The sequence below is a fragment of the Hypanus sabinus genome, chromosome 12, assembly GCF_030144855.1.
Source record: "Hypanus sabinus isolate sHypSab1 chromosome 12, sHypSab1.hap1, whole genome shotgun sequence".
NCBI lineage: Eukaryota > Metazoa > Chordata > Chondrichthyes > Myliobatiformes > Dasyatidae > Hypanus > Hypanus sabinus.
Window position 1 is genome coordinate 91,575,057 of NC_082717.1, and position 1,153,433 is coordinate 92,728,489.

The 1,153,433-nt window shown below is 41.1% G+C and overlaps 4 protein-coding genes, 1 long non-coding RNA gene and 3 other non-coding genes across 17 annotated transcripts in view; 2 read left to right on the plus strand and 6 right to left on the minus strand.

Annotated features, from left to right (window-relative positions):
• Positions 1–2,872: 2,872 nt before the first annotated feature.
• On the minus strand, positions 2,873–31,357 carry LOC132402527 (uncharacterized). The gene is made up of 3 exons (XM_059985381.1): positions 29,115–31,357; positions 11,454–11,513; positions 2,873–3,188 (listed from the first exon to the last, which is right to left on the minus strand). Exon 1 carries the CDS (start codon positions 31,269–31,271, stop codon positions 29,439–29,441), a length of 1,833 nt encoding a protein of 610 aa, XP_059841364.1. The 5' UTR covers positions 31,272–31,357; the 3' UTR covers positions 2,873–3,188; positions 11,454–11,513; positions 29,115–29,438.
• An 84,326-nt stretch (positions 31,358–115,683) lies between these two features.
• LOC132403148 (KH domain-containing RNA-binding protein QKI) lies at positions 115,684–644,733 on the minus strand. Of its 5 annotated transcripts, none has more exons than XM_059986471.1 (8): positions 644,339–644,618; positions 475,412–475,554; positions 380,570–380,686; positions 263,663–263,806; positions 149,636–149,723; positions 147,336–147,608; positions 127,697–127,771; positions 115,684–116,167 (listed from the first exon to the last, which is right to left on the minus strand). In XM_059986471.1, the coding sequence occupies exons 1-8, from the start codon at positions 644,478–644,480 to the stop codon at positions 116,016–116,018; spliced, it is 1,134 nt and encodes a 377-aa protein (XP_059842454.1). In that variant the 5' UTR covers positions 644,481–644,618; the 3' UTR covers positions 115,684–116,015. The 5 variants fall into 5 exon arrangements, with proteins under 5 accessions (XP_059842454.1, XP_059842459.1, XP_059842455.1 ...); XM_059986476.1 differs by having other exon boundaries at positions 115,694–116,167; positions 147,336–147,632; positions 644,339–644,733; XM_059986473.1 differs by lacking the exon at positions 115,684–116,167 and adding an exon at positions 121,656–123,769 and having other exon boundaries at positions 147,336–147,632.
• LOC132403351 (U1 spliceosomal RNA) lies at positions 216,597–216,760 on the minus strand. The gene has a single exon (XR_009515256.1). It is a non-coding gene; the product is annotated as a U1 spliceosomal RNA (small nuclear RNA).
• On the plus strand, positions 468,147–486,052 carry LOC132403150 (uncharacterized). Its single transcript, XR_009515190.1, has 3 exons — positions 468,147–468,254; positions 476,801–476,843; positions 485,437–486,052. It is a non-coding gene; the product is annotated as an uncharacterized LOC132403150 (long non-coding RNA).
• A 27,163-nt stretch (positions 644,734–671,896) lies between the features above and the next one.
• LOC132403149 (parkin coregulated gene protein homolog) lies at positions 671,897–943,853 on the minus strand. 3 transcript variants are annotated; one of them, XM_059986479.1, is made up of 6 exons: positions 943,766–943,853; positions 942,748–942,978; positions 891,000–891,134; positions 794,578–794,749; positions 788,869–789,018; positions 671,897–672,244 (listed from the first exon to the last, which is right to left on the minus strand). In XM_059986479.1, exons 2-6 carry the CDS (start codon positions 942,862–942,864, stop codon positions 672,084–672,086), a joined length of 735 nt encoding a protein of 244 aa, XP_059842462.1. In that variant the 5' UTR covers positions 942,865–942,978; positions 943,766–943,853; the 3' UTR covers positions 671,897–672,083. The 3 variants fall into 3 exon arrangements, with proteins under 3 accessions (XP_059842462.1, XP_059842460.1, XP_059842461.1); XM_059986477.1 differs by having other exon boundaries at positions 943,694–943,833; XM_059986478.1 differs by having other exon boundaries at positions 943,690–943,829.
• The window catches only part of prkn (parkin RBR E3 ubiquitin protein ligase), a 1,175,275-nt gene continuing 965,553 nt past the window's right edge, over positions 943,712–1,153,433 (plus strand). For 2 of the 4 annotated variants that reach the window (XM_059986467.1, XM_059986469.1), the window contains exons 1-2: positions 943,712–944,048; positions 1,110,790–1,110,953. In XM_059986467.1, coding sequence (XP_059842450.1) covers positions 943,712–944,048; positions 1,110,790–1,110,953 — 501 coding nt within the window. Of the gene's footprint in view, positions 944,049–1,004,001; positions 1,004,174–1,105,853; positions 1,106,096–1,110,789; positions 1,110,954–1,153,433 lie in introns of those variants that run through there. The other 2 variants (XM_059986470.1, XM_059986468.1) reach the window with 2 other exon arrangements.
• On the minus strand, positions 944,277–944,348 carry trnad-guc (transfer RNA aspartic acid (anticodon GUC)). Its single transcript has one exon. It is a non-coding gene; the product is annotated as a tRNA-Asp (tRNA).
• On the minus strand, positions 969,025–969,132 carry LOC132403347 (U6 spliceosomal RNA). Its single transcript, XR_009515253.1, has one exon. It is a non-coding gene; the product is annotated as a U6 spliceosomal RNA (small nuclear RNA).

Sequence of the window (1,153,433 nt, forward strand, 5' to 3'; positions counted from 1 at the left end):
GGAATGTGATGCAAAGGCAGAGGGTATTAATCTACTTCCAGTTCCAGGTTGATGGTGACCTTAAGATCACCACAGGTCCTGATGGACTCATTCTTCTTGGCCACTGGGATCATTGGCATTGCCCATGGGCTGCACTCAACCTTGGAAAGAATTCCTTCAGCCTCCATGTAATCTTTTGTAGCTTTTTGTCACAGATAGTATAAGGAACTAAAACTTGGGTGTGGCATTTTCATTTAGTACTATTTTACCCTTGATATGTTCGAGTTTCCCAATGCCATCCTTGAACTCTGCTGTGGCATCATCCAGTACCTTTCTTAATTCACTTTCAGAGAGCTTCATTGCAGGGGGTGTGACATGCAAATAGTGGATGGATCACCAATTAAGTCTCAGGCAATAATGACCCCACAATGCTAGCCCTCTTGTTTTTACCATGTACAAGTCCAATGCAGCTTGTGGTTGTTGTTTTTCACTGTTGCAAATGTCATTCCCACAGAAATTTTAAGTTCTTAGTTGGACATCTACAAGCTATCTTTGAAATGTCACTTAAGCTTATTCTTTTGGAATGACTGGGGCAGTCAAGCCAGTATCTAATTCCATTTTAATCAATTTGCCCTTCACTTTTGATGTAAGCCATATTGAATTGAATTAAATTGATTTGACTTTATTTCTTCCATCTTTCATATACATGAAGAGTAAAAATCTTTATATTACGTCTCCGTCTAAATGTGCAATGTGCAATTTATAATAAATAGTATATACAACAGAACAGTCAATGTAACATAGAAATACAACTGTATCAGTATAAATTAAGCAGTCTGATAGCCTGGTGCAAGAAGCTGTCCCAAAGCCCGATGGTCCTGGCTTTTATGCTGCAGTACTGTTTCCCGGATGACTGGAACAATTTGTGGTTGGGGTGACTCGGGTCCCCAATGATCCGGGACCCGTCTTTGTAAATGTCCCAAATGTGAGGAGTTCACACCTACAGATGCACTGAGCTGTCCACACCACACTCCACACCAGGCACTGATGCAGCCAGTCAGGATGCTCTGAATTGTGCCCTGTAGAAAGTTCTCAGGTTTTGGGGGCCCACACCAAACTTCTTCAATTGTCTGAAGTGAAAGAGATGCGGTTGTGCTTTTTCACCACACAGCTGTATGTACAGACCACATGAGATCCTCGGTGATGTTTATGCTGAGGAACTTAAAGCTGTTCACCCTCTCAACCCCAAATTCATTAATATCAATAGGGTTAGCCTGTCTCCTTTCCTCCTGTCGTCCACAACCAGCTCCTTAGTTTTTGCGACATTGAGGGAGAGGTTGTTTTCTTGACACCACCATGTCAGGGTGATGACTTCTTGTAGGCTGCCTCGTTATTATTTGAGATTAGGCCAATCAGTGTAGTGTTGTCAGCAAACTGATTGGAGCAGATTGGAGCTATGGGTGGTGACACAGTCATGGGTATACAGAGAGCAAAGGAGGGGGCTTAGGACACAGGCCTGAGGGTCAGAGGGGCAGTAGTGAGGGAACCAACTCTTACCACCAGCTGGCAATCTAACAGGAAGTCCAGATCCAGCTACACAAGGTGAGGTGCAGGCCGAGGTCTCTGAGCTTCTTGTCAAGCCTGGAGGGAATTATGGTGTTGAACGCTGAATTCTAGTCCAAGAACTGCATTCTCACATGAGCATCCTTCTTTTCCAGATATGTAAGGATGCAGTGAAGAGCTGTGTTTATCGCATCATCTGTCGATCAGTTGTATTGGTAAGTGAATTATAGGGGGTCCAATATGGGTGGTAGCAAGCTGCAGATGTAATCCTTGACCAGCCTCTCAAAGCATTTGTTTATTATTGAGGTGAGTGCAACAAGACACCAGTCATTCAGACATGTTATCATGGTCTTTTTAGGTACGGGAACAATGGTGCAGGAGGGCACAGTAGACTGGGAGAGGGTGAGATTAAAAATGTCTGTAAACATACCTGACAATTGTGCCGTGCACATCCTGGGTACCTGCCCTGGGATGCCGTCTGGGTCTGGAGCTGTGTGACTGTCCACTCGTTGGAATCACCTGCGTACCATGGCCTCAGAGATGACCAAGCTGTAGGTCGCCTCAGCAGCTCTCCTCAGGGGTTCAGTGTTGGCGACATCAAATCGAGCGTTAAAAAGGTTTCGCAGTGATGTTGGCAGCACCACTGCATTTAGCTTTGAAGTCTGCGATGGTGTGCAGACATTGCCATAAGCTGCGTGTGTTGTTGGTGAGGTGTTGTTTCTGGATCTTGTCCCTGTATTGTCGTTTTGCTGCCTTGGCAACTTTGTACAGATTATAGCTGCATTTATTACTTGTCTATTGTTAGATTTCATATTGTAAATCTTAAGGCTACCTAGTCCTATGTCATTCTCAACACTATCAGATTTTTCATCAGGAACATGCAGATTAGTGCTCTTTTTGAAACTGCAATTTGATGCTTTATCTTTTTCTCTTTCCTGTGCAGTCTATTCATTTTTGTCTGCCCAATGTGCCCTTTGTATGTGAAGCCCTTTTTTACTGGGCATCTCCGAAACAGGGCTGATTAGCCCCTCGTTAACAAGCTAATGGATTCAGCAGTGCAAAAATCACATTTCTCAAATTTCATACATTTAGAGATAGAATTACATCTTTAGAAAGAGGTGGCATAGGGTCAGAAAATGTTGAATCTTTGTGGGTGGAGTTAAGAAATTGCAAGGGTAAAAAAAAATCATTATGGGAATCAAATATAAGCCTTGAAAGAGCAGCCAAGAAGTCAAGTCAAGTCAAATCACTTTTTATTGTCACTTTGACCATAACTGCCGGTATAGTACACGATAAAAATGAGACAACGTTTTTCAGGATCATGGTGCTATATTCAAGATTCAAGATTCAAAAACTTTATTGTCATTCTAACCATACATCAGCTCTGCAGGGCAGAATGAGACAGTGTTTCCCAGGAGCAGTGCAATCGTAACATAATAAACACAACACTAAATAATAAACGTAACAATAAATAGTAAAACACAACAGCCACATGTCAGTTAAAAACAAGTTATAAGTGTCCAGTGCAAGTTAAAAGTGTCCAAAGCAGAGTCAGGTAGAGCAGCTATTTAGCAGTCTGACTGCCTGTGGGAGGAAGCTGTTTAGTAGCCTTGTGGATTTAGTTTTGATGCTCCTGTAACGTTTACCTGATGGCAGAAGAACAAACAGTTCATGGAGAGGGTGTGAGAAACAATATGAAGCAATACAAAAACTACACTAGACTACAGACCTACCCAGGACTACATAAAGTGCACAAAACAGTGCAGGCATTGCAATAAATAATAAACAAGACAATAGGCACAATAGAGGGCAGTTAGTTGGTGTCAGTCCAGACTCTAGGTATTGAGGAGTCTGATAGCTTGGGGTAAGAAACTGTTATACAGTCTGGTTGTGAGAGCCCAAATGCTTCAGTGCCTTTTCCCAGATGACAAGAGGGAGAAGAGTTTGTATGAGTCCTTCATAACGCTGGTTGCTTTGCAGATGCAGCATGTGGTGTAAATGTCCGTGATGGTGGGAAGAAAGACCCTGATGATCTTCTCAGCTGACCTCACAATCCGCTGCAAGGTCTTGCGATCCGAGATGGTGCAATTTCCAAACCAGGCAGTGATGCAGCTGCTCAGGATGCTCTCAATACAACCCCTGTAGAATGTGATGAGGATGGGGTGGGGGGGGGTGGGAGATGGACTTTCCTCAGCCTTCACAGAAAGTAGAGACCTGCTGGGCTTTCTTTGCTATGGAACTGGTGTTGAGGGACCAGGTGAGATTCTCCACCAGGAGAATGCCAAGAAATTTGGTGCTCTTAACGATCTCAACCGAGGAGCCGTCGATGTTCAGCGGGGAGTGGTCGCTCCGTGCCCTCCTGAAGTCAACAACCATCTCTTTTGTTTTGTTCACATTCAGAGACAGGTTGTTGGCTCTGCACCAGTCTGTTAGCCACTGCACCTCCTCTCTGTAAGCTGACTCATCGTTCTTGCTGATGAGACCCACCACGGTCGTGTCATCGGCGAACTTGATGATGTGGTTCGAGCTGTGTGTTGCAGCACAGTTGTGGGTCAGCAGAGTGAACAGCAGTGGACTAAGCACACAGCCCTGGAGGGCCCTCATGCTCAATGTGATGGTGTTGGAGATGCTGCTCCCGATCCAGACTGACTGAGGTCTCCCAGTCAGGAAGTCTAAGATCCAGTTGCAGAGGGAGGTGTTCAGGCCCAGTAGGCTCAGCTTTCCAATCAGTTTCTGAGGGATCATTGTGTTGAATGCTGAACTGAAGTCTATGAACAGCATCTGAACGTACGTGTCTTTTTTGTCCAGGTGGGTTAGGCCAAGTGGAGGGTGATGGCAATGGCTTTGTCTGTTGAGCGGTTGGGCCGGTACGCAAACTGCAGGGGGTCCAGCGAGGGGGACAGCAGAGTCTTGACGTGCCTCATGATGAGCCTCTCGAAACACTTCATGATGATGGATGCGAGTGGAATGGGATGGTAGTCATTGAGGCAGGACACTGAAGACTTCTTCAGCACGGGGACGATGGTGGTGGCCTTGAAGCACGCTGGGATGATGGCACTGTTCAGGGAGATGTTGAAGATGTCAGTGAGAACATCTGCTAGCTGGTCTGCATGCCTTCTAAGCACTCTACCAGGAATATTGTCTGATCCAGCAGCCTTCTTGACCCTGCACAGGGTTCTCCTCACATTGACCACGGTGAGACACAGCACCTGGTCATTTGGAGGAGGGGTGGACTTCCTCGCCGCCATGTCATTTTCCATCTCAAAATGAACGTAGAAGTTGTTCAGCGCATCTGGGAGGGAGGCATCACCCGCACGTCAGGTGATGTTGTCCTGTAGTTGGTGATGTCCTGAATGCCCTTCCACATGTGACGTGTGTCGCCGCTGTCCTGGAAGTGGGGTTGAGATAGCAAAGGGAACTGGAAAAGGCACATAATAAGAGATTTCTAAGTGCAAGGAATTGGGAAAATTAGGTTGTTGGATCACGAGAGGAGTATCATAAACAAGGCAGATGAACTTACAGCATGGATCAATATGTTGAATAATGACATTGTGGCCACTACAGAGATTTGGATGTCTTAGGGGCAAGAATGGCTGTTGAGTGTGCCAGGCTTTAGGTATTTCAAAAAGGGCAAGGAGGGAGCAAAAAAGGTGGGGGTGTGGCATTGCTGATCAGGGATAGTGCCACAGCCACAGAAAAGGAGGAAGTCATGGAGGGATTGTCTACTGAGTCAGTGTGGGTGGAAGTCAGAAACAGGAAAGGGGCAATAACTCTGTTTTTGTTCAGTCATTAAGTTGAGTCCAACTTTTCGTGACCTTGTGGACTCCTGCACACCAAGCCTTCTTGTTGGAAACTGTCTGTCTAAGGTCACACGCACTGTCTGAGTAATATTATCTATCCATCGTAACCTCTGTCGTCCTCTCCTTCTTTTACCTTCTGCTTTACCTAACTTGAGTGTCTTCTCCAAGGAATCCTGTCATCTCATGATATGGCCAAAATATTTGAGATTTTATCTCATAATCAAGCCTCCTAGTGAGTAGTCTGGCTGTATTTCTTCATACATCACGACTGGAAATGCCATAGATTTGACTTTCTGAATCTTTGTAGACAATGTTATGTCTCTGCTTTTATCTAAATTTTATTTTATTTTATTTAGTATTTTATCTAAATTTCCCATTGCTGCCCTCCCCAGAAGTAAGCACTGTTTAATTTTGTGGCTGTAGTTACCATCTATAGAAATCTTTGAACCGAGGAAGACAAAATCTGTCACTGCTTCCACTTCCTTTCCATTTGTTACCATAGAGTTAATAGGGCTGGTCGACATAATCTTAATTTTCTTAACATTGAACAACAAGCCAATTTTTGCACTTTCTTCTTTCACTTTGATTAGAAGCTTCCTCAGATCCTTCTCACTTTCATCCTGTACTTTTAGCACTATCATCTGCATATCTGAGGTTGTTATTATTTCATCTGGCAATTTTGATTCCAACATTTGAGTCCTCTAGACCAGCATTCCTCATGATGTGTTCAGCATATAGATTAAATAAGCAGTAACTTTTCTGGGTGAAAAGACCACCCAATAGTAACAGGGACATTGAGGAGCAGATAGAGAGGCAGATTCTGGAATGATGCAATAATACTAGGGTTGTTGTGATAGGATATTTAACTTACCTAATATTGACTGGCATCTCCTTAGAGCAAGGGGTTTAGATACTGTGGAGTTTGTAAATGTGCTCAGGAAGGTTTCCTGATGCAATATGCAGATAAGCCAACTAGAGGAGAGGCTGCTATTGGGAAATGAAATGAACCTGGTCAGGTGTCAGGTCTCTCGGTGGGAGATTATTTTGGAGGTAGTGATCACAACTCTATCTCCATTACCATAGCATTGCAGAGGGATAGGAGCAGATGATTTGGGAACACATTTAATTGGGGTAGTGAGAAAGATGATGGTAGTGGGCAGGAACTTGGGAGCAGATGTTCTCAGGGAAATGCATGGCAGAAATGCGGCAAATGTTCAGGGAACATTCTGCATAGGTAAGTTCCATTGATGCAGGTAAAGCATGGTAGGATAAAAGAATCATGGTGTACAAAGGATGTAGAAAATCTAGTTAAGAAGAAAAGAAAAGCTTACAAAAGGTTTAAGAAACTAGGTACTGATAGAGTTCTAGAAAATTACAAGGAGCTTAAGAATGAAATTAGGAGAGCTTGAAGGAGCCATGAGAAGGCCTTGGTGAGCAGGATTAAGGAAAACCCTGAGGCATTCTACAAGTATGTGAAGAGCAAGAGGATGAACTATGTGAGAAAAGGACCAATCAGGTACGATAGTGGAAATGTGTGCATGGAATCAGAGGAGGTAGCGGAGGTACTTAATGAATACTTTGCTTCAGTACTCACCAGGGAAAAGGACCTTGGCAATTGTGGGGGTGACTTACAGCAGACTGAAGTGCTTGAGCATATAGACATTAAGAAAGAGGACGTGCTGGAGCTTTTGCAAAGCATATAAATAAGCCACCGTGACCAGGTGAGATATGCTCTAGGCTACTGTGGAAAGCAAGGGAGGAGATTGCTGAGTTTCTGGTGGCGGGAGAAGTACCAGAGGATTGGAGGGTTGCAAACATTGTTCTCTTGTTCAAGAAAGGGAGTAGAGCTAACCCAGGAAATTATAGACGAATGAGTCTTACTTCAGTGGTGGGCAAGTTGTTGGAGAAGATCCTGAGAGGCAGGATTTATAAGCATTTGGAGAGACATAATCTGATTAGGGATAGTCAGCATGGCTTTGTCAAGGGCAGGTCATACTTTACGAGCCTGACTGAATTCTTTGAGGATGTAACAAAACAGTGATGAAGGTAGAGCAGTGGATGTAGTGTATATGGATTTCAGTAAGGTATGTGATAGGTCTCCCCATGCAAGGCTCATTCAGAAAGTAAGGAGGAGGCATGGGATCCAAGGAGACCTTGCTTTATGGATCCAGAATTGGCTTCCCTCAGAAGCAAAGGATAGTTGGAGATGGGTTGTGTTCTGCATGGAGGCCGGTGACCAGTGGTGTGTCTCAGGGATCTGTTCTGGGATCCCTCCTCTTTGTGATTTTTATAAATGACCTGGATGAAGATGTAGAAGGTTGGGTTAGTAAGTTTGCTGATGACACAAAGGTTGGGGGTGTTGTGGATAGTCTGGAGGGGTTACAGTGGGACATCAATAAGATGCAGAACTGGGCTGAGAAGTGGCAGATGGAGTTGAACCCAGATAAGTGTGAGGTGGTTCATTTTGGTAGGTCAACTTTGAAGTAAGAATATGTTATTAATAGTAAGACTCTTGGCAGTGTGGAGGATCAGAGAGACCCTGGAGTCTATGTCCATAGGACACTCAAAGCTGCTGCGCAGGTTGGAAGTGTGTTAAGAAGGTGTATGGTGTGTTGGCATTCATTAACCATAGGATTGAGTTCAAGAGCTGTGAGGTAATGTCACAGCTATATAAGACCTTGAGCAGACTCATTTGGAGTACTGTGTTCAGTTCTGGTCACCTCACTACAGGAAGGATGTGGCTACTGTAGAAAGGGTACAGAGGAGATTTACAAGGATGTTGCTGGATTGAGGAGCATGCCTTATGAGAATAGGTTGAGTGAGCTTGGCCTTTTCTCCTTAGAGCAACAGAGGATGAGAGGTGACCTGATAGAGGTGTATAAGATGATGAGAAGCATTGATCATGTGGATAGACAGAGGCTTTTTCCCAGGGCTGAAATGGCTAACACGAGGTGGCATAGTTTTAAGGTGCTTGGAAGTAGGTACAGAGGGAATGTCAGGGGTAAGTTTCTCACACAGAGAGTGGTGGAATGCACTGCCAGCGATGGTGGAGGAGATGGATACAAAAGGGTCTTTTAAGAGAACCTTAGATGGGTACATGAAGCTTAGTTGTTCCCGTCCTGCCCCTAGTACTTCAGTGCCTGTGTCCTGCACTTGGGTCTAGCCTCCTGTCCCCTTATGACAAAGATAGCAACAGTGAGTCAGATGTTGGATGATTGGGAAACTTCTAAAATTCAACAAAAGGCAACTAAAAGAGCTATAAGAAGGGAAAAGAAGATATATGAGGGCAAACTAGCCAATAATATAAAGCAGGATACCAAAAGTTTTTTCAGTAATATAGAGTAAAAAGGAGGTGAGAGTTGATATTGGACTACTAGGAAATGATGCTGATGGGGTAGTAATGGGAGACAAAGAAATGGTAGATGAACTTAATAGGTACCTTGCATCTGTCTTCACTGTGGAAGACATTTGCATTGTGTCAGAGGTCTGTGAGTGTCAGGGAGCAGGAGTAAGTACCATTGCTATTAAAAAGAAAGCAGTGCTAGGCAGACTCAAAGGTCTTAAGGTGGAGAAGCCACTTGGACCAGATGGACTACATCCCAGAGTCCTGAGAGAGTTTGCTGATGATCTTTCAAGAATCACTTGATTCTGGCATGGTCCTGGAGGACTGGAAGATTGCAAATGTCACTCCACTCTTTAAGAGGGGAGGAAGGCAAAGTAGAAGAAACTATAGGCCAGTTGGCCTAACCTCAGTGGTTGGGAAAGTGTTGGAGTCTATTATTAAGCATGAGATTTCGGGATACTTGGAGACTAATGATAAAATAAGTTGAAGTCAACATGGTTTCTGAAAAGAAAAATCTTGCCTGGCGAATCTGATAGGATTCTTTGAGGAAGTAACAAGCAGGGTAGACAAAGGAGCGGTAGTGGATGTCATTTACTTGGATTTTCAGAAGGCATTTGATAAGGTGCTGCACATGAGGCTGCTTAACAAGATAAAATCCTATGGTGTTACAGGAAATATTGTTTGGCTGCCGGTGACTAGTGGTGTTTCTCAAGGGTCAGTATTGGAACTGCTACTTTTCACATAGCTGTCAATGATCTGGATAATGGTATTGATGGCTTTGTGGCAAAGTTTGTGGATGATATGAAGATAGGTGGAGGGGTAGGTAGTGTTGAGGAAACAATGCGATTGCAGCAGGATTTAGACAAATTGGATGAATGGGCAAAAAAGTGGCAGATGGAATACAGTGTTGGGAAATGTATGATAATGTATTTTGGTAAAAGGAAAAATAGTGTGAACTTTTATCTAACTGGGGAGAAGGTTCAAACTTCAGAGGTGCAGAGGGACTTGGGAGTTCTTGTGCAAGACTGCCACAATGTGAATTCACAGGTTGAGTCTGTGGTAAACAAAGCAGATGCAATGTTGGCATTTATTTCAAGGGAAATAGAACAAGGAGATAATACTGAGCCTTTATAAAATACTAGTCAGGCTGCACTTGGAGTATTGTTAACAGTTTTGGGCCTCATTTCTCAGAAAGGATGTGTTGTCATTGGAGAGAGTCCAGAGGAGGTTCACAAGGATGATTTTGGGAATGAAGGGGTTAACATATGAGGAGCATTTGGCAGCTTGGAATTTAGAAGAATGTGTGGCGATCTCATTGAAACCTACTGAATATTGAAAGGATTAGATAGGGTGGATGTGGCGAGGAAGTTTCCTGTGGTGGGGTATCCAGAACTAGAGGGCACAGCCTCAAAACTGAGGGGTGACCTTTTCAAACAGAGGTAAGGAGAATTTTTTTGCCATAGTAGTGAATCTGTGGAAATCTCTGCCACAGACTGTGGGGGAGGCCAGGTGTGTGGGTATATTTAAGGCGGAAGTTGTTAATTTCCTGATCAGTCAGGGCATCAAAGGATACAGGCAGAAGGCAGGTGTTTGGGGTAGAGTGGAATCTGGATCAGCCATGATGGAATGTCAGAGCAGATGATGGGCTGAATGGCCTAATTCTGTCCCTATGCCTTTTGGTCATATGGCCTTATTATATGACTTGGGTCCTACCAGATCGAGAGAGCCGGGATGTTTTGAGCATCCGCATCCTAATCTGAGTGAATACTGTGTAAATGTTGCCCACTTGCCCATCGGCAAGAATTAACAGATTGAACACTGCATACAATTACAGGTAGTCCCCGAGTTATGAACTTCTGGCTTACGGACAACTTGTACTTACGAACTGAGGAAAGAGAACACCACCCGCCATTTTAAGTTGGATCATGACGCCATCCGCCATTTTAAGTCCTTGCCGTTGACACTGTGTTGAGTGTGTGACTTTGTATTTGGCTTAAATTTTTCTTAGCAAGATTCACCCTGACCCCGCCCCCAGCCCCCCCCCGTTCTAGTCGGCTAATGGTGCAGTGAGATCAGCACCGGGCTGGAGAACGGAGGTTCCCAAGTTCGATCCAGTGACAGACGCTCCCATGCCGGATTGATGTCAATCCAGTGACTCCCATACCATCCATGCCGGGTTAATGTCGAGCTCGCAACTTGATATCGTAAAAAAAACACTGCCACATCCAATTTAAATTCCCACGCAGAATATTGTGGAGGATCAAATACCCAAACACAGCACAGCCCCCACTTGTCCCATTTAATCTGTCTCAGTGCGGTGAAGTTTAGGACCCGGGGAATTCAGTAAGGTGGTCCTTAGGACCCAGCGGACCTTGGGAGCTAGTGGAGGTTGGGACCCGCCGCCTGTAGTGTTTCTGTTCCATTGACGGGAAGCAATCACAATTGAAAATGAAGTGGAAATAATAAAGCGATCAGAGAGAGTTGAAACGCTATCGGTCATTAGAAAAGCATTAAGCTACAGTCGGTCAACGATTGGAACAATTTTAAAGAATAAAGGATAAAGTGAGAATATGTAATGGAGCATGTGAAAGGCCCTGCCCCAATGAAAGCTACAATTATTACTAAGCAACGCAGTGGTTTAATTATTGGAATACATATGTTTCTTAAGTGTTTTATATGCATAGAAAGGTAAAATATATACTTTATACTAAGACAAATGTTTGACTAATTGACAGTAAATAATACCGGATGTATTTGTTCCGACTTACGTACAAATCCAACTTAAAGACGGACTCTGGAATGGAACTCGTTCGTAGCCCGGGGACTGCCTGTATAAAGAACGTATATTTACAAATTTACAGTTAGTAGGAAAAGAAAAAAAGTAAATAAAAAGGATCCATTGCACTTGTACTGGTCCAAGCGTGCACATAAGTTCAGCTCATCTTGAAGTTGTCTGTAACTCACACGCTGGACCCTCGGTCAGCATTAAAATACACATCACCTTCCAAATGTCGCTCCGAATCCATCTCGAACAAACGGGCCCCACCACAGGAGTATTGGTCCTTCCTCCGTGAAACCATTCATCTGCTCAACGCACCTTGTGCAACAAGCACAGCATCCTCAGACATCTTCCCTCCTGTCTTCTCCCAGCTCCCACCAAACAAACCTCCATCCACACCAGTGTCCGTCACAAAAGCCTCTCTTCCCAGCAGCCTCTAGAACCTTATCCTAATTGCACCATCGTGACTGGCTGTCACAACGTTCCTAAGTTGAACCACATAGCCTCTTATCTTCAGCTCAAACCCAAACAGGCTGAAAGCAGTACAGACTGATCTTACAGAGCTGCTAAATGAAATACCTACAGCATAGCAGTAAACATCTTAACCAGGGCATTACATATATATCCTACTTTGTGGCATTTTCTCCAAGTTTTGCCTTTAAACTTGCTTTGGTCTGGTGTATCTGAACCTCTGCCACAATGGTAACTTAATTTGTTTGGTCAGACAGGTTTCTGTTTAGACTAGGGGTTCCCAATTTTTTTTATGCCATGGACACCTGCCATTAACTGAGGAGTCCATGGACCCCAGGTTGGGAACCCCTGGTTTAGATGCTGCAATTTTTCATGCACATTTTTATTCGTGACTGCATTCAATTACATCTCTGTTTTGTTGTTTCCATTGATCCAGTGATTTCAACTACTTTTAAACGTGAGTTGTGCTTCAGTTAGGAAGCATTTTTGAATACTTACTTGTAAGATTTCACAAACTTAACATTTCTCTCAGTGCATCATTAAGCCCATTATGGGAACTGGGGATGTTCAGACAGTCTCTTCAGTTCAGCCACGTACACTAAATGGACTCCCCTTCCTTTTGATTCCACTTATGAAACCTAAAGTGTTTTGCAATCAACAATGATTCGGTTTCTAAATGTTCCTGCATTACTTTCATGATATCAGCAAAGCTCATTTCAGCTGGTTTGGTCAGAGCAGTCAAACTTCTAAGCAAACTGTATGTCTTTCCAGCTGCTGTACTCAGCAAAACTGGCAATCACTTCTCATTGCCCATTTCATTTCCACTGAAGTACTGCTCAATTCGCATGGTATACAATATCTTGCTGTGTATTCTGCAATCAAATGCAATTTTCTTTTCAATGTAGCTAGCCATTTCTGCTTTTCCTTTCTTAATCCAATTTTATTATTATCACCTGGTGTACACTGCTAATGGACAAGCGAATTTCGTCTGTTTTCAACCTTTTTTGAACTAGAACATCTCACTGACCTTCTGAAGAAAAATATTTGCTGCACTCTTTCTTTTTAAACTCAAATGTCTTTCTGTGCTTCAACAGATAAGTAGTCATCGCAGGTACATTTAAAACTCCCTAGTCACCACTGTTATGTTTTGTAATGTCATAAACTAACTGAAGGAAAAACACGGGCAACCAGTGTAAATGTGCGCCCTTTGTTTTTACTTACATGATGACTTATGCCATTCTCATGCTTTTACATATAATCTGAAATGAATTATGTATACAGACAAAAGATGTTTAACCAAACAATATATTTAGAATAGTATTCAAATATTACTAAAATGCGAAACCCAAAACGATATCCTGCTCCAGCATTTGAATGTCCCTTTGCACCTCATTTCTGAATATGCTCCCCATTTAGAAAACAATCTGCGCCTTTATTCCTTCTACCAAAATGCATGACCATAAACTTGTATCCTGTCTCTTTAAATCTGTTAACGTTCTACCTCAAGGCACTGTGTAATGATTGGATCTGTATGCACAGGAGTTCCGAGATTTGGTCCCAGCGACAATAGTGGCACTCCTACATGCCATTGTCCTGCAAATTCACCCCTGTCGATGGGTGGATAATAATTTGAACTGGTGGGAGGAAGGGCCAGATCTCCATGTTCTCCTCGACGACGGAACCCTGTTCCCAGGAAGGCAATCTTTTGGCAGGACCTAACGCAAGGAACAAACTGGGCACCATGCCGGTTGTCGCTCTCAGTGCAGCTGTGGATCAAGGACCCACAAATCCGGTGCATCAGACCGAGTTCTCCTGCCCATGTGGTCCAGGGAATATCACCACCTTTCCGGTTCATGCCTCGGGTAAGGTGGTCCTCAGGTGGTGGAAGGCAGCTTTGAAAAGATGTACTGCTGCAGAAGGGAGAGAGAGAGGTCACAGAGGAATCAGTGTGGCGGTTCCCTGGGGCCTTAATCCCTAGCACTGTGCAGTCTGCTTCAGCGCAAATAGAATGCACGATCTCAAAGAAAGCATTAAGCCTGCAGGATGCTTCACTGCTGATCACTCACTGCTTAGACTGAGTGACCCTTTCCCCCAGTAGGACGTGCATCATGTGCGTCCTGGGATAAACTATCGGGAACAATACAGAAGGGAAATAATGCATTTGGTTTGAGCTAATTATTTTTCATTCTGTTTAATGCAGTCAGAGTCTTATTTCAGTCATGGCCCAAGTTTTTCAATGAGGACTCTATGGTTAACCACGAGCAGGCTGGTTCTCTCGGTCCTGCTTTTGTTTCTTGTTGTTTACTGCTGGGAGGATAAGGGAACATGTGAGGGCCAGTTGCACAGCAGACACAGGTACTGGCACGCCACCAATAAAGGCTAGAAGGTGAAAGCATTCTTGTCTCCATTGTGTGGCCTTTAACAGCACGGCATTCTCATCAGCTGAGCTGAGGGAGGAAGAGAGGTCTGCCCAGTCTCGCCAGGGCACAGCTCTGCCTCAGCTCAGCGGTCCTCAGAACATAGGCCTTTATTGTGGAGAGAAAGGATCAGCATTCACTTAACGTCTTTCATAAACACCAGAATGCTCTGGAATGTTCCGGAGACCATTAAATGTTTCGCAACTGGAGCCTTGCTGTCGTTTCGGAAAAGCTGGGTAAATGGGGAAGTGAGAGTTACCAGCAGCTGATCTCATCATGAGAAGGCACCGAAGAGGAATTCAGCCCACGGGCCTTGAAGAGTAATCCGTCAGTCTCATATCCCCCTCTCCTTTTGTCCTGGTAGCCTGGCAACCTCCACCCAGGAGTTGCTTTATTCGGTAGAGCTGCTTGTCAATGCAAATATCTATCCAGCCAATCACGTGGCAGCAACTCAGTGCAGTCATGGTCCAGGAGGTTCAATTGTTGTTCAGACCAAATATCGGAATGGTGAATAAGATCGAAGTGACTTTGACCGTGGAATGATTGTTGGTGCCAGACAGCATGGTTTGAGTATCTCAGAAACTGCTGATCTCCTAGGATTTTCACACACAACTGTCTTTAGAGTTTACAGAGAATGGTGTGAAAAACAAAAAAAAATCCAATGATCAGCAGTTCTATGGTCAAAAACACCTTATTAATAAGAAAGATCGGAGGCAAATGGCCAGACTGGTTCAAGCTGAGCGGAAAATGACAGTAACACAAATGATCACACGTTACAACAGTGCTGTGCAGAAGAGTCTCTGAACACAGAACATGTTGAACCTTGAAGTGGATGGACTGCAACAGCAGAAGACCACGAACATAGTGGCCACTTCATTAGGTACAGGAGGTATCGAATAAAGTGGCCACTGAGTGTATGACCTTCACACAAGCCCGTGAACTGCGCTTGGGTATACTATCCCACTAACCTACACTGAGTAACCCACACACAGCCTTACAGCCACTCCATGAGTCTTTGGGAGGTGGCAGGAGCTGTACTCAGAGGACACAGAGAAAACGCGCAAACCCCACACCGACAGCACAGGGGGTTGGGATCGATCCTGAGTCACGGGAGCTGTAAGGCGGCAGCACTACCCGCTGCACTATCCTGCTGCCCGAACTTGCTTAAGTCGTCAAGCTTTGTCTGATGCCTTCTTCTAGCTCATTCAATGCCAGAGAGAGGGATTTGGAAGTGAGGAGGAGAGACATATGTGAGAAAGATTTCGGATTTAGCTCTGTAGATAACATCACAAGCAGGGACATCTTCTACCTAGAAGGCCGAATAGTGATGGTCGCTGAAGGAACTGTTGACGTTTGTCAGAGAGGCCCAGCCAATCATACTGGCCTGCTGCCCTGAACTGGAGAACAATCTAGTCCAACGTTTTTCCCATCTTGATGGGATTCTGTGGAATCTGAAGTGTCAATTTAAAATATGAACACAAGGGATCCTGCGGAAGCTAGAAATCCAGGGTAACACACACAAAATGCTGGAGGAATTCGGCATGTCAGGCAGCATTCATGGAGAAGAAGAAGTAGTTGGCCCAAAACGTTGACTATTGGTCCCTCTCCGTTGATGCTACCTGGCTTGCTGAGTTATTGCAGCATTTTGTGTATGTTACTGCCAATTTAAATTTCGGTTAGCACTTAATTCCCATTCTGCGTACCTGCCAGTGTTGTAATTTGATTAACCACTGAACAACACAATATTTCAGATTCAGTTATTTACTACATGTACATCAGACATACAGTGAAATGTGTTGCTTGTGTTAACAGCCTACACAACCTCAGGCTGTGCTAGGGGCAGCCTGTAAGTGTGGCTACACAGTCTGGCGCCAAAATGCCCATCATGTTCAGCAGAAAAACAAGCAACAACAGCAAAACAAGCCACTTTCCTCCCTCTCACACACAGGCAGTCCTCAATCCTCAGGGCAAACAGCCTTTGGGCCTCTGACCTCCCCGGTGGACTCGCAAACTGCTCTTTGTCTATAGTGTTTTGCGGCCTGGCATCCATTCCCTGATGTACACAATGGTGGCCTTTGAACGTGGAGTGTTGAACAGAGGCCTAGATTTTGGCTTGACTCCCAAATCTCCCACATCCCTGGCCCTAAACCCTAAGATGACCCCTAACTCCCCTTTCTGTCACCAAACCCAACCCTACAAACCTCAAAACATAACTAGATTTGAGCCACAGCTGCAATGGAGACCACAGTTCGGCGCCATCTTTCAAGAGGGTGAACCTTCCCAAAGTGTCAGGGCCTGATAGTGTGCTTGACAGGGCACAGAAAACCTTTACCAACAACTGGCTGTAGTGTTCAAGAACATTTTCAATCTCTAACTGCTGCAGTCAAAGGTACCCACCTGCTTCAAAAGGTTATCAGTCTTACCAGTGCCCAAAAGAGCATCTGCCTCAACGACTATTGCATGGTAGCACTCTTATCTAAAATTAATTCCTACCTAAGCAAGATCTGGAGCTGCTACAATTTGCTTACCTCCACAACACGTCTGTAGCAGTTGCAATGTCACTGGCTCTCCACTCAGCCTTAGACAACAACAAGCTCAGTACTAATCAAAAATACCAAAACCTGGGCCTCTGTACCTCCCTTTGCAACTGGATCCTTGATGTTCTCATTGGGACACCACAGACAGTGCAGATCGAAAATAGCATCTCCTCCTCACTGACACAGGTGCATCTCGAGGATGTGTGCTTAGCTCACTGCTCTTCTCTCTGTACAGTCATGACTGTATGGCTAGGCACAGCTCAAGTGCCATCTATAAATTCGTAATTGACACCACTGTTGTTGGCAGAATCTCAGATGGTGATGAGGAGGTGTACAGGAGTGAGATAGATCAGCTTGTTGAGTGGTGTTGCAGGAATAACCTTGCACTCAACATCAGTGAAATCAAGGAATTGATTGTGGACTTCAGGAAGGGGAAGGTGAGAGAACACACACTAGTCTTCATCGAAGGGTCAGCTGTGGAAAGGGTGAGCAGTTTTAAGTTCCTGGGCATCAACATCTCAGAGGCTCTATCCTGGGCCCAACATATTAATGCACTTACAAAGACGGCACAGCAGTGGCTATACTTCACTAGGAGTTTGAGGAAATTCAGTACGTCACCAAAGACTCTAGCATGTACCATGGAGAGCATTCTGACTGGTTGCACCTCAACCAGGTACGGAAGCTCCAATGCACAGGATCAAAAAAGGCCATGGAGGACTTCAGACTCAATGAACGCCATCAAAGGCATTCCCTTCTCATAATGGAGAACATCTTCAGAAACTGGTGCCTCCAGAGGGACCCTCACCACCCCGGACATGCCCTTTCTCATTACCACCATCAGAGAGGAGGTACAGGAGCCTGAGGACACATACTCAATGTCTTAGGAACAGCTTCTTCTGCTTGACAGTCAGGTTTCGGTATGGTCCATCAAAACTACCTCACTATTTTGCTCTCTTTTTGCACTTTTTTTTAATATACCTGAGTTTCTTACGTAATTTGTTTATGTCTTGCACTGTCCTGCTGTCGCAAAACAACAAATTTCATGGCATAAGTCAGTGATAATTAACTTTACCTTGATTCTGTTGGAAGAGGAGAGAAGGGAGAATGACCGGAGGGGGAAAGGGCACTTGATTAAACTGCTTTCCTGAAGCATCAGGAAGTCTTGGTGGAATCAACGGAGTGGGTGCTGGCTTAGGTGACAAATTGGGCTGAGCAGAAGAAGGAGCTGAAGCAATAGGGGAGTCTTTTCACGGATTCAGTCTCTGTCCGTCTGTATGTTATAGAGTGCGCTTCACATGAGTCTCGTCCCACCCAATACCATCAGCTTAACCCCCACTCCCTTCTTTCCAATACCTCTGCCAAAGCCACCTCTTAGATGCATCACAGATATGACTTCGCTCAATTTCACTCACCCCATCATTGAACTGTTCACTTTGGACTCACTTTCTAGGACTCTTCATCTCATTTTCTCAATATTTATTATTATTTCTTTCTTTTTTGCATGTGTACAATGTGTCATCTTTTGCATTCTGGTTGAGCGCCCAAGTTAATGTATGTAGTTTTTCATTGATTCTATTATGATTATTATTCTACTATGAACTTACTGAGTATGCCCACAAGAAAATTAATCTCAGAGCTGTATATGGTGACGCTGACAATAAATTTAGCCATATAACCATATAACAATTACAGCACTGAAACAGGCCATCTCGGCCCTTCCAGTCCATGCCAAACACTTACTCTCACCTAATCCCACTGATCCGCACTCAGCCCATAACCCTTCTTTCCTTTCCTGTCCATATATCTATCCAATTTTGCTTTAAATAACAATACCGAACCTGCCTCTACCACTTCTACTGGAAGCTCATTCCACACAGCTACCACTCTCTGAGTAAAGAAATTCCCCCTCATGTTACCCTTAAACTTTTGCCCCCTAACTCTCAACTCATGTCCTCTTGTTTGAATCTCCACTACTCTCAATGGAAAAAGCCTATCCACGTCAACTCTGTCTATCCCCCTCATAATTTTAAATACCTCTATCAAGTCCTCCCTCAACCTTCTACACTCCAAAGTATAAAGACCTAACTTGTTCAACCTTTCTCTGTAACTCAGGTGCTGAAACCCTGGTAAAATTCTAGTAAATCTTCTCTGTACTCTCTCTATTTTGTTGATATCTTTCCTGTAACTCGGTGACCAGAACTGTACACGATACTCCAAATCTGGCCTTACCAATGCCTTGTACAATTTTAACATTACATCCCAACTCCTATACTCAATGCTCTGATTTATAAAGGCCAGCATACCAAAAGCTTTCTTCACCACCCTATCCACATGAGATTCCACCTTCAGGGAACTATGCACCATTATTCCTAAGTCACTCTGTTCTACTGTATTCTTCAATGCCCTACCATTTACCATTTGGATTATTCCTACCAAAATGTAGCACCTCACACTTATCAGCATTAAGCTCCATCTGCCATCATTCAGCCCACTCTTCTAACTGGCCTAAATCTCTCTGCAAGCTTTGAAAACCTACTTCATTATCCACAACGCCACCTACCTTAGTATCATCTGCATACTTACTAATCCAATTTGCCACCCCATCATCCAGATCATTAATGTAATTGACAAACAACATTGGACCCAGTACAGATCCCTAAGGCACACCACTAGTCACCAGCCTCCAACCTGACAAACAGTTATCCACCACTACTCTCTGGCATCTCCCATCCAGCCACTGTTGAATCAATTTTACTACCTCAATATTAATACCTAACGATTGAACCTTCCTAACTAACCTTCCGTGCGGAACCTTGTCAAAGGCCTTACTGAAGTCCATATAGACAACATCCACTGCTTTACCCTCATCAACTTTCCTCGTAACCTTTTCAAAACAAACACAAAGAGATCTAGGAGTCCTTGAAGGTGAATGAGCAAGTGCAACAGGCAGTGGAGAAGTCTAATGGAATGTTGGCCTTTATTACAAAGGGAATTGAGTACAAGAGCAAGGAAATCCTCTTGCATTTGTACAGGGCCCTGGTGAGACCACACCAGGAGTATTGTGTACAGTTTTGGTCTCCAGGGTTAAGGAAGGACATCCTGGCTGTAGAGGAAGTGCAGCATAGATTCACAAGGTTAGTTCCTGGGATGTCAGGACTGTCTTACACAGAGGGGTTAGAGAGACTGGGCTTGTACATGCTGGAATTAAGGAGATTGAGAGGGGATCCGATTGCAACATATAAGATTATTAAGGGATTGGACAAGATAGAGGCAGGAAATATGTTCCAGATGCTGGGAGAGTCCAGTTACAGAGGGCATGGTTTGAGAATAAGGGGTAGGTCATTTAAAGCAGAGTTAAGGAAAAACTTCTTCTCCCAGAGAGTTGTGGAGGTCTGGAATGCACTGCCTCGGAAGGCAGTGGAGGCCAATTCTCTGGATGCTTTCAAGAAGGAGCTAGATAGGTATCTTATGGATAGGGGAATCAAGGGATTTGGGGACAAGGCAGGAACCGGGTATTGATAGTAGATGATCAGCCATGATCTCAGAATGGTGGTGCAGGCTTTTGAAGGGCCGAATGGTCTACTTCTGCACCTATTGTCTATTGTCTATTGTCTAAAAGATTCAATAAGATTTATCAAACATGACCTTCCACGCACAAATCCATGCTGACTATTCCTAATCAGACCCTGTCTATCCAGGTAATTATATATACCATCTCTAAGAATACTTTCCATTAACTTACCCACCTCTGACGTCAAACCGACAGGCCTATAATTGCTTGGTATACTCTTAGAACCCTTTTTAAACAATGGAACCACATGAGCAATTTACTCATTTACACAATTTACTTTGAACTTTGAGATGCATTCTTACAAGTACAGTGATCAATTTACCACAGGATGGCTCCAACAACAACAGTCAGGATTGGCATTAAAATCGCTGACATACTAATACCAGACAGTGATGCAACCAGTTAGAATGCCCTCCTGTTACATCTGTAGAAATCTGCTCGAGCTGTTGGTGACAGTTCTGCAGAAGTGCTGCAGGGAGGATTCCAATCGGTTGCAAGGCCACCTGGTATGGGGAGGCCACTGCACAGTATCAGAAAAGCCTGCAGAGGGTTATAAGCTCAGGCAGCTCCATGATGGGCACTAGCCTCCTCACCAGTGAGGACGATTTCAAAAGTCAATACCTCATCAAGGTGATATCCATCACTTTAGACCCCTATCACCCAGGGCATGCCTTTTCTCATTACTACCGTCAAAGTGGAGGTACAGGAGCCTGAAGATATGACTTCAATGTCTTATGAACAGCTTTTCCCCCTCACCATCAGATTTCTAAGTGGACAACGAATCAGTCCATTAACACTACCTCAGTAATTTTGCTCTCTTTCTGCACGACTTAGTTATTTTATATTTTTATTTCTTGTTGTAATTTATATGGTTTTTTAATGGATTGTACTGTACAACTGACGCAGACCAATAAATTTTACAACCTGCTTCTGATTCTGACAGACCAAATCTCAAACAATAAACTAACTAACAGATAATTTGCTTTAGTTATGCTACCCTGAACATCCAGGGAAGCCTCCCTGGTTTGCTTTGAAATAGTGCTGTTCTGGTGGTTATTGGCAAAGTTTGGCATATGCATAACTGGCATTGAAGTGCCTACTTATATACTGGTCTCTCCAGTGAGGGATGAGCCCACCGCATCCCGACTCACAGTTGCGATATTGCCCTTTGCAATATTTCTAGGATTCTTGAGCTCGAGAGCCATGAGGTAATGTTTCAGCTCTATAAAACTCTGATTAGACACACTTGGAATATTATTTTCATTTCTGGTTGCCTCATTGTTGGAAGTGGAAGCTTTAGAAAGGGTGCAGGCGAGATTTACCAGGATGCTGCCAGGATTAGAGAGCATGTCTTATGAGGAAAGATTGATTGATCCTATTATGTTTATTATTCCACTAAGGGTTTATTGAGTATGCCCGCAAGAAAATGAATCTCAGGGTTCTATATGGAGATGTATATGTACTTTGACAATAAATTTACTCTGAGCTTTGATCCTTGAGTAAAGAAGGATGAAAGGTGACTTGATAAACATAGTTCGAATGGGTAGCCAGAGACTTTCTGCCCCGGGTGGAAATGATTGGGAGAAAGTACAGAGGGGATGTCAGAGGCAAGTTTTTCAGAGAGTGGTGGGTGCATGGAATACCCTGCCAGAGAGTCTATGACTCTATGACTCCAAGGTTTGGGCAGATACACTAGGGGCATTTAAGAAACTCTTAGACAGGCACATGAATGATAGGAAAGTGGAGGGTTATGAAGGAGGGAAGGGCTAGATGGATCATGGAGTTGGCTAAAGGGTCAGCACAACATCATGGGCTGAAGAGCCCGTAGAAGAAAGAAGAAGGCCCTTAACTCTGAGTGGAGTCATTGGAATGAGTTGCTAGTTCAATGCTCAACCCAGCACGGATGGAAAGCATGCAAGGGAGCCGGCTGGATTCGAACTTGGGAGCCTTCGCTCCAAAGTCCGGCGCTGGTGCCACTACACCACCAGCCTGTACTGTGCTGTAACATTCTCTGTTCTCCTACCCTAAGTTGTAGAGTCCTTGAAATTGAGTCCTTACTTTCTGGAGTTGAGGTGAGTGAAGTTATCCAGGCTGGTTCAGGAGCCTGTTGGTTGTAGGGTAATAATTGTTCCTAAACCTGGTGGTGTGGGACTGAAGCCTCCTGTGCCTCCTTCCTGATGGCTGCAGTGAGAAGGGAGTACAGCCTGGATGGTGGGGGTCCTTGATGATGGATGCTGCTGTCTGCAGCATTTCCTTACAGACATCTCCAGGCTGGAAGACCAACGGGATCTGGTCCAGCTGGAAAAATGGGCTGAAAAATTGCAGGTGGAATTTAGTTCAGACAAGTGCGAGGGTTGGTCTTACACAGTGAACAGCTGGGCACTGGGGAGTGTGGTAGAACAAAGGGACCTGGGAATACAGGTCCAAAATTCATTGGAAGTGGTGTCACGGGTAGATAGGGGTTATAAAGAAAGCTTTTGGCACATTGGATCAAAATATTGAATACAGGAGTTGGAACACTATGTTAAAGATATAAAAAATGTTGGTAGTATTGTGAGTGGTTTTGGTCAGCTGCCTACAGGAAAGATGTGAATAAGATTGAAAGAGTACCACAAAAATTTACAAGGATGTTGTCGGGCCTGGAGGAGCTGAATTAAAAGGGAAAATTGAATAGGTTAGAACTTTATTCCCTAGAACATAAAAGACAGAGGAGATTTGATAGAGGTGTGAGGGGTATAGATACAGCAGGTGCAAGCAGGTTTTTCCCACTGAGAGCGGGTGAGGTCATGGGCTAAGGGTGAAAGCTGAAAAGTTTAAGGGGAACACGAGGGGGAATGTCTTCACTCAGAGGATGGTAAGAGTGTGGAACAAGCTGCCGGTGCAAGTGATGGATGCAATTTTGATTTCAACATTTAAGAGAAATTTGAATAGACACATGGATAGGAGGGGTATGGAGAGTTATGGTCTGGCTGCAGGACTATTGAAATAGGCAGTTTAAATGGTTTGACATGGACTAGATGGGCAGAAGGGCCAGCTCTGTGCTGTAGTTTTCTATGACTCTATGACTCCAAGTTTTGGGCAGACTAAATGGCTTCTGGCCCCGAGCCAGATCAGTGAGGACAGGTGAGTGTGGGAGGTGCTGCAGGATGTCTCTTGGGCCTGCAGGCTCTGTCTGGAGTTGAGTTTTCACCAGTGTTCTTCCGCAGTGTGTGCAGACCTAACTCATGAATGTGTGCCTGTCCCATCTGAGTGATTGATTTCTGTGGGAACTGGCAGTGATATCATCCCAAATGCATTTCCTCTTGTCTCCTTCCCCCCTCCAGCTCTCCATTGAAACCCCACCCTCTCCTCTTCGTTTCTCCTCCCTTCACTGGAGTCTTCCTGCTTCTGAAAGCACAGGCGGACACGCAACCCCTCACGGAGACCACACTGTACTGATCCTTCCATGCTTCTGCGTGCCAGTCAGGAAGGGGTGGTGCTGGCAGAGAAATCCCTGGGCACCGGGGGAGCCAACATTTACAATCCCTTCACGCCACCAGCCCTCAGTGAAGCCTCTGCATTGTGAGCGCCTTCTGAATAGGGGTGAGAAGGGGCGGTGTCTAGCAAACCACAAGGAACATTTAGCAATGCCATTAAAGAACCACTAAACAGCCAAATGAAGGACAAAGAGACAAAAGGAAGTGTCCTGCACTGAAAGACAAAGTGGGCTCAACTGAAGGAAATAAACCTGGTTCAAAGTCCGCACTGAGCAGCCGAAATTCAGACTCCATGCTCATCAGAAATTTCAACTCAAAGGTAATTGTCCATGGACACGTTCTCAGAAGAAGTCTATCCAATTTCCCTTCAATCCATTGACAGAAGGTTAGATCTTGAATTGGAACTTACTGGCTTGAAGCAACAGTGTCCCTTTCATTATCTGGAAACCCAGGAAAAAGCCCCTGGTTATGCTTTAACCCTGGACAGTGGCTTTAATAGAGAAAGAGCTGAAACATTAGTGAACTCACAGTTCATTCAAGTAGTCTCTCCATTCCCAAACCTCCCTCACAAATGGTTCACACTGCCATTCACCTCTCCCCAAACGGTTCCCATTCTTACATCCTTTGCTTATCCGAATCTAGCACTGGTAGTACTTTGTGTTCCTGTTTATCTCCTTCCGGCAGCAACCTCCTATCTTCATACTCCCCTCCCTCCACCTCGCACCAGCTGTCTCTCCAAATATTAGACCGTACGAGCAGAATTATGCAATTTGGCCCATCAAGTCATCCATTGTGGCAGATCCATTGTCCCTCTCAGCCCCATTCTCCTTCCTTCTTCCCATAGCCTTTGACATCCTTAATAATCAAGATCCTATCAACCTCTGGCTAAAAGAATTCCTTCTTATCACAGCTTTAAAGAGACATCCTTATATTCTGAGTTTGTGCCTTCTGGCGCCATGCTCTCTCACTATTGGAAACATCCTCTCCACATCCGTTCTACCAGTGAGATCCCCCTCATTCTTCTAAACTCCAGCAAGTACAGTGAGCACCATCAAACACGCATCTAATGTTAACCCTTTCATTCCCAGGATCATTCTTGTGAACTTCCTCTGGACTCTCTGGCCAGCATTTTTTTTTGTAGATAAGGGGCCCAAAACTGCTCACAATACTTCACGTACAGTCTGACTAATGTTCCATTAAAGCCTCAGCATTACATCATTGCTTTTGTATTCTAGTCCTCTGGAAATGAATGCTAACATTGAATTTTTCCCTCTCTCCCTTTGTCTGCTTCCATCTATCATGTACCTGCCGCTGGCTCCAAGCCCCACCTCCTCCCCTCCACAACCTGCCTGTCATCTTACACCCCCCCCACCCCGCCCCCATCCACCTATCGTCGCTCACCTCTCTGCTTTCCGTTCTGATACAGGGTTTCAACCTGAGGAAAATTTCCTTCCCCCCACCCCCACACATCCTTCAGTGGATTGTTTATTGCTTCAGATTCCCACATTTAATGGCTTTTACATTCTCGAAGTAAGTGGTTTTATGCGGGCGGGGGGTTGTCATTGGGTGTATTTAAGAGTACTGAGATTGATAGGTTCTGTGGGTTCACCCTCTGCATGCCTGACCCATTACAATGACTGTCAAGGGAACTGGAGACCATCAGGGTGGGCAGTGACATTCTCACTTCCTTCTCTTCAAAGTCTCTCAAGTTCATCGTGATGCTGGTTTTAGCTATAGCTACTGGCTGGACCTAGACTCGATTTTGGACTGGTACTGTCTCTTAGCATCTCTGACGGCTTTATGGAGGTCACACCTTGATTTTTTGTAAAGGCCAGGCTCATCTCATCTGAATGCTGCAGATCCAGACTTCAGAGGAGAGTGGATCTCCTGGTTCATCCACGGTTTCTGGTTTGGAAACTCTTTGGGCCAGAGTCCTCTACAGCTGATACGGTCTGGTTTGGTAGTGACATATTTATCTATGCTGGCAGCCAGCTCTTAAAACGTGGACCACTCTGCCAACACAAAGTAGCCGTGTAGAGTTTCATCTGCTTCCTCAGACTGTCACTGCCTCATGTTTTAACTTCTGATAGTCTGCGCGGAGCAGGAACTCAGCTTAGTGGCCATGTAATCAGGGCATGTCTCAGTAGGCACCTTTGATCGTTGTATAGCAATTGTCAAGAGTGATTGGGCCCCTGCAGGGACAGGATATGTTTTGGTATACTGTGGTAAACCCTTCTGTGAAGAAAACCAGCCATGATGAAAAGGGACTCTAGGTATCCCGTTTCAAGGCTGTTGATTACAGAGTAATGCAGTCCCCATGTCTGTCTGAGGTGAGATGTAGGCTGTTGTCCGGATAGCTGAAGTGACCCCCCTCCCCCGTACCAGGTAGTATGGGTGTCACTTCTCCAAGCTGAGTGAGCAGGATTATGCTTTCACAATCACCAGGCAGGCAGCTTCATAATTTCCAAAGGCAGACATTTTACCGACATACTTCTCAAACCCGACTAAGATTCACAGGAATGAGTGACAGTTTCCAGGAATAAGCTGCAGGTGGGAACAGCCTGATTGCTGATATTAGAATCACACTCGACCTGTAAAACCTTTTCGACATAACACAAATGAAATCTGAACAAGAATTTAATTTTATCCTCTTGAAGGGAAGTAGAAACATATTTACACAGCATCTTATCAGACCTTCAGGATGTTTCAGAATTGCTTTACACCCAATAAATCTCAACATGAACCCACAGGCAATAATAAGATTAACAGTCTAGAAATTGGCTCGGTAACACCTGTTAGCAGCTCCTCCGCCCCAGTTTTGGACTTTCCGAGTCACTCTCCAATACAAACTCATTTTAAACTTTCAGATGAATCCTGAAATCAGCCGAAGCTCTGTGTTTGAATCAAGCAAAGTCAAATCAATTTTAATGTCATGTGTACAAATATGGAGAGGTACAGGTACAATGGAAAGCTTGCTTGCAGCAACATCTCAGGCCAGCGGGTTTGGACAATCCACGGGGTATAAATTACATATAAATTATACCAGACAGTAAGGAAGAGGAAATTGCAAACTGTGTAAAATGAAACTTTAGTGCCAAAAGAAACACAATCAGAGACAAGCCCTTGGTAGTTCAATCGGTGGTCTGTAGATTTGCATTATTGAGGGAGGGTTAGGGTTGTACAGACAAGTTTAAGGAGCTGGTGGCTGTAGGAAAATAGCTGCTCCTGAACCTGGTGATGTGCGACTTGAGATTTCTGATGGGAACATTGAGAGGAGGGCATGACCCAGATGATGACAAATACCACCTTCACGGGGCAGTGCTTCCTGTTGACACTCTCAGTGGTGGGAATGGCTGTGCAGGCAGTGTGTGTAAGACAAAATCTATTAATCAGCAACATGGTGATGATTAGTTAACCTATCATAATGACTGGTTGATGGATAAATATTATTCAGGATATCAAAAAGAATGAGAAGACATACTTAACATGTAATAAAATCCAACGCACAGTATAAGGATAGAAACACAAAGTCATACAACACCACACCAGAGAAACAGGCCCTTTGACCTTTCTAGTCCATGCCTAGCTATTGATCTATCTAGTCCCATCGATCTGCACCTGGACTCTACCCTCCATACCCCTCCCATCCATGTACCAAACCAAATTTCTCTTAAATATTGAAATCAACCCTGCAGTTCATTTCACACTCTTACCACCCTCTGAGTCAAGAAGTTTCTCCTCGTGGTCCCCTTAAGCATTTCACCTTTCACCCTTAACCCATGACCTCTAGTTCCAGTCTCACCCAACCTCAGGGGAAAAATCCTGTTTGCATTTATGCTATCTATATGCCTCATAGATTTGTATACCTCCATAAAATCTTCCCTCTTTCTCCTGTGCTCTACGGAACAAAGTCCTAACCTATTCAACATTCTCTGTAACTCAGATCCTCAAATCCTGACAAAGTCCTTGTGAATTTCTCTGTACTCATTTATACCTTTCCTGTATGTAGGTGACCAGAACTGCATACAATACTCCAAATTAAGCCTCATTTCAGTCTTATGCAACTTCAACATAACATCCCAACTCCAGTACCCAATATTTTGGTTTACCAAGCCCAATGTGCAAAAAGCTCTCTTTATGACCCTATCTACCTGTGGCACCATTTTCAATGAATTATGGATCTGTATTCCCAGATCCCTCTGTTCTACCACACTCCTCAATGCCCTACTGCTCACAGTATAAGTCCTACCCTGGTTTGTCCTCCCCAAAGTGCAACACCTCACACTTGCCTGCATCAAATTCCATCAGCCATTTCTCAGCTTGTTTTTCCAGCTGTTCCAGATCGCTGCAAGCTTTGATAGACTTCCTCGCTGTCCACTGCACCCTCCAATCATAGTGTCATCCACCAATCCAGTTTACCACATTACCATCCAGAATGCTGATGTACAGTAGATGACAAACAACAAAGGACCCAGCACCGGTCCCTGCGACACTCCACTAGGCACGTATCTCCAGTCAGAGAGGCAACCATCTACTACCACTCTCTTGTTTCTCCCACAAAGCCAATGTCTAATTTACTACCTCATCCTGAATGCCCAGTGATCAATCTCCCACATGTAGGGTCTTGTCTAAAGTCTTGCTTAAGTTCATGTAAACTGAAATGTACAGACCTTTTTCTTTTTGCGCAATGACTCCTCTTAGCTCTAGTTATTGACTGATAACTTACGCATGCGCATTGATTATGTGCTCTCTCTGCAAAGTGAATATACACTGTAACGTTCTCCTTCGGGTGTAACGAAACGCCGAATTTAACGTCCGGATAAACCACAGTTATTAAGAACCAGATCGCAGTAAGATTAACCATTTACTGTTCACTCTTCACGTTAACATATGGTGAAAACTGTTGATAAAACAATACAAGATTGATACAGTATTTGTTCCTTCCTTAATATCACATTTCAAGTGTAAATACTTGCAAAGGTGACTATAACTACATTACACTAAGGTGCAGTATACAGGGAGAGTTTACCTGCTCCATTGACTACTTTAAATACACTTCCATGCAAACTATCCGCGACTCTTTAACTAACGAAAGCATAAACATTATCTACCGTCGTTACCTCTAACAGGATCAGCATTAATATCTTAGTTCAATATATCGATTATCTATTAACTTACAGCGTTGCTCTCACTGTGATTTCTCATGCCTGCAAAACTGCTTGTGCTCAGGTGAGCCTCGTGGAAAGCCCCCACCCTCGCGCTAATTTCAAACCGGTGTTTTCCCACAAGACGCGGCGAAACCGGATGTGACGTCATCGCATGCCGATATATTTTACATGCAATGAATATACTTTAAACACTTCTAATTCTAACTAGAAAATACTATTGAATGAATTACTAAGCGAAAATATTATAAACTAAATAACTGTCGTAAAGACAGCACACTCCCCGCTTGACCTTCGTAAGGTCACAATGAGCAGAGTACAAAACTTAGTCTCTTAATCAGTCATTGGGTAGAAGTAGAATAACTTCTGTAACTGGCCTTTGGTAAATTTTCACATCGCCTTGGTCGGTAGTCTTCAATTCGATCTTCCTGACATGTCCATCCTCGATAGGGAATGTAGCAGTGATTCTGGCCGTTGGCCAGCTGTTGCGGGTGGCTTGCTTGTCCCTGAGCAGGACTAAGTCTCCAACTTGAAGATTCCTGCGGGGTTCTGCCCACTTTCGTCTCTGTTGCAACGAGTGTAGATATTTCTGTCTCCAGCGGGACCAGAACTGATTTGCCAGAGCCTGGACTTGTCTCCATTGCTTTGTGTACAGATCCCTGTCTGAAAAGTCTCCTGGTGGAGGAGGTGCTCCTGCCTTCTGCGTAAGGAGCGTTGATGGCGAAAGTATAAAGGGGTTTTCTGGGTCAGAAGACACAGGTAGGAATGATTGTGCGTTTATAATGGCTGTGACCTCTGCCATTAGGGTGCACAGTACCTCGTGGGCCAATCGGGTGCGTTGCTGTATCTCAGGTTCCCTTTTCCGGGTTTTCCGTAAGGACGTGAACCGTTTGACTGCCTGCTCTTTGTTATCTGGTGAGCGCTGGCATGGTTCTCTGATTGGCAATGGGGCAACCCCATTATTTGCTTCATCTCTGAAGACCTTGGTGTCTTTGGTTTTTAAAGAAATGGTATCTTGAGCTGATTGTGCAAGTTTGTTGTCATACTTCGTTAGAGCGAAGACTGACTGGCCCAGCGACTCGTCGCTTGCCTCGCGCTTGTTAACGCCTTGTTGTGCTTCCTTGATGCACGGGACACTCGGGCAGGGTCGAAAGATTGAATGGCGGCCACTCTCTAGCACATTGGTCTTGAGTGTGTTAACCATCGGTTTGTGTACGTCACCGAGACACACTTCTCCTATCACCACCCAGCCCAGATCCAGACGTTGCGCGAAGGGGGCGTTGAGTGGTCCATTGATCTGCTGCCTAACCTTGTGTACCTGGATAACATCTCTTCCTAATAGCAGGAGTATTTCCGCTTTCGGATCCAGTTCTGGGATGTGTTTGGCGATGTGGTGGAGATGCGGCTGGTGTAGCACCGCACTTGGTGTCGGGATCCCAGCGCGGTTATTCATGATTTCATTGCACTCTAAGAGCGGAGGGAGACAGATGACGACTTTACCATCCAGGGACTCGATCTGGATGCCTTCTGCCTTCCTTCCTTGGGTTTTCATGTTGCCTGAGCAAGTTTTGAGGTAGTATGGGAACCGCTCACTCTCAATGTTGAACAATTTAAAGAACTCTGGACTGACTAGTGAACGATTGCTCTGATCGTCCAGAATCACATAGGCTTTGATGGCCTTGTCTTTGGCTCCTTTAGGGTACACCTTAGTGAGGCAGATCTCGGAACAAGAACGGCTTGACTGAGTTTGACCGCAAACTTCTGTACAGTTCGAGCTGACAATTGTTGTCCCGGAGTGAACCTCTCCCTCCCCGCCGTCCTGTTGTGGGGGTGAAGGAGCGTTGTCGGTTCTTTCATTCTTGACTTCATCACGGAGCCGTGAGGATAAATTTCCTTCCTCGTATGGATGTGATGCAATCGTGACTCTCTGAGGTTCCTCGTAGCTGGGGAAGTTATCGAATATGTATGGAGAGGGGAGACGAGCCTGCCTGTCTATTTGATATTGTACATAGTCGCTTGTGCGTTCCAGTCTGGTCCTTTCTAAAGTAGATCTTACTTCGGTCAGATCACGCGACCCTTCAGCTTGTTCTATGTACTTTGCTTCCGCCATGGCAGCTTCTTCTTCTCTTTCTAGCTGCAGCACTTGCAACTCTGTCGATATTTTTGCCATTTCCAACTGGGTTTCGGCTTCTCTGGCGGCCTCTTCTCTTTGTCTGGCAGCCTCTTCGGCTTCTCTGGCGGCCCTTTCTTTCTGGATTTCGGCTTCTCTGGCTGCCCTTTCTTTCTGGATTTCGGCTTCTCTGGCAGCCTCTTCTCTTTGTCTGGCGGCCCTTTCGGCTTCTTTGGTGGCCAGTTTCATTTTCAAAACTGCCTCTTGTTTGGCGTAATGCAGTCGCACCTTGGCGGCTTCTGCCTTGGCTCTTGCCTGTGCGGACTTACTTGATGTCGTTCTACTGCCCTTGTCGCTGGGCGCCATCGACTTGATCCCGGATCGAGCTGACATTGCAGCACTTGGAACACCTGATAACGCCCGGGTGGGCTTACTTGATGTCGGTTTACTGCCCTTGTCGCTGGGCGGCGTCGACTTGATGCTGGATTGAGCTGACATTGCAGCACTTGAAACACCTGATAATGCCGCTTTTTCACTGTAACGTTCTCCTTCGGGTGTAACGAAACGCCGAATTTAATGTCCGGATAAACCACAGTTAATAAGAACCAGATCGCAGTAAGATTAACCATTTACTGTTCACTCTTCACGTTAACATATGGTGAAAACTGTTGATAAAACAATACAAGATTGATACAGTATTTGTTCCTTCCTTAATATCACATTTCAAGTGTAAATACTTGCAAAGGTGACTATAACTACATTACACTAAGGTGCAGTATACAGGGAGAGTTTACCTGCTCCATTGACTACTTTAAATACACTTCCATGCAAACTATCCGCGACTCTTTAACTAACGAAAGCATAAACATTATCTACCGTCGTTACCTCTAACAGGATCAGCATTAATATCTTAGTTCAATATATCGATTATCTATTAACTTACAGCGTTGCTCTCACTGTGATTTCTCATGCCTGCAAAACTGCTTGTGCTCAGGTGAGCCTCGTGGAAAGCCCCCACCCTCGCGCTAATTTCAAACCGGTGTTTTCCCACAAGACGCGGCGAAACCGGATGTGACGTCATCGCATGCCGATATATTTTACATGCAATGAATATACTTTAAACACTTCTAATTCTAACTAGAAAATACTATTGAATGAATTACTAAGCGAAAATATTATAAACTAAATAACTGTCGTAAAGACAGCACATACACGTTAACTTCTCATCTGACTACGTACTTTCATCTATTTGATAAGTAGTTGTACAGCCACAGCAGTACAAACCAGAATGTCAGCGGAGATCACCAACTGCACTGACAGTTACTAGATTCCAGAATTCGGAGGAAGGGAGAAAGACAGTGAGAGGAAAGAGTGAACTGAACCAGTAGAGTGACGGAAAAGGCCGTCATGGGTGTGAGAAAAGGGCACGTGAATAACGGTGCATAGTAAAGAGTGAGAGCTGCACAATGGACACAGGGCCCTGGTGGAGGACTTCATCAAGTGGTGCAAGCTGAATCATCTACAGCTCAACGTCAGTGAGACAAAGGAGATGGGGATGGACTTTGGGAAGACTAAGCCTGCACTGCTCCCTGTTACTATTGATGCTGAGGACGTGGATGTGATGAGGACCTACAAGTTCCTGGGGGTGCATCTGGATGACAGACTTGAGTGGAGCACCAACACAGAGGCTGTGTACAAGAAGGGCCAGAGTTGCTTCTGCTTCCTGAGGAGACTGATATCCTTTAGAGTAAGCAGGCATCTCCTTCACATGTTCTACCAATCTGTTGTCACCAGTACAGCTGACTATGCATTGGGGAAATGGCATCAACGCAAGTGATGCCAACAGGCTCAATAACTGATTAGAAAGGCCGGCTCTATTATAGGAGTCAAACTGGACACTGGAGGCAGTGGTAGAACAAAGGACCCTATGGAAAATCCTGGCAATTCTGGACAAAGTTCCTCACCCTCTGCGTGCCACCTTGGCTGAACAGAGGAGCACTTTTAGTAATATACTAAGATAACTGCATCACTCCAAAGATCACTATGTGAGGTCATTCTTACCCTTGGTCATTAGACTCTATAACGAGTCAACCTACAGCTGGGGAAGTGACAACCCCCTCCTGTTTGAGGTAATAAAATATTTGTATATTGTGTATCTGTACATTTGTAATGCCACTGTGACACTATAACTTACTTTGGGATGAATGAAGTATCTATTTATCTATCTATCTATCTATCTATCTATCTATCTATCTATCTATCTATCTATCTATCTATCTATCTATCTATCTATCTATCCATCTATCTATCTATCTATCTAGCAAAGCTGAAGCAAACATAATGTGACGATGGCCTTAGTTGGGAAAGTTGATAATGAGGATTGGGAATCGTATACTGAGAGAGTTGAACTGTATTGTAATGTGCTGAGATCTGCACACTCCTTTGCTTAATGGGCATTAGAACTTACAGTCTCTTATGCAACTTAGTAACTCCTGAAGAGCCAGCAAGCAAGATGTTCGAAGAAATTGTGCAATTTTGCAAAATCACTTAAGCCTAAAACCACTCGTAATAGCTGCAAGATGTAGATTTGAGAAAATGAACCAGTCAAAGGATAAAAGGACTTCTGAATACACTGCAAAATTGTGCAAACTTTCCCAATACCGTGACTGTAGAGATGGACTTTCTGATGCATTAAGGGTCAGGCTTGTATGTGGCATGCATAGTCAAAGCACTCAAAAGAAGCTAGTTTCAGAAAGAGACATAACTTCAGAACATGCATTAACATTACAATATCATTAGAGACTGCTGCAAAGGATGCAGCAGAACTACAGAAAAAGAGTTTAGAATGTGAAACACACTAGATGTCCCTGAATGGCGCAAAAAGCCAAAAAAAGCTATTGATGTGGCAAATCTTCCCATGATGCAAATGATTGTTGGTTCAAAGAAGAAGTTTGCAGAAAGTGCCACATAGAGAGAACGTGCAAGTCAGACAAAAAGCACAACTAAGAGAAAAACCACAGAGAGGGAAAAATTTCAAACACAAAACTAAACAAATGAGTGTGAAACTGAATCAGACAACACAGAGTCTGACAAAGGTGAGCTGTTGTGCCTAGAACTACATAACATTACTGAAGTGGATCGCAAATTCATATGGATCACAACAGATGTTTCAGATGTAAAACTGAAAATGAAGTTGGATACAGGTTCAGCTTAGTCTATAATTTCGGTGGCTAACTACAACATACTGTTTTCTAAGCTACCTTTAGAAAAGACCTTGGTGATACTAAAGACCTACACAGGTGAATAAGTGCCTCCCAAAGACAAAATGAAAGTGAATGTGCTGTGTGGAGGCCAAACACAGTTGTTAGAGCTTTATGTATTGAAAAACGGAAGGCCAGTACTTCTCAGATGTGAATGGTTGAGAAAAACCTAAATAGACTGGCACACAATCAAAGCTCTCAATGTGACATCAAACAGTAACTGCAGCCCAAACAATAGCACTAAACAGAGACTGTCATGGCTGCTTAATGTTAATGAAAAGTCTTTGAGAAGGGATTGGTAAACTCAAAGGCATGAAGGCCAGAACTGAACTGAATGAAACAGCAACAACAAGATTCCATAAAGTGCGTCCACTGCCTTAAGCACTACGTTATAAAGTGGATGCTGAACTGCAGAACTTGGAGGCATCTGGAACTCTCTCCAAGGTTGAGTGGAGTGATTGGGCCACCAAGAAAGGGAAGTCCGGAGCTATTCGCATGTGTGGGGATTTCAAAGTGAGCGTCAACCCAGTGCTGCGTACTGTGCATTATCCCCCAGCCACTAATAGATGACATTTTTGCATCTTAGGCAGGCGGGAAGTTTACAAAGATTAATTTGTCATAAGCCTCTTTGCAAATGGAGATTGAGGAGTCAAGCAGGAAGTTCCTCACAATCTGTCACAAGGGACTGTTCCAGAATAATTGCGTCATCTTTGGCATCGCATCAGCTCCAGCAATTTGGCAAAGAGCAATGGACCAGTTGCTCCAAGATATCCCAGGAACACAATGTTACTTTGATGACATCATCATGACTGGCAAGAATGATGACAAGCACCTCCAAACCTTGGTAAAGTGCCTACCAGGCTGAGTGAGTATGGTCTGCATGTGAAGAGAGAGAAATATGAGTTTCAAGAATGAAATCTCATATTGTCATTGATGAGCCTGACTTACATAAACAAGAAGAGAAGACTGAAGCAGTGCTACAAGTACCCAAACCGTAAAATGTGTCACAACTCAGGCCATACTTGGGCCTTGTAAACTACTACCACTAGTTTCTCCCAAACATTGCTACAGTGCTGCATCCATTGAATTCAAATTGAGAATGGTCAGAAAGATGTGAAAGCATTCAAGGAAACAAAGAGACTAATTACATCTGATGAACTGCTCACCCATTATGACCCATCTCTGCCCATCAGACTGGCATGCAATGTGTCCCTTATGGCATTGGATCCACTTTGCCACAAGTCATGAAAGGTGGATCTGCACATCCGATCACTGATCACTGAGGAGCGCAGAATGCAACTATGCACAGATTGACTGAGAGGCCCTTAGTCCAGTATGGGGAGTAAAGAAGTTCCACCACTACCTCTACAGATTAAAGTTTACAGCCCCTTCAATCCCAGGAAGAGAGTCCCAGTGATGTCTGCTACCCAGTTGCAACACTGGGCATTTTTCTTACCCCACTCTTATGACACAGAACTCAAGGGTACCAAACAACACAGCATTGCTGATGCCTTGTCAAATCTTCCACTATTGGCAACTGAAGAAGAGAAGCTTTTATTCTGTGACCCAGCAGAGGTGTTCCACACAGCATTGGTGGACCAGTTACTGGTAACAAATTCTGAAATACTAAAGGAATAACGAATGACCCGATATTGTCGAAAGTCTATCACACCACTATGCAAGGATGGGCAGCTCAAGGTAGTCCAATGTTTCCAGAGTTCTCAGTGAGACGAGAACAACTGTCAAAGAGTGCTGATGTGTGGATCTCATGTTGTGGTCCCCTCTAATCTGTGTACCAGAGTGTTAAAGAATCTGCATGAAGGACCCCTGGGTACAGTCAAGATGAAAAGTCTCATCTGCAACTACAGGTGGCAGCCGGGAATAGGTAGACGGATTGAAGACTTGACCAAAAGTTGTTTGGGATACCACATAGTTCAAAATGTGCCTTCACGGGCTCTGTTACACCCATGGGAGTGGCCATTAGGCATTAATTTGTACCAAGATATTGGAGACACCGTATGTAAAAAGCATGCAGTCTTGTAAATAAACGTTCACCTATTTAGGCTACCTGTTGTACCTACAGCTTCATCAGATGTTGGTCGAGTATCGTCCAGCTCTGGACTCAGAAACATTACATCCAAGTATTATCTATGGCATTCCCTTTGGGGGAACATCTGAAACCACATGGTCTTCTTTGCCAATCTCCCATGCACTAAAGACTGTAATGGTTGACACATGGTCTGGTACGGCAGCTAAAATACAGAAGCAGCAGAGAGTAGTGAACAGCCCAAAACATCACGGGCACATCCCCCTCCAGCACTGCCAGTGTTTGTACGGGGCACTTCCTCAAGAAGGCAACATCCATCATCAAAGATCCCCAGAATCTGGGCCACACTACCTTCTCACAGTTACTATTGGGCAGGAGGTGCTGACATCAGAAGACCTACGCCACCAGGTTCAAGAACAGCTATTTCCTTTCAAACATTCAGCTCTTAAATCCAACTGGTACAACCCTAATCCCCAGAACAGTTTAGCAACACCATTCATCACTTTGCTGTCTGCTGTAATTACTGTAATTGGATACTTTCTTGTAAAAGCAGTGTATAACTGACAGTTATTTATGTTTTATTTTGCGATTGCTGTTTATCAATGCTATCGGTCAGTGAAACTCTGCAAGTATATTTTTCATTGTACCTGTGCATAAGTGTGAAGTCATAGAACATTACAGCACAGGAGTCCCTTCATCCCATCTAGTCCTAGCCCCCAATTTTTTTTGTGTGCCTAGCCTCATCAATCTGCACCTGAACCGTAGCCATTTTTTGCAAACTTCTCTTAAATGTTGAAATTGAACCTGCATCCATCACTTCTGCTGACAGTTCATTCCACACTCACACTACCCTCTGAGTGAAGATGTTCCCCTCAGGTTCCCCTTAAATATTTCACCTTTCACCCTTAACCATTGACCTCTAGTTGGGTGTTAAAACACCCAACACAATGTACTTGTGCGTATAACAATAAACTCAGCTTTAACTTTGACTTGGGATGCATATTTGCTCTCTCAAACTTGTCACTTTATTGATGACACTTACTGAACAATTCTCTGAGCAGTGAATGATTAACCCCCTGTGGTGCTGGATTTGAGAATGTAATCCTTTTTGCACAAAGATTGGTAAAGTCCCTGTAGTAACTCCGTCCCCCATCATCACTTAGAATGTCTTATGTGATGATTTTATCCCAGATGGAACCTTGGCGTAAGAGTAGGAACCCTAATGGTTGTTAATTATTGAGTGCTGTCACCTTCTTTACCTACATTAAATTAGGTAATTGCATGACAAATGTCTACCTTAGTGAAAATCTTTGATATTGTAGATCATGAAACATGAGGGAAAGCCATCGTTTGTTCTCCGTTTCTCCAGTGTGGATCAGTTCATAATCTCCATGGAGTTCAATAACTTCTCTGGCCTCTCTGGCCAGAGTGGCAATGGGCAGGGCCAATTCAAGCTTGGCATCCTTCTTCAAGTGTCTCCAGTTGCTCAAGCCTTTCACCTCTGGAAACACAATGGTTTTACCACAGCTGGACCTGTCAACGTGCATATGGACCTCATACACTTTAAGGACTTTCACCATCTAGGCCATGCTCTCTTCCTGCTGTTACACTACAGGAACCTTAGATCAGGAACAGTTATCACCTTCAAGTATCAGGCTCCTGAACAAGAGTGGATAAGTTCACTCACTTCAACTCTGAACTGATTCCACAACCAATGGCCTCACTTTCAAGGACTTGACAACTTATCTTCTCAATATTATTTAATATTTACTTATTTATTTTTATTTAGACATAAGGTGCGGATTAGGTCCTTCTGGCCCTTGAAGCCACACTGCTCAGTGACCCTTGACAGCCCCAATTTAACTCTAACCTAATCACAGTACAATTAACAATGCCCAATTAACCTACTAAGTGGTACGTCTTTGGACTGTGGGAGGAAACCGGAGCACTAGGAGAAGCCCCATGTATTCCACGGGGAGAATGTACAAACACCTGAACTCTGACATCCCAAGCTATAATAGCATCACGTTAACTGCTACACTACTGTAATTTATTTGTTTATTTTTTTTGTATTTGCAGTTTGTATTTTTTTGCACATTGATTGTTTTTCTTTGAGTCTATTGTATTTCTTTGATTCTACTGGGAATGCCCACAAAAAATAAACACAGGGGTGTATATGGTGACATGTTCGCACTTTGATAATAATTTATTTTGAACTTTTTGAGCACACCTGCATCATTCAGTGTATTGTGACACCATTACAGAAGCTCCTTGACACATGGTTGGGTTGTCAATGTTCCTCTTGGGAACGTAGAGCCAGACGTAATGACTAGTGACCTTGACATTTGTTCTCCATCTCACCTTGCATTTCTCCTACTATCTTCAATGCCTCACCAGAACACATAGTCACAAAGTGCATCTTGTTAATGGCATCTCATTGTACTTACCTCCTCTCCTGTTAAAACATCAAAGTTCGAACCATATCAACATCCTGACTACTAATCTTTCATTTTAAAAACACTGCTTTTCCTGCTGTCTCTACCAGCAGCTTAAAACTATTAAAATGTACCTTTCACATTGGGCATCTCCTTTGATGTTTGATGGCTGTTGCTTCTGTGATTTTCTTCTATTTTTTAAGGTGAATAAACAGGATGGAGCTTCTCGATAAACACCTTTCTAGTGGTGGCAAGTAACGTCTAACTAACTACAGTGACTGAGTCAACAATGTTTCACAAGTCATGATGCAAGGTCCAATGTTTTGCTGTATTTAGTGATACAGCACTTCCAGTCCAATGAGTCGTGCCCCCCCCCCCCCCCGATTTAACCCCAGTCTAATCTCAGGGCAATTTACCTAATAATCAGTACTGCTTTGGACTGTTTGCAGGAAACTGGAGTACCAGGATGAAATGCACACTGGGAGCACATATAGAGGGCACAGAAACTGAATTCTGAACTCTGACACTCCAAGGTACAATAGCATCACATTAACCGCTATCAATTTCATAAGTGACACGCACACCACACAGTTTTCCCCAACCAAAATAATAAACCCATGTCAACAGTAACTGTCTGCGTATATTAATTATTTTATGAATTAACTCTTTGCATAAAATTAAGAAACTAACTCATTATTTGCAAGTACATGCTCAATTGGGCAGCTTGGGCAGCATGGATGAGATGGGCCAAAGGGACTGTCTGCTGCTCTTGTGTGAATCTCCAACTTTGCTTTGAGATCTTTGTGAATTGCTGCATTCATTCTGGCAAGCAGGGAATATCCCATCACTCTCCTGAATTAGTCCCTGTCACGTTCATCGATACTCATGACCTTACACAGATGCACAGTTGAGGGCATCCTGATGTCACTGTATGGGACAGAAACTGTACTGCGGCAGACAGCAGAGTTCGACGACTGCCCAAAGCATCCCTGGCACCAGTCCACCTGCCGTAAAAGGCATACACACAGAAACGGCCAGCAGTATGATGAGGGATCTCACCTTACCAGCTCATGGACGGTCCCACTCCCATCAGGGAAGAGGCTACACAGCATCCAAGCCAGACTTAAAAACAGTTACTTCCCCCAAACCATCAGGCTGATCAACCCCCCCACCCACTAACCCACCTTACCACACCCCCAGCACCACTTCAGCGTTCCTTATCAGAATTACCTTACGTACCAATGCTCCTGCTCCTAGCATCTCTTTATTTACTTACAACCAGTCTATGTATATAAGCTAATCTTACATATTTATATTTATTGTGTTTTTATTATTTTCATTGCTTATTGTGATTTTTTAAAATGCTGCATCAGATCCAAAGTAATAATCATTTCATTCTGCTTTACACTTGTGTACTGATGAATTACAATCAACAATTTTCAATCTTGAATCTTAAATGGTGGAGAATTCAGCAGGTAAGTGCCTACAATATTTCGGAGATATTTGGACAGGTATGTGGAGAAAAAAAAAATGGTTTAGAGTGGCAGCTTTACCTTCAACCTGAGAATAAGTTGATAAAGCAGCGGTTACAGTGATGGACGTTGGGACAAAGGAGAGCTGTGTGCCACCGCCCACCACCCACCACGTTGCAGCTCGCTTCCCTAAACACAAACTGCTCAAGTTTCTCCTTAAACAGTTTAACACCCTCACAGCCTGATGAGGCATCTGAACTCAGCAGAGTTAGACTGACCACGACTGGAGGAACGAAGGACCATCAGTTCCCTTCAGAGTGTAAACATAATGTTCTGTCAGCATGAGACATTTATTTTGGATTTAAACTTTCGTCTGCAGGACTGCTGTCTGAACCCAAAATCAAGTTTTCATTATGTTCAGTGCACGAATGGGGTCTGATTGATTCAAGGTTCCCGTTCAGAAAACCCCAAGGTGGGGAAGGATTCGGCCTAGGATGTCCATTCCAACTCAATAAAGTTCTGTCCAATTAGTTCCAGTCCTCTGCACTTAGCTCTGAATACACCTGGCTCCAGCTCCCCCACCCTGCCCCAAAGCACCAGCAATGACAAAGAAATGTCAGTACAGAAGTACAGCAATTTTTTTTTGGAATGTGTGTCAGTGTGTGTGGTAAATAAACAAAAAAGGATGTGAAGGATTAGTCATTTTGGCATCAGGAAGAAGAATATGTTCCAGTTTGATTTGTGCTTGTGTTCTCTGGCAGGACAAGTTATACTCTGGTTGTTCTTTCAGGAAATTGTATTTTTTAAAGAAAGCTCCACCTCTTGAACCACAGCCCAATGGGTGACAGAATTGAATGGTAAAATAAGGGTTCTCTGTTGCATTACAATCCCTTGAGCATCCTGTATATCTCTGCAAAGTCTCTGATCCCAGCCAAGAGATTGGATCAGAGCATTCCAATGTTTCGAGGAAGGGTACAGCTGGATCAAAACTAATGTGAAGAGAGTTACGTTTGACTCATTTTAATGTAAGGATTTACTGGAGACCTGTGTTCTGAGGCACACAAGTAAGCAATAGGAGTAGGGAAATAAAACCATTTTCTTTTTTCAGTGTATGACACTGTAAAGCCTCTTTCTATCACTGACAGATCATTGGACGATGAGGCAGAGTTGTGGTCCACAGGCTATAAACCCAGAACCTTTACTACTCATAGCCGGGAAAGTCACTGCCTTCAGAGTCAAAGTCGTAGAGCATGACAACACAGAAAAAGGGCCTTCAGCCCATCTACTCCATACTTGACTATTATTCTGCTTAATCCCATTGGCCAGCACCTGTACCACAACCCTCCACACCCTTCCTATCCAGGTACTTATCCAAACTTCTCTTAAATATTGAAACTGGTTTTCTGAAATCATTACGGGTGGGCATGAAGTAGGAAGCAGGATGGAGAAAGCGTGTGGCTGTGGGAGCCAGTAGGCTTATGTTAGTTGGCATCAGTTGAGAGAGGGTTGCCACAGAATCCCACAGTATGGGAATATGCCCCTTAGCCCACCATGCTCATACTGTCCATCAAATTCCATCTACACCAGGGGTTCCCAACCTGGAGTTCATGGACCCTTTGCTTAATGGTATTAGCCCATGGCATAAACATGTTGGGAACCCCTGCCCTACACCAATCCCATTTACCAGCTCTTGGTCTGTAGCCTAAGCCTCGGCAGTTCAGACGGATATGTTTCAAAGGCAGTGAGAGTCCCTGCCTGCTTGAACTGTACAAGCACCCTCTAGGTGCTGCCTCAAGAGTTTCTCTCACCTTCTTACTCCTCAGCTTGGCCCCTGGTTTCAGCCATCTTCATTACATAAGAACATAAGAAATAGGAGCAGGAGCAGGCCATTCGGCCCATCGAACCTATGCCGCCATTCAATAAGATCATGGCTGATTTGTCCGTAAACTCAGCTCCATCTACCTGCCTTTCCCCCTACTATATAAAAATCTATCTAACTGTATCTTAAGTATACTTAGAGAAGAAGCCTCAACTGCTTCCCTGGGCAGGGATTCCACAGATTCACCACTCTTTGGGATAAACAGTTTCTCCTCATCTCCGTCCTAAATCTTCTCCCCTGAGTCTTGAGGCAATGTCCCCTAGTCCTAGTCTCACCTACCAATGAAAACAACTTTCTTACTTCTATCTTATCTATCCCTTTCAAAATTTTGTATGTTTCTATAAGATCCCCTCTCATTCTTCTGAATTCCCACTCGACTCAATCTCTCCTCATAGGTTAACCCCTTCATCTCTGGAATCAACCTGTTGAATCTCCTCTGCACCACCTCCAAAGCCAGTATATCCTTCCTCAAGTATGGAGACCAGAACTGCACACAGTACTCCAGGTGCGGCCTCACCAGTACCCTGTATAGTTGCAGCATGACCTCCCTGCTCTTAAATTCAATCCCTCTAGCAATGAAGGCCAACATTCTGTTTGCCTTCTTAATAACTTGTTGTACCTGCAAGTCAACATTTTTCTAATGGGGAGATATTTCCTCCTATCAATCCTATCCATCACTCTCATCACCCTGTACACCTCTGTCACTTTCCTCCAGTCTCTTCCATTCTGAAGAAGACAAACTCAGTCTGTCCAGTCTCCCATTATAACTGCAACACTCCATCCCAGGCAACACCACGGTGAACCTCCTCGGTACCCTCTCCAATGCAGTGACTGGAACTGTTCACAAAATTCGAGCGGCGTCCTAATCAATGTTTTCTTGAGCTGTATCATGTCTTAAACTTGCCTCAGTGGCCTCAGAATGCAGGAAGCTTAGTGACATCATTGTTTCCATATTGTCCATTTTCCTGAATCTCACCAGCCTACAGAAACATTCATTCTGGCCCTATGCCCTAAGGCAGATCCCTTGTCTAATCTCTCACCACCTCATGCATTCCTCCTCCCTTAGCCCTGTGTCCAATAATCTGTCCTCCAGCCTTTATGTTAGCTGACAACATTAACAGTTCTCCATCCACTGGTATCCTTTGCTCTGGCCCTGACTGCAAGAAACTGCAGAGAGTTGTGGACACAGCAAAGCACAGAAAAGCCTCCCCTCCATTGAACTCTGTCTACTTCTCGCTGTCTCAGCAAACAGACAATATTTCAATATGATCAAAGATCCCACCCATCCTGGGCATTCTCTCTTCTTCTCCCCTCTCACAAATCAGGCAGCCATCTGCCCCACACTTTCCCTCTTTCCCCACTCTCCCGTCAGGCAGAAGATGCAAAAGCCTGAAAAGCATGTACCACCAGGTCAAGGACAGCTTGTATCCTGCCTTTTTTGGACTATTAAATGGTATTCCTAATACACTAAAGTTGGCGCGTGGCCTAGTGGGCAAGGCATCAGACTAGTAACCTGAAGGTCACTGGTTCGAGCCTCAGCGTGTTTGTGTCCTTGAGCAAGGCACTTAACAACACATTGCTCTACGACGTCACCAGTGCCAAGCTGCGTGAGTCCTAGTGTCCTTTCCTTGGACAACATCGGTGACGTGGAGAGGGGAAAGCCTGCAGCTTGGGCAACTGCCGGTCTCCCATACAACCCTGCCCAGGCCTGCAGATCCATGGTCTCTCAAGAACTACGGATGCCACCATAATACAGTAAAAGAGACTCTTGAGCTCACGGTCTATCTTGTTCTGGCCTTGCACTTTATTGTCTATCTGCACTGTACTTTCTCTGCGCTTCATTATGGATTCTTTGTGCATACTTGATTGGTGTGGATGGCATATAAAGCAAAGTTTTACATTGTACCCCAGTGGTATGACTGCACTGGAAAGAGAACACTGCAGGTTCCATAAAACTTGAAGATATAGGAGCCGAATTAGGCCATTCAGCCCATTGACTTTGCTCTGGCATTCAATCACAGCTGAATGTTTATTCAACCCCATTCTCCTTGTCACCATTAACCCCATTATATGCCAAGAACCTATCAACCTCTGCCTTAAATACACCCAATGACTTGGCTTCCACAGCCATCTGTTCCACAGCAACGATTTCCACAGATTCACCACCCTCTGCTGAAGACATTCTTTCTCACCTTAGCTTTAAAGAGTCTATGTTCTTGGATCCTAGACACTCATTCTAATAGAAATATCCTCTCCACATCTACTCTGTCCAAGCCTTCTCTATCTGCCTCCTTGGCTTTCCTTTCACCCTACTTTGGGAGTCCCTCTCGATTCAGGACCTCTCCTTCCAAATGATGTCAAAGGTCAAAGTTCAAAGTAAATTTATTAGCAAAGTATATGTATGTCACCATATATCTCACACATTCAGATCTGTTTTATTGCAGAAATTTACAGGAAAATAAAGAAATAAAGCAGAATCTGTGAAAATCTATACATAACAAAGACTGATAAACATCCAATGTGCAAAAGTGAACAAATTGTGTCAATCATAAATTAGAAAAAAACTAAATAAATAATACTGAGAACGAGTTGTGGAGTCCTTGAAAATGAGTTGATAGGTTGTAGGCTCATTTTAAATTCAGCATCGAGGTGAGTGAAGTTATCCATGCTGGTTCAGGAGCCTGATGGTTGAAGGGTAATAACTGTCCCTGCACCCAGTGGTGTGGTACCTAAGGCTCCTGTTCTTCCTTCTTGATGCTAGAAGCAAGAAGAGAGCATGGCCTGAATGGTGAGGGTCCTTGATGATGAATATAGCTTTCTCATGTCAGGGCTGCTTGTTGATGTGCTCAATGATTGGAAGGCTTTGCCTGTGATGGACTGGGCTGTACCCATCATGCCAACACTGCTGACAGTGCTCCTACATGGAGCAGGCTAGCTTTAAGAGGCAGCAGCAAGGTCCCCCTGATGATAACATGAATGGTATTATTTAAACTTGTGCATACAAGCATCCCTATTGCGGTAAAACAATGAGATACCAGCATTTCAATGCATTGCATTGGTTAGTCAGGTTTAGCTACGTCTCAAGGATTATCCAATTCAAAGACCCAGGGTAGCTGGGGTATATCTAACACTGTGCTGGTCCCAGCATGCAAGTGTAATCTCACAGAAGATGCAGCAGCATCTTTCTTTTCTTAGAAGGTTAGGGAGAGTTACCAAACACTAACAAACTTCCACAGATGTACTGTTCTTACTTATTTTTTACTAGCCAGTTACACCCATGTGACCTTCAGCCAGATAACCCACTGAGCCATGCGCCTTTGGAATGAGGAAGCAAACCCACGCAGTCGCGGGGAGAACGTACGATGACAGTGACGAGAGCTGAACCTGGGTTGTTGGCACTGTGATAGTTCTATACCACCATGCTGAAAGGGACCTGACCAGTCACGCTCTGCTGCTGCAGTCTGAATGTAGAGGAACACAGGGAGCAGTGGAGTCTGATCAATATGTACACTATGGGCACATTGCTCCTCAGCATCAGTATTTCCGTACATGCAACACTCTCAAGAAGGCAGCACCTGTCATTGAAGACTCCACCCGTCCAAGCCAAGTCATCTTCTCACAGCTGCCATCAGACAGCAAGTACAGAAGCCCAAAGTCCCACCCCACCAGGGAATAGTTACTTCCCTTCAATCATTCAGTTCTTGAGCCAACTTACTTTGTACAAACCCTGATCACTATCTCAGTATATCGATACCACGACCACCTTGATCACTTTGCACTACAATGGTCTTGGTTCTAATTCTGTTCCTCTCAAAAAAAAATTGTGCATAATTGACCTTCTATTCACATCTTCCTTCTGAATGCTCCTTATCTTATTATGTGCCTGTGATTATGTGCTATGTGCCTGTGATGTTGCTCGTTGTACCTGGGCATACAGGTACTCATGCAGGTGACAGTACACATGACTCTGACCTCGACATTTGCCTTGATACTGCTCATGTGAAGATCAGGGTGTTTATAAGTTAGATGCCCTACAGAACTGCAAGTATTTGTTGTTCTAGAGTCATACAGTGTGGAACAGGCATTTCAGCTTATTCAAGAATATGCACCTATTTACACTAATCCAGTCTCTGCACATTGCAATTCATTACCCACAAATTCTATCTCTCAGCTATGAACTAGGGGCAATATACAGCAGCTAATCTACCAACCTGCGCATTAAAGACCATAAGACATAGGAGCAGAATTAGGCCATTCAGCCCATCAAGTCTGCTCATGGCTGATCTATTATCCCTCTCTACCTAATTCTCCTGCCTTCTCTCTGTAACCTTTGACACCCTGATTAATCGAGAAGCTATCAACCTCCATCTTAAATATACCCAATGACTTGGCCTGCACAGCCATCTGTGGCAAATGAATTCCACAGATTCACCACCCTCTGCCTAAAGAAATTTCTACTCATCGCCATTCTAAAGGGACATCCCTCAATTCTGAGGCTGTGCCCTCTGGTCCTAGATTCCCCCGATTATAGGAAGCATCCTCCCCACGTCAGGTGTTGCAAGCATGTAGATGGAAACCACATATTAATTATGTAAATATCTTTCATGTGAAATGTGGGATCCCAGAATAGGTAAGTGTAAATTTTTCCTGGGAGCAGTAAGAAGTGCTAAGAGCACTTGGGTTTGTCTTGAAGAGCAAGGCCGCAGATGAAAGGATGCAAATTATTTGAGCCGGGAGCTTTCATTCCCACAGGAACAAGTGAGCCTTTGTCCTCCTGAGCACTGGCTCCCCAAATACTGCTGGGAGTCTTGTGTTTGTGTGGCCAAGGTTACTGCCTGCAACAAGATGGTTGCTATGGCAGGGGAAAAGACTCCATCCGGCACTGTAGCTTAGTGAAATGGCAAAGAACCGGTGTCATCTGTGCAGGATCAATGAGCCCTTAAAAAAAAGTTCTTTCTCTCTCTTACTTCCCTGGAGTACTTTGAATCAAATCGGGTCACAGCTAGCTAAGCACAGGGAGAAAAGAGACCCCCCCTGAACTTAATAATTTAAAGTAACACAAAAGGTGGACGAGAGAGGATAAGGCCGAGGAGGGTAGGTTTGGAGGGGGGGGGGGTGGGGGGTGAGGTTTGATGTAGGAGAGGATCCTCTGAGCAGGGCTGAGAAGTTGGTCTTGCCTCTGATGAAGGGTGGATTTGGGCTATCAGGGCTGTGGTCTCCCTCAGGGCTTCCTGCATCAGGCCCTTACAACTTCTGGGCTCAAGGAGACGCAGTGGCCTATTGCACATCGCAATGTTTTACAACTCGCGATGAACTAGCACCATCCAGTTAATCCTTTTGTTAGCTGATTAAATATTTAGTCAGGATTCAAAGTACATTTATTATCAAAGTACAAGGGGTGATTGATAAGTTCGTGGCCTACAGTAGGAATCAATTTTAGAAAACCTAGCACATTTAGTTTTTCAACATAGTCCCATCCTATATTTACACACTTAGTCCAGCAGTCGTGGAGCATAGGGATCTTGGACCTCCAGAAAGTGTCTATAGATAGGTGATTGATACGTTCGTGGCCTAAGGTAGAAGGAGATAAGTTATACAGCTCGCGTTACATGCACATGCAGGGCAACTCTTTGAGTGATTATGCAGAAAGTTTGAAGTTAATAACTCATCTCCTTCTACCTTAGGCCACAAACTTACCAATCACCCCAATGAGTTATTAACTGATGAGTTTGAAGTTTCTGCATAATCACTCAAAGAGTTGAACTGCATATGCATGTAATGAGAGTTGTATAACTTATCTCCTTCTACCCTTCTACAAACTTATCAATCACCCCTGCTGTGGACACTTCCTGGAGGTCCAAGATCCACATGCTCCACGACCGCTGGACTAAGTATGTAAATGTAGGAGGGAACTATGCTGAAAAATAGATGAAAAATAAAATTGACTCCTTCTACCTTAGGCCACAAACTTAACAATCACCTCTCATATGTTTACTATGCACAACCTTGACATTTGTCTGCTTACAGGCAGCCATAAAACCTAGAGTCCATTAAAAAAAGACTGTCAAACACCCAATGTGAAGGGAAAACAAAACAAATCATGAAAACAATAAAAGTAATCAAATAATATTAAAAATTGAAGTTCATGAAAGTGAGTTCACAGCCAGTCATCACTGCAGCTGATTCAGGAGTCCATTAGCTGCAGGCCGCAGCCTCAGTTCAGCAAAGAAATGAGTAAACCTTGCGGACTGGTGAACTGAACTAGCCCATCCCTCGTTGCTAACCTGACACGCTCACCTTTTCAGTCTGGTCCGGCACTTAAATCGTCTGAACCTCAAATAGTCCCTCGCTCTCGGAACCAGGCCCTGCTGCTTCAATGTGCTCATGGGTCTAGGCCCTGCCGTCTCGATTGTCCATATGCAATCTTTTCAATTCGGCCTGGTGCTTAAATCAATCAAACCTCAGGTCTTTTTCCATCATTCTTGGACCTGGGCCTGGGCCCCATCAACTCGATTCAGCATTCCCCCACTGGCCTCGCCTCGGTTCTGCTTGGAGGCAAGAAATTGGCTCCAGCAAAGGCCCTACTGATGCACCATCAATAACTCTCGGAGACAGGAAGTGAACAATAGGCTTTTATTAGCAGCAAAAAGGGAGCACGACATCTCGGAGACTGAGGGAGGAGCAGTGCCCCAATCGCCTTCATACAGGGGTCTGTGGGAGGAGCCACAGGAGCAGTCAGCAGAGGGGCATGTCCAGACAGGTAGATGTAGTTTACCACACCTACATTGGCTAATTCCTCGCTCGGGCCCAGGACCCACCTCCTCATGCCACACAGCATCTGTCCTGCGCCTTCAGGACTTCAGTTCACACTGCAAGAGTGCCGGGTCATACAGGCAGTTCAACAGCTCAAACCCAAAAGGGAAGTTACAGGCTATTGATTACAGCAATTGTATCCAAGAAAAAGTATGATTAATATGGTAATTTTTTGCTTTGCTTGCTCCGAAAGTTGTCACTGTGCTTCACTGGTGCCATCTTCCTATTTGTTCCAGTGGATGCCAGGGGTCTTTCCTGTCCAACCGAGAAAGAACTACAGCTTGGTACTCCTTCAAAAATTTGGCAAACCACCCCATGCTGTGTGGCCATTAGCCAACGGCAACCTCCCATCCCACTGATGGAGGACCGTGAAGATGCCTCTGGGCTTCTGCCTGATAGAAGGAACAAGTCCCTGGTTCAGCCTGGGGCTGGATGGGGGGGGGGGGGGGGAGTTAGTGGAAGGGATGGGATAGGGGTCTGGAGGAATTTCAGTTGGTTGGGGAAGGGATGCAGTGCTGAGGTTTGGCCTCTCACGGTGGGGAGAATGTCGGAGCAGTTTGAAAGCAGGAATGATTGAGTGTTTAAAATCTCTCCTCCCTGCCAGGCCACGGTTGCCAGGGTGACGTTTCTCAGTGCTGAAGCTACGCTCCTGTTGAGAAAGGACAGAATACACAAAGTGCTGGAGGAAATCAGCAGGTCAGGCAGCAACTATGGAGGGAAATGGACTATTGACTTTTCCGCTGAGTTCCTGCATTTAGACTGTAAAGAAAGGTGGAGATAGTCGATATAAAATGTGAGGGAAAGGGATGGAGCAAGGGCTGGCAGGTGATAGGTGGATCCAGGTTGGGGATGGAGAGTGGGAATGATGTAAGAAACCGCGAGATGATAGGTGGAAGTGACAAAAACTGAAGAAGATGCAATTTGATTGGGGGGGACAGTGGATCGTGGAATAAAGGTAAAGAGGTAGAAAGACAAAATGGTGGGGTAGGCAAATGGAGAGGGTGGGAGAGGGAAGGTTTGTTCAGAGAAAGAAATAAAAGAGAAGAGGGACAGAGAGGGAGTGCTTACTGGACATTTGAGAATTTGATGTTGATGCCGCCAGGTTGGAGTCTGTTCAGGTGGACTCTCAAGTGTTGTTGGTCTCATTTCCATCTGGCCGTGGCAGGGCAGTGGAGAAGTCCCAGCTGTGTTTCTGGGCCAATTGAGTGATCTGGTACTTTGTTCTCTCTCTCCAAGGGGCTGTGAGTGAGCACAGAAAACCTGAAGACAGGGCGTGGGACCACAATCAACTCCATCTGTCCCCAAGCTCGCTGACGAGAGCGTCGAGGAAGATTGAAATTTTCAAGGCGGGTGCAGAGGGCGAGCAAGTGTCTAGCACCACCTACCAGCCTCTCGCCCACTGCTGCCAGAAGAAGGTGTCTCCCGTGTGCCAAACTCTCTATCCCACTCACCCATTGCTTCCAAGGGAAGGTCCTTGTGTTTGAATGATCTCTCTCTCTCTGTCCCTCGATGCTGTTGGAAGATGGTGCCCGGAGCATGGTTTAATTGATGCGATTTGTGGATTGGATTTGAATTCACGGAAGATGTGTTTCTAGCTTTTCTGTCCACTTTTCTGTTTTTGTTGCTAGGTTGGGTGATTTTGAATCAAGGTGGCCTGCAGATGAGAAACACAGAGCTGAACTGAAATATGCCTTTTGATTTTGTGTTTTATGTTCTGTGTTTTTCACTCTTTTTTGTTGCAGTTAGTGTGATTTGTTTTTTTGGTGCATGGTTGATGTTTTTTTTGAATGAATCTCAGGCTTGTATACTGAATACATACTTCAATAACAAACGTACTTTGAATCTCTTTGCACTTTCTCCAACACAATCACACCCTTTGCATAGTGTGGTAACCAGAACTGCACGCTATACTTGGTGTGGCCAAACCACGGATTCACAGTGTCACAGAAACAGGTTCTTCGGCCTCACTTCTCCATGTTGACCAAGATGCCTGTCTAAGCTCATCCAATTTGCTTGCATTTGGCCCCAATCCTGCTAAACCTTTCCTAGCCATGTATCTACAAGGCCTCTGGGGGGAGTTATCCACCCTTCTGCACTTCAAGGCCATCTTTTAATGTCAAACTGTATCTGAATAACACTGTTCTTTTCCATGAACTCACTAATACCCTTGTCATTCTTCACAGTAAATACCGATTAGAAGTATTAACTTAAGACTTGGTCTATCTTTCTTGCGTCCACACTGATCCTAAAAGGGATCTAATCTTGGTCCTTAGTTGCCTTTTTACCCTTAATATACATACCTATAGAATCTTATTAGATTCTCCTTTACTTTAGAGTCATGGAGTGCTACAGCACAGAGACAGGCCCTTTAGCCCATCTAGCCTGTGCCATACTGTTATACTGCCTAGTCCCACTGACCTGCACCTCCGTACTCTCTGTACAAGGAATATTTTGTATCCACTTTTTAAACGTGTTCCTGCATCCCATAAGGCCATAAGTTATAAGTGTCATGAGCCCTTTGGGCCTGTACAGCATTGGGCTTCAAGCTTTCCAGAGCACCTGAATTTGTTGTTGTCTTAATAAGAGTGGTTAAACCACGTTGCTTTCTGTTTAATCTTATTGAGTTGATTTTGTTAGACAAGGATGTTCTGCATTCGGTGACAAGTTAAAGTGGGCTCCTGATAAATGCTTATCACGGGGCCCTTGTTTTGAGAATGATTCATCTCGCAGTGTCGCTCAGCTGAGTCACCAATGTTCTGTTGTGATTCCCAAGGATAATCTCTTGTTTCTGTCTCTACGTGAGAGTCTGTCATTCCTTCACACCTGGGTTCGGTCGTTGCCAGTGTTCACTGTGACAATAGAAGCAGAATGAGGCTATTCAAACCATTGAGTCTGCTCAGCCATTCAGTCATGGCTAATATTTTTTCAACTCCACTTTCCTGCTTTCTACCCATAACCCTTAACCAATCAAGAACCTGCCAATCTTAAATACAACCAGTGACTTGGCCTCCGCAGCCATCTGTGACAATGAATTCCACAGATTCACCACCACCTGGATGAAGAAATTCCTCTGCATCTCAGTCTAAAGGGATATCTCCTTATTCAGAGGCTCTGCCAGTGGAATAAACTCTCCTACAAATAGAAACATACTCTCCACGTCCGCTGTTTCTGGAGCATTCAGTATGTGGTAGATCCAATGAGATCTCCCCCCTGCCTTCTGAACTCCATTGAGTACAGGCTCAGAGGCATCGTAGGTTAAGCCCCTCACTCCTGGGTTCATTCTTGTGAATCTCACACATCCTCGAGGTTCCTTGAGGGATGCATTTAATTCTAGCCACCAAAACCAGACACAAATCTACTCCTCCTTCTGACCAGAACCTCAATATTCCTTGTCAATCAGGGTTTCCTAACCCTGCCATCCATACCCTTCACTTAAAATCAGAATCAGATTTACTATCACCGGCCTATGTCGTGAAAACTATTAACTTTGTGACAGAAATACAATGCAATACATAATAATATAGAAAAAATATGTGAATTACAGTAAATATATATACATATATCTGAAACACCCTGGTTTCCTCAGCTGCGTAAGTCTAGGGAAGACAATCTCTGGCCCCACTAAACATGTGAGATTGATGTGTGAGCCCTTTCTAAACCCCCTGTTTGTGTGGATACTGTGTAATTCACTACTCTGTTACAAATTAGTGCCACAAAATAACAGACAGTACACCACATACAATTAAAAGTTTTATCTTTATAATTCTTCATTTGAGTAAAGGGTTAGTAAAGGAAAGAATAGAAAAGCAAAGGGCCCAGTTTAATGAAGCAGTCTAACGTGCACAAGCTGGAGATCATGGTTTCCCCAAGTCACCGATCCTCAATTGATCTCACCCCGGGGCTTCATGAATCACGGACCTACTCCGCGTCGAATCTTCTCTCCGGCGTCTTCTCTCTTCATCTCTCTCGAACCAAAAAAAAACCCAAGCCCAACTTTAGTGTCCCTCACCAGAGAATCCTCTCCTTCAATTTGACTATCCTAACTGGATGGCAGACATTTCTCCTCATCTCCTTATCTTCAACAATAACCCAAACATAAGCTGAAACAAGCAGCTTGCACAGAACAGCATAACAGTGAAATATATGAACCAGAGCATTACATATAGTTAAATTAAACAAGTAGTGCATGAAAAAATGAAAAATAAACAAAAAGTAGTGAGGTAGTGTTCATGCCATTTAGGAATTGGGTGGGAGAGGGGAATAAGCTGTTCCTGAATCGTTGAGTGTGTGCCTTCAGGTTTCTGTACCTCCTTCCTGATGCCAGCAATGAGAAGCGGGCATGGCCTGGGTGCTGAGGGTCTACAATGATGGACATGACAGAAACATGCATAACCAGTGTTTTGTAAAGTTGCAAAAGAGGTTGAGAGATGTTTAGACAGAGGTCTGGCTTAGGCAGGGTAGATAGAGGAGACTGCCACTTCGCTGACACAGATTTAAAACTTTGGGCAAAAAATTGCAGGCGGAAAATAAAGAAAAGCTTCTTAACTTGGGGAGGTGGGGTGGTTATGAGCCAAATCATGGCCAGGAAGGAAGGTGGGAATAAATTTCGGCAATGCCTTGGATTGTGTCCTTGGGAGGGAATAACTTGCAGGTGTGGGGGGGGGGGGATGGAGAGTATTGCCCTACCAGGACTCTGCACTCCCTCAACAAACCAAATTTCCATGATCTTATAATTCTGTGAATCCATTGATTATATCCTCATATTAAGTCGCACACAAACCACTGCACTACTTTCTACTTGCTTTATTGTTCCTCCTTTTTAATCAAACTACTTGCTAATTCCTGATCAAAAATATTGGCCAACCCTGCAGTGGTTTGAGGCAGAGTTCTTCATTCTTTTACATTAAATTCCCATTGAATTACTTCCCAGCTGAAACAAATGAGATTTGCAATTTAAATTCTGCAGATTCAGGGGTGCTTAATCACATTGGCATAAACTGAAGTACAATCTCTCATGTTAATTCAACTTCAGTGTTGTTCAGAGAGAGAGAGAGAGACAGAGACAGAGAAAGAGAAAGGTTTGGTTTATCCTGCAGGGTAATTAAATGATTTTATTAAAACACCGGCAAAGGCTTATTCTGCACAGTTTCAGTTTGATTTAACAAGCAAATTGAGCAACTTTGAATTAAGCCAAGGATGACTGCCAGCTGCATCCCAGGGTACTGAATCTTTCACCATGAGATTGTGTGTGATGTGTATTCCGAGGGAGGGCAAGAGATGGAGTCCACACAGTGAGGGAAGACCTGCTGGTTCCCAGTCAGGGTGAGGTCTGCTACCAGTTGTTCAGTTACCCCCATTTCTCTGCTGGCATTTAAACTCAGCCAGCTCCACTGCGGGCATTTGCCTCCCCAGCAACAAGGGCTTCTTCAATAGGTGATGTCTCGAAAAGGTGCACCATCGAGTTCTCACTGCTACCATCAGAGGGCAAGTAGGGGAGCCTGAGGACTTAACATTAACAGCTTCTTTCCTCCGCCATCAGATTTCTGAAAAGTCCCGAATCCATGAACACGACATCACTACTTTTGTTCTTTTTTAGCCTATTAGGTACAGCCTATAGCTAATAAAGTGGCCTCTGAATGTATGTTTGTGGTTTTCTGTTGCCTATTCACTTCAAGGGTTAATATACTGTGTGTTCAGAGATGTTCTTCTGCACAGCATGGTTGTAACGTGTGGTTATCTGAGCTACTGTCACCTTCCTGTCTTCTTGAACCAGTCTGGCCGTTCTCCTCTGACCTCTGTCATTAACAAGGTGTTCACCCACAGAACTGCCACTCACTGGATGTTGTTTGTTTTTTGCACCAGTCTAGAGACTGTTGTGCATAAAGATCCCAGGAGACCAGCAGTTTCTGAAATACTCAGACAGACTGTTCAGCTGTGAAGCCCACTGCGGTGGTTTCAGGTGTGGGAGGGGTATAGTCATGAGAGCAGGGTGGGGAGGCTGTGAGGAGGGGTAGGAGAGGAGAGTGGAGTACGTGTTGGTTGGGGGCCGACAACAGATGAATCATGTGGGGGGTGGGTAGGGGCCACAGTGTCAAATCTGTTGAAGAACAGGTTATGTTCGTTGGCCCTGTCCACACTGCCTTCAGCTCCTCTGTTGGTAGTTTGCCAGAACCCAGTGATGATCCTCATCCCACTCCAGACCTCTCTCATGTTGTTCTGCTGGAGTTTCCACTCAAGCTTCCTCCTATACCTGTCTTTAGCCTCTATGATCTTGGCTTTCAGGTCCCTCTGTATTGTCCTCAGCTCCTCCCTATTTCCATCTCTAAATGCCCTCTTTTTAGCGTTCAGGATATCCTTAATGTCCTTTGTTACCCATGGCTTGTTATTTGAATAACAAAGGACAGTTCTTGCCGGAACATTGCAGTCCACACAGAAGTTGATGTAACCAGTGATGCACTCAGTGAGTCCATCAATGTCCTCTCCATGTGGCTCACAGAATGCAAACCACCCCATCTGGCACCAGCAATCATTCCATGGTCACTTAAATCACATCTCTTCACCATTCTGATGGTTGCACTGAACAGCAATTGAACCTCTTGACCATGTCTGCATGCTTTTCTGCATCAAGTTGCTGTCATATGAGTGACTGATCAGCTATTTGCACTAACAAGCAGATGCAGCTTGTAATGGCCACTAAGTGCATATTCTGTATATTTTTTTCTTGTAAGTTATAGTATATTTTATGTATTGCATTGCTGCCACAGAATGATAAATGTCAGTGATTGTCAGAAACACACTGAGTCTCAGCAATTTGCAGAACGGTAAACTTTATTTTTCGAGTCTGCAGAGTCGGACCCAACCAGCTCCTGCTAGATTGAGTGCCGAATTACACTTTGCACAGTTTTTTATACCCTACTTGTTTACGATTTTGTGAGTTGCACCCATGTGAGGTGCAGACATTCTTCCTTAATCTCATTACAAAATTACAAATGTGACTACCCTTTGGCCCACTTATCAGCCTCAGCGCATTAACACCGTTATTGTTCAACCGTTAAGCATGTCTTCCCGTTACCTGTATCGCTTCTTTAATCAGCAAGCTATTGTTTCATCCTGATTTTGCAAATTGGTTTATACGTTGCCCTGCAAGTTGCTTTGCACGTTCTTTCTGTGTCAGCACATTCTAAATGGACTCCTTAAGAATCATTTCTCTCAATCCACCCTTTTTCTTTTTAGAATGTGCTATCAGTTGGGCTTTTGCCACGGGTTTACATAGGCTTCTTCCTCTAGCTCTATTTCCCTTTGTAGGAGTACCTGAACAGGATCAGCTGGGGCCCCTGGTTGCATGACTTGTCTTGCCACCCGAGCTACTAGCTCCCGCAAGCAGGGGATCAGACATGGTAGCAGAAGGAGGACCATCAATCCCCCTCCTATAACCCCTAAAGCGGTTCGCCACCAGCCTCCTTTCAACCATCCGTCCAGCCAGTCCCAATACCCCAGCGGCTTCCAGGTCTGTACCGGCACGTGGGCCAGTTTCCTTATTTTATCTGATATTTTTTTGAACCACCTTTCCGTTGTCATCTATCTTTAAGCAGCAGTTGGTTAGATTAAACTTTCCACATACTCCTCCTTTTTGTTGTAGTCATAACATTTCTCATTTACATGCGAGTGTGATACAAAGGACCCTGGAAAAACCGTCATGCCCACCCTTACCGTCGTCCTGCACTTATCACATCCCCCTTCAGCGCTTCTCAACAATAGTAGTATATACATTACAGTCCCAAAGTTCATTCTGTCCGTCTTTTGAGCTTTAGCACCATCAGGTCTTCTCCCTGGACGCAAGTCCATTCTGCACCTTCTTCGGGCTTTACGGGTCCCTTGATTCTCGCGGCGTGGGTCCACCCTTTTTCTTTTGTCCTTACTGCAGCTTCGGTGGTCAGTAGCACCTGGAATGGGCCTTCCCACTGCGGCTGTAACTTCTCTGGCTTCCAAGTCTTAATCAGGACCCAGTCACCGGGCTGAGTTCGGTGGAGTGCGAAGTCCAGAGGTGGGGTTTGTGCGAGTAACCCCTTCCTGCGCAATTCTGCAAAAGAACGAGACAGTGCCTGTAAATAGTCCCTTACAAAGACATCTCCCCCTTGCAGGGAAGGATAGCCCTCCACCTTGTTCCAATATGGAAGGCCAAACAACATTTCATAAGGGGATACTCCTATATCTTTTCGAGGAGCCGTGCGGATTCTTAGTAGGGCCAGGGGTAGACACTTGGTCCAGGGTAGCTTGGTTTCCATCATTAGTTTTGTCAATTGCGTCTTCAAAGTACTGTTCATCCTCTCAACTCTTCCTGAGCTCTGAGGGTGCCAGGGGGTGTGCAGCTTCCACTGGATTCCTAAGGCGTCACAGATTAGCTGGTGTGTTTTTGAGGCAAAGTGTGTTCCCCTATCTGAATCAATAGACCCCATTATTCCATATCTTGGGACTATATTTTCTAATAGGATCCGTGCCACTGTAGGGGCATCTGCTTTAGTGGTTGGGAATGCTTCCACCCACCTAGTGAAGTGATCCACAATTACTAACAGGTACTTCCATCTCTGAACTTGTGGTAGTTCCGTAAAGTCTATTTGGATCCGATGGAACGGTCGGACGGCTAGTGTTTGTCCCCCTTTATGGGTGGCACGCATCATTTTCTTGTTTACCTTTTGGCAGGTGTAACAGCCCCACACCTCCTGTTGAGCTAGTGTGAATATCCCTTTACAAACATAGTCCCTTAGGATAGTGTCGCACATAGCTTGCACTCCCCAATGGCTTTGTTGGTGTAGTTGTTGCAGTATATGACGAGTTACTTCCTTATTCAGTACTTGCCGTCCGTCGGGGGTCTTCCACTCGCCTTCTGATGTTTGTCGGGCTCCCAGCTGGCTCATAGCGTCTATTTCTACTTGGGTGAATACTGGTAGTTTGTTAAGCCCTTCCCTTATTGGTATCAGGGTTAGAAGTCGGACCGTTTTTTCCATTGCTGCCCGCTTGGCTTCTTCATCTGCGAGCCGGTTTCCTATTGCTTCCGGGGCTGTTCCTCGTTGATGTCCTGGAACGTGAACCACTGCAATTTCTTGTGGTAGTGTTAGAGCTTCCAGAGTCATGCTTATCATTTGTTCGTGAGCTAATTCCCTTCCCCTGGCTGTTATCAACCCCCGTTCTTTCCAAATCTTTCCGAAGGTGTGTACCACTCCATAGGCATACTTAGAATCGGTGTATATAGTGCCTATTTTGTTTCTTAACAGTTGCAGTCCCCTCTGCAAGGCATATAGTTCACAAGACTGGGCTGACCAATTACCTGGGAGCCGGCCGGACTCCACCGTCTCCCTAGTCCTCCCGTCTATAATAGCATATCCACTGTGTCGTACCCCATTGATGCATCTGGAGGAGCCGTCGATATATAGTTCCTCGCCTTCAATTAGGGGAACTTCTTGTAGATCTTCCCTACTTTTTGTCTGAAGGTCTGTTAGCTCCACGCAGTTATGCTCGGTTTCCTCCCCTGTTGATTCCCCGTATAAGAACTGTGCCGGGTTACAACTATTGTTCTTTTCAAAGCTTAAATCATCCCCGACCATCAGAATGGTTTCGTATTTCAGTATGCGAGAGTCCGTCAACCACCGCTGAGCTTTTTGGGCTAAGAGGGTGCTAACGGAGTGCGGGGTATACACCGTCATTCTTCCCCCAAAGGTTAATTTCCGTGCTTCTTCTACTAGTACGGCTGCTGCCGCTACGGCTTGTATGCACGTCGGCCATCCCCGGGATACCGGGTCTAACATTTTTGATAAAAAGGCCACAGGTTGCCGCTTTCCTCCTTTTTCTTGGGTTAGTACTCCTAACGCAGTTCCTTCATTGTTTGTTGCATACAGCTGAAAGGGCTTTTCCAGTGCTGGCAGTGTTAATACCGGGGCCCGAATTAGTTGCCCTTTTATTTTCCTGAACTTCTGTTCTTCTTCTTCGGTCCAGCTGATTATTCCCCGGTCTTCCTTTGCCAATTTGTCGTACATAAACTTCACCAGGGAGGTATAATTCTCTATCCAAATCCGGCAATAGCCCACTAAGCCCAGAAATTGTCTTATTTCCTTCTTTGTCCTGGGAAGCGGTATTTTAGTTATTCCCGCTATTCTTTCTGGGGTTATTTGGCGGTGCCCTTTACTGACTCTGTGTCCGAGATATGTTATTTCCTTCTCGACAAATTGCAGTTTCTTCTTGGACACCCGCAATCCTTTTTCTCCTAGGTAATTCAGGAGTCTTATAGTATCGTCTCGCACTACCTCCTCTGCTGGTCCCGATAGTAGTAGGTCATCGACATACTGTAATAGTTGGTTCTTTTCGGTACAATGGAATCCAGCCAATACTTGCTCCAGTACCTGTTCGAATAGGTTTGGGGACTCCGTGAACCCTTGGGGCAAGACGGTCCACCGGAGTTGCTTCTTCCGCCCAGTGAATGGATTTTCCCATTCAAATGCGAACATATCTCGGCTACCTTCCTCCAACGGGCAACTCCAAAAGGCATCTTTTAGATCTATCACACCGAACCATTCATGTTCAGGAGGTATTTTGCTCATTAATGTATAGGGGTTAGGCACTACCGGGTATCGTGTTTGGACTACCGCATTTAAGCCTCTCAGATCTTGAACCATTCGATACGTGCCGTCGGGCTTTCGGACCGGTAGGATGGGGGTATTAAAGGGTGACATACATTCTTCCAGGAGTCCATCTGATACTAATGTCTCAATTACAGGTTGTAATCCCCTCCTCCCTTCCATGGCAATGGGATATTGCCGTCTTCTCACCGGGCGGCTGTTTGGCAACAGGGTGATTTTCAGTGGGGTGATGTCCAGGCCGCCCCGATTACCTTCTTGATACCAGACATTGGCCTTTATTTCCTGATCATCCTTTTCAGTCATTACGAACAGTTTCACCTGAATTTCACCTTGATATGGCACCGTCCCGATCCCTAGCAGTGCCTGCAAATCTCTTCCCAATAAGTTGAATCCGGCTGACGGAAGTAATAACACATCCTGGATACCTTCCCGGTCGTCGCATTTTATCTGTACATCTTCTATTATTGGGACCTGCATAGTTTTTCCTCCTATTCCGGAAACCCCAATGGTTTTGGTCCCAATCTTGGTTCCCGGAGGGGCTTGGATTATACTAGTTCTTTCAGCTCCTGAGTCGACCATAAAGGTTACTTCTGACCCTTGAGGACCTAATTTTAAATTTACCAGGGGTTCCTGCTTGTATCTCGTCCCCAAGGGTTGGGACCCCTGATACCCCTATTCTTCTTCCATGAGGGCATAAGCTCGGACTTCTTTTCGATATCTAGGGCACTCCCTCTTAAAGTGGCCTTCCTCATTGCAGTAAAAACATCGTGCCGCCCTCCTCATCCTCCTTCCCTCAGTACAGCCGCTTCTCTCTGGCCTTGCTTCCCTTTTCTCTTTGTTCTCTGAGTTTACTTGGCGGATGGTTTGAACCATTACTTTCGCTGCCTTTTTCTGATTTTCCTCATCTCTCTGGACATAGACCTTTTGGGCCTGTCTCAGTAATTCACTCAGTGGTTTTTCGTTCCAATCTTCCTGTTTCTCAAGCTTCTTCCGGATGTCTTGCCATGCTTTTGATACAAATTCAATTCGTATGAATTGTTCCCCTACTGCCGAATTAGGGTCCACCCCCGCATACTGTTGCACATTTTTCCGCACCCTATCGAGGAAGTCGGTTGGGCTCTCATCTTTCCCTTGGTAGTTTCCAAACGCCTTGGCAAAGTTGTGACCTTTTGGCACAGCCTCCCTTATTCCCTTAATGATGTACTCTCGCCACTGTCGCATATTGCGTCTTCCCTCTTCTGCTTGTTTATCCCACTGTGGGTCGTTTGCTGGAAATTTCCGGTCCCCCGGTAACTCATTCGGCTGTTCCCTTCCCCAAATTGATATTGCAGCTTGTCGTATCATTTGCCTCTCTTGTGCAGAAAATAGCGTTCCCATAATCGCATGCATTTCTTCCCAAGTGTAAACATTAGGTCCTAAGAATTGATCCAACTGTTCTGCCAGTCCCATTGGATCTTCTAATAAAGTTTTCATATCTTTCTTAAATCCTCGTACTTCGGTACTTGTCAAAGGGACGTTTACAAATCCTGTTCCTCCCCGTTCTCCTCCCATTGGAACCTCTCGAAGGGGACACAGCTGTACCTCTTCCTTTTTTAATTCGTCTTTCTTTTTCTTATCTGCTCCTGTCACACTCCTTGTTTCGATCCTTGCTTTTGCTTTTTCCCTAACATCCCTCTCTTCCCTCTCCGGGTCTATTTCTTCTGTTTTTTCACTTTCTTCACGTCCTCCCTCTGCTCCCGCAAGGGGCGCAGAAGGCTGGACATAGGGAGGGGGTAAATGATCGAGTGGGTCCCACTTCCGCTCCCCTTTAATGCCCAATTTAAAACTCTTTGTTGTTACTCCTGGCCAGGGAGCCCAACAAAAAGCATAAGCAATTTCTTCCGGTTTTACATTTGGTTTTGAATTAACGTAAATGTTTAAGGCTTGTCGTACCCAATCCTCCTCAGACCCAAGCCGCGGCCACCAGACCGCAGGTTTTTCTATCGGCTGTTTCGACCAAATTAAACAGTACTGTATCATTTTTTTCTTTTGTTTCCCTTTCTTTTGTTTCCCACATCCCCAATTCTCAAACATTCTACCGAGGGGGCTATCAGGAGGAACCCCCGGGTATGGTCCCGGTCTCTCCGTTTCCTCTTTCTTTTTAGAGCCACCCCCTCCCATCTTATTCCGCTCTTACTTAATCAGGAGGACCCCCGGGTAGCGATCCCGGTCTTCTCCGTCCTTACTTATTCCCGCACCTTTCTACTATAATAGTAGGCACTTACCCGGTGCGTCCTGGGGACTTCCAGTACCAGGTACTGTCCCCTTCTCCCCGTTTACCGCTCTGCGCTGTCCGGATATCACTCGCTCAAGCCGCGTTGGAGCGACGAGCAAGGAGGCAGGGACCGCCAAACTCGGCGGGGTGCACCGTCTCCGATGTCCTTCCTTGTGTCCACCGCGGCCGGAGTGTGGATCCCGGACGAGCCCCCACGTTGTCAGAAACACACTGAGTCTCAGCAATTTGCAGAACGGTAAACTTTATTTTTCGAGTCTGCAGAGTCGGACCCAACCAGCTCCTGCTAGATTGAGTGCCGAATTACACTTTGCACAGTTTTTTATACCCTACTTGTTTACGATTTTGTGAGTTGCACCCATGTGAGGTGCAGACATTCTTCCTTAATCTCATTACAAAATTACAAATGTGACTACCCTTTGGCCCACTTATCAGCCTCAGCGCATTAACACCGTTATTGTTCAACCGTTAAGCATGTCTTCCCATTACCTGTATCGCTTCTTTAATCAGCAAGCTATTGTTTCATCCTGATTTTGCAAATTGGTTTATACGTTGCCCTGCAAGTTGCTTTGCACGTTCTTTCTGTGTCAGCACATTCTAAATGGACTCCTTAAGAATCATTTCTCTCAGTGATAATAAACCTGATCCTGAGAGCAACCAGAGGGAGGAGTAGGCCATTTAGCCCCTCGTACCTATTACAGATTCAAAGAGCATGGAAATAGGCCTTCAGCCAAGACACGTCCTGATGAAGGATCTCAGCCAGAAATGTTGGCTCTTGCTTCTTCTCTACTGATGTTGCCTGACGTGTTGAGTTCCTCTGGATGTCCAGCACCTGCGGAATATCTTGTGTTTATATTTCATGTAACACAGTTCAGATGTCAACAAAGGCCTCCCCAGGCTTCATTCCACACACCACTATAAGCCGTAACAGCACAGGGAGCTCTGACACTTAAGCAGTGTAACGTGAAACCAGCCTGAGACTTGTGCCTTTATCAGCACTCTCCATCAGAGTGGTCAGGTGATGTCCTGTAGAGTATGCCCAAGGAAGGAAGGACATCCTTTGTTCCAAGTTTGAGTTGATAGACGGCTCAAATATTGCCGGATAAATCTGGGCGTGCTGACTGCATTTCAAAAATTCCCATTGGGAACTCAGAAGGGTGAGTCAGGCAGAAGGAAAAATAGCAGATGTTTTTCACTGTATTTATCCTTACTCAGGATGTGATCATTACTGGCAAATGGCAGAACCGATTACCACGGGATTGAGGAGTCAACGATAGGGGCTGGGTGTGGAAACACAGAAGCACTCCAAGTAATTCCATGAATTGGCTTATTATTGTCACTTGGGTAAAATTTGCTTTGCACGCCATCCATAAAAATCATTTCATCACATTGGTACAAAGGAAAACAATAATGGAATGCAGAATAAAATATTACCGGCCACGGTTACGGATAAAGTGCAGTGCAGGCAGACAATAAGATGCAAGACAGTGACGAGTTGAATGAGAATTCAAGACTCTATCGTATTGCGTTAGGGAACTGTTTAGTAGTCTAATAACAAGAGGATGGAAGCAGCCCTTGAGCCTGGTGGTATATGCTTTCAGGCTTTTTCTGCCCAACAGGAGGGAGGAGAAGAGGGAATTCCAGGGCGGATGGAGTTTCTGATTACGTTGTCTGCTTTACTGACAACTGCAGTGAGAAGTGTTGACACAGTCTGTGGTGGAGAGACTAGTTTCCATGATGTGCTGAGCTGTGTCCACAACTCTCTGCAGTTTCTTACAGTCTCTGACAGAGCAGTTGCCAAGCCAAGCTGTGATACATCCAGATAGGATGCCTTTTATGGTGCCTTGATAAAAATCGGTGAGGGTCAAGGGAGGGGTGTCGAATGTTGCTAATTCAATGATATAGGTTTGATCCTGAGCCCAGGCTCTGTACATGTGGAGTTCATATGCTCTCGCTGACCGAGTTGGTTTCTTCACACACTCAAAGGCCATGCGGCTTGATTAATTGTAAACCACCCCAGTATATAGGTGGGCGGCAGAAGAATTGGGAGAACTGGTCAGAGATGATTAGTTTGAAGGAGGTAATGGGGTTGGAAGGATATTGATGGAAGTGGTCTGATGGAAATAAAAGTTTTTGCGCAGATTCAGCATGTCGTCGAGAACTTTGACAAACTTCTATAGATGCACAAGGGAGAATATCCTGGCTGGTCTGGCATGGAAACAGCAAAGGATGGAAAAGCCTACAAAAATGAATGGCTACAGCTCAGTCCGTCGCAGGAAAAGACGTCCCCACCACCGACCTCATTTACATGGAGTGCTGCCACACGAAAACAGCATCCGTCAACAAGGATCCCCAAACCGAGGCCACGCTCTCTTCTTTCTGCTCCATCGGGCAGGAGGGACAGGACCCTTGGGTCCCACACCACCAGGTCCAGAAAAGTTATTACCCCTCAATAACCAAGCTCCTGAACCAGCTTCATTCACCTCAACACTGAACTGATCTGACAGCCTATGGACTCACTTCCAAGGACTCTACAATTCATGTTCTCTACATTTATTTACTATTTGGGTTTTTTTCTGCATTTGCACAGTTTGCCTTCTTTTATGCATTGGTTGTTTGTCTTTGTGTGTAGTTTTTCATTAAATCTATTGTATTTCTTTGTTCTACTGGGAATGCCTGCAAGAAAATGAATCTCAGGGCAGTTAATGGTGGCAATAATGTACTCTGACAATAAATTTCAGTGCTAGCATAGACTCAGCGGTTCAAACAGTCTTCATCTTTGTCATTGGGAATTACATACGGTAAGAAAAACATATCGGAATAACAAATTCCTTTACCTGAATACACTTCAGTGAATCTGATGAGATGCTATTGGTTATCAGAGCCAGCATTTAACCATGTTAGCTTAAACTGTCCTGTTGTTATTGGGATTTGAACTCCAGGTCACATTGCCTGGTTACTAGTCCAGTGACCTTGTTGATGCACTGCCCTTACTGAACTTCCCAGGAAGTACAGCAGCCAGGCAAGTGAGTCTGACGTTGTTGCATCACTACTGAGATTGGAAGAAATATAGGTGGATTCAGATCACATTAAGGATTCTTGTTTGCTTTAATTTCCTGAAATGAGGGTTGAATTAAGGGAGAACAAGAATGAAATCAAACACAATGACATTGGTTTTTACTCCCCATTCCCATTCCAACATGTCAGTCCACGGCCTTCTCTAATGCCACGATGAGGCCAGTCTCAGATTAGATGAGCAACACCTCATGTTCTATCTAGGTCGGGGGTCCACGGACCCCTTGGTTAATCATAGAGGTTCATGGCATAAAAAAGGTTGGAAACCCCTGATCTAGGTAGACTCCAGCCTGATACAACGAACATCAATTTTCCTAATTTCTAGAAATTTCTCTCTCCCCTTCCTCATTCTGGTTCCTCTCTATTCCATTCTCATCACCTCCCTCGGGTGCTGTTCATCTCCCATGATCCACTCTCCTCTCCTATCAGAAATCCTTCTGCTTCAGCTCTTACCACCAGTCACCTCCCAGCCTCTCACCACCCACCCATTTTTCCCCTCACCTGGCTTCACCTGTCACCTGCCAGCCTGTACTCCTTCCCCTCCCCCCTAGCTTATTCTGGATCATCCCTCCAGTCCTGATGACGGGTGTCTGCTGCTTGTTCCTCTCCGGAGAAGAGGCCTGATCTGCTGAGTTGTGTGTTACACAGAGCTTGGGCTAACACTGACTCCACAGCAAAAGGGCTCCTTACTGAGTTCAGTCAAGAGAATGGGTGTAGTGTTTTGTCACGGGGGGGGGGGGGGGGACATCACTGAATGATGTGTTTGATTATTGTAAATGAGGGGAACATTGAATAAACCGGACCCATCTCCTGGAAACAGAGGCACAAGGGGCTGCCGCTCCTGGCCTCTGGATCAACCCGATCTACGGGATGAACTCAGTGGGTCCAGCAGCATCTGAGAAGGGAAATATAAAGCAGAAGTTGATCAGTTCTTAACTCCGCCGTGGACAGTCCCAAGCCCCGGTTGCTATAGGAGGGATGGCCATGGGGCTACACCATAAAAACCCAAGCTACAGAAACATCGGCAGATGTTCCGGAGACCTCATCTCTGGGAGAGGAAGGGTCTTCACTGAGAAAAAGATGGGCTACACCTGGAGACGTCTTAACAGGCTGGCCCAGGACAGAGGACTCTAGCTGCTGTCAGTGACTTTTGCCCCACTAGGGGTGATGGGCAAGTAAGTTGACTGGTTCTCAGTTAATAAGGGTCTCAGAGGTTACGGGAAGAAGGCAGGAGAATAGGGATGAGAGGCTGAACCGCCTAATTCAACTCCTATGTCTTATGGTTTTATGAACAGCTGATGTTTCTGGTCGAGACCCTTCATGAGTGCAAATGACACCAGTGTCCATTTCCCTTCACGGACGCTGACTGACCTGCTGAGCCCCTGCAGCAACCTGTGCATTGCTACATCTTCTGGAATTCCTTGCCTTCGGCATTGGATTCTCACACTTTGCACATAGCCAGGGGAACTCTGACAATCCAGAGCTTTGCCAGCACCAGATCAGCTGACATTTTGGAGCATTGGGGAGTCACTCCCCTTGACACCCAAACACACATTCAATTTCTGTGCCATTCGAGTACAGTTTAATCGATTTTCCAACAAACCCAGGGGAGTTTAAAGGGAATGGGGAATACGCAAACACTCTGGATTCTGGCTTTGACTACATATCTACCCACGTTCCAGATCCCTGGCATTCTATGCTCTAACTCCCCTCCTATTCCCACCACATAGTCTGAACCCTGACCCCAGATGCACTCTGACTCCTCAATCCGACCACAAACCCTTCGACTCCCCAGCTGACATTCCAGATGAATAAGTCTGCCTGAATCCATACAACCAGGATTTTCAAACAATTGGATGCTGGATTATTGGGATTTTACTCATCACAGATTATGAATTAACAGGTGCATGTACATAGCCACAGTACTGTAAATTGGTTTATTATTTCCCATACACTGAGGTACAGTGAAAAACTTTGTTTTGCGTGGTGTGCACAGAGACCATTTCATTACAATATTATGATGAAATACTACAAGGGAAAACAATAGGAGAAATGTTGCACTTTGGGAGGTTAAATGAAAAGAGACAGTGTGCAGATGAATCTTGGGATCCAAGTCTATAGTTTACTGAAAGTCACTAAAAGGTGTAAAGAACTTGTATGACATGTTGAGTCTAAGATTTAGAAAGACATGCTGCAGCTATATCAAACATCACTCAGATCACACTTGGAGTATTGTGTGAGGTTGTGGTCAGTTCATTATAGGAAGGATAGGGAGACTGTGGAAAGGAGGAAGAAGATGTTTCAGGATTGGAATCAGATCAGTTTAATATCACTTCTACATGTTGTGAAAACTGTTGTTTTGTGGCAGCAGGACTGTGTAATACATCATAAACGGATAAATTACAATAAGGAATTTGTTTATTTATGTATACAGTGGATTCCAGTTGGGACACATCAGGACCAGTACCTTTTGGCCCAGTTAAGTGGCTACCCCAATTACTGAAGTTTTATGGAAATAGTTAAAAAGGTATAAAAAGACAAACTACCATTTAACTGAATAACAAATTGTGTATTTAAATGAAATACAGAACAAATTGGAACAGTACCAATACCACTACAGTACTATAAAACTGTGTATTAGTTTCTAATGGTTATCAACAGAGGAATTCATTCAGTGTACACTAACATGTTCTTCTGATTGATCGTAAATGAACAAAGTCAGTCCAGAAACCAGACAGTGGACTACCAAACAGCACTTTAGATGATTGCATCCTCCAAATCTTCAGTTTCATTGTAACATTCAAGATGATTGTCGATACGTTCAAATTCTTCAAAGTCTTTAAATTGTTGAATTGTTGAATCATTTCATTTTCACTCCTGGACATGACAATTTCCTTTTGCCCCCTGGGGAAGTTGAGGGGCTGTAAGTTTTCTTGGCCATGGTATCCAGCTGGTGAGAAGATGCTTAAAAAGGATGAGGGAATTTGATCATGTTGAGATCAAGCAGCATTTTTACTGGCGGCATAGTAGTCAGCATAATGTTATTACAGTGCCAGTGACCTGCCGCTGTCTGTAAGGAGTTTGCACATTCTCCCCATGACCATGTGGATTTTATCCTCCGGGTGCTCCGGTTTCCTCCCACATTCCAAAGATGTACAGTTTAGTAGGTTAATTAGTGACATAGTTGTAACTGTGCGGTGCAGGTTTGTTGGGTGGGAGAGGCCTGTTACCGTGTGGCTCCTCTAAATAAAAATTTCCAGCCAGGGTGGAAAGAGTTAAAGAACGGTGTGAAATAGGAGCTGCTGCTTCTCTCAGACATTACCCTTGTAACACCGAGTGCCAGAAATGTCCAGATAATGTTTTTTTCTTGCAGATATGATATGAGCAGAAACCCATTACGCCCAGAGAAAGGAAAATCATACACAGAAGATTAAAACATGGAGCCGAGCAAAGGAAATTGTTTGCACACAGATTGCCTGCAGTAAAAGATATTTTTGGCAGGATGTGTTTCTCATTTTAATTTAATTCAAGTCTTCTTTCACTCCACTGATTTGTATGAATTAATTCTTACTTTAAAACAAAATGCATATCTAATATCTCTTGTGTGTACAAGGTTAGCAAAGCATGGAGGGGATTAGGAGCATGGGGGGGGGGGTTAAGACCCTGATGTCCAGGAACCCCTTGGGCTTCAGAGGAAATTTGGTCAGAAAGCTCTCTAATTTCCCCCCCATCATCTCCCAGAATGATATCATTAATCCAGTGACAGTGAGAATAAACCATCACTCAACTGGGACTGCAGGCATCAGAGAATTCTCCCCGGCTGTTCTCTGTTACAGGATTGTAGAAGGGATCTGAGCTACACTGCAAGGCCCAAGCACTTCGTTTGCACGTGACCTTCTGATAAAAATCTGCAGGCCCTGAATCGCTGTTTCTTGGCCAGTGAGCCATTGGGTTAAAGCATACATCTTTGCCAAAGAACTAGACTCTGAAAACTCACACTCGTTCCTCAATCAGACTTTGTTTGCTTCTGCACAAGAAGAACAGCCTGTCAACTCACTGTCCTGAAGTTTGAACAAAGAAATCCATCGCTTTACACGGAACTAGCTTGTGGATACGAATAGTAGCCAATTGGTAACCTTGTGTATGTTGAAATACTTTATTTGCATAATTGATCACCAATCACACTACAGTAATAAAGATGCTAACAGCCATTTGAATCTGCACATTAAAGACCAATAATATTTTTGAATTAGTCAAGTAACTGACCAATAGTAAGTGTCAATCTAGAATCCTTTAGCTGCATCCTTGCCTTGTCTTTGTATGCCAAAAGGCTATGCTCTTCAAAGACCTCATTTGCCTGGACTGACCACACACTCTCTGTAAACTATCCTTATCCAGATGTTATCTTAACCCTTGCCTTGCTGCAACCTCCACACATGCACTCCAGTATGGTGCATACTGTGGCATGTGCAGTAAACCTGACCTTGTTCTTGAGGCAGTGGTGTGGTCTTAAGACAACAATCTTTCCACCAATGTCAGCAAGACTGTCGACTGACCATGAACTTCAGGAATCAAGGTGGAATACACACCCATCTGCATCGGTCGTGCTGAGATGAAGATGGCTGAGAGCTTCAAGTTTCGAGGTGTATGCACCATCAGCGATTTGTCATGGTCCAACCACGTAAGTGCTATGGCTAAGGAAGAGCACCAATACCTCTACTCCCTCAGAAGGAATATGGAATGTCTCCGGTGACACTCATGGTTTTTACAGACGCAGTATAGAGAACATCCTATCTTGATATATCACAGTTTGGGATAGCTACTCAGCTCAAGACCACAAGACATCACAGAGAGTTGTGGACACAAATCGGCCCATTGCGGAAACAAGCCTGCCCTGCACTGACTCCAGCTACACTTCCCACTGCCTCAGTAAAACAACCAGCATCTTCAAGGATATAGTCCAACTGGTCATTCTCTCTTCTCCCACCTCCCACTGGGCAGAAGAAACAAAAAACTTGGGAACATGTAACGTCAGGCATCAGACTTTTGAACAGACAAACCTCTTGTACGATAAGCAGGGCCACCCCAAAGCCTTTCCACCAACTAGCCCAGGGTTTGATTGTATACTCTTCACTGCCCCAGATGAATGTAACTGGAACGCAAGAACCTCAATACGAGAGCAACACACAAAAATGGTTCAAGGAGATGGCTCACCACCTTCTTCCCAAATCCAGGGCATAGCTCCATGTTGAGAGTTATTCTTAATGCAGGTAGGGCCATCTACAGTGGTATGTGGTAGAGCTGTCTGAGTTGGACTGAGTAAATAATCCCAGCCACAGGTCAGTGATGTGCAGGAACAGGTATACTCAGCGGCCAGTTTATTAGGTACATCTGTACACCTGCTCATTAATGCAATTACCTCTTCAGCCAATTATGTGGCAGTAACCCAGTGCATAAAAGTATGCAGACATAGTCAAGAGGTTCAATTGATGTCCAGACCAAACATCAGAATAGGGAAGAAATGTGGTCTAAGTGACTTTGATATTGAAATGATTGTTGGTGCCAGATAGGGTGGTTTGAGTATTTCAGAAACTGCTGATCTCCTGGGACAGTCTCCAGAGTTTACAAAGAATGGTGCAAAAAACAAAAAAGCATTCAGTGAGCGGCAGTTCTGTGAGCAAAAATGTATTGGTAATGAGAGAGGTCAGAGGCGAACGGCCAGACTAGTTCAAGCTGTCAGGAAGGTGACGGTAACTCAAATAACCACGTGTTAAAACAGTGATGTGAGATGAGCATTTCTGAAAGTACAACATCAGCCTTTGAAGTGGATGGGCTATAGCAACAGAAGACAGTAAATATAAAATCAGTGCTCACTTTATGAGGTGCAGGAATTACCTAATAAAGTTACCACAGAGTGTATCTAAATAATTAGTTCATGACTCTCAGGATAAGCTTCTCCCAGTTAGAAAGAGGGATTCCGTGAGGAGGATGAAGTGTCAGCAGCCACAGGGTTAACATAGAAGGTCAGGGGAAATGTTAAATTAAATTCTAAGCATGTAAAGATGGCAAGAGCAGGTGAAATGGGAATGTTTCAGTATGCAGCAACAAAAGATTAAAAAGTTAATGAGGGAGAAAATTGATTATGTGAGAAAACAGACAATAATATAAAACAAACAACAAGGGCTCTGGTGACATATGGAAGGGAATAAAGAGCTTTGGTAAGAGTGGGATCCCCAGAGAGCAAAATTAGAGAATTAAAAATAGAACACAAGGATATGGCAGATAAGTTGAATCAATGCTTTACACCAGCCTTCATGCAATGTCTCAAAGCTATCTTTTGGGTGAATTTCAGACTGCATTAAATAACTTGTAATAATCACTAACATGAGCGACCATAGGTGATGAAAGATTTGCACCATGGAAGTGTCCTCTCCAGATGCATCCTGCCTTGGTATGGTAACCACTCTGCCGGAGACTATTGAGAAGTGTAGAGATAGTGGACACAGATCTGCTCGTCGTGGAAATCAAACCCTGCACACAATACCGTCCTTTGAGCACTCTTCTCCAGTGGAACTCAAAGCTTAACTACAGGGCAAGTTGGTAACATTCCCTGTAAATCTTCCCTCCATTGATTCAGCCTACACATCCCGGGAAAGTAGCCAACATAATTAAAGACCCTGCTGACCCTGGATAGTTTCTCTTCAGTCCCCTCCCATAGAATGTTATTGTAAGACTATTGAAGAGTCTCCTGTACAATAAAGATGCACCCTTGACCTCACAATCCACCTTACTACGCACAGGAGTTGACATGCAAGGCTGTGAAGCAACCAGCTATTGTGCTCTCCATGGTACATCTTTAGAAATTTGCATGACTCTTTGGTGACAAAACAAATCTCCTCAAAATCACAATGAAGCATAGTTCTGGATGTGCATTCTTCCTAATTGTGTCAAAGTGTTGGCCCCAGGACAGACCCTCAGAAACGTTGACACCTAGGCACTCGAAGCTGTATCACACTTTCCACTGCCGACCCATAAGGCCATTCTGATGGCAAATGGAGGCAGCCGTGGCCATTTAGCCCTTCATGAGGTCACAGAGCAAGGAAAAAGGCGCATCAGTCTAACATACCCACATTGACTATAACAGACATATCTTACTCCGGTTCCATACCAATTCCAGTTTACTCTTCCCACATTCCCATGAACTGCCCCCCAACCCCAGAAGAGACCATAGGAACATGAAACATATGAACAGAATTAGACATTCAGCACATCAACTCTGCTCTGCAATTCCATCATGGCTGAGTTATTCACCCTTGTAACCCCATTCGCCTGCCTTCTCCCTGTAACCCTTGACACCCTGAAAAATCAAGGACCTATTAACCTCTGCTTTACATATACCCAGTCATCTGTGGCAATAAATTAGACAGATTCTGGCTAAAGAAATTCTTCCTCATCCTTTCTTAGACCCCCCCCCCCCAATGAGGATTGGTTAGTGGTCTCCTGACTTCCCCTTCCTGAAATCCGCCATCAATTCCTTAGACCTGCTGTCGATGAGAGTAAGGTTGCTGTTGCAGCCAGCCAGTCTACCTCAGTCCTGTACGCCTCCTGAGATTCTGCCAACAACAGTCATGTCATTGGAGACTGGATAGATGTCATTTCAGCTGGGCTTGTTCACTAAGCATCAAGTGTTGAAAGCACACAGCAACGGCTAAGCACACATCGTTGCAAAACATGGTTGATTGCCGGCAAGGACTGTCTTCTCCTGGTGAGGAAGTCGATGGTTAAGTCCTACAACCTGACGATTGTAGGAAAGTGGCTGGGGGTGCAGGACTTCAGGCTTCTGCACTTCCTGCCTGTCAGTAGCAGCAAGGGGAGGGCATCAGCTGGGTGGTGGGTGTCCTTAATGACAGATGATGCCGACTGAAGGCAGAACATCCTATCAATGGTGTCAGTGGTAGGGACAACTTTGAGAATGGGACAAGCAGAGACAGCAGAGAACCTGTGATACTTTCAGAAGGCATTCGTTGAGGTGTCACATAAAAGGCAGGCGGGCGAGGTAATAGCAATGGATTGAAGGTTGTTTGTATACAGGACAGAGGGGATAGACAGGTCTTTGTCAAGCTGCAAGTACATGAGTCGTGGAGTGCGTCAAGGATCAGTTCTCAATTATTTATGATTTCTATTGCAGACCTGGAGGGGGGAGATGAGCACAAGGTATCCAGTTTGCCAATGACACTACAATGTAGGTGGGAGGACAAATTGCAGAAAGATACTTGGACCCTGCCACAGGATAAAGAGAGGTTGTGTGAGTGGGTGAAAACTTGGCAAATGGAGTTTACTGCAGGAAATAGTGAGGTCATGGACTTTGGTGAGAGAAATCTAGAGACAGAGCAGCATCTCACTGGAGGGAAATAGAAAATGACTCAGGAAGAGAAGGGCCCGGTTACTCAAGAGCATGAACCATAAAATATTAGCGTACATGTGAGGAGTTCGGAAGACAAATTGCAAATTTGGAAATAGGGTTATTTTTGTAACAATTGTACGTGGTATTGATGAGGCTGTTCAGTGCACAGATTGGTCCTATGATTTATACTAGCATTGGAGATAGTCCAAACACAGTTACACAGTCACATAGTGTGAAAATAGGCCTTTTGACCTGCCTAATCCTTATTGGCCATCAACGTCTAACCTCATCCCATTTAATTCACCCCACCTTCTCATTACTCCCCTCCCCCTCCCCGGAGGATCCAAATCAAATCCACACAGCCCCAGTGAGGATGTGCAGACTCCTCACACAAAGCCTCCAAGGTCAGGATTGAACCTACCACTCTACCACTCTGTCTAATTCACTTGGCTAGCTCCGGGAACGAGAGCCTTATCCTATCATGGGCAGCTAATGTGGAAGGACAAAAGGCGGATTTACTGACGCTGACGTTGGAATGTTTCCACTAGTAGGAGAACCTCAGACAAGAGGAGAGAGCTGCAAGATAAGGGGTGATCATTTAAAACTGAGGTGCTTTGAAACGTCTCCTCACACAGGTGTGAATATCTGGAACCCTCTATCCCAGAAGGCCAATCATTGAAGATATTTAAAGAGGTAGGGGATACATCTTAGTAAGGTCGAGGAATTGAGGGCTATGGGGAACCAGCAGAAGAGGAGTGGAGGCCAGCTTAGATCAGCCACGGACATACTAGAAGGGCCGAGTGGCCTACTCCTGTTCCTGTGACCATTTTATTCTTATTGTGAGTCATGCCCAGGCTGGAGGAACAAGGAACAGGAAAAAGCTGATCCCTTGATCAGATGCTAAGAATCAGTAGTTTCAAAGTTCCACTGATCTTAGCAAAGGACTTATTACTACTGAGGGTTACCTCACTCACAAATCCAACAAACCTCTAAAGTACTCCCAAGGTACAGTGAAAAAAAAGGCCCCATTGGACATCTTAAGGTTATGGAAGTATGATTATGTATGCAAGGCTTCACTGAAAGAAAAAGTCATAGAGAAATACAGCCTGCAAACAGGCCCTTCAGCCCAACTGATCCATGTGTACCACAACATCCTCACTACTAATCCCAGTTGCCTGTGTTTAGCTCACAACTCTCCAAGCCCCGCCCCTTCCCTCCCCTCCATGTACCCCTTAAATGTTGCAATTGTACCTGCCTTGACCACTTCCTCTGCCAGCTCACTCCAGGTATTCACTACCACCTTTGTAAAGAAATTACCTCACAGCTTTCTTTTAAATCTCTCCCCTCTTGCATCTGTGCCCTTAAGTTTTGGACTCCCCAACTCTGAGGAAAAGATTATGTCCGTCCACCTTATCCATACCCCTCATGATTTTATAAACTTCGATGAGGTCACCCCTCATTCTCCCAATCTTCAAGGATGGCTAACTTGTTCCAATAATCCAGGCAATATCCTTGTAAATCTCTTCTGCAGCCTCTATAACTTGACACTGCCTTTCTTACAACAGGGTGACCAAAACTGTTCACTATATTCCCACTGTGGCCTCACCAACAACATAATGTCCCCACTCCTAAACTTGATGCTCTGACTGATGAAGGCCAGTGTGCTAAGCACCACCTTCACCTACCTGTTTGCTTGCACAGTCACGTCCAGTGAACTGTGCACAATAGAGGGAACTGGGATTCACTGTATAGGTCCAACCCTGGTTTGGTTGCCGGAATACATCACCTCACATCCACTTGCCATTTCACCAAATCATTGTAAACTGCTTCACTGTCAACAAGCCCTCATAATATGGATTTGTAGAATCCTAGAGTGGATTTGTAGAATGTCTAAGGGATAGCTTTTTAGAACAGCTTGTTGTTGATCCACTAAGGGGTAGGCTCTGCTGGACTGGGTGTTGTGCAATGATCCGGAAGTGATACGAGAGCTTAAGGTTAAGGAACACCTGGGAAACAGTGATCACAATATGATCAAGTTCACTTTGAAATTTGAGAAGGAGAAACTAAAATCCAATGTGTTGGCATTTCAGTGGAATAAAGGAAATTACAATGGCATGAGAGGGGAACTGGCCAAGGTTGACTGGAAAGGGACACTAGCAGGTAGGACAGCAGAGCAGCAATGGCTGCTCTTTCTGCGAAAAATGAGGGAAGTGTAAGACAGATATATTCCAAATAAGAAGAAATTTTCAAAGGGAAGAAGGATACTACCATGGCTGACAAGTGAAGTCAGAGCCGTAGTAAAAGCAAAAGAGAGGGCATACTAGGAAGCCAAAACTAGTGGGAAGATAGAGGATTGGGAAGCTTTCAAAAACCTGCAGAAGGAAACTAAAAAGGTCATTAGGAAGGAAAAGATGAATTATGAAAGGAAGCTGGCGACTAATATCAAAGAAGATACTAAAAGCTTTTTTTAAGTAAAAGAGAGTTGAGGGTAGATATAGGACCAATACAAAATGATGCTGGAGTTATTGTAATGAGAGACACAGAGATGGCAGAGGAACCGAATGTGCGTACTTTGCATCATTCTTCACAGTGGAAGACATCTTCAGTATACCGGACATTCAAGAGTGTCAGGGAAGTGAAGTTCATGCAGTGAAAATTACGACTGAGAAGGTGCTCAGGAAGCTTAATGGGCTGAGGGTGGATAAATCTCCTGGACCTGATGGAATACACCCTCGGGTTCTGAAGGAAGTAGCTGGAGAGATTGCAAAGGCATTAACAATGATCTTTCAAGAATTGATAGATCTGGCATTGGACTGGACAACTGGAAAATTGCAAATGTTACTCTGCTATTTAACAAGGGTGGGAGGCAGCAGAAAGTAAACTATAAACCTGTTAGCCTGACATCAGTGGTTGGGAAGTTGTTGGAATGGATTATTAGGGATGAGATTACGAAGTACCTGGAGGCACATGACAAGATAGGCCAAAGTCAGCATGGTCTAATGAAAGGAAAATCATGCCTGACTAACCTACTGCAATTTTTTGAGGAAATTACAAGCAAGGTGGACAAAGGAGATGCAGTAGATGTGGTGTGCTTAGATTTTCAGAAGGCCTTTGACGAAGTGCCACACATGAGGCTGCTTAGCAAGATAAGAGCCCATGGAATTATGGAATTACAGAGGAATTATTGGCATGGGTGGAGTATTGGTTGATTGGCAGAAAACAGAGAGTGGAAATAAAGGGATCCTATTCTGGCTGGCTACTAGTTACACAGGGGTTGGTGTTGGGACCGCTGATTTTTATGATGTATGTCAATGATTTGGACTATGGGATTAATGGATTTATGGCTAAATTTGCTGACGATACAAAGATAGGTGGAGGAGTGGGTAGTGTTGAGGAAACAGAGAGACTTAGGTAGTTTAGGGGAATGGGCAAAGTGACAAATGAAATAAAATGTTGTAAAGTGTATGGTCATGCACTTTGGTGAAAGAAATAAATGGACACACTATTACTTAGATGGGGAGAGAATTCAAAATGCAGAGATACAAAGGGACTTGGGAGTCCTTGTGCAGGATACACTAAAGGTTAACCTCCAGGTTGAGTCGGTGGTGAAGAAGGCGAATACAATGTTGGCATTCATTTCTAGAGGTATAGAATATAAGGGCAGGGTTGTGATGTTGAGGCTCTATAAGGCACATGTGAGACCACACTTGGAGTATCGTGTGCAGTTTTGGGCTCCTTATTTTAGAAAGGATACACTGACATTGGAGAGGGTTCAGAGAAGATTCATGTGAATGATTCCAGGAATGAAATGGTTACTGTATGAGGAACATCTGGCAGCTCTTGGGCTGTATTCCCTGGAGATCAGGGGAATGGGGAGAGGGGGATCTCATAGAAACATTCTAAATATTAAAAGGCCCGAACAGATTTGATTTGGCAAAGTTATTTCCCATAGTAGGGGAGTCTAGGACAAGAGGGCATGACTTCAGGATTGAAGGATGTCCATTTAGAACAGAGATGCAGAGAAATTACTTTAGTCAGAGGGTGGAAATCTGACTAAATCTCTTGTTGCCACGAGAGGCTGTGGAGGCTAAGTCGTTGGGTGTATTTAAGGCAGAGATATATAGGTTCTTGATTAGCCAGGGCATCAAAGGGTATGGGGAGAAGTCAGGGGAGAGGGGATGACTGGAAGAATTGGATCAGCCCATGATTGAATGGTGGACCAGACTTGATGGGCCGAATGGCCTACTTCTGCTCCTACATCTTGTGGTCTTATAGTATCGTGGATAAACTTGCTAATCGTGCCCTGTATCCTCACATCCAAATCAAATGAATAAGTAATGAATAACACTGATCATAACACTGACTCCTGAGGCAGTCACAGTTTTCCAGTCAGGGAATCGACCTTTAACCTTTACACCCTGCCAATTATTGAGCCAATTCATAATCCAACTCACCAGCATCCCCCCTCCAAATTCCATATGACCCAACTGTACAGGTTAGTTGGTTATGCAGTACCTTGCCAAAAGCCTTACTGAAGTCCATATAGACAACAGTCACCGCCCTACCTTTATCCATCCCTATACAGTGGATTCCCATGTATTGGGACACATCGAGATCAGTACATTTTGGCCCAGTTAAGCCACTGCCCCAATATAGTTGGAAATAATTTAAAAGGTATAAAAAAAGACAAACTACTGTTTAGCTGAGTAACAAATCATGTATTTAAATGAAATACAGAACTAATTGTAACACTACCAGTACTATGAAGTACTATAAAACTGGGTTTAGGTTCCTAATAGTTATCAACAGAGGAATTCATCCAGAGTATGCTGTTGTGTTCTTTTGATTGGCTGTAAATGAATAAAATTAGCATAGACACCTAGTGCAGATAATCGACTGCCTTTATAGAATGCTTTTGACGATTGCATCTTCTAATCTTCATTTTCACTGCAACATTCAAGTTGATTGTCAATACCTTCAAGTTCTTTGTAGTTCCTAACTTATTGAAGAAGAGAAATTATTTCATTTTCACTCCCGGCTGTTTCTGACATCTCCAGGCCTGAATGCTTGATAGCATCAATGAGCAAAAACAGATCTGAATTGTCTTACTGATTATTTCTCGCCAACTATCAGCGACAGAAATTACTACTTTTTTAACACAACCACATGCAACTGATGCTATTTTGAAAGTGTTCACTCTAAGCATGGTGAAAGGTCTAATGGTTACACAAGAGCATGCGACCGACACTAGTTAGAAACAGTTCAGCAACAGTCACCTGTCCCAATTAAGAGGCTCAGTGTCCCAAATAAACCAAGAGAATCAAGATTATTTTCTTTTTAGGAGTTGCCCTAAATAAGTGGATGCCCTCATTAACCAGAATCGACCATAGATCTGAAAAAGATTTGTCAAACGTGATCTCCCATGCACAAAACCAAGTTGATTACTTTTGACAAGTGATGTTAGAGAAAGGAGATTAAAAAGAGAAGTTTCTAAAGATAGGGCAGTGGAGAGGGATCATTACTTGGCTTTCATAGTGGGTCAATACCAGGTGCAAAAGTCTAAATTTTCTCCATGGGAAGGAAAGCATCAGCACCCACTGTAGACATGGAGAAGGCTGTTCCCTGTGGTGCAGACACCACTCCAGGTGTTGGGGGAGTGAGTGAAGTGTTTGTAGGGGTGGAGTAGGTTATTGGGGATTTGAGGAAGGTGTTGGGGGTGAAAATGAGCTGGGATGCTTCCTGCCTCTAATATCTCCCCAGTAATTGCATTACCCCCACCAGCAATTTTGCCAGCCTTTCCCCTCCCCCCCCCCACCCCCGGTGAATTACGTTACAGCTTTAGGGTAAATGTTCATCAAAGCAGAGTCAAAACAGAGATGCTCCTTCTGCAGTCATCACCGCTGGCCAGTGATAATCTAATATGCCAAAATTCTGCTCATGTACAAAAAGAGATGATGAATATTTCATCCCAAATGAATTTTAGATTGATATGAAGTTGCTCTTGGGAGGAATCAGGTTCCCTGGTGAGCCCTGGCTCCAGGAATCAGTGGTGGGGAGCCAGCTCCAATGATTGGTCTGACAGGGCATAGCACCAGCTATGAGACTGACAAGACAAAAGCAATTTGCAGAATAATTATAATGTGCAGCACACACTGCCTTACCCTTGACTTCCACACAAGACGGCAGGGCTGTGGAAGTGCTAATTCCGACAAAAGTGGAGACACAATCATCCTGGTTTCTCTGAAAGAGAAAGGCTGACAGCATAACTGAGCAAAGTCTTTAAACTTACAAAAGGGGAGGCTTGGAGATGTTTTAAGCGGAAAGAAGTATGGCCAAGATCATGTCAACAGAACACTCCTTATCCGGGTGGGCGGGGGATCTGTAGGGTACAGAAAGGGTCTGTGATATGAAACCTTAACTCTTTTTCTCCTTCCACAGATGCTGCCTGACTGGAGTGGTCCATGCAATATAGATCTCCAGCACATGCAGTTTTGTTATTGACTTGTAAAGGGACCTCACAATCTACCTCGTTATGGCCTTGCCTGCACTGCACCTTCTCTGTAACTGTAACACTCTATTCTACACTCTGTTACTGCTTTTCCCTAGTATTACCTCAGTGCTGTTGTGGTGAAACAATTCTACAAGGGCAGCGTGCAAAGCAAAGTTTCTCAGTGCACCTCAGCACAGGTGATGAGACAATAAACCAATTTCATTTCCACATCCAAGAACGAGTGCATAAATTTGTAGATCAGAAGACGGAGGATTAGGGAGTGAGGTGGATGTTTCTTTACAGTGACCGTTACGTCTTCCTACAAAACACCACCCAGTTTCCGCAGCTTTCATTGTGGTAACACAAGCACGCTGGGGGTTCTTTATGTCAAGTTACAAGAGGCACAGATAGGGCAGATAGTCAGAGGCTTTCCCTCAGGGTGCAAGTGTCAGATGCTAGAGAGCACACATTTAAGGTGAGAGGGGAAAAGTTTAAAGGAGATTTACGAGGCAAGATCTTTTCACACAGAGTGTAGGAGCCTGGTAGATACTGGCGGGGCAGGTGGTGGAAGCCCCTATCATGGTAACATTCAGGAGGTATTTAGCCATGCACATTAATTGAGGGATATGTATTTCATGCAGGCAGATGTGGGGTCATGTGTCGACAAGTTGACTCACGGTAGGCTAATCCAGAAAAGTAAGGCACACAGGCTCGATGGAGATTTGAGGGATTGGATTTGAAACTGGCTTGGCCATAGAAGACAGATGGTGGAGGGAACAGAGGGACAGAGAGCACATGCAGAAAGGTGGGTTTAGTTTGGATTAGCACTGTGTTTGGCACAGGGATGGTGGGCCAAGGGATCTGCTCCAATGTACTGTTCTATATTCTATATTGTATGCTTAATATTCTAAGTATATGCTCTATATTCTCTATCCTATATTTTATGTTCTATGTGATATAGTCCCTGCTCTGTGCTCTGTGTTTAATGTAAAGGTAAAGTAAGTTTATTATTAAAGTACCAATATGTCACCATATCCAACCCGAGATTCATTTTCTTGCAGGCATGCACAATAAATCCATAATAGAATAATAAAACATAATGGAATCAATGAACGATGCCACTAACTTGGGCGTTCAACCAGTGTGCAAAAGACAACAGACTGTGCAAATATAAAAAGAAAGTAATAGTAATAAATAAATAAGCAAAGATAATTGAGAATATGAGATGAAAGAATCCTTGAAGGTGAGTCCACTGGTTGTGGGAACATTTCAGTGGTGGGGTAAGTGAAGTTGTGTGGAGTTATCCCCTTTGGTTCAGGAAGTTGGTGGTTGATGGATAATAACTGTTCCTGAACCTGATGGTGTGAGTCCCGAGGCTCCTGTAAGTTCTTACTGATGGCAGCAACAAGAGGAGAGTATGTCCTGTGTGGTGGGGGTCCCTGATGAGGATGCTGTGCTGACCAACGCTGACGCATGCAGTGATGTGGGGGCAAAGAGAAAGGAAAAGGCAGAGGCATTGGGTTAATGAACCGTTGAAGCAAAGGTTTTCGGGGGCTGAGAGAAACACCTGGAGATGACTGCGGAAGAGTCTCCGGCATGCAGACATGCAGTAAAGTAAATGTCAGCATTGTGCGGAGTGAAAGCATGGAGCAGGAGCCCCAGCAAAGGCAGCAGCCTCCAATTATGCAGCAGAAGCAGCGACACTTATCACTCCCAGTTATCAGCATGTTCATTTTTCTTATCGGTGCTGGGCCGGGCTGCAGCGGCAGGCCAAGATAACAGCTGATAGCCATCTGGCAAGCACTGATCACCATTGCTCCAAATGTCAGGCAGCGCTGGTTTGTCCCTGCTTCCTGTCCTCCCTCCCCGACATCCTCAGAGCCAGGTCTGTCGCACCGTGTGCAGTCTTCTTCGGAAAGGTAGAGGGTGACACAGCTCCTGATAATCTACACACTGATTCCCTTTCCAAAGCCTGAAACAGCTGGTTCATCTCCACTGCAATCCTTTGGCACCCTGCAGGAATTATTTGGGCAAATCTCTCCCCTGGTCTTTTCAAATACTGCACCTCCTTGTTAAAACTTGTCAACAAAAGAGTCCGGAAGAAGGGTCTCGGCCCAAAAGGTTGACTGCTTAATCATTTCAATAGATACTGCCTGACCTGCTGAGCAACTCCAGTGCTACCTGTCAATAAAGATTGGCTATATTTGTCACAGTTACATTGAGATATTGAAACATACAGTGAAATCCATCTAGACTAACACCATCTGAGATTGTGCTCGTGCTCTCTGCTTCTGGCACCAGCATAGATGCCCAGAACTCCCCAATCTCCACCTTTTGGAATGTGGGGGAACAGAAGCACCAGAGGAAACACACACAGGGACAATGTACACGTTCCTTCTTGCCCGATGTCACTTCCATATTTGGAAGAAGGGCAAAGAATACTTTGTCTCACCACCGTCCTGCACTGGTGAAGCATTCTCCATCACCCCAATGCATTCTTGTCTGCTGCAGTTATTTGACTAATCCAGTGCAGCTTACTACTATGGTTGCATTACTGCAGCCTCTGTTACTCGCTGCATCATTTTTTAATCTCGCCGCATCCTGCATTTGCAGGGAAGCGACTGCAGTCACCGCAAACTTGGATATTTTACTACATCATCCTAACTCTGTCCAGCAGCTTCGAGTCCCACAGCTGGCATTCTCCTCAATCCTCAACCAGCACTCCACAGATTCTGTCACTCCCCTCCATCCCCTCACTCCTTACCCTCCATCTCCACTCCCCTCCATCCCCTCACTCCTTACCCTCTATCACTCCCCTCCATCCCCTCACTCCTTACCCTGCATCTCCACTCCCCTCCATCCCCTCACTCCTTACCCTCCATCTCCACTCCTCTCCATCCCCTCACTCCTTACCCTCCATCTCCACTCCCCTCCATCCCCTCACCCTCTATCTCCACTCCCCTCCATCCCCTCACTCCTTACCCTCCATCTCCACTCCCCTCCATCCCTTCACCCTCTATCTCTGCTCCCCTCCATCTCCTCACTCCTTACCCTCCATCTCCACTCCTCTCCATCCCCTCACTCCTTATCCTCCATCTCCACTCCCCTCCATCCCCTCACCCTCTATCTCCACTCCCCTCCATCCCCTCACTCCCTACCCTGCATCTCCACTCCCCTCCATCCCCTCACTCCTTACCCTCCATCTCCACTCCCCTCCATCCCCTCACTCCTTACCCTCCATCTCCACTCCCCTCCATCCCCTCACCCTCTATCTCCACTCCCCTCCATCCCCTCACTCCTTACCCTCCATCTCCACTCCCCTCCATCCCCTCTATCTCTGCTCCCCTCCATCTCCTCACTCCTTACCCTCCATCTCCACTCCTCTCCATCCCCTCACTCCTTATCCTCCATCTCCACTCCCCTCCATCCCCTCACCCTCTATCTCCACTCCCCTCCATCCCCTCACTCCTTACCCTCCATCTCCACTCCCCTCCATCCCCCCTCTCACCATCCATTCCTCAATCACTCCCCACCCAACCCCCAGATCTCCTTCTCTGCCACCTGTCTCACACCTCTCCTACAGCACTCCACCCTCGCCATTCTCATCATCCTTTGCTCCCACCAGAATTACAAGCTCACTCTCTGCTCCATATTGACAAATACGGTACTGTGTAAAGGTCTTAGGCACCCTGGCAATATACACAAAAACGTGACTAAGACTTTTGCAGAGTACTGTATACATACATGTAATTCCAGTAATTATGGTATGGTTGCTGATCCATCTTTCTGGCTATCTCTCAGTTTTCAGTGGCCGGTGTCAGGCCACCTGCACCTGGCTCTTTTAAAGGTTAATGGTTGTCCCTGGAATTGTGTTGTCTCTGGTTTCAGTATGAAACCAACACAAACTTGTTTTCCTTCTTTATTTCCTTTACTCTCTCAGCTCCTTTATCCTTGTAACTCTTAATAAGGCAATCGTAAGCAACAAGTTTTATGCCTCATTCGTGACTTCCAGAGAGCCTTTGGATTGCAAAAGCATCAGGATTGACCAGCTCAGTGTGTGGATAATGGGTTTTATTTCTCCGTTTTGATGAAAGAAAGGAGTTCTCCCATCCAGGGACGTGGTCAGATATTCAATGCTGACAGTGTTACAGTGTCTATGGCTCTGGTTATAACTCTGCCGCACAGACAAAGAAAATACCTTCACACTTTCACTCGCTTGAGTTTGTCGGCACCCCAGGATTACAGTTTTGATCCCAAAGAAATTTACATATTGTTGCTAACAAGTTGCACACAACTTTCAGTTGCTATGGGAACGCATTATTACCAGTTCCTTTAATACAGAGGGATAAATAACTGAAGTTCCTTCCCTTAGATAGGTCTTGTCTCTCTTGTTTTCCAAAAGAAACTTGTTTAGTCACAGAATCAATGATTGGCAGATCTCCATCCATGTTCTGTCTCACCATCCATTCAATTCTCCTCACCCTCTGTGCCCTCTCCTCGCCAGTTCCAGCCTGCCCTTGCTGAATGCCTTTCTTAGAGTGCCAGAGAGCCTGGGTTCAATTCCCACTGCTGTCTGTGAGAAGTATGTACGTTCTCCCTGTGACCATGTGAGGTTTCCTCTGGGTGCTCTGGTTTCCTCCCACATTCCAAAGGCGCACCGATTAGGAAGTTGTGGGCGTGCTATGTTGCACCGGGCGCGTGGAGACATTTGCAGGTTGCCCCCAGCACAGCCTCAGAGTGTGTTGTGTTGGGTAGTGGCACTGACGATGCATTTCACTGTTGTATTGATCTACATATGACAAATAAAGCCAGTCGAATCGACTATGTAGGGAGCAGGACTCAGACAGTAAATATCAGGGCCCTGGGAGTGTTGTGACACAGAGATCTGGGGCCACAGGTACATTTACTACCAGAGAGCACCAACAAATTTAGACAGGGTGTTGAAGGAGGCGTTTGGCTCCTTCCTCAGTCAGAGCACCGAGCCTACTGGGACATCATATTACAACCGCGCAAAACGATGGTGACACCGTACTCAGTGTCGTGTGTGTACTGTTCTGGCTGCCCACCTACAGGAAGGATGCCATTAATCTGGAAAGAGCCCAGAGAGATGCACATGGATTGTCACACCTCTGATGAGTAGTGCAACTGAACGGTTTGACTGAGCCATGTTAGCAATGGTATGTGCCAGGCGACTTACAGCATGGGAGCCATGACCTGAGTCCACCCAGACAAAAAAAAGGACACGCACTCGTAGGCTCACACCCAACTGAGAGCGCCACCCTCAGGTAGGAGGCCCAAATCGACTCACTATGTGATCAAACAGTCACATTCTCCCAATTGATCCGTCATGGAGCAAGGATGTTAATAGGTGGCAAGGCTTGAGTTGTAAGAAGAGACTGGATAAGTTAGGTTTGCTTTCCCTGGAGGGGCGATGTTACAGAGCAGGATAGGCTCAAAGTTTAATATCAAAGGATGTACAGTATGTTACCTTCAGATTCATTTTCTTGCAGGCATTGACAGGGTAGAGAAGAAATGCAATGAATTTCACAAGAAACTATACAGAAATATAGAAAGACTGACAAGCAACCAACATACAAAAGGGACAAATAGTGCCAATAATTAATACTGAGTTGTCAGGAGACCCTGAAAGGTATTTTCCCCAGGGAAGGAGAATTGAAATGAAGAAGACCTAGGTTTAAGGTGAAAGGGGAACGATGTAAAGGGGACCTGGAGGAACAATTTCATAGAGAGGATGATCGGTAGGTGGTACAAGGTGCAGGAGTGGTTGGTGTGGGTACAATTACAGCACTCAAAATACATTTTGAAAGGTTTAGAGGGATATGTGACAAATGTGGGAAAATAGGAGAGAGAGAGATAGAGAGAGAGAGGCGAGGGGGGGACACAGAGAGAGAATGGGTTAAGAGTAGGAAGTGAAAACCAGCTGTGAAGCTCTTGATTCATAATTGATCAGCTGGAATCCAAGCTATTGAATTTGGAGATACAGGTTTATGGTTGAGTATGTAATGAAAGGATTAATAAGACTCTATTGTTATGCCATATTGATTTCCACTGATAATATAGTAATAGTAAACTTTAGCCTTTGACTGTTAAAAGGGAAGTTCCAAGTCAATATTAAGTACCAGTGGGCCATTGACCAGGGCTGTTCTTAAAACAATTGCCAAGTATCCCTTGTACGTACTGATTCAGATATTTTAGTCACCTTTACTCTGTTAGAGATGTAGAGAAAGTATAGTTAGTTTGTCAGAAGGAAAGGTCTCATTGTAACTCACCCCTTTTGGCACTTCTGCAGACTTATGAGCAGCTTTGGGCCCTTTGTCTAAGAAAGGATGTGCTGGCATTAAAGAGGGTCCAGGGTCACAAAAATGATCCCGGGAATGAAAGGGTTAACAAATGAGAAGCATTTGCTGACTCTGGGCCTGTACTCGCTGGAGCTTAGAAGAATGCAGGGAGATCTCATTGAAACCTATTGGACATGGAGTGGACGTGGAGAGGGTATTTTGTGTTGTGGGGGATTCTAGGACCAAAGGGGACAGCCTCAGAAGAGAAGAATATCTCTTTAGGACAGAGACGAGGAAGAATTTCTTTCACCAGAGGGCAGTGAATCTGTGGTACTCATTGCCACTGATGTCTGTGGAGGCCAAGACACAGGATATATTTAAAGCAGAGGTTGATAGTTTCTTGATTAGTAAGGGCATCAAAGAAGGCAGGAGAATGGGGTTGAGAGGGATAATAAATCAGCCATGATGGAATGGCAGAGCAGACTCGATGGGCTGAATGGCCTAATTCCACTCCTATGCCTTATACTGACTGCTGCGGATGGTATTGAAATAAAATAGTATAAAATTAACCTTGTGAGATAACCGTTATTTAGTTATTGACAAGAGACCGAAGTTGGGGTGGGGTGGTCTACCAGAATTTGACATTGCTCGGTGCTGTGTTCCCAAAGGAGCAGGTAAACAGTGTTCCTACTTCATCCCCCGATGAGAGATATGGAGGTCATTAAGGGGGATAAGGGCCCCTTCTGTCCTCTGCTGGATTCCTTGCATTCTGCTTTGGTTCCCATGCCCCATGCAGGAGGCTCTGCAAAAGGCACTGGAGGACTTTCAGTGGCAGTAGAGGTGGAGAGGTGGGTGGTGCCTTCATGCCCTACCCTCCCCACCCCCCAACCCCATTCTCCTGCCTTCTTTGTGTGTGTGTGTGTGTGTGTGTGTGTGTGTGTGTCTGCGTGTGACTTGTGTGTGTGTGTGTGTCTGCGTGTGCACGTGTGACTTGTGTGTGTTTGTGGGTGCAAAGTCTGTCATGTTTTTGTTAAATCTGTATCAGAAGGGTTTCTGAATTGATTCTATAATCAGTGGAAAAGGTGACCAATTGTAATATTTTTCTAGTGGGTGAAATGAATTTGCAGGAGCTCTTACCTTTTAAGAGGCTGTGTCTTTAAGCGGCTGTGTGAATGTGTCAGGGGCTCCCACGTAGCTGTCTTTGCTTTCCCTTTGTTCATTGGAAAATGTGTTAAAGTTTTCCACTGTGGAAATTATTGTTTGTTCTAAATTTTGCTGTTACTTGCAAAGGCTCTGAAGGAAGGAAAATACACGCATGGATTAAGTTTGTTTTTGGAGGGAGATGAGCCTGACATTCTGTGGGTGTTCACATCCCCTACTATCCACAGGAGGCAGGGCTGATTGAGCACATGAACAGGCTGTTGAAACAGCAGATTAAGTTATTGACCCTCTCCCACACCTTTCAGGGTGGCTGAGTGCATTGTAGCAGGCAGTGGACAAGCTGAGCTCTTGGCTGGTGGACCCAGAGGGTCGCCGACGTCCCAGCACTTGGCAGTGGTGCAAGAGGTGGACTTGGGAAAGGTTTGGGTGCAGCACCCACAGAGGCCATCAGAGCACAGGGAGACTGTGGCACGTGGACTGGGGTATACGCGATGAAAGGCATTAGCAGGGGAACAGGGGGTGGTCTGTCTAAATAACCCGAGACTGACCAGGCAGGAGTGAGCTTGTGTCTCCCTGCATGGTAATGTGACTGATGCTGACAATGATGATGGCGGTCAGTGTGAGATCCCACAACACACTCCTACAGACAGCATATCAGCATGCGAACCACACCCATCCTTCAGACTGGGTTTGTATGAAGGCACCGTCAAAGCTGCAGAAGGTGTGCCTCTGATAACAATCCCCTCTAACGACAAAGAACAGGACTGTTGCAGGACCTTGTTCAGCTTCTCGGGCCTTGGCCGAGTCTGGGAGGGAGTTATCCACCTCAGCCAACGTTGCCCCACTGCACGGGAACAGCCTTAAAGAACTCAGGCCTCCAGTGGAGTCAGTCTTTTAAGGGCTGCATACAATTTGTCTAATCCAATTGTTCAGTGAGTAATCCCTCTGCCAACAGGGAAGGGGAAGGTGTGTTGATCCCAACAGTACATTGAGCACAGGTCCAACCAGTCAGCAGGGGCGAGTGGGAGCAGTATCCTGGGACGACTGTGGAGCCATGGGTATTCCTTGGACACTAAGTGGCACGTACTGGGTATAGGGCAGCCAAGCCTACCCTATATCTGTGGAATGGTGGCTGGTATCCGGGGTACATGGTGCCATACATTAACCGGCTCAATAGCGTGACCAAGCATCCTGCCCGCGAAGGAGCTTGGCACGGTAAAGAGGCGTATCACACGACAGCCTTCCCCAAGCTGAGGTGACGGCAATTCGGACAGTGGCCTTGCAAAGTCTGATGGCCTCGGACCACCTACTCGCAGAGAAGGCCGGCACCCGTGCTGTGATTGGTCAGGAGCGCTGCACCTACATCTGTGACAAGTCTGGGAACATCACTCACCAGGCTGATCGTGTCCTGCAGTCAGTAAATAGGATCTAGAAAGTAGCTCCTCAACCACCATACCTCGGGTGGAAGCTGGTGTCTTTTAGGGCGTTGGGACGCTGGTGGACGATAGAAATACAGTGGGTAGAATCTGCTGGATTGATAATTCTGGGTACAATTGCATTATGTTTTGTGTGTAGTGTGGCAGGATGTCTGGGGGGGGTTAAACTAGCCTATATACAGCAACCCCTCCCACCAGCGGCCAGGTAGCAGATGATCTCACAGTGCCGGTAGGGTTCAATTCTCTCGTGCAATAACCCAAGGGTCACCATGGACCAGATAGGTAAGTGTACGGCAGAAGTGGTAGATGGTGGGGCTGTGTTGCTGTGCAGAAGGACATAGGCACACACTTCAGATCAGTATTTGCCGTTCTGTGTTTGTTTAGTGTCTGGTCTGCCCTGCCACTCGGCTTGGATAGGAATCTGTAACCGGGTTTACTGAATGCCCAGCGTCTGTTTCGTCTTGTGAATAAATTGCTAACTGATTTACTGTTAGCGAGTGTTTTCTGTATCCACCAACCTGATTTCCCACAGCACCGTATCTTGAACCCAGGGGGTCATCAGGCCATAATTAACATTATTTGCAGAGAAGATGCCAAACTCGATAATCAAGAAAATTAGCCAGCCATTTAGTAAGGCTTAATCCAATCTAACCAAGTCAAAAGCTACACACATGGTATGCTGGAGGAACTCAGCAGGTCAGGCAGCATCTATGGAAATGAATGAACAGTTGACATTTTGGGCCAAGACCCTTCTTCAGGACTGGAAAGGCAGGGGGAAGACGCCAGAATAAAAAGGTGGGAGGAGGGGAGGGAGGATAGATAGAAGATGATAGGTGAAGCCAGGTTGGTGGGAAAGGTAAAGGGCTGGAGAGGAAGGAATCTGACTGAAGAGGAGAGTGGACTGTAGGAGAAAGGGAAGGAGCAGGGGGACCAGAGGGAGGTGATAGGCTGGTGAGAAGCAGTAAGCGGCCTGCTGTCCATCTCAGGGAGATGAAGTCTCTCCTGCCTCTAATGGGAAGATCTTTTATTTTGTGACAGATCACAAATCCTGTTCCAGGTCCAAAATCAGTATTTCTGGCCGCAGTAGCTTCAAGAATACACATAGGGGTAAGGGCCTTCCCGTCCGATTAAGGTGGAATTAGAATGTCTAATCAAGCCTCCTGACCAAAGGTTCTGATCTGGGCCACTAGGACATAATTTCACAGCCAGTTTCTGCTGCAGAAACAGCTGAGAGAACACAGTGCGGCACTCTCTTTTGCAATTCTCAGCATTCCCAAAGGCTGAATCAAGTTACATACAAGTCCAGCTGTGCACACGCAACCATTTTATGGGAAAGGGTTTGAACCGTGCCTGGAGCGATTGGTTATCCACGAGCAGCTCTGAAAACAAATCAAAGATGGATCACATTTGGAAGAACTGGCTGGTGAATATAAGTTGTTAAATGGTTGGGTACTGACAGGAATCTGGAAGATTTAGTGTCAGCATGGACAGTCCATCAGGGATGAAGGCCAAGCTGACCGGAGGAGTCTCTCCATTCCTGGTGTCATCTTCTCTTGGGATCCTATATGTTTTGATAGGATCACCCCTCATTCTTCTAAACTCCAAATAATATAAATAAACAGTTTCAGAAGCTCATGATGGGACCTTCCTATCAACCCAAGGAAATGACTGAGTGAAACACTTCTGGACTGTCTCCAGTGCCATCGAATCTTTCTTCAATAAACGAAGTGGATCTGAGCACAGCATTCTACATGTGCTCTCACCATCACCCTGTGCAGTTGTAACAATCTGTCATTATTTTTCATCTCCAAAACTCAGAACCCCTAAAATTAAAAGTTGAAGTTTGTATAAAACATCAGTGAGGCTAACTTGGAGTAAGGTATGTAGTTCCAGTCACCTATCTATAGGAAAGAAATCAGTGTTTGAAGGAGTACAGAGAAGATTTACAAGGATGTTGCCAGTAGTTGAGGACCTGACCTAGTTTAGGACTTTATTTCCTGAGCATAGGAGAATGAAGGGAGAGGTGATAGCGGTATAGATAGGATAAGTACACGTAAGCTTTTTCCACTGAAGTTGGATGAGACCAGAACTGGAACTGGAGGTCATAGGTTAAAGGTGAAAGGTGAAATGCCTAAGGGGAACGTGAAGAAGAACGTCTTCACTCAGAGGGTGATGTGAGTGTGGTGGACGTGGGCTTGATTTTTACATTTAAGAGAAGTTTGGAAAAGTTCATGGATGTTAGGGTTGTGGAAGTCTATTGTCGAAGTGTAGGTTGATGGGACAGGAGGAATAATAGTTTCTGTTTCTGTGCTGAAATAAGAGCCTGTTTCTGCGCTGTCGTGCTCTTATAAAAGCCAACGCTCCATTTTCCCTTTCTAGTATCTGCTGCACTTGCTTGCTATATATGTTTTGTTTCATGGATAAAACCTTTTAGATCTCTCTGTACTTCAGTCATATGCAATCTTTTTCCACTTAGATAATGGTCGACCTTTTGATTCTTCTTGCTGAAGTGCATAACCTGTCATTTTCCTGCATTAAACTGCATTTGCCATGTATTTGGCCCTCTTTGCTGTTGCAGACTGCAAGTGATCTCATCACAACATGCCCTTTCACCTATTTTCTTGTCATGAGCAAATGTAGATGTGCCTCCTCCTCCAGATCGTTATCATGGAGGGTAAGAGGTGGAGGACCAAGAACTGTCCTTGGGACAGCCCACTAATTACATCCTTGCATTCCTGAAAAGTCCCATTTATTACGATTCCATGTAAGAGCCAGTCTTGAATCCGTACGAACACATCTCCCCCTGTGCCATGAGCTCTGTATTGCCTTTTATGTGGCACTTTGTGAAGTACATCTGGAAATCCAAATACAGGCTCCCCTCTATTGACCCTGTTTAGTACATCATGGGAAAATTCTTTAAAATTTGTGTAACATGGACTTTCTTTCATTCAACTATATTGACTTTGTTCAAACTCCAACCTGACAGCATGAATATCAATTTCTCCTTCTGGTAAAAAAAATTCCCTCCCCTTCCCTTCTTCCTCTATTTCCCACTCCAGCCTCTTACTGCTTCTCACCAGCCTATCACCTCCCTCTGGTCCCCCTGCTCCTTCCCTTTCTCCTACAGTCCACTCTCCTCTTCAGTCAGCATTTTAATCCATCTGCTTCTTCTCAATGTGTGATATTAAAATGCTCTTTGAACACCCCTTTGAGTTATCTTCCCTGAGACTCCATTCCTCTATGACTTGTCCTGCTGCTATTTCGTGAACACGACACTAATCAAGATTTACAATCCACTGGTTTGACCTCAAGCTTGCTGTAGACATGTGCTCCGTAATAACAAAGTCAGGCATGGACTCTAAATGCATCTCCAGAGTCCTTAGCCAGTTCCTGACCCATGATATCAGTCACTCTGCACAGTCAGTTAAGATTGCTGGCAGTTCTAATCACTGGCCATTTTAAGACACATTGCATTTTATTTGATCTCACTTCTGCTGTACTTCATCGGCACACATCTCAGAATAGTTGTAGATTAGGTCGAAGACAGATGCCTATAATCTCCCGCTGTCAGTCTCCCAGCCTGTGAAGATACAACCCACAGCTGACTTGTCCTCATCCCCATTGACTGCACGTGTATCTGGATCTGGAAATCTTGTTGCTTCCCATCATTCCCGTTCACGTGTAGCTCTATCTAAACCCACTGTCATTCCACCGGCAAAGCAAACACCCTCTCTTGGCAAATATCCCCTCTGAGAAGGGAGCTCTGGGTGGAGTTACTTTCCATTGTTATGTTGCCTTTCCTCTGGCACATAACACTGTATGAGATGTCTGGTGAACGGCTGCCATTGTATCTACAGCAAGGACTGACAAGGTATAGACTCACATACTGTGTTTCAGGAATGGAACTTCCGGCTACAGTTCAAAGTTGTAAATTTGTAAGCAAATATATGTCACCACATACTACTTTCTTGCACTTCCTTGCAGGCATTCACAGTAGAACAACGGAATACAATAATCAATGAAAATTTTCACAGAAGATGGACAAAAAATGTGCAAAGCAGGGCAAACTGTGCACGTTAATAAACTGATTAATTAATTAAACTGAGAACGTGAGTTGTGGAGTCCTTGAAAGTTTGTCCATTTGCTGCAGAATCAGCTTAGTGTTGGGGGTGAGTGAAGTTATCCACTTGATGGTTGAAGGGTAATAACTGTTCCTGTACCTGGTGGTGTGGGGCCTGAGGTTCCTGTACCTCCTGCCTGATAACAGCAGCAAGAAGAGAGCATGCCCTCAAAGCTGGAGGTCTTTGATGATGGATGCTGTCTTGTGTCAGCGCTCCTTGCAGCAACAACGGCAACAGTCCTCTCTGAGCTGGTGCACGTTCCATTCCTTGGCACTTCTTAACAGCATTCCCACCGAGCACACTATTTCACTAACCGGGTTCTGCTCAAGATTCTGACAGACCTGGGCAGAATTTGCTGATCACTTGACCCAAACAGATCTATCCCACAGAGCACAATTTAGCAACCTGCCAGTGCTGTAATGTCTTTAAGAATCCTTCAAGTCCGGATATGTGACTTTGTACTCCGGATTGAAATCATTCTCTGACTTCCCCACTACTTCAGTTGATGAAGTGTTTGTCTTTCTGTGATGAATCAAGTTTGGTAAGGGTGGGGGAGGGTGCGATAAATCTCAAAGCCAAGTTCCATCTGTCACCTTCTACTCTGTTGTTTCAGTGGCATCCTGAAAACTATTTCTTGTAGTAATAATTGTTTGTCCGTCCTTCTGTTCAGCTTTTCCTTGATTCTGTTGTATTCCTTTGTTCTACTGTGAATGCCTGCAAGAAAATTAATTTCAGGGTAGTATTTGGTGAGTTATCGGTACTTCGACAATAAATTTACATTGAACTTTGTGGTTTCTGCTGGCTGTTCACTGTGCTCTAGTCCCTTCCCAGTGAATCTGTGGTGGTGGTCATTGGCCCAGACAGTGAATGCTCCCATGGTCCTCGCTCCAAAGATGAAGCCTGGGATGTTCTTGGAGATGGCGTGTGTGCGTGTACCCGAATCCTTGGTCTCTTCATCTCACCAGTCCCCGCTAATCAGCACCATTTAGTTGTGTGGTGAGGGAACATTGTTACTCGTCAAATGCACAGATTCGTCGTCCCTTGGGTGTTATGTTGTACACCGTTGACACAGTCTTATTTCCCGGCTAGGGTCTGATCTGTGCAAATGTACAGATGTTCTCTTTTGAAATTATTTGTATCCATTATATCATTATATCCATTGTACCAGGCTGCTCAGGAAAAACAGATTTAAAATTGTGGCAGGTTACAGTTCATCTTTTGTGGTTCCATGGAGTCACAAGCTGAGCAGAGGCTGTCTGCAGATAATGGCTGTGCCATTTTCATTTCCTCTCCCAGAGAAAAAAGCAGCAGTGCGAATCATCTCATTTTCACAGATGAAAGTTTCTGAGGCTTCCATGGAGGCAGTGCTTCCTGTGGGACGCTCGGCATCAGTGTGCGTGTGCCCGCTGTGGCTTGCTGCAGGCCACTTTTATCCCTGAGTCAGACAGCTGTGGCCTCGAGTCTCACTGTAGCTCCGTGACCACAGAGGTCTGGCTGACACACCACTGCAGTCAGGAGTGTCGCAATGTCGGGCCTGCTGCCTTTCTGTGAGATTGTTCAACCAGACTAACTGGTGGATACAGCCCAGTCCATCACCAGCAAAGCCCCCCACCCCCCCCCCCCACTGTGCACATCAACACCCAACTTTGCCACAGAAAGCAGGGTTCACCAGAAAGGACCCCACCTCAAAATAACTCACATCTCTGCCAGAGAAAGCAGGATCTCCCAGTGGCCACACATTTTAATTCCATGTCCCATTCCCATTCTGATATGTCTATCCATGGCCTCCTCTACTGTCAAGATGAAGCCACACTCAGGTTGGAGGAACAACACCTTATATACCGGCTGGGTAGCCTCCAACCTGATGGCATGAACATTGATTTCTCTTACTTCCATTAATGCCCCTCCTCCCCTTCTTAACTCATCTCTTATTTATTTATTCCCCCCTCCTTTTTTTTCTCTCTCGACCCATCATTCTTTGCCTGTTCTCCATCTCCCTCTGGAGCTCCCCTTCCCCTTTCTTTCTCCCTAGGCCTCTCATCCCATGATCCTTTCCCTTCTCTAGCTCTGTATCCCTTTTGCTAATCACCTTTCCGGCTCTCAGCTTCATCCCACCCCCTCCAGTCTTCTCCTATCATTTTGTATTTCCCCCTCCCCTTCCTACTTTCAAATCTCTTAGTATCTTTCCTTTCAGTTAGTCCTGATGAAGGGTCTCGGCCCGAAACGTCGACAGTGCTTCTCCTTATAGATGCTGCCTGACCTGCTGCGTTCCACCAGCATTTTGTGTGTGTCCCTCCACAGACACTGCCTGATCCAGTGATTCCTCCATAGAATCTGCCTGACATGCTGAGTTTTTCAAACACTTTCTTTCTTTTACCTTACTCCAGATTCCACATCTGCAGTCTCTCCTGTCTCCAACAGGACAGATAATCCAGCTATTGCCTCATTACTGTTTAAAACAAAATTACTGAGAGGTATGGCACAGAGCAGGCCTTTCCAACCCAAAGAGCTGCGTTGTCTAGCAACACAACCATTTAACACTAGCCTAATCATGGGACACTTTACAATCACCAATTAACCTACTAACCGGTGTACATCTTTGCACTGTGGGAAGACCCCCCCACAGTCCTAGCCTCCCCAATTATAGGAAACACACTATCCAGGCCTTTCAATATTCAAAAAGTTTCAATGAATTTCCCCCCTCATTCTTCTAAACTCCAGCGAGTACAGACCCACAGCCAAACCCTCCTCATATGTTAACCTTTTTATTTCCGGGATTGTTCTGATAAACTTCCTCCTCCAGACCCACTCATTCTTCTAAACTCCAGTCAATGTCCCCACATCGCCTAAGCACAGCTTAGTGTGTCATACAACTCCTGCTTTAGTAGCTTTGATCTGTGGAACAGGGTGTTGGGTTTTAGATCCCATTCACTGTGGGAGACTAGTGCAGGGAGGGGAGGGGCTCTCTCAGGAGAGATTACTCTGAACAGGTAAGTGACAATCAAAGCAGAAAGTGATGCACATATATCATTGATTCAACTTTGCTCAATCAAAGTCAGTGTGACTTTTCAGGAAAGGGAGAAAATTGAATACATTTGGGGATAAAGAAGGTGGTACAGGATTGATGATGGTGGCCAGTTGTCCTTCAATGAACACAGGACATAGAAGCAGAATTAGCCCATTCAGCCCATCGACTGTGTTCTAGATGCTGTTTATATGAACAGTCTACTACCAACATATATTAAAGTTTGCTTACTGACTAGATGTCTGCGAAGCAAATGAATTTCAGGATGTATATTGTATACATTTCTTTGACATTAAATGTACCTATTGAAACTTATTGAGTCAGACTTTATTTTTATGTATTAAAGTGATATCCATGGTTTAACAGCCAGGAACATTAAGTCAGCACTCCTGAGAAGTCAGGTCAGAGGAACATTAGACGAACAGACACAGGAGCATCGATTTATGTCGTAATGGGCCATCTATGGCTTATTCTTGGGAAGAGAATTCAAGGTTCCACTGACTTCAAGTGAAGACTCACCACCAAACATTCCAGCGCTCACTGTAGGATTGTCCTCTTCTCATTCAAGGAAGCATCTTCTGGGCATCAAGCCTATTGAATAGACAGGACATGGAAAATTGTGGTCCAAGTTGAAAGGCCTAGATAGAGTGGAGATTGAGATGATATTTCCAATAGTGGGAAAGTCTAGGACCAGAGGGAACAGCCTCAGAATAGAAGGATGTTCCCTTAGGACAGCTATGAGGAAGAATTTCTTTAGCAAGAGGTTGGTGAATCTGTTGAATTTATTGCCATATATTTAAAGTGGAGAGTGATAGGTTCTTGATTAGTAAGCTCTCCTTGTAGTTATTACTTTTATTCATTTTGGGATAATTTAATTAGTTTAATGTCAATATCTGGATTTCCTACCTGCTCCAGGAGGCATGCCAACCCCTTCTTTGCTCGGTCGTTGTGGTTTCTTGTCGGATGAAACTCTGACCAAGTTCTTCTGTATATTGTCAGTGATTTCAGTTCCTCAAGATTCTGTACAGTTGCTGGTGTTCTTGTTAGTTGTGCTGGTTATTTCTGTCATAAATCTTCAGTTTTGTTTGAGTTGCCAAAGCCTCTGAGATTCCTGCACTTGAGTTCACCAGTGATCCTCACACAGCATATAAACCAGGCCCTTCAGCCCACTTAATCTGTACCAAACTATTACTCTACCTCGTCCCATGGCCTGAACCTGGACCATAGCCCTCCATACCCCTCCTAACCATGTACTTATCCAAATGTTGACATTCAGCCTGCACTCATCGCTTATTCTGGCAGCTTGTTCCATACTCACACCTCTCTCTGAGTGATGAAGAGTCCCCTCATGTTCCCCTTAAACATTTCACCTTTCACCCTTAAACCATAACCTCTAGTTCTAGTCTCAACTAACTATGCGAAAACCCAGCTTCCATTTATCCTATTCATACCCCTCATAATTTTGCATACCTCTATCAAATCTCACCTCATTCTCTTACACTCCAGGGAATGAAGTCATACTTTATTCATCCTTTCCTTGTTACTCAGGTCTTCAAGTCCTGGCAACATCCTTGTAATTTTTTTCTGTACTCGTTCAATTGTAACCCCCTGGGTCGCCTCAGGCTCACTCAGCTCGTTTCGTCTAGGGGGAGCAGCCTTCGGCCCCGCCAAACTGGGTAATCAGCTGGTGTGGATGCTGTGTGATGTCCCCGCCTCACCCAAAAACAGACAGTACACCATATGCGATTAAATGAGTACAATTTATAAAGGTTACTATAACTAAGTGATTAATAACGATACAGTATATATGAAGAGAAAATTAAAGAAAAGGCGCCAAACTTATCAAAGTCCAAACCACTTCGTGCACAACCGTTGGAGCTCAATTTCTGAAGTCTTCTGGCCACCATTCGATCCCCTCCGAACTCCTCGACTCGCAGCTCAGGACCCTCCAAACTCCTCGACTCTCCAAACAGCTCAGGACCCTCCGAGTGGTCAACCAAGCACATCTAGCTTTATCCACCCCCCTCCTCGGAGAATCTCCCGGCCTCGGACCCCCCTTTGGGGTCCGATCCTCGCCCAGCTTAGAGCATTGCGTCCTCTCTCTCAACCCCCTCGCGCCGATCTGCCCAAAAGCCCGTCAACAAAAGCTTACAGACTCAGAAGAAAGAACATTAATCCCCATTTGGTTTACAAAGGAATACTATTCTCGTTATCAGTAAATTAGCATTCCGGCTAGTTAACAAAAAAAGAAACCCTCTTTACACAATCTTATTGGTATCTTTCCTAGAGGTAGGTCATCAGAACTGCCCATATTATTCCAAATTAGGCTTTATCAACATCTTATGCAACTTCAACATGACATCCCAACTCCTGTACTCTGAAGTTTGATTTATGAAGGTCAATGTTCCAAAAGCTCTCTTTATGACCCTGTCTACCTGTGACACTTTATAACTAATGTTCTAGTTACTTAAGCCTATTTGAACCATGTTTGAACTTCTCTGAGTACTTCAGGTATAAGCAGTCAGCTCAGCTAATCTTTTGTGTCCAGGACAGATTATTGTTGGTGCCAACTACTTTGGGCTGTGGGAGGGGTCTTGGGGAACTGAGAACTGAGTCTTGTACCTGTATGACTGTTTGTATTCCTGAAGGAGGAGGAGTGGTTTCCCAACTCAGTCAATCACAACTTACTGTCATGGAAAACAAGTCTCCTGGTGGATTGTAGGAATTGTATTTACCTCCTTGACACTGTCGTGGAATGGACGGAATCAATCCCCATTGCACATTTTACACAGGCATTGCCATTTATGGAAATTTATCACAGGGAGCCTGATCATCCATGATAGGAGAGATCTCATTTAACACTGAGCAACTGACTGTCAAATGATCTTTTGAAACTCCAGTGTAATAGAGAAGTCAGGGAATATTTGCTGGTTACTGCAGGATAAAGTTCATACACTCAATGGCCACTTTATTAGGTACCTCAAAGTGGCCACTGTGTATATTTCTGTATGTCTGTGGTTTTCTGCTGCTGCAGCCCATCCACTTCAAGTTCAACAAGTTGTGCATTTGGAGACGCTGTTCTGCACACCACTGTTTTAATGTTGTCTTCCTGTCATCCTGAGCCAGTCTGCCCGTTCTCCTCTGACCTTTCACTAACAAGGCTTAGTTGCCCACAGAACTGCCGCTCATAAGATTTTTTTTTTGTCTGTACACTCAAGAGACTGTTGTGCAAGAAAGTACCAGGAAATCAGCAGTTTCTAAAATACTCAAACCACCCCATCTGGCACCAATAACCATTCCGTGGTCAAAGTCACGTAGATCACATTTCTTCCCCATTCTGATGTTTGGTCTGAACAACAACTGAACCTTTTGACCATGTCTGTGTGCTTTTATGCATTGAGTTGCTGCTACATATTGGCTGATTAGATATTTGCATTAATGAACAGTGTACCTAACAAAGTGGCCAGTGAGTGTACCTGCCTGACTACATGAATTTAATATTGGAGCTTCGTGGGTGCAAGGAAATTCTCACATAAAAGCAATAGGTTGACTGCAGCACTTTAATTGGATAAACACACACTGCTATTTTTACTTTTGCTCCAATACAGCTTGAATCCTCATTGATTTAACTTTTGGCAGATTTAATTTGTTTACATTGAGTTTGTTAGGCAACTCCCTGTGTATGAATTTATAGTCAATTCATATCATGCTAGTGTCAAATGTCGATCAGAGTAACACTCAGATGAAGCAGAAAGCTGCCAGATACATAGTTAATTATTGTTATTGGTGTGAACGAATTCACCAGAGTGGAACTAAAATAGACCGAGGAACTCATAACAATGTCTTATTGTTCAATCCCCTCAGGTATACAGTTTGACTTAAACTTTGGCCATTCCTGAATTCATTGCAACTGTTTAACTTCTGTTTTAAGATGACGCTACTGAAGAGGGGCAACAGCTTACTGGCAGCTTTCAAACCAAGAAATTCAACTAAATATTCTATTAAGAATACTTTATCTGTGGAAAATTGCGTAAGTGATCACCACAAACAACGAAGAAGCAAGCAAAGGCGAAGCTGATCTGAGGGTCGAGGCGTGTGTGCAGTGCACAGTCAGAGCGTGCCGTGTTCAAGGAGAAGTGGTCGAAGTGAGGTTGAGACATAAGACATTGGAGCAGAATTAGGCCATTTGGCCCATTGAGTCTGCTCCATGACTGATCCTTTCTTCCCTCTCCTCAGCCCCTCTCCCTGACCTTCTCCCCATTATCTTTGTTGCAGTGTCCAATCAAGAACCTATCAATCTCTGCCTTAAATACACCCAATGATCTGGCCTGCCTGTGGTAATAAATTCCACAAATTCACCAATATCTGACTGAAGAAATTTCTCCGCATCTCTGTTTTAAATGGACACCCTGTATCTTGAGGCTATGTCCTCTTGTCCTTGACTCCCCCACCATGGGAAACATCCTTTCCACATTTACCCTGTCTAGACCTTTCAACAGTTGAAAGGTTTCAATGTGATCCCCTTTCATCCTTCTGAATTCGAGCGAGTACAGACCCAGAGCCATCAAACGTTCCTAGTATGATCACCCTTTCGTTCCTGGAATCATCCTTGTGAACCTCATCTGGACCCTCTCCAATGCCACCACATCTTTTCTAAGATGAAGAGCCCAAAACTGTTCACAATACTCAAGGTGAGGCTTCACCGGTGCCTTATAAAGCCTCAGCATCACATCCCTGTTCTTGTATTCAAGCCCTTTTGAAATGAATATGAACATTGCATTCCTCACCACCAACTCAAACTGCAAGTTAACCTTTAGGGTGTTCTGCGCAAGGACTCCCAAGTCCCTTTGCATTTCAGATTTTTGGATTTTCTCCCCATTTAGAAAATAGTTTGCATATTTATTTCTACTAGCAAAGTGCATGACCAAGCATTTTCCAACATCGTATTTTATTTGCCACTCTCTTGCTCAATCTCCTAATCTGTCTAAGTGCTTCTGCATCCTACCTGTTTCCTCAACACTACCTGCCCCTCCACCAATCTTTGCATCACTTGCAAACTTGGCCACAAATCCATCTATTCCATTATCTAAATCATTGATAGGCAGCATAAATAGGAGCGACCCCAACACCGATCCCTGTGGAACACCACTAGTCACTGGCAGCCAACCATAGAAGGATCCCACTTGCTCCCTCCTACCAATCAGCCAATGCTTTAAGCAGCCTCATGTGTGATACCTTATCAAAGGTCTTCTGAAAGCCCAAATATACAACATCCACTGCATCCCCTTTATCTATCCTATGAGTAATTTCCCCAAAGAATTCCAACAGGTTCATCAGGCAAGATTTTTCCCTGAAGCAGACCATGCTGACTTTGACCTGTTCTGTTCACCAAGTAACTCCATCACCTCATCCTTAACAACTGACTCCAACATCTTCCCAACCGCTGAGGTCAGGCTAACTGGTCTATAATTTCCTTTCTGTTGCCTTCCTCCCTACTTAAAGAGTGGAGTAACATTTGCAATTTTCCAGTCCTCTGCAACCATGTTAGAGCCCAATGATTTTTGAAAGATCACAACTAATGCATTCATAATATTTACTGCTACCTCTTTCAGAACCCTATGGTACAGTTCATCTGGTCTGGGTGATTTATTTACCCTTAGGTCTTGCAGCTTTTAGAGCACCTTCTCCCTTGGTAATAGTAACTGAATTCACTTATCTTCCCTCACACCCTTCAACACCTGGAACACTGCTAGTGTCTTCCACAGTGAAGAATGATGCAAAATACTCATTTAGTTCATCTGCCATCTCCTTGTCCTTGTTATTATTTCTCTGGACTCATTTTCTAGTGGTCCTATATCCACTTTTATCTCTCTTTTATTTTTCACATACTTGAAAAAGCATTTACCATTGACTTTGATATTGTTTACTAGCTTGCTTTCATATTTCACTTTTTTCCCTCCTAATTATTTTAGTTGCTTTCTCTAGGTTTTAAAAGCTTCCCAGTCCTCTGTCTTCCCACTAATTTTTGCTTTGCTGTATGCCCTTTCTTTTGCTTTTACAATAGCTTTGACTTCCCTTGTCAGCCACAGTTGTACTATTTTGCCATTTGAGTATTTCTTCATTTTTGCAATACATCTACCCTGCACCTCACTCATTTTTCCCAGAAACTCACGCCAATGCTGCTCTGCTGTCATCCCTCAATAGCTGATCCCCTAGTAGGCTCAATGACAATCTGCACAAAAAAGCAATCTCATAGGTATTCAACGAACTCACTCTCTTGAGATCTATTTCCAACCCGATTTTCCCAATTTATCTGCATGTTGAAATCTCCCATGGCTCTTATAACATTGTCCTTTTGACACGCCTTTTCTATTTCTTGTTGTAATCTGTGGTCCACATCCCAGCCACTGTTAGGAGTCCTATATATAACAGTGTAATGCCCTGCGCAAGGTTTCACTGCTAATGTAATGGTTGTTTTGTAGCAGCAGTGTTTGGGTTATGACTAGAGATAACGGGGGCTTTGGAATGTGCGCCGTGCAATGAAGGGAGTGGGTTTTTTTCTTGTGTGCCTGAGAGCGAGTTGTTTAAGGTCTTTTTTTCAGCAGAAGATGGAGAGAGAAGATGCCGGAACGGAGAGGTCACAGATTGCAGGATGGATGGGACTTGGAATGGGGTCGGGAGTCGATGACACCCAGGGGAAATTGACGGAAAACCGTGAGCTCCAACGTGCACATTAGACTGTTGCATTAAAATTGGCCCTTTTCTTTACTAACCCTATAGTTAAATTATAAATGAAAAAGCTCAATTGTTTAATTGCATATGGTGTACTGCTTGTTATTTCATGGTGCTGACTTATAACAGGGTAACACATCACACAGCATCCACACAAATGAGATTTCACAAGTTTGGCGGGGCCAGAGACCATCTTCCCCTAAACTAACACTGCTGGCCAAACCTGAGGGTCACAATTGTGGGGGTATCATTCGGGATTGATTTTTTTGGATGCTGTGTGACTGCCCTGAGCATTGAACCAGTGGGTTGGGTGTTTAAGTCTGTGTTGGTATGGATGCTGCTGAGGTGGAGCGGTGGTATTCACCCACAGGGGTCACCAGTAACTAATGCATGTGTGTTAAATGGGGTAGATATTCATGCTCCAGATGAATTGTTAATTTGCCTGTTAAGTAATGTTAAAGTTACGATTGTGGGGCAGAGGTTTGATAAAATGCTGGGCACAGACCTTGTTTTACCGCAGACTAGTGCTGACGTAACAGCAGTGGGGCTGTCTGGTACTATCGGTTCCTCAGGTGAGGAGGAGGGTGTAGCGGAGCAGGGCTAATCATGTCGAGTTTCCCATAGCTGGGGGCAGAGACTTCAAGGACAGGATTCTATTGTTTCTGAGGACTGAGGGGAAGGAGCAGTCGGATTTGGAATGTCTAATTAGTCCCTGTCCCCAGAGAAGAGTGAGAATTCTGAGGTAGTATCCGCCCCTACCTCTTTGGCGAATAAGTGGAAAAATGCCCAGGTTCAAAGGTCCTGCTCCACTTATTCTCTGGAATAATGCCCACCTCCGAAAGGGAAGAGGAGTATGAGACTTGGGCAGAGCAGACCTCTCAGTTGTTAGATGAGTGGCAATGCTCTGATGACATAAAATGACAGAAAGTTTGAGTGGGTGGGCTGCTGATGTAAGAGCCGTGAAGTTCCGGTGCCCCCTCAGCAAGGCTGCTGATTACACAGAGCTACTGATGGGGTTTCAGAACATGCGGCAGGAGAAGGAGGAGAATCTTTCTGCCTGCATCTTTCGGCTAGAGAGGCAGCTGAATTGCTTGTGGTGTAGAGGGGCCATTCAGGCGGCTGAGGTGGATCAGTTAAGGATGGACCAGATAGCCAAGGGTGCCCAGTTCCAGGACCAGATTGCTTGGGGTCTCCGACAGTCTCATAAGACGCACTTTTGTTGAGCTGATCAGAGAGGTACGGGAGGAGAATGCGTCAGAGGTGTGGGAGGCCTCCATCAGCAGGGTACAGTCCTTGGTAGTGATCCCCTGTGGTGAGGTGACCACGGATAGCCCAACTGGGGAGTGGTAGAGGAGATTGTGGCAGAATTGAAAACTGAGATGTCCTGGCTATTATCAGTGGGTGTGAGCCCCCCCACCAACCACTGTATGATTGAGCTGATAGGGAGGTGGATCCTTTCTAGGGAGCAGACTATGCAGAGGGCTGCCAGCAGCTGGTGTCATGTGAGAAGGGGAGCGGCCAGTATGTCTGTTATAACTGTGGTGAAGAGGGACACTTCAGGCAGGAGTGTGAACAGTGAGTGAGCCCCTGGTACCTAAGCAGAGAGAGTCACTGGGGGAACTTAAAAGAGACCCAGTGAGGGGATGGCCTGGTGTATCTGGTGGGGGTGGGGGGAACACATCCCCAGTAATGTATCAAGGAATATCCTAAAGCAAAGAACCATATTCCTGAAGGCTTAGTGGGGTCAAGCTCCAGTGCATCACTACAGATAGAGGGTATTTATGCGAGAGTTATAGTTGACACAGGGTCACAGGTCACTTTGCTGTACCATTCATTTTACAACCAGTATTTGACGCATTTACCATTGATACCATTCAGTGACCTGGGGTCTTAGTGTGGGTGATTATCCATATGATGGTTATTTGTCAGTGAAGCTGGAGTTTTGGAGGCTGATGTGGGAGTGGCTGAGGTTCTTGATACACTAGTGCTGGTTTATCCGGACCCTGTTGAGGAGGGCAGCATTTCAATTCTCTTGGGGATCAACACTCCTATTGTGAGGAGGCTTGTGGGACCCTGCAAGGAGAAAGCTGGAGAGAGCTTCCTGAGAACATTGTCCGTTCACCCAGTGTTTCGAGCTGCTTTTGAGGAAGTGTGTGGCTGCATTGGGCTGGATTACGAGTTTAGACGAGGGACTGTGTGGGCCACCCAGTCCAAGCCAATCGTGTTATGGCCTGGGGAAATAGCGAGAGTAATTTCCCGGAATGCCTGAGGAAAAAGCCCTCTTGGTGGATACTCCGGAAGACCACGAGGAGGAGTCGGGATTACCTGCTGGGGTACTGGTGAGGCCTGAACTGCAGAAACCCTCAGTTGTACAGGCAAGCAGGATGGCAGAGATTGTCAGGAACACTACGAAGATGGAGGTCACCTTCAAGTGGGGGATGCCTCTGGTGAATCTTTTTCTGGTGACAGTGATGTCTAGTACTCCTGTGAGACACGCCGGGGAGAAACCATTGGAAAAAGGGGGAAAGGTGACTGCTGAGTCATCCAACTTCGGGGACTCACCAGTCCCTGCGGCTTGGAGGAGTAGGTTGGTAGAGAAGAAGTTGAAACTGGAAGGTGTCTTTTCCACTGATGAGTTTGATGTGGGTTGTTCCAAGAGCACTCGTCACACTATCCGAGTGACTGAAGATACCCCATTTAGAGAGAGGTCGCAGAGACTGGTCCCTGCAGAGGTGGAGGACATTTGGCAGCACTGGTGTAAGTTGAAGGAAGCTGGGATCATCACCGAGTCCTGAAGCCCCTATGTTTCCCCATCTGAAAGAAGAATGGGAAGATACGGATGTGTGTGGACTACAGGACTCTGAACCAGCCTACCATCCCTGACCAGTATATGGTCCTGAGGATCAAAGACACACTGGCCAAGTCTGAGTGGTGTGAAGTGGTTTGGTGTGCTGGACTTGAGGAATGGATATTACCAGATCCCAATGAGTGAGGCTGACAAAGAGAAAACAGCATTTATATGTCCGCTGGGATTCTTCCAGTTCGAAAGGATGCCCCAGAGCATATCAGGAGCTCCTGCAATCTTCCAGCGGGTCATGGAAAAAACGGTGGGGGATATGAACTTGTTTCAGGTATTGGTATATCTGGATAACCTCACAAATTTTGGATCCACCTTGGAAGAGCATGAAGTGAGGCTACTGAAAGTACTGGGCTGCCTGAAAGCTGAAGGGTTAAAACTTTCCCTGGACAAGTGCCAGTTCTGCAAGATGTCTGTTAGCTATGTTGGGAACATAGTCTCATATGGTGGAGTGGCTACAGATCCGGCTGAGATAGAGGCAGTGACCACATGGCTAAGGCCCCAGACTGTGAGAACCTTGCACTCATTCCTTGGGTTCTGTGGTTATTATTAGAGGTTTGTGAAGGACTATGCGAAAGTGAGTCACCTTTTAAATCAGCTTCCGTGCGGTTACCTTCCCTTGGGGAAGAAATGGAAGAGGGCAAAAGGAGAGGAGGGTAAAGAGTATCTTAGTCCTTCGGAGCCCTTTGGACTGAGGTGGGATGCAAAATGTGAAGATGCCTTTCAGTCTCTGAAGGAGCTGCTGACCCAGGTGCCGGTGCTGGATTTTACAGACCCCCAAATGCTGTATGTACTGCATACAGATGCCAGCAGAGAGGGTTTATGGGGTGTCCTGCATCAGGATCAGGGCACCAAGTTGAGACCTATTGGTTTGTCAGCCAGAGTCTGACACCCTCCGTGAAAAACTATCCCATGCACAAGTTGGAGTTCCTGGCGTTGAAATGGGCGGTGGTGGATAAGTTGACTGACTACCTCTATGGGGCCAAGTTTGAGGTGAGGACGGACAACAATCCCCTCAGTTATATCCTGACCTCGGTAAAATTGGATGCCACAGGCCATTGGTGGTCGGCAGCGTTGTTTGACTATGGTTTCAACCTGAAGTACCGGCTGGAAAACAGGAACATTGATGCTGATGCTTTGACCCGACGTGCGCATGAGGGGCTGGACAGGGACGAGGAGTGGGACAGCATTCCCGCCCCAGGGGTGAAGGCCATGTGTCAGTTTGCCATCACCGTGCAGGCAAAGGGAAAGGAGGGGCAGGATCACGTGATGGATCAATTGGGGGCTTCCGATGATGCCATTCCCCAAGTTTACTGTAACCTGACTGCTTTGAAGACAAACCAGTTACCGGAATTGTGTTCTGGGGAAGTGGCAGCTGCTCAGCAAGATGACCCAGGCATCAGTATCATTTGGTCAGCAGTCGAAAAGAGGGACATGGCCCAAGCGGAGAAGATGAAACATGTTGCTGTGCTTCCATTACTGAAAGAATGGCCTCGGTTGGAGTTGAGGAACCAGATCTTTTACCGGGTCATGTCACCTCCAGACTGACCTCGGCGTTCCCAGCTGGTTCTGCCTGAGAAGTATTGGAGGGTTGTGTGAAATCATTTTATAATGATTCTGGACGTTTGGAGGTTGAAAAGACCTATGGATTGCTCAGAGATTGGTTTTACTGGCCCCAAATGAAGCCGAAGGTCGAAGAATACTACAAGTTGTGCATTTGATGCATACAGAGGAAGACACTGCCTATGCAGGCAGCTCCCTTGTCCCTGATGCCAGCAACACTGCGATTATCGTAGTCATCACTGATCACTACATCAGATATGCGCATGCTTTCCCTACCAAGGACTAGAGGGTGTCCATGGTGGCTATAGTGTTATGGAGAAGTATTTCATTTATTCTGGCCTCCCCAGGTGGATACATAGCGATGAGGGACACGATTTCGAGAGCAGGCTCATCCACGAGTTACTGAGCGTGTTTGGAGTCGAGAAGTCGAGGACTACGCTTTATTATCCACAGGGTGATCCCCAGCCCAAGAAGTTTAATCAGACCTTACTAGACATATTTGGAACCTTGGGAATCAGCAAGAAGAGCAGGTGGAGCCAACATATTGGACATTTGGTCCACTGCTACAACTGCACACGAAATGAAGCTACTGGGTACTCACTATATTATCTGATGTTTGGGCGCGAGGCGAGGTTGCCCATTGATCTTTGCTTTGGGACTGGTGAGGAAGATCCACCACCGAAGACTCATCTGAAGTATGTGTCTTATGTGAGAGGGAGGTGAAATAGGCTTTGAATTAGTTGGGGTTGCGGCTGCCAAGCAGAATCAATGAAATAAGAGGAGGAATGATCAGAAGGGGAGGTTCTCCCAACTCCTGCCAGGAGACCGAGTCCTCATTAGGAATTTGGGGCTACCTGGGAAGCATAAGTTGGCTAACCACTGGGCAGCTACACGCTATGTAGTGGAGAGTCAGATGTGAAATGTACCAGTTTTCCAGGTGAAACCAAAGAATGGGAATGGGTCTGTCAAGATTCTCCATCGGGACCACCTTCTGCCTTTGGGACAAGAGGTACAGGTTGACTCAAAGCCCGATCTGGAGCCTAAACCCAGTAAGCGGACTCTGCGGCGATGCGGGGCTACTGCAGGACCAACAGCAAGACTGGCCCCCACCCGAGTGGGATACTGATTCGGAGGAGGAGGAAATGGGGGTGTGGTATATGCTGCCATTTGCTACCTCCCCGATGATTCACTGATGAGATTCCCAACCCTTGTCCCATTGAGTCAGGTGAAATTGGGGTGGAGCTATCTGTGGACAGCCAGGGGTTCAACAGGACCCTTCAAGGGATGAAGTGAGGCTTGGCCAAGGGACAGAGGGGTCTGAGTTGCAGTAGGCCATGAGTGATAGACCGGGAAAGGTCTTACCAGTAGACCAGTAGTATCCTTGGCAGTGTCGGAACCCGCAGAATTAGGTGAAGGGGTACGGAGGTCTCAAAGAATCAGGAGACCACTGGATAGGCTAGCCTATGTAGCACCGAGGAAACAGAGTGTGGCCCTTACTGCTTTAGGGAGCTATGTCACTGCATTTTACACTTGGGTTGTGCTTTGAAGGAAGGGTTGGCAAATTATCTTAAAGTCATGAGGACATGACTAAATTTGGTGGGGGGAAAGTGTAATGCCCTTGGAAAGGTTTCACTGCTAATGTAATGGTTGTTTTGTAGCAGCAGCAAAGGGGGGCTTTGGAATGTGTGCTGTCCAACGAAGGGAGTGGGTTTTTTCTTGTTGTGTCCCTGAGAGCAAGTTGTTCGAGGTCTTTTGTTTGTTGGAAGATGGAGAGAGAAGATGCCAGACGGCATAGGTCATAGACGGCAGGACAGAGTGGACTTGGAATGGGGTTGGGAGCTAACAACACTCGGAAGAAATCGATGGAGAACTAATGGATGGGAAAACTGTGAACTCCAACGTGCATGTTAGACTGTTTCATTAAAATTGGCACTTTTTTCTTTTTGTTTTCTTTACTAATGCTATAGCTAAATTAAGAATTATAAAGCTCAATCGTTTAATTGCATATGGTGTACTGCTTGTTATTTCATGGTGCTGATTTATAACAGGGTAACACATCACACAGCATCCACGCAAACAAGATTTCACAAGTTTGGTGGGGCCAGTGACTGTCTTCCCCTAGATTAACACTGCTGGCCAAACCTGAGGGTTACAACTGTCATCAGGGTCCTTTTACCCTTGTAGTTTCTTAACTCAACCCATAATGATTCAACATCTTTCCTGTGTCACATCTTTCTACTGATTTGATGCCGTTCTTTACCAGTCTACACCACCCCCTCTGCCTACCTTCCTATCCCTCCGATATAACGTGTAACTTTGGACATTCAGCTCTCAACTACAACCATCCTTCAGCCACAATTCAGTGATGGCCACAACATCATAGCTGATAATCTGTAATAGTGCACCAAGATTGAATTGAATGATCTTTGTTGTCATTGTACATAGGTACAATGAAACTCTGTTTGGCTTCTTCTAAGGCCATCTACCTTAGATCATCCACTTTAGTTCTTGTACTCCGTGCATTGAGACATAACACTTTTAGTACATGTTTGAGATGAAGTTGGAGTCAGAGTCAGAGACAGAGTTAGAGGAATGGAGTGGAGAAAAGTTAAAGCAGAGTTGTTTTGGAGCCTGTCTACCTAAACTGGGAGTGAGGTTGGATGCATCTAAGTACCTGGAGCATTCTGGTCCAGGGCATATCTCTGCTGTGTGGTCAGGGTCCGAGTATGGGGGATGGCCCAGTATTTAAAATGCTAGGCCAGATAGACTGAAAAGGCAGAGTGCTGGGACTGGTGGTGAGGGTTGGGTCCAGTTGATGTTTACTTGAATCTCCTTGGCATTGAGACTGGCTTGGTTCCTGTGAGCTTCACAGCGATTTGCACCACTGTGTGATGAACTGAGACAAAGGCTATGGGTCTATTCCAGCAGCTCTGGGCTTTGGATTTATGGGCTCAGTTTCATTCTGAATGCTGTTGCTTGCTGTTATGGTTTGCTTGATTTGTTTTTTCTCTTCGCACATTGTGTGTTGGGTGTTGGTCTTTCTTTGTTAAATTGGGTTATTTGGGTTTCTTGTTTTGTGGCTGCCTGTAAGCAGACAAATCTCAAGGTTGGATAATTTATACATACTTTGATAATAAATGTACTTTGAATCTTTGAAACTTTTCGTCTGGGTCAGTCATCGTAGGCTTGTGGGTTCAGGTTTATTGTCTCTCAACCACACACATGTATATAGTAAAACAAAACATTATTCCGCTGGAGTCAAGGTACAAAATACAGTCTGTGTAATCACACATGGCACATACGGTCATGATCCACTGCAGAAATAAGTACCGAATTTGCATGGGTATTTCAGTGCAGCACCAAGAGAGTGCTACACAGATTTAGCTGCCAGCATTTGGCCAAGTTGTTGAACTAAAGCCCTGTCTGATCTCACAGGTAGATACACACATAAAGAACAAGTCAAGCAAGAACATCATCACTGATAGCATTCACACTTGGTGAGTAAAGTCTCCCTTCTGCATTTCAGGCCAAAGTTGTGAGGAATGAAGTGACTTGAGAGGCAGGTGTGGGCTCTGGTATGAAGAGAGGGTCCTCATCCTAATAGGATTTGGTGCAGACTAGGCCCACAGATTTAGTTGGGATGAAGGGCCATTTACCATACTAAATAACCCTAAGGAGGGGCAGTACCTGTAGAAAGCAGCTGCCTTCTATTCCCCTGATGGAACTGACTGTTCTCTATGTATGAAATCACACCAGTTTTCCAAATAGAGATGGTGAACATGGCTCTGCCCAATGTCCACAGCTGGTTTCCAAAGGGAAGCACAAGTCCCAGACCCACCACAAAATCAGAGGGTGGATGGGAGAGAATGGGCTGAAGGAGAAAAGGTGTGGAAGTTTGTAAGATAGAGGTGTGAAGTGTGGAGGCTTGGAAGATAGAGGAGGAAGGAGGATGTGCGGGTATTTTAAGAATTGAAGAGGGAAGAGAGAGATGCAGAGGTTTGGAGGATGGAGGAGGGCAATGTGGAGGTTTGAAGAATGGATGTTTAGAGCTTGGAGGAGGAAAATTTGGAGGTTTGGAGGAGGGAGAATTTTGGAGGAAGATGACATGAAAGTTTGGAGGATGGAGTAGGGAAATGTGGAGACTTGATGGTTGGAGGTTTGGAGCGTGGAGTAGCAAGATGTGGGGGATATAAAATTTTGTGGGATGGAGGAAGGTGGTTAGAGGTTTAGAGAATGAGGGAGGAGCTGTGGAGGTTTGCAGAATGGAGGACAGAGTATGGGAGTTTGGCAGATGGAGGAGAGAGATATGGATGTTTGAAGGAGGGAGGTGTGGAGGTTTGCAGGATGGAGGACGAGTATGGGACTTTGGCAGATGGAGAAGAGAGATATGGAAGTTTGAAGCAGTGAGGTATGGAGGTTTGCATCATGGAGGAGGGAGAGGTGAAGGTTTGGAGAATGGTGGATGGAGATGTGAAGATTTGGAGGATGAGGGAGCAGGTACTGACTGAGAACACATTTTCACTATCTACATGGTTCAAAGGTGGCACCCTATGGACAGAAGACAGGGGGAAGAGTGTGGCTCCATGCTCAGTGACAGGCTCCTGGTACCAGGTAGCCACCTCTCAGGGCAGCCAGAAGAACCTGCCAGTAGGAGAGAGGAGATACATAGGTATTACCCCAGGTAGTCTGCGTCAGAGAAAGCTGGGAATGGGCATTGAGATAGTGCCGTCCAACCTGCCTGACAAAGTGTACACAGTTCTGGACGGGAGAACCACAAAAGTATGATTTGAGGAGATACACCGGTTCCTCAGTGGGATCCACCAACACTCGTGTTCCTCGGTGTATGAGGCTGTTTCCATGGTGACCTCTTTGTGGAGACTCAGGCTGAATTCTATCTGTTATCTCTAAGGCAGGAGTCACAAGACAAAGATTATGCCACCCAGGAGCAGATCGTGGTCTCCAGAAAGGCAAAGGCATCATGCAAGGGCAGATTGATAAGGTGCTTGTAAGGTGTGTGAATACGTGAGAAGATATGTCTATTTGGTTTACCCAATGGGAAGGTAGTGGGAGCTCCTGTGTGATATGGGTCTCTCCCATTCCTCTCCTTTCGTAAACACAAGAAATTCTGCAGATGCAAACACAAAATTCTGGAGGAACTCAACAAATCAGGCAGCATCTATGGGAAGGAGTAAGCAGTCGAAGGTTTGGGCTGAGGCTCTTCAATGGGACTCCATCAGTTTGACAGTGTTCAGCCACCCCCACCTTTGCCCCACAGCCAGCCATCCCAGCAGCTAAGCATGGCAGAAGGTAATTGGAAGCCAGACCTTCACAGTAAGAACCACAAGTGGGAAGGCACTTTATCATAGCAGGCTTCAGCAAAGCCAAGCTGAACAGTGCCGACCGACAGAAGGAACAGATGTTGCGGATGTATCAGTCTGTTGTCTTTGCTCATTCAATAAGATTCAATAATACCCAGAGTATTAAGGGCCTGTATGTGGAGGAATTTGTGAAATATTTCCAGGAAACTTTCCAGAATCTATATAAAGAGGGCTGTATTGGGAGGGTGCAATGATAAGCCTTCTCTTAAGGAACAAGGCAGAGCTAATAAGTGGCAGCCAGGGAGCACTTTGGCTCTCATAACCGCAATTCAACTAGTTTTATGATAGTGATGGGAAAGGGTAGGACTGGTCCACTGGTTAGGGCCCTAAAATGGAGCAGGTGTTACTTGTGAGGGATTGAGCAGTTGTCCATAGGGTCAGCTTGTTTGAAAGGAAAGGAACAAAGGCAACTGGGAGGCTTTCACAAATGGGAGTGTCCAGGAGCAGCATGTCCCTGTTCGGCTGCAGGGCAAACTGGGCAAACTCAGCAGGCCAGGCAGTTTCTGTGGAAAAAAGTGCAGTCAACGCTTTGGACCAAGTTCCTTTGGCAGGAGAAAAAAGGATGAGTAGATTTAAAAGGTGGGGATAGTGGAGAGAGAAACATGGGGGGTGGGGAGAGTGCAGTAAAGATCTGGGAAGTTGATTGGTGAAAGATACAGGGATGGAGAAGTGGGAATCTGATAGGAGAGGACAGAAGGCCATGGAAGAAAGAAAAGGGGGAGAAGCATCAGAGGGTGGTGATAGGCAGGCAAGGAGATAAGATGGAAGAGGGAAAAGGAGATGGGGAATGGTGAGGGGAACATTACCGGAAGTTTGAGAAAACCTGATGGCATGAACATTGATTTCTCTTTTACTCTGAATATAGCCATAGAACCTTTTGGGATTTTCCATAACCTTACCTGCCAGATCCAGCTCATACCCTCTCTTTGCCCTCCTTATTTCCCACAAGAGTACACTTAACCTTACTGTAGTTATCAATTCATTCACTCAGTCCTGACCTCCTGAACCCAATGTTTGCTTGCTTGCTTTTTTTGACCAGAACCTCAATATCTCCCATCAGCCAGATGTAAGATGGGGGATTGATTCCTATCACTGTCTGTGAGGCATTTATATGTTCTCCCCATGACTTTTGGGTCTCCTCCCACATTCCAATGATGTATAGGTTAGGGATAATAAGTTGGCGCCAGGTGCAGGCTACCCCTGTACAATCCTCCCTTATCTGATTTGACACAGACAACACGCTTCACTGTATGTTGCAACATACAAAGTATATACATATCACCACATACAACCCTGACTCATCTCCCTGCAGGCATTCTCAATAAATCCATAATAGAATAATTATCAAAATAAAATCAATGAAAGATTGCACAAACTTGAGCATTCAACCAGTGTGCAAACCACAACAAAATGTGTAAATACAAAATAAACAAACAATAATAGTGAATAAACAAGCCATAAATAGCAAGAACATGTGATGAAAAGTCCTTAAAAGTGAGTCCTTAGGTTGTGGACCATTTCAGTGAGGGGGCAGTGAGAAATAAAGCTAATCTCATTAAAGCTCTTTTTTTTTTAACTTATTCTGTGACTGAGGGTCTATAACCCACCAGGACAGAAAATTCCAAGGATTTGCTACCCTCTGAACAATTCCTCCCCTCTCAATCCTGACCCCTTATTTTGATTCTACGACCCTTAATTCTGGATACACCTGCTAGGGCAACATTTGCTCCATATCTACCCTATGCAACATACAAGGATCTGTATGTTTCAATGTGTTTATCTCACTCTTCCAAATTCTGCTTAACTTCATTTTCCAGCAGGGACCCAATAGTGACGTGGCTTTCAGTGGATCTATCCTGGGCCAAACATATTGATGCAATTTCTACAGAGGTACTGTGGAAGCATCATAACTGGTTGCCTCAGAGTCTAATCTGGAGGAGCCAATGCACATAATTGGAAAAAAGCTGCAGAGTGCTATTTCCATTGTGGGTACTAGCCTCCCCACAATCAAGGACATCTTCAAAAAGCAATGCTTCAAGGTGACCATCTTTGGCCAGCATTCCAGCCATGCAGCCAAGCTTCAAGGACCCACATCACCTTTATTAGGCTCCTTTATCATTACCACCATCAGGGAGGAGGTACAAGAACCTGAAGACAGACACTCAAAGTTTTAAGGACAGCTTCTTCCCCCCACCATCAGATTTCTGAATGGACAATGAACCGTCACAATTATTTTGCTCTCTTTTTGCACTACTTAATTTTTTTAACGTATATATTTCTGATTACAATTTATAGCATAATCAGGTCATGCACTATACTGTGCTGCAAAACAACAATGTCAGTGATAATAAACCTGATTCTGATTCTGACTGTGTCTCCAGTGGCTGATGCATGGTTAACTGTCCCTAGACACAGTACTCCTCAGAGCGGTCTGGTACCAACATTATATGTGGATTTCCTAAGCATGAATTTTTCTGGAAACCTGGTATTGACCATGCGAGAAATATCTTTAAGACTGAGTAAAGTGTTCTGTGTTCTAGATGGGAATCCGAGACACTCGTTTGAATGCAGTCTGTCACTTCAGGAACTGGGCCTTCAGAAACCAGAGCTCACACGGCAACCAAAAGCAGGCTCACTGTTGAAAAGTAGTCGAGGAGATCACACAGCACAGAACCAGGCTCTTCAGCCCACTTGGTACCAACACTAAGTACCTATCTCCACTCATCCAAATTCCTAGCACCTGGCTGATAGACTTCTATGTTCTGGCCTTTCAAGTGCACATGTATATACTTAGAAGGGAAGTTGAGGGTGAGATTAAAGATTAGTTTTATTTATCTCATGTACTAAGAATGACATGGACCTCTGCTTGGCTGTATGGCTGGTATGCTGGACAAAGATGGTCATATAGGACTGACTTGACCATGAAGACATTGTTTCTCAAAATGATGGGGATAAGACTTTAGGTTGACCTACAGCGGCCAACCCCACCATCCTCCTTGGTATCTTCAGCCTTTCTTTTGTTGCCTCAGACTCAGAAGCTACAGCTAGGGATACCAGCGGTGACAGAACCACTGCAAGGACTTCCCAAGAGCTGAAATCTCAGCTGAGGACTCAGTAGAAGTTGGAGATGAACAGCAGATGTCAAACACACACACACAGTCTCCAGAGAGCTCTGTTGTCTGTGTCAGACAACAAAGGGTAGCACGTAATGTGAGTGACCCAGCAAATGGTAACTGTAATTGTAATCAAAGTAGCTTAGGAATAATATGACTCTAAAATAATATTGGATGAGGAATGATATAATTAGATGTGCATCTATTGCAGAGAACACATCATTGCTGCAACGTGAAATCCCAATGGATCAAATTTTCAGAGTGGCAAGATTCAAATGAAACACAACAATGTTATACCAGAGGAATAATTCAATTGCACATGTACAGCTACTTTTCAGATGTCAATTCTCAATCTTGCTAGAAGAGTTACTGAGAAAATCTGGCGTCACTTTTCCTAGTTGGCTACCCTCAGTCTGAGCCACAAAATGAGGACTAAAGTGGGCGATGACAACAGTTGAGGGCCATTCCATGTTAGTGTAAAGTCCAAGCTGATCTGAAAGAATGAAGGAATAATAAATACAGCACTAATTTTAGGGGAAAAATTGGGCCACCAAGCAATAAATAAAAATTGAATTGTACAATTAAAAAGTAACATATATTTTCAATTTTATTTGCACAAATAAATTTAAATATTGCAATAAAAATTATTTACCTTCATAACCTCTAATGACATGATTTGAGTCTTATCAAATTCAAATCCCTCTATGGGGTTGCCCTGATCTATCAAGTCCTTCCAATCCCATTTGTACACAGAAATTCCTACATGGTCTGATTCAAGATTTTTTTCCTTTTCCAATAGTGTGCTTTATTGATGAATGTATAAGATTTCTGTCAAGTAGCTTGGTTATACTTGCTGCTAACCTTCCAAAGAAATAATATTTTTCTCTGCATGGGATTAGGGAAAGGAATGGTGTACTTCAAAGCAGGAGATAAATAAATAGAGGGAGAGAGAGGTAGAGAATAGGCAAGGAAATAAGATGGGGAAGAACTGCAGAGTGGGAAAGAGAGAAAGAGAAAACAGTACAGAAGTGGGGGTGGATTTGGGGAGAGGGATGGAAAATGTGTTGAGAAAGGAAATGGGCAATAGTTTAGGGAGAAGGAAATGAGGAATGGGAGAGGGGAGATAATTTAGGAATGGGTAAATGAGAGGAAGATAGATATCAAATTGGTATATTATTCCCACATGTACCGAGGTACAGTGAATAACTTGCTTTGCATACTATCCATACAGATCAATTCATTACAGTGGTGCATTGAGGCAGTACAAACTAAAATGACAGAGTGTAGAATGAAGTGTTACAGTACAGAGAAAGGACAGTGCAGGTAGACAGTAAGGTGCAAGGTTAAATGAGGTAGATTGTGAGGCTGAGTTCTTATCATAGTAGAAAAACATTTAATAGTCTTACAACAATATTGCTGTTGGAAGCTGTCCTTGAACATGGTTTCAGGCTTTTGTACCTTCTGCCTGATGGGAGAGGGGAGAAGAAAGAGCGTGCAGAATGGTATTTCATTACGCTGGCTGCATTACTGAGGCAGCAAAAAGAGTAAACAGATTCCACGGAAGGGAGGCTGGCTTCCATAATGCACCAGCTCTTTTGCTTTGCTAACATTGAGGGAAAGGTTATCATATCAGGTTCTCTTTCTCCTTTCTGTATACCAACTCAGCACTATTTGAGATGCAGCTCACTATGGTGGTATCAACTGCAAGATTGTAGATGGCACTTATAGATGCCAGCTTATAAATGGAGATATGAATGTAGAGCAAGAGATAAACGGCATTACATTTCCATAAATTCCATTTTTTGGGGTTCTCTTCACATTTCTTCCCTCCCCTCCTTCTCTTTTCACTGACACCAGGAAGGAGTACCATGGTCTAGCAGCACATGGTACAGGTTGGTCCATGGTCCATTTCTGAGCATGGGGGCTCCATACTCTAACAGCACGGGAGGTCCACGATGCAGCAGAGTACTGGAGAATTTATGACCCATACTCTTGACATTCATACTCTCAAAATCAAAAACATGGCTGTGTGTCCATTTCACACCTTTGAACTCCACTTCAATAGCTTTACAGTTAGTGTATTAGATTGAAGTGCTAAACAATTAACATGTTTTGATTTACTTCTGTGTTAATGGCACAGCATTGACAACAGTAAAAATCTAGTTTGTTTTAATTTAATAGAGATAAGCTCATCAGGATACATTTTGATAGGGAGAATAAGGAGAAGCAAAGTAGATTTTATGACACAGCTCCATAAGCATAGGGTCATGGCATTTTTGTATTTAAACACTTGAAAGTGACACAATGTGGTTGAAATGTTTTAACAGTTTTACTTTATTTATTTAGTAATACAGTATGGTAACAAGCCAATTATAACCATGTGAAGAATTAACCTACTAACAAATCTACCTTTGGAATATGGGAAGAAACCAGAGGAAACCAACACAGTCATGGGGAGGATACACGGATGGGAATTGAACCTGGGTCTCTGGTACTGTACTAGTCAAGGGAACATGCACCAGTCCTCATCGAGGGGTCAGCAGTGGAAAAGGTATGCAGTTTCAAGTTCCTGGGTGTCAACGTCTTTGAAGATCTATTCTGGGTGCAACATATTGATACAATTACAAATAAGGTATGTCAGCAGCTATATTTGGTATATGAGGAGATTTTGTATGTTACAAAAATTCTAGTAAATTTCTATAGGTGTACTGTGGAGAGCATTCTGACAGGTTGCATCACAGTCCAGTATGAAGGGGCCACTGCACAAGATTGTTAAAAACTGCAGAGGATGGTAAACTTAGCCAGCTCCCTAGCATTAGTTTCATCAGCATTGAGGATATCTTCAAAAAGTGATGTCTCAAAAAGACGGCATCCATCATTGAGGAACCCCATCACCCAGGACATGCCCTCTTCTCATTGCTACCATCAGAGAGGTGACAGAGGAGCTTGAAGACACACACTCAACGTTTAAGGAACAGCTTCTTCCCCTCTGCCATAACTACCCACAAACACTACCTCACAAACACTACCTCACTATATTGCTCTCTTTTTGACTGACTTAATTTTATATATTCTGTATATATTTCTTATTGTAATTTATAGCATTTATGTATTGCACTGTAATACATGGTGCAAAGCAAATGTCATGATTTACGGTATGTCAGTTGTATTAAACCTGATTCTGCTTCTAATAGCATTATTCTAACTGCTACCATGCTGCTTCCCCCCTTTTACAGTTAATAAAACTTAAAGATTCTGAGTGCACAAGTGGTCACAAAAGTAGGGTTATGTGGAACCATAATAAAACACTGGCTGGGCTGACCACTGGAGTATTATATTTAATTGATTGCTAGTGTTTACGAGGAGATGAGAGTTCACAGGAAGTATGAATGAGATTTATTGCAATGGTTCCAGGAATGAGGGATTTCATTTGCATGGCTCGACTGAAGAATTGGGTTTTCCTCCTGAGTTGAAGAGATTTTATTGAAGTCAATAAGATGAAGTCTTGTTCAGGCAGGGGAAATACAGACACCATGTTTATGCTGCAGGATCATTCAAGGCTCAGGGAAAAAGCTACTGCTGTTAGAAAGGAAAATCTTTTTGATTTTAAATGTAGAGTATAGGGTGTCCAGAATGGTGGCAGGTATAGAGCCAACCAGAGAAAGGGAATTAGATTAACAGGACAAAAAATAATTTGCAGGATTGAGTGGAAAGAGCAGGGGGAAAGGCTGAACAGGTACAGTGACCACACATGGAAACATAGAACTGATCACTATTAGATTTTGCAGTAACATCTTTTACTACACACCAGACAATGATTCTTTACACTAGCTTATCATTATTGACTGCTGAAAGTTGTGAACATAACTCAGAACATTATGGAAATCAGCCTCTCCTCTATGGATCCTATTCTCACTGCCTTGGTAAAGCAGCCAGGAAAGTCAAAGACCCCACCTATTCAGTCTTCTCCCCCACCTCAACCCCCACTCATTGGGCAGAAGATATAAAAGCCTGAAAGCACAAACCACTAGTCTCGAGAACAGCTTGTACCCTGCTATTATCAGACTACTCAATGATTCCGGAGTTTAATAAAACAAGATTCTTAACCTCCGCAATCTACTTTATTATACTCTTGCATCTTATTATCTACCTGCCTTAGACTTTCTCTGCAGCTGTTGCACTTTACTCTGCATTCTGTTATTACTTTAGCTTGTACTATTTCAATGTACTGTGAAATAATTCGATCAGTATGCAAATCAAACTTTTTACTGTACCTCAGTACATATGAAAATAATACACCAATTCCAATATTTTTTAATTAAATGAGAAGAATCAAATTAACTGCTCATAACTAACTTCCTCCTTTACTCTTACTGTACTGTATATTCCTTTAATGCTTAATTACCTCAGGCTATGAAAGTTCTGACACATTATATTCAAATTTCTCAGCCCATTTCACCTCATGACATTTTTTTCCTAACAATGAACTCATAAAGCAAAATGTTTAAGGGAGGAAGAGATTCAAAACTCAATAAAAATTAAGTCACATCATCAATGGAAAGATGTCATAATTATCACTGGAGATGACATTGCAGGGACTTAAAAAATCATGTGTGAGGTAATTATAAAACAGCATAGCCTAAACCAGTTTTACATGCAGTGATTATTGTTAAGAAACTGCTACTCCTGGAGCCCTTTCATTTTTATTTGAAGGGTTTGGGTACCAAGAATTGTTAGAAAAGAAATTGCTGTAAAGGTAATGAAGTAGGAAAGCATGCAAGAAGACTGAGAAAGACATTTGTTCCCTTTGAAATGTTAGGGGGCTTGCTTCCCAAAACCCAGTGATTTCAATGCCATTACACAGAGGATGCTGAAGAACAGGTCAAGGATTAAGGAAGTTATACCATGTTACATGGTCATTCACCTTGGGGTTAGTCTGAAAAGCTACATAATGTAATCATAGTTATTCTTGTATTAGAAAATGACGCAAAAGCAGTTAAACAGACTTAGTCTAGAGTTAGTAGTTTGATATTATAACATTTATTAAAATAACACAGGGTTAATAGAAACTGCAAAGAATCAGTAAAATCAAAGGCAAGCATTCTTTTTTTTAAAAAAAGAACCTAATTGTCTAATTAAGCCATCAGGTTGCTAACATAAAGCCAGAGAAGGGGAATACTTCCAATAATAAACTACTACAAAAACCATTGGTATTTATCAGTTATCAAAATGGAGGGATTTTTATAATTTGTTTTCAATTTATCAGGAAAAAAATTTTGAATGCTATATATAACATACAAAAACAATGTTTAGAAAAATACATTATAAATTGTAACAACCGCTGTAAATACATTATCTTACAAGTCCTTAGGCAATTGTTAGTTATGGTACAGACACAACATGAATCTATTTCTTGCTCTGCAGATAACTGGCTCATACCTGTTAACTATATGACTACAAGCGACACTCCCATCACTCCGTAGAATTACATAACATTGCCAGGTAAGGGAAGCACACTGGTTTTTTTTAAACTACTTTTAAATATACAGGAAGATAAAATCCCCAAATTATGGTAATATTGAAGTTAAGGGTACACACAGATATTTGAAATTGTCAGACTTCTTTGGAAACTACATTCAATGATTTGCAGAGATGTTTTTGATATTTAACCTTTCCTTGCCCACTGGCATCACAACCCCACCGTCCAGAGTTCACAGGGAAAATAAAATTTCACACTAATTTTTGATACCTCAACTTCCGCGTGACTGTCACGATTGTCACTTGAGTGTCGCAAGTTCAGCTCAAACAAAAATGTTAAAAATGGCACCAGAATGAAAACTAGGTAAGTTTGAAGAAGCAAGGTATCAGGAAGACGAGAGGTGGCACAACATTTAAAGCTGGCTGGACAGTTTAATTCTTGTTGCATAGTAAATCATCATGTTCCCCCCCCTTCTCCCCATTTTATCCCACCCCTCCCAAAAATATGAAGTCAAGAATGAGTGATTTGACCATGCAAATGTTTATAGCAACCCTTACATGTTTCTCTCTTCAATTGATAAAAAGGCAGGATGTTCCTTTAGTTAAAGAGGATCTCTCAGTGGACATAAATGAGCCATCAATTTAATTATAGGACATATACGGTGGCAGAGAATTCCTCTGCTTATGAGTCTACTGGTCAGTTTGGTCACAGTAAGGTCAATGCTAATAGAATAATCTTAATGTTATGTCAAGAAGTGAGCATATTCTGCTGGATTAGGGGATTAATTATCTTTGGAGAAGTATGCACTTGGTGATGTCACCTAACTTAACTGAGAACTGTGTTACTGTTTTTTTGTTTAATATTACTTTAGTCAAATTGTCCCTATTGATTTGCAATGCATGGTATGAAGGTGATCAACAACTGGTCACCAATATTGATGACTTAAGTCACAGAGAACGAAGTTCTGAGTAAATGCACACCATTGAGTCACTACAACTTTTCATGAGCTTTTGAAAACTTAGGAGTTGCAGCAGTGACTGGAGCAATGATCAGGAAATGATTGAACATAAACTTTGGCTACAACTGTGAAGCCGGTTTTATTGTTTATCCTTTAGCTCCTTTCTTCCTTGAGTTATCTGATGGATGCCAACAAAAGACAAATTGCCTCTTGAAGTTGTGAAAATCTCAGGGAATGAGGGCTTTGGACAAAACACTATAAAGCCCAGGGAGTGTACAAATAACTGTCACAGTCACAGTTATTGTGAGCTGTGGATTCAGCGATGTGGCACTTATCAGACACACAACTGCCAGCTCATTTTTATTCACAAGTGGATCCTTTCATATAAGTACTGGGCAGCTAAGTTTGCATGCATTTGAGACTTTGCATTCAGCAAGATGATTAATTATGAGATGCCAGACAAAATGACCATGAATAAAATAAGGCACTTCTTTCTTTAGACATTTTCCAATCTTTACAATTTAACAAAAAAAGGAGGAAAAAGGCTGTTTGGTCTCCTGTTTTGCTTTGTTCACAACTACCAGGAAATCATTTAGTGAAATAAAGGGTTTCTTTGTTCAGCTTCTATTTAATACTTGAAAGTATAAAAGACTACACTGTCAAAAATATATTTCTTCTTACCAGCACCCTTGTATAGTAAAAGTGTCTACTTTTTGTTCTTTTTGTGGTCTGTTCAATGCATTATGCATATCTACAATTTCAATACAGTAATATAGTAAAGAGGCAAGCATGGCTTTACATCCTTGAGAAAACAAATCCATACAAGAAAGAAAATTAAGATTCAACAATTCGCCCAGTATTGTGACACATAATGCATGGACCTTTTGCCAAAAGGCTCCTAAGTGTCCAATAGGTATTCTTCTCATAAACCATTACTAATTCAGTCTTCTTTACAACACCCTTTGGTTCTTGTTCAATGCTCTTTCTATGGTTTAGGAAAATGCTGAACTGGCAGGTCAAGGTCATGAAAAGTTTCAAATTGGCATCTATGTCCTTGAGGAATATAAATGAATAGAACAAAAAATTGGCCAAATTTGGAACATTGAAGCTCATTCAAAAAATATCCTCACCAATGACATCATTAACCAAAGGTTCATGCATGATGCATCATCACAACAAATTACATTCAGGAAACTTGTGACTTCAGCATGAGAAAAAATGTTCCTCAAACTCCCACAGTTACTGCCTTTGTTAATAGCTATTCATAGATATCCATCTTCTGTCTCCTAGGCCTTCTTACCGTTCATTAGGGAGGGTCACAAAATGATGATCATTGATGAACAGTTAGGGATGAATTGGACTTTATTGCTTTAGTATTATTCAGTGCAGGTTCTAGGACCTCACAATTCACCCAACCAGAATAACTGAAAGGCTGAATGTGTGTGTGTGTGTGTGTGTGTGTGTGTGTGTGTGTGTGTGTGTTCGTTTGCTTTCATCGTTAGGCAGTAAGACGAACGGACAGTGCCTCAGCTCGCTGCAGTGAAGACAGGCAAGCAAAGGCCATCACCAGTTAATTGATCAGCAGGCAGGCATGGTCAGGTCATCATTGGGTGAAGAGCTCAGAGGTCAGAAGGTCATAGGTTAGTTGCCAGTGGCAGCTGGGTGGTTAGAAACAAAAAAAAAGAGAAAAGAAAAAAAGATAGAGAAGAGATTAGTGTTGGCTGATGAAAACTGGATGACAACATGAAAAGCTAACCACAACTAACAAACTAAGCACTGTAACTCTGATATACTGATCGGCAACTTTCAATAGAATGCATTCAGTCATGGTGACACTGGATCATGAATAAAAGCATGAGAAGGAGACCATTCCCACAATTTGTTAACTTGATAAGTAACTAATAACTAATGGTTAGTAGCAGTCAATGGAAGAGTTCAGGAAAATAGTGACCATAGAAGAGAGTCAAGGAAAGATGTCTGGATCTGCACAGAAACATTGGGTATCTCTCAGTCAGTACAGAGTTACCTGTACCTGACTGCTATTAAGCATTAGTGTCCTTCCAAATGCAAGCACAAAAGAAAGCAAATATTATTCATGAATGTGATTAACTGGTTATTGATAAAGAAGACATATTTAGAAATTGCACACAACAAATTTAACAAACTAAGGGGCAAAACCATGTAGTTCAATAAAATTTTATTGCCTTTCATTTTTTCTATTTACAACAATATGAAATTCTTGGCCTCAAAATACAAGCAATTCTAAATTATACGAATAGCAGTGTTGGCTACATCACAGGAACTTGGAAGAGGCCAATTAATTTACTTTTATCCAACGTATTCCAGTTGAGAGTACTATTGTACACTTATAGGACAGTCTTGTATAAAATGCATTTGCATGTAAACACAAAAGAAGTCCTGCCGTTTAAAAGTCTACGTTTATAAAGCCCTAAAATATATCCAAAAATAGATGAATTTCTACTCAACACTATAATGCACATTTTAAACTACAAACAGCCCTCATTTATGAATTTCAATGCTAATACTCTGCAAATACAATAAAATCTGACAATTTCATATACATTCCTGCTTTATATTTTTATAGTTTTTTAAAGAAGCCACCTGTAATACTATTTTCTTTGCAAAAAAAAATTAAAATGGAGATGATTACAGTAAAACAAAAGTTCTCAAGTGGAAAATGGTAAGTCAGAGCGTTCTGGAATCATTCTGTTTCTCTTTTACTTTCTCTTGTTCACCCATTTCCCTCCACCCAACTTGGTCCACTTCAATGTAAAATAAGACTTTTGTTCAACAGCTTAAAATGTATCAAAGTTCTGAGGTTCCGAAATATTGTACTGTTGGCTGCAAGACTTAAACAGAGGAAATGAAATAAATTATTCAGTGCAAAGTCAAATTTGTGCCATTTTAGCAAGGTAAATCTGGTGTAATGCTTAATAACAGCATCCCTTTTGATGGCCCATATACAAGGCTGTACTTATTCTCCATGTTACAGTCAAGATGACTCAAGTTTTAGACCTCATCTTCTACAGGATAAGAAGGAATAAATCACAGGATTGAAGAACAGCTCATTTGCCCATGTTAGTGGGTTTAAAAAAAAAGGAGTGCGTCACCCACCGAGAGCCAATGGAAGGCCAGGAGTTTGAACTGCGTGGAATCGAACACTGATTCTGCACAATATCTAAATATATTAGCAGCTGAGGTCATGGTGTAACAAAACATAATACTGTAATGACAGTTCTTTCAGTGTACCTGTTAAAATGAAGAAAGGACTGATGCCTGTATAAATATTTTACATTCAAAAGACACATGATTAGAAGTTTTTCTTCACAAAATTCTGGATAAAATCCATTGCATTAGTGATTTAATATGTGTTGCCAAATATTTGTACAAGGCCACAATATGGTCAGGAAAATTTAAACAGTATATATGTTTACTTGTCTTCTAGAGCACACAGCCTATAAGGACCAACAAAATGGTTGTAATCTCTAATCAACCAATACACCTGCTCAAATCCTCTGCTCAGTCCTAGGCTTTCAACAGTACACACAGGTTCAATAACCGTGCAACACAATGTGGAGTTTATTCCAATTACTTCAGTCAGTCTATCTTGTTATCTGTACCAAATACATTTCTGTAAAGTTAAACTGTAGAGTCATTTTCTTTGCAGTAAAGAATGATGCAGTGATAAACCCATCACCAAATCTAAATATTAGGTTAAAAGTAATAACATCTAAATCAACTGTGAAATATTTTTTGTTGCAAAACAAATACTTAAGAGGCACGTAATCCTATGCAAAGGAAGGGAACCATCTATTTTAGCAACCCATATATTATTTTGAGTACAGAAATCCCTTAGACCCAGTTGGTAGACACTGGCTTTAAAAAAATCATGAATAAATTAAAGTCCAAATTTAATAATAGAAAACAATGTGATAATTTAGGCTCTCAATACACCATACAGACCTGAATGAGAACTTAATGGTATGAATGACAATGGACTTGCCTAAGAACCCTCTAGAGTTTTGATCATTTACAGAATTTACCTGAGCTCTTGGTGTCTTGGAAAATAATCTCCAGATTAAGTGCAAGAAAAACCCTCCATTACATAAAATGGTGAATGTTACAGTATTATCCAAGCAATCTATCTAGATATCTTTTTTTTATGACACCAGGAGTTGTATCCTTACTCAGCTTTTGATTGCAACAATTACTACCCTGGGTCTTGTATAAAAGATGCTAATTATTCTCCATGCAGTCAAAACATCAGTACCACCTCTCTGTCTCCTAGCCATGAATATGCATGCCAGTTGGGATTTGTAGACCTAAAATATCTCAGAGCCAGCAGAATGCAAAGGAAGTTGATTTCTATCTTATTGTTTGTGGCCAGATCAAGTTCTACACTGCATCCATCATTCTATACCACTGTTCTTCCTTTCCCCTTTCTTCACAGTTTTTATATTCCCCACCCTCAACTCCAAATTAGACACAATCTCACTTAAAAACTTAAAGTGCGCCTAAAAGATTGTACACTTCCCAACATAAAACTAACTGCCAGGTCATGAAAACTATTTGGATCAGAGAAACAAAATGTACATTGGACATTCGTTTACAGGGAGCAATTTTGTTTGTTATTGCCAGAAAAAAAGTAGATGAGTAAATACTGATGTTTCACTTGTTTTGAATCTAACTTTTAATAAAAGTTCATCAAGACTTTTAATTCTTGCAAGTTTACATAGCTACTGGTTGAATGCAATAATGTCTTTGAAAATTCAGAAGTGAAAATTCGTGGATTCATGGTGTATGTGAGCCTAAAATATTTTAATAATTTAGATTTTTTTTAATTTACAGGTCTAAGGGCAATAATTACAGCAAGAGTTAGGCTGGGAAAATGAACATTGATTCCTGTTAAGACCTTCTGAATACATTATGGGGACATAATCCCAAAATAGCTACACAGATAAAATGTTGACCCAACTGTATTGGCATGAAGGGTCCAGTGCTGGTATAAAACGTGCATGCACGCCACAACAAGCATTGATAAGAATCAGGTACAACAGCGTATAAATTCATATTCATGTATTATATTCCTCTGAAGATTATAAAGGCACAATTCAAGAGTTTCTTCAAGGAAAAGGATTTGGTCCTTTCAAAAGCATTGTCTGAAAAGTCTTTTTGGATTTGGCTACTTTTAAAATAAGTGAATGCATTTCCCCCTCCCTCCCTCAATATTAAACATATTGGCAGTTTAGTTACAACATATTTCTCAAAAGTTCATCAGTTTTATCAGGCAGGAACAGGAACACTAATATTCTCTTTCTCCAGCCTTAAATTCCTTTCTGCATTCCCATTCGATGTGAGGAACTTAATTCAGAAGTTTTGGGAAAACTTTGCAACAAAAATCTGAAGAGTTGTTGGGCACAGTGATATTTTGCTGAATAAAAATGGACATAACTGGTCCTCAGAAATTAGACCTTCGGTCAACCCCAACTGATGTGATTTTGCAAAGCAGCACCCTTACAGTCAACAAGTTCAACAAAAAACAAAAACTCCAGAACTAAACTAACCTCGATCAGCGGTCACAATCCTTTGGTAAGGATGGACCCGCATATCGTGCCTTCGAACTTTAGTAGCCACTGCACCTAGTTAAATTACAACATTTCCAACACATGGTTAGAGGAATTTCCTAGGAAGTGATTGGTTAACATATCAATAGCATTTCAATGGCAGATCAAAGATGGATTTACATTAGAAATTACAGCAAGATAGCAGTTAAAAAGTAGGTTAAGGCACAGCACCTTCATAAATTGAACTTTCAAGCAGAAATTACTTAATTGAGTACAACTGTGCATGTTAATATTGCATTCCATTTCAAAAGACATAGTCTTAACCCATTGCTGCTATCCACTCACTAAAATTCCCACTATATGAAATGAGATTACTCAGTTAGATCCAAGCACAATTAAATTTTACTAGTCATATAATCAGTGGAGTGCACCTTGCAGAGAAAAAAGTTTTAATCCATAACACTGAATCAGTTATTTTCTTAAAAATAAAATCTCTACAAATCTTTAAAAATTTGCAGCAATTGCTTGACCTAAAAAATGCATGCTTAACTCAGAAATCACTAGCTAAAAATTGCAATGATGTATAAAGTAAGTACCCTATACCAAACAAGCAAAGAAATACACAGTGTGTGGTTCTTCTGGGATAGACGTGCCAAAAATGATAGGAAGAGCACTAGGCCACAATTATAACTAATTGACCCAACTGGTTTCCAAATGTCTATGTGCATGTGTGTGTGAGAGAGAGTGAGTGACATCACAACACTTACTCTTACTTGCTCTCCACCCCCCCCCCCCCCCCCACACACACGCACACGCAATGCTAGCATTTCAATGACAGTCAGGTTGGGTACATTTTGTCCATGGCTGCTGTGAAACTAAGCATTTGTTAAAGTTCAGATCTGATGAGGGTTCAGTGACATGCGTCCTTGAATTCTTAGCCTTTCGTTGGGAATGCCATACCTAAAGGTAAAGAACGGAATTAGAATTAGTCAATGGTCCATTCTATTGTTTAGTAAGAAAAATGACAGGCCACTGTCATAGTGACCCTTTGAGTAGCAGATGAACTTTGCAGCTGTCCTAACACTATAAAGTGATTTTATAATATCACTTAAGAATCAATTTCTGGAAATTGCACAAAAATTCATATATTAAAGGGAGCTTCAGACATTTCTGGACTGGTATAAAGCAAAATTTACTATTTAAGAGCAAGTAGTCTTTGTAATTGTGCTGCATTTCCAACCCATGGTTCAAATGAAAAGTCATTCCCTCACAACTGTTTTGTGACCTGCAGAGTACTTTTAGCATTTTCCTATTCTATTTATAATAGGCTCGGCACAACATTGTGGGCTGAAGGACCTGTGATGTGCTGTAGATTTTCTATGTTCTATGTTCTAATTTTGGATAAGCATGGTAACACATGGACATTCACCAGTTTGTGAATAAGCTTAGTGCATTTGAATCTTTACATGGCGGGCATTGCAGGGATTCGGTTCTATTTGCCGTGTTTTAATGCAGCACGTTGCATTAATGGATGTATGGCAATATATACAGTGCCTTGAAAAAGCAATCAGCCTGCAATCTTTTTTTACATAAATAAGAATTACAACCAGGAAACTTGATCAATTTAACTGACATTTTTTATTTGTGAATCACATGCTCTTTTTTTCACAATAAAGGAAAGGTATGTCGCATCTGGAATTGTTTTCCAGTTAGCGGATGATTTCCTTCCACGCTGCTCTGACATTTTGGGAAATCACGTATGAGGCAAGTTACAGCAGTGGTTTGCCATTGCCTTCTGCCTGGTGAGTTTTTTTTTTAATAGAGTCCAAAAAACTGGGAAATATGTAAAGCATAAAAAACTAAAAATTAAAAACTGAAATGTCAGCAGTTCAAAATACATTCATCTCTTTGCTTAGTACTTAGTTGAACCATCTCTTGCAGCTATTACAGCCAATAGCTTTGCACAACTTGATGGAGCAAGATTTGCCCATTCCTCCTTGCTAAATTGCTCAAGCTGTGCCAGGTTAGTTGGGGAGCGGTAGTGGACAGCAAACTTGCCAGAGATGTTCAATTGGGTTCATGACTCCGACTGGGCCACCCAATGACATCAATTTTGTTAATTTGAAGCCACTCTATGGTTCCTCTGGTATTATGCTTTGGGTCGTTGTCCCGCTGAAAGACAAACTTCCTCTCCAGTATAAGCTTTCTGGCAAAGGCTACCAGACTTCTATACAGGATTTCTCTGTATTTAGCAGCATTTGCCTTTCATCAATCCTGACCAGATTTCCATTCAACACTACTGAAAAGCATCTCCATAGCATGATGCTACCTCCATCATACTTTACAGTAGAAATGGTGTTATCTGGCTGATGCATAGTATTAGATTTACGGCACATGTTCCACTGAGTGTTGAGACCAAAAAGTTTCATTTTAGTCTCACCTGACCACAAGACCTTCTTCTACATCTTAATAGTATCTTTTCAGTGACACTTTGCAAAGTCTTTATGAGCAGCTCACCTGGAGTGACTGTTGGCATTACAGTAGCCTCTCTTACAAGTGCTGTTCTTCTCTGACAACTAAGTTCAGAGGGGCAGCCTGACCTAGGTAGCGTGGCTGTGGTTTCATATTTTTCCACTTTTTCACAATGGGCTGCAATGAGCTCTGAGGTATGTTCAGAGCCTCCGACATGGTCTTGCACCCTTCATCAGATTTGTGCTTCTCTATTGTCATTTCCCTGACTTGTCTTGAATGATTTTTGTTTTCATTTTGGTCTGTTGAAAATCTACCATACTGTTGGACCTTACAGAGAGAGGGAGAATTTAGTCTTATTAATTCACTGAAAACAGGTGACCCTCCAATGTTCTACATCAACAATCTGGGTGAGTAGGTAAGGTAATCGCACCTGAGGAAAGTTAGTGTTGCAATTACAAAGGCAATGAATACTTTATTAGCCTCACAATTTCGGTTTTTAATTTTTAAATTGTTGGTAGGTTTTGGAATTTTTCATTTGATTTGACATGATGCACAGTGTTTCGTAGATTAGCTCAAAAATCCTACAATATATTTTAATTTTAGAAAATGCGACAGTAAAATATGAAAATAGTTGTGGGAGCTGAATACTTTTTCAAGGCACTGTATGTTCTTCAAGGTGTAAAACATGCATATACCTACAGATTCTTTATGTACTACCAGGCTGTAATCCAATTAGGAATAAAACGGTTTCAAATTACTGGAAAACTGTTTCAAAGTCCCACCCCCTCCGGTCTTCTATCATTTCGCATTTCCCTCTCCCCCCCACTATTTTCAAATCTCTTACTATCTTTCCTTTCAGTTAGTCCTGATGAAAGGTCTTGGCCCGAAACGTCGACACTGCTTCTCCTTATAGATGCTGCCTGGCCTGCTGTGTTCCACCAGCATTTTGTGTGTGTTGTTTGAATTTCCAGCATCTGCAGATTTCCTCGTGTTTGTTCAAAGTACTGAACTGGAAACAGAATGACCTTTTTGGATAAGCTTTTACTGCACTGCATACAGGAATTGCTGATGGGAAATATTATTTAAAATGCTCATTTGATGCTTTCTAATTAAAGTATTTAATAGTCTTTTCCCCTTTTAAAAAGGGCTTTTAATTTGATTAGCCCTTGATCAAAGACCTTGGGGTATGAGATGGGGCAACTTTTGAAGATCACAGTAATAATCTGGATGGTAGGTTTTACCTCTATAAAATGCAATGTAAATGGAAAGTACTCTTATCTTATTGTGATCTTCATATCTTAAATCATTCCACATTCACTTACAGAGGTGAACAGAGGTTCAGAAGCCAAATATCACTTACATTTGTTCCACGTATATGTCCAATTGTCCATGTAAAGTATATAAGACATACAGTATACATGATACAAATATAAAATATATACTGTACACGGTGCAAATGGGGTTTTAGCAAATTTTCAAAAGCATCAATAACCTCCACCATTAAGTATATTTGTATGATTAAAGTTGGCTTGTTGGACTTGAGATATGGTAAACCATTGCTGCCTGTGCCAAAGTTCAGCTCAATAATGTGACACCAATCATTTTAAAAAGGGGTGCTGGCAAGTTCCCTAACAGTATCAGTATTGCCTTCCAGGATGCAAACAGAAGGTACTGGTCCACGCTTAAGCCCCATGTTCAATCACATCAAGGTAAAAAAAAAACTGGGTGCAATATTGTAGATACCGTTTAACCATCAACCTATACAGTGTGAAAATAGTGTCATTTGATTTATACAGTATGCTTATATGAAAACAACTTTTTCAACTTGCTCTGAGTTCTGTCACCAGTACTTCTCTTTGATGCCTGCTGTCATTCTGCCCTCAACGATTCTTGAACCTATCACTTCTGTCAAGTAAGTTTAACTCTCCCTTAAATCCTCAACCTTTTCACTCCAACTACATACTCTGATTTAACCATGCTCTAAATCTGGGAAAAACAATCAGCAGTATTTCTTTTACCCCACCCCAAAATATGCCCATATTTTTGATTGTTACAGCTTCTTCACTGAGAAGCTTTATTTTAAGATAATGAAGATGGATTTAGTCCTGATCTCTATGAAGGGCAGATCTCAAAAGCCAGTTATCAGTTAGATTATTAGGAGCAAATTACACTGTATGGGAGCAAGAAACAACCTCGACAAACTCAGCAGGTTGAGGGGGTGTGTGTGTGTGTGTGTGTGTGCGTGTGTGCGTGTGTGCATGCGTGCGTGCGTGTGTGTGAGAAGGGTTGGGGGGTAAGAGGAGCTGTTGATCTTTTGAATTGAAACCTTATATCAGGACTGTCCAGCAACTGCACTCTTGTCTTTCCACTATCGTTGATAATATTATTGCTGTTGATAAAGTGCTGTTCATAACTTGACGGGTCTTTCAAGACACTGAGAATTTTAAAAATAAATGATTTATTAAATTACAAGTTCAGCTGTAAAAGGAAACAGCTGATTTCATACCAAAAGGTGACTATAACTTACAGGGGGTGCGGGGGTCCTTTCTTTAATTTGATAGTCAAAACCTAAAATTATTGGTACATTTTGCAACAGAAAATAGTTTAGGCAATAATAATTGCAAGTTGCGTTGCAGAGGTGCAGTCTATATCTATGGTTCTATAAGAAAATACATGAATCTTTTCTGTAAAAAGAAACCATAGATTCAAAAGAATAAATGATAATAGGCCAGATCTTACTAATCTGGTGTAATGCCTCAGTTCATCACCTACAGTCATCCACATCAGGGCCAGATGTGGAAAACCTTTCTTGCTAGCTGAAGCAGCCCGGATTCTTGAGGTACATGTTCTGGCTGCTGGCAGGGTGCCATCCATCCTAGAAACTACCCTGAAAGCTTTGACCACCAGTAAAGCTGCGTGCTCTGTTTTGCTATAAAAATTGTGAGGGATTTTTAATAGGTTTTAGATATCTCAGACATTTAAAAACCTTTGAAATTGAAGTAAGTAAATAGGGATTTTTTTCCCCAAAATTCAAGGTCCAATTATCAGAACACCCCCAAAAACCCAAGTAATAAAACCTATTAAACACTAATAATTAAAAAAAAACTTCCCTTCCACTCTACCACATGCATAGAGGTCCCAGACTTGCTACAGGTAAAATGAATAAACCCTTGCAGTTCTGAGCATTGACCAACAAGATCCTTCTCAACATACACTATGTTCAAAAAGGGCATAAAATGTTGTTTAATATAACAGGCTAATTTTACTTTCAGTCTTACTAGACATTAATGATAGCTCCATTGGAAGTGTTCGTGACAGTATCCCTTCCTGCCTTTCAAGGCCCATACAACGTTGTCTGTGTATAGATACACAGACATAGTAAATGTAGTGCTACCAATCCAGAGTTTGCCAAAAATATTTCTCATTTTTTTATATTTTCATTGAATTATATTCCATGGAATTCAATTTATGAGTCTGAGCCTGCACATTTAAAGTTGTATTTCTGGACTTAGAAAAGACCAACAATTTTAGTTTTGTCCCCAATATAATAATCTCTAAAGCAAAAAATCTGAAGCCTATGCACTTTCTGTGACAGGTTCTTCTTAGTGTATGCATTGAAAATCTTCTCAGCTAAATGCAAGTATCAAGTTTAATTACATAGATGCTTTAAAAATTTCAAAGCAATTTTTTTCTGTCCTTTAATTCTGTCTCTGGTTCTTCTATCCCGGGTAATAAAGATTCATCTATAATTACAGTATATATTTAAAAGTATTACTTTATTTCCTTCTCTCAGAAGAATGCTGCTGCAATGGAAATAGTGTTTATCTACATTAATCACAGTCCATTCACACGGTCTGGTGAACATGTGAATGATCTCAGCTAAAATCCCTAACTTATGGAAATGGAAATTCTTCACATTTCTCTACAATTTTCTTAATACAGTATTCTGTTTCTGTGGCTTCTTCGGATGGATAAATTGTTGCACATTTTACATAAACATGAATGCATGAATGTTATACATTAGATTGTAGTTTGAGGTTCTAAATACTACTCTTGTAAGCTAGAGTGGGTAGATTTTTGAGTGATGTGGGTTATGATACAAAACCTTTATGTGGCAAAAAGAAGATTCAGAAAGTAGAACAACACTAATAATTTAAAAAGAAATTGGAGTAAATGTCCTCACTTTAAGTCACCTTTCCACAACAATGGTTGACATATTCTATTTACTGGAATATATTACACCAAAATACCTAGAATAAATTTTGCACAGCATCTGACTTAGGAAATTTTTTCAAGGAAGATATCCCTTTCATAAGTCAAAGAATGCTGTAGGTTTGGTAAAAAGTCATCTCATCTATGGAAAACTCAGACTGAAACAACCAAAAAAAATCTCTTTAATTGGATTAACCATAGCCTACTGTGGTATATGAGTTCTTTCTGTATTGCTCTAAATTAACTGGCGATTTTCAATATACTAGTTGTTGGCAATCAGTTCTATTTATTATGTTAGAAAGGACTTGAAGCAGGATTTCAAAGATTATTATTAGCCCAGATACCAGAGGATCTGAAATAATTTTCAAAGACAAGCACTCCAATAATAAGAAGCATGTTTGCAGTGCCTTATCCTTTAATACAGTTAATAGATTTTTCTTGACATCATAAAAAAAGATATTGGTAGAGAAGAGTGTTGAAGTTCCTCGTCTCCACAAACAGAATTAAAGCATTTGATTAAATCAATAAGCTATCTTTTACTGCTGAAAAATGAATGCCGATTGTCAAAGTCACCCAGACAGAGTTGTGTGTAAAAAAACAGTTAATGTCAGGAAAGCTGAAATCTCTACTGCTATAACATTATTCTTACACCTCTTTGTGATTTGTCTACATGTCTGCTGGGGTTGTGGGGTGGAGATAAGCTTGTTCCAAAGGAGGTTAAGGCACTCCTTCCCTCTGTTAGTCTGCAGTTCACCCTTGGGCAAGGTATAGCACCTGCTTAGGCCTCTGTTCAGGGTCACATGAAGCTATGGGAGCAGGTGGTGGATGGTCGTATGAGCAGCTGGTGCATATCACAAGTTCTGGCTATGTAACCACTCATGCCAGCCAGACAACCTCTTTAAGTATTGGTAATGGCTGGGGTCACCAGACATGTAAAGACACTGCCCAGAAAGTGGCAATAACAAACCACTTATGTAGAAAAATTGCCAAGAACAATCATGGTCAAGAAAAGACAATGATCATCCATGTCATATGATATGGCACATAACAAACAAACATATGTATCTGTTAGGAGATCTGAAGTAAACTCCGGTAAAGAGATCACACCCATTTTGTTCCTAAGTTACATATATATTGCCTACTTTGCAGAGCCTTTTAAGATATTCTCCCTTATTACTGCAGGAATAAACTGCTTGTTCAATACTGCTACACCACCTCTTTTTCTACTCTCCCAGTCACATCATGGAATGATGAGTTGTCATACTTGCCTTCCTTTAACTATGTCATTGTGATAACAACACTGCGTAAAGTGCTAGTGAGTAAATGAGTGGCGAGATCTGGTGGGAGTTGATGGGAACACAGAGAGAAAAGGTTATAGAAAACATTATGGAGAGAATGGGAATTGGTCAGCGAGCCAGCATGGATTTGACAAGCCAAAACTGCCACTTCATATGTTGTAAGGAAATATGTCAGAACACTTGATGCAAACATAATAAAAGCGTTCTTTGGATATGTGAATGGTGTCAAATTCTTTAAAGGTCTCATGGTCTTCACCTTCCATGAGAATGTACTCAAGGAAGGTGAAGACCAGGCTGAGATGTAAAATGAGTACTTCAAAGACTTTGCCAAGTAAGGAGATGCTGCTGAAGCCTGGGCAGAAGGAGACATGGTCAAGACACTGGATGCGTTACACACTGAAAAACAGCAAGTATACGAATTGTTGAGAAGCATGCAGTGTATACTTTGGTGGGACAAATGAGAAGAATAATATACACTAGAAGGCACAATGCAAGAACAGAATTATAAGTATATAAAATATGTTTAAAGTAGCAGGGCATGTAAAGAGAGTGGACAAAATTGAAAACAAGAACAAGAGACTCAAGAAGAATTATTATAATACACCGATTTGACAGAAATTGGAGTAGTGTCCAGCTGACTGCCATGTTTTAGGAAAGTTGCAAAGACTAGAGGGTGAAAGAAGATAAGCTACAGTGATTCCAGGAGTGAGGGATTTTATTTTATATCAATACACTGGAAAATGGAAATGATCTCTTCAGTGTCATAATCATTTTGAGATTCTGCAAAATGTTTATACTAAATGCGTGATCACTTGTTTTAAACATTCCTCACAAAACTTATAATATGATAAGTTGATAATCATAATATGCTAAGTTTTCATCTGCAATTTGAGAAGGATAAGGGCAGCTCAGAGGTGTCAGTGTTGCAGTTGAACAGGGGAAACTATGGAACCATGAGGGAGGAGCTGGTCAAAGTTGACTGGATGGATATCCTAGCAGAAAAGACAGTGGAACAGCAATGGCAGGTATTCTTGGGAATAATGCACAAGGTGTAAAATCAGTTCATCCCCCGGAGAAGGAAGGATTCAAAGGGGGGAAAGGGGCCACAGTGGTTGACAAAGGAAGTCAGAGATTGCATAGCATTAAAAAAAAAGGAAGTATGACAGAGCTAAGGTGAGTGGGAGGACAGATGATTGGGAAGTTTTTAAGGAACAACAGAACTTAACTAAAAAGGCAATACGGGGAGAAAAAATGAGGTACGAACACAAGCTAGCCAGGAATACAAAGGAGGATAGCAAAAGCTTTTTTAGGTATGTGAAGAAAAAGAAGATAGTTAAGAACAATGTTGGGCCCTTGAAGAATGAATTGGGTGAAATTGTTATGGGAAACAGAGAAATGGCAGAAGAATTTAATAAATACTTTAGATCTGTCTTCACTAAGGAAGACACAAGCAATCTCCCAGATGTATGGATGGGCCAAAGACATAGGGTAACAGAGGAAATGAAACAGATTGACATTAGGAAGGAAATGGTGATGAGTCGACTGATGGGACTGAAGGCTGACAAATCCCCAGGTCCAGATGGTCTGCATCCTAGGGTACTAAAGGAGGTGGCCCTGGAAATTGCAGATGCATTGGTAATCATTTTCCTATGTTCCTTAGATTCAGGATCAGTTCCTGAGGATTGGAGAATGGCAAATGTTATCCCACTTTTTAAGAAAGGAGGGAGGGAGAAAACAGAGAACTATTTACCTGTCCATTATTAAAGATGAAATAGTGACATATCTAGATAGCAGTGATAGGATTGGGCCGAACCAGCATGGATTTACCAAGGGTAAATCATGCTTGACTAATCTGTTGGGAGTTTTTCAAGGACGTAACCAGGAAGTTAGATGGGGGAGATCCAGTGGATGTAGTGTACCTCGATTTTCAGAAGGCATTTGATAAGGTCCCACATAGGAGATTGGTGGGTAAAATCAAAGCTCATGGCATTGGGGGGAAGACATTGACATGGATAGAAAACTGGTTGGCAGATAGAAAGCAAAGGGTAGTGGTGAATGGGTGTTTCTCGGAATGGCAGGTGGTGACTAGTGAGGTGCCACAGGGCTCAGTATTGGGACCACAGCTGTTTACGATTTATGTCAATGATTTAGATGAAGGCATTGAGAATAACATCAGCAAGTTTGCCAATGATACTATGCTGGGTGGCAGTGTGACATGTGATGAGGATGTTAGGAGAATTCAGGGTAACTTGGATAGGCTGGGTGAGTGGGCAGATACTTGGTAGATGATGTTTAATGTGAATAAGTGTGAGGTTATCCACTTTGGGAGTAAGAACAGGAAGGCAGATTATTACCTGGACGGTATAGAGTTAGGTAAGGGAGAAATACAAAGAGATCTAGGAGTCCTTGTTCATCAGTCACTGAAGGTGAATGAGCAAGTGCAGCAGGCAGTGAAGAAGGCTAATGGAATGTTGGCCTTTATTACAAAGGGAATTGAGTACAAGAGCAAGGAAATCCTCTTGCATTTGTACAGAGCCCTGGTGAGACCACACCTGGAGTATTGTGTACAGTTTTGGTCTCCAGGGTTAAGGAAGGACATCCTGGCTGTAGAGGAAGTGCAGCATAGATTCACGAGGTTAATTCCTGGAATGTCTGGACTGTCTTACGCAGAGAGGTTAGAGAGACTGGGCTTGTACACGTTGGAATTAAGGAGATTGAGACGGGATTTGATTGAAACATATAAGCTTATTAAGGGATTGGACAAGATAGAGGCAGGAAATATGTTCCAGATGCTGGGAGAGTCCAGTACCAGAGGGCATGGTTTGAGAATAAGGGGTAGGTCATTTAGGACAGAGTTAAGGAAAAACTTCTTCTCCCAGAGAGTTGTGGGGGTCTGGAATGCACTGCCTCGGAAGGTAGTGGAGGCCAATTCTCTGGATGCTTTCAAGAAGGAGCTAGATAGGTATCTTATGGATAGGGGAATCAAGGGATATGGGGACAAGGCAGGAACCGGGTATTGATAGTAGATGATCAGCCATGATCTCAGAATGGCGGTGCAGGCTCGAAGGGCCGTATGGTCTACTTCTGCACCTACTGTCTATTGAAAGGATCAGTATCTATCTCAATAAGCTCATCAGAATCCTATATTTCAACAGGTTCTAATTCTGAGATGGCATGATTGCTGGTCCACATCTTCTGGTTGTGTTGTAAATGCACCTTATGCTAAATGTCAATCTTCTGGAATTTATTTTATTATTTGTAATTTATCTGTGTTTATATCACTTTATGTGTTGTGTGGGAGGTACACGTATTGTGTGCACCTTGGGCTGGACGAGCATTGTTTCATTTGGCGGCACACATGAATATGGTTGAATAACTCGGAACTTGAACTTGACACAAATGCAATAACCTGTTGGAGCCACATGATGGCTGTCTCCAATAGTCACCTGTCACAAGAACAGATCTATCCTAAAATAATGTTTGAAGCAGCATTTCTCAAAACTAGGAGTTAGTGGTGAAATTTTAAGCTTCTTGTGGAACCTCAGGTTTGAAGGATTTTGTGCTGTTTATATTCACAGGGCCCAAGATTCTCACTTCAGCTTGCTGTGTTCATTAAATAACAACAGCACCTTTCTCCCTTCAGCTTCAATGATAGCTAATTCAATGCACATTTTTCACTGCAGAATTTCTAGCCCAACATTTTTATGCTTCCCTTTGCACTGAATGTTCATTGATATCTACCACATAGTGCATTCACCTTCCAAAGGCTATTATCAAGTGCCTAATGCAGGTACAAAATAAATCCATCAATAAATCTTTTAACTGCAGAATTAATGCAATATTTTGAAACAGCATATACATACCAATTTATATGACATAATTGGCAATATGGTAGACAACTGAAACTTAATAGTTTCTTCTAAATAGATCAAATATTATTTCATTTTAGAATGGATGCTACAAAACCATGTTTAGTTATCTTATAGGGGCAATATTACTTCTAATCATATTTAGAAGATTAGCAATAAAACAGAGTGGTATAAAGTTACTAGTGCTGCACTCTGGCTGGTATGCAAGTGCAGAATGAGAACTGACTGGTCTAGAGTCAAGCATTATGAATACAGTCAAAATGATACCACTGATGCAAGATAGAAATATGGTCTATAAACTTAAAAAAAAGCATTTTCATCAATAGGACAATGAATAGAAGTTCAATTTCATAAGTTTTATGTGGTGTTACAAATGAAAAAGATTTCTACTTCAGAGTGAAAATTGATAATTGTTATATCCTAGTCATTTCCTGTCATTCTGGAAATTAAATCAGGTACACCTGGGTGAGAGTCACTCTTGCATCCCTGACAATGTTTTCAAAGGAAAAACTGGACTTTGGTGTCCCAGGAACACTGATCAATAGGCAAAGCTGGATAATCTGCTTCACCCAGCATCGTGCCAGACTCTTTCGGATGAATTCCAGCTGCACCAATAACCTCAGCACCTTTTAACTTCCAACAGGGGCCACTCCACAATATCTGAAGTCCAAAGACCTAACAGCCCCACATACTACTTGCCTCATTCCTTTCCCCCATTCTATAAAACCTTCTGACATTTTGCCTGAATCCTGATTCTCCCCATCACCCCTGACCTTCTGATCATCCAGAACTCTCTGAATCCTAATCCAATTCCCACTTCTCATTCTGACCTAACTCTTAACTTTTAACTACACCCCCTCAATGAAACTCTCCCACTACTGAAGACATCTCAACAACTAACCTGCCAAGCCAGCTTATTTGATTGAATAAGGTTGCTGAAGGTGATATCTCCAGGAATTATAAAAAAATTAGGGAAGTTGGTATACGATCAACCTCTATGAGACACAAATTGAAAAAGGATGATGGGAAATATAGGAGATAGCTTAAAGGTCATATTATTCAGGTCCTGTTACAGTGTGCAACAGGGAGCACTTTGAGTGAGAGCTCAGAGATACACCACTGATTGAAAAAACTTACAACAATTTGTAGTATCCATGTTACAGTTGAAGTCATTAGGATAGGTATGTGTTTAGATTGCAAGGTATACCTAGATGGGGCAGAGATAATCAAATATAAGATATATCAGGCAAGTATATCATAAAATAAGTAGAGTCACGTCAGAAGGACAATAACATAAATTAGAGCACCCAGCTCATTTGCAGAAAGAGTGAGGGAAACGTTCTCTGGCAAAGGAAGACAAAGTCCCATCTGTCAGGCAATTAGAGACAGTCCCTGCAGAGATAAAGCTGAGATCATACACTTCAAAGAGAAGTGGGTTACCGATAAATAATTGTGAAATCCATAACTATTGAAACACAAGTACCATAAATTGCTGTTTTTTTTATGGGTCAGTGAAGTATCTTGGAGCTGGCACTCAAAGTGTTCCTGGATGTACACTATAATAGGGCCTGAATAAATTGACATGTTCAAGGGACTCGCCAGTGCTGTATCAGAGATTCTCATTGATATCATGATATCACATGAAGAGAGGCTACTTTCTATAATACTGGGGTTCTCAATACGTAACCAAAAGGAAAGCTATTTAATACTCCTGTCTGAATGTGGTTGTGAATGCTTCAGTTTTGTTTCACATGATGGGCCTTAACCATTATTGAGGATGAAGATATTCTCAGCCTAATCCTCCTGTTAGCTATTTCACTGTTCATGATTAGATATAATAGCGTGCAGGTAGCCTTATGTTTCAGGTTCATTTTTTACGTAGGCCTGGCCCTGCTCCCTGCAAGTTCTTATGCACTCTTCAGTAAACTAGGGTACAACTGATAGCAGTTGTAGAGAGAGAATGTGCTGGGACACCAGCCTATAAATTATGACGCTTAAATTTTTGCTGCTTTATTTTCTGGTGACAATACTTTGTAGAAGCCCAGTTTTGAGCTGCTAAGATTTCTTCAGGGATTATCCCATTTATGAAGTGGGCCTTTGTGTTTGATGGCCATAACAACCAATGCTATTTTGGTTAGTTTCACCTGGTACATATAGATTGGTGAGGATGAGGCCAAGTGAGTTTATCCTATCATAGACTGTCTGGCTGCCATATTTTGTCAGGAAGCAACCAGCTCAGCTTTTGGAGACTCCCACTGATGCTGCTCGACCCACTGAGCATTGCCAGTAGATTATGTATTGCTCTGCATCAGTTTGTGCTGCTTCTACCAAGCCCTCCTTGATGTACATTGACATATTCCATTCAGAATTCATTCTGTGCCCTTACTCAAAATGGAAAACTGAAAGAAGATGGGTAGGTGTTAGTCAGAAGAACTCATTGTCCATATTTGGTCTGATATCATAAGACTTGATGGGATATGGTGTGATCATGGATCAATGTTAAAGATGCCAAGGGTGACTCAATCCTAGCTGTAACCATTACACCTCCACCATAGGTGGGTCAGGTCATATTCAAGGATTATATTGGAGGGTCCTGGCACTATAATATATGGTTTTGCAAGTTCAAATTATTGTGTGACCAGTCTGTAGAACAAAATTCCCAATTTAGACATCAGTCCCTGTGCATTTGTGAGTAGGACCTTACAAGGTTGACCGGGCTGGGAATCACTTTTCTGGGTCAGGATTTGTTGCCTGGGCTGACTATATTTCTTTCTCTATATGAATGTTATGGTAATAATGCAATTAAGTGCCTTGCTGTGCCATTTCAGAGTGCACTAAAGAGTCAGCCACATGAAGGTGACCTGGGTCAAGATGGCCAATGTTTGACGCAGAAGTTAATTAGAGAATCAGATGGGCTCACTGTTCCGTAACTTTTGTGGGCATGTTTACCAAGACATGTTATTGTTTTTCTAAATACTAGATTATTAACTGAATTGAAGTTTCATTGAGATTAACTAAATTAATGAGAAGCAAACTCTGGGGGAAAGGCCAGCATTAACTTCCCATTCATCAATATCTTCAAGAAGGAAGAGGAGAGCTAATCTCTCAAGTTACTGCAGTGTTCGATAGTGAAGACGATGATATTTCGGTGGTGCTTTTGGACAGGATATTCCAGTATCAGGTTTAAGGTGGATATATTTTAGAATGGTAGATCATGTGTTCACTTCTGTTGTCCATATGGGTGATGCTGGTGGTCATAAGTTTGGGAAATAACATCAAAGTCATTCTGGTGAGCTGCTCCTGCTGCATTTTGTAGCTGTATTGTGTCAATGACAGAGTAAGTGGGAATTTAGGATAATGTCCTGGATACCAATAATTCCTTGAATATTGTTGAAGCTGCATTTACCCAGGAAGGACGTCACTGTATAATTTCCCAAGTGGTCAGGTCAGATTGATGTCATTGTTGTAACCACAAGTCATTATGACAAATTCATCTTCAACAAAGGGATTGGCAAGGATGAAATCAATCAGATCACCCCTGGTGCTGATTCCCTCACTGTCTAACGCACAATATCAGACTGGTGGTTATGCCCTTTGATATTCCCGCTGCTGCCTTTAAGGAGTTCGCATGTTCTCTATGTGACTGTGTGGGTTTCCTCCTGTGCTCCAGTTTCCTCTCACATTCCAAAGATGTACGGGTTGGTAGGTTAATTGGTCATTGTAAATTGTCCTGTGATGAGGCTAAGAGTAAATTGGGTGATTGCTGGGTGACGCAGCTTGGCCAGTTCTATTAGTGATGGTATTACTGTGCTGCATGAAAAAAGTCTCTCACCAGAGTACATTTTTCTACCAGAATAAGCAAGTGGTGTCCAAAATAGCTGGGGAAGGGTATTCAATGGTGAAGAGGAGCAAGTTCTCTCACCTGTACTTCACCTCATTGCAGAATCAATGCTAAAAACTCCCAGGTCTATGTGCCTTCAACTGTACACGACTGAGCTGGGAACTCTGCTCTAACTGTGATAAAAAAAAGTATGCAACTCTAGGTGAAAGGCATAAATCCGTTCATAAAACCACACCAGATTTTGCTAGTCTGAGGTGAATTGTTGTAATTAAGATATGTTCATAAGTATTTGTGTGGGGATCTTTGCTGGGGTGATTTGTTTGGGTGTGTCACTGTTAAATGCTGGGGCTGACCATCCATTTTCATTTCTGCATTTTAACAAAGTCAGTTATAATGGAGTGGCAGGTTGGCCAATTCAGAACATTGAACAGGCCCTTTGGCCTAACACATTTGTGTTGACCATGATGCCATCTCCCTGCACGTTGACTGCATTTCTCTATTCCCTGCTTGTTCATGTGTCTGTCTAAATGCCTATTAAATGCTGCTATCATATCTGCTTCTACCACCTCCCTGGCACCTTGTTTCAAGCACCTACCACTCTTTGCTTGTAGATTTTGCTTCATAACTCTTATTTAAGCTTTCCTCCTCTCCTCAAACCTATGCCCTCTAGTATTTGACATTTCCTAGGAAAAAGACTCTGAAATCCTACCGTCTCCATGCCTCTGAGTTTTATATACTCTGTCAGATTGAACCATTGCCTCTGATGCTCCAGAGAAAACAATCCAAGAAGGTCATTAAGAGTCAGTCATATTGTTTGAATTTTGGATACCAAGTAGGTTAGGTGGCTGATTTCGTTCATTAAAGGATATTAGGGAATCAAAACTTTTTAGTGATAAATTTAATTGCTCCATGTTGAAAGTTACTGGTACTAGTTTATTTTCTCTAGGTTATTTCATTTCAAAATTAGTTTCTTTAGTGAGGTAATGCCGCTGGATTAGCAGTCCAATAAATTAATTAACTCTGATACAGCTTCCTGTATTTAATAGAAGAAAACAAGATAGGGAACCCCAGATTCAAGTACGAAGTGACTATAAACTTACCTGATTGGTAGCTACCCTAGCACTCTATGCACCTTAAAGTTAACTAGGACCAGGACAATCTTTCAAAAAATCTTCTTTTGTGTCCTCAAAAACACTTTGAATTCATATGCATTGAATACTGGCAAAATGCAATCAGCATCACTACCGATGCAGACTAAGTAATCAATTTGTTCAGTTCTATGCAGCAGATCTATTTGCCAATTTTCTTGTTAAAAGCCTGTTGGCTTTATCCTGTAGCAGAAATGATCTTGTGTGTAGCTAAATGGATGTCTTTCTACAGAAAGGAAGGTATTATGTCAACTCCATCATGTTAAACAGACAATGCCTTTCTTTGACATTGCTACTGGGAAGACCTGACATTCAATGGATGTGCTTTTCAAATACTGTCAGGGAAAGATTACATCAGAAATTTAAATTGCACCATTTGTATATTTTTGGTTACCTATTAACAAAAAGAATCCTCAAAGTATCATTATGTGGATTGAAGCTCAATAACAACACATTACAAGTTTCATTACAGTGGTCAAAAGTTTTAAGAACAGGAGTTGGCTTTTCAGACCATTAAGATTGTTCACTATTCAATTATATCATGGCTGATTAACTACATCTACTCACTGTAATCCTTACTAGCTTTGCTGAATTAAAAAAATACCAAGCTCTGTTTCACAATTTTCAGTTGCCCCAGAGAACTGTTTTGGAGAATGAGTTCCAGATTTTCACTCTATGATTAATGAAACCATACCAAATTTGCAGATAAGATTCTTTGCTTTGGACTCATTCACCAAAGAACTTACAGAACTACTCATCCAGTTCTTGAGCCTGCTCCACCATTCACTTACTGATGTAAAAGTATAAAATTCTGAGTAAAGATATAGATCCTCCACAGCCCTGTAAAGTAGAGAATTCTGACCTCTCACCACACTTTGAGTGAAAAATTATCTTCTCAACTCAGTCCCAAAGAGCTGACCTCTTATTCCTAAAATGCATTTGTAGGCCCTAGATTCCTCCGTAGACATGAATACCTTTAAGAATTTTCTATACTTCGATCTGATCTCCTCATTCTCTGAGACTCTAGAGGCCCACCTATTCAGTTTTTTCTCATATAGCAAACTAGGCATCCCTGAAACCATTTGTTGAATCTTCACTAAGCATTTGTTTTGGAACGTCTATTCTTTAATCAGCAAAGGAGTCTAAAATGCAATACTCCAGGTACTGTCTCATCAAGGCCCCAAATGACTTCAGTAAGACTTTCTCAGTCTTCTATTCAAATTCCTTTGTTATCAAGACTATTTGCCTTCTTAACCTCATGTCACATCTGCAAGTTGGTCCTAATCATTCACCATTTAAAACCTTCTGAAATTCCAAATATGCCACATTCATTAGTCTCCCCGCATCTATCCTACTGGTCATATCTGCAAAGATCTCCAGCAGATAAGTCGACATGATTTTCCTTTCATAAATCCATGTTAATGCTGCTCAATCCTCTCTCTCTTTTTAAGGTATTCTGATATTGCATCCCTTGCTATAGATTTTCAGCATTTTTCCTACCACTGATGTTTGGGTAACAGGTCAGTGTTTCCCTTTTATCTCTCCTACTCCTTTGTAAAGTAATGACATCACATTTGCTACCCTCCAATCCATAAAACTAACCCCATTATTTATGGAACTCTGGGAGGTGATATCAGAGCATCAACAATGGACATGTCTATCTATCAAAACTCTGGTGTTTGAGATTCATCAGCTTCCAAGTTCACCAACTACTTTAACACTCTTTCTCAATTAATACTTAGTTCCTATTAGTTTCGCATTCTCATTAGACCTTTGATTCTCTACTATATCCAGCAGGTTTTGTGGTTGTTCTGTACAGACAGATACAAAGTAATTATTTAATTCCTCTGCCATTTCTTCATTCCCCATCTTTTAAATTTGACTTTTTTCCCCATATGCATATAAAAACTTCTAGAGTTTGATTTTATATTTCTTACCAGTTAACACTGATACTTCATCTTACATTTTCTGTTTTCCATTTCTTGGCCATCTTTTGCTGATTTCCAAAGCGGTTGCAATCCTTTGGCCTATTGATATATCTGGCAACTTTGTAAGCCTCTTCCTTGGATTTAACACTATCATCAATTCCTCTTGCCTTGACCTTCTCAGTATCTACTTAAAATATCAAAAACTGGAAAACTATTTTTATTCCAAAACACCACACAAAATGCTGGGGTAACACAGCAGGCCAGGCAGCATCTATAAGGGGAAGCACTGTCGACGTTTCAGGCCGAGACCCTTCGTCAGGACTAACTGAAAGGAAAGATAACTGAAAGGCCCGAAACATCAACAGTGCTTCTCCTTATAGATGCTGCCTGGCCTGCTGTGTTCCACCAGCATTTTGTGTGTGTTGTTTGAATTTCCAGCATCTGCGGATTTATTCCAAAACAGTTGCTTTGGGGGTTTTGGAAGGCCAAATCCACATGTACCTTTTTTTTTCATACATTACTCAGAACGAACAACTAATGACAGGAGAATAAAGACGATAGGACTGTAGTATCATGATGATTAAGAGCTTGCTAAGGAGAGCTTTGCATGCATTTGTGTGTCTGTACTACATAAATGATATGTTTTAATTATAGAGATACCTTAAGTACATAATGAAATTATAAATAGAATTATGAGATACACTTTGCAGTCCTCAGTGACCAATGTCATTTCAAAAGGTTAATTCAATTGGGTTTACAATCAACAAAAGTTTCAAGCTTCAGATAAATGAAATGAGCCTTAACTCACTCAAGTAATGAACTAAGATGTTAAACATGTTGTGGAACAGTCACGCTTGAAAAAGCTCCTTACCTAAAACTCCGCTAGGCTCAATGGGATACTCCAGGATGGAAGTAGCTGGTGCCAGTGTGTAAGGATAGTCGTAAGGAGTATAGATTAGACCGGCTTCAGGTGCAGGAGGCACTATTGCAGTTGGATGAGGGGATCCATTAGGCATGACTGTTGCTGTTTGAATTTGCCTAATTAGAGGCATAATAGTTGGACCAGCTGGCGTAGGGGCTCGCAAGGCAGCTGGTGGAAGAACTGACGTGGGCCCTGTAATGATCCGTGGAGCTTGGGCTGTTGCTGCAAGAGAAAAGGCAAGGGCAGCTATAGTAAGCGAAGAAAATTCACAAAGAAGGTGTGGAGAGAATAGTCCATGTGAGGAAAAGGAAAATGGGAAATGGGGGAAGCGAGATAAGCAGGAGGAATGAAAGAAAAATTAAGTAATCATTAGTACAAGTAGCAGCAAATTGAACTGCTAGAGCATACCTCTAAACTCAAACAAAACAAACACACTTCTAAATAACTCTAATCATATCAATTAAGTACACAAACTGAAAATCTCTAAAATAGCCAGCTTTGACTGGCTAATATATTTGGAGTCCTTGTGTTTTGCATATAAAGAAGCTCAGCTTTTATTACACATTCATTGGAAATACTTGGGAAGATCACCAGTTTACAACTTTCTTCCTGAATAAGGCCCTTCAGGTGTTGAAAGTTACTATGAGAGAGTCCAATTGTCAACTATTTTCAAAATGCCAAAGATCCAAACATTAAATTTATATTGAAAGATGATATTTTAATATCGTCATTAGCCAGAAAAGAAATAAATGTAATGGACATTATTAATTATGTATAGTAACATCTTTTCAAGTCTAGGCAACTTTTAAGTCTAGATATTCAGTGCACTTCAGTTTATTAAGTTCCAAAAATTCCTATATGCTATTTAACAATATTTTTAGAAGATAGTATGACAGAAAGGAATCAAGGAAAATTACAAGAGTTCTCATTTATGGTTCTTAAAAACTTAATAATGTAAGCGGACAAAATGAGCAGACAAGGTGGAATTAGGCTTTTTGGAAATGAAATACAAAGACAAACAAAACTCTTCTTAAAATGTATTTGTATTCTACAAAGAGAAATGAAAATTTTTATTCAAAATGGTTTGATGATTATATGTCAGTAATTCAGTCAAGATGATCAAATAGTCAATGAGCACAAATTGAAACTTCAGTAACAGAACTTTGCCAGAAAAGACTTCCTCTGACACTTCTACTCCCATGTAGGAAATCTTCTCAAATGGATTTGTAGAAAGATGAATATTAGGAAATAAGCACAAGGCTGTAATATTAAAGGGTTTGTATAATTTTAAAATGTGACAAAAAGTAATTCAAAATAAATGTGCTTCAGTAATTGAAATCCCTGGACTGCAACCATAAGTGTTTGTTTATAACGCATCACTGCAATGGTATATTAATATATAGTTCTGCATTTGGCTAGTCTGTGATCTGGTTGCAGTCCTTGAATGGATGATACTGATGTACTCTTATTCTGAATATTTAATGCCACCTAAAAATAATCTCAGATTGATAATCAGGATCTCCCACTGACAATCAAAGATTTTCTTTGCTCAGTAAATATTTATGCAATAATAAGTCTCCTCTTTCAATAATCAGGCCAAGACACAACAGTATGTCCTGCAGAAAATAACAAAAATTCACCTAAGCACATATGTTAAGAGTTTTTTAAGCAGAGCAAATATAGGATTTTGTTTGAATGATGGATGAGCAGGAAACACTAAATATGTACAGATACAGACAGTACAAGAAGATGTTATCTGTTGCACCATTCAGTCCAAAGGATAAATGCAATAATCTCTGCTTATTTGTTTCACAAGTCCACAATGCTCCATCAAACTGTCAAACAGTAACTATGCATTCCTCACTGTCAGCAGCTAGCTATTCCTTAGAATTCAATCTGCCAGTTAGTTACTTATTTCAAGAGCAAATGATTTATTGTGGACTGGTCAATCACAACTTCATTTTGTATCATGATTTCAGCAATTTTCTGGCCATCCTTGAGGAGTTTAACATTTTACATTCAAACTGAGAAATTTACTTAACTAGGGAAAACTTTCCTTTGGTTTACAATTGTGGGATTTAGCTTCCAGGTGACTGAAGCTATAACAATGTGTTTTAGTTCTCATCAAGTACCCCTCCCTCCAGGTTCTCAATATAAAATAATTTGACCAAAAGATTATCTGAAAAAAGAACATGTGTACAAGTTTTGCAATGCTCATACTAGGTTCTGCAAGTCCATCATATCCTTACGTGATTTGATGTTGGCATCTCTATAGGTGCCGTTCAGTATCGCTAATTCCATCAGTTGCATCTTCTTGAGGTTATCCTCTCCCTCTGCCTGAAAACATAATAGAAAAAAAGTCTCAGCAGTTATACCCAGTGATGGCTATACTGCCATTTTAAAAGCTTTGAGATCTACTGATTTCAGTTTTGTGTGCTGCTTACAAATCTGAGTGATGTACAGTCAATCTAAAAGATCATTGCATACTATTTTTCGGTCCTTATGGTAACATTTTAGCTGGAAAAAGTGCAAACTAAGGATCTGTACAACTTCAGTTAGACTTTCAAAAAGTGCAATGGATTATTTTTAAGAGTAGTTAAAGTCCTGAGGATATTTATTCTTTAACTACAATTTTAATATAACCAATAAATCATTTGATCTCATTAGTTTTAGTCTGGTCATTGCTTGCAGTAGGATCTTGCTGTGCTGAAACTCTGGTTCATTTCCCCCAAATATATCTTGGCAAAGATATACAATTCTATCCACCTTCTATTTGTATTCAAGCTCATAGAAGACTATTAGAAGTATGTTCCTTAGTGCCATAATGAGTTACATCAATAAACAGTCAAGGAGAGTCTCAGGTTTGATTTTCCCAAACCATGTAGGTTGAGGGGATCTCAGTTATAGTTCTGATTGGTACTCAGCACTTATCCTCCAAATGGGAGTGAGGTCGTTGTGATACAGAGCTCTGCATAGCTAGCCCTTGCTGTAATTGCAAGCTTGTGAGCCTGGGGAAGGAACAGGTTGTGATCAACTCAAAAGAAAATCAGATAATCAGATAACAAGAAAGGCAAATTGTTAATGATGATCAATGTCCACAAAACTGCATCTGAGAAAGGAATAAGTGGTTTGGTCTTGATGTTTGATACTCAGTGGTTTCCAGGGGATCAGCCAGCAATAATCCCAACCTTCAGAATTCTAAGTCTGCACACTGCAGTGTCAAGGTATGAGCTGTAATGATCAGCTGCTCATGAATCTGACTGACTGTTTCTAGGCAACAGCAGTTGAGGAGAGGAGGAATGATGCACTTAAGAAGATCCAAATGCACTTCACATCTGACCCTTTCATGCCAGGAAAAACTGGGATGAAAATTGTTACCCTGTACATTTGAATTTGTTGCTGTGCCTGTGGTGAAAGATAAAGTGCTTTCTTTATTTGACTTTATTTCAATCCTTACATGTTTTAAAATGCAAAATTAATCTTTCCCAATTTTATTCCATCTCAGAAGCAGGTGAAAACCTGGCCAGCAGGAGCCATCTCTGTTCTTCAAGACTGCTTTGAGCACACTGACTGGCACATGTTCAGGGAGGCTGCAACCGATGGCGACTCTACCAATTTAGAGGAGTACACAGCATCAGTGACCAGCTACATCAGCAAGTGCATTGATGATGTTACTCTGTCCAAGACCATCACTACATGCGCTAACCAGAAGCCATGGATGACCGCGGAGGTGCGTGCACTGCTGAGAACCTGCGACTCCGCCTTCAGAGCAGGCGAAAGGCAGCTCTAACAATGGCAAGGGCCAAACTGTCCCGAGCCATCAGAGGGGCAAAGTGTGCACGTGCCCAGCTAATCCACAGCCACTTCCAGGACAGTGGTGACACGCGGCGCATGTGGAAGGACATCCAGGACATCACAAATTACAGGATAGCATCACCTGACTGTGCAGGTGATGCCTCCCTCCCAGATGTGCTGAATAACTTCTACGCCCGGTTTGAGGCAGAAAATGATGTGGCGGCAAGGAAGTCCACCCCTCCTACAAATGACCAGGTGCTGTGTCTCACTGTGGCTGATGTGAGAAGAACCCTGTGCAGGGTCAACCCACGGAAAGCTGCTGGACCAGACAACAGCCCTGGTAGAGTGCTCAGAGGATATGCAGACCAGCTAGCAGATGTTCTCACTGACATCTTCAACATCTCCCTGAGCAGCGCCACCGTTCCAACGTACTTCAAGGCCGCCACCATCATCCCCGTGCCGAAGAAGTCTTCAGTGTCCTGCTTAAATGACTACCGTCCCGTTGCACTTACATCCATCATCATGAAGTGTTTAGAGAGGCTCAGCATGAGGCATATCAAGACCCTGCTGCCCCCCTCACTGGACCCCTTGCAGTTTGCGTACCGTCCCAAACACTCAACAGATAACGCCATTGCCACCACCCTCCACCTGGCCCTAACCCACCTGGACAAAAAAGACACATATGTTCAGATGCTGTTCATAGACTTCAGTTCAGCATTCAACACAATCATCCCTCAGAAACTGATTGGAAAGCTGAGCCTACTGGGCCTGAATACCTCCCTCTGCAACTGGATCCTAGACTTCCTGACTGGGAGACCTCAGTCAATCCGGATCAGGAGCAGTATCTCCAACACCATCACACTGAGCATGGGGGCTCCCCAGGGTTGCATGCTCAGTCCACTGCTGTTCACTCTGCTGACCCACGACTGTGCTGCAACACACAGCTTGAACCACATCATCAAGTTTGCTGATGACACAACTGTGGTGGGTCTCACCAGCAAGAACAACGAGTCAGCTTAAAGAGAGGAGGTGCAGCAGCTAACAGACTGGTGCAGTGCCAACAACCTGTCTCTGAATATGAACAAAAGAGATGGTTGTTAACTTCAGGGGGGCACTGAGCGACCACTCCCCACTGAACATCGACGGCTCCTCGGTAGAGATCGTAAAGAACACCAAATTTCTTGGTGTTCACCTGGCGAAGAATCTCACCTGGTCCCTCAACACCAGCTCCATAGCAAAGAAAGCCCAGCAGGTCTCTACTTTCTGTGAAGGCTGAGGAAAGTCCATCTCCCACCCCCCATCCTCATCACATTCTACAGGGGTTGTATTGAGAGTGTCCTGAGCAACTGCATCACTGCCTGGTTCAGAAATTTCACCATATCGGATCGCAAGACCCTGCAGCGGATAGTGAGGTCAGCTAAGAAGATCATCTCTCTTCCCGCCATCATGGATATTTACACTACATGCTACATCCGCAAAGGAAACAGCATTATGAAGGACCCCGTGCACCCCTCATACAAACTCTTCTCCCTCCTACCGTCTGGGAAAAGGCTCTGAAGCATTCGGGCTCTCACGACTAGAGTTTCTTCCCCCAAGCTATCAGACTCCTCAATACCTGAAGCCTGGGCTGACACCTTGCCCTATTTTCCTGTTTATTATTTATTGCAATGCTTGCACTGTTTTTGTGCACTTTACACAGTCCTGTGTAGGTCTGTAGTCTAGTGTAGCTTTCTCTGTGTTGTTTTTTTACATAGTTCAGTTTAGTTTTTGTACTGTGTCATGTAACACCATGGTCCTGAAAAACATTGTCTCATTTTTACTATGTACTGTACCAGCAGTTATGGTCGAAATGACAATAAAAGTGACTTGACTTGATATTTGGTTAAAATTATTTAAATCTTTTTGATTCAGGATGTGATGCTGAAAGCCTACTTGTAACTCCGAACCTGCTCTGTCTCGTTGGATACCTGGTGAACATAGTCAGCCCTCTGCATCCAGTTGAAGTGTGGGAGGGTGGGGACTGTTAGGCAGCGAGCCAGGGAGTGAGCTAGGATCAGAATGATCCAGCACAGGGCCCTTAGTAAAGAAGTAGAGGGCAGGCATGGACAAGGAAAATCCGAGAGTGTGGGAGAAACACAAAAGACTTTCAGAAGATGAATTGACAACATAGTTTAAGATCTGAAGTTTCATTTGAATTTTGAATGAATACCCAAAAAACTATAAAATTAAACTAACTAATGCATTGGCGAGTTATCCAGTGGCAAAGTACAAGTCAGAAGATACACATAGCTCCAGTCAAACAATGGCATCCTTTGTTTGAACTCTGCTCCATAGAGACAGTAAACAAAGAAGCAACTGGCAAAGAAAGATGATAATGCAAATGTACAGTGAAAGCACTTTTAACTGAGAAGGATATAACAACAAGAGCAAGTCATGTGGAATGAGGCCAAGCATTCATTTTTGTTTACGATATTGAAGGTAAAGCTGTCAGCTGGAAGTATGAAATGATCTTGTGAGATGTTTGGTTCTTTGCCATTTGCTGGCAGGAGGCTGACTGGCATGGCCAGCCCCTCAGGAGCAAGAGATGCACAAGAGGATATGACAATTGTCATTTGATTTCCCCTGTACAAGTTGGCTTTTAGCATTTCCTTCATTTCAACTGTTCATTAGCTCCAGCGTTTCAGCAGGCCTTCAAGTTGGTTGCATTTGAAACAAAATATTTTTATTTTATAAGTTAAAAATTCAGAACAGCATAAGTAAGATTAGGCTTTTTATTTTCATTTTAAAGCATTTCCCTCTTAAACTGCAAGATGCTCTCCCCTCAACTGAGACATACAAAGTTTGCAGTTTATCCTCTTGGTACACACCCACCCTGACATTGCTCATGTCAGCTCTTTCCGTGCTCAGTCAGTAAAAACATTACAAAGTGGTGTAATATTTTACTGCTAAACTTTCTGGTTTCAACACAGGATTTTTGGTTGGAGTTTAGAGATAGCTGCTGTAATACTATTGCGAAGTTCAGAGAAGTCTTAGAGTAGTTCCATTGGTAAAATCTGAGGGGAGTTAATGAAAACTTGAGGTGCGGAGAACAAAATATCTTAAGGGAGGATTAGTGTAAATACATAGTACAAAGTAAATTTATTATCAAAGGACATGTATGTCATTATATACTACCATGAGTTTCATTTTCTTGCTGGAATTCAAAGTAGAACATGGAAATATAGCAGAATGAATGACAAACTACACACAAAGACTGACAAACAACCAATGTACAAAAGAAGACAATCTGAGTACATACAAAAAATAAATAAGTGAACAAATAATATTGAACTGAATTGAATTGATTTTATTGCCTACATCCTTCATATATATGAGTAAAAATCTTTACATTACATCTCCGTCTAAGTGTGCAATGTGAAATTTATAGTAATTTATAATAAATTATTATTTCATTCTAGAGGCAATACCTGGACCTCTTGTACTTTCCTGGGTCACCTGTCCTCAAAGCCACCAATTTGGCGCTTAGCAGAGTGTGCATCTCTTAGTTCATACAGGGCTTCTGGTTGGGGAAGATTCTGAATGATTTGTCGGGACATGCTCATCGAGAGTCTCTTTATAATGTCTATGACAACAATGGCATATTCATTTAAGTCCTCTAATGCGTCCTCAAACATGGCCCAGTTCACTGACACAAAGCAATCTGCCACCTGTGACAACCTCTTTGCGTCCTTACCTTTGGTATTTTTCTTTAGTGTCTGCCTATATGAAAGTAGGAGGACAGCCAGATGATCAGATTTCTTGAAATGTGGTTTAGGGATGGAACAGTAGGCATTCTTAATGGTAGGGTAGCAGAGGTCAAGTGTGTCGCATCCTCTGGTGTTGCAGGTAACATGCTGATGGTAATTGGGCAGAGATTTCTTCCTGAAGGGTGGCAGGTTAGGCTGTTTTTCGTTTGTTCATCATTACACTTAGATGGGTACTTAATAGTTAGTGTGAACTCAGTGTACTAAAGGGCTTGTTTCTGTGTTGAATCACTTTGTGAGATTTCGTTTTCATGGTGAACTATGATGATCCACACCCAACCCCAGCCCAAATTACACCCGGACTCTGTTCTGGTCCGAGTCTCCAGTCACAGCTTCCATCATGAATAATATACAGACTGTTTCTAGGCTATACATTTTTGACTTAAGGATACCAATACATACAACAGAGTTCCCATAATATTAAATTCTGATATACATATTTAAGTTCAATAATGTGACTGGCAGAAATGGTTTCATCTTTCTCTTTCTACTTTTACTAATTGTTCTTTCTTATCACCCTTAGGTGTCTTTGATGCCACAAGGGAGCATGACGAGTCTTTTTGGCTCATTCTAGCTCCCCATACTGTACAACTTGATCATCTTTTATCCAGTGCACATGCTTGGGCAAGCAAAATCTTTGCTTGGGATGCAAGGAATGTTTCCTTCTGAGAAGACTAGCACATTGGAATCTTTTCCTTTCTGAGATGCCAAGAATGCCCGGCAGACACAAAAACAGAAATTGTTGATCTTTGCTGCCAACAACATGAACAATCCTTCAGCTGTAGCTCAGTGGGAGGAACTTTTGCCTCTCAGTTAGAAAGAAATGGGCTCAATGTACACTCCAGAAGCTTAAGTTCATGTCTAAACCGACAGTTCAGCATCACCAGTACTAAACTGTGTTGTACAGTTAGAAATGCTAATTTAATCTAACTTATGAAGAAAAACAGTAAGCCAGACTAACTACTGAAGCCATTCCTTTAAAATGTAGAAGATATCATTATTTTGTATTCACTAAATAAAATGGTGGCAAATAGTCTTCCAAGACATTACTAAATAACAGACATTCACCAATTAGGAAAAGTGGATAGAAAACATTTGCAAGGATAATATGAAACATTTTTCATGAGAAACTTGAAGTACTTTAAAAAAAACTTAACATAGTAGTTTGGATAACTGCGGGAAGGCTTCAATCTTCTGGTCCCCATGAATACAAAGCATCCACTACTTAAAGCATGAGGTGACTGCATGCCCTGGTTATTTGTAGCCAACTCAAAACCAACAGCATTCCTTTCGTTATCTCTTCCGACAAGTTAGATAAAGACAGTGCATTCTAGTAAATAGTTGCAACTCAAAATTAAAATTAAACACAAACTTAACAGGATTATGAGCAGGCATTCCAGGTAATCTGGCTTCCAAACAGCATTAGCAGGTGGACATATTACTCAATTTATCTATAGCTACTATACACCTGAAACAGTTACAGTCAGTCTTTCCAGGACAATGATTATACTTCTGTTTTCACTTAGCTTTTTGTTTGATTTAGAGATATATTACATAAATGGTTCGTCTGGTCCAATGAACTCAAGGGACCCAATTACACCCATGTGGCCAATTAACCTACTAATCTATCAGACCATAAAACATAGAAGCAGAATTAAGCCAGTTAGCCTATCGAGTCTGCTGCGCCATTCCATCATTGCTAATTCATTACCCCTCTTCACCCCTTTCTCCTGCCTTCTCCCCTAATTTTTGACTCCCTTACTAATCAAATACGTATCAACTTCCATTTTAAATAAATCCAATGACTTGACTTCCAGAGCCACCTGTGGCAACAAATTCCATAGATACATTGTGCTCTGACTAAAAGAAACTGGAGCACCTGAAGGAAACCCACTCAGTCATGGTGAGAATACACAAACTCCTTACAGACAGTGGTGGAATCGAACCTGGTTTGTGGCATTGTAATAGAGTTATGTTAACTGCTACTCTACCATGCAGTCTTTTTTATCAGAACTGATGAATCAATAAGGCATAATCTTGCTCAGTGTATATTTCATTTATTTTGAGATACAGCTGTTTTCTAGCCTAAATAATTTATCTTTAATTATTTAGAAGACATTAGATAAAGGGACTGTTGTTGGTACTGCATTAACCAATATAGCCAGGACTTGTAGTCACCTTCCACAGTTAAAGTGGAAAGTGCTTTGTTTCTGTGAAGTATTTATGAAAGACGTTTACTCTGTTTCTCAAATCATTTAAAATAAAAACTAGATTGCTAAGAAATATAGATTTGAAATAGGATTTCAGTAGGTTTCCATAGAAAAAATTGCTAAAATATCATATTCCAGTTCCTTCTTTATTTCACAAAGATTGGTGACAGACTAAACCACCTTCCTCTGACAAAGGGAAATTGAGGGGTTATCTGATAAAATTAAGGAAAGGTCTGATAAAAGAGCAACAAGGAAAATGTTTTCCTTTATGGACTATACCAAAACTATGGGACATAATCATAAAAGAGTCACTTACAAATTAGATATGCAATACAGTTTGATTTACATACAGTAGGTATGCCAGAGGCTCTACTTCATTTGGAGTTTGTTAAGTCATCAGTCTCTTGAAAATGTCTGTAAGGTGGAGAGCATTCTTACTGGTTGCATTACCACCTGATATGGAGGCTTCAAAGTTCAGGATGGAAAGAAGCTGCAGAGAGTGTAGACCCAGCTAACACTAACACAGACACAAGCCTCCCCATCATCAAAGACACCTTCAAGAGGTAGTGCTTTAACAAGGTAGCATCGCATCCATCATTATGAAACATCAATATCCAGGACATTTCCTCTTCTATTACTACCAGCAGGAAGGAGGTACAGCAGCATGAAGATCCACACTCAACAATTTAAGAACAGCTTCTTTCCCTCTGCCAGATTTCTGAACGGTCAATGAATACTACCTCATTATTTTCTTTTGCACTATTTATTTGTGAATTAGAGCAATTTTTACAACTTGCATGGCACTGCTGCCACAAAACAACAAATTTCATGACACACTTCAAAAATAAACTTGATTCTGAGGAGAAACCTCCTTATTCAAAAAGTGGTTAGAATGTGTACTTACCACCACAAGGTAAAGTTGAGGAGGATGCATTTAAGTGGATGTACATGAGGGATGAAGCAATAGAAATCACAGTGCTAAGTTAAATAAAGAGGAGTAAAGGAGGCCCAATTAAAAGTAAGCACCAGTTGGGCAGAATGGCCAAATTTTATGTAATTATTAGCAGAGCCTTCCAAAAATATATCAACACCTGCAGTAAAATTTAAATAAATCAGCAAGGATTAGAAACTTTTAAAAATAAACAAGCAAAATTGTTAATGCACCAATATAAAATTGCAGTACAAAAAGATCGATGAATACAAGGTTTAGAAGCACTGTGCAGAAGATTGCATTTTACTTTGTGTGTGTTATTCTGCTGCCAGGATTCTCAATTTTCACAGAACAAGATGCACTCGCGTTGATCAATTAGTAAATATGTGGAATCATACACCTTATAAGATAGGCCCATGGATCTTTGAAATTGTGTCAATTTTTCCCATATCCATCACAAGCTAGGTCTTTCCAAATACATATCTAATTGCCATTTGAATGTCCTTCTGTCTTGATTTCTCAATTTTTACAGAACATAAGACCCTTCAGTGGAATAATTTCCTTTCCAAATTTGTGACGATTATTTAACATTTATTATATCCAGTTACCAATTCATTAGCTGAAAGAACCATTTTTCCTCTTACTTGCTCTATCAAACCCATCACAATATTGAATCTATCATTTGTCTCATCTTAATCTCCCTGCTCTAAGACGAATAACATCAATAATCTCTTTCATTTCTGGTATCATTGGACATTGTAAAAAGTGAACAATAATCAATTTGGTCCCTCGAGACGATCAATGAATATTTTGCTCTAGTTCATCTTTTAGTGAATTAATTCATGTAATCCAGTCACCGAGAATCTGATCAGTTAAAAAAAAATCTTCAAAAATATCTTTTATTACCTATCACCCTCCCAGCTCTTACTCCACCCTTTCCCCTCCCTTTTTTCTCTACTAGCTACTTTTCCTCTTTCTTTCCAGTCATGATGAAGGGTCATGACCTGACATGTTAACTGTCCATTTCCCTCCATAGCTGTTACTTGCTTTCAACCATTTTGTTCTTGAACCAAGTGCCAAAACCTGAATTATTACAGCTGTGCAAAACTACGAACAATTTGACAACTTGCACTAAGATGGATTTTGTTTTCTTTTGTTCAAATGGTGTTTAGTATAAAAAGGTGTACTTTTTTCAAGTGAACACAATTTATTTTGCAATTTATACTTCTTCATGTGAGCGTTGCTTATATGACACTATGTGCCTGTGATACTGTCACATGTTTTTCATTGCACCTGTCCATACACACACACTTGTGAATATCACTATAAACTCAACCTTGAGTTTGACCTGCTAAGTTACTCCCGCTTTTTCTGAATTGTTCCAGATTTCCCGTATCAAATCACATTTGAGGGGACCTTTCTCTGCTCATGAGTATTGTTGTCAATCTGCAATTTATAGATTAACCACTATTGCTAAGAAATATCTAAGAAAGCAGCTGCCATCAATTAATGATATTTTCTTGAGATTATGAATCCAACGCACCTTAGTAGACATTAGTTGGCTTGATAATGTGGCTGTAATTCTAAATTAGACTGACTCAGTACAGACTAACAATATTTTTGTACTTAGAAACAGAATTTGGAATGTAGAAATCAGAGAAGCACTTTAAATCAAGAGACAAATGTAAATATATTAGATTAAATACTTGCATAAGAGGAAATAAAATTAAGATAAACTATGTACAGGATAAGGGATTAAAGACACTAGAATTGCTTAAAATGATCTTCTGGTAAGCCTAAATAATGGAATAGGATAATGAAGAGGATCAAAGGGATAAAAACAAAAAAAAAGATAGACTTTACACAAAATAATAGGTGAGATGGATTTTTTGTTTTAAAGTGAAGAAAAGTTAAAAGAAACGGGGACATACATATAGCATATGCTACAACTACAACATAATTGATATTAAAACTAAAGAAGAACTAGGAATTCAATGGTTAAAATATAATTACAGCAACAGAAAGAATTGATGTACTTAGGAAATAAATGACAGAATCTACTTGTTTAGAAACCACAAAGATATTATTATGCCACTGGATTTTAGTCTACCAAACAGCAACGAAGTTTCAGCCAAATTACCAAAAAGACAATGAAAAAGCAATGATACACAAGTGATTCTGATAACCTAAGGGAAACAAAGGAAGAAGGTTTGAAAGGCATGCAGGATAATTTCACCATCAATGCATTTCCAATCACAATTTTCCAACAGAATGTGTTACCACAATGCTTATACTAAAATTTAAATCAAATTTTATTTATTTATAAATAAATACATTTTAACAGGTAGATAAAAATAAAAAAAAACATGTTAGAAACCTGAAATAAATAGTGTTTTTCTCTCCCAGTTTTGGTGAAGTGTAAATGTTTACTCTCTCTTTTTAGGGATATTGCCACATCTGTTGAATAATAGACAATAGACAATAGATAATAGGTGCAGAAGTAGACCATTCGGCCCCTCGAGTCTGCACCGCCATTCTGAGATCATGGCTGATCATTCACTATCAATACCCAGTCCCTGCCTTGTCCCCATATCCCTTGATTCCCCTATCCATCAGATATCTATCCAGCTCCTTCTTGAAAGCATCCAGAGAATTGGCCTCCACCGTCTTCCGAGGCAGTGCATTCCACACCTCCACAACTCTCTGGGAGAAGAAGCTCTTCCTCAACTGTTTTAAATAACTGACCTCTTATTCTCAATCCATGCCCTCTGGTACTGGACTCTCCCAACATCTGGAACATATTTCCTGCCTCAATCCTATCAAATCCTTTAATTATCTTAAACGTTTCAATCAGATCCCCTCTCAATCTCCTCAATTCCAGCGTGTACAAGCCTAATCTCTCCAATCTCTCTGCGTAAGACAGCCCTGCCATCCCAGGAATCAACCTAGTGAATCTACGCTGCACTTCCTCAATTGCCAGAATGTCCTTCCTTAAACCTGGAGGCCAAAACTGTACACAATATTCCAGGTGTGGTCTCACCAGGGCCCTGTACAAGTGCAAAAGAACATCCTTGCTCTTGTATTCAATTCCCCTTGTAACAAAGGCCAACATTCCATTTGCCCTCTTCACTGCCTGTTGCACTTGCTCATTCACCTTCATTGACTGGTGAACTAGGACTCCTAGGTCTCTTTGCATTTCTCCCTTACCTAACTCGACACCGAGCCTGTTCTGTTCTGTTTTTAGCTTTTAATTTAAAATTTAATCCCCCATGAAAAAATGTTCGAGGTTCCTATCCTTTCTATCCTTTTGCATTCTCAGTAAAAAGTACAAAAAAAACTTCTGGGGCTGAATGAGCACTTAACTGGTAATTCGTTGATAGTTCAAGGCTAACTATACCTGCAGTGCAAGTATTTAAGGTTGCCAATTGATCGATAATCATTTCTACATCATACTTCAAGTTTTGAGGGATAAAATCCTGATCATTAAGACTTTCCATCATAATTAACTGAATAGTGTTATAGAAAAGTAGTGATATTTGCTACCTGGCCCAGGAGATGGCACTGTTTATTGTACCAAGCCTATAATCCATCCTAATCTCACCTTTACTATCATCACTATATCATTTGCTGCATAAAATCTGATGGCATATAGAATATCTTAACAAAGGTGCCTTTCAGCTGTCATCTTCAAAGGTACATCAAGAGTTCTCAGCATACCCACACAAGCTGTTCTATTGACTCATATGTTCACGGATGTCACAGGCCCCAATTTCTCATCATCTATTAGCTTGCAACAAGAGAAAACAAAACCATGAAGGAAGCCACAGCGTTTTCATTTTATGAGTTCTTTCCGCAAACACAACTGACAGCTGATCAAACTAAGTGAGCTAATGCAATTCATCTTCCCCCCCCAGGCAATCCTGCAGGCATCCTGTTACAACAGAGAAAGGTTGCATGAGGTGCTACACTGGGCTCAGTGCAGCACCTGTGCACTATGTGAAACTAAGCTCAGCTATTTGTATATTAGAAGTCTGTTTAAGTCAACATTTTTGGGTCAGTTCAGTTAAATTTACTTTTGTCATCCAGTTCCTTCCCAACTTTACTCAGTGCACAGTTATACTGCATCATGAAAATTAATTTCTGCTCTCAGTCCTCTGAGAGTCCTCAAACTCCTGCTGTAGAATATTTGGCTGAAGTAATGGCTGAATAAGTCCAACATTTGTGGACTTCAATTAAAAAATCTTTCATTGTTTCTGTCCTTAGATTCCCCACTCAACTTTGTTGAAATTAGCCACAATGGGAAAGAGGAGCTAACTGTGGTTTACAAGTACGGTGGATTCCATTTAATTGGGACACACTGGAATCAGTACATCTGAGCGCAATTAAGCCACTGCGTCTATTAGCTGAAGTTTCATGGAAATAGATAAAAATGTATAAAAAGGGCAAACTGAGTATAGAAATACAGAACAAGTTAGAATGCTACCAATAGTACTACTCTAGTAAAAAACACAGCATATTAGTTCCTAATAGTTATCGACAGAAGAATTCATCCAGTGTACACAATGAACAAATCAGCAAAGACCCCTAGTGCAGATAATGGACCTCCTTCATACAATGTTATTGATAATTGCATCTTCCAAATCTTCATTTTCATAAAACATTCAATATGATTGTTGATAGCTTCAAATTCTTTGTAGTTCCTACTTTGTTGAAGTATAATGGGTATTAGATGATGAGGGGCATTGATCATGTAGATAGCCAGACGCTTTTTCCTGTGGCTGCTTGGAAGCAGGTACAAGAGGGATGTTAGAAGTAAGTTTTTCACACAGAGAGTGGTGGGTGTGTGGAATGTGCTGCCAGTGAAGGTGGTAGAGGCAAATACAATAGGGAATTTTAAGAGACTCTTAGATAGGTACATGCTTAGAAAAATAGAGGGCTATGTGGTAGGGAAATTCTAGGCAGTTTCTAGAGTAGGTTACATGGTCAACACAACATTGTGGGCCATTGTGTTTCTGTCTACATTTCTTGTGAATTGTTGCATTTTCACCCCAGGCCATTTCTGGCATTCCAAGTCTGAATACTTGAAACAGCCATGAGTAAAACAGTTTGGAACTGTTATACCGCTTACTTCTTTCCAATTATCAGTGACAAAAATCACTGCTTTTTGAACACAAACACATGCAACTGGAGCTATTTAAAAACTGTTTGCTTTAAGCATCAGGTACCGTCTAATGACCACAAAGATGTGCACAACTAATGCTAATTAGAACCTGTTCACCAACAGTCTCCTGCCGAATGAAACAGCATAGTGTCCCAAATAAACAACGAGAATTTCAGCAATTTTCTTGATTAGTTTTTGTTCTTGAATAGTTGTTCTACATAAGTGTCTGCACTGATTAACTGATGCTATAATTAATCGAAATGCACTGTATTCCCATGTGTGGACTTAATCCAGTATCACAGACTATATCTCCTATCTTGAAATCTAGACAGTGGGAACTCATAGGTGATAGAATTATTTTTGCATTTATTCGTGGTTTATAATGAATAGCATTTCACAGAACTATCACTTCCCGAAAATTTGCATCAATTATTTTACCTGGAAAGGTTGGGAATGAATATTCCTAAGAACTTTTGCTTATATATAACTTAAAGATTTTACCAAATTACCTTTTAATAATTTAGTGATGTTCACTGAATAATCTTTAGTGAAAAATATCTCAACAGTAAGAAAATACAACAGAATTTTCTGAACAACTCTCATCTTAGTTTTAAAGAAAACCCTGGTAATATTTCACTCAAATTTCTATACTTATCTTTGTTATAATGTAATTTGATAATTATAATGATAATAATATCATCATTAATAACAATAATACCATCAGAAAAAAATATGCAATGCAAATGGAGGAGAGCTGCAGTTAGGTGAAGCTGAACATTTAACCTGGTAATTAAGGCCCTGGTGTTGCATATATCCCTGCTGATGTGGTAAAAATGAGGATTGTTATGAAGCAAAGAGCATCAATACACTATGCATGAGGAAAGAGGAGACTACAAGCCTCCTGTGCAAAATACAATTGTTCAAAGGAGAATATCTTAGGCTACGTCCACACTACACCGGATAAATCCATAACCAAAGCTTTTTCTCTTCGTTTTTACCCTTCATCCACACTAAAATGGCGTTTTGTCCCCCGAAACCAGAGCTTTTCAGAAACGCTGTCCAAAGTGTGTATCTTTGAAAATGCCGGATTGGTCAGTTCAGTGTGGACGGGGTAATCGGAGACTTCTGAAAATACTGTCAGATGGCAGTGCGCTATTTCATTGTTTTCTTCAACGCAACCTAACAATTTCAGAACAGACGGCAACGAAACTGACAGCAGAAGAGTTAGAAATGTACTCACCAAATACTTTGACCCATAACTTACTGAATAAATAAGTATACTCACTTTGCCGTTTTCTGTCCTTGCTCATATGAAGGCGGTTTACCTATTTATGCACGTACTTCTCTGAGAATAGATGTGTAACAGCCTAATTTCCATACAAGATAACACTGATGCAGACATGTTTTATACATTTAACAAGGTGCTTTATTAATGCAACAAAGTTGGTCAGTTTTTCAATGTTCGTCGTTAGCTCGGTCAATCTGTCCATGAACTCCCTGTTGGTTGTCTCCGTACGCTCCAGTGTTTGTTTGCTTTTACTATTAAGTTCTCTTGCGTGAAAGCCAACAGCTGTCCATCGTTTTAAGTTTTTCTAGTCTGTAACTACACAAACGCGCACTTTTACGGCGAGATTCAACACCAACCATGTCGTTTGTTTTCAGTAGATGTGTCCTGCGCATACATAGGAGGAGATTCGCCGAAATCTCTGTTTCAATATGGATAGAGATATTTTTAAAAATGTATAGTGTGGATGCCAATCGTTTTTACGCGAAACTGGTATTTTCAAAATTATCCGGTCTAGTGTGGATGTACCTTAGTTTGCTTTCACCCAGGTGGATGGCTCTCTATTAACATTAACAGAAGCTTAAAAAGAACACAATGAACTTCTAATGTATAGGTTAGCAGTAACAGACAGGTCAACAACACCATGTTCCTTGTATTTTGGTCACAATGCTCATCTCATCTATCTTACATATCCATAGTATTTCACACTGGCATCCTTCCTGTTAATATTTACCTTAATCTACTGTGGAGTATGATTTTCATTTATTACAAGGCAACTGAAACAATATAAATCAAGTGTAAGAAGTTGGTTTAGCATTTTTATGTTAAGCATATATGAAATCCCAGCTGGTTGATTCTCTGACCTCAGGCCAATTGCTTCTTTCACAAGTATGTTGGGGCTGCTATCACCAGTCCCAAAATGGTTGGTAAAATATAATGAACATTGATTCTAAAGTCATGTGACTCTGAAGAAAACCTTGATGTCACTAATTCATCTGAGTTTGGCAGCTATCTATTTGTATATGTGAAGAATACAAATTTTTCCTGTGCCAGAACCGCTATGCAGAAAAAATAGAGATGAAGGAACTAACTCCTTTAAGTAAGAATAACAAACATATAAAATAACAATTCATCAGAAATAAATAGTGTATTTTTATAACCCTCAAATGATCTTGTAACTTACTCCTCCAATTAGCTGATTGTCCAGCAGCCACAATTCGTCACTGAATTGCAGCATTTCAATCTGGCCCATGCAACACATAGAAACTTCTGTTTGATTTACAGCAGTAGCTTCAGCTGAAGGTTAGTTCCCACATGGGCCAGCTACTACTGCACTGTGCTGCTTAATTAATAGATGTTATTTCAAACCACTTTAGTGGATTGCATAGAGGTTTTGGCGCAGTAAGTTCAGTCTTGCCATTGAATTCAGTGACAGTCATGAAAAGTGACCCAGTGCCTTACAATACTTGTAGAAAATTATACAATACTATTTAGAAAGAATCAACAATTTAACTTCCAGAGATGTTGGTTGAGTTTTCAGGGGCTACAGTGAAAGAGGTGGGCAGACAGGTTTCTGTATTTATAATAACACCACATTTCTTCCTTCAGACTCATCCACAAGTGTATACTTTGTTGCCCCTATTATTCTATGAGGAAACCACAAGGAGAACAGTGAGCTATTCATCTGTCATTGTTGGTTGAGGAGAAACACTGCTAGGGACTAGCTTTCTCACACCTACATGCCTGATGTGCGCAGTGCCAATAACACACCATTCAATCTCAACACCAACCCACCCACCATCTCAAACATTCTTTCCTTCAACACTCACTTATCACACTTTCCGCACAAAGCATTGCAGCAAACTGCCAAGGTTTGTTCCACAGTACCCCCCCCCACCACCCCAGGACTTATGCACCCTAGAAGGAAAAGAGCATAGGCACATTTGAGCTACAATGCCCAAGCTTCCCTCCAAGGAATAGAGTTATTTAACGTTGAAGCAACATATTATTTGTAATTATTTTTATAAATTACTATTACTTGTAGTAGAAGTTACTATTTCTATATTTTCTCAAAACGTAGGAGCTCCTAACTAATGGAAATACCCTCATTACATGAACATCTTGAGATCAAAAAATTTTTTCCTACGAACTACTTGAGACAATCAAAATGTGTATTAAACATCAGCCTTACCAGTGATGCCCACCTCGCTCTAATAAATAAATAAAGCTGGATGCTTGCCTTCAAATTTTAATATGGAATGATTAATATCTACTAAATCAATGAGTTAAATTTTATATATACTTCCCTGAATAACTGAATGGATACACTTGAAACTGCTCTTAAGTATTTGCATGGATTAAGCCTTAAATCATGGTTTATTTCAGTTAGATCACAATAAACTTGACTTAACACCAAGAAGAAGGGCTACTCCTGGGGACAACTGGAAAGACTGGCCCAGGATAGTGGACTGCGGTCAGCAGCCCCAGTAGGAGGCAGGAAAAAGCCATTGAAACAGCCAAAGAAAACAAACAAAGAAATGGATGAGGATGATCTTGCTTTCAAACAGAAACAGAAGGAAGAGCAGAAGAAAATGGCAGAGATGAAAGCGAAAGCTGCAGGCAAAGGGCCACTTGGTTCTGGTGGCATTAAAAAATCTGGCAAGAAATAACTGATACATTGGAACATCCAAATTAAACTCGTTGAAGCTGCAGTATCTTAAGAGTGGAGGATTACATTTGCAAAGTATTGTTTTTAATTGGTTGAGCTTTCTACCTTCCCTTGTAAATTGTAAATTTGTTTAAAACTCCAATAAAAGTTTTTTTCTGATTTTGTTTTAAAAAATCATGGACCAAAAAATACAAGTATAACATTATCAATACATTAAGACAGGAATACTTAGGAAATTTATAGTTTCTAATGTGGTAAAAATTGGATATTAATCTAATCCCACTTTCCAGCTTTTATTTATTTATTTATTTAGAGATACAAAGCAGAGCAGCCTTTCGAGCCCCGTGAACAGTACCAACCAGCATCCCACCATTACATCTTTGGACTGTGGGAGGAAACTTGGGCATCAGAACAAGCCCATGCAGTCACATGCTGAGAATGTACAAATTTCTTACAGACGCTGCCAGAATTGAACTCTGAACTCTTATGCCCTGAGCTGCAATAGTGTCACTCTAACTACTACACTACCATGGCAACCCACTGCTGCAAGTTACACCTTACGGAGGATTTTTTTTGAATAGAGTAAGTGTTTCTGCTTTTATCATTCTTACCTGGTGAGCTTCAGATGTCTAGCATTATCTAAGTTAAAAAATTATTTTCTCAACTTTCTTCAAATCCTTCTACCAATTAACTTATTTACACCCCTTGATTATTGACCTCTCTGCTAAGGGAAATAGGTCATTGCTGTGTAACTAATGTGAGGCTTAGACAAGTTAACCAATCTTTTACAGAGAAAATTATCCTAGCTCCGAGTGTATTTTCTCATAGCTAAAAGATGTGAAATGAACCACATTTGTAAAAAGCAGAGCATGATTTGAAAGTGACAAGAGTGGGAAAGGTTGGTGGTCAAAGGGCCCTAGGTATCCTTGTACCTAATCAGACATCAGGCTATAACAAACAATTAGGAAGAAAAATGTTATACTGATATACTAGGTCTTTATTATGAATGGATGTAAATACATGAGTGGACATGTCTTAGTGAAGTTACAAAAGGCTTTGGTGAGAATGCAGATGAAATTTGGTTTATTTTGGACAAGAAATACTGTCCTTACCATGGATGTTCTTTCCTTGTATAACAAATCAGCTGGTTCCTGGGAACAGCTGATTTGTTATACAAGGAGAGATGGAATATTCTAGTCCTGTATTAGCTTAAGGACAACATATTGTGGTGAAAATGTAGAACTCATTGCAGCTGATGGCTTTGGAGGCCAAGTCATTGAGTATATTGGGTCTTGATTAGTAAGGTTGTCAAAGGTTATAGAGAGAAGGCAAAAGTAGTTCCTGGGTAGCAAGATCTCTGAGGATCTAACCCGGTCCCAGCATATTGATGTAGTCATAAAGAAGACAAGACAGCAGTTATACTTTATTAGGAGTTTGAAGCAACAAATATGCCCAAAAACTTCTATAGTTGCACCGTGGAGAGCATTCTGACAGGCTGCATCACTGTCTGGTATGGAGGGGCTATTACACAGGACTGAAAGAAGCCGCAGAAGGTTGTAAATCTAGTCAGCTCCATCTTGGGTACTAGCCTACAAAGTATTCAGGACATTTTTAGGAAGCGACGTCTCAGAAAGGCAGCGTCCATTATTAAAGACCTCCGGCACCCAGGGCATGCACTTTTCTCACTGTTACCATCAGGTAGGAGATACAGAAGCCTGAAGGCACACACTCAGAGATTCAGGAACAGCTTCTTCCCCTCTGCCAACCTATTCCTAAATGGACTTTGAAGCTTTGGACACTAACTCACTTTTTTTAAATATACGGTTCTTCTGATTCCGCACATTTTAAAAAATAATCTATTCAATATACATAATTGATTTACTTGTTTATTTATTATGTTTTATTTTATTCATTATTATTATTTTTTCTCTCTCTGCTATATTATGTATTGCATTGAACTGCTGGTGCTAAGTTAACAAATCTCACATCACATGCCGGTGATAATAAACCTGATTCTGATTCAGAATGGGTTGAGAAGGTAAATAAATCAACCATGATCAAATGGCGAAGTAAATTTGATAGGCCAAGCAGCCGATGTCTGCTCCAACTCCTATAGTCTATGGTCACTGTAATTAGACTTAGATCTTGCCCTTCAATTACTATTGATAAATTTACTGCCTGTGCACAATTAAGTAATTCTTTCCTTGTTTCAGGGAAAATTCCAGATGAATTTCTTAAATATTCTTTCAAGTTATAAAAAAACGAGACACACTTAAACTATTTCCAATATGTCCTTAGAATATTAGGGCTCGCTTTGATGCTCTCTCAAGTTCAGCAATACCAATCACTCCAGCAATGTCTTAAATACTCCTTATTTGTTAATTTATTTGTGGTAATATTACTTTTTGTGTTGTGCATGAATTATATATACTGTGTTGTGCACTTTGGTCTAGGGGATTGTTCATTTCATTTGGTGGTACATATGTGTACAGTTAAATGACAATAAAATTTAACATGTTTTTGAGAGAAGAAAAACTCTTAAACTTAGGTTGCATCTACTTTGTTTAATTTCCAAACACAAGGTTTCATAATCAAAAGAATGCAATAACTGGATAGGACCCACATGATATTAACTGGTAATTCATAATATAAGTAGGTGAAGTCAATCATTTGATGAGATCTGGCCAGTCTTAATGCTATCTCACAACTCCAGCATCCAGGGTTTAATCCTGACAAATACTGCATTGTATGCTCTCCTTGCAACTACATGGGTTTTCTCCTCATGGCCTAGTTATCTCCCACATCTCAAAGACATGAGGGTCATTACATTAATCAAGCGCAGTAAAATGCCCCAAGTGTGTAGGCAAATGGTGGAACCTAGGAGTTAATGAGAAGGAGAAGACATTGAAAGGATTAGCATAAATGGGTGTGTGATTATCGATGGTATAACTTGGTGATTACTTTTAAAACTAAATTCTCCTAGGGTAAGGAGTTTAGAACCAGGGTCCTTTGTGTCAGAATAAGGCATTTATGTTTAGAAAAGGAGAAACATCTTCACGCAGAAGACATACATTTGGATTTTTTTTATTATGTAAGGAACAGAAGTCCATTCAACACAGAAATTAAAAGAGCTATAAATAGTAAGGAAGCCAAGGGATAAGGGGATAATGCAGGAGGCTGGTGATGAGTTAGAAGATCAACCATAATCTTTATGAATGGTAGAACAGACTTAAAAGGACCAGATGACCCATTTCTTCTAGTTTTTATGTTATTATTTTATTATTTCTCACAGATTGGATCACACTTCTTCAGCTCCAGCAACACCCTTGTAAATCTTCTCTACATCTTCTCGGATTTATTATGCCATTCTGTCGTGACCAGAATTACATACAGTTTTCTAGTTGTGGCCCTATTAATGTTTTATATTTTTGAAGTATAATCTTTCCATTCTTGTAGTCTATGTAATGACAATGGTATCCTTAACTCCATTTCTTGCTGTCCTAATAATAGGCTTAATTACAAACATGAAGATCAAACATGTGCAGAGTAGGGTTAGTAAATTGTGGGCATGCTGTGTTGATGCCAGAAGTGTGGCAATACCTATGGGCTGTCCAGAACAATCCCCACTAATTTGATTTGACTCAAACAACTCATCTGTTTCGATGTACATGTGATAAATGAAGCTACTAAATAGGATCAAGTATGATAAAAGACTCATCTTTCTCTCTACTGAGAAATGGAGAATCAAGCTGGACTCTTTCTGCCAGGCATTTTCAAGAGATTGAAAATAAATTATGGCTAAGAGTTGAAGGAAAGGAAATATTAGGTCAAATTTTTAGAAACGAGTGGAAAAATAACTGCAGATAAAAGACTACAAGAGTATAACAAAAACATCTGAAGAAATAAGAGTTTAATAACAAAAGTGTCTCTAGTTTTAAAATATATTTGGGAAAAAATGGGTGAGTACTTAATACTTAATTGGACCAGATTAAGGATTTAAATTATACATGATCTTTTGATGGTGTTACATTGGTGAAAGATCTACAAGATCTGAAGGTGTAAACTAAGGGACGAATGACAAGGAAGGACAAAGAAACATTTTGTGCATCAGAAACTGGATCAAAGAATTGTAAGGGGAATTGGATGGGTGAAGTGATTCGTATCAGACTAATCATAACCTTTTATTGTAAACACATGCTTTGGAACTGCGATATAAATAAAATAATCTATTTTGCTGACTATTTAAAAGGGAGAGTGAGGAAGAGTAATATGGATTGTATATGAAGAGATCTCTATAGACTGAATCATTATACTGACAGGTAGCAAGTACCATCAATGTAGACAGATGTAGAATGATGAGACTGAAAAGGACAATAAACTGTAGGGAGGTAAGATACTGCAGGGCACAAGTAGGAAAGAAATACATGGAAGTCTTGTTGAAATCACCGTCACACTATAAAACAGTAATAAAGTAAACTGATAAGCCAATCTTGGGATATGCAAGTAAAGATGTAAAACTGCTGGAGATACCTTTGTGGCACAAGTTCAGTCTCATCTGGAATTTCCTGTACCACTGTGATCACTCTACAATGGTTGGGACATTCTGGTTATCAGAGACAGAGCAGGATCTATAGTGATGGAGGGATCAAATGGCTCTAAATGAGCAGAGTTACTAAGTTTCTGAAATATGAGACTGAGCAAATTGACGGCAACAGCATTTTGCACAGTGAATTCCTATATTGTAAAAACAAGCTCAGAAATGTCTACACCATAACTGTTTACACTTAAAACAAAATAACGTACTGCTTCAAGTCAAAGACCAAACAAAGAATCTATTTCTTAAAACCCTGACTCTGTTTGAGCTGTTCCAAAAGACCTTTCATTAATATAGTTCATATGATTTTAACAGTATATTTAAGTCTGGGGAATCAAGGGAATATGGATCTGGGACATTCTACAGGCTTCAGCGGGGCATTGATGGGATGCAGAGCTGGGCTGAGAAGAGGCTGTGGAATTCAATCCACTAAAGTGTGAATTGATTTCATTGTACTAGGCCTATCGGTGGCGTTAACAGAGTTCTACAAAGAGGTGTTTTCTCACAGGTTGGCAGCAGTTATTTATAAACAGCACTTCACAGGCGTTTGTCCATTGTACCAGGCCTATCAGCAGTACCAACAGAGCTCTACGAACTAAATAAAAGTACAGAAGGGATAAGCAGAACAGCCATTGTCAGGAGTAGGCCAGTGGCAAGAGTAGAAGCAACAGGCTTTGGCTCAAGAGACTTCGGCTCAAAAGAAGCGTTGGCTTTGTGTAAAGCATCTGTGAAGGTTTCCTTTTTTGTTCTTTTTCTCTCTTACTGTACCATTTAAATGGCTGTGGTGTGCTCTTCATGCTGGATGTTGGAGAACTCCCGGGGAACTACATCTGCCTGAAGTAAATCCGGCTGCAGCTCCTTGAAGACCGTGTTGGGGATCTGGAGCAGCAACTGGATGACCTTTGGCTTATACTGGAGAGTGAGAACATAATTGATCAAAGTCAGAGGGAAGAAGTCACCCCGAAATTGCAGCCTGGGTGACTGTCAGGAGAAGCGTTAGAGCAGAGCGCCCCTGTGGCCATTCCCCTCAAAAGCAAGTAAACTGCTTTGGATACTTTTGTGGAGGATAACCTCCCGGGAGAATGTCATGGCGACTGGGTTACCATGGGTCCGTAGTGCAGAAAGAAAAGACAGAGAAGAAGGGAGCAGTAGTGACAGGGGACTCAATAGTGAGGAGAACAGACAGGAGATTCTGTGGATGTGAACAGGACACCTGGATGGTATGTTGTCTCCCAGGTGCCAGGGTCAGGGATACCTCAGATCACGTCCATAACATTTTGGAGAGGGAGGGGGAGCATCTAGATTTCTTGGTACATATTGGTACCAATGACATACAAAGGAAAAGCAATGAAATCCTGAAAAGAGAATTGAGAGAGCTAGGTAGAAAGCTGAGAAGAAGGACCTCCTGGGTAGTAATTTCTGGATTGCTGCCCATGCCACGTGCCAGTGAGGGTAGAAACAGGATAACTTGGCAGATAAATGTGTGGCTGAGAAGCTGGTGCAGGGGGCAGTACTTCAGGTTCTTGGATAACTGGGATCTCTTCTGGGAGAGGTATGACCTGTTCAAAAGTGACAGGTTGCACCTGAACCCGAGGGGGACCAATATTTTCACAGGCAAGTTTGTTAGAGTTGTTGGGGAGGGTTTAAACTAATTTGGCAGGAGGGTGGGAACTGGAGTGAAGGGACTCAGGATGGTAAAAAAACAAAGATAGCTTGCAGTCGGACTATCAGGAAGGGCAGGCAGGTGATGGGACTTAGTTGAAGCCAACAGGCTGAGTATCAAATCATTAGGGATGCAAAATCAGAAAGGATAGCAAATACGGTACTCAAGGAGTTGTATCTAAATGTGTGTAGTATAAAAAAATAAGGTGGATGATCTTGTTGCAACATTACAGATTGCCAGGTATGACGTTATGGCCATCACTGAATCGTGGCAGAAGGATGGTTGTAGTTGGGAGCTGAATATCCAAGATTACACGTTACTGTATATCGGAGGGATATGAAGGTAGGCAGAGGGAGTGGTGTGGCTTTACTGGTAAAGACTGGCATCAAATCAGTAGAAAGGTGTGACGTAGGATTGGAAGATATTCCAGTGATCAAGTGACAATATGATTGAGTTCAACTTGAAATTTGATAGGGAGAAAGTGAAGTCTGATGTAGTAGTATTTCAGTGGAGTAAGGGAAATTATAATGTTATGAGAGAGGAATTGGCAAAAGTTTGGGCACCCCTGGTCAAACTTTCTGTTACTGTGAATAGTTAAGTGAGTAGAAGATGGAGTGATCTCCAAAAGTCATAAAGTTAAAGATGAAACATTCTTTTCAACATTTTAAACAAGATTAGTGTATTATTTTTGTTTTGTACAATTTTTGAGTGAGAAAAAGGAAAGGAGCACCATGCAAGAGTTTGGGCACCCCAAGAGTTTTGAGCTCTTAGATAACTTCTACCAAAGTCTCAGTCCTTAATCAGCTTCTTATGGCTATGACTGGTTCACAGTCATCATTAGGAAAGGCCAGATGATGCAAATTTCAAAGTATTATAAATACCCTGACTCCTCAAACCTTGTCCCAACAATCAGCAGCCATGGGCCCCTCTAAGCAGCTGCCTAGCACTCTGAAAATTAAAATAAATGACGCCCACAAAGCAGAAGAAGGCTATAAGATGATAGCAAAGCATTTTCAGGTAGCCATTTCCTCAGTTCATAACGCAATTAAGAAATGGCAATTAACAGGAATGGTGGAGATCAAGCTGAGGTCTGGAAGACCAAGAAAACTTTCTGAGAGAACTGCTATTAGGATTGTTAGAAAGGCAAATCAAAACCCCCGTTTGATCACAGAAGACCTTCAGGAAGGTTAGCAGACTCCAGAGTGGTGGTGCACTGTTCTACTGTGCAGTGACACCTGTACAAATATGACCTTCATGGAAGAGTCATTAGAAGAAAACCTTTCCTGCATCCTCACCACAAAATTCAGCGTCAGAAGTTTGCAAAGGAACATCTGAACGAGCCTGTTGCATTTTGGAAACAAGTCCTGTGGACTGATGAAGTTAAAATATAACTTTTTGGCTGTGATGAGCAAAGGTATGTTTGGAGAAAAAAGGGTTCAGAATTTCATGAAAAGAACACCCCTCCAACTGTTAAGCACGGGGGTGGATCGATCATGCTTTGAGCTTGTGTTGCAGCCAGTGGTACGGGGAACATTTCACTGGTAGAGAGAAGAATGAATTCAATTAAATATCAGCAAATTCTGGAAGCAAACATCACATCGTCTATAAAAGACCCAAGATGAAAAGAGGATAGTTTCTACAACAGGATCCTAAACACACCTCAAAATCCACAATGGACTACCTCAAGAGGCGCAAGCTGAAGGTTTTGCCATGGCCCTCACAGTTCCCCGCCTAAACATCATCGAAAATCTGTGGATAGACCTCAAAAGAGCAGTGCATGCAAGACGGCCCAAGAATCTCACAGAACTAGAAGCCTTTTGCAAGGAAGAATGGGTGAAAATCTCCCAAACAAGAATTGAGAGACTCTTAGCTGGCTACAGAAAACGTTTACAAGCTGTGATACTTGCCAAAGGGGGTGTTACTAAGTACTGCCCAAACTTTTGCTTCGGGACCTTTTCTTTTTTTTGTTATTTTGAAACTGTAAAAGATGGAAATAAAAAAGTAATCTTGCTTAAAATATTAAAGAATTGTGTCATCTTTAAATTTATGCCTTTTGGAAATCAGGTAATCTTTTACTCGCTTAGCTAATCACAGTAACAGAAATTTTGACCGGGGTGCCCAAACTTTTGAATGCCACTGTATATTGGAAGGAGCTGTTGGCAGGGATGTTAGCAGAGCAGCATTGGCGTGTGTTTCTGAGAAAAGCAAAGGAAAAGGCATACGATAAAGCAAAAATTAGTGGGAAGATGGAGGATTGGGAAGTTTTTAAAACCTACAGAGAGCAACTAAAAAAATCATTAGAGGGGAAAAGATGAAATATGAAGGCAAGCTAGCAAATAATATCAAAGAGGATAGTAAAAGTTAAAAGAGAAATGAGAGTGGAAATAGGACTGCTAGAAAATGAGGCAGGAGAAGTAATAATGGAGGACAAGAAGATGGTTGATGAACTAAATGAGTATTTTGCATCAGTCTTCACTGTGGAAGACACCAACAGTATGCCTGATATTGTAGTGTGTGAAAGGTACAGTAACTATTACAAGAGAGAAGGCGCTCAAAAAGCCGAAAGACCTAAAGCTGAATAAGTCACCCGGACCACATGAACTGCATCCTAGGATTCTGAAAGAGGTAGTGTTAGAGATTGTGGTGGCATTGGAAATGATCTTCCAAAATCATTGGACCCTGGCATGGTGCAAGAAGTTTGGAAAATTGCAAATGTCACTCCATTCTTTAAGTAAGGAGGAAGGCAGCAGAAAGGAAATTATAGACCAGTTAGCCTGACCTCAATGGTTGGGAAGATATTAGAGTCAAGTGTTATTAGTGTTAAATATTAGGTGAAGGAATACTTGGTGACACAGGACAAGATAGTACAAAGTCAGCATGATTTACTTCAGAAAAAAATCCTGCCTAACGAACCTGTTGGAATTCTTTGAGAAGATTACAAGTACGATAGATAAAGGGGATGCAATGGATGTTCTATATTTGGACTTCCAGAAGGCCTTTGACAAGGTGTCACACATGAGGCTGCTTACAAGTTAAGAGCTCAGGGTATTACAGGAACATTACTAACATACTTAGAGCATTGACTGATTGGTAGGAGGTAGTGAATAGGAATAAAAGGATCTTTTTCTGGTTGGCTGCCAGTGACTAATTGTGTTCCGCAGGGATCGGTGTTGGGATCACTTCATTTTATGCTGTAGCCTGTATAAATGATTTAGATAAAGGAATAGATGGCTTTGTTGCCAAGTTTGCACATGATACAACAATTTGTGGAGGGGCAAGTAGTGTTGAGGAAACAGGTAAGATGCAGAAGGACTTAGACAGATTAGGAGAAAGGGCAAGAAAGTGGAAGATGAAATACAATGCTGGAAAATGCATGGTCATGCACTTTGGTAGTAGAAATAAATGTGCAGACTATTCTCTAAACGAGGAGAAAATCTAGGATTCTGAGATGCAGAGGGACTTGGGAGTCCTTGTGCAGATTGGCCTGAAGCTTTAACTTGCAGGGTGAGTCAGTGTTGAGGAAGGCAAATACCATGTTAGCATTCATTTCAAGAGGTCTAGAATACAAGAGCATGGACGTGATGCTGAGGATTTATAAGGCACTGGTGACGCCTCACCTTGAGTATTGTCAACAGTTTTGGGTCCCTCATCTTAGAAAAGATGTGCTAGCATTGAAGAGGGTCAAGAGGGGGTTCACAAAGAGGATCCCAGGAATGAAAGGGTTATCATTTGAGGAACGTTTGATGGCTCTGGGTCTGTACTCGCCAAAATTCAGGAGGATGGGGTGGGGGGGGGGGTGCGGGATCTCATTGAATCCTTTTGAATGTTGAAAGGCCTAGACAGAGTAGATGTGGTAAGGATGTTTCCCATGGTGGGAGAGTCTAAGGCAAGAGGGCACAGCCTCAGGATAGAAGGGTGCCCTTTCAAAATAGAGTTGCGGAGAAATTTCTTTAGCCAAGGGGTGGTGAATTTGTGGAATTTGTTGCCACATGCAGCTGTGGAGGCCTGATCATTGGGAGTATTTAAGGCAGAGATTTATAGGTTCTTGACTGGACATGGCATCTAAGGTTATGAGGAGAACTGGGGATGAGGAGGAGAATAAAAAAGTATCAGCCACGATTGAATGGCGAAGCAGACTCGATGGGCCAGATGGCCTAATTCTGCTCCCATATCTTATGGTCTTATGGATTCAGTTTGCATGGTCAAACTTGACAGCAAAATACAAGGTTAATGGCAGGGTTTTTATCCATGTCTATGTTTCTCCTTCCATAGATGTTGTCTGACCTGCTGAGTGTTTTCAGTATTTTATGATTTTATTTTAAAAATTACATCATGAGATTGAACTAACCTAGCATTCAAAATTTAAAAAAGTGAGACCTTTGTGAAAGAAATATAAATAATACAATCGCTTTAGAGCATTATTTATTACGGCATTAAATTTATAGAGGAACCTTACAAAGATGTCAGTGCATGAGGTAATTTTAAATACAGTTTTTACATATCTGGTTGTAAACAACAATATTCAGGTAGTGTTTATTTATATTCATTTAGAAACCAGTTCATGTGTAATTCAACTGAGGCATCCATTTCGTTCAAGCAGCTAAAATGCCAACTGATGCATGGCATGGAGAAAAACCAAACTAGCCAAGGTACTTAAATTCGCTCAGATTTCAACAGTTTTAAAAATATATATATACTTCTAGTGTAATTCATTTCTAAATAAAGATAGTGCAGGCAGCCAAAAGGAAATATTGATTATCCATTTGTTGCTATCTTTACAAAGCTACAGATTAAAACTGCAGTCCCTTCTAAAAATGTTTCTTCCTGGCTTCTGTTGAATACATAAACCTGCTGTACCTGGAGTCTATGAACTCAGGGTTACTCAGTTCAGTGTTGGCAAGTATTTTGGAAATGACAAGTATTGTGAATTCTGATTAACTAGGGCATATCGGGACCAACACATTTTTGCTCAGTTAAGTGGCTGCCCTAATTAGTGTACATTTAATGGAAAAAGTTGAAAAGGTTTTAAAAAAACTATTATTTAAATGAATAAGAACTAAATAATTAATTGAACTACAGAACTACAACAGTACTGTCCTATAAAACTACATTAGCTCCTAATGGTTATTGACAGAGGAATTCATCTAGTGTATCTGTACATTTTCTTTTGATTGATTGTAAATGAACAAAATCAGCACCGCCACATCGTGCAGTTAATGGCTTTCACATAGTGCTATTGATGATTCCATCCTCCAAATCTTCATTTTCATTGTAACATTCAAGATGATTGTTGATACCTTCAAATTCTTCATAGTTCCTAATTTGTTTAACTAGTTATATCGTTTCATTTTCACTCCTGGCCATGTCTGGCTTCTCCAAAACTGAATGCTTGAAACTGTGGTGAGCATGCAATTCTGAATTGTCTTACTGTTTATTTCTCACAAACTGTCAGTGACAGAAATCACTGCTTTTTGAACACAAGCACATACAGAGCATAGTGTCTAGTGGCATGTAGCTGACACTAGTTAGAAATTGTTCAGCAATAGTCTCCTGTTCCAATTAAGTGGTATAGTATCCCAAATAAACAAAGCGAATTCTGGCTATTTTCTCATTTAGTTTTTGTTCTTTAAGAGTTGTCCCAAATAAGTGGCTGCCCCGATTAGCCACCAGAATCACTGTGATCTTACTCGATCTTTTCTAAACAATGTTGCTGGGGGTTCTGGTTGAGATGTGCACAAACATAACTACTGACAAATTCATTGCTTCTAGGTTCTATATCTTTCTACCCAAAGCTAACATTGTGTATTTGTAGGCTTACATTTAAATGGAACAACTGACTATAAAATCAGAAAGTTACAATACATAAGGTTACAAGTTTAAAAGGAGAGAAAACTATTCAGGTTAATTTTTCTTCCACGTTTTTGGTCCATAAACTTGTGTTACAGCACTTCATAAACACTTTAATAATGACAAGAATTTCTGTCTATGCTATTTTGCAGCCCAAGTTCCAAATCCTCACATGCTTTTGGTTGAAAAATAAAATTCTCAACTTCCCTTTCATCTTATCAGTTACTAGTTATTCACCTTCCAGCTAAGAAAAATATTTCCTTGCTGTGACTCTATTCAGACTCTTCAAAATTTTATTTATCTTTCTTAATCCTGCTCCATTCCAAAGAAACATTATGTTGACTTGATTTCGTCAGTGAGTGAGACAGGATCGTCTCATAAAGCCAAGATATTACTACTTTATATTATTAATACTAAATCATAATATTATTTTCATGAAGGCCTTCACAAAAGAACATAAGAAATAGCAGGAGTAAGCCATATAACCCTATGAACCATTGCATATAACCCTATGAGTCATTTTCCATTGCATTATCTTTATATTCCCTGATTTCTTTAACAGCTAGAAATCTATCACTCTGATTTGCACGAACATAATGACTGACCTTGCACACTGTAGAAAACCTCACGACCCTTTAAAATTTAAATGAAGTCACATTTCCTCATTTCAGTCCTAATTGGCTTCCCCTTTATTCCCAAACCATGCTTGTGGTCCTAGACCAGGGGTCGGCAACCCGCGGCTCCGGAGCCGCATGCGGCTCTTTCATCTCTGTGCTGCGGCTCCCCGTGGTTTGGTAGTTTTTGAAATGTAATTCGAAATTTGAAGATTATGGTGATCTTGTACAATCTAAAAACGTTGTGGAGACCCCATTTCCTGGCACATCCGAACCGGCTCACAATTAGCCACCGTTCCGGCTAAGGGAGATAGCCTACGGGGGTTTGTGAGTATGTGTCTTTTGGAGCATCCGCGCCCACGGGGATGGGTTGAGGGAGACTTTAAAGCAAGGCTGTTTAGTTCGAATAAAGCTACCTTTGACTGCAGTGTCTTTATTTTAGCGCTGCGTGTAGCACACCGCTACAACGTGTTTTTTATCGCTATTAATATACATCACCACTGCCAATGCCTGACACCCGCCAGTGCGCGCTTTCTTTTAATTCTTCGATCCAAGGTAGGCTAACTATGGAGTAACCTTCAACCCAACGTCTTTTTTTCGGAGTTCAAAATGTTTTTGTTGCATGCAGAAATGTAATTTCGTTTTCTCTGCAGGAGTTCATCAATTTCATAAATGCAACACATTATAGTTTGTTTATATATAGCATAAAGGCAAAAAAACCCGTTGTATGCAGTGTTATTTCATTTTAAATGTCAAACGGGTTTTGTGGCTCCCAGTGTTTTCTTTTCTGTGGGAAATGGGTCCATATTGGCTCTTTCAGTGGTAAACGTTGCCGACCCCTGTCCTAGACCCTTCAGCCAAGGGAAACATTCTTCCTGGATCTAGCATGTCAATCTTTTAACAATTTGGATTTCAATAAAATCACAATAAATCTGCTATTTCATGAACGACACCAGTGAAACTTCACTAAACTCCCTTGTTGAAATTACATCCTTTCTTAGCTGAGAAAACTAAACGTGAACACAACGCTCCAAATGTGGCCTTGCCAAGGCCCTACACAATTGTGATTAGATTTCCTGACTCCTCCTGATTCAAGTTTTCTAGTAATGAAGGCTAATATATTATTATCCTCTTAAATGCTTGCTGTACCAGCACATCTTGATTCCTTTGAACATTAGCACGCAACAATTGCACTGTTTTTCTGACTTCTGCACCAAAATGGATAAACCAGTTTTTCCATATGCAATGTACATGCTTATCTACATCTCCTAGAAAGCTTTCTACATCCACTGCTATACTTATAATCCTACTTAGTTTAGTATTGTCAGTAAATTTAGAAATAGGATATTTCAGCCTCCGGACACAGCTTGTTAACCTGAGATGAATCATTTTTTTTCCTGTTCTTTGATTTCTGTCCCATAATCAATTCTCAATCTATGTCAGTACATTAACTCTAATTCCACCTGCTCTGCTGTGTTAAACTTCCACCTGTACGTGACCTTTTGAAAATCAAAATACTCTGGCGACCCATTTCCTGGCACATCCGAACCGGCTCACAATTAGATAGCCTACGGGGGTTTGCGAGCACAGAGCTTTGGAGCCTCTGCGCCACGGGGGGCAGGTTGAGTGAGGCTTAAAAGTGAGGCTGAAGATTCCTAATAAAGTTTTTCCTTTGACTGCAGTTACCGACTCCGTGTCGTAATTTTAGCGCTGCATGTAGCATACCGCTACAATTAGTGACCCCGACGGTCCAAACGATTTTTGAACCAGAAATGACCGACGCCGCCTCTGTTCATGCGGTTTCGTTGAAACTGCCGGGTTTCTGGACACAGCGACCGAACCTATGGTTCCAGCAAGCCGAAGCCCAATTCCACGTTCGCCAGATCACCTCAGAAGACACCCGCTACTACTACGTGGTGAGCTCCCTCGACCAGGACACAACGGCCCAGGTCGCGGAGTTCGTACAGTCGCCCCTGGTAGACGGCAAGTACATGGAATTCAAAGCCCTGCTCCTCAGGACTTTCGGACTCTCACGGCGCGAGCGGGCTGCCCGTTTACTGCACCTGGATGGCTTGGGAGACAGACCTCCATCTGCTTTAATGAATGAGATGTTGTCTCTGGCCGGAGGACAGAACCCCTCCCTCATGTTTGAGCAGGCATTCCTGGAGCAGCTGCCCGATGCGGATTTCAGTGACCCCCGGAAGGTGGCAGCCCGGGCAGACTTGCTATGGAATGCCAAAAAGGTGAGCGGGGCGTCCATCGCACGGATCTCCCAGCCACGCTCCCAGCAGCAAACCAGTCCAGGCCCGGCCGCAGAGCCCGCCAACCCCCGGCCCAATGAACACTGGTGCTTCTACCACCAGCGGTGGGGCGCAGAAGCCCGCCGTTGTCGCCCACCCTGCAAGTTCCCGGGAAACGCCAGGGCCAGCTGATGGCTACGGCGGCTGGCCATTGGGATAGCCTCCTGTATGTGTGGGATAGCAGGTCGGGACGCCGGTTTTTGGTCGATACTGGTGCCGAGATCAGCGTTTTACCTCCGACGAGTTACGACACCCGCAGCAGGGCACCAGGTCCCCCCCTGAGGGCCGTGAACGGCAGCACAGTAAGGACCTATGGCATCCGTCAGGTGCAGCTACAGTTTGGCTCCAGCCAGTTCACGTGGGACTTTACACTGGCCGCCGTAGTCCAACCTCTTCTGGGTGCGGATTTTTTGCGGGCTCACAGCCTACTGGTCGACCTGCCCAGGAAGAGACTGGTACACGCCGAGACCTTTCAGACGTTCTCCCTGGGTGCAGCCCAGTTGCCAGCCCCTCACCTCAGCTCCATCACGCTGTCCGACAACGACTTCACCAGGGTCCTGGCGGATTTCCCATCGGTTCTGGCACCGCAGTTCACAGCGGCCATGCCCCGACACGGCGTACAGCACCACATCCCGACCCAGGGACCACCCCTCCACGCCCACGCTCGGCGACTTCCCCCGGACAAGCTCCGACTGGCGAAGGAGGAGTTACAGAGGATGGAGGAATTGGGGATCATCCGGCGGTCCGACAGCCCACGGGCCTCCCCCCTGCACATGGTGCCCAAAGCGACGGGAGGCTGGAGACCATGCGGCGACTACCACAGGCTGAACGAGGCTACCACACCGGACCGCTACCCTGTGCCGCACATTCAGGACTTTGCAGCAAACCTGCACGGCGCACGGATCTTCTCCAAGGTAGACCTCGTCCGAGGGTACCATCAAATCCCGATGCATCCTGACGATGTCCCCAAAACGGCTCTCATCACCCCGTTTGGCCTTTTTGAGTTCCTCTGCATGCCATGTGGCCTGAAGAATGCCGCACAGACGTTCCAGCGGCTAATGGACGCGGTGGGACGGGACCTGGACTTCGCGTTCATCTATTTGGACGACATCCTCATAGCCAGCAGCAGTCGTCAGGAGCATCTGTCCCACCTCCGTCAACTCTGCGCCCGGCTGAGTGAGTACGGTCTTACAATCAACCCCGCCAAATGCCAGTTCGGACTCGATACCATTGACTTCCTGGGCCACAGGATTACTAAAGACGGAGCAACCCCTCTGCCTGCTAAGGTAGATGCGGTCCGCCACTTCCCCCGACCCACCACGATCAAAGGCCTTCAGGAATTCGTAGGTATGGTCAATTTCTACCACCACTTCCTCCCTTCAGCTGCCCGGATCATGCGCCCCCTGTTCGCCCTGATGTCGGGTCCGAGCAAGGACATTACTTGGGACGAGGAGTCCGCCGCCGCTTTCGTTCAAACGAAGGAAGCTTTGGCGAGCGCCGCAATGCTAGTACATCCCAGAATGGACGCCCCTACCTCCCTCACAGTGGACACATCTAACACGGCAGTCGGTGGGGTGCTGGAGCAACTCATCGCAGGTCGCTGGCAACCCCTGGCATTTTTCAGCAAACACCTGCGGCCACCCGAGCTCAAGTACAGTGCTTTTGACCGGGAACTGTTGGCGCTCTACCTGGCAATCCGGCATTTCAGGTACTTCCTAGAAGGTCGGCACTTCACCGCGCTCACGGACCACAAACCGCTTACCTTTGCGTTTACAAAAGCAGTCGACCCCTGGTTGTCCCGCCAGCAACGCCACCTGTCCTACATCTCTGAATACACGACGGATGTCCAGCACGTTTCGGGTAAGGACAATGTCGTGGCTGATGCGCTCTCTCGCCCTACTGTTCATGCCCTTTCCCAAAGGGTAGACTTTGAGGCACTGGCAGAGGCACAGCAGGCAGATGAGGAGATTCTGAGTTACAGAACCGCAGTCTCCGGTTTGCAGCTCCAGGACCTCCCCGTGGGCCTGGGTGAGAGGACCCTACTCTGTGACGTCGCCACCGGCCAGCCCCGTCCCGTCGTCCCGACAGCCTAGCGGCGCCGTGTTTTCGACTCCATTCATAACTTGGCGCATCCCTCCATCCGGACAACTGTCCGGATGGTTTCCAGCAGGTTCGTTTGGCACGGACTCCGCAAACAGGTCAGTGAATGGGCCAAAACGTGCATGCACTGCCAGACGGCCAAGGTGCAGCGGCACACCAAAGCCCCACCACAGCAGTTCCATCCCGCCCACCGGCGTTTCGACCACATTCATGTGGATATCGTGGGCCCCCTGCCAGTGTCGCGCGGAGCATGGCACCTCCTGACTATTGTGGACTGGTTCACAAGATGGCCAGAGGCGGTCCCGCTCACCGACACCACTTCCGAATCTTGCGCCCGAGCCCTGATCACCACCTGGATATCTCGCTTTGGTGTACCGGCCCACATTACCTCCGACAGAGGCGCCCAGTTCACCTCCAGCCTGTGGTCAGCTATGGCCATCCTTTTAGGGACTCAGCTGCACCACACAACTGCCTACCACCCACAGTCGAACGGGCTAGTGGAGCGTTTCCACCGTCACCTGAAGTTGGCCATCATGGCCCACCTGTGAGGAGCCAACTGGGCGGACGAGCTTCCCTGGGTCCTACTCGGCATCCGCACAGCGCCCAAGGACGACCTGAACGCCTCGTCGGCCGAGTTGGTATACGGCGCGTCTCTGGTCGTCCCCGGGGAGTTCCTACCAGCCCCACGGGGGCAAGAGGAAGATCCCGCAGCAGTTCTGGGCAGACTACGCGAGAAGCTCGGTAACCTGGCCCCCATACCCACTTCACAGCACGGGCGGAACCCGACCTGCGTACCCAAAGACCTGCAGAACTGTAAGTTTGTGTTTGTACGAAGGGGCGGGCATCGGCCACCGCTGCAGCGGCCATACGAGGGGCCGTTTATGGTGCTCCGGAACAACGGGTCCACGTTCGTGCTGGACGTTGGGGGGAAAGAGCAGGTTTTCACGGTGGACCGCCTCAAACCGGCCCATGTGGACCTGGCGCAACCGGCCGAGTTTCCGGCACCTCGGCGCAGAGGCTGACCTCCCAAGCAGGTTCCGGCCCAGACTGTGGACATTGGTGGGGGGGGGGGGGGGGGGGTGTATCGCCGGTTCTGGGGAGGGGGGGGGGTTATGTGGCGATCCATTTCCTGGCACATCCGAACCGGCTCACAATTAGATAGCCTACGGGGGTTTGCGAGCACAGAGCTTTGGAGCCTCTGCGCCACGGGGGGCAGGTTGAGGGAGGCTTAAAAGTGAGGCTGAAGATTTCGAATAAAGTTTTTCCTTCGACTGCAGTTACCGACTCCGTGTCGTAATTTTAGCGCTGCATGTAGCATACCGCTACAATACACCACATTCACTGATTCTACTTATCTATTCTACTGGGTTGCTGAATTCTGCAAAGCATGTATCACATTTGCCTGTGATATAACCAGCAAAGATGCTCATATTTCAGTCAGTCTTAATACCTAGTTATTTGCAATTTCATCTGGTATCTCACAATTCACAAGTCAGTCTATTAGTTTCATGCAACCAATTAGAGACTTGTACGAATCAAAATCACAACAATAAATAAATCAGGAAAGGTAATGTTAATTAGCCCAATTCTTAAAAAATATATTGTTAATTTAAAGTGTTACATGAAGTAACAAAAATCAAAAATGTTGGAGTTAAAACTAGGTTTGACAACTGAAATAAAATACCACAGGTGCATCTCCAAACCACAGCACAGTATCAGACTGCATTTGCTTCTGAGTTCAGCTGAACCAGTCATCTTCCTCTTCTTGCAAAACACACACTCAGAATCCATTGGCAGATAAAGATAAATTAGCATCATTATTCCTTCTGGCCAACAAGGCCTGTTATTATATTCAAAGCAAGCCCTCAGCTCAAATGATATGCAAAGCCAATTCTGCTATGGCAGTTGACAAATTCACAGGTCAGAAGGCTAACCAGGCACAAAGGGAAAGGGATCTTCAATGGAGTTCTTTACATCCCTGATTTCCCCATCTGATTGTTTCCTCTCTTAATCAATAAGCTCTTTACTACTTCCAGATCATTTCTGAGTCTATTAAAGAGAAACTTTAAACTCAATGCAATTTCACAGCCAATACATGGTTTTTTAAACAATGTTAAGCTTAAGAATTTCAGCATCCACTGGATATTAAAGTCCAGCATCAGCATCAGCAAAAGATTCCCTAATAATGACAGTAGAATGGAGAATTATATTTCTAATTTTGACCACTTTAACAAATTCTAAAAACAATTCCAACACAGACTACTGAATGGGTGGCACTATATGGTGATTTTATTGAGTACTTCCATAGGAATTTAATTGAATCAAATTTACAAACCAAAAATCATTTCCTGATTGCTTATCTGTTGCAGGATTGGTGTACTAACGGGCACCAAATCTGGTTTGCAACATGTGACATACTGAATAGCAAAGCATACTAAATATATAATTCTCTTTTATTATAGTTACTATATTATTTTGAAAATGAAAAATGCATATTTCATATTTTTCTACTGTGTGATCATTACATTTTGTGTTTTTTAAATGACTGGGATCTGTATAGTGGTGTACAGGAGAGGAGTTCACTGTAAATACTATAAAAGATGATGGTGCTTTAATGATGGCCAATTCAAACCTACTACTGTCTTTCATATATTGGAGGGAGTGCTGATTTGCATCAGGGATCTCTTCAAAACAGACTAAATTCTTTCTAGAAAATACATTGTCTGTAACTGACTTTGCACTGTAATCACTGTTCTATTCCTATCACGAATAGACCACCCTCTTAATAAGTCCACAATTTTCAGCATAATTAAAGCAGAACTGCACCAGTAGCCTTTGCTGTTTCAATGATTATTCAGATGAACAATATCAAAAAGTGGGGTTCAGGGTTTGGGGTTGGAGGGGACAATGAGTTAGCCATGACTCAAACATTGATGAAGTAAAAGACCAATTCAACTGTTTACAGAATTTCATATATTAAAAAAGTTGAAGAATGATGCATTTCCCATTAACGAATCTTCAGGTGTTGCACTTTTTGGTTTCATTGCATGACTGTTGTACATGAATAAAATGCAATGTGAAACAGTATTTATGTATCATCTGGGGTATGTCATAGTGATGGTAGATGCTGATGATGAAATTCACTCGTGCCTTTAATGCACTTGCACAGCACTTGATCGATTGAGTAAAAAAGTATATGGAGATCAAGACTTCAGTCTGGCACAAAACTCATGGTCTACCAGGCAGCAGCAATCCCTGTCCTTCTACAATAAAACTGATAAATCACCATCACTCATTAGTCCACAGTGTGAGCCAGGGATGTAGAGAGCAAGCAGGGTACTCTCTGGAGCTGGAGCTGGGGCTGGGTTCCACACAAAGAGGCAAATCTGTGGTTGGGACTAGTAATGAGGTCTGGAATGTGATAGGTTGGGATGTGAGTAGATTTGAGGTCAGGAGATATTTCCTGCTCTCTGTAAACTCACTAGGTTTACTGGAAAATTTATTACACTACAGCAGGGGTGTCAAATTCATTTGAGGTCACGGGCCGGATTGGGCAAAATGCAGCTTCATGCGGGCCGGATCAGTCGGGTGCGTGCGACCGTTTTTTGCCTCCGTTTTTTCAGCCTGTTCTCATGTGTCTCAGTCTCTGCTATAACTACAAAGTGTTTCACTTCACAAATTCCGTTTCTTATGAAGAAAACTGCTGAGCAAGCATTATTTTTATGATTGGTATTAACTTACAATCATGGGCTTCATATCGCCGGGCCATTAATAATTAAAATAATAGATCCATCTAAAATGATCTCGCAGGCCGGATATAATTGTACGCCGGGCCGGATATGGCCCGTGGGCCTTGAGTTTGACACCTATGCACTGCAGTAAATCACAAAAAAATAAAAACAAACATGTTAATAAAAATCCAATAGTCCAGAAAATTAACTGATGTGAACCAAAATTAAACATCCCAACTACTGAGGTCCCAGTTAACTACATTGGACAAACCACATTGTTTGTATGCCCAACAACAGCGACTTTAAGCGCTATTTCGAGTTCTGTCATGGAAAGAAATTACCAAGCAGAGAACTAAAAATAGTCAGTGATGTGCTCAAAGCCTTCTTAAAGAAATGCAACATTGACTGACATCTAAGAATCCCTGGCTCATGGCTGCTCAAAGCATTAAAGAGTATTTAGAACATAGAACATAGAATAGTACAGCACATTACAGGCCCTTTGGCCCACAATGTTGTGCCGACCCTCAAACCCTGCCTCCCATATAACCCCCCACCTTAAATTCCTCCATATACCTGTCTAGTAGTCTCTTAAACTTCACTAGTGTATCTGCCTCCACCACTGACTCAGGCAGTGCATTCCACGCACCAACCACACTCTGAGTGAAAAACCTTCCTCTAATATCCCCCTTGAACTTCTCTCCCCTATTGAATCCCTCCCCTACTGACTACTGAATACCTCAAAACCATTCATCAGACTGCACAGAGGTTCTGCATAAGAGATGGAAGGAGAAGACAATGATGCAGTGGAAAAATCTGTGATTTCAGTTTGACTTCATTGACTACCTCTAACTCAACAAAACTGGCATTATCCAAACTTTGGGAACTGAAAAGGGTGAAATGGAAGGGATATTTTACATAAGAAATTCTACAGGTGCTAGAAATCCAGAGTAACACACACAAAATGCTGCAGGAACTCAGCAGGTCAGGCAGTATCTATGGAAACGAATAAAGAATCAATGTTTCACGCCAAGACGGACTAGGAGGGCCAAGATGGCCTGTTTCCGTGCTGTGATTGTTATATGGTTATATGGTTATATCAGGGCTAGCGAAGAAAAGGTTGGTGGGGGAGGTGGAGGAGGGGTATAAGCTAAAAGGTGATAGTTGAAGACAGGTTAGGGGGTGAATAAAGTGAGAAGTTGGAAGGTGAGAGGTGGAAAAGGTAAAGGGCCAAAGAAGGATTCTGATAGAAGACAGTGGACAATGGGAGAAAGGGAAGTAGAAGGGGCACCAGATGAGGAGAAGAAAAGTGGTAAGAGGGGAGCCAGAATGAGAAATAGAAGAGAGAAGGGGGAGGAGGAGAAATTACTGTAAGTTAGAGAAACTGATGTTTAGGCCATCGGGTTGGAGGCTACACAGATTATGAGGTTCTCCAAACTGAGAGTGGTGTCATCATGGCAGTAGAGGAGGTCATGGCCCAAAACGTTAGAATGGAAATGGGGATTGGAATTAAAATGGTTGGCCACTGGGAAATGCTGCCTGTTGTGGAAGAAGTGAAGGTGCTTAACTAAGTGGAATATTTTACCACAGTTTTATCCGTGAAACTCTTAGGCTTGAAACTAGTAAACAACATTTTTAGTGCAGTAAAATCGGAGAAGTTTCTTTCAATTGTTATAACTTTATTCTATGATTAGTTCTAAATAAACAGTTTTCAATTTGCTGGAAATATTATCAGGCTTCCTGCTTTGAAAAGTATTTAATAGTTCAAACCTTTCCACTCTAGATAACAATCTTCATAGGAGTAACAATCGAATAAAATACTGTAGGTGTGTCTGGACACTAGCATTTCAAATGTTTGTGTGATTTATAGTGTACAATTCCTATAAAAAATATTCACACCCCTTGGAAGTTTTCATGTCTTATTGTTTTACAACATTGAATTAATTTGGCTTTTTTCACTCTGATCAACAAAAACCTCTTTCTTGTAAAAGTGAAAACAGGTCTCTACAAAGTGATCTAAATTAATTAGAAATATAAAACACAAAATAATTGATTGCATAAGTATTCACACCCCCCCCCCCCCACCTTAATACAACACACACATCACTGGTGTAGCCAATTAGTTTTAGAAATCACAAAATTAGTTAATTTGAGATCTGTTTTTGGAGACATGTGTGCAGTCAAGGTGTTTCAATTGCAGTAAAAATATACCTATATCTGGAAGGTCCAACTGCTGCTGAGTCAGTAGCCTAGCAAAAGCTACACATTGAAGACAAAAGAACACTACAAGCAACTCCGTGAAAAGGTTATTGAAAAGTACAAGTCAGGAGGTGCATAAAAGAAAATTTCTAAGTCACTGAATATTCCTTAGAATACAGTAGAATTGATCATCAATAAATTGAAAGAATATGGCACAGCTGTAAATCTGCCTAGAGCAAACTGTCCTCAAATCTGAGTGACCGTGCAAGAAGGGGACTAGTGAGAGAGGCCAGCAAAAGACCTATGACAACTCTGTAAAAGTTACAAACTTCAGTGGCTGAGAAGGTAGAGACTGCGCAGAAAACTGTTGCCTAGGTGCTTCACCAGTCGCAGCTTTATGGGAGAGTGAAGAGAAAGTCACTGTTGAAAAAAACGCACATGAAATCTCAGCTATAGTTTGCCAGATGCATGTGGGAGACTCTGGAGTCAGCGGGAAGAAAGTTCTATGGTCTGATGAAACCAAAATTGAGCTCTTTGGCTATCAGATTAAACGCTATGCTTGGTATAAGCCAAACACCATACATCATCAAAAACACACCATCCCTACCATTGAAGCATGGTGGTGGCTGTATCATTCTGTGGGGATGCTTCACTGCAGCAGGTCCTGGAAGGCTTTTCAACGTAGAGGGTAAAATGAATGCAGCAAAATACAGGGAAATCCTGGAGAAAAACCTGATGCAGTCTGCAAGAGAACTGCAACTTGTGAGAAGATGTGTTTTCCATCAAGACAATGACCCCAAGCATAAAGCCAAAGCTGCACAGAAATGGCTTAAAAACAACAAAGTTAATGTCCTGGAGTGGCCAAGTCAGAGTCCAGGCCTCAATCCAAATGATAATTGTGGCTGGATTTGAAAAGGGCCGTTCGCTCACAATCCCCATGCAATCTAACAGAGCTTAAGCAGTTTTGTAAAGAAGAATGGGGGAAAATTGCCGTGTCCAGCTGAGACCTATCCACACTGACTCGAAACTGTAATTGTTACTAAAGCTGCATCTACTGACTACTGACTTGAAGGAGGTGAATACTTATGCAACAGGTTATTTTGTGTTTTTTATTTGTAATTTTATTCAGATCACTTTGTAGAGATCTGTTTTCATTTTGACACAAGAGTCCTTTTTCTATTGATCAGTGTCAAAAAAGCCAAATTAGATTCACTGTGATTCAATGTTGTAACACATGAAAACTTCCAACGGGGTGAATACTTTTTATAGGCACTGTATATAAATATACATATATACACACATATATTAACAAAGATCCAAGATGGCGGTGCAGCGCAGCTTGCAACGGCCACTCTGGAGCTGATCATCTGTTATTTGTGAAGCAGGGTGCCATGTGCAATCATAATCGGTTGAAAATGGACGTGGGAGCATGGAGGAACATCTGGAAATCTCCAGGAAGACCTTCTTCATTGCTGCTGCTGCTGTGAGGTCCAGGTCTCTGCTGGGAAGAACAGGCCCCCAGTCCTCGGGGTCGCACTGCTGATGGCTGTTGGTGGGGGTGTCTTAATATGCTCAGCAGAGGATAGTGCTCGGAGAAGCTGTGCTGGAGGGGATGGTCGGAGGTTCGACAGACTCAGAGTTTGCTGCAGTAAGGTTGCTTTCACTGTGTGCTGCGTCTGCGAGGCTGAGTTGGGCGGCGCCGTGGAAGTCCATAGTAGGGGTATTCCTTTCTGCCGCTGGCATGGGATGATGAGTCAATTGGGACCCTGAGGACTTGTGGAAACTGTGTGGTGGTTTCTTTCGAACTTATAGTCTTTTAACATCTTTGGACTATTTTTACTGTGCCCATGGTCTGTTTTTAAAAAATCAATTATGCTATTGTTTGCACTGTTGTAACTATGTGGTTTTGTGCAGGTCTTGTAGCTTCAGTTTTTGGTCTTGTTTTGTCTGGTGGATTTGGAGCTCCTTTCTGGGAAATGCGCTAAGATGGTAGTGCGATATTAATACGCAGCAGCCTCTCCGGACTCTGGATTGGGGATTGCCAAACGTTATGTGGATTTTCTGGTGTAGTCTGTTTTGTCACATGCTTTTGTGATATCATTCTGGAGGAACGTTGTCTCATTTTTTAACTGCATTGCGTTTGTGGTTTCTAAATGACAATAAACTGAATCTGAATTTGATATATAAATTGGATTTCCAAAGTGCATATATACTGTATACTACAGCCCAATAGTGTAGAGATATTATAGAGATAGAGGCAAACTCAAGCAAAAATTTGATCACATATCATGTTACTAGAAATTTATAAGGCAATGTGTCTTCGACTGGACCATTCAAAATTAAAGATAAAAATAGATTTTTCACAGCATTCAAATTATTGGTATTCTATTATTGTTTAGCAGTACAATTAAAACTTCAATTAATTTAATCTTTTTAATTGTATACTTTATTGCAATTAAAATGCTTTAATTTCTTGTGAGTAATATTTAAAATATAATATTTGGTGATTATTTTATGAACATTGTTAATATTCAATGACAACAAAAATTACCTAGAATTTGAATAAGATCCTCTATTTAGCAGCATTGTTTAGAAAGATTCTCCACACATTCACTCAGTCATAAACTGATGTAACATACCTATGCATTTATTCTGGCAGATACAGGATGAATTTATAGTCTGATTTAAAAGCTACTTACCTTTATTTTAGAGAATATATATGGTATATGCCAGACCCTGATATGTGCATGTATAGTCTCTAAAATAAAGACAATAAAAGCTGGACTTAACTCTGCTTTGTTTGAAAAGCTATTAGATTCATATTGCCATAGGAATTATTGCACTTACTTCTAAATAAGCATTTTTGTACACAAATGATACTGAGGCCAAGTAAAAAAATAAATGAATTTTAAACTACATGCCTGTCTAAGTATTGTGATTATGATTTAGTTGTCATTATAAAGAACAAAAATTATTGAAAGTTGATGTAGATGATTTAATAAATCAAAATTAATCTGATTTGCTAAATACTGATAAAAACGGGGAAAAAACAAATGCACAAACTGAATCAAATATATAAGAAAAGCTCCATGAATTCTGCATATTTTTCACTAAATTACTTTGCAACTATTAATATTTAACAAGATCTGTATTAGATACATAGTTAATCAGTGTTGCATCTTCACTGATAGCCCGCATTGCCCAGGTATCTGGGGAGATAGCACATGGTTGTAAACATGTTGGTTCCTGGATATTAAGTTTCTGACTTTACTGCAGCTCAAGATACAACACAATCAATTGGTTTTATTAATTTATTTTTAAAAGTAATTTTAAGGACTCAGGATCTCACATAGATAATAAACTATGTGTTGGACTTTTTGGACGATAGTAAAGGGATGGGGTGCAAGCCTTATCTCAAGGAAACTTGCTCCCAAAATTTAGTAGGGTGTTATGCATTTTCCATATTTCCTTACATTATCACTAAAAAAATGTGCAACAATAATGTCAATTAATTGCCAGAGCAGTCAGTCAAATAGAAGAATTCTGAAAGGACAGTAAGGACTAAGGTAGAAACCAAAATTTTAAAATATTATTCAGGAATTTTTGGAAAAATATTCTGTAGAAATTAGACTTTGCACATTGACCCAGAGGTTGTTTGTCAATAATTATAGCTTGGGGTGTAATGAAAAGCTAATTGATACCTTATTTAACAAAGGATATTTTCGATAGCTTACATTGTGAGAAATAAAGCTTGTGTGAAATTAGTGGTTCAGAGCTGCTCTCTTGGCAAAGACTACAACAAAGCAACATGTAGAAGAGTTACAGCAATTTCTGTATTTCCAAATCTTTCAGATGGGATGCTGGACGTTGCTGTTAGTTTCAAAGAACAATATGAATGAAAGCTGACATCTCCTCTGTCAGTTAAACCTTAACTCCTGATCCGACATTCTCAGCCTGTGGATTTTCTTTATTTGCATATAACTGTTGATTCAGTGAACCATGGGGTATGCAATGTTTAGACTTTGTGGCTAATCAGCCTTGGAATACTCAATCAGAATACAGATGATGTTCTTGTGCAATAAATCAAGCACTTGAGAATAGAGACCGATAATCAAAGAAGCTTATATTTCAGTGTTAGGAGGGTTTGCTATTGCAAAAGGAAAGTTTGGAAACAGACTGGGAAAGGCAGGCATCTTTGGCACAGTAAAACATATCCAGACTCATCATGTGGACAAGTATCTAGCCGGTAACTAGCCACCTAAATATATATTTGGTCAGATGGTGAAAGATTAGCCAAATGTTAGGCAGATTCCTTTCAAGGTTTTATCTGTCAAATTATTGATGTTCTGTTTAAGATTTTACTTTCTAATACCAATCACCTTTTAGGGTATGTTCTTTTGAATTACACATCTAGTTTTCATCACAACAAAGAGTGTACCACCGTCTGACCATTGCAACACAATGTACCAAAATACCCATGAAATCATTTTTGAAACAACTTGGACTTATGAAATTTAAAACAATAAAATGTTTTCAACATTTTCAAATATCGATGAATACCTACATCTGATCACATTCCCATGGGAAAGAAGAGGAGAAATCTTAGGAATATGAATAATGGAAGGAATGAGGTCAAGAATGATGGATGTGACAACAACCTCTGCTTCTAGACTATGTCTCTATTATAAACTTGTACTGTTTGTTCATAGGGTGATTAATGTCAAACATAGTATTGAATTTACCTGACAACAATCTTGTGAAGTGTCTTGAGATGGTAATGACTCCAAAAAGATGCATGTCATAGATTGGCACTACACTTTTGCCTTGACCTTGTGACAAGGACTTCATGTCAACTATACTACATCCAGAGATCACCTCTCTACTGTTATTTGCCGTAGGATTACTATTTCTTTTTCAGCTATTGTTGCTGCTGCTCTATGTTGGAAAAGGACTCCACCCTCAAGATAGCTAAATGATCAGTAGTCTCGATGTGAATATCATAAGGTCAGTCTCTACTAAGCTCCCGGTGTTCCTGTAGTTTTTCTTTCCAGGTGTTCTTCTTTCTACTCCACACGTGCATAATAGCGATACCACTTCCTCTTAAAGGCAAAGGCAACTATTTTAGCATTACTAGGGTGAACAGGTGAATAAATAAGTGCACTTCAATAATAAAAAATAATATTCAATGGTCACCTGGTTACACACATATTGCCCTCTTTTCCATGAATCTATTTTTTGATTTGGGATAAGTTCCTGCTGAATGTTACTGATCTTTTGAATGAAGATATTACAATGTTCACCACTGACTACCTCTTACCTTATTTTCCCAGAGGAAGCCACTTATATACCATTATTATTTGCCCATATTTAAGTATAAGTCAGTAGTTCTGGTCCTGTGGTTTTCACCCTCAAATTGCACCTGGACATCTATCACATAGAGGTCACTACCTCCTAGGAGATCTTTAAACACAAGATTTCTGATTAATTCTTCTTCATTACTTATGACAAAATCTAAAACAACCTGCTCCCAGGTAGGTTTTGTGATTTTGTTGCACTCCACAAATTCTTCTTTTATGACACCATTGCAGGGTTAGTTTGTCTAATCAATATATAGATTAAAATGGCAATTACTGTTCCCTCTAATCATGCTCTAGGTAGCTTCCCATTTATGCTCTGAGTGATCACATTTTGGTGGTCAAAAGACTACCCTCATCTGTGCACTCTGTTTTTCATGATTTCAACCTAAACTGATTATACCTTACTATCTACTGCCTGTACATTATAATTCAACAATACTCTTGCTATCTTTTTAACAATACTACCCCACCACCTTTTCTTTAGGAACACTGAATAATCTGGAATACTACGCACTCAGTCTTGGTCACCCTGCAACCACGACTTTATAATAGTTATTAGATCATACTCACATGGTGCTATCTGTACTGATAACGCATCTATATTTTTTTCCTAAATGCTATCATGTATTGGAATAAAGATAGATCAGCTTTGATTTAGGTTTACAATTTTTTACTAACTCTGGACTTGCCATGTGTTGCAAACTTTTGTTCACAAGTTCTACCCTAGCCTTTTCCCTTCACCATCTCATGACACTATTCTTTGATTTTCTTAATTTCAAAAAACAGAATCAGAATCAGTATCGGGTTTATCATCACTGATATATGTTGTGAAGTTCAGAGTTTTGTGGCAGCAATACAGTGCAATAAATGAAAATTAACTTTAAGTTACAAGAAGAAATATAACTAAAATAGTGCAAAATAATGTTCATGGATTTATGACCTTTCAGAAATCTGATGGTGGAGGGGAAGAAGCTGTTCCTAAAACATTGAGTGTGGGTCGTCTTGAACCTCACTCCAGATGGTAGTAACAAAAAGTGGGCATGTCCTGGATGGTGAGTGTCCTTAATGATTGATGCCACCTTTTTGAGGCACCACCTTTTGAAGATGTCCTCGATGGAAGGCAGTGTTGTGCCCATGATGGCATTGTCTGAGACTACAATCCTCTGCAACTTTTTTTCAATCATGTGCATTGGAGCCTCCATACAGTGATGCCACCAACCAGAACGCTCTCTATCGCACATCTAGAGTTGCTGATGACATACCAAATCTCTTCAAACTCCTAACAAAGTAAACCTGCTGGGATGTCTTCTTCATGACTGCAGCAATATGTTGGCTCCCAGATAGATTCTCTGAGATGTTGACACCCAGGATCTTGAAGCTGCTCACCCTTTCCACTGATGACCTCTCGATAAGAACTGGTGTGTCTTCTCCTGACTTCCTCTTCCCAAAGTTCACAATCAATTCCTCAGTCTTACTGACATTAAGTGCAAGATTGTTGTTGCAATACCATTCATCCAGCTGATCTGTAAGCCTTCTCATCATCATTGGAGAATCTGTCGACAGTACAATGGATGCCACAGTGGTTGGTGCAACATTATTACAGCTTGGGGAATTCCAAAGGACAGAGTTCAATTCCATAACTATCTATAAGGAGCTGTACGTTTTTCACTTGATTTATGTGGGTTTCCTCCAGATGCTCTAATTTTTCTCTCACAGTCCAAAGATGTACTGGTTAGTAGTTTAATCGGCCAATGTAAATTCTCCTGCGATTAGGTTACTATAAAATAGGCGGGTTGCTGGTCTGAAGGGACTGTCCATGCTGTATCTTTAAATAAAAATAAATAAATAACCAACAGTTGTGTCATCAGCAAATTTATAGATGGTATTTGTGCTGTGAATAGCCACACTGTTATGGGTGCAGAAAAAGTAAAGAACTGGGCTAAGCATGCATCCTTGAGGTACGCCTGTGCTGATTGTCAGTGAGAAGGAAATGTTATTTCTGATTGGCACTGACTGTGGTTTCCTGATGATGAAGTCTAGGATCCAGTAGCAGAGGGCAGTACAGAGGCCCAGGTTGTGAAGCTTGTTGATCAGTACTGAGGGCACAATGGTGTTGAACACTGAACTGCCATCAATAAACAGCAGCCTGACATGGGTATTGCTGTTGTCCAGTGTCTGAGACTAAATGGAGAGCCACTGAGATTGCATTTGCTATAGATCTGCTCTGGTGGATCCAAGTACTTATTCAGGCAGGAGTTAATCCCAGCCAAGACAAACCTCTCAAAGCACCTCATCATAACTGGGCAACAATCAATGAGGCAGCATACTCTACACTTCTTGGGCAATGGTATGACGGATGCTCTTATGAAGCAGGTGGAAACTTCTGACTGTAGTGGTGAGAGATATAAGATGTCCTTGAACACTCTACCAGTTGGTTGGCCAGCAACATAGACCGCAGATGTTGCCTGACATGCTGAGTTTCTCCAGCAATTTTGTGCATTTTGTTCAAGATTTCCAGCATATTATGAGTGCCTCTGTGGACAATAATAACCGCATCCTCCCCCTCCAACTCCATTCTTCACCAGAACAAAAGGGATGTCCAGTACCAGACAGACAGTACAGGGAATATTTGTTGTTTTCCTAAAAAAAAATTGCCCCAAACCCAATATTTAAATATTGCACTTCTTTTGAAATGGTCTCAGTGTTATATGGGCGAACTAATTTTATGGCAGAGCTGATCTTGCAAGTAGTTTGGGGTCACTATAAATAGACACAAGAGATTCTGTAGATGCTAGTTTAAACTTTCATTCCATGACCACAATTCCATAATGCCCTACACATGCAGCAACTGTGGCAGGGCCTACCATTCCAGGATCGGCCTTAATAGCCACAGTTGACGCTGCTCAACAAACCAGTGACTACTAGAGGCACAGTACCCACGATTGACCATGGCCGACAGAAGCCCCCCCCCCCCACACACACACACATAATAGCAAGTAAAAAAGTCAGCCAAAACTTAATGTTTCAACATCACTATAGTCAATAAAAATGATACATAATAAATACACTCTCCCTCATACCTTAACTGCACTGACTATGAAACTAGATATAGCACACACAATATTTAGGAATAGTATATTTTGAACAGTAGATTGCAAACCAGAATGTCTTTGAACAAACGGCTGGAGAAGAAGGGAGGGGAGAGTGGATCATGGAAGAAGGGCAAGGAGGAGGGAAACTAGTTCCAGTTTAAGACGGCGCTACTGAAGTCGGGCAACAGTTTACTGGTAGTTCAAAAGGCAAGAAATAAGTCTAAATACTTTATTAATACACTTTTTTTCTGTGGTAAACTATCACCCCAAACAATGAAGAAGCTGAAAGATGGCACAGCTGAATTGAGGGTCAAGCCATGTGTATGGGATGCAAAATCAAAGCATGGCATGGTCCAGAAGTGAGGTCAAGACAGTGTTGTAGTTGGAGATAGAGTTGGAGCAAGTGAATTGGACAGGAGTTGATGCTGAAGGGTTTCTGAGTGCTTCCACCTGCAAGTGATGTTGGATTAATCTAAGCATTGAGCTTATTTGGAAAGATTGAGAATGGCCTTGGGCTGAGTGGCAAAGTTCAGGTTCAGAGCGTATCACTGCGGAGGGGCCCAGGTCCTAGTGCACAGCATGATCCAGTGTTTGTATGATTTAAGTGTTGTGAATGTTGGCCCAGACAGACTGAAAAGGTATGGTTGGGACCGGAGCTGAAGTTCAGACCAATTCTGCTCACTCTTCCATAACGTTCACTCCTCTCTCAGTGGTGCTGAAGGTGTGAGACTGCTCTGGCTGCTATTACAAGACATAGGAGCAGAATTAGGACATTCAGCCCATCGAGTCTTCTCTGCCATTTTGCCATCAAAGATCCCAGTCAACCCCATACACCTGCCTTATTTCCATAACCTTTGATGCTACATGCTTCGTGCCTGAAACTTTGTGGCGATTTGTCCCACTGTGTGATAAACTGAGGCAGAGGCTATGGGCCTACACCGGCAGCTCTGGGCACTGGGTCCATGGACTTAATTTAGTTCGGAATGCTGTTGCTTGCTGTTATTGCTTGCATGGTTTGTGTTTTTTCTCTTTCTCTGCACATTAGGTGTGGATCTTTTTTAAATTGGGTTCTTTCAGGTTTCTTGCTTTGTGCCTGCCTGGAAACAGTAGAATCTCAAGATTGTATAATTTATAAACTCTTTGATAATAAATGTACTTTGAATCCTTTGAACTGGGAGAAGTGATAGGTAGGTGAAAAGAAGAGGTAAGAGGACAGAGGAGGAGGGGGTGGTAGGAGAAATTTATGTTCAAGCCATCAAGTTGGAGGCTACTGTTACATATCCGGTAACTGGATAACTTACCAGCAAAGATAGAGAGGTCCGTTGAAGTCTGATGTCACTATTTTCAAACGTTTTTATTTATAAAGGGGCACAAAAGTAAGGTTAATACAAACATTCAGATAATGCACGTCATCAATACTCAATCTAAAGCGCGGGTATAGTAATAATCATCATTAAGAAATGAGCTCTACTGTTGTCTAGGGGATAATATATTGTCCGTTGGAAATATAAAAGTCATTCAGAAGTCTGCAGGCTTCAGCCTTTTGGGAATTGCTGGGTTTCACGTGTTGCGACAGAGAGAGAGAGATTGGTGAGGAAAGGAAAAACTTGCCGGGTCTGTATGAAGCATCTGTTGAATCCGGGGAGCGGGCTCCCCCTCCCCGATGTTAGTTAAAAGCGGTTTTCCGCGATTCCAGCCACAGATTCCAATCCTGGAATCTAACGCACATGGCTTCCTTCAAAATGACTTCCTGCTACGGCGGGATCACTCTCGTGTCTTCTTGGTGCGACTGAAGGGGCTTTCCCCCCTCAGACCCTCCTTTATACTTCCTCACGGGGTCGCAGGTGTCAATCAGGTTGGGATGATGCAATCTCTCTCTCAACCAGCCTACTTTGTCCGAGGGCTTTACACGTGGTCTCCATGAGACAATAGTCAATGTCGCCTTATTTTGCATCCCGCTGGAACGCAGTACTCTGCACGTCTCTCTCTCTCCCACTTCCTGTGTCTATTCAGCACGTCTCTCTCTCTCTCCCACTTCCTGGGTCTACTGACCCCCCCTCAACTAGTGCTCTTGCGATTCTCACAAAGGAGGGGGCTGGGATCATAACACTGCTTAGATGGAATATGAGATGACTCTCCATCCTGAGAGTGGGCTCTTCATCGCAGAAAGGAGGCCATGGACCAACATGTCAAAACAGGAGAAGGGGTAGGAATTGAAATAGTTGGCCACTGAGAAATGCTGCTTTTTGCAGATGGAGCTGAGCTGCTAGACAAAGCGGTACCCTAACCTACACTGGGTCTTACCAATGCAGAGAGCACTGGGTACAGTAGGAGGAGCACCACACCAGGAGCACTGGGTAAAGTAGACTACCCCAGCAGATTCTCATATGAAGTGTTGCCTCTGCTGAAAGGACTGTTTGGGGTCCTGAATGAAGGTGAGGAATGAGGTAAATGGGCAGGTGTAGCACTTTTGCTACTTGCAGGTTTAAGTGCCAGGTAGGAGATTAGTGGGGAGGATTGAATTTGACAAGGGAATTATGGAGGGAGTGATCCTTGTGGAAAGCAGAAAGTAGGTGGGAGGTAAAGATGAGTTTGATGGTAGGGTCCCATCGAAGATGCAGAAGTTGCGGAGAATGATCGGTTTGATGTGGAGGCTCATGAGGTGACAGGTGAGGACAAGAAGAACTATCCCTGTTAAGGTGGCAGGAAGATGGGGTGAATGTGAATGTCTGGGAAATGGAGGAGATGTGGATAAGGGCAGCAGCAATGGTGGAAGAAAGAAAACCCTGTTCTTTGAAGAAGGTGGACATCTCTGATGTCCTGGAAAGGAAAGCCTCATCCTGGGAACATATGTGGCAGAGACAAAGGAATTAAGAAGGATTCACAGAGGTAAGAGTTATAGTCAAGATAGTCATGGGAACTGGTGGGTTTATTAAAGATATTGGTAGGCAGTCTGTCTCCTGTGATGGAGACAGAGATATCCAGAGATAGGAGAGAGAAGTCAGAAATGGACCAAGTGAATTTAAGGGCAGGGTGGCAGATGGAGGCAAAGTTCATGAAATTGATGAGCTCAGCATGGGTGCATAAAGCAGCATTCATACAGTCGTCAATCTAGTGTACAAAGAGTTGGAGAGCATTACCAGGGAAGGCTTAGCTGGGCCAATGGCTACACCTTGAGTTTGGAGAAAGGAACCTAAAAGAAATTGGTGAGGGTGATGACCAGTTCCACTAGATGGAGGATGGGTGGGGTTGGAGGAAAACTGATCAGATCTGTTGTTAAGAATTAGGCAGAGAGCTTTAAGACCAACTTGATGGGGATAGAATGCATAGGGACTGGACATCCATGGGAAAAATCAGGTGATCAGGTGATCAGATAAAATGCAGTCAAGCTATCCAGCTATGAGTTTAGTGGAACAGGAGCAGGCAGAAATAATGAGTCTCCCTGATAAGTTGGGTTTGTAGATCTTGGGCAGAAGGTAGAAATGAGCAGTGTTGGGCAAGGGAACTATGAGGTTGGTGGCTGTAGATGGGTGATCTCCAGAGATGAACATGTTGGTGCTGGTGTCGCAGACAATGTTTTGATGGTCCTGATTGGGGTCCTTTTCAATGGGTAGGTAAGAGGAGAAGTTTGAAATTTGTTGCACGGCCTCTGCTAGGTAGAGGTCAGTCTGCTGGACTACAACAGCACCATCTTTGTGGGTTTGATGGTGAGGTTGGGATTGGTGTGGAGAGAGTGGATGCAGTGCATTCAGAGCGGGTAAGGTTCAAAGAGGAGAGAGATTGATTAGAAGCTTGAGAAACTGCGATACATTATAACAAATTTTATCATAGTTCTACCTCATTTACCATAACATTGGAGAGGGATAGGAATAGACAGGTTAGGAAAACATTTAATTGAAGTAAGTGGAAATATGAGGCTATCAGGCAGGAACTTGTAAGCATAAATTGGAAACAAATGTTCTCAGGGAAATGTACGGAAGAAATATGGCAAATGTTCAGGGGATATTTGCGTGGGGTTCTGTGAAGATATGTTCCAATGAGACAGGGAAAGGATGGTAGGGTACAGGAACTGTGTACAAAGGCTGTTGTAAAGAAGAAAAGAAGAGCTTATGGAAGGTTCAAATAACTAGGTAATGATAGAGATCTAGAAGATTATAAGGTGAGCAGGAAGGAGCTTAAGAATGAAATTAGGAGAGCCAGAAGGGGCCATGAGAAGGCCTTGGCAGACAGGATTAAGGAAAACCCAAGGCATTCTACAAGTGTGTGAAGAGCAAGAGGATAAGCTGTCAGAGAATAGGACCAATCAAGTGTGATAGTGGAAAAGTGTGTATGGAACCAGAGGAGATGGCAGAGGAACTTAATGAATACTTTGCTTCAATATTCACTACGGAAAAGGATCTTGGTGATTGTAGGGATGATTTGCAGCAGACTGAAAAGCTTGAGCATGTAGATATTCAGGAAGAGGATGTGCTGGAGCTTTTGAAAAAGCATCAAGTTGGATAAGTCACTGGGACCAGACGGGATGTACTCCAGGCTACTGTGGGAAGCAAGGGAGGAGATTGCTGAGCCTCTGGCGATGACATTTGCATCATCAATGAGGACAGGAGAGGTTCCGTAGGACTGGAGGATTGCGGATGTTGTTCCCTTATTCAAGAAAGGGAGTAGGCGTAGCCCAGGAAATTATAGACCAGTGAGTCTTACTTCAGTAGTTGGTAAGTTGATGGAGAAGATCCTGAGAGGCAGGATTTATAAACATTTGGAGAGGCATACTGTGATTAGGAATAGTCAGCATGGCTTTGTCAAAGGTAGGTCATGCCCTATGAGCCTGATTGAATTTTTTGAGAATGTGACTAAACATATTGATGAAGGTAGATTTTAGGTAGATTTGATTAGGTAGATTTTAGGTAGATTGATGAAGGTAGATTTTAGGTAGATTGATGAAGGTAGATTTTAGCAAGGCATTTGATAAGGTACCACATGCAAAGCTTACTGAGAAAGTAAGCAGGCATGGGATCCAAGGGCACATTGCTTTGTGGATCCAGAACAGGCTTGCCCACAGAAGGCAAAGAGTGGTTGTAGATGGGTCATATTCTGCATGGCGGCCAGTGACCAATGGTGTGCCTCAGGGATCTGTTCTGGGACCCCTACTTCTTGTGATGTTTATAAATGACCCGGATGAGGAAGTGGAGGGACAGGTTAGTAAATTTGCTGATGACACAAAGGTTGGGGGTGTTGTGGATAGTGTGGAGGGCTGTCAGAGGTTACAGTAGGACATTGATAGGATGCAAAACTGGGCTGAGTAGTGGCAGATGGAGTTCAGCCCAGATAAGTGTGAGGTGGGTCACTTTGGTAGGTCAAATATGATGGCAAAATATAGCATTAATGGTAAGACTCTTGGCAGTGTGGAGGATCAGAGGGATCTTGGAGTCCGAGTTCATAGGACACTCAAAGCTGCTTCGCAGGTTGACTCAGGTTAAGAAGGCATTGGGTGTATTGGCCTTCATCAACTGTGGGATTGAACTTAAGAGCCGGGAGGTAATATTGCAGCAAAATAAGACCCTTGTCAGACCCCACTTAGAGCATTGTGTTCAATTCTGGTTGCCTCACTACAGGAAAGACGTGAGAACCACAGAAAGGGTGCAGAGGAAATTTACAAGGATTTTGCCTGGAATTGGGAGCATGCCTTATGAGAACAGGATGAGTGAACTTGGCCTTTTCTCCTTGGAGGGACAGAGGATGATAGGTGACCTGATAGAGGTGTACAAGATAAATGAGAGGCATCGATCGTGCAGATAGTCAGAGGCTTTTTCTCAGGGCTGAAATGGCTACCATGGGAGGGCATAGTTTTCAGGTGTTTGGAAGTAGGTACAGAGGAGATGTCAGGGTAAGTTTTTTTTTTTACGCAGAGTGGTGAGTGCGTGGAATAGGCTGCCAGTGGCGTTGGTGGAGGCAGAAACAATAGGGTCTTTTAAGAGACTCCTGAATGGATACATGGAGCTCAGAAAAATAGAGGGCTATGGGTAAGCCGAGGTATTCTAAGGTAAGGACATGTTCGGCACAGTTTTGTGGGCTGAAAGGCCTGTATTGTGCTGTAGGTTTTCTATGTTTCTACAAAGTAGCATAATGTTTTTGAGGGGAAACTGGTATATAGAGGCAAACTAAGGTCAATTAATTTTTGGCCTTGTTGCTCTGCAGTAAGCTGGGTTACTTTATGACTGAACTAAACAAAGTCAATGTAGAACTTCCTCTAAAATGTTTAATTAATCCAATGCTAATTTTCCACTGCCATTTGATGACAGCAGACATAGTAAATAAAATGTACTACTATTACACAGGAATATTCTGCTCTGGGGTAATAACTTAAACACTTGGGTGGAATATAGTAAAGAACTTTATAATATAGTTTTTAGCTAAGTTGTTTGATGCCAATTCTTTGAGAAATACTCCAATCTGCAGAGGCAATATCCTCAATATGGACAGTATAAAACTAAATAAATCTCAGTCTTGTGATCATTTTGAGAAAATATTTGAAAATTTATGACCACTCCAGTATGATGAAATGCTTTATCAAACACCAGAAGCTACATATTTAATTAGGTGTATTAGATATATATTTTTTTAAACTGCTGAAGTACTTTTACATTTTGGACATGATCAATGAGGACGGTCTGTTTCTCATTGAACTGATTCAATTTATAATTTGGAAATTCAGTTTAAGAATAAATTTCATTCATGTACAAAAAATTAAAATAACAAAGCAAATTTTATAATGGGACACACATGTTCTTCAGGCCTTTAAAATATTTTAAATGTTTTTTAAGTGACACTTGCTTTCAACTGTTGTATGTTAAGGCAACAAGTGTGAGGGGAGACAAAGACTTTTTTCCTTCTGTTCCTTTTCTTCCATTGAACTATTATTTTTTGAAGTCGATGATAAATGCAGGCTTAGAATTGTCAGTGAGTGACTATAAACAAAGACTCATTGATAAGAGCTCAGCTCTAAACAGTTGGATGACTATATGCTCTCTGCATGTGACCAGCCTAAGCACATTCTGTTGGTGCTAAATACAGCTCTGGGATGCTACACAGTTCTCAGCAAATGGGAACTGCGTAGGCAGCTGTCTCTGCTACTCCTTACATTAAAGGAAATCTCTTCCAGCTAATTTGGAAGACTGAATTCAAGTTCACACCATGATTACCAAATACCCTGCAGCTTGAATTATTACAATCCTGACCATTAACGGTTATCTCCTTTATTGAAAAGATCTTCATATTATATCAAGCAGAAACATTTAAAATATTTGTAAAGGCCTAGTTCTGTTGCCACTGAATCAAGACAAACTAATTTAAGTTAAATGAAAACCCCAGTTTTTGTTCAAACTTTAGTTCAAGCAACTAGCTTTTGTGTTTGTGGGAAAAGCCTTCAACATTACCATACACTAAACTTTCTCTTATTTCATAATCTCTGTCATAATTGAAAATGCTTTAAAACCACCAACCTGTTGAGTAATTGAGCTTCTCATGGTTATCATTATAAATGTACAATCCCTCCATAAAACATTTCAAACAAAATATCTTAAATGACCACAAAATAGATTTTAAAATGTTTGAAACATAATAGCCTAATAATAAACCTGCTCCAAAATTGGAGTGTTAAAAGAGCAACACTACGGTATGTTAGAAGAGCTAGTGAAGGTTTGGAAGTAAGTGAAAGGATGACAATTTCATTTCTGTATAACAGAAGAGGTGAGTGATTCGCCAAATGTTGCCTTAAAAGAGCAACTAGTGCACCCTTTTGAAAGCATTCAACAGAATCTTCCACATTTGCTGGAATTTAGCTATGCAACCGTGACCCTGGTGCTCTGGCCCTTAGAGGGACTGGAACAATACAAACACACCAGTGCTGCTGTTGTGTGTTAGAATGAGAGGGAGAGGGCAAAGGCAACTGAGAGGGAGAGGATGAAGGAGAGGGTAAGGGAGACAGCAGGGTAGAGTGACAGAAAAAAAGACAGACAGAGAGGAAGTTCCTGACAAAGCCAGCATGTTTGGAACCTCTCGGGTGTGTAATTAATTTAAGCACATTCAGCATCATTCATTCTCTTTTTGAAATTACTTCAGTGTTATAAATATGGGGTGAGCATTTTATTGAAATGTCTACAGATGATGGACATCATTGCCAAGGTTATTTAGAGTTTATCACTCAGCTCTGAACTGAGTGGATGTTAGTTATTAGCCTATCACATTGTTGTGGGTCGGGTGCCACAAATGGATCAGGACTGCAAATGGTTGACAGATTTCCTTTCCTGAAAGATGTTGAGGAATGCTGTGGGATATTTATCATGATTCATTAGTTTCACGGTTATCATTACAGACATGAGTATCTTTACTATATTGCACTTTGTATTTATTTGTCTGTCTACATCAACAAAGCTTAAGTTGGGAGGGCTGAGAGTTCCAAGGAGTGAACATTATCAATAGTCTGTCCTGGTCCAATAACATTGATGCCATGGCCAAGAAAACTCACTAACATCTCGACTTCCTCAGGAGGCTAAGTAAATTTGGCATCTTCCCATTGACTCATATCAATTTTTATCGATACATCACAGAAAGCATAATAACTTGATATGGCAACTGTTCTGCATAAGACTACAAGAAACTGCAAAGAGCTGTACACATAGTTTAGCATGTCACAAAAGCCAGCCTCCCCTTTATGGGCTATGTCAGTTCTTTTTTACCTATAGGAGCAGAATTAGGCAATTTGGCCCATTATCCTTCTCAATCCCATTTTTTAAATTCTCTCTGTAACCCTTGACACCCTGACTATTCAAGAACCTATCAACTTCCACCTTAAATATACTTAATGACTTGCCCTCCACAGCCATCCATTGCAATGAATTCCACAGATTCATTATCCTCTGGTGAAAGAAATACCTCATCTTTGCTCTAAGTAGATGTCCCTCTATTCTAAGGCTGCATCCTTTGGTCCTAGGCTCACCCATCAGATGAAACATTCTCTCTATATCCACTCTATTTAGGCCTTTCAATATTCAATAGGTTTCATTTGGATTTCCCCTCATTCTTCTAAAACCCAAGCAAGTACAGGCCAAGAGCCAGTAAACACTCCTCAGACAATAACCCTTTCACTCCCGGAATCATTTTCATGAACCTCTTCTGGACCCTCACCAATGCCAGCACCCCTTTAGATAAGAGGCCCAAAACTACTAAAAATACTCCGTGTGGTCTGACCAATGCCTTGTAAAGCCTCAACATTACATCCTTGCTGTTATTTTCTGGTCCTCTCAAAATGAAAGCAAACATTGCATTAGCCTTTCTTACTACCAACACAACCTGCAAGTTAACCTATAGGCAATCCTGAACAAGTACCCTCAAGTCCCTTTGCATCTCTACTTGTTGAATTTTCTCTCCAGTTAGAAAATAGCTTATACATTAATTCCTTCTACTGAAGAAATGACCATATACTTCCGAGCACTATATTCCACCTGCCACTTCTTTGCCCATTCTCCCAATCTGTAGACTCCCTGCTTCCTCAACACTACCTGCCCTTCCATCTATTTTCATATCATCCAATAACTTGGCCAAAAAAAACATCAATTTATCATCCAGATCAGACATTTAACTTGAAAAGACGTGGTCCCAATAGTGATCCCCTGTAGAACACCACTGGTCATCGGCAACCATCCAGAAAAGGCCCCCTTTATCCTCATTCCTTGCCCCCTGCCAGTAAGCTAATCTTCTATCCATGCTAGTATCTTTCCACTTATACCAAAATATGTAACCTCTTTCTGAGGATTTGGTTTCATTTTTTTTTACCAACACAGCCACCCGACTCCCTCTGCCTACCTGTCTGTCAATACAATGTGTATCCTTAGATCAGAAGTTCACAACCTTTTTTATGCCATGGATCCCTACCATTAACTGAAGGGTCAGTGTAGCCCAGGTTGGGAAGCCCCGTCTTAGATGTTAAGCTCTGAACTACGATCTTCTTTCAGCCACAAATCAGTGATGCCCATGACATCATACTTGCCAATCTCTAACTGTGCTGCAAGATCATCTACCTTATTCTGTATGAATTCAAATATAACACCTTCAGTCCTTTAATCATCATCACTCTTTGATTTTTTTCCCCATGTTACATTTCAACTTGACTCACTTCTCAGTGCCTCAGGAAAGCAGCCAGCATAATCAAAGACCTCACCCACCCCAAACATTCTCCCTTCTCCCCCTTCCCTCAATCCTGTAAGTATGTACCACTAGACTCAAGGACAGCTTCTACCCTGCTGTTAGAAGACTATTAAATGGCTCCCTAGTATGATCAGATGAACCCTTGACCTTACAATCTAATATAATCTTGCCCTTACTGTTTATCTGCACTGTACTTTCTCTGTAGCTGTTACACTTTATTGTGTATGCTGTTATTGTTTTACCTTGTTCTACCTCACTGCACTTTGTACAGATTTAATCTGTATGAACAGTGTTCAAAATAAGCTTTTCACTGTATCTTGATACATGTGACAATATCATGCACCTTACTGGAAAATGCATGGTCATGCACTTTGGTAGTAGAAATAAATGTGCAAACTATTTTCTAAACAGGAAGAAAATCCAGGAATCTGAGATGCAGAGGGACTTGGGAGTGCTTGTGCAGAACACCCTGAAGATTAGCGTGCAGGTTCAGTTGGTGGTGAGGAAGGCAAATGCCATGTTAGCATTCATTTCAAGAGGTCTAGAATACAAGAGTAAGGATGTGATGCTGAGGTTTTAAAAGGCAATGCTTAGGCCTCACTTTGAGTATTGTGAACAGCTTTGGACCCCTCATCTTAGAAAAGATGTGCTGGCATTGGAGAGGGTCCAGAGGTTCATAAGGATGATTCCAGGAATGAAAGAGTAACCATACGAGGAATGCTTGATGGCTCTGGGTCTGTACTCACTGGAATTCAGAAGGATGTGGGGGGATCTCAATGAAACCTTTGGAATGTTGAAAGGCCTAGACAGAACATAACAATCTAGACAGAGTAGATGTGGTAAGGATGTTTCCCATGGTGGGAGAGTCCAGAACAAGAGGGCATAGCCTCAGGATAGAGGGGTGCCCTTTCAAAACAGAGATGGGGAGAAATTTCTTTAGCCAAAGGGTGGTGAATTTTTGAAATTTGTTGCCACTTGCAGCTGTGAAGGCCAGATCATTGGGTGTTTTTAAGGTAGAGATTGATAGGTTTTTGATTGGACATGGCATCAAAGGTTATGGGGAGAAGGCTGGGAACTGGGGTTGAGGAGGAGATAGAAAAAGAGGATCAGCCAAGATTGAATGGCGGAGTAGACTCAATGGGCCAGATGGCCTAATTCTGCTCCTTTGTTTTACATTCTTATGGTCTTATAACAATAATAATATTTAATTACTTGAATATTTGTCATATATTTGCTATTTATTTAATTTACTTAATTTCCACAACTACCATGGAGTGATTCAAATCCATACCTCAATATCTCTGGATACCTACCCAGTAATTTAATTATCAAGACACAGTAACATCATTTCCACGAAGGGACCATACTAAGTATTGCCACACTTCTGCTTCTGTCCAGGGAGAGACCTCACTCAGGCTATGAACATGAAATTGAGATCCTACAGCTGACGTGGAATCAGTAAGATGCCTGTGCCATTGTGTTTATCCATCCCCATTAAGCACCAGGTCTGATATCACAATCATGATGGCAGCACGAAAAATCAAGCCTAAAGCTAATAATTTTTCAGCAAATTCAGATTCAGATTCAATTTATTGTCATTTAGAAACCACAAATGCAATGCAGTTAAAAAATGAGACAACGTTCCTCCAGAATGATATCACAAAAGCATATGACAAAACAGACTACACCAGAAAGTCCACATAACGTTTGGCAATCCCCAATTCAGAGTCCGGAGAGGCTGCTGCGTATTAATATCACGCTACCATCTTAGCGCATTTCCCAGAAAGGAGCCAGACAAAACAAGACCAAAAACTGAAGCTACAAGACCTGCACAAAACCACATAGTTACAACAGTGCAAACAATAACATAATTGATAAAAAACAGACCATGGGCACAGTAAAAATAGTCCAAAGATGTTAAAGGACTATAAGTTCAAAAGAAATCACCACCCAGTTTCCACAAGTCCCCAGGGTCCCGGCAGAAGGGAATACCCCCGCCCGTTCCATGGAACCGCCCAACTCAGCCTCGCAGACGCAGCACACACCGAAAGCGACCTGACCGCAGTGGACTCTGAGTCCGTCGAACCTCCAAGCCGACCACCATCCCCTCCGGCACAGCTTCTCTGAGCACCATCCTCTGCCAAGCGTATTAAGACGGCCCAGCCAACGGCCATCAGCAACGCGACCCCGAGGACTGGGGGCCTGTTCTTCCCAGCAGAGTCCCGGACCTCACAGCAGCAGTAGCAATGAAGAAGGTCTTCCTGGAGATTCCCCGATGTTCCTCCGTGCTCCCAAGTCCGTTTTCAATCAATTATGATTGCGCACGGCACCCCACTTCACAAATAACAGATAATCAGCTCCAGAGTGGCTGCTGCAAGCTGTGTCGCGCCACCATCTTGGAAAATGAGAGCTGTTTTACTGCAGCTATCTAGATTTATACAAGTTTTCAAGGAGGCATTCATCAAGTAGGCAGATCTACACAGCACTGTGATCCTGCAAGGGTCATGGATGGCACTGTTAAAGAACTTCTTTCACTCAAGGCTTTTCCTCCCACTAAGTCTCTCGACATCTTTGTCTGTGGGCCAGAACAGCTTTCCTGGACTGGTACAGTCCTGTTGGAACATAACAATCAGAAGCAGCCCTTCCAGGGTTGAAGTTCATCCTGACAAGCACAGACAAGTGCTTCCCTATTTCGGGAATAGGTAAGCTTCTCAGCAGCGAGGTGACAGCCAGAGAAGCCCCAGATGTAGTGGTCAAATTACTGTGCCTTCATGGAAATGCACAAGTACCAGGGTTCATAAGCTACATTAAAAACAGTGCAGCTAAGTTTTATTTATTTATACAGTATTTTTTTCTGTTTATGTTGTCCAAAATGAGAACTCCCATTTTCCAAGGGAACTTTGGAGCAAAACTATCTCTGTGGCTGCCTCTTGGCTATAAACACTCAAGAAAAAATGGCTAAAGGGAAAGCCAGTATGTCTCAGGATATTGCCTGTAACATGTATGACCATCTTTCAGATACTCTGCTATTGCAGTCAGCTGATGCGAGATTTGAATAATACTGTAAAGACTTTGAGATGAGGCCCAATCCCAAATAAATTACAGTTATTGCAGATGTTTGTGCCTGGGCTGCAAATTGGTATTCTGTATAAGCATCTGGAAGATTATGGATGATCCCGAACAGTGTGTTGAGACAAGGCCAACCTTGTACCAAGTAGACCATGTTTTAGCTTGCACAGTGTGTGTGCTGCTGCCTTTCTCCGCTCCTCCTCTCCCTACTGATTCACCTGCTTTCCTTGTTGCTCCTCTTCTTCCTGAAGTGCACAGCCCAGGGACTTTTCTGGCCTGTTTCCCAAGTTATGAAGTAAATTGGAGATTCCTGTGGAGTATTAGAAAATGCCACGAGAGTGGTGCGGAAGGCAAAATTCTATTTTGCAGAAGCCAGCAGTGTTCTCCATTGAGTCTGCTGTGCTATTGCAGCTTTCATCATAGTGCTACTCAGTTGCAATAGTTGTAAAACACGTACAAGTGAGAAACCATGTAAGGAGGAAATAGATCTTGCCAATTGGGGCTCCATAGAATGAAGACATCTTGCGAACTCCCAAGATACCTGGCATCAAGCATGTGGTAGCCTCTTTTATATTTGTAACACTGGGAGACTGGAAGTCCTTGTGACACATGAAGAAATGTAGCTTCGTAAGGGGATCTGAAATCATCACGCAGTGGAAATCATCACAGAGCCAGTAATTCTGGTAAAAGTCACTTTCTCTTATCTTATACAGGGCAGCAAAAGTGTCCTCATCAAAGCCGTGAAAAGTAGCAAAATAAGACAGGGAATAGCTAGAATGCCCTGTCCCTAGAAAGTTGAATTTAATCGTAACTTTGTTTTTGACAAAAAACATAGTCTGTAGTCAGGGCTACAAAGGATTACAAAGCTCTACAATAATTTCATGGTAAGCATTGGTCCAGATCCATTTCTTCAAATGACAACAGCAGTTACACTACACAAGTGCACACTGCATAGTTTGCAATGGTCATTGTGAGTCTCTGCAGTGACTGGCAATAGGTTTCAAAATAAGCAGTCACCCTCCAGAATGTTATACACCAAATTTCAAAATCAAACATGAGTGTGCACAGGTCCCTTTAAAATAACACAGATGCAGTTCAGGTATTGTTTAAATACTTGGTCAGTTAACAAGCGACAAACATCAGAGGATCTTTGTAAAATTACGAACAAATTTCATCCTGCAGTGCTGATGAATGCTGGTGTATAGGATCTATGTTGTTAGGCTCATGCCCAGCACTGAAAATGCATCACCAAAGAGGTGCAAATTACACAAGAAAGCCTTTGTAAAATACTCAAAATGACATGAAACAACCTGGTTGCTACATATGTTGTGGCCTGAGAAATCGATTTTTGAATGCATAATGCTGAAAAAAATGTCTCGATATACTTACGTAATCATATTTTAAAGCCACAAAACTCCCCAAAGTACAGTGACCACACTTGAAAGAAATGAGTGATAAAACCATTTCCACAAATACACTGAAAATATTTAAAATAAACAAGGAAATGGCAGCTGAACAAGGGAGTCAGGAATTATGGTAAGTGGATGTATATGCATATAACTCTGCTAGACAGCCTTTTTAAAGTTAAACAATATGCTCATACACAAACTTAACTCCAAGAATTTGGTATTGCATTAATAATCACATTGCTATGCTTGCCAATGATATGACAGTGTTGGGCTCATTCTGGAGAACTTGCAGCACCCACACACCCCTCTTTATATCAGTGGCACAGCAGTGTAATCTGCAAATAGTTTCTGGAAACTCCCAGAAATGCACATCTCACACCGCCTCTCATGGTGCCAGACACATTCACAACAATCAGGAAAGCCTTTACTTTCTAAGGAGGCTGAAGAAAGCTGGACTCTGCTCATCCAGACTCAAGCCAGATGCAAAGTAGAGAGCATCCTAACATGCTGCATCACTGCATGGTATGGAAACTGCATGTGATGGACTGTGGTGGTCAACCAATCTTTAAACGCCCAAGATCCCCTACCTCGGCCTCAGTGAAAGGCAAGATCGACTCCAAATCGATTAGTTACATGCATGCGCACTGGGGCTGAAAAGACCGGAAGTAAAACTTCGCAACCCGGAAGTACAAATAATGTATGAACACCAGGGGTCACCGCCCTTTTTTTGCACCGCCGACCGGTTTAACATTGACAATATTATTATGGCTTGTGGACCGGCCGCCGGTGGGGGGGGGATGTTAAATACGACCGGAATACAGCGATACTCAAAGTTGGTTCCTTATGTCCAGTCTATTCTGCAATTTAGTTTTCGTGGCTCTCAGCACTTAGCTGCTGTCTCGCTTGCTCACATTTTTTTCTGCTGGAGAAAACTCAATGGGTTTATCTTTAAGTGCAGGGTGCTTGGACTCAAGGTACTGAAGCAATTTTGAGTGCTTCATTGCCTCATTAGACAGCCTCCGGGCCTGAACTCCAGCCTCCCGCCTGCCTGCCACCAGACGCCTTGGCCTGGCGCAGCTGTTCCTGTACCGGGGCTATGGCGGTCGCAGTCCGGAGAGAGCGTCCATCTGCCCCCTTTGTAGGATCTATTGGCTGACAAAAGTTTGGCTTGAGGAATGACTTTCAGTAGATGACAGCGAGGTAGCTGCTCTGCTACTTACGAAACCCTGAGCCCAAATTAGGTTGTCTGCGAATATTTTAGGGTTCCCCATGAACATTCGGTGTGCTAAACAGGTTCAGAGGCAGTGCCCATCTGTCCGTGCTCCAGGCCAGTAGCAACGGCACTTCCTGCCAGCCGTGTGAGGTGGTCGGTTACCTGAGGCCAACCAGTGATCCCTGACGAGCTTGGGTAATGACCTCACGTGTATTCAAGTTCAATGGTGGGCATGATAGGGAATAAGGAAAGGTGCAGCTAACTCATATCGTTTCCTCACGAACCACTGAAGTACACTGTAGTGCGTGGCGGGGGAGCCCATTCTTTTGCGCACTGGGCAAAAAGAATGGAACTAAAACCCCGCAACCCAGAAACAATCTCTCAATAGTACTTGTGTATTTAGTTTTCTTTTTTTTTCTCGGGATCTACTGGGAAAGTCTCAAAGATCAACCAGTCGATCACGATCAATGGGTTGGTGACCACTACTCTACAACAAGTGGTCAAAACTGCCCAGTTTCACCAGCACCAACCTATCCTCCATCAAGAAGATATATACAAAAAGGTGCCAGAAAACACCAGCAACATCCTGTAACATCTGAACCACCCTGCTCATGGACTGTCTGACTCAATCCCATTAGGGAGGAGGCTACGTAGCATCCATGCCAGGAACATCACAGTCAAAAACAGTTAATTTCCCCAAGCAATAAGGCTGATCAACGCCTCCATCCACTAACTCACCCCTCCACATCCCCACCAATATTACTTTATTGTTTACTGGCGGGTGTCACCTTATATACAGACATTCTGTGACTAGAGTCACTTTACGGGCATACAATCAATCTATGCATCCAATCTATCTGATGTATATATATTTATTGTGGTCTTTTTATTATTGTGTTCTTTACCTTGTGTTTCTTTTTGTGCTGTATCTTATCCAGAGTAACAATTATTTTGTTTTCCTTTATTTGTGTACTGTAAATGACATTAAAAAATCTTGAATCTGAATAAAGAAGTGAAGAATTAATCTTGAATAACTTAACAAAGAACCCATTGCAATTTGCGTGTAGCCACAATATGTCTACGGCAGACACAACCTCAATGGCTCTTCACATGGCCTTAGATCACCTGGAGAATACACACACTTAGGTCAGTATGCTGTTCATTGACTATAGCTCAGCATTTAACACCAACATTCCCACAATCCTGATTGATAAGTTATAAAATCTGGGCCTCTGTACCTCTCTCTATAATTAGATCCTAACCAGAAGACCACAATCTGTGTGGAATAGTGATAAAATCTCCTCCTTGCTGATGATCAACATTGGTGCATTTCAGGAGTATGTACTCTACTCTCTCTATACCCATGACTGTAAGGCTAGGTACCGCTCAAATACCATCTATAAATTTGCTGATGATATAGCCATTGTTGGTAGAAGCTCAGAAGGAGATGAGAGGGCATACAAAAACAAGAATATCAGCTAGTTGAGGGGTGTCGCAGCAACAACTTTGCCAGTTAGACAGAAGAGCTGATTGTGGATTTCAGGAAAGGTAAGACAAGGAAACAAGAACCAATCCTCATAGAGGGACCAGAAGTGGAGAGAGTGAGCAATTTCAAGTTTCTGGGTGTCAAGATCTCTGAGGATCTAACCTGGACACAACATATTGATGCAGCTATAAAAAAGGCAAGACAACAGCTATATTTCATTAAGAGTTTGGATAGATTTGGTTTGTCAACTAAAACACTCAAAAACTTCTATAAATGTACAGTGGAAAGCATTCTGACAAGCTGCATCACTGTCTGGTATGGGAGCTCCCCTCTGCGATATGATTCCTAAATGGACACTGAATCCATGAACACTATCTCACTTTTTAAAGATACTTATTATTTGTTTTTGCACTATTTTTAATCTATAGGACCGTAAGACATAGGAGCAGAATTAGGACGTCTGGCCCATCGAGTCTTTTTTTTTAGGGGAGAGCGTGAACGCAGTCCCCCACTACCACGAATTTTGCAGTCGAGTATCCCACATTTGGGGACATCGCAGGCGTCAGCACACCTGGAGTGCAATGGGATAGCCTCATCCTGGAACATCGGCCCTCCTGATCACCGACAGTTCCCTGCCAGGTAAGTATGCCCATCGAGTCATCTCCGCATTCAATCATGGCTGATCCTTTTTTCCTATCTCCTCCTCAACCCCAGTTCCCGGCCTTCTCCCTGTAACCTTTGATGCCATGTCCAATCAAGAACCTATCAATCTCTGCCTTAAGTACACCCATGACCTGGCCTCCACAGCTGCACGTGACAACAAATTCCAAATATCCACCACCCTTTGGCTAAAGAAATTTCTTTGCATCGCTATGCTCTATCTTGTCCTGGACTCTCCCACCATGGGAAAATCCTTATCACATCTACTCTGTCTAGGCCTTTCACCATTTGAAAGGTTTCAATGAGATCCCTTCTCATCCTTCTGAATTCTAGCAATTATAGACTCAGAGCCATCAAACACCCCTTTTGCTAACTTTTTCATTCCTGGAATCATCCTTGTGGACCTCCTCTGGACCCTCTCCAATGCCAGCACATTTTTTTTTAAGATGAGGGGCCCAAAACTATTCACAATACTCAAGGTGAGGCCTCACCAGTGCCTTATAAAGCCTCAGCATTACATCCTTGCTCGTGTTCTAGACCTCTTGAAATGAAAGCTAACATGGCATTTGCCTTCCTCACCACCGACTTAACCTGCAAGTTAACCTTCAGGGTGTTCTCTACAAGAACTCACAAGTCCCTCTTCTTCTCAGATTCCTGGATTTTCTCCCCGTTCAGAAAACAGTCAGCACATTTATTTCGATTACCAAAGTGCATAACCATGCATTTTCCAACATTGAATTTCATTTGCCACTTTCTTGCCCATTCTCCTAATCTGTCTAAGTCCTTCTGCATCCTACCTGTTTCTTCACATTACCTGCCCCTCTATCAATCTTCATATCATCTGCAAACTTAGCAACAAAGCCACCTATTCCATCATCTAAATCATTTACATAATGTACAGCATAAAAAGAAGTGGCCCCAACACCGACTCCTGCGGAACACCACTAGTCACTGGCAGCCAACCAGAAAAGGATCATTTTATTCCCACTTGCTGCCTGCTACCAATCAGCCAATGCTGTAACCATGTCAGTAACTTTTCTGTAATATCATGGGCTCCTAACTTGGTAAGCAGCCTCACGTGTGTCACCTTGGGCTTCTGAAAGCCCAAATATGCAATATCCACTGTATCCCCATTATATATCCTACTTGTAATGTCCTCAAAGAATTCCAACAAGTTGGTCAGGTAGGATTTTCCCTGAAGGAAACCATGGTGACTTTGTACTATCTTATCCTGTATCACCAAGTACTCCATCACCTCATCCTGAACAATTGACTCTAACGTCTTCCCAACACTGAGGTCAGGCTAATTGGTCTATAATTTCCTTTCTGCTACCTTCCTTCTTTCTTAAAGAGGAGAGTAACATTTGCAATTTTCCAGTTCTCTGACAACATGCCAGAGTCCAATGGTTTTTGAAAGATCATTTCTAATGCCACCACAATCTCCTTCTAACAACAACACACACAGAATGCTGGTGGAACGCAGCAGGCCAGGCAGCATTTATAGGGAGAAGTGCTGTACACGTTTCGGGCTGAGACAATCTCCTTCTACCTCTTACAGAACCCAGGGGTGCAGTTCCTCTGGTCCAGGTGATTTATGTACCTTTAGGTCATTCAGCTTTTTGAGCACCTTCTCTCTTGTAACAGTAACTCCACCCACTTCTTTTCCTTCACACACTACAATGTCAGGCATACGACTAGTGTCTTCCACAGTGAAGACTGATGCAAATTACTCTTTTACTTTTTTACTTCATCAGCCATCTCTTTGTCCCCCGGTTATTATTTCTCTAGCATCATTTTCTAGTGGATCTATATCCATTTTCATTTCTCTTTCATTTTTAACATACTTGAAAAAACTTTTACACTCCTCTTTGATATTATTTGCTAGCTTTTCTTAAAGCTTCATCTTTTCCCTTCTAATGATTTTTTAAGTTGCTCTCTGTAGGTTTTTAAAAACTTCCCAATCCTCCATCTTCCCACTAATTTTTGCTTTGTTGTATGCCCTTTCTTTTGCTTTGACTTCCCTCGTCAGCCACGGTTGTGCTATTTTACCATTTGAGTATTTCTTCATTTTTGGAATACACATGTCCTGCACCTGCCTCATTTTTCCCAGAAAACATGCTGTTGCTGCTCTGCTGACATCCCTGCCAGCAGTTCCTTCCAATTTACTTTGGCCAACTCCTCTCTCATACCACTGTAATTTCCCTTACTCCACTGAAATACTGCTACATTACTTTCTCCCTGTTAAATTCCAAGTTGAACACAATCGCCTCCGATTCATTACCTAACTCCCAATCCAGTATAGCTGATCCCCTAGTAGGCTCAATGACAAACTGCTCTGAAAAGCTATCTCCTAGGCATTCAACAAACTCAGTCTCTTGAAATCCATGATTTTCCCAATCAACCTGCATGTTAAAATCTCCCACCACTACCATAACATTGACCCTTTGACCTGCCTTTTCTATTTCTTATTACAACCTTTGGTCCACCTCCCAGCCACTGTTGGGAGGCCTGTATATAACTGCCATCCATGTCCATTTATCCTTGCAATTTTTTAACTCAACCCACAAGGATTCAACATCTTCCAATCCTATGTCACATCTTTCTACTGATTTGATGCCATTCTTTACCAGCACAGCCACACCACCCCCTCTGCCTATCTTCCTATCCCTCCGATATAATGTGTAACCTTGGACATTCAGTTCCAACTATAACCATCCTTCAGCCACGATTCAGTAATGGCCACAGCTCACACTGCCTAATTCCATTTCTCTTGACAGTCATCCGGCTACTCGCCTTCTGCAACTGCGGGTTAACTACTTCCTGTATCTTTGATTAGTTATATCCTTGCTCTCCCTTACAAGCCAAAGCTCATCCAGTTGCTGCTCGAGGTCCCTAACACAGTCTTCAAGGGGCTGCAGCCAGATGCACTTCACGCAGATGTAGTTCCTGGTAGACTCTGGGTCTCTGAATTCTCCAACATCCGGTATGAAGAGCACAGCACAGCCATTTAAATGGTACAGAAAGAGAGAGAAAAAAAACAAAAAGGAAATCTTAACAGATGCTTCACACAGAGCCAATGCCTCTTCCGAGCCAAAGCCTCTTTTGAGCCAGACTATTGCTTCTACTTTTGCCACTGGCCTACACCTGACAATGGTCTCCCTGACAATGGCTGCTCCGCTTATCCCTTCTGTACTTTTATTTAGTTCATAGTGCTCTGTTAATGCCGCTCATAGGCCATGTACAATGGACAAACACTCTCAAAGCTCCCTTTTTAAATAACTGCTGCCGACCTGTGAGAAATCTCTCTTGATAGAGCTCTGTTGACGCCACTGATAGGCCACATACAATTCAATATCTATTCGATATACATATAGATACTTACTGTAATTTATTTATTTCTATATTATCATGCATTGCACTGGATTACTACTGCTAAGTTAAAAAATTTCACAATAAATGCCAGTGATAATAAACTTGAGTTTAATTCTAATGTTTGTCATGTAGTAAAACCTAAATGATCCAACATGTGTAATTTAAATATTATCTGCAAACAGCATGAGTCAAGATATTTTACATATTCAGCCAAAATATTAAAAATTTAGATTACAGTTTGAATCAAACAATTCATGCAAATTCTTAGCAAAAAATTGTTACTAGAACAGTGAATTCTTATATAGAACATTGCAAAAAGAACCCTGGGTCAGAGGTTGCTGAGAAACATGGATTGTGTCATGCCTAAATGCTAACATCAGGAACAATGCCAGCAAGTTCAGGATCCCAGAATAAATGCTACTTGCTAGCTGCACTGCATTGATTCTCCAGCTGTTTTCTAATGTATGACTTTGCAGGGAATAAACTGCCTGTAGTCGTTCTAATAGTTACTTTTTGACTGCCTGTACTGTTGAGACTACATTTTTCAAAAGGGAAATTGCAGCAAGTTTGCTCAATTTAAAGTCCCTTGCACCACATCATGCCTCAATTTATAGTCAATGTTTTTTAAAATCTTAACATCACATACTATACAGCACCAAAACAATGAAACATAGCACATTGTAAAAAATAATGAACTAAGCAATCAATTTATAAGCTATGCAAAGATCATATTGCAGACATCAAGATATTGTTCTTGACAACATGGCTACTGTTTCCCTTTCGTATTGTATCTTCCAAGCATAATAATTAATACTAAAAAGGACATTAATTAATTATTCTTCATGCCCAATTGACTATAGTTGCTAATCTAACACAAATATGTAATGCTGTACCACTTAATTTTCTAAGTATAGAATTAGCTCCAATATAGTGATAGGATACTCCAATATCAAGTTGCCCTGAATTGTATCCTGCAGTTCCAGATTTTTCCCTCCTTCTTCCCTGACCTCATTCTTCATTCTTCACCCTATCCTCGTTATATGTGGGGGATACATTCCTCACAGTTGACACATAATGTGAATAATTATTTAAATAGAGAAAAAGGGATGCATTCTGGAGGGCTTCCTAAATATGTTTTATCTATAATTTATTCACATTTTCATACCAATACAACACAAAAACAGTACCACAAGGCAACATTCATATTATATTTCATCAATTTAAGGGAATATTCACCATAATAAATCATAGAAAGTTAACATACTAGGATGTGCAGTACTCAAAACCCTTAAGAGCATGGAGGTTTAGTGAATGATAAGCTAAGAGAGGCTTCATCTTAGTCTCCTTCGGCATTAGAACACATAAGCAAAGTCAACCTATCCTTTGTTGCCTTGTAACCTGATGCAGTTTTTTCATCCTTACTTATGTAAGTGCGTTTCGGCATATGCTTCCAGAAAAGCCCAGTCTCATCTGCATTAAACACCTGCTTTGGTGTGATGCCTAACTCAGCTATCATAGCCTGGAACTGCACAGCGTAGCGTACAGCAGCTTCGTAGTCAGCACTAGCTTGCTCACCATGCACAGCTAAGTGGTGAAGCCTGGGATGATTAACAAACTTAGAAAACCATCCCCTACTTACATTAAAGCTAACAATATCACTTGACACTTCTCACTAGCCTCTGAACAAAGGCAGCCATAAATTTCCAAAGCTTTCACAAGAAGATGATCGGAACTAAGAGTTGATTTTTTCTTTGTTTCATGCTCAATGTACAAACTCAACATTTTCTCCATTTTTGTCATGATTTTTGTCACATTTTTGTAACGAAACCCAGTTCCCCCGGGATCAATAAAGTACGTCTGTCTGTCTGTAATCGGATTACACACTTTGGTAACCATCTTTGAAGACACTTGTTGTGAATCAATCACTGCACTTTTTATTTTCACAGCATTTTTCTTTATGTTTCTGATTGTGGACTCACCCAGGCCGAAGTGTTACCTGTGATACCTTCACCTGATGCAGCCCTGTTTATAATTTCCAACTATTTTTCAAGTGTTAAATGTCCTGCGGTAACCTCTAACAGCCCTCCACACTATCCACAACACCTCCAAACCTTGTGTCATCAGCAAACTTACTAACACATCCCTCCAATTCCTCATCCAGGTTATTTATAAAAATCATGAAGAGTAAGGGTCCCAGAACAGATACCCAAGGCACACCACTGGTCACCAACCTCCATGCAGAATATGATCTGCCTACAATGACTCTTTGCTTTCTGTGGGCAAGCCAGTTCTGGGTCCACAAAGCAATGTCCCCTTGGATCCCATGCCTCCTTACTTTCTCAATAAGCCTTGCATGGGGTACCTTATCAAATGCCTTGCTGAAATCTATATACACTACATCTACTGCTCTTCCTTCATCAATGTGTTTGAACACATCCTCAAAAAATTCAATCAGGGTCGTAAGGCACGACCTGCCCTTGACAAAACCATGCTGATCATATTATACCTCTCCAAATGTTCATAAATCCTGCCTCTCAGGATCTTCTCCATCAACTTGGTGGGTAAGTTAATGGAAAGTATTCTTAGAGATGGTATATATAATTTCTGGATAGACAGGGTCTGATTAGGAACAGTCAACATGGATTTGTGCGTGGAAGGTCATGTTTGACAAATCTTACTGAATGTTTTGAAGAGGTTACGAGGAAAGATGATGAGGGTAAAACAGTGGATGTTATCTATATGGACTTCAGTAAGGCCTTTGACAGAGTTCCACATGGAAAGTTAGTTAGGAAGGTTCAATTGTTAGGTATTAATATTGAAGTAGTAAAATGGATTCAACAGTGGCTGGATGGGAGATGCCAGAGAGTAGTGGTGGATAACTGTTTGCCAGATTGGAGGCCGGTGACTAGTGGTGTACCTCAGGGATCTGTACTTGATCCAATGTTGTTTGTCATATACATTAATGATTTGGATGATGGGGTGGTAAATTGGATTAGTAAGTATGCAGATGATACTAAGATAGGTGGTGTTGTGGATAATGAAGTAGGTTTTCAAAACTTGCAGAGAGATTTAGGCCAGTTAGAAGAGTGGGCTAAAAGATGGCAGATGGAGTTTAATGCTGATAAGTGTGAGGAGCTACATTTTGGTAGGACTAATCAAAATAGGACATACATGGTAAATGGTAGGGCACTGAAGAATGCAGTAGAACAGAGTGATCTAGGAATAATGGTGCATAGTTCCCTGAAGGTGGAATCTCATATGAATAGGGTGGTGAAGAAAGCTTTTGGTATGCTGGCCTTTATAAATCAGAGCATTGAGTATAGGAGTTGGGATGTAATGTTAAAATTGTACAAGGCATTGGTGAGGCCAAATTTGGAGTATTGTGTACAGTTCTGGTCACCAAATTATACAAAAGATGTGAACAAAATAGAGAGAGTACAGAGAAGATTTACTAGAATGTTGCCTGGGTTTCAGCACCTAAGTTACAAAGAAAGGTTGAACAAGTTAGTTGTTTACTCTTTGGAGTGTAGAAGGTTGAGGGGAGACTTGATAGAGGTATTTAAAATTATGAGGGGTATAGATAGAATTGACGTGGATAGGCTTTTTCCATTGACAGCAGGGGAGATTCAAACAAGAGGACACGAGTTGAGAGTTAAGGGGCAAAAGTTTAGGGGTAACACGAGGGGGAACTCCTTTACTCAGAGAGTGGTAGCTGTGTGGAATGAGCTTCCAGTAGAAGTGGTAGAGGCAGGTTTGATTTTGTCGCTTAAAAAAAATTGGATAGGTATATGGACAGGAAATGAATGGAGGGTTATGGGCTGAGAGCAGGTAGGTGGGACTAGGTGAGAGTAAGCATTCGGCACGGACTAGAAGGGCTGAGATGGCCTGTTTCGGTGTTGTAATTGTTATATGGCTATATGGTTATAACTTACCAACCACTGAAGTAAGACTCACTGGTCTATAATTTTCTGGGCTATCTCTGCTCCCTTTCTTGAACAAGGAAACAACATCCGCAACCCTCCAGTCCTCCGGAACCTCTCCCATCTTGTTTGATGATGCAAAGACCAACAATCTCCTCCCTTGCCTCCCACAGTAGCCTGGGGTACATCTCATCCTGTCCTGGCGACTTATCCAACTTGATGCTTTCCAAGATCTCCAGCACATCCTCTTACTTAATATCCACATGCTCAAGCTTTTCAGTCCGCTGCAAGTCATCACTATAATCACCAAGATCCTTTTTCATAATGAGTACTGAAGTATATAAAACGGAGGTTGATAGGTTCTCAATTAGTAAGGATATCAAAGGTTACCGGAAAAAGGCAGCCAAATGGGGTTGAGAACAGTAATAAATCGAACATGATAGAATCGACAGGCCAAATGGCCTAATTCTGCTACTATGTTTTATGGTCTCCCATTTTTGCAACTTATAACACAATAGATTTCTGATTTTTACTAGTTCTGATCAAAGGTCATCAACCTGAAATCTTAACCCTTTTCCCTCTCTCTTCAGACATTGTTTGACCTACTTCCAGAATTTTCTGTTTTGATAAGCAATTATTCTCTATATTTTATAATTATTGAACACGAATATAATGCATAACCTATAAGAAGCAAGCCAAAGTAAATTCATTTCCCTTTCCTATTGAAAGCTTCTTTACCCTATTTAGCCTTAATGAATTAACATTTAAGACATTTAATTATAAAAGAAAATCAACATTGTGTTTTGATAAACCGAAACCTTCCTTTCAGTCAATAGCTGCACAATATTTCTAAGCATCCTGTGTGAATGAAATAATCCTTTTGACCTGTTGGAAGCCAAATTATTCTATCTACACAATTATTTCCTGTAAAATCACAGATTATTTTTACTTCTTTCTTTCTTTTGTTTTGTTAAACCAGATAGCTCAGCACATAAAAAAGCTGTTTTCACAATGCTCAGCTTTACACTTTCCCGCAAATTAAGTCACTGAAGAATGCAATTCCTTTTTGCTAGTACAACAATTTTTCACAGTCAGATTCAAGGACGGTGATTTGCTTAGGTTACAGAAATACTATACTTCCTTGACGAACAAACCCTTATAAGGCACCAAAGGGGCTGTAGTAAACTTTGTTAATGAGCATTGTTGGTAAAAACATTTCTAAGCCTACAGCCATGCCACAAAAGTAGGAAATTGATTATGGATTCCCAAGAAAAATGACTGATTCTCAGTATGTTGCAGTAGTAGTTATTTATGGCAGTGGCTTAGGCCAAACCACTTACTGTTGTTTTATTAATGCACTCTCTCAATTGTATTAGAAGGAAAGATGTTTGTGATAACTGAAGGTTTCAGTCCCAATTTCACTTCCACAGATAATATAGCAACCTGTGCCAATCTACAGAAGTTCACAACAAAATGCAAGTTCAAAACATGATTACTAATGTTTAACTGGGCAATGGCCCTTTTCAAATAAGAGAATCTATCCAGTTCTCAATTATCTTGAACAGCATTACGATTACCACATCCCAAAATCAGTCCAGGGGGCCATGTAGTTATAAGAACTGGTCAGAGGATGAGCATTCTGCAATACATCAACATCAGAAGAAGTTCTGAGTGTCATCTGAATTTGGTTGTGAATAAATGTTTCAAATTATAAAAGAATGAATAACTGAAATAGCAGGTTTAAGGCAACTCAGATTCTTTATGTTGATAGAATCTTATTTTCATTTCAGAGCACTGGAAGATTGTCCATTTCTTAAGTCATCTTCTCAGGCAGTCCCCTTGGAATCAAGGATGACTTATTTTAAAACTGATTTTATGGGTTGTAAGACATCTGATGAGGACAATGTGGAATTGCAGACTCTTCCATGGATGGGTGTGAAGGTACCTGTTGGTGGATTGCTTGTGAGGGTGTGTGCTCCTTCTGTCACACAAAGCTTCAGGGGGCTTCCAATACACAGGCTTGAGATTCTAAATCCAATCCAATTTCCTTTTCTCATTTTGATTGGTCGGGCCAGGGATTTCCAAGAATCAGTGGAGTTATCACATTTTTTAAAGGAGATTTTGAGGGCATCATTGCATCTTATTGTCTGTGTTGTCTATTTAATATTTCAGTAATACCTGAGTAATATATCAGGAAAGGAATGGAGGGTTATGGGCTGAGTGCTGGTCGGTGGGACTAGGTGAGAGTAAGCGTTCGGCACAGACTAGAAGGGCCGAGATGGCCTGTTTCCGTGCTGTAATTGTTATATGGTTATATTGTAAATATACTGTTTGATTAAGCATTTTTGTTCATTTAAATAATTCATTACCTTTCCTTATCTCTCCCTTATATGCTTATCCAGCCTCCCCTTAAATCTACCCAACTATATCCTGTGGTGGCAATCTCCGCATTCTCACCACTCTTTGATAAAGTGGTTTCTTCCAGATTCCCTATTGGATTTCTTGGTGACTGTTGTGATGGTAGGTATTTGTAGTGTGTATTTCTCCACGTGGAAATATCCTTCATTCACTTTACTATCTGTATCAAATCAACTTTGAGACTCCTTTTCTCAGAAGACTTCATCCTTTCCTGACAATGTACACTGTTCTGTTCCTAATAACGCTTTTAACTCATTCTAGTTTCTTTATCCTTTCTATCATATGGTAACTTTATGCCACAACTTCATCTGATCTAACCAAAATACAAAACAGTTTTAGGATAACTTTTCTACATTTCGATTCACTCCAACTAAACTCTCATTTGATTTGCATATTTTCTGGTCTTGAGTCCTTTAGTGATACCAAGATCATATGTTTATCTATCCCAAATAGACTCCTATCTTTTGAGTAATAGGTGAACACGCTTACTTTACCAAGTTATACTTTTGTTCAGACTGCTTCCTCTGCTTTCAAGCAGTTCATTATTTCCCTTAACCTAGTTTCAACCATGACCTGCGGCCTGGTCACCAGAAACATTTCTCTTGTCACATTTCTTTATCCTGCTTTATTTATTTTCAAAAATTGAAACAATTTGTTTTTGTTTTAAATGTAATTGGGCAAAAATAGTTATTTGAAAAAAAGATTTTGTTTTGCCTCTGGATATTCTGTTAAATAATTTAAAATTCTAAGCAAAAGCAATATGAAGAAAAATTACACTCCCTTAATTAAGATAATGGAATGATACTTCTGAATAGAAAATTAGATGCACTACGTGTTCAGTTTGTCTGATTTGCTTTCTCGAGTCACAGAGTCTAAGAACACTATTGAACAGAAACAGGCCCGCTGGCTCATCTTGTCCTTACTGAACTGTTAATCTGCCTAGTACCATCGACCCGTGCCTGGACCATAGCCTTCCATACCCCTCCCATCCAATGACCTATCCGAATACGTCTTAAACATTGAAATCAAACCTGAATCCACCACTTCCGCTGGCAGTTTGATCCACGTTCTCACCACCATCTATGTGAAGGAGTTCACCCTCATGACATCTAATTTAACCTCAGTAGAAAAAGCCTGCTTGCATTTAATATACGTATCTATGCAGACATAATTTTGTGTACCTCAGTCAAATTTTCCCTCATTCTTCTGCACTCTAGGGAATAAAGTTCTAAACTATTGAACCTTTCCTTAAGTCCTGCCAACATCCTTGTAAAATTTCTCTGTACTCTTTCTGCCAAGGGGGCATCTGTAATCAAGATAATCAACTCCAAGCTGTGGGCAAGGCTGAGACTTTCAAATGAAATTTCTTAATGAAGATTTCAAGTAACACAAATTAATCCAATGCATAACTTTAACTTGATATTAATACATAATTCTGAAAAAGCTTAAATAGTTTACCTGAAACTTGTCTTTTACATAATAGAAATTTTAGTTATTAAAGAGAAGATTGGCTTAACTCTCTCCCCCTCCTCCCCACAGAGCATTCAGGACAATCTTGGAACAGCAAATGAAGCATTAAGTATTGATTTTACAGGAAACAGTAACAGAACAATAATAAGATTAAGATGGCAAGTCTCACAAGAAGTAAGCTATTAATTATCTACAGGAATTACAAAATAATGCCACAACTAAAGAACTGGAATTGGCTTATTATTGTCACATGGACCAAGACACAGTGAAAAGTTTGTCTCACATACTGTTCATACAAATCAAATCATTATACTGTGCATTGAGGTAGTACAAGTTAAAATAATAACAGAATGTATAAAAAATACAGCCATTACAGAGCAAGTGTGATGCAGGTAGATAATAAGGTACAAGAGCATAACGAGGTAGATTATGAGGTCAACTATTCATCCAACTGTAATAAGAAGCATTTAATAGTCTTGGAACAGTGGTGTGGAAGCTGTCCATGACAAGCATGAGAAAATCTTCAAATGCTGGAAATCCAAAGCAATACACACAAGATGCTGGAGGAACTCAGCAGACAGGCAGCATTTATGGAAAAGAACAAACAGTTGACATTTTGGGACGAGACCCTTCATCAGGACTAGAAATGAAAAGGAGGTCAGAGTAAGAAGGTGGGTGAAAGGTAATAGGTGAAACCGGGAGAGGGGGAAGGGGTGAAGTAAAGAGCTGGGAAGTTGATTGGCGAAAGAGATAAAGGGTGCTCTGCCCACCACAAAAAGTGGGATACCCCGGTAGCTACCCATTTCAATTTTACTTCCCATTCCCATTCAGTCCATGCCCTCCTCTACTGCTGCAAAGAGGCCACACTCAGATTGAGAGCAACACCTTGTGTTCTATCTGGATTGCCTCCAAGCACTCTTCTTCATCACTCCTGATTCCTGTTTCCCATTCTCCCCTTATCGCCTTCCCTGCCCGTCCTCCCTCTGGTGCTCCACTCCCTTCCCATTCTTCCATGGTCTTTTGTCCTCTTCTATCAGATTTCCCTCTTCTCCAGGTGTGTGTGTGTGTGCACATGCGCAAGTGTGTGTGCCTGTGTGTACTTACATACATTATATCATATAAAACCAAACAGTAAAATAAAACAAGAATGAATTCTTATGTACAGTATATAACAAAACAGACTTCTATTCAGAAATGTTATCAGACTTAGATAAGACAAACAATCTACTTAAATGAATACCTCTCGGTATGTATCCAAGATGATTAGATCATGATAACGCATGCTTCTATTGTCAAATTCAAATAATCCATAGATATTGAAAGGTTTCATACAAATTCATTGAAAGTAAACTACCAAATATCCTTCCATTATATTATTATTATATTATTCCAATATCCATTATGTTATCATTTATAACACTGTCCTTCTATAAAGAAAAATCAACCATAATATTTCAAAGTACACTTCCTAATTCCACCAATGGACTGAAATCATTCACCATCAATCAACAATTCTTCACTAGCCTTTAGTCAGTTAACCTGGCTCAACACAGTCAGCACAGGGTTTACACAATGTTCAATTCTGCTCCTTATTTTGTACAACGAATGAAAGGTATTTTAATTCAGGGACCTATTATTGGTGCATAATGGAGAATAAATTTACCTATGGTCCAGCACTTAAGAGAAATTTGCATGTCACAAGGACAGTGGTAGAATAAATAAATTACTAGAGTAGTAAACCAAAAGATTAGATTAACAATGTATATTTATAACTTCAAATTATTAAATAAGATGCAAGTTAAAACAAAACTGTCTCAGTAATGGTGAATGACCAGACTATCTCTCTAGTTCACCAAGGAAAAAAAACCTACTGCTCATATTCAGCCGGTCTACATGCAAGTCCACATGGACAACATTGCTGACTGTTAAATCTGGAGATGTCGAAGCCAACAATGCAAATTTTTCCTCTCAGTTTGAATAAAATGATGACTGATTTCTCTGTCCCACTGTCAAAATGAATCCATCAGAAGCAGCAACACAATGGTTCACAACCAGAAAGGTGTATTCAAGTTCTGTTGCAGGAGGTGTAGTCCAGCTTGTGTACACTTGGTTCTAAATCAGAAGATTTTGGGTTCATGACCACTCTTGGGTTTTGTGTAATAAGGTGTTGCCTGACACTCAAGTGCTGAAGTTAAGCTAAGAATGCATCTATACTTTTAGATGGGTGTTAAAGATTCTATATCATAGTTTTGAAGAACAGTGGAATTATCATCAATGTTCAGGCCAATATTTTGACTCAATTTATATTTCTGAAGTAGCTAATTTGTGGTAGCTTGCTGTGAGCAAACTGACTGCCATGTTTCCTGCATAATAAAAGCAGCTTAACTTCAAAAGTATTTTATTGCCCACCAAGGACTTTGGATATTTTGAATAGGACACAAGAGATGCTTTGTGAATCTCTCTTGGTCTTACATTACTATTGGAAGGATCTTAGTTTAATGTGTGTCTCTGCTTCCTACTTTACAACATCAACTGCATTTCATACCTATTAATTGGTTATGAATCCTTAAGGTGGCGAAATTAGCTGTATGATGTAAGCTCTTTTTCTTTATAAAAGTAAATTTACGTTCTTTTTAATTCAGATTGTTCTCGTGGAAGTAACTATTTGAATTATTGTAAAATAATTAGATGTTTAACAGCTTTATATTCTCAGTGGTACTTTTGTTAGGTACAGTATACCTGTACATTTGCTCGGTAATGCGAATATCTAATCAGCCAGTCATGGTCAAGAGGTTCAGTTGTTGTTCAGACCAAATATCTGGAGGAGAAAGAAATGCAATCTAAGTGTCTTTGACCATGGAATGATTGTTGGTGGTTTGAGTACCTCTGAAACTATTGATTCCTTGAGATTTCCATGCACAGTTGTCTCTAAGTTTATAGATAATGCCACAAAAAACAAAAATTCAGTTGGTGGCAGTTCTGTGGGCAAAAATGAGGGAGGTCAGAGGAGAATCGCTAGACTAGTTTAAGCTGACAGTAATTTAAATAACCACGTACTGCAACAGTGGTGTGCAGAAGAACATCTCATACCTTGAAGTACATAGGTTACAGCAGCAAAAGACCACAAATATACACTCAGTGGCTTCCGTTAGGTACAGCAGGTATCTAATTTTATATATGTTTTCATAATCAGGACTGAATCTGCTTTAAAGACAAAATAAACTGTTAATGCTGAAATGTGGAGCAGAAAGTTAAAAGCTAGAGGAACTAAGCAGGACTGGTAGCATCTGTGAAAGGAAGTGGACAGTCAACATTTCTGGTAAAGACCCAACATCATTTCAATTAAAGGGTCTCAATTGAAAATGTGGACTGTATGTTACCTACTGAGTTCCTCCAGCATTTTTCTTCTTGCTCTCGTATCTTCTTTCATATTTTTTAATAATTTCCACAAACTATCTCAAAGATTCAAAGTCTTTCTTTAAAAACGTTATCATTAGACAAGCTTACATAATAAACATGAGAAAATCTGCAGATATTAGTCCTAAAGGAGAGGTCTTCGCCCGAAATGTTGACTGTTTTCTCTTTTCCTTAAGTGCTGCCTGGCCTGCTGAGTTCCTCCAGCATTTTGTGTGAAGCTTAAGTAACAGAGTGGACATCTTGGCATAAATATATTGAGTAAGACATGTCCCTGTTGTAAGTTTGCAAAGCATAAGTATTAAGCAATTTTTAGCTATTCACAGAGCCAAAATACAAATAGATGGATCTTCCGCAAAAGCTCATGTTCATATAGGACACATCATCCACTTCAGTGATCAAAAGATGCTTTACAGAAATGCTGGCAAACAAAACTTGCACCAAAAAGAATTATTAGGATAGGCAATTAAATTATAATTAAAGAGGTAATTTTTTTGGTAAAGCATTTTATAGAAGGAGACAGAACTTAAGAGAGGCAATCAAGAGTTTAGATAGGTCATGACAGGGCCAGAAATGCAGCAGCTTTTCTGGCATCTTGTCTATATCTCCAATGAATGTTGTGTATTTTCATTCTTCCTAACTAGATGTTCAGGTTGTCACAAAGCTTATTAAGCTTTGATATTACAAAGTGAGGTGACTCATTTCCCAAAAATCTTCTGTCAATTTGTCAAAAACAAATCTCACCAAGGGAGCAAGACTACACTTTTCTCTTCGGCTTAGCTTTTTAAAAATTAAACTGATTATAAAATATTGTTAAGTACTCTTGGTTGAATTGGCAATATAAAATGAGAAAACATGAAATAAAGGGAATTGATTGTATCCTGACACCCATTACATAGAACAGATTAGATATTGAACTATTAAATACAAAAATGATGCAAACACACAGCAATTCAGGCAGCATATGAGGAAAGAAAACAGTTAATATTTTAAGTCAAAAATCCTTTAGTACTGTGGAAAAAAAACAAGTTAGTTTTAAGTAGCAGAGAAAGTGGCAAGAGGGATGAATGTGACATAAGAAATATCTTGACAGTGAGGATGTGCATAAGTTATCATGATCCTTAAGGTTATTAGAGGGTGGTAACACAAATAGCAGGGCAATGAAACATGCTCAACAAATCAGGCCATGCAAATAAAGTCATAGAGGCTTGCAGCATAGAAACAGGTCCTTCAGCACAAGGTGAACATTGAACCCAGGTCTCTACTTCTTGAAGCAATGGATTTACTTGCTATGCCCCTGTGTCACCTAGTTAGGAAACAGAACATTTAATTCATAACCTGTGTCACTAGCAAAGAAGCATAATAAGTTATAAATAGCAGGATTGTGGGATGTAGCCAGCAGGTCAGGATGTGTTAATGAAGAGAGAAAACTGAACCATTATCACAGATGGATGACTTTTGCAGAAATGCTGAAGTTTGATCAAAGTGAATTTGCATGGAGAACCTGTCCTCATTCCAGCTAGTATTTTTTTCTATTTACACTTCAGATTTTCTGCAGCTGCAGTTTTCTTTTAATATTCATCAACTAAGGAGTAACCGTGCTTCTCCTGAATCACCGGAGAACTTTTCGGCCTTTTCACCATTTCAGCTTCCAGGTTATAGTGAAAGCTAGAGGCTTAAATATACTTCCACGCATTGTTATTATAAATCCATGGTTAATCATTAAACTATTGATCACAAATAACAATGGCAAACATACACCAGTGTTCTAGAAGTGCATAGAAGTGATAAGTAATGGGTAATGCAGATTCATTCTGCCATGCATTTTGCAAAGTTAGCAACATTGCTTTTAATACAGTTTACTGCGTGGTCCAATTGTCACATTCTGAATATACTTTCACATAGTCAAAAATATGTGGCTTCAATCTTGCTAAATCATGTCTTCTCTTGCACCACAGGAAAGTATTGTTAATACAGATAAAGCTATTGGTAACCAATTTAGTATTGGTGCCAGCTTAGTTGCATAATAATGATAGGAAGTAGAAATTTGCATTTCAAATTTCTCTTGCACACTAGCATTATGTTTTTTTAAAGTTAGTTCTCTAAGCAGCTGACGAAGCCAAGGAATTAACTGGAATGTATTTCTTCCAAATGAAGCATCTTTACATAAATCCCTGTTCACAGTTCACAGCTACGATTTTATTCCAGTGACATTTCAGCTCACCAGATGTGGTTTTCTTTTTAGAGTTACTGATACATCAGTAACCTTGTTCACTAACCTTATGTTTTATTTTCTGAAACTCTAAAAACACTACATCTGTTGATTCTTCCTCATCTATTCTACAAGATTACCCTCAAAGAACTTTGGTAGATTATTCTGTTACGAACCCCATATCTGGGTATCTTACCAGCAAAGATAGGAGTATCCGTTGAAGTCTGATGATACTATTTTTAACAGTATTTATTAATAAAAATACACAAAAATAATATCAATGCAAATATACAGATAATATACGTCATCAACACTAAACCTAAAAGTGTGGGTATAATAATAATCAATAAGAAATAAGCTCTATCGTTGTCTAGGGGATAATGAATTATCCGATGGAAATATAAAGTTCAGTTCAGTTCATGCAGGCTGCGGTAGTTGTTGATTCCTGTGTTGCAATTGTTGGAGAGAGAGAGGGAGAGAGAGAGTAACAGCTATTGACTTGCCGACTTTCCTTTTACGATTTTGATCCGTCGATGCGTTACTGTTGTGGCCATTCACGTATGACCCCTCCGTCCTTGAGCTAGATCGTCCCATGGAGGACTTGTCACCCAGGCAGGGGTGGACACACACACAAGTCTCCACCGGTCTCGCAGCGTCTCTCCTGGTGTGTCTGAGGGGTGCTTCCCCAGACCCTACTTTTATCCCCACTCACGGGGTCTCAAGTGTCAATCAGGTTGGGAGGATGCAACACATCAACCAGACCACTCTGGTTGCCCCCTGAGGGGCTTCAATGAATAGAACAGTACTCAATACACAATTCCTCCTTCAAGAGACAATAGCAGTAATCTCTCTCTTTGTCAATAGGAGACATTCCACCTTTGTGTATCCCTGCGTTGTCTCTCTCTCATTACTGACATGAGCTGTTTATCTCTCTCATTTCATTGGTATCAGACCCGAAATAATAGTGATTTTGCGATTCTCAAAAAGGGAGACTTCGCACTCTTCTGCCCATCAGAGTTGCTCCTCATTCGTAACAATTCAAACAGGATTTCCCTTTCATAAATCCATGATGACTCTGCTGAAGCATATTACTGTTTCCTAAATATTCTGATTTCAGATCCTTTTGTCCAGATTCCAGTATTTTTCCAACCCATAATTTCAAGCTAACAGTTGGAATGTTCATTCTTTTCTTTGTTCTCACTCCCTTAAAATGTGGTGGGGTCACGATTTGGATCATAAGGCATTCTGGAATCTGTACAATTTTAGAAAGTGATAACCAGAGGTTCTGTTGTCTCTGTAGCCACTGCTTTCAAAACTTGGAGATGCAGATCATTGAGACTTTAGGATTTAACATATTTCAGGCTTGTTCATTTCTTCAGCTGTATTCCTAAATACTAATACTGTATCCTTGCTTACACTGAATCCTGGCTCTGCATTATGTTTGGGAGATTAATTTTGTCATATTCCATGAAGACGGGCAGAGCATTTAATTTCTCTATCATTTCCTTTTCACCCATTATAAATTCTGCTTTCTTTGTCTATTTGCCCTCACTGGTCTTTTCCTTTTTACATACTTCGAGAAGCTCATACTGCTCGTTTCTTGCTAGTCCACTCTTTTATTCTGAATTCTCTTTCATTATCAATTTCTTGTTCATATATTCTTGTTCACACATGAAGTTGAAAATTTCATCTTTAGTATCTGGTTGGACCTCATTTTTGTATTTTTTTCCTGTGCCTAAATGGAATATATATTGCAGATCATTGATTATTTATTTAATGTGAACCATTGCCTGCCTACTTTCATTCCCTTTAAAGTTGTTTCCCAGTCTAACATTGCCAACCCACCCTCAGTCATTCATAGTTTCTTTTATTTAGTTGGAAACCCCTGGTTTAAGATTACACTTAACAACAGTAAGTGTAAAGCTTCTTTAAGTCCAGCTAAGTAAGAGGTGATGTGACTTTTGAAAGTGTACATTTGAGGCTGTTAGCTTGCTTCTCTTTGTCCAAATAAGTTTCGAAGTAAGCCATGAGAAAAGTAGGCACTTTAACTTCCAAATTTCACAATTTTCTATTCCTGCCAAGAAGATAGGTAGGAAGCTTCCGTTGTAAATAAAGGTATTAGTGAATTACAGCCATATATCCAAAGAAGAGGCGCGATTTTAATGTTGCAGACAAGACAATCTGTCTGAGTCTGTCCAGGGACTACAAACACATAGTAATTAGTAGTCTCTTCTGGATGTCAGAGCAGAATTATGATTGTAATGTTTTAGCTGGAGGATAAAAGGATTGAATTGAATTCTCCCTGCCAAGCTAAATGAGTTTCCATGGGAATTTTTAACTTGTAATAAGGATTTACTTGAGGCATTTGGTGGGATTTTATAAACTCATAAATTTATGTTTAAAAGGGAGATCCCTAGTTTTTCTGTTGAAGCCTATCAGCAAGTAAAACTGTTAGAAGGGGGCTTAGTTTATAATGAGCATAAGCTGATCTGTGCTTTGGTGCCAGTATTCAGCTTATTAAGGCTAAATGGCTTCTGTCAAATGCTGCACAATGATCATATTTTAGAAGAATCAGTTTGTTCCACATCCTTGGAGTAAATGCTGAATCTGATTGATCCAAACAAAAATTGGATTTCCTCTTGTAGATTTGATCCATTTTCTATTAAAATGGTTCTTTGTGGTGTTCCAATAATCATTAACTTGTTATTGGTTTTCAGCTTTTCCTTAGTTTGTGTAATATTCATTTAAACACTTGTCAAATAGACTCTGAGTAGAGGAGAATGGTTTTAAATTAATTTACGGCATTTGGACTGTTTTCTTTCATGCTGTCAACAAATGTATATGAGTGCTAGTTTTTTTTTCCCTGAAAAAAATTACACTTTAGATGAAATCATTTTATTAAGTATATTCATCTATTTTAACCTTTGTATTGAAACAGATGTATAGGACTGTTTTATTTTGTTTCTCGATACTTCCCTTATCTTTATTCAAAATAATTTATATTGTGAATATGCAGTGTTTCTTAATTTTCAAGTATTTCTGTGTAAATTGCAAAAAACAAAGTAATTTCTCGAGATTCACAATGCTTGCAATTTGCACCAGTATATGTATGATGAAGAGTAGTTGGAGTGTAAGTGGATGATATCAGCAACTTTCATTTTGAGCATTGTAACTGAAATTGGAACACATTTTACAGTTTCAGAGTCATTTTTGAAAGTTTATGTAGAATTCAATTTTCATTGCATTCCATTCTATGCAATTTCATGAAAGATTAAAATCACTTTGAACACTCTGAAGATCTTGGGCTCAATCACTTCGGCAGGTAGTGGAAGATCATTATCATGTACCCCATGTGTTCATTGTATTCTAGGGGGAAGCATAGATCACTGTCGTATTTTCTTTGAACAAAGGCTGTCAGGCTGAGTAGGTAGGCAACTACTCAGTGTGTAAACAGGGCTGAGGGGTGGTTTTGGTGGAGGGAGAGAAGGGGCTTGTTTTGCTTTTGTTTTGTTGCTTGTGTTGCTCCACTCTGAATATTGCGGGCATAATATGTTGGCACTGGAATGTGTGGGACACTTGTGGGCTACCCTCTAGCACATCCCTCAGTTGTGTTGATTATTAAAGCAAATGATGCATTTGAGGATATGTATCGATGTACATGTATTAAATAAATGAATCTGATTCATTCATTCAATAATAATAGACTTTACACAGCTTCAGTGAGTGAAGGACAGATTGCACTCCTGTTCTTCAGGCTCTCCTTGACCACTACTTAACAGTGCAGACTCATCTCTGCTCTACCTTCAGGCAACTCGAAACACCTCTTTCCTCTCCATAACTATGAATTGTGAAACAATAAGTTCAGCTTCCTTCTTTCCCAATGGGCCATCCAATGTAACATTCATTAGAAGTACTGCAGCAGAATATGTTTCAGTAGTCATTTTAAAGGTTTTTTTGGAAGAGAGGAAGTGCGGCCGCGGCCATTTTCAAATTGTCCAATTGCTTCTCAGATCGGAGTTCTGAGAGGCGGGAGGTATGAGTGTGAGGGCAGCTTGTTGTTCTCGGTGTTGGATGTGGGAGATCCTGGAGTCTCCGAGCCTCCCAGACGTCCACATCTGCACCAGGTGCGCCGAACTGCAGCTCCTGAGGGACCGAGTTAGGGAACTGGAGCTGCAGCTCGATGACCTTCGCCTGGTCAGGGAGAGTGAGGAGGTGACAGAGAGGAGTTACAGGCAGGTGGTCACTCCGGGACCACGGGAGGCAGATAGGTGGGTTACAGTCAGGAAGGGGAAGAGGCAGGTACTAGAGAGTACCCCAGTGGCTGTACCCCTTGACAATAAGTACTCATGTTTGAGTACTGTTGGGGGGGAACAGCCTACCTGGTGGGAGTGACAGTGGCCGAGCCTCCGGCACAGAGGACGGCCCTGTAGCTCAGAAGGGTAGGGTTAGAAGAAAGAGGTCCATAGTAATAGGGGACTCAATAGTCAGGGGCTCAGACAGGCGTTTCTGTGGAGGTGACCGGGAGTCCCGGATGGTAATTTGCCTCCCTGGTGCCAGGGTTCGGGACGTTTCTGATCGCGTCCAAGATATCCTGAAGTGGGAGGGTGAAGAGCCAGAGGTCGTGGTACATGTAGGTACCAATGACATAGGAAGGAAAGGGGAAGAGGTCCTGAAACGAGAGTATAGGGAGTTAGGAAGGCAGTTAAGAAGAAGGACCGCAAAGGTAGTAATCTCGGGATTACTGCCTGTGCCACGCGACAGTGAGAGTAGGAATAGAATTAGGTGGAGGATGAATGCGTGGCTGTGGGATTGGAGCAGGGGGCAGGGATCCAAGTTTCTGGATCATTGGGATCTCTTCTGGGGTAGGAGTGACCTGTTCAAGAAGGACAGGTTACACTTGAATCGTGGGGGGACCAATATCCTAGCGGGGAGGTTTGCTAGGGCTACAGGGCGGACTTTAAACTAGTAAGATGGGGGGGGGCGGGAGACTATGGGAGAGGAGGTTAGTTCACCAGTGGAGCAAGTAAATAGACAGTGTGTGAGGGAGGAAAGGCAGGTGATGGAGAAGGGATGCGCTCAGCCCGAAGATGTAGGGGAGAAGAAAGAAAAGGATAATAAATTTGAATGCATTGTTAGGGATGGAAAGAGAGGAGGAGATGGAGAGTATCTTAAATGTATCTATTTTAATGCTAGGAGCATTGTAAGAAAGGTGGATGAGCTTAAAGCATGGATTGATACCTGGAATTATGATGTTGTAGCTATTAGTGAAACATGGTTGCAGGAAGGGTGTGTTTGGCAACTAAATATTCCTGGATTTAGTTGCTTCAGGTGTGATAGAGTAGGAGGGGCCAGAGGAGGAGGTGTTGCATTGCTTGTCCAAGAAAATCTTATGGCGGTGCTTTGGAAGGATAGATTAGAGAGCTCCTCTAGGGAGGCCATTTGGGTGGAATTGAAGAATGGGAAAGGTGCAGTAACACTGATAGGAGTGTATTATAGGCCACCTAATGGGGCGCGTGAGTTGGAAGAGCAAATGTGTAAGGAAATAGCAGATATTTGTAGTAAACACAAGGTGGTGATTGTGGGAGATTTTAATTTTCCACACGTAGACTGGGAAGCTCATTCTGTAAAAGGGCTGGATGGTTTAGAGTTTGTGAAATGTGTGCAGGATAGTTTTTTGCAACAATACATAGAAGTACCGACTAGAGATGGGGCAGTGTTGGATCTCCTGTTAGGGAATGCGATAGGTCAGCTGACAGATGAATGTGTTGGGGAGCACTTCGGGTCCAGTGATCACAATAGCATTAGCTTCAATATAATTATGGAGAAGGACAGGACTGGACCTAGAGTTGAGATTTTTGATTGGAGAAAGGCTAACTTTGAGGGGATGCGAAGGGATTTAGAGAGAGTGGATTGGGTCAAGTTGTTTTATGGGAAGGATGTAATAGAGAAATGGAGGTCATTTAAGGGTGAAATTATGAGGGTACAGAATCTTTATGTTCCTGTTAGGGTGAAAGGAAAGGTTAAAGGTTTGAGAGCACCATGGTTTTCAAGGGATATTAGAAATTTGGTTCAGAAAAAGAGGGATGTCTACAATAGATATAGGCAGCATGTAGTAAAGGAATTGCTTGAGGAATATAAAGAATGTAAAAGGAATCTTAAGAAAGAGATTAGAAAAGCTAAAAGAAGATACGAGGTTGGTTTGGCAAATAAGGTGAAAGTAAATCCGAAAGGTTTCTACAGTTATATTAAAAGCAAGAGGATAGTGAGGGATAAAATTGGCCCCTTAGAGAATCAGAGTGGTCAGCTATGTGTGGAACCGAAGGAGATGGGAGAGATTTTGAATGATTTCTTCTCTTCGGTATTCACTAAGGAGAAGGATATTGAATTGTCTAAGGTGTGGGAAACAAGTAAGGAAGTTATGGAACCTATGACAATTAAAGAGGTGGAGGTACTGGCGCTTTTAAGAAATTTAAAAGTGGATAAATCTCCGGGTCCTGACAGGATATTCCCCAGGACCTTGAGGGAAGTTTGTGTAGAAATAGCAGGAGCTCTGACGGAGATCTTTAATATGTCATTAGAAACGGGGATTGTGCCGGAGGATTGGCGTATTGCTCATGTGGTTCCATTGTTTAAAAAGGGTTCTAGAAGGAAGCCTAGCAATTATAGACCTGTCAGTTTGACATCAGTGGTGGGTAAATTAATGGAAAGTATTCTTAGAGATAGTATTTATAATTATCTGGATTGACGGGATCTGATTAGAAGTAGCCAGCATGGATTTGTGCGTGGAAGGTCATGTTTGACAAACCTTATTGAATTTTTTGAAGAAGTTACGAGGAATGTTGACGAGGGTAAGGCAGTGGATGTAGTCTATATGGACTTCAGCAAAGCCTTTGACAAAGTTCCACATGGAAGGTTAGTTAAGAAGGTTCAGTCGTTAGGTATTAATGCTGGAGTAATAAAATGGATTCAACAGTGGCTAGATGGGAGATGCCAGAGAGTAGTGGTGGATAATTGTTTATCGGGATGGAGGCCGGTGACTAGCGGGGTGCCTCAGGGATCTGTTTTGGGCCCAATGTTGTTTGTAATATACATAAATGATCTGGATGATGGGGTGGTAAATTGGATTAGTAAGTATGCCGATGATACTAAGGTAGGAGGTGTTGTGGATAATGAGGTGGATTTTCAAAGCTTGCAGGGAGATTTATGCCGGTTAGAAGAATGGGCTGAACGTTGGCAGATGGAGTTTAATGCTGAGAAGTGTGAGGTTCTACATTTTGGCAGGAATAATCCAAATAGAACATACAGAGTAAATGGTAGGGCATTGAGGAATGCAGAGGAACAGAGAGATCTAGGAATAACTGTGCATAGTTCCCTGAAAGTGGAGTCTCATGTAGATAGGGTGGTGAAGAGGGCTTTTGGAACGCTGGCCTTTATAAATCAAAGCATTGAGTACAGAAGTTGGGATGTAATGCTAAAGTTGTACAAGGCATTGGTAAGGCCAAATTTGGAATATTGTGTGCAGTTCTGGTCACCGAATTATAGGAAAGATATCAATAAATTAGAGAGAGTGCAGAGACGATTTACTAGGATGTTACCTGGGTTTCAGCAATTAAGTTACAGAGAAAGGTTGAACAAGTTAGGTCTCTATTCATTGGAGCGTAGAAGGTTGAGGGGGGATTTGATCGAGGTATTTAAAATTTTGAGAGGGATAGATAGAGTTGACGTGAATAGGCTGTTTCCATTGAGAGTAGGGGAGATTCAAACTAGAGGACATGATTTGAGAGTTAGGGGGCAGAAGTTTAAGGGAAACACGAGGGGGTATTTCTTTACTCAAAGAGTGATAGCTGTGTGGAATGAGCTTCCTGTAGAAGTAATAGAGGCCAGTTCAGTTGTGTCATTTAAGGTAAAATTGGATAGGTATATGGACAGGAAAGGAGTGGAGGGTTATGGGCTGAGTGCGGGTAGGTGGGACTAGGTGAGATTAAGGGTTCGGCACGGACTAGGAGGGCCAAGATGGCCTGTTTCCGTGCTGTGATTGTTATATGGTTATATGGTTATGGTTAACTTCAATTAACAAATGAATTGAGAATTGGACTACCCACCTGTGCTAACATTGCACTAAAAAGCTAAACAGTGGAATATGTGCATTAAATGCTCATATAATTTCACATGAGCACAACTGAAAACTGCACCAGAGATAAACTGACTTGAACTTCTTGCACTGTGCATTTAGCATTCTCATGTTCAAGAAGTATTTCTAATTCGACATAGGTTGGGGACTGCTTTGTCCAGCATCTTCGCTCTGCCCACAACAAGCAGGATTTCCCAGTGGCCAACCATTTTAAAACCAATCTCCATTCCCATTGCAACATATCAGGCCCTGGCCTCCTCTACTGCCCCAATGAGGCCACTCTCAGGTTGGAGGAGCCTCCCACCTGACGCTTTGAACATTGATTTCTCTAACCACACCCTCCTCCCCTTTTCACCATTCTCCACTCTGGTTCCTCCTTTACCTCTTCTTTGCTCCTTGCCTGCCTATCACCTCCCCTTGGTGCCCCTTTTCCTGTCCTTTCTCCCTTGGTCCACTCTCCTAACAGATTTCTTCTTCTTCAGCACTTTACCTTTTCTACCCAACTGCCAAGCAAAGTATAAAGTAAAATATTTGTTTACACAGCATGAGTACCTTAGCACTAATTGAAACAGGTGTGAGATTCGAAGGTGCCGTTGCTGTCCATTTAGTTCTGTATTACCTGGGATTAGCTGTTAGTCATTTGTAGAGAGAATATATTTTGGAGATTAAATACTGGTCTGAGCACCTGTTTTGGTGGATATTAAGATTCCATGGTACTACTACTCTCTGATGAAACTGGAGAAAAATAAAATATTTCTCTTTCATCTTATTTTATACAACATTCCTGGCATGTTTTCCCATAGTGATACCGACTGCAATCCATCAGCAGGTGATTCATTTTGAAATATTTCTTCTTGCTGGTAAGCATTGAATGCAAACCATAATGTTGAGTTTTCCTTTTATGTAGCTGAAAATTAATCTGTGAATTGATGGTGCTCGTCAATGGGGATACAGTAATCAAGGGGAACTTTAACCTGCACATAAACCGAACAAATCAAATTTTTATATTAATGTGAAAGATGAATCAATGGGACTGTTGGATCTGACTGTTTAATTCTTAAAGTAGACTGTTTAATTGATATTTTCTTTGCAGTTTAACAATTTATTGTCTGCTTGAATTTTAAGTAGTTCTTATGCGCACATAAATTTAATATACTTTCTAGTGGTTGAATGCTTTGAACCTTTAATCTTATCTTTTGTCTCTTCCTTCATTTAATAGATTTCTATTACTGTTTGTTTTAACTCTTCATTTTATTAATGCTTCATAAAATGATTGTGAAGCAACAAGTTCTATGCCTCTTTCCTGACTTTTGAAAGAACCTTGGATTAAAACATCAGAATCCAAAGGATGTATGTTAGATGTTGTTCAGGATGAATATTTTGACAAACCAAATAGAGAATAGGCTATTTTGGCTTTCATCTGTACAATGAGAAAGGGTTAATTGAAAAACTTCTTGTCAAGGACATTTCTGAAAGAGACACCAAAATGTGATAAAGTTTGACATTGAATGTGATAGTGATGTAGTTCAATATGAAATTAGGTTAGTTACTCCAAACAAAAATATGAAAGCTTAAGAATTGGCTGTGGCTGACTGGGAGAAATATATCAAAAGGTATGACAGTAGACAGGCATAACCATTTAAAGAAATAATGCATTAAGTTGTAAAAAAAAATCCTTTAAGACACAAACCCAATACAAAAAGTGATTCATCTACTGCTGACAAGAGAAAATGAAAAGTAGTGTGAAATTTAAGAGATTAAAAAATATCTAAAATAGTAGCAAGGCTGATGTTGGAGAGCATTTTAAAATTCAGAAAAGAGAACCAAAATGTTGATCAAGGAATGTATAAGTGAATATGAGAGTAGACTAGTAACAAACATAAAAATGAGTTACAAGAGCTTTTATTGGCACATGAAAAGGGAAAATAGTGCAGAAGCCCCCTTACAGGTGGAGCGCAGAGAATGAATAATGGTGAATAAGAATTGGCAGGAGAATTAAACAATTACTTTATGCCCGTCTCCAGAGACAATGACACACAATACCTGTCAAATATATCACAAAATCTAAGCTCCAGAGAGGATGAGGTTGAGAATGAGAATGAAGGAATTAAGTATTAGTCAAAAATGGTAATAAGGAAGTTGGAGAACTTGAAAGCTGAAAAATCCAGAGAATCCATTGAATTTTATCCCAGTGCTTTGGAAGAAGTGGTTTTAGAGACAGTGGGTGCAATGTTTACCATCTTCCCAAAATGTTCTTGATTCCAGAATTGATTCTGCGGATTGGAAAGTTGTAGATGTAATCTTAAGAACCATCTGTTAGCCAGGTTGTCCATGTCACAAACATTGAATTTCTATAGCTACCCATTTACATTGCACTACATACGCTTACTATAACTCATTCATTTCAATGAATAATCACCCTAACACTATCCATAGTTAAACTACTGGAATACACACTGTCCGTGAAACATTTTATTATTATTGTTACTATTACTGGCTTGAAAATGTGTTTTAAAATGTATGGGAGAATTTATGTAAAGCCTGATTTCCATGAGTCAGGTCATTCATAAACTGGGAAGTTCTAACACTCAGTTTAAGGCACGGCTTACCTGGCAGCTGAAGATTTCCAATTATTTCATGGACTGAGTTTGTTTTGGTCCACTCATAAAACTCCTTAGCATCACACAACAACTTGTTACTGTGCTGTGCTTCACTATTTACAATGGGGATAGCACTTACCAGCAAGTCTAAATCGGTGGCTCTACAAATGGTAAGTGTATATACTGTATTCTAATAGGTTCACTGTGAGCAAGGGAGGATTTCACTAGTAGTAAGACCTAAACTATGTTTTGGTGATAGGGTGGCCACAAAATGAAAACTGGTTGTGTTTAGTAAAAGCTATAAGATCCAAAAGCAAACATGAGGGAATCTGCAGATGCTGGAAATTCAAACAACACACACAGAATGCTGGTGGAACACAGCAGGCCAGGCAGCATCTATAAGGAGAAGCACTGTCGACGTTTTGGGCCGAGACCCTTCATCAGGACTAACCGAAAGGAAAGATAGTAAGAGATTTGAGAGTAGTGGGGGGAGGGGGAAATGCGAAATGACAGGAGAAGACTGGAGGGGGTGGCATGAAGCTAAGAGCTGGAAAGGTGATTGGTGAAAGTGATACCAAGCTGGAGTAGGGGAAGGATCATGGGACGGGAGGCCTCAGGATAAAGAAAGGTGGGGGGGGGGAGCACCAGAGGGAGTTGGAGAACAGGCAAACAACTAAATATGTCAGGGATGGGGTAAGAAGGGGAGGAGGGGCATTAATGGAAGTTAGAGAAATCAATGTTCATACCATCAGGTTGGAGGCTACCAGGCCGGTATATAAGGTGTTGTTCCTCCAACCTGAGTTTGGGTTCATTTTGACAGTAGAGGAGGCCATGGATAGACATATCAGAATGGGAATGGGACGTGGAATTAAAATGTGTGACCACTGGGAGATCCTACTTTCTCTGGCAGACCAAGCGTAGGTACTCAGCGAAACGGTCTCCTAGTCTGTGTCGGGTCTCACCAATATATAAAAGGCCACACCGGAAGCACCGGACACAGTATACCACACCAGCCGACTCACAGGTGAAGTGTCGCCTCACCTGGAAGGACTGTCTGGGGCCCTGAATGGTGGTGAGGGAGGAAGTGTAAGGGCAGGTGTAGCACTTGTTCCGCTGACAAGGATAAGTGCCAGGAGGGAGATCGGTGGGAAGGGATGGGGGGGACGAGTGGACAAGGGAGTCGCGTAGGGAGTGATCCCTGCAGAAAGCAGAAGGGGGGGGAGGGAAAGATGTGCTTGGTAGTGGGATCCCATTGGAGGTGGCAGAAGTTACGGAGAATTATATGTTGGACCTGGAGGCTGGTGGGGTGGTAGGTGAGGACAAGGGGAACCTTATCACGAGTGGGGTGGCGGGTGGATGGGGTGAGGGCAGATGTGCGGGAAATGGGGGAGATGCGTTTGAGAGCAGAGTTGATGGTGGAAGAAGGGAAGCCCCTTTGTTTAAAAAAGGAAGACATCTCCTTCGTCCTGGAATGAAAAGCCTCATCCTGAGAGCAGATGCGGTGGAGACGGAGGAATTGTGAGAATATCCAAAAATTCAATTATGTAGTGCCTGAAAGGGATTATGTGAAAGGAAATAGGAAAAAGCCAATGTTTAAAATTATTGCTTTGATTGGCAAGGTCATCAGATGCTCCCAGGATCATGAAGTGTAAGAATAAGGAAACATCTCAGATAATAATATATGTGGACAAGGGACAGGACAAGGGACGATGTTGCTTTATCTTAAAACAGGTGACCAGTTATGTAAAACTGGGGTAATAGATTAACGAAAGCAGTCATAAATCACACACTAGTGAGCTATTGTTTTTCTACTTCTGAAATATTCACATTGCATTAATTCATTTAACTCTATTTCGAAGGCATTCTGTTACAGATCATGCCTACAACATTAGTTATTTCTGAGAGTACATTCTTTCACTATGTACAATAAGTCACATTTATCATTTGGAAATGTTAGGACAAGCGCACAACTGCTTCTTTACTTTTTTTCCAAATTACCATCAAAATAAACTTTTGAGTAAAGAATGCTGTATCTGGGAAGAAGTAAGTACTTAAGTAAAAACAGGCTTCAACGTTATAATATAGCAAAGTGTTTAATTAAAAACTGCCTTCATTTAAAACAAAAAAAAACATATAGCTCTCATGGGATTTTACAAGAATTATCCATATCAATAAATTGTCAAGGTTAAATGTCTGGTCTACCAATCACAAATAATAATGAGTACAGGATATTGGACTTCAGTCTGTTCTGTCTACAGAGCAGTTATCACATGTCAAGTTTGGATTGCAGTTATTCTTTGGTCTGAAGTTGATGGATTAAAGAATTTTTTTTTGAAAAAAACAATTAAGTTACAGCACAGACACAGAAGTACTCACCTTCCATCTATTTGAAGCTTGTGTCAGATTTTGTCCCTTAATAAAATTGAAACTTATCAATGTATTTGTATATGCTGATTATGCACAAACCACGTATAAAGTAGTCCTACCCAGGGTATCACAGTAATGATCACATTTTGGTAAAATCATGCCCACTGGAAAATTCCAATGCATGATTCACCTCACACAGGTAGGCATTTACCAGGTCTTGCATTTACTAGCATTCCCAAAAGCTATTTTGCTTGTCTGGTATCTCCACTTCAGGACCAATGGAAAAAGAAAAAAATATATCAGATTTCAAATTATTTTACCGATCGCTTTGACATCTGGAGATCAATTCTAATCAACGTAGAGGCATTATTCAGTGTTACAAATATTTTATTGCATGGGTTAGTGTCTTTCTAGCGAGTTATTTCCAGAAATAAAAGCAAGTCAGTAGAGGATCCTAGTAAACAAGAGTCCAAAACAGTCAAAACAAATGAGTAAAATACTGTATGAACTTTCAGACTTTGTGATAAATTAACTTGTAATCAGGAGTGAAAATCATCAGAAGATTTCCTAGATCCTAAATCAGAATTTGAAGTGGATGCCAGCTTTGCCTGTAGGTCGTCTCATGCCATTGTTAAATCTCTGCAAGAACTTACAAATTCTATCCCAAAACTTATAATGTATCATCTCTTAGAATACTGCATTTTAATGCTTAAAACTCATGTTTATAAAAAAAATTGTTATGACATGTAAATAGAAAGAGACAGGTGGACCTGGAAGATGGCAACACTATTAATTCACATATTAATGAAAGGCTCTTGCATAAATCAAAGCTCATTATCTTCAGAGTTGAGAATGCAGCTTGTGCTTCTACATAATTTCCTGACTTGTGTTCTTCTATTAGGTGCAATAAAATGGATAAGCACTCATATTCATTGTGTTCACACACCAATATTATACCCCCCAGCAAATTCAGTAATATTATCTATGCAAAATAGCAGAAGCATTTCGAGAACTAAGGTCACTCATTAATCTCCAAATATTTACTGCTCACCACCTTTACAAATCTTTAGTTTACTGGATAATGAAAAAATTCTGTTTTTACAGACATCCATAAGTCAATTTTGTCCGTAAGTCAGAAAGTACACAAAATCACTCAATACGATAATCATACTTCCACGGTAATGTAATAAGAATTATTATGTAAAGAACAATTCAATTTCACAAAGTTCAGAGCTATCCATTTACTCACTGTGAACATTTCATCTCTTCAGAATATTAAGTAAACATTTCAAAATCATTATCACTGGAGTTTGAGAATATGATTATTACAAGTTCAAACTGAGCAGACTGGGTCAGTACAATTAAAATACACCCACAATACAGCCTCACAACTTTCACAAAAGAAGTTTTAAGTGAGAACGCAGACAGAGCTAAATGACGAGCAAACTATTTTTGATAGTACATTGAGCTATGGGATATGGTCTAGAAGTTTACATCATTTGACACCGTTATAAACAACCAAGTGGCAAATTGCTTTATTAACCTTTTAATAATATTTTTTTATAAAGTTATGCATTTCTTCTTTTGAAGAAGGAAAGAAAACCTAGAGGGAAGGAAGGTGGGGAAAAGAGATGAGCTCCAAGTTAAAAGGAATGAAACAGGCAATGAAGCAGATTGGGAGAGGGTTGCAAAAGGAGTGGGTGTGAAAGAAAGAGGAGCAAGACTATGGAGATGGTCAGGAGAAAATCAACACAGAAACATAGAAAATAGGTGCAGGAGTAGGCCATTCGGCCCTTTGAGCCTGCCCCGCCATTCAGTATGATCATGGCTGATCATCCAACTCAGAACCCTGTACCTGCTTTCTCTCCATACCCCTTTAGCCACAATGGCCATATCTAACTCCCTCTTAAATATAGCCAATGAACCGACCTCAACTGTTTCCTGTAAAAAGCGTCAAAGGGACTTTTGGGGAAGTGGATAGAGGGAGGGCACATGAGGAAGAGGTGAGGAGTGTGCAGGAAAAGGACCAGAGGAGAGAAGAAAGGGGGCAGGAGCAAGAGGGGAATGTGCTGTGGAGCAGCAAGATGGGTAGGGAAAGGGTAGGCAAAGGGTGCAGGACAGCTGAATGACATGTGAGAAGAGAGAATTGTATGAAAAAATGGGTGAGATTAGAACCAAATGGAGCAGCTTGGGCAGGGAAGGAATGTAGGGATAAGAAAGGAATTCAAGAATAAGGGAAGTGAATTGAGGGGCCAAGAAGAGTGTGAGGAGGAAGAGTAAGAAGGAAAATGTGGGGTATGTTAGTCAGAATGACTACAGGTGAGAGACAAAGGTATTTGCAGTTGAGAGTGAGTAAGGCAAACATTAAGAAGCAAGAAGTGCATGGGGAAAATTTTGAAGGGAAGGGCTGTAGTGTAAGAGAGGATAGCATGAAATGAGTGGATCTGGCAAAACAGAGAGGAAAGGAGTGCATAAAACTACGAGCAATTTAAGGAGAAGGAAGGAGTTTGCAAAGAGACAAGGTGTGGAAAGAGGGAGAGAAGAAAAAGACTAGTCACTCATTAGATATCCAAGAATTGCTCCCTGAGATTTGCTGTTTTAAAGTTTCTTCTGCAGTCGATAAAAGTTTATGGATCAGGGAGCTTCTATGTTTTCAAATATTTTCTGTTCTTATTTCAGATTTTCAGAATCTGTTCTAGGTGTCAATTATTTTAAAAAAACTATCACCTTTTTAATTTAACACATTTTCACACAGATGTTTAGGATGACCTACTGTTTGAATTTATCATTTATCAAATTAGTCTTAACTTCTCCCTCTGAAATGAAGATTAGTATTTTATTAAGGTTATAAACAAATTATAAACCATCATTAAAAGTTGGTGCATTCTTGGAAGCTGTAAGGTTATTTTATTTCTTTCTTGAACATTGATAAATTTTCTGGTGCTTCCCCAAATAAGTACAAATGGGATAACAATTCAAATTGTCGCTTCCTCACTGACAGATGATTAAGACTGTGTTAGTGGTGCACAATGGGCTCTAAATGATTCTCTGGGCTTGATTTATTGTGCACTCTCAGATGCACAAATGAATATCTGGAGCTTAAGTCTCAGGCAGTTGCAGTTTACACGTTCCCATTCTTAAAATATTTAGTTTTGGCCCTTGGGTTAAACTATATCATAATATGACATGAACTACTAAAAAGTCTCTTAACCATCATAATTTCCACACACAGAATCTTTATTACTATATAATTATAAGTAACAACTTTATGCATTATAACTTATAATTTTAAAATATTTTCACTTCTATGTATACATTTTCATTGTCAAACTAATTGAAATGAAGTAATAATGTAAAGTTTAAAATCAATCAACAGTAAACCACTGAACTACACTGGTCTGCTGAAGTACCCTTACAGAAGAGCCAGTTTTTATTAAAGGCTGAAAAATAACATGACTTAAAGGGCTGATCCCACAGAACCCATGTTGGTATCAATACTGCAGCATTTCACTGACCACACCCTGCACACTGCTCATTTAAGCTACACTGCTCCTTGCACTTTCCAAGCACACTTTTCCAAATGAAAATAATTTGCCTTGCCCATTTATCTGAACCCAACATTTATCTTTATGAATAACATGGGCAATCAGTACAGGGAAAATTATAGAATGCAATGCAAGAAGTAGATAAAAGGCACAATACCCTGTTACCTTGTCCACGTAAGATTTACAAGGACCCAAACTCTTACATATAGAGGAACAATGTTTTATAAGTAGTTCTCACTTCTGTCTGTTACCTGAACAAATCTCATTTGTTCAAAGCCTAAAGATGCAGGTATTTCTTACCATTCATGGAGTAATTTGCATTGACTGTGGCAGCTACTATTTTCAACTCTGAAACAGACCAGTAGCAGGAAGAAACTATATCGTCTCATTGCTTAGGTTGGCAACTCTCATGATTTATTTGCATTCCTAGTCAGTCACAGATGTCTTTCATCTTTAGTGACAGTCCAAAGGATAGTCTTTGGGGTCTGAGGGTGATATCCCCCATTTATCATGAAAGATTACTCTGTTCATGTTCCCAAAAATACCAGCTGAACAATGATATAACTATTGCTACTCCACCATCATGACTATGTAGATTTTACAATTCAACTGCTCAGAATGTGATTTCCCTGTCTGCAGTACTTGGATGGTTCCTATGAAATTCTACCATTAACTCTGCTGCATACGTCCAGGTCTGCTTTGCCTGAATAAGAAATTTTATCTAGTGACAATATTTATCTGATGGTGAGAATCCTTAATGATGGATGTCACCTTCTTGAAGCATTACCTTTTACAGTCGTTCTTGATGCTGGGGAGGCTTGTACCCGTGATGGAACTAGCTGAGTCTACAATCCTCTGCAGCCTCTTTTGATCCTGCACTTTGGAGCCTCCATACCAGGCTTATGATGCAACCAGTCAGAATGCTTTCCATGATACATCTCCAGAAATTTACTTGAGTCTTTTGTGACATATAAAATGTCCTCAAACTCCTAATGAAGAGTGACTACTGATGTGCATCAACGTGTTGGGTCTAGGATTGATCACCTGCGATATGAACACTCAAGAACTTGAAGCTCCACTGCTCAACCGTCAATGAGCACTTGGTGAGACGACAAAGAATCAAAAGAGTAACTTTTCACAGAGTAAAGGAAAGACTGAGAAAATGTACTCCGTGTCCTGTTAAGTCATATCTAATTTGAATAATAGATGCTATCTCAAGCAAATCAACCAACAGTATTGCTTGACTGAAGCAGAGACAGTGATACCAATATCATGTATACAGTTATTGCAGCTTGACAACAGGCTTCAAAACGGCAGCCAATTAGGACTAGATCTAGAAGGGTAGTCTATAAGACAATTTTTTGAGGATTTTATGTAAAGTGAAGCATGTGGGCCTTACATTTTTTGTCTTTTCTTATTTAAAGAAATGGATGAAACCAGTATGTTATATGCAATATTATATTTGTACCATTTAAGCTCTCACCATATTAAACATGGAACTTAATAATTGTTCTCTGTGTTAAATAGGGTTTAGTGTAGTGGAGACACTGCTGATGCCATTTGCTCTTTCATTAATCAAGGACTCTTGATGGGAGTTTAAATTATCAACCGTTCCTTGTACCTTTGAGTGAATAAACAGAATTTTAGTCAGATAGCTTGGCTAGAGAAATCACTTTAACTAGAGTGCTTCAGCAAAATAACTGAGATATTTTATGCGCTTGTGGTTTGTTCAAATATTTCTATATGGTCGTGTAGAATGAACTTAATTGCTCAGGACCCAGATTGACTTTTATTTCAGCACTTTTGGGTGGAAAATGTCATCAATTCCCCAGTCTTCTCTCTTGCGCTTAGTACTTTGCTTCAGCATGACAGGGGACTGAGTATTTCATGAAGTCTCCTGGTAATAGCTTAATTTTCCATTTACCAATACTTGTGAGGGGATATGGCAGGATTGTTGAACTTTGATTTAATCTATTGGTTGTAGGATCACTTAGCACTGTCCATAGATTACTGTGTGGTATTGGTTTGTAGCTTCACCAGACTGACATTTTATTTTATGTTGCAGCTACAGCTTTTGCTGTAATATTCTTCACCACTCATCACTAAATCAGGATTGGTCTCTTGGTTTGATAGCAATTGCACTGTGAATGACAAAAAGGCTATAAAGGTGATATAGAATAAAGATCAGATGATTCTGCTGGCCCATAGATATCCAGTTTTGCATTTCAGTGAAAAATGAAGTTATGGTTTTCTCTCCTTATTTTAGCACTTGCAGCACACAGTGCTGTGGAGGTGGGGACATAAAATCCCTACAATTTGTTTTTGTGGGTACCTTTAACCATTTGGGTATTGTTGAAAGCCTCCTATCACATAAAAAAGGAATGTCCTCTCCGTGCTTACTGTCAAGGCATGACAGCCAATAATGCAGCAATGAACATGGGACCAAATCTAGTGTCATTCTTCTCTTTTGTGTGAATACTACAGCTGTCAATACTACATGACGTCAAATCTCAAGCTTTCAAATGCTTTTTGAGTACGTGCAGTGAAACTGATGTGTGCCCTTCACCACTATGCTTGTTGTTTGCAAATACAGTAGTTAATAATACCTATGTATACATGATCTGGAGAATTAAATTTTTGCTCTTCCATATGCCCCCCACCTCCCCTATCAAGAATGCTGTGAGCGCCTCTACAGAATATAGAGGCAGCAGCATCCACCTTCAACACACCACTCCCCACTCCTTGCATCCAGAACATTCAGATGTTAAAATTCCTGAACTAGTCCATGATTAACTAATTAACATTTGAAACCATACTTGCTTCAGGCACTGTGGCGGTATTTGTTAATTTTTTAACAGCTCAAAATAGCTGAACAATGAATAGCTTTAGCATTCCAGCAGGAGCCGCAGGGCTCATGGAAGTGGCCAACATTTAATTAAATTGACTCATAAATAATCTAGATTGCATGCAATAAATATAGCATCATAAATCAATTTCAGTAATAAAGCTGCCTCAAGGCCCTTTCTAAAATGACCATGACTAGGCAAGAAGACCAACAGTTTCACCTTTAAATGAAGAGATGTGCCCCTTGACAAGGTTTTATGACTAAACTCTACTTTATTTTTAGCAAACAAATTGTATGTACCAGGCTTCAAAAAAGATGCTACAATTTCTTGGTATGATTAAATCAATAGATAATTAAAGTAGAAACATGAAGGTGTTGCATGGTTATACAGAGGATCAAAATTAAAGCCTGTGTTATTGGCTCATCAGAGGTTACCATTAAAGAATTGAGGCAATAGAATGTTGAATCTGACCTTCACAAATATCTACATTAAAACAAAACCTATTCGCTGCACATCTTTCACTTGTTATGCTCCTACTTTCTATAACAAGCACATCACGAAGAAAATTGAATTGAATTTACTTTATTTCTTACATCCTTCACATAAATGAAGAGTAAAAATCTTTATGTTATGTCACCATCTAAATGTGCAATCATAGTAATTTATAATAAATAGAACAGTCAGTATAATATACACTTAAATCAGTGTGAGTTAATCAGTCTGATGGCCTGGTGGAAGAAGCTGTCCTGGAGCCTGTTAGTCTTGGCTTTTATGCTGAGGTACTGTCTACCGGATGGTAGCAGCTGGAATAGATTGTGGTTGTGGTGACTTGGGTCCCCAATGATCCAATGGGCCCTTTTTACAGACCTGTCCTTGTAAATGTCCTGAATCATGGGAAGTTCACAACTACAGATATGCTGGGCTGTCTGCACTGTTCTCTAGAGTCCTGTCATTAAGGGAGGTACAGTTCCCATACCAGACAGTGATGCAGCCAGTCAGGATGCTCTCAATTGTGTCCCTGTAGAAAGTTCTTAGGATCTGGGGGCTCATTCCAAACTTCCTCGACCGTTTGAAGTGAAAAAGGCACTGTTGTGCCTCTTTCACTACACAGCTGGTGTGTACAGACCACGTGAGGTCCTCGGTGATGTGGATGCCAAGGAACTTAAAGCTGTTTACCATCTCAACTCCAGATCCATTGATGTCAATAGGGGTTAGCCCGTCTCCATTCCCCCTGCAAACCACAACCAGCTCCTCTGCTTTCGTGACATTAAGGAAGGCTATTTTCTTGACACCACTGTGTCAGAGAGATGACTTCTTCCCTGCAGGCCACCTCGTTATTGTTTGAGATAAGGCCAATCAATGTAGTGTCATTCGCAAACTTAATTAGCAGATTAGAGCTGTGGGTGGCGATACTGTCATGGGCATACAGGGAGTAAAGGAGGGGACTCAGTACGCTGCCCTGAGAGGCTCCTGCATTAAAAGTCAGAGGGTTGGAGGTGAGAGAGCCTGCTCTTATAACCTGCATGTGAAGATATTCTCCACATGAACTTTCGATGAATATCATCTCAATCTTATTTATAGTATTTGCAGGTATTAAACTGGTGGTAATATAGAGCTGCACTGCTGCATGGACCAGGAAAATACTTTGTGAATGTAATAGCTGGAATCTAGCCTGAAGGTTCATTTATATGCAAAGTGAAAATGTTGTTTGATAATTGATATAAGCCTGCAAAGACGGAAGGGATGTACACAAAATATGGACCTATTTTTAAAAATGTATATTAATGATCGTATTTAATTGAATATACATTCAAACCGTCAAGTTACTAAACATTAATGTGATTTGCATGCAAATCTTAAACTAGCAGTAATAAGCACTACAGAAAATCAAGTGATAGTACAGTGAAAATTATCTCCACTGGGAAGGGGAATTCTTCCATGTCTTAGCTGGTTATTGGCCTTGGAGGTAAACATGACAATTGTGGTGAATTCTTAGAGTACAAAGAATTAGATGGATAAATTAGATTGCACTTCCTGTTAATTTATAGCTGTCATCATCCCAAATTATCTGCAACATTTGTTAATCCAAATACATTTTCACCTCTGAAAATTTCCCAAAAATACGCCAAGAACTAGAAGCTGATGGTTTCTTCATTGGTCAGTGTATGAAAGGATATGGCAAGAAGGCAGGTATATGGTGTTGAATGGGATCAGGGGTCAACCATGATGGAATAATGGAGCAGTCTTGATGGGGTGAATGGGCTAATTTCTGCTCCTATGTCTTATGGTCTAAAGAAGATGTTTCCAATTTTGGGAGAGTCTAAGACTCGAGGAAACAGCCTCAGAATAGATGGGCATCCTTTTAAAACAGAGATGAGAAGGAATTTCTTCAGCCAGAGTGTGGTGAATCTGTGGAATTCTTTGCCACAGGCAGCTGTGGAGGCCAAGTCTTTATATATATATTTAAGGCAGAGGTCGACAGATTCTTGACTGGTCAGGGCATGAAGGGATACAGGGAGAAGGCAGGAGATTGGGGCTGAAAGAAAAATTTTATCAGTCATGATGTATTGGTGGAGCCGACTCAATGGGTCAAGTGGCCTAATTCTGCTCCTATATCTTATTCTGTCATGATCATAATAGAACACCACTAGTCACTGGCATGTCACACAAAATAAGCACTCTACTATCATCACCCCGTCTTCTACAGCCAAGCCAAAAGCCAAGGGCCATGAAGACTTTAAGAAAGAGCTCGTAACGGAGAAAACAGATTTTGATAAACATTTTGCATGAAATATTAAGTCAAACAGTAAGAGTTTCTATGAATATATAAATAGGAAGAAGGCACCTAAGGTAGGTGTGGGTCCTCCAGAGGATTTCCTTTGAATTAATAACAGGAAACAAAGAATTGACAGGTATCAGTCTTCACCATGAGGATGCTTCAAATAGTCCTAAGATGACTGATGGGTTAATTTCAAATATTGTGGAGAAACTTGTAAAAATCTCAAACAAAAGAGATAAAGAGTTAGAAAAGCTCATGAACCAAAGGTGGACAAATCGCCAGGAACTGATGGCCTGCACCAAAGTGCTTTAAAAGACATGGCCACAAAGATACTGGACACAATGGTTGAAATTTTAGAAAATTTGCTGTATTTCAGGAAGGTACTTGAAGGTTTGAAAACAGCTAATGTTCAGGAGAACACTAGGAGACTGGAAAACAGGCAACGTTTAAAAAGAAATACAAAAGATGGGAACCTATAGATTAATTCTATTGTCAGCAAGATGCAAGAGTCAACAATCAAAGAGGAAATGAATTAATCAGTAAGGAAGCTGAACATAATAAAACGTAGTTAACACTTTTTTATGAAAGGTGAATCATGTTTGAAGAATATAATGTTTGAATTCTTTGAGGATGTAACAGGGAGAAAAGATGGGGGATCCTGTTGATGCAGTATACTTAGTTCCATATTTGACAAGCTGCTCCATAAGAGGCGTCTGCATAAATTAAGAGCTCAAGGTATCACATGAATTGAGTTAGTATGGACTGAAAACTGGCTATCATATAGAAAACAAAGAGATGGAATAAATGGGCCCTTTTCAGGGTAAAAGGGATGAACAACAGGAGTCAGACCCCGGCTCTCAGCTATTTACTATTCACAATTATGACCTAGGAGGAAACAAAATGCAAGGTTTCCAAGTTTGCTGAAGATATAAATTTGGTAGGATGACATATGAGGACATTGTGATTCTGCAATGCGATATGGAAAGATTGAATGACTGCATGCAATCCTGACAAATAGGGAGACCAAACGTTCACTATGAAGAATTAAAAGGCGGATTATTATCTAAATAGAGACTTCAAATGAAGTTTAAAGGGACCTGGGTATTTTAGTACATGGATTACAAAAAGCACACAGATCCAATAAGTAGATAATCAAACCATATGGTTGTCTTTATGTTGAAGGGGTTGGAGGTTAAGAATAGGATGTTTTAGTTACAATGGACATAAATGAGACAGATGCTGATATCTGGAGGAACAAGCAATATGCTGGGGGACCTCAATGAGCCTAGTATCATCTGTGGCAAGTGAGATAGGAATCCAAAGATAATTCACCAGGCTAATTCCTGGGATGAGAGGTTTAGCCTAACAGTAGAGGTAAGGCAGTTGGATCTGCATTCCTTGGAGTAAGGCGTTAAGAATGATGGGTGAACTTTTTCAAATGTACAAGATTCTAAAGGAGCTTGACAGGGACTATTATCACTATTGGGAAAGTCATGAGCAATAGCAACATAATAAGGGGCATGTCATTGAAAACAGAGATACACGAAAGACATATCATTGGAAATATTTATGGTGGAGACAGATAAATGGTTGAAGGATTGAAAAACTGAGGGCTATGGGATACTGACACAGAAGAAAAGTCAGACCAGCATAGTTAATGTTCATAGAGTTACACAATTTATCTATGTTGACCAAGGTGCCAATCTACTCTAAATCCATTTGCCTATGCTTCACTCATATCTCCCATCCATGTGCTGTACAAATTTAACTATAATAATTGTACCTGCCTCTACTACCTCATCTGATAGCTCCAAGCTTTTTCATCACTGCCTACCTGTTTCGCCACCTTCAAGGTACCAGTATCCAAAGGTCTCACTGTTCAATGACAGTCCGCAGGGCCTTGCCATTGAATAATGGGGTAATCTTAAGGAACATGGTGGTCTATTCCTGCTGTTATTATTTTGTGAACTTGTGTTTCAGTTGCTGTCTAGTCCTTCCTCTTCTATTATAAGGTTGCTCTTCCAGATAATTATAAGCCCAAATGTTCAAGTATAAATTCTGAAAGTGTAAGATGCTTAATACTCTTGTCCAGGAAGAACCAATGCATTCTGGAAACTTCACTCCAAGTATTAACTGACATGAATTTTAACTGCACGACATTCCAAGGAAACAATCTTCTAAGCAAAACGAAAAAGGGAGCCGTGAATGAGATTTGCACAGGTATAAATAATGACTGAAAGCCAAAATGGTGAAAGGATGAATTGAAGAATGAATTGCTAGTATAGAGCTAGGATCTCAAGGAAGAAGGCAGTCAAAATGAATAACAATCTAATCAGAAACTATATAGGTTCACTGAACACAGGATAGAATAGCTTACAAAGATTAAAATGCAGTTGTAATGTTTTTAATGAGTGCATACTTTTGTAAAGTGGTTACAGCAGAAACAATATAAATGCCTGACCATTAGTAACTGGATGTCTTTATTGTTTTAAGTATTTTCATTATATTATTCTGGACTTTTCTGGACTTTATTAAGCAATATTTGTTTTTCTATTTTCAGAACCTATAAACAGGAAATACTGTGTAAATCTTCTTCAAGACTGCATTCCATTCTGGCAAGGTGTGATTGAAGGGCCCATTGAACACACATTCATATGGGAAAAAGGAATTAGGTTTAATTAGGTGAACTTTATTCACTTTCAAAATTTCCCATTCAGACAGCAAAGCTGAGTCTGCATCGCAACCTCTAAGTGGAAAACATTGTCTCAGAGAACTACTGACTACTGATATAATTTCAGGCAGACATCGCCGTTACCTGACTCGTAGCCAGTAAATGAAGTAAAACTAGAGCAATGCAATTCATTTATACCAATATGGGACATTTGATATAAATAAGATAGATCTTCATACGGAAACTTCATAGCTCCACGTACTTTAATTTGGATTTAAGTCCTGCATATTTTTGAATAATGTGTTAAGGTATTGCTGAATGATGATTATACATCACTCTTCAGTCAAGACAGTGAACAGTCACCTACATAATAATCACTACATTTACAAATAATTAGTAAATATGGATTATGATAGCATGGTGGATATAAAATGAATGATTAAATTACTGACCTGGATTAACAATTTTTCATCAGTTCAGATTTAAATTCAACTGGGGGAACAAAATTACTTCAAAATAATTTACCATCACAAAATGAACACAAAACTGGTGGTAAATATCCAATTAGATATGTTTCAAAAAACATACTATCTTTGGTCAACCCAGTCTGAGATCCCTGACAAGCCATATTATTGTATCTAGTCTCTGAGATGGTCTCTCAAACATCTACTAGATAGATAGATACTTTATTCATCCCCAAGGGGAAATTCCACATTTTTCCAGTGTCCCATACACTTATTGTAGCAAAACTAATTACATACAGTATTACTAGGAGGCATGATCCAACAAAGCAGCTATTTTCAAAGACAATGAGGGAGCAACGAAGAAAACTTAATCAGCATTGTTTACATCTAGAAAATATATCTTAGGAAACCAGTCCTTTCAGACACTGAAAGCATGATTAAAATGTAGGACAGCAAAATTCTTTGAAAGCAATTTCTACCTAATTTTACCTATTTGTTTTCTGTTTCATTATATACTTCATCAACTGAGCTGGTGTTTCCGTCCAGTCCTGATCTTACAATATAAAGCTGTTTTTATGCCAACAGAGTTGCATCTTGCCATCCAGAAAGGCTAAGCTTATGTAAATCCAGTTAAACAAACTGAATCATATAAAACTAAAAGGCCTAGAAATTTGTATGAGTGGCACTTCTTTCAGTGCTTTGTATAGGAAAACTGGTAACTTCTGAGACTGAACACAACTGTGATGATTTGCAATTTGAAGTATGCCACTAAAATAATTCAACCAGCCACTGGGAGTGCAAATCATGCAAGCAATGATAATGCAATAGTTGGTATCGTATGCAAATAGAATGAGTTGATTCGCTATGCGATGTTCCTTTAGAATACTGCTCATGAAATTAGGTCCTGTTGTCCTGAAGTGGTCTTGTTGCCAAGCATTCTCAGAACAATTCTGTTGTGTGAACTTATGACCAAATGATCACAGGCCAGCTACATAGCTATCAACAGCGTGGCAATACAGCTGTCCCCTTTTTTTCAAACGTTCACTTTACGGCACCTCACTGTTATGAAAGACCTACATTAGTTACCTGCTTTTGCTAACAGAAGGTGTTTTCACTGCTACGAAAAAAGGTAATGTGCGAAAAAAGCAGCGCGCGATAAAAGGCAGCATGCACCCCGAGCAGCCAAGTGCCTCCCCCAGAACTGCATTCTAGCCAGCATTGCTTAGACATGTGCCTGTGAGCATTTGTGCTTTATGTCGATTTATTTTGTACACCCGTTAGCAAGATGAGTTCTAAGGTATTGGAAAAGCCTAAAAGAGCTCGTAAGGGTGTACACTTAGCATAAAACTAGCCATAATTAAGCGTTTTGATCATGGTGAACGAAGTAAGGACAAAGTGGGTTTGGCTTGTGGAAGTTGCCGAAGATGACGTTGAAGAGATTTTGGCATCCCATGACCAAGAACTGATAGATAAAGAGCTGATGCAATTGGAAGACGAAAGGATAACAATTGAAAATGAACATAGTAGTGAACGGACCGAAAGTGAAGTCATCCAGGAACTGAATGTGAAGCAACTGCGTGAGATTTTTGCTGTGATTGACAATGCTACAATGATTGAAGAAAAGTACGGCTTTGATTTTGAAAGGGTACGCAGGTTTAGGGCATATTTGCAGGATGGTTTGAGTGCTTACAAAGAACTGTATGTTAGAAAAAATGCACGAGGCTAAGCAGTCACACATACTGTTGTTTTTCAAGCCTTGCACATCTGCCACAACAGACGACGAACCTCAACCTTTGACATTGAGTCAGGCAGACATAGAAGATGATGACCTGCCTGCCCTGATGGGAACAGACGACGATGAGATGACACCCCAGTCTCCTCTACCTCCCACCACCCCAACCTCCAACGACTCAGCCTAACACACCATCATCAGTGTGCTCGCTGTCTTCCCAATTCCGGTAAGTGATACTACACTGTACATACATTATTTCTATTTTATATATTTGTGTATTTTTATGTGTTATTTGGTTTGATTTGGCAGCTTCATAGCTTAAAGGTTACTGGAGAGAGTGCTTCTGCTGAGTGTTTCTGCCAAGAGCGCTTGCGCCGAGTGTTTCTGCTGAGAGTGCTTGTGTGAGATTTTCGTTACGGTGGACAGTGCTGCAATGATTGCAGAAAAGTATTTCTACTTTATATAGGCTGTGTATTTATCATATCATTCCTGCTTTTACTATATTATTGTTATTGTTATTTTAGGTTTCATGTGTTATTTGGCATGATTTGATGGGTTATTTTTTGGGTCTGCGAACACTCACAAATTTTTCCCATATAAATAAATGGTAATTGCTTCTTCACTTTACGCCATTCTAGCTTACAAACCATTTCACAGGAACGCTCTACCTTCGGATGGCGGGGGAAACCTGTATAACAAAGTTACAAAATCTGTGTTTAAGGTAACAGATGGGCTCCTGGTCAACCAACTTTGTCCTGGATAAGTTATGTTTTTTAAAATCTGAATTGGATGATTCATCTCATAAGCAAATTTCAGGCAGCATGATGGGTTACATCACAGAGCACCAGTTAGGATTTTAATGTAATCAAAAATTAGATGTTTCATTGCCACTTTGGAGGAACATTGTAAATAAAAGCAAATCTTCAATAAAGCGAGCCAGGATTCAGATAGAGGGGTAAGAGAGCAGCACAACTGGTAGAGCTGTTACCACACAGCTCCAGCAACCTGGGCTCAGTCCTGGCCTTTGGTGTTTTTCAGTTGGCACTGGCTCAGTGGGGTGAAGGACCTGTTTCCCTATACAACCATGAAACAATGTATCTTCAGAGTTCTGAAAATCAAAAGTCCTCAGGGCATATAACTGAACCAAGCTAGTTTCAACAATGTAGTTTCAAGACTACATTAAACACGCGATTAGAACAAAGAGGAAATCCATCACCCAAAGCTAGAACTAAGTCTTAAGTCCTCAATAAGAACTTTAAGGAGGGATACAGGTCAGTTTCAGTGATTAAACCGTAAATTATGGTTTACTTTTCATGCTAACAAATTCAGTAAACAAAAAAAAAATACTACAAGTAGAATAAAATTACAAACAAACTTTCTCCAAATTGCAGTTTCCACAAGAAGTAGAAGTTACATGAATGGAGTAAAAGTTACATTCATTAATAGGAAAACAAATGCAAATCTCTGATTTATATTACAAATATCTGTAGTAACATGTCTATGTTAGCAAATATCATCCGAATAGTTGGCACAAGCGGGCCGTACCACTGAAACTACAAAGATAGACAGATGGCAAATCAACAGCAATGATGTTATCATTCTTTTTTAACCTAGTGAACTATTCTTTATTTTTCTTTCATAATACACTAGCTGACACCAAGATGACAGCACCTAAATATCAATCACTGAAAAGAAGTTTTGCCCATTACTGACTGCAAAATGACTCAAAACTGAATCCATGTTTGATGCACGAAGAAGAAAAATTGCTGTTTGCATCAGCAAGATGATGCTGGTGAACTGGATGCTAGTGGTGGCCCTAAAGGCTGCTCACTGTCACAAATGGAGCTGTTGAATACTCAGGAGAATCTTAGGGGCTTGTGTGAGCCAGAGAGCAATCTAAACTGTCATCAGTTTACTGTTAATGGAAGCATGGTATGGATACTGCTGGAAAGACCAGTATGTATTGTCCACCCTTGATAAGAATCACATAAAGGCTAGTCTGAGAAAAGATGATCAATATTTTTCATATTGCAGATTTTGAAGTAAAATACCTTAGGTGATGCGTGAACTCATATCTCAGTTGATGATCCAGACCTCTGGATATTAGTCCAGTCATTTATTAATTACCCGACCCTACCCTTTTAAATTTGAATCAGCAGGAATATTCTTGTTTTTTCTATCTTCATGTTAAGTCTTCCTTTTTAGATGGGAGCTTCTAACAGCCTTTGAAGGACAATGGGTTTGACTCCTAACTGCTTGAAGCAATATAACATAATAGGCATTTGTCAGTCTTTTTGGAAAAGGGAATCTTCATTGGCCCTGAATTTATTCACAAAATCAGCACCTGACATCCCCCAGATGATCAAAAAAGCACTATAAGTCTTAGTTGCATTCATTTCGGTTTAAGAGATAGCCATTTTACATGTGAAATAAAATTAAAAGTCCTGAATATCATCTTGCCCTTTCTAGGAGGATTTCACATTTACATCAGTGCAACTGAATGTTTTTGGGGATTTTCCTCATAATTGTATGACTTCAAAATCAGGGTCACATATTTGTGATGCTTTATAGAAAAGTTATCTCTGTAATATAATACCATTCCAATACAATGCAACAAAACAAAATTTGCAACTGTAAGCAACTCATCTCATTAGTCTAGACGTCAAGGGTGGCGAGGATAACCACCTGTTATACAAACAATTTGCTAATATTCACTTTAAAGATTATTTAGTGATCAATGACTTAGGTAAAATTCTATAGCTATTGCATGAAAATATATTGTGACAAACAATCAACACATTCAGGAGAAAATGGAAGAAAATAACATCTAAGAGAAAAAAAGTGTTTGATAGCATGTTTGTTTACAATTTTTCATCAACTGGTACTGATTCAGTGTTTGACCTACCCAGACATTGGAGAAAGCAGAACCTATTGCTGAAGGTACTTACTGCTGGTACAAGTAATTTCTTGACTTCCTCCACTGCCCTCTTTAGCTTGATTTCTGCTCTGTTCTGTGCATCTTCCACAGTGATTAATACGTGCAAATCTTCATTCAGGTGTTCCCAGTTTGGTTTGCCTCTGTTTTGCTCCTCCTGCAACATAAACAGGACAAAAAAAAAGAAATGAAAGCACAGTTTTATTTTATTTGCATTGAATCTTCTTCTGTATTAAAGAAGCTTGTGTGCCTCTGCCTAAAATATTCTGCACTGACCACCCACATGGGCTCTCACAGGAGTTCCTTGAGGCAACAAAACCACTGCCTAGCACCACTCATTCCCATACAATCACATGCTGAGAAAACAAGACCAATACTTCAATGGCACAAGATTCTTGCACTAAAATGCTGTGCCACCCATGATCCAAATTTATGATGAATTACATATTTCATCACACATTTGGCACTTAATTCTTTAAACAATTACTGCATGCCATATAAAATAATCAATTTTACAATGTGCTTCCATACACTCACATCAGGATTCAGTGAAGTTCATTATATGCAGTCCTCTATTTATTTAAAATAATTTGATTTGATATTAGCTACTTGAATTTCTGAGTGAGCTGGTCAAATACTCTTCACCTATCAGAAGATTTGTGTGCACTCCAAATATACAAAAAATAAAAAGGCATCGGCTTTACCTCTGATTTACAGACCAGTATTTCCTGATTATATTCTCACCGCCCAGCTATAAGACTATGTTCCCTATCTCAGTTAAATACTGCTACAAAGGCACAAGAAGACCATTGCTGAGAGTGTGCAAAAGGCATTGTTTCTTGTTAATGGATTAGATTTTGTCTTAATCCTACAAGGAGTGAACTGTAATTGCAAAGTGGTGATCTAATAATTTTACTGAATTTGGATCAAAATTCTATATTCATTGTAGCTGAATATTAAGAGCAACTAAATTCATAAATTAAGTTCCACCATACAACTTTAAGAGGTGATGAGCCTCTGCAACATTCTACAGGATGAGGGTGACAAATGGCACAGTGGGCTGCAGGGAAGAGAGACTCCCTTGAGCCAGATTCATTTAGGCTATTAGGATTGATTAATGAAGTTGACAGCCAAAGAAGATGAATATGTATTTATGTATTTAATTAATTCTGCAACTACCACCATGACATCGTGATTTGTTTAAAATATTGATTTCTTAGATATGTTTCAACCCTGGGACTGTAAATTACATATTAATTAGTACTTTGTCAAATTACAATGATAATTTATGAAAATAAATACAATTAGGAGAAATCATTTTTAACTGCACTATGATTTCCTATAATGATGTATTATAGCTATCTCATCTTTAGATAAATGGTGAAGGAAAATATTGAACAGAAACAATAATTATTGTTATGCACTCCTTTCCTCTTATCAGCAAAATAATTGTTGATACTAGCTGGATATGGTCTGGAAGCTGAGAGTTCCAAGTTTTGGTTAGAATACTTTGTTCCAAGCATAACCATCAGAAGGTGATAAATTAAAGGATACTGTTTATCCTTGAGCATGAACACCACTAAGAACTATTAAGGCAATAATGAGTAAGATTGTTACGTACTTTGTAAATGCTGCCAACATGGTGGAAGGCTAGCTTATTCAAAGTCCTTTACTACGGCATAAAAATTATTGCATTATTTGAACAATTCTCTTTATTAGTATCAGTACCCTCATGATAATAATTTTGCTTGGAACCTGCTAATATTTTAGAACATATTTTAGTACAGTACAGGAACAGGCTCTTCAGCCTACAATGTTGTTCTGAACCAATTAAATTAGTAATCAAATGGCCAACTATACTAATCCAATCTGCCTACACAACGTCTATACCATTTCATTTTCTTCACATTCATGTGTCTATCTAAATTTCGTTTATAAGTCCCGAATGTATCTGCCTCTATCAACACCCCAGAAAGCATATTTCAGGCACTCTCCATGTAAAAAATAATTGCCCCTCACATTTCCCCAGAAACTTATACCTTCTCACCTTAAATACATGCCCTCTAGTTTTAGACATTTCAACCCTGGAAAATGATGTTGTCTGCCTACTCTATCTATGCCTCTTCTAATTTTATAAATCTCTATCAGATTCCAGCCACGTCCCCCCCCACCAAGCTCTGCTGCTCCAAAGAAAACAACCCAAGTTTGACCAGCTTCTTGTTATAGCTCATCTAGGCAGCATCATAGTAAAGCTCTTTTGCACTCTCTCCAAAGCTTTGACATCCTTCCTATAATGGGGCAACCAGAACTGTATGCAATACTCCAGATGCAGCCTAACTAATTTTATAAAATTACAACATAACTTCTTGACTTTATGAAGGGTTTTTGAAAAGTTTAATGGAATTCTTCCTACTTAGTACATTGTACTGGTGGAAATCCTGCTCCAGATCTGCCATCTCATACAATTAAGCTGTTAATAATCACCAATATAATTGTTTATGATAATTTTACATTCCTGAAAATGCAGCAAGATGCTTCCATCAAAGGGTTGCCCCTGCTGCACAATGACTGATAGGGTGTCAACTTGATCATTATCAACAATTTCTATTAAAAAAAATCTCAAAAGATAAGAGCAATACATAATCAAAACTTCACCATATGACTAAGGGTGATTTCTATCTCCCAATTTTTAAAGTTATGTGAAACTCCCTGTTTAGAAATTAGCTCATGCACAAAATCAGAAATATTTAAGAACAGTTCCAAAATAACAGAACAAGCTCACAGAACACAGGCCATTAATCAATTAGCTCCCAATATCAACTTTATAATCTGTCCAGAGTTTATTTTTCATCTTCTAATTGTATCTTTAAGTCTTTTCCAGCTGTAAGTTCATCAGCTATTAAATAATTAACTGAAGATGTGAAATGTGCTTATATGCAGTGAACATGACCAAACTGGAGAACTATTTGACAGGTCACAGGTTACCATTTCTGTAGATAAATCTGTTTGTTACATCACTTATAGATGAAACAGAAGTCTGATAGTAGACATAACAACACTGTCTTCTCTGGGGATAAATACAGCATCAAAACTGGATGGATTAAAACCATAACACACAAGAACAGAATTAGCCCATCAAATGTGCAGATTTATTATCCCTCTCAACAAGATTCTTCTGCTTTCTTTCTGTAACGTTCGATGCTTTTTACTAATCAAGAACCTATCAATCTCCACTTTACATATACCCAAGACTTGGCCTCCACAGCTGCCTATGGCAATGAAATCCACAGATTCACCACCCTCTGGCTAAAGAAATTCCTCCTCATCTCTGTTCTAGTGGAACGTCCTTGTATTTGGAGGCTGTTCCCTCTAGTCCCAGACTCCCCCACTATACAAGAAACATTTGCTCCACATTCACTTTGTCTTAGCCTTTCAATATTCAATAGTTTTCAATGAAATACCCCTCATTCTTCTGAACTCCAGTGAATACAGGCCCAGAATCATCAAACATTCCTCATACATTAACACTTTCATTCCTGGGATCATTCTTATGAACCTCCTCTGGACCATTTCCAACGCTAGCACATCCTTTCTTAGATAAAGGGGCCAAAACTGCTCACAATACTTTTAATGTGGTGTGACAAATGCTTTTTAAAGCCTCGTCATCCTCTTGAAATGAATTCTGACATTGCACTTGCCTTCCTTACCAGAACAATTTTGAAATGGAGAGAAACTACAGGATGATGTTATGCAGAGGGTGGTGATCATTCTTGTATACAAAAGGGAAAACTACTATGCAGAGGAGCAAGTAATTAAGGCAGCAAATGGAATATTAGTCTTTATTGCAAAGGGATGGAGCTTAAAAGTGGAAGTTTTATAACTGCACTAACTTTTAGTGAGACCACACCTGACCTGGAGTGCTGCATATAGTTTTGATCTCTTTAACTTAGGAGAGATGAATCTATAGGATCATAGAGCACTGCAGCACAGAAACAGGTTCTTCACCACATCTAGACCATGCTGAATTGCTATTCTACCTAGTCCATCAACCCACACCTGGACCATACCCCTCACATCCATGTACTTATCCAAATCTCTTTAATGTTGCAATCAAACTCACTCCCACAAGTGCACCACACTCTGTGACAAAGTTTCCCCTCAGGTTCCCCTTAAATATTCCACTTTTCATCCTTAATCTATGACTTCTAGTTCTAGTCTGATCCAACTTCAGTGCAAAAAGCCTGCTTACATTTACCCTATATATATTCCTCATAATTTTGTGAATGTCTATCAAATCTCAGGTCCTCAAATTCAGGTCCTCAAAAGAAACAACTGAGATGCATATGTTGGAGTTTAGAGAATTAGAGGGATTTTGTTGAAGTATATCAAGTTCAATTGTTATTCGACCATACATTAATATCCATGAATATCCATGAATAAAGCTAAACGAATCAGCGTTCCCCTGGAGTCAAGTCAAGTCACTTTTTATTGTAATTTTGACCATAACTGCTGGTACAGTACATAGTAAAAATGAGACAATATTTTTCAAGACTATGGTGTTACATGACACAGTATAAAAACTAGACTGAACTACTTAAAAGACAACACAGAAAAAAAAACGACACTAGACTACGGACCTACCCAGTACTGCATAAAGTGCACAAAAGTCAAGGTTCAAAATACAGTACCAACAGTCATACACAGCAGAAGGCATATATAACATATATAAAGTAACAATAAACATACAACCACACACAAAAAAAGTATAGCCCAAGTTCCAGAGTCCATGGATGTTGAGAACAAGCCTGCAGCAGTTGGCAGACAAATGCAATGCTGCTTGCCTTCCACCAAGTGAACACTGAAGAGCATCATCGACACCAGCATGGATGCTGCACCACACACCTGTATGTGGTCTAATCCATACTACAACTGAGGGCATGCAGCTCCCGCCAACACTGGGCCCGCCAATAAACCAGTGAACCAGACTTGCAGCATTTTATCTTACCAATGTCCACAGAGTCTTGCAATCACAAGAAAAATGGCTAAAACAATCACTTGTTGTTAGACTGCACACTGCTTTCGTGCACTGACTCCAAAGCCTCTCTGTAGAAAAGGACAACACAGTTTACTCCAAGTCCAGCTCCTCTGCCAACTTACAACTTGCTGATGTGGTAGAATTGCAGTAACTGAAGCTCTGATTCTGCAGTAGTGTCTTGCAATCATTAAAAAAAAGTTGTTTAAAAAAAGATAACACCATTGGTTGGCCCTGTAGAGGCTGCTGCATCTGAGCATAAAGCCATCTTAACAGAAATATAAGGCTTTGAGCATGCCTGAACAGAAACATACCAGTTTACAAAAATCAACAAGGTGATTCCTTCCATGAAGCAACTTTTCCACAATTGCTTTCATGCATACAGCATTATTAGGTGTCTAAAGTTTTCCCTGTTATACAGCACATTAAAAATCTTTAATCCTTTCAGCAGCACTCACAGTAGATTTAAGTTTTAGAATTTAGTAATAACTATTCTTTCACAACATTGTTTTGCTCTCTGAAAGGATGGGCTCAAATGATGATTTAACTATCTGCTTGAACAACAGCAATTTAAAAAAATAAAGCAGCATGGCACTGTTCATCCCAATTTCCCATACAAGTAAATGGGTTTAAATGCAATTTCTCATCAGCCAAGCACGTGTTTCTCACAAAGTGCATCTAAAAGTACAAAGTCATACAAAAACCATAATCATGGCTTAATGATCAAAATAGGAACAAGTTAAAGTATAAGTGCAGTAGGAGTGCAAGCTAAGATTTTTCTCATTGGGAGCTTTGATGTACATTTAAACACTTGAACAAAGTGTACACTCAATCAAGACAAGGGTTGACGCATGTTCAGATATTAAGTTAAACAAAGAGTATAGGGGTACTACAGGAAAATAATTTGCAATTGATTTATTATTGTCACATGCTCTGAGATATAAAGAAAAGTATTTGCGTGTATACCATTCTATCCATAAATACATAGAGGTAGTACAAAATGAAAGTGCACTGCAAGTAAACAAATTAGGTGCAAGGTAGCTAGGAAGATCAAGATTATCTTCATCATATAAGAGTTCCATTCAAGAGTCTTCTAACAGTGGGACTGAAGCTGTTGTTGAGCCTGGTGGTACATGTTCTCAAACTTTGATACCAAGGCAACTATGGTCTATTTGAATGAAGGAGCAGAATCCAGAGGTTAAATGGTCTTCTCCTGGTTCCAAACCTTCTGTCACTTACATCTCTTATACTTTTAGTCACTTTAAATAAATCAGTGACATCTAATCTAAGAACTGAATCAAGAGTTTTCATTCCAGAGGTACACAGGAATACCATTACAGAGCAAGCTACTTAATTCTATCGTTCAGTGTAATTAGTTCATCTTTTTCTTTTCAGACAGACTTTTGATTATTGGAAAGCAGTTAAGTGCTTGTTCAGCTGAGAATCTGCTTAAAATTATGACAACAATTAAAAATGACAACTAAACTATATAATTTTTTTATTTTCCCCAAAGAAAACCCTTACACTCACCTATTCCTTATTTAGTCTGAGCTAACTATTGTTTATATGTATTGTGGTGACTGTGTTAAGTGATCTCCACATCTCCTGGGAGATAAAACCAACATGGGTAAAGATTATATTTAGCTTCCACTTCAAGCAGAATAACTTGCAGGTGGGAAAACAGAATTATAAAAAGGTATTGATTTGGTACTATTGAACATGCACCCACAACCAAATTCCTTTACAAAAGTACAGTACAAATGAGTTATGATAGAAGCAACTTGATGAATTTGTTCACTTATTTTTATGTACCAACAACTCAATTTTTCATATATTTATTAACCAATTTGGAAAAGGAACTGAAATACATTCAGCCAATTCTGTTAAGTTAGACAAATAAACGACTGGTAGGTACTGTTAGGAAAAGGACTGTTCAGGCAGAAGAACAGTGCTATCATTGTAGTGACACACAGATCTACTTCTTGATAGGAAGATGTGAAAATATTTTGGCACAGGAGGTGCTACATTGGGAAAGCTTGAAAGATTATTCGACAGTAGCAAACCAGGCAGCAGAATTAGTTGATTAGTTCAAAATGGTTTCTAAATCACAATGAAAATATCATAATCAAAATAACTGACATACTTTGTCTTTAGATTTCAGCAATTAATGGGAAAGTGAAATTATTAAAAAAAGGCAATTACCTACTAATTTGGAAATGGCTCAGAGAATAGCCCAGAGAATTATGACTTCACACAGAAAAAAAATGACCAATTTAAAGCACTACCTGGGAAGATGATGCATTTCCTTTTCTCAAAAACTTACATCATTAAGGTATCAAAACAGAATTATCTTCTTCCATTGTAGAACAGAAAACATTTGTTTTAATTCATCAAACATCTGTACAGGGAAGCAAATATGTCAAATCAAGGAATGATGATGAAAAAGTTGACCTTGATCATTAACTTGAATCTCTGATATCCCCCATGGAATATCAATTTCCCACACACCAAATGAAGGCTTGCTCCAGGTTAAACATATTGATATTGGGAAATTATGATGTTTTTCATGTGCCAGTATAAAGCTACCATGAGAGGTAGGCCGATATAAAATATGCTGACATTGATATTTTCAGTTTTTATCAGGCTTCACTTCAATATTTTCAGTCACACTCTTTGGTCAAAAGAGTTAATCAGATTGAACAGATTGACCAGAATTATTAAGTTTTACTGATCTTTAATGATTGAAATCCACTCAGTAATATTAACAACTTCTGGACATGTATCAATAGGATTACAACTTTTAAGCAAGGCTAATCTGATTTGTGAATTCATCATGAGATTTTCCCAACACAGAGAAATAACTTATCTGTCATGTTTCATAATGTGCAACAATCGGTAAATCTCTGTTCAAACCTTGAACTGACAGATGGAGGTGTGAGCAGAAGAAACAAATTCAAAACTATTAAGTTAAAAGTGAATAAAAGCACAATGAAAAGAGCTATACAATACAGAATGTCCAAAAAGAATTTAGCAGACTATTGTCTTATTACTTTATTTTTAACATAAACCTTTGAGATATTTTTATTTGGGTTTGCAAATCAAAAGGGTAGAATATAGTATTATACTTTGATTGTTCTACTGTTTGTCTATGACATGTTGGACAGTAATATTTAGCAATCGATTGCACTTCATTCAATGTTATTATTAACCAATTTGAACGATCTGGGATTTTGCTTTCAGTTTTAATTCAAATCTGCAAGTAATTCAAAATAGTTTGAATTAAAATTGCACTGTTGTTTTATAGCTGGAGCACATTTCAAATAGAGCAATATTTTGTTTATTTGTTAGTACTAATATTTAAACAAACAGCTCTACCCTCTGGGGAGTGGATAATAGTGCAGAGAGTACAGAAGACCAGACAGTTAAATAAATTCATGAATCAAGAGTGGCAGAGGTTCATGTGGGTATCTGAATTCTGTAGATGTTGGGAAATGAGGGGGCAGAGATACCTGAAAATCATGATTTAAAATTTAATGCACTAGTGAACCAGACATGGGTTTACAAACGACAAAGTTATCGGTAATAGATAAGTATAACAGTTTATGGCCAGCAGAGTTTAAAATGGAATGGATTTCGTGGACAGTGATGTGCTGTTAAGCTAGAGAAATCATGCATCCATATACTGAAGGTATGTGTTATAACGTTTTAAAAATCAAATATAATATGTGCACTATTTAGTATTTAAAAAACTAGCATATACACAACACAAAATTATCTAAATGAATTGTTTACAATAAAGCTGAGTGCATGTTAACTCAACTGAATCGGATGTTAATGCATTGAACTGGTTCGGTGCACTGAAAAGACAGAGGAACACATTTTACCAAAGCCAAATCACGAAGCACAATTAAATCACTTCCCATTGTGTTAAATATGTGAAGGATGAGTTGTATGACATCAACTGAGCAAGGCTAATTTTAATTTTCCCAACAGTTGACAATATGCAAAGGCAGGAAAATCTTGTTTGTTCTTAACAACAAAAGGACATATAGACAACAAAACAAATAGTATGTAAAAATTTAAACATGGCTGAATTCAGCAGTGATACTACCAGATGCACAATTAAATACATTTGGCAGGGAACAGCAGTGTTAAAAGAAATTGTTATCAGTTTCAATGGCTACCATAAATCAATGGCTGAAGAGAAAGGAGAAGAAATATCAGGGAAAATGTGTATTTAAAAAGAAATATCCTTGATGCAGTAATCAATGACTACAGAAGTGAGTCATGTTCTTATTCAGATTCTTCCATGATGAGACATGGCACTGACTGAACTTAACGCCCTTCAACATGTAAAAGATCTCTTCTATGACAAAGGCATGAAGCTGGAATATGAACATAGCTAAACGTTAACAATGGTAAAAAACTCCACCTTAATAACTATTGGACTTCAAGTATTAAAATTACATGAATGATGCACAGTGGAACCAAAGCAACAACCAAAGATACAAAAGCAACGTATCTTAGGTACACTAAGGAAATTCAGCATGTCCCTATTCGCCCTTACAAATTTCTACAGATGCATCAAAGAAAACATCCTAGCTGATGCTTCACAGATTGGTGTGACAACTGCTCTGCCCCAGGCCGTAGGAAATTGCAGAGACTTGTGGACAAAGTTCAGTTCATCAAGGAGACTCTTCTTTATGGCCTCTGTCTACACTTCTTAGTGCCTTGGAAAAGCAGCCAGCAATAAGACAGCTCTTAACCCTGGAATTATCCATTGGGTAATAGATACAAAAATATGCACCAGGCTCAAGAACATCTCACTTGTCAAAAGTCTGAACAAACCTCTTGCATGATAAAGATGGACTTGAGCTCACTTGAGCATCCTGGGCCTTGCATTATGTACATCTGCACTGCATTTTTTCTGTAATTATAACACTTTATTCTGCAATATATTATTCCTTTTCACTTTGTACTATCTCTATTTATTTTTGTGTTGAAATGATCTTTACGGAGGATATGAAAAGCTATATTTTTCCACTGTATTATGGTATATGTGACAAGAGTAACCCAATTACCAGATACTAGCTCTCTGTTGAATTAAGGGAGCCAATGATTCACTCTATCCTGATAGACTGTTACATCATCATTTTAGCACAAGGAACTGGCAGCATTAATCTACCTGAACCACAAAGAAGTAAAATGTGTCAACCAGCTGGATGAACAAATCAGGTGAATTGATCATGGGGAACAAGGACATGGCAGACCAACTGAATAACTACTTTGGTTCTGTCTTCACTAAGGAGGACGTAAATAATCTCCCGGAAATAGTAGGGGACTGAAGGTCCAGTGAGATGGAGGAACTGAGGGAAATACATGTTAATAGGGAAGTGGTGTTAGGTAAATTGAAGGGGTTAAAGGCAGATAAATCCCCAGGGCCTTTGGTCTGCATTCCAGAGTACCTAAGGAATTAGCCCAAGAAATAGTGGATGCATTAGTGATAATTTTTCAAAACTCTTTAGATTCTGGATTAGTTCCTGAGGATTGGAGGGTGGCTAATGTAACCCCACTTTTTAAAAAAGGAGGGAGAGAGAAACCTGGGAATTATAGATCGGTTAGCCTGATATCGGTGGTGGGGAAAATGCTAGAGTCAGTTGTCAGAGATGTGATAACAGCACATTTGGAAAGCGGTGAAATCATCGGACAAAGTCAGCATGGATTTGTGAAAGGAAAAACATGTCTGACGAATCTTATACAATTTTTTGAGGATGTAACTAGTAGAGTGGATAGGGGAGAACCAGTGCATGTAGTATATTTGGATTTTCAAAAGGCTTTTGACAATAGAGAATAGGTGCAGAAGTAGACCATTCGGCCCCTCAAGTCTGCACCGCCATTCTGAGATCATGGCTGATCATTCACTATCAATACCCAGTCCCTGCCCTGTCCCCATATCCCTTGATTCCCCTATCCATCAGATATCTATCTAGCTCCTTCTTGAAAGCATCCAGAGAATTGGCCTCCACCGTCTTCCGAGGCAGTGCATTCCACACCTCCACAACTCTCTGGGAGAAGAAGTTCTTCCTCAACTCCGTTTTAAATAACTGACCTCTTATTCTCAATCCATGCCCTCTGGTACTGGACTCTCCCAACATCTGGAACATATTTCCTGCCTCAATCCTATCAAATCCTTTAATTATCTTAAACATTTCAATCAGATCCCCTCTCAATCTCCTCAATTCCAGTGTGTACAAGCCCAATCTCTCCAATCTCTCTGTGTAAGACAGCCCTGCCATCCCAGGAATCAACCTGGTGAATCTACACTGCACTTCCTCAATTGCCAGAATGTCCTTCCTTAAACCTGGAGACCAAAACTGTACACAATATTCCAGGTGTGGTCTCACCAGGGCCCTGTACAAATGTGAAAGGACATCCTTGCTCTTGTATTCAATTCCCCTTGTAATAAAGGCCAACATTCCATTTGCCCTCTTCACTGCCTGTTGCACTTGCTCATTCACCTTCATTGACTGATGAACTAGGACTCCTAGGTCTCTTTGCATCTCTCCCTTACCTAACTCTATACCGTTCAGACAATACTCTGCCCTCTTGTTCCTGCTTCCAAAGTGGATAACTTCACATTTATTCACATCGAATGACATCTGCCAAGTATCTGCCCACTCACCCAGCCTATCCAAGTCTCCCTGTATTCTCCTAACGTCCTCTTCGCATGTCACACTGTCACCCAGTTTAGTATCGTCAGCAAACTTGCAGATATAGTTTTCAATGCCCTCATCTAAATCGTTGACATAAATCGTAAAGAGCTGTGGTCCCAATAGAGCCTGTGGTACCCCACTAGTCACCTCCAGCCAGTCCGAGAAACACCCATTCACTGCTACCCTTTGCTTTCTATCTGCCAACCAGTTTTCTATCCATGTTGAAACCCTGTCCCCAATGCCATGAGCTCTGATTTTACTCACCAATCTCCTATGTGGCACCTTATCATATGCCTTCTGAAAATCTAGGTACACAACATCCACTGGCTTACCCTCATCTAACATCCTTGTTACACCCTCAAAAAACTCCAACAGATTAGTCAAGCATGATTTGCCCTTGGTAAATCCATGCTGGCTCGGCCTAATCCTATTACTGCCATCAAGATGTGCCACTATTTCGTCCTTAATAATGGACTCAAGCATCTTCCCCACGACTGACGTTAGGCTAACAGGGCGATAGTTCTCCGTTTTCTCCTTCCCTCCCTTCTTGAAAAGTGGGATAACATTAGCCACTCTCCAATCTTCAGGAACTGATCCTGAATCTAAGGAACATTGGAAAATGATTACCAATGCATCCGCAATTTCCTGAGCCACCTCTTTTAGAACCCTTGGATGCAGACCATCTGGACCCGGGGATTTATTAGCCTTCAGTCCTACCAGTCTACTCATCACAGTTTCTTTCCTAATGTCAATCTGTCTCAATTCCTCTGATATCTTATGACCCTGGCCCATCCATACATCTGGGAGATTGCTTGTGTCCTCCCTGGTGAAGACAGATCTAAAGTACGCGTTAAATTCTGTTGCCATTTCCCTGTTTCCCATAACAATTTCTCCCAATTCAGTCTTCAAGGGGCCAACATTGTTCTTAACTATCTTCTTTCTCTTCACATAGCTAAAAAAGCTTTTGCTATCCCCTTTTATATTCCTGGCTAGACTGAGCTCATACCTGATTTTTTCTCTCCATATTGCTTTTTTAGTTAAGATCTGCTGTTCCTTAAAACTTTCCCAATCATCTGTATTCCCACTCATCTTAGCCCTGTCATACTTCTTTTTCTTTAATGCTATACAATCTCTGACTTCCTTTGTCAACCACTGTGGCCCCTTTCCCCTCTTTGAATCCTTCCTTCTCATTGGAATGAACTGCTTTTGCATCTTCTATATCATCCCCAAGAATATCCCCAAGACAAGATCCCACACAGGAGATTAGTGTGCAAACTTAAAGCACATGGTATTAAGTAGATAGAGAATTGGTTGGCAGACAGGAAGCAAAGAGTGGGAATAAATGGGACCTTTTCAGAATGGCAGGCAGTGACTAGTGGGCTACTGCAAGGCTCAGTGCTGGGACCCCAGTTGTTTACAATATATATTAATGATTTAGAAAAGGGAATTAAATGCAGCATCTCAAGTTTGCAGATGACACGAAGCTGGGTGGCAGTGTTAGCTGTGAGGAGGATGCTAAGAGGATGCAGGGTGACTTGGATAGGTTAGGTGAGTGGGCAAATTCATGGCAATGCAATTTAATGTGGATAAATGTGAGGTTATCCACTTTGGTGGCAAGAACAGGAAAACAGATTGTTATCTGAATGGTGGCCGATTAGTAAAAGGGGAGGTGCAACGAGACCTGGGTGTCATTGTACACCAGTCATTGAAAGTGAGCATGCAGGTACAGCAGGCGGTGAAAAAGGCAAATGGTATGTTGGCATTCATAGCAAGAGGATTCGAGTACAGGAGCAGGGAGGTTCTACTGCAGTTGTACAATGCCTTGGTGAGACCACACCTGGAGTATTGTGTGCAGTTTTGGTCCCCTAATCTGAGGAAAGACATTCTTGCAATAGAGGGAGTACAAAGAAGGTTCACCAGGTTGATTCCTGGGATGGCAGGACTTTCATATGAAGAAAGACTGGATTGACTAGACTTATACTTGCCGGAATTTATAAGATTGAGGGGGGATTACTAATTATGTACTCTCAAACATTTTGTATTCATGTTTCATTTATATTTGTTTAAAACTAATAAAAAGATTTAAAAAGAAAGGATAAAGGGGAAGCCTTTTAGGACCGAGATGAGGAGAAACTTCTTCACACAGAGAGTGGTGAATCTGTGGAATTCTCTGCCACAGGAAACAGTTGAGGCCAGTTCATTGGCTATACTTAAGAGGGAGTTAGATATGGCCCTTGTGACTAAAGGGATCAGGGGGTATGGAGAGAAAGCAGGAACAGGGTTCTGAGTTGGATGATCAGCCATGATCATACCGAATGGCGGTGCAGGCTCGAAGGGCCAAATGGCCTAATCCTGCACCTATTTTCTATGTTTCTATCTGGAAGAAAGTCTAAATGTATGGAGTACCAACTCCTCCAATACTATTGTGAAGGTTGTTTAAAATGCCAAGAAATGATATTTTTGCATGCTTCTGGTGGAACAGGAGAAACTTTGTATCTACTTTTGGCAAATGTTCAAATAAAAACATGATTGCCCCGGTAGTGGCATCATCAGGCATAATTTCAACATTTTTCACATAAAAAAGTTTTAAGCTCCCTTTAAATGTGAATTTAATATAGACTCTCTACATCTAATATTCATTAGGGAACAGAAAAGAATAAGTTCAGGAACATTGTAACCGATATTATTTGGGATAAACATACATATAATAGCTTACAAATCAGCCATTGAAGCACTAGCTCAAATGTTGTAAGATCTTAGACAAAATAATTAATTAATGGAAGGTGTTGCTTTCATAGTAGCTAGCAATTTTTGTCAAAATCTACCAGTAATTTCACAAGAAATGGAAACAGATGAATTGAAAGCTTGTATTAAAGTACCATATATTTGGGAAAATGTTAAACAATTACACTTGGAAACCAACATTGATAGGTGATCAAGCAAGGGAATTTGCTTTGAATTTACTCAAATTACAAAATGGGAAAATTAACCACAAAAATTCAACAGGAATCATTTTGACAAAATGGACCTAGGCTGAATTGTTACATTACTTCATAATTTGACGCAAGATGTTTTCTAAATGTCACACAAAACCTTTAGAATTACCAATAATTTCGTGAAAGAGCAGATTTAGCACAGTGCAGGACATGAATAAAAAGGTTCTTTTGAAGCTAGCCTGAGAACTAGTGCAGTATAAATCTATTGACAGTGTGACTGATATTGATGAGGCTGTTAAATTTTTATATTCTCTGTCACCACTTTGTGTGCCATCGCATAGTCTTGAACTAAAAGGAGCTCCAATTATACAACTCAAACTTGGATCCATCAATACTAAATTATGTAAGTTATACTAAGATACACGCTCAGTACAGCACGTCAATATATTAAGATGTTTTATACAAAAACAACACAGGTAGAATGGAAGTCATCATAGGTCCTGTGGCTAGTCAGTAGCACTAGCCACAGGAAATTGTATGCAAAACATACATTATAGCTAAAAAAAACACTTTAGTAAGTCCAAACAATACAGAAAACTTCAAATAAAGCTGAACTAAACTATAGCAAACGAACTACCCAACTCAGTTGCTATCATGTAAAATGAACCAGGCACATCCCAGCCATTTTATAAATTATGATAAAGACTGCAGCTGAATATGAGCAAACAGGATTGGTTTCAGGACTGTGAAACTAGGAGTGTCTATTTCAAATGAACTTCTTATGGACCTGCAATGCATTCTAACCTAGTTCTCCACACCATTTTCTCAGCGAGGAACCTGCCACATGTATAATGATTTGTAATTTCGATCAACAGTTCTGAGAGAGATAGTCATGTTTAGGTTCAGTTTTATTTTTGGACTCTAGTTAATTAATAAACTTAAAAATATCAGGTCTTAAATATTTTTTAAAAGTTAAGATTTTAATTGCTTAATTAATTTAAAAGTATTTGATTAACTTGCATGTTTTGGAATTTCAGTAAAATTCACAGATATCCATAATGTTTGACAGCTGGTTCAGCCTGAGAATTCAGTTGTCGGGGTTCCACTGGGCTTTAATAATCTAGAGATCAAGTACCAGGCAGGCTAGAAAGTTGGAGTTAGTCTTTGACTTTCATGGAGGCTAGTGCCAACCTATGTCATATACATAAGGATTTGGCCATCCAGAAGGTGCTACATCTACACAGAAATGCACTAGATTTGGCCTGCAAAATGAGTCAATGACCCAATGAGTCCACAGTTACCACCACCACCCCCCCACCATCACATTTCCACCTGGATCAGTAACCACCTATTATGCTTCCGCTTTAAATTCAGTGAGGAAACCACTTTCCATGGATGTAATTGAATCCAAGAAAATGAATGAATGGTATAGAAGATCATTTGGCTGACAAGAATCTGAGAAGCCATCAGTGGGTTTTTTTCTGGTTGACAAAAATGACGTGCCACTGATATTAGGACTGGGGCTTCCACTTTAATGACCTTGATGAAGGCAGTGAAGGTATAGTTGCCAAATTTGCTGATGACACAAAAATAGGTAGGAAAGCAAGTTGTGAGGAGGCTACAAAGGAATACAAGTAGTTTTAAGTTAGTGGTAAAACTTCAAGTAAATGGAATATAACGTTGAAGAAAGTGAAACTGCCCATTTTGGCAGTAACAACAGAAAGAAGCATTAACAAAGTATAGAGTTCTGAGAGGTTGAGAAATCAGGTGTTTTGGTGAATGATTTGCAATGTGTGAATGGATAGATTAAGTGTAAAATTAGGAAAGCTATCAGAATGCTACCATGAATTCCAAGGGAAATTGAATATAAAAGTACGGTGATTAAGCTTCAGTTTTGTTGTTTATTTCTGAGAAAACTTCCAGTGTACTGTGTACTGCATGGGTCTTTTTTTTAAGAAAGGATATTAATATGATGGCAACTCCTTAGAGATAGGTTTCGAGACTAAAACTTGCAAGGGGCAAGGTATCTTAAGAAAAAGGTGGAATAAGCTCGACTATATCAGGAATGATCTTATGACATGTTTTGGAGATATGAAATACAACTTTTTTTCACAAAATAAGTATTACTTTCCCGATGCCTGATGATTAGTAATTCTTGATTATAAAACCTGAATATTCTACCATAATCCAGTTTTCCTCCACATAATTCATGTTAACTTGCTCTTAAGCTCACAAATGTAACTCTCAGTAGGGACCACTTGGCCCCTGGAATTTGCTCCAGCAATTAGTAAATTTGTGGCTGATTTGATTGTAACCTCACCTTCATGTTCTCCCTGTTCCTGGTAACCTTTCATTCCCTTGTTTATCAGGAATTTTATCTATGTCTACTTAAAAATATTTGGCCTACTTCAAATGTTCTTTGAACAAAAGTTCCAAAGCATTACATCTCCACAATAAAAAAGAATGCCACCACTTATTGTTGGTGGAGCTCAAGGATTCCATAGATTTGAGATTATTCCATAGGAAATATAGAGTCCAATGTACCCTGTTACGATACCTGAGAAATTTGCAAATATCCCAATTGTTTCAGATAAAATCAAAGTGGACAAGTATACTTGTGGAAATCTCTTACAACTGTGGGTTCATTTTCAATGTTTAACTAGTTATAAGAACTTTCAATGTTGGTCTCAGGAAAGAAAACTAGCCAACAGAATAGCAACACAGAAAATCAATCTCAAAAAATGGGTACCCAGTTTGCTTAATCAAAATTGAAAGAAAATATTCTTAATATTAAAATATTAGTTATAATATCATTATAATATTAGTTTAGCCGATATCAGTATCAAAATTGAATGCCTATTCAAAAGCAGATGACAAAGATCTAAAATAAATCTAAAGAATGATTGGAAGAACTAATTTTATTAATTTACTGAGTAGTATTTGGTGGTTGTATGGGGCAGGTTGAAAGATGAAGGGATGTCCCTTCAGCTTTACTGGCCAATTCAGAAAGGTCAAAGTCTGAGCAGTGGGAAATTAAAGACTAGAATCTGCTGAAACTGGTAACTCACCTTAACACAAGTGCCATTAAGTTTGTGATTCCCACACAAGTACTGAAGCCAAGAACTTGCTGACTGTTCGTTGGCAGGATTCTGTTGATTGTACTCCAAAATTGGAGTCCTCATGGATAGCAGCAATTGAGTGTAAACTTATTGCAATTCCCCTAGCACTTAGGTGGGACAATCTTGTCTGCTGAACCAATTCCAAGTGCAAATGCAGCAAATCTATTCAGTTCAAGAGACAAATAACCGTGACAAAGAAAAGCATTATTTCATTTTGTTTTGAACAATGTAGTCAAATGTTTTTAATAAACAATATTTTTAAAAATCTGTTAATAACTTACAATGTTTTAATTGATCTATTGATTAATAGTTTTTGAATGACTCTGAGCATTAGACAGGCCATGTCGGTGTTGAGGTGTTCAAGCTATTTTAAAGGATATTGCTACCCACTCTGTGTTGTGGCATTATGTAGCATATGATCCTCTCACTGCAATATTTTGCAACTTAGGACTGGAATTGCTTTGAGAAACATATTATATATACAAATCTGGAAAAGTTACATGAATTCTTACCATAGATGTTAGCAGCAGGTGCAGGCAACTTGGTGGCAAGTCCGAGTAAGCAGAAGCAAAAATTTGTGCTTTCAAGCACAAAGATGTTCCACAAAATCCACAAAGCAGTATGTAACCTCTGCTTGATCTTCCATTAGTAAGAATATACTACACCAAACTGAAAGTACTATAAGTAAATTGCTGCTTCAGCTTTATAATTTATGGGGCTCTGAACATCATAAAAATGGACAGCTGTTCATCCACTGTATTTGTGTTATTGAAAGGGGTGTGTGCAGGAGTAGAAGCGGTACTGGAGGGAATGGTTCCAAAAGAACATACAAATCAGGACTGGATAAACCAATTCCTCACATTAGTCCCACCATTTGGGGAAATTATGGCTGATCCAAACTTGTACTTGATGCCACTTCCCATTCTCCCTCCATGCCCTCTGACTCCCTTGTACTCAGTCTTGAATATATTCAAAGATATGGCTTGTATACTCCCTTGGTAGAGAATTCCAAAGATGCACATTCCTCTAAGAGAGGAAGTTTGTTCACCTTACTATTTGCAAAATGGGTAACTTCTTAATCTGAAACTACATTCTCTTTTGGATGCTGAAATGGGAAAATGTGTTTGATGATGGTAATATTTTAAGAGGTTCCAGAAATTATGAAGAATAATCACTAAGTATGGAGGTATGTGGATTGGAGAGATAAGATGAGGGATATGTCATCCAGCTTCTGAGAGAATAGGAAAGAGGTAAGAACAAGTGTTGGAATTGCAATTGTCCTGGCCAAGAGTGCAGTCAATTATGGTGATAGGGAATCTTCATTGAGGAAAAGCAAATATGCATTAATTGAATGGTAATAACACTAAAACTGGTGGAAATAGGGAATGTGGGGAAGTGGAAAGGAATCATCACTTGAAGTAGGGCAAAGGAAGAATAGTTAGGATTGCTGCAGGTATCTATGGGCTGTGATATCTGTCAATGTCATCACTTAGACTTAGTTGTATTTTTTTAGGTTCATAATGATGGCTTTGGGGATACAGGGTGTTAGGAATCAGGTTAGGGTTCAGGGACAGGGATGAGGGAGAGTTAGAGATCAGAGGTGGTAAATGCAGAGAAAGGGCAGGAATGGGTAATCGGAGACTGCAGTTGAAGGTCGGTGATCCCAGAGGTTGATTCAGCAGGTGCTGAGGAGGTCTGTAATCCCCATAGACATTCTCAGGTCTCGGATCAGAGGTCTGTACACGTGGGGGTTATGAGGGCAGGTGAACCCCCTATCCCACACCCCAGATCGCCTGAGTTGGAGTCCAGAGGTTGAGGCACAAAGATCAAACCTGTGATTCTCCAACTCCTGGAGTTAGTACTCAGGGGCTGGCAAAGTCTGAAAAGAAAAGACAAAGATTGAAGCTTACAACTTGATAAGTCCAGAGGTAGAAGCCTGAAAGCCGAAGACCAAAGTCAATGAAGCCGGAGGCAGAGGCCAAATGACTGCCGGTCAGGCATTGGAGGTTGGAGGCTCATTGCCTGCAAATCTGAGAGCCGGAGCCAAGGGCTAGAGTCTCAGAAACAGCCTGCCACGTGTGTAAATGGGTGGTTTAAGGGAGGGTGGGAAAAGGGCTTGTTTTGCTTTTGTTGTTGCTCTGCTGTACACTATGAGCATGCTATGTTGACACTGGAATGTGTGGCATCACTTGTGGGCTGCCTTCATACATCCGTGTGTGTGTTAGTTGTTAACGCAAACTACGCATTTCACTGTAGGTTTCAAAGTACATGTGAAAAATAAATTTGAATCTAATATTGGATAGTGACTGCTGACTGATTTCCTGCAGAGATCAGAAAAGAGTCCAAGATGGTTGATATGAAAGTGAAAGCGAGGAAGGAATTAGATAGAAAGTTGACTAGAGAAGTTGGATCTTTAAAGTCATCAATGGATCAGAAAGAGCAGTGTGGCGTTTCAACTAAAAACATGACATATATGCCAGAAAGAGTTTGGACCAATGGAGGTCTCCATATCAACTAGTAAATAAAAACCTGAAAAAATCTATAGATGCTGGAAATCCATAAATAAAAACAGAAAATGTTGGAAATACTCTGTAGGGCATCTGTATGAAGAGAAACAGTTAACATTTCAGGGTGAAGGCCATCAGAATCATAACTCTGTTTTTCTTCTCATAGATGTGGCCTGAACTGCTGTGTACTTTGAGCTTTTTTTTGGTCTGAATTTATCCTGTATCAAGAACTTTTTTAAGTAGTGGGTGAATTCAAAAGCTGCTTAGCATGTAAACAATGAACATTTACACAGCTGGAATGAGAGCAAGAATATTTAATTATTTAGAGATACAGAATGAAATAGGCCCTTCTGACCTTTAGGCCATACCGTCCAGCAACCCCCGATTTAACCCTAACCTAATCATGAGACAATTTACAATGACCAATTAACCTACATGTTTGGACTGTGAGAAGAAACTGGAGCACTCAACCACACATTCTACATGCAGGAGAACACACTCCTTACAGATGACCATTGGAAATGAACTCTGAAATCCAAAGTGCCGAGCTGGAATAGCATTGTGCTAACTGCTATGCTACCTTGGTGCCCATTGTATAGCAGCATAACTATTGAAAGACACTAGAGACTACAGATACTGGAATCTAGAGCAACAACCTGTTGGAGGAATTCAGTAGGTGGAACACTATCCCTGGGCGGAAAGAAATTGACAATGTTTCTGATTGAAATCATGCCTCAAAACTAAGAATAGAAAGGCAAGATGGCCAATATAAAGAGAAGGAATAACGTGGTAGAAGTGCCAGAGAACAATGTAAATCACATGTTGGGGGGGGGGAGGTGGGGGGACAGTGAGACAGGGCCTTACAGAATTTTTGTCAGAGAGTTTGAGGGAGTATTCTGGAGTTATGTAAATAGCAAGCAAAAATTGAAGTTAAAAGCATGCCTTTTTGTGGAGCACAGGCTGCCCACAGATTATGAGATATAGTTTGCAAAATGGTGAGAGGGTTTCATAGAATTCCAATTGGAAAGAGGAGGAAAGTCAGCATACCTCAGAGACTTTGCAGTGCAATGATGTCTCTGCATCTGGAGCTCAGGATAAGCCAGTGCAAATAATGGTGGTGTCAAATCTTCTACCTAATCTGCAAGGATGTTGGTAAGTTATTTACCCATGAGGCTCACCCTATATATATATATATATATATATATATATATATATATATATATAGAGACACCAACCATACATAACAATCCAGGATGTCCTAAAAACTTGCCTTGGACCTCACCATGAAACACAATCAGAATATTCTCCACCAACACATTGACCCTTGCAAACTCTACCACAAGGCTTGATAGTAGCCAAAAGAAATATGATAAACATGCCAGAATGCTGTCAAGGAAAAGTTTACTTCATCCAAATACTGCTGCTCAACTCCTGCCACCTGGCCATTCACTATGATTCCAGCATTTACCACGAGAAGAAAAAAACTAATGACGAATACCAATGTTGCCATTCACAAAGATTGGTTAAAACAACAAGTGTTTACAAATCAGATTGGTTATTCTAGGCAACATCAGCCAGTATAAACCCATTATCTAGCTGTTGGGAACTCTGGAACTTCAGGGAACAAGTATCTCACCAAAAAGTCTCACAGGTTTTTGACTATCCTTGAAAACAAAGGAATGTGCACAGGGCATGGGTGATGGCCACTTATGCTCCATAAATACAAGTTGCTCTGTGACCCAAGTACAACTGCAGCAAAGAACTAAGTGACATTAATTTAGAGCGCTTTGAGCAAATAAATGTTTTTACATGTTGATAGAATAGAAAACCTTTACGTTTTTCATAAAGCATCTGAGTCTGCTAAATGACATTATTCCAGCGCAGTTAAAAGGTAATTAGAAAGCGAAATTGTTAAAACTTTTAAAAGTTGATCATTTTTATATAACAGTTCACAAAATGAAGGTGAAGCTTCAAAGCAGAACCAAGAAACTACTGAAATTATCAATGAGAATGATGCTTATAAACATCTGATCCTAAATGCAAAATCAGAAGATGATTATTGTTTTCTGTTCAGAATGTATATTCATTTGCTGTGCATTTTGTTCTGTCATATTCAACCTCTTTTATTTTAGCTTGTACATAATAGGTTAACACATTTACCAATAAAGCAAATAGAAGTTTCCAGTTGTTCAACACACTTCAAGAATTACATTAATCAAAGTTTAAAATAAAATAAACTAAAAAATTACACAGTAAAAATTGAAGCAGATTTAAATGTTTAAAAATACTATTTACTTCATCCCCTATACAGTATTTTTTAAAAGGTAGTTGGAGTGGGAATGGTTTGCAGCTGTTTTCTATCAATAGCTATTGAAATACCTGCAGTTCCCCAGGCTGACCTTGACTCAGTAACCTCTATTCAAACTAAACTGGCCTGAGATGAGAAGCCATGATTAAAATCACATCACTCAAAAGCTTCAATATGATGATTTTCCTTCCTTGACAATAACTGGTTAATAATTGGTAAATCAGGAACATTCCAGCAAGCTATCAATTCCATTGTAAGTCTGTTCACATTACGTATACTGAAGAAAAACTAAGCTTTCACTATTCAGTAGCTTTTGTGGGGACACAAGAGGTTGCTAAGGCTCGGGGATGGATTAAACTAAAGTCCTACCTTAAAAATTCGAACAGTCAGGTTACTAATTATCCAGTGCTGTATGTTGCATTGTGTATTAATAGTGAAATGTTACATCGAGTCAATACATGCCAACAAATACACATTTTATTCTATTCTTGAGAGATTTGAGCTTCAGTGGCAGAGGCAAGATTTGTTGTCCATTCTCGATGCCCCTGAGGAACTGATAGTGAGCAATATTTTTGCACTGCTGCAATCTTTCCTATGAAGGTATTCCATTTTCCACTTGATATCTTACCAGAGGATGCTGCACTGGCACAATTTCTGTCATCATATTAAGGACAACTTTACTAACACCTCTGGAAGTAAATCTGCTTGGACAAAGCCTGTCATGACTTAGAGATCAAATGTTGCTGGAAAATCCCAAACAAGTTATGAGGATAGAGGACAGAAGTAATTTCACATTTCTTCATTTTGCTGATGTTTATGTGTAGACTAGATTGGATTTGTCCTGCTTTTCACAAATAGAGCAAACCCAAGCCTTTATCTGTATTGCATCAAGGTGCCAGGTTAGTTATTGAAACAGAATGACCTGTTTAATAGTTCTCATGTACATGTCTTCAAAACATTACTTGATTTGTTGTCTGGGCTCATTGCCTCTGCTGTATCCAGTATTTTAAGACATTTTTGATAATACATGGAGTGAACCAAATTGTCTGATGACTGGCTTCATTAATGGTTGGGAGCCATTGAGGAGGGAGTTCAGATAGATTATCCACTCAATGCTTCTGACTGAATATGGTTGTGAATCTCAAGCTGCACGTTTAGTGCTTGCATGTTGGGCCATCATGACTTTATCTCAGCTAGAAGAACTGCAGGTGTTATTCAAGGGTGAACCAGATAATAAGCACATTATGATCTAGATACTGCTGTTTTACACAGGAAACAAAATCAGAAAATACAAATCTTCGTGAACTAAAAGGAGGAATATTTCCCTCTGCTACTCCTTTGAACATCCACTCAAGCCATTTTAAAATAGATACAGAAGTCAAGAATCTGATCTAGTTGACTATATTTCATATATTTGACATATCTTTATATGAATAAAATAAAAAATTATTTTCTTCTAATCGTGCTTTAAAAGAGGGCATATTTTAAAGAATGGAGACATCATTTCCCCAATGTCTAATAGTTCTGCAGCTTGGCTTATTTTACCATCCTAATATTTTGAATTATAATGTTTAAATTGTCATTAAATTATTGAGTGCTTTGCTGGAGAAAACTGAGCTGTATTTCACAGAAAGTAGATGAAGAATCTCCAGACATCTGCTGTACTTTTGTTTTGAATGTAGTATTTTTGCTAACTGCTGCAAGCAGGTGGACAGTGGAAGCATAAGGTCCTACCAAAGGGTTTTGGCCTGAAACATCAACTGTACTTTTTTCCACAGAAGCTGCCTGGTCTGCTGAGTTCCTGCAGCATTTTGTGTGTGTTGCTCAGATTTCCAGCAAATGCAGATTTTCTCTTGTTTGGCATAAGGATATACTGTAGCGGTGTGCTACAAGCAGCGCTAAAATTACGACACGGAGTCGGTAACTGCAGTCGAAGGAAAAAACTTTATTCGAAAACTTCAGCCTCACTTTTAAGCCTCTGTCAACCGGCCCCCCATGGCGAAGAGGCTCCAAAGCTCTGTGCTCGCAAACCCCCGTAGGCTATCTAATTGTGAGTCGGTTCGGATACGCTAGGAAATGAGGCGCTACAATACCAGTTCAGCTTGTTGTACATTCAGAGATGCTCTTCTGCATACCACTGTTGTAATGAATGGTTAGTTGTGTTACTGTTGTATTCCTGTCAGCTTGAGCTAATCTGGACATTCTCCACTGATCTCTCTCATTAACAAGACATTTTTGCCCACAGAACTGCGGCTCACTGGATGGTTTTTGCACCATTCCCTGTTATGTCACGAGAGTGTTGTGTGTGAAAATCTCAGGAGATCAGCAGATTCTGAGACTCCCACACCATCCTGTCTGGCGCCAATTATTACACGGTCAAACTCATGTAGATCATTTTTCTTCTCCATTCTGATGTTTGGCCTGAATAACAGGCATTCATTTCATGATAGTCTTAACCTTCCAATGCACCTGCCAGCCATTTATCACTTTATATCTTGATTCCATACTGTAAAGGACATTGTTGGAATTACATTCATCTGTGCTCTCTGCCTTCAAAAGATGACTCTACTAATGAAGCAGAAAGAAACCTTTCTTTAAAAGTAACAGAAGAGGATCCAATCTATATCTTAGGCACTGGGTGACAGACTTGATATTACAGGAAATATAGCAGCATGAATAATCTGCCAACTTCCAGATGAAAGTCTTAGTTACAATAGTTAAGTAGACAAGTGATACATGTAACACACAAAAAATGCTGGAGGAACTCAGCAGGCCAGGCAGCATCTATGGAAGAGAGTACAGCTGATGTTTTGGGCTGAGACCCTTCAGTAAGACTGGAGAATTGTGATTGGGTTTCTACACTACGAAGTCTCTTCCAGGGATGCCTACCCTGAAAAAGTTTAAATCTTCCTTTCTCCAGTCCTGCCGAAGGGTCTCAGCCCAAAATGTTCACTGTGTTCTTTTCCATAGATGCTGCCTGGCCTGCTGAGCTCTTCTGCATTTTGTGTGTGTTGCTTGGATTTCCACCATCTGCAGATTTCCTGTTGGAGGTGATACATGTGCAAATATTTGGTGTATTGTTTGGTTGCAACATCATGAAAGAGTTAGAAGGAGCATTGGATAAGTCCAATATCTTACAAGAATTGAGGCAAAATAAGGGCATATCTTTTCCAATTTGGAAGTGGTGTGTAACTCGCTGTCATGGTTAGAAAGTAAAATTCTGCTTCCATAAAGACATAGCCTTCATATCTTAGTAGTACCTTAGGTCAATTGAATCAAGGTAAAATATTGCAGACATAAGAAATCTAAAATGAAACAAAACATTCTGGAAACCTCAGCAAGTCAGGCAGCATCAATGGAAGGAGAAACAGTCAACACTTCGAACAATAACCTCTGCTTGCTGTGTCTCAGACACTGAACACTTCTTCAAGAGAAGGAAAGAGACTACTATCAACTCATTTTGGCATCACGAAGCAGAATGCAACTATGCATGAATTACTCACACATCTCAAAATGATTCTGGAGACACATGCAGCTAAGTGATCTGGGTCACAATACAAACAATTTGATGCACCATCTCAGAACAGCACCTGTGGCACTGTGCAGTTTGCTTTCCTGCCTCAGGATTCCAGTGCTTCTTCTCCTATTACTGCTTCTCTGCCTTTCCATGCACCCTATAATTAGCTACTCCAAACAACTACTTCCCAGTCCTAAACAGCCATTTACCAGATGGCTCTACCAAGTCTAAGGTTGATTGTTACACTGTCCTACTTATCAGTACAACAAAAAGAAGATGGGCTGCCATCAGCCTGACTGCATTCACAGTGGGAAATGGGGAAAGAGCAGCCCAGTAGTAGATGCAACCAAACCAAGTTGGATGGTAATCACTGAAGGGGGAAAAAAAGGTGCTGATTATCATAATAGCACTATGCTTCTTTGACATGTTTTAAGTTTATGGCAATTTTTAAAATCAAAACATACATGTCTAATCCAGTGAAAGACTGCATTATAAGGGAGGCTTTTAAAAACAAACTTCATGAATCAGGTGTGTTTGGATGTGTAATATCCAGCTTTCACTTATTATTTTCTAGAAGCAGACATATGAGTTGGCTACCACTTCATTTTGAGTGTGCAAATGCCAGACATTTTTGCACATTTTGAGTGTGCAAATGGTCTTAACCTTCAATAACATTTTGGCAGATGTGAGTAATGTAATCAGGGTGAGGATACTTTCCCCATTAACTGATGTTCACATTGTCCTGTTTTCCTGAGTTGCTGGTTTTATTTGCCTGACCTTTATCATTATTTATAACCATATAGCCATATAACCATTACAGCATGGAAACAGGCCATCTCGGCCCTTCTAGTCTGTGCCGAATGCTTACTCTCACCTAGTCCCACTGACCCACACTCAGCCCATAATCCTCCATTCCTTTCCTGTCTATACACCTATCCAATTTTATTTTAAATGACAATACCGAACCTGTCTCTACCACTTCTACTGGAAGCTCATTCCACACAGCTACCACTCTCTGAGTAAAGAAGTTCCCCCTCATGTTACCCCTAAACTTTTGCCCCCTAACTCTCAACTCATGCCCTCTTGTTTGAATCTCCCCTACTCTCAAAGGAAAAAGCCTACCACGTCAACTTTATCTATCCCCCCATAATTTTAAATACCTCTATCAAATCCCCCCTCAACCTTCTATGCTCCAAAGAACTTGTTCAACCTTTCCCTGTAACTTAGGTGCTGAAACCCAGGTAACATTCTAGTAAATCTCCTCTGTACTCTCTCTATTTTGTTGACATCTTTCCTATAATTCAGTGACTAGAACTGTATACAATACTCCAAATTTGGCCTTACCAATGCCTTGTACAATTTTAACATTACATCCCAACTCCTATACTCAATGCTCTGATTTATAAAGGCCAACATACCAAAAACTTTCTTCACTACCCTATCCACATGAGAGTCCACCTTCAGGGAACAATGCACCATTATTCCGAGATCACTCTGTTCTACTGTATTCTTCAATGCCCTACCATTTACCATGTATGTCCTATTTGGATTATTCCTACCAAAATGCAACACCTCACACTTATCAGCACCGTTCAGCCCACTCTTCTAACTGGCCTAAATCTCTCTGCAAGCTTTGAAAACCTACTTCATTATCAACAACGCCACCTACCTACCAACATACTGACTAATCCAATTTACCACCCCATCATCCAGATCATTAATGTACATGACAAACAACATTGGACCCAGTCCAGATCCCTGAGGCACACCACTAGTCACCAACCTCCAACCTGACAAACAGTTATCCACCACTACTCTCTGGCATCTCCCATCCAGGCACTGTTGAATCCATTTTATTACTTCAGTACCTAACGACTGAACCTTCTTAACTAACCTTCCATGCAGAACCTATTAAACCTTCCTAACTAACCTTCCATGTGGAACCTTGAGTCCAATTTGAGTGAAATTTTTAGCACTCTTCAGAGAAGTGTGTATTGCCATATCTTTACTTGGGACCTACACTATTGATTGGGAGTATTGGAATGGATTTCTTGAAGGGAAGATTTACCAATATCTATCAAAGCAATTGTATGGATAGAGCTGTTTACTTGTTCAAATTATTTTGAATACACCTCCACCACATTAAGCTATCTCCTAAGGTGAAAATCACCTATTATTCTTAGATAGGAAGATGAAATCACTACAAGTAATAAGTCAATTAGAAATTAAAATGGTTACATCTTTGAGTCGTTATCATGTATTAGCAAGTATAAAGACACAGTCCAGACACTAAAGGTACCAGAGTGTATACAATAGCGTGCAAATTCTCAGTATCCTCATGTCTTGTCCCAACAAAAGTCAAGATTTTGACCATCTCTTTTTCCTCTGCAAGGCTCTGCAAGACTCCCCTGGGTTCAATGCTGCATTTCTACAACTGGACCAACAGTATGCCAAATAATTTTGGCAGTGCAATTGCTGATTTTATTGTTGTTTTGCTGATTCAGCCTGAGGCTTGGGGCCTTCCAGGCTTGACCAACATCAAGACATACATGCAAATGACAGTTGTTAACTTCACAAGTGTCAGATGTTGATGCTTGAATCAGAGCACTTCTGTTCAAGGATGCTCAAGGAAATGATAGACAATAGACAATAGGTGCAGAAGTAGACCATTCGGCCCCTCGAGTCTGCACCGCCATTCTGAGATCATGGCTGATCATTCACTATCAATAGCCAGTCCCTGCCTTGACCCCATATCCCTTGATTCCCCTATCCATCAGATATCTATGTAGCTCCTTCTTGAAAGCATCCAGAGAATTGGCCTCCACCGTCTTCCGAGGCAGTGCATTCCACACCTCCACAACTCTCTGGGAGAAGAAGCTCTTCCTCAACTCTGTTTTAAATAACTGACCTCTTATTCTCAATCCATGCCCTCTGGTACTGGACTCTCCCAACATCTGGAACATATTTCCTGCCTCAATTCTATCAAATCCTTTAATTATCTTAAACGTTTCAATCAGATCCCCTCTCAATCTCCTCAATTCCAGCGTGTACAAGCCCAATTTCTCCAATCTCTCTGCGTAAGACAGCCCTGCCATCCCAGGAATCAACCTAGTGAATCTACGCTGCACTTCCTCAATTGCCAGAATGTCCTTCCTTAAACCTGGAGTCCAAAACTGTACACAATATTCCAGGTGTGGTCTCACCAGGGCCCTGTGCAAATGCAAAAGGATATCCTTGCTCTTGTACTCAATTCCCCTTGTAACAAAGGCCAACATTCCATTTGCCCTTTTCACTGCCTGTTGCACTTGCTCATTCACCTTCATTGACTGGTGAACTAGGACTCCTAGGTCTCTTTGCATTTCTCCCTTACCTAACTCTACACCGTTCAGACAATACTCTGCCCTCTTGTTCCTGCTTCCAAAGTGGATAACTTCACATTTATTCACATTGAATGACATCTGCCAAGCATCTGCCCACTCACCCAGCCTATCCAAGTCTCCCTGTATTCTCCTAATGTCCTCTTCGCATGTCACACTGCCACCCAGTTTAGTATCGTCAGCAAACCTGCAGATATAGTTTTCAATGCCCTCATCTAAATCGTTGACATAAATCGTAAAGAGCTGTGATCCCAGTACAGAGCCCTGTGGTACCCCACTAGTCACCTCCAGCCAGTCCGAGAAACACCCATTCACTGCTACTCTTTGCTTTCTATCTGCCAACCAGCTTTCTATCCATGTTGAAACCCTGCCCCCAATGCCATAAGCTCTGATTTTACTCACCAATCTCCTATGTGACACCTTATCGAATGCCTTCTGAAAATCTAGGTACACAACATCCACTGGCTTACCCTCGTCTAACATCCTTGTTACACCCTCAAAAAACTCCAACAGATTAGTCAAGCATGATTTGCCCTTGGTTGCCCTTGCCCTTGCCCTTGCCCATGATCTGATTAGACTAAATAATTCCTATGAGTATACTAAGAAATCCTCTACCTTTGGTTAATGAAACTACTTTTCTAAGTGCCTTTCACAGGAACTGATGGTCACAGGTTCTATTATTTTTATATATTTACTGTACATTTACTGCTATCTTGTACTGTGTATGACTGTTGCTACTGCGTTTTGCACTTTGGCCATGGAGGACCACTATATCATCTGGCTGTTTTCATGGCTATTCATTATTGTTTAAATGATAATTAAATTTGAACTTAATCTATTTTGATGATTTAGATAATAATATGGCAAACTGGATCAGCAGATGACACCAAGTTTGGGGGCATAGTGGACAGCGAGGAAGGAAATCAAGTTTGCCAAGGAACCTGAATCAGCTGTGAAAATGGGCTCAAAATGGCAGGTGAAATTTAATTCAGATAAGTGTGTAGTGTGTCACAAATCAGCAACAATGAATATATAATTGAGGCAGGTTTTTTTTTTATAACAAATAAACATTTATTAAACACTGCTTAAAAAAACCCGAAAGTAAACAAACAACTAACTTAAACGGAAGTTAGCTGCAGTACAGCAGCTTGAACAGTTCTTAAAGCGAGAATGCGAAAACAGTTCTTAAAGCGGTAATGCAAAAACAGTTCTTGGAAGTAGTAATGTGAAAGTCCAAAGTTTTACCCAGTCGCTTAGGAGAGACTTCTTGAAACAATTTAAATTCTCTTTCACGTCGTGTTACTGCTGTTCCCAGCTGCAGTATGCTTTTCCTGGAGGATTTAGGATCGAAGGAAATAAACCGCTTAAAGGCACTGACCTTTCTTTGGCGAAACTTTACCCAACCCTCTATCCCTCTGGCAGAACAGGAGTTATCATGGGCATAGCTGACGAATTCCTTCTGAATGAGAATCAAACAAGGTTGAACCTGCTTTACCGTTGAAATCAACTTACCTCAATCTTTAACTTCCCGAACTTCAAATCTTCACTCTCCAATGACTGGACTGGCAGTATTATGACAAAACCGCTGGCAATAACCTTAGACTTAACGCAGAAAGTAAAACTTCACTTTTAAGTGAAACTGCATCATAACATCGGAATACGCAGTTACTACCAAATTCAACTACGGACTGCCAACGTCACAGAGTGGGGTCCTCCTTTTATACCCGGTTGGGAAAAAAACTATCACATGACTTCTCACTGGCGGGAAAATGACGTCACTCCCCCATCACAAGACCATTACCTCATCTCCAGTACAGCCTCAATTGCATCACGGTCACGTGACAGGTACAAGATACTCACGGGTACATAACAGGTGTTGCACTTGGAAAGACAAACCAGTATTTATATATAGTGCCTTATATAGTATGGCACTGAGATGTGCTGTAGAACAAAAAGAACTGGGAACACAGATCCATAGTTCCTTGAAAATAGCATCATAGATAGAAAGGGTTGTAAAGAGTGCTTCTGGAACATTGGCCTTCATAAATCAGAGAACTGAATACAAGAATTGGGAAGAAATGGTGTTATATAAGATGTTGGTGAGGCCAAATGTAGAGTATTTTCGTAATTCTAGTCCCTTACCTACAGGAAAGATATCAATAAGCTTAAAAGAATGAAGAGAAAATTTACTCGGATGTTGCCATGACTTGACAACCTGAATTACAGGGATAAATTGAATAGGTTAGGAATTTATTCCTAACATTCTGCATGTCCAATGTTGTATACATACAGTATAAGTGCATTCTGTGCCTGAAGTGGCAAGTCAAATTTTGCAAACTGCTCAATTGGAACAGAATTTGTGTTTTTTGCAGCTGAGGACAATAAATTATTGAAACTCAATTGTACAACATTAAAAAAATACCTTCTACAATCTGTTGTCCAACCTAATGGACTCAGCTACTTAAAATATAACTATTCTTTTCAATGAAATACTCCAACTTACTTTGCTTCCTCCCAACCCAGTGATCCCATGAGACAATGATGAAACTGACTAACTAAGGCAATGAATCTCATGTCCAGATCTGTTGTGAGCAGATAAGGTCAGCCAATCCTCAGTGATGGAAAGCTTTTGAAACAAGTTAACTGTTTTTCCAAAGCAAGGGACCCTTACCATGTCAAAATAACATAGAAAAGTTCAAAAACGTGCATCCTAGTAGGTTGCATTTGCTCACACACCAAACCCCAGTTTCTCCCTATAGAGACTTAACACAGTTAGTGGCTTTAAGCTCATACCATAGTCCATTTGAACCCAGTCCTTCCATAAATCAGCAGAAGTGATGTTGGATAAACGTTCTTATTTTGTAAAGATCTCAATTGTGTAGGTGCTGCAGAAATTTCCTATTTTATACAAATGATTGAGGAACATACTGACTTGGAAAGATGTCTTCTGAAGTCAAAACCTTGACCATTTGATAAGATTACATCCTAATTTAATGTAATAATGTATAATAATTATAATTTGCAGTTGTCTTATATCTTCTGGTGAGACCAACTTCAACCCACTTTACTAATATCCCCTTTACATGGAAAGTCCTTACACAGATCCACACGGAAGGGGAGTGTTTACTTAGCTACCACAGCACAGGTAACACCAACAAGGTTGCCTCAATATAATCTTGCTCTGAAAAACTCATATCTGAAATCTAGATATCTCATATGTATTACCTGATATCTAGATATTTCATCCTTGTACTTAGTGGAAATAAATCACATCAGATCACAGGACCTATTTCCTGCATGCAAAATTTACAACTCAGAAAATCAAATGAATTTAATTTCAAATTAGACGCAACAAATATTCACAGGAACAATGGGGCACCACAGTAGCATTATGGTTAATGCAATGCCAGTACAGCTTGGGATGTCGGAGTTTGGAGTTCAATTCTGTTGCCATCTGTAGGGAGCTTGTACTTTCTTCCTGTGATCATGTGGGTTTCCTCTGGGTGCTCCGATTCCCTCCCGCAATCTGAAGACGTTAATAGGTTTATTAGTCATTGTAAATTGTTGTGTGATCAGGCTTATGTTAAATAGGTGGGGTGCCGGAAGGGCCTATTCCGCACTTTATTTCTGAATAAATAAATACATTGGTAGGCAGTTTGCTAACCAGATTAAACATTTCCTAAAAATATCCCCAAGACAAGGAATTTCTAGAAAATACATATATTTTGTAAAATGATGATGGCCCAAAAGGACAGGTGTTTGGGGACATTGGGAAAATGAATGGAATTAAATCTTAATTCTGCTATTGGTCCTCTTGATTGATAATCCTTAAATATTCCTTTCCTTTCAAATGTGGAATTTGAAAATACAAAATTTCTGATGTATACAGTGGAATGATACCAATTACCCAAGATTTTCCAAATGCTGACAACATGGTTAAGTCACAAATGCAAATCTGCAATTGAAGTACAAAATTAAAGTACAGACATCCAACCACTCTGTGACCAAGTACAGAAAGCCAATAGCTTAAAATTGCTGTTAAATTGTACACTAAATTGTGGATTTCAGTTGGATAGAGAAACATAAACAATGGGCATAGATTTCAGGCAAGTTTCAAACGTAGTTCTTCCCTTTTAAACAGCAACAAACATAGATACCACAGTTTCACTAGATTCCATTGCTATTCTATATTCAAAGTTTCTTTCTTTTGGCTGCCTGCAGTTCTATTATTTCTTATAGTTTCAAATCAAAACATGGGTGAATTGTGTTATATAAATTCACCATATTTGCTGTCAATTTTGCCCTCTGATCTCCATTTACAGTCACATAACTTAAAATGCTTACCATTTTTCAGAAGAATGACATTTAAATATTAATCCTCTGTGTGTAACATTTAATGAAACTGTTCTGATAAAGACCATAAGACATAGGAGCAGAATTAGGCCATTTGGTCCATCAAGTATCTCTCCCATTCAATCATGCCTGATCCTTTTTTACCTCTCCTCAGCCCCTCTCCTCCAGTCTCCCTTTTGTGCATGGACTACAAGATTCTCGTCTGTGCAGCAACTGTCTTGTTTTGGTATTAAGACAGGTGATCCATCCCGACCAATCTTATACAGTCCCAAGCCACTCCATCCACATCAATGTCCATCTAGTATGGGACCTGATCCACCTGCTCCAGGAGACTGGGTCCCCGGCAGCATTTCTCTCTCTTGACCAGGAGAAGGCATTTGACTGTGCAGACCACACTTTCCTGGTGGGCACTCTGCAGACATTTGGGCTTGGACAACACTTTGTAGCCTGAGTTCGGCTCCTATACTCTGCCGCAGAGTGCCTTGTTAAGATCAACAGATCATTAACAGCGCCCATTCCCTTCAAGAGTATGTCATGGGTGCCCATGTCTGGCCAGTTGTATGTGGTCTGTGTTGAACCATTCCTGAGCCTTCTTCAGTGAAGGCTGACGGGTCTGGTTCTGCATGAACCGGACATGGAAGTGGTCCTCTTGGCTTACACAAACGTCGTACTCCTCATGGTGATAGATCCCAGTGACCTGTGGAGGATGCGTGAATGACAAGAGGTTTTCTCAGCAACGTCCTCCGCTAGGATCAACTGAGCGAAATGTACCAGACTCTTAGTGGGTCAGTGACAGGTGGACTCCCTGCCGGAGGAGATGAGAGCTTTTGGGTGGAGCACCAGGCATCTCCTCTATTTGGGTGTCTACCTGAGTCCTTCTAGGAAGACCTAGCTGGTGAACTGGCAGGATCTGGAGACAAAAGTCATGGGCCCGCTGGGGTGCTGGTCAGGCTTTCTCAGGGTGCTTTTCTATCAAGGCAGGGTGGTGGTCGTAAACCAGCTGGTGGCCTCCATGTTGTGGTACTGTATAGTCACCTTGGCACCACCTGCCCCCTTTGTTGCGAGAACGTAAAGGAAATTAGTGGACTTCTTCTAGGATAACAGGAAACACTGGGTTTCCGCAGCAGTCTTGAGCTTCCCAGTGGGAGAGGGTGGACAATCACTGGTGTGTGTACGTACATGACTGGTGGCTGGCTCTCTGCTTCAGGACCCTGCAGAGATTCCTGTACGCCGAGCACCCTCCCAGGTGGCATGTGTTGGTGACATTCTTTCTCTGCAGGGGCTGCTGTCTTCACGAAGAAATGCTGCTACCATCGGCGGGCATCAGCTGTGCTGCTTTGTGGAGTCTACCCGGCTTCTATCAGGACCTACTGAGATGCTGGAACATGGTTGCCTCAGGCCGGGAATCCCCTCCTCTGGCAGAGGGCAGTGCCCTGGCCAACCCTTGCCCTACTTCAATGGATATTGGTGCAGGTCAAGTGTGTGGAATGACTCAGGCTGAGCTGCTTGTCAGGGCCAGGCCCCACAATCTTATACAAGAGCCAAGTCCACACAACTTGAGCTGTCTCTCCTCAACACCCACAATCTCATTCAGGGATGCAAGTAGGAGGTAGCTGTATGGGCTGCTGCTTAACTTCCTCGACCTTATCCACCGTTCCAACAGGCCGTGGCAGACTATCTTTCCACATGGAGGTGAGGGAGGTCCCAACAGAAGTCCCTTTACGAGGGAGTTTTTCCCATGCACCTGGGGGATCTGGGGTGGAGGCTGCTCCATAGAGTGGTGCCCTGCAATAATTTCTTTAGTTTGTACACAGATCTCCCAGCCGCATGTCACTTCTGTGGGCTGGAGGAGACCGTGTACCACATGTACATGGAGTGTGTGAGGCTGCAGCCCCTTTTTGCGCATTTGCGTGGGCTGCTTCTCGCCTTCTGGTTACATTTTAGCCTCACCCTATTTATATTTATAATGAGGGGTCATGAAGGGATGAGGATGTCCTTGTCTACTTGCTCCCGGGGCTGGCAAAATCAGCCATCTGTGGGTCTTGGAAACGGGTGGTGGGAGGATCTGCCCAGGCAGAGAGCCTAGCAATTTTTAGGGGGTATGTTCGTGCCCGGGTAAATATTGAGAAGGAACACGCGCTGTCCATGGCGACCATAGAGGTGTTTTGGGACCATTGGGCTTCTCAGAGGGGGGGGGGCAGTTATTGCCAGCATTGACAGAGATGGAAACATTTTAGTTTAATGTGTATTGTCTATTTGTAGTGTGGTAATTATGTTAATTACTGGTTTGTATATATAGCACTGAATTTGCAATAAAAATATTTTGTAAATAAAAAAGCCTTCTCCCCGCAACCTTTGATACCTTGTCCAATCAGGAAACAATCAAGCTCCACCTTAAATATAGCCAATGACCTGGCCTCCACAGATGCCTGTGGTAATAAATTCCACAAATTCACCACCCTTGGGCTAAAGAAATTTCTCTGCATCTCTGTTTTAAATGGATGCCACTATCCTGAGGCTATGTCCTCTTGCCTAGACTCTCCCACCATGGGAAACATCCTTTCCACATTTCCTCTGTCCAGGTCTTTCAACATTTGAAAAGTTTCAATGAGATCCCCCCCCTCATCCTTCTAAATTGCAGTAAGTACAGACCCAGAGCTATCAAAAGTTCCTCCTATGATAACCCTTTCATTCCTGGAATCATCCTTGTAAACATCCTCTGAACCCTCTCCAACGCCAACACAACTTTTCTTAGTCCAAAACTGTTCACAATACTCAAGGCCTCACCAGTGACTTATAAAGCCTCACCATCACACCCCTGATCTAGTATTTTAGATCTCTTGAAATGAATGTGAACATTGCATTTGCCTTCCTCACCATCTACAATTTAACATTTATGGTGTTTTGCACAAGGACTCCCAGGTCCTTTTGTATCTCAGATATTTGGCTTTTCTCCCCATTTAGAAAATAGCATGCACATTTATTTCTACTACCAAAGTACATTTTCCAATATTGTATTTCATTTGCCACTTTCCTGCCCATTTTCCTAATCTGTATATGTCCTCCTTCAGCCTACCCGTTTCCACAACAATACCTGTCCCCAGACCAATCTTGGTATCATCTGCAAACTTGGCAATAAAACTATCTATTCCATCATCTAAATCATTGATATACAGCATAAAAAGAAGCGGTCCCAACACCTGCCCCTGCTGAACTGATAAAATATCATTTTTTTTAATTAAAGGAACAGGGATATTCACACAAGAATTTCCAAGCAGCAGATTTTCACTCCCTCTGGATTACAAATCAAATTTTCAGCATCTTGCATGAGTTGACAAAATCTTGTTAATGTTCTTCACCTCAAGTCTCCCTTGCAAGATAAACGAGGGCATTATCACTGTTTAATGTAAGTTTTAATTGAGTACTGTCACTGATGGGAAGAAAGTGTAGAACTGCTAGTTTTCACATCAAACAAAGCAGGTAATTAACAGCTATTCTGGCACTTACCCTCATCAGTGGAATACATAGCATTGCTAAATTCTCTCAATGCCAAAGCTGCGCTACAGTAAAGCAGAACTGACATTACAGGGTCACATTCATTCCTTTATTCTCCAGCCACAAATATATTGCTAACTCAAATGCCTATAATTAAGGCCAAAGTGTGCTTAACATTCAGTGCCATCCTTATCCTTGTATGAATATCTTCCTCTGCAAAGTTTAAAGCAACCCTGAATTCATTGGTTCGCAGTACAATTAGACATGTAAATACCAGACACTGTAAAAAAAAACACAAAAAAAAACAATCAACACACACAAAATGCTGGAGGATCTCAGCAGGCCTGGCATCATCTATGGAAAAGAGTACATTTGATGTTTCGGACCAAGACCCTTCATCACGACTGGAGCAAAAAAGGTAAGAGGTAGAATTAAAAGGGTGATGGGGGGAGGGAAGGGAGATAGGTGATAGGGAAACTGGGAGGGGGAGGGGTGAAGTAAATAGTTGGGAAATTAACTGGTGAAAGAGATACAGGGCTGGAGAAGGGGTAATCTAATAGGAGAGACAGAGACAATGGATGAAAGAAAAGGAGGAAGAGAACCCCAAGGAGGTAATGGGTAAGCAAGAAGATAAGGTGAGAGAAGGAAAGAGGATGGGGAATGGTAAGGGGGGGTGGTGGGCATTACCTGAAGTTCAAGAAGTTGATGTTCACGCCATTAGGTTGGAGGCTACCTAGACAGAATATAAGGTGTTGTTCCTCCAGTCTGAGTGTGGCCTCATCACGACAGTAGAGGAGGCAATGGATAGACATATCAGAATGGGCTTTCCTCGCAGACAGACATACTGAGGATCTGCAAGTCCTTCTATGCCAGTCTGTACGGAGAAAAGGCCACAGACTCCACAGCCTCCCGCAACTTCCTGTCATCTATCACGCAGGTCTTAGACAGTGGCAAGCGGGAGAGTCTGGAGCAGCCACTGACCCTGAACGAGCTGACTGGCTCCATCCATTCCCTTGAGTCGGGTAAGACTCCCGGAAGCAACAGCTTACCAGTCGAGTTGTATTTGGCTCTGTGGAACCGGATGGGCCCTGACCTGCTGGAAGTGTACAACGCTACGCTCCTGGCAGGCAGCATGACAGAAACCATGAGGAAGGGCACCAGCACTCTCATCTACAAGCAGAAGGGGGAGAGAGAAGACATTAGAAATTGGAGGCCCATCTCACTCCTGAATGTGGACGACAAGATCCTGTCCAAGGCTGTCGCCAACAGGGTCAAGTCTGCATTGGAGCAGGTGATCCACCCAGACCAAACCTGTGCTGTACCGGGCAGAAAAATCTCAGACAGCCTCACACTGCTAAGGGACACCATCACCTACATGCAGGACAGGGGGGTGGACGCTTGTCTGGTCAGCTTGGGCCAGGAGAAAACCTTCGACAGGATATCGCACACGTACATGGCGGATGTACTCTCCAAAATGGGATTTGGGGAGGTAATCCGGAATTGGATCAAACTGCTCTACACGGACATCTGCAGCGCAGTCCAGGTCAACGGGTGGGAAACAGACAGCTTCCCCATTAGGTCTGGAGTCAGGCAGGGCTGCCCTCTCTCCCGTCTTGTTTGTGTGCTGCATAGAATCCTTTGCCGAAGCCATCAGGAGGGATGAGGGCATAAGAGGGGTGACGCTGCCAGGCAGTGGAGGGACCCAAGTCAAAACCTCCCTGTACATGGACGACGTCACCGTCTTCTGCTCTGATCTGAGGTCAGTTCGCAGGCTGATCAGCATCTGCGAACAGTTCGAGCAGGCATCGGGGGCCAGGGTCAACCACACGAAGAGCGAAGCCATGCTCTTCGGCAACTGGCCCGACCAATCCAGCGTCCCCTTCACCATCAGGGCTGATCACGTGAAGGTGTTGGGGATCTGGTTCAGAGGGGCCGAGGCGTGCAAAAAGAACTGGCAAGAGCAGACTGCCGAGGTGAAACAGAAACTGGGGCTGTGGGGAGGGCGCTCCCTATCGATAGCGGGCAAGAACCTGGTCATCAGGTGTGAGGTCCTCTCAGGGCTGCTGTACTTGGCACAGGTGTGGCCAGTCCCCCGCTCCTTCAGCTCGGAAATCATCCCTCGGAAGTCTTCAGATTCGTCTGGGGATCCAAGATGGAGCAGGTCAGACAGACCACCATGCACAAGTCCCTGGACAACGGGGGCAAAAACGTCCCCAATGTCGCCCTCACCCTGATGGCCAGCTTCGTGTGTGGCTGTATCAGGTTGTGTGTGGATCCCAGGTACATGGGCACCAAGTACCACTATGTCACCCTGGCTACGAAGGATGGGTCTGGCCCCTTTCCCACGCAACACCCCTGTCAGCTGATCGTTGCCGCCATACCTGTCCTTCATAGAGAAGTTCTTTCAGGTCAACGCCTTTCACCACAGGGCCATCAGGCAGTGGTCAGCACATAAGGTCCTGCAGGCACTGCAGGAAAAGGACGTAATGGACACAGTGGGGTGGCACATTCTCAGCTGCAGGAGTACGTGCTGAGGGACGCACTCAAACTTGGTGCAGCCATCGCAAGGGCCCAGTGGGGAAGGACCACAGTTTAGGGTTCTTCTCCCGTGGGAGTTGAGGGGTATACCCCACTGAATGTATATATGAAAGAACAGAGTGCCACGTGGGTGGCAAAACCTTTCAACTTTGAAAATGTAAAGACAGTAATGGTACCAACTGTAAAGAATTGAAAGTCTTTGAATGGTTATTGTATAGAATTTTATTTTTGAATAAAGTATATTTTGTTTAATTTAAAAAATCAGAATGGGCTTTAGATTTCCAACATCTGCAAATTTGCTCTTGTTTGTGATTAAAAGAACCATGTTAGAATGTGGGTAATAAGCTGCATTCAGTCTATGTCGCATTTCATTAACACTCCAATAAATCCAGTGCCATTTCACAGGAAAAAGGAATTCTGGAAAATATTTTTTAATATTGTTAACATTGTTTCTTATCTGCTTCCATGCTCCCACTGAACTCAAACCAGGACTGCGAACTTCACATGGTGAAAATATGCAGGTTCATCAGTACTGGAAAAGGCTGACATTTTTATGCTACCACATTAGAGACATTTAATTGGAACCAAATCTAAAGCTCAACTTGAAAAGCAGCTAAATATATCCACTGCTAAATATCATGACAATTGAAGGTGTGACTGTGAAGCAGAAACTTAGCAAGTTATTCATTTGAGAGATTCCTGGTATTACCATAATTAAAATAGAAGTCATCTTTTAAACAGCTCATTCAGAATTAAATCAGTTTTGCTCTGTGTCCTCATGTACTGCAGGAAGTGTCTATAGGTTAAGTTTTCACAGAGAAAAAATAACTAATTCCACAGTAATTTCAGATAGATTAAGTGCAAGTCTTTAATAAATTTTAAATGAATGTTAGTGGGGGGAGTTAAACAGCCTGGAGTAGGTTAGAATGGGGACTGTGGTGCACTAGGAATGTTTTTTTTGTTAAAACATAGGTGTCTGAAATAAAATAAATTTGATTAATCATTATTCAGCTCAAGGCTAAAAGCTTAAGACAATATCACTTGAGCATTGCTTGATATTTGATTGAAATGTTCAGCAGCCATCTACATGGAAAATGGAAGAACATCAATGAACTGTTTCATGAAACACATCACTTGCAACAAATACGTAAAACTGTAAAATAAATATCCATATTCTTCAATTTAATACAAACTGTAGGACCATAAAACAGTAAGACATTGATGCAGAATGAAGCCATTCAGCTCTTTGAGTATGTTTTGCCATTCGATCAAGGCTGATTTATTTTCACCTCAACCTCACTCTCCTGCCTTCTCTCTGCAAACTTTGATGAGGTTACTAATCATAAATCCATGAACTTCCACATTAAATATACCCAGAGACCTGGCCTCCACAACTGTTTGTGTATCATGTTGTAATTTCTTCAGTAACTTTTGTGAAAATTATCTATATATGGTGGATTAAGAGCATTCAAGTGGCTAAAAAGTAAAAAGTAATCCAATGAATTACAGTATTTTATGACAAGAGAACTCAAATTAGACCAAAGTGGTCTTTGAACACGTGAAAGTTCAGTTCATTACAGATTGTGCCTACTGAGGCACAGTGGATTTAAACAATCTCTCTTGGGCTTAAATTATTTTCCAAGATTCTATTTTGCATCTAACTTGTATGGGAAAAATATGCCATGGAAAAATTGTATCAATGTATTGAATTCGTATCTTAATTTCCAATTAAAATTCATTTAATCCACTCTTCAATTTCTGGTTTCCCTCATGGTATAGAAAATAGAGCACCAACTGTACAAAAGTCAAACGAATCTAATCTACTTACAGGTTTCCCGTACCACAATTCAGTAACTGACATACTGAATATGTCAAACATTTAAGTGAGAAGAAATTTATTCTAAGCAAAAGACATGCATAGAGTAAGAATACAACAAAACAGAGCAAACAAATATAAAAAAGGTCATTGATCTGAAACTTTAACTACTCCTCTCTCCATACATTTCCTGACTTGCTGAGCAATTTTAACATTTCTGTTTTGCTTTCTGATCTTGGTTTGTGTTTTTGGGAAAAAATAATGCTCCCTTGCTGAGTTTGTCACAAGATACAAAGTACTCATATAGATAGGCATCTGCAGTGACTAGTCTGCAGTTGGTGCTAGCCATTTTGCTTATACCAGGCCTTACAGCTGATGTGTCAAGAGTCCCTGATGCCACTTGAAAAGAGATACATTAGCACAAAGGTTAAGGCAATGGCAATCTTGACACCTATCTTTAGCATACTTCAAGTCAATTATTGTGTTCACAGCTCAGGCTCCATCTCGATCAGATCCCTTGAAAATGTGAGTATCCCCACCAACTGTTCCTAAATCAGATAGGCAGCAGATACCATTAATTGTTTTGGCAGTACTTACAAGTTACACATCATTTAAGATCTGAAGCTGCAAATCATGAACTTTTTACGAATGGCAATATATTTTTTTCCTTTACCGCTCAGAGTTATAAAACATTTCATCTGAAATATAATCTTCACATTTAATACAGCACTACTGCAGTTAAGAATGCTGTAAAGTGAAAGTCAGTTTATTGTCACATACACAACTACTTTTATACACACACAATGAAAAACTGATTTGCAGCACTGGCTCAGTCTTAGCATGGACAAAGGAACTGAATTCCAGAAGCAAGGTCAGAGTTACAGCCCTGAACATCACAGCAACAAGTGACAGTGTGCTCCCATGGAAATTGAAAGTCAGCTAGCAAAGGGAATACACTCCAATGATAGCAGTCATATCTCACACTGAACGATGTGGTTGTGCTTAACAGAGGTCAATCACCTCAACCCCAGAACTTTACTACAGTGGTTCTTCAGAGCCCAACCATCTTCAGCAGCTTCTTCAAGTTCTTCAGTCCACCAAACCCATCCTGCAAGCAGCTGGACTTAGACAACATTCAGAACAAATTGAGAAATAATAAATAATATTCATGTGCAAAAGTGTCAGACAAAGACAAGGGTCTCCAACCACGTGTTCTTAACATTCAATAGCATTCCCAACAGAATCCCCACCATTAATATTCTGGGGCTATATTTGATCAGAAATTCAACTGGACCAACCACATAAAGACCGTGAGAGTACCTCCACCAAATGGTTTGCAACCATCTTCTCAAGGCCAATGAATGCTGACATTACAAACAATAACCAAATAATGAAAATTCATTTACAATTTCTCAAAAGTGTAAAGAGGACAGAACTCTCAAATTGCGTTCAAGAGAACCTTTCTTTAGCTGGTATATAGTGAGCCAAATAGAGAAAGGACTTTGTTTTAAGAAACGAAGCTGGGCATGTGATAGAATTATCAGTGAAACAGAATTTTTGTTATAGTAATACTAGCATAGTTGATTTAGTATCTGCAAAAGGACGGATATAAATGTGGAATAATGCTAAAGCAAAAGTAGAGTGGAAATAGCTATTTGAAGTTAAATCTCTGTCAGAACAATGGAGGTGGGGCAGGTGGGCGGGCTTAAGAAAAATATGCAAATAAAGAGTAATAGGGTTACTGAGGAAAGTTGCAGGGCTGTTAAGGACCATAAAGATAAACTACGTATGGATGCAGAGATTTTTTTATTTAAATTTTTTGCCATCTTCTTCAGAAAACTGATTGATGATGCCAGTGTCGTATTTAAGACAAACATAAACACGTGTGAAACTCTATGAGATAAGCAGAGTAAAGCTCTCATCAAGCAAATACAAGAAGAAAGGAAACTGTAGGGAGACTGACCACAATTTTACAATCATCCCTGGCTTCAGCATTGTGCAATATAATTGGAGGACATCTAATACTTGACCTTTATTTAAAGAAAGACAGAGATAGTAGTATAATTATAGGAAAGGTGGTTGAACTTTAATGGTGGGCATTGATTAGATCCATTCAAAAGACCAGTAAAACCTTCATTTAAGAAAGACAGAAATTAACAAAGGAAAGAATAGACATTAAGGGAAGGTGATGTGTAATTAACTTAATTAAATTCTTTGATATTAGGTTGAGTAGCCTCTTTCTTTCATAAATATTTTGATTTCTATGATTTTATGATCATTTTCACAAGGGACAGTGGGTTGCTGAAAATCTCTGGCAATGTGAGCACCCCGTTGCTCTGATGATCCACACCACTTGAATATTGAAGCATTGGAAAATTTTGTTATTGATTGTTATTGTTATTGATAAAAACTAAAACTTTTAGACAAACTTCTATAGGTGCGTGGTAAAAAATATATGGACTGGTTTTATCATGGCCTGATATAGAACCATCAATACCCTTGAAAGGAAAAACGAAATAAGTTGCAAATACAGCCCAGTCCATCATGGGTTAAGCCTATCCCACTATTGAGCATACCTACAAGGAGAACTGTTGTGGGAAAGTAGCATCCATCATCAAGGACCCCACCAACCAGATCATGCTCTTCCTTTGCTGTTGCCATCAGAAGGTACAGGAGCCTTGGGTCCCACACCACGAGATTCAGGAATAGTTATTCCCCTCAACCTTTAGACTCTTGAATCAGAGGGTATAACTTCACTCACCCCAAAAGTAAACTGGTTTCACAACATATGGACTCACTTTCAAGAACTCAGTAACTCACATTCTCAATATTTTTCTCTTAGTTGCTTATTATTTGTTTTTTTTTCTTTTTTTTTGCATTTGCACAGTTGGCTGTCTTTTGTACATTGGTTGTTTGTCCACCTTAGTTGTGTGTGGATTTTCACTGATTTTATAGTGTTTCTTCACAGTTACTGTGAATGCTCACAAGAAAATGAACCTTAGAGTATTAAAAGATGACATATATGTACTTTGATAATAAATTTACTTTGAACTTTGGGGACGAGTATCTTCCTTGCCTACTGCCTATCACTGAAACCAAAGTGAATGAAATAATTTTGCTGAGAGCCTGGGTGACCTCTCTGAGAGCAGAAAACTGACCAGGTAGAAAAATGTTGGGAAAAAATTCTGTGGTGAAGAATTTCAGAATCAACATGATCTTGCCTATTTTGGAAAGAGCAACCAGAGCACAAGAGCATGGCTGAAGGTCTTCCAATAACTTTTCACACATCTCAATGGTAATCAACTAGATGATATCTTGGAATTCCTGGGCATTTGAACACATTATTTAATAGAAAGGCCCAGGTAGGATGCGGTGACTGAAAATGTTGTGTGATTCAGCCTTACACTGATGGGTGTGTCTCTCTTCATCTCCAGGCTTCACATTTGCCCAGAGTAGGCAGTCATTACTATAATGACACCACCAGTAACAGACTGTTCTCAGTGGTGTTAGCATTGAGGCAGCTATTGAATAAATGGTACAACTCCCTTTGAGTTGCAGCATACTCTTATTGACTTTGAAAGGCACTTAAGCCATCAAAATGGGTTCCAAATCAGAACCAGGCTTTTTTTTATCTCTGACATATTTCATGAAATTTGTTGTTTTACAGCAGAGACAAAAACTTCTACAGGTTATAAAATAACAATGAATATCACAAAAGAATAATTACGAGGTAGGTTTCATGGACTGTTTAGAAATCTGATGGCAGAGGTGAAGGTGGTCTTCCTAAAATGTTGAGTATGTTTTCAGGTACCTTCATCCCTGAGGGGAGTAATGAGAAGAGGGCATGTCCTAGATTGTGAGGGTCCCTCATGGTGGATGGCGCCTTCTTGAGACGCCACCTCTTGAAGAAGTTCTCAATAGTAGCAAGGGTTATATCCATGATGAAATTGCCAAGTCTAAAACCTTCTGTAGCCTCTTTTAATCTTGTGCAATGGAGTCTCAGGATCAGAAGAGGCTACAGAGGGTTGTAAACTCAGCCAGCACGATGTAGGGTCGATACAACCAGTTAAAATACTCTCCACTGTACAATGATATAAATGGTAATATACTAAATCTCTCCAAACTTCTAATGAAGTTGAGCCACTGGTGAGCCTTCTTCATTTTTGTATCAATGTGTTGGGATCAAGATAGACAAGAACATAATGAGTTTCTCCAAACCAGAAGCAGTCTGCTGAGGGCTGGATCTGTGGTGTTCAAGACTGACAATCCAGAGCTCTGCAAGAACTCCAGGCATGACCTATGGAAAGCCATCCTATGAGTGAAAAGGCAATTCTATGTGGAGATTGATAACAGCTGTGGCAGGGTTTGCAGACCATTACTTCCTATATGGCGAAACCTAACAGCATAAATGGCAGTGATATTTCCGATGAGTTCAACAACTTCTATGCATTCTTTGAAAGCAAGAATAACACTATGAAACCCCAAAGCAACTGGCAACCCTGTGATCTCAGAAACTAATGTCAGAACATTCTTCAAGAAGGTACCTGGCTGGTACTGACCAGTTGAGTGGAGTGTTCAAGGACATCTTCAACTTCTTACGGCTGCAGTTGAAGGTCCTCATCTGTTTTAAAAGAGGTCAATCATACCAGTGCCCAAGAAGAACAGGGTGGCATCCCTCAACGATGAATGACCAGCAGCATTCAAAATGATGAAGTTCGTTGAGGGATTGGTCATGGCTAGAATTAATTCCTGCCTAAGCAAGGACTTGGACCCACTACAAATTGTCTATTGCACGAACAGGGTTATAGTAGACGCAATCTCATTGTCTCTCTATTCAGCTTCGGAGCACCTAGACACCAGCATAACATACATCAGGCTGCTGCTTATTGATCAGAGCTCAAACTTAAGGACCACCATCCTTTCTGTAATAATCAGCAAGCTTGAAAACTTGAGCCTCGGTATCTTTCTCTGCAACTGGATCCTTAACTTCCTAATTGGGATGCCACAGTCAGTGCAGATTGATGATAACATCTCCTTCTCACTGACAATCATCACAGATGGCACCTCAAGAATGCATGCTTAGTCTACTGGTCTGCAATTTTGGATTGAATATGCTTAAGTTTGGGTGTCAGTAGATGTCATTTGATTAAAAGGCAATAACAAAATTATGGTGGCAATACTCCTGGTAATAGGTGAAACCTCTGAGCTATAATTTATGCCAGTGAGAGAAAATGGCCACTGTGCAATTTGTGCCATCAGTGCATGACTAAAGCTAATAACAATGAGTGTGCAAACAGACAGCATATAGTGCATGGGTGTGCAAAGTTTGATTTCATAATGGCTAGGATTTCCCCAAGAAATGATCTGCACCAGACTTAGAATGATTTTTGCAGGAAAAAAAAGATGCAAATCGGGCCAGTATGTGTTTGTACAATTCCCAAGGGATCCCGTTACTTACTGTATTTTTCTCAATTTTGGTGTATTTATTTAGTCCTATTTAAAACTTGATTTATATATTTTAATATTTACCTACTCTGTTTCTCATAAGAATCAGTACATTTTAATGAGGCTGAGACTTCAAAGCTTTATGATATTACTGCTTTGGACTTTTTGATCACTCTATGTTTTGTCTATTCTCCTAACTTCTTCAGTTAATCATATGTTATTTCCTTTCCGCCTTATTTCCTTCTCGTCTCTCTGAATTTTAAATGCAGTCATACTTCGATGACATAGCTAGGGTCATTATCTCATCAAATTTTATACATATTGGATTCTTAAGGGAATTCAAGAAGTTAAGGAAATAGGAACAAGGATTAACCATCCAGACTTTTAGGCCTGTCTGCCTATTATTAAATTCACATGGGTGAAGCCTCAACCAGGGGCGTATCTACGGAAAATAGTGCCTATGGCAAGCACTGAAATTGCTCCCCTGAGCATGGTTGGATGCCATCATGTGGATGAATTTCTTCTGGACACCCAGTGAAAGATAAGACGTGGATCCAGGATGACTTTCCAAATGAATGAGGTGTTCTTTTATGACAGGGTCAAAGATGGCCAGTAGTTTCAGTAAGCCAAGGAAATTTCCCACATTGGAGTCACTGTTTAGCTGAAGTGACTCCCTGTGTCCTCACAAACCCAGGTTCTGAGTCGCAAGGAATTTTATGCAGTTAAGGATTCTTGTCAAGATATCACGCCACTTCTGCTTTTCCTTCTCAAGTCACTTTTATTGTTATTTCGACTATAACTGCTATGTACAGTACATAGTAAAAATGAGACAACGTTTTTCAGGACCATGGTGTTACATGACACAGTACAAAAACTAGACTGAACTACGTAAAAAACAGAGAAAAAAAAACACTCAATCTGTGACTGAAATACCACGTCAATAACTCCTCTGTTTCCAGCTAAATTTCTTTCCATTTCTTCCCACTGTGTGAAGCATTCCTGATGATTCCTGGCATTTCCATGAACACTCAGGTGCTTTCCACTGGTTGAATACACTTTCCTGCTCCAATGAGGATTGATGGTGACTGGGAATAAAGAAGACAACAGATACAAAATGCAGACTTTTTAGAAGGGGAACAGACCAGCCATAAGCGAGTCACTTCCTCACCACGACCATTTCCCAATTTCCTCTTGAACCAAGTTTTGTTCTTAAGCAGTTATTTGTTGGTAGGAAAGGCCCCTCACTATCCTGGAAATACTTCAAATCCAGCTTTATTATTTCTGTTCTCAACGCGTCAGGCAGAATTGCTTTTCCAGTATTCTTGTCGAACTTCAGAAGTCCAATGTCATGCTGTTCAATCACTTCTGGTATGACAGTTCGAGGCTCTTTGACACCATCCAGTTCACAAGATTCAGTGTCGTCAGGTTCAATCTCATCAATAAACTTAACATCACCACCATCATCTTCCCCTCCTGTCATGTCCACGTTCTCTGTGGTAGCCCCACTCTTAATCTCGTCATACTTGGATTTATCTGACTTGTCTTCCTCTTTGGCTTGTGATGCATTTGTACTTGATCCACCTTCGGATTCTAACAAACTTGTAGCAGGTGCAGGCAACTCCATGGAACGTGTCGAACTACTTGTTCCGGGCTTTTCAAAGAAAGGGATGAAGAACTTGCTCCACTTCTTGGCTTCCTCCACCTCCAACTTTCATCTCTTCCTTCCTTCAGCTCCACTTTCCTTCTTCGTGAAGAAACGTTTCATGGTCTTCTTACACAATGCTCTGAAATAAGGCCATCCTAGTGCTTCTCACCCATGATCATCAAAGACAGATCATACATCTGAAGAAAATTCTTTTTTCACTATCCGAGGATGGCTTGTCTGACTTTAATAGAAACTGCTCAGTGGTGCACCCCTTCAAGTGGTGCCCAGGGCACATGCCATACCTTAGATATGCCACTGGCCTCAACCGCACTTAGGTGCCAGTTTCCAATAACCCTGAATTACTCAACCTTTCAATAATCTACCCATTTCCTCTTGAATTATCTCCAAAGATCTGGACATCATAGCAGTCTGAAACAGAGAGCTGCACAGATTCACCACTTTCTGTGAGTAGTTCCTATAGAGTTTCATTGTATGTAAGCACATACTGTACGTATATACAGTACTGTGCAAAAGTCTTAGGTGTATATATAGCTAGAAGTCTAAGACTTTTGCCGTAGAGGGGAGAGTGAGTTTGTAAATCTGGTGGGAGCAAAGGATGCTGGGAATGGCAAGGGTGGAGTGGTGTGAGACAGGTTGCAGAGGAGTGCCAGGGCAGGGTCTGATGTGGGTGCAGACTCATGCAGCCCTGAGATGCCACCAGGCACAGTCATTTGATTCCAAACAATTGGTTTATTGACTATTACAGAATGTCCCTCTGGTGTTTCCTACTTCCTCTTCCTCCCCTCTCCCTTCCCCTCTTCCCAACCATGATCCCTCTCTCCATGTTCCCTTCCCAATCACAGTCCACAATAAAGACCCATATCAGAATCTGATTCATCATCACTCATACGTTTTTTGCGGCAGCCATACAGTGCAATATATAAAATCACCACAGTACTGTGCAAAAGTCTAAGGCACCCTACTCTGGGCTCAGATTCCCATATTCCCTTTCCACTCCCCGAGGTCTTGGTTCCCCACCTAGTCTTAAACTTACCCACCTCACTGGAAAATTTATTACAGTGTGGTGTACATTGAAATAATAAGTGTGTGGGGACATTAAAACCGTCAGTAAATTCCTAAGTGTGGCAGACTGTCAGAGTTCTACTATCTTAAAACTTCAAGTACATTTGACAAAGCATTGTGCAGTCAACTCCTTTTTATATACAATGCTGCCCATGTTTCTGTTAATGTAGAATTGTTATTTCTCCACCAATCCAGTGAGGATCATCATATGTTATTGCAAAATATTTGGCAGATGCTGTTTTGTTCAGTGGAGCATGGTTGGAAGACATGTTTCATCAGGCTTGTGACCCATACATAAAACAAAAGGATAAAGTTCAGCCTCTCTGTTTTGCTTAAATTTAAAAAAATGGTGATGAGGAAAAATGTTCCTAAAGTTAGCCGAATGTATATGTTAAGTTAGACAAAAGAGTAACTCTTTTTATTTGTTGCTACCAATAACAATTATGAAGAAAATAACACAAATCTACCTTGTTCGGTGGTGTGGGGGCTCTGCATATAGTGTAACAAGAAATCTGAGAACTCTGAGAAACAGTTATGTTTCAGAATTTTGTGAATTTGTTGCAAAATCAGCTTCTCTCAAACCCAAACAAGATCATGGTTTCATTCACAACTGAGTAAACTTTAAACGGTGGCTGAGTATATGAGCTCAGTTGAGGAAGTTGCCACAATACTGTAATTATGGTAACAAACTTGAACAGATGTCAAGTGACAACTTAATGTACCAGATCAATAATTTATTTGATATCTAAGGTGAACGCAACCTTTGAAAATGTACTGAATATTGTTCACATGGAACAGAACATAGAATATTATAGTACAACCTTTGGTTCATGATGTTGTGCTGACGTTTTAACCAATCGATCTAGCCCTACCCCCCCCCCCCCACACACACACACACACAGCCCTCCATTTTTCTATCATCCATGTGCCTAAGAGTTTCTTAAATACCACTGCCCCTGGCAGGGCATTTCGTGCACCCGCCACACTCTGTGTAAAAAAAAACTTACCTCTGACATCTTCCCCACCCCTCCATACTTTCCTCCAATCACCTTAAAGTTATGACCCTCATACTAGCCATTTCTACTCTGGGAAAAAGTCTCTTGATGATCTATTCACACTGTGCCTCTTAACATCTAGTACAACTCTATCTCTCACCTCTCGTGCTCCTTCGCGCTAAAGAAAAAAGCCCTAGCTCATTCAACCTATCCTTATATACCATCTCTAATCCAGTAGCATCCTGGTACATCTCCTCTGTGTGCTCGCTAAAGCTCCCCATCCTTCCTAAAATCAGAAGACCAGAACTGAAAACAATATTCCAAGTGTGGTCTAACCAGGGCTTAATAGAACTGCAAAATTACCATGCAGCTCTGGAACTCAGTCCTCCACCTTATAAAAGCCAACACACCAAACATATTCTTTATAATCCTATCAATTTATGTAACAACTTTGAAGGATCTATGGACTTGGACCTCAAGTTCCCACTGTTTGTCTACACTGCTAAGAATCCTTCCATTAACCCTGTACTCACTGCCTTCAAATTTGAACTTCCAAAGTGAGTCACTTCACACTTTATAGATTGGGAGACCACTTCTCTGAGCACTATGCTCCATCTGCCAGAAAAAGCGAGATCTTCCAGGAGCCACTCATTTTAATTCCACATCCCATTCCCATTCCAACATGTCAGGCCATGGCCTCCTCTACTGTTGCAATGAGGCCACACTCAGGTTGGAGGAGCAACACCTTATATTCCATCTGGCTAGCCTCCAACCTGATGGTATGAACATTGATTTCTCGAGCTTTCAGTAATGCCCTCCCCCTTACCATTCCCTACCCTTTTCCCTCTCTCACTTTATCTTTTTGCTTGCCTATCACCTCCCTCTGGTGCTTCTCCACTCCCTATCCTTTTTTCTCTTCCATGGTCTTCTGTCCTCTCCTATTAGATTCCCCCTTCTCCAGGCCTGTACCTCTTTTCACCAATCAATTTCCCAACTCGTTACTTCAACTCTCATCCCCCCTCCTGATTTCACCAATCACCTTGTGCTTATTCTCTCTCTTCTCAAGTTCTAACTCAGACTCCTCATCTTTTTCCTCCAGTCCTGATGAAGGGTCTCGGCCTGAGACATCAACTATACTCTTTTCCATAGATGCTGCCTGGCCTGCTGAGTTCCTCCAGCATTTGTGTTTGTTGATTGGATTTCCAGCATCTGCAGAATTTCTCTTGTTTGAGGTAGGGATTGGAAGAATATTTATTACATTAATATGGATGAAGCTAAGACACTACAAAGAAGTACTAGGGACATGAAGAGGTTTTCAAAAATGAACTGGCCCAACCTATCTATCCTGCTCCCAATGTCTTGTTATGGTACTTCAAGCCAAGGTCAGTTCTTGATAACTACTCAAAAGACAGAAAGTTAGCCTATCAAGTGTTACACCACCATATGGTGTTGGTGCTGTAGGGTAACGTAATTGGTGGATATGTACATAATTCACAACCACTAACATTTTATAGACTTTTGGAGCTAATGGACCACATGCTGTCCTTCCTGGAAAATCACCATCTTTGTTTTATTTTTTAAAGAACTCTTCATGCAGTAAATGCCTGATCAAGTTCACATAGCCCTCCCTATAGTCATTTGTGAAGGACTATAGGGAGCTTCCTACCTCCCATCACGGCATACAACACTCTTGAGTTCCTATTAACCTACATTCCGCCTCATTTGTTTTTCTCCGTCATGATGCACACCAACATCTTCTTAGGTCCCCTTACGATGGCCTGTTCCATGTTTTGGAACAGAGAGAAAAGACTTTTATCACAGATAAAGGGTAAATCTGAATGTGTTTCAGTAAATCACCTTAAACTAGCCCACCAAGCTTTGGAGGATTCCACTGCCAAGCCCCAGCCATCACGGAAAGACCATGAGCATGTCAACAAACTTCTGGATGAGTCAGAGGCATGTGCTGTTCCTCCTCCTATGGAATATTGGATCCAAGTTGGACAGCTCATCCAAGCTCTGAACAGGCTTACAATGCTGGTTTTAGTGGATTCTCGTAGTGGTGGGGGGGCGGGGGGGGGGGGTCTGACATGATGACAATTATATAAAGGGTTTTAGCACACTTTATTTTCAGGTTTGAATTCAATAAAATGTGTTACAGACTTTTCTTAAACAAAAAATGCCTCACTTCATTTTATTTGTGAAAATCTACAGTGCTGTGCAGTCTTGATCCAAACAGGAAGATGAATCTGAAAAGCTGATATGCCCATAGTGCTGACAGCAGCAAAGTAAAAATTGGGTAGAGAAGGTTGAGCTATCATGACTGACTGTATCAGTTCAAAGAGTACATTCATGCACATCATTTGCACACACAGCAAACTGCAATCTTTCCTGTTCCATGAAAAGGAGCAAATGCTTTGGAGACCCTTCACAGCTCAAAGATGTGATTTGACCTAAGCAGTAAATGAAGGAAAATACAAAGTAGGAAAATACCATGGAAACACAGACTTTTAAGGTGTCAGCTGGTGCTAAAAACAAATGCTAATAAATGAATATGTGACCAAATGCTGACAAGGGATTGGCTGGACACCTGTATGAATACTGCGCAGTTCAATGTACAGTAGATCTTCTACTACAAGTGGAGATTGAACCACTTGCAGTACAGGAAGACTCTACCAAAAAGAAAAGTGTAGTATATTTGAAGGATGTTTTTGAGAAATTGAAATCTTTTGTTTAAAAACTGCATTGCAGGATATTGATTGTTGAATGAAAGGAAGGGGTCAGAAGTTGTTAGTTCTCCTCCAAACCAATTGAGTCAATGTGCATTAGGGATAATCTAATCTTACTACATGATCTTTTGCACATGCCATTATATTTTGTTAGGATTATGGTTGGCCAACATGTTTTGGCTCAGCAGGCTATAAATACAATAACTAAAAAGTTTAAAGCAATTCTCCACTTGTTAAGATAATGCCCTTATGAAATTTCCTATGTCACTGCTAACATAATTACTGATAGTATTCCACGCACATTTAGCAGCTTGTTGAACTGTCAAATACTTTTGAGTGTTCTCTCAACAGATTCAATTGTACCTCAGCCCTTCTTCATTAAGTGGTTCTATTACTCACTTGAATAATTCTTTTCCTTTTTAAAATATATTATCATTAAAAATCCAATTTTTCTTTTTACAGTAATTTATTGGATTTCAAACAAATTTATTTAGAGTGGAATGATAGGAAGCAGTTTTGGAAAAGTGCTAAGTAAGCTACCAGCATCTAAGGAAGCAGACTTGGGGACAATGATGCAATCTGCAAAGGAAATGAGTTAACGGGCAGCTACAGGAAGCAATTGCAACCTGAACATAGCAAAAAGGGAAATGGGATATAGAGGAAGGGAACCAGCCACTCTGACTTTAAAAAATAGTCCAGATCTGCTCATATTAACTTGAAAATAAACAAAAAAAAAGCAAAATCTCAGCCCCTAACTCCACTGGTTTTCCAAGGATCAAAATACCCATTGATATTAGCCCTGAATATAATCAACAACTACTGTCACTCGGTTCCAAAGATTCATAACATTTTAAATTAAATAACCCCTGCTCATCTCAATTTGAGATGACCAACATCAAACTGACACTATGTCCTCTGGTTCTTGACAAAGAGGTTCCTATTCTGCTCCCAATCTCATGTTTGAATATTTCAACTTAAAACTGGAACAGAAACAAAGTGAGGGTGCCAGTATGGACACAGAATTTTCACAATGGCAGGCAGCTAAGGGCCATGATCAATGTGAAAACCACAACAAACTGAAAAGTATCCAGTGATCAGGCTCAGCTACAGATCTAGACAAGATTTATTTATTAACTTCAGATAAGAAGTGGTTATTAGACTGCAAATAATTAAAATTTTCTTAGCACTGAGGCTAATTGTAACCTTTAGGATAACAGACAGGGTGATGAAATAGACAGAAATGTGGTAGATATAGTGCATGAAAGAGTGAAGCAATGTGCATGTGGGAAATTATTCTAGAATGACAGTATAACCTAAGAAGTAGAAACAGGAAGACTAGGGCTTGAGGATGGTCTGCCATTCATTAAGATCATAGTTGACATTTCATTTTTTTATTTAGAAATTCTGCATAACAGGCCCTTTCAGCCCAAATCACCCAATTAGTCAAGTGACTTGTACATCTTTGGAATGTGGGAGGAAACCGGAGCACAGAGAGGAAACTCATATGGTCACAGGGAGAACATACAAACTTACAGACAGCGGCAGAATTGAACCTGGATTGTTGATATTGTAGTAGTGTTATGATAAGCACTATGCTACTATGCCCCCTCCCATTTATACAAAGGTAATTTTTTCTGTACTATATTTGTATTTCTTGATTCCCTGTGTATCTAGAAATCAATTATTCTCTCTTTTGAATGAAGTCAACGATGAAACTTCACAATGTTCCAGGATGTACCAACTTCTGGGAGAAGTAATATCTTGTCAGTTAAATTCTAACTGGCCTACCCCTTATTCTGAGACCATGACCCTGGATTCAGACTTCACATCTGGGGAAATATCGTTCCTACATCCAACCTACCAAAACCAAACCAAATTAATGCATGCACAATTGCAATGAAAAACTTACTTGCAGCAGCATCACAGAACACAGTATTATAGCCCTGTAACAATTTTGTAATCTTCATTATTTCCTCATTCTTCTTAACTTTAGAGAATCCCACTCTAGTCAATCTCTCCTCATATGGCAAACAAGTTTAGCAAGTCTTCAGTGAATTCACTTGATGAAAGTTTATTTTTTGTTAGGTATGCAAACCAAAACCATACACAATACTTGTATGTTCTCATTAAGCCCTTAATTAACTGTAATAAGACATTATATATGCAAATCCTTTCATAATAAAGGCCAACATACCATTCATCTTCCTAAGCACTGGCTGCACTTCCATATTAACCTTGAGGAAATAGTTCTCAGGTCTCATCAAATATCAACATTATCCAGTCTCCATGGAGAGAAATGGACAGTTGACATTTCATGTAGAGACCCTTCATCTAGACTGGAATCAATCCTGTTAAAGGGTCTTCATATGAAACATCAGCTGTCCATTTCTCTCCATAGATCTTGTCTGACCCATGGAGTTCATCCAGATTCCAATGTTTGCCATCTCAGTGTCTTCATTGCTTAGCCTTTCACCATTTAAAAAGTACACCACATTTATTTGTTTTATATGCATCTGTCATGTTCTTTCCTACTCACTTGGCATTCTCCTCCCCCTTGAAGGCATTGTACATCTTCCTTCCTACTCACCATTGCATCTATTTTACTATGATAAACTGCAGCTCAGTAGAGGCACATTGGGGTGGTGCTAAAATATAAAGTCTTAAAGGTTGTTCACTGAAAAATGTGTCTGGGTTTACAATCAGAGCCATAGCATACAAAATGGCGATAAGCTGGAATGTCACAAATCATGTTTATGAAATCATGCTAGTGTGAACAATTCTGAACACCGTATTTCAAGCAAGATGAAATATTTGGAAAAGATAGTGAGGGAAAACAGCAAGAAATTATGAGGGATGAGATCAGAAAAATTAGGATCACTCCATGCAGAACTGAAAAGTTGAAGTTGTGATTTAATTTGTTTAAAAGATGATGACGGGTTTCAATGAAGTAGTGCTGTCAAATAGCCCAATAGTTAATGCCATAAATTATAAAAAAGTTAGAGAGAGGACAAGACTGTCGAGGTCTGTGACACTAACTAGAAAGGTGAGTTTAAGTTGATTTCTTTAGTAAAAGGTAATTCAAATTCGTTCTCTTGCTTCAGTATTGATTAACTTCCTCTTTATTGTGGATTCTTTGTTGAAAGGTGCAAGGCTGATTAGAGTAGCTATTAATTCAATGACTCAAATATTGCTCCAATAGAGTAAAACTTGTGTCATTGAATGAATCACTATTTGATTAATGGTGACAAATAATACAGCAGATAAATAATGGCACAGCCCACCAATGATTTATTTTGGGTGATGCTCCAAAGCAAACAAATCCTAGTAAGTTTAGCATGTATCTAATTATGTTCAGCAATGGAATGACTAATTCACTCATTTACAGAGAGTCAGGACAGGTAGGTGAATGTTCTTGGTCATACATACCAGTGAAAAGCTTTGTTTTGCATGCCATCCATATAGATCATTTCATGATAGCAGTACACTGACGTTATACAAGGGAATAACAATGAAGAATATAGTGTTACAGTTACAGAAAGCAAGTTTATGACTTTACACCATCTATTACAATGTACTTAAAGCTGATAAGTTTCAACAACTGCAATAATATTTAATAATACCCAAATTAGCAGATGTACATTTTCATCTGTAAAAGATACCTAGGATATGATACAGCATACTCATGGTATTACTTTTCTACAATTTTACAGTCACTCTCTTATTGTTAGTCAGAAGTTCCCACCTGGTTTAAAAGGCCAATAATCATATTGTTACATACTCCATAACTGGGTGTCTGATCAGCAGAGAAAGAAGAATTCATTGGAATCTGGTGGTACCAAACTAAAGGTGTTTATTAGTAAACTACACAATACAATATCAAAAATGCAAATATACATATAAAACAAGTTAGCAGTAATAAACCTAAAAGTGTAGGAATAATAATAATCAATAATAAACAAGCTCTATCGAAGTCAAGGGGTAAATGAATTGTCATAGGAAAGTATAGAGTTCAGTTCATAAATGCTGAGGTGGCTATGGTTGTTGTACATCGTTAGAGAGAGAGAGAGAGAGAGAGAGAGCAAGCGAGCAAGATGTAACAGCAACAGTTGCGACAGGCAAATCTTTTTGTGGCTTTCTTAATCCATCGTACCGTTCTGGTCATTCAGTTATGACCCTTCTGTTCTTCAGCTAGACCATTCTTCTGTGGTGGACTCGTAACTCTGGCATAAGTGGACACACACACAAGTCCCCACCTTTCCTGCTGTAACACTGCGAGTTTTACAGACCGATCTCCTGGTTCGGTCTTCGAAGCCCCCACCTTTCTGTGGGTTCCCAACACTCAATCAGTGTCCACTGGTGTGACTGAAGGGTGTCTCTCCAGACCTGTCTTTTTATCCCCACTCACGGGGTCTCAGCTATCCATCAACTCTGAATGACTGTTTTTCATCAAATCAGGCCACTCCTGCTATCTCCTGAGGAATGTTAACGAGCCAAGTAAAGTCCTTGGAAGGTAAATAATCCAGGAAGAGTCATAATACAGTAAATCAACAGTCTCTCTCCCCCTCTTATCTGTAGCAAATGTTCTTGCCTGGGCTTTATCTCTCTCTTTCATGAGCAGCATAATAGCAGCAATAGTTTGTAGTTCTCAGGGGGGAGGGAATGGTTAACTCTGCACCCCATTGTCCATCAGATCTGTCCATCACTCATAACAATATCAGTACCTAAGAGAAGCAGGATGAGCTGCCTCAACAAATATTGTCCAGTAACACTGAAACCAAGGGTGATGAAGTGCATTGAGAGGTTGGTTATGGCTAGAATCAACGCCTGCCTCAGGAAGGACCTGGACCCACTGCAATTTGCTTATCACCAGAATAGGTCTATAGTGGATGCACTTTCACTGGCTCTCCACTTGGCCTTACATCTGCACAACAGCAATATCTACATCAGGCTGCTGTTACTGACTACAGTTCAGCACTCAACACAATCATTTCCACAGTTCTGATCAAACTGTTTTGATCAAAAAGCTCCAAAAATCTGGGCCTCTGTACCTTCCTCTGCAACTGGATCCTCTACTTCTTCACTGAAAGGCCACAGTCTGTGCAGATCAGAAGTAACATCTCCACTTTGCTAGTAATCAACACTGGCACACCTCAAGGATATGTGCTTAGCCCATGGTTCTATTCTTTCTACACCCTTGAATGTATGGCTAGGCACAGCTCTAATGCCATCTGTAAATTTGCCAACATCTCTGAGGATCTATCCCAGGCCCTACAAACAGATGCTGTTACAAAGAAGACACAACAGCGGCTATACTTCATCATGAGTTTGAGGAGATTTGGAACGTCAAAGTCACATACAAATTTCTACAGTTGTACTACGGAGAAGATTGTAACTGGCTACATCACTGTCTGTTAATGGGGGGTGGACACTACACAGGATCAAAGTAAGTTGCAGAAAATTGTAAACTCAGTCACCTGAGTTAAATATGTCCCTTGTGGCTAAAGGGATCAGGGGGTATGGAGAGAAGGCAGGAACAGGGTTCTGAGTTGGATGATCAGCCATGATCATACTGAATGGCGGTGCAGGTTCAAAGGGCCAAATGGCCTACTCCTGCATCTATTTTCTATGTTTCTATGTTTACCTCCATCATGGGCACTTGCCTCCCCAACATCCAGGATATCTTCAAGGAGCAATACCTCAAAAACACAGCATCCATCATTAAGGATCCTCATCACCTAAGTCATACCCCTCTTCTCAATGCTACCATTATTGAGAAGGTAAGGAGCTTGAAGGCACACACTCAATGATTCAGGAATAACTTCCTCTCCTTTGTCCTGATGAAGGATCTCAGCCCGAAATATTGACCATTTACTCTTTTCTATATGTGCTACCTGGCCTGCTGAGTTCCTCCTGCACTCAGTATGTTTTGCTTGCTTTAGTTAGTTTAAATGGATCAGCATTGTAAATTCACTAACATATAAACTAGGAACCCCAGAGCAGTCAAGGAAGAGGTTAAAACTTACACAAGTATTGAAAGATAAGTCCTTTGCTCAGCACTTTCAGTTCCATAACTTCATCACAATCTCAGCATTTCAAACAATTTCAGCTGGCTAAAATATAACACCCTATTTTATTTGATAATTATAGCTTTCTTCTTAAGCCAGCCACTGCTATTCCAATTTCACTGTCTACATGCTGGTAGCCTTAACAGGAAAACACACAAATGTTTTGGAAAACTGCCAATATTATTCCAAGCTGGATTGCTCTGCTGGCAAGGCAGATAACTGACCAGAACAGATCAGGCTGAACACATCAAGACTTCCTTGTCTTATAATCACACTTTTTAACAGCAGAATAACAAAAATCAATTTGCTGCACATTACGATACTGTGGCTTCATTGCACTGAGAAATACTAAAGTGAAAGATAGTTAAATATCATAGGGCAGGCAACCTATTCAAAAAACAATAGCCTTTGCCATTTTCAGTTTGTTTGTCAGCAAGCAAAATTGTAGTATAGGATGATGTCAAACTGCTACAGATACTATGATAATTTGATAGGACAACCAACAAACCTCAATGGAAAACCAAGCAGTCAGCATAGATAAAGGACACTATAAGGTTTTACCAAACAATGCAGCAATTCAGAACTTTACGATATTTTGTGATACTTCACAAAATTGTACAACTCTGGGAAGCTCTAAATTCTGTTTTAGAATGCGTGTAATTATCCCTAATTTATCATTGAATAGGTGATACCTATTGCTCAGACCCTGGTGTCTAGCAAGAAGAACCGGAATTCAGTTCAAGTGACAAATGAGAAGCAACAATTCATTTTTCATACTGGGATGCTGTGTGACTTTTAGCAGAGATGGTACCCATGCACCTTCTGCCTTTGGTATTTCAGGGTTCAAAACTACTCTACCTGGTTTCGAGGTGGAAAAACACAATGAATTTTCTAGCTCTCATACACTACAATCATAGTGCAATGGTGGTGGACATAATGAATGCTGAAAACAATGGTTAGGGTGCTAACTGAATGAGCTGCAAGGTCCAGTGTCAAATGCTTTTGGGGTGACATCCACTCAAGACAAGTGGAGAATATTCCACTACTTGTGCCTTGTATGTGATGGAAATGATTCGATGTGTCATGAGGTGAATCATTTCCCCAGAGCCTACCATTGTGATCACAGTATTGATATGGCTCGTTCGGTTCAGCTTCTCATAAAAGGCAAGCATTAGGCTTTAAACGATGGCAGATTTGGTGGTAATAATATTGAGGATAAGTTGTCAAGTTGGAGCTGTTCTTGTCCTGGAACATTTGTGCTACAAATGTTAATTCTAAACTCTCAGACTAACTTTAGTATTGTTTACTTCTTCCTGATGTAGACGTGTGCTGCTTTATTTGTGGAATTGTTGAATATGGGATTGGGCACAATGAAACTATTAGCAACAAATATCCCCAATTTCATTTTATGATAGAGGAGAGTTATTCATTAAGAAATAAAGAAAATCCCACTACAATATCTTACAGCTAGAAAAACTAATCAATTAACTTTTATTTTATTCATTAAAAGGTACACCATGGTAACAGGCCCCTCTGACCCAATGAACTCATGCCACCCAATTACAACTTCGTGATCAATTAGCCTACTAAGATGTACATCTTTGGAACGTGGGAAGAAACTGGAACAACTCAAGGAACCCCACACAGTCACAGGGTGAACGTACAAAAATTTTAGACAGTGGTGGAATTGAACCCAGCTCGCTGGCACTCTAAAAGTGCTACACTACCATATCACCCTACAACCAAACCTCTGTACTCGGTATTTTTTTTAATGACTTTTGTAGCAGGTATAGCTCCAGCCCTTGGAATATTTTCCCTTGCAACTCAATGATTTCACTTTTAACAGGTCTACTTGATACCACATGCAGTCAATTGTTGGCTTAATCGAGAAAACTGGAGCCATTTCTATCAATTTGATAATCATATCTCCAACATCATATAAACATTTTAATCGCTTTTAACAAAAATATGTAAATATACATATTCTTCATCATTGCTGTGATCCCTTGGTACAGAGATGATGCCTGCTGTACTATGGGGGAACAGATATATGATGACTGAGAAATCAACTCCATGGTCAAAAGTTTTTCCAAAGATTTAGGGTCATAGAACAAAAGAATGATACACCGCAAACATAGGCCCTTTGGCCCATCAAGTTCATGCTGACCATGGTGTCCATCCAGCAAGACCCAATTTCCTGCACTCGGTCCCTATCCCTTTACACCCCACTATTTTTTGATTACACATGGAATGACCCAAAATATCATAAGGCTGTCTTTTGAAGTGGTTTGGATATTGGAAGAAGTCAGGATGGCTTTCCACTTGGAAGTTCTGGCTGAACATAGCTACAAACATTATGTTCCAAGCCTACACCAGTATCTGTCCTCCTCTTTTCTTGTGTTATATCGACGACTGCATCGGTGCTGTTTCCTGCACACATGCTGAGCTCATCGACTTCATTAACTTCGCCTCCAACTTTCACCCTGCCCTCAAATTCACCTGGTCTATTTCTGACACTTCCCTCCCCTTTCTAGATCTTTCTGTTTCTATCTCTGGAGACAGCCTATCCACCGACCTCTACTACAAACCTACTAACTCCCACAGCTACCTAGACTATTCCTCCTCCCACCCTGTCTCCTGCAAAAATGCTATCCCTTTCTCTCAATTCTTCCGCCTCTGCCGCATCTGCTGTCAGGATGAGGCCTTTCATTCTAGGATAAAGGAGATGTCTTCATTTTTTAAAGGGGCTTCCCTTCGTCCACTATCAACTCTGCCCTCCATCGCGTCTCCCATATTTCACGCACCTCTGCCCTCACCCCATCCCCCTGCCAGCCCACCAGGGATAGAGTCCCCCTGGTCCTCACCTATCACCCTACCAGCCTACAGATCCAACGCATAATCCTCCATAACTTCCGCCATCTCCTACATGATCCCACCACCAACCACATCTTCCCCTCCCCTCCACTATCGGCTTTCCGCAGGGATCGCTCCCTACGCGACTCCCTTCTCCATTCATCCCCCCCAACCCTCCCCACGGACCTCCCTCTGGACACTCATCCCTGCAAATGGAAGAAGTGCTACACCAGCCCCTACACTTCTTCCCTCACCACCATCGCAAGCCCCATACAGTCCTTTCAGGTGAGGCACCACTTCACCTGCGAATCATCTGGGGTGATATACTGTATCCGATGCTCCCGATGTGGCCATTTATACATTGGGGAGACCCGCCGCAGACTGGGAGACCATTTCGCTGAACACCAGTGCTCGGTCCTCCAGCAGAGGTGGGATCTCCCTGTGGCCACACACTTCAATTCCACAATCTACTCCCACTCCGACATGTCTGTCCATGGCCTCCTCTACCGTCAAGATGAGGCCACACGCAGGTCGATGGAGCAATACCTTATCTCCCGCCTAGGTAGCCTCCTTCTTGCCGGCATGAACATCCAACTCACTCACCGCCATTGATACCCCTGCCCCCCACCCTTACCCCCATCCCTATCTATTATTTTAGTCTGGTTCTCTTTCTATCTCTTTTTACTCCCTATAATCTCCCCCCCGCCCCAGCCCTACCTTTCTTTCTCTTTTATTTCCCATAATTCTCCACCTTCCCCCAGCCCATTTCCCTCCAGCCTATCACTTTCCAGCTCTCTACTTTATCCCTCCCCCCACTTCTTATCCCTCCTCCACCATCCCATGTTACTTCACTCCTGATGAAGGGTTTCGGCCCGAAACGTCGTTGTTACCTCCTCCCATAGATTCTCCTTTTGGCACTCTCATGAATGTCATAGTTGAGAATAGGATGTTCTTGGAGCTTCCTCCTGTTAGCTGTTAGTTGTCCACGATCAAACATAATTAGATGCCAGAGGACTGTAGAGCTTTGAGCTGGGATATTGCCTGAGAGATCACTTAACTCTGTCCATCGCACGCTTGTTTTGTTATTTAGACTGGGATGTTTTCCTACTAAAAGTACATTCCACATAAGTTGTATGAATATATCTTCATACTTGTTGCATAACAATCATTCTTTGAAGTTTCCCTCATCTTTTCTAAATCCAGTGACTTAGAAAAGGCTCAATATATCTTTATTTCAAAACAACCAAGAAACCCTCTTTCTTATTTATATGGTATGGCTTCCTCCCTATATTACTGATGTTCAAGCAATCAATAAAAAAATCCTCCACTCAAAACCCTTGTGAAAAGATTTGCTGAATCAATCAACAGATCTATAGCAAAACAGTATGCAGTCACAACAGCAGTACTGTCTGCCAGACATGATCAGCAAATCACAAAATACAAAAAAATAATCCCTATGATGTGTTATACAGAACAGTACAGCACTGTACAGGCCCTTCAGCCCATGATGTTGTGTGACATTTTAATCTACTCCAAGATCAATATATCTCTCTCCAAGTTCAAAGCCTGTTCCTAATCTGTCAAATAAATGGAATTGCTTTCTGTGCATTATTCAGTTAAAATGATTTTTAAAAAATTTCCAAAGCAGAGTACTTTTTGCACAGTGGAACTGATGAAATTAATCTACATACTTATGGAAATGTGGGTAGAAAATAATAACAAAATTAAGCATATTAATTAGTTTCATTTTTATTATTTTAATGACTGTAATTTTTTCCTGTTTACTGATTTACTTTTAAGTAAATTGTTTTACTCTACTGGAAATTTTAGTAGTAAGTCCACCTTACAGTTACAATGACATGCTTGCACAGACTTCTCGTTATAGTACAAAGGCAAGGCTTGTCAAAGGCTATTCATTTGTCATTACTGCTGACCAATCTGAGTAAGTATGGAAAATGTCAAATAATCATTTATTGGTTAAAAAAATAGTGCAGAAACAAGCAAACTTTAATTCTTGTGTTCCTTAAATGATGGGGAACCAAAGGTAGATTAAATGCTCATGTCCAACAGATAAAGCAAGTTCTCTATGTATTAAAAAGACAATTCCTCTGGATTACACAACACAACTGTTACGTATCCCGTAACTGGATAACTTACCAGCAAAGACAGAGAGGTCCGTTGAAGTCTGATGTCACTATTTTCAAACGTTTTTATTTATAAAGGGACACAAAAGTAAGGTTAATACATACATTCAGATAGTGCACATCGTCAACACTCAATCTAAAGCGCGGGTATAGTAATAATCATCATTAAGAAGTGAGCTCTACGGTTGTCTAGGGGTTAATAGATTGTCCATTGGAAAATAAAAGTCACTCAGAAGGCTGCAGGCCTCAGCCCTTTGAAGATCGCTGGGTTTCACGTGGGGCGACCGAGAGAGAGAGAGAGAGAGAGAGAGATTGGGGAGAAGAGAAAGAACTTGCCGAGTCTTGATGAGGCTTCCGTGAAATGGGGGGGGGGGGGGGGAACCGTTGGTTTCCTCTCCCCGATGTTAGTTAAAAGTGGTTTTCTGTGATTCCAGCCACAAATTCCAATCTCGGAATCTAACGCACGTGGCTTCCTTCAGAATGGCTTCCCGCTGCTGCGGGATCACTCTCTCGTGTCTTCTTGGTGCGTCTGAGGGGGCTGTCCCTCTGAGACTCTCCTTTATACTTCCTCACGGAGCCGCAGGTGTCAATCAGGTTGGGATGATGCAATCTCTCTCTCAACCAGCCCACCTTGCCCGAGGGCTTTTCACGTGGTCTCCATGAGACAATAGTCGCTGTCGTCTTATTCTGTATCCCGGGTGGGACGTGCAATTTGGCACATTTCTCTCTCTCTCTCTCTCCTACTGGTTCTACTGACCCCCCCCCTTTCAACGGGTGCTCTTGCGATTCTCACAAAGGAGGGGGCTGGGATCATAACACCTCCCCTCTTAAAATGTTTTTACCAGCGGTTAAAACGGAGTGGTCCACAGTCTTACAGGAGTTTTGAATCTAACACAATACACAAGTTTTTCTTTTCACAGAATACTACCGTTATACATTCAAGTCAGTATCTAAATAGTTAACGATTACAGTGTCCCTTTCTTTAATATCTTAACATTGCGAACCGTACATCAGACTTCAATAACCACCTACTTATTTTTTTTCTATAAACAACAAAACTAAGGAGGTGTGACCTTAGCTTAGGTGCATTTACAAAAGTTTACACGAATACTAATTGCTTCAGTTGTTTAACTTAACCAGCAGGTCTCCAAAGGGCTGTCTTTATTATTCACAGGCTTTGGCGCAAACCCGTTCAACCTGCTTGGCTGTCTAACAATGGCATCCCCATTAACCGTCGCCTCTTTTTCGGCGAGCCCCCTCGTGGGGAACTTGAGTAGTTTTGCGTGGTGAACTCCCACCCGCCCCGTTCATCGGGGTTATTTTAGCAACACCATGCCCCAGACTTAGACCATCTCCACCCAATTCTTTGATTTCACCCAGGTGGCTGGCCCTTTTATCAGTCCCCTTCAGGCTATTGGTGTTTGATTCTAACTCTTCGCTCGAGTAGCATGTTGAAGGCGGCCTCTTCACACCCCATCCTGGCATAACAATAGAGTGGGGGGCCCCGCTATCCCCCTGCTCACTCTGTGAGCGATCTGCCAGGTTCAAGATTTCTTCCTTCGATTTGGAAACTACAGACTTTCCGTTTCCTTCAACAACAATCCGCATCCCCCCATTCTTAAATTCTGCGTTAACTTTGAACTCACCTTCGAGTACAAACACCGGGGAACTCACCCTTCCCCCGGTTACCAAGGTTAACCCTTTTCCCACTGAACCAAGTCTATCTGACCCACAAGGACGGATACCCCGTTCCCCTAAATCAGATACCTCAGACTTCTTCTGAGCTCCATTACCAGGTTCATCACCACGTGAATCCCCAAATCGGACACACTCAAACGGGACATTTGCCTCTTCCAGGCTTTCAACACCCGTACCTTTTTCAAATTTGAACTTCCCCCAATTCTCCCAGTTACTCTCTGGGCAGCTCCCACCCGGGGAAGGCGCAACCCTGCGAGCTGAAACAACCTCCTCGGCCCTTTCAGCAGACTCCTTTGAGGCAAGGGTACCCTTTCCATCTGGGACTGCCCTCACCTCATTATCGGGAACACCTTTAGAACTCTCAAGTTCTTCAAACAATTCTGCCAAACCAGACAGATCATCCATGTCCAACTCGGGACCTCTTAACAGCTTTATCTGTTCCTCATCTTTATTTCCTACCTTTAGGACCTTTCTCTTCACTAAGGGCAGATCTATCTCCTCTCCCTTATCCCCTTTCACTTTATTACTCTTCGTCTTACCACCCTCGAAACCCTCATCGCACAGGGTTATCAAAGACGTCTCGGCCAAATCAAAACCGGCCAGATTTAAACTGCTCTCGTTCACAGCTGTCTCTCTCGACATGCTGCGAGTGACTGCGCCAGCGAGATGGTCCTTGTGCGCTAGGGGCGGGGCCACCACACTCGCCGGTCACCAGCATGGCTGACCAAACCTTACCCCCTGCTAAGTCGTTCCCCAGCAGGATGTCCACGTCAGCTCTTGGGAATTCTGAGGGCACCCCTATTTCAACTGATCCATACACCAGCTCACAATCCAGAATGACCTTATATAAGGGCACCATTTCTATCCGTTTATTTATTCCTTCCACCTTTACCATGCCCGTTTCCTGACCAAATTCTAGTACCTTACGGCTAACCAGGGATAGTTCAGCGCCCGTATCCCTCCAGATTCATACGGGAACTGGTGTGTCTCCCTCCGTCACAGACACGGTTCCGTGTGACAGACAACTCCCAGAGCCTTCTCGTACTCTGTCTACCCTCGGCTCTCTGGTCGATTTGCTGATTACCACGGCACACCTGATAGAGACTGCGGCTTTCCCTCTTCCTATCTCCTTTCTCGGAGCAAAGCATCGAGATGAAATGTGCCCCTCCTTTCCACAATTAAAACAGGTCAAACCCGGAACCCTCTGGCCGTCTTGCCTTTCCCCCTCGACCTTACCGCTAGCTCCCGGTGGAACCTCTGCCTCACTCGTCGGACTTTCTCGATCGTTCCCACGGTCTCTCTGGGGACCTTTATTCAAGGAAGTCTTTGTCTTGTGGGTTAGGACATATTCGTCCGCAAACCTAGCAAATTCTGACATGGACTTATCCGGCTTCTCATTCAAATACATCCGGATCTCCTCCGGAACACAACTTTTAAATTCCTCGATCAAAAGTAACTCCCTGAGACGCCCATAATCCTCGTCCACCCTTTCCGCGGTCCAAGAGCACCCCTTTTTCATGGGCTAGCTTGGTATACGTTTGATTCCACCCTTTCCTTAAATTTCTAAACTTTTGTCTATAGGTCTCAGGTACCAATTCGTAAGTCCAGAGAATGGCCTTCTTTATCTCATCATAATTCTCTGCTCCTCCCTCCTCCAGGGATAACGCCACCCACTGCTCTTTTGGCCACCTCTGATTTACTGCCACCTTTTCAAAAAGCAAGAAATAACTATCGACATCTGTCTCCTCGAACGGGGGCACCAATCTCAACTCCCTACTAACATTAAACCGCTCTGCTTGGTCTAACCCTTGATCTCTTCGCTCGTTCTTCATCTTCTTAATTTCCCAGTCATGTTGCCTCTGTTTCTCTTTCTCGTTTGCTTCTAGCTCCTTTAGCTGAATTTCATGCTGTCTTTGCCTCTCCCTCTCTCTCTCTCAACCCTTTCTCTCTCTCTCTCAGCCGCTTCCAGCTCTTTTAACTTAATTTCACGTTCCAACTTTAATTTCTCCACCTCTAACTGAACCTTCCCACTTGATGGTACCTTTTCAGGGATATCTCCCAATACCTCAGCTTCAAACACCTTTTTCCCAATGTAATACTGGGTTATGGCCCTCCATACCTCCCGCTTTTTCATGGACGACCTCCCTTCTGTGACGTTCAACCCCTTCACTAAATTTAACAAGTCTGATTTGGTGGCCGCCTCTAGCGCCCCCACCGTCGGGTTTTCCATAAATTCACCCACGTAACCAGATTCAAGTTTTGGACTACAAGCCCGATTCACTGGCCTCCCAATTTGGTGTCAAATCCCGAGACGAGAAACCCCAAGTTGTACCGTATCCCGTAACTGGATAACTTACCAGCAAAGACAGAGAGATCCATTGAAGTCTGATGTTACTATTTTCAAACGTTTTTATTTATAAAGGGACACAAAAGTAAGGTTAATACATACATTCAGATAGTGCACATCGTCAACACTCAATCTAAAGCGCGGGTATAGTAATAATCATCATTAAGTGAGCTCTACAGTTGTCTAGGGGTTAATAGATTGTCCATTGGAAATATAAAAGTCACTCAGAAGGCTGCAGGCCTCAGCCCTTTGAAGATCGCTGGGTTTCACGTGGGGCGACCGAGAGAGAGAGAGAGAGAGAGAGAGATTGGGGAGAAGAGAAAGAACTTGCCGAGTCTTGATGAGGCTTCCGTGAAATGGGGGGGGGGGGGGGACCGTTGGTTTCCTCTCCCCGATGTTAGTTAAAAGCGGTTTTCTGTAATTCTAGCCACAAATTCCAATCTCGGAATCTAACGCACGTGGCTTCCTTCAGAATGGCTTCCCGCTGCTGCGGGATCACTCTCTCGTGTCTTCTTGGTGCGTCTGAGGGGGCTGTCCCTCTGAGACTCTCCTTTATACTTCCTCACGGAGTCGCAGGTGTCAATCAGGTTGGGATGATGCAATCTCTCTCTCAATCAGCCCACCTTGCCCGAGGTGGTCTCCATGAGACAATAGTCGCTGTCGTCTTATTCTGTATCCCGGGTGGGACGTGCAATTTGGCACATTTCTCTCTCTCTCTCTCTCCTACTGGGTCTACTGACCCCCCCCTTTCAATGGGTGCTCTTGCGATTCTCATAAAGGAGGGGGGGCTGGGATCATAACATGGCAAACAACATCCAATGAGAAGGAGGGATTGATACTTCAATATATCCATAATAAAACCATATGGTACATATGCATAGTTAGTTTTTGAAAGGTGCACAAGAAATACTTTCTTTAAATAAAAAGTTACAAAATTATGAATTGAAAGCTGTCTTTCACATAGAAAGCAATAAGCTGGAATAAATGGGTCTATATCAGGATGGAGGGATGTAACTGGTGGGGTATTCCACAGATTAATTCTTAGTCCTCAAATGTTTACAATTTACACTGATAACCTGGAGGAGAGAATGAAATGCACGGGTTCCAAGTTAGCTGATGATACAAAAATAAGTGTAAAGGCATGTTGATTTTGGGTGTAGATAAAGTGAAAAAAAGTCAAAAAGCCCATGGACTTTAATATGAAGAAGTGAGAGATCACACACTTTTGTAGCATGAATCAAAAGGCAGATTATTATCCGAATGGAAAAAGAGTAAGATCTAAACGTTCAAATCCATGATTCAGAAAAGGTTAGCAAGACTTGCAAGTAATGAAGGAACAACATATTGACTTTTATTGAGAAGGTATTAGAGTTTAAGTATAGAGAATGTTTATTATAGTTGTACAGGTTGCTGGTGAAGTCACACTTGGAATGCCAAGAACAGTTTTCACCCATTATCTAAAAAAAGGTTATCATAGCATTGGAGGCAGTCCAATGCACTAGGCTAATTGGGATGAGAGGATTGAACTATCAAGAGAGACTAACAGTTTTGGTCTGTATTCTTTGGAGTTCAGAAGAATGAGGGATGACCTTATTCAAACATATAAAATCCTAACATGGTTGACTCATGAAAGGTTCTCATCAATGGACAATTCATGAACAAAGGGCCATTAATACAAAATAAGGGTTGGGTCATTTGATTTGTATAGCAATTTCTTCTCTCAGAGTAGTGAATCCCTGGAATTTTCTGCCCGAGTATATTCGAATGACCTGGTCTCCACCTTAATGAATTTTCTCATTATGATGGAGGCCAAATCATTAGAATATAACATGTTTAAGCCATCATAGATCAGTTTTGATCATATTGAATGCTGGACTGGACTGCAATGACCAACTCTTGCTCTTATCTATATATGATACAAATAACTACCAACATATATTACATTATTTCTATTTATATAATTAACTTGCAAACATAGGTATACTCAGTCAACAACTATAAACTTAGTTAAATATTGTTTTTCTAGTGATCTGAATTGTAGCATACAGCAAAAGCAAGACTCAACATTTTAACAGTATATGCCCCTGATATCAATAACTATAATTTTTGACTTCTAAAATTCTGGTGGTGTTGTGAATAGTGTAGAAGGCTGGCATAGATTACAATGAGACATTGACAGGATGCAGAGCTGGGCTGAGAAGTAGCAGATGGAGTTCTGCTAGAGACGTATGAAGTCATTCAATTTGTAAAGTTGAACATAAAGGCAGGATACAGGGTTAATGGCACGATTCTTAACAGCATGGAGGAAAGCTAAACTTTATCCCAGGATATGAATGGCTAATATGAGAGAGCATATCTTTAAGATGTTTGAAGGAAAGTATAGGGGGATGTTAGAGATAGTTGGTTTTTTCTACGCAGTGAGTTGTAAGTACTTGGAACATGCTGCCAGAGATTGTGGTAGAAGCAGATATATTAAGAAACACTTAGGATAGGCACATGGATGAAAGAAACATGGAAGTCTATGTAGGAGGGAAGGGTTAGAATGATCTCAAAAGGCCTGCATTGTGTTGTGCAGTTCTATGTTCTGTGATCTATGTTCCAATATACTGTACTTCAAATAAGGAGGGACAGAACCGATGACTCATACTTTTATATTCTTATACATAAACATGAATAAATTGCACTGGAGCTAACATTGAGAAATGCATACAACTTTTAAAACTTGCACCTGATGAACAACTACAGTAGACAATCATACCTCATCTTCAAAATATTCAAATGTCTTATAAAAACAAGATCAATTTGTTTAACAATTTCCATCTTCTTGCCTCTATATCTGCTCTATTTCACAAGTTACACTGCAGCCCCTCAGACACAACTCTTCTTTTTCTTCTGTTCACCTCTTGACCTTCCCTCTGTGGATGACTTTCAGTCTCACAACCTCGCCACTACATTTCTCAGCCTCTTCTTCACCATGGCAACAGTCCAAGAAATACATCAGTAAACTTATCTTTAAATTTCCTCACAATACGCGCTTGTGGGATTCCAAACTGAGCCTTGTTCAGGCCATTCTTTGCTCTGTAAACAGAAGCTTTGTCAACACAGCACTTTTCACCAAAATCGGTGCAGTTGCTTCCACAAATGTAGAGGTACTGAAGATCACTGAATTGGCTTCATTACACCTCCCTGCATCAAACTTCTCATCTTCTAAGATTCAAATCAATGCCTGTAATGGAGTATTAGCCATCATTCTAACATACTGCTGAACTGGCTGTCCTATATCATTTAAACAACTCAGTAACAACTTCTATACTGGTCTCTACTGAAGATTATGAATATTCCACTGCTCAAGAGATACAATATCACTTTCTCCATCAGACTACAGATTCCTACTGCGCATCTAAGATTTTTCAATGTGCTAGGACATCTCACCCTAATCTGCAGTTCTGGATCTTTTGAAGGAACACCCACACTTAGGATGTTCCTTCACCTCGTCCAATCACTTAACTTCTACTCCCAGTCTACAGGCAGAGACTGAAGAGCACAACACCAGTGGTGAGGACCGTGAAGGTATGGCCAAGAGGAAGGGCACTTATAGGACAGCTTTGAATCAGTGGATTTGACCATATTTGGATCAGATTGAATATGCCACAATTGTCAAAAACTTCATCAAGATCTCCATGGAAGAGTGTGTGCCTTCGAGAACTTTCCGAATATACACAAACCAGAAGGTGTGGATGAATTAGGAGATCCACATTTTGCTGAGGGCCAAATCTATGGCTTTTATGACCAGCAATGCAGAACCCTTCAATAAGTTCAGGTATGACATATGGAAGGCCATTGTGAAAACAAACAGGCAATCCTATGTGAAGTTAGAGACACAATCTCTACTCAGTATGTCAGCTGTGGCAGGGTTTACATGCCATTACTTTCCATAACATGAAACCTAATAGCCCCAATGAGCTCAATGCCTTTTATGCGCCCTTTGAAAGGGAGAATAATACTACTCCTATGACAGTCCCCAATGTATTTGTAATCTGTATCTCAGAAGCTAACATGAGAACATCCATCAAGAGGTGAACATTCGCAAGGCACCAGGGTACTGAAAACTCTGCAAATCAATTGGCTGGACTGCTGAAGGACTTCTTCAATCTTTCACTGCACAGCTCAAAAGTTGTGAGTTCCATAGATTCATCACTCTCTGTCTGAAGAAACTTCTTCTCATCTCTGTTCTAATGGGATATCCCGTTATTCAGAGGCTTGTCCTCTGATCCCAAACTTCCCTGCTGTAGGAAACATCCTCTCATGTCTACTCTATCCAGGCATTTCAATTTCAGGAGATAACATTACCATCATTTAATTTTACCATCTTATCCTATTCCCTCAGTTACCTCACTAACTTCCTTCTCCATGCATCTATACTATTCGTCAGATTCTAAATGTATCTATATAATTCATCCACATCCACATCCACTCAACCACATCATGTGGGACAGAGTTTGACATTTTTACCAATCTAAGTAAATAAGTTTCTCATAAATTGTGTCTGACTAGTGACTTTCCTATATTTATAAAATGTGATTGGACTTTATTTAACAATATATGCTTATTGATCTAATTTTAAACATATGATTAGCTTTACAGTCAGCTTTCATTTGTAGCTGTAAGCAAGTAGTTAACAGTTAGCTGCCTGTCACCCACTAAATTAAGAACTGGGGTTACTAAGGTGACTCAGAATTTGCAGCATTTAAGATAATAAATCTGGATTCTACTAAAGTACAGTGTACAGAATCTACTGAGTGCAGACACAACAGAGCAAGGGACCTCAGTAAGAAAGGACAAGGTGTATTTTTTATTTAAATAGATTACAACAAGTGGGCTCACCCGAAAGGAAAAAAGTATGGCAGGACCTCTCAGATGCCTTCTGTCCAACGTGGAAACTCAAGGACATGTCCAGTCTACTGAGATGAATGGGAATGTCATGAGCAACATATTTAGTCAGACCACAGTCTAAGAAAGAAGAATCAGATGAAATAAGTCACTGACGGAAAAGTGAAAACAAGCTGGTAGGTAGTTCAGCAGACCCTAGAGCATCTTTCTCTCAAAAGTTTTGAATACTGATGGGCTAGGTCATGAGTAGAAACCATCAGGTAGTAAGTTCAGGAGACCCAAGGGCATCCTGTTCTCTAACCAGTATTTGGTTCTGAATACAGATGGTGAAGAGGGTTCTCTGCACAGTGCAGCTACAACCAACACTATAACATCAGGGCAACTCCACAGTGCAGGAATGAAGGAAAAAGGTCAAAACAGCAACAGTTCCAAGGGATTCTATATTTATTGCTGTAGACAGACATTTCTATGGTCACAGATGTAATTCCTGAATGGTATACTGCCTCCTTGATCTCAGCACCAAGGGTAACAGAGAGTGGCTGCAGAATATTCTGGAACTGGTGGGGGGGGGGGAGGGGGGTTAAATAGTCATGAGGTTAAGTTCATATCAGTACCAATAGCACAAGTGGGAAAAGGGCTGATGTTCTGCAGATACATTTTATGCAGTCAGGAAATAAGCAGGAGGATCTTAAAAGTAGAAATTCCAAATTACTTTTGAAGACACATGCCAGTGAGTAAAGAAATAAAGGTTTAGTGCCAATTAATGTGTGCTTGAAAATATGGTGTAGGAAAAGCAATTGTGATTCATGGATTAATGAGACTGTTCTGGGAGGGTGAAATTTATGCAGAACAGTTGGATTGCATGTGAACAGGACTGGAACAAATATCCTTGTGGGGAGGGTTCCCTGTTTGGCAGGGAGATATGAAGCTGAGCATAGATTCAGAGGGTGAAAAGCAAAACAAGAAATGGAAGGCAGAAAATAAATCAGAGTTTGAAAAGTAATGTAAACAAAAATTAGAAAATATAAAGAAAAGGCATCTTAATACAAATTAAGAAAAGGAGTCTCTGTTTAATGCAAGAGGAATTATGAGTATAGCAGATGAGTTTAGGGCACTGATGAACACAGCAAAGTATGGTGTAAAGTAGCTTAATGAAGAGCTGCAAGTGAAGCAGGTAGATGGGAATACAGGTAAAAGATAACGTCTTGATTGTGAGAAGTATGTTAGAAGAATCTGTAAGTGAGGTCCTATGGTTTGAACTCAGAAAATCAATAGATAATGCCTGTGTAATTTCAATTACTCTAATATTTACTTGGATACCAAGAGTATAAAGGAATAGAGGGCACAGAGTTCCCAAAGTGCATTCACGAGTACTATTTTAGCCAGTAATGTAGCAAACTTAACAAAGCAGGTTGGGGGGGTACTTTCATGGTGTTGATTACAATTCAGTTAAATTTAACACTGTTATGAAAAAAGAACTAAGATAAATTCAGAGTATAGATGTTAAATGTGCATCAATGGGAGGTTCTTGAAACAGTATGCCATACAGCCACAGAGTAATACAGCATGGATACAGGCCCTCCAGCCTAATTAATCCAGGCCAACCATGATGCCCACCCAGTTTATCCCAATTTCTTGTGTTCAACCTGTATCTCTTCAAGTCCCACCCCTCCCTGTAGCCATCTAAGTACTTCTTAAATGATACTATTGTTCTTGCCTCAATGGCAGCTCATTCCATATACTCATCAGCTTCTATGTGAAAAGCTTGCTCTTCTGATCCAGTATGGAATACAGTGTTGGAAAATGTATAGTAATGCATTTTGTTAAAAGGAACAATAGTGTGGACTATTATCTAAATGGGGAGAAAATTCAAACATCAGAGGTGCAAATATCTGCATCCAGGAGGAGGGTTTCCAGAGGGGAAAAAAAACATACTGGTCTTGCTTTTGGGAAATGATCCAGGCCAGGTGACAAACCTGATAGTGCGTAAACATTTTGGAAATAATGACCACAACTCATCATGTTTTATGACAGTTATGATTAAGAATAAAATCTGACCTTGCAGAAAGTTAGGGGAGGGAAAGTTATGCCAGGATAAGACAGGAATTAGAGAGCATTGATTGGGAAATCCACATCTGACATGTGGGAGTTGTTTAAAGAGTAGCTGATCAGAGTTGAGGATCAGCATGTTCCAATAAGGAGCAAGGATAAGGGTGATAAAGTTAGGGAAGCTTGGAATACCTGAGAAATCCTGAATTTAGTTGGAAGACAAAGGAAGCATATGTAAGGTTTAGGAAGTTAAACCAGACTGAGAATCCTTGTAGAATAAAAAGAAAGCAATGAAGTACTCAATCAGGCAACTATGTCGGCCAAAAGGGAATACAAAATGTCCTTGATGAGCAAGATGAAGGAGAATATTTTATAGTTCTAAGAGGATAACTAAGGGGAAGATAGGTCCCCTCAAGAGTAAAGGAGGGAATTTCTGCTCAGAGTCAAAACAAGTGGCTGAAATACTAGTGAGTACTTTGCATCAGTGTTTACCTAGAAGGATTTGGAAAATAGTGAAAACAGAGTAGGGCGAGCTAATGTGCTAGGATATTTTAATAAAGAGGAGGTAGTGCTGGGTCTTCTAAAAAAATATTAAGGTGGATAAGTCCCCAGAAGGTGATGGTATTTATCCCAGAATATTGAAAGAAGCAAGTGAGTAGTTGGGGCTTTGACAAAGATCTTTCTGCCCTCACTAGCAACAAGTGAGATTGCAAAGGACTGGAGAGTGGCAAATTTAAGTCTTTGTTAAAGAAAGGAAATAGGGATAATCCAGATAATTACATGCATAAACCAGTGAGCTTCACATCAATGGTAGGGAAACTATTTGATAGGGTTTATGTGTACTTGGTAAGGCCTGACTTCCTCAGGGACAGTCAGCATGGCTGTGTAGGGTAGCTCATGGCTTACAAACATGATGTTTTTTGAGGAGGGGACAAAGGGACTTGATGAGGGTAAAGAAGAGGACATTTTCTACATGTACATCAGTTGATAAGTAAGTTTGCAAATGACATCAAGTTTGATGAAGTTGTGAGCAGTGTAAAGGACCATCAAAGAAAACAGCAGGACATATACTCAGTGGTCACTTTACTAGGTATAGCAGGTTGAATAAAATGGCCACTGAGCATATTTCTGGATGTTTGTCGCCTTCTACTGCTGTAGCCCATCCATTTCAAGGTTCAACGTGTTGTGCATTGAGAGATGCTCTTTTCCACAGCACTGTTGTAACACATGGTTATTTGAGTTACTGTCAATTTCTTGTTAGCTTTAATCAGTCTGGCTATTCTCCTCTGACGTCTCTCATTAATTACAATTTTGCCCACAGAACTGGATTTTTTTTTTTGCTTTTCGCACCATTCTCTGTAAACTCTAGGAATTGTTGTGCATAAAAGTCCAAGAAAATCAGCAGTTTATGAGATACTCAAACCACCTCGTCCAGCACCAACAATCATTCCATGGTCAAAATCACTTAGATCAGATCTTTTCCCCATTCTACTGTTTGGTTTGAACAACAACTGAACCCTTTGACAATGTCAGCATGCTTTCATGCATTAGATTGCTGCCACATAATAGGCTGATTAGCTATTTGTATTAACGAGCAAGAAGCAGAGCTGGATTGGTCCTGGAAGAGTTCTTCTGTATTGGTGATTACAATCCAGTTATCATGGAAGTACAATTTTATTGTATTTAACACAATTGTGGAAAAGGACTAAGTTTAACTGAGAATAAAGAGTGTAAATGTGCATGCATGAAGGGTTCTTGAAACAGTATGCCTGCATCCAAGAAGGTTTCCTGAAATAGTATATGGAAAGTCCAACTACAGGAATAAACATACTGAACCGCTTTTAGGAAATGAGCCAGGCCAGAAACAAACCTGAGAGTGGGTGAACCTATTGGGAATGGTGACCACAACTCATGTTTTATGATAGTTACAATTAAGAATAAAAGTGACCTCATAGGAAGTTACAAAACTAGGGGAGTGCAAATTATGACAGGATAAGACAAGAGTTAGGGGCCATTGATTGAAAAATCCATGTCTGACATGTGGGAGTTGTTTAAAGACGAGCTAATCAAAAGTTCAGCGTAAAATACTTTAGGATTCTCCTTGATGCTGGCCATCAAAGACATTTCAAGGCCTCTCTTGTCCTACATAAGTGCCTGCTTGAGCACTTCACTGCTTCCTTTATATTCTACATGGGCTCAGTCTGATTTTAGTTTCCTTTATCTTATATGTGCTTCCTTTTTCTGCCAGACTAAATTCAGGACTTCTCAGGTCATCCAAATTTCCCTTACTTTACCATCCTTGTCCTTCCTATTTATTGTACATGCCACATGACTGACTGATTAGATACTTGTGTCACCTACCTGCAAAGCCAATCCAGGAGCTCCAGCTCATGCAGGCCTCAATATGAGGCCACCACTAAATTAACCAGATATTTTACATTAACTGTTTTCTCTATTGAATATAATGAATTTGCTAAGATTCCAGTTACCCATACCCTTGATGATACGTTCAAATATTTTGAAAACTTAAGTATATACAGTATGAGCATACAACTCATGAGCAGTAATCTGAATCTGAATTTAGTTTGCTCCACTATTCAACTAATCTGACAGTAACTTCCATTTCATATTCGGCTCCAGTATCTTTCACTATCTTGCTTTAGCTAACTGATACTTAGTCCCTTATTTCTCTGTTTTATTCTTTCTTACTTAGCAGTGATACTTCCCAATATACTGGGACTGTACCAGAACTTATGGAACTAGGGAAGATCATCACTAATGCAACTTCTGTCCACCACTTTGTTAAAAACATTATTGTTTTCAACTTTTAAACTCTAATTTCCCTCAGTGATATTAATGGCCTTGAGTTCCTGTAGGCCTGCTAAAACTACAATTTATTCACTAAAGGTTTGCAATACTTGAAATATATAGAGCTATTTTAAAAATTAAATTGTGATGCACTTTGTGCATAGTGTTGAAGAGGTCAGCACATATATCTTTACTCAAACACTTAATTTAATTTCCAGCTTTCATAGTGCAAAATACTATGTGGAAAGAGTTATTGAGAAGCTCTGAAAGCCATTTCACAGAAATGTGAAGAACATCTTTCTAAGAAAATACTGTCATCTTGCAGCATCAGCATGTGTCAAATGACATGAGCACCAAACTTCCGACCAGATGATACAATTAATTTGCTTCAACTAAATTCACTTTCTCAGCTGGTAAAATTCATCAGTTCCTCGATCAGATTATCGGAAGGAAAGCTACGTCAACTCCAATCATCCTTGCGATCATGCCACCAGTGGCAATGAACAGTGATCAATGTTTGTTCATCAGATGTGAAGGGCGTCAGAAAATTAATTTTGCAGAAACAATGACAAAATCAACAATCATTCTGCTTGATGCAGAACTGCTGCCTAGTCTCAAAGGGACAATTCTACAGTTGTCATCTGCAGTGGAACAGCTGACTTTATTTAGGAAATCACCTTTGGTGGACATAGATTGGGATGCAGTTATAGTTATATCATTTGCAAACTATAAGAATGCCATATGCAAATTACTGTTTCAGTTTTACAGCTGCTTGGCAAAAAGATAATGACAGACTATGTACACTTCCTAGTAATCAAATCTCAAAACTAATCTTTTTTTAAACTAGCAGGGATATAAAATATTATGTTATCTTTTGACGTTACAGCTAATCCCTTTAGTTTGGTAAAACTTAAAATGAAGTTACCAACAAACATAATGCTTTCAAATTTATATCAAATTTAAAACAAATACAATGTACAGTTTATCCAATGTGATATATTAGCAGACGTTCCTCTGATTCTGCAGCAAGGACACCGGCTCTGATTCAAATATTGTCACCAACAGGATTCTGAATAATCCTACTTCATTGGCGTGTTTCTGAGTAGGAACATATTAATACGTCTCCAGTCTTACAATTACATTGAGGACAGAAGGCTTTCATAACACCTAGACAAAACGACAGTCATGTGCTACAGGTCAAAACTAAATTATTACAGATTAATTTGAAGAGAACACTATGTTATTCAGTAACAGGAACACAGCAACACAAACCACTATTAATACGACACAAGGTAAAAAGATAATGAACATTCAAATGTACTTTAAAAAATATATGAACACTTCAAACATGATATTAAAAGCGGTAACAGCTTCAATAACTAAAAAGCAATGACAGTCTCTAACAATGACCAGTGAGAAATTCAAATGCTTTCATTGTGACATCAAAACACATCATTTGATTTTCTTTAAACTGTAAATGCAACTCAGACCTCAATTTTGCCCTGCTACATTAAATCATATCTCATGATTAGAAAATGTCTGATGGTGTGGCACACGAGCATAGCATTTACCATTTGCTTTACATTGCCAGTGACTGGGGTTCAATTCCCACTGCTCTCTGTAAGGTGCTTGTACATTTCCCCCATGACTATATGGATTTTCTTCAGTGTTATGGTTTCCTCTCACATTTCAAAGATATTCAGGTTTTTTATATAATTTATTTTTTATTGAAGCTCATCATCAAACATTTCCATAAGATGTATTTCAGATATTGTACATATATATCATATGGTCATATTTGCCACAAATCTCCACATAATATTTATCTGAGGTATACACTTATAGAAAAGAGAGGAAAGAACAAGCAAAAGGAGAAAACTATGTACAAGTAGGGACTGATTTTTTTACAACATATTCATTGATTTTTAAGAATAAAATCAGGCCAATGAGGTGTTATGTAGTTAAATCATTTTTCCCAGTATGAATCAAATTGTTCCAACTGTTATCTTCTCCATTTTGTAAACGTCCATTGCAATGTCCATTCATGCATTTAAAATTGGGCTCTCCTGTGATAACCATTTCCTGGTAAGAGTCTTTTTACCAGCCACTAGTAATATATTCATTAAATATTTATCTCTTTTCAACCATTCTTGAAGTATATACCCAAAATATATGGTCTTACTTTCTACTTACTTTCTCACAGTTAAAGATGTCTTGTAGGGCACTGTGTATCCCACTTCAATAGTCTTTGATTAACGGGGCATTCCCAGAAAATATGATAATGGTTTGCATTTTGATTTCCGCAATTTTTCCAGCAAACAGGGAAGTTACTATCATAATGGGATTTCTGAGAGGGTGTAATAAAATATCAAGTTTTTCCATCCAAACTCCCTCCATTTCTGTGAACTGGTACATTTCCATTGATAACTCCATATTATTGTCCATTCTTCTTCAGATATAATTATCTCTCCTTCCTTCTCCATTTTGTTTTAATGTATGAAGTCAAGTATGTTTTAAGATTTGACAAACCCTTATACACGATCGAAATGATTCTACTACTGTTATCTGAATTATATGCTTTTCTAAATAGCTCTATCAAACATGTGCTTGCCTTGGTTACATTTTTAACCCTCCTATTAACATACTGTAATTGGATTTTATCTATGTTGATCTTGTAACCTGATACCATTAAAGTCTTGTTTTTCTAATGTGTTTCTCTTTAAGCATTTCAAAACTGAAGTGTTCCTTCTTTCATTATATTGCAAAGAACTGTTATTCCTTTAGCTGTCCAGACCTTAAATCTAGTATCCAGTTTATTCAGTGTAAAATCCAAGTCATATGCACATCATTTAAGAATTGCAGTATCTCTTTCTAGTTTATATTCTTTTATTATAGTTTTCCATATTTTAAGAGTCCACTTCACCCATGGGTTATCAACAGTATTTATGTACCTTTGTATGTTGTTAACAGCCAAAATTGCCTATATGGGGATGGGAAGTATCCCCTCCTCAATTTTTTCCATTGAGTGTCATATGATGAGTTGCACCAACATATCACAGCTCTCAACTATGCTGCAAAATAATAATCTCTAAGAGAAGGTAGGCCCCATAACCCCCTTTTCCTTGGGTAATTGCAAAGTTTTGAGATGAATTCTAGGCCTTTTACCTTGCCATATATACCTTGATGACATTTTGTTCCATTCATTGAATTGATTTTGATTAATCTCTCTTGGTAGGGGGTCTGAAAGAGATATATAGTCTAGGCAATATATTCATTTTAATAGATTCAATCCTTGAACTGAGACTGAGGTATTAGGTTCCAACTTGTTATATCTTCCTTAATTTTTTTATATATAGGCTGATAATTGCATTCTCATAATTTTGCTAAATCTTTTGGCATAACAATGCCCAAATATTTGAAAGACTCTGTATGCCATGCCTAGGGATATCTACTTTCAATTTCTCTTGGTCTGCTATAGTTATATGAAAGTAATTGGATTTTATCTATGTTGATCTTGTAACCTGATAATTGACCATATTGTTCAAAGGATTGCATCAATTTAGGTAAAGAGTATGTTGGTTGCCCTAGACAGATCAAAATGTCATCCGCGTAACAAGCCAATTTATGCTCTGTCCCTTTAATAGTAATTCCACTGATATCTTCATTTTGTCTGATGTATTGAGTTAATGGTTCCAGATATAATGCGAAGAGTAGCGGTGACCATGCACAACCCTGTCCCGTGCCTCTTTGTAAGGTAAAACTATTTGATAAATATCAATTGATTTGAATCCTAGCAGTAGGGTTGTCATATAGTTTTAATATTTGTGTCATGGAAACCAAATCTATGTAAAACTCTGTAAAGAAAATTCCAATTAACCAAATCAAATGCCTTTTCAGCATTCACGCTTATCATTATTGGTCATATAGGCCAACCTCTGATAACTGAAAATCAGGACCAAGATGCAGTTTATTCATGAAGTGGAAGGAAAAAAAAATCAGAATAAGAAACAGGTTTATTATCACCAGAATGTGTCATGAAGTTTGTTAACTTAGCAGCAGCAGTTCAATGCAATACATAACATAGAAGAAAATAAATAAGTAAAGCAAGCGATTACAGTATATTGAATAGATTAAGTAATCTATTTTTAAAACAGAAATAATACGTAGTAAAAAAGTGTTCAAGGGTTCAATGTCTATTTAAGAATTAGATGGCAGAGGGGAAAAAGCTGTTCCTGAATTGCTTTTCTGTACCTCCAATCTGATGGTAACAGTGAGAAAAGGGCATGCCCTGGGTTCTGGAGGTCCTAAATAATGGAAGCTGCCTTTCTGAGACACTACTCCTTGAAGACGTCCTGGGAACTTTGTAGGCTAGTACCCAAGATGGAGCTGACTATATTTACAGCCCTCTGCAGCTTCTTTCGGTCCAGTGCAGTAGCCCCCCCCCCACCCCCCCATACCAGACAGTACGCTGTCAGAATGTTCTCCACAGTATGTCTATATAAGTTTTTGAGTGTATTTGTTGACATGTCAAATCTCTTAAAATTCCTAATAAAATACAGCCATTGTCCTGCCTTCTTTATAACTGCTTTGATATGTTGGGAACAGGTTACGTCCTCAGAGATGTTGACACCAAAGAACTTGAAACTGCTCACCCTCTCCACTTCTGATCCCTCTATGAAGATTGGTACGTGTTCCTTGTCTTACTCTTCAGAAGTCTACAATCAGCTCTTTTGTCTTACTGACATTGAGTGCCAGGTTGTTGCTGCAACACCACTGCACTAGTTGGCATATCTTGCTCCTGTACACCCTCTCGTCACCATCTGAGATTCTACCAACAATGGTTGTATCATCAGCAAATTTATAGGTAGTATTTGAGCTATGCCTAGCCATACAGTCATGATAGTAGAGCAGTGGGCTAAGCACGCAACCTTGAGGTGTACTCGTGTTGATTGTCAGTGAGGAGGAGATGTTATTACCAAACCTCACAGATTGTGATCTTCCAGTTAGGAAGTTGAGGATCCAATTGCAGAGGGTACAGATTGTGGTACAGAGGCCCAGGTTCTGTAACTTCTCAATCAGGATTGTAATGATGGTATTAAATGCTGAACTACAGTCAATAAACAGAATCCTGATGCAGGTGTTTGTGTTGTCCAGGTGGTCTAAAGCCAAGTGAAGAGCCATTGAGATTGCATCTGTCATTGACCTATTTTGCCAATAGACAAATTACAATGGGTCCAGGTCCTTGCTGATGGAAGAGTTCAGTCTAGTCATGACCAATCCCTCAAAGCATTTCATCACCATCATCGCTGGTTTAGCCCGTATAATAGATCTCTTGTCACTATTTCAAGCAAAGCACCTCTAGACCCAAGTAGTGTAAGGATCAGTTCAAATAGAAGATTTGATGCCCTATTCTAGCAAAGGAAACACTGCATTGAAGTGCATGAAACATCTATAACTTTCAAATGTAAGCATTTATTCCTGCTTACATATGAAACATTCATCTGTCCAATTTATTTTTGCACCAGCCAGGATACATAATCTTTAATTAATTTTCCAAAGACACAAGGATTGTAACCAATGGTCGTGTTTTTGACATGCAGTCTCATTTTAAAGTAGGCATGCGTAAGAATTCACTTACGCCCAGCACTTCCATTTCAACATATCATCATCATGTGCCGTTTCATATGCCGTAGGCAATCATGATCTCTGACCATGATTGTTCTTTACAAATTTCACCATATACCAGTTTGCTTAAAGACAGACAATTTAACAAACAAATTTAACAAAATTTAAATAATTAGATTACTCACAAATGTTTCTGCTGATTACATATAATAGAACACAATTATTCTGAATCTTGAAAATCCACTTGACTACTTCCAAAAATACAATTTTAATGTATCAAAATGAATGAGATTTCTTATTTTTTTTAATTTCTGAAAACAAACATTTCAACTTAAAATGTGTTATCTTTACAAACCTTATCCATTTCAAAACGTTTTTGTCAAGTTATTTCCTATATTCTCAGCATTGTTCTGGGTCAGAAACAAGCACAGTAATAAAGGCTAATGATTTTATCCTTGAAAAACCACAGAACAAAAGAATTGGCTACAGGTTGACATTAAAGTGCATTTAGACTGCTCCCAAGGCAATATGTTGGCAAATATCCAAAAGTGATTTGATCATTTTAATCAGAAAACAAAATATTCTGAATAGTTCATTCAAATGGTTGGTACTTTTGACAGCTACTGCATCTATTGTACAATGCTTTTACAATGCTTTTCAAACATATAATTATTTCGTGCAAATAGATCTTCTGAAAGATGATTTTATTTCCTATAGATTGAGGGGCAGGTAGCATAATTAATTAAAACACTTCTCATTTTCAATTCTCGAGTCTGTCTTAAGTTTTTCCCACCAGAAATTATGTTGAATATACTGCCAAGCTCTAGTGGTATAAAATCAATTCAGCCAGAATACATCCAAGTCGCTGTAAACGTGCATACCCAAAGGAAAATGGAAATATTTATCTATTGCCATTTTAACTCATTGGGGTTCTAATTAATAATGCATTTGGGAAATACAAAATAGTTTTAGGAATATTGTTTAAACTATTTCTGACCTAAACAGATAACCCCCTAACATTCCTCCCTAGAAATTCTATCATAAACTAACAGATGTGTCAAGTGAGTGGAACAGCAAGGCAAATGATTTATTGGTTTACTATTGGAAATCTCAGTTGTACCTGTGGCCCAAGGCCTCAACCAGAAGTGATATTTTTTAGTATCTCTATTGGCCAGGAGTGAAGCCTGGTTGATGTTAGGACTGAGGTAAAGAAATGAAAGGCTACAAAAAGTGGTGGAATTGAGAGAAAATCTGCAGACACTGGAAATCCAAGCAACACACACAGATTTCTGGAGGAACTCAGCAGGCCTGGTAGCATCAATGGAAAAGAGTACAGTCGACATTTCAGGCCGAGACCTTTCATCAGGACTGGAGGAAAGAAAAGGGGAGGGAGAAAGAAACACAAGGTGATAGGTGAAACTGGTAGGGGGAGGGGTGAGGTAAGGAGCTGGGAAGTTGAACGGTGAAAGAAATACAGGACTGGAGCAGGGGGAATCTAATAGGAGAGGACAGAAGACCATGGAAGAAGGAAAAGGGGGGAGGAGCACCAGAGGGGGGTGATGGGCAGATAAGGAGATAAGTGAGAGGAAAAAGGGGATGGGGAATGGTGAGAGGGAAGGGGGCCATTACCAGGAGTTCAAGAAATCGATGTTCATTGCATCAGGTTGGAGGCTACCCAGACAGAACATAAGGTGTTGTTCCGCCAACCTGAATGTGGCCTCATCGTGACAGTAGAGGATATTCCGATATGTCTATCGGAATGGGAAGTGCAGTTAAAACGGATGACCAGTGAGAGATCCTGCTTTTGTCTTGGAAGTTAGAACCTAATGAATGCTCTAAAACAGTGACTGCTTACCCCTTTCCGTAGATGCTGCCTGACCTGCTGGGTTCTTCCATCATTTTGTATGTTACTCTGGATTTTCAGTATCTGCAGAATCTCTTGTGTTCACCTCATACTTAATTCCTTTTGCCAATTTTCTGTTGACACAATATCTTCCCAGGGCCTAAAACAATACATTTGAGGTGTTGCCCCAGTGACTACAAACACTTCTACTGCCCTGCACCTCTTCCTCACTGCCTTACCACCACTGTTCCCAAATATCCTCTTAGTGGATTTGCAACATACTGCTAAAAAAAGCCCATTTGAATGCAGCTTAGGAATTCTGTTTCTTGTATATTTTTTGTATTACATCACCATCAATACTAAAATAATTGAAATCCCTGCCATGCTGTCAAGTGCTTTTGCATGTGTCAGAAATTTTCTTACAAATTGTTTTTCCACCTTTCATAAACCATTTGGACATTTCCTGAATATTACTAATAGTGTGATTCTCCTTGTCTTGTTCATTAGTTCAACCAATATCAAATCTAATGTTGATCCTTCATATATATATAACATGTTCTCAAAGATATGATCGTTTCTCCTTCTACTTTTATTTCCTACTGTCAAATCTGTAAATCCTATACCAATAAGCTGCCACTCCAGATCTTTAAATCATACATCAACAATAGATAAATGAACACAACTGCATGAGCATATCAGCTTTAGAGACTGTATTCTCTGGGGTTTTTTTGTCTATTGTTATCACTTACTAACTACTGTATCTCTGTTATTACCTTCCATTTTCAGCATTGCTTTTGTCCCTTCTTTTTTTTTATAATCCCGTGCCCCTCCTGCAAAGCTGAACAACTATCGCTCTTTTGACCATTCTCCAGCATCCCTGTACTTCCGAGTTGCTATCACTTCAGCCTCTGTGGCCTTCTAAAGTAAGCCTTCACACACACCACATTCTGGTTAAAGAGCAAAATGCCTTCAGGGGTCTCAAACTATCTTCCTGTTCATTTTTGTCTATCTTGGAGTAATTTGGTTCCTCTCTGATGGTGCTATCTTATTTTAAAGACTAACTGTCTCCTGAAACTTGATCTCTGTGAAACACTCAGTGTTATGGACAAATTGCAGTGACGTCAGTTGTTGCTCAGGCTGCAAAACCTTGAGGTCAAGCTCTTCCAGCTGATGACAACTCCTGTACTTGTCGTCATCCAGGATACAGAAAGCATCCTAGAATTCCCACATGGCACATGGTTTGCATTCCTGGGTTCTTCCTTCAATACCCTTCCATGGCACTATTCATTATAACACTGAGTAGAAATAAAGGATTAGGGTTAATACTGATTTAAGAGAACTAATCACCTTAATACATTCGGGATAAGATTAAACTTTAAGAGCTGGGTGACAATGAAACAGTCTAAATAAATGAAGACACATTTTATTCCTTATATTACATCTTTCTAGTATTAAAAATAGGTCAAACAGAAACTCATCATACTATTAAAATATGTGCCCTAAGAATTAAACTAGAATATGGCTTGAAAAGGCTAAACTAAATTTTACTGAAATTGTTTTGTACAACGCCATGCAGGGTTCTCTTGAGTCAACCACGTACCAAAACATAAACTGCATAAGCTTGTTATCAGGTTAATACTTCAACAATCCTTCCATAGTATAATTTAGAAGAAAATATTTATCAGAGTGACCTCTTAGCCATGTTCAGTTTAAGAAATACAGATATCAACTAGACAACCAAGAAAAGCTTACAAATCTAAAACACCTTTCAATACATCAAACACGAGGAAATCTGCAGATGCTAGAAATTCAAACAACACACACAAAATACTGGTGAAACACAGCAGGCCAGGCAGCATCTATAGGAGAAGCACTGTTGACGTTTCGGGCCGAGACCTTTTGTCAGGACTAACTGAAAGGAAAGATAGTAAGAGATTTGAAAATAGTGGGGGAAGGGGGAAATGCAAAATGATAGGAGAAGACCGGAGGGGGTGGGATGAAGCTAAGAGCTGGAAAGATGATTGGTGAAAGTGATACCGAGCTGGAGAAGGGAAAGGATCATGGGACCGGAGGCCTCGGGAGAAAGAAAGGGGGAGGGGGGAGCACCAGAGGGAGATGGAGAACAGGCAAACAACTAAATATGTCAGGGGGTAAGAAGGGGAGGAGGGGCATTAACGGATGTTAGAGAAGACAATGTTCATGCCATCAGGTTGGAGGCTACCCAGCCGGTATATAAGGTGTTATTCCTCCAACCTGAGTTTGGATTCATTTTGACAGTAGAGGAGGCCATGGATAGACATATCAGAATGGGAATGGGATGTGGAATTAAAATGTGTGGCCACTGGGAGATCCTGCTTTCTCTGGCAAACCGAGCATAGGTGTTCAGCGAAACGGTCTCCCAGTCTGCGTCAGGTCTCACCAATATATAAAAGGCCACACCGGGAGCACCAGATGCAGTGTACCACACCAGCCGACTCACAGGTGAAGTGTCGCCTCACCAAGAAGGACTGTCTGGGTCCCTGAATGGTGGTGAGGGAGGAAGTGTAAGGGCAGGTATAGCACTTGTTCCGCTTACAAGGATAAATGCCAGGAGGGAGATCAGTGGGAAGGGATGGGGGAGACGAGTGGACAAGGGAGTCGCGTAGGGAGCGATCCCTGCATAAAGCAGAAAGTGGGGGGTAGGGAAAGATGGGCTTGGTAGCGGGATCCTGTTGGAGGTGGCGGAAGTTACAGAGAATTATACGTTGGACCTGGAGGCTGGTGGGATGGTAGTTGAGGACAAGGGGAACCCTATCCCGAGTGGGGTGGCGGGCGGATGGGGTGAGGGCAGATGTGCGGGAAATGGGAGAGATGGGTTTGAGAGCAGAGTTGATGGTGGAAGAAAGGAAGCCCCTTTGTTTAAAAAAGGAAGACATCTCCTTCGTCCTGGAATGAAAAGCCTCATCCTGAGAGCAGATGCGGCAGAGAGGGAGGAATTGTGAGAAGGGTATAGTATTTTTGCAAGAGACATGGTGGGAAGAGAAATAGTCCAGGTAGCTGTGAGAGTCTGTACGCTTATAGGAGATATCAGTAGTTCGGCCGTCTCCAGAGATGGAGACAGAAAGATCATGAAAGGGGAGGGGGGTGTCGGAAATGACATCTCCAACTTTCACCCTGCCACAACTTCAAAGCGATTGCGCAACCACCGACTGCAACTCCAGCCTTGAACTCCAGGCCGGGTCTTCACATGCTGCGATTGTGTCTCCCATCTCCCTTTCCCCCACCACCTCTCTGCAAATCCCCTCTCCCTCAGATCCCATCGTCAGCTCCTGGGCCCTCAGAGGCTCCATCTTCCTCTCACCCCAACCCTTCCCTCTCCACTGACACTACCAGCCTCCCTCCCCCCTCTGATCCCATCTCTCCTCCGTGCCAGGTCTTTACCATTCCCTCAGACCTTCAACTCTCTGGGGCAGAGCGCTCTGTCCTCAGTAAGGGCCTCAGCTGTGTCCCCCTTCGCCCACACCTCAGCAAGTTCCGCATACGCCATGACGCTGAACTCTTCTTCTGCCGGCTCCGTCTCCGAGCTTACTTCTTTGACAAGGATTCTCCTACCCCCACCGATGACCCCTTCTCCCGTCTTCAACCCTCCTCCTCTTCATGGACATCCCGTTCTGATCTTCTGCCTAGTCTGGATCTCTTTATTGCTAATTGCCGATGGGACATCAACCGTCTCAACTTCACTGCACCCTGTTCCAATTCCAACCTAACTCCTACTGAACGCTCTGCTCTCCACGCCCTTCGCACCAATCCCAACCTCACTATAAAACCTGCTGATGAGGGGAGAGCCGTTGTTGTCTGGTGTACTGACCTCTACCTGGCCGAGGCACAGCGACAATTCTCTGATACCTCCTCTTATTTACCCCTTGATCATGACCTCACTAAGGAGCACCAGGCCATTGTCTCCTATACCATCACCAACCTTATCAACTCTGGGGATCTCCGATCCACTGCCACTAGCCTCATAGTTCCCACACCCTGCACTTCCTGTTTCTACCTCCTACCCAAGATCCACAAACCTGCCTATCCAGGTTGACCTATTGTCTCAGCTTGCTCCTGCCCCACTGAACTCATTTCTGCAGACCATGACAGTCTTATTCCCCCTTGTTCAATCTCTTCCCACCTATGTTCGTGACACTTAATTTTTTCAATGATTTTAAGTTCCCTGGCCCCCAGCGTCTTATTTTCACCATGGACTCCCAGTCCCTATACATCTCCATCCCCCAAAAAGATGGTTCTCTTTGCTTCTTTTTGGATTCCAGATCTAACCAATTCCCCTCTACCATCACTCTTCTCAGTCGAGCGGAATTAGTTCTTACTCTCAATAATTTCTCCTTTGGCTCCTCCCACTTCCTCCAAACCAAGGTTGTAGCCATGGGCACCCGCATGGATCCGAGTTATGCCTGCCTTTTTGTTGGCTTTGTGGAATAGTCCATGTTCCAAGTCTATACGGGTATCTATCCCCCTCTTTCCCTTCGTTACATCGACAATTGCATTGACACTGCCTCCTGCACGCATGCTGGGCTCATCGACTTCATTAACTTTGCCTCCAACTTTCACCCTGCCCTCAAATTTACCTGGTCCATTTCCGACACCTCCCTCCGCTTTCTTGATCTTGCTGTCTCCATCTCTGGAGACGGCTTAACTACCGATATCTACTATAAGCCTACCTGGACTATTCCTCTTCCCACCCTGTCTCTTGCAAAAATGCTATCCCCTTCTCACAATTCCTCTGTCTCCGCTGCATCTGCTCTCAGGATGAGGCTTTTCATTCCAGAACGAAGGAGATGTCTTCCTTTTTTAAACAAAGGGGCTTCCTTTCTTCCACCACCAACTCTGCTCTCAAACCCGTCTCTCCCATTTCCCGCACATCTGCCCTCACCCCCTCCGCTCACCACCCCACTCAGGATAGGGTTCCCCTTGTCCTCACCTACCACCCCACCAGCCTCCAGGTCCAACGTATAATTCGTAACTTCCGCCACCTCCAATGGGATCCCACTACCAAGCACATCTTTCCCTCCCGCCCTTCTGCTTTCCGCAGGGATCGCTCTCTACGCAACCCCCTTGTCCACTCGTCCCCCCCATCCCTTCCCACCGATCTCCCTCCTGGCACTTATCCTTGTAAGCGGAACAAGTGCTACACCTGCCCTTACACTTCCTCCCTCACCACCATTCAGTGACCCAGACAGTCCTTCCAGGTGAGGCGACACTTCACCTGTGAGTCGGCTGGTGTGGTATACTGCATCTGGTGCTCCTGGTGTGGCCTTTTATATATTGGTGAGATCCAACGCAGACTGGGAGACCGTTTCGCTGAACACCTATGCTCGGTCCGCCAGAAAAAGCAGGATCTCCCAGTGGCCACACATTTTAATTCCACGTCCCATTCCCATTCTGATATGTCTATCCATGGCCTCCTTAACTGTCAAAATGAATCCAAACTCAGGTTGGAGGAACAACACCTTATATACCGGCTGGGTAGCCTCCAACCCAATTGCATGAACATTGACTTCTCTAACTTCCATTAATGCCCCTCCTCCCCTTCTTACCCCATCCCTGACATATTTAGTTGCTTGCCTGTTCTCCATCTCCCTCTGGTGCTTCCCACACCCCACTTTTTCTTTCTATCGAGGCCTCCCGTCCCATGATCGGTATCACTTTCACCAATCACCTTTCCAGCTCTTAACTTCATCCCACCCCCTCTGGTCTTCTCCTATCATTTCGCATTTCTCCCTCCCCCCACTACTTTCAAATCTCTTACTATCTTTCCATTCGGTTAGTCCTGACGAAGGGTCTCGGCCCGAAATGTCAACAGTGCTTCTCCTATAGATGATGCCTGGCCTGCTGTGTTCCACCAGCATTTTGTGTGTGTTGTTGTTTCAATACATCACACAGTTCTTTACTGCCAATAAAATAATCTTAAGTGCAGCCAATGTGATAATAAACTAATTTTATGAAAAAAGGAGAATTATTCTCTGCAAGATTCTTGCTGTTTCTAGCTCATGCATCATCTCCTTCTACTGCCAGAAATGCACGTGTCTTTTCCCAACAGACAGTTTCAGATCAATCATTTCATCTCAAATACTGCAACTAAAAAAAAAAATTAGACCAAGAACTGACTGAATAAATCAGTATAATTCATACAATGTAGAAGGTCTAGGTTCAATCTCAGGACTATGCTTTGCTAATTACTCACGAAACAGCAGGAAGAATAATGAACAATTGAACAATGCCTTTTGTTAGGTGGGATGAAATGCATCAGAATTATTACAGATTATTCTATTGTGATTTTTGTTGCTTGTTTTTGTGCAGATTTGAAAAACGACATCTGCTGCCCTTCACATAAATAAAGTACTGATAGTTCTGATAAATATATTAAACCATCAACATTTTACTGTTTAAATTATTTTCTTATTCTTTACCTTGGAGATATAGCATGGTAACAGGCCCCTCCAGACCATGAGTATGCATCGTACAATTACAGCCATATCAACAATTAAACTACTATCCCATACGTCTTTGGAATTGGGGAGGAAACTGGTGCACCTGGAGGAAACCCATGCAGACACAGGGAGAATGCACAAATACCTTATAGATAGCAGCAGGAACTGAACCCAAGACACTGGTGCGGTAATAGTGTTACGCTAACCACTATGTTACTGTGCCATCACCAAACTCTATAAACTACAATGGATGGGAATTCAACCCAGATCAACTGCTTGGGAAACAGCACTGAACATCAATAGACCACTGTTGCTCCAAATTGTATAAAAAAAGTATTAATATCATGAGAAGGAGGTGAAAAAAATAATAAGACATAGAAATAGGAGAATCACTTCTTTCTGTTCTAAATATATCCAGGAATTACTTTGATATATCCGTTATCATCTTGAAAACAGTTCCAAATAATGAATTAGAGATAATAAATCTCTACTTCATTAGGAGTTTGAGGGGATTTGATACCAACGATAATTTATACAAATTTTATTATACAATGGATTTCAGTTGGGACACATCAGAAATCATACATTTTAGCCCAGTTAGTGGTTGCCTCAATTAGCCAAAGTTTCATGGAAATAGCTAAAAAGGTATAAAAAAGACAAACTGAAAACAAATTATGTACTTAAATGAAATACAGAGCAAATCAGAACACTACCAATACTAGCTACAGTACAATAAAACTGTACCAGTTCATAATATTTATTGACAGAAGAATTAGAAACCTAGAAACATAGAAAACCTACAACACAATACAGGCCTTTTGGCCCACAAAGCTGTGACAAACTTGTCTTTACCTGATAAATTACCTAGGGTTACCCATAGTCCTCTATTTTTCTAAGTTCCATGCACCTATCCAGGAGTCTCTTAAAAGACCTCATTGCATCCACCTCCACCACCATCGCCAGCAGCCCATTCCAAGCACTTACCACTCCCTGCGTAAAAAAAACCTCACCCCTGACATCTCCTCTGTGCTTCCTTCCAAGCACCTTAAAACTGTGCCCTGTCGTGCTAGCCATTTCAGCCCTGGGAAAAAGCCTCTGACAATCCACACGATCAATGCCTCTCATCATCTTATACACCTCTGTCGGGTAACCTCTCATCCTCCGTCACTCCAAGGAAAGAAAGGCTGAGAATTCATCTGCATCATGTACTTTTGACTGTAAATGAGCAATCTAGTGCAAATAATGGGCTGCCTTCATATAATGCTGTTAACAAAAGCATCCCCCAAATCTTAGTTTTCATTGTAATATTCAAGATGATTGTCGATACTTTCAGATTCTTCATCATTCCTAACTTTTGAAGTAGTGAAATTATTTCATTTTCACTCCCGCCCGTTTCTGGCATCTCTAAGCTTGATTGCTTGAAACCACAATGAGCAAAACAGACAGTGTTCTCTTACCGCTCATCTCTCAGCAACTATCAATGACAAAAATCACTGCTGCTTGAACATAAAGACATGCAACTGATGCTAGTTAGAAACAGTTCAGCAACAGTCTCATGCCCCAAATAGGAGGCACAGTGTCCAAATTAAACTAAGGGAATCCCAACTATTTTCTTGATTAGTTTTTGTTCTTTAGGGGTTGTCCCAAATAAGCGGCTACCCCAATTAACCAGAATCCACCTTATTTGCAAATGACATAAGACTCCATCTTATCGATGGAGCCCATGCCAGCTCCTAAAATAATTCCTTTCCCCTCTATATTTGGAGCCCATCCACCTAAACTGAGAGTGAAGTTGGATTGATCGAAGCACTGGACTGATTTGGAAAAGTCAGGTATGTGCTGGAACATGGTGGCAGGGTCCAGGCCCAGAGCATATCGAAGCGACAGGACCCGGGTCCTAATGTGAGGGATGACCCAGTGTTTGGTCAATTTAAACACTGGGATAGATGAACTGAAAAGGCAGGGTGTTAGGACCAGAGGCAAGGGTCGGGCCAATTCTGCTCTCTGCTCTGCAATGTTTACTCCACTCTCCATGGTACTGAGCATGCTCAAAGCTTCGTGTCTACGAGCTTCACGGCTACTTACCCTGCTGTGATGAACTGAAGCTCAGGCTGTGGGCTGGCTCTGGCTGCTTCAGGCCTCCTGTCGATGACTCACTTTAGTTCTGAATGCTGTTGCTTGCATTAATTGTTTGCACGATTTGTGTTTTTTCTCTCTCTGCGCACTGGTTGTTTGCTAGTCTTTTTCTAAAATGGCTTCTTTCAGGTTTCTTGTTCTGTGGCTGTCTATAAAGAGACGACTCTCAAGATTGTATGATTTATGCAGACTTTGATAACAAAAGTACTTTGAACTTTGAAATGAAATACAGCCGCTGGAGTGCCTTCTTCATAATTGCATCAATATTGACACCCAAGAGCTTGAAGCTGCATACTGGATTATAATAATTAATATGTTTATTTCATGAATTATTTCAGTATCTAAAGTTAAGCATTCTAGCTGAATCATTATGTTCAAAAGAGTAGTCTGTGTGACAAATGACAATTCCTCATCTTTTAAATATCTGACACAAGTGGAGTCCAGACTTTATTATAATACTTTACAAGAGCAGAGTCATGCATTACAAACTTGACCTGAATTACAGAGTACAATTTACACTATCAACATGCCATACTGCAGCCAGATTCCTCACTCCGATGCAACTATACTTGAAGGAATTTGGCAGTCAGCCCTTGTATGTTTCTTATTAATAGCCATCATGTGCATGGAATTAATTAAAATAACTAAGTACAGTAGCTCCATATAGATCAGTAATAGAATTTATTTTTCTCCCTCACAAGGTCAATATTTTCTAAAGTATAACCCAAGACATTAAATGAAGACAGAAAACTACAGTTACTAAAAGCATTGGCCAACCAATATGGACCTATCTTGCCCAGACCAGACTTTGTTTTCATGTAAATAAATCCAGAAGATGATTCCTTTATTTTAAAAGCACCAGCTATTTAAAAGCTTCTGGCAATGTTACATAGTTTTCTTCATTCCCTTTATTATTTGCAAAAAGCCTATTTCAAAATGTGTTTCAAAATATGGTCTGACAATAATCAATTGATTTATTTCTTCTGGGAATTATTTATTCAAAACAGTTGCGCAAAAAAAGTAAATGCAAGGAGAAATAAGTTTATATTTAAATTTAACTTTTTCCTTTTTTGGAGAGAATAGGGAAGATAGACATAGGAACGTACAGCACTAGGACAGGTCTTTTTGCCCACAATATTTATTTATTTAGAGATACAGCGTGGAACAGGCTCTTGTGGCCCAAGGAAAACCAGCACCACAATTGACCTATTTAACATTAGCCTAATCACAGGACAATTTACAATGACCAATTAACCCACTAAAGGTATGTCTTAGGACTGTGAGAGCAAACCAGTGGAGAAAACCCAATGTGGTTCACAGGAAGAACGCACATACTCCTACAGATGGCATGAATTGAAATCCAAACTATGGAATGCCCTGAGTTGTAATAGCTTCGCACTGACTGCTAGGTCACCATGGTATCCATGACACAATCCTTGCGACCACCATGATGCCAAGTCAAAATAAACCATCTACAAAACTCACTGCCTGTTCATGTGCCTGTCTCAATGCGTGTTTAATATTACTATTGTACCTGCTTCCACCACCTCTGCTGATGCAATTTCCAGACATTAACATACCACTCTCCATGTAAAAATAAACTTGCCACATAATCTTCCTTAAACTTCTCCCTCCTAGCTTAAAGCTGATTCCTGTGGTATTTGACATTTCCAGACTCTGATTATCTACCCTAATAAATGCTTCTAATATATCAGGTTACCCCTCAGCCTGTAATGCAAATTTGTCCAGTCTCTCATAACAAATACTAGGATGAATTTAGGAGAAAAATCCTTACCCCAAAACTTGAAATTACATAGAGTGGTCAAGTGAACAAGACTTAAGGGGGACACTGATACATACACAAGGGAGAAAGAAATAAAATGGTGAGATGGAAAACTCTGACACTAATTGAGCTATTTCTGTACTGTAGATATAATTCTACATAAACTCAGAATCTACAGAAGCAAGAGACTAAATATGCTGGAATACGAGGCATAAACAAGCTGCTGGAGCAATTCAGTAGGTCAGACAGCATTTGTAGAGAGAAAGAAATGGACAACATTTTAGGTCGAGGCTTTGCATCAGAATCGAGCATACAGAGTAAGGATGCCAGTATAAAGGGGAAAGAGAAAGAAGTGAGACAGTGGGTAATTGGTGGATCTGCATCAAACAGGGATTGACGTAGAGGGAGAAAGTGCAAATACAGCCAGCTAGTACAGTCTGAGGGTGTACTTGGGAGATAGAGGCTGGGGACTTCGTGGAAGCACACAGGAAAGAAAGAAAAGGCACAAGGAGGCAAGTAGAAAGAGTTAAAAGTGAAGGTAGAAACAGAGGCTGAAGGGTGTTCTGGAGACACAATGTGTAAATGCCCACTCCCCTTTCTGGTTCAATCCATCTATTACCCACAAATGTTTTTCCCACTGGTCCTCCTATCCCCTCCTCCATCACTTGCCTAACAGCCCTCTCTTATCTGGTTCCACATTACACACCAAACTATGTCTCATCCCCTCTCCCTCTTCATCTTTATATGGACTGCCCTCCTTCTGTGCCCTTAGTCCTGATGCAAGGTTTTAACACAAAATACCAATCATTCTATTCCCTCCACAGACTTACCAAGCTCCTCCAACAGATTGTTTCTTTAGAACCAGAGAACATTACAGCACAGAAACAGGCCTTTTGGCCATTCTTGGCTATCCCAAACCATTTTTCTGCCTAGTCCCACTGACCTGCACCTGGGCCATATCCTTCCAAACCCCTCTCATCCATATACCTGTCCAAGTTTTTCTTAAATGTCAAAAGTGAGCCTGCATCCACCACTTCATCTGGCAGCTCATTCCACACTCCCGCCACTCTTTTCGTGAAGAAGCTCCCCCAATGTTCCCTTTAAACTTTTCCCCCTTTACCCTTAACCTATGACCTCTGTTTTTTTTCTCCCCTAGTCTCAGTAGAAAAAGCCTGCTTGCATTCACTCTATCTGTACCCATCATAATTTTATACACCTCTATCAAATCACCCCTCATTCTCCTACGCTCCAGGGAATGAAGTCCTAACCTATTCAACCTTTCTCTGTAACTCAGATTCTCAAGTCCTGGCAACATCCTTGTAAACCTTCTCTGCACTCTTTCAACCTTATTAATATCCTTCCTGTAACTAGGTGACCAAAACTGCACACAATACTCCAAATTCAGTCTCACCAATGTCTTATACAACCTCACTATTACATTCCATGTCTTATACTCAATACTTTGATTTATAAAACCCAATGTACCAAAAGCTCTCTTTACGGCCCTATCCACCGGTGACGCCACTTTTAGGGAATTATGTATCTGTACTCCCAGATCCCTCTGCTCTACTGCACTCTTCAGTGTCCTACCATTTACCTTGTATGTTCTACCTTGGTTTGACCTTCCAAAGTGCAATACCTCACACTCCATTAAACTCCATTAAACTCCATATGCCATTTTTCAGCCCATTCCTCCAACTGGTCCAAATCCCTCTGCAAGCTTTGAAAACCTTCCTCACTGTCCACTATACCTCCAATCTTTGTATCATCAGCAAATTTGCTGATCCAATTTGACACATTATCATCCAGATCATTGATATAGATGACAAATAACAATGGACCCAGCACTGATCCCTGTGGCACACCACTAGTCACAGGCCTCCACTCAGAGTAGCAATCCTCCACTACCACTCTCTGCCTTCTTCCATTGAGCTGATGTCTAATCCAATTTACTACCTCTCCATGTATACCTAGCGACTGAATCTTCCTAACTAAACTCCCATGTGGGACCTTGTCAAAGGCCTTACTGAAGTCCATGTACACAACATCCACTGCCTTCCCTTCATCCACTTTCCTGGTAACTTCCTCGAAAAACTCTAATAGATTGGTTAAACATGACCTACCAGGCACAAAGCCATGCTGACTGTTTCTAATAAGTCCCTGTCTATCCAAATACTTGTAGATCCTATCTCTTAGTATTCCTTCCAATAATTTACTGACTACCGATGTCAAGCTTACCGGCTTACTATCTGAGCCTTTTCTAAACAACGGAACAACACGAGCTATCCTCCAATCCTCCGGCACCTGACCCGTGGATATCAACATTTTAAATATTTCTGCCAGGGCCCCTGCAATTTCAACATTACTCTCCTTCAAGGTCCGAGGGAATACCCTGTCAGGTCCTGGAGATTTATCTACTCTGATTTGCCACAAGACAGCAAGCACCTCCTCCTCTTTAATCTGTATAAGTTCCATGAACTCCCTACTTGGTTGCCTTGTTTCCACAGACTCCATTCCAGTTTCCTTAGTAAATACAGATGCAAAAAACCCATTTAATATCTCTCCCATTTCTTTTGGTTCCATACATGGCCAACCACTCTGATATTCAAGAGGACCAATTTTATCCCTTACTATCCTTTTTGCTCTTAACATACCTGTAGAAGCTCTTAGGATTATCCTTCACCCTGGCTGCCAAAGCAACCTCATGTCTTCTTTTAGCACTCCTGATTTCTTTCTTAAGTATTTTCTTACTCTTTTTATACTCAAGCATTTTATTTCCTCCCTGTTGCCTATACATGTTATACATCTCTCTCTTCTTTATCAGAGTTCCAATATCCCTCGAGAACCAAGGTTCCTTATTCTTATTGCCTTTAACCCTGACAGAGACATACAAACTCGGCACTCTCAAAATTTCTCCTTTGAAGGCCTCCCATTTCATCCCTCTGCCCCTATCACGTCTGAAACATCGGAACCCTGGAACATTGAGGTCCTGCCCCTCCTGTAGCCAAGTTTCATTAATGGCTACAATGACATAATTCCACATGTCAATCCACACCCTCAGCTCGTTAGCCTTTCCCACAATACTCCTCGCATTGAAATATACAGACCTCAGAAGATTACCACAACACACAACCTTACTATTTGTGACTTTGGATGAATTACTAACATCATTTATTTTTACCCCCATTCCACTATCTACTCTGGCTCTCTGGTTCCCATCCCCCTGCAAATCTAGTTTAAACCCTCCCCAATAACACTAGCAAACCTCCCCGCAAGTACATTGGTCCCCTTGTAGTTCAGATGTAACCCGTCTCTCTTGTACAGGTCCCACCTGCCCCAGAAGAGGACCCAATGATCTAGAAATCTGAAATGCTGCCCCCTACACCAGTTTCTCAGCCACGTGTTAATCTGCTAGAGCATCCTGCTCTTACCCTCACTGGCACATGGCACAGGCAGCTATCCAGAGATTACTACCCTTGAGGTCCTGTTTCTCAACTTCCTACCAAGCTCTCTGTACTCATTCTTCAGGACCTCCTGACTCTTTCTACCTATGTCATTGGCACCGATGTGTACCATGACATCTGGCTGATCACCCTCCCACCTCAGAACGCTGTGCACGCGATCAGAGACATCCCTGACCCCGGCACCCGGTAGGCAACAAACCATCCGGGAGTCTCTGTCACAACCACAGAACCTCCTGTCAGTACCTCTGACCATGGAGTCCCCTATCACTACCGCTCTCCTCTTCTTCCTCCCTCCCTATTATCTTAGAATTGATACTTGATATGGCCCACCAAGAAGCTCATGTGTAGATAACTTCACCATGTCACATACACATCCAATTGTTGTCTAAAAGCAGCACTGCATAAGAATTATTCTGCCCATTGAGACCCATGCTGGATCCTAGAGTCCAAGAAGGTACCATCTGGCAAAAGCAAATGCAGAAAAACACCACATGGGCTGACAAACTTGCTGATCAGTGTAACTATTGCACAAGCAAACTAAGTAAACCATGTTTGTTAAGCCATGTGAATGGAAGCTCAGTAAATCTATAAGCATAAAGGGGAAAATATACTGAGTCTTGGAAACGTGGATATTTTCTGTTGATGTAAATGACAGCATTTGCTGAGGCAGTGTATATAGTGACATAGCAATAAAATCACCTTATATCTCCTAAATTAGATGAGCTGGGAAAACCACTATAGTATTCAGGCTAGCAATTAAAGTTTTTTGAATAGTTAACAATGTTACTTGTGATAAACATATAATAGCTTGCACAATATAATTGATTAACCAAGCTTTAGTAGATCTGATCCATGACAATACATTGTTTGAGACGCTTGTGGTTGAAGAAGGTGCTATAACTTTCTTGACTTCTTCACTCAAGTGATAGAAAACCATAAAATCATAGAAACTCATAGAAAACCTACAGCATACTCATACTCATAGAAAACCTACAGCAAAATGGAGGCCCTTTGGCCCCCAAATGCTGTGCTAAACATGTACTTACTTTTAGAAACTATCTAGGGTTACCCATAGCCCTCTATTTTTCTAAGCTCCATGTACCAAGTTCCATCTCCCACTGTGGAAATGCAGTTGGAAGGCTTGTTCATCACTTTCTTAACTGCCAGTAATCTCTAACTCCTCATGAGTTAGCATCCTCATATAGTGTACATGATTATATTACACATCACAACACTGAAATTAACCAATTATATTAATCATGTTCCTGTCTCCGCAGATTCAGTTTGACCTAATGTGACAAACATATTCTACCTTTATTTGAAAGTTTTGGTGTTCAACAAATTTTAAAAGATCCAAAAAAATATTTGCTGTATGTTGACAGCGACATGACTGGTGTGATTGAGAATAAAATAAAAGAAGATTTTTTGAATTTCACTTTTTCACTTTTGGACATTAATTTTGCCTCGTCTTCATTTAGCTGCCTTCCTATTATTGTAGGTACATAACTCTACCTACTAGAGAAACAACTGTCTATGTGATAAAGCTGCACAAGAATACAAAATCCAATTCCAGCAAAATTCCTGACTAGTTTCTGCTTCTGAGCATTCAATTTTCATCACTACAATGTAAAAAAAATGAAAAATTCAGAATTAGCTGATGCTTACCTTGTCCATATAGTTCAGCACACCCACACAATGCTCATGCCTACATTTAATAATGTAGCACCACCTGCCAAATGAGATTTTTTTAAGGAACACATGGTGTTGGAAATAAATGATTTAGGGATGTTAGATTTGTTTGTTTGTTTTATCGACTATACAAAAGTATTTGCTAAAGTGAAGCACAATAAGTTATTTGAAATACTACAGGAAACTCTAGATCTAGGTTCGAAAGACCTCTACCTAATCAGAAATCTGTACTGGGAACAAACTGCCGCTGTATGAGTAGATGGAGAAGTGAGTCAGTTTACAAAAATCAAGAGAGGTGTGAGACAAGGGTGTGTTTCCTCCCTGATTTGTTTAATGTGTACAGTGAAACAATATTACAAAAAGTAAGACATCTTGGGAATCAAAGTTGATGGTGAAAACATCAATAATTTCAGATATGCAGATGAAACTAGGTTAATTGCAAGTACGGAGGAAGAACTACAAAACTTCATTGATATAGTTGTTGAAGGAAGTGCAAAAATGGGTCTATCTATCAATTGCAAAAAGACAGAACGTATGGTGATATCCAAAAAGGAGAATCCTATCTGCAGGCTGAGAATAAATGAGGAAGACATAAAACAAGTACAGAACTTTTGCTGCTTAGGAAGCTGGGTGACATCAGATGGCAGGTGTGACATGGACATCAAAAGAAGAATAGAGATGGCAAAAGACACCTTTACGAGAATGAAGAGTATACTGACCAATACTAAACTAGGCATGACAACCCACCTCAAAGTACTGAAATGTTACATTTATCCAGTTATATGATACGGCTCAGAATGTTGGACAATATTTAGTAACATGAGGAAACGAACTGAAGCAGTGGAGATGTGGTTTTTGAGGAGGATGCAAAGAATATCATGGATGAAACGAATATCTAACGAGGATGTCATGAACAGAGGAAGCACAAAAAGAGAAATAATGTATGAGATCATGAAAAGGCAACGTAACTTCATTGGACATGTGATTAGGAAAGAGGAATTGGAATGCACGGTAATTATGGGAAAGATTGAAGGGAAGAAAGCAAGTGGAAGGCAAAGACAAATGATGATGGAGACAGCAGCCAGAGAACTGAAAATGAATACCAATGAATTGATCCACTTGACCCGAAACAGGAGTGTGTGGATCATGGCAGTCAAAGCTCAAATTGGGCACGGCACCTGACGGTGGTGATGATATATATTGGCACAGCAATACTGATAGCAGAACTGCTGCCTCATACTTCCAGAAATTTAGTCTCCATCCTAACCTCTGGTGCATGCTATGTGGAGTGCACATTATCCTATTGACTGTATGGGTATCCTTCTGGTGTTCCAGTTTCTTCTTGCATTCTCAATAACATACAGTTTGGTAGTTGTCATTTACCCCTGGTGTACAGGAGGGTGACAGATTCTACAAGGGCTGTTGGGATCATTATAAGATTAGTGAAAATGGGTACAGGATAATCAACTCAGTGACTACCAATAGGCTTACTTCCATGCTGTATGGCGCAATATAGTATGAACCTTACTTTTTAGTCCAACATTACATTAGATTTGATCATGTCAGATTCAACCTCAGACAACTGACAGAAAGAACAATACTGTCAGCAACACTCAAAAAATGCTGGAGGAACTCAGCAGGCCAGGCTGCATCTGTGGAAAAAAGTACAGTCAACATTTAGGGCCAAGACAAATGCTGTCAGCACCCAGTTTGCAAAAGAAAATGAAGTCAATATTCTAAGTAGGCCTAATATTTTGTTTTGACTGTTCACCCAGTACGACGTCATTTTAAGCAGTCTGATAACATAGAGAGGGAAGAGGCATTGGGAGCGGTCTTAGTTATCAGCATAAATATCATTATCATCTGAGTAAAACTCACATCAATTTACAATACAGAAGGATGTTTTTCAATGCGCTGCATCTGTGCTAGCCTAAAGTACCCTAACGTAATCTCAGCTCTTAGTCTATGTCTCTTTAGAGAAAGTAATTTAAAGGGCTCAAAAAAGTAAATGTTGAACAAATTAAGTTATCTGTCTCCAGCACCAGTTCTGATTTAAGACCATAACACCATAATTACTCATTACACCATAATTAGGTCATTCAGACATTTAGTTTGCTCCGCCATTCTATCATGGCTGATTTATTATCCCTCTCAACCCCATTCTCTTGTCTTTTCTCCGTAACCTTTGGCCCCAATTAATCAAGAACCTATCAACCTCTGCTTTAAATATACCTAATAAACTGGCCTGCACAAGTGACTATGGAAATGAACTCCACAGATTCACCACCCTCTGGTTAAAGAAAATTTTCCTCATCTTCATTTAAATGGATATTCCTCAGTTCTGAGGCTGTGCCCTTTACACTCCCCCACTATAAGAAACATCCTTTCCACATCCACACTATCTTGTCCTTTCAACATTCGATATGTTTCAATGAGATCCCTTCTCATTTCTCTAAATTTCAACAAGTACAGACCCAGACACTCCTCATATGTAAACCATTTTATTCCTGAGGTTATTTGGACCCTCTCAATGCCAGCATGTCTTCTCTTAAATAAGGGGCCCAAAACTGCTCACAATACTTCAAGTGCAATTTGACCAATGCCTTATAAATCCTCAGCATTGAGTCCTTGTTCTTGCATACTAGTCCTCTTGAAATGAATGCTAACATTGCATTTACCTTCCTTACCACTGAGTCAACCTGCAGGCTAACCTTTAAGGAACCCTGCATGCGGACTCCCAAGTCCCTATGCACCTCTGATTTTTAAACTTTCTCCCCATTTAGAAAATAGTCCACATCTTTATTCCTTCTACCAAAGTGCATGCCATGCACTTCCCACTATATTCCAACTCCCATTTCTTTGCCTATTCCACCACTCTATATGAATCCTTCTGCAGACAACCTGCTTCATCAATATTGCCTGCCCCTTCGCTTATCTTTATAACATCTGCAGACTTGGTCACAAAGCCATCAATTCCTTCATTCAAATCATTCACATACAGTATAATGTAAAAAGAAGTGTTTCCACACCAAACCCGAGAGCACACCACTAGACACCGGCAGCCAACCAGAAAAGGCCCCCTTTATTCCCACTATTAGTCTTCTGCCAATCAGCCAAACTTCTGTTCATGTACCTTTCTTGTATTACCATGGGCTCTTATCACGCTAAGCAGCCTTATGTGAGGCACCTCATCAAAGGTCTTCTGAAAATCAAAGTAAGTAACATCCACTATTTTTTATCTATCCTGCCTGTTATTTCCTCAAGGAATTACAACAGATTTGAAAGGCAAGATTTCTCCTTGAGAAACCATGGTCTATTTTATCAGGTGCCTCAAAGTATCCAGAAACTTCAAAGTTAATAATAGACTCCAGCATCTTTCTAACCACTAAAGTCAGGCTAACTGGCTTATAATTTCCTTTCTTCTGTCTCCCTCCCTTCTTAAAGGATGGAGTGACATTTAGAATATTCCAGTTCACTGGAACCATTCCTGAAACTAGTGATTCCTGGAAGATCATTTCTAATGTCTTCACAATCTCTTCAAAATCTACCTCTTTCAGAACCCTGGGGTGTAGTCCATCTGTCCTATCTACCTTAAGACTTTTCAGATTCCCAAGCACTTTCTCCTGAGTAATAGCAATGATACTTATTTCTACTCTTCTCAACCATGCCCCCCCCCCAATGTTCTTCTATTTCTGGCATGTCTTCCACAGTGAAGAATGACGCAAAATATTTATTAAGTTCATCTGCAATTTCTTTGTCCCCCATCACCACCCCTCCGGCATTATTTTCCAGCAATCCATCTCCACTTTCATCTCTCTTTTACTCTTTATATATTAAAAAAATCTTCTTGTATTATTGGCTGGCTTATCTTCACATTTAATCTTTCCTCCATGGCTTTTTTTAGTTGCCTTCTGTTGGTTTTTAAAAACTTCTCAATCCTCTACCTTCCCGCTAATCACTAATTATTGTAATATTTTATACCCTCCCTTTGGCTTTCCCTCAACAGCAATGGTTACCTTATCCTCCCTTTAAAATACTCCATCTTTGGGATGTATCTTTCCTACACCATCCGAACTTCTTCAAGAAATACCAGCCATCCCGAGAGTACCCTTCCAGTCAAATTTGGCTAGCTCCTCTCTCATGCCTCTAATTTCCTTTACTCCACTGTATACATCTGACTTTAGCTTCTCCATCTTAAGCTGCAGGGTGAATTACTGTTTCCTAAGGGTTCTTTTACCTTAAGGTCCCTAATCAAATCTGAGTCATTACATAAGGTCCAATCCAGAATTGCTGTTCCCCTAGTCAGTGGGATGAGGTAAAGCGTAAAACACAATCTACCTGTATATTGAAATACCCCATGCTTATTGCAACTCTGCCCATTTTACATGCCTTTTCTATCTTCCGTTTTTAGCTGGAGCTCATATCCTGGCTACTGTTCGGAGGCCTGAATATAACTCTCATCAGAATCTTTCTACCTTCGCAGTTTCTTAACTCTACCCACAAGTCTCTATATCTTCTGATCCTAAATCACTACTTTCTAAGGAATCAACTTCATTTTTTACCAACAGAGCCACCTCACCCCCTCTGCTTACTGCCTGTCCTTTCAATACAATCTGTATCCTTGAATGTTAAGCTCCCAATTATGAGCTTTTTTCAGCCACAACACAGAAATGCCCATCTCTAACTGTGCTACAATATCATCTACTGTATTCCATATACTGCATGCATTAAAATATAATAGCTTCAATCCTATATTGATCATCCTTTTTGATTTTGGCTCCCTTTTACACTTTAACTCATCTCAAAGATTGCAATTTTGCTCTATTATCTGCCTGTCCTTCCACACAATCTCCTACACTATATCTAGTTGTATACCAACTGCCCCATCCTCAGCTCTTTCATTCTGGTTTCCATCACCCTGCCACATTAATTTAAACCCAGCCCCATTGCTCTAGCAAACCTGCCTGCAAGGACATTGGTTCAGGTATAAACCATCCATTTTATATAGATTATACCTTCCCTAAAAGAGATTCCAATGATCTGGAAATCTGAAACCCTGCCCTCTGCACCAATTCTTCAGTCATGCATTTATCTGCCAAGTCACCTTATTCTTACCCTCATGGGCACATGGCACAGTCAGCAATCCAGAGATTACTATCCTGGAGGCCCTGCTTTTCAACTTCCTATATTCTCTCTTCAGGACCTCCAACCTGTATCATTGGTACCAAAATGCACAATAACTTCTGGCTGTTCACCATCCCCCTTTAAAATGCCTTTCACCTGAGATGAGACATCCCCGATTCTGGCACCTGGGAGGCAACATACCATCTAGGTGTCTGTTTCACGTCCACAGAATCTGCTTTCTCCTCCTCTATGGAATCACTTATCACTATTGCACTCTTCTTCTCCCTCCTTCCCTCTGAGCCACAGAGCCAGACAATGCCAGAGACCTGGTCACTGCAGACCTGGTCCCTGGTAAGTTGCTCCTCCCACCCCGCCCCCACCCAAATAGTATCCAAAGTAGTATACTTTTCATTAAGGGGGGGAGGGCGGCCACAGGGGTACTCTACATTGGAATCCTATTCCATTTCCCTCTCCTGACAGTCACCCAGATACCAGCCTTCTGAAACTTAGGGGTGACAACCTCCCTGTATTCCTATCCTTCACCTTCTCATTTTCCCGTATGAGCTCCATCTAGCTCCAGCTGCAGTTTCTTAACATGGTCTCCAAGGAGCTGCAGCTCGGTGCACTTCATAGTTATCAGGGAGACTCTGGAGGTCTCTCAGAGTCCCTTCATCTCACACAAAAACATACCACTACGTCTGAACTCATTCTGAGCACACTAGCTATGTATTAACAAAAAAAGTTACGTGAAACTTATTTACTTACTCAGAACCTCTGCCTGTGCTTGCCCAAGCCTGTTTTCATCAAGTTCTGCTGAACCAAAGACTGATCACTCTAACACTGGCCCACTCCACTCCCTTCCTTTTATTGGTCCAATGCTGATGGCAGCCCATCGAAAAGAGCTCTGGAGCTCTTTTTAAATCTTGTGCTGCGTCATCAATGAACGGCTTCTTGCACTGATTGCCGTCTGCTGATTTCTCCCACATTGTTCCACTAACTTAAAACTACATCCTCAAATTTGTGACCTTTCTGTGGATGAAGAGGGGTCCTCTTTATCCAGACCCCTTATAAATTTAAATGGTTCAGTTAAGCCTCAACTTTTTTCCCAAAGAAAACAACCCCAATCTAGACAGTCTTTTCTTATAATTACAGGCTACCCTGAGTAACAAATAGGCACTGTTGCTCTAATATCCATAAGTCAATTTTGTCCGTACATTAGAAAACACTCAATAATTACTTGATATGGTAACTATACTGATGCCCCATCAATAACTCTCGGAGACGGGAGGCAAGCGATAGGCTTTTATTAGCAGCAAAACGGAGCACAGCATCTTGGAGACTGAGGGGGGAGAGCAGCACCTCCAATCGCCTTTATACAGGGGTCTGTGGGAGGAGCCACAGGAGCAGTCAGCAGAGGGGCGTGTCCAGACAAGTATACATAGTTTACCACATATACCCACACAGTATTGTAATGAATGGTGTGAAAAGAAAATAAGATTGTTAAGGAAGAAAAGTTATGAAAAAGAAAAGACTAATTCTGTCATTAGTGTGTAGGAATTTTGAATTTAATAATTTATGGGAGGCCTTTCACATACTGTCCATAAGTTGGGCTTTCATAACCCAAGGATGGCCTGTAGAATTCAACTCTATGCCCACTCAAGAGTATCACTTCATTCTTGCAGTATTGTAAGAACTGTACGCAATATTCAAACACTAAATATTGTTTTGTATAAATCTCCCCCAATTATGTGTGTTTCTATTTTATGGCTCAGCCAATTAAGGCAAATATACCATCTAATATTTTTAGTAAGTTGGATCACAGAAGGAAATAAAAAAATCTAACATTCTCCTTCTCCTGACTAAATACTTATAACAGGTTCTTATTGTAAGCATTGGAAGTACAAGCATAGAATATCATAACTCACTGGCACCTATTAAGACTATATCACTACCTGAATGAAAGACCTCAAATAGATCCACATCATTCATGCTATGTCAGGAACAAATAATTATTTTACTAATCACTGCCCAATATGCTCTGTTATCCTGCTCTAAAATAACAGTATCAACAGAAATGTTCCCACAAAAAGAACAAAGTTAAAGCACTCAAAGAACTCACAGGGATGATTAATTAATGGTATTGGATGTCAATTCACCAGTGTCGACTTTGCTCAATTGAGGAAAAGGTGTGTTTGAAAACAAAAATCAACAGACCTCTCAATAAACTCAAATTCTACCAGGAAGCAGTGATACCTGCGCGCCAATCTGCTTCTCAGACCATGACTAACTGGAGCAGGCATCCTTAGGCACTGGAAGGATACTACAAAATCCTCAAAATTTACTGAATGGATAAGTGAATCAATGTTAGATTCTTATTTTAGACCACTGAGTTCCTAATTTAGTTCAATCACCCCTATTGAGCAAGCCACATCAATTCCTTGTCCAGCTCCAAAACCTGCAAAAGATACTCTATTCCAAATTTCGTCACAAGAAAAGTGCTCTGTGTCAAAGGTCAGCCATCCCATTAGGTTGATTGTGACTTGCAGGTCAAACCCAAATTTATTATCAAACCATGTACATGTCACCAGATACTACACGGAGATTCATTTTCTTGCAGGCATTCACAGGAAACAAACAACAGAACAAATGAAAAACTGCACAAAAAGTCTGGCAATCAATGTGCAAAAGAAGACAAACTGCGCAAATAAACCTAAATAAATAAATAATACTGAAAACATGAGTTGTCCTTGAAAGTGAGCACACAGGTTGTGCAATCAGTTCAAACTTGAGGTGAGTAAAGTTATCCCCACTGCTTCAGGAGACAAATGGTTGAAGAGTAATAACTGTTCCTGAACGTGGTGCTGGGACCTAAGACTCCTGTACCTCCTTCACGATGGCAGAAGACAGCGTGGCATGGATTGTGGATGTCCTTGATGATGCCAACTTCTAAGAAAACAGAGGTGTTGTTGTGCCTTCTTTATCATCGATTTTGGAGGTAAAAATAGCAAAAAGTCGAAGACAGCAGTTGGCAAGTCTGTAGGTAGAGGCCCAAAAGTTGAGTCTTGAATCTAGCCAGGGACACTTGCTGGGAGGCCCACCTATGTGGCTCTGAAACACCATTTCAGACCAGGGCCATGGATTGGAGGCTTGGCTGTGTGTGTGGGTAGGAAGATGGTAAAGGGGCTTGTTTTACTGCTGTTTTTTGTTCTGCTATTGTTACTGTTTGCATTGCTCTGTAAAACATTGTGGGCTGCCCTCAGCATACTCTCGGGTGTGTTTGTTGTTAATGCAAATGACACATTTCATTGTATGTTTCAATGTGCACCTAAGCTTGAAGGAATTTATTGTAACCAATTAACCTAACAACCAGCATGTCTTTTGCATATGGAAAGAAGCAGAGCAGCTAGGCTCTAAATCTACACTGTCAGGAGAATGTGTAAATTCTGTATAGACAGCACTGACACAAAAAAAAACAAACTCAAGCTTCTGAAGGTGTGAGGGTGCACTTTTGTGTGTCTTTCCCCTTTCCCACCGGGTAAAATATTGATATTATGGATAAGATGCAGAAGATAGTGACAAGATTCAACATTGCTTAATGTCATTTTCATTACAGAACACTTCCAGGGTGCCTCAAGGCAACTCATGTAGGAGTAGAACTCTCAATGGATATGATTAAATATTCTCGTTTCAGCCAGATACAGCTAAAAACTCAACTGTTTCCAAGGTCAGTACAGTCAACAAAGATGTCTAAATGTGTTTAAATGAACTATCGCTGCTTAGAACTGATGGAAACAATGCTGACTGGGGATGGATACTTCGTAGGATTCCACTCAGGAAACGTGGCTGCAGGTCAGGGATACAAGTATGTTTAAGGAAATGTGGTTTTAAACTCTCAGTTTAACATGCAGTAAAATTGATGATCTCAGAGCTAGGGTGCTGAATCAGAGGGACATTAGGACCGTGTGTATCCTTTGTTTCCTGGAATCCTGGTTAACCCCTTATGTACAAGATGCAGTATTTCAGATTGATGGGTTTACTATACACCGTCAGTATAGATCTATAGAGTCTCTCAAAAGCAGTGGTGGAGGAATATGCCTCATGATCAGTTCTTCTTGGTGCACAAATACATCAGTGCTGTCCCGATTCTGCTCACCAGACCTGGAACATCGGGCAGTTAAGTGCCATCCATTTTAACTACCACAGGAGATTTCCAGGATCATTAAACTTCAGGCCAATGTCAATCAGACTTTAGATGATCTGAACAATGGGATTAACATGCACAAAACAGTGCACCCTAACACCTCACCATTGTTTTGGAGGATTTTAACCAGGCCTGTCTGAAAAAAAATCAATAAACAACACATCAACACATCACTTGCAATACCAGAGGAAGCAACACACTGGGCCACTATTACATCACCATCAAAAATGCCTACCGTGCTATTCCACGCCCTCACTTCGGGAAGTCTGATCACCTGGCTATACTTCTACTCCCTGTGTATAGGCAGAGACTGAAGACTGCAGCTCCAGCAGTGAGGACCAAGAAGGTATGGACAAGGGAAGCGCAGGAGATCTTACAGGACTGCTTTGAATCAATGGACTGAACTGTATTCAGGGATTCAGTTTCGAAACTGGATGAGTATGCTGCAGTTGTTACCAACTTCATTGAAACCTGGGTGGATGAGTGTGTGTCTACAAAGACTTACCGTACATTCCCAAACCAAAAGCTATGGATGAACCAGGAGGCATGTTGTCTGCTGAAGGCTAGAGCTGTGGCACTTAAGTTTGGCGACCTAGGTCTGTACCAGAAAACCAGCTGTGATTTGCGGAGAACCATTTTAAAGGGGAAGAGACAATTTCAAATGAGGTTGGAGGTGACATCTGATGTAAGACAACTCCGGCAGGGTTTGCAAGATACTACTTTCTACAAAGTGAAACCTAAAAGCATGAACAGCAAGTTCCTGGGTGTCAAGATCTCTGAGGACGTAACCTGGTCCCAACATATCGATGCAGTTATAAAGAAGGCAAGACAGCAACTATATTTCATTAGGAGTTTGAAGAGATTTGTATGTCAACAAGTACACTCAAGAGCTTATATAGATGTACTGCGAAAAGCATACTGACAGGCTGCATCACTGTCTGGTATTGTGGGGTGGGGGGGTGGTGGGCTACTGCACAGGATCGAGAGAAGCTGCAGAGGGTTCTAAAGTTAGTCAGCTCCATCTTGGGTACTAGCCTACAAAGTACCCAGGACATCTTCAAGGAGCAGTGTCTCAGAAAGACAGTGTCTATTAGTAAGGATCTCTAGCACCCAGGCCATGACCTTTTCTCATTGTTACCATCAGGTAGGAGGTACAAAAGCCTGAAGGCACACACTCAGTGATTCAGGAACAGCTTCTTCCCCTCTGCCATCCGATCCTTAAATGGGCATTGAACATGTAAACACCTCCTCACTTTTTTATATCTATTATTTCTGTTTTTTGCACAATTATGCAGCACAAAAATAACACAATGAGATAAAGAACACAATAAAAAAAACTCAATATACAGTACTGTGCAAAAATCTTAGGCACATAGAAATAGCTAGGGTGCCTATGACTTTGCACAAAATTGTAGTAATTTTATGTATTGGACGGTACTACTGCAAAAAAGAGATTCATGACAATGTGAGTGATTCTAATATGGGCCTCTATTGGGGACTGAGAGTGGGAAGGGAGAGTGTAATCATGGTTAGAAAAGGGGAAGGAAAAGGGGAGGGAGTGGGAAGCACCAGAAAAACATTCTGTAATGATCAATAAATCAATTATTTAGAATCAAATGACTTTGCTTGATGTCTCAGAGGTAGTTGCATCTACACCTGCGCCAACCCCCTGCCCTTAGCATTTCTACTCTGCCACTTGTCCCACACCCCTCCTGTGGTGATCCACCTTCACCATTCCAACTTCCTTTATCCCACCAGATTTATAAACTTACTCTCCACTCCATGTTGACAAATACAAAAGTCTTAGGCATCCTAGCTGTAATAAAGCATTTATCCTCATTTAACCTATGACTTTTGAACAGTAATGTAAATACATAAGATACATTATATACATAGATTGATTGTATGCCCATAAAATGACAAAGGAGACCTTAATTACATGGTTCGCTTCTCAAAGTTGGTCTTGACTCTCAAGAAATGCAGGTTTAAAGGGTATTATCAAGGTACAATAATCAACAAGAAGAGAAGCTTCTGTGTGCCCGAGAGGAAACATTTCCCATTACAGGGCGGCACTCCAAATGATTTGTGATTACAAAGATTCAACAGCAACCATTCTCTATTGGAGGCTGCTTGATTGATGGAGATTAGAATAGGAACTTCCTTACATGTTATTTTATTTCCCCATAGGAATAAACTGTTGTATCACTGAAAGGATAGATGAGAATAATTGCAGCACAGACAAACACAGTTTGTAGCTTCAGAAAAGCAAAAGATGCAGATACAGGAAATCTAATATAAAATCAAAAGATGTTGGCAAAATACCACCACAGGAGATGTAACACTTGCCCTTTTACTTCTTCCCTTCTCATCATGCAAAGGACAGTTTTTCCAGGTGAAGCAGTGAATCCCTTGTACATATCAATCTAGTATGCTATATTCCATGTTCAACTTCTGGTTTCCTCTATGTGGGAGAAACCAAATAGAGATTGGGTGAACCCTTTGGGAATTGCTTGTGTTTAGTTCACAGGGGTAATTCAGAGCTTCTAGCCATCTGCTACTTTAATTCCCCTCTCCCCTTTCTGGTTTTGACCTCCAGCACTCTTGAAATGAGATTCAATATAAATTTGAGGAACACCTTTGCATCAGGGCATATTGCAACCTTCAGGATTCATCACAGAATTATCCCACTAGAGCAGAGGTCGGCAACCTGCGGCTCCAGAGCCACATGCGGCTCTTTGATCTCTGTGATGCGGCTCCCCCTGGTTTGTTAGCTTTTGAAATGTAATTCGAAATTTGAAGATTATGGTGATCTTGTACAATATGAAAACTTTGCGGAGACACCGTTTCCTGGCACATCCAAACCGGCTCACAATTAGCTACCGTTCCGACTAAGGGAGATAGCCTACGGGGGTTTGTGAGTACGTGTCTTTTGGAGCATCCGCGCCCACGGGGACGGGTTGAGGGAGGCTTTAAAGCAAGGCTGTTTAGTTCGAATAAAGTTACCTTTGACTGCAGTCTTTATTTTAGCGCTGCGTGTAGTGCTGCACCGCTACAACATGTTTTTTATCGCTATTAATATACATCACCACTGCCAATGCCTGACACCCGCCAGTGCGCGCATTCTTTTAATTCTTCGATCCAAGGTAGGCTACCTACGGAGTAACCTTCAACCCAACGTCTTTTTTTCGGAGTTGAAAATGTTTTTGTTGCATGCAGAAATGTAATTTCGTTTTCTCTGCAGGAGTTCATCAATTTCATAAATGCAACACATTATAGTTTGTTTATACATAGCATAAAGGCAAAAAAACCCGTTGTATGCAGTGTTATTTCATTTTGTGGCTCCCAGTGTTTTCTTTTCTGTGGGAAATGGGTCCATATTGGCTCTTTCAGTGGTAAACGTTGCCGACCCCTGCACTAGAGGAAACTCAGCTCTTTAATTGGTTGTCTGGCCTGCCATTGTTTGACTGCCTTTGTCTTTCTATCAACGTATCCTTACTTGTTGAACATATCTCACAGCTTTGTCTTCAGGAACACATAAGAGGAGACTCGATGGATCAACTGGCCAACTTCAGCTCCTATGTCTTATGATCTATGTCTTATGGACACACCAGGAAGCATAATGGGCTTCTAACTGCCATTTTAGCTCATGGGATCTTACCATATGAGTAAATTCTATTTGTTCTGCCAATACCTCTCCTACCTCTGCGTCTGAAAAATTGCTTTATTCTTTTGACTCTGTGGCTAAAGTTTGCTGATGACACTACTGTTGTCAGCAAAATCAAAGATGGTGACGGTGATAGGAGGGCTGTGTGGTGCCACAACAACCTCTCACTCAAGACCAAGGAGCTGATTATTGACTTCAGGAGAAAGAAACTGGAGATCCCTGATTTCTCCCTCATCGGGGGAAATCAAAGATGAAGAGGATCACTAACTTTAAATTCCTTAATGTCATCATTTCAGGTGACCTGTCCTGCGCCCAGCACACAATTACAAAGAAAGCATGGCAGCACCTTTACTTCCTAAGAACTTTGCAAAGATCTGGCATGACATCTAATACTTTTAACAAAGTTATATTGATGTGTGGTGGACAGTATATTGACTGGCATGGAAAAAACAATGCCATTGAAGGGGAAATCCTACAAACAGTAGTGGATGTGGCCCAATTCATCATGGGTAAAGCCCTCCACTCCATTGAATGTTATCACAGAAAAGCAGCATCCATCATCAGGGACCACCACCCAGATCATGTTCTCTTCTTGTTGCTGCCATCAGGAAGGTGGTACAAGAGCCTTAGGACTCACTACCAGATTTAGGAATAGTTATTACCCCTCAACCTTCAGGCTCTTGAACCAGCGGGGATAACTTCACTCAACTTCGCTTGCCCCATCACTGAACTATTCCCCACAAGCTGTGAATTCACTTTCAGCGACTCTTCAATTCATGTTCTTGATATTTAGTGTTTTTTTTCTCTCATTTGTATTTGCAGTTTGTTGTCCCTTGCACATTGGTTGCTGGTCTAAGGTGCGGTCTTTCATTGATTCTATTATGGCTCTTGGACTTACTGAGTATGCCAGCAAGAAAACAAATCTCAGGGTTGTACATGGTGACATATATGCATTTTGATAATAAATTTACTATGAACTTTGAATTAACATTGTTTTTCTATTTTCCACACTTCTGGCAAAGGGTTCAGGCCTGAAACATTAATTATCTTCCCATGCATGCTGCTGAGTGTTTCCAGCAAATTTTGCTTTTATTTATAATTTAATCTCACCTTGAATAGAAATAAAAAAACACTTCCTCTAAATGACAATGATACATGATCAACCAGATTGCCTCTGCAAACTACAAATGCATGCTTCCATTTCTTGTAACACATCCATTTGGTGCTGGCAGTCTCTTCAAATTTATGTCATGCACTGCTAATTGAACTAGAAATGACAAATTATCACCATTTAAATTTGCAAAGCAGAAACTGTTCAGAACCGAAATTACTCCATTACTGAAGGTTCAAATCACATTCACAGTTTTTACTGCAAACAGAAGCTTTAATTCGAAAAAAGGTGTTAATTTACAAATCTGTTGAAAGATTTAATTTTTATTTACTACAAAGGTCATAGTTTAGTCATTCCTACTATATCACAATGCTTTGTTTGCCAGGCTTACAGCACTGTTTTAATAATCACAGATCTGTGTCTACTTTTTCTATCATAATACAGTGGAAAATGCTGCCTTTAAAATACACCACTGTAGCTCAATTTAATGTTTCTATCTCTATCATTTTCTCTGCAAATTAATTTCTATGATCCAAATGAATTGCTAATTTGTAGCAATTTTACAACATGTTTAAAAGTTATTATGATTTTATAATCACAATTTAATGCACAACTTCAAAACAAATCTACATTTTTCATCCATTTTAGAACTAATTCAGAATCTATCATTTCTCTTCTTCAATGAATTGTAATTTAAAATGTGCAACATTTTAAATCACAGACTTAGCAAAGCACTCAATTATTATATAGACAACCTTCAACAGAAGTTTGAAAAACTAGTATAAAATCTCACACGTAATTGTTTGAAAGACTCCGAACATTGACGATAGGAAACGGGGAGAATAATACAAATGACTGATGAATAGCAACAACTCAAATACTGAAGTTCACGATTTGAAACTTCAACTACGAGTGAGTGTTCAAACAGTAGAGAAAAGCCCCAGCCATTAATATTCAACTAGGCACCAATGTTATGCAAGTGTCCCTATACTGAGAACATGGATTGACCTAACATCTCACAATCCAGTTTACAGATAAATGAGACTGATTCTGTCAATGACTCCCACCATATGTTATAGGCTTTTTATTTTCTAATATTGTATCCAAAGAGTTGATTAACATAGCTTATCATTGCATTACCCATTTTAATCAGCCCTCATAACCAGAACTTCAATTTGAAGTTGCTCCTTAGCCTCTTAGATAATCAAGCAGAAATTTCCATACAATAGCGTATTAGCTACCAGAATTTATATGACTAATTATTTTGAGATTAGACTATTAGAATGTTCTAATATTTGTACAAGAAAAAAACGCATTCAAACCTATCCAGTTAAATCACACTCACCTTCTTCTTGTCCCTCATTGAGCCCTTTCCTCGCACCATAATCTTGCATCCAGTCTCTGCTTCCAACTGTTTTGCTGTTAGTCCTCTGGGTCCAAGAATTCTTCCAACAAAGTTGAACTAAGTTGTTAACAGAGAAAAAATATCCATGGTTAAAATATTTAAACAACAGCATGATATTTTTGGAAATTGCACTAATTTTCTTTTAATTAAACTGCCTCAGCATTACAAATTGAACATTAGGTTCTGTAAATTGGAAGTGAAACAAACATAGGAATAGGAAGCAAACATTATTATGAAAAATAGTGTACTACTCATAATCAACATGGCCTTTGAGATGTTGAACTACTTCATCCTGCTCGAATGCCCTCACATTCACTTCGTTATCTATCCAGTTGTGGCTGGAGAATCTATTGGTTATTAGATTTTAAGAGAATTATTGAATATGGCGTGAGTGCAGGAACAGAACATGGAGGTGAATGATCAGCCATGGTTTTACTGACAGGAGGAGCAGACACAAATGGTCAAAATATTTTGCTCCATTAATCTCCTGTAACATCTTATGTCCTGCGCCTTTGTTGTTCTTGGTGGATTCACTCTGGCCTTTTATCATATACAACATACTTTTATGAGAACATCCAAACCCACATCATCAGTTTCAGCATCTATGGTGAACACACACAATTCCATAAACAATTGTTATATCACTATCTAATACAGGAATAACTGAAGATTTTACAGACTAATTATTGAAAGGACCAATCATCATTAGCTCCAATGGCAAACTGGGCTTCCTAGCAATAAACTCCATGCTCTCCATTCTCCAAATTTGTTCCTGCCTCAGTGTATCTGGGTTTGAAACCCTCATTCACATTCCTATTACCTCCTCATGTCTATCACAATGGACACCTGGTCAACTATCACATTTTACACTCTGGAAAATTATCTGAAATTCAGTTGACTGCATCCTAACTTGCACCAAGCTCTATTTACTGTCATGCCTATGCGTGACTTTAAAGTTTTCATGCTCATTACTAAATTCCTATAGCCTCATGCTCCACTTTCTCCTCCAGCATCATAACCTTCCTAGATGTTAGCAGTTTGGGAATTCTGGACATTGATACAACTAACTTTTTGTTCAACTGCCATAGGCTTAACTTCCAGGAAACCTCTAAGCTCTGAAATTTTCCTCTAAAAACCTCGTTTTTTTAAAAAAACTCACTTTTGCCTCCTTTAACTTGTCTTTTGAAACCTGTCTTTTTGGCTAAGCTTTTGGACTTTTGCCCCAACATCCACATAACTTAGTCCCAAATTTTGTTCAATAATGCTCCTTTGAAGTGACTTGATATTTACAGTGTTAAAGGTGCAACATTAATACAAGTTATTGTTTTGAAATACCTTGGATCTGGAAATTGTGCTGAAATATTCTGGTTGGTACCATATTTCAAATGATTGCAAATGAGCCAACAGAAGACCAATTTGCAATACTATTTCATTCAACTAGAGATCTGGTCTAGATCCTAATATTATTTTACCACAGTCTAAGCAATGCTAAAGATCATCTGTCTTTACATACTTCTATTTGGTTGCCTTATATTGTTTAAATAGCTATTTTTCTCATGCAAGCTGATTTTAGTAGAACCTGGTGAAATGATTGTTCAATATCATTTCCTAGAATAAATTTAATTTGCTCTCAGCAATTAAAAATATGAGTGGGAGTTGGCAGAAAGAATAAATGGAAAATCATGTGGTAGAAGGGGTGGAAATAGTAGTCAGTGATGGCGGGGCGGGGGAGTGGAAATTATAGTGAGAAATTTAGTGAGGAACAAAGATATTCAAGACAGTCAGCGAAACCCACCTTCAGCTGCAATTTAACAAATTTAAATTTTCCCTTTCTACATATTATCCTAAAGCGCAAATATCAAGAGGAAAGGAGAGGTAGGAGTGGGGTTTCAGGTTATTGTCAGATTTCCATTTTAATTCAGGGATGGGTGGATGCGTAGTCATTTCACAGTGGACTCTCAGGCAACTTCAGTCAGAGTTCTACCTGCTCACAAAAGGTTTGAGATTGCTGTTCTTTGGGAGCAGAGATTTTACACCTGGAAGAGCAATGTTGTTCTGTATTCAAACTGATACTGGTTGGAGGCTTTAAGTCCCATAAGAGAACAGGAAGTACTGTTAACAGTACCTCTGCTCCTGCTTTTGGTACTCTGGTAATGATCTCACATGAGCCACATAACACCTACCACAACTATAACCACTTAGCTCAAGACTACACAGTCATTCTGCGCTTTGAGCTGCTTTTGGTCTTCCACTGTGTCAATTGCTCTTGCTAACACAGAAAAACAGAATCATCAGTCTAGGTGGGTGTTCTGCATTAAAATGTTAAGGTCAGCAAACAAATTGAAAAATTACCACTAAAGAGTAACACAAGCAATACACAGCAAAGTGGAGGAACTCAGCAGCTCAAGGAGCACCTATGAAGGAAAATGGATAGCCAATATATCAGATGAAGACCCTGAATCTGAAAGGAAAGATAAAAGGGGAGATAGGCAGTGTAAAGAGCTGGAATGATGGGGTGTAGTAAGAGCTAGCAGGTATAGGTGGATACAGATGAGGGGATATTAGGCAAATTGGCAAAGGGGGAAATAGGAAAAGTACCAGAAGATGGGAGGTAATAGATGGAAGTACAAAGTACTGAAAATAATGGATGCTGATAGGAAAGTAAGGTGGAGTTGGAATCAAGGGAAAGAGTGAGGGAGGGAACCAACTAGAGAATGGGCAGCTGAAAAGGGTGGAGGAAGGGAATGAGACAGTGTTATAGGTGCTAGTTAGATCAGGAGGAAAGAAAAAAGGGACAGAGGGAATAAGTTGGAGAATTCAATATTCATGTTACTGGTTGCATACAACCCAAGTGGAATATTAAGTGTCATTTTTTGAGTTTGCTTTTTGCTGCACCATGGCAGTAAGAGGTCCAGAAGGGTCAGAGACGGATCTGGGGGTGGAGAGGAAGTTAGTAGCGAAGTGAATGAAACTGCTAAGTTCACCACTAGTCCAGGGAGTAGCACCAATTGTCATCAGTGCAGCGGAGAATGAGTCAAGGATCAACCTGGATAGGTTTGGAATATGGACTGCTCCATGTTGCCAATGAAAAGCAGGCATTACTGGGCTTGCGCAAGTAACCATTCTGAACCTTTAATTTGGAGAAAATGGGAGACGTCAAAAGAGAAATTGTTAGATGTAAGCACAGATCTTACCAGATAGGGCAGCCTTTCTCAACCTTTTTGCCAAATAGTTTTCAGGTCACAGGGAATCTATGCATAAAAAATTATATCTACAGCTCACAATACGTTAAAGTGATCAGTAAGTTGTAGATATAATCCAAAAACAACTGTCAATGCTCTTTTGAGTAGGGAAAACATTTTTTGGCCAACCTTTCTTTAAAAAAAACTGGTAGTTCAACTTAACTCACTTTTCTTGAAATTAATCTTTTTCTTTCATAGTAAATTTCTGATAAATAATTGGCTTAAGCCAAAAGGGATTTAATTTTTCTAAAGATAGGCTCAGTAAATTTAATTTAAATAAGGTTGTAAATTGATTTTAATTAATGTTATTTACAATATGAAAATTTATTGACAATGTTGAATAGTAAAGTTACTAAAAACCCTAAGCCAAGGCAACAAAGTTCCTCCTAAACAGACCTTTTATTTCAAGATATGAAGCAAAAACATTAAATATATCTTGGCCTTTGCTTGTTTCAGGCAGATCTTTCCAACAGAAAAAGTTTTCTTCAATTTCACCATCATTTACAAATCTTACAAATGCTACAACATGACATTTATTGGTGAAATCTGCTGACTTATCAGCCTGGATAGAGAAGCTGACATGATGAAGGGACTTGGCCTGAAACGTCAACTGTACTCTTTTCCACAGATGCTGCCTACCCTGCTCAGTTCCTCTAGTATTTGTGTGTGCTTAGATTTTCAGCATCTATAGATTTTATCTTCATTATTGTTTAGAGAAACTATTGTTCTTCAGTTTATCACATGAAACCACTTCAGCATCATATGACACATATCAATATGTTGACTTATGGTGCTGTTGGAGAGTGAAACTTTTTCAATTTCTTATACTGCATCTTGTCCCAGCATTTTACTCACCGTAATTTGACATGCTGGCATTATTAGGTTCTTATCAACTGTGTGACTTTCCCCTCTCTGGGTAATAGGTTCTGCTACTAAATAACTTGCTTCCTGAACTGACTGCAACTTTAATAGCAAAGCCTTACTTTGTTTACTTTGAGATTCCAATAGCTATTTAAAATAATCAACCCTTCCAGGTATCACACGGCTGTTAATGTGTAGTTAAGTGTCTTTTCAATGTTGCTGGAGTCACTGCTGCATTTCTATGTTGCTTGTCACAGACTAGGCACATTAGAAAAAGACAGCTTGGAACACCAGTCCATGTAAAACCCATTGATAAATAGCTTTCATTGTAGAGACAGACTTTTTTTGCGTCCATTCTCGCACTAGTCCAGTGAAATGACTCAGAAGATTGTACCATCAGACATGTCTATAAAACACAGCAGTTAATAAAATATAAAAAAGAATGGCATAATAAATAACTAAACGAGAAAACCACTACTGAATCATGGTGCATAGAAATTCCTTCTTTAGAATAAAAATTTTGCACCAGTAGTTTGTTCACTTGATGGGCTAAATGGCCTAATTCTGTTCCTGTATTTTATGATCTCATAAGTCAGCTGGCAGCATGAAAGGGGAAATTAGGGGAGGTAAAATGATATCACAACCCATGTTGGACAAGTCCATTCAAAGCTCTGAAAACACACTTCACATTCCTCATCAGCCTACTGCACTCCCCTTTGTGCAATACATGGGGAAGTGGGGAAGAGAGAGGATAAGACAATATGGAGTAGCACAGGAGTGATTAAATATCCTTTGAGGTTAACGCTGAGGTTGTAATTAAATCTTTATTTCAAATCTAACTCCGAATAGTTTAACTGAAATTATAAAATGTCCGTATAGGAAAAAAAAGGAAGTCAAAGCCACCATAAAAGCAAAAGAGAGAGCATATAATAGAGTAAAAAATAGTGGGAAATTAAGGGATTGGGAAACTTTGAACAACAAGCAGAAGGGAACTAAAAAAAGCCATGGGGGGGGGGGAGATAAAATATTAAGATAAGCTAGCCAACAATGTCAAAGAGGATACCAAAAGCTTTTTTCAGGTAAATATAAAGTAAAAGAGATGAAAGTAGATATTAGACTGCTGGAAAATGATGCTGGAGAGGTAGTAATGGAGAATAAGTGGTGGATGAACTGAATAAATATTTTGCATCAGTCTTCGCTGTGGAAGACACTAACAGTATGCCAGAAGTATGAGAGTGTCAGGGGGCAGATATACTAGGGAGAAGGTGCTTGGGAAAACAAAAAGGTCTGAAGTTAGACAAGTCACCTAGACCAGAAGGACTACACCCCAGGGTTCTGAAATAGGGCATTGAAGAAATTGTACAGGCATTAGTAACTATCTTTCAAGAATCACTAAATTCTGGAATGGTTCCAGAGGACTGGAAAATTGCAAATGCCACTCCACTCTTCAAAAAGGGAGAAAGGCAAAAGAAAGTTAAATGTAGGCTAGTTAGTTTGACCTCAGTGGTTGGGAAGATGTTGGGAGTCCATTGTTCAGCAAGCGGTTTCAGTGTACTTGTAGGCATATGGCACAAAGGGCCAAAGTCAGCATTGTTTTCTCAAGGGAAAACCTTGCCTGACAAATCTGTTAGAATTCTTCAAGGAAATAACAAGTAGGATAGACAAAGGAGAATCAGTGGATGTTGTGTATTTAGATTTTCAGAAAGCCTTTGATAAGGTGCTGCATATGAAGCTGCTTAATGAGCCCATGGTATTCTAGGAAAGATACTAGCATGGACAGATCATTTGCTGATTGGCAGGAAGCAAAATAGTGGGAATAAAGAGCTTTTCTGATTGGCTGCTGGTGACTAGTGGTGTTCTGCAGCAATCAGTGTTGAGACCGCTTCTATGTAGTCGGCCCTCTTTATCCACGAATTCAACTAGCCACGAATCGAGAAAACCCAGAAGTGCTCTTCCAGCACCTGTTGTTCGAGCATGTACAGACTTCTTTTCTTGTCATTATTCCCTAAACAATGCAGTATAACAACTATTGTAATAGCATTTACACTGTATTAGGTATTATAAGTAAGTCTGTGATGGCCAGTGCTATCATGTTTGCTGTTGTGTGCTGTGGCAACAGGCTGAGGGTAGCAGACACCAACAGAATCAACAAACTCATTCGCAAGGCCAGTGATGTTGTGGGGGTGGAACTGGACTCTCTGATGGTGGTGTCTGAAAAGAGGATGCTGTCCAAGTTGCATGCACTGGTTAGGCACAGGAGTACATTCAGCCAGAGACTCATTCCACCGAGATGCAACACTGAGCGTCATAGGAAGTCATTCCTGCCTGTGGCCATCAAACTTTACAACTCCTCCCTTGGAATGTCAGACACCCTGAGCCAATAGGCTGGTCCTGGACTTATTCCCACTTGGCATAATTTACTTATTATCATTTAATTATTTCTGGATTTATTTTGTTATATTTCTACTCTATTATTGGTTGGTGCAACTGTAATGAAACCCAATTTCCCTCGGGATCAATAAAGTATGTCTGTCTGTAATCTAGAGATGATTTAAAGTATACGGGAGGATGTGCATGGGTTATTGTGGATCAGGATCGAAAAAAATCGTAAGTTCTCTTACTAAGTAAGTCAGAGCAGGTACGTCCGGTACTATTTAGCATCAGTTCGTCAAACGTTTGTCTTAGTATATAGTATATATTTTACCTTTCTATGCATATAAAACACTTAAGAACGTAAGTTTCAGCGCCAATCCAGTAACAGACTGCTCCCGAGTGCGCTCTCCACCGTACTGGGTTGATGTGGAGGATCAAAAACCCGAAACCCCAAACCCAATAACTAAACCACTGCGTTGTTTAGTAATAATTGTAGCTTTAATCGGGGCAAGGCCTTTCTAACTTTATCCTTTAAAATTGTTCCGATTGTTGACCGATGATGCCTAACACTTTGCCAACGACCGATGGTGTTTCACCTCTTTCCGATCGCTTTATTATTTACACTTTATTTTCAATCATTATCGTGATTATTTTCGTGAACAGAAACACTGCGGATTCAGAGCCCACCACTGGGTCCTAATGTCCATCGCACTGAGACAGGTTAAATAAGGTCTGAGGTTCTGCATGACCACCACATTAAAACAGGTTGAATAAGGGACTTGAGCATCCACGATTTTTGGTATCCGCGAGGGGTCCCAGAACCAATCCCTTGCGGATAAGTAGGGCCAACTGTATGTCTTTATATGTCAATAATTTTGATGACAGAATTGATGGCTTTGTGGCCAAGTTTGCAGATGATACAAAAGAGAAACAGATGTATAGATAGTACTGAGGAAGCACAGAGGCTGCAGAAAGTCCTGGACAGATTAAGAGAATAGTCAAATGGAATACAGTGTGGCAAGTGTATGGTCACGTACTTTGGTAGAAGAAATAAAAGCATAGACTAGTTTCTAAACAAGAAGAAAATTCAAAAATCAAAGGTGCAAAGGGACTTGAGAGTCCTCATGCAGAATTCCCTAAAAGTTAATTTGCAGGTTGAGTCAGTAGCAAGCAAGGCAAATGCAACATTGACATTCATTTTGAGAGCAACTTCGGGTCCGTCGTTTAAGAAAATACATGCTGAGAATGGAGAGGGTTCAGAGGAAGTTTACAAGAATGATTCCAGAAATGAAAGGCTTATCATATGAGGAGCAATTGATAAATTCCTTTTACTCAAAGGAATTTAAAAGAATGAGGGGGTAAAGTCCTCCCACCATTGAGCACATCTACATGAAACAATGTTGCAGGAAAGCAGCAGCCATCATCGTGGACCTCCGCCACCCAGGACATGCTCTCATCAGAAAGGTGGTACAGGAGCCTCAGGACCCACGCCACCAAGTTCAGGAACAGTTACTACCCCTCAACCGTCAGGCTCTTGAAACAAAGGGGATAACTTCACTCATGCCATCACTAATAGACTCACTTTCAAGGACTATTCATCTTATGTTCTCAATATTTATTTCTTTCTTTTTGTACTTTCACAGTTTATTGTCTTTTGCACACTGGCTGGATGCCCAAGTTGGTGCAGTCATTCATTACTATTCGATGGATTTATTGAGTATGCCTGTAAGTAAATGAATCTCTGGGTCGTATGACATTTATGTACTTTGTTAATAAATATACTTTGAATTTTGAACTCTGAAACCTATCAAATGATGAAATGTCTAGATAGAATGGATATAGATTGGATATTTCCTATAGTTGGGGAACCTAGGACGAGAGGGCAGAACTTCAGAATAGAGGGATGCCCGTTTAGAATGGTGATGACAAGGAATTTATTTCACTAGAGGGAGGTGAACTTGTGGAATTCATTGACATAGATGGCTATGGAGGCCAGGTGAATGGGTATATTTAGTAAGGGTGTGAAAGGTTATGGGAAGAAGGCAGAAAAATGGGGTTGAGAGAGACATGGATCAGCCATGATGAACCAGCGGTGCAGACTTGATGGGCCAAATGGCCTAATTCTGCTCCTACATCGTTTGGTCTAAAAGGGGAGGTTCAGGTACATGGACCACTGCATCCTATTCATAGAACCTTTATCTTTCATTTATTGTTGCGTCTAAGAGGAGGATGCCAAGAACATAGCTGCAGTGTTCAATGTGTACAATGGCCAGAAAGAACTTGGCTTTGCCCTTTGAGAATGGGATAGTACTTGTGCAGGGCTTCGGCAAGTTTTTTGACAGGGGTGTTTAAGTGTTGAGGGACAAGGAATTTTATATTCACTTTGGATAATTTTCCAAAGTTTTCCTGTTCTTTACTTCAAAAGTAGTTAAGTGAGATGAAACATGCTGTATAGATTTTCCTTTCTCTACAACTATCAGCAAGGACGTCTTGATAAGTTAGATGCAGACAACATATATCCATTCTAATGTCAAGGTAATTAGCCATCCTTGTAAAAAGAGTCAAAGTAGTTACTTACGTATGAATGATAGGCAAATGTCAAATTATACTGAGCATGCATCAATGTAGTGTCTGTCCAGTTAAAAGTCAACTGTTTATTTTTGTTACCTAACTGAAATCAATGCCAGACCACAAATGGAAATTAGTGTTTCAATGGAATGGCCTACCTACTTTATTGATTTGATGATATGATATGGAAAGAGGCAAGTTCCATGGACTGCACTGAACTTCGAAAATATGCTCCAAAGAAGCCCAAAGGTCCAAACAGCTTGCAGTCATCTTTACCCCACTCTTTGTACTGCTATTGGTCAATATTTTCATTTCCCATTCTGCATTACATTGTCCTTTTGTCACTGTGTTTCAAGTTTAAGTTCAATTGTCATTCAACCATAGACATATATACAACTAAATTAAACCGGTTTCTCTGGTAAGGTGCAAATTATACAGTCACACAGAGCACATATAGTTATAATAGCATATGCAGTCACAAAATAATATTAGCACAAGTCTCTGAGTGGCATGGCCTGAAGATTGATGGTGCATGGGAAGTTGCCCTGCAGCCACATTTCTGCAAGAACAAGCACACAGCAGTTCCTCGTCTTCTAGAGCTGCAGATGAAGGCAATACAAAGTCAAGGTGATCTTACTGGAACCCCTGTTAAGAAACTCCATGCTCCACACTGAAAGCAAGGCAACTAAAAAAAACAACATAAACCTGGAGTCTGATGTGACTGACCTGAGAATGCCACAAACCTAAAGCCGTTCAATCCTGACTAACAATGAAGCAGGTGTTGATACTTTAATCATGCCAGATTTCTTTTACGATCTGAAATGAAACTAATTCGTTGCACTTAGTACCCTAGGTATGTTGAGAAATCCTCTTGAGAATAGCTGCTAAAGAAGCTATTTCCATGTTGCCTGTTTAAGGTGCAGAATTGTTTTAGGTACGGAAGTAATGCATTCTTTATAATGCTTTGTTATTCCACAGCTGCCTAAAATATTCGCCTTTGATGGAACACATTTACTTATCATGATTATCTTCCTGAAAGCTAGTTGCAGGATTAAATGTGGATATTGTTTCTGGTTCACAGTAACATATGTAAGTGTTATTAAATGGGGTTGTAGTCCAGAACACAACAGTTAGGAAAAAATAAGGACTTTGGTAAATGAATACAAAATGAGCTTCTGTAAAGATTGCACTTGCATTGATCTAATTATTAACCTTCCCTTCTCACAGTCATAGTGACACAGACATACAATACAGCACCTAATGAATGGTTGCATCACTACCTGGAATGGAAGTTTCGACATGGATGATCAAAAGAGGTTGCAAGAGAGTTGTAGATTCAGCCAGCTCCAACACGGGGACAACCCTCCTCAGGACTAAGGATTCAAGGAGGCACCATCCACCATTAAGAACACTCATCATCTAGGACATGTCCTCTTCTCATTACTACCATCAGGGTGGAGGACAGAAGCTTGAGAATTGGCATTCAATTTCTTAGAAATAGCTTCTTCCTCTTCACCGTCAAATTTCAGAACAGCCCATAAACAGTACCTTGCTATTCCTCTTTTGCATTTTTGTAAAGTAATTTTTGACTTGCATTGTACTGTTGACTCAAAACAAAAATTCCATGCCATATATCAGTGATAGCAAACCTGATTTTGAGCTCACAAAAATTGGATTCACATTAACAACACATTTTACATTTATAGCTTCCTTTTTTTGCCATCTTTTGACATCTTATTGCCTAGCATGCTATCATTAATTTGTCCCTCTCTTCCAAATGAATGACTTAAGACACACGATCCATTCAGGTTGGGGAGGACAATAAAATATCCATGTCATATTCAGGTCAGCACCGAAGTTGTACAAGTACAATAACTTTGACTCCAGGACGTTCATGACATTCCAATAGTGTCTTAGTGATCCTGTTTTCAAAAGGCTTTACTGTACAAGTTGGAACATGGACGGAAGATATAGACAAGATATAAACCAAGAAAGGTGTGGATTTAACCTTGTATGTCTCTCAGCAGCTGAGATTGCAGGCAACTCCTTCTGACTAAAATTCCAGAAATCTATGGTAACTTGGGAGGTCATTTGGGCTATTATCTCTTTCCAGCAAAAAAATGGACTTTAAATTTGTCCCACATCTCAGCTCTTGGTCTACGCATCTGTACATTATTGCTCAAGTTTCATCCAAATATTTCATCCTGCCAGCATGAACATCCAACTCACTGACCTCCGTTGACACCCCTGCCCCCCACCCTTATCTATTATTTTAGTCTGGTTCTCGTTCTCTCTCTTTTTCCCCCCTCACTATAAACTCTCCCCCCAGCCCTACCTTTCTTTCTTTTATTTCCCATAATTCTCCACCTTCCCCCAGCCCATTTCCCTCCAGCCTATAACTTCCCAGCTCTCTACTTTATCCCTCTCCCCCCCCCCCACTTCTTATCCCCCCCTTGACCATCCCATGTTACTTCACTCCTGATGAAGGGTTTCAACCCAAAACGTCGTTATTACCTCCTCCCATAGATGCTGTGTGGCCTGCTGAGTTCTGCCAGCATTTCGTGCTTTTTAATTTTTTTAGTCTTGCTTCAGTGGTTGGTAAGTTGATGGAGAAGATCCTGAGAGGCAGGATTTATGAACACTTAGAGAGGCATAATATGATTAGGAATAGTCAGCATGGCTTTGTCAAAGATAAGTCGTACCTTACAACAACACACACAAAATGCTGGTGGAACACAGCAGGCCAGGCAGCATCTATAGGAAGAAGCACTGTCGATGTTTCGGGCCGAGACACTTCGTTAGGACAGTTGTTTGAATTTCCAGCATCTGAAGATTTCCTCATGTTTGCTCGTACCTTACAAGCCTGACTGAATTTTTTGAGGATGTGACTAAACATATTGATGAAGGAAGAGCAGTAGATATAGTGTATATAGATTTCAGCAAGCCATTTGATAAGGTACCCCATGCAAAGCTTATTGAGAAAGTAAGGAAGCATGGGATCCAAGGGGACCTGGCTTTGTGGATCCAGAATTGGCTTGCCCACAGAAGGCAAAGAGTGGTTGTAAACTGCACAGGTGCGAGTGACGTCAGCGTCGAGCGCGCACTTTAAAAGGCAGGACTTCTTGTCAGAGCGGGCAGCGGAGTCCGTGGAAGCAGAGTCCTGGGCTTTGGCTAAGTGGGCTTCGGCGTAAGGGGACTTCAGTAAGGCTGTGTGATTGCTTGCTGAGGGGAAGAAGGTAAGGTCGCTAGGTGCTTTTTAGACATTCTATTAATTCAGTTCAGGTATGGGGGAGACAGTCAGAGCAGTGGTGTGCTCTGTATGCAGTATGTGGGAAGTCAGGGTCAACACAGTTGTCCCTGATGACCACACCTGCAAGAGGTGCGTCCAGCTGCAGCTCCTATCAGCCCGAGTTAGGGAGTTGGAGCTGGAGCTGGATGAACTACGGATCATTCGGGAGGCAGAGGCAGAGATAGATAGGAGTTATCAGGAGGTAGTCACACCAAAGAACCAAGATTTAGGCAGATGGGTGACGGTCCAGAGAGGCAGGGGGAGCAGGCAGAGAGAGCAGAGCACCCCTGCGGCCATTCCCATTAACAATAAGTATACCGCACTGGATACTGTTGATGGGGATGACCTACCAGGAATGAGTTGCAGTGGTTCTGCCTCTGGCACAGAGGTTGAACCCTCAACTAGAAAGGGGAGGAGGGAAGAGAAGAGAGCGATAGTTTTAGGGGATTCTATAGTTAGGGGGGCAGATAGGAGATTTTGTGGGGCAGATCGGGAGTCTCGGATGGCATGTTGCCTCCCTGGTGCCAGGGTCTGGGACATCTCAGATCGGGTGCAGGCTATTCTTGAGAACGAGGGCATGAACCCAGATGTAGTGGTCCATGTAGGGACCAACGATGTAGGTAAGGTGAGTGAGGGGGTCCTGCTTAGAGAGTTCAGGGAGTTAGGAGTGAAGCTGAAAGGCAGGACCTCCAGGGTGACAATCTCGGGATTGCTACCTGTGCCACGTGCGAGTGAGGCGAAGAATAGAATGATTATGCACATTAATACGAGGCTGAGAGCATGGTGCAGGAAGGAAGGGTTCAGGTTTTTGGATAATTGGTCTTTGTTCCAGGGACATTGGGATCTGTTTCGAAGGGACGGTCTACATCTGAACCGGAGGGGTACTAGCATTCTTGCAGGAGTGTTTGCCAGTGCTGCTCGGGGGGGGGGGGGGGGGGGGGTTTAAACTAGATGTGCAGGGGGCAGGGATCCAGATCCAGAGGGTTGGTCAGAAGGAGCATGGGATTAAATGTGTAGAAGGTTTGGGTAATCTTGAGAAGGTCATCAAAATTCAAGGTGCAATTAGCCCGATGGAAGTTCAAGGAGCTGGGTTAGGTACAGTAGACAGTCTTTTAAGCAAAGAGAGGAGGAATGGGCTAAGAATTCTATACTTGAATGCGCGTAGTGTCAGAAATAAGGCAGATGAGCTTGAAGCTCAGATGAAAATGGGGAACTACGATATTGTTGGGATAACGGAGACATGGCTGCAAGGGGATCAGGCCTGGGAATAGAGTGTACCAGGGTATACGTGCTATCGTAGAGACAGAAATATGGGAAGAGGGGGTGGGGTGGCCCTGTTGGTAAGGAATGAGATTCAGTCCTTAGCAAGAGGTGACTTGGGAACAGGGGAAGTAGAGTTTGTGTGGATTGAGCTGAGGAACAGCAAGGGTAAAAAGACCCTAATGGGTGTTGTGTACAGGCCCCCAAACAGTAGCGTGGATATTGGGTACAAGTTGATTAGGGAGTTAACATTGGCATGTGCTAAAGGTAATGTAGTCGTTATGGGAGATTTCAACATGCAGGTGAACTGGGAGAATCAGGTAGGTGCTGGACCCCAGGATAGGGAGTTTGTGGAGTGTCTAAGGGATGTATTTTTGGAACAGCTTGTGCTTGAGCCAACCAGGAACGAGGCTATTTTGGACTTGGTGATGTGTAATGCACAGGAATTGATAAGTGATCTTGAAGTAAAGGAGCCATTAGGAAGTAGTGATCATAACATGATAAGTTTTTATCTACAATTTGAGAGGGATAAGGGCAGATCAGAGGTGTCAGTGTTGCAATTAAATAAAGGAGACTACGGAGCCATGAGGGAAGAGCTGGCCAAAGTTAAATGGGCGGATGCCCTGGCAGGAAAGACAGTGGATCAGCAGTGGCAGATATTCTTGGGCATAATACAAAAGATGCAAAAGCAGTTCATTCCAATGTGAAGGAAGGATTCAAAGAGGGGGAAGGGGCCACAGTGGTTGACAAAGGAAGTCAGAGATTGTATAGCATTAAAGAAAAAGAAGTATGACAGGGCTAAGATGAGTGGGAATACAGATGATTGGGAAAGTTTTAAGGAGCAGCAGATCTTAACTAAAAAAGCAATACGGAGAGAAAAAGTCAGGTATGAGCTCAGTCTAGCCAGGAATATAAAAGGGGATAGCAAAAGCTTTTTTAGCTATGTGAAGAGAAAGAAGATAGTTAAGAACAATGTTGGCCCCTTGAAGAATGAATTGGGAGAAATTGTTATGGGAAACAGGGAAATGGCAACAGAATTTAATGTGTACTTTAGATCTGTCTTCACCAGGGAGGACACAAGCAATCTCCCAGATGTATGGATGGGCCAGGGTCATAAGATATCAGAGGAATTGAGACAGATTGAAACTGTGATGAGTAGACTGGTAGGACTGAAGGCTAATAAATCCCCGGGTCCAGATTGTCTGCATCCGAGGGTTCTAAAAGAGGTGGCTCAGGAAATTGCGGATGCATTGGTAATCATTTTCCAATGTTCCTTAGATTCAGGATCAGTTCCTGAAGGTTGGAGAGTGGCTAATGTTATCCCACTTTTCAAGAAGGGAGGGAAGGAGAAAACGGAGAACTATCGCCCTGTTAGCCTAACGTCAGTCGTGGGGAAGATGCTTGAGTCCATTATTAAGGACGAAATAGTGGCACATCTAGATGGCAGAAATAGGATTAGGCCGACCCAGCATGGATTTACCAAGGGCAAATCATGCTTGACTAATCTGTTGGAGTTTTTTGAGGGTGTAACAAGGATGTTAGACGAGGGTAAGCCAGTGGATGTTGTATACCTAGATTTTCAGAAGGCATTCGATAAGGTGCCACATAGGAGATTGGTGAGTAAAATCAGAGCTCATGGCATTAGGGGCAGGGTTTCAACGTGGATAGAAAACTGGTTGGCAGATAGAAAGCAAAGGGTAGCAGTGAATGGGTGTTTCTCGGACTGGCTGGAGGTGACTAGTGGGGTACCACAGGGCTCTGTATTGGGACCACAGCTCTTTACGATTTATGTCAATGATTTAGATGAGGGCATTGAAAACTATATCAGCAAGTTTGCTGACGATACTAAACTGGGTGGCAGTGTGACATGCGAAGAGGACGTTAGGAGAATACAGGGAGACTTGGATAGGCTGGGTGAGTGGGCAGATACTTGGCAGATGTCATTCAATGTGAATAAATGTGAAGTTATCCACTTTGGAAGCAGGAACAAGAGGGCAGAGTATTATCTGAACGATGTAGAGTTAGGTAAGGGAGAAATGCAAAGAGACCTAGGAGTCCTAGTTCACCAGTCAATGAAGGTGAATGAGCAAGTGCAACGGGCAGTGAAGAGGGCAAATGGAATGTTGGCCTTTGTTACAAGGGGAATTGAATACAAGAGCAAAGATGTCCTTTTGCATTTGTACAGGGCCCTGGTGAGACCACACCTGGAATATTGTGTACAGTTTTGGTCTCCAGGTTTAAGGAAGGACATTCTGGCAGTTGAGGAAGTGCAGCGTAGATTCACTAGTTTGATTCCTGGGATGGCAGGGCTGTCTTACGCAGAGAGATTGGAGAGATTGGGCATGTACACACTGGAATTGAGGAGATTGAGAGGGGATCTGATTGAAACGTTTAAGATAATTAAAGGATTTGATAGGATTGAGGCAGGAAATATGTTCCAGATGTTGGGAGAGTCCAGTACCAGAGGGCATGGATTGAGAATAAGAGGCCAGTTATTTAAAACAGAGTTGAGGAAGAGCTTCTTCTCCCAGAGAGTTGTGCAGGTGTGGAATGCACTACCTCGGAAGACGGTGGAGGCCAATTCTCTGGATGCTTTCAAGAAGGAGCTAGATAGATATCTGATGGATAGGGGAATCAAGGGATATGGGGACAAGGCAGGGACTGGGTATTGATAGTGAATGATCAGCCATGATCTCAGAATGGCGGTGCAGACTCGGGGGTCTACTTCTGCACCTATTGTCTATTGTCTAAATGGGTCATATTCTGCATGGAAGTCAGTGATCAGTGGTGTGCCTCAGGGATCTGTTCTGGAACCCCTACACTTTGTGATTTTTATAAATGATATAAATGATTTGGATGAGGAAGTGGAGGGATGGGTTAGTAAATTTGCTGATGACACAAAGGTTGGGGGTGTTGTGGATAGTGTGGAAGGCTGTCAGAGGTTACAACGGGACACTGATAGGATGCAAAACTCGGCTGAGAAGTGGCAAATGGAGTTCAACTCAGATAGGTGTGAGGTGGTTCATTTTGGTCAGTCAAATATGATGGCAGAATATAGTATTAATGGTGAGACTCTTGGCAGGGTGGAGAATCAGAGGGATGTTAGGGTCCAAGTACATAGGACACTCAAAGCTGCTGAGCAGGTTGACTCTGTGGTAAGGCGGCATACAGTGCATTGGCCTTCATCAATCGTGGAATTCAGTTTAAGAGCTGAGAGGTAATATTGCAGCTATATAGGACCCTGGTCAGACCCCACTTGGAGTACTGTGCTCAGTTCTGGTCACCTCACTACAAGGACATGGAAACCATAGAAAGGGTGCAGAGGAGATTTACAAGGATGTTTCCTAGATTGGGGAGCATGTCTTATGAGAACAGGTTGAGTGAACTCGGCCTTTTCTCCTTGGAGTGCCGGAGGATGAGAGGTGACCTCAAAGAGTTGTACAAGATGATGAGAGGCATTGATTGTGTGGATAGTCAGAGGCTTTTTTCCAGGGCTGTGATGACTAGCACAAGGGGACAAAGTTTTAAGGTGCTTGGAAGTAGGTACAGAGGAGATGTCAAGGTTAAGTTTTTTTTTATGCAGAGAGTGGTGAGTGCGTGGAATGGGCTGCCGGCGTCAGTGGTGGAGGTGGATATAATAGGGTCTTTTAACAGACTCCTGGATAGGTACATGGAGCTTAGAAAAATAGAGGGCTGTGGGTATTCCTAGGTAATTTCCAAGGTAGGGTCATGTTTGGCACAGCTTTATGGGCCAAAGGGCTTGTATTGTGCTGTAGTTTTTCTAGGTTTCTAAAAGAATTAATGCAAATGCAAATAGAGGGCAGAGTGCAAGTCAATGAACAAAGCGGTTTTGATTACCCCTCAGTTATGCATTCAAGACAAGAGTTCCAGGTTCTTAAGGATATCCCAAAGTAAAACATGAACAAAGTACAACTTCTTGAATCATTGAGCAGAATCCTCTTAGATCCAATGCCTGCTCTTACCGATGGTATTCATTCATGGAAAAATGGACATAAATAGAAGTCAGCATTCAAACAGGGTGGCCTCCCGATTCTGCAAGCTCAGATATGTGGCATAGTTCAGCTACTTTACACAGAAGTATCACAAAACTAGGTGGATCACAGAAACTGAGCAATTCTGGCACTGGTGTATAGCCATATTTCTGTGTAATGAAGGTCACTATTTTCTACATCAACTTACAAAATTGTAGCCTTTCATTTCCTTGCTCTGTGCAGTACTGGAGATAGAAGTGTGATATCCTCAACACTCTTGGCAATTTAGATCAACCATCAACAATCCTACTTCTTCTTGGAGTTCACAGGAATGTTAGCCCTGCCTCTGATATCTGTCTTGTAGTTCATTCAGGCAATGCATTCAAAGGATCACCACAGAAACATGAATGACGATTATACAATAGTAAAAGTAAGAGAAGCGTATCTCATCCAAAAATACTTTAACTTTTATTGAGGCAATTTCACTAAAATTTTGAACTCATTTTTAAATTAAGCACTGCTCAACTCAGCTTCAAGAGTGGATCAGGAGTTGCCATCCTGCGGACTTTCGTAATAATATTGGTCCATGGCACAAGAAAGTTTGGGAACCCCTGATGTAGGTAAAAGGAAGCAAAGAATTCATACCAGGAGAAACCAGTGTCTTTTCAGCACTAATTCCAGACAGAGGCAGTCAAAGAGACAGTTTATGAAAACAAAGCCTCAGTAAGAAACACATTTTTGGTGTTCATTAAATGCCATAAATTTTCCATGATTATGTGATAACTGGACATTCACATGGTCAACAAAGAAACGGAGAGAGCAGAACAATATTAAGTTAGAAATAGAGGGCAGAGAAACAAGTGAAAGAATTTAGAGCGTCAATGAACATCAACAAAAATTTATCTCTATGTGGGAGGCATGAGAACAGGGTTATCAATGAGAGAAAAGGTGTCAGAAAACAGCAGAAAAGAAGAAATTAGAGGGGGGAGAAAATAAGAGGAAGGACAGGAATGTGAGAGGGGTATTTAGTATGCTCATTACAGTTCTAGCCACCAGCATTACCCATGGGTGTAATGTCATTAGAAATAATCATTTTGAACAAGCAGCATGGGCATATAAGCACTAAACCCAGATGATTAAAACCATTTACAGTACACTATAACAGATGGCATATTCATAACCCTAGTCACAACACAATTCACAATCTCTCTAATTTCATGTTAACATAGTTCATGAAATCATTGGAATTTGCTACAGTCCAGGCAAATTACAAAGTAATTCATATTTTTCACTAATCCATTAATTCTTATTAAACACGCAGATTATTTTAAGCTATTTTAAAAGCATAATTTATCTAGCAGCTATTAATCAGAGGCTGCTGTGCTCAATCCTGTATAGTCACGAGATAGTAAAATAAGAAAGACTTGATCATGTTTTCTGTATTACAACAATATAGGAAAAGTACAAAGAACACTAGGAAATTAGTGGTCTCAAAGGATATTTTATTAAATTAAAGTAGTTGTTGTGCTATGCATCAATTCTGCACCAGGTTGCAGAATTCAAAACAGAGGTCAAAGTCGGGTTTATTCTGATATGCACAAGTACATGCATGCACATGAAAAATTTGCAGCAGCAAAGGCACTTAGTATCATATAAGCAGCATTTACAAGAAAAACAAATTATACATAAATTCTATATTAAAAAAAAACAAATTTAGAGCAAAAAAAAGTCTATTTTTGTGCAAAGTGATCAATTTTTCCAGAGGGTTGCTCAAATGTAGTGATCAGGATTTTGCCAGTTGATTCAAGAACTGAAGGGTTGAAGAGAAGAAGCTGTTCTTGAACCAGGTATTGTGGGGCTTTAGGATTCTATGGATGGCATGGCCTGGGAAGTAGGGATCTTTGATGATAGATGTAGCCTTCTTGAGGCAGTGCTGCCTCTGGGCACTACCAATGCTAGTAACTGAACCTGCATTTCCCACTTAGCATTTTATCAAAGTTACTTTTTTACATTTATTGAATGATTACATTCTTAGAAATGAAAGTAAAAATCATGTCAATTTAGCTACAGTACACCTTCAGAGACCAGAACATAGGTGCAGGTAAAATCAAATGTACAAACCCCATTTCCAGAAAAGTTGGAATATTTTCCAAAATGCAATAAAAACAAAAATCTGTGATATGTTAATTCACGTGAACCTTTATTTAACTGACAAAAGTACAAAGAAAAGATTTTCAATCGTTTTACTTACCAACTTAATTGTATTTTGTAAATATACACAAATTTAGAATTTGATGGCTGCAACACACTTAACAAAAGTTGGGACAGAGGCATGTTTACCATTGTGTTACATCACCTTTCCTTTTAATAACACTTTTTAATTGTTTTGGAACTGAGGATACTAATTATAGCAGATTTGCAACTGGAAATTTTGTCCATTCTTGCTTGATATAAGACTTCGGCTGCTCAACAGTCCATGGTCTCCATTGTTTGATTCTCCTTTTCATGATGCGCCATACATTTTCAATAGGAGATAGATCTGGTCTGGCAGCAAGCACACATACTCGGTGTCTACAAAGCCATGCTGTTGTAGCCCTTGCAGAATATGGTCTGGCATTGTCCTGCTGAAATAAGCATGGACGTCCCAGGAAGAGACTTCGCCTTGATGGCAACATATGTCTCTCTAATATCCTAATATACGCCTCAGAGTCAATGGTACCTTCACATACATGCAACTCACCCATGCCGTGGGCACTGATGCACCCCCATACCATCACAGATACTGGCTTTTGCACCTTTTGCTGATAACAATCAGGATGGTCATTTTCATCTTTGGCACGGAGAACTCGGCGCCCGTTTTTTCCGAAAACTAGCTGAAATGTGGACTCATCTGACCACAGCACACGGTTCCACAGTCTTTCAGTCCATCTGAGATGAGCTCGGGCCCAGAAAACTCGCCGGCGTTTCTGCATAGAGTTGAGGTATGGCTTCCTCCTTGCATAATACAGTTTCAAGTTGCACTTCTGGATACAGCGACAAACTGTGGTAAGTGATAATGGTTTTCCGAAGTACTCACAAGCCCAGGTGGCTATAATTGTCACAGTAGCATGACGGTTTCTTAGGCAGTGCCGCCTGAGGGCGAGAAGATCACGCGCATTCAACAGTGGTTTCCAACCTTGCCCTTTACGCACTGAGATGTCTCTGAATTCTCTGAATCTTTTTACAATATTATGTACTGTAGATGTTGAAAGACCTAAATTCTCTGCAATCCTGCATTGGGAAATGTTCCTTTTGAACTGACTAACAATTCTCTCACGAATTTTGGCACAAAGGGGTGAGCCACGACCCATCCTTCTTGGCAAAGACTGAGCCTGTGATGGATGCTACTTTTATACCCAATCATGATACCTCACCTGCTACCAATTAGCCTGCTTAATGTGTAGTCTTCTAAATCGGTGTTACTTGAATATTCTGTGCACTTTTCAATCTTATTTTAACTCTGTCCCAACTTTTATTGAGTGTGTTGCAGCCATCAAATTCTAAATTTGTGTACATTTACAAAATAGAATTAAGTTGGTCAATAAAACTATTGAAAATCTTTTCTTTGTATTTTTGTCAGTTAAATAAGGGTTCACGTGAATTAACATATCACAGATTTTTGTTTTTATTGCATTTTGGAAAAAACCCAACTTTTCTGGAAATGGGGTTTGTACAAAATAAGCAAATTAACTAAAATAATCACTAAATGGGCATTATTCAAAGTCTTCTGCATGTAGTAACCTATTATTTCGTTTTAAATCTTTTTATTAATTTTAAACAAACATAAATGTAACATGAATACAGAGAGTTTGAAAGTACATAATTAATAGGTTAAGTATGCATTCATATAGATGATAATCCAGATATAATAACCTCCCAAACTCATAGTAATTACGAAAAAAGGGAGTAAATAAGAAGAAAAAAAATCCCCAAAAAAGAAAAGAAAAAAAAAACCTAGCCAACATGGGCCATTGCATTATGTCAAATATACACAGTAGCGTCAATAACTCCGTACCTCCATCCAAATAATTAAGGATAATAGAAGCAGGGTTTAGGAAAAGTAAGTTTAACTGATATGAAAATGTTGGATAAATGGTCTCCAAGTTTCTTCAAATTTAACTGAAGAGTCAAAGACAACACTTCTAATTTTTTCTAAGCTCAAACAAGAGATAGTTTGAGAAAACCACTGAAATATAGTTGGAGGATTAATTTCTTTCCAGTTCAATAGAATAGATCTTCTAGCCATTAATGTAACAAAAGCAATCATCCGTCAAGCTGAGGGGGACAATGGGTAAACTTGGAACCCACAATGGGAAAACTTGGAATGTAAATCTGTACAAGACTTTTCATTGTTTTCAATTTTAGGATCTTTACTTCCTTTTTCTTTATTTAAATTGAATAAACAAATAACTAATCCCATAGTTAAACATACATTGCGAATATGGTTTCAATTTCGTAAATTTTTTGGCTTGAATAAGTTTATCTTATCAAACCCCATTATATCTAACATTTTTTTTCGACCCTCTTTTATGGATCAAGCATTTGTATTATGGAAAACAAAAGGTATAACATGTTTTCGTGATCTATTTTTAGATAATAGCTTTATGTCCTTTGAACAGCTATCTAATAAATATAATTTACCTAAAACTAATTTTTTTTTAGATATTTGCAAGTTAGAAATTTCTTGAATAATATGTTACACTCTTTTCCAAAATCATGTCCAATGGACATTACGGAAATTTTTTTAGCTCTGAATCCTTGCCAGAAAGGTTTAGTAGCCACCATTTATAATATGATCATGAAAATACAGCCAGAAGTATCAGAAAAAATTAAGAAGGAATGGGAAAAAGAACTTCATTGTCTTATACCCACTGAGCAGTGGGAGAAAATTTTACAATTAGTCAATTCCTCTTCTATTTGTGCTAAACATGCCCTAATACAATTTAAGGTTGTACATAGGGCTCACATGTCCAAGGATAAACTTGCTCGATTTTACTCTCATGTTAATCCAACCTGTGACAGATGTTATTCTGAAGTAGCTTCATTGACCCACATTTTGGTCTTGCCCTTGCTTGCAAAATTATTGGAAAGATATTTTTGTTATTATTTCAACAGTTCTGAATATCAAATTGCAACCGCATCCCACTACTGCAATTTTCGGTTTACCAATAGTGAATAATATTTGTTTATCCCCCTCAGCTCGATGGATGAATAACCCATTATTTCATAATGCAAATTTAACTATAATCCAACTTAATTCACTCAAATAAAAATTCTACTTTGTAATGTGAAAAAGTTAAACTTCCCAAAAGATGGATAAAATTGCTGCGTTTGCCAGTATTCAAACAGCACAAACTTAATTATAATACTTCTTTAGGAATTCAAGAGTGATACCTCAAAATCTTGATCCAGTCGTGATCTAAAACATTCTTAAAACAGTAAATGAAAATCAAAGCATCTGCAAATGCTTTAAATGTGAAATTGAAACAGAAGATGCTGGAAACACTCAGCAGATCAGGCAGCATCTATAGGAAGAGAAACAGAATTGGCTTTTCAAGTTAAAAAGAAAACATTTTTGGAACTTTTTTTTGTTTTTATTTCTCCAATCCAAAATGCATTCAATTTGTTCCCTTCAGCTGTAGTCATATCTCCACAAGATGCCAGTCTCTTTTTCATTTTGTTTTAAGGAATTCATTTCCATATAGCAATACAAAAGTGTATCACTGTAATCCCAATGTCACACAAGCAAAAAATGATTTGTGAGCTAACATCAAACAATTGTGTCTAAGAATCTGAGTTCCTACAAAACGCTTGTGTTTGATATCACAGACTGATTACATTTTTAGATAGTTTTTGTTCATTATTAAATAAAACTTACAAAATATGAAACAGAGCACTTCAAAGATTTATATTAAACATCTGTTTAGCTACTTGTCTCAGATCAAACCTCATCCCCGAAAAAGAAATCCCCTATTAGGCAGTTTCATACATGCAGCGCACTACTTCATAGCTGAAATTCAAATATGTAAAATAATTTGTAATCTGCAAAGCATTTGTTAATTTTAAGCACATTTGGAAAAAGTGAAAATTCTAAAATTCAAGGTAAATCATTTCAGGCATTTCTGAAACTTAAGTTCCTCAACAAACTTTAATACAAAAAGTAGATCTTTCAAGGTAGCAAAATGTTTCAAATCACTAAACTGACTAAGCCACTTTAGAATAGATAAGCCAAGAGAAACTTTACAGGATGATATTAACGGAACAAGAGATAAAGGAAAAAAGAGAATTCTCAAAATTTCCTAAAAATTGACTCACAGAATCTGGCATTTTTTGAAGAGCTCATCCCTAATAGCCTTGGAGCAGTGGTGCTGAGGTGCCTTCTTCAATCGCTTATAAAGCTAAGCACTAGCCTTCAACAACATGCTGTGTTATATTTAATTAAGTATCAAATCCAAGTGATATGGGAGATATCCCTGAAGAAATCGTCAATTTGGTTCTACAATTTTATCATCAGTATGACGTTAAAATGCTAAATCTGTTTATAAATGACTCCTTAGACTTAACACAACCTTGCAATTTGTTCAGTAAGTAAAACATTTTGTTCAGTCTGAACATGTGCTCAATATGGGAACAGATCAAGCTTTAAACTTTAGAGGCTTGATTATTTTAAAAGCAAATAGTGATTTTCCTCGATTTAAAATTAGAATGATTACTTTCATTTCCTATTTATTGGGATATTATCACATGCAAGGTGATATATCAAATTTGATTGCTTCAATGCTTAAGACTGTTTCTTACAGGGACACTACTTTTATAAATCATATTAACATACAGAGTAAATAAATATGAATCTTAAATATGTTATGTTCAATTGCTATGACAGAAAGGGAGAAATCTTAATTGTAAGTATTGTTACGAAACAATGAAATAATTACAAAGCATATTTGACCATTTCTTTGTCATACATTGAATATCTAAAAGAAATTTATTGCAGATTTCCAAACTTGTTTGAACTTCAAACTAAATTCTTGCTTTAGAAATCCAGGTGACAGTATAAATAAGTTCATCACAACAACTTGCACTTGCACTGCGCTTTTAATGTAAGACACTTCACAGGAGTACTATCAGTCAGAAAGTTGACTGGAAATTCAGGCATTGATCTAAATGCTAATAAGCCAATCTGGAGCTCACTGATAGAACATTTCTAAATAAGTCTGGTGGAATTGTCTAAAACAATTCTGTGTGGAGGCTCAAAACACAGTGGTCGAGTTCTGAAAATCCAACATATGATCCAAGTAAATAATTTTGTATGTTGTTATAAAGGTGATGAACTGAGAGCTTGGATACATACATGGAATTATGATGTGGTGGCGATTACAGAGACTTGGCTGGCACCAGGGCAGGATGGATTCTCAATATTCCTGGATTTCAGTGCTTTAAAAGGGATGAAGGGGAGGGGGAGGGGAGGAGGGGTGGCATTACTAGTCAGGGATAGTATTACAGCTGCAGAAAGGGTGGATAATGTAGCAGGAACCTCTTTTGAGTCAGTATGGGTAGAAGTCAGGAACAGGAAGGGAGCAGTTACTCTACTGGGGGTATTCTATAGGCCCCCTGGTAGCAGAAGAGATACCGAGGAGCAGATTGGGAGGCAGATTTTTGGAAAGGTGCAAAAATAACAGGGCTGTTATCATGGGTGACTTTAACTTCCCTAATATTGATTGGCACTTGATTAGTTCCAAGGGTTTAGATGGGGCAGAGTTTGTTCAGTGTCCAGGATGGATTCCTGTCACAGTATGTTGACAGGCCGACTTGGGGGAATGCCATACTAGATCTAGTATTAGGTAACGAACCGGGTCAGGTCACAGATCTGTCAGTGGGTGAGCATCTGGGGGACAGAGATCACAGCTTCATTAGCATTTATCATGGCCTTTAGCATTATCATGGAAAAGGATAGAATCAGAGAGGACAGGAAAATTTTTAATTGGAGAAGGGCAAATTATGAGGCTATAAGGCTAGAACTTACGGGTGTAAATTGGGATGATGTTTTTGCAGGGAAATGTACTATGGACATGTGGTCGATGTTTAAGGATCTTTTGCAGGATGTTAGGGATAAATTTGTCCCGGTGAAGAAGATAAAGAATGGTAGGACGAAGGAACCATGGGTGACAAGTGAAGTGGAAAATCTGGTCAGGTGGAAGAAGGAAGTATGCACATGAGGTTTAGGAAGCAATGATCAGATGGGTCTATTGAGGAATATAGGATAGCAAGAAAGGAGCTGAAGAAGGGGCTGAGAAGAGCAAGGGGGCATGAGAAGGTCTTGGCGAGTAGGGTAAAGGAAAACCTCAAGGCATTCTTCATTTATGTGAAGAACAAAAGGATGACAGCAGTAAAGGTAGGACTGATTAGAGACAAAAGTGGGAAGATGTGCCTGGAGGCTGTGGAATCGAGCGAGGTCCTCAATGAATACTTCTCTTCAGTGTTCACCACTGAGAGGGAACTTGATGATAATGAGGACAATATGAGTGAGGTTGATGTTCTGGAGCATGTTGATATTAAGGGAGAGGAGGTATTGGAGTTGTTAAAATACATTAGGATGGATAAGTCCCCGGGGCCTGACGGAATATTCCACAGGCTGCTCCACGAGGCGAAGGAAGAGATTGCGGAGCCTCTGGCTAGGATCTTTATGTCCTCATTGTCCACAGGAATGGTACTGGAGGATTGGAGGGAGGCGAATGTTGTCCCCTTGTACAAAAAAGGTAGTAGGGATAGTTCAGGTAATTATAGACCAGAGAGCCTTACGCCTGTGGTGGGAAAGCTGTTAGAAAAGATTCTTAGAGATAGGATCTATGGGCATTTAGAGAATCATGGTCTGATCAGGGACAGTCAGCATGGCTTTGTGAAGGGCAGATCATGCCTGATAAGAGTTCTTTGAGGAGGTGACCAGGCATATAGATGAGGGTGGTGCAATGGATGTAATCTACATGGATTTTGGTAAGGCATTTGACAAGGTTCCACATGGTAGGCTTATTCAGAAAGTCAGAAGGCATGGGATCCAGGGAAGCTTGGCCAGGTGGATTCAGAATTGGCTTGCCTGCAGAAGGCAGAGGGTTGTGGTGGAGGGAGTACATTCAGATTGGAGGGTTGTGACTAGTGGTGCCCACAAGGATCTGTTCTGGGACCTCTACTTTTCATGATTTTTATTAAACACCTGGATGTGGGGGTAGAAGGGTGGGTTGGTAAGTTTGCAGACGACACAAAGGTTGGTGGTGTTGTAGATAGTGTAGAGGATTGTCGAAGATTGCAGAGAGACATTGATAGAATGCAGGAGTGGGCTGAGCAGTGGCAGATGGAGTTCAACCCGGAGAAGTGTGAGGTGGTACACTTTGGAAGGACAAACCCCAGAGCACAGTACAAAGTAAATGGCAGGATTCTTGGGAGTGTGGAGGAGCAAAGGGATCTGGGGGTACATGTCCACAGATCCCTGAAAGTTGCCTCACAGGTAGATAGGGTAGTTAAGAAAGCTTATGGGGTGTTAGCTTTCATAAGTCGAGGGATAGAGTTTAAGAGACGCGATGTAATGATGCAGCTCTATAAAACTCCAGTTAGGCCACACTTGGAGTACTGTGTCCAGTTCTGGTCGCCTCACTATAGGAAGTATATGGAAGCATTGGAAAGGGTACAGAGGAGATTTACCAGGAAGCTGCCTGGTTTAGAGAGTATGGATTATGAACAGAGATTAAGGGAGCTAGGGATTAAGAGAGCAGGAGGATGAGTACAAGAGGACATGGCTTTAAGTTAAGTGGAGGGAAGTTCAAAGAGGATATTAGAGGAAGGTTTTTCACTCAGAGAGTGGTTGGTGCGTGGAATGCACTGCCTGAGTCAGTGGTGGAGGCAGACACACTAATGAAGTTTAAGAGACTACTAGACAGGTATATGGAGGAATTTAAGGTGTGGATTATATGTGAGGCAGGGTTTGAGGATCAGCCCAACATTGTGGGCTGAAGGGCCTGTAATGTGCTGTACTATTCTATGTTCTATTTCAGATACGATAGAATGGATAGTAATTATGCTACTGCATCTTTGATTAGATATCCAGAGGCCTTAACTCATCAGGAGAGAGCTTAAATACCACAATGGCAGATTGGGAACTTAAATTTAGTTAATTGCATATAACTAATACCATGAAACTACCAGTTTTCTAAATAAAGCCCATGTGATTCATTACATCCTTTGGGGGGAAGAAATCTGTGCCCTTACGCAGTATAGCTAAATTATTTTCCTGATCTGCTGTAATATGTTCATCATTAATTGGTATGAAAGTCTCTCTATTTAAGATTTAGGATGAATAATAAGCTCACTTTTGCCAATGATAACTATATCCTGGGAAAGAATTTGAAAAAACTACTATGACAAAAATATAGAACAATGTGCCATAAACAACAATGCAGTAAAAGGGCAAATAAGATACTTTTTGAATGTACGAACAAGATCTTAATTTAGCTCCCATCAAGAACAAAGCTCCACAAAACGACTTCTCTACTGCACCGATGTGTTAGCATAAATTTGGTATCTTTCAATCCTGGACAAGCAGTGTATTTGTACTACACAAAAATAATTAACTTATTCTGGTTGGGAGGGGGTTGTGGAAATAGGTTTCATTGGGACTATGAAGCAGGACAGTACCGTAGCATAGCAGTTAGCACAAATGCTTTGCAGTGCCAGTGATTCCCAGTCAGGGTTTGATTGTAATGAGGTTGGACATTCTCTCTCTGACTGGTTTCTTCCCACAGTCCAAAGATTTATGGTCAGGGTTCAAGTCAGTGAGTTGTGAACATGCTACTGTATGTGTTAGTGCCAAAAGCGTGGCGATACTTGCAAGTTATGAGGAAATCAGTTGATAAGGGACACTATTTGAAGTGGAGGGCATCTTCTGATCACTTATTTTGTGCAACACTAGCCAAAGGCTATAACTAAGATGCCAAACATGCTCACTAATCCTAAGGGAATCGCACCAAAACCAAATGCCTGAAATGGCTACTGCTTAAGATAAGAGTGCACAGAATTGAGGATAATAGTATGTCAAAGTCTCTTTTGAATACAACAACAACATAAATGATGCAATAAATGCTTCATTAGTTAGCTACACAACACAGCCTTAAATTTCAGAGTGGATTGGCTTAAATTTTGAATATCAATAGCCACTGTGGTAATTTCAAATAGAGATGTGTTACTGGGACAACTTCTGTTGAAAGAAGACATATAGTAGTTTTATTTCTAAGTGTGGTTCTGCTACTGTTGGAGGCTGCGATCTACATTTTGGTGATGTGCTCTTGGGCCGATTGAACAATCTGGCACTTTGCTATTTCCGAGGGAGTTCGGTGTGGTTACTAGTAAAGTGTGCGGCCTGGAGGCCAAGAAGCCTAGAGATGGGGCACAAGTCCATGATCGACCCCATTTCTTACTGATTAAAGCATCGAGGAAGTTTGAAATCAATGAGGATAGGAGTGGAAGGTGGACCCATGTTCAGCACCATCTGCCTGCATACAAACAGTCTCTGTCTTTCCCTCTTGCTCAGTGCTGCAAGAGGATGGTGTCTGAGTCCCAGGTTTTGGGCAAGGTTTAATCAACAGTGTGTAGATTGAACTCTGTAGTTCACATTATGGTGTGTTTCTGGTCTCCTTTTTTGTTGCTCTTTTGTGCGACTTTGATCAAGGCAGACCTGCTCTGAGGCCTGCAAATAATGAACGACACATCTCTAGATTCAACTGCACCGAATATACCTGGATTCTTTTGACAACTTTGTATTTTGGTATTTTATATTCTGTGTTTTTTTGCTTTTTTTGCCATTTGCATGATTATATACTTTTTTGTGCATTGGGGGTTAGATGTTTTTCTTTGAACAGGCTCCATTGTTTTATTTGTTTCATGGTCATCTGTAGAAAGATGAATCTCAGGGTTGTATACTGTATACATACTTTGATAATAAATGCATTTTTAATTTTTCAATGGTCAAAGAGGGTATTCAAAGTAGAGGCATTGTCTAGTCCATCAATCCTACTGAGAGATCCTGGAAAGTCCACTAGTTCTTCCCTAGAAGCACGATTCATTCATTTCCTTTATAAGCCTCTTCAAAACCTGACACCACAGTATAAATGGGTTGATTAAAAAATTTTATTTTTCATACAGATGCCATCTCAATTTTCTTTCTCAGTTTATTTATCCCATTGCCTTCAGACTGTAAATCTTCTGCAAATCACAGAACAAATGTCTACAATTAACATGAAAAAATTCAATTAATCCAATGAATGAAACCAAGAGACCTGATGAGCAGAGTGAACAACCACATTATTAAACAGCTTAACATCAAAACAATCAAGATTTGTATCTTTCCAGGCCAGTATTATCCCCCTAAACTCTACTAATTCTCTCCCTATTTGCCTTGATAAGAGCTACTACAGATACATTATGCAGCAGTTATGAAGTGCAACTATATATTACATCATTATTTATTATTCACATGAGAAATTTTACAGACAAGACGGACATACTTTATTGATCCCGAGGGAAATTGAGTTAGCAGTTATTCTTCAAAACTAGGGTCCACATGTTCAGTTTAAAAACAATGGGTTAAAATGTTCACATTAATATGGCCAATATAAAATCACAAACACAACATTCAGAAATAACCTACATTTAGCAAGTTATCAATAGGCTGAATTTTACAATAAATAAAAACAAACATCTAATTTTATAAATAACAATGCTATAAAGGAGAACAATATGAATCTAGGCTTCAAATTACACTATAAACCACGTGTTTTATAGCTATTACTTTGATTCTCAGATGAGTTTGCAATCTAAACTCTCTCTAAGGCACTGGAATTTGTAAGTATGATATAAAGTGAAATATTGGTGCTTCCAGATTGTTATCTTCTCAATTATTAACTGAGATGGTCCATTGATCGATCTTTCAGTTGTACAACAGGTACAGAGTGTATAGCAGTGGTTTGGCACCAAACCCATTTTAAATGACAAATGCACTCATACTTTACAATTGGAAACATCTTAATATCATATATCTATGATGTAAATTAAATACAATACATAGAATTAAAGGCACATCTCAGGCAGCTCCCACATTAACTGTGAATAAATCACAAGAAATGATTTAATTCTCATTGTATGTCGTGTGATACTTGCAAAATTTGGCAGAATGTTAACTTTAAATTACATCTGCTTCTATGGACAGGTAAAGTGGATGAACTGAGGGCATGAATTGCCTCTAGAGGCTGGGATATTGCAGCCATACTTGGAACAAAGTGGTCCAAGTAGCAAATGGGGAGCACTTTGAGTCCAGTGACAACAATTTTATTGGTTTTAAAATAGTTATGGAAAGAATAGGGTAGAAGGGTGGAGGTATGTCTCTACCAAAGGAAGTGTAAGGCGCTTCTTCCTCCATAAGACTGTAGGACACCCTTAGGCAAGGTGTGGTGTCTGCTTAGCACCCCCGCCCCCCAAATCAGGGTCACATGAAGCCATGGGAGCAGGTAGTGGATGGTCATATATCACAAGTCCTGATTATGCAACCACTGGCACCAAAGCAAACTATCTTTGATAATGGCTGGGGTCACCTGTCTTGTAAAGATGCTGCCAGGAGGTGGCAACGCCAAGCCACTTCTGTAGAAAAATTTGCGAAGAACAATCATGGTCATGAGGCCATGATAGCTTATATCATAAAACATGGCACAGGACAACAGGTTAAAATCCTAATGGGAGGCCAGGGAAGAAATCATAGAGGCCCTTTTAGAGATATTTTGATTTGCTGTTGGCCACTGTTAAAGTTCCAGAAGAATGTAAGGTGGCTAATGTTGTTCTATTGGTGTTCAAGGAGGGCAGAAAAGCAGACCAGGGAACTACAGTTTCAGGGAAGTAATTGAAGGAAATTCTGAGGGACAAGATGTGGCAACACTTGGATATCTAGGCCTGACTAGAAAAGTCAGCAAGGCTTTATGCAGGGAGGTGGGGGGGGGTCATGTCTGATGAATCCTCTGAAGATTTTTAAAGTGGTAACTCGGGGGATAAATGAAGGTAGGGCAGTGGATGTTGACAATAGGGACTTCAGTAAGACCTTTAAAAAGGCTGTACTTGACAGGCTTACCTGGAAGCTTTAGTTACATGGGATTCAGGAAGAGGCAGTGAGGTGAATTCACATTTGGCTCAATAAGATTCTCTGATGGAGACCTGTGACTTGTGGGTTCCTCAGAGGTCCGTTTTGGGACTTTTGTTGTCCATTATTTACGTAACTGATTTGCTTATGATACTAAATTAGTGGGTCTTGTTAGTATTGAAGTCAGTTATGATGAATTACAAAGAAATATTGATCAGTTTGGGAGATGGTCTGAGAAATGAAAAATGGAATTCAGACAGACATACTTTATTGATCCCGAGGGAAACTGGGTTTCGTTACAGTCGCACCAACCAAGAATTGTGTAGAAATATAGCAATATAAAACCATAAATAATTAAATAATAAGTAAATTATGCCAACTGGAAATAAGTCCAGGACCAGCCTATTGGCTCAGGGTGTCGGACACTCTTTGAGGGAGAAGCTGTAGAGTTTGATGGCCACAGGCAGAAATGACTTCCTATGATGCTCAGTGTTGCATCTCAGTGGAATGAGTCTCTGGCTGAATGTACTCCTGTGCCTAACCAGTACATTATGGAGTGGATGGGAGACATTGTCCTAGATGGCATGCAACTTGGACAGCATGCTCTTTTCAGACACCACCGTCAGAGAGTCAAGTTCCACCCCCACAACATCACTGGCCTTACAAATGAGTTTGTTGATTCTGTTGGTGTCTACTACCCTCAGCCTGCTGCCCCAGCACACAACAGCAAACATGATAGCACTGGCCACCACAGACTTGTAGAACATCCTCAGCATCGTCCGGCAGATGTTAAAGGACCTCAGTCTCCTCAGGAAGCAACTTCGTTAAGTGTGAGCTGATGCATTTTAGACAGTCAAACCGGAGTAGGGCTTGTACAGTAACTAGCAAGGAACTGATGAGCACTGTGGAACGAAAGGACCTGGGAGTACTTGCACAGGTATCTAAAAGTGATCGCACCAGTAGAAAGGATGAAGGCAGTGTTTAGCATGCTGGCCTTCATTAGTCAAGGAATAAGGACACCTTGATGCTTTATATGTTGTTGGTGAGGTCACACAAAGTATTGTGTGCAGTTTTGGTTGCCCCATTATAGGACAGACATTGTCAAGCTGGAGAGGGTGCAAAGAATAGTTATGAGGATGCTGCCTGGATTAAAGAGCCTGAGCAATAGGAAGAGGTTGGTCACTCTGGATCCTTAATTCTTGGAGTTTAGGAGAATGAGGAGTAATCTCACAGAAGTTATAACAACATAAGGGTCATCGTTTTTTCTCCAGGGTTGGGGAGTGCAAAACTACAGGGCACAGATACAAAAGGGAAGAAATTTAAGAGAGACCTGAGAAGTAACTTCTTTACACGGAGAATAGTGAGTACCTGAGGAATGGTCAAGGTGGGTAAAGTTGCAACATTTAAGAGAAGAGAGAGAAAATTAGCTTTATTTGTCACATGGACATCATAAAATATAAAACATGCATTGTTTATGTCGAATCTAATCAGATAGGATTGTGCTGGACAGCCGCAATAATTGCCACACTTATGGAGCCAGCTTAGTCTGCCCATAAACCCCTAACCTTAACCCATAGGTCTTCGTAATATGGGAGGAAACTGGAACATCCAGAAGACACCCACTCAATCATGGGGAGACCATACAAACTCAGTACAGGAAGCAGCAATTACCACTGATGCTATAATAGTGTTACGCTAACCAATGCACTACCGTGCTGCCCTATTTAAAAGGAATTGGGATGGATACGGTACAATGAGGGGAGGGGCTTGGAGCACTATGGGTTGAACACAGGCAACTGGGACTAGTAGGGAGGATGCTGTGGTCGGCATAAACAGTTTGGTTGAAAGGCCTGTTTCAGTGCTATATTGCTCTATGATTCAGGGTTCACGTTCAGAAGCACGGTTACTAAAGGGAAACAACGTCTTCTGGAAGACACCTAATCCAGTCACCTGATAGAAAGAAGGTGTTTATTTGAATCTGTTTATCCACTCTCCAACATCTCCTGTTCCTTTGAGCACCTAATCTTGTCATATTTCTACTTTTTACTCTAACTTCTTTCCTCCAGTCTTTCTAGTAACTCCATCCAGCTGTGCCTCCAAATTCTTTTATTATCTGGCCTGCTCATTTGGATTGTTGCTTTTCACCCCAACCCCCAAATCCATGATACTTCCAACCCATTCCCCACCCTTTACCACAATCTCCTCAAATTACTTCCTGGTCCATTTCAAAAGGAATTGCAGGTGGTGCAGAAGAGGTTCACCAAGTTGATTCTGGAGATAAAGGGGCTAGTCTATGAGCAGAGTTCGAGTTGCTTGGGACTATTCTCACTAGAATTCAGAAGAATGAGGTGGGAAGTTCAAAGTAAATTTATTATCAAAGTATGCATATGTCACCTTATATTAACTTGAGATTGATTTCCCTGCAGGCATTCACAGTAAAACCAAGAAATGCAAAAGAATCAGTGCAAAACTACACAGAAAGACTGGCAAACATCCAACTTCCAAAAGATAAACTGTTCAAATAAAAAAGTAACTAATACTGAGAACATGAGTTGTGGAGTACTTGAAAGTGAGTTTAGAGCTGAGGTGAGTGAAGCAATCCACGCTCGAAGTTACAGAAGCATATAAAATAAAGAAAGAGATAAGATCAAGGCAGCAAAGTGGTTTCCATTGACAAGTAAGACTAAAACTAGGGGCTCAGCCTCAAGATTCAGGGGAACAGTTTTAGGATAGTGTTGAGTAGAAAACATCTTTTCCCGGAGAGTATTGAATCAGAGCAATTCTTTGCCCAGGGAAGCAGTAGTAGCTACCTCTAAATATATTTAAGACTTAGTAAGATAGATTTTTGCATACTAGAGAATTAAGGTTGATGGGGAAAAGGTGGAGCTGAGTCTACCACCAGATCAGCCAGAATATTATTGAAAGACGAAGTCGGCTCAGTGTGCTAGATGGTCTGCTCCTCTTTCTTATTCTCTTGTGTTCTAACAATAGTTGGCTCACATAATCCACAAACCTGTGGAAAGTAACTGTTTTGAAGGCAAATTCCAAGGAAATGTAGTCACTGGTGTCCACAACACAATGGCCCAATCCAAGGATATGCATTGGCATTCCTAATCCTCATACCTCAATGAATGACCTAGAAATCCATCCAAGCACACTTGGCTTTATTTATGCTGATGGCCTGGTGAAACCTGCACATCAGGGAACAATGCCCATTTGACAACTTTATAACAGTTCCTCTAGCTGCCTGATTCTACTCAATACTACTAAAACCCAAACAAATCACACATGTTGCTATGACTTTCACAATTACGTGAATGAAAAGTGGCATGGACTCAGTGGGCTGAATTGCACGTTTCAATGCTATACAACTTTAAACATCGCTGCATAAAGACAGTTTGCCTTAAAGTAACTATGCAATGCACAGTCTATAACAAGAAACAAATGGAAAAGATGAGAAATCTGTGCTAAAAAACAAGAAGTTCAAAATGGAGGGCACATCTCCAATAAAGAGCATGCATGTTACTTGAGTGCCGAACAAAATCTCCTGGTATGTAATATGTTGTCATTGTCAAAATAAAATTAAACCAGTGCTGAATGAAAGCTGCAAAATCACTTTCTATTTTAAGCTAGCAAATGTCAAAAAGCTTGCACATCCTTATTGGAATGGCACTTAGTGACATCTTGAAAGACGTTGCGATAAATGTTTCTCAGCATGCTCTTCAAGACAATACAGGTAGCCAAGAACACTCTAGCAATGAATAGCTTGCACCTCCAGCATAAACAACTAACAGACCTCGACAGTGGAGTCAGCATGGTTATTGGGCTGACCAATGTTGTTTCTTACAGAGGCATATCAGATAGACCAAAAGGCAAGCTTGAAACGAAGATGACTAGCCAGGAGCTGACATAGGGAATTGGACAATGATACATACCTAGGATTTCAGGTAGAGTAGCATGCTTACAGAAACCTGAGAGCTTTGCATTGTATCAGTTAATAGAAACAGATATGATTGAAGTGAACAAATGGGAGAAGAATATCCTCAGTTTTAATGTTTTCCATATTCTTCAATTGCTCTTATTATTTCCCCCCATTATCCAACCTAACACCTTTCCTGGCTTTTCCAAACTCTTCCCCATTACTAAAATATGTATATATTTATTATTAAGAACTTGTATTTACATATCCCTATTAAAATATCCCAAAATCCTCACAGGAACAAAAGCACAATCAGCCATATAAAACTTAACAACCTTTTTCAGAGGCTTGCTTTATGGATAATCTTTTCTTACTTTTTACATTGTTTCTCAAAACCTACCTCTCTTTTTAGGATTCCTTTTACATAGGGAGATTTTGGATGAGAGTGAATGGAAGTTGAGTGCCTGCAGCCTAGGCTATTAATATGCATTTATTAAGGACTATTTAAAAGCAGAAATGGCTGTAATTGGGTAAGTGTGGATATTACAGAATGTTAAAAGGCCAGAGCAGTTGAACGATAGGAAATAAGAAAAACTATGAAAGCTTTAGAAAAGAGATTATAATTGTTCTAAATTGAAGCTTTGTCAGACCAGAAACCTGTAGGTCATTGAATTGAGCTGCTAGGCAAATGGAATTTGATTATATATTTACTATTTACTTCATATCAAAAAACTTCAGATGGGGCATTTAACACCAATATTAATAACGAATTGGCTGGTTTTACATCTTATAAATATCAAAATCTGGTCACAAATTAAACTGATCTCTCGTATCACATTATTCATTGTATAGAAGTACACACAAATTTTTAATCTTTAAACTCAGTATTATTATAAGTAGATTGGAATCAAGTTAACTGCTATGCCTTGAATTACAACTTTTAATCACCAATGCTGTTGAAATAGAATGGCAGAATGGATCGAAAATCTATCACTCACTTAAGAACACTGATAATCACTCCCAGAATGAAGACTACTTTTGATGCTGCGTTCATTTTTATGAAAGCAAACAAGACACTCAATCTTGCTTAGTGCAGCCCTGCAAATAGCAGTTGGGTAAATGACCAATTAGTTGCTTTTGTGGTGTGACTGAGGCAAAAAAAAATCATTACATATTTGCTTGCTTTGAATATTGGACAGCATCTTAATTTCCACTGAATAAGGGTGATGTAACCTCAGTCTAACTATCTAACCCAAGCTATGCCCTCTTCATAACACACCCTCCTGAGCACTGCCAATCTTACAAGGACATGGAGTGCACTATTATTTTAACCTACAAGACAGTGTACTTGGCATTTGAGATAGTTCCATTTTGTCAATGATGTACTAGCACTTAAAAATTGAAGACGTTTGCTATCCTAATTTTGGCAAACAGAACAATCACCAAGACAACAGACTCAAATCTGAAAATTTGCTCCACCTGTACCTGGGCTCACATAAAAGATACTGTACTTAGAAACAATAATATAAACAATTCCTCCAAAAATATAAAATGTAACAAATTATGCATACATTCTTGATGCACCATCAATAACTCTCTGAGACGGGAAGTGAACAATAGGCTTTTATTAGCTGCAAGAGACCACGATTAGCAGCAAGAGACCACCACACAACATCCTGGAGACTGAGGGGGGAGCAGTGCCTCCAACAGTCTTTATACAGGGGTCTGTGGGAGGAGCCACAGGAGCAGTCAGCAGAGGGGCGTGTCCAGACAGGTATACATAGTTCACCACAATTCTTGACGGTGGTAACAATTCATAATTATATAAACTTATTACATCTGTCTTTCTCATATCTCCGCCTATCCTTAACTGGTGCTTTCCTTTATCTTTCAGGAAATATGATGATCCTCCTTCATTCTTCCTCAATAAATGCTCTCCATTCAAGATTCTATATGCTATACATAATTTCTGCCACTTTTCAAGATTTATGCCTTTCTGTTTGCGAGCACATCTGAAATGGCATCATATCAGTAGGACAAGCAGCATCTGTAGATGATTAATGTTTTAGGTCAAGGCCCTGCATCCAGATTGAAGTGCAGAAGGAAGGCAACCAAGATAATGATGTGAAAAGAAGGGGTGGGCCTTGTATGTGACAGGTGGCAACCACAGGAAAGATGGGGCAGTATGAGCAGGTGGATTGAGACAGAGATTGGAAGCGGAACAGAGAGACAGAATATAAGAAAAATGATAGATGAAGTTAAGTGCTAGGTTGGTCGGGGGGAGGGGGGCTGAGTTTACAGATGCAAGTGGGTGATAGGTGGGAACAGATAAGGGGAAAATGGAAGAAAGGGGGTTAGGCAGATGGAACCAGGTGGGAAGAGATCAGGATAGAGACAACAAGATGATAAGGAGAGAGGGATGATAAGCAAATGTAAGCAGGTAAAAGAGGGGATAGAAAGGGTAGGCCAAAGTAGAAGTAATTCACATGGATAGGTATATGGGCATGTACAGATGGAAGCAGATGGGAGAAACCAAAGGATCAAGGTAATATGAGCCTTCAGGGTTGGGGGTAGGAAAGAAAAAGACAGACAAAGAGAGCATGAATCTAGGTGTAAAGATACAAGTGGTTAAGGAACACAGGATGGTGGTTACCTGAAATTAGGAAATTCAATATTCATAGCATTGCGTTATCAGTAACCCAAATGGAATATGAGGTGCTGTCTTCTAGTTTGTATATGGCCCAGCTGTGGCAGAGGCTACTGACAAGATCAGGCAAGTTGATGACAGAATGGAGAAGACATGCAAATTGTTAAATTCCATTGCCTTATGCTGCCTCCCTATCTAGGTCTTCTTGCATGGTTTATCACACATCCAGGCTCTGTATCATTTGCAACCTTGGAAATTTTATCCTGCACGATATGCACTAGTGCTGAATCAGTTCATTTCCCCCATGTATTTTCAAGACACTATATAGATTGGAATTTAGCAAATTAAATTCATAGGCAACACAATAAGATGATTTTAAAATGTAGTTACAATTAGGATTTAAAATTTTAATAATGTTTAATGTTGTTTCTTACTTCATATTGACAGTGGTCAGCTAGAATTAATGACATGTAATTAATGTCAGCTGATACTAGGGTTAATGATGTGATTATTTTGTTTGTAAAATTGAATGGAGAAGTCAGAATCTGGCAAAGTTCAGGGATATGGGAAAAAAAGAAAATGCTACATTGTTAGTTTCAAAAAACAAGACTGAATAAATAGGAAGCATGAGTAAGAGAAAAATGAATTAAGGCTACGGAAAAGCAGGAAAAAATAAATCAGAATACGACTTCACAGGAAACCAGGAAACTGTGGGTTTACAAGTATTGCGTTATTTTCCTGCATCTTAAAAGGGTATTTCTCCAAACTACAATTCAGTACAACTCTTACAACCAAAATGGATATATGAAATCAGATTATTAACTAGACCCAATTCAAATGAATAGTTATAAATAGACAATTGATAAACAATATAATTTTATTTAATTTATAAAGTTTGTTCATGGCAGGGCAGATTTTAGCTGCAACAAATGTGAGTTGGTGGAAACCACTGCAATTAACAGCAGCCTCATAAGCAGAAAATGTCTACAACTTGAACTCTGGGTCTGATTTTATAAATCAGCCTGTAAATCCATATGTAAATACATATAGATAAAATAAGATCAGAGAGTACAGTCTGTCTTTGAGGAAATGAACATAGCCAATGTCCTTGAAATGGTGAAGGACAATGGGTCTATAATATGAGAAGCTTTAAAAATTAATTCTGGAAAAGGCAACAGATTTCCAACATCAGAAGGTTTTAAAGGAGATGTCTATGGTGATGGAAGATGATAAATAGTGTATCTCTAGAAAATTCCAGATATTTTATAACATTTAGAAGTAGCAAAAGAACAATAATCTTCAAGAGGGGAAAAAAACAAGGAACTATGAACTGGTTGGACTAAAAATCAGTTAAGAGAGAAATGTTGGAACTTGTTACTTGGAAAGCAGTAACAAGGCATTTGAAAAATTGTAATACGATTAAGCAGAGAAGTCATGGACTCATGAAAGAGAAATCACATTTGTTAAATCAGTTGGAATTTTGTGAGATTGTAACTAGCACAATAGGCAAGGGAGAACTAAGTGTTGTTATGTACTTAGACTTTCAAAAAACTTCAATGAGATCCCATATAAGAGATTATTAAAGAAAATGAGAGTGCATTAGCATGAAATGAGGATTAGTTAATGAATAGATAAAGGATTTTATGCACTGGAGTTCACTCACTGCATCTACTGGAAGAAAATGAAATATGCCCATTTGGTGGCATATTTAAAAGTTCAAATTGGCAGAGCCGTTGGGTTGTGGATTTTTAGCACTACTTTTATAAAGGCTAGAAGGGCCATTGAAGACATTCAGTAGTTTTCAGATTGGCAGAGTGGTTGGCTTGTGGATTTTGAGCTCGACTTTTTAAAAAGTTGAGATTGCTGTCTTTCTTCCTTACGGTGCAATGGCAATGCCAAGCAGGCTAATGGATTACTTCTCTTGTGGGCTACAGAAAGACAGGGAGACCTCCAGTATCCCTGATGACTATCTGCAGGAAGTACATTCAGCTGCAGTTTCTTACAGGGAAGCTGAGGGGTTGATTAAAAGGTGATACAGGGCGTAGTTACACCTAAGATGGCAGGTCACAGGTAACCGGGTGACTGTCAGGAGAGAAAATGGGGAAATGCAGCCAGTATAGGGTATTCCTGTGGCCATTCCCCTCAATAACAAGAATAGGGATGACCTAGGAGAGGAAAGCCACAGTGGTCAGGTCCCTCGGAATGAGGCTGGTTCTGTAGCTCAGAAGGGAAGAAGGAGAAGTGGCAAGCTGTAGTGATGGGGGTTCATTGACTAGAGGAACGGACAGGAATGGTATGTGGCCTCCCAGGTGCCAAGGTCAAGGGCATCTTGGATCGAGTCCACAGCATTTTTAAATGGGGGGTGAACAGCCACAGCGCATGGCCCATATCATTACCTATGACTTAGGCAGGAAGGGTGTCAAGGTGAGTTCAAAGTGAGTTCATGGAGTTAACATGCTAAATTAAAGGACAAGATCTTTAGGGTTGCTATCTCAGAACTACTACCATGCCACATGCTGGTGAGGCCAGAAATAAGAATACAATACACTTTAACACACAGCTAAGGAGATGGTGCAAGACAGAGGCCTTCAGATTTTTTAATCTTTGGGCTCTCTACTAGGGAAGGTAGAACCTATACAGACCAGATGGTTTGGATCTGAACAGGAGGGGCACTAATATCTTGGCAAGAAGGTTGGCTAGTGCTGCTTTGGGGATTTAAACTGGAGCTGCAGGGGGGTGGGAACCATATTGCCAGGGCAGACAGTAGAGTGGTTACTGGGAAAGATGTTGTTAAGCTTACATACAAGACAGGAATCAAAAGGTTGAGCATGGTACGAATAATGTTCTCAGTTGCTTCTATTTTGATGCAAGGATGTAGGCATGGCAGATCAGCTTAACAGTCTGGATCAGCACATGGAATTAACACATTATAGTCATTAATGAGACTTGGTTGCAGGAGGGGCAGGACTGGCTCAATATTCCAAGGTTCCATTCTTTTAGACAGGATAGAATGGGAGGATTTCAAGGGGGAGGAGTGGCTTTACTAGTCAGGTAAAATGCCATGGCAGTGCTAATAGGACAGATTGAAAGATCCATCCACTGAGGTTATATGAGTGAAACTGAGGAACAAGAATGGGACGTCCACATTAATGGGATTATACTATAAATCACCCAATAGTTAGCAGGAATTAAAGGAGAAAACTTGTAGTGAGATAGCAGACATATTCTTGGAAGTCCATCAGGAATGACAATAATGTCAGTGATGCCTCTGTTGAGGGCAATGCCTGAACTGGGAGGTGCAGATGCACCCAGAGGTCAGACACGTTACGGCTATTCATGAGTCGGGTCGTCTCTCCTTGCGGTCCTGGCGCTTTTGATCAAGGTCCTTCAGCCACTGCTCTTTGAATGTGCTGGTGCTTTTGCAAACTGCCAGGCGTTGTGGTCTTTGGCCAAGGCCTCCCAACCAGACACAGGAATATTGCATGCCTTCAAGGACTCTTTCTGGACATCTGGACCACATGTCCAACCCATTGAAGTTAAGCCTTCATGATCAGTGTCTCAGTGCCAGAGCTCTTGGCCCTTCATAGCACTTCTGTGGTGGGGACTCTTTTGCCACATGATGCCCATAAACTTGTGAAGGCATCGCAGGTGGAACTGGTCAAGCATCTTGATGTGTCTGTGGTATGGAGCCCATGTTTCACAGCCAAACAGCAGAGAAGACAGGATGACTGCTCTGCAGACTGCCATCTTGGTCTTCAGCCGGATACCATGTTCTTCCCACACACATGTCTAAAGACTGCCAAAGGATGCCCCAGCTTTTAATTTAAAGGAGAAAATTTATAGTGAGATAGCAAGAAAGATGAGGTTGTGATAGAAGGTCATTTTATCTTTCCACATATTGACTGGGAACTCATTCTGTAAAAGGGATGGTGGGATAGAGTTAGTCAAGTGTGGCCAGGAAAGTTTCCTTAATCAATATAAAGAGGTCCCAATTACAGAGAATGAAATACTGGATCTTCTATTAGGAAACAAGACAGGCAAGTGACAGAAGTGTGTGTAGTAGAATACTTTGGACCTTGCGATCATAATTCCAATAGTTTCAAGATAATTATGGAGAAGGATAGCTCTGGTCCTCCGGTTGAGATTCTAAATTGGGGAAATGCCAATTTTGATGGCTTCAGAAATAATCTTGCCTGGTCAGATATGCATGGAGCTGAAAGAGAAGGGGAAGATCTTAAATGGACTTTTTGCATCTGTATTTACTTGGGATTTGGACAAATAAAGAAATAAGGAAAAATAGCAGTGAGATCATGGACTACATATGAATTATAGAAGAGGTGCTTGCTGTCCTGAAGCAAATTAAGGTGGATAAATCCTCAGGACCTGACAAGATGTCTCCTCGGACCATGTGAAAGGCTAGTACAGTAATTGCAGGGGCCCGGGCAGACATATTTAAAACATCTTTAGCTACATCTAAGGTGCCAGAGAATTGGAGGATAGCAGTGGATGTGGTCAACAGGGACTTCAGCACAGCAAGGTCTCACATGGGATGTTGGTGAAAAATGGTCAGTCACTCGGCTATCAGGACAAAGTAGTACACTGGATTCAACATTGGCTTTTTGGGAGAAGTCAGAGAGACAACCATTTACTACCACTTTCCTGATGAAGGGTCTCAGCACAATGCTGCCAGACATGCTCAGTCGATTCAGCATTTTGTGCTCTGGCCTGTGACTAGTAGTGTGCCACGGGGATCGAAGCAGGCTCTGTTATTTGTCATCTATTTCAACTATCTGGATGATAAAGTAGTAAAATGAATCATCAAATTTGCAGATCACACCGAGATTTGAGATGGAGTGCACAGCAAGAAAGGCTGTCAAAGCTCACAGTGGGATCAGGATCAGATAGAAAAATAGGCTGAAAAATGGCATTTGGAATTTAGGACTTACACAGTGAATGGCAGAGCACTGAGCAGTGCAGTGGATCAGAGGGATCAGGGAAAATAGGTTCATTATTCTTTGAAAGTGGCATCAAAGGTAGATAGGATTGTAACTTCTGCAACATTGGCCTTCATAATCAAAATGTTGAGTACGGGAGCTTTAATGTTATGTTGAAGTTGCATTATACATTGGTGAAGCTTGATTTGGAGTATTGTGTGAAGTCCTAGTCAAATACCTACAGAAAATATATTAGTAAGATTGAAAGGGTACAGAGAAAATTTACAAGGATGTTGCCAGGACTTCAGCTGTGTTATAGGAAAAGGTTGAATAGGTTAGGACTTTATTCCCTGGAGCATAGGAGAATAAGGGGAGATTTGATAGAAGGGTACAAAGAGGGTAAATGCATGCAGGCTTTTTCCACTGAGGTTGGATGAGACAAGAACTAGAGGTTAGAGATTATGGATGATAAGCAAAATATTTAAGGGGAATATAAAGTGGGAACTTCTTCATTCAGAGGGATGTAGAACAAGCTGTCAGCAAGTGGTGGATGTGGGTTCAATTTCAACATTTAAGAGAAGTTTGGATAGGCACATGGATGGGACAGTATGGAGAGCTATGGCCCAGTTGCATATTGATGGGACAAGACAGAATAATAGTTCAGCAGACACTAGATGGGCCAAAGTGCTTGTTCCTGCACTATAGTAGTCTAGTACTCTATGAGAAGTACATAAATGTACTTGGATAATAAATTTACTTTGAACTTTGAAACATACTAGATTTTGAGGGGATTCGACAGCAATGGATCCTGACATCAAGCTTTACCATCGACCTAGGGAGCATTGTTTCACCTGCTGAAAATAGAGACAATGCAGATTTTTTTTCTCTCAAAGAGTTAAGAACCTTTGGAATTCTCTAAACAAGAGGGCTGAATTAAGACATGGCAGCAGAATTAGGCCATCTGGCCCATCGAGTCTGTTCCACCATTCAACCGTGGCTGATCCTTTTTTATTCTCCTCAACTTCAGTTCTCGGTGTTCTCCCATAACCTTTGATGCCATGTCCAATCAAGAACTTAGCAAAATCTATCTTAAATATGCCCAACAATCTGGCCTCCATAGCTACATGTGGCAATGAATTCCACAAAGTCACCACCCTTTGGCCAAAGAAATTTCTCTGCATCTGTTTTGAAAGGACAACCCTCAATCCAGAGGCTGTGCCCTCTTGTCCTAGATATCCCACCATGGGAAACATCCTTTCCACATCTACACTGTCTAGGCATTTCAATATTTGAAAGATTTCAATGAGATATCCCCTCATCCTTCTGAACTCCAGCAAGTACAGACCCAAAGCCATCAAACGTTTCTCGTGTGATAAACCTTTCAGTCATGGAATCATCCTTGTGAACCTCCTCTGGACCCTCTCCAATGCCAGCACATCTTTTCTAAGATGAGGAACCCAAAACTGTTCACGATACTCAAGGTGAGGCCTCACCAGAGCCTTATAAAGCCTCAGCATCACATCCTTGCTCTTATATTCTAGACCTCTTGAAATGAATGCTAACATGGCATTTGCCTTCTTCACCACCGACTCAACCTGCAAGTTAACCTTCAGGGTGTTTTGCACAAGGACTCCCAAGTCCCCCTGCATCTCAGATTCATGGATTTTTTTCCCCATTCACAAAATAGTCTGCACATTTATTTCGACTTTCAAAGTGCATGACCATGCATTTTCCAACATTGTATTTCATTTGCCATTTTTTGCCCATTCTCCTAATCTGACCAAGTCTGCATCCTACCCGTTTTCTCAACACTGCCTGCCCCTCCACCAATCATAGTATCATCTGCAAACTTGGCAACAAAGCCATCTATTCCATAATCTAAATCATTTATACACAGCATTAAAAAAAGTGGTCCCAACACTGACACCTGCAGAACACCACTAGGATCCTTTTCTGCCTACTACCAATCAGCCATTGCTTTAACCATGCTAGTAATTTTCCTGTAATACCATGGCTCTCAACTTGGTAAGCAGCCTCATGTGTGGCACCTTGTCAAACCCTTCTGAAAATCCAAATATACAGCTTACACTGCATACCTGTTATCTATCCTACTTGTTATCGCCTCAAAGAATTCCAACAGGTTTGTCAGGCAAAATTTTACCTGAAGGAAATCATGCTGACTTTGTAATATCTTGTTCTATGTCACCAAGTACTCCATTACCTCATCCTTAACAATTGACCCTAACATCTTCCCAACCACTGAGGGCAATAATTTCCTTACTGCTGCCTCCCTCCTTTCTTAAAGACTGGAGTAACGTTTGCAATTTTCCATTCGTCTGGATGCCAGGTTTTTGAAAGATCATTTCTAATGCTACCACAATCTCCTTCTACCTCTTTCAGAAGCCGAGGGTGCAGTTCCTCTGGTCTGGGTGAGTTGTGTACTTTTAGGTCTTTCAGCTTTTTGAATGCTTTTTCTCTTGCAACAGTAACTGCACTCACTTCTTTTCCTTTACACACTACAACATCAGACATACTACTAGTGTCTTCCACAGTGAAGAATGATGCAAAATACTCATTTAGTTCATCAGCCACCTCCTTGTCGCCCATTATTATTTCTCCTGCTTCATTTTCTAGTGGACCTATATCCACTCTCATTTCTCTTTTATTTTTAAACATACTTGAAAAAAAATGTTTACTATCTACTTTGATATTATTTGCTAATTTGCTTTCATATTGCATCTTTTCCCTTCTAATGGTTTTTTTTTACATGCTCTCCGTAGGGTTTTAAAAACTTCCCAATCCTCTATCTTCTCAGTAATTTTTGCTCTGTTGTATGCCCTTTCTTTTGCTTTTACAATAGCTTTGACTTCCCTTATCATCCACAGTTGTACTACTTCACAATTTGAGTATTTCTTCATTTTTGGAATACACATGTCCTGCACCTTCCTCATTTTTCCCAGAAACACACACCATTGCTGCTCTGCTGACATCCCTGCCAACAGCTCCTTCAAACTTACTTTGGCCAATTCCTCTCTCATACCTCTGTAATCTTCCTTACTCCACTGAAATACTGCTACATCAGACTTTACTTTCTCCCTATCAAATCTCAAGTTGAACACAGTCATATTGTGATCACTGGTTCCTAAGAATTCTTCTACCTTAAGATCCCTAATCGCCTCCAGTTCATTACATAACACCCAATCCAGTAAAGCTGATCCCCTAGTAGGCTCAACGACAAATTGATCTAAAAAGCTATCTCTTAGGCATTCAACAAACTCACTCTCTTGAGATCCATTATCAACCTGATTTTCCCAATCAACCTGCATGGTAAAATTTCCCATGACTACCACAACATTGCTCTTTTGACTCGCCTTTTCTATTTCCTGTTGTAACTTGTGGTCCACCTCCCAGCCTTTGTTGGGAGGCCTGTATATAACTGCCATCAACATCCTTTTACCCTTGCAGTTTCTTAACTCAACCCAGAAGGATTCAACATCTTCCAAACCTATGTCATATCTTTCTACTGATTTGATGCCATTCCTACCGGTAGAGTCACACCACCCCCTATGCATACCTTCCTATTCCTCTGATATAACGTGTAATCTTGGACATTCAGCTCCCGACTACAACCATCCTTCAGTCACAATTCAGTGATGGCCACAACATCATACTCAGCAGTCTGTAATATTGCAACAAGATCATCTACCTCATTTCTTACACTACGAGCATTTAGATACAACACTTTGAGTACTGCATTTGTTGTCCTTTCTGACTCTGCATCCCTAATGATTTGATACTCAGCCTGTTGGCTGCAACTAAGTTCCATCACCTGCCTGACAATCTGATCGCATGCTATCTTTTATTATTTTATCATCTATCCTTTCCTGAGTCCCTTTACTCCTGTTCCCACCCACTGCCAAGTTAGTTTAAACCCTCACCAGCAGCTCAAACAAACCTACCCGTGAGAATATTGGTCCCACTCGGGTTCAGGTGCAACCCGTCACTTTTGAACAGGTCATTACTCCCCTCCAGAAGAGATCCCAATTATCCAAGAACCTAAAGCCCTACACCAGCTTCTCAGCCAAGCATTTATCTGCCAAATCATCATGTTTCTTCCCTCACTGGCACGTGGCACAGGCATCAATCCAGAAATTACTAACTGGGAGGTCCTGCTTCTCAGCTTTCTACCTGGCTTTCAAAATTCTCTTTTCAGGACCTCATTGCTTTTCCTTCCTATGTCATTGGTACTAATATGTACCAACAAATCTGGCTGCTCTCCCATCCTCTCCAAATTGTACACAAAATTAATGACTAAAATCATGGCCACGACAAACATCCACTTGAGCAACAGGGGATTCACGAGTTTTGGGGAGCAGATAGGGTAAGATAGTGTATGAAACTAAGATTTCTTCTGAAAGTTTAGAGCAGGCTTGAGAGACCTTTGGCTCCTATTTCTTAATGTGCATCAGTACACATCATAATTCTCACTCATATCTCTACCATCACCATTGCAGAAAAGAAACAGATGCAAAGAGTATGAGGTGGTCTTTCAGCCATTTTATTTATAAGAACTGCAGAGATGTGCATATGTTTCTGGAACAGCCAATTTTCAGAGCAGTTTTACATGGTTTAATTCCTGCAACCTCAGTAGGGGTCAAGAGGGGTCATTTCAATCCCTGTTCTGCCTCACAAGATAGAGCTGGCTAACATCCTCTGTTTGGAAGTTACAAGGGGTCTAACAGAGACCATTTTCACCCAAGCTAGAGTAGACTGCAGTACATAATTGCATCACAACAGAATTTGTGTTAAAGTTGCAGGCCTTTCAGCTACCTCATAGCAGAGCTAAATACCACCCACCCACATAGAAAATGACATTTACATAATCTGATTTGATCCAAGCACCAAGTAAAACAATATGTTTTTTAAAACTTAAAGCAATCTCACTTTGACAATTTTGAATTGCATCTTAAACTCCCAGAACACATCAAAACATCCTACAAATGGTGGCCTGGAAATAAAATCACTATGCAGCATGAGGTGGTCATGCAATTTATTGCAGACCACTTGTGGACTATGAATCAGATCAGATACTTTTATCTGGGTGGTATCTTTAATACAGTTAATCTGGTGAACAGCATCACAAATGAACAAGTGCAGAATGTTGAGAAAACAAGGGTAGGGCGAAGATCATAGGGAACGAACAAGGCTCACACTCCCACTTTGGCACTGATGATTAAGGATATTAATGGAACAATAGGAATAAGCTTGCAATGTGTTGCTAAACATTCCAGCTGTACTGAATATACTAGCACAATCATTAGCAGTCTGTCTCAATCATGAATCATATGATATCACTGGCATTTGCAAAAGCGTTGACATCCATATAAAGATACAGCCACATTCATAAACTACTAAGTATGGATTTCATTTATAGCGTCCACAGAATGAATTTCTCCTTAAATAGAGAGCTTAATATCCTAGTCTTGGCTTTTCATCAGCTCTAGGCAAAGAAAGCCTAGGAAATAAGGGGTCAAATAGCTCATTATTGTAATAAAGGATCAGGAGGTGGACATGAAGATCAAAGGGCTTCTACTTTTCAACCGCTCCCCACCACCAATGTCCTATATCTGCTTGCTGTATTTACACCTAAAGACTGAGAGATTCTTTTTAGAAGCCTCATCACTTGCAAAACCTAGCAGACCAATTGTCAGTCACAGCAGAGATCCAAGTGGTTTGCCTCTGTACCTGCTGAAATCACTGAGATTGCACCATGTGGTACTAGGTATACTACGTAATTTAAAATTTTGTAGCTGCGTAAACATATACATAAAATAGTCTTACATAATGTTCAATTCCTAACTGCTATTTCTAAGCTACATCAATTTTAAATTTTATTCCTATTTTAGATTTCAGTTGAAGTCTCTCAAATGACCTTTACCATTTGAGGAACAGTAAGATATGAATTGATGCCAAGCAATAGGGTTAAGTGTGAAATGGGCAGTTTCTGCTTTGTCGCAGTGTACTGTGTTAAGTAAAAAGGGTGGATTTTTCATGGAACTATCAGAACTATCAAGTGTCTGATGGAATTCATGTAAATTCTGCAGTAAGATCAGAGGATGGAAGGGGAGGAGGAGACTTCAGGTGGAATATGTGCAGTGAATGGTGTATTTGAATAGGTTCATTGCTCTGCATGTTATTACTCCTATAAATTCAAAATTGTGATGGTTATGTTACTTTGTAAAAGGGTTCAGAAAAGGTTTAGAACATGGAACAGTACAACACAGTACGGCCCTTTAACCCACAGTGTCATACCAACCTCTAAAAACCTACTCTACAATAAATCTAACTCTTCCCTATAACCCTTTATTTTTCTCACATCCATGTTCCTATTTAGAAGTGTTTTACATGTCTCTATTGTATCAGCCTCTATCAACACCCTGGTAGTGAATTCCAAGCTTCCGCCATTCTCTGTGCAAAATATAAACCTACTCCTGAAATCAGCCCCTAAACATTTCTCCACTCATCTTAAACAAATATCCTTTGGTAATGGCCACTGCCACTCTGGGAAAATGGTGGTGGCCATCTACTCTACTAGGCCCCTCAATCTGATACACCTCTATCAAGTTGTCTCTCATTCTGTCGCTCCAAAGAGAAAAGCCCTAGTTCACTCAGCCTTTCCTCAAGTTATATTCTCTAATCCAGGCATCATCCTGGTTAATCTCCTCTGCACCCTCTCTTAAGCTTCCACATCTTTCAAAAATGAAGCAAGAAGAACTGAATACCATACTCCAAGTATGGTCTGATCAGCGTTTTATACAGCTGCAATATTATCTTGTTAAGAATCCTCATATGAGAAATGGTTCCTGAAATGAGGGACTGCAGATGCAAGGACAGATTAGAAAAGCAACACGCACAACACGCTGGAGGAACTCAGCAGGTCGGGCAGCATCTGTGGAAACAAACAGTCAACATTTCGGGCTGAGACCCTTCGTCAGGACTGAAGAGGGAAGAGGCAGGGGCCCTATAAAGAAGGTGGTAGGAGGGTGGGAAGGAGAAGGCTGGTAGGTGCCTGGTATCTCTAATGCATTGATGGAATCTGATAACAAGTAACCAGGATTAGGTAAAAAGGATTAGAATTAGATTTTCTCAAATATATCTTATAGTTTAATTAGGTGTCACTAATTGGGGCCTAGCTAGCCAAGACCATGAAGACTCAGTTCAAAACAAGTCTGTGGCAAATCCACTGATCTTATTTAAAGTAGTAATACAGTCAGTCCTCCTTACCCGAGTTCCGCAAGCGCAAATTCAACCAACTGCGAATCAAGAAAACCCGTAAGTGCTTTTCCAGCACTTGTTGTTCATGCATGTAGACTTTTTTTCTTGTCATTATTCCCTAAGCAATGCAGTATAGCAACTATTTTACATAGCATTTACATTGTATTAGGTATTATAAGTAATCTAGAGATGATTTAAAGTATACGGGAGGATGTGCGTAGGTTATAGTGGATTGGAAGCGAAAAAAATTGGAAGTTCTCTTACTAAGTCAGACAGAACAGGTACATCCGGTACTATTTAGCGTCAGTTAGTCAAACGATTGTCTTAGAATACAGTATATATTTTACCTTTCTATGCATATAAAACACTTAAGAACGTACGTTTCAGTGCCGGGCTTGGGAATGGAAGTTCTCCAGTTCGATCCAGTGACAGACCGCTCCCCAGCGTGCTATCAATCCGTACCTGGTTGATGTGGAGGATCAAAAACCCAAAACCCCAAAATTAAACCACTGCGTTGCTTAGTAATAGTTGTAGCTTTCATCGGGGCAGGGCCTTTCTCACTTTATCCTTTAAAATTGTTCCGATCGTTGACCGACTGTAGCCAAACACTTTTCCAATGACCGATGGCATTTCACCTCTTTCCGATCTCTATTATTTCCACTTTAATTTTAATCGTGATTTCCTTCATGAACAGAAACGCTGTGGATACAGAGCTCCAGCACCGGGTCCTAATGTCCACCGCACTGAGGCAAGTTGAATAAGGCCTGGGGTTCCGCTGGGTCCTAAGGTCCACCACATTGAGACAGGTTGAATAAGGGACTTGAGCATCCGCGTTTTTTGGTATCCGCGAGGGGTCCTGAAACCAATCCCCTGCGGATAAGGAGGGCTGACTGTACTGATATTATAACTAATCTCTAGGATCAGAGGGAACCAAAAATTCTCCAACCTATTACGCTTGTGATTATAATCTTGGACAGCCATAATCCCATTCCCCTGCTCCTTAATGCAACTAGTCACCAGAATGTTCGATTTGGATTCACAGAAGCAAGGGTGAGGTACCCAAGGTGAGCTGTAGTCTTGTCTACTTGGTTTATTTTTAACATTTATATTTAAGAGGGGACACATACAGAAAAGAACTTGCTCAAAAATTAAGGAATTCACAGAATAAATTAAGCAAAGGACATATCTTGAATACACACAAACTATAAGATGCCTGACGTCAATCTCATCAGCAGTGTGCAACATTGGAACCTTTAGCCATATCCAGCTACAAGAATATATTCAGCAGATGGACGAATCACTGAGCAAACCTATGCTGGTTGCACCACTAAAGATTGACTTTGGGGAAAATTCACAAAATCTGGTTCCTTCCTGAAACTGGCTCATGCAAATCCAATCAAATGACAAGCAGATAAGTTATGCCATCAGCTGTCTAAGGCTCAAAATCCAATGACGTTTATGAATGTTTTTTAGATTTGCTGGTAACATAGTACTTAGTTACTTGGACAATCCAGAATGTTTTATTTAAAAAGTAGCATTTATTTCAAATAATGATGAAAAAAGAACACTGGTATCATGGAAACCCTGAATGAATTATGTCCTTAGGATAGGAAATCTGCTATCTTGACTTAATCTGACCATTCTTAACCTACAGCAGTGGGATTGACTCTTACTTGCCATCTGAAATGCCCCAGCAAACTGCTCAGCACTTCCACAGTTTCATTTTCAAACAGGTGGAGCATAAAATTTAACTTGGCTAATTCCAAGCTAGAACGCAAAGAGCTCTTCACAAACATTTGGCAAACTGGTGCCTAATTTTGGAGGGCTATTGCATAGATTAGTGCAACAACTGTCCGAGACTGTCAAGCTCAGAACTGTAACTTAAGAAAAATCATGCCAGACTCCTCTAACACACTCACTGTATATGACCAGAGGTTGCTTACAGGACCAGTAAGGTTCTTAAGCCAGTAAGAGTTGTCCTTTAGGTTCAACAGTAGCTCAAAACTCCAAATCTCAGGTCAAATGTGAGCAACGAAATTTCCTCTCAATTATCATTTTACTGTCATCCGTCAACTGATGAATCAGTGATCTTTTGAGTTAAGAACAAATAGAAGCTGAACTGAAGGTGCAGTGATCAGAGTATTCTCCTGGGTAGGGGAATTCAATGCACATCACCAAGAGTGTTAGGGAAACCCACAATCACAGGGAGAATGTACAGACTCCTTATAGAAAGCAGCATAAATCAGGGATGCTGGCACTGTAATAGCGTTATGCCAACCACTATGTTACCATACTGGTCTGGAAATGATGACTTTGTCCACAGGTACTGCCCATCTTGCTGAGTGTTGCCTGCATTTTCAGATTTTATTTCAGATTTCCTGCAGTACCTTTTGCTTTTCATTTATGTTGTCCTTTCGTCTCCCATCTGTCTTCCTGCTCAATGCTTCAGACAAGAAATACCATCTATTCACTGTATGTATGTTGAGTTATCTCTGCAGCAATGTTCCTCTGAAGCAATTTATAAAATCACAGTGTTTGTCGGTCTGCAGACAGCTCCTCTGATTTAAATCCAAGTTAAACAGATCTATAATTGCAGACCAGAGTCAGATTAATCAAAGCTAAAATGATTGACATTACCAGATTTGGAATTTATCCTCATGGAACCCACTGCACTTAACACACGCTGAATTGCTAGTATTTCACCTGTGCAATATTCCCTGCAGTTAATTGAAAAATGGGGAACTTGCAGAAGCAAATTCTATATTGTTCTTGTCTTATGGTCTATTTTGCTTTTTAATGTAAACATTTATGAAAAATTAAGATTGTAGAAGTTCAGTGACAAAATGACTTTATGGAGAACTCTTAAATGCCGAAGAGACTTCCTTGAACAGAATAACCAGCCTAAAAGCAGTTGGTTGAATTATAAAAAGAAACATTTGGGGTACAAAGGACAAATATTAACCCATCTACTAATTCTAGATAACTACTTCCAGTTGAAATATCTGGTTGATTCCTCGTCTTCCAAACGGGGAATGTTGTGTTGCATATGAAAATTGTCACTGAATCACAGATGTTTACAGGAATAGCTGGTGAGCAGAGTGATAATTATAGGCAAAAGATAGAGAAAAAATCTAAGGCACATGATTAGTTTACATTTGGAAGGGCAGGGATTGATCAGTATTTGTTAGTGATCGTTTCTGTCTGACTAATCTAATGGAGTATTGTTGATAAGGAATTCAGTTGATGTTTAATCAAGGACCTATATAGGATAGCTCCAAAAAGTTAGAGGTTATGAAATCCAAGGCAATTTGGCAAATTGGGCTCAAAATTATCTTGGTATTAGGAAACAGAGTTATAGTGGAAAGTTCTCTGTGTATTGAAAGCCTATGTCCAGCAGTGTAAGACAAAGATCAGTGCTGATATTCTTGCAGTTTGTTATATACATTATATACATTGTTATATCTAAGTGAATGTGGGAAGGATGATTAGTAAGTTTGCAGCTCATACAAGCATTAGTAGAGTTGTTATAGTGAAGACAGCTTTGGCTACAAAATTGTTGGAGAGCAAAGACAGGTGGAAATTACTTCTGAAACATGTGAGACAATGCATTTGGGGGGGGGGGGGGGTCTTGTAAGAGTAATGCATATACTATAAATGGTAGGGCTCCAGTGAGTATTAAGGAACAAAAGCACCTTAGCTCCTTTTCTTTATTCTACCTATTAATTGTTGGCTGAATCAAAGGTTGTGGCAAATTGGCATAGAAGACAGAAATTGAAATTCTGGTTGAATGGTGTCACAATTACAATACAATTACTCAACATCAGGAAAGCTGATTATTGAATGCAGGAGAAACAAGCTGCAGGTCCATAAAGCCAGTCCCTTTAAGGGGATCAGAGATAGACAGGGTCAGTAACCTTAAATTCATTGGCATATCAAAGGATCAGTCCTGGATCTGCACACAAGTACCATCACAAAGAAGGCATGATAGCACCTCTACTTTGTTAAAAGTCTGTGCAGATTTGACATGTCATCTATAACTTTGTCAAACTTTTATAGATGCACACTGGAGAGTATCCTGGTTTGTTTTATCAGGGCCTGGTATGGAAACACCAATGCCCAAAAATGGAAAAGCCTACACAAAATGGTGGATAGAGCCCAGTCCATCAGAAGCAAAGCCCTGAACAATTGAACACATCTACAAAAAAAAACAATCAGCATCCATTATCAAGGCTCCCCACTATCCATGTCATGCTCTCTTCTCTTGCTGCCATCAGGAAAGAGGTACAGGAGCCTTAGGTCCCATACCATCATGTTCAGGAACAACTGCTACCCTTCAAACATCAGGCTCCTGAATCATCATGGATAACTTCACTCACCTCAACTCTGAACTGATCCACAACTTATGAACTCACTTTCAAGGACTCCACAACTCATGTTCTTAATATACTTTATTTACTTATATTTTTATTTGCTATTTGTCTTCTTTTGGTTGTCTGTCATTGAAAATGAATCTCAAGGTAGTTTATGGTGACATGTGTAATTTTGTGGCGACCCATTTCCTGGCACATCCGAACCGGCTCACAATTAGATAGCCTACGGGGGTTTGCGAGCACAGAGCTTTGGAGCCTCTGCGCCACGGGGGGCAGGTTGAGGGAGGCTTAAAAAGTGAGGCTGAGGATTTCGAATAAAGTTTTTCCTTCGACTGCAGTTACCGACTCCGTGTCGTAATTTTAGCGCTGCGTGTAGCACACCGCTACAATTTGATAATATCCAGTGCCTTGAAAAGTATTCAGCCCCCACAACAAATTTCACATTTTACTGTCTCATTTTCTAAGCTTAAAATAAATTGCAGTAGGACCTTTTGAGCGAATCAACAAAACATTGTGCATCATGTCAAATCAAAAGAAAAATTCCAAAACCTGTCAACAATTAAAAATTAAAAACCAAAATTGTGAGGCTGAAAAAGTATTCATTCCCTTTGTAATTACTACGCTAACTTTCTTCATGTGCAATACTGTGTATTATCTTACCAACTCATCCAATTTGTTAATGTGGAAAACTGGAGGATCACTTGTTTCCAATGTTACGTATCCCATAACTGGATAACTTACCAGCAAAGATAGAGAGGTGGGGCGACCGAGAGAGAGAGATTGGGGAGAGAAGAGAAAGAACTTGCCGAGTCTTGATGAATCTTCCGTGAAATCGGGGGAGCGTTGGTTCCCTCTCCCCAATGTTAGTTAAAAGCGGTTTTCTGTGATTCCAGCCACAAATTCCAATCCCGGAATCTAACGCACGTGGCTTCCTTCAGAATGGCTTCCCGCTGCTGCGGGACCACTCTCTCGTGTCTTCTGGGTGCGTCTGAGGGGCTGTCCCCCTGAGACTCTCCTTTATACTTCCTCACGGGGTCGCAGGTGTCAATCAGGTTGGGATGATGCAATCTCTCTCTCAACCAGCCCACCTTGCCCGAGGGCTTTTCACGTGGTCTCCATGAGACAATAGTCGCTGTTGTCTTTATTCTGTATCCCTGGTGGTACCTGCAATTTGGCACGTCTCTCTCTCTCTCTCCTACTGGGTCTACTGACCCCCCCCCCCCCCCTTTCGACGGGTGCTCTTGCGATTCTCACAAAAGAGGGGGCTGAGATCATAACACCTCCCCACTTAAAAAACGTTTTTACCAGCGGTTAAAACGGAGTGGTCCACAGTCTTACAGGAGTTTTGAATCTAACACAATACACAAGTTCTTCTTTTCACAAAATACTACCGTTATACATTCAAGTCAGTATCTAAAGAGTTAACGATTACAGTGTCCCTTTCTTTAATATCTTAACATTGCGAACAGTACATCAGACTTCAATTCAATAACCACCTATTTATTTTTTTTCCTAAGCAACAAAACTAAGGAGGTGTGACCTTAGCTTAGGTGCATTTACAAAAGTTTACGCGAATACTAATCATTTCAGTCGTTTAACTTAACCGGCAGGTCTCCAAAGGGCTGTCTTTATTATTCACAGGCTTTGGCGTAAACCCGTTAAACCTGCATGGCTGTCTTACAATGGCATCTCCATTAACTGTCGCCTCTTTTTCAGCGAGCCCCCCCCCCCATGGGGAACTTGAGTAATTTTTCGTGGTGAACTCCCGCCAGCCTCGTTCATCGGGGTTATTTTTGCAACACCATGCCCCAAACTTAGACCCTTTTCACACAATTCTTCGATTTTACCCAGGTGGCTGGCCCTTTTATCAGTCCCCTTCAGGCTATTGGTGTTTGATTCGAACTCTTCGCTCAAGTAGCCTGTCGAAGGCAGCCTTTCCACACCCCATCCTGGCATAACAATAGAGTGGGGGGCCCCGCTATTCCCCGGCTCACTCTGTGAGCGATCTGCCAGGTTTAAGATTTCTTCCTTCAGTTTGGAAACTACAGGCTTTTCGTTTCCTTCGCCAACAATCCTCACCCCCCCATTCTTAAATTCTGCATTAACTTTGAACACTCCTTCGAGTACAGACGCCGGGGAACTCACACTTTCCCCGGTTACCAAGGTTAACCCTTTTCCCACTGAACCGAGTCCATCTGACCCACAAGGACAGCCGCCCCGTTCCACTGGGTCAGATACCTCAGACTTCTTCTGAGCTCCGTTACTAGGTTCAGCACCTTGGGCATCCCCATCTCGGACACACTCAAACGGGACATTGGCCTCTTCCAGGCTTTCAACACCCGTACATTTTTCAAATTCTAACTTCCCCCAATCCTCCCAGTTACTCTCTGGGCAGCTCCCACCCGGGGAAGGCGCAACCCTGCGAGCTGAAACAACCTCCTCGGCCCTTTCAGCAGACCCCTTCGAGGCAAGGGTATCCTTTCCATCTAGGACTGCCCTCCTCTCATTATCGGGAACACCTTTAGAACTCTCAAGTTCTTCAAACAATTCTGCCAAACCAGACAGATCATCCATGTCCAACTCTGGACCTTTCAACAGCTTTATCTGTTTCTCATCTTTATCTCCTACCTTTAGGACCTTTCTCTTCGCTAAAGGCAGATCTATCTCCTCTCCCTTACCCCCTTTCACTTTACTACTCTTCGTCTTACCACCCTCGGAACCCTCGTGGCACAAGGTCGGCAAAGACGTCTCGGCCAAATCAAAACTGGCCAGATTTAAACTGCTCTCGTTCACAGCTCTCTCTCTCGACAGGCTGCGAGTGACCGCGCCGGCGAGATGGTCCTTGGGCGCTAGGGACGGGGCCACCACACTCTCCGGTCGGCAGGTCGGCAGCATGGCTGACCAAACCTTACCCCCTGCTAAGTCATTTCCCAGCAGGATGTCCACGTCATCTCTCGGGAATTCTGAGGGCACCCCTATTTCAACTGATCCATACACCAGCTCACAATCCAGAATGACCTTATATAAGGGCACCATTTCTATCCGTTTATTTATTCCTTCCACCTTTACCATGCCCGTTTCCCGACCAAATTCTAGTACCTTACGGCTAACCAGGGATAATTCAGAGCCCGTATCCCTCCAGATTCGTACGGAAACTGGGGTGTCTCCCTCCGTCACAGACACGGTTCCGTGTGACAGACAACTCCCAGAGCCCTCTCGTACTCTGTCTACCCTCGGCTCTCTGGTCGATCTGCTGATTACCACGGCACACCCGATAGGGACGTTGGTTTTCCCTCTTCCTATCTCCTTCCTCGGAGCAAAGCATCGAGATGCAATGTGCCCCTCCTTTCCACAATTAAAACAGGTCAAACCCGGAGCCTTCTGGCCGTCTTGCTTTTCCCCCTCGACCTTACCGCTAGCTCCCGGTGGGACCTCTGCCTCACTCGGCGGACTTTCTCGATCGTTCCCACGGTCTCTCTGGGGACCTTTATTTGAGGGAGTCTTTGTCTTGTGGGTTAGGGCATATTCGTCCGCCAACCTGGCAAATTCTGAAATGGACTTATCCGGCTTCTCATTCAAATACACCCGGATCTCCTCCGGAACACAACTTTTAAATTCCTCAATCAAAAACAACTCCCTGAGACGCCCATAATCCTCACCCACTCTTTCCACGGTGCACCAACGGTCCAAGAGCACCCCCTTCTCATGGGCTAGCTCGGTATACGTTTGATTCCACCCTTTTCTTAAATTTCTAAACTTTTGTCTATAGGCCTCAGGTACCAACTCATAAGTCCGGAGAATTACCTTTTTTACCTCATCATAATTCTCCGCTTCTCCCTCTCCCAGGGACAAAGCTGCATATGCTCGTTGGGCCTTTCCCTTTAACACACTTTGTAACAACGCCACCCACTGCTCTTTTGGCCACTTCTGATTTACTGCCACCTTTTCAAAAAGCAAGAAATAGCTATCGACATCTGTCTCCTCGAACGGGGGCACCAATCTCAACTCCCTACTAACATTAAACCGCTCTGCTTGGTCTAACCCTTGATCTCTTCGCTCATTCTTCATCTTCTCAATTTCCCAGTCATGTTGCCTCCGTTTCTCTTTCTCGGCCCGTTCCTTCTCTTTCTCTTCTGCTTCTAGCTTCTTTAGGTGAATTTCATGCTGTCTTTGCCTTTCCCTCTCTCTCTCAGCCACTTCCAGCTCTTTTAACTTAAGTTCACGTTCCAACTTTAATTTCTCCACCTCTAACTGAACCGTCCCACTTGATGGTACTTTGTCAGGGATATCTTCCAATACCTCATCTTCAAACACATTCTTCCCAACGTAATACTGAGTTATGGCCCTTCGTACCTCCCGCTTTTTCATGGACGACCTCACTTCTGTGAGGTTCAACCCCTTCGCCAAATTTAACACGTCCATCTTTGCTGGTTTCCCGTCCGGCTACCCGAGTAACCAGATTCAAGTTTTTTGATTTACAAGCCCGATTCACTGGCCTCCCAATTTGGTGTCAAATCCCGGACGAGAAACCCGATTGTTACGTATCCCGTAACTGGATAACTTACCAGCAAAGATAGAGAGGTCCGTTGAAGTCTGTTGTCACTATTTTCAAACGTTTTTATTTATAAAGGGACACAAAAGTAGGGTTAATACATACATTCAGATAGTGCACATCGTCAACATTCAATCTAAAGCGCGGGTGTAGTAATAATCATCATTAAGAAGTGAGCTCTGCTGGTGTCTAGGGGTTAATAGATTGTCCGTTGGAAATATAAAAGTCACTCTGAAATTCTGCAGGCCTCAGCCCTTTGAAAATTGCTGGGTTTTGCGTGGGGCGACCGAGAGAGAGAGAGTGGGGAGAGAAGAGAAAGAACTTGCCGAGTCTTGATGAATCTTCCGTGAAATCGGGGGAGCGTTGGTTCCCTCTCCCCAATGTTAGTTAAAAGCGGTTTTCTGTGATTCCAGCCACAAGTTCCAATCCCGGAATCTAACGCACGTGGCTTCCTTCAGAATGGCTTCCCGCTGCTGCGGGACCACTCTCTCGTGTCTTCTGGGTGCGTCTGAGGGGCTGTCCCCCGAGACTCTCCTTTATACTTCCTCACGGGGTCGCAGGTGTCAATCAGGTTGGGATGATGCAATCTCTCTCTCAACCAGCCCACCTTGCCCAAGGGCTTTTCACGTGGTCTCCATGAGACAATAGTCACTGTTGTCTTTATTCTGTATCCCTGGTGGTACCTGCAATTTGGCACGTCTCTCTCTCTCTCTCTCTCCGACTGGGTCGACTGACCGCCCCCCCCCCTTTCGACGGGTGCTCCTGCGATTCTCACAGAGGAGGGGGCTGGGATCATAACACCAATGAATTCATAAGAATACTCACTCTCTCTGTAACATCTAACAGTATGATAAATTTGCAACAGACCAATTCAAAATGAAGACAGAAGAGCATTCTAGAAAAGTTAAGGAAATTACAATAAAGAGGCATAAACCTGCATAAGACTACAAAATCATCTCAAGGACACTGAACATACTTCAGATCTCAGTGCAGTCCATAGTGAATAAGTGGAAAAAATATGAAATCATAGCCACACTGCCTATGCCCAGGGTGCCTCTTTAAACTTAGCTGCCAGGAAAGAAAGCAACTTGCAAGAGAGGCTACTATGAAACCAACAGTCACTTTGAATGAGCCAATGAAATCAGTGGCTGCAACAGCAGATGAAGTTCATGGCTCCACAATCTCCAAGGCCTTGACAAAAAGGTTATGTATGGAAGAGTGGCAAGGAAAAAGCCCTGACTAAAATAAACGCATTTCCTTTCCCATAAACTTTTCAAAAAGATAATGCTGCTAAATACAAAAAGATACTGGATCAAAATCTGCTAGCAACTGCCAGAAAGCTTAAACTGAGGAGGAAGTTCATCTTTCAGCAGGACAACGATCCAAAACACTCTGCCAGAGAAACCATGGAGTGGCTTCAAATGAAAAAATGATGTTCCTGAGTGGCCCAGAGTCCTGATTTTAACCCGATCAAACATCTCTGGCAAGACCTCAAGATTAATGTCTATTTGTACAACTTGAGCAGTTTTGCAAGAAAGAATAGACAAACCTGGATTCATCACAGTGTAAAGCTAATAGAGCCTTATCTAAAAAGAATACTGTCTGTAATAGCTGCAAGAAGTGGTTTTACTAAGTACTGAGGAAAAGGGGGTGAGTATATTTGAACTGCTGACATTACAAGTTTTTGAATTTTTAGTTTCTCATGCTTACAATTTTCCCTTCTTTTGGGTTTCACTGTGGGGAAAAAACAGGAGTATGTGATTCACAAAAAATAACTTATCAGTTAAGTTGTTCAAAATCCCTGCTTGTAATACTCATTTATGCAAAGGCTTGGAGGTTGAATACTTCAAAAGACACTGTATTCACTCTACTTCCTCATCTACTCTGCTACTGATACTGTTACTGATAACATTTCAGACATGCAATGCCTGTTTTTTCCAGATGCTGCCTGAGCTGTTCACTGTTTCGAGCATTCTATGCTTTTAATTTCAGATTTTTAGAATCTGCAGTTTAAAAAAAAATCGCTGTCCTACTTCTTCTTAAGTAGACCCTCAGGGTCAAGGAAGTCTTGTTTCAACTTCAGATCTGTCCAATTCTGAAGTGCAAGTCCAAAGTGATACAAAACCACAAGACAATAAGATAATAGGAACAGAATCAGGCCATTTGGCCCATTGAGTCTGCTCCACCATTTCATCATGGCTAATCCACTTTTCCTCTCAGCCCCAATCACCTGCCTTATCCCTTCATGCCCTGACCAATCAAGAATTTATTAACCATTGCCTTAAATATACATAAAAACTTGGATCGCACAGCAGCCTGTGGCAACAAGTTCCACAGGTTCACTACTCTCTGGTTAAAGAAATTCCTTATCTGTGCTCTAAGAGGACATCCTTCTATTTTGAGGCTGTGTCTTTGAGTCTTAGAGGTTCTTACCATAGGAAACGTCCTCTCCAAATCCACTCTATCAAGGCCTTTCAACATTCAATAGATCTAAATTATTCTTCTGAATTCCAGTGAATACAGGCCTAGAGCCATCAAGTGCTCTTCAATACTGGAATCATTTTTGTTAACCTTTTAATCCCTCTCCAGTTTCAGCACATCCTAAGATAAGTGGCCCAAGACTGCTTATACTACCCTGGGTGAGGCCTCACCAGTGCTTCACAAATTCTCAACATAACATCCTTGCATTTTATATATTAGCCTTCTTGAAAGGAATGCCAGCATCACATTTGCCTTCCTCACCACAGACTCAACCTACAAATTAACCTTTAGAAATCCTGCACAAGGACTCACAAATCCGTTCGCACCTCAGATTTTTGAACTTTCTCTCCATTCAGAAAATAGTTAACCTTCCATTTCTTCTACCAAAGTGCATGAACATATATGGCTGGCACCAGGGCAGGAATGGATTCTCAATACTCCTGGATTTCAGTGCTTTAAAAGGGATGGGGGGGGGGGGGAGGGGGAGGAGGGGTGGCATTACTGGTCAGGGATACTATTACAGCTGCAGAAAGGGTGAGTACTGTAGCAGGATCCTCTTTTGAGTCAGTATGGGTGGAAGTCAGGAACAGGAAGGGAGCAGTTACTCTACTGGGGGTATTCTATAGGCCCCCTGGTAGCAGAAGAGATACCGAGGAGCAGATTGGGAGGCAGATTTTGGAAAGGTGCAAAAATAACAGGGTTGTTATCATGGGTGACTTTAACTTCTCTAATATTGATTGGCACTTGATTAGTTCCAAGAGTTTAGATGGGGCAGAGTTTATTAAGTGTGTCCAGGATGGATTCCTGTCACAGTATGTTGAAAGGTCGACTAGGGGGAATGCCATACTAGATCTAGTATTAGGTAACGAACCGGGTCAGGTCACAGATCTGTCAGTGGGTGAGCATCTGGGGGACAGTGATCACCGCTCCCTGACCTTTAGCATTATCACGGAAAAGGATAGAATCAGAGAGGACAGGAAAATTTTTAATTGGAGAAGGGCAAATTATGAGGCTATAAGGCTAGAACTTGCGGGTATGAATTGGGATGATGTTTTTGCAGGGAAATGTACTATGGTACATTTGTACATTTGTATGGTACAAATGTACATGTTTTTGCAGGGAAATGTACTATGGTACATTTGTACATTTGTATGGTACAAATGTACATGTGGTCGATGTTTAAGGATCTCTTGCAGGATGTTAGGGATAAATTTGTCCCGGTGAGGATGATAAAGAATGGTAGGGTGAAGGAACCATGGGTGACAAGTGAAGTGGAAGATCTAGTCAGGTGGAAGAAGGCAGCATACATGAGGTTTAGGAAGCAAGGATCAGATGGGTCTATTGAGGAATATAGGGTAGCAAGAAAGGAGCTTAAGAAGGGGCTGAGAAGAGCAAGGGGGCATGAGAAGGTCTTGGCGAGTAGAGTAAAGGAAAACCCCAAGGCATTCTTCAATTATGTGAAGAACAAAAGGATGACAGGAGTGAAGGTAGGACCGATTAGAGATAAAAGTGGGAAGATGTGCCTGGAGGCTGTGGAAGTGAGCGAGGTCCTCGATGAATACTTCTCTTATTCACCACTGAGAGGGAACTTGATGACAGTGAGGACAATATGAGTGAGGTTGATGTTCTGCAGTATGTTGATATTAAGGGAGAGGAGGTGTTGGAGTTGTTAAAATATATCAGGACAGATAAGTCCCCGGGGCCTGACGGAATATTCCCCAGGCTGCTCCACGAGGCGAGGGAAGAGATTGCTGAACCTCTGGCTAGGATCTTTATGTCCTCATTGTCCACGGGAATGGTACCAGAGGATTGGAGGCGAATATTGTCCCCTTGTTCAAAAAAGGTAGTAGGGATAGTCCAGTAATTATAGACCAGTGAGCCTTACATCCGTGGTGGGAAAGCTGTTGGAAAAGATTCTTAGAGATAGGATCTATGGGCACTTAGAGAATCATGGTCTGAGCAGGAACAGTCAGCATGGCTTTGTGAAGGAAAGATCATGCCTCACAAGCCTGACAGAGTTCTTTGAGGAAGTGACCAGGCATATAGATGAAGGTAGTGCAGTGGATGTGATCTACATGGATTTTAGTAAGGCATTTGACAAGGTTCCACATGGTAGGCTTATTCAGAAAGTCAGAAGGCATGGGAACTAGAGAAGTTTGGCCAGGTGGATTCAGAATTGGCTTGCCTGCAGAAGGCAGAGGGAGTACATTCAGATAGGAGGGTTGTGACTAGTGGTGTCCCACTAGTTCTTTTTGTGATTTTTTATTAACAACCTGGATGAGGGGGTAGAAGGGTGGGTTGGCAAATTTTCTGACGACACAAAGGTTGGTGGTGTTGTAGATAGTGTAGAGGATTGTCGAAGATTGCAGAGAGACGTTCATAGGATGCAGAAGTGGGCTGAGAAGTGGCAGATGGAGTTCAACCCAGAGAAGTGTGAGGTGGTACACTTTAGAAGGACAAACTCCAAGGCAGAATACAAAGTAAATGGCAGGATACTTGGTAGTGTGGAGCAGCAAAGGGATCTGAGGGTACATGTCCACAGATCCCTGAAAGTTGCCTCACAGGTAGATAGGGTAGTTAAGAAAGCTTAAGGGGTGTTAGCTTTCATAAGTCGAGGGATAGAGTTTAAGAGACGCGATGTAATGATGCAGCTCTATAAAACTCTAGTTAGGCCACACTTGGAGTACTGTGTCCAGTTCTGGTCACCTCACTATAGGAAGGATGTAGAAGCATTACAAAGGGTACAGAGGAGATTTACCAGGATGCTGCCTGGTTTAGAGAGTGTGGATTATGATCAGAGATTAAGTGAGCTAGGGCTTTACTCTTTGGAATGAAGGAGAATGAGAGGAGACATGATAAAGGTGTACAAGATATTAAGAGGAATAGACACAGTGGACAGCCAGCCCCTCTTCCCCAGGGCACCACTGCTCAGTACAAGAGGACATGGCTTTAAGTTAAGGGGAGGAAAGTTCAAGGGGGATATTAGAGGAAGGTTTTCACTCAGAGAGTGGTTGGTGTGTGGAATGCACTGCCTGAGTCAGTGGTGGAGGCAGATACACTAGTGAAGTTTAAGAGACTACTAGACAGGTATATGGAAGAATTTAAGGTGGGGGGTTATATGGGAGGCAGTGTTTGAGGGTCAGCAAAACATAGTGGGCCGAAGGTCCTGTAATGTGCTGTACTGTTCTATGTTCTATATATACTTTCCAACACTGTATTTCATCTGTCCCTTCTTTGTCCATTCTCCTAATCTGTCCAAGTCCTCCTGTAGCCTGCCCCTCCATCTACCTTTGTATCATGTACAAACTTTGCAACCAAGTTATCAATTCCATCATCCAAATTATTGACACATAACATAAACGGAATTAGTCCCAATACAGACCCCTGTGGAACACCACTAATCACTGGCAGCCAGCCAGAAAAGGCTCTCTTTATTCCCACTCTTTGCCTCCTGCCAATCAGCCACTGAATCTTTGCTGTAATACCATGGGCTCATAACTTATTAAGCAGCCTCACATGTGCACTTTGTCAAAACCCTTCTGAAACTCCAAGTACACAACATCAACCAATTTTCCTTTGTCTATTTCTTCAAAGATACAGACCTGGACTGTATTATTCTTCAAAGAGTTCCAACAGATTTGTCAGTCAAGATTTTCCCTTAGGAAACCATGCTGATTACAGCCTATTTTAATCATATGCATCATATCTATAGATTCTACCACAGATTCAGCAGGACATACACAAGAGGAAATTAGGTGCTACAGGCCACCTACAACCTTTCACAATGGAGTTCCACATTCTCCAAATATATCCATCAAGTTTCTTCGTGCCATTCTGACTGCACCTCCTCCATTTTTAGTGGTTGTGAGGCAGCAATTTCCAGCAGTCAGAGCAGAGGTTGTATTTTTTCCCCCAGGGAAGTTTTGCAAACATACTTGGAACTTTTCCCCTCCCCACAGAGCAACAAATGGGGTGTCTACTTTTGCAGGCAGAACAGATTTGATCAAAAGCTCAGTACTTGGGAAATTGACATGGGATGGAATGAGATGCTACCATTGATTTGTTTGTCCTTAAAAGGTTTGGTGGATTTTGCAAAGACAAGATATCACTGCCAGTAGATTGAAGTGCCTGTTGTAGGTAATTCAATGCTGAAAAGCTTAAAGAAAGGTTCTGAACACTGTTTGATCAACCAGGAACCTTGCTGGATTGAGGTCATGATCTCCAGATATCCTTTTTCTCAGTGAGCGGAATCATTGCATTGGCATAATAACAGTGAGGTAATTTCATCATTGATGTCTGCCTGCATTGAAAGGTAGCTCTGAGGATACAGGTCTTGGTCCATGGTCTCGAGTTTCAGCTCTATATTTATATTGTTAGAAACCCAGCAATATACATATATTGTTAGAAAGCGATGTTGTTCAGTAAGGACAGATAGTGGACTTCTGTATTGCACATGGTGAGTGTAAGACATTCTCTAATATCCAAAAGGACTGACTGGACCTTTGAACAGGAGCAAATACGTGTTTCTTACATGTGGCTGCTCACCTACAAAACGATCTTGGTTCTTGAGTGGGACAAGATAAGATGAATGGTTTCCCAGTGACCCTGCAGAATCATTCCACTCCATTGACTTGCTAGCTGGAGGTGAGGTGCAGAATTATGTTAAGAAATGTCAACCAAGGCAAAGAGACAATATAGCAGCCTTATTGAAACCAGTCTGCCAAGATCAGCTGCGTTTTGGACCCATTAGTCTGAAACATGGCTTGCATGCCATCACAAAGTTAGTGCACAATGGACACAAATTTCTGCTGGGAGCCACAATTGAGAAAGATTCCAGAGTCTCCTGATGAAGGTAATGCTCATGGTGCCTTTAAATAGACGGCATCTACATAGAAGTCAATTAAGTAGTACCCAAAGCAAAGGTTTTTCAGGTGCAATAACAACAGAACAGAAAGGCAAGCTGCTACTATAGCTCAGAGATTGTTGCTTTGAGCAGACCATTTATGCTCAACTTGATGGTTAAGGTATTGTCAAAGAGTAAGGTGATTGGTACACTTTCATCTTGAGAGCCAAACCAGAAGCGGAATGCCATTTTCATGTAATTGGCTTTGCTATCAAGAATGGACAATTAAAGCCTCTCAGCCATGCTCCTATGGGATCGTTAAATGGTCCTACACCACAATAAACCAGAAGCGACTCAGGAAGCCACTGCTGAAGAAAAGGAGGTTTGATTTTGAAAATATTCTGGCCCATATCCCAAAGGGTGACATACTTTTATGCTGGGGTGGAAAAGACAAAGTCCTGGAAAGGTCTGTTTAAAAAAAAGGAAGGAGCACAGAACAATACAACGCTAGAAAAGGCTCTTCAGTCCACAATATTCTGCTGAATTAATTAAACTACATCCAAAAGACTCCTCCTCCTGACAAAATACTCGGTGCAAATCCTTTTCATGAACATTCTTCTTCTGAGAGACAAGCAGAAGATCTCATGTAACAGCCCAGTACAGGTACTAGCTCCTGTTATATAATATCACTGGCCAAAGCAAGAGATTATACGGATGTGATCTCTGATGAAATCACTGTTTTGTCCATATACTCAACTCAAAACACTTGCATCAATAAGAAACACTGCTACAAGAAAAAAAAAGGATCTCTCAAAATTAGTTATTATTACCGTAAATTCTGGTGTATAAGTCGAGAATCTGACCCTAAATTTTGGTCCTAAAATTAGGGGGTCGGCTTATACAGAGGGTGCCAACTTTGGAAAAACGAATACACAGAAGACAGGTCGTATTTATTGGCTGTTTTTGAGTCAAATTCATTCCACTGTCTACGCATGAATTCTTTGAATGGTTTGTTTAAACTCACATCTAGTGGCTGGAGCACAGACATCAAACCACTGGGGATGACTGCAATGTCCATATTTTCAGTTTTCAATGCTGCTTTTGTCTCACCTGACAGGTGCACTTTGCACATGTCCCAGACAAGTAGTGACTTTTCTTTCCTGAAACCTTCGGGACGTCAACGCCACACCTCTTTAACCCACTTCGTCCATCCAGCAGTGTTCTCGAACGTAAACAACACCTCCCCCCCGCAGGAATTTTCTGAGCAATCTTTGTTTTTTGTCTCAACACTAGATCACATCCATTCGTAAATCGGGTGTACCAACTTTACGAAGCTTTTAAATTTTCTCTGACCTCACGGTGTTTCTTGTCCCATTTCAACACTTGAACTCGAATCATTTCTCTGGTAACAATGTAATCAGACAATCATTGGTGATTCACTTTTTCTTCCAGTTCTTGCCACTGGTATGTTTCCCCGTGATTTGCGCATTTCATCTTTGGCATTTCCCTCAGCGTGTCTTCTGCCTTTCTCCACTCGCTCACTTGTTTCTCGTTTACACTAAACTTCTTAGCAGCTGCAGAATTATTCGTTCCTTTAGCAAAATCAACAACCTTCAGCTTGAAGCCAGCGTCATATCTCATTCGTTTTAATCTTTTGTGCATGGTGGTTGCAAACTCAATATTGGGTACACGTACTGATCCCACTACCCCGTGTTATGCTTTAACGAGATTACAATGGTTTCATGGGGGTTACATTTCAGAGGATTCTTTTCCTTTGGAAACCTAATCCAAAATTTCCCTCCCTGATTTATTTATTAAGAATTGGCTTATAATGTGTAGGCCTATTTTCTTAGCAGGTACTGATTCACAGAATTTCCAGGTTCTGGATCTGGCAAAGCTGATCTTGTGATCTTTTCTGGTTAAATCAAAAATCTCTACAAAAAGGGTCGACTTATACAAAGGTAACATAAAAAAGGTCACTATTTTAGCCTTGAAAATGGGGTCAGCTTGTACACTGGAATTTACAGTAAATCAGCATTTCACAACCTATAGACTTCCAGCAAATAGGGACGAAAGGGTGACGACAGTGTACAACAGCCCTGAAATCTAGAGTAAGAATCTGTGAAAGACCTATGGTTTGTCTATCAACAAAAACCAGGAATGGCTTTATGACGATCACTAGGAAACCAGAAGTGTGTTTACTGCAAATGCAACAATAAATGGAATCTCCACTTTATCTCCAAGAAAAAAAAAGATCTACAGGCAGAGATTCATTAGAAAACCCATGACGTAAAGATAGATGATGGATGAAAGGTGCACTGGAGACCAACTTACCAACAACCATGAATGCAAAGATTCTTCAACACTGCCATGAGGTTATTCAGTCTATGCACCCAAACCTCTTGTGAAAATATGCTCACCAAATCAAACCACTTAATTTTTAAAATCCATCACTTATTAAGGTTATAATTACTCCCAAAGTTCTTAGATTTTAATTTACTTTGGACAAATCCATTTTGAACCCAATTAAGTTGACACCAATCATTTTTATTCCAGCCTGACCTGCCTCCTTTTTCCATGGGTAGTCTGAATACGATACAATGATCAGTTTCCTAAATGTCCCACTACTGATACTTTTCCTCACTTGGTCATCACCTTTCCCAGAAATGGATCCAGCAAAGACTCCTTTCACAGTGACAAGAGCAGAATTTGACAATTTTCTCCAGAATACACTTCAGAAATTCTCAACCAATTTTTCCCCATTAAATTATTATGTCACAATACCTAGATACCTTCTTTTAACATTATTTTCATGCCCTTCCTACATACGGAGTATTAAAAATACAGACAGGGCTATTACTTTTAAAATATGTTGTATGGATTATGTCAGACACATTTTTCCCCACTCTTTTCCAACATCACATATCCAGAAGCACATTGTGTCCAACCCTCCCATATTTTGAACCTGATTTCAGTTAATGTCACAATATTACAAGCCCATGTGGTAATTTGAGCCTGCAGCTCATCAAATACATGCACCAAGGACTGCATGATTATGCATATTAATGGTACTCCCAAATCTTCTCCCTGTCTGATCCCAGCTAATTGTATGTTATTTCTTATTCTCAAGCTTGTCATCTCATTTAGTTCTCAATGTATAATCCTTCCTAACATGACACCCCAATTCTGATCAACCTGCTACATTTCTTTAAAATACAAGTTTGCCTATTATAATTTACACCGGCTATATTCCATGATTTCAGCTAAAACTCTTAATATTGAATAAGAACACTGGCTTTTGTTCCTTCAACATTCCTCAAATTGCCTGACAGTATTAAAATTCCCCCTTGCTTTTTCACGTACACCCTATCCTCATTATATGCGGGAGATACGCTCCTCACAGTTGATGCATAATGTGAAATGCATAATATGAAAACGCATAATGTGAATAATTATTTAAATGGAGAAAATAGGGATGCGTTCTGGAGGGCTTCCTAAATATGTTTTATCTATAATTTATTCACATTTTCATACCAATACAACACAAAAGCAGTACCACAAGGCAACATTCGTACTATATTTCATCAATTTAGGGTAATATTCAACGTATTAAATCATAAAAAGTTAACATACTCAAACTCAAAAGTGTACAGTACTCAAACCCATAAGAGTATGCGGTTTAGTGAATGGTCAACTAAGAGAGGCTTCATCTTACAGTCTCCTTCGGCATTGAAACACTTAAGCAAAGTCAATCTATCCATCCTTTGCTGCCTTGAAACCTGACGCAGTTTTTTCATCCTTACTTATGTAAGTGCATTTCGGCACACGCTTCCAAAAAAAGCCCGATGTCATCTGATGCCGCCCTGTTTATAATTTCCAACTTTTTTTCCCAAGTGTTAAAACGGTTCTCTGCCGCTAGGCTGATGGCCCAGGACTTGACATCGGACTCTTAGGAGGCATAGTTAAATACTTCAAGCACGAAATCACTGCACTGTAGGTTAAAACAACAAAAGTTTAAGAGTGCAAGATCACACATCCACACTTTGCCAAAACCAATGCGAGACTGGCAGCAGTGAGACTGTGAGACATGTGCATGTAACTTGTATTGGCAGGAAAGCGGTGCTTCCCACCCCAACAGTGAGACTGTGAGGCATGCACACATGACTTGTGTTGGCGGGAAAGCAGTGCTCCTTGCATAACTGAGTTTTGGATGCATATAAGGAGAAATTGGTAAAAGTAGGTTCCTCACATAACTGTGAATCTGCATTGTCTGAAGACACATATAACGAGGATAGGGTGTACTTGCTAAATGATTACATACATATTTCTTTGCATTGCTGGACCTAAACAATCCGTTTGATCATTTTGGTACTATTAGTTCCTACTGCAATCTCATTGAGCATATTTCTATGATCCACTCTTAATGCCTGTATTGTTCAGGAAGAAAAACAAAACTTCATTTCTTTATGTTGTTGAAATCTAAAATACTCTAATTTATGATTCAACTCCAGATTATAACTGGCGCCTTAGGTAATTTTAAAATTTGGGTACCTCTCTAACTTGAGAAAACCAACTGCAGCAATCGAGTCTGATTGGTAGTCGTAATTTCATCCAACACAAAAAATTTCAGTCAGTTGAAAGCATCTAATTATAGTGATCACAGAATTGTTTTGCTTAACTATAGATCAAGAATATTATCCATGTTTCTAGCCATATTAAAAGTTTTTGGAAAGGTGTAACCTCTCAATTTTGATATCAATTAAGTAAAATCATGTATTTCAACCTTCAACACTTATTCAGAGTTTCATAGTACCTGAAAAATTTATCTTGAAAATGATATCAAAAAACAAAATTCGGCAATTCACTTCCCCTACCTCAATCATGCACTACTGCAGCCTACATGGTAAAATTAGCATTTTTCCCAAAAGCTAATATATTGCAGGAAATTACACAAAGTTAAACACTTGCTGATTTAATAGTTACCTTTTTAATATATCAAAATCAGAAAAATTTTGATAGTTTTATCATCCCTCAAATGTTTTTCTAAACACTAATGGAACAATCTTAATGCTAACTTAATGACAAGATTGATAATGCCGAGGATATCACTACTCAGACATTCAACTGCAATACAATGGCCACACAGACACCGCAAAAAGCTTTCCCACTTTGGAGATGTGAACAATGACTTAAATAAACATAACTGTGATCCAGTCCAGGAGTGAAGGATACAATAAATAAGTGAAGTGGGTGAATGGAAAGATTAAACTTACTTATAAGTTTAACTTTTGTTTACTTACAAAAGAATACGATTCAGTCCCTTAAATCCATGCCAGTCCATACAGAGGAATTTCAACAGTGCTATTTCCCCTATTTACCTGCAACTTATTCTCCTTCACATACCCATCAATTCCCTTTTGCCACTTAACTACAATTGCAGTAATTTGAAGTAGCCAATTAGCTACTGCATGTCTTTGCCAACAAATCATGAAATCATGCCCCAAGGCCTTAATGTGGAAAGAAGCCAGAGCACCTGGGAGAAATACAGGGAAGTCATGCAAACATAAACACACACACAGCAGACACAGTCAGGATAAAATCCAGGTTGCTGAAACAGCAGTAATAACTGCTACACCATCGTGTCACCTCAGGCAGGTATATTTAAATCATCTAATCTATTTAAACTGGCTTCTTCTGTACAAGATAAATACAAGCTGTGTAATTCACTAATCAATTTCCTTAATACTTAGCTATGTTCCCAGTGGAGTACAAATTTTATCAAATCCCAACACTGGGCCCTCTACTCATCCATTATAAGGTGAAGGACATACCAATGCCAAGTTTACCCAATTTCCCAGTCCAGTTAAAAAAAAGTGCGCCACTTCACCCTTCCCCCCCAAAATATAATTAAGTTGGTCTATTATTATTATTATTATTATTATTACTACTACTACTACATGTATCAAGGTATGGTGAAAATTTGTCTTGCGCATTGTCCACACAGGTAAATTCATTACAATGATGCATCAAGGTAAGTTGCCTGGTGGGATATGCTTTCAGGCTTTTGTATTTTGTGCCTGATGGGAAAGGTCACAGCAGAGCAGTTGCCATACCAATCTGTGATGGGTCCATATATTGGTGATGTTCATTTCTAGGAACTTGATGCTCTCAACTTCAGCACCATTGATAAAGAAATGAGGCACACTGACATCCATCAGCTTTTCTTAGACAACAGTGACAGCATTTATGCCATCACAGATACTGGCTTTTGCACCTTTTGCTGATAACAATCAGGATGGTCGTTTTCATCTTTGGCACGGAGAACTCGGCGCCCGTTTTTTCCGAAAACTAGCTGAAATGTGGACTCATCTGACCACAGCACACGGTTCCACAGTCTTTCGGTCCATCTGAGATGAGCTCGGGCCCAGAGAACTCGCCGGCGTTTCTGCATATAGTTGATGTATGGCTTCCTCCTTGCGTAATACAGTTTCAAGTTGCATTTCCAGATGCAGCGATGGACTGTGTTCAGTGACAATGGTTTTCTGAAGTACTCCCGAGCCCAGGTGGCTATAATTGTCACAGTAGCATGACGGTTTCTTAGGCAATGCCACCTGAGGGCTCAAAGATCATGCGCATTCAACAGTGGTTTCCGACCTTGCCCTTTACACACTGAGATGTCTCTGAATTCCCTGAATCATTTCACAATATTATGTACTGTAGATGTTGAAAGACCTAAATTCTCTGCAATCTTGAGTTGGGAAATGTTCCTTTTGAACTGACCAACAATTCTCTCATGAATTTTGGCATAAAGGAGTGAGCCACGACCCATCCTTGCTTGCAAAGACTAAGCCTTTGATGGATGCTACTTTTATACCCAGTCATGATACCTCACCTGCTACCAATTAGCCTGCTTAATGTGGAGTCTTCCAAACTGGTGTTACTTGAATATTCTGTCCACTTTTCAATCTTATTTTAACTCTGTCCCAACTTTTGTTGAGTGTGTTGCAGCCATCAAATTCTAAATTTGTGTATATTTACAAAATACAATTAAGTTGGTCAGTAAAACTATTGAAAATCTTTTCTTTGTACTTTTGTCAGTTAAATAAAGGTTCACATGAATTAACATATCACAGATTTTTGTTTTTATTGTATTTTGGAAGCTATCCCAACTTTTCTGGAAATGGGGTTTGTATTTTAGAGGTTGTTTTTTTTCAGTAGGATGTTCATCTGTTCTGTAGAATTCAGAAAGACTGAAACATCAGGGCTGTGAAATTGTTGACTTTGTACTGAGGGTAGATAATTGATCATTATGAGGAGGGATTGAGGAAAAAGGAGTAAACTATCATGAAAAAAAAGGGAAGTTGGTTGGCCTACAGGCACAAGATGATGAAGTGTGGCTACCATGGGGCCCCTCCCTTTGCCTTTTATCATTCTGACTGAACTTTTCCCTATTGGATGCTTATTCCCCTTCCCAAACTAGCACAGGTGATGAAATATCTGCCCTTCTCCATCTTCCCTTCCTACTATTCAGGATCCCAAGCACACTTTGCGGGTGAAGCAACAATCTAGTGGTTGCACTCTCAATGTTGTGTACTGCATTTGTGCTAAATGTGATTTTCCCAGTTTAGGAAAAAGTCCAAGTGGCAGACCACTCCATTCTCCATGCATCTCTGACCTCTGCCTTTGGTTTCCTACATTGTTCTAAATCAACAACCAATGTAAGCTGAATAAGCAGCAACTTATTTCTTATGAGGCCCTCTGGATTCAGCACTGCTTTCAATAATTTCAGATAACCCGCCATTCAACATCATATTCCCACGATTCAGATTTGCTTCCCCCATCTTTCCTCTTAGGCTATTTGAGTTTTCATTTACCTCCTTCTATTTGCATCTCCTGACAAACAACTTTTGTTAGTCACTGCCAGTCACCATCACCATCTTTTAGTCAGTACAACCCTCACTAGTATTAATGAGCATACGCAAATCTCTTCCTAAACAGATTTCCCTTTTTTCTCCTCTGCTCTTCCCCACTTTGAATTTTAAAACAATGTTATTAGCTTGCACCAGTTGTGATGAAAGGCCATTAACCCCAAACATCAACCCTCCACAGATGCTGACTGGTCTGGTAAGCAATTACACGTGTCCCCTGCTTTTCGAACGTTCGTTTTACGACAACTCGCTGTTACGAAAGACCTACATTATTACCTGTTTTCGCTAACCAAAGAGGATTTTTGCTTTTACGAAAAAAAGACGCCCGCTTTATAAGTGTGTTTACTCCAAGAAAGACTACAATGTCCATGAAGCCTTGTGCGGGCAGTTGTTTGCGCATACGTGCATATTTTTCCTCCAAATCGATTTTGGCTCGCTGTCTTCCCGATTTTGATAAGTGGAACTACACTGTACCTACAATACTTCTACTTTATAAAGGGTGTAAACTTATCATATCATTCCTGCTTTTACTATATGTTAGTGTTATTTTAGGTTTTATGTGTTATTTGATGTGATATGGTAGGTTATTTTTTGGGTCTGGGAATGCTAAAAAATTTTGCCCATATAAATTAATGGTAATTGCTTCTTCACTTAACGACATTTCGGTTTACAAATGGTTTCACTGGAACGCTCTACCTTCGGATTGCAGGGGAAACCTGTACTGCTTTTATTTAAGGTCAATGATCTTCTGAATGACAAAAGTTGGAAATGAAACAAATTTACAGGTGCAGCCGCCGAGGGAACAAAAGGAGAACTGTATGAGGGTTGTAGATCAGCGAGATAAGACAAAAGAGTGCATAAGGTCTGGGGACCTTTTATTGAGTGCTTTCATAACCTTACTCTTAATTAAGGTTTTTTATCTGTCCCTTACTTTCAGCTCTTTTTTTTGGTAGTAGGCATTATTATCTTCTGTTTTCAAGTGTATTTACAGTTTTGGGGGTTTGAATGTCCTGATTTATATTCTCTATATTGTGTTGTGGTTGGTCTGGAGTTTTTTTTGTTGTGGGGCTTGGGGAGGATACTAACTTTACATGACTTCAATTTGGGTGCTTTCTCAATTATCTTTTTTGTATTATATTATTATTGCATGTTTATTTTTGCACTGTATTAACTTTTTTTTATTTTGGTTTGGGGATTTTTCTATCTGTAGTGTTGTAGAAAATGCATTAAAAAAAAACAATAAAAAAGTGACAGTACAGAGTAAAGCAGACTAAATAAGAAAAGGCATTTTAAGGAAATGTAAATAGAAGCAGCAGATGATATCTAGTAAAATAAGTCTCGAAACATCCACAGCTAGCAATGAGGAATGATGTATAAAGGGAAAATACATAATACCTTAACAGCATAAAACTACAATCTGTTTTAAAAGTATTTTCTTAATTACCAAAATGAAAACATACCCAACATTATCACCACGTGAACTTTCATGATCTTTTTTCAAGCCAATTTATGACAAGCTATTCCCCTCTTTCATTTTCTGTGCAGCACCAAAGTAAAGCCTGTTTACTTATGGTAATTTTGTAATGTAAAGGAAAAGCAAAGATGGAAGTCACTAATGCATTGAGTGTGCAGGATGTGATTAATTTGTGGCAATTTACTTTCTGCACGTTTCAGCGCGTAAACATTGAAAATTTATTTGCAAATAGCTTTCTACCATCAATTGTAAGGACAAAAGTTTTAAAAAGTCATGAAACAAATCTCACAAAGCTATGATTTTAACCACTCACAACACTTAACCATATCATACATCAATTGCTTTTACTGATTTTACTGCTGCCCAGTCACTTGGACTGTTTAGAAAACATTACAAATCTGCTCCAATATTAGATAAAACACTGGTAAAGTGGGTCTTTTGTCCCAAACAAAAATACTAACATTAGCTCTCCCATGCCATACCACAAAGACCTCATGCTGTTTTCTTGTAGACACAAACAAGGTCACTTTTCTCTCCTATACAATTACATGACAACTGGGGAAAACAAATTAATCACAGCAGCTGCTTTATCTAGTGCAACCAATTTCCCAGTTAACATAGTTTGCATTTCATTATAAATTCATTCAGTTGATTTATCATGCCAGTTCTTCAGCTTCATTCAATTAAAAGAATGTCACAACACTTCTACAGAAAACTATTTCAAGCCACTTCTTTTAAATGCAGCTATAATAGGCCACAGAATTGTGGAATAAAAATTATCACAATATTAATTAAGCCTGGTGGTATTTCACAGTCTTTTCGTTTGCTCTCAATTACACAACAGCAAGTTATTGGTGTATGGTACTGGTGCATGATTTAGAAGCTACACATTCATGAGATAGCCTAATTTTATCTATATAACAGAGGAAATAATCTGGCCCACCAAACAATACGATATTTACTGTATACATTTTTGAGTTATCCAATCATAATTATTTGTGACATTTTGGTGACGTTACACTAAATGCCATTTTTTATGTTCTTAATGCAGAGTATAGGCTTCAAGGCATAACATTTCATTTAATTTTGAAAACTTAAACAAGTTATTGCAAATACAACTGACAGCATTCAAAAGAGTTAAAGTCAGAGATAAGCAGGAAGTCAGATGCTGGAGTTATTCAAGAGGAAATTAGGTTAAAAATGGGAGGATTTCTATCTAAAGAATGGAATAAATGATCATGTTTTTAGTAACCAAGAAAAATATACCTTCTGAAAACCCAAACATACCACAGTGGTGCTAGGAAGTATGTGAACCCTGTGAATGGTCTCTGTTTCTGCATAAATACGACCGAAAATGTGATCTGATCTTTACTCAAGTCCTAAAACTAGCTAAAGAAAACCCAGTTAAATAAATAATGCAAAAATGTTATATTTCAAGACAAGTTGCTTTTATTGTCATTTCGACCATAACTGCTGGTACAGTACACAGTAAAAACGAGACAACGTTTTTCAGGACCATGGTGCTACATTAACAATACAAAATCTACACTGATCTACATAAACCAACACAAAAGCTACACTAGACTACAGACCTACCCAGGACTGCAAAAAGTACACAGAACAATGCAGGCATTACAATAAATAATAAACAAGACAATAGGCACAGCAGAGGTCAGTAGGTTGCTAGTCCAATGGCTTGGGGGGAAATCTGTTACATAAATAATCCACTGATTGGCAGCGTCCATGATTCCGTCCAATTTAATGTCCATTGGAGAGCAGAATGGACAGGAGAGCCGGCTGGCTAGGGCTTGGTTTTCTCCTGCCATGTGTTGCACCGCCTACATGAAAACTAAGTTCATTTATTGAGAAAAATGATCCAATATTACACATAATTGTTGGAAAAAGTATGTGAATCTCTGGGGTAATGCCCTCTACCAAAGCTATTTGGAGTCAGGTGTTCCAGTCAATGAGATGAGATTGGAGGTGTGAGTTGTAGAGGTGCCCTGCCCTATAAAAAAAGATGCACAAAGTCAGGTAACTGACAGAGCCTGCACTTCTCAAGAAAGATCTGTTTAATGTGCACCATACCTTGGTCAAAACAACTTTGAGGATCTTAGAAGAAGAATTGTAGAGATACATGAAGCTGGAAAAGGCTACAAGAGCATTTCTAAAGACCTGTGTGTTCACTAATCCACAGTAAGAGAAATTATCTACAAAAGGAGGAAACTCAGTACTGTTGCTACTCTCCCTAGGACTGGACATCCTGCAAAGATCACACCAAGAGCTCAACGTGCAGTGCTGAACGAGGTGAAAAAGAACCTAAGAGTAACAGCAAAAGGCCTTATGGAAATCTCTCAAACTTGATAAAGTGTTTGTTCGTGTGTCCACTATAAGAAAACACTGAACAAAATGGTGTTCATGGAAGGACACCATGGAGGAAACCACAACTTTCAAAAAACAACATTGCTGCACATCTCAGGTTTACAAAAGACCACCTGGATGTTCTACAACACTTCTTGAACAGTGTTCTATGGACAGCTGAGACAAAAGTTGAACTTCCTGGCAGAAATGCATATTGCTATGTTTGGAGAAACAAGGGTACTGCATACCAATATATCATCTCACTGTGAAGCATCATGGTTTTGGGCTGCTTTGCTGCTGTCACGTTCTCCTTCGGGTGTAACGAAACGCCGAATTTAACGTTCGGATAAACCACAGTTAATAAGAACCAGATCGCAGTAAGATTAACCATTTACTGTTCACTCTTCACATTAACATATGGTGAAAACTGTTGATAAAACAATACAAGATTGATACAGTATTTGTTCCTTCCTTAATATCACATTTCAAGTGTAAATACTTGCAAAGGTGACTATAACTACATTACACTAAGGTGCAGTATACAGGGAGAGTTTACCTGCTCCATTGACTACTTTAAATACACTTCCATGCAAACTATCCGCGACTCTTTAACTAACGAAAGCATAAACATTATCTACCGACGTTACCTCTAACAGGATCACTATTAACATCTTAGTTCAATATATCGATTATCTATTAACTTACAGCGTTGCTCTCACTGTGATTTCTCATGCCTGCAAAACTGCTTGTGCTCAGGTGAGCCTCGTGGAAAGCCCCCACCCTCGCGCTAATTTCAAACCGGTGTTTTCCCACAAGACGCGGCGAAACCGGATGTGACGTCATCGCATGCCGATATATTTTACATGCAATGAATATACTTTAAACACTTCTAATTCTAACTAGAAAATACTATTGAATGAATTACTAAGCGAAAATATTATAAACTAAATAACTGTCGTAAAGACAGCACACTCCCCGCTTGACCTTCGTAAGGTCACAATGAGCAGAGTACAAACTTAGTCTCTTAATCAGTCATTGGGTAGAAGTAGAATAACTTCTGTAACTGGCCCTTGGTAAATTTTCACATCGCCTTGGTCGGTAGTCTTCAATTCGATCTTCCTGACATGTCCATCCTCGCTAGGGAATGTAGCAGTGATTCTGGCCATTGGCCAGCTGTTGCGGGTGGCTTGCTTGTCCCTGAGCAGGACTAAGTCTTCAACTTGAAGATTCCTTCGGGGTTCTGTCCACTTTTGTCTCTGTTGCAACAAAGGTAGATATTTTTGTCTCCAGCGGGACCAGAACGGATTTGCCAGAGCCTGGACTTGTCTCCATTGCTTTGTGTACAAATCCTTGTCTGAGAAGTCTCCTGGTGGAGGAGGTGCTCCTGCCTTCTGCGTAAGGAGCGTTGATGGCGAAAGTATAAAGGGGTTTTCTGGGTCAGAAGACACAGGTAGGAATGATTGTGCGTTTATAATGGCTGTGACCTCTGTCATTAGGGTGCACAGTACCTCGTGGGCCAATCGGGTGCGTTGCTGTATCTCAGGTTTCCTTTTCCAGGTTTTCCGTAAGGACGTGAACCGTTTGACTGCCTGCTCTTTGTTATCTGGTGAGCGCTGGCGTGGTTCTCTGATTGGCAATGGGGCAACCCCATTATTTGCTTCATCTCTGAAGACCTTGGTGTCTTTGGTTTTTAAAGAAATGGTATCTTGAGCTGATTGTGCAAGTTTGTTGTCATACTTCGTTAGAGCGAAGACTGACTGGCCCAGCGACTCGTCGCTTGCCTCGCGCTTGTTAACGCCTTGTTGTGCTTCCTTGATGCACGGGACACTCGGGCAGGGTCGAAAGATTGAATGGCGGCCACTCTCTAGCACATTGGTCTTGAGTGTGTTAACCATCGGTTTGTGTACGTCACCGAGACACACCTCTCCTATCACCACCCAGCCCAGATCCAGACGTTGCGCGAAGGGGGCGTTGAGTGGTCCATTGATCTGCTGCCTAACCTTGTGTACCTGGATAACATCTCTTCCTAATAGCAGGAGTATTTCCGCTTTCGGATCCAGTTCTGGGATGTGTTTGGCGATGTGGTGGAGATGCGGCTGGTGTAGCACCGCACTTGGTGTCGGGATCCCAGCGCGGTTATTCATGATTTCATTGCACTCTAAGAGCGGAGGGAGACAGATGACGACTTTACCATCCAGGGACTCGATCTGGATGCCTTCTGCCTTCCTTCCTTGGGTTTTCATGTTGCCTGAGCAAGTTTTGAGGTAGTATGGGAACCGCTCACTCTCAATGTTGAATAATTTAAAGAACTCTGGACTGACTAGTGAACGATTGCTCTGATCGTCCAGAATCACGTAGGCTTTGATGGCCTTGTCTTTGGCTCCTTTAGGGTACACCTTAGTGAGGCAGATCTTGGAACAAGAACGACTTGACTGAGCTTGACCGCAAACTTCTGTACAGTTCGTGCTGACAGCTATTGACCTAGAGTGAGCCTCTCCCTCCCCGCCGTCCTGTTGTGGGGGTGAAGGAGCGCTCTCGGTTTGTGGTGACAGGTCGGGATGCATGGCCTCGACGTGATCTGGGCTGCCACATTCCGGACACTTCACGGCGATCGTACACTCTCTGGCGAGGTGAGAGGTTGAGGAACAGCATCTAAAACATATTCTTTTCTCCTTGAGAAGAGCCGTCCTCTCTTCAAGGGGTTTTTCCCTAAACATTCTGCATGCTTTCAGGGGGTGAGGTTTGTTATGCAATGGACAATACTTGCCAGGGTCGTTGTTAGTTGTAAGGGCTTCGGTCTTGAGCACTGACACGGGTTTATCAATGTTGAAAACATTCGAAACGGATCTGCTTGGCTTGGTGTAAATCGAACTGCTTCCTGGACCTACAAGGCTAGGGTCGTTTCGCCTCTTCGCCTCCTTGCACACAAACCTAGTGAGGAGCTCAAAGGGAGGAAATCGACCATCGTGGTCTTCCTTGTACTCTGAGGCAACAGTCAGCCACTTGTCCTGCAGCCCAAATGGAAGTTTGTCCACAATTGGTCTAATCCCGGATGGAGTATCTAGGAATACTAGACCAGCTGAATAGCCATCTTCTTTGGCGCCTTGGATCTCCATGAGTAAATCTCCGAATTCTCTTAACTTAAAGTGATCTTTGGCTGACACCTTAGGAAAGTTTTCCAGACGTCGATATAGCGCCCTTTCAATAATGTCGGGGGACCCATATCTCTCCCAAAGTCTCTCCCACGCTTCGCTTAAGGCTAGCTCAGGTTTGTTGATGTACACTGAACGCATGCGTCTCACCTGGTCGCGTGATTCTTTCCCCAGCCATTTCGCCATAAGGTCCAACCTTTGGGTTGCACTGAGCTGGACCCCGTCAATCACGTTGGTGAATGTGGAGAGCCAAGCACGGTAATTTTCGGGTTTATCGTCAAACTGGTACAGTCCCGAAGTGACGAGATCCCGTCGTGCTAAATACTGCAGCGTGGGATCGGCTGCAAGCGGCATGTGGGCTGGAGAAGTGCGTTGGCGCCCATATGACTGAGAACGCACGTTTCTCATGGAATTTGCCATCCTGGATTCAACCTCCGCGTCTCTTCGCATCGAACTTTGTAACTTTGGTGTCAAAGTATATCGGTTGTCAGCTCTTTCATTCTTGACTTCATCGCGGGGCCGCGAGGGTAAATTCTCCTCCTCGTAGCTGGGGAAGTTATCGAATAGGTATGGAGAGGGGAGACGAGCCTGCCTGTCTGCTTGATATTGTACATAGTCGCTCGTGCGTTCCAGTCTGGTCCTTTCCAAAGCAGAGCTTGTTTCGGTCAGATCACGCGACCCTTCAGCTTCTTCTATGTACTCTGCTTCCACCCTGGCAGCTTCTCCTTCTCCTTCTAGCTGCAGCACATGCAACTCTGTCGATATTTTTGTCATTTCCAACTGGGTTTCGGCTTCTCTGGCGGCCTGTTCTCTCTGGATTTCGGCTTCTCTGGCAGCCTCTTCTCTTTGTCTGGCAGCCTCTTCTCTTTCTCTGGCAGCCTCTTCTCTTTGTCTGGCGGCCCTTTCGGCTTCTTTGGTGGCCAGTTTCATTTTCAAAACTGCCTCTTGTTTGGCGTAATGCAGTCGCACCTTGGCGGCTTCTGCCTTGGCTCTTGCCTGTGTGGACTTACTTGATGTCGTTCTACTGCCCTTGTCGCTGGGCGTCATCGACTTGATGCTGGATTGAGCTGACATTGCAGCACTTGAAACACCTGATAATGCCGCTTTTTCACTGTCACGTTCTCCTTCGGGTGTAACGAAACGCCGAATTTAACGTTCGGATAAACCACAGTTAATAAGAACCAGATCGCAGTAAGATTAACCATTTACTGTTCACTCTTCACATTAACATATGGTGAAAACTGTTGATAAAACAATACAAGATTGATACAGTATTTGTTCCTTCCTTAATATCACATTTCAAGTGTAAATACTTGCAAAGGTGACTATAACTACATTACACTAAGGTGCAGTATACAGGGAGAGTTTACCTGCTCCATTGACTACTTTAAATACACTTCCATGCAAACTATCCGCGACTCTTTAACTAACGAAAGCATAAACATTATCTACCGACGTTACCTCTAACAGGATCACTATTAACATCTTAGTTCAATATATCGATTATCTATTAACTTACAGCGTTGCTCTCACTGTGATTTCTCATGCCTGCAAAACTGCTTGTGCTCAGGTGAGCCTCGTGGAAAGCCCCCACCCTCGCGCTAATTTCAAACCGGTGTTTTCCCACAAGACGCGGCGAAACCGGATGTGACGTCATCGCATGCCGATATATTTTACATGCAATGAATATACTTTAAACACTTCTAATTCTAACTAGAAAATACTATTGAATGAATTACTAAGCGAAAATATTATAAACTAAATAACTGTCGTAAAGACAGCACAGCTGCCTCAGGGCCTGGACAGCTTGCAATCATTGAGGGAACAATGAATTCCAAATTTGTATCAAAACATTTTACAGGAGAATGTCACAGTAGCAATCTGTCACCTTAAGTTTAATAGGTTGGATAATGCAACAAGACAATCATATGAAAGATGTGAGTAAACCAACAACAGAATAGTTCAAAAAGAAGAAAATTTGTGTTTTGGATTGGCCGAGTCAAAGTCCTGACCTTAAAGAACAGTCTATTGGGTTCACAAACTTTTTAGCACCACTGTACATCCATTGGTCCCTCCTTATCCAAACTTCTAATCACGTCCTTAAGAAGTCTATCAGACATGACACAAAATTTTTCTTTGAAGAAACATTTCCTAATTATATTACACCACATCAGCTGGTTCACCAGTACCTTGTTAGCTAGTTACAACTTCAATAACATGTGTCAAATAATTTCTCACCTTTCTGGTTTTTCATTTTTGGGAGACGTTTATTTTTGTCACATGCTTTTACGTTAACTGTAAAAACCATTACAATTTTAATTTTCCACATTGAAGGCATGATATTTTCTCCAATGAAATAATGAATTGTACTAAAATACAAAAGACATGCAGGAAATTGGTCTCAGTAGCGCAGTTGTTAAACTTAATTAACAGAGGACATATCCAACTGGTTGGCTTCAATGTTGCCATAAGGCGCAGCCTTTATAAAATGTTCACATGCTGGCAAGACTTCAAACCTAATTTCCCAATTCACTCCTGATATTTACATAATTGGGGCAGCATGGTAGCATAGTGATTACAATGCTTTACAGATCCAGTGACCCAGGTTCAATTTCTGCTGCTGCCTATAAGGAGTTTATAAGTTCTCCCTGTGACTCCATGGGTTTCCTCCCACAGTCCAAAGACATACCAGTTGGTAGGTTAATTAGTCATTGTAAATTGTCCCGTGATTAGGCTAGGATTAAATCAGGGGATTGCTGGGCAGCATAGCTCAACGGCCTACGTTGTATCTCATTAATTAATGATGATTTTATTTAACATCAAGACGTTAGTCTCATATAGAAGTTGTTTTGAAGAGGAGGAAAACTGCTGCAGAAGCTACAAATTATCTTCAAGTAACCTGAAATTAAGATTGAGAAAACCGTACCCAATTTATTCTACTCTACCTATACAAACCTCATACATAACATTTTCCAGATTATCTTCCATAATAACACATGAACACAAAAACAAGGGAAGAAAATTCTGATTTTTGAACTCACTCCGTCGTTTGATAAAATCATGAGGTATTTGACCTCAATACTTTTCCACACATCCCTATGGTCCTTTTTCAAGTAATATTCAAGAGTCTAGCAATAAACCTTCAGCACACCTATGATAATTCAGAAAATTCCAAAATTCACAACCATTTGTGTCATGAAGCCCTTCATAGACCAAGGTGGACTGGGATTCCTGGTTCTAGTTTTCCTAGCTAAGGAAAACATCATATTAGCATCTACACTTTTAAGTGCTATGTATATTTAAAAAGATACCTATGCTCTTCTAGACTTAAGAATAATTTTAAATCAATTTCCTTCATAGGACAATCCCTCCACCCAGAAATTAGTTTAGTGATATTTCATCACCCTGATCCCAAATCCTCAAATTAAGAGATTAATACTGCATCAGATTTGATCTCAGTTTATATAACTGCACTGAAATGGCTACTCCAATCCTCCTAAATTAAAGGCAGTGACATTGTGTTTCCTACTTTAGTTGTTCACATTGTGCCCATGCTAACTTCCTACATTCAATGCAAAGGCAAATTTTGAGGTTTACGATGGTAGAGGTATTGCATGATACACTAACAATATGATTTTTTGTCTGTAGGATTGAATTGACTTTGAAAGAGGCTGTAAAATTCACAAGTGAAAGAATTTTCTCTATGTTCATTTTATCAAACTCCTCTTATTTATAAAAATCTTTATTAAGTTCCTCGCTTTTTTTTAAAAAGGAAAAATAAAATTTTCAAAAGGCATTGATAAATATCATGGTAGTAGTATAACATTGAAAATTTATAGAATTTATGGCAATGTATTAACATGATTGTGCATTGATATGTCTAAGATTCCAGAAATACAAACAGTTCCTGCTTTTCTTACTATCACTGATAACTTCAATTTCTCTACATTATGTTCCAGAAGACACGCAGCAGCTTTGTCTCTTATTCGGAATACATCTGATATCTTTTTTCAACTTGCAAGCTTTGCACTTAGGTTTATATCATCAGCAAACTTGTGTCCGTGCCCAAAGCTAAATCATAGATAAAGCCGGTAAACAGCCTCAGTAACTGCTTGATACACTCTACCAATCTTACTCTCAGCTTTCTGTCAACTATCCAATTCATACCAGTACATTGTCAATAATTCCATGAGACATAATTTTTGCACCTTAAGAACCTGTGCACCATTTTTTTCCAAATGCATTTTAAGAATATGTCCTTCTCAAAAAAGTTAAGGGTAGATCTAATATGGGACTTTAAAATTACAAAAGTTCATAATGCTGAACAGAGTTTTTTTATGATAGATTTTAAAATCATCTGTACCAAGCCAATTCAATCCTGTATGATTAAAATTTCACAGCCCAGATGTATTCAATCTTTCTGAACTCTACAAAATAGATATACATCCTGATGAAATAACAATCTCTAAAATAAATGTATTGGTGGAAATAGTCAGTAGGTCTCTCAGCATATGTGAAAAGAAAACAGGATTAACATTTTAGATCAGTGAGTTTTCATCAGAACTGGAAGAGAGAAAACAAGCATACTTTAAATTGTAGAGGGGGAGGTGTGGAGAAACAAAGGAAATGGCTGTGATAAAGTGGAAACCAAGATTATAACTGATGACATAATTGCTGTCTGAGTTATCAATGAGAAGTTGATGGATGCTTGTTAATAATCACTGCTGACATGCTTGGAGGAGGTGCAAGGAAAACCAAATGAGGGCAGCAGAGAGAAAAAAGTGCTGGAATGCAATGTAAAAACTGCAGTTGCTGGAAATTGTAAATAAAACAATATGATTATCAGGTAGCATCTGTGGTGAGATGAAATTTGGTTGATGATAACCAGTCATCTTGTTTGGGTATGTAAAATTACTGAATTTAGTGTCAGGTTCTGAAAGTGAGAGTAAGAAGGCAAATTAAAATGAAGACATCTAAAAGCTCAAGATCACACTTTGAGCCAGTCACCCAATCTACAGTCAGCTGATGAACTAAACAGGTTACCTCATGAGCACCAAATGTGGTATATTAGATTTGAAATGAAAATAATTGGTATCAGCTGGGAAAAAAAATATTTAGGTCTCTGATAAGAAGCAGAGCGATGAGGGAAGATGTTCTGTCTCTTGAAAGGAAAACGTCATGAAGGAAGTAACTGCTGGAGAAACTTAGTAGGTTAGGCAGCATCTTTGAAGGCAGAGGGAATATCAACACTTCAGGTCAAGACGTCATTCATTTCCACTAGAGACCCACTGAGTTCCTCCAGTAGTTTGTTTTTGCTCTAGATCACAACATCTGCATTCTCATATCACTGTGAGGAGAATGATTGGTCAAAAGAAAAGAACAAACTAATTTTGGCCACCTTCAATGTATTTCTACTATCAGCTACCCCATCCCTTTCAACAATCCAAAGTAAAATGCACCTTCCGCAAATCTCAGGTTCACTCATTTCACCAACCATTCCCCTTCCCAGGGCACCTTTTTTAAAAAAAATCTTCAATTTTCCATAAAACATCTGTGTTTACAGAATTTTACATTTCACCTTCAGATGTCATTTTCTGTGCCATTAATTTAATTGCAAGGTAATTAACTTCCCGTAGGAATTTAAAATTCATAAAAACACATGCTGTCAAGAGCTACTATTACAAGTAATAATTTACATAAATTTGCCACTAATGTTAATTTAGAGAAGCACACAGACTCCATCATCCCTCCCCTAGGTGTTTCCTCCTCCTAGAACATACACTGTAACCTGAACTACATACAAAAGCAGAATAGACATCAGCTAAATCGACTTACCCTCTCACTTGATCAGTGCAGTACAAGCAAGAGGATGGGAAATGACAAAAGCGATGGTGAAGTGTAAGTAGCAAAGCAAGTGAATTAATTACAAAATCACCAGCATCATCCTGGGCTTAATCCTGGAAGTTGTTCCTAATCCAATTCTGCACCACTTGATTTGCTGAATTATGTATCTTGCACAACATCTTCTGTTGTAATCTTAGCTTCGAAGGGTAATCCACAAATGTAAGCTGATTACTTCTGCCCATCAGCTCTCCAGAGCTGCTTAAGGTTCAGATTGTCACAATTATCAGCCCGAGGATGAAAAAAACAGAATTTGTGTCTTCATGACTTCAACTCCAAATTTTCTAAGAAGTCAATCTGGAGAATGGGATGTAACTTCAAGTCTTTTTCACAGGGAAATTCAGAATTTGGTGTCAGTTCGATAGGAAAAGGCTGATTATCTTCACACTTTTAAAAGATTTCCAGCTCCCTTTAAAGAACTAGCTTATACTTTCATTTGCTCCATTTTCTTTATTGTTCAAATATTTTTTCCATTTTATTCCATTGCTCATTTATAATTTTTATTAATATAATTAAAAATCTTAAAGCATGCTAAACTCTTTTAAACTCTCCCAAAGGCATAAATAGCAAATGCTCAGAATGACTGATACTTGCATACTGTGTAAACTTCAATGCTTTAAGGCTTTCCTGGAAGTTAAAACACAGTTTATGGCCATTTGCAAGTCTGTTCTACTTGAAACATTCAACGAGTTAGGATCAGTGGCTCCTCTTCCTTTCTACCCTATAATTCCTTAGAGGTCAGTTTAGGCTGGTATTAATAGACTTTGCAAAATGAACAGCTTTTGCAGAAAGGTTTGTACTTTGTCCAGTAATAATGTACGTGAATCTAGCTACTTTGAAGATAAGGGCATCTCAATAAACAAAACTCATACCAGTCTCCTAGATACTTTTAATAGTCTTCGCTGTATTTCAGTTGAGCTTCAACTAGATAACACGAAAAAAAGGTAGAATCAGAATAAGATGGCCTGCAGTTCATATGTGATAGGACTTTCAGAATCATGCTATGAACACTTACTAGTTTGACATCATTCCTATCATCTAAACACTCCATAACCTCATGTGCTGCTACACAGCTCCATACTACAGGAAGATTTAAATGTTAAAATTGTTCTCTTTTCAGAAAAGATTAGTATTAGTTAGAACTCCCAAGCTGTATTTAAAATACTTCATTGAGAAAGCATTTTTACCGTCCTACTTTTAACATACCAAAGGAAAAACAAAAAAAAAAATACCCTCAGATGCATGCAAAGACACATCTCTCAGATAGCACAGGCAGGCCCTGGGTTACGAACGAGGCCCATTCCTGAATCTGTCTTCAAGTTGGATTTGTATGCAAGTCAGAACAAGTACGTCCGGTATTATTCAGCATCAGTTAGTCAAACGCTTGTCTTACTATATATTATATATTTTACCTTTCTATGCTTATAAAACACTTAAGAAACGTATGTATTCCAATAATTAAACCTCTGCGTTGCTTGGTAATAATTGTAGCTTTCATCGGGGTAGGGCCTTTCACACGCTCCATTATTCTCACTTTATCCTTTAAAATTGTTCCGATCGTTCATCGACTGTAACCTAACTCTTTTCCAATGACCGATGGCATTTCACCTCTTTCCAAACGCTTTATTATTTCCACTTTATTTTCAATCGTGATCGCTTCCTGTCAATGGAACAGAAACAATGCGGGCGGCGGGTCCCTACCTCCGTTGGGTCCTAAGGACCACCGCACTGAATTGCCCGGGTCCTAAAGTCCACTGCACTGAGACAGGTTAAATGGGACAAGTGCTGGGTTTGGGTATTTGATCCTCCACAATATTCTGCGTATATTAATCCTATATGATCCTCCACAATATTAAACTGGAGGTGGCAGTGTTTTTTGTTTACAATGTTGAGTTGCGAGCTTGACATCTACCCGGCACGGATGGTACGGGAGTCACTGGATCGACATCAACCCGGCACAAAAGCGGTCTGCCACTGGATCAAACTCGGGAACCTCCGTTCTCCAGCCTGGTGCTGATCTCACTGCGCCACCAGCTGACTGGAACGGGTGGGGGGGGGGGGGGAGAGAGCAGGGTCAGGGTGAATCTTGCTAAGAAAAATTTAAGCCAAATATAAAGTTGGCACTCAACACAGTGCCAACAGCAATGACTTAAAATGGCAGATGGCGTTCTCCTTCCTCAGTTTGTAAGTACCAGTTGTCCACATGTCGGACGTTCGTAACTCGGGAACTACCTGTATACCTCATTTCACGTTGCTTTCAAGAAATCCTGAAGTAAAAGCATAGCAGCATTACATTGCAGCTGGGTAAAACACATAAAAAGGAACTTATTTCATGCTTGGAATGTCCAGTCGTAGGCTTTTTCTGCATTTACATTAGATTTATCTTTTAAATTTTCTCCAACTGCAGCAGCTCTCTGCGTATCACTAAACAGCATTTTCTGTCAAATCACCAATTAAAAGTAACAGACAGAACTAAACATGTTTCATCAACAAGCTAATTATCTGAATGGGTGAAAAATATTCTTCACCCATACAAAGCTAACTCTCTGCAACCTTTGCTAAATTAAAAGAGGGACAGTACATAAGAAAATGAAAAAAAGTAAAATGAGGGACGGGGGAGTTCAGAAGGCAGTGAAGTGTAGGACTAAAGAGGAGAGGGTGATATGCAAGGGAGGGCCAGTGAACGGCTTAGAAGGTAAAAGCAAAGATTCAGTGGAGGGTGGGGCAAAAACAAGATGGAGTCAATGGAGATCATGCAATTAAAGTGGTTGAGAGTCTAAGAGTTTAAGGCGAAGGCAAAGGCAAACATCTAGGAAGAAAACAGGTAATGAAAGGTGAAAGCACAAAAGGGACAAATGGAGACCATGAAGATAAGGGAGGCAAAGGGAAGTTCACAGCGTGGGAAAGACAAGTGGCTTGCGAAGCACGGTGGAGACAAAGAATGTAAGGAAATCTCAGGAATGCTGAGAACATGGGGAGAGGGAAGGGGAAAGTTACCTGAGAGCACAAGAGATGCAAGGAGTAATGGGCGGGGGGGGGGGGGGCGCAAGGGTACGGAGTGCACAGGAGCTGCTGAGAACACAAGGGAAGGAAGAGATTCTGAAGGATGAGGGGAGATATGATTGTAATAGGGGTGCAAGATTTTAAGCGTTTATTTGCAAAGCTGAGTGCAACTACAGGAATTTGCTCACCACAGTCCAGTCAGGTGGATAAACTAAGATATACATATAGAAAGTTCCAGACAACATAAGTACCTGACAAGTTTATGCTATAATTCTTTTGTTATGAACGCTTGACTTATTTACACTAAACTGTCAAAAAACGTCAAAGGACTAAATGAAGTAATCTATTCAACAGATTATTAGGTCATTATCTAGAGACTTGTACTAAAGCTTCAATTATACCAATCTCTAAGAAAAATATGGTAACCTGCTTCAAAAACTATCACCCAGTAGCACTTACATCCATTGTGATGCTTTGAGAGGCTGGTGATGAAACATATCAACTCCTGCATGAGAAGTGACTTAGATACACTCCCATTTGCCTACCAGCACAAAAGGTCCGCAGCAGATGCCATTTCATTAGCTCTTTACTTAACCCCTTGGAACATCTGGACAGCAAAGATGCATAAGTCAGGATGCTCTTTATCAACTTTAGCTCGAAATTCAATACTATCAAACTCAAAACAAATCAATAAGCTTCAAGACCTGGCCTCAATATTTCCTTGTGCATTGGATCTTCAATTTCCTCACTTACAGACCCCAGTCAGTTCAGATAGGCAACATGTAAGTACATGTTCAACACAGCACTGTGGGCCAAAGGGCCTGTATTGTGCTGTAGGTTTTCTATGTTTCGATGTAACATTTCCTCCTCAATCTCTATCAGCACAGGTGCACCACAAGGCTACATGCTTAGCCTCCTGCTCTATTCGCTTTATACTAATGACTGTGAGCTCCATTATCATATTCAAATTAGCTGATAACACCAGTGTCAAAGGCGGTGATGAATCAGTACATGGGAGGGACACTGACAATCTGGCCCAGTGGTGCTGCAACAACAATCTCTCTCAATATCAGCAAGACCAAGGAGACTTCGAGGAGAGGAAACCAAAGGTCCATGAGCCAATCTTAATTGGGGGATTAGACATGCGGAGAGTTAGCAACTTTAAATTCCTCGGTATTAAAATATCAGAGGAACTATCCTGGGCCCAGCACGCAAGTGCAATTACGAAAAAAAAAGCACAGTAAGGTCTCTAATTCCTTACAGGGTTGTAAAGATTCAGCATGACATCTAAAACTTTGACAAACTTCCTGAGATGTGTAGTGCAGAGTATATCAACTAGTTGCATCATATAGCCAGGTATAGAAACACCAATGCCCTTGAATAGAAAAACCTCAAAAAGTAGTAGATATGGCCCAGTCTATCACAGGTAAAGTCCTCCCCACAACTGAGCACATCTACACAGAGCGCTGTCACAGGAAAGCAGCACCTATCATCAAGGATCCCCACCACCCAGACCATGCTCTCTTTTCGCTGCCACCATCAGGAAGGTACGAGAGCCTCAGGATCCATACCACCAGCTTCATGAACAGTTATTACCCCTCAATGATCAGGCTCTTGAACCAGAGGGGATACCTTCACTCCCCCCATCACTGAACTGTACCTACGAATTCATTTTCAAAGAACCTTCATCTCCTGTTCTCGATATTTATTGCTTACTTATCATTATTATTCCATTTTTTCCTTTGTATTTGCATAGTTTGTTGTCTTTTGCATCTGGGCTGTTTGCCCATACTGCTGGCTACGATCTTTCATTGATTCTATTGCATTTCTTGGATTTACTGTGTATGCCTGCAAGAAAATGAATCTCAAGGTTGCATATGGTGATATACATTTACTTCATTAATAAATATACTTCGAACTTTAAGAGGCTATTGCTACTGAAACCTTCAAAGTATTGCAGCAAAGGGCACCTGTGGCATACTGACAGCATCATTAATGTTAAGGAGCTACATTACAACGTTGCTTACTTATCTATTATAACATCTATCTTGGATTTATTTAACTGTGAACTGAAAAACAGGAAGTTAAAGCAACACAAATGGTGCCTTCAAAAAGCAGTAAAAAAAAACAGGTTGCCAGGGAAAGAATGTTGAAGAAGAAAATTGTTGATTGTGTGAAAATTTAATGAAGTTTAGCTTGATTCAATTGCTAAAGTAGATGAAACATTTATATTTAAGAGTCAGGGTTGTATTCCAATAGTAAGGATAGAAAATATAAATACTATTTAGAATTGTGGCAATCTACAATGTAGTTTTAAGAATATTAGACTATAGACACACTGTAGCCGGACTTCAAGGTGAGTGGTCCCAGGTGCAAATCCAGCTGGCTCCTTGCATGCTTTCCATCCATGCTGGGTTGAGTGTCAAGCTAGCAAGTCGGCCTCATTAAAATAAAGACAAATGCTAAAAAAAACCAGCAAGGTGCCACCTGATGCGCCACAAGGCACGGAGAGGAACTCAACTCAACAACAGGTACACTATCACATAATACTGCTGCTTAATTAACATGTTAGCTGCAATAACAGTTGAAAGCACAAAGACTATTACAATTTCAGACAATTATTTAAAAGTGAAAAATAATTTCACCCTAGCATTAATGAAAAGCAGTAACAAATACAGCAGTAACAAACAATGTTATCACCAATAGTACATAACGAAACTCAGCCCAGGCTTCCCATAGCTGACATAATATCTGGTGTCTCATATTGTCATTTCACATATATATACTGCTGCATATACTCTATGATCTCACTTCTTCACCCTCCCCACCCCGTCCCAGTTTAGTTACTGAGACACCAACCTCTTTTGCGTTTGCAATATCCTGTTGCTCCTGCCCTGCCAACTGAGTTCAATTCCAGCCATTTGCTCATTTCAATTTTCTTTGCTGCACTATAACCAACAACATAGCTCATTATGAAATACATGAAAATTCTGTTAATCCGCAACCCTTGGCCTTTTGGCAGTACCCAACTCAAGGGTATTTCAGAATATCAAATGTTATTCCAATAATATTCCAAGATATTATTAACTTCAGTTTTATGCATTACACAGTAAAGTAATAAATTTCTCTTGAAACAAGCTTAAAAGCAGCACAGGAAATGAGGCACAAGTTTTAAGGGAGCACAGGAAGCAGATGCGGCTGGAATTTCAAAGGAGCACAACAACAGGTCCCCGGTACAAGACCTCCAAGCATGGCAGATCCTGTTAAGTTTCAAAGATAGTGGGGTAACAAGGACCCAGTGAATAGAACGACGAATGGGAATCAGTCTCTGAGCAGGAAGGGAGTCCAGGAAAAGGTACTCCAGCAAGGGAACATGGTTACCACGGTTCCAGTGGCACAAAGGAAAGGCAGAAATCAGCAATGGAGATCCCAATGCAGAAACATTAGATTACTAAGATGACAGGTTTCACTGCTCTATTCTATAACTAAGATACAGTGAAACTCTGATATCTTTTTCCCATATGAAACACAAGGGTGAAATGAGCAAGGAAACAGCTGCAAATTCCTTATTTGCCTGCTTATTTGCTATGAGTGTTGGAGCCTTATTGCAACAGACTCCTCCAGCTCATTTCAGTCAAGTACAGAATGGGAGATAGCACTACAGCACTAGTTAGATCAACAGTCAGACAGCAGCAGATGGAGAGAGAAAAACTGGAAAGAAGATACACAAAAAGATGTTGACTAGAGAGAGGATGGAAGGAAGGGGCAAAAGGAAGGGGGAAAAAAAAAAGAGTAGTGATTGCAGATTGGGGATATGTGACAGCAAGACAGCTTCTTTCAGTCTTCCAGACTGGTTCACATTGAGACAAGGCAATAACTTGCAGTTGCAGGCAGGGTGGCAGGGGGAAATAAGTTGATAGTGGTGGGAGTGATTCTAAGGATAAAGGTAAGTAGCTAAGTATGGTATGGATTTCTTAATGGGCTTCCACAACTGAACACTGCCCTGAGAAGACCACGTTGAAGTCCAATAAATATGCAGGTTTTGTGGATGATCACAGCCATCAGAACCAATGGTTCTCCAAACCATTCTAAATAGCTTCAATAATATCTAGAATTATGACATGATTGTTCTATATGAACCTTATACTTACATCTGGATATTCTTTAACAGGCACATAAAGTTTCTCTTGTAATTGTACAATCGGCCCCACACCATCTGGTAATTCTGCACTTCGTTTCTCTGTGCTGCCATTTAACGTGTCGTTGTACATATCTTTCCGCACTCTGCTGATCTCTGCAGAACAAAAGAGATGTTAAGCCAACCCTATTAAGTATTTATCTTAAAAACAGGTGAAAACTGTTCTAACAACAAAAAATAAACTATGTTATCTTTCTGGAAAGGTATGATGATGACAATGACAGATGTACAATACAGCTTTCTACTGTGGCAAGATGCACCAGCCTACCAGATGGTTCCTCATAGGAAGGAAAATTTAATGGGCACTTTCTAAACAATTCTCAGGGCTATAATAGGAATAATAGGTGGTTTGTCCACAACTCAAATTGTCTTATCATGCTGAAACTTTCAGGTTAAAACCTATATTAAAATTGTTATAAGCATGGAGGAATTGACAAGTATATACGATTGCAACCTTGGTGTCACTGCTGTCAGTGTCAGTGATAGCCATGCTTTTTTTTTATTATCCACAGGAAGTCCATGCTGCAAACCTTTGCAAATAACTTAATGTCCAATATACTCAATGTCCATCTGACATATCCTAAACAACCAAATCATGCCAATATTTTAATATGAAAAATATAAGCAAAGATGTAGTAGCGTATATAGAAAAGGTCAGAAATATTGTCTTAGTACTTGATTGATGCCAAAAAATCAATGCAATACCACTGCAATAATGTACAACACTCATTGATCCAAATAGTTTAAAAGATAATTTTCCCCTAGGCTAGCTCTAAATCTCCAGCTGTATATTCATACAGTATATCCCTCCTTAACGACCCACCTTCAAAAACAGTATAGCAGCAATCATTTCGGGGATAAATGCAATAGGATCATTTTCAAGTTCAACAGATCAGTCACTTCTGAGAAAACAATGCATTTATGCTGGAAAGGGAACAATTAGAATAAGCTGCCTATAACCAAAAGATACCAAGTTGATTGGAAAAAAATTAACCCAACATTAAAACATCTAGAAATTTGCAAGTACAGAAATACATTGCTACAACCCAATATCCATAACAGAACGAGTTTTTAAAGGTTCAATTGAATTTGGACGTTCTACAATACTCAACGGTACAAGAAAAATAGTAAGTGATAGGATAAGGAGGAATAGGCAATATTTGTTAGATTTCCTCTTTTCCAGCTCCGTAACATCAGATGCAGCTGGAACTCAATTAGATGGGGGAACGGAGAGGGGGGAGGGGAGTGTGGTGCAGGGTAGGCATCTCTGTTGCCCTGTTGCATTGATGACATTATAGTTAAAAAAACAAACTAAAATTGTCATTTCTGTTCTTCCCCTCAGATGTTGCCTGAACCGTTGAATATCTTGAGCACTTAATTTTAAGGTAATATTTCCAGCATCTATAGTATTTTTGTAGTTAAGAAGTTCCATCTAACTTTTAAAATATTTTACCTAGACCGAAACAAATACTGGTAAATTGACAAAATGTTAAGCAGGAGGGTGATATATCAAAGTTTTAAAGTTTACTTAAATTTTAAAACACCTTGTGTTTTGCAACAATATCAGCTATCAAAAATTTTCAACATTTCCTTCAAGACCACAGAGGTAAATAGAAAATAATCATGCCTGGATCTTTATGCCCAATCAGTACTGTTAATGGTTCCACTAGTGCAAGGGTCAGCAACCAGCGGCTCCGGAGCCGCATGCGGCTCTTTGATCTCTGTGCTGCGGCTCCCCGTAGTTTGTTAGTTTTTGAAAAGTAATTCGAAATTTGAAGATTATGGTGATCTTGTACAATCTAAAAACGTTGTGGAGACCGCATTTCCTGGCACATCCGAACTGGCTCACAATTAGCCACCATTCCGGCTAAGGGAGATAGCCTACGGGGGTTTGTGAGTACGTGTCTTTTGGAGCATCCGCGCCCACGGGGACGGGTTGAGGGAGGCTTTAAATCAAGGCTGTTTAGTTCGAATAAAGTTACCTTTGACTGCAGTGTCTTTATTTTAGCGCTGCGTGTAGCGCTACACCGCTACAACATGTTTTTTATCGCTAATAATATACATCACCACTGCCAATGCCTGACACCCACCAGTGCGCGCTTTCTTTTAATTCTTTGATCCAAGGTAGGCTACCTATAGAGTAACCTTCAACCCAACGTCTTTTTTTCGGAGTTCAAAATGTTTTTGTTGCATGCAGAAATGTAATTTCGTTTTCTCTGCAGGAGTTCATCAATTTCATAAATGCAACACATTATAGTTTGTTTATACATAGCATAAAGGCAAAAAAAACCGTTGTATGCAGTGTTATTTCATTTTAAATGTCAAACGGGTTTTGTGGCTCCCAGTGTTTTCTTTTCTGTGGGAAATGGGTCCATATTGGCTCTTTCAGTGGTAAACGTTGCCGACCCCTGCACTAGTGTGTTGTATGTTGTGCTCTCTTCAAAATTTCTACCGTCAAGAGATGAATTTCCTAGTCTTGAAATTCCTTTCAATTCGTTAATTAGGCCACAACAGAGGAACAAGGAAAACATGACAATAGTTAATAGATATACACAATAATGTGCATGTGAAAAACCTTTCTAATGTTGAGTACACAGGGTTATTCTCTTCATAAGTGCATAGCCACTATAAAAAGGATAGCTTAATATTTAAAATGTTTCAATGTACTAGTTTAAATAACGTATTTGGCAAAATAATTTCTTTATTCATGTTTATTGTTCTATAATGGCACATGTTGTTTAAACAAAATTCTGAGTATTAGTGCTTAAAAAATCTGGAAAGAATACCCACATTTACATCATAATGAATATTGCAAAATTATTTCAGATACTTATCTTTGCACAGTTAGTAGCATAATTCTGAGAACTACAATTTATGGAGTAATACCAGATTTCTTCAAACTTGTCTCATTGTGCTGTTATAGTATAGTATGTCCACATCCTAAGCTTCCTTCACTACTCAACAATTCCAACCGATAATTCCTTTGTCAAAATATGTACTCACGTATCTGTTAATTATTCACAATCACACATTAATTTATGCAATGGATTTTAATGTAGCTATTTACCTAATTAATGCATACTTCAAAAAATGCAAGAAATGTGTGTGTATAATCTGTTAATAATATGCAAGGTTCCTATCCCTGAACACCAGTTAGACTCAAACAACAGTGTTAAGGTTGGTTTATTATAGAGAACTACTATCCCCATTGAAAGTGGAGAGAAATGCAACAATAATTGGCCAAACTTTGTTAACTTCATATCAAAACTTCCAGGGGCAGAGCCCTCTCTTTGAGAGAAATTCACACCTAGCAAGCTTCTATGAGCATTCTGAAACTTGAAAAATTATTAAAGTCAAAGTAAATAATTAAATTTAAATATTAAAAGACCAAAACAAAGTCTACTCAAAATTCAAAACACACAAATAAAGATACTAACAAAGTAGCTTTGCTGCCTAACCCTTCATTCTACAACCTCCAATGAAATGAATAGGTTCTTGAATTCTCCAGTTCCAGTTTTGTGGATTCTGAAACGACTGATGAGGCCAATGTGGGATATGTTGCCCGCACCACAGATAGGACAAGACAAACAGGTGGGCAGTTTTGTGAGGTGATCTTCAGCTTCCAAGTGCTGCTGAAGCATGAATCTAAATTCATTCCTTTTCCACACTGAACAGTCATAGGCCAGGAGTTCCCTAGAGTGTTAAGAATGAAATTAAGAGTCTGACATGGGTTATCTCTCATCTGACCTGGAATCATCATATTCCAGCTCAGATGAGAGATAACCTAGGTCAGGTTGCAGACCACAGTACCCAGGTAGATCCTTCACATGATGGCAGTGGTAAGGTGGTAGAGAAGAAGAGGAAGGTCAAGTGGCCAGCAATGGCAGATGAGAAGGCTTGGCGTGTGTTTGAAGAGGATATCAGTATGATGTTGGAGAACACTCTCAGGGGACCATCAAAGAGAAAGTTGGAAGTGAAGGGCAATATGATTTATAATGTTAGAAAGTACAGGCTTGGTTTAGTTGAGTTGAAGAAAGAAAAGCCTACACAGCAACCAAGCAGACGCCAGGAGGAGATAAGTAGATTGAGGAGAGAGCTTAGATCATTGAGACAGAGGTGGAAGGTAGCAAGTGAGGGTGATAAGCCAGGGATTGCTGATCTCTGAGAGCAGTTTCGAATAAAGTTAGCACCACTCCGTCATGCAGAGTCACAGCATAAAAAGAGAAAGAAGAGAGAGAAGGCAAGAAAGGCATTCTTTGAGAACCCTCACCAGTTCACAAAGAGATTGAAGAAAGTAAGAGCGGGCAGCTTAACATCTCTCAACAAGAACTTGAAGATCACCTGACAAGCACTTACTCTAACAAACAGTGGGAGGTTCCTTTGCTTGACATTTCTGGGCTTGTGAAGCCTACTGAAGTTCGATCTGCCAGAACCCAAACTGGCAGAAGTCGAGCGGTTCATCAAAAAGGCAAGGTCAGGTTCAGTGCCAGGACCTAATGGAGTGCCGTATAAGGGGTTCAAGAAGTGTGAAGAGCTGAGGAAATATTTGTGCAGATTGTTAAAGGTGGTGTGGAGACAAGGTGTTGTTCCTTTGTCATGGAGTGAGGCTGAAGGAGTATACATCCCGAAGGAAGAGATTGCTATTACATTGATTCAGTTCCGACCAATTTCACTCCTGAATGTAGAGGGGAAGATTATGTTTGGCATTCTAGCAGTAAAAATACCTTCTTTTGTGATAGAGAATGGATTGGTAAATACATCTGTGCAGAAGGCAGGAATACCAGGCTTCCCGGGATGCCTTGAACATACTAGTATGATATGGCATACCATCCAGGAGTCGAAAAGGTTGAAAAGAAATCTGGCTGTAGTTTGGTTTGATCTTGCAAATGCGTATGGTTCCATTCCCCATGTCTTGATTGAGTTTGCGATGGAATTCCTATGGATTCCTGCTAAGGTGAGGAACTTCGTTATGCAGTGCTACAATGATTTCTGGATGAGGTTTTCCACTCAGCAGTTTACAAGTAGGTGGCCGAGCTTGGACATTGGTATCCCAATGGGATGTGCGATTTCACCCATCCTTTTTGTGTTAGCCATGGAGGTCATTGTGAGGGCTGTAGAATCAGTGGGACCAGCTGTCGCACTTGATGGCAGAGTGGAGTTGCCACCAATACATGCATTCATGGACCATCTCACCCTTTTGGGTCCTAGCACACAGGCAGTGGAAAGTGTACTATCTAGACTCGAGGAGCTAATGGATTGGGGAAGAATGAAGTTCAAGAGCAAGGAGTCAAGGAGGCTTGTTCTTAGGAGAAGAAAGCTGGTTGACTTTCATTTCACCCTTTGTAGAGAGGAGATTCTATCCATTCAGGACCAACCAGTTAAGAGCCTCGGGCGATGGTAAACAGAGGAGCTGAGAGACACCAAGAGGGTTCAAAAAACAGGAGAACAGATCAGCAGAGGTCTGATGTCTGTCGACAAGTGTGGTTTGCCTGGCAAATTGCAGTTGTGGTGCTTGCAGTACGGACTGATGCCACGGATAATGTGGCCACTAACTGTCTATGAACTGGCAATGTCCCATGTTGAGGCAATGGAACGGAAGATCAAAAAGTATGTGAAGAAGTGGCTTGGAGTACCGAGCAGCCTCACTAATATGGCAATCCACAGTAGCCAGACAAAGTTTACCATCCCAGTGCAACCCCTTGTTGAAGAGGTCAAGGTAGCCAAGGTAGGATCATTCTTGATGCTTCGAAACTCAAAAGACCTTGTCATCAAGAACATCCACCCAAATGTGAGATCAGGCAGGAAGTGGTCAGCCCGGGCAGCAGTCGATGAGGCAGAGTCTAGATTGAAGCACAAGGAGATGGTTGGGGCTACCCAGCTAGGTCGCCAGGGACTTGGATGGACAACCCCACAAGTGGTGGTCATCTTTTACAGGTAAGGAGCGTCATGAGCTTGTAACGCATGAAATACGAGAGGTAGAAGAGGAGAAGAGGTTAGCTAAAGCAGCTGGCCTGACCAAACAAGGGACTTGGACCAGGTGGGAAAGTGTTGAACAACATCATCTATCTTGGAATGTCCTGTGGCAGATGGAACCGCTCCCCATTTCTTTTCTATATAGAGCAGTGTATGACCTGCTCCCAACACCTGCCAACCTCAGCACCTAGTATAAAGATAAGACAGACAGATGTGCTGCTTGTGGCAAGAAGGGAACACTTCAGCATTTTTTGAATGCGTGCAGAGTCAATCTTTCCAGCGGCATGTACACTTGGAGACATAACAACGTTCTCAAAATTGTAACAGAAGCGGTTGAGCAGAGAGTACTGCAGCACAACTTAGCTCATGCCCCATGCTGCACAGAACATCGCATATCATTTGTAAAAGAAGGCTACAAGTCAAGGGTGTACAGTACAGGCCCACGATCAAGCATACTTTCTTCAGCCAGTCATTGGTGTGTTAAGGCTGACCTGGATGGGAAAGGCAGTTTCCCGGAGCAAATAGTTTTCACCACATTGTGTCCAGATATAATCATCTGGTCTGACACCAGTAGAGAAGTGGTTATTGGTGAACTCACAGTCCCCTGGGAAGACAACATCGATGAAGCCCATGAGGGCAAGTTAACCAAGTATGCAGAATTAAGATCAGAGTGCAGAGACAGAGGGTGGAAGGTCTCATGCTATCCATTCGAAATAGGGTGCCATGGCTTTATTGCGTTCACTTTCCAGAAGTGGCTGCGTGACCTTGGCTTTACTAGAAGAGAGATCATGTCAACCAGCAGGGCTGTAGCTAAGGCAGCAGAGGCAGGATCATCATGGGTGTGGACTAAGTATGTCCAGAGGGGCAGGTAGTTGGACAGTGTATCCATCTTTTGTAAACTCTTCAGTAGCTGCATAGACACCTGAAGAGTAGACTATCTGTTGGATGGAAGCGACCAACAACTCTGATAGAGGCAGATGCCAAGTTGTTATGCTCATCAGTGGGAGGTGGTGCTTTAGCACTGCTGGCCCACCACCTCGAGGGAGTCTTGATCATACGCGGGCCGAAACTCCTGAAGACAGGTGGCAGATCAACTGATGATCCCACTGACGATAGCACAGGACAGTTAACATTTGTCCACATGTATTTTCAATTCTTAATTCTAGGACAGCTAGAAGGGGTCATGAGGAGGCCTTGGCAGACAAGATTAAGGAAAACCCCAAGGCATTCTACAAGTATGTGACGAGCAAGAAAATAAGACATGAGAGAATAGTACCAATCAAGTGTGACAGTGGCAAAGTGTGTATGGAACCGGAGGAGATAGCAAAGGTACTTAATGAATACTTTGCTTCAGTATTCACTACGGAAAAGGATCTTGGCGATTGTAGGGATGACTTGCAATGGACTGAATATCTTGAGCACAAAAATATTAAGGAAGAGAATGTGCTGGAGTGGTTGGAAAGCGTCAAGTCGGATAAGTCTCCAGGACCAGATGGGATGCACCCCAGGCCACTGTGGGAAGTGAGGGAGGAGATTGCTGAGCCTCTGGCAGTTATCTCTGCATCACCAATGAGGACAGAAGAGGTTCCAGAGGACTGGAGGGTTGCAGATGTTGTTCGCTTAGTCAAGAAAGGGAGCAGAGATAGCCCAGGAAATTATAGACCAGTGAGTCTTACTTCAGTGGTTGGTAAGTTGATGGAGAAGATCCTGAGAGGCAGGATTTATGAATATTTGCAGAGGCATAAAATGATTAGGAATAGTTAGTATGGCTTTGTCAAAGGTAGGTTGTGCCTTACGAGCCTGATTGAATTCTTTGAGGATGTGACTACACATGTTGATGAAGGTGGAACTGTAGATGTAGCGTATATGGATTTTAGCAAGGCATTTGATAAGGTACCCCATGCAAGGCTCATTGAGAAAGTAAAGAGGCATGGGATTCAAAGGGACATTGCTTTGTGGTCCCAGAACAGGCTTGTGCACAGAAAGCAAAGAGTGGTTGTAGATGGGTCATATTCTGCATGGAGGTCGGTGACCAGTGGTGTGCCTCAGGGATCTGTTCTGGGAACCCTACTCTTCGTGATTTTTATAAATGACCTGGATGAGGAAATGGAGGGATGAGTTAGTAAATCTACTGATGACACAAAGGTTGGGGGTGTTGTGGATGGTGTGGAGGGCTGTCAGAAGTTACAGCGAGATATTGATAGGATGCAAAACTGGGCTGAGAAGTGGCAGATGGAGTTCAACCCAGATAAGTGTGAGGTGGTTAATTTTGGTAGGTCAAATATGATGGCAGAATATAGCATTAATGGTAAGACTCTTGGCAGTGTGGAGGATCAGAGGTATCTTGGAGTCCAAGTCCAAGCTGTTAAGCAGGTTCACTCTGTGGTTAAGAAGGCATATGATGCATTGGTCCTCATCAACCGTGGGATTGAGATTAAGAGCCAAGAGGTAATGTTGCAGCAATATAAGACCCTGGTCAGACCCCACTTGGAGTACTGTGTTCAATTCTGGTCACCTCACTACAGGAAGAACGTGGAAACCATAGAAAGGGTGCAGAGGAGATTTACAAGGATGTTGCCTGGATTGGGTAGCATGCCTTATGAGAATCGGTTATAGACAATAGACAATAGGTGCAGAAGTAGACCATTCGGCCCTTCGAGCCTGCACCGCCATTTTGAGATCATGGCTGATCATCTACTATCAATACCCGGTTCCTGCCTTGTCCCCATATCCCTTCATTCCCCTATCCATAAGATACCTATCTAGCTCCTTCTTGAAAGCATCCAGAGAACTGGCCTCCACTACCTTCCAAGGCAGTGCATTCCAGACCCCCACAACTCTCTGGGAGAAGAAGTTTTTCCTTAACTCTGTCCTAAATGACCTACCCCTTATTCTCAAACCATGCCCTCTGGTACTGGACTCTCCCAGCATCTGGAACATATTTCCTGCCTCTATCTTGTCCAATCCCTTAATAATCTTATATGTTTCAATCAGATCCCCTCTCAATCTCCTTAATTCCAGCGTGTATAAGCCCAGTCTCTCTAACCTCTCTGCGTAAGACAGTCCAGACATCCCAGGAATTAACCTCGTGAATCTACGCTGCACTTCCTCTACAGCCAGGATGTCCTTCCTTAACCCTGGAGACCAAAACTGTACACAATACTCCAGGTGTGGTCTCACCAGGGCTCTGTACAAATGCAAGAGGATTTCCTTGCTCTTGTACTCAATTCCCTTTGTAACTCGATCTCTTCTTGGAGTGAATGGAGGATGAGAGGTGACCTGATAGAGGTGTACAAGATAATGAGAGGTGAACATGTGAATAGTCAAAGGTTTTTTCCCCAGGGTTGAAATGCCTAGCACGAGAGGGCATAGTTTTAAGGTGCTTAGAAATAGGTACAGAGGAGATGTCAGGGGCAAGTTGTATTTTTTTTTAATGCAGAGAGTGGTTAGTGCGTGGAATGGGCTGCTGGCAGTGGTGGTGGAGGCGGAAACAATAGGGTCTTTTAGGAGACTCCTGGATAGGTACATGGAGCTTAGAAAAATACTACGGGTAAGCCTAGGTAGTTCTAAGGTAAGTACATGTTTGGCACAGCTTTGTAGGCCAAAGGGCCTATATTGTGCTGTAAGTTTTCTATGTTTCAGTGAGTTATTCCCCACCATGCTCTAATCTACAGAAAAGCTGGACTCTGCTATTTGACTCCATGTGCAATTTACATATCACTCCTTCAAATTTATCAATAATTTCTGGACATTGATCTTTCATAGTTCATGCAAGGAACCAGGATTCACTGCAGTGTAAGGAACTATATGCCTGTTGTTCTGAATTAAATATCTACACATGATCAGCTATTATCGGCATGCAATGGTGAAGTTCTAATAACTTAATTCACAGAATACAATCACGGAAGGCAGAGCTTAGGATAATGGTGCCAAAAGGCGACTCCTTTGTCTGCATCTTCAGAAACAGCTCTACTATCTTTAATATCTCTTTTTTTTCTTTTTCAGGTTCTTTTGAAGACCTTGACCAGGAGTTACACGCTGACTTTGGTTCTTTGCGGGAATGGGACCCGCTCTCAAAGCTTGACGACCGACAGTTTATCGATATGCCAAGGATGCTGCCTAGAAGACTAGCATGTCTTCAGGGTGCCAGATTTTCATGGCTCTGGAGGCAGGCAGGTTCGAGATCGGTGCCGCCGCAGGAAGCTGGTGTGTCATAGGAGTACACAGAAGATCCAAAGCAGCCAGCTGGCTGCATGCCCAAAGACCTGAGATCTTTGATTCGAGCTCAGAAAAAGCGACATAACAGATTTTTAACATCATAAATTGGCAAGTTGTTTTCTTATGTCTCCCCACTTGCTGTGAAATGGGGACATCTCCTTTTCCCTTATCAGGGAGAGAGAGAACCTGTGTTACATCAAATTACCGGCTGAACGAATCGTCTTTGGGGTACTGCAAGTCTCTGTCTTTACTGATGTTTTGCTGCACGCTTGAGTGCTCGGTGCAGGGTGCAGATGCTTTCTTGCTGGTGGGGGGGGTGTTTGTCACTTTGCTACTGCCTATGTGAGGGAGGGGGGCTGGAGTGAGCTTTGGGGTTCTAATATTTAACTGTCATTCAGCCTTTGGGGTGCTCCTCTGTTTTCGTGGATGTTTGCGAAATAAAAAATTTCAGGATGTATATTGTATACATTTGTCTGACATTAAATTGAACCAATTGAACTTAAACAACAGTTCATAAGTTCAACTAAATATATTTACTGAAATGTTATGAAAATTGTTGGGATCTTTCAAAAATAACAGCTCATTTTTAATACAGATGAAGCTTTTACAGTATGCAGGTTAATACTTGTTCACATTCAAAATACCAAGACAAGCTTTCGATAAGAAAATCTTTTGATATGATATATTGTATAGTATTACAAATCTTCACAGCACTGTGCTTTATGTATGGTTTGCAGAAGCAGGGTTTCCTAGTGACAGAACACTGAAAGTCTGTGTGTACTCACTATAAAAGCACTGGTGATGCCAATAACTGCAAGATAGTTACTTTCCAATGACAGGCTGAGATAACATGTAGAGGAAAAAAAGCCAAGTGATAAATCATAATCACCAGACCTTAGAACTGTAGCATTAATCCTTTTTTGGAAAAAAACATTTTCATTCAAATATTAAATTAAAATGCACTGAAAGCCATCTGAAAATTAGCTTTGTTGCTAAATTCTAACAGGAGAAATAAGTAGTAAATTGGTTACATGCAAATAACACAAACCTACACTGCATTGAGACACACAGAAGAACAAAGCTTTTGAAAGTAATTTGACATAAACCACTCCATTTTTAAGTATGCCATAATTTGTCAAGAACATAGTCAGTCCATTTTATTTCATTCAAGTATTAATTGTGTGAGAAACAGATTGTCAACTTCCCTCCAATATGCTAATCCGTCACCACCCTGTGATTTAGCCAATGACAGTGGGACCTTCAGCTATGACTTTGGCAATTGAGCTGTAATTAGCCTCAACGTCACAAGTATTTAGACAGTAGAGCAGGGGTCTAAACACGCAATATCATGGTGTGCCTGTGCTGATGGAGATTGTAAAGATGTTGTTGCCAATCTGAACTGAGTCGGGTCTGAAAGCAAGGAAATTGAGGAACCAGTTGCACAAGGAGGCATTGAAGCTAAGATCCTACAATCTATCAATTGGCTTTGAGGGGATGGTGGTATCGAATGTAAAGCTGTAGTCAATTAAGAGCATCTGATGTATGCATTTTCACTGTCCAAATGTTCCAGGATTGAGTGACGAGCCAATAAAGCGGCATCTGCTATTGACCTGTTATGATGGTAGGCAAATTGGAGCAGATCAAAGTTACTCCTCAGGCAGGAGTTGATAAGTTTCATGACCAACATCTCAAAGCATTTCATTGCAGTGTATGTACTATTGGACGATGGTCACTGAGGCAGGTTACCACATTCTTCTTGGGCACTGGTATGAAGCAGCTGAGTACCTCTTACTGCCAAAGCAAAAGGTTAAAGATATCAATAAACACTCCAGCCAGTTGATTAGCATAGGTCTTCAGTACTTGGCCAGGCATACAGACTGGGCCAGATGCACTCTGAGTTCACCCTTCTGAAGAATATGCTTATATCAACCTCAGAAACTGAAATCACAGAGTGGTCAGGGGGTTGTGGGAGTTACGGTGAGTTAATATAAGTTATTGGGAGAAGTCCTTGTCCTTTCGGTCAAAGTGAGCATAAAAGGCATCGAGCTCATCTGGGAGCAAAACCTTGTTGTCACATATGAAACAAGCACTGTGGCCCATGGACCTGCACCCGGATCATAGCTCTCCCATCCATGTAACTATCCAAATTTCTCTTAAATGTTCAAATCAAACGTCCACCACTTTTGATGACAACTTGTTCCACACTCACCATGCTCCGCGTAAATAAGTTCCCCCCTCATGTCCCCTTAAATATTTCACCTTTTACCCTTAACCCATGACCTCTAGTCCTAGTCTCACACAACCACATTGTAAAAAGCCTGCTTGCATTTTCCCCATGTATAATAATTGTGATTCAGGTTTGGTCTGGATTTACCATGAGATAGATTTCCGAATGTCATACTTGTACTGTCCTTGGTCACCAGATCTGAACACCACTAATCTAACCCTCTTGGTTCATCCACAGCTTCTGGTTGAGAAAGTATCTGAATGATTTTGTGGGAACACCCTTATCCGTGAGTGTCTTTATAAAGTCCATGATAACCATGGAATATTCATTCAAATCCACTGATGAATCTTTGGACATGGTCCAGTCCACCAACTCAAAGCAATTCCATAGTCACTCCTCTGCCTTCTGCGACCATCTCTACCATGCATAAGAGCTTGAAGTACTCCCAATGCATCTGGATGACTGCAGCTCCAACAATTCAAAGGTTGAAGCTGCTTATTCAATTATCCACTGAGCATACATGGTAGCTGGTACATATATCATCTACAAAGTGCACTGCCATTCATCTTCTGGGCTACTCTGACGAACTTTCAATTTCTTCCACCAAAAGTATAAGGGAAGCTTGGAAACACCACCACTTGCAAGCTCAACTTCAAGTCGTATACTCTCAAAATCAGAAATATCACCACCTCGTCAGTGAAATAGAGTCAAAATCCTTCAAAAATCCCTACCCAACAGCTTAATTAGAAGTACTGTCCTGGTTGAAAGAATGCTTAAACCAACGCATCAAGAGAAAATATGGATAAATAATAAATGCTGGGCCTCAGCAGTAATCCCTAAATTCTGAATATGAACAGGAATGTTCTGCAGTTTGCCATTTTCACATCAATTTGAAAAGGATGCAAAGTACTCTATTTCAAAGAATGATGCTGCTTCTTAACCAAATGTGAAGAATATTTTTGTAAAAAACAACTTGTAAAACTGAACAAAAACACAAAATGCTGGCAGAACTCAGCAGGCCAGCCAGCATCTATGGGAGGAGATCTTTGGACATGGTCCAGTCCACCAACTCGAAGCAATCCCATACTCCTCTGCCTTCTGTGACCACCTCTACCATGCATAAGAGCTTGAAGTACTCCCAATGCATCTGGATGACTGCAGCTTCAACAATTCAGAGGTTGAAGCTGCTTATTCAATTATCCACTTGCACATAAATGCTGTCTGGCCTGCTAAGTTCTTCCAGCATTTTGTGTTTTAATTTATTTCCAGCATCTGCAGATTCACTCGTGTTGCCTTTGTAAAACTAAACAATGGTGCAACTCATTTTCCATGAAGCAGTGACAACTTCTTCCATTAAAACATTAAGTCAGTAACACTGTAAAGCATATGAAGATCACAAAAAATCAACTTTATAACATACATGAAATGCTTGGTTCACAAAAAATTTGTCATGATGCTTATTCTGCCAGTCTTTTGTCTTAAGTCAATGAGATAAAGTGCATTCATGGGCAATGCTGGTTTTAATCTAATGCAACCACTCAACCAAAACTTACATACAACACAATGTCCTATACTAATCTCACTTGTCCCCAGCACAATTATCAACATTATGAACCATCAGTGACTACTCTATTCAATGAGCTCAACACAGAACATTTTACATTTCAGCCCAAGTAGAGTTAAAATAATACATACTGAAATGCACACAATTGTAATTTTTGTTGAGATTCTTTAATAAAACCATCAACTTCCACTTCCAAAATTAGTGCTAATCTTTTTCCCACAGTAGACTATTTTGATACAACAGAGAATGATGATTAAAATTATTTGGTTTTGTTAAAAGTTCTTATAATGCTTATGAAAGTACAGATCATCAATGGCATAACCCAAAAAGCCAACAGAGCAATTTGCACAAACACAAATTAAGAAAACAAAAAACGGAAGTATAAAGTAAATAAGTAAAAACAGAAATATCCATTTCATCAATACCAACAATTCTTAATTACTTGATTAATCATACATGTAATAAAATGGTTAGTATTTCAATTTTCACAATTAAATAATTCAAAGTAAACATCTTCTGGAATATAATGTAGAGGTAAAAAAGAAGCAAAAATGTAAATAAATCCTTAGGTACATATATTGTAGACAATTTCAACTATCAAAAGGCATTGAAAACTATTCCAATTGGATTGTCATTGTAATTTCTAAATAAGATCCTTGCATGTGACAAGTAAAAATAATTGAAGCAATATTAAATAGCAGAGGACATGTATTGAAGGTGACAGAAGGTAGGTTCAAGGGAGATGTGAGGGGTAAGCTGTTTACTCATAGTTGTGGATGCCTAGAATGCGCTTCCTGGTATAGTGGTAGAGGCAAATACATTAAAGACTTTTAACAGATGTTTGGATAGGCACATGGATATAAGGATGTGGACATGGTGTAGGTAGGAGGGATTAGTGTTTGAGCATTTTTGATTTGCTTTTTAGCTGGTTCGGAACAACAGGTCAAATGGCCTGTTCTTGTGCTGTACTCTTCTATGTTCTAATTCTCTCTGATTCTCCTTAACCATAGAAGCTATATTTTATGAATAGCTTCTTGATTTTGCCAACTCCAGGCATATATCCCAGCTCTGTCTGGTGAATGGGAAGTTTCACTGATTGGGTAACGGTAAATAAACTGATGAATTTGGATTTAAAAACTGTCACCTTATATTCCGTCTGGGTAGCCTCCAACCTGATGGCATGAATATTGATTTCTCAAACTTCCATTAATGCCCCTCCTCCCCTTCTTACCCCATCCCTTATTTATTTATTCCCCCCCCCCGTTTCTCTCTGTGCCCCTCTCACAATCACTCCTTGCCTATTCTCCATCTCCCTCTGGTGCTCCCCTCCCCCTTTCTTTCTCCCTAGGCCTCCCGTCCCTTGGTCCCTTCTCCAGCTGTATATCCCCTTTGTCAATCACCTTTCCAGCTCTTAGCTTCACACCTCCCCCTCCTGTCTTCTCCTATCATTTTTGGATTTCCCCCTCCCTCTCTCAAATCTCTTACTATCTTTTCTTTCAGTTAGTCCTGACGAAGGGTCTCAGCCCAAAACGTCGACCGTACTTCTTCCTATAGAAGCTGCCTCGCCTGCTGCATTCCACCAGCATTTTGTGAGTGTTAATTGATAAGCAAACTTAGAACTAGGAGAAAGTTGAGATAAAAATAAGGTATTGTTTCCCATTGTTAGAAAAAAATTAGCCAGTACTGAAAGTTGAATACAAAATTTTACATTTAAATAGCCATGGCAAAGAAACTGGACAATTAAGTGCCTTATTGTTCTTCAAAAACTACACAATAGAAGATCACATGAATTACAAAGGGATTAAGCACTCAAGACTCCAATGTCCAAGACAATTCAGTAAACCCAAAAGGACTGGAGAAGATTGCCCCATTTATACTAATTTACAAACTGTAGAATTCTGTCTTGTGAACTTTTAAACACTAATCAGCAGAAACCTGATTTTAAACTAATAAAGCAGACTGAGAAAATGGCCAAATTAAAAATGTTTTTTTTTACTTATATTATCACTGACAACCAAAGAATGTGCCAAGCTCTTTCAGAGTAAATGACAAACAACAGAAAATCTGCAGATGCTGGAAATCCAAGCAACACAAAATGGTGGAGGAACTCAGCAGCTCAGGCAACATCTACAGAAAAAGGTACAGTCGACGATTCGGGCCAAAGCTCTTTGGCAGGACTGGAGAAAAAAAAAGCTGAGGAATAGATTTGAAAGATGGGGGAGGAGAAAGAGAAATGCCAGGCAATAGATGAAACTTGGAAGGTGGGGGGGGGGGGAAATAAAGCAAAGAGCTAGGAAGTTGATAGGTAAAAGAGACAGAAGGCCATGGACGAAAGAAGTGGGGAAGGAGCACCAGAGAGAGGTGACAGGCGGGCAAGAAAACCAGAGAGAAAGATAAGGGGATAGGAAATGGTGGGGGGGGGGGAGAGAAGAGGAGAGAGATGGAGACATTACTGGAAGTTTGAGAAATCAAAGTAAGAGAAATCGAGGTTCATGACATAAGGTTGGAGGCTACCCAAATAGAATATAAGGTGTTCCTCCAACCCAAATGTGGCCTTATCCCAGCATTAGAGGAGGCCATGGATGGACATATCAGTACAGTAATGGGAAGCAGAATTAACATGGGTGACCACTGGGAGATCCTGCTTGTCCTGGAGGATGGAGCATAGATGCTTGGCAAAGCAGTCTGCCAATCATTATTTAGGAGAGGTAACACTTCACCTGTGAATCTGGTGGGTGGTATACTGTGTTCAATGCTCCCAGTGTGGCCTCTTGTATATCAGTGAGACCAGATGTAGTTTGGGAGACCGCTTCGCAGAGCATCTACGCTCTGTCTGCCAGAACAAGTGGGATCTCCCAGTGGCCACTGATTTTAATTCCACTTCCCATTCTGATATGTCCATCCATGGTCTCCTCCACTACTGGGATAAGACCACACTTAATTTGGAAGAATAACACCTTATATTCTGTTTGGGTAGCCTCCAACCTGATGGCATAAACATTGATTGCTCAAACTTCCAGTTATGTGTCTACCCCCCCACCCCAACCACCCTTCACTATTTCCCATCCCCTTGTCCTTCTTTCAAGTTATTTCCTTGCCCGTCCATCTCCTCCCTCTGGTGTTCCACTTCTCCTTCCCTCCTCTGTCACCATTCTTCCATGGCCTTCTGTCTCATTCATCAACTTCCCAGCTTTTTGCTTCATCCCTCCACCTCCCAGTTTCACATATCACCTGGTGTTTCTCTCTCCCCTCCCCCACCATTCAAATCTACTCCTCAGCTTTTTTTCCCTCCAGTCCCGCCAAAGGATTTCGGCCTGAAACATCGATTGTACTTTTTTTCCATAGATGCTGCCTGGCCTGCTAAGTTCCTCCAGCATTTTGTGTATGTTGTTCAGAGTAAATGAACTAATTTGAAGAGTGTTCATTATTCTATAGAAAACATCTCTAACAATAAGTATGCTGCAAACTCCCACAAACAGAAACAAATTAACGATCAGATAGTTTGCATTAATACCCATCAGAGAAACTAAACAAATGAAATTTCACTAAAAATACATTAGCTTCGACAGTGCAGCACCTCTTACGCACTCAACTGGGGAATGAACCCAAATATGTATGCACAGATCCAAGTCATACTTGAATCCAAAATTTTTGCCTCTAAGGGAAAAGTACTATTAATCATTTCTGACACCACTCTCCCCTTTCTCGATCTCTCTGTCTCCATTTCCGGGGGCAAACTACCGATATCTTTTATAAACCTACCATTTCCCACAGGTATACCTCTTCCAACTGTCTCCTGTACAAACATCATTCCCTTTTCTCAGTTCCTTCGTCTCTACCGTATCTGTTCCCAGGATGAGGCTTTCCTTTCCATGTAATCAGAGATATCCACCTTCTTCAAAGAACATTGTTTTTCTTCCTCCACCATTGTTACTGCTCTCACTCACATCTCCTCTATTCCTGGAACATCCTTGCTCTCCCAAGCTTTCCGCCACCTTAACAGGGATAGAGTTCTTCTTGTTCTCACTTATCTCCCCATGAGCTTCTCCATCCAACACATCATTCTCTGCAACTTCAGCCATCTTCAATGGGAGCCTAGCACCAAACATATCTTTATCTTGCCCACCCTCTGCTTTCCACAGACATCACTTCCTCCATGATTCCCTCGTTCATTCATCCCTCCCCACTAATCTCCCTACAGGAACTTATCCCAGCAACTGGAAGTGCTACATCTGCTCAATTACTTCCTCCCTCACCTCCATTCATCTACCCCACCCACATGGCTCACCTATCACCACCTAGCTTGTACTTCTTCCCTTTCCAGTCCTGATGAAAGGTGTCAGTCCATAACATTGATTGATTGATTATTGATTGTTATTTATTTCCATAGATGCAGCCTGACCTGCTGAGTTGCTATTAAGGTATTGTGTATATATTTGTACAAATTTTTTTTAGGTTTATAAATCAAAGTCTGATTCATTATACCTTAGTAATTAAGCTGAGCTGAATGTTACTGCTTTCAGTAAAGGATGTTCCAGTTAAAGGTCCACTTACATTTGATTATGCCCACAGCTTGTGAAATGGCAGGACAATGATAGAGTGTGATGTTGACAGGGAGAGGACATGTTTGATAACGCAAAAGGCTAGTGAGACTCTGCCATTTGTCCTCCATGTGAAACAAGTGGAAATCCATCTATTAAAATTATTACCAAAACCAAATTTTTCTAATACTTTGAACAAGTATGGCCACTCAACTCTATCAAATGCCTTTTCTGCATCGAGAGATAACACATTGAGGTTGCTTAGATAATGGTGAATAAATAATGTTCATCAATCTCCGAACATTAGAGAAAGAGTAACGGCCTTTAATAAAGCCTGTTTGATCCATAGAGATGATTTTAAAAAGACTGGGTTGGAGGGTTTTAACCTTAGAAGATATAGTGCGAGAACTGTTGATAGGCTGTAGTTAAGTTTGAACTATCTAGAACACTTTTTTTTTGCAGCATTTAAATGAATTAATTGTCTTTTTTTTTATTCCGTATGCTTTATTGAAGATTTTTTAAAATAATTATTTGGATTTCCCTGTGTTTTAAAGACAGATTGGACAATTTTAAAATGGCGATTGTTTTTTTTGTGCAAATATTTCAAAAATTGTTTTGGATGTGTTTTTCTTCCCTTATCTAATATCATGAAGGTTACTTTCAAATTGAAGGTCGTTTGGTTTTACGAGAAAAACACTATCTTTCCAAGTTAATTATATTGAGATATATGCTGACTGTAAAGAGATTTGTACTCCGTAGAGGGAGATAGAGATTACTTTTTTATTATTTTTTTTATTATTCAACTAGGTGGAGTTTAATTCGCATCTATGCTTTTCTTGGGGCTTGCATCGATTGCCATCGACTTGTTTCTGGGCTTTGTAGTTTGGGTGTTTTTTTTTCTTTTTTTATCCCCATTATGGAATCCCGGAGCATACGTTAATTATATTTATTGCTGTTCATCTCCGCCATTTTCGATCACTTTATCCTGACTTGCGTCAAACTACTTTTTTTTAGATACAAAGTTTCATGATGACATCTAAACAGTTAAATGTTTTAACTTGGAATGTTCGCGGTTGGAATCACCCTATTAAGCATAAGGAAACATTTAAAGTTATAAATCGATTCCAACCTGATATAATTTTGTTCAAGAGACGCTTATCAGGTTATGTGATAAAAATCGATTTTTTATATTTTGGAAGGGTCCTCTATTTCATACAAATTCCCAAAGCATAACTAGAGGTGTCTCTATTTTTATCAATTCTAACATTCCTTTTAATCAGGAAGATATTATAGCCGATATTAATGGTAGATTTTTTAATTGTTAAGGGAATAATTTGTAATAAGAAAATGGTTTTGGTTAATATTTATGGACCAAATGTTGATGATCCCTCATTTTTAAAACCGTTTTTGTTCTATTACCTGATTTAAATGAATATATGTTATTAATGGGTGGTGATTTTAATACTTGCTTAAATCCTTTAATGGATAAGTCATCATCCAAATATCAACTTCCTAAACGTTCTGCATCACTTATTAATTATTTTTTAATTGATTATGCTTTAATTGAGGTCTGGAGGCATATGCATCCTAGTGATGGAGAATATTCATTTTTCTCACATGCTAATATTCGAGAATTGACTATTTTATAGTCGACCCTCGACTTTTATGCAATGCTCAGAAATGTGAGTATGATGCTATTGCTATCTCTGATCATACTCCTTTAAATTTAATATTTGAATTGAAAGAAGTTGTTTCTACCAGACCATTTTGACATTTTCCAGAACATTTATTACAAAGTGTTGAATTTGTCGAGTTTATTGAAACTCAGATAAAAGAGTTGTTTCTCTTTAATAATATAGGAAACATCTCAAAGTTAGTAATTCGGGATACATTAAAAGCTTATCTACGTGGTTAAATTATATCGTATACAGCTAAATTGAAGAAACAAACAAGAATGGAATTAGATAAAATTTCTAAACAAATTAAAGAACTGGATAACATTAATGCAACCTCTCCAAATGTTGTTTCATTTAAAAGAGTAGAACTACAATCACAGTATGACTTATTACTAACATATCCTATGGAAGGATATTTGCTTAAATTGAAAAGTCAATTTTATATCTCTGGGGATAAAAATAATAAGCTCTCAGCTTCCCAACTAAGAGCAGTCAGAGCTAAAAGACAAATTTTAAAGATTCGTAAAAACAATGGAGATATAGTAAGTAACTATGAGGATATTAATAATACTTTAAGATTTTTACTCTGATCTTTATAGATCTCAATTTCCTGAAGATTCCTCCAAAATGGAAGCTTTTTTACATAAGATTAAATTTCCACAAATTTCTGATAAAGATCTGATGTTTGATGCTCCAATTACCCAGCATGAAATTCAGAAAGCTATTTCATCAATGCAATCAGGTAAAGCTCCCGGACTTGATGGTTATTCGGTGGGATTTTTCAAAAAATTTGAAAGATTACTTTCTTCGTATATTTTGGAAATATTTCATGAATCCTTTGAGAAGGGTAATTTACCTTCTCTTTATGAAGCATCTATTTCCTTAATTCTTAAAAAAGATAAAGACCCTGTTGAATGCTCATCATATAGACCTATTTCGTTATTAAATACAGATGCAAAAATTCTCTTTAAAATAATGGCTAACCGCTTGGAAAGTATTTTAATTAAAATCATCTCTATGGATCAAACAAGTGGAAATATACCTGAAGTGAAATTATACTATTGAGGTACCAAGGATAGATGCAGATAAAGAAACGCAATCTAGCATTGGGAATATTAGTGAGACTACCAACATGACAAATGGCAGATTGGGGGCATAATGAAAATCTTAAAAGGCCACTTTAACCCAACAGCAGAAAATCTGGGAGTAAAGTACATGAACAAGGTACATACATGAACAACAAAGAACAAGGGAAAATAGTTGACAAATGTGGTCAAGCAAAAATAAAACAGGAAAAGGGTGCAATATCCAGATCATTATAGATTGCTGAGTTTTCAAACTTAATGTGCAGGACTACATGTCCCTGTAGAAGATAGCAACCTGGGAAAAATAGCTTTCTCATAAAACTCAGATGACATGGCGTGACATTTTTAGAACAAACTCAAGAAAGAACCTGATACTGACATGATTGAAGAGGAATTTTTAATGGCATCCATTGCAGTCATGAGGAAAGTGATATGGACAGTACACTTAAGTCTTCCCAATTGATTGATAAATCAGCAATATATAAATTAATACTATAACATTATTTTGTCATAAGCCGAAATTTGTAGTTGAATTTTTTTCCTGTTTCTATTATGGCAGGGAAAAACGACATTAGACCCTCCAAGCTACTAGTTGGATCTTTTTAAGAGATGAATTCATCCAGTGACCATAATAATGAAAGATTACAGGTATGCATCAGTGATCATGGGAGTAGTCCAGATCAAGTCACTCTAAATTATAAAGTGTGATTTTGAAAGAATAATAACAAGACATTGAGGAAAAAGAGAAACACATTTCATGGAACTCTCACCCACCCACTGCTCCAAAGTGATCCCAGCAAGCAGGCACTAGCAGACAAGGGTTACAGATTACAACTAGCTGTAGAAAACAGTAGTTTAATGACCACATTGTAAACTCTTGTGATATGTAAGAGCAGGTACAACATAGGGAGAAAGTGCTGCAAATACATATATAATTCTATCTATAATCTAATACTGTATAATGAACAATGTAGAGGAGATGCTGCACTGCTACCAACACAGGTGGAATTTGACAACAGTACACCAGAATGAGATTGTGACTTAAAAGAAGGCCAAGTAGCTGAATACAAAATATTGACAAGAGGAAGCAAGACACTAGTTTTCTAGAACCATCTGTGTGCCATGTAACAAGTAAAAAAAAATGTATTGTGGAGTCAAAAGATGTGATGACGCAACTTGGATGTATATTAAAACATGGGGCAGGTAGCTTTGAGGAAGCTGAGAGGCTACAGAAGGTCTTCACCAGATTAGGAAAATGGGCAAAGAAGTGGCAGATGGAGTATAGTGTTCGGAAGTGTATGGTCATACTTTTTGGAGTTGGGAGTACTTGTGTAGGATTTTCTCAGGGTAAATTTGGAGGTCAAGTCTGTGATGAAGAAGGCAAATGTGATGTTAGCATTAATTTCAAGAGGACTAGAATATAAAAGCAAGGATGTACTGTTGAGACTTTATAAAGCACTAGTGAGGCCTCACTTGGAGCATAGTGAGTAGTTTTGAGCCCCTTATGTTTGAAAGGATGTGCTCAAATTGCAGAGGGTTCAAAGGAAGTTCACAAAAATGATTCTCAGTTTCAACAGCTTATCATATGAAGAGTATTTGATGGCTCTGGGCCTGTATTCACTGGAATTCAGAAGAATGAGGGGTGACCTCACTGAAAACTGTCGAATGATGAAAGGCCTTGATAGAGTGGATGTGGAGAAGATGTTTCCTATGGTGGGAGAGGCCAAGACCAGAGGACACAGCCTCAGAATAGAGAGGCAACCTTTTAGAACAGAGATGAGGAGGAATTTTTTTTAGCCAGAGAGTGGTGAATCTATGGAATTCTTTGCCACAGGCAACTGTGGAGATCAAGTCTGTATGTATACTTACAGCAGACATTGATAGATTCTTGACTGTTCAGGGCATGAAGGGATATGAGGAGATGACATGAGATGGGGCAGAGAGGCAACTATAAATTAGATCAATCAAGAAAAAATGGTGGAGCAGACTCGATGGGCCAAATGGCCTAATTCTGCATCTTAATCTTATATCTTATGATATCTCTTGTTACAGGGAAATGGTTAATATTAGACTATACCTTTGGAAGTACATAAAGCATAGAAAACATTATTTGAGTCACAGATTTCTCATGCTTACAGTTTGAATGGCATTCACAGTGTTTGATTTGCTACCGGTCAACATGTGAAATAGATATTCTATCCCTTAATGTCCAAGCCTGCTCCAAAAATTAAACTCCTGTTGTTCATACTAATCCCAATATCAACCTTACTTGCATCATCCCAAACAACACACTCTAAAAATCTACCAGCATTAAGGCACATCAAGTTCCTATACTTATTTGTAATTATATCTATATCATTACCTGCAAACGCTAGGACAAAAAGTGTTACATCAAAACCTGTAAATGAGCATGAAGTTGAGAGACAAACAAAATTGGAGCTTCAACATAGAAATGCATCAAATTGAACTATGTATCACAGAGGCAAAGAATTCTAACTCCGGGATCACTAAAACTCAGTTCATTATGAACGTCCAGAATTAAAGTAATCACTTTGACAGTGACTGGCAAATTGAATATAATCAAGCTTTTCCTGTTACAGTCTGTCTTCAAGCTTTGTGCTATCCAGCATTATACCACAATTATGTTTAATAAACTGTAATTATTAACTTCGTAACTCTCAACTGACTCTATGCTACTATATACTTATGTTATCTTCCCAGATTTTTGTTTTTCACCTGAGAAATTACCAAAGTCCATTATTTATTTTTTCACAGCATTATATACATTACTTTTAATGACACCTATGTATAGTACTTACCCGAAATTTCTCTGTTCCTATCTAATCTAGGCATTTACTTTAACAAGGAGTACGTGGCCTAAATTTCACTAAAAAATTCATCACAGTGATCCATATAGTTTATTTCTAATCGCAGATGCATTCTGCAAGCTTATTTTAGCTTCCTATATTTTATCTGATACCCTCTCTAAAAAAGCCACACCATCCAGTTTGGTGAAATTGCACATCTTTATACTGTACTTGAATTTCCAAATATTAAAACTTCTTATTGTAATTTATGAACATTAACTGTCCTGGCACAGCTCCTTTAGGAAAATATTGACTCAAAACATTGCATGTCTTGTTTTATGGTTGTTTATTATCTGATTCCACACATTCTGATTTTAATCAGAAGTATCATAACAGCTGTTAAAATATCTTAATATAGGCTAGAAATTCTTACCCCACCCTAAACAGTGGCTTGGAGTAGGCCAATGAGCTTTTGGTCACACATATATATTTAAAGTGGTCCGACTGCCAATAAGGGGTAGTAGACTTTCTTGTTGCACAGAGGCAGAGAGACAGGTTGACAGAAAACAGTGGCCAAGCTGCGGTACAGATTAAGGGATGAGGTACTTCTCTTGTACAATAGAGCTTTTGCCAAGTATATGGATAAGATACTCCAGTGTAACGACAGAACTGAGACCACATCATCCCAGAAGTATCCCAATAACATGCACTGCCAGGATAATGTTCGTCAGCAATATTCCACAAGTGTTGCACAAGAAATGACATCACATACAAAAATATTCCTGCAAGGAGTGCAGGAACACTTTTGTACAAGTGACTCAACAGAACAAGGACAGTAAAAGTTTACAAGTGACCAAGACAAATCTAAAATAGTCATTGGTCAAGTTTCACTCATGGCAAAATTGATTTTCAAATGCAGAGTGATTAGATTTATGTGATAGAATTTCTAGCTAGTCATTCGCTATATTACTTTTTGTTTGTTACAACTATGAAGTATTCAATAAGATGAAGCTAACCATGATCTTCTCGAAAAAGGATCTAGAGCTTTCCCAGCGTATATGATTAATAAATCCTTCTCGGGCTTCCAGCAGAGCACAGGTATCGATTAAAACAATGTTTTGATTACAAACTCTGCCATCTTCATCAGGAACAATCTCCTGCCTTCCCCCCCCCCCCCACCCCACATCATTTCATGCTTGGCCAATCAAAGAACCTATCAACTTCTGGCTTAAATATACAGAAAGACTTGAACTCTACAGCTGCCTGTGGCAAATAATTCCACAGATTTCAATTCATAATTTCAGTCAATTAAAATGTTGCCCTCAATGTAAGCTGAAAAGTTTTCTAACTTGTCCAGCCAAGCCTGGGCATGCTTAGGGAGGGTGTATACTGCTTAACAGGACAGGTTTTAGAAAGGCTACAAAAGAATCATGCACACACTATTCTATGCATTGCATACAACATGTATATCAGTTTGCGATCACGTTGATGCAGATGTTCTTTGCACATTGCATATTGTGTGTACCTGTTATAATAAAGTAATTGTACTTTCAAGAGTATCTGTGATAACAAAATTTCTCGCCAATGTTGCAACAGCCACAATACTTGGTTATATTTGTGGTAAGTATACACTTAAATCTCAAAGATGGAGCATGACTCCTCTTATTAAGAAAGCCTGTAAGTTCTACTTTGGTATAAAATCGGTGACCAAGTTCAAAGTCTGACCTCCTCACATCTGTTGTATAACATGCCCTGTCAATCTTAGAGCTTGATTCAGAGGTACTCCAAAGTCAATGCCATTTGCTGTCCCAATGTTATGGTGAGAGCAGAAAGATCATGTGACAGATCGCTACTTCTGTCTGACCAACACATCTGATCATTCTGCTAAAAACAAGAAATCCAGTGAACACCCCAATTTCCATCAGCCATGACACTACGTCATATGATGACAGTCCACCAGAGAATGGAGTCTAGAGCAGGCAGATGAAGATGACATGATGCACCAGCCAGGAATAGAAAAAGACACTGATACAGATTTTGAACCCTTTTATGTTGAGTGAGCCTCATCTGATAACCTAAATGACATGGTCAGTGACTTGGGTTTGTCAATGGAAAAAACAAAATTACTGGGTTTAAAATTGCAAGGATGGAAACTGTTACTATCAGGCACAAAAATTGATGCAAAGGATTTTGATATTTGAGACAGGTTGTTTCCCAAAATAATTGATGCCAAGATTAAGGAAGGCCTTTTTTGTTAGTCCACATACCAAACAGGTCTTCAATAACAAGCTATTTGAAGAACTTATAGTGGGACCAGAGAAAAATCACGTGGAAGTCATTTAAGGATGTAGCTGAAAATTTTCTTGGCAACTACAGAGCACATGCAGCTGGTTGACAACATGCTTCAAGCACACAAAACCATTAAGTACAACATGTCACTAAAGATTCATTTTCTCCATTCCCATTTAGACTTCTTCCCTACAAAGCTGTCAGTAATGAGCATGCTGAAAGGTTTTACCAGGACTTTGCAGTTATAGAGAAACACTATCAGGGCAATTGGATCCATCAATGCTGGCTGATTATTGCTGGACACTTAAGCCTCAGACACTAATTACAAACAAAATTCATCAAAACATTTTTGGTTTCATTGAACTATTGCAAAGTGTCAGCACCATTATGCAATTAAACACATTATATTCAATGAAAGTTAATTTCTTGTTTCTCCAAATTCCTACATGATACAAGTAGTGTGAAATTATATTTGTGGCAAAGCCCTGCTGGCAGCCGATGGGGTAACATCTTTTTGAACTTGCTCTTATTTTATCTATCTTTTTATTTCCTACCAGTTTTTTGAAACCTTATTATAATATTATATTACATATTATATTATAGTATATTATATTATTATAATATAATATTATATTATATAACCTTATTATAATATAATATAATATAATATAAAACCTTATTATAATAAACCTTATTATATCTATTATGTCTTTGAGAAAGACTAAAGCCTCTGCAAAAGAAAAAGAAGATTCTCCAACAAAACACACAAAATGCTGGTGGAACACAGCAGGCCAGGCAGCATCTATAGGGAGAAGTGCTGTTGACGTTTTGGGCCGAGACCCTTCATCAGGACTAACTGAAAGGAAAGATAGTAAGAGATTTGAAAGAGATGATTCTGCAACCACTTTGGAATCAATTGGAGATTTCCTTAAAAAGCAAAGAACAGAACTCTGATGAATTTCAACATCTTAATGTTAAGTTGGACACTATTCAACAAACTCTAATTGTACATGAAAAGCAAATTAAGAAAAATAAAGAAACTGTCAATACTGGAAGCAGACTTAGAAGACATGAGTAAGCTCTGCAAAAAATTATCATTATCTAATTAAAAATTAACAAAGAAGATTACCAACCTAGAAAGCAGAAGGAGAGGGAACAATCTATGTATTCTGGGTCTTGAAGAATCAATGAAGGTGCCCACCCCACAGAGTTCTTTGCAAGCTTTCTGAAACAGCTTTTCCCTGATTTACTGTCATCTGTGCCCAAGTTGGACTGCGCCCACCAGTCACTGCCCCCCCCCCCAAACCAAAGTCGGGAGAGCACCCTCGGTCGGTTATTTTATGTTTTTACGAATTTCATACCAAGGAGCTTTTACCCATCGAGCATCATACCCGTCGAGTAGGAATGATCGATTACAATGGGAAGATGATCAGACTCATGGAAGATTATACACTGGAGGTTATGGCTAAACGTGCTAAGTACAAAGAGGTCATGTCTCTGCTTTATAATAAAGGGTTTAAGCCCTCCCTTTCCTTCCCTGCACATCTTAGAATCGTTCTGAAAAATGGTGTGCAGAAAATGGTGTAAACACACAGAAGTTTTGGAAAACAGAAGATTAATTGTGTTACATCTCTTACAAGAGCAATTATCTGTTTAATGTTGGATAGAGTAAGGTTTTAATAAACTTACATTTTGACCATTTATTTATCTTGTTTTTTGATATTTTCTTTGTTTTCTCTCTCTCTCTCTCTCTCTCCCTCTCTTCCCTTCTCTTCTCTCCTCCCCCCCCCCTTTAGATTTAGCATGTTGACTATTCTTTGGCTGGCTTTTTGGCTTTGAGAAGGGGTGGGATCTCGTTTATTTCCTCTGGAAGCTGGTTTGGGCTGCCATCCAAATTTTCTGTTAGAGTACCTTATTTTATGGTTCATTCTCTGGTTCTAATAATTTATGTTCAGATCTTTTAACTCTTTTGTTAATTAGAATTTATAATGGATCAAATATTAATTTACTTAGTTTTAATGTGAAAGGGTTAAATCATCCTGTGAAACAGAATAAAATTTTTGCTTATATTAAAAAGTTATCTTTCTACAAGAAGCGCATGTATGTAGTTGTGACAACACACACTTTTTTAATCAGTGGAGGGGTCTACAATTTCATTTTTCATTCAGAGCAAAATCTCAAGGGGTCTCGATTTTTATAGATAATACAATTTCTTTTGTTCAACAAAGTTGTCTCTGACCCTAATGGGCAATTTGTCAGAGTGTCAAGGAAACTGGATAATAAATTAATTGTATTTGCTGATGTGCATGTTCCCAATGTGGATGACACAGGATTTTTTGAGCGTTTCTTTTCATTCCTGCCAGATTTGAGTTTTTATTCTTTCATGATGGGAGGAGATTTTAATTGTTGTCTAGACCCAATATTAGATTGTTCTTCTCTTAAATCGACCACACCTAATAAATCAGCTTTATTTATTCAATCCTTTCTAACAAAGTGTGATATTGCTGATGTCTGGTGTTTCTTTCACCCAGCAGAAAGGAAGTATTCATTCTTCTCTCATGTTCATCATTCCTATATTAGGATTGATTACTTTTTATTGATAGTCAAATGATTCCATTAGCTTGATCCATTGAATATAAAGAAATAGCTGTATCCGACCATTCTTCTGTATTTCTATCTTTAAATCTTTCTGGTTTCACTCGTATGAACAGATCCCGGCGTTTTAATTTAACTTTGTTATCTGATAAGGACTTCCTAAAATTTCTGGAGAATTAAATTACTCTTTTTTTTGAAGGAAATACATTGGAAGAGACTTATCATTTGGGATGCTTTTAAGGCATATATGAGAGAATAAATTATCTCCTATACTGCATATATTAAGAAAAAAGCTAATGAAGAGTAAACTGATTTAGTTAATCAATTAAAACAATTAGACCAGACATATGCTTTGGTACCAGACCCTGAACTATACAAAAGACATATTGAAATTAAAACTAAATATGATTTTCTTTTAACATACCCAACTGAAAGCCAACTTTTAAAAGATAGAAGCCAATTTCAGATACATGGGGGAAAAAAAGTAAACTATTGGCTAATCAATTGAAGACCTTTATAGCTAAACGGCAAATTAAAGAGATTTGCAAAACCAACGGCAACATGACAACTGACCATTTTGAAATAAATGACACTGAGAATTTTATTATAAATTGTATATTACACAATTTGTACCAGCAGGTGAACCTCCAGAGCACCAAGTAACATCAAAGGATATAAGCATTCTGCATGTTGCTCGGGATTGGAAAATGGACGTGACCTTGGAGAAAAAGCTTGTGTTTTCCCCAGACATTGCAGCTACAACACTCCGGCCAGACATAGTCCTGTGGTCCACAACAGCCAGGCTGGCATATGTTGTGGAATTGACAGTACCATGGGAAGATGGCGTTAAAGAAGCTTATGAGAGGAAAAAGACCAAGTACTCGGAACTGGCAACTGAAGCTGCTCAGAACGGCTGGAAGATCAAGATTTTCCCTGTAGAAGTGTGATGCAGGGGATTCGTCGCTACATCTACAACCATCAACTGAAGAAGGTGGGGGTGAGGGGTGTCTCCCTCCAACAAGCAATCAAGTCCTTGTCAAATGCAGCAGAAGAAAGCAGCAATTGGATTTGGATTAAAAGGAAAGACAACAACTGGGCTGCAAGATGAAGACAGGAGGGTATGGAACTTGAGGGGGGGTGTCTCTGGGACACAAAGATACAACCGCAGATGCTGCGGATCAAAGAATATGTACACAACGCTGGAAGAACTCAGCAGGTCAGACAGCATCTCTGGGACGCCAGGTAACACCGTTGAGCCCTCTAGAGACGTCGTGGGCTTATCAACGAAACGTCAAAGAAGGAGGATGCCCACCTGATGACCCCGATGATGTAGCTACCCTCCTCGTCACCACTCCAAGCCTACTGCCAACATCGAGAGTGCCAACTTTATCATTGGGATTGAAACATCAAGTCTTAGTAGCTCTATTATAGTTCTGATTCTATTAAAGATAATACTACATAAACAATTTTTTAGATCAATTAAATATTCCTGGGCTTTCGGTTGATAATCAAAAGCAGTTGGATCAACCTATTTCTCAGGAGGAAATCACTGAAGCTATGCGTTCATTGCATTCTGGGAAATCTCTAGAACCTGACGGATTCTCTGGAGAATTTTATAAGGGTTTTTCTTCATGGCTTATACCTTATTTATGTTCTACCCTTACTGATTCCTTCAAGGCGGGTAGATTGCCACAGTCTTTTATGAAGCTTCCATTTCGCTTATTCTTAAAGATTAAAAATCCTACTGAACATTGAGTAAAGACCAATCTCTTTATTCAATGTTGATGCTAAGATCCTATCTAAAGTTTTGGCCCGTAGACACAAAAATATTATACCTTCTATAATATCGGATGATTAGACAGGATTTATTAAAAATCAATATTCCCATTTTAATATACGTTGACTGTTAAATGTTATGCATTCTCCATCCAAGGAAATATCAGAATGTGTGATTTCTCTGGATGTGGAGAAAGCTATTGATCGAGTTGAATGGAATTACCTATTTAAAACCTTAGAAAAATTTAACTTAGGGTCCAATTTTATTCATTGGATTAAATTATTTTACTTATCTCCCTCTGCTCGGGTCCTTCCTAACTTTCAGATTTCTAAACCAATTAAACTTCAATGTGGAACCAGACAAGGATGTCAGTTGAGCTCTTTGCTTTTTGATTTGGTATTAGAACCTTTAGCAATTGCCTTTCGAGAGTCTAAAGATATCACCGGTATCTTAAGGAAAAATACTATTCATAAAGTCTCGCTTTATGCTGATGACCTATTGCCTTTTATATCTAATGTTGCAACTTCTTTACCCTCTATGTTTCTTTTACTGACTAATTGTAGATAATTTTCAGGATATAAATTGATTTTACATTAGAGTGAATTGTTTCCTCTAAGTAATTTGATACCAACTGATATTAACCTTCCTTTTAAAATTGTAAGAAAACAATTTACATATTTGGGTGTAACAATCACTAAGAACTACAAAGATTTATTCAAAGAAAATTTTCTAACCTTAATGAATTATGTGAAAAAGACACTTTCTAATGGGTCGCCTCTCTTTTTATCTTAGATTGGCCGAATCAATTCTATTAAAATGAATATTTTACCTAAATTTATACTTTTTTCAAGCTGTACCAGTTTATATTCCTGTCTTTTTTTTTGAACCTTTAGGTTCGTTTCTATGGAAGAACAGAAAACCCCGATTAAATAAAGCCTACCTTCAAAAAATTAATAAGAATGGAGGCCTTGCTCTACCCAATTTTAGGTTATTTTATTGGGCAATTAGCATACAAAATCTTACGTTCTAATTATATTATGTTAATCATCAGGATTGTCCAATATGGGTCTTTTTGGAAGCCAACTCTGTTACGATATTTTCTATTTCACTTCTTGGATCCTCTCTTCCTTTATCTTTAAATAAATTAACTGACAGTTTGGTGGTTAAACACACTTTGAGGATCTGACTACAATTTAGAAAATATTTCAGTTTATTGAGATTTTCCCCTTCTAGTCCTATTTTCCCCTAATTTTTTTTAAAGTATCAATGACATTAAAGTATCGATCAGTTTTTAGAGAATGGGATAGATTAGGCATCAAACTATTTCAGGATCTGTTTATTTCTTCTCCTGAGCAGCTCAGTGAAATATAACCTATCAAATACCCACTTTTTCGATATCTACAGATTGGAAATTTTTAAAGATCTAAACTATATATATTTCCTAACAGCATGGATAAGAACACAATAGATGTAATTTTTAAATTGAAACCTTTTGATAATGGCTCAATATCTAATATTTATGGTCTGTTGTTGGGATGGAGAATGGCTCCTTTAGACAAAATTAAAAAAGATTGGAAAAAGGATTTACAGACTTCATTATCTGATGAGACCTGGAGGGCTATTTTCAAAGTGGTTAATTCTTCATCATTAAGTGCTCGTCATTCCCTCCTATAATTTAAAAAGGTACTTAGGGCTCATATGTCTAAAGACAAGCTCTCTCGGTTTTTTTGCAGATACATCTCCTTATTGTGACAGATTAAATAATGGAAAGGCTTCATTAATTCATACATTTTGGTCATGTTTGAGCCTTGAAAAATATTAGAAATATGTATTCCAAACTTTTTCTGTACTTTTTAAAGTTAATTTTTAAGCCCAATCCTTTGACTGCCTTATTTGGTATTGTTGAGGAAAGAGCTATAACTTTGGAGCCTTCTCATTTGTGGGTACTGGCTTTTATTTCTCTTATGGCCTGGAGAGCGGTCTTGCTTAAATGCTCAACGGTTATGCGATGTTATGTCATGTTTAAATTTAGAGAAGATTCGTTGTTCGATTTCTGAATCTAACCAAGATTTTCAAACACTATGGGGACCCTTTCTGAACTATTTTAAAAACCTTTGAATTGTTATTGTTATTAAAATATAGATCTGGGCTATTATAAAACACTATATGGTAAAGTACTCTTCTTTTCACTCGTTTTTTTTTACCAACCAGCTTTGTCTTGGTAGTGGGTTTAGATTTTTTTAATAATATAATGAACCACATTATTATTGTATTTCATGATTCAATTTTATTTGATTGATCATGAATATGCGATACCGTGATTGTATCAGTGTGATTTATTGGTTAAACAGCTGCTTTTCAAACTAATTATTTTGTCTAGGATTGGTTAATGATATTTCTTAAGTAATTAATCAACTTCATTAATGATTTCAGTCATGATAGAATAGAAACATAGAAAATTGGTGCAGGAATAGGCCATTCGGCCCTTCGAGCCTGCACCGCCATTCAGTATGATCATGGCTGATCATCCAACACAGAACCCTGTACCTGCTTTCTCTCCATACCCCCTGATCCCTTTAGCCACAAGGGCCATATCTAACTTCCTCTTAAATATAGCCAATGAACCAGCCTCAACTGTTTCCTGTGGCAGAGAATTCCACAGATTCACCACTCTCTGTGTGAAGAAGTTTTTCCTCATCTCGGTCCTAAAAGACTTCCCCTTTATCCTTCAACTGTGACCCCTCATTCTGGACTTCCCCAACATCAGAAACAACCTTCCTGCATCTAGCCTGTCCAATCCCTTTAGAATTTTATACGTTTCAGTAAGATCCCCCCTCAATTTTCTGAATTCCAGTGAGTATAAGCCTAGTCAATCCAGTCTTTCTTCATATGAAAGTCCTGCCATCCCAGGAATCAATCTGGTGAACCTTCTCTGTACTCCCTCTATGGCAAGAACGTCTTTCCTCAGATTAGGGGACCGAAACTGCACACAATACTCTCGGTGCAGTCTCACCAAGGCCTTGTACAACTGCAGTAGAACCTCCCTGCTCCTGTACTCAAATCCTTTCGCTATGAATGCCAACATACCATTTGCCTTTTTCACCACCTGCTGTACCTGCACGCCCACCTTCAATGACTGGTGTACAATGACACCCAGGTCTCGTTGCATCTCCCCTTTTCCTAATCAGCCACCATTCAGATAATAATCTGTTTTCCTGTTCTTGCAACCAAAGTGGATAACCTCACATTTATCCACATTAAATTGCATTTGCCATGAATTTGCCCACTCACCTAACCTATCCAAGTCACCCTGCATCCTTTTAGCATCCTCCTCACAGCTAACACCGCCGCCCAGCTTCGTGTCATCCGCAAACTTGGAGATGCTGCATTTAATTCCCTCGTCTAAATCATTAATATATATTGTAAACAACTGGGGTTCCAGCACTGAGCCTTGCGGTACCCCACTAGTCACTGCCTGCCATTCTGAAAAGGTCCCGTTTACTCCCACTCTTTGCTTCTTGTTTGCCAACCAGTTCTGATGAGTATTTTCATCAGTGTGCTCAAAAGTGGAAAATTCAGAGATTAAGTCCCTCCTTGGCAAGTGGAGAGAAACAAGAGTTAACTTAACACTGAACAGACCACTTATATAAAACATAAAACAGCACAGTACAGTACAGGAACAGGCCCTTTGGTCCACAGAGTGCACTGAACCAATCAGCATTCAAATGGCTAACTAAACTAATCTGCTCTCAGCCAAGATAATAAATTTAGCAACAGAATATTAAATGTAATATTGACAAGCTATTCGAAGTTGATTTTGCAATACAATTCAACCTACACTTAATGTTTGACGAGAAGGAAACATTGCAGAGCAATTGTCAACTTCTATTCATTGATGTCTATTTCCAATCTATCATGCCTGGTGAAACAAATAATAAATTGATTTCACTGTGTTCCAACATAAACTTGCACACATCAGCACTAACATAATACACCAATCAATGGACACTTGCACTGCGAGAGCAGCAATAAGCGTTTCTCAATGTATTCAAAGGAGACCTGATATCAGCTGACATGATACAAAAATAAATATATTCAAGTCTATATTATATGCCAAAAGAAATACTGATTTTGTTATGATTCTGCAGAAAGATTAGGACAGAATATTTGTTAGAGGCTTTACACAAAATTTGCAAGTTATTTTGGGAATTTTTTGTTACACCAGAAAGAGATGAGATGGATAGTGGATATTCCCATTGTGATGAGTTCTGTCTAAAAAAGATTTTGAATGGTCAAAGTATTCCGAGGCAAGCGAAACAGGACAAGTGGAGTAATTGGAGCAAAGGACAATTACTAATTAATCAGTTATTAAAAGTAAAAAAAACTTGAGAACCAAGACAAGGGGGTAAAATATTGCTTAGTTCTTACATTATCAGAAAATGGCATTTAACCAAAGGTGCCAGTAATGAAAGGGAAAATGGAATGGGGAGAAAGAGGGAAGAGAGAAAATATTGCAAAGGATTTTCGGGTGCTACACAATGCATTACCCAGCCAATGGCTTAGTGGTTAACGCTGCTGTCTCACAACTCCAGCAACTTGGGTTTGATCCTGACCATGGATGTTGGTGGGAAGTTTGCACCATCTCTCTTATGACTACATATGTTTGCCTTATTGCTCTGTTTTCCTCCCATATGCCAAAGACATGCTGATTGGTAGGTTAAATGACCACTGTAAATTGCCTCCCATGTAGATAGGTAGGCAGCAGAAACAATGGGTTTAATGTGAACAGATGTGTGAACTGCAGAACTGAAATGGCAAGTCCACTATCATAAATGGAAGCTATATTTAATTATGTCTATTGGAACTTCCTGAGATAGGATCATGAACGATGACTGGAGACTCCCACGAATGATCTTCTTGGTATGATAGAACTGCAAGCACATGGTAGAAATGAATATTGGTGTATCTTCCCACCATGACTAAACTTTTTCAAAGGTGACCCAGGGGCCAACTTAGTCAAAGGGATCACTACAATGCCAGTTTGTGGTGTCATTTACAGTGTGTTACCTATAAGATTTTGCAGAAAATGATCCTGAGCAATTCATTTGCAATTGCCATCTGGTAGCAGAATACTGGCAGTTTGTATTCATGGATGAAAGAAGGGTGAATAAACAAGTACTTTTTTTTGCTTTAGCACCCAAGATGTTGGCGCTTGCCAACACCTGCAAGAAGAGGAAATACTTTCCAGACTCTTAAACACCAGATTATAGGAGGGTCATGTCAGAATGCTGCCAATCCATTAGCAGAACTGAATGAGACTTACTAAAAATTCAGAATGCCCACAAGTATTTACAGATCACCTTTGAGCTGGTCCATAAACAACAGGGCTCAGGGAGGACTGGTATGAAGAACAGGTTACAGGAGATGCATTTAAATTTATGGTTAATATCCTTAATTGTCTAGTATCATCCGGGAGCTAAGGACAAAACTTACACATGATTTGATTCCCTGAACCATGACTATGGTTCCATATGGAAGCATATTCTCTGCAAAGTGTCGGTAATATAAACCAGTCATATGTAAAGAACTCAAGTACTGTATCTGAAAGGCAAAAAAAATTGAGGCTGGACCATATGCTAAAATGGCAGTACAGGCACAATTAAAAACATCAGGGAGAGCCAAAATATAACTTGTCATGACAGAGGAATAAAGGCGCACTTTTCCAAGGTATGTCGAAAGCCCAAAAGAAATTAGATGGTAGAAAATGTAGTAATGCTCCTCAGTAGACTCTCAGCTCCACTAACAGCATGACCTGGGTCTTAAAGCACAAACACCTAGAAAAAGCTGGGAGTAGGCAAATTGATGGTTAAATGAAGGCAGCTATACTCAAAGTCGGAGATCAATAGAAAACCCAATTTCCATGGCAGTAATCATCTTACTGAGACAGGAATCCTACATCCCTAAATGAAATTGAAATAAAAAACTATAGATGTTGAAAACCTGAACAAAAACAAAATAACTTGCAGGAAATACCCAGATCAAGCCATATTTCTGGAAAGATGAAGGCTCTGATGATGAGACTTCAACCTGAAACATGAACTCAGCTTCTTTTTCCACAGATTTGGCCTGACCTGCTGAGTAATTGCATTATCTTCTGTTTTTATCCACAATCAGAATTAGGTTTAATATCACCAGCATATGCATGAAACTTGTTTTGCAGCATCAGTATACTGCAAAACATGAATAAAAAATATAAATTGCAATAAGTATATATAAAAATAAATTAAGTAGTAGTGCAAAGGAAAAAGGAAAAAATATCAAGGAAGAGTTCATGGGTTCATTGTCCATTCAAGAGATTTGATGGAGGAAGGGAAGAGGATATTCTTGAAACATTGGATGTGTATCTTCAAGCTCCAGAACCTTGATGGTAGCAATGAGAAGTGGGCATGTCCTGGGTGATGAGGGTCCTTAATGATGGATGCCGCTTTTTTGAAGCATTGTCTTTTGTAGGTTTCCTGGATGCTGGAGCCAAATTTACAACTTCCTGCAGCCTTTCCAATCCTGTGCAGTGGCACCCTCCGTAGCAGTTGGCGATGCAACCAGTTAGAATACTCTGCTCTCCATGGTACATCTTTATAAATTTGCAAGTGTCTTTGGTGACATACCAATTCTTCTCAAATTCCTAAATAAATATAGCTGCTGTCATGCCTTCTTTGTAATTGAATCAATGTGCTGAGTTCAGGATAGATCCCCAGAGGTTGACACCCAGGAACTTGAAACTGCTCACCCTTTCCATGTCTGATTCCTCATTGAGGACTTGCATGCTCCCTCAAATTACCCTTCCTGAAGTCTATAATCAATTTCTTAGTCTTACTACAATTGAGTGCAGGGTTGTAGCTGTGATTCCACACAACCAGCAGATCTAACTTGCTCCTTTGTGCCTCTTCACCACCTGAAATTCTGCCAACATTAGTTGTGTCATTGGCAAACTTATAGATGGCAAGGGTGTAGAGAGTAAAGCAGTCAGATAAGCATGATCCCTGAGGTGCCCCTATGTTGATTATCAGCAAGGAACAGAAGTTATTTCTGATCTGCATAGATTGTGATCTCCTGGCAAGGAAGTCAAGAATCCAGTTGCAGATGGAGATACAGAGGCCCAGGTTTTGGAGCTTTTTGATTGGAACTGCGGGTATGATTGTGCTGAACGCTGAGCTGTAGTCAATAAACAGCAGCCTAGCATACATATTGCTATTATCCAGGTGATCTTTGAATAGTACAGCACAGTACAGGCCCTTCGGCCCACAATGCTGTGCCGACCCTCAAACCCTGCCTCCCATATAACCTCCCCCACCTTAAATTCCTCCATATACCTGTCTAGTAGTCTCTTAAACTTCATTATTGTATCTGCCTCCACCACTGACTCATGGACTCTTAGGCCAGTGAAAAGCCAGTAAGCTTGTAGACCTAAGTAGACCTACTGTGGTGATAGGCAAATTACAGCAAGCACAGGTCCTTGGTTCAGCAGGAGTTGATTCTAGCCATGACTATTCTCTCAAAGCACTTCATCACAGTAGCTGTGAATGCCACTGGGCAATACAAGTTGAGGCAGCTCACTCTGTGCTATCAGGCACTGGTATGATTGTTGCCATTTTCCATGGGAATTTTCAACTGCAGCTGTGAGAAATTGAAAATGTCCTTGAACACTCCTGATAGTTGGTTGGCACAGGTTTCCAGAGACCTACCAAGTACACCATCAGGGCCTGACACCTTGCGAGGGTTCACTCTCTTGAAAGGCAGTCTAACGTTGGCCTCTGAGCTAGAGACCATAGCATCATCCGATGCTGCAGGGACTCGCAAAGACAGTTTTATTCTCCCTTTCAAAGCGTGCATAAAAAACACTGAGCTAAACTGGGAGTGAAGCATAACAGTCATTCATGATTTTAGGTTTCGCTTTGTAGGAAGTATTGGAAAAACAAACAGTGCCAGAGCTGATGTGCATCTAACTCCATCCTTAACCTCAATCAGAACTGTAATTTTTTTTTCCTCTTACGTCAGCCTTCCATAGGTCATACCTGGACTTCTTATATAGTTCTGGATCACTGGTCTTGAATGCCACAGATCAAGCCCTCCGAAGTACAAATGTCTTTGTTCATCTACAGCTTTTGATCTTGGCAAGTCCAATATATCCTTAAAGGCACAGGTTCATCCACATAGGTTTTGGCAAAGTCAGTGACAGCTGTGGCGTATTCAATCAGACTCGAAGATGAATCCCTGAATATTGTCCAGTCCACCAACTCAAAGCAGTCCTGAAAGCACTTCACTGCCTCCTGTCACTATGCCTCTTGGTCCTCACAATTGATGCTGCGGTCTCCAGTCTTTGCCTGTACACTGGGTTTAATAGTACAGCCAAGTGATTGGACTTACCAAAGTGCGAGTGTGTGATGCCATGGTAAGCATTCTTGATGGTAGTATAACAGTGCTCAAGCATGTTGGCTCCTCGGCTTCCAGAGGTGATATGTTAGTGATAGTTATCAGAGACTTCAAGCTGGCCTGGTTGAAAACCCTCACAATAACAGGGAAAGGCATCAGGGTGGGCTTTTTCATGTCCATTGATTATTCAGCTCATCTCCTCCAGTGCCTGACTGATACTGGTTTGAGGTGGAATGTACACCACTACCAGGATGATGGCAGAAAACTCCCTCAGCAAATAAAAAGGGCGACATATGAATGCAAGAAATTCCAGGTCGGCTGAGCAGAACTGAAACAGAACCACAACGTCTGTGCACCATGATGAGATAATTACAAAGCATAATATACGTCTTCTGCCTTTAAATAATTGAACTGTCCTGTCTTTACGGTGAATAGTGAAGTCACTTAGCATCCAAAATGGCAGGGGATAGACATGTTTCCATGAAGCAAAGTACACAGCAGTCCCTGATGTCCCTCTGGTACAGCAATCTTGCTCTGTGATCTTCAATTTTATATTCCAGAGATTCTACATTCACCAGAAGGATAGTCTGAAGTGGGGATTAAAGCTTCTGCACTTCGATCTTACTTGCAGCCCAGCACACTTTCCTCGTATCCTTTTCCTTAAAGGGAAACTGCACTTGCGACCTGAGTCTGCAGTCCTGGATCTGTCAATTTTGAGTATCCACAGAGTTTTTAAACATCTTAAAATGATGTTGCTTCCTGAAGTACCCTTGGCCATGACTGTGGATTTCAACTGCAGTAGCCTTGAACAGGAATATTTCATGATTCCCATTGGAGCTGCATGCAACAAGTCGCCCCCTTATTGGCACCATCTTTCCAGACATTCCCAAATCCTACATCTTTCCTACATTCCTAAATCACTAAGCAGGTTCCCCATGAAAGATGCAGATACAAGGGGAAAAATACAATGCTTTGTATTAAGTTTCAGAAAGACCAACGCTATCACTAGTATTACGTAACAGTCAACCAGGCGGAAGAAGTATCTGCCTTGCAAACAACCCACAGGCAATGCACTGAGGCTCAAAGTGTTGACAATATCCTTGGCTTGTAGAAGAGAATGGGTGTCTAAACAATTAAGATTGAAGTCTGTCCTGAGCCTTACAGGCTCATCAGGCCAGTGCTTATGCTGGTTTCTGTGGCGTGAAGCGACTGAGAGTACGAGACCTCCCCCCCCCCCCCCCCCCAATAGGACGTCAGTCTATCGCGAGGTTAACCCCCAGCATTTTGCCGGAACCCATTTTCAGCTGGGTGGACTGGAGCAGTGTGTGGTTAAGTGCCTTGCTCAAGGACACAACACGCTGCCTCGCTGGAGCTCAAACTCAGTACCTTCAGATTGCTAGTCCAACACCCTAACACCTTGGCCACGCGCCACAAGGTCTAAACAATGAAAGTGCTTAAATCTTTTCCATAAGAGATAAAATGTCTAGAACAGGCATAGGCAAACTACGGCCTGCGGGCCATATGCTTTTTAATCCGGCCCGCAGAACTTAATGAAATTATATTAATAAACCTTGTTAACGTTTTTTCCCCGCAATTCTGGCATTTTCCCAATAGATGACGCACTCTATATACATTGACCTTTGTTGAGGTGCAGCGTATTACTCCACATTTGCGCTTTACTCTTTGTTCGGCTCGACCTATTTGTGTGAACAGGCGTTCAGCGTCATGAACATCAACAAAGCCAGCCACAGATACAGGTTAACTGACCAACACCTCAGATCCATCCTGAGAATCGCCACAACAAAACAAAATCCAGACTTTGATGCGCTGGCTAAAAGGGAGACCAACAACACTATTCCCACTGAAATTAAAAATAAGTTTCTTCGTTGTGTTATGTAAAAAATGCATTTGAAAATATTTTTTTCAATAAGCCTTACATGTTACATGTCATTTCTTTTAAGTGATGGATATGAGCAGTGCGCAGGTGCACGTACGTTCTCAAAATAAAAAATGCGCTCCAGATCAAATAATGCGCTCCGCATACTGGCGCGCTGTCACTGGTCTGTCTTTGTGCTGGTCGTTGTTGAGTTTTGGCACAGGGGACAATTGAATAAGAAGGAGCAGGACAAGTAGACCCGCATCTCCTTCCGTTTTTGAAATAAAGACAGTCAGGAGGAGAGTGATGATGATGATAATATCTTGAAGGATAACAGAATTTTCAGTGCTTTAAAATAATAACTGTTACTATTAAAAAAAGCTGTATTTTATTCATTTAATTTTCAGTGTTTTAAAAGTCATTTCAATAAATAGCTAAATACCATGGGACTTCAAAGACAGATATTTTGTTGTAATGCATTTGTTCATTTTCAACTGAAATTAAAGCACATGTTTTCTACATATCCCATGATATTTTACTTTCTCTTATGAGGTGTATTACCAAAACACTCCGTCCATCTGCTCCTGGTCCGGCCCCCCTGTCAAATTTTAGAACCCTTTGTGGCCCACAAGTCAAAAAGTTTGCCCACCCCTGGTCTAGAATAATTGGAATTTACACATGTTCAAAAATGATGAGGAAAATAGATCAACACACATAAAATGCTGGAGGAACTCAACAGGCCAGGCAGCATCTATGGAAAAGAGTACAGTCAACATTTTGGGCGAAGGTCAACGATTCAGCCCAAGACCCTTCCCGAAACGTCGACTGCACTGTTTTCCATAGACGCTGCCTGTCCTGCTGAGCTCCTCCAGCATTTTGTGTGTGTTGCTTTGATTTCCAGCATCTGCAGATTTTCCCTTGTCTATATAGATGTATGTATTAGGTTCAGGATGTATAGCAAAAAGATTAAGTGCCCAGGCTCAGGTCCAGATTGTCCAGTCATGCTGAGTTTGCGTCTTTTTTTTAAATTGTAAGTGTAAATAGATCTGTACCCTTTATCATTAAAGTACATTTCTGCTGTAAGATGTTCTGATATACCTTCATGTCAATCACCAAAAATCAATCAATAAGCAAGAATGATGCACTTTATCCACAAAGGTGCAAAGTAGACAAGACATGACCTGGTAGAACAGCTACATCCTGCAATCACCTTTCTTTCAGATAATTCCACTGAGAGTCATAGGATTGAATCTGCCTCCACAACTATCCTGGCAACACATTCTGGACACGAACCATTGAATAAAGATGTTTATCCTCATGTCACTTCGGTTTCTTTTACAAAACACCTACATTCTATAAGCCGATTCTTGAACCTCTGAATGGGCAGAAATTCTACATACTCTGTCCTCAGCCTAAACAATTTAAAATAATATTAGATCCCCTTACAAGGGCTCCAAGGGGAACTGCCCCACATTCTCCAATATAGATGTACAAGCCCCTTAAGCCAGGGTGATCGTGGCAAATCTCTTCTGCACTCCTTAAAACCTCGATATTTTCCAGAATGTGGCAACCAAAACTAGACTCAAACCTCAGTTACAGCTGAAGCAGGGTTTTGTAAAGGTCCATTTTGCCTCTATTTATTCTGTTGCTCTATTTAGAAAGCCCAGGATCCTATATCGTATGAAATCACTCAATCTGGCTTAAAACTAAACAGGTATGCACATATAGCAGCAGACTTCCATGCTTGTAATTAATAGAAACTGGTCCCCGAATTGATAATTTCTTCAAATTCTTCCTACCAAAATGAAAACACCTGTCAGCATGACACTTAATTTACCCATTCCAGCAGCCCATCTCTGCTTGTGCTGAGTAATCACCATTACACTGAAAAAGAAAAGCTATTTTATTCTGCTTGAAAAATAAAGGAGACGCTCACGGTAGCCAAGCTGCCAAAGGGACTAATGTGTCCCAATGCTGAGTGTGCACTGATTCTGCATAAACACAAACAACTAAATGCTTTTATCAATACTGAGGGAAAAACGGGGGAGAGTATGGAGTCTATAACAAATACAAGTGGATGACATTGAAATAATTCTATCACAAATGACTTTCTGGCAATGAAAAATGGTATGGTAATGGTTAGCACAATGCTATTACAGTTCAGGGTGTTGGAGTTCAGAGTTCAATTCTGATGCCATTGATAAGCTTGTAAGTCATTCCAGTGAGCACATGGGTTTCCTCCAGATGGTCCAGTTTCCTCCCACATTCCAAAGGCATACTGGTTGGTAGATTAATTGGTCATTATAAATTGTCCTGCGATTAAGCTAGAGTTAAATAGGCGGGTGGCTTATTAGGCCAAAAGGGCCAGTTCCACACTATCTCCAAACAAAAGTAAAAAAAGCAGTTATGAGGCAAGTTGCACGAGTTGTGCTCTGGCTGGAAATCATGCGCTGAATGGACAATTATTTGAAGGAGAGCAGGAAAGCATTTAAAGGAGACCTGTCTGAATCAGATATCAGATTCTCATTATCAAGGAAGAGCCCTGCTTGGGAACCCCTCACCTGCTAGGGAAACTGCAGTGCAATCACACAAAGAACACTGAAGTTCACTTCCATTGTTTGCAACCGTGTTGAAAAGAGACTAAGGGAAACAGAAAGAGAGAGGCAAAAATAAAAGCACTTTTATATCTTCAGAACATCACAAAATGTTCCATAAGAACTGGTTGAAAATCACTGCAGCCAATTACATATTGCTATGAACAATCACAATTTTCATTGTGTCTAATTTATGAGGAACAAATACAATCTGATGTACACATACACACCTTATTTACCTTGCCCTCAAAAATTGCAGATAGCAGCAGTCTGCGTGCCAACTAAATCACTGATCGAAGGAGCTGACTACATTTGGAAAATATGCCTTTCAAATATGAAAGACCAACATTTTTATTATCTTCTTACACTAGCACATTCAAATATGTTTTCCTAAGACTCAGCAATATGTCAGTTCAGTAAAATATATTTTCAGGTAAAACAAGTTAGCAAAAACAAAGATAAGTAATTTTCTATGCATGAAATTAACATGCAATATTTGTAACTTCAAACTTTGAATGAATAATTTTTCATAAAATGTTTTACGCATGGGGTTTATGGCAGAAAATACCTACAACTGCCAGCAAATTATTTGATTTTAGTCTCAATATACACATATAGGAATAAACATGTGAATCTACAGCAGGAGTAGGGCCTGCTCTACGATTCAGTAAAATCATGGTTCCTTCAACTTTAGAAACCTTTCATTTTCTCACACTCAAAGCTGCTGCACAGGTTGACACTGTAGTTAAGAAGGCATACGGTTCATTGGCCTTCATCAACCATGGGATTGAGTTTAAGAGCTGAGAGGTAATGTTACAGCTTTATAGGACCCTGGTCAGACCCCATTTGGAGTACTGTGCTCAGTTCTAGTCACCTCACTAAAGAAAGGATACGGAAACTATAGAAAGGGTGCAGAGGAGATTTACAAGGAGGTTGTCTGGATTAGAGAGCAGGCCCGATGAGAATAGGTTGAGTGAACTTGGCATTTTCTCCTTGGAGCGAAAAAGGATGAGATTTGACCTGATAGAGGTGTATAAGATGAGAGGCATTGATCGTGTGGATAGTCGGAGGCTTTTTCCCCAAGGCTGAAGTGGCTAACATGAGAGGGCACAGTCTTAAGGTGCTTGGAAGTAGGTACAGAGGAGATGTTGGGGCAAGTTGTTGTCGTTGTTGTTTTTAATGCAGAGGGTGGTGAGTCTGTGGAATGGGCTGCCAGCGACCATGGTGGAGTTGGATGCGTTAGTGTCTTTTAAGAAACTCCTGGATGGAGCTTAGAAAAATAGAGGGCTGTGGGTAACCCTGGATAATTTCTAAAAATAAGTACATGTCCAGCACAGCGTCGCGGGTGGAAGGGCCTGTATTGCACTGTAGATTTTCTGTTTCTTGCTTATCAAGGATCTATCAACCTTTGCCTTTAAAATACTCAAGGACTTGGCTTCCTAGGCTTTAAGAGATATTTTAAAAAATACGATTGCTGTCTTAAGTAGGTGGTCCCATTTATTTTAAATAGCGACCCCTTATTTTAGATTCTCCTACCCGAGTAGTCCTATCAAGATAGTCATAAACTTAGATGCTTCAATCAACTTGTCCCTCAATCTAACTGGCAACTAAAATCAACACATTCTTAAAAATTGAAACTGTAGTTCAATTCACTTTAGGCAAGGTCACTACTCATGGGAATTGTACCAAGTACAACAAAATGCATCAACACACTTGAATATATCTGTTAAACATATTTTCTCTAAATAATTCATTCTCCTCAAAGCTTCCAATTTCTCTATCAAATTCAGGTGACTCACTTCATTCCTTTTTGCTTCTCCCCTACTCTTCCCAGTCATGGCCAAATGATTGCATATTTGTTTCACTCCTCAATTTGCTTTTGCTTCATTGTTACCCAAAGAAAACTACTATAAGCAGCAGTCTGCAGAGTTTGACACCTGTGGTAGCATTACAACCTAAACTATCCATCAACAATTAAGCGACATCAAGAGCACAACTAAATAAGATTGATGCAAAATTGTTTTAAGTTCACTTGTCAGGATGCAAGTGTCACTTACAAGGCCATTTAAAAAAAACTGTTCAAGAGTCAAGTACATGAATTAATCTGAAGTCATATACGGGCCAGACAAGGTAAGGATGGCAAATTGCACCAAAGAATATCAGTAAACCAGTTGGGTTTACAAGAACCTTTCAGATTTTGAACACAGTGTTGTCATTTTATGCTCTGAAATTGGTTGCTTCCAAATTTCAGATTTTTAACTAAATTCGTATTCCAGAGCCACGGTGGAGGAATTTGAACACAAGTAAGTCCAGGCCTCTGTGTGGCAATTTGGTAGCTTAACCACTGCACCATGACCACACAATGTTCAAGCCCTAGGCCACAGATTTGAGCGCTTAGGCCAATACCTAATGAATGCTCCACTGCTGAAAAGGTTATTTGAAAGATTTGTTTTAGTGGACCTTAAACGGAGCCTTTTTCTTGTCATCAAGACTTAAACTACCACATTGCATTTTTATGAAAAGAAGTCACTAGCCAAAATTACCAAAGCAGATCATCTAGTTTATCTAAATGAAAGGTAATTGACCCAAAATGCAGTCTATACTTCTGTTTCTTTAAACGCTGCCTGCCTTGCTCCAAATTCCACGAAGCTTCCGTTTTATTTCAGAGTTTCTGTATCTGGATTAATCTGCTTTTAACAAATAATTCAATTCTCGCCTTTACCTAAAACCACAAAGCAGCATATTCAAAGTCCCAGAGGGAAGTGTGTACCAACTAAAGGTATCAAAAGTAGTTAAATGTAGTATTAGAACAAAACAAATGATCCCAATGATTGAGAAAACTTGCAGTTCAGTACGAAAACCATAACTTTAACAAAGAATTGAACAGCAAAATGCAGGAATAATCTGGTAAAACACAGAAATATAACTAGTGGGTTTTTCTAAAGATATGCAAAAAGGAAAATATTAACAGCATTTAATGGTGAACCATTACAGAATATAAGGAATAACAATATGGGTAATAGATATTTAATTTCTCTGCCATGTTCATGTAAGATAACACAAAAAACTCTTGGAAATAGTGAAGAACAGATTTAAAATCATTGAGATTAGAGTTTTCTGGTTTCCGGTTTCGGAGGTTTCTGGTGACGTCATCGCTGAGAATGACAGCTTAAGTCCCTGGTTCCTCCAGAAAAACGCATATTAAGCCCCGTTAACCCATCAAATATAATATTTTTTGAAAAATATTTGAACTGAAAAGAGGGGCCAGAATGGAGAAAAGAAATGGAAATTAAAAAAGCGACACTGCGGAGCCGGCAGCCGAGAGGAGTGCAGCGAGCGGCTCTCCGACCTGACTGCGTGCCAGCAAGGCGGCTGCTGGGCCTCGTTCAGTCAAAGCGGCGAATGTCTTCAAAATACAGAAAGAAATAATGGAGGTCCAGAAAAATATAAAGCAGCAGCTCCGTGATATTAAGGCAGAGACTCGAATTGAGAAGGTGGAACATCACGTTCAAAATATGGAACGGATAAGGAGCAAGACAATAAAAATAATACATCACCAAGAAGGTAAATTGCTTGACCTGGAGGGAAGAGCAGGGCGGAAAAATATCAGAATCTACAACGTTCCCGAAGGAGCGGAGGGCTCGTCCATGACAGAGTTTGTCGGAAAGTTACTGCAGGACGTGCTGGATCTTCCCCTGGCTATGAAGCTGCAAACCGAAAGAGCCCACCGCGCATTAGTCCCAAAACCTACCCAGGATAGAAAGCCACGCTCAATAATAATAAAATTCCTTCGGTACAGCACCAAGGCGGAGATTCTACGAAGGGCCTAGGGTTAGAAGAGAATGTTTTTAGAAGATAAATTAATATATTTTGAACGCAAAGAATACTCTGAAGTCAAGTGAGTACTAAAGCAAAATAAGATTAGATTTCAAACTCCGTACCCTGTTAAACTTCGAGTGTTTTATGACAATGGGACGCAGTTGTACCAGACAGTGGAAGAGGCGACTATAGACCATGGAGGCCAGAGGGTTGCCTGTCAGCATAACCAAAACGAGTGAAAGCCTGACTGAAGAATTATCCCGCTCCGCTTGGAAAATAATGTGAAAATCGAGAAGGCAGGAGACGGGAGGAGGCTGAGAAGTATATCAGGAAGAGACCGGGAGTTTCCCAAAGACAGTCCTCACCCCTTCAGAAGAGCCATAAGGTTTGGCTAACTTTAAAAATGCTGAGAAGATAAACGGAAGCAAAAGTACACGGTGATATACCTATCTCGAGAAATACTTATTATAATGTGGATTTTATATTACTTAGCTGTTATTCTTTATTCACTCACTCACTCCTTTTTCCCCACCAAAATGAGAATATATATATGTGTGCATATGTATATGTGTGTGTGTATGTGTATATATATATATATAGGAGTACACAGGGAAATCTTCTCTGTGTAATGGATTTGTTCATTGACTTTTATGAATACTGCAATGGGGGCCCTAACTCACAAGTAGGAGGGATTGGTTATCCCCCACAGCTAGACATTTCCTCCAGCTCAACGCAGGGTCATCTACTAGAGACCTCAGCCTTGGAATCACACTTCCGTTGCCACTTTTGTTATTATTTGCATTTCTTGGTTCTTAACTTGCTCAGGGAGTAGATCGATTAAGTTTTATTCTAATTTCAATAATACATTGAAAGATAAATACAGATGGCTAAGGACAAGGTAAAATTCATTTCTTTTAATGTAAATGGGCTATTAAATCCAAACAAACGCAAGAGAATTTTATCTAAAATAAAAAAAGAACAAGCCCATGTAGTATATTTACAGGAAACTCATTTAAGTGATAATGAGCACAAAAAAACTAAAGAGAACGGGCTTCACTAATCTGTTTTCCTCCCCATATAAATCAGGACATAGGAGAGGAGTTGCTATTCTTATCTCAAGTAAGCTAAATTTTGAAAAAGTATTCAAAATGGGAGATAAAAAGGGCAGATATATTCTGGTAAGGGGGAATACAGATGGCAATTCAGTTACCCTATTGAATATATACGCACCCCCGGGAAGTGATATTGGTTTCTTTCAGAAAATTACTAATGTTATGGTAACGGAAACAGAAGGTCTCCTGATATGTGGGGGAGACTTAAACTTACAATTGCAACCAAACTTAGACTCTTCCAATAGAAAAACCTATGAAACAAAATCTTTACATAAGAAAGTCAATACACTTTTTGAGGATGTTGGTTTAATTGATATATGAAGGGACCTTTTCCCTGACAGAAGGGATTACAATCATTATTCTGTATACAATAATAGACTATTTCATAACATTTGGAAAAGACAAAGACAAAATAAACACCTGTGGAATTGGGACAATAGATGTAAGTGACCATGCACCCATATATTTATCTGTTGATGTTGACCTACAACCAAAGAATACTATTTGGAAACTAAATTCAAGTCTACTCAAAGATCCATACTTTAAGGAACAAATTAAAAAAGAAATTGGTCTCTACTTAGAATTTAATGATAATGGAGAGGCTTCACCCATTTTATGGGATACTCTGAAGGCCGTCTTAAGAGGGAAAATTATAGCGATATCTTCATATAAGAAAAAAAAAGGAATAAAACATCAGAGGAATTACAAAATAGGCTGAAGGAACTAGAGAAAAAACACAAATTGAATTTGGCACAGGATACATTAGGGGAAATTAAAAGAATTAGGAATGAAATAAATAATTTGGCTACGCAAGAAATCAGGAAAATCTTAATGTTTCTGAAACAGAGTCATTATGAAAGTGGATCGAAATCTATGAAAATAGTGGTGTGGAAACTGGAAAAAAAAAATAGCAGAAAATACAATTCATAGAATTAGGGACCCAAGAACGAAAATGATAAAAAAAATAAGCTAAGTGAAATTCAAGAAACTTTTTAAGTGTTTTACAAAACTCTACATTCCAAAGTTCCAGGGGGAAGCATAACCCAAATTGACACCTTCTTGAATTCTCTAGAGTTATCCACTTTAAGCAAAGAACAAAATAGAACGATGACTGCTGACATAACTGAAGTTGAATCAAAAGAGGCAATTAGTAGGCTTAAATTAAGCAAGTCACCAGGATCAGATGGGTATACGGCAGAGTGGTACAAAGAAATTTAAAATGAGTTAATTCCTGTTTTACTCCCCATACTGAACTGGGCTCTAAAAAAGGCACAAATGCCACCCAGTTGGAAGGAAGCGATAATCTCAGCTATACCGAAAGAAGGCAAGGATAAAATGGAATGCGGGTCATTTAGACCAATATCCGTTCTTAATGTAGATTATAGGTCATTTATCTCCATCATGGCCAAACGATTAGAGGAGTTTCTACCCATACTGATATGTAATAATCAGACAGGTTTTATACGACAACTCCAGACTCATGACAATATACGAAGGACTCTTCACATTATGGATCATATACAAAAAAATAAAATCGAAGCAATAGTGATAAGCGTGGATGCTGAAAAAGCATTTGATTCGGTTAACTGGAATTTTCTTAATAGAGTTTTACATAGATTTGGTTTCCAAGACACAATTATTAAAACTATACAGACACTTTATAACAATCCTACTGCTAGGATTTAAAATCAATGAATATTTATCAAATAGTCTTACCCTAGAAAGGGGCACAAGACAGAGTTGTGCACGGTCACCGCTACTCTTCGCACTATATCTGGAACCATTAGCTCAATACATCAGACAAAATGAAGATATCAGAGGAATTACTATTAAAAGGACAGAGCATAAATTGGCTTGGTATGCGGATGATATTTTGATCTATCTCGGGCAACCAACATACTCTTTACCTAAATTGATGCAATCCTTCGAACAATATGGTCAATTATCAGGATACAAGATCAACATAGATAAAAACCCAATTACTTTCATATTATTATCGCCCACCAAGAAAAATCAAAAGTCAATACTCCTGGGCATGGCACATAGTCTTTCAAATATTTGGGCATCATTATGCCAAAAGATTTGGCAAAATTATCAGAATGTAATTATCAGCCTTTATATAAAAAATTAAGGAAGATGTGGCAAGATGGAACCTGATTCCTTTTTTCAGTCTCAGTTCAAGGATTGAGTCTACTAAAATGAATATACTGCCCAGACTGTTATATCTCTTTCAGACCCTACCAACAGAGATTAAGCAAAATCAATTCAATAAATGGAACAAGATGCTATCAAGGTATATTTGGCAGGGTAAAAGGCCTAGAGTTCGTCTCAAAACTTTGCAATTAGCAAAGGAAAAGGGGGGGGGAGGCCTACCTTCTCTTAGAGATTATTATTTTGCAGCACAGTTGAGAGCTGTGATATGTTGGTGTAACCCATCATATGACGCTCAATGGAACAACATTGAGGAGCGGGTACTTCCCATCCCCATGCAAACAATTTTGGCTGATAACAACCTGCAAAGGTACATAAATACTATTGATAACCCATGGGTGAAATTGACTATTAAAATATGGAAAACTACTATAAAAGAATATAACCTAGAGGGAGATATTGCAATTCTTAAATGGTGGGCATATGACTTGGATTTTACACCAAATAAATTGGATGCTCAATTTAAGGACTGGACAGCTAAAGGAATAACAGTTCTTTGCAACATAATGAAAGGAGGAACACTTCAGTTTTGAAATGCTTAAAGAGAAACACTTATTAGAAAAACAAAATTTTTTAAATCGGTATTTACAGATGCCACAATATGTTAATAAGACACTTAAAAATGTAACCAAGGTAAATACATGCTTGATAGAGCTCTTTAGAAAAGCATATAATTCAGATAATGGTAGTAGAATCATTTCAAGCATGTATAAGGGGTTGTCAAATCTTAAAACACATTCGACTTCATACACTAAAACAAAATGGGAGACGGAAGGAGGGATAATTATATCTGAGGAAGAATGGACAACAATATGGAGGTATCAGTGGAAGTGTACCAGTTCACAGAAATGGAGGAAGTTTGAATGGAAAAACTTGATAAGATATTTTATTACACCCTCTCAGAAATCTCTCATTATGATAGTAACCTCCCTGTTTACTGGAGAAATTGTGGAAATCAAAATGCAAATCATTATCATATTTTTTGGGACTGCCCTGTTATCAAAAACTATTGGGGGGGGATACACAATGCCCTACAAGACATCTTTAAATGTGAAATACCCTTGGAGAGTAAGATCATATATTTTGGATATACACCTCAAGATTGGTTGAGAAAAGATAAATATTTAATGAATATACTGTTGGTGGCTGGTAAAAAGACTCTTACTAGGAAATGGTTATCACAGGAGAGCCCAACTTTAAATACATGAATGGAAATTACAATGGATATTTACAAAATGGAGAAGATAACAGCATCTGTTAACCATAAGCTGGAACAATTTGATTCATACTGGGAAAAATGGTTTAATTACATAATGCTTCATAGGCCTGATTTTATTCTCACAAATCAATGAATCTATTGTAAAAAAAAAATCACTCCCTACTTGTACATTGTTCTTTTCTTTTGCTTGTTTTTTTCTTTCCACTCTTTTCTATAAGTGTATACCTCAGATAAATACTTCGTGGAGATTTGTGATATATATGATTATATGATATATATGTACAATGTCTGAAATACATCTTATGGAAATGTTTGTTTGATGATGAACTTCAATAAAAAATAAATTACAAAAAAAAATTTCCATTGACAGCACATAACATGAGTTTATCCAGGTATTCAATCTGTTTTCCATTCAATCAGGAAAAAAGGGATTAGAGTGCCAAAGAAATTAGTTTCAAAAATGGAGCAATTAATGTAACTAAATACCAATAAATCTCCCGAACTTAATTGCCTACATCCAAAGGTTCAGCCAGATGTTCTGAGAGGTCAAACCAACTCACTCTCTCATCTGAAAAAATATCCTTTGACCAATTCAATTTATACAAAATCAATAGGAAATAACTGAGTACTGGTAGTGGCTGCATACTATGGTAGTATCCCAATTGCAGAATGTTGCAGAAAAAAATGCTACTGCGACTACTGAAACCCCAAACAATTACAACACAAATATCTATCTACAAAATTGAAAACTACCCTGACATAACCAAATTTCATTTAAAAAAGTAGGGCAAATCAAGTCTGTTTATCCAAGCCCACACATCAACTCTCAATCAGATGCAATGTTCAAAAGATACAAAGGAACATTTTATTATCAAGGTACGTATGCAAACTCAGATTTGTCTTCTCCAGAAAGGCCATGAAATTCAGAAAATCCATGACAGTTGTTGAAAGACATCAACCCTCCCCCACAAAAAAGAAAAACAATCAAAAACACACAAACCCCAACCCCCCTCCCAACACCTTGCTTGCACAAAATCTAACAGATCACTCACCCAGAAAATGGCAGCTAGAACATCAAACCCCAAACCTCCAACCCCTTCCCTCACATAAAGGATAACATATTGCCCACAAGGGAAAAAACCAGCAGCTGTCAGCATTGCTCTTAAGCAGCAATTAGGCACTGATAAACTCAGTTCTACTTCCAACAAACTATTCAACTCCAGATCACATTACAATCTAAATATGGAAGAAAAAATTGAATTCAATAAGTAAGAACAACAGCATTTGACAGCAAGTCAGCACCTGACTCATTGCATCAAAAAGCCCGAAACACAAAATATAGTATTTGACTAAGTGGTTGGTGACATGCAAGCTAAAAAGTGAATGTTGACTATCTATGACCACCACCTTCCCATCAACATTACATTTGCTTTTTCACTCACCATTATCTTCCTGTGGCTGTACTAGGATGGGCCCCCGCTTATCTAAGACTTTACACCATCTACAAGGCACAATCAGGAGTGTAGGAACACTCTTAATTTGCCTGAAGGGGAGAAACAACTCAAGTATACCAACGCCATTAAGGGATAGGTTATTGTCTTCGCACCATGCCACCAGGTTCTTAACTTCCTCTCTGTACTCAGACTCATCATTACCCAAGATGCAGCCTACAATTGTGGTGTGGAGGCTACGGATAGACATATCAGAATGAGACATGGAATTAAAATGTGCGGCAACTGGGAGATCCTGCTTTCTCTGGCAGACAAAGCATAGGTGTTCAGTGAAACAGTCTCCAAGTCTACGTCGGGTCTCACCAATATATAGATGGTCACACTGGGAGCACCGGACACAGTACAGTACAGTCAGCTCTCCTTATCCGCAACTTCCGCATGCACAAATTCAACCAACCATGAATCACGAAAACCCAGAAGTGCTCTTCCAGCACTCATTGTTCAAGCATGTACAGACTTTTTTTCTTGTCATTATTCCGTAAACAATGCAGTACAACTATTTTACATAGCATTTACATTGTATTAGGTATTATAAAGTAAGCTAGAGATGATTTGAAGTATATGGGAGGATGTGCGTAGGTTATCATGGATTGGAATTTTATAAAAATTGGGATTTTTCTAAGTAAGTCGGAACAGATACATCCGGTATTATTTAGCAACAGTTAGTCAAACGTTTGTCTTAGTATACAGTATATATTTTACCTTTCTATGCACATAAAACACTTAAGAATGTATGTTTCAGCGCTGGGCTCAGGAACGGCCCGAGTTCGGTCCAGTGACAGACCACTTCCAAGCGTGCTCTCCAGCGTGCCAGGTTGATGTAGAGGATCAAAATCCCAAAACCCAATAATTAAACCACTGCGTCGCTTAGTAATAATTGTAGTTTTCATCGGGGCAGAGCCTTTCTCACTTTATCCTTCAAAATTGTTCCAATTGTTGACAGACATAGCCTAACGCTTTTCCAATGACATTTCACCTCTTTCCCATCACTTTATTATTTCCACTTTATTTTCAATCGTGATTATTTTCGTGAACAGAAACACTGCGGATTCAGAGCTCCAGTGCGGGTCCACCGCACTGAGACATGTTAAATAAGGTCTCGGGTTTGGCTGGGTCCTGAAGTCCACCGCATTGAGACAGGTTGAATCAGGGACTTGAGCATCCACGAATTTTGGTATCCGCAAGGGGTCCCGGAACCAATTCCTCACGTGTAAGGAGGGCCGACTGTATATTACACCAGCCGACTCACAGGTGAAGTGTCACCTCACCTCCCACTCCTTCTCCTGTCTTCAACCCTCCTCCTCTTCATGGACACCCTGCTCTGGTCTTCAGCCTGCTCTGGATCTCTTTATTGCTAACTGCCGATGGGACATCAACCATCTCAACTTCACCACACTTTGTTCCAATTCCAACCTCATTCCTTCCAAACGCTCTGCTCTCCACTCCCTCTGCACCAATCCCAACCTTACTATAAAACCCGCTGATAAGGGGTGGCACTGCTGTAGTCCGGCATACTGACCTCTACCTTGCCAAGGCACAGCAACAACTCGCTGATACCTCCTCTTATTTACTCCTCAATCATGACCCTACTAAGGAGCACCAGGCCATTGTCTCTCACACCATCACCAACCTCATCAGTTCTGGGGATCTCCCATCCACTGCGACCAACCTCATAGTTCCCATAGCCCACACTTCCCATTTCTACCTCCCACCCAAGATCCACAAACCAGGTAGACCCATTGTCTCAGCTTGCTCCTGCCCCACCAAACTCATTTCTGCATACCTTGACACTGTTTTATCCCCCCTTGTTCAATCCCTTCCCACCTATGTTCCTGACACTTCTCACGCTTTGAATTTTTTCAATGATTTTAAATTCCCTGGCCCCCACTGCCTTATTTTCACCATGGATGTCCAGTCCCTATATACCTCTATTCCCCCACCAGGAAGGTCTCAAGGCTCTCCGCTTTTTTAGATTCCAGACCTAACCAGTTCCCCTCTGCCACCACTCTCCTCTGTCTAGCGGAATTAGTCCTTACTCTTAATAATTTCTCCTTTGGCTCCTCCCACTTCCTCCAAACCAAAGATGTAGCCATAGGCACCCGTATGGGTCCCAGCTATTGCCTTCCGTTTTGTTGGCTTTGTGGAACAGTCCATATTCCAAGCCTATACTGGTATCCATCCCCACTTCTCCTTTGCTACATTGACGACTGCAATGGTGCTGCTTCCTGCACGCACGCCGAGCTCACTGACTTCATTAACTTTGACTCCAACTTTCACCCTGCTGTCAAATTTACCTGGTCTATTTCCGACACATCCCTCCCCTTTCTTGATCTTTGACTTCATCTCTGGAGACAGCTTATCTACTGATATCTTCTATAAGCCTACGGACTCTCACAGCTACCTAGACTATTCCTCTTCCACCCTGTCTCTAGCTAAAATGCCATGCCCTTCTCGCAATTCCTCCATCTCTGCCACATCTGCTCTCAGGATGAGGCTTTTCATTCCAGGACGAAGCAGATGTCTTCCTTTTTTAAACCAAGGGGCTTCCCTTCTTCCACCATCAACTCTGCTCTCAAACACATCTCTCCCATTTCATGCACATCTGCTCTCACCCCATTCTCCCGCCACTCCACTAGGGATAGGGTTCCCCTTGTCCTCACCTACTGTGGTGAACTGGAAGTTTTAAAACATGGAACCCGTTTTGCGTCCGGACCGGTTGGATTTGGACCCTCAAGACCCTGACGCAGCTCTCGCTTTTGAACACTGGCTTGCATGCTTCCAATCGTACTTGGCGGAGCTTCGTGCGACTGAACCCGCCGTTATGCACAGAATCCTACTCTCGAGGGTCTCCTCCAAAGTTTACTCCTTTATCCGGGACCTGCCGACCTACGAAGGGGCACTGGACGCCCTCAAACGACAGTACCTGTGGCCGGTGAACACCGTCTACGCAAGACATCGCTTAGCTACCCGGCAACAGCGGCCTGGCGAATCGTGCGCTGAGTTTCTCCGAGCACTACAGACACTCGTCCGAGCTTGTGACTGCAAGACGCTCACGGCAGAACAGCATGCGGAGCTGCTGGTGCGAGACGCCTTTGTGACGGGACTGAGGTCAGTGTACGTGCGCCAGCGGCTGCTGGAGAACTCGGATCTTACCTTAAGCTCGGCGATAGAGAAGGCCAACGCTCTAGAAGCTGCGCGGCATAACGCCGACGCTGTCCAGTCGCGCGATTCCCCGCCGGTTTCGTGGACGCCTCAGACCCCGCCACCGCCGGCTCCCGGGAGCGAATTCGCCAACGCCGCCGCCAGTCGCCATTCCACGAGCTCCCCGACCCAGACCACGGCTGTGCCCCGTAAGCAACTCGTGCTTTGTTATTTCTGTGGCCAAAAGAAACATCCTCGACAACGCTGTCCAGCACGAGAAGCGACCTGCTCCAGCTGCGGAAAGCGGGGCCACTTCGCCAAGGTCTGTAAGTCTCAACCTCGAGCGGAGTGCAGCGCTGCGGGTGAAACGTGGGGGCCGCCATCTTGCATGCCGGGATGTGGGCGGCCATCTTTGTCGACGTCAGCATGCCCCGCCCCCGATCCTCGGATGCTGACCGGGTACCCCGGATGTGAGCGGCCATCTTTGTCGGCGTCAGCATGCCCCGCCCCCGACCCTCCGATGCTGACCGGGTACCCCGACGATCCAACTCTGGCCACTGTGACTCTCGACCAAAGCGCCCCACACCAGCTTGCAAGATCCATGATGGACATCCAGGTGGAGGGGCACTGGACTGGATGCCTGTTTGACACGGGCAGCACTGGGAGTTTTATTCACCCGGACACAGTGCAACGCTGCGGACTTGCAACGCGGCCGGTCAGTCGGAGGTTCCATTTGGCCTCTGGGTCGCAGTCCGCAGACATCCGGGCGGGTTGTGTAGCGACTTTGGTGGTGCAAGGCACAGAATATCGGGACTTTGAACTGCTGGTCATGCCTAATCTGTGTGCACCTGTGCTATTGGGGCTGGACTTCCAGAGCCATCTCGAAAGTGTGACTATGGTATACGACGGGCCCCTCCCACCACTCACTGTCAAGAATCCTCAGTTTTGTGGGACTTCTTCACATACCCCGCTACTGACCACACACACACACGGACACACTCATCCCATCCAGAACCAGGCCAACAGCTGCGCTACCGACACTTGCAGCCTCTCCACTCTCAAGATCCCTCCCCCACCGCTGTTCGCCAACCTGACCCCCGACTGTAAACCAGTGGCAACCAAAAGCAGGAGGTACAGCGCGGGGGACCGGGCCTTCATTCAGTCGGAGGTGCGGCGGCTGCTCAGGGAGGGGATCATTGAGCCGAGCACAAGCCCTTGGAGGGCCCAGGTGGTTGTTGTTCGGACTGGGCAGAAAAATAGGATGGTGGTGGACTATAGTCAAACCATCAATAGGTTTACGCAGCTTGACGCATACCCCCTACCCCGCATCGCGGATATGGTCAACCAGATTGCTCAGTATAAGGTGTACTCGACAATAGATCTGAAATCCGCTTATCACCAGCTCCCCATCTGCCCAGAGGACCGCCCCTACACCGCCTTCGAGGCGGGCGGCCGGCTCTATCACTTCCTGCGCGTCCCTTTCGGTGTCACGAATGGTGTCTCTGTCTTCCAGAGGGAAATGGACCGGATGGTGGACCAGTACCAACTGCAGGCCACATTTCCCTATCTGGATAACATCACCATCTGTGGTCATGACAGGCCAGATCACGACGCCAACCTCCAACGGTTTCTCCAAGTGGCCGCAGCTCTGAACCTTACTTATAACAGGGACAAGTGTGTTTTTGGTACCACCCGCCTTGCTATACTTGGGTATGTCGTGGAAAACGGGGTTATTGGGCCTGATCCCGAACGTATGCGCCCCCTGTTAGAGCTCCCTCTTCCCACCACTCTCAAGGCCCTCAGACGGTGCCTGGGGTTTTTTTCCTATTACGCCCAATGGGTCCCCCATTACGCAGACAAGGCTCGCCCCCTGGTCAAGTCTACCTCGTTTCCCCTCTCTGCTGAGGCCTGCGCGGCCTTCAACTGCATTAAAGCGGACATTGCCAAAGCTACGATGCATGCAGTGGACGAGACCGCTCCCTTCCAAGTGGAGTGTGATGCCTCCGATTTCGCTCTGGCTGCTACCCTTAATCAGGAAGGCAGACCAGTAGCATTCTTTTCTCGCACCCTCCAAGGCTCTGAAATTCGGCACTCCGCGGTGGAGAAAGAAGCCCAGGCCATAGTGGAGGCTGTTAGGCACTGGAGGCACTATCTTGCTGGCAAAAGATTCACTGTGCTGACCGACCAGCGCTCGGTTGCGTTCCTGTTCAGCAACCAACAGCGGGGCAAGATCAAAAATGATAAGCTTTTGCGGTGGAGGATAGAACTCTCCACCTACACCTATGATATCCTGTACCGGCCTGGCAGACTCAATGAGCCCCCTGATGCCCTATCCCGGGGAACATGTGCTAGCACACAGCTCGACCAGCTGTACGCCCTTCATGCACAACTTTGCCATCCGGGGGTCACCCGATTTTACCATTTTGTGAAAGCTCGGAACCTGCCGTACTCCCTGGAGGACATCAGGACGATGACCAGGGACTGCCAAATTTGTGCCGAGTGCAAACCGCACTTCTACTGTCCTGACACGGCACAACTTGTCAAGGCCACCCGCCCTTTTGAACGCCTGAGTGTTGACTTTAAGGGCCCCCTTCCCTCCACTGACCGCAATGTCTATTTTCTCAGTGTTATTGACGAGTTCTCACGGTTCCCCTTTGCCATCCCCTGCCCCGACACCACTGCCACGTCCGTCATAAAAGCCCTGCGCCAGCTCTTCACTCTGTTCGGGTATCCCTGCTATATCCACAGTGATAGAGGGTCCTCCTTTATGAGTGAGGAGCTGCGCCAGTACTTGCTAGCTAGGGGCATTGCTACCAGTCGGACCACGAGTTATAATCCCCGGGGTAATGGCCAGGTAGAGCGGGAGAATGCCACAGTGTGGAAGGCCACACTTTTAGCCCTCAAGTCCAAAGGGTTGCCGGTCTCTCGATGGCAGGAGGTCCTCCCTGAGGCACTGCACTCTATCCGCTCTCTGTTATGTACGTCCACCAATGCCACCCCTCACGAACGCCTATTCTCTTTTCCCAGGAAGTCTGTCACTGGGACCACCCTACCAGTTTGGCTGACGTCCCCGGGGCCAGTGCTGCTCCGGAAACATGTGAGGAGCAATAAATACTCCCCGCTGGTGGAGAGGGTTCACCTTCTCCATGCGAACCCCCAGTATGCTTACGTGGTCTTACCTGATGGGCGGGAGGACACGGTCTCCATCCGCGACCTGGCACCCGCAGGTGCAGCAGACCACTACCCTGAAGGCTCTCCGGTAACTGTGAACCCTGCACCAGAGGTGACACCGTACTCACCAGGCCCTACACAGACTCCTCACGACACTTGTATACCGGGCGTTTCGTACGCATTTATACCAGGCGCCTCGCACATGCATGAGGGATCACCGGCGCCTAGTGGGCAAGAACACGCGCAACCCCCGTCCCCTGTGCAATCGCCAATGTTGCCGGCACCTATGCGGTCACAGCCGGTGCTACGTAGATCGCAGCGACAGATTCGACCGCCTGATCGGCTTGACTTGTAAGAACCTTCGCTACATGAGGACTTTTTCCAACGAAGGGGGGGTGAATGTGGTGAACTATGTGCCTGTCGGGACACGCCCCTGCTGACTGCTCCTGTGGCTCCTCCCACAGGCCCCTGTATAAAGGAGACCTGCGGCCTGAAGATCGGCCTCAGTCTCCAGGACCTTGTATGATAGACACTCACTCCTGGTTCCTTCTTCCAGTCAATAAAAGCCGATATCTCGCCTACGTCTCAGTGTGAGTTATTGATGGTGCATCACCTACCACCCCACCAGCCTCCAGGTCCAACGTATAATTCTCCATAACTTCCGCCACCTCCAACAGGATCCCACCACCAAGCACACCTTCCCCCCACCCCCTTCTGCTTTCCACAGGGATCGCTCCCTTGTCCATTCGACTCTCCCCCACCATCCCTTCCGATTTTCCTCCCGGTACTTACCTTTGTAAGCAGAACAAGTGCTACACCTGCCCTAACACTTCCTCCCTCACCACCATTCAGGGCCCCAGACAGTCCCTCCAGGTGAGGTGACACTTCACCTGTGAGTCGACTGGTGTGGTATACTGCGTCCGGTGCTCCTAGTGTGGCCTTCTATATATTGCTGAGACTCAATGCAGACTGGGAGACCATTTCACTGAACACCTACGCACAGTCCGCCAGAAAAAGCAGGATCTCCCATTGGCCACACATTTTAATTCCACATCCCATTCCCATTCTGATATGTCTATCCATGGCCTCCTCTACTGTCAAGATGAAGCCACACTCAGGTTGGAGGAACATCAACTTATATTCTGTCTAGGTAGCCTCCAACCTGATGGCATGAACATTGATTTTGCTAACTTCCGTTAATGCCCCACTCCCCTGCTTATCCCATCCCTTATCCATTTATTTATTTATTATTTTCCACTTTTTTTCCTCTTTTTTCTCTCTCTTTTTTCTCTCTGTCCCTCTCACAGCCACTCCTTGCCATCTCCCTCTGGTGCTCCCCTCCCCCTTCTACTCCCTAGGCCTCCTGTCTCATGATCTTTCAACTTTCCAGCTCTTAGCTTCATCCCTCCCCCTCCTGTCTTCTCCTATCATTTCGGATCACCCCTTCCCCCTTTCAAATCTCTTACTATCTCTTCTTTCAGTTAGTCCTGACGAAGGGTCTTGGTCCAAAATGTCCTATTTCTACAATTGGATCTGGATTGGTCAGTTTGTGTTAGTTTTCAGTTGCCTCAGAAATGGGCAACAGTTGATCAACATGCCTTCTCCAGATGTTGTGGTTATTTGTTTCCACCATATATAACACAGGACCAATTTGTGCCCACACCATCACAGGTATCCATTTTGTTCTAGAGACATATGTAGTTTCAGGCAAATACTCCCTTTCTTGCTGTGGAACTTCTGTACTTCACTTCTATTTTGTGCTGGGGGCCTAAACAGGTCAATCCAGGTGCGAAGCTGCCTTTTCATCAGTGCAGTGGCTAGAGCCATTTTGCTGGTGGCCTGAGGTGCGTTGCTGTAAGTCAGCAAGGAAGTGCTAAGATGCTGGTTGAGGTATCCACTTCCCACTAAAGTTCTGAGGGCTTGTTTCTTTGTCTGTATGAACTGTTCAGCAAGGTCATCAGTAACTAGATGGTAAGGTGCTGACTTGATGTGCTGAATACTATTTGATTCCATAAATGCCTTGATTTATCAGGTGAACAATGTAGTCTTTGGGTAACTGCAAGTCTGTGTCTTTGCTATTGTTTTGCTCATGCTTGAGTGCTGGTAGCAGGCATGCTTTATTTTTGCCAGTGGGGGGAGCGGGATTGTTGTTCACTGCTGCTTATGCGCAGGAGGGAGGAGAGTTGGGGGGGGGGGGAACTTTTGGGTTCTAACATTTAACTGTCGTTAATTCTTGGGGCACTCCTCAGTTTTTCATGGATGGTTGCAAAGGCATTTCAAGATGTATATTGCATACATTTCTCTGACATTAAATTGTACCTTTGAACCTTTGGTTTCTTCAGATAGGAGTTGTGGGCCTTCGTTACTTTACAAGCTGTTGAGGAAGCCCAAACAGCTAAAGATGGAGTGTAGCTCTTCAATGCATTTTTCAGATGTGGTGCTTTTCATGACAACAACCTCAGGCCAATTGCTGTGTGTGTTCACTGTGACCAAGAACATTTGGCCTTCTACAGCTTCTGTAAAATCTATATGAATCCTCTGACCTGGTTCTTTAGGCCATTCCCTTGGATGCAAAGGAGCAAGTTGAGGAACATTTATCACTCACTGACAACGTGGGCATGCTTTGACCTTCTCCTCAATAATTACTTCGGTCCTGACCACCAGAAGTAGCTGCATGTGATTTATTTCCTCAGCAATGGTGTCTCGTATGTAGTTTGTTAAGCACTTGCTTTCTTAATGGTGGAGGAATGACAACATGGTAGCCCCTAGTAAACGACCTGCTTGGACTGTGAGCTCCTTCCACTGAGTGTAATAAGATTTCAGTTCTACGGTTGGCTCTCCTTTCCATTCGTGAGTTATCATATCCACCACTTTAAAATGAACAGAGTCAGTACGTGTGTGCTTCTGGACTTGCTCCAGTTATCACAAATGGCTCAGTTTGTGTCAGTTGAGTTTGAGTTGTTCCAACCACGAATGAGCCAGAAACACTAAATAACTACCTTTAATAATGTACAGTGTAAATTTCTATACCTGTTCATTAATCTCCACCATAATAGGTACTACTACTCCCCTCACTGGAACTATCTCAGTCAATCTTGCCCCTTCTGGGGTGAGATGCTGCAATTTCTCCTTGTAAACTCTCTCTGACACCAGAAATACTGCACATTCCATCTCCTCTTGCATCCTCACTGTGGCCCCATCCAACTGCAGGGTCCTGAAACAGATAAAACATGCAAAGCTTCTTCAACCACAGAGAGAGAATCACTCAGTATGATCCAGCTTGTTAAAGTTTCTTTTTGTTTTTACAAAAGTTGTTTTTCTTTATCACAGTGTTTTTGGTTAACAAGATATTTTTACTGTTACAGGTGCATTCAGTATGTCCCTTTTTCCCCCACAGCCTTTGCAACCTAAGTACTTACACCAACATTCTTTTTCTGAGAGCCCAGTTTTACCACAATGGTACACTGATTGTCAGTAAGTGTGTTATTCTTAAAGTCAGTATAAACTTTATGAACTTGAGCAGATGCACTCACTATCTGTGCTTCTTTAAGCTATTTCCATAGATGTACTAATCTCAATTGCTTTCTGTAATGTCAGTCCGTCTTCTGTAAGAAGATGTTTCTGAATTACCTCACTTCGCAGACCACATACATGATGTGTCACGTAACATGTCATTTAGTGACTGCCCAAAATCACAATGTTCAGACTACTACTTCAGCACTGCCACAAACTGAAATACTCTCCCCTTCCTCTCGACTCCTTTTACAAAATCTTAACCTCTTAGCGATAATCAAAATTTTAGATGAACAGTGGTCCTTTTGGTGAACAGAGGTGAAGAACAAACATGCAGATATTTATTTTGCATGTAAATCATCTACCCAAAATGCCCTCTTGCAATAGGTTCAGTACTTGACCCACATGGAAACTTGACAGCAAACTGTAAGGTCAAAATACACATGAACACGTAAAAGCCAACTTATGCCTTGGATCGAATTCAAGAAATAACTACCATGATGTTTGAATTCACCATACAATCATATCCTTTTAAAAAAACAAATGTAAACATCAGTTATTTTAGGAAACCCATTACCACACAGGTTATTAGTGACCTGCCATCAGGATTAAAAATAACAATCGCAAATGTAACCCTGACATATTGTTGCCTAGTTACAAAAGTACATTTCTTTTTAAAATGAATGAAATCTAGTTGTTAAGACTAAGAACAGCTGGTTACTTCATTTACAGGATCTTCCTTAGAACTTCAGTTATGATTTTAAAATACCACATTAATATGTTTTCAGTATAACAAAATCCAACCACAATAGCTCACTCATTAATTAGCATTATCTTTATATTGCCCTCTACCTTTCACCAAATGCTCCCCTTTTCCCTGCAGCATGAACATACTGAGGCAAATGTGTCAATTTCTTAATTATAGCACTGAACCAACCACCAACTCAGAGATGTTGAGATATAATTTTGTGCTGGAAATTCAGTGAATCTGATTAAACTCATTAAACGATCACACTACAATAATCCAAAAATTCACCAATGCCTTTTAGAATAGACCTGCCATTTCTGCAACGTCTGACAAAGCAAACATCTAATCTATTATCAATTCCTGATGTGCTTGAAGCAAGGAGAAAAATGTACTGCAGTGTTGGATCCCAAATATTAGGCTTTATAGCATAGAATTGCATTGCTTCAAGCAAACTCCAAATAAAATGGGTAATGACAACCTGTAATTCCTTAAGTTTTCCTTGTTGACATGACACCATTCAAAATAAATGGATCACAGGAAGAAATCCAATTAAAGGCACATTTTAAGTGTCTATCCTTCATCAAAGCAATATTTTACACATCAACTTCCAAACCACAGTTAGGATGACAAGTCACTCAACAAAGCACTTCCTCTAGTCAAATGTTAACTGTAATTCTCCATAATGGTCAATAACCTAATTTCTTTTACTAGTCACTACCCAATTTCTTTTTAGCTGATTCTGCAAAGTAAAATTCAATAGTGGCTTGTGCGAGAAAATTTTATGTTCTTACTACCTTCTGCATAGAGGCATTAATAATCTCCATTGCACCATTACAATTACCTGAATTTAGTGGTACATTCTTACAGCTCAAGGGAAACTATCCACCTTGACTTCACCACTGTGAACCTCCAGAATCTTCATGGACTCCCAACCTTTCTTGTTTCAAACAGAAAACCTTATCAATCTCATTTTGTTAAACCGCATATTTTCTATTGCCTTTTCATTCTTCCCAAAACAAGGTGCCTGATATTCTCCAGATATGCCTAAGTTTGACCATACATCCTTGCATGCATGTTTTATACATAGCAAGAACTTTTTTTGGAAAAAATAATGGTTCCTGAACAACACACAACAGTATTCATGGGGATCATAACAACAATGTGTAGCAAGGAGGTGATATTCTATGAACTGCAGATCACAATACTGATGGTCAAATTCTGTTTTCATGTTGGACAATATAACAAAGCATCTTGCACTCAACCTCAGAATTTCTAGGATGCTTCCACATTCACACATAGTTTCTAAGAAATTTCTGCTTTTACACATTTGTTGTCCTTTAGATTTGGCACAGCAATAATGTGATCATTATCAATGACTAACAATTTAGTCTATGAATTGTAGGGGATTTAACAAAAATCTTTTTCTGTACTTTTCATTTTTATCTATTTCTGACTCACATTCCTTTTTCTGAACAACTTGCAATCAACAGTAGTTATTGAGCTTACACTTGCCTAGCATTCTACAGGCTTTCAGACTGGACCTTATAACACAGCACCCTCTACAGGGAATCAAGAACCTACATAAACTGAGAAAGCAAACTTCATTTTGATAACTATATTTAAGAATATTAATTGAGACAGAGAAAGGCCATACAATAAGTGAAAACTGTAATATTTAATTTAAAAAAAAGTTTCATACTCAAGAGACAGATGGAACTCGGAGAGCTTGATGAAAGCCACCAAAATTATTTTCTTCAAGCCCCAGCAAAGGAAATACAATCTACACAGTGGGATATTCATTTTCCAATCCATAATGGTTGTTAAAGTTATACAAAGTCAAGAAAATATACCTATACGAACAGAAATTCTGGCATGTTCAGTGGGTATTGTATAAGTGTTACACATCCACTTATACCATTCATTTCTATATTAGACCTCTAACTAAGACTTCTGAAGCTAAAGTCCAAATCAAATCACAAACTCCTAGTTTCCACATTTAATTCCAACTTCACGATGCTTTTACTTCAATAGCCAGTCTCATTCACCACCATTCCAAGCTCTTCCTGCTTTATCCTCAATTCTTCAAATGCATTAGTTAAGGAAGTACAACTTTCAAGTTCAAAATCTTCAAAGTCTCTGGTGCCCACTAGTTCTCACAATACTGCCTGCCACCAACTTCACCTGCAAAAGCGTTAATTACAACTAGATCAGACAAATGAATGGACCAATAGAGAAAGATACTCTATTCCATCAAAAACTGAGCCAAAGAAAGCAAATGGTTTCATCTGAACTGTTATAATATTTACTTTCTATGTGACCTTTACAAAATTACTCTACACAAAATTAAAGAAAGCAGACTGCAATACCTCTGCAGAGCTGGTTGGTTAGAAGTTGGCAATGGTCCTATTAAAAAGACTGGTTGTTTACCAAGAACCATGCCAGCTCTTCCCACTATATGTTGCACCAACAAGCAACTATCTCTATCATTACCTTCATCACAGATAGCAGAAGTGGCAGGAATGGAATTTCAAGAAAATAATGGAATTTGCAGCTCCTTCAGTTATTCAGGAGCGGCTTCTTCTCATCTGCCATCAGATTTCTGAATGGTCCATGAACACTACTTCATTATTGCTTTTTGTTTGCACTATTTCTTTTGTAGTAATTTTATGTCTTTGCACTGCTGCAAAACAACAGCTTTCACATCATATATCAGTGATAATAAATCTGATTCTAATTCAATAAAGTTTGGAGAAAACAGAAAAAAAGGCAATATCACTCTGCTTCAGTATTTTAGCAGGAGTGTGTTGTTTTAAACTAGTGGTCGCCAACCAGTTGACCAGTCGATCTTTGAGATTTCCCAGTAGATCCCCAAAAAAAAGAAAAATAAATACACAATACATTATGCCTGATAAACTTTTTGATGCAAATATGTAGTAACTTCTACTTTGAAAAGGACCACTCAACAACTTCATGCCCAAAAGGAACAACTTTATCTAGGACGGTAAAACGATATTCGCATAGAGGTTTTCACTAAATCCCGCAGCGTGGTGAAGGGCCTATACACACACGCACCTCAGGCAGAAAAGGATGAACATAAAACCCTGCAACCCCAGAAACAATCTCTCGTTACAAACAGCTTTCCATAGCGGGAGTATTGCTTTATTACTATTATCCTAATTGGTATTAACTTATCTTTATAATCTCACATTACAACACTTCTCCCCTTCCCCAAATGTAAAAGAACTGGAAAACAAAAACAGGCGTTATTAGCTTGCATACCCCTAAAACTTATACTAGTGTCTCAGTAACAGTATACCAATACAAAACACCTGGAAAACATGGCAGATTCAACATTCAGTCTAACAAAAGGAAACTGTCCATTCAAATATTCAGTTGTGCTGCATCAAACTGACCAATGTCGCAAACATCAATATATGGCACTTGTCGGTGATATCCTGCAAGGTAGCTAGCTAGCATGGAAGAAGCTCCACGAAAGGGGGTGAAAACATAAAAATTCCATCCAGAATGGGAAGAGGAATTTCTATTTACCTTAGTGAAAGACAAGTGTATATGTATGTTGTGCCACCAAACACAAGCACTGATTAAAAGAGGGAATCTAGAGCAGCACAACACTAACCACCAGAAATTTAAAGACACCTACCACCCCCCCAAAAGAGCGCAATCCATGCCAGGAAAGTTGAGGAGCTGAAATCGGGGTTGAAGGCCCAGCAAACATGCTGCTCAGAGGACGTGGATCGACAAGTGTTAAAGGATTTGTCACTCTGTGAATATTTTTCACTACAATTCGATGGATCCCTGGATGTAATGCAAACAGCTCAGCTTGATGTAATTGTTAGAATGGCTTTCCAGAATTTTACAACAAAGGAGGACTTCCTCACTCTTTTGCACTTAATGGAGAGAATGAGAGGTGAGGATATTTACAATGAGTTTTTTTTAAAAGTCTGTGAAAATGACATGCCCATTCATAAACTGATGGAGCCCCAGCAATGCGCAGTGTGCACGTTGGTTTTATAGCACTGTGCCATAATGACCCTGATTTTCCTGACTTCCTGGATTATCACTGTGTGATTCATCAGCAGGCCTTGGCTGGGAAGGTCGCGGAGTTTTCTCATGTAATGACACTGGCGGTCAAACTGATAAACTTGATTTGAGCAAAAGCACTTCAGCACCGCTTATTCAAGGCGTTATTGGATGAGTGCGATGTCGCTATGGCCTGTTTGATATGCTAGTTACAGTGATTGCTTGGTTGAATTAATCTGAAAGTTTGACAAAAGCATTTTACGTAATTCAAATACAATTAGCCCAAATAAAAGGCCTCACGTTGGAAGTACAATCTGAGATGTTTTTTTCTCTGAACAATTTAGTAGGTCGATCTTGCCTTTCACTAAGGCCGAGGTAGGAGACCTTGGACTAAAAAGATTGGTGACCACCATTTTAAATGGTGTTAACCCATTAAGGCCATTCCACAATCTGGTAAAAGATTACTACAAGCATATCCCCCATTTCCATAATTAACCTTAGCTTTTCAAATCACACGATTAAAGAGATTTATGATTATCTTCATTCTCCACTATTTTTTTCTAGCACATCTTCCTCACTAATATTAACCGTCTTCACTACTTAGACTCGTAGTTTCCCATTATTTGTGGAGACTTTATTGCATCATCTACAATACAGGCAAAACATTCAACTAGTCTTGGCCACTACCATGTTTCTTATTATAAACCCTACAGTCCTAATGGATCTATTGTAAACATCCATACATGATTCATATGGTTGGTTATGGCTAGACTGAACTCCTGCCTAAGCATGGACCTGGACCCATTGCAATTTGCCCATCATCACAATAGGTCGACGACAGACGCAACCTCCATAGCTCTTCACATGGCTTTAGACCACCTAGACAACACAAACACCATTCAATACCATCATTCCCACAATCCTAATTAAGAAGTTGCAGAAGCTGGGCCTCTGTACCTCCCTCTGTAATTGGATCCTCGACTTCCTAACTTGAAGACCACAGTCTGTGCAGGTTGGTGATAACATATTCTCTTCGCTGACAAACAATACTGGTGTACCTCAAGGGTGTATGCTTAGCCCACTGCTCTACTCTCTGTATATACATGACCCTGTGGCTAGGCACAGCTCAAACACCATCTACAAATTTGCTGACAATACAACCATTGTTGGTAGAGTCTCAGGTGGTGACGAGAGTGTGTACAGGAGTGAGATATGCCAACTAATGGAATGGTGTCGCAGCAACAACCTGACACTCAACATCAGTAAGACAAAAGAGTTGATTGTGGACTTCAGGAAGGGTAAGACCCGAAGGAACACGTACCAATCCTCAGAAGGATCAGAAGGAGAGAGAGTGAGCAGCTTCAAGTTCCTGGGTGTCAAGTAACCTGGTCCCAACATATTGATGTAATCATAAAGGCAGCTATACTTTATTAGGAGTTTGAAGTGATTTGATATGTCAACAAATATACTCAAAAACTTCGATAGTTGCACCGTGGAGAGCATTCTGACAGGCTGCATCACTGTCTGGTATGGAGGGGCTATTGCACAGGACCAGAAGCTGCAGCAGAAGGTTGTAAATCTAGTCAGCTCCATCTTGGGTACTAGCCCACAAAGTATCCAGGACATCTTCAGGGAGCAGTGTCTCAGTAAGGCAGCATCCATTATTAAGGACCTCCAGCACCCAGGGCATGCCCTTTTCTCACTGTTACCATCAGATAGGAGATACAGAAGCCTGAAGGTACACAGTGATTCAGGAACAGCTTCTTCCCCTCTGCCATCCAATTCCTAAATGGACTTTGAAGCTTTGGACACTATCTCACCTTTTTAAATTTCTGTTTATCTGTTTTTGCACATTTAATAATCTATTCAATATATGTTATTGATTTACTTGTTTATTTATTATGTCTTATTTTATTATTTTTTCTCTCTCTGCTAGATTAAGTATTGCATTGAACTGCTGCTGCTAAGTTAACAAATTTCATGTCACATGCCAGTGACAACAAACCTGATTCTGATATTATGCTAGGAGGAGGTTGGGTACTTAAAATAAAATTAATACTGTTATTTTCCTTCTGTTTTCTTCTTAAGTTTTTTTTTATATAAAGTGTCCACTTTCTGGCTTTGACAGTTCTCCCAATTCTCAGGTCTAATATCCTTCTTGGCAACAGCACAAGTAACAGGCAGCAGGAGAGGCACCCTCAATTTAAAAAATACAAACTTGAGCAGAATAAGGTTAGGGACAAGTACATACAAGGTTTGCACACATTTTCCCCCACCCTACCATCAGGACATACTTGTATGTCCATCAAAAAACAAACTTAAACTAATGTTGCACACCTGTTTCTTTCCAATACAACAATGTGTATATGGGTTACAACCAAACACTTTGAAATTCTTATATCTGATTGTAATAGAATAAAAATCATCAGAAATGATATACAAGTAAATTTCGAGCATAGAATTCTTCAAGTTTGCTCTGCCACTTAACAAGATTATGGTTAAGTCATATTGTCAGAAAGTCCTTGAATATGGCACAGAAATAAACCCTTTGTCCCATCATATCCATGATGACCCACTGTATTCAGATTTATCTATCACATGTACATCAAAACATCCAATAAAATGCATTTGCATCAACAACCAACACACCTAAGGGTGTGCAGGGAACAGTCTGCAAGAGTCGCCACACATTCCAATGACAACATAAAACGCCCACAATGCTCAGCAGAACACAAGCTACAGCAACAACAGACCATAAACAAAGCAAGATCACAATATCTACCTACACTAATCCCATTTTTCCATAGGTCTGTAAGCCTTGTTTCTTGGTGTTTCATATAGTTGCCTAAATGGCTCTTAGATGCTCTGAGAGAATCTGCTTGTATCACCACTTCAGCTGGTGCATTCTGCAATCCAACTACCCTCTTCGTGGAAATAATCCCCACAGAACACCTGTCACTCTCCCCTACGTCTCATAAGCGTCCGCAAAGAAATAAGTGTATATATTTCAATCTACCTGCAGCAACTTTTCAAGACCAAGCCCCTGTCGACATTTGCTTTAAAAAAAAATTATAGACAATGTACTTTGTGGAAGTGAAGTTGCAAAGACATGATCCGCAACAAACATTTTACATCATTTTGTCTAATATGACAAATTCTTCATTTTTAAAGTTACCCTTAGTTCTAGATTCTCTCAAGAATCATCCTTTCTGCATCCACCTATCAAAACTCTTCAGAATCAAACACTCTGTTGCCACTTTATTAGGTACCACCTGTACCAAATAAAGTGGCCACTGAATGGACGTTAATGGTCTTCTGCTGCTGCAGCTTATTTACTTCATGGCACCAGTTGTTGTGCATTCAAAGGTATTCTTCAGTACACGAAGATGTACACCTGATGAAACTGATTTTTTTTTTAAAAAGGGTGACTAAAACACATGACAAAAATTTACAAGTGTTAGTTTATGTTCTTCTGGAAAGCTTTGAATAAAGTGCCTTAAAAGATGTCATTGGTTCAAAGCAGCTCATGAAATAGAGGAAATTTATTGATCTGGTTAATAAATTATTTGAGCAGCAAGGGAGAGTTATGTCAGTGGGTCTGCAAAAAGTGATTGTTGTCTTCTGCGAGACACTGTTGAAACTGCAACAATTGACCATATTTATTAACATGGATAATGGGTTTGAAGGAATATCTAATTTTGTTAATGATACAATGATGAACTGCTCCATATTTACACCAGGCACCATTTCACAAGTAGTTGTCCTGCACAGAATGTGCCATCATCAGGATCTTAGAAGCTGTGCAACATGTCTATTTATCAAAATAATTAGATCAAGTGACTGTATCAGAGCATTATGTGCTTAATAGTCATCTATTTTACTTATTTAATTGACTAAATATTTATTTTTATTAAGGGTTAAAAAAAACATCAAGCAGCATCTATTCACAATATATTGACATACAATCTGTTGAACATCTTTCTATATTTCCTTACAATATAAGTTGTAAGGCCACTGAATTAACATCAGGTCTCAGGATAATCGCATTATTCCACTAATTTTCCTTATAACCTATTCTCCTCGCATTCCCTACAATTTTACTATCCACCCATTATGTTTAGTAACTCCAAAACCTAAAAGCTAATTGAAAGAAAAAAAGAGAGTTGGGAATGCAAATCTAACTTCATTTTTAGTGAGGTGCACATATATCACATGGTGGCGTGATGACACATGTCATTTATGTACTTTTACAGATAGCCTGCAATGTATTGCGTAAACAAAGAATGCTTAAATATATTTACAATATTACAGGCAGTCCCCGGGTTACGTACAAGTTCCATTCCTGAGTCTGTCTTGAAGTTGGATTTGTACGTAAGTCGGAACAAGTACATCCGGTATTATTTAGCATCAGTTAGTCAAACATTTGTCTTAGTATATAGTATATATTTTACATTTCTATGCATATAAGACACTTAAGAAATGTATGTATTCCAATAGTTAAACCACTGCATTGCTTAGTAATAATTGTAGCTTTCATCAGGGAAGGGCCTTTCACATGCTCCATTATTCTCACTTTATCCGTTATCCTTTAAAATTGTTCCAATCGTTGACCGACTGTAGCCTAACGCTTTTCCAATGACCAATGGCACTTCACCTCTTTCCAAATGCTTTATTATTTCCACTTTATTTTCTATTGTGATCGCTTCCCGTCAATGGAACAGAAACACTGCGGGTGGCGGGTCCCAACCTGTGTCGGCTCCCGAGGTCCGCTGGGTCCTAAGGACCACCACTCTGAATTTCCCCGGGTCCTAAACTGCACCGCACTGAGACAGGCGAAGTAGGTCAAGTGCTGTGCTGGGTTTGGTTATTTGATTCCTCCACAATATTCCGTGTGGGAATTTAAACTGGAGGTGGCAGTGTTTTTTTTAAACGTGGTTGAGTTGCAAGCTTGACATCAACCCGGCATGGGAGCGGTCTGTTACTAAATCAAACTCGGGAACCTCCGTTCTCCAGCCTGGCACTGATCTGACTTCGCCACCAGCCAACTGGAACTGGGGGGGGGTGGGGGGGAGAGGTCAGGGTGAATCTTACTAAGAAAAATTTAAGCCAAATACAAACACTCAACACAGTGTCAATGGCAACGACTAAAAATGGTGGAAGGCGTCGCGATCCGACTTAAAATGGCAGATGGCGTTCTCTTTCCTCAGTTAGTAATTATGAGTTGTCCTTTAAGTCAGACGTTCCTAACTCAGAGACTGCCTGTACTCAAATAATAATGAAATATTAAATGCACAACCTACACTAGGAGAAATTTACAGAGGTTGATTGAACAATGAACTCACATATCCAGAAGTTGTACAAGGAAACGGAAGTACCCATGGAGACCCGTACAAATCATAGGAAGAACAAGAAAACTTCATGCAACAAAAGGTTAGGAGTGAACTGGATCACTGGAATTAAGATGCAACAAGTCTACCTGTCATGTAACTATTATTTTATGCAGCAGCAAAATACTTTTACATACTGGGCTAATCAAACATTTAAGAAGATGGGTCACAGATCAACCAGAGAGCAGTATCATTCCTTGCTGTTCTTTTCCCCTTGTTCAACACAAATATACTGTATTGGCACCTAACTGTTGAGTTACTGGAGCTGCTCCCATTCTGCCCTCCTCATTGAGCCAAAATAGATCTCCTGGTGAGCTCCAAGGTTAAAACATTGATGTATTTTACATTTCTCCTGCTATAACCTAATTTTAACTGCAGACCTAATGATTATGTATGCAAATTGTACATATTTTTAAAGTTAATTATTTAATATTAAAACATTTCCTACATGTTTGTGTCAGGAAGCCATTTTGACAAGACTATGAACTTAATATGTGGACTGGTAAGAGACACACTTGGGCCACTGTAACTTACACTGTCTCTGGTTTAAATTAATGAGGAATTAATGAAAGGTAGGGAACATTAACGACCCTCTGAAATATGTAACTGAAATTAATGGACACCTTTCTTCATCAGAAAGTAAAGGCCTCTGTTAAAGTGATGAAGAAAACACTGTCATAAATATTTTGAGTGCTCATGAAGCAAGTTTATACTATTGCTGGTCATGAACTCATGAAACACTGAACCAATTAAATGAATCAAACTTATGCTGGTGCTGAAATACAAATGCACTTAGAGGTGAAGTGTGGTTTAGTCATACGTAGTCATTCACTTCATGGCTATTTATAGATGAAACTGAAGAAACTAACTTTCATAGCTACAGCAGTCAAAGAAACCTGCAGTATGCTTAATCAGCAAAGTGTTGGTTGTATTATGAGTGGGGCACTATAAAACAGTTTGCAAGGTAAAAGCCCATTCAATTCACATTCCTACAATAGCTGTGTATATTACTAACCTTCAATTACACTCTGTAGCTACTTTCTTAGGTACATCTACCTGTTAATACAAATATCCAAACAGCCAATCATGTGGCAGCAACTCAATGCAGACATAGTCAAGAGATTTAATTGTTAATCAGAGCAATCATCAGAATGAGGAGGGAATGTGGAAGAAATCCCATCTAGGAGACCTCGCCTGCAGAATGATTGTTGGTGCCAGACGGACTGGTTTGAGTATCTCAGAAACTGCTGATCTCCTGGGATTTTTCCCCACACACAACAGTCTCCAGTTTACAGAGAATGACGGTGCAAAATAAATCAATCTTTCTTTTTAAATCTTTTTATTAATTTTAAACAAACATAAATGAAACATGAATACAAAGTGTTTGAGAGTACATAATTAATAGTTTAAATAGACATTCATATAATAAAATATATAACCTCCCAAACTCTTAACATTGATGAACAAAGAAATAAAAAGAAAAAAAAAAGACCCCAGAGAAAAAAATAGAAAAAAACACTAACCAACATGGGCCATTGAATAATGTTAAGTACATATACAATTGTGCCAATAACTCCGAACTTCCATCCAAACAATTAAGGATAATATAAGTAAGGTTTAGGAAAAGACAATTCATCTCATATGAAAATGTTGAATAAATGGTCTCCAAGTTTCTTCAAATTTATCTGAAGGGTCAAAAACAACACTTCTAATTTTTTCTAAGCTCAAACAAGAAATGGTTTGAGAAAACCACTGAAATATAGTTGGAGGATTAACTTCTTTCCAATTCAATAGAATAGATCTTCTAGCCATTAGTGTAACAAATGCAATCATTCGTCGGGATGAAGAGGATAGAGAACTATTATCCACCATTGGTAAACCAAATATTGCAGTAAAAGGATGCGGTTGGATATTAATATTCAAAACTCTTGAAATCATACTGAAAATATCTTTCTAAAAATAAATCAAAAACAACAGACAGACACACTTTATTGATCCAGGGGGAAATTGGGTTTTGTTTGTCGCACCAACCAAGAATTGTGTAGAAATATAGCAATATAAAACCATAAATAATTAAATAATAATAAGTAAATTATGCCAAGTGGAAATAAGTCCAGGACCAGCTTATTGGCTCAGGGTGTCTGACACTCCGAGGGAGAAGTAGTTTGATGGCCACAGGCAGGAATGACTTCCTATGACGCTCAGTGTTGCATCTTTGTGGAATGAGTCTCTGGCTGAATGTACTCCTGTGCCTAACTAGTACATTATGGAGTGGATGGGAGACATTGTCCAAGATGGCATGCAACTTGGACAGCATCCTCTTTTCAGACACCACTGTCAGAGTCCAGTTCCACCCCCACAACATCACTGGCCTTATGAATGAGTTTGTTGATTCTGTTGGTGTCTGCTACCCTCAGCCTTCTGCCCCAGCACACAACAGCAAACATGATAGCACTGGCTACCACAGACTCGTAGAACATCCTCAGCATCATCCGGCAGATGTTAAAGGACCTCATTCTCCTCAGGAAGTAGAGACGGCTCTGACCCTTCTTGTAGACAGCCTCAGTGTTCTTCAACCAGTCCAGTTTATTGTCAATTCGTATCCCCAGGTATTTGTAATCTTCCACCATGTCCACACTGACCTCTTGGATGGAAATGCGGGTCACCGGTGCCTCAGCCCTCCTCAGGTCCATCAGCAGCTCCTTAGTCTCTTTCACATTAAGCTGCAGATGATTCTGCTCACACCATGTGACAAAGTTTCCCACCGTAGCTCTGTACTCCGCCTCATCTCCCTTGCTGATGCATCCAACTATGGCAGAGTCATCAGAAAACTTCTGAAGATGGCAAGACTCTGTGCAGTAGTTGAAGTCCAACGTGTAGATGGTGAAGAGAAAGGGAGACAGGACAGGCCCCTGTGGAGCCCCAGTGCTGCTGACCACTCTGTCTGACAGTGTTGCAAATGCATGTACTGTGGTCTGTCAGTCAGGTAATCAATAATCCATGACACCAGGGAAGCATCCACCTGCATCACTGTCAGTTTCTCACCCAGCAGAACAGGGCAGATGGTGTTGAACACACTGGAGAAGTCAAAAAAACATGACCCTCACAGTGCTTGCCAGCTTGTCCAGGTGGGCATAGACACGGTTCAGCAGGTAGACGATGGCATCCTCAACTCCTAGTCAGGGCTGGTAGGCAAACTGGAGGAGGTCTAAGTGTGGCCTAACCATAGGCCGGAGCTGCTCTAGAACAAGTCTCTTTAGGGTCTTCATGATGTGGGAGGTCAATGCCACTGGTCTGTAGTCATTGGAGCCACTGGGGCTTTAGTACAGGGACCATCCAATGAGCAGCTCTTGTTAATGAGAGACTGGCCAGGCTGATTCAAGCTGACAGGAAGGCAGCAGTAACACATAGTGGATGAGCTACAGCAGAAAAACCATGAGTATGCACTTAGTAGCCACTTTATTAGGTATAGGAGGAACCTAATAAAATAGCCAGTGAGTGTACAATCTTAGATGATCCACAATTAAAGTTTTTATTCCACTAGAATTTCACCTGTCAAGCTTGCCCGTGTAATAATGCTCAGATCATAGTCATGTCAATGTATTAGTTGTGTCATACACAGACATACTTTTGCAAAAGAAGCTTGAAAAGAACAAGGGGTCCCTTGTCCTTGGACTTCCTGATCAGGAGCTCAATGGCTTTATATGCCATTTAGAAGCAAAGCCAGCAATAAAAATGGTAAAGGAGAGGAGCTCTTCTCCACAGTTATTTTGATAACACAACTATTCCATTAGACTGATTTAAAAACTGATTCTCTTGCAGATATCAAGCATTAAACTAAATCAACGATTGGACATTACTGTCATTTACTCAAATAATTACTTTGAAGCAATCTCCTGAGTCACTTTATCAGTTATTACATGCAACATCACTGCTAAATAGACATCAGAGAAGGTGTCTCCAGAGCTGATATCATGCCATGGATGGATTGCTAAATACTCTTTAAAAACAATTGTTTAATCTTATAAGACAATGGTCTTGCTGAACAATGCCAGTAAGCACAGATGCTGTGGGTTAGTGACATAGTAATTTTATGATAAATTTATGAAAGAAAACCTTGCATCATGGACCAATTTCATTTTTCAGAACTTATTTTTTCATTGAAATTAAACTGATATTCAAAGCAAACAAACTCTTCAGCTGTGATGCATATTTCACGTGGGTAAGACCCCAGTCAGTATGGATTGGCAACATCTCCTTCACAATCATCATCAGTACAGATGCACCACAAGACTGTATGCTTAGCCCCACACACTATTCATTATATACCTGTAATTGTGTGGCTAAGTACAGCTCCAATCCCATATTTAAGTTTGCTGATATTGGCCAAATTAAAGGTGCTGACAAATCAGCACATGGGAGCAGGGGAGATCGAAAATCTAGTTGAATGGTGCCACAACAACCTCTCACTCAACATTAGCAAAACCAAAGAGCTGATTATTAACCACAGAATAAGCCAATCCTCATTAGAGGATTAGAGGTGAAGGTGGTCAGTAACTTTAAATTCCTTGGTGTTATTCCTTGGGGCAGACTGGCAGGATTCAAAGAGTGGGAATAAAGAGGCCCATTTCTAGTAGGCTGCTGATGACTAGTGATGTTTCACAGGGCTCGATGTTCAGACCGCTTCGTTTCATGTTATATTTCAATTACTTGGATGAAAGAATTGATGGTTTTGTGGCCAAGTTTGCAGATGATACCAAGATAGGTGAAGATGCAGGGAATCTGGAGAAGGACTTTAGGGCTCTCACGTTTAACAGTCATTCATTCTTTGGGGCACTTCTCTGTTTTTCTGGATGATTGCAAAGTAAAAGCATTTCAGGATGTATATTGTGTACATTTCTCTGATATTAAATGTACCTTTGAACTTTTGACTTTGACAGATTAAGACAATGGGCAAAGAAGTGGCAGATGGAATAGAGTAGGGAAGTGTATGGTAATGCATTTTGGAAGAAGGGATAAAGGTGTAGACTATTTCTAATTAGGGACCAAATTCAGAAATCAGAGGTGCAAATGATCTTAAGTGATATTATGCAGAACTCCCTGAAGTTTAACTTGCAGGTTGAGTTGGTGGTAAAGAAGGTTAATGCAATGTTAGCATGCATCTTGAGAGTACTAGAATATAAGCATACAAGGATTTAGAGCTGAGGCTTTTTAAGGCATTGGTCAGGCTGCACTTGGAATATTGAGAGCCGTTTTGAGCCCCTTATCCAAGAAAGGATCTCCTGGCATTGGGAAGGTTTCAGAGATGAATCACAAGAATAATCTCAGAAATGAAAGGGTTAATTTTGAGAAGCTTTTGATGGCTCTGGGTCTGTACTCACTGAAATTTAGAAGTAGTGGGGGGGTCTCATTGAAACATGTTGAAATATGTTACTGGAAACATTTGGCTGAAGTTATTACTGTATGGGTGGGGGGGGGGGTCGCACCAGTTACTGGAAGCAAAGATTCACATCCTTTTTCTAACAAATACATGTAATATTGGATCATTTTTCTCCAATAAATAAATGTACAAGTATAATGTTTTCTGTGTTATTTATTTAATCAGGTTCCTTATATTTGTAATTTTAGGACTTGAGTGAAGATCTGATCACATTTTAGGTCATATTTATGCAGTAAAAGAGAAAATTCTGAAGGATTCACAAACTTTCTAGCACCATTGTAGATGTGAAAAGTCATGGAAAGTTTAAAGTAGTTAAAGCAAAAGAAGAATTCCCAGTGGCAAGGCAATACATATAAAATGCTGGACTCAGCAGGTCAGGCAGCATCTATGGAGAAGAATTTCGGACTGAGATCCTTCTTCAGGACTAATGGTAGCCCAAGTAATCAGATGACACAGATTTCAAGTGACACTACAGGCAAACAAAAAGGCAAAAAATTATATTTTTATTTAAAAAATACAGCAGACTCTTCTGATCTAGAAAGCACCATTTCAATGAGAAGCTGTAAGCTGATTCAACGATAATAGCTTGCAAAAAATGAAATGGATAAAAAAAATTAGGGCCAAATGGATGGCTTTTGAGAGTAGTACAAGCATGATGCAAAAAAAAGGATTCCACCATGCTCTACCAATGAACTAGCATATTGCACAGCGACTTCATGACAAAAAATATTTTTGCATTTCAAAGACATATTGCATTGTACCCTGATAGTGTAACACTTAATCAACAGGCTGGCATATGTCTAGGACAGGGGTCAGCAACCTTTACCACTGAAAGAGCCACTTGGACCCGTTTCCCACAGAAAAGAAAACACTGGGAGCCGCAAAACCCGTTTGACATTTAAAATGAAATAACACTGCATACAACGTTTTTTTTTGCCTTTATGCTATGTATAAACAAACTATAATGTGTTGCATTTATGAAATTGATGAACTCCTGCAGAGAAAACGAAATTACATTTCTGCATGCAACAAAAACATTTTGAACTCCGAAAAAAAGACGTTGGGTTGAAAGTTACTTTTAAGTAAAATATTCAATGTCTATTTGAGTCCTTCTTGTATTTATGAAAAACGCCGAACTTAAATTTTCCGCCAGCAGCAAACCAAAAATAACGTCAGCCAGCTGTCATCCTGAAAAATGAAAGGACTATTTCACTGAACTATGAAAAAATATGAATATAAGTAAAATAATAGGCAATTAAAATATTTATCATACTTGGTTAATGGGATTTCTGCTCCTGGACCTCAGCGCACAGCGTCTGCACATCAGGGCTGTATGATGTCACCTTCATCTTTACACAGGATCGCAAGCTGTCATCTGTGAGGTTTTCAATATCACTCCATTTGTGTTTCTGAGCAAGAACGGCCTTCTGACGGGCAACATCTTCAAGGTCTGCTGTCAAGCGTCTAAACTTGGACACCCATATGTCTTTGTCGGCTATGTCGGCCAGTTCCATCTCAAGATCAGGTTGACTCACACCTGCCAATGCAGTCGTATTCAGTAGGGAAGGATCGATGCTTAAGGGAGTGACCGGGAAGGATAATGTGTTTTTTTCCTCTCTGAACTCACAGAAGCGTTTCCCAAACGATGTTTGCATTGCGATGATTGCAGAATGTAAATACTCCGAAATTATCATGTCGTGACCTTGTTTGAACTCTCTCAAATTGGGGAAGTGAGACAAAGTGCCTTTCTGTAAATCTCTGGCAAGCACTGTCAACTTGCGCTCGAATGCCAAAACATCCTCCAACATGTGCAGGGCTGTACGTCCTTTCCCCTGAAGAGCTGTGTTCAGCGTGTTCAGGTGCGCTGTCATGTCTACCATGAAGTGTAGCTTTTCCAGCCACTCTGGCTGTTCCAGCTCAGGAAAGGTGAGCCCTTTGCTGCCCAGGAAAGTTTTCACTTCTTCCAGACACGCGACAAAGCGTTTCAGCACCTTCCGTCTGGACAGCCAGCGATAAAAACACGTTGTAGCGGTGTCAGTAAACTGCAGTCAAAGATAGCTTTATTCGAACTAAACAGCCTTGCTTTTAAGCCTCCCTCAACCCAGCCCCCATGGACGCAGATGCTGCAAAAGACGCGTACTCACAAACCCCCGTAGGCTATCTCCCTTAGCCGGAATGCTGGCTAATTGTGAGCCGTTTCGGATGTGGCAGGAAATGTGTCGCTACACTTAGGTTGTACAAGATCACCATAATTACATTTCAAAAGCTAACAAACTAACATAAAATACATTTTAATTAAATACTGACCAATTATTTCCCAAAGCCACAGGGAGCCGCAGCACAGAGGTGAAAGAGCCACAAATGGCTCGGGAGCCGCAGGTTGCCGATCCCCGGTCTAGGAGAAAATGAAACCCAGCCACTAACCAACTCCACCTCCTGTACACGCAGGTACTGTGGGAATCAAGTTTATGCCGCGGTGCGCACACACAGTATCAAACTCACACCAGATACCGTTATGGAATATACTTTAAAGATTTTACTAGAACTAAATGAGTTCTAACAATACAGTATATATGAATGAAAAAAAAACTAAAGTAAAAGGTGCTAACTTATCAGAGTTCAGTCAGTTTAGTGCACATCGTTGGAGCTCAACCATCGAACCATTTGACCCCTCATCACTTTCCTCTGACCTCCATGTCCTTGCACCTGGGACCACCCTGGAGGTCAACGGAACAGTGCAGCGCACGTCCACCTTCTTCAGCATCTTCTTCCCTACTCCCGAAAAGACCACGAAAACTCCCTCCCAGACCCACAAGATAAAATAACAATTCCCCATTGGTTAACAAATGAATACAATCCCGTTATCAGCAATTCTAAAGCTAAACAACTGCAAGAGAAAGCACTTATCATAACAAAGAAGCATTACTACTCTTAACAAAACAAAGAAGCCATTTTGATTAACATATGCAGTACATTGTACAATAGAAACATTTTGCTAAAAGACAATTCTTAACCACTCAACATGTTGAGCTATGAAAGAACAAGCTATTTCAACGACCATAAATTACATTTGCACATAACTTGCCTTGCAGTAATAACATTAATGAAGTCAGTTCACAATTTTCAAACAAAATTAGAAAAAATTCACAAACATCAAGAAAATAACAGAATATTTTGTCATATGTTTTATGGAACATTGAAAAAGGAGAGACGGAGGTTTCAAGATGGAGTTCCAGAGTTCAGGAGCTTGGCAGATGATGGACACACATGCACAGATATAGATGATGGACACACTAAATGGGAAAACTTAAGGTGCTCACATATAAGATTTTCTTCCTTACAGATTGACATTATTCAGGCAGGAGCTTTGGAGCCATCCACAAAAGATATCATTGTGAATTTTAGTACTACAGGTTTTTTTTAAACCCCTTCATTTACAAATCCCTTTTAGCTCCACATCAACAAGTGGGCTAACAACATATTTCCTACATGATTACAGCAAAATGCTTACTAATCATTTTGAAATATTACAGATGTGCTGTCAGTCTTTCTTGTAACCTAATCATTGGTGTTACATAGAAGTCCTTGGAAAAGGCTACATTTATTCACAAAGTGTATGCATTTATTCCTATTAAAATTCAGGCTTCCTGTAAAAAAAAAGCAAGATTGCTTCACTTTGGCCAATACTGAACAGAGGAATTCTTTTTCTGTCATCAGATTAAGGAGACATGAGAAAATAATTTTTAAAACTTTGTTAATGGGGTATGTTTTAAGAAGCATCCTAAAAAGGAAACAGTTTTAGGAGAGAATTCCAGAATTTAAGGGTTTGGCAACTAATACAGACCTTAACCCCTCAGATTTCCTTTACATCTTTCTCCCCTCACTTTAAACCTGTGTTCTCCAGTTCCAGACACCCCTGCACTGGGAAAAAGACCGAGTGTACGTGCCCTTCAAAATTTTATGAATTTCAGAGGTCACGGTCCGACTTCCTACTTCCCAATGAGAATAAATCTAGCAAATCAATATCAATAATTCCATATAGAGGCACATTTTCCTGGTTGGATGCAGCTACAAGTTAGGCTCAAAACCATCCAGGATAAAACTGCTGTTTGGTTTGTATCAAATCCACCATTCCAAACATATATTCCATACACTATCTGTGCATTATGGCACTACCTACAAAATACACGTGTAAAAATGATAATATGCCAATTTAAGACTGAGTAGTGGATCTTTTCTAAATTTAAATAAGACATAATATCACGTAGCCATTGAAGATGTGTAGGAGGGGTAGACTCCTTCCATTTAAGCAAGATTGCTCTTCTTGCTAAAAGAGAGGTAAAAACTAAAACCTGTAGGTTAGGAGTATTTAAAGTTATATCTTCATTTGCAATAATACCAAACAAGGCTGTAAGGGGATTTGGGTCAAATTGGATCCTAAAAAGTTGTTGGAAGGTATGAAATACTTCCCGCCAAAACTTTTCAATTGTAGGGCAAAACCAAAACATATAAATTAGAGGCATCAGCAGAGTTGCATTTATTACAAAGTGGAGAAACATTTGGGTAAAAACTGGACAGCTTCTGTTTAGAAATGTAAGCTCTATGAACCACTTTAAATTATAGAAGAGAATAACTAGCACAGAAAGATGATTTATTAACCCTTTTAAGAATTTTATTCCATCTATCATCAGAAATCTGACAATTTAGGTCATCCTCCCAAGCTTTTTTTATTTTATCTAAAAAGTCTTGTCTAGAATCAATCAACAAGTTATAGATACTGGTAATAGAACCATTAACAAAAGGTTTTAAATTTAAAAGATCGCATCAGGACCTATAGGAAAATTAGCTAATTGGAAACGTAGAAAATCTCTAATTTGAAGGTATCTGTAAAAATGTGTTTTTGGGAGTGCAAATTTATTTGACAATTGGTCAAATGAAGCAAGAGATCCTGAGATAAACAGGTCCCAAAAACACTTAATACCTAGTTCATCCCAATCTTTAAAGACTTTATCAGTCACGGAAGGGATAAAAAAAGATTAAGGAGAATGGGAGATGATAATGAAAAATTCACTAAACCAAAACATTTTCTAAATTGAGACCAGATCCTTAAAGTTTGCTTAACAGTTAGGTTATCTGTTGTTTTATTTGCTGAAAAAGAGTATGATCCAAGAAGAGAGACAATAGTAATTTTTTACAGAATTAACTTCTAAGGAGACCCATGATGGGCAATCTTTATGGTAAATATAATAGGACCAGAAAGTAATATTCCTTATATTGGCAGCCCATTAGTAAAACCTAAAATTGGATAGGGCTAGTCCACCCATCTCTTTATTTCTTTGTAAGTAAACTTTACTTAAATGAGCTTGTTTATTATTCCAAATATAAGAGGTTAAAATTGAATCTACAGAATCAAAGTACGTCTTAGGAATAAAAATAGGTAAGGCCTGAAAAAGATATAAAAATTTAGGAAGAATCTTCATTTTAATCGAAACAATCTTTTTATGATATTTGGGGACCTTTCCTAAATTACTTTTCCAATTTATAAAGTTTAACAGTGGAGACTTTTATGTATATTTTTATCTTCTCTTAAGTGAATACCATAACCATATAACCATATAACAATCACAGCACGGAAACAGGCCATCTTGGCCCTCCTAGTCCGTGCTGAACCCTTAATCTCACCTAGTCCCACCTACCCGCACTCAGCCCATAACCCTCCACTCCTTTCCTGTCCATATACCTATCCAATTTTACCTTAAATGACACAACTGAACTGGCCTCTACTACTTCTACAGGAAGCTCATTCCACACAGCTATCACTCTTTGAGTAAAGAAATACCCCCTCGTGTTTCCCTTAAACTTCTGCCCCCTAACTCTCAAATCATGTCCTCTAGTTTGAATCTCCCCTACTCTCAATGGAAACAGCCTGTTCACGTCAACTCTAACTATCCCTCTCAAAATTTTAAATACCTCGATCAAATCCCCCCTCAACCTTCTACGCTCCAATGAATAGAGACCTAACTTGTTCAACCTTTCTCTGTAACTTAAGTGCTGAAACCCAGGTAACATCCTAGTAAATCGTCTCTGCACTCTCTCTAATTTATTGATATCTTTCCTATAATTCGGTGACCAGAACTGCACACAATATTCCAAATTTGGCCTTACCAATGCCTTGTACAACTTTAGCATTACATCCCAACTTCTGTACTCAATGCTTTGATTTATAAAGGCCAGCGTTCCAAAAGCCCTCTTCACCACCCTATCTACATGAGAACTCCACTTTCAGGGAACTATGCACAGTTATTCCTAGATCTCTCTGTTTCTCTGCATTCCTCAATGCCCTACCATTTACTCTGTATGTTCTATTTGGATTATTCCTGCCAAAATGTAGAACCTCACACTTCTCAGCATTAAACTCCATCTGCCAACGTTCAGCCCATTCTTCTAACCGGCATAAATCTCCCTGCAAGCTTTGAAAATCCACCTCATTATCCACAACACCTCCTACCTTAGTATCATCGGCATACTTACTAATCCAATTTACCACCTCATCATTTATGTATATTACAAACAACATTGGGCCCAAAACAGATCCCTGAGGCACCCCGCTAGTCACCGGCCTCCATCCCGATAAACAATTATCCACCACTACTCTCTGGCATCTCCCATCTAGCCACTGTTGAATCCATTTTATTACTCCAGCATTAATACCTAACGACTGAACCTTCTTAACTAACCTTCCATGTGGAACTTTGTCAAAGGCTTTGCTGAAGTCCATATAGACTACATCCACTGCCTTACCCTTTTTTTTCTAATTATACGTCTTTTTTTCTAATTATTCATTGTCATCCATCACCTTTTTTCTTTGGTAGTTGGTAGGGGGTTGACTTTAATATAAAAAATTTCTTTTATGATGTATGACTTATCTTTAAATTTTTGATTACAGAGTGGTATACCTTTATGTGTTATGCTATAACATTTTGATCAATTTTATTACAATATATGAATGTACACAAGTTATGTTGAGATGTATTTATGTGTTGCACTCTGTAAATCTTGTTTTTTTCTTCTGAATAAAAATGTAATGTAATAATGTAAAAAGAAAGGAAAATGATAATATGCGGACTTTAACTTTCTTGATACTGACTAGGATTGCCTTAGCAAGGGGTTTAGATGGGGTGAAGTTCATAAACTTCATCCAAAAGCTTTTTGAAGCAGTAGGTAGATGATCCTACTAGGGAGCGAGTTGTACTAGACCCATCATAGGAACCTTGAGACAGGGCGCTAAACTGAGGAAGGCAGATTTCAGTAGTTTTAAGACAGGACCTGGAGGGAACAGATTAGGGGCAGATGCTAGAAAGGAAACCAACTTGCAATAAGTGCAAGTTATTTAAAAACAAGGTAACAAGAGTTCAGAATCACCATGTCCCTGTAGCACAAGAAGCAAAGGTGGTAAGATTACGGAAACTTGGTTAACAAAGGACATTTATGGTACTGTCAGGGAAAATAAGGAAGTATTTGTTAGATGCAAGAAATTGAAATCAAGTCTTTTGATGTTTATCGGGAATATGGGAGAGAAGTCGAAGAAGAAATTTAGGATGGTAAATGGGTGTCATGAAATGACTGTGGCAAGTAGGATTCAAGAGAACCCTAAAACCATTTACAAATATATAAGCAGCAAGAGGATTACTAAGAATAGGATCCTGAGGGACCAAAGTGCTAATTTACGTGTGGATCTAAGGAACTTCTCATCAGTATACACCAGGAGAAAGGATGAGGAGACTGCAGAGTTAAGGGAGGGTTCTGCTGATATTCTGGAACATAACTGTATTAGGAAGGAGGAAGTGGTAGTACATTAACACTGAATAAATCCCTAGGGCTTGACAGGATCTATCCCAGGTTGCTAAGGAAAACAAGGGAGAGGACCAGTGAGATCAATTCATATTTTTGAATCTTCCTTGGCAAAGGGAAGCAACACCTCATGCCGATGCTTTCAATGGTGGGGAAAGCTCTACCTATGATGGACCAAGCTGTCCACTCTTTTATGGAGTCTCTTGTGATCTTGTGCATTGGAATTGCTGTACCAGGCCATATTTCAATAAGTTGGGAACTTCCATTAGTGCATCTGCAGAAATTTGTGAGCATATTTAGGAATATGCCAAATATCTTTAAGCTTCTAGGAAAGAAGAGGTGCAGGTGTACTTTCTTCATGATTGCATCTCTTTGCAGGGCTCAGGACAGCTCAGCTGAGATGTTAACACCTAAGAATTTAAATCTGCAAACTCGCTCCTCGTGACCCAGCAATGAAAACTGCCATATGATCTCCCATCAGGCATTTACAAATAGTTAAAATAGATTAGCATGATCAAAAACAATAATTGATCAAAATTGCATTCACACAATAGCAACTAATTTCAAAAAGGATATCCACTTTCATCCACTAGAGTGGCCATCTCATTCATGTAGATGGGATTGCTGTCTGTATGCCAGCCACTTGTTCACAGTGAACTGCTGCCCTAGTACAGAGTCCAGTGAGTCAAATGTATTGCCATCAATAGAGAAAGTCCAACCAACCACATCTGATAGCTGGTAGCTCCAAGGAGAACTGCTGATTTAACTTCACTTTCAGGAGTCTAAGAATTACTTGCGTGTGCATTTGAATGCACGTTTCTTTACTTTTAAAGCACTTAGAGCACTTCACTGCGCCCAATATGATTTGCAGCAGAAACCTGTGCAGTCCTCAAAAAAATAGTAATAATTTGAAATTAGGAGATTTATATATATTAAAATTCTAATGATCAGCCTCCAATTCTACACAAATGCCAACTAACCAGAATTCTGCCATCCTCACAAACCTAAAGTAGCTCCCATTAAACTCACTTTTTACCGGTGGTCTCCAAGTCATTCTATGGTCCATACTTCTCCACTTCAACTTACTAAAACTGCATTTGAAGAAATGGCACTATTAGGAAGGGGTTTGTATTATGTGTCCTTTCATTGTATTGTGCTGCTCATTACAACCCGTTATAACTCACTCTGAACACCTTCACCTCCAACTCCTTAAGAACCATCTAAAAATCAATCTGCTAACCTTCCAAATCACTATTCCAATGAAGCAAAGTCTATTTTCGGAAGTGCCTTAGGTTAATTGGCTACACTTAAATAACTTGCCTTTATGTAGTGATTTAAGTAGAAAATTAAGCAAAGCTACTCTGAAATCTAAATTATTTTCTAAACTGGTATTAAATATCCCCTTTCATTTTCACTGTCATACTACATTAAAATATCGCAAACACTTCCCAATAATTTGTTCCAATAAATACAGAACTGCTATGTTCCTTAATTGGACTCCCCATTAACAGCATATCCATTAGTTGAATCAATTCAGTTCATTAAATCATTAATCCAATGCCATGACCTGAATTCAACACATGTTTGTTAAATCAATATGCTGAGTAGAATTTACATTTTCACTGATAACAGCTTTCATTAGTTTACATGCAATTTATGAGGAGAGATAATGAGACAAATGGCGCGGGACAATATGATGACCACCCGCCACTGCAACCATATCCCTATTTTGCTGAAACATACAAATTTTGAAGATCCTGATCTGGTCTGGGTTTAAAGGTTTAACTCCTAACTCAGAGTTAACAGTCAACAGCAAGATTTCTCCTGACTTAGAAGTATGTTTCATATAAATAAGTCAACTCATCACGTGTAGTGATACTATGATAAAATGTGAGTAGGATAGTCAGCAAACCCTTTCAAGCTATTATTTTAATATTTATGACATTTCAAAATAATTAAAACTTGTAAAATAATTTAAATATGAACATTTAAATGAAACATTAAACCAACTATAAATACATTTAAATAATTTTAAAGAAATTAAAGCAGAATTAATATACTCAGGCAGCATCTGCAGAGGGAGAAACCAATTAATATTTCAGGTCAATGATGAAAGATCAACTCCCTGTTGCTGCCTTTACAGATGCTGCCTGACCTGCTGAGTAACTCCAGGTTATTCTGCTATTATTTCAGATTTCCAGCATCTGGCATTTCTGGCCTTGAATTTTACAGAAATCTACAGTTACTTGACATTTTTCTCCATTGAAGTTAACTGCAAAGCTATCCCAGTGTCACTCCAGGGTAGCACAACATATTATCACTTATTCCCCACCCTAAAATGCAAAAATTTCTTCAACCTCATTTTCTAACCTGAAGCCATCAGAAGAGCACAGCCAAACAAACCTTTGGGAATTCTGCATTTCCATACACAAACATAAAAATACTCAAGTTATTTGCTCAAGTTCGTTACACAAGCTAAATGTCAGCAACCACAAGCAGTATTTTTGAAATTTTCTTAATGTATGCTTACCATTATGACTGCAGCATAGCCTGAACAGACCCAAATCTCACACAAGTCGTGGAACCCATCTCACTACATTGTACTCATCACATTAAAAAGGAGCAACAGGACCTACTCACCCTGACCATTCAATGTACATCAGCTTTAATGTTACAGTTGTAAGCACCCTAATGTAACATTCAATCTATATGTAAATGTCATTAATGATTTTCACTTTAAGATCTTTTAGCATGTTGCACACTTACAAAATTATGCTTAACAATTGAAAAAAATCTGAACAATGTAGAATTAAAAATAATTATGTTACCCTCACATTTGTCATAACCTCAGCATTTCTATACTACAATTTATCAATATTTATTGCACTGTTCACTTCAAGTTCTTCAAATAATACAATGTGTTAAAAATGGGTTGGTGAGTAACAAAACCATTTCACTTTTGAACAGAAAAGTTTAATTGCACATGATGCTTACACTGCACTATACTTAATAAAAGGTGGAATACTTCAACAAGGTACAAAGTAGAAAATTAATCTAGTGTCTTAGCAGATCTATATTACATTGATTTTTTTTGTTTTTGATATAAACTTCAGACACTATTTCCATATTGCCAGGTAAAATTTGCAGGCATAATGAACTACAGACAGGATAGCAATAGGTTTTAATGCCAGGTGAAATGAAAATCTACAGTTACATTTCACTGTGAAGAGGGAGTATAAATTAAATGGTACATTTACATAAGGAGTACCTGTAAGATCTATGATTATTTGTAGTTCCTTAAAAGTAGTAGGGCAGATGGAGAAAATACTCCAAAAAGTACATAGAATGCTAGGTTTCATAAAGGAGGAAACGAGGACCAGAAGAAGTAAGAATTTTTATGTCATACAGAGGCACTGTATGCTCCAGATTCAATCCTGTTCTCTGTCGCTGTCTGCGCAGAATTTGAATTCTCTCTGTGATGACATGGGTTTCCTCTAGGTGCTCTATTTCCTCCTATATCTCAAAGATCTATTGTGTGGCAGACAACTGCAGTTGCAATAGCAAAAAATGAATCAAAGGGAAATTGGCATATCTGAGACGAAGTTGTTGCCATATGCCCTCTTGACCCTGTACAGCCATCTTCAAGGAGCTATGGATTTAGCTTCCTAGATCCCTCCGCACATAAATACAACTAAGAGTTTTGCCATTAACAGAGTACTGTCTCTTGATATTTGATCTCCCAAAGTGCAACACGTTACATTTGGCTGAATTCAACTCCATCTGCCTATCTGACTATCTTGAAAGTACAAGGAAAATAATTAGGGTGTTTGGAACAAAATGGGAATGCTTGCCTGAGAGGCAGCATTGACCCAGAGAGCTGAATCACCAACTTTTGTGCTGTTGAGGTTTTGCATCCAACTGAAGTATTTGTCCAATCCTGAAAGTGGAAACTTTGGGATGGGAAGAGGGGTACAGAAGATAGCTATCAAAATTATTACAATAGTGAGCCACTTCAACTTTGTAAATATTTGGGGTACACTTGTGAGGTACTTAAAATTAGGAAGGGTACAGAAAAATAAAGAGAAAGTGTTTCAGCTGGCAGAAAGATCAAGTATTAGGAGGCATAGAATGAAAAGTGACTGAGCAGCGTCAAAAGTGACCTATAGAAAAACATAGTCATGGAAATATAGAAGACAATGAAGTTCTTTTTCCCATTCCTTCTTAATTTTTTCTGATACTTCTGGCTGTACTTTCATGATCATATTATAAATGGTGGCTACTAAACCCTTCTGGCAAGGATTCAGAGCTAAATTTTTTTCTGTAATGTCCGTTGGACATAATTTCAGAAAAGATTGTAATGTGGCGACCCACCTCCCAGTGCACTCAAACCAGCTCACAAAGCGGTGCGCGCCGGCATTGAGGCAGGTCCCAAAGAGGGCGCCAAGGCTGCTTCACCAGCAAGGGGAAAAGCCCGCGCGGGACAGGACTGTGAAAACATGCCCCCTACAGCATTCCCGCCTGGAGAGGGCGAGATCAGGAAGGCTTTAAAGTAAGCCGCGAAGTTTGAATAAATCTCTTTTGTAACTGCAGCTCACCGACTCCGTGTCGTTATTGCAGCGCTGCCTGTAGCACACCGCTACAACTGGTGACCCCGACGGCCCAAACGATATTTGGACTGGAGATGAACAACGCTGCATCTGTTCATGCAGTTTCGTTAAAACTGCAAAGCTTCTGAACGCTGCGACCTCACCTATGGTTCCAGCAAGCAGAAGCCCAATTCCACATTCGGCAGATAACCTCGGATGCCACACATTACAACTACGTGATGAGCTCCCTCGACCAGGAGACAGCCGCCCAGGTTGAGCAGTTCATACAATCACCCCCAGTGGACGGCAAATACACAGAATTCAAAGCCTTGCTCATAAGGACTTTCGGACTCTCACAGCACAAGCGAGCTGCCCGCTTACTGCACCTCGATGGTTTGGGTGACAGGCCACCGTCGGCTTTGATGAACGAGATGCAGTCCCTGGCCAGAGGTCACAAGCCCTGCCTTTGAGCAGGCACTCCTGGAGCAGCTGCCCAAGGACATACGCCTGCTGCCGTCCGACGCGGATTTCAGCGACCCCCGGGAAGTGGCGGCCCGGATGGACGTGCTGTGGAAAGCCAAGAAGGAGAGTGGTGCATCTGTCGCACAGCAGGCCACGCTCCCAGCAGCAAACCAGACCAGGCCCAGCCGCAGAGCCCACTAACCCCAGAGGCAGAGGTGAGTAGACCAACGAACAATGGTGCTTCTACCACCATCGGTGGGGCGCAGAAGCCCGCTGCTGTAGCCCGCCCTGCAAGTTCACGGGAAACGATAGGGCCAGCCGCTGCTGATGGCTACGGCGGCTGGCCATTGGGATAGCCTCCTGTATGTCTGGGACAAGCAGTCAGGACACCGTTTTTTGGTCGACACTGGAGCCGAGATCAGCGTCTTACCTCTGACGAGTTACGACACCCGCAACAGAGAACCGGGTCCCACCCTGAGGGCCGCGAACGGCAGCACAGTAAGGACTTATGGCACCCATACGGTGCAGCTACAGTTCGGCTTCAGCTGGTTCACATGGGACTTCACACTGGCCGCTGTAGCCCAACCACTCCTGGGAGCAGATTTTTTGCGAGCTCACAGCCTACTGGTCGACCTGCCCAGGAAGAGACTGGTCCACGCCGAGACCTTTCAAACGTTCTCCCTGGGTGAAGCCCAGCCGCTGGCCCCACACCTAGACTCCATCACGCTGTCTGACAATGACTTCACCAGAGTCCTGGTGGATTTCCCATCGGTTCTGGCACCGCAGTTCACTGCAGCCATGCCCAGACACGGCTTACAGCACCACGTCCCAACACAAGGACCACCCATCCATGCCCGTGCTCGAAGGCTTCCCCCAGACAAGCTCAGCTGATGAAGGAGGAGTTCAAGAGGATGGAGGAATTGGGGATCATATGGCCGTCCGACAGCCCATGGGCCTCCCCCCTGCACATGGTGCCCAAAGCAACAGGGGGCTGGACTACCACAGGCTGAACAAGGCTACAACACCGGACCGCTACCCTGTGCTGCATATTCATGACTTTGCAGCAAACCTGCATGGCGCACGGATCTTCTCCAAGCTAGACCTCGTCCAGGGATACCATCAAATCCCGATGCATCCGGACGACGTCCCCAAAACGGCACTTATCACCCCTTTCGGCCTTTTCGAGTTCCTCCGTATGCCGTTCAGCCTAAAGAATGCCACACAGACGTTTCAGCAGTTAATGGCCGCAGTGGGACACAACCTGGACTTCACTTTCATCTATTTGGACAACATCCTCATAGCCAGCAGCAGTCGTCAGGAGCATCTGTCCCACCTCCGTCAACTCTACGCCCGACTGAGTGAATACGGCCTGACAATCAACCCCGCCAAATACCAGTTCGGGCTCGACACCATCGACTTCCTGGGCCACAGGATTACTAAAGACAGGGCAACCCCTCCGCCCGTCAAGGTAGACGTGGTCCGCCATTTCTCCCGACCCAACATAATCAAAGGCCTTCAGGAATTAATGGGTATGGTGAATTTCTACCACTGCATCCTCCCTTCAGCTGCCCGAATCATGTGCCCCCTGTTCGCCCTGATGTCGGGTAAGGGCAAGGACATTACCTGGGACAAGGAGTCCGCCGCCACTTTCATTAAAACCAAAGAAGCCTTGGCAAACACCACGAGGCTAGTGCACCCCAGAACAGACGTCCCTACCGGCTACACAGTGGACACATTCAATACAGCAGTCGGTGGAGTGCTGGAACAACTGATCGAGGGTCGCTGGCAACCCCTGGCGTTTTTCAGCAAACACCTAGACCACCCGAGCTCAAATACAGTGCTTTTGACCGGGAACTGTTGGCGCTATACCTGGCAATCTGGCATTTCAGGCACTTCTTAGAAGGTAGGCCCTTCACCGTGTTCACAGACCACAAACTGCTTACCTTTGCGTTCACAAAAGCATCTGACCCCTGGTCGTCCCGCAAGCAGCGACATCTGTCCTACATCTCCGAATACACGATGGATGTCCGGCATGTCTCGGGAAAGGACAATGTCATGGCGGACACCCTCTCCCGCCCTAACATCCAAGCCCTGTCCCAGGGGTAGACTATGAAGCACTGGCAGAGGCGCAGCAGGCAGACGAGGAGATCCCTAGTTACAGGACTGCAGTCTCCGGTTTGCAGCTCCAGGACCTCCCCGTAGGCCCAGTGAGAGGACCCTACTCTGTGACGTCACCACCAGCCAACCCCGCCCTGTTGTTCCAGCAGCCTGGCAGCGGCGCGTTTTCAACTCCATTCACTACTTAGTGCACCCCTCCATCAGGACAACCGTCCGGATGGTAGCCAACAGGTTCATTTGGCACGGACTCCGCAAGTAGGTCAGTGAATGGGCCAGAACGTGCATGCACTGCCAAACAGCCAAGGTGCAGTGGCACACCAAAGTTCTGCCGCAGCAGTTCCACCCTACCCGCCGGCATTTCGACCACGTTCATGTGGATATCATGGGCCCCCTGTCAGTGTCGCGAGGAGCGCGGCACCTCCTGACTATTGTGGACCAGTTCACAAGATGGCCAGAGGCGGTCCCGCTCACCGACACCACCTCTAAATCTTGTACCCGGGCACTGATTGCCACCTGGGTATTTCGCTTTGGTGTACCGGCCCACATTACCTCCGACAGAGGCGCCCAGTTCACCTCCAGCCTGTGGTCAGCTATGGCCAGCCTTTTGGGGACACAGCTGCACCACACAACTGCCTACCACCCACAGTCAAACGGACTAATGGAGCGTTTCCACCATCACTTGAAGTTGGCTCTCATGGCCCGCCTCAAAGGGCCTAACTGGGTGGACGAGCTCCCCTGGGTCCTGCTCGGAATCCAAACGCGGCCAAAGAGGATCTGCACACCTCGTCGGCCGAGTTGGTGTACGGCGCACCCCTGGTCGTCCCAGTGGAGTTCACACCAGCCCCAAGGGGGCAAGAGGAAGAACCCGCAGCAGTCCTGGGCAGACTACGCAAGAGGCTCGGTAACCTGGCCCCCATACCCACTTCACAGCATGGGCAGAACCTGACCTGCATACTCAAAGACCTGCAAAACTGTAAGTTCGTTTTTGTACAATGGGGCGGACATCGGGCACCGCTACAGCGGCCCTACGAGGGGCCGTTTACGGTGATCAGAAAGAACAGGTCCACATTCGTGCTGGACATTGGGGGGAAAGAGGAGATTTTCACGGTGGACCGACTCAAACCAGCCCATGTGGACGGCGCAGCCGGTCTAGATTCAGGCACTGCGGCGCAGATGCAGACCTCCCAAACAGAGTCCAACCCAGACTGTGGACATTGAGGGGTGTATCGCCGGTACTGGGTTATGTGGCAGCCCACTTCCCAGCGCACTTGAACCGGCTCACAAAGCGGTGCGCGCCGGCGTTGAGGCAGGTCCCAAAGAAGGCCCCGAGCCTGCTTCACCAGCAAGGGGAAAAGCCTGCGTGCGGAACAGGACTGTGAATATGTACCCCCTACAGCATTCCCGCCTGGAGAGGGCGGTATCAGGAAGGTTTTAAAGCGAGGCCGTGAAGTTTGAATAAACCTCTTTTGTAACTGCAGCTCACCGACTCTGTGTCATTATTGCAGCGCTGTGTGTAGCACACTGCTACAGTAACATATTATTCAAGAAACTTCTAACTTGTAAATATATAAAAAAATGAGTTTTAGGTAAATTATATTTATTAGATAGCTGTTCAAAGGACATAAAGCTATTATCTAAAAATAGATCACGAAAACATGTTATACCTTTTGTTTTCCATAATACAAAGGCTTGATCCATAAAAGAGGGTCGAAAAAAAAAGTTAGATATAATAAGGCTTGATAAACCTATTCAAGCCAAAAAATTTAAGGAATTGAAACCATATTCGCAATGTATGTTTAACTATGGGATTAGTTATTTGTTTATTCAATTTAAATAAAGAAAAAGGAAGTGAGATCCTAAAATTGAAAACAATGAAAAGTCTTGTACAGATTGACATTCCAAATTTACCCATTGTGGGCAAGATGCTATAATCAATTCTTGTGTCCACAATATTAAATATCAAATATTGACTGCCCAATAGTAAAATCTCAGGTTTGGCAAAGCCAAACCACCCTCCTTTTGAGCAGTGGGAGAAAATTTTACAATTAGTCAATTCCTCTTCTATTTGTGTTAAACATGCTCTAATACAATTTAAGGTTGTACATAAGGCTCACATGTCCAAGGATAAACTTGCTCAATTTTACTCTCATGTTAATCCAACCTGTGACAGATGTTATTCTGAAGTAGCTTCATTGACCCACATGTTTTGGTCTTGCCCTTGTTTGCTAAATTATTGTAAAGATATTTTTGGTATTATATCAACAGTTCTGAATATCAAATTGCAACCGCATCCTATTACTGCAATTTTTGGTTTATCCCCCTCAGCTCGATGGATGATTGCATTTGTTACATTAATGGCTAGAAGATCTATCCTATTGAACTGGAAAGAAATTAATCCTCCAACTATATTTCAATGGTTTTCTCAAACTACCTCTTGTTTGAGCTTAGAAAAAATTAGAACTGTTGTCTTTGACTCTTCAGTTAAATTTGAAGAAACTTGGAGACCATTTGTCCAACATTTTCATATCAATTAAACTGACTTTTCCTAAACTCTGCTTCTATTATCCTTAATTTGAATGGAGGTGCGGAGTTATTGACACTACTGTGTATATTTGACATAATGCGATGGCCCATGTTGGTTAGTTTTTTTTCTTTTCTTCTTTTTTGGGGATTTTTTTCTCTTCTTATTTACTCCCTTTTTTCGTAATTACTATGAGTTTGGGAGGTTATTATATATGGATTATCATCTATATGAATGTATACTTAACCTATTAATTATGTACTTTCAAACTCTCTGTATTCATGTTTCATTTATGTTTAAAATTAATAAAGAGATTTAAAAAGGAAATATAGAAAATAGGAACAGAGAGGATCCATTTCCACACCATATCTCTTGTATTAAAGAATATAGCACTGCACCATGAATTAGTTCCATACACCACCAGCTTACAGCAACTGAAATACAGTAAAGGAATTGTTATGGCAGCAACAATGCATTTGTACAAGTATACTTTAGAGGATTTTACACAACTGGGTAGAAAATAAAAAGAAATACTGAAGATAGATTCTGGAATAAGATACTTGCATTCCATTCTATTTATTCAAATTAATGTCAAGACATTACAGAAAGGATCAATTTGTTACTCTTTCCATTCAAAAATGTCTACACTACCACAGTAGGAACCAGACTCTACTGCAACATCAGGTATTTCAGTCACATTGAGTAATGAACATTCCTTAGAACAAATAATCAACAAAATATTCTGATAAACCAAATTAGGAGCACTTAATTTTGCTGTGCACACAGAGAGCACAGGGTTAAAGTGAAATAACAAATGAACAAATGCAAGATCTTTCTTAAGGCAAGTTTTAAAATGCACTGGCTGAAAAGGGTACAAAAGCAAATGTATATGCAACTTTGCAATGAACATCAGAGTCTATAGATACTTTAGAAGGAAATAAATGTTGACCTTTGAGAGAAGAAAAATCAGCTGAGAAGGCTTGATTAGAAAGCTTTCAAAGAACAAGGCATAATGGCTTGAATGTTTTCCTGTGCTGTATTATTCTGATTTTTTATTAAGTCGCTTTTTCTGTATGTGGATGCCTCCAGTAGGACCAGTTTTTACTTCTCAAACCTTGAGGCAGTTGAAGCCAGATTCTTAATTCTGAATAAAACAAATTATATACATAAGACAAACACGAGGAAATCTGCAGATGCTGGAAATTCAAACAACACACACAAAATGCTGGTGAAACACAGCAGGTCAGGCAGCATCTATAGGAAGAAGCACTGTTGACATTTTGCGCCGAGACCCTTCATCAGGACTAACTGAAAGGAGAGAAACTAAGATACTAAGACATACTAAGACAGTCCTTCCAGGTGAGGCAACACTTCACCTGTGAGTCAGCTGGTGTGGTATACTGCATCTGGTGCTCCCGGTATGGCCTTTTATATATTGGTGAGACCCGACGCAGACTGGGATACCGTTTCGCAGAACACCTATGCTCGGTCCGCCAAAGAAAGCAGGATCTCCCTGTGGCCACACATTTTAATCCCACGTCCCATTCCCATTCTGATATGTCTATCCATGGCCTCCTCTACTGTCAAGATGAATCCCCACTCAGGTTGGAGGAACAACACCTTATATACCGGCTGGGTAGCCTCCAACCTGGTGGCATGAACATTGACTTCTCTAATTTCCGTTAATGCCCCTCCTCCCATTCTTACCCCATCCCTGACATATTCAGTTTGTTTTTTTTCTCTCTCTCTCTCTGCCCATCACCCTGCCTGTTCTCCATCTCCCTCTGGTGCTCCCCCCTCCCCCTTTCTTTCTCCCGAGGCCTCCCGTCCCACGATCCTTTCCCTTCTCCAGCTCTGTATCACTTTCACCAATCACATTTCCAGCTCTTAGCTTCATCCCACCCCCTCCGGTCTTCTCCTATCATTTCGCATTTCCCCCTCCCCCCCCACTACTTTCAAATCTCTTAGTATCTCTCCTTTCAGTTAGTCCTGACGAAAGGTCTTGGCCCGAAACGTTGACAGTGCTTCTTCCTATAGATGCTGCCTGAGCTGCTGTGTTCCACCAGCATTTTCTGTGTTGTTTACATAAGACAAGAGTTGATCAAGGTAAATTGGCAAACTACACTGAAACCAGAGAGGCATTATGAGGCAATGGGATCATGCTGGTACAGCCATCATATTACTGGACTAATAGCCCCAAGGCGTAGATAAAGAGCCCCGAGCTCAAAACCCACTATGAAAGCTATAGAATTAAAATTGAGCTAATAATCTTAAATTGAAAAGCTAGTTATTAATAATAACAATCCCAAATGAATTATAAAAAATCCATCTGGTTCACTGATATTACAAATATCATGGAAGCTGGTGTTGGTTAAAGGAGATTGGTAAACTATTGAAAATAAATCATAGTACACAAGTGACATCAAATCAAGAAGTATGAGAAAAGGAAAATATTAAATGTTAATATGGGTCCCACACAAAAAGAGACGGGAATAAGGAAACAGAGAAAAATTAAAATAACATGTCTGTCTTCATAGACAGCATAAAAGAAAAATAATAGGCAAGTATAAATCTTGAATGAATGAGAACCTCAAGAAAATTAGTTGTAGAACAGAAGTAGCATTGGAGAAATTAATGGGAATGAATGGTAATAAATCTTAAATGACTTGATAATCTGTATCCTAGTTTTGAAGGTAGCAGTTCTAGAAATGCTAGATGCACTGCTCAATCCCATGGATTCCAGAATTACAAATTAAAGGGCACAAATTTTAAACCTACTATTTAAAGGAAGCAAGTGCAGAAATTGCTGGGGCCTAGCAGAGATAATTAAATCATTCTTAGCGACAGGAGAGGTACTAGAGGATTGGAGGATAGCCAATGTCATTCCACTGTTTAAAAAAGGTACTAAAATAAAAAAAACCAGGGGATTGTAGGCCGATGAGTGTGTCATCAGTTGTTTGAAAGTTATTGGAAGGTATTCTAAGGACCAGATATACAAGCACTTATGTAGACATGGACTGATCAAGGATAGTCAGCATGGCTTCATGCACGGTAGGTCATGTCGAACCAATCTTAAGAGTTCTTTGAGGAAATTACATGGAAAGTGGATGAAGGGAAGACAGTGGCTGTTATTTTACATAGACTTTAGCAAAACATTTGACAAGATCCTGCATGGGAGGATGGTCAAGCTTCAGTCATATGGTATTCAAGATGAGATAATAAATTGGATTAGACATTAGCTTAATGGGAGTGGATGGTTGCTCTGATTGGTGGCCAGTGACTAGTGATGTGCCACAGCAATCTGTGCTGGGTCCATTGTTGTTTGTCATCTATATCAATGACCTGGATTGTTAACTGGATCAGCACGTTGGCGATGATACCAAGATTAGGGGTGTAGTGGACAGCGAGGAAGGCTATCAAGGGCTTGCATAAAGATATGCATCAGCTGGTAAAATCAGCTGAAAGATGGCAGATGGAATTTAATGCAGACAAATGTGAGGTACTGCACTTCAGCAGAACAAATCAGGGTGTAGGTCTTACACAGTGAATGTTAGGACACTAAGGAGTAAGGTAGAGCAAAGGGATTTGGGAATACAGGTCTCTAATTCATTGAAAGTGGCGTCACAAGTAAATAGGTCATAAAGTAAGTTCTAACATATTGGCATTCACAAATCAATCTATTGAGTACAGGAGCTGAGATGTTATGTTGAAGTTGTAGAAGATGCTGGTGGGTCCTTATTTGGAGTAGTGTGTGCAGATTTGGTCACCTACCTATAGAAAAGATGTAAATAAGGTTGAAACAGTACAGTCGACTCTCCTTATCCGTGGATTCCGCATGCGTAAATTCAACCAACCGCGAATCGCAAAAACCCAGAAATGCTCTTCCAGCACTTGATGTTCGAGCATGTACAGACTTTTTTTTGTCATTATTCCCTAAACAATGCAGTATAATGACCATTTTACTTAGCATTTACATTGTATTAGGTATTATAAGTAATCTAGAGATGATTTAAAGTATACGGGAGGATGTGCATGGGTTATCGTGTATTGGAATCGAAAAAAATCAGAAGTTCTCTTACTAAGAGAGTTGGAATAGGTACATCCGGTATTATTTAGCGTCAGTTAGTCACAACTTTTGTCTTAGTATATAGTATATATTTTACCTTTCTATGCATAAAAAACAGTTAAGAACGTATGTTTCAGCGCTGGGCTCGGGAATGGAAGTTCTCGGGACTCGGGACAGATCGCTCCCTAGTGCGCTCTCCACCGTGCCAGGTTGATGTGGAGGATCAAAAACTCAAAACCCCAAAACCTAATAATTAAACCACTGCGTTGCTTAGTAATAACTGTAGCTTTCATCGGTGCAGAGCCTTTCTCACTTTATCCTTTAAAATTGTTCCAACCTAGTCTAATGCTTTTCCAACAACCAATAGTGTTTCACCTCTTTCCGATCGCTTTATTATTTCCACTTTATTTTCTATCGTGATCGTGATTATTTTCGTGAACAGAAATACTGTGCATTCAGAGCTCTGGCGCCGGGTCCTAATGTCCACCGCACTGAGTCATGTTAAATAAGTTCTAGGGTTCCACTGGGTCCTAAGGTCCACCAGATTGAACAGGTTGAATAAGGGACCTGAGCATCCGCGAATTTTGGTATCCACAAGGGGTCCCAGAACCAATCCCCCGCAAATAAGGAGGGCCGACTATACAGAGAAAATTTACAAAGATGTTTCCGGGTCTGGAGAACTTGAATTATAAAGAAAGATTGAATAGGTTAGGACTTTATTCCTTAGGATGTAGAAGATTGAGAGGAGACCTGATAGAGCTATACAAAATTGTGAAGGGTATTGCTAGCCTGCTTGCACTTACACATTTTCCACTGAGGTTGGGAGGGACTACAACCAGAGGTCATGGGTTAAGGGTGAAAGGTGAAAAGTTTCAGGGGAACACAAGGGGAAACTTCTTCACTCAGAGGGTCCTGGATGTGCGGAAGTGGTGCATGATTTGATTTGAACATTTATGAGAAGTTTGGATCAGTACATGGAGAGTAGGGGTATGGAGGGCTATGGTTGGTGGAAGTAGGCAGTTTAAATCATTTCAGAACAGACTAGATGAGCAGAAGAGCCTGTTTCTGTGCTGTATTCTATAACTCTAATAAAGGGAATAAAGTAACTTCAGACCAATTGGCCTGATAAATAGCAGAAAAACACTAGAATATGTAGATGGCAAAGAGCATTCAAAAATTAATAATTCTGTGCAAAGTCAGCATGAATTTTTCAATGAAAAATCATTTGATAAAATACTTTGAGGTTGTAACTAGCAGAATAACAAAGCAAACCAGTTCAAAAGGCCTTTTTTTGGATTTTCAGAAGACATTTGATGAATGCTCCACAAGAAGTTATTACGCAAAATTAGAGCATACAATATACTGTATACTGGCAGGAATTGAGAACTGGTTAATGATCTTAAAAATGGAATGGAAATTAGGGTGTCATTTTCAAATTGGAATCCTCCAATTTTGAGGTGTGCCACAGAGATTAGTGTTCACAATTGCCATCAATGCTTTGTGTCAGGACCAATTTTGTTGGTACAAAGTTAGATGGCATTGTGGTCTGTGAGAAAAATGCACAGAAGCTTCAGGAGGACATACCTCCTGAAATGGTGAGAATTTGCAAGGTGTTGATCTTCAGCAGAGCCTAGAGGTCTACTTGTACATGAAACCAGTTAACATGCTAAAGCAGGAATATACACTCCCACCCAAGTAAAGATAAAATTGCAATAAAAGTGCAATGAAGGTTCATCAAATTGATTTGTCAAATGGCATGATTTTCATACAAGGTGAGATTTCGTAATTTGGCCCATTCTACTCAAGTTTAGAAAAATGAAAGGTCTCACTGAAACATACAAACTCCTTTAAAGCTTGACAGAGTGAATATCAGCTCCTTGGTGCACCAACCTATACAGTCAGCAGCGGGTCTGGCAAAACCAAAATCAAGGAATCAGAGAGTAGGTTTTCTATATGCACCAGCTGATAGCACCATTGATGAATTCTTCCTTCATTCTGCTGGAAGAAAATAGATTGAGTAGATAGTTGTTAGGCACACAGGATTTGTCCTGCTTTTTGTGAAAATTCCACATTGTTAAGTAAAGGGCATTGCGCTAAGTATCTCTAGCAAAGTAGTTCCAGAAAACTTGTCCTATAACTCAAGTTTTCAGTTCTACAGCCAAGGTGAATGTATCAAATAAACTGAAGTTCAGCCCAAACAATGGTGGAAATCTTAGTAAGAAATCCAAGATACTCATCGTTTGCACCTCTGACGTGATCAAAATCAGAATCAGGTATAAAATCACCAGCATATCTTGTGAAATTTGTCGTCTTTGTGGCAGCAATGCAGTGCAATACATAATAGGAAAAAATGTAAATTACAGTAAATATACATATAACATAGTTAAATAAGTTATTCAAAAATAAAAGAAGTTAGTCCTGAATCATTGCGTGTGTGTCTTCAGGCTCTTGTATCTCCTTCCTGGTGGCAGCAATGAGAACAGTGTTTGCTCTGAATGATGGTGTATGGGGATCCTTAATGATGGATGCTGCCTTTTTGAGGCATTGTTCCTTGAAGACGTCCCGAATATTATAGAGGTTAGTGCCCATGATGGAACTGACTGAGTTTATAACTCTCCTGTGCAGTAGCACACCATCCCCCCCATCCCCCCAATACAAGACAGTAAATACCTTCCATGGTACATCTATAGAAGTCTGTGAATGTCTTTGGTAACATACCAAATCTCCCCAAACTCCGAATGAAATTTAGCTGCCATCGTGTCTTCTTTGTAGCTGCATTAATATGTTGAGCCCAGATTAGGTCCTCAGATACTGACACCCCCAGGAACTTAAAGTTGTTTATTCTTTTCACTTGTGATCCCTCTAAGAGGTCTGGTGTGTGTTCCCTCATCTTACTCTTTCTTAAGTCCACAATCAATTCTGTTGGTTTTAAGGGTGTTGCTGTGATACCACTGAACTTTCCTGATTGCCCTCTCATCACCATTTGAAATTCTGTCCATAATAGTTGTGTTGTCACCAAATTTATAGATTGTGAATGCTTTACACTTGTTTTTCATCCTCAGACTGAATGAAGCATCATAATTTTTGTAGATGATGATGTTTCCATCCATTAGCTGTTTAACTGTCCACCATCATTCACATTAAGATGTGACAGAATTTCATTGCTTAATCTGCTGTTTGTGAAACTGCATAGCTCTATCTGCAGCACATTATCTTAGATATTAATCATTCATGTCACCCAGTGCTATAGCCCGAGTTGGCATCTTATTTTTAGCTACACATGGCGCTACTCATATCTTCATGCATTATGTCAAACCTAGAATCACCCTCTTGTTTATTTGTAATGGTACAATAATGAGGTAGTTAGTTATCTTTCTCTTGCTGCTGATGGTCCATAGTAGCTCACTGAGCTAGCAGATCTGCTCCAAGTTGATCCCATTTAGCACAACCACAGTTGTGAAGAGGAATTTCCTCAGTGTGAAGGCAGGTCTTTTTCTCCATAAGTATGGCGCTGTAATTTAGCAAGCCGGGGGGATCTACCAGTTAGATTGGCAAGGGAAAAGTCATGTAGGTTTTTCATTAACAACTGCCAGGCTGGCAAGTGAGCCAGTTATGTTCTTTCTGACTTCAATAGTGATGTCCAAGGGTGCAATGGAAGTCTGTTATGTTTTGAAATTCCAAAATATAAATGTCTCGCTGTGCTTCAACAGGCCATCTTGAGTTCATTTAAAACTTCCTTGTCGACAGTGTTATGGTTTGCAACTCCAAAACATAAAACTAATTGAAAGAAAACAGAGCCAGGAGCTTAGTTTCATTTTACTTTAGCAAGGCACATCCTTCTGAAGTAGTGGCATGATGACATATGCCATTCTCGTACTTTTATATAAAATCCATAATGAATTAGTTAAATAAAGAATGCCTATTCAAGCAATATATTATGTTACTTAAATGTTACTAAAATATTAAATAAACATTTCTCCCACCCAGAACATATACTTTGCCTTTGCTATTTTGGACTACTTCCAAGTATTATTCTATATGGTAAAAATGCTGCATCAGCTGAGGAAACATAAGAGATGGTGGTCAGGTTTCTGATTAAACTTCACATACCTGATTTTGAGAGTATGACTATGTTAGACCATTGCTCACTTAGTTTACTGGCAACTCCCCCAACTTAGACACCAGAACCTACAAGGTTGTGAGGAGAATTTAGTTGCTTACTTATTGTAGAGCAATGCCATCTGTTCCATTTCTCCTTTCCTTAATTCCCTGTATCTATGCAACTTATTTTTATCCACATATCCATTGATCTACCCTTTGATTATTTTATCACCCAGCTACAAAGAGCCAAAACTTATAATAGCCAAATACTTAGCAGCATCTGAGAAAAACCAAAGCAGCCATCATGAAAATATAAACTCAACACAGAAGTCAGAATTGACCCCAGGATCCTATGCAATATGGAAGCACTAGTAAGACCATAGCATGGGACCTATTCATCAGAGAGGATGGTTGATCTGGTTTTATATCTTATATTTTAAACAACTTCAGAAGATATTTAAAAGTCAACTCTGCATTGCTTCATGTCTAAAGAAAAAAGGACCCGATCAGATAACGATAGTAGTCTTCATCCATGCAAGAATATAAATGAAGATAATTCATATAAAATAAACAGTTTTGGTTTCATCACCAGATTCTTTTGTATATCTAGATTTAAATTCCGTAGCTGCCGTGGAATTTAAACTCAGTTTGATTTTTTTGTTTGGATCTGTGCATCACTGGCAAGGTTAGCATATTTTGCCCTTTCACAATATGCATTAAGATGGGTGTCACTGTAGCATAATGGTTAGCACGTCGCTATTATAGCTCGGGGCAATGGAGTTTGGTGCCATCTCTAAGGAATCTCTGTACGTCACCCCCATGGAATATGTGCTTTTTCCCCAGGTGCTCTGATTTCCTTCCACAGTGCAAAGATCTACCAGGTAGATTAATTGGTCATCATAAATTGCCCTGTGGTTACGGGTGGCATGGCTCAAAGGACCAGAAGGGTCTACTCCAAGCTGTATGTTTAAATTTTAAAAATAAAATAATGGGGAGCTGCCTTCATGGACCAGGGGTTGCATAGGAGAATCTAGAATTTAGATAGCAACGAAGAACAGCAATACATTTCCAGGTCTGCCGGTGCTCCCATATGCTACTGCCCTTGTCCTTGATGACAGAGGTTTGGGAGGTGCTGCCAGACTACAGTTAAAGTATCTGGCTTGCAAGTTCAAACCGGTTGTCCTAACCTCTAAAATTAGATGTGGGGGAATGGGTGGTAAAAGTGTGCTCTTTGTTTGTAGTTTTTCATAAATTCTATTGTATTTCTTTATTTTCCAGTGAATGCCTGTAGAAGATGAATCTAAAGTTTGTATTCAGTAACATGCATTGGTTTTGATCATAAATTTTACCTTGAATTTGTTCACAAACGTACACTTAGAGAAAAACAACAATAACCCAAGAAGGAGCTTCTAAACTGGCTGCCCAAAGTTAAAACTGGGTCAGAAGGGAAGGTATCAAATGGAGTGGCCGAGGTCTGGGGGGGGATTTAAAGCTAAATAGATAAGTCATGGCCATCGATAATTGGGCAAAAAAATGAAAACTGCAAAGCTAGATTTGAAAACACTCAAAGTTCAGGAGTTGCAAGGCAGAAAAGGTTACTGAGATAGGAAGAAATAAGAACACAAGGGGTTTAAATGCAAGGAAAGAATTTTAATTTTCATAGGGTTGGTGACTGGAAGTTAATGCAGGACCATAAATGATGAGTCACTGGAATTTACCGTTGGATATGATGCAGCGTACAGATTTCTTAAGACATTTTAGACAGCAGAGGTGAAGTATAAGAAGCATACTTAAATCGTTAAGTTGGTAGTATGATAATAGGCTGGACGCTGTACAGTTTCAATAGCAGAAGTGTTGAGATCAAGCTAACATTGATGAGAAAAACTGGACTGTCTTGAAATTCCAGACAAAGGCTTTCAAATTAAGCAACATACACAAAATGCCGGTGGAACACAGCCGGCCAAGCAGCATCTGTGCGTGTTGCTTGAATTTCCAGCATCTGCAGATTTCCTCGTGTTTGCGCTTTCAAATTAAAGTGTTTTTCTTGCTTTTAAACTACAGTTGTATGTGATTATAAAAATCTTGCACTATATTATTCCCCGAGACATTCCTATACATAGGAAATACATTTTAGAAAAGAATTTGCACAATGTATATTGTTATGTACTCATGACACATGACAGTCACGTATCACGTGACTGGGATTGAAGCTATACTGGACTTGAGGTAATGGTCTTATGATGGTGGAGTGATGTCATTTTCCCGCCAGTAGAGATCATGTGACGGTTTTTTTTTTACAGGTTATAAAAGGAAGACCCCACCCTGTGAGGAGGGGCAGTTCATGGCTGGATTTGCCAAGTTGACTTCATGCCACTGCGTGATTTAATGTGATGACGCAGTTTAGTTGAAAGATGAAGTTTTATCTAATGCCTAAAGTTTAAAAGGTCATTGCCAGCAGTTTCTTTACAATACTGCTAGTTGAGAATCAGTGGAGAGTGAAGATCGGAGTTCGGGAGTTAAAGATCGAGGAGAATCTATTTCGATGGTGAAACAGGTTCGAACTTGTTTAATCCTTATTCGGAAGGAATTTGTTGACTGTTCTTGTGTTAATCTCTGCGGGATAGCAGAAAAGATTGAGGACAGTGTGATAAAGGAAAGGTCAGTGCCTATAAGCTGTTACGTTTCGTAAATTCTTCGTGGGAAAAGTTCGACTTCGGGGACTGAAGCAAAGCGACGTGAAAGAGAAATTAAATCGTCTTAAAAAGTCTCTCCCTTAAATGGACTGTGAGCATTTTGAACTTGTGGCAATACTACTTTAAAGAACTGTTTTTGCAACATTGCTTTAAGAACTGTTTGAGCTGCATCGCTTTAAGAACTGTTTGAACTGCCGCACAGCAGCTGATTTCCTGTTACGTTAGCGTTTGTTTACTTTTGGGGGGTTTGTTTTCAGTGTTTAATAAACGTGTTATTTGTTATATAAACCCTTGCCTAACTCATATATTTATTGTTGCCTGAATACGTAACAATATAAGCTGACATAAATGAGACAAGCTATGACAAGCAACATTTGTACTATATTGTATGCTTTCAATCTGTTTTTGAGTGTCACTTTAAATTGAAATGAACATGGATGACAAGTCAGAACACATTCAGAAACAGGATTTCAAGTCAGGAGGCATCATATTTGTGAAAAGGAATCTGTTATAGATTTGCTAGACATTCTGTTATTGACAATTGATGTATGTGGAATTAAAAAGAAACTGGACTGATAGTATTACTCTTTCAAGCTTTTGCGGAATAAAAGGTTAATGCCTAACTCATCTTTACATGCCAAGTTGCAATTGGTCTTACCTGCTGCAGGCCCTGCCTTGATGGGCACTTGGAAGTTCACAAGAATTTCCAAGGTGGTGTACCATTCAACTTACCAAAAGAGTTCTCCTCTATGATCCTGACCATAGTTTACATACTGCCAAAGGCCAACATTAAACAGCCACTCAAGGTACTAAGTGTCGCCATTAGCAAACAAGAAATAGCCTAGCATAATGCCTTTCCAATGCGTAAACCACATTTCAGGAAATCTGATCACTTGGCTGTCCTCCTCCAACCTGCATACAAGCAGAGGCTAAAGTGCAAGGATCCAGAGATAAGGACAACCAAGAAGTGGTCACAGGAGGCAAAGGAGTGGCTATAGGATTGCTTTGAATTAGTGGATTGGGCCGAGCTCAAGGACTCAGAGGATCTGAATGAATGCACCACAATTGTCAAGGACTTTCTATTTAAAAGAAAGTTATTTTTAAGTGTGTCTCCCCACAAACTATTTCAGTCTTCCCCAAAAAGTCCTGGATGAACCATGAGGTCTGCAATCTACTGACAGTCAGATCAATGGCATTCAGGTCTGGCAACCAAGTGAGAGATCCAGGTTCTTCTCACGTGTGAAATGGCAATTTGGGACCAAAGTAATCACTGAATGATGCTCAACAGCTTCAGCAAGGTTTGAACGCTATCATCTCCTACAAAGCAAAAACAAGCAACGTGGGTGACAACAAGGTTTCACTCCTAGATAAGCTCAATGCTTTTAATGTTTGCTTTGACTCTCAAAACATGGAAGAAAACTTCCAAACTCCACACATTTCCAAAGCCCCCAATCACCCTCTGATTTCAGTCTCTGAGGCCAACCTGAGAGCATCCTTCAGGAGACTGAATCCACAGAAAGCAACTGGCCCAGACAGAGTACCTGGGCAAGTTGATCAGCTGAACCTCTCATCATTTAAGAGGATCTGTCCTGGGTCCAACACATAAATGCTATAATAAAGAAAGCACAACAGTGCCTTTACTTTCTTAGACATTTGCAAAGATTCAGCAGGGGATTTAAAACTTTGACAAACTTCCATACAGTGCCTTGTAAAAGTATTTAGCACCCAACCGTTTGTTCAGATAAATGAGTATTACAAACAGGGATTTTGATCAGTTCAACTGAGTATTTTTATTTGCAAATCACATGTTTTTTAAAAAAGAAACAATTACAGGGAAAATAGTCAAGCGTGGAAAACTAAAATTTTAATAACTGAGATGTCAGCAGTTAAGTCTTCAAGCCCCTTTGCTCTTCTGAGCAAAGTTGAACCACCTTTCACATCTATTTCAGCCAGTAGTCTTTTTAGATAAGTCTCTATTAGCTTTTCACAATGTGATAGAACAAGATTTCCCCATTCCTCCTTGCTAAATTACTCAAGCTGGATCAGGTTAGTTAGGGAGCGAAGATGGACAACAGTCTTGAGGTCTTGCCAGAGATGTTCGATTAGGTTATGGTCAAGACTCTGATTGGGCCACTCAAGAATGTCAATTTTCATTTGAAGCTCATGGATTCTCTAGCAATCTGTGTTGGATCATTGCCCCACTGAAAGACAAAGTTTCTCTGCAATTTAAGTTTTCTAGCAGAGTCTAGCAGGTTTTTATCCAGGATCTTACTATATTTAGCAGCATTTATTTTTCCATCAATCCTGACCCAGATTTCCGGACTCTAAAGCTGAAAAACTTCTCCATAGCATGATGTTACCTCCACCATACTTTACAGTAGGGAATGGTGTTACCGGGGTGATGTACAGTATTAGATTTATGCCACACATACCGCTTAGCGTTGAGACCAGAAAATTCCACTTTAGTCTCATCCATTCACAAGACTTTCTTCCACATCTTTACAGCATCTCCAAAGAGACACTTTGCAAAGCCTTTAGGGGCAAGGATATGCTTTTTTTTAAGCCAGGGCTTCTTCCATGTCACTCTTCCACAAATATCCTTTTTATACAAGGCCCTAGAGATTGCAAAGCCATGAACTTCAACTCCAGTTGCAACCACTGACTTCTACAGTTCAGTCAGAGTGACTATTGGCGTCATAGTAGCCCCTCTTACTTGTCGAGTTCTTCTCGGGCAACTAAGTTCAGAGCGACAGCCTGACCTAGGCAGTGAGGCTGTGGTTTTCTTATTTTTCTCCATTTATTCACAATGGACTGCACTGAGCTCTTAAGTACACCCTATCCTCATAGCGTTCCTCGTAGTTAATGCATAATGTGAAACGCATAATGCGAATAATTAGTTAAATGGTGAAAATCGGGATGCATTCCAGAGGGCTTCCTAAATGTGTTTTATCTGTAATTTATTCACATTTTCATACCAATATGACACAAAAGCAGTACCACAAGGCAACATTCATATTAGATTTCATCAATTTAAGGTAGCATTTAATGTAATAAATCATAGAAAGTTAACACAGTAAAGTGCACAGTACTCACCAACAGTGGCAGATGTGTTCACTCCGGGAGATGATTGGTTGTTGTGGTGTAAGGATCATATCAAGCACAGCAAGGGGTGGAGGAAGATTCATAGAACACTTGAAACTGCTGGCAGCAGGAGATGACACCAGTTTGAAGAAAGTGGTGAGGGTTGTTTGCTTTGCAGCACTTGGTTTTTCAGCATAAATTTGCTTGTAGGGAAGAAGGGTTGATGGCAGGGAATGACTGAAGTGCTGACTCTGTTCTAAACTTGGATCCATGTCCATCGCCATCTGTGCCAAGTGTTCCGACTTCCTCCATTCCCTCACCATTGGTAAATTCCCGGGATTTTCAAAAATCATCTGTTGCTTGCAGCATCTGAGAGATAGTTCGCCGTTAAAAAAATACACCTTGAATGTGGATCACATCTTGGTCGAGTGGTTGAATCAGCAATGTTGTGTTAGGCACAAGAAATGCACTGTTATGTGAGGATGAATGTTATCCAAATGTTTAGGATGGGCTGCAGCATTGTCAAGCAACAGAAGAACTTTAAAGGCAAGATTTTGTTCCTGGCAGCAGCGTCCCAGAGCTGTATTATATTCACCTGATGCCGCGCTGTTTATAATTTCCAACTTCTTTTCAAGTTTTAAAGTGGTTCTCTGCCACACAGCTGATGACCCAGGACATGACATCAGATGCTTAGGAGGCATAGTTAAATATTTCAAGCACAAAATCACTGCACCGTAGGTAAAACTAACAAAAGTTTAAGAGCACAAGATCGCACATCCACACCTTGCTAAAACCAACGCGAGACTGGCGGGAGTGAGGTTGTGAGGTGCGTGCACCTGACTTGTATTGGCGGGAAAGCAGTGCTTCTCGTTCCAACAGTGAGACTGTGAGGTGTGCGCACGTGACTTGTATTGGCAGGAAAGCAGTGCTCCTCGCATAACTGAGTTTTAGACACGTTGGTAGAAATAGGTTTCCTCGCATAACTGTGAATCCACATTGTCTGAGTACGCATATAATGAGGATAGGGTTATGTTCAAAGCCTTTGAGATGGTATTGCACCTTTCATCAGACTTGTGCTTCTCTTTTGTTATTTCCTGACTTGTCTTGAATACTCTGTTTTCATTTTGATTTGGTCTGCTGAAAATCTACCATACTGTTGGATCTTGCAGAAAGAGGAGGTATTTATTTTTATGAATTCACTGAAAACAGGTTATCCTCAACTTTCTACATCAACAAATTGAATGAGTGAATAAGGTAAATGCACCAGAGGAAATTTAGTAGTAGTTAGAAAGCGGATGAATACTTTTTCAGCCTCACAATTTTGGTTTTTAATTTTTAGTAAATTGTTGACAATGTTTTAGAAACACAGAAAACCTACAGCACAATACAGGCCCTTTATCCAAAAAAGGCTGTGCCGAACATATCCCTACACTAGAAATTACTAGGCTTAGCTATAGCCCTCTATTTTTCTAAGCTCCATCTACCTATCCAAAAGTCTCTTAAAAGACCTTATCATATCTGCCTCTACCACCTTTGCTCGCAGCCCATTCCATGCACTCACCACTCTGAGTAAAAAAAAACTTAAGCCTGACAGCTCCTCTGTACCCATTCTCCAGCACCTTAAACCTGTGTCCTCTTGTGGCAACCATTTCAGCCCTGGGAAAAAGCCTCTGACTATCCACATGATCAACGACTCTCAACATCTTATACATCTCTATCAGGCCACCTCTCATCCTCCGTATCTCCAAGGAGAAAAGGCTGAGTTCACTCAACCTATTATGCTCCCTGATCCAGGCAACACCCTTGTAAATCTCCACTGCACCCTTTCTACGGCTTCCACATCCTTCCTGTAGTGAGGTGACCAGAACTGATCACAGTATTTCAAGTGGAGTCTGACCAGGGTCCAATATAGCTGCAACATTACCTCTCAGCTCCTAAATTCAATTCCACGATTGATGAAGGCCAATACACCATATGCCTTCTTATCCACTGAGTCAACCTGCGCAGCTGCTTTGAGTGTCCTATGGGCAAGATCCCTCTGATCCTCCAAACTGCCAAGTGTCTTACCATTAATACTATATTCTGCCATCACATTTGACTTACCAAAATGAACCACTTCACACTTATCTGAGTTGAACTCCATCTGCCACTTCTCAGCCCAGTTTTACATCCTATCAATGTCCTGCTGTAACCTCTGACAGCCCCCCACACTATCCACAACACCTCCAACCTTTGTGTCATCAGCAAACTTACTAACCCATCCCTCCACTTCCTCATCAGGTCATTTATAAAAATCACTAAGAGTAAGGGTCCCAGAGCAGATCCCTGTGGCACTCCACTGGTGACCGACCTCCATGCAGCATTTGACCGGTCTACAACCACTCTTTGCCTTCTGTGGGCAAGCCAGTTCTCAATCTGTAAAGCAATGTGCTCTTGGATCCCATGCCTCATTACTTTCTCAATAAGCCTTGCATGGGGTACCTTATCTAAAAGCCTTGCTGAAATCCATATGCACTACATCTACTGCTCTTCCTTCATCAATGTGTTTAGTCACATCCTCAAAAAATTCAATCAGGCTCGTAAGGCACGAGCTGCCCTTGACAAAGCCATGCTGACTATTTCTAATCATATTATATCTTTCCAAATGTTCACAAATCCTGCCTCTCAGGATCTTCTCCATCAACTTACCAACCACTGAGGTAATACTCCCTGGTCTATCTCTACTCCCTTTTATTGAATAAAGGAGCAACATTCGCAATCCTCCAATCCTCTGGAACCTTTCCTGTCCCTATTGATGATGCAAAGATCATCACCAGAGGCTCAGCAATCTTCTCCCTCACCTCCCACAGTAGCCTGGGGTACATCTCAATCCGGCCTGGCGACTTATCCAACTTGATGCTTTCCAAAAGCTCCAGCACATCCTCTTCCTTAATATCTACATGCTCAAGCTTTTCAATCTGCAAGTAGTCACTATTATCACCAAGAGCCTTTTCCATAGTGAATACTGAAGCAATAAGTACCTCTGCTATTTCCTCCGGTTCCATACATACTTTCCCACTATCACATTTGATAGGTCCTATTCTTTCACGTCTTACCCTCTTGCTCTTCACATACTTGCAGAATGCCTTGGGGTTTTCCTTAATCCTGCCCGCCAAGGCCTTCTCATAGCCCCTTCTGGTTCTTCTAATTTCCTTCTTAAGCTCATTCCTGTTAGCCTTAAAATCTTCTAGATCTCTAACATTACCTCGCTTTCTGAATCTTTTGTAAGCTTTTCTTTTCATCTTGACTAGAGTTATTACAGCCTTTGTACACTACGGTTCCTACAACCTACCATAACTTCCCTATTTCATTGGAATGTACCTATGCAGAACTTCACACAAATATTCCCTGAACATTTACCACATTTCTTCTGTATTTTTCCTTGAGAACAAGGCAAATATGTTTCACAAAATAAAGGAATATTCCATTGCCCAATATAACCATTCAACAGAACTCAATAAAAAAAAAGCAAATCAACTCTTCACTGATGATCAGAAAAATTCCTGTGAATGCAACAGAAGCTAAGCAGAGCCAACAAACCCTGTAGCACATTGTCCAATTGGAATTAAATGCTCTGCAGAAACTTTTCCGTTCAAGTTAACTCGTGCCTGCTCAGGATTTCCAGCTGTTCTGAACCCACCCACAGCCAGTTCCTGAGAGTACGTTTTCACAACCCAAGCTATGATTTCATGCAGTTAAATTTATCATAGCTTATTATTTTCAACTGCCAGTCATGACTTTGAGGCTTATAATACAGTGCCTGTATCTACCCATACAGCATTTATACGCACAGCTATTCTAGCATTGTAACTGACAAAACTCATCCTATTGATGACACTACATTTGCATTATACTGTACACCATAAACTAAATTGAAGGCATTAAGGATTCCTGTATTAAATCCATGTTTTATATAATCACCAGATATTCTGAACAAAATCCACCAGCACAACTTCTGTCAGTCAATTTTAAACATTAAACAAAAGTTATCATAATTTTTACATCCAATATTTCTGTTTATTGAAATACAATCGATATATCTGCAGAGTTCATCTTACCTTCCCCAGACTGGTGTTTAGAAGAATGGAAAGTTGCTGATTTTAGCATCACATTCTTACAAAGTCCTACAAATGTAGTCCCAATTTGTTTATCCTCTCTTGATACAATTCATGCTTGGAACTCATCTAGCCAGGTTAATGAATTTAGAGAAGTCAGATGTTCTGTCTAATATGAGTCCCAATCTGTACAGAGAATCCCTACCTTTTCCAGACTTTGGGCAACAGAAAGTAGTAAGGCAGATACAGCAGAAATGGGCTCACAAGCCAAGGTAAAGCCTAATTTAATTTTTCATCTTAGTCTAGGCTACTCATCTGTTCAGGGTCAGTCATTAATGTGGTTTTATAGTATGGCAATGTGAGATGTAATTCTGTCTGTCATAACAAGTTATCTGATGAAATCCATTGCAACTGATCTGGCAACAAGTTTCAGTGCATTCTCACTGACTGACACCGCAGCATGGGATTCCAACATTCTAGAAATCAAGATAATATTTTGGCATGAAGAACTGTAAATATACATTGTGCTGCTTTTACTACTGCAATTCTCTGATATCTTATTACTTGGAAGGTGAACACTTCTGTCAAAATCGAATTCTACCTGTCAGTACGCACATAAAATCTGATCAGTTTCATGATGAAATAATTATCTTTGACTGTTAGTTATATTAATAATCTAATACACAAATCATAAATAGAAAGTCTGGGTATGAATATGAACATCCCAACTCAGGGCTTCTGACTGCGTAAATGTCACAACAGTTAGAGAACCCTACAGAAAACCTATTGTGGCATCCAAATCATCATATACTATAGAGCTTATTAAAATGGACTAGGTTTGGGCATCCCTTAGCTTGCTTGCTCTCCAGGTTTACAGTGGCTGAAATGTCCACAGATTTTGCAAAAGGAAAGACAGGTGTTGGGCAGTATGGGAGATAAAGTGCATACCTTTCGCTCCTCATGCTGCACTCCTAATGGAAAAAAAATGAGATTTTCAGTTCTACTACTTTATTTTGATAGACCTCGAACAAAAGTCAGTGAGGAGTCAAAGTGATAACCTCTGGCTGTGATAGAGCTCAGTAAAGTTTTTCTCTTCCACCCCACCACAACCCCTGTCTACTTACAAAAATCAGTCAAACAATTAAGAGTCTTCATGTGAAAAACACAACTTAGCAACCAATTTTTTTTTTACTTGTTACTATCAAACAACTTATGTTTCATCCTTAAAAGCCTGGAATGGATTGCTTGCCAATATAATCATATTCTGTACTTTAACATTCAGCTCAACTGCTGCAGATTTCCTGCGAACCAGGTTACTTAACCCATTTGAGATCTGGATGGAAAAGATTAAGCTTACAACCATATTCCCTGAAAGAATATCATGATATGTACTTGGAAGGCAGAACATCATTACTAATCATCCAAATTGCCAGAGGTCTTCACTTAGTGTACTAATAGATGGTTCACATTAAATTATGACCACAATCATCAAATACAATAATTTCAAGAATCCTGGGATGTCCTAATCAAAGCATTTAGTAAGCTATAAATAAAATCAAGAAAAGTGACAAATGGCTTCTCTTTCTTATTGGAGGTTAATACTTCCCAATTTCAACTCAGTGAACCACTTAGGCACATTCTATTTGAAAGTTTGCAGGAAAATATTCACGATTCCATGAGTGAAAAGGGTTTAATGGAATTCAGAATTGTCAGAGGTACACATGGATTTGCTGCAAAGTTTAATTGTTCAAAATCTAATTATGTTACCATTAAAAAATTTACATACTGGAAGGATATTCCAACTTCCACAAAGCGTTCAGTTCATCCAACCTTATACTAACAGTTTAAAAAAAAACTAGTAGCATCATTATGCCCTCAGAAACTGCTCTGCTGCACAATCTAAATGTACTAAGCAAAATTTCAGAATCCCATCTGTTCTCTGTGCATCTATACCCACAGCCAAAATCAGTCACAAAAAATAATTAACACCATTACAACAACATAGCATACTCAACACAAAAGATAACACCACAATGTCGTTCATTAACTGCAAAACTCTGAGAGCTGGTGATTCAATCTTATATTGGGCACATCTACAGTTAATTTAATCTGTCAGAATAGTGATGTAATTGAATTAATTCAATACTCCTTACTAAATAATGATGATGCTATTCAAACATAAGTAAATTTTCCAGAAGGCTGAACCAGTAGCTCACCATTTCAATGAGGAGATAAACCATCTGAACAGGATATACCAACTCAAATAAATTCTTGAAAGGGATTAGAAACAATTCTTGTTTCCTGTTCAGCCAACCTATTTTCCAATATACAAGAGAAATATAAGAAAATGTATGACTAGACAGACATAACTCATATCAATGAAATAAACTTGAAGAAAAGCACGATTGGTTCATTTCTCAATCCAAAAGGATTCTACATCTTCTGATCCAATCTCATCTCTAAGGATTTTATTTCATTTCTTTACCAACAGTTACCCCACTTCCTCTACTATTTGCCTATCCTTTCGACACAAAGCGTATCCTTGGATATTAAGTTCCCAACGATGATCTTTTAGCCACGATTCAGGGATGCTCACAACATCATACCTGCCAATTTCTAACTGCACTACAAGATCATCAACTTTATTCCATTAACTGCGTACATTTAAATGTAACACTTTCAGTCCTGTGTTCATCATCCTTTTCAATTTTGTCTCCATGTTACTGGAAGGAAAATTCTAATTCCTTTTTAAACATTTTGACTTCATATTTATTCTGGAGAGTTTTTGTAACCTCACCTACAGTCTTTTTCCCTTTTACTTTATCCTCACTTTTCCAAACTGTTGAACTTACCCCCACCCCACTACCATTTAGTTTAAAGACACACTTCAACCCATCCCACTGACTACAATTTTCCCCCATCAACTGCATATCCTTCCTCACAATCTTATTACATGCTGCATCTACTTGTATTCCAACTGCCCCATCCTCACCTCTACCACTCCAGTTCCCATCCTCCACCAAGTTAGTTTAAATCCTCCCAACAGCTCTGGCAAACCTACCTGCAAGAATATTATTCCCCCTTAGGTTTGGTGTAACCTGTCCTTTTTGTATGAATTATATCTTCCCCAGAAGAGATCCCAATGAATCACCTGCTCCCTGCAACAATTCTTCAACCACTTATTCATCTCCCAAATCATCCTATTCTTACCCTCACTGGTACATGGCACAGGCAGCAATCCAGAGTTAGCTACATTTGAGGTCCTGCTTTTTAGCTTTCTACCAGCTCCCAACATTCACTCTTGAGGACCTCATCCCTGTTCCTATCCACGCCATTGCTACCAGTATGTAAAATTTCTGGCTGCTCACCCACCCCTTTAGAATGCTGTGGACCCAGTATGACATCCCTGGGTACCTGGGAAGCAACATAACACCTGTAGTCTCTTTCACACCCACAACATCTCCTGACTGTTCCTCTAACTACTGAATCCCCTATCACCACTGCAGTGCTCTTCACTTGCCTTTCCTTCTAAGCCTCAGAACCAAACTCAGTCCCAGAGACCTGGCTGCTGCCACAACCACATAGACATCCTGCACTGTCCATTTATTCCTTCCCTCCAAGTCTCCCAGCTACCTGTCTTCTGTAATTTAGCTGTGACTGTCTCCCTGTTTATCAATTTCTCATTCTCCTGTATGAGCTGAAGGTCATCCAGCTGCAGCTCCAGTTCCCTAACATGGTTTCTAAGGAGCTGCAGTTAGATGCACCATACAGATGTAGTTATCAGGGAGACTGGAGGTCTCCCAGAATTCCCACATTTCACATGAAGAACACACCACTGACACTGGACCTATTCTCACTGTACTAGCTATGTACTTATAGACAAAGGAAGAAAGAAACTTAACAGTCTTCGACCCTTCTTGAGCCAAAGCCTCAAACTAACCACTAACACTGGTCCACTCCAACAACAGCAGCTCCTACAACGGCAGCTCCACTTACCCCTAACTTCTTTCCCTTGGCCTTTGCCAAGTGCCTAATAAATCACAATGACTGAAGTCCATTGAAAAGTCCTGAAAGGCCATACTCTTTTTCAATCTCGCTCTGGCTCTCCAAAAATAACAATGTCATCGACTTGCATTTCCATACAACATAGAAAGAAGCCATTTCAGCACACAATGTTCTGAATTAACTCAGAGCAATTCCATTTCCCACCTTTTTTTGTAATCTATTCTTCCCACATTTCCATCAACATTGCCCCAATTCTATTACTTGCCTATACATGAGGAGCAATCTACAGTGGCTAATTAATCTATTAACTAGTATATCACTAGTGGTTGAAAGGAAAATGTGTAAGCTCCATAAAGGAAACAACAATCAGGTGATCTGTGATGCAGCTGCAAAACCAATTGCATTACTGTTTCTGCCACGTATATGGGTACTCTTTCAAACTGAAGAAGTTTCTTGGAAGACACCGAGTTTCTTTGAAGGGAGAAGATAAAGCCCATTCACAACTAACCTAAAGTACATCCTAAACTATCCATAAACTCACCCCACCTGTGGCACTGTCTAAAAAATTGCACATCAGATTCTTCAATCACCTCAACTGGAATAAAAACAAGATAATGGAGACTCCAAAGGAATCAGGAACAGAAATATTTATAGCATTTTGAATGTCCCGAAAAGATAAAAAATAATTTGACTGCTCAAATAAAGAGAAGTTTACTAGATACAGTTTATTTCCATACATGTGGGAATTATAAGGTAACACGCAGAATTTTCCCTGCAACTGACATGTCAGACTATATGCAAGGTTTATTGCTGATAGAATGCTTTGGATACCATAAACCACAAAAATACTCCCACCATTCTTGCTGTCATTCCAAAACAATTACACACTGTATAGCAAATAATATACTAAGAAATGACAATTAACACTTTAATTGTAGTCCATGCAAGGTGGTGAGAGATGCTCATAAAATATTGCAGATAATTCAAGCCACTTATCAAGTATCTTCTACACTGGGCTGCTTAACAATCATATTCCAACCTCAAGTGTGTAAAAAAAATAAATTCCACTGATATTGAATTTGTTTGAGGCATTTCCACTGAACCCTTGGAGCATTCACAAAACTTGCGTTCACAATTAAATACTATTACTATTTGCATATGGTCTCTTGCAGAGAGTCTGGAAACTACTCTTTGTAACACATAAGCACACCGGTGGAGCAAGCTATGATTCAGCCTCAGATGCAATGTACCACACGTGATGAAATCTTGGCTCTGAATGCCATTTAAAGCTTTACAGGAAATTATAGTAATTTAGCAATCCATTCTTCACAAGATTAAAATAATGCTTCGCATTGTGCCAAAGGAATGGCAGTAATTTTACAGAGCACAAATCTGTATTTTACTTAACACTAAATCCACTCTTGTCCATATAATTGCAGATCAGCCAACCAGTTCATGTGGTGACTGCTCATGCCGAGATACAGAAGTTCAGAACTGTACCTAGTGCTATAAAGTCATATTATAGAGGAATCTTTAGGCTCCTCAATCTTAAGTTAACAGCTTTCCTTCCATGCTACAGCCACTGGGGTAGCAGCAAACAGTAAGACTCACAAAAGCCAGGTAGAGACATGCACTAAGAAATGCAAAAGGGTAATTATTTGCTATTTGAATACTACACTGACATGCTTTGATGTACAAAGTCAGCTTATGTTAGTTTTATATTGACTTTTGTAGATTCTGGGATGATCAACACTAGAAGGAAGGTAACCTGGGCTTTCTGCAGAATGGGAAACTGAAATTGAGTTTATTGATACTACTGTTGAATGAGTTATTCGTGGATACCACCCACAGGTACCACCTAGCTTTGCATATTCCCAGATTTTTTTTCTTTTTATAGCACCAAGGCAGAAACCATGTTAAATGGACACCATTTCCTCCAGTCCTCCCTCTACAACAACACATTTTATGCTGATTATAAAGACTTGAACTCTTCCAAGAACTAGTTTGTTCAGAGCCAGATATTCCTCGAACATATGCTGAATTGACAGGCAATTGTGACACAAAAGAGTCAAGGTATTTGACAGATACTGCAGCACTTTTCAGAATGGTCTAGGCAGTAAAATTCTTGTTGGACAATGCTAAAATCAAACTGTGCGCCCGTATTTTTTTTATTAAAAGTTTGTTGCTCTAGTGTTTACAAACTGCTCAAAGGTTATGCAACCAATGAAATACCCTTGCCATCCAGAGGCTACCCTTTCATTTGCTCTGGAGCTTCAAAGATTAATGCCAAAATATGTTATTAAAATTTCTGTCTGAGTGAAAACTATGGCCAGTACGTGATGTAGTTGTATGTCACATTCCAATTCAATATTAAGGAAACTCAACTATTGTAGTTCAAAGTGATTCCATCTTGCTGTCCTGAAGCTGCTTTTGCACTCTATGTACTGTTCACTTGGAATAAAGAACATCTTTGACCTTTCCTGTGCCACAGTCTCCAGCAAACCATGATGTGTTGCAGGTATATCTAGCTCTTTTGTTCAAGAAACCTTGTGCACAAGTTCCTGCAATTCCCTTATGCATTTGCTTTTCACTCATTTCTCAAAATTACATTTTATCAACTGTACATGTATCTAAGTTTTAAAGCAGTGTTTTTCTATCACACTGTAGCTGCAGTGTTAACTTTATACACCTTCATTACACCTTTTGAAGCAATTTTAATTCTTGCCAGAAACTGTACCCTTGCAACCACAAATAGATAAGACTTTAAACACCTAATGGCATCTTACCAAAGTAAGTGGGAGCTCATAGTCTGGCTGCTTTCAAGTCAAGATATTGCTAGAATAATGCGGTGACACTTTGCGGGCAGTTAACAAAACTTCTACATATCCTACTTCTGAACTAGTTTCATTGCAACCTGCAGCCTGAATTTCCTGTTAAGTAATGTACTTTTGAACCATCATAATGGACTGGTGATTTCACAAACTTTTGAAAGACTCAGCGGAACGGCACTTTTAAAGGTACATTGCCATAAATGGAAGTTTGGGAGGGTGGGGTAGAGGAGAACCCGAAGCCAGACGAAAACATCAGGGTGTAAAATCTTCTCCTCCCAGCATCTTGTTAGCAAATATACAGTCACTGGAGAACTATATTGGAGGACCCAAGGGCAAGATTGCTGCATCAAAGAAAATGAGGAATTGCTGCATTCTCCGCTTCACGAAGACATGGATGGCTCATCCCGGTTAAGATGGACACATCGGTAAGACACGAGGGCTTCTCGATTCTTCAGGTGAACTGGACTGCTGATTGGAAGCAGGTAAAAGGTAGGGGTTTATGTTTCATGATTAACTCTTCGCGGTGCTCAAACATACCTGTCTTGTCACACTCATGTACCCCCAGCCTGGAACTTCTAATGATTTGAGCACCAACCACTCTACTTACTAAGAGAGGTCTCCTCTGTGATCCTGACCGCAGCTTACATACCACCAAAGGCCAATGTTAAGCAAGCACTATAGGTACTGAGGGCTGTGATCAGCAAACAGGAAACAGCCTTTCCTGATGCCTTGCAAGTCATTGCTGGAGACTTTAATCAGGATTGCTTGAAGAAATCCTTGCCCAATTATCATCAACATATCACCTGCAGCACAAGTGGTCCCAACACACTCGACCACTGTTATACTATGATTAGGAATATCTACCATTCCATCCCGAGACTGCATTTCAGAAAATCTGACCATTCTGTCCTCCTCCTACCTGCATAGAGGCAGAGGGTGAAGTGCAAGACTCCAGAGACAAGGACAATAAAAATATGGTCAAAGAAGACAGAGGAGCAGCTATGGGATTGCTTCAAGTCAATGAACTGGGCCACGTTCAAGAATTTTAAAAGATATGAACAAATATGCCATGGTTATCACAGATTTTATAAACACAGTAGTAGATGAGTGTGTCCCTACAAAATCATTCAGTCCTTCCCAAGCAGAAGCCATGGATTAACCATGAGTTCTGCAATATGCTGAGGCCCAGACCTTGCAGTTAACATTCACAGAACAAAAAGTCCTCTATCAGCTGCCTCTGCTGTACATTACTTCCCAACAATGAATTTCCAAGACAAGAGCTTAGAAAATGTGGACCCACTTCCCATATGTTAGGAAACATCTTTTAATAAAAGGCTAATATTAATTATTAAATTCACCGTCACCTTTAGTGCACCAGCAAGGAACGTGATCCTTTTAAGATCCAGACCCAGCTAAATGCTCAAGCTCGTGTGTCTATTAGACAACAGCAATCCATGCACTCCCTATGTTTTAGGGACTACCCTCAAAGCACTAGATAAAGCACTAGCATTGATGCTGATTCTTTAGAATCTTACCAATCCAAGACAGAATAAACAAAATATCAGAGTCCAATCCCCGACCAACAACACCAGCACTGGGGTTCTAATTACACTGGGCAGGTCACATCTTTCCCATCTGATATCAGACCTCCAAAATAGGTTCTATTCCAAACATTAAAACATAAGAACATAAGAAATAGGAAGAAGAGCCTGCCCTGCCATTCAGTAAGATCATGGCTGATCTGTCTGTAAACTCAGCTTCATCTACCTGCCTTTTCGCCATAACCCTCAATTCCCCTACTATGTAAAAATCTATCTAACTGTATCTTAAATATATTTAGTGAAGAAGCCTCAACTACTTCCCTGGGCAGAGAATTCCACAGATTCACCACTCTCTGGGAAAAGCAGTTTCTCCTCACCTCCATCCTAAATCTTCTCCCCTGAATCTTGAGGCAACGTCCCCGAGTTCTAGTCTCACCTACCAATGGAAACAACTTTGTCACAGCAGATTATCAGATGGACCGAAGAAACAATTCAAGCATGTTTTCAAAATTTCATTGAAAATACATCATACCTCCACAAATTTGAGAACTCATGGCCCAAGGCAGCTCAAATTGTGAAGGAGCATTCTGGATGGCAGTAAGAACATCAAGTCCATCTACTGGAGCACAAAGAGACCCAATGTAAATAATGGAACACTGAAGTCCCAACTAGCCACTCAATCTGTCTCATGAATAACAGAGTCTACAGCTATCCCATTGACAAAATCAACTACCTTGAAATTCAAAAGGAGTGGAAGTCAATCCCTGACCATGACAAAATGCCCAAGAACCTAAAAACGTTAGAAATAAGATGAGTAAACCATTGGCTCTTTGACCCTTCTTTGACATTTATCATGGAGGATCCTCGGCATCAATGTTAGTTTCCTGAACTCTTGTAATAACTCCAAATACTCTTAATTTCAAGAAATGTTAAAAAAAACCTCGGTTTTAAATTAATAACTCTGCTTTCATAGATCTCCAAAGATTTACCACCCTTTGACATGAAAGAATTCATGCTCAACAGTACTGAATAGCTGCAGGAGTACATTATTCTCCTCAGCCAAAACACCTGTCCTGCACCTAGCCTGTTGAATCCAGTAAGATTTTCTTCAACTTAATTAAACTCTATAGAATTCAAAGAGGAAATCGTTCAACCCCCATTACCTTCACTACACCTTCAAGTAGCCATCCCTAGAACTAGTGAATCTCTGCTGTACTGCTTGCATTGCAACTATTTCATTTTTAAAGATCAGGAGATCAAAATTGTACACAAACTCCAGGTCTGGTCTTACCTAGGCACTATATTATTAAAATAACTCATCTTAACTCTTGCACTTAAATAATATATGCTCTTATTATATCCAGAGTTACCTATTCAAATTCCCTGCTGGCCTCCCAATTAAATATGATTTCTAAGCAGACTGTAGAGAAAAATAATGATAAAATCTAAACCTGTTTTATTTCACTTCTAGGTTTTAGATAATTTGAAATCAAAATGACAATTTAAACCATGGAAAGTTATTACACATTTATAGAAAATGTTTTATTTTTAAAGAGAAATCAAGCAAAATTATTCAGAAGAAAATCCATCTAAAAGAAAATAAAATGAACATTTGGTCAGGTAAAGGAAGTAACTATTTTTGAAACTCAGATCTCAGTCACAAGAATACTTTTATTTCGTATGGTGCTATTCAATATCCCGATATCAACAGCCACATCATCCTGATATTTCAGAACTTCACTGCACAAATATCATCTGTAGTCTCACGTTTTCCCAGTGATAATATACACTCAATGGCCACTTTATTAGATATGTACCTCCTGGACCTAATAAAGTGGCCACTGAGTGTATGTTTGTGGACTTCTGTTGCTCTAGTGCATCCACTTCAAAGTTTGATGTGTTGTGCACTGAGAGATGCTCTTCTGCACACCACTGTTGTAATGTGCCGTTAACTGAGTTATTGTCACTTTCCAGTCAGCGTGAACCAATCTGGCCATTCACCTCTGACCTCTCTCATTAACAAGGCATCTTCGCCCACAAAACAACCACTCACTGGATATCTTGTTTTTCACACCATTGTCTATCAATTCTAGAGACTGTTATATATGAAAATCCCAGGAAATTAAGTTTCCTAGATACTCAAACTACCCCACCAGGCACCAACAATCATTCCACGGTCAAAGTCACTTAGATCACATTTCTTCTACATTCTGATTATTTGGTCTGAACAACATGTAAAGGGGGTTTCTTCTTTTTTCTTTGTTACTGTTGGGAAAGGGCTTCTTTGTTTTGTTAAAAGCAGGAATGTTTCTTTGTTGCAAGAGAGTGCTGGAAGCTTGTTTGGATTAAAATTTACTGATAACGAGAATTGTACTCCTTTGTAAACCAAATGGGGATTAATGTTCTTTCTTCTGAGTCTTTAAGCTTTTGTTGACGGGCTTTTGGGCAGATCGGTGCGAGGGGGTTGAGAGAGAGGACGCAATGCTGTAAGCTGGGCGAAGAACGGACCCCAAGCAGGGGTCCGAGGCCAGGAGGTACTCCGAGGGGGGGGGATGAAGCTAGATGTGCTTGGTTGACCACTCGGAGGGTCCTGAGTTGCGAGTCGAGGAGTTCGGAGGGGATCGAATGGTGGCCAGAAGACTTCAGTAATTGAGCTCCAACTGTTGTGCACGAAGTGGTTTGGACTTTGATAAGTTTGGCGCCTTTTCTTTATTTTTTCTCTTCATATATACTGTATCGTTATTAATCACTTAGTTATAGTAACCTTTATAAATTGTACTCATTTAATCGCTTATGGTGTACTGTGTTTTTGGGCGAGGCGGGGACATCACACAGCATCCACACCAGCTGATTACCCAGTTTGGCGGGCCGAAGGCTGCTCCCCCTAGACGAGAACGAGCTGAGCAAGCCTGAGGTGACCCAGGGGGTTACAAACAATTGAATCTCTTGACCATGCCAGCATTCTTTTATGCATTGAGTTGCTGTTACATAAATTACTGATTAGATATTTGGATTAACAAGCAGGTGTATCTAACAAAGTGGCTACTGAGTGTAGATTTCCTGTAGCGAATGTGCACAATAGGAACTACACTCAGCACAAAAAGACAGCTGTTAATTCAGCGCCATAGATGCTGCTTGACCTACTGAGTTCCAGCAGCTTTCTCCAAAATTCTTGATTAAGATTTGCTGTTCTCCTGCAAAGTCTCTTTGATGTATGCTTACCTCAAAGTTTAAATCTTCCCTTCGACAGGAGTTCAGTGAGACCCTTTTCAACTGCTCTCCCTGTGATTTCTGCTGCTGCTTCTTCAAACACGTGCTCACCCAGTCACCAATCACTTGCCAACTTGTACACCTTCCCCTCCCCTCTCCTACCTTCTTAATCTGGCTTCTTCCCCTTCCTCTTCCTTTCTAGTCCTGATGATGCCAGAATTGCAGAGTTCTTCCAGCAATTTGTTTGTGTTGCTATATTTATGCGAGTTCAGAAGGAAAAATTGATGATGGTTTATCTTTAGAGCAGTGGCAGTAAAATAACTTCTGGAATGCCACTAGGTAATAGTTTCAATGGAATTCCAAAAGTAATTTCATTAACACATTTTAGTGTACTTTAGCTAAACAACAGTGTTACACATTGTATGTTTTCTTGAACTTTATCTGAAATAAGTTTATTAAGTTACGACAACATTCACTGCTTAAATTTTCATAGAATTTCCTTCTGTTTTATGTGAGTTATTACCCTTATCCTCATATCTCATCCAAAATGGAAAATGGAATTTGAAAATTTGGGCTTTGAACAAGTACAAAGTAGATACTACAACTTGAGTACATGGATTAAGAGTGTGTCAGTTAACTTATAATGTGCCAATTGTTAAGGGAGCAGGAAATCTTCAAATTATTTTCTGGGTGAGAGGATTTTTTGCTGCTCAAGTATTGAAGAAATAAAATTGAAGATTACTTGATAAACTTCACTATAGCAAAACATGCTTTAGATACAAAACACTAATCTACAATTTGAACCACTTTTTGGCTTTTTAAAATAAAAAAAAACATCAAATTTCAACCATTTTGTCTTTCTCTAGCAATGTTCTTCGATGCGATTATTTTATTTCAGTGAAGAAATACAAATGCTTAATCCATTTACCTTAGCATTAAATTTTTCCTTGTATTCTAAGAGGTTGGCCTGAAATTTGAAATATTGAGCCACAGATATTTAATAACAGAATATTAAAATTACTTTAATCATGTAAATAGAAGAACAAACAATCCACAACCTTTGCAGTTAAAACATTTTAGATAGGATATTAAATCATGCATCCAAATGACTCCATAAATTTGCTGTCTTACGTATCATGATACTGTTCTAGGAGAGGCATATTAAAGGTGCAGAGCCAGCTGAGAAAACTGCAAAGTACTTTTGACTTCTTCAGGTTATCAAAATATTTCAGGAAATTATTTCAAATGGAACAGCTTAAGTCATAAGAACATAAGAAATGGGAGCGGAAGTATGCCATCTGGCCCGTGCAGCCTGCTCTACCATTCAATCAGATCATGGCTGTTATGGACATGGACTCATCTCCACCCACCTGCTTTTTCCACATAACCCTCATTCCCCTACTATGCAAAAATCTATCCAACATCTTAAATATATTTACTGAGGTAGCCTCCACTGTTTCATTGGGCAGAGAATTCCACAGATTCACCACTCTCTGGGAAAAGCAGTTCCTCCTCATTTCTGTCCTAAATCTACTTCCCCGAATCTTGAGGTTATGTCCCCTAGTTCTAGTCTCACCTGCTAGTGGAAACAAATTTCCTGCCTCTATCTTATATATCCCTTTCATAATTTTATGTTTCTATAAGGTCTCCTCTCATTCTTCTGAATTCCAGCAAGTAGTCCTAGGCAACTAATCTCTCCTCATTGTCTAACCCCCTCATCTCTGAAAACAACCTAGTGAACCTCCTCTGCACTACCTTCAAAGCCAAGATATCCTTCAAGTATGGAGACTGGAGCTGCACACGGTACTCCAGGTGTGGCCTCACCAGTACCCTGCACAGTTGCAGCCTATCCTCCCTAGTCTTAAATCCAATCCCTTTAACAATGAAGGCCAACATTCTATATGCCTTCTTGACAGCCTGTTGTACCTGCAAACCAATCTTTGTGATTAATGCACAAACACTCAAGTCCCTCTGCACAGCAGCATGTTGCAATTTTTTACCATTTAAACAATAATCTGCTCTTTCATTTTTCCCTTCCAAAGTAGATGACCTTGTATTTACCAACATTGTACTCCATCTGCCAGACCCTTGCCCACTCACTAAAACCATCTATATCTCTCTGCAGACTCGCCATATCTCTCTGCACAATTTGCTTTTCTACTCAATTTAGTACAGTGGTCCCCAACCACCAGGCTGCAAAGCATGTGATACCATGTGAGGAAACAATATAATTTGGCAATATGAAATGATATGAGTCAGCTGCACCCTTCCTCATTCCCTGTCACGCCCACTGTTGAACTTGAACACACGCGAGTTCATCAGTTGCCAAAATGCAGTGATACCCTCGCGCCAGAGATCAGTGGTTGGCCTCGGGTAACCGGCCACCTCACACAGCTGGTGAGAAGTGCCAGCTACTGGCCTGGAGCGTGGGCAGATGGGCGCCGCCTCTAAACCACACCGAATATTCGTGGGGAACCTGGTGCTAAAATATTCGCAGACGACCTAATCGGGCTCAGGGTTTTGTAAGTAGCAGAGCAGCTACCTCACTGCGATCTACTGAAAGTCATCCCTCAAGCCAAACTTTAGTTGGCCGATAGATTCGACCTACCTACAAGGGTGGGGGGGGGGGGGTGGACACACGCCCCGTCACACTCCTCACTCGGTAGGTCGCTCTCTCTGGATTGCGACCGCCACAGCCCTGGTACAGGGACCTCCGGCCCTTACCTTGTCCTCTTACTGGTGTGTTGCAATGATTTTATATGTTCATATGGGGAAACTATGCGCTATGTATTTAATATCCAAATGTTACTTAAAATGTTATGATGCTATTGACAAGTGAGTTATAATTGACATCACTATATTCATGCGAGGAAAATATGCACTGTTTAACATTAAATTCATTAGATAAACCCTTTTAGAAACAAAATTGAGTGTATTAGCCACTTATAAGTGACTTATAGATGACTTATCTATATTCCCCACTCCCCCATCCACAGAATATTGTCAATATTAAACCGGTCCATGGTGCAAAAAAGGCTGGTGACCCCTGATTTAGTATCATCAGCAAACTTAGATATATTACACTCAGTCCTCTCTTCCAGACTGTTAATGCATATGGTGAAAAGTTGCGGGCCCAGTACCAAGCCCTGTGGCACACCGATCACCAATTAGAGTAACACCCATGTATCCCAACTCTCTGCTTTCCATGAGTTAACCAATCCTCTGTCCATGCTGTTATGAATGTACCACAGCTCTGAGGGGCCGAAGGGTGCGGGGGAGCCCCCTCCTTTGTGAGAATCGCAAGAGCATTATTGGGTTGGGTCAGAGGACCCAGGGAATGAGAGAGAGAGACCTCGCCATTGTCTCCTGGAGACAACATTTGTGGATTGGGGACTATGCTACGTGCAAGCCCTCGGGCAAAGTGGGCTGGTTGAGAGAGAGATTGCATCACCCCAACCTGATTGACATCTACTACCCAGCGAGTTAAGATAAAAGAGGGGGGCTGTAGGGACAGCCCCTCAGACGCACCAGAAGAAACGCTAGCGATCCCGTAATAGCGGGAAGCCATTTGAAGGAAGCCACGTGCGTTCGGTTCCCTTGCCTGGGGGCTGGTGGCTGGTACTACGGAAAATGACTTGGAACTAACAACGGGGAACCAACTCCCCCGACTCAACGGATTGGCCTCATAAAGACCCGGGCAAGTTTCAAACCGACTCTCTCTTAAGACCCAAAGAGCTGCAGCTTGAAAGTGACTTTTATCTTTCCATCGGACAATACAATATCCCCTAGTCAAACAATAGAGCTATTGCTTAATTGATGGTTATTATTATACCCGTGTTTTTTTGATTGAGTATTGACGACGTATTTTATCTGAATGTCTGTATTAATCTTATTTTTGTGCCCCTTTATAAATAAAGACTTTTAAAAATAGTACCATCAGACTTCAACAGACCTCTCTATCTTTGCTGGTAAGTGATCCAGTTACGGGAATTTTGTAACAATGCTAACAACATCAGCAACATGCTTCCACCCACATTGGACCCCTTACAATTTGCCTACCGACACAACCAATTGACAGATGATGCAACAGCCACAGCTCTACACACCATCCCTACACATCTAGAGAAGAGGGCTGCTTATGTGACAATGCTGTTCTTGGACTGCAGTTCAGCATTCAACACCGTAATTCCCTCCAGACTGGACGAGAAGCTCAGAGACCTTGACCTTCACCCTTGTGTTTAGATGGATCCCAGACTTCCTGTCAGATTGCTGGCAGGTAGTGGGCTCTCTCACCTCTGACTCTCAACATAGGTGCTCCTCAGGGCTGTGTACTAAGCCCCCTCCTTTACTCTCTGTATACCCATGACTGTATCACCACCCATAGCCCCAATCTGCGAATTAAATTTGCTGACAACACTGCACTGATTGGCCTAATCTCAAGTAATAATAAGGCAGAGAGGAAGTCATCACCCTGACACAGTGGTGTCAAGAAAACAACCTCTCTCTCAATGTCGCAAAAACAAAGGAGCTGGTAGTGCTCTACAGGAGGAAGAGACAGGCTAACCCCTATAGACATCAATGGATCTGGGGTTGAGAGTGTGAATAGCTTTAAGCTCCTTGGCATAAACATCACTGAGGATATCACGTGATCTGTACATACCAGCTGTGTGGTGAAAAAGGGACAACAACACCTGTTTCACCTCAGAGGGTTGAAGAAGTTTGGTATAGCCCCTCAAATTCTATGAACTTTCTACAGGGACATGATTGAGAGCATCCTGACTGGCTGCATCACTGCCTGGTATGGGAACTGTATTTCCCTCAATTGCAGGACTCTGCAGAGAGTGGTGCGGACAGCCCAGTGCATCTGTAGACGTGAACTTCCCACTATTCAGGACATTTCCAAAGACAGGTATGTGAAAAGGGCATGAAGGATCATTAGAGACCCCAAGTCACCCCAACCACAAACTTTTCTAGCTGCTACCATCCGGGAAACAGTACCAGAATATAAAAGCCAGGACCAACACGCTCCGGGACAACTTCTTCCACCAGGCCATCAGACAGATTAATCCATGCTGACGCAATGGTACTTCTATGTTATATTGACTATCCTGTTGTACATAATATTTATTATAAATTGCACATTTAGACAGAGACGTAACGTAAAGATTTTTACTCCTCGTGTATATGGAGGATGCAAGTAATAAAGTCAATACAATTCAATAATACATCACCCCTGCCTCTATGCATCCTTATCTTATGGATAAATCTTTTACATGGCACCTTATTGAACATCTTCTGGAAATCCAAACAAACAATGTCCATCTGTTCCCCTCTATCCGCTAGTTATATCCTCAAAGAACTCCAGGAAGTTTGTTAAACAGGACCTGCCTTTGCTGAATCCATGCTACTTCTGCCTAATGGATCCATTTCTTTCCAGATACCTCACTATTTTTCCTTTAATTATAGCTTCAAGCATTTTCCCAACTACTGATGTTATAACTGGCCTATAGTTACCTGCCTTTTGTGATCCTTTTTTGAATAGTGGCATGACATTCGTGGTCTTCCAATCTGCTGGGATCTGCCCAGAAACCAGTAAGTTTTGGTAAATCATCACCAAAGTCTCTACTATAATTTCTGCCATTTCTTTCAGTACCCTGGGCTGCATTCCATCCGGACCAGAGACTTATCCATCTTCAGGCCCACAATTTGCTCAGCACTACCTCTTTAGAGATAGCTAATGTATCGAGGTCCCATCACATCCATAACATCTCTCTTTGGCATGTTAGATGTGTCCTCCACTGTGAAATCATGCAAATGTGTACTTTGAATGAATAAATTTGCAACTCCTCTTGACTAAGAACTCATGGCTGACCTTAAAAAAAACTTTAAGTGTATGTCTTAAAGATCTAGTACTATTCCTAGAGCAGGGATACACAAGTTAACATCCAGAACACATCTTGCTCTCTAGATCTTTCTTGCTGACCCACTTTAAAAGTCTCTGACGTGGCCATGAGCAAGGTAATTAAATAATCCTAATGGCCTACTAGTCGGAAGTTTATTCCCACTGGATAAGCAACTTGGTTCCAGTTGAACTTTAGTAGTAGCCCTACATAAACTTCGTGCATTCTGAATTACATAGAGAAAACTTATTATAATGAAAACAGTATGAACTGTAAACATTTAACAAATCAGTCAGCACTGGTGGAGAAAAACAGAATTAGCATTTCAGGTCAATCATTTTCCTTCAGAGTTTATCAACACTGAACACCAATTCCTTCATCACAGATAATACTTTACTTGCAGAGTGTACAGAGTCTTTTCGTTTCAGACATTTCATATTCATGCCATTTTGCTTCTGTAGATTCCCCACCAAGTTAATGAGACAGGTTTGGGATATTGTGCACAAAATTTATCAATGCAACAATTTATTCTTCAAAACTTCACAAAATGGTTACAGCTCAAATTGAAGCTCAGTTGGCCCATTAAATCTGTTGTTCAAGTAGGAATAGAGAACCAACAACTAGTAAAATAAAATGTAGCTTGCACTGATGTGGTAACAGCGAACTATTGACAAGGTTAGACAAGAGATGGGATGCAGCTGTAATTGCACTAAGGTAGGAGTCTGATTATGTCATAACACATCACTATTGTTGTGGCTGAAAATTAGGTTTACTGTTAAATTAGTTAGACTTACAGATAAATATTTTTTATTCAGTAATGAAACCCTAGTTTAACATAATTAAGTCTACATAAATGACATAATTGGAGAAATGTAACAATTAAAACTTAGTCAATTAATTTTTCCTGTGAAATCACATATGCAACATGATTATGAAGATACAACCAGAGATGTCTGATAGAATTAAACAACAATGGGAAAAAGAACTTCGATACAATATACCAACAGATAAATGGGAAAAAATTTTACAAATGGTTAATTCTTCTTCTATATGTGCTAAACATGCTTTAATACAATTTAAAATTGTACATAGAGCTTATATGTCTAAAGATAAACTTGCTCGATTTTATTCTCATATTAACCCTCAATGTGATAGATGTCATTCAGAAGTGGCTTCACTGACCCATATGTTTTGGTCATGTCCTACTTTACATAACTATTGGAAGGACATATTCGTTACCATTTCCTCAATTTGGAACATCGATTTACAACCTAACTTTATTACTGCAATCTTTGGTATACCAAATGAGGATGGTAATCAGTTTTCTCCTTCAATCAGACGAATGATTGCTTTTGTAACATTAATGGCCAGAAGGTCTATATTACAAAATTGGAAAGAAGTAAACCCTCCTACCACGTCTCAGTGGCTTTTTCAAACTATTTCTTATCTGAGTTTGGAAAAAATTAGGAGCACTATTTTTGACTTGTCAATTAAATTTGAAGAAACTTGGGGACCGTTCATCCGACATTTTCATATGAATTAATTTGGCCTTTCCCAGACCTTCTCTTTGTTTATTCTTGTTCAGGTATGGAGTTCCGGAGTTCTTTGACACTATCATATACTTATAAACTGTTATTATTGCCCATGTTAGTTTTAGTTTAGTGTTTGTTTCATATATATATTTTCTTTCACACATTTCTAATTTTTTTTTCTTTTGATGATTAGTTTTGTTTTTTTTATATATAATTATATAGACTTGATTGATTAATGTACTTTTTTGTTGTTGATGTTTAATAGGATATCATTATCCTATTATTAATGTAATCTTAAGTCTATTGTATTCATAACCTATTCATTATTGTTATGTTTTTTTATATTTATATGAAACTCAATAAAAAGATTGAAAAAGAAAAAGAAATCACATATGCAGAGAGTTGTACAAGACTGCCCCAAAATAGTGTTCAAGCAGCTCAGTTTTGTCAGTTCCTCTGCTGTGTATTGTTCAGATAGCAACACTGTGTTGCCTTTATCAGTCACTCCTACAAAGTCTAAATGGGCTCTGCATAAAAATAGTCTGACAATTTGTACACATCTTCCCTCTCCCATATCCCTATAAAATACTCTTTTTAGATACCTATCCCAACTTCCCACCCCACTGATAACTTGGTGGTGCAATTCCTGACACTAACTATTCATTGGATAAATATGTTTTTCTTACGATAATAACTTTAAGATTGTTAGTTTTCTCGTGGTCAGGCAGCTGACTGGACAAAGGAAAAATAGCAATTCTATGCATTTCCTATCATCATTTTTTGCTAGCAGTCTGAAATACAAACATACTTATTTTGAAAATCTCCCAGAAATTCAACCACACAAGAAGCTAATTTTGAGGCAAGTTTCTCTTGTTCACCGGATTTTCCCCAAAACATACAGCACACAAATGGACATCAATTACACACATCTATTCCACATTTTCAAAAAGGTAACATCCAAACCCATTCAATAACACCCAAAATCTTGAGTCTCAGACCCGAACAAATTAAAAGACATCCCACTAACAAAATTATAATAGTGATTTTTAAGCACTAGATTTTTTAGTCACATGCTAATCACATCACTAGATTAATTTCTAATCTAGAAATTAGATAGATAATCTACATGCACCCTCTTATTGCCACATATTCGATTTTGTGAAAGAATCAGTTAACCTCTGCCCGGCCTCCATTTGTCATTATTGAATACCAATTACATGCAATGCACATTCTTACACATCCTGAAGAGCCTCAAGAAAGGGCTGAGCCCTCCTGATGGAGTTGTACAAGGGATCGCAAATAATGAGGAATCCACGTATTCAAGACATGGTGCTGTTACTAGATTTCTAAAGGGTATCTTAATAATATTCTCTACCACACTCTCGGTGGTCCAATGACAACTGTTACAGCAGCGTCCTCCCATACTCATTTAAATAGAGCCAGGAGTCAGAAGCCAAGAAAAAAAGGGAGATATCCCTTGCTTCCCCTCCCAATTTAAGATCGAGGTCCTTCACTGGAGTTGTGACTAGGCAAGACGTATTGCTCAAAACAGGTCATTAATAAGTTTGACTTATATATCATCCGCAATCAGTAATAACCCTGTGATTCAATACTCTGAACACAAAGATTCAAAGAGCATTTATTATCAAAGGACATATAAATTGTACAACCTTGAGATCTGTTTGCTTACAGGAAGTCGCAAAGCAAGAAACCTGACAGAACATAATTTTTAAAAATCAGTTCATCAGATTGATGGGGCAAATCACCACAAAGTTTGCAGACATGAAGCACAGGGCAGGGGCAGACTCACAGCCTCAGTGCTGCAGAGAGAAGAACCCCTGGAGTATCTGGACTAGCGTTTAAATTGTCTGAACCTAGCACGAGGACCCCGGCCCCGCCACAGCAAATTCAGATTCAGATTCAGTTTATTGTCATTTATAAACCACAAATACAATGCAGTTAAAAAATGAGACAACGTTCTCCGGAATGATATCACGACAAAGCACAAAACAGACCACACAAGAAAAACCACATAACGCTTGGTAATCCCCAATCCAGAGTCCAGAGAGGCTGCTGCATATCGATATCGCGCTACCGTCTTAGCACATTCCCCGGAAGGGAACTACAAACCCATCAGACAAAACTAAAGCTACAAGACCTACACAAACCACATAGTTTCAACAGTGCAGACAATACCATAATTGATAAAAAAAAACCAACTGACAAAGACCACATAATTATAACACAGTTTCTACAGTGCAAAGCAATACCGTAATCTGATAAAGAGCAGTCCATGGCACGGTTTAAAAGAAAGTCTCAAATTCTGCGCTCTACTCTAGAATTTATCAATTATGTTGAGGGACACCAAAATATACAGCTGCATGGGACAGCAAACTATAAAAGCATGGGCCTCTGTGTGTAGCCAACCATTTTCCTGAAACAGAAAAATTCTCCATTTTAACCTGACAATACTCAACTGCTCATAAAGAGCAATGCATGATGAATGACATCATTCTATGAGTCTTACACACCTAGCATATGATATGTGCCAGAATGCCTTAATAAGTACCAGATCATATTTCCTGAACTAAGTAATGCTGAGAGATAACTGTGTTTGCATAATTTTCTCACAAAGTCATTAATTTTCAATTGTGCAGCACTTAAACACACCGTAAATAAATTCCAACTAGTCGGTGATGGTTCAATACAGCCAGAAATTAAAACTCATTGGAGAAGTACATAATCGAACTGCTAATTAGAACTTGTACTACACAAAACATAATGAACATTGCCTTAGCACAAGTCCTTCAAAAAGCCTGACTGAAAGTTTCCAAATACTGTGCATTCTTTCAAAAGTAAGAGAATAACAGATTCCCAATCCTTAAAAAGCCATGAGACAATTATGAACTTGAGAATTACAGAGGTAGTTTTGGTAGCTAGTATGTTTTCCTTCAGTTGATATATCAAGTTAGATGGGGAACAGGTCACAGAATCAGAATGTGCTATAGCTGTTTTTCAGACTTGTACTTACACATATTTATGGAAAAAAGAAATACAATAGAATTTTATGAAAATCTAAACATAAATAAAGACTGATAAACAACCAATCTGAAAAAGACAAATTGTACAAATAAAAAAATAGTACTGAGAATACAACTTGTGAGTATCATAGAATCAGTTGAGTAGTTGTGAATGAAGTTATCCATGCCAGTTTAGGTTCCGGATGATTGTAGAGAATCAATGACTGGACATCTTACAAATATAAATGAGAAATTTGAAATAATCTCAACAAGAACTACCAGAGCAGGTTTTATAAGTTATTCAAAACCAACTATACTTGACAGTTATACCAAGCGTTTAAAAAAAAATGTGGACCTGACATATTTTGGAGCATTAATTAAGCATTATGAGGCTAACTACAGCCTTTGCACACAAGTTAAATCTCAGTCTACTTAATCACTTATATCACACTTTATCATTAGGCAATGACATTGATACCCCTGGAAAGAAGAGAAATTAATTTTGATTGTACCAACGATGTTGGATGGTAACATTAGCTTCTCAACCAAAATAATCTGCAACTTGACACAAAGCTATAATCAGCTAATCACAAAGATAGCTGGGATAAGAAAATATAGATTTGGAAAAAAGATACTCTTCAAAGACTGGGATATGCTGGACTGTCGGATGAGAATAAAAGGAGTTGCTCCATTACTTGGTCTTAGCACCTTATGATGTTCAAGATGCTGAAAGAAAACTATTCAATCCAAGGTGCACAAAATTAGGATTAAGTGGGTGATCCTTCAATCAATTAGATCTATATATCTTTGGCCTTTGCTTTTGGAACTCTCAAAAGGAAAATAATATTTTTTCTATTTTGACTTTGCCTCGATTTGTACTTATCCAAGTACATTGGATTCCAGTTAACAGGACAAATATATTTTGGCCCAATTAAGCAACTGCACCAATTAGCCAAAGTTTTATGGAAATAGAAACATAAAAAAGGCAAACTACTCTAATTGAGTAACAAATTATGTATTTAAATGAAATACAAATTTAGAACACAACCAATACTTCTACAGAATTACAGTATAAATCTGTATTAGCTCCTAATAATAATCAATGGAGGAATTCAACTGCCATATTATTTTGATTGTCTGTAAGTGAACAAAATCGGTGCAGACACCTAGAGTAGATAATGGACCACCTTCATACAATGCTTTAGATGACCACATCCTCCAAATCTACATTTTTATTGTAACATTCAAGATGACTGTTAATAACTTCAAATTACTCGTAGTTCCTAACTTGAAGTAGTGGAAGAGTTTCATTTTCACTCCTGCCCATTTCTGGCAATGAGCAAAACAGCTCTGAATTGTCTTCCTCCTCTTTTCTTACCAACTATCAGCAATGAAAAAACTCTGTTTTTGAACACAAACACATACAACTAACACTATTTAAAAACCAATCACTAAGCATAGTGCCCTAATGGCCACACAAGATTGTTTTTGTTCTTTAAGAGTTGCTCCCATTAACCGATGGCCCAATTAAATGGAATCCACTCTACATATACTGTATATCCTATCTCTTAGAATACTTAGCGATAATTTATCAACTAATGATGTCAGGCTCAGCAGCCTATAATTTCCTAGTGCATTCTTAGAGCCTTTCTTGAACAACACAAGAACATCAGCTATTTTCTAGTTCTCTGGTACCTCACCCATGGTTAGTTAGCCACTGCCTGTTATGTGGCCGTCTTTTAAGGCAGCAATGAAGACATTCTTCATTGCTGTTTCCATACGTTTTGTTTGACCATTTAGGGTTGTTAGCCCTCAGCTAAAACCCCAAACCTGGAGGATGGGTTTGGTCTCTACTTTTTGACTTGTTTGCATGGGTGACCCTACCAAGATCCAAAGCACAAGACTAACTCCAGCCAGCATAGCTCTCAGGGTCATTGAGGCATGCAAGCCTCCAAACCACAAGGTTATGGTCCTCTTGGAGGTCACCTATAGTTAAGGATGTTTAAATTCCTCTGCCAGGATCCCTGCAATTTTTGCAAGAGTTTCCCACAAGGTACAAGGGGACACCTTGTCAGACCCTGGGAACTTAGCCACCCTAATTTGCCACAAAACATCAAGCACCTCCTCGTCTGTAATCCAGATATGGTCTCATGAATTCATGACTGTTTTGACTCCATTTTATTGACTTCTCATCCATTTGACTAAATACAGATGTAAAATTCCATTTAAGATCTTTCAAGATCTTCAACTCCATATGTAGATGACCATGCACATCTTCAAGTGAATCAAACACGAGAAAACCTGCAAATGCTGGAAATCCAAAGCAACACACACAAAATGCTGGAGGAACTCAGCAAGTCAGGCAACATCTATTGAAAAGAGTAAACAGTCGATATTTTGGGCAGATGGCCGTCACTGGGACTGGAGAGAGAAAAAGTCAGCGTAAAAAGGGTGGAGTTAGGGGACAATGAAATACAAGGTGGTAGGTACCATGGAAGTAAGGGAAGGAAAAGGATCACCAGAGTGAGATGATAGGTAGTTAAGGAGATAAGGTACGAAAGGGAAACATGAATAGGCAATGGTGAGAGGGAGGAGGCAATTACCAGATGACGCCACACTCAAGTTGGAGGAGTAACACCTTATATTCTGTCTCATTAGCCTCCAACCTGATGGCATGAACGTCAATTTCTCAAACTTCTGGTACTTGCCCCTCCTCCACGATTCCCTATTCCCATTTCCCCCTTTCATCTTACCTCCTTAACCTAACCATCACCTCCCTCTGATGCCCCTCCTCCTTCCCTTACTTCCATGGTCTTCTATCTTCTCCCATCAGATTTCCACTTCTCCAGCCCTTTATCTCTTTTACCAATCAATTCCCCTCCCCTCTTCCTGTTCCACCCATCACCTAATACTTTGTACTTCCTCCTCCCCTTCCCCACCTTCTCAATCAGACTTCTCTCTTTCCAGTTCTGAAATACTTTGGACTATAGATGCTGCCTAACCTGAGCATCTGAGTTCCTCCAGCATTTTGTGTGTTATTTCAAATGGACCTATTTTTGTCTCTTGCTAACCTTGTGCTCTTAATATATCAGAAGTCCTGCAATTATCCTTCACCTTGTCTGCCAGAGCAACCTAGTGTCTTCTTCTAACCCACTTGATTTCTCTTGTGTTTTCTTATATTTCTTACATTCCTTATTTTTTTAAACAGGAAAGATATGAATGTATCTGTTAGAAGGAAGTATGGGGATGGAAAGTTAAGAGAATCTTGGATGTCTGTTGAGGTGATGAATTTAGTCAAGAAGAAAAAGAATGTAAAGCTTCAGAAGTCAGGATCAAATGAAGCACGAGGAATATAAAGAAGCCAGAAAAGAACTGAAGAAAGGAAATTAAGACAGCCAGGAGGGGCAATGAAAAGTCTTTGGCAAGTAGGATTACAGTGAATTCCCAAGGCATTCTATACATACCTCAAGAATAAAAAGATAACAAGGGGTGGACCACTCAAGGATAAAAGAGAGGAGGGGGTTGGAACATTTGCATGGAAGCAGAAAATTTGAGGGAGGTACTTAATGAGTATTTTGCTTCAGTATTTTTCAAGGAAAAACATATGAAGGACCAGGAGATCAATGCTGAGTGTACAAATATGTTAGGACATTTAAGAGGTCAAGGAGGAGGAAGTGTTGGGCCTCTTAATGAGCATTAAAGTGGATAAATCCCCAGGGCCTAATAGGATTTACATCAAGTTATTGAAGGAAGCAACAGATAAGATTGCTGAGCCTTTGGCCAGTAACTTTGTGTTCTCTCTAGCCACTGGCAATGTCGTGGAGGACTGGCAAGTGGCTGAAGTTGTACCTCTATCTCAGAGAAGAACAAGACAAAATCCTGGAAACTATAGACCAGTGAGTCTCATGTCAGCTGTAGGGAAATTGTTGGAGAAACTTCTTAGGGATAGGATATATGAGCATTTGATAACCCATGGCCTAATTAGGGAGAGCCAGCATTGCTTTGTGCATGGCAGGTCATGCCTTAACAACTTGATTAAGTTTTTTGACAAGATGATGACAGATATTGATGTGGGTAGGGCAGTGGATGCTGTCTATATGGATTTTAGTAAGGCGTTTGACAAAGTCCCTCATGGGAGGCTAATCCAGAAGATTAAGATGCATGTGATTCATGGCAAATTGGCTGTTTGGATTCAGAACTAGCTTGTGCATATAATATGAGGGTAGTGTTAGAAGGGACTTATTCGAGCTGGAGGTCCGCATTAAGTGGAGTTCTACAGGGATCTGTGCTGAAACCTCTGCTGTCTGTAATGTATATAAATTACCTGGATGAAAATGTAGATAAATGTGAGGTGTTGCAACTCAGTAGGATAAATGCACAGAGACAGTACACTGTTTAGGGCAAAGTCCTCAACAATGTTGCTGAACAGAGAGATCTTGGGATCCAAGTTCATTGCTCCATGAAATTGGCTACACAGGTCCACAAGGTGGTATGGAATTATTGTGTTTACTAGTCAAGGCACTGAGTTCAAAAGTCCAGGAGGATATGTTCCAACTTTATAAAACTCTGGTCAGGCCACATTTAGAGTATTGCAAACAGTTCTGGTCATTCCACTAAGAAGGACGTTGAGGCTTTGGAGAGGGTGCCAAAGAAGTTCACCAGGATGCTGCCTAGTTTAGAGGGCATGTGCTATCACCAGAGACTGGATAAATTTAGGTTGTTTTCTCTGGAGCATCAGAGGCCGAGAGGAGATCTGATAGAGATTTACAAGATTATAAGATACATAGATAGAGAGGTGTTTCCCAGGGTTGAAATATCCAATATCAGAGGGCATGCATTGAAGGTGAGATGCGGTAGGTTCAAGGGGGATGTGAGAGGTAAGGTTTTTAACTCCTTGAGAGTTGTGGATGCCCGGAATGCTCTGCCTGGTATGGTGGTAGAAGCAAATACATTAGAGGCTTTTAAGGGGCATTTGGATAGCCATGTGGATGTAAGGAAGATTGATGGATATGGTAATGATGTAGATAGGAGGGAATAGTGTTTGGATGTTTTTGGATCGCTTTTTAGCTGGTTTGGCACAACATTGCAGGCTGAATGGCCCATTCCTGAGCTGTACTCATCTGTGTTCTATGCTCCTCAAGCACCTTATTTACTGCTGCATATACTTACTATAAAGTCCTTTTAACTAGGGCCTCAATACCCCTCAAAAAACAAAGCAACTTACCCCAATCCACACCAGCCAGATCCTTTCTGATGCCATCAAAATTAGCATATCTCCGATTTAGAATCTCAATCCAAGGACCAGTCCTATTCTTCTCCATAATTAGCTTGAAACTAATGGAATAACAATCACTGGATTCAAAGAGCTCGTTCAACAATCTATTTGACCCCCTCCCATGAGGAATGAAGTACTCTAGCACTTGGATGAGGACTGTTAAGATGGGAAATAGCTTCTTCCCTGAAGCCATGAGACTACTGAACTCCCTGCCACCATCCAGGTCTCATGTATGAACCACCTGTAGCATTACAATGTTAAGTTTTTTTTAAAACTTGTGTCATAAATGCATCCCATACTAAATGTCAATCTTCCAGAATATATTTTATTACATTGTAATTTGTTTCCAGTAATATTGCTTTGTGTTGTGTATGAGTTATATGCACTATGTCTGAAGGAACATTGATTGGTAGTATACATGTATATGGTTTAATAACAATACATTTGAACCCCTGAAAGTGAAAACTTGAAAGTGCTCCCTACACACTATTGCCACCTGCCTTGTCTTGTTCCCTAATCAAGTATCACACTCTCTCTATAAATTCACTAAGGAAACTTCCCTGAACACATTTAACAAGTTCTATCCCACTGAGTCCTTAAATAGTATGGGAGTCCAAGTGAATATGTGGAAAATTAAAATCACCTATCACAAGCTCACTTTTCTTGCAACCATCTGCTAACTCTCTACAAATGTGTTCCCCCAAAACCTGCTGACTTCTGGGTGGCTTATAGTACCAAGAATGTGGCCATTCCTTTTTTATTTCCTCAGTTCCACCCACATAGCCTAAATAGATGAGCTTTCAAGCCTGCCCTGTTTGAGCATTGTCATGGCATTATCCCTGATTAGTAACGCCTCTCTTCCTCTTTAATGTGTCCTCTTCTAAAATATCTAAAACAACAGAACCTTGGAACAATGAGCTGCCAGTCCTGACCCTCCTGCAACCAAGTCTCACCAATGGCTAAAATGCAAGTATAAAGTGCATAGAGCGGGGCTAAGCACACAGCCTTGTGGTCAGTAAATGCTGACAGAGATTGTGGAGGAGATGTCATTGGCAACCTCAACTGATTGGGGTGTGCAAATGTGGAAATAGAGAATCCAATGCACAAGGGGTATTGAGGCCAAGGTCTTGAAGCTTATTGATTAATGCTCCTCTGACATGATAGGGCCATAGTCAGGTTGGAGAAGTAATACCTCACATTCCATTTGAGTGGTCTCCAACCAAATGGTGTGAATATTGATTTTGCTAAATTGTACCCCCCCCCCCTTTTTCCATTTCCCACTCTGGCTCCCCTCTACCCCTTCAGTTCACCTTTCCATTACCACCCTCTGGTGACTCTCCTCATTCTCTTTCTCCCATGGTCCACTGTCTTTCCTATCAGGTTTCTTGTTCAGTAGTATTGTCGCATGCAAGTAACATCTGTCAAGGACCTCCACCATCCAAGCCACACTCTCTTCTCTGCTGCCATCAGGAAGGAGGAACAGGAGCCACACACCACATTCAGGAACAGTTATTACACCTCAACCATCAGACTCTTGAACCAGAAGGGATAACTGCACACAACCCATCAATGAACTGTTCCCACAGCCTATGGACTCACTTTCAGAGACTCTATATCACGTTCTCAATATTTATTGCTCATTTATTTATTATGTTTTTTTTTGTATTTGCACAGTTTGTCATCTTTTGCACATTGGTTGTTGTCCATCTTGTGTGTGATTTTTCATTGATTCCATTGGGTTTCTTTGTATTTACTGTAAATGCCCGCAAAAAGAATCTCGAAAGAAGAGTAATAGGTAGTGACATACGTGCACTTTAATAAATTTACTTTGAATTTACCTCTTCTAGCTAGCACCTCCTAGCCTTATCATGCCCCTCCCCTCTCACTTGGTTTCAGCTATCACATCCTAGCCTAATCATCCCCCCTCCTCTCTCAGTTGGTTTCACCTAACAGCTTGTACTTCTTTCCCTCCCCCCCCCCCCCGCAGTTTATTATGAATTCTTTCCCCTTCCTTTGCAGGGGATGAAGCATCCTTTGAAGAAGGATCCTGGCTTGAAACTTCAACTGTCTATTCCTGTCCATAGATGCTGCCTCCAGCATTATATATGATCCTTATCACGTCTGCTTGCCTCTGCTGTCCCCTTCCAGTCTCAGTGCCAGAGATAAAACTGGTTGCTTTCCTCTGCTAGGTCGTGCCATAACACCCCCCCCCCCCACCCCGCCAAGTTGTATTGTATCCAAAACATTGAGGGGAACAGCTAGTGGAGTATCCTGCACTGGGTGCCTATCCCCTTTCTCCCTCCAGGCAGTCACTAACTCCCTGTATTTCCTGTCAATCAGCACCTGAAATTCCTGAATGATCCAAAGTTGATCCAGCTCCCTTTCTGTAATGTGGTCTGTAGGAATCTGAAGTTGGATGCAGCTCTTGCAGGGATTCTGGAAGTATCCCTGGTTTCTCATGTCCTGCAACAGGAGCACTCCATTTTCCTGATTATCACTCCCACTGCTCTAACTGTGGAATCATAAAGAAAGAAACCTACTAATAGCTTACCTTAGCCACCACCTCTTCTTGCTGAAGCTTTTTGAGCCAAAACCTCTAACACTGGCTACTCTGCTTAAACCTAACTTTTTATTAGCCCTTCCCAAGCAATTAATAACCCAAATGTTTTCAAGCTCCACCGAAATTCCTGCCAAGCCCTGTTCACTTGCTCACCACAAGCAACAGCAAGCGCCACCAAAAGTGCTGACCAGCTCCACTGCCAATTTTTTTTTATTATTTAGATTAAAAATTTGCTTTTTTCTATTACAGGGCCTGTGTCTATCTCAAAAAGACTGTTCATCATGCCATATGCACTACATTTAAGTCTCAATCATGAATATAGACACATTACAAGAAATCCTATTAGTAGCAGCCTTTCAATCACGAAGAAACCTGTCAGCCATCACCCTTTGCTTCCTGCCACTGAGTCAATTCCACATAGTTTATTTCTCCAGGATCCAATTTTCCACTGTCCAAAAAACAAAAAGTGTATCTAAATTTAGTAATAAATATTGCCAGAGTTAATCAGCTGCCTAACAGTACATGAACAATTTTATAACGTGTTTAATGATGCAATTGTAAAGGAAAAACACAAAGCACTACAGATTCTCCAGTCAATTACAACAGGATGAGTCAAAGAAATGTCCATAGCAAACTGGGTTTAAACAGCAAATCCATTAACATCTGGAAAAAGTAGTGGGGTGTTTCATAACTGATTATAACATTGAAATATTATAGGAGCTATGACTAACAAGATATCAGCTACTAATTAGTAAAGAGATAAGGAGTAATATAAAATTATAAAATGCAGAATGTTGCACAGATAACAAGGTGAAGATAACAAGTAGAAATTCAAATAATAAAAATAGAAAATGCATAGGAGGGTTACTGGAATGAAGAGCAAAAGTAAGGCACATCACATTAAAATGAATTACAATACTTACAGTATTAGGAATGAGATGGCTGTCAAAAATTAAGTGATAAAAATTGCCAACAAATATTGTAAATAGAAATAATGAAACAGAAGACATTCTGAATCATTGCATCACTTCAGTATTTACAATAAAGAAATTATTTATTTATGTAGCAATACAATTCCTAATAGCTCCCTCCAGCCCTCTGAGCCACACTATTCCAGCAACCACCAACAAACCCAATTAACCCTGATGTAATCACGAGACAATTTACAATGAACAAATTAATCTATCCGGTATATCTTTAGACTATAGAAGGAAATAGAGCACCTGGGGAAAACCGATGCCTTCCACGCAGAGGACATACAGATTCCTTACAGAAATGTGACAGAATTGAACTAACTCAGAAACTCCCTGAGCTGTAACACTATCATGTGACAGCCTACAAGATTTCATATCTTACATCAAGGTGATGCGGTAAACTAATAAAAAGAGAGAGGAAAATTAGATATATTAAGTATACAGGCCAGTGAGCCCAAACAGTTGTGGGAAAAATCTGAATAATCTGTCAAGTACAAATAAATCGTCATTCTGTAAAACTTAAGGCAGTGACCATTGGCTTAATGGAAGGTTGTGTCCAAACTACCTTGAACGAGAAAGTATTAAGGTGCGTCTTTGAAGGCTGTGCATTTGATGTTGTCTGCTCAGGTTTTAGCAAGCTTTTTGGCAAATTGCCACATGACTGACCGGCAGAAAAGTAACTGTAAATGGTGCAAGGAATGGCTGATCCAAGATTGGGATAATCATGGTGGAAAGGGTTTTGCTGATAGGAAGACCATATGCAGTGAGGTTCTACATGGCTAAATACAAGATCCCATTTCTATTTGTGGTATTTTTTCCAAACAGTTCAATTTCATGGAAGCTAATTATTATTAATGCTTTGGCAGGTAATACAAAAAAATCATTTTACAACATACGTCAGTGATAATAAAGTTGATTCTCAAGAAGAAAGCTATAAACTTTAAGATGATCAATGTGTTAACTAATCAGGTCAGCATATACAGTATCAAATAGAATTGAATCTTAACAAATATCAAGTAAAAGCATTTTGAAGAACACACATGGGAATATTCAATGAATTTTAAGTGTTCAAAAACAAAATGAAAATTCTGGAGTCTTTTCTCTTTTGCTGGTTCATGAAAAATAAGGGAGTATCACATTTGATATATTTACTCTCTTTTGTTGCCCTTGGTATAATATGCTGTTATTTTAAGAAAAATGAGAATTTCTTTTAAAATCAGAGAATTTCAGACATAGTACAATAATGCAAAATGAATAAAGATAAAGTGACTGAGCACCTTCAAACGATAATGAACTTTTCAAATTGACTGAAGTTATAAACAGGAAAATATATGCATTGCAAAAGTCTTCAGAAAGCATCTAATAATCTTTCCTACAAGAGATACAGTGGCATGCAAAAATTTAGGCACCCCTGGTCAAAATTTCTGTTACTGTGAATAGCTAAGCGAGTAAAAGATAAACTGATTTCAAAAGGCATGAAGTTAAAGATGAGACATTCCTTTAATATTTTAAGCAAGAAAACTTTTATTTCCAACTTCTACAGTTTCAAAATAACAAAAAAGGAAAAGGGCCCAAAGCAAAAGTCTGGGCACCCTGCATGGCAGTACTTAGTAACACCCCATTTGGCAAGTATCACAGCTTGTAAATGCTTTTTGTAGCCAGTTAAGAGTCTTTCAATTCTTGTTGTGGGGATTTTCACCCATTCTTCCTTGCAAAAGGCTTCTAGTTCTGTGAGATTCTTGGGCCGTCTTGCAGGCACTGCTCTTTTGAGGTCTATCCACAGATTCTTGATGATATTTAGGTCAGGGGGCTGTGAGGGCCATGGCAAAACCTTCAGCTTGCGCCTCTTGACGTAGTCCATTGTGGATTTTGAGGTGTGCTTAGGAAAGTTCAATTCGAAGAGTTCAAAGGAACATCTAATCAAGCCTGATGCATTTTGGAAACAAGTCCTGTGGACTGATGAAGTTAAAATAGAAACTTTTTGACTGCAATGAGCAAAGGTATGTTTGAAAAAAAATGTATGCAGAATTTCATGAAAAGAACACCTCTCCAACTGTTAAGCATGGGGGTGGATCGATCATGCTTTGGGCTTGTGTTGCAGCCAGTGGCTCGGGGAACATTTACTGGTAGAGGGAAGAATGAATTCAGTTAAGTACAAGCAAATTCTAGAAGCAAACATCACACCGTCTGTAAGAAAGCTGAAGATGAAAAGAGGATGGCTTCTACAACAGGATAATGATCCTAAACACACCTCAAAATATACATCATATATGCTGAGAAAGCATTAGATCATCAATCAGCCAATGGAATATTGGCTCTTCTTCCTAGAGGCCCAAGATGCAGAAAGTGCAGGCAAGTTCTAGTAATGCTAGTTAAAGCACTTCTGGAATTCTGAACATTTGTACAGACTGCACCTTGTAGGTGACATGGGCATAGTAATTCTTACCATAAAAATCCTGAATGCCAGTAGTTAATTTTCACAAATTAAGATTGTGGTTCCAGGAATTCAAGGTGCAACTTGAATTGAGTTTTCAGGAAGTGGAGGAGAACTTAAGGAAACTAATTCCATGGATTGCTGACTGTAAGATGAGAAATCATTGTCCGCAAGGGGAGGGTGTTTGGGGGTTGATGTTAGTATTTTGTCAGGTGGGGCTGTTTTTTGGGTTCAATGTTCTATTTCTTTTTATGTGGGGGAGGAAAGTTTTTTGGGGGGGGGGTTGATGATCAGGATGCCATTCTTTTTTTTTTATAAAAAATGGGGAGGGTTGATGTTTCTCGCTGAAGGACTTTCATAATTTTTGTTTCATATTCTTTCTGAACTATATTCAGAAATCTAGACAAATACCACTTTTTGCCTCAATTAAGTGTAAATTATTGAATTGTGAGTTTCCACAAAGCGATTCCTTAATAAATCCCACTTGAGTAAATTTAATTGTTTGTTCACTTGGAGTTAAAAAATAAATAGCAAGTACTTAGCAATTCCTAGCAATTTGATAAGTAATGCGTCTTTATTTGGCTACCATCTACCAATGATTAACTAGTTTCAGGTACAAGATAAATTTGCAATTAAGTGTTCAGAAATAAAGCTAATTTTAGAAAGTCTAGTTTATTTAGAAACATCATTTCCCCTGAAGCATTAAGATCGGTATTTATTGTGCACATAACTGGGGTTTAAAAGACAAAATCCATGTTCTGCATCTTATAATTCCAAGGCAATAATTACCTCATTTGTCAACTTATAAAGTTCAAATTACAAGCACCATGTATCTGAAGTTAAGAGTTTAAGGAGCAGAATAATATATAGGGACTTGTTGTTCAGCACATTGCATTAAATAAAATGTCAAGTGTTTTAAGATAATGTTACAACAAATTGTTCTGCATAACTGTATTTCATTTCAAAGGTTAAGAAGAAAAACTACTTATGTGCAGTACCATGCCTCTATTTATCTGCACATACTACGGCAGTGAAACAGCAACATATTAATAACTGTTTCAATTATCGACCATTACTAAAGCATAGCCATTTATTGATATTTTTTGAAAACTGCTTGAGACAGACCATAAAGTGGGGCGGGGTGGGGGGGGGGGGGGGTAGGGAGACGTAGAAAAGGGATCACAGGAGTTCTGTGAAGACAGATGACATGGGGCTGAAGCATTACTTTCATGCTATCCCCGCCATTACTGCACTGAGAGGATCTAGTCACTCATGAATAGTGCTGTCTCATTTTTATGACCATGCTTAAGAGAATAGTAATTACGTATTTTGTTATGTGGCAGATGATTTCATGTGAGGTAAAACTGAAGGGTCTGATTTTTTTTCACTACGGAAACTACGCTCCTAATTACACTGCTGTGTCCAATGATGCAATTACTAGTTAACATGTTTTTCCTCCATGGCTCATGATTTACATAACAGTAGTTGTCTTTTTTCTCAATATGAATTGCTATTTCTCCACCATGCAGGCAGCCACTTCAGCCCATTAATTCTAAGCCAGCCCACAGAACAATTTTGCTACTCAACTATTTTTCCCTGTAACCTATTCTCCATCCTCCAAATTCTATCACTCACCTACACAGCAAGGTCAATGCATAGTGACCAATGAACTTACCAACCTGAATGTCTTTGGGATGTGGGAGCAAACTGCAAGAGCCGGGTAACCAGACAGAGTTACATAGAGAACTTCCTAACTGCACATAGACAGAAGTTGATATCAGAATTAAATCTTAGCTGCTGGTGCTGTGAGGTAGCAGCTACACAAGCTATCACACTGTCTCAATATAGTTTTTTAAAAACCCTATAAAATAACATCAAGTGAATGTTATTTCCACTTTCTGCAAATGAAAGCTAATATAGGATTTAATAAACAAACAGGACTGTTTCCAATTGTAAAATCACAAGCTTGACCTGCACATTTAGGTAGTTTATGAAACTCTACATGAATTTACAAAGTTACAGCATTTTCTTCTGCATTTCTATGGACTGTCAAAGTACAATGCAAAGCAGATCCTACAGAAACTATTATCTTGCCACCAGCCAGCTGAAACCTCACTCAAGTTTAATAACTTAATAACTCAAAAGATATTTTAATAAGAATGTATCTGTGTCCATTGAGAACTTTAGATTTTTTGAAAGGTGATTCAATTTGAATTTTAAAATTCTTGAAGTAAAATCCTGTGCTATTTGTTTGTATAAAAGCTAAAGAATATCAGTGCTTAATCTATCCATTTAGTGTTCAATAATCAATATCTAATCTTAAAAAAACACGATCTAAACAGATAGTATGGCTCCACAAACAAAGCTCAATAGATAAGAGTTAAGTGATATTTTTTACTGTATTTAGCATGGTGGGAGTCTAGCTTTTAACATTTTCTTGGCAGTCTCTCATTTTAAACAGATATGATGCATAAAACTCATGTTACTTTGTTGCAAACCCCACCATCGATCAAATTAGCAATATGCAGCTTCATATTTTGTCGCTTTAATCCTTGTCCTTTCACAAGTAACATTAACTATGTTATTAGTTTTATAAATCAAAATGCAAGATTATACAAATTATCAACTGTGGCCCCTGTCCTTGCAACTGAATACATGAGTAACAGTGAAAACTAATAAATCCAAACCCGAATGTCCAGCAATTTCTATTATTCCCTTGATATCAGTTTAAAGCAAGAATGAAACTGTCTTAGTCAGTTCTCAATAGCATTATAATATTACTTTCAATCTTTCCATTAAATTCATCCTTATTTTGTACTGGTACCTTGTATTCTATTCATTTGAGAATGAAAGACAAAGGCATTTTTCATTTCTAACATCCTTGAGCCAAGTAATCGAACAAATTCAGACATTACCTTTTGAAACCTCGCTCAAGAACCTTAGCCTTATTTAAACAAAGCATTAAAATTAACTCAAAATTTAGTGCAGTATAAAACCTTGCATTTTTTAAATAAACAATCATTCTACAGCTATTTTAGTTTAAGGTCTCCATTTCATTCAACACATTGTCATTTCGGTAGTATCTGAACCATAACATATTTCTACACTTTTGGGGAAAAGAAAGCACAAATTAAAAATCCCAGGGTGACACTGATTGACTTCTGCCATCCTTTATTCTATAATCAACAGATCTCATTTTGGAGTTTTATTTTAATTAAATAGACAAAATTGCAGTGGAGAAAAGTACAAAAGGAATGACAGCAACATTTATTCTCCAAACCAACATCAGAAAGAAACAGGGTATGCAATTGTTTTTTCCAAAATTCTTCTCTATTCTGACATTTTCACAGAAGGATAAATAATATACAATGAAAAATGTGCACTTACTTCTCATCTTTTTAAAACTTTTCAGGGTATTCCGTTCAATAGTTAAAAGCTCAGTCTAACTTTCATTCTGCCATTTCTGAGCCTTTCAGCTAGCTGTGTGGAAGTATGCCCGAGCTGCTTTCCCTGAAGCAACAATCATCTTGACAGCAATGATGCTTTATTCGTCTTATCATGTGTGTCAAAATGAATTGCATTTTTGAGCTATAGCAGATGCAAATTTGAAATACCATTTATATTTCACAAGTGATCAGTGTCCTGCTCTAACACAAGCTGTGCATAATACTTTTTTCTCTCCTTACCTACAATAAAGTTGAGCTCAGCAAAACAAAAAAAAATCAGAAAGCAGTTATTGGAATACAGCTACTTCCCTTACAGCCATTTTATTACTTAGATATTTTCTGATATCTTGCTTCATGCTAAATCAAAGAAATCTTGAAAATGATTGCAGAGAGAAATATGTTCTGGAATGTTTTCAGACTGAAGCATTTATGAATATTGCTCATTATTATTTCATTCATCTGCATAGATATCCCAATAAAAAGATAGAATGCAAATTGTGTTTTTAAAAATCTTGTAAGATAATAAATGTTTACATTCCTCAAATCACTTGGACGAGATATGTACATGCCTGCAATTATTATGTGTCAGCCTCCCAATTTTCTTCTAGCAACAATTATGACACAAAAATTTCTATCATCTTCTATGAGAGTAGCACAACGAAATTTGCAATGCACTGGATTAGTTATGTGTTCACAATACACAGAAGCCATCTTTCAAAATTACACCTCAATTACCCCAGTTTTGTGGCCCATGAATATGAAAGAAAACTGAACGAACTTTTCAACATAAATCCACAATGCTTTCAATGTTTCCATTAACCATAGTTAATTGAATGGGCAGTATGATCAGCAGCTGGATACTTTGATAGCAATGGATATCAAAAATTTTGCTTCCTGAACACTTCAGGGTGTATCACATGGATTTTAGGCTGCTGATTATGAAAAACAGCATAAAATTTCCCTATTTCCCTATCATGCACTCCCAATTTTTTAAATCACCTATATTTGTTCTTTCAATTCAAGTCTGAATAACTCATGCCAAGATTAAGGAAGCATTTTTGTTGGGCCACAAATCAAACAAATCATCAATTTGAAGAACTTCTAGCGGGACCAGAGAAAAATCACATGGAAGGCATTCAAGGATGGTGTTGAAAATATTCTTGGCAACTAAAGAGCAGGTGCAGCTGGTTGTCAATATGCTACAACTATACAAAACCATTAAGTGGAATATGTCACTAAAGATTCATTTTCTACATTCCCACTTAAGACTTCTTCCCTGCAAATCTTGGCACTGTCAGTTACGAGTATGGTGAAAGGTTTCACCAGGATATTGCCGTCATGGAGAAACAGTATCAGGGAAACTGGAATCCATCAATGCTGGCTGATTATTGTTGGACACTTACGTGAGAAGCCTCAATACCAAGCACAAATGTAAATCATCAAAAAAAAACCTTTAGCAATTGAACCATTGCAAAGCATCAGCACCGTTTGCAATTAAATGCATTATATTCAATAAAAGTTAATCCCTTGTTTCTACAAATTCCTACATGATACAAGTCGTCTGAAATTATATTTGTGTTCAGATTCAAGTGGTTTATCATAAACAAGAAAGATTTCTGAGGAAACATCACTTTCAAAAAAATTTGTTGCAATACACAGAATGTGCAGGAGCTCAAAACAGTGAAATGCAGCATTGGCATTAACAACAAACACAACCAAGGATGTGATGCCACAATGTGATGCACAAGGATGTGCCTGCCAGTGTTGCCACAATTTCTGATGCCAACATAGGATGCCCAACATGCTAGGCATAACAACATAGAACACAATGAAACAAAACATACCAGGCGGCAAAGCAACAGCAGCAGAACAAGCCCTATTCTTCCCTCCCCCTCACCCACATGCCTACATTGTCCTCTGATCCCAGGACAGGCTACCTTTGGCCTCCAGCAGACTCAACGGATTCGCAGATACTTGAGCCTTCAACTTCCTCAAAAGACAAGATATATGCTCATTAAGTATACTTTTGTCTTCTTAGCATTTTAAATACTGTACTTCAAACTAACTGTACTTCAACTTTTCTTAGCTCAAAACTTGACTATAAATTATATTTATCCTAATATACTGTTGTGGCAAACTTTCTATCTTTTACCTGATATTCAATATGGGTCCTTGGAATTTCCACAGATACTGACAGGTTGCACATATAAAGCACCAATTGAAGTAAGATGGTACAAACAAGATCTGCTTTGGCAATCAGTTCCATGCAATCTGTTGGTGTCTGGTGAAACAATGAAATACATGTAAATACCCAACTGCTTCTGGGAAATTAAATTGAGGAAAATTATTTGGGAGCAAGATCTGGAACTACATTTTTGCAGTTGATTTTCAGTCCCTCCTTTCAGAAATGCCGAAAGTCTTTTGATTTTAGAAAACAGCACCCACTACATCTATAACAAGTCCCAATTTGTTACATCTTTGAAGGGATTATAATAAAAAAAATTTCAAAATACTCATCTGTAATTGAGAATCAGAATTATATTTCAATAACAGGTCACCGAGTAATTTCAATTCATTATTCCACATTTTTTGTAGCAAAACATCTTCTCCCTTCTGTTAATGTAGCAGTTACATCCATTGGTTATGTGCCAGACTTCAATCAGTTTCAGTTGTCAGCTTGATCAGATATTTAGCATAAAGACCAACCTGTCAGCTCCACAGCATTGAGATAACAATATTAATTAGTAAAATAACAAGTAATTTGCTGAAAGGTCTTTTAACAAATCTACGTAAAATGTACTTAAAGCACAGAAATAAGCTGGATTTACAACTGGCCTACATTTCAGCTTTGTTCAATTGACATTGATTAATGTACAGGATAGATATCTTTTCCCATAAAGGTCTTGCTCAAGCCTTGGATGTTAAGATGTTTCTTCTCACTATTATATTTCTGCAATATGGTATTTCTTTGGCACAATCCTAAATGTGTATGGTTCTATATTTCCTCATGATTCGGAAGACCACTCATACCATTGAGCTCCCAGAAAAATCCTGCACCTCACCAACTTTTTCTTTGTAATCTATATGGCACTATCTAGATTGGGCAATGAACCTACCTAGCAACACATCAAAGAAAACACACCATCACCGTGAGAATGCACATAGTCTACAGAGGCAGAACTGAAGTTCAGAACTTAACTCAAGATCACCAGCACTGCATGATAGCAATTTAACCAGCTGCTCCAATCTGAGAGCTTCTACTATTCATCTTAGTTTCCTGCAACTGCTTTCACAAGCATTCACAACTCATCTGCCTTTATTATCTATTTTGTATCAAAGTGTTGCCTTTCTCCTACAATAAATTCTTCCAGTTAATTATTCTTGCATTCTCTGTAGCAGCATCAGCCCTCTTTTGATATAAAATAACCACCTTTGCTTTCTCTTTTGATCCAAGATTTTCATAACAAAGGTTGTAGTTTTAAACATTGTTAATTAGTTCCAGTCGTGTGTAATTTGTTTAGTCATCCGTTCAGTCAATGTTAAGATCCTTGGATTCTGTATTTATTACTGATAAAAGCATTTTGTATTCAGCTTGGGTCACAAGTTCCTCAAATGAGCTGCAATGCATGCATATCCAGCAGAAATCACCACCTTGCAGTCGTAAACCAGAACTCCAGACAATATTCCCAACACTACCATGCTTCGCCACCACCCCCATCCCAACAAGGGGTTAAGCAAAAATAAACCAATAATTAAATTTAAGATCTTTCAGGTCTGCATGATGTACTGATCACTCTCCACCTGTACCATTCCAGGAGAGGAACAAGTGGGGGGAAAAGGCTTGTGGGAAGGGGAAGGCAAGGGGGTGCCCTCCCCCTTCATTGGTGCATCTTACTTCTCCCATTCTGCCTTCCCACAAATGTTCTGATGTTTCTATAATTAAGAGAATAGAGGTTAAGAGTTTGTTATACAATTTTGGACATTAATAGGGAAAGCAAGTGAAGATTGTTCCTACCATGAGGCATGAGAGAAGTCTTGAGGCCTGACAAGGTCAGAGTACTTAGATCCATGCTAGACAAAAGTCAATAGGATTTATATTTCATTTTCTGGTGGGATAATTAACATGTTAATTTGCTATCAGTAATAGCAATCATATAACTTTGACAAACTACAACAAATGCACTAGTTGTGCCATGTCCTGGCATGGCAATGCCAAGGACCAGGAACGGAAAAGTCAATAGAAAGTAGTAGTAGTTGTCCATCAAAGGCAAAGCCCTTCCCACCACTGAGCACATGCTGCCACAAGAACACAGCATTCATCATCATGGGCCCCCACCATCTAGATCTTCTCACTATTACCACTGAGCAGGAGGCATAGGAGCTTTAGGTCCCATACCACCATGTTCAGGAACAGTTATTACTCAACAATCATCCACACTAGTTCAGAAGCCTGATAGCTTTACTCAACTCAACTCTGAACTGATTCCACAACCCACAGATTCACTTTCAAGGACTATACAATTTCCCTTCACCTTTTCTCAGCTATGATTTCCCCCTCTTTGCCCCCTTCCCACTCTCAGTTCAAATAAGAGACCCATATCAGAATCAGGTTTATCATCACTCACATATATCATGATTTTTTTTGTGGCAGTACAGTATAATACATAAAATTACAGTATTGTACAAAAGTCTTAAGCACCATATTATACACACTAGATACACACACACACACACACCCATGAGTTTTGTATAGTCTGTACTTTAATAAATTTACTTTCACTGAGAATATAAAGAGATAGCCAAACATTGACCATCCCATTACACCATTAATCCTGCGTAGGGTCTCAACCCAAAACTCCAGCTGTCCCTTTGCCTCCACAGATGCAGTCTGACACACTGAGTTCCTGGAAGTTTATTTTTTGTTCCAGATTACAGCATCTGCGGTCATTTGCATCTCCACTGTATCAGCTATTGCCTAACCAGTCAAAAAGGCAATTTTCCCAATTTAGACCTGAGCCCCCCGATTTTGAAAGGCAACAGTGCAAGATCAATTGGGCTGAGAGTAACTGTCCTAGTGGTGAATTTGGTGCATTAGCTAATCCAAGATGATCTGTCTAGTTCTCTTCCTGCCTTTATTTTCATCTCCCCTCTTCACCCGCTAACACATGCCACTCTGTGTTTTACCATGCAAACTACCTGCTGCAAAGCAATGCTTTCCGAACATCAAGCCTCAAGAATTTAGCAAAATTAAGAGTTTAAAATGTAAGTTGAAAAGTTTATTAAAATAAATAGAATGAAAATATGTAGGTTTGAGTGGAAGAGATTAAGCTGCGCCAATTTCTGAATTCCCCTTTAACCTCAAAGTTATGAATCTCCAGAAGATTGACTGTGTGTGGTTATTGACTCAACTTATTTTATTGACTAGTTTAGATGTGATGAACTCTCTTACCTATTGTGCAGGAAACCTTTTGTCAGAACAACCAATGCACTCAAATACATCAGAAAATTCCTACCAACTGAAATAAACTTTAATATTTTCCTACTTGCTGATTTTGTAACACTGCCATCTCAATCTAATCCTTAATGAGTATTGGCACAAAGCACCAAATTGTTTTTAATTTAGTGTTAAATGACACAATTTACAACCAACAGAAAACAGAATATTCACTTAAGTATTGCAGAGTAACATATTCAGAACCTTAAGTTGAGATTAGTTCCTCTGGTACATGGAGAAATATTTATCTGCTTTGGGAGAATTGAATTAGAAAACAGTGGGCCAGAATATCGGGCCATAATGGCCAGTTTCTGTACTGTACATTTCTGTAATTTATCAAACGTCACTTAAAAAATTAATATCCAGTAAAAGAAATCTATTAACCTTGTTTCTGACCTGTGTATGACTCCACACTTATTTCTAAAACTAAGTTCAAGTGATCCAAATTTAACCATTAAGGCACCACACATAATTCCTACTAAATTCACTTTCAGATAAACTCAATGCCTTCTATGCTCACTTTGACTGTCAAAACATAGAGGAACCATCACAAACTCCCACAATAGCCATCACGAGGATGAACCCACAAAAAGTATCCAGCCCAGATAGAGTACCTGGCCAAGTACTAAAGACCTGTGCTGATCAACTGGCTGGAGTATTCACTGAGATCTCTAACTTCTCGCTTCAGCAGTCTGAAGTACCGACCTGCTTTAAGCAGACTTCACTTATAGTGGTACCCAAGAAGAATGCAGTAACCTGCCTCAATGACTATCGTTCAGTAACACTTTCATCCACAGTAATGAAGTGCTTTGAGAGGTTGGTGACAAAACACTTCAATTCCTGAGAAGTGACTTGGATCTCCTCCAATTTCCCTACTGGCACCACAGCAGATCTCTTTGGCTCTTCACTCAACTGTGGAACATCTGGACAGCAAAGATGAATACATCAGGATGGGCTACATTTACTACAGCTCGTGCAATAGGATCCTCAATTGCAGATTTCCCCGCCCCCATGTCAGTTTGGATTGGTAACAATATCTCCTCCACAATCTTCAGCACAGATGTAACACAAGGCCATGTGATTAGCCCCTGCTCTTCTCACTTTACACTTATTACAGTGTGGCTAAGCGCAGCTCCAATGCCATATTCAAGTTTGCTGATGACACCACTGTCATGGGCCGAAGCAAAGGTGGTGATAAATCAGCATATAGGAGATTGAAAACCTGGCTGAGTGGTGCCACAACAACCTCTTACTCAATGTCAGCAAGACAAAAGAGCTGATTACCAACTTTAGGAGGAAGAAACCAAAGGTCCAAGAACTAGTTTTCATCAGAGGTGGAGAAGGTCAGCAACTTTAAATTCCTTGGTGTTATCATTTCAGAGAACCTGTCCTGGGCCCAGCACGCAAGCACAAATACAAAGGAAGCACAGCAGTGTCTCTACTTCCCAAGAAGTTTGCAATGACATCTAAAACTTTGACAAACTTCTACAGATGTGCAGTGTAGAGTATAATGACTGCCTGTGTCACAGCCAGATATGAAATACCAGTGCCCTTGAATGGAAAATCCCACAAAAAAATAGCAGATAGAGCCCTGTCCATTACAGGTAAAGGCCTCCCACCATTGAACACATCTACATGAAACATTGTTGCAGGAAAGAAGCATCCATCTTCAGGGACCCCCACCACCTAGGTCATGCTCTCTTCTTGCTGCTGCCATCTGGAAGGTGGTACATAAGCCTTAGGGCTCACACAGCCAGGTTAAGGACAGTTATTACCCCTCAACCATCAGGCTCTGGAACCAAGGGTAACACCTTCACTCAACTCACTGGGCCCATCATTGAAATGTTCCCACAACCTGTGGATTCGATTTCAAGGACTCATGTTCTCCATGTTTATTTTTTATTATTTATTTCTTTTTGTATTTGTACTTGCACAGTTTGTTGTCTTCTGCACACTAGTTGAAAGCCTAAGTTGGTGCAGTCTTTCATTGATTCTATTATAGTATGGTTATTATCCTATTGTGGATTTTTGAGTATGCCTGCAAGAAAATGAATCTCAGAGCTGTAATCAGTGACATATATGTACTTTGACAACAAATTTAATTTGAACTTTTAAAGCTAAAGACTACAAGATGCTGGAAACTCAAAACACTAACTCTGCTGTCCTTCATACTTACTAACTTGGTGAGGAAATTTAAACATTTTTGTTGCCCAACAGGACAGACCAATAACAAAAGAGACGAGCTTATTAAAATTAGCAGCAAAATCAGGTTACTATTAAAACAACATTTTAAAAATATTTCTAAAAGATATAAGAAATCACATATTATTTTCCTCCTGAGCTCTAAAGAAACTGATCACTTTCTTGCCCAAAAGGTCTTGCTGAATTAGTTTTCCTTCTATCTACTGCACTTGAATGCTGCTCTGATTATAAACCATGCAACAGAATGTGATGAAAAAGTTGCAAATGAAATCAATGATTTATTGATTAAAAGCAGTAGTTGAGACACTTTTTCAACCTGAGGCAATTGCAAATGTGTTAAATGAGATGAGAACTATGGTTATACCAAGTTACACCAAAGCTAGATTTATAAACGTGTTGGTAATTCACACCTTGTACATTAAAACACATTCACAGCCATTGCTGAATACAGAATAATGCTTCATTAAAACAGTGTGCAATTTTTATAGCTCCTATTCTTTGTCCTGTGATGTGAACTTCGTTTTGGTACTTCTATCAGTGCCATATATAACCTGCCATTTGAAGATGCACTCTAGCAACCTGATAATAACCACAAATTAATAATTTCCTTTGAAAGGAAATGTTTGGATATCAAATCAGTGTTTTCCTGTGAAATTCTGAAAGATCGTCCTTTCATATTGCATGACATACAACACCAAGTAACATTTCCAAATTATGCAGGGTGAAGGGACAACAGTTATTACCCCGATAGAGGTGCCATTACAGGAAAAATAGAGTATACCTGAGATTTTTCAATAAAAATGAAAAAAATTAAAATGTTTCACTAGACTTTATTCTCACTATTGTTATATACACACACATATAAAAATAAAAAGGAGTAAGTGTAAGGTATTCAGCCTGCTTAGCATTTAACAAGATAAATGGTCATCTACCTCAAATCCACTTTCCCACCTATGCCATATTTGTTAACTTTTTTTAATATAAATAACCAGTAATCTACTGGCCTGTTTTAAATGCAATCAATGCAAGAACCTCCACAGATCTACAAGGGAATCATTACAAAACCTTACCAGAGCGTTCATTTCAGTTCTAAATGGGCACTCCTTTACTTTGTTCTTCAACCAGGAGAAACATTCTCGCCAGATTTACCTCACCAAGTCTACTAAGGTTTTGCATGTTTCAATGAAGTCAGCACTCGTTCTTCTAAATTCTAAGGAATGGAGGATTAGCTTTCTCGGTTTCTTCCCAAATTGACAGATTTGTCACTCTCCAGAACCAACCTGGTTAATTTTCACTGCAATCCCTCAACAATAAGCCAACAGCATTCACAAATATGCCAGCAGGTCATATATAATTACAGTAAGACATCTTTACACTTGTACTCAACTCCTCTTACAATACAGGTCAAAATACTATTTACCTTTTGTAACTGCCTGCTGATTTGCGCATGATTCAAACAGGTCTCTTTGAATTTCAAAGTTATCTAATATGTTGCTATTTAAAACTTATTCAACTTGTTTCCTTTTTACTGCAAAAATGGATGATCTCACAATTTTTCACATTTTGTTCCACCTGCCATGCTGTTGAGACAAGCAGTCATTTAGTTTATCTATATCCCCTTGTATTCACATCAGCACTCACATTCCCACTTACTTGCATCACAAATAAACAATAAAATTTTGCATTTGGTTTCTTCAACTAAATCAACATAGTTATGAATGGCATGATCCAAGCACTAATCTTAGCTGTATTCAATTAGTTATATACCAAGAAATTAATCCCATCTAGATTATTGGTATTAATTTGAATATGCCCAGTCTATATATAGATTAAAATTCCTCATAATCACTGTCACTTATGCCATGCACCCATTTTCCCTATTTATACCATGCTCTGTATCATAACTACAATTCAGAGATTTATAAATAAACTCCGACTGATGTTTGCTGCTCTGTGTCTGATCTTCACATAATCTAATCTGAATTCTATACTATGATCTACTAAGCCAAGATCCATTCTAACTCTACATGTTATCTCTTATTACCAGCACTATCCCAACACATTTTCTCTTTTTGTTGTCCTTTATAAATGTTGAACACCCGGAAATATCCAATTCCAGCTTTCATCATCCAGTATTCACATTTCTATAGTGGATAAGATTTACAGTATAACCACTGATGACCTCGTGTATAGTTCTTTCATGTGTCTTGTTAGAAAGGCAGTGTGTATCTAGATATAATGGCTTTATATTTAACATTTGAACATTTTTTAAATACCTGACCGTATTTGCCACTTACTTTTGTTTCCAATGAAAATTTTATTTTGATCACTACATTTCTAATCTACATCTTTGGATTGTCTTCTCTCACTCCCAAACTTCCAATCAGATTCTGTATACTATTTTAAACTTTCTCCAGAAGCCTCAGAAAACTACACTTCATGAGCCCTTTGACCTTGGCCTAATAGTTCCCTGGAGGCCAAAGTCACATACACTCAGGACTGTCCCATCTGAGTAGTTTCTTGACTTTCATCCAAATTCATCAGTGAAGCTCACCATTCAATTCTTTCTGTATGCTTACCTAGCCTCCAGCTCATTATGGATCTCAGGAATTCCTATACAATGGATGCAACATTTCTAGAAAGCACATCTTGACGAAAACCATTCATTTGTACATTTGCAGTGGTAAGCACAGTGCAGGTGGTTGGTTCCTGAGAAACAAGATCCATCCATAGTTGGTGACAACCATACACTCTCCAACCACAAAGGAAGTCATATAGGATTGCAGTGAGAAAGGTCAAAGCTTCCTTAAGGTGCACCAGTCGGAGGTAACACTGCCGTGTCAGTCATTTAAGCATAGATTACTATGCAGCATAGTCTTGCAAACCAGAGGCAGCAGCTAGTGTCAAAGAAAAAACATCAAGGAAGCCTACAGCCTAAATAGATTAAGAGGAAACAGAAGGCCACAGAGGATATCCCCCACAATATTCACACCCTCATATCTTGACTGAACAAATGAAGGAAACATTGATATTGCAGGATAAAAATGAGTCCCAGATAAAAAGTACTTCTCCCTATCTGAAAGAATCTTCAAATCTGTTATCACCTCTGAAAGCCACATGCCCCTCTCCTTTCTCCAAACACTACCACTATCACAAAACAATTAGATTTGATGGGAGGGAGAAGAGTGAGAGAGAAAAAAAACAAAAAATGCATGAAAATCCTTAATGTCCTGCTTTGCATGTCTGGTAGCATTAATTACAACACAAAGTTAATAAATTCAATTAGTTAAAAGGCTTGTGATAAAATCTAATTCCTGCTGAACAGCACGTTGCTTAAAGAACTTGAAGATTTATACAAAATGCACTTTACTGTGGAGGATAGCTACTCAACACGTGTAAACAGAGGTCTTGACATCTTGTGGAGACATGAAACTTCTTTCCACATTGCTCCATTATGTGGAGATTCTCGATCCTGAAAAAACAGTACAGTAGCGACTTCCTTCCAAATCCTTTCTGCGAAGAGCTTGACCAGTTCTCCTTCCCCTTCCTTTCTGCCCAAATCTCAAATACAAAAGAACTTTCCTCTGGGCATGCATTTTGTTGACTAGGATACGTATATCCCTTCTAGCACATGTGGAAGATCTCCACAAAAGCAAACATAATGTGTCTTGTTCCTGTGTGGTTGCCATGGAAAGTGTTCTTTGACATTTTATGCCACTGACGGCTGCAAAACAAAGGGTCAGAGAAGCTGGACCAAACTGCAAGAGATTCCAGTTTAGCTTATTTCTGTGTATAATCGACCCCAATTCTGTTGCACACCTGACTATCGCCAATGTAACTAAAATTTTCAAGCAGGCAGTAATGCTAAATGTTACAATATTTTAATGTAGAGAAAACAGCTGCAATCCAGTTCTAAACAAATACATATCTTCAGAATAGCTTCCAGAACATTCCCTTAATATTGCCAATTCACAACTATTCTTAGCAATAAGCAGTATTAAAACCTCCATTAAAAGCACCTGAAGTACAACAGTAAGTTCAGATTAGTATTACTAATGATAACTCTGCATTTATTGTTTGAGAGTAGCTCTGACAATTCAACTCCACATCTCTGAGCAATGAATATTCTTGAACTATTACTTAATATTTAACATCATGATTTAACACTTGTTTAATAAATTAGGGAAATAAACGATTTCTATTTCTCCATGTTTATTTCAATTATTAAACTTCAAAATCTAAGATTCTTTGATATTAAATCTGCAATTCTATGCTATTCAGCATAATCAATACATTAAGCATCAGTGTAAATATTCTTCTTTAAAACAAAATTAATTTGATGCTAACGTTCACAAAAATCTAAGTGAATTCAGACTAACTTTCATCAAAATAATCCAACTCCTCTGATGCCGCAAAGAAAGAATGATGTTGTGGATCTGCACCAGGCTATTAGGTTTGCGGTATCAATATCAATATATATGAATAAAATATTTGTTAGTAAGAATGGAGGAGTTCTCCCCAGTGTGCCAAGCAATATTTATCCCCAGTAAAATTGAAACAGGTCATTATTACATTGGTGTTTGCTGGACTTGTGGACAGATTGATTTCCAAGCAATTCGATTTGCTGTTTAACACTACATTCTTCTTAAATCTATCAGCTTTTATTGTTTAGTTCTGACTCACTTGCATTCTATATATTAAAAAAGATGTACCAGAGCAGGCATTAATACTGCACAGCCTTCATCCACATGCTTCTGACTACATATGCAAATAAAATGAATTTACACCTCTTTCCCTAGGAACTTTAAGTTCCAATATTTCAATATAAACAATGCACTGTCAGCTGCAAGTTAACTTTAGCTACCAATATCGGCATTGTCATACAAGATAGCCATACAAGTTTTTTTTAACATTTCCCCTTTTCTGTTAATACTAAAACTTAGCAAATTGGAAGAAGTCAGTAAAGGATTACAAGAACTTCGTACTTATCTATAATCTTTGCAATAGCAAAAAATATCCCAAATGCTAGCAAACAGAATAGTATAGAACATAGAGCAGTACAGAACAGACTGGGCTCTTAGGCTCACGACGTTGTGCCAATCTTTTTTTAAAATTTGGAGATACAGTACAATAACACACCTTTCCAGCCCAAAGGGTCCGCAGCACACAATTCCATCCATAAGACCAATTAACTTACTAACCTGTACGTCCTTGGAATGTAGAAAAACCAGAACACCCAAAGGAAACCCACCTGAGGGAAATGTACAACTCCTTACAGACAGCAGTGGAACTGAACCTGGGTCCTGGCGATATAATCACTACACTACCATGCCACCCCAGTACTCTATGATCAATACAATCCATCACACCCAACAAGCCCATAACCCTCCATTTTTCTTTCACCCACAGAGACAGAGCACTACAGCACAGAAATGGGTCCTTCGGACTGGTGTCCTGTCTCATCCCATCTAAATAATTCTTGATCAACACAGACATGGAGGGTTGAAGGGCCTATTTCTGTGCTGAATGATGCTATAACCCTCTGCAAAAGGCTTCACAGATGCAAAAATTGGACAAAACTATTAACAAAAAGTCAATATATTGGTCAAAAAGTATTTCTAAATAACAAAGAAGATATGTGATGGAAAACTCCAGATCAGGGGTTTCTCAACCTGGGGTCCATGGACCCCTCAATTAATGGTAAGAGTCTATGGCATAAAAAAAGGTTGGGAACACCGGCTCTAGAACCCTTAACTGTGAAAGAGCAAAGGCCTTGAGAGACAGCAAATATATTTTACAAACAGTAAGAACAAAAAGATAATCTTAAATTGGGGATAATCTCAATCCCCAGTTTTTAAAACTGGGGATTGAGAGCCAATCTCAGATAGTTTAAAAAAAATCAAACACAAGCCAATCTTAAATGATTACTTCAAATAGCTACTGACAACTTACTTTTACTCCAAAGATGCACCAAGCTGTTATACTGGCAGTATTGTATTGAAACAAATTGGACCAGCACCTACTTAAAGGTAGTCTGCCATTAAAAGTTCAACCAACTCTACCCTCTTGCTAAATATAGAGTAATATTAAAAGTAGTTACTTCCACAATGCATGGTGTCACTAATTTGCTATCACACTCCATTGCCTTCATCAGATATGAATGAGATCTTACAACTATTAGAAAACATGCAAACGATGATTCCATAAAATCTTTCAGCCTAATGTTATGGATTTTCTTCTGATTATCCTGTTTCATATATTTGGCATTTTATAAATCAATTGTTACAAATAAAGAAAAATCTTCAGTGATACAAGGTTCATAAAGTTATTTACAAAATATTTTCTATTTGAGGACTGTTCCCTTTCCCACGCCTCCAAGCAAAATGGTTGTCTGTACACAATCTGCACAAATCACATTAACATATAAAAAATATTTATCCAAAAGAAAAATCCAAAACAAATTTCATAGACAATAGGTGCAGAAGTAGACCATTCGGCCCCTAGAGTCTGCACCACCATTCTGAGATCATGGCTGATCATTCACTATCAATACCCAGTCCCTGCCTTGTCCCCATATCCCTTGATTCCCCTATCCATCAGATATCTATCTCACTCCTTCTTGAAAGCATCCAGAGAATTGGCCTCCACCGCCTACCGAGGAAGTGCATTCCACACCCCCACAACTCTCTGGGAGAAGAAGTTTTTCCTCAACTCTGTTTTAAATAACTGACCTCTCATTCTCAATCCATGCCCTCTGGTACTGGACTCTCCCAACATCTGGAACATATTTCCTGCCTCAACCCTATCAAATCCTTTAATTATCTTAAACGTTTCAATCAGATCCCCTCTCAATCTCCTCTATTCCAGTGTGTACAAGCCCAATCTCTCCAATCTCTCTGCGTAAGACAGCCCTGCCATCCCAGGAATCAACCTAGTGAATCTACTCTGCACTTCCTCAATTGCCAGAATGTCCTTCCTTAAACCTGGAGACCAAAACTGTACACAATATTCCAGGTGTGGTCTCACCAGGGCCCTGTACAAATGCAAAAGGACATCCTTGCTCTTGTACTCAATTCCCCTTGTAACAAAGGCCAACATTCCATTTGCCCTCTTCACTGCCTGTTGCACTGAAGAAACTCCTTCAATGAGTCAGGCATAATAAAACTTTAAACAGTTTAGCTCTGACTATTTACAAGTTTCATGTTCTAGTCTAACTATTGGAATGACAACTCACCAGTACATTCACTTGTACTCCTCTGAATTAAATTCTTATGGTCAATGTAGAGTAAACAGAAGGTACCATAGTATATAGTGGCTTATGCTGTTAACTCTACAATAGCTAAGAATTTAATCCACAACAGTTTCTCAGATTAAATTTTTTGCAGGTATTTGATAAGAGCACTAACGTTCATTTGTATACGAAGAAAATGAATTTGATCTTTTTGATGTAATAAGTTCAAAATCAAACTAATGTATTTTTATGTTTAGATGTGTTTGTCATTTTAAAACCACATTTTGGAACCTTATTAGTGCTAGATTAATTTCTATAATAAAACAGTAACCGACGACTCTTGGAATATTTTGATTCCAAATTAACCAACTTTTAATTTATATTAACAGAAATATTTATATTTTAATATCTGAAATATGCAAGCTTGTGGAACAAATGGGGACGAAAAAATAGAATGGCTCAAAGAGCTGGAAACAAATGGGTGTTAAGTTCCGATCGGTATCTAGTGTGGTTATGTAAAAATGTCAGTCACCCTAACTCTGACATGCATTCTCAAAAGCAACAAACTTTGACACGGAAAAAGCTTCACTGATTTATCAGTGCACGATCTGGCACACCCTAGCGTTCACATATGGAACTTTTACAAAGTTTGTCAGATTTATGCAAGCAACATCAGCGTTAAATTCGGAATGTGACCTGGCCTTTACCCGGGAAAGCTAAAGCAGAAGAACGATTGACTCTACTGGCATTTCCTTAGGTCATATGTTCCTTTTTTGAAAAGAGGAAATGCTCTCCAACCTCTGCCTCGCTGCTAACTGCTACTATGAACACATACAGTATGAGAAATCAACAATTGAGTGAATCAAAGAATTTGCTAACATGTTCTAAAGGGCACTGAACTCACGTGAAAGGGATATGGGCGTCTTCTTCCGACGCCCAGCTTTGAGCAGAGTTGACAGTGTAAAAGCTCATTATTTTAAGTAATTATTGATACATGCCGCATAATAACGTTTATAATTAGGTCGTGCGGACTCAGAACAAAACTCTTTCATCAAAACAGTTGGCGAATTTTCAGACTTTGCCTCACGTTTGAATTTGTATCAGATGTACCATATACCATACAGAACCAGACAAATTGACCAAGACTATTTCCTCCTAGTATGCATTTCCTCCCACACAACTATCGGATTTAAATCCGCCCGAGTGGTTTGAAACAAATATTGTTGCATCGTTGCCCGTTCCGTGCTTATCCAATATTAGACCCGTCAATTTCACACCTTTATGGGTTCCGTTTACATTTTGGTTTAATTCCCCCCCCCCCTTTCCCTATTCTAATTCCGCCCGCTTCTCTTTTCGCAAGACTAAATCTGAACTGCTCCACTGAACCTCCAAAGTTAAACGTAACTCCTTCGGCTACGACTTCCTCTTCAAATTACACAAACCACTTTCTGATGAAAACCCGAAGCAGTCGTCCGCAATAAAGCCATCATGTACCCAGCGCGACGGCGATACAATTCTTGGATCGAAGCTAAGGCAGAATTAATCTTCTTTCACTCCGATGCCCTTTTCGTGATACTGCAACCATTCCACACTTCGGCGCAAAATCGACCCCGAGGCAAAAATGTAATCAAAACATAGACAACCTCCATCCAAATACCAGCATAGAATCGGGATGAGTTCTGCACACAACTATAACACAAATATTAAAACTCTTAACCAACGCACACCATGAAACTCGAATTAAAGCTGCACGATTCACTGGAGCGGTACTCAAAGTTCCTGAATACTAAAACCTTCCTCTGCAAGCACAGACAACACAGTATGACTTGCCCCGTTTCTTCGACCACTTTTTCAATCAGCCCCCAGGGATGTCTTCCCTCTGAAAAGCTCATGCTCCCTCCAATGTGTTCACTGCAAGCCCACCTCTCCCTCCGGTTGATTTAATTTCATTTTCACCAATGCAGTTCCCGTCCCTGCCTAACTGACCGTCTCCGAGACTCGGCACCCGTGTCAATCTCAAGCTGGGACAGCAGGACGCCACGATGGAAATCACAGTCCCTCAGAACAACAATAAACAAAAACAATGACGAGCGCACTATGAAACTGGTCAGCCGGCAGCCGAAATATCCACCAGCCCCTCTCCGCTCAAAAACCGCAGAGGGGCAAAGCAGCAAGTCACCAGCGCATCCTACAGTGACCACGATTCGCACCGGCAGCCAGAGTCTGTAATGCAGGAACCCTCAGACATTCATCTCGGCGATTTTGCACAGCCCTCTTTTATATCCATTGCATTCACCAGGAAAATAAGCCGCGGCAAGATATCAACTACATGCCCATACCCGTCAAGCCCAACTCACCCCTCTGCAAGTCTCAAGAATCACCATATTCTGGCAGAGCACTCTGAAACAAATACTGTATACTTTTTTTTAAACCACACAGCTCTGCAAACACATTTCCCGTTTCTAAGGTTTGTATGGGAGGCTGAGATGAGAAGGAGACGGGAAGGATCTGCAAACCTTCCCTCTTATCCTTCTCTTTGCGGACGAATGCAAACTAGCCCCCAGTATATCCTGCAAGTGTGTGCACAGATGATGCCCTTGCCATCTCTACTCACTCTTTTAATATGTTTACATATGTGTGAAGGAATGTTCCCCCACCCCTCCCGCTCGCAAAGCCAACGAACGTACCTTCGTCCAGCAACCTCTCCAAATGGTTGAAAATGCCGCAGAAGTTGGGCAGGCTACTCATCAGCTTCTTGTCGTTCATCAATTGCATGAGATAGTCTGGGGTCGGTTTTGGTCGTTCCTTATTTTCCATTTCCCCAACCATATTCCAACGAACTTCCCCCCCTCCCCAAAACACACACACACACACACGCACGCACACACACACACACGCGCACACACACACACAGACAGACAGAAGCTCAGAAAGTTCTGGCGTAGGAGAGTCTCTCCGTTGGATTTTGCCCCCCGTTCCCAGTGCCGGTGGGATTTGCCTCTCCTCGCTGACGGGGCTTTCTCGGGGCTCGCAGTAAGTCCGGTGCGAGTGCTGAGAGTTGGGCTCCGCTGCGCGCGGCGGCTCCACACTGACACAGCCGCTCGCGCATTAACGGCTCCTCTCCACTCGCTCGCGCTCTGGCTGCTCGACCCTCGCTCGCCGTCACAGCCTCCGGGAGGGGGGAGGGGGTGGGAAAGGAGGAAGAGAACGCGCGGGGGGGGGGGGAGTGGGAGGGGAATGGGTGAGTGGAGAGGGAGGAGTTAACGGATCACGTGTCTCGAGCGAGCGCGTTCCCAGCCTGGTGGTGGTTTGCGTGCGTCACGGGAATGTCCTTACGGTCTTCCGGCGCGTGTGCGCGCCGCATCACACTTTACCTTCCTTCTTTCCTTCGCGAACGCGCAAGGGAAAGAAAAGAGTGTTTCTGCGCACGCGCATCGCGGCTCGCGTTGCGGGCCGACCACGCGGAAAAAAAATCCTTCCGTGCTCGGACGCGAGCTTCTGATTGGTTCGGGATGGGCGATTGCGCGCTTGCGCCCTAGTGAGTGACCGGGGATGTGAGGTGCAGAGGCAGCGCGGTGCTGAAATATTTGACAAGCGCGAGATGAATTACCCCCGAGAGATGTGGGTTTGTATTCACTTTCGACTTGCTATTATACGCCTTTGTGTCCAGCACAATCAGTTTATTCATATGCATATAAACTGAACTGTGTTGTTGCTAAATACCTGTTTCTTTGGGTGGAAGGTAACGAAAGAGTCTAAATATTCATGAGTCTCTTTCTCCTTCAGCAGCCACTAGGTTTGTTCTTTGAGTTGATGTTGAAATGTGGGGGGGATTGCGTTAATGAATGCATGCCTGCACACGCGGAAACAGAAACCGGGTAAAGAAAGAACTCCTAAGCTTTGTTTGTTTAAAATCTGCACTCAATCAACTGTTCCCATGGAAAGCAACACAGTATTGTCAGGCGATAAAATTAATTGCAGGCTTCATTGGTAAGAGATGCAACATGTTCTTAGCTCAGATAGAATGCGATAAACTTTATTCATATAATTACGATTAATATTTTTATAAATCCGATCACACCTTCTATCCCTACGGTAAATACTGAATTCAAATGATCATTTTCAAATTTATGTGGTTGTATGTTTAGGTTTCACACGCACAATTACTGCGTAGTTATAGTTACTACGCATAGTTACTTCCAGTTAATTCCATTTACTGTTACTGTTAATTCCAATTAAATTTTCTATTTGGTAGCGTAAAAATGCCAAATAAAGTTTGTCTAACCTTCTGCTAATTGTGTTGCTTGACAAGAAAGCTTCCAATCGCACAATTTATAAACGGATGATTTTAATTTATTCCAGATTTAGCTGTTTTTTAACGGACAACTCTCGCCAAAATTCATAATCCAAGGGAACGCAATTAATGATGCGCCTCCAGTCTGCAGTCAGTTATTTCCCCAGTTTTGATGAAATGTTTGTAAAGTGCTCGTGCGGCATTTTTGCCAGCATCATTGCAATTCCAACACTATCTTTGTGACATTGACATGGACACAAGTGTCTTGAAGTTCTTTGCAGAGAATTCGTTTGGTTGATGAGTTGACACTCTGCTGAGAGGAAAGAAGGGGGCATATTTGTTTAGGCGTCCGACGGTGGAATGTTGCCTATTTAGCGCTTGAAGGAGAAAAGTAATGCTTTGATTCCACGGGCAATCAGAAATAAAATACCCATGTACCGCAAATAAGTGTTTGTGTATACACAGCAGATCAAACTTACTGGCGCATATTACCTGTTATATTTTTTGGTTTTCTATCTTACCACATTTTCTGTCGGATAAGGACAACAGAATTTGAGTTCGTACGCATTTGTAGTCCTAAAAATATGTATTTTCACAGCACAGCTATTTTTGCCAAAATCTTCTATCGTGAAGTCGAGATGGGATGCTTCCGGAATTTGAAAATACTTAATTCAAAACCCCTTGTGTCTCATATGCTCTGTCACAACATAGCATTTCTTTTGCCACGATTCTTGATGTAATACTAACTCTGATTAAATGTTAGCTGTTTCTTGGAAATAAAACGCATAAAGTGTTTCCGATAACTACGCGAGTCAACTTTTAACTGTGCTTTGACAGATACGTACAGGACCAGACTGATCCGTATAATGTGCGTGTTATCACAAAATTTCTAATTTCAATGAAAATCCGTGCTGTGCAACGCGATTGAAAATACGGAATAAATTTTCAATTAACCGTCTTTTGGATGCCCTGCATTTTACAGTTCAGGCTATAAAATGGCATGGAGTTTTAATATCGAATTAGATTTCAGTTGGTTTTTCGTTTTCATGAAAACCTTAAATAACAGTAAAGCAAATCAAATGAAACGTCTTTTTCTTGTTTCTTCCTTGGGCTGGTTCTGCTGATTGTATAGAGAAGTTGAAGGTAGCACGTATTGAAAACACACGTTGTAGTTTTCACAGATCTCACTTTGGAAATATTTATCTTTTAATAGATTTTTCCACGTTGCCTTTGTCAGCATGTCAGTAAATCGGGGAAAACAAGAGTGTCCGCGTTTGCACTTTCAGGTTTCCGATACATTGCTTACACGGACTTACTGCCCAACAAATCATTTCACTCCTTGCTTTTATGTCTGTATTTCTGCAGACATATAATCGACGTATCAATTCGCAAGTCAGCATTTAGCAACGCTGTGCCAGTTTCAATTGCCATGGGATCTAGTTTTATAGTTTACTAATCTGCATTAAAACCATCATTGTATCCATGGGCTTTCTGCATATTTCTGTTTAAGTGGCGGAGCGCCTCCGTCGCTGTCTCCTGCACATAAATCTGGAGGCTTTATAATTATTTTCTTAGTCTACCAAATGTGTCTGATTATTCTGGCATTCTTTCTTAGGAAAAGATTAGCATAATCTATTGGACATCCAGGAGTGAAAATATGGACCTACTATTTCTACGGAAGTCTGGCGAACCACAGGATTGCGGTAGTCCTAATTGTAAAGATGATATAAGTTTTCGGTATTGAATCGCCACACATTAAAAATAATCAAGAGTAACACCAATCCTGCAGGAATGTATAATTGAAACATGTAACCAGTAAATAAACAGTCTACACCACTGACACCTACCAATCTGAATATAAACCATCATACCAAACACTAGTAAAATCAATATATGCAACTGTGTACTCAGTACTCGTCTGAATTACAATGTAACATATGTATTTTAAGACTACTTGTTGATACATTGTGCAGTTACCAGCATTCAGTTTATGTAAAGGATTGATTCATTGATGTTACATGGTTAATTCTGCAGACTCTGCCTACTGGTGAGCATAGCTAGTTTGGCAAGCTTCCAAGGAGAAATGCATCTCAAATCCTGGACCGCATTTCTCCCCAAGGGAGTGGGCTTCTGAGTTTATAACTCATATAAATTGCGAATGGGCAAACTCCCCACTCTCTAATCATTTATCTAGAGAAGTGTTGGATGGGCCCTTATTCAATGATTGACACTAATTTGATGTTATTCTGGGAAGTCTCATTAGCCACACTCCAAATAGGCTACAAGTTTACCAAAAACATAGTATTACATAAAATCTTTGTAAATGCAACCTCAACATTAAGATAGGCTTTTCTATTCTTTATTGTAATTTGAACACTTCAGCTGCTAAATCCCACTATGCTACTTTGTTGTTTCTGGCTTTAGTAAAAAATGAAGAAACTTTCTGCTGGAAATTATATCTGCTAATGCTTAGTCTGCTGAGATTCACAAGTAAGTTCTGTCTTAATATTTTAAAAATGCAGCTGTACATCGAAAATAATGTATATTTTTTACGCACATTGGAATCGCTAAAAATGTTCAGTTTGTCCACATGTTGATTATCATGTTCAGATGACCTAACTGAATAATTTTAACATTTTTCTAACTAGAAGGCAATTTTATTTACTAAAAATCAATTAAAATGGAAATCCAAGTGTCTGAACTTTATTAATATGACTTTCAAAAACACACACTAATTGCATTGATGAATAAAATGTTTGGACATCGTGTGACTATGACAAACAACACTTTTCTATTATAATGGAAGGAATGGCTATTAACATTTCAGGGTCCCTCTCCTGATTACCCTTCTGTTGAGTGTTGAATACAAAGTACAATTTATTGGGTTCATGGATGTGCTTGCCCGTAGGAGAACCTTGAGTGAATAACCAATGTGACTAGTTACTAATGCAGTAAGGTTGCCGTGAATTCAGTGTGAGTCTGTCGATTTACTAATGGATCCCTTATGGCACTAAATATTGTATCTCAGAAAAATTAGCCTGTCCTCTATTGTCTCTGCTTAATTCTATGTTAATGCACTGGAAAATTGGGGCTATGAGAAGCAGTGGCATAGAGAAGTTTTCCTTGGAGCTTTTATTAAGATGTATCCATTTATGGGAGACTCAAACAGAATAAATAGGAAGTACCTACTTCTCTTTGTAAAGGGACAAAATCAAGAGGACATGGATTTAAAGTTGCTGACTGAAGGGTTGACAGAGACTGAAACCCAAAACACATTTAAACAATATTTGAAGGAGTGCTGAAAGTGCTCCTGCAGAATCATGGACTTAGAGCTGGAAGGTGGGATTTGGTTGAGTGTTTTTTTCAACTGGCACAAATGGATCAAATGATCTGTGTCGTAAATTTTCTCTGATCCCTTCTCATTTCCTTAGCTGCACTACTCAAGTATGCACAATTCTACACTTAGAACTTGTGCAATTTTATGCCACCATCATACCGCCTTTCCTCTCCCTAAAAAAATATGTGCGCCTGCAGCCCTTACAGAAGAAATCACCGACCTCATTTACTGATCACAGGCTTTGAAAGAATCTTTCCCATCAGCTTTATGATTTGAAGATAAACCAGAGTATACTTTTCCTGAATTTATTTCTAATTACTAAATTTTTATTTCCTAAGGTTGTCACTGCATATTCCACAATTAATTTTAAGGTTTCTTTTTCAATGGGCCCAATCCTCCCACTCATTCCCTCTCCTGGGTCCCTCAACATCCCCTATTGTCAGCAACTTCTGTCTGTTCCCCACCAACCTTAAACAGCAGTAACAGCATCTCTACATCAGGGGATTTAGTTTCCAGGGCAAAGGACAGACACAACCTTCCTTGAGGGCTGATTCTACACCAAACTCTCTGAGAAACTGAGTCCCATAAATGCAACTACGCAAGGTAACTTTGGACATCTCTGCTCATTCATCACAAGTTCATTTTGCTATGACAACTCTTCCATCATGGTAATTAAAGCAGCTGTACTAGCCTTCAACTTTTATGACAATGGCCCCTTGTTGGTTGCCACAGGCTAATTACTGACACTAACCAGCCAGCTGTTAAGGTTTACATCCTGCGATCAACAACACCTTTTATTCAGCAGGTAGTTCCTCTATGTGGCTACACGTGGCAAAGCCACAGAGAAAGGGTCACAGATACCAGCTAAATTCACCATGTGTGATACTTGCATTGCACTGATGCAATGACACAACCAAAAGAACAGCCCCCTGCCCAGACTCCCAGCCTTTGTGTGGTGCAACCTGAGCTATGCCATCAATTCTTGTTCCAAGAAGAGCAGATTCTTCAGGAAATATTCAATAGCTCATTGACTGCAATGGCACAAGTTCACCCATCCCTCCTAACTACTGCTCCAGTTGGTAATACAGAAAGCCATTCTGCTTCAACAAAGCTTTACAGCAATAATAGTCCTGATATAAATTCTGACCTGTCCTGAAATTTGCCATAACTGTAAAAACAATGTAACCATAATGTCATCCAAACAAGCAAGCAGGACATTTACTTAATTTACATAATATGGTTTTATATAATAAAACCATAACATTAAATATACTATCGGAATTATGTGCTCAAGGTACTCAAATAAGCAAATATCCCCATCTTTTTGATTCAATTCCAAAGGTTCTACAACAGAATGCAGGTCATCGCCAAAGCTCCCGTGTAAATTATTGTACTTCTCCGCAAATAAAATAACATGAGGCATTTTATGTTTACGAATAACTGTAACAACTCATTTATTATACTCCAACCACTGAACACAAAGCACAGTAACAGTACTTAATATAATTATGTCATCACATCTGACCAGCTTCTTAAAGCAAACCCCCAACATCATGTCAGTGATTGTGAATTATGTATATGTTTCCACCAATTATGTTGCCCTACACAGGCTTCCTCGCTTCCCCGAACTTAATGTCAGCCAACATCAGGCCCGTGACTGCTGTTTGGGAAACTTGGACTTCTAGGTCAGTAGCTTGGTCAGTTGCCACGCTGGCATAGTCAACCCAATGGTTGGCCATGAGAGGCAATCAGCCACAGCATTATTCTTCCCCTTGATATGTTGGATATTAATTGTGAATTTTGATATGTAGTCCAGTTGGTGTTGCAGACCAAGGATCCGATACTTTGGCTATCGTGTGCATGAGGTGTTTGTGGTCAACAAATGCTGAGAAATGGTGACCTCTCGAAGAAAGCGAAGAAGGCGTGCAGCTGGATAGAGGTCGAGAAGCTCATGGTCAAAGGTGCTGCACTTCCTTTAGTGGGGACAGAACTGCCGGCTGAAGAAGGCGAGTGGCTGCCACATGCCTCATTAATAATATAGTCATTATTACTGGCGCTTCAGACTACGCACAACACCCACAGCATAGTCTGAAGCATCAATAATAATGGCTATGGGTGCTTTGAGGAGCGGATACACCAGTACAGTCACATTGGAACGAGCTTGTTTCGTATCCTCAAATGCTCTAGTCATGTCCACTGACCAATCAAACACATGATTAGGGGTATTGTCTTTAAGTGCACTATACAGGGGGAGCATAAGTTCAGCAGCTCGTGGAAAGAAGCGGTAATAGAAATTCACCATACCTAAAAGCTCCTGTAGTTTTCTTAATAGTGTGGAGCAGTCAGAAATCCACAATAGGGACTACTTTTGATGGGAGGGTTCTTGCACTTTCTGAGGAGATGTGATGACCAAGAAAGTCAATGGTTGACGACCAAAACTGGCATTTAGCAGGGTTAATAATCAACCCTTAAGCGCTCAACAAAGTGAACAGAGATGAGATACATGTTCAAATTTGGATGCACTAGCAACAAGTATGTCATCCAGGTAAACAAAAAAACTAAGTCTCTTAATACAGAGTCCATCAGCCATTAGAAAGTCTGTGCTGCATTTTTCAGCCCAAGCGACATGTGCAGAAACTCAAAGGAGCCACACAGGGTTATCATAGACATTTTGGGGTTGTCCTCCTAGCACAGAGGCTGATGGTAGCCCCTAACTGGATCAACTTCGAAAAAATTAACTTTCCAGCTAAACGTGCCGAAAAGTCTTGGGTAACAATCGGAGATGGTGGCCTCATTAAGGCATTGGTAATTGTCACATGGGCAGCAACCACCACTGGACTTAGGGACCAAATGGAGGGGTGGAGCCCAGGAGCTATTCAACTGGCATACAGCGCCAAGTCTTTCCATACTAGCAAACTCAGTCTTCATGGTTGCCAGCTTTTCAGAGTCCAGTCCATATGTGTGGGCATTGACTGGCAGGCCAGTTGTAGAAATGTGGTACTCAGCCTGCTTGTTTTCTGACTGTAGTAGAGTTGGTGAGGTTTGGAAATTTGCCCAGCAGTCAGGTAAACTCACAAGCAGTGATGCATTCACTTGACAGAGTTGTAGTGGGAAATTACTGGGGAAGCAGGGTAATGACCCAAAGACCTTGACATCCACAAGCCAGCAGTTGTTAAGTTCAACTAATAGTCCTTGGGCACACAGGAAATCTGCACCAAGCAGTGGTCCAGCCACTTTAGCCAGGTCAAGGTCCCACGTGTCACCCATTGAAGCAGAATGTTACCTGGTGTGTCCCGTAAGCCTGCATCCTGTTACCAATGGCAACCTGCAGCAAGGTTTCGTTGCACTTTGCATTCTCATCAATAGGCAATGCTGGCAGCACATTCACTTGAGCACCCATGTCACACAGGAATCAAAACCCTGAAAAGGGTGTCTCTGATGAACAGCAGACAACACTGGCAGCTGGAACCCAGTGTTCACAGACCTCTGAGTCCTGATGTGCTGGCACTGTCAAAGCTGCAAGGTGGTTGGCACTTCCTAGCACCCCTACCAGAGTGAGCATGGTAAAACCACAGACCCGATGTCATTTGCTTTGCTGCCGCTGGCATCCTTATGATGGGGGTCCTGCTGACCAGGCTTATTGAGGTAGAGAAAGGAGGAGGAATGATGTACTGCTACCTAACTGAGTGTAGACTATCAGCCACTTTAACGAGCTTGCTATAGTCCATTACTGGTGTATTAGCTAGGGCTATGCAAACTTGATCAGGCTGCATGAAGAGTTCTTTAAAAATAAAACAAGGATGGTGATTTCCCAGGACAGACAGCATGTAGTCCATTAGCCCCAACGGCTTAGCATCACCAAAGCCAGGTAAGGAGAACAAGTGTTTGACCAACTCAGACTCCAATAGTCCAAAAGTCTATAAGAGGTGAGTTTTCAGCAATCGCTGTTTATCGTGTTCAGGCAGGTGTTCCAGTAGACTCACTACCCTCGCACTGTGGAGTTGCCGAGTGATGCTACCACGTAGTAGAATTTGGTGTCGTCGGCAGTGATTTCTCGCAGTGCGAATTGGGACTTGGCTTGTACAAGCCAAGCAACGGCATTCTCCTGTTGGCTGACACGTCAATAACTCTGGAATCGTCCTAGGTCGCCCTAGCCTAGACCATGTAGGTTTTTGCAAATAAAACAGAGTAAGCCATTTTATATTTAAGAAAAACTGTAACAACTCATTTATTGTACTCCAAACACTGAACACAAAGTACAGTAACAGTACTTTACTTAATTATGTTATCACGTTGGTCCAGCCTCTTAAAGTGAACCCTAACTCCAACATGGTGATTGTGAATTATGTAATTTCCACCAATTACATTACCCTACATTATAAACAGAAAGTGTTGAAATATTCAGCAGGTCAGGTAACACCTTTGTATAGAAGCAGTGCAAATGACTGACAAACTTTTGTCAGCAGTAAGAGGCTAGAAATCATATTTTATATTGCAGAGAACAGCGGGGGTAGAAGGATGAAAGTCTGTGATAAAATGGGAGACCTCTTGAAACTGAATAATGGAAAAGAAAGTGGTGCTGGCTCAGTAAGGGTGGTGAAGGCTTGTTATTCATAGTTGGAGTATTTGGAGGAAATGTACCCAGGTTTCCTGTGGCAAAGCCTTATTCTTATTTTAGCAGCAAAATCTATTATTTACATCCTTTGCAACAATGAAGGCCAGCTTTTCTGGGTAATTAAAATGTTTGAAGATGTGTTCTTGGTGATAATGATGGTGTGGAGAGGTGGGTGGTAATTAGTCAAGTCACAAAGCTTTTCAAATGCGTTTCATTACATTGCACAAGCTGGAAGATTCTACAAATATTCCTTTGGATTTTTACTCCCATCATCCCAACCATACTTTCACTCTCTGCCAGTCTCCTCCACTGCTCCTGATGGACAACCAGACCCTAAGTCTTTCGACCCACCAATGTTGTGGCAAAATCCCACAGGAAGATTCTCTACTCCCTCTTGAGAAGGAGATGCTATGTCAAAGAGCCATGAACATTTGGAGGGCTTTTCAGTCACAGATGTTGTCTATATTTAAGACTGAGATTGATAGGTTTTTAGATATTAAAGAGTTCAGGGAAACAAGGTTAGAGCAGGAAGGAGACAAAAGATCACCTACAATCTTACTTAATGGCAGAGTAGAAATGAAAGACCAAATGGCCCATTCCTGCTGATATTTATATCATATTTGGTGCATTGGTTTATAACTGTCATGTGTACCAAGATATAGTGCAGAATTCTTGTTTGCATGCCATGCAGGCAGATTATGCCATACATTAGTACATAAAGGTATTAAACTGAAAACAGAATTTGAAATATGGTGCTGCATTTCCAGGGAAAGTGCAGTGCAGGATGCAAGGACCATGACAAGGCAGATTGGGAGGTCAAGTCTTTAAATTTAACGTTCTGTTCAAGAGTCTCATAATGGTATATCTCTAAATAAATAAAACAGTGGGATAGGAAGCAGTCCATGGGGGTGGTATGTGCTTTCAAGTTTTTGAATCTTCTGCTTGATGGGAGAGGGGAGAAGAGAGAATGACTGGGATAGGAGAGGTCCTTGATTACATTGGCAGCTTCCCCAATGTCCAAGCAGCAAGAAGAACGACCAGTTCTTTAGACCATCTTAAATATACAGCATGTATGGATTCTTATTCATACAGAATCTAAATTTACTAACTCATCCAACATAACTTTTTACCCAGTAATAGTCCAGGGCCTCTTGATGGACTTTATTAAGATTATTGAATCAATAAACATACAGCAGACAAACAATAAATACAGTGTATCAACTCTTCCTGCAACAAATTTTCTCATATATCAAAATAACTGATATATATTTAAGAAAACATTTTCTAAGACTTTTCTAGAAATGTTCTATATATTAGGATCCCACAGTAGTGTAGCAGTTAGCACAACACTATTACAGCTTGGGGTGTTCCGGAGTTTGGAGTTCAATTCCACTATCAACTGTAAGGAGTTTGTATGTTCTCCCCGTGAGCTGAGTGGTTCTCCTTCAGGTGCTCCAGGAGATGTTCAGAGTTAGTAAGTTAATTGCTCATTGTAAATTATCGTGTGATTGGGCTGGTGTTAAATCGGTGGATTGTTGGGCAATGTGACTTGTTGGGCTGCGTGGGCTTGTACTACACCGTATCTCTAAGTACAATAAATAAAAATATTTATGAATGCTTTAGAATATTAAAAAAACAGTTTCAAAACTGTTTAGAGCTAAAAAGAAATATTCAGCAGTTCAATTTCATTCCGACAGGTTGGGGCCATTTCACCCTCCCGTTCAAATGGATGTGTACGGGGAGGCACAGTGCCACTGTTGGAAGAGCTCATGCCTCACAATGCCAAAAGCCTGATTTCCATCCTGACCTCAGCTCATCTAAGAGACTGTGTGGTTCCCCCACCATCCATGTACTCCAGTTTCCTCCCACATCCCAAAGATGTGTGGGTTGGTAGGTATAGAAGTATAGACCAGAGTATAGAAGTGAGTAGTGGACTAGAGCTCATGAGAATGTGGGGAGAATAAAAAATGGAATTAATATATGATTAGTGTAAATGGACACTCGATGGTTAGGATGTGCAGAAGGACCTATTTCCATGTTGTGTATCTCTATGACTCTATCTCTGTCACATCATGGGAATACAAAAGATGCCATAGCAAATGGTCAGAAGTGGGAGTGCTTTCTAATAATTGCACAATCATATTCACAGCTCCTCAGCATACAGCAAGAAGAACATTCAGCTATTGTCAGTAAGTAGCAAATAGTATCTGTGACACACTATCTCTGACAAAGGGTCTCATCACTTCCTTTGACGTGCAATGGCATAACCATCCTGGAGGATCACCATTGACCAAAATCAGCTTGTGTCACCAGAATCAATGCATTCCTCTTCTGAGGCAATCCCATTGCATCGAGGGTAATTGGCTCCCACTCCAGTTTTGTCATTTCTTAGGGGTGATAGATCATGGAAACAGCAGACCATCCCTCAGGCAGAAGGGACAGAAGGTGCCTGGCAGCACGTGAGGTGGTGAGCTCATGCTGCTGCTTTTGCACAGCTTCTGTGTGGTCTCAATGCATTGGCTCAAAGCTTTCAAGGCCATCCTGAATGCTTCTTCTCCTCTGTGAGGTTCAAAGGTTCAAAGGTCCAATTTAATGTCAGAGAAATGTATAGAATATGCATCCTGAAATGCTTTTTCTTCATAAACATCCACGAAAACAGAGAAGTGCCCCAAAGAATGAACGACAGTTAAACATAAGAACCCCAAAGACAACCCCCCCCCCCAGCTCCCCTCCCTCCTGTGCATAAGCGGCAGTGAGCAACAATACTCCCTGCCCCCACCGGCAAAAAAAAGCATCAGCACTGCCACCGAGCACTCAAGTGTGAGCAAAGCTATAGCAAAGATACAGACTTGCAGTTACCCCAAAGACCTAGCGTTTCACCCAGCATTTGACATGCCACAGGTTCTCTCCCTCCCTAATATGGGAGAGGGAGGTGTCTTCATTTTCCCAGCGATTGGGGAGAGATAACAAGCAACTTGTTGGTTTACAAAGTTAAAAGTCCATTAAGTCGCTTTTTCCGAACTCTGTTCCCAAACATCGCAAAGATCCCGGGTCTTTGGGCACACAGCAGTGGATTTTCTGACTCCCCCCCCGATGACACACGGGGCTCCTGCCATGACATTGATCCTCGATACGCCCATCTCCAGAGTCCTGAGATCTTAGGCTTCCAAATCCGAGCTGGACTCTCAGGCCTAACCCTTGGCCTGCCGAGAAAAAGGGCAGTCCTGAAACCCCGAGAATGGGTCCCATTCCTGCAAAGAACCGAAGTCAGCGTGTAACTCCAGCGTGTAACTCCAGGTCAAAAGAACCCAGAAAGGAAAAAATAAAGATATTAAAGATAGAAATAGAGCTGATTCCAAAGATGCAAGCAAAGGAGTCGCTGTTTAGCGCCATTACTAATGAGATCATAACGATCATGAGACAAAGGTTCCCAGTACTCTGTGGGGATGTTGCTTTTTTCCAAGGAGGTTTTGTGCACAACTTTGACACTCCTTTTCTGTCCCTGGCAATTACAGACTGAGTAACTTCAGCCTGCATACTGGAAGTGCTATGGAGAAGACACTGAATTCAGTTCCAGCCAACCTAGAGAACTGGTGGTACTTTCCCAGTGTCCTGAGGTGCCTGCTGTGGGTCTCAGAAGCATATAGGGAGGGTGGGATCACAGAGTTTTCTGGCAGATCTGAAGACTTGATCTTCAAATTCTCTTTTACTCAACCACTACAGGTGATGGTGATACTTACTATTACCTGCAATGCACTAGCACATAGATACCAAGGCAACAAGACCATGCAGGAAGTTTGTTAACCTGCAGCAAGTGACTCACCTCTCAACATGGCCTTTCCACATTCGACAAGGTTCAAGATAGCAGCCTGTTGGAATATTTTACACTTACCCGATGAGTGCAACTCTAAAAAGCTTAATACCATCCAAGCAAAGTAGCCCATTTGATTGGCAATCAAATTACCTGAGATCCTTCCTCACGAAAAGGAGATCTGCGTGACAACAAGAACCACTGAAAAAAGAAAGTCTTGTTGAATGTCTTTCACTTGGGCCAATAAAGGGAAGTGAGGTTTAACTGGAGCGGCCATTGTGGAAGTAGCCATTGTGTCTTCAGTTAAGCTCAAGAGGCTTTGGCAATAGCAGGCAGGGGTCCGGGTCCTGGAGGCCCTTTTCAATAGGTCATTGCATGAATGGGCCAGTGTAGGAGTCTGAGGTCTGACACTTTGGTTTGAAAGGTTTCAGGAAGGAGGCACAGGTGAAGAAGGTTATATCTATATTAGTTAGCTAAAAGGATGCCAAATTACAACTAACAAAGTGAAGTAAGAATGCAGGATCTGGTGAAGAGTTGTAGCTGTATGATGTGGGAGGTGATAGCCCCAACTGAGTTTCTCGATGACCACATCTGCAGCAAGTGTTGGCTGCTCCATGAACTCAGGCTCAAAGGGGTTGACCTGGAATCTGAGCTTCAAACACTGTGATGAATCAGGGAGGAGGAGAGTTAAATGAACACTATGCTTCAGTAGGAAGTCACACCCATTAGATGAACTACTACAAATTCTGGCTGTGGCCAGGGACAAGAGGGTGTAACTGTGAGTAAAGCAGGTAGGGTGATCCAAGAGGTAGCACTGGAGGAGCCTCAGCCCTTGAGATTGCCCAACAGCTCCCTCTGAAAATACGAGTAGGGACTATAGGAAGGATTAGCAACCAGACTGTGACACCTTGGTTCAGAGAGTCATTCAAAAGGGGGGAGCGAAGAGAAATGTAGTTGAAATTGTAGATAATACAGTTAAGGGAATAGGTACGATTCTCTATTGGAAGGAGCAAGAGTTCAAAAGGTTGTGTTGTCTGTCTGGTGCCTGGGATTGGGACATCTTATTTGACCTGCAAAAGAAACTGGAGTGGGTGGGGAAAGATCCAGTTGTCAAGATCCACGTGGATACCACTACTCAGAAAGAACTAGGAAAGAGCTTCTGCTGCGGGAATTTGAGCAATTAGGAAATAAATTAAAATGCAGAACCAAAAAGATAATGTAATGTCTGGACTGTAACCCGAGTCACATACAACTTGGTATCAGGTAAACAAATCAGAGAGTTAAATGCATGGCTCAATGTTTGGTGCAGAAGGAGTGGGTTTGAATTTGTGGGACATTGACACCAGTATTGGGGAAGGAGGGAGCTGTTCCAATGGAACCATGCTGGGACTAGAATGCTGGTGAAATGAATAACTATGGCAGTGGATACAAACTATGTTTGTAAATAATGCGGGTGGGGGTGGGTTCAACAGCTTGGAAGAGTATGAAAAGGAAGGAGAGTGTAACAGGGATTACTAAAACTTTCAATATTAGGGTTAAGATAAAACGTTTATAAAGAAATAAAGAATTTAACTTCAGGCAACATGGAGACAAAATTGAAAAGAGGGGTAGCGAATACAGGACTGAAGGTGTTATATTTGAAAGCACACAGTATATGAAATAAGGTATTTGATGTTGTAGCACAGTTAGAAATTGGCAGGTATGATGTTGTGGTCATCACAAGATCACAACTGGAAGCTAAACATCCAAGGATACATTGTATCAAAAGGACTGGCAGGTGGGCAGAGGGTTGGCTCTGTTGGTAAAAATGAAATCAAATCCTTAGAAAGAAGTGACATAGGATCAAGAGGTATAATCCTTGTGGGTAGAGTTAAGAAACTGTAAGGATAAAAATACCCTTATGGGAGATATATACAGGCTTTTGAATAATAGCCAGAATGTGGGATAGGAATTATAATGGGAGATAGAAAAGATCTGTGAAAAAGACAGTTTTAAATGGTCATGGGGGATTTCAATATTCAGGTAGACTGGGAAAATTAGCTGGTACTGGATCCCCAGAGAGAGAATTTGTAGAATGTCTAAGAGATGCCCTTTTAGAGCAGCTTGTGGTTGAGCCCACTATGGAAAAGCAAGCCTGAACTGCATGCTGTTTAATGAAGCAGATTTGATTAAGGAACTTAAGGCAAAGGAGTCATGAGGAGGCAGTGAGCATGATATGATAGAATTCACCCTGAAGTTTGAAACACAGAAGCTAACGCTATCAGTATTATGGTTGAGTAAAGGTAACTACAGAAATATGAGAGAGGAGGATGGCCAAAGTTGATTTGAAGGGCATGGATGGTGGTAGAGCAGCAACTGGAGTCTCTGGGGAGAGTTAAGAAAATGCAGGATTGGTTCATCCCAAAGAAGAAGCAGCATTCTTTCAGCAGGATGAGGCCGCTGTGGTTGACAAGGTAAGTCAAAGACAGCAGAAAAGCAAAAGAGAGAGCATACAATATAGCAAAAATTAATGAAAAGTTAGAGGATTAGGAAACTTTTAAAAAACAACAGAAGACAACTAAAAAGGCAATAAGGAGGGAAAAGATGAAATATAAAGGTATGAAAGAGGATACCAAAAGGTTTTTCAGACATATAAAAAATAAAAAGAGGGAAGAGTGGACATTTGACCTGGAAAATAATGCTGGAGAGTTAGTAATGAGGAACAATGAAATGGTGGAAGAACCGAATAAATGTTTTGCATTGGTCTCCTGTGTGGAAGAGAAGTTCAAGAGCTCCAGGGGACAGAAGTGAGTGTAGTCGCTATTGTTAAGGAGAAGGTACTTGATCACCTGGACCAGATCGGTTCCATCCCAGGAGTCTGAAAGAGTTTATGAAGAGATTATGGAGGTTATCTTCAAGAATCACCAGATACTAGAATGGTTCCGGAGGACTGGAAAATTGCAAATGTCACTCCACTCTTAAAGAAAGGTGGAAAAAAAAAGACAGGAAATTTAGCTAGTTAGCTAAATTTGGTTTGTCAAGATGTTAGAGTGCTTTATTAAAGATGAAGTTTTGGGGTAAAAATAGGCCAAAGTCAGTATGGTTTTCTGAAAAGGAATTTTTACCTGACAGATCAGTTAGAATTCTTTGAGGAAACAACAAGCAGGATTGACAAAGGAGAGTCAATGGATCTCTTTTACTTTCAGAAGACCTTTGATAAGATGCTACACATGATGCTGCTAAACAAGATGTGAAGCCATGGTAATAGCGTGGACAAAAGTTTGGCTGGCTGGTAGGAGACAAAGAGTGGGAATAAAGTGGGCCCTTTCTGGTTGCCTGCTAGTGACTAGTGGTGTTCTGCAGGTGTTGGTGTTGGGTCCACTGCTTTTCACCTTATGCACTAATGATCTGGATGACGGGATTGATGCCTTTGTGGTCAGGTTTGCAGATCATTCAAAGGTAAGTGGAAGGGTATGTAGTGTTAAGGAAGCAGGGAATCCGCAGAAGGACTTGGACATATTAGAAGAATGGGCAAGGAAGTGGCAAATGGAATACAGCGTAGGGAAGCATATGGTCACGTACTTTAGTTGAGGAAATGAAGGTGTATTTTCTAAATGGGGAGCAAATTCAGAAATAGAGGTGCAAAGGGACTTGGGAATATAGAGCAGGATTTTAAAGCTTAACTTGTAGATTGTGTCAGAAAAAAGGAAGGCAAATACAATGTAAACATTCATTTCGAGAGGATGAGAATGTAAAAGTAAAGATGTAATGCCGAGGCTCTATCAAGCATTAGTCAAACCACAAGTGGAGTTTTCAGAGTAGTTTTGGGCCGTATATCTAAGATGCACTGGTATTGATGAGAGTCGAGAGGAGGTTTATGAGAAGGACCTCAGGAATAAAAGGTTAATGTATGAAAAGTATTTGACGGCTCTTGGGCTGCATGTGATGGAGTTCAGAAGAATGATGGGGATCTCACTGAAACCAACTGATTATCGAAAGGCCTAGATAGAGTAGGCATACAGAGGATGTTTCAGTTACTGGGAGAGTCTTGGACCAGAGGGCGCAGCTCATAATACAAGAACGTCCCTTTAGAACAGAAATAAGGAGGAATTTCTCTATCCAGAGGGTGGTGAATCTATGGAATTCTTTGCCACAGATGGCTGTGGAGGCCAAGTCATTGGGAAGTTGATAGATTTTTGATTAGTAAAGGCATCAAAGGTTGTGGGGAGAAAGCAGGAGAATAGGTTTAAAAGGGAAAATAGAGCAGCCATGATCAAATGGAGGAGCAGACTTAATGGGCCTAATTTTGTTCCTCTATTTTATGGGCTTAAAGAGAATAATTTGATGATCTTCTTCTCAACTGCCCTGAACATTCATTATCTCCTCCACAGATGTGCACATCTCTTTACAGAGTGAAAGGTAGGAAATATAACACCATAAAAGAAGGAGGGAAGAAACATGGACCTGCAGACCAATTAGCCTGATATTAGTCACAGAAAAATGCATCAGTCTATTATCCAGAAATTGCTAACAGGACACTTAGAAAATAATAACAAGATTGGGCAGCATCAACATGGATTTACAAAAGTGAAGCCATATTTGAGAAATCAATTAAAAGTTTCCTTATGGTTGTAACTAACAGAATAGATAAAGGGGAACCAATGGATGAGATATATTAGGACATCCTTCAGAAAGGCATAATAAAAGAGATGCAAGAAATTACTACACAAAATTAGAGCACAAGAATTGAGGATAAGATACTGTGAGGCAAGAGGATTGTAATAATAGGGTAGTAATTTTTGGGCTGAATGGCTGTAGCTAATGGGATGCTGCAGTTTTCTTTGGTGGGGACCCAAAATCTATGTTTATCACTGATTTGAATAATGGATTTAAGTGGAACATGTCCAAGTTAGCTGATTATACAAATCTGGGATGCAGGGGGACTTCGGATGGATATAAGCAGGCTAAGTGAATGAGCAGGAACATGGCAAAAGGCATATCCTGTTTTGAAATGTGAGATAATTTATTTTTGTAAAAAAAAGTGAGAGATTGAAGGTGTTAGTGTTCAAAAACCATTAGGAACACCAACAATATGTTAGCCTTTATTGCAAGAAGATTCAAGTACAAAGGTAACAAGATCTTACTGAAATTGTATATGGAAAGACCACATTTGGAATATAATAACAGGTCCAATCTCACTTTCAAGAAAAGGACATACTTGAGAGAGGAAGTATGGTGAAGGTTCCTGGGATGAGAGGATTGTCCCATGAAATGAGATTATGCAGATTGGGTATATACTCTACAGAGTTGAGGAGGTGTATTATTGAACCTTTATAAGGCATATGCAGGGATAATGTTTCCATGAGAATGTTTCTCAAACCAGAAATCACATTTCAAAATAACTTGTCAGCCACTCAGGACTGAAGGGAGAAAAATGTTAATTGCTCAAGATTGGTAACAGTTTGAAATTGTATATCCAAGAGGACTGAGGCATGTGCAAGACAGAGATTGATAGATGTTTGAATGTTTAGGAATGAAGAGATATGGGGTTACTATAAGAAAGTGGCACTGAGGTAAAGGATCAGCAGTGATCTTGTTGGATTTCAGAGCAGGTGCACACAACCAAAAGGCCCATTCCTGTTTCTATTTCCCAGGTCCTTCTGATCTTATTTCATCCTTTCCCTTACTCAATCACCACATAACACTGGATTATCCTTGCCATCAGTTAAACCTGATCAAGATGCAAATACTCAGCTAGATTTTATTACAAAGTTTATACCAAAATTAACAACTTTCTTCATCATAATTCTATAAATCAATAGACAATTTGCAGTGAAGGAGGAATTGCCCAGGAAGTATAAATCAACACAAGTTTCTGGGTGACTTGTGGCATAAGGAAGTAAGGAACAGCAGCAGGCTAGAAACCCTAGTAAGCTTGTTCTGACAATCAATAAAATTATGACCGATTTAATTTTTGCCTCATATTTACTTTCCCTCCTATTCCCCATAGAACTAGTCCAAAAATCTATCTGTATCGGTCTTGAATACACTCCATAAGACATAGGAGCAGAATTAGGTCATTTGGCCCATCGAGTCTGCTCCACTGTTTCATCATGGCTGATCTCCCCATTCTCCTGCTTTCACACCCTGACTAATCAAGAACCTCTCGACCTACACCTTAAAAAGACCCAGTGATCTGGCCTCCACATTCACAACTCTCTCCCTAAAGAAAGTCCTCCTCATCTCCATTCTTATTGGACGTCCCTCTATTCTGAGGCTGTGTCCTCTGGTCCTAGACTCCCCCACCATAGGAAACACCCCCTCCACATCCATTCTATCTAGTTCTTTCAACATTTGATAGGATCCCCCCCCCCCCGCCATTCTTCTAAATTCCAGCAAATAAAGGCCCAGAGACATCAATCACTCCTCAGACAATAAGTCTTTCACTCCCAGAATCATTCCCATGAACCTCCTCTGATGTCAGCACATCGTTTCTTAAATAAGGGGCCCAAAACTGTTCACAATCCTGCAAGTCAAGCCTCACCAATACCTCAGTATTACATCCTTGATTTTATAATGCTTTTTAGTCCTCTTGAATGAATACTAACATTGCATTTGACTTCCTCAACACCGACTCAACCTGAAAATTAACCTTTAGGGAATCTTGCACAAGGTCTCCCAAGTCCTTTTGCACATTGAATTTTTGAATTACTCCCATTTCAGAAAATAGTCTTTGCTTTTATTCCTTCTACCAAAGTGCATGACCTTACATTTCCTGACACTGTATACCATTTGCCACTTCTTTGCTTGTTCTCCTATTTTAAATCCTTCGGCCACATCCTTGCTTCCTTAACACTACCTGCCCCTGCAGCTATCTTTGTATCATCTGCAAATTTGGCCACAAAGCTAATAATATTGTCATCCAAACTGTTGATATATTAGGGAAAAGATGCGGTCACAATACTTACCCCTGCAGAACACCACTTGAATCAGAAAAGGCCCCATTTATTTGTCTCCTGTCAATCAGCCAATGCTCTACCCATGCTAGTAACTTTCCTAAAAGACCATGGGCTCTTATCTTGTTAAAGAGCTTCATGGTCAGCACCTTGTTAGAATTCAAAGTACATTTATTATCAAAGTACATGTATTTTACACAACATTGAGATTCATCTCCTTACAGGCAGCCATCATCAAAAGAAGACCAGCAAACACCCAAAGAGAAAAAGAATCATGCAAACAATAAAACTGAAGTTCACGAAGCCAGCTCACTGCCGCTGATCTAGAAGTTCACTAGTCACAGACCACAGCCTCAGCCCGGCACAGAGATGAGCAAACCTGCAGAACAGCCTGCTAAACTGGACCATCCCTTTCCTCTGACCCTGACACCTTGACCAATTAAATCTTGCCCAGCGCTTAAGTCACTCAAACCTCAGATTGTTCTTTATTCTCTGCTAGTTCCATACGCCCTTGGGCTTGGGCTCCACTGCCTCGACTCAACCAGTACCCAAACTTTCAAATTCAGCTCGGTTCTTAAATTGATCAAGCTTCAGATCTTACCCTGACTTCACCTCACCTCTACTGCATCAAATTGCATCCAAATCCACTCCAGCATCTATGGCTTGGACAAGCTGCAACTATCTTGCCTTTCTGAGACCTCATCCCACACCACAAAAATGCCAAAAATGCCAAATCACATGTGATTCAGTTCAACTCTGACAGGAAAGCCACAGGTCACTGTTGGCAATGATTATTTACCAGAAAAAGTGTGAATAGCAAAGTTTTTAGTTGCTGTCTTTGTTTCATTGGCCACCAGCAAATTGTCACTGAACTTCAGTTAGAGTCATCTAAATCTAGTCAAAGGCCTTCTGAAAATCCAAGTGTACAACATGCATTGATTTTCCTTTGTCTATTCTGCTTGTTATTTCCTCCACAAATTCCAGGAGATTTGCCTGTCAAGGTTTTCCCACGAGGAAATCATGTTGACTTTGGCTTGTTTTATCACGTGCCTCCAAGCACCCCAAAATCACAGCCTTAACAATCAACTCCAACATCTTCCCAACCGCTGGGAAGCTACCCTCCCTTCTGAAAGAGTGGAGTGATACTTTCAATTTTCCAGTCCTCCTGAACCATGCCAGAATGTAGTGATTCTTGAAAGACTTTTACTAATACCTCCACAATCTCTTCAATGACATCGTTCAGAACCCTGTGGTGTAGTCCATCTGATCCAGGAAAATTATCTAACTTCAGATCTTTCAATTTCCAAAACACCTGCAATAGCAACTGCACACTCTTTTCTGCCTGACACTCTTGAACTTCCGGTATACTGCCAGTGTCTTCCACAGTGAAGAATAATGCAAAATACTTATTTAGTTTATCCGCTATTTCCCTGTTTCCCATAACTACCTTTCCAGCAGTCCAATATTCACTCTTGCCTCTCTTTTACTCTTTATATATCTGAAAGAACTTTTGGCGTTCCCGCTCCAGTTCCTTGACATATTCAAAGACTGTTTCCATTGCTCTTTGGTTAAATACCACTCATGACCTCCAATGAGCTATCTCTTATTCTGAAACAGTACCTCCTAGTCCTAAAACAAAAGAAAATCTGCAGATGCTAGTAATCTGAGCAACACACACAAAATGCTGGAGGAACTCAGCAGGCCAGGCATCATCTATGGAAAAGAGTAAAGTCGATATTTTGGGCCAAAACCCTTTGGCAGGACTGCTGAAATTCCCCTCCTATACCTCCTAGTTCTAGGATCCCCTCTACACTCCCCAGCTCTAGATCCTGTTAAGCTTGAAAACTGCAGCTCACTAACAGTACTCATCTGAGTTCCCATAACTTGCTGTAGTTGTACATTAATTGTCACTCCCATCTCAATGTCAAGATTATCTCAATGTCAATCTCCCATCTCAATGTCCTGCAATGCCAAACATCTTGAGACAAAAACAAATTAAATTGCAGAATCTTATTCAGATAAATAACAAACTATGGCAAATGTATAAAATTTTAAATGTAAATTCTGTGGTTATCCAGCTTTTCAATTTATTCTGTTTTAAATAAACCTTTCTTTTGTATTTATTTTTCCTTGTCCCTGATTAGATTCTAATTCACCCTCTGATATTCAAATCTTTCTCGATCCCTAAATCTCATTGGTTAAGGAGATAAGCTGTTGTTTCTGCCACTAGGATCCCAGTTTCCCATTTTCCATCCTGTACCAGTGTTAACTTAACCTTCCAACAACTTGCAGGGTGCATGATTTCTGATCAGAAAGGTTATAGAATATGCTACTACAAGAAATTTCACTTCAGTTTAATCTTGGCCAATAAACCTGAACATTATCATCTTTACAAGGGCATCTAGGAATGGACAACTGATGTGAAAGAACACAATATTGCACTCTAAAAGGGAGTAATCTATTATTCCTGAATGTACTTGTATTTCCACAACTCTAACCAATAAATTTCTATCCGCATTCTGTTCAACAGGTATCACAAATCTTGTCCTCCTCCCTAGTTACAACAATTTTGGTGAAATGGACTTTTTCCAGTGGTACAGAAGTAGTAGATGTCAACTTGTGAGTTTAATGCTATTATATTTGTCCCTTGGCCCTAGTAAAGTCTCAAACTATGCTCTGTGATTTATATACTTACATAAGCCCATTGATTGTACTCCTCACTTGTTGCTGTCCACAGTATATATTTTGTAAATTTCCCACATTGGAACAAATGTCAGTATTTATTTTAATATAGAAAACACAGAAAAATAATAATACAGCAGTTTTGCCGGACTGAAAATGCATTGTAAGGTGCATACATTTGTATAGCACCTTTGATGACTTCAGGATGTCCCAAATCACTTTAGCTGATGAAGTCCTTTCACAGGATAATTACAAAACATAACTGCTTAGCAACCTTGCACTGAAAGATTGGACCTTTTGTTTTAGATGATCATTGAGAGATTAAAGTTAATTTGGGCGCATATGCTCTTAATCAAATAATATGATTGGATCTTTTACCGAAACAGTTGACAGTGTCGCTTACCGTCTTATTCGATAGACCTTGGCAGCACTGCCTCAGTACTCCAAAGAACTGTCATTCTGGAAGTTAAGTTAAACACGTAACCTTCAGGCAGTAAAAGTGATACCATTATTACTCTGAAGTGCAATAGTTTCTCAGAAACAGGCAGTTCGTCCTTTGATCATTACTCTATAAAATAGCTTCCCACTTAAGCCATTTCCACAAAGATATCCACCCAATCAGAACGGCATTTCTGAGATAAAAGTAAAGTTTCTCCAATGACAGGAGTTGTGAAGGGAACCTCAAACAGTTTGGAACTAAGGCGAAGAGCAAAATGATTCAAGGAAAATGGCAAACAGAGTAAACAGCAGATGCTGGAATTGGAAACACAGATAGAACTGCTGGAAGAACACAGTCAATCAGCATCTGTGGAAAGAGAAACCAGACAATGTTTCAGATCAGGGTTGATATACAAACAGAGAAGGTTTGGGTGGGGATAAAGATGGAAGAAATGGATAGAGCAAAGACCATGTCTGTAATAGGGTGAAACGATAAACAGGACAGCCACTGAATGGATAAACTCCTTTAATGTGTTGCTAGTGTTGTGAAGTCTGCTTGTGTTACAGTTTGGCCTAATGAAGTAAAGTGAGCAGACCAGAATATACACATTAAGCAAAAAGGGAAGAGGAAATACAAGTATAAGTAGCCAGGTACAATAAAACTGAAGGAAGGTGCAAAGCTGGAGATTTCATTGTAGAATTTTACTGGCTGCAATGTGTCTGGATGAAAAATTAGGTGTTGTTCCTTGATCTTACAATGGGCTTCCTTGTAAAAATACAGAATATCTTGGGATTGCACAGAGTGGAGAGCTTCAAAGATTGTTCAATGTGTAATATTTACACAGCATTGGTAGAGTCAGAATGAAGGAATGATGTATGCCACTGAAAATGAAAGGAGGGGCGGTGTAAGTTTGGAGGGGCAGCAGATCAAGTAAATTTAAGCCACATCAAATTTTTTGATTTATTAAACATTATATTTTTCACAATTCTTTTTTGGGTTTTACCAGGAATACAGAAATACTACTCTATACCTATAAGAGACTAAATGTATTTGCTTTACTTTTAATAGCCACCATCTCCATTTTATCTCAAAAATTTTAATGATGGCAAGAAGATAGTTATATTTTAATAAACAAGTCAAAATCATCTCTCCTTTGTACATAAAATCCACTACAATTTTTTTAACAGATTAGTACTCAAAGGAGTGGTCATCGACAGAGTGATCTGAGGCAGAGTGGAAGGGTTTTGGCTCATTCAGGATTCGGCAATGTTGGGTCAAGGCAAGGTAAGTTACCTGTGAGGAATAGAGACAGTAAGTATGTCTGTGAGGCCAGTGTTCTATACCAGGTGTCAGATGTTGGAAGACTGTGAGACTCCCAGCCTCCCAGACAGCCACATCTGCGCCAGGTGCGTTGAACTGCAGCTCCTTAGGGACCGGGTTAGGGAACTGGGGTTGCAGCCCGATGTCCTTCGTCTGGTCAGGTGGTCAGGGAAAGTGAGGAGGTGAAAGAGAGGATCCAGAGGGCGTGGTACATATTGGTACCAACGACAGAGGTAGGAAAAGGGGGAAGGTCCTGAGAACAGACTACAGGGAGTTAGGAAGGAAGTTAAGAAGCAGGACCTCAAAGGTAGTCATCTCAGGATTACTGTCTGTGCCACACGACAGTGAGTATAGGAATAGACTGAGGTGGAGGATAAATGCGTGACTGAGGGATTGGGGGCAGGGATTCAGATTTCTGTATCATTGGGACCTCTTTTGGGGCAGGCGTAACCTGTACAAAAAGGACGGGTTGCTCTTGAATCCCAGGGGGACCAATATCCTGGCAAGGAGGTTTGCTAAGGCTATTGGGGAGAGTTTAAACTAGAATTGCTGGGAGGTGGGAACTGAACTGAAGTGACGGAGGAAGGGGATAGAGAAATAGAGAAAGCTTGGAGACAGTGTGAGAGGGAGGATAGGCAGGTGATGGAGAGGGGATGCATTCAGACCAATGGTTTGAGGTGTGTCTGTTTTAATGCAAGAAGCATCATGAACAAAGCAGGTGAGCTTAGAGCCCTGGATCAATACTTGGAGCTATGATGTTGTGGCCATTACAGAGACTTGGATGGCTCAGGGGCAGGAATGGTTACTTAGACTGGCAGGCTTTATAGAACGAACAGGGAGGGAGCCAAAAGAGGTGGAGGTGTGGCACTGCTGATCAGAGATAGTGTCACAGCTGCAGAAAAGGAGAAAGACGTGGAAGGATTGACTACAGAGTCTCTGTGGGTGGAAGTCAGGAACAAGAAGGGGCCAATAACTACTGGGTGTTTTTTATAGACCACCCAATATTAACAGGGACATCGAGAAGCAGATAGCGAGACAGATTCTGGAAAGGTGTAATAATAACAAGGTGGTCATGGTGGGAGATTTTAATTTCCCAGATATTGTTTGGCATCTCCTCTGCACAAGGGGTTTAGATGGAGTGGAGTTTGTTAGGTGTGTTCAGGAAGGTTTCCTGACACAATACATAGATAAGCCTACAAGAGGCGAAGCTGTACTTGAGCTGGTGTTGGGAAATGAACCTGATCAGGTGTCAGGTCTCTCAGTGGGAGAGCATTTTGGAAATAGTGATCACAATTCTATCTCCTTTACTATAGCATTGGAAAGTGATAGGAACTGACAAGTTAGGAAAGCGTTTAATTGGAGTAAGTGGAAACATGAAGCTATCAGGCAGGAACCTGGAAGCATTAATTGGGAACAGATGTTCTCAGGGAAATGTACAGCAGAAATGTGGCAAATGTTCAAGGGATATTTGTGTAGGGCTCTATGCACGGTACAGAAACTGTGGTGTACAAAGGCTGTCGTAAAGAAGAAAAGAAAAGCTTACAAAAAGTTCAAAAAATTAGGCAATGATAGAGATCTAGAAGATTATAAAGCTAGCAGGAAGGAGCTTAAGAATGAAATGAGGAGAGCCAGAAGGGGCCATGAGAAGGCCTTGGCAAGCAGGATGACAGAAAACCCCAAGGCATTCTACAAGTATGTGAAGAGCAAGAGGATAAGACGTGAGAGAATAGGACCAATCAAATGTGACAGTGGAAAAGTGTGTATGGAACTGGAGGAGATAGCAAAGATACTTAATGAATACTTTGCTTCAGTATTCACTAATGGAAAGGATCTTGGCGATTGTAGGGATGACTTATAGCAGATTGAAAAGCTTGAGCATGTAGATATTAGGAAAGAGGATGTGCTGGAGCTTTCGGAAAGCATCAAGTTGGATAAGTCACCGGGACCGGGCGAGATGTACCCCAGTCTACTGTGGGAGGCGAGAGAGGTTTTTGCTGAGCCTCTGGCAATGATCTTTACATCATCAATGGGGCCAGGAGAGGTTCCAGAGGATTGGTGGGTTGCAGATGTTGTTCACTTATTCAAGAAAGGGAGTAGAGATAGTCCAGGAAATTATACATCAGTGAGTTTTTCTTCAGTGATTGGTAAGTTGATGGAAAAGATTCTGAGAGGCAGGATTTGTGAACATTTGGAGAGGCATAATTTGATTCAGAATAGTCAACGTAGCTTTGTCAAAGGCAGGTTGTGCCTTACGAGCCTGATTGAATTTTTTGAGGATGTGATTAAACACATTGATGAAGGTAGAGCAGTAGATGTAGTGTGTATGGATTTCAGCAAGGCATTTGATAAGGTACCCCATGCAAGGCTTATTGAGAAAGTAAGGAGGCATGGGATCCAAGGGGACATTGATTTGTAGATCCAGAACTGGCCTGCACAGAAGGTGAAGAGTGGTTGTAGACTGGGTTATATTCTGCATGGAGGTCAGTGACCAGTGGTGTGCCTCAGGGATCTGTTCTGGGACCCCTACTCTTTGTGATTTTTATAAATGACCTGGATGAGGAAGTGGAGGAGTGAGTTAGTAAATTTGCTGATGACACAAAGGTTGAGGGTGTTGTGAAGAGTGTGGAGGGCTATCAGAGGTTACAGCAGGACATTGATAGGATGCAAAACTGGGCAGTTTTCTATGTTTCTATATTTCTATTCACCTAATAAATAATTTACATTTTTAGACAATGACATCAGCTTGATCATGAACTAAAGAGAGTAGCAATCATTCAAGTATGTAAGTAAATACTTTTATTGTTCAGAGAGATTGAGGTTTGTGTCCAGTGGCAGTTTAAATTCATACATGCAGTGCAGAGAGGCATGTATTGAAGAATAATCAAGAAAACAAGAACACAATTACAGTTAATTTTATGGTGTAATTGATGCATTTGCATTTACAAAATTCCCAGTTACATAAATTAACGCAGCATACTTCTTCAACCGGTTTATTAAGTTCAATTATAAATGCATGACTCATACGTTGGAATCATGTACTTGATGTTAATGAAGGCATCTTCCCCTCCATACAGCTCAAAGATCTCCAGAGTCTCCTGAATCAGATCTCCAATATTTTCTCTTTTCTGCTGGCTGTAGTCTATTCCATCTCCTGAATTGACTAGAGTTCAAAAATAGAACATAAAGAAAACAGAAGCATTAAATTCTGATAGTCTTCCAGCTCAGTGCATCCTTTATACCAACAAAATGACAACACACAAATTTCGTAGGTTTATATTCAACGGACTGTTGATCTTTGTATGATCGAATCAATTGATACACAAGATCTGGCAGCACTGAAGAATTGGATAACTCTGGGTGGTCCTGGACATGTAACTGTATGTGACAATAAGATCTGTTCAGTAATGAAGTGCCAGGAAACTCCTAGATGTTTGGCTGTTTCCTGGGCAACTTCCACATGCTGTATTTCACATCTTATGTTATCACTAAGGCACACAATCCAGTTCATGTTATCAAGCATATGAAGGGTTTTACTCTGACTATAAGATAATAAATGTAAATTTTATTATCTAAATGAAATAATCAATGTTTTGATCTTTTCTCTGTTAGATGTCTGGGGTTTCTATAGGTTCATTGCATAATATTAGACTTGTACCATTGTTCAAGATCCAAAAGATACACTAATTTCAAGCAATACCATCAATTAACATGTGGCATAAATGCATTTTGACATAATGTTAATTGATTTTCCTGAATCAGAATTAGGTTTTGTATCACTGTCTTACATGATGTGGAATCGGTTAAAAAGGATCCAGTATAGTCCTGGCACATATGACACATAAGCTCTTCTTGGGCTTCAAGCCAGATCCAAATGTCAATTTTAACTGATGTTTTGATGACAAACTCTGCCATCTTCATCAGGGATGATGTCTGGGGATGTCTAGTTCAGTGGTATCTGTCATCTGTCCCTCCTGATTGGTTAGTCCTAAATAATTGGATTTGGGACTGCCTGGTGGAGGAAGCCAATGAGGTAAGACTAGAGAATAAGAATTTCGACAAAGTGAAAGGTCTCACTCTAAGTAAGAACTGGAATATGATTTTAAACAAGGTGGGACAGCTAAATCCTGATTGATTGAGGACTAACCAATCAGAAGGGAAGGACGACGGGAGTAGAGTATATATACCACCATACTAAACATGCCTAGGCATCATCCCTGATGAAGATTGCAGAGTTGTCAGTTAAAATTGACACCTGGACCCAGCTGGAAGCCTGAGAGGAGTTAATGCGTGAAATTGGTTGTTTTGCAGCAGCAGTAAATGCAAAGGCATACATAAAATTACTATAAATTACAAAATAAAGAAATAGCTCATTAAAAATAGTATTCATAGGTTCATGGAACATTCAGCTGTTTCTGAATCATTGTGTGTGGATATTCAGATCCTAATACTTTCTCCCTGATGGTAGCAATGAGAAGAGGCCTTGGATGGTGAGGGTCTTTAGTAATAAATGCCACCTTCTTAAGTCACCATCTCTTTAAGATGCCCTCAGCAGTGGGGATGGTTGAGCTGGAACAAGCCTCTGCAGCCTCTTGATAACTCATGTATTGAAGCATCTAAATCAGGTAGTGATGTAACCAGTTTGTATGCTCTTCACTGTAGGTCAGGAATTAATTATAGCCAAAAGCAACCTCTCAAAACGTTTCACACTGGTAGATGCAAGTACTACAAGCAATAGTCATTGATGCAGCTCAGCCTGCTCTCCTTAGGCATAGGCATGATTGATGTCCCTAGGCAAGTGAGAGTCCAACACCACAGCAGTGAGAGGTTGAGGATATCTTTGTGCACACCGGCCATTTGGTTGGCACAGTTTTCAGTACTCAGCCAGGTACATCTTTGGGACCTTACACGTTCCAAAGATTCACCCACTTGAGAGATGTCTTAAAGTCACCCTCCAAGACAGAGGTCACAGGGTCACTGGAAGCTGTATGGATTTTCACAGGTGTAGCGTGACTCTCCCTTTCAGAGTGTGGATAAAAAGAGTTGAGTACATCAGGAAGTGAAGCATCACTGCCATTTATGCTTATTGGAAGAAATGGCATGTAAATCATGCCACAGCTGTGTGTTCCAATTGTGTCTCTAATTTCACATAGAATTGAATTTTTGCTCTCATTATGGCATTCTGTAGGTTGTACCTGGATTTCTTGTGTGGTTCTGGATCACCAGTTTTGAATGCCACAGATCTAGCCCTGGGCAGACTACAAATCTCCTGGTTCATCCATGACTTCTGGTTTGGGAAAACTTGGTATGTTTTCAAAGACATGCACTCACCCCAGTCTGTGCCATCAGATCTGGTAAGTCTGTCCTGCCAGTGGGACAAGAAATATCCATGGATTATGATGGACATGTCTGGCCCATTGACTGTAAATACAACCATGTGAAGCTTTTGCATGGCCAGAGAGAACTTCTCTTCCAGTTTATTCACCAAACTTTGCAAAGTCCACTGGGCTGGGTATAGTTTTGTTGAGCCCATATTTGGTGCTTACTTCAATGTCAGCCGGTTTGTCCAGTTTTATTGTTCCCTTGCCTGAAATAGCAGTAATGGTACAAGTGAGTGGCTTGTTTAGCCATTATAGAGGACATCTATGTGTCAACCAAAAGGAATAGTTCTGATGATGTATGAAGGTCAATTCACACAAGAGCAGCAAATTTCCTCCTCTGAAGGAAATTAGTGAACCAGGTAAGTTTTTCTGACAAACTAAGTCTAGTTGATGTTAATAAAAACACAAAATGCTGGCAGAACTCAGCAGGCCAGACAGCATCTATGGGAGGAGGTATTGACGACGTTTCGGGTCAAAACCCTTCATCAGGAGTGAAGTAAAATTGGATGGTCGAGGGGGGATAAGAAGTGGGGGGAGGGATAAAGTAGAGAGCTAGGAAGTGATAGGCTGAAGGGAAATGGGCTGGGGAAGGTGGAGAATTATGGGAAATAAAAGAGAAAGAAAGGTAGGGCTGGGGGGGGGTGGAGATTATAGTGAGGGGAGAAAAGAGAGAGAAAGAGTACCAGACTAAAGTTACAGATAGGGATGGGGTAAGGGGGAGGGGCAGGGGTATCAATGGAGGTCTGTGAGTTGAATATTCATGCCGGCAGGTAGGAGGCTACCTAGGCGGGAGATAAGGTATTGCTCCATCGACCTGCGTGTGGCCTCATCTTGACAGTAGAGGAGGCCATGGACAGACATGTCAGAGTGGGAGTGGTCTGTGGAATTGAAGTGTGTGGCCACAGGGAGATCCCGCCACTGCTGGAGGACTGAGCGCTGGTGTTCGGCAAAATGGTCTCCCAGTCTGCGGCGGGTCTCCCCAATGTATCAATGGCCACATCGGGAGCACCGGATACAGTATATCACCCCAGTTGACTCGCAGGTGAAGTGGTGCCTCACCTGAAAGGACTGTCTGGGGCCTGGGATGGTGGTGAGGGAAGAAGTGTGGGGGCAGGTGTAGCACTTCCATTTGCAGGGATAACAGCCTGGAGGGGGGTCGGTGGGGAGGGATGGGGGGTGATGAATGGACAATGGAGTCATGTAGGGAACGATCCCTGCGGAAAGCCGAGAGTGGGTGCGGAGGGGAGTGGGGTGGGATCCCGTAGGAGGTGGCATCTTCCCCTCCCCCCCACTCTCGGCTTTCCACAGGGATCACTCCCTACGTGACTCCCTTGTCCATTCATCCCCCCATCCCTCCCCACCGACCTCTTTCCAGGCACTTATCCCTGCAAACGGAAGAAGTGCTACACCTGCCTCCACACTTCTTCCCTCACCACCATCCCAGGCCCCAGACAGTCCTTTCAGGTGAGGCACCACTTCACCTGTGAGTCAACTGGGGTGATATACTGTATCCGGTGCTCCCGATGTGGCCATTTACACATTGGGGAGACCCACCGCAGACTGGGAGACAGTTTTGCCGAACACCAGCACTCAGTCCTCCAGCAGTGGCGGGATCTCTCTGTGGCCACACACTTCAATTCCACAGACCACTCCCACTCTGACATGTCTGTCCGTGGTCTCCTCTACTGTCAAGATGAGGCCACATGCAGGTCGATGGAGCAATACCTTATTTCCCGCCTAGGTAGCCTCCTACCTGCCAGCATGAACATCCAACTCACTGACCTCCGTTGATACCCCTGCCCCCCTCCTTACTCCATCCCTACCAATAATTTTAGTCTGGTTCTCTTTCTCTCTCTTTTCCCCCCTTACTATAATCTCCCCCCAGCCCTATGTTTCTTTCTCTTTTACTTCCCATAATTCTCCACCTTCCCTGTAGCCCATTTCCCTTCAGCTTATCACTTCCCAGCTTTCTACTTCATTCCCCCCCCCACACTTCTTATCCCCCCTCAACTATCCCATGTTACTTCACTCCTGATGAAGGGTTTCGGCCCGAAACGTCGTCACTACCTGCTCCCATAGATGCTGTCTGGCCTGCTGAGTTCTGCCAGCATTTTGTGTTTTTATTTATTTCCAGCATCTGCAGATTCACTCGTGTGACCTTCTAGTTGATGTTAATCTCTTTTTCCCCAAATTCCTTACTATTAATTCAAGTATGTTAGGCCGAGTAAGCATATCTTAAGCCATGCCCTTGAGACTTATGAAACTTAAAAAATAAAATAAGAAAATGTGCAACATTCTTTCCCTTATTTGCCCTTTTGAAGATCTTTTTAAGTAGGACAAGTGGAATAACGAGCTTTTCTTCATAAATAGCAAATTCTATACAGGTGCTTAACATGTGGCAATAGATGGATGGCCAAAGTTCATCTTGCCTGAAGGCATCAAGTGACAACTGACATCAATATTTGCTCAGTCTACATGAGTGATAGATGACTTACTGGACTGACCAAACTTCTGAATGCTGCACAAAACAAAGCTGCCTGCCTTTTTGTAGATGAAATCAGAAGCAAATTGACATTTGTGCTATCCAGGCCAATTTTACAGTCAATGACTCTGATGTTTTTTCACTGCTTCACAATGTTTTACTGTTATTCCAATCCAATCCACAATGCTATTGCTGATTACTTTATTATTTTGTATGCTGCTGGTAAAAGACTTTCCTCTGTGATACTCATCCATTGTTCAGTCTGCATAATTCTCAACTCCATAACTGCTTTTGCTAGTTCAGACATTATGAGCTCATAATTCTCAACTCCGTAACTACTTTTTGCTAGTTCAGAGATTGTAAGCTTGGTGATCTTTATAACTTCTATTGGTGAAAATTTTGGTGCATGGAATTCTGCAGTTTTACCCTGCTTCAGCTTGTTAGTGAAGGCTGAGTTTCCAGACATTCAATGATAGTCCTTTTGCCTGTGGCATATATTTATTCAAGCACTTTGAGATTTATATTGCTTATGTTAGAGCCAGAAATAAATGGGCCCAACATCTGACATAGAGACTCTCATTAAAAAAAAACTCAGAAATGACTTTCATGACACTTCACTAACAAAACGTATAGCCATGCAATTACAAGGGTTGTGCTTCAGCTTTATGCCTGCCAAAGTATGCCAATAAAAGTGCCACACCAGGAAAGGTAAGAAAACACCATCCTAATGCTTCAATTGCACAGGTTGTGTGAGTAACTTAATTTGCTTGGGAAATCTATATCAAATGCTGATCATTTAAGATTGTCAGTGAAACTGTAGAAAGGTAGAGGGGAATGTATTTATGTAGGAAGGTGCTGGAATTCATATAGCAATGCCACGGGTAGTATTTCAAAGTGGACAACATATTTTATTGAGGAAAAGTCTCTAAGTTTCTGATTGAGAAGATAATATGTAGGAGGTAATGGATGGTTTTGGACTGGTGTTGCAGAAAATGACAATCACACCAGATGTAATGGTCTTGACTTCCTTATGTGGTGTGAATAGTATGCAAAATGAATTGTGGCTTCTTTGTTTACTTTATCTTTATGGTAGAGCATTACTTGGGCAAAATGAGGTGAAGATAAATCTCATTTTTGTCCCTATTTAACACTTGCATGGGGTTTCTCATTTTGATGCAATTATAAAGAAGGCACGGCTTGGTGTGATACCGAAGACTCCAGCAAATTTCTACAGATGTACCGTGGAGAGCATTCTAACTGGTTGCTTCACCATCTGGTATGGAGGGGCCACTGCACAGGATCAGAAAAAGCTGCAAAAAGTAGTGAACTCAACCAGCTCCATCATGGGCAATAGCCTCCCCACCACTGGGGGCATCTTCAGAAGGCAATGCCTCAAAAAGGTGGATTAAGGACCCTCATCACTTAGGACATGCCCTCTTCTCATTGCTACCATCACAGAGGAGGTACAGGAGTCTCTAGACACACACTCAATGTTATAGGAACAATTTCTTCCCTTCTCCCATCAGATTTCTGAGCGCAAAATGAACCCATGTATACCAGCTCAACCTTTTTTCCTTTTTTTGCATTACTTATTTAATTTAATTATTTAAAATATATTACTTATCGTAATTGATTGTTTGTTTTTATTATGCATTGCAATGTACTGCTGCTGCAAAACAACAAATTTCATGAGATATACCAATGATATTAAACCTGATTCTGATTCTGCCGACAAAACAAGGAAAAACCTTTTGAAGAACATTTGTTCTGTTGAGAATTCAGCCACTGTTGCACCTGTAAGCTTGTGTCTTCATTCTGTGACCTGTTGTCTCTGTAATTGGATTGAGGAGTCTGCACCTCTACAATGTTAGAGTGATTGTCCAACTGTGGCTTCTTCTCAAATTGTAAGTCAATGATTTGGATAATGGAATTGATGGCTTTGTGGTCAAGTTTATGAGCAATACAAAAATAAGTGGAGAGGCAGGTAGAGTTGAGAAGCAGGGAGTCTACAGAAGGACAGATTAGGAGAAAGGGTCAAGAAATGGCAGATTGAATACAGTGCAGATAAGTGTTTGGACATGCACTTTGGTAGAAGGAATAAAAATGTAGACAATTTTCTAAATGGGGACCAAATTCAGAAATCAGAGATGCAGAAGGACTTCGGAGTCCTCATGCAGGATTCCTAAAAGGTTAACTTTCAGGTTGAGTCAGTGGTAAGGAAGGCAAATGCAATGTTGGCATTCATTTTAAGAAGACAAGAATACACAAGCAAGATTTAATACTGAGGATTTATAAGGCATTGGTCAGACTGCACTTGGAGTATTGGGAGCAGCTTTGGGGCCCTTATCTAGAAAGGATGTGTAGGCTTTGGAGATGGTCCAGAGGAGGTTCATGAGAATGATCCCAGGAATGAAAAGGTTAATGTATGAGGAGTGTTTGATGGATCTGGGGTTGTGCTTGCTAGAGATTAGAAGAATTGAAGGGGGGTGCGTTGTCTCATTGAAACCTATCTAATACTGAAACACCTAGATAGAGTGGATATGGAGAGAATGTGGAGTAATCTGAGACCAGAGGACCTCAATATAGAAGGACATCCCTTTAGAACAGAGATGGGGAGGAATTTCTTTAGCCAGAGGGTGGTGAATTTGAGGGTACCCAAGTCATTGGGTATATTTAAAGCAGAGGTTGATAGGTTCTTGATTAGTAAGGGTGTCAAAGGTTACAGGGAGAAGGCAGGAGAATGGGGTTGAGGGGAACAATAAGTAAAAAATGATGGTATGGCAGAAAAGACTGGGTGGGCTGAATAGCCTAATTCCACTCCTCTGTCTTATGGTCTCATGGTCTACCAGTTGAGCATAAACTTGTAGTGCCTTAAAAGGGAGCAGGAGTGGAAGCATGTTGCCTTTTTACGTTGCCGTAAAAGGTGTTGCGAGAAAGGTAAATAGGAGGGCATGGTCAGTAAAAAGGGCACATTTTCTTTCCCAAGAATCTATTTTAAAGAGGAACTTGAAAGAAATGGATGGCAGTGCAAGCAAAGGATACAGCCAACTTTAGTATGAAAGTTGTAATAGGTTTCAAAGAAAATGTTATATTCAGCATCAGTCCATTTCAATGAAGGCTATTTTCTGTTTCCAATTAGTTATAAAGCCTAATGCAATAAGGAAAGAAATACTTTTAGTGTAATAAAGTACATAACAGACTGGAGATGATTTTGCGATAATCATTTGTTTGGATTTAATTTCAAGAAAGTAATCTGTCAGTTATTATTTGAACACTGTGTTCAAGGACATCTTCAATCTCTCTCTGCTGCAGTCGGAGGTGTTCACCTGCTGCACAAGGTCGAAATTCATACCAGAGCCCAAGAAAAGCAGGATGGTGAAGTGCTTTGAGTGGTTGGTCATGGCTAGAATTAACCTCTGCTAAAGTAAGGACCTGGACCCACTGTAGTTTGCCTTCCACTACAATAGATCTACATATGATGCAATTTCACTAGCTCCGCACTTGGTCTTCAACCATCTGGACAACAACACCTATGTCAGACTGCTGCATATTGATTACAGCTCAGCATTCACCACCATCATCCGCTCAGTACGAATCAATAAGCTTCAAAACTTATATATCTGTACACTGTGTACATCTCCTCGCTGACAATCAACACTGGCACACCTCAAAGATGCCTGTTTAACCCACTGCTATACTCTGTCTACACCTATGATTGCATGGCTAGTTACAAATCAAATGACATCTATAAATTTGCCAATGACACAACTGTTGGCAGAATCTCAGATGGTGACAAGGAGGCTTACAGCAGTGTGCAACAAGAAGTTGGCACTGAAAGTCAGCATGACCAAGGAACTGGTTGTGGACTTCAGCAAGGAGAAATCAAGGGAACAAACAACAGTTCTTATCGAGTAATCAGCAGTGGAAAAGGTGAGCAGTTTCAATTTCCTGTTTGGCAACATTTCTGAAGATCTCCCCTAAGCCCAGCATATTGATGCAATTACATAGAAGGAATGTCAGGGAGGTATATTTCATGAGGATTTGAGGGGACCTGGTATGTCACCAAACATTCTAGCAAATTTCTACAGAAGTACCATGGAGAGCACTCTAACTAATTGCATCATTGTCTGATATGGAGGGGCCAGTGCACAGAGTCAGAAAAATCTGCAGATGGTTGTAGGCACAAGCCTCCTCACCATCCAGGATTTCTTCAAACGGCAGAATCCATCGTTAAGGACCACCATCACTCTTCTCATTGCTACAATCAGGGAGGTAGTACAAGAGCCTGAAGATGTACACTCAATGTTTTAGGAACAGCTTCTTTGCCTCCACCATCAGATTTCTAAGTGGTCAATAAACCATCCCATGTACGCCATCTCACTGTTTTTGCTCTCTTTATATATATAAAATATCTCTAATATATAGTTTTTATGCATTGCATAAAATATTAAACCAATTCTGATTCTGATTATGTTAACTTATTTGGGCATGCTCCGTTTGAACTCACTTTTGTGTTTCTGCTATGAAGAATAGTTTTTAACAAGCACAGAAACTATTCTTGATATAAAGATATTTTAATAATTAGTGAAATTCATTTTAGATTCATATCATATTATATTATTGCAACATCTCATGGTTTGTTTTTTTGCTTTCCATTCAATATATGAAAAGTTGAAGTTGGACTTTAATCCTCACTGCATTAATATTGTGGATGACAGTCAAAGCTCAGTATATAGTCATGTCATCTGTGTAAATCCAGACGGAAATGAATAAGGGGCAAAACTCTTGGTGCACAATGGACAAGATTCAAACTTCAGAAATAGTTAGTGCTAATAGATTTAAGAGATTTCAATGTACATTTATTATCATAGAATGTATAAATTATAAAACCATGAGATTTGTTTGCTTAAAGGCAGTCACAAAGCAAGAAACCAGAAGGAACCCAATTAAAAAAGTAAAAATAAAGACCAACAACTGATGCGCAGAGAAGGGGGAAAAATACAAATCATGTAAACAATAGAAGTGAGCAACAACATTTCGAACCAAATGAGTCTTTAGATCTGAACCCCAGAGCTGCCCAGAGTAGGCCCAGACCTTAGTATCAGTCCATCATTTTAGTGGGCAGGGAGCAGTCTTCATAGATTGCCATGGAGAGAGGCATCACCTTCATGGGAGAGCAAGCGAAATTAGGTTTCGCCTCTAATCCCGATGCTCTGTCTTTCCAGCATATTGTTTAAATTTTCCAAACAGCATATCGTATCTCGCACTAGGACCTGACCACTGCTGCAGCAAAAAGCTCCAGACCTAGAACTCACCGCCCAGCAACTCGGTCTGGGCCCAGATTTTACCACTCAGCCCGAAGCTCTCTCGATTTCTCCAAACTGGTTCGATGTCAGAGTGCTCCAACCTTGCACCCAGGCCAGTGGTACAGGCATTGGAACTCCCCTGCCTTGACTTCTCCTCTTCATTCCATCTGTGTCAATTCTGCAACGTTCCAGTATTGTTCAACCCTCAAATTCACTTCACCTTTGCTCGCCTCTTCATTGTTAATGGTGATAATTTACTACAACTTACTTCAGAAGAGGTGTTATTAGTGACGTTCTTAGTTGAATTTCTTCCCTTTTGAGCTACCAGTGAGCCATCACACACATTCGGTAGTGCCATATTAAGCAGGAAGTCATTGTGTATGAGTCATTCCAATGAGCAGCACTCATTGCAGAAATGATTGCTTTGATTTTAGCTCCAGTGGAAGTTATGCAGCCAAGGCAGACAGGAAAATGTCAGCTCCTCAGCATTACATGGTTCAGATATTTTTTAAGATTCCCACCCAATGCTCTTATCTTAGTCTACAGGGAGTAAAAAATAGAAATACTAAATAGAAATAATAATAATAGAAATAGAAATGAGTTGACAAACACAAGTGGGAGGAATGCAGTGCGCCAGGCAGCAGGTATGGAGGAAAATGGTCAGTTGATGTCTTGAGTTGAGAGAGTTCCTTGGAACTGGAAAAAAGAGGAGAGATAGCAATATGAAAATGCGGAAGGAAGGGGTGGAGTAAGAGCTGACAGATGATAGGTGGATCCAGGTGAGATGAAGGATTCAGGCTCTTGCAGGCTCTACCCAGCAGACAGCAGTCATCCGCCACTCATCTCAAACTCATCAGCTGGAGCCTATTTAGACCCAGCTCATATCCATAATCCTGTTCACTCATCAAACCAGCCAGCCTCAACCAGTTGCTCCTAGCCTTCTGTTACCCTGTTAAGTATCTGTTCTGTCTTGTTTCATGGCTCCTCATGGCTTTTATTTTGTAGTTTATTATGGAAGTTATTATTCACCGCTATATCATCTTTGCTGCTCTGCATTTCCTAAGAAGGGAGATGGAGAGTGGAAGTGATGTAAGAAGCTGGAAGGTGATAGGCAAAAGAGTCAGAGGACTGACAAAGATGGCAACAAATAGGAGAGGACAGTAGACCATAGAATAAAAGAAAGAGGTGGGGACGGGAACCGGTGGAAGGTAATGAGAAAATGGGGAGGGCATGGGCATGGAAAGAAGGGGTAATGGGGGCTGGTGGGATAAAGGAAGAAAAAAGTAGAGAAAAAAGGAAGGGGCAGAGGGGAATGATTACCAGAAGTTAGCAAACTCAGTTTTAATGCTGTCAGGTTGGAAATTATCAAGGTAGAATATGAAGTACTTTCCTCTAATCTGCATCCAGACGCAATTTGGCATTAAATGAGATGATGGACAGACATAATGGGTTCATTCTTCTGAATCTTATTTGGCTCCTAATCCATCTGCACCTGATATAACTGTGCAACTGGCAGGGGAACTGGGCAACTGGATGCAAATGTTAATTAATATTGTCACTGGGTGCTAATAACTTCATGCTCTTAATATATCTGATACAGTATTCTTCCTCCCCCCCCCCACAAACACACACACACACACTCTTCAAATACACATCAGCACATTTCTATTAGATGAGCAATTTTAGCATCAGAGCTTAAGTGCAAAGAGTTCAGAAAAAGTAGTACTGATAGCTTTTACCAATATCTCCAATCTACCACTTTTGTCAATGAAAATGAATGTATAATTATATAAACCACAAGCTCAATTGTTGGTTTCTAGTGCTATCAGTATAGTGAAAGTGGTTAAGATATATTGTTCGATAAAGTGCAGGAAACTTAAAAAGCTTGAATAATGTGATGTAATACTTGAGTTACATTTTTACACAGCTACATAACATGTGCAGGTTTCTCAAATAAATTATACTAAACAGGCAAGATGATGGCCGACATTAGGCTATTTCAACTTCCGTAGTTACGGGAATGTTGCACACATAGTTCAGCAATGTTCCACTTACTAGCGAAGACTAATATATGGATTCCAGAGCTGGGAGGAAAATATACACGTGACTAAATATTTTGCAAATGCTCGAACAATTCTTTGTTTTATTGATGCCTCTTTGGTTGTGATGTCTTGGGCTGCAGGTACTGTAAAGGGATTCTTCTCAATATAAAGAAGGAAGAAGCTATTTTAATGACATCAGAGGTGTTGCTACTGAGGTTAGCAGCAGGACCAGCATGTCATGCTCCTGAATTCAATGTTGATAGCAAGTTATAGACCTCAAAAGAACAGGAAAGGGAAGCGTATTGGCATGTTCATCTATGACCGATGTGCATGGAAACTCATCCCCTCATTGTGCCTTACTAAATCTACATAGTTATTCCCTTCAAAGTCATCAGTCCAGAACACTGCCAATCATCACTCTCACTTTATGTATTATTAGGACTCGGCCTCAAAGTTATCTTCAGGCAGCTCAACATAAAGTGCCAAATCCTCAATTCAATATTCAAAAGTCTATACTCAAAGGTCAAGACATTTTTAAATGGGTCAAAATAATAATGAAAACTTAACACTTTATTAAATAATGCACTGTATTTCCAGCCTCATGCATACACAAGTTTTTGTTATTCTTCATCCTCACAGTTTATTGGAGGACACCCTACATCGCAACGTTCTTTGTTGCAGCTGTACTTGCCATAGCGCTTTCCAATTCTTAACCATTAGCAGTCATTATGACCAAAGTGCATTATCTGCCTTGAAGTTTACCATAAATAGTGCCCGTGAAAAAAACTCTTGTTTTCTTCTGCCAGCAAACACTTGATGATAACAACTAAAAGGTCTGTGAATTAATTAATCATCAGTGCAAGGTGTTCTTCAACTTGAAACCACATCATGTCTCAAGGGGAAAAAAACAGATTGACAGGCATCAATCTGGTTGAGGTCATGAAAGTGTGTGACATGAGAACTGCTCTTCTCATTATTACCATCAGGGAGGATGTACAGAAGCCTGAAGACACATATTCAAGGCTTTAGAAACAGCTTATTCCTCCTGAATTAGACTTCTGAATGGACAATAAATTCATGAACATTTCCTCACATCTTGCTCTCACTTTGCATTTTTTAACATAGATTTATTATTGTAACTTATAGTATTTTTATGTATTTAAATGTTGTGTTGCTGCAAAACAGAAAATTTTATGATATAACACATCTATTAACAGTACCTCTCAGGAAACTCACTGCTGCCTGCCACAGGAAAAGTCATGGCAAGTATCCTTCTCAACCACATCTTCCTGGCAGTCAGGCAGCTCCACCTGAGGTCGTACTGTTAGTCAAGTGCTGTAATGACACAACCTCCATGATGCAATCAATCCAGGAATGGAGCTGATGGTTGCACCAACATACATGGTCTCCATAAAATGAGAAGCTTCGAGCAAATTCTGCTCAAATTAGGCTGTCCTCAGAAAATCATCACCTTTCCACATCTGCTGCATGATTAATTGGATACTGGCCAAGGTGCGCACCACAGATAGAATATTAGTGCAGACTGGGGTCAAACAAAGACATATCATCACATCAATTCTCTTCCCAATCTCCCTCCCTGCAATATTGCATCCTACCTCCACAAGCCTCACTGGAGTTTGTCTACAAGACGAATATAAACTCACAATGGATACCTTCTAGGACTCTACAACTTGTGTTCTTAGCATATTTTATTTATTTACATCCACAGTCTGTCTTCTTTTGCACATTGTTTATTTGTCAGTCTGTGTTTGTGTGTAGTTTCTCAGCGCTTCTATTGTATTTCTTGGTTCTACTGTGAATGCCTGCAAGAAAATGAATCTCAATGTAGTATATGGTAACATATACGTATTTTTAACTTGGAACTTTGAAAGAGGGAAGCATTCAACCTTAGACATCTTGACCCAAAAACCGCTGTCGGCTGATTTTCACACACCTGCATATGCACACATCCAGAGACCGAGTTACAGGTCTTTGTTGACTCTTTCACTGAAGCAGACAAGAGATAGGCTTCTTATTAAATATCTGCGAGCCAACGGTCCTCCACTTCCCTGTCTCAACTCCACAACATAGATCCCTGACAAACACATTTAAAATATGATTCAGTTCCAATATCTCGGGAGCCAGCCCTCAGCAAAAGTAGATACTGGTGCCACAATTCACTGAACCAGCACAGAGTCAGGAGAGCTGAGGATAAGAATGCTCAACAATGAACAAAACCTGTGCTCTGCTCATCCTTCTTGGATGCTGCAGCAACAAGGGCACAAAGCCCCCATAGAAAAATTGTAATCTCTTCAATATTTCATGTAAGTCCCTGGCCCAATACAGCTCAAAATAGCAAAGGAGCATCCAGAGGCACAAAGATTGAAACAGAGACCGTGCATAAACAACAGAAAGAGCACACAAGATGTACTACCTACCTTGCTGAGCACTACCTGCCTCACCTGTAGAGTTCCCACATAATAATCTTCGATCAATTCTGAACACAGAGAACTGGGCCTCCATACCTCCCTCTAAACTGGATCCTTGACTTTCTAACCAGAAGACCACAATCGGTATGGATTGGAACTAACAGCTCCACTTCACTGACAGTTACACTGGTGCAGCTCAGGGGTGTGTGCTTAGCCCACTGCTCTACGCTCTCTACACCCATGAGTGAGTGGTTAGGCATAGCTCAAATGCCATCTATAAATTTGCTGACAACACAACTAATGTTGGCAGATTTTCAGATGGTGAGGAAAGGGTATACGGGAGCAAGATATACCAGCTGGTTGAGTGGTGTTGCAGCAACAACCTTGCACTCAACATCAACAAGACCAAAGACTTCAGGAAGGGTACAACAAGGGAACACAAACCAATCCTCATAGAGGGATCAGAAGTGAAAAAGTGAGCAATTTCAAGTTCCTGGGCGTCATTATCTCTGAGAACCTAACCTGGATCCAACATATTGATGCAGCTATAAAGAAGACAAGACAGTGGCTGTACTTCATTAGGAATTTGAGGAGACGTGGTTTGTCAATTAAAAGACTTGAGGACTTATACAAATGTACAATGAGCAGCATTCTGACTGGCTGCATCACTCTCTGGTATGGAGGGCCTACTGCACAAGATTGAACTAAGTTGCAGAAGCTTGTAAAATTAATCAGCTCCATCATGGGTACCAGCCTCCATAGTATCCAACAAGGAGCGGTGCCTTAGGAAGGCGGCATTCATCATTAAGGATCACCACCACCCAGAACATCAGAGCATGCCCCTCCTCATTGCTACTGTCTGAAAGGAGGTACAGAAGCCTGAAGGCACACACTCAGTGATTCAGGAACAGCTTCTTCCCCTCTGCCATCTGATTTTCAAATGGACACTGAACCCATGAACACTACTTCGCTACTTTTTTATTTCTGTTATCTTTGCAATAACAATTTTAATTTAACTATTTAATAGAAATAAATATACTTAATATAACTCAGTTTTTTCCCCTCTATGTTTATTTATCATGTATTTCATGTACTGCTGCTGTAAAGTTAGCAAGTTTCATGGCATATGCCGGTGATATTAAATCTGATCTGATTTGATTCTACTCTGGGGTTCAGATCTGAGAATTCAATTTTTTGGTTCAGGTTATTGTTGTTCACTTCAATTGTTTATACGATTTGTGTTTTTTTCTTTCTCTTTCTTATTGGGTGTTGGTCTTTTATTTTTATTTTTATTCATTTTTTAATTGGGTTCTTTCGGGTTTCTTGCTTTGTGGCTACCTGTGAGCAAACAAATTTCAAGGTTGTATAACTTATACATTGATAATAAAGGTACTTTCAATATTTGATGTATATACTTTCTGTAATACACATTTTTTCCTATTATTATGTATTGCATTGTACTGCTGCTGTGAAGACAAGTTTCACGACATATGCTGGTGATATTAAACCTGAATCTGATTCTGAACTGGAATAGAAACAAGTCATCCTCCATCCTGAGGAACTGCCCAAAAGGATGATCTGTGGACTGATTTGTAGAAATAACTTCTGCTGCTCAGTTCTGTTTCTTGGACAACCACTGACCTCCTAAGCAACTACTCTATGTTGAAGGCTTCTTCCTGCAGCCTCAGACTCTGTGCTTTATATCATCGGCAGCTCCAAACTAGGCCACTCAGGACTAAAGTACTTCAACTGGTTGTTGATGGAGACATTCTCTTCCAGCTGTCTAGGCTCTGTCAGGAATTTTTGGTGCATGTGGATCAGTGAAGGTTTAAGGTTTAAGGGAGGTTTAAGGAAGGGAATGTGGTCTCTGGTGCATAATAGATGGAGGGTGTTGGGGTTCGACCAGACACTGATGGTGATGGTGGAGACTTGAGGGACGTTAGAGTTATTGCTTAGGTTAACAATAGCAGTAGAATAGTTTTAGTTCTTCAAGGAAAAAAAATACTGCAAATTATTTATTTAAATTAATCTGGATGAACTGTATTAAATCCATGCTTTGTTGGCTGTTTCATAGTTTTTGATTTTGATTTCACATTACACACATAAAAACTTTGCTTTGTACAAAGTGTGGCAAAGTCTTTGGAATTCGACTAAAACTGACTTTGAAGACTTTATTTCAACCTCTGACTAGTTATTCTTTCCAAGTTAGATATAGGATGTATTCTTTCAAATATTATGATGGTGGTATGTTTTCATTCAAGGTATTTATATTACTCATGGCAAATATCCCTGTAATTGGCTGGGTGAAGTTGTCTATAACTTTGGAATATAGCCTAAAAGAAATGGTAAAACAAACAGGCAAGGATCAGTTAATTAATATTCAGATAATTAATACTAATTACATTCATTGAATCCAACACAGATTTTTTGTGGAGTTATCTATGTGAAAGCTTTGCGAAAACAGAGAAACTGACATTAAGGCTGACAATATCAGTCTATATATCCTCCACAGCACACAATGCATGCCAACTGAAGAACTGAAGCTTAGGAGTAAATGCCATTTGGAGACTCACTCTTCTACCTAATAAAGTGACCAGGTGAATGTATGCTCATGGTCCTCTACTGCTGTAGCCCATCTACTTCAAGGTTCTAGATGTTGTGTATTCAGAGATGCTCTTCTGCAGACCAACGTTTAACATGTGGTAATTTGAGTTACTGTCAGCTTGAACCAGTCTGGTCATTCTCCTCTGACCTCTCTCATTTTGTGAGCAGCATTTTTCCCTGTGGAACTACAACTCATGGAATGATCTTTGTTTCCCATACTATTCCCTGTACACTCTAGAGAATGTTGTGCATGGAGATATCAGGAAATCAGCAGCTTTTGAGATATTCAAACCACTCCACCTGGCACCAACAAACATTCCATGGTGAAAGATACTTAGATCACATTTCTTTCCCAACTAATGTTTGGTCTGAATAACAAATGCACCTCTTGACCATGTCTGCATGCTTTTATGCATTGAACTGCTGCCACATGATTGGCTGACTGGATATTTGTATTAACAATCAAGTGTACAAGTGTACACAATGAGTGGACACTGTGTCTGTCAGGTTGGGTAACCTAGTCCTGCAATCTGCTTCTTCCTCCAGCACTGGGACTCTATGCTCTACTCTTCTGCATTTCTAAACCTTAGAGTTTACCTCCAAAATTCTCAACACCATCAACGCTTTGAAAACCCTTGCTGGTGCATTCTCCCGGGTATTTCCAAGCACCCAAAGTAGAGCATTGTTTTTTTAATTCATAATAAGACATCTCACTTTCAGCCATCATGCCCTCAAGCGCATCTCTTCCATTTTGTGCACATCTGCCCTCACGCCATCCTCCTGCCACTCCTCTTGTCCTCACCTACTACACCTCCAGCCTCCACATCCAGCACATAATCCTCCATAACTTCTGCCATCTCCAAAGGGATCCTGCAACCAAGCACATCTTCCCCTCATCCCCAATTTCTGCTTTCTGCAGGGATTGCTCCCAATGCAACTTCCCTGTCCATTCGTCCCTCCACACTGATCTCCCTCCTGGTACTTATCCTTGCAAGCGAAGCAAGTGCTACACATGCCCCTACATCTCCTCTCTGACTAACATTCAGGGACCCAAACAGTCCTTACAGGTGAGACAACATTTCACCTGCGAGTCTGTTGGAGCCACCTACTGTGTCTGGTGCTCCTGGTGTGGCCTCTTGTATATCGGTGAGACCCAGCGTAGATTGGGAGACTGCTTCGCTGAACATCTAAGCTCCATTTACCAAAAAAAGCAGGATCTCCCGGTGGCCACCCATTTTAATTTCACTTCCCATTCCCATTCCAATATGTCAATCCATGGCCTCCTCCACTGTTGCGATGAGGCCATACTCAGGATGGAGGAGCAACACCTTATATTTCATCTGGGTAGCCTCCAGTCTGATGGTGTGATGGCAATGCCCCACTCCCGCCCTTCATTATTCCACATTCTCATTTCCGTCTCTCACCTTATCTCCTTACCAGCCGATCACCTCCCTCAGGTGCTCCTGCCCCTTCTCCAGTCCTGTATCTCTTTCACCAATCAACTACCCAACTCCTTACTTCACCCCTCCCTCCCCTCCTGGTTTCACCTCTCACCTTGTGTTTCTTCCTCCCCTCCCCCACCTTCTAACTCTAACTTCTATCTCTTTTTCTTCAGTCCTGCTGAAGGGTCTTGGCCTGAAATGTCAACTGTACTCTTTTTTTTATACCTCCAGCATTTTGTGTGGTGCTTAACTTTCACTTGGCTTTCCTTGTACTGCCTTATTGGTTGACTTTCCAAGGGCTTCATCATTTATAATATACAGCTATTGGCTACAATGCTTAAAATTACAGCTATCATGAAAGATGGACTCTGCAGACAAAGCCATTGTGACTTCTGCTCAGGAATATTGTGCACATCTGCTGGAAGATGTTTTTGTTAGAGTCTTACAGCACAGAAAGAGGCCCTTCAGCCCCCCATCTTCATGCTGACTATCAAGTTCCCCAATACTCGCACTTAATGACCCCCATTATTTTGTATATCTGTATCAGGTCCCTCTTAACATCCTTCACTCCAAGGAGAACAAACCCAGCCTATCCAATCTCAGAAATAACAGCAATGTTCCGTGCCAGGCAACATCTTGGTAAACCTACTCTACACTCTCCCTACCCCTTCTGTGGTGTGATCTGGAGACCATACTCCAGCTGTGGCCTAACCAGAACCTTATCAAGTTGTCCCATGATCTCCAGGCTCTTATATTCTATACCCTCTCTTATGAAATACAGTAGTATCCCGCACACTTTCTTCACCAACTTATCAATCTGTGCTGCCATCTGCAGGGATCAGTGGACTTGTACACCAAGGTCCTGTACTCCTCAATACTCCCTCAGGCCTCACCATTCTCTGTCTATGTGCTGCACTTGCCAGGCCCTCCAAGACACACTACTTTGCATTTGATGGAGTCCCATTTGACATGTCCTGCCCAGCTTACCAGATGACCAATGTTATCCTGTAACTTCAGACTCACCTCCTCACTAAATTGATAAATTGATTTATCATTGTCAAATGTACCAAGGTGTAGTGAAAATCTTTGTTTTGCGTGCCATGCAAATAGATCATTTTGAGCCTTACAACAGGGCATTGAGGTGTTATAAAGGAAAACAATAACATGATGCAGAACGGAGTTACAGAGAAAGTGCAGAATGTCCAGTGCAGACAGACAAAAGGTATGTATCCTGTATATTCCAATAAATTACAATAATCAGGTTTAACATCACCGGCATATGTCGTGAAATTTGTTAACTTTGTGGCAGCAGTACAATGAAATACATGATAAATAAATACGGAGAACAAAAAAACCTGAGTTACGTTAAGTTTATATATGTCTGTTAAATAGATAAGTTAAAATAAGTAGCGCAAAAAAATGGAAATAAAAAAGTAGTGAAGTGGTGGTCATGGGCTCAATGTCCATTTAGAAACCAGATGGCAGAGGGGAGGAAACTGTTCCCGAATCACTGAGTTTGTGCCTACAGGCTTCTGTACCTCCTTCCTGATGGTAATAGTGTGAAGAGAGAATGTCCTGGGTGATGGGGATCCTTAATGATGGACACCACTTTCCTGAGGCATCACTCCTTGAAGAAGATGTCTTGGATACTATGGAGGCTGGTACTCATGATGGAGCTGATTAATTTTACAAGTTTCTGCAACTTATTTCTATCTTGTTCAGTAGTGCCCCCCCCCGCCCCCCGCCATACCAGACAGTGAGGCAGCCAGTCAGAATGCTGTCCATGGTACATTTGTAGAAGTTTTTGAATGTTTTGTTAATGAACTAAATCTCTTCAAAACTTCGAAAATAACACACACACACACAAAAAAAAGAAATTCATGAACAAATACCTGTGCTATTAAATCTGATTCTGATTCTGGCTAGGTTTATCAGAAACAATGTTAACTTAATAACTAATCAACAAACCAGCTTCTCAGCTATGTGACCACACCAGGGCTCACCTGGAATTGCCTATCCTTAGATGATTATCTGGAATTAGCCATCTTTCCTGGTTTGACTAATTCAAGTGAAACTGGAGATGGGTACGAAATGTTGGTCTTGCCAATCATACATATATACTGAATGAATAAATGGAAAAAAATTGTCCCTAACATATTTAGATTGCCAAGTCATTTGTTTGAGGGAATTACTCACAGTAGGTCTAATGTGCTGAAGAAAATCACAGTTTGCTTTGAAGCTGATGTTCCAGCAAACTGAATCCCCACACCAAAAAATCCATGTGCTCTTGCTAACTGCTATTCAACTTCCTTGCTTTTAAGTTGTCTGCGTGGGTTTAGGTCAATCAATGCCAAAATACAGAACATACAATCCACCCAGAAGTCAGACTGACTGTAATTTTATCCAAAGGGCAATTGTAGAAAATAGTATACTGTACATTGTCAGCTGTTATGCATATTTTGAAGTGCAATGTGACAGAGTTTTATTGGACCATCCTCAAGGTATATTCTGCCTGTGAAAAGGATGCTCTACAGAATGCTAATGTCTGCAAATTCCATCCAGCCTAAAACTGGAATGTAACATCATTTTAAAATGTATTTGTGCATTTTAGCTGCTTTGCACTTATTTCACACAATTGCGTCCATTTCTCATTGAAGTCCTACCCACTGGGAAATTGGACTGGGAATTCACCTTAGCACAACAAATCTTCTTACTGTGTTATTTGATACTCATTTCTACCATATCAAAATAAATTTGATCATGAACATGCAGCCTACTATGTCTGTATTTAACTCCCAGTAAAACAGCGAGGAGATTGTGCTGTAAGTCAGGAAGGAAACTGGCCTCCAATGGAGACACCAATCTGCTGCTGGTGCCCTTGTCTTTCGATGCTTGTTTATAACATAACTGCAGGGTTCCACAGCGCTGATTGTGGATTTCCCAAGCATTTCACAGCACAAATTTGTTGTAATCAAATGATGACAATGATATGGGGCACTCGAGGGGCTGGACTAAAAGAAACATAAGAAGGAGTAGGACAATTGGCTCCTCAAGCTTGTACTGCCCTTTAATAAGATCATAGTGGATCTAATCTTAGCCCCAACATCACTGTCCCACCTCCTACCCATACCCCTCACCCTTTGTAGTTCAAATGTATGTCAATCTCTGCTTTAAATATATAATCAGTGATTCTCCCTCCATAGAGTTTTAGGCAGATACAGTCCCTGAGAAAAGAAATTCCTCTTCATATCCAACCTAAAATGGTGATGTTTTATTCTGAAACTATCCTCCCTAGGTTGAGATGCCCTTTTTGGTGAAATATTTTCCTTCCATCCACCTTCTCATTCCTTCACAGAATCTAACACTTTCAATAGATCATCACTTGTTCTTCAAAACTCCATTGAACAATGGTCTAATCTACTCATTCTTCATATGTCATATCCTTCATTGCAGAATGAACTACGTATCTTCTCTGCACTGTCTCCAATGTAATTATATCCTTCCTTTCAGATGGTGATCAAAACTATGCACAGTACCTAATTGTGTCAAAATGGTCCTTCTTTAATGCTCTACATTCTTGGCGAAAGAGTTCCACTGTTCTTTCTAATTACTTTGTATGTATCAGGACCTTTGAATTGCAACATTTTTGTAGTTCCAGTCCATTCCAATAAAAAAAATATTTCTTATCTTTTCTTCAGATTGTACTAACATGCTGCCTATGCACTTAACCTATCCACATCGTTTTATAGGTTCTTCCTCAACTCGTTAATCCACTTATCTTTGCAACATCAGTATATCTGCCATTTGTTGGTCTCACCAGTTCTCTGTCATTGGCTCAGATCATGAACAACACTCCCAACAGTGCATTGTGCCCTCAACACCTTGGTGATGTCCTCAGTTTAGTTTAGGTAATAGATTGAGAGTCAGCGGTAGGAATACCACTAAGTGTTGTGACTGATTATGGTAAATGTCATCAGCTAGTGGTAAACTTTAACACTTTTCACAAGGGTCATGTAGCATTGCAAGCATACAGATCATAAACCAGTGAAAGGGACACATCACCTCACAAACCAGCCTCCCACATCAAGTGTCCCTGTTTTATCTTGTCAAATCTGTGGATCTGCCATCAACCACTGCTTGTAAAATTATGTGTAACTTATAATTAATTTATGCTTTTCATGTGACCACATGGCTTCTTGAGTAACACACACAAAATGCTGAAGGAACTCAGTGGGTCAAGCAGCATGTACGAAGAGGATTAAATAGTCAACATTTCAGGCCGAGACACTTTGTCATGACACATGTGTTTGTCAAGTTTTCCAGTATCTTTTCTTTCTCAGATTTATGCCTCCTTAGCCCTGCTCTGTCATTCAATAAGATCATAGATGAACTGATTTTGGCTTCATTTCCACTTTCCTATCTGTTCCCTTAACTCTGGATCTAGAAAGAAATAACTTACCAGTATTATCATGCAAATTCCTTACTGGTACTGTTGCATTGGAAACACAGCATTGATTATTTTCTCATCAGTATGTTGCATCATCCTGCCGAGATTACTTTCATCTCTTTTCTCAACCCCATTTCAACCTCAAAACTATCTGCCCTAGCCCTCAATTTATTCAACGACTTGCCCTCCTCAGCTCACTGTGGTAGAGAATTCTAAAGATTCACAACCCTTTGAAAGATCAAACTTCTCTTCGTCTCCATCTTAAAATTGATTTTAGATTTCCAAAGGGAAACCTATCTGTTTCTGAAATTAGAGAGAAAGATATTGATGAAAAAGCTGAAGATGATTGTGTTGTAGACCTTGTCCAGAGACACCTTTCATCAATGTGCAGGGACAGAGATAACTCTCCAACATCTGCAAACATTGTCCTCCATGTAAATTACGACTTCCGCCAGCTGAGAGTTTACACTTTATTCCCGATGACTTCAGTGGTACTAGAGCTTCTTGATGCCATGTTTTTAAATATATGTTACTTTATTGTTACAGGTGGTTATTTTCACCCAGCCTGTGCAATTTTGCTTTTTTTTGTCCACATTTGGACCGAGGCTGTAATAAGGCATGGAACTATGGTCCTAGTCAAAACAAAACTAAGCATCAGTCAGTAAGTAGGTCTTATAAATATTTTTAATCAATGTTGATGCATCATCCATCATTTTGTTGAAGATGGTAATTAGCAAAAATGGATTTATCTTGCTTTCCTTCTGGATAGGACATCTGTGGAAATTCTCATTTACAGATCTATATAATTATACTGGAACAGCCTGGCTCTGGATCTCATGTCTGTGGCTGGCATGTAGTCTTGCCCCACAGCTTTTAAGGCTCAGCAGTTCCTTTATGTCATGTGGAATAATTGGAATTTGCCAAAAGCTGGCTTCTGTGACTGCTAGAACTTTAACAGGAAGCAATGGAAATACTCCTGGAGCCTCCTTCTCCTCTCATTAGCCGTTTAATTTATGTACCAGTAATCACAATTAATTGTGGCAACATTTTAGATCTGATCTGCTGGTAGGAGAACTTTATATATATAAAACACTGTTGTAAGATGTGATTATCTGAGTTACTGTCATCTTCCTGTGAGCTCAAACCAGTCTAGCTATTCTCCTCTGAACTCTATTATTAACAACTCACTCCATCATATTTCCTGGATATGTTCAGAGGCACAGGCAGGAGAGACTCATCAGAAAGGGCAACATCAAGGCACATTGGTCAGAAGAAATCACCTAATCATTCTCAACTTTGATTCCAGACTTTATGAAGTCTTAAGGCATCAAGCTGAGCGGGCAAGAAGCCCAGTGGAACCAGGCTATCATGACAGCCAATCACCTGGCAGCAACTCAATGCATAAAAGCATGTAGACATGGTCAAGAGGCTCAGATGTTCAAACAACACACACAAAATGCTGGTGGAATACAGCAGGGCAGGCAGCATCTATAGGAAGAAGCACTGTCGACATTTTGGGCCGAGACCCTTCATCAGGACTAACTGAAAGGAGAGATACTAAGAGATTTGAAAGTAGTGGGGGGAGGGGGAAATGACCCAGGCTCAGAAGTTGTTCAGACCAAACATCAGAAGGAGGAAGAAATGTGATTTAAATGACTCTGAATATTTCATAAACTGCTGTTCTCCTGGGATTTTCACACACACCAGTCTCTAGAGTTTACAGAGAATGGTGTGAAAAAGAAACATACAGTGAGTGACAGTTTGTTGGTGAAAACACCTTGTTAATGAGAGAGTAATAAACAGTTGAAGTTGCAGGCTGAGACCTTTCATCAGAACTGGAAAGGAAGGGGGAAGAAGTGAGTTTTCCTTCTGATACCTTATTAAGGATCCTTGCTGCCAACATATCTTTAACTGCTAGTTCAAATGCTAAGAGCAGTCACTAACACCCCATCTCTGGAAATCAGCTCAATGCACAACGTTTGTTGTCTCTAAGTCTGGCACTGAGTGGTCTGCAAAAAAACAAATTGGGCATTGGTGATCAGGTTAGGTGCTGCTTGGTGGCACTGTCAAAACACATTCCAACATTCCTTTGCTGTTGATTGATAGCAAGCCAATGACTTGGATTCATTTTGTCCTGCTTTTTGCAGACAGACATTTCTGGGCAATTGTCCACGTCATCGGGGAGTTGAGGATTGTGCTGAAACAGTCAAGCTGGAGGTGTGTCTGGCTCTGGAGTGCAAATTGCTAGTACTACATTAGGACTTCATCTTGTCCCCTGGCCTTTCATCATACAATTAAAGAAATTGTACAATAAAAAGGATATTTGGCTGCAAACACGAGGAAATCTGCAGATGCTGGAAATTCAAACAACACACACAAAATGCTGGTGGAACACAGCAGGCCAGGGGGACTTCCAGTAAGATGGCGATTGTTTAGCTGCTCCGAACTTTTGCTCCGTCATTCTCCCTATCTTTGCACAATATATCTCCATTCTTAAACCTTAGTTAGGTATTTTATTAGGTCTCTTTTACTTGCCTGTGAACACATCTATCTTATAATGTCTACCAAAAGTACTAAAACCGGGAAAAAGGAAGCTACGGCTTCGCTGACTGACATTCTCGCTGCTTTGGAACAGCATCGAGAAGATATTTTAAAGGAATTTAGAACTTCTTTCAACCAGCTGGATGTCAAATTGGATCGGATCAACGCTAGAGTGGACGAACATGCCGAACATTTATCTTGCATCGACTCGACTTCTGAAGATTTAAAACGCCGTGTTCAATACCTTGAAACTTTCTGCTCCAGTCTAGAGGAGAAGAATTGTAAACTTTTTTCCAAAATGGTGGATCTTGAAAACCGGAGCAGACGTTGCAATCTACGAATTCTTGGTTTGCCAGAGGCCACCGAACAGGGTTCTCGTGAAATTTTTTTCCGATTTTCTCTGTGAGATTTTTGGGAAAGAATTTCTTCCGAATCCACCTGAGCTTGAAAGGGCACACAGGATCTACGTTCTCCGCGCAATTCTGGGTTCCCGCCCACAACCGGTAATTTTGTGCGTTCATCAATACCAGGTGAAAAACTGTTTGATTATGGAGGCACGCCGCAGAGGTACTTTTGTTTTTCAAAATTTAGTCATTCGTTTTGTGGAGGATTTTGCCCCCCAGGTTCTGAAGATGCGTGCTGAGTTTAAAGGTGTAATGAAAGTGCTTTTTGATCGTGGACTTAGACCCTCCCTTCGAAATCCAGCCGATCTCTGAATTATGCTTACTACTGGAGAATATAAGTGGTTTAAATCAGTGAAGGAGGCTGAGGCATTTGTTGGAAGTCTTCCGGCCATCCAGTCTTCTTCGGAACCCGGTCGGACCTTCTAAAATGGTGGATAAGTACCTCTCGTAGTAAAGTTATTTTTTCCGGACTCAGACTTTACTTGAATAACTCAGACATTATCCATTGGAACACAGCTGGCCAGGCAGCATCTACAAGGAGAAGCACTGTCGACGTTTCAGACCGAGACTCTTCGTCAGGACTAACTGAAAGATACTACGGGATTTGAAAGTAGTGGGGGGAGGGGAAATGCACAATGATAGAAGACCGGAGGGGGTGGGATTAAGCTAAGAACTGGAAAGGTGATTGGTGAAAGTGATACAAAGCTGGAGAAGGGAAAGGATCATGGGACAGGAGGCCTTGGAAGAAAGAAAGTGGGGGGAGCACCAGAGGGAGATGGAGAACAGGCAGAGTGATGGGCAGAGAGAGAAAAAAAACAAACAACTAAATATGTCAGGGATGGGGTAAGAAGGGGAGGAGGGGCATTAACGGAAGTTAGAGAAGTCAATGTTCATGCCATCAGGTTGGAGGCTACCCAGCCGGTATATAAGGTGTTGTTCCTCCAACCTGAGTGTGGCTTCATCTTGACAGTAGAGGAGGCCATGGATAGACATATCAGAATGAGAATGGGATGTGGAATTAAAATGTGTGGCCTCTGGGAGATCCTGCTTTCTCTGGTGGACAAAGTGTAGGTGTTCAGCGAAACGGTCTCCCAGTCTGCACTGGATCTCACCAATATATAAAAAGCCACTCTGGGAGCACCAGACACAGTATACCACACCAGCTGACTCACAGGTGAAGTGTCGCCTCACCTGGAAGGACTGTCTGGGGCCCTGAATGGTGGTGAGGGAGGAAGTGTAAGGGCAGGTGTAGCACTTGTTCTGCTTACAAGGATAAGTGGCAGGAGGGAGATCGGTGGGGAGGGATGGGGGGGACGAATGGACAAGGGAGTCGCGTAGGGAGCGATCCCTGCGGAAAGCAGAAAGAGCGGGGGAGGGATCCCGTTGGAGGTGGCGGAAGTTACAGAGAGTAATTCTCCCTTCCCACTGATCTCCCTCCTGGCACTTATCCTTGTAAATGGAACAAGTGCTACACCTGCCCTTACACTTCCTCCCTCACCACCATTCAGGGCCCCAGACAGTCCTTCCAGGTGAGGCGACACTTCACCTGTGAGTCGGCTGGTGTGGTATACTGTGTCCGATGCTCCCGGTATGGCCTTTTATATATTGGTGAGACCCGACGCAGACTGGGAGACCGTTTCGCTGAACACCTACGCTCTATCCGCCAGAGAAAGCAGGATCTCCCAGTGGCCACACATTTTAATTCCACGTCCCATTCTCATTCTGATATGTCTATCCATGGCCTCCTCTACTGTCAAGATGAATCCACACTCAGGTTGGAGAAACAACACCTTATATACTGTCTGGGTAGCCTCCAACCTGATGGCATGAACATTGACTTCTCTAACTTCCGTTAACGCCCCTCCTTCCCTTCTTACCCCATTCCTGACATATTTAGTTGTTTGCTTTTCTTCCTCTCTCTCTGCCCATCACTCTGCCTGTTCTCCATCTCCCTCTAGTGCTCCCCTCCCCCTTTCTTTCTCCCGAAGCCTCCCGTCCCATGATCCTTTCCCTTCTCTAGCTCTGTATCATTTTTGCCAATCACCTTTCCAGCTCTTAGCTTCATCCCACCCCCTCCAGTCTTCTCCTATCATTTTGCATTTCCCCCTTCCCCCCACTACTTTCAAATCTCCTAGTATCTCTCCTTTCAGTTAGTCCTGATGAAGGGTCTCGGCCCAAAACGTCGACAGTGCCTCTCCTTATGGATGCTGCCTGGCCTGCTGCGCTCCACCAGCATTTTGAGGATATTTGGCTTATTTTTTCCCATGCTGGATAAAAAAGATGTACCAAACCTATTCCCATTTTCCATGCACTGATCATAAGCTTCCCCTCCCTTTTGCTTCATCCTACCCTCCTTGTTGTTCAGGGGACTCCAAATGTGGCAGTGCTTTCCTTTCCCTTTGTGGGAGCATGCTTACCCTGACTCTCTTCAGTCATCTTCTGAACGCTTCTCTTTGTTGAGGCTGATTTGCCATTTAGCAGTTGGTTCTTGATGGAAAACCAGACTCAGAGAAAAAAAATCACTTAGCCTATTAATATTAAAATTAACAACTGTTACTTCTTATTTATTTCTGTCCTTTTCCACAGCTCTTCCAACTAAATTACGTTCAATGCCCCAGGTATCCTCTCTTGTTGCCAGTTCCCCATCTCTTTCCCTAAAACTAGATATAGAATTGCACATGTGAATTGACTTAGTGGAAGACAGGCTTCTTTGATGACAGAATCTCAAGGGGAAGCCAAAACGGATCACCTACTTCACGCATCTGGCTGAAATTGGATACAGTAGCTCCAAGTTTGTCTTTGGCTTCACATGCTGGATTCAACTATCCTTGTGGACTTGGCTGTCTTGTCAATAGTTTAGTTGTCCACTGCCCTTCGTTCTGAGTTGTGGTAAGAGTACAGAGCTTTGAACTAGTCCACTGTTTGTATACTGCTCAGATCTATCTATTACATGGTATTCTTGCTGTTTACCCTGCATATAGTCCTGTATTTGAGAAGAATTGCCTCCAAAGGTTATTGGTTCAGTGATATCCTTTGGGGAAATAAATCTTTCATCCCATCCTTAATCAAACTAGCCATTGTGTGTCTTCAGATCCAGTCAATATCATTGAGTATTAAGTGCTTCAAATAACCTAGCAGGACACTTAGCATTATAAGTGTAGTGTTTGCTAGGGGTTTGCTAGAGAGGCTCCAGTGGATTTAAACTAGATTTGACGGGGGAGGGGAACCAGAGTGTAGGAACAGATGTATGGGTGAAGGAAGATAAAGAAGACAGTAAAGTTCTTTGTACTGTTAGAGATAAACAGAGAGGAGGAAGTGGAGAATTTCTTAAATGCATTTACTTTAATGCTAGGAGCATTGTAAGAAAGGTGGATGAGCTTAGAGCATGGATTGATACCTGTGTTACGAATCCCATAACTGGATAACTTACCAGCAAAGATAGAGAGGTCTGTTGAAGTCTGTTGTCACTATTTTCAAGCGTTTTTATTTATAAAGGGACACAAAAGTAGGGTTAATACATACATTCAGATAGTGCACATCGTCAACATTCAATCTAAAGCGTGGGTATAGTAATAATCATCATTAAGGAGTGAGCTCTGCTGGTGTCTAGGGGTTAATAGATTGTCCGTTGGAAATATAAAAGTCACTCTGAAAGTCTGCAGGCCTCAGCCCTTTTGAAAATCGCTGGGTTTTGCGTGGGGCGACCGAGAGAAAGAGATTGGGGGAGAAGAGAAAGAACTTGCCGAGTCTCGACGAATCTTCCGTGAAATCGGGGGAGCGTTGGTTTCCTCTCCCCGATGTTAGTTAAAGCGGTTTTCTGTGATTCCAGCCACAGATTCCAATCCCGGAATCCTTCAGAATGGCTTCCCACTACTGCGGGACACTCTCGTGTCTTCTTGGTGCGTCTCAGGGGCTGTCCCCCTGAGACTCTCCTTTATGCTTCCTCACGGAGTCGCAGGTGTCGATAAGGTTGGGATGATGCAATCTCTCTCTCAACCAGCCCACCTTGCCCAAGGGCTTTTCACGTGGTCTCCATGAGACAATAGTCGCTGTTGTCTTTATTCTGTATCCCTGGTGGTACCTGCAATTTGGCACGTCTCTCTCTCTCTCTCCAACTGGGTCTACTGACCCCCCCCCCTTTCGACGGGTGCTCTTGCGATTCTCACAAGGGAGGGGGCTGGGATCATAACACCTGGAAATATGATGTTGTAACTATTAGTGAAACATGGTTGCAGGAGGGGTGTGATTGGCAACTAAATATTTCTGGATTTTGTTGCTTCAGGTCTGATAGAATCGGAGGGACAAGAGGTGGAGGTGTTGCGTTGCTTGTCAGAGAAAATATTACAGCGGTGCTCTGGCAGGATTGATTAGAGGGTTCCTCGTCTAGGGAGGCTATTTGGGTGGAATTGAGGAATGGGAAAGGGGTAGTAACACTTATCGGGGTGTATTATAGACCACCTAATGGGGAGTGAGAATTAGAGGAACAAATTTGCAAGGAGATAGCAGATATTTGTAATAAGCTCAGGGTTGTGATTGTGGGAGATTTTAATTTTCCACACATAGACTGGGAAGCCCATACTATAAAAGGGATGGATGGTTTAGAGTTTGTAAAATGTGTGCAGGATAGTTTTTTGCAGCAATACATAGAGGTACCGACTGGAGAAGGGGGCAGTGTTGGATTTTCTGTTAGGGATTGGAATAGGTCAGGTGATGAAGGTATGTGTTGAGGTCACTTCGGGTCCAGCGATCACAATACCATTAGTCTCAATATAATTATGGAGAAGGATAGGACTGGACCCAGGGTTGAGATTTTTGATTGGAGAAAGGCTAACTTTGAGGAGATGCAAAAGGATTTAGAAGGAGTGGATTGGGACAATTTGTTTTATGGGAAGGATGTAATAGAGAAATGGAGGTCATTTAAAGGTGAAATTCTGAGGGTACAGAATCTTTATGTTCCTGTTAGGTTGAAAGGAAAGGTTAAAATTTTGAGAGAGCTGTGGTTTTCAAGGGATATTGGAAACTTGGTCAGGAAAAATAGAGATATCTACAATAAATATTGGCAGCATTAAGTAACCGAGGTGCTCAAGGAATATAAAGAATGTAAGAAGAATCTTAAGAAAGAAACTAGAAAAGTTAAAAGATATGAGGTTGCTTTGGCAAGTAAGGTGAAAATAAATCCTAAGAGTTTCTACAGTTATATTAATAGCAAAAGGATAGTGAGGGATAAAATTGGTCCCTTAGTGAGTCAGAGTGGACAGCTATGTGTGGAGCTGAAAGAGATGGGGGAGATTTTGAACAATTTCTTTTCTTCGGTATTAAGGAGAAGGATATTGAATTGTGTAAGGTAATGGAAACAAGTAGGGAAGTTATGGAAACTATGATAATTAAAGAGGAGGAAGTAATGGCACTTTTAAGGAATATAAAAGTGGATAAATCTCCGGGTCCTGACAGGATATTCCCTCAGACCTTGAGGGAAGTTAGTGTAGAAATAGCAGGGGCTGCTGGAGGATTGGCATATTGCTCATGTGATTCCATTGTTTAAAAAGGGTTCTAAGAGTAAACCTAGCAATTATAGGCTTGTCAGTTTGACGTCGGTGGTGGGAAAACTACTGGAAAGTATTCTTAGAGATGGTATATATAATTATCAGAATAGACAGGGTCTGATTGGGAACAGTCAGCATGGAAGGTCATGTTTGACAAATCTTATTGAAATTTTTGAAGAGATTACGAGGAAAGATGACAAGGATAAAGCAGTGGATGTTGTCTATATGGACTTCAGTAAGGCCTTTGACAAGGTTCCACACGGAGGTTTAGTTAGGAAGGTTCAATCGTTAGGTATTAATATTGAAGGAGTAAAATGGATTCAACAGTGGCTGGATGGGAGATGCCAGAGAGTAGTGGTGGATAACTGTTTGACAGGTTGGAGGCCAGTGACTAGTGGTGTGCCTCAGGGATCTGTACTGGGTCCAATGTTATTTGTCATTTACATTAATGATCTGGATGATGGGGTGGTAAATTGGATTAGTAAGTATGCAGATGATACTAAGGTAGGTGGTGTTGTGGATAATGAATTAGGTTTTCAAAGCTTGCAGAGAGATTTAGGCCAGTTAGAAGAGTAGGCTGAACAATGGCAGATGGAGTTTAATGCTGATAACTGTGAGATGTTACATTTTTGTAGGAATAATCCAAATAGGACATACATGGTAAATGGTAGGGCATTGAAGAATGCAGTACAACAGAGTGATCTAAGAATAATGGTGCATAGTTCCCTGAAGGTGGAATCTCATGTGGATAGGGTGGTGAAGAAAGCTTTTGGTATGCTGGCCTTTATAAATCAGAGCATTGAGTATAGGAGTTGGGGTGTAATGTTAAAATTGTACAAGACATTGGTGAGGCCAAATTTGGAGTATTGTGTACAGTTCTGGTCACCGAATTATAGGAAAGATGTCAACAAAATAGAGAGAGTACAGAGAAGATTTACAAGAATGTTACCTGGGTTTCAGCACCCAAGCTACAGGGAAAGATTGAACAAGTTAGGTCTTTATTCTTTGGAGCATAGAAGTTTGAGGGGGGACTTGATAGAGGTATTTAAAATTTTGAGGGGGATACATAGAGTTGACGCGGATAGGCTTTTTCCATTGAAAGTAGGGGAGATTCAAACAAGAGGACATAAGTTGAAAAAGCTTAAGGGAAACACGAGGGGGAATTTCTTTACTCAGAGAGTGGTAGCTGTGTGGAATGAGCTTCCAGTAGAGGTGGTAGAGGCAGGTTCGGTATTGTCATTTAAAGTAAAATTGGATAGGTATATGGACAGGGAGGGAATGGAGGGTTATGGGCTGAGTGCAGGCCAGTGGGACTAGATCAGAGTAAGCTTTCAGCACAGACTAGAAGGGCCAAGATGGCCTGTTTCCATGCTGTAATTGTTATATGGTTATTTGAGCTTCACTGTCTTAGCACCTCAATTTTGGTTTGCATTGGCATTAAATTGTGCGATGTTCATTGAACCAGAGTTGATCCATTAAGAGGCAGCTCTCTGACCTCAGCCCCAGTTAGGAAATCTTTGAGCTTGAAGGAACTTTGCTGTGTCCATATTTCATACCAAGGCTGATGCCAGGTGGTCTGTCTGTTTTCATCCATTATCTGATTTGACATTACACTTATAATGCTAAGTGTCCTGCTAGGTTATTTGAAGCACTTAATACTCAATGATATTGACTGGATCTGAAGTCACACAATGGCTAGTTTGATTAAGGATGGGATGAAAGATTTGTTTCCCCAAAGGATATCACTGAACCAATAACTTTTGGAAGCAATTCTTCTCAAATTTCAGAGTAGCCATAATGGAATTACAATTCACATACCTAGGTTGTTAATTAAAACTTCTGGATTAATGGGCTGGTAAATTAACCACCAAACCACCATTATGTTAGCTTAGAGACAGCATTTGGTATGTCACTGTGCAGGCAGAGTTGTGACTATAATAAACAGAAAGAACAGACCATGTTCCAACTTCACAGAGATGAAAATTTGCAAAACTAGGTGAAATCCTTGAGACTCAACCCTGCAGAAGAAGGCTGAAGGGGGTTCCCAAAGCAGACTTAAGACTGGAAGATATAGGGATTTTGGCTAGGTCATTTGGCTCATTGACACTGCTCTGCCATTTCGTCATCTGAGCTGATGGATGCAAAGGATCAAACTGCCTACAACTATGCTGTTATTGTTATATGATGCCATGGTTCTTAATTTAAGCAGCTCCCACTTCTCTTCTTTGGAGGTACTGGACTAAAGTAAGGAGTCAAGTGGAGATTAACACCCTTTGATTTGGATACAGTGGCCTCTTTCAAAGAACTAGTACTTGGGCATAGTGATTCACTCCAATTCCAGAAATGAAAAATCTTTCAGTTGCTAAACATTTTTGAAATTAAATATGGCCCAAGAAGGCCAATGCAATATGTGTCAACATAGGGGGATTGAGTTTATGCCATTTGATCGATGGTATGCTGCCTTTCAGAGCAATCTCATCAATTTAATTTCACAAGCACAAGAAATTTTGCAAATGCTGGAAATCCAGAGTAACACAGATACAAAGCTGGAGGAACTCAGCAGGTCAGACAGCACCTATGGAGAGGAATAAACAATTGGCTTTTTGGGCCGAGACCATTCATTAGGACTCATTTCACCACTTACTTGCCCATGAGTTATTCTTTCTCTTATGTCTATCAACTCCACCTTGATTCTTCTGCCATTTAGACAGTAAGTATTTTACAGTAATTAATAACCTAAATAACGGGCAGGTCTTTGGTATAAAGGTGGAAATCAGAGCATTCAAGGAAAACCCATGTGATTACAGAGAGAACGAGCAAACACCACACAGATAGCACTGGATATCAGGTTCACAGATGGATCACTGGACCAACATCCCTGCTACACTACTGTGCTACCCAGCACCTTGTGCTATCGAGAAGTCCATGCTCCTTGAAGAATCCATGAACATTTCACAATGTCAAGGGAAATGAAACCAAATTATTTTCTCCCAGAACAGAAAATCTGCATGACTTCTTTAAGGCAGTAGTGTGAATCAAAATGTGAAAGATCGTTGATGTCCTGTAGACAAAGGTTGGGATTTAAAACTGAAAAATGAAAGTTTGCTGATCTTCAAAGCTGTCAGGTATGTAGTTCTGGGCTCTTCCATCACAGGAGTTCAGCTGCAGAGGTGGCATACCATTGTTAACTCAATATGTGTGCATCTCTTTAAACATCATGGAACTTCAAAGGATTAGCTTCTCTTCAAGGTACAGACAGGAGAACTACTCCATAAACAGGTTTGGAGGGTAAGGAATCTTGCTGAGGTCCCTTCTTGCCATCTCCTTCAGCAGAATAGACTGCTCTCTATTCTCCCTATCATGAAGTACATTTGGAAGGAACAATTAACAAACCTGAGACCAATAGAATTTAGCTACATTTTGAAATTAGGGTGATTTTTTGCCACAGTGTTTCCAGTAAAGTTAGGAAATTTTAATGAGGATTGAAAGCATAAACCAGGACTTTTCAATAATCTATATACCTACAAATCAAATGTCAACTCACCAATACATAATCAGTAATCCCTTTTGTATTGTGCAGACAGGAGGTTGACCCAGGTGATTTGATATCATGCCAATAGTTGCATCATTGCATTTTAATGTTGTCGTGCCATCATCAAACAAACATTTCTTATTTGATGTATCTTTAGTGTACTTTGGTGTCACTTATATAATTATGTCTATGATAGAAGATGAAAATTGAATATCATACTGCATATCATTCAAACTTTAGGAACAGCTTCTATGCCTCTGCCATCAGATTTCTGAATGGACAATGAACCAACACATTGACACAACCTCACTATTCTTGCTCTCCTTTTGCATTACTTACTTAATTTAACTATATATATATATAGCAATTATTTGAATGATATATAGTACAGCATATTCCAGTTGATTTGGACACACTGGGACCAGTACGTTTTGGCCCAATTAAGCAGCTGCCCCAATTAGCCAAAGTTTCATGGAAATAGTTAAAAAGGTTTAAAAAAGACTAACTACCGTTTAAGTGAGTCACAAATTATGTATTTAAATGAAATACAGCACAAACTGGAACACTAATAAAGCTACTACAGTACTATAAACCTGTGCATTAGTTCCTAAAAGTTATCAACAGAGAAATTAATCCAGCGTACACTGCCATGTTCTTTTGATTGACTGTAAATGGACAAACTTTTCACTCCAAGCATGCTGTAATGTCTGATGGCCATATGACATCCCCATAACTGACATATAAAACGGTTGGCAACAGTTTCCTGTCCCAATTAAAATTGCCAATTATCCCAAATAAATGAAGGGAATCCTGACTATTTTCACGCTTGTTTTTGTTCTTTAAGAGTTGTCCCAAATAAGCAGCTTCCCAATTAACTAATCACCCAATTAATTGGAATCCACTGTATATTATATATTTTTTCTTAGACCATAAATATAACACCTTCAGTCCTGTATTCTTCATCTTGTTCAATTTTGCCCCTATTTTACACTTCAGATCATCCCACTGATTGCAATTTTGACCTCTCCTCACTGTCTCACTATGCATTTCTTTGACTTGTATACCATCAGCCGAATGCAACACAGTGGAACCAAGGGCAAGTGGTGGTGACGGTGCTTCAGGTGACAGTCAGCAGTGAGGGAGACCTCCCTACTAATGATCAGTAGTTGTGCAGCGAGTGAGTGAGCAATCCCATGCTGGCACAGGTGACGGAGCATGATCTGGAGTGGACAGAGGTCTCCACCCTGGATCCAATACTCTCAGTGGGGCATGTTGGAGGTGCATGAGGGGTTGCTGTTACAGCACTGGGGTGTTTTCCAATGCCAGAAGACATCTCTTACAGCTGGTGGTCTCCCAGGAGCTCTGCGCCACAGTGCTGCAGTTGGAGCATGGGCCGGTGGGTCCAGCCCTTTCGGGGTCTACTGCCCCACCCAGAGGAAGGGACAATCTGTCAAGCTTGGAAGCTGTTGGAAGGGGCTGGGAGAGGTGCCCGACTGCGTCTCCAGTGTGATATATTGGGTGTGGTTGTCTGAGCAGCGGAAGACAGTCGTGCTGCACCGGTACCGGCTGGTGCCCTATCAGCCCTCAGCTACCGACCCAGCAGGACTGAAGGAAGGAATAGACATTCTGGGTGTCCTGCCCCTTGTCTCATCAAACAGTGCCTCCCATAGAAGGGAGTCTACAGACACCCCACAGTGCCCCAGGTGGCAGCATTGACCACCACCAGGACTTTTGGACTTTGTCATGGACTCCAAAGTTGCCAGGGACAGCTGACCCCTCAGGTGGGGCTGTGTAGTGTTCCAGGGGTGGGGGTGCATGGTCAACAGCCCGCCCTAGCATTCCTAGTGGCCAACACTATTTATTGTTCTTGTTTTAAAATGCTTTTGTGCGATTATGGTGGGATGTTCAAGTTCATTTATCATTGCATTTTAGCTCGGGTTATACAGTTCTTCGCCTGTGTGTTTGTGGGTCACTCTGACTATAACCGGGGTATGAAATAATCACATCCCCCATCTGTATGTGACTGAATGGGTTCTCTCCCTGGGTCATAGCACCGGGTCTGTTTTTGTGCTTGTCACAATAAAACCAGCAGTGCTAAATGAGCTTCTCTCACCTGTCAGGAAGGACCAAATGCTCGCCACAGTATATGTTATGCATTGCACTGTACTAGTGCCACAGAACAATGAATTTTGCATGCCAGTGACAATAAACCTAATTCTGATTCTAATTCAAGTAAAGAAGCTGAAATTACAGTCTAATTGTCAATAATAGGAGCCTTTCTGTCACAGGACATAATACAGAGCGGTCTCTGCAGCACAAGGAGACTGGCAAAGTGGCAGAAAAGTTATTACAAGATGAGAACCACATTTGTGTTTCTTTCCATAAGACACACTACAGGAGATGAATTGTAGTTTTAATAAACATTTTGTTTAATCCCAAAAATATTTCAAAACCAGTGAACTGAGAGTTGCCATGAATATTAAAGATGACATTTTGATTCCCAGCTCAAAATTGTCAGTTCAATCTCATGTCTATTTGATGTTGAAGGATGCCAAATATGCAAGGAAGTAAAATAATGCACTAGGCTGACAATTTTCTTACATAGATGTTGTACCAGTTGGATAGTATCAAAGGCAATTTTGCTTTAAATTTCAAGAGAATTTTTTAACAAATCTGCTGTTTAACGAGAATGCAGTTCAAGTTCCTCAGACTTACCAATGACATAAATAATTCTTCCTTCAGCTGTTTTACATTTTATATTCACTGTCTGTGAGAGTTTTATTAAATAATTTCTGTTCTTCAGCCTTTCTTCATACTGTTGAAGAAGTTCACTTGTAATGCTTATTAGAGCTGATAAATTTTGCATGGTCCTCAGCCAAGAAGCTAAAACAACTCTTTAGTAATTACTGTGTTTTGAAGAAATGCAATTAATATACACTTAACTATTTTATTGCTCTTGATCTTCAAGAGATTAACTGAGAATTGTATAAACAGAGCATTCCAGTTTAAACTTGAGTTACAGAGCGAAGGGCCAGTGGTCAGCATGAGCCATTACTACCAGAAGAGAGGAGATTCAGGAGCCTGAAGGTACAGACTCATCATTTTATGAACAGCCTCTTCCCTCCACTATCACCATGAAACCATGAACACTACTCTTTTTGCTCTTTTTGCACTACTTACTTAATTTTTAATGTATTTCTTATATTTAATATATTTTTTGTCCTGCGCTATACTGTTGCCACATAATAGCAAACTTCACCACGTATGTCAGTGATAATAACCGGATTCTGATTCTGGACATATGGGGCTGAAGGATATGTATTTGGGCTGTATAATGCCATAACACCATGTTAGCAACAGTATTTCTGGCTAATCTCTTTCTGTTGCATTCCCATATGTGAATTTTAACCCTGTTTCTTTGCTGATACCCTGTAAAACAATTTATAATAGGAGCAACTGACTGGTTGCATTGTTGACCTGAATCAGTAGGATTAAAATATTGGTCAATTAGCTAAAAGCTTTTGCTCTGCAATTCCTTCTTCCCACATTTTAGTTGGGCATGGAGCAAAATAAGGTCAGTACCTACTAACATCTCAGCATCAGATGTCTTGTATGACATGGGCTACAGTGGAGCAAGGATTGCATTTAAAGCAAGATTCTATCAGAATGCAGCTCCAAAAGCTGGGGTAAAGACAGTTGTTGCTAAAGATGCGAATTCCAAATAAGAAATAAGAAGGTTCTTTTGCTCGAGTAACTGTTTTACACTTTATATTTAATGTCTGTGGGAATTTTGTCAAATAATTTCTGTTCTCCTGCCCTTCTTAACATTGTTAAAGCAATACTTCTAGAAATTCAGGAGTAATAAAACTGTTAATTGAGCATTTGTAGCACTTTTCGAAAACCAAGTAATTACTACTGGCAAGTCAGTTTTAGCTTAGCTTCACAGAAATATGCAGAATTTATTAGCTGGGAAGAATTAGAGTCATAGAGCACTACAGCACAGAAACAGAACCCTCAACCCATCAACAGTCATAGGGTCATCAGAAATTACAGTACAGAAACAGGACCTTTGGGCCATCAACAGTCATAGGGTCATCGGAAATTACAGTACAGAAACAGGCCCTTTGGGCCATCTACTCCATTTGAACTTCCTAGTCCCATCAGTCTACACCGGAACCATAGTCCCCTACCATCTATATACCTACCCAAACTTCTCTTAAAAATTGAAATCAAGCTCATGTGTACACTTGAGTTGGTAGCTTATTTCATACTCTTATGACCCTCTGATTGAGGAAGTTTCCCCTCATGTTCCTCTTAAACTTTTCACCTTTTATCCTTAACCCATTACCTCTAGTTGTAGTTCTACCCAACCTTAATGGAAAAAGCCTGCTTGCATTTACCCTATCTATACTTCTCATAATTTTGTATACCTCTACCGAATCTCCCTTCAATCTTCCACATTCCAAGGAATAAAGTCCTAACCTGTTCAATCTATCCTTATAACTCAGGTCCTCCAATCCCATACAACTTCAACATAACATCCCATCTCCTGGGCTCAATACTTTGATTTATGAAGGCCAATGTGCCAAAAACTTTCTTTACAACTGTATCTACCTATGACACCACTTTTAATGAATTATGGACCTGTGTTCCCAGATCCCTTTGTTCTACTGCACTCCTCAGTGCCCTACCTTTCACTGTGTAAGACCTACCCTGGTCGATCCTACTGAAGTGCAAAGCCTTGCACTTGTCTGCATTAAACTTCATCTACCATTTTTTAACTCAATTTTTCAAGCTGGTCCAGATCCCTCTGCAAACTCTGTTCACTTCACGCTGTTCACGACTCCCGCAATCTCAGTGTCATCCACAAATCTGCTGTTAATATGGTTAATTGGAGGTTGCCTCTCTGACTGAAGGCCTCTGACTAGTGGAATGCCGCAGGGATCGGTGCTGGGTCCATTGTTGTTTGTCATCTATACCGACCCCTGCGGCATTCCACTAGTCAGAGGCCTTCAGTCAGAGAGGCAATCATTTACTACCACTTACTAGCTTCTCCCACAAAGCCAATGTCTAACCCAATTTACCACCTCACCTTGAATGCCAAGTGAATGAACCTTTTTGACTAACCTCCCATGTGGGACCTTGCCAAACACCCTGCTGCAGTCCACGTAGACACCATCCACTGCCTTGCCTTCATCAACTTTCCTGGTAACTTCCTCAAAAAACTCTAAGATCAGTTAGACATGACCTACCATGCACAAAACCATGCTGACGGTCCCTAATCAGTATTTGTCTATCCAAATACTCATCTATCTGGTCCCTTAGAATACCTTCCTATAACTTTTCCACCACTAACGTCAGGCTCAGGGGCCTATAATTTTCTAGTTTATTTTCAGAGCCTGTCTAGAACAGCAGAACAACATTAACTATCCTCCAGTTGTCTGGTACCTCACCTGTCATTAAGTGTGATTTAAATATCTCTACCTGGGCGCCTGCAATTTCTGCACTTGCCTTGTACAGAGTCCCAGGAAACACTTCTCAGGCCCTGGGGATTTATCCACCCTAATTTGCCTCAAGGCAGCAAACACCTCCATCTCTGGGTCCATACTTCATGTATGGGGTCCATGAAGTCAATGCTGCTTCGCCTTACTTCTACAGACTAGTCCATACTGAACTGTTATTCTGCCTAATCCCATTGACTTACACCTGATTCTATGGTCTTCCATATCGCTCTGATCCATGTACTTACCCAAGATTGACCAAATGTTGCAATTTATCCCATATCCACCAGTTCCATGGGCAGGTTTGCAGTACTGCCTAAGCGAAGAAGTTCATCCTCAGGTTCCCTTTAAATATTTCACCTTCCACCCTTAACCTGTGACCTCTTGTTCTAGTCTCATTCAACCTCAGTGGAAAAAGCTTGCTTGCATTTACCCTATCTATAGCCCTCATAATTTTATATAACTCTGTCAAATGTCCTTTCATTCTCCTGCACGCCAGGGGAAAAAATCCCAACCTAATCAACCTTTCCCTATAACTCAGGTCCTTAAGCCCCATCAACATCCTTGTAAATTTTCTCTGCACTTATTCAATTTTATTGTTATTTTTTCCTATAGGTTGGTGACCAGAACTGCACACAATACTCCAAATTTGGCCTCAGCAATGTCTGATACAGCTTCAATGTAAAATTCCAACTCCTGTATGCAATATTTTGATTTACAAAGCCAATGTACCAAAAGCTCTCTTTATAAGCCTATCTGCTGGTGACAGTACTTTCAAGGAATTATGGATCTGCATTCCCTGATCCCTCTACTCTATTGCAGTCCCCAGTGCCCTACCTAAAAAACTGAAGCAATGAGACAGGTAATGTGTTCAGAGGTTAATATGGTGAAATGTAACACCTTGGTAGTATGTGGGTTGCCTGATATTGATGGAAGTTTAATGATCTCACATCATTAGCACAAGTTTAAAGGATAGCAAAGAGGTCAATCATCTTCAAGACTATTCTATCATTCAGTTAAATCAGAACTGATCTGCACTTCCATCAGTAACAAGCTGTTGTCTGATATTCCATGACTGTACACCAATCCCATTCTGAATGCTTCAATTAATATTGTACTCACAGCCTCTTAGAACATTAAGTTCCAGATATCCATAGATGTCTGCATTAAAACATGTTTCTTGTAGCCATACTAAAATGGCCTGCTGCTAGTTGTAAGATTACATATCTTCTCCCACCGGTTAAAACGGTGTCTCTGTGTCAACTCTACAAAGCCCCTTTTTTCATTTTAAAACTTTGACTAAGTCACTTTTGTCTCCGCACCTACAAACCCTGCAAACTAATTCTGATAGTCTAATCCATAAACATTGTGTACTTTTAGTATAATGTTATGCTTCATGTATGAATGTTATACTTCACCAAGGATTAATACATCATTGCTAAGGTGTAGTGCCTAAAATAGAGTGGAATCCTCTGGATAGGTTCTGAACAGGCACTAATCTAAAGCATCACTTCCTCACTTGAAGCAAAGATATATTTCTTTAACCTAATTAATTAATCAAGTAACTGGTAAACATTGTGAATGACAGGGAGCCACGTGGAAATTCTCTGCTGTAATATTCAAGTAAAGGGAAAATTTCTTGTTGCCATTATAACCTGGTATCATCAACAGTATTTGTTCCAAATGCACAATGCACGTTCTGTCTTGCTGAAGTTTTGTTTTATATCCTCCCTCTCATTTGGAAATCCACAAAAAAAAAGAAAATTTAAATGGTTTTAATAGGTTGGTTCAACTAGACTGGTTAGGTAATGTCATGGTGTCCACCTTCAGTTATCTGCTTACTAATACAATCTGTATTGGATGAATTCTACTATAATTCAAGATACTGTAGATCAAGAAACTGCTTGTCAGGCCTGCACAGGCAGTTACCTTCCAGTCTCCATCCAGCTAACTAGAGTCACCTGCCACTTGTTTCCAATTCACCTGCAGTCTAGTTAAACCCTGCTTTTATCCACAATCCTTGCTCATTCATCAAGCTGGCCAGCCTCAACTAGTTGCTCCTGGCCTTTGGTTACCTTGTTTTGTTAAGTAGCTGTTCTCACTTGTACAGTTGCCCCTTGTGGCTTGTTATTTTGTAGTTTTCACTAGTAAAATATCATTTCCTGCTAAATTGTCTCTGCTGCTCTGCTTCTGAGTCAAGCCTCCTCTACCTGGACAGGATGAGTGAACCAGCAGAGTTTGCTCACCTAAAGGAAGTTGGCTGTTGGAAGGATCCTGAAGCACCAGGTAGGTAGGCGGTCCATGTTTTCCACATACACAGGAGGGCAGAGATTACGGATGGCAGATAGACAGTGAGCTTTGTCACAGGTCTGAGTACTGAATCTTCAACTACACCTTTCTTCAGTTGGCAAAGGCATGCTGAACATGTCACTGAATTTCATATTTGAACTCTGCCTTTGTTGAGAGATGTAATGTAGTTCTTGTTTTCCAGGGTCTTCTCATGGACTTTAATTGTCAGAAAGTGATGCTGTGCAGTCTGGGCAAGTAGGTCAAGCACTTTTGCTTTATGGATGTCTATTGATAAACCAACTCTTTCATGCACTGTCGTCAATGAGAATCGCGATTTGAAGTTCAGCCTACTCAGGTTTTGTTGGAGTACTGCATCACAATGTCTGAAGCTGAAATGACCTTTGTCTTGTTGAAGTTTTATTTTATGTCCTTCCAGATTATTTGAAAGAGACACACACAAAAGAAAGAAAAAAAATTAAGTGGAGCCTGGTTTGAGGTACTCTCCTTCAAATCATGCAATTAAGTTGATGAGAGTGTCTATGTCAGAGGTGCATCAGAACCACATGTCTGAATTTCTCCCATTGTTGTCAAATTAACAAGCACAGAGAATAAAGTGACCATGTGTGAGCCTGGCACAGAAAACCAGCCAGTGGGGTAAGGCAATTCAAGACAGGAATTGCCAGGTCATATTTCTAGAATGGAAATATAAATGAAACACAACACAAATGTATTCTGCTCTTGGGGCTGGGGACAATGATGAAAGGAATAACTTACACACATGCAACAGTGAGTATCTAACTCTATCTCTACTCATCTTAAACTGCTTTGATTGTACTTACACACTTCAACTCATCACAAACATCAACTGTTTAAGTTCTGGGAACCTTTCCTTCTTCATCAATTCTAGTAATTACCCAGTAAGTGCAGAAATAGAGCAGCATCCTTTTGGCATCTTCCATAACCTCAGCACATCTCAAGAACCTCACAGCCAAGTAATTTCATCCAGGGTGGGAGGGTAAAAGTATGAGTAAAACAGAAGCACAAGAGACTGCAGATGCTGGAAATCCAGAGCAATGCACACAAAATGCTGGAGCAGCTCAGCTAATCAGGCAGCATTTATGGAGAGGAACAAACAGTCAACGTTTCAGACTCAGAGCCTTCATCAGGACTGGAAAGGCAGGGGGAAGAAGCCCGAACAAGAAGATGGGGGAGGGGAAGGAGTAAAAACTCCCTTTTCTTGAGTATGTTCCCCCTCTGCTCTTGCTGACTCTCAGCCACTGACCTGATAAGAATGATGAACCCATTCAAGATTCAAACAGAACAGGGAAGTTTGCAGTCAATATAGATTATAGCAATCATGGTGTTTCCTGATGGGTGATCAGGGGACTTTTGCCTGTGACCATTGATAGAATATGATGGTGCAGAACATTGGTAGTCAGGCTTTTTCATTTACTGCTCATCTCCACTTTATGGCTGAGGATAATTGCCTGGTTTGAAGGGCAAAGGGGCGGAGGTAGAAATGATTTTTAGAATATCAGAAATCATTAAATGACTTCAACTGAAAATGTAATATTTTCCCCTCCCTCCTGTTGGCCTTGACCTCTTGGTGCAATATCCCAGAATCCTCTGTCCTCTTCTCAGCAGTTTGTTACTAGTTGTAAAATCTATGGTCTAACCTTCCAAAGAAATCAGATACCAAACTGGTAAAATACAAAACCACAACCTTCCTCATCTATGACACAGATAAACTCATTATAATTAATATATTATTTTAAGTTATTCTCTGTGACAAAAATACTTCTCATTTAATTGTAGTTTTTGATAGAACAGTATATTGTTTTTAATATTAGAATTATCAAGATAGAAAATTCTATTAAATGACAGTTGGGTCATGAATTCTGTTAAGATTATTTTAATTGTATTTCTTCAGCTGAAGATCAAAGGCACATGCTAAGCTCATTAGCTAATTCATTGCTAAATGTTTTTCAAAAGAAATCTTAGAATACCTTAGGGATATATAAGTAAATTGGGGGGGGGGGGAAGCAACAAATATAATGTTTCTGCTCCGCACTTAAAATCGTTTTCTTTCTTCCTTTAAAATGGGTTTTGATTTACAAGTCCATTAAGCTGTTCCACTAGCTCTGGAACTGAAGCAACAATTTATTAATGAAATGGACATTACTAAAACCATCAATTTTCTCTAATCAAATGTTACTTTATCTACAATCTATATTATTTCTGTCAAAATAATTTTCATATTCCTTTGATTAAAATGGCTACTATTTCATGAAACTTAAGTATTTTTTTTGATAGTCTTCAGAACAAAGAGCAGATGGATTTATTCAGAGAAATAGATAACAGAAAATTGATAGCTACAGAGCAAGTTTTAAATACACCATACTGAAACCCCAGCATGCCATGGGTGTTTTTGCAAGCTCCTATCCAGAAGTATATGACAACATTAATAGATTGGAGTCCACAAAAGCTTAAGTTTAATGTGAATTCACCCTATCCAAGTCAGCATTTTCAAGCTAAGTTTGTATTACCTGAATTATTTTATCCCTATGACAATCGGCTTGAAAACAGAAACAGAAAAATGTTATTTTCTGAAGAGCTTGTTCTCTCACTCAATTATATTGCTGACAAACTTTCATCTTAACTCTGTCTACAATTTTGCAATGCCATTTGTTTATCCAAAGGAAATTTATTTATTTAGAGATACAGCACAGGACAGGCAATCTCAGTCCTACACGCTGCACTGCCCAACAACCCATCTATTCAACAATAGCCTAATCATGGGACAATTTACAATGACCAATTAACCTACAAACAGGTATGTCTTCTGACTGTGGGAGGAAACTAGAGCCCCTGGAGGAAACCCATGCAGTCACAGGAAGGACATATAAACTCCTTACAGAGCTACAATAGCATTGCACTAGCTACCAGGGCACCCCAGGCTGGAGCTGTACTTCTGAGTGAATTCAAAGCCCAACAAGATCAGGATCATTCTGCGCTACTGAAAATCAAAACAGGAAAAATAGCTAAATTAGCAAGTTGGTTCATTATTCTCTTAGGTACAGAGGAACAATGAATAAACTTAAGTTGCACATTGTTCATACAGATCAATCCATTACAACTGCGCGTTGTATTACAAGGTAAAACAATGACAGAATAAAGAATAATGTGTTAACGTTACAGTGAAAGTACCGCACTGGTAGACAATAAGGTGCAAGATCATAACAAGGGAGATTGTGAAAGTAAGGTCCATCTTTCTGGACTAGAGGACCATTCAGTAGTCTTATAATAGTGGGACAGAAGCTGTTCTTGAGCCTCTTGATACATGCTTTTAAGTTTTCATATTTTCTACCTGATAGGAAAGGAAAGAAAAGAAGGGATGATGGGTCAGTGGGTTCTTTGATTATCTTGGCTGTTTAACCAAGGTAGTGAGAAGTGAAAACAGGGTCCTTGGAGGGGAGGCTGGTTTCTGTGATGTGCTGTGCTCACAACTATGTAGTTTCTTGCCTTCACAGGCAGAGCAGTTGCAATATCAGACTGTGATGATAGGATGCTTTCTATGGTGCATTGATTAAAAATTGATGAGAGTCAAAGGGTACGTGCCTAATTTCTTTAGTCTCCTTAGTAGTGCTGGTGAGTTCTCTCGGCTGAGGTGTCTACATGGCTGGATGGTGATAGGCTATTGGTGATGCACACTCCCAGGAATTAGAAGCTTTCAACCTCACCACCTCAAACCATTGATATAAACGGGGACTTGCGCACCCATCTCCTTCTTAAGGTCAATGACTAGGTCTTTAGTTTTGCTGGCATTGAGGGAAACACTGTTATAACACCATGTCACTAGGTTCTCTCTCTCCTTGATGTCCTCCAACTCATCATTATTTGTGATATAGTACACTACAGTGATATTGCAAATTTGTAGTTGGAGTTAGAACTGTGGCCACACAGTTGAGAAAGTATAGGGAGTAGAGCAGGGGGCTGAGGATGTAGCCTAGTGGAGCACCAGTGTTGAGAATAATCATGGCAGAAGTGTTGCTACCTATCCTTACTAATTGCTGCCTTCTTTTGAGGTTGATCTCCTTGGAGCAGAGAAGGCAATGTGAAAATTTAATAGTTCTTAAAATAATAAAGGGAGAAAGTAGATAGAAGGAAGGAAGACACAAGTTAAAACAACAGCCTAAACAGCTAGAGGGAGATGAGTTATTTTTATTGTTTGAGTTGTTATGACTTACACTGTGCTTCCTGAGATGTATTCAATGGTAGCTTTCAAAATGGAATAGGATACGTACTTGACAATGAAATTTATTCAGGACTCTAGATAAAATAACTAGAAGTGGGATTAATTGGAAAGCTTGTTGAAAGAGTAAGTACAAAAAGATTGACTACATATCCTCATTGTTGATTATATGATCAGATTATGTTGATTCCTGTTCCAATAATCATTTCATATGATAGCAAGGCAGATGAGACATTTCTCCCAAATAAGGGAGAGCAGATTAACAAGGATAAATTGTGCAAATGAAGAATAGCATTAAGATAATTTAAAGGTACAGCTCACTCTGAAAATATACTTTGAAATTGCAACAGTTAAGTTTCAATTTTGGATTTTACAGGCTCTTTTAATTATGCAACATAAATGGTATCAGAAAGAAGAATTCATAAGAAGTCATTTGCTAGAGTAGTGTACAGGCCTCAAACAATAACCAAATTGTAGGAAAGAGTATAAGGGAGAAAATAATGGTAGTTCCTCAGAAAGGTAAGGTAATGTTTCAATCTGGAAAATCAATCACACAAAGAAACCTCTAATGAGGAGTTCATTATGTTTTCTGGATAGTTTCTCAGAAGAGTACATTCTAGAACTAGAGACAGCAGAGATTATACTAGATCTGGTAGTATGCTACAAGGTAAGAATTATAGACACCTTTCAAAAATGCAAGTCATGATATTAAATTTCCATTCAGTTTGAGGGAGAGAAGAATGGGTTGAAAACTAGTATTTTAAACTTAAATAAGGATAATTATGAGGAAATGAAATTCAAGGTAGATCAAATGAACTGGCAAATTTAGTTAAGGGATTAGTCAATTAAGATTCAGTGAATTTAAGGGAATCTTTCAGAATACGTATTCCAAGGAGAACAAAAATTACAAGGGAGGGACCCAACATTCAAAGTATCAGTTTTACAGGAAAAACATATGATTTCTGTTCCTGACAACTGGAGATCAGAAGAATGCATAGAATATCAATAGAAAAATAACTATACAATGAATGAAGACCTCCAAGAGGACCACTACCTTGTCAGAGGGTTTGCAGGTCTGTCTGCCTCAGTGACCTGGAGAGCTATGCTGGCTGGAGTCAGGGTCTTGTGCTTTGGTAGGATCACCCTTGCAAAGTAGGTCAAATGATGGAGGCCAGACTAAGACTGGTCCAAAGGACGTTCAGCTTCAACTCAGAGCTAACAACCCATAATCAAACCAAAAAATAATTGCTACAGAGATAGCAATGAAGAATCCTTCCACACAACAGAGATAGAGAACCTTCATTGCTGCCCTAAACACCAGTGGCATAATGGGCAGAAAGTAAGAAAGATGAACGAAGAATGAAAAATTAGAGGACAAGATAAAGTAAATGTTAAAAAAATGTAAGTTTCAAAACTATTAAAAATAATTAACAAGGTGTGCCCTAAACTAGAGAAGTATGTCTGGGGTATTCATGAGTAGAAACGAGAAGATGGCAAATGAATTAAACAGATAGATTGCATGAATCTTCACTATAGAAGATATGAATAACATCCCAGATACAGTTTTAAATCAGGAATGGAAGAGAGGAAGCAGTCAATCAAATGACAATAACCAGGAAAATGATAAAGTTGATAATTCCTTCAGTCTTGATAGACTTCATGCAATAGTCTTAAAAGAAGTGGCGAGTAGGAAAATTAATTTATGGGTTTTTATTTTTAAATTTCTTAAGATTCAGATGTGCTTCCTTTAGCTTGAAAAATAACAGACAGTTTCAAAAAAGGAGACTGAAATTAGGAAACAACAGGCCATTTAGCTCAACACTGGTGTCAGAAAAATGTTAGAAGCTAGTGTTAAACCTAGAAATAGTAGAAGTAGGTTATTTGGCCCTTTGAGCTTGCTCGCCATTAATCAAGATCACAGCCAATATTTTACCTCCATGCCATTTTCTTGTTTTATTCTTGTATCTATTGATCATCTATCTGTATCTATTTCAAACTAAATCATTGAAAGAGCCTCCACAGTCATTTGGAGTGGAGAATCCCAAAAATTTTAAATCCTCTGCATGTTTATTTTTTCATCTCAGTTCAAGATCCACAACTTAACCTGTAATCATTCCCTAGACTCCCTAGCCAGGACAAACACTCTTCTTGAATCCAACCTGTAAAGTCTGCAGGGATTTTGTAAGATTCAATAAAGTCTCTTCTCATTCATCGAGATTCCAGAGAACAGAGAGCTAGCTGACTTAATTTCTCCTTGATTGAAGTTCCACTGTCCCTGGAACTGGTCTTGTGAATATCCAAAGGACTAATTTTTTGGTGGAGGAACTCCATACACAATACTCCAGGGGTGATCTCACTAAGGTCGTATGTAATTGCAGTAAGATATTACAGATGTTACAGGAAGGCACTTAGAAAAGATCTAGGTAATCAAATGAATTCAATATGATTTTGTAAAAGGAAAATTGTGTTTGACTAAGTTACCAGCGTTCTTTGAAGAAATAACAAGTGCTGTGCATAAAGGGGAACTGGTGGATATACTAAACTTCCATTTATATTTGATAAAGTGTTACCTCAAATATTATGATGGGGTTTTGGAGGTCATGTGCACTGAAGATTGACTAGCTGTCAAGAAACAGTAAGCATAAATGGGTCTTTTTCTGATTAGTAAGATGTTTATTGTTTATTGACACCAGCTCCTCATTCAATACTATTATTCTAAGTGAACTCACTGCCCAAGCTCTGAATCCTGGGACTCAACACCTCCCTCTGCAACTGGATCCTTGACTTTGTGATCAATAGACTGCATACAGTAATAATAGGCAGAACACCTCTGATGCAATTATTCTAAACACTGGTGCTCCACAAGGTTGCATCCTCAGCTCTCTACTCTACTCTACTCACTGTACGCTCATAACTGCCTGGCCAGATTTTACTCTAACAGGTTGCTTTCCACTTTCCACAGAGATCACTCCTTACTCCCTTACCTATTCATCCCTCCCCACTGATCTCCCTCTTGGTACTTATCCTTGCAAGTGGAAAAATGCCACACCTGCCTCTACACCTCCTCGCTTGCTACCATTCAGGCCCCAAAAAATCCTTCCGGGTGAGGCAACACTCCACCTGCGAATCTGTTGGGGTCATCTACTGTATATGGTGTAGCCTTCTGTATATTGGTGATACCTGACGTAGATTAAGAGACCACTTTATAATATATGCAGGATTTCCCAGCAGCCACTCATTTCAATTCCACTTCCCATTCCTATTCTGACATGTCAGTCCATGGCCTCCTCTACTGCCATGATGAGAGCACGTTCAAGTTGGAGGAGCAAAACATCATATTCCATCTAGGTAGCCTCCAATCTGATGGAATGAACTTTGATTTCTTAAACTTCCAATAATTGCGTTCCATCCTCTCCTTCACCATTCCCCAATCCTGTTTTCCTCTCACACCTTCTCTTCCTACCTGCCCATCATCTCCTGATGCTTGTCCCCCTTCAGTGCTCCTTCCCTCTTCTTTCATTACAGAATAATGTTGTCCCACTTTTCAAGAAAGGAGGGAGAGAGAAAACAGGGAATTATAGACCAGTTAGCCTGACGTCAGTGGTGGGAAAGATGCTGGAGTCAATTATAAAAGAGGAAATTACGACACATTTGGATAGCAGTACAAGGATCAGTCCGAGTCAGCATGGATTTATGAAGGGAAAATCATGCTTGACTAATTGTTTTTTGAGGATTTAACTATGAAAATGGACAAGGGAGAGCCAGTGGATGTAGTGTACCTGGACTTCCAGAAAGCTTTTGATAAAGTCCCACATAGGAGATTAGTGGGCAAAATTAGGACACATGGTATTGGGGGCAGAGTACTGACATGGATTGAAAATTGGCTGGCTGACAGGAAACAAAGAGTAGTGATTAACGAGTCCCTTTTGGAATGGCAGGCTGTAACCAATGGGGTACCGCAAGGTTTCGGTGCTGGGACCGCAGCTGTTTACAATATACATTAATGATTTAGATGAAGGGATTAAAAGTAACATCAGCAAATTTGCCGATGACACAAAGCTGGGTGGCAGTGTGAAATGTCAGGAGGATGTTATGAGAATACAGGGTGACTTGGACAGGTTGGGTGAGTGGGCAAATGTATGGCAGATGCAGTTTAATGTTGATAAATGTGAGGTTATCCACTTCGGTGGCAAGAACAGGAAGGCAGATTACTATTTAAATGGAGTCAAGTCAGGAAAAGGGGAAGCACAACGAGATCTAGGTGTTCTTGTACATCAGTCAATGAAAGCAAGCATGCAGGTACAGCAGGCAGTGAAGAAAGCTAATGGCATGCTGGCCTTTATAACAAGAGGAATTGAGTATAGGAGTAAAGAGGTCCTTCTGCAGCTGTACAGGGCCCTGGTGAGACCCTACCTGGAGTATTGTGTACAGTTTTGGTCTCCAAATTTGAGGAAGGATATTCTTGCTATTGAGGGAGTGCAGCATAGGTTCACAAGGTTAATTCCTGGAAAGGCGGGACTATCATATGTTGAAAGATTGGAGCAACTGGGCTTGTATACACTGGAATTTAGAAGGATGAGAGGGGATCTGATTGAAATGTATAAGATTATTAAGGGATTGGACACGCTGGAGGCAGGAAGCATGTTCCCGCTGATGGGTGAGTCCAGAACTAGAGGCCACAGTTTAAGAATAAGGGGTAGGCCATTTAGAACAGAGTTGCCGAAAAACTTTTTCACCCAGAGAGTGGTGGATATGTGGAATGCTCTGCCCCAGAAGGCAGTGGAGGCCAAGTCTCTGGATGCATTCAAGAGAGAGTTAGATAGAGCTCTTATGGATAGTGGGGTCAAGGGATATGAGGAGAGAGCAGGAATGGGGTACTGATTTTGTTTGATCAGCCACGATCACAGTGAATGGTGGTGCTGGCTAGAAGGCTGAATGGCCTACTCCTGCACCTGCTGTCTATTGTCTATTGAGTAGGGAAGTTATGGAGACTATGATGATTAAAGAGGAGGAAGTACTGGTGCTTTTAAGGAATATAAAAGTGGATAAATCTCCAGATCCTGACAGGATATTCCCTAGGACCTTGAGGAAGGTTAGTGTAGAAATAGCAGGGGCTCTGACGGAAATATTTCAAATGTCATTAGAAACGGGGATGGTGCAGGAGGATTGGTGTATTGTTCATGTGGTTCCATTGTTTAAAAAGGGTTCTAAGAGTAAGCCTAGCAGTTATAGGCCTGTCAGTTTGATGTCAGTGGTGGGTAAAGTATTCTTAGAGATGGTATATATAATTACCTGGATAGACAGGGTCTGATTAGGAACAGTCAACATGGATTTGTGCGTGGAATGTCATGTTTGACAAATCTTATTGAATTTTTTGAAGAGGTTACGAGGAAAGTTGACAAGGATAAAGCAGTGGATTTTGTCTATATGGACTTTGACAAGGTTCTGCACGGAAGGTTATTTAGGAAGGTTCAATCGTTAGGTATTAATATTGAAGTAGTAAAATGGATTCAACAGTGGCTGGATGGGAGATGCCAGAGAGTAGTGGAGGATAACTGTTTGTCAGGTTGGAGGCCGATGACTAGCGGGGTGCCTCAGGGATCTGTACTGGGTCCAATGTTGTTTGTCATATATACTAATGATCTGGATGATGGGGTGGTAAATTGGATTAGTAAGTATGCAGATGATACTAAGGTAGGTGGCGTTGTGGATAGTGAAGTAGGTTTTCAAAGTTTGCAGAGAGATTTAGGCCAGTTAGAAGAGTGGGCTGAACGATGGCAGATGGAGTTCAATGCTGTTAAGTGTGAGGTGCTGCATTTTAGTAGGAAGAATCCAAATAGGACATTCATGGTAAATGGTAGGGCATTGAAGAATGCAGTAGAACAGGGTGATCTAGGAATAATGGAGCATAGTTCCCTGAAGGTGGAATCTCATGTGGATAGGGTGGTGAAGAAAGCTTTTGGTGTGTTTGCCTTTATAAATCAGAGCATTGAGTATCGGAGTTGGGATGTAATGTTAAAATTGTACAAGACATTGGTGAGACCAAATTTGGAGTATTGTGTACAGTTCTGGTCACTGAATTATAGGAAAGATGTCAACAAAATAGAGAGAATACAGAGAAGATTTACTAGAATGTTACCTGGGTTTCAGCACCTAAGTTACAGGGAAAGATTGAACAAGTTAGGTCTTTATTCTTTGGAGCATAGATGGCTGAGAGGGGACTTGATAGAGGTATTTAAGATTATGAAGGGGATAGATAGAATTGACGTGGATAGGATTTTTCCACTGAGAGCGGGGAGATTCAAACAAGAGGACATGAGATGAGAATTAGGGGCAAAAGTTTAAGGGTAACATGAGGGGGAATTTCTTTACTCAGAGAGTGGTAGCTGCGTGGAATGAGCTTCCAGTAGAAGTGGTAGAGGCAGGTTCGGTATTGTCGTTTAAAGTAAAATTGGATAGGTATATGGACAGGAAAGGAATGGAGGGTTATGGGCTGAGTGTGGGCCAGTGGGACTAGGTGAGAGTAAGTGTTCGGCACAGACTAGAAGGGCTGAGATGGCCTGTTTCTGTGCTGTAATTGTTATATGCTTATATTGTCTCTGTAGCTTTAACACTTTATTCTGTTGTTATTGTTTTGTCTTTTTCTACCTCAATGCATGGTTTAAGGATTTGATCTGTTTAAACGGTATGCAAGACAAGCTTTTCAATGTATCTTGGTACATGTGACAATACCAACACCAATCTAATGATGGCACAACATGAGGACTAATGCTGGGGATCAACCACTTACAATTTATTTAGATTGAGAGATCAAATAAAAGAGGATGGTAGACAGTCAATGGCACGCCCCTTGGGAGTATTGAACTACAGGGGAACCTAGGGGTGCAAGTTAACAGTTCCGTGACAGTGGCGAGTAGGTGGGGTTGTAAAGTAAGCAGAGTGGCATACATTCCTTCATCGCTAAAGGCATTATGTACCACATTAGCTAGTCATATGGCAGCTGTACAAAACATAGGCAACATTTGGAGTGTTGTTTGCAGTTCTTGTCACCACGCTACAGGAATTGATGTGGAGGCTTTGGAGAGCACAGGAAAGGTCCATCAAGAGGTTGCCTGGATTGGAGTGTACTAAATATAAGGAGAGGTTGTCAAATTTGGATTGATTTCTCTCTCTCAAAGGCTAAGAGGAAACCTGTTTGAAGAGTATAAAATTATGAGATGTAGATTTTTTCAGGATGAAGATGACAAGCACTAAAGGACATAGGTTTAAAGTGAAAGGGGATAAATTGAAGAAACATGAGAAGCAAGTTTTTTTTCTTACACAGTGATAGTAGCCTCCAACATGTTGCCAGGAGAGATAGAAGAAGCAGATATGATGCCCATTGAGTCTGCTCCACCATTTCATCATGGCTGATCCATTTCCCTCTCCACCCCAATCTTCTGCCTTCTCCCCATATTCCTTCATGCCCTGACTAATCACAAATCTATCAACCTCTGCCTTAAATGTAGATAAAGACTTGACCTCCACAGCTGCTTGTGGCAACAAATTCATCACACTCTAGCTAAAGAAATTCATTGCCATCTCCACTCTAAATGAACATCCCTCTATTCTGAACCTGTGTCCTCTGGTCTTAGACTCCCCCACCATAGGAAACATCTTCTCCACAACCACTCTATCGAGGACTTTCAACATTTGTTAGGTTTCAGTGAGGTTCCCCCCCCCCCCCCCCCATTCTTCTGAATTCCAATGAGTACAGGGCCAGAGCTATCAAATGCTTCTCATATGATAAGCCTTTCAATAATAATTTTTGTGAACCTCCTTGAACCCTCTCCAATATCAGCATATCCTTTCTTACATATGGGGCCAAAACTACTCATAACACTCCATGTGAGGCCCCATAGTCCATATAAAGCCTCAACATTCCATCCTTGCTTTTATGAACAATATGCAGGAAGCTAAGATGTTAGTTTGGTATGATAGTGCAGACATGGGCCTATTCCTACTCTAATAAATAAAAATATTTTGATAACTTTCCTTTTTATGCAGTGCCTACATATTAACCTCCTGCAATTCATGCACTGGGCCACCAGATCCCTCTGCAATCTCTCACTAATCAGATATTAAGTTTGCTTTTCCAGACAAAAGTGGAGAGTTTCAAATCTTCTCACGTCATACTCCATCTGCCAGATTTTTATCCAATCACTATCTCTCTGCAGCCCTCTATAGTCCTCTTCACAACTTAATTTCATGGCTGTTTGTTTTGATTCTGTCCGATCTCCTGATCTCGATATCTTTACATCATTGGCAAAATTGTCAATCACAGGATATCACAAAAGTCTTTGACCTATAAATTTAACCTTGTTTCTCTACTCTCACAGGAGGCCTGAACTGCTGAATATTTCCAATATCTTCTATTTTAATTTTGCATTTTAGCACCTCTGGTTGGGCCAGCTAACCGGTTTTCATGCTTTGAATTCTATATAATTCTGTCTTCAGAGGAAGTCATCCATTTCCCCTTACTGAGTGAAAGCAATAGGCAATAGCACAGGTATGAAATTCTAATTACATGTAATGCTAAGATTGCTAAGTTGCATCTGCCTGCAAAGGTACAGTTAGAGTCAATAGCTTAACAAAAAACAAAACGCTAAAGGATTTCAGGAGGTCAGGCAGCCTCTGGACAGTGGGCATTGGGACCCTTCATCTGGATTGAAAGAGTAGAAGCAAATTGTTAGAAGGGTAACTAGCCAGGGGTGAAGAGGGAAATGGCAAGAGACAGATGGATCCAGGTGAAGGAGTCAGGTAGGGGAGGGGAGGGTGGAAATAGTAACAGACTGGGAGGTGAAGGCTGGAGGCTCAAAGAGCCGCGGGTGGTGAAACTTAATAGAAAAGGAAGGTGGAGTATGGAACCAAGTGATGCAGGTGGGGTGGGGCGGGGAGTGGAGTGATTCTCCAGATGCTAAAACAATACACGACTTCTCAAGAGAAGAACATATGTGGATATGTATCAAAATGTAAAATATCCTTTTCAGATCCCAAGTTTGAAAAGAAGAGGCATCTGGAAGAAAGTTCCTTTAAAGGCAGATCTTTAATGAATGGCTGACAGCACTCTAGGAAAAAAAAACATTTGTTGCTTTACATCATTTTAGGAAATCATAAAATGTATTTATGCTTTCAAAACTTGGAATGTGCCTCCTTCATTAGATTATAGAAACTTGGTCTTTATATACATACAGCATGCAAAGGAATGCCTAGAAGTATGGTTTTCCATGAACAATTCTGTAAACAGACCTGTAGACCTCAAAGAGCAAACACGAGAAAATCCGCAGATGCTGGAAATTCAAATGACACACACAAAATGCTGGTGGAACACGGCAGGCCAGGCAGCATCTATAAGGAGATTCAGGACGAGACCCTTCATCAGGACGAACTGAAAGGAAAGATAGTAAGAGATTTGAAAGTAGTGGGGGGAGGGGGAAATGAGAAATGATAGGAGAAAACTGGAGAGGGTGGGATGAAGCTAAGAGCTGGAAAGGTGATTGGCAAAAGTGATACAGAGCTGGAGAAGGGAAAGGATCATGGGACGGGAGGCCTCGGGAGAAAGAAAGGGGCGGGGCACCAGAGGGAGATGAAGAACAGGCAGGGTGATGGGCAGGGAGAGAGAGAAAAAAACAAACAACTAAATATGTCAGGGATGGGGTAAGAAGGGGAGGAGGGGCATTAATGTAAGTTAGAGAAGTCAATGTTCATGCCATCAGGTTCATTCCTGACAGTTGTTTGCCTGTTCTCCATCTCCGTCTGGTGCTTCCCCCCCTCCTTTCTTTCTCCTGAGGCCTCCCGTCCCATGATCCTTTACCTGTTTAAGGATAGTCAACATGGCTTTCTGTGTGTGAGGTCATGTCCAACCGATCTTGGGGAGTTTTTTGAGGAGGTTACAAAGAAAATTGATGAAGAAAGGCAATGGATGTCATCTCCACGAACTTTAGCAAGGTCTTTGACAAGGTCGCACATGGGAGATTGTTCAAGAAAATTCAGTTGCTTGGGATTCAATGAGAGGTATTAAATTGGATTTGATATTGGCTTCATGGGAGAAGCCAGAGACTAGTAGTAAATGGTTGCCTCTCTGACTGGAGGCCTGTGACTAGAGTAGTGTGAGGGAGGAATTGGTGCTGGATCCATTCAGGTGAATGAAGTTTTACTCACAATTGAAGAATATAAGTCAATTTATTCACGCCAACTCACACCAACCCCACATAATTTTAACCATCTGAGTCAGTATTTTATGTCCCCAATAAAACAACCCTAACCAATCCAATCTTTTCTCTAGCTCTCCAGCCAGAGAATCACGCTCATAAATCTCCTTAGTGCACTTAGTGCTGCTGCCACATTCTCTCTGCAATGGGATGATGACAACTGTTATTGGTACTCTGGCTGTGATGTAACTGCTATTTCTACAGTCCTTGTGAAACCTCTTTACTTTTATATTCAATGCCCTGCTCAATATAGAAAGCTATTCCATATGCTTCTGAGTCAATTTATCTATCGGCCATGCTATTATCAGAGACTTTTGGCATTTCAAAGACTCTCTGTTCTACATGTATTTATTTTTCTCCAGGTTTCTAAACAAATTCTATTAATTATTTCCCGCTCCACTGACATCTAAATAGGATCTACAGCCATTTACTCACCATCAACCACACAGCTGATTTTTGGATCATCTGAAATGTCCCGATCATTATGTACTCTATTAAAGTTGTGTCTGCCATTTGGTGGAATTTGCCATTGTGATAGATAATGATTAATTCATTATGTCTCATGTCAAACAAAAATCTTAAAAATGTGTCAAAATCTTCTTTCCCAAGTGACTAAATGTTTTATATTGAAGCCTAATTTGTTACATAATAGAGGAAATTCCAACGTGTTTATTCAAGAACAACACTGGTAAAAATCCTTGTGCAGCTTGTATGTTTGTAACTACCTTTTATCACCTTTTTACTTGGTGACTCACTCTTCCCAAAATCCTGGATTTGATTTAATATGAAAATTAAAAAATTGCATTCTGGAAACTTTAAACAAAAACAGAAAATGCTCAGGAAGTCAGGCCACGTTTGTAGGAAGGAAAATGGAGCTTAACATTTCATGTCATCAGAACTGAGACATTAGTTCTAATTCTCTTCACACAGATTTGACCTGATCTGCTGAGGACTACCAGTATGTTCTGTTTTTCATTCAACTTGAAATGTCCCCAAAGCGACATTACTCAGTTTATCAAGTATATCTTTTTCCACATTTTAATGGACATCACTGAGGAATCCTATCAATATCATCATGGGCTAATACAGCAATTTGAATGCCCAGGAACATAAGAGAGTAGTGGAATCAGACTAACAGATCACTGGTACATCTCTCCACTCCAATGGAAGTACACTATCTACAGAAGGCGCTGACCGGAAAGTAGCATCAATCATCAACAATTCCCCACCGTCTCGGCTATGCCATTTTCTTGCAGCTACTATGGAGGCAGAAGGTACTGAAGTGTGAAACCGCATACCACCAGGTCCAAGAACAGCTGCTTCTCTTCAAATGACTACCTAAAGAACAACCTGAACACTACTTCAGTGTGGCAACACTGTGACAACTTTGCACTACAAAGGACTTTGCTTTTTATTTTCTAATTGTGTTCTTTCTTCTAGAATTCTGTAAAATTTATGTTTATGTTCTTTTCTTCTGAATGGTGCATATTAGATGCTGTATGCCTGTGATGCTGCTGTAAGTTTTTTATTGCATTTGTGCATACATGTACTTGCATATATGACAATGAATTCAACTTTCGACTTTAAATGCAGTTCTTCCATTTACATTGGTTAAAAACATGAAAATATGTGGTCAAATAAGCTCTGAGGAGAGGTCACTTACTTGAACATTAATTTTAATTTTCTCTGCTCATACCCAATGTGAACTACTGAAAATGTGTAGTATTTTCTGTTTTTATTTCAGATTTCCACCATCTCCAGATTTCTTCCTTTCCAATGGGTAGATATTTGCAATTTTTTTTCCAGCACATGTAACTTATACCCTGTGTGAGTTTCTGATACACTGAAACTTTCTGTATTTCATTTCCACAGAGCACTTTTTCAATGTACAGCATCTTTGAAATATGGTTTTCCCATCAACTGCTTGATGCATCTACAGAAAATATACCAGCTATAGGCACAGAAACATGACGGAACAAATTCCTTATATTTTTAAGGATATTTCTTCTAGAAAACCAATATTGCATAGAAGAGCTGACTTGTTAACTTTATAAATTATTTTGGCGTGCTAGCTCTCTTTTAAATAATATTCAAATACAATGCCAAAATATCTCAGAGAAAGCCAGCATATTAAATTGGCATTTTACATAGTACCCATAAACATAATGTATCATGGCATATTGAAAATACTAGTAGGATCCAGTTACATAACCACCATTCTCAAGTACTTTGACCCCATCCACAGCAAATTCCCATTGTGAACAATAATCTTCAGTCAGTTTGGAAGCTGTGGAAACATGAAAGTGTGTGAACAGGATTACGTTAGGTTTAATGCTCTTTGAAGTTAAATAGCCTGCTGACACTTATTGTCTTCGATCATGAATAGACACTTGGGCTGGGTACTGGAAGGCTGCCAGTTTCTTTTTGAACCAGGTCCCAGAATAAACCAGTGCCTTTGGGAGAAGGAGGGAGAGAAGTAGTGTAGGGTAAGCCTTAGATTTAAATGTAAACTCACTAAGTACATGTTTGTAGCCTGGACCATAGTTTGGACATGGTGTTACGATATTGGTGCGGCTGGTACAGCTGTTACCCCACAGCTCCAGGGTGACCCAGGGTTCAGTCCCAGCCTCTGGTGCTGCTTGTGTGGAGTTTGTATCTTTTCCCTATGATGATGTGGGTTTCTTCTGGGTCCTCCAATTTCCTCCCACACATCAAAGCTGTGCATTGATAGGTTAATTGACCATCGCAATTTGCTCCTGATATAGGAGTAGTTGAAGGGAACCTGGAGAGAATAACATGGGAGTGACACGTACAGAATGCTGGAGGAACTCATCAGGTCAGACAGCAGCTTATGGAGAGGAAGAAGGGGTCATTGTTTCAGGCCAAGACCCTCCATTGGGACTCAACCTGAAACATCGACTGTTTATTCCTCTCCATTGGATGCTGCCTGACCTGCTGAATTCCTCCAGCACTTTGTGTGAGTTATTCTGAATTTCCAGCATCTGTAGAATCACTTGTGTTTCGAATAAAATGGAATTAATTCAGAATTAGTCTAAATAGATGTTTGATGGTTGACATGAATTCAATGGACTGAAAGGCCCATTGTCTTGATGACTCTAAATTGTTTGGCCAAATTAATAGTCCACATTCCCTCTGAGAACTCTGAAGAGAATATATGTTTGATAAGTTTAGTATTTGCTATTACTCTGATGTTCCTTTTTAAAAAAAAAATGCGCAGGAAATCTGACCACGTGCATAGAGAGGGCCACTCTCTAGTTGGTGTTAGATAAATTAATTCTGAAAACTTGGGCTAAAAACCCATAACAGGAAAATTGCTATCTTTATAACAAACACCCTGTAGGTTAAAATGGTTTAACAATTAAGCTATTTTGTTGATTCCAAAGTTATGGAATGTTAGGCCTATCCAAAGCGATATGAACTTGGAGCTCTTCAGAAAGTTAGGCACCATTTTCCAAGATGATGGTATTCACTGACAAGCTCCTTTTGTTTGTGAGCTCGTTGCAGTTCTCAGGCTCCTGCTGCTGATGCTTCTGTATCTAGGCTGGCAAAGTGCCGTGCATTGTATTACCTCACTGTTTGTCAATCGCATGGAATGCAGTATGCGAAAATACCCAGTAAAACGGAACCAAAAAAAAGGGAACCTGTAAAATCTTGAAAGCTAGGGCTGGAGATGTTGGGTTTGCTTTCTGGAACAAGAAAAATGAATATGTCTCTCAAAAAGAAAAATCAACAAAGGAGAAGTGAGCTGGAAACAAAGTGATTTCAAAATTTATTGTTATTATCTATAATATCTCAAAATATTGAATGGAGTCCAAAGCATTTACAGGTTATGTTTATTCACAACAGTTTATTTATAAACCAGAATTAAATATTTCTTATTTGTAGCTAGCATAAGTAAAGGTCGGATTGCTTGAGTATGAAGATGATATCTGAACATAGCTTAAATAATTTTGGATTTTTTTAACTGAGTAGATATTTTAAAATGAGTATATATACTACTATTGTTGTGTATGAATGTTTCATTCTAGTGTGCATTTAGACATACTTGTACCAATGTCCACAGTTAATAGGAAGTAGAAGTAATCAGGTTTGGACAGGGTGCTGACATAAAAGCCCAGTTTCCACATGTACTAATGAACTGTGAAAATTGAATTCATCTTTGAGTGCAGAAACCCTGCAAAAAGCCCCACCCACATCACTCCCTTGCAGAGGCCTCAGTAATCCTAAACCTAGCCTGGAAACAGCTTCAGAAAGGACGCACAGCGTTCGCTGACGCTGAAATAAATCTTGTGATGTTCCTATGTGGTCACTTTTGGGATTGTGAATAAATGCAGATGGCTCCAAAAATATGACTTTTGGTGAGGCATCTTCTTTGCAATGAAGGAGCTCTGTGCAGAAATCTTGACAAACAACAAAATAAAATTTAGCTACTTTATTGGCTAAATATGAAGACAAATCTATAAGGCTGTTAAAGAGAAGAATGTCCAAAAGGAAATCTGATGATGCTTCCTAACAATTATGCCTGTATTTTAATATTATAGCAGCAGAAGCTACTCAGAAAAAAACAAATTAGTAATATCATTTATAATTAGAAATAGTGCTGAAGTATGGAAAGCACTGTCTTCCTGCTCTTTCAGATGATAGTAGAAGATCCAATAGAACTAATCAGTTCTCCCAGTGTCATGCCCAATATCTCATACAGCTCAACCAACATCCTCCCTCACTGTTGTTTGCGGAACCATGCCTTTAGCAATCCATTATTAATACTAAGAATATTGGGGAGCTGCCATCCAATTACAAGATCATTCTTGCTGCTTAATTATAATTAAGATGCCTTGTCAATGATTTTGTGACAATTCTGTTCCTGGAACCCTCCTGAGAAAATGACATTTTAACATGTTACTCTTTTTCCACCCTTTTCAAGTCACTTACAATTCTGGCATGTTGATTAAACATTTTATGCCAATTCCCAAAGAATGGGTTTCTCACAAGTAAGACTTTTGTATTGCCGTCTAAAAATCGAAGACTGTTCATTGCAGTTGCATTTTGTAATGTTATTGCATAAAAAAGCATAAATCTAGTCCACAACCTTCAACTTCTTGCTGTGCAACATCAGAAACACTGAAATGGAGAAATAAAAAGAAGAGATGCAACTCTGCAGTTGAGGCACAGATGTGAAAGAAATGAGAAATAGCAGTGTTGATTGTCAGAGCGGGGGGGGAAAATGATGTTACATAGATGCTTTCTGTTGTGTGCACGATCGGAGAACAAAAGCATCCAGCTCATGCATCACTGAACTAGCTGCAGCTTCCTGTCACAGGCCAGTTCTGAGGGAAGAATGGAGAGCATACAGAGCGTGATTTAATGATAAAACTTCTTTTCTCTCTCATTTTCTCAGAGCAGTATTGCAGTACTCTTTGCTTATTGTTTCAATTTTTTTTAAATTACAAGTGTATGTGTGTATATATACATATACCTATGGCTGAGACTGTGCATTTCAGCTGTAGTAATCCTGAAAGGGAAAATTTGATGCTCCCCTTTGGAGCTGCACCCCTTTCAAATATACAATACAGCATACTTGTGAACAACCTCGTGTATAGAAAAATAAAAATTAAAAAAAAGAAACAGGCTGTTTATGCTTTAGAGGTATCTGGACTTACCCTGGAGACAGGTCTGTTAGGAGAAAGTAATTACTGAGTTAACAGGAACAATTTCTGCAGCATTACAATATAACAGCAGCAAAGTTAAACAAAAAAGGACATAATTTTGTCTGAATCCTTACAATTTTGCCCAGAAGATGGGTTCTGGGGGATATACCATCTGTACAGAAATAAACATGCGTAATCAAATTGGCAAGGTCGACTATTGTGGATGTTTGCTTTTGAACCCAGCTGCCTCAATTGAGATGTTTGTGCACAATGTTTGTTACATAAATGAGCAGTCTGAACATCTCTCGTCATCATCTACCCGACATTTGACAAATGCACAACACAATACTCTAATGCTTGTGGCCAAAATCTAGTAAAATGTTATTCACATTAATTATATAATTCCTTTTTACTATCACACTAATTACCACCCACAGAAGCATCCAGTTGGCCCAGATTATCCATCATTAGTTAAACAACAAATGTCAGTAAATTTGTCAAAGGTTGTAGAGGACATTAAATTTTGTCCACCAGAGCTTTCCCTTTCATTATAGAAGAAAAAAGATCAATTCTTTCAGATGTGCCAATTGCTGCTGATATGACAAGGCAAAATAGCAGAATGGACATAGGTACAAAATTGCCAATATCTTGGGGGAGTGGTTAGAGGGGGCAAGGTCTGCTTTGTGCATAGCACAACAAAAATCATAACACTATTTTGCAGAAATTACCCATATTAACTTATTTCCTGTGAAGATGAGACAATGAGTTATTGAATCATAGAGAACAGCACAGTAAGTCAGATTTATCTTCGTGATACTCCGTTCCAAGAAGAACAGTGAACAGAGTTCAGGAGCAAACGCTTCAGATCCTTTGTGTAATCAAGGGTTCTCAGACTAGTGTAGCAACCTCACTGTTACTGCAGCTGATCTCAGCCTTGAGTGTGATCCTTAGACCTTGTGAAAAACCACAGCTGAGCTTCTCACTGGATCAATTTACTAAGCTGTCGAAGTAGAGGAAGAAGCTAAGCTTCACCAGAACATATGTGCACATTCATCTAGAAATAACATCTTTGTAAAAATAACATGTTTTAAGTCAAAGTAATTGTAATGCACATGCAATTTAAATACAAAAGATCCTGGTTAATTGGGCCATTGGTTAAGCAGGGAAGCTGCTTATTTAGGACAATGCTTTGAGAACAAAAAAACTAATTGAGAAAACTGTCAGTATTCTCCTTGTTTATTTGGGCCACTATGCTGCTTAACTGGGGCAGGTGATTGTTGCCTAACATCAGTTGTGCACACTTGTGTGGCTCTTAGATACTACACCATGCTGAGAGAAATTTTAAAATAGCATCCGTTGCATGTATTTGTGTCAGTGATAATTGGCGAAAAATAAGTAGTAAGACAACTCTGAACTTCATTGTGGCTTCAAGCATTTATGGTTGGAGATGCCAGAAACAGCCAGGAGTGAAAATAAAATGATTTCACTACTTTAATAAATTAGGAACAATGATGAATTTAAAGGTATCGATAATAATCTTAAAAGTTACAATGCAAATGAACATTCGGATGATGCAGTCATCGATAACATTGTATAAAGGCAGTCCACGCTTTGCACTAGGGGTCTGCGCTGATTTCGTTCATTGCGTACACTGGATGAATTCCTCCATTGATAATTATTAGGAACTAATACACAGGTTTATAGAAGTGTAGTACCATTGGTAGTGTTCTAAATATTTTTTCTGTTTCGTTTAAATACATACTTTGTTGTTCTGTTTGTCTTTTTTTATACCTTTTTAACTATTTCCATGAAATTTCAGCTAATTGGAGCTGCGGCTTATTTGGGCCAAATATACTGTTCCCAATGTGTTCCAATGAACCAGAATCCACTGTATAATCAGAGAGAAGAGAAAGAAAATTCTTCAAAAGGAGGCCTTGGTACACCTTGCCTAAGTAAACTTAAAGCAAAAACAAGCCATGAAATAGAGTCCTATTTTAAAACTTTTCCAAACAATTTTGTACTTACTTTTACGTATTTTGCACCTTTGACCCGAAAAAGAACACAATTTTTCTTAAGTTACAGAAATATTTATTATACATTCTTATTGAGATCATATTTTTGAGAATTAATCAACAAACATTACACCATACCCTCTTCACCACTTATTCCAAATGCAAAACATCTCAACATTTCATGATCCCTTTCATTTTTCTAAAATTTTTGCCATTTTCTTCAACACATTGTGAAATCTACAAAATTGCTGGTCCCATTATGGCAAAGCACAGTTTAAAGTAAAATGTCTTGCAGTCATTAGAATTTCCCCCCAACCAGCTGGGGTGACTTGTTGATCATTCATTTGCACTCAATTGCCATTTTAATGACATAAGTGACTTTGACTGTGGAATGATTGTTGGTGCCAGACAGGGTTGTTTGAGTATCTCAGAAACTACTGATCTCCTGGGATTTTAATGCACAGCATTCTCTAGAATTTAGAGAGAATGGTGCTAAAAGCAAAAAAAGATTCCAGTGAGTGGCAGCTCTATGTGTGAAAATGCCTTACTAATGAGAGTGGTCAGAGGAGAATGGCCAGACTGGTTCAAGCTGCCAGGAAGACAAATAACCACATATTAAACAATGGTTTGTAGAAGAGCATCTCTGAATGCACAACGCATCATACCTTGAAGTGGACGGGTGACAGCAAACATATACTTTGTGGTCATTTTATTGGGTACAGGAGGTACTAATAAAATGGCCACTGATTGTACATTCTAGTGAATCCTTAAACAAATTTGTTTTACATTCCACCTAGACTAATTATCATATTGAATCAATATGCCTACCTACATGTCAAAATATACTATTCTCAACAAAGGAGAATAAGAATATGTCTGTTACGTAAGTGTATGCTCCCTTATTCAAAGATGCAAATAGGTCGGGTCCAAAATGAAGGGGGAAAGTTGCTAGCTAATTGGAACAAAATTTAAACAAAGCAATATTTAATATGTAACAGAGAGTTATGGGGAATACAGATTAGCAAAAGAAGTTAGTTTGGTTGTCATTAAATTATAACCCAAGTAACTGGAAATACAGGAAATTAATTTCTGTATGACAGGTCTCTGGGATTTGGAGAGAGAGAAGATAAACATAAGAAAGCATTATAGTGTACAATGGATATTACAGAATAAAGTGAGCACTTAAATTCAATAAATACTGAGTAAAATATCCAAGAATGATAAACACCAGACTATCAAGTAATGAGACAAGAGTCGTGTATGGTGGAAAAATTAAACAAATTAAATGGCCTCTTCCTGAAATTTTCATCATTGAAGACACCAGTCTTCAGTCAATTCAATTTACACTGCAGGATATCAAAAAGCGGCAGTGAGCACTGGATATTGGAAAAAACTCTGAAATCTAACAACTCCTGATCGTAGTGTTGAAGATCTATGTTTTGGAACATGCTGCCTTTTCAGCCAAGCCACTCCTATTATCAGAATCAGGTTTACTATCACCAGCCTATGCCATGAAATTTGTTTACTTTGTAACAGCAGTACAATGCAATACATGATAATGTAGATAAATAAGTAAATCAATTACAGTAAGTATATACATGTATATTAAATAGTTAAATTAAGAATAGTGCAAAAACAGAAATAATAAGTGAGGTAGTGTTCATGGGTTCAGTGTTCATTTAGGAATCAGATGGAAGAGGAGAAGAAGCTGTTCCTAAATCACTGAGTGTGTGCCTTCAGGCTCCTGTACCTCCTTCCTGACAGTAACAATGAGAAGAGGGCATATCTTGGGTGATGGTCCTTAATAATGGATGCTGCCTTTCTGAGGTATTTGTCCTTGAAGATTTGAAGATGTCTTGGATACTATGGAGGCTAGTACCCAAGATGGAGCTGACTAATTTTACAACACTCTGAGCTTCTCTCAATCCTGTGCAGTAGACAACCCCCCCCCCCCCCATACCAGACAGTGATGCAGCCTGTCAGAATGCTCTCCACGATACATTTATAGAAGTTTTCAAGTGTCTTAGGTGACAAACCAAACCTCCTCAAACTCCTAACGAAATATAGCCGCTGTCTTGTCTTGTCTTGTCAATATGTTGGAACCAGGTTAGATCTTCAGAGATCTTTACACCTAGGAACTTGAAACTGCTCACTCTCTTCACTTCTGATCCCTCTCTGAGGATTGGTTTGTGTTCCCTTGTTTTCCCCTTCCTGAAGTCCACAATCAGCTCTTCAGTCTTACTGATGTTGCGTGCAAAGTTGTTGCTATGACACCACTCAGCTAGCTGGTATACCTTGTTTCTGTACACCCTCTCGTCTCCATTATACTGGACAATGTAAGCTACTGCACAAGAATGTCCTGTCCACATTAAATCCATACTTGCTTATTATTACCCTAGTTAGTATACTCAAAATGATTAGCAAAGCGATGAAAAGTGTTGTACGTCATGCTATCCAGCACTTCCTATCAACTCCCAGCTCACCAATGCATATGTCCGTTTTTGCCAGGCATACTTAGCTTCAAATATCTTTACAACTTGGGATGAAATCATGACTGAGAGTCACAACTTCTTGTGTGAGTGACTACCTATGACAGTTAAGGAAGCATTTGAGGGAGTGTGGGATCAACGGGAACCATGGATAAATTCTATACTGACTGGAACTATTCTGTCACTGGACACCAATCCTCTTAGATTGAGGCTACCGTTGGACGAATGCTTGCGGGTAGTGATCCTGTTTGTATTGTCTTCAGCTGCTTTATCATTGATTCTCTGTCACTGGGATAGAAATGAGGACAGTTGCTGATGATTAGACAGTGTTCAGTTCCTTAGATAAAGCAACAGCTGAGCTTGCATGCAGCAAAACCAAGACAACATCTAGGTATGGGTTGGTAAGTGCTTAGTTCACTGTGAGGGCGCAGACAATATCTGTAGCCTGCCACTTTAATTCCCCATCCCACTCCTGACCCACACTGACTTTACCATCACAGTGAAGTCCAAAACAAGCTTGGGGAACATTATCTCATCTTCTTTCTGGGCTCTAGCCTCAATACTGAATTCTGCAACTTCTGGTAACTTGATCACTGTTTTTATCTGTCGCTCATCTGTAATGTTAGCTCAGATAATTATTTTCTCCTTTTTTCCCCTTCATTTTTGTTTCTCTCTCTGGGAGGTGGTATGGCTCACAGAAGGGAATATTCTACAGTGTATCTCTAAATAAAATATAAGTTATTAATGAGGCAGTTAAGGATGATTGGACCTGAGTACTGGTAGCAGAACTGTAGTGATGTTCTAGGGCTGGGATAGTTGACAACTACAATTATTTTCATTTGTGCAAGATGCAATATGACTCTGTCCATTAGGTTGTTTCCCTTTGATGTCACTGACTGCAGTTTTGTCAGGCTCCTTGATGCCAAAAACCTTTATTATCACTTTCCCTCTGGAGTTCCCTCTGGGTCCATGTTTGGACTCAGGTGTAATGAGGTCTGGAGCATACTTAATGGGCCAAATGGCCTAATTCTGCTCCTGGGCTTTATGGTCAAAATGGTTTTGAGAAAACTCAGGCTGAGCAAGAGTGAGAAAGTTAGAGGTGAGTCATCTGGATATCACTGTTAATGATGCCTGATCTGCTGGGCTTGCCCTCTTACTCACATTCTTTTGTCCAGTGCAAGCACGACGAAATCTGCAGATGCTGGAAATTCAAACAACACACACAAAATGCTGCAGGAACACAGCAGGCCAGGCAGCATCTATAGGGAGAAGCACTGTTGATGTTTCCGGCTGAGACCCTTCGTCAGGACTAACTGAAAGCAGAGATACTAAGAGGTTTGAAAGTAGTGGGGGGAGGGGGAAATGAGAAATGATAGGAGAAGAGCGGAGGGGGTGGGATGAAGTTAAGAGCTGGAAAGGTGATTGGCGAAAGTGATACAGGGCTGGAGAAGGGAAAGGATCATGGGACGGGAGGCCTCGGGAAAAAGAAAGGGGGAGGGGGGAGCACCAGAGGGAGATGGAGAACAGGCAGAGTGATGGGCAGAGAGAGAAAAAAAACAAACAACTAAATATGTCAGGGATGGGGTAAGAAGGGGAGGAGGGGCATTAAAGGAAGTTAGAGAAGTCAATGTTCATGCCATCAGGTTGGAAGCTACCCAGCCGTTATATAAGGTGTTATTCCTCCAACCTGAGTGTGGATTCATCTTGACAGTAGAGGAGGCCATGGATAGACATATCAGAATGGGAATGGGACGTGGAATTAAAATGTGTAGCCACTGGGAGATCCTGCTTTCTCTAGCAGACAGAGCATAGGTGTTCAGCGAAACAGTCTCCCAGTCTGCGTCGGGCCTCACCAATATATAAAAGGCCACACCAGGAGCACCAGACACAGTATACCACACCAGCCGACTCACAAGGGAAGTGTCGCCTCACCTGGAAAGACTGTCAGGGGCCCTGAATGGTGGTGAGGGAGGAAGTGTAAGGGCAGGTGTAGCACTTGTTCCGCTTACAAGGATAAGTGCCAAGAGTGAGATCAGTGGGAAGGGATGGGGGGGACGAGTGGACAAGGGAGTCGTGTAGGAAGCGATCCCTGCGGAAAGCAGAAGGGGGGGGGAGGGCAAGATGTGCTTGGTAGTGGGATCTCGTTGGAGGTGGCGGAAGTTACGGAGAATTATACGTCGGACCTGGAGGCTGGTGGGGTGGTAGGTGAGGACAAGGGGAACCCTATCCTGAGTGGGGTGGCGGGTGGATGGGGTGAGGGCAGATGTGCGGGAAATGGGAGAGATGCGTTTGAGAGCAGAGTTGATGGTGGAAGAAGGGAAGCCCCTTTGCTTAAGCCCCTTCGTCCTGGAATGAAAAGCCTCATCCTGAAAGCAGATGCGGCGGAGACGGAGGAATTGTGAGAAGGGGATTGCATTTTTGCAAGAGACAGGGTGGGAAGAGGAATAGTCCAGGTAGCTGTGAGAGTCTGTAGATATCTCACATATGAGAGTATGTAGAGTCTTATAGTAGATATCAGTAGATAAGCCGTCTCCAGAGATGGAGACAGAAAGATCAAGAAAGGGGAGGGAGGTGTCAGAAATGGACCAGGTAAATTTGAGGGCAGGGTGTAAGTTGGAGGCAAAGTTAATGAAGTCAACGAGCTCAGCATGCGTGCAGGAGACAGCGTCAATGCAGTCGTCGATGTAGCAAAGGAAAAGAGGGGGACGGATACCTGTTTAGACTTGGAACATGGGCTGTTCCACAAAGCCAACAAAAAGGCAGGCATAACTGGGACCCATGCGGGTGTCCATGGCAACACCCTTGGTTTGGAGGAAGTGGGAGGAGCCAAAGGAGAAATTTTTGAGAGTAAGGATTAATTCCGCTAGACAGAGGAGAGTGGTGGTAGAGGGGAATCCAAAAAGAAGCAAAGAGCTTTGAGACCGTCCGGGTGGGGGATGGAGGTATATAGGGACAGGATGTCCATGGTGAAAATAAGACAGTGGGGGCCAGGGAACTTAAAATCATTGAAAAAATTCGAAGTGTGAGAAGTGTCACAAACATAGATGGGAAGAGATTAAACAAGGGAGATTAGACAGTGTCAAGGTATGCAGAAATGAGTTTGGTGGGGCAGGAGCAAGCTGAGACAATAGGATTACCTGAACAGGCAGGTTTGTGGATCTTGGGTAGGAGGTAGAAACGGGAAGTGCGGGGTGTGGGAACTATGAGGTTGGTGGCAGTGGATGGGAGATCCCCAGAGCTGATAAGGTTGGTGATGGTATAGGAGCTAATGGCCTGGTGCTCCTTGGGAGCGGAGAGCAGAGCATTCGGAAGGAGTTAGGTTTGAATTGGAACAGGGTGTGGTGAAGTTGAGATGGTTGTTGTCCCATTGGCAATTAGCAATAAAGAGATCCAGAGCAGGCAGAAGACAAGAGCAGGGTGTCCATGAAGAGGAGGAGGGTTGAAGATGGGAGAAGGGATCATCGGTGGGGGTAGGAGAGTCCTTGTCAAAGAAGTAAGCTCGGAGATGGAGACAGCAGAAGAAGAGTTCAGTGTCATGGCGTACGCAGAACTTGCTGAGGTGTGGGCGAAGGGGGACAAAGCTGAGGCCCTTACTGAGGACAGAGCGCTCTGCCTCAGAGAGTTGAAGGTCGGAGGGAATGATAAAGACCTGGCACGGATGAGAGATGGGATCAGAGTGGGGAGGGAGGCTGGTAGTGTCAGTGGAGAGGGAAGGGTTGGGGTGAGAGGCAGATGGAGCCTCTGAGGGCCCAGGAGCTGACGATGGGATCTGAGGGAGAGGGATTTGCAGAGAGGTGGTGGGGGAAGGGGAGACGGGAGACACAATCGCAGCATGTGAAGACCCGGCCTGGAGTTCAAGACTGGAGCCGCAGTCGGTGGTTGCGCAATCGCTTTGAAGCTGTCCATGGTTGTTGCAACCTGAGTTGATGGTGCTGGAGTCCGGATTTTCAAAATGCCCTGGGTCACTGGGGCAGCTGAGATCGACAGCCGGGCCTGGGGCTGCGCTACGAAGTCCATCCTCTGGGGTCTGCAATGGAAGATCTTGCGATCCTTGCAGGACGTGTTAAAGTCAAAGAAACAGCGATTGCACGCATGGATCCGACGGTGGATGAAATGACGGATAGGTCCATTACAAACGGAGAAAAAGGTGTCTTCTGTCCAGTTATTTTTTAGTCTATGTTCTCACGCTCTAACCATCCCCATTCACTGATTGATCGGATAACCTTGTTTACAATTTGTCGCCATTGTCACACTGGTTTTACCCAACTAGAGACATCCCATCCCCACCCTCTCTTCAGCTTTACAGCCTTCCTTTGCCTCTTTTTCAGTTCTAATGAAGAGCTTGTGGCCTGGTGCATTGATGTTGCTTCTCTTCCCACAGATGCAGAGCATTTCCAGCTTTTTCTTTTGATATTTTAGGTTTCCATCATCTTTTAATTATCAATGAAGCAATGAAGCCACTTCCTACTCACGAAAAGCTGAACGAATCCAATTGGGCTAATTGCTAGCAAAGTGATGCAAGACATCATGGACAGTGATATCTAGGTGACCCACCAATAACTTTCTCACCAACGTTCAGCCTGAGTTTTCTCAAGAATGTCACTACAGATCTGTCAGCAGTTTTAACTGCCTCATTAATAACTTCCATTTTAATTGATTTTATTTAATTTAGAGATATTCAGGGATACCTCTGGCCTCTCGAGTCACACTGGCCCTACAACCCCCGACAACCCTGATTTAACCCTAACCTTGTTCATGGAACAATTAACAATGGCCAATTAAACTACCAGGTATATCTTTGGACAGTGGGAGGGATAACCCACACATTCCATGGGAGGATGTACAGAGACTCCTTTCAGAGGATTCTGGAATTGAACTCCAAACTCTGACCCCCCCCCCGCCCAAAGCTGCAATAATGTCGCACTATCCTCTATGTTACCTATTCACTATGTCATCAGATGAGACAAGGTGAAGTTCATTGATGTTTGCACAATGTTCAATTCTATTTACACCTACCCAGCAAATGAATGTAACTCACTGTTACTAAGATCACTAAGATCTCAATAACATCCAGGCATGTGCTGATAGGTGGCAAATAATATATAAAGTACCAGGCAATAACCATCGCCATGATGGAATACTCTCTAGTTGCCTGGATGAGTGTAGCACTAAAAACTCTCAAGAATTTCAAGATCATGCAGGACAAAGCATCTATGTCATTGGCATCCCAAGAAAAAACCCAAACATTCATTCATTCCACCACTGGCATATAGTGACTCCCATCTACAAAATGCACTGCAGTCGCTGCTTGCCTGGGTAGCTCTAATGGCACTTTCCACACCTGCAATCTCTACCATTAAGAAGGTCAACAACAATATGTTCAAAGGCAAAACACCACTTAAGTATTCCTGACCAAGTAGTTCACCATACTGAGTCAGAAATATATCATTGGCCTTCCATTACTGGCACTAAATCCCTATCCAACAGCACGAGGGGGGTTCCTTCACAGGACAGACTGGCACTTTGAGAAATCAGTTCACCACTACCTTCTATAGGGCACTAAATGTTGACTCAAATCCCTAGAAGTCAATAAATAATAAAAAAAGGATATAATGATGTATTACCTGAGTGAAAGTGCAGTTGATCATTGGTTTAACAAGGGAGTTCTGATAGCTTCAAAGCAAAATTGGACAAGAAGCCGAACAAACTCATTATCGGGTCCAACTATCAGAACAGCATAAATATGGATTAGGTAGATAGATTTTTTTTCCCCATCTTTGAGTTATGTATGTCTCCAGCTCAGTTGAAATCATAAACAGCAAGGAAGACTTAATGGACATGATATTGATAAGCTTGTTACAAGTTGAGGTGAACGTACCAAATTCTGTGGTAAAACAAAGGAAAGGTTGCCAAGCTATTGGGAAAGAATGTGTAACTAATTGGATAACAGTTTTAATGATCATGCACAGGCACATTGTACCAAATGAACTCCCACATCCTGTACCTAATGAACTGACCACAGAAGATTATGGTCTTCTGCTGCTATAGCCCATCCTCTTCAAGATCGAACTTATACATTCAGACATCTTCTTCTGTACACTACTGTTGTAATGTGTGGTTATTTGAGTTACTGTCACCTTCCTGTCAGCTTGAACCAGTCTGGCCATTCTCCTCTGACCTCTCTCATTAACAAAGCATTTTTACACACAGAAATACCACTCACTGGACTTCTTTTGTTTTTTGCATAATTCCTCTGTAAACTCTAGAGAAGGTTGTGCATGAAAATCCCAGAATATCAGCAGTCTCTGAGATACTCAAATCACCCTGTCCGGCACCAACAATCATTCCACCGTCAAAGCCACTTAGATCAAATTTCACAATCAGAATCACTGACATCTGTCATGAAATTTGTTAACAGGAGCAGTTCAATGCAATACATAATATAGAAGAAAAATGAAATAATAATAATAAATAAATTGCAGTATATTAAAATAGATTAAAAGTTGTGCAAAAAACAAATAATACATATTTTAAAAGTGAGGTAGTGTTCATGGGTTCAATGTCCATTTAGGAATCGGATGGCAGAGGGGAAGAAGCTGTTCCTGAATCGCTGAGTGTGTGCCTTCAGACTTCTGTACCTCCTACCTAATGGTAACAGTGAGAAAAGGGCATGTCCTGGGTGCTGGAGGTCCTTAATAATGGATGCTGCCTTTCTGAGACATCACTCCTTGAAGATGTCCTGGGTACTTTGTAGGCTAGTACCCAAGATGGAGCTGACTAAATTTACAACCCTCTGCAGCTTCTTTGGGTCCTGCGCAGTAGCTCCCCCCCCCCCCCCAACATACCACTCAGTGATGCAGCCTGTCAGAATGCTCTCCATGGTACATCTATAGACGTTTCTGAGCGTATTTGTTGACATGCCCATCTCTTCAAACTCCTAATGAAGTATAGTCGCTGTCTTGCCTTCTTTATAACTGCATCAATATGTTGGGACCAGGTTAAGTCCTCAGAGGCCTTGACACCCAGGAACTTGAAACTGTTCACTCTCTCCACTTCTGACCCCTCTGTGAGGATTGGTGTGTGTTCCTTCGTCTTACCCTTCCTGAAGTACACAATCAGCTCTTTTGTCTTACTGACACTGAGTGCAAGGTTGTTGCTGTGACACCACTCCACTAGTTGATATATCTTGCTCCTGTATGCCCTCTCATCTCCATCTGGGATTTTACTAACAAATTTCTTCCCCTTTCTAATGTTTGATCTGAACAACAACTGGACCTCTTGACCATGTCTACATACTTTTATGTATTGAGTTTCTGCCACATGATTGGCTGATCAGACATTTGCATTAACGAGCAGGTGTACAGGAGTAACTAATAAAGTGGTCACTGAGTGTATACTGGTAGAATGTTTTCCAGCTGGGTTAAACTGAAAGGCTTTATCAAACCACATTTGTGATCCTTCCAATGAATTGAATGGAAGTGATCCAAAATTGCTGCTACTTGATGAAAATGCAATGGGCAGGCAACTGACAATGACTGTGTTGGTTGATTATGCTCTAAAACAGGGGTTCCCAACCTTTTATATGCCATGGAGGAATACAATTAAGCAAGAGGTCTGTGCATCCCAGGCTGGGAAGCCTTACATCCAGAACATCTCCAGTACAATAATTTGGAAGTGTTTCGCAAATGGTTTGAATAGGCCCTTTACCTTTAATGATCATTTTCTATCCATCCTGATTGTATGTATTTTTGAACATTAATTTAGTAAAGCTAATTTCTTGATCTACCCTAATTTTTAAAATATAAATTCTCACTTTAATGAAGAAGCCTAACCAAGGTAATGTTAGGTTAATTCCACTACATAACAAACAGTGAGGAATTTATTGAATCTCCATTGCAAGAGAGAGAGTATACAGCAGACTAGGGATCAAAGTAAAGATAGGGGATCAAAAAGCATGATAATGGTCCAGGTTGAGCAGATGAGAATTAGCTGTATTCAAAATCAACAAGAAGGAACGAGAGGGGGGTGGGGGGGTATACTGTATAATCCATGCGAGGAACAGGAAGGCTCGGCATGCAACACACAAATGGAATCAATCTGAATAAGGAAGAGGTGTGGATAAACTTATGCTGTTCTGGGGCAACTCCGAATATAGAACATATCAAATCATAGTGGTCAAAGGAATGTGTTGCCAGCAGAAGTGGTTGCATTCGGATACCAATTTACAGCATATCCTTGCACATACAGTTTAATGTTCTGATTTGTCTTCTATATGGGAAAATTTACTCTTCTATGCAATATTTTTCATACTATCTCCTGACAGAAATCAAGAATGGTTGATACATGTGAGGATGCAATAGAAAAAAATTCCTCCGTGCATTCCTCTGTTGGGAATGATGTGTAACTGTACCTATTTTGTACATCTGGTTGCCACAAGGAAGACACCTAGGATTACAGGTAATTATATATGAGCAGAAGCATTGTGAAGAAACCTTTAAATCAAACCTGTTGCTTGGCTGTTGAATTAACAATGAAGCAATGTGGATGCTGCTATTGTTGATACATCATATTGATAAATCATGCAGGAAAACATGAAACAGAAAATGATTCCAACAGCACATTTTTTCTGATTATCTGTTGAATAAATTTCTGCGGGCTATTCTTTTTAATTTCGTTCCAACAATTTCAATTTTAACTATCCCTGAAAACAATTTACAAAATATAGTCAATTAATTCTGTAAATGAGGCAGGCTGCTGGAAGGAACTTAAAGTGGGCTTTGTTAACCATGTCAGGAGGAAAGTGTCAACTTCTGAGGTCACAGGTTCCGAAGCCAGAGCTATCGAATCATGACATGAGGATGGGTTGTGTTCCTTTGGCATTATAAACAGTTCATTGAGGCTCCCAGCCACAGGACTGTTATCCTTCACTTCAAACGTCCATTCAGTTGCAGGGGAAGTGACAAGATAAGGAGGAAGAAAAGAGTCTCTGGTACACAACAGCAGAGGCTACAAAACCCCAAACTTCTACAGGGCTGCAATATATTCCAGAAATTGTGAAAGCACGGACAGAATCCTTATAGCTTTTGTTTGAAAATACTGTGATTGAAGTTGTGCCATATTATGTCACTTCTCTACAACTATACGGAGGTGAAAAACATCAAGCCAGAGAGGAGAGCAACATTGAACTGTTTTGATAGTTGTAGATACATTGTTAGTGAAGTATTTGATTTATTTTGTGCTAGCTGATTACTTGCTTTTCGTACATTAGTGGGTTATAAAAGCTACCTTGTGATGCTAATTGTAGTTATAATGTACCTGATAATTTTCAGTGCTTTCCTTACAAACCTGTACTCCACTCTGTCTAATCCACTGTCCATACTTAGTTCTAAATCAAGTCCTCTCACTTAATCTGTTTTGAATTTGCTTAGCAAAAGTGTATTCCCCCCACCCATCAAATTCACAACCTTAACTGCCATCCCATCAATGTTCCCCACTCAACCTCCACAATTTCCTCCTGGAATTCTATTTTATCCATAGAAGCACGGTTGCACTGGATATGGGCTAAAAATCCAGAACTAACTCCACAAATTGTTCCACCTTAACATTAAAAATGTAGGGGCAAAAACAACAATTCTGGAAATATTAAACTGGCCAGGGTGGAAACACAGAGAAACAAAGATCAATGATCAAAGACAGTTTCATTCTATTTCACTCTCCACAGATGATGCCTGGCCTCCCTAGTTTTTCAGGTGTACTTTTGGCTACATTCCACTTTTTCTCCTCAACCTTTAAAAGCCTCCTCAAAGGCACCCTCTAGCCATATCATCAGAAATTACATAAATATTTTTGCTGAAGATTTACACTACAAACAAATTTGGGACATTTACTACATTAGAAACACAATAGAACATCAAGTTGTAATAGATGTTACATTTACTTCCCACCTTCATCCCAATTTCATAGAAAAGGTACAATACAAAGCTCATGGTTGACATCAGCAACAAACCCCAACCATTGTGCAGCAGGTGAACAAAAGGAGTTCTATTGTCTACATCTTGTGACCTTAGCTAATACATACTGTATATCTTTGAAAATAGATTATGCCAAAATTTTAGGCCTAAACCTGTGCTGTGCAGTTGAACAGCATCTATTTCTATTTGGTATAGAGTTGATACTCAGTTCCATCTCGATCACTGTAAACTTATCCAATTTCAGTGGTTAACACTTGGTTTCTCTTGGTAATTTGCAGGGTTAAAAACCTTTCCAGCCCCTTTCCACAACATTAGGGCTCCTACCTATTGATGGAAATGCTTACTGAATTTAAATTACTGCATGAGAACCAATGCAGGGAAGGAAAGTGTCCCCTAGTTAGTGTGCAAAGACTTTCATAGCACTGTGGCGATGATGAGAAAAGGACCTATGAGTTCTTTGTCAAGGGAATCAAGATTGCCCCTAATGTCTTCTTCTTCGGCTGTCCATCAATTTTTAATGATGACTGAGGCCTGGGCAAGGTTGTATGGAAGACCTGTAGTTGCCCATGCTGCAAGTCTCCCCTCTCCACGCCACCGATGTTGTCCAAGAGAAGGGCATTAGGACCCATACAACTTGACACTGCTGTCATCGCAGAGCAATGTATAGTTAAGTGCCTTGCTCAAGGATACAACACGCTGCCTCAGCCAAGGCTCAAACTAGCGACCTTCAGATCACTAGGTGAACGCTTTATCCACTTGGCCACGAGCCACATGCCCCTAATGAAGAAGGTGGTGAACAGGAGTCATTCCTTTGTGATTCACCTTGTTCCTGCCAGCAAAATAGAAAGCAATTCTCTGACATATTTTGATTGTTTTGAAGAAATGTAGTTCACAGATTTACCCTTGAAATAGACATAGCTCCATGGCCTCAACACAGACATACACAAATTCCTATACACTTCAATGCCACAAAATGGTAGTTACTTCTCCAACTGCCCATCACACTTACAGTCCCAAAGATTTACCAAAGTCCAAAGTACATTCATTAGTAAAGTATGTATACTTTATATAGCCTTGATATTCATCTCTTTACAGGCAGCCAAGAAACAAAGATCCTTATTAGAACCCTTTAAAAACAAAAGAAGACAGTTGAACACCCAATGTGAAGAGAGAAAACAAAATCATGCAAACAATAAAGCAAGTAAGCAGCACTCAGAACTGATGTTCACAACACCAGGCATCACTGCAGCTGATTCAGAAATCCACAGAAGCCGATTCAGAAGGCATCAGTCCAGAAGCAGAATCAGAATCAGAATCCCTTATTATCACCAAGTATGAGGACACATAAAGGGAATTTGATGCCGGTTTCCCTGAGCTCTCTCTGTACAGAATTAAAAGCAAACAAAAGCAATAGTGCAAATATTCATAAACTATATACAATGAGGTCCACCTCATTGAATGCACAGATGGACTTGATTTATAATAGACTAAAATTCAGGTGTTCATAAGACTGATGGCATACAGAAAGAAACTGTTCTTGGACCTATTTGTCCTGGCATATAGTGATCTAAAGCACCTACCAGAAGGAAGGAGTTGGAACAGGTGATGTCCAGGGTGTGATGGGTCTACAATAATGCTGCTTGCTTGCTTCCTGACTCCAGTTGCATGTAAGTCCTGGATCGAGGGCAGCTTCACACCAGTAATCCTTTCCGCAGCCCTGACGGTTCTTTGAAGTCTATTCTTGTCTTGTTTGGTAGCTGATCCAAACCAGACAGTGATGGATGAATTGAGAACAGACTGGATTATTCCTGAATAGGATTGAATCAGCAGCTCCTGAGGCAGGTTGTACTTCCTGAGTTGACGTAGGAAATACAGCCTCTGCTGAGCCTTTTTGATAAGAGTATCAGCGTTGGGTGTCCACTTCAGGTCCTGGGAGATTGTGACACCCAGAAATCTGAAAATCTCCACAGCAGACACAATACTGTTGGGTATAGTGAGTGGGGGGAGTATTAGGGTCTCCTTCTGAAATCCACTATCATCTCCACAGTCTTGAGTATATTTAGCTCCAGATTGTTCTGACTACACCAGAGGACCAGCCGTTCCACCTCCCGTCTGTATGCAGACTCATCACTGTCTCAAATAAGGCCAATGACAGTTGTGTCGTCTGCAAACTTCAGGAGTTTAACAGATGGATCCTGTGAGGTGCAGTCATTAGTGTAAAGGGAGAAGAGCAGTGGGGAGAGCACACATTCCTGGGGGGCACCGGTACTGATTGTCCGGGTACTAGAGATGATGCTCCCCAGCCTCACCTGCTGAACCCTGTCAGTCAGGAAGCTTGTGATCCACTGATAGATGGCGGGGGAGACAGTAAACTGGGTGAGTTTGGATGGAGGATTTCTGTGATGATGGTGTTAAACGCCGAGCTGAAGTCAACAAACAGGACCCTGGGTTGACAAATTCCTGGGTTGTCGAGGTGTTGTAGAATGTAATGCAGTCCCATGTTGACCGCATCATCCACTGACCTATTTGCCCGATAAGCAAACTGCAGGGGTCCAGCAGGGGGCCTATGATGTCCTTCAGGTGAGCCAACACTAGTCTCTCAAAGGACTTCATGACCACAGATGTCAAAGCACCAGGTCTATAGTCATTTAGTCCCTTGATAGTGAGTTTCTTAGAGACTGGAATGATAATGGAGTGCTTGAAGCAATGAGGGACTTCACACAGCTCTGGTGATCTATTGAAGATCCGTGTGTAGGTGGGGGCCAGCTGATCAGCGCAGGTCTTCAGGCAGGAGGGTGACACACCGTCTGGGCCTGGCACTTTCCTGGTCTTCTGCCTCCGGAACAGCTGACTCACCTCACCAGATCTTAAGTGCAGGTACAAGGGAGTTGAAGTGAAGGGGGTTAGGGGGAGCTGTTTTTGTAATGTGGGGTGAGAAAGCGGATACTAAGATATCAGGGTGATGGATGATGGGGGTTGCAGGTAGGTCTGTGTTTTGGCTGGGGGGAATGAAGGTGTTGAATCTACAATAAAACTTGTTCAGATCCAGCACAGAGTTGAGCAAACCCCGGTCCATCTCTCACCTCTGACCCCAACAAACCTAACCATTTCAATCTGGCTCAGTACTTAAATTGTCCAATTCTTGATTCATTCCACACCCTCGAGCTCAGGCTCTGCTGCCTTGATATGGCCAGTACTCACCCATTCCAATCTGGTTTGGCTCTTAAGTCAATCAAACCTTGGATCTCTTTGTGCTTTGACTCACCTCAGTTCCACCTTATTGAATTAGCCGATCTTTCCAAACTGGCTTGGCTCTTTAAATTGATCAAATCTCCAATCCTATCAGACTGGATGAAAGGGTATTTGACCTATTCGACATTGGCCATCTCTCTTCTGGGTTCCATGATATCTCAGGCATATTAAAGGTTCTGCAGATGTCTACAGAACATTTCCATTGATTTTTCCTTTTCACTGAATGTTCTGAGTATTTCTGCTGGTCATTCCTCTTTGTGGCACCACTCATTATCACAATCATTTTCTTCATTTTTCTATTATTATAAAGTTTTAGACTCTATACCGTATCATCTGGCCACCATTTTATTAGGTACCTCATTAACCTAATAAAATGGCCACTGAGTCTATGTTTGTAGTCTTCTGCTATTGCAGCCCACCCACATCAAGGTTCAACATACTGTATGCTCAGAGATGCTCTTCTACACACCACTGTTGTAACAGGTAGTTATCTGAATTACTGTCAGCCTGATCCAGTCTGGCCATTCTCCTTTGACCTCTCTCATTAACAAGGTGTTTTCACCCACACAACTTGGGCTCACTGGATGCATTTGTTTGTTGCACCATTCTCTGTAAACTCTAGAGACTGTTGTCCATGAAAATCCCAGGAGATCAGCAGTTTCTGAGATACTCAAACCACCCATTGTGGCACCAACAATCATTTCACAGTCAAAGTCACTTCAAACTCATTTTTTCCCAATTGTGATGTTCAGTCTGAACAATAACTGAACCTCTTGAACATGTCTGCATGGTTTATGTTTTGGGTTACTGCCTCATAATTGGCTGATTAGATAGTACCTTATTAAATGTGTATATTTCTGTATAATTGGTGGGCACCCCTCACTATTGCCATTATTTTGTTTTATTTTGTATTATTATGAAGTGTTAGACATTACATCACCCTACACCCTGCAGGAGGAAGAAGACATCAGCCCATTGCAATCTGCCCATTATGAGGCACCAGCGCTGTGAGAGTTGAGTTGACTAGAATTTCACTGGTGAGACACCTGGCACTGACCGTTCACAATTAAGCAAGAAAGATAGTGAAGCTAGTGTACTAGCTCCCTGGGAGAGGTCAGACATCAGTCCAATCCCTGAGCATTCAGATTTGGCCTGCAGTGGAGGAGAATAGATGGGAAAGTTGCACGGGTATACGTTGAAATGCTTTGTGTATTGTCTGGCCGGCCAAGCAATTGTGAGATATGTCAGGGCACACTGTGAAGTCTACCTTCAACTTGTTGGAGAAAGTTATGTGGAGCCAAGAGTTTACCCTTCCAGATTGGAAGTGTGTTCACAGCACCAGCCAGCATTTTGTACTTTTGTAGTGCAGCAGCTGATGGAACAAACTTATGTTTCCATTGTCATACAAGCCAGCAATATATTCTCAGAATGGGTGGAGACCCAAGTCTGCAAGACCACTGGGGAATTCAGGGCTCAGTGTCTGCAAATCCATGAGCCTGCTGGAGGGTGGAGGCCAATTTCAGTCTGTCCTGGGGTTAGAGGACTGTGTGTGTGTGTGTGTGTGTGTGTGTGTGTGTGTGTGTGAGTGGCAGGGAGGGAGGAATGGGGCTTGTTTCACTGTTGTTGCTATGTTGCTTGGTATGTTTTATTTAGTTGTGATCGGTGTCGAGCATTATGGGGTGCTATGCTGGTGACACTTGCCCTCAGCAAATGACACATTTCACTGTATATCTCAATGTACATGTGATAAAAGATCTGATTCTGAATGATCCAATTAGAGCACTGCAAAGTGAGCCCCAGAAGCAAACTGCTGTTCTTGAAGAGCAGAGATCCTACCTGAGAGCACACTACTGCCATCAGAGAGAAGTCCACTGCAATGCTGGAGTTGTCTTCTGTATCAGTTGAGATTTGGAGGGTAATAATGGCAACTATGTGATCTGGGCCACAACCTAACAGCAAACCAGTGGAATGCTTAGTCCTAGAAGAGTTCCAGTGGAAATGAGGACATAGGAAAGACAGTCCTCTCCCCTAATGTCAGCATGTATTCTCTTATCACAAATCCTCTGGGAATGATCTCACCTAGTCCCTCAGCAAGCTGCCCCAAACTGTTGCCCTTCAAGACAAGAAAGTGGAGACAATCTTTCCAGATTTTTGTCATCTAATTACAGTATATACATGATCATCTTTGGCTGATTGCACTAGAAGAGGGAAAGCTTTCACTGTCCTGATTTGGAGTGGGTTTGTGCACACTGTAAATACATAATAGTCCCAGCAAACCATGCTGGTAGGTCAACATTAAAGATTAATCATTGTTTAGCCAAAGCTTTCCTTCATCTTCAGCTTTCATTTTGCAAGCATTGATTTCACAAGGGCAAGGATCAGGACAAAGTTCCATACCCAGCTGAATCCTATGGTCAGAGTATGATCTAGTCCCAAATAATGTATCCCTGGAGCTGGGCAAATAGCACAGAAATGAACTCACAGAGGGTGTTATGATGTAGCTGCAAGAATTTTAAGAACATCCTGGCTTGATCTATTATAAGAGGGATAAGCATATAGATACAGTAACTGAGTTAAAAAATACTTCACTCTATCCAATGGCCATTGTTAGATTGGGGAGTTGAGGCTTCGGTGAGGTGAGGCAGAAGTTAATCTAAGTTTCTATTAAGTTTCTTTCTTTATCTGTCTATTAGTGCCTAGCAAGAGTAGTGATAATGGATCCAGGGTTAATGGTGTGCGCTTTGTGACAGTTGTGAGAGATCTGGGAGACTTCCAGTCTCCACGATAATTACATCTGCATGAGGTGCAACCAGCTGCAGCTCCTTACAGACCATGTTAGGGAACTGCAGCTGCAGCTGGCTGACCTACAGCTCATATGGTAGAATGAGGAGGTGATAGATTAGAGTTACAGGGAGGTAGTCACTCCGAGGTTGCAGGAGACAGTTAACTGAGTGACTGTCTGGAGAGGGAACGGGAATATTCAAATAGTGCAGAGTATGCCTGTGGCTGTTCCCTTCAATAACAGTGTAATATTTGAGTATTGTTGGGGGGGGGGGGGGGTCACAGCGACCAAGTCACTGCTGGTTTGTGCCCTTTGTGGCACAAAAGGGTCGAGGGCAGGAATGCAGTCATAATAGGGGATTCAATAGTTTAGAGGAAGAGAGAGGAGATTTTGTGGATGTGAAAGGGACACCTGGATGGTATGTTGCCTTGGAAGTCTCAGGGTCAGGATATCTCAGATTGAGTCCACAACATTCTTATGGGGGGAGGATGAGCAGCCAGAGGTCACAGTACATATTGATAACAATTACATAAGTAGGAAAAGGGACAAGGTCCTGAAGAGAGAATATAGGAAGACAGATAGGAAGCTGAAAAGCAAGACCTCAGGGGTAGTAATCTCTGGATCACACCTGTGCCACACACCAGCGAGGGCAAGAATAGGATAATTTTGCAGATGAATGTATGGCTGAGGAATTGGTGCAGGGGGCAAGGTTTCATATTTGTGGATCATTGGGATCTTTACTGGAGAATGGACGGATTACACCTGAACTTGAGGGGGAAGCAATATCCTTGTGGGCAAGTGTGCTGGAGCTGTTGGAGAGGGTTTAAACTAGTTTGGCAGGAGGATGGGAACCAGAGTGATAGGTCGGAGGATGGGGCAGCTGGTATACATGTAATGCAACAAATAGACAGAGGGACTGTGAATAAGGATAGGTAGAATTTCACTCAGTTGGATGGGTGTATATTTATGCAAGAAGTATCAGGAACAAGGATGATGAACTTAAAGCATGAGTCAGTACATGGAACTGCAACTTCAATGCCACTACAAAGACTTGGCTGTATCAAGGACAGGAATGGCTGCTGGATGTTCTGGGGTTTAGGTGTTTCAAAAGGGAAAGGGAAGGGGGTAAAATAAATGGGGGAGTGGCATTACTAATCAGGGGTATATCACAGCTGCAGAAAGGGAGGATGATTTGGAGGGATTGTCTACTGAGTCAATGTAGGTGGCAGTCAGAAACAGAAGGGGAGCATTTACCTTATTAGTAGTATTCTATAGACACCACAACCCAAAAGCAACAGAGATACCAAGGAACAGGTCAGACTTGGATTTTGTAAAGGTGTAAAATCAATAGGGCTGTTGTCATGGGTGACTTCAATTTTCCTAATACCAGTTGGCACCTCCTTAGTGCACAAGGTTTAAATGGAGTGGAATTTGTAAGGTGTGTCCAGGAAGGAATCCTGACACACTGTGTGGACAGGCCAGTTTGAAGAAGAGCAATGCTAGATCTGGTACTAGGCAATGAACCCTGAAGTTTAGCATACCCTTGGAGTGGGTTAGGAGCAAATGGTAGGGGGAAGTATTTATTTGGGGGAGAGGGAATTATGATGCCATAAGCAGGAACTTGGGAGTGTAAATTGGGAATAGATATATTCAGGGAAATGGACAACAGAAATATGGAGATGCATGGGATTCTAGATAGGTTTGTCCCATTGAGGCAGGGAAAAGATGGTAGGGTGAAGGTTAACAAGAGATGTAGAACTTCTAGTCAAGAGAAAGAAAGAAGCTTACTTAAGGTTTAGGAAGCAAAGATCAGATAGGCCTCTAGAGAGTTATCAGGTAACAGGAAGCAACTTAAGAATGGACTTAGCAGAGCTTGAAGGAGGAATGAGAAGGCCTTGGCAAGTAGAATTAAGAAGGGTCTCTCTCAGCCTGACATGTCAACTGTTTATTCATTTCCATAGATGCTGCCTGACTTGTTGAGTTGTTCCAGCATTTTGTGTGTGTCACTTAAGTAGGATTAAGGAAAACCCCAAGATATTCTACACGTATGTGAACAGGAAGATGACTAGAATGAGGGTAGGACCAATCAGGGATAGAAGAGGAAACACGTGTCTTGAGCGGGAGGAGGTAGAGGAGGTCCTGAATACTTTTCTTCAGTATTCACAAGTGAAAGGGACTTTCATGTTTGTGAAGACAGCATGAAACCGGCTGATATTCTAGAACATGTCAACATTAAGAAAGAGGATGTGCTACAACTTCTGCAAATCATTAGGATAGAAAAGTCCGTGAAGCCAGGCGGGATGTACCCCAGGTTATTACAGGAAGTGCGGGAAGAGATTGCTGCACCTTTGGCAATGATCTTTATGTCTATACTGATCATAGGAGCAGTACCAGATGACTGGAAGGTGACAAATGTAATTAGTTTGTTCAAGAAAGGAATACGCTGGAAATTATAGACCAGTGAGTCTTACTTCAGTGGTGGGCAAATTATTGGAAGAAGAGGCAGGATTTTTTGAGTATTTGGAGAAGCATAGTATGATTAGGGATAGTCAGCATGGCGTTGTGAGGGGCAGGTCATGTCCCACAAGCCTGACTGAACTCTTTGAGGATTGACAAAGCGCGTTGATGAAGGTAGAGCAGTAGATGTGTATATGGGTTTTAGTAAGGTGTTTGATGAGGTTCCCCATGGTAGGCTCGTTCAAAAAGTCAGGAGGCATGGGATCCAGGGAATCTTGGTTGTGTGGATTCAGAAATACCTTGCCCACAGAATGCAGAGGGTTATAGTAGATTGAGTGTACTCTGCCTGTAGGTCACTGACCACAGGAATCTGTTCTGGGACCCCTACTCTTTCTGACTTTTAAAAATGACTTCAATGAGAAAGTGGAAGGGTGGGGTAGTAGATTTTCAGATGTCATGAAGGTTGCTGGAGTTGTGGACAGTATAGCGGGCAGTTGTAGGTTGCAGTGGGACATTGACAGGATGCAGATCTGGGCTGAGAAGTGGCAGATGGAGTTCAATTTGGTAAAATGTGAAGCGATTCACTTTGGAATGTCAAATTTCAAGGCAGAATACAGGGTTATTGGCAGGATTCTTGGCATTGTGGAGGAACAGAAGGATGTTGTGGTTCACATCCATAGATCTCCCTAAGATGCCATGCAAGTTGTTAGGATTGTTAAGAAGTTGTATGGTGTTTTGGCCTTTCTTAGTTGGATGACTGAGTTCCAGAACCACAAAATAATGTTGCAGTTTTATAAAGCCCCCGTTAGACCCCACATGAAATACTGTGTTCAGTTCTGGCCATCTTATTTTTGGAAGGATGTGTATGCTTTAGAGAGGGTGCAAAGGAGATCTTCTAGGATTGAAGAGCGTGTCTTATGAAGGTATGTTGAGTGAGCTAGAGCTATACCCTCCAAAGCGAAGGAGGATAAGAAGTGACTTGATAGAGATGTACAAGATGATAAGAAGCACAGATCAATGGACAGCTAGAAACTTTTACCCAGGTTGGAAATGGCTATAATTTTAAGGTTATTTTGAGGAAAGTATAGGGGCGGGGGATATCAAAGGTAAGTTCTTTACCCAGAAAGTACTTACGCTGCCAGGGGTGGTGTTGGCTACATTAGGGACATATAAGAGACATCAGAAAAGTATATGAATGATAGGAAACTGGAGGGTTATGAGGGAGGGAAGGGTCAGGTTGATCTTAGAACAGGATAAAACGTCGGCACAACATTCTGGGTTGGAGAGCATGCTGTAATGTTCTATGTTCTGTGAAAGTTATGAAGATCTCCTACTTTGCCAGCATTTTCTGCACTAATCACATATCCCTGGCTTCCTTTAATATCTAAAGATTTATTGATCTCTATTTTAAATATACTCAATTACTGAGCCTCCACAGTCCTCCTGGGTGGAGAATTTCAAAGATTTACTACTCTCTGGGTGAAGAAATTTCTTCTCATCTCATTCTCAATTTAAAACTACAATCCCTTGTTTCAGACACCCACCCAGGAGAAATATCAATCCTGTACCTATCCCTATCAAATCCTGTAAGAATTTTTACATCTTTTAATAAGGTCATCTCTTGTTCTGTTAAACTTTAGTTAATCCCTCTTCATGGGGTAACTTCTCCCCAACCTAGCCTCACCCCAGGAATCAATCTGATAATTCCTTGTTAACTCTCTCTTTTAAATGTTCTTCCTTCTACACAATATTCTTGGTGTGGATTCACCAGGGCCATGTAAAGTTGTATATGTCGACCTGCAATGAAAGCCAACATCTGGCTTGCCTCCCTCATGGCTTGCTGCACCTGCATGTTATCTTTCAATGATTCATCTACAAGGACAGCCAGCTCACTCTGTACATCAACAATTTTCAATCTCTCGTCATTTGAAAATAACTCTGCTTTCATGTTTCCCTACTGAAGATTTTTGAAAAACAATGTTATTTTCATTAAATTCATGTCAATTTTTCTCTGTGGCCAGGTTCCCCTACTTTAATGGGAATAAGCCCCATAAGCATCCATGCTACTGATAAACTCATCTCTCTGGTGCGGGTGTCCCCAATCTGGGGTCCGCAGACAATTCCGTTAATGGTAAGCCTCCAGGGCATAAAAAACATTGGGAACCCCTGTCCCAGTGTGTCTTTCAAAAAGCTTGGACCGTCAGGATTACTTGGTTGCTTAAGAGAGAAAACTTTGTTTTTTGAAGATAGGGAAGTGATGCAGTTTGTTCTGTCAGTGGTCTATGAATGTCAGAGAACCACCAGAAGAAACTAGTTCTTGCCATGATAGGTTTTGTGAGAACTTTATCAGTAGGCATTGGTCACAATATATACTCAGTGGCCACTTTATTAGTTACCTACCATACCTAAAAAGGTGGCTAGTGAGTCTATGTTTGTGGTCTTCTGCTGCTGTAGCCCATCCATTTCAAGGTTCGGTGCACTGTATGTTCAGAGATGCTCCTCAGCACACCATCATTAAAACTCATTGTTATTTGATTTGCTATCACCTTCCTGTCTACTTGAACTAGTCTGGCTATTTTCCTCTCACCTGTCTCATTGACAAGGCACTGCTGCTCACTTGATGCTTTTGTTTCTCGCACTATTCACTGTAAACTCTAGAAACTGTTGAGTGTGAAAATTGCATGAGATCAGCAGCCCATCTGGCATCAACAGTTATCACATGGTCAAAGTCACATAGATCACATTTTTTCCCCATTCTGATGTTCGGTTTGAACAACAACTGAATCTCCTGACCATGTCCGCTTGCTTGATGGGCTGATTAGTTATTTGCATTAACGAACCGGTGTACAGGTGTAGCTAATAAAGAGGCCACTGAATGTAAAGAAGCAATGGTGGATTAGATTAGCTCTGCAGATCGAATCACACAGTAGCCTAACACCATGAAACCCTTGTATGAGGCAGTAGGCATGTCAGTGTTATTGCTGTTATTACCTCAAGGTTTGGATGCGGATGACATTGAATGCAATAATCAGCAGAAGCATTGGCCAACACAGTTGCTCTGATAACATATCATCAGAGAGCCTCCCTCTGTCACTGCTGCTGATATCATCTGCATTTGTACCTGTTCTGCTAGCCTCTCTCCACCACCTTCTGAAGGGTCTCATGTAAAGACTGACACTCCTTAATGGTAAGGTTTTCCGGGATAAAGCACCCTTCTCTGACGATCACAGCGGAATGGCACTGAGCAGTACAGAGATGTTCATCCCAAGGAAATTGCTATTCCTCACTAGGCTTCTGATGGCAATTATTATGTTGTGCTCTATTACACCAACTGGAATATGGAATGCACAGGGAAAAGAGGGGTTACATCTTATTTCCCAAGATTCAGTCTTTCATGCACAGTGGAAGTTGAAACATGGCAGACAACATGGACAGCCAAAGAGCCGGGTCATGCAAATCCTTGGATATGTGGCAGTGACTTTTACTTCATGTTTGACAATGGGTTAATTGATTAACATCTGGAAAATGACAGATCTTATGATTCATGCAAACCTATGAGATTTTAATGCAATTCCCAACAGCTAAAGTGGAGGCCATCACTACTTGAATTTTTGGAAAATCCACAATCCTCACAAGCATATGCTTTCAATCAGCTTGTCAAGAAAAAAATACATTTTTTTTAGTTTAGACAGTGTCAGCAGCCTTGATAATGTTGAGGTATGCTGCAATCCAGAACACTCGACATTGATTAGCTGCTCACAAACACGAGATTCTGCAGATGCTCGAAATTCAGAGTAACACACACAATTTGCTGGAGAAACTCACCAGTTTAGGCAGCATCTATGAAGGGGAATAAATAGTTTATGTTTTGGGCCAAGACCCTTTATCAGGACTTTTAATTAGTTGCTATTGCTTAGAATAATCCAATGGTTTGGAAGTTCATGTTGACAGTGGACATCATTTCTACAGGCAAATCAGTCTAGACAATGGTGTGTGACTAGAGATGCCTGCAGAAGGTAACAGATCTCTATTACCATTGACTTAGCAAACTTAGGGTACAGGAGAGCCAGAGTCAGGAGAATGGGATGAAGCCTTCTACATTTCCTCACTTTGGGCCATTAGACATCTATACCTAATGCCTGCCTCATTACACCAAGCTGTGTAATCCCGTGGTTGTCCTCTACAGAAGCACTCATGGCAAAGTGGTAGAGTGGATGAATCAACCTCACTCAAAAGTCATTCTGGCAAGTGACAGCCAGAGTGACCAGACAGCCTCTAATGTTCAGTGCAGAAGACTGCAGCAACAAGAATCTTAATATTATTTTAAATGCCACAATAATGTCATGAGTTTAAAGTTATCACCTCATCTCTCAATACCATCTTTTTAGTCAAGAAAGCAGAGCAGCATCTCTGCTCCTTGAGGAGATTGAGGCAAGCAAACCTTCCCATCTCCCCCAACAGCTTCAAAGCAATTTTTATAGGAGTACCATTGAGTGTCCTGAACAGCTACATCACCATCTGGTATGGGAATTGCAAGGCATCTGACCGTAAGACCTTACAAAGGATTGCGGAGAGGATCAATGGGGTCTCTCTTCCACCCATTCAAGATATTAATCGGGAGTGCTGTATACGCATGGCCTTTAGCTTTGTCAATGATCCCTCCCATCCATACATAAAGTCTTTGACCCTGACCATCAGACAGGGAGTACCATAGCATTAGGACAAGGACTGTTAGGATGGGAAACAGGTTCTTCTCCTAGGGCATGAAACTACATAACTCTTGGTCACCATCTCAGGTCTCATCACTTATGAGGCACCAGTAGCATTATACTGTTGACTTTTTAACTTGTGCAGCTTATTACTTGTTAATGTATTTGTGCGACAATTGCTTTATATGTTGTGTGTGAGTTATATACACTGTGTTGTCTGGAGGAACGTTGTTTTATTTGGTGGTATACATGTATACAGCTCAATGGCAATAAACTTGAACTTGAAAGTAAATGAATAGTCAACAGTGATTCGAAAGCAGAAAGCCATGACCCAATTGCAACCAAAACAACTAGAAACAAACGTTGCTTTATAGATAATGTAATTTCATGCATGGTAAAACCTCCTAAATCTTGTGCATGAGGTGGTATGCCTCATGCCTGGCAGTACAGGAATAACCTTTGCAAAGTGCATAAAATTGACATAGGTGGCGCATTGCTATGTGATTTAGTTTCTTGGCAGCATTGAAATATCACTTATATATACCCTTAATTATCCATTTTCTTATGAACAGGAATTAATACAGGTAATAACAGAGCAGAGGGAATGAATATATATGATTAGCATTTTTCTTCTTCCATTAATTTGATCAACTCATTTCCAAGGTGAAAACTGCTCAGTCTTTGTCAGCTTCTCTCTCTCTCTCTCTCTCTCTCTCTCTCTCTCTCTCTCTCTCTCTCTCTCCTCCCTCCCCTCCCCTCCCCTCCCCTCTCCTCCCCTCCCTTCCTCCCTCTCAAACTCTCTCCCAACGACAGTGAATGATAAACCGACTCTTATTGTGTAATCGGTTTTTTAAGGCTGTCACAGCCAGGGGGAGTGGTAATGGGGATAAGCTCCCACTACCTAATGGCATGCTCTCAAATAGCCTCTGACAACCAAGTCCAGATCCTGCCCTTCACATCTGGCTTAGCTACTAGGTTGTTTCCATTGACAGGAGAAGGGGCAAAGGCGGATTACTGGTGCCTTAAAACAGTTGCTTTGGGGATTGTCTGCCATGGTTGGCAGCTCATCTAGAAGAAGGAAAACTCTGATCCCAACCCTCCGCTGCCTTGCGGCTACAGCTACTCATAGGGAAGGCTTCGGGAGTAAACTGTGAGGACAAATTCGGAGCTGGAATCCCTAAGGCAGCCTTACGTTGAGCTTAACACTGACTGGCAACTCCTGTGACGCTGCTGGTGCCAAACTATATTGGATCTGCCATTTCTATGGATTACCAGCTGCACACAGAGAGGAGCCTTCTACATGGGCAACAGATTGCTTTCCAGCTCGTACTGTCTGGCTCAATATCCATGGTCAACCCCACTCAACGGAGGATCTACTGCTAGTGAAATTGTTGTAGTAAACAAAATAGGTGGTATTGTAAGACAGCATGTTTAAACCATTGTGGTGAACTACAATGGACACACCCCCTGCTGACTGCTCCTGTGGCCCCTCCCACTGACCGTGGTTCCTCCCACAGACCCCGGTATAAAGGCGATTGAGGCCTGAGCCCAGCCCTCAGTCTCCAGGATGTAGTATGGTGGTCAACTACTGCTTGTTCTTTCTTCCAGTCAATAAAAGCCGATATTTCGCCTTCACATCTCAGAGAGAGTTATTGACGGTGCATCAACCATCAACATAGATTTTGCAGCAGGACTCAAACAAAAGATCAGAGTGATATCCTTTGAGTTAGGCTGACATAGGCTCAGTTTCATTAACACTATTGTAGTGAATGCAACAGATATGACAACTTCAAAATCACCCAGAAAAATAAATTTGAAACTTGTGAGCAATGTTGTATGTATCATGAGTGGACATAATAATGTTAGAGCTTGATACAGGAACTACAGTAATTAACTTGGCAAGTGACAATAATCTCCTCTAGCACTGAAAATGTGATCAACTGCACCTATTTGTAGTGCTACAGTTTCACCTCATAACAATGGTTTAATATTAACTGTTTTATTTTAAGAGTTCAGAATTCATGAACTATTAGAACACAAGTCCTTCAAAGGGGTTCAAATTAGTATCAGAAGATGATTTATCTAAATTGATGGGAAATAGTTGCAAATGTTATTTAAAAGTAAGTAAGGAAATGCAAAATGTAATGACAAAAATTCATACTATATATATTGTTTTACTCTGTCTCTTAGATATAATATATACAGTATACTATTATATATAAAGACACCGTTTAGTACATCTTCCTGTTCTCTAGAGGAGCTATCCAAGTAATTCCACTTTCCCCAGAAACATATTTTCTAGTCCCTTCAAAGATACACAGTATATCCCATCGACTTTGAATGTTTCCGTTGAATCTACTTCAACCATTATTTTAGGTCAAGCATTAGCAATCATAAATTGAAATTGTTAACACTCTACAATTTCTTGCACTAGTGCCACCAGGAAAGCCTGCAAATTCTCTATTTTGATGTTTCATCTGACTAACAATGTGTCCTTTCTCAATTCAGGCTACTGTGGGTGTTTTAAATGGCACCACATAAAATACTGAGCAGAGACATTCTCTGCTAGGTTTTGAACTTGCTATATGTTTTCGAAAGAGCAGCTCATAAAAAGAGTCATAGAGCACTACAGTACTGAAACAGGCCTTTCCGCCCATCTAGTCCATGCTTAACTATTATTCTGCCCACCATAAACACGAGATCTGTAGAAGTCCTGAAGAAGTATCATTGACTGTCTATTCATTTCCACAGATGCTGCCTGACCAGCTGAGTTCCTCCAACATTTTATGGGTAGTGCTTTGGATTTCCAGCAACTGCAGAATTTCTTATGTTTAGGATTCCGTAAATGATGGAAATCTAGAGCAACACCCACAAAATGTAAGAGGAACTCAGTAGGTGAGGCAGCATCTATGGAGGGGAATAAAAGTCAATGTTTTGGACTCTGCCAGGATTTGAAAGGAAAGGGGAAGAAGCCATAATGATTAGGTGGGGGGAGGGGAAGGAGTACGAGATGACAGATCAGAGATGAAACCAGGTGAGGAGGTGGGGGGAGGTGAATGGTTGGGGAGTGGAGATGAACTGAGAAGCTGGAAGGTGACAGGTAGAAAAGGAAAAAAAGAACAATAAAGAATCTGGTAGGAGAGGAAAGTGGACCATGGGAGAAAGGGAAGCAGGAGAGAACCAGAGGGAGTTGATAAGCAGGTGAGAAAAGGAGAGAGTGAGAATGGTAAATGTAAAACAAGAGAACGGAAAAAGAGTGAAAAAGAGGAATCTATAGCCTCCTCCACTGCTATGATGAGGACACTCTCAGAATGGAGGAAAAACACCTAATTTCCATCTGGGTGGTCTTCAATGGCACGAACGTTGATTTCTCTAACTTCTGGTAATTTCTCCCCTCCCACTTCTCTAGAGAAATAAACATCGATTGTTTATTCCCCTCAATAGATGCTGCCTAACATGCTGAGTTCCTTCAGCATTTTGTGTATATTACTCTGCCTAGTTCTATTGACCCACACCCGGATCATAGTCCTCCCTACATTTCCCATCCAAATTTCTGTTAGCTATTGACCTGCATCCACCGTTTCTGCTGCCAGCTTGTTCCACACTGTCCCCACCCTTTGAGTGAAGAGGTTTCTCCTCGGGTTCCCCTTGAATATTTCACTTTTCCTCCTTAACTTATGAAATCTAGTTCTAGTCTCATCCTATCTCAGTGGAAAAAGTCTGCTTGTATTTACCCTGTCTATATCCCTCAATTTTGAATACCCATTGCTAGCATTTGCAGGTGAAATGATTCCCAAAGTACTGCATCTGCCTCCATCCCCAGGACAACACTAGGGTTCTGCAAGTTCTGCATGTTCCTGGACATGCCAGTAAGATCAGACTTCAACAGAAAGCTCTCAGTTGTCATAGTTAATGTAGTATTCTGAGAATTCTGGTATGGGGAGGGGAAGGTGAGTGGCGTGTACTTTGATGCTACCACGTTCTTCCCTATTCCACTAGAATTGGTATGGGAACTCCAGCCAAGAAAGAATAAATTCCAGGATAATGCCACAAGGAATGCAGTAGAAAAACCACTGAGACATTAAGGCATATATTTTTCTCAACATCTATAATGTAAAAGAATTGCAATTTGGAAAATTGTTCCACTGAGAGTCAGGAATCAAACAACTGAGCTGGAGTCAAGCAATTGAGAATCAAGTGCCAGGAATTTCCGGTGATGTCATCGTCGAAAATGGCAGCTTAAGTCACTAGCTCCTCCGGAAAAATGCGTATTAAGCCCTGTTAACCCATCAAATATAGTACTTTTCTAAAAATATTTGAACTGAAAAGAGGGGCAAGAATGGGGAAAAAGAATGGAAATAAAAAAAAGTGACATTGTGGAGCCTGCTGCTGAGAGGAGTGTAGCAAGCGGCTCTCCTACCCGACCGCGTGGTGGCGAGGCGGATGCTGGGCCTTGTTCAGGCCAAGTGGCGAATATGATCAAAATTCTGAAAGAGATAAGGGAGTTCCAGAAAGATACAAAGCAGCAGCTACATGATATTAAGTCAGAGCTCGCCAACGTCAATCAAAAAATATCAGTGGCAGAGACTCAAATTGAGAAGGTGGAAGATCGCATTCAGAACGTAGAACAAATACTGAGTAAGACAATATAAATATTAAATCACCAAGAAGGTAAACTGCTTGACCTGGAGGGAAGATCACGGCGGAAAAATATCAGAATATACAACGTTCCCGAAGGAGCGGAGGGCTTGTCTATGACGGAGTTTGTTGGAAAGTTGCTGTGGGACACACTAGAGCTTCCCTCGACTATGGAGCTGGAAATCGAGAGAACGCATTGCACGTTAGTCCCAAAACCTACCCGAGATAAGCCACGCTCAATAATAATTAAATTCCTTCGGTACAGTACCAAGGTGGAGATTCTACAAAGGGCCTGGGGTAAGAAGAGTGTGTTTTAGGCAATAAATTGATATATTTCGACCAAGATTATCCCCCCCGCGGTCCTGCAGAAACGTAAAGAATACTCTGAAGTAAAGCAAGTATGAAAGCAAAAAAGGATTAGATTTCAAACTCCGTACCCTGCTAAACTTCGAGTGTTTTATGAAGATGGACATGGTTGTACCAGACAATGGAAGAGGCGACTACAGACATGAAGGCCAGAGGGTTCCCCGTCAGCGTGATCAAACCGAGGGAAAGCCTGGCAGAGGAATTATCCCGCTCCACTTGGGAAATAGTGCAAGAATCGAGAAGGCAGGAGACGGGAGGAGGCCGAGAGAAGTATATCAGAAAGAGACTGGGAGTTTTCCAAAGACAGTCCTCACCCCCTTCAGAAGAGCCATAAGGTTTGGCTAACTTTAAAAATGCTGAGAAACTAAACGGAAGCAAAAGTAGACGGTGATATACCTATCTCGCGAAATACTTATTATAACGTGGATTTTATATTACTAAGTTGTTATTCTTTATTCACTCACTAACTCCTTTTTCCCCAGCAAAATGAGAATATATATATCTGTGCATATATGTGTATGTATGTAATATATATATATATATATATATATATATATGTATTTATAGAAGGAGTACACAGGCAAATCTTTTCTGTGTAATGGATTTGTTCACTGACTTTTATGAATACTGCTTTGTTGCCCTTCAGGCATTTGTTTAGTTTATTATATTTTTGCTTTAGTAATTCATTTGTAATAATTTTCTAGTTAAAGTTAAGGCGGTTGAAAGTAAATTCGTTGTCTGTGATGTATCGCGGCATGTGATGATGTCACACCCGGTTTTGCTGTGTCTTGTGGGAAAATACCAGTTTGGACAAATGGGAAGGAGGGGGGTTGTGTGTGCAGCATCAGTGCAAGAAAAGTTTCTTTCTACGCACTAAGAAACATCATAGAAGCAACGCCGTAAGTTCATAAGATAATCGATATGTTGAAGTAAAAATGTTAACGCTGATTCTGTTAAAAGTAATGAAGGCTGATAAAGTTATTTTCTTGTCCTATTGAAAGTGTTACCAGATAGTTTGTGTTGAAGTATTTAAAGCAGTTGATGGCATAGGTAGATTCTGACTGTATGTCATATTTTAATGCAATATAGTTTGTTGTAGTTTTATTTTTCCAAGTATTTATGATGTAAATGTGATGCCAAGAAGGAAAAAAATACTGTATATATTTTGTATTGTTTTGGCAACAGTTTTCACCATAGGTTAATGTGGAAGAGTGAACAGTAAACGGTTAATCTTACTGGGATCGTGCCTCATTGACTCCGGTTTATACTTGGTGTTTAGTTCAGAGTTTTTACACCTGTGCAAGAACACTACAACTGCAATGGGGGCCCTCAACTCACAAGTAGGAGGGGTTATCCCCCACAGTTAGACATTTCCTCTAGCTCAGCGCAGGGTCATGTACTAGAGACCTCAGCCTTGGAATCACACGTTCGTTGCCATTTTTTGTTATTATTTGTGTTTCTTGGTTCTTATTTGTTTAGGGAGTAGATCGATTAAGTTTTATTCTGCTAATTTCAATGACATATTGACAGATAAATACAGATGGCTAAGGACAAAGAAAAATTCATTTCTTTTAAAGTCAATGGGCTATTAAATCCAATCAAACATAAGATAATTTTATCCAAAATGAAAAAAAGGAACAAGCCCATGTAGTATATTTACAGGAAACTCATTTAAGTGATAATGAGCATAGAAAACTAAAGAGAATGGGCTTCACTAATTTGTTTTCCTCCCCATATAAATCAGGACATAGGAGAGGAATTGTTATTCTTATCTCAAGTAAGCTAAATTTTGAAAAAGTATATTGAAATGGGAGATAAAGAGAGCAGATATATTCTGGTAAGGGGGAATACAGATGGCAATTCAGTTACCCTATTGAATATATACGCACCCCCAGGAAGTGATATTGGTTTCTTTCAGAAAATCACTGATATTATGGTAGCGGAAACAGAAGGTCTCCTGATATGTGGGGGAGACTTAAATTTACAATTACAACTAAACTTAGACTCTTCCAATAGAAAAACCTATGAAACAAAATCTTTACATAAGAACGTTAATACACTTTTTGAGTATGTTGGTTTAATTGATATATGGAGGGACCTTTTCCCTGACAGAAGGGATTATACTCTATTCTGCTCCCCATTCTGTATATACAAGAATAGACTATTTCAAAACATTTGAAAAAGACAAAGACAAAATAAACACCTGTGAAATTGGGACAATAGATGTAAGTGACCATGCACCTATATATTTATCTGTTAATTTTGACCTACAACCAAAGAATACTATTTGGAAACTAAATTCAAGTCTACTCAATGATCTGTACTTTAAGGAACAAATTAAAAAGAAATTGGTCTCTACTTAGAATTTAATGATAATGGAGAGGTTTTACCTTGCATTTTATAGGATACTCTCAAGGCTGTCTTAAGAGGGAAAATTATAGCGATATCTTCATATAAGAAAAAAAAGTAATAAAACATTAGTGGAATTAGGCTGAACAAAATAGGCTGAAGGAACTAGAGAAAAAATACAAATTGAATTTGGCACAGGATACATTAGGGGAAATTAAAAGAATTAAGAATGAAATTAATAGTTTGGCTATGCAAGAAATCAGGAAAAATTTAATGTTTCTCAAACAGAGACATTATGAAAGTGGATCAAAAGCTATGAAAACACTGGTGTGGAAACTGAAAAAAAAAGATAGCAGAAAATACAATTCATAGAATTAGGGACCCAAGAACGAAAATGATAAAAAATAAGCTAAGTGAAATTCAAGAAGATTTTGAAGTGTTTTACAGTATTCTATATTCCAAAGTTCCAGGGGGAAGCATAACCCAAATTGACACCTTCTTGAATTCTCTCGAGTTACCCACTTTAAGCAAAGAACAAAATAGAACGATGACTGCTGACGTAACTGAAGTTGAATTAAAAGCTACAATTCATAGGCTTAAATTAAGCAAGTCACCAGGATCAGATGGGTATATGGCAGAGTTGCACAAAGAATTTAAAAAAGAGTCAATTCCTGTTTTACTCCCCACACTAAACTGGGCTCTAAAAAAGGCACAAATGCCACCCAGTTGGAAGGAAGCGATAATCTCAGCTATACCAAAAGAAGGCAAGGATAAAATGTAATGCGGGTCATTTAGACCAATATCCATTCTTAATGTAGATTACAGGTTATTTACCTCCATCATGGCCAAACGATTAGCGGAGTTTCTACCCATACGCAACAATCAGACAGGTTTTATACGACAATGCCAGACACAAGATAATATACAAAGGACACTTCACATTATGGATCATATACAAAAAAAATTAAATCGAAGCAATAGTGATAAATGTGGATGCTGAAAAGGCATTTGATTCGGTTAATTGGAAATTTCTTTACAGAGTTTTACATAGATTTGGTTTCCAAGACACAATTATTAAAACTATACAGGCACTATATGACAACCCCACTGCTAGGATTAAAATCAATGGATATTTATCAAATACTCTTATCCTAGAAAGGGGCACAAGACAGGGTTGTGCATGGTCACCGCTACTCTTCGCGTTATATCTGGAACCATCACCTCAATACATCAGACAAAATGAAGATATCAGGGGAATTACTATTAAAGGAGCAGAGCATAAATTGGCTTGTTACACGGATGACATTTTGATCTGTCTAGGGCAACCGACATACTTTTTACCTAAATTGATGCAATCCTTTGAACAATATGGTCAATTATCAGGATACAAGATCAACATAGATAAAACCCAATTACTTTCATATTACTATAGCCCACCAAGAGAAAATGAAAGTAGATATCCCTGGGCATGGCACACAGAGTCTTTCAAATATTTGGGCATCATTATGCCAAAAGATTTGGCAAAATTATCAGAATGTAATTATCAGCCTGTGGCGACCCACTTTCTGCGCAGGCGAACCGGCTCACAAATAGCCAGTGCGTGGGGGGAGACTTTGGTAATGCACCTCCGACGTCATTTCCGCCCAGAGAGGGTGGGCACTAGGGATGAAATGCCAGCACCGCGAAGTTTGAATAAACTAGTCTCCAAGCGACTTACCGACTGCGTGTCGCTATTTCAGCGCTGTGTGTAGCACATCGCTACAAGCCTTTATATTAAAAAATTAAGGAAGATGTGGCAAGATGGATCCTGATTCCTTTTTTCAGTCTCAGTTCAAGGATTGAGTCTATTAAAATGAATATACTGCCCAGACTGTTATATCTCTTTCAGACCCTACCAATAGAGATTAAACAAAATCAATTCAATGAATGGAACAAGATGTTATCAAGGTATATTTGGCAGGGTAAAAGGCCTAGAGTTTGTCTCAAAACTTTGCAATTAGCAAAGGAAAAGGGGGGATGGGGCCTAACTTCTCTTAGAGATTATTATTTTGCAGCACAGTTGAGAGCTGTGATATGTTGGTGCAACCCATCATATGATGCTCAATGGAAAAACATTGAGGAACGGGTACTTCCCATCCCCTTACAAGCAATTTTGGCTGATAACGGCCTGCAAAGGTACATAAATACTATTGATAACCCATGGGTGAAATTGACTCTTAAAATATGGAAAACTACTATAAAAGAATATAATCTAGAGGAAGATATTGCAATTCTTAAATGGTGTGCATATGACTCAGATTTTACACCAAATAAATTGGATGCCAGATTTAAGGACTGGACAGCTGAAGGAATAACAGTTCTTTGCAACATAATGAAAGAAGGAACACTGTTCAGTTTTGAAATGCTTAAAGAGAAACACTTACTAGAAAAACAAGATTTTTATCTGTACTTACAGATGCGACAATATGTTAATAAGACACTTAAAAATGTAACCAAGGTAAATACATGCTTGATAGAGCTCTTTAGAAAAGCATATAATTCAGATAATGGTAGTAGAATCATTTCAAGCATGTATAAGGGGTTGTCAAATCTTAAAACACATTCAACTTCATACATTAAAAACATACATTTAAATGACTTCATACATTTAAAACAAAATAGTAGAAGAAGGAGGGATAATTATATATGAGGAAGAATGGACAACAATATGGAGATATCAATGGAAGTGTACCAGTTCACAGAAATGGAGGGAGTTTGGATGGAAAAACTTGATAAGATATTTTATTACACCCTCTCAGAAATCCCATTATGATAGTAACCTCCCTGTTTGCTGGAGAAATTGTGGAAATCAAAATGTAAATCATTATCATATTTTTTGGGACTGCCCTGTTATCAAAGTCTATTGGAGGGGGATACACAATACCCTACAAGACATCTTTAAATGTGAAATACCCTTAGAGAGTAAGACTATATATTTTGGATATATACCTCAAAAATGGTTGAAAAGAGATAAATATTTAATGAATATACTTTTGGTGGCTGGTAAAAAGACTCTTACTAGGAAATGGTTATCACAGGAGAGCCCAACTTTAAATGAATGGATGGAAATTACAATGGACATTTACAAAATGGAGAAGATAACAGCATCTGTCAATCATAAGCTGGAACAAATTGATTCATACTGGGAAAAATGGTTTAACTACATAATGCCTCATAGGCCTGATTTTATTGTCACAAATCAATGAATATGTTGTAAAAAAAAAGATCACTCCCTACTTGTACATAGTTCTTTCCTTTTGCTTGTTTTTTTTCTTTCCACTCTTTTCTATAAATATATACCTCAGATAAATACTTTGTGGAGATTTGTGATATATATGATTATATGATATATATGTACAATGTCTGAAATACATCTTACAGAAATGTTTGTTTGATGATGAACGTCAATTAAAAAAATTACAAAAAAAAGAGAATCAAGTGCCAGATGCACAGTGGGGTAAATGATGGGGGAAGTAGGAGTGGTGGGTTGAATTGGGGGAGAATTTGTGATGTAGAAATCCAAAAGTACTGCATTCCTTTTCTCCAAGTAGTCTACGCCAAAGCTGGTGTTGTTGGTTTAGGCTTGTTTGTCAATTGGATGTGAATATCCAGCAAACATAAAGGAGAAGGCGAGAGAGGCAAACATCCAACAGACAATGTATTTACAGTTCATTTTTTCATACTAATTTATTTTGGTCCTGGTTGTTCTATCAGAGTGATAGTTCACACTCACCAGGAAGGCTCAGTAAATTTACAACCTTTCAGAGCCAGTCTTTGCATTTTAGAATTTGCAAATCCAATGCATGATCTAGAGATAATCAGATAGATTTGCTTTAATTGACATGTACTTCGAAATATTGAAACATACAGTGAAATGTTTCATATGCATGGACTGTGCAGTGCAGCCCACGTGTCGCCATGCTTCTGGCGCATGGAGTCTGCGGAAGGACTTTGACTAGAAGAATGGGCAAAGAAGTGGCAGGTGGAAAACAGTGTAGCGAAGTGTATGATCATGCATTTTAGAATAAAGGCGTAGACTATTTTCTAAACAGGGCGTAAATTCAAAAATCAGAGGTGAAAAGGCACTTGAGAGTCCTGGTGTATGATTCCCATGACGTTAACTTGCAGGTTGAATCATAGTAGGAAAGGTGAATGAAATGCTAATATTCATTTTGCAGGGACTAGAATATAAAAACAAGGAGGTTATTCTGAGGCTTTCTAAGGCATTGGTCAGACTGTACTTAGAAGATGGTGAGCAGTATTAGGCCCCTTATCTAAGGGACGCACTGGCATTGGAGAGGGTCGAGAGAACGTATATGGGAATGATCTTGGGAATGAAAGGATTAATATATGAGGTGTGGTTGATGGTTCTGGGCCTGTACTCAATAGAGTTTAGAAGATCTCATGAAAACCTATTGAATATGAAAGGCCCAGATAGAATGGACATGGAGAGGATGTTTCCTATGGTGAGGGAGTGAGGACAAGAGGGCACAGCCTCAGAAAAGAAGGCAGAATTTCTTTAACGAAAGGGTGGTGAATCTGTGGAATTCTTTGCCATGGACAGCTGTGGAGACCAAGTCACTGGGTGTAATTAAAGTGGAGGTTGATAGCTTCTTGATTAGTAAGGCTGTCAAAGGTTACAGGATGAAGGCAGGAGAATGGAGTTGAGCGGGATAATAAATCAGCCATAATGGAATGGAGGAGCAGACTCGATGAGCTGAATGGCCTATTCCTTGGCCTATTCCTTTTCCTATGTCCTTCGGTCTTACAGATCGGCAGGTGCTGAGGAGACCAGCAATCCCCAGGTCCGCAATTCCTGGGCTGGAGGTCTACATGGGCAGGAATCACAAGGGCCAGTGAACCCCCCTCCCCCCCCAGGTTACCAGGGTCAGAAGTTCATGTGAATCGTATGTTGAGACCCATGATCAGCAGCTTCTGGGATTGATACCCAGACGTTGGCAAAGTTCAAAGTGAATGAGTTTGGGGGTCGCAGCTTGAAGGTTGAAGACTGAAGTAATTGAGTTTGGAGATAAAGGCCTAAGGATTAAAGAGAGCCTGTGATTCTGCACCCCCCCACCCCACCCCTGCCACCCAGATCACTGGGGTTGAAGTTCTGTCTGAGTCCAGAGGCCTGAAGGACAAACTTATGATCAGTGAGTCCAGGAGTCGATATCCAGAGATAAGCAGTCTGAAGCTAGAGGCCCAATGAATGCGAGACTGGCGCCAAGGACTGAAGGGCCAGAGGCAGCTTATCCTGGTGTTGGAGGCTTGTCTGTGTGTGTGAGTGGCTGAGTCATTGGGAGAGTGGAGAAGTGGCTTGTTTTGCTGTTGTCGTCTTGTTTTGTTGTTGCTTTTGCTGTTCTGCCGAGCAGGATTGACAAGCTATTTGGCACTGGAATGTGTGGCAACTCTTGCAAGCTGCCCCCAGCACATCCTTGATTGTTAATGCAAATGACGCATTTCACTGTGCGTTTTGACGTACATGTGATAAATAGATCTGAATCTGAAATGATCCAGTTTACTCTAGTCTATATGAGCTTGAGAGGCTTCTCTTCCCATTCCCACTTCATATCTTTGAGATCGCCCAGGAATCTATTCTTGGTTCCTTTAAGCTTTTATCTGTGTGGTTTCACTCTTGACAACATCATTTTAAAACACATCAAATGTATACTTACAACATTCAAGTGTACCCTGCCATTAAGTTTGCAATCCCTCACAATCTTTGATTTGTCATGTTACTTTAGATCAGAACTTCCCTCTTATCTCACTCTTCGTTAACTCTCTTCCTCAAAACAATTTAAGGCTGAATCAGACTGTTCAGAAAATGTGTGACCCACACCAAGACCTCGTCCTCCAGTTCCTGTAACACTGCCCATATCTGCCATTGACTCAGCCCACCTGTGTTTAAAACCCTCACCACAATTTTGCTATATCTAGATATGGCCATGGTTGACCTCTTATGTCCAACCCTACTTAAACTTCAGTTCGTAGCTGCCTTTCATCAGGTCTGTTCACTCTTCACTCCTTAGTAGTTGATTTTGATTGTGAACTTCAGGATGCGCAAGTTGAGGGAACACACACATATGAAGAAAATTTTTCTTAAAAATGACCATTGAAGAATGTCAAAGAGGCTCTTGTCTTTTGTTTGGATTTGAAATTCCCCACAATGACAATGAAGGTAAGGATATGAAATACTTGTGACTGCACAATACAAATCCTATTTAAATAGGAATTAATATATACACAGGAAGGAAAGAAACAACCACCTTAACTGACATCTTTGAGTTTTGCTGAACTTTAATTTCTGACAGTTCATGATGTTATTGAAACGTTGAATTGCATTGCTGTTTTGAACATGTTTGAGCATATTCTGTGTTACAGCAATTGCAACAGAATGATTACAACCTGTATTAGATGCTGTGATGTTTCAGTTGACACCACATTTCATTATATTGGTATCTTGCAGATTGATTTTTAATAGAATCTTCATTCCAAATGACCTGACACTCTCACCTAGTCTGCCAAATGCATGAATTCCTTTCCACACACATACTGTCTCTATTTCATGGACACTTGTGTTCAGTTTGTGGTTGAACTGTCATTATGCTTAATATTCATTACAAACTGACTAAACGAGTGAGTGGTTAAAAGTTTTCAAATGATTTAAAACTATATGAGACAGCTAAGCATTAAAGTGGAAACAAAAGCTTAAAGCACCAAATATTCTACACTCTTAAGGATAAAATGCTTCATATAAATGGCATTTTATGTACATCTAATTAAATTCTTATAAATTGTATTTATATACTTATTTCTTTATCTTCATTTATCCTTCATGGTCTGACTGCTATTTCCCAATCTATTACTATTTAATTTCTAATTTTTCAATTTTTTCCCCATTTTACTTTACACTGTGACTTATAGGGAGTATCAATGAACAAGTGCTGACTACCTTGTAGCATTACATTTAAGTAACAGTCTGAGATATGCTAGCTTTTATGGTGAGGCTATGAAGACAGCCCCCGGCTGAGGGGTTCCCAAGCCCGCTAATATGATGGACTGATACCGAAGCTTGTGCCTATTCCAAGCTGCTCTGGGGTTTCAGAGCTAAGGATTCATTTTGGTTCGGAATGTTGTTGCTCGCTTCTACTGTTTGCATGATTTGTGTTTTTTACCCTTTCTCTGTGCATCGGATATTGGTCTTTGTTCTTTTGGGTTTCTTGCTTTGCGGCTGGCTGTGAGCAAACTGATCTCAAGGCTGTATAATTTATACATTCTTTGATAATAAATGTACTTTGAAATCTTTGGAATATCAACCCATACCATTCACATGGACAGACCGCATATCTTATTGAGAATATGACTCATGTATTAAATTTGAAAAGATGGTCAACCTGCCACTAACATGTGGTATGTGATTATCTTTGAAGGATGTTGTGTGAAATAGGCTTCAGGCTGCTGGCAATGCAATATCAGAGCTGTCTTTCCAATTCTATTTGTGGGGTGTGGGATGATGTCTAAGATAAGGAATGTGCCCATTCACAAGAGGATTCATACTTTCCACTCAATTATTTATATATGCACAGAACTATCTGCAACAGAAATGATTCGAACAGATTTCTTTGGCACAATGACATAAATATTGCCAAAGCCATCAACATCTGGTGATACCTCAGCACAATCTATTAAACTCAACTGCATCTGGTAGTCTGGCTACAAGAAAAAGTAAGAGGGTGGGCTTTCTGTCCTGACTCCCATATACACTCAGTAGCCACTTTATCAGATACACCTGTGCACCTGCTCATTACCGAAAATATCTAATCAGCCAATCATGTGGCAGCAACCCAATGCATAAAAACATGCAGATGTGGTCAAGCGGTTCAGTTGTTGTTCAGACAAAACATCTGAATGGGAAAGAAATGTGATCTAAGTGACTTTGACATGGAGTAACTTGGTGCCAAGCAGGGTGGTTTGAGTATCTCAGAAACTGTTGATCTCCTGGGATTTTCATGCACAACAGACTCGAGAGAAAAATATCCAGAGAGCGGCAGTTCTGTGAGTCAAAATGCTTGGTTAATGAGAGTAGTTGGAGGAGAATGGCCTTGTTAGTTCAAGCTAACAAAAAGATGACTAACTTAAATAACCAGACATTACAACCGTGATGAGCAGAAAGGCATCTCTGAACGTACAACAAATAGAACCTCAAAGCGTATAGACTACAGCAGCAGACGGCCACAAACATACACTCAGTGGCAACTTTATTAGGTACAAGGGGTACCTAATGAAGTGGCCATTGAGTATATATCAGCTACAATGCATGTCAGACTGTGGTGCATTAGCCTGAACTTATGCCGTTCGATGGCATTTAAGAACCGAGAGACATATCGAGATAAGATGGCAGTTGACAACTGATTCACCACCACGTTGGTGAAGTGTGCAAATCTACAATTAAAACAGAAAACACTGGAAATATTTCGTAGGTCAAGCAACCTCTGATCTTACAAAGACAGAGCAGTAGAGATGAATATTGTGATTGACCCTGAAAACTGATTCAAAATCAGGAAAGCCATATTGTTTTAGTCTAAAGCCGCAGTTCATTTTGCATGAACATTGCTTCCTGTATGTAAACTGTTTTTTGTATCATTTTCCTGCATGGGTTAGCTTTGATACGATTTGAAGTGGATGGTGGAAAGACGCACATCTCCATCCACTCTTTACTTGCCCTTGCAACAGAAATATCTTTTCACAAGTAAGAGATCTCATTAAAAACCATGAAGAAAGCTTCCATCTTGGGTGACTTTTGAGAAGTTGTTTAACTCACTGCATAGCTGTGTAGATACACCCTGCGAGGGCAGTAGAGTGAAAAGATAATTCATCTTCAAAGGCATCGCCTGTGGACTAGAGATGTGCCTGAACACCATAGACAATGATGTCGGGTCAGAACCTAACCCGTGTTGATAGCCAAGACCTGGGAGTCAGGTCGGAATGTGGCTCATCTATTACGTCTCAAGAAAACCCACAGTTAGCATAGTTACAGCATGAGCTCACACCAAAGCTGAAGTGGTAAGAAAGAGAGCAGCTTATGCTAAGCACAAAGTTGAGATGCAGTGGAGAAAGTGCGTAAAGACATGGAGAGAGCATATACTGACATGGAGGGAGACAGACATATAGAGGCTATATTAAGTGTGCTCAAGGAAGTTGAGGCTGCCTCAGCAGAGGCAAAGGTGCATGAAGCAGCAGCTGACTTAGACAGTGGTGATTTTATAACTAGAATCAGTCATTCATGCTTTTCTGTCACAACAGCCAATACATTTTAGTAAAGAATATGTCCAAATGCATTTTGGCTATAAATCAGACAGTGCTCCAGCTCTACAAGGAGAAGCTGTTCACACCACTCAGCCATAATAAATTTCTCTAGATATTGGCAGTCAAGGTCTACAGCAGTAAATACCCACAACACCCCATTCTGCAGTTCCACCATGGCAAAGACCACTCAAGAGTTGCTACTGATGCCAACCCCATCTGCAGTCATGGAAAGACTAAACTGGTTTTCCAAATGTGTTTTCATTCTAGGAAACACATTTGCTAAACCAGTCTCCACAATGCTCCTATTCAGGAGCTGCAGGTACATTTGATTTGACTTGGTATACAGCTTGTTGAGACCTAGTCACAGCGGGATTAAAGGTGTTTACAATCATTCTGTCAGTTATCTGTCCTGGAGGTCAAGCTTCCACAAATGCCATGAAAAGCTAAGTATCTAACCCAGCAAAGAGCTAGACCTTCTCTGTAAGTGGCTTGGGACAGAGTTACTGCAACGTGCAAGAAGGGTAGGGTTGTTCACATTAATCATCCAGCTATGGGTTTTCAAATACTGTGACAGATGCTGGACAAATACTATGGTTCTTCATTGAAGAATCTCTCTTCAGTAGAGTCAATAACTTTCCAAAGCTCTCACACAGAGAACCATGGAGGTTACAGGAGCTTGCAGATCTGTTGTTGGAATTGCAAGCTGCAAAAATTAGGGTTACCTACTAGGACTGAGTTTCTTGGATACAGCAAGAGGAATAAACCCTATTGTGGAGAAATGACAGAACAATAATCAAGAACAATAGATAACTGAAGGTTTCAGGTATAAATCCCTCTCCACCACTTTCATTCTTCATGGACTTAGTTTGCCACTACACATAAATGCAAAATGACCCAAGTGTAACGCTTTCGACTTTCAGGAACATGTCATTCAAAGAGAGATCGCCATTAAAAGCATGGAAAACTAGAACCCCTGTCACCATCAGCAAAACTGAAGTAGAAAACTCTGTCATGAACCATGATAGACAATGACCTGTCCATATGAAACCTCACCCCTTCAGGAAATGCAGAGGATTCAGAGAAAAGCAACTTGCAAACTGGAGATGCTTTCTGAAGGAGCACTGAAATGTTCAAATGCTGTGTTTAAACAGCATACGAAGCTAAAGACTGTGAAGCTATCATACACTGCACTGAATGCAAAAGTGGCCAGCACCTATCAGTCAGGGCCAGCACCTTGGGCTACAACTGATTCCAGCACACCCCCAGCAGAGCATAACAGGAGCCAGCTGAGTACCCATTAGATATATTTACTTCCTCATCACAGAGGTATTCAGGATAGGCTTCCAAGTCAAATCATACTTTAAAATATCTCCAGTTGACATCTACCTGAAAGGAGATCCTGAGCAAAAAAATGAAAACATATGTGACATTGGATGATCAGAGCAATGTAACATTGGTGAAGTTACCATTCTTTGACAGGTTGGCTGCAGTGGGTGAAGTCTACCTTGATGGTGCTTATGAGCCTACCATCAGCACATTTAAGATTAATGTCCTAGAGAAAGGGTGTCCAAGTCATTTCAGACTCTGTGAGAGTAGAATCTATATGAAAGAGAAGATTGCAGGAAAGCAAACCAAGTACCTAGACATATTTACCTCTGCTCAACCAGAATGAGGCAAGCCAGTCTTCCGTCACTCAGAGGATGATTATAGCTGGCCACCATCCATTGAAGATGTGGTCTTCCTTCGAATCATCAACAAAGGAAAGTCAAACAGTTGGGTAGCTCCCCTTCCTTTTCCCCACCCAGATACAAAATTAAGGCAGGTGACTATTAAATAGGGAAGGGATATCTTACTTTGGAAATAAAGCCTAACAACTAATCTTCAGAACACAAATGACTCCCAAACCAGATCTCACCATACTAAGGCCTGAACTCGGTGCTGCTGTTCCAGCAGCTGAGGTGGCAAAGGTGATAACCAAAGAGCTGGACATAGAACTAAATGATATCAAGTTCTTTACCAACCACAAGTTTGTGCTCGGTTATATTTATTTCATGAAACAAGAAGATTCTATGTTTATGTTGATAATAGGATCCAACATATCAGGCGAATAATCCAGAAGTGCCAATGGAACTATATTCCTACTGTTCCCAATCCAAATGATCATGCCCCAAGAGGGCTCTAAGCTAATCAGCTCACTCTCCTTATGGTTAACTGACGCTGCATTTCTTGCTGATCTCCAACAGTAACATAGTCAGCAGGAAACTTTCAACTGAGTCGACCTTAAGGCAGATGTAGAAATACATCCTCAAATGTTAACACAAAGATACAACTGCAGATGCTGTGGATCAAAGAATATGAGCACAACACTGGAAGAACTCAGCAGGTCAGGCAGCATCCGTGAGAAAAGAGTAGCCAACGTTTCGGGCCGAGACCCTTCATCAGGAATTGGGGGGAAGAGAGGACCGAAGCCCAGTAATAGAGATAGGGGAGGGGGTAGGGCCTAGAGGCACCAGGTGGAAAACTAATCAGAGGAAAGATAAAGGGGGGAGGGGGAGGGATAAGCGTGAAAGAACTGTAGAGATAAAGAAGCAGAAAGTTGAAAGGGGAGAGAGGCAGAGAGGGACCTGGGATAGGGGAAGAGGGAGGGGGAGGGAATTACTGGAAATTGGAGAATTGAATGTTCATACCACCAGGCTGGAGGCTACCCAGATGGTAGATGAGGTGTTGCTCCTCCAAACTGAGTTTGACCTCATCATGGCAGTAGAGAAGGCCATGTATGGACATATCCAAATGGGAATGAGAGACAGAGTTGAAGTGGGTGGCGACCAGGAGGTCCTGGCTACGAAACGGTAAGTTGTCTATTGCATCCGGTGCTCCCGGTGCGGCCTCCTCTACATCAGCGAGACACAACGCAGATTGTGGGACTGCTTTGTTGAGCACCTACGTCACAATAAATAGATTTTTTGCATCTGTATTTACTCGGGAGGTGGGTACTGGATCAATAGATGTGAGGAAATGCAGCAGCAAGGTCAAGGATCCGATAAAGATTACAGAGGAGGAGGTGTTTGCTGTCTTGAGGCAAATTAGGATAAATAAATCTCCAGGGCCTGACAAGGTGTTCCCTTGGACACTGTGGAAGGGGCAATAGCAGAGATATTTAAAACATCCTTAGCCATGGGTGAGGTATCGGAGGATTGGAGGATAGCTAATGTTATTCTGTTGTTTAAGAAAGGCTCCAGAAGTAAGCCAGGAAATTATAGAGAGGTGAGCCTGACATCAGTAATAGGAAATTAATTGGTAAGTATTCTGAGGGAATACTTAGAAGTGTAGAAGTATTTGGATCAATAGGGACTGATTGGGGATAGTCAACATGGCTTTCTAACCAATCTTACAGAGCTTTTCGAGGAAACTGCAGGGAAGTTGATGAAGGTTAGGCAGGGAATGTTGTCTAGCAAGGCCTTTGAAAGGTCCCACATGGGAGGCTGGTCAAGAAAGTTCAGATGCTTGGCATTGAAGATGAGGTAGTAAATTGGATGAGACATTGGCTTTGTGAAAGAAGCTGGTGTGTGGTTGTAGACTTCTGTCTTTCTGACTGGAGCCCTGTGACTAGTGGTGCTCCGCAGGGATTGGTACTGGGTCTGTTGTAGACAAGTGTGAGGTGTGGCACTTTATGAGGACCAACCAGGGTAGGTCTTACACGGTGAGCAGTAAGGCACTGAGGAGTGTGGTAGAACAAAGAGATCTGGGAATACAGGTCCAAAATTCATTGAAAGTCGCAACACAGGTAGACAGAGTCATAAAGAAAGCTTTCAGCACATTGGTCTTCATGAATCAATGTATATACAGGAGTTGGGATGCTAAGTTGAAATTGTATAAGATGTTGGTGAGCCCAATTTGGAGTATTGTGTACAGCTTTAATTACCAAACTGCAGGAAAAATGTAAATAAAATTGAAAGCATACCATGAAAATTTACAAGGATGTTGCTGGGACTTGAGGACTTGAGTTATAGGAAACGGTTGAATAGGTTAGGACTTTATTCCTTAGAAAACAGAAGACTGAGGGGAGATTTGATAGAGGTGTACAAAATTATGAGGGGTAAAGACAGGGTAAATGCAAGCAAGCTTTTTCCACTGAGGTTGGGAGAGACTACAACTAGAGGTAATGGGTTAAGGGTAAAATGTAAAATATTTAAACGGAACATTAGAGGGAACTTCTTCACTCAGAAGGTAGTGGGAGTGTGGAATGATCTGCCAGCACAAGTGGTAGGTGCGGAATTGATTTCAACATTTAGGAGAAATTTGAATAGGCAAATGGATGAGGGGAATGTAAGGCTATGGTCTGGTTCAGGGTCAATGGAACCAGGCAAATTAATGTTTTGGCACAGAATAGATGGGCTGAAGGGCCTGTTTCTGTGCTACAGTGTTCTTTGATTCTATGTCTCTAAATACATTGGCCTGTGCTCTGAAACATGCTTCCTAAATCTTTCCATCTACATATCTCCCTTGTCCTCAAAGATTATCTTTTTGTCCAAGTCTTCTAATAATATCCCTGCTGTCTTGATACTTATAAATTATACTGCTAAAGAACCTTGGGAGGGTTTAACTATATTAAGGCTGCTATGTAATGGCAATATCTTTTGTTGGTAACTGTGGTCTTGACAAATTTTTAAAAAATATCAAAATCTGTAGATGCCAAATTCCCAATGCTGAGTTTGAATTGCTGTATCATAAATGGCTTTAGAACTTTTATCCCCTTTCATGCAATAGTAATAATTTTTGAGGCTGAGATTTACGGTAGCTTTCTCACAATGGCAATTACATATAGCTGTACCAGAGAGGATAGCTATTAAGGAGCTTGCTACTTCATGTTTTTTTAAATCAAATCTGAAATAAATTCTTAATGGACATGTAAATGGTGGGGCAAAATTGATACAGATTTAAATTTTTGAAATGGAAAGCTGTTTAAATGAAAATGAGATAAAAGAAGAACCTTCCTGGCTGTGTGGGTTGTTTACTCAAAATGCAGATCAATAGGAACCCAAAACATTGGACTGGGACAAAGTCTGCTGTAAGTACATTTAGACAGTTGTGGAGTGCTCAGTTCTAGAAGTTGTGTGTGAGGGACTGCCCTTAACATTAAAGGAGTTACATTAAGGAGCACTAGCAAAATTAAAGTCAATAGAAATCAAAGAAAATTCTCAATTGTGTGGAGATAGACATCACACAATAGAAGATGACTGTGGTTGTTGAAGGTCAAGCAATTCAACAGCACGCCTCTACAGGGCCACTCCCAGGGCAGTATCGTAGACTTAATCATCGTCAATTGCTTCATCATTCATAAATCTCTCAATTCCACATCAACATTTCAGATAACATAATAGCTTGTGTCAAGTACATACAGTGTCTGACATAGAAACAGCAGGCAATGAATCTTTTACTTAAAGGTGAGACTAACCATCTTGAAGTGACATTCAACACAGTACCATTAATGTATTCCTCCATTATTTACTTGCAGAAAACTTCAGGAGTGATCTAAAATTTAACTGAGTTAGCTACGTAGAAACTGTGGAGAGCAGGTTAGAAACTGAGCAGTCTGCTTAACAATCTTTTTCTTCCCTGTATAAGGTTAGAAATGAGGAGGTTCAGTGATCATTTTTATATGTATTAACTCAGCTAACAGAGCAGTTCATGCTTGCATGCAGTAAGAACGAGGCTGCATTCAGACTCGTGGGGGCCAGTAACATTCATGTCACACAAATGCCAAAAATTCATCTAGACACTCCACTTAAATTCCATGTTGACAAGGCCAGGTCAAAGGCTCAGTTTCCTGTGGTAAATGACTCACCTTCTAATCCATAAAGCTGTGTTTCCAGCACCACAAAACACAAGTTTGCTATGTGACACAGCACTCCCCACCAATCTCAATGACTCCAATGAGCCTTCAGAAACACTAACCACCCAGGTTGAAGCAGCTCACCTGATTGGTACCCCCAAACATACAATCCCTTCTCTACTGGTACATACGTGACATCTACAAAATCAAGTCAGCCACTCTTCTCTGAGAGCATCTCCCAAGGCCACAATCTCCACTACCAAGGACAGCAGTGGGTGCATGGGAACACAGCTACCTGGTTGTCTTACAAGCTGCATCCTTTCCTGATTTGGAAGGTATCTCCAACCCTTCATCAGCATCAGATTTAACCCATGGGACTTGCACCCAGCACCATTGAGAGCACTAGTATCAGAAGAAGTGCAGTGTTCCAGGAGTGGTTCACTGCTTCCTACTCAAGAGCAAGAATGATGAAAAAGATTGGCTTTTATTTGTCACATGTGCTTCAAAGTATTGAAACATACAGTACCATGCATTGGTTGCATCATCTCAGATCAGCGAGGATTGTGCTGCATAGCCCACAAGTGCTGCCAAGCTTCTGGTGCCAATATAGCATGCCCACACCTCACTAATCCGAAACTGCATGTCTTTGGAAAAACCATGCATACATGGGGAGAACGTACAAATTCCTTACAGACAGTGGTGAGAATTGAACCCCATGGTGATCACAGGTACTGTATTAGTGTTACACTAACTGCTCTGCTATCATGCTGCCCCAGAATTAGACATGCAATATCTACTGACCTTAACAGTGATAGCCAGATCATCTGTTATGAATAAATCTAAAGTGATGGAAAATATCATCGCTAGGACTAACTTACTTATTAATGTCACTCACTGATGCCTAAAATGGGTTTTGCCAATGATATCTAGCTCCAGCTTTCATCACAAAAATTAACCAAAGTACTGATCAAAGAACCAGTCTGGTTGAATCTACTGTTCACTTTCCTCCATAGATGCTGCCTGACGTGCATTTTGTGTGTGTTGCCCAAGATTTCCAGCATCTGCAGAATCTCTTGTCTCTCTGAATTGCAAAGATGAGGTCAAGATAACTGCTCTTGACTTTAAAGCAACATTTGACCCAGTATTTTCTCAAACAAACCTAATAAAAAAGGTCAGTGGGCAACAAATGGTAAAATATTCTAATGATTGGAGTCACATCTACAGGAAGGGAGTTCCTACAAGGGTGTTGTAGTTGGATAAACCAAACCCAGGACCATGTAGCTGAATTTTCTTAGGGCAGTTTATGGCCCTTTCCCCAATGATCTTCAGTCACACACATCTTGGTAATGTAACACAGGCCCCTCATTGTCACTGGGTCCAAGTTCTGGAACTGCCTATCCAATACCTTTATATGAGAAACCTAACCAATGGACTACAGCAGTTTATGAGGTGGCCCACACTATCTTTAGATAGGCAACTACAGATGGACAATAGATGCTTACCGTGATGACAATCCAAACACAAAAAATACATTTTGAAGAACAGTATTGTTGTTCAGAATCAGAATCAGAATCAGGTTTATTATCAACGGCATGTGATGTGAAATTTGTTAACTTAGTAGCGGCAGTTCAATGCAATACATAATATACAAGAAAAATAAAATAATAATAATGATAATAATAAACAAATAAGTAAATCTTATTCAGTATACTTTATACAGTGTATGTATATTGAATAGATTCAAAATTGTGCAAAAAACAGAAAAACTATATATTTAAAAAAAGTGAGGTAGTGTAGAAGGGTTCAAAGTCCATTTAGGAATCGGACGGCAGAGGGGAAGAAGCTGTTCCTGAATCGCTGAGTTTGTGCCTTCAGGCTTCTGTACCTCCTACCTGATGGTAACAGTGAGAAAAGGGCCTGCCCTGGGTGCTGGAAGTCCTTAATAATTGACGCTGCCTTTCTGAGACATTGCTCCTTGAAGATGTCCTGGGTACTTCATAGGCTAGTACCCAGGATGGAGCAGACTAAATTTACAACCCTCTGCAGCTTCTTTCAGTCCTGTGCAGTAGTCCCTCCATACCAGACAGTGATGCAGCCTGTCAGAATGCTCTCCATAGTACATCTACATAAGTATTTGAGTGTATTTGTTGACATACCAAATCTCTTCAAACTCCCAATGCAGTATAGCTGCTGTCTTGCCTTCTTTATAACTGCATCAATATTTTGGGACCAGATTAGATCCTCAGAGATCTTGACATCCAGGAACTTGCTCACTCTCTCCACTTCTGATCCCTCCATGAGGATTGGTATGTGTTCCTTCATCTTACCCTTCCTGAAGTCCACAATCAGCTCTTTCGTCTTACTGACATTGAGTGCCAGGTTGTTGCTGCGACACCACTCCACTAGTTGGCATATCTCAGTCCTGTACACCCTCTCGTCACCACCTGAGATTCTACCAACAATGGTTGTATTATCAGCAAATTTGTAGATGGTATTTGAGCTATGCCTAGCCACACAGTCATAAGTATATAGAGAGTAGAGCAGTGGGCTAAACACACTCCCCTGAGATTCACCAGTGTTGATCATCAGTGAGGAGGATATGTTATCACCAATCCAAACAGACTGTGGTCTTCCGGTTAGGAAGTCAAGGATCCAATTGCAGAGGGAAGTACAGAGGCCCAGGTTCTTGAACTTCTCAATCAGGATTGTGGGAATGTTGGTATTAAATGCTGAGCTATAGTCGATGAACAGCATCCTGACATAGGTGTTTGTTACATGCAATAGCAAGGGTTTAGGAAGATGTACAGTATATAACTAGTTATAATGTTGCAATATCCAAGACCAAGATCACCTGACTGGATGTTCTCTCAGAGCCAATGAAAACATACCTCATTATCACAAAAGCTCAAAAAGAAGAGGGGAATTGACATTTTTAAAACTTCATTAATACTGAGAACATCATTGTTTATATCTGCTAGTATACCACCTGAGACAATCAGTAATAATTAAAAAGTAACTAAATGGAACTTCAAAGGAGTAAATATCTGAAAATATGGTATCTGAGAAAAGCTATATAAAAAGAGTACTTTCATAGAACAACTTTCTTGCATCTCTTTCCTTTGTCACATCAGCCTAATTACTCATATTTTCAGCTATGAACACCTTAAGGCTTCATTATCTCAGTTGGTGATGATGGAATTGTGGATTGAAGGATACCGGAGATGGCATGGACATTTATCCTGGCCCCACATTGTTCCCACTGATGGGTTTGGCTAAAATTGGGGATTTTATTGATTAGCTGCTCAGCAAAGACAAGTCCACAGCAGATATTGGTGCTTCAGATAGATATGAGTATAACAAGTCCTTGTCAGTAATTTTGAGAAAATACACTTCACAGTTTCTGTCCTTGTTGTACCAAAAATATAAACAAAAGGAGAGGGAGCTGAGTGAGAGTTTGCTTCATGACTTACCATTCACATTCTTGAAAATGTTGAAGATGGGGAGTATTTGTCGATAATAAGGCACTAACGCCTCGCCCACCATGTCAGCTGATACAACCAGGTGCTGGAGGACTTTCAGCGTGATGCAAATGATTTGCTTATTCCGAGTGTTGAGCGCATCTGCAGGGACAGAAGCAAAGGCAGAGGAGAATGATTGGTCTTTGTGAAAAGGAAACTTTAATGGGTAAATTTAATTAAATTATTCTCTGCTGGGGTTTGCAAGTGGGCCTTTATTAGCAGAGCTTTGAAGAATTCCAAAGATGGATTGCACCACTGATGTTACAAAACACTGCCTTGTCCTGACTGTTATTTGTTCCCACAATTTGAGCTGACTCCTCACTAACCCCCAGAATACAGTTCATTTATTCATTTTGCAGGCTGCTCACTGCTCTGTCCAAATCACAGCATGTACCATAGGGCTAGTGGAACTGTGCTAATGTGCAATGTTCACAACAACAGATACTTTCACTTCAAACAATTGGGCGTCTATGTTTTGAGCTTATTACTAAGAAATCATTGAAGGCAGCTCAATGAATAAATTCTGGAAATAGTTTTTTTTGTACAAAGAGGCAAATGTTTGCAAATAATTTGGTAAGCTTCTATTAGTCACAAACAAAAGCATTAACATGCAAGCTTGTTCTCATATCTGTGTGGCAACACATGATTATTCCGTTTTGTAGTGATGACCTTTATGAAACATCTTCTGTTGCCTTTGTTTGACAATAATCTCACTTTTGTGCATAATAGACTAAATGAACTTTTGTTTTGGGAACAATTTGGTTGTGTTTAAAGGTAAGTATAATGTCTTTCTATAAGTAACACCTCCAGATCCAGACCTCCCCCTGCATTCCTTAGGTTGAGAACTGCTTGCATAGAGACATTCTGATTAAGCTTTGAACAAATAGTTGATACATTGAACAATGTGTCCTTTAAGACATCAAAACACACCAACACCAATATAACAAAAGATACATTAAGTTCTGAAACAATGAATGTGGCTACAAATTGCTACTTTACTGTATACATTTGAAAAATACTTCATTGATTGTTACTGGTACAATAGGTTACTGACCTTTTCAACAATCTCAACAATGAAACCATGAATAAAATGTTACTTGTATCAAACTACTGGTTGGTGTTTTGAGGATAATATTTATATTTTTCAGGACTCTTATACTGTACAGGTTTATGAAAGTAAAAGAAAACCTGAACCATTGCATAAACGTAAAAATGAATAAAATTGCATAAAATGAATATAATTTTATGGATAAAAATCCTGCAAAATTAGGCTTGACAGAAACCACCTATAGAGAAAATTAATGATGAAGATATTTCTTTCTTGTTTGGACATTTTTTTCTTGATATTGTTGATTTCATCCAGCTGGGATAACTTAAAATAACTGCAGCCTTACGAATTGAATCAATTTGGGGTTCTATATCATTTGTTTAAATTGGAATCTCAGCAACTGTAGGCACTGTTTTCCAGCAATGATGAAACCAGTCTGCAAACATCAAAGCTTCTCGAAGAAAGGTACAAAATTTTATTGAAAGTGGTGACCATAGGATTATATACCAGCAGGAGAGCACTGTCAAAAGTATGAGAAAGAAAATTGCCAAGTATAAACGAACTCTGTTAGGCCAAAATAGAGGTTCTGCATATGATTCAATTTGTAACTTATCTGAGATTCCTGATACAATAATGTTGCTTAACAATGAGAAAATATGTTACATTTCTTCACAAAGACATTTATCATCATGTCTCACAAAGAAGAAATATTTTACAAAATCATGGATTCATGTGAAGATTTTGATTGGCAAATTATGAAATGCAATTGCTTCATGTAATGTAAAAATGTAAAATTAAAAGTATGGGAAAAAACTGACAAGAAAAGTAAATGTAACATTTTTGGTCACTAGATTGAGCTATGCTAACAAGGTAGAAATGAAATATTTTTAAAAATCATTAACAAATATGCTTATTCAAAAATCTGGCATCTTCAATCTGGAAAATTTCAAATGACCAGGATCCATACTTCTTACAAGGAAATTTCAAACTTCTGCCAGCCTTCCTGAGAAAAGTGCTTCCTGTTCTCATTTCGAAATTGAAGGTTATTCCCTTTTGCCCTGGGTTCTGTCAGCAAATAAAAGAATTTCTATCTACCCTAGTATTTTATTTCCATTTTGATGAAATCATTCCTCACAAACTTCAAGACCTGAACTTAAGCAATCTTTATAACTTATTATTTCAAAATGCAGGTGTTAAGTGGTAGTATCGCTCTGGTGTGGGTAATCAATAGATTTAATATCAGTATCTATGTTACAGGTGACTGGTAACCTTGCAGATATTTCAAGTGAATCAGAAACTCACTGACCAAAAGGATATTGTTTCACAGTTAAAATGTACCTAGACAGGCAATTGAAGAGCAGTCATTTGCAAGCCATAGACTAAGAGTTGAGGATTTAAAATGAGTGAATTAAAAATCTCTACTGTTGGCTAGATGCCCTTTCCCATTTTGCAAATTTCTGTGCTTTGCCACAGTTTAAGAGACATTCTTTTACGTCAGCTCCAGATCTGGAGTTTGAAACATCGAAGGAATAGACTGAGATCCAGAAGATTATTACAAAGTTGTCTATCTAGTGCCATGAGAGGATTTCTAGTACCAGGTCAGGACACCGATTGCCCTTCAAGATGGGCACCAAGTCAACCCACCATAGCTTCTCAGGCAGAATGCCACCCATTCATCACTTTGGCAACAATCTGGAGCCAGCCAATTTAGGGAAGGTCTGGATAACTGTCTAGACTCAATGGAAAAGGAGCAGCTACATTCTTGGCAGGAAATGTTGCAACATCATGCTAGTACCAAAAAATCTACCAATAAGATAGCAAACCAGGAAAGCCAGTGATATGCAAAGTTCAGACCACAATCATTTCCAGTTTTGGTATTAATTGATTTTATTGCTGTTGTAAATGATTAATAATAGAGTGGGAGAGAAAGATTAATTCTGATTTGCTTAAGTCTTCATAGTGATTTCTCTTCACTAGTATGAGAATCAATCTCTCCCTCTCCCTCTCTCTCTCTCTCCCTCTCTCCATTATGTGTGCTAAATCAACAGCTTGCATTTACATTGCAATTTTAACATGATAAACCATGAATGTTATCTAAGTTTGACATTGAGCCACACTGTTTGATACTAAGGTAATATAGAAAGACTTGTTCATTTTAAGACCAAAGAAGCTAACTGGTCTCTGGTTTTCTGTAGAAGTCACATAAACATAGAACATAGAAGAAACTTAGAAACATAGAAAACCTACAGCACAATACAGGCCCTTCGGCCCACAATACTGTGCCGAACATGTACTTACTTTAGAAATTACCTAGGGTTACCCATAGTCCCCTATTTTTCTATGTACCTATCCAACAGTCTCTTAAAGACCCTATTGTATCCTCCTCCACCACCATTGCCGACAGCCTATTCCACACACTCATCACACTCTGTATAAAAATCTTACCTGACATCTCCTCTGTACCTACTTCCAAGCACATTAAACTTGTGCCCTTTTGTGTTAGCCATTTCAGCCTTGGGAAAAGGCCTCTGACTATCCACACGATCAATGCCTCTGATCATCTTATAGACCTCTACCAGGTCACCTCTCATCCTCCATCGCTCCAAGGAGAAAAGGCCAAGTTCATTCAACCTATTCTCATAAGGCATGCTCCCCAATCCAGGCAACATCCTTGTAAATCTCCTCTGCACTCTTTCTATAGTTTTCACATCCTTCCTGTAGTGAGGTGACCAGAACTGAGCACACGATCAATGCCTCTGATCATCTTATAGACCTCTACCAGGTCACCTCTCATCCTCCATCACTCCAAGGAGAAAAGCTCAATTCCTCTCATCATCCTTTCCTTAAACCAGCACTACCATACAGTTTTCACAGCAGTGTGCCTGTGTTTTTCTTACATCAAATAAGCATCAAATGGTTTCCCTATTCATGCTACATCCAGTCCACCTTTCTTGGCATAAATTGGAGCCCAAAGGAATCATAAATGGCCTTCACAGTGTATTCTCAATTGAACACCTTGGTACTTTAATCGCTGAATTTAGGAGATCTGGCTTGGCAGCCCAAAAACTGCCAAGTCTACAGTGCTGAAACTAATAAGTAGTGTATTCTCCTGTGTTTAGCCACTAACATATTCACTCATTGTGTGAAAATAGAAGCAGAAAATGCTAGGAAAAAAAACCAGCATTGGTGGAAAGCATAAAAAAAGTTTATGTTCTAGTATGAAGAGTTTGCATCAGATAGATTTCCGACAGCTGCCAGTTTTTGATTTAGGGTGACTCAGTGGTGACAATGCTGGCAGCAAATGATGAGAAACCTCTTTTGGTGAGATGATCCAACAGGTGCTGCACCAGTGCCACCGATCATTGCACAATGTTGGATGTGATTTGCCCAAAAGAAAGATGTCTTTGCTGCTTTGATCAGGCCCCCAGATTCTATTCAATACAAATCTCAATTTGTTCTAATTTTGCTGACTACCCATAATAAAAGCAACACTGTGCATTTAACATGCAGTCAGAAGGCCATCATGACAGTGAGAATGAAGGTTTCAGTATTGAGCTGCTTATGGCCCATGCGGCTGTACAGAACTGGTGTGGCCTCAAGGTCGCTGGGTGTTGCACAGGAGCATAGGAGGCGAGCTTTGAGCAATGAAGGGGGTGGTTTACCACAGTGCCAATGAATCCTTGCCACTGACTCCATCACCATAGCAGATAATCTTCCCTCATTCATTCTACTGAAATCTTTTATAATTGAGCAACTTTTAAAAAGTTTGTTTTCTTTCCTTTCTCTGCTCCAGCAGAGAGTGTCCTCTGATCAGGCACTTTTTCAGAGCTAAGTAGATCTGCTCAGGCACCAGCAGAAAGAGAGAAATAACAATGGGTTGTTTACAGTGTCTGAACTCTTGAGCATTACTTGTAATGTTTGTAAAGTGGCTGTAGAAGGATTCTGAAAAGTGGGATGGGCAAGATGCTTCATGTCCTGAAGGACATGGGATGGGGAGCTTCTCTGTGGGCTCAGAATAGCCCCATTTCTTCTTACATGAAACATTATCATCATCATCATCATCATGTGCCATGTCGTATGACATGGGCGATCACGGTCTATCCATGACCGTGATTGTCCTTGGCAATTCTTTACACAGAAGTGGTTTGACATTCGCTTCTTCTGGGTAGTGTCTTTACAAGATGGGTGACCCTAGCCATTAGCACTACCCTTCAGAGATACTGGTCGCAAAAGCAGGACTTGTGATCTGCATCAGCTACTTCTATGACCACCCATCACCTGCTCCCATGGCTTCACTTGACCCTGGTTGGTGGGGATAAGCAGGTGCTACATCTTGCCCAATGGTTACCTGCAGGCCAGCTGAGGGAAGGAATGCCTTACACCTCCTTTGGTAGAGACATATCTCCACCCTGCCACCCAAGCATGAAACGCATTACTGGAAAAAAAAACTCAACGAAATGTCTTCCATGGCAGCACTGATTAACCCCCACTCCCACTACCACCACTACAAATGTTAGCTTTTGTCATAGCTGTGCCTGAAACCCAGAGTCCGAAGAGAAAAACACCATGACTTTAATAAGAGGGAACAGGAAGTACTGCATTCAGATTCTTACTTTTTACTGGGATGATAAGTTGAGGAATAACAGGAAGGATCTTCATGCCTCCATGTTCCAGCATGTCATGTATCCCCTGGCGTGCAAAGAAGTCATATGGGTGCATGGTATCACAGAGGCCATCAAAAAACAGAGGTAGATAATAGTGGTAATCTAATTTCTCAATCTCCACCTGCAAGAAAATAATGGCATCTTAGAAACATTTCCTTATTACAGTAAAAATACACTTAAGACCTACTATTCCACAACCAGTTCTTGAGTGACATTTAGCATAACATATATCTCCCTCTACCTATTTTAATGACAAGATGATTTTATTTTCAATGGGAGTTGAAACCATTTACTTTAAGTGCAATCTCTCAATTTACTGCTGGCAAGATGCCAACCTATAACTCAACATCAACAAGGAGTATTTACTAAGACTTCTTTAATAGCATTCAACACACAGAATATTGCTTTGCAATGCATGCAAGGACAAGTAGAGACCATTTTGTCCTTGGGCTATCTAATTAGATCATGGTCCATTTATACTTCAACTCCATTCCTTTGAACTTACAACCTATACCATAAATATCAAATATTGAAATTTCTAGTTATCCCTTGCAGTTTTATGTGAATATGCATTTTCAAGTTTTATTCCTAAAAGGCTTAGTTTTAATGCTTCCATTTTGGTTGAGAATGGGAATGAGATGGATAATAAATCTTGATGGAATGGCAGAGCAGACTCAATCAGTCAATTGGCCCAATTCTGTTTTTATGTCTTATTGTCTTTATTCTGGACCATCCACAAGAGAAAAAATTCCTTCCCCACCAAATCCTCTTGTATTGAAAACTCCTCAAGATCATCTCTAAATTTTCCATAATGGAAATACAAAGTTTATGGAATATTTTTTCAGAATTTAACTATTTCAGCTACTCATTGATCTCCCTCCACTATATTCTTTGAAGTATGAAGGATAAATCTGTACACAGCCTATCAGCTGGGGTTCATCACAAATTGAGAATAACTTCCACTGCTTATTAATTCCACCCTTTTGAGATGAAAATTGACATTCAATTAGCCATTGTGATTTCCTGTCCTATTTCTTATTGTTTGGCAGTTTTACATGATCGTGAACCTCAGCACGCAAATTTCTGTGCTCTTTTATAACTCCTAAGCTTGTCAAGTGAAAGTGGATGACGTCACACCAAACACAGTTTTGTTGACGCACTTAATCTGTGACATATCTGCCAACCTCGCATTCAGGATGGCACTGAGAACCTGAAGTGTATTCACTCCAGAGGTAAAGGAGCTCATCCCCTCTCAAACTACCAGTCTGCTCACCTCACCCTTTCAGGCACCTCCTACCCAATCCAGTTTTGGGCAGCACTTGCATGCCCCACACTAGCCTCATCGGCCACCTCCAAACCAAAGATCCAGAGAGGGAACAGACCTCTGGATCCCCTAGGGACAACCAAAGAAGATGAAGAAGGAAAAAGAAGTGTATTTCATTATTTCACCACCATCTGCCTTTAATCTTCTTTGCATGACCCTTTAAATTTCTCTTCCATCTTTTAAAATTATTGTCTATTTTCTTCTTTTACTTTCTTGAGATTAGCTTGGTAATTTTTTTTAAGCTTTCTGTCTACTGGATTTTTACTTTTTCTTGTACTTGTGTTTTTAGCTTGATTTTAGTCCAGAAATTCAAATGCTACGTTTTCTCTAGCACTTTTGGATTTAATCACTGTATAAAATGGATTGTAGTAGCATTCACCTTAGTCCAATCCCCATCAACGATATGGGGACAGTAGTATGGTGGTGGGGGGGGGGAAATTCCCCTCATCACCTGGACTGGCACTGTGATGGCTGCAAGAGCATGATTGCAGTGAAACACCATTATTTCCTGTGTGAAGCTGATTCACCAACAGTAAGCCAATTTATCAAGTGTACTCTTCAAAGGCGCTAAAGAAAACTCTTGACTTGCCTCAACATATGTAGTGCCAAAGACACAACAGAACATTCCATTCCATCTAGTAGAAAGCAATGGGGCCTTTAATAATCAACATTAGTTTCCATTGCAATCAATAATTGAGAAAAAAAGAAACATTGTGTCTTTTTCCAGATATAGAACAGCAAGTTATAAAATACATTTTCCCAGCACATCACCACTCTCTGGAGGACTGTGGCAACCTGCAACTTCTACTGTTACTAATTTCTGGACATATTCTTTCCACTTTTTCACACTTAACTGTTTCCCTTTCATTTCAACATTGTAATTTTCTCTTTCATTATTATTACCAATATCTTTTGTCCAAAAATCCAATTTTTTCCAAAGATACTTTAGGCTGGAGTACTAAGCTCTCAACTGTGTCTAGCTTGTGGCCAGGTCTTACCCTTTAAGCTATGTTTATGCTTCTAACAAAGTTTTGATTTGTGATTCTTGTGCAACACGCATTCATCTGTGATATATTGTACGTCACTGTGGATTCATGTTTAATGCTGAATATTGATTATCCGTTGAATTTCATTTTCTCCCTTTTTGGCACTTTTTAATCACTGTGTATCTTATTTTAAAAAGATCAATGTCAGTTTTTATATTTTTCACTAACTTAAAAGTGCTGCTTAAGTTTGCCTCATATCTAATGTTTTTTTCCAATTTTACTGCCTCGTTCATTTATCACAATGTTAAAGGAACTATGCAACATGCAAACTCGAACAAGCACCTCATATTCTGCCTGAGCATGCTACAGCCCAATGAAATGAACATTGAATTTTCCAATTTTAGATACCCCCCCCCCCTTCTCTTCTTGATCCACTCAGATCTTCTCACACCTACTCTTTTTTCCAACTCCCCTCCCACTTAGTCTTGGTTTCTCAGAATTTCCCCTCCCCCTACCTGGTCTGCCTGTCATCCACACACCACTCACTCAATCCCCTCTCCCCTGACTGTTTCCCTTTCCCCAGCACCTCTCCCCATACAAAGTTCCATTTACCACATTCCTCTCCTGTCAAATTCCATAATCTGCAGCCCTTTGCACTCCCAGCTTCTGTGGCAACCTCCACCCCACCCTCCCCCATTTACCAACTCCTCCTCACCTAGATCTACCTATTTGCTTGCCAGTTCCAACTCAGCCCTCCCTACTGGCTATCTCCCCTTTATACACTCAGTCGATCTGAAATAGCAGTGAAAGGATTCCTCAAGATGATGATGAAAAACCTTTAAGATGATTCAGGTCTGTTTCTGGCAGTGATGTTGGGAGTGGAATATCTGAAAGTTTCATGGTGGTTGTAAGAATAAAGGAGTTGATTTGTACCTATTCACACTGAACTATTTGACTGGGAAACATCACTAGATTATGGAGAGGGAAGATGAAGGAGTAACTTGAAGACAAGGACAAAAAAGCTTTTGAAAGAATGTAATGAAGGGGTTGTTAAGTGGAGAAGTGAGGCCTTAAGGCCTCAATTATCTTGAGTAAACCTTTGTCAGCAAAGGGATTACAGAAACACAAATTCCTGCACCTCCTCCTTTGCATGAGTATGTTCTGATGAAGTGTGTGTTTCATTTTGCAACAAGGAAATTTTTTTTGGTGTTGGCACGTACTGATTGGCCATCCATAAAGAAAAGAAAAAACATGCAGAGTGTACAGAGACATTGAAATGACCGTTCTAAATCAGCTGAAGTTCACAGGAAATAAAAAATTAAAAACTGTTGATACCGGAAATCTTAAACAAGACAGGACTCAACAGGTCAGGTTTTCCACAGATGCTGCCTGAAATATCGACTATTTCCACCATTTATTGAAGTTTAAAGGAGCATTAGCATTATTAAATCAGAAAGAAACAGAACATTGGAGTTACTATTTATCTTGAATTGTCTTGAAATCTTTCAGGAACCTCTAATCAACTGGGCAAAGAAACAACTCATAGGAATGCACACAAAGTGCTGGTGGAACACAGCAGGCCAGGCAGCATCTATAAGGAGAAGCACTGTCGACGTTTCGGGCCGAGACTATTCGTCAGGACTAACTGAAAGGAAAGATAGTAAAGGATTTGGAAGTAGTGGGGGGAGGGGGAAATGAGAAATGACTGGAGAAGACCGGAGGGGGTGGGATGAAGCTAAGAGCTGGAAAGGTGATTGGCGAAAGTGATACAGAGCTGGAGAAGGGAAAGGATCATGGGACAGGAGGCCTCGGGAGAAAGAATGGGGAGGAAGCATCAGAGGGAGATGGAGAACAGGCAGGGTGATGGGCAGAGAGAGAGAGGAAAAAAAGCAAACAAACAACTAAATATGTCAGGGATGGGGTAAGAAGGGGAGGAGGGGCCCTGACATATTTAGTTGTTTGTTTTTTTTCTCTCTCTCTGCCCATCACTCTGCCTGTTCTCCATCTCCATCTGGTGCTCCCCCCCTTTCTTTCTCCCGAGGCCTCCCGTCCCATGATCCTTTCCCTTCTCCAGCTCTGTATCACTTTTGCCAATCACCTTTCCAGCTCTTAGCTTCATCCCATCCCCTCCGGTCTTCTCCTATCATTTCGCATTTCCCCCCTCCCCCCCACTACTTCCAAATCCCTTACTATCTTTCCTTTCAGTTAGCCCTGACAAAGGGTCTCGGCCCGAAACGTCGACAGTGCATCTCCTTATAGATGCTGCCTGGCCTGCTGTGTTCCACCAGCATTTTGTGTGTGTTGTTTGAATTTCCAGCATCTGCAGATTTCCTCATGTTAACTCATAGGAATGCTTCATTCTCCTTGTTCACTCTAGTGATACACAGTGATCCACTAATGATCACTCTGCTGAAGCAAAACAATGCATGTCAGTGAGTATAAAGGATTGTGGCATGGTAGCCATCTTTATCAAATAATCAAGAGAACAATGGCACAAGATTGGCAAAGGGAAGGTCAGAGGGTATGTGATAAATATTCACAGACTCTATATTAGGGTGAGGTCAGAGTAAGGAAGGGTATAGTGTTATAGAGCTGGGAAGTGGCTTTTGTGATAGAGAGGAAATGAATTTTATAACCTCCTCTTGGAAGTTAAACAAGATACTGTTTGAACTACCCTAGAGTGGCTAGCTGGTGAGAGGAAGAGTAGAATTTATGTCACAGGTACACATTACAGTAAGTGGCAGGGGCTAAAGATAAGGATTTCAGTCAAAATTTAGCAGAAGGAAATAACAATTAAAACAAGATTGCATACTGAATGGTGACAGTGAAGTGAACATTGATAGTTGGACGTAAAAATTTCACCATGTCTGCAGGTATCACCAAAGGGCAATATCTTGACCACAGTGTGGAAGCAGACAAGGATAAATTCTCAAGATAACTGTACTTAGACCTGATTCAAAATGTGGATCAATGGGGCACTCGTGCACCTACACACACACACACACACACACACTCACACACACACACAATCTCACCACATTGGTACATTTTGACTCCATGTTAGTTCTGAAACTAAACCACTAAAACATTTAAATAATAATTTGTGCAGTTCATTCCTGCAAAATGCATTAGTGTTCATTCTCTTGTAGCTGACATTGCCAAAATGATTCACAGTAACATAATATTTGTTAATTGAGAAATTGTACCTTGGAGTTTAAATTGTAGGAAGCATTTTTTCCATCCTTTTGCAACTGAAAATCAAATTTACCTGGAGTGAAACATGATAGTAGCTTTACATAAGTGTACATAGTTGAACAGGTCTTTCAGAGGGTTATGCGTTTTTTGCATCCCAATGAGATTTCAGTGCCATTCATGCATACTCTAACCTTATTTCCCCTGCAACGTTTCATTTGAAGGCTTAAGAGAGAACTAAGACTAACTGGATGTAGAAATAACTATTATTGGGCACTCCCGGAGTAATCAGCCTTCAATAGCACAGCATGAGATGTTGATATGTCTTTTGTCCCTAAGCTCAACGTACACTCTTCTGAGCACTAGTATCCCCACTTCTGACATTCTTAACACTCCAACCCTTCCACATTCCCCTACACTGACCTCCTCAAACCTCCTGAATCCCATGGTCACTAATGACACCTCATGCTGTCCGCTCTCAAGAACACAAAGCAGGAGATCACAGAGTAAGTTGGAAGCAGTTCCTTACCAGTTTTAAAAAGTGAGAGGGGCCCACCTGGACTTGAATGCAGAGCGGAAGATGGCTCAGTAAGGGTCAATAAAAATAAGTGAGATGTTAGCAGAGTGGCCATTGTGGGAGCAGCCATTGTTGGAGTGGGCAGTGTTAAGAGTGACCAGACGTTGGCTCAACAGGCTTAGGTGAGAACAGGTGCAGGCTGGAACTTAAGTTTCAGAAGTTAGAGGTATAGCAAGTTGGTAGTTCAGGCAGTAGAATGCTCCTTCTGTGCCATGTGGGATTTCAAGGTACCTAACAATCTCCCTGGATGAGCACTCAGCTCCTGACTGACAAGGTCAAGGAACCAGAGCTAGAGCTGGAGGTACTCGGGGCCATCCCGGAGGCTGAAAACCTTATAGACGAGACTTTTATTGAGGTGGCCACACCCAGTGTGCAAGCTTCAGAGAGTAGATGGTTGACCACCAGGAGAAGTAAGAGGAGTTAGCAATTCGTACAGAGTTCCCTGCAACAGGTGAGGCAAATCCCTTTGGATACTACTGGGGGAGATGACCTATCAGGGCACAGCAGCAACAGTACTGTGGCCGGCTCTGAGGCTCAGCAGGGATGAGTAAAGTCAGACAGAGTGGTGAACGGAAAATCAATTGTTAGCAGGATAGACAGGAAATACTGTGACAACGAAGGAGAAGCCAGGATGGTGTGTTGCCTCCCATGCTAGGATTCAGCATTGTGGCTGCAGAAAATTCTTAAGAGGGAAGGTGAGCAGCCAGAGGTTGTGATGCACACGGGTAGAAAGGGGGAAGCGGTCCCGTGCAAGTGAGTATAGGGAGTTAGGGAAAAGGCTGAAGAACAGGACCTCCAAGGTAGTAATCTGGATTACTCCCAGTACCATCAGCTAGTCAGGACAGGGTTAGGATAATAGTACAGGTGAATGAGTGGCTGAGGAACTGGTACAGGGGGGCAGGGTTTTGGATTTCTGGATCATTGTGATCTCTTCTGGGGAAGGTAAGACCACACAAAAAGGACGGGTTGCACTTGAACCTGAGGGGGAGAAATAACCTTGTGGGCAGGTTTGCTGGGGTTGTTGAGAAGCATTTAAACTAATTTGGCAGGGGAATGGGAACCGGAGTGATGAGCTGAGGATGGGGCAATTGGTATACAAGTTGATACAGTGTGTAGTGAGACTATGAGGAAGGACAGACAGATGATAGGGCCAAATTCAGTCAGTGCAATAAGTGGAAGTGTAACATGGAGCAAAAATTGAAAAGGATGATGAATACTGGACTGAAGGTGTTACATTTGAATGCACGCAGTATATGGAATAAGGTTGATGATCTTGCAGCACAGTTAGAGATCGGCAGGTACGACATTGTGGGCATTACTGGGTCATGGCTAAAAGAAGATCATAGTTGGGAATTTAACATTCAAGGATACACCTTGTATTGAAAGAACAGGCAGGTAGGCAGAGGGGATGGGATGACTCTGTTGGTAGAAAATGAAATCAACTCCTTAGAAAGAAATGACCTAGGATCAGAAGATGCTTTTTAAGGCATTGGCCAGACCACATGCAGTATTGTGAGCAGTTTTGGTCCCCTTATTTAAGAAAATATGTGCTGGCATTGGAGAAGGTTCACGTGAATGATTCCAGGAGTAAAGAGTTAACATATGATATAACATTTGATGGCTCTGGGCCTGGATTCACTAGACTTCAGAAGAATGAGGGGGGAACTCAGTGAAACTTATTGAATATTGAAAGGGCTAGAGAGAGTCAATGTTGAGATGATGTTCCTATAGTGACTGAGTTTAGGACCAGAGGGCACAGCGTCAGAAAAGAAGGACATCCATTCATAACAGAGATAAGGAGGAATTTCTTTAGCCAGGGAGTGGTGAATCTGTGGAATTGATTGCCATTGATGACTGTGAAGGCCAAGTCAATCAATATATTAAAAGGGGAGGTTGAAAGGCTCTTGGTTAGTCAGATTATCAGATGTTACGGTGAGAAAGCAGGAGAATGGGATTGAGAGTGATAATAAATCAGCTTTAATGGCAAGGTGGAACAGACTCAATGGGCTGAGTGGACTAATTTTGCTCTTATGATCTTGTGGTCTTATTTCCTTCAGATTCCCTCCAACTACCGAACACAGGCCTGTTCAGTCTGGTTGATCTTGACCACTCTCTTACCCCAACCCAAGGTTCAGTTTCAGTTTACAGCCTACCCGTTCTCTCAAACCTTTAAATCTGGCATTGGTTCCAGATAGCAAATCCATCCAGCCCATGTTCTCTTCTTGCTGCTGCAGTTAGGTAAAGAAGCCTTAGGTGTCCTACCTCCAAGTTCAGGAACAGTTATTACCCTTCAACCATCAGTTCTCTAAACCAGTGTGGATAACTTCACTCACCTCAACTTTGAACTGATTCCACAATCTATGGACTCACTTTCTATAACTCATGTTCTCAGTATTAGTTATTGTATTTATTTGTTTGTTTGTTTATTTTTAATTAGCATTGTTTGCTTTCTTTTGCATATTGGTTATTTGTCACTCTTTGTGTGTAGTTTTTCACTGATTCTATTGTATTTCTCCATTCTACTCTGAATGCCTGCAAGGAAATAGTATTTTGATAATAAATTTACTTTGAACTTGAACTGAGTTTTTATTTCCAAAGTTACTGTATGAAACACCCATTGAACATCAGGTGAAATGCTCACTTAGAAGCACTAGTATGTTCTACATTAGTAAATCTGTAAAATGAACATAATCAGTACTTTTTTCTGAGAAATCTTATTTCTGGCAATTGGATCTCTGGAATGAATAGTTTGAATCAAAAAAGTAATCTTCCCAAACTAAAAAGCTCTGATTCTACTTTCTAAATGATCCTGAAATCCATGCCACAAGTTACAATCAAAAATAACAAGTCACTTTGAACAACTGCAGACTATTTTAATGAAGTTTTAATCTTGCTGTTATTTGAGAACATTTATCAGTAAACAACTAACTTGCCATGGGAATTAATAGTGATGAGAATCTATAGTGCGTGCTTTGAGACTGCCCTGTTGACTTTGACATTTTGTGCCTTATCCAGGCACAGCTCTTTTCCCATGTACCAGTTCATAGTTCAGCAACTCTTCACCAAGAAGCATCAGTCAATAAAGACAGGGCAGAAATCAATACTGTAAGTAGCAATGAACCAAGTTGTGTGAAAAGATCAAAATACAGATCTCAAAACCCAAAAGAAAAAAAAACGTCTTTCTAATCTTAAAGTAAGTCAGCACAATGGATAATGAAACCTCTCTTATATCTTTCAAAACCACAAGAGTTATACCATCAAGTACACAGAGCACTATAATGTAGACACTATACCAACCACAGATTAGATTACACAAGATCACAGTCTATCCATGTCCTTTTTATTTCATTTATCTTTCAGGATGCAGAGTACATTTTTCAAAATACCGTGCAGCAATTTTCTTATAAAAATGCTTTAATTTTATTTTATGAAAATCTCTGCCGTACAATAGAATCTAATATGGAAGATGAGTGTCTGAGCTTTGCTGATCAGGGAGGGAAAGGTTAGCAAGTCTTAGCTGTGCCAGTAATGGTGCACTGTAATTGGTTTTAGTCAGACTGGGTCATGGAAAAGCTCAACAGCCAGTAGATAGAGGAGACTTTAACTCCATCAGTCTGATTTGGATTCAAACCCACGTCAGAGTCAATGAACAATCTACAGTCTCAATCTCTTTTTCCACAGGACATCACGAGTTTCATCATGAACACAGAGAGTTCTTGAGATACTTTAGCAGAAACAATGCAAAATTATTTTAAATATTTAATTTGATGACTATTTTATCTTGCAGCACATAATGCAATCTAAAGCCAAGGCAAGGCAACTCATAATTGGCATGAGTTATACTGCTTCAAGGGAATTTTTAAATACAATGTACTATTAAAAAGCATTTCATCATTATATTGTCATGTTTGTAATTACCCTTTTAAAGAATGTTCAGAAAACTTGCTTTCATACATGTCTTGGAAAAAGCGTGTAATTTATTTTACTGTGGTATAGCTCATCATTTGAGAATAAGATGGGCATCCATTTGCTGAACCCAGCTCAAGAGATTTGACACTGATTACTGCAGCTTCCTAAAGACCATGCCTGAAGTCAAGTTATTATGACACTCACTCTGGATATCTAAATCCTGAAGGAACTCGGCAGATCAGGCAGCATCTTTGGAGGGAAATATTCAGACAACATTTTGGGCTGAGACCCTTCATCAAGGATGGGGTGGGGGTGGGTGGCAGAGAAGCACAAGCTCATGGGTGATAGCTGAATCAAGGTGAGAGCAGAAAAGAACGGAGATGGGAGAGGGAAGAAATGGGAATGATGTGGGGAGCTGGGAGGTGGTAGGTGGAAAAGGCAAAGTATTGAAGAAGAGGGGATCTGATCGGAGAGGACAGTGGACCATGGAGTAAAGGGAAGGACGTGGGGAACCAAAGGGAGGAAGGTGCTAGAGGAAGCAAATATCACCTATTGTTCATTCTCCTTCCATTCTCCTCAGCCTTTTATTCAAGCTTCTGCGCTTTCTTTCCAGTCCTGATAAAGGGTCTCAGCCCAAAATGTTGACTGTTCATTTCTCTCCATAGATGTTGCCTGACCTGCCAAATTCCACCAACATTTTGCATACGTTGCTCTCAATATCCGGCATCTGCATTCTCTCTTTTGCCCTGTTATGGTACTGACCTTTTTAAATATGTTAGATTGGTTGTTTGATTGAAAAAAGAACCCACAGTGAAAAAAAATATACATTTGCAAAGGAAATAAGCAATGGAACACCGTTCATTGTCTTCCAGCTGGTTTAAAAAAAAGCAGAATCTAAAGGTGGAAATGTAAAAGAAAATTTAGGAAATGCTGGAAGTACTTCACATGTTGATTAGCATGTGTGGAAAGAAGGAAGGAGCTAATGTATCAGTTATCAGCTTCTGTTGAAGGCAAATGATGCATAATCTGTTGAATGCTTCATGCATTTTCTGTTAATTGTTTCAGGTAAAGAGATGCGTCAAAACATGCTCTGAACTTGTGTGATTTCCGTATGTACAGGTTTATGAATTTTCTGGAATGTGACCATTCTATTGATTCTGGCAAATGCTTTGTTTTTCATAGCTTGTAGGTACAGATCAGAACAGCTGACCTGTGGCTCCAACTATTCAGTACTTGGATTGAGAGCTTCTCTTTAATTACCTGATCAGTAAAACATGATTCTATATATGGAGCACAAAAAATTTACAACCCAAGCTTTATTTCCTACTGAACCTTTATTTCATGAAACTGAATGTGTAGCAAATGCAGATGTTTGCTTTATTTTGGTTATAGCCAGTCTTTAAAACAGACTTTGCAGCTCCCATGCCTTGTCACTTAGACTGAAATCAGAGCCATTTCAACTTATTTCCATGCAAGTAAAAAGTTATAAATGCCTCTGCCTCCACCATAAATTATCTTTAAATCCCACAAATAAATGCATTAACAGCACACAATTCAAACATTGTCAAATTATTTGTCTGAAAAAGAAGGGAATGCAAAGCATGTTCAAATGCATTTTATAGTTTGCAGACGCTGTCATTTTCATTTCTATTCAGCAACAGTATCTTCATGCATGACCCTCCAATTCCAGGCAGAGCCAACATGCAGTCTGGCCTTTCGATTCAAATTCTAGAACTCTCAGCTCTAATGTCTTGGGTAATTCCCAACATATTTTTACAGGCTCTAATAGGTTTAGAATATTTCAAAAAGAACAACGTTTCAGTTCAGTGTTAAAACATGTGAAATAATGCAACTGAAAACCATTCCAGTTCAGAGTATCAAATTAAACCTTGCTCAGCTATCAAAGTGACAACACTGAATAAATGGATAAATTACATCAATGTAATAATAACGTTCATGATGGAAGTTAGTGCTAATCACTTGGTTTTGTGTGCAGAAAGATAGGGTGAGGCAAATATTCTGAGATGGGATCAACAGCTTCCAATGCTTATAAAGCGCCATCTAATGGTGGAATGTTAGACCCGCAGGCATTACTGTCTTCCTGATGGTGATTATGGCAGAATAGTCAAGTAAGTCACTTTTATTATCATTTCAACCATAACTGCTGGTACAGTACATAGTAAAAATGAGACAATGTTTTTTCAGGACCATGGTGTTACATGACACAGTACAAAAACTGGACTGAACTATGTAAAAAACAACACAGAAAAAAACTACACTAGACTACAGACCTACCGTACCCAGGACTGCATAAAGTGCACAAAACAGTACAGGCATTACAATAAATAATAAACAAGACAATAGGGCAGTAAGGTGTCAGTCCAGGCTCTGGGTATTGAGGAGCCTGTTAGCTTGGGGAAGAAACTGTTACGTAGTCTGGTCGTGAGAGCCCAAATGCTTCGGTGCCTTCTCCCAGATGGCAGGATGGAGAAGAGATTGTATGAGGGGTGCATGGGGTCCTTCATAATGCTGTTTGCTTTGCGGATGCAGCATGTAGTGTAAATGTCTGTAATGGTGGGAAGAGAGACCCCGATGATCTTCTCAGCTGACCTCACTATCCACTGCAGGGTCTTGCAATCCGAGATGGTGCAATTTCCAAACCAGGCAGTGATGCAGCTGCTCAGGATGCTCTCAATACAACCTCTGTAGAATGTGATGAGGATGGGGGGTGGGAGATGGACTTTCCTCAGCCTTCACAGAAAGTAGAGACGCTGCTGGGCTTTCTTGGCTATGGAGCTGGTGCTGTGGGACCAGGTGAGATTCTCCACCAGGTGAACACCAAGAAATTTGGTGCTTTTAACGATCTCTACCGAGGAGCCGTTGATGTTCAGCAGGGAGTGGTCGCTCCGTGCCATCCTGTCAGCAACCATCCTTTTTGTTTTGTTCACATTCAGAGACAGGTTGTTGGCTCTGCACCAGTCCGTTAGCCGCTGCACCTCCTCTCTGTAAGCTGACTCGTCGTTCTTGCTGATGAGACCCACCATGGTTGTGTCATCGGCGAACTTGATGATGTGGTTCGAGCTGTGTGTTGCAGCACAGTCATGGGTCAGCAGAGTAAACAGCAGTGGACTGAGCACACAGCCCTGCCCCCCCCCCCCCCCCCCGTGCTCAGTGTGATCGTGTTGGAGATGCTGCTCCCGATTCAGACTGACTGAGATCTCCCTGTCAGGAAGTCTCAGATCCAGTTGCAGAGGGAGGTGTTCAGGCCCCGTAGGCTCAGCTTTCCAATCAGTTTCTGAGGAGTGATTGTGTTGAATGCTGAACTGAAGTCTATGAACAGCATTCAAACGTACGTGTCTTTTTTGTCCAGGTGGGTTAGGGCCAGGTGGAGGGTGATGGCAATGGCGTCGTCTGTTGAATGGTTGGGACGGTATGCAAACTTCAGGGGATCCAGTGAGGGGGGCAGCAGGGTCTTGATATGCCTCTCAAAACACTTCTTGATGATGGATGTGAGTGCAATGGGACAATAGTCATTTAGGCAGAACACTGAAGACTTCTTCAGCACGGGGACGATGGTGGCGGCTTTGAAGCACGTTGGAACAGTGGTGCTGCTCAGGGAGATGTTGAAGATGTCAGTGAGAACATCTGCTAGCTGGTCTGCACATCCTCTGAGCACTCTACCAGGAATGTTGTCAGGTCTAGCAGCAATAGTATACAACTTGTATATTAAATTTAATATATGTGTGATAGTATTAATCTTTTCAAAAGGTAAACTGTATTTTTTTACAGTGTCAGTCCAAACTTATCACTTTTTATGAATTTACATGTCAAAATGTTCCAATGCTTGCCAGTTAATTCCAAAAAGAACCAATGTATGTCCTCCTCACAGGTCAGCAGGTTCCAGACACGTGTAGCTACAAACTTCAGGACAGAAGAATGCACTACACAGCAGTTGTTAGCTCTTGTCAGTAGAGGCAGAGCTCAGTTTTGCTGAGCTGAGGAGATGTATGCATATTGTATCTGGTCCCTCAGTATTACACTGGATGAAACAGCTGTGTGAAAATAAGCATTTTTTAATAAACACAAAAGATTCTGCAGATGCTGGAAATCCAGGGCAACACATACAAACTGCTGGAGGAATTCAGCAGGTCAGGCAGCATTTATGGAAATGAATAAACAGTCAACATCAACACTGTACATTATTCTCTTGTTTTATTAATATTAATTATTTAAGGTGTTTTAAAAGTAAAGTTACTTCTCTCAAATAAAATAAACTGAAAACAAACTTTTAAATGTCACTTGAAACTATCATAGACAGTGAAGAAGGCAATCAATAAGTACAGCAGCACATTGATGAAGTGGATAAGTGGGCCAACAAATGGCAAATGGAGATTAATTTGGAAAAGTATGAGGTGATACATTCTCAGAAGTTCTACCAGGGCTGACCTTTCACAGTGAATGGTCAAGCCTTGAAGAGTGTTGCAAAATAGAGGGATGCAGAAGTACATGGACATGGTTCTCTGAAAGTAGCATCACAAGTGACAGGATGGTGAAGAAGGCTTTTGGTATGGCTTTTGGCCTTCCTCTGAAAGGCCATTAGGATAGAAGCTGGAATGTTACGTTGTACAAGACATTGCTGAGGGTGCACTTGGAGTATTGGGTTCAGTTTTGGTCACCCTGCAATAGGAAAGATGCTTTTAAGCTGTAAATATTTACAAAGGTGTTGTCAGGTCCTATGAAACAATGTTCTAGAGAGAGATTGGGCAGAGAGGGACTGTTTACATGGAATCATAAGGGACTTTGGGGTAATCTTATAGAGGGGTATTTAAAATAATGAGGGGCACAGATTGGGTGAATACACACAATCTTTGCCTGAGAGTTAGGGTGAAGGTGAGAGAAGAGAGACTTATTGGGAATCTCGGGGGCAAATATTTCACCCAGAGGGTGGCCTGGATATGGATTGAGCTGCCAGAGATAGTTGTTAAGGCAAGTACAATGATTTAAAGAAATTTGGACAGATACATGGATAAGAAAGATTTAGACCAGGGTTCCCGACCTGGGGTCCACAGAGCCCTCAGTTAATGGCAGGGGTTCATGGCATAAAAATGCTGGGAACCCTGGTTCAGAGGGATGTGAATCAAACACGGGCACATGTGAGTAACTAAGATGGATACCTTGGTCAGCTCGTTCCACATGAGCTTGAATGCAAACACCTCAGAATAATTTTTTTCAGATAGTTTGAGCTATCCTCATTCATTAATTCAGAAAAAGGCTAATTGTATTACTCCTTCTATTTTAACACTGAATTGTTCTTAAAATATTTTAAACTTTTCATCTCTGATACGCTTCCTGAAGGCTGATTTCTCCCACTAGTATAAAGAAGAAATTCCTAATGTCTTCCAACAGTCTAATATTTCTGTAAATCCTAGCTTACTTTTATATCACAAATAATAAATTGCTTTTTTCCAACCTACGAAATCTGTTGCTCCAGAGTTTTAACACAAGACCAGAGAGGTTTGTGGGTATACTGAAACTGGTAGGACACCATGAGGAAGGAGATTACAAAAAGTATGACATGCTGGGCATAATAAATTGAGAATGAGAGAACAAGAGAGAACAAATTATGATGAACCTTTAAGTATGACAGATTTAGAGACTTAGAAAAGGACCTTCAGCCCATTGAGTCCTTGCTGAACTATTATACTGACCAGTCCCATCGGCCTGCACGCAGACCATGGCCCTCCCATACCCATCCAATCCATGTACTTATCCAAACTTCTCTTAAGTGTTGCAATCAAACCCACATCCACCACTTCGCTGGCAGCTTGTTCTGCACTCTCACCACCCTCTGAGTGAAGAATTTACCCCCATATTCCTCTTAAACATTTCACCTTTCACTATTACCCTATGTCCTCTAGTTCTGGTCTCACCCAACCTTTTCATAGAAAAAGTCTTCTAATTCTGTATACCTCTATCAAATATCCCCTGTGCTTCAGGGAATAAAGTCCTAACCTATTTAACATTTTCCTATAGCTCAGGTCCTCAATAGCCACTGTTGTGCATTTAATATTTCAGTACTATTTGAGTAATATTGTAAACATATTGTTTGATTTAGCATTCTTGTTTGTTTAAATAATTCACTATTGGTCATACATAAAAGTATGCAAATGGCATACCTCACTAATGCATGCCTCACCAATGAATTTTACTTTCAATTAGTTTAATGTTTTGGAGTTACAAAACATAACAGTGGCAATGAAGAAGTTTTGAACAAACCCGAGATGACCTGTTGAAGCGCAGCAAAACATTCAAGTTTCAAAAAAAGTACAGCATTCAATTTTTAAAAAAATCACTGATACATTCAAATTTCTAAAGGAGGCAGAAAATATACAAATTCACAGGTTCATAAACAATGAATACCATATGATAATAATCATGCACAATAAAACAGCAGAATGGCTGGCTACATCAGAAATATAGACGCACTTGATTGCACAGAGATAACTTGAATATGTATACTGAGTGAATTGTGCTGTATTTTGAAGCAAAATGAAATAACTAATGAGAAATGAGTGCCAGTTTTGCTCAGTGCTTTAGGTGGAAGAGCATGCAGTTTGCTTAGAAGACTGACTGACTCAACCAAACCAACTGAAATGAACTTTGCTGATATCATGAAAGTAATGCAGAACATTGAGAACCAAAGCCATTGTTGATTGCAGAGTGATTTAGGTTTCAGAAGCGGAATCAAAAGGAAGAGGAGTCCATCTCAGCGTATGTGGCTGAATTGAAGAGATTGGGCATTGTCAGTTCAGTGATAGGCCTAATGATGTACTGAGAGATCACGTATTTTGTGGAATCTCACAAGAAAGTATCCAAAAACAGATCCTAACTGAAGCACAACTCACATTTAAAACAGTAGTTGAAATTCCTGGATCAATGGAAACAGCAGATAAAGACACAATTAAGTTACAGTCAGGAATGAAAGAGAATGTGAACAAAGTTGCAACATCTAAACAGAAATAGGCTACGGCTGAACAAATTGTGGCAGGGCTCACGTACACCAGACCAATGCAGGTTTAAAGGCAAAACTTGCAGAAAATGCAACAAGGTAGACATATACAAAAAGCATGTTGGACAGACAAAAATAAATGGATTGCATCAGGAAGAGAAAAAGATTTAAAAAAAGTAAGTTACAGTTTCAAAAAGAGTACTAATCTCCAAGCTTTTGATGAAAAATATGTTAATGATGAGAAACAGAACTGAGTAGCCTTGAGATTTACTGTGTGAAAACCACCAAGAGACAAATGGTATGGCTGATACCAGAAGTGAATGGCAAATTAATTAAAATTAATTTCAGCTGGCTTGACTGTTTCTGTTATTACACAAAATGCTTTAAATGGCATTTCAAAGATATTGAATTGAAACCTGCAGATATCCAACTAAGAACTTACACTGGAGAATAGATAACTCCTGTGGGAACGACATTTGTAACAGTGAAATACAATGACCAATAAGCCACATTGGGTTTGTATGTGCTAAAAACAGGAAGACCAGCATTGTTGGGCTGTGATTGGCTGAAATAATCCATGGGCAGTGTATTCCACTAACAGCAACAGCAGTACAAGTGCAAGAGATGTGCTCTGTTTCTTGGAGAACACAATTACAAAATCAAATTTAAGAGGATGTCTAATTCTGGAAATGCTGATGAATTATCCTGTCTATTCTTGGGAAAGGAAATACCTGAAACATTTACAAACCAGGACCCTCCTCTTGACACATTCTCCCTATTACAAATCGAAAATCTCCCTTTAGGGCAGAGATGATCCAAAGGGAAACTAGAAAAGACCCACCCTGTCTCAGATCTATATAGTGACTCAAAATGGCTGGAATGTGCAGTGGAAATCCCAGCTCCCCCATTTTTATCAGCGTTGGGATGAACTTGCTCTTGACAGAGGTTGAGTTATGTGGAGATTGAGAGTTGTTGTACCATCCAAACTGAAAGTTAAAGTGTTGGAAGAGTTACATGCTGGTCAGTTAGGCATAGTCAAATGAAAGAGTTGGCCTGAAACTTTTGTCCAGTGGCCTGGGTCAGATCAACAGATTGAGTAGCTTGCCACACACGTCCAGAAAAAAGGTTTTCAGAGCTGTCAGATCTGCTTCCTGCTATCTCAGAATCAACTTATACAATAACCACAGAGAGGTCCCTGAACTTGAGATTGCCACAATGCCTCTCATCATCTTATACACCTCTTTCAAATCACCTCTCATCCTCCATCTTTCCAAGAAAAAAAGGCCAATTTCACTCAACCTATTCTCATAAGGCACGCTCTCCAATCCAGGCAACATCCTTGTAAGCCTCCTCTGCATTCTCTCTATAGTATCCACATCCTTTCTGTAGTGAGGTGACTAGAAATGAACACAGTACTCTAAATGGAGTCTAACTCTTATATAGCTTTAACATTACCTCTCAGCTCTTGAACTCAATCCCACGGTTGATGATCGCCAACACACTGTATGCCTCTTAACAACACTGTCAACCTGCACAGCAGCTTTGAGTGTCCTATGGACACGGACCTCAAGATCTCTCTGATCTTCCACCCTGCCAAGAGTCTTACCATTTATATTATATTCTGTCTTCAAATTTGGCCTACCAAAATGAATCACTTCATACTTATCTGGGTTGAACTTATCTGCCACTTCTCAGCCCAGTTCTGCATCCTATCAATGTCCCACTGTAACCTTTGACAACCGTCCAGACTATTAGCAACACCACAACTTTTGAGCCAGCAGCAAACTTACTAACCTACCCTCTACTTCTTCATCCAGGTCACTTGTAAAAATCACAAAGCGGAGGGGTCCCAGAACAGATCCCTGTGGAATACCACTGGTCACCGACCTCCATGTAGAATACGAACCATCTACAACCAGCCTTTGCCTTCTGTGGGAAGCCAATTCTGGATTCACAAAGCAAGGTCTCCTTAGGATCTCATGCCTCCTTACTTTCTGAATGAGCCTTGCATGGAAAACCATATCAAAAGTCTTCTGCAGACCTTGGCTGTCTCGCTTGCTTCTGTCTCTCCAGGTTATCCCAGATAGCCTCGATGGCATTGAGATCAGGGCTCTGTGAAGGCCATACCATATGGTGACTAAGACTTTTCCATAGTAGTGTATAAATTGAGTTGCCTTCTATATTGTGTTGGAGTTTAGAGCTAAGCAGGGAGGAATGTTATGTATTTCATATTTCAGTAATATTTGAGCAATATTATAAATAAAATATTTGATTAAGTATTCTTGTTCATTTAAATAATTCATTATAGGTAAAAAATACGTGAATGGCATATGTCATCATGCAACCACTTCATAAGTACATGCCTGCTGAAAGTAAAAAACGAAATTAACGATGCACGATTTATCCTGGTTCTGTTTTTCTTTCAATTAGTTTTATGCTTTGGAGTTAGAAAACATAATCTGTGTCCATTTCACAAAAACTGTGAATAGGATACAGAATGCACTTAAACTGATGAAGGAAGGACAAAGTGGATGGAGAGCAGCAACAGAAGACCATGACGATACACTCACCGGCCACTTTATTAGGTACAGAAAACCTGTAGAAACTGAAGAAACAATTGTTGCCCCAGTACTGAACTTAGCAAATGCTCCTCTCCAGCTCTTAAAAAACTCCTCTCATAAGTATTCATATCTTTCTCTCCTTCAGTTGATTTCTTTTCTGACTACTAGGGTTTATTACATTCTTAACATCATGGAGTGCTTTCTTTTGTTTGGATTCACTCCTTCTGACTACTTGGACTCTTTACTTCAATGCCTTATTAACAGACAGATTAGCAGACTGTTGTGCATCATCTGGATATGTTGAATACTGAGCATGAAACAAAACCCCATAATTTTCTTTAAGTCTCAAGCTCAGCAGTTTCAATATGAAGCTGACAGTCAAGGACAGAACACAGGAAGGACTGCATTCCCCGACGTTCATCTTTAAACTAAGGGACAATAGACTGTGTCTCCTGGATTATACATAAAATATCACATGAGATTAATGAAGGAACAGCTGAAAGGGCCTTTCAGTGTCCAGGTACAGATCTAATTTCTAATTGTTAGTGTGACACTATTATAGCTTGGGATGTCAGTGTTTATACTTTAATTCCAACGCCATCATTAAAGAGTTTATATGTTTCCCACCCTGACCAAGTGAGTATCCTCCAGGTGTTCCTATTTCCTCTCACAGTATAAATACATACCGGTTAGTGGGTTAGTTTGTCATTCAGAACAGTCCTGTGCTTAGGCTGGGATTAAACAGATGATTTGCTGGGTGGCTCGGATCATTGGGCTGGAAGGGCCTGTTCTGAGCTGAATCTCTGAATAAATAAAACTGTTATGATCCCAGCCCCCTTCTTTGTGAGAATCGCAAGAGCACCCGTCGAAAGGGGGGGGGGGGTCAGTAGACCCAGTCGGAGAGAGAGAGACGTGCCAAATTGCAGGTACCACCAGGGATACAGAATAAAGACAACAGCGACTATTGTCTCATGGAGACCACGTGAAAAGCCCTCGGGCAAGGTGGGCTGGTTGAGAGAGAGATTGCATCATCACAACCTGATTGACACCTGCGACCCCGTGAGGAAGTATAAAGGAGAGTCTCAGGGGGACAGCCCCTCAGACACACCAAGAAGACACGAGAGAGTGGTCCTGCAAGCAGCGGGAAGCCATTCTGAAGGAAGCCACGTGCGTTAGATTCCGGGATTGGAACTTGTGGCTGGAATCACAGAAAACCGCTTTTAACTAACATCGGGGAGAGGAAACCAACGCTCCTCCGATTTCACGGAAGATTCATTGAGACTCGGCAAGTTCTTTCTCTTCTCTCCCCCAATCTCTCTCTCTCTCGGTCGTCCCACGTAAAACCCAGTGATTTTCAAAGGGCTGAGGCCAGCAGCCTTCTGAGTGACTTTTATATTTCCAACGGACAATCTATTAACCCTTAGACACCAGCAGAGCTCACTTAATAATGATGATGATTAATATACCCGCGCTTTAGATTGAGTGTTGACAATGTGCACTATCTGAATGTATGTATTAACCCTACTTTCGTGTCCCTTTACGAATAAAACGTTTGAAAATAGTGACAACAGACTTCAACAGACCTCTCTATCTTTGCTGGTAAGTTATCCAGTTACGGGATACGTAACAACTTGGGTTTCTCGTCTCGGGATTTGACACCAAATTGGGAGGCCAGTGAATCGGGCTTGTAGTCCAAAAACTTGAATCTGGTTACGCGGGTAGCCAGACAGGAAACCAGCGAAGATGGACGTGGGGGAATTTATGGAAAACCCGACGGTGGGGCGCTAGAGGCGGACACCAAATCAGACTTGTTAAATTTAGCGAAGGGGTTGAACCTCACAGAAGTGAGGTCGTCCATGAAAAAGCGGGAGGTACGAAGGGCCATAGCCCAGTATTACATTGGGAAGAATGTGTTTGGAGCTGAGGTATTGGGAGATATCCCTGAAGAGGTACCATCAAGTGGGACGGTTCAGTTAGAGGTGGAGAAATTAAAGTTGGAACGTGAACTTAAGTTAAAAGAGCTGGAAGTGGCTGAGAGAGAGAGGGAAAGGCAAAGACAGCATGAAATTCACCTAAAGAAGCTAGAAGCAGAAGAGAAAGAGAAACAGAGGCAACATGACCGGGAAATTGAGAAGATGAAGAACGAACGAAGAAATCAAGGGTTAGACCAAGCAGAGCGGTTTAATGTTAGTAGGGAGTTGAGATTGGTGCCCCCGTTCGAGGAGACAGATGTCGATAGCTATTTCTTGCTTTTTGAAAAGGTGGCAATAAATCAGAAGTGGCCAAAAGAGCAGTGGGTGGCGTTGTTACAAAGTGTGTTAAAGGGAAAGGCCCAACGAGCATATGCGGCTTTGTCCCTGGGAGAGGGAGAAGCGGAGAATTATGATGAGGTAAAAAAGGTAATTCTCCGGACTTACGAATTGGTACCTGAGGCCTATAGACAAAAGTTTAGAAATTTAAGAAAAGGGTGGAATCAAACGTATACCGAGCTAGCCCATGAGAAGGGGGTGCTCTTGGACCATTGGTGCACCGCGGAAAGAGTGGGTGAGGATTATGGGCGTCTCAGGGAGTGGTGTTTGATTGAGGAATTTAAAAGTTGTGTTCCGGAGGAGATCCGGGTGTATTTGAATGAGAAGCCGGATAAGTCCATTTCAGAATTTGCCAGGTTGGCGGACGAATATGCCCTAACCCACAAGACAAAGACTCCCTCAAATAAAGGTCCCCAGAGAGACCGTGGGAACGATCGAGAAAGTCCGCCGAGTGAGGCAGAGGTCCCACCGGGAGCTAGCGGTAAGGTCGAGGGGGAAAAGCAAGACGGCCAGAAGGCTCCGGGTTTGACCTGTTTTAATTGTGGAAAGGAGGGGCACATTGCATCTCGATGCTTTGCTCCGAGGAAGGAGATAGGAAGAGGGAAAACCAACGTCCCTATCGGGTGTGCCGTGGTAATCAGCAGATCGACCAGAGAGCCGAGGGTAGACAGAGTACGAGAGGGCTCTGGGAGTTGTCTGTCACACGGAACCGTGTCTGTGACGGAGGGAGACACCCCAGTTTCCGTACGAATCTGGAGGGATACGGGCTCTGAATTATCCCTGGTTAGCCGTAAGGTACTAGAATTTGGTCGGGAAACGGGCATGGTAAAGGTGGAAGGAATAAATAAACGGATAGAAATGGTGCCCTTATATAAGGTCATTCTGGATTGTGAGCTGGTGAATGGATCAGTTGAAATAGGGGTGCCCTCAGAATTCCCGAGAGATGACGTGGACATCCTGCTGGGAAATGACTTAGCAGGGGGTAAGGTTTGGTCAGCCATGCTGCTGACCTGCCGACCGGAGAGTGTGGTGGCCCCGTCCCTAGCGCCCAAGGACCATCTCGCCGGCGCGGTCACTCGCAGCCTGTCGAGAGAGAGAGCTGAGAACGAGAGCAGTTTAAATCTGGCCAGTTTTGATTTGGCCGAGACGTCTTTGCCGACCTTGTGCCACGAGGGTTCCGAGGGAGGTAAGACGAAGAGTAGTAAAGTGAAAGGGGGTAAGGGAGAGGAGATAGATCTGCCTTTAGTGAAGAGAAAGGTCCTAAAGGTAGGAAATAAAGATGAGAAACAGATAAAGCTGTTAAAAGATCCAGAGTTGGACATGGATGATCTGTCTGGTTTGGCAGAATTGTTTGAAGAACTTGAGAGTTCTAAAGGTGTTACCGATAACGAGAGGAGGGCAGTTCTAGATGGAAAGGATACCCTTGCCTCGAAGGAGTCTGCTGAAAGGGCCGAGGAGGTTGTTTCAGCTCGCAGGGTTGCGCCTTCCCCGGGTGGGAGCTGCCCAGAGAGTAACTGGGAGGATTGGGGGAAGTTCGAATTTGAAAAAGGTACGGGTGTTGAAAGCCTGGAAGAGGCCAATGTCCCGTTTGAGTGTGTCCGAGATGGGGATGCCCAAGGTGCTGAACCTAGTAACGGAGCTCAGAAGAAGTCTGAGGTATCTGATTCAGTGGAACGGGGCGGCTGTCCTTGTGGGTCAGATGGACTCGGTTCAGTGGGAAAAGGGTTAACCTTGGTAACCGGGGAAAGTGTGAGTTCCCCGGCGTCTGTACTCGAAGGAGTGTTCAAAGTTAATGCAGAATTTAAGAATGGGGTGGTGAGGATTGTTGGCGAAGGAAATGAAAAGCCTGTAGTTTCCAAATGAAAGGAAGAAATCTTAAACCTGGCAGATCGCTCACAGAGTGAGCCAGGGAATAGCGGGGCCCCCCCACTCTATTGTTACGCCAGGATGGGGTGTGAAAAGGCTGCCTTCGACAGGCTACTTGAGCGAAGAGTTCGAATCAAACACCAATAGCCTGAAGGGGACTGATAAAAGGGCCAGCCACCTGGGTAAAATCAAAGAGTTGGGTGGAAATGGTCTAAGTCTGGGGCATGGTCTTGTTAAAATAACCCCGATGAGCGGGGCCGGCGGGAGTTCACCACGCAAAACTACTCAAGTTCCCCACGGGGGGGCTCGCCGGAAAAGAGGCGACAGTTAATGGAGATGCCATTGTTAGACAGCCAGGCAGGTTGAATGGGTTTGCGCCAAAGCCCGTGAATAATAAAGACAGCCCTTTGGAGACCTGCCGGTTAAGTTAAACGACTGAAACGATTAGTATTCGCGTAAACTTTTGTAAACGCACCTAAGCTGAGGTCACACCTCCTTAGTTTTGTTGCTTAGAAAAAAAAATTAAATAGGTGGTTATTGAATTGAAGTCTGATGTACGGTTCGCAATGTTAAGATGTGAAAGAAAGGGACACTGTAATCGTTAACTATTTAGATACTGACTTGAATGTATAACGGTAGTATTTTGTGAAAAGAAAAACTTGTGTATTGTGTTAGATCCAAAACTCCTGCAAGACGGTGGACCACTCCGTTTTAACCGCTGGTAAAACGTCTTTTAAGGGGGGAGGTGTTATGATCCCAGCCCCCTCCTTTGTGAGAATCGCAAGAGCACCCGTCGAAAGGGGGGGGGGGGGTCAGTAGACCCAGTCGGAGAGAGAGAGAGAGACGTGCCAAATTGCAGGTACCACCAGGGATACAGAATAAAGACAACAGCGACTATTGTCTCATGGAGACCACGTGAAAAGCCCTTGGGCAAGGTGGGCTGGTTGAGAGAGAGATTGCATCATCACAACCTGATTGACACCTGCGACCCCGTGGGGAAGTATAAAGGAGAGTCTCAGGGGAACAGCCTCTCAGACGCACCCAGAAGACACGAGAGAGTGGTCCTGCAAGCAGCGGGAAGCCATTCTGAAGGAAGCCACGTGCGTTAGATTCCGGGATTGGAATTTGTGGCTGGAATCACAGAAAACCGCTTTAACTAACATCGGGGAGAGGAAACCAACGCTTCCCCGATTTCACGGAAGATTCATCGAGACTCGGCAAGTTCTTTCTCTTCTCTCCCCCAATCTCTCTCTCTCTCTCGGTCGTCCCACGTAAAACCCAGCGATTTTCAAAGGGCTGAGGCCAGCAGCCTTCTGAGTGACTTTTATATTTCCAATGGACAATCTATTAACCCTTAGACACCAGCAGAGCTCACTTAATAATGATGATGATTAATATACCCGCGCTTTAGATTGAGTGTTGACAATGTGCACTATCTGAATGTATGTATTAACCCTTTCATGTCCCTTTATGAATAAAACGTTTGAAAATAGTGACAACAGACTTCAACAGACCTCTCTATCTTTGCTGGTAAGTTATCCAGTTACGGGATACGTAACAAAACTAACAAAATTAATAGCAGATTATCTGTTTATTATCGCCTTACTATGTATAGAAACTAAGGCTACATCCACACTAGACCGGATAATTTTGAAAATGCCGTTTTCACGTAAAAACGATAGGCGTCCACACTATGCGTTTTAAAAAATATCTCTGTCCACATTGAAATGGAGATTTTGACGAATCTCCTCCTACTGCGCATGGTCAGGACACATCTACCAAAAATAAGTGACATGTTTGGTGTTGAATCTTGCCGTGAAAGATAGTGCGTGTTTGTTCAGTTACAGACTAGTAAAACTTAAATGACGGGCAGCTGTTGTCTCTCATGCAGGAGGACTTAAAAGTAAAAAAAAACAAATACTTAAGTGTATGGAGGCAACCAACAGGGAGTTCACGGACTGTATGACCCGGCTGACGACGAACATTGAAAAACTGACCAACTCTGTTGCATTAATAAACACATCTGCATCAGTGTTATCTTGTATTTCCATACAATGTTACATTAGGCTGTTACACATCTATTGTCTGAGAAGTACTTGCATAAATAGGTAAACCACCTTCATACGAGCAAGGACAGAAAACAGGGCAAAGTGAGTATACTTATTTATTCAGTAAGTTATGGGTCAAAATATTTGGTAAGTACATTTCTAACTCTTCTGGCTTCAGTCTTGTTGCTGTCTGTTCTGAAATTGTTAAGTTGTGTCCAAGAAAACAATGAAATGGCGCGCTGCCGTCTGACAGCGTTTTTAAATTTCTTTGGTTACCCCGTCCACACTGATTTGCCGAATTGGCATTTTCAAAAATACCCACCCTGGAGAGTGTTTCTGAAAAGCTCTGGTTTCGGGGGACGAAAACGCCATTTTAGTGTGGATGGAGGGTAAAAGCGAAGAGAAAAAGCTTTGGTTACAGATTTATCCAGTGTAATGAGGACGTAGCCTTAAAAAGAGTCCAAAATGGTGATGATGCCACACTGTAACACCAGTTATTGTTTAAATATACGTTATTGGCTTTGGGATATGTTGACACAGTTAAAGATACAATAGAAGTACCCATTCGTTTTCATCCTGTTTTAGAAAACCAGCCCCCTTGGCTCATGATGACTTCTCCTCCCTTTTCCCTACTTAGATTGTAACATCCTGCCTTTTAGGATCTTTTCTTAATCTGTGAAGCAAAGTTCTAATCACCTGCAGCAACATCTGCAGAGGAGAGGGATGCTACCCAGTATTTTTAATTTTCCCTATAAATGTAAAAATGAAACAGATGTGCTTTGCCATCTCTATTATATAGAAACTACTCAGTTTTTATTTACTTTGATTTCCAGTTTATACCTCAACTTAATTGAAAATCAACTTAACTAATTCTGAATTGACCTGCTGTCAATGTCAGGCAGAGCTGGTTGGTATGTATGGATGGACAGTACAGGTTTCCCCCGCTATCTGAAGGTAGAGTGTTCCTATGAAACCATTTGTAAGCCAAAATGTCGTAAAGCGAAGAAGCAATTACCATTAATTTATATGGGAAAAATGTTTGAGCATTCCCAGACCCAAAAAATAACCTACCAAATCATACCAAATAACACATAAAACCTAAAATAACATGAACATATAGTAAAAGCAGGAATGATATGATAAATATACAGCCTATATAAAGTAGAAATATTGTATGTACGGTGTAGTTTCATTTTCAGAATGGGGAAGACAGCGAGCCAAAATCGATTTGGAGAAAAAAATCAGCATGTATACGCATGCGCACAGAACTGCCTACACAGGGCTTCATGGTCATGCTAGTCTTTTTTGGGGTAAACACACATATAAAGCAGGGCATCTTTTTTGTAAAAGTGAAAATCCTCTTTGGTCAGCGAAAACAGGTACTAATGTAGGTCTTTCGTAACAGCGAGCTGTTGTAAAATGAACATTTGAAAAATGGGGGCCACCTGTACACACAACTGCTGTAACATTATTATCTTGCTTGATATACTCCAATGTCTACTTAATTTTCCTCAGATTTTACAACTTAATACAAATCCAATAGATCAAAGAAGTACCACACACACACACACAATACTATATAATTCAACTTCTAACTAGATATCCACAGCACAGTAAATTTTAAATTGTCCCATTCAGGCAGAAAGATTTTATTGTTGTGGAGGATTTCTTACTCTTGTGGGGTAACACCTTTCCTGATTAGGGGGGTCTCTCTGCTTGGCATGTAAGGTTTGTGGCATGTGACTTGTCTCAGGTTCTGGGGCGTCTTCTGTGGAGGTTGCAGGAGTTGATTCAGGGACTGCAGGAAGTGATTCTGACAGCTCTAAATACCTTTCTTCTGGACGTGTCCATCCATAACCCAGTGTGAGATGAGGAACTGTTGTGTATATTTGTTCCTGCAGAAATGTGGCTGCAGGACAACATCCTATGCACCATCAAACTTCAGGACACACAACTCAGGGAATCAATCTAATATTATTTTTGTAACTGTATGTACTGTGTATTGTACCTTCCCCTGTAGGAACACTGCTTCCTTTAGCAGTATACATGCGTATGTTGAATGAACTTGAACTTGATGTTTCCAATAGTGGGGGAGCCTAAGACCAGAGGGCACAGCCTCAGAATACAAGGATGTCCCTTTAGATCACAGATGAGCCAGAGGGTGGTATATCTGGAATTTGTTGCCACAGACGGCTGTGGAGACCAAGTCATTGGGTATATTTAAAGTGGAGGTTGATAGATTCTTGATTATTAAAAGTGTCAAAGTTTACGACAAGGGGGCAGGAGAAAGGGGTTGAGAGGGATAATAAATCAGCTGTGATGGAATGGCATGGCCAAATGGGCTAATTCTACACTTATGTCTTGTGTCTTATTTACCATCTTCAAAATGCACTGCGATTACATGATTAGGTTATTGTGGCAGCATCTACCAAACATGTGACCTCTGCCACCAAGAAAAACAAGGTCAACGTTCACATGAGAATACGACTACCAGCTCCCCTCCTACGCAACATCCTGGCATGTAAATTTATGGTTGGCTTTTAATTATCAATTGGTCTAAATCCCAAAATTCCCTCTTCAACTTCACCAGAAGGATTACAATATTCAAGATACAGGCCACTTGCACCTTCTCAGGGACAATTAGGGATGACAAATAAAATTTTAAAATGAATAATTAGAATGCATCCAACTGAGACAAGTTTGATAAAAAAAAAGAATTCTTGAAGTTTTCTTTCAGACAAGTGATTGCACAATTGATGTTTATGATCTGTCCAAAAAACGAAGGGAGCTATCTTCCTGTGCAATTCATCATGGCTGGTCGATATCGCCAGTGAAAGCCAATTGATTTTTGTGATTGCAGTTTATGAGCACTATAACAGTGTTTGTCTGTAATAAAAGTCAGCATTTTAATCATGATCTAAAATATTAACTTTCTCTCTCCATCTATGCTGCCTGACCAGCCAAGTATTTTAGTATTTGTTGTTTTAAGTAAGATTTCCAGCATCTATCACACTTTGCCTTTTTGATAGGAAGCTTCATGCAGATGCTTATTGATCATGGAAAAGTCAAGTGAATAAGGTTTCACAGGAAATTAAGGAAATCATGAAAGTAAGAACTGATACCAATCCATCATGGGTTTGCAATTGTACCTTAAGCAGGGGAGCTGTAAAGAACCGGCCATTTAATGCACAGGAGAAATTTTTAACAGTATGCCTAGCAATGAGAAGCTGAAGTTAAGGGATTCTTAAGTTTATTTACTTCCAGCTTTCTCTCATACCAACAACTATGAATTTCATTTACACTGTGTCATTACCTCAACAACACATGTCCAGACTGCACAGACTCCCCTGCTCTTGACTTAAAATGGAAATATGGAAATAAATAACTCCTTAACTGGCACTGCAAATGACTTCTCTACAAGCCTGCACTCTCTCCGATTTGTGGAATAATTCAGTACGTAGTCCTAGATTGGTATGGAAATAGCACTGAGTCTTTGCTTGTCATTATTTTGAAAATCATAGAGTTTTGCAGCACAGGAAGCTGCCTTTTGACCCATCATATTTATGTCAACCAAAAATGGAATGCTAGAGATTAATAGCGCCTCCTAGCTCTTGACAGCAAACTTGTGCAAAATGCACATCAAATATGCACTAAGTACGTAGTAAACATTATGAATATTTCTGCCTTCTCTGGCGTTTGAAGCACCAGTACATCATTCCCACTACACTTTGGGAAACGGCATCTTTCTCAACAAATCAAATCAAAATCAAAACAAGTCAATAGTGCTGCTGCTTTACAGCTCAACAAACTCAGCTCAATGCAGACTTCTGATGCTATTGGCACAGACTTCATACATGCACCACGTGATCAAATGGGTTCTTCAGGGTACGATCAATGGCTTCCTGCCTCATCCCAAAGGCCTGTAGATTAGAAAATTAATTGGTCACATTAGTCACTGTAAATTACCCCTAATGTGGAGGCTGATAGTAGAATCTGCTGGGTATTGGGAGGGGGTTTTGGGATTGAAGGAACTGATGAGAATGTGGAGAATAAAATGAGGTTAATGTAAATTAGTGCTTTATGGTCAATGCAGGTTCAGTGGGCTACATGAGTCCATGATGCTTTAAGTCTATGTCTCTTTGCTCAAGGAATAGGTACTTCCTCCTCTTCACACTATCTCTAATTTTATATAAGGGACGTAATTATAATTGGGTGGTTTATTGATGTACTTTTTCTAGCGACATTAACTGCCTTTTTTTCCTTTTTTTGCCTATGTTCTTGGTTCTCAGCAGAGTTGGCCCTTTGTTGTTTGAGCTGTGGATCACCATAACAGTGGTGCAGAATCCATATCAAGACTACTAGCAAGTTATTTAACTTTGTGCTCTTTCCAGAGATTTTTGTGTAAACGTCAGCCTTTAGCTGTTGGTACATCTGTTTCTACTCCTGAAAATGTTATGGAGTTCCTAATCTTTGTGTTTTCTAGAATCACTTGGATCTCCGAGTCACTCTCATCAAACCAGTACTGTTTTCCGGTAAAAAAGCCAAGAGTCTCTTCACACGTGCCGTTCATAGTGGACTCCAAGGCCAGTGCAGACCCTGTGGACACTCCATGGTTCACACTGTAGGGGGTTGTCAAGTTGACTACGAGAGAGATTTTCCTTTCCAGGATTCTAAAGACCTTCTTGTGTCCTGTCATTGTTCCTTCTTCCATGCTTGTCTTGGGGTCAAGCTCATGGCGATAACATAGTCAATGAGGTGGCAGTCAGTCTATTAGCTATTCAGTACTTAGTGTGATATGCTTCATGCAAACATCTTTGTGGTTCCTCGCTCTGCAAATTACATAATTGAACAGATGCTATAGCTGGACTGGGGAAAAATGCCATAAGCTCTGTGCCTATCTTTCTGATCAAACTGAACACTAGTTATTACAAGACCGTGGTCCAGCCATTTTGTCCAATTAAATTAGTTTTCCCTACTCCTTTTCTCATCATAATTTGCCAGTGGACTGCTTCCTTTCAGAGTCCAGAATTGAGAACACCCATGAGAACATAGGCTGGTAGTTTTTTCAAAGTTGCAATAGAGGACTTCTTGACAATATCTGTAGAACTGGGAATGGGAGGCCTATGCCAATGATGGGAGCACAGACTCTATGTGAGTATTCTTAAAGCAGGAAGGAACCACAGCCTGAAACAGGAAGAGATTAAAAATGTCTGCAAGTATCGCTGTCAGCTGATCCACATAGAACATGGATAAGGAGATGGTGTTCGGTGTAGACTTGTTTCAGTTGTAGGAAAATTGCAGTGGGTAAAACATCCAGGCACGATGCTTTCCACAGGCTCATCCACCAGAAGGCTATTCTTATGTCCGCAACAGTTACTGTGGTCAAGAGACTGTCAGGATGAGTGATAACATACCTGTTTCCTTCTGTTCAATGCTTCACTTTATAACACATTTTAGAGTGTAAGCCCTGCCATAGCTGACAGTTGTACTGAAACATGATTTTGTATTGTTACTGTCTCATAGCATTTCTGATAGCTTTATGAAGGGTATATCTTAATTTCTTATAAAGATCAGGGTCCACCTGAGTTGAATGCTGCAGATCCAGACTTCAGAAGAGAGTGGATCTCCTGGTTCATCTATGGTTGCCAGTTTGGAAACACCTGGATTGTCCTCTTTGGCACACAGAATTCAAAACACTTGGTGATAAACTTTGTGATCGTAAGGACATACTGATAGCTAAGTCTTTGAACATGGATCAGTCTATCAACTCAAAGCAGTCACATAAAAAGCAAACACAAAGTTTGCTGGAAATTCAAGCAACACACACAAAATGCTGGTGGAGCACAGCAGGTCAGGCAGCATCTATAGAAAGAAGCACAGTCGACGTTTCCGGCCGAGATCCTTCGTCAGGACTAACTGAAAGGAAAGATAGTAAGAGATTTGGAAAGTGGGGGGGAGGGGAAATGCGAAATGACAGAAGACTGGAGGGGGTGGGGTGAAGCTGAGAGCTGGAAAGGTGATTGGCAAAAGGGATACAGAGCTGGAGAAGGAAGAGGATCATGGGAGGGGAGGCCTAGGGAGAAAGAAAGGGGGAGGGGAGCACCAGTGGGAGATGGAGAACAGGCAGAGTGATGGGCAGAAAGAGAAAAAAAAGGGGGGGAAAATGAATATATCAGGGATGGGGGTAAGAAGGGGAGGAGGGGCATTAACAGAAGTTAGAGAAGTCAATGTTCATGCCATCAGCTTGGAGACTACTCAGACGGTATATAAGGTGTTGTTCCTCCAACCTGAGTGTGGATTCATCTTGACAGTAGAGGAGGCCATGGATAGACATATCAGAATGGGAATGAGACGTGGAATTAAAATGTGTGGCTACTGCGAGATCCTGCTTTCTCTGGCAGACAGAGCGTAGGTGTTCAGTGAAACGGTCTCCCAGTCTGCGTTGGGTCTCACCAATATATAAAAGGCCACACCGGGAGCACTGGATGCAGTATACCACACCAGCTGACTCACAAGTGAAGTGTCGCCTCACCTGGAAGGACTGTCTGGGACCCTGAATGGTGGTGAGGGAGGAAGTGTAAGGGCAGGTGTAGCACTTGTTTCATTTACAAGGATAAGTGCCAGGAGGGAGATCAGTAGGAAGGGAGAATTACTCTCCGTAACTTCCACCACCTCCAACCGGATCCCACTACCAAGCGCATCTCTCCCTCCCCCACTCTTTCTGCTTTCTGCAGGGATCACTCCCTACGTGACTCCCTTGTCCATTCGTCCCCCCCATCCCTTCCCACCGATCTCCCTCCTAGCACTCATCCTTGTAAGCAGAACAAGTGCTACACCTGCCCTTACACTTCCTCCCTCACCACCACTCAGGGCCCCTGACGGTCCTTCTAGGTGAGGTGACACTTCACCTGTGAGTCCGCTGGTGTGTTTATTGCGTCCGGTGCTTCCGGTGTGGCCTTTCATATATTGATGAGACCCAGCGCAGTCTGGGAAACCATTTCACTGAACACATACACTCTGTCTGCCAGAGAAAGCAGGATCTCCCAGTGGCCACACATTTCAATTCCACATCCCATTCCCATTCTGATATGTCTATCCATGGCCTCCTGTATTGTCAAGATGAAGCCACGCTCAGGTTGGAGTAACAACACCTTATATACCGTCTGAGTAGTCTCCAAGCTGATGGCACGAACATTGACTTTTCTAACCTCCGTTAATGCCCCTCCTCCCCTTCTTACTCTGTTCCTGATATATTTAATTTTTCCCCCCTCCTTTTTTTCCCTCTCTTTCTGCCCATCACTCTGCCTTTTCTCCATCTCCCTCTGGTGCTCCCTTCCCCCTTTCTTTCTTCCTAGGCCTCCCGTCCCATGATCCTCTCCCTTTTCCCTTTTGCTAATCACCTTCCCAGCTCTCAGCTTCACCCCACCCCCTCCGGTCTTCTCCTATCATTTCACATTTCCCCTCCATGTCCTACTTTCAAATCTCTTACTATCTTTCCTTTCAGTTAGTCCTGACAAAGGGTCTTGGCCTGAAACGTCGACCGTGCTTCTTACTATAGATGCTGCTTGGCCTGCTGCATTCCACCAGCACTTTGTGTGTGTTGCAGTCACATAAAATCTCATCTGTTTCCTCAGATCAGCTTTGTACGAATTTCTGTTCCGGATTCTCCCATTTCAGCTTCTTTCAATCTTTGATGATTGTATAGCAATGGTCAAGGACAGGAGGCCTGCTGGTAGCATTTTGATAACTCACTCATAGCTGGCCAGGTTGAAGTAACTGGCAATGATGAAAAGGACCTCTGGATGTCCTGCTTCAAGGCTGTTGACCACAGAGTTGACCATTGAGTGCAAGCTTGGTGTTTATTTGAGACAGGATGTAGACTGCTGCTAGGATAGCTGCTATGAACTCCAGGTGAAGAGAGTATAGGTCAGGGGTGAGCAACCTTTACCACTGAAAGAGCCATATGGACCCGCTTCCCACAGAAAAGAAAACACTGGGAGCCACAAAACCCGTTTGACATTTAAAATGAAATAACACTGCATACAACATTTTTTTTGCCTTTATGCTATGTATAAACAAACTATAATGTTTTGCATTTATGAAATCAATGAACTCCTGCAGAGCAAACAAAATTACATTTCTGCATGCAACAAAAACATTTTGAACTCCGAAAAGAAGACGTTGGGTTGAAGGTAACTACATCGTTAGCCTACCTTGGATCGAAAAATTAAAAGAAATCTTGCACTGGCGGGTGTCAGGCATTGGCAGTGGTGACGTATATTAATAGCGATAAAAACACGTTGTAGCGGTGTGCTACACGCAGCGCTAAAATAACGACACGGAGTGGGTAAACTGCAGTCAAAGATAACTTTATTCGAACTACACAGCCTTGCTTTTAAGCCTCTCTCAACCTGCCCCCCCCCCCATGGGCGCGGATGCTCCAAAAGACACGTACTCACAAACCCCCGTAGGCTATCTCCCTTAGCCGGAACGCTGGCAAATTGTGAGCCGGTTCGGATGTGCCAGGAAATGGGTCGCCACAACGTTTTATTTAGATTGTACAAGATCACCATAATCTGCAAATTTAGAATTACATTTCAAAAACTAACAAACTAGCATAAAATACATTTTAATTAAATACTCATTTATTTTCCAAAGCCACAGGGAGCCGCAGCACAGAGTTGAAAGAGTCGCATGCGGCTCCGGAGCCGCGGGTTGCCGACCCCTGGAATAGGTGATACTTCACCATTAGATATTCAAAGGTGGGTGAGCAGGAACTCATCAGAACTGTCACGTCCAAGTACAGTGAGGAGTTAAGAAGCAGACTTTTCTGTCTCTAACTTTGTCTAAGGATGCTGTGGGGTCCATTTGGTAAATTGAGAAGCTCTCAGGTTGTATTGCATGGTTAGGTGAATATAGGTGTTAGTCACATTTCAGTGAGACATAAGGCACTGCAGTTCTTCCGTTCCCCTTGGAAGATCAGTCTTCCCTTACTTTGTTCTTGATGACCTGAATGTTAGTTAGTAGTATGCTGTGGGAGGGTGTAGGTCAGTTTCAACCTTACCTGAAGTCTAGCCCTCTTATCAGGCTTCTGAGATAAGCAGGGACATTAGGCCCTGCCACCTCTGTGGGTTGAACTGGGCCTTGAGCCTTGGTCTCTGCTGTTTCCATGGATCATGCCTCGCATCAAGTCAGGCCTCGGGCCTCTGATGATCGGGCAACTTGGTAGGTGTGGATCCTCTTTGGGTTTGCCCTTCAAGAAGCTATATTCCCTACTTTGTTCTTTTAACTGCCTTTCTCCTGTCTGTTATATCTCACTCAGAATAGCAAATTTCATTTCAAGGCATCTGATGTCCCACGCTTTGATTGAGGAGACACTCAGGGAAGTTGTTGGAGCTGCACACAAGCATTTTGATCATGTAAGTCCTGGATTTTACTCTGGGAAATCAAATAGCCAGCATGTGACTGATTTACCATGAGATAGCTCAGGTATACCAGTTACCACACAGACTTGAGAGAAAGGCTCTTAATCTAATGACAAGAGCATCCAAGATGATTTTATACCCAGATATCAAAAAATGGACAGGTGTCTATCAGTAAGTACCCGGGCCTCCCCACCACTTTCACCCAGTGTTGGGGAGAGTGAAGTTGATGAAAGTGGTCTGGCACCCTGACCACCTGTCCTTTAGATGCTCTCCCTACAACCCTTATAAGTCCCTTCCTTTCTCATTACTTTGCTTCTATCCTTCTTTCCTTCCATTAGGAACCCATTTCCCTTTCTTTTCTCTGGCTGTCTGCTTGCTGTACTCCACAACTTTTCTCCCTCCATCTCATTATTTCTACTCATTCTCCTCTCACTCTCCAGCCCTCGTGCCGTCACTATGTGTAGCATTTGCTGATGCGATGGAATGGGTATGGGTACAAGTCAGCGGATAGCTGTAGACTTTGTAATTACCCCATTGCCCTTGCACAAGCCATTCACTCAGTAACATACAGCCTTTTCCCAGACATCCTACGATCCTTTTGCATTCCACCATCATAATTTCACCAGTTGCAGGCCTCAGCATACCGCTTTACTATTTATAGCTTGTTGTGGCTTGAGGGGTAATATCCTTGCCTAGACTTGAGTCAAAACTTTAACTCATGAGCACACTCATTAATTTCACACACCTATGTCTAAATCTCTTGCCTTTTTTTTGAAAAGAGAAAGTTTTGCCTCACCAAATCACCCATAAAGTAGCAATCCTATTACTATTTTAAATAGTAAAGACTAAGGATTAGCTTTATTTGTCATGTGTACATCAAAACCTACAGTGAAATGTGTTGCTAAGCATCAATGACCAAAACAGTCGATGACCTGCTGGGAACATAAGCTTCCAGCACCATGATAGCACGCCCACAACTTACTAACCCTAACTTGTACATCTTTGGACTGTGGGAGGAAACCGGAGCACCCAGAGGAAACCCACTCGATCACAGGGAGAACGTACAGACTTCTTACAGGCAGCAGCGGGAATTGAATCCAAATCTTGCAACTGGTGCTGGAAAGTTTTACACTCACCACTTTTCAACCATGTTGACATAGTAGCAACAGGTATGTGCAATTTGGATTGGCTAAAGCTAGTTTATGCTGATTTCTGCATCTTAATTTCACAAACCCGGAAATTGGTTCCACTTTCTAAAATCCTTTTCTCATTAATTTCAGAATCCCTGTATTGTACAACCATGTTGATGTTCTATTGTTTTTAAAACAGCTCTCTTAGATTCTAAAACTCCCGTTGAAATGCTGCAAGATTCTTACATCCAATGGCACTATTATCAGACACAGGACTCCTTCATGATCCATCCATACCTCACCACCCATTGCTGGTAAGCCTGAGTCCCTAAAAAGAAACTCTTGCTATGAGAAATCGGCAGATAAATTAAAGAAATATTTGGCATGAAGGTGCAAGAATGAAATCCAAACCTGATGATTTACAGCATTGGTAATGGGAAACGTGTTCACACAACACAAAGACCAAGTATAAAATATACAGTACATGATACAGCAGCCTCTTCGACACAATAATATCATAATACATGCACTTCGCAGTCCAATCGTGACCAACTGAAGTCCTGGGAGAGAAAAAAGATACAAATAAAAGCCACAGCAGATGGGGGGGGGGGTGAAAGTCTGGGAAATTCTTCTCTGATCTCCTCTTATCTCCCAGGAGATTTAAATTCATTTGGGAGGTCACCCTGGCCCTGTTATTCTCTGCAGCAGTTACCCTTTGTAGGAAATAACAAGTTTTCACAAGCCAAAAAGAGGTCCAGATTTCATTTGAAAGAGTTTAGCAAAGAAGCAAAATGATAATATAGAAAATGCTTACACACTATTCTACTATGTATTCGCATGACAATTTATGTATTTTGCATAACAGTTTTAATACGTGATGAGGAAATACCAAGACATTCCTTATATACCAGCACATATTAACAATGCTTTTCTCAGTCAAGCTGGAGCCAATTAGGAAATTCTCTTGCCAATCATGCCTGGTGACTGAGCTCTAGTAAATCACAGAAATTGATTTCATGCACATAATCTATGCAAGCTATCCACAACTCTAATAATTTTTCTGATAAAATAACCCTCTTTGTATCGAGAAAAGTTGCTACAGTTTCAGTCTTAAATTCTGTTCCCTTTATTTTTCATTGCTGAATGCCCCATGTCCAACAGATTGGCTTATAAGTTGTCGATAGGCATTCTGTTTTGGAAATCAGGAAAAGCAAATAAAGTGATCAGCCCATGACGCCAGGACAAATTGATTTATGATACTTATTTTGTCTTAATCAGATTTACTAAGCTTTCTCCAAACACTTTGTAATTGTTTGTAATTACCCAAATTACACCTTCATTGGTTAACCCTACTTGTTTTCAGCATGAACAACAGTGTGATTGAGTGCTCTTGTTAAAATTTAATTCATCATTGTAATTAGCTGTAATCATAGTATCCTGGACGCAAGAGATGAATGAGGACCTCAGACAATCTCAGTCTATTAGTCCTCTGTATACAATCGTACAGTAAAAGACTTATCAGCACGAAATGCACACCCGAAGCAAGACTTTAATAACAGCTGGATAAGTGTGTGTAGAACAATGAATATAAATAACACATCTAACACCAGATCTAACATTCTAGTGGGCTGAAGGGGCACATCTACTTGACAGCAATGACACAGCCGCCACTTACCAAGGAAAAATCTAAATGAGTGGACGAACTACAGTATGAGTGATTCACTGTGAAGAAATACATGGTCATCCACTTTGGATCTGAGAAAGAGAAATTGCTCTTAAATTGTCGGAGATTAGGAGCTCTCTTGGAGAAGAAGTATTTTAGAGTCTTGGTACACAAATCTCTAAAAACCCATCTGAAGTTACAAGCAGCAATCAAATGACGAATGAAATGTTGTTGTTAGTTTAAATGGGTAGAATATAAAAGTGATGAAATGGACAAAGTGATGCTCCAGTTCTAGACCTCCTGTAAAACAACATTCAGTTCTTGCGGAGGAGGAGATGTGAAAAAAAATCATCATCTTAAAATTACAGCTTAGCCATTTAGAAAGGAATTAATGAAGCATTTATTGACACAAAAGCAAAGAAAGCTGGAATTCCTCCCATAAAAAGGTTCTAGTTACAGTAAAAAAAATCAATTTTCAACACTGACATTGAAATGTCTATTAGACTAGGGCAGCGAAGACAAGCAGAGCAAAGGCAGGCAATTGAAATTGTACAGGTTAGCAATGATCTAAATGAACATCAGGCAGACTCCAGGGAGGTACGTGGGCTATCGCGGATCGGATATTGCTGGGAATGTTGGCAGATCTATTTGGAGCTGACAAGTCTTCAGCTGCTTATGTTGTAGTAAGACCCAGTCTTCGGGCACATGCTGCTCAGCAGGGAAGTCTGGAACATATTGATACGGTCAAAAAGCAGACTCTGTCAGCCCACTCTGCTGTTGCACTCCCTTTGAAATCGATAAATAGAAATAGCCTCTCAGAACCTGCATTGGGTTGACGTGCTGTAGGATTCGAGAACCCACTGATTTCAGTAAGGTTGTAGGGCAAAGTATTAGGAAGAAGAGGCAAAGGAAAAGTTACTATTTTAAAATTATTTTGCTTTACAGATATTTATAAGTGGTTTTGTTCTTAAAATGCTACTGATATTAATTAAAAATGTTTATTTCTTTCACTTTTTCTAGCTTTTAGATGTTTTCACCTGTCAAATTTAGACTCCTGTCAAGATGTTGACTACTTATTCCTTTCCTTAGATACTCCCTGACCTGCTGAGTTCCTCCAGCATTTTGTGTGTATTGCCCCCTAGGTTTACTTGCTTTCAAAGGTTGTTAGGGAAATTACATTGCACTGCCAGTCCTTGTTAGAGTTCAAGCCATATGGCTCTATTCCAGGATGCAAAGCACTAACATGACCATGTATATCTGGGCTTGAGGGACAATAGTCAGTTATTCCAGACTAAATCCCTGACCTCAATAATGTAGTCCACTGTCATAAAGCAATGTGAATATAACCTTAAACAACAATGGTTTCACTGTGCAAATGAGAATAGTTTTAATATTTTCATATTAAACTCCAGTGCCTATAAAAAGTATTCACCCCCTTGGAGGATTTAATTCGGCTTCTTTGACACTGATCAGCAGATCTCCACAAAATGTTCTAAACTAATTACAAATATAAAACACAAAATAATTAATTGCATAAGTGTTCACCCACTTTAATATGACACACCAAATCATCACTGGTGCAGCCAATTGGTTTTAGAAGTCATCATGCGCAGTCAAGGTGTTTCAGATGATTGTAGTAAAAATACACCTGTATTTGGAAGGTCCAACTGCTGGGGAGTCAGCATCCTGGCAAAAACCACACCATGAAGACAAACTAACACTCCAAGGAACCTTACTGAAAAGCACAAGTTTGGAGATGGATACAAGAAAATTTCCAAGTCACTGAAAATCCCTTGGAGTACAGTTAAGTTAATCATCAAGAAGTGTAAAGAATATGACACAGATGTAAATCTGCCTAGAACAGGCTGTCCTCAAATACTGAGTGACTGTGCAAGAAGTGAGGGAGGCCACCAAGAGACCCATGACAACTCTGGAGGAGTTACACCTTCAGTAGTTGAGATGGGAGAGACTGTGCATCCAACAACTGTTGTCTGTGTGAGTCACCAGTCACAGCTTTATGTGAGAGTGGTAAAAAGAAAGCCACTGTTGGGAAAAAAACTCACACGAAATCTTGGCTACAGCTTGCCAGGAGGCTTGTGGGAGATCTGAAGTCAGTTTGGAAGAAGGTTCTATGGTCTGATGAAACCAAAATTGAGCTTTTTAGCCATCAGACTAAATGCTATGTTTGACATAAGCCAAGCACAGCGCATCATCAAAAACACATCATCCCTACCACAAAGCATGGTAGTGGCTACATCATGCTGTGGGGATGCTTCATTGCAGCAGGCCCTGGAAAGTTTGTGAAAGCAGAGGGTAAAATGAACACAGCAAAATACAGGGAAATTCTAGAGAAAAACCTGATGCAGTCTGCAAGAGAACTGCAACTTGGGAGAAGATTTGTTTTCTGGCAAGATAATTACCCCAAGCATAAAGTCAAAGCGACACAGGAATGGCTTAAAAATAACAAAATTAATGTCTTGGAATGGACAAGTTAGAGTCCAGATTGCAATCGAATTGAGAATTTGGTGCTGGATTTAAAAAGGGCTGTTCACTTGCAATCCCATGCAATCTGACAGAGCTGGAGCAGTTCTGTAAAGAAGAATGGGGAAAAATTGCAGTGTCCTGATGTACAAAGCTGATAGAGACCTATCCACACAGACTCAAGGCTGTAATTGCTGCCAAAAGTGCATCTACAAAAAACTGACTTGAAGTAATTATGCAATCAATTATTTTGTGTTTAATAATTGTAATAAATTTTGACTAATTTGTAGAAATTGGTTTTCACTTTGACACAGAAGAGTCTTTTCAGTTGATCAGTGTCAAAAAAGGCAAATTAAATCCACTGTGATTCAATGTTGTAAAACAATAAAACTTGAAAACTCCCAAACAGGGTGAAAAGTTTTTACAAGCAATGTATATTTGCACGTTATAATTTTCATAAGTACTGAGGGATTCTCTGAAATGTGTTCTATTCATCTGCATTGTACATTTAAAATCTGTAGTTATTTGAAATTATGATTATGACTAAGTTAGTGAAAGATGATCTGAACATGTAAGACCATATGAAATTGAATAGGAGAAGACAGTTTGTTACCAATGTGCCTATTTTGCCATTCAATAAAATCATTGCTATTCTGAATTTCTGCAAGTCTCCTCTTCTAACTTATCTCCATAAATCATGATTCCTTTACTGACTAAAAATATATCTGTTTGGAACATGTACAGAGATTCAGCCTTCTATCAGGCCTGTACAGGTGAGCACCTCCCAGTCTCCATCCAGCTAACAGCAGTCACCTGTTACTCACTTCAAACTCATCACCTGCAGCCTATTTAAACCCAGCTCTCATCCACAGTCCTTGTTCACCCATTGAACCAACCAGCCTCAACCAGTTGCTGCTAGCCCTCAGTAACCCTGTTGCCTGTGGTACCTGTTCTGTCTCATTTTGTGGCCCCTCGTGGCTAGTTATTTTTGTAATCTATTATTAAAGTTATTGCCCATTGTTGAACTGTCCCCATTGCCCTACTTTTGGGTCAAGCCTCCTCAACATTTCCTGACACATTCATGCTTTACTGGGAAATGAAATTCCAAAGAACCTCAACTTCTGAGATTAGAAATTCTTCCTCATCTACATTGTAAAACTGTTTCCCTTATTCTGCGAAGTGGCAGATGGAGTTCAACCCAGAAAAGTGAGAAGTGATTCTCTTTGGAAGGTTGAATTTAAAGGCAGACCACGGGTTTAATGGCAGGATTCTTAACAGTGAGGAAGAACAGGAGGATCTTGGGTTCCACAACCATAGATCTGTCGAAGTTGCTACACAAGTTCATAGGGTGGTTGAGCAGGATTATACTGTTTTGTCCTTTATTAGTCCAAGGATTGAGTTCAAGAGCCACGAGGTAATGTTGCTAGTCTATAAACCTTGGTTACACCAACTTCAAATATTGTGTTCAGTTCAGGTTGCTTTATTATAGGAAGGATATGGAAGCTTTAGAAAGGGTGCAGAAGAGATTTATCAGGTTGCTTCCCGGATTAGAGAGCATGCCTTAAGAGGATGGTTTGAGTGAACTAGGACTTTTCTCTTTGGAGCAAAGGAAGATGAAAGATGATTTGATAGAGGTGTACAAGATGATAAGAGCTATAGATTGAGTGGATAGGCAGAGACCTTTTCCAAGGGCAGAAAAGTCTAATATACAGAGAGTGGTGGGTGTGTGGAACCAGGGGTAGGAGTGGAGGCAGATACATTTGAGACATTTAAGAAACTCTTGGATGACCACGATGATAGAAGAATGCAGGGCTAAATGGGAGGGAAAGACTAGAGTGATCTTGGAGTATGTTAGGATGCTGCCACAACATCATAGCTGAAGGGCCTATGCTTTGCTGTAATGTTCTATAATCTAATCTGAGACCACGCCCTCTGGACCTAGATTCTCCCAAGAGGGCTAACAACATCCTAGTGTTTATACTGTTGAGCTCCTGAAGAATCTTATAGTTTTTTTTGTTTATTTTATTTCAAGGTACAACACAGAACAAGCCCTTCAGGCACTTTGTGCCGTATCACCCAGCAACCCACCAATTTTAAACCTAGCCTACTCACGGGTCAATTTACAATGACCAATTAACCTATTAACCAGTACATCTTTGGACTGAGGGAGGAAACTAGAGCACCCAGAGGTAACCCACCTCGATACAAGAAGGAACATATGATCTTGCTTACAGAGACATCAGAATTTAATTCTGAACTCCAATGCCCCGAGCTGTAATAGCATCATGCTAATCACTATACTAATGCACAAAGTTATGTTTCAATAAAATTGACTCTTATTCTTCTAATTTTTGACAGGTACAGGCCTTATCTGTTCAATTTTCCTTAAACAATTTGACAAATTGATCATATTAGTGAAATGTCTATGAACTACTTCCAATGATGATATATTTATCTTCAAATAAGGGAACCAAAATAACTGACCAAACTCTATATACGGTCTCAATATTCCTTCAAAAGTGAAATTAAGAATCCCCTGCTTTTGTACAGCAACCCTCTTAAAATAAAAGATGGCTTTCTATTAGTCTTCTCAATGTTCTGTTCTATCTTTATGTTGGGTTATCTCTTGCACAAGGTCCCCAAAGTTTCCAGCAATAATCAGATGGAGGAACTCAGCATGTTGAGTAACTTCTGTGGGGGGAAAGGAATTATCAACAATTCCCACCCACTCCCCAAATAGATGATGTTCAACCTGCTGAGTTCCTCCAGCAGTTCCTCGAGTTGCTCTGTCTTTCAGTGTCTGCAGTCTCTTGTCTCTCTCTTAAATTCCTACATTTGGTGTTTTCTTCAGTCATCTCCTATTTAAATCATAATCTGTTTTCAAATCATAATCTGTTTTCACTCCTTACAAAGTGAACAACTTCATAATCATAAATCATTATGATTTAAACTTCATAAATCATAATCTGTTTTCACTCCTTACAAAGTGAACAACTTCACATTAGTGAATTATATTCTACCGGCCAGCCACTTATCCTGATTTTTGTATTATGCATTTTTTATTTTGTATTTTTGTATTATGCTTCCTTCCTCGAAATCAAGGGTGGACTAAAGTTGACTCGAGCAGCTTGACAAATGCCTGGGGCAAGGCTTCATCATAACAAACAGAGAGACAGACAAACAAGCACAAGATATCATGGCAACACCCCAGTCCATGCACTGACACCTTTCAACTACAGACAATATATGCTCTACATTCTATAATCCTTCCCTCAATGTGGGAGGGAAGGATTAGCTTGATCTTGGAGTAGGTTAAAGAATCGGCACAATATTGGGGACCAAAGGGTCTGCACTACGTTCTATAAAAAATATTCTATGCTCTATTTTGAAAAACACTGCTGCAGTTCCAGCACTGATGCCTGTAGCACCCCACTAGTTACAAGTTGCTGATCGAGAAAACCATATTATCCCTACTTGCTGCTTTCTGTGAGCTCTATTCATGCTAATATATTTCCACTAACACCATGAGCTCTTATCTCGCAAAGTAACCTCTTGTGTGGCACCTTTGTACGTTGCAGATAAAGTGATCCATAGTAGCATTCGATTAGTCCCAGTGACAAATTGCCTTGCACACCATGATGATGAACGTCTCTTCAGGTACAGCCCTGGCTGCTTCAGGCAGCAATACCGCTTCCTTTATGAAAAGGGCTGCTGCCAAAGACAGATAACAGCCCTCTGATAGAAAAGCAGCACAGTGCAGCACTGGAAGAATTAGAAGCTGAAATTATCCCGTTTTTTTTAAAAAGCAGTCACACTGAATACTGCACTTAAAGTGATATTTGATCTGAATATATTTACATTACTGTGGTGTGTTGGTCAGTTAAAAACTTCATGAGATAGGGGAAAGTTGCTTCCACTATTAAAACATAAATGTGATTTGTAAGAGGGAAAGGATGGTGCATATTTTTTAGAAAGATAGCTGAAAACAAACACATGAGGATTTCTTCATACAACACTTCCAAATGCCATGACTACCTAAAGTACTTGTAGTCACTGTATTAATACAAGAAGAGTAGCAGCTACGTCCCATAAATAGCAAAGTGATGGTAATCCAATAATATGTTTTTGTGAAACTAATTTAGAGACAGAAGACTGGGGTGAAGTATCACGGTACTTCTTTGAAGTAGGGGATCATTTACATTTAACTGCAAGAGCAAATGCATACTGAGTTTAAAATCTTATCTGAAAGATAGCACCTTCACCAGCACATCGCCTGGCCCATTCAACACTATAGCGAAAACATAAATCTTATATCAAAATCTCTGGAGCGGAATTTGAACTATAAAATTTTTAAGATGTTAAGTGTACTACAAGCGATAACTGAAGAACGATAAAAATTAAAGATTAGCTTTATTTGTCACATGTACATCGAAACATCAAAACATGCAGTGAAATGCATAATCTTGAATCAATGACCAACACAGCCTGAAGATGTGCTGAAAACAACCCACAAGAGTCACCATGCTTCCGGCACCATCAAAGTATGCCAGCAACTTATTAACCCATTTGTCTTTTGGAACGTGTGAGGAAACTGGGGCAGTCCTGGGAGAACATGCAAACTCCTCACAGAAAGCCGTGTAAATGAATCCCGATGTACCAATCACTTGTGTTGTAAAGAGTATTGCTAACAACGACACCACGGTGCCATCCAACTACTATTTCATTTATATACTGTTGTTAATAGAGAAAGACATTATCTATCTTGATGAAATATGAAGCAGATGAACAAAATCTTGGTCAAGAAGGCAGTTTAAGGAGGTTCTAAATGGAAGCAAGAAAATAAGAGAAAGTTTGGTGGGTGGAACTGTGGGTGTGGCATGAACACATGCAGTTCAGGTAAAGAGGAAATTTCAGATATAAATCAGAGGCAACAAGTAATTTGAAAACAATGATGCAAGTTTTAAAATTAAATCGTTTAACCCAGAATAACTGAAGACTGGTAAATAATGTGATTCTGAGAGTTAGTAGCAAGTTTACAATATTCCGACCAGATAGCATTCTCACTGTATCTCGGTATATGTAACTATAACTAACTACTTAACAATAAACATTATTTGATTAAGACTTAGAACACAGAGGTAGAACACATTACAGGCTCTTCAGTCCATGATGACGTGCTGACCTTTTAACCAACTCACTGATCAATCTAACCCTTTCCTCTTACATAGTCTTCCACTTTTCTATCATTCTTGTGTCTATCTAAGAGTTTCTTAAATGGTCCTAATATATTTGTCTCTACCACCATACTTGGCAGGACATTCCATGTACCTACCACTCCCTATATTAAAAGAAATACTTCTGACATTCCCCCTATACTTTCACCCAATCACCCTAAAATCATACCCCCTCCTATTAGCCTTTTCTGCACTGGGAAATAGTCTCTGACTGTCCAATCAATCTATGTCTATTATCTTGTCCATCTCTATAAAGTCACCTCTGATCCTCATTCGCTCCAAAGAGAAAAGCCCTTGCTTACTCAACCTATCCTCATAAGACAATGAGAAATAGATTTAAAAACAACAAGCAGGGACTGTGGTTTCTTCTTAGGTAGCTCTTCAGGCCTGAGATTGACTTGCTTCCCTTGTGGCATATGGGATCTGACGGTTCCAAAGACAGCTCAGGAAGTACCAGATGGGGAAGTATGTAAGTGGGTGGTGTCCCGTGACAAGTAGAAATTGAACACACCTGGAGTCTGGTTTATTACAAATTAAGACTATATTTATTACTACTATGAATTAACATAATTAAAAACGTATAATACAATACAGGTTATAAACTATTTTATATATTTATCTATCTCTCTCCCCGTAAATGTGTGTGTGTGGATACAAAGATAATAGTCCCAGAGGTAGATATCAGTCTTATGGTGTCAGGTAAGTTTAAGCAGTTCAGTTCACTTTGTGTTGCGTCGAGTTGAATTGATGGCAAGAGAGAGAGTTAATTGAGTTGATGTTTAAGTTGGCAGCTTTAGTTGTTCTTGCTTCCAAAGTCTTTAGAGTCACTTCGTGTGGACCCCACACAAACACAGATGGACAGAGCCCCTTCTAGGGAATGGTCTACTAACCCACGGCATGGGTTCACCACCAGCAGACCCCCACAGGCAAGCTCTTACCCACACTGGTAATCACGGGTCGAAATTAATCGGTTTGTGGCCTCCACCCTCGTGGTGGTCTTAAACTCCACCAGTGGTTTCTCAGGGAGCTTCCGCACTTCTCCCGTGTCGTGTCTCCTCTGCCGTTATCAGACCAAAGGCCTCAATTTTTTATATTCCATCCGGAATTCCAACCGTCCGTTAGCTCAACTGCTCTGAGCTGTTACCATGGCGACTTCCCAGCTCGTGTCTCAGCTGGCGCCGTACTCTCTCTCTCAAGGTTACGATTAAAAGTGTTATCAAAACCAAGTCAGAGTCCTCTCTCTCTTTTAATTGCCTCCTTGTTCATTAGACTGCTGAATTTTCTAGCAGTTTCTCACCTGCAAGACAGTAGGTTATGAGGTAGTGAACTCCCTCTGTTGCTGGTGCAGTGCTACTAATGCTCTTATTGTCACCCAAATGCTGCTTCTCCAGTTGGAGTAGATATGGGTTCAGAGATTCCCAAGAGCCAGTGACAATGTTGTACTTCTTCAAGGAAGTTTTCAGCTCAACCTTGAATCTTTCTCTCTGTCTTGAAATCTTTTTTTGCACAAAATAGAGTATCTGTTTTGGGAGTCAGGAGTTGCGAATGTGAATGATGCCGTCAGCCCAACAAGAAGGTAGCTACAGGTGAAGTAAAGGCACATGATCATACATTAAGGAAATATGCTCTTCCAGTTATAGCAAAAATTGTTCTCCAAAGCACAAACTTCACTGTCAAATAACTTTCCAAATAGTCTTTTTCAGATGGCTACCAGATAGGAGGATGGTGCAGATGTTATGAAATTAAGTCGATGGATTGAGCAGGTAATAGATATCGAGAGATCCCAGTCATCACAGAGAGCCGAAATTCAGCCAAGGTAAGATGTCCAGGTGCCACGGTGGCATAGTGGTTAGCACAATGCTAGTACAGCTTGGGGCATTGGAGTTAGAAGTTAAATTCCAACATCATTCATAAGAATTTTGTATGTCCTTTCTGTGAATGCGTGGGTACCCTCCGGGTACTTCGATTTTCTTGAAGTTTCCAAAGATGTACCGGTTAGTAGGATAATTGGTCATTAAAAATTGTCCTGTGATTAGACCAGAGTTGAGGTGGGTTGTTGAGAGGTGTGACTCATTGGGCCAGAAGGGCCTGTTCCACACTGTATCGCTAAATAAATAGATAAATAGAATGAATAGATGTATAGCATATTAACATAAAGAAAAACGCTGATGCTGGAAATGTGGAACAAAAACAGAAAATGCTGAAAACACTCAGCAGGTCAGGCAGCATCTGTGACAAAGTAAATTATTTACTGTTGGGAAAGACAAAAGAAAAAAAAGTTAGTTTTCAGTAAAGGGAGGGATGGGTAAAACAAAGGGAATATCCCCACTGGTATGATATCAAATGAGTTAATGTCGCAGTTAGAGTAACAGTTAAAATCAGATTATGTTGTTTGCTTGTGCAAGGTGTTGCTAACAACAAGGGGCAATACCCAACACACCAGACAATATTGATTTTTAAAAAAAATCAGAATCAGAGTTTAGATCACTGGCAGCTCAGGCAGTTTGTTGTTTTGTGGAAGTGTCACATTGCCATATATAACAATAAAAAACTATAAACTACAATGAAAAATATATACTAGGAAATAAAATCAAATTAGTGTAAAAGGAAAGAAAAATAAGTAGTGAGGTAGTGTACATGGATTCACTGTCCATTCAGAAGTCTGATGGCAGAGGGGAAGAAGCTGTTTCCAAAATATTGAATGTGTGCCTTCACACTCCTCCTTGCTGGTTACAATAAGAAGAGGGCATGTCCTAGGTCAGGGGTCGGCAACCCGCGGCTCCGGAGCCGCACGCGACTCTTTTATCTCTGTGCTGCGGCTCCCTGTGGCTTTGGAAAATAAATGATGAGTATTTAATTAAGATGTATTTTATGTTAGTTTGTTAGTTTTTGAAATGTAATTCTAAATTTGAAGATTATGGTGATCTTGTACAATCTAAATAAAATGTGTTTTTTGTCGCTATTAATATACGTCTCCACTGCCAATGCCTGACTTCTACTAGTGCGCGATTTCTTTAATTTTTCGATCCAAGGTAGGCTAACTATGGAGAATTCGAAGAAAAGAAAAGTGACTGAAGAAAACAGAATGTTTAATGATATGTGGGCAGATTCATTTGCTTTCACTGCTGACGAGACTGGTTTACCGGTATGCTTAATATGCAATGAGAAACTAGCAAACAACAAAAAGTCAAAAGTCGCAAGACATTTCCAGAATAAACACGCAGCCTTTGCTCAAAAATATCCGGATGGAGATGAGAGAAAAAAGCCGTTTCTGAACTGATGTGGAAGGTTGATCTGAGCAAAAATCATTTCAAGAAGTGGATGAAGTCTGGAAAATCAACTACATATGCTAGTTTTGTTGCCACTCAGGAAATAGTCAGGCACAGGAAGCAGTTTACAGATGGTGAATGTACAAAAGAATCTTTCATTAAGATTTCAGAACATCTATTCATGGACTTGAAAAACAAGAGTGAAATTGTGCAGAAAATCAGGGATATGCCCCTCTCTGCAAAGACTGTCAAAGACAGAACCATAAAAATGGCAGAAGACATCACAAGACAGCAAATTAAAGACATCAATTCAGCTGTGGCCTACTTGATTGCCTGTGACGAGTCTAAAGACAAAGGTGATATTGAACAAATAGCGCTGTTATGCCGGTATGTAAACTCTGCCGGGCCACAGGAAGAAATGATTGAGTTGATACCTCTAAAAGACCAAACACGGGGGGAGGACATCTGTGAGGCTGTCTTGAATTGTTTAAGAGCCAAAGGAATAAAGACCACCCACCTGGTGTCAGTAGCTACTGATGGGGCACCAAGTATGACAGGACGCACAAGGGATTTGTGGCTTTACTGCAGAAGTCGCTGGACAGAAAGCTGCTGACATTTCACTGCTTCTTGCACCAAGAGGCACTGTGCGCTCAAACATTTCCTCCGGAATGCACAGAAGTAATGGATGTTGTCATTCAGATTGTCAATAAAATAATGGCAAAAAGTTTAAATCACCGTCAATTCCGTTTGTTACTGGACGAGCTGGAAAGCACATATTCTGATCTCCTGCTGCACAACAAAGTCCGGTGGCTGTCCAGAGGGGAGGTGCTGAAACGCTTTATGGCATGTCTGGAAGAAGTGAAAACTTTCCTGGGCAGCAAAGGGCTCACCTTTCCTGAGCTGGAACAGCCAGAGTGGCTGGAAAAGCTACACTTCATGGTAGACATGACAGCGCACCTGAACATGGTGAACACAGCTCTTCAGGGGAAAGGACGCACAGCCCTGCACATGTTGGAGGATGTTTTGGCATTCCAGCGCAAGTTGACAGTGTTTGCCAGTGATTTACAGAAAGGCACATTGACTCACTTCCCCAATTTGAGAGAGTTCAAACAAGCTCACGACATGATAAATTCGGAGTATTTACATTCTGCAATCATTGTAATGCAAACATCGTTTGGGAAACGCTTCTGTGAGTTCAGAGAGGAAAAAAACACATTATCCTTTCCGGTCACTCCCCTAAGCATCGATCCATCCCTACTGAATATGACTGCATTGGCAGGTGTGAGTCAACCTGATCTTGAGATGGAACTGGCCGACATACCCGACAAAGACATATGGGTGTCCAAGTTTAGACGCTTGACAGCAGACCTTGAAGATGTTGCCTGTCAGAAGGCCGTTCTTGCTCAGAATCACAAATGGAATGATATTGAAAACCTCCCCAAACCGGACAAACTTGTGTTCGAAACATGGAATGCTATCCCCGACATTTATGTAAACATTAAAAAGTATGTGCTTGGAGTCCTGTCGATCTTTGGATCCACATTTGTATGTGAGCAGGTGTTCTCCAACTTGAACTTTATTAAAAACAAACATCGCGCACGCCTCACAGATGACAGCTTGCGATCCTGTGTAAAGATGAAGGTGATGTCATACAGCCCTGATGTGCAGACGCTGTGCGCTGAGGTCCAGGAGCAGAAATCCCATTAACCAAGTATGATAAATATTTTAATTGCCTATTATTTTACATATATTCATATTTTTTCATTGTTCAGTGAAATAGTCCTTTTATTTTTCAGGTTGACAGCTGGCTGACGTTATTTTTGGTTTGCTGCTGGCGGACAATTTAAGTTCGGCGTTTTTCATAAATACAAGAAGGACTCAAATAGACATTGAGTATTTTACTTAAAAGTAACCTTCAACCCAACGTCTTTTTATCGGAGTTCAAAATGTTTTTTTTTTGCATGCAGAAATGTAATTTCGTTTTCTCTGCAGGAGTTCATCGATTTCATAAATGCAACACATTATAGTTTGTTTATACATAGCATAAAGGCAAAAAAAACATTGTATGCAGTGTTATTTCATTTTAAATGTCAAACGGGTTTTGTGGCTCCCAGTGTTTTCTTTTCTGTGGGAAACGGGTCCAAGTGGCTCTTTCAGTGTTAAAGGTTGCCGACCCCTGTCCTAGGTGAAGGGGCTTCTTGACGATGGATGCCACCTTTTTGAGGCATTGCCGTTTGAAGATGTCCTTCATTCTGGGGAGGCTAGTGCCTGTGATGAACCAGGCTGAATTTGCAACTTTCTGCAGCTTCTTCCAGCCCATTGCAGTGGCCTCTCCAGTCCCGACGTGATGCAGTCAGTTGGAATGCTCTCCAGGGTACATCTGTAGAAATCTGTGAGAGCCTTTGGTGACATACCAAGTCTCTTCAAATGCCAAAAGAAATACAGTCGCTGTCGTGTCTTCCTTGTAATTACATCAATATCAAGTCAAGTCAAATCAAGTCACTTTTATTGTCATTTCGACCATAACTGCTTGTACAGTACACAGTAAAAATGAGATGATTTTTTTTCAGGACCATGGTGTTACATGACACAGTACAAAAACTAGACTGAACTACGTAAAAAACACAGAAAAAAACTACACTAGACTACAGACCTACCCAGGACTGCATAAAGTGCACAAAACAGTACAGGCATTACAATAAATAATAAACAAGACAATAGGGCAGTAAGATGTCAGTCCAGGCTCTGGGTATTGAGGAGTCTGATAGCTTGGGGGAAGAAACTGTTACGTAGTCTGGTTGTGAGAGCCCAAATGCTTCAGTGCCTTTTCCCAAACGGCAGGAGGGAGAAGAATTTGTATGAGGGGTGCGTGGAGTCCTTCATAGTGCTGTTTGCCTTGCGGATGCAGCGTGTAGTGTAAATGTCTCTAATGGCAGGAAGAGAGACCCTGATGATCTATATGTTGGGCCCATGGTAGATCTTCTGAAATGCTGACACCTAGGGGTTTGAAGCTGCTCATCCATTCCACTTCTGATCCCTTGATGTACATTGGTGTGTGGTATTTTACCCAACTTGGAAAATACACTTGAGTCCGGAAGGATACAATGTGCCCATGCAGAAGGTGCTCTTTAAGCCTGTGTTGTACTTAACTATTGATTAGTGCAACCTTGTCTTCTGGGCATGTCCCACAGCCTTGGTATTAATTTTGCTTTATAGATGCAAAAAGTGCATGAACTGATTATAACTGCAACTCTGTTCTAGTAAGTCATTTGGTTTCATCCCTTCAGAGATGCTTCCTTTATCCAAACCACTCTCCTCCACTTTCTCTGGTACTGAAAATTAACTTGTTTTTTTTGGCTTTCCCAGTTCTGATGAATTATCTCAGACCGGAAAGGTTAACTGTTTCTCAATCCATGGATGCTGCTTGATTTACTGAGTGTTTCGAGCATTTTCTGTTTTCATTATACCATGTCTGACATCCCAGTGCTTTTTTACGTAAACTAAAAAGAACAAAGCCAAATTCATACGACTGCATATTAAATGTGAACTGATAAAATGCACATTTTGTTTTAAACAGAGTCTCCGAGCTTTCTCCAAACACTGGAGAAATCACACCTCCATTGGTAAAAGCTTCTTGCTTCTTGCTTCATGCATGAACAACAATGAGATTGAGTACTCTTGTTAAAATTTCATTCGTCATTGTAATTAGCTTTAATCACAGCCATCCTGGGTGCATGAGAACGTGTGAACAACCAATTCACAACCCTGGTCCATTTGAATATGAATCTCTCTGTAACTAACCATACAGTGAAACAAAGACTGCTCTCTCAGTAATCTTTTAAAGCACTCCCTTCCAGTCTTTTTCTACATTTTCAGAGATCCACTTGCTAAAACAAGGGCTGTTTAATGAAGACAATAGCTTATTATTTCTGTTGAGTGACACTCTAGGCCTGTTCATTGCAGGCCTGCTTCTTTCAGACTCTGCCAAGGACACTGAACAAAGACCAAGCAGTGAGGCTTGCATACAGAAATTTCATTAAAAGAAGCCTTCAGACTGTTCCTTGTAGCACAGACCTACAGTTTTGCTACCCTACCAGTCACAGCCTGGAACTTTTTTTATATAACTGAGTCAAACACTGGCAGAAGTTTAGCTCAGGGACAGAAGCGAAGGGAACTGGGGATGGGGTGGGGTGGAGTTGTTTAATGAGATTACAAGCACATGTGCAGTGGGCCACCTATTGGTGTAATACTTTCAAACATTTGTCTGTCAGATTCACTTGGGAAAGCGGGGGAGCAATAACAATGAAACACAATGCATTCAAAATCACAACCGCATGTGGACGATGGATATAAACAGCACATGGATATTAAGTTGAAATAGTTTCAATTACTACTGGGTGGCAGTAACCTGTGAAATATGATTTGCATTCTTTCATTTAAGACTAATAGGCCTCCAAGGTGGATTAAATGTCAAATATTCTTTTAAAAAAGTCATTTAAATTTTAATAAGCCTTCAGGACTAAGTGTAGGGAGTGTTATGAAGTTTTTAAATTTGACTTATGAACATCAAAGTATTTTTAAAATAAATTCTTACAAAACAACCTATCATACGAAAATATATGGGAAAAACCTGTAAGCATTGTCTTAGGTGTTGACAACCCATCATTCAAATCCAGAAGGAATGGGATTGGCAGCCAGCCAACAACCATTGCTTCAATGTAGAGCTTGGAGAGAGAACCTTATGCCAAATCATGGAAATCAAAAATCCTTCAAATTACTTTTTAGGTGACAACCTTGAGCAGTTACTTTAAAGACCAGTAGGTTGTACGCTAGGTTCTTTCACAGACCAAATTGGTCATGGGACTTGAGAGAAATGATTCTTAAGGAGTCCATTTAGAATGTGCTGACACAGAAAGAACGTGCAAAGCAACTTGCAGGGCAACGTATAAACCAATTTGCAAAATCAGGATGAAACAATAGCTTGCTGATTAAAGAAGCGATACGGGTAACGGGAAGACATGCTTAACGGTTGAACAATAACGGTGTTAATGCGCTGAGGCTGATAAGTGGGCCAAAGGGGTAATCACATTTGTAATTTTGTAATGAGATTAAAGAAGAATGTAGGGTATAAAAAACTGTGCAAAGTGTAATTCGGCACTCAATCTAGCAGGAGCTGGTTGGGTCCGACTCTGCAGACTCGAAAAATAAAGTTTACCGTTCTGCAAATTGCTGAGACTCAGTGTGTTTCTGACAGGACTGAAAAACATATTACGTCCCTAATTTATATTAGAAACACCTAATACCAGTTTCATATGCAATATTTGTATGCTGACAGAAGTCTTTACGTAAATAGTGGGAAATGTGAATCACCATCTTATGAAGCTATTTTATATCTGCAACACCATTGCATTTTTGAGCTGGTATTGTGGATAAGAACAGAAGGATTTCAGACTCAGCTACCAGACTTCACCCTCCCCCAACCTGTAAATGAACAAAAATCTCCTCTAAAAAACTAGGCAACACACACAAAATGCTGGAGGAGCTCAGCAGGCCAGGAAAAGAGTAAACAGTAGATGTTTCGAGCTGAGACCCTTCATCAGGACATCCAGTGTGCTCTTCCTATAGATGCTGCCTGGCCTGCTGAGTTCTTCCAGCATTTTGTATGTGTTGCTTTGGATTTCCTGCATCTACCGATTTCTCGTGTTTGCATAACTAAAATGGTTCTTTTCATAGTAGTTTACTTTCTGCTTGGTCAGCAGTGGAAGGGGTGAGCAGCTTCAAATTCCTGAGTGTTAATGTCTCTGAAGATCTATCCTGGGCCCAATATATTGATGCAAGTGCAAAGAAGGCACACCAGCATCTATACTTCATTAAGAATTTGAGGAGATTTAGTATGAAACTGAAGACTCTAACAAATTTCTACAGATGTACCATGGACAGCATTCTGATTGATGGATCACTGTCTGGCACAGGACCAGAAAAAGCTGCAGAGAGTTGCAAACTCCATCATAAGCACTAGCCTCCTCACCATCGAGGCTCAGGTCGATGCTCATGATTACCATCTTCAAAAGACAAAGCCTCAAGAAGACAGAATTAATCTTGAAGGACTCGCACCATCCAGAACATGCCCTCTTCTCATTACTACCATTAATGTTTTAGGAAAAGCTTCTTCCTTTCCACCATGAGATTTCTGATCGATCCATGAACCCATTCTCCATTTTTCTCTCTCCTTCAGTACTTATTTATTTTTATATATGCTTATTGTAATGTATAGCACTTTTAAGTATTTCACTGCACTGCTAACGTAAAACAACAAATTTCACAATATATGTCAGTGTTAGTAAACCTGATTCTGATCCGATGAGTGCATTTAGGACCAGATGTATTTTCTTTTCATCAGAAAAAAAAACAGTTTCTTCCTAAAGCATTTCCTTAGTAACTTTCACTTCCCTGGCCCTGCCTGTCTCAACTTCACCATGGCTTTTCAGTCCCTGTAATATACTTCTATCCCCCATCAGGAAGGCCTCAAAGCTCTCTGCTTCTTTCTTGACAATATAAATAACCAATCCCCCTCTACCACCACATTCCTCCATCTGACAGAACTGATCGTCACTCTGAAAATGGCTCCTTCCATTTTCTCCAAACTCGAGGAGTAGCCATGGGCACTCACATGGCCCAAGCTATGCCTGGCTCTTTGTTGGCTAAGTAGAACAGTCTATGTTCAAAGCCTTCCCCAGTTATACTCCCCAGCTCTTCCTTCACTACCTTGACAACTGCATTGCCGCTGCTTCATGCTGAGCTCGTCAATTTTATTAGCTTTGCCTCTGACTTCCACCCTGCCCTTAAATTCACTTGGTCCATCTCTGACACCTTCCTCACCTTTCTTAATGTCTCTGTCTCCATCTCTGGTGTCAAACTGTCAACCAATATCTTTTATAAGACTACTGATTTCCACAGTTATCTCAACTATACCTCTTCCCGCCCGATCTCCTGTAAAAATACTATTCCCTTTTCTCAGTTTCTTTGTCTCCTCTGCATCAGATCCATTCCAGCCGCCACCTTAAATAGTGATAGTGTTCTTCTTGTCCTATCTACCACCCCAAGAGCTTCCACGACTTCTGCTATCTCCAAAGGGACCCTACTGCTCAACATATCTTTAGCTTCTCCCTTCCACTGCTTTCCCCAATTCCCTTGTCTATTCATCACTCCCCACTACTCTCTCTCCAGACACTTAACCCTGTAAGTGGCCTGTGCTATACCTGCCCATTCATCTCCTACCTCACCTCCACTCAGAGCCCCAAACCTGTGAATCTGTTGGGGTCACCTGGTGCTCCTGATGCAGCATCCTCTTTCTTGATGAGACCCATCAGAAATTGGGGGACCACTTCGTCAAGCACCTCCACACCACTGGCCACAAGCGGAACTTCCCAGTGGCAAAACACTTACATTTCAATTACCATTCCCATTCCAATGTATCAATCCATGGTCTCTTCTTGTGCCAAGATGAGGCCACCCTGAGGGTGGAGGAGCAACATTTTATATTCCATCTGGGTAAACTCCCAAGTAGATGGCATGAATATTGATCTCTCCTTCCAGTGAACAATTCCCCCCTCCCCACTATTCCCGACTCTGACCTTTCACTTCTCATCTGCCTATAACTACCCCCTGGGTCTGCTCCTCCTTCCCTTTTTCCAATGATCCACTCTCCTCTCCTATCAGATTCTTTCTTCTCCAGCCCTTGACGTTTTCCATCTACCTGGCTTCACCTATCACCTTCCAGCTAGCCTCCTTCCCCTCCCTCCTCCCCTTTTATTCTGGCATCTTCCCCTTTCCTTCTCAGTCCTGAACAAGGGCCTCAGCCCAAAACATTGACTGTTTACTCTTTTCCATAGATGCTGCCTAACCTGCAGCAATTTATGTGTGTTGCCACAGATCCACTTTGCTCATTTAGTTTCTTTTATTTTAGTTATAAAATATTATTTGAATTTTAATGAAGGAATGGTCAAATAATTTAATAGGGTAATTTCTTCCAAAGGCTTTAAGCAAACTTAATAATGAATACACAAAGTGAAAATAAACCAGAGACTCACATGCTGCAAGCCTTTCATAAATAGAAGTATTTTCCATCATCATCACTAAAGCTTTACAAATAAAATATTCAATCAAGTTCTGTTAGTGCACATTATTATAACAACTCCATGTAGACCAACAAATGTGTAAACTTGATAAATATAAATTCATGTAGTTATTCAGTGTTACTTTCAATCTTGCATATCTTTAGCTCAGTCAACAATCAGGAAATCCGGTCAAGATGGTGCCTGAGTACAATGGTTGACATTCTCTGGATCGATCATGAAACCATTTATTTTACTTCTTTAATGTTTTTTTTACATTTGTTTGCCAATTAAAGCAATGAGGAAGATTGAAATGCTGGTTCCCTGCCTTTTTATTGCTGGGGGATTGCTCTGTTACTGAGAGGGGAGACTGCCTTTTTATGACTGTTGAGATCACTCTGCTACGGAGAGGGGAACTGCCTTTATATCACTGGTGAGGTCACTCTGCTACGAAGAGGAAGAATGCTGCCCAGGTTTTGTGCATTTTGGATATGGATTTGGACTGTGGACTTTTTCAGTCTCATGGTTTTTTTTGTATTCTGTGTTTTTTAATATGTACGGGAGGCGGATTTGGGGTGTCGGGACCAGCGGTGTGGATTGGGTCGATTCTGCTCACTCTTCCGTGATGTTTCTTCCTCTCTCAGCAGCGCTGAGGCTGTGAGACTGTTCCAGCTGCTACATGCTTCATGTCTGCATGCTTTGTGATGACTTGGTGGGAACCAGAGTGCCAGAACAGTTAGTGGAGAGTTTCTGGAGGCAGACAAAGTTAGGAACCAAAAGGTCGAGCATGGAGCCTGAGCTGCCTATATTCTGATGGAAGAAGTATCGTAGGAAAGGCAGATAATAATGCTGAAGATAAGGTAGCGGGTTTACAGAAACAGGCAATGTGTAGTGAGAAGAGGTTGTTGATAAGGCAAAATTGCAGTCAGCAGGATGAGCTGCAATGTAAAAGCTGGACAAAATTGAAAAGGGTGAATGCAGGACTGAAGGTGTTATTTGAATGTGTGCAGTTTATGGAATAACTTGCAGATGAACTTGCAGCACAGTTGCAGATTGGCAGGTATGATGTTGTAGGCATCACAGAATCATGGCTGAAAGATTATAGAGTTTAATGTCCAAGGATACACATTTTATCGAAAGGACAGGCAGGAAGTTCAGAGGGATTGCACTGCTCTGTTGTAAAAAATGAAATCAAATCATTCGAGGTGACATAGGGTTGGAAGGTGTTGAATCATTGTGGATAGAGCTAAAGAACTACAAAGGTAAAAAAAAGACCCTGATGGGAGTTGTATACAGACCCTCAAACAGTAGTAAGGATGTGAGCTACAAATTACAATGGAAAATAGAAATTGCAGGCCAAAAGGGTAATGTTACAATAGTCATGAGGGATTTCAATATGCAGGTAGATTGGGAAAATCAGGTTGGTGCTGGATTACAGGAGAGGAATTTCTAGAGTGCCTACAAGATGGCTTTTTAGAGCAGCTCATGGTTGAGCTCATTAGAGGATCAGCTGTTCTGGATTGGGTGTCGTGCAATGAACCAGAATGGATCAGAGAGCTTAAGGTAAAAGAACCCTTCGGGTCAAGTGATCATAATAAGATCAAATCCACCCTGAAATTTGAGAAGAAGAATTGATTGGAAAAGAACACTGGCAGGGATGACAACAGAGCAGCAATGGCTGGAATTTCTGGAAACAATCTAGAAGGCACAAGATATATACATCCCAAAGAGGAAGAAGTGTTCTAAAGGAAAGATGACACAACCGTGGGTAACAAAAGCCAACATAAAAGCCAAAGAGAGGGCATGTAATAAAGCAAAAATTAGTGGGAAGTTAGAGCATTAGGAAGCTTTTATAAATCAACAGAAGACAACTAAAAAAGCCATTAAGAAGGTAAAGATGGAACACGAAAGTAAGCTAGCCGATAATATTAAAGATGACACCCAATGTTTCTCCTGATACATAAAGTGTAAAAGAGAGGCAAGAGTGGATATTGGACCACTGGAAAACAATGCTGGAGAGGTAGTAATGGGGGACAACAAACTGGTAAATGAACTGAATAAATATTTTGCATCAGTCTTCACGGTGCAAGTTCCAGATGTTAGGGGTCATGAAGTGTGTGAAATTAACATTACTAGAGAGAAGGTTCTTGGGAAACTGAAAGATCCGAAGGTAGATAAATCAACTGGACTAGATTGTGTACACCCCAGAGTTCTAAAAAAGGTGGATGAAGAGATTGTGGAGGCATTAGAAATGATCTTTCAAGAATCATTAGATTTTGGAATGGCTCCAGAAGACTGAAAAATTGCAAATATCACTTCACTCTTCAAGAAGGAAGAGAAGCAGAAGAAAGGAAACTATAGGCCAGTTAGTCTGACCTCAGTGGTCAGGAAGGCGTTGGAGTCGATTATTAAGGATGAGGTCTCAAGGTACTTGGAAGCACATGATAAAATCAGCCGTAGTCAGCATGGCTTCCTGAAGAAAAAATCTTGCCTACAAATTTGGAATTCTTTGAAGAAATAACAAGCAAGATAGACAAAGGAGAACTGTTTGACGTTGTGTACTTCAATTTTCAGAAGGCCTTTGACAAGGTGATACACGTGAGGCTGCTTAACAAGCTACGATATTCTATCATGGATAAAGGAGAGGTGGAGAGGCTGATTGGCAGGAGGTAAAGAGTAGGAATAGAGGGAGCCTTTTCTGGCTGGCTGATGGTGACCAATGGTGTTCCACAGGGGATCTGTGTTGGGACCGATTCATTTTATGTTGTATGTCAATGATTTGGCTGATGGAAGTGATGGCTTTGTTGCGAAGTTTGTAGATGATATGAAGACAGGTGGAGGGTCAGGTAATGTTGAGGAAGTAGACAAGCTACAGAAGGACTTAGACATAGTAGGAAAATAGGCAATGAAAAGGCAGATGAAATACAATGTTGGGAAGAGTATGACCATGCACTTTGATAGAAGGAATGAAAGGATTGACTATTTTCTAAATGGAGAGAAAACACAAAAAACTGAGATGCAGAGAGACTAGGAAGTCCTTGTGCAGCATTCCCTAAAGGTTAATTTGCAGGTTGAGTTTGTGGTGAGGAAGGCAAATGCAATATTAGCATTCATTTCAAGTGGACTAGAATATAAAAGCAAGGATGTAATGTTGAGATTTTATAAAGCACTGGAGAGGCCTCCCTTGGAGTACTGAGAGCAGTTTTGGCCCCTTTATCTTGGGAAGGATATGCTGAGAGGATCCTGAGGGTTCAATGGAGGTTCACAAAAATGATTCCAGGATTGAAAATCTTGTCATCTGAAGAGCATTTGATGGCTCTGGGCATTTATTCACTGGAATTCAGAAGAATGAGGGGTGACCTAATTGAAAACTATTGAATGGTAAAAGGCCTTGATAGAATGGACATGGAGAGGATGTTTTCTATGGCGTGAGTGTCTAAGATCAGAGGACACGGCCTCAGGATAGAGGGGTGTCCTTTTATAATGGAAACGAGGAGGAATTTCATTTGCCAGAGAGTGGTGAATCAGTGGAATTCTTTGCCACAGGTAGCTGTGGAGGCCAAGTCTGTATGTATATTTAAGGTAGAGGTTGATAGATTCTTGATTGGTCAGGGCATAAAGAGATACAGGGGGAAGGCAGGAGATTGTAGCTGAGAGGAAAATTGGATCAGCCATGGTGAATTGGTAGTGCAGACTCAATGGGCCAAATAGCCTAATTACAATTCTGTATCTTATGGTCTTATGATTTGCCCCGTTGTTGATGAACTGAGATTGAGGCTATCGGCCTATTCTGGTTCCTCCGGACTCGGGCCTATGGACTCAATTTGGTTCTGAATCCTGTTACTTGCTTGTATTTTTTGCATGATTTGTGTTTTCTTTTCTCTCTCTATGCATCTGTTTTTTTTTTAATTGGTTTTTCTCAGGTTTCCTGCTTTGTACCTGCCTGTAAGCAGAAGAATCTCAAGGTTGTACAATTTATACATATTTGATAATAGATGTACTTTGAACAATCAAATTACTAGAATGTATCTGACTTCCAAGTTCATTCAGGTCAGCTTGACTGAGGTTGAATTACTACTACTATTCCTTCACAACTATAACCTTCCTTCCTGCAGCTACTCAACTTAAAATAGTGAAATCCTGAAGATGTATATTTAACAGACAAACAGCGAATCTTGGGACATCATTTTGTGGAGCTAATAATCATGCAATGCCCCCAATTCCATTCAACATATGCTGACTGACCATATCCTCGAACTGGTATTACAAAGTGGTTAATGAAGTGGGCCCAATAGGTATTAAAAAGTTAACCACAAAATTACTGGAAATGTTCAGCAAGTTAGACAACAGCTGTAGAAAGAGAAATAAAGTTAGCATTTCGGACTGAAGTGTTAACTGTTTCTCTTTCCATACATGCTGCCTGCATTCCAGTGACAAGTTTTAAATAGAAACCACAGTACCCCATTGAAAACTACATTGTACTTTCGGATTTTGCCCTGAGTCACTCATCACTTCTGCAACTGGTTTAGGATTAGAATTTAGCTCTATCGCTGAGCGGACTTGGAAAAATCCTGTCTGGGCATTGTGATTAGGTTATGGAACAGTATTATTCTCTGCATAGTACTATTAATGACACCATTTATGAGATAAACGCTAATCAGCAGAGTGATTCCACCAGTAATCAAAAGACAGTCTCCCCTCTCCGTAGCAGATTGATCCCACCAGCTTTCAAAAGGGTGTCTTCCCTCTCCGGCAGCACAGCGATCTCACCAGCAATCAAAAGGCAGGCAGCCAGCACTCACCTTCCACATCTCCCTCATCACTTTAATTGCGAACAATTGAAGTTTCAATCGGTGAGATGGAGTTGTCTGGCAGCCTTCTCACCATGAGGATCCTGCACGCTGTCTCTGCCTCCTGGAATCCTCTCGGAGACTGCAGAGCACTGAAACATCCAAATGATCTCTGAACTGCAAATCACAGGCTCCAACAGTTTCAGAATCACATTCAAGACAAAAACAGATGTAAAAGACAAAATAAGTGAAATATGTGGTTTCATGGTCTACGCAGATATCAACCGAAGGAGTGTTCTACGCAGGTGCCATCTTGACCAGAAGTGTTCTCAACTATCTCATGCTATCAATGAAGGTGACTCAAATTAACTGAAGGATGGCTTTTATGAAGATGGGAATCTTTGGAGGAGAAAAGGTAGATCATATACCTGGCAGTCCTGGTTGAACAAGGTTGTAAATGGTTCAGTCTTTTTCTTAGCAGCTTGAGGATGGGCACGTTCTTGAAGCTGCCTCTTTCCATTATCTGTTTAATTGTTCGCTGCCATCTGTGAGTAGGTGTGACAAGACTGCAGAGCTTTGATTTAATCCATCAGTTACGCAATCATGTAGTGCTGTCTGCTGCCTCTGATTTTTGGTATTTAGGACTTCTACCAGGAAGTACCTCATTCTTTATTTTAGCCTGGTTCTGTTCCCAGGCATACCCCTGCACTGATTACTGATCCCCTGGTTTGTTTCTGGTTTAAGTGAAGGACATATTAGTCCAATACAAATTGTGATGGTGTACATTTCTGTGCTGCCAATGGTCCAGAGTACTTCAAAAATGGTCATTTCTAAGCTGGTAGATTTCTCTGTCCCTGAGTGCAGAGCCACAAAATATGATGACAAATGTTTTATGAATACTTCCTAGCGTATCCGAACCGACTCACAATTAGATAGCCTACAGGGGTTTGCGAGCACAGAGCTTTGGAGCCTCTTCGCCATGGGGGGCCGGTTGACAGAGGCTTAAAAGTGAGGCTGAAGTTTTCGAATAAAGTTTTTCCTTCGACTGCAGTTACCGACTCCGTGTCGTAATTTTAGCGCTGCTTGTAGCACACCGCTACAATTGGTGACCCCGACGGTCCAAACGATTTTTGGACCAGAAATGACCGACGCCGCCTCTGTTCATGCGGTTTCGTTGAAACTGCCGGGTTTCTGGACACAGCGCCCGGACCTATGGTTCCAGCAAGCCGAAGCCCAATTCCACGTTTGCCGGATCACCTCAGAAGACACCCGCTACTACTACGTGGTGGGCTCCCTCGACCAGGACACAGCTGCCCAGGTCGCGGAGTTCGTACAGTCGCCCCCGGCAGACGGCAAGTACACGGAATTCAAAGCCCTGCTCCTCAGGACTTTCGGACTCTCACGGCGCGAGCGGGCTGCCCGTTTACTGCACCTGGATGGCTTGGGCGACAGACCTCCATCGGCTTTAATGAATGAGATGTTGTCTCTGGCCGAGGGACACACAGGCCTCATGTTTGAGCAGGCATTCCTGGAGCAGCTGCCCGAGGACATACGCCTGCTGCTGTCCGACGCGGATTTCAGTGACCCCCGGAAGGTGGCAGCCCGGGCGGACTTGCTGTGGAACGCCAAAAAGGTGAGCGGGGCGTCCGTCGCACAAATCTCCCAGCCACGCTCCCGGCAGCAAACCAGTCCAGGCCCGGCCGCAGAGCCCACTAACCCCCGGCCCAATGACCACTGGTGCTTCTACCACCAGCGGTGGGGCGCAGAAGCCCGCCGTTGCCGCCCGCCCTGCAAGTTCCCGGGAAACGCCAGGGCCAGCCGCCGCTGATGGCTACGGCGGCTGGCCATCGGGATAGCCTCCTGTATGTGTGGGATAGAAGGTCGGGACGCCGGTTTTTAGTCGATACTGGGGCTGAGATCAGCGTTTTACCTCCGACGAGTTACGACACCCGCAGCAGGGCACCGGGTCCCCCCCTGAGGGCCGCGAATGGCAGCACAGTAAGGACCTATGGCACCCGTCAGGTGCAGCTACTGTTCGGCCCCAGCCAGTTCACGTGGGACTTCACACTGGCCGCCGTAGCCCAACCGCTTCTGGGTGCGGATTTTTTGCGAGCTCACAGCCTGCTGGTTGACCTGCCCAGGAAGAGACTGGTACACGCCGAGACCTTTCCGACGTTCTCCCTGGGCGCGGCCCAGTTGCCAGCCCCTCACCTCGGCTCCATCACGCTGTCCGACAACGACTTCACCAGGGTCCTGGCGGAGTTCCCATCGGTTCTGGCACCGCAGTTCACAGCAGCCATGCCCAGGCACGGCGTACAGCACCACATCCCGACACAGGGACCACCCCTCCATGCCCGTGCTCGGCGGCTTCCCCCGGACAAGCTCCGACTGGCGAAGGAGGAGTTCCAGAGAATGGAGGAATTGGGGATCATCCGGCGGTCCGACAGCCCCTGGGCTTCCCCCCTGCACATGGTGCCCAAAGCGACGGGGGGCTGGAGACCGTGCGGCGACTACCGCAGGCTGAACGAGGCTACCACACCGGACCGCTACCCTGTGCCGCACATTCAGGACTTTGCGGCAAACCTGCACGGCGCCCGGATCTTCTCCAAGGTCGACCTTGTCCGAGGGTACCATCAAATCCCGATGCATCCTGACGACGTCCCCAAAACGGCTCTCATCACCCCGTTTGGCCTCTTCGAGTTCCTCCGCATGCCGTTCGGCCTGAAGAATGCCGCACAGACGTTCCAGCGGTTAATGGACGCGGTGGGACGGGACCTGGACTTCGCGTTCATCTATTTGGATGACATCCTCATAGCCAGCGGCAGTCGTCAGGAGCATCTGTCCCACCTCCGTCAACTCTGCGCCCGACTGAGTGAGTACGGTCTTACAATCAACCCTGCCAAATGCCAGTTCGGACTTGATACCATTGACTTCCTGGGCCACAGGATTACTAAAGACGGGGCAGCCCCTCTGCCCGCTAAGGTAGATGCGGTCCGCCACTTCCCCCGACCCACCACGATCAAAGGCCTTCAGGAATTCGTAGGTATGGTCAATTTCTACCGCCGCTTCCTCCCTTCAGCTGCCCGGATCATGCGCCCCCTGTTCGCCCTGATGTCGGGTCCGAGCAAGGACATTACCTGGGACGAGGAGTCCGCCGCCGCTTTCGTTCAAACGAAGGAAGCTTTGGCTGACGCCGCAATGCTAGTACATCCCAGAATGGACACCCCTACCGCCCTCACAGTGGACGCATCAAACACGGCAGTCGGTGGGGTGCTGGAGCAGCTCATCGCAGGTCGCTGGCAACCCCTGGCGTTTTTCAGCAAACACCTGCGGCCACCCGAGCTCAAGTACAGTGCTTTTGACCGGGAACTGTTGGCGCTCTACCTGGCAATCCGGCATTTCAGGTACTTCCTAGAAGGTCGGCCCTTCACCGCGTTCACGGACCACAAACCGCTTACCTTTGCGTTTACGAAAGCATCCGACCCCTGGTCATCCCGCCAGCAACGCCACCTGTCCTACATCTCTGAATACACAACGGATGTCCGGCACGTCTCGGGTAAGGACAATGTCGTGGTGGATGCGCTCTCTCGCCCTACCGTTCATGCCCTTTCCCAAGGGGTAGACTTTGAGGCACAGGCAGAGGCACAGCAGGTAGATGAGGAGATTCCGAGTTACAGGACTGCAGTCTCTGGTTTGCAGCTCCAGGACCTCCCCGTGGGCCCAGGTGAGAGGACCCTACTCTGTGACGTCGCCACCGACCAGCCCCGTCCGGTCGTCCCCGCAGCCTGGCGGCGACGTGTTTTCGACTCCATTCATAACTTGGCGCATCCCTCCATCCGGACAACTGTCCGGCTGGTTTCCAGCAGGTTCGTTTGGCACGGTCTCCGCAAACAGGTCAGTGAATGGGCCAGAACGTGCATGCACTGCCAGACGGCCAAGGTTCAGCGGCACACCAAAGCCCCGCCGCAGCAGTTCCATCCCGCCCACCGGCGTTTCGACCACATTCATGTGGATATCGTGGGCCCCCTGCCAGTGTCGCGCGGAGCGCGTTACCTCCTGACTATCGTGGACCGGTTCACAAGATGGCCAGAGGCAGTCCCGCTCACCGACACCACCTCCGAATCTTGCGCCCGAGCCCTGCTCGCCACCTGGATATCCCGCTTTGGTGTACCAGCCCACATTACCTCCGACAGAGGCACCCAGTTCACCTCCAGCCTGTGGTCAGCTATGGCCAGCCTTTTGGGGACTCAGCTGCACCACACCACTGCCTACCACCCACAGTCGAACGGGCTAGTGGAGCGTTTCCACCGTCACCTGAAGTCGGCCCTCATGGCCCGCCTGCGAGGAGCCAACTGGGCGGACGAGCTTCCCTGGGTCCTTCTCGGCATCCGCACAGCGCCCAAGGACGACCTGCACGCCTCGTCGGCCGAGTTGGTATACGGCGCGCCCCTGGCCATCCCCGGGGAGTTCCTACCAGCCCCGAGGGGGCAAGAGGAAGAACCCGCTGCAGTCCTGGGCAGACTTCGCGAGAAGCTCGGTAACCTGGCCCCCATACCCACTTCACAGCATGGGCGGCACCCGACCTGCGTACCCAAAGACCTACGGAACTGTAAGTTTGTGTTTGTACGAAGGGGCGGGCATCGGCCACCGCTGCAGCGGCCATACGAGGGGCCGTTTACGGTGCTCCGGAACAACGGGTCCACGTTCGTGCTGGACGTTGGGGGGAAGGAGGAGGTTTTCACGGTGGACCGCCTCAAGCCGGCCCATGTGGACCTGGCGCAACCGGCCGAGTTTCCGGCGCCTCGGCGCAGAGGCCGACCTCCCAAGCAGGTTCTGGCCCAGGCTGTGGACATTGGGGGGTGTATCGCCGGTTCTGGGGGGGGGTTATGTAGCGCCTCATTTCCTAGCGTATCCAAACCGACTCACAATTAGATAGCCTACGGGGGTTTGCGAGCACAGAGCTTTGGAGCCTCTTCGCCATGGGGGGCCGGTTGACAGAGGCTTAAAAGTGAGGCTGAAGTTTTCGAATAAAGTTTTTCCTTCGACTGCAGTTACCGACTCCGTGTCGTAATTTTAGCGCTGCTTGTAGCACACCGCTACAGTGTACATTTCTGTGCTGCCAATGGTCCAGAGTACTTCAAAAATGGTCATTTCTAAGCTGGTAGATTTCTCTGTCCCTGAGTGCAGAGCCACAAAATATGATGACAAATGTTTTATGAATACTGCTGCCAAGTTGTACATGTCATCTGCAAATCTCTGAACTCCATGCAGCCTCTCCATCACAAGCATTAAGGAAAATAAGTGAGTATGTTATCCCTGTTGGAAAAACACTTCATATAAGCATTGGTATTGAAATGTTTTTATCTTTCATTAGACAGCTCTGTAAAGCTCTGTAAAATGCAGAACTGACTCTCCTTAAATGCGACAAGTGGCAGCTGTCTTGCTTCTCTTCTACAGCAGGAGGTTTTGCCAAGTCCGAGAGACAACAGCATCTTAGGGGCAGTTACTAAGCCACTCTATGAATGGGACAAGTGCTTTTTAATCACAGTGGGAAAAATCCTTTATGATTTAGGATCTGAAATGTTAAATGTTACTTTCCTGTGTGGAAAGGTATTGTGTAGAAGCTGGTGTTTGTACCACACTTTCTTAATGTTTCTGGAGAATAACAACAGAAAGCTGAAACAATCTACAAGGTACAGGATTTAGCATATAGTGGACATAATTTGATGAATATTTTCCTCATAAAGTAGCTCTAAAAATTTTTTTTAAATGCCATCTTTTGACATATCCATGATCTCTATGATGGGATTTTTAGAGAGGTGTAAAGCACACCTTACATGAAGAGAGCTGCTCATAATAGTTATGATTTTGCTGGGTATTCAATAGGGCACTCACATTTATCTTTCACACTAATTGCTTAAGATACAATTTGAACAAAAATGCATTATTTTCCCTGGTGAATGAAATGTCCAATAACCCCAATATAACTGTAGGTTTAAATAACATGACAAAGTAAAATATTACATTCACAATGGCATGATCTTATTGATGCCTTGATTTATAGCTTTTGTCTTTGAATTACTTTAATCAAGTTTTTACTTGATCTCAACCTCTCCCTAAAGGCTGAGCTTCAATTTAAGCCTGATTATTTTAGCAGAATTGAAACCATGAACTGGTTTCACTGTGATTGCACAGTCTGACCTTGTTTGTGCACCAAATTTCTAATAATGTATTGTACCATTTAGTCAACAGTGATGAAATATTTATCTGCAGGTATAAAAAAACTTTTGTCCTTGCTGCTGACACAACAGCATTCATTTCCTGGCCTAAGTTACTCTGAGAAGGTTGTGGCAAACTTGCTTGAATTGCACCATCGGTTTCCCTCAGAGCTCCTACTAAAGTACTGGGAAGTCCATCAGGCATGCCCCTCCTACATTGTGGGAGATCACAGGCCTCATGGCTTGACCTATAGGAAGTGTTCCTGCGGCTCACGGCTGAGTGTGAGTAAGATGAAGCTGGAACTGAATGTACTTAGCATCACCCAGGGTGCTGAGAGCACCACTGACAAGAGATTCAGTGTGGTGGTCGCGCCTAAGGTACAGGCTGCAGATGAGTGATCACCAGGGAGGTAAGGGGAAGAGATAGAGACACAGGATACCTATGTGGCCATTCCTTTCAGCAACAAGTATACCCCCTTGGATACCACTGGGGATGGGGATAATGACCTAGGGCAGGATAGCAGCAGCCAGGTCAGTGGCACTGTGGCCGGCTCTGAGGCTCACCATGGAAGGGTAAATAAAGCCAGGCTGAGCAATAGTGACAGGAGACTTGGTAACTCAGGGGACAGACAAGAGATTCCATGGCTGTGAAAAAGATGCCATGGTGGTGTGCTGCTTCTGGGGTGCCAGGGTCGAGAACATCCTCAAGGAGAAGGGTCTCCAGCCAAAGATGGTGCTGCAAAGGGCACCAATGACATTGGTAGATGGGGGGATGAGGGCCTTCTCAGTGAATATAGGGAGTTAGGTAAGATGCTGAATATAGAACCTCAAATGTGGCATTCTCTGTTGCCATATGCTAGTCAGGATGGAAACAGAAAGGAGATACAGCAGACAAATGTGTGGCCTAGTAACTGGTGCAGCAGGCAGGGTTTCATGTACTTGGATCATTAAAACCTCTTCTGGGGCAGGATGGCCCATACATGAGTGACTGGAGGAGAACCAATATCCTGGCCAGGAGCTTCACTACTGCTACTCAGGATGGTTTAAACTAGTTTGGTCAGAAAGTGGCGGGGTTGAAAGAAGATAGATGATATTGCCAGTAGGAACAGGTAGGTGGAACGTAATAGTCTTAACAGGATGGACAGCTTGAAATATGTATATTTTAATGCTAGGAGCAATATGGGTAAGTGCGATGAGCTTAGAGCATGGATTAGTGTTTGGAACTACGATGTTGTATCTGTAACAGGTAATTGGTTGTGAGAAGGATGCTTGATATTCCAAGGTTTCAATGTTTTATAAAAAGATAGAGAAGGAGGAAAAAGGGGAGAAGTTACAGACCATTCCAATAGCCACGTAGACACAGAGGAGACTGCAGGCAGGCAGAGTGGGGAAAGATTAAAAAATAACAGGGTTGTTGTAGTGGATGGCTTCAACTTCCTTTAAATAGACTATGAACTCTTCAAACCAAGAAGCCTAGACGGATAAGAATTTGTTAGGTACCTCCAGGATAGTTTCTTAAATTAATATTTTGGTAGTCAAACATGGGGAGAGGCTATTCTGAGGCTGGTGTTTGATAATGAGCTTGACCAGGTGACTGACCTTTCAATGGGAGAACAGTGAGGGTATAGTGATCACAACTCCTTAAGTTTTAAGGTGGTATAAATGGCTTAAGATGGTTATGTACACTTCAGTGATCACTTTATTAGCTATTTCCTTTACCTAATAAAGTGGCCACTGCGCACATCCGAACCGACTCACAATTAGATAGCTTACGGGGGTTTGCGAGCACAGAGCTTTGGAGCCTCTGCGCCATGGGAGGCAGGTTGAGGGAGGCTTAAAAGTGAGGCTGAGAATTTCGAATAAAGTTTTTTCCTTCAACTGCAGTTACCAACTCCGTGTCGTAATTTTAGCGCTGCGTGTAGCACACCGCTACAATTGGTGACCCCGACAGTCCAAACGATTTTTGGACCAGAAATGACCGACGCCACCTCTGTTCTTGCGGTTTCGTTGAAACTGCCGGGTTTCTGGACACAGCGCCCGAATCTATGGTTCCAGCAAGCCAAAGCCCAATTCCACGTTCGCCAGATCACCTCAGAAGACACCCGCTACTACTATGTGGTGAGCTCCCTCGACCAGGACACAGCGGCCCAGGTCGCGGAGTTCGTACAGTCGCCCCCGGCAGATGGCAAGTACACGGAATTCAAAGCCCTGCTCCTCAGGACTTTCGGACTCTCATGGCGCGAGCGGGCTGCCCGTTTACTGCACCTGGATGGCTTGGGCGACAGACCTCCATCGGCTTTAATGAATGAGATGTTGTCTCTCGCTGACACACACCCTGCCTCATGTTTGAGCAGGCATTCCTGGAGCAGCTGCCCGAGGACATACGCCTGCTGCTATCCGACATGGATTTCAGTGACCCCTGGAAGGTGGCAGCCCGGGCGGACTTGCTGTGGAACGCCAAAAAGGTGAGCGGGGCGTTCATCGCACAGACCTCCCAGCCACGCTCCCGGCAGCAAACCAGTCCAGGCCCGGCCTCAGAGCCCGCCAACCCCCGGCCCAATGAACACTGGTGCTTCTACCACCAGCGGTGGGGCGCAGAAGCCCGCCGTTGTCGCCCGCCCTGCAAGTTCCCGGGAAACGCCAGGGCCAGCCACTGCTGATGGCTACGGCGGCTGGCCATCGGGATAGCCTCCTGTATGTGTGGGATAGAAAGTCGGGACGCCGGTTTTTGGTCGATACTGGGGCTGAGATCAGCGTTTTACCTCCGACGAGTTACGACACCTGCAGCAGGGCACCGGGTCCCCCCCTGAGGGCCGTGAATGGCAGCACAGTAAGGACCTATGGCACCCGTCAGGTGCAGCTACAGTTCGGCTCCAGCCAGTTCACGTGGGAATTCACACTGACCGCCGTAGCCCAACCGCTTCTGGGTGCGGATTTTTTGCGGGCTCACAGCCTACTGGTCGACCTGCCCAGGAAGAGACTGGTACACGCCGAGACCTTTCAGACGTTCTCCCTGGGTGCGGCCCAGTTGCCAGCCCCTCACCTCGGCTCCATCACGCTGTCCGACAACGACTTCACCAGGGTCCTGGCGGATTTCCCATCGGTTCTGGCACCGCAGTTCACAGCGGCCATGCCCAGGCACGGCATACAGCACCACATCCCGACCCAGGGACCACCCCTCCATGCCCGCGCTCGGCGGCTCCCCCCGGACAAGCTCCGACTGGCGAAGGAGGAGTTCCAGAGGATGGAGGAATTGGGGATCATCCGGTAGTCCGACAGCCCATGGGCCTCCCCCCTGCACATGGTGCCCAAAGCGACGGGGGGCTGGAGACCGTGCGGTGACTACCGCAGGCTGAACGAGGCTACCACACCGGACCGCTACCCTGTGCCGCACATTCAGGACTTTGCAGCAAACCTGCACGGCGCACGGATCTTCTCCAAGGTAGACCTCGTCCAAGGGTACCATCAAATCCCGATGCATCCTGATGACGTCCCCAAAACGGCTCTCATCACCCCGTTTGGCCTTTTCCAGTTCCTCCGCATGCCGTTCGGCCTGAAGAATGCCGCACAGACGTTCCAGCGGTTAATGGACGCGATGGGACGGGACCTGGACTTCACGTTCATCTATTTGGATGACATCCTCATAGCCAGCAGCAGTCATCAGGAGCATCTGTCCCACCTCCGTCAACTCTGCGCCCGACTGAGTGAGTACGGTCTTACAATCAACCCCGCCAAATGCCAGTTCGGACTCGATACCATTGACTTCCTGGGCCACAGGATTACTAAAGATGGGGCAACCCCTCTGCCCGCTAAGGTAGATGCGGTCCGCCTTTTTCCCTGACCCACCACGATCAAAGGCCTTCAGGAATTGGTAGGTATGGTCAATTTCTACCGCCGCTTCCTCCCTTCAGCTGCACCACACCACTGCCTACCACCCACAGTCGAACGGGCTAGTGGAGCGTTTCCACCGTCACCTGAAGTCGGCCCTCATGGCCCGCCTGCGAGGAGCCAACTGGGCGGACGAGCTTCCCTGGGTCCTACTCGGCATCCGCACAGCGCCCAAGGACGACCTGCACGCCTCGTCGGCCGAGTTGGTATATGGCGCGCCCCTGGTCGTCCCCGGGGAGTTCCTACCAGCCCCAAGGGGGCAAGAGGAAGATCCCGCAGCAGTCCTGGGCAGACTACGCGAGAAGCTCGGCAACCTGGCCCCCATACCCACTTCACAGCACGGGCGGCACCCGACCTGCGTACCCAAAGACCTACAGAACTGTAAGTTTGTGTTTGTACGAAGGGGCGGGCATCGGCCACCGCTGCAGTGGCCATGCGAGGGGCCGTTTATGGTGCTCCGGAACAACGGGTCCATGTTCGTGCTGGACGTTGGGGGGAAAGAGGAGGTTTTCACAGTGGACCGCCTCAAACCGGCCCATGTGGACCTGGCGCAACCGGCCGAGTTTCCGGCACCTCAGCGCAGAGGCCAACCTCCCAAGCAGGTTCTGGCCCAGACTGTGGACATTGGGGGGTGTATCGCCAGTTCTGGGGCGGGGGGTTATGTGGCGACCCATTTCCTGGCACATCCGAACCGACTCACAATTAGATAGCCTATGGGGGTTTGCGAGCACAGAGCTTTGGAGCCTCTGCGCCATGGGAGGCAGGTTGAGGGAGGCTTAAAAGTGAGGCTGAGAATTTCGAATAAAGTTTTTTCCTTCGACTGCAGTTACCGACTCCGTGTCGTAATTTTAGCGCTGCGTGTAGCACACCGCTACACTATTTCCTTTACCTAATAAAGTGGCCACTGCAGTATATGTTCATAGTCTTCTGCTGCCATAGCCCATCTGCTTCAAGATTGAACATGTGCATTCAGAGATGCTCTTCCGCATACCACTGTTACTTGAATTACTGTCACCTTCCTGTTAGTTTGATTCAGTCTGGCCATTCCCCTCTGACCTCCCTTATTAACATTTTTGTCCACAAGAACTGCCATGAATTGGATGTTTTTTTTGTTTTTTGAACCATTGTCTGTAAACTCTAGACCGTTGAGTGTGAAAAACCCAGCAGTTTCTGAGATACTCAAATTACTCCATTTAACAACAACAATCATTCCACAAAATCACTTTGATCACCTTTCTTCCCCTGTTCTGATGTTTGGGCTGAATAACAGCTGAACCCCTTGACCATGTCTACATGTTTTATACATGATTGGCTAATTGGATATTTGCATTAATGAAGGGTACAAATGTACCCAATAAATGGCTAAGTATGACCTTGTTGGAAGTATTAAATTGGAGCAGGGCAAATTACAAGAGTATTAGGCAAGAACTACAGAGAGTTTATTGAGAACAGCTGATTTTTGGGCAAGTCAACATCTGACATGTACGTGTATGTGTGTGCCCTTAATTCCTGGAGAAGTCATTGGAGTACCGTCATGACAAGCTTTTTGCACTGATCTTTTTGGTGATTGCTCACCGCACGGCGTGTCTTGGGCATCTGAAAATGCCCAAGCTCCCTGAAAATAGCTGCTCAGATTCATAGGGTGGTAAAGAAGGCATATAAAACTCCAGTTAGGCTCATCTGGAGCAGGGATTTCCAACTTATTTTATGCCATGGACCCCCTACCATTAACTAAGGGGTCCATAGACCCTAGGTTGGAAACCCCAGATCTAGACTATTGCATTTAATTCTGGTTGCTTCATTATAGGAAAGAACTAGAAGGCTTTGTAGACGGTGAATAAAAAAATTACCAGAACACTGGCTGGGTTAGAGGCATGTGCTGTAAAGAGATGTTGAACAAATCCAGGTTGTTTTCTCTAGAGCAGTGGAATCTGAAAATGTTCAGAATTTTTGGATTTAGTTAGTGAAACAGTTACAGAAAATCACCCAGCTCTTGTTCAACTTCTTTCGACTAGATTTGCCCAGTTAATCCTCTGGTCAAAGACTATTATCAAAAATGTTAACTTGGTTGTGGTTCTGTCATCATAGCTTATGGGGACAGCCATTTCTTTTCCTGGCGATTGTTAGTATGTGGGACTATTAATATCTTGTACGCATTGGCGTTTGAATAGCAAAGGTTTTACTGGAGTTGGGCTAGGAGTGAAGGTGCTAAAATGGATAGGAACATGTACCGAGTATGGCAGAGATCTTGTAATCAGTGTAACCTGATCTTGGAAATGATGAAGTATGGCATTCCATTCAAATGCTTAAAATACCCAAGAATAAACCCTGGTCATAAAGTGGAGGAACTGTTTAAAAACTGTGATGACGAAGATGCATTGTAACTTGACCTGTAGGTTGTAGTCAGCAAATGTGAAGCTATGAGATGTAAAAAGAAGAATAGATGATAGGATTTGATCTTCTTTTTTGTTTGTTTTAGCTCCCTTGCTGGCCACATATGCATCCAGCTCAGATGTGCACATAGCAGTTAACATCAGGAGGTTGAGTTGTAATTGCATTCTGTTACAAAATGCTCATAGATAAGAATTTTGATGAGTAAGTCTATTGATGAACGCTGCTGGGCATCGATAATAAAATGAAAGCCTGTCAGAGAATATTGTCAAGGAGCATTTGTGTTGAGAAACAATCTAGCACAGTATCTTGCACTGAGAGCCTATCCTTTTCCCAGTCTATGCATTCATCCCGCAGATTACAAAGGATAGGCAGGAAGCACAAGGAAACAGAGTAGGTCTGTTACTGCAGAGATGAGGAATGATTCAGGAACAGCTTCTTCCCTCCATCTTCAGATTTCTGAACAGTCCATGAACTTATGAAAGCTACTTATTCTGTTTATTTGCATTATTTATTTATTAGCGTTAGAACATAAGAACGTAAGAAATAGGAACAGGAGTAAGCTACCTGGCCTCTTGAGCCTGCTCCGCTACTCAATAAGATCTGGCCATGGACTCATCTCCACCTACCTGCCTTTTCCCCATAACCCTTAATTCCCCTGCAATGCAAAAACCTATCCAACCTTGTCTTAAATATATTTACTGAGGTAGCCTCCACTGCTTCATTGGGCAGGGAATTCCACAGATTCACCACTCTCTGGGAAAAGCAGTTCCTCCTCATCTCCATCCTAAATCTCCTTCCCCAAATTGTGAGGCTATGTCCTCCATTTCTAGTCTCACCTACCAATGGAAACAACTTTCCTGCCTCTATCTTATCTATCCCTTTCATAATCTTATATGTTTTTATAAGATCTCCCCTCATTTTTCTGAATTCCAGCAAGTGCAGTCCCAGGCAATTCAATCTCTCCTCATAGTCTAACCCTCTTATCTCTGGAAACAACCTGGTGAACCTCCTCTGCACCACCTCCAAAGCCAGTATATCCTTCTTCAAGTAAGGAGACCAGAACTGTATGCAGTACTCAAGGTGTGCCTCACTAGAACCCTGTACAGTTGCAACATAACCTCCCTGCTCTTAAACTCAAACCTAGCAATGAAGGTCAACATTCTATTTGCCTTCTTGATTGCCTGCTGCACCTGCAAACCAACCTTTTGTGATTCATGCACAAGCACTCCCAAGACCCTCTGCACGGTAGGATGCTGCAATTTTTTTTACCATGTAAATAATAATCTGCTCTTTCTTTTTTCCTTCCAAAATTGATGACCTCACATTTACCAACATTGTACTCCATCTTCCAGACCCTTGCCCACTCACTTAACCTATCTATATCTCTCTTACAGAATCTCTGTATCTTCTACACTCTTTGCTTTTCCATTCAATTTAGTATTATTTATTTACTTTGTAATTTTATGTCTGTGTACTATACAGCTGCAAAAAAACAAAATAAAATCACATTATAAAAGACAGTGATAATAAACTTAATTCTGATTCTCAATAATACTCGCTTAGAAACTCATGATATAGAATCAGGTAAGAAATAGCAAGAAGTCACTGATGGAGCACATAGGCCCTAACAATAGCTACATGATAAGACAATTGAACTGATTCTTTCTTACATCCTTCACATACATGAGGAGTAAAAATCTTTACGTCTCTGTCTGAATGTGCAACGTGGAAATTACAAAAACTTGTAATAAATAGTATATACAGTAAGATATACAACAGAACAGTTAATATAGCTTAGAAATACAATTGTGTCAGTGTAAATTAATCAATCTGATGGCCTGGTGGAAGAAGCTGTCGTGGAGCCTGTTGGCCCTGGCTTTAATGTTGTGGTACTGCTTCCCAGATGGTAGCAGCTGGAACAGTTTTTGGTTGGGATGACTCGGGTCCCCAACGATCCTTCAGGCCCTTTTTACGCATCTGTTGCTATAAGTATCCTGAATAGTGGAAAGTTCACATCTACAGATACGCTGGGCTCTCCGTACCACTCTCTGCAGAGTCCTGTGATTGAGGGAAATACAGTTCCCATACCAGGCAGTGATGCAGCCAGTCAGGATGCTCTCAATTGTGCCCCTGTAAAAAGTCCTTAGGATTTGGGGACTCATGCCGAACTTCTTCAATTGTCTAAGGTGAAGGAGCCGCTGTTGTGCTTTTTTCACCACACAGCCAGTATGTACAGAACAAATGAGGTCCTTGGTAATGTACTGTCTACTTATGGCTGTTCATACAAAGCATAAATCAAACAATAATGGGGGCTTGTAAGGATGGTGCTGCAATAATCATGGATGATTTTTATTACCACAAATCATACAAATTAACAGGTTTAGCTTGATGACAAGCTCATGGAGTACATTCATGGTAGCTCTTTACAGCAATATGTTGAGGAACCAACTATGGTTTAGTTTTGGTTTTGCATAATGCAACAGGATTAATTAATGACCTCATTGTAAAAGATCCCTTAGGAAAGAGTAACATAGCACAGTAGAGCTTCAAACTCAGCTTAAGGGTGAGAAACTAGGTTCGGACACAAATGAAGGCAATTATGAAAAGAGATTAAACATTCATGAGAAAGATGCACTATTCATGGCTAATTTTGGAAGTTAAGAATGGTTTAAACTAGAAAGAGCATACAGTCTTGTGAAGATTAGTGGTAGACCAGAAGATTGCTAAATTTTTAGAAAGAGAGTATGAGAGAAAATTAGAATATATTGTAACTGCAGAAAATAAGAGCTTTTCTAGTTATATCCAAATGAACAGAACAGATAATGTACCCTTTAGTTCCTTATGGAATAAACTTGGGAATCAATCATGAGAAAGGAAAAAAGGAAGAGATTCTACATTACTGTTTTGAATCAGTTTTCATGATAGCTGTAACTTAAGACACAGCAATAATAATCAAGAGACAACAGAGAGGGAGAAGCATAAAAAAATGCAATTGCCAGAAAAAAAGATTCTAGGCAAACTAATGTGGCTGATATGGACTTGATGGAACCACACACTTAAAGAAAGTGACTGCAGAGAAAGTGATTGATAAATTTTGTGGAATGTAACAAATAGGCTGGATAGGACTTACTTGGATTTTCCAAGGGCATTTGCAAAGGTCTCTGCAGAAAGTAAGTGCACTTAGGGCTAGTGCCAACTAACAGAGAGAGTAGAGTTAAATGGGTCATGCTTGGATTGGCAGTCAGTAGCTAATGTCAGACTGTATGGGGCAGTGCTGGAAACTCAACTACATTAGTGGCTTGGAATGATGGATTAATTGTGCTGCAGCCAAATATGGTGACAATGCTAAATAAGGTGGGTCAGCAAGATGTGAGACACAAAAAACCTCCAGGGGAACATAGATCAGTTAAATGAGTGGGATGAAAGTTGGAAATTGCAAATAATGCTGAAAAAATGTGAAGCTATCCACTTTCACAGGAGGAATGAAAAATCAAATTGTTACTTAAATGGGTTGAGATGATGAGAAATATTATTGTATAACTGATCTGGGAGTCATAGAATGCAGGGCAGAAAAATGTTACACATGCGAGAAGAGCAAGATATTAAGGTTTTTGGAATGTTTACCTCAATTACAAGGAATATGGTGTATAAAAGTAAGGAAACGTTGTTGCAGTTTACAAGGAGCCCGGAAGACCACACTTGGGATGTTACATACATCTTTGGTCTTCATAGGTAAAGAAGCATTGGAAGCAGTACAGAGAAGTTTCTGAGAAGAAGGATTTGACATATTAAGAAAGGTTGACCCAATAGGGCAAATGCTCATTGGTTATAGACTAATATAATATAAGATTCTGAAGCAAGTTGACAGGATAGATGCTAAAAGGGTGTCTCCCATAGCAAAAGCATCTGGAACTAGGAGGACACAGTTACAGAATAAAATTTATTTAATTTAGTTTAGTGAAAAGGAGGATGAGGAGGAGGAGGGCAGAGAATTTTCTTAAAGGGTTGAGAACCAAGCAATTCTCTAGCCCAGAGAGCTGAGGAGAAAGTGGATAAGAATACATCGGAGTCAAAGAGTGTGAGGACAGAACGTAAGTAAATATGGCACTGTGACTAAGTATGGGTCAATTTTCATTGCTTGGGGGTGGGGTAGTCATTGGTGTTAGTGGGGTAGTTCCCACTACCTATTAAATGCTCCCAGTGGCAAGCACCTCAAAGAGCCTCTGACAACCAAGTCCAGCTCCTGGCCTTCACATAAGCACAGTGGAACCATTTCTACTGAGAGGAGAAGGAGCAAGGTTGGGTTCCTGGCACCTTAAGACCAGTCACTTTGAGCAAATGGCATTTGTAAGCCATGGCTAGAAGCTTAGCTGGAAGGAAACCTCTGATCTCGAACCTCTACTGGCTTGTAGCTATACTCACTCATGGGGAAGGCTTCGGGAGTAAACCCTGAGGAAAAATCTGGAGTCCCTGCTGTCCTCCTACATTGAGTTCAATGTTGACTGGCAACTCCTGTGATGCTGCTGGTACTAATCAATATCGTTCATTGCCATTCCTTTGGATTCATCATCTGTGTGGAGAGGGGGAGCCTGCAGCATGGGCAACAGCTTGCTCTCCATAGCGTACTAACTTGGCCTGTGTACTGGCATGCACATCGATGTAGACAGCTAGGATGCAACATCAATGGTCAGCCATGATCAACAGAGGGCCTCTAAAGAGTCACAAGGGACTAATTATTGTTTCTTATGTTATGTTCTCACATAGATACATTGGCTAACTTCATGGATCTAAAAACAATTTAGCACTAAAAGGCTGATACCTCAGTTTCTATTGCTGCACAAGAAACAGTTATTTAAGTCTTAATAGTTCAAGTAAAGCTGAAACTGTGTTACTGCAAGATCACGCAAGTTCAGACTGTTGAAACAAGGCTCTAACTTCCAATGCTCAAAGTTGATTACAGGCCATTTCAGCATTTTACCAGTCATTCTTCTAATAAGTTCATGAGAGCATGGCAATGGCTCATAAGACGACAAACTTGTTGGCATCTCTGAACAACAGCATTCATCTTTCTCACCCCACCACCCCACCAGATCCTTTGCCATTGCCAGCTTTTCAACCAGTCAAGACTACTGTCATGCATGCCATGGGGATATGGTCCCATGAGCAGATTTTCAACCACTTAATATCATCCACCAAGTCCAGCCAAATTCTCCTTGACTGAAAGCAAGTTGGTTTCCAGGAATGAGACAGGTATTGGCCTTGATACAGCTAATGGAGGAGCACTTCACTGAAGGAATATGAAAGAAAAGCCCATAATTGACATTTTCAAAGGGCGACACGTTTACCAGAATGTAATATGGAATGAAATAATAATTTGGTTTGAAATGTTTAGTTTGTGATAGCCTTTGTGCCTAGATTGTGGACAAGTGACCACAGCAGTTTGTTGATAGTGGAAGATGGCAGCATGATAGTGTAATGCTATTACCGCGTGGCAACTTGAGTCTATAAGGAGTTTGTACATTCTCACTGTGACCGTGTAGGATTCCACCAGGTACTCTGGTTTCCTTCCACAGTCATGTGTTAGTAGGTTGATTGGTCATGTGGGTGTAATTGGATGATGCAGGCTTGTGGACTGTGCTGTATCTCTACATTTTTTTAAAAATGGCAAACAGTGGGTGAGTAATTGATAATGCTATTCACACTCAATCTACCTCCTTATAGAAAACCCAGGCAGAAAGTAGTTGTTGAGGCTCTTACTTGCTTTTTGCCTCATTCTTCAGCTCACCTGATGCCGAGAGCCCCTTTGTTCAGGTTGGCAAGGCTGTGCGGCATGTGGCAATTTGAAGTCTACTTTTCCATGGAGTGCCTTCAGTGCAGTCCAGGAAACAGAAGAGTTGTTTCAGCATCAGTGCCCTCTTCTACTACATTTCATGCTTCAAAAAGACTCTTAATTATATTGATGCAACACATGCATGGATATGCTGGAGACTTGAGTCATCAGTCATGTGTTTAGCAAAAAGCCTTTGTTATCCATATTTAACTGCTGCAGAGTTGCTGCAAGAATATTGTTACTGGCCTTCATTCATAATTTGCTGTCTTGTGTCACACACCAGGATGGAATGGAATCTTATTGTTCTGAGACAAGCCAGAACTAGCATGTAGCAGGACCTGAGTTATAGGGAAAAGTTGAATAGGTTAGGGATTTATTCCCTGGAGTGTCAGAGTATGAAGTGAGACTTGACAGAGGTAAAAAAAAAATTAGAAGGGATAATATGAGAGGGAACTTATTCACTCAGAGGGTGGAAAGAGCTGCCAGGAGAAATGGTGAATGCATGTTCAATTTCAACATTTAAGAGAAGTTTTGATAAATACATGAAGGGAGCAGTATGGAGGGCTGTGGCCCAGGTGCAAGTCGATGGGACTAGGCAGAATAATATTTCAGCATGGACTAGATGGGCCAAAGGGCCTATATCTGTGCTGTAGTTCTCTATGACTCTATCCCTTTTCTGTCAGATATGATAAAAAATAACCAGAAGAAAAGCACAGTAACGTCGGAGAAAACAGATGCCTTTCCAGATGGTTTCAACAAAACAAGCTTTTTTATCACAAGCTTAAATAAATCTGAAAGGAGAAAGCTACATCAAAGGCATTAATCCTGCTTCACCTCACTCAGCTCCACATTAGCAACATTTTTCAACTACTCTCAAGCTTTTGACTCTTTCCCCATTATAGAGAAAGAACAGTCAATGACAGAGCTGGATGGTACTCCTAATCAGAACAAAATCAATATCAGGTTTGTTATCGTTGACATATGTTGTGAAATTTGTTGTTCTCTGGTAGCAGTATAGTGCAAACCATAAAAATTACTATAAATTACTATATGTACAGTACTGTGTAAAGGTCTTTGGCACACATATATATTAGAGTGCCTACAACTTTAGCACAGCACTGTGGTAATATTATGTATGGTAATGTACTCATGGGTTCATTGTCCATTCAGTAATCTGATCATGGAGGGAAAGAAACTAGATCATTCTCTCCATCATTTTCAAATCAGAGAAGACAAAATGTTCATGTACCATAAACATTTCTGATTTTACAGTATATAGCTGTGATTTTTTTTACACTTTGCTGGTGCTCTTCACCTTGAGTTTAGAATGATAAATGATGTGAGTGAAGTATAAAAGCATTTCCCTAATTGGACAGCAATGGCTGCTTCACCTTGGGCCTAGATATGGGAAATTCATCAAAGGCTAGTTTATGGCATCAACTTGACAGTACAGCATTTCATATAAGACCAATAGTTCTGTGTAAAACCGATTTATAACAAGTTTCAACTGACATATTTTGTAGCAGGGTGGAGGTGGAGGAGAAATTCATATTGAGTTAAAACAAGTTAATATTTTATTTTGCTTTTATGATGAAGTAGTTGTTCAACTTAAAGGAGGTCCTAAATTTGTAAATTCCTCCAGGGCTATGAATTCGGCAAAGGTAGGAGGTTTAAATCTCTACACTACTGTGGATGCACTGTAAAACACATTGAGGTGGATTAGACTGGACAATGCCAATGCCTGGACTCGCCTCTGGCAGTCTGTTGCTGCTTACATTTATTACCTTTGGATGCGCAGGGCTGAAACGGCTAACCCTCTACATCAGTCAGCCATTTGGTCAAACCCCACACGGTACCAAGCAGTCTGAACGGGTCATTTAATACATTCAGTGGTAGATACATCTGATGAATATTCATGTTTTTAAATATGTATGATTTTCAATGTAACTAAATTTACATCAGAAATGCAGAAAAAAAATTCCAAAATATAACTGTGACCTGTTGTAGTTACGTTTAAGGTATTAATTTAAAATGAAGCAACTTGGAATAACTGAACTGTAATTACTTATTTAGTGTGATCAATTCATAAGATCCTAAATTCAGTAATAGTAGCACTTCTCCATTTAAATTTGAAAATTACCACTCCTTAAATACACCTAGGGAATCTATAGCAGTGTCAGGCCATTTGACCCACTGTTCAGCAAAGGTATTTGTGTCCCTGCTAGCCAAAATAGTCAATTTATATACCTATTTCATAGAATTCTGAAATCATTGATGCATGGATATAGTTTTACCAATTTAAGATAACTGGCAAAAGAAATAATGGCTGATGATTTGTACAGAGCCTAATGATAATATGCTGACATGCTCTGTTGAGAAGGTGATGGAAGCAGACTGTATGGTCCAGAACTAACCACACATAGCTCGCTGACTGGCTGCATAGTGCATACAGTTCCCATCCACCTGCACGTCTTCCAGGTGCAAAAGGTGGTGAGTGATCCACACTGTAAGTTGGCCTCAGGCAACACATCCTGTGATCAAGCATCTGGCTTGCCAAAGGCTTTCAAAAGCTGTGAAAAGCTTTTTAACACTTTTTGGTGGGTGTCTCACTCATAGTCAGTTTTAAAATCTATTAAAGAGAATTCAGATGTTAACAATAAATAAATGCAAAGTTAATTGGAAATAGCAAACCATTAAAAAAACATAAAATAGATAAAACACCTGTACTTTTCCATAGGATTGACAACTACAATCAGATTAATGAATGTAATTGTTCCACCAGCTGTAAAATGAATCTGGGTCTGTGAAATGAAATGAACTGCTCCAGCAGTGGACTTAATAGCGAATCTGGCAGCAGAAGGGTTGAATAATCAAATGCATCAACATCTTACTTTAAGGATACAGTAAATTGGACTTCAGCATTCAGCTACACAAACAAAAATTCAAGACACCCTGAGGAATAAATTGCAAGATTAAGCCCAATTGTCCCTTTAAAAATAGAACTGAATGCACACTATTCCTGAAAAGAAGCCAACATGAACAATGATAAAGGGTGACACAAACAAGATCAGTTGAAGTGCAACTTCTGCAGCGATCCATGATATGACAGGTACAGCTGCTTCATTCATAGATGGCTAATAGAATTCAAAATAATTGCAAAATTTAAAATACAGTTGAATAATGGAAATGTTGGGATGTCGATTTTAGCAGAAAGAGTGGCCATTTCTCAAACTTAACATTACACTGTTAAGTGTATTAAAAGTAAATCTCTATAACATTTTCAACTTCATATGTACAAGTTATGGCTCAAGTAATGTGTGAAGGAAAAAAAACTTGAACACATAAAACATTTCTTCAAATGTTTTGATATTGAACATATATTACTGATTCAATAAAAGACAAAGACATACAATTAATTGCATTTTACCATTAAGATCATAAGACAGGAGAAAAATCAGGCCACTCATTCCAGCAAGTCTGCTCTGCCATTCCATCAAGGCAGATTTATTATTCCTCTCATCCCCAACTTCCTGCTTTCTCCCTGTAAACTTTGACACCATGACTAACCAAGAACGTAGCAACTTCTGCTTTAAATATTCTCAATGACTTTGCCACCACAGCCATCTGTGGCAATGAACTCCACAGATTTACCACCCTCTGGCTAAAGAAATTGCTTCTAATCTCTGTTCTAAATGGATATCCCTCTATTCTGAGTATGTGCCCTCTGTCCTAGACTCACCCACTATAAGAAACATCCTCTCCACATCCACTCTATCTAGACCTATCAATATTCCATAGGTTTCAGTGAGATTCACCTCATTCTTCTAAACTCTAGCAAGTACAGTCCCAGAGCCATCAAATGCTCCACATATGTTAACCCTTTCTTTCCTGGAATCATTCTCATGAACCTCCTCTGGACCCATTCCAATACCATCACATTGTTTCTTAGAAAAGGGGCCCAAAACTGCTCACTATATTCCAAATGCAGTGTGATCAATGCCTTATAAAGCTTCAATACCATATCCTTGCTCTTATACTCTAGTCCTCTTGAAATGAATGCTGACATTGCATTTGCCTTTCTTATCACCAATTCAACCTGCAAATTAACCTTTAAGAAATCCGGCACAAGGTCTCCCAAGACCCATTGCACCCCTGATTTTTGAGTTTTCTCCCTGTTTAGTAAATAGTCTATGCCTTTATTCCATCCATCAATGTGCATACATTTTTGTAAACAATATTTCTTCTGCAGCTTTGTTGGCTATTCTCCCAATCTGTCCAAGTCCTTCTGGAGACTCCCTGCTTCCTCAGCTCTACTTGCACCTCAACCTAACTTTGTATCATCCTTAAACTTAGCCACAAAGCCATCAATTCCATCATTTGAATCATTGACATATAACATGAAAAGAAGTGGGCCCAATACCGACCCCAGCCAACCAGAATAGCTCCACTTTATTTGCCTCACTCTTTGCCTCCTGCCAGTCAGTCAATCTTCTATCCATGCTAGTATCTTGCCTTTAATATCATAGCTGTTATCCTGTTTAGCAGCTTCATATGTGCCACCTTTCCAAAGGCCCTCTGAAACTCCAAGTAATCAGGATCCACTGACTCTCTTTTGTCTATCCTGCCTGTTACTTCATCAAAGATTTCCTCTTAAGGAAACCATGCTGACTTTGGTCTTTTTTTATCATACACCTTCAAGTACCCTGAAACCTTATCCTTAATAATGGTCTCCAACATCTGCCCAACTACCGAAATCAAGCAAACTGTCCTATTATCTTGAAGGATCATTATTAATGCCTTCACAATCTTTTCAGAACCCTAGGGTGTTTCCATTTGGTTCAGGTGACTTATCTACCTTCAGATTTTTCAGCTTTCCAAACACCTTCTCCTTAGTAATAGCAACTAAACTCCCTTCTGCCCCTGACATTTTCAAATTTTTGGCATATTGCTAGTGCCTTCCACAAACTGGTGCAAAATACTTATTAAGTCATTTGCCATTTCTTTGTCCCCCATTACTACCTCTCCAGCTTCATTTTCTAGTGGTCCAATATTCACTCTCACCTCTCTTTTACTCTTTATATACCAGAACAAACTTTTGGTATCCTCTTCGATAGTATTGGCTTGCTTACCTTCATATTTCATCTTTTCTTTTAGTTGATTTCTCTGGGTTCCCAATCCTTTAATTTTCCAGTACTTTTTGCTCTAATATATGCCCTCTCATTTGCTTTTATGCTGCCTTTGACTCCTCTTGTCTGCTATCGTTGCCTCATCTTCCCTTTAGAATATTTCTTCATCATTGAGATACACAGTATCTATCCTGTCCCTTCCAAATTGCCCCTAGAAATTCCAGCCATTGTTGTTCTGTTGTCAGCCCAGTCAGTGTCCCCTTCCAACCAACTTTGGCCAGCTCCTCTCTCAGGCCTCTGTAATTCCCTTTACTCTATGTTGTACTGGCACATCAGACTTTATCTTCTCCTTCTCAAACTAGAGGGTAAATTGTATCATAATATGGTAATTGGCTCCTATGGGCTCATTAACCTTAAGCTCCCTTATCAAATCTGTTTTTTTACACAACACTCACAAACTGCTTAAAAACGACATCTTGTAGGCATTCTACAAATTCCCTCTCTGTGGGATCCAGAACCAAACTGATTTTTCCAACCTAACTGCATATTGAAATCCCCCCCATAACTATCATAACATTGCCCTTATTACATGTCTTTTCTATTTCCTGTTGAAATTTATATCCCACTTCCTGGCTACTGTTCAGGGGGCTGTATATAACTCTCAAGTAAAACCCTCCCCACCATTGAGAACTTTTACAGAGAGCGCTGTCACAAGAATGAAGCATCTGATGAATCAGCATATAAGAGAGAGAATGAAAATCTGGTTGAGTAGTGCCAATACAACAACCTCTCCCTCAGTGTCAGTAAGACCAAGGACCAGATTATTGACTTTGGAGGAGGAAATCAGAGGTCCATAAGCCAGTTCTCATTGAGGATCAGAGTTGGAAAGGGTCAGGAACCATAAATTCCTCTGTTATCATTTCAGAAGATCTAAACAGGGCCCACCGTGTAAGTGGAATTACAAAGAAAGCAGGGCAGCACTTCTACTTCCTTTGAAGTTTGCAATGATTCTGGATGACATTTAAAACTTTGACAAAGATCTACAGATGTGTGGCAGAGAGGATATTGACTGGTTGCATCATGGCCTGGTATTGAAACACAAATGCCCTTGAATGGAAAATCCTATGAAAATGTAGTGCATATAGCCCACATGCAAAGCCCTCCTTGCAAATGAGCACATCTACATGAAGTTCTCTGCAAGAAAGCAGCATCCATCATCAAGGACCACCACACCCAGGCCATGCTCTCTTCTCACTGAAGCCATCAGTAAGAAGGTACAGGAGCTTCAGGATGCCACACCATAAGGTTCAGGAACAGTTATTATCCCTCAACCATCAATGATTCTTGAACTAGTGGGGATAACTTCACCTACCTCATCACTGAACTGTTCCCATAACCTATGAACTCACTTTCAAGGACTTTTCAACTCAGGTACTTGATATTTATTGTTTATTTATTCATTATTATTATTTCTTCTGTACTTGCACATTATTTGTTTGTCCATCTTTCTGTCTTTCTGTTATGGTGCAGTCTTTCTGTTATGTTTCTTGGACTTCCTGAACATGCCCACAAGGAAGCGAATCTTAGGGTAGTATATGGTGACATATCTGTACTTTGATAATAAATTTACTTTGAACTCCATTATCAAAGACCAGCACTATCCAGAACATGGCCTCTTCTCACTACTACCAGCATAGGTATGTACGTTATGTAGCGTGATCACATTATGTACACAAGGTACAGAAGCCTTTGCTCCCATTCCATCATGTTCAGGAACAATTACGATTCTACAGCCATCAGTCTTCTGAAACAGTGTGGATAACTTCATACATCACTACTCTGAACTGATTCTAAGACCTACAAATTTAATTTGAATGACTCTTTACAAATCATGTTCTCAATATTATTTTTAATTGCACACTTTGTCTTCTTTTGCACATTGTTTGTTTGTCAGTTTTTAATCTGTTTATGAATTGCTCTTTGTAAAATTCTATTGTATTTCTTTTTTCCTGTAAATGAATCCAGGAAAATGAATCTCAAGGTACTCTATGGTAACATATATGTACTTTGATAATAAAATTTATTTTGAACTTTGATCTTTCTTCAAGTCAGTGAAAAATGCCGTTATATGTTGCTACCCACAAACATATGCTGCACACAAATAGATGGTGTGACGTTGCCTAAACCTTTCATTAATTTTTGCAAATTAATATTTTACATTAATTAGCAGGGACCCATGCTAAAAACTTTTAAAAAGAAATGTCAGTCTATAAAGCAAATATGACATTGAAAATAACACCAGTTTAGTATTGTATATAGAACACCTACAGCACAATACAGGCCCTTCGGCCCATAAAGCTGTGCTGAATATTGGGAGGTACTTCCAATTTCTGTTAGAAGTTAATGAGGTTTCTATAAATATTACTCTTATAACTATCAGTCTCCTGAACCAGTATGGATAACTTTATTCATCACTATTCCAAACTGATTCTAAGATCTACAAAGTTTTACAGTACCAGTGACCCAGGTTCAATTCCTGCTGCTGCCTTTAAGAAGTTTGTACGTTCTCCTCGTGACCACGTGTGTTTCCTCTGGATGTTCCAGTTTCCTCCTACAGTCCAAAGATGTACCAGTTGGTAGGATAATCGGTCATTGTAAATTGTCCCGTGACTAGGCTAGGATTAAATTGGGGGATGGCTGGGAGGTGGAGCTCAAAGGGCTAGAAGGGCCTATTCTGAGCTGTATCTCAATCAATATTTTTTTTCCCTGATGAACTAAACTCTTTCAGTTTACTGAAATAACCTGATTAACAAATCATGATATCCTTTGATTAATTTTTGGTCTGTTGCCACAACTAATCCGTAAGTATTGGATAGGTATTCCATTCATCAGCGACGGAAAAAAATGATGAGAATTATCAAAACAAAGGCCATCCATTGATCTGCAACTGGCTCAAGTCTTGAGAGCTAATTTTCTATTGTCTTTGCTTTATGTTATGGATATTGTTGGTGGTCTGCAAGTATGAACAAATATGAATGCAATTAGCAAGCCTTTACAAACTTGAAGAGACTGGTGTCTTCACAAACCCACCAAACTCTTACTATATGTGCTATTTGATCACAATAGCTTATACAGGGATTCAAACTGGAGTCATAGTATCAGTTGTTTCACCCTGAGCTGGATAGTACTGTTCTGGAAGCTGGAGAATATAATCTTCCTTATTTGCAAATGCTGTCTTTATCATATTCTATTAGCTCTTCTGTATGTATCTCTATAATACCTTTGTTTCTCTCTTCCTAAATATTCTTGTTTTCTGTTCTTTCCTAAATATATCTCTTTTTCTTTTTCCTTTTCAGATGAATAGGCAATAAAAGAAGCAGCATCAATAACTGCAGGGATAATCACCACTTTAAGACTCAACAGGGAATTGCAAAATTATGTTTATAATGGATTTACACAACAGCAGGTTCACAGAAGTTTTAAGGAATGTGCAACCCCCAAGTAGAGATGGATTTTACTATCATTGGATATTTCATATAAGTTATATTCTTTCTGAAATTAAGCAGAAATGGATCCTATTTATTTTACATCAATATTAAGACAATAATTTAACGCATACAAAGCATTTTGAAATATGGGGGAAAGGACTTGTTTAATTAAACTGCTAAATGCTAGGCATCATACATTGCCAAGTTCTGTTTTCCATTGCCCTGAATGGCAGTTAGCCAATTAATTAAATTGATTCCGATGTTGAAAATGAGGAGGAACTGGCATGTTATGTTGAGAAATTACTTGATTTTGGAAAAATGGAGAGTCATTTGTTACTTTGACATGACATTGACCAGCTCTCATTTCCCATTTACCATTGAAGATTTAGACCCACTTCTGGGCCAGGATGAAAACCATGTGGGGTATTGCTAGAATCACCACTCCCAAAACTTTTCTTCAAAAAATGGCAAATAGCTACTTGGGAAATCAACAGGCATGACTGACTATTATTCCCTGTAAGTCATTCAGAATTTATTCATGAAATACAAGACTAGAATGAGCTCGTTCCACCATTTCACAACTGATCTGCGCCCCATTGACCCACAATTCCCTTACTGAATGAAGGGTATGTTCATATGGCAAACAACATATGAACAGGTCGTTCAGCCACATCAACTACTTCAACTACTCATCTACACTAGCATTATCATCCACAGTCTTGGAGGTGCAGCACCTCATATACTGTCTGGGTAGTCTCCAGCCCTTTGGCATGAACATTGAATTCTCCAACTTCCAGTAATTCCCTCCCCCTCCCTTCCTCCATCCCAGTTTCTCTTTGCACCTGCTCCCTCCCTCTTCAGTCCTGACGAAGGGTCTTGGCCCAAAATGTTGACTGCTCGTTTCCATGGATGCTGCCCGACCTGCTGAGTTCATCCAGCTTGTTTGTATGTGTTGATCTGACCACAGCATTTGCAGTGTACTTAGTGAATACTTGAGTGGTATATCTGAGAATTCTCTATGCTGTTTCCTTCTGTGTAATTGGCATTCACCCAAGGGCATGTGTAAAATGGTTTGGGATACCTCAAAAAATGATCATCCTGTAACAATAAGGATGTGCTTATATGTTCCTAAAAGAACTTCGCAAGTTAAATTCTTCCACATTCAACTGCACCTCATTGTGGTGAAAATTGAGGGATTTTGCATCCTTCTGCTCATATATAACATACTGCTAAGAGAAGAATGCAAGATTGGCAGGAACTGGTCCACAGTTCTGTGCTGAAGAGTCAGCATTTTTTAGTTCCCTTGCATATTTGTAAAGGAACCCTTAATTTTTCCACCAAATTTGAGGTTCCTTAAAGATGTGTAAGTCCCAAACATGATGGCAGTTAGCCTTTGTTAAGGCTTTGGTGACTGTACTCTGATGTTGGACTTTACATGGATATTAATCACTTCACAATTCTGAAGAGATTGGGTAATTTTTCAAAATTTGTAATGTTTGAAATATTTATATTTTAAATTCCGTGAATGATTATTAATACTTTTTTCACTGCTATATGTCTGGAATGTATGAACACTGTTGGAACCAGGAAAGACAGATCACCACTTGCTCTATAGATTTGTGGTTAGCATGAGTAACTCACTGTTGGCAGCAAGTTCCGAAAGCCACTATAAATATAAGTATTTTCATTATGTATGATGAATAGAAAATGAGTGATTTAATAAACAACCATTTTCTTTTACAATGGGATGGAATTTACGTTCCTGACAGTTAGGAAGCAGGTTTTGTGGGAAGTGGGGGTTGAGGGTAGCTTTCAAGGAAAGTCAAATGCATGCTTGTATCAATTGGCCAAAGGCTGTGTGGGGCACTGAAGGCATCGTGAATTTCATCAACACTAGTGTTTGTACTGTATGAATCTATTTCTTTTGGAGCAATGACCCCCCCCCCCCAAACCTTAGCACTGTTGCCTACAGTACTTGATCTGTTGTCTACGCATGCGCATTGCTCACTCAGTCATCACAATATGAATACAGCAATGTTAAAGCCATCTCCCATGTGGGTGCTTTTATTTAATTAATATGTCGTTTTGCACAGACACAACAATGTTCAATAAAATGCCTCCTGAGATAGTGGGAATTGTTCATGTTGCTGTGAAACTTGTTATTAGAGGACCACCGTCTTGATAATGTGCAAACATTCTCACATGCTTTGGTGAATGAGTTGACAACAATTTGTTGACAACACAGAATTTGTAACCCAGAATGCTACATTAAGTTAATCCTATCTGCTGCACTTTGCCTATATCCCTCCATTCCATGTCTGTACATATGACTGTCTACATGCCTTGCTACATCAACTGCAGCACATAATTTAGAAGAGATTGCAGGACAAGGAGGAAATGGGAATTGAGAAGAAGGTTTATATGTATGAATATTATCATCTTCCTTGGTTTAAACCCCTCTGTAGAGGCCACAGCTTATGTCAAACATTTCCATATCCATGGTGCTGAATGTTAAGATGATACAGCTTCATACTAATGGGGGTGTCTGCACCATTTTTCCAGCTGGCTAGATTATTCTCCACTTTGTTATTGTTTTACCTTGTTTTATCTCAATGCACTGTGTAATTATCTCTGTATCATATTCTGTATGAACAGTAGGAAAGATGTGCTTTTCAGCATATCTTGATAGATGTGGCAATAATAAACCAACTCCAGGAGAGGGAAGTATGATAGTGAATGTTGAACAATCTGTTCGGGTGATGTGTTTCATGAATTATTTGATGGTAATGTGTGCAAGCTGTGGTATGTAGGTGCAAGGTTTGCAAAAGTGCTAAATATCTGAGGCTACATCCACAATAGACCAGATAATTTTGAAAACGCTGGTTTCACGTAAAAATGATGGGCGTCCACACTATGCATTTTTAAAAGTATCTCTGTCTACATTGAAACGGAGATTTCGGTTACCTCCTCCTACTGCTCATGTGCAGGACACATCTACCGAAAACAAGCAACCTGTTTGGTGTTGAATCTCAGTGTGAAAGTGTGCATTTGTGTAGTTACAGACTAGAAAAACTTAAAACGACAGACAGCTGTTGGCTCTCGCGCAGGAGAACTTTAAATTAAAAGAAAACAAAACACTGGAGCGTACGGAGACAACCGACAGGGAGTTCATGGACAGATTGGCCCGGCTGAAGACCAACATTGAAAAACTGACTAACTCTGTTGCATTAATAAAGCACCTTGTTAAATGTATAAAACACGTCTGCATCAGTGTTATCTTGTATTTCGATACAATGTTACATTAGGCTGTTACACATCTATTGTCAAAGTAGGTAAATAGGTAAACCACCTTCATACGAGCAAGGACAGAAAACAGGGCAAAGTGAGTATACTTATTTATTCAGTAAGTTATGGATCAAAGTATTTGGTAAGTACATTTCTAACTCTTCTGGCTTCAGTCTTGTTGCCGTCTGTTCTGAAATTGTTAGGTTATGTTCAAGAAAATAATGAAATAGTGCGCTGCCGCCTGATAGTGTTTTCAGAAGTCTCTGGTTACCCTGTCCACACTGATCTGCCTGAGCAGCATTTTCAGAAATACCCACCCTGGAAAGCGTTTCTGAAAAGCTCCGGTTTCAGGGGACGAAAACGTCGTTTTAGTGTGGACGGAGGGTAAAAACGAAGAGAAAAAGCTTCAGTTACAGATTTATCCAGTGTAGTGTGGATGTAGCCTGAGAAGGTGGTGGAAATTCTTGCATCAGGGCTCTTGAGGCAAGACTCTTGACAGGAGCTATCTGAGCTTTTTGCTCCCTTAAGCTTCTAATTATCTGGCATACAGACTACTCGGCTCCTTAAAGATGCAGTACGTCTGTGTTAATTTTGGATCTCTTCTACCAAAGCTTCTAAATTGAAACCCATATATCCTACCATCATTCATTTGCTCCAGTCTTCAAAACGTCTCAGAATAGAAAAAGTTCAAAACACCTGTCAGTAAATGGGACATTCACAAGTCATCTCATTTTTCAAAGGTGCAGCCTGGCTTTAAGAAGCTTAAGCTAGCTTTAAATGTTGCTAGCAACACATAAAATCTATTCTCCTTTGGAGGTTAAAAACTGATGTACGGCACAGTTAATGTTAACTACACACAGCTGTAAACAATGCAGGCAGAACAAAGTTGTCCTGCTGCCTGCACCAGAAACAACTGTTGCAGATTTGCTGCACTTTCTGATATACTCCAGTATAGCCTCAAATGGTTTCCCAGCAGATACACCAAAATGTCTTACAATGTTTGAACTATAGGTAGACTTTATAGTTACTTATGTAGATGTTGTATGATTTTTGAACAAGAACTATGTTAGCACATTGCTTTGGTGAGCCTTTACCACTCAGCTCAATTTTATACAGACGGCAACCAGGCAACCACTGAAGGCACAGACGGTAGACCACAGACCACAGACGGCAACCACTAACTTTGAGCTACATTACAATGAAACACAAGATATAAAAATGTTGATTCTACCATACGATGTAAGCTTCTCTCTCACTCCGAATTCGAATAGTATCAAATCCTAACAGATACAAGCAAAGCATTTATATACATTCCTAAAATCTTCTAAGGACATAGGAAAGCAATTAATGAGGAATTATTACAAACAAAATAAGGCCATTTCATATAATTGTTCAAAATACATTTAAAAATTACTATAGCCATTCTCATGGCTTTTCTACTATTGAAAACAATATTTGTTACACAATACAATGTTACAGATATTTCAAAGTGCATAAAATTATTCCATTTATCAATGCAATAGAATTTTCAGTATTCAGCTTGCTTGCCAATTTATTTTCTACAAGCAGCCTGTGCTGTGTGAGAAGCTTGATTTCACTCAGCTTCCTACAGTTCTTTCTCTGATTGAAATTGATAAACTACAACCATTACTAACTCAGCTTCTGCAAGCACCTATAGAACTCAGAGTTTAAAGATTGGTGCATGGCAGGACTGTCAGAAAGAACTTGTATTCTAGTTGTTTGCAGCCTCTTACTATTCTATGTCACTTTTCTCCTCTGTATAGATGCAAAATTATCATTGATATCTTCTTGAATTACCTGCTCCCCACTATTACAACTCTAAGTCAGTTCAAGGCAACTGAGACCTCTGGTTCCCCTCAGCTGCTTCTATATGCTTTGCATCAAAATGATTCCAGGACAGTCACCTCATATAGTCATAGGGTTGTCTATCTTCCTTCCACAAATCACTCTTTTTGTAGGAACAACTGGGCAAGATGAATTAGTGGAGGAACAATTGGAAGCAAACACTATTTAGCACTCTCTTTTTTTTATATCTTAATTTTTTTGAAATTTTAATTGAGGTGGTATACTTCCTGCATAATTTTCTTCCATATACAGAATTGAAATTGGACTTGTAATTGGTTTATTGGCAAGGTACAAAATGCTTGTCTTACATACTATTGATACAGAATAACTTATTACACAGTACATTGAGGTAGGACTAGGCAAAACAATAACAGAATGCAGGATAAAGTGCAACAGCTACCGAGAAAGTGCAATGCAAATAAACAATAAGGTGCAATAACACAACAAGGTAGATTGTGAGGTCAAGTGTCCATCTTACCATAGTACAGAACTATTTAGCTTCTACTAACAGGGTAGAAGCTGTCCTTGAGCTTTCTGATACGAGCTTTCAGAACTTTTGGATCTTCTGCCCAATGGCAGGAGAGAGAATGCCTAGGATGGGTAGGGTCTTTAAACTATGCTGGCTGCTTTCCTGAGGTATAGGCAGGGTCCACAGAGGGGATGCTGGTGTCCATGATTTACTGGGCTGCATCCACAACTCTCTGCAGTTCCTTGAGGTCACAGGCAGAGCAGTTGTCACACCAAGCCGAATTTCAGAAAGCCATGGAATTAGCAGGATGATACCATCAGCTAGAGCTCCTGCCAAATTCATCAATCTTCTCCACAGTTCTAGGTATGCCCAGCATGAAACAGGAATTTTTGGACTGGTCCTGGTAGAATTAGACCTAACATAAATTTGAAACATATTTCTTTTTTCCATGGTAATCATCACCAAATAATCAATCACTAAAAGGAAAGAGGCAAATTTGAAATTTAAGATTGACATTTTTTTATGATCATCAGCCAATACAGATAGTTTCCAAATAAAGAAGGATCCTATCAGTGCTAGATTCCTCTAATCAGCTTAAGCGGATGCCATAGTTTTGCCAAAAATGTTCAGGTGACACTTCAAAGTGTACAAATTATCCTGGAAGAAGTCATTTCCAAACTTTTTAGAAGCACTACTTCCCTAACTCAGCAATTCCACCTACTCACATTCCTTCACTTTGCAAAGTGGCAGGAAAGGGTCCCGAAGAAGGGTCTCGGCCCGAAACGTTGACAGCACTTCTCCCTATAGATGCTGCCTGGCCTGCTGTGTTCCACCAGCATTTTGTGTGTGTTGTTGTTGGAAAGGATTATTTTGTGTGTTTGAATTAATACAATATGGAAGACTGACATGAAAAATGTTCTATTAGTTTCTATTTCTCCTTCAAGTCACTTAACATGTGCATTTCCTGACATGTATTGTCTCATATCAAAATTGTTAAATCTAGCCACTACAAATGCTTGTCGAGTTTTCTTTAATCAACATTTTATTGATGTACTGAAACCTTGAATGAAATGAGAGAAATAAAAAATGCACTTATGCTTTTTTTTCTCTCCTGTACAATGTACATGTATTTGCACTGAAGGTTATAATACATTTGAAATCTGAAATCTTAGCCTGAAACTAGAATTTGCCAACAAAAGTATTCCATTCTGTAACAAAAAAAACTGTGAATTGCAGTTTGGTTGATCACACAAGACAGGATAATACTTCAATGGCTTTGCAATTCTTATATATAAGCCACTGTTATTTTAACCACAGTACATACCAGTGTCAGAGCATTCATTAAATAATGTATTTGTTTTGAAGCTAATTAACCTTTTGTCAGACAAATGGGAAAGATAGGGCCATTTCAAGCAGCACATCAGTGCAGTAGCTGACACAAACTGCAGCAACTGAAAGTGGTGCTGGAATATGGATCTGCCTTCATTTATATTCTGTTCTGCACATAGGGCATACAATCCTGACCCATCCATTTAAGTAATTAAAGTTTCCATTTGGAAACATCCTGCAGGAAAAGGTGAAGCCTGGGAGATAAATGTCTGCCTGCTTGATGCATTTAGCTTGTTCCATCACTTGATGGACTGTTTTAAATAGCCTGGGTTGCCAGGTCCTCATAAAAATGGAGATGGATTGGCCAGCAGAGAATACTCTCTAAGGAAAGCTGACTTTCTCATCTCTTTTGCTGGATATAACTTAATTGTAAGCAAGGGTGGGCAGCTGACTCAGGAGAGCTGTCATTTTTCTGGCCCCTATTTACTGAGAAACTACTCTATCTGATTAATTTGTAAACTAACCTTATTCAACAATAAGATATGATACTTTGAGATAAGAAGAAAATGTCAAGGATGTACTTCAACTCACCTTCCAGGCTATCCGATTTCCTTGTGAACCATGTTCTAGGGCAATTGGGAAATCGCCTCGTTTATAACACTTCCGAAATGCTGTGGGTCCACTGGGTCTTTCTCGAAAAGATCCTGCAGATGAAGGTCCAACCACCTTGAAAATCAAAACATAAACAGTGTTTACAATGATCTTAACAAGTTTCATTAATTTACACGGATTTCCTTCGATTGTTAACCATGCCTTGTTTCCTACGTTACAACAGTAAACAATCTTGAAAAGTACTTAATTATTAGGTGTATTGGACATAAACACTATTGTTCAAATATAGTTCCTTTCTTTGTCACTTTCATATTCTTCTCCAAAAAGATATCCATCATCAGGGACCTCCACTATTGAGGCTAAGTCCTCTTCCTGATGCTTCCATCAGGCAGGAGGTAACAGGAGCCTGAAGACCCACATCTCAAGGTTCAGTAGTTGCTTCATTCCCATTGCCATCAGGTTCTTGACCTGACCTGAGAAACCATAATACTACCTTGGACCATATTTCTTTTCCCCTCTCAGTAGTGTTATTATGTTTATTTTGTTGTGTAAGTATAATCTGTTAATTTAAGTGTATGCTAACTTAAGCTTATCATGTTTGTAATTTACTGAAATGCTGTTGCTGCAAAAAGCTAATTTATATGGCAATTATATCGCTTTCTACAGTCTATGCCTATGACAATAAGCTTAAACTTTACATAGGCTTCTTTCAACTTGATGAGTACCATTTTACAGGGCTCACTAAATAATTGTACATTTAAAATAAAAGCTTGTAAGGTGCATTCACTCTCATATTGTGCGTGCTGAACCATCACTGTATTTAGAGCTAACACCTATCCAGATTCCAAGCAAAATGTCATAAAATTGGCCAAATCTATGTATGGATCAATGAAATAGGATTTTCCTGGTTCCTAACGGGACCACAGTTACATTTGCACAAGTTCTGACATTGTTTTTTAAAAACACTAATCTGAAGTGGGTGGCAGTCCTCAAAGGCAAATTCTACATAGAAGTAAAAGAGGCTGCAATAGAGAAGACAGCTCCTATAGTCACTTAAAGGTGCTTGGAGGTAGGTTCTCTGTGACTGGGGAGAGGGAGGGGTGTTTGCTTGGAGACCATCTAGTGCCAACTTGAGAAGTTTGGCAAGAAGCTATCTACTACAGGTGTGAGAATCCCCATACAAGTGAGTGACACACAAATGAGTTTTGTGTTTACTCAAAACAAAAAGACAATAAGAGCTGCACACCACTGAGGAAAAGTATCACAAGACATCTTTAGATCAGGAATTTAGTTATAAAAGTCACATTATCAGTGGAAGTACAGCTGCAAAGCAGTATTTGACGCATTTTGAGCAGTAACTTGGACATTCCTTCTTGATAATTGATGTAGAGATTGCTGTGTGAAGAAGGTCATTGAGTTTGCTTTAGACCAAAAGACCATAAGACATTGGAGCAGAATTAGGCCATTCAGCCTATCAAGTCTGCTCTTCCATTCCATCATGGATGATTTATTACCTCTTTTAACCTCTTTCTCCTGCCTTTTCCCCGTAATTTTTGACACAGTGACTAATTAAGAACCTATCAAGCTCCTCTTCAAATAAACCCAATGACTTGGCCTCCACAGCTGTCTGTGACCATGAATTCCACAGATTCATCACCCCTCTGGCTAAAAAAATTCCTCCTCATCTCAGAGGGAACATCCTTGTATTCTGAGGTTGTGCCCTCTGGCCCTAGGCACCCCCATTATAGGAAACATGCACTCAACTTCTGCTCTATCTAGGCCTTTTAATATTCGATGTTTCAAAGAGATCCCCTCTCATTCTTCTAAGTTCTTTTGAGTATAGGCCCAGAGCTATCAAATGCTTCTCATGCGTTAACCATTTACTTCCTGGGATCACTCTTGTGAACCTCCTCGGGACATTCTCCAATGCCCGCACATTCTTTCTTAGATAAGGGGTCCAAAACTGGGGGGTGGGGGGGGGGGTGTCACACTACTCCCAGTGTGTGTGGCCTTATAAAACCTCACCATTACATCTATAATTGACCCTGCCCTCACACGCATCTCCTCTATTTCTGGACATCCAAACTCACCCTGTCTTTCTGCTAACTTAATAAGGATAGAGATTTTCTTGTCCTAACCTACCACTCCACAAGCTTCCACATCCAACACATCATCCTCTGCAACTTCTACCAACTTCAAGAGGATCCCATCACCAAACACATCTTTACTTCTCCTCCATACTTCGCTTTCCACAGGGATCTATGAATCTCTTGTCCATCTGTCCCTCCCCACTAATCTTTCCCTTCCTAGTACGTATCTCCGCAAGTGACAGAAATGCTACACCTACCCATTCACCTCCATTCAGGGCCCCAAACAGTTCTTCCACACGAAGCAACACTTCTTCTACGAATCTGCTAGTGTCACCTGCTGTATCTGGTGCCCCGATGCAGTTTCCTCTACATTGGTGAGACTCAGCATAAACTGGGGGATCACTTCATTGAGCACCTCTGCTTCATCCACCAAAAGCAGAACTTCCCGGTGACCAATCATTTTAATTCCTATCACCAAAAGTGTCACTCCATGGCCTCTTCTGCCATGATGATGCCCCCTCATATTCTGCCTAGGTAGCCTCCAACCTGAAGACATGAACATCTTCTCTTTTTTTCACCTTACATTCCTTGAGTTCCTGTTCATCTTTTTGCTCTTCTCGTGTCAATGACTGCTGATATGGAACATGCAACAAACCATGATGAAATCTCCAGTTTTACTGCAGTTCATTCCTAGACTAATGAAAGTTATAAAATCTGAATTTTGGAACAGCACTGGCATTTTCCAGTGGCAATTCTGCTACCTGTGTGGTCCTTGCAGTTTCTACATTCAGAAGCAGTGATCGGAAAGCACACTGATGTGAGCAGCCGTTAGTTAACTGTAGCCCTTGATCTAAGTATCTAAACATAAGGGGAGAGCAGATGAACGTACACAAAAATGCTGGAGGAACTCAGCAGGCCAAGCAGCATCTACCGAAATTAATAAATAGTCGACGTTTCAGGCTGAGACCTTCATTGGGATTCCTGCATTTTGTGTGTGTGTGTTGCCCTGGATTTCCAGCATCTGCAGAATCTCCTGTGTTTATGGGTAGAGCAGGTCACCGAAAATGTCCTACATATGAAGGTATCATGTATCCTTGCTGGAAACATGGGATTGGCCTTGATGATGATAATCCACAACCACTTGCACAATGGGGAAGTGAACACCTTTCCTAATGGATGGTTAGGTCTAGAACTGAACCTAGTATGAAAAGTTTAGTCAGAGATCAATTAAGTGCACATTAAATAAATGTGCACTTCATTAACTTCTAAGGTAGGCCACAAAATCATTCTATCTCTCACCACGTGTTAAGCCCAAAAAATGCTGATAAGGTGTATTTGCTAATTAAAAACTTTGAACAATAACTGTGTACAAGAACAAAGAACCATTTATAGGAAACGTAAAGCCTACTACCTATATGTAAGTGACACATCAAGCACCGTCAACCCTTGCATGTATTTGAACAGCTTTCCTGGTGATCTTAAACTTCTCACTAATGCTGCAAAGATGATCTGAAATTGTATGATTTCCCCTTAAAAGAGAATAATAGATGGACAATTGCTATAAATCTCAGGCTAAATCAATTTATTGCAGAAGATGGAAAGTTCTTTTTTCTTGTGTAACCCTCATAAAAAAGTTGGAAACTGTTATAGATTATTCCCACATGGAAACATAGAATAGACTCACAGAACACTAAGCACAGAAACAGATCCTTCAGCCCATTCAGACCATGTCAGACTATTAAACTACCTAGTCCCATCGACCTGCATCAGGACCATAGCCCTCCAAACACCTCCCATCCATGTACTTATACAAATATCTCTTAAATGTTGAAATCAAAATTGCATCCATCACTTCCGCTGGTAACTCGTTCCACACTCTTACCACCCTCTCAGTGGAGAAGTTCTCCCTCATGTTCCTCTTAAGTTCTTCACATTTCACCCTTAACTGTTTGAGTATCATCCAACCTCAGAGGCAAAAGCCTGCTTGTATTTACCCTATCTACCCCTCCCCATGATTCTGCATATCTCTATCAAATCACCCCTCATTCTTCTATGCACTGGGGAATAAAGTCCTAACCTACTCAATCTTTCCTTATAACTCATGTCCTCTAGTCCCAGCAACATCTTTGTAAATTTTCTCTGCACTCTTTCAATCTTTTTGACATATTTCCTGAAGGTGCAGTAGATAACCAAAACTGCACACAATATTCCAAACCCTCACTAATGTCTTATGCAACTCCAACATAAATTCCTAACTCCTGTATTCAATACTTTGATTTATGAAGGCCAATGTGCCAAAAGCTTTGTTTATGACCCAATCTACCTGTGACACCACTTTCAAGAAATTATGTATTTGTGTTCCCAGATACCTCTGTTCTACCGTATTCCCCGGAGCCCTACCGCTCACTCCATAAGTCCTACCCTGGCTTGTCCTCGCAAAGTCTAACACCTCACACTTGTCTGCATTAAATTCCATCTGCCATTTTTCCAGCTGGTCCAGATTCCACAGCAAACTTTGGTGGTCTTCCTCACTGTCCATTACACCCCCAACCTGGTGTCATCCACAAATTTGCTGATCCAGTTTACCATTTTAGCATCCAGATTGTTGACTTAGATCACAAACAGCAATGGATGCAGCACTGCAGACAACATCCACTGCCTTGCCTTCATCAACTTTCCTGGTAACTTCCTCAAAAACTCTATAAGATTGGATAGGCACGACCTACCATGCATAAAGCCATGCTGATTACCCCCAATCAGCCCCTGTATATCCAAATGCTTATATATCCAGTCCCTTAGAATAACTTTTAATAATTTACTCACTGCTGATGCCAAGTTTCCTTGTTTATTCTTAAAGTCTTCCTTCAACAATGGAACAACATTAGCTTTTCTACAATCCTCCAGCATCTTACCTGTGGTTAAGGATGTTTTAAGTATTTCTTCTAGGGCAATTTCTGCACTAGCTCCCCACAGGATCAAAGGGAATACCTTGTCAAGCTCTGGGGATTTATCGGTTCTAATTTTCCTCAAAACAGCAAACACCTCCTTCTCTGAAGTTGGTGTACAATCCATGGCCTCACTGCTGCTTTGTCTCACTTCAATAGACTCTGTGGCTGTCTCTTGAGGAAATACAGAGGCAAAAATCCATTTAAGATCTCCCCATTCATTTAACTCCATACACAGATGATCTCTCTGGTCTGTTTGTCCCTTGTTTTCTGTTGGCTCTTAATATATCTGTAGAAGCCCTTGGGATTCTCCTTCACATCTATTAGAGCAACCCCATGCCTCCTTTTAGCCCTCCTGATTTCCTTCTTAAGTGTTTTCTTGCATTTCTTATACTTCTTGCCTATACCTGCTAAGTACCCCTTTTTCTTAACCAGGGCCTCAATATCTCTCAAAAACCAGAGTTCCTTGACAAGAATATATAAACTCTGTACTCTCAAAATTTCACTTTTGAAGGCTTCCATTTACCAAGCACAGCTTTGCCAGAAAACACCCTGTCCCAATCAACGTTTGCCAGATCCTTTCTGTAATATAATCCCATTAATGTGGTTATCTCTTTCTTAATCCTCTGTTCCACCCTATTGCCTCAGTAGACGAGTCCTCCAGTCTGTCCTGTCTGAGCATAACTGTGCTACCCCTCCCCCTTTAAACCCTTCTCCTCTATCACGTTCAAAGCAATGGAACCCTACACCATTGAGCTGACAAGACCTGCCCTTCCTGCAACCAAGTATCATTAATGGCTATAATCACTCCATTATCTGCTCTGGAGCTATGGTTCCCATCCCCCTGCAATTCAAATTAAAACCACCCTCACTCCCAACCCCACAGCAGCACTAGCAAACCCTCCCAGAAGGATATTGGTCCCACTCCAGTTCAGGTGCAAACCATCTCTTCTATACAGATTCCATCTTCCCTGGAGGAGAGCCCAATGAGCCAAAAATCTGAAGTCCTTCCTGCACGCTGTCCTTAGCCATGTATTAAACTGCATGATCTTCCTATTTCTGTCCTCAATATCATGTGGCATTGTTAGCAATCCCGAGATCACAACCTTGGAGGTCCTGAACTTTAACTTAGCATCTAACTCCCCAAAATGACTTTGCAGGATCTTGTTACCCTTCCTACTCATGTTGTTGGTGCTGACGTGGACCATGACCACTGGCTGCTCACCTTCCCATTTAAGAATGCTGTGGACTCAATCCAAAATGCCCCTGACCCTGGCACCAAATGGGAATCTTGTTCTCGTCCACAGAACCTCCTGTCTGTTCCCTTAATCAATGATTCCCTTCTCACTACAGCTCATCTCTCCTCTTTCCTTGCCTCCTGAGCCACAGAGCCAGACTCAGTGCCAGAGAACTGACCGCTGTGGCTTTCCTCTGCTAGGCCATCCCCCCAACAGTATCCGAAGTACTGGTAGCCTGTCCGCTTTTTACCTCCTGATGGTCACCCAGTTACCTATGTCCTTACCTTGGGTGTAACTGCCTCTCTATATGTCCTGTCGATCAACCCCTTAGGTATCTGAATGATTGGGAGTCCATCATTCAGCTCCAGCTCCATTTCTTTAACACAGTCTGAAAGAAGCTGCAGCCTGATGCACCACTTGCAGGTGAGTCCTCAGGTACACAGGAGATCTCCATGCCTTCCCACATCACACAAGAGGAGCAATCCACTATCCTGCCTGGCATCCTCACTTTTCTAACTGTGCAGTAAGAAAGAAAGAAAGAAAAATAAAACAAAAAAAATCTACCTACAGACTCCACCTCTCCTCGCTGAAACCTCTATAAGCCAAAACCCGAAATCCCCACTCTAACAGTGACCAACTCACGCAATGTCTGTTCTGCTTAAACCTAACTTCTTTTTATTGACCCTTGCCAAGCATCTAATTATGCATATTCCAACATCTCCTCCAGAACTGTGGTGTGCAGGATGTCAAAATTTGACACTGGCCATGTAGTGGGTAGTTTACTTACTTTAATTTGTTAATTTAAAGGTACAGCAGAGAAACAGGCCCTTCCAACTTATAAGCCCATGCACTTAAGTCACCAGTTCACCTACTAACCTGTGTATCTTCGGACTGTATCAGAAAACTGGAACACCCAGAGGAAACCCAAATGGTCGCAGGGAGAACATACAAACTCCTCACAGACTGTGGTGTGAATTGAACCCAATTTGCCTTCATGGTAATAGTGTTATGCTAGTCGCTAGGCTACCATGTCACCCAAATCAAATATTGAATACTTTCTGCAATATGAACTTCAGGACTAGGATCTACAAAGACGAATTCACTTAATTGATCTCTCTCAGGAATGAAAAAGAATAGATGGAATAGTCTTTTATAACTCATCAAATCCAATGTATTCTTAACAGAGGAGTTGTGTCAATCTTTAGAGCATCTGTTACTTATTTTATCTCCAGGTTGCCCTGTTTAGAGAAAACATATCACACTAAAAGTAAAAACAATATAATTCAATCTATTTATTTAAACCCACATTCAATGAGAACATCAAAAGGGCAGCTGACTGCACCAGGAGTGTGTATGCCCCAAATTCACCAGAGTGGCAGGTTATCAAGTGGTCCAGTTGCCTGACAACTGTATTCAAAGGAAGAAGGGGGAATGGGAACCTTGATAGCAAGCAATGTACTGAGGACTTCTCCATAGTGACATTGTGCAGTAGGCATTCACTCACTTCAAATCTTAATCTCTGCTGTAATTGGTTTCTGCTCTCCTACCCTACTGGAGCATGCCTGAGCATTATACAATTACTGACTAATCCATTGGAAAACTAGTCCCCTGGTGAAGGTCAACTCAAGGAATTAAATAAGTGACTGGGAAACAATTAAATCTTTTTCTGACTATAAGCACATCTGCAGAACACCATCTTTTACTGGCTGAATAAAACACAATTGCAGTGATTTTGCAGATCTGACTTTCTCCCTCAGAACTGAGTATTAAATTTTGTGAGTCACCTTTGCAACCCCAAAAATGTTTTCCATGGCAGTGACGTACATGATGACATTATTTCCCATGCCATACATTACAAAGAAACTTGGACCACGTTGTCATGAACGCACCATTGCTGTGCATTTCCAGGACAACATGGTCTTATTCCAGCAGCACTGGCCTAGAAAGCAAGCAGGTTAAGCGATATACTTTCCTATATCCTTTAACATCTTACATTAAAAATAGTCACCAATTCCTCCATTCCTAAGATGCAGCCCTTAGAGTCTCCAATCTCACCAGACAAAGTGATTCTCTCCAGCCTCTGATGCTCTACTCCCCCTGGTTACAGACCTCTTACTGTTCTACCCTGCACCTGCATCCTCCACTCAACCTCACATTTCCAAAGGCCGGCATCAATTTTTTAGTCTCTGTTTATTATTTATCCTCATTTCCTTCCTTCCACCTAACCCCCATAACAAACTCTGAGGGTATGCTCAAAGTTTAAGGCAATAAAATGTGCAAAATAAATGTGAAAAAATGAAGTGCCAAGAACAATTTCACAAAAAAAATTAAGCTGCTGTATACAACAATACAAACAACAAAAACTGGTAGCTTGAGCTCATCATTTCACTAGAGAAACCAGTTATTTGAAGGAAAATTTAAATTGCAGCATTGAGAGAATGCAGCAGGCCAGGCAGCATCTTGAGGAAGAAACATCAACAGTGCTTATTCCTATAGATGCTGCCTGGCCTGCTGCGTTCCACCAGCATTTTGTGTGTGTTGCTAGAATTTCCAACATCTGCAGATTTCCTCATGTTTGCTACATTGAGAACTGCTTTGAGATCAAATCCTGCTGTACATAGTGCAATCTGAAAGATGTGAGAAAGGAAAGGAATCATTATCTTACCAATGAAAGATAATGCAATAGTGGCGTGAAAGATTTATAACATACATTTATGTCAATAAAATCCATGTGGATCTAGATGTGCTCTATCAAAGCATGTGCTTCATGGTAAATAGGATAACTTCAATACACACCCAGTAGCTCAGAACTGGGTATCCATGAAGCATTGTGAACCATGAGCTACACAAAGTTGTATTGTACCCTGTCTCTACCTTGCAATGTGGTATGTCCCTTTCATTGACATCAGGTCAGGTGACCAATCCTGGATCGGTGACGAGTTCAAAAGAGGACAGTAGGAGCTGTAACTGTCATGCCTAAAGACAGAGTGAAGCTGTTGGACAGAACTGCAAACTTGTTGAAATATGAACAGAATGCAGAGATCTCACAACCAATAGATCACACTAAACTCTTCACCCCTCCTATGCTCAGACATGGATGTAAAACTATTACATGAAGTAAAACTATTATTTCATCATCAACCAATGAGGGCTTTTGAGTATATACCATAAAAAATTCAAATATTTCAATATAACATAAAGAAAGAGCAGTATAATGAAGACAGCAGTGACCTTATAACTTCCAAGCTGAATTTGTTGAAGTGGAGCTTCAGAACTTGTAATGCCCCCACTGAGCTCATCCTTCAATATGACACAGCCATCCTTTGAAAAACTGTTCACAAAATGGAAAACCACTTCCTTATGTTTTCGTCAATCATAAAGTGAGAGATGGTATTGTCAACAAAGCTATCAAGTAATACTGATGCTGCTGAATTCTGCCAGGATCACCCAGCTCTAAGTATGTTGCAGCCTTGGTCCAAATTTGGACAAAAATTAAACTCTTAAGAGTGATCTGGGAATGATTACTCTTGACATCAAGGTGTCATTGAGTCAAATATGACTTAAGGAGCTCTAGTAAAACTGAAATTGATGTGTATTGTGGGAGAACTTCTCTCTGGCAAGAAGATATATGGCTATAGTTACTGGATTCAGTCACCCAAGGAAATCACAGCTGGAGTTTGTGAGGAAGTGTCCTGGGTTTCATCTGTTCCAGTGATCGTGTATCCTCCATCTGAAGCTCAGGAGTGTTTATACAATGTTCAGCCATAGTAAGTCACTTTCACATCATAGGAGAGACCATGACCATATCTAACTCATCTTCTTATGACATTCTAACAGACTAGCATGAATCCATCAGACTACCAGAAGTCTTGACATTTCTCCATTGAAGTCTGAGCAGTAAAAGCAGTGTTTCACCATACCCACTATCTGGTACATTAGATTTGACAGCAAAAGTCTCCAGTGTATTGCTGCTCTCTATGTGTATATAGGTTGCACACAGTTCAAAGTTTAAAGTAAATTTAACCTGAGATTCATTTTCTTGCAGGCATTCACAGTATAACAGAGAAACAATAGAATCAATGAAAAGCTACACGCAAATAAAGACTGACAACCAAGGAACAACAAAAGAAGACTAACTGTGCAAACAAAGAGAATGAATGAATGAATAAATAAATAAACAGACAGACAGACAAGTAAATAAGAACACGAGTTGTAGTGCTCTCCAACTTGTCCAGCACTCATTGACCATTATCAATAAATTGCCATTGTCGCAAAGGAGTCAACTTTTGTTTCATTGCAATGACTTATGAGTAGCTGGCACAGCAGTATGCCACAGAATAAAATCATGATGACCATGACCCAGAGAGTGAGCAGTGACCTGTTTAATTAACTGCCATTGGTTCCACATCTGGAGGACACAGGGAAGGGGAATCACTTTCGGTTCAGGTGATAAAGATCAGAGTTAGGATGCAGAGCCCTTTCTCAAAGCATTGTTTTTGGACTTAATGGTACCCTGTATCTTGAAGCCGGCAATCCCAAATAAAGCCTTTGTATTCTCTTCCCTTCTGGTCTTTGAGAGGAGATTCAGTAACTTGCCTCATATAACGGTGAACAACAGATAGCAAGATGTTTGTATATGTTCAACACTTGCCAAAGCTCAATTAGGCACTTAAATGTTCATTGTCATTGCCAGCTTCACAGCCTCTAGCAATGTAGGTCTGAATGTAGGTCTTGCTCTTGCTCTGAATGTAGGTCTCACTTAGATTGTTCTTATTGAAGTAAAACATTTCATATTTCATCATTCAATGAGAGCAGGCTTTCCCTGTGGCCATTCCCCTCAACAAGTATGCCCCTTTTGGATACTGGGGTGGGGTATGACAGGGTGCAACCAGATCAGTGGCACTGTGGTTGGCTTTGAGGCTCAATGGGAAAGGTTAAGTCAAGCAGAGCAATGGTGATAGGTGATCATTAATTAGGGGGAAAGACAGATTCTCTGGCCCTGAGAGAAGCATCAGTATGGTGTGGTGCCTCATGGATGCTAGGTTGAGGAAGTTTCAGAGCAGCTGCAGAACATTTTCAAAGGTAGTAATCTCTGGATTACTCCAGATGCCATGCAGTAGTTCAAGTACAAATAGAAAAATAAAACGAATGAATGAGTGGCTGAGGAATTGATGCAGGGGGCAGGGTTTCAGGTTCTTGGATCATTAGAACCTCTTCTTGTGCGGCAGCGATTTGTAGAACAGGGATGGATTGCACATTAACTGGAGGGGAACCAAAATCCTGGGAGCTTTGCTGGGGCTACTTGGGATGATTTTAACCTAGTTTGGCAGGGATGGGTACCAGAGCAACAGAACTGGGGTCTATAATTGTTATTTTCTTGCAATTTTACTTTTTAATGCTTGCTTTTATTTTTTATGTAATCACCTGTGTACTGTACATGTAGTGGCTCAGTGAATTCTCCAGTAATTACGATGTAGTTGTCTCTGTATTTTTCTAGAAACGTCTTAGTTTCAATAACAGGTATCACACTAATGAATCTTGCTATTTTATTGGTTAGTTGTTATTATGGAATTTCTGTTATGTCTGGTACAATGGGAATGAGAAGTCCATGGCAACTTTTCAGTCTGCTTTTCTGTTTCTTCTCTGAACACTTCTTATTTTTGTTCTTTGCTGTTATAACATTTAATAAAATGATCATAAGCAACAAGTTTTATGCCTCGTTCTTGATTTACAAAGAACCCTTGGATTGCCAAAGCATCAAGATTCACCATCAGAAGGTGGAGGGATTGAGAAGAGATAGATGTCATGATCAGTAAAAATAGGCAGGAGCAAGTTAATAGAGACAACGGGACAGACAGGTTGTGTGTGTGTGTAGTTTAATGCTAGATGTATTGTGGGTAAGGGTGTGGAACTTAGAACATGGATCAGTACATGGAACTTTGATGTTGTGGCTATAATGCAGACTTGGTTGAGACAAAGACAGGAAGGAATGCTTGCTGTTCCAGGATTTTGATGTTTTAGAAAAGAGAAAAGGAGATAAAAGGGAGATGAGAGGGAGGAAGTTGTGCTATTAACCAGGGACATTATCACAGTTGAAATCTGAGGGACAGAATGGAACGTTAATTCACTTGCTCGATAAGGGTAGAACTCATATAAGAAAAGTGCAATCAGTGTGATGGGATTATACTACAGACCACCAAACAGCCAGTAGGACATTAAGGAACAGACTTGCAAGCAGATTAGGGAAAGGAGTGCAAACAACAAAGTCATTGTAGTGGATAACTTCAACTTCCTTAATATAAACTGTGCCCTCTTTAGTACAAGAGGTTTAGATGGCATGTAATTAAATGTATCCAAGAGGGTTTTTTGAATCAATGGTTTGATAGTCTAACAAGGGGAAGGGCTATACTGGAGTTGGTAATAAGCCAAGACAGGTACTGACCTTTAGTGGGAGAATATTTGGGGAACAGTGACCACAATTCCATGAATTTTAAGATAGCTATAGATAAGTATGGACCTTGTGGGAGAGTATTAAATTGGAACTTAGCAGATTATGAGAGTGCAGGTTTGCCGATGACACCACTGTCATTGGACTAATCACAAGGAAGTAAACAAGCAGATGCACTGGTGCAATCACAACAACTTGGAGCTAGAAAAGAACTCAAGAAGGAATTAGGAAAGCCAGGAGGAGCCAAGTAAAGTATTTAGCAAGTAGTATTAAAAAGAAAATCTCAAGGCACTCTAAACATACCTCAAGAGCAAATGTGGGTTAGTAAGTTTAAAGACTATTTGATGATTAATGTCGTGGATAGTGTAGAAAATTGGGAAAAGATGCAGCAGAAGATCAATTCCAGATGTGGGTGGAGAATGGCAGGTGGAGTTTAACGTGGACAAATGTAAAATGTTGCACTGTGGAAGATCAAATGTAAATGACGGTACACTGTGAATGCAAAAACCATTAAGTGTTGACGTTCAGAGGGATCTTGGGATCCAGCTCCATAGCTCCCTAGAAGTGGTGACACAGGTTGTAAAGAAGGCACATGGAATGCTTGCCTTTATCAGTTGAGGAATTGAGCTCAAAAGTCAGTAAGTTACATTGTTAAAACTGCTTAGGTTGCATCTGGAGGATTGCATTCAGTTCTAGTCACCCCACTATAAGAAGGATTTGGAGGCTTCAGAAAGGGTGCAGAAGAGACTTACCAAGATGCTGCCTGGATTAGAGGGCATGTTTTATAAGGAGTGGTTAGACAAACTTGGATTGTTTTCACTGGAGTGGTGGAGGCTGAGGGGAGATCTGATAGATTATAAGATTATGAAAGGCATGGGAAGATTAGACAGCCAGTACCATTTTCCCAGAGTAAAAATGACTAATAGTGGAGGGCATGTTTTTAAGACCTTAAGACATAGGAGCAGGATTAGGCCATTTGGCCCAACAAGTCTGCTCCAAGCAAAGGAGGTCAATGAGCTGGGCAGGGAAGAGGGGCTAAGTTCAAAGGTGATGTACAGGTTATGTTCTTTTGCAGAGGTGGTGTATGGAATGCACTGCCTGGGGAGGTGGTGGTGACAGAAGATATGATAGAGGTGCTCAAGAGGTCTTGGATAGGTATTGAATGTGCTATGGACTCTGAGTAGGCAAAGGGGATTATTTTGTAGGACATTTAATGTACTAATGTACTTTGGTACAACATTTTGGGTTGAAAGGGCATATTCCTTTGCTGTACTGTTCTATGTTTTAACATTACAAAATATTCACTTTTGTTTATATATCAACTCTGGTTAGTCTCCCTGGTTAAACAACACTGTTCAACAACACTGGACAACAAATTTTTGTTGAAAGTGTTGCTTTTTCAGAATTTTGTTTTGTTTGTGACAGACTGCTTGAAGCTCAACACAAATATAACTTCAAACTACTTGTATCACATAGGAATTTGGAGAAACAAGAAATTAACTTTTATTGAATATAATGCATTTAATTGCATAACAGGTACTGAGATTTTGCAAAAGTTCAACAAAGTTAAAAATGTTTTGTTGATGATTTTTGTTAGTATTGTGTCTGAGGCTTTTCGCTTAAGTGTCCCACAGCATTGATTTATTCCAGTTGCCCTGAATTGGTTTCTCCATGACCGAAATGGCTAGGTGAAACCTTTCACCATGCTTGCCACTAATAATGCAAAGCTTTGCATGGAAGAAGTCTAACTGGCAATGCAGAAAATTAATCTCTAGTGACACGTTGCACTTCATGGCTGTTTACCAAAACCATGTCATCTATAACTTCACCAATGTCACCATTGTTGGCACACAGGAGTGAGGTGAATTGACTGGTTGAGTGGCTTCCAAACAACCATGCACTCTACATTAACAAGTCCAAGAAACTGACTGTGGGCTTCAGAAAGGCAAGCTGGGAGAACACATATCCATCATCATTGATGGCTCAGTAGTTTAAAATTTTAGGCTGTCAACATTTAAGGATCTATCCTGGGCCCAACACATTGATGCAGTCACAAGGTAGGCATGCCATCAGCTCTACTTAATTAGGAATTACAGGATATCTGGGATGTCACCAAAGTCTCTTGAAAATTTCTACAGATATATGATGGAGAGTCTTCTGACTGGTTGCATCACAGTTTAATATGGTGCCTCTGATGCGTAGAAAGCCAAGAGGCTGCAGAGGGCTGTAGACTTAGGCAGTTCCATCACAGGAAACCACCCAACCCCATCACTGAGGATATTTTCAAGAAGAGATGCCTCAAAAAGGCAGCATCCATCATTAGAAACCCTCACCATGCAAGCCATGCCCTCTTTGCAGTACTACCATCAGGGAGAGGTACAGGAGCCTGAATGATTTAGGAACAGCTTTTGCCCATCCACCATTAGATTTCTGCAAGGTCCATGAAAGTTATCTTGTTATTCATCTTTCATTCTTTTTGCTTTTGTAACTTATAGTAATTTTTGTCTTGTACTGTACAGCTGCTGCAAAACAAAATTTCATCACATCACTGATAATAAACCTGATTGATTCTAACCTTTCTATATTCTCTTATTTCATCCTCTTTATTGCACACTTTTGTATTTACTTTCAATATAGTCCTCTCCTTATTCATCCATGGAACTAGTTTGTGATTGACTTAAAATTCCAAAGGAATAACTATAAACTAATGCACATAGCTAACCAAACAGTAATAGCATAAACACAAGATCCTGCAGATGCTATAATAGTATCAGCCAACAGCCACAATTTTCTTATTTCTTTGGAGAGATGTGCTTTTTTTTTTCCAAATGTGACATCACTGAGAAAAGCACACAATAGACATGTCTGTCATAAGATTTAAGTACAGGTGATGTAACAGTGTTAAAATATGGGTCAGCAATAATCTAAAAAATAAAGTGTGGGCAGGAATGGTGGGTAGCTACAAAAATAAGTGATCTTTAAAAATCCAAATAATTGCATTAGAAAAAAAAATAAAGGTAAAACCACCACACATAAACAATCAAAATCAAGAAATCGAACAATATACAACATCAGAAGCTATGGATGGGAGAAATAAACAGGAAAGCTTTCCAGTTAGTAATTAAATTTATAAAGTTATGTAAAAATGAAATATTAATGGTTATAACCTGTGCAGCCAGATAAAAAGCTTGAACTTCTAAGCTGCTGAATAAACAGAAATGAACTAAACTTTTAAAATAGGGAATGGTACTTAATATAGTGCCAGGCCAACATAGTCACCTGACTACCAGGAAATCACTGGTAGAGATTACCAGGGAAACCCATATTGTTTGCAGGTACCAAGGAGCAGTGGTCATTACGAACTAACAGCAGATGATATACTGTAATTCACAACACCGCTTTGAAACAATTACATTGGATAAAATCAATATCAACAGTTACCTCAGAATCACCAATTTGGTACAGAGGCAAATAAATAAGCAGTAAGGAAAAAATTCAATTATATATACTTATATCAGTGAGGGATTTTTTTTTATCATTAGGGAGGAATTTGGACTTAGCAACACCTATGAAAAGCTGCATGGACCCAAATAGGTGCCTGTGGTGCATGCATTCATACAGAGTGGTTGTTACTGTATTAAAGAGGGCAATGCATGTGTATACTGAATACTGGTCAGAAACATAGAGAGCAGGAAATTCATTATTTCAGGTGTAATGTTCCCTCCAATTCGTAATGACTAGTCTGTGCAAACATCTTGTACTGTGCAATTTTTTTGCCCAATGATAACAACATGTGCACACTGAATTTTTAAGTGGAAGTCAACCTGAAGCTATTCTAAGAATAATACATTACCAAGTCCAGTTTGTCATTCATTGTTTAAAATAAATAAAATAACTGTCAATTTGATCTCCTCTGATTTGATCGATTTCGCTCTTGTTCATCTGCACTCTCACGAAGCATACGCAGGGCCTGTAGTGGGTAATGGAGGATTTTCTCACTGGAGCTTTTGCACACCTGTCCGTATGTGATTTGTTTGCTAAATGATGCTTTAAAAAGACAAACTCCCAAATATCACTCCACTTTTACCCACTTACAAATTCTCCAGCAACTTTTGCATCAGGTCAATACACGCAGGTAACACCAGTTTCTGTATTGTACATAAATATTTCTCATAGCTGCACATTGCTGACCTCATGAGTTTTCGGCATAGCAGTTTCTACTGCTTCATTCAATTATTCTGCTTTAAGTGAACTAGCAGCTCTTTTGCACTTCACACCCTTTACTTTTTTGGCATTCAACATGGTAAATCAATAATTTCTTCAAATAAAAACAATATAATTAAGCCTGTACTAAAATCTGCAGACAAATCATTGCCAACTCCACATTGTCAATGTCACCCACATCAAAAACCAGAAAGGGAAATATGATTGTGTACGATTGTAAAATATATTTAACATGCCAATGAGGTAGAGGGCAACAACCTTTTGTGCGCAGTTTATATTCCTTTGTGCATTAGGAGCAAAAGATGTGTGTGCATGCACACACGCACTCTTAGCGGAAACATTGATCAGATTGCCAATGTTGCCATCTTGGAGCTCATACCCTCTCATAAATGCAAATGGTTGAAATGACATGAAATTACATTTAGTTATGGCTATTCAGACTACTTTAACCATGCTAGTCAAATATATTCTCTCAAAACTGACCTCTCTGCTAAGGGAAATATGTTTAAGCCTTTTACAGTTTTATACAGCTATTTAAATTTTTCTCTCAATCTTCTTTGCTATTCTTGAGTCTCCTCTCATGATTGTAATTCTCTAATCCTAGCAACATCCTCAATAACATTTCCTGTTGTAGAGGATTTAAACCTTATGGGAATAGTTTCAGAACACAAATAGCTTTATAAAGGATTTCTTTACACAACAAAAGGTGATTGATATTTGGAATTCTCTATTACGAAGAGCTATAGAGGCCAAGTCATAACACTGCACAGAAGTGGATGCTTCAGCTCTCCACGTCCATCTGCATTAATCCATCAGCCTGCATTGGCATAATACTCTTCCATTCCTTGCCCATTCAAACGCTTGCCTATATGCCTTTTAAATGTAATCTGGCTCCACCATTTCCTTTGAAAGCACATTCCAGAAATCAACCATTCTCTTTGTTTAAAAATAAAAATAATCTCAGATTCCTATTGAACTACTGAATATACTTATAGATGAGCTGTATATACTGTTGGAACATTGGTGAGTCAAGGGTTATATGCTCCAGGCCGAATTGATGCTTGTTTTTTTTTAATTACAGCATAATATCTCTGTTCTGGTATTGTATTTCTCAACCAATAAAAACAAATATTTTTCCCCTTCTTTCACAATTTTAGCTACCTATCCTGCAAAAGGATTTGTGGGTATACAGTTTCCCCTGTTTCTCAATATTCTAGCATTTCTTTATATATTCTCATGCCTCATTTGCTATCTTCAAATGTTTAACACATAACTTTGGTTAATTTTCATTTGCTGCATTTGTTCCAGTCTAACCTGCTTTCTTGTATGCTGGAATTTATGTCCTCCCAATCAACCACAATACCAATTTTGGTATCATTAGCAAGTTTATTTTGGTTTTATCATTTATATCCAAAACTGTCAAAAGCAAAGAGACCCAGTGCTGAGACCCTCTAGTACTCAAATGTGCATAGCTCTCCATTTACTAAAATTTCTGTTTTCCATTGCATTTTGCTCTTCCGCACTGAGCCAATTTTTAAGTGAACTTCTCTCTTCCCCTGGATCCCATAGTTGGTCACATTCTTGATATATCTGCCATGTGGTTCACATTATTTTTGTGCAAACAGCAATATATTTACTGCTTTTTTCATTCATGGATAATGCTAGTTAAGGCATGGCAGAATTATGCTTACTAGAAACTGTGCATTCCCATCATGAGACTTTTGGAGGCTACAAGTACATTTTTAAATTCATGCCCAGTTCTCTACGGGGTTTATAGCTTCTAACACATTTTGAAAGCTGTAATCTTCTACCTTGTAGAATCTCCTTAGCCAACAATACTTTGGGAAGCTCCAGAAATTCATCTCATTCTTGGAAAACATAGGTCCATAATTGTGTAAGATGTTTAGTAAGTTAAGTATCTTCCTTGAAATATTTTATCAGTGGATCATTTGTTGTCAATCCTTCAGAAAATCCTTCAGATTTTCCCCATAACACGGTAAATGTTGCAGCTTAAGTATCCAAGTCCCTTTGAAAAGTTACAATGGAATTTGGATAGAACAGCAGTGATTTGAACTCCACAATGGGCAGTCCCTAGCCTGGCTGCGAAAGGAGGAGGACTGGGCATGGGGCTAGAAAGTCCATCCCAAAATAACTGAGAGCTACAGAAATGCCAACAGAAGCTCCAAAGACCTCATCCCTGGAAGAGGAAGGATACACCTGGGGAGAACGTGAAGGATTGGCCCGGGACATATGATTCTGGTTAGCTGCTGTCAGTGACCTATGCTCAGATGCAGTTCAGCCCTAACCTTAGGTTCTTGTCTGTGTGGAGACTGCATACTCTCCCAGTGCCATGTGAGTTTTCCAGACACTACTTTTCTCAACTTCCCAAAGATTTGCTGATAGCTTAACTGGTTACTATAATTTATCCTTAATGTAGATTAATGTCAAAAAGAATCAATGAAGATCTGAGAAAGATTAAGTGGAAGGAGTATGAGGATGCAGGGAAAAGAGCAATGTGATAAATGAAATTGCTTCCAGGAGACTGAGTGGCCCCAATGAGCTGAGTGACTATCTCACAATAAGCAGCATAATGAGGATAAATTAAGAAGTTGCACCAACCTCTCTTTCAAACAGTGATTTCTGGATCAAAACTATGCTCAATAAATATTAGAATAAATGAATTCAATCATTTTTTTTGAAACAAGATTAGTTATTTTCATGTTTTTTGTAACTTTTCTTCAGAAGCTTCGACATGTGCTTTAATTATTGTTGACTCTTACTACCTAAGCGAAGCATTATAATTTCAAACCTGATACAAATTCCAAATTTTAGCTTGTATACAGCTAACATATCTTTTCTCTCCCTTTCTCTAATCGGCAGTAGTTCAGGATCAGGGATGAATTGTTTCTACTCAAGCAATCAGAGCATGCTCATGGACTTGTTATAATTCTGCTACGGTTGAGCAGCCATTGCTTGTCGGGAAAGATGAGTGGGTAACTTTGGAGATAGTCTACTCTACATTGGTCTTTTGCAATTCCAATGAATGGACAAGTCCTCAATATCATACGCTCTTCATAATGAAAAAACTCATAAGACAGGGATTCCCATAAAGTGGAGCTGATGGCATGAATTTGGGGGCTCACTGCTGGGGCTATTGGCCTGGAAGAAGATGCCAGTTTTGAAATGATTATCTTGCCAGTGTATTTGGAAGATTTTGTGGAAACAGTTGATGGTATGTCTCCAGTGCTTTGAGGTGCCTACTCTAAGTAATTTAGAAGCATGCAGAAGATAGTGATAACTACTGCCCGTTAAGCAATGAGCGTTGTGCTGCGTTTGAGGTTTCTTATCCTCAGGCAGATAAATATTATATTGCTGCAGGAAAGGTGATGGTGAATTTCATCACTTATGTTTTCCCTCATTAAGAGGTGGATCCAAGGATCTTTACCAATTGAGAGAGGCAGGTTGGAAAAGGACCTTGGTTTTGCTGATGCTAAAGTTAAGGCCTATTTCTCACTGGTTTTAGTAAGTAGGTTGGTGGTGACTTCAAATTTAGCATCCATATGCACACGTATGCAAGTATCATTGCTGTACTGCAGCGAGGTGACTAAAGTTAGGGTGACCTTGGTTCTGGAGCGGATTCAATGCAGTATAAAGAGCTTCTTTACATCCAAAGATTAGCTGCAATCTACTGGGAAGAATTCTGAAGGTTAGAGCAGCATTCTTTTGAGAAAAAAAAGTAGTGGCAGAGCAATGTCACAGCTTTGCTTAACATGAATTTTCACCAAGATTGAGCTTGTGTGAACCTGTTGATTAAAATCACAGCATTTGTGCCATCCAGTAATGGTCATAAAATAGAGAGGAGTTTTTAAGGGCAGAAAAATTGGAGAAGGAAGCTCCACAAGATCCTCTGAGTTAACAAAGTTAAAGGTTTTAATGAGATCAACAATGAAGTTGAACTTCAGTACAGCTGAAGTTTCATCACATTGGAAGATCATGGCTACTGTGCTTCTAGATAAACAGAATTCTGACTGTAATTAGGGTGGCAGTTCTTCAGCACCAGGAGGTGCTGGTTGAGAGGTCATTGACAAACTTCAATATGTAGTTTGTTGTGAAATGGAGTCAAGGGTGTTCATGTAAGAGTACAGAATTGCAATTTATTGTTGAAGTAATGCTATAAGAAGGTGCTGATTGCCTCCCTATCCCTAAAAGACATACCTCTATTCTTGGTTCTCAGTATGTGGCCCTTTTGGTGTTTGGCTTACATATGTCTTGACATCCTATCAGGTTATAAGTGAGCTTTCTTGGCTTCTTGCACTATTCCTGCCCACCACCTGCTCTTTAATTCATGGGTTTTCAGTTGAGGGATGGTGGAGTTCCAATCCAAGAATGTTTTGTATTTGTGGTTAATTATCTCCAGGTCACTCTCATGAGACCAATCCCGCTGTTCTTTTGGATAGAAAATCCAAGGATATCTTCACAGATGCTAATTCAGGTTAGTACAAACACTGGACACTCAGTGGCTCCTAATGGTGGGAAGTTTCAAATTGTATAGGATTCTTGAAACCTATTCTTGTGTAATACCCCTGTTGCCAATGTTGACTAAGTCAGAGGATGATGGGGATGACAGAGTGGATTAAGCAGGCCAAAAGCAAAATGTCAGCTGTTCCTCGGCCCATTGGTGCTGCCTGACCCATTGAATGCTTCCAACATTTGTTTCATATTTCAAATATCTTCATTTTTTTCCCTGAGTACTGAATATCTGTCATGGTGTAGATAGAAACATAGAAACCCGACAGCACAAGACAGGCCCTTCGGCCCACAAAGCTGTGCTGAACATCCTTACCTTAGAAATGACCTATGGTTACCCATAGCCCTCTATTTTTCCAAGCTCCATGTACCCGTCCAGGAGTCTTTTAAAAAAACCCTATCATATCCACTTCCACCACAATAGCCGGAAGCCCATTCCACGCATTCACCACTGTCTGCATTAAAAGCTTACCCCAACATCTCCTCTATACCTACTTCCAAGCACCTTAAAACTGTGCCCTCTCATACTAGCCATACCAGCCCTGGGAAAAAGCCTCTGACTATTCTCATGATCAATGCCTCTCATCATCTTATACACCTCTAACAGGTCACCTCTTACCCTCCATCGCTCCAAGGAAAAAAGATCAAGTTCACTCAAACTATTCTCATAAGGCATGCTCCCTAATCCAGTCAACATACTTGTAAATCTCCTCTGCACCCTTTCTATGGTTTCCACATCCTTCCTGTACTCCAAGTGGTGTCTGATGAAGGTCCTCTATAGCTGCAACATTACCTCTCAGCTCCTAAACTCAATCATATGATTGATGAAAGGCAATGCACTGTAAGCTTTCTTAACCACAGAGTCAACCTGCACAGCAACTTTGAGTGTCCTATGGACTCAGACCCCAAGAACCCTCTGGTACTCCATACTGTCAAGAGTCTTACCATTAATACGATATTCTGCCATCATATTTGACCTACCAAAATGAACCACCTGTGGTGAACTACATATACCTGTCTGGACACGCCCCCTGCTGACTGCTCCTGTGGCTCCTCCCACAGACCCCTGTATAAAGGCGATCAAGGCCTGAGCCCGGCCTCTCAGTCTCCCGGATGTAGTATGGTGGTCACTCACTGTTTGTTCCTTCTTCCAGTCAATAAAAGCCGATATCTCGCCTTACGTCTCAGAGTGAGTTATTGATGGTGCATCACCACCTTAGACTTATCTGAGTTGAACTCCATCTGCCACTTCTCAGCCCAGTTTTGCATCATATCAGTGTCCCGTTTTAACCTTTGACAGCCCTCCACACTATCCACAACACCTCCAACCTTTGTGTCATCGGCAAATTTACTAACCTAAAACCTCCACTTCCTCATCCAGATCATTTATAAAAATCATGAAGAGAATGGGTCTCAGAACAGATCCCTGAGGCACACCACTGGTCACCAACCTCCATGCAGAATATGACCCGTCTACAACCACTCTTTGCCTTCTATAGGCAAGCCAGTTCTGGATCCACAAAGCAATGTCCCCTTGGATCCCATGCCTCCTTACTTTCTCAATAAGCCTTGCATGGGGGACACTGCAAATGCCTTTCTGAACCCATATACACTACATCTACTGCTCTACCTTCATCAATGTGTTTAGTCACATCCTCAAAAAATTCAATCAGGCTCGTAAGGCACAACCTGCCTTTGACAAAGCCATGCTGACTATTCCTAATCACATTATGCCTCTCCAAATGTTTATAAATCCTGCCTGTCAGGATCTTCTCCATCAACTTACCAACCATTGAAATAAGACTCAATGGTCTATAATTTTCTGGGCTATCTCTACTCTTTTTCTTGAATAAGGGAACAAAATCCGCAACCCCGCAATCCTCTGGTATCTCTCCCATCCCCATTGATGATGCAAAGATCATCGCCAGAGGCTCAGCAATCTCCTCCCTCGCCTCCCACAGTAGCCTGGGGTGCACCTCAATCGGTCCCAGTGGTTTATCCAACTTGATGCTTTCCAAAAGTTCCAGCACATCCTCTTCCTTAATATCTACATGCTCAAGCTTTTCAGTCCATTGCAAGTCATCCTTACAATCGCTAGGATCCTTTTCCGTAGTGAATACTGAAGCAAAGTACTCATTCAGTACCTTTGCTATCTCCTCCAGTTACACTCACACTTTTCCACTGTCAGACTTGATGGGTCCTATTCTCTCGTGTCTTATTCTCTTGCTCTTCAGAATATTTGCAGAATGTCTTGAGATTTTCCTTAATCCTGTCCACCAAGCCCTTCTCATGGCCCCTTCTGGCTCTTCTAATTTCTTTCTTAAGCTTCCTGCTAGCCTTATAACTTTCTAGACCTCTATTATTACCTAGTTTTTGAACCTTTCATAAGCTCTTATTTTCTTCTTCACTAGATTTACACCAGCCTTTGTGCACCACGGATCTTGTACCCTACCATCCTTTCCATGTCTCATTGGAACGTATCTATGCAGAACTCCCCGCAAATATCCCTGAACATCTGTTCCCAATTTATGCTTCCAAGTTCCTGCCTGATAGCCGCATATTTTCCCTTACTCCAACTAAACACTTTCCTAACTTGTTTGTTCCTAACCTCTCCAAAGCTATGGGAAAGGAAATAGCATTGTGATCACTATCTCCAAAATGCTCTCCCACTGAGATATCAGACACCTGACCAGGTTCATTTCCCAATAACAGATCAAGTACTCTTCTGGTACAGTCATCCTCATTCATTCTTGCTTAGGTGATGATATAATCAAAAGCATGACAATGCCTAGAATAACAATGTTAGACGTCTTGAGTCTCCAGCAAAATAGGTTGTTGACTGTGAGACTGATGATCCAGGCATTTTATCAGAGAAAGAATTTCCCCTCCCCCCTTGCCACTGAATTGACTTTTCCAACTCTGTCACTTAAGTCACCCAGAAGGATCAGTTTTCTTTCCCAGATGCAGGTCAGGATTATACAGTGACCAAACTGTAACAGTGTTGTCTACTAAACGCTGTATGTGATAAAATGCACTGGGCAATGTTGCTGCCCAAATTTCATTAATCACGATTAATTCAAACAACTTAAAGGTTAATTCAGTAGTTTAAACCATTACTTAACTATTCACTTTCACAATCCCGAAACTCATTTGGGTACCACTGGTCTGAATTAACTTGTCCAGAGCTTAATACAGTAGTTCTCCAAATACTTAACACAGGGTCTGCTTCTGCATTAGCTGGTGATTTAAGTCACTGCTATTTGTTATCCATGAGATATCTCTTTTTCTTTGCATACTTCCTGGACATTGTTTTTGTTTCTGTGAGTCTATTACTTTCCTAATGTGTATTTGTTTCTTTAATACCTTCAAATTCTTTCTGGCTTCCATTAATAATCTCCACCATCTGATCCACAATTATCAGAGAGTCTGATTAAGTGCGTAGAATTTTATGAACTGTCACTTGTACACAATACCCCAAATGTTGTTCATATCGGAATATCCTTATCAGTTTTACTCTGTGCTTATAGATAGTAGAATGTGCTTTGGGCTTTTAAGAGTCTCAGATGAAAATCCATTTCATCAATGTTCCCACATTGATACTAACTGGATAATCAAAGATCAGCATGACTTCATTTCACACAGTTCCACTTCATGCTTCTTTCTTTTTGGTTCTTCTACTTAATTCTAGCCCTCTCTCTCAAAGGTCTAAAGCCCTCTTTGGTTACACATGTGGCTTTCAGGTAAGGGCAAACGTGGATGATGAGAGCAGGTTGGTTGCATAGTGTAGTGAGTTGAAGCATTTTAATCCCACACAGGGAGTCTCTGAAATGCCATAAATGCCATTCAATGACAACACTCTTCCAGAATAGGGTGTACCCATCATCTTGGCCATCTCCAGCCCATCATATATCAGTGCTGTGATATCGGTGTCAAGTGACATTTAACATACAAGCAATCTGCTGGCTCCAAAAGTTTATTACATTTCTATAGCTGCTCACAATGAATCCAAGATTCAGCTGTTTTATAACAATCATAAACTGTGTATAATGTATAATTCAGATGGTTTCTCATGCAAGTGCTCTTTCAGAAAAAAGAAAAAGAAAATGATCTATTTCATTTTATTTCCACCTTTCTTTCTTTTCTACTTTGTAATTAATTGCTGTACTCTGTAACATCCTGTTTGTCATTGATATTCACATGATCCTCTGACATATTTATTATTCTGTATATGTCTGATTATTTCTAAATCTTTTCTATGCCTTAACTCCATATATTCTCAAATCTATCTTACTCCTTTTTTTAAATTATTGTGCCTAATTCTTAATTTATGCACTTTTTCATGCTAGCAAAATAGTGAATACATATCCAGTTGGAGGTAGGAAAGAACACAGCAAAAATATATATACATCATATTATAGACAAGAGAAAGCCTGCAGAAGCTGAAAATCCAAAGCAACACACACAAAACATAGGTCAGGGGGTATCTATGGAAATGAATAGATAGTCGACATTTTGGGCCAAGACCCTTCTTCAGGACTCAATATATCATTCTAAATTATTTACAGGCTTTGGTTATTGTTGGCATTTTCAGAATTTATTGTACATGAAAATCAAAATAAAATCTACTGATGCTGTAAATCTGAAATAACAAAAAAATGATGGAAACAATGGGACAAACAATATTATGTGTGAATGTTTTAAGTGCAAGAACCTTTGTGAGGATGAGGAAAGAGACTGAAAAGATGTCTTACGTTGCAGAGAAGTTCACTCACTCACTTTGCAACTTAAAACTACCTTTTTGCTCTTTTCCAGATCTGATCACTTTGAAACATTAATCCTGTTTCTCTTTCTACAAATGTTGCCAAATCTGCTGAGCATTTACAGAATTTTCTGTTAGAGTTCCACCATTTATTGTCTATCCGTATTTGTCCCTGAGGAAACTGTTATTAAACCGAATGGATTTTTACAACAATCCAGCTTTCTGTATTACTTTCAATGCAATAAAACTGTCTGGGTTAATTGTTTAATCCACCTTCTAGGTTACCATTGCTGAGAATAGTTATTTTCACAAATTGCAAGTTTTATTTAATTGTCTTTTTTAAATTCCAAGCTACTTAGCTAAGATTTGAACAGTTTCCTGGATCGATGGTCCAGAGCATTGGCTGTTGGTTCAGCAATTTAACATTCACCACTGTATCTAGTAGGCATACGGCAGGGGATGATTAAGGGTGAATAAAACAGTTGATACATGGACATGGAGACTGGGAGGTAGGTGCTGCCTTGCAGAAAAATGTGACATGGTGCCCTGGAGTCTGTTGATTTGGGTAAGAAATAGCAATATAGGTCATTAATTTGTCAGATAGGAGGGGAACAGGGAATGAGGTCTGTTAATACCCAGAATATTGAACAATGAGGTTTTAGAAGCTGGTGTGGGTCTGGGAATATTGATGGTTAAAAGCATAATTTAGATTCTGTAGGGAGTCCCAAGAGAAATGGGAAGCTGGGGCCCTTAGTTTGTCACCGTTGTGGAATGTGGAGGATCTAAGGTCACACTTGGGATTCATCGTGCAATTGGTAGGGAACCTTAGACTGGAACACATAAAACATTTGGCAGAATTCATTGCGATGGTTGCTAAAATGGTTGAGAACATAATGCCCATGCACAAAAGTTGAGTCAGAAGGTGAACAAAACAAGACCTTATAAAGCAAACGCATATTAAACAGGAACACAGAGGTTGAAAATGGACAGAACGTGGGGTGATGCACATTAACCCAGACTATTTCATTGCATTGCAGGAAACATGGTAAATTTACTCCATCTTCTGTTTTCTATATTTGCTGCATCATAAAAGTTACCAGAGGTCTTCTACTTGCACTATCCCCAATTGTCCAAATGTCTTCCAGACCCCATGCTACAATAATAGGAGAAGGACCTCTCAGATAAAACTAGAGCAGAGAGTGTGAATGACTGGATGAATAGTTTACTTTCGATAGCACTTTGTCAGGGCCTATTCATAACTTTGGACCGGAACATGCATTTTTGTGAGTGTTCATTTTGAGATTGTTAAATAGCCAATGATAGGATCAAGGTTAGGTAGTGAAATGGGAGAGCTTTGGATGTTGGTTAATGTTACTGCTTTTACTTATTATGTTCTTAGGCAAGATTGAAGCAAAAAGAGGCTATCTAAATTGCAGATTTCCTTCAATTTATTGTTACACTCCACAATCCTTCGTTTATTTCTCTCTTGTTCAAGTTCCTCAATATTTCAGCTCACAGTTGGTGACAAATCCTGTTTGCTTGTAAATGCCAGTATTCTGCCAAAACTTTAATACCTGTCAGTTAAGTATTGCAAGGATGAACCAGGATTGTCTGTGCACCCAATTGTCGGCAGGATTCAACTAACATTTGTAAGCGAAGACACTTCTGGTTTTGGACGTGTTCTACTGCCTACCAAGGAGAATACATACAAATCAGTGAGAGCAGCAGCCCAGTATTGTTCAAGGATACTTGAAATGTTCTCCATATTCCTCGTGCCAGCTTTCATGCAGTGTTTGTAAGGCTGGGTTTCAGCAGTCACATCATCCCAAGCAACACACACAAAATGCTTGAGGAACTCAGCAGGTCAGGCTGCATACATAGGCAGCAGAATCTTCAGGCTAAGATCCTTCACCAGGACTGGAAAGGAAGGGGGAAGAAGTCAGAATAAGGTGGTGGGGATTGGGGAAAGCTGGCAGGTGACAGGTGAAACCAGGTATGGGGGAAAGCTGGGACATGACAGGTGAAAGATATAAAGGACTGAAAAATGAGAAATCTGATAGGAGAGGATAGAAGGGCATGGGAGAAAGTGAGAGAGAAGGACACCAGAGGGAGATGATGGACAGGTGAGGAGAAGGGACAAAGTAAGAGGGGAACCAGAATTGGGACTGGGGAAGGAGAAATTACCAGAGGTTAGAGAAATTAATGTTCATACCATCAGGTTAAAGGCTATGCAGACTGAATGCAAGGTGTTGTTCCTCCAACATGAGGGTGGCCTCACTGTGACAGCAGAGGAGGCCATAGACCAACATGTCCACAGAATTAAAATGAATAGCCACTGGGAAATCTCATTTCATTTGTGTTTGTAGAATTTTCAATAAGCTTGGTACTTTTGGGAGTCATAGATATATGGACACTCACAAAAACTAAGTCCTAGACACTTGAGATAATGATACACACAACCTACATTTGCCCAGAAAAATATATATACTTTATATTTCATGCCACCCATTTTTTAAACTCACAGAATAGAGGATTGGCCAACTCAGTCTCCACTCAAATGATGGATTTGTTACCCTAAGAACTAAATCTTAGTAAAGCTTTGCTGCACATTCTCTAGAGCAAGTATGTCCCTCTTTTTAAGTAAAAGATCATTCCTATAAAATAATCCAGTTGTGCTCTTACCATCATACCCTGACAAAATTGCAGTAAAACTTCTTTACTTATTATTCAAACCCCAAGGATGTATTTTGAGCATAACTATACTGGCAACAATACCTGATGAGCAAATTAATATGCCAACAAGGATTTCAGATCTGAGACTAGGGTAAATGGACTGTAAATGTTAACACCCAAGCGATCTTAATAAAGTAGATAGAAACCTGCAGGACAATCTCTAGGGCGGGGGTCGGCAACCCGCGGCTCCGGAGCCACATGCGCCTCATGCAGCTCAGTGCTGCGGCTCCCTGTTGCTTTGGAAAATAATTGGTCAGTATTTAATTAAAATGTATTTTATGTTAGTTTGTTAGTTTTTGAAATGTAATTCTAAATTTGAAGATGATGGTGATCTTGTACAATCTAAATAAGACGTTGTGGCGACCCATTTCCTGGCACATTGGAACCGGCTCACAATTAGCCAGCGTTCAGGCTAAGGGAGATAGCCTACGGGGGTTTGTGAGTACGTGTCTTTTGCAGCATCCGCGTCCATGGGGGCCAGGTTGAGGGAGGCTTAAAAGCAAGGCTGTTTAGTTCGAATAAAGTTATTCGACTGCAGTTTACTGACTGCGTGAGCACACCGCTACAACGTGTTTTTATCACTATTAATATACGTCACCACTGCCAATACCTGACACCCGTCAGTGCGCGATTTCTTTAATTTTTCGATCCAAGGTAGGCCAACTATGGAGAATTCTAAAAAAAGAAAAGTGACTGAAGAAAACAGAACGTTTAATGATACGTGGACAGATTCATTTGCTTTCACTGTTGACGAGACTGGTTTACCGGTATGCTTAATATGCAATGAGAAACTAGCAAACAACAAAAAGTCAAATGTTGCAAGGCATTTCCAGAATAAACACACAGCCTTTGCTCAAAAATATCCGGATGGAGATGAGAGAAAAAAAGCCGTTTCGGAACGGATGCAGAAGGTTGAGCTGAGCAAAAATCATTTCAAGCAATGGATGAAGTCCGGAAAACCAACGACATACGCTGGTTATATTGCCGCTCAGGAAATAGTCAGGCACGGGAAGCAGTTTACAGATGGTGAATATATAAAAGAACCTTTCATTAAGATTTCAGAACATCTATTCACGGACTTTAAAAACAAGAGTGAAATTGTGCAGAAAATCAGGGATATGCCCCTCTCTGCAAAGACTGTCAAAGACAGAACCATAAAAATGGCAGAAGACATCACAAGACAGCAAATTAAAGACATCAATTCAGCTGTGGCCTACTCGATTGCCTGTGACGAGTCTAAAGACAAAGGTGATATTGAACAAATAGTGCTGTTCTGCCGGTATGTAAACTCTGCCAGGCCACAGGAAGAACTGATTGAGTTGATACCTCTAAAAGACCAAACACGGGGGGAGGACATCTGTGAGGCTGTCTTGAATTGTTTAAGAGCCAAAGGAATAAAGACTACCCACCTGGTGTCAGTAGCTACTGATGGGGCACCGAATATGACGGGAACGCACAAGGGAATTGTGGCTGTACTGCAGAAGTCGCTGGACAGAAAGCTGCTGATTTTTCACTGCATCTTGCACCAAGAGGCACTGTGCGCTCAAACATTTCCTCCGGAATGCACAGAAGTAATGGATGTTGTCATTCAGATTGTCAATAAAATAATGGCAAAAAGTTTAAATCACCGTCAATTCCGTTAGTTACTGGACGAGCTGGAAAGCGCATATTCTGATCTCCTGCTGCACAACAAAGTCCGGTGGCTGTCCAGAGGGGAGGTGCTGAAACACTTCGTCGCGTGTCTGGAAGAAGTGAAAACTTTCCTGGGCAGCAAAAGGCTGGAAAAGCTACTCTTCATGGTAGACAAGACAGCGCACCTGAACACGCTGAACACAGATCTTCAGGGGAAAGGACGTACAGCCCTACACATGTTGGAGGATGTTTTGGCATTCGAGCGCAAGTTGACAGTGCTTGCCAGAGATTGACAGAAAGGCACTTTGTCTCACTTCCCCAATTTGAGAGAGTTCAAACAAGGTCACGACATGATAAATTCGGAGTATTTACATTCTGCAATCATCGCAATGCAAACATCGTTTGGGAAACGCTTCTGTGAGTTCAGAGAGGAAAAAAACACATTATCCTTCCCGGTCACTCCCCTAAGCATCGATTCATCTCTACTGAATACGACTGCATTGGCAGGTGTGAGTAAACCTGATCTTGAGATGGAACTGGCCGACATACCCGACAAAGACATATGGGTGTCCAAGTTTAGACGCTTGACAGCAGACCTTGAAGATGTTGCCCGTCAGAAGGCCGTTCTTGATCAGAATCACAAATGGAGTGATACTGAAAACCTCCCAAAACCAGACAAACTTGTGTTCGAAACATGGAATGCTATCCCCGACATTTATGTAAACATTAAAAAGTATGCGCTTGGAGTCCTGTCGATCTTTGGATCCACATATGTATGTGAGCAGGTGTTCTCCAACATGAACTTTATTAAAAACAAACATCGCGCATGCCTCACAGATGACAGCTTGCGATCCTGTGTAAAGATGAAGGTGACGTCATACAGCCCTGATGTGCATTCGCTGTGCGCTGAGGTCCAGGAGCAGAAATCCAATTAACCAAGTATGATAAATATTTTAATTGCCTATTGTTTTACGTATATTCATATTTTTTCATTGTTCATTGAAATAGTCCTTTTATTTTTCAGGTTGACAGCTGGCTGACGTTATTTTTGGTTTGCTGCTGGTGGAAAATTTAAGTTCAGCGTTTTTCATAAATACAAGAAGGACTCAAATAGACATTGAGTATTTTACTTCAACCCAACGTCTTTTTTTCGGAGTTCAAAATGTTTTTGTTGCATGCAGAAATGTAATTTCGTTTTCTCTGCAGGAGTTCATCAATTTCATAAATGCAACACATTATAGTTTGTTTATACATAGCATAAAGGCAAAAAAAACATTGTATGCAGTGTTATTTCATTTTAAATGTCAAACGGGTTTTGCGGCTCCCAGTGTTTTCTTTTCTGTGGGAAACGGATCCAAGTGGCTCTTTCAGTGGTAAAGGTTGCTGACCCCTGCTCTAGGGTGTCATCTTTAAGACTGAAGAATTAGTAAGGATAGACTAATGTTTCCTCATGGGGCCTGGGGAAGCGTATATCTTCTCTGTAGGGTCCAAGAACTGAATAGGACTAACATCTATATGATCTGTAGTTCTTTCCAAAAGGCCTTAATTAGCCTTCAGACTTGAATTGGAAGTTACTATCATTTTCTCACTTAGTCTACATTTAAAAACATATTCACACCTCAATGTTGTCAGGATTCAGCAAGTATTTGAAAACAAGGTTACTACTGGTTTTGGGCAAGTGCTCCAGCTACCCATTCAGGAAGCATGTACAAATCGTAGAAAGCAGCAATCTGTCATGAGTCCTGTAGGTCTGTGCACCTGTATTTGTTAATTGTTGTTTTACCTAAAGTTGTTAAGCTCTGCATGCTTTCTGTTTAATCTTGTCAAGTTTATTGTGATTGGCACGGGTTTTCTGCATACTGTGATTATTTAAAGCAGCCTCCCAGTTAGCACTCATCAAAGGGTCCTTGTGTGTGTTTTGAGAATGATTTGGCTTGCAATGTTGCTTGATTAAGCTACTAATGTTCTGTTTGGAATTCCTATGAATAAACTCCTGTTACTATCCCAACTTGGGAGTGTGTTGTTCCTCCGCACCTGCGTTCAGTCGTCAGTCAGCTCACACCATGACACAACCCAGAAGCTTTCTGCCATGCAAGCAACCGGGGATTTTACTGTCAACCTCTCCACTCATGTACTTTCACCCGAGATCTGTCTCAAACATAAAACCATTAGAATTGACAGTGCCAACTTGTGATACAGCTAAGTATTTAATTCTTAGGTGATTACGTGTAAAAGTAAATAACATACCAGAAAATGCTTTAAGCCATTGACCTGAAATTTTAACTCTATTTCATTTCCGCAGAAGTTGCTGAACTGCTGAAATATTTCCAACATTCAGTTTTTATTTTAGATGTTCAGCATTATCAGTTTTTAAAAAATTTAGATTACAAATAAAAGTTTAAAGTCATGAAATGCAATTTTTCAGATTGGTGCAAAATTCCAAAAGATGGTTACAAGATATCTCAATTTAATAGTGCTGGGGATTTAAGTAGTGTCAGCTGAGTATTAATTACTGCTAATTATAGATTTGATATTAATATTTTACTGTAAAGCTTTTAGTTGGTTTAGTTTAATTCTCAGGTTATCTGACTGGTAATGCAATGGGTTAAATTATTATTTTAATAATTACTTCATTTCTGCCTTTGAATACCAATATCTGCTCATGGTATGACATGAAAATTCATACATTTGGGTACGATACTATCATAATTTTCATTAGTATAAGATGTTCACTGCTTACTAGACAAGTAATAGGTAGAGAGCATGAGAAATTCATTTTTATTATCACAATGTTTATAGCTCCCTGCTGGAAATTTGACATCTAATTTAGATGTTTTCCCTTCCTCCTAGGGTGATATCTGAGAATTATCTTTTTTTTTGTCCCTAAGCTTCAGCCTTATTGTAATTCTTAAATGAATCAATGCTGATTTTCACTTTCTTGAAATTTTTAAATTTAGAGATACAGCACGTTAACAGGACTTTTCGACTCAATGAGTTTACCCTGCCCAATTACATCCATGTAAGCAATTAACCTATTAACCTGTACTTCTTTGAAAAGTGGGAGGAAACTGAAGCACCCAGAGGAAACCGATGCGGTTATGGGGAGAATATGCAAACTTCTTACAGATAGTGGCAGGAATTGAATTCTGGTCACTAGCGCAGTAATAGTGTTTTTGCTAATTGCTACAACAAAATAATAATTTATAAAGATGTTAGCATTATTGCCCTCAGAAATGCAACGCAAGAGTTTGTTTGGTCTTACAGAACAGCAATGTACAACTAACCTCACAGGCACTTCTTTTCCATTGACTGTCATCTTCCTTATTGAACTATTGAACTTATTGAACTATTTTTCCCCTTCACTAAATTGTCATTGCTAAGTTGCAGCAGAGACATTTCTCAGTTAACTGAAATTCCACAGAAATTTGAAGTAAGATAATGGGTAGGAAAGATATAAAATGATTCTCTAGTCTACAATTACCCTTGCTAATTGCAAATGCCTCCATTAAAACTCCTTCAATTCAGTTCCAATAGTCATGGTGCTCCAGAACAAACTTCACTGAAATAGTTTCTGCTTTCTATCATTATATTGGTAAATGTACTTTAACTCAGAATGCTCTTCTGATGGATTGTCAGATTATATAAATAGAAAAACAAAAACTGAGCCAAATAATAACAGATGGTGATGGCTAGTTCTGATACTAAAGTGATACAAAAGTGCTTCCTAATGTTGGAGAATTCCATATTGAGTGCCGATGCTTTTTTTTGCTGGAGGGGAGAGGGGGAAGCTGGGGGGGGGGTCACTTTGGGGTTCTAACATTTGACTGTAGTTCATTCTTTGGGGCTCTCCTTGCATTTCAGGATGTATATTGTAAACATTTCTCTGACATTAAATTGTACCTTTGAAACTTTTGATGCTTGAAATTGGCTCAGATGGATTAGGAGTTGTTCCTCAAACTTGTCATGGGCCTTGTTATAACAGTGTAGCAGGCCACTGACAGAAAGATCAAAGTGGAAGTGTAAAGGTAAATTGAACTGGGAGCTCAGGGTCAAACCATTTCAGTGTTCACAATGCAATCTCCTTCACATCGGAAAAATTAAATGCGGATTGTGTGTTTGCTTCGTGAAACACCTACATCCATTCCATTGGAGTGATTCTGAACTTACATCTTCCTGCTGCTTTACTTAATGCAGCATGGACTGCAGTAAAGGTTGTATATAGCCATGTCCTGGGGCTAGGTCAGGGGTCAGCAACCTTTACCACTGAAAGAGCCACTTTGATCCGTTTCCCACAGAAAAGAAAACACTGGGAGCCGCAAAACCCGTTTGACATTTAAAATGAAATAACACTGCATACAATGTTTTTTTTGCCTTTATGCTATGTATAAACAAACTATAATGTGTTGCATTTATGAAATTGATGAACTCCTGCAGAGAAAACGAAATTACATTTCTGCATGCAACAAAAACATTTTGAACTCCGAAAAAAAGACGTTGGGTTGAAGTAAAATACTCAATGTCTATTTGAGTCCTTCTTGTATTTATGAAAAACGCTGAACTTAAATTTTCCACCAGCAGCAAACCAAAAATAACGTCAGCCAGCTGTCAACCTGAAAAATAAAAGGACTATTTCAATGAACAATGAAAAAATATGAATATACGTAAAACAATAGGCAATTAAAATATTTATCATACTTGGTTAATTGGATTTCTGCTCCTGGACCTCAGCGCACAGCGTCTGCACATCAGGGCTGTATGACGTCACCTTCATCTTTACACAGGATCGCAAGCTGTCATCTGTGAGGCATGCGCGATGTTTGTTTTTAATAAAGTTCATGTTGGAGAACACCTGCTCACATACATATGTGGATCCAAAGATCGACAGGACTCCAAGCGCATACTTTTTAATGTTTACATAAATGTCGGGGATAGCATTCCATGTTTCGAACACAAGTTTGTCCGTTTGGGGAGGTTTTCAATATCACTCCATCTGAGCAAGAATGGCCTTCTGACAGGCAACATCTTCAAGGTCTGCTGTCAAGCGTCTAAACTTGGACACCCATATGTCTTTGTCGGGTATGTCGGCCAGTTCCATCTCAAGATCAGGTTTACTCACACCTGCCAATGCAGTCGTATTCAGTAGAGATGAATCGATGCTTAGGGGAGTGACCGGGAAGGATAATGTGTTTTTTTCCTCTCTGAACTCACAGAAGCGTTTCCCAAACGATGTTTGCATTGTGATGATTGCAGAATGTAAATACTCCGAATTTATCATGTCGTGACCTTGTTTGAACTCTCTCAAATTGGGGAAGTGAGACAAAGTGCCTTTCTGTCAATCTCTGGCAAGCACTGTCAATTTGCGCTCGAATGCCAAAACATCCTCCAACATGTGTAGGGCTGTACGTCCTTTCCCCTGAAGAGCTGTGTTCAGCGTGTTCAGGTGCGCTGTCTTGTCTACCATGAAGTGTAGCTTTTCCAGCCCTTTGCTGCCCAGGAAAGTTTTCACTTCTTCCAGACACGCGACAAAGTGTTTCAGCACCTCCCCTCTGGACAGCCACCGGACTTTGTTGTGCAGCAGGAGATCAGAATATGCGCTTTCCAGCTCGTCCAGTAACTAACGGAATTGACGGTGATTTAAACTTTTTGCCATTATTTTATTGACAATCTGAATGACAACATCCATTACTTCTGTGCATTCCGGAGGAAATGTTTGAGCGCACAGTGCCTCTTGGTGCAAGATGCAGTGAAAAATCAGCAGCTTTCTGTCCAGCGACTTCTGCAGTAAAGCTACAATTCCCTTGTGCGTTCCCGTCATATTCGGTGCCCCATCAGTAGCTACTGACACCAGGTGGGTAGTCTTTATTCCTTTGGCTCTTAAACAATTCAAGACAGCCTCACAGATGTCCTCCCCCCGTGTTTGGTCTTTTAGAGGTATCAACTCAATCAGTTCTTCCTGTGGCCCGGCAGAGTTTACATACCGGCAGAACAGCACTATTTGTTCAATATCACCTTTGTCTTTAGACTCGTCACAGGCAATCGAGTAGGCCACAGCTGAATTGATGTCTTTAATTTGCTGTCTTGTGATGTCTTCTGCCATTTTTATGGTTCTGTCTTTGACAGTCTTTGCAGAGAGGGGCATATCCCTGATTTTCTGCACAATTTCACTCTTGTTTTTAAAGTCCGTGAATAGATGTTCTGAAATCTTAATGAAAGGTTCTTTTATATATTCACCATCTGTAAACTGCTTCCCGTGCCTGACTATTTCCTGAGCGGCAATATAACCAGCGTATGTCGTTGGTTTTCCGGACTTCATCCATTGCTTGAAATGATTTTTGCTCAGCTCAACCTTCTGCATCCGTTCCGAAACGGCTTTTTTTCTCTCATCTCCATCCGGATATTTTTGAGCAAAGGCTGTGTGTTTATTCTGGAAATGCCTTGCAACATTTGACTTTTTGTTGTTTGCTAGTTTCTCATTGCATATTAAGCATACCGGTAAACCAGTCTCGTCAACAGTGAAAGCAAATGAATCTGTCCACGTATCATTAAACGTTCTGTTTTCTTCAGTCACTTTACTTTTTTTAGAATTCTCCATAGTTGGCCTACCTTGGATCGAAAAATTAAAGAAATCGCGCACTGACGGGTGTCAGGTATTGGCAGTGGTGACGTATATTAACAGTGATAAAAACACGTTGTAGCGGTGTGCTCACGCAGTCAGTAAACTGCAGTCGAATAACTTTATTCGAACTAAACAGCCTTGCTTTTAAGCCTCCCTCAACCTGGCCCCCATGGACGCGGATGCTGCAAAAGACACGTACTCACAAACCCCCGTAGGCTATCTCCCTTAGCCTGAACGCTGGCTAATTGTGAGCCGGTTCCAATGTGCCAGGAAATGGGTCGCCACAACGTCTTATTTAGATTGTACAAGATCACCATCATCTTCAAATTTAGAATTACATTTCAAAAACTAACAAACTAACATAAAATACATTTTAATTAAATACTGACCAATTATTTCCCAAAGCAACAGGGAGCCGCAGCACTGAGCCGCATGAGGCGCATGTGGCTCCGGAGCCGCGGGTTGCCGACCCCCGGGCTAGGTGATTAACTTCTGACAACCAGCACATTGGCACAGCAGATCATATTGCTGCCTCATAGCTCCGGCTGTCTGGGGTTAATGCAGCTGCTTCAATTTGTCCCCACATTACAAAGACATACAGGTTGATGGGTTAATTTGTTACTATAACTTATCCAAGTATATAGGTGGATATTGTTGGAAAATTCAGAGAGTGCCCTACTGTCCTGTTTATTATTTATTGTAATGCCTGCACTGTTTTTTGTGCACTTTATGCAGTCCAGTGTAGGTCTGTAGTCTAGTGTAGCTTTCTCTGTTTTTTTTTGTGTAGTTCAGTCCAGTTTTTTTTTGTACTGTGTCATGTAACACCATGGTCCTGAAAAACACTATCTCACTTTTACTATGCACTGTACCAGCAGTTATGTTCAAAATGACAATAAAAGTTGACTTGACTTGAATTATATAATTGAGATAATGAGATCAATAGGATTGGTCTGAGTTCCAGGATGGTCACCAAGGACTGAAAAACCCTCTGTGGCATTAGGAATTATAAATCATTCTGCTGAAGTTATACTGTTGCCATATGGCACTGGTGGAGAAAATTAATGTTTCGGGTGGTGGACAGAGTTCTTCAAGTAGGCCACTTTGTCCTAGATGGTATTGAAATTGGTCTTGTAGATGGACTCATCAAAGCATAAAGGGGCATTCCACTATGCTTCTGCCCGGTACCTTGTAAATGTTGGAAAATAATCCATTGGTTCAGGAGGCAAGTCATTTTTCCTCAGGATTCTCAGTCACCAACCTGTTTTGTAGGCATGGTATTTATGTGATTGGTCCAATTAATTTTCTGGACATTTGACCCTAAAGATATTCCTGGTGGAAGATTTTGCAATGGGAATGCCATTAAATATGAAGGGGATTGTTCTCTCTCTTCTTGGAGATGACCTTTGATGGCACTTCTGTGATGCAAATGTTACTGGACACCTATAGACGTATGCCTGTGTACTGCATAGATCCTAGTCAATGTAGACATGGACTGCCTCACTTGCTGTGGAAATAGTGTTGAACATAGTACCATCATTAGCAAACATTTCTTTTTCTGATTAAATGAGGGTCAATTATGATACAGTTGTAAATGATTGGGCCTGTGGTGATATCCTGCGGCTCAGATCATTCACCTCCAACATCCATAATCAATGTGTATGGTGGCATCCAAACACTGGAATGTTTCCCCATTGATACCAGTGACTTCAGTTTTCTAGGGCTCCTTAATGTATCATTCATCCCCCTTCTAGAATTCATCTCCTTGATTCATATTTGGACCAAAGAAGTGAGGGACAAGCTACCTCATAGTGTATACAGATGTAAATAATTGGAGGAGCAGAAATCCTAGATCCTATTGAGGGACATCTCAGTCTATCACTGGGACTTTGATTCGTAATGCCGAAATCCAAAGTAGTTCCCTCCCAGCCAAACCATTTTACTACCCATAATCTCTTCTGATTTACAAGCTGCAGATGGAGTAGTCATAAACCTTTTACTTCCTCCGGTAAGCTACCCTACCAATTTACCATCATAATTTTCCCATTTAAGGTAGCCAAAACTGAAAGATATTAAAGGTTGTGGAGTGAAAAAGTGGAAGGAGGTGATGATAAAAATCACTCAGTTTTGCACTCTCAGCCACCAGCTTAGATACTGCTGCTCAGTGACTTAGATCGCCAAAGAGCATGGAACTTCTACAAGCAAACAAGATGTTCAAGTTCTTAAAGAATCCATCGTTATTGCAAAAATTTGTATAGAATAAGGTGCCAGTAATGCTCAGCTTTGATAGTGGATACCAATTACTATGGATAGTAGAAAAAGTTAATCATACACTTTTCACAACAATTTATAAGCCACTACAATCTTAGCACCTCTCTAATCTGGACAACAGTGAATTCTCTTTAAGTTAACTAGCTTTGGAAATGAAAACGCAAAATGACATGCAAGCCATGGTCCAAATATACAGTCGGCCCTCCCTATCCGCAGGGGATTAGTTCCGAGCCCCCCCGAGGATACCAAAAAACGTGGATGCTGAAGTCCCTAATTTAACCTGGCTCAGTGCGGTGGTCCTTAGGACCCAGCAGAACTCCGGACTTTATTTAACATGTCTCAGTGCAGTGGACATTAGGACCCGGCGGTGCAGCTCTGAATCCGCAGTGTTTCTGTTCACGAAAATGATCACGATTGAAAATAAGGTGGAAGTAATAAAGCGATCGGTAAGAGGTGAAACACTGTCGGTCATTGGAAAAGCGTTAGGCTACAGTCGGTCAATGATCGGAACAATTTTATTGGAGTGTGTGAAAGGCCCTGCCCTGATGAAAGCTACAATTATTACTAAGCAACACAGTGGTTTAATTATTGAAATACGTATGTTTCTTAAGTGTTTTATATGCATAGAAGGTAAAGTATGTACTATATACTAAGAAAAACGTTTGACTAACTGATGCTAAATAATACCGGATGTACCTGTTCTGCCTTCAAATCTGACTTAAAGACAGACTCAGGAATGGAACTCATTCATAACCCAGGGACTTCCTGTACTTTTAAGTCATTTCTAGATTACTTATAATATCTAATACAATGTAAATGCTATGTGAATAGTTGGTATGCTGTATTGTTTAGGGAATAACGACAAGAAAAATATAGTCTGTACATGCTCAAACAACAAGTGCTGGACAGAGAACTGGGTTTTCTCGATCCATGGTTGGTTGAATCCATGGATAAGGAGGGCTAACTGTATTTGTCACTAGGGCAGAATGGGGTTAAGCAGGTCTGTGCCATTTTATAAATATATTCTCAATTTTTCCCACTGCAACACTGTACTTCCTCTCCAACAAGTTTCCCTGAGGAGTACAGCTAATCTGCAGGACAAACAGTTTCAAGTTCCTCTCCAAAACCAAGTACACCCCAACCTGAGTTATCAATTTATAGTACGTAGATGATATTTGAATATGTGTACATTTAGAAAGTGATCATTGACTCCTTCAATAAAGCCTATTATGAGGATAATTACACTAAATATCCACATGACAAAGGACCTCTTCCTCAGCTGACTTGTGGCCCAATACCAAACCCTGATAATCAAAATCCACTGAGACACTATTAACTGTGGATCACTATTCGTATCTCATATCCACTTCTTAGTGAAGTAGTTATCAAAGACAAACTTCACCTTAGAAAAACAATGCAGGGAAACCAAAACTTCAAACACAGCACCATAGTAATGGTCTACTGAGCCACAGAAATCCCTGGTTTACTTGATGCTTTGGAGAACAGCGCAACCTACTGTATGATGCCCACCACAAAGTACTGAAGAAGTACCACCAATGTTGTCTCTGAAAAGTCTTTGAAATCCACTTCTCATTAGCTCTCATTGTTCATGTGCTTGAGTTTTAACACCAACCCACCTCCCCAAAATGAGCAATACCCTTTGAACTGTATTGTGGCAAGGGACTTCCAGTAAGACAAAGAGAAAGCTCCAGTTACTTTCAGGGAATGACTGCAGTACATCTCAAACAAACTACTCATCCACACTATCAAAAACTACCTGCTTCACATATAATTAAGTCTGAGGTTCCTGCAGTAGCCACTGCAGCATAGTAGTTATTGCAACGCTATGACAGCTCAGGGTGTCGGGAGTTCTGGGTTTAATTCCAACATCATCTTTTAAGGTCACTGTATGTCTTCCCCATGGAATCTGTGGGTTTTCTCTAGGTGCTCCAGTTTCCTCCCACAGTCCAATTAATAGGTTAATTGGTCATGTAAATCATCTTATGATTAGGGGTTGCTGGGGGAAGCACAGTATCTCAATAAATATAAAAGCCTTATTAGTTACCTCCAAACCCATAAAAATGGAGTAAAAAACTCATCTTTAATCATGAAGGACAAATTGTAAGATGAATTCATTCATAAATTTGGTTTTAAAATCTGCAATGGTTTAGAATGCACTATGACCAAGCAAGAATGAGATGGTAAACAATAGAGCAACAAACTTAAGCTACAGATGAACCACAGAGTGGCTCACAGCCCTCAAACCCATGATGATAAATACTATGATTTCATGATGTTAAGGTTGTTCATGATACAGGAATTCAACTTGAATGCCATAACTACTGCAGGTATACCATCGCAATGCACTGGTCGCTCATTGCACAGCAAACTATTTCAGAACAAGTGCACTTAGACTACAGCCTAGATATTGGTCACTGGCTAGTCACATAAGAGCCGGATACTAAGGGATTGGAATCTTTCATCACTGCCATATGGTAGTAATGACATGTACAAAGTTCAAAGTAACTTTATTATCAAAATACATATATGTCACTATGTACTACCTTCAGATTCATTACAGAATCAGGTTTAACATCACCGACATATGTTGTGAAATTTGTTAATTTAGTGGCAGCAGTTCAATGCAATACATGATTATATAGGAAAAAAAATCAGTAAATCAATTACAGCAAGTATATATGTATATTAAATAGATTAAAATAATGCAAAAACAGAAATAATATAAAAAAATGTGAAGTAATGTTCATGGGTTCAATATCCATTTAGGAATCAGATAACAGATGGGAAGAAGCTGTTCCTGAATCACCAAGTGTGTGTCTTCAGGCTTCTGGACCTCCTCCCTGACAGCAACATTGAGAAGAGGGTATGTCCTGGGTGATAATGCTCGTCGCCTTTTTGAGGTTCCGCTCCTTGAAGATGTCTGGATACTATAGAGAGTAGTAGCCAAGATAGAGCTGACTAATTCCACAAATTTCTGCAGCTTCTTTTGATCCTCTGCAGTAGCCCACCCCCTCCCATACCAGACAATGATGCTGCCTGTCAGAATGCTCTCCATAGCAAATCTGTAGTTTTCAAGTGTTTTAGTTGACAAACTAAATCTCCTCAAACTTTTAATGAAATATGGTCGCTGTCTTGACTGCTTTATAGCTGCATCAATATGGTGTGACCAGGTTATATCTTCAGAGATCTTTACACCCAGGAACTTGAAACTGTTTACTCTCTCCACTTCTGATCCCTTTAGGAGGATTGGTTCATATTCCCTCATCTTACCCTTTCTGAAGTCCACAATCAGCTCTTTGGGTCTTATTGACAATTAGTACAAAGTTGTGGCTGCGATAACACTCAACTGGTATATCTTGCTCCTGTACGCCCTCTCATCTCCATCTGAGATTTTACCAATAACAGTTATATCATCAGCAAATTTATAGATGGTATTTGAGCTATACCTAGCCACACACTAGGAGAGAGTAGAGCAGTGGGCTAAGCACACATCCCTGAGGTATACCAATATTGATCGTCAGTGAGAAGGATATGTTATTACCAATTCGCATAGATTGCGGTCTTCCAGTTAGGAAGTCGAGGATCCAGTTGCAGAGGGAGGTACGGAGGCCCAGGTTCTGTAGCTTAGTGATCAGGATTGCTGGGTGTTAAATGCCGAGATGCAGTCAATGAACAGTATTCTTACATACAGTAGGTATTTGTATCGTCCTGGTGATCTACGGCCACGTGAAGAGCCACTGAGATTGTGTCTTCTGTAGACCTGTTGTGGCAATAGGCAAATTGCAGTTCAGGGCCTTGCTGACGCAGGAATTGATTCTCGCCATGACCGACCTCTCAAAGCATTTTATCACTGTAGATTTGAGTGCTTCTGCATGACTGCAGACATTCACAGAAGAACAGAGAAATACAATAGAAGGAAATACACATAAACAGTGTCAGACTAACAACCAGAGTGCAGTGCAAAAGACAAACTATGCCAATAAAAAAATAAGTAAATAAATAATACTAATAACATCAGTCGTAGAGTCCTTGAAAGTGAGTCCATAGGTTGTGGAATCAGTTCAGACTTGAGGTGAATGAAGTTATCCATCCTGTTTCAGAAGCCTGATGGTTGAAGGGTAATTATTGTTCCTGAACTTGGTGGTATGGGACCCAAGGCTCCTGAGTCTCCTTCCCAGTGATGACTTTACCTATGATGAACAGGGCTGTGTCCACCACTTTTTGTATCACCTACAGATAAATGTGGTTCCATGAATGCCTCTGCAATAGGATGAAGCCTATGATCTTTTCAAGGTTAGAAGCTCTCTTTCCTTGCACGTTTCTGGAAAGATGGAATGAAACGTAGTTAAGATCTCATTGAATGGGAAGATTTCATTTATCCCCCTTGATAAACACTGGATTTTTCAGAATTTTGAAAGGTCCACGGACCTTGTTATTCAATCTTGTTATTCCTTTTTTATATTATTTATTTTGTTATTTTATATTAATTTTATGTCTTTGCACTGTACTGTCTCTGCAAAACAACAAATTTCTCATCACATAAGTCAGTGGTAATAAATCTGATTTTGTTTCTAGCCCTGTCTTGGATGCAACCAAGCACATGAAGAGTTTATTAGAATGGCTACACCGACAGTCCGAGGCAAATGTTCTATCTAGCCACCTACCACAGCACATATTTGAAGTTGTTGCTGGATGTGGTAGCTCTAAATGAGGATTCCGATCACTTAGGCTAATTCCACACTACACCAGATAAATCCGTAACTGAAGCTTTTTCTCTACGTTTTTACCCTTCGTCCACACTAAAACGGCGTTTTCGACCCCGAAACCAGAGCTTTTCATAAGTGCTTTCCAGGATGGGTATTTTTGAGAATGCTGCTCGTGCAGAACAGTGTGGATGGGGTAACCAGAGACTTCTGAAAACGCTGTCAGACGGCAGCGCCCCATTTCATTGTTTTCTTGAATGCAACCTAACAATTTCAGAACAGACGGCAATGAGACTGAAACCAGAAGTTAGAAATGTACTCACCAAATACTTTGACCCATAACTTACTGAATAAATAAGTATACTCACTTTGCCCTGTTTTCTGTCCTTGCTCGTTTACTTATTTATGCAAGTACTTCTCTAACAATAGATGTGTAACAGCCTAATGTAACATTGTATGGAAATACAAGATAGCACTGATGCAGATGTGTTTTAAACACTTAACAAGGTGCAACAGAGTTAGTCAGTTTTTCAATGTCCGTCTTCAGCTGGGTCAATCTGTCCATGAACTCCCTGTCGGTTGCCTCTGTAAGCTCCAGTATTTGTTTTTTTTTTACTTTAAAGTTCTCCTGCGCAAGAGCCAACAGCTGTCCGTCGTTTTAAGTTTTTCTAGTCTGTAACTACACAAACGTGCACTTTTATGGCGAGATTCGACACCAAACATGTTGCTTGTTTTTGGTAGATGTGTCCTGCGCATGCGTAGTAGGAGGAGATTCACCGAAATCTCCGTTTCAATGTGGATAGAGATATTTTCAAAAACGCATAGTGTGGACGCCTTTTGTTTTTATGCGAAACTGATGTTTTCAAAATTATCCGGTCTAATGTGGATGTAGCCTTAGACTTTTCTTTGTTTGGTTCAGCTGGGTGAATTACTCTGCCAAGGCCAGTTGCAAAAGGAGGAAGTTTGGGCATGGGGCTAGTAACCTTATCCCATTAAAACCCAAAGCTATGGAGATGACAATAGAAGTTTAGTGATGCGATTAAGGAAAACCATGACTATTGACACACAGCAAATTAACTTAAATTGAATGCAGGGAAACATTTTTTATTATCTATTGTTAGACTGCTGAAGTTAGTTGAGTTTTTGCTTTACTAGCATTTATAAATGATACTATGTGTGGTACAGAGTCTAACAGCCCAGAAAGGTCTTAATCCGCATTGAATTAGCTGACCTCAACAACATATTTTAGCTCTGTGCCCACTGGACAATAAAACAGAAACAATGACCTCATTTGCCTTGTGATTCCCTTGTTTTAAGCCTATTTCACTTAACAAGGTTATAGCACCACACATGAAGGATGCATTCTTTGTGAAGACTGAGCATTACTTTCACAGGGTCTGTGTAATCATTACTCTATCTAATAAGGAACATGCACATTAACAATTGTTAAATTGACAATAATGAGGTCAATTGTTTACCATGCATCTTGGTTTGCTAGCTACCTACCACAGAGCCCCAGCTATGCCCTTTCAGCTGATTTGACTAGTCGTAATCTCCCATGCCATTCCTGATGAAGGACATTGAGCTTCCTTGGCCAGAATACATTCTGTGCTTCTGCTACTTTCAATACTTGTATGAAGTGTCATTCAATATGGATGAGCACTGATTAATCAGCTGATTAACCAGCTGCAAGAATGGTAATCAGAAAGATTTCCTTTACCCAAGCTATAAAACATCATAAGATCTGAAATTAATATTAAGGACTCCCACATGCTCTGTACCCCTGTATTAATACCTCTCAAGGGTACAGCTTGTGGCATACAGGAAGAGAGGCAGTCCTTGAGTGAGAACTGCTAAAACTGCTCAATACGTACAAGGGGAAAATGCTAACACTATTGGACTCATACTTTGCACAAAGGAAGACAGATGTGGTCGATCACGTCAGTCCCAGAAAATGCTGTAAGGGATAGTAAGCTAGGATAGTAAGCTAGTAAGCTTCATTAATGTAGGATGATGGTAAACAAATGATTTTTAAGTTTGTTTAAAATGTAAAACACCCAAGTGAGAACGAATATTGAGGAGGATTTGAAGAGGTTTCAAAGGGATAAAAATGAGCTGACTGACAGAGAACACAACAGATATAACCCAATGTGGAAAGATGAAGTCATTTTCTTCAGCATAAAAAAGCAAAATTATCTTTAATTATGACACAATATGAAATGCTGACATTCCAAGTAACCAAGGTGCCCCTGTACCAAGTCACTAAAAGCTAGCATGTAATACAGTAAGTAATTAAGGCAGTAGATGGAATTTTAGACTTTATTATAAGGATCTGAGTACAATTAAATAGGGTTTTGTAAGACTAAATCTATATTTTTTTAAACCAAGAGACACAAGTCATTGATCTGCACTCGTATTTAGATCATGCATCTCACATTTAAAACAGCAAAACTACAAAACGTATTGAATCAGTGATAACACGAACAAAATCACTTCAGTTGTTGCAACTCAGAATTAAAACTACAAGAGATACAGAGCAGGTCAGGCTGCATCTATAGAGAGAAAAAGAATTAACATTCCAGGCTAAGGAACATTGCATAGGACTGACAAAAGTTGGAGATACCTTAAGTTTTAAGATGTAGAGTAAGGGTGGAAGAGTGATATGCAAATAGTGTGAGGGTGAATGCAGGAGAAATTAAATAATACAGTCAGCCCTCCTTATCGGCGGGGGATTGGCTCCAGGACCCCCCGCTGATAACAAAAATCGCAGATGCTCAAGTCCCTTATTTAACCTGTCTCACTGCGGTGGTCTTTAGGACCCAGCGGAACCCTGGACTTTATTTAACACATCTCAGTGTAGTGGACATCAGGACCTGGCGCAGCTCTGAATCCACAATGTTTCTGTTCACGAAAATAATCACGATCATGATTGAAAATACGGTGGAAGTAATAAAGCGATCAAAAAGAGGTGAAACGCCATCGGTCATTGGAAAAGTGTTAGGCTATAGCCGGTCAATGATCCGAACAATTTTAATGGAGCATGTGAAAGGCCCTGCCCCGATGAAAGCTACAATTATTACTAAGTAACGCAGTGGTTTAATTATTGAAATATGTATGTTTCTTAAGTTTTATATGCAGAGAAAGGTAAAATATATACTATATACTAAGAAAAACGTTTGACTAACTGATGCTAAATAGTACCGGATGTATCTGTTCCGACTTCAAATCTGACAAAGACGGAACTCATTTATAACCCGGGGACTGCCTGTACTTTTAAATCATCTCTAGATTACTTATAGTACCTAATACAATGTAAATTCTATGTTAATATTTGTTATACTGTATTGTTTAGGGAATAATGACAAGAAAAAATAGTCTGTACATGCTCAAACGACGAGTGCTGGAGAGAGAACTTCTGGGTTTTCCCAATCTGTGGCTGGAACAAAAGATAGTCCACAGAAAACAGTTGACATTAATGTTGGATTTAGAAGGCTGTAGGAAGACAGTCATGTCTTTAATCAGAAGGTTAGCTGCTAATATTTGTAATTGTAAAAAGCTTCAAAAGAACAGTATTGAATGCTAAGAACAGAGATTAGAATGGAACTCGGATGGTGGGTTCGAGTCTCAAGACATTTAGGCTCATGCTTATGAACTAAATGGAGAAATTCTGTAAAGTTCTCTCACTGTAATGAGCCTGAAGAGGAGCAACCTCTGAATATTACATTGAAAGATGCATAATTGCTGTTTCAAAGAGAAAGCACGCTCGAGCCCTCATGCTCAACTAAAGAGATTAAAGGGCATATTTGGATACTTAGCTGATATGTCATCTAGGACTTGTGTTAGCATTTTGATCAATTTAACTAAGAATTTTTATTTGTGAATCAAATGCTCCTTTTTTTTCCAAAAAACAGGGAAAATTGTAAGGCACAAAAAACTAAAAATTCAAAAACTGAAATATCAGCAGTTCAAAAGTATTCAATCCCCTTTGCTCAGTACTTGAATCACCTCTCACAGCTATCACAGCCAGTACAAATACAAGAAAATCTGCAGAAGCTGGAAATCCAAAGTGATACACATAAAATTCTGGAGGAACTCAGGAGGTTAGGCAGCATCTATGGAAATGAGCAAACAGTCGACGCTTTGGGCCGAGACCCTTCATCAGGACTGGAAGGCGAGAGAAGTCATAATAAGAACATGTAGGGAGAGGAGAAAGCAGTACAAGATGTCAGGTGATAGATGAAACCAGGTGAGGAGGAAGGGTGAAGTAAAGAGCTGGGAAGTTAATTGGTGGAAGAGATACAGGGTTGGAGAAGGGAGAATCTGATAGGAGATGACAGAAGGCCATGGAAAAAAAGGAAGGGGATGGAGCACAAGAGGGAGGCAAGAAGAGAAGGTGTGAGAGGGAAACGCAATTGTGGTATGGTGAAGTGTGGGGGGGGGGGTAATTACTGGAAGTTCAAGAAATTGATGTTTGTGCCATCAGGTTGGAGGCTATCCAGATGGAACATAAGGTATTGCAGCTTCGACCTGAGTATGGCCTTATCGTGATTGTAGAGGAGGCCATGGACTGACATGTTGGAATGGGAATGGGAAGTAGAATTGAAATGGGTGGCTGCCTGGGAAACCCCGCCTTTTGAGACAGATGGAGAAAAGGTGCTCGTCAAAACAATCTCCCAATCTACCCCCAGTATACTGATATACAGGAAGCTGCCCTGGGAGTACCAGAAATAGTAACTGACCCCAACAGACCCAAAGGCGAAGTGTCACCTCACCTAATTGGATGCGTTGGAGCCATGAATGGTAGTGAGGGAGGAGATGTAGGGGCAGGTGTGGCACTTGTCCCGCTTGCAAGGGTAAGTGCCGGGAGGGAGATCAAGAAGGAGGGATGAGTGGACATTGGAGAATTGTAGGGAACGATCCTTGTGGAAAACAGAATGTGGGGGTGGGGGAGGGAGAAGTGCTTGGTGGTGTGATCCCATTGGAGATGGCAGAAGTTACAGAGTAGTATGTGCTAGATGTGGAAACTTGTGGGGTGGTAGATGAGCACAAGAGGAATCCTATCCATGGTTTGGTGGCGGAAGGAGGAATGAGGGCAGTTGCACACAAAATAGAAGAGGTATGGATAAAGGCAGTGTTGACAGTGGAGGAAGGGAAGCCTCTTTCTTTGAAACAGGAGGACATTTCAGTTGTTCTGAAATGAAACAGATGCAGCAAAGGCAGAGACAGAGGAAAGAAAATGGCATAATAGCCAGTAGTCCTTTTGGATAAATCTCTATTAACCTTGCAGAATGTGATAGAGCAAGATTTGCTCAATGCTCCTTGCAAAATTGCTCAAGCTGTGCCTGGTTGGTTGGGAAATGGCAGTGACAGCAGTCTTTAGGTCTTGACAAAAACGTTCCATTGAGTTAAGGTCAGGACTCTGACTGGGCTACTCAAAGGCATCAGTTTTCTTAATTTGAAGCCACTTCATGTTTGTTCTGGCAGAGTGTTTTGAGGATTGCTGTCCTCCCAAGTTTAAGCTTTCTGGCAGATCCAGCATCTCTCCATATTTAGCAGCATTCATCTTCCTATCAATCCTGACCAGATTTCCAGTTCTTGCTGCTGAAAATCATCCCTACATCATGATGCTATCTCCATCATATTTTATAGTAGGGGTGGTGTTACCTGGCTGATGCCCAATATTAGGTTTATTGCAAACGTATTGCAAAAAAACCCAAATCCTTGCCCGTAAAGACTTTGCAAAGTGTCACTTAGAAAATCCTATAAAGATGTGGAAGACCACCTTGTGGTCAGATGGGACTAAAGTGGAACTTCTTGGCCTCAACACTAGGCAGTACGTAGGGCATAATTCTAATATTGTGCCTTAATGCTTACATAGATTTAAGATCCATCTGCAAATTTATTGAATGTAGAGACATGTATCCAATGCCACCGTCCTTACCACTAATATAAAGTGAACCGTAGGAGACAAAACAGCACCCTGGGGGCACCATTAACTTGAAAGCTATCTGTCACTGCTAACTATGAAAGATTGATAGAAACTGGTATCAAATTGAGAAACTAGAGAGTCACTGATTGCAACAAAGAAACAAAATCAGTAAATGAGAATATAAAGAAGAATGAAAGCAACAAGAACAACAGTGATTAACAGGAGGAGGGAGACATCTTAAATAAAAGAGGTTGAGAGAATACAGATGAAATAAAAATGTAAGAAAAACCTTCATGAACTTGGAGAAATTATGAATGTTCAAGGTGGTAGAGGGAGATGGGCTGATTGGGATAAAAAAACAGGTAAGTTTATCATCTGTAAGAAATGCAGATATATTCCAGTGACAGATGAAAGGCAAAGCAGAGACAAAGTACAGGGTCAGAGAGTTCACCCACTAAGAACCATTAAAACATTTTTCTTCATAGACATCACAGTCATTAACAACAAAGCTGAAGAAAATAAGATAATGGAGCCAAATAAAGAATTCAGGATAGAAAGAAATTGGACTTTTCTTTGTCCTCCATTACTTTTCCAGTTAGTTGTTTGTCCATAATATTGACAAACTGCCACCCTTACAGGCTAAAAATAATTATTGTGCTTTGTTTAGATGAAAGTGTTCCTAATTATTAGTGTTTTGTGCCTTCAGAGAAAAAACACAGGCTTTTTTGCTAGTGTAAAATATATCAGCTATAGAACAGCATTAATGTAAACTGTGAAGACATGCAGTGATATTTTGCCACCACCTTTCTGAATCATTTATTGTCTGTCCATTGTTTGCCCAATATCCAGTTATGGGTGAGCCATGATTTCCTCCAGTTCAATACTATGAAGACAATCTCAGTCACAAATTCCAGGCCATATGAATTTCAGATGCTCATTTGAAGTACTTAGTTTAGCCTCATGTTTCCCCTCTGATGTTATCAATTCACAGGAATTACAAAATGTTATTTTTGGAATAAACATAATAGATTTAATTTTGCATTAATTTATCTTTCCTCTCTGGAGGGTCTTATGCTTTAGAAATGTCACTATCCAGCATCTCCCTGCAAACTTGGGAATTAAAACGTCAGGTTATTAAATCAATTAAAAATAAGACTGATCTCATTACCAAATATCACCCTAACTTGCTAAAAGCCAACCAAGTCACTATTATTTGATATAAGCTAATTCAAGGTAGACCAAAGATGAGATCCTCTATGTTCCCAAAAATCAGTCTAATTAGTTTGGTGCTGGCAGAAGTTCAAATGCATGCATATGGTGCATGGAAGTGTAAAGACTGCTTGTTTTACAGCAGAAATGACCAAAAAAAAATCAACTTCTGAAACTTTGAGCAAGATGTTAAGTTTAGTTTGTTTATTGAACGGGCATGGGACATGTTATCAGTATCGGATAATAACTTGCGAATTTTGGTGTGTAGAGCCCTGAAACAATTCACAGCTGAAATGCTGTTCAGATGATCATTCACATTCACAAAGATTAAGGTATGCCTACCTTAAGCGTGTAAACTTTTGTGACAAAATTAATATTTACTTACAATGGAATTTTTCATCATTGCTTTCACTGTGAAACCTTCAGTTACTCTATGGTCCTTCTTGGGTCTCTGATACAGAGATTTTTGGTTGCTTTTTTCCAGTGCGTAGGCACCTGGCATTTTATCTCTTGCGACGATACCCGCACCCAAACAAACTTCGGCTGTTTCGACTCTCCTTTTGTGGTGGCACAGTAAAGCCAGAGCCGGCGGTCTTCTCGAAGGCTGGTCCCGTTGCTAAGAGAGATATTGTTAAACAATTACCGTCATTTCCGACACGTCATTACACGAACAGCGAAATTTTGAACCCGGACTCCGACACATCATCTTATCCTGGAAAACTGGAATCCAAACGAATAGAGGAAGAGGAAAAACATTGCCATTTTTCTTTTTTTAATATACCCCTGAAAATCTTTGTTCGAACCTATACTTCTCTAGCCCCCAGCCATATACTTCCTCATTCGTGCGGTAACACCAATAGCCAGGAACAGAAAAGTGGTGGCTACCACAGGGAGAGCTCTCCCCACCATTTACATGGAGCGCTGCCACAAGAAAGCAGCATCCATTATCACGGACCTCCACCACCCAGGGCATGCTCCCTTCTCGCTACTGCCATCGAGGAGGTACAAAAGCCCCCGTGACCACACCTTAGGTTCAGGAATAGTTATTACCCTAAAAGCACAAGGCTCCTGAACCAGCATGGATAGCTTCACTCACTGCAGCTTAACTACAGACTCGCTTTCAAAGACTTTTTACAACTCATGTTCTCAGTGTTATTTGTTTGCACAAGTTGTTGTCAGACTTTACGTATAGCTTTCCCCCATAAAATTTGTGTATTTATTTTCTTGTAAATGCCTGCAAGAAAATTAATCTCATCTATATGGTGACATGCAGTACAGTACTTTGACAATAAGGTTTTTTTTTGTTTTCTACAACACTCCCGGTTACCGACTCTGTTGTTTAAATCCCGATGAAGGGTCCTGAGACAGCTACTGTTTATTCCTCTCCAAAAATGTTGCCTGACCCGCTGAGTTCCTCCAGCAATTTGTGCGTGTTTCTCCGTTTAGAAACCTCCCAACCGCCCAGGCAACATCCCAGATCACCGTCCCGCCGCGCTCGGGCCTCCGTTACTAAGCAACGATCCGGGAACCGGCCGGGTTGTGACTGCGCAGCCGCAGAAAGCGCTGGTTCGCCCCGACATGACGTCCGCTTGATACGAAGTAGAATTCGCCTCCGCCCAGCTGACGAGACTCGCCCACAACTCCTCAGAAGTGAAGTTTTGAAGTCCCTCAGAAGTAAAATGATCGGTAGGTGACGACATGAAACGTGTCCTGTTTTAAAAAAATGCACCACTGACTCACACAAGGCCCATCAGGACGACAAATACTTGCGTGTAGAACTTGAAGAACGTAAAGCTTTAAAAAAAAATTAAAATAGTGTGATATAGAAAGGAAAAAAAAATCCCGTTTTTGTTTTAACAATTGTGTTTTATTTTGTAATTTTACATTGTAATATTTGTAATTTAAAAGCACAGCCTCCCCGGCGGGGAATTGAACCCCGGTCTCCCGCGTGACAGGCGGGGATACTTACCACTATACTACCGAGGAAAGGACGGGGAGTATTTTTCAGTTAACCTATGTAAACAATACATTGTCTAACTGTCTTAAGTAATGTAACTTATTTCAGTCTTGTAATTGATAAGAAAATAAGATGGTTTCTAAAACATTTGAATCATTACGGCTTTACTGCAATCTAAATGTGTAAGGATTATATATTAACAGTCACAAAATTACTGTACCATAAGTAAGAACCAGTTTTCTCAGCCTTCTTGAAATTGGATACTAGTGTTCTCGATCAGAAGGTGGGAAAAGCGTAGTGCTGCCTTTTTATTATCAAGTAGACGCATCTGCAGCACTGGCAGACTCCCTCAGTTTCACAATTGAAGTTGTAAAGTCCAATGTTTGTGCAGACTAAAGCTGACAGTAGTATCTTCTTAATGTAAAATAGAAACAGAAAATGAAGTTAAGTCATATCTGTGGAGAGAGAAATAATTGATGTTTCAAGTCAGACGTGTCAGTCTTCCAAGGGAAACGTCGACTCTGCTTATCCACAGACAAATGCGGCCACACCTGCTGAATATCGCCCCATTTTCCGTTTTTATTTTATATTTGCGGTATCTGCAGTCTTAATTATTTCCCCCATTTTCCCTTATACAACGTGTGCTGGGAAATTTGCCTGCCATACCCAGTGCAATAATTGTGACCCTATTGAAATTGATAGGAGATGCAGTTAAGAGTTTGATATATGTATGCATTGTGGGATGGAGGGAAGGCTTATGTCTTGACTCAGTTTCAAGTGGAACGATTATTGAAGAATCCCCACAATGCCCTGATTGACAATGGGCCAGAGTTATTTCTATTTACAGACTACTTCTTCAACTCATAATACTGATTTATACAATGTAGCATACTTCTTGGCACCGTCACAGTATATGTATGCCTGTTTTATTACATATCTGAGATCTATAAGAATGAAGAAAACAGTTATTAGATGTTGATACTCATTTGGTAGAGAATAGTTGGGAATCTGAATGTGGAGGGTCAAAAGGTCTGGGTAGGCTGCGTTCAGGCTAGAGTTGGAGGAATGCTCTGTTCTTTCCCCATGGGTGCCATGCAGAATGAGATACTTCTATACAGATAGACATGCTTGAAAGCCTGCACGAAGCGGCAGAAGAGATACCCTCTGACAGTTAAGCTCTTCAATTAATGACACTGAAGAGTCATTCCTCAACCATACAAAATCTAAACCAGAATGCATAATTTCAAATCATATACAGAAGATGAAACATATGGGGACAAACACATTGGATTAAGAGATAAATAAGATGCAGAAAAGCAGATACATTTTTTACATCTTCATAAATTATCAATTAATTTCTGAAATAATTATACAGCATACTTGTGAAATTAAAATTTCATTACCAGAGGGATTGGCACTAATCATCACTTTTGATGCTGCTAAAATTTTAGCCACTACTGAATGCACCAAACCAAACTTTTTTGGCATCCTCAGAGAAATAATAGTGGTAACTATATTATGGGGTGGTGATCCAGGGACTAGGATTAACCTAGTGTTATAAAATAGAACAATAAACACGAGATGCTGGAACACACACAAAATGCAGGAGGAACTCAGCAGGTCAGGCAGTATCTATGGAAATGAAAAACATTCGATCTTTCAGGCTGAGTCCCTTCTTCAGGATGGAGGATCTATATTGGTGAACGTATACTGTGGACCCTCAATTACCCAAACAAAGATAGAGAAGCAAAATTATGGAAAGAAGATGAATTTACCTAACATTTTTATGTATTCATGCATATTTTGACCCTCATGAGTTGCTGTCAAGCTGCCTTGTGGGTTGCGTACTGAACGGTCATTCTGAGGTAGATGACTTACGAGTAAAATAAACAGCAACATATTTGTTCCTATTTTCTCTGTCTATCTTGTGCATTATTCACAGCCTCCCAGCTTCCTGGTACCACAAACATAACAAATATAGAGGAATAAATGTGTAAAGGTAAGGAATTCATGATCTATGATCAAGAGATTTTTTAATATTTCATTATGTTTCCAGCCCAATGAAGATGCAAGTCCTGCTTAATCTAGTTCTGAGTAATAAAATGGGCATGCTTTATGAAGTGTGAAACATGCTGCATTGGGAAACAATGTTTAACACGAGATTCTGCAGATACTGGAAATTCAGACTTTTGCACACAAAATGCTGGTGGAATTGAACAGGTCAGGCAAAAAGAGTTGCAATTTCAGGCTGAGACCCTTCATCAGAACTGGAAAGGAAGGGGAAAGAAGCACAAAAAAGTGGGGGGGTGGGGTGGGGGTGGGGGAGGAGTACAAGCTGGAAGTGATAGATGAAGCCAGATGAATGGGAAGATAGGTGTGGGGGGTGGATGGATGAGGTGAGCCCAGGAGGAACATGTGCCTGTGGTAATGAGTCTGGCTGAGTACATTGTCGAAAAGTTAGAGAGCAACAGAGATCACGGGGAGCACAGAGAGTGTTTCACTGAACTCCCGTCAAAGAGAAGATTCAAACTTCTTCATACCTCGAAGTGACTTCACAGTGGAGCAACAAATTATAATCATGAGATTTGCAAATACTGGAAATCCAGAGCAACACACAAGATGATGGAGGAACTCAGCAGGTCAGGCAGCGTCTATGGAGAGGAATAAATTGGAGTGAAAGGTTGCAGTGTTATTAAGTTTAGGGTTGTTGAGATAAAAATGAAAAGGAATGGGAGGGGAAGAAGGTTGTTAGAACACGTATTCATTTAAGATCAAAACAGAGTATGTCCAGCATTTCTACCTGCTCAATTATCTGCATATCAGTCACATAGAGTATAAAATATAAGGAATTCAGTCTGAAATGTACCAGTAACTGAACAAACACCCCTTCTAGGATTGAGACGTCAAGCAATTCACAGTTTAAGAGGGAAATTTCTTCCCATTCCTGCAAAGTAAACTTGTAACATTCAAGTTCTCAACTCTCTCATTAGGAGAAACGATCTTTTACTATTCATCCCGGTTCCTAGTTGTAGCTCTCACTATGTATGTTTTCATCTTTTATTGATCCTTGTTGTCAGGATCAGTGTTGGTTTCCATCGTTTTGTTATAATTCATCATTTGGTGTGTTTGTTGTTCCTTACATCCTTAATCATCTCTAACTTTATTTTCTGATAAATAGGGCTCTTCCTTCTCTGGAGGATAGATCAGTTCAATATCACATTAATTTCTTTTTGATCAACTCCAATCACTTTTCTTTATTATTGAACAGATATTCTAGGTTATTCTGAACAGTCTCTACGCCACCACATGGATGTCATCAGGCTCTGTCTTTCTTACATAGTCCACTTAGCCTATGCTGTATGAAAGTTCAATAACCTATTAAATTCCTCTGATGCAGCATGCTTATCTGATCTCTGTTTTTACACAGGAGGTCAATTCACAGCTGTTATGGGGGTGTACATACAATTCCCAATGCAATCTTACCCAGTTCCTCTTTCTTGATTTTCTGCATAGGTCATCTTCTGCCTTAGTTAAATACACATCAGTGCTTAAAACAAAAACAAAAGCTGCAGATGCTGAAAATGTAGATGCTGCGACCATTAGGCAGGAGGTACAGGAGACTTAAGTCCTATGCCACCAGATTCAAGAGCAGTTATTACCCTTCAGCCATCAAGCTTCTGAACCAATATGAATAACCTCACTCACCTCAACTCTGAACTGATTCCACAAGCTGCAGATTCACTGCAATTCCACTGCAATTCACATTCTCAGTATTTTTTTGTTTGCACAATTTGTTTTCTTTTGTACATTGATTGTTTTTCAGTTTATGTTTATGTATAGTTTTAATAAATTCTATTGTATTTCTTTATTTTCCTCTAAATCCCTGTAAGAAAATGAATCTCAAGGCAGTATATGTACTTTGATAATCAATTTACTTGGACTTTGACTTTAAAAATCTGAAGAAAATGCTGTAGAAGTCTTAATCTTCAATTACCATCTGTTGAGCTGCTGACTCAATTGCTAAGTTACTCCATCTGTTAGGTCTTAAGGTCTTTGGCCTGCAGTACTTTGCAAAAGTCTTAGGCACATGTAAAAAAAAATTCTCCACAGGGCTCTGTGGAGACTATACCATCTGTTGCAGAACACTTTGTTTTTTTTTGTTGAAAATAGTTCTTTATGACCTTGGCTTTGGGATCATTATCTTGCTGCAGAATGAAGTTGGGACCAATCAGATGCCTCCCTGATGGTACTGCGTGATAGATGAGAATCTGCATGTACTTTTCAGCATTGAGGATTCCATTAATTCTGACCAGATCAACAACACCGTTTGCAGCCCCAAACCTGCAGAGAACCTCCAGTGTGCTTCACTGTTGGCTGTGTATCTATGTAGCACCCTCCAGCTCTTTTATGGACAAATTGCCTCCTGTTTGAGCCAAAAATCTCAAATTTTGACTCATCAGTCCAGAGCACTTGTTCAGAACCCCAGTCCTGGTGTTTTTGTGGATAGGTAGATCTCTTGGGTTTGTTTCCATTTTGGATGAATTGCTTTTTGTCAACAACTCTTCCATGAAGACCACTTCTGCCAGGACTCTTCTGGACTGTTGAGGGATGTACTTGGGTTCCAGTGGTTTCTGTGAGTTCAGAGATGATAGCAGTGCTGGAAGGGTTTGAAGGTACATCAGTTTGATGTATCTCTCATTGCTGAGCCACTGTGTTTCTGGTCCTCAACTTTGTACTTTGTGTTTCTTCAGAAGAGCTTGGACAGCACATTTTGAAATTCCTGTCTGTCTCAAAATGTCTGCTTGGGAGAGATCTTGATGCAGGATGATGTCTTGTTGCTATGCTCACTCTTGCCATGGTGTAAGAATTGATGGTTAAGCTGCCACATCTGCCACACCCTCACCTTTTAGCTTGGTTGTCCTTTGCCCAGTTTGATTGCTTCTACAACCATTTCTGTTCGAGTTAATCAGTTTAGTTCATTCAACTCATTACATCATTGATCATTAGCATCCTGTTATCTTTCTTTAATCATGCACTGGGCTATATACCTACAAAGTAATCGTTTTTTTAATTTGAAAAGTGGTCTGTTACTTAATATGTTACTTCCTTTAATGAAACACAAAAAAATTCTCTGTCTTTTTTTGAAATGTAAAATTTGCTCTCTTCTATTAATACACTAATAGAGAAGACAGAAAATAAACATCTAAAGCAAAATTTATATTAAAAAAAAATCTAGGGTGCCTAAGACTTTTGCACATTTTTGTACCTCAGCTGATTTATGGGAGTCACTGGTGCATGGCCCCTTAATGTGAAGGAAGTGCATTCAGGATGGCACGGAAAATATTGAGTCTGTGGAAGGCACACAGAAGCCCAATGTAAGTGACCAAAGCACCACATCACTTCAAAAACTACCCACTTGCCCATCCCTTAAGACATCTCAAATACCATCTGTAGAAAATCTAGCAGTTAGCATAATAGCAAGGGCCTCAGTTGTCATCCTCCAACAAATGAAAGGCAATGGGAACTGATGAAAAATTAATTATGTTGTTGCCTGACCCGTTGAATATCCCCAGGATTTTTTATTTACATTTTATTTTATTTTGTTGCACAGTGTTTTGTTTTCACTTGTAATTGATTGTAAAGTGGAGTCTCTGCCCATCTTTCTTGTACCATGGGTGGCTGTTAGATGTTTCTTATATTTATTAAATTTCAGATGGACTGTTAACAGTATTTCCAGTTTATTGTCATGTCCATGTTGAATATGGAATGGTGTTTTTCAATAATTTGTAAAGGCTGCCAGTGTTCCATTATGTTATATTGTGGTTTTGTGATATCATTCTCCAACTGTGCTAATTCTGAAGGATTGAGTATGAATCTCTACTTTTCATAAGCAACAAACATAAAAAATCATGATATTTGCTTTAATCAGTTTGTTGTCAGAGATGTAAAGATATATCTTGTTAGTAAAACATTTTGTATTAGGAAATGTACTATAGTATTCTTTCTTTGATTGGTAGCATGAAACGTAGCAGTTTAATACTGTTGTTTAGATTTCTGGAGAAGAACAATTTCATTATTTATTTTTCCTTTTATCAGCAATTATTGCAGATCTTTCTTCTAGTCTTTTTTTTACCTCGGCTTCCTAAGTCCTTCGGTGTGTCAAGTTCTATGGTAATTTTTGATGAATTGTAGTAGGTTCTCATCTGTGTAAGTGAAATATTGTCTTAATTTGTTCATCAATCATAACCTAGAGTTTTGCTGGGAAACAGCCCAATCCGTGAAGCAAATCCTTGTACTTTTGTACCTCTGCTTGCTGTAAGAGAATATTGTCAGTAGGGTTTTGACTTCTTCAAGTTTTTCTCATGTAATGGGAACAGAAAAAAGTACATGGAGACCTTTGTGATTACTGTAAATGACATCTTGAGTCAAATTGGATAGAGCTGAAAAATGACCACTATAGATCATAGTGCCTGAGTTTTGAAGCCTTTTCACCTTGTGGAGACAGGTCTACTTGCTACATCCCAACTATGGTCTCTTTATCTTGTGAGCAGGAAGCTATGTTTAGCAAATGGCTAGTATCAAATTGAGCTCATCCACGCAGCTTTAATCCAGTTTGGACTTTGTGGATTAACCCAAAGTGGGAGTGGAGATGAATAAGACAATAATGCCACATAAAGCAGCTACATAATTTTCAAGCTTTCTCTGCAGCACTTTGTAGATGATGAGAAATGCCTTGCGTATTAAAGGGGAAACAACTGTGGAGGTGAATGCCTGCTCCTTATTTTATCTGTGATTTTCAAGGTTGGTGAAAACAGCTTCAAATTGCATGCTGTACCAATTGTACCTGTAGTTTCACATGCTGCCTTTTAGACCACACCTCTGTCACTCAACAGTTTTCTTGTTTTACGGTGGTTGGCACCCAGCTTAATGGTGCATTACCGCCACCTTCTGCTCCAGAATGTGGATCAGACGATAGACTTACATTCTAAATCCCTTCACCCATTCACACACACACACACACATATCCTAATCTACACTTTATCCTTCCTTCTTTGGCCATCCTAGTACCCTATTCCTGCTTATCCATCATATCCTATAACAAACCCCTGTATCCCTTAAGAAAGCTAAAAATACCCTGACCTCTCTCACCCATGCCCAGTAACCCTTTTAATGTAAATTCCTGAACCCCCAATTCCCTTAGATTAATTCTCATCATCTCTCTGGATACCATACTTTCTGCAACTCAGAATTACATGCTCTACTGATACCTCTTCCTGACATTCCTCACACAATCCTGTCTGGTGTTTCCCTGTCATTTTCAATGTTTTGTTTAGTGCACAGTGCCCCAGCCTTAAACTAGTCCACACAGTTTCCTCCCTTCTGTATCCACTGCCTACCCTAGTACCTGTAACACGTTTGTATTTGATATAAGTGTCTCCCTTTGCCCTCTCTGTCCCATCTTTCTTGCCACATTTGGGTGATATTTTTCCCAGATTACACACTTAGCCACTGCTTTGCTGATACTAATGAGCATTTCTATATTTTCTTTCTTTAAAGGCCTCTTTGCCAACTCATCCACCCACTTATTCCCCTTCACCCCTACATGACCTGGAACCCATAGAAATTTAACCTGATCTCCCTGATTTGAAACTCTTGTGTCTGACTGAAGGACTTCATAAAGTACATGTTTTGAGTGAAAAGTCCTTAAAATTGCTAGAACTGAGGATGAATCTAAGCATATCAACACTTTGACTAGTCTAGCTTTCTCCACTCATCACAATGCAACCAACAATGCTAACATTTCCACTATATACACTCCTAACTTATATACACTCAGAAGTCAATATGTTTACAAATCAGGAGTTGAACCTAATCTGAAAAGTCGACTTAGTACTGCTACAATCTTCAATCCATGTGCAGCTCAGTCACTTCCATCTATTAAACCAGTACATTATCCAAATACTTTGACACTAGACAACATATTTCTCTTCATGGCAGGATAAGGTGGCAATCAATTGGAGGCAGCAGCAATTAAGTAACATGTAGGGTAAAATCATTGATATGAGTTCTGACAGCCAGTGGAGAAGAAGGTCTTGTTCTACTGGACTGATGATTATGGAGGCTGTAGACAGTAAGGGGTTGGAAATATACAGTAGAAGGTTGTAATCTTCATATCTAATTCTCTTCTTATTCTATCCCACAATCTGATCTGATTGCATATTTTGGATGCAAGTTTTTTGATGTAAATCCTACTTTCTTCCTATAGATGGCTAGGAATTCCACCAGCTCAGGCAGAGTGAATGTCACTGAATCCTAAGACACATTGTCCCTTTATCTCACTAAGAAAGAAGCTAAAACATCACTAGCATTCATTCTTATGGCCATTTTAGATTTAGGATGCTTCTACCCAGAGGGTGACAATGGCATGTGGGTTCTTCTTCAGAGGAGTCAGCAGAACTTTAAGGCAAATTATTCTGATAGCAATGATAATATATTTCCAGATCAGGATGGTATGCAACTTGGAGGGGAATCTGCAGCAGGTGTTTTTCCATGTATCTGTCTTTGTTCATCTTGGTGATAGACTTTTGGATTTGGAAGGTGCCTAGGTGAGTTAGTACAGTGCATTTGTAAAGGGACTGACATTACAGAAACTCTGCTGTTGGAGGGGTGGAGATTCCAGTCAAGTGAGATCTTTGTTTTTATTGGTGAGATAGATGAGAGCTGTTGAGTTCTTTCCCCCAGGTCAGCAGGAGATGCTCATAGTGTGAGTACTGTTTCAGATTCACTCCATAACCTTTACTTTTTTTTAACCTATGATCACCCTTATTTAACTTATTTTTACCTACACCAAAAGATTCTTGCTACTTTCTTGGACTTACCTTTAAGAGTTTATTGTGAATTTTTGAAGAAATGAATACAGAAATGGCTCTTAGATCTAAAGGGCGAGAACCTGGGAAGGATCCTAACGGCAACGGAAAGAAAAAGCAGACCGATCCTAAGCGTACTGAATTGACTTATGAAATGTTATTGGAGGTTTTAAATCAAAAATTTGAAGAACAACGACAAATTTTTAAACAAGATATAAAGGCTTTTCAAGATTATATGGATAAGACGGATTCAGCAGTTAACCAGCAGCAAGTTCTAATCGCAACTCTGCAAGAGGATGCTTGGAAGCGAGACTTGATAATTGAAAAACTGCAGCAGAACTTACTTTCCACAATTAAACAGGTGGAAACACTTAAAGCCAAGAGTGTCGACTTTGAGAATCGATCCAGAAGACAGAACCTACGTATACTTGGTCTCCCAGAAGGTATTGAACAAGGGGACCCCACGAAGTACTTTGCTCAACTTTTAAAGGATGCGTTTCCTTCTGTATTCCCAGACAGCCCTCCATTACTTGATCGCGCTCACAGAATTATGCGTCGATCACCGAGTGCTTCAGCTAAACCACTGGTTGTAATTGTCCGATTTCATTATGTGAATGTTAAAGAGCAACTTATTCATGTGGCTCGGCATGTAGGGATGGTCAAATTTCAAGAACACAATTTTCGATTAGTAGAAGATTTTAGTCCAGAAGTAATGAAGGCAAGGCTTCTTTTTAAACCTCTGATGTCTGAATGTTATGAGAAAAATCTATAACCTGTGCTCTTATACCCTGCGAAGCTCAGAATCTCTCCTCCAAATGCTCCACGTCGTGTTTTCCTTTCTACATCTGAAGCGAGAAGCTTTATGAAGGAGAACTTCCCTATTGCTACAGACACTCATTTCTAATAAATGAGTGTTTTTGATCGTGCAAGATGGTTTTGATTTCCAAAACCAGATTTTGTTTCTGGCTATTGATGTAGGTTTACTCTATCTTATATTCTAGTTAAAGTTTTTTTTTCGACATACTAATCTTTTTATTTTACTCACTTCAACCACGGTACTTTATCTTTGGTTATTATTATTAATCCTTCGAAGGTGAATTTTTAATCCTTTGAAGGTGAATATTTTTTTTTACTAAGATGGCGGTTTTTTCTCTAAAATATTTTTGGCTTTTTTTTTGATTTCGCTTTTTTTTCTCTCGACTTCTTCCTATAATGCATCTCTTATCACAGTTTAAATTTTTTTGGTTTGTTTGGGTTTTAACCCGATTTATAAGTTACTAGTGATTATATTCTTTTTGTTTTTTTTTACTACCAATTATATTAAGAAGTTTGGTTTTAGTAGAGTGATTATAATTCCTTTAGAGTTTGGGTGGATTTTTTTTTATCCTTTATATACGGAGTTGTCGTCTGCTGATATGGGGGTAGATTTAGTTTCATCTTTCCCTTTCCCAGCCTATCCTTGGCTGGGGTGGTCTTTTTTTTTCCTCTTGGGTGGGGGGTGGGAGGTCTTTTTCTAAATCTTATGTTTCTTATATCAGTTTTTTTCAGCTTTTTCATTTGGGCTAATTTTGAACTACAAAAATGTCCGCGATGTCGTCACTTCCGGGTCCATTCCTTATTTTTGTTCTTCTTCCGGGTGCATGAGTTCATAATTTGGTTAACCCTTTATTTACCAAAGGGTTGATTTCAGAAATATGGCTCAGAACATTAATTTTGTCTCTTGGAATACTAATGGCTTAAACCATCCAATTAAACGGAAAAAGATTTTCAAAGTATTCCAAAGACTTAATGCTCATATTATTTTTGTACAAGAAACTCATGTGAGGAAAGAGGACAATTATCTCTTTTTTAGGTTTTGGAGGGGTCAACAGTATCATTCGAATTCGAATGCCAAAGTAAAGGGAGTTTCAATTTTTATTGACTCCTCTATTGCATTTGTCCAACAGGATATCTTTTCGGATCCGAATGGTAGATTTTTGTTAATTACTGGCTTACTTTTTAACAAAAAGGTTGCTATGGTTAATGTTTATGCTCCAAATGTAGATTGTCCTGATTTTTTTATGTCCTTATTTACTTCTCTACCTAATCTAAATGAACATAAGTTAATAATGGGTGGTGACTTTAATTGTTATTTAAATCCTTTGATGGACAAATCTATATCTACTCAGACTTTACCCAATAAGTCGGCCACTTGTATTAACTCTTTTTTGACTGATAATGGAATTTTTGATATTTGGAGATTTCGGCATTCTAAGGACAAAGAGTTTTCTTTTTTTCTCACATGTTTATCATTCCTACTCAAGAATTGATTATTTTTTTATTGACTCTTGTTTTATTCCATCGGTAATTGGTTGTAATTATGATATTATAGCCATCTCTGCCCATGCTCCATTAAAACTTCCTATTAAATTTACGGATACAGCTTCTAATGCTAGACAATGGTGATTTGGTTCTACCTTACTGCAAGATCCGGATTTTATTAGATTTATGAAGGAACAGATCGATTTCTTCTTTTCAACTAATTCCACGGATGATATTTCTTGCGGAACACTTTGGGACACTTTAAAGCATATATTACATGGACAGATTATCTCTTACTCTGTTGGTCTGAGAAAACGCATTAAGAAGGAAACTCTTTTATTGGTTGATAAAATTAAAGAGATTGACAAGAAATATTCGATCACTCCTAGTAAGGAGCTTTACAAACAAAGGGTTGAACTTCAAACAGACATATTTTATTACTTACATCTTCGATTGAAAACCAATTAATGAAAACCAGATCTGATTTTTATATACATAGTGATAAATCGGGTAAACTGTTAGCTAGTCAATTGAAGAATGCTTTGGTTAAACGTCAAATTACTAAGATCCGTCAGCAGAATGGGGATTTGACAGTTAACCATGATGAGATAAATAAATCATTTCAAGATTTTTATACCTCCCTGTATCATTCTGAATTCCCTCATGATCGTAATACCGTGTGTGATTTTCTTGGGAAATTGAATTTTCCAAAATTATCATCAGATGATCTTTCAATATTAGAAACTCCTATTACGGATGCAGAAATTAAAGGGGTTATTTCCTCCATGAATTCTGGGAAAGCACCAGGTCCAGATGGGTATACAGTAGAATTTTTAAAATGTTTTTCTGCTACTCTTTCTCCTTGGTTATGAAGGGTTTTAGAAGAAGCAATTAGATTGGGCAATTTGCCACAATCTTTTTATAGAGCTTCCATTTCTTTAATATTGAAGAAAGATAAAGACCCTACTGACTGGGCATCCTATAGAGTAGACCAATATCTTTATTGAATGTAGATTCCAAGATCTTTTCCAAGTCACTGGCATCCAGGTTGGAGAAGGTATTACCCCAAATTATTTCGGGAGATCAAACTGGTTTTATTAAAAATCGCTATTCTTTCTTCAATGTTAGGAGATTATTGAATATTGCTTATACTCCTTCACATAGCACTCCAGAATGTGTTATTTCATTAGATGTGGAGAAAGCATTTGATAGAGTTGAATGGCCATACTTATTTAATGTGCTGGAGAAGTTTAATTTTAGTCCGACATTCATTTCCTGGATTAAACTGATATATCATACTCCAATAGCCTCAGTGCTTACTAACAATCAAAGATCTCCCTTTTTTTTTGTTTATTTCGGGGCTCTAGACAAGGCTGTTCTCTTAGACCATTATTATTTGATATTGCTTTGGAGCCTTTGGCAATTGCTATCAGAGAATCACAGAATATTTTTGGCATTAATCGTGGGACAGATATATATGTTATCATTATATGCAGATGATTTATTATTATTTATTTCTGACCCTGAGAAATCCATTCCTGCAGTTTTATGATTGTTGGTTCAATTTAGTGATTTTCCCAGGTATAAATTAAATCTTAATAAGAGTGAATTGTTTCCTTTAAATAGATAGGTTCCAATTTATGGAAATTTACCTTTTAAATTAGTTAATGACTCTTTTATTTACTTAGGGATTAAAAATCACAAAAAACTATAAAGACTTATTTAAGGTTAATTTTTTACCCTTAATCGATCAGATTAAATGTTTGTTTACTAAGTGGTCACCACTGTCTTTATCTCTGATAGGTCGGATTAATGCTATTAAGATGGTTATTTTACCCAAGTTTTTATATATATTTCAAGCGGTACCAATTTTTATTCTGAAATCTTTTTTTGCTAATGTTGATTCAAAAATTTCCTCATATATATGGCAGAATAAAAATCCTAGGTTAGGTAAAATATATTTACAGAAGGCAAGGAAGGAAGGTGGATTGGCATTGCCTAATATTAGATTTTATTATTGGGCAGTTAATATCCGATATTTGATATGTTGGTTAAAGGATTGGGATATATCTTTTAGCCCTCATTGGGTGAACCTGGAAATTAAATCTGTACAAGGATTTGCATTGGGTTCTATTTTAGGGACTTCTCTTCCCTTTGCTCTTTTTAAATTGCCGAAACGAATTGACAACCTGATAGTTAAACATACTTTATGTATATGGTTTCAATTTCGGAATTTTTTTGGGTTGATTCAGTTTGTTTTAAATATTCCTATTGTATCCAATTGCTTTTTTAATCCTATTATAGATGAAGCTTATTCAGCTTGGAAGACTAAAGGATTACTACGATTTTCCGATTTTTGGATAATTGTTTTATGTCTTTTGAGCAATTATTTAATACATATAATTTGTCTAGATTTCATTTTTTTAGATATTTACAGATTAGGAATTTCTTAAATACTGTACTTCCTACTTTTCCAAATTTTGTGTCTTCAGGTATTTTAGAGAATTTGTTTGAACTAAACCCTTTTCAGAAAGGGCTAATATCAAAACTTTACAATATAATTATGAAGATACGTTCAGAGCCCTTTTATAAGACTAAAAATGATTGGAAAAGAGAACTTAACCTTACTATCCCTATTGAGAATTGGGATAAAATTCTTCAATTAGTTAATACATCATCTATATGTGCTAAACATTCATTAATACAGTTTAAAGTTGTGCACAGGGCTCATATGTACAAGGATAAATTGGCTCATTTTTATTCCTATATAAATCCTATTTGTGACAGATGTCATTCTGAGATAGCATCTTTAACTCATATGTTCTGGTCGTGTCCGCTTTTGAAAAAATATTGGAAAGATATTTTTTATATTATTTCTGCAGTATTGAACATTGATTTACAACCTCATCCTATTACTGCAATTTTTGGTTTACCAATGATGGACTCACTCCATTTATCCTCTTCCGCTTGTTGAATGATTGCATTTCTTACACTAATGGCTGGAAGATCTATTTTGTTGAATTGGAAAGAAATTAATCCTCCTACTGTATTTCATTGGTTTTCTCAAACTATGTTATGTCTAAATTTAGAATAAAATTAGAAGTGGTGTATTTGATACTTCTATTAAATTTGAAAAGATATGGAGATCATTTGTTCAATATTTTCATATGATGTAATATGACCCTGTTCCAAGCCTATTTGATTTTCCAGTTTTGATTTTATAAATGTTGAGAGGATCGGAGTTGACGACACTGATGATTTTGTACTTTTGTGAGATATTATAAATAGCCCTTTTTTTTTCTTTTTCCAGTTTTTCTTTTTCTCTTTTTTCCTTTTTTGTTTTTTTTCCTTATTAGTTACTAGATTATTAGATTAGTTTTTTTGAATATTTTTTTTTCTTTTTCTTTTTTCTGTTTTTTTATTATATATTATGATATACCTAGTTTGCCTTGTTTATTTATATATTGTATTGTCTATGATTTGGGAATACTCATTTATACTGTAATCATTGCTTATGTATTCTTTCATGTTCAGTTGAAATGTGTATGTTTGTAATCCCATTATCTATGTATCAATTTTATTTTGTTGATATTAATAACAATAATAAAAAGATTGAAAAAGAAAGAAAGAGTTCTTTCCTCAAGATGGCCACTATCTTGACCTCTGGCAGCCGCAGTGTAGCCATTAACATGTTCAAAGTTCAAAGTACATTTATCATCAATACATTTATGTGACCATATACAACCCTGAGATTCGTTTTCTTGTAGACATACTCAGTGAATCCATAATTGTATAATAAACATAATAGAATCAATGAAAGACTGCACCAACTTGGGCATTCAACCAGTGTGCAAATGACAACAAACTGCAAATACAAAAAGAAATAAGTAGTAATAATAATAATAAATAAATGAACAGTAATTATTGAGAACATGAGATAAATGGTTCTTGAAAGTGAGTCCATAGATTGTAGAAATATTTCAGTGATGCAGCAAATGAAGGGGAGTGAAGTTATCTCCTTTGGTTTGTGTGCCAGGTGGTTGGAGGGGGGGGGGGTGAATCACTGTTCCGGAACCCAGTTGTGTTAGTCCTGAGGCTCCTGTACCACCTTCATGATGGCAGTAATGAGAAGAGAGCATGACCTGGGTGGTGGGTGTTATTTTAGGAATCCAACTGAATTTCTTATCTGATGTAACTCAAAGTTGATGGTGCTAAAACCACCCAATAGCAAGGTCAGTTAGGCATAGAGTCATAGAGGCCTGTGTCATAGAAACAGGCCCATTGGACCATCTAGTCCATGCCAAACTGCTATTCCTAGACCCATCAACCTGGACATTATCCCTTCATATCCCCCCCCCATCCATGTACCTATCCAAACTTTCCGGAAATATTAAAATCAAACCCGCATTATCACTTCCACTGCCAGCTTGTTCCACATTTGCACCACCTTTTGAGTGAAGAAGTTATCCCTCAGGTTCCCCTGAAATATTTCACCTTTCACCCTCAACCAATTATCTCTAGTTCTAGTTTCACCCAATCTCAGTGGAAAAAGCCTGCTTGTATTTACCTTATCTGTACCCTCATAATTTTGTATACCTTGATCAAATCTCCTCTCATTATCCCACAATGCACTCCGGAGAATAAAGTCATGTTGGAGGTGGTCATTGTTTCTTTCTGTGACTGAATGTTGTGTCAGTTCTATTGCATGCAGGCAACGGACTGCTTCATTTTCTTTGGTGACTGGAAATGAACGTTATGCAATGTTGTGTTGACAAGCACTGTGGACTTGGACTAGTGAGGATGAAGGTGGAGGTCCACTGAGTACAGGAGAAGGTGACACCCCCCCACCCCCAACCCCAAGTATACAAGTCAGCGAGTCCAGAGTTTGGGGTCCTGTCATCAGCTGGTCCTGGGATTGTTACCAAAGATTGAAGCCCAGAGATTGATTGGAAGTCTGGAAGTCAAAGCCCTGAAGCCCTGAGTCTACAGGTCTGAAGTCCACTGGGAAAGTTGGAGGTTCATTGTCTGTGAGTCTGCCAGAGGTCCGGAAGCCTGTCCTGGGGCTGGAGAACTGTCTTTGTGGATGTGTGAGTGGGTGTGAGGGAGAAAGGGGGCTTGTTTTGCTGTTGCCGAACATGATGGGCATGCCTGAATGTGTTACAACACTTGCGGGCTCCCACCTGCACATTGTTAGGTTCTGTTGTCTGTTAGTGCAAATGATGCATTTTTCTGTTTGTGTTGATGTACATCTGATAAATAAAAAAAATCAAAATCTGATTCAGCGAACACGTCTCCAACTGAGCCAAGTGTAAACAGTGGGTAAGGCATACAACAATTCAAATAATGCAGTCACTTGCCTCTTAAAGCTTCAGTTGCCCTTTCCCTCTCAAACTTGCTTCCTGTTTAGGGTTCATAAATCACCCTAGAGCCAACAGAAATGTTGTGGAAGTAAATCATCCTTGATTATATTTGTAAAGAAGATCTGGTGTATTTGGTGCTTTCATTATTGATTGTGTATGAATGGTATCAGGAGCTGCAATTTCAGTACAAACTAAGCTACTGTTATCTCAAGATTGAGAGGGTTCAAAACATGAGGCCATAACAATTGGCACGATTAAAGAGGCAATTAGAAAACCATTATTAAACAAGGAAAGAAGCTAGCCAGAGGTTGAAAGCTGGTACTTAAATTCAGTTCCTGCAAAGTCCATAAATCAGTTTCAAAGTATCCATTGTTAGCTTTTTATTGAATATTTCTTTACTGATTCGTTGTGGGTAAAGAAAAGAATCTGATGAAGCTTTTGTTCTTTGGGTAATGATTATGCACCATATGCAGTAAATGCTTTAGCTATTTTTATTCAGTTTATGGATATGTAGAATATAGCTCCTCAGAGGGAATATCTTGATGCTTGTAGTAACTTTAAATAAGCAGATAGTTTGTGTATGGATGTAGAGTGGGAGCTGCCTATCTAATTTGCACAATTGTAACTGAACAATGGAGTTTTTGAAACAGAAATATATGAACAAAAATTGCTCCTTGGACAGCTGTCTTGTTGCCTCAATCAGGATTATAGTCGAATGAACCTGGGAATTTATTTATTTGAAGATCTTTCCTGTCTGAGGAATGACATCATGGTTGCTAGTAGATCTTACAATGCAACTTCAGCAATCTCAACTATAGTATAGTTTTTTTTGCTTTAATTGGACTTTTTTAATGACAGGGTCATTAATGACAATTAGATGACAGGATGACAGGGTGTCATCTAATCATAGTGATGCATCTTCAGCTGTTTGTAAGGGAGCAGATGTGATTGACCTAATTGCAGTGTGGTATCCTTGCAAACAGATGTTGAAGTGCAGCATGGAAATTTGGTAGGGCTATGCCTCACCTTTAAATTGAAGCATATGTAATTAACATGCTTTTATATTTAGTAACACCAAGTTCATTAGATCTCTGTTAACTTTAAAGCATGGAACTTGAGATTTGGGCAGATATACAACAAATTTTACTTGAACTGAACATCAGAGATTCTGCAAATTCTGGAAATGTTAAGCAACACACACAGAATGCTGGAGAAGCTCAGAGAGTCTGTAACATCTGTGGAAGGGAATAAATGTTTAAGACCATTCATTAGGACGTAACACATCACAAGATGCTGGAGGAACTGGGCAAGTCAGGCTGTATTGATGAAGGGGAATAACCAGTCAAAGTTTTGGGCTGAGCCCCTTCAGCAGTCCTTCCAGCATTTTGTGTGTATTACTTGAACTGAAATTTAAATTGCTCACTGAAATTGTGTAATTTGTCTAGTTCTCAGCTTTCATGGTTAGGGATAAACATTCTACATGGTATGAGAGGTGTACAAGTGAATCAAAAATGTATGTGTATGGAGCGGAAAGAAGTTTAATGTTTCCCATCTCAGTATTTTTTGTTAGAACACTTTCTGGTCATGATGCTGGTGGAACCTATGTGAAGTACAGTTTTGACCACAACTGAAACATTGCGCACAACTCTGGTCACTGTGCTTTAGGTAGAAAACTGAAGTCCGATAGAGAGCACAGATTTATCAGAATGGTTTTGGGGTGTGTAACTTCAACTAAAAGATTAGACTGTAGAAACAGTAATTATATTCCATGGAGCAAAGACATTTGAGAGGAAATTTGATGGAATTATACAAGGTGCCATTGGTGGATGGCTTGAAGACCAGAACTTGAAGATTCAAAGTGACAAAGGTCACAGATCCTGTAACAAAAAGTACAGTATTCCACTGATTCTATAATAGTTGCAACAGATTGGAGTTTTGTAAATTTATCCCCTCTATTTCCAAGAGAAAGTAAGAGAGAAAATGAGGAATAATAGACCACTTGGCCTGATGTTGGAAGGGGGGATGATGTGAAAAGCTTTCAATGAGGAATCTGTAACAAGATATTTAGAAAAATATCAGTAGAACTGGAAAGCTTGGTTTTCTCAGGTTGGTTTAATTTCTGAGGATTCTGTAACAATTTTGAAGGATCAAGACCTCCAGGTTTCACTGAGATCCTTCTCAATGACTCTGTTCCATACAATGTGTGAGACTTGCGCCTGACTCAGCATATGCCTTCATGCCTGAAAAATCAGCATTTTCCAATCATTACCTCTCCATTTTCTTCCTGCCAGCAATTCCCACAGCCAAATTAAATAGTTGGAGTTAAAGATCCACTTTTACTATCTATTTTGAGGCTTCAAAACTGGACATATGGCCGAATTTAAAGCAGATCAAGGCTTGAAAGTGACAGAGTAACAAAAAAATTGAATTTAAAAGATTTTAAAATTTGGTAAGAGATACTTAAATTGCAGTTTTGACCGAAGGTTGCTTTTAATAAACAATTATAATTTAAATTGCACTATGATATTTCACATTCTCCTTCTAATCAACTTATTTCTAATTCCCTTTCAGCTAAGTCTTGTAATAGTTTCTTTAAATTACTTATTTAATTATCTGAATTCTATAATAGGCTGCTATGCTGCACCATCTCTGTGGAAAACTTTAAGTGCTAATATATCCTCAAATCATCAGAGTAATTAAATCAGTTAAAGGTCCAAGATGAGATTACTGAAAGAAAGTGTTCAAAAAGTGGGATTTTTATGGATCCAGTTGGTTGAACTTAATTGCAAAATGTGAGTGAATTGATTGAGAGCCTTATGAGCACTTGCAAAATAAATCAAAGTTCTCTAGCAAGTGATCTGAATATCAAAATCCTTTGATAGATTAAAGACTGGGAAAGGAAAGTAGGCAAAAAAAATTCAGATTAAATGGCATATGAGGAAACAATAGGATATTTGATCAACTTCTCTTTCTTGAATGGGCAGATATCAGAATTACCAATTTATCACACCAAGTTTCGAAGTTGCCGCGCCATGGAGTTGTTACATCACAAGGTTATCACACCACAGAGTTGTCACACCGTAGAGTTATCACGCCGCAGATTTGCCATACCACAGGGTTATCACACCGCAAAGTTGTCACACCATAGTGTTATCACACCACAGGGTTGTCACACCACAGAGTTGTCACACCACAGAGTTGTCACACCACAGAGTTGTCACACCACAGAGTTGTCACACCACAGAGTTGTCACACCACAGAGTTGTCACACTACAGAGTTGTCACACCACGGGGCTATCACACTACAGAATTGTCACACCACAGATTTGCCACATCAGATTTGCCACACCACAGGGTTGTCACACCACAGATCTGCCACATCAGAGTTGTCACATCACAGGGTTATCACACCACAGATCTGCCACATCAGAGTTGTCACATCACAGGGTTATCACACACAGATTTGCCACACCACAGGGTTGTCACAACACAGACTTGCCACATCAAAGTTGTCACACCACAGGGTTATCACAACACAGATTTGCCACATCAGAGTTGTCACATCACAGGGTTGTCACACCACAGGGTTGTCACACCACAGAGTTGTCACACCACAGGGTTATCACACCACAGATTTGCCACACCACAGGGTTATCACACCACAGATTTGCCACATCAGAGTTGTCACATCACAGGGTTATCACACCACAGAGTTGTCACATCACAGGGTTATCACACCACAGAGTTGTCACACCACAGGGTTGTCACACCACAGATAGGGCATTAAGTGGAAACTGGTTCCTTACAGTAGCATTCCAGCTAGTCCCTCTCCTGCATTCTCTCCTCTCTTTTGCCCTGCAACTTCTTTCATATACTTTTCTAGCTTCCTTCTGAAGACTACAATGTCTCCAGTGCATGTCCTGGCAGCAGATTCTAGATATTAATTACACAAGTTCTGAGCACACACACAAAATGCTGGAGGAACTCAGCAAGCCAGGCAGCTTCTATGGTGAGGAATAAAGACTCAGTGTTTCCAGCCAAGACCCTTCGTCAGTCCTCTTTATTTTTTAACAGTATTATGTATTCTATAGCTTTTAGGGTGATGAAAAGTGAATATATGTCCTATCTCTTGGTCACTCTGCTTCACAGTTTGCACATTCACTGAGTCTTGCTTCTCTCAGGGTATTCTAAAAGACCACACTTCTGGTCAGTTTTTGGAACTTGAGGATCTAAAGCTGTGTTTTATGGTACTGCCACACAGCTCCATTAATGTGGGTAAAATTCACTATATTTCCTTTTGATATTGCTGCAGATGTTTGAATGGAATTACAAAAACTATGAATATACTCTGGTCTAGGCGTGTGCAGACAGCATTGATATCCTGTGTCTTCTAATGTTCGTACTCCAACTTCCAAGCAGTTTAGTGTCAGGAGTTTGGGTACACAGGCTGTCGACATTTGCACGCACACCAGATATTTTGGGTGCACATAATCCAATGACAGTTACGTGTTTGGGGAAATAGAAATTTTTGAGGGGTGCTCAAGATTCTTGGATTGGGGGCATGGTAAACGGCATCCTAACGAGGCAGGAGACCTGACTGACTGTTCGTAGAGCAGGCATTTCCAAAAAATGAAAGAGGTACTGGAACATAGGAAGAACCATAGCTCCGCATGCAGTAAGCTCTCGTCGTCACCACACGTCTGAATCTCAACAATCTCATCTGACCTTATTGGGAATGGATAAATTAACAATCAAGTGCCCAACAGGGCCCCTTGACTCGTGGCATGGAATGAGTTCATGCAATTTAACAGTTGGTAAGTCATGTTACGAATTCCCGTAACTGGATCACTTACCACCAAAGATAGAGAGGTCCTTTGAGGTCTGATGGTACTATTTTTAAAGGGCATAAAAAGAAGATTAATGCAAACATACAGATAATATACGTCAATACTAAATCTAAGCGCGGGTATAATAATAACCAATAAGAAATAACTCTATTGTTGTCTAGGGGTTACTGTATGGTCCGATGGAAAAATAAATCACTATCAGTTCGTTCAAGCTGCAGTGTTGTTGGGTTTAAAAGTGATGCGGTTTAAACTTGCCCCAGGTCTTTTAAGATGCCAGTCCGTTGAGTCAGGGGAGCGGGCTTCCCCGTTGTTAGCTAAAAGCTGTTTTCCGTGGTTCCAGCCACCGATTCCAGCCACGGAATCGAATGCACGTGGCTTCCTTCAGATGACTTCCTGCTGTTACGTGATTGCTTAATGTTTCTTCTGGTGCGTCTGAGGGGTTGTTCCTACAGCCCCTCTTTTATTCTGACTCGCAGGGTCGTAGATGTCAATCAGGTTGGGGGTGATGCAATCTCTCCCTCAACCAGCCCACTTTGCCCGAGGGCATTCACGTAGCAGAGCATCTCAATCCACAAATCTGTCTCCAAGAGACAATGGCCATGTCCCGTAGCTTTACATCGCCGGAGAAACGAGCCAGCCTGCACGTCTCTTTTCCCAACCCAACAAGTGATCTTGCGAATCTCACAAAGGACGGGGCTACGGACGTAACAGTCAAATATACCCTTCCAACTTTCTCGACAAATCTATGGAAAACAGGTCATGCAGTGGTATAGCTCTGGCTGGAACCAAACAGTGAAATAGAGCCAATCAGTGAACCTGCTAATCCGATTGAGCATTACTTAGTTCCAGAAGATGAAAGATGCATTTGAAAAACATTGCACACTCAAGTCATTTGCCAAGAAAGCTAAAATTGACCTTGATAGTGGTCTCATTGCTTCTTATAACATTTCCAAAATAATAGCAGTGTGGAAAATCTCATACAATTGGTGAAAGATGCCTGCTGTTTCAACAGATCAGGCAACATCAATGGAGAAAAAGTAGAGTTAGTACTTTGAATTGGGAAGAGTATAGCAAGATCCTTGTCAGACATTGTGAGTGGGGAACTAGAGGGAAGTAAGCAACAGGTACAAAGGTTGTAATTTTTAGAAATAATTGGGCTTCATTTTCAGTATCCATTGGAAATAGGTGGCAAGCTTATAGAATACATTTGGCCTCCTTCAATTGCATTATGGAAAACACAATGTTCTTCCAGAAATTATTTGGGGCTTGAATCTTCATGCTGTTGGAAAGTTCCATTTCAGATCCCATGAGCACCCAGGGTGAATCGGATGAACTTTGGAACACGGATGTCTACACTTAATATTATAGGGTTTGGATCCACAAAGCCACTTTAAAAAATCCTTAAGGTCTCTTAACAAAATTAATAAGGATAGGTTGGAGAGAGAAGAGAAGTGAAATCTTTGATGTGATGTCAACGATTTAAAGACATGAGCTTGGCATTGTAAATTGGCCCTAGAGTACAAGTAAATAGGGGAACATAAGGGATGTGAGGAATGCAGGGATAATAAAGTGGGTGATGTGGTTGAGTAAAGTATAATCAGTAGGTGATGGCCAGCATGAACTCAGTGGGTTGAATGGCTTGATTCTATACTGTTTGATTATGACTCTATGATGACTAAATTACTATGCGTGGCAAGGTGATTAAAATATTTTGTATTGTATTCAGTGCACAGGCTGTACCAACAGGTGAATTAAATTAGTAGCCATGAAGTAATTATGCTAATAAAATTTCTCATAGAGAAACTGTTAACAAGAAATGGTCTTTTTTTTTGTTAGATGCATGTGTGCCAGGTCTAGTCTGGTAATTAATCTACATACTTGTTTCTCCCTGTCAAAACTTCAGAATTCAACAATTTGTTTCTTGAGTATGGAGTGTACACTGCTTCTATAGGGATTTGATGCAGCTAATGAATTCCCTCTATGACCAAAGGAAGAGACTAATGCAACTATGGCGATGATCTTTTTGTCCTCACAAGCCACAGGAGTAGTGCCACAATATTGGAGAGTGGCAAATATTATTCCTTTTTTCAAGAAAGAAGTGGTGATAACCCTGGGAATTATAGACCAATGAATCTTACATCAGTGCTGGGCAAATTATTGGAGAAGGTTCTTAAAGGCGGGATTTATAAGCATTTGGAGGAGCATCATTCTGATTAGGGATAGTCAACATGGCTTTCTGAGGGGCAGGTTGTGCCTCACGGGTCTGCTTGAATATTTTTGAGAAATTAATTTTTTTGAGGATAAAGGCAGGTGAATGTGGTGTATATGTATTTTAGTAAGACATTTGATAAGGTTCCCCATGATAAACTCATTTAGAAAGTCAGGAGGATTAGGATCCAGGGAAACTTGGCCGTGAGAAGTCATGGAATGCAGAGGGTGGTTGTAGATGGAGTGTATTTTGACTGGAGGTTGGTGACCACTGGTGTTCCACAGAAATCTGTTCTGGGACCCCTCCTCGTTGTGATTTTTATAAACGATTTGGATGAAGAATTAGAAGGGTGGTTGGTAGGTTTGTAGATGATATAATGGTTGGTGATGTTGTCGATAGTGTAGAAGCTTGCCATAGGTTACAGAAGAATTTGGATTCTTCCATAGAATTCAGAAGAAGAAGAGCACCTAAGGATTTCCAGTGGGAAGACATTTTGATTTCTCGGCGGAAGAGAGAGGCCAGACTGCGCAGGCGCATGACGTCAGCCAGTTGAGCATGAATGATTTAAAAAGAAGGCAGCCATATCCAGTGGGCAGCGGAGTGAGCGGGCAGCAGAGTAAAAGGGCTTTGGCTCCACGGGCTTTGGTGGTAACAGGACGAGTTGAGGCAGTTGTTGATTGCAAAAGGAGGTAGTATGTGTGTGGGGCCAGTTTTCTGTGGTCGGTGTCAGATGTGGGAGACCCTGGAGTCTCCCGGCGTCCCGGTCGGCCACATCTGCACCCGGTGCATCGAGATGCAACTCCTAAGGGACTGTGTTAGGGAACTGGAGCTGCAACTCAATGACCTTTGTCTGGTCAGGGAGAGTGAGGAGGTGATAGGAGTTACAGACAGGTGGTCACTCTGGGGCCACGGGAGACAGAGAAATGGGTCACAGTCAGGAGAGGGAAGGGGAAGAGATAGGTACTAGAGTGTACCCCTGTGGCTGTACCCCTTGAAAATAAGTGCTCCTGTTTGAGTACTTTTGGGAGGACAGCCTACCTGGGGCAAGCGACAGTGGCTGTGCCTCTGGCACTGTGGCTCAGAAGGGTAGGGAAAGGAAGAGGAAGGCAGTAGTTTTTAAAAAAAATATGGAACGCTTCATGAATTTGCGTGTCATCCTCGCGTAGGAGCCATGCTAATCTTCTCTGTATCATTCCAATTTTTAGTATATGTGCTTCCGAAGCGAGCACAGGAAGGCAGTAGTGTTAGGGGACTCTATAGTCAGGGGTTCAGACAGGCGATTCTGTGGATGCAGGAAAGAAACTCGGATGGTAGTTTGCCTCCCAGGTGCCAGGGTCCAGGATGTTTCTGATCGTGTCCAAGATATCCTGCGGTGGGAGGGAGAACAGCCAGAGGTTGTGGTACATATTGGTACCAATGACATAGGTAGGAAAAAGGAAGAGGTCCTGAAAGAGGACTACAGGGAGTTAGGAAGGAAGTTGAAAAGCAGGACCTCAAAGGTAGTAATCTCAGGATTACTGCCTGTGCCACGCGACAGTGAGAATAAGACTATAATGAGGTGAAGGATAAATGCGTGGCTGAGAGATTGGAGCAGGGGGCAGGGATTCAGATTTCTGGATCATTGGGACCTCTTTTGGGGCGGGTGTGACCTGTACAAAAAGGATGGGTTACACTTGAATCCCAGGAGGACCAATATCCTGGCAGGCAGGTTTGATAGAGCTGTTGGGGAGGGTTTAAACTAGTTTGGCAGGGAGGTGGGAATCAGAATGTGAGTGCAGGGATTAAGGTAGAAGGACAAGGGCATGATGCTAAGAGTTCTGAGTTGATGAGGAAGGACAGGCAGGGAACAGAACATAATTGTAGCCAGTTAAAGGGGTTGAAATGTGTCTATTTCAATGCTAGGAGTATTAGGAACAAGGAGGATGAACTTATAGCATGGATTAGTACGTGGAATTATGATGTTGTGGTCGTTACTGAAACATGGTTGGACGAAGGGCAGGATTGGATGATGCAGGTCCCGGTGTTCAGGTGTTTTAAAAGGAATAGGATGGGGGGTAGAAAAGGGGGGGTAGTGGCATTGCTGGTCAGGGATAGTATCACAGCTATAGGAAGGGAGGATGCTACAGAAGGAGTGTTCACGGAGTCAGTCTGGGTGGAAGTCAGAAATAGGAAGGGATCAATCACTGTGCTGGGAGTAGTCTATAGGCCCCCAAATAGCCCTCGGGACACCGAGGAGCAGATAAGCAGGCAGATTTTAGAATGGTGCAGGGAATACAGGGTAGTAATTATGGGTGATTTCAATTTCCCTCATATTGACTGGCACCTCCTGGGTGCAAGGGGGATAGATGGGGCTGAATATGTCAGGTGTGTTCAAGAAGGATTCCTGACACAGAATGTGGACTGGCCGATGAGAGGAGAGGCTATACTGGATCTTTTTCTGGGTAATGAACCTGGTCAGGTGCCAGACGTCTTGGTGGGGGAGCATTTTGGTGAGAGTGACCACAACTCCCTTAGCTTCAGCATAGCTATGGAAAGGGATAAAATCAGACAAAATGGTAAAATGCTTAACTGGGGAAGGGCTAACTTTGAAGGGATGAGGCAGGAACTAGCGAGAGTAAATTGGAAACAGATGTTCAAAGGGGAAAGCACAGAAGTAATGTGGGAGAAATTTAGGGACCTCTTGAGCTGGGTTCAGGATAGGTTTGTCCCACTGAGGCAAGGAAAAAATAGTAGGAAAAGGGAACCGTGGCTGACGAAACATGAGGCAACTTGTCAAGAGGAAAAAGGAAGCATATGTTAGATATAAGAAGCAGGAAGTAGGAGGGGCTTATGAGAAATATAGGGTAGCCAGGAAGGAGCTAAAGAAAGGACTTAGGAGCGCTCGAAGGGGGCATGAGAAGGCTTTGGCATGGAGGATTAAGGAGAACCCCAAGGCGTTCTATGTGTATGTGAAGAATAGGAGGATGGCGAGAACGAAGGTGGGACCGCTAAAGGATAAAGAAGGCAACATGTGCCTGGAAGCGGAGGAGGTTGGGGAGGTACTAAACGAATACTTTGCTTCAGTATTCACAAGTGAAAAGGATCTTGATCAGGATGAGGTCAAAGTAGAGCGGGCCAGTATGCTGGACAATGTGGAGATTAAGGAAGAAGTGCTGGATCTTCTTAAAAACATTAAGATTGATAAATCCCCAGGGCCAGATACGATACACCCCAAGCTGTTGTTGGAATTGAGAGAAGAGATCGCAGGAGCATTAGCTATAATCTTTGAATCCTCCTTGACTGCAGGGGAAGTGCTGGAGGACTGGAGAATGGCAAATGTAGTCCCCTTGTTTAAACAAGGTAATAGGGAGAAAACTGGGAACTATAGACTGTTGAGTCTTACATCGGTGGTCTGCAAACTACTGGAAAAGATTCTTAAGGATAGGATCTACGAGCATTTGGAGAAGTCTACTCATGGATAGTCAACATGGCTTTGTGAAGGGAAGATCGTGCCTCACGAGCCTGATTGAGTTTTTTGAAGAGGTAACAAAAGAAATCGATGAGGGTAGAGCAGTGGATGTGGTCTACATGGACCTTAGCAAAGCATTTGACAAGGTCCCTCATGAGAGACTCATCCAGAAAGTCATGAGGCATGGGATAAATGGAACCTTAGCTGTTTGGATAAACAATTGGCTTAAAGGAAGAAAGCAGAGGGTAGTTGTGGAAGGAAAGTATTCTGCCTGGAGGCTGGTGACTAGTGGAGTGCCGTAGGGATCTGTCCTGGGACCCCTGCTATTTGTGATTTTTATTAATGACCTGAATGTAGAGGCGGAAGGATGGGTGAGTAAGTTTGCGGATGACATGAAGATTGGAGGAGTTGTGGATGGAGCTGTAGGTGGTCGAAGGTTACAAGAGGATATAGATAGGCTGCAGAGATGGGCAGAAAAATGGCAGATGGAGTTCAATCTGGACAAGTGTGAGGTGATGCATTTTAGAAGAACAAACCAGAAGACTGAGTACAGGATTAATGGTCAGTTACTTAAGAGTGTGAATGAACAAAGGGACCTTGGGGTTCAAATCCATACATCCCTCAAGGTCGCTGCACAGGTTGATAGGGTAGTTACGAAGACCAATGGGTTGCTAGGCTTCATTAACAAGGAGATTGAGTTCAAGAGTAGAGAGGTCATGATGCAACTCTGCAAATCTCTGGTGAGACTGCACTTAGAGTATTGTGTTCAATTCTAGTCACCTCATTATAGAAAGGATGTGGAAGCTACGGAGAGGGTGCAGAGGAGATTTACCAGACTGTTGCCTGGATTGGAGAACAAGTCATATGAAGCAAGGTTAGCAGAGCTGGGACTTTTCTCTTTGGAGCGTAGGAGAATGAAAGGGGACTGGATAGAGGTCTACAAGATTATTAGAGGCATAGATAGGGTGGATAGTCAGTACCTGTTTCCCAGGGTACCAATAGCAAACACCAGAGGGCATAGGTACAAAATTAAGGGAGGGAAGTTTAGGGGAGACATCAGGGATAAGTGTTTTACACAGAGGGTTGTGATTGCCTGGAATGAATTGCCAGGGATGGTGGTGGAGGCTAAAACATTAGGGGTATTTAAGAGCCTCTTGGAGAGGCACATGGATGAAAGAAAAATGGAGGGTTATGGGGTAGTGTGGGTTTAGTACTTTTTTTTAAGGATTATATGGGTCGGCACAACATGGAGGGCTGAAGGGCCTGTACTGTGCTGTAGTGTTCTATGGTTCTATGTTCTATGGTTACAGCAGACACTGAAAGGATGCGGATCTGGGCTGAGCTGAGAAGTGGCAGATAGAGTTCAGTGCAGAAATGTGTGAAGGATACAGTTTGGAAGGTCAAACTTGATGGCAAAGTACAAAGTTAATGGAAGGATTTTTGGTAGTGTGGAGGAACAGAGGGATCTTGGAGTTCACATCCATAGATCCCTCAAAATGGTTAAGAAGGTGTATAGTCTGTTGGCCCTCATTAGTCAGAGGATTGACTTCAAGAAATGTGAGATAATATTGCAGCTCTATAAAAAAAACCTGGTGAGACCACACTTGGAATATTGTGTTCAGTTCTGGTTGCCTCTGTGTAGGAAAGATGTGAAAGCTTTAGAAGAAGCTATTTACTAGTGTACACCTGGATTGGAAAGCATGCTTATGACAATAGGCTGAGTGAGCTAAGGCTTTTCTCTTTGAAGTGAAGAAGGATGAGAGGTGACTTGATGGTGGTGTACAAATGATAAGAGGCAAAGATCGATTGGACAGCGAGAGACTTTTTCCAAGGATGGAAATGGAATACAAGGGAGAATAACTTTAAAGTGTTGGGAGGAAAGTATAGGGAGAATGTGAAAAACTGGTATTTTACAGAGAGCTGGGTGTGTGGAACGCTGTGCCAGGGATGTTGCTAGAGGCAGGTAGATTAAGGACTTTACAGGGAATCTTAGTTAGATGCATAGATGAAGGAAAAGCAGAGGGCTATGAGGGAGAGAAGGTAAAAATTGATCTTAGAGTAGGTTAAAGGGTTGGCACTGAAGGGCCCATACTGTGCTGCACTGTTCTATGTTCTGTATATTAAATGTTGGGAATGTCCACAACTACGTACACCTTATCAGGTTTATATCATGTTACCCAATAGGGAAGTGACTTACTGGGTAAATCTGTTGCACAAACAAAAATTCAAGCCTAGATTAGGTTAGGCAGACTCTATGCTAAGAACTTCTTCCTGAGTTTCTTTGTTCAATCAATTGATTGATGTTCAAGCGATCATTTCAATCTATCTTCCCTGTAACAATATTAGGCACCAAATTTGAATTACCTGATCTCCTCTCATTTTATAGGGGTGTCATCAATGGAGATGTAGGCATGACTTCCAATCTAAGGAGACAATTCCTTAACTTGTAAAGCATTGTGTGGGGGTGGCATGTAATTTTTTTTTAACAATTGACACGGAGGTGTTCAGTGATTTGATTGATCTTCCCATTGACACACTTCTGTTTTATACACTGTAAGAATGGGTACACAGTATCCATTAAAGAAGTTTGATCATTTCTGTATTTTCCTTTATTGCCTCACCTGGATCCATCTTTAACAAGAGAAAATCTGAAGATGCTGGAAATCCAAGCAACACACACAAAATGCTGGAGGAACTCAGCAGGCCAACCAGCATCTATGGGAAGAAGTACAGTCGACATTTCAAGTCGAGACCTCTCAGCAGGACTGCAGAAGGGTCTTGGCCTGTAATGTCTTTTCCATAGACACTGCCTGGCCTGCTGAGTTCATCCAGCATTTTGTGTGTGTTGCTTTATCCATCTTTATTGGGATCAAACTCCCCATTTCTACTTAATCTTTTTCTGTAAATTTTAACTGTTGGCGCTAATACCTTCTGCAGTTATTCATAGTACATTTTCACTTGTTATTGCTTTCTTCATAACTCTTGTTGTTTAAAACTCTTTCAGTTTATTGGAGTTGTCACCTTTTCTTGGATTTGTTCGTTGTGATTATATAAACATTCAGATGGAGTCTTTAAAATTACAGTAGGTACTTTTTTCATGTCGCACCAAGGTTTTGTGTATGTGTCCAGCAATTGTTTTGTTAGTTCTGCCTGTTAACAATTTCACCAAGTTTACTGCAGTTTATTAATTTCTCTTCCTTTTCTAACTACAAAACTTTTGTTAATGACTTTCCCTTTGTCCTCTAAAAATCTAATTTAAATTCAATCTCTTTCTGTTGGATTGCTAATTGATTTTACTTCATTACTCATCACTAAATCAAGAATGGTCTGTTTACATGTTGGTTTTAAAACACACTGGCCTAGAAGTTGTAGTGCAGTAAAGGCATTTTATATGAGGACATGTCTTGTCAATTACTGTTTCAAGCACGGGCTTGCTGTTGGAAGCATTTGAAAGCCTCAGGCACCACTTAATTGCCATTACCCTCTTTCGTCTCTATGCTGTCTGGCGAGTTGAAAGAAAATGTGCTTCTTTGCAATCAAGCCAAGTCAGAGGTTTGATGAAGGGAGTGGGGATGTGAATAGCTCTCAAAGGTCCTGTTGTGGTTTGTGGGAAGAGCAATTAGCATTTGGGTCAAGGAATAGTTGGTGATGGAGCAGTGGGCTGTGTGATCATGGGCATGATCTGAGGAAAGGTGGTGAATTAATTTTGGCAATCAGAATCAGTACTGAGAATAGGGAGGGGCGGTTGTTTGTTATTGGTGATAATTTCAGTGTAAGGGAGAGGAAATAGGGTTCAGGGTTAATGCAGAGGCCAGGATTAGGATTGTTGCCTAGGGGAATAGGAGATGGAGATCGTCTCTATTACCAGGGAACTGGATGATTGGATTGGAGTGTCAGGGGCTTGGGGAATTCAGAGAAAGGAACATAGTGAATCGGACGTAATTAAGATAGAAGGGAACCAGAGGCTTGAGTCATCAGAGATTCGGAGGGAAGATTGGTGAGGTCAGTGATTGTATGTGTGGGGCAAGCAGGAAATTGGGATCAGCCCAGTAAGGTTGTGCAGGTTTCAAATGACAATATTAAACATGGGACTACCCTGGTGAAGTCCAAGTCTGGTGCATTCAAGAACTGCTGCTGCTTTCAAAGTTCTGTAGGATAATAATTTTAGCCTATGTAATGTAATGGAATAAGTTGACATTTTCAAGGTTTTTTTTTAGTTCATGGCATGAGGACATCACTGAGAATGCCAGCATTTATTGTTTATACTTGGGTAGTAAGTTTACAGATGACATCACAATTGGTGAATCAATGGATGGTGAAGAAGGTGATCTAAAATTAAAACAGGATCCAGAACAACTGATAGTATATGGCAATAAGTTGCAGATGCACCACTTCAGTGAAGTTTGATAAGTTAAACCAAGAGAGGATTTGCACAGTAAATGGCAGGGTTCTGGAGAGTGTTGTAGAATAGAGAGACAAAGAGGTACACCTCATATTGTTCCTTCTGTGAAGTGGTGATGCAGATGGACCTGGTGGTGAAAAAGGCATTTGGCATGTATATCTTCATTGTTCAGGGCACTGAGCTGGGACATCGTATTATAGGTGTATAAGACATTGACGAGACCAAGTGTGGTCTATAGTGTTGTGTGTAGTTCACTGATAGGAAGGATGTCATTAAATTGGAAAGGGAGCAGAAAGATTCTTGATGAAGGTTTTGCCCAAAATTTGACAGTTTATTCCTCTCCATTGATACCCCTTGACCTGCTGAGTTCCTCCAGCATTTTATGCGTATTTATCTGGATCCCTAGCACCTACAGAACCTGGAATCAGATGTTTCCAGTACGTGAGTTATAAGAAGAGACTGGATAAGTTGTACTTGTTTTCCCTGAAACATAGGAAGCTCAGGGTTGACCTTACAGAAGTACATAAAATCATGAGTGGTATAGATAAAGTGAAAGGTCACAATAATTATTCCAGGTTAGGGGAGCCTTAAACGAAAGGGCACAGATTTAGGGTGAGAGGGGTAAGATAACAAGGGGACCTGTGAGGCAATTTTCACACAAATGGTGGTGGGTGTACGGAATGAGCTGCTAGAGGAGGGGCAATTGGAATGTTTACAAGACATTTAGACTAGTATATTAGATAAGAAAGGGGTGGAAGAATATGGACCGTACACAAGCAAATAGGACTAGCTCAGGTAGGAACCTTTGTCGACATGGACAAGTTGGGCCGAAAGGCCAGTTTCCACGACTGAAATCATCCCTGAATTGAGGTGTAATTAAAAATCAATCATGTTGGTGAATTGGGAGCATGTGATTTCCTTCCCTGAAGAACTGAAGAACCAGGTATGCTTTTCTAACAACCCAGTTGTTTCATGATTACTCTTACTAAGACTGACATTTTTTTAAATTTCTGGATTTAATTGGTTGAATTTAGATTTCCCATCTACTGTGGCGGGATTGTTGCTCGTGTCTTTGCATTAATGGTTCAACATTATGTCCACTAATCAGCATTTAGCAATCAGCAAATAGATGCAAAGAATTGCTGACCATGCTACTAAATAGAGCTTAGCACGAACCTGCTCACAACACACATTTTTGATTTGACAGGACCAGTTGACTCCAGGTCTTTGGTTCCAGCATTTCAGAGATGAGTTCAGAGTGACTGCCCATGATATCAAAGTGTCATGTGACCAAACAATCAGTAAATAGATCAGAAGTGGGAATGTTTACCATTGATTGTGCAGTGTTCAACAGGCCAAGATTACTGTGAACTGTGGTCTTTGTTGAGGTTATGGCTTGGGTGTTAGTTGTTCTTTAAGTTCATAAGGATGGTTTTGGGGACAGAAAAAGAGATTAGGGCTTAAAGGGACAGGGACATGGGGAGCCTAGGCCACCACTCCACATTTGAAGGACAGTGATGTCCAAGGGTGATGAAACACCTCCAGAGTTCCGGATGTACTGGAAGCTGCTCCATACTCGAAGATGAGCGATGTGAACATTGGATAAGAGACCTCTGGAGTCTAGGCCTCTGTTCTGTGCTCGAAAACTAACAACGTGGATGGGTAAACACAAAGTACACTGCAGATGCTGTGGTCAAATCAACATGTACAAACAAGCTGGATGAACTCAGCAGGTCAGGCAGCATCCGTTGAAATGAGCAGTCAGTATTTCGGGCCGAGACCCTTCGTCAGGACTGAAGAAGGAAGGGGCAGGGTCCCTATAAAGAAGGTGGGGGGAGGGGGGAAGGTGCAGGTGAGAAACCAATCAGAGGAAAGATCAAGGGGTGGGGGAGGGGAAGCAGAGAGAGAATAGGCAGGAGAGGTGAGGAAGGAATGTAAGGGGAAAGCACTATGGCTAGTAGAAGAAGGCAGAATCATGAGAGAGGTGATAGGCAGCTAGAAGAGGAGGCAGAGTGAAAATGGGATGGGGGAAGAGAGAAAGAGAGAGAATTACCAGAAGTTGGAGAATTTGATGCTCATACCAAGGGGCTGGAGACTACTCAGATGGTATATGAGGTGTTGCTCCTCCAACCTGAGTTTGGCCTCATCATGGCAGTAGAGGAGGCCATGTATGGATATATCCGAATGGGAATGTGAAGGAGAGTTGAAGTGGGTGGCGACCGGGAGATCCTGTCTGTTTTGGCGGATGGAGCGGAGGTGCTCGATGAAGCGGTCCCCCAATCTGTGTCGGGTCTTGCCGATGTAAAGGAGGCTGCACCGGGAGCACCGGATGCAATAGATGACCCCAACAGACTCACAAGTGAAGTGTTGCTTCACCTGGAAGGACTTTTTGGGGCCCTGAATGGTGGTAAGAGAGGGGGTGTTGGGACAGGTGTAGCACTTACGCTTGCAGGGATAAGTACCAAGTGGGAGATCTGTGGGGAGGGATGTGTGGACCAGGCAGTTGTGGAGGGAATGATCCCTGCGAAAAGCAGACGGGTGGAGAGGTAAAGATGTGCTTAGTGGTGGGGTCCTGTTGAAGGTGGCAGAAGTTGCGGAGGATAATATGCTGGATCTGAAGGCTGGTGGGGTGGTAGGTGAGGACAAGGGGAACACAGTCCCTGTTGTGGTGACGGGAGGATGGGGTGAGGGCCGAAGTGTGGGAAATGGAGGGGATGGACAGGTGATGTAGCACACGTGGAGTCTAGGCCTCTGCTCCATGCTTGAAGTCTTGCAACTTTTACGTCTGATGAAGGACATCCATGGATGTTGGGCAGGCTTGGGTCAGTGGATACCTGATTTGGATGTCTCTGTGAGCAGAACAAGTGAGTCAACAAGTCTGGATATTGGGGTCTCGTCATCAGCAAGTCCGAATATCAGTTCTGTAGATAGAAGTCCAAAGGTCAATTGGAAGTCTGGAAGTCAAAGCCTGGAGACTGGAGATTGGAGGTCCGGAGATATGTCCGAGGATTGGAGGATTATCTATGTGTGTGGGTGAATAGAAGGGAGGAAATGGGCTGGTTTTGCTGTTGTTGTTTTTTTGCTTGTTGTTTGCTGTGTTCTCTTTTGTTGTGCTCTGTGTTCTGCTAAATATTGGGGTGCTGGGACACCACAGTAGTGTAGCATTTAGCACAGCGGTATTACAGCTCGGGGCACTGGAGTTCAGAGTTCAATCCTGATGTCCTCTGTAAGGAGTTTGTACGTGTTCCCGTGGTATGCATGTGTTTCTTCTGGGTGCTCCAGTTTTCTCCCACAGTCCAAAGACATACCAGTTAGCAGGTTATTTGGTCAATGTAAATTGTCCCATGATTAGCCTAGGGTTGAACTGGGGGTTGCTAGTGGCATAGTTTGAAGGGCCAGAGGGACCTATTCCTTGTTTACTTCTTTGGAATGATAATTAGAGTCATAGAGAAGTATAGCACAGAAAAAAGCCCTTCGCCCATCTAGTCCATGCCAAAACAATTTAAACTACCTACTCCAATTGACCAACAGTGGGACCATAGACCTCCATATCCCTACAATCTACGTAACTATTCAAACATTAAAATGTTAAAATCGAGCTTGCATGCATCACTTGTGTTAGCAGCTCATTCTACACTCTCACCACCCTCTGTGAAAACATTTCTCCTCGTGTTCACCTTGAACTTTTCACCTTTCATCCTTAACTCATGACCTCCAGTTCTAGTGTCACCCAACCTCAATGGAAAAGGCGTGCTTGCGTTTACCCTATGTATACCCCTCATAATTTTGCATACCTCTATCAACTCTCCTCTCAATCTTCTACATTCGAAGGAATAAAGTCCTAACCTATTCAAATCCCCAGACCCAGCAATATTCTTGTAAATTTTTTCAGCATTCTTTCAATCTAATTTACAACTTTCCTGTAGGTAGTTGACCAAAAATGCACAAATACTCCAAATTAGGCCTCTCCAACATCTTATACAACTTCAGCATAACATCCCATCTTCTGTAAATAATCTCCCGATCTCCCTCTCAGAGATCCACTGATCTCCCTCCTGGCACTTATCCTTGTAAGCGGAACAAGTGCTACACCTACCCTTACAGTTCCTCCCTCACCACCATTCAGGGCCCCAGACAGCCCTTCCAGGAGAGGTGATACTTCACTTATGAGTCGGTTGGTGTGGTATACTGCGTCCGGTACTCCCAGTGTGGCCTTTTATGTATTGGTAAGACCCGACGCAGACTGGGAGACCATTTCGCTGAACACCTACGCTCGGTCTGCCAGAGAAAGCAGGATCTCCCAGTGGCCACACATTTTAATTCCACGTCCCATTCCCATTCTGATATGTCTATCCATGGCCTCCTCTACTGTCAAGATGAATCCACACGCAGGTTGGAGGAACAACACCTTATATACCGGCTGGGTAGCCTCCAACCTGATGGCATGAACATTGACTTCTCTAACTTCCATTAATGCCCCTCCTCCTCTTCTTATCCCATCCCTGACATATTTAGTTGTTTGTTAGTATTTTTTTCACTCTCTGCCCATCACCCTGCCTGTTCTCCATCTCTCTCTGGTGCCCCCCCCCTTTCTTTCTCCCGAAGCCTCCCGTCCCATGATCCTTTCCCTTCTCCAACTCTGTATCACTTTTGCCAATCACCTTTCCAGCTCTTAGCATCATCCCACCCCCTTCGGTCTTCCCCTATCATTTCGCATTTCTCCCTCCCCCCAGTACTACTTTCAAATCTCTTAGTAGCTCTCCTTTCAGTTAGTCCTGACGAAGGGTCTCGGCCCAAAATGTCGACAGTGCTTCTCCCTATAGATGCTGCCTGACCTGTTGTGTTCCACCAGCATTTTGTGTGTGTGTTCTGTAATTAATACTTCGGTTTATGAAGGCCAATGTGCCAAAAGCTTTCTTTGCAACCCTATCTACTTGTGGCACCACTTCCAATAAATTATAGACCTGTATTCCCAAAACCTGTTGTTCTACCACACTGCTCAGTGCCCTACTGCTCACTGTGTAAGAACTATTCTGGTTGGCCCTATAGAAGTGCAACACTTCACACTTGTCTGCATTAAATTCCATGTGCCACTTTTCAGCCCATTTTTGCCGCTAACTTAGATCTCTCTGCAAGCCATGATAGCCTTCCTCGCTGTTCACTATGCCTCCTTGATGTCATCCGCAAATTTGCTGATGCCAATTAACCTTGTAATCATCTAGATCATTGATATAGATAAAAGCAACAATGGAACCAGCATGAATCCCTGCAGCCCACCACTAGTCACAGCCTCCAGTCCAGAGAGGCAACCATCTACTACCACATCCTGGCTTCTCTCACAAAGCTACTGTCTAACCCAATTTACTACCTCATCTTGAATGCCGAGCGACTGAAACTTCTTGACTAACCTCCCATGCCTTGTTAAATGCCTTGCTAAAGTCCATACAGACAACATCCATTGTCTTGCCTTCATTCACTTTCCTGGTAACTCAATAAGACTGGTTAGACATGACCTACTATGCTCAAAGCCATGCTGACTATCCTTAATCATTTCATGTCTACACAAATAGTTACATATCTGGTCCCTTAGAATACCTTCCAGTAACTTTCCCACAACTGATGTCAGACTCACTGGCCTATAATTTCCTAGCTTATGTTCAAAGTCTTTCTTAACTAGGGCCCCGGCAACTTCTGCTCTTGCTCCCTGTAGGGTCCAAGGAAACATCTTGTCAGGCCTTGGAGATTTATGCACCCCAATTTGCCAAAGAAGAGCAACACTTCCTATTCTGTAATCAGTACAGGGCCCATGAAGTTGATGCCACTCTGCCTCACTTCTATAGACTCTGTCTGTCTCCTGAGTAATTACAGATACAAGAAAATTATTTAACCTCTCCCCCGTCTGTTCTAGCTCCATACATGGTTTATTCTTCTGATCTTCCCGAGGACCAATTTTGTCCCTTGTTATCCTTTTGCTTTTAATATACCTGTAGATTTGCTTAGAATTCTCCTTCATATTGTCTGCGAGAACAACTTCATACCTTATTTTAGCCCTCCTAATTTCTTTCATAAGTGTTCTTTTGCATTTCTTGTACCCCATAACCACTTCATTTGTTCCTACCTGCCTATACCTGCTATGTACCTCCTTTTTTCTCTTAACCAAGGCCTCATTATCCTACACTTGTTATCTTTACCTTTTATCTGACAGGCGTGGTACTCTCAAAATTTCACTTTTGAAGCCCTCCCACATATCAAGTATTCTTTAGCCAGTAAACAGCCCGTCCCAATCCACACTTACCAGATCATTTCTGATACTATCAAAATTGACCTTTCACCAATTTAGAACCTTAACCCGCAGACCAAACCAATCTTTTTGCACTTTTACTTTGAAACTAATGGCATTGTGGTCACCAGAGGCAAAGTGTTCCTGATGCACCATCAATAACTCACTCTGAGACGTAAGGCGAGATATTGGCTTTTATTGACTGGAAGAAGGAACCAGAAGTGAGTGACCATCATACTACGTCCTGGAGACTGAGAGGCTGAGCATAGGCCTCAGATCGCCTTTATACAGAGATCTGTGGGAGGAGCCACAGGAGCAGTCAGCAGGGGGCGTGTCCAGACAGGCACACGTAGTTCACCACATTCACCCCCCCCCTTTGTTTAAAAGAGTCCCCATGTGGCGAAGTTTCTTACAAGTCAAGTCTATCAGGTGGTCGAATCTGTCGCTGCGATCTACGTAGCACCGGCTGTGATTGCACGGATGCCGGCGACATTGGTGATTGCACAGGAGACGGAGGATGTGCTTGTTCCAGCCCACTAGGCGCCAGTGATCCCTCACGCATGTGCGAGGCGCCTGGTATAAATGCGTACGAAACGCCCGGTATATAAGTGTCGTGAGGAGTCTGTGTAGGGCCTGGTGAGCTGTAAGTGTCGTGAGGAGTCTGTGTAGGGCCTGGTGAGCACGGTGTCACCTCAGGTGCAGGGTTCATAGTTACCGGAGAGTCTTCAGGGTAGTGGTCTTCTGCACCTGCGGGTGCCAGGTCGCGGATGGAGACCGTGTCCTCCCGCCCATCAGGTAAGACCACGTAGGCATACTGGGGGTTCGCATGTAGAAGGTGAACCCTCTCGACCAGCGAGAAGTATTTATTGCTCCTCACATGTTTCCGGAGCAGCACTGGCCCCGGGGACGTCAGCCAAACTGGTAGGGTGGTCCCAGTGACAGACTTCCTGGGAAAAGAGAATAGGCGTTCGTGAGGGGTGGCATTGATGGACATACATAACAGAGAGCGGATAGAGTGGAGTGCCTCAGGGAGGACCTCCTGCCATTGAGAGACCGGCAACCCTTTTGACTTAAGGGCTAAAAGTGTGGCCTTCCACACCGTGGCATTCTCCCGCTCCACCTGTCCATTACCCCGGGGATTATAACTCGTGGTCCGACTAGCAGCAATGCCCCTAGCTAGCAGGTACTGGCGCAGCTTGTCACTCATAAAGGAGGACCCTCTATCACTGTGGATATAGCAGGGATACCCGAATAGAGTGAAGAGCTGGCGCAGGGCTTTTATGACGGACGTGGCAGTGGTGTCGGGGCAGGGGATGGCAAAGGGGAACCGTGAGTACTCGTCGATAACATTGAGAAAATAGACATTGCGGTCAGTGGAGGGAAGGGGGCCCTTAAAGTCAACACTCAGTCGCTCAAAAGGGCGGGTGGCCTTGACAAGTTGCACCGTGTCAGGACGGTAGAAGTGCGGTTTGCACTCAGCGCAAATTTGGCAGTCCCTGGTCATCGTCCTGATGTCCTCTAGGGAGTATGGCAGGTTCCGAGCTTTCACAAAATGGTAAAATCGGGTGACCCCCGGATGGCAAAGTTGTGCATGAAGGGCGTGCAGCTGGTCGAGCTGTGTGCTAGCACATGTTCCCCGGGATAGGGCATCAGGGGGCTCATTGAGTCTGCCAGGCCGGTACAGGATATCATAGTTGTAGGTGGAGAGTTCTATTCTCCACCGCAAAATCTTATCATTTTTGATTTTGCCCCGCTGTTGGTTGCTGAACAGGAACACCACCGAGCGCTGGTCGGTCAGCAAGGTGAACCTTTTGCCAGCAAGATAGTGCCTCCAGTGCCTAACAGCCTCCACTATGGCCTGGGCTTCTTTCTGCACCGCGGAGTGCCGAATTTCAGAGCCTTGGAGGGTGCGAGAAAAGAATGCTACTGGTCTGCCTTCCTGATTGAGGGTAGCAGCCGGAGCAAAATCGGAGGCGTCACACTCCACTTGGAAGGGAACGGTCTCGTCCACTGCATGCATCGTAGCTTTGGCAATGTCCTCTTTAATGCAGCTGAAGGCCGTGCGGGCCTCAGCAGAGAGGGGAAACGTGGTAGACTTGACCAGGGGGCGTGCCTTGTCTGTGTAATGGGGGACCCATTGGGCGTAATAGGAAAAAAAACCCAGGCACCATCTGAGGGCTTTGAGAGTGGTGGGAAGAGGGAGTTCTAAAAGGGGGCGCATACGGTCGGGATCAGGGCCAATAACCCCGTTTTCCATGACATACCCAAGGATAGCAAGGCGGGTGGTTCTGAACACAAAAGCCGATATCTCGCCTTAGTCTCAGAGTGAGTTATTGATGGTGCATCAATTTTATTGAGACTGAGAGGCCGAGCATAGGCCCCAGATCGCCTTTATACAGGGGTCTGTGGGAGGAGCCACAGGAGCAGTCAGCAGGGGGCATGTCCAGACAGGCACACATAGTTCACCACAGTTCCTCTACACCAGGGGTCAGCAACCTTTACCACTGAAAGAGCCACTTGGACCCGTTTCCCACAGAAAAGAAAACACTGGGAGCCGCAAAACCCGTTTGACATTTAAAATGAAATAACACTGCATACAACGTTTTGTTTTGCCTTTATGCTATGTATAAACAAACTATAATGTGTTGCATTTATGAAATTGATTAACTCCTGCAGAGAAAACAAAATTACATTTCTGCATGCAACAAAAACATTTTGAACTCCGAAAAAAAGACGTTGGGTTGAAGGTTACTTTTAAGTAAAATACTCAACGTCTATTTGAGTCCTTCTTGTATTTATGAAAAACGCCAAACTTAAATTTGCCGCCAGCAGCAAACCAAAAATAACGTCAGCCAGCTGTCAACCTGAAAAATAAAAGGACTATTTCACTGAACAATGAAAACATATGAATATACGTAAAATAATAGGCAATTAAAATATTTATCATACTTGGTCAGGTTGACTCACACCTGACAATGCAGTCGTATTCAGTAGGGATGGATCGATGCTTAGGGGAGTGACCGGGAAGGATAATGTGTTTTTTTCCTCTCTGAACTCACAGAAGCGTTTCCCAAACGATGTTTGCATTGCGATGATTGCAGAATGTAAATACTCCGAATTTATCATGTCGTGACCTTGTTTGAACTCTCTCAAATTGGGGAAGTGAGACAATGTGCCTTTCTGTAAATCTCTGGCAAGCACTGTCAACTTGCACTCGAATGCCAAAACATCCTCCAACATGTGCAGGGCTGTACGTCCTTACCCCTGAAGAGCTGTGTTCAGCGTGTTCAGGTGCGCTGTCATGTCTACCATGAAGTGTAGTTTTTCCAGCCACTCTGGCTGTTCCAGCTCAGGAAAGGTGAGCCCTTTGCTGCCCAGGAAAGTTTTCACTTCTTCCAGACATGCCATAAAGCGTTTCAGCACCTCCCCTCTGGACAGCCAGCGATAAAAACACGTTGTAGCGGTGTGCTACACGCAGTCAGTAAACTGCAGTCAATGATAACTTTATTCAAACTAAACAGCCTTGCTTTTAAGCCTCCCTCAACCCGCCCCCCCCCATGGGCGCGGATGCTGCAAAAGACACGTACTCACAAACCCCCGTAGGCTATCTCCCTTAGCCTGAACGCTGGCTGATTGTGAGCCGGTTCGGATGTGTCAGGAAATGGGTCGCCACAACGTCTTATTTAGATTGTACAAGATCACCATAATCTTCAAATTTAGAATTACATTTCAAAAACTAACAAACTAACATAAAATACATTTTAATTAAATACTGACCAATTATTTCCCAAAGCAACAGGGAGCCGCAGCACAGACGTAAAAGAGCCACATGTGGCTCCGGAGCCGTGGGTTGCCGATCCCCGCTCTACACAAACTTCTGTCACCTGCCCTGTCTCATTCTCTAATGGCAGATACAGCATTGCAAAATCTCTCATTGGGGCTTCTACGTATTGATTTAGGAAACTTTCCTGAACACATTTGACAAACTCTATCCCATCTAGTCCTTTGACAGTATGGGAGCCCCAGTCAATAGGTGGAAAATTAAAATCGTCTAGTGTGATAACCTTTTGTTTCTTGCAACGTTCTGTGATTTTGCTACAAATTTGTATCTCTCAGTCCCTAGGACTGTTGGGTGATCTGTAATATAGCCCCATTAATGCGGTTATACCTTTTTTAGTTCTCAGTTCCACCCAGAACACCTCACCAGATGAGTTCTGCAGTCTGTCCTGATGGAGCATTGCTGTGACATTTTCCTGGTTAGTAATGCCACCCCACCCCCATTAACCCATCCTGCTCTGTCATGTCTAAAACATCACAACCCCGGAATACTGAGCTGCAATCAAATCTCACCAATGACTCACACTGACTCAGTGGACAATCCTTCCAGGACATCTTCCCTTTCTGCAGCTGTGATATTATCCTTTATTCACAAAGACACTTCCCCCATATATTTCATCTTTCTCCCTGACCCTTTTGAAATATCCAAACCCTGGGACATCCAGCAGCCATTCCTGCTCTTGTGACAGCCAAGTCATGGTAAATCTATTATCAAGGTACGTAAATGTTACCATATACTACTTTGAGATTAATTTTCTTGCAGGCATTTACAGGAAAATAAAGAAATACAGAAAGATAAGTGAAGCTATCCACATTGATTCAGGAGCCTTGTGGTTCTGTAATAGCCATAACGTTGTAGTTCCACATACTACCCCATCTTGTTCTTGATACTTCTTGCTTTACAATGGACACACGTCAACCCACACAACCGACTACAGTAATGCCCCATCCTTGCTTATCCTTCTTCACACTCTCTCTTCACACTGCATTACACCAAATACTGTATGTTCTGTTATGATGGAGTTTTATAAGTCATTTATGAAGTTGTATTTGGAGTGGCATGTACAATTTTGGCCACGCCTTAAGGCAAGACAAGGTTAAACTAGAAAGAGTGCAGAAAACATGTACAAAGGATATTGCCAAGACTAAAAAACCTGTGTTATTGTTGGCCAGACTGGATCTGCATTCCTTGGAACACGGGAAGCATGACTCCTAGAAATGTTCAAAATTATGAGAGGCATAGATAAGGTAGGTGATAAGTCTTTTCTTCGGAATAGGCGAGTCCAGAGCTATGGAGCATAGGTTTAGGGTGAGGGGAAAAATTTAAAAGGATAAGGCCATAAGACATAGGAACAGAATTAGGCCATTCAGCCCATTGAGTCTACACCACCATTTCATCATGGCTGACTTCGGATCCCATTCAACCCCATACACCTGCCCTCTCACCATATCCCTTGATACCCCAACCAATCAGAAATCTTTCAGCTTCTGCTTTAAATATACCCATGGACTCAGCCTCCACTGCAATCTATGGTACAGCATTCCACAGGTTCATCACTCTTTGGCAAAAAAAAATCCTCTTCTGTTCTAACAGGTCACCCCTCAATTTTGAGGCTGTGCCCTCTAGTTCTGGATACCCTCACCAGAGGGAACATCCTTTCCACATCCACCTTAACTAGTCCTTTCAATATTCACGAGGAAATCTGCAGATGCTGGGAATTCAAACAACACACACAAAATGCTGGTGGAACACAGCAGGCCAGGCAGCATCTGTAAGGAGAAGCACTGTCGACGTTTCGGGCCAAGTCCTGACGAAGGGTCTCGGCCTGAAACATTGACAGTGCTTCTCCTTATAGATCCTTTCAGTATTCAGTGAACCTCCTCTCGACTCTCTCCAATGGTAATACATAAGGGGCCCGAAACTATTGACAAAACTCCAAGTGCGGCATGACTAGTGTCTTATAAAGAACACTTCAGCAGAATTTCCTTGTTTTTATATTCTATTTCCCTTGAAATAAATGCTAACTTATTTGCCTTCTTCACCAAAGACTAAGTCTATGAATTAACCTTCTGGGAGTCTTGCACAAGGACTCCCAGGTCCCTATGCACCTCTGATGTTTGAATTTTCTCCCCATTTAGATAATAATAGTCCACACTATTGTTCCTTTTACCAAAATGCATTACTATACATTTTCCAACACTGTATTCCATACTGGATCAGAAGAGCAAGTTTTTCACATAGAAGCTGATGAGTATATGGAATGAACTGCCAGAGGAAGTGGTTGAGGCAGGAACAATAGTATCATTAAAGAAGTATGTGGATGGCTAAGGGAGGGGTGGGACTTGGAGAGATACAGGCTGAACACAAGAAATTGGGATAAACTGGGTGGGCATCATGGTTTGCCTGGATTAATTAGGCCAAAGGGCTTGTATCTGTGCTGTATTACTCTGTGGCTGTATGACCTGACTACACCAGCTTCTGATCTCACACTAGTTTTGTAAATACCTTTTTAATGTCCTCTTATTACAGCATCCAGTTGTTGCAGTGTATACCAACTAGAAGATGCACTGCAGTTGCTCAACAGGCATCTCTGAATGTTTGCTCCCTTCTTGTTCTGACTTCCACCCAATTACACCTTGGTCTTACAGCAGGGGCTGTAAAGCATTGTGTTCACTGCTATGCTACCGTGCCTTACAAAAAAGCTTAACCACTGCAAAAATGAAAGAAGGATGAGTGTGCCACAAAACTATAAAATGCACTCCCTTCAGTGCTGCTTTATTGTCCTTCATTGTACCAGCATGTTAACTTTCTGCAGGCAGAGTTTAGAGTTAATGTCTGCTGAGGGTGAAAGTACATTATCATGTATAACGGTTAAAATCAAGGGAGCAGAAATGAAACAAAGGCTTGGCATTTGAAATGACGAAAGGTAATCATAGTACAAACTGAATGAGGAATAAATGGCAGAGGCAGGCAGAAGAAACAAATCCTAAACGGCTGAGGAGAGATTGTATTTTCTCAAACAAGACTGAAGCAGGGCAATCAGGAGCATGAAGTGAAGAGATACATGCAAAGAAAATTGAATTTAGGAGAGGAATAAAGCCTGGAAATTGGATTCAATGGCACCCATTTCTCAAGTGCACATTGAGCAAAAGAGAATCTGTTTGCCTGAAGTAGTAGACTGGTTCCTTGCTTGTTTGGTTCCATCTATCCTCATCTCCTCAGAGATGCCTCAGTGTAGTCTAAGCAGGTCTTTGGTTTGGGGAAAGAGGGGAGGGGAGAGGCATGTCATCATTTCTGTAGAAGGGACATGAGTACCAATACTTAAAAAGAATGAATATAGTCCTTTCAAGCACTCACCATTGAGCACCATAATGGTTGATTACCCAAATTTATTATCTTGTTCCTGTGTTATCCCTACATCCCATGATCTCTTTGGTAAGTATACCTACTTGAATATATTCAATCATTTGGCCTCAATTTTTGTTTTGTGAGGGAATTCCACTCAGTTCAATAGCTTACCGTGTATTCTTGCACTTGTTTCAGACCATCACTATTGGTATTTTCCTTGCTGCATCCAGACTGTAAATGAGGTTCCCCATAAGTCTTTTAAATTGCTATGAAAGTAAGCCCACTCCTTCTGCACATGTCAGTCCTTTCATCCCTGGAATTATCATGTAGAATTTTGCTACACAACCTTCATAGCAACTAAAGCCTTCCTCACAAAATGACCAAAACAGTACCAGTATATTAAAACTGTGGTCTCATCAAGGCTCTTTACAATTGCAGACACCGTGGCTTTGTATTCACAATGAAGACCAATATACTATTTGCTTTCTCTTAAATACCTGCCTCATTAACGTGGCTACTTTCATTGGCTGGTGAATAAGGACTCCTAAGTTTCGTTATATTTCCCCTTTACCCAATCTGTCACTGCAAGATAAGATATTGGAATAGAATTAGGCCATTCAGCCAACCGGGTCTGCCCTGCTATTCAGTTGTGGGTGATCTTTTACTCCATTCTCTCGTCTTCTCCTCCCAACTCTTAGCCCCCTTACCAATGAAAAACCTATCAGTGTCTGCCTTAGATATACCCATCGACTTGGCCTCCATGGTCCTCTATGGTAGCAAATGCCACAGATTCACGATCCATTGGCTGAAGAAATTTATCCTTATCACAGTTTAAGGGACATTCTTTTATTCTGAGGCTGTGCTTTTGAATCCAAAGGTCTCCTACAATTGGAGACATCTTCTCCTTGTACACACTATTCAGGCCTTTCACTATCCATCCAGTGGGTTTCAATGAGAACTCCCCCCACCCCCCATTCCTTCTAAACTTCATTGAGTACAGGCCTAGAGACATCAAATGTTCTTCATATGTTAAGTCTTTTTCTCCTGGGATAATTTTGTGAATTTCCTCTGAACTCTTTCCAGGCTGACACATCCTTCTCTAGATATGGGGCACAAGATTACTCACAATATTCTAAATGCCATATTCTTCAGCAAGAACATCATTGTAAGCATTCCCTCCTCCTCTCCAGCCTTGCTCCTCCCACTGCATTTTCCCTTCTTGTAGTGATCCCATGACATAGCCAAGACAAAATAGAAAATAATTACATTTGTGAGTAGCAGCCACAATCTTTTCATCATGATGGGAGTGTCGATAAATGAGATATACTTCTTGTTAGCAAGCATCTCTGGCAGATTATGTGCTACACTTGCAGCAGTTTGGGGTTCAACTGGCTTTCTATCCATGGAATGTAGGATGGCCTTCATTAAGGGTATTGAAATAGCACATGGCTACCATGATTAATACGGCTCTAGGGCAGAGGTTCCCAACCTGGGGTCCACTGACCCCTTGCTTAATGGTATTGGTCCAAGGCATAAAAGAGTTTGGGAACCCCTGATCTATGCTGGCCAGTTGCTGAGATACAATACATTTGTAGCTGCCCTAAAATCGGTGAGATCTCATCTGGAATCAAGCAATATCTATTTTAGAGTATGATTCTCGACATATTTAATGCCTCAACAATGAATGAAATCTAATTTCCAGATTAAAGTATTAAAAAAAACAAATTAATTGTGAGAAACATAACATAAACATAAAATGGAAAATTAGATGTAACAGAAAAAGAAAGAGAATAATTATGAATTTTAACATCTGAACAGTCATCTTTTGGTGTGTGGAAGTGGTGTTATGAGAGAATCAAAAACATATAGCATATACAGAGAGGTGCCAGAAAACGGCTCGCAATATGAAGGAACCCACGAACCTTGCTCATGGACTGTTTGTCCTACTCCCACCAGGGAGGATGTCATGTACCATCCATACCAGGGCCACTAGACTCAAAAGCAGTTACTTTCCACAAGCAATAAGGCTGATCAACCCTCCACCCAGTAACGCACCCCACCACAACCCCCATCACCACTACTTTATAATTTCTTGTCAGAGTCACCTTACATATGGACACTCTTGTGAGTAGTGTCACTTTATTTACATACTGAATAATCAACCTGTGTATCTAAGCTATCTAATATATTTATTGATTTTTAATATTATGTTCCTTATCGTAGTGTATTTTTTGTGCTGTATCTGATTTGGAGTAACAATCATTCCATTCTCCTTTACATTTGTACACTGGAAATGATAGTAAACAATCTTGAATTTAGAGAGAATGCTGTTCTCCTTACACCACGTCCTTCTGAAGGTTCTGGATCATTTCTACCAGCTTATGTTTCTCAGCATGCTCTGAAGTTAAAAAGGCATTCTTGATTTATAAATGTCTTAATTTTTAACCAAACTACCATTTGATAAATGTAACATTTAAATAATTTTCAATATGATCCATTGAGATACATACTGTTTTTGGGTTGTACTTAATCCAATTGTATAATTGTGGACTAAACTATAAGATTTTTGTAGTTTGGTGAGATCATAGCACTTTATTTCTTGAAAAATGAAATTAGTTTATTTGTCTGTATGATCTGTTCAACATCTGGATCAATCATTCTCAAATGTTGAAGCTGTTTTTATTTGCTATTTAGGTTTTTGTTTCGGTGGTTTCTGAATTTAAAATAAGATTAAAAATTAGATTAGCTTTGTTTGTCACATTGAATTGAGTTGACTTCATTTCCTACATCCTTCACATACATGAGGAGTAAAATTCTTTACGTTGTGTCTCCATCTAAATGTGAAATGTGCAATCATGGTAATTTATAATAAATAGAACAGTCAGTTTAATATAGAGTGCCCTGAAATCAGCGTGAGTTCATCAGTCTGATGGCTCACATCGAAACATTGAAACTCACAGTAAAATGTGTTGGCTGTGTCAACGATCAACATAGTCCAAAGATTGTGCTAGTGGCAGCCTGCAAGTGTTGTTATGCTCCCAGCACCAACATAGTAAGCCCAGAATATATTAACCCTAACCCATACGTCTTTAACATGTGGGAAGAATCTGGACCATCTGGAGGAAACCCATATAGTCAAAGAGGAAATGTACAAACTCCTTGCAGACAGCAGTGGGAATTGTACCTTGATTTTGATTGCTGGCACTATAAAGCATTAGACAAACTGCTACACTACTGTGTTACCTATTATGTTGAGGTAGTATACTCAGTACATATGTTATATACTTGGTATACAATGTGTACAGATTGTTGGTTATCTAATGTTCACCTACACTGCAAAAATATGATTAGATACAATAAGCAAGAGCCGTATGGAATGCCACCCATTTTCAACTATGCTGTTATTGCTAATTTTGCAGTAGCCATAATCTCAATTGTCAATGCATTGACAGAGATTTGAAAACAGCTTGATGTCTGTCTATTTACTGAATACAAGGTGATAGAGACACTGAAAGGAGGAGAATAATATGCAATAAATTAGCAGAAGCACCTTTTATGACGATGAAGTAAAAAAGACCACATTTTACATTCATAATTGGAAACTAACCTGAACCTTTTGATTAGAGGGAAGCCAGCATGAACTAATGCAGTGAAAAACCCAGCATCTGCAATGGAAGTACAAAATATGAAGCATGTTGCATTATTTAATTCCAAAAGGGAAGAGACATGAATAGGAAATGAAAAAATTAGAAAATTCAGAATGAAAGATAGGATATCTAGGACCAGAGGGCACAGCTTCACAGTACTGTACAAGGATGTCCCGTTAGAACAGAGATGAGGAAACATTTCTTTAGCCAGAGTATGATGAATCTGTGGAATTCATTGTCACAGCCTTCTGTGGAGGCCAAGTCATTGAGTATATTTTAAATGGAAATTGATAGGTTCTTGATTAGTAAGGGTATCGGAAGGTTACGGGGAGAAGGAAGGAGAATGGGGTTAAGTTAAATAATAATTTAGCAGTGATCAATTGGCGCATCAGACTCGATGGGCTTAATAGCCTAATTCTGCTCCTTTCTCTAATAGTCCTGTATATGAGCTGGTCATGATTCCTGAAATGACTACATGATTTGAGTGTACATTACCTCAAGATGTATAGATCAGAGGATACTCTCTCTCAACATGTATTGAAATAGAGATTGGATCATCAATGCTGTAGACATTAAGTCATGTGTTTCTAGTCAGGGCAGCAACTACATTATTAAGTCCAAACTGCAGTAACCTAAAATGTTTAGTTTGTATTTACTCTCTCTGGCAAGTTATAGATGAGAACATGAATGGACTTGACTTTTGGTCCTGTCTCTCTGTGACCTCTCTCTTGTCAAGGCAGAGCATGTGCAGACATTGCGCATTAATTATATTTACTTCAGTGAAGTGGATTTTCTTCACTGTCATTTTGTTTCTTGCCTTATGCCCATTTACAATGACATTGATTCTTCACTTGGGTGCAGTTCCACAGTCATCCATGACCTTCTGTTTTTCAGCTTATGACTATGATTCATGAATGAATGTCAGTAACTTCTTTAATCAGAGAGGTCTTCCAGACAGATGGAAGACCATGATCATCCATGTCATATGACACAGCACATAATAATGATGATGATGAATCAGGAGGGCAGAGGGATTTTTGTCTGTTCTGCAGGGATCATTGAATACTGGTCAGGAACATGAGTCAAGACTGATTTAGAATCCATTCCAAATCTATAAATGCTGAAACCACTTAGAGCCCTCATCACTGACTAGGTAACAAACAACCTTAGGACCTTGCCTATTCATTTAGTTTTGCCACTCACTAGATTAAATTTAGGGATCAATCAGGGAAAACTACACACTGCTTGTCAATGTACTATTGTCCATATATGACCTGATAATCAAATCTATTGTGATTTACCCTTCATTATTATGTGCTGTGACCTGGATCCATAAATCATACCAGGCAAGTAGATTGGTTATGATAGCCATAAGTCAAGTCAATTTAAGTTTATTGTCATTTCAACCATAAACTGCAGGTACAGTATACAGTAAAAACAAAACAATGTTCCTCCAGGACCCTGGTGTTACATGAAACAACACAAAACTACTCTAGACTATGTGAGACAGCACAAGGCTACACTGGACTACATAAAACGACATAAAAACTGCACTAGACTACAGACCTGTACAGGACTACATAAAGTGCACAAAACAATGCAGGGCAGTACAGTAATAAGACAATAGGCACAGTAGAGGACAAATTACAATATAATAATAATAAATGATGTAGATGTCAATCTAGTGAGTATTGAGGAGTCTGATGGCTTGGGGGAAGAAACTGTTGCATAGTCTGGTTGTGAGAACCCGAATGCTTCAGTACCTTTTGCCAGATGGCAGGAAGGAGAAGAGTTTGTATGTGGGGTCCTTCACAATACTATTAGCTTTGCAGGTGCAGCATGTGGTGTAACTGTCTGTAATAGCGGAAAGAGAGACCCCGATGATCTTCTCAGCTGACCTCACTACCTGCTGCAGGTTCTTGTGATCCGAGACGGTGCAATTCCCAAACCAGGCAGTGATGTAGCTGCTCAGGATGCTCTCAGTACATGCTCTGTAGAATGTGGTGAGGATGCAGGGTGGGAGATGGACTTTTCTCAGCCTTCACAGAAAGTAGAGACGCTGCTTGGCTTTCATTGCTATGGAGCTGGTGTTGGGGGACCAGGTGAGATTCTCCGGTGAACACGAAGAAATTTGGTGCTCTTAATGATCTCAACGTAGGAGCTGTCAATGTTCAGCGGAGAGTGGTCGCTCAGTGCTCTCCTGAAATCAACAACCATCTCTTTTGTCTTGCTCGCATTCAGATACAGGTTATTGGCTCTACACCAGTCTGTTAGCCGCTGCACCTCCTCTCTGTATGCTGACTCGTTGTTCTTGCTGATGAGACCCACCATGTTTGTGTCATCGGCGAACTTGATGTTGAGATTCGAGCTGTCGTGGGTCAGCAGAGTGAACAGCAGTGGACTGAGCACACAGACCTGGAGGGGTCCCCATGCTCAGTGTGATGGTGTTGGAGATGCTGCCTTTGATCTAGACTAACATGTCTCCCAGTCAGGAAGTCTAGTATCCAGTTGCAGAGTGAGGTGTTCAGGCCCAGCAGTTTCAGCTTTCCAATCAGGTGCTGAGGAATGATTGTGTTGAATACTGAACATAAGTCTATGAATGGCATTGGAATGTATGTGTCTTTTTTGTCCAGCTGGGTGAGTGCCAGGTGGAGGGTGGTGATGATAACGTCGTCTGTTGAGCGGTTGGGACGATATACGAACTGCAGGGGGTCCAGTGAGGGGGGCAGCAGGGTCTTGATGTGCCTCATGATGTGCCTCTCGAAACACTTCATGATGATGGATGTGAGAGCAAACACTAGCAACAACAGATTAGATTTATAGCAGTCGATTAAGAAGGAATCCTGCAATTTACTCTGGAGCATCAAGAATCATTTCAAGCCACTTAAGCAAATATTAAAGCAGGCACCCAAAAGCTTGGTTTAAAAATAAATTTCAACAAATGTTTAATAAGAAAGATGGAGCAGTTTAGTCATGGAATTCCATAATATAGCACTCAACAACTGTTGATAAGTATGGGCATAAGAAATAATGAAGATGCTGGAAATTTCAAGCATCACAAATAAAATCTCAAGATGACGCCGATAAGTGGTAACTCTGCTTGTAGCTCCAATGGGAATCATCAGATATTCCAGTTTAGACCGTAAGACATAGGAGCAGAACTAGGCCATTTGGCCCATTGAGTCTGCTCCACCATTCAATCATGGCTAATCCTCTTTCCCTCCTCCTGACCCCCATTCCACCACCTTCTTCCAGTAACCTTTGATGCTATGTCCAAATAAGAAGCTATCAATCTCTGCCTTAAATACACCTAATGACCTGGCCTCCACAGCTGCCTGTGGTAATAAATTCCACAAATTTGCCAGCCTCTGGCTAAAGAAATCCTCCACATCTCTGTTTTAAATGGATTATCCTGAGGCTTCACCCTCCTGTCCTAGACTCTCCCACCAAGGGAAACATTCTTTCCACATCTACTTTGTCTAGGGCGGGGGTCGGCAACCCGCGGCTCCGGAGCCACATGTGGCTCTTTTACGTCTGTGCTGCGGCTCCCTGTTGCTTTGGGAAATAATTGGTTGTGGCGACCCTTTTCCTGGCACATCCGAACCGACTCACAATAAGATAGCCTACGGGGGTTTGCGAGCACAGAGCTTTGGAGCCTCTGCGCCATGGGGGGGGGGGCAGGTTGAGGGAGGCTTAAAAGTGAGGCTGAAGATTTCGAATAAAGTTTTTTTCCTTCGACTGCAGTTACCGACTCCGTGTCGTAATTTTAGCGCTGCGTGTAGCACACCGCTACATGGTCAGTATTTAATTAATATGTATTTTATGTTAGTTTGTTAGTTTTTGAAATGTAAATCTAAATTTGAAGATTATGGTGATCTTGTACAATCTAAATAAGACGTTGTGGCGACGCATTTCCTGACACATCCGAACCGGCTCACAATTAGCCAGCGTTCAGGCTAAGGGAGATAGCCTACGGGGGTTTGTGAGTACGTGTCTTTTGCAGCATCCGCGCCCATGGGGGGCGGGTTGAGGGAGGCTTAAAAGCAAGGCTGTTTAGTTCGAATAAAGCTATCTTTGACTGCAGTTTACTGACTGCGTGTAGCAACCGCTACAACGTGTTTTTATCGCTGGCTGTCCAGAGGGGAGGTGCTGAAACGCTTTGTCGCGCATCTGGAAGAAGTGAAAACTTTCCTGGGCAGCAAAGGGCTCAACTTTCCTGAGCTGGAACAGCCAGAGTGGCTGGAAAAGCTACACTTCATGGTAGACATGACAGCGCACCTGAACACGCTGAACACAGCTCTTCAACGGGGTAAGGACGTACAGCCCTGCACATGTTGGAGGATGTTTTGCATTCGAGCGCAAGTTGACGTTGCTTGCCAGAGATTTACAGAAAGGCACATTGTCTCACTTCCCCAATTTGAGAGAGTTCAAACAATGTCACGACATGATAAATTCGGAGTATTTACATTCTGCAATCATCGCAATGCAAACATCGTTTGGGAAACGCTTCTGTGAGTTCAGAGAGGAAAAAAACACATTATCCTTCCCGGTCACTCCCCTAAGCATCGATCCATCCCTACTGAATACGACTGCATTGTCAGGTGTGAGTCAACCTGAAGAAGTATGATAAATATTTTAATTGCGTATTATTTTACATATATTCATATGTTTTCATTGTTCAGTGAAATAGTCCTTTTATTTTTCAGGTTGACAGCTGGCTGACGTTATTTTTGGTTTGCTGCTGGCGGCAAATTTAAGTTTGGCGTTTTTCATAAATACAAGAAGGACTCAAATAGACGTTGAGTATTTTACTTAAAAGTAACCTTCAACCCAACGTCTTTTTTTCGGAGTTCAAAATGTTTTTGTTGCATGCAGAAATGTAATTTCGTTTTCTCTGCAGGAGTTCATCAATTTCATAAATGCAACACATTATAGTTTATTTATACATAGCATAAAGGCAAAACAAAACGTTGTATGCAGTGTTATTTCATTTTAAATGTCAAACGGGTTTTGCGGCTCCCAGTGTTTTCTTTTCTGTGGGAAACGGGTCCAAGTGGCTCTTTCAGTGGTAAAGGTTGCTGACCCCTGGTCTAGGGCTTTCAACATTCGAAAGGCTTCAATGAGATTCCCCCTCACCTTTCTAAATTCCAGCAATTACAGACCCAAAACCACCAAACATTTCTCATATGATAACCCTTTCATTCCTAGAATTATTCTTGTGAACCTCCTCTGAACCCTCTTCAATGCTAGCGCATCTCTTCTTAGATAAAGAGCCCAAAAGTTTTCACAATACTGAAGGTGAGGCCTCACCAATACCTTATAAAGCCTCAACATCACATCCTTACTCTGGTATTCTAGATCTTTTGAAATGAAGGCAAACATTGCATTTGCCTCCCTCACCACCGACTCAACCGGCAAGTTAACCTTTAGGGCATTTTGCACAAGGACTCCCAAGTTCCTTTGTATCTCAGATTTTTGGATTTTCTCCCCATTTAGAAAATTGTCTGCATGTGGCGACCCATTTCCTGCAGCATCCGAACCGACTCACAATTAGATAGCCTACGGGGGTTTGCGAGCACAGAGCTTTGGAGCCTCTGCGCCATGGGGGGCCGGTTGAGGGAGGCTTAAAAGTGAGGCTGAAGTTTTCGAATAAAGTTTTTTCCTTCGACTGCAGTTACCGACTCCGTGTCGTATTTTTAGCGCTGCGTGTAGCACACCGCTACAATTGGTGACCCCGACGGTCCAAACGATTTTTGGACCAGAAATGACCGACGCCGCCTCTGTTCATGCGGTTTCGTTGAAACTGCCGGGTTTCTGGACACAGCGCCCGGACCTATGGTTCCAGCAAGCCGAAGCCCAATTCCACGTTCGCCAGATCACCTCAGAAGACACCCGCTACTACTACGTGGTGAGCTCCCTCGACCAGGACACAGCGGCCCAGGTCGCGGAGTTCGTACAGTCGCCCCCGGCAGACGGCAAGTACACGGAATTCAAAGCCCTGCTCCTCAGGACTTCCGGACTCTCACGGCACGAGCGGGCTGCCCGTTTACTGCACCTGGATGGCTTGGGCGACAGACCTCCATCGGCTTTAATGAATGAGATGTTGTCTCTGGCCGACGGACACACATGCCTCATGTTTGAGCAGGCATTCCTGGAGCAGCTGCCCGAGGACATACGCCTGCTGCTATCCGACACGGATTTCAGTGACCCCCGGAAGGTGGCAGCCCGGGCGGACTTGCTGTGGAACGCCAAAAAGGTGAGCGGGGCGTCCATCGCACAGACCTCCCAGCCACGCTCCCAGCAGCAAACCAGTCCAGGCCCCGCCGCAGAGCCCGCCAACCCCCGGCCCAATGAACACTGGTGCTTCTACCACCAGCGGTGGGGTACAGAAGCCCGCCTTTGTCGCCCGCCCTGCAAGTTCCCGGGAAACGCCAGGGCCAGCCACCGCTGATGGCTACGGCGGCTGGCCATCGGGATAGCCTCCTGTATGTGTGGGATAGAAGGTCGGGACGCCGGTTTTTGGTCGATACTGGGGCTGAGATCAGCGTTTTACCTCCGACGAGTTACGACACCCGCAGCAGGGCACCGGGTCCTCCCCTGAGGGCCGTGAATGGCAGCACAGTAAAGACCTATGGCACCCGTCAGGTGCAGCTACAGTTCGGCTCCAGCCAGTTCACGTGGGACTTCACACTGGCCGCCGTAGCCCAACCGCTTCTGGGTGCGGATTTTTTGCAGGCTCACAGCCTGCTGGTCGACCTGCCCAGGAAGAGACTGGTACATGCCGAGACCTTTCAGACGTTCTCCCTGGGTGCGGCCCAGTTGCCAGCCCCTCACCTCGGCTCCATCACGCTGTCCGACAACGACTTCACCAGGGTCCTGGCGGAGTTCCCATTGGTTCTGGCACCGCAGTTCACAGCGGCCATGCCCAGGCACGGCGTACAGCACCACATCCCGACCCAGGGACCACCCCTCCACGCCCGCGCTCGGCGGCTTCCCCCGGACAAGCTCCGACTGGCGAAGGAGGAGTTCCAGAGGATGGAGGAATTGGGGATCATCCGGTGGTCCGACAGCCCATGGGCCTCCCCCCTGCACATGGTGCCCAAAGCGACGGGGGGCTGGAGACCGTGCGGCGACTACCGCAGGCTGAACGAGGCTACCACACCGGACCGCTACCCTGTGCCGCACATTCAGGACTTTGCAGCAAACCTGCACGGCGCACGGATCTTCTCCAAGGTAGACCTCGTCCGAGGGTACCATCAAATCCCGATGCATCCTGACGACGTCTCCAAAACGGCTCTCATCACCCCTTTCGGCCTTTTCGAGTTCCTCCGCAAGCCGTTCGGCCTGAAGAATGCCGCACAGACGTTCCAGCGGTTAATGGACGCGGTGGGACGGGACCTGGACTTCGGGTTCATCTATTTGGATGACATCCTCATAGCCAGCGGCAGTCGTCAGGAGCATCTGTCCCACCTCCGTCAACTCTGCGCCCGACTGAGTGAGTACGGTCTTACAATCAACCCCGCCAAATGCCAGTTCGGACTCGATACCATTGACTTCCTGGGCCACAGGATTACTAAAGATGGGGCAACCCCTCTGCCTGCTAAGGTAGACGCGGTCCGCCTCTTTCCCCGACCCACCACGATCAAAGGCCTTCAGGAATTCGTAGGTATGGTCAATTTCTACCGCCGCTTCCTCCCTTCAGCTGCCCGGATCATGCGCCCCCTGTTCGCCCTGATGTCGAGTCCGAGCAAGGACATTACCTGGGACGAGGAGTACACAGCCGCTTTCGTTCAAACGAAGGAAGCTTTGGCGGATGCCGCAATGCTAGTACATCCCAGAATGGACGCCCCTACTGCCCTCACAGTGGACGCATCAAACACGGCAGTCGGTGGGGTGCTGGAGCAACTCATCGCAGGTCGCTGGCAACCCCTGGCGTTTTTCAGCAAACACCTGCGACCACCCGAGCTTAAGTACAGTGCTTTCGACCGGGAACTGTTGGCGCTTTACCTGGCAATCCAGCATTTCAGGTACTTCCTAGAAGGTCGGCCCTTCACCGCGTTCATGGACCACAAACCGCTTACCTTTGCGTTTACGAAAGCGTCCGACCCCTGGTTGTCCCGCCAGCAACGCCACCTGTCCTACATCTCTGAATACACGACGGATGTCCGGCACGTCTCGGGTAAGGACAATGTCGTGGCGGATGCGCTCTCTTGCCCTACCGTTCATGCCCTTTCCCAAGGGGTAGACTTTGAGGCACTGGCAGAGGCACAGCAGGCGGATGAGGAGATTCCGAGTTACAGAACCGCAGTCTCCGGTTTGCAGCTCCAGGACCTCCCCGTAGGCCCCAGTGAGAGGACCCTACTCTGTGACGTCGCCACCGGCCAGCCCCATCCAGTCGTCCCGACAGCATGGCGGCGCCGCGTTTTCGACTCCATTCATAACTTGGCGCATCCCTCCATCTGGACAACTGTCCGGATGGTTTCCAGCTGCTTCGTTTGGCACGGACTCTGCAAACAGGTCAGTGAATGGGCCAAAATGTGCATGCACTGCCAGACGGCCAAGGTGCAGCGGCACACCAAAGCCCCACCGCAGCAGTTCCATCCCGCCCACTGGCGTTTTGACCACATTCATGTGGATATCGTGGGCCCCCTGCCAGTGTCGCGCAGAGCGCGACACCTCCTGACTATTGTGGACCGGTTCACAAGATGGCCAGAGGCGGTCCTACTCACCGACACCACCTCCGAATCTTGCGCCCGAGCCCTGATCGCCACCTGGATATCTCGCTTTGGTGTACCAGCCCACATTACCTCCGACAGAGGCGCCCAGTTCACCTCCAGCCTGTGGTCAGCTATGGCCAGCCTTTTGGGGACTCAGCTGCACCACACCACTGCCTACCACCCACAGTCGAACGGGCTAGTGGAGCGTTTCCACCGTCACCTGAAGTCGGCCCTCATGGCCCGCCTGCGAGGAGCCAACTGGGCGGACGAGCTTCCCTGGGTCCTACTCGGCATCCGCACAGCGCCCAAGGACGACCTGCACGCCTCGTCGGCCGAGTTGGTATACGGCGCGCCCCTGGTCATCCCCGGGGAGTTCCTACCAGCCCCAAGGGGGCAAGAGGAAGAACCCGCAGCAGTCCTGGGCAGACTACGCGAGAAGCTCGGTAACCTGGCCCCCATACCCACTTCACAGCATGGGCGGCACCCGACCTGCGTACCCAAAGACCTACAGAACTGTAAGTTTGTGTTTGTACGAAGGGGCAGGCATCGGCCGCCGCTGCAGCGGCCATACGAGGGGCCGTTTATGGTGCTCCGGAACAACGGGTCCACGTTCGTGCTGGACGTTGGGGGGAAAGAGGAGGTTTTCACGGTGGACCGCCTCAAACCGGCCCATGTGGACCTGGCGCAACCGGCCGAGTTTCCGGCGCCTCGGCGCAGAGGCCGACCTCCCAAGCAGGTTCTGGCCCAGACTGTGGACATTGGGGGGTGTATCGCCGGTTCTGGGGGGGGGGGGTTATGTGGCGACCCATTTCCTGCCGCATCCGAACCGACTCACAATTAGATAGCCTACGGGGGTTTGCGAGCACAGAGCTTTGGAGCCTCTGCGCCATGGGGGGGCCGGTTGAGGGAGGCTTAAAAGTGAGGCTGAAGTTTTCGAATAAAGTTTTTTCCTTCGACTGCAGTTACTGGCTCCGTGTCGTAATTTTAGCGCTGCATGTAGCACACCGCTACATGCACATACATTTCTACCACCAAAATGCATGACCATGCATTTTCCAACATTGTACTTCATTTGCCACTTCCTTACCCTTTGTCCTAATCTATCTAAGGCTTTCTGCAGCCTGCCTGTTTCCTCAACACTACCTGCCCCTCCACCAATCTTTGTATCATCTGCAAACTTGACAACAAAGCCATCTTTCCCATCACCTAAATCATTGATATATGGCATAAAAAGAAGTGGTCTCAATTCTGATCCCTGCAGAACACCACTAGTCATTGGCAGCCAACCAGAAAAGAATCCTCTTGATGCCTGTAATATGATGGGTTCTTAACTTGGTAAGCAGCCTCATGTGTGGCACCTTGTCAAAGGCCTTCTGAAAGTCCAAATATACAACATCCACTGCATCCCCTCTTATCTATCCTATTTGTAATCTCCTCAAAGAAATCCAACAGGTTCATTAGGTATCTCCTGTCTGTTCCTCTGACTATTGAGTCGCCTATTACTACCTCTTCTTCTTCTTTCCCTTCTGCGCCACAAACCCATGCTCAGTGCCAGTAACCTGGTTTCTATGGCATTCTTCTGGGAGATTATCCCCCTTCAACAGCATCCAAAACAGTATTCTTATTTTTGAGGAGAATGGTCATGGGTGCTCTGCGCTAACTGCTTATTCGCATTTTCATTTCTCCTAACAGTCACTCAGATACTCACCTCCTGCAACTTAGGGTTGACTACTTCCTTGTAACTCTGATCATCTCCTTACACGCCTGTACAAGTTAAAGCTCATCCAACTGCTGCTTCAGATCCCTAACATGGTTTTCAAGGAGCTGTAACTAAATGCACTTCATGTAGATGTAGTTCCCTGGGAGACTCTGGGTCTCCCAGGACTCCAACATCTGGCATGAAGAACACACAACAACCATTTACTACAGTAGGTACAGTAAGAGAGAGAGAAAAAATAGTTTAGGATTATTACAGCTGAAATCCGTTGTCACAGCCATGGGTGCTTCAGTAATCAACATGGTTTTAAGACATTTTAAAAAATCTGTTGATCCTCAAAATGACAGCAGATGTAGGTCATGAGTGCAATTCCTCTTTAAGTAAATAGAAGCAGGGAAGGTACACTGAGCTACAGGCATGGTTGAAGCATGGAGGCCTCAGCCCCTATTTACAACTATCCTCTGGAATATAAAGTTGAAGACCTCAAAGCAAGATTGAAGTACCAAGGGATGTCAGTGACTGCTGTGTTCTTTGCTTCATGGAAACATGGCTATCCCCTGGCATTTCAGATGCAGCACTGCAGCCCAATGGCTTCACTAATCACCTTAAAGACAGATCAATTGAGTCTTTTAATGGTAGAGGAGAGGGAATATTTCTATTTTATAATTTCTATTTTAGATATCTCTTTTTTTGCTTTTCAGGGTGTGTGGAGGGGGTTCTTTTGAAGACCCTGACCTGGAGTTACACTCTGACTTAGGTTGTTGTGGGAATGGAACCCGCTATCAGGGCCTCATAGCTGACGACTTTTTGATTTCTCAAGGACGCGGCGTGGAAGACGAGTGTGGCTTCAGGTTCGGGACTTCATGGCTTTGGGTACGTGCTGATTTGAGGCCAGTGCCTGTGACTGCTGGGTGCTGGGTATTGTGTGCCTAGAGAGATATGCCCTTTTGTTGTTGACTTTGGGCACAAAGCTCAGAAAAAGCAATAGACTTTTAACATTGTAAATCAGCGAGTTGTTTGTTATGTCTCCCCCCTTGCTGTGAAATGGGGACACCCCTTTTCCCCTTATTAGGGAAAGAGAGAGCCTGCGTTATGTGAAATATCGGTGTAGTTTTTGGGGTACTGCAAGTCTGTGTCTTTATTGATGCTTGCTGCACGCTCGGTGGAGGGTTCTGATGGTTTTTCTGCTGGTGAGGGTGGGGGGCTGTCATTGCCTTGCTGCTGCTTGTGTGTGGGAGGGGGGTTCGGGGACTTTGGGGTTCTAACATTTTAACTATCATTCATTCTTTGGGGCACTCCTCTGTTTTTGTGGATGTCTGCAAAGAAAAAGAATTTTAGGATGTGCATCGTTTACATTTCTCTGACATTAAATGCACCAATTGAAACCTATAGAGTTGTAGGGGACTTGGTATGTCATCAGAGATTCATGCAGGTTTCTACAGATTTACCGTTGAGAACATTGCAATTAGCTGTATCACTGTCTGGTATGGAGGGGCCGCTGCACTCATTCAGAAAAAGCTGCAGAAAGTTGCAAACTCATTGAGCTTCATAATGGGCACCAACCTTCCCAGCATCAAGCACATCTTTAAAAGGCGATGCCTTAAAAAGGCAGCATCTGTCATTAAGGACCCCCATCACCCAGGACAAGCCCTCTTTTCATTGTAACCATCTAGGAGAAGGTACAGGAAACAGGAGAGCCTGAGGACATACACTCAGAGTTTTGGGAACAGCTTCTTCCCCACTGCCATCAGATTTCTGAATGGACAGTGAACTCATGAACACTAGTTCACCATTTGTTCCACTTTTTGATCTCTTACTGCACTACTTATTTGAACAGTAATTTATAGTTTTCAAAATTATGTATAGCATTGCACTGCTGCAGCAAAACAGCATATTTCACAACATATATGGGTGATATTAAATCTGGAATGCTGGAGGCAAAAACTGTGAGATTTGGTCAGCATTTTCACCACTCCCTATATATCTCTTCAGACATGAAAATAAATTAATGGGATAGTTGACGTTTCAGGTTGAGAGACTGCATGTAGTCGTGATACAGGGTCATGACCCAAATCTTTGACCATCTCTTTGCTTCCACAGATGCTCCTTGACCTGCTGAATTCCTCATGCAGCTTGTTTTTTTGTTCAAGATTCTAACACCTGCAGTGCCTTCTATCTCCCTGAAAATAAATTAAATTAGTTTATCATTAATAATTTATAGTTTTTAAATAATCAACATCACATTGGTTTCAGCTACCTGACATTGATGGTAATGGTACATGACACACCAAAATAATAAAAATGTCATTTTCCAAAAAGTGGAGAAGCCAATTTTTAAGTGGGATATCTCCAGTAGCGGTCTGACAGGTACATGATAATCCATGCTGTCCTGCATTAATGCTGTGTTAGACAATTTCAGTGGCAATTCCTCTAAATCTGCCATTGATTCTTGCTGATGCTGAAATCATAAAATTAGACCTTGATGTCCGGTAACATGTTTGGCCTTCATGTCCTCTCTTTTCCATCTTCTCCATATCCTCCTCATTCCAGCTGATTCATCTGCTTTGTATGACCTCCCTTCAGCTCCGCAGTACAGTTAATTCCCAGAGCAAGGACATCCTTCCTGGCATCAATTCTTTTCACATATTTCATTTGGGACAAGCACTGAGAAATAACTCAGTGTACAAACTTCAAACTTCAGCCTTCTGAATCAGTCTCAGCTCTTAGAATAGATAGTCTTGTACTTTAAATTTTAATTACTGAGCACGAATAGTTCTTTTTGGAATTACCGCCAACAATCAGCATGCTAGGTTATTTGTCTATATGAATTATCCCTGAATGTAGAATCAAAGAATCGAAGGAGAAGTTGGGCCCTTAAAAGAAAACAAGTTGCCGGTCTGCAGAAGAGGAAGAATTAAACTGATGGCCTCCGAAATGTCTTTATTCATCTTTAAATGAGGCTTCCTTGAGCTCTTGATTTTATCTCCCTTATTTCTGTACCTCTGTTGGTCCCCACCATTACCCCATTAAATCATTTTGATTTACACAAGCGTGGGCTCTCCTTTAGTTCTAAACATCTCATCGCACCTTCCACCCTACTGTAAACCTACTTAATCTCTGTCTCTCCCTCTCTCTCTGTCTCTCCCCCCTCCCTCTCTCTCTCTCCCCCTCCCTCTCTCTCTCTCTCTCTCCGCCCCCCTTCCTCTCCCTCTCTCTCCCTCCCTCCTCCTCTCCCCTCCCTCCCCATTCTGATGAAAGATCACAAACCTGAAACATTGACTGTTCCTGTTCTACGGATACTGCATGAACCTGCTGATTTTTTTCCAGCAGTTTTTCAAATTTCTAGCATCTACAGCTTTCTAAAATTTTAATTTCTTTAACTGATGTGATTCCTTTGCTTTGCATCATTCTCCTTCAATGGATTCCACAGTTGTCTTGCTAGGTGGATGTACATTCATTTCATTTTACTTTAATCAATTCAGTCATACCACTGAATAGCTGTGGTGGCCTCTTATCCAAGTGTACTCTTATAATTCAAGCCATTCAAGGACTAGTTGTTACATTTTTGCAATATTATGAGAAAACATAAACTAGATTTCTAAAGAAACCCAGCTCTACCTCACCACCACCTCTTTCAAACTCACCTCTACCTGCGATTTGTCATGTTGCTTTTCTAAATTCTGGGATTTGACAAGCAGAAATTTCCTTCAATATTGCTCTATTGCTCACCTAGGCAATTGTAAAAAGCTGAAACAAACCATATACAATATCATAGCTCTATATGACCCAGATAGAAGAGATCTATCTATCTTAATGCACAATGGAAATATGGATGTTTAGGGAGCACTTGCATGGTGTTGGATAGGTTTGTCCCTTTGAGGCAGGGAAAGGATGAAAGAACCATGGTTGAGAAGAGATGTGGAACATCTAATCAAGAAAGAAAGAAGTTTACTTAAAGGTTTAGGAAGTAGGGATTAGACAGGGCTCTAGAGGGTTACGAGGTAGCCAGGAAAGAAATGAAGAATAGATTTAGGGGAGCTAGAAGGGGTATGAGAAAGCTCTGGCAAATATGATTAATGAAAACCCCAAGGCATGTGGATGACTAGTATGAGGGTAGGACTGATCAGGGATAGAAGAGGAAATGTGCTTGGGATCAAAAGAAGTAGGCAACATCCTTAATGAATACTTCACTAGAGAGAAGAAACTTGTTATTTGTGGTGGCAGCGTAAAATGTCTGATATGTTGGAACATGTTGACATTAAGAAAAAGGATATACTGGAAAACATTAGGACAGGTATTACCTGAGGCTGATTGGGATATGCCCCAGGTTACTATGGGACGCAAGGGAAGGGATTGCTGTACCTTTGGCAATGATCTTTGGCCTCTCTGGCCATCAGAGAAGTAAAAATGTGAAGGATGACAAATGCTATTCCTTTGTTCAAGAAAACAAATAGAAACAACCATGTGTCTTTCTTCAGTGGTGGACAAATTATTGGAGAAGTTTCTTAGAAATAGGATTTACGAGCATTTGGAGAAACAAAATTTTACCAGGAGAGAAGGTTTTACTGTCAGAAGTACACCTGCTTGAGTATTACTTAAGAGGACAGTCCTTAATCTGCTTTTGGGGTTTCCAAGCAGATGCTCTGGAATTTAAATTTGTTATTTTTAGATGAGCTCATTTAACATAAACGTCCGTATGCACGGTCTTAATATGAGTCCTTAAGTTCATGCATCTGCCATTGGATGCATCAGTGGATGAGAACGTGTATTTTGGAAGCAAAGCCTTTCCTGTTTTGTGTGGAAGAAAGTCTCTGTCAGATTCTTGTCCGAGCTGACCACCTTCAACATCATGAAGTCCAGTGGAGCAACAAAGAAATGATGTTTTTGATCCCATTCCATTTTACCACATGAGGGCAATCTGTCCTACTACTTGATGTGAACTTTTTCATTGAGAAATACTCTTTTTGGAGCTCCCCATATGCACTGTGACAACGTATAATTGAGAGAAAGGCTGGAATTCATTAACACAGAAATTGCCTTGCACGTTGTGCTCAAGAGAAAACCACTCTCTGTTGGCCTCTGAGAAAATTGAGATAGGTCAGCATGGTTCCAAAACCAATCTGAAGCCTAAGGTGTGTTATTGCTTAAAATATTGTGATCTTTTGTATTTATGGAATTATGTTGTGGGGAAAAGAACAGAACAGTTGAATGCGAAGCTCAGGCCTGTATGAGTTTTTTCAAAACTATCTTTATTCATGTTACAAAATAATTAATTACTTATCATATCAGAAAATACTACTGTCAGTCTTGTAGGACCAGCTGTTCTTTTCTGGTTATTGAATAGCATGTATTTTACATATAACCATATAACAATTACAGCATGGAAACAGGCCATCTCTGCCCTTCTAGTCCGTGCCGACGCTTACACTCACCTAGTCCCACTGGCCCGCACTCAGCCCATAACCTTCCATTCCTTTCCTATCCATGTACCTATCCAATTTTACTTTAAATGACAATACCGAACCTGCCTCTACCACTTCTACTGGAAGCTCATTCCACACAGCTACCACTCTCTGAGTAAAGAAATTCCCCCTCATGTTACCCTTAAACTTTTGCCCCCTAACTCTCAAATCATGTCCTCTTGTTTGAATCTCCATGAAAGAAAGTCTATTAACTACCCAGAAGCCTTTTAATAACTGTAGCTTTATTTACAGTGTCCCAAAAATATATAGCATGGAGCAAATGAAACACGTTATGTTTAGGTGTAAGGGGATAAATACGTAGGGAATCTTGAGTTCAAAACACATCATAAAATTAGATAATGGAATTATATCTATCCTTAACCTTTTGTTTGATTTTGTACTGTTACTTGCTTAGAGATCTTTGTTGAAATGTGAATGCTCAAATGTTTATCAAGGGAATTGATCAGCAGAAAATGATAAAGCCAAACACTGCAAGGGATAATTATTAATAAATGCAAAAGAATTTTTGAATGATCTTATAATGTGATCATAAGCAAATATAAATGAGCATGTTATTTTTCCTCCAATGAAATTGAAATGCTGTGGATGATGAAAATTTGCAACAAACTGCCAAAATTGCTGGGAATGTTTGATAGGTCCAGCAACATTGTTTGAAAATGATTGATAACTGACAATATGGGTTTCACCCATTTTTACTCTGTCAGATAGGCCCTACTTTTACTTGATTGCCAAATCAGGTGCTTCTAAACAAAAGCACCTGGTTTAAATGATGCAGTGTACTGACACTTCCCACACTAAGGAATGGCTGTGTCACGCCCTGTGCAGTGATGCTTATGATGCTAACTTTACATCTACTGCCTACTAGTAAAAGATAGAACTTTAAAATTAATGTTCAGGAGTCAGTGAAAAATAAATGGAGAACTTTTAATATCTGTGTGATTCAATGGTGGTCTCGAATGTTTCAGCAAACCTTATTAGATTTTGTGCTCTTTGTTTCTATTGATAAAGCCCAGGATTGTGTATGCCTTATTAATTACTACCTGCCCTCCACATTCAAGGTTGTGCACTCGCTCTCAAGTCCCTCTGCTCCTGTACCCTTTAGTGCAGGGGTTCTAAATCTTTTTTATGCCATGGACCCCTTTGTTACTTCAGTGAAGCCTACGGATCCCTTTTCAGAATAACGTATTATAACAAATGTAATGTGATATGAAAATATCTGTGATTTCTATTCATGACAAAGTCACAGGATGTGCTAATACTACTGTGGTTAGATGCTTATTTTCATAATTGAAGGAAATGTTAAATTTTTAACTTTCCATTGGAGAGGAAGTCAAGATTCAGAAGGCCCTCAACTACATCTGTTGCTGACACTGATAGTTTTACACTGCATCAGTGTGAAAAATATCCTTAGAAGTAATCAATAGGCATACAATGCTTTCCGAGGAAATAAAACTTCAAATTACTTTTGAGGTAACAGCTTTAGAATGAGATTTAAGTCAAGATTTCTTCTGCCCTCCGCGTGATGGGTGCAAAAAATTAAATTAGGAAGAATACAACTTCTAAAGACCTGAATACCATTTAACTGTCAATTACAACTCTAATAAGAAGTTAGTTGATTATTTATATCATTACCTTCATATAAATAGTAGGCATTTCCCAACATTACAACAGTGACTAATTTACAAAAGAACATATTTGACTATTAAGTGCTTCAGACTTAATCAGTGTTATTTAAATACAGGCAGTCCCCAGGCTATGTACGAATTCCGTTCCTGAGACTGTCTTTAAGTCGGATTTGTACGTAAGTCGGAACAATTACATCTAGTATTATTTAGTGTCAGTTAGTCAAATGTTTGTCTTAGTAGATAGTATATATTTTACCTTTCTATGCATATAAAACACTTAAAAAACGTATGTATTCCAATAATTAAACCACTGCGTTGCTTAGTAATAATTGTAGCTTTCATCGGGGCAGGGCCTTTCACACGCTCCATTATTCTCACTTTATCTGTAATCCTTTAAAATTGTTCTGATCATTGACCTACTGTAGATTAATACTTTTCCAATGACCGATGGCATTTCACCTCTTTCCAAATGCTTTATTATTTCCACTTTATTTTTAATCGCGATTGCTTCCTGTAAATGGAACAAAAACACTGTGGGCGGCAGGTCCCAAACTGTGCTGGCTCCCGAGGTCCGCTGGGTCCTAAGGACCACAGCATTGAATTCCCCGGGTGCTAAACTGCACCACACTGAGACAGGTTAAATGGGACAAGTGGGGGCTGTGCTGGGTTTGGGTATTTGATCCTCCACAATATTCCACGTGGGAATTTAAACTGAAGGTGTAAGTGTTTTTTTTATGAGGTTGGATTGCGAGCTCGACGTCAACCCAGCACGGATGGTACGGGAGTCACTGGATCAACATCAACCCGGCATGGGAGCTGTCTGTCACTAAATTGAACTCGGGAACCTCTGTTCTCTAGCCTGGTGCTGATCTAACTGCACCACCAGCTGACCGGAACGGGGTGGGGCAGAATCAGGGTGAATCTTACTAAGAAAAATTTAAGCCAAATACAGAGTTAAACACTCAACATAATATCAATGGCAATGACTTAAAATGGCGGACAGCGTTCTCCTTCCTCGGTTTGTATGTACGAGTTGTCTGTAAGTTGGACTTTTGTAACTCGGGGACTGCCTGTACACATTATTTATTCTATTTGGGTTAAATCAGAAGTCTGAATATCTTAACTTTTTAAATATGTCTTAGACAATAGACAATAGACAATAGGTGCAGAAGTAGAGTCTGCACCGCCATTCTGAGATCATGGCTGATCGTTCTCTATCAATACCCAGTCCCTGCCTTGTCCCCATATCCCTCGATTCCCCTATCCATCAGATATCTATCCAGCTCCTTCTTGAAAGCATCCAGAGAATTGGCCTCCACCATCTTCCGAGGCAGTGCATTCCACACCTCCACAACTCTCTGGGAGAAGAAGCTCTTCCTCAACTCCGTTTTAAATAACTGACCTCTTATTCTCAATCCATGCCCTCTGGTACTGGACTCTCCCAACATCTGGAACATATTTCCTGCCTCAATCCTATCAAACCCTTTAATTATCTTAAACGTTTCAATCAGATCCCCTCTCAATCTCCTCAATTCCAGCGTGTAGAAGCCCAATCTCTCCAATCTCTCCAATCTCTGCGTAAGACAGCCCTGCCTTCCCAGGAATCAACCTAGTGAATCTACGCTGCACTTCCTCAATTGCCAGAATGTCCTTCCTTAAACCTGGAGACCAAAACTGTACACAATATTCCAGGTGTGGTCTCACCAGGGCCCTGTACAAATGCAAAAGAACATCCTTGCTCTTGTATTCAATTCCCCTTGTAACAAAGGCCAACATTCCATTTGCCCTCTTCACTGTCTTGTCTGGAGGTAGTTTATCTATAAAAGACCAACAATCAAATTATAAATTATATTGATAGATTGTGTCAGATCCAGTTTTATATACATCAGGCAACAACGACAATATCCTGCACAATTTAATCACTCTGGTTTACGTCCATTTAGTCCATTTGCTAATGTGGAAGTGTGATAAATTCAGTCATTCAATTGCTGGAAGATCTGGATAAATATTGTAAAAATATGTAAATAGATTGCAAAGTAAAATACAGTTGAAAATGCTTGTGGATGTGAGTTTCAAAGAAAATTGATTTCCATCAAAGAACAGTGGTAACCTGACTCTTAAATGGCAAACATTACACAAATATTCAGGAGCTTAATTCCGCTTCATGGAAAAACATCAATTACACTGAAATCTTCCATGGCACCTCAACATACAAGGTAACAGCAAATACAAATATGAAAATTTTCAGTTTTTATTTTGTTTACCTACAAGTTAAAGTACCCTATGAAATATAAGATTATTTATCATGTGCTAACTGTACAACAGTTTCAGACTGATGAAGTCAGCAATTAACTTCACAAATATTAATCAAAAAGTTAGAGGTGATTGTGAAGGAAATATACCATTGTGATAAACAACTTGGAAGCTCAGTGATTACTTCAAGTTGCGATGTACGCTTGCATCTGTTTGCTGTCTTTATGAAAGAAGCATCCATGACAAGGAAGAACTAAATTGCAATCACATGGGATAATAGGCACAGCAATAAGTCATGAATATTTATTTGCAGAGGCTCTGAATACAACCATAATCAAGCTTGGTTTGGTACATAATATCTGTTTGCCCGAATTTCATGCAGCCTCTTCTATCAAGGATAAATACTGCACTGGATATAGATTACTAAGCTAAACAATAAATATTGTAATAACATTGCAATCATTCTTTTTAATGCAGCCAGGAATTTATACCCTTTTCAGCCTTTAGAAAAGTTAAGAAAGAAACAGTTCTTTAAAATTCTGCATCAGTTATGTCTCCACATAGTCAAGGTGATCATAAAGATTAAATTCTGTCTCTCTCAAACACTGCTGTATTTCTTCAATAAGTTATTTAAAGGATAATGCAAAAAACTGGTTTGCAAGGCTGTTATTAATGCAGCTGTGCTCCAAGCTTCACTGCATCAATGCAGAACATAAAACATTTTAATTTTTCTTAAAATGTCAGCAGGACCTTGAATGAAAATTGGTTTGCATAAGAATTGCTCTTGAAGTGTAGATGTATTCTATTGCAGCTCATTAGTCTAGAAGCTAGATGATGGAACTCTGGTCTGATGTGCTAATTGATGGAAAACTTCCCCTCACAGGATGTTGTGGGGGGGGGGGGGTCAGGGTGCTCCATTATTTAGTGCAAATAAAGAAGGCATATGACATGCTTGCCTTTATCAGTCAAGCAGTTAAGTTCATGAGTCAGGAATTTCTGTTGCAGCTTTCTCTAACTCTAGTTAAATACATCTGGAGTATTGCATTCAGTCTGAAAAGATGTCAAGGGTGTTCAGAAGAAGGGCCTATTCCAGTGCTGTACTGTTCTATCTTCTGTGTTCTCTTCTCTGAATTATAGAATACTGTAATTGTCAGTAATATTGTAATATTGTAATACTGTCAGTAATACTGTAATATTGTCAGTGATAAGTGTAATTATTAGTACTATGCTGTATGTATGACCATGGGAAGACAGAATAATATAATTACAGGAGAATGAAAGGAAACAGGATGTAGAGCCTTGAGTTTTTGTGATTGGTATGATTAATGAGGCTGTAAGTAGTACTGCTTTCTACAGAGCCCAAGATAGCAATAGTTCTTACATTGAGCATTCTAGTTAGCTTATTGAATTTATCCTGACATTGCCATCCTGCCCTCATTGTCATGTCCAACAATTACTATTTTCTCATGGACAAGGAAGTAGGTGCTTATACTGTCTGAGGGGTGTCAGAGAGCAGCCTTTCTGCTACTTCTTGCCTTCAGCAAACTAACATCACATATCACTGTCCCCTCACTGGTTGCTTCACAGTCCAAAGTAAATTTATTATCAAAATACAGATATACAATCCTGAGATTCATTTTCTCATAGGCATTCACAATAGAACAAAGCAATACAATAGAATCAATTAAAAACTACACCCAAAGACTGACAAGGTAGGAATGTGCAAAAGGACACAATCTGCAAATGCAACAAAAATACATAAGCGAACAATTAATACTGAGAACATGAGATGAAGAGTCCTTGGTTGTGGAATCAGTTCAGAGTTGAGGTGAGTGAAATTATCCACACTGGTTCAGGAGCCTGATGGTTGTAGGGTAATAACTGTTTCTAAATCTGGTGGTGTGGGACCTAAGGCTCCTGTACCTCTTCCTGTGTGGCAGAAGTGAGAAGAGAGCATGACCTGGATTGTGGGGGTCTTTGGTGATGGATGCCACTCCTTCGTGGCAATGCTTTTTGTAGTTGTGCTGAGGGGTGGAGAGGGCTTTTCCCGTGATTGGGCTGCGTCCACCACTTCTTGGAGGCTTTTCCATTCTTGGACATTGGTGTTCGGGTGATATCTGCGTAGAACTGGCCCTTACTCTTTATAGCCAGTAGGGACATGAGCAATTGAGGTTATGGGCGAATGTTTCCTCCCTCAGTAATCAACTAAACATACCAATGACATGTGTGCATATATATAAATGTATGTATTCAAACTGGTCAGATTTAAACTCCTGGGCACACTCTTGCTTACTGAAATTTAATTATGTAAGAAGTGCTGCGCCTGTTAAGTGGTGATGAAGGCACCTGATGACCAGCTATTCCTCTCCCATCTTAAGATCTGATTCATTATTTGCTGCCTGTGTCAATTGCAAAAGACCTCAGATTTCTGAGCCCTGATCTGAGAGGAGAGAGGTTATGATTGAAACAGTTCCTACCCTTTTATGATATCAACAAAAACTGCATTGATAGGGTTACTAAACTAATCAGGAATAGAAACCTTCCTCTCATGTAGCCCTGCTGAAGTCAATAACAGTGCATGGTCAATACTTGACAGATCTGTGAATTCAGCACAGGCTCGTGATCTCAGTGCCTCATATGGTTACCTGAAGTAGATTGAAACATCGCGGTCCTGAATTTTTTAAATACTCTTATTTCCCAGGGCAGATCACATGCCTATGTAGTCATATGTTACTCTTTGGTCCTATGCTACTTTGAAATTGCCAGCAATCAGAACAAAAGAAGGATGAATCCAGAACTGAACTATTTTCCTTTTGAAGACGGGATAAATCTGCATTTGGCTGGTGAGCAATTAGCATTATCTGTGTGATAGAATTCACAATTACAATTGAGCAGAATTTTTTTTATTTACCAGTTTGAGTGAAATGGATATTTACCTTGTGAGTGTTTTCTGTTATTCCTCAACTGCATAGTTTGCAGAATATAACACAGGGGAGAAGATGTGGCAAATCCTAAATTTAATGTGATTACCCTACAGATTTTATATTGCAGAGCACACATCAGCAATTGAAGATGTACCCAGGGGTCTAACTATGTACATAATAGTGACCATTTTTGTGTTTGCATTTGGAAATGAAAAACTTAGTCAAAAACTAATTGCTACAGTTGTCTTTGTGGATATTAATGCTGATTTCTGTATTAAGAAGATGTTACAAAAGTCGATTTTTTGTAAGTTTATTCCTACTTAACACCACTGCTGAATAGCTATCATCACATTGGTAGCAGTTGAAGATGCCTCATCACGATTATCTGAAAAGCATGAATAAACTCTTCTCGGCTTGGTATGGATATAATTTTTAACCAATGTCTTGATGACAAACTCTGCCATCTTCATCAGAGATGATGTCTGGGCATGTCTAGTTCAGTGGTATTTATACCCCTGTCATCTCTCCCTCCTGATTGGTTAACCATTGGCGCAGCACTGTAGTTTTGTGCCATTGAAGTCAATCCTACGGCCACTGCAAATGCAATGTTCTGCTACCGCTGATTTCTCCAGGTAAACCAAATGGATACATCTCCTGTTCTCCTTGATGTGGGTTTCCATTGTGTGCCCTGTTTGGCCAATATGTGCTGCTCCACATTCACAGGGAATCCTGTAAACAGCAGCTGTCCTGAGTCCTAGGTAATGCTGTGATTTGAGCTTCCATATGGGTTTGTGGATGGTATTAATCAAGTATTTTTTCAGGATCCTGCCAATCCTTCCAGAAACCATGGAAATAGAGGGATGACGGGCAGTAGCGACAGGTTCCTCTTCGTTGTTAGGTTTCCTGGTTATTCCATCAGCCCTTTTAAAGGCCTGATTGATTTTCTTCACCTTGCAGCCATCCAGTAGGAATGTCATGCATAATCATCTTATTTCCTTGTGGAAACTCTCTGGGTCCGAAATAGTTTTCACACAGTTAATCAAAGTAGAATTAAATTGTTCTACATTGGGAGGCATAATGGTGGCTGTTGTTATTGATGTATAAGTCCATATCAATTGGCTCCCGATAGACACCATGTTACCATCCAGGCTACCATCCAGTTTCCCTCATGTTAGAATATCCAGGCACAGGAGGCAACCATTCCTCTCCATCTTCAACATAAATGCAAATATAATATAATAAAAATATATGTATATGTAGCAGAAATATATATATATATATGTATGTATGAAAGAAATTTCATTGCACATTTGTGACTTTTAAACAAGTATCTTTTATTGGCTCAACTAAAATGCATTTGGTTATTTAATACAACAGAAACTAAATTTTACTCATGCTAGTTAATGTTGTCGCATTGTATTTTTACAGATTCCCACTTTATATACAAAGCATAAATATAAAATAAAAATTGCATTGAGAAAGCTGCACAGCTACATCTTATAAATACACCTTTACCCGTGTGGAAATAGACTTTTAGGTAAGCTAGCTTATTGGTTCGATAACCTAGACTCAGCAACAACTGACAGTCTTAAATATTGGACAGTCTCATTTCTACGTTGTGATGTTCACAAGTTCACAGATGGAGAAGAATAATTTATATAGCTAACAAGTCTATTCTCTCTGCAATTAGTATAAATATTTATATAAAGGTAATATTCATGTTGGGTAACAAGTGGCAGAAATGTGTGGGGTGGTGTTGGGAAGGTGGCATTTTCAGTGTTAAGTCTTCTTGGAGCACAGAATAGTGGCCATTATTAGCAGGTCAAGCTGAAATCTGAGAGGAGTGCCCACCAAACTCCTATAGCTGGCAGCAGTGACATTGAAACTTCAGTCACAGTGTGCTGTCAGCACCCACTGCAGTTTACTTACCCTCAAACAGTTCTATTTCTCTACACTCTCCTCTAGAGCATCCAAACAGTAAAGGCACCTACATTAGACTATTGTTTATTGATGACAGCTCAGCCTTCAATACAATAATTTCAAACAACTGCATCTTCAAACTTGTAGACCTCAGACTCAACACCTCCCTTTGCAACTGGAACCTGACTTCCTGAGCAACAGACCACAATCAATAAGGATAGTGAGCAACACATCCACCAAAATTATCCTTAATAACTCCCCCTATTTATTCCCTATACATTCATGACTGTGTGGCTTTATTTCTATCTGCATTTGCAGATTATACCACCAAATCAGGCTGTAAAAAAAAAAGATCTGTCAGGGAACATGAAGGAGATAGCCTAATGACACGATGTCATGTCAACAACCTTTCCCTTGATGCCAGTGTAACAAAAGGGCTGACTATTGATTTCTGGAAGATTTGTGGTGCATATGCTCCTGTTTATATTAACAGTGCTGAAATTGTGAGGATTGAGAGCTTCAAGTTTCTAGCACTGATCCAATGACATTGATGCCACAGCCAAGAAAGCTCCCTAGTGTCTCTAGTTTCTCAGGAGGTTAAAGAAGTTTGGCATGTCTACTTTGATCCTCGTCAATTTTTATTGAAGCACCACGGGAAGCATCCTATCAGGATGCACCACAGTTTGGTACAGCAACTGCTCTGCCCGTGACATCAAGAAACTGCAGAGTTGTGCACACAGCTCAGCAGAGCATGGAGGCCAGTCTCCCCTCCTCTGATTTTGTCTGCACTTCTCGCTGCCTCGGTAAAGTGACCAATATAATCAAAGATCTCACCCACCCTGAATATTCTCTCTTCTTCCCAGCCCACTCTCCCATTTATCAGGCAGGAAACTTGTACCAGGTTCAAGGACAGTTTCTATCCTGATACTATAAGTCCATTGAACTGTTCCCCAGTATGATAAGATGGATTTCTGACTTAATCTACCTTGCTCTGACCTTAAACATCATTGTCTACTTGCAGTGAACTTTTTCTGTAACTGTTACACTGTGTTCTGCAGTCTGTTTTTGTTTTATTTTGTATTACCTCAGTGCACTGTTCTAATGAATTGATCTTTATTGATTGATTGATAGATTGATTGAAATAAGCACAGAATAGGCCTTCCGGCCCCTCAAGCAGCACTGCCCAGTGATGCCCCCCAATTTAATCCTCACCTAATCACTGGACAATTTACAGTGACTGATTAACCTACCAATTGCTCTGACTTTGGAATTTGGGAGGAAACCGGAGCATCCAGAGGAAATCCACGAAGTCACGAGTAGAAGGTACAAACTCCTTACAGTCAGCAGCAGGAGTTGAACTCAGGTCACTGGTACTGTAAAGAGTTGTGCTAACCACTGTGCTACTGTACAATGGTACATGTGACATTAATAAACCAATTTACCAATTTAAGATCTCTGATACTGTAACAGTCAAAATAAAAACTAAACCCCTGCAAGTCTATGAAATTTAGCATTTACTCTTCCAACTAATTGCCAGAAAACTCAAAAGTGATTGAAGGTCCCTTTGACTCGTGCAAGTGGTTTGGTCCGTGCTTTTGTTCAACCCCCCTCAGTTTATGAATTAGTTCTAGCTGCATTGTCATGATCTAATTTGACAACAAATCTACATTACTGTACTTGAGCATTCAAATAATGATTTGTCTGCTCTGCATACTTAAATTGTGCACAAGGGAAGCATGTTTTCCAAGCTTTATATTAGCTGGTGATGTGAGTTGCATTTAAATTGTGATATCTCATATAAGAAATTACAACCATTTTGCTACTACAGTGCTCAAATAATGTTTGTGGCAGAGGCTATTTTCAAACTTACATTACCCCCACCACTACACCCCCGTCCACAGTTCAACTGTAAAGAGAATTCCTTTTCTGTCTAATTATCTCAGCAAAAACTTTAATCCAATCATGCCTGAGAATTCTGTATCCCTGGTTTGAGTCAATTTAAATCCATGTTTATTATTGTAGGGAATAAATACCATGAGAAATTAGTTACTTGAAGCAGCAGTGTAGTAAATTACAAACTTAATATAATCATACATAAATATGCAAACAAAATGAACAACAACAATAAGTTGAGAGAGAGAGAGAGAGAGAGAAAAAGAGAAAGAAATACTCACGGCAAATAGGTGATGCTGCCAAGGCCAACGTTTAATAGTATTGGCATCCACTTGAATTGCTGCAGTCCTTGTGACATGATGAACATTTTTTCTGTCAGGTAGGGAACCTCAGGTTTTTGACTCAGTGATAATGAAGAAACAATGTTTTATCCTTAAACAAGAAGAATATATGATTTCAGGGGGAAGTTGTTGGCAGCAAAGTTATACTTGCCTATTAAGGTTTTGGAAATTGTCCTTAATGGTGCCTTGGTGAGTCACAATAAATATTTTCCCCTTTTTATAAAATGAAACATGCACACACATTCAAGGTGCCACTCAGATCATAGAAAAATGTGGCTGTGCTTGGTTCTGTCACATACACTGGATGGATGAAGAGCAGGCAAAAGATTATCTAAGTTCTCATGTAATGCTGATTTGTTACCATGAGATCAGAGATGGAGAAGGTCAGTAGCTTTAAATTGTTGGCATTATCATATCAGAGGATCTGTTCAGGGACCAGTGTATAAGTGCCAACACAAAGAAGGCATGATGGTGCCTCCACTTTTTTACAGTTTGGGTAGATTCAACATGTCATCTAAAACATTGACAAACCTCTATAAAAGCACAGTGGAGAGTATCCTGACTGGCTATATCATGGCTTGGTATGGCAACACCAAGCACAGAAACAGAAATGTCTACAGAAAGTGGTGGATACTGCTCAGTTCACCACAGATAGAGCCCTCCCCACTATTGAGCACATTAGCATCCACCATCAAGACCCCCTAGTATCCATAACTTCACTCTCCTCAACACTGAACTGTTTATTGGACACAACTTGTGGACTCACTTTCAAAGGCTCTACAACTCGTTCTTAGTGTTAATTATTTTTATATTTGCACAATTTTTCTTCTTTTGCATGTTGATTGTTTGCCAGTTTATGTTTGCTGTATAGTAAAGTATCCCCCAGATGCAAAGTGTTCCCGTACACAAACTTCTGTCACCTCTCTGTCTCATTCCTTAATCGGAGATCTCGTATCTCATTCTCTCTAGTTGGGACTTCTAGGATTAAGGAAACTTTCCTGTACACATTTGATAAACTCTTTCCCATACAGTCATTTTAAAGTATGGGAGTTCCACTCAATATGTGGAAAGTTAAAATCTCCTACTATCACAACCTTTTGTTTCTTGCACCAGTCTGTGATCTCCCTAAAAATATGCTCCTCTAAATCCCTTGGACTGTTGGGTGGTCTGTAATATAATCCCATTTATATGGTCATACCTTCCTTATTTTTCAGTTCTATCCATAAAGCCTCAGTAGATGATCTCTGTGGTGTGTCCTGACTGAGCACTGCTGTAACATTTTACCCAACTAGTAATGCCACCCTTCCCCCTTTAATCTGTCTTGCTCTGTCATGTCTAAATCCACAGAACAATGAAAAATTGAGCTGCTAGTGCTACCCTCTTACAACCATGTCTCACTAATGGCTACAATGTCATAATTCCACGTGTTGATTCATGCCCTAAGCTCATTTGCCTTTCCTACTGTACTCATTGCATTGAAATATACACAGCCCAGAACATTACTCCTACCATGCTCAACCTTAGATTCTTGCCTTCGTAAGTAGGCTTAACAACATCTTTCTCAATAACACTTAACCAACAGGACTACCTGTTTGGCGCTCTAGTTCCCATCCTCCTGCAACTCTAGTTACCCCACCCCACTCTCCTGTACAGCACTAGCAAACCTTTTCTCTTGGATATTAGACCCCCTCGTTGAATGTTTCTGTTCCTCTGTCATTGGCTTGCCTACAGTCAATGCTATTATAGTGATGCACCTTCCTTATACCTGAGGTGCACCCATAAGGCCTTGCAGGATGAACTATACAAAGAGTTCTGTCTAAGTGAAGCAGTGACATTCTCCCTATTCATTAAAGTTACGCCCACACCTCTTTTACTATCATCAGAACATAAGTAATGGGAGCAGAAGTAGGCCAACTGGTCTGTTGAGCCTTCTCCATCATACATTAAGGCTTGGCTGATCCGATCATTGGCTCAGCTTCACCAATCTGCCATTTCCACATAAGCTTTAATTACCCTACTCTGCAAAAATCTCTATGTCTTCAATATATTTAATGAGGTAGCCTCTACTGCTTCTCTGGGTATAGAATTCCACAATTCGCTATTCTCTGGAAAAAGCAGTCCTTAATCATCTCTGTCCTAAATCTACTCCCTCGAACCTTGAAACTTTGTCCCAAAGTTCTAGCCTCACCTATCAGTGGTAACAACTTTACCAGCTTTATCTTATCCACCCCTTCATAATTTTATATATTTCTAAGTTCCTTTCTTATTCTTCTGAATTCCAGCAAGTAGAGCCTTAGAATTTCAATCCCTCCTCAAAGGCTAACCCCACCCACCCCACTCCCAGAGTCAACCAGTTTAATCAGTTCAAAGTGGATGATCTTGCTTTTATCAATGCTTTACTCCATCTATCAGACCCTTGCCCACTCATTTAATCTATCTGTATTTCTCTGCAGGCTCTCTGCATCCTCTACACATTTGTTTTTCTACTCAATTTAGAACCATCAGTGAACTTAGATACACTACAGTCACTCAGCAACCACTCATCCTCGTCAATCAAAGTTCAAAGTAAATTTATTATCTAACTACGCATACTATGTTTCACCATATACAAGCCTGAGTTTCATTTTCTTGAGGCATGCTCAATAAATCAAAGAGCTCTAATAGAGTCAATGAAAGACTGCGCCAAACAAGATGGAAAACCTGTATGCAGATGACAACAGACTATGCAAATACAAGAGAAAAAATAAATAACAATAATAAATAAATAAACAATAAATATCAAGAACATGAGATGAAGAGTCCTTGAAAGTGAGTCCATTGGTTGTGTGAACAGTTCAGTAATGGGGGTAAATGAGTTGAGTGAACTTATCCCCTCTGGTTCAAGAGCCTGATGGTTGAGGGGTGATAATTGTTCTGGTGGTGTTAGTCCTGGGGCTCCTGTACCTTCTTCCTGGTGGCAGCAGCAAGAAGAGAGCATGACCTCGGAGGTGGTGGTCCCCGATGATGGATGCTGCTTTCCTGTGACAGCAGTCTGTGTAGATTAGCTCAATCTCATCATGGCTTTACCCATGATGGACTGGGCCATAGCCACTACTTTCTTAGGATTTTCTATTCAAGGACATTGAATGGAAAATACTAGACTGATACTGCCAGTTAATATACTCTCCAGCATACACCTATAGAATTTTCTCAAAGTTTTGGATGTCATGTGGAATCTTTGCAAAGCTTCTTCATAATTATGCTTATGTGCTGGGCCTGGGACAGGTTTCCTGAAATGATAATGCTGGCGAATTTAAAGTTGCTGACCCTCTCCAGTTCTGATCTCATGGTGAGGACTAGCTCATGGACCTCTGGGTACCTTCTTCTGAAGTCAATAACCAGCTCCGTGGTCTTTCTGACATTGAGTAAGAGGTTGTTGTTGTGGTACCACTCAGCCAGATTTTCAATCTCCCTCCTATATCAGAATCAGACTTTAATCGCCAAGTACCTGTGCATATACAAGGAATTTACTTCCGGCAGATGTTGTCTCTCTGCTCATAACAATAATAAAGATAAATATAAATGATTCATTATATGCTGATTCATCACCACCTTTGATTCACCTAAAACAGCGGTGTCATCAGCAAACTTAAATATAGCACTGGAGCTGTGCTTAGTCACACGGTCATAAGTGTAAAGTGAGTAGGATAGAGCGATTAGCCACATCCTTGTGGCGCACCTGTGCTGATGGAGATAGTGGAAGAGATGTTGTTGCCAATCCCAACTGACTGGGGTCTGCCTGTGAGGTGGCTTTCCAGAGATTGTACCTAGACCTCATTTAACTCTCGTGGTTGCCAGACTTGACTGGCTCTGAACTGGCCCTCAGCAGACTGTGAATCTCATGGTTCATTCAGGGCTTCTGGTTGAGGAAGACTCTGAATGATTTTGTGGGGACACACTTGTCTGTGACTGTTTTTATAAAGTTCATGACAACCGTAGTGCATTCATTCGTTTATCCATTGACTACTGTCTCACCACTCCCCCTCTCACCTTTATACCGGATATCTTACCTCTCTATCCTAAATTGTCAATAATTCTTCCCTCCACAGATGTTACTCAATCTATTGATTTCCTTCTGTAGATATCTTCAGATTCCAGCATCTGCACTCCTTTGTGTCATGATTGAATATATTTGTTTGGCTCCTAGCTATTTTTATCTCAGTTGTTTATAAAAATGATACAGAAAAAAGCTAGAGAGAAAATATAAAAAGCTATATTCAGGTAAAGGTTGTATTGAATTTTTAAAACTTCATTACCATAAAAATTCAATTGGTTAATCTTTTGGTTTTCAACATTGAACAATTGAATTCCTGCACTCCCCACTACTGTGCCCCCTACTTTCAGAGTGAAGCACAGTATTGACCACTTCTGGGTCACTTAGCAGCACTCCAGAACACAAGTGACCACTTTTGGGTTTGAGTTACCTTGTGGCTCTTATGCACTCTCTATTACAACTGCAGAAAAATATTATATAATTCTCCTTGCAGTGCTCCTTTATGTGTTAGAGTGGAAATGTTGCAAGAAACAATCCAGGGATAACTGGGATATCTTTCTAGTGTTTGCTGGACGAGGATGCCTGTTGTCTTTCAGGTCTGATCAAAATGTACGTTTTCAACAGAGAGCCATTCACATCCTGCTGCTGGACTCATTCAAATGCACTAGAATTTCAACATTTAAAAAAATGTACATTTTCTGTTTGTTAAAAGAGGCTGTATTTGTGTATGTGTGTTTATAAAAAGGAGAATGTAGAAATAGGACATATTATGCACCAGCTGTGTACTTACATTAAAATATTGCAAATTGTGAGACATGAGGTATATCATTTCATCATACTTCCTCAACACATCTGAGGACTAAGTTACCTTCTAAAGCTTTATTGGCTCCATAGCATCTTAACTAAAACTTCTGATCATCAATTATGTTATACAGCATAATTGTGTACTTTCTATGCATCTTTGATTATTGATTATTAATCACCTTATTGTGATTAGGCATAACTATTTTTTACTTTTGGTCTCCTTTAGATTTTACTTTAGTGTTTGATAAAATAGGGTAATTTTTCAAATGAATGAAGTTTCAGCCAAGCAATGCACCAATATCAGATCGCTTGGTCTTTATCAGTGCATTTTAGTGAGAATTTTCCACCACTTTGCTGGTCTGGCACTGGTGAAATGAGCTGTGATTTGGGCTACTGGTGCATTTGATGGTTATGCGTTATGCATATACTGGCCTTAGCAAATCAAGTGAAGTATTTGAACTATTATGGCACTTCTTCCTCTCTTGTTAACTAATGTTCTTAACCTCCTGATGAACTCTGTAGATCATGGGATAGCTCTGTGGAATTGGGAGGTAAGTAATATGCTACAGATTTCTCAGCACTGACTTGCTTATCTGCAATATTTATGCAAGAGTCCACTTTAAGTATCTAGTTAATGGTGATCTGCAGAATGTAGGGATGCAGGATTCAGTGCTGGTAATATTATTGATAGTCTAGAGTCAATTGCAAAGTTGTTCCTTGTTTTGAAGACTGTTGCTTAACAATTCTATGGCACAAATGTTACTTCCCACTAGTCAGGCCATGGTATTAACACAAGAGATCTGCAGATACTGGAAGTTCAAACTAACACTCACAAAATGCTGAATGAGCTCAGCTGGTCAGGTAGAATCTATGGAGGAGAATAAACAGTTGAGGCCCTTCATCTAGAATGGTCTCTAGGATGCTTAAGACATCCAGTATATTGACATTTATTGTTTCTGTTTATTCCTCTTCATAGATGCTGCCTGACTTGCTGAGTTGGAGAGGAATAAACCATCCATGTTTATTGTTACCATTTATTTCTCTCCATAGATGCTGCCTGACCTCCTGAATTTCTCTAGCATTTTGTGCATGTTGACTAGATATTGCTTGATTCGGCCTGTGTCCAACATTTCCCATTCAGCTCAGCATGGCTCTTAAATCATCATCTAAACATCAAGATCTGTCACTTTGATATACTCTGGGACCTGGACATCACTGCCTCGATTCGGGCTGCACCCGACCTTTCCGAACTTTGGGTCTTCCTTGCTCTCAGCAGCAGGCCTGCTGCTTGTCTCGCCTCGGTTCTGCCGCGTTGAGTTCCCTCCAAGTCCAAAGGGAAGTTATAGACTATTGTTTGCCATGATCATTTACCAGAAAAAGAGTGATTAACAAAGTATTTAGTTGTTTTCCTCGTTTCATCAGCTACCAGGCAAAATTCACTGAGTTTCACCAGCATCATCTTAAACTCAGAATCAGAATCAGAAACTGGCATGTGATGTGAAATTTGTTAACTTGGCAGTAGCAGTTCAATGCAATACATAATCTAGCAGAGAGAAAAAAAAAATAAACAAGTAAATCAATTACATATATTGAATAGATTTAAAAAAGTGCAAAAACAGAAATACTGTATATTAAAAAAAAGTGAGATAGTGTCCAAAGATTCAATGTCCATTTAGGAATTGGATGGCAGAGGGGAAGAAGCTGTTCCTGAATCATTGAGTGTGTGCCTTCAGGCTTCTGTACCTCCTACCTGATAGTAACAGTGAGAAAAGGGTGTGCCCGGTGCTGGAGGTCCTTAATAATGGACGCTGCCTTTCTGAGACACCGCTCCCTGAAGATGTCCTGGGTACTTTGTAGGCTAGTTCCCCAGAAGGAGCTGACTAGATTTACAACCTTATGCAGCTTCTTTTGGTCCTGTTCAGTAGCCTCTCCACACCAGACAGTGATGCAGCCTGTCAGAAAGGTACAACTATAGAAATTTTTGAGTATACTTGTTGACATGCCAAATCTCTTCAAACGCCTAATGAAGTATAGCCATTGCCTTGCCTTCTTTATAACTCCATCAATATGTTGGGACCAGGTTAGATCCTCAGAGATCTTAACATCCAGGAACTTGCTCACTCTCTCCACTTTTGATTCCTCCGTGAGAATTGGTATGTGTTCCTTTGTCTTACCTTCCTGAAGTCCACAAACAGCTGTTTGTCTTACTGACATTGAGTGCCAGGTTGTTGCTGTGGCATCACTCCGCTAGTTGGCATATCCCACTCCTGTACGCCCCCTCGTCCCCATCTGAGTGATCTGCATCACTAGGTATTGAGAACTAAAAGTTTCCTCATAATACATTTAAATTTGCAATGTATTATTGACCATCTACTCAACATATTTATTTATCTGCAGTTCTAGTCCAAATAATTGTTTTAATCTGGATATTAGATACAAAATTTTGCCTTTATGTTATGTTCATGTTCATATAAAACTGTTTAATACACAATTCTTGCTAGCAATAACTTCTTTAAAAAACTCCTTGTTCTCATTTCATCCACGTTATTTTAAGTTCTACTGGAGAACAGAAAATAACGGCTGAAATGAATATCTGTCTTGCCGTGTAGCATTTTTATGTGTTTTTGCTGTTGTCTTAGCCCCTCCTTGATTACAGATTGGGTCTGCAGTACTAGTGACAAGACTGGCCAAACAGTGTAGGCTTACCTATGACCTTTTTGATTTGAAGGACCAGGAAAGCAAACAAATATGTCTCGTGAATGGAATCAGTTTATTTTGATCAAGGTTGAATTTCAAGCAAGTTCTAGCAATAAGAGTTGGTATCAATTAATTGCACAAGAAGCACAAAATATTGTTCTCTGCACTCTTGCTTTAAAAACACATGCAGTTTGATCTCTTTTTAAGCAAGTTTAATAATAGAGACATTGGTACCATCTATAAGATAAAATAACAATGAAAATGAACTCTAATTGAAAATTCATTTTCAAAGTAAAATTACATTATTGATTATCATCTAAGTGTCTCCAGTGCTGATGAATTCATCAATTTCTTTTTTGTAACCTTCATAAATCTTTTAATAAATGAATGAATACATAAATAAAGTGAATGTTCTCATATCATTAGTGACTTTGACCCTTGTCAGAAAAAAAGGTATATTTAGTGTAAATGGAATGATGATTTCATACCTTACTGACAGCTATAGATTAGAGTAGTCATGTTTGTGTTTTATTTCTTCGACTAAGCGTAAAGGAGAGTAATATGAACAAATTGAGAGCCATGTTTTGGATTTTTATGATTCTTCTTCATATGCTGTACTTCACTGTACATGAGAAATCTTAGTTGTATTATTTAAACTTTAAGCATAGCAGCTTTCACAATAGTGGATATTCTAATTTTTTTATGAATGACTTATCAGGTATTGGAATGTAAGAAAAAACTGTATTTGAATTCTTGCACACAAGGATCACACAACTGCAATAATGTAGTAGCTGGATGATCTGTTGAATCTGTAAGGAAATAGGTTTGCTCTGGACAGTAGCTTGAGGAATTTGTTCCAAGATGTTGGAAGCAAACCTCAGTCTTTGATTTGTGGTAATATAGAGAAACTCCATATTCTCTGGCACAAGAGCTTCTGCAAATGCAGGAAATTTTGAGCAGCACACTCAACATTGTGGAAGAACTCAGCAAGTCAGGCAGCATTTATGGAGGGGATGTTTCAGGCAGAGACCCTTCATCAGGATTGGAAAGGAAGGGACAGAAGCCAGAATATGTAAGTGGAAGGTGGAGGTGAAGGGTGACAACAGGTGAGTGGCAAGAAGGGGGATGGTGAAGGAAGGCATGAGTAAGAAACTGGGAGGTGATAGGTGGAAGAGGTAAATGGCTCTCCATATCCCATACCCCATATTCTCTGGCTATTTTCTTCACTGTTTAGATTGCAAATCTTCTTTGCACAATATACTTTTCATACTTAGAAATTTAATTTAAGTTAACAGCATAATTCAAAATCTGTATTTGTACTTTGAGTTTGAGCTGTTACAGAATTAATTGGAGTTAAAACACTTGTGGGCATGTGCTCAAATGTTAATACCAATTTACTAACACAGGTGAAATTTTTAGGACATTGCACATTTGTTTGCAAGCTGAGAACAAATGACCAGTATTTAATATTTGAAAACTTTGCAGTATAAATTATACATGTGTATGATGAAGAAAAATGTGCATCATATGGTGTGACTTTGGATATATTGAAATATCAGCCATTACTGTTGGTTGAATTTTGATAGCTAAAATTGAGCTGCTACGTTAACATGTGGCAGTGAGAGAGTAAGGTATGAGAGGCCACAGTTATTTACTATGGACAGGGAATAATAGAGAGATTCCTGAGAGCAAATGGTAACAGTAAGTCCCAGGAGAAAAAGGAGATGAGGGTGGTATATATAGCCTTGCATGAGAAAGTAGGAAGGCAATTCTACTGTGAGTAGTAGCACTTGGGATATATGGAATACAAGTACCACAGATAAAGTTTTGCAAAAGGATATTATTAGAATTATCATCATGCATTTTAATAAAATACCGTTAGAGGTATTACCAATTTTATATTCAGTGCATGCAGCCAGGGACAGGAAGGTGTTGGCAAAAAGGTGAAAGTTTCATATATTTTACATTGAGAGCTATGGAGTATTTGGTAGGCAAGTGAACAAATAAGAAGGCTAAAAAAAAAGTATTCTATGTCCTGAATTTGTCATTGGACTGTGCAGAGTAGCCATGTGAATGGAAGAGTTTGATGAATATGAAATTGTTCTGATCATGCCACCGTGCTGAGGTGCAGTCAAGGAGCAAACTCACAGAAGATGTAATGGTCATGTGCTCTCTTCAAGACCATGACCAACTTTCGGTTTAAGATGGCGCTGATGAAGCATACTTCCTGGTAGTGAACAAAACTGTAAATTATTGTATTAATCACACATTTTCTCAGATACGATCACTGCAATCAGTAGCGTGTAACTTCCCTTTTGGAGGTGAGCTTTTGTACTGACTGCACGACTTGGCATTTTTACGGTGTGAACTGAAGTCTCGAAGGTGCAGGACGGTTGCGGAATGGCATGAATGGGCCAAGACGAGGCAGTGGGGTCCAGGCCTGAGAGCGGGTAATGAGCCAATGTTTGGCCATTGCTGGAATGGACTTGGAGGTGAAGTAAGCGGTAGAATGAGATGAAGTGAGCGGATGTGAGACAGAGTTGAGGTGGTGGGGTGGGGGGGGATTGGACCCAAGAGTGAGCAAAATCCTGAAGTTTGATCGATTTAAGCACCGGGCTGAATTGGAAAGGTTGTGTACGGGCTGAATTGAAGTTGTGGGAGTAGACCTGAGTATGCATTGAAGTGGCTGGGCTGGTACAGAGAGCAAGGAATGACCTGGGGTTTGGATGATTTAAGTGTTGAGCCAGATTGAAAACGTCATGGTGTTGGGGCTGGAAGCAAGGGATGGGCTGATTCAGCTTGCTGCTCTACGAGGTTTACTTGTCTCTGCGCCAAACTGAGGCTGGGGCTTATAACTAACGGACTCCTAAATTGGCTGCAGTGACGACTGGTTTTATGGCTGTGAACTCACATTCCTAAACTTCAGTTCTGAATGTTATTTGCTTACTTTTATGGTTTGCATGATTTGTTCTTTTTTCCGCATTTGGGTGTTTGACTATTTTTTTAATGGGGTTCTGTTGAATTTCTTTGCTTCGTGGTTGCCTGTAAGGAGACAAATCTCAAGGTTGTATATAGTATACTTTACACACATTGACACACATTGATAATAAATATACATGCACTTTGTCATGTAGATTCTTGAGCAATACAACAGAATGCGGGGGGAACTCAAAGTCAGCCAGCATCACCAAGACAAAAGTAATACTTAGGTCAGGCTGTTGTTTATTGCTCAGTGTTCAACACAATTATACCCTCAGTTCTAATCAACAAGTTCTAAAACTTGGGGCTCTGAATCTCCCTCTGCAACTGGGTCCTTGACTGGAGACCACAACCAGTGCGGATCTGAAATAACATCTCCATCTCGCTTATAATTAACACCAGCGCACCACACTGCCCTACTCTTTTTACACCCACAATTTTGTAACTAAGCACAGTTCAAATTTGCTGATGACACAACTATTGTTGACAGAATTTCAGATGGTGATGAGGGGCTGTACAGGGGAGAGAAATATCAGCTGGTTGAGTGATGTTGTAGTAACAACCTTACACTCAACGTCAGTAAGACAAAGGAAGTGATTGTGAACTTCAGGAAGGGGAAGCTGAGGGAACACACACACCAGTCATCATCAAGGGATCAGCAGTGGAAAGGGTGAGCAGTTTCAAGTTCCTGTATGTTGACACCTCTGAAAATCTATTCTGGGCCCAGCATTTTGATGTTATATTTCATTAGGTGACAATCAGTATGTCATCAAAGACACTTCCAAATTTCTACAGATGTACTATGGAGAGCATTCCAACTCGTTGCATCACCATCTGGTATGGAGGGGCTACTGCAGAAGATCAGATAAAGCTGCAGAAAGTTGTAAACTCAGCCAGCTTCATCATGAGAACTAGCTTCCCCAACATTCTGGACACCTTCAAAATGCAATGCCTCAACAAGGTGGCGTCCATCATTAAAGACTCCTATCATCCAAGACATATCCTCTTCCCATTGCTACCATCAAGGAGGAAGTACAAGAGCTTAAAGTTGCACACTCAATGTTTCAGGAACAGCTACTTCCCCTCTGCCATCAGATTTCTGAATGGACAACAAACCATGAACATTACTAATGTATTTTTTCCTCTCTTTTTGCACTTTTTAATGTATATATATTTCTATATATATACTTATTGTAATTTATCATTTTTATTATATATTGGAAGGTACCGCTGCTGCAAAACCAACACTTTTCATGACTTATGACCTTGATATCAAACCTGATTCTGATTCTATGGAGGGGAATAAACAGTAAATGTCTCAGGCCAAGACCCTTCATCAGGACTAGAAAGGAATGGGGAATCAGCCAGAATAAGAAGGTGGGGGTTAGGAAAGAAGCACAAAGTGCTGGCAAATGATAGTTGAAACCAGTTGAGGAGGAAGATATGTGGGTGGGGGAGCAGGGATAAAGTAAGAAGCTGCAAGGTGATAGGTGGAGAGATAAAGGGCTGAAGAAGAAGGGGTCTGATAGGAGAGGAGAGTAGACCATGGAAGAAAAGGAAGGAATGTGGTGTGAATTGGGAACTTAAACTCAATAAATATCTTTCAAGATATTAATAGTGTTGATTCTTTGGATGTTTGCCTCTTTGAGCTGCACACTCATCTAATTTGTTACTTTATTCCTCAAAGTAGCTGAAAATAAAGTTTATTTTCTTGTGTAAAGGATTATGAAAATAATGTTCAGTTGAGTTTATTGTATACAGGGAATGTATGTGCTTTAGGATTAAATGCAAATTTTTTTCTCTCTTTGCAGGATATGCTCTATTTCAGATGCATACTTAATAACTGAAATTATGGTACTGATTTGACATTTATTACCAAATTATACAAATGTTATGTGTTTATGTAAATGCATATACAGTATGTGTAAATGCTTTGATATAATGTAAAACAGCAAGTATAATGAATTTTACTTCATAATAACAGAAAGTACATTTGGTGAATAGAATAGTTTTAGATTTTATATATATATATATAGACACACACATAAATATAATTGATAAATTAAACTACTTTTTCAATTTCTTTTAACTGCAGCTTTATACAAACAACACACATCACCTTGGCTCCCAAAGATAATCTGAATTTTTGACCATCCTTACTCCCAACCCCATTCTCCTGCCTGGCCCTCCAAGGAGATGAACTTATATCACAAAAACAAAACATGACAAATGTTGGAAATCTGAAATATAAACAGGAATTGCTGGAAAGACTCAATGTATGGAAAGACTTTAAAGATTCGATATTTTATAACAGCTAGTGGTATGTGATTTTAGGTTTTTGCATTTGCTGCTCAGTGGGAGGGAGGATTAGAGAGAATGTCCAGGGAGGGTAGGATTTTTGATTATGCTGGCTGCTTTACAGAGACAGTGAGAAATGTGTATAAAATACAAGTTCTTTTGAAGCATCTTATCTCTTGAGATGGTTCTTAGGGATGTTTCTCATGGTGAGGGAATCCCAAATCAATTTGCATGAGTTCAGAATAATGAGTTGTCCTTTTAAAAATGGGGCAAGGAAGGGTTTCTTTTCAGACTTTTGTGGATCTTTGTAAATAGCTGCTCCAGATGGCCATTGAGGCTGAGTCATTAAGTTCATTTAGATCTGGCACAGATAGGATTTTAGAAAGGAATCCAATAGAAAAGTGGAATTAGGTCCAAATTCAGATTAGCATTGAACTCAATGGCAAAACAGACTCAAGGGACTGCATTGTCTGTTCTTGCTCCTATTTACAAACTCAAAAGAGTGTAAAAATATTAGGACTGCAAGCCAAGATCTAACATTATGTCCACTCAGAATACAAGGTTGAAAGTTCGAAGTAAGTTTATTATCAAAGTACATACAGTATTTGACATCATGTACAATCCTGAGATTCATTTGCTTGTGGGCATTCACTGTAAATATAAAGAAACACAATAGAGTCAATGAAAACTGCACACAACAAAGACAAATGACCAATGTGTAAAAGACAACAAATTGTACAAATACAAAGAAGAACATAAGACAAGAAAATAATAATCTCAGAGTAGTAAATGGCGACATACACATACTTTGATAAAAAATTTACTTAGAACTTTTCTTCGTGGTGTTGCAGGTGACTTTAAGGGACAGCTTTGTTAAAAAGAAATAAAAGCAGAACTGATAAGTTTTAAGTTCATAACCATGTTACTGGCAAAGCAATTCAGCCTAAAATTCTCTGATATGAAATGTTCCTTTTTAAAGTTTTAGTATTTAATTTCTTCTTCCATGGCCACGGCAACTCAGGAACAAGTCTATTTTTTAATCCACTTGTGTATATTATCACATGCTGTGTGTAAATAGCAGTCAATTTTTTGTGCTGTTTCTCTGGCAGAATGCAAAGTGGTAAGTAGGCCAGATTGTTAAAATATAAACCAGTCATTATTTTTAAAAATGTGAAATTTATCATAGTGAAGCATTTGAAAATTTGAACTATAAAGATGCAGTTGCTTTCAGCGCAGGAATTGCTCAATGCAATGGATGAAAGTTTTAAACTTCCACTCCCCCCATTTTTTCAAATGGTGGCTCATTATGCAGTTGAAAGCCTGAAATAATTATGAAAACTTTATTTCAATGCAGACCTTTGAGTTAACTAAATCTGACCCAGCATTGGCCAGTTAAAGATTGGCTATTGATTAGCAAGGATTAATTTACTCCTAACATACCTCATGACAGCAGTTTGAAGTTGACACACAAGTGCAGAGGAAGGAAATGAGAACCAAGCCAACTTTTTTCATTACCTCTATTTTGTGAGCAGAACAGAGGCTACCCAATGCAGGGGGAAGGTTCTCATTAGCTCAGTGCCTTCTGCCTTCCCCTAATAGAGAATACTGTTTTGCACTTTAGTCAGTAGAAGGTGAACTGAACCTCAGATCACCTGAGAACAAGCAATCTATCAGATGCACAGACAAACAATTACCAGTGCTTCTTTTAAGCCATTTTGTAAAGAATCACTTGTGGAAGTAAAAATATTGTCCAGACAAGAATAGTTTACAGAGAATGTGCAGCCGGTCCAAGCAAAAAAGGTCTCTTAGGAAAGATCTTTGAATAGTATAGCTTCCCTTTGCACATCAGGGGACTGGATTGGATTACAGAGACAAGATTAGCATGCAAATAAATGATTCTAGGGTGACTTTCTGTTGGTCACATACTTTAATTCTGAAGTATGTTTGGCCTTTAACATATAGATTCTATTATCTATTAATACCTGTAACTACTAATCAATTTTGCATAACCATGGCATTTCTTAGAGAAACTTCACATCAGTGTGGTGACAGGGGCCATGTGTTCTCTTCGTGCACAAGTAAATAAAGTATTATTGAGGAACGAGTCTGAGATTTCAAAGTCCAGTTAACTGGCAATGACACACTAGTTCATCATATTGTACCTGTTAATATACATCAGATTTGCAAGTATTGAAGCAAAGAAACATGGAATGCACCGAACTGAGGGGTTGGCTTCTTAGCTTTAGGCCAGCTATAGCTGGTGCATCCAGTATGGCCTCATTCATTTGAATGGCGTTACTAACAACAAAAAGACTTCTTTTTAACTTTAATCAACAATAATAATTTTAATTCATGTTGAAGAATATATACAAAATGCTGGAGGAACTCAGCAGTTCAGGCAGATTCCTGATGCAAGGTCTCAACCCAAAATGTAAAATGCTTATTCGTTTTCAGATATGTCACCTGATCTGAGTTCCTCCAGCATTTTGTGTGTGTTGCTCTGAATTTCCAGCATCTGCAGAATCTCCTGTGTTATTAATTAATGTTGAATGTGGCTTCAAATGAATTTATTATTTTAAAACTTTTTAAAATATCTTAATTTTTTAAATGACTTGCAATTTTTCTTCATTCCATTCATCAGAGGGATTTGGAAACAATAGAAAGGGATTTAGCAAGTTGTGCCTGTACTTATTGGAATCTACATTCAGTGGCCACTTTATTAGGTACACCGGTGCACCTGCTCATTAATGCAAACATCTGATCAGCCAATCATGTGGTAGCAACTCAATGCATAAAAGCATGCAGAGATGTCAAGTGGTTCAGTTGTTGTTTAAGCCAAACATTAGAATGGGGAAGAAATGTGATCTAAGTGACTCTGGCCATGGAATGCTTGTTGATGAGTGACTTATGATTGGTTGATTAGATGTTTGCATTAATAAGCAGGTGTACAGGTATACCTAATAAAGTGGCCACAGAATGTAGATTCCAGTAAGTATAGGCGCAACTTGCTAAATCTCTTTTCATACCTGAGTACCTAGTAAGGCTCTGAAAACTTGTGCCAACCAACTGGCAGGAATATTTAAGGACATTTTCAGCCTTTCACTGCTACAGTCAGAAGTTCCCACCTGCTTCAAAAAGGCAACAGTTATACCAGTGTCTGAGAAGAGTAGTGTGAGCTGCCTTAATGACTATTGCCCCGTAGCACTCAGGTGTATGGTGATGAAATGCTTTGAGAGATTGGTCATGCCTAGAATGAACTCCTGCCTCAGCAGGGACCTGGACCCACTACAATTTGCCCATCTCCACAATAGGTCTACAGCAGACACAATCTCAATGACTCTTTACAGGGCCTTAAATCAACTGGACGATACAAACACCTATGTCAGAATGCTGTTTGTTGACTGTAGCTCAGTGTCTAACATTATCATTCCCACAATCCTGATCGATAAGTTACAAAACCTGGGCCTCTGTACCTCCCTCTGCAATTGGATCCTTGACTTACTAACTGGAAGACCACAATCTGTGCAGATTGGAGATAATATTTTCTTCGGCAGTTTAACTGGGGCACGACTGTGCAAGTGCATGTAAATCGGACCATGAGGCAGTGGGAGAATTTAAAGGGAGCAGTTAGATGGAGCGGGCGACGGAGTAGAGGGAGACAGAGTAGGAAGGCTTTGTCTCCAGAGGCTTTGACAAGCAGAGGCTGAGGATGAGCTTCACTCCAAGTGAGGTAAGGCCGGGTAAGTTCCTTTAAAAGGAGAACATTTCAAAAGTTGAGGCAACACATTGGGTAGGTCATGACAGCTGAGATCGGCCCCATGGTTTGTTCATCCTGCAGCATGTGGGAAATCAGGGATACTTCCAGTGTCCCTGATGAATGTGTACGGGAAGTGTGTCCAGCTGCAGCTTCTGGCAGACTACATTGAGTGGCTGGAGCTGCGATTGGATTCATACTGGAGCATCCGCAATGCTGAGGAAGTCGTGAATTGCACGTTCAATGAGTTGGCCACACCACAGGTAAATGTTACACAGGCAGAAAGGGAATGGGTGGCCACTAGACAGCGGAGCAGTAGGCAGGTAGTGCAGGAGTCCCTTGAGGTCATCTCCCTCCTAAACAGATATACTGTTTTGGATACTGTTGGGGGAGATGTCTCATCAGGGGAAGGCAACAGCAGCCGAGTTCATGGCACCATGGGTGGCTCTGCAGCACAGGAGGGAAGGAAAAGGAGTTGGGAGAGCTATAGTGATAGGGGATTCGATTGTAAGGGGAATAGGTGTTTCTGTGGCCGCAAACTAGACTCCAGGGTGGTATGTTGCCTCCCTGGTGCAAGGGTCAAGGATGTTTCTGAGTGGCTGCAGGACATTCTGGAGTGGGAGAGTGAAGAGCCAGTGGTCGTGGTGCACATAGTTACCAATGGTATAGGTAAAAAACGGGATGAGGTCTGACAAGATGAATTTAGGGAGTTAGGAGATAAACTAAAAAGTAGGACCACAAAGGTAATAATCTCTGGATTACTACCAGTGCCATGTGCTAGTCAGAGTAGAAATAGGAGGATACTTCAGATGAATACGTGGCTTGAAAAATGGTGCAAGGGGGAGGGATTCAAATTCCTGGGGCATTGGAACCAGTTCTGGGGGAGGTGGGACCGGTATAAACAGGATGGTCTGCACTGGAACCAATGTCCTAGGGGGAGTGTTTGCTACTGCTGTTCAGGAGGATTTAAACTAATGTGGCAGGGGGATGGGAACAAGTGCAGAGAGACAGAGAGGGTAAAATGAGGGTAGAAACAAAAAGTAGTAAGGTGAAGAGTAAAAGTGGCAGTCAGGCAAATCCAGGGCAAAAATCAAAAAGGACCACTTTTCAACATAATTGTATAAGGGCTAAGAGAATTGTAAAAACAAGCCTGAAGGCTTTGTGTGTGTCAATGCGAGGAGCATTCGTAACAAGGTGGATGAATTGAATGTGCAGATAGTTATTAATGAATATGATATAGTTGGGATCACAGAGACATGGCTCCAGGGTGACCAAGGATGGGAGCTCAACATCCAGGGATATTCAATATTCAGGAGGGATAGCCAGAAAAGGAAAGGAGGTGGGGTAGCGTTGCTGGTTAGAGAGGAGATTAACGCAATAGAAAGGAAGGACATTAGCCTGGAGGATGTGGAATCGATATGGGTAGAGCTGTATAACACTAAGGAGAAGAAAACGCTGGCCTGTTAGTTATGTACAGGCCACCTAACAGTAGTAGTGAGGTTGGGGATGGCATTAAACAGGAAATTAGAAATGCATGCATAAAGGAACAGTAGTTATAATGAGTGACTTCAATCTACATATAGATTGGGTGATCCAAATTAGCCACAAAAAGCGGCACACCTGAGGACTGGGAGAAATTCAGAGTCCAGCAGAGGATGACAAAGGGCTTAATTAGGAAAGGGAAAAAAGATTATGAGAGAAAGCTGGCAGGGAACATAAAAACTGACTGTAAAAGCTTTTATAGATATGTGAAAAGAAAAAGATTGGTTAAGACAAATGTAGGTCCCTTACAGTCAAAAACAGGTGAATTGATCATGGGGAACAAGGACATGGCAGACCAATTGAATAACTACTTTGGTTCTGTCTTCACTAAGCAGGACATAAATAATCTTCCGGAAATAGTAGGGGACCGAGAGTCTCGTGAGATGGAGGAACTGAGGGAAATACATGTTAGTAGGGAAGTGGTGTTAGGCAGATTGAAGGGATTAAAGGCAGATAAATCCCCAGAGCCAGATGGTCTGCATCCCAGAGTGTTTAAGGAAGTAGCCCAAGAAATAATGGATGCATTAGTGATAATTTTTCAAAACTCTTTAGATTCTGGATTAGTTCCTGAGGATTGGAGGGTGGCTAATGTAACCCCACTTTTTAGAAAAGGAGGGAGAGAGAAACCAGGGAATTATAGACCGGTTAGCCTGACATTGGTGGTAGGGAAAATGCTAGAGTGGGTTATCAAAGGTGAGATAACAGCACATTTGGAAAGAGGTTAAATCATCGGACAAAGTCAGCATGGATTTGTGAAAGGAAAATCATGTCTGACGAATCTTATAGAATTGTTTGAGGATGTAACTAGTAGAGTGGATAGGGGAGAGCAGGTGGATGTGGTATATTTGGTTTTTCAAAAGGCTTTTGACAAGGTTCCACACAGGAGATTAGTGTGTAAACTTAAAGCACATTGTATTGGGGGTATGGTATTGATGTGGATAGAGAATTGGCAAACAGGAAGCAAAGAGTGGGAATAAACGGGACCTTTTCAGATTGGCAGGTGGTGACTAGTGGGGTACCGCAAGGCTCAGTGCTGGGACCTCAGTTGTTTACAATATATATTAATGATTTAGACGAGGGAATTAAATGCAGCATCTCCAAGTTTGCGGATGACATGAAGCTGTGCGGTGGTGTTAGCTGTGAGGAGGATGCTAAGAGGATGCAGGGTAACTTGGATAGGTTAGGTGAGTGAGCAATTTCATGGCAGATGCAATTTAATGTGGATAAATATGAGGTTACCACTTTGGTTGCAAGAACAGGAAAACAGATTATTATCTGAATGGTGGCCGATTAGGAAAAGGGGAGGTGCAACGGGACCTGGGTGTCATTGTACACCAGTCATTGAAAGTGGGCATGCAGGTACAGCAAGTGGTGAAAAAGGTAAATGGTATGTTGGCATTCATTGCAAGAGGATTCAAGTACAGGAGAAGGGAAGTTCTACTGCAGTTGTACAAGGTCTTGGTGAGACCACAGCTGGAGTGTTGTGTGCAGTTTTCGTCCCCTAATCTGAGGAAAGACATTCTTGCCATAGAGGGTGTACAAAGAGGTTCACCAGATTGGTTCCTGAGATGGTAGGACTTTTGTATGAAGAAAGACTGGATCGCTTATACTCACTGGAATTTAGAAGATTGAGGGGGGATCTTATTGAAACATATAAAATTCTAAAGGGATTGGACAGGCTAGATGCAGGAAGGTTGTTTCTGATGTTGGGGAGTCTAGAACAAGGGGTCACAGTTTAAGGACAACGGGGAAGCCTTTTAGGACCGAGATGAGGAAAAATTTCTTCACACAGAGAGTGGTGAATCTGTGGAATTCTCTGCCACAGGAAACATATGAGGCCAGTTGATTGGCTATATTTAAGAGGGAGTTAGATATTGCTCTTGTGGCTAAAGGGATCAAGGGGTATGGAGAGAAAGCAGGTACAGGGTTCTGAGTTGGATGATCAGCCATGATCATATTGAAAGGCGGTACAGGCTCAAAGGGCCAAATGGCCTACTCCTGCACCTATTTTCTATGAATCTATGAATATCTCATCCTCGCTGACAGGCAACACTGATGCACCCCAGAGTGCTTAGCTCACTGCTCTACATTCTCTATATGACTGTGTGGCTTGGTATAGCTCAAATGCCATCTACTAATTTGCTGATGATGCAGCCATTGTTGGTAGAATCTCAGATGGAGACGAGAGGGTGTACAGGAATGAGATATGCCAACTAGTTGAGTGGTGTTGCAACAACAACCTTGCCCTCAGTGTCAATAAGATTCAAGAGCTGATTGTGGACTTCAGGAAGGGTAAGAACCAATATATGAACCAATATGAACCAATCCTTAGAGAGTGATCAGAAGTGGAGAGAGTGAGCAGTTTCAAGTTCTTGGGTATCAAGATCTCTGAGGATCTAACCTGATTCAAAGATATAGATACAGCTATAAAGAAGGCAAGGCAGTGGCTATATTTCATTAGGCATTTGAAGAGATTTGGTTTCTCAACTCAAAAACTTCTAAAGATGTAGCTTGGAGAGCATTCTGACAGGTTGCATCACTGTCTGGTATGGGGGGGAAGGTGGTGCTATAGCAAGGATTGAAAGAAGCTCAGAAAGTTGTAAAATTAGCTCCATCTTGGGTACTAGCCTCCATAGTACCCAAGACGTCTTCAAGGACTGGTGCCTCAGAAAGGCGCCGACCATTATTAAGGACCCCCATCATCCAGGGCATTCCCTCTTCTCATTGTGTCCATCAGGAAGGAGGTACAGAAACCTGAAGGCAGACATTCAGCGATCAGGAACAGCTTCTTCCCCTCTGCCATATGATTCGTAAACGGACATTGAACCCATAAACATTACTTCATTTAAAAAAATACATTATTTCTGTTTTTACACTATTTTAATCTATTCAATACACATATATGTACACTGTAATTGATTGATGATTTTTTTCTTTCTATAATTATCATGTACTGCACTGAACTGCTACTGCTTAGTTCAAAAATTTCACGCCACATGCTGGTGATTCTGATTCATATACCACTCTTGTTAATCCAGGAGTCTATCAAATATACCTCCTTTGCACTGCGTCCTGAGTAAGTATATCCTTCCTTAAACACCACATGTAGTACTCCATGTCCTTTCTCTAGTGCCCTGTGATATTTTTCATTTGTCAGAACCAATCCCTCAACCCATGTCCCTCCAATCCCTTTATACATTTTATAGGCTAATTTTGTTTCAATCATAATTTGTTCATTTCATTCTTTTTCCAAAGCTGATCAACTCATATTTTCCCACATTACAGCCTATCAACTTCATCGTCCATTCAACCTATATTGCTTTGTAGGCATATTATGTCCTCCTCACGACATGCTCAGCACCAAATCTGACTGAGGAATGGCACTACATAAATATTAATTTAGATCAATTGAGCTTAGTATCACACATCTGAGATGCGCAGGCAAATTCTATGTAATTTTATATGTATAGTTATACTGTTTAGTCACATTCTTCTTCATGAGCCCATAACTTATTCAATTATAAGTAGATGTTGAAGATAATAAATTGTGAATGCCTTCTGCAAATCCTGATAGAAATCTACCAGATCCTTTTCATCTACTGTTTATTACATCCAGCGAATTTGTCTAACATGTTTTAACTTTTATAAAACCACATTGACAATGCTTGATTAATAATTTTGAAATACTGTTAACTCCTTAATAAAGATTCCAACATTTTCCTAATGGCAGATTTTAGGCAGAAGATACAAAAGCCTGAAAAAGTATTCACCAGGCTCCCATCCTGTTGTTATAAAATTATTGAATAGTTCCCTAGTACAATAAGATGGTATCTTGACTTCACTATCTATCTAGCTATGAACATGTACTTTATCATTTACATGCACTGCTCTTTTACTTTACCTGGTACACTTTAGTTTGCATGGTTATTGTTTTACCTTGTTCTGCCTCAATGCATCATGTAATGATCTTATCTGTATGAACAATATGCAAGGCAAGTTTTTCACTGGATCTTGGTACATGTGACAATAACAAACAAATTCCTATTCCATTTACTTTAATTACTGCCTTTTATGCACGTGTAAAAGCTCATACTGTCTGTTTTTATATTATTTGTTGGGTTACACGTAATCAGTGAAATAATTGAGCTAATCAGTTTGACTCACTTAACTGAGAATATCATAATTTTTACCTAATAGAAGTATAATGCCTTGAGTAAATGTGATGCAGTAAATTCACACTAAATGGAGGAACTTTAATTCCATCAACACAGGATGGCTATCATAAGAATAGAGAAGTCTATACTTGGACAGTTGTGCAATTTCAAAAAAATCATCCATTGCAGATGGAAATTCAGCAGCTTATGCAGACATAACAAATCTATTCCATCTGAAGCCATGAGACCATAACTTCCTGAATCACAGTTAAACAGAAATGAGGCCGAAGTGGATACTGTTTTTAACACTTTTTTCACAGTCAGATGTTGGGCCTAAATTTTTTGAAAATTGAAACATAAAACAAGGGCAAATCTGTGCAAAATTGTTGGGACAAAGGGGATTGAGGAACATAGCAGGTTTTCCTTCTTTGGTTAAGTTGACTTCATTTTATTCTTATGGCCAGTTTTGAAGTTTGAAAACATCAGGTTACATTAGGTAAAAGGGCAAAAGCTTTAGAAATTGGAATGAGGGTTTTAACAAAGATAGATTAAAAACAAATAACTGGAAATTATTGAGAATAATAACTTATACTTTATTTTTAATTGCCAGAGTTCAATTAATGAATTAACCTGTATTTCAGCAGACCTGATTTGATAGCACTCTTCTGATTTGGAAACAGGAATCTGAGAACAAGAATAGATCAGTCAGCCCCTCCAACCTGTCCAGAATTTCCTGTAAAGACTGTAACTAGTATGTATAACAGTTCCATTTACCTTGATACACTTACTCACAAAGATAATTTAAGGAAATTCCCATGTAGTGATACTTTGCAGAAATTAGTTGTCAAGATTTTAAAATTGGTTGCTATTGGTTTATTAATATCACATATACCAAGATATAGTGAAAAGCTCGACTTACATACTGTTCATACAGATCAAATCATTATACAGTGCATTGAGCTAGAATTAGGTAGAACAACGGTGCAGAATAAAGTGTAAAATCTACCGAAAAAACGCAGTGCAGTTAAAATGATAAAGTGCAAGATCATTAAGAGGTAGACTGTGAGATCAAAAATCAATCTTATCGTACAAGAGGTCTGTTAAAGTGCTTGATAACAGTGGTATAGAAGCTGTCCTTGAATGTGGCGGTATGTGCTAGAGAGAATGTCTGGGATGATGGGGTCTTTGATTATACTGGCTGCTTTACTGAGACAGTAAGAAGTAGAGAGAGTCCATAGAGGGGATTCTCATTCTCATGAAGTACTGAGCTGTGTCCATAACTCTCTGCACTTATGTGTGGTCACATGTAGAGCAGTTGCCATTCAAAGCCATTATGCATCCAGAGAGAATGCTTTCTATGGTACATTGATATAAATCTGTTAGATGTCGAAACAAATTGACAAATTTCTTAAGCCTCCTGAGGAAATTGAGTTTCTGGTGAATTTTCTTGACTGTGATGTCAATGTGATTGAACCAGGCCAGGAAGTTGGCAATGTCCATGCCAAGGAACTTGAAGCTTTCAACCCTTTAAAACTCAACACCAATGATATAGACATAATATAGAGCAATTACCAGCTCTTTTGTTTTGACATTTTCCACAAAGAGTACAAACTTTTAAGAAATTCTTAATGAATGAAAGAAGTGGGATGTACCTTGGCAATATAATTTGAAGGAGGATGTTCTATTTGAAATAATTCTTTGCTTGGACACAGAGAATAACAAGAATTGCATTGTACTGCAGTAAATATTTTTCAGGAAAATTGAGTGCCCAATGTTTGTGAAATGGCTACCAAATGTTTAGTATAACCATATAACAATTACAGCACATAAACAGGCCATCTCGACCCTTCTAGTCTGTGCCGAATGCTTACTCTCACCTAGTCCCACTGACCTGCACTCAGCCCATAACCCTCCATTCCTTTCCTGTCCATATACCTATCCAATTTTACTTTAAATGACAATGCTGAACTTGCCTCTACCACTTCTACTGGAAGCTCATTCCACACAGCTACAACTCTCTGAGTAAAGAAATCCCCCCTCATGTTACCCCTAAACTTTTGCTCCCCAACTCTCAACTCATGTCTTCTTGTTTGACTCTCCCCTACTCTCAATGGAAAAAGCCTATCCACGTCAACTCTATCTATCCCCCTCATAATTTTAAATATCTCTATCAAGTCCCCCCTCAACCTTCTGCTCCAAAGAATAAAGACCTAACTTGTTCAACCTTTCCCTGTAACTTAGGTGCTGAAACCCAGGTAACATTCTAGTAAATCTTCTCTGTACTCTCTCTATTTTGTTTACATCTTTCCTATAATTCAGTGACCAGAACTGTACACAATACTCCAAATTCGGCCTTACCAATGCCTTGTACAATTTTAACATTACATCCCAACTCCTATACTCAGTGCTCTGATTTATAAAGGCCAGCATACCAAAAGCTTTCTTCACCACCCTATTCACACGAGATTCCACTTTCAGGGAACTAGGCACCATTATTCCTAGATCACTCTGTTCTACTGCATTCTTCAATGCCCTACCATTTACCATGCATGTCCTATTTGGATTATTCCTACCAAAGTGTAGCACCTCACCTTAAATTCCATCTGCCATCGTTCAGCCCACTCTTCTAACTGGCCTAAATCTCTCTGCGAGCTTTGAAAACCTACTTCATTATCCACAACGCCTCCTACCTTAGTATCATCTGCTTACTTACTAATCCAATATTCCACCCCATCATCCCAATTATTAATGTATATGACAAACAACATTGGACCCAGTACAGATCCCTGAGGCACACCACTAGTTACCGGCCTCCAATCTGACTTTATCCACCACTACTTTCTGGCATCTTCCGTCTAGCCACTGTTGAATCCATTTTACTACTTCAATATTAATACCTAATGATTGAACCTTTCTTACTAACCTTCAAAGGCCTTACTGAAGTCCATGCAGACAACATCCACTGCTTTACCCTTGTCAACTTTCCTCGTAAATTCTTCAAAAAATTCAATAAGATTTGTCAAACATGACCTTCCACGCACAAATCCATGCTGACTGTTCGTAATCAGACCCTGTCTATCCAGGTAATTATATATACCATCTCTAAGAATACTTTCCATTAATTTACCCACCACTGACGTCAAACTGACAGGCCTATAATTGCTTGGTTTACTCTTAGAACCCTTTTTAAACAATGGAACCACATGAGCAATACGCCAATCCTCCGGCACCATCCCCGTTTCTAATGACATTTGAAATATTTCTGTCGGAGCCCCTGCTATTTCTACACTAACTTCCCTCAAGGTCTCAGGGAATATCCTGTCAGGACCCAGAGATTTATCCACTTTTATATTCCTTAAAAGCGCCAGTACTTCCTCCTCTTTAATTGTCATAGTTTCCATAACTTCCCTACTTGTTTCCCTTACCTTACACAATTCAATATCCTTCTCCTTAGTGAATACTGAAGAAAAGAAATTGTTCAAAATCTCCCCCATCTCTTTCGGCTCCACACATAGCTGTCCACTCTGATTCTCTAAGAGACCAATTTTATTCCTCACTGTCCTTTTGCTATTAATATAACTGTAGAAACCCTTTGGGTTTATTTTCACCTTACTTGCCAAAACAACCTCATATCTTCTTTAGGCTTTTCTAATTTCTTTCTTAAGATTCTTCTTCCATTCTTTATATTCCTCGAGCACTTCATTTATTCCATGCTGCCTATATTTATTGTATATCTCTCTCTTTTTCCTAACCAAGTTTCCAATATCCCTTGAAAACCATGGCTCTCTCAAACTTTTAACCTTTCCTTTCAACCTAACAAGAACATAAAGTTTCTGTACCCTCAAAATTTCACCTTTAAATGACCTCCATTCCTCTATTACGTCCTTCCCATAAAACAAATTGTCCCAATACACTCCTTCTAAATCCTTTCGCATCTCCCTAAAGTTAGCCTTTCTCTAATCAAAAATCTCAACCCTGGGTCCAGTTCTATCCTTCTCCATAATTATATTGAAACTAATGGCATTGTGATCACTGGACCCGAAGTGCTCCCCAATACATACCTCCGTCACCTGACCTATTTCATTCCCTGACAGAAGATCCAGCACTACCCCTTCTCTAGTTGGTACCTCTATGTATTGCTACAAAAAACTATCCCGCACACATTTTACAAACTCAAAACCATCCATCCCTTTTACAGTATGGGCTTCCCAGTCTATGTGTGGAAAATTAAAATCTCCCACAATCACAACCCTGAGCTTACTACAAATATCTGCTATCTCCTTGCAAATTTTCTCCTCCAATTCTTGCTCCCCATTAGGTGGTCTATAATACACCCCTATAAGTGTTACTACACCTTTCCCATTCCTCAATTCCACCCAAATAGTCTCCCTAGACGAGCCCTCTAATCTATCCGGCCAGAGCACCGCTGTAATATTTACTCTGACAAGCAACGCCACACCTCCCCCTCTTGCCCTTGCGATTCTATCACACCTGAAGCAACGAAATCAAGGAATATTTAGTTGCTAATCACACCCCTCCTGCAACCATGTTTCACTAATAGCTACAACATCATATTTCCAGGTATCAATCCATGCTCTAAGCTCATCCACCTTTCTTACAATGCTCCTAGCATTAAAATAAATGCATTTAAGAAATTCTCCACTTCCTCCTCTCTGTTTATCTCTAACAGTACAAAGAACTTTACTGTCTTCATTTTCTTCCTTCTCTCATACATCTGTTCCTACACTCTGGTTCCCCTCCCCCCTAGTATCTAGTTTAAATTTACTGAAGCCTCTCTAGCAAACCTACCTGCAAGAATATTTGTCCCCCTCCCGTTCAGATGTAAACCGTCCGGCCGGAACAGGTCCCACCTTCCCTGGAAAACTGTTCAATTATCTATAAATCTGAAGCCCTCCCTCCTGCACCATGTCTTCAGCTACGTGTTGATCTGCATTATCTTATTATTTCTAAACCCACCTGCATGTGGCACTGGTAGCAATCCTGAGATTGCTATCCTGGAGGTCTTGTCCTTTAACTTGGCACTTAGCTCCCTAAACTCACCTTTCAGGACCTCCTCACTTTTCCTATCCACGTCATTGGTTCCTACATGGACCATGACATCCGGCTGCTCACGCTCCGTCTTGAGAATACCGAACTCGATTTGAGATATCTCGGATCCTGGCACCAGGGAGGCAACAGACCATCTGGGATTCTCGATCTCTTCCACAGAACCTCCTATCTGTCCCCCTAACTATCAAATCCCCTATCACTACTGCTCTCCTCTTTTCCCTCCTTCCCTTCTGAGCTGAGGGTCCAGTCTTGGTGTCAGAGATGCAATCACTGCAACTTATCCCTGGTAGGTTGCCCCTACCAACAGTATCCAAAACGGTATATACTTATTGTTGATGGGAATGGCCACAGGGGTGCTCTACTCATTCTGTCTATTCCCATTCCCCCCCCTGACAGTCACCCAACTACCTGTCTCCTGACTCCTAGGGTGACTATCTCCCTGAAACTCCTGTCTATTTCTGCCTCTGCCTCCCAAATGATCCGAAGTTCATCCAGCTCCAGCTCCAGTTCCCTAACACGGTTTGTCAAGAGCTGCAGCTGGATGCACTTTTTGCAGGTGTAGCCATCAGGGACAACAGCATTCGCCCTGACTTCCCACATACTGCAAACGGAGCACTCAACTGCCCTAACTGCTGCCTCCATTACCTACTCCTAAGCTAATTAGTTAGGTCTCTATTCATTGGAGCGTAGAAGGTTGAGGGGGGATTTGATCGAGGTATTTAAAATTTTGAGAGGGATAGATAGAGTTGACGTGAATAGGCTGTTTCCATTGAGAGTAGGGGAGATTCAAACTAGAGGACATGATTTGAGAGTTAGGGGGTAGAAGTTTAAGGGAAACACGAGGGGGTATTTCTTTACTCAGAGAGTGATAGCTGTGTGGAATGAGCTTCCTGTAGAAGTAGTAGAGGCCAGTTCAGTTGTGTCATTTAAGGTAAAATTGGATAGGTATATGGACAGGAAAGGAGTGGAGGGTTATGGGCTGAGTGCGGGTAGGTGGGACTAGGTGAGATTAAGAGTTCGGCACGGACTAGGAGGGCCGAGATGGCCTGTTTCCGTGCTGTGATTGTTATATGGTTATATATAATTAGATTAATTAAAGGAGCTTACCTGGCCTTACCTCACCTGGAATGAAGCCTGTACTTAGCCTCTGCTCGCTTTTTAAATTTCCCCGCTGATCTCAGAAGTCGACTTTCACATGCTTGCCCTGTTCAACCTCACCTCTGCCTGTTCTCGCTGAAGCCTGATTGAGCCAAAGCCATCCCACTCTGCCTCAGTCCACTCCAACGATGGCTGCTACGCCGATGGCCGCTGTATATGGCAGTCTTTCTTTTAAACCTTTGGTGCGCTACGTCACGCGCCTGTGCTGTCTATCCTCTTTGCCCTGATCAGTTTTTAAAAAACAGCTTCTCTCCGAGCTTCCCTCTCCGCCTTTCCTCTTTCCTCTTCCCTCTCCGCCTCTTGCTTTGATTTAAATTTAGTAGGATAATGATGCTCTTTAGAATCTAGTACCAAAATCTTGGGATAATCCTGCATGAACTAAAGGGATGAATTTCAAATTTACAAATGTATGAGATTCAACTAATGATTCTAAGGTGTAAAATTAGCTTTGCAAAATTAAATCTAGCTGCATCTAATTGGCTTTACTGGAAAATTCAATCATCAAATTATTCCAGTGCTTGTCAGATTATGAACAAATAGATAACTCCAACAGACAAAAATAAGGCAAAATAGATATAATTCTTATTCAGATTTGTGCTACAAATCAGTATTTTTGGTCAAAAGTTTAGCTGTTTACTGGAGACAGTTTTTGAAACTTTTTGATTTTGGTGAGCCTGCATTCTTGATTTGTTCTTGTTCATAATAAGAAGTGGATGATTAAAAAGGCATAAGTCATAATGCCATTGTCAGTGATCAAAATGCTTAAGCATATTAATGTGGTAAGAAGAAACTCAGCTCATGAAACAAATTGTAGGCATTATTTTTGTCCACCTGACTCACTTTATAAAACTATCTAATCCTTCATTCCTGTGGCTCAATAGGAGAAAACTGGTAATTGGTTTAGTAACACAAAAACAAGAGAAAATCTGCAGATGCTGGAAATCAAAACAACACACACAAAAAATGCTGGAGAAACTCAGCAGGCCATGCAGCATCCAGGGAAAGAGTACAGTCTACATTTTGGGTCTAAATCCTTCGGCAGGACTGGAGAGAAAAAGCTGAGGAGTAGATTTAAAAGGTGGGGATAGGGGGAGAGAGAAACACAATGTGATAGGTGAAAGCTGAAGGGGGAAGGATGCAGTAAAGAGCTGGGAAGTAAATTTGTAAAAGAGACAGAAGGCCATGGAAGAAAGAAAAGGAGGAAGGAGCACCAAAAGGAGGCAATGGTTGGATAAGGAGATAAGGTGAGAGAGGGAAAAGGGGATGGGAAATGGTGAAGGGGAGTGGGGGTGAGGGGCATACCGGAAGTTCTTCCTCCCCTCCTCCCCCCAACTTTCTTACTCTGACTCCTCATTTTCGATGAAGGGTCGCGGCCCAAAACATCGACTGTACTCTTTTCCACTGATGCTGCTGGCCTGCTCAGTACCTCCAGCATTTAGTGCGTCTTGCAGAATATCCTGAGTCCTGAATTTTTGCAGATTCTATATTTCCAGATATAAAGCCAGTCCTGATGAAGGGTCTTGACCTGAAATGTCAGCTGTTTACTCTTTTCCATAGTTGCTGCCTGGCCTGCTGAGTTCCTCCAGCATTTTGTGTGTATTACTATGCAGAATATCATGTTACAGTTAGAGTATGCAGGTAGTTAAATAAAATGCAAGAGCCTCACTGAGAAATCAAGAATTCATTTTTATCATACGTGAGATTTATTTGAGTCTTGTATCAGCAGGACGAAGGCTGTCCTTGAGGCTGGTTGTGCATGTTTTCAAGCTTTGGTATCCTCTGCCAATAGAAAGTGGGAGAAGAAGAGAATGATCGGGATGACCTATGAGATGTCCAGCCAAAAAATTGGGATTAATAATTTTTTGTGATAAATATGACACCATTTTCAACTTTTCTTTCACGTAATAATAATTGTTATACAACAGTGCAGAGAATCAAATTGACAGCTCATTAGTTCCTGCTTGTTTTGATTCTTCATTTTCAGATATATGATCAGCTGTTTTCCTGAGGCAGCGGGAATTGTTGCGAGGGTCAGTGGAGCAGACAGTAGTTTCCATGACATGCTGAGCCATGTCCACAACTCTGCCAATTTTTAGCTGTCTTGGGCAGAGAGGTTGTCATGCCATCCAGAAGGAAAATCATTTCCAAGAATATGGCTTAGTAGTAACAGAATATTTAAAACATGTATTCACATTGTATGTGTTTTATTCTTTAATTGAGGTGATCATCACTTTATATCTGAAAACATGAAATCAAACCAAGCAGGAACTAATGAATTGTCAATTTGATTCTCTGCACTCTTAGCTAACAATAATTACTACGGGAAAGAAAGGTTGAAACTGGCACCATATGTATCACAAAAAGATCAATCCCAATTTTTTGACTGGACATTTCATAGATGCATGTAAAAGTTATAATTGAACTTAAATTTTCTAGGTGCATGTTTTAGATGTGCTAAATCTTAAACAATTCTCACTGTGTAGACAGACAGACAGACAGACAGACATACTTTATTGATCTCGAGGGAAATTGGGTTTTGTTACAGTTGCACCAACCAAGAATAGTGTAGAAATAGAAAACCACAAATAATGAAATAATAATAAGTTAAATATGCCAAGTGGAAATAAGTCCAGGACCAGCCTATTGGCTCAGAGTGTCTGACACTCTGAGGGAGGAGTTGTAAAGTTTGATGGCCACAGGCAGGAATGACTTCCTATGATGCTCAGTGTTGCATCTTGGTGGAATGAGTCTCTGGCTGAATGTACTCCTGTGCCTAACTAGTACATTATGAAGTGGATGGGAGACATTGTCCAAGATGGCATGCAACTTGGACAGCATCCTCTTTTCAGACACCACCGTCAGAGAGTACAGTTCCACCCTCACAACATCACTGGCCTTACGAATGAGTTTGTTGATTCTGTTGGTATCTACTACCCTCAGCCTGCTGCCCCAGCACATAACAGCAAACATGATAGCATTGGCCACCACAGACTCGTAGAAGTTGTTTCAGAATTTTAACTGAATTTCTTTTGGTAGTGAAAATAGGGTGGTGGGGTGGAGATGCAACTCTACCAAAGGAGGTGTAAGGCATTCCTTCCCTTTGCTAACCTGCACATCACCCTTGGACAAGATGTAGCACATGCTTAGCACCCTGGATCAGGGTCACATGAAGCCATGGGAGCAGGTGGTGGGTGGTCGTATGAGCAGCTGGTGCATATCACAAATCCTGGTTATGTGACCATTGATGGCCAGGCAGACAATCTCTGAAGAGTATTGATAATGGCTGGGGTCACCCGTCTTGTAAAGACACAGTCCAGAAGAAGGCAGTGGCAAATCTCTACTGTAGAAAAATTTGCTATGAACAATCATTGTCAAAGATTATGATCGCTTACGTCACACAACTCAGCACATAGCGATGATGATGAGGGGAGACTAAATGGCGTGTAAAGTGTCTCCTAGTTCCTAATTTGATATTATAGTACAAGACTGATGAATAGTGTGACGAGATCAATTTCAGGATTGATTTGAAAGATAATCGTCTTCACAGCTATTAAGAATCATAGAACACGACAGCACATAAACTGGCCCTTCAAGTTTGTGCTGAAATATTATAGTTGCTGATGTTTTGTTGTTGAGTAGCGATAGCTAAAGTGCTTGGGTCTATAAGGAAATAACTAGTTTTGTTTTGGAAAGGAAATAACTAGTTTTGTTTTGGAAAGGAAATAACTAGTTTTGTTTTGGAAAGGTAATTTGATCTAAGTTCAACCATTTTGGAGAAGTTTTTTTTTAGTTGTTAAAACCTGCCTTTGAATTAGGCACATTATTTAATCTACTGCTTCCAGTTGAATTAATCTATTTTTAATAGATTATTACGGTATTAAGGCAATTTACATGCGGTCAGTGGCACTTTATTAGGTACTAAAGTTGACTAAGACAACTGTGCTGCTCAAAGAGCGCTGTATGAGGTTATTCTTAACCCTCAGCCATTAGGCTCTATAGCGAGTCAACCTTCAGCCAGGGAAGTGATGACTCCCTCTGGTTAGACTGTTCGTGGTAACTTATTTTTTATTCTTTCTACTTCTAATATTTTTGTCAATGCACTTGCCATGTTATGGTGACACTGTAATTTCCTTTGGGATCAATAAAGTATCCTTTTATCTATCTATCTATTTCCTTAAAGTGGCCACAAGAATGGAACCCAGTGTGGTCTTCTGCTGCTGTAGCCCATTCACTTCAAGGTTCAATGTGTAGTCACTCAGAGATGCTCTTCTGCACACCACTGTTGTAATGCGTGGTTATTTGAGTTACTGCCGCCATCTCGTTACCTCGAAAAAGATCATTTTCCTTTGACTTCTCTCAGTAACAAAGCATTTTCACCACAGAGCAGATGGTCACTAGATGCTTTTTAAAATTTTTCACACTATTCTCTGTAAACTCCAGATTGTTGTGCATGACTCATTTCTTCCACATTCTGATGTTTGGCCTCTACAACTGAACCTCTTGACCATGTTTGCATGCTTTTATCCATTGAATTGCAGCCACATGATTGGCTGATTAAATATTTGCATTAATGGCCAGGTGAACAGGGTGCCTAATAAAGTGGCCATTAAGTGTGTGTGTTCTTTGTTTGTTGGATATATTTCCTGTTGATCTCTTTTGTTTTATGTTGGGTCATGTTAAGCAATTTTCAATATTGAATTCAATTGATAGCATATCTAATTTCTCTGGATCTCCATGGATAGAAAGCAATGATAACTATATTTGGACCATTGAATCTAATAGGTGAATATGGATGAAAAAAATATAAGCTAAAATTAGGGGTGGCAAGCAATTTTGAGGGTGTGCCTAAATTGGCAGTAATCTTCTAAAAAATTTACTTCCATAGCATTGTCATTTTGAGCAGAGTAAACTGTTGATTAATGACTCAGTAACAATAGAGCGTATTTTAAGGAAAAAATGATGAGCTATGTTGCTTATTTACATACATTCACTGTTTTACTATTAATGAAAGTATAATAGAGACAGACTGAAATAAATGAAGATTTTTAGAAAATCTGATTATTTGTCCATGATTTATTTCAAGGAATACCTGCATGTTATGTGAGGTGAAGGAGTTCAAGGAATTATGTGTACTGTAGAAACCCGCAACATGATCTACAAATAAGAAGATGCTAGATACTGCAAATACTCAGAAGGGCAGGCAATATCTGTAGAGAAAATACATAGAGTGATTGTTTTGGCATTTTCTTTTTAACTTCATTTGTCCTTCTCTGTAATTTAATTTTGCAACCTGATGCACAGGTCTGCTGTTCCTCAGAAAGTGAAGAAGCAGTTAATCTCCAACTTGATTTTCTCTTTACAATCCTTGTAAGCATGATCCTTATTCATCTCCAGCCTGTGCAGTTTACATAATTGATCCATACAAACACAATAGCTGCAGCTTCCTTGTTAAAAAGTGGCTGACTTGCAATGAAGAAGGCCACAGATGACCTTGTTCAACATCCTTGAACAAACTGGATTGAGGAAAGCTGGCTTTGGAGAGAACACCAGCTGTTTAGGCCTGTAAATTAGTTTATTATTGTCACATGTACCAAGATACAGTGAAAAGCTTGTCTTGCATACTGTTTATTTAAATCAAACCATTACACAGAGCATTGAGGTAGAACAAGATAAAACAATGACAATGCAGAATATACTGTAAAAGATACCAATAATGTGCAAAACAGGTACACAATAAAGCGCAAAATCATAATGAGGTAGATTGCAAGGTCAAGAGTCCATCTTATTGTATAAGGGGTCTATTCAAGTGTCTGAAAACAGTGGGATGGAAGCTGTCCTTGAGCCCGATGATATGTTCTTTCAGGTTTTTGTATCTTCTGTCCAAAGTAAGGAGGGAGGAGGGGAGAGAGAAAATGATGTCATGGGTGGGTAGGTCTTTATGCTTGCTGCTTTACTGAGGCAGTGAGAAGTACAGACTGAGTCTTGGAATATGCTGAGCTTGATCCACAACTCAAAGGTCAAAGTCAATTTATTATCAAAGTGCATATCTATAGGTCACCATATACAACCCTGAGATTTGTTTTCTTGTAGGCTTAGTAAATCCAAGAAACACAATAGACTAAATGAAAGGCTGAATCCAATAGGACGGCCAAACACCCAATGTGCAATGGACAACAAACTCTGTAAATACGAAAGAGAAACCAATAATAATAATAAATAAGCAATAGATTTCAAGAACATGAGATGAAACATCCTTGAAAGTGAGTCCGTAATTTGTGGGAACGGTTCAGTGATGGGGTGAGTGAAGTTATCGCCTCCAGTTCAAGATCCTGATGGTTGAGGAGCAATAACTGTTCCTAAACCTGGTGTTGTGGGTCCTGTGACTCCTATACTTTCTTCCCAATGGCAGAGGTGAGAAAAGAGCATGGTCTGGATGGTAGGCGTCCTTGATGATGGATGCTGATTTCCTGCAACATACAGATGTGCTCAATACAGATGGGCTTTACCTGTGATGGACTAGGCCATATATCAGATTTTCTATTCAGGGACATTGGTGTTTCCATACTAGGCCTTAATGCAACCAGTCAATAAACTCTCCACCATACATCCATAGAAGTTCGTCAGAGATTTAGATGTTATGTCAAATCTTCTCAAACTTCTAAAGAAGTAGAAGCACTGCTGTGTTTTCTTCATAATTGTTGGGCTCAGGACAGATCCCATGAAAAGATAACATCGAGGAACTTAAAGTTACTGACCCTTTCTGCCCCAGTGAGGGTTAGCTCATGGATTTTTGTTTCCTCCTCCTGAAGTCAATAATCTGCTCCTTGGTCTTACTGTTATTGAATGAGAGGTGGTTGTTGTGGCATCACTCAGCCAGATTTTCAGTCTCCCTCTTGTATGCAGATTTGTCACTACCTTTGAAGTCATTAGCAAGCTTGAATATGGCTTAGCCATGCAGTAATAAGTGTAGATGATGCACTATCAATAACTCCAAGAGACTGGAAGTAGAGTAAATACTGAAAGGCACAAAATGCTGGCAGAACCAGCATTTTGTTTTTTTTTTATTTATTTCCAGCATCTGTAAATACTGAAAGACTTTTATTAGCACTAAAACGGAGCACATCCATGCCAGATGACTGCCCTGGACTGTGGGAGGAGCAGTGACACAATCACCTTTATTCAGGGGTCTGTGGGAGGAGCCACAGGAGCAGTCAGCAGAGGGGCATGTCCAGGCAGATATACATGGTTTACCACAGTAGAGCAAGTAGAGCAGGAGGCTAAATCACAGATTGTGGAAGAGATGTTGTTGCCAGTCTAAACTGACTGGGGTCTGCAAGTGAGGAAATCGAGGATCCAATTGCATAAGGAAGTATTGAGGTCAAGATCTTATTGATTAGTGATTAGTTTTGAGGGGATGATAGTGTTGAATGCCAAACTGTAGTCAATAAAAAGGATGTTCCGAGGTTAAAAGAAGACCCAATGAAATGGCGTCTGTTGTGAACCTGTTGTACCAGCAGGCTAATTGGAGCAGATACAAGTCACTTCACAGGCAGAATTTAATGTTTCATCTCCAACCTCTCAGAGAACTTCATCTCAGTGGATAAAAATGCTACTGGATGATCGTTATTGTGGCAAGTTACTGTATTCTTCTTAGACACCTGTATAATTGAAGTCTGCTTGAAGCAGGTAGGTACCTCAAACTACTGAAGTGAGAGGTTAAAAACATCAACATGTCAGTCAGTAATCAACACAGGTACCCCATCTCAGCCGAATTGTTTCTGTGTGTTCACTGGGTTCACCCTCCTGAAGCATGTTCTCACGATGGCCTCAGATACTGATATCACAGGGTCATCAGAGGTTGAGGGAGTTCATGAAGCTAACTCCATATTTTGCCAGTCAAATCAAGCATAGAAAGCATTGAGCTCTCTGGAAGCTTGTTGTCACCTATGTCACTTGGTTTCACTTCGTAAGAGGCAATAGCATTCAAGCTCTGTCACATCGGTCATGCATCCCCCAATTTGGTCCGGAATTTCCATTTCGCCCTTGAGATGGCTTTCCAGAGATTGTACTGGATCCCTTTTGTCACCAAGAACTTGGTTGCTAGAACTGTATGCCATTGATCTGGCCCTTAGCAGATTGAAGACTTCATGGTTGATTCAGAGGTTCTGCTTGGAGAAGACTGAATGGTTTTGTGGGGACCCACTCACCCATGACTATTTTAATAAAGCCTGTTATACCTGTGATGTATTCATTCAGATCCTCTGATGAGTGCTTGAACGTGGCCCAGTCCACCAACTCAAACCTATCCTGTAGCCGGTCCTCTGCCTCCTGTGATCACCTCTTTGTTGTCCTTATCTCTGGGGACTTGTTCTTTAGTCTCTACTGTATGCAGGTAATTGAGGCTATCCCTCGAGGTCGAGGTTTATGGTCTTCGTTCCATATCCACAGAGTGAAGACGCCTGTGCATGTATTTGTTTAATGTGTACTTGATGTTGCACTCCAAAAAGCACATAATACTTAACAAATCAACTAACTGATTCCAATGCCATGGAAACCATGATGATTGGAGCTGATGGATTTGTTGCAGCCTTCATCCGCCTTCACAGCCGTTGAGTTTGAAGTAACTTCGTCTGCTTGTTCCACCGTTGAGGTCTTGGTTGGATTGTTCTTTGTCAGGGACCTCACCCTCAACCTTACTGCCATGGGTGACCCTATCAGGAGCATAGCTCCAGACGGCATTGCTCTCAGGATCTCGGCCACACAAGCTTCTTCACCACGACAAGGTGACAGTCCATGGAGATTTGCAGATATGCAGGAAGGACAACCAATTGATCAGATTAGATTTCCTGAAATGCGGTCTAGACATGGAATGGTAGGCATTCCTATTTGTAGCATAGCAGTAGACTACTATATTTGGATCCCTGGTGCTTCAGGTTATATGTTGATGATAATTGGGTAGAGATTTCTTCAAGTATGCTTGATTGAAATCTTTGACTATGATTTGAAATGCATTGGTGTGGACGGTTTCTTGTTTGGTGATGGCAGCATTAATATCTGAAGAGCCTGGTTAAGACTGTCTTTTGATACAATGTAAACTGTGGCCAGGATCACGGAGGTGGACTGTCTTGGTAAACAGAATGGTTGGTACTTAATTGTTAGATGCTTCAGGTCGAGGGAACAAGATTGCAACAAGATCAAGACCACTGTGGTGGAGCACTACAGAAACTTTATCATGAACACAGACCCCCACCTTTTGCCTTTTCCAGGTTCGCAGTTTGGTTCATCCTGTGTTTCAAGAAGCCCTCAGGTCTGATCTCCAAATCTGGCATGTTTGGAGTGAGCTGTCTCCACGAAACTCAGAATGAAACAATTCCTCCTTTCCATCGGATATTGCAATCTTGCCCTCAGGTCCTCAATCTTATTCTCTAGTGAATGTATTTTTGCTAACAAGATGCTAGGTAGAGGAACTTTCATTGCTTAGCATTTCAGCCTGGCTTGGAGTACTCCCCTCCTCCATCTCTTCCGGCTATAGTGATGTACCTTCACCCATTTAAAGGTGCTGCAACTGCACACTTGAGAGTTAAGTACGTTGAGTCCATCAGAGGATTGTGAAATCACTGGTTCATTAAGATAGTTCTAAAGTAAATTGCTTAAGGGAAATTACAGGCTGCAGATTGCAGTGAGAGTGGTGCAGAAGGGAGAGAAGATGATGAGGAATGCGGTAGTCATAGGGGATTCCATATTGAGAGAAACAGACAGGAGTTTCTGTCAGCCTGATAGAGATAACTGCATGATATGTTGCCTCCCAGGTGCCAGGGTATGGGATGGCTTGGATCGGGTGCAGAGTATTCTGAAGGGAGAGGGTGAACAGCCAGAAGCCTTGGTACACGTTGGTATCAATGACATTGGTAGAAAAAGGGAGGAGGAATGAAGAGAGAATTCCGGGATTTGGGTAGGAAGCTGAAAAGCAGACATCCAGAGTAGTAATCTCAGGATTGCTGCCTGTGCCATGTGCTAACGAGTGCAAGAATAGCATGATCAGGCGTATTAATGTGTGGCTGAGAGACTGGTGTAGGGGACAGGGCTTCACGTTCCTGGAACAATGGGGTTTCTTCTGGGGGAGGTATGACTTGTACAAAAAGTACGGATTACACCTGAACCCAAAGGGGTCCAATATCTTAGCAGGCAGGTTTAATAGAGCTGTTAGGGAGGGATTAAACTAATTTGGCAGGGGAATGAGAACCAGAGTGGCTGGAGTGAGGAAGGGGGAAACAGAAATAAATCAAAGATAGTGTGCAACAGAGATGATAAAAAGGAGAGGCAGGAGATGAGGCATAATCACAGCCAGTGAGATGATTTACAGTACAATAGAGGCATGGCGCAGTTAAAACAGAAAGCAACAAATACTGGACTGAAAGTGTTATATTTGAATGAACGCAGCCTAAGAAATAAAATGGACGATCTTGAAATTCAGCTACAGATTAACAAATATGATGTTGTGGCCATTAGGAGCTGAATGTCCAAGGATATATGATGTATTGGAAAGATAGGTTAGCAGGCAGAGCATGTGGTGTGGCCCTGTGTATAAGAAATAATATTAAATCATTAGAAGGGATAACATAGGGACCTCACTAACCTACTGCAATTTTTTGAGGAAATTATAAGCAGGGTAGGCAAAGGAGATGCAGTAGACATGGTGTACTTGGATTTTCAGAAGGCCTTTGACAAGGTGCTATACATGAGGCTGCTTAGCAAGATAGGAGCCTATGGAATTACAGGGATGTTACCAGCATGGGTGGAGCATTGGCTGGTTGGCAGAAAACATAAAGGGATCCTATTCTGGCTGGCTGCTGGTTACCAGTGGAGTTCCACAGGGGTTGGTGTTGGGACTGCTGCTTTTTACGATGTCTGTCAGTGATTTGGACAATGGGATTTATGGATTTGTGGCTAACTTTGCCAATGATACAAAAATAGTTGGAGAAGTGCATAGTGTTGAGAAAACAGAGAGCCTGCAGAGATACTTAGATAGTTTAGGGGAATGGGCAAAGAAGTGGCAAGTGAAATACAGTGTTGGAAAGTGTATGGTCATGCACTTTGGTGAAAGAAATAAATGGGCAGACTATTATTTAGATGGGGAGATAATTCAAAATGCAGAGATGCAAAGGGACTTGGGAGTCCTTGTGAAGGATACCCTAAAGGTTAACCTCCATGTTGAGTCAGTGGTGCAGAAGGCAAATGCAATGTTAGCATTCATTTCTAGAGGTACAGCATATAAGACCAGGGAGGTGATGTTGAGACTCTATAAAGCACCTGTGAGACCATACTTGGATCATTGAGTGCAGTTTTGGGCTCCTTATTTTAGAAAAGATATACTTACATTGGAGAGGCTTAAGAGAAGGTTCACAAGAATGATTCCAGGAATGAAAGGGTTACTGTATGAGGAATGTCTGGCAGCTCTTGGGCTGTATTCCCTGGAGTTCAGGAGAATCGGGGCGGGGGGGGGGGGGGGGAGATCTCATTGAAACATTCCGAATGTTAAAAGACCTGAAGAGATTAGATATAGCAAAGTTATTTCCCATGGTAGGGGTTTCTAGGACAAGAGGTCATGACCGCAGGATTAAAGGACATCCATTTAGAACATAGATGTAGAGAAATTACTTTAGTCAGAGGGTGGTAAATCTGTGGAACTTGCTGCCAAGTCATTGGTTGCATTTAAGGCAGAGATAGGTAGGTTTTTCAACAGCCAGGCCATCAGAGTATGGGGAGAAGTCAGTGGAGTGGGGATGACTGGAAGAACTGGATCAGCCTATGATTGAATGGCGGAGCAGACTCGATGGGTGGAATGGCCTACATTTGCTCCTATATCTTATGGTCTTATGAGAGTAATTCAGAAGAGATATTTTCAGAAGATTTGTAAGCAACCTGCAACATGTCACCCTGGTTTACCGGTGCCTTCTTGGTAGCTTTGCAGTTTCTTGCAGCTACATGCAGAGCTGTTGCCATACCAAGTCCTTATGCAGCCAGATAGAATGCTCTCTTTGGTACAACAATAGAATTTGATAAGAATTGACATGGACATGTCAGATTTCTTTCACCTCCTGAGGAAGTAGAAGCGTTGGTGAGCTTTCTTTGCCAGGACCATCAACATGGTTGGACAAGGTGATGTTCACACTTGAAGTTCTAAGTCCTCTCAACTTCAACACTGTAGACAGGACCATTTGCACTACCCTCCTTTCTTAATTCAATGACCACCTCTTTTGTTGCCATTTAGTGAGAGTTGTCCCGACACCATATCTGTATCCCTTTCCTATACTCCGACTTGTCATTATTTATTTTAGTTATTTAGTTATAGCACGGTACAGGCCCATCCAGCCCAGTAACACTGCGCCACCCAATTAACTCATGTAACCAATTAACCTGTTAATACATATGCCTTTAGAATGTAGGAGAAAATCAGAGCACCTGGAGAAAATTCATATAGTCATGTGAAGAACGTACAAACTTCTGACAGCAGCAGGAATTGAACCTGGGTTGCTGGCTCTGTAAAGCATTATGCTAACTGCTACACTACCATGTCACCCATATTTGAGAAATGGATCTGTATTCTACTTCTTTGGATCCCAGAGAACTTCTGGTAAGTTGATTGTAGTGACACTTTCAATGAGCCCTTGAGCATTGGAGTCCAGAGTCATGATGCAGTGACCAGAGTTTGCTGATTATATGCTGACTTTGCATCAGCTTATCAGTTATAGCACTCTTATGCTGAGTGACTTTTTTGGTGTTGCACTGGAACCTAAAGACCTAGTATTAGATGCTGTATAATGATTGGGTTCCCCCAGTGTTTGATTGTTGCTGGCTACGTCTTCCAAACTGGGCAAAATAGGCTGCAAGCTTCATGTCAAACTTAATACAAGACTGGAGTTAATCTCTCACACATATGTTGATGCTACGAGCTTTACAGGAGGCTTGTCAGTGCACAAAACTTTCAATGTGTGTGCCAGTGAGCTCTTTCTGAAGGTCATCAATCGAAGTTGTCACTGAAGTCCTCTGCAGGTGAATTTGTGTGTAATCCTGCTCTGTAATATGCTTTCAGCTGATACACCCTTTTCACCAGTGGTGACTGCTGGTCACTCAGATGTGAAGTGCTGCCTTCTAGATTGGTGGGTTTGAGTGCTGCTGAGTGTGGGTGAGAGTAGGAGCCATTAGAATTGCTCTTTTGCTGCTCTTCTTGCAATCACTTGAGTTGAGTATGATGTTCTAAGAGGTTAGGTTGGATTCCCTTAAAGAAGAACTGCTGTGCATGACTTTGTTCAGCAAGGGGAGGCTGATGCTCTGGTAGCCATCACAGTCCTTGACAGATCGAGGTTAGGATCCAGTAGCATGAAGTGTATGTCACTGTGGACCCTTCACTTCTGCAGCCTTCTTCTGCCTTCACTGCCATTGTGATGTGTAATCATCTTCTGCCAGCTCCACCACTGAGGTCTTTGCCACTCATCAGGACATTTAAGAGGCTTTGAATGTCTAAAAGGAAAACATCTGAAGACTAATGGTAAAGGAGAATAATTCTATTATGAATTATTAGAGGAGATTCTGTGATGACAGGGAGAGAAATTTGAGAATAATTATTTGGGATACCATACTCTGAAGTAGGTTTTCATTTGCCACTGTCTTCACACTTCGAGATTGTTGCTTCAGTTATGACCAGCACTTTGTACTCTAGGATCTGTGCTGTAGGTGCCTCCCTTGTCCATTGATGTTATTTTTTTCTCCTTGTGTTGTTATGCTATGCCTTTCCAGCAAATCTCTTACAATGTGCTTGAATGCTTTGACTAACTATCAATGTGTGGGAGCTGCAAGATTTAACTATGAAGCTTGAAATAATGGCAAGTTTGTTAGAGTATATTGAGGTTTCTGAATGTTAGGTCGCAGCTTGAAAGATTTTTTTTGGGTTTGTTGAGTGATGGGAGTGCAATGCATTTTACAGTTTGCGAGCTTGCAAAATGATTACAAACTCACATCATTCATGGTAATGAATATTCAAAGATTCAAAAGATTTGAAATACATTTATTATCAAAGTATGTATATGGAATATAACTCTGAGATTCGTCCTCCTGCAGACAGCCATGAAACAAAGAAATGCCATGGAAACCGTTCAAGAAAACATCAAACACTCAATGTGCATAAAAAGAACAAATTGTGCAAATGGCAAATTCTGCAAGCGAGTGCATAACGCATAGAATATCAAACATCAAACTGGGAGTTCAGTGGTATTCACTTTATTTCAGTTCATTGCACTGCTGCTAGCCTACTGCAGGCCACAGAGCTATTCTTCACCAAAACACCTCAGTCCACATTGATTGCTCCGATCAAACGGCACAAAAATAGCAAAAGAAAGGGTAACCAGAATCTAGAAACACATGTAACACAAGGTCCTCCAAAATGAGTCTGCATCTCTGAGCCTTGCTGATCAATCCTTGCTACATGGACTCCAAGATCCCTGCACTTTCCTCCGAAAGCAGCTAGTGAGAGGGAGAGGAAGTCCAGTCAAATGCAGGCAGACGACGCCAGACGCCTGTCCTCCACTGTTGTCCTTGTCAACTTCATCCTTGCTCAACATTTCAATTGGAGAGAAACAATAGAGTCGATCATGGGTTCACACCCCTTCTCCAGGCTTCTGGTCCTCCAGACTGCACACTCGGTTCCAAACCTAATCGTACTCTCAAAGTGCCAGATCACAATATCTTATACTCCATAAGCACCTCATTTGTTCCTACCTGCCTATACCTGTGATGCACCTCTGTTTTTTTTGACCAGGGCCTCAACAGGCACATATGATCTTTGTACAGTACTCTTAAAATTTCATTTTTGAAGGCCTCCCACTTATCAAGTTCACCTTTGCCAAAAAACAGCCTGTACCAATCCACATCTGCCAAAAATTTTCTGATATCATTAAAATTGGCCTTTCTTTAGTTTATAACCTCAACTAGACCTATCATTTTGCAAATTTACTTTGAAACTTGTGGCATTATGATCACTAGATGTGAAGTGTTCCCCTACATAAACTTCTTTCACCTGCCGTCTCATTTCCTAATAGCAGATCAAGTAACACACACTCTTTCATTGGTGCTTCTACTTATTGATAAAGGAAACTTTCCTGAACATGTTCGACAAACTTTATCCCATCTAGACCTTTTACAGTATGGGAGTCCCAGCCAATATGTGGAAAGTTAAAATCACCTACTATAAAATCTTATGTTTCTTGCAACAGTCTGTAATCTCTCTACAAATTTGTTCCTCTAAATCCCTTGGACTGTTGGGTGGTTTATAATATAGCCCTTTCTTATTACTCATTTCCACCCAAAATGCCTCACTAGATGAGTTCTCCCTTTTGTCCTGATGGAGCACTGCTGTGTCATTTTTCCTGATTAGTAACACCACCCCTCTTTCTTTAATCCCTCCCACTCAGTCGCATCGAAAGCAACAGGAACATGGAATATTGAGCTATCAGTCCTGCCCCTCCTTCAACAAAGTCTCACTAATGGCTACAATATCCTAATTCCAGGTGGGTGATCCATGCCTTGAGCTCATCTATTATACTTCCTGCATTGAAATATATGCAGCTCAGGACACTAATAGCATCATGCTCAGCTATTTGATTCCTGAGTTTGCTTGAGGTTTCAACAGTATCTGCTTCCACAACCTCTCCACTGATTGTTCTAGCACTCTGATTCCCATCCCCCTGCAACTCTAGATCAAACCTCACAGTGCAGCACCAGCAAACCTTCTCACTGGGACATTAGTCCTATTCCAGTTCTGGTGCAGGCTGTCACTTCTGTACAGGAGCCACCTGCTCTGGAAGAGAGACCAATGATCCAAAACTCTTATGCCCTCCCCCTTACACCAAATTCTTAGCCATGTGTTAAATTGTATAATCTTCCTATTTCTGGCTTCACTAGCACATGGCACGGTTAGTAAACCTGAGATCACAACCCTAGAAATCCTGCCCTTTAAACTTAGCACCTAACTCTCTGAATTCCCTTTGCAGAACCTCGTCACTCTTACTACCCATGTCATTGGAACCTACATGGACCATGATCTCTGGCTGTTTACCCTCCATTTAAGAATGTACTGAGAACTCGATCTGAGATGTCCTGGACCCTGGCACCCAGGAGGCGACATACCATCCAGGAATCTCATTCTCGTCCACAGAACATCCTGTCCTTTCCCCGAACTAACATATCCCCTATCACCACAGCTTGCTTCTTCTCCCCTCACTTCCTTTCGAGTCTCTGTGCCAGAGACCTGACTGCTGTGACCTTCCTCTGCTATGTCATTCCCCCCACCCCACACAGAACAGTATCCTATTGTTGAGGAAGGTGGCAACAGAGGAATTCTGCATTGACTGTTTAACCCCTTTCTCCTTCCTGGCTGTCACCCAGTTTCCAGTGTCCTGCACCTTGAATGTAACTATTTCTCTATACGCACCATCGATCACCCCCTTAGCCTTCCGAATGACCTGGAGTTCATCCATTTCCAGCTCCAGCTCCTTAATGCAGAGTGTTAGAAGATGCAGCTGGATGCACTTCTTGCAGGTGTAGTCGTCAGGGACTCTGGATGGCTTCCTGCCTTCCCACATCCTGCAAGAGCAGCATTCCACTATTCTGCCTGGAATCTCTACTGTTATAGCTGAGAAAATGTAAGGGATAAAACCTCTACTTACAGCTTTTTTTTTACCCGACTGAAGCCTCTCCTAGATGAAGCTTTGAAAAGCTAAAGCCTCAAAATCTCCACTTTAACTTTGACCCAATGATGGTCATTCTACTTGCCCCTGCCTTACTTTAATTTGTTTTTGCTAATCAATCTTGAACACTGATTGGGTGATGCTTAAAACTCCAATACTGTCGTGAGTCACTGCCTTTTCTGCTCGATCAGTGAACCAGAGTGAACTATATCTTCTCAGACTTTTGAATTCTCTGATTGTTCACCGATCAAAGCTCAAGTATGGGGAAAGAAGAGATTCATGATGAATAAACTCTTCTCCAGCTTCCATCCGGGTACAGGTATCGATTATAATCGATACAGGACCTGGGTGGAAGCCCAAGATGATTTTATTCGTCATATACTCCGGTAAAGCATGAGATCCAGATTCATGATGCATTCACAAACTTCAACCGAGCATGTAGGTCATTCTGTGACATTGCATTCACATCTAATGGCTTGATTTCTCATGATAAGCTTAATTGCTGTTTACTCTGAATGCTCTTTGAAGATGTATTTCAAATGCTTTCAGGGCCTCTGTGTAGGTTGAGTTGTGTCTTCATCTAATCTCCCAGAGTTTCTACATTGGTTAGAAAATCTGAGAGACTCCTCTCATCCTTTAATTTGTTATTTCTTTTCCAGCAAGTTACCAATACTCCTAGAAAGCATTGTACCACCACTAGCTGCTATGAACTATTAGCTTTTTTTTGTGGCCTCCGTCAGTTGTGGTCAACCATTGGCTCTGCGCCTCTGGTAGTCACTGGTCCTCTCCAGGGTGCAAGCCAGGGCAGAGTTGATATGGAGATCTGTCTGTTGCCCATGCAGTGGAACCCTTCTCTCCAAGCTGATGACGGGTCCAAAGGAACAATGAAAGTTGATACAGTTTGGTGCCAGCAGCGTCGTAGTAGTTGCCGTGCTGATGCTGGGTACGGCAGTCAGCTGCCTCCGGGACTCCGACTCCAGATATTTCCTCAGGGTTTACTCCCAAAGCCTTTCCCATGAGCTGCAAGGCAGCGGTGGTTTGAAATCGGAGTCCGTCCGTCCCCCCCCCCCCCCCAGATGAGCTATTATCCATGGCTGATGAGCCTCATCTGCTGGAAGCAACTGGTTTTAAGGTGCCAGTGGCCTGCCTGTGCCCTTTCTCCTGTCAGTGGAAGAGCTCTGCTGGGCATAAGAACTACGCCACACGTGAAGGCCAGGAGTTCGACTTGGTTGTCAGAGGCTGTTTGAGATGCACACCATGAAGAGCATTTTTTAGCAGTGGGTGCTCGTCCCCACTACCACCCTTCATCTATGACCACCTTTGGAGCCTATTAGCTACCACTTATGAAACAGTATAAATGTACAACCAGTGGCCACTTTATTAGATACATATGCTTGAAAATGCAAATATCCAATCAACCAATCTTCTGGCAGCAACTCAATACTGAAAAGCATCCGGACATGGTCAAGAAGTTCAGCTGTTGGTCAAGCCAAACATCCGAATGGGGAAGAAATGTGATCTAAGTGACTTTGATCATGGGGTGATTGTTGGTGCCAGATGGAGTGGTTTGAATAAACTGCTTATATCCTGGAGTTTACAGAGAATGCTACCCGTACAAAAAAAAAAATCCCATGAGCAGCAGTTCTATGGATGAAAATACCTTGCTAATGGGAGAGATCTGAGGAGAATGGCTAGACTGGTTCAAGCTGACAGGTAGGTGACAGTAACTCAAATAAGCACATGTTACTACAGTGATGTGCACAGGAGCATCTCTACATTGAAAGCTGAAGTGGATAGGCTACAGCAGCATAAGACCATGAACAAACACACAGTGGCCATTTTATTGGCCACAGAGTTTTCAATACATGCTCTTTTATAAACAGCTGGGTTGACACTGGCTGGTCACTGAAATGAATGAGGCTGCAGAACAAAATTTATGTGCATCCGATACCAATTAAAACTGGCATGGGTTCATCATGCTGTGTAATTCTAGGGCATGTTTTTCAGCACTATCAAATATGTTCTCCTTGAAAGTTCTGGCAGAACAAGGCTTCAATTAGAGTTATAGTGAATGAAAAGCACTCAAGTCTTAAGATTAATTGGCTATTTGCTGCTATGCTGCGTTGCCTCTATATTTCCGTAAGGCTGATGCTGGTTTTTAGAATTAATTCAGTTCATCTTCATGCCATTCCCTTCTTTATTGCTGTAATTCAGTGTGATGCCCCAACACTTGCAGATTTTGTCTTCTGACAGACTCCCAATCTTGGTTAAACTAAAGTCCTATTTGTTCAATGCAGTTAATTGGGCTATGTAGCAGTGTGCTACATGCAGCACTGAAATAATGACACGTAGTCGGTGAGCTGCAGTTGCAAAGAAGTTCATTCAAACTTCGCGGCCTCGCTTTAAAGCCTTCCTGTTCCCGTCCTCCCCGGGCGGGAATGCTGTATTCACAGTCCCATCCTGCACGCGGGCTTTTCCCCTTGCTGGTGAAGCAGGCTTGGCATCTCCTTTGGGACCGGCCTCAATGCCGGCGCGCGCCACTTTGTGAGCCGGTTCGAGTGCGCTGGGAAGTGGGTCGCCATATAACCCCCCCACCAGAACCGGTGATACACCCCCCAATGTCCTCAGTCTGGGTCGGACTCTGGGAGGTCTGCCTCTGCGCCGCGGTGCCTGAATCTCGACCAGCTGCACCTAGTCCACGTGGGCCAGTTTGAGTCGGTCCACTGTGAAAACCTCTTCTTTCCCCCCAATGTCCAGCACGAATGTGGACCCATTGTTTCTGATCACCGTAAATGGCCCCTCGTAGGGCTGCTGTAGCGGTGCCCGATGTCCGCCCCATCGTACAAAAACGAACTTACAGTTTTGCAGGTCTTTGGGTACGCAGGTCGGGTTCTGCCCATGCTGTGAAGTGGGTATGGGGGCCAGGTTACTGAGCCTCTCGCGTAGTCTGCCCAGGACTGCTGCAGGTTCTTCCTCTTGCCCCCTTGGGGCTGGTATGAACTCTCCTGGGATGACCAGGGGTGCACCGTACACCAACTCAGCCGACAAGGTGTGCAGATCCTCTTTGGGCGCCGTGCAGATTCCAAGTAGGACACAGGGAAGCTCGTCCACCCAGTTAGGCCCTTTGAGGCGGGCCATGAGAGCCGACTTCAGATGATGGTGGAAACGCTCCACTAGTCCGTTCGACTGTGGGTGGTAGGCAGTTGTGTGGTGCAGCTGTGTCCCCAAAAGGCTGACCATAGCTAACCACAGGCTGGAGGTGAACTGGGCGCCTCTGTTAGAGGTAATGTGGGCCGGTACACCAAAGCGAGATACCCAGGTTGCAATCAGTGCTTGGGCACAAGATTCGGAGGTGGTGTCACTGAGCGGGACTGCCTCTTGCCATCTTGTGAACCGGTCCATGATAGTTAGGAGGTGCCGCACTCCTCGCGACACTGGCAGGGGCCCATGATACCCACATGAATGTGGTCAAAACACTGGCGGGTGGGGTGGAACTGCTGCGGCAGGACTTTGGTGTGCCGCTGCACCTTGGCTGTTTGGCAGCGCATGCACGTTTTGGCCCATTCACTGACCTGCTTGCGGAGTCCATGCCAAACGAACCTGTTGGCTACCATCTGGACGGTTGTCCTGATGGAGGGGTGTGCTAAGTTGTGAATGGAGTTGAAAACGCGCCGCCGCCAGGCTGCTGGGATGACGGGGCAGTGTTGGCCGGTGGTGACGTCACAGAGTAGGGTCCTCTCACCTGGGCCTACAGGGAGGTCCTGGAGCTGCAAACTGGGGACTGTGGTTCTGTAACTAGGGATCTCCTCGTCTGCCTGCTGTGCCTCCGCCAGTGCTTCATAGTCTACCCCTGGGACAGGGCTTGGATGTTAGGGCGGGAGAGGGCGTCCACCACGACATAGTCCTTTCCCGAGACATGCCGGACATCCGTCGTCTATTCGGAGATGTAGGACAGATGTCGCTGCTGGCGGGACGACCAGGGGTCGGATGCTTTTGTGAACGCAAAGGTAAGAGGTTTGTGGTCCGTGAACGCGGTGAAGGGCCTACCTTCTAAGAAGTACCTGAAATGCCGGATTGCCAGGTATAGCCCCAACAGTTCCCGGTTGAAAGCACTGTATTTGAGCTTGGGTGGTCGTAGGTGTTTGCTGAAAAACGCTAGGGATTGCCAGCGACCCTCGATGAGTTGTTCCAGTACTCCACTGACTGCCGTGTTAGATCCACAGTGCATCCACGGGCGGTAGGGACGTACGTTCTGGGGTGCACTAGCATCGCGGCGTTTGCCAAGGCTTCTTTGGTTTTAATGAAAGCGGCGGCGGACTCCTCGTCCCAGGTAATGTACTTGCCCTTACCCAATATCAGGGCGAACAGGGGGCGCATGATTCGGGCAGTTGAAGGGAGGAAGCGGTGGTAGAAATTCACCATATCCATGAATTCCTGAAGGCCTTTGATTGTGTTGGGTCGGGGGAAATGGCGGACCGCGTCTACCTTGGCGGGCAGAGGGGTTGCCCTGTCTTTAGTAATCCTGTGGCCCAGGAAGTTGATGGTGCTGAGCCCAAACTGGCATTTGGCCGGGTTGATTGTCAGGCCATATTCACTCAGTCGGGCGTAGAGTTGATGGAGGTGGGACAGATGCTCCTGACGCGAAGTTCAGGTTGCGTCCCACCATGTCCACTACTGTGTGGTATTCTTTAGGCCGAACGGCATGCGGAAGAACTCAAAAAGGCCGAACGGGGTGATGAGTGCCGTTTTGGGGACGTCGTCCGGATGCATCGGGATTTGATGGTATCCCTGGACGAGGTCTACCTCGGAGAAGATCTGTGCGCCGTGCAGGTCTGCTGCAAAGTCCTGAATGTGCGGCACAATGTAGTGGTCTGGTGTTGTAGCCTCGTTCAGCCTGCGGTAGTCACTGCATGGTCTCCAGCCCCCTGTTGCTTTGGGCACCATGTGCAGGGGGGAGGCCCATGGGCTGTCGCACTACCGTATGATCCCCAATTCCTCCATCCTCTTGAACTCCTCCTTCGCCAGTTGGAGCTTGTCCAGGGGAAGCCTTCGAGCACGGGCATGGAGGGGTGGTCCTTGTGTTGGGATGTGTTGCTGTGCGCCATGTCTGGGCATGGCTGCCATGAACTGCGTGCCAGAACCGATGGGAAATCTGCCAGGACTCTGGTTAAGTCATTGTCGGACAGGGTGATGGAGTCTAGGTGTGGGGCCGGCAACTTGGCTTCACCCAGGGAGAATGTTTGAAAGGTCTCAGCGTGGACCAGTCTTTTCCTTGGCAGGTTGACCAGTAGGCTGTGAGCTTGCAAAAAATCCGCTCCCAGGAGCGGTAGGCTACGGAGGCCAGTGTGAAGTCCCATGTGAACTGGCTGGAGCCGAGCTGTAGCCGCACTGTATGGGTGCCGCAGGTCCTTACTGTGCTGCCATTCACCGCCCTCAGGGTGGGACCCAGTTCTCTGTTGCTGGTGTCGTAACTCGTTGGAGGTAACACGCTGATCTCGGCTCCGGTGTCAACCAAAAAGTGACTGTTAGTCCCAGACATACAGGAGGCTATCCCGATGGCCAGCCACCGTAGCCATCAGCGGCGGCTGGCCCTGGCATTTCCCGGGAACTTGCAGGGCGGGCTATAGCGGCAAGCTTCTGCGCCCCACCGCTGGTGGTAGAAGCACCATTGTTCGTTGGTCTCCTTACCCCTGCCTCTGGGGTTAGTGGGCTCTGTAGCCGGACCAGGTCTGGTTTGCTGCTGCAAGCGTGGCCTGGTGATCTGTGCGACGGACGCCCCAACCTCCTTCTTGGCTTTCCATAGCACGTCCGCCCAGGCCGCCATCTCCCGCGGGTCGCTGGAAACCGCGTTGGAAAGCAGCAGGCATATGTCCTCGGGCAGCTGCTCCAGGAACGCCTGCTCAAACATGAGGCAGGGCTTGTGACCTCTGGCCAGGGACAGCATCTTGTTTATCAAAGCTGATGGTGGCCTGTCCCCCAAACCATCCAGGTGCAGCTCGCTCGCGCCGTGAGAGTCCGAAAGTCCTTATGAGCAAGGCTTTGAATTTTGTGTATTTGCCGTCCTCCGGGGGCGACTGTATGAACTCCTCAACCTGGGCGGCTGTCTCCTGGTCAAGGGAGCTCACCATGCAGTAGTAACGTATGGCAACCGAGGTTATCTGCAGAATGTAGAATTGGGCTTCTGCTTGTTGGAACCATAGGTGAGGTCGCAGCGTCCAGAAGCTTTGCAGTTTTAACAAAACTGCATGAACAGATGCGTCGTCATTCATCTCCAGTCCAAAAATCGTTTGGGCCGTCGGGGTCACCAGTTGTAGCGGTGTGCTACATGCAGCGCTGAAATAACGACACGCAGTCGGTGAGCTGCAGTTGCAAAGAGGTTTATTCAAACTTCACAGCCTCGCTTTAAAGCCTTCCTGTTCCTGCCCTCCCCGGGCGGGAATGCTGCAATGCATATTCACAGTCCCGTCCCACGCGCGGGCTTTTCCCCTTGCTGGTGAAGCAGGCTTGGTGCCCTCTTTGGGACCGGCCTCAATGCCGGCGCGTGCCACTTTGTGAGCTGGTTCAAGTGCGCTGGGAAGTGGGTCGCCACAGCTATCAATTAATCAGGCAGCCACTTATTTGGGTCAAATCTTAAGGAACGAAAACAAATCAAGAAATTAACCAGGATTCCCTTCATTTATTTGAGACTGTATACTGCTTAATTGGGATAGGACATTGTTGCCGAAGTTTCTAACTAGCGTCAGTTACATGTACTTGTGTGGCCTTTAAACACTATAATAGTGTCTGTTGCATATGTTTGTCTTCAAAAAGCAACGATTTTTGTCACAGTTAATTGGCAAGAAATAGGAAGTAACGTAATTTGGAACAGTTTTACCACCTCCAGTTTCAAGCATTCAGACTTGGAGATGCCTGAAACAACTGGGAGTGAAAATGAAGCGTTTTCACTACTTCAGCAAGTTAGAAACTACAAAGAATTTGGATGTATTGAGTGTTATAATGAAAATGAAGACATGGAGATGCAATCATTGAAAGGATTGTATGAAGGCACTTCATTATCTGCACTGGGTGACTGTGCTGAATTTGTTCATTTACAGTCAATCAAAAGAACATAGAAGACCTAAATGAATTCCTCCATCAATAACTTAGGAACTACAGTTATATAATACTGTAGTAGTATTGATAGTTAACGGTTAGTCTGAATAAAACAATGATCCTCCATCAGAAGTCTCCTTGTGGAATTTACAACCCACTTCTGTTCACCATTGAAGACCACCCTCTCACCACGGTTGAACAGTTCACCGACCTGAGCAGCATCATCTCCACCGATGCTATAGCAGTAAAGCAGTATAGCAGTGACAATCAACTCACCAGAGCCAGCAGTGCCTTCAGGCATCTCCAGAGATGTGTGTGGACGAACCACCAGCTGCATCCGCCCACAAAAATCCAGGCATACAGGGCTGCCATTATCACAACACTGCTGTACGCTCTGAAGCCTGGAGCTTGTACTGCAAGCAAATCTGGTTGCTCAAGCGCTTCCATCGGTGCTGCCTCTGCTGCATCATGGGTATCAGCTGGCAGGATCGTGTCCCCGCCGTGAGGTCCTGGAGAAGGATCAACTGCCAAGCATTGAAGCCACTTCACTGCTCGGGCAGCTTAGCTGGTCAGGCCGCGTGTCTCGCATGGACAACTCCAGGTTACCAAGAGCAGTACTCTACGGAGAACTCTCTCAGGGCAAGAGAAAACATGGTGCCCCACGCAAGAGGTACAAAAACCAACCTAAGCAGCAGCTCTCTCACGCAAATATTGAGGTCAATGAGTGGCAGCAGCTGGCTTGTGACAGAGACTGCTGGAGAACGCTGATCCATGGAGCAGCCAAGTATACTGAAGACGAGGAGACGCAGCTGCTGAAGAGAAGAAGAGAAGCAGGAAGGATCCAGTATGTTTGAAATGCCATTCAAAATTTTGTGGAATGACTGAAATTGCTGAACAAGTGCCCAATTCCATTTTAATTATTTTGCTGTTCTCTTCTGGTGTAAGCCATATTGCTTGTCCCTTGTTAGTTTCCACATGATGAATCTCAAGGGTACCTTGTCCTCTGTCACTCTTACCATTATCAGATTTTTTGTCAACAGCATGCAGATTAGTGCTCTTTTTCAAACTGCAACTTGACTTTTTATCTTTTTCTCTTCCCTGCGCAGACCATTTATTTTTGTCTGTTTGACATGCTTTTTTGAATGGTGTGTACTTTGTTTCACAGTTTGTTTGGCCAAGCTGGTTTCTATAGACTCTGCAATTTTGTTCATCCTCACTTTCATTCCAGACTGCAACTCAATTGTGTCTTTTTGCTGTTTCAATTGATAGTGATTTCAACTGCTCTTTTAAATGTGAGTTGTGCTATAGTGTGTAGCTGTTCTTGAATGCTTTCTTATAAGATTCCACAAACTATATGATCAGGTAATGCATCATTAAGCCCATTACCAAGCTGACAATGCTCAGACAATATCTTCAATATTGCACTTGCACTGAAATTAACTCCCCTTCCTTTTGATTCCGATTATGACACCTAAAATGTTCTGCAATCAACAATGGTTTCAGTTCTAAATGTTCATGCATTACTTTCACTATATCTGCAAAGCTCATTTCTGTTGTTTTGGTTGCAGCTGTTAATCTTCTAAGCAAACTGTAGGCTTTTTCACTATTACACTCAGCAAAATTGCCACTCATTTAGAAACATAGAAACAGCACATTACAGGCCCTTTGGCCCACAATGTTGTGCCGACCCTCAAACCCTGCCTCCCATATAACCCCCCCCCCACCTTAAATTCCTCCACATACCTGTCTAGTAGTCTCTTAAACTTCACTAGTGTATCTGCCTCCATCACTGACTCAGGCAGTGCATTCCACGAACCAACCACTCTCTGAGTGAAAAACCTTCCTCTAATATCCCCCTTGAACTTCCCTCCCCCCACCTTAAAGCCATGTCCTCTTGTAATGAGCAGTGGTGCCCTGGGGAAGAGGCGCTGGCTGTCCACTCTGTCTGTTCCTCTTAATATCTTGTATACTTCTATCAAGTTTCCTCTCCTTCTCTCCAAAAAGTAAAGCCCTAGTTCCCTTAATCTCTGATCGTAATCCATACTCTCTGAACCAGGCAGCATCCTGGTAAATCTCCTCTGTACCCTTTCCAATGCTTCCACATCCTTCCTATAGTGAGGCGACCAGAACTGGACACAGTACTCCAAGTGTGGCCTAACTAGAGTTTTATAGAGCTGCATCATTACATTGCATCTCTTAAACTCCCCTGATTTATGAAAGCTAACACCCCATAAGGTTTCTTAACTACCCTATCTACCTGTGAGGCAACTATCAGGGATCTGTGGACATGTACCCCCAGATCCCTCTGCTCCTCCACACTACCAAGTATCCTGCCATTTTCTTCGTATTCTTTCTTGGAGCTTGTCCTTCCAAAGTGTACCACCTCACACTTCTCCGGGTTGAACTCCATCTGCCACTTCTCAGCCCACTTCTGCATCCTATCAATATCTCTCTGCAATCTTCGACAATCCTGTACACTATCTACAACACCACCAACCTTTGTGTCATCTGCAAACTTGCCAACCCACCCTTCTACCCCCCACATCCAGGTCGTTAATAAAAATCAAGAAAAGTAGAGGTCCCAGAACAGATCCTTGTGGGACACCACTAGTCACAACCCTCCAATCTGAATGTACTCCCTCCACCACGACCCTCTGCCTTCTGCAGGCAAGCTAATTCTGAATCTACCTGGCCAAACTTCCCTGGATCTCATGCCTTCTGACTTTCTGAATAAGCCTACCATGTGGAACCTTGTCAAATGCCTTACTAAAATTCATGTAGATCACATCCACTGCACTACCCTCATCTATATGCCTGGTCACCTCCTCAAAGAACTCTATCAGGCTTGTTAGACACAATCTGCCCTTCACAAAGCCATGCTGACTGACCCTGATCAGACCACGATTCTCTAAATGCCAATAGATCCTATCTCTAAGAATCTTTTCCAACAGCTTTCCCACCATAAGCGTAAGGTTCACTGGTCTATAATTACCCGGAATATCCCTACTAACTTTTCTGAACAAGGGGACAACTTTCGCCTCCTTCCGATCCTCCGGTACCATTCCCGTGGACAATGAGGACATAAAGATCCTCGCCAGAGGTTCAGCAATCTCTTCCCTCGCCTCGTGGAGCAGCCTGGAGAATATTCCGTCAGGCCCCGGGGACTTATCCGTCCTGATATATTTTAACAACTCCAACACCTCCTCTCCCTTAATATCAACATGCTCTAGAACATCAACCTCACTCATATTGTCCTCATTGTCATCAAGTTCCCTCTCATTGGTGACTACCAAAGAGAAGTATTCATTGAGGACCTCGCTCACTTCCACAGCCTCTAGGTACATCTTCCCACTTTTATCTCTAATCGGTCCTACCTTCACTCCTGTCAACCTTTTGTTCTTCACGTAACTGAAGAATGCCTTGGGGTTTTCCTTTACCCTACTCACCAAGGCCTTCTCATGCCCTCTTCTTGCTCTTCTCAGCCCCTTCTTAAGCTCCATTCTTGCTACCCTATATTCCTCAATAGACCCATTTGATCCTTGCTTCCTAAACCTCATGTATGCTGCCTTCTTCCACCTGACTAGATTTTCCACCTCAGTTGTCATTCGTGGTTCCTTCGCCCTACCATTCTTTATCTTCCTCACCGGGACAAATTTATCCCTAACATCCTGCAAGAGATCCTTAAACATCGATCACATGTCCATAGTACATTTTCCTGCAAAAACATCATCCTAATTCACACCCGCAAGTTCTAGCCTTATAGCCTCATAATTTGCCCTACCCCAATTAAAAATTTTCCTGTCCTCTCTGATTCTGTCCTTTTCCATGATAATGCTAAAGGCCAGGGAGCAGTGATCACTGTCCCCCAGATGCTTACCCACTGACAGATCTGTGACCTGACCCGGTTTGTTACCTAATACTAGATCTAGTATGGCATTCCCCTTAGTCAGCCTGTCAACATACTGTGACAGGAATCCAACCTGGACACACTTAACAAACTTGGAACTAATCAAGTGCCAATTAATATTAAGGAAGTTGAAGTCACCCATGATACCAATCCTGTTATTTTTGCACCTTTCCAAAATCTGCCTCCCAATCTGCTCCTCAGTATCTCTTCTGCTACCAGGGGGCCTATAGAATACCCCCAGTAGAGAGCTCCCTTCCTGTTCCTGACTTCCACCCATACTGACTCAAAAGAGGATCCTGTTACATTACCCACCCTTTCTGTAGCTGTAATAGTACCCCTGACCAGTAATGCCACCCCTCCCCCTTTTCCCTCCTCTCTATCCCTTTTAAAGCACTGAAATCCAGTAATATTGAGAATCCATTCCTGCCCTGGTGCCAGCCAAGTCTCCGTAATGGCCGCTACATCATAATTCCATGTATGTATCCAAGCTCTCAGTTCATCACCTTTGTTCCTGATGCTTCTTGCATTGAAGTACACACACTTTAGCCCTTCTACCTTACTACCTTTACACCCTTTATTCTGCTTCTCTTTCCTCAAAGCCTCTCTATATGTTAGATCTGGCTTTACTCCATGCACTTCTTTAACTGCTCTATCGCTCTGGGTCCCATCCCCCTTGCAAATTAGTTTAAACCCTCCCGAACCATGCAAGCAAACCTACCTGCAAGGATATTGTTCCCCCTCAAGTTCAGGTGCAACCCATCTAATCTGTACAGGTCCCACTTTCCCCAGAAGAGATCCCAATGATCCAAAATCTAAAACCCTGCCCCTTGCACGAACTCCTCAGCCAAGCATTCAACTGCCATCTCTTCCAATTCTTACCATCACTATCATGTAGCATTGGCAGCAATCCTGAGAACTGGTAGCAATCTTTGAGGTCCTGTTCTTCAGCATTCTGCCTGGTTCCCGAAACTCACACTTCAGGACCTCATCCCTCTTCCTGCCTATGTTGTTGGTACCAACATGTACATGACTTCTGGTTGTTTTCCCTCTTGTACCAGGATGTCGTGCACCTGGTCAGAGACATCCCGGACTGTGGCACCCAGGAGGCAACAAACCATGCGGGTGTCCTTCTTACGTCCACAAAATCTCCTGTCTGCTCCCCTGACTATAGAATCTCCAATCTCCTCTTCTCCTCTTCTCCTTCTGCACCACAGGGTCAGACTCAGTGCCAGAGGCCCTGTCACCGTGGATGGTAAACTTATTATTCAGGGGAATGGCTACAGGGGTGCTCTGTCTACTCACCTGTCTACTAACCTTCGCTTTCCCCCCTCTGACTGTCATCCAACGACCTGCTTCCTGCAGCCTAGGTGTGACTACCTCCCCGTAGCTCTAATCTATGACTGCCTCATTTTCCCTTATGTCAAAGGTCATCCAGCTGCTGCTCCAGATTCCTCACACCGTCTTCCAGATCGTCCAGCCGCATGCAGTTCTGGCAGATGTGACTCAGTGGGAGAGGGGAGTTCCCCCAAGACTGCCGCATCTCACAGGAGAGGCACATCACCGTCTCAGGAGGCATTGTAAAGACTAACTGGGAACAAACTTGTCCTCCACTCATTCACTGGCCTACTCACTCACTGGCCACTTTCCACAGGCTGCTCTGCTTGAGCTACCCCTCTATTTATTTGTTTGAGCATTTCAAACTGCTTGGTCACCTGACCCCGAATGCCCAATCAGCTGCTTTCTGCTGAGTTTGAGCTATTCAAATCTTGATTGTCTAGTCAACGGCTTTCTGCCATTATAGCTAAACAATCGCTCAAATCGTCTGTAATAGAGATCCAGATCACTGGCCTACTCACTCACTGGCCGCTTTCCACAGGCTGCTATGGAATGTGGAATTACACATTTCTACTTGGCTATTTCATTTGCTTCAAAGTATTGCTCAATCTGCTCAATATACATAAGCCAGTTATCCCTTGTGCAATCAAATGTGTCTATCTTTCTGATGTGGCCAGCCATTTGTGCTTTTTATTATTATTATTATTATTATCACCTGGTACTTGCTGTTTCTGAACCCATGAATTTTGTCTGTTTTCTGCCTTGAATGCACAGTGTAATTTATTGTGAGTATTGTGAGTTTTTCCCCCATTAGTTTTCTGATTTTAACATTGTATATTTGCCAGTAATTCATTTTCCTTTTATACATACTGACTGAAGCATTCTGAAATTTGGTATCCTGTTTGATTCTGTCTTAAAGATGGTCTATTTTTGCTTCCTTAACATTATTGTTCTTCACCTTTTGCTATGTTCACTTCTTGCTAAAGCTCCTTTTATGCCTCTTCACTTTTCTGACCAACTTCCATTTACAGTATACTTAGGCCATTTAAATTCTGATGCCTTTCTCTAATCTTAGAGAAATCCCCAGTAAACTGATGTGCCCTGACCTACATTTTGCCCAGCCTCCCCTATACTTCCAAACTACTACTTCATGTTTACCATTCTTCAAGATTCACTTTTTCATATTTATGTAGCCTTCTTTTGTCTTCTCATTCTCTGTAATATTCCAAAAGAAAGAAAGGGAGAGAAAAAAAGAGATTTCTAAAATGCAGAAGTGAGGCAATTAGGAGAGATTATTCTTACAAATCAAAACACAGGCCAATTGTAGTGATTTGCCTTTTCCACTCCTGTTTAATGAGTGTTTAGCTGGCCTTGGCCTGAGGCCTACCACTGGACCTGTCAGAACAGCTGTCACAAGGCAAACTTGTCAAGAATTTTAACAGCTTCTAAATATTTCTGACATTCAGGGACATTTAAATGCTGTAAATTTCAATGTGAATAATTTTTAAAGTTATTAAAAGAAGTCTAGTCTAACCTGGCACAGATTCAAAAAGGCAGATTTTTCAGTATAATATTATGTAATCACAGCAAGTCTGGGATCTTTCACTTGAGTGACAATGTGCAGTTGTAAAATGACACTATTAGAAGTAAATGAATATAATCTCATTGCCATGTCAGAAATTCAGAAATATGATTCCAGGGTGAGATAAAGTAAAAACTAAATATTCCAAGCTATAACACACTTACCTGTAAGAGAGCACATTGGTACAGACTCTAAAAGGAGAGGACAACAGGGCTAATATACTGATACGGTTTAAGAATTAGTTATTGGACAGAAAGCAGAATGGAAATAATTAGATCCATCTTGGCCTGGCAGTCTGTTCACAATGCATAGCAATAATCTGGTAAGAAATTATCTTGACAGATCTGAAATAAAACTGGAATCAATTTGGATCAGGCTGTAAAATAGCAAGTAGAGAAATCATTTGTAGGAATTAATTAAAGGTCAGTAATAATTGTAAAACTGGGTATAGTATTAATAAGACGTGTGTATCTGGGATAAAATGGTAATTGTGGGAGACTTTGACCTACACATAGACTGGCCATATCAATTTTGATCAACTATGGTAGAAAGTGAATTGCTGTTCAAGATCAATATGTTGAAGAAACAATAAAAGCTATTTTGGATCTTGTTTTGCCCAATGAAAGGAGTGGATGATGTCCCTATAGTCAAGGGGCCTTGGGGGAGAGTGACAATAACATAGTATAATTTTACATTGAGAGAATACGTTGAAGAATATACTGTGAACAGGCAATTGATGCATTTAAAGAGATGTTGCATAATTTGCAACAAAAGGTCAAGGGCAAAAACCCAAAAGAAAAGATAATTCATCCATTGGCAGAGCATATAAATTAAAGAAAGTATAAAAACGAAAGAAGATGCTTATAAAGTTGACAAAGTGATTTTAAGAATTGGGAGCACTTAAGATTTCGGCAGACAATGGGCCATGGAATTCATAAACAAAAGTAAGATTGAATGTTCTGCAAAGCTGAGAAACAGATTATAAGAATTGTAATAGGTGTTTTAAAAATCCATAACCCTCACAGACATAGTTCATAGAATTTATAATGGGGAATAAGGAAATGGCAGAGGAATTAAACAACTACTTTGTACCTGTCTTCACTGAAGGAAAAACACAAAACTGCTGATTCATTCCTAACAATGCACATGGAAATGGGGCAATATGCTGATATGATTTGAGGATTAGTTATTGGACAGAAAGCAGACTGGAAATAATTTGATCCATCTTGGCCTGTCACAATGATCTAGTGCATATATGTCAAACTGAAGGCCCGTGGGCCAAATCCGGCCCGCGGTGGAATTATCTTTGGCCCGCGAGATAATATCTAATTACTATTAAAGCTGGCCCCAGTAATCGAAGCGCCTATGGCATATGATATGGCTAATGCTGAGTTTATTCAGGTACCAGGTTTTCAGGGTTTTTAGTGTTTATTCGGTTTCTCTGGTTTATTTCCTGACTATCATTAATGAATAAATTTTTTTTCTATTAGAGCTGGCCCGCCGGTATATTGCATGCACCACTAATACTACAAATCCCACAATGCACTGCCAGTGCATTGCTTGCGCTTGCCTTACTCTCTCATCAGCACCCTTATGGCGCTAGTCACGTGTGGTCAACTTTCAGCTATCACTCACCCCAAAAATGGCTGAACGAAAGGTGGACTTTGAAAACAGGGATTTTCAAGGCAGGTGGGAGGCAGAGTATATGTTCGCAGATATAAAGGGCAAACCTGTTTGTCTTGTGTGCGGAGACGGTGTGGCTGTAATTAAAGAATGTAACGTAAGACGACACTATGAAACGAAACACCACGACAAATACAAGCATCTGGACAAGAAACAGAAGCCTGCAATGTGTGGTCAAAAGAGTGGATCGGTGGGCAGGATCCGGGAGAAGATGCGGGAGGAAAACGGCGCAGGTGAGCTAACGGCTTATCACTGCATCATACACCAGGAATCGTTGTGTGGCAAAGCCTTGAAAATGGAACATATAATGAGCACCATAACACGAGCAGTTAACTTCATAAGAGCCAAAGGTTTAAATCACCGCGAGTTCAAGTCGTTTCTGGAGGAGTTGGGTTCAGAATATAATGATTTGCCCTATCACACAGAGGTGCGATGGTTAAGCCAAGGAAAAGTGCTGAAAAGATGTTTCGAGTTGCGTGAGGAGATCTGTCAGTTCATGGAAAGCAAAGGGAAAGACACAACAGAGCTCCGGGATAAAAAGTTGCTTTGTGAAATGGTGTTTCTGTGTGACATCACGAGCCATCTCAATGCGCTCAACCTGCAGCTTCAGGGGTGGGGCGTGTGATCACAGACATGTACGCTGCAGTGAGGGCTTTTAAAATCAAGCTGCGCCAGTGGGAGACGCAGATGCAGCAAGAAAACTTGAGCCATTTTCCGTGTTGCCAAACTATGAAAGAGCAGGTTTCTACCATAGTGTTCCCACGTGCAAAGTTTGCTGAAAAACTTAGCATACTTGGTGCTGACTTCACACGGCGATTTGCCGACTTTGAAGCCCAAAAAAGCAGGTTTGAACTGCTCAGTAATCCATTTGCAGCTGACGTGGAAAGCGCACCAACCAACATACAAATGGAGCTGATTGAACTCCAATGTAGTGACACACTCAAGGCAAAGTGTGACTCGGTGGGCGCTGCACAGTTTCTATGTTTCATTCCCGACACAATGCCCCAGCTGCATACCCAAGCTGCTCAAATGCTCTCTATGTTTGGCAGCACATATCTGTGTGAACAACTGTTCTCTTTGATGAAGATAAACAAAGCATCACACAGGAGTCGTCTTTCTGATGAACACCTTCACTTAATTCTGAGGATTTCCTCAGCTCAGAGCCTGACTCCAAACATTGATGAACTTGCATCCAAGATGAGATGCCAAGTATCTGGCTTAGACTAGTGTGAATCACAGTGTTGGCCTGTGGAAAAATATTTTCATTAGAAATTACTCCGGAAAAGCTGCAGATAAAGCCATAAGAAATAAATGCAACTGATTTTTTATTTATTTAATGTTCAGTGTTGTTTTTGTAGGCAATAACCTAAGCTTTGTTAGTTCCAGGTTAATATGTGTAATAAATTCATTTCAATAAGTTTTGCAATAAACGCTGAACCAGTCCGGCCCTCGACTTGTACCGATTTTTAAATTTTGGCCCACTGTGTTTTTGAGTTTGACACCCCTGCGTTAGGTCTACATTTGTGTTTGCTAATGCTTGATTTCAAACGGTTTATTAATGGAAAAGGTATGGCTCCCAAAACAATCTTAGCCGAAATAGCATCGTTTCTTTCTCGTTGCCTGCTTTCTTGTAATCTACATCTGTAAGTTAATACCAATCATAAAAAGAATGCTTGCTAGGCAATCTGCTTCATAAAAAATGAAATTTGTAAAGTGAAACAATTTTAGATATAGCAGAGACTGAGACACATGAGAGCAGGTTGAAAAAATGAAGGCAACGAAAGCTGTGGGAGCACGCGTGCACAACTGATCCGGCCCACATGAAGTTGCATTTTTCTCAATCCGGCCCGTGACCTAAAATGAGTTTGACACCCCTGATCTAGTGGAAGAAATGAAATAAGGATCTCCAGCACCCAGGGCATGCCCTTTTCTCACTGTTACCATCAGGTAGGAGGTACAAAAGCCTGAAGGCACAAACTCAGCAATTCAGGAACAGCTTTACTGACCTTTAATTAGTTCCTGAACAATAATTCAGGAACAGCTTCTTCCCCTCTGCCATCCGATTCCCAAATGGACATTGAACCCTTGATCACTACCTCACTTTTTAAATATATATTATTTCTGTTTTTTTGCATGATTTTAATGTATTTAATATGTACACTGTAATTTATTTATTTATTATTATTTTTTTTCTTCTACATTATGTATTGTATTGAACTGCTACTGCTAAGTTAACAAATTTCATGACACATGGTAGTGATAATAAACCTGATTCTGATTCTGACATGATAAGTCCAAGTTTGCTGCTGATAATGACAAGATGGAATTGTGAGCGTGTAGAGGGAATATAAAGAGTCTTTAAGGGGCTAGGTAAAGATTGAGTGAGTGGGTGTCAACTGGCAGGTAGCATATAATGTGAGCTCATTCACTGACAACAAAAATAGCAATATTAAATGGTTAATAATAGGTGAATGTTGATGTTCAAAGGGTTCTGGCTGTGCTTGTACACAAGTTATCAAAGATCAATGTGTAAGAGCAGTAAGTGACATGAGAGGCAAATACTATGTGATCTTTTACACAGAAGGAAAGAAGTCTTATTGCAGTTGTGCAGACCTTGGTGCGACTCTTCACCACCTCCTCTCCCCAGAGTACTGGGTGCAGTTTTGGATACAGCAAGATGAATTGCTGATAATCTACTTGGAAATGCTGGCTACAGATAACATGAGTTAACCCATTAGCTAGAACTTTTCTAATATTTTTCTAATAGTTCTAGATTAATGCACTACTCAAAATACCTGCCATAAGCCATCTGAAATAAAAGCTTCATTGTTAGAATCTCGAAAGATTAATGTGATCTGACTTAATTGGGGAGGCAAGGGTAAGTAAGAGATATTCCTCTGAAAATGCATCAGGTGAAATAAATTTATTCTGGTTACAATTGGTGGTAGTGTACAATTTACATTCATTTTACTGACAATAAATGTTTGAGCAAACAATTAAATACAATCCATGTTCAACATTTATTGAAACAGGTCTAAACACTATCCAATGGATAGAGGCATGCTGGAGGAACAGCAGGTCAGTCAACATCTAAGGAAATGAATAAGCAGTTGCTGTTTCGGGCTGAAACCCTTCATCCATAAATGTTGCTTGACCTGCTGAGTTCCTCCAGCATTTAGTGTGTGTTGCTCTGGACTTCCAGCATTTGCAGAATTACTAAAGGTAACAATGGACAGTGAAAGCACTTCATTCATACTTTGGTATCTGGTCACTGCTGCAAGGCCATTATTCATTTTCCATTGTCAGTCATTCCTGAGTAGATGATGGCAAGCTATCCTCTTGAACCGCTCCAGTCCTTCTTGTGAGAGAAGCATACACAATGTTTTTGAGTATGGAATTTCAGGTTATACATTGAGTAAAGATGTCAGAACAATAAGCTGTTTCTAGTCCAGATGTGCATCTCAGAAGATGTGGTTTTCCTAGGCACATGCTGCCCTTCTATTTGGTGGTGGTCTAGAGTAGCCTAGATGAATAATTTAAGTACAGTTTTTAGACGCTAGTGATGGAGGAAGTGGATGTTTAGGGTGGTGGATAGGATGTCAATCATGTAGTTGTTGTGTTCTGGATGGTGACAGAATCATACAGTATGGAAAAGAGCCTTTAGGTCACTGAGTCCATGCCAAACATATAGCAGCATTTAAATTAGTCCTACACGAATCCTATTTTATTCTGCCCCCATTCTCATCATTTCCCTCCTGATTCAATCATTATCTACACACTAGAGGGAATTTACAGTGGCTACTTAAGCCCTCAACCTACATGCCTTTGGGATGTGGATGGAAGAAAAGGCACTTGGGAAAACGCCCAGGCACTGACAGGGGGATCATGCAAACTGCACACAGACACCACCAGAGATCAGGATTGAATTCAGTTGTTTGTACTGTTGGGTAGAAACTCTACTGATTGCACCAGTGTGCTGCCCTGTCCTTGTGTTGACCTCCATGTTTCTTTAGTTAGAGATACAGCACGGAACAGGCCCTTCTGGCCCACCCAGCTACACTCCCCTGCAACCCACTGATTTAATAGTAGCCTAATTACAGGACAGTCTACAATGACCATTTAACCTGCTAACTGATACATCTTTAGACTGTGGAAGGAAACAGGAACACCCGGAGGAAACCCGCACATTTCATGGGGAAGGACATACAAACCTTCTTACAGAGGATGCTGGAATTGAAATCTCAGCTCCGACGCCCTGAGCTGTAATAGCATTGTGCTAACCTTTACACCACCATGGCTTGTGTTGAGCTTGTCAGGTAACATTACAGCTGAACTAGACTAGGAGAGTTTTACATAACTCTCTTGAATTGATGGTAGGTTAAAAGAATCACTTGGTGTGGTTACCCACAAGCAGATAACTTGCTACATTAAGATTTGAAAGGAACTACTATAGGATAGCAATTCCAAAATACACATTCTAGTTATTGAAAAACCTTAGTGAAGGATCAAAGGCAATGATTTTTGGTCAGAAAATGGAAAATTAGCAAGAAAACTGAATGAATCAAAATGTGGCAAAGTCTATATCTAGTGATCTAATTCTATTTTGTATTGGCTAAAAGAGCGTAAACATAAGTTACAGGCAGTCCCTGGGTTACGAAGGAGTTCCATTCCTGAGTCTGTCTTTAAGTTGGATTTGTATGTAAAGTCGGAACAAGTACATCGGGTATTATTTAGCGTCAGTCAAACGTTTGTCTTAGTATATAGTATATATTTTACCTTTCTATGCATATAAAACACTTAAGAAACATATGTATTCCAATAATTAAAACACTGCATTGCTTAGTAATAATTGTAGCATTCATTGGGACAGGCCTTTCACATGCTCCATTATTCTCACTGTATCCTTTATCCTTTAAAATTGTTCCGATTGTTGACTGACTGTAGCCTAACACTTTTCCAATAACTGATGACGTTTCACCTTTTTCCAAACGCTTTATTATTTCCACTTTATTTTCAATCACGATTGCTTCCCGTCAATGGAACAGAAACACTGCGGGCAGCGGGTCTCAACCTCCGCCAGCTCCTGAGGTCCGCTGGGTCCTAAGGACCGCTGCACTGAATTCCTGGGTCCTAAAGTCCATTGCACTGAGTCAGGTTAAATGGGACAAGTGGGGACTGCGCTCAGTTTGGGTATTTGATCCTCCTCAATATTCCACGTGGGAATTTAAACTGGAACAGTGGGTTTTTTTTAACGAGGTTGGGTTGCAAGCTCGTCATCAACTTGGGAGTAGTCTGTCACTGGATTGAACTTGGGAACCTCCGTTCTTGAGCCCGGCGCTGATCTCACTGCGCCACCAGCCGACCGGGTGAATCTTGCTAAGAATAATTTAAGCCAAATTCAAAGTTACACACTCAACACAGTGTCAACAGCAACGACTCAAAATAGCGGAAGGCATCGTGATCCGACTTAAAATGGCAGACGGCATTCTCCTTCCTCGGTTCGTAAGTACGAGTTGTTTGTAAGTCGGATGTTCGTAACTTGGGGACTACCTGTAGTAATAACTTGAAGAGTTAGTGATACATGAGATGGAGCCAAGTTTTCACTAATGTATTCTCATGACCTTTTAAAAATAATTGAAAGATTTCCTTTGTTCTTTAATTCAAAATCTTACATGCACCAGTTTTTGCATTATTCACAGAATTAAATAGTGTAGAATAAAGAGAAAATTATGCAGGACATGAATTTAATATGTAAATCGGGAGCAAGTTACAGCTTGTGATTCAGCTGGGAGCTCAGAGAATTCGACCGTGTAGGTAGGATTTAAGCCTACCTGGTCAATACCTGTGGAGGAGGGGGAACTGCGCAGGCGCAAGTGACGTCAGCGTCGAGCCTCACTTTAAAAGGCAGGACTTCTTTTCAGAGCGGGCAGCGTCGAGCGGGCAGCGGAGTCCGTGGAAGCAGAGTCCTGGGCTTTGGCTAAGTGGGCTTCGGCGTAAGGGGACTTCGGTAAGCTTGTGTGATTGCTCGCTGAGGGGAAGAAGGTAAGGTCGCTAGGTGCTTTTTAGACTTAATCTATTAATCCAGTTCAGGTATGGGGGAGACAGTCAGAGCAGTGGTGTGCTCCGTATGCAGTATGTGGGAGGTCAGGGTCAACACAGTTGTCCCTGATGACCACACCTGCAAAAGCTCCTATCAGACCGAGTTAGGGAGTTGGAGCAGGAGCTGGATGAACTACGGATCATTCGGGAGGTGGAGGCAGAGATAGATAGGAGTTATCAGGAGGTAGTCACACCAAAAAACCAAGAAGTAGGCAGATGGGTGACGGTCCAGAGAGGCAGGGGGAGCAGGCAGAGAGAGCAGAGCACCCCTGCGGCCATTCCCATTAACAATAAGTATACCGTACTGGATACTGTTGATGGGGATGACCTACCAGGAATGAGTTGTAGTGGTCCTGCCTCTGGCACAGAGGTTGAACCGTCAACTAGAAAGGGGAGGAGGGAAGAGAAGAGAGCGATAGTTTTAGGGGACTCTATAGTTAGGGGGGCAGATAGGAGATTTTGTGGGGCAGATCGGGAGTCTCGGATGGTATGTTGCCTCCCTGGTGCCAGGGTCCGGGACATCTCAGATCGGGTGCAGGCTATTCTTGAGAGTGAGGGCATGAACCCAGATGTAGTGGTCCATGTAGGGACCAATGATGTAGGTAAGGTGAGTGAGGGGGTCCTGCTTAGAGAGTTCAGGGAGTTAGGAGTGAAGCTGAAAGGCAGGACCTCTAGGGTGACAATCTCGGGATTGCTACCTGTGCCACGTGCGAGTGAGGCGAAGAATAGAATGATTATGCACATTAATACGAGGCTGAGAGCATGGTGCAGGAAGGAAGGGTTCAGGTTTTTGGATAATTGGTCTTTGTTCCAGGGACATTGGGATCTGTTTCGAAGGGATGGTCTACATCTGAACCGGAGGGGTACTAACATTCTTGCAGGAGTATTTGCCAGTGCTGCTCGGGGGGGTTTAAACTAGATGTGCAGGGGGCAGGGATCCAGATCCAGAGGGTTGGTCAGAAGGTGCATGGGGTTAAATGTGTACAAGGTTTGGGTGATCTTGAGAAGGTCATCAAAATTCAGGGTGCAATTTGCCCGATGGAAGTTCAAGGAGCTGGGTTAGGTACAGTAGACAGTGTTTTAAGCAAAGAGAGGAGGAATGGGCTAAGAATTCTATACTTGAATGCGCGTAGTGTCAGAAATAAGACAGATGAGCTTGAAGCTCAGATGAAAATGGGGAACTACGATAACGGAGACATGGCTGCAAGGGGATCAGGCCTGGGAATTGAGTGTACCAGGGTATACGTGCTATCGTAGAGACAGAAATATGGGAAGAGGGGGTGGGGTGGCCCTGTTGGTGAGGAATGAGATTCAGTCCTTAGCAAGAGGTGACTTGGGAACAGGGGAAGTAGAGTCTGTGTGGATTGAGCTGAGGAACAGTAAGGGTAAAAAGACCCTAATGGGTGTTGTGTACAGGCCCCCAAACAGTAGCGTGGATATTGGGTACAAGTTGATTAGGGAGTTAACATTGGCATGTGCTAAAGGTAATGCAATCGTTATGGGAGATTTCAACATGCAGGTGGACTGTGAGAATCAGGTAGGTGCTGGACCCCAGGATAGGGAGTTTGTGGAGTGTCTAAGGGATGTATTTTTGGAACAGCTTGTGCTTGAGCCAACCAGGAACGAGGCTATTTTGGACTTGGTGATGTGTAATGAACAGGAATTGATAAGTGATCTTGAAGTAAAGGAGCCATTAGGAAGTAGTGATCATAACATGATAAGTTTTTATCTACAATTTGAGAGGGATAGGGGCAGATCAGAGGTGTCAGTGTTGTAATTAAATAAAGGAGACTATGGAGCCATGAGGGATGAGCTGGCCAAAGTTAAATGGGCAGATGCCCTGGCAGGAAAGACAGTGGATCAGCAGTGGCAGATATTCTTGGGCATAATACAAAAGATGCAAATGCAGTTCATTCCAATGAGAAGGAAGGATTCAAAGAGGGGGAAGGGGCCACAGTGGTTGACAAAGGAAGTCAGAGATTGTATAGCATTAAAGAAAAAGAAGTATGACAGGGCTAAGATGAGTGGGAATACAGATGATTGGGAAAGTTTTAAGGAACAGCAGATCTTAACTAAAAAAGCAATACGGAGAGAAAAAATCAGGTATGAGCTCAGTCTAGCCAGGAATATAAAAGGGGATAGCAAAAGCTTTTTTAGCTATGTGAAGAGAAAGAAGATAGTTAACAATGTTGGCCCCTTGAAGAATGAATTGGGAGAAATTGTTATGGGAAACAGGGAAATGGCAACAGAATTTAATGCATACTTTAGATCTGTCTTCACCAGGGAGGACACAAGCAATCTCCCAGATGTATGGATGGGCCAGGGTCATAAGATATCAGAGGAATTGAGACAGATTGACATTAGGAAAGAAACTGTGATGAGTAGACTGGTAGGACTGAAGGCTAATAAATCCCCGGGTCCAGATGGTCTGCATCCGAGGGTTCTAAAAGAGGTGGCTCAGGAAATTGCGGATGCATTGGTAATCATTTTCCAATGTTCCTTAGATTCAGGATCAGTTCCTGAAGATTGGAGAGTGGCTAATGTTGTCCCACTTTTCAAGAAGGGAGGGAAGGAGAAAACGGAGAACTATCGCCCTGTTAGCCTAACGTCAGTCGTGGGGAAGATGCTTGAGTCCATTATTAAGGACGAAATAGTGGCACATCTAGATGGCAGAAATAGGATTAGGCCGAGCCAGCATGGATTTACCAAGGGCAAATCATGCTTGACTAATCTGTTGGAGTTTTTTGAGGGTGTAACAAGGATGTTAGACGAGGGTAAGCCAGTAGATGTTGTGTACCTAGATTTTCAGAAGGCATTCGATAAGGTGCCACATAGGAGATTGGTGAGTAAAATCAGAGCTCATGGCATTGGGGGCAGGGTTTCAACATGGATAGAAAACTGGTTGGCAGATAGAAAGCAAAGGGTAGCAGTGAATGGGTGTTTCTCAGACTGTCTGGAGGTGACTAGTGGGGTACCACAGGGCTCTGTATTGGGACCACAGCTCTTTACGATTTATGTCAATGATTTAGATGAGGGCATTGAAAACTATATCAGCAAGTTTGCTGATGATACTAAACTGGGTGGCAGTGTGACATGCGAAGAGGACGTTAGGAGAATACAGGGAGACTTGGATAGGCTGAGTGAGTGGGCAGATACTTGGCAGATGTCATTCAATGTGAATAAATGTGAAGTTATCCACTTTGGAAGCAGGAACAAGAGGGCAGAGTATTGTCTGAACGGTGTCGAGTTAGGTAAGGGAGAAATGCAAAGAGACCTAGGAGTCCTAGTTCACCAGTCAATGAAGGTGAATGAGCAAGTGCAACAGGCAGTGAAGAGGGCAAATGGAATGTTGGCCTTTGTTACAAGGGGAATTGAATACAAGAGCAAGGATGTTCTTTTGCATTTGTACAGGGCCCTGGTGAGACCACACCTGGAATATTGTGTACAGTTTTGGTCTCCAGGTTTAAGGAAGGACATTCTGGCAATTGAGGAAGTGCAGCGTAGATTCACTAGGTTGATTCCTGGGATGGCAGGGCTGTCTTACGCAGAGAGATTGGAGAGATTGGGCTTGTACACGCTGGAATTGAGGAGATTGAGAGGGGATCTGATTGAAACGTTTAAGATAATTAAAGGATTTGATAGGATTGAGGCAGGAAATATGTTCCAGATGTTGGGAGAGTCCAGTACCAGAGGGCATGGATTGAGAATAAGAGGTCAGTTATTTAAAATAGAGTTGAGGAAGAACTTCTTCTCCCAGAGAGTTGTGGAGGTGTGGAATGCACTGCCTCGGAAGACGGTGGAGGCCAATTCTCTGGATGCTTTCAAGAAGGAGCTGGATAGATATCTGATGGATAGGGGAATCAAGGGATATGGGGACAAGGCAGGGACTGGGTATTGATAGTGAATGATCAGCCATGATCTCAGAATGGCGGTGCAGACTCGAGGGGCCGAATGGTCTACTTCTACACCTATTGTCTATTGTCTATTGTAAATTTCCACAGTGTTATGCAGCAAAGAATGAAAAGACAAAAGGATTACTTTCACAGATTGAAATCTCTGAATATGAATCTACATTAAAGTATAACCAGCTGTACATTTTACCAGTATGTGCTCTCTTTTATGAACCAAAATGTTTATTTTCATCTCATCTGGACTTTTCCCTTCGATCTCCCCTTTAAAATTCACTCCAGGTGAAGGGTTTCAACTGAAATGTCAACTGTCTGTTTACCTCCACAGGAATCGCCTGAACCACTAAATTCCTCTGTCAACATTTTCAAGGGGTCAATTGCAATAAAAAGTAAATTTATTATCATAATACTTACAGTGTATGTCACCATTTATAATCCTGTGATTTGTTTTCTTGCGAGCATACACAGTAAATGCAAGGAACACAATGGAATCAATGGAAGACACACCCGATAGGACAGGCAAACAACCAATATACAAAATACAATTAACTGTGCAAATACAAAAGAAAAACATAATAACAAATAAATGACCAATAAGTATCAAGAACATGCTATGAAGGATGCTTAAAAATGAGTCCATAGGTTGTGGGAATAGTTCAGTAAGAGGCAAGTAAAATTGAGTGAAGTTATCTCCTTTGGTTTAAGTAAGAGCTTGTGGTTGTGAGGTAATAATTGATCTTGAACCTGGCGGCGTGGGTCCTGAGGCTCCTGTACCTTTTTCCTGATCGCCCCAGTGAGAAGAGAGCGTTACCTAGGTAGTGGGTGATGCATGTTGCTTTCCTGTGACAGTGCTCCGTGTAGGTATGCTCAGTGAAGGGGAGGGATTTACCCATGATGGACTAGGCTGTACTTGTACTTTTTGTAGGATTTTCCGTTTAAGGGCATTGGTGTTTCTATGCCAGGGCATGTAGCAATCAGTCAATATACTTTCCAACACACATCTATAGAAGTTTGTCAAAGTTTTTGATGTCATGCCATATCTCTGCAAGCCTCTAAGGAAGTAGAGGCGCTGCTTTGGTTTCTTTGTAATGGCATTTACATGCTGGACCCAGAACAGATCCTCTGAATTGATAACACCAAGGAATTTAAAATTACTGACCCTCTCCACCTCTGATGCCCCATTGAGAACTAGCTCATGGACCTCTGGTTTGCTCCTCCTGAAGTCAAGCTCCTTTGTCTTGATGCAGTTGAGTGAGATGTTGTTGTTGTGGTACCACTCAGCCAGATTTTCAATCTCCCTCCTATATGCTGATTCATCAACCCCTTTGATTTGGCCAACAACAATGGTGTCATCAGCAAACTTAAATATGGAGCTGAGCTTAGCCTTGCAATCATAAGTAAGTACAAAGTGAGTAGAACAGGGGATCAAGCACATAGCCTTGTGGTGCATCTGTGCTGTGAGAAATTATGGAGGTGATACTGTTGCCAATTTGAACTGACTGGGGTCTGCAAGTGAAGAAATCAAGGATCCATTTGCACAAGGAGGTATTAAGGCCAAGACCTTGAAGCTTAATGATTAGTCTTGAGGGGATGCTAGTAGTACAGCTGTAGTCAATAAAGAGTACCTTGATGTATACAGCTTTGCTGTCCAGATGTTCCAGGGCTTTTCCTGAAAGACATTTTTTTTGTCATTATCTACTCTCCAAGCTGTAGAATGATACTCACATTAAGTTCTTGAAACATGACCATGGATTGGTTCCCTTGTACTTTCTCAAAGCATTCCCAGTCTAACACCAATTTGTCTTACAATGATCTGATGATCATTTGAATATGTCTGAATATAACTTAGATAAATAAGACTAATTGGAAAAGATTAACATGAACCAGCCTGCTTTAGCAATGGGATTCCATTGAGTAAGGGATTTAGGGTGGTACAGATGGGAACTTGTCCTTTCTTCGACTTATTGGCATCCCCAATTGACAAATTTTCATTTAACCTTTCCAAGGATTAGTCTGTAAGTATACACACCTGCAAATTGCTCTTTCATGAATAGTACCTGCTATTCTTTAAGACCTCTGGAGTTTATTATTATGACCAGGAAGTAATTTAGCAGCAGATATACATGAAGTGCATGGTTTACAGTGTCCATATTTCTAATTTAATTTTTTACTGATGATGCTTGTATGATTACTATTTTTCTATACCTCTGAATTACATTAAATGCAGTCATTTGCATTGTGAGGTGAATAAGCTCTCAGTTCATCCAGCAGCCTGTAAGCAGTTCATTTCAGTGAAATTTCTGACATACCCATGTAATGAAGCTATCTTTTTGGTTGTATCATGAACAAGAGGAAGAGTACCTATTTTCTCTTTGCTAAGGCTTTATCTTACCTGCTTGTTTTTGCCTATTTGTTCTCTCCAGTTTGATCTTCCTGCAAGTAACCTGAAGATCAAGGCTCAATTTCTGCTGCTATCTATGTCTATAAGCATCTGTTCTCCTCATGACTGTGTGGGTTTCCTCCAGGGGCTCTGGTTTGCTTCCACATTCCACAAAGATGTATGAATTAGAGTTCGTCAGTTATGGGCATTCTGTGTTGCTGCTGGAAGTGTGGCAACACTTGTGGGCTGTCCCCAGCATACAGTATATTTGTTGATGCTAACAACATATTTCACTGTATGTTTTGATGTCCATGGGGCAAATAATGTTAATCTTTTATCAATCTCAGCAGTTGATAAAATGTATGAATGCTGCTGGTATTTTCAAGCATTGCTGAGAATATTCTTTGAAGGGATAGTTATTGTCTGTTTATTAATAATCCACCCCAATGCAAACATCTTATGCAGCTACCTGGAAACAGTTTCAATCCAAACCAGCCAACCTAGTTTGCATTGAAAAAAGAATTCTTCTTTTCCTTGTTTTTTGCACTTTATTCATGTCTATTGAGCTCAGTAAGATTCTGGCAACTAACACCACTAAGCAGTGGCCTGGATTCTGTCACCCGTGAACTTTGCCTCTTTCAGCTAATTATCAGTGATAGACACACACAGTGGCCACTTTATTAGGTACACCTGCTCTTAATGCAAACATCTAATTGGCCAATCAGGTGTCAGCATGTCATAAGAACATCCAGACATGGTCAAGAAGTTCAGTTGTTGTTCAAACCAAACATCAGAATGGGGAAGAAATATGATCTAAGTGACTGACCATGGAATGATTTTGACACACACATTTGAGTATCTCAGAAACTGCTGACCTGCTGGGATTTTCATACACAACAGTTTCTAGAGTTTACAGAGAATGGTGCAAAAACACACAAAAAAAATGTAAACATCACATGAGCAGCAGATTTGTGGGTGAAAGTGCCTTGTTGATGAGAGTGGTCAGAAGAGAGTGGCCTGACTGGTTCAAGCTGACAAGAGAGTAACAGTAACTTGCCTTACACTGTGTTACAACAGTGTGCAGAAGAGCATCTCTGAATGCACAGCTCTTTGAACCTTGATGGGCTACAGCAGTAACAGACCATAAACATACACTCAGTGGCCACTTTATTAGGTATAGGAGGTGACCTGGATCAGGGGACTGAATTAGTGTATCTAAGTTCACTGATGATGCTACATTGAGCAGAAAAGCAATTTGTGCAGAGAGTCTGCAGGAAGATATAAATAGGTTAAATTAGAGGGCAGGGGACTGGCAGATGGAGTAAAGTGTTGATAAAAGCACTTCAGAAGAAAAAATAGAAAATCAGATTGTTATTAAATGGCAAAATATTGGAGCTGTTTGTGCAGAGGAACTTGGGAGTGCTCTTGTATGAATCACAGAAGTTCGGTTTGCAGAAGCAGCCAATTATCAAGGAGGCAAATGGAATATTGGCCTTAATTGGTAGAGAGACTGAATTTAAGAGCAGGGAAGTTATACGTGGTGAACTACGTGTGCCTGTCTGGACATGCCCCCTGCTGACTGCTCCTGTGGCTCCTCCCACAGGCCCCTGTATAAAGGCGATCGAGGCCTGATGCTTGGCCTCAGTCTCCAGGATGTAGTATGATGGTCACTCACTGCTGGTTCCTTCTTCCAGTCAATAAAAGCCGATATCTCGCCTTTACATCTCAGAGTGAGTTATTGATGGTGCATCAATACTGCAATTTACAGATCTTGTTAAGGTCACATCTGGAGTGCTCTGTATTTCTGGTCTCTTTACTTGAGGAACGATATACCGGCTTTGGAAGTGGTGCAGAACTGGCTCACCAGGTTGACTCTGGGGCTGGGATGGATGGGAGGAGGGATTAAACTTCTATGGCTAGACTTGGCAGAATTCAAAATTCAGGGATCTTACAGAAATATATAAAATAATGAAAGCGATAGATAAGATAAATACAAGAAAGTTGTTACCACTGATAAGTGAGGCTAGAACAAGGGGACATAGTCTCAAGATTCGGGGGAGTAGATCTAGGACAGAGGTGATTATGGACTGCTTTTTCCAGAGAATAGTGAATTTGTGAAATTCTCTACCCAGAGAAGCAGTAGAGGCCACCTCATTAAATATATTGAAGACACAGTTAGACAGATATTTGCATAGTAGGGTAATTAGTAGGGAAATGGCAGGTTGATAGAGCTGAGCCCAAGGCTAGATCAGCCATGTCTTAATATATGGTGGAGAAGGCTTGACAGGCCAGTTGGCCAACTTCTGCTCCCATTGCTTATGTTCTGATGATAGTAAAAGAGGTGTGGGCGTAACTTTAATGATTAGGGAGAATGTCACTGCTTCACTTAGAACCCTTTGTATAGTTCATCCTGCAAAGCCTTACAGGTGGAGCTCAGGTATAAGGAAGGTGCATCACTATAATAACATTGACTGCTGGCAAGCCAAAGGTAGAGGAATAGAAACACTCAGTGGCCGCTTTATTAGGTACCTCCTGCACCAAATAAAGTGGCTACTGAGTGAATGTTCATGGTCTTCTGCTGCTATAACAGCACATCCACTTCAAGTTTCAATATATTGTGCGGGCAGAGATGGTCTTCTGCACACCACTGTTGTACCATGTGTTTACTTGTGTCACTGCCACCTTCCTATGAGTTTGAACCAGTCTGGCTATTCTCCTCTCACCTCTCTCATTAACAAGCATTTCTGCCCACAGAACTGCCCCTCACTGAATGTTTTTGTTTTTCACACCAATCTCTGTAAACTCTAGAAAGTGGCCACTGAGTGTAGTTATTGTTCCATTCTATCAGCAACATTCTGGCACATCTTTTCAAACTGCACTGACATTTCTCGGCATCTGATTGCTGAAACAATAACCACTTTAGTCATTATCCCTTGCAACTGATTGGGTCTGAGGTTGGGCTTGATGAGAGGGAATTCTCAAGTGACAGCTTGATTGGCGGAGTTCTGGCAATTTAGTCAGCATTTGGCGGGAAGAAAGGTAAATAGGGAGCTGGAATAGATCTGGTGGGGAGAAGAAGAATCAGGAAGTGGGACAGTGTATGAAGAGGAAATGGTGTATTGATGGGGTGTGCATCAGGATGAGAGTGAAGATTGGGTTGCAGGACATTACATGGTCAAAGAGAAGGGGATCTTTGGTTAAGTATGATAAGAGGAGGAGAGGAGTGAATGAAATGTTTGTTGAAATTATTTAGATCGGGGAATGTTATATATTTGAGGAAGAAAATCAGTGAAGCAGGGATTCATAGCAGTAAGGTGACATCTAGTTATCTGTACATCTCTCAGCTCAGTGCTGCAGGGCAAAGACATTGTTGTTCCTACCATGTCCAGGATGGCTGCTGTTGGAACAATGTAATCTAAATTCTTCTGGTGTGTTCAAAAGGAATGCTATACAAGAAATGTCAGAATCTTGTGCATCCTGATACTGAAATGATGACCATGGTTCACATCAAGTGAGTCTTGCAGGAAATACCTCGTCAAATTTCACAATTGACACATTTGGCCAAGAGATGGTTACAGGCATGACTTACTTGAGGTTAAATTTGTTTTTAATTGGAAAAATATGATCAGATTTCTCAGCCTTTTTGTTCTAAAAGAGACCAGATGCAATCATCACTGATGCCTCATTGTGTTTCTCAATCACATTGCTAACAGTCCTCAGACCATGGAAGAGAAATAGCAATTTGGACGTCTCTGTTAAAACATTGGCAAGGTTTTATTTTTACAGGCAATTAATTATTTTTGAAGTGCAGTAACTATTGTAATGCAGAAAGTACGCTAGCCAATGTGTGCATAGAAAGCTGACATAGCCACAATATAATGGCCAAATAATCTGTTTAATAGATTTCAGCAGAAGTAACTCATATTCTATCTGGGTAGGCTTCAACCTGATGACATTAATGTCAACTTCCCTAGCTTCTGCTAATTTCCCTTACCCCCCCTCAGTCTACTCTCTTTTTCTATTCCCTATTCTCCCCTCTGACCTGTTCTCTTTTCCTCACCTGCCCATCACCTCCCTCTCGTGCTCCTCCTGCTTCTCTTTCTCCCATGATCCACTGTCTTCTCCTATCAGATTTCTTCTTCAGCCCTGTATTTTTTACACCTATCACCTCCCATCTTCTTGCTTCACCACCCACTCCCTCATCCATCCACCATCTCTGATACCTGACTTCACTGATCACTGCCAACTTGTACTCCTTCCCTTCTCCTCCCCCCCCCCACCTTATTCTGGCTTCTGCCTCCTTCCTTTCCAATCCTGTTGAAGGGTCTGGAATGTTGACTGTTTACTCCCCACCGGAGATGCTGCCCGACCTGTTGAATTCCTCCAGCATTTTTGTGTGTTAATCAGTTTAATAATGTTGATTGAGGGATAAATTGTGGTCCAGGACAAACAGTATAATGAGTCCACCTGAGAGAGTGAATGGGGCCTTGTTTAATATTGTACCTTAAGACAATGCTCCCTCAGTATTGCAATGGATTGTCAGCCTGGATTTTTCCATTCATGTATCTTGAATTGGCCTCTGATTCTGAAGCATGAATGCTATCCATCAAGCCTTCATTAGCGTTAGACCAGCAGATAAATCCTACTTACATTTCATCTTGCTGAGCTTTACATAATATATGCACCGTAATCTATTGTGCCCCAAATTCTGAAAGAATCATTCTATTATTGGAAGTGAGATAAAGGAAGACTTCAGCTTGACTGGGCATTGCGGTGCTCAATTTAACCCAAGTTTAATTCCTTGTTTGCAAATCAGCTTTTAATGCTGCAATCTTTATTCCTTCAGCATCTCTCCGCATCTTTGAAACAAGCCTCCTGAGAGATTTCATTGAACACTTTTTAGAGATTCATAAACAAACATTTCATTCACTCATGCAAAAAGTTTGAAATCTGACCACCATAACTTGCCTTTGACAATTTTTTTGTACATTTCAAAATAACCACCAATTTTATCTCAAATGATAGATTTTAAGGCCACATAGTGAGCTGTCAGTAGTAGGTACCAAGTTGCTCTCAATTTTATGTATGAATCATGAAAACAAATTATTTGGATGACTTGCTTGTTCTGTAAGTTGATCAGTGCAGTCGTGTACATTGCTCACACAAGATGGATGTTCATAAAATTGGATAATTGGTATCATCACTCTTCATCCAGTGTTGATTTGTCAAATTAGACTATTGTGATCCAATTAGGTCACATATTAACCACATACACACAGAGCTTAACTTTAAGCAGCAAGAATGCCTCTCCATATTTTCATTATTTAAAAAGACCCTCAATAGCTTGTAAGTTTATTAACATAATGATTGAAAACAGTTCTGACTGATGAAAGACCATGGAGCTGAGAAGTTAATTCTATTACTGCCTCTTGAATTGCTGCATATTTCCAGCACCTATTTTATTTCTGGATTTCCAGCCATCATGGAGGTTTGCTTTTTTTTTCCAGGCTAGCTGATGACTACTGGGAGAATGGGTATTTGGAGAGAATTGTTAGGAGATGCAGTTTGATGATTCTTTCTCTGAGTTACTATTCTCCACATGTGAGTGATGGACTTCTTGTATCACTGCACTTTTTGTTAGGTTTCACTTCAAGCAAACCTCTTTAGCTCCCTCTCTCCTCTGCAATTTAAATGGGTTAGATCATCCAGCCTCTGTATAAACAAAGCACATCCTTTGTTAACCCACTTCAAGCTGAAAGTCCTACTGTCATGTCAGCCTGCAACAACTTCTTCCAATAATCTGAGATGCTTTGACATAACCAGATCACTGATTGGCAGCTGAGACCCCAGAACAGAAAGTATTACTCCTCTCCTTGCAGTGTTGCCTAATGCAGGAAACCTCACCAAGGAATGGAAAGAACCGAATGAGACAAAATTGCCAATTATTTTGTTGTCTATTAACTTACTAATCAGCCCACCTACATTTTTGTCCAACTCATTTAGATGAAGCACTGGCTCTCTTCCACAAAATTCGAGCTGGGTTTGTTGACCAACACAACAAGCAATACAATATGGGTAACTTGTTATAGACATCATGATAAATGGATGGGGTACAAGTTTGGTCTGAGTTATACTAGAAAAATTGATATTTATTAATTCAAGCAGACTTTTTTGTCTATACTGAACAAGTTTAGCCCCTTGCAGGACAATGGCATGCAACTTTTCCCACAGCTAAGGCCAATGGTTGGAGGCCTGGAGGCAGCTTGTTCAGGGGTTGAAGGCCTATGTGTGTGAGGGGCTGGGAGAGTGAGTAAAGGGGCTTGAGTTGCTGTTGTCATCTTGTTTTGTTCTATGTTGAGTTGTTGCATTGAACATTGTGAGCATATCATGTTGGTACCAGAATGTGTGGTAACACTTGTGGGCTGCCCCAAGCACATCCTTGGGTTGTTAATGCAAATGGCATATTTCACTATGTGTTTTGATGTACATATGATAAATAGAAACTACTTATTCAGTGTCTTGTTTTTGTCATACTGTGACTTGGATCAGACTGATGAACTCATACCTGCTTGGGGTTACTATCAGTGTTATCAGAAATATCAACCAGGAGCTAGCAGGTAAGTGCAAAGGTGTTGGATTGCCATTACCTTTACATCCACATCAGCTACTCCTCTCCACAGACCCTCAGCACCCGCCATCCACCCATGCACTGCCACTCTACACTTCATGCCCACACTGACACAGTCACTGTCCAACTGTGTTTTCATATGTCCTGCTGCTACCTGGAAGAATTCCTCGTAGAGTCACTTTGTCACTTTATCATTTCCTGACAGTGTCACCTAATGTTCAGATACTCCTGTACCTAGTGTCACTTTATGGACATACAAACCGTCTATGTATATACTGAAAAGTTACTTGTATATTGTGTTCTATAGGATTGCTTTTATATTTGTATTTAAAATGTTATTAAGCCTATCGTGATTTTATGCTGCATCAGGTTCAAAGTAACAATAATTTGCTGCTCCTTTACACTTGTGTACTGAATGACAGTAAACAATATTGAATCTTGAACTAACAAGTTGAAAATGAACCTACTTATCCTTCTTGAAAAAAGATGTTGGTCATCCTTCAATTCCTCAAGTGCAACTGAATATTCCTCAAGGCCTGAACAGATTAGATATGGCAAAGTTATTTTCCATGGTAGGGGAGTCTAGGACAAGAGGGCATGACCTTAGGATTGAAGGATGACCATTTAGAACAGAGATGTGGAAAAATTACTTTAGTCAGAGGGTGGTGAATCTGTGGAATTTGTTGTCATGAGCGGCTGTGGAGGCCAAGTCATTGGGTGCATTTAAGGCAGAGATAGATAGGTTCTTGATTAGCTGGGGCATCAAAGAATATGGGGAGAAGGCGGGGAGTGGGGATGACTAGAAGAATTGGATTAGCCATGATTAAATGGCAGAGCAGACTCGATAGGCTGAATGACCTACTTCTGCTCCTATATCTTACGGTCTTATAATATTACTCATACCATCACCTATTGAAATAGAAGTCGTTTCTCCCTACACAGAACTGAAGGTTGTCTGCCAGTAATATATAAAGGCATGAGAACTGTATTGCACTGTGTTGTTTTTTAGCAAAAGGGTAAATTATTGTTTTAGTGAAAACCACGAATTATCGAAGATCATTCCAACTAAACCTGATAACTTATTCCAGAAGCGTTCTTAGCTTAAAGCGCAAGTCCAAGGTAGAGATGAATACTAAATTTATGTATATTAGATGCTGTCTATGAGTTTATGTCTGAGCTTGCACCTGCACAGCAACTGGAGAAAATTTTGAATTTAAGCTTTAGTAGAATCAGAATCAGGTTTAGTATCACTGACATACATCGTGAAATTTGTTGTTTTGTGGCAGCAGTACATTACAGTAATGACTAACTTTGATAATGAGAACTTAAAAGTCATACAAGCTTGTTCTTGGGTTAAAACAAATCTATGGAGCTGAAATGCTAATTGAAATTCAGAGAATGTCAGCCTAAACAGCTGTTCTATACTTACCTGTCTATTTAATTACTTATATTGTAGATTGTGTATTCAACAATCCCGTTATTAAAATTAATTAATTTGGTAAATGACCTTGACACAGATTTTAAATTAATTCCCTAAATAATCCTTCTATCTGTTTCATCATATTTGAATATTAACTATGTTGTACTCTGCTGTACTGAATAATAACATCTTAAGACTTTTGTTGTAGGAATGACATGTAAATATACTTCTCTTAATATTATTTTCTGCTGGGCACACACTAATTTTCATGCCATACCTTTGGTAATGCATCATAATTATTAATTATTTCTCATAACTAGTCATGTATGTTGACACACATCATTGACTGGATACTTGTGCTTGCAAGAACATCAAATTGAAAGTACAAGCTAGTTTTACATAATGAAAGCAACACACACAAAATGCAGGATGGAACTCAGCAGGCTTGTTAGCATCTATGGAAAGGAGTAAACAGTCGATGTTCCGGGCTGCGACCCTTCATCAGGACTGGAGAAAAAAAGAGATGAGATGTCACAGTAAAAAGGTGGGGGAAGGGGAGGAAGAAATACCAGGTTGTAGGTGATAGGTGAAACTGGGAGAGGGGGAAGGGTGAAGTAAAGAGCTGGGAAGTCAATTGGTGACAGAGATATAGGGCTGGAGAAGGGAGAATCTGATAGGAGAGGACAGAAGACCATGAAAGGGAAAGGGAAGGGGAGGAGCACCAGAGAGACGTGACGGGCAGGTAAGAAGATATGGTGAGAGAGAGAAATGGGAATGGGGGATGGTGAAGGGCAGTGGGCATGATCAGAAGTTTGAGAAATCAATGTTCATGCCATCAGGTTGGAAACTATTCAGCCGAAATTTAAGAATTTAAGGTGTTGTTCCTCCAACCTGAGTGTGGCTTCATCGCGGCAGTAGAGGAGGCCATGGACTGACATATCGGAATGAATGGGAAGTAGAATTAAAATGGGTGGCCTCTGGAAGATCCTGCTTTTCTGGCAAACTCCTAATCTATGTTATGTCTCACCGATATACAGGAGGCCACACCAAGAGCACCCAATGGAATTTTCCGTAACTTCCACCATCTCCAGTGGCATTCCATCACCAAGCACATCTTTCCCTCCCCTTCCTACTTTCTGCTTGCTTACTGCAGGGATTGCTCCCTATGCGACTTTCTTGTCCATTTGTCCCTCCCCACTGATCTCCCTTCTGGCACTTATCCTTGCAAGCAGAGTAAGTGCTATACCTGGCCCTACACCTCCTCCCTCTCTACCATTCAGGGCCCCAATCAGTCCTTCCAGATGAGCCAATTCTTCGCCTGTATGTCTGTTGGGTTATCTATTGTATCTAGTGCTCCCAGTTTAGCCTCCTGTATATCAGTGAGACTGGACATAGATTGGGAGACCCTTTCACCAAGCATCTACGCTCTGTCCACTAGAATAAGTGGGATCTCCCAGTGGTCACTGTATTTAAGGTAAATTTAACCTGGAGTGCAAATATCTAAATTTGATTTTACAACTGGTTTCATCTGAACTTCTCAATGAGATTAGGACATCAAAAATGTACCCTAATCCCTTTTCTCTAGAATGTAAATCTTTGATTTGTAGGATTTTGATTTGGAGTGCAGGCCACCATTGAATCTCAGCTGACATGTAAATTAGACAGTATAGTCTGTAAGGGGCAGAAGTCATGAACACTGATGATTTAGGAGATTGCTAAAGGCGCAGTTCATCCACAGACTTGATGATGGTATCTTGCCAGACGTGGTGGCATGACTTCTTTGCAGGGAGTTTTTAGATAAGAATTTATCTGAGACACTGTAGTAATTGTGCAATATAATTGAGTATGCACATTATTCTTCACTTAGCAAAATTTGGTTCCATTGTCTTCAATAGAATTGAATTTTTTGAGAGTAGTGTGCATGTAGGCATCTATGCATCACTTTTGGCTCAGGTAGCTGAGGAAGTATTTTTACCTACCTGTCTTGTATGATACTAAAAGTGACAGTTGAAGATCCACTTCAAAATGACTTCCTACATAATTCAGATCGGCAGGACAAAGAAGCCTTATATTGCTGGAGATGCTGCCTATTAGCTTGTCATTTCATTCTGGCTCATTGGCATCATGATCCAATAGCATCAGCCGGAAGAGAAGGAGAGAAATTCATCCCAGTGCATCAGTCAATATTTAAGATGCTATCAATATCACAAAATAAATGATTTGTTTATTACTTACTTCTTAAGAAACCCTGAACTTTACAAATAGACTGCTGCTTTTCCATCAGTATTTCACTGGTTGGAAACCTCATGCAAACATCCTCAGGATGTGAAAGATGATGGGAAAAATAGCAAGTTCGTTGTCTTTTCAAACCCCTATTCAGCATAGAGTAGTGGCTAGCATCATGAATATGACAGTGGCATCCATTAGGTCAGAGTGTGCTGACAGCTTCCATACAAGCTCAGATGTCCAGCATTTTTGCTTTGGGTGTCAATTCTGACAAAACCAAATGGTTGTAATATTACTCTTGCAATTTATTTTCACACTGTCAGAGGAAGGTACAAGATGTCAATACTAGGAGAGTGACTTACTGGACCTACAGTATATTTGCCCAGGATTAATATTCTGGTAAACTAAGGTGTCCAAGATGAAAACTTAACAATTTACTACCTTTTAGTCCATACATCTGAGGGTAGATTTTGAAGGGAAATTATCAAAACTCTAAGCTAGTAAATTGTTGAATTGCTAGGCTGCCTCAATCTAGATCAATGGCACTGTTAATCCCCAGACATTCCACCTCTCCCGAAAGTTCCGGGAGTCTCCCATATATTGATAGCGGCTCCCTGATGCCCGCAAATTATCCCAGACAATACCCAAATATCAGTTTGAAAAGGCAAAATTGCTTCATGATAGGTCTGAAGGAAATGAACTCAAACCCAAAACACCTTGGAGTCTGGAGTAAAGATTTCCACATTTATTTTTATTGCCTACCCTTTTCTAGATTTATAAACTGCCTGTATAACCATTTCAGGATATGTTTTATATGTCTTGCAACTTCTTAAATGGCAAGTAGGAACCCCTGATCTACTTGATTCTCTCTTTGATTGTCTGCCTAGCCATCAGCTACAATTAATCCTCCTTCTAAATCTCCACCAGAGTAAATACACATAACTTTACTGCTCTGTAGAAATGTAATGGTTAGCACAATGCTTAACAGTTCCAGTGACCCAGCTTCAATTTCCGCCGCTGCCTGTAAGGAGTATGTATTTCTCTCCATGACCATGTGGGTTTCCTCCAGGTGTTTCAGTTTCTTCCCTAGTCCAAAGATATACCATTTGGTAGGTAAATTGGTCATTGTAGATTGTACTATGATTAAGCTAGGGGTAAATCAGGGGTTTGTTGGGTGGTGTGGCTCAAAGGGCTGGAAGGGCCTATTCCGCACTATATCTCAATCAATCAATAAGTATATAAATAAGTACTTGCATACATTCATTTATTCATCTGCATACATGGCACAACCCTGTACATGCCCTCCCCCACCACTACGTTAATTTCCTTTGCACCTAGAGATGTCTTGTGTTCTTCCAGGGTACATTTGGGAAATTCTGGTTCATATTACCTTGTTCACTAAAGTGAGCCTGATCTAAAATGCAACTAATGATAACAATACATTTCAATCACAGGACATTATCCTGTGCTTTTAATTTATCTTTAGTAAGAGAATTTATCTGGTACGGTCATTTTGTATTCAGATATTATACAAAGGACAGTGCATAGGTTAAAATGGCAATTTGTATTAAGCAGATAAATGATTTGTGTTCAATGTATTGTGGGTGTTCTTAATATGTATGTCTTTGCACATTTTTGAGATGCATGTACAATTAAGTAGTTATTCTGAACTGCTGTAGCTTTGGCTGTGCTAAGCTAATCAGATCTATGTCAAAAGATGCAAAGGAAAATAAAATTTGTTTGTAACATGAGGTGAAATTGTTTATGAATTAACCCCTTATGTTTTTATCAAATTTGAACATCTGAAATAATGTATTTACAATGGTGGAACTTGCCTATATCATGAGCAGTAAGGCCTTAACTGAACAGCCTTAAATAATATCACTCTGAATGCCAATCTTAGTTCATATTTGTAGATATACTACATTTTAAGGACGTAAGAAGATTTAACTCAATAACAGATTTTAAATCTACAATGGTTTCTTAACAGTTTTTATATATAACTTCCAATAAATAAAACAAAGAACTTGCATTTATAAAGCAGGGCAGATCTTTTGCCCACACAAAGATTACTAGTGGCTGCCTCTGTACTATACTGTTTATTTTTAGCACAGCTGCATGTAGCCTTCCACCTGGATCCTACTTCCCATTTCACCAGAGAAAATCTGTGCAACATGCTACAGGACAAAATTTCAAGATGGTGAGACCTATCAAGTTCATACAGCATTCACCATATCCACTCCTTAACTGGCTCACTCTCCCCATAGCCCTGAAAATTCTTATCTTTCGGATACTTATCCTGTTCTTTGCAATTGAATCTCCCACCTCTACTACCCATGTGACACTGTTACAGCTCAGGGCATTTGGAGTTCAGGCACTTTCTGTAAGGAGTTTGTACATTTTCCCCATGACCACATGCATTTCCTCCAGGTGCTCTAGTTTCCTCTCACAGTCTAGAGATGTACTGGTTAATAAGTTAATTCTTTAATTCATTCGTTCATTATGTGCTGAGTCATAAGATGCGGGCGATCATGGTCTTTCAGTGAATATGAGTGCTCTTGGCAAATTTTTCTGTAGAAGTGATTTGCCATTGCCTTCTTCTAGCAATGTCTTTACAAAATTGATGACCCCAGCCATTATCAATACTCTTCAGAAATTATCTACATGGCATCAGTGATCACTTAACCAGAACTTGTGATATGCACCAGCTGCTCATCCACCACCTGCTCCCACGGCTTGAAGTGACCCTGATCAGGAGGCTAAGAAGATGCTACATCTTGCCCAAGGGTGAGCTGCAGGCTAGTGGAGGGAAGGAGCACCTTATACCTCCTTTGGTAGAGTTGGATCTCCACCCCACCACGCAAAGTAAGTTAATTAGACATTGTAAATTGTCCTGTGATTAGGCTAATGTTAACAGATGCGTGTGGCTTGTTGGGCCAGTATGGTCTGTCCTATGCGGTATTTCTAAAATGCAAATACATAAAAACACATTGAATGACCTATTCACTCGTTGCATAAATAAGCTTACCTTCAAGTTAGTGTTGGTTCTTTTGCCAGTCCCTTTGTTCTATGTTCTTTGGTTCTTCACCCTTCTGCCAAAAGGAACAGTTTTTTTTCTACTTGCTCTTGCATGCATCCTTTATGATTTTATAGATCTGTAGCATCCCTGAATAATTTGAATTAATCTTCTTTAACTATTCTGTAAACCCTTAATATCTTTCTGAAAGCCACAATAATGTGAACACAGTATTGGTATCGTTTGTGTCTAGCTACAAGTAGTAAAGTTTTTGACAACCAATAAGTCCCTTTTTCCAAGAGCATCAACAGTCGAAGCTGTCACTGTTCCTGGAAATTTGTGAATCCCACATACATTTGTAGTAAATTAAAACAAATAAATACATACATCAAATAAAATATTCAAATAAAAGCTTAGCCTTTTCTCAACTGCTAATATTTCCCATTATTTCAAAGAGAGCTAGAAATTCTGTGGAAGTTGCTACTTGGGAATAGACCAGCTTCGGGCTTATCTGTTGGCAGATCATCTCAGGATCTCCCACTATGATTTAATGCCATTTGCTTTGCACTGTGGTTAGTAATATACTAAATGTTTGATTTGAGAAGACAGATTAAAATAAGTACACATCCTAAGAATACTGCATGGCATGCACAACTTTCTGACCAATTTAAAAAGTATAATTCTTGTTAATTGGATGTACAGAATAGCAATTTATTCAGCAAACATCCCTGGGAATACAGTTGGGCAAGATTGTTTATTTCAGTGCCATGTATTTGAAAACAGACCTTCCGAGACTGAAGTGGCTAAATTACCTTATCCTGGCCATCTTGCACACTCTGGAAATTTGACCAAGCACTTCCTGGCAAGAGTTACCCTTGCATTTCTTAGGTGTTTTCTGTATCTGATGTGCATGCGTCAGGAGATATGGAAATTAGTTCACATTGTCTGGAAGTATCTATTATTGTCTGTACCATGAGGTCCAAAATTGCTCATTTGTGAATGGATCCCTTTATATTTTTTATCAGTTTTGAACTTTAGAAATAACGCATTTGCTAAAGTTTAACTTGCTTGGATCATTAGTAAAAAGCAGTTATGAGTAGTGTTACGGTGGTTTATGACCCCATTTTTTCGGTACCCCACTGCCGCTGTACAGAAATCCTATTATCTAATATGCCAAACCCCTGTCCTGATCCTGCCCTGACCTGATGCTTTTTCTGGAACTGTACTCTTCTCTCACCTCAGTCAATGACTCCTTGAACTCTCTATAGGAACCGTGATCTCTGCAGCTCCATCCCACACCTTCTCCAAGGTGTTGTTCTCTTCCCCTCCATCTCCTGACCAATTTCCAGTGTTGTTTACTAACCTCTCATACTCCAGATGCAGTACTCCGAGCTGCATGCAAGATTATATCTCATGGCACCCAGTCGTAATTTTGTTTTTCACTTCCCTTTGGAGAAGTAATTGGCATTTCCTTTTTGGTCGTCACTACCATAAAGCAAAACATGCAGTAATCAAACTTCTCTTCTCCCTCCAGTTCCAAGCTTGTCAAGCTGAGGTGTGGTAGTGGGGACAAGCTCCCACTACCTAAAAGTGCTCCTCACGGCATGCGCCTCAAATAGCCTCTGACAACCAAGTCCAACTCCTGGCCTTCTCATGTGGCTTAGCCTCTAAGCCCGGTGGAACTGTTTCTACTGACGGGAGAAGGGACTAATGTGGGTCCTGGTGCCTTAAAACCAGTGCTTCAGGTAGATGGAGCTTGTCAGCCTGGGAAGGCAGTCCATCTAAGAGGGGGATATCTCTGATTTCAAACCTCCACTGCCTTGCGGCCATACTCACTCATGGGAAAGGCTTCGGGAGTAAACCCTGAGGACAAATCCGGAGCTGGAGTCCCTAAGGCAGTCCAACGTTGCCTTCAACCTCGTTCTGGCAGCTCCTGCGATGACACTGGTGCCAAGCTGTACCGGCCCTTGCCCTTCCCTTAGACAACATTGGTGTCGTGGAGAGGAGAGACTTGCTGCATGGGCAGCTGCTGGTCTTCCATAAACCTTGCCTGGGCCTGCGCCCTGGAAACCATTTCAGGTGCAGATCCATAGTCTCGCGAGACTAACGGATGCCACCACTTCTCCCTCCAAGAATGGAAAAACCTACAAAAAGCCCACCCAACCATTGAGCATATCTACTCGGTGTACTGTCACAAGAAAGCAACATCCATCATCGTGGACCATCCAGGCTATTCACTGCTTCCACTGAGAACCTTAGGTACCACACCACCAGGTTTGGAACAGTTCAACCAGCAAGCTCCAGAGCCAGCATGGATAACTTACTCACCTCAACTCTGAACTGATTCCACAACTCATGTTCTTAGTGTTATTTATTTACTTTTTTTTAGAATTTGCAAAGCTTGTCTTCTTTTGCACTTTGGTTGGTTGTCTCTCCTTGTGTGTAGCTTTTTATTGATTCTGTTGTAATTTCTTTGTTCTACTTTGCATGACTGCAACAAAATGGATCTCAAGATAATATATGGTGACATATCTATTCTGCCTATTCTTAAGTACCTCCTGAACCTAATAAACTGACCACTGAGTACAGAATATGTTCATGGTTTTCTGCTGCTGTAGCCCATCCACTTCAAGGTTTGACTTGTTGTGCAGTCAAGATGCTCTTCTTCCCACCACAATTATAACGTGTGGTTATTTGAATAACTGTCGCTTTTCATCAATTTGAATCAGTCTGGCCATTCTCCTCTGACTTTTTTCATTAACAATGCTTTTTCACCTCACTCTCTGGGTGTTTTTTTTGCACCATTCTCTGTAAACTCTGCAGACTGTTGTCTATGAAAATCCCAGGAGATCAGCAGTTTCTGGGATACTCAAACCACCCTATCTGGCACCAACAATCATTCCATGGTCAAAGTCGCTTAGATCACATTTCCTCCCCCATTCTGATGTTTGCTCTGAACAATAACTGAACCTCTTGACCATGTCTGCATGCCTTTATGCATTGAGTTGCTGCCACATGATGGCTGATTAGATATTTGCATTAACGAGAAGCTGCACAAGTGTACCTAATAAAGTGGCCACTGAGTATACGTACTTTAATAATAAATTTACTTTGAACTTTGAATTTTGAACCGGCCTCTGCCAACTGCAGCTCCTGCTCCCTGCCAATGGACAGTGGTATTCTGATTCCCAATATAAATATACCATCCCCATTTCCTTTTCCTTGAGAAAACTCGTATTATTTCTGCCCTGCTTTTGTGTTTCTTTTCAGTATTCAGCCTTGTCTGTAATTGTGAAAGTGTTATCACTAGCTGTCACATGGATATCATCTATAGGTGTGACAGGAGCAGCTTTAAGAAAATTCTGCCTGACAAACTCTAGAAATCTCAAATCAACCCACACACAACATATCAAACAGAAGACAGTATCAGATTGTCTGACAAAGAAACCCTTGGAGATTTTGTTAAAAGATTCATTTTTAACTGCATAAAATTGCTAAGGATTTAACATAGCATGTATAAAAGTGACACTCACGATTTGAGCTCTGTGAGTTACAAAGCCCCCTATGCCTATAGTGCATGGAAATGTACCAGTGCATTTTGCTATGTAACACTTTGCATAGCATCAAGTTTCTCAAGGTTCTGTTACTTGTACAAGTTTGATAAGGATTTGCTCCCCATGGATTTTCAAACAAATGTACTGGAATGGAATTGAAAATCAAAAAGAAATGTGTATGCTGGAAATCTGAGGTGGAAACAGAAACACAAAAAAAATCTTCAGAACCATCTCAAGTGAGGCAGCATTAGTGGGAAGTGAAACAGGGCATTAATCTTACAATTCTGATGAAATGTCATCAACTTAAAAAGTTAATTCTGTTCGCTCTCCATGGATGCTGTCGGATCTGATGAATATTCTGAGTATTCTCTGTTTTAATCTGTTTAGCTTTCTCAGTTTTTCTGAAGTATTATGTGCCAGATATTTGGAACCTTATGATTTCTTGGTTCTATTTACTGAATTTACACATTTATTTACATGTTGTGAATAACATATTGGAACCAATAGCAAAATTAAGTTACTGCTATTTATTACTAATATAGCTCTGCTTAGAAATGATTATTGACTAAGCTCCAACAGAGCATGTGCAAAGTTTGTGGTGATTGTTATTTTTAGAAATGATCACTTTCTCAATTTGGGTGACATCAGTCCCATTACATTACCACCTGGCTTTGGTTAATTTTATTTTGTTAGTGTATTATTTTCTTGAAAGCTTGTGTGTATATATAAGCTCCCACATTTTCAATGACACTTTAAAATAGGGGTGCAACCTTTTTCATGCCATGGACCTCTACCATTAGCCAAAAGGTCTATAGATCCTAGGTTGGGAACCCCTGCTTTAAAAGGTAGAAAAAGTGACTTAAGACTCCAAAGAACACTTTATAAATACATGTCATCCTTTGACTTTTCATGAAATCATAAACAATTGTGTCAATATAAAATCTCGTAGAATTAATGTATCACTTATTAATTTGATGTTTGGGGGTCAGTGTTTGTTAGGTTCAATTCGAGCCATGGATTCCCTGTGGAGATCGGTCCAAATGCCAGCATCTTCCAACTTAAGGAGGTAGTTGCTAAGAGACAAGATGTTCCAATTGACCAGCTGCGTGTGATCTTTGTTGGAAAGGAGCTGAGGAATGACTTGACACTGCAGGTAGGTTCTCTGTCATTTTTTTTCACTTTCCTTGCTGAGAGGCTGCCAACTCTGAGGCTTATAGCTCTAATAATGCCTATCTGACATTCAGGTCTCAGGTGCAATTGAATAAACGGTGACTGGGGCTTTCTTGAACTTTATTCAATGCAGCTTCGCTAATTCTGACCTTAATTATGCAGCAAATGTGTAAGTAAGGACAGGAGACAAGTCTGCACTAATTGAGCAAATGTTTGCTGTCTGGGTGAGCTAGTTATCTATTTCTGTGTTTTCCTTTTAGTATTCCTTTTCACATTTTTCATTTTCCAATCTTTGCTCAGTACCAAAATAGGAGACCTGAATGTGAAGAATCACTGTTTTAAAGATCAGGGACAACTCAAATAATTGTAAAATTGATGTCTAAACTTTCCCTTGCCCGTTCTTGTAGTCAGTTTGAAAGTTTATCGGGATGAGATGGTTGGATTTTCCCTTTTTGTGATCTGTGATATACTGTTATGATTGGGGAATTTAGTGTGCCTGTTGGCTTAATTGAATGGAAATCAACCTTCCACAATATGCAGAAAATCTGTTTTTTGTTGAAAATTTAATTGTTCTGAAGTGAAGGTTTTCTCATTGGTTTTGATAGGTTACATTGTCCAATCAAAGCTTTCTTTGTGTATCTTGTGAAGTGGTGCTGCTGTTAAACAGATTTCTCCACAATTCATTACCTGGCAAAGGCATATTGCCTTTGAAAAAATACTGAAGAAATTGAGTAAAATAAAAGGAGAGTCTCAGCTTTGTATAGTTTTACTCTTTATCACTTGGACAAATTATATAAAAATGGTGGGTCTTTGAAAAACTCCCTGATATAATACTTGTTCTGTTTATAAACAATTGTTTCTACAGAAAAGAATATTGTTTAATGTGATAGAGGGTCCCACATGAGATTGAGAAATGTTTTTGTACTTACTAGGTACAGTATGTTATTTCAGCTAAGTATCTGTGGCAATTATTCTTCCTTGAGTCTCCTTATTTGCTATACCACAGACATAATACACAAACTACTTCTTTGGACATGCTTAGTTTGCACATCTCCTGGGGATTACCGGATAGTACAATGCTCTTCATTTTGTTTTACACCATATTTAATAATGAAGTATCAGATGCAATATAAAACAGGAAAGCAATCCACCTTCAGTTCATTTTGCTTGAGTATGCATTAAACTATGAAAAGGCAAAAAAAAGGTGAGATTTGTGTTGGTTTGCATAAGCTGATGATCACATTCATTGACTTTGGTAGGGTTAAATATTTAACCAGACATATTGCAAGTGTCCATTATAAGGGCATTAAAATCCATACTGAGACTCTACACCAGTCATTTTCACTATCCAACAAATATTCTGATCCTAAAATACTGCAAATGATGGGTGCCTCTGAGAAGTAGGTCACAATTTACTCAGAGCATGTAACCCGCTGCACTTACTAGAGACATCCTTTTGAACAGAAAAATCCTACAGGAAGTAGTGGATATGGTCTAGTCCATCACAGGTAAAGTCTTCCAGCACATCAGAGCACATCAACATGAAGTGTTGTTGCAGGAAGTCAACATCCATCATCAGGACTTCCCCAAAGGAGCCTGAGGACTCAAAACCACCAAGTTCAGGAACAGTTATTACCTCTCTACCATTAGACTATTGAACCAAAAGGAATAACTTCACTTGCCCCATCACTGAACTGTTACCACATCCTATGGACTCACTTCCAAGTGCTCTTCATTGCCAGTTCTCGATATTTATTGCCCTATTGGGTATGGTCTTTCATTGATTCTATTATGGTTATTGGATTTACTGAATATGCCTGCAAGTAAACAAACCTCAAGGTTGTATATGGTGACCTATATGCACTATGATAATAAATTTACTTTGAACTTTGAACATTATTCAAAACAATGCGCTTTCTTCATCTACATATTTTTTGTGATCTGAGCCTTACAAGCATTTATTTCTCATCCTAATTACCTTTGAGTAGGTGGTAGCTAGCTGTCTTCGTGAACCAGTGTAGTCATTCTTGCGAAAATATTCCCACTTTTTGGAAGTTGCATTGTTAAACTGAGCAACCTCAAGAGAACATCTATTTATTTCCAATCAAGATGGTGCATAATTTGGAGAGAAATATGCCTTTGAGGTGTTAGGGGTCATAGATTTGGTAAGTCCTGTCAGGGTAACCTCGGTGCGTAACTTCTGTGTAGTTGGTTTGAATGGTTAGGTATAGGAGTTAGGATGCCAGTTAGGGAAACTGCTTTGTTCTGGATGGTATTAGACTTGTTGAGTATTACTGGAAATGCACTCAGATCAAGCAAGTGAAGAGAACTGCATCACACTCTAGACTTGTGACTTGTAGATAATGAAGAGAATTTAGGGTATCAAGAAGAAAGCTACTTGCTGTAGGATACAAGTCTTTGGCTTAGTCTTGGAGCTGTAGTAAGAGAATGTGAAGAAGTGTGATCCATGTGACTTTGACCATGGTGCCAGGCAGGGTGGTTTGAGTATCTCAGAAACTGCTGACTTCATGGGATTTTCACATACAACAGTCTCTACAGCTTATAGAAAATGGTACGAAAAACAAAAAAAAAATCAGTAAGCAGTGGTTATGAGGACAAAAGCACACAGTTAATGATAGAGGTTAGAGGAGAATGGCCAGACTGGTTCAAGCTGACAGGAAGGCAACAGAAACCAAAATAATCACACATTACAGTAGTGGTGTGCAGAAGAGCATCTCTGAATGCACAACACTTCGAACCTTGAAGTGGATGGGCTACAGTAGCAGAAGATCATGAACAAGAGGTACCTAATAAAGTAGCTACTAAGTGTATAGCCATGTGCTTGGCTACATTTTCATGCATCTTGTCAATGAATGGTTGAAAATCCCAGTCATTACCATTGCTGAGTGCTGATAACTTAATCTATAATTACCTCTAATGACCCAATTACTACAGTAGCATAGTGGTTAATGCAGCACTTTACAGCACTAGCTGTGCCATTGGGATTCACTTCCCAAGGCTATTTGTATGGTAAGGTATTTGTGTGTTTTTCCCCTTGACTGTGTGCATTTCCTCCAGGTGCTTTGGATTCTCCCCATGTTCCAAAAGCATACAGTTCGGGTTAGTGAGTTGTGGGCCTGCTATGTTGGTGCCAGAAGTGTGGTGACACTTGCAGGCTGCCTGGCACAACCCTGTCTCATTTGATTTAATCCAAAGGACATATTTCACTATATGCTTTGATGTCTATGTGTCAAAAAATCTAATCTTTTAAATCTATAATCTTTATCAGAGGGTTTGTCCAACATCCAGTACTGGATTATCAGAAATGCTGTCTCTCAAATTACTGAGAAAACTAAAACTTCCTGTTGCATTTTCCATTGATGCTGCGTCTCTCTGCCAACTAGCTAAAAAATAACAACATTGTTCGTGATTTGTGTTATTTGTGACCCAGAGATTAGCTTTGAACCATATATTTGTGTCATCCCTAACATTGTGTTTTCTTTGGTCCACACATCGTCTGTTCAACTCCCCACCTTGATCTTCTATCTCTAAAATCCTTGGCCATGCTTTTCTTAGCTCCCAATTTAACAATCACAATGTACAAATGCAATTTTCCACAATACCAAAATATTTAATTGTCATTTTATTGATTTTAAGACATAATGTTGTGATAAGCAATTGTACAAATGCCTGTTCTTTATTTGTTTGGTATTAATAAGAATCAGTTCCTTTTTTACACCAATGTGGTATCTAGTTGATTGTGAAGCTGCTCCTCCAACATATTTACTTTTCCTATGTTTTACTATCAAGTTGATTCCAGTGTACAAAAAGATAGAATATTTGAATTGGTTCTCCACAACACAATAGGAATGATATCAGGCATTTGAAAAGACAAATCAGTTTTCACTGTGCGTTTTCAATCTCTTCATTCCTTACTAATTTGCTTGTGCACATTGATATTGTAAGTACTGTGAAAATTATTTTTGAATTGTGCTGGATTTAAACAATGCTAATATTTAAACTGTTACTAATTGAATCGCTGCAGAAATCTTCATTGAAAAGCAGACATTAAAATTCCTTGGCAAATGCACCTAAACTCCTCAGACAGATGACTCTTAGTAGATAGGGACAAATTTTGTTTATTTGCTTTTAGATACCTTGTTGTTGTAGATATAAAGGGAGCAAGGTTATTGCAGATGTTGCTGCCATCACATGACAAATGGGGTGAACCATCCATGTATTCCTTGAATTCTCTGTTCCTTTGATTCTGCACCATTTCCGCCCATTCCACATTCAACCTTATTAACTTGCTCAGGAGCATAGTGCTCCTCCATCGTGTTGTCTAGGTTCACTTTATGTTCTTTTAGGTATATCATTAAGGCACAGTAAATGATCAGCTCCTTGGCCTTACAGACATTGAGTTTGAGGTAGTTGTTGTGGCACCACTCAGCCAGATTTTCAATCTCCCTCCTGTATGCTGATTCACCATCACTTTTGATTCGGTCAACAACAGCAGTGTCATCAGCTGACTTGAATATGGCATTGGAACTAAGCTGAGCCACACAATTATAAGTGTAAAGCAATTAGAGCAGGGGCTAAGTACTCAGCCTGTGGTGCATCTGTGCTTGACAGAAGATTGTGGGGGAGATGTTGCTGCCAATCTGAACCGATTGGGGTCTGCAAGTGAGGAAATCAGGGATGCAATTGCACAAGAGGGTTTTGAGGCCTTGAAGCTTATCGATTAGTTATGAGGGGATGCTAGAGTTGAATGCCGAGCCATAGTCAATAAAGAGCATCCTGATGTATGCATCTTTGCTGTTTAGATGTTCTAAAGTTGAGTGAATGGAATGGCATCTGCTGTGGACCTGTTGTGCCACTAAGCAAATTGGAGTGGATCCAAGTCGCTTCTCAGCAGGAATTGATATGTTTAATACCAACCACTTAAACCACTTCATCCTTGTGGATGTAAATGCTACTTGAATAATAATAATTGAGGCTGGTTACCACATCCTGCTTAGGCACCGGTATAACTGAAGCCTGCTTTAAGCGAGAGGCTAAAGATCCCTGTGAACACTGCAGCCAGTTGATCAGCACAGGTCTTTAGTACTCGGTCAGGTAACCCATCTAGCCCATATGTTTCCCGGGGGTTTACAATGCTCTCACATCAATCTTTGAGACTAAAATTGCAGGGTTATTGGGGGCTGTGGGAATTGAGTTCATGGTTCCTCTGTAGTTTGACAGTCACAGTGAACATAGAAAGCATTGAGCTCATCTGCAAGCGAAACACTGTTATCACCTATGTCGTTTGATTTCACTTTGTAAGAAATTATGGCATTCAAGCCCTGCCACAGCTTTCGAGCATCCATCATTGATTCATGTTTATTCCTGAATAGTCTGGAATTGCCACTTCACCTGTGAGATGGCTTTCTGGAGTTTGTACTTTGACCTCTTTTAATTTTCTTGGTTGCCTCTGATCTGGCCCTCAGCAGATTGTGGATCTCATGGTTCATCCGAAGCTTTTGGTTGGGGACGACTGAATGATTTTTGTGGGGACAAGCTCATCTACAACAGTTTTTATAAAGTCCGTGACAACAGTGGTGTATCCATTAAGATGCAGAGATGAGTCCTTGTCGAACACAGCCCAGTCCACCGACTTGAAGCAATCCCAGAGCCACTCCTCTGCCTCCCAGGACCACCTCTTCATTGTCCTAATTTCTGTTGCTTTTTTCCTACTAGTATTGTCATAATCATGGTTTAAAACATATGATTAAACACCTGCATAATTAACTTAAGTTAGTCGAAAGCACTTACGTCTACTTATTCACATTGGGCTAGTTGTGTCAGTGATCAGATAAATTGTTCTTATTCATCAAGATATCATTTACTCATCTATTCATGGGTATTTTCCTTGATGTAGTTTTGGTGCAACAGTATTGGTTTTATTAATCTGCTGGTAATCATTTATCATCTGATCGATTGATATCAACATGAATGTCAATTATTTTGGAAATATTATGGCTGGAAAATAATATTAATGATACCTCATTTTAAAATATGATTTATTACTTGGTATTGCAGAATATTATTAGTCTGATTTTCATATTATTCTTTTTTTATTTATTTGGGACCGATTTTAATCTGGCATCGTTGGCAGTGTATGGATGAACTATGAGTTTGTTTTGTGTCATTGGTATTCACACCAGAAAATTAGAACTGTTGTCTTGAAAACAGCAGGTTTATTGTGAAATGACTGGTAAAATTATACCAGTAGCTGTATATTACAGAACTTTGAGATGTAAGTTTAATATCTAAAATATGCACATATATAATGAGTTTAAGAGAGTAAGAACATGTCAGAGTGTTTATTTGGAGTGCTTTGATTAATGACTAACTGCTACAGTTCTTTGTGTGGTTGTAACTCTATTGATTATGAACAAATACTGTAATTGTTTTATGTCTTATGCTACAATAAAAATGAAGTGCAAGTGCACGCACGCGCGCGCGCGCGCGCGCACACACACACACACACACACACACAGAGGTTTATTTGCAAATCTTAGGACAAAATAAATTCTCCACTGTATTTGTACTAGTTATCTCATAATATTGATAGAAAATCGGGGCAAAAAAGAAAGAGGCATAAAACATGAAAGCTTGCATATTTTCCAAGTAGACCTTTACTAAAAGTTTGATACAAGCAAGGGAGGAATCCTGCAGACATTTAGCACTATTGACTTAATAGTTTCTACCTTCTACCACGTTTGATATTCCATTTCTCTCATGTGTCTTTCCCTTCATGCAAAGTTTCATGTTCAAAGTAAATCTTCTTATCAAAATTCATATATGTCACCATATACTACCTTAAGATTCATTTTCTTGCAAGCATTTCCAGGAAAATAAAGAATACATTAGAATTTATTAAAAACTATACATAAACAAAGACTGACATACAAACAATGTGCAAAAGAAGACATGTTGTGCAACAAAAATACTAAGAATATGAGTTGTAAAGAGTCCCTGAAAGTGTGTCTGTAGGTCATAGAATCAATTCAGAGATGTGGTGAATGAAATTATCAACACTAGTTCAGGAACCTGATGGTTGTAAAATAATTACCGTTACTGAATCTGATGGTGTGGGACATAAAGTTTTTGTACCACCTGTCTGATGGTGATGGGAAGAGGGCATAGCCTGGATAGTGGATGCCTTTGTTGATGGATGCTGCTTCCTTGTAGCATTGCTCAATGGCGTGGAGGGCTTTGCCTGTGATGCACAGGGCTGTATCCACCACTTTATGTAATTTTCGCAATTCCTGGATAATGGTGTTTCTATACCAGGCTGTGATGCAACCAGTTACGATACTCTGCCGATACTCTGTCAAAGCTTTTCAAAGTTTTTGGTAACATACTGGATCTACGCAAACATCTAAGAAAGTAGAGGTGTTGGCTTTGTGATGACACTCACATACTGGTTCCAGAACAGATTTTCTAATATGATGATGGCAATGAATTTAAGATTACTGACACTCTCCGCCTCGGATATCCTGATAAGGACTGGCTCTTGGACCTCCAGCTTCTTCCACTTGTGGTCAATAATCAGCTCTTTTGTTTTGATAATGTTGAGTGAGAAGTTGTTATTGTGGCCCCACTCAGCCAGATCTTCAATCTTCCTCCAATTTGCCGATTCATCACCACTTTTGATTTGACCAACAACAGTGGTATCATCAGCAAACTTAAATATGGCATTGAAGATATACTTAGCCACACACTCATAGGTATAAAGCAAGAAGAACAGTGGGGAGGGGGGTGAGGGGAAGGATAAGCACACAGCCTTGTGATGCACCTGTGAATTTGGAGATTGTGGAGGAGATGTTATTGCCAATCCAAACTCGCTGAAGTTTGCAAATGAGGAGATCGAGGATCTGGTTGCACAAGGAGGTATCAAGGCCAAAATCTTGGAGCTTATTGATTAGTTTCAAGGGGATAATAGTGTAGCAGATTGGGCAGAATCCATGGAGGGGAAAAGACATTTGACATTTTGGGATAAGAGGCTTCATCTGGACTGGTCAGATGAATCTAAATGACTGGAGCTATGACTTTGCTATGAGCTGGATGTATATAATTATTTGGCTGGTTGAATTTGTTGCTCTTTTCATTAATATTCTGAGCTCACGCAGCCACATAGATGAAATCCTTGCTTAAAATTACCTGTAAGATTTTCTGCAAAAGATTATCAACCTTGGTTTCTTTCTGCATAGATGCTGCCAGACCTACTGAGTTTGTACAGCAAATTGTGTTTTTTTGACAACCTTCACCTTCTGTAGTTTTCTGATTTTCAGGTATGAAACTCAGATCAATTTCTACACCAAATGGTCTTCTTGAGGATTTGTAATGGTCGGCAGTGTCAGTCATTTCAATTTGAACAGTTTGTGAAATAAAATTGTATCAAACATCATTTCATATAACCCAACTTCAAATAGGAAAGTAGAGATCAAATACATACAGTGAAACAGACACTAGAGAAAACAGTTATACAAGGCAGATCAAAGAACTCGCAATGTAGCATTGTCTCACAGATTTTCTTTTGAGCTATAAATCGATGCTGCATTCTATGACTGCAGAAATGCTGTTACACAGAAGACTCAGGTAGTGTCTGAGCCTTGTTTTAACTGATCTGGAAAGGTTGTTTGAGAAAAAAACAGCTGAAGTAAAGCTACCTTTTCAAAGTCCTCAGGAAATCTGTTATATTTGCAATGTACCATGACCATTCTGCCTGCTGCTATCTCCATAAGGTGGAGGAGAAGAATTCCACTAACTGGGAGTAGAGTGTCACATTGCTGTGATATGTTGCATAAATCATCTGTAGCCGACTGAAAATGATTGACAGTCTCAGAACCTTAGGCCCTTTGCCTCCACAGGAAGAGTAATCCAGGCAAGACGCATTGTCAAGTGTCTACTTGTAGAAAGAGGCAAATCTCAATAATGACTTTTTGTGAAAATGTTTGCATTTATGTAGATTTGTCACCGGTTGCACGAAGAATTTGAGATCTCCAATGCTATTTTCCCTCTACCTTCATCTGATAAGGGAAGGAGGTCTTGAATTTAGCTTACATTCTCCTGTTTCTGGTTGCACACCACTGTTAAGGCACAGATTCTACTGGAAATATAGAAGTCTCTGTAATGATAATCAAATTCTGCAATACTGCTCCAAAATTCAGTCGAATTTGGTACAAAGAACACTCTTACATTTCAATTCTCAAGAAATCTGCAAGTAATTAATAATCTTATTGTTCAGACCTGATTTTATGTGCAGGGGCCACAGTGTGTATGAGCAACATTTGTGTAGTCAGTGCAGCAGAGCAGGTAATAAATAAGCACTAGTAGCACCACCAGGAAATCACAATTTAATGTGATAATGTGATAAGTTACACAAAGCACATGCTGCAAAAGTTATTTACAATTCTACTTGCACAAAAAAAAGGGGATTCATCGTGCCTAGAGAAACAAGACTTCTTTGATTTATCAGTGGTTGGGTATTCTGCAATTAACTCATCTCCTATCTCTTCTAGAACAGCACCCACACAAAATGCAATAGTCAACTTTTCAGGTTGAGACCCTTCATCAGGAATTGGCACAGAGCTTCAACTGTTTATTCCTCTCCATAGATGCTGCCTGACCTGCTGAGTTTCTCCGGCACTTTGTGTGTGTTGTTCAGAATTTCCAGCATCTGCAGAATCTCTTGCATTCCTGTCTCTTCTAAGATTTCTAGCTATCTGCCAAATTCAAGTCAGTGTTGTGATTGAATATTTGCTTGGAAGAGTGTAGCATGTCATCATTCAGGACAAAAAAGCCCATTTGATTGACATTTATTCCTACATATGTCCACCAACCATTGCAACAGCAAACAATATGTTTGCAAGAAATGTGGCAAATGTTCAGGGAATATTTGCATGGGGTTCTGCGTAGATACATTCCAATGAGATGGAAAGGATGGTAGAGTAGAGGAACCATAGTGTTATAAATCTAGTCAAGAAGAAAAGAAGAGCTTACGAAAGGTTCAAAAAGCTAGATAATGATAGAGATCTAGAAAATTGTAAGGCTAGCAGGAAGGAGCTTAAGAATGAAATTTGGAGAGCCAGAAGGGGCCATGAGAAGGTCTTGGTGGACAGGATTAAGGAAAACCCCAAGGCATTCTATAAGTATGTGAAGAGCAAGAGGATAAGACGTAAGAGGAAGGACCAATCAAGTGTGACAGTGTAAAAGTGTGTATGGAACTGGACAAGATGGCAGAGGAACTTAATGAATACTTTGCTTCAGTATTCACTATGGAAAAGGATCTTGGCGATTATAGGGATGACTTGCAGGAGACTGAAAAGCTTGAGCATGTAGGTATTAAGGAAAAGGTTGTGCTGGAGTTTTTGGAAAGCATCAAGTTGGATAAATCACCAGGACTGGACGAGATATACCCAGGCTCCCGTGGAAGGCAAGGGAGCAGATTGCTGAGCCTCTGGCGATGATCTTTGCATCATCAATGAGGACAGGAGAGGTTCTGGAGGACTGGAGGGTTGTGGATGTTGTTCCCTCATTCAAGAAAGGGAGGAAGGATAGCCCAGGAAATTATAGACTAGTGAATCTTACTTCAGTGGTTGGTAAGTTGATGGAGAAGATACTGAGAGGCAGCATTTATGAACATTTGGAAAGGCATAATATGATTAGGAATAGTCAGCATGGCTTTGTCAAAGGCAGGTCGTGCCTTATGAGCCTGATTGAATTTTTTGAGGACTAAACACATTGATGAAGGTAGAGCCGTAGATGTAGTGTATATGGATTTTAGCAAGGCATTTGATAAGCTATCCCATAGAAGGTTTATTGAGAAAGTAAGGAGGCATGGGATTGCTTTGTGGATCCAGGATTGGCTTGCCCACAGAAGGCGTAGAGTGGTTGTAGATGGGTCATATTCTGCATGGAGGCCGGTGACCAGTGGTGTGCCTCAGGGATCTGTTTTGAGACCCCTACTCTTTGTGATTTTTATAAATGACCTGGATGAGGAACTGGAGGGGTGGGTTAGTAAATTTGCTGAGGACACAAAGGTAGGGGGTGTTGTGGATAGTGTGGAGGGCTGTTAGAGGTTACAGCAGGTCATTGATAGTATGCAAAACTGGGCTGAGAAGTGGCAGATGGAGTTCAGCCTAGATAAGTGTGAGGTGATTCATTTTGGTAGGTCAAATATGATGGCAGAATATAGCATTAATACGAAGACTCTTGACAGTGTGAAGGATCAGAGGGATCTTGGGGTCCGAGTCCAAAGGACACGCAAAGCTGTTATGCAGGTTGACTCTGTAGTTAAGAAGGCATACAGTGCATTGGCCTTCATTCATCATGGGATTGAGTTTAAGAGCTGAGAGATAATGTTGCAACTATAGGACATGGCTTTAAGGTAAGGGGTAGAAAGTTCAAGAAGAGGAAGGTTTTTTACTCAGAGAGTGGTTGGTGCATGGAATGCATTGCCTGTGTCAGTGGTGGAGGCAGATACACTCGTGAAATTTAAGAGAATACTAGACAGGCATATGGAGGAATTCAAGGTGGAGGGTTATATGGGTGTCAGGAATGCGGCCGGATGGACCCAAACGCAGGACGCAGACACTGAAGTACTAGGGGGAGGACAGGATTAGAGCTGGGGTTCAGGTAGACAGAGTGTCAGGCAGGCAGAGCGGAGCGGGCTCCCGGAGTTCAGGCAGGCAGAGCGGAGCGGGCTCCCGGAGTTCGAGTTCAGGTAGACAGGCTCCCGGGGTTCAGGCAGGCAGGCAGACAGGTCCCCGGAGTTCAGGCAGGCAGGCAGGCAGGTCTAGGTGGCTAGATAGGCTGGCAGAGAGCCTGGGCGGGACGCGTATATCCCGGGAAGGGCCACCTCCCAGGCAGAAACACTGGAGGCCTGGGCATGACACGGACCCCTAGGCGGTTGCAGGGCACAATCCCAAGGTTCGGGCAGAAGAGGAGGACGGGGCAGATCCCTCGCCGGGCAGCGGCAGACCGGCCGGGTCTGCCCAACGGAGGCAAGGGATAGGAACGGGCAGAACCACCGCCGGCCAGCGGCAGGTCGGCTGGACCTGCCCGACGGAGGCAAGGGGTGGGAACAGGCATAGGTCCAAGGTGACCAACAAAACAGCCACAATTGCAGGAAAATCGGAAAAGGCCGGCAGACAGCGCGACCACGTGAACTAAACAAATGAGCGGAGAAGTGTGACCAGCGCATGGGAAGAAAGGTGGGGGAGAGGACCAACCTGACTGTACCGGTATAGGGCAGACAAGCATGATGAGGAGTAGATCTGAGCCCAGGCAGGATAACAGAATGCAGAGAAGAGTTCTGTGCTGGCGGAGAAACAGGAAACAGAACAAAACAACCACCTGCCTGGTCCCAGTCCCAAGGCCCCTTATAAACACCTGTAGCTCAATGAGTCACAGGTGTGCCTCCTTGAGCCAGGAGGGTTGTAACTAGTTCACGGGTGATGGGAGGGACAGCTGCAGGGCCGGAGTCCGGAGCCCTCGGACCAGATTGAGACCTGGAACGTGGATTCCAGACTGGACCGGACCCTGACAATGGGAGGCAAGGTTTCAGGGTCGGCACAACATTGTGAGCCAAAGGGCCTGTACTGAACTGTATTGTTTTATGTTCTATATTCTATATAGGACTCTGGTCAGACCCCACTTGGAGTACTGTGCTCAGTTCTGGTTGCCTTACTACAGGAAGGATGTACAAACCATAGAAAAGGTGCAGAGGAGATTTGCAAGTATGTTGCCTGGATTGGGGAGCATGCCTTATGAGAATAGGTTGAGTGAACTCGACCTTTTCTCCTTGGAGCGACGGAGGATGAGAGGTGACTTGATAGAGGTGTACAAGATAATGAGAGGCATTGATTGTGTGGATAGTCAGAGGCTTTTTCCCAGGGCTGAAATGGCTAGCATGAGAGGGCATAGTTTTAAGGTGCTTGGAAGTAGGTACAGAGGAGATGTCAGGGGTAAGTTTATTACGCTGAGAGTGGTGAGTGTGTGGAATGGGCTGCTGGTGGCGGTAGTGGAGGCGGAAACGATAGGGTCTTTTAAGAAACTCCTGGATGCATACATGAAGCTTAGAAAAATAGAGGGCTATGGGTAAGCCTAGGTAGTTCTAAGGTAAGGACATGTTCAGCACAGCTTTGTGGGCTGAAGGGGGTGGTTTGTGCTGCAGGGTTTCTATGTTTCTAAAATGTCATAACTATTTCACTGACACATCTGCCAAGCTTGTGATCTCCACCACCCCTGCCATCAGTTCATCAAAATCATGGAAGTCCCTATTTTATTTTGTCATGGTACTGAGTTTGCTGACCATGAAATTCTAAACTCAAATGAAGACCTTAAGCCCTATCAGATATAAATAACCATGAGTACTCTCCCTAAAAGGAGATTATACTGTAACTACCCAATCTTTAAAGACTAGTTTACTGCCCTGTTTATTCTCCTTGATGAGTTTAGCTGCCAGTACCCTCTATTTGAGTGGTGTGTCTCCTCTCCCTACCTAGGAGAAGATACTTCCAGCTAACAAAGTATTTTAAACACAGTTCATTTATTTGCAGCGATACACCTTTGAATCCAAACAAAATTCTTAAAACACATTTAAAACCCACAGAGGATTTCTATCTTATAAAACATTTCCAAATTACAAACTATTTTAGAAACACAAATGACTTAAAAAACACAGGTATAATTCCTATAAACTAAAAAGGCATACCATTGATACAAATGAACAAATTGTCCGTTGCAGAAATCAAAGCCACAGGATGGATTATCCCATCCTTCTATCATTTTTCTTGATGTTCTTTAACCATTCCTAATAAGCTTAAATGACTCTTTGCATTTATACAGTTTCTTTGCTACTTGGGTGACTTCACATGTATAGTACTGTGCAAAAGTCTTAGACACCCTAGAGTTTTGATATGGCCCTTACAGAGACCGGATCTCAACATCGTCAAGGCTGCTTGGGATTACCTGGAGAGACAGAAGTAAGCAAGACAGCCAAAGTCTGCAGACATACAGTGCCAAGTTCTCCAAGATGCTTGGAACAACCTACCAGTCGATTTTCTTATTAAACTGCAGGACAGCATACCTAACAGAATTGATGCAGTTTTAAAAGTAAAGTGTGATATAGTTTTTCTCTGTTTACTACTCTTTATAGTATTATTTTTGATACTTAGAAACTTTTCATGCCATTATCTTTGAATGCATCTTTGCTTTTTTTACATGCACCTAAGACTTTTGCACTGTTTTACTGTTTATGATATTTTCTCTGACCATTTTACAGAAATAGTCTAAAAGCTTTTTGGAGACACAATTCCCAGCTACCCATAATTAATGCTGTAAATCTGAGTTCTCTGAGTACATAAAACTCCCAACCTATTAATAGATCAGTTATTGATATGCTATATTATTGTCTCCATCCGTCTGCTTTCTTTGAACTAACCAACTTAGCCATCCAGACTAATTTGAAATAAGCCAAATTAAATAACCCATTGTCTTACACTGCACCTCTTGAGTAGCAGTGACCCAATATCCTGCTTCCTACAGACAGAGCATCTGTTATATATAGAACTTGTTTGCAAAACTGCTCTACAGACAGTACTTTGTTTTTAACATCAAGCTGATTACTGCTTGATATTTACATTTTAATAACTGAAGACTGTCTCCCGTTTATGACCAGAAATTAAACAAAGGAGACATTTGGAAGTTTAACTTTCGCTGTTTGATCTTACAAGTGGCAGTTACTGTGCTTAGAAAGTTGAGCTTGAAAAACATCAGGCCTCCTCGTTCAGGAAGCAAATATCCATCACAATTTCATACTGGGAATATTTTCCCAAGTTGGGTTGCAGCAATTCAGGTAGTGATTAACCAGCACCTTCTCAAAGAAAATTGGGAATTGACAAGCTGGTCTTATCAGCAATGTGGTTTGTGGTTTCCAGTGATGTCATTGTCGAGAATGGCAGCTTAAGTCACTAGCTGCTCCGGAAAAATGCGTATTAAGCCCCGTTAACCCATCAAATATAATATTTTTTGAAAAATATTTGAACTGAAAAGAGGGGCAAAAATGGGGAAAAGAAATGGAAATTAAAAAAGTGACACTGTAGAGCCTGCGGCTGAGAGTGCAGCGAATGGCTCTCCTACCCGACCACGTGCTAGCGAGGTGGCTGCTGGGCCTCGTTCAGGCAAAGCGACGAATATCTTCGAAATCCTGAAAGAGATGAGGGAGATCCAGAAAGAAATAGAGCAGCAGCTCCGTGATATTAAATCAGAGCTCGCCAGCATCAATCAGAACTCGAATTGAGAAGGTGGAAGATCGCATTCAAAACTTGGAATGGATACTGAGTAAGACAATAAAAATATTAAATCATCAAGAAGGTAGACTGCGTGACCTGAAGGAAGATCATGGCAGAAAAATATCAGAATCTACAATGTTCCCAAAGGAGCGGAGGGCTCGTCTATGATGGAGCTTGTCAGAATGTTACTGCGGGACGCGCTGGATCTTCCCCCGGCTATGACGCTGGAAGTCGAAAGAGCCCACCGCGCATTAGTCCCAAAACCTACTCTGGAGAGAAAGCCATGCTCAATAATAATAAAATTCCTTTGGTACAGCACCAAGGCGGAGATTTCACGAAGGGCTTGGGGTAAGAAGAGAGTCTTTTTAGAGGATAAATTAATATATTTCGAACAAGATTACACCCCCCCCGCGGTCCTCCATAAACGCAAAGAATACTCTGAAGTAAAGCGAGTACTAAAGCAAAATAAGATTAGATTTCAAACTCCATACCCTGCTAAACTTCGAGTGTTTTATGACAACGGGACTAACTTTAAAAATGTTGAGAAGCTAAACGGAAGCAAAAGTAGACGGTGATATACCTATCTCGAGAAATACTTATTATAATGTGGATTTTATATTACTTAGTTGTTATTCTTTATTCACTCACTTACTCCTTTTTCCCCCACCAAAATCAGAATATATATACGTGTGTGTGTGTGTGTGCATATATGTGTATGTATGTAATGTGGGTGTGTATGTGTATATATATATTTGTGTGTGTGCATATATATATGTATATATAGGAGGAGTACACAGGGAAATCTTTTCTGTGTAATGGATTTGTTCACTGACTTTTATGAATACTGCAATGGGGGCCCTCAACTCACAAGTAGGAGGGGTTATCCCCCACAGCTAGACGTTGCCTCTAGGTCAATGCAGGATCATCTACTAGAGACCTCAGCCTTGGAATGACACGTTAGTTACCATTTTTGTTATTATTCGCGTTTCTTGGTTCTTATTTGTTCAGGGAGTAGATCGATTAAGTTTTATTCTAATTTCAATGATACATTGACAGATAAATACAGATGGCTAAGGACAAGGTAAAATTCATTTCTTTTAATGTCAATAGGCTATTAAATCCAAATGTAAGAGAATTTTATCCAAAATGAAAAAAGAACAAGCCCATGTAGTATATTTACAGGAAACTCATTTAAGTGACATTGTGCATAAAAAAACTAAAGAGAATGGGCTTCACTAATCTGTTTTTCTCCTCATATAAATCAGGACATAGGAGAGGAGTTGCTAGTTTTATCTCAAGTAAGCTAAATCTTGAAAAAGTATTTGAAATGATAGATAAAGAGGGTAGGTATATTCTGGTAAGGGGGAATATAGACGGCAATTCAGTTACTCTATTGAATATATATGCACCCCTGGGAAGTGATATTGGTTTCTTTCAGAAAATTACTAATATTATGGTAACGGAAACAGAAGGTCTCCTGACATGTGGGGAAGACTTAAATTTACAATTACAACCAAACTTAGACTCTTCCAATAGAAAAACCTATGAAACAAAATCTTTACACAAGAAAGTTAATACACTTTTTGAGGATGTTGGATTAATTGATATATGGAGGGACCTTTTCCCTGACAGAAGGGATTATACTCATTATTCTGCTCCCCATTCTGTATATACAAGAATAGACTATTTCATAACATTTGGAAAAGACAAAGACAAAATAAACACCTGTGGAATAGGGACAATAGATGTAAGTGACCATGCACCTATATATTTATCTGTTGATTTTGACCTACAACCAAAGAATACTAATTGGAAACGAAATTCAAGTCTATTCAATGATCCGTACTTTAAGGAACAATTTAAAAAATAAATTGGTCTCTACTTAGAATTTAATGATAATGGAGAGTTTCACCTCCCATTTTATGGGATACTCTGAAGGCGGTCTTAAGAGGGAAAATCATAGCGATATCTTCATATAAGAAAAAAATAAGGAATAAAACATTAGAGGAATTACAAAATAGGCTGAAGGAACTAGAGAAAAAACACAAATTGAATTTGGCACAGGATATATTAGGGGAAATTAAAAGAATTAGGAATGAAATAAATAATTTGACTATGCAAGAAATTAGGAAAAACTTAATGTTTCTGAAACAGAGTCATTATGAAAGTGAATTGAAATCTATGAAAATACTGGCGTGGAAACTGAAAAAAAAAGATAGCAGAAAATACAATTGATAGAATTAAGGACCCAAGAATGAAAATGATAAAAAATAAGTTAAATGAAATTCAAGAAGCTTTCGAAGTGTTTTACAGTATTCTATATTCCAAAGTTCCAGGGGGAAGCATAACCCAAATTGACACCTTGAATTCTCAAGAGTTACCCACTTTAAGCGAAGAACAAAATAGAACGATGACTGCTGACATAACTGAAGTTGAATTAAAAGCTGCAGTTAGTAGGCTTAAATTAAGCAAGTCACCAGGATCAGATGGGTATACGGCAGAGTGGTACAAAGAATTTAAAAATGAGTTAATTCCTGTTTTACTGCCCACACTGAACTGGGCTCTAAAAAAGGCACAAATACCACCCACTTGGAAGGAAGCAATAATCTCAGCTATACCGAAAAAGGCAAGGATAAAATGGAAAGCGGGTCATTTGGACCAATATCCATTCTTAATGTAGACTATAAGTTATTTACCTCCATCATGGCCAAACGATTAGAGGAGTTTCTACCCATACTGATACATAACGATCAGACAGGTTTTATATGACAACGCCAGACACAAAACAATATATGATGGACATTTCACATTATGGATCATATACAAAAAAATAAAATCGAAGCAATAGTGATAAGCGTGGACGCTGAAAAAGCATTTGATTTGGCTAATTGGAATTTTCTTTACAGAGTTTTATATAAAGTTGGTTTCCAAGACACAATTATTAAAACTATACAGACACTATATGACAATCCTACTGCTAGGATTAAAATCAATGGATATTTATCAAATAGTCTTACCCTAGAAAGGGGCACGAGATAGGGTTGTGCATAGTCACCACTACTCTTCATGTTATATCTGGAACCATTAGCTCAATACATCAGACAAAATGAAGATATCAGGGGAATTACTATTAAAGGGACAGAGCATAAATTGGCTTGTTATGCGGATGACATTTTGATCTATCGAGGGCAACCAACATACTCTACCTAAATTGATGCAATCCTTTGAACAATATGGTCAATTATTAGGATACAAGATCAACATAGATAAAACCCAATTACTTTCATATTACTATAGCCCACCAAGAGAAATTGAAAGTCAATACCCCTGGGCAAGGCACACAGAGTCTTTCAAATATTTGGGCATCATTATGCCAAAAGATTTGGCAAAATTATCAGAATGTAATTATCAGCCTTTATATAAAAAAATTAAGGAAGAAGTGGCACCTGATTCCTGATCAGGTTAAGGAACCTGATTCCTTTTTTCAGTGTCAGCTCAAGGATTGAGTGTATTACAATGAATATACTGCCCAGACTGTTATATCTCTTTCAGACCCTACCAATAGAGATTAATCAAAATCAATTCAATGAATGGAACAAGATGCTATCAAGGTATATTTGGCCGGGTAAAAGGCCTAGAGTTCATCTCAAAACTTTGCAATTAGCAAAGGAAAAGGGGGGATGGGGCCTACCTTCTCTTAGAGATTATTATTTTGCAGCACAGTTGAGAGCTGTGATATGTTGGTGCAACCCATCATATGACGCTCAATGGAAAAACATTGAGGAGCGAGTACTTCCCATCCCCATACAAGCAATTTTGGCTGATAACAACCTGCAAAGGTACATAAATACTATTGATAACCCATGGGTGAAATTGACTCTTAAAATATGGAAAACTACTATAAAAGAATATAATCTAGAGGGAGATATAGCAATTCTTAAATGGTGTGCATATGACTCAGATTTTACACCAAATAAATTGGATGCTAGATTTAAGGACTGGACAGCTAAAGGAATAACAGTTCTTTGCAACATAATGAAAGAAGGAACACTGTTCAGTTTTGAAATGCTTAAAGAGAAACACTTATTAGAAAAACAAGATTTTGATCGGTATTTACAGATGCGGCAGTATGTTAATACGACGCTTAAAAATGTAACCAAGGTAAATACATGCTTGATAGAGCTCTTTAGAAAAGCATATAATTCAGATAATGGTAGTAGAATCATTTCAAGCATGTATAAGGGGTTGTCAAATCTTAAAACACATTCGACTTCATACATTAAAACAAAATAGTAGAAGGAAGGAGGGATAATTATATCTGAGGAAGAATGGACAACACTATGGAGATATCAATGGAAGTGTACCAGTTCACAGAAATGGAGGGAGTTTGGATGGAAAAACTTGATAAGATATTTTATTACACCCTCTCAGAAATCTCATTATGATAGTAACCTCCCTGTTTGCTGGAGAAATTGTGGAAATCAAAATGCAAATCATTATCATATTTTTTTGGGACTGCCGTGTTATCAAAAACTATTGGAGGGAGATACACAATGCCCTACAAGACATCTTTAAATGTGAAATACCCTTGGAGAGTAAGATCATATATTTTGGATATATACCTCAAGAATGGTTGAAAAGAGATACCTATTTAATGAATATACTGTTGGTGGCTGGTAAAGAGACTCTTACTAGGAAATGGTTATCACAGGAGAGCCCAACTTTAAATACATGGATGGAAATTACAATGGATGTTTACAAAATGGAGAAGATAACAGCATCTGTTAATCATAAGCTGGAACAATTTGATTCATACTGGGAAAAATTGTTTAACTACATAATGCTTCATAAGCCTGATTTTATTCTCACAAATCAATGAATCTGCCGTAAAAAAAAGATTACTTCCTACTTGTACATAGTTCTTTCCTTTTGCTTGTTTTTTCTTTCCACTCTTTTCTATAAGTGTATACCCATGATAAATACTTTGTGGAAATTTGTGATATATATGATTTAATGTTATATATCTACAATGTCTGAAATAAATCTTATGGAAATTGTAACGTTCTCCTTCGCGTGTAACGAAACGCCGAATTAAACGTCGAGATAAACCACAGTCAATAGGAACCAGATCGCAGTAAGATTAACCATTTACTGTTCACTCTTCACATTAACATATGGTGAAAACTGTTGATAAAACAATACAAGATTGATACAGTATTTGTTCCTTCCTTAATATCACATTTCAATTGTAAATACTTGCAAAGGTGACTATAACTACCTTACACTAAGGTGCAGTATACAGGGAGAGTTTACCTGCTCCATTGACTACTTTAAATACACTTCCATGCAAACTATCTGCAACTCTTTAACTAATGAAAGCATAAACATTATCGACCGTCATTACTTCTAACAGGATCGGCATTAACATCTTAGTTCAATATATCGATTATCTATTAACTTACAGCCTTGCTCTCACTGTGATTTCTCATGCCTGCAAAACAACTTCTGCTCAGGTGTGCCTCGTGGTAAGCCCCCACCCTCGCGCTAATTTCAAACCGGTACTTTCCCACAAGACGCGGCGAAACCGGATGTGACGTCATCGCATGCCGATATATTTTACATGCAATGAATATACTTTAAACACTTCTAATTCTAACTAGAAAACACTATCGAATGAATTACTAAGCGAAAATATTATAAACTAAATAACTGTCGTAAAGACAGCACAGAAATGTTTGTTTGATGAACTTCAATAAAAAAATAAATTACAAAAAAAAGATGTAAACTTTGAAGCTTCTGTTAGGAAACTGAAATTACTCTTGCGTGAGGGGAAAGAGATACATTTCTATTAATAAACCCTGTAGGTTCTATTATCATAAGATATAACCTATCGAAAATAAACTTTTTATCAATTAACCCATGAAGTGGGGCAGAATTACTAAATATATTCTGAATACAATTCCAGGTTTTTAATGAATGTGTAATCTTAACTGTTGTAGCAGACTTTGCCAGTATCCTATTTGTTAAAATACTTTGCTTGTATTACTGAGTATGGAAATTGTTACTGAAAGGAGACCATAAGGTTTTGAGAAATCTCCTTTTCATCACGGAGATTGAGCTTGAATCTCAACCGGAAAGACCTTTCATCATTCCTTTTTCTCTCTAGAAGCAAAGGGCAATAATGAAAGCTCATTTGGAAGGGCATCTGCCAATGTTGCTGATTGCAGGTGTCCCTTGACACTTGCTTTGATAAAAGTAATGAATAGCTGTAATTGTATCATGCTGCCAAACAATGGAGAGACATTGAAATCTTACCAAAATGTCAAAGGACAAGTACTATAACTTTGTAAGTGTAAGTATAGAAACATGTGCATGTGAATAAAAGTATTATAACAGCAATTCCAATTTAATTGGTACTGACATCTCACAGCGATTATTAACGTTTGCCAAAAGGAACGAGAAATGCTTTGGGCCTAATTTTTGCTCCAAGGAGACACCTTGTACAGTTTGTGTGCCCTTACTGGGAGGCCCAAAGCTACCTGAAACTTGAACCATTAAACCATTAGCCTCATTAATATTAAAACCTTCTGGATTCAATATTGAACAAAACTAGCAAAAGATAAACTGTTGGAAGTACTCAGTGGATCAAGTCACATCTGTAGAGTCAAAAGGATGCTTAACTGTTCATGTTGAGAGCTCACATGAGGATTGAGAGCATAGAGACAAGATGATCCATATATGAAATTGAGAAGGAGGGATGGGCAGAGGATGTTAGGTGCTAGGTGGAACCAAACCAAAGGATAATGGCTTCAAACACATGATGAAAACCTCTGAGCTGTGAATGCTACTTTTCATGAATGTCTGTATACACTGATTGATTCTGTTACAGAAATTGTTCACAAGACTAAATGAAACTTCACCAGAATAACTGTTGCTTGACTTTCACAGGATTTTGTGATCCTTTATCTCTGGCTTGGTGAAGCAGCATTGCTCAGTGAGATTGAGCTGAATTTCACTGATTTAGACTTTTGTATTTGAATTAGTTGTTTCCTGACATGGTGACTACAGGTGATTGTTTAGAGTCGTTCAACAGTCCAATGTTTGAAATGTAACTGAATTACAAAGAAGTCTATTCTACCTGCCTCTGAAAACTTAAGACCTAAAAGTTTATAAAATTTCTGCTGATTCCAGCTGATCAAGAATCTAGATATCTAGAGAGCTGGTTAAACTAATTTACCAACACCAGTGACTCACTGCTACTTCTATGGTGAAATGGTACAAGTTTAACAGCTGAAATCAGTCTCTTTCTTTTTATTTGTTTATTTACCTACCTACTAACCGATTTATGAACTTGCTGACTAATATTTATCTATCTATCTATCTATCTATCTATCTATCTATCTATCTATTTATTTATTTCAGAATCCAAATTGGGTTTAATATCACTGGCATATGTCATGAAATTTGTTTTCTTTTCAGCAGCATTACAGTAAGTATATATAAAATAGTTAAATAAGTAGTGCAAAATAAAAATTAAAAAGTAGTGAGGTCATGTTCATGGGTTCAATGTTCACTCATCTCAATAATAAGCAAATGCTTTGAGAGGCACCCACACTGGACCTCCTACAGTTCTTGTACTGACACAACCGATTGACAGATGACGCAATAGCCACAGCTCTACACACCGTCCTTACACATCTGGAGAAGAAGGATGCTTATGTGAAAATGCTGTTCTTGGACTACAGTGGAGCATTCAACACCATAATTCCCTCCAGGCTCAACAAGAAGCTCAGAGACCTCAACCTTGTGTAGCTGGATCCTGGACTTCCTGTCAGATTGCCAGCAGGTGGTAAGAGTGGGCTCCCTCATTTCTGCCCCTCTGACCCTCAACACAGGTGCTCCTTAAGGATCTGTACTAAGTCACCTCCTTTACTCTCTGTATACCATGACTGTGTCGCCACCCACAGCCAATCGGCTGGCAACACTACACTGATTGGCCTACTCTCAAATAATAATGAGGAGGCCTACAGAGAAGAAGTCATCACCCTTACACAGTTGTGTCAGGAAAACAACCTCTCCCTCAATGTCGCAAAAACTAAGGAGCTGGTTGTGGACGACAGGAGGAATGGAGACAGGCTAACCTCTATAGACATCAATGGATCTGGGGTTGAGAGTGTAAACAGCTTTAAGTTTCTTGGCATAAACATCACTGAGGATCTCACGTGGTCTGTGCAGGCTGTATGGTGAAAAAGACACAACAGTGCCTCTTTCACCTCAGACATTTGAAGAAGTTTGGTATGGACAACCCAAATTCTAAGAACTTTCTATAGGGGAACGATTGAGAACATCCTGACTGGCTGCATCACTGCCTGGTATGGGAACTGTACTTCCCTCAATCGCAGGACTCTGCAGAGAGTGGTGCGGACAGCCCAGCACATCTGTAGATGTGAACTTCCCACTATTCAGGACATTTAGAAAGACAGATGTGTTAAAAAGGTCAGAAGGATCATTGGAGACCTGAGTCATTCCAACCACGAACTGTTCCAGCTGCTACCACCCAGGAAACGGTACTGCAGCATAAAAGCCTGGACCAACAGGCTCTGGGACAGCTTCTTGTACCAGGCCATCAGACTGATTAACTCATGTTGACACAACTGTATTTCTATGTTATATTGACTATCCTGCTGTAAGTATTATTTATTTAAATTACTATAAATTGCACATTGCACGTTTAGATGGAGACGTAATGCAAAGATTTTTACTCCTTGTGTATATGGAGGATGGAAGTAATAAAGTCAATTCAATTTAGTTCATTTCAGTCAGGTATCAAATGGCAGAGGGGAAGAAGCTGTTCCTGAATTGTTGCGTGTGTGCCTTTAGGTTTCTGTACCTCCTTCCTGATGGTACTGTTACGTACCCCGTAACTGGGTGTCTTACCAGCAAAGATAGAAGTGTCTGTTGGAGTCTGGTACTATTTTCAAAATGCAGTGTTTATTAGTAAAATATACAAATCAATATCAGCAATGCAAATATACAGATAATACACGTTAGCAATACAAAACCTAGAAGTGTGGGTATAATAATAATCAATAATAAACAAGCTCTATCGTTGTCTAGGGGATAAGGAATTATCATGGGAAAGTATAAAGTTCAGTTCAGTTCATGTAGGCTGAGGTAGTTGTTGATTCTTTTGTTGTAACCGTTAGAGAGAGAGAGAGAGAGGGAGAGAGAGCGAACAGTGACAGCTACAGTCATTCAAACCTTCCTTTACTTTCTTGATCTGTCAATGTGTTGTTGTGGCCATTCAGGTATGACCCCTCTGTCCTTTAGCTAGACTATTCTTCTATGGTGGACTCATCACCCAGGCAAGGGTGAACACAGGCACAAGCCCCCAGCGGCCTTGCTATAAACACTGTGAGTTTAAATTGACCGATCCTTCGCTCGGTCTCCGATGCCCCCCCCCCCCACTTTTCTCGTGGGTTCCAACACCTAAACAGTGCTCACTAGTGTGTCTCTTGGTGCGTCTGAGGGTTGTCTCCCCAGACCTCACTTTTATCCCTACTCACGGGGTCTCAGATGTCAATCAGTTTTGAATGGCTTAGCCCATCAAACCAGCCCACTCCAGCTGTCCATTGAGGATTTTTAATAAACAGAATAGTACCAAGTAAACAGACCTCTTTGGAGCCATGAGTCTTACAGGAGTCATAATATGGTCTCTCTCCCCCGGTGTTATCTCTCCCTTGTCTGAAGCAAATGTTCCATCTCCAGTATGTTTTGTTCCATCTCTTTCTCTCTCATTAGCAGCCTGGCAACAGTAACGGTTTGTAATTCTCCCAGGGGAGGCGGACATGGGCAACCCTGCACCCTTCTGCCTATCAGAGCTGTTCATCCTTCATAACAGTACCAATGAAAGAGGGCCAGCATGTCCTGGGTGATGGGGGTCCTTAATAATGAATGTTGCCTTTCTGAGGCATTTACTTATGATCCAGGTGACAGTATGGGAATGCAGAGAGGCTTCAAGGAATATAGACAGGCTGTTCAATAGGATATGGCAGAAGGAATATAACATGGAAAACGTGAAATCATTCACCTCAGTAGAAAATATAGAAAGACAAAATATTGTTAAAATAATGCGTGATTGGATAGTGAAGGTTTTGCTGTTCAGAGGGAGCCGGGTTGCATTGTCCTTGAGTCATTTAGAGTTGACATGCAAATACAACAAACAGTTATGAAGATAACTACTATAATGACTTTCCAGCACAAAACTGGTGGCTATTTATTAACACAAACATAGATTGAACTGAGATGCAGCTGATGGCTATGGAAACTTAGATTATTTTCATTTTAGCTCTGATCATTCTACCAGGACGATGACTATCAATCTTCCAAGCTGACTCTTTGTTTAGTGAGAGTCTCTGGTTTTCTAGTCTCGGGACTAGTTTAGTGTTGACCCCATGAAGTTTGACCCTGTTGATTTCTCTCAGGACTACATCATTCATGAGTTTACTGCTGCATCTTCTCCAAGATCTTTTTTCCTGCTTTCTCACTCAGGTCGCCTTGTGCATGCTGAAGTGGATTCAATTTTCACAATAGTGGCTTTACATACTTCAACATTCAGAAAAAAGATAGAATTCAGCTGCAGTCAATATCAGCAAATTGTTTTTTGTGTCAAAGGCTTTTAAAATGTTTTATTTTGTAGGATAGTTATGAATTATTGCAGCGCTGTGCAGATTCACTTAGCAACTTTGAAATATAAACTAGGTAAGAAACTTTAAGATGGGGAAATATTATAATTAGAATTCTATAGATATTCATTTAACAAAAATGAGCCAAATGCTTATGTTACATTTTCCATAGTTTATTCATGTAACAAATACTCAGTGAAATATTCAGTGAAGTAGAATCAGTAGAATATTTGATATTGCAACCTAGCTTGTACAGTAAATGCAGATACATTTTGGAGCATACTACCATTTCTTCGGCAGTTTGAACAAGGCACGACTGCGCAAGTGCGCGAGACAGCGGGAGAGTTTAAAAAGTGAGCAGACTAACGGAGCAGGCAATGGAGTAGTGGGAGACACAGTAGGAAGGTTTTGGCTCGAGAGGCTTCAGTGAGCAGAAGCTGAAGATGAGCTTGCTCCCAGTGAGGTAAGGCCATTTTACTACTTCAATATTAATACCTAATGATCGAACCTTCCTAACTAACCTAATAACCCTTAATAATTCTAATTCTTAGGAGTAGGTAATGGAGGCAGCAGTCAGGGCAGTCGAGTGCTCTGTCTGCAGTATGTGGGAAGTCAGGGCGAGCACAATTGTCCCTGATGGCTACACCTGCAAAAGGTGCATCCAGCTGCAGCTCCTGACAAACTGAGTTAGGGAACTGGAGCTGGAGCTGGATAAACCGGATCATTTGTGAGGCAGAGGCAGAAATAGACAGGAGTTATACTCACTCCTAAAAGTCAGGAGGCAGGTAGCTGAGTGACTGTCAGGAGAGGAAAGGGGAATAGACAGAATGAGCAGAGCACCCCTGTGGCCGTTCCCATCAATAATAGGTATACCATTTTGGATACTGTTGGTGGGGACGACCTACCAGGGACAAGTTGCAGTGGTTGCGTCTCTGGTACTGAGACTGGACCCTCAGCTCAGAAGGGAAGGAGAGGAAAGAGGAGAGCAGTAGAGATAGGGGGTTCAGTAGTTAGGGGGACAGATAGGAGGTTCTATGGAAGAGATCGAGAATCCCAGGTGGTCTGTTGCCTCCCTGGTGCCAGGGTCTGTGATATCTTGGATCGAGTTCTCAGTATTCTCAAGATGGAGGGTGAGCAGCCAGATGTCGTGGTCCATGCAGGGCCCAGTGACATGGATAGGAAGAAGGAGGATGTCCTGCAAAGAGAATTTAGGGAGTCAGGTGTGAGGTTGAAGGACAGGAAATCCAGGGTTGCAATCTCAGGATTGCTACCCGTGCCATGTGCTAGTGAGGCTAGAAATAGGAAGATAATGCAGCTAGATACATGGCTAAGGAGTTGGTGTCAGTGAGTGAGTATCTGGAGGACAGTGACCACTGCTGCCTGGCCTTTAACATTATCATGGAAAAGGATAGAATCAGAGAGGACAGGAAAATTTTTAATTGGGGAAGGGCAAATTATGAGGCTATAAGGCTAGAACTTGCAGGTGTGAATTGGGATGATGTTTTTGCAGGGAAATGTACTGTGGACATGTGGTCGATGTTTAGGAATCTCTGGCAGGATGTTAGGGACAAATTTGTCCTGGTGAGGAAAATAAGGAATGGTAGGGTGAAGGAACCATAGGTGACAAGTGAGGTGGAGAATCTAGTCAGATGGAAGAAGGTGGCATACGTGAGGTTTAGGAAGCAAGGATCAGATGGGTCTATTGAGGAATATAGGGTAGCAAGAAAGGAGCATTAGAAGGGGCTGAGGAGAGCAAGAAGGGGGCATGAGAAGGCCTTGGCAAGTAGGGTAAAGGAAAACTCCAAGGTGTTCTTCAATTATGTGAAGAAGAAAAGGTTGACAGGAGTGAAGATAGGACTGATTAGAGATAAAGGAGGGAATATGCGCCTGGAGGCTGTGGAAGTGAGCAAGGTCCTCAATGAATACTTCTCTTCGTTATTCACCAATGAAAGGCAACTTGATGACAATGAGGACAATATGAGTGAGGTTGATGTTCTGGACCATGTTGATATTAAGGGAGGAGAGGTGTTGGATTTGTTAAAATACATTAGGATGGATAAGTCCCCGAGTCCTGATGGAATATTCTTCAGGCTGCTCCACGAGGCGAGGGAAGAGCTTGCTGAGCCTCTGGCTAGGATCTTTATGTCCTCGTTGTCCACGGGAATAGTACCGGAGGATTGGAGAGATGTGAATGTTGTCCCCTTGTTCAAAAAATGTAGTAGGGATAGTCTGGGTAATTATAGACCAGTGAGCCTTACATCTGTGGTGGGAAAGCTGTTGGAAAAGTTTCTTAGAGAGAGAATCTGTGGGCATTTAGAGAGTTAGGGTCTGATCAGGGATAGTCAACATGGCTTTGTGAAGGGCAGATCGTGTCTAACAAGCCTGATTGAGGAGTTGACCAGGTATATAGATGAGGGTAGTGCAGTGGATGTGATCTACATGGATTTTAGTAAGGCATTTGACAAGGTACCACACGGTAGGATTATTCAGAAAGTCAGAAGGCATGGGATCCAGGGAAGTTTGGCCAAGTGGATTCAGAACTGGCTTGCCTGCTGAAAGCAGAGGGTCATGGTGGAGGGAGTGCATTCGGATTGGAGGGATGTGACTAGTGGTGTCCCACAGGATCGGTTCTGGGACCTCTACTTTTTGTGATTTTTATCAATGACCTGGATGTGGAGGTAGAAGGGTGGGTTGGCAAGTTTGCAGATGACACAAAGGTTGGTGGTGTTGTGGATAGTGCTGAGGATTGTCGAAGATTGCAGAAAGACATTGATAAGATGCAGCAGTGTGCTGAGAAGTGGCAGATGGAGTTCAACCTGGAGGTGGTACACTTTGGAAGGACAAACTCCAAGGCAGAGTACAATGTAAATGGCAGGATACTTGGGAGTGTGGAGGAGCAGAAGGATCTGGGGGTACATGTCCACAGATCCCTGAAAGTTGCCTCACAGTTAGGTAGGGTAGTTAAGAAAGCTTATGGAGGGTTAGCTTTCATAAGTCGAGGGATAGAGTTTAAGAGTCGCGAGGTAATGATGCAGCTCTATAAAACTCTGTTTAGGCCTCACTTGGAGTACTGTTGGCCTCTTGTTATTTACCACTTGATCATTACCCCACTAAGGACCACCAGGCCACTGTCTCCTATATCAGCACCAACCTTATCAGTTCTGGGGATCTCCCATCCACTGCCACCAACCTCATAGTTCCCACACCTGGCACTTCCTGCTTCTCTCTCCTACCCAAGATCCACAGACCTGCCTGTCCAGGTAGACCCGTTGTCTCAGCTTGCTCCTGCCCCACCAAACTCATTTCTGCATACCTTGATACTGTTTTATCCCTCCTTGTTCTTCCCACCTACGTTCGTGACACTTCTCATGCTTTGGATTTTTTCAATGATTTTAAGTTCCCTGGCCCCCACCGCCTTATTTTCACCATAGACGTCCAGTCCCTATATACCTCCATCCCCCACCAGGACAGTCTCAAAGCTCTCTGCTTCTTTTTGGATTCCAGACCTAACCAATTCCCCTCTACCACCACTCTCCTCTGTCTAGTGGAATTAGTCCTTACTCTCAATAATTTCTCCTTTGACTCCTCCCACTTCCTCCAAACCAGAGGTGTAGCCATGGGCACCCGCATGGGTCCCAGTTATGCCTGCCTTTTTGTTGGCTTTGTGGAACAGTCCATGTTCCAAGCCTAAATGGGTATCTGTCCCCCTCTTTTCCTTCGCTACATCGGCGACTGCATTGGCACTGTCTCCTGCATGCATACTGAGCTCGTTGACTTCATTAACTTTGCCTCCAACTTTCACCCTGCCCTCAAATTTATCGGGTCCACTTCTGACACCTCCCTCCCCTTTCTTGATCTTTCTTTCTCCATCGCTGGAGACAGCTTATCTACTGATATCTACTGTAAGCCTACAGACTCTCACAGCTACCTGGACTATTCCTCTTCCCACCCTGTCTCTTGCAAAAATGCTATCCCCTTCTCACAATTCCTCTGTCTCTGCCGCATCTGCTCTCAGGATGAGGCTTTTCATTCCAGGGCGAAGGAGATGTCGTCCTTTTTTAAACAAAGGGGCTTCCCTTCTTCCACCATCAACTCTGCTCTCAAACGCAAATCTCCCATTTCCCGCACATCTGCCCTCACCCCATCCACCCACCACCCCACTCAGGATAGGGTTCCCCTTGTCCTCACCTGCCACCCCACCAGCCTCCGGGTCTAATGTATAATTCTCTGTAACTTCCGCCATCTCCAACAGGATCCCACTGCCAAGCACATCTTTCCCTCCCCCCCTTTTGCTTCCCATAGGGATTGCTCCCTATGCAACTCCCTTGTCCATTTGTCCCCCCCATCCCTTCCCACCTATCTCTCTCCTGGCACTTACCCTTGTAAGCGGAACAAGTGCTTCACCTGCCGTTACTCTTCCTCCCTCACCTTCATTCAGGGCCCCAGACAGTCCTTCCAGGTGAGGCGACACTTCACCTGTGAGTCGGCTGGTGTGGTATACTGCGTCCAGTGTTCCCGGTGTGGCCTTTTATATATTGGTGAGACCCGACACAGACTGGGAGACCATTTCGCTGAACACCTATGCACTGTCCACCAGAGAAAGCAGGATCTCCCAGTGGCCACACATTTTAATTCCGCATCCCATTCCCATTCTGATATGTCTATCCATGGCCTCCTCTACTGTCAAGATGAATCCACAATCAGGTTGGAGGAACAACACCTTATATACTGGCTGGGTAGCTTCCAACCTGATGGCATGAACATTGACTTCTCTAACTTCTGTTAATGCCCCCTCCTCCTCTCCTTACCCCATCCCTGATATATTTAGTTTTTTCCTCCCTCCTTTTTTTCTCTCTTTCTGCCCATCACTGCCTGTTCTCCATCTCCCTCTGGTGCTTCCCTCCCCCTTTCTTTCTCCCTAGGCCTCCTGTCCCATGGTCCTTTCCCTTCTCCAGCTCTGTATCCCTTTTGCCAATCACCTTTCTGCCTCTCAGCTCCACCCCTTCTCTCTGGTCTTCTCCTGTCATTCCACATTTTCCTCTCCCCCTCCTACTTTCAAATCTCTTACTATCTTTCCTTTCAGTTAGTCCTGACCAAGGGTTTCGGCCCGAAACATTGACGGTGCTTCTCCGTATGGATGCTGCCTGGCCTGGTGCATTCCACCAGCATTTTGTGTGTGTTGCTTGGAGTACTGTGTCCAGTTCTGGTTGTCTCACTATAGGAAGGATGTGGAAACATTGGAAAGGGTACAGAGGAGATTTACCAGGATGCTGCCTGGCTTAAAGAGTATGCATTATCATCAGAGATTAAGGGAGCTAGCGTTTTACTCTTTGGCAAGAAGGATGATGAGAGGAGACATGATAGAGGTATACAAGATATTAAGAGGAATAGATAGAGTGGACAGCAAACGCCTCTTCCCCAGGGCACCACTGCTCAATACAAAAGGACATGGCTTTAAGGTAAGGAGAGGGAAGTTCAAGGGGGGTATTTGAGGAAGGTTTTTTACTCAGAGAGTGGTTGGTGTGTGGAATGCACTGCCTGAGTCAGTGGTGGAGGCAGATAAACTAGTGAAGTTTAAGAGACTTCTAGACAGGTATATGGAGGAATTTAAGGTGGGGGGTTATATGGAGGGCAGGGTTTAAGGGTCGGCACAACATTGTGGGCTGAAGGGCCTGTACTGTGCTGTATTGTTCTGTGTTCTAAGTTTATTTTCCAGTAGAAACAACTGTGCAAAGCTAGATTTTCTTTTTCCTTTGTGTAATTGCTTAGGGAAAATATTTTGATACTGGTTTTTGATGAACTTCTGGTCATAGTGCTACCCATTGTGACCTGGATACTATTAAGCCTATAAGTTGCTTATTCCACAAGTTTTTGTGAGCTGTCTTGTGAACGCAAAGACCGACAAATCAAGAACTCCCAGATCCAAGTTTTTATTTTGATTAGTTTTATGTTTATGTTTTGGACGTCCTTCTATTCTGAGGCTGTACCCTTTGGTCCTAGACTCTACCACGAAAGGAAACTATCTCCGTACATCCACTCTATATTGAGGCCTTTCAATATTTGATGAGTTTCAATGAGATTTCCCCCCCCCCCATTCTTCTTAACTCCAGCAAGTACAGGCCCAGAGCCATCAAGCACTCTTCTTACATATTTGTCTCAATGTTCCTTTCTGTCTTTTGCCATTTACAGTAACAATGTAAGACTGGTGTCCTATAGGTGTCTTCTAAAATTCGATTCAAAATATACCGATAGAGCAAAGAGACAGGGAGCAAACTTCACTGAATTCTGGAGCAGGTGGTATATGACACAAAAAGTGGAAAAATACTTGTTTCCAAAATCATATGCTTTCATATGGGCAAAGGTATTTGTAAATATATAGTTATGCACACTGAATTGAATACAAATACACCCCAGTCCTTTATAAATGTAACCCCCTGGTAAGACTCAGGCTCGCTCAACTCACTTCCATCTAGGGGGAGCAGCCTTTGGCCCCGCCAGACTGGGTAATCAGCTTGTGTGGATGCTGTATGATGTCCCCAACATGCCAAATAACAATGGGTTCACTTTATAGATCTTACTGGAACATGTACTTAATAGAGATACAATATAAAAGGAAAAATAAAAGGCACCAAACTTATCAAAGTCCAAACTACTTCATGCACAACCCTTTGGAGCTCAATTAATGAAGTCTTCTGGCCACCATTCGAGCCCCTCAAACCTCCTCGACTCGTAGCTCAGGACCACCCGAAGTGATCAACCAAGCACCCCGGCACGCCTTTCTTTGTCTCCTCTACTCGCTGAAAACCCTGGCCTCGGACCCCCCACTCGGGGTCTGTTCCATCACCCAGCTTACAGCATCGTGTCCTCTCTCTCTCCCCCCCTCATGCCGACTCCCCAAAAGCCCACCAACAATAGCTTACAGACCCAGAAGAGAGAATAACATCTATCCCAATTGGTTAACAAATGAATGCAATTCTCATTATCAGTAATTTTAACCCAAACAAGCTGCGAGAGAAAGCATTCCCTCTCCAGTTATCATAACAAAGAAGCATTCTTACTTTTAACAAAACAAAGAAGCCATTTTGATTAACATCTGCAGTAACATAAAGAAGAAATTCCTTACATAAGAGTTTGTAACATGATTTACATGGAGAAAGGCTAACTTTGAGGAGATGTGAAAGGATTTGGAAGGAGTAAATTGGGACAATTTAATTTATGGGAAGGATGTAATAGAGAAATGGAGGTCATTTAAAGGTGAAATTTTGAGGGTACAGAACCTTTATGTTCCTGTTAGGTTGAAAGGAAAGGTTAAAAGTTTGAGAGAGCCATGGTTTTCAAGGGATATTGGAAACTTGGTTAGGAAAAAGAGAGATATCTACAATAAATATAGGTAGCATGGAGTAAATGAGGTGCTCGAGGAATATAAAGAATGTAAGAAGAATCTTAAGAAAGAAATTAGAAAAGCTAAAAGAAGATAAGAGGTTGCTTTGACAAGTAAGGTGAAAATAAATCCGAAGGGTTTCTACAGTTATATTAATAGCAAAAGGATTGTGAGGGATAAAATTGGTCCCTTAGAGAATCAGAGTGGACAACTAAGAGATGGGGGAGATTTTGAACAATTTATTTACTTTTGTATTCACTAAGGAGAAGGATATTGAATTGTGTAAGGTAAGGGAAACAAGTAGCGAAATTATAGAAACTATGATGATTAAAGAGGAGGTAGTACTGGTGCCTTTAAGGAATATACAAGTGGATAAATCTCCGGGTCCTGACAGGATATTCCCTAGGACCTTGAGGGAAGTTAATGTGGAAATAGCAGTAGCTCTGACAGAAATATTTCAAATGTCATTAGAAACGGGGATGGTGCCGCAGGATTGGCGTATTGCTCATGTGGTTCCATTGTTTAAAAAGAGTTTTAAGAGTAAACCTAGCAATTATAGGCCTGTCAGTTTGACGTCAGTGGTGGGTAAATTAATGGAAAGTATTCTTAGAGATAGTATATATAATTATCTGGATAGACAGAGTCTGATTAGGAACAGTCAACATGGATTTGTGCATGGAAGGTCATGTTTGAAAAATCTTACTGAATTTTTTGAAGAGGTTACGAGGAAAGTTGACGAGGGTAAAGCAGTGGATGTTGTCTATGTGGACTTCAGTAAGGCCTTTGACAAGTTTCCGCACGGAAGGTTAGTTAGGAAGGTTTGATTGTTAGGTATTAATATTGAAGTAGTAAAATGGATTCAACAGTGGCTGGATGGGAGATGCCAGAGAGTAGTGGTGGATTACTGTTTGTCAGGTTGGAGGCCAGTGACTAGTGGTGTGCCTCAGTGATCTGTACTGGGTGCAATGTTGTTTGTCATATACATTAATGATCTGGATGATGGGGTGGTAAATTGGATTAGTAAGTATGCAGATGATACTAAGGTAGGTGGCATTGTGGATAATGAAGTAAGTTTTCAAAGCTTGCCGAGAGATTTAGGCCAGTTAAAAAAGTGGGCTGAACAACGGCAGATGGAGTTTACTGCTGTTAAGTGTGAGGTGCTACATTTTGGTAGGAATAATCCAAATAGGACATACATGGTAAATGGTAGGGCATTGAAGAATGCAGTAGAACACAGTGATCTCGGAATAATGGTGTATAGTTCCCTGAAGGTGGAATCTCATGTGGATAGGGTGGTGAAGAAAGCTTTTGATATGTTGTCCTTTATAAATCAGAGCTTTGAGTATAGGAGTTGGGATGTAATGTTAAAATTGTACAAGGCATTGGTAAGGCCAAATTTGGAGTATTGTGTATAGTTCTGGTCACCAAATTATAGGAAAGATGTCAATAAAATAGAGAGAGTACAGAGAAGATTTACTAGAATGTTACCTGGGTTTCAGCACCTAAGTTACAGAGAAAGGTTGAACAAGTTAGGTCTTTATTCTTTGGAGTGTGGAAGGTTGAGGGGGGACTTGATAGAGGTATTTAAAATTATGAGGGGGATAGATCGAGTTGACGTGGATAGGCTTTTTCCATTAAGAGTAGGGGAGATTCAAACAAGAGGACATGAGTTGAGAGTTAGTGGGCAAAGGTTTAAGGGTAACATGAGGGGGAATTTCTTTACTCAGAGGGTGGTAGCTGTGTGGAATGAGCTTCCGGTAGAAGTGGTAGAGGCAAGTTCAGTATTGTCATTTAAAGTAAAATTAGACAGGTATATGGACAGGAAAGGAATTGAGGTTTATGGGCTGAGTGCGGGTCAGTGGGACTAGGTGAGAGTAAGCGTTCAGCATGGACTAGAAGGGCTGAGATGGCCTGTTTCCGTGCTGTAATTGTTATATGGTTATATAAAAGGAAATCTTTTTCAGTTGCTTTGTACAGCATTACACAACTACATATTTATCACAGTAGAATGCCTTCAACAGAAACATTTTGTTGATTAAAATAGTTCAGAAGTTGAATGGTACACTAATCATTTTCATTGAAACATCCGTTTCCAAACAACCATTGGAATAGTTTATTTTGATCCCTATCGTACAGATCTTGTTCCTGATATTCGTAAGGAAAAGAAATGTTTATTCCCGGTTATATATTCCATTTTAATTATTGTTCTTTGGTATCAAATTCATGCAAATTCCTAACCCACAATACCTAATTTCTAAATCAATTGTTGCAGATCTATACCTGAAACATTATAACTGATAGGTGTAATTAATACTGAGTATTAAATTCTACTGGAATGAATTACTGCTTTAGAACATCATTATTATATATTGCCTCCGAAGGAAAATCATGTAGTTAAAACAAATAATCTATTTACTTTTTATATATGTATCTTGCTGTAATATAGTTTCATATTAATTTTAGATAGATAACATATACACTTTACAGAAAGCAGTATTATGCTTAGTAAGATTTTAGGTGATTCTTGTCTCTCACTGGTAAATAGCCGTGAAAAGGAGCTTCAAACATAGTCAGACTATTTTCCTCCAAAGTTTTCCTCTGAACAATAGTTATATGAGACCATAAGACATAAATGCAGAAGTAGTCCATTCGGCTCATGGAGTCATGTCTATCATTCCAAAATGGCTGATTTATTATCCCTCTCAACCTCTTTCTCCTGCCTTCTCCCCATAACCTTTGACACCCTGCTGATCAAGAACCTATCATTCTCTGCTTTAAATATACCCAATGACTTGGTCCCCACAGCTGTCCATGGCAATAAACTCCACAGATTCACTGCCTAAAGTAGACCAGACCAGAAAATAATTTACAAATATGTCTTTTTAAGCCAAATTATCAAATAACAAATACAGGAGTAACCAACTCATTTGTTTGGTGTGCCTTTTGTTGAATTAGACATCTATGCAGCTGAATTATGTCGATAGCAGTTTCATGCAGAACTCCAAAATTCCTTTATAATGTCTTTGGTATATAGGGTAAAGTTAGAGTATCTTTCCCTCGGTGATTAAATATGTAATAAAGGTTTAAATGGCTAATAATACCTACTTACAGAGACATTCTTTCTGCTAAGCAATTCCCTAACAATTCCTGTCTCCGTATTAACCATACATTACTCCCAATCCTAAGGATTCATCTGCCAGAAAGTTTATGTGTTTGTTTTTTTTGGATTTTAAATTGATATGGGATCATTAATATTCCATATCAGGACTTCAGGAAATTGGAAATGTGGCATAGTTCCACTAATCTCCTCTGCTGCTCAAGCATGCTGTTAACAATGTTTGCTGCAGATTATGTATTTTCTTTCTGATCATAATGATGTGCAGGTCTTGAGAGGTTATATATACAGTATATTTAAAAAATTATCAATAAAATGCTAATATTGGGAGGCAGGGCAACTCAGTTTGTCTTTTATATCCATGGTCAATGACAATAATCTCTTTTATTAATTCTGATTATCTGAATAATAGTTGACGTACCTTTCAATATTAAAACAGTTAGTGAACAACACTTAGATCATACTTCCTGCCTTCTGTTTTGGATGATGTTAACAGCATAACTTATTAGCTTCAAGATTTGCTTTGCTGGTTTTATCTTAGCTCCATAAATTGCTTCTCAAACACTGCATGTAGCTGAGTAAGAACTGTTGTTTCATTCTTTGTTCTATGCTCCAGTGGAATTCTTTACTAGTATACCTTAGCTGCAAACAAAACGACTAGGTTTAGATGGGGTGGTATTTGGTAGGTGTGTGCAGGAGAGTTTCTGATTCAGTATGAAGACAGGCCATACTAGATCAAGCACCACGCAAGGTGTCATATCTCTCAGTGGGAGAGCATTTTGGAGACAGTGACCACAACTCCCTGATCTTTACTTGGAGAGGGAGAGGAGCAGACAATATCAAGTCAAGTTTATTTTCATTTAAATATATATACACTTGTGTAACATATGTAACCATATATTGTCCATATATTGTATATAAAAATAAGACAGTATTTCTCTGAACCAGTTGTAAAGCACAGTAGTATATATAACAGACATAACATAATCTGTGGATAAAATCTACAGATAAACATTGTCTCATTTTTCAATTTTGTTTTTCAAATTACAATAAACTGAATCTGAATCTGAATCTGAATCTGAAATGACACATAAATAACAAACTAAAGTACATAAACTCAGTATAGTAAGGTACATAACAGATTAACCAGTGACACTTCAAACGCGATATGGCAGGGAGTTCAGAAGTCTAATGGCCTCTGGGAAAATATTTAATTGGGGCAGAGGGAATTATGATATTATAATGCAGAAATTGGAGACCATTAATTGGGAATGGATATACTCATGGAAATGCACAGTGGAAATGTGGAGTTTGCTTAGGGAGCGCTTACAGGGGGTTTTGGATAGATTTGTCCCACTGAGTCAGAGAAAGTGTGACGGAATCATAGTTGACATGAGATATGAAACATCTTGACAAGAGGTAGAAAGAAGGTTACTTAAGGTTAATGAACTAAGGATTAAAAAGGGTTCTAAAGAGTTACCAGTGTAGCATATGTGATTTGTGAACAATGAATGAATGTCTTGTCAGGTCGAATGACACTAAACCCTTTCTGATCTCGTAGCATGTGAAGTCTGTAGAATAAACATTGAGAATGTGTGCGCCAAGTGGCTTGACTGATGAATTCTTTCTTAACTCGGGCTTATTGCTTATATCTAAACCCAATGAAGGTAATGTATTTGGACAAAAGGAGACTAATGAACAATGAGTAACCATTAAATTGTCTAGTTGATTTGTGAGGACTGTGTAAATGGACACACAACATGTTTGAAAAAAAGCATGCTGTGTTATTGGCATGAGAACAAAACATCAAAGAGCTTGTCTCATGATTATTCTGCACTTGTAAATCTTGAGGATATATTGGGCTGTTCTTTGAATTTTTTTTGGACTTCAACAGGGACTGGAAATGTGGTCTGTGCTTGATATCTAGGGTGATTTTTCGAGTTGGAAGTCGGAGGTCCCTTGACAGCAACAACAATCAAGTGGTGACAAAGAATCTTTAGCCCAGAAGTCTTTGAGACTTGTTATGAAGAATTTACTATGGTTTATTGGATGGTAGTGGAAGGGTGGGTTAGTAAGTCCACATATGACACAAAGATGGTGTAGCTGTGGATAGTGTGGAGGATTATTGTAGATTACAGTGGAACATTGACAAGATGCAGAGTTGGCTGAGTAGTTGTTGATGGAGTTCATCCCAGAAAACTGAGGTAATTAATTATGGAAGGTTGAATTTAAAGGCAGAATACAAGGTTAATGCCAGGATTTGTGACAGTGTTGAGGAACAGAGGGACCTTGAGGCCCACATCAATGTTGTTGTGTAAGTTGATAGGTTTTTTAAAAAAGCTTATGGTCTGTTGGCCTTCATTTTTCAGGGAATTGAGTTCAAGAGCCATGAGATAAAATGGCACTTCTATAAAACCCTAGTTAAACCACTCTTTGAATATTGTATTCAGTTCTGGTTGCCTCATAATAGGAAGAATGTGGAAACCTTAGAGAGGAAATCTAACAGGATACTGCCTACATTACTCTCAGTGGCACTTTATGATCTACCTCCTGTACCTAATAAAGTAGCCACTTAGTATGTACTTCTTGTCTTCTGTTGCTGTGGCTCATTCATGTCAAGGATCTTCTGCACAATAATGTTGTAACATGGGTTATTTGAGTTACTGTTGCCTTCTTTCTACGTGAACCAGTCAGGCCATTCTCCTCTGACCTCTATTATTAACAAGGCATTTTTGCCTACAAAACTGATGCTCACTAGATTTGTTTTTGTTTTTTAGAAACATAGAAAACTGACAGTACAATACAGGCCCTTCGGGCCACAATGCTGTCCCGAACAGGGACTTACTTTACAAATTACCTAGGGTTACCCATAGCCCTCTATTTTTCTAAGCTCTATGTACCTAGTCTCTTAAACGGCCCTATTGTGTCTGCCTCCACCACCGTTGCTCCACGCACTCACCACTCTGCTTAAAAAACTTATCCCTGACATCTCCTCTATACCTACTTCCAAGTACCTTAAATCTGTGTCTTCTCGTGTTAGCCATTTCAGCCCTGGGGAAAAGCCTCTGACTATCCACACGATTGATATTTCTCATCATCTATACACCTCTGTCAGGTCACTTCTCATTCTCTGTCGCTCAAAGAAGAAAAGGCCAAGTTCACTCAACCTATTCTCATAAAGCATGCTCCCCAATCCAGGCAACATCCCTGTAAATCTCCTCTGAACCATTTCCATTGTTTACACATTACTTCTAGCTGTAACATTATCTCTCGGCTCTTAAATTCAATCCCAGGGTTGATGAAGGCCAATGCACTGTTTGCCTTCTTAACCACACAGTAAACCTGTGCAGCAGCTCTGCGTGTCCTATGGACATGGACCCCAAGATTCCACTGATCCACACTGCCAAGAGTCTTACCATTAATACTATATTCTGCCATCATATTTGACCTATCAAAACAAACACCTCACACTTATCTGTGTTGAACTGCATCTGCCACTCTTCAGCCCAGTTTGCACCCTATCGATGTCCCACTGTAACCCCTGACAGCTCTCCACACTATCCACAATACCCCCAACCTTTGAGTCATCAGCAAATTTACTAACCTCCACTTCCTCATCCGGGTCATTTATAAAAATCATGAAGAGAAGGGGTCCCAGAACTGATCCCTGAGGCACACCACTGGTCACCGGCCTCCATGCAGAATATGACCCATCTACAAACATTCTTCTGTGGGCAAGCCAGTTCTGGATCCACAAAGCAAGGTCCCCTTGGATCCCATGTCTCCTTACTTTCTCAATAAGCCTTGTATGGGATACCTTATCAAATGCTTTGCTGAAGTCCATATACACTACATGTACTACTCTACCTTAATGTGTTTGGTCACATCCTCAAAAAATTCAGTCAAGCTCATAAGGCATGAGCTGCCTTTGACAAAGCCATGTTGACTATTCCTAATCATATTATGCCGCTCCAAATGTTCATCAATGCTGCCTCTCAGGATCTTCTCCATCAACTTACCAACCACTGAAGACCCACTGGTCTATAATTTCCTGGGCTATCTCTACTCCCTTTCTTGAATAACGGAACAACATCTGCAACCTTCCAATCCTCTGGAGCCTCTCCTGTCCCCATTGATGATGCAAAGATCACTGCCAGAAGCTCAGCAATCTCCTCCCACTGTAGCCTGGGGTATATCTCGTCTGGTCCTGGTGAATTAAACAATTTGATGCTTTCCAAAAGCTCCAGCACATCCTCTTTTTAATGTCTATATGCTCAATCTTTTTAGTCCACGGTAAGTCATCCCTACAATCGCTAAGGTCCTTTTCTGTAGTGAATACTGAAGCAAAGTATTTATTAAATACCTCCGTATTCTCCTCCAGTTCCATACACTTTTCCACTCTCACACTTGATTGGTCCTATTCTGTCACATCTTATCCTCTTGCTCGTCACACACTTGTAGAATGCCTTGGGGTTTTCCTTAATCCGGCTCACCAAAGCCTTCTCATGGTCCCTTCTGGCTCTCCTAATTGCATTCTTAAGCTCCTTCTTGCTAGTCTTTTAATTTTCTAGATCTCTATCATTACCTAGTTTTTTTTAACCTTTCACAAGTTTTTCTTTTCTTCTTGGCTAGATTTTCGATAGTCTTTGTACACCATGGTTTCTCTACCTGACCATCCTTTCTCTGTCTCATTGGAATGTACCTATGCAGAATGCCATGCAAATATCCCCTGAACATTTACCACATTTCTGCCGTACATTTCCCTGAGAACATCTGTTCCCAATTTTTGTTTCCAAGTTCCTGCCTGATAGCTTCATGTTTCCCCTTACTCCAATTAAACATTTTCCTAACTTGTCTGTTCCTTTCCCTCTCCAATGCTATGGTAATGGAGATGGAATTGTGATCACTATCTCCAAAAGTCTCTCCCACTGAGAGACCTGACACCTGACCAGCTTCATTTCCCAATACCAGATCAAGTACAACCTCTCCTCTTGTAGGCTTATCTATATATTGTATCAGGAAACCTTCCTGAACACACCTGACAAACTCCACCCCATCTAAACCCTTCATTATAACATAGGAACGTAATAAATAGGAGCAGGAGTAGGCCATCCAGCCCATTGAGCTTGCCCCGCCATTCAATAAGATCATGATTGATCTGTCCATAAACTCAGCTCCATCTATCTGCCTGTTCCCCATAACCCTTAATTCCCTTACTATGTAAAAACCTATCTAACTGTTTCTTAAATATATTTGGTGAAGAAGCCTCAATTGCTTCCCTGGGCAGAGAATTCCACAGATTCACCACTCTCTGTGAAAAACAGTTTCTTCTCATCTCCGTCCTAAATCTTCTTCCCTGAGGCTTGAGGCAATGTGCCCTAGTTCTAGCCTCACCTACCAATGGAAACAACTTTCTTACTTCTATCTTATCTATCCCTTTCAAATTTTGTATGTTTCTATAAGATCTCCCCCCCCATTCTTCTGAACTCCAGGGAGCATAGTCCCATGCAACTCAGTCTCTGCGCATAGTTTAACCCCTTCATCCCTGGAATCAACTGGTGAACCTCCTCTGCACTGCCTCCAAAGCCAGTATATCCTTCTCTCATTCTAAGGAGAAGCCAATCAATATTGGGGAATATTCTCCCATCACGACAACCTTGTTATTATTGCACCATTCCAGAATCTGTCTCCCTATCTTTTCCTCGATGTCCTTTTTACTACTGGGAGGTCTATAAGAACACCCAGTAGAGTTATTTACCCCTTCCGGTTTCTAAATTCCACCCACAGAGACTCAATAGACAATCCCTCCATGATTTCTTCCTTTTCTGCAGCCGTGACACTATCTCTGATCAACAGCACCTCGCCCCCACGTTTTTGCCTCCGCCCGGCACTCTGAGTAGTCAATCCTGCCCCTGAACCATCTAAGTCTCTGTAATGGCCA

What these genes read in the sequence shown, in the direction of transcription:
- LOC132403148 (XM_059986476.1), bottom strand. Translation starts at nt 644,480, where the DNA reads ATGGTTGGGGAAATGGAAAATAAGGAACGACCAAAACCGACCCCAGAC. An exon ending in CAATGAGGGACAAGAAGAAG is followed by an intron (nt 263,807 to 380,569) that starts GTGAGTGTGATT and finishes TTTATGTTGCAG; the next exon opens with GAGGAGCAAAACAGAGGCAA. An exon ending in GATTGTGACCGCTGATCGAG is followed by an intron (nt 116,168 to 127,696) that starts GTTAGTTTAGTT and finishes TCATTCTTTCAG; the next exon opens with ATCAGCTTGGACTTTACACT.
- LOC132402527 (XM_059985381.1), bottom strand. Translation starts at nt 31,271, where the DNA reads ATGGCAAAAATATCGACAGAGTTGCAAGTGCTGCAGCTAGAAAGAGAA.
- LOC132403149 (XM_059986479.1), bottom strand. Translation starts at nt 942,864, where the DNA reads ATGCCAGGTGCCTACGCACTGGAAAAAAGCAACCAAAAATCTCTGTAT. An exon ending in CAATGATGAAAAATTCCATT is followed by an intron (nt 891,135 to 942,747) that starts GTAAGTAAATAT and finishes TTGATTTTCAAG; the next exon opens with GTGGTTGGACCTTCATCTGC. An exon ending in ACTTATCATCCCAGTAAAAA is followed by an intron (nt 789,019 to 794,577) that starts GTAAGAATCTGA and finishes CTGTCCCTGCAG; the next exon opens with ATGCGCTCAACACTCGGAAT.